This window comes from Pleurodeles waltl, chromosome 3_1 (assembly GCF_031143425.1).
Source record: "Pleurodeles waltl isolate 20211129_DDA chromosome 3_1, aPleWal1.hap1.20221129, whole genome shotgun sequence".
Classification (NCBI taxonomy): Eukaryota; Metazoa; Chordata; class Amphibia; order Caudata; family Salamandridae; genus Pleurodeles; species Pleurodeles waltl.
In genome coordinates, this window is record NC_090440.1 from 1,409,803,300 (window position 1) to 1,410,956,732 (window position 1,153,433).

Consider the following 1,153,433-nt stretch of genomic DNA (forward strand, 5'->3'; position numbering starts at 1 on the left):
AATACATAAATTTCAAAGAAAGCTCGAAAAGAAAACAGAAAATCCAGTAAATAATCATTTAACAACCAAGATGAGTATTCATCTCTTCACTTAAATTTAACCCATGGGGAGACAGAGTCATAAATTTAATGATGTATTTTGAAGAACCCATAACATCTTCTGTCTATCACTACCTCGTGAGTTAAGTTTAATCAGGTCACAGACCAGGTATGTGAGTTGTTTTTCATCACCTTGATGTACTTCATGAAAGTGTCGTGCTACAGGGTAGTTACGGTCAAAATTCCGTATGGCTCTTACATGCTCCAACATTCTCTTTTTGCTTTATGAATCGTACTGCCTACATATATTTTATCACATGGACATCGTAGACAGTATACACAGAAATCTGTGTTACATGTAAAGAAACCCTTGATGGCATATTCACCTTGACCAGCATCCCATATTACATTTTTGGAATCCTAACTATATCTACAGGCTTTACATTGATGACAACAGTAAAATCCTGAGATTACAGATCTCACACTCTCAGAATTAGTGCTACTAAGCACCATATTGGGGCTGAGGTTGTCTCTAAGTGACCTGCCTTTACGGAAAGTTAGTGCAGGACTATTCCACACATATTCCTGTAGATCCGGGTCTGTTTGAAGGATATGCCAGCTTCTGGTAAGTGCTCCCCTTAGATTGAATGTTTGATTGGAGTAGGTCGTAATAAACCTAATCTTGTCATCAGATGTTTTATTTTGTTGTGTATGATATAGTATTTCTGATCTTACTACTCCCTCAACTTTCTTTACAGCTTGCCGAATTGTATTATCACTATATCCTCTTTCACTGAATCTTGCACACATAGGCCCTCATTCTGACCTTGGCGGGCGGCGGAGGCCGACCGCCAAAGTCCCGCCGTCAAGTTACCGTTCCGCGGTCGAAAGACCGCGGCGGTAATTCTGACTTTCCCGCTGGGCTGGCTGGCGGTCGCCTTCAGACCGCCAGCCAGCCCAGCGGGAAAGAGGCTTCCACGATGAAGCCGGCTCGGAATCGAGCCGGCGGAGTGGAAGCTGTGCGACGGGTGCAGTTGCACCCGTCGCGTATTTCACTGTCTGCGCAGCAGACAGTGAAATACTTGTAGGGGCCCTCTTACGGGGGCCCCTGCAATGCCCATGCCAGTGGCATGGGCACTGCAGGGGCCCCCAGGGGCCCCGCGACCCCCCCTACCGCCATCCGGATCTCGGCGGTCCGACCGCCGGGATCTGGATGGCGGTAGGGGGGGTCGGAATCCCCGCGGCGGTGCAGCAAGCTGCGCCGCCGCGGAGGATTCAATGGGGCCGCGGTACACTGGCGGGACCCCGCCAGTGGTGCCGGTCCGACCGCGGCTTTACCGCCGCGGTCGGAATCCCCATTGGAGCACCGCCGGCTTGTCGGCGGTGCTCCCGCGGTCCTCCGCCCTGGCGGTCAAAGACCGCCAGGGTCAGAATGAGGGCCATAATCCTACGTTCTTGCTGATACTTTTCATCAGTGCTGCATATTCGTCTTCCTCTTAGGAGTTCACCATATGGTATACTTCTGATCAAGTTAGAAGGATGAGCACTCTTAGCATTTAACAGGCTGTTACCTGCTGTTTTTTTCCTATATAGTCTGGTCTGTACCAGATTGTTTTCAACATTTACTTCAACATCAAGGAACTGGATAGATGTACTGCTATGTTGCTCACTCAGTTTAAGATTATATTGGTTATCATTTAAAGTTGTCACAAAGCTGAGTGCCGAATCAACATCACCTCTCCAGATGATGAAAATATTGTCTATATATCGGCACCATAACACCACATTGTCATCATAGTTGGCTATATTGGAGGATACCTGGTCCTCCCACCAACCCATGAATAAGTTCGCGTAGCTCGGGGCAAAGCATGTACCCATTGCAGTTCCCTGGATTTGCTTATATATTTTGTTATCAAATAGAAAGAAATGATTGGTAAGACAGTACCATATCATGTCACAAATCATTTCAGTGTGCATGAGGTACGATAAAGATCTTGCTCTCAAATAATGTCTAACTGCTTTAAGGCCCAGTTCGTGTTGTATACAGGTATATAAACTGGTTACATCCAAGGTCAGAAATAAGAAATCTTCCTCCCAACCCAGACCATCCATCATCCTTACAAATTGTGTGGTATCCTTCACATAGGAAGGTAGGCACTCAACAAAAGGTCTAAGAAAGAAATCAATATATCGTGAAGTGTTTTCCAACAGTGAACCAATTGCTGACACAATCGGCCTACCAGGAGGATTTTGTTTGTCTTTATGCAGTTTAGGCAAGAGATATAGTACTGGGATTCTCGGATGATCACACTTTAGAAAACTATATTCATCCCATTCCAATAGACCCCTATCTCTCCAATCAACTAGTTTCCCATGATATTGAAGACTAGACATTTTCAACTCCGCCTGATTAGCATAGACATAACAATTATGATCACTCAACTGGCGTATTCCTTCCCCCAAATATTGCATCTTTCTGAGAACTACTACATTACCCCCTTTATCAGATTCCCGGATAACAATATCTGGGTCCTTCCTAAGGCTATTCAAAGCCATCTTTTGTTTTTTAGAAAGATTGTCATATTCAACATTTTTAGAACCATATCTCATCTTTTTAAATTGGCTTATCATATCTTTCTCAAATACTTGAATGGCTTCATTCTGAATAGCGGGCAAAAAGATGGATTTCGGTCTGAATGGTCTAGGACATGACAGCTCTGTCTCTATACCCACATTAAGTAAATTTACATATGGATCATCATGCGCAATGGTACTATCATCCAACACAGACAATGTATGTACCAAATCGATATCCGAAATACACAGTTTACTAATATTATTAGTTCTTTCTAAACCAGTTTCAGCCGTTACTTTGTTTTTGTACCATTTCTTCAATTTTAGTTTTCTTGTAAAATGAAAAAGGTCAATCCGGGTCTGTACATAATCAAAATTATTAGTGGGACAGAAAGACAAGCCTAGGGCTAGGAGACTTTCCTCCTCATTAGTTAATATTCTATTGGACAGATTGACTACAGTCATTGTGGAACTCTGCGTGCTCTTGTAGTCATTGCTGTTGTTGTAAGAGCTTCTTTTCTTTCTTCGTGCCTTCGCTGCACGGTTCCTCTTCCTCTGCCTCTCTGTCCCCGTCCCCTGCCCCTGGGTTGGAAATCCTTATATATATGTATCTCTCTCTCTCTCTCTCTCTACACATATATATATATATATATATATATATATATATATATATATATATATATATATATATGTATATATATATATATATATATATATATATATATATATATATATTCACTGAAAAAAACTAAGGTTACAGGGGTGTTATAGTTAGGAAACAGAAAACGACCTGGAAACTGATTAATTTCCCATGAAAAAAGTTAACCTTATATATTAGGGCATGGCTTCAGTTAGGTTTATGGTTCTGTAGGAGGGCGAGCCATTGCCATTATTCTTCCTCTCTACCTCCTAAGATCTTGATGTTATAGTTGGGCTCACATTTTAAATGTATAAAAACCATAGATAATCACCTGTTATAGAGTAATCTCAAGTAACTAAAACTTGTTCCATAAGGTAACTATAACTCACGCCCCCAGCCATGCACAGTTTTTTCATCAACAAGTTTACTACAAATATTATGTAATATTATGAATGATGTTATCAAAGATGTTATGAGTGTTATAATTGGTGGAGTAAATAGCAGTCCATGGTGAGAGCGTGAATAATAGTTACCTTAGGTAACAAGTCATAGTTACTTGAGATAACTTTAACTATAACAGCTGAATTTCTATGGTTTTCTACGTTTAAAATGTGAGCCTAACCTTTGTTTCTTTAAGTGAATTTCTGGGGTGAATTTCTATCGCCACAGCCATTCTAGACAACTACAAAATCATCCATAAGGACAGAGCGTTATCACCATAGTCTAGAAGAACACTCTCCTCCTGACAACCACCAATGAGTCCCAGAATCAGCTAACCCATGGACACCTACACTTCCAGATTCAGACCAACTCCAACTCCTCGCTCCATGACACGTCGTCTACAGACCACCCGGAACCAGGCCTCAATTCAGCGCTGCCATCGCCGACCTCTTTGTCCCCCAATCGCTCTCCTCCACCGACTACATCCTACTTGGTGACTTCAAATTCCACCTTGATATCCACGATGACCCCAACACCACAAGCCTCTTGTACAACCTTGCAACACTCGACCTTAAGCAACTTGTCAACATCCCCACTCACACTGCTGGGCACGCCCTCGACCCTGTCTTCTCAGCAGGGAACAACATCACCATCTCTCACACCTCTGAACACTATTGGACCAGCCACTGGGGTGTCAACTTCATTTTCACAAAGACCACCACACGCCACTCTGCCCCCCGCACCGCACCAGATGCTGGGGCAAAGTCACAGAAGTGCAACTCACCGACGCACTCAGCCACTCCTCCCACCAGACACAGCAAACGTGAATTAATATGCATTTAATCTACACCACTGGCTATCGGAATGCACCAACAGTGTAGCTCCCCTCAGGAAACCCACAGGAACCGACAAAGCAAGGCACCTAGATGGTTCATGACAGACCTACAAGTATCCAAATGTTCCTGCAGATGACTGGACTCGAAATGGAGGAGTATCAAATCAACCGAAGACCACATAGCCTACAAGAACGTAGTCAATGTGCACCACCAGAACATCAGAGCTGCTAAGAAAGCTGCCATTCAAGAATGCCTCAGCACGCGCACTTACAACAGCAAGAAGCTCTCGTCCATCGTCAAAGTGTTCATACACCTGGGACAGGCACCTCAGGCACCTCAGTCATCCCTCCCTCTCAAGACTTCTGCAACGACCTTGCCACCTTCTTCCATTGGAAAATCCAGGACATTTACAAAGACTTCAATAACCAAAACCTGCCCGCACTGGCCAGTAACACCACCACAGACCTAACGCCACACCAGATCTTGAGCTCTTGGGCCCCAGGAAACCCAGAGACTCATAAACTCCATCCACTCGAGAGCACACTTGGATCCATGCCCACATCACATTTTCAACCTGGCCAGCGCCACCTTCCCATCCAACTGGAGGCACACCGAAATCAACTTGCTACTCAAGAAACCTACCGCTGACCCAAGGGAGCTGAAGAACTACAGACTTATCCCTGTGCTCCCTTTCCCAGCCAAAAGTAATAGAAAAGGCCATCAACCAGCAACTCGCCATATTCCTCGAGTCACACCAGATCCCAATCCAGATTCAGGGGCAACCACAGTACTAAAACAGCACTCCTAGCAGCCATTAATGACATACGTGCCATACTGGACCACAGAGACATGGCCGCACTCATACTCCTCGACCTCTCCACCACATTTGACATTGTTTCCGAGTCCACCCTCTGTGCCAGACTCCACGATGCTGGCGTCTGCACTGAAACACTGGAACAGATCAGATCTTTCATTACCAGAAAAACACAGATTGTCAGACTACCACCGTTCACATCGGAACCCAAAGAGACATGATGTGGAGTGCCCCAAGGATCCTCACTCAGCCTGACACTCTTCAACATTTATATGGCCCTGCCTGCCAAAATCACCAGACAACACTGCCTAAACATCGTCTCCAATGCCAACTATACCCAATTGATCCTCTTCCTCACTGACAACCCAGCAAAGGCCAATGGAAATGTCCACAACGGAATGAAAGCAGTCGCTGCCTGGATGGAAGCCAGCTGACTCAAACTTAACTCAAACAAGATGGAGATCCTCGTAATCGGCTTCTTACCCTCCGCCTGGAATGACTCCTGATGACCTACCGCCTTGGGAATTGCCTCCGCTCCCACCAGCCACGCACGCAATCTGGGTACAATCCTTGACTCCTCTTTGTCCATGACCCGCCAAATCAACGCCATCTCATCTTCATGCTTCCACAACCTTTATCTTCTTTGAAAGATCTTCAAGTGGATCCCCACCAGGAGGAGGAGGACAGTCACCGATGCACTCATCAGTAGCAAACTGGACTACGACAATGCACTCTATGCCGTCATTACAAAGAATCGGCAATCAAGACTACAAAGAATCCAGAATGCAGCAGCCAGGCTCATCCTGGACATCCCCCTACACAGCAACATCTCCTCCCACCTCAAAGACCTAGACTGGCTCCTGGTCAACAGATGCATCACCAAAAAGCTTCTGAAACAACACTACAAGGCACTACACAACATAGGACTGGCCTACCTCAACCACCGCCTCACCTTCTACGCACCCAACAGACAAGTCTGTTCTCCCAGTTTGCCCTAGCAGCTATTCCCAAAATCCAAAAAAGCACAGCAGGGGGAAGATCCTTCTCCTGCCTTGCAGCCCGGACATGGAACATGCTACCTCCCAAACTCAGACAGACCACATCACTGAAGCAATTCAGAAAGGACCTCAAGACCTGGCTATTTGATTGAGCAGCACACCTGCAACAGCGCCTTGTGATCCCACGGGTGATAAGCTGCTCTATAGAAGTATTGATTGATTGCTCCATGGAGGAGGCAGTCCCCGGTCCTGTGGGTTGGGGGGGGGCAGGTGGCCACCCATCATTATTTTGAATAAATGCCACTGGGAAGAGACAGTCCCCGGGGCTGCACTGGGCTGGGTGGTCCCCTCCACATTGTTCAAAGTAAATGCCTTGGGAGGTGGTGGTCCCCGGGCTGTGGGGGGCTGAGCAGACCCCTGCATTTAATATTAATTTGTGCCCCTGGGAGGTGGCAGTTCCTGGGGTTGCAGAGGGGCCAGGTGCCCCCACATTGTTTACAATAAATGCCCCAGGGAAGTGGCAATTCTTGGGGCTGCAGGGGGGCCACACGCTCCCTTGCATGAGTGCAACACAAGTGCCTCAGGGAGGTGGCAGTCCCTGGGCCTGCAGGGGATCTGGGCAGCCCCTGCCATTGCTTACAGTAAATGCCTCAGGGAGGTGGCTGTCCCTGGGGCTGCAGAGGGATGGTTGGGCAACCCCCCCAAGAGAGTAACAGAAGTGCCCTTAGGAGGTGGCGATCCCAGGCCATTATGGGGGGAGGTGGTGGTCACTAGGGCTGTGGGAGGGCTGGGTGGCCCCTTCCTGCATTGAAAATATGAATGTCCCCTTGACCTGACCCACCTGTGGGCACCAGTGAAACAATAACAGAAGCCTGTGTTTGTTTTTCTTTTTAATGTTCAGCAGATCCGTGCTGAAAGTAAAAAAAAAAAGCTTTTTAAGCCCCGGGGGGTGGGCCACTGGGACCCCAGCATCAGAGCTAAAGGTACCGCTGACTTTACCCTGTCCCCTTTTCTTATTTTTTAACCTTTTTCCTGGGACTTGGCTGAAGCTGAGTCCTAAGATGGCTGCCAACACTTCAATATTGAAGTGTTGGCAGCCAATTAGATCTCAGCATGAGATCAGGAGAGTTTGCGGAGCCTTCGTGTCCCTATATATACCATATTTGGTTATTTCTTTAATTACTAAAATTACTACTGAATGGATTTACACCAAATAGTAAACAAAGGTCACTCTCTGGACCAAGGGCTACCTATCTGCCAAATACAGTGTAATTCTGTCCAATGATTCAGGCACTATCACTTTACAAATATCCCTATGGAAAAAAGAATGGGGAAAAAGCCTTTTGGGACCCCCTCTTTTTCTCGGCTCCCACATATTGGATTACTCTGAAACATTCCATACAGTAGCTCACATGAGCGTCAAATATTTTGGGAACATTTTGTGAAGATTCATCTATCAACGAAAGTAAAGGAATTATTTTTCTATAGAAACTAGGTCCTAATATAACCACCATGTGGCAAGTGTCATTAGGTAATATATATATATATAACATATATATATATATATATATATATTTATATATGTGTGTGTATATATATGTATATGTTTATATGTATTTGAAAAAAAAAAAAAAATATATATATATATATATATATATATATATATATAAAGATAAATCACCGCGAAGCATCCGAGAGGCAATATTTACCAGCTTTTCATAGCAGGAATGACGCCAGCACCATCCATCGACTCGAAAAGTAATTTATTTCCTTATTTCATGTGAAGTACAAAGTGAACAGTGCTATCCAGACAAACATAGCAATGCATTTCGGCCTGAGCCTTCTACTGGCCATGGAGTTGATTGTGAAGTCAGTGTATTTAAATCATGTGATCACCCAACATTCACCAATTAAAATCCAAGATCACTTAAATGGCATTTCTAGTCAAATTCGGACCCAAATTTAGTTCCTTTATCTCAAGTAAATGTCAAATTTACCCTAAACATTAACTTTTCTTATTAAAACCAAAAATGTGCTTAATATGATTCTACATCTGTTATCCAGTCTTAGTAATATCAGCATATAATTACATTTCTTTTCCCTATGTCTCCATTGTCTTCCTATAGAATTATCTTTATTTAGGCAAAGTACCAATTCCTACATTATTTACCAGCACATATCTACAGAGGTTCAAGGATTCATTCCATTTAAACCTAAAACTGGTTTATAAGCATTATAAAATATCGCTCCTCATATTAGTTTATTGACTTATGGTAAAGTACCTTAAAAAAAAAAAGAACAAATTAAACTAATATCAAACACAATCAGCGCAAGAGGCTGCTAATTTCTGCAGTTTTTTGTGGGGGGATACTTGCTCCCAAAAGGGTCTTGCTTCTTGCTAAACTCCATGATGACTTAAAATAACCATCTCTAAAGTCTAATCCATTCTTCACGAAGGCTCAAGATTAATAATCTAGATCAATTCATATCTCTTTCACAGTGCCTCCTATCCTCCTGTTTCCTGTCTCCTATAGTTATCTATGTAACTCTGTGTCCATATTCAAACCCCACAGCATTTCAGTTCCATTTAGAATAATCCATTTGGATTCCATTCTCCTCAATCTTTGTTCTCGATCTCCTCCTCTATCATTTTGTTTAATATGTTGGATGTCATAATATCTTAAATCTTTCTGTTCACCCTGATGTTGTTCCCATATATGTTTTGCTATTGAGTATGTCAGATCTTGATTGCTTATCGTCCTCATATGTTGTAAAATTTGTAATATTAATTTGTTCACTGTACTGCCAACATATTCTTTACTACACACGCATTCCAACACATAGATCACATATGGTGTTTCACAATCTATTCTTTCCATGATTTTCATTGTCCGCCCATAAAATGTTGTGAACTGCATCATGTTTTTTCCATGGGTACATGCTTTACATTTTGTACACTTCCAAAAACATTGTTTTTTATCACTCAACCAGCTCAATGCATATTTCTTTTGTGGGATCATATAACTAATTGTTAAGTGATCACCCAATGTTGACGCTCTTCTGTATGTAATCAATGTATGATTAGGTAATAGTCTAGACAATGTTTCATCCAACAGTAACAGCCTCCAATTGTCTTTTATGAGTTTTCTCGTCTTTTGACTCCCTACATTGAAGCGCATGATGTACCGTATAGCATTAGTTTCTAAATCACAGCTTTTCTTTCCCGGGATCAATAGTTCATCTCTTTTACATTGCATTGCTCTTTTTAATGCATCATCCAGGACCGAATTTGGATATCCCCTTTTGGAAAACCTTTCATACATGTCATCCATTTAAATTTTCAATTCTACCTCCTCTGTGCAATTACGTTTGACTCCTTTGGATGTCCACTATTTGAAGGCAATAAACAATTTCCACTGGTTGGTTTTCTATGCATTTTTCCATCTTTTATATATACACGAATGTCTAAATAGTTAATTTCCAAATCACTTATTTAATATGTAAAGTTTAGCTGTTGGGGGTTATTATTGAATGATGTTATAAAATGTTTCAAGGGCTCTCTTTCCCCTTCCCATATGAGGAAGAGATCATCGATGTAACGTAGCCAAAGACAACATGATTTAGCATTTCCTAATTATTCTCTTGCCAAACCACCTGTGATTCCCACCTACCCATCAGCAAATTTACATACGTAGGTGCAAATGAAGTCCCCATGGCTGTTCCTTGTTCTTGTAAATAATATTTACCATCAAACATAAATACATTATGAGTCAGGCAGTATTGCAACATCTCTAATAACATTTCTGAATGTTCAAGTAGACTGATCGCTCTCGATCTAAGAAAATATTTACAAGCTTCCATACATCCTTATGTCTGATGGATGTATATAGGGAGACAACATCAATTGTGGCCATAATGTAGTCGTTCTTCCAGGGTTTTTAAGAAATCCATGGAGATATGATGGAAGGTTTGAGACATGTGGAAACAAGAACATATCAATAAATCTTAAAGTATTCTCAAGGAGAGACCCTACAGAGCTTACAATAGGGTGCCCCGGTGGATTTGATTTATTTTTGTGAACTTTTGGCAGAAAATATAATGTGGGAGTAACTGGATGATCTGTTTCTAAATATCTATGTTCTTCATCTTCTAAAAATCCTTTCTCTAGTCATTTTTATAGGTTGTGATGGTATTCCACCATGTAGGTTGCCATGGGATTACTTTTTAATTCTCTATAATTTTCTTTATTTCCCAGTTGCTTTTTTACTTCCTTGATATAATCATCAATAGTCAACAATACAATATTGCCCCCTTTATCTGATGGTTTGATGACAATTGTATTGTCATTTTGCAGATCCTTAAGTGCACACCAATCTTCCTGTGTCATGTTCAGGTTCTCATAATTTTTAGTCTTTTTAGATCCATCTGTCATTACTTCCTGGAACACATCAATCTTATTGCCAGCCGGCAACTGGGACAAAACTGCAATTTAGGTTTATATTGGCTGGAGACTGTTACATCCGTTGGTAAACCCAATGTGGAACATAATTCATGATACAATAAATCTCCATAATTTACATCCCCAGAGTCTCCTGTAGATTCCTGTGCTAAGCATGTTAAAGTCATTAGAGGTCCCAAGTCAGATATTGTTAATGGTGATATCTCCTGGGATCTATTAGTTCTTTGTTTCTTAGTTTTAGATCCAAACAATTTCTTTAATTTCAATTTTCTAGAGAACTTGTACAAGTCAATTCTCACTGTTGCTAAGTCCATCAATGTCATGGGACAAACATTAAGGCCTTTATTTAAGAGTTTGAGATGTTTATCTTCCTGTTTTTTAGATGAAAGTTTGATTACCTCATTCTCATTTATCATTGTTTCTTTTACTCCGCAATGATTCCTTATGTTTTTCCTCTTCCTCTTCCTCTGTGATCTCCTTGTTCTCTTTGTCCCATTTTGTTTTGTGCTCCCCTTCCACATCTTCTGGTTTCCATATGGTGCAGCCACATTTCTCCCGAGAAGTCCAATTTTGGTCTCCCCACTATTTCTACTTCGTCCCCCGAACTCACAACTGAGCTTTACATGCTTGAGGAGACTCTGGCCCTCATTCTGATTCTGGCGGGCGGCGGATTCATATGCTTTTGGCTAAATTGGGCCCCCTGAAAAGTTGGGATCCCTCAAAGAGATTGGAGGGCCCCTGCAAAGCAGGGGCTGCAGGCCCCTGTGTTACACCCCTGAATTACCTCAAACACCTTTTCCAAAGCATTAGAAGCATTAGATGAGATGGCGAAAATATGTTGGCAAAATGTGCTACTACAAGAGTTCACAAAGGAGGACTGGCGTGAAATCTCGCAATACCTTATGAAAGCCGTTTTGAAGCCCTTATTCTTAAATTTATTTACATCAAAATCTTTCATCACCGGCACTGGATCTCTGTTAAACTCTGGACCAGATTTAAGAAAAGTAGAAATGCACCCAGTGCAGCACCACTTTTCTTGTGCCCCTTAGCGCCCCACTAACACCACCATGTGTGTGCTGTATCCAAGATACCATTATATCACAAAAAGGATAGATCAATAGTAACCCAAAGGACCTGGGAGACTCATAATATGTAACTATGGTGGTCCAATTAAAAAAAAGATTATATTTTGAACCAAGAAAATCAGCTGTTCACCCCCCCCCCAAATTTATGAATTAAATCATACAAGTGCAGCACAAAAAAAATCTATTATTTCAAAAATATTCATAGATCAATTAACACATAAATATGAAATGTAATTATTGTATCACCATACAATCATACACATAATCATTCATACAGTTAAAACATAGTTGCCCGATGACAGATAATACCAGAAAGCTAAAGAATGTGTTCAAGAAAAGTGCTTGTGAATGAAGTAAGTAGAGGGAAAATCAATCTTGATTTCTATATAAAGATTATGTACAAAAGAGCCTGCAGTTTAATCATTTTTCAATCACATGAATATAAATCACATTCCCTAATGGTAAAATGTCCTCATACAAAATTGCCCTTTGATGGTCTCCATAAACCAATCCAGGATCAATATAATCGTCAACATTCCAACCCATCAACAAAGGGAAGGACCAATTCTAGCCATTGATTCCACAGAGTCCTGAGTATAGAGGAGTGTATATGACATTCCAGCCCCAGTACGGAGATATGGGAAATATGTGATTTATTTGGGGGTCTACCACTGAGAATGACTATGAGATAACCACGTTTCTCCTGAAAATGATGCTGGAGTGTTTTGACTGGTTTTCCCTTTTCTTACTTTTCTGTATTCACAAGCACTTTTCTTTAACACGTTCTTTACCTTTCTGGTATTATCTGTCATGTTTTAACTGCATGAATAATAATACTGTGTACAATTGTGTGGTGATACAATAATCAAATTTCATATTTATGTGTTAATCGGTGAATGAATATTTTGAAAATATTCATACACATTATGAAAAATAATAGATATTGTTTGTGCTGTACTTGTATGATTTAATTCATATAAAAATGTTTGGGGGTTGTGACTATGAAGAACAGCTGATTTTCTCGGCTTTAAAATAGTATCTAAGATACAGTGCTGTTAGACCTGACAGCCTTAAGGTGGTCACCCCTAACTTTTTGCCTGCCTCCCTCTACTTTTTGGACACTGTTTTTGCTGGTTTTTAGACTCTGCGCACTTTACCACTGCTAACCAGTACTAAAGTGCATATGCTCTCTCCCTTTAAACATGGTAACATTGGATCATACCCAATTGGACTATTTAATTTACTTATAGGTCCCTAGTAGAAGGTACTATATGTGCCCAGGGCTTGTAGATTAAATGTTACTAGTGGGCCTGCAGCACTGATTGTGCCACCCACTTAAGTAGCCCCTTAACCTTGTCTCAGGTCTGCCATTGCAATGCCTGTGTGTGCAGTTTCACTGCCAATTCGACTTGGCATTTAAAAGTACTTGCCAAGCCTAAAACTCCCCTTTTTCTTCATTGTCACCCCTAAGGTGTGTCCTAGGTAACCCCTAGGGCAGGGTGCTGTGTGGGTAAAAGGCAGGACATGTACCTGTGTAGTTATATGTCATGGTAGTGTAAAACTCCTAAATTCGTTTTTACACTACTTTGAGGCCTACTCCCTTCATAGGCTATCATTGGGGCTGCCCTCATACATTGTTGGAGTGGTAGCTGCTGATCTGAAAGGAAGGTCATATTTATTATGGCCAGAATGGTTATACAAAATCCTGCTGACTGGTGAAGTTGGATTTAATATTACTATTTTAGAAATGCCACTTTTAGAAAGTGAGCATTTCTCTGCACATAAATCTTTATGTGCCTTACAATCCACGTCTGGCTGGGTTTAGTTGACAGCTCCTTGTGCATTCACTCAGACACTCCCCAAACACAGGATACTCAGCCTCACTTGCATACTTCTGCATTTTGAATGGGTCTTTCTGGGCTGGGAGGGTGGAGGGCCTGCTCTCACACAAAGGACTGCCACACCCCCTACTGGGACCCTGGCAGACAGGATTGAACTGAAAGGGGAACTGGTACACTTCTTAGCCACTCTTTGAAGTCTCCCCCACTTCAAAGGCACATTTGGGTATAAAAACAGGGCCTCTGCCCTACCACCTCAGACACTTCCTGGAGAAGAAACTTGTAACCAGAGCCTGCATCCTGTCAAGAAGAACTGCCTGGCTGCCCAAAGTGCTCACCAGACTGCTTTCTGTGAAGGACTGCTGCCTTGCTGCTCCCTGGCTGTGGTGTAGAAGTGCTCTCCAAGGGCTTGGATAGAGCTTGCCTCCTCTTCCCTGAAGTCTCAGGACCAAAAAGACTTCTCTCTTGCAACTGGACTCCTTGTGCAGCAAAAATTTGGCGCACTGATTGCTAAAACCGATGCACAGCCTGTCCCGCGGTGAGAAATTCACTGCACGCTGAACCGGAACAACGCAGCTCGACTTTGCAAGGAAAAGATCGACGCGGCGCCTACGTTGCCACCAGAACTTCAGCGCACGGCCCACCGGATCGACGCACAGCCGACCTGGGATGACGCAGCCCGACTTACAGAGGGGAAATCGACGCAGCACCTGCCGTGCGGGAGAAATTTTAGCGGCAGATCGTATAGGTCACATCAGCTGTTGGTGATGCTCAGCACCAAAATGTGATCTCGTTTATGTCCTATTTGCCCTGTACCGAATTAGATCCATCCTGGCTGGTGATTGAAAAAATGATAAATAATGATAGTCTATGTCATATTTCCAGGGTAAGAACTTTCAAATGCACTTAAATAGAGCTCAAGCTTTGATGCACCTCTTCCTTCTCACAGCTTTCCACAAATCCCACTAAAGTTCTAAATATCGAACTTTTGTCCTTCAATGAGTTTTAGAAGAGTTCATTTGAAAGGGAGTAACTGTGAGTTGCTGTCATGGGTGGCATGAGTTTTCATTTGACACCTGGCATTGCCTATGTCAGGAACGTTTTTAACAACCTAATGCATTCTGGGGATTGTAGACTTGGTTCATCTTCATGGAAAGAGCTTGAGTAATGTCCTAGATGAGACAGACTAGTTTGTAAAAGGTAAGGCGACAGCAGGAAAAATCACTCTTCTCTTTTATTAGTATCTGCTCTAGTTATTTCACAGAGTAGGTCGCTCCCCTGCCCTCGCGGCGCCACCAGATCCTCTGTGCCTGCCCTCTGCTCTGCTGTTGTGCTGACTGTCCCCCAGAGTGTCTGCCTTTTTCCCCTGTGTGTGATCACGTCCCCTTTTGCTTTTTTGTATCCCAGAGTGCCTGCTTTCCCCATTGGACCGCGCTCCCCTTGCCTTCTGTATCCCTGAGTGCCTGCTTTCCCCGTTGTGATCGCGCTCCCCTTGCTTTTTGTATCCCTGTCTGCCTGCTGCCCCTCGTGTCCCCGCCGCCCCCCCCGTCCTTCCACCGCTTTTTGTCGTTCTTCTCTCGCTTCTCCGGCTTTTTGTACCCCTTCTAGGTACTTTTCTGCTTTTTTGGGCCTCCTCGCCTCCCCGAGGCCCTTCGCCGCTTTTCCCGCTCTTTTTTCCCCCCTACCCGCCCTCCTCCCGCCTCCCAGCTGTCCCCGCCTCCCCGGCTACCTCTTATATGGCGGCCGCTGTGAGGCAGTGGTAGCGACCCTTGACCCCAGGGTAGGTCGCTCCCCTGCCCTCGCGGCGCCACCAGATCCTCTGTGCCTGCCCTCTGCTCTGCTGTTGTGCTGACTGTCCCCCAGAGTGTCTGCCTTTTTCCCCTGTGTGTGATCGCGTCCCCTTTTGCTTTTTTGTATCCCAGAGTGCCTGCTTTCCCCGTATGACCGCACTCCCCTTGCCTTCTGTATCCCTGAGTGCCTGCTTTCCCCGTTGTGATCACGCTCCCCTTGCTTTTTGTATCCCTGTCTGCCTGCTGCCCCTTGTGCCCCCGCCGTCCCCCCCGTCCTTCCGCCGCTTTTTGTCGTTCTTCTCTCGCTTCTCCGGCTTTTTGTACCCCTTCTAGGTACTTTTCCGCTTTTTTGGGCCTCCTCGCCTCCCCGAGCCCCTTCACCGCTTTTCCCGCTCTTTTTTCCCCCCTACCCGCCCTCCTCCCGCCTCCCAGCTGTCCCCGCCTCCCCGGCTACCCCTTATATGGCGGCCGCTGCGAGGCAGTGGTAGCGACCCTTGACCCCAGGGTAGGTCGCTCCCCTGCCCTCGCGGCGCCACCAGATCCTCTGTGCCTGCCCTCTGCTCTGCTGTTGTGCTGACTGTCCCCCAGAGTGTCTGCCTTTTTCCCCTGTGTGTGATCGCGTCCCCTTTTGCTTTTTTGTATCCCAGAGTGCCTGCTTTCCCCGTGTGACCGCGCTCCCCTTGCCTTCTGTATCCCTGAGTGCCTGCTTTCCCCGTTGTGATCGCGCTCCCCTTGCTTTTTGTATCCCTGTCTGCCTGCTGCCCCTCGTGCCCCCGCCGTCCCCCCCCACCCCCCTGTCCTTCCGCCGCTTTTTGTCGTTCTTCTCTCGCTTCTCCGGCTTTTTGTACCCCTTCTAGGTACTTTTCCGCTTTTTTGGGCCTCCTCGCCTCCCCGAGGCCCTTCGCCGCTTTTCCTGCTCTTTTTTCCCCCCTACCCGCCCTCCTCCCGCCTCCCAGCTGTCCCCGCCTCCCCGGCTACCCCTTATATGGCGGCCGCTGCGAGGCAGTGGTAGCGACCCTTGAACCCAGGGTAGGTCGCTCCCCTGCCCTCGCGGCGCCACCAGATCCTCTGTGCCTGCCCTCTGCTCTGCTGTTGTGCTGACTGTCCCCCAGAGTGTCTGCCTTTTTCCCCTGTGTGTGATCGCGTCCCCTTTTGCTTTTTTGTATCCCAGAGTGCCTGCTTTCCCCGTGTGACCGCGCTCCCCTTGCCTTCTGTATCCCTGAGTGCCTGCTTTCCCCATTGTGATCGCGCTCCCCTTGCTTTTTGTATCCCTGTCTGCCTGCTGCCCCTCGTGCCCCCGCCGTCCCCCCCGTCCTTCCGCCGCTTTTTGTCGTTCTTCTCTCGCTTCTCCAGCTTTTTGTACCCCTTCTAGGTACTTTTCTGCTTTTTTGGGCCTCCTCGCCTCCCCGAGGCCCTTCGGCGCTTTTCCCACTCTTTTTTCCCCCCTACCCGCCCTCCTCTCGCCTCCCAGCTGTCCCCGCCTCCCCGGCTACCCCTTATATGGCGGCCGCTACGAGGCAGTGGTAGCGACCCTTGACCCCAGGGTAGGTCGCTCCCCTGCCCTCGCGGCGCCACCAGATCCTCTGTGCCTGCCCTCTGCTCTGCTGTTGTGCTGACTGTCCCCCAGAGTGTCTGCCTTTTTCCCCTGTGTGTGATCGCGTCCCCTTTTGCTTTTTTGTATCCCAGAGTGCCTGCTTTCCCCGTGTGACCGCGCTCCCCTTGCCTTCTGTATCCCTGAGTGCCTGCTTTCCCCGTTGTGATCGCGCTCCCCTTGCTTTTTGTATCCCTGTCTGCCTGCTGCCCCTCGTGCCCCCGCCGTCCCCCCCCGTCCTTCCGCCGCTTTTTGTCATTCTTCTCTCGCTTCTCCGGCTTTTTGTACCCCTTCTAGGTACTTTTCTGCTTTTTTGGGCCTCCTCGCCTCCCTGAGGCCCTTCGCTGCTTTTCCCGTTCTTTTTTCCCCCCTACCCGCCCTCCTCCCGCCTCCCAGCTGTCCCCGCCTCCCCGGCTACCCCTTATATGGCGGCCGCTGCGAGGCCGCGCAGCGGGCGCGCCGCTGGCGTGCCGAAGGCGCACCTAAGGCAAGCCCGTCTGCGCCCGTCCGCGCCTGGACCGCGCCCAGCGCCCGAACCCCTGGCCCCCGCCCCCCCGCCTGACCTACGACTCCGCCTTCCTCGCCAACCTCAAACCCGGCCGCACGCCGGGCTGCTACCGCGCCACCCCGAAACGTACCCTCGGACCCTTCACCTGCAGCAACTGCCGCCTCACCTGCCTCCGGACCCACTCCGCCCCCGCCAAGAACCACTCCCCCGGAAATAACCTCCACTGCATCCTGGTCAACACCCGATCCATCCACAGGCACGCCATTGAACTGTGGAACCTCATCAACTCTACGAACCTGGACATCGCCTTCCTCACCGAGACCTGGATGAACCCCACCTCGGCACCCGACATCGCCATAGCCATCCCCGACGGCTTCAAAATCATCCGGAAAGACCGCACCAACCGCATCGGAGGAGGCATCGCCATCGCACACAAAAACTCCATCCGCATCTCGACCGACACCGACAACTCACTCCCCGATGCCGAACACCTCCACTTCACGATCCACAGCGACCCCAAAACCACCCTCAAAGGCACCCTCATGTACAGACCACCAGGACCTCGCACCAAGTTCAGCGAAGACATCGCAGACTTCGTCAACCCTCACGCACTCTCATCCACCAACTACATCCTCCTAGAAGACCTCAACTTTCACCTGGAGAACCTCACCGACAACAACACCACCGCCTTACTGGACAACCTCACCAACCTGGGACTGAATCAGCTAGTCAACACCCCCACCCACTATGCCGGACACACGCTCGACCCCATCTTCTCCTCCAGCAAACACATCACCTTCAGCCACACCACCGAACTCACCTGGTCGGACCACAGCTGCGTCCACTTCATCTTCAAGAAGACCACCGTGCTCCACCACACCCAGCAACCACCAAGAAGACACTGGAATCGTATCACCACGGAACAGCTCGCATCAACCCTCTCCCAGAACCAACCCACCAGCACCACCGACCCCAACGTAGCCGCCAACAACCTCACAAACTGGATCTCCGACTGCGCCAACCTCCTGGCCCCCCTGAAGTCTCAAGCCAGAACCAACAACCACAAGAAAAACTCCTGGTTCACCCCCGACCTCAAGAACTCCAAGAAAGAATGCCTCGCCCGCGAGAAGACGTGGCGCCTTAACCAGACCGAAGAGAACATGTCAGCTCTCAAGGACGCCACCCGCCAACACCACCAACACCTCCGCGCCGCACGAAAAACAGCCTACCGGAGCAGACTTGACAACAACGCCCACAACAGCAAGGAACTATTTGGCATCGTCAAAGAGCTCTCCAATCCGGAAGCAGAAAACAACTCCATCCCTCCCTCACAGGACCTCTGCGACTCCCTCGCAACCTTCTTCCACCACAAGATCACCGACATATACAACAGCTTCCCGACCGCAGACACGAGCCCCCCCCCCCGGAACCCGCCACCGACACCACCACCATCCTCACCTGGAAACATACCACCACCGAGGAGACCACCCGCGTAATGAACTCAATCCACTCCGGATCCCCATCGGACCCCTGCCCGCACCACATCTACAACAAGGCCGACGACATCATCGCACCGCACCTCCGAGACGTCATCAACGCCTCCCTCACCGCCGCCACCTTCCCGGAAAGCTGGAAACACGCAGAGCTCAACGCCCTCTTAAAGAAACCTACAGGAGACCCCACCGAACTCAAGAACTTCCGGCCCATCTCTCTCCTGCCGTTCCCCGCCAAAGTGATTGAGAAAATCGTCAACGCTCAACTCACCAACGCCCTGGAAAACAACGACTCCCTCGACCCCACACAGTTCGGTTTCAGGGCCAACCACAGCACCGAAACCGCCCTCATCGCAGCCACGGATGACATCAGAGCCCTGACCGACAAGGGAGAGACCGTGGCCCTCATACTCCTGGACCTCTCTGCAGCCTTCGACACGGTCTGCCACCGCACCCTGATACGCCGCCTCAGTAACGCCGGCATCAGAGGCAAGGCCCTGGAATGGATCATCTCCTTCCTCTCCGGAAGGACTCAGAGAGTCCGCCTGCCCCCCTTCAGATCCACAGCCATGGAGATCATCTGCGGCGTACCTCAAGGATCCTCCCTCAGCCCCACTCTCTTCAACGTCTACATGACCCCCCTGGCGAACATCGCACGCAAACACGGACTCAACCTTATTTCATACGCCGACGACACCCAGCTCATCTTATCCCTCACTAACAACCCCACATCAGCCAGGACCAAACTACATAAAGGAATGAAGGAAGTGGCAAACTGGATGACAGACAGCCGTCTGAAACTGAACACAGACAAGACGGAGGTCCTCATCCTCGGCCCCACTCCCACCGCATGGGACGACTCCTGGTGGCCCCCCGCCCTAGGCAGCACTCCCCAACCCACCGACCACGCGCGCAACCTCGGCTTCATCCTGGACTCCTCCCTCACCATGACCAGACAGGTGAACTCGGTGACCTCGGCATGCTTCAACACCCTCCGCATGCTCCGCAAGATCTCCCGACACCAGGAAGACCGTCACCCACGCCCTCGTCACCAGCCGCTTGGACTACCGGAACACCCTGTACGCCGGCATCGCCACCAAGCTGCAGAGGAAACTCCAACGGATCCAGAACGCTGCCGCAAGACTCATCCTGGACATCCCTCGCCACCACATTTCCGGACACCTGAAAAAACTCCATTGGCTACCCGTCAACAAGCGGATCACCTTCCGACTACTCACCCACGCACACAAAGCCCTTCACAACCTTGGACCCAAACTCATCAACAACCGCGTCTCCTTCTACACTCCTCCGCGCACTCTGCGCTCCACCGGACAGGCCCTGGCAGCCGTACCCCGCATCCGCAAAGCCACCGCCGGAGGAAGATCCTTCTCTTTCCTGGCAGCGAAGACCTGGAACTCTCTGCCCAGCCACCTTCGCACCATACCTGACCACCTCTCCTTCAGAAGGCAGCTCAAGACCTGGCTCTTCGAGCACTGACCCCCCCCCCCCCAGCGCCTTGAGACCCTTGATGGGTGAGTAGCGCACTTTATAAATGCGATTGATTGATTGATTCCACGATTGCCGCACCGCTGCTTCTTATCATTTGATTTCATTCACTGCACGCGTTTTCCCAATTCGGCATTTCTGAATGTGAATCCCTGTGCAGTCCAAACAGTCTTAAAGATGCCATACTAGTATCTTCCCTGTTGCTCTTCTGTGATTTTCCCGAAAAAGAGACGTTTCTCTTGCATATTTAATGTCCCTTTTAACGTGAGAATCACCAAATATGTGTATCTTTTTCTGGTCAATTTGTCACTTTTCCGTTAGTCTTTAAAATCAATTTAATTGGTGCTTCACATAAAGCAATCAGCGGTGCGATTAACCCTCAGGCGCGGCGCCTCATCACTGCAGACGTACTTTTTACAGGCCTCTTTGGTATGTCAGACAATGTTGTTTCTCTGAAGAGTTTACAGTAATTATTCCTAATAGGAAGTGTTTGATGTTATGTGGAGCCTTTCCTTTAACCAGCGGTCAAAGAGCATTAACATCAAAATGCTTTGGTTTGTGTCATATGAAAGAAATCTGTCTCTCAAGCCTCTAAGTGAAACAGAGACAAGTTTATTTCCCCCCTCTCATTAAAGGAAGGTTCTAGAAACAAGGAACATTGTTCAATAAGCATCAGCACCGGGCGCCTCTCTCTAGAGCTCTCTAGATATATACTGAAAAAAACAAAATATTGGGAAATTAAATGTACATATATATATATATATATATGCATATATATATATTTATACATTTAATTTCCCATTATTTATATATATATATATATATATATATACACATATGTATAAATATATATATGTATATATATTTATTTCACCTAGTGGCAATCAAAGAAAAATGACAGTCCTGTCAATCTCGTGCAGAGATCTGATTGGCTGATAATACATCAACAGCAGAAGTCATTGAAGTGCTGTCAGCCATCTTCGGACTCGGCTGAAGCCAAGTCCCAAAGAAAAAGTTAAAAAAAAAGGGGGGCCAGTGTTCGAACCCCTTGACACCTTAGCTCTGGTGGTGGCTAAAAGGAATGTATTTTTTGTATTTTATGAATGTAGACGCAGTAGATCCACCATAAAATTAAAAAGAAAAAGCACAGTGTCCTGCGCTACGTTACTGCAAAGCCTCCGGGTGGGCCAAGTCCCAGGGGCCTATGTGTATAAAAGCAGGGGGGCTCCTGGCCCACTCCCACTGCCACAGGAAAGGCCACCTCCCCAGGGTTTATTAGTTGTATGTGGTGGGCCTGTGGCTCACCTGCTGCTCTGGAGACTGCCACCTTCCCTGGGCTTTGTTCTGAAATGCAGGTTTGGGGCACTCGACCCCTCACATTGCCCTAGGGACCACCACCTCCCTGGGGTGTTCACCTAATAGAATGCAGGGTGCCTGTGACCCCCACGGCCCTTGGACCACCACCCGAGGAAAAATTTAATTTATCTTCGGGGGTCGCATGCCCCCTGCTGCTCTGGGAAACACCACCCACTGGGGAAACACTGGAGCAGAGGGACGGCGCAGCCCCCCGCTGCCCCCCGCTGCCTATTACTGTTGAATTTCAATTAATTTGTTATTTTAAAATGGTATGTTTTAGTTACATTTTCACCTAACTATATTATTCCTTTAACCTTTGTTTTAATCAGTGAATTCTTAAGGTTGTCTAAAAGTCTTAACCATAACGCAACTTTAACATTTTTAAGTGAAGTTATATATATTTTTAACATAATTAAGTTGTCCATATAGTTTTGGGTGCTAGGCCTGTGCCCGAGTTCTTGCAGACAACAATCCCCCCGCCACGTTATAGCTGTAAAAAATGCATGTAAATTTAAAACTCAGCCTTTAGGCATGGAGTCCCAGGGCATTTTTAAGGCTTGGGTGTGGGGGCCTATGCCTCCTCCCTATATGGACTAATTGGAACTAGGGAATGGGGACCGTGGGGCCTCAAGAAGGCTCAGAGAAGAAGGTTGCCTGCCTCATGCCCCAAAAAACAACAATGCACCAACCCTCGGGCCCTGGTTCACTCCAAGGGGTTTATTTATAAAAAGCGTGGGTGGCTGTAATTTTTTTCTTTAATGTAACAACAAAGCAGAGGATCCTCTGAAGACCGGTCCCATTAAATATATGTATATATATATATATATATATATATATATATATATATATATACATATATATAAATATATATATATGTATATATATATGTATATATATACATATATATATAACTTAGTTCCTCCAGGACTCCACCACTTGACCTAGGTGAGCAGGATATCCCTAATCTGCCACAAATATGTTTTTTCCTTTTTATTAAGACAGGGGACAGAGTCTCTGAGACCTAAGATGTCTGCCACTACTTCCTTGATGATGTGGTGGCAGTCAATCAGATCTTATCTCAGACCTATTTGTTCCATTGATCATCTGTGTTGTGATATATACATACATTTTAAACCTTAACAGTTCTTCTTACAGTTACACATTTAATAATGCGTTGCTTTTTTATATGGCTCAAACCAGTAGGAGCACACTTAATAGCACAGTGAACACAGAACATGATCACAAACTTATGAATTCCCTGAATGTGAAATTGTAGGAATGCACCATTATATACCTTCTTTTATGTGTCACTCATATATGCATTTGACATGGCACATCGTCATTTATACAGCTTGATGAGACCCACAAAGATTAATAATAATAGCATAGCTAGTAAATCTTTTCATTCCGTAACGTTTCATTGCATTACACTGTTTTGCAGTGACAGACAAAACAAGCATTTGCAATGCAATGGGTCTCACATTTGCCCAAGTTAGAGCTGTTTGTGTTGTAAATTACTAACTGGACTTTTCTTGCCACACAAACTAAATTAAAAAGTAAAACAGTTTCACATAAGCGAGCGGATTCAATACGCTGCCGTCAGCGTGACGGAGACACACAAAAGAAAAAAGAAGTTGGCTCCCAGTCAAAGTTATCGGCAAATGTGCAATTATCCTTGTAATAGGGTCGTTCCCCAGAGCAGTACCAAAACCGCCCTAAGGAGGGACAAACATAAAGCAGTTACCAACTAAAAGAAAGGATTTTTGAAAGGTAAGCCCACAAACAAATAATAGTGATGGGCGTGTGGTGGGCGTGGTTAAAAGCCCAGATACACACCAACACGTTGGAAAAGCAGTGTTTGTGCGCTGCTATGCTCGACCTAATGAGGCGGAAAGCAGGAGAAAGTACTCAGAAGGACAGGGTTAGAGGAGGAGAAGGCAGTGAGAATGAGGCAGAAAACAGCAGAGAGTGATGCAGCTGCAAAGGAGAGCTGGTCTGGGACCTGGCTCTTGCTGCCACTTCTCAGGAATCCAGTTGTGTACTTTCTCTGCTCTTGACTGGCTTGGTCATCTCACTTTTATCTGGCCTGATAGCAGAGTGAAGCTTACTCTTCATTTTGTAGTATTTGGCTACAGGAATGGGCAATGCGAGGGATGCTTAGCTTATTGGGTCTCTTCCTGTACCAGTTACTTGTTTAGACCTTGATCATTGCAAAACTATGAGACAGACTGTGTACATTGACTGTTGCCACCTATGCATTGGTTATCTCATTTCATGTACCCTAATTACAGGCATTATATAAATGTGTGGTATTTACTAAAGTTATTAGATTGAACAGGGTTATGAAATTGATTTTCATTACATCTTGACAAAAAAAGACACTTGGGAGATTAAATGTGCAGGTATTAGTATTTGTTTAAAAATTGTTTGATTTTATTTTCCAAACACAAATGAAATATGACTACATTTATATGTTCCAACCAAATACAATATTCAGATATCTAATTCTCCCCATAAATTCCATCAGTAGCCATCTCACCTCTTCATACAAGGAAAAAGCAAAGAAAAATCACAAAGAAGAGACTGGGATTAAATCTTAAATTTTGCAAATTCTACTGTTATTATTTTTTCTGTACCTGGGTGTACATTCGATATAACTTCTTATGTCCCGATTCTGTCTACAGGAGTTTCATGGGACCAGAATGTATTTAATGGTTACTTACTTGGACTGTACACAACGGTGTTTTGATGTCAAAGCCAGTTGTGATAATTAGTCTCAGTGGAGGTGCCAGATGATTTATCAAGAAAAGATCAACTCATATGAGAACGCACCACAAATTAAAAAGCATACCAGTGCCAGGTTATCCAACGGTACCGGTACTTCGGGGTTAGGACTGAAGGCATATTGGTGAAGGAAGGTAGCATAACCGCAAAACAATCTCAAAATAAAAAAAAATATTTATTTTTGGTACGTATTGATTTCCGCTGCTTTCCTACAGCAATAAAGTGCAAATGGGAAAGGAAACCACAACGCACACTTGGAGAGTATCAAAATATAAAAAAAGAGTATTTCAATCACGCCAGGAGCAGCAGATGGGCACTAATTAACTTAAATGAATTAGTGCTTGATCCTTGACCCACAGACGGGACCAGAAATGATGCCAGCCTGAACTAGATGAATTACAAGGCTTTAAAGAAGAGTGCCACAAAAGCCAACAAATGGTGAGCGACAAGCGGGCTCCGAGCCCTTTTCTAACTGCTCCACCCTAAAAATGGTTAGACATGAAAGTGTGGGTTATGTAAGAATGTGTATTTGACATGACTCCTCAAACCTGATTCTGAATCGGGCGCAGGGACAGCTCCTTCGCCATGACGAAGGAGGGCGCCCCCCCGGCTAAACCAGCATATAAAAAACAAAACGATATTTCATTATCATATTTTCTTTTACCTGCTGGCTCAGCCAGCAACATGTAAAGAGAGGGATGGGATGGGCCACGGGAGGTGGGAGGGGGTAGATGAGAGTGCACCTAAGTGCACATGTGTGTTTGGCCGGCCGTCTCAGGCACAGACCCCAGGTTTGTGTCTGAGCAGCAGTCCAAGCCACTCAGGCCAGTCCTGACGCTGCTTTCATGCTAGTGTCCCAGTGAATAATGTGACACCCCATCGAAGGAAGAGGTGCAACGAAACAGGAGACGGCGGCGACAGCAAAAGACACGTTTTTAATTTTTTTGATTTTTTTTTCTTAGCCCGACCCCTCCCCCGCTTGCCCTTACCCTTGAGATTTGCAGGAGGCTGCCACTGACGAGGCAGAGCAAAATTGCCACATAGAATTCAATACACCTGACTCAGAGTTTCTAGGTCTTTCCACTCCTGCTTTTTCCATGTGTAGGTGATAATTCAGGTGATAATTCGGTCTGGAAAAATTATACTTTGACAGCAGCAGGCAGGCATCATTCCCCGTGTTTTTGACAGGGGGAACACACAATACCTCCCAGCAAAAAAGCATTCTCCTTCCCTTCTCTAAACCCCATACTCTCCTCTTTCTTCCCCTCCTCACCCAGAGGTCCTACTAGGAAACAGTAACATCACATGCAATTTTACCATAACGGTAAAATTGCATGTGATGTTACCAGTGCTTAATTTGTAAATAAAGAGGTGCCGGTGCTCAAAGTCCTTCTCTTAAACACGAGGCTGCTGTAATTAAATCTGACAGCACTGAATACTGAGGCAGCGTAATCCTGAAGACACCTCGGGCCTCTTCAATCCATTTACGGCCACCCTTGCCCCTCCAGCTCATCCTGCAACTTTTTACTTTCTCCCTTTATGACGCTTTTTAGTTTTTCCTTCATCCGTCTTTCCCATATGTGTCTTTTGCTCGCAGCAAATGCTTGAGGCAGAAGAATAAGCCCCGGCCCACACAAATAAGTGCCGGTGCTCAGCACCGGAAACAACAAGCATAAATTAAGCACTGGATGCTACAGTTTCCTAGTAGCATGCTAGTTATGTTCAGACCCATAAGCTATACATTTACTATGAGACTTGTATAAAAAGAATGCTGCATAGCACTGCATAGCTTGTAAAACTAACCTTTGTATTACTTATGTCTGTTTTATTTCATGGACGATTTATGATAGTTTATAGTATTTGTGTCCTTCTTTCTATGTCCTATATGCCGAAACCTGGTTGGTTCGTGTTCTAAAAAATAAATAATGAATTAGTGGGTCAAGCAAGTAATGTTCAAGTTGTTTCAGTTTGTGAGCCTAACTCCAGTATCCATGGAAGCCAGGTTCATTAAACTGTGGGTGGGGCCAGCCACCATTTGCATGAGCAGATATTATGAAGGAAAGATGAAAAGTTATCATAACTGACAATTTGCCAGTTTGCTTATGTGTCATAGTTCCATTTTTGTAGTGTGGCTGAGTGCCATTAACATGTGTCATGTATGACCCTGGGAGTGACACTTCATAAAAAAGTGAGCCAAATGTCTATATTCTTTGGTTTTAGTATTACTGTTTTCAATTGGGAAAAGACAATTGTGACAATCTTAATTGACTTAATATTATGCATAACACAGAAAATCTAAGGCCCTGCTTATTCTGCGATTGCACTCCACTCAGCTGCCTATTACCCATGCAGGACGTGGATGCTTTAGAAATGGTTACAGTTGTCAGAATTAAATTTCTCATTCAACACACACCTGTAGGATAAGCACTTGTGCAACATACACACAGAGGTTGTCTAGAGTCTGCCTCTCCTCACCATTGTCTCTTTCTCCGCCATTGTCTCTAAAGTTCCTCTTGTTCCTCCTTTATCCAGTCTATCACTTTCCCCATGACTCGTTCTGCATTTCTCATTTTTCCCTCCTATTCCCAATGCCATTGCGCTCTTCCATAGGTCTCATTAGGGATAGTCTAACACTGACACCTTCACACAGAAGTGCTGAGGAGGCACTCCAACTTGTCTTTGCAGCACAAATGGCTTTGGAATCCAACATCCACATACAGGTCTTCTGATCCACCCCAGTTTTGCATTACATCACCCCCGCTATTTGAGGAAAGAGACATTTACAAATGCAGTTGTGCTTTTCATCACCAATACGTTTAGAAAAGGGGAACGTTCTCTATGCTGTGATAACAATGAAAACAAATGACAAATACAAAAAAATAGAGGAAAAGCACTCAAGATGCACCTCATTTCTGCATCATTCTCTATGCTGTGATAACAATGAAAACATATGACAAATATAAAAAAATGACGAAAAGCACTCAAGATGCACCTCATTTCTGCTTTTCAATGCCCATGCTGTTGGAGCATTGCATGGTGTTACTTTGAAGTCTATACCTTAATAGCAAAACAAAGAACTACAAACAACAGAATCCAGAGGGCTATTTGGTAAAAGGCCAAAGGCTTAAGGTGTCACACTTAAAATCCTTGCAAACATATGTTTCAGTCGTGATGGTTAGATAATGGATTTCATACTTTTTGATTCTTCATATATGCAGGATGTCGCCTGACTCATTGAATGACATTACTGAATATCGTTTCAGGTCAAAAGGGATCTGAATTCCATCGTAAGGCTTTCTATCACTTTCTTGCTCATCCTCTTTAAATGTTTCCAGCTAATTTCCAACCATGGCGAAGGGGTTCCTCTCTCTGAGTGGATGTTGCTGTGCTGCTTGCCCACCTACTCTGCATGGTCCACTCTTTGCAACCACCTGTGCGTGCCTGTGGACTAATAACATGCAACGAGATGGGAGTCAAATGCACCTGTGTATGCTTATTTGAAAACAAAACCTTTGAAATGGCCTGTACCACTGATTCTGAAAGTTTGTTTGCTTGCATGGGAGTTGTCACTTCTTTAATACACGCAGCCTTGGCTGCAGAAAGCTATTCATTGATCTACATAGGAAAACAAATATAAAGGGAACATTGGACATTCAGAAATGAAATGCCCATATACATGTAAGTCGTCTCATTTTGCCTTCCCGTCCACAGACTGGAATGATAAACACTCCTCCATTGGTATCTGTAGGCACCCAAGACAAAGGGATTGATTTCTGCTTGCACTACTCCTTTACTTGCAGCAAAGCGCTTTCGTTGGAGATCAAGCATTTGTTATAGGAATGAGCAGCTGGCTCAATGCGGTTGATGTTTGCCTCCTCCTGCCACAAACACATCAAGATTTGACCAAACAGGCTTGAAGTAAAGAGAGCAGGCCAGACTCAATGAAGAATTAGATAGCCTGGAAGCTTCCCATTATTGGGGTCATAAGATGTAGCCATAGACAGGAGGAAAGGTTGCATTTTGATAATATCCAACTGTGCTTTGCCAGGAGCAGAAGTATGTAGCTGCCATTTTGACAGCTACTTGGTCATGGGGATGCATGGGAATCCTGGGAAATTAAGACAGTAGCATACCCTAGGCCATTCCCCAAGTTGGCCAGTGCACTCATGGAGAACCCCAGACCCAATCAATCACAAAACTAATTAGGGTAAGATGAACAGTATTTCATTTTAAAGTCATCAAGCAAATGTAAAACTAAAAACCTACCCTATTTTAAACTATCCTAAACTAACTATCCTTAAATTAAAACTACACCTATCTAACCTATTCTAAACTTATCGTACACATGTAACACCACACTCTAAACATTGGCCCCTCCACCCCCCTTAAGAGAAGAGATACAAGTAGGACAATATAAACTATGACTACACATGTACTAACCTTACCTATGCCCAAAACAAATATAGATTTCTTGGAATTTTTTTTTTTTTTAATACACAAATACCCCAACATAACCCTCCCACCCGACCCCCCCAACATTGATAAAATGTAGAAAAAAAAACACCTCCACTATACTTAACCTAACCTATGCCTACTCTACACTAATCTAACACTACACATTTAAAACCCCATATAAAACTATACAGAACAGTAAAAGGGAGGGAAATGAACTCAGATTTTGTACGATATTTTAATAGTTCACTTCCTGGTTTTTTAAACTTTTTCTAAATGTATAGCAACGATTGCAATCCTCTGCTGCATCCTCCTCCAATTTGGTCAGTCTGTCCAAAACCTGGCCAATGTCCCCCTTCATGCCCTGCTCAAATTGACTTGGGACTACTGCTGCAGGGGGCTGTAGTGGCAGCTGCGTGATCACTGGTGCAGCTGATGTTGAGGGCTGTGGTCCAGCTGTTGCCCCCTGCGCCCCCGATGGCTTGTCTCCAGTGTCTTTTTATGGCTATCTTGGAGATCCCCTATGGGGAAAGGCACACCATTCCCCTGATGCTTTCTCTCTTCGGGCCTCTTATGGAAGTCTTGCCTCTGTGCTTCTGCCATGTTGGCAGCTGTAACATGAGGAGAAGCAAGCATCAGTATCAGCATTGGGTGGAATTTGTACCAACATATTGACCCTCATTATGTCCCTGGCAGTCTTACTGCCACATTATGAGATTTGCAGGTTGGCTGCAGCCAACCCACCCCTTCTCCACTCATACCGCCATGGCGATATGAGCTGCAGGGCTGGAGATGTCTATCTCCAGCCCAGCGGCCGGCATAGTAAAGCCCATGGCGTTATGAGCTGGCCCACCACCATGGCGGTAGGCCCTACCGATGACAGGGAATTTCTTCCATGTCACCGTTAGGTGGCTCCCTCACCCCCCCAACATTCACCTGATGCCCCTCTCCATCCAAACTCACCCCCCACCCACTCAATGCACATACTAACCCCCAGCCCCTCCGATCCACTCACTCACCCCCAAACACACACACACCGCACAACTGACCTCACCCCCAACAGCCACACATGCACACATCACCCCCTCCCCACCACTGTCATAGTGCCTCTCACCCAACACACCCTCCCCGCGTACACGCACACAGACACCTACACGCACCAGGCATACACCCATTCACTTACACTGACATACATGCATTCATTCACACACTGACATACACACATTCATTCATGCACACTTCCAGATATGCAGATATGCTCACACATATTCTTACACACAATCACACTGACATGCAGATATGCACTCACTTCACCATTCTTACCCACATTCACTCACACGCATACACCCACGCAAACAACACACAAAGACGCATTCACACACACACTCAGACATTCATGCACATACTCAGACACACACACATAACACCCCCCACCCTTCCACCCCCCTTCCCTGCCAGAAGCCCAACTTACTGAGGGTGAGGAGGTCTTCCAGCAGGGAACGGGAAGGGGCGCTGCTACCGCCAGCAGCACCCCACCAGCAGAACACTGCCATGCTGTATTACTGGTCATAATACGGCTGGCGGTGTTCTACTGGTGTGGTGGTTACCACCGTCCACCACCATGAGCACTGCCAGATTTCCACCCTTATTGCGGCGGAAGTCAGGCAGTGCTCATAATATGGTGCCGGTATGTTGGCAGCCGTAACCACAGCAGTAGGTGGTATGTACCCCCAATGTTAAAATGAGGGCCATAATGAACACTGCAGCTGCAGATAACACATACAGTTCACCACACATTCCTCAAAAATTACATACTCCTAATCTATGACTATTTCCTTTCATCCATCATCAGTATCGTGTACATGTCAATGGGATGATGGAAGTATACTTGAAACAACAGGGCCCAGAGCTGAGTTGACAAAATTGTCCATGATCAACATTTGTGTCTTCTAACTTGTGAGGATCACGTGCCCCAGCAAGTCTGGATTTCCTGTGTCCCTGTGCATAAGGGGAGCTATGCAGCCAATCATCACCTTGACACACCTAGTGAAACATCAAGGCTTACCCAGTCATCATGGGGTCAGGTACATTTCCACCTGCTATTCTAAGGTTTGGTTAATCAACATTAATGTGTCTTGTTGTAAGACCTGACCTGAGCATACGTAACAAGGGGGCACACCATTGCCCATGATGAGAGTGGTCTATACATTCCAGAACTGTAGCTCCGTACCCTGTGCTGTGTAGTGCTAGATGTGTTAAACAGCACACATATGTTGGCATGTATGGGTGCTCTTAGTCCCACAGTGAGTTTGGCACTGCAGTGGGTGCTGCAAAATATCCAGAAAAATTGCAGATATATTGCACATACATGGCAGACAGGATCAAAGTACCAGGTACGCACGCAGCATTCACATCATATGCATATGTGATGTGACCTACATCACTCACAAATATCACGGTGGCAGGACCATGTTGTGGAAACTGTTTGAGATCTGGTGTGGTAAGAATCATAGATGTTTCACACAACCACTCTGAGGTTATTTGTCTACTAAGTGTGTACACTACTGATTGATGTACAGCACAATATGGCTCCTTGCTGAACTACAGACTCATAATACCTGAAGGGTACTGAGACACCTGTGGTGTATGTGTCTCCTACATAAGCCCCATAGAGACCTCTGCAGATGTCACCCACATCTGTTCCATCTTGTCAGTAAATGTAGGCTATGTGTGGAACACTGTGCTGACAATGGTGCTGTGACAAAATGTTTGTAAACAGGCATGCTGTGTACATAGACAGTTGCCTGAGACCTATCATGGTAGATTCTAGTGACTAATTGACCAACCATAATAATTCCCATTTCACACAATTCCATTCCAGCACATGTTGCCCCTTGAACTACATGCAAACTTTTCAAATTGCATAACATTCTAGCATACATGATGTCACCATCCATTCTCCAATGATATCAGATCATTGGTCAGGCAAAACCATCTTTCATAGCATTCCACACTTCAGACTGACTCACATCAAACCCTGGATTAACACCCATGACGCACAAGATGACACTGGATGCATCAAGGTCTTTGAATCGCACAACGTCTCCCATAGTGTAGGGAACAGGTCCACCTGCAAGACATGGATGGAAAACATTGGTAGTGTAATTCATACATTTTAGTAAATGGACGACATTGTATACTGTTAACTTGTTAGGCTGAGTGTGCACGTCATCCTAGTGGTAGAGCAGACCAACTAACAAACATCTATGATCAGTCAATCACACATACTGTAGTCTCAGATAATGTAGACCTACACACCTCGAACCATCACTGTATCTGACACGCCTGTGTTGTTTCTCACTGCACCACTAGAACATGGTATTGACATGCAGGTGTCTGTTAGCTCTACACCTCCATGACCATATGGGTTTGCTTGACACTGTATATTGCATCTGGAGGGCATGCAATGGTTGTTCCTGTGGCTGTCCCACTCTGACATCCATAGCGTTTGGGGCTGCCTCAGATATCGTAGACATCTACCTCATTGTCACAGCAAACTGACAAACTGCTGCCCACAGGTTGTGTGGGTATTCCAAGGAGTTGAGGAATGAAATGATACATCCTTCAGTGAAGTAGGTAATGTGTGTGTGCCATCACAAGGCACACACATAAGCAATAATGCTATGGGAGGATACTAATATGAAGATAGTTGTACCTACCTGCACATTGACTGATTGAAATGATGGACGTCATGCCAGTAGTGTGTGGCCAGGCATTGTTGCCATGGTATACCATTATTTGTCCAGGGAGGGATAAGGACATGGGCATAGAAAATGCCTCAACACAGAAACACTTGCTCTGTGATGCAAGGATGTATTTGCCATTGCAGGTTACTGACTGATGTGCCAGTGAAGGAGAAGATGCAGGCCAGCTCCATACTGTCAGTAAGAAGAGACTCAGCACGTGTGTGTGTGTGGTAATAGACATAGTATAGGGTGTATGTGATACACAAGGAACTGAAACGAGGAAGTGCTAGTAGTCTGCACCTAGTGCACGATCAGGCTCCCTCACATGGCCTTGGCAAATGACAGAATGGGGCCAATAGAACAATAGGGGTGCAGTACCAATTGCAATAATACAGTCCTTGGGGCCCTCAGTGCACCCCTAACCCCTGCCATGTGTGACCCTATTGAGAATTAAGGCACAGCATGATGGAGGTAGGGTCTAACTGGATCTATTTCTGTGTAGGTAAATGATGTACTCAGCAATAGTTGCAACAGATCCTCACGACTTCTGCTGAGTACATTGGGGGCCCCTCTCATACATTTTCATCCCCCCATATCACACCTGCTCTCAGCAGCCATTCAGAGTGCCGGTATAAATGTACTAAGGGATTTCTAAAATTACTCAGCAGCTTATACATATGTCACCAATACAGGTTTTGGGACCCCCTTCTATACATGATGCATGGTGCAAGCCTCATTTGGTGCTGTTCATTACTGAGTTGCCCTATGCATGCATAACAACACTTTGTATTGGTTGTGCAGTGAAAATGGTACATCTGCCCAGCATCGGCTTCATCACTGTACATTTAACTTGCCTAAGGTGCCGCTTGGACTCGTCATACAGGTAGCATACAACATATCAAAATCCACAAGCATTACATGCAGCACTCAACCGTATCTGCAACTGTCATGCACATGGAAAAGTAAGGACTTTGTATGGAAATGTGAGACTTACCAACTGCTTCACCATCTCAATTCCCAGATGATCCAGCAGATCCTGCTCCCTTGTCACCAGATCTGCCCATCAATGTTTCATTTGGTGTTTGTTCCTTCCACTGCCAAAGATCCTTGTGGGCTAGTAGAGCACCTTGCCCCACCGCAGCCACTGTGCCTCTGTGTGTTAGCCAAGGATTACATGGCCACCCAGTTGCAGCATCAAAGGGAGGTAGTGTTATACAAGCCAGATGACCCCCAGCTCATTGGCAGACATATGTGGCATCCTCCCCTTCCCAGACATACTGTATATGCAGTTCAGCCTCAATAAAAAAATAAAGTAAACCTAACCCAACTACCCCAACAACTTATTCTACCCCAGACAAACACCCTACAATGCAGAGACAAAAACAGTACAATGACACTTCAAAATAAGTTTTAAGACAACTAAGGAAAACGACTACAAGACACAGCTCAAGAAACACTACAAACACTTCAAAATTCACCAATCAACCTACAATACCAGCTCCACACACCCTCGCTCAGTCACAGACAATAAGACTGTTTCATGAAAGTGAACTCACTGTACCATGTTTGGAGGCAGGATGTCCTGTTTCATCACTTCCTGGGCGTGTGTGTCACATTTCTAGTCATGAGTCATTTTTCTTGACGCATCACAGTCATGCATTGTTTTTCTCACTATTAGAGTGAAAAGGCCTGTGGACGTGCGATAGATAGTCAGGGGCTAGGCGTCTTTTAGGTTAGGGATATTGAATGGTATTTGCGTATGCCTGAAAATATTTGACTCATGACGGTCATGCGTGGATTATACACCATGGTGCATTCAGAGGTGTGTGGACGTGTAATTGCCGCTCAGGGCCCAGACATCATTTTACAAACATTGCAATGTGTAGGTTATGTGTATGCGTCAGAAATGTTTGATGCATGATGAAATTGCGTGGATTTTTGCATTGTAGGCATTGAGTGCACCCTGATTAACTTAACATGTTGCATGGCCTGTGCAACAATGTAGTATATGTGGTATGGCAACATGTGTGTTAATGTCCAGTACTGTCATTATGGTGACAATGGTATGTTGAACCTATAGGTTTGTTTATGAGTCTGCTGAATGCGACTACTCATACCTTGTGCATATGTGCAAGTGTAGCTACACTGTGTAAATATACATCTTGGCACATATGTGCTATGTGTGTACACATGGGTATGTATACTAATTTGTGGATGGACTACATTGTTATGTCTGAGATACAAATGTACACAAACCTAGAACACATATATGGTGGCCTATGTCCAACACACGATAATGCATGTGACAACCATGACAGTATCTACTCATATTATTCAGTGGACTTGGACTTGCACACATCTTCTGCAGCAAGATTGTCTGGTCATACATTGACATGATGCAGCATGTGACTTGTGTAATTGGAAGATGTACATATGTCCTTCTACTGGCTACTTGATAGTTACGGTTCCATGGACGGTATTTGTGAGATGTCATGACTTCCACGCACACGTGACATTACTCCTGCCACAGCACTTGTATTGTCTCCATTTCACCTCCTGTGTTGTATTTGCAAGTATCTGTGGGTTTCTCTAAACTGTCCATACACAACCTCCATTGAACATGGGTCTGTATTTCTTCAGCAAACCTTATCCTAGATAACTCCTATTATGTCTGAATGATAGTCAGGTGCGAATCATCTCAGTGCTGTACAGTTCATTTGCCAATTGCTACATATATGACTAGGTCTACTCACACTCAGATTGGTGTTGTGTCTCAGACATTTTTCAACAATGCTGAACATAGTAGCACTTCCCATACCTGATTGTGATAATGGAGGCCACAACATGTATGGGACAATTTGTTACTGTTGATATCATGAACTTGTTATGTCATGTGAGTGACAATGAGTGGTGTGTATTGCTTTGTGCTGTGTGATGTATTTGTACACAGCATACTAGGTATACATTCAGACATCAAGAATTGTTGATACTGGCAAACCCGTTGCTACCTAGGCCATACACCCGCACATCAGTCTTCACATGTTTGCCTGGATTTTCTCTAGGCATGTGTCAAGATAGCAGTTTTGTGTGCCAAGTGTGTACCTCATGTACATTGTGAATATTAGACACTCTGCCTACATTCGACCCAGATAAAAATGTGGTGGTGCATTGTCCCAGTAAATCCATGGATCGTGACTATGTGACATGTATTTGGATAGTGATTCTGCACCCATAGCTGATAATTTAGTCAGGCAACCCATTGCACACTCCACAGCCAACATGTGTGTTCCATACATGAGGATCAGTTCACAATGTGCCAGGGTTGTGCCTAATGGCAGCGCCAGGACACAATCACATGGATGCACTGTGCAGGCTCAGCATAGGACATTCGTTACAATCCCTGAACATTTACTTAAGGACCACAGTTAGCAATTATGTTCCACCCTTGTCACACATTTATCATGCAGGCGAAGCTAAAGTGACCTTGAGTTGTGCTGTGACAGTGTTCTCTTCCTAAATAACTTGATATTTGTTTGCTGACAGCCCCTATCTTATGTGTGCCCCCCTTGAGTACATCCTGTTATGCATGGTGTTGTTGTGGTGAATGGGCTAGGTATTAATACCTTGCCCACTTCCCTGAACAATATATGTAGTGGTGCAAGGCTCTAGACCTTCAGGAGTCACATAGCTGCAAATTATGTGTCACTGTTATGTGAGATGGTGGCAGTAGATCTTCTTATGTGACAAATGATGTTGCTACCATACTGGTCACCTTTGTGTTACTTACCTGCTCCCTGAGGTTTGAGTCACATTCCAATGGTGTAGGAAGTGGAGAATGAGTAGGCCAAGGAGAACCAGGTGCAAAGTGATTTATTTGTGCTATTTACAATGTAAGGCTTATAGTATAGTGACTATGGGGGTCATTCTAACTCTGGCGGGCGGCAGAGGCCGCCCGCCAGAGTTCCCCCCTCCGAAATACCGCACCGCGGTCAGTAGACCGCAGAGGGTATTCTAAGTTTTTCCCTGGGCTGGCGGGCGGTCGGCAAAAGACCGCCCGCCAGCCCAGGGAAAAACTCCCTTCCCACGAGGATGCCGGCTCGTAATCGAGCCGGCGGAGTGGGAAGGTGCGACGGGTGCTGTTGCACCCGTCGTGTATTTCACTGTCTGCCAAGCAGACAGTGAAATACTTGTAGGGGCCCTCTTACGGGGGCCCCTGCAGTGCCCATGCCAGTGGCATGGGCACTGCAGGGGCCCCCAGGGGCCCCGCGACCCCCCCTACCGCCATCCGGTTCCCGGCGGGCGGACCGCCGGGAACTGGATGGCGGTAGGGGGGGTCGGAATCCCCTCGGCGGCGCAGCTAGCTGCGCCGCCTTGGAGGATTCCAAAGGGCGGCGGTACACTGGCGGGAGACCGCCAGTGTTGCCGGTCCGACCGCGGCTTTACCGCCGCGGTCGGAATGCCCTTGGGAGGACCGCCGGCCTGTCGGCGGTGCTCCCGCCGACCCTGGCCCCGGCGGTCTTAGACCGCCGGGGTCAGAATGACCCCCTATGTGTAGAAGTTCTCAACAATGTGGAGTCTCCTACGAACTCTTGCAGCAGTGTTCAATGGTTCCCCCTCCACATTATCTGCTCCATTATCATCCTCCTCATCATTAGGGACATCAACCTTTTCATCCCAGGGAATATCTGTTCTGATACAAATGTTATGCAGGATTGCACATGCCAGAATTATCTCGCAAACAAGTGGTGGAGCATACAAGAGGCTTCCTCTTGTCATGGCCAGGTCCTCGAGCCTAGATTTCAGGAGCCCCAATGTCCTCTCCACCACATTGCAAGTTTTCCTGTGTCCTTCGTCGTAGGCCCACTCTTCCACCGTTGTAGTATGGGCAAATGGGGTCATCATCCATGGCTGTGATCAGCTGCAAACGATAGAGAGAAGATGTGTTTGTAAGTTTTGATAGTGGTTTGGAACACACCATGGCAGTTGTACTTTTTAGTTGGAGTGGTGACACAGACTTGCTTGTGGTATAGTGTATGTTCTTGTTTTTGTGAAATGGTTTCATTGGACTAGGTTGATGGACATGACAATCTTGGGTAGTGGCTCAAGGGCCTGGGAATATTTATGTTGATCCCAAAAGTATGGTTATGATTTAGGTAAATGTGTTGTGTAGTCCATATTTGAAGCAGTGTTCTATTGTTAGATGGAACATACCACCTCCTATCACCACAATGGTGTCAGATGTTGAAACACCATACTTGCCCTACAAATCTAGACTTTGCCCTCCATGTTACCATGTGACACTTCACATGCAGTGTGACACTTTGTGACCCTTTGTGGCAGATGATGGTTGTGCCAGCCATCAAGTGTATGAGAGTGTGTATCACACATTAGTAGGATGATGTAATTTGGTGCAGTAGTATTTCCTAGCTTCCAATACATGATTTCTGACAGACACATGCACAGTGCAGGCTTTGGGAGAAGGCACAGCTATTTTTCACATGGGTCCCTTAGTACGGTGCATGTAAGGTCAGGTATGTCCTCTATACTCCTACCAAGTCCTACTATGACGTCCATGATTGTTAGTGTTTTATCGCAGACTCAGCACCATTGTGGACCATTTCTGGTATTTGCAATAGACATTGTGTTGTTAGGGGGCACTAGGGGTGCAAGTGAGGTGGCACTGGAGGAGGTGCTGCCCCATTTCTCATGTATCAGCCCCATGGTTTTTAATGGCATGTCATTTTGTATTTGTATATGTGTGACACAATGCAGCAGACAGGTGTATGTGCACACTACATGTATCTCAGGTACGTGTAGCTGATATATGTTTGGTTAAGGCACCACTTGGGTGACATTTTATTTTGGTTCTGCCAGAGGCTTGCATACAATGGTTTACGTGAGACTGTACCTATGAGTGACTTCCTCAAAATGACCATAGCCTATGCCACTGACATGCCTGTGCGCTTCTTTGTTTGGTGTAATGTGTGTGTGAGATCGGTATTTAGTTGTCAACCTTTGGACACTTGTAGTGGTTTGTGAGCAGCTTCTGTATGCAAAGGGGACTTGGCTCCGCCTGTCCACATGTGTGACTGTGTTATGAACATTTGGGTGTATGTGTTTGTGACATGAAATGTATGCAGTGTAGTGTGGCATGTTGCATATGTGTTGTTGTCTGTACATCTCCGTTGCCCTGCCCATGTGTATTTAGTGTGGTGTTTGTTTGTTCTAGATGATTGGTGTGTTGTGTGTAATGATTGTTATTGGTGGGTTACCTATGAATAGCCCAGTGCTATATTGGCCATCCTGGAACCGCTGGTTGATGGTGCAATGACGTAAGATGTATGCATCCTGAATGCTGCTGAGATATTTCACAAGGATGTTGCTGAAGAGCACACGGTGTTCCACAATGGCCTGCACATTGACAGAATGTGTGTGTTTGTGGTTCCTATATAGGTGTTCTGTTGCTGCAGGTGGCACCAGTTGGACACAGGTACAGTCCATTGCACCGAGCACATGGGGGAACCAAGCAATTTCTTAGAAACCTTGCTCGGTCTTCTGCTGCAGATGCTGGGTGTTTGGGAAACAGATGTGGTGGGGTGTGAGGCGTAGGATTGTATCCAGGACCTTTGGTAGAAAAAACGAGAAGGATGACTGAGAGATACCAGCCACTTGTGCACCCGTTTTCAGGAATGATCCAGATGCCATCATATGGAGGACAGCAAGACGTTTTGTCATGGGTGGAAGGTAATTGAGAGGTTGCACCCTTACTATGATGTGTGGTGCAATATGGTGCAGCAAGTGTACAATGGACTCCCAGTTGAGTCTGTACATCCAGACCACGTCTTGTTCCCTCATTCCAAAGATGGTTGTGCTCTGTCTGAAGATCCTCTCCCTCCTTCTGTGCAGCTGCTGTGGTGGTGTTTGGGGTTGCTGTGGTTCTGGTGGAGAGATCTTCAGTCTTCGCAGACATCTGTGGCGTATACCAAGTTGGAGCAGTACCACTTCCATGTTGTTGTGGAAGTTTCCAAAGAGCTTTCTGTGTGTTTTCCTTGAGTGGTGATGTGTGAGCCTCTTTTTAACACCTGGTCTGACCAAGTGTTAAAATTTGATGCTAATCAGACTTAGCACCATTTTTTGAGTCCGCTTCCTTAGTTAGCATTGTTTTTGCATCTGGAGGTAAATATTTCACTAGGGGGTTAGTGTTGTTTTGAGGACGGGAACACCTATCTTGCATCTCATTGAGGCAAGGTGGTTTTGCACATCCTAGAAATGGTGCTAACTCCAATGTTTTGATGCTAGGCGGGTCTGGCGTCAAAATATAAATATGGAGTTAGGTTAGCGCCATTTTAGAGCCAAAATAAATGGCACTCAGGCGACGCTAGCCATCCATAAATTTGGGCCAAAATGAGTTCCTTTGTCAGTACAGATTTGAAGTGGGTTTCTTTTATTTGTGAACTTTGCTTTAGTAAGGTTTTCCTAAGAGAATATAGGTTATACAGTTCATAGAATCCAGCAGTCCTGGTACTTTGGAACAGGTTTCAAGCTGTGTTATAAAGTCATAAAGTCTTGAGGTAGTTAGCTACATTGATTGCATCAGCTCAGCACAAGGGTAACTCGGTCTTTCCAGGAAAGATGCACATTAACATCTGGATAAAATTGATTTGTTAATGAACAAAGGAACTACAGAGGGAAGGCGGGCAGTTGAGATGTTTTTAAATTCATTCATTTACTAATGTTATGGGCTTGGCATGCAGCTCAAGTATTTCAGTACTGTTGTGCAATGGAAGGCAAGTGAGGTGTAAAACAATAAGCACCCTTGTATGTATCATTCCATTTTGCTTAACATAAGCAGCAACATGTAACTGAGTTACGTTTGGGAGCAACAACTTTGGAGCTACCGACCTTTTTGGGTTAACTTGCCATGGATGGCTGAGTTCTTATTATTGTTCTTTCTTAACCCAGGTATTCTTTTTATTGTCTGGGGCACAGTCATGGAACTCATTGCCACCAGTGGGAGTGGGCATGATGTGTTCTGCAATCTGATACAAGTCAAATGTTATCTCAGAGTTAGTGGTAAAGCAGCTTTTTAGCAAAGCGATGGGCAAAAGTATTACCTTTTGATACTTCATCTTGAGTGGATCAGTGAGCAGTACTTTTAATAACAGCTTCCTTTAAAAGTACTTGACATAAACACATGTTTAATGGAATTCCAGCTTAGTCGAGGAATCCTTGCTGCATCCAGAGAAGTCCAAAATAATGATCTAGTATGAATGTGTAATTGGAATTAGTGAAGATGGCTAAATGCTGAGAAGCTAGAGTGCGAGTATGTGTAAGGTTTAATAATTTAGGCACTTGAACGGAATACATGTGGGGTAAACATTTACTCACAGCATCTTGCTATATTGTGGTAGCAGCATCAGCAGCAACCAGTTCTCACTTGTCATGTGTGAGACAGGACCCATCAATATAATATACAGGATGACAGTTTCATAATGGTACGTCAGTGATATCAATATAGAATTAATTAGGTGCACAGTGGTGACTAAATAGTCATGAGATTCCCCATTAAGGGACGTAGGCAACAGGTTACAAAAAGAACACTGATCCAATGTGATGTGAGGAGTATAGAGGAATGACATTTCATACTTTGAAAACAGACATAAAGAGGTGCTGGGTTAAAATGGGCAATAGTAATGAGGCCATAGTTGGGGTTATGACAACAGGAATGAATGACCCAAGCATATGGGGGTTCATCACGAGTCTGGCAGTCACTTGAATGCCAGACTCGCAATGGCACTCTATTATGACTATGGCAATCATGCCGCGGTGGGACAGCCAGCACTGCCAGGATCAGAGATCCCGGTCGTTTGGAGGTTGTGGTGGTCCTAATCCACCAGGGCAGCGCTGCTTGAAGCGGTAACACCGCCATGAAAAGGATGCTGGAGAATGGGGGGAGGGCAGACAGTGTACATTGCAAGGGTGCTGGTGCACCCTGCATCCTACAGTATTGCAGCTGGCTTGATTACGACTCAGAGACAATGCTGCAGGGTGTTTCCCGCTAGGCCAACTCAGGTTTCTGCCTGCTGACCTAGCGGGAAACTCTTAATGGGCCTAGTGGGGAGGTAGCCACTATGGCAGCAACCTCCTCATCAGAAGTTCAGCAGATGGCCTAAACCTTCTGCTGAACTCATTAGGCCCATTCTCTTCAAAAACTTCATCACAATTGGCAACAGCTGAACATAGGCACAGTATCGAGAGAAGAGGAATAACATCCAATTAGTGTCTCTTGCTCATCACAACCCAGCACCTGCCCTCAATACAGTGCATTCTACAGTCAAAACACCATTTTGATGTAAAGCATGTTGATGTGGGGTTTGTCTGTCACTGGACTTTAAAAAAGTGGACACTGGGTCAGTGATGTAGTGAGGAACATGTGTTACAGATGCCAAGTGCATCATTTGTTTTCTCTGAGCCGGAGGATGAGATATTCAGAGGATTTTTAGAGCTGACATGAGGCCACCGTTCATTTTCTAGTACAGCAAATGTATTGCCCTTTCTGATCAACAGGAATTAGAACATTTGCAAAGCATACAGCTCTCTTTGAATACTAAGTTCTTGTACAGAGACTTGGTGGAAGAAAAGAAAATCAGCCTTTTCTGTTTGTTGCTGATAGTCCTAGGACAGGTTTGGGTAATCTCTTTAAACATTTTGTATTCCATCACAATTCAAACGTAAGGAATTGTACAACAGAATTAACTCTTCCTTACCTTGCTTCTTCTAACAATCCCACCTCAGTGTTTGCCTACCCTCCACGCTCCGCTTGTTTCTCCTTGGCTGTTTGGTGGAAAGATTCCATTTGCAACGGTGTGAGCTCAGAGTTAGTGAACCACCACACAGTAATATGCCACAGACACCAATTCTGAGAGATTTTTGTTTTTCTACATATTGTTCTCAGTTATTCCTGTACCTTGAGCAACACCCCTTGAATTAAAGCAGCTCCTACAGCTTCCTGAGTCTTTTCAGCACTTATAATGCAAGAATAGTGATTAAAGACATTTTAAACCAATCAGTTTTTGCAGGAACACTTCAACAACAGTACATGATAAAGCATCTCTAGTAGTCAGGTGATTCATCACTGTCCTTATCATTCCTTGGTAAATGGCCCTGTCTTTTAGCCTAGTGTGTATGCTCAGAGCTTCATGCTCATCATCCTGCAGTTGGTCTTAGACTATCCCGGGCAATAATCACACTACCAGCCCTAACACTCCGAACTATTGGTTTTAATGAGTGGGGTCGGGAGGAAGCTCATACCAAAGGTGGCAAATGAGGTGTTATCTTGTCAGCCTCTCATATTGTTCTCTTACTTGTAGCCCTACCACCAGGTGTGCTGCAGTAGGATGTGCATACTGCACTGACTGGCACAGTCCTTGCCTTCCCTCTACCCACCAGTTCTTCATCATGTGCTATGGCATATCCTGGCACCACTGGCTGTGCACCCTAAATAGATGGCATAGCCACTCTAATGATGACTCTAAATGATCTAAAAAAAACTGATGTCTTACCAACATCTCAAGTTGAATTCCAAGAAAACAGAATTACTTTAATTTCTCTGAGCTGCACCACTCCCATGTAATCTTGTCCTTATGTAATAAACTGGATTGTACGCTATTATTCATTTAATCAATCTTTAACCTTGACTAGGACCTAACCCTTTGTGCTCATATCAACTGCTTAACATAAGGAGCCCAACATCAAATCAGACTCCACCAGGGAATCAAGTTTCTCATCCCTATAGAGAATTTCAAAACAGTTGTCCAATTAGATGTTCTCTTAAGACGTGAATATGGTCACACTTTGCTATAACTATAATTCAAAAAATGTACTTAGCCTAATTAAAAGCAGACCTCAATACCGTAGCTAGATGTCTCTCCAATACTCGAATAGAGGACCATTCTACCACTAAAATCTAATGTCCCTAAAATGGCCTCCCTTTCAAGAAAGAATCATGTTCAAATTGATCTGCGTTATTCATAAGCCCTTACAAGAGATAACATTAACTAACAGGCACACAGACTACTGACCCCATGTGGCTCCTACTTAGGAGCACAAAACCATTATTATTGAAAATTGCCTCATGAAAATAAAACTAATATTATGAAGCAACCCTTCCAGGGAAGTGTCCCTCCAGTGGTTAGGATTAACCCATTGAACAATTTCAAGAAAGATTTTAAAGTTCTGCTTTTCAACTTACCTTTTCAAACGTAAGGGGAAGTGTTTCTCTATGGACTTAGGGGGATATTTATGGGGATTTTCATGTGGTGCAGCACAGCAAGTCACCTTACTTATCTGCACTGCATAACAGGGAAAGGACAGAAATCCATTGTACTTAAAAGAATGTAGCACATTCCTGCTTTTTCCCCTGTGCTGGTACAGGTTTGGCTGCCTAGGTCCAACACAGGCATCCTTGCACCATGGTGCAAGGGTGCCTTTGCTGCATGCAGAACTGTTTTTGTGCAGGAAAGAGCACCTTGCTGCACAAAAATAATACCCAGAGGCTTTTTCCTCTTTCTATGTGTGCTGCACAATCACGAGGAAAAAACTAGGAGAAATAAAAAATATTTCTCCTCGTTAACCTCTTCTGGAGATGTGTCTCTTTTTTTCACATTCCCAGATTTACCAGTTCTGGTAAATCTGGGAATGCATCAAAAACCATGGAAGCTGCATAGGCACACCAACGCAACGTCCATGGAATGCCTCCCTAGTGCAGAGTGAGGCAAGGCAGAGATTTGTGCTGCGTTACTTTACTCCAGATGTGTGGAACCACTCAGGGTCATGCAAAGTGGCCTTGCATGGTTTCATAAATCTCACTTAAACTTTGCATCACGCATGTACAACATTGTGTGGTGCAAATGCAATGCAAACCGGAACAGATATATGGCCCAATGTGACCATCAAATGACCAATCCTTTTCCAAAAGGAGACTGTTTCCAGACTTCATAGATGAAAAAAATAAAAAAATAACTCTCATCTCCTCTAGACATATCTCTAGGCTTGGGTTAAACATACTATTCTTTATATTCATTCTGGTTGATCCCTAACCACAAATGCCTACCTTACTCCAGTAACAACCTCATACTCTGTATTGCACACATGCAGGGTATAGTGTATCATAAGGAATAGCTTGCTTATGTGAAAAGTGCTCTACTACTCTGATGAGTCTAGCTGTAAAAAATGTAAATAAATAAAGTATGTACAACTTTCCTAAACTTGACAGTATGCATAATGTACTTGTTGAAGTTCACCCCTTTCAGAATTTTTCCCTGCAACTTTAAGTTTTGTTGTGTTTTTCTGTTCACAATGGCATTGCAAATGAAAAGAGAAAAGTCTATGTTACAAAAACATACCTTGCGTTAGATAATACGTGTGATATACATAGGCAGAAAAGTCAGATTTTTATGCGTTAGAGGCACTGAAAATCCATGCAAATATGAAGATTCAAATTTTATCATAGAACTTTGTGAAGTTGCAAAGAAAAATCTTTCTTTACAACGTCGCACTCAGGTGTGACCCCTGAATATCAGAAACACAATATCAGTGTGATATCATATCAAGGACAGAAAAATGAAAATAAAGTATCAACAGTTAAGTATGTCTAGATTTTCTATTCCTAACTCCACATATAGGTTCCTATGCGGAAAAAAGATTTTCGAGGTAGGTAGGAAATCTATATTTGCCTAATTGCACTTACCTTTTGATATTTTGTCCCTTGATATTTTGTCCTCTATATTCTTGTACCACAATACTTTTTACGACAACATTCAGTAGCACAATCTCAAACTCACTACTTCTAACAACGGCCAGCCAATAAGTGGCTCATAAATGGTAATGTTTGTTTTATAGACCTAAAAGTAAAGAAACTCCAGCACCCTCAAAAAAAGAAGCACATCCTTCATTAAGAAAATAATCAACTTCCTCCCCTTCTAAGGGAAAATGTTGTACAAAGGAATTTTGTGCTTGCAAAACCTGCTCTTCACTAACAACTGCAAAATGGCGTTTTAGTTCTCTACTCTGCCCATTTTACGATTCAGTAACACATTACTGAATCACAAAATGGGTTTAGAAACACGTAACAATTCACTACTTGAAAGGGCTGGGCTTAGGGTGTCCTTCCATACAGAGATTTGATAAGGTATGCATCAATGTTTTGTGACCAAAATCTGTTCACAAAATATGGACATTTTACCGACAACTTAAAGGAGAAGTTAACCCATTCACAGTTGGGAAGGTGTTCATGGGACATCGAACTCTCAAACAACAAACAAAAAAAACTTTTATTTTTAGAGTGCAGCCTAATTTCTTTGAATAAAAAACAGCATAGCATGCTGACTTGACTTAAAATGCAATCAAAGACATGGTGTTTTGCTTAACCCAGTAGGCCACCATCCCTAGAATGGCATGAACTTAAAGTGAGTTGCAATTTGCAACCTACCTCATGAATTTGATGAGGTAGGTCAAATTGCCACCCACTGCTATTTGGAATTTTGTGAAAATACCCATTAGTACTTAGAGAGATTCACAAAATTCCTTTCCATTTAAAAACGTTGGTACACAATTGCCACCACTTTTAGCCGATGGAAATTTCAGACATAAAGCTATACTGAAGGAAACTCATGTCAATATCAATTTCAAGGTGCACTTCTCTCCAAAAAAACAGAAGCCGAGTCACACAAGACATTAAGGGCCTTATTTATACTTTTTTGTGCAAAACTGCACTAACGCAGTTTTGCACCAAAAAGTTTTGCACCGGCTTGCACCATTTTTTAGCACCAGCTGGGCACCATATTTATGGAATGGTGGAAGCCGGTGCAAAGGGTAGGCTAGCGTAAAAGGCAGATTAGAGTCAAAATAAATTACTCTAACCAGATTAGCATCATTTTTTTACACTGAGGGGCATATTTATACTCTGTTTGCACTGAATTAGCGTCATTTTTTTTTTACTCCAATTCGGTGCAAAACTAACTCGATATTTATACTTTGGTGCTAGACCCGTCTAGCACCAAATTTATGGAGTTAAAGTCATTTTTTGGAAGTGGAAACCTACCTTGCCTTAATGAAACGCAAGGTAGGCGTTCCCGTGTAAAAATTGGCTTTATGGCCTTAACGCCATATTTATACTCTCATGCAAAAATGGTGCAAGGGAGGAAGGAGGGGTCAAAATCTGGTGCAAAGCTTGCTTTGCCCCATTTTTTAAAGCCTGGGTCAGGGCAGGCATTAGGAGACCTGTGGGCCTATTTCCATGGGGGAACACCATGGAATAAGCCCACAGGTGCCCACCCCCAACCACACCAGAGGGACTGCAGAGGATGGGGGACCCCATCCCAGGTAAGTACAGGAAAGATTGCATTTTATTTTTGAAAGTGTCATGGGGGCCCTGAAATGGGCCCCCATACATGGCATAGGGTGCAATGGCCATGCCCAGGGGGCCCGTGTCCTCTGTGCTGGCCATTGAGGTGATGGGCATGACTCCTGCCTTTTCTAAGACATAAGTCATGTGGCATGGTAGGTTTAGCACCATAAAATGACGCTAATCTCGTCAGAGTAATTTTTTTTACTCTAACCTGCCTGAAGTCATTTTTTGGTGCTAAACCCTCTTCTTCTATACCGCCAGCCCCACCGACTAAAGTCATTTCTTTTTACTCTAGCCTACCCTTTGCACCGGCTTGCACCATTCCATAAATATGGTGCCCAGCTGGTGCACAGAAATGGTGCAAGCCGGTGCTAAGCTTTTTGGTGCAAAACTGAGTTAGTGCAGTTTTGCAGCAAAAAGTATAAAAAAGGGCCAATATTTTGTAAGTTTGTGCCACCTTTGTGTAAAAAAAATGATGTTAATGCAGCACAAAAAAAGAATAAATCAGGGCCTTGGTGCTAGACAGGTCTAGCACTAAAGTATAAATATGGAGTTAGTTTTGCACCGAATTAGAATAAAAAAAAATATGCTAATTCGGTGCAAACAGAGGGAAAAAAACTATGCTCCAGAGTATAAATATGCCCCTAAATATGGCGTTAAGGCCATAGAGTCATTTTTTTGCACGGGAATGCCTACCTTGCATCTCATTAAGGCAAGGTAGGTCTCCACTTCCAAAAAATGACTTTTACTTCATAAATTTGGCGCTAGATGGGTCTAGCACCAAAGTATAAATATGGAGTTAGTTTTGCACCAAAATAGAGTAAATATGGCTAATTCGGTGCTAACAGAGTATAATTATGCCCCTAAAGGTCTTATTGGTTTTATTGAAGGAGATCCACAGTTATGGCTAGGTCACAAAGTCTGTTTTTAATTTATTGTCATTAGCTTCCACCTCCTACAGAGAGCTATGTGTACAGATCGGTAGGGTTATTGATGCAGAGAATAAAATGAATATTGCCAATATTGCCTTTCCTAATTAGGAACTATTGAACTGATCTGCAGCTGAAGTAAGAATTTGAACATACTTGATAACATCATATCTCCAAATATGGAAGATCACAACTATGATTCGGTTAATAAAACATCTGAGCAAGTATTAGCAAGCCCCTCAGGCTTTAGCTTTCAGATTGGCTCTGAGCATACATCATCCAGAGAGTGAAACTGTAATATACTCATTCTGAAATGAGTTGTTGGAGAGATCATGCTATGCTCCTTTTTCTTCCAAGGGATATCAGCCGCAGGATCCTATGAGGATCCAATTATCCCACATTTGTGTCCTGCTAATCGAGCCTCTAGAGAAATGCTACCTCTGTACTGTTCATCATGGGCAGGCTGCAGGAAGCCATTCCATGAGAAATATGCTCAAAGTGTTTTGTCAAATGTGGGAAGTGCAGAAGTAAATGAGTAGTCAAAGAGAATGGGGGCTGAATCAATACAAGACTATCAGTTTTGAGCTGGCCCTCAAATGTGTAAAAGGACTGAAGAACAACTAAGCTGTGTATTACCAGGGCCAGATTATGCAAGTGTCCCTTGTAGGGCAATAGGCTTTTGCACCCTTTTACACACTACAGCAGCACTTCCATACAAGGAAGGGACCAATAATGTTTGCCCAGCCCTGCTGTAAAACTCAGAATTTACAACCATGCAAAATGAAAGTGTAGTATCCTCATTGGCATGGAAGCCTGGGCCCCATACAAATACGGCAATACCAGTGTCCAATCATCAACATATGTAGTAGGTGCACTTCTTGAAAAGTAATTATCTGATTCTGATTTGTACAGAATTCATATAAAAATCTGTTTTATTTTTATAAATTGGTGTAGGATTTCTTGAGTTTTTGCCTCGCTTACTGTTTCTGAGTGTGCACAAAATGCTTAACACTGTCTTCTATTAAGTCTAACTGCTCACCCACACTACCACAAAAGAGAACTTTTAGACCCTTATTTTAACCCCTGTCAGCCAATAAGGATTGCCCTGGATTATCTGCATAGTGTCCCTTACATTGGTACACTACATAGATAGCAAGCTCAGCACAAGTCATATAGCAGTGCTCTGGAAGTAATGACTAGCAGGCCCTTGATAAAAAAAAATGGACTCTTGCAGTTCTCCATCCTCCCACACTTCAGTGCCTGAGGCTACCCACTTCCACTCTGAAATCCAAGTAATACTCTATCCTGTCTGATGAGACTGTACCACAACCTCCGTCTTAAGCTATGTTTTAGCAGAGGCATCTAAAATGGATCCCACCGATCTCTGTAACCAAACACTCACAATAACCATGGAGTCCTGCTATCGGTCACCATACATACAGGATTCAAGTGAAGGATTCACACACATGGGAATGTCAGAGCAGGATCTGGACAGTAAATTCAACAGAAACTTTACCTGAATGAGGTCAAAAACATGGATGGAAATCCCATGTCTGAAAGAACATTTGATGCATCCCTACAGACCACAAAACCACAACATGGGTCAGGGTCTTGTGGTCAGTTACAAGACCAAGCCCTTAACGTACACGCAATAATATTATATGTCCTGGACTGTTAGATTTTTCATCCTTGGCATGGTCTCCCTTAACTTTTTGCCACTGTTTCCCAGGTTGTTGATGTGTGCAGGACTCTGTTTTTGCAGTTTTTGTTACTCTGGGCACTTTACCCCTGCTAACCAGTGCTAAAGTGCAAGTGCTCCAACACAAAATATGTATGTAATTGGCTTATCCATGATTGGCGTATTTGATGTACCAGTAAGACCCTAGTAAAGTACACTAGAGGTGCCCAGGGCCTGTAAATCAAATGCTACTAGTGGGTCTGCAGCACAGGTTGTGCCACCCACATAAGAAGCCCTGAAATCATGTCTCAGACCTGCCACTGCAGTGTCTGTGTATGCAGTTTTTAACTGTAGATTCAACTTGGCAAGTGTACCCACTTGCCAGGCCTGAACCTTCCCTTTTCTTACATATAAGACACCCCTAAGGTAGGCCCTCGGTAGCCCCAAGGGCAGGGTACAGTGTATGGTTAAGGTAGGACATATAGGCCCTCATTACAACCCTGGCGGTAAATCCTGCTTTCTGCTGTGCAGAAGACCGCCAACATACTGCTGCGGCCACGGAATTCCGCTACAGGTATTATGACCCACAGCTCGGGAATCCGCACAAGATGGCACACACAGATACAATAACTATGCATTTACACCACAACAGGACCCCTACCCAACGTCACCGGACAGGAGGTGCCAGACCTATCCAGTCCCCCCACAGAAGAGACCCAAAGTGATGACAGCAGCTCTGCACGTCTGGATCAAGATGACCAGCCCGGCCCATCAGGGACCTGGGGACAGTAGGTTCCCCTGACACTGTCACAAACCACCACTGAACCTTCCCCCTCAGGAAACACCAGCATAGCACCCACCCAGCGGGCCCATCCCTCTTTCCCCAGGACACGTCAAACAGCAGTGTGTCCACCATCACAGTGAACCCAGGCAACCCCACTAACACAGGACGATCAGGGATCTGGTGGCAGTGGGCACACGGTTCAGGGGACAGAGGCACAGGAGAACAGGGAAGCTGGGTGTCAGGGAGACCAGATCCTCGGGGCCTGCACTCGTTCCCAACATGTCCACCACTAGACAGCTCCAAAGCTCTGATAGAAATATCATAGAGCCTGAGAGAGTCCAAGTGGGGGAAAAAGGGGATTAGGAAGGGAACAGCTGGGAAGGAGACCTGTAGGAAGCAAAAGGTTACACAACACAATATCAAGATACAATCACATTGACTTTCAATAGACTATGGTTCTAAGAATTCTCATACTGTAACCATGGATAACCTAAGAAGTGACCTCAAGAAATCTAGGTACCTGGAAAAAATCAAGAATGGGTTAATACAATGTTTCATATGAGCTTTTCATGAAATATCTCATACTGTCTAGAAATACAAGAACCTTCTAGAATAATGTTTCAGAATTAACATTAAATTTTTACATGAGGACAAAAGGCTATCTCAAACATTCCCTGGAAAACAATAGGAATTGTACTAGGGACTTAATATGCACAAATAATGTCACATTTTGAATTTAGCATCTTCACAGAAAATCCCAAAAGCTCAGGATAAATGTGTGCACCTCATCAAACACAACACACCAACGTTTTAATTGCCATGACATGATCGCGCACACTGTTGCCGATCTGAACGTGAAGTTTTACATGCTGGTAATGAATCGCGCACACTGCCGATTCGAACAAGAATATGCAAATGCCATGAAATGATCGCGCAAGCTGTTGCCGATCTGAACATCAAGTTTTACATGCTGGAAATGAATCGCGCACACTGCCAATTCGAACAAGAATATGCAAATGCCATGAAATGATCGCGCAAGCTGTTGCCGATCTGAACATCAAGTTTTACATGCGAGAAATGAATCGCGCACACTGCCGATTCAAACAAGAATATGCAAATGCCATGAAATTATCACGCAAGCTGTTGCCGATCTGAACATCAAGTTTTACATGCGGGAAATGAATCACGCACACTGCCGATTCAAACAAGAATATGCAAATGCCATGAAATGATTGCGCACACTGTTGCCGATCTGAACATCAAGTTTTAGATGCTGGAAATGAATCCCACACTCTGCCGATTCAAACAAGAATTTGCAAATGTCATGAAATGATCATGCAAGCTGTTGCCGATCTGAACATCAAGTTTTACATGCGGGAAATGAATCGCGCACACTGCCGATTCAAACAAGAAAATGCAAATGCCATGAAATGATCATGCAAACTGTTGCAGATCTGAACATCAAGTTTTAAATGCTGGAAATGGATTGCGCACACTGCCGATCCGAACAAGAATATGCAAATGTCATGAAATGATCACGTAAGCTGTTGCTGATCTGAATGCCAAAGTTTACATGAGAGCAATGAATCGCTCACTCTGAAAGTTTCCCAAGTAGGCCCAAAACTCGAGAGTCTTTGAGAACGGGGTCGGGGGCCCAGCCCGACCTGCGCCTTACCGCCCGGCTCAAGGATCACCAATATAATGCGGGGCTGGCCTGGAACATCAAGGTAGGCCTCCGGAATAGGAGCTCAGGAAGTTTCTGCTGCTCTGCACCGGGACCTCTGAATAGTGAGCATGTGGAGCTGGGCTGGCTCCCTTATATAGAGTCTGGCTCAGCCCACAAACCACACCAAGTCATGCTGCAAATGAACATTATTTGCAAACATCATTAATAGTGGTTTCAAGGTAAAACTCTGCAATGCAAAAGGTTAACAAACTGCATATAAACACAATGCATGAATTATGATTTTGCATAAAGACTGGGTTTTTGCATTTTAGTCGCCCGTAGAGCGCGCACTGTCCTGATGTTGACAGTACTCCCCTCTCCCAATCGCGCTCTAGGACCTGATTTGTCTGGGTTTGGGCGATGAAAATGCTTCACGAGTCATGGAGCATGAATATCAGAAGCGGAGACCCATGAGTTGTTCTCAGGACCGTAACTTTTCCAAGAGAGCTGCAGTTTATAGGTTATTGGATTGCCTTGCTGAAATACGGTGTAAGGACCTGTGAACTTGGGACTAAACACAAGTCTTTTCTTGAAGTCAATATGTTGTGTAGAAAGCCACATTCTATCACCTGGTTTATCTTGAGGTCCTTCACAGTGTTTCTTGTCGTGGTGCTCTGTATGCTTGTGTCTGTCTTTTTCTAGATGCTGTTGGATCCGTTTCTGGGGTTGATGGAGTTGTTGAATCGTCTCCAACACTGCTGATGCAAGAGAACTTTCTTGTGGAATCGTGATAGGCAGGGTATCAGGATAGTAGCCAAACAAACCAAAAAAGGGTGTAACACCCATGGAGGTGTGAGACGAGTTATTGTAGTCTAGTTCAGCTAACCAAAGCATTGATGTCCAAGAATGAAGTGCTTTCTCAGCTTAAGCACGCAGATATTGTTTCAAGGTCTGCCATTTTTCAGTGGTAAACGAATTACGGATTTCTACAAAGAAGTCTTCAGCTTTGATGATGCCAAGGACCTTGTCTGAAGCAATGATAGCTCTGGAAGACTGAATTGAGGGTAATATGGTAGATTCTAATCAGGACAAAGCATCCTCTTTGTGTTTGTGTTTATTGCATTGCGATAACACGCCACCACTTGTTATATCTGAAGTACCTGCTTCTACTATGACTGGATGGTCAAAATCTGGATGAGTCAAGACTGGGACGATGGAGAAGTCTTCTTTTTCAACAGCCTTGGCTATGTGAGCTTGTTGAGGATCTGTACCACTGGATGTCTGGAGACAACATTCTGTGAAAATGAGACTTTCAGCCTCTGAACGAGTCAAGATAGTAGTACTGGAAAATACTTCTTTTAAAGCCGAAAAGGCCTTCTCGGCTTCTGGGGACCACAAGAAGCTCTCCTTTCTTCCTTGACCCCTCCACTCCAGTACATGATACGTTTTGTGAAGGCAATGTCTTTTCCTTTGTAGAGACTATAGCTAACTGAGATTCACTCAGATTTGGAACACTCAAAGTTTTAAGACATCTTGCCTTACAAAGGGATGACTGCAATATTATCTTTCTCCCCTCCCAGTCTATCTCAGGATTATGGTAACTCAACCAGGGCATTCCGAGGATGATTCCATACTGAGGAGCGTGAATAACATCAAAGGTTACCAACTCGACGTGGTTAGTGTCATAAGTTTTTCCATTACAAATTACTGACAAGGGCAGGGTCTGCAGAGCCACTGGACCTCCCGTTAGGAACTTGCCATCTGCGGTTTCCACTAGCTCTGGTGTTTTCTTTTTCTCACACGGGATCCACCATGCTTTCACCAATTGAAATTCTCAGTAGCACCTGAGTCCACTAAAGCTTCTCTTAGGTAAGTTTGTTCTTCTACTTGAATTTCTAGATCCAATTTCAAATACCGTGATTTTCTTAACGGTTGTGTCCCTTCCTGGGAAGGGTCTGTGGTAACTCCCAAGACTAACCCCTCCTTACACCCTGGGTATTTTAGTTTTTCATGTTCAATATTTATGTTTGTCACAACCTTTTTGGCAACGGCCAATTTGCTCTTTGGCTTTACTGGACACTCTTTAACAAAATGACCCTCCTGGCCACGATACAAGAATTGGCTCTTTTTCCGGTGTAGGTCTTTCTCTTCATTCGTTAAGGACCGCCTGATAGTTCCAATTTCCATTGGTTCCTTATTGTTCTCTTTCTGAACTTGTGATTCTCTATGATCATGAACACGCCAGGAATTTTTCTCAGTTTTTTTTTTTGCCGTGTTCCCTGTCGCTCTGCAAGACGATGGTCCATTCTCAAAACAAGCTTTATCAGATCTTGACAATCTGTAGGCTGAGGATGTATCTGGGCAAGAATGTCTTTTAACTCGTCCTTGAGTCCTTGGTAGAACAAGGCTGCTTGCTTTTCTTCAGGCCAGGATGTCTCTGCTACCAACCAATTAAAACTAGCTAAATAGGAAACTAAGGGCCAGATGTAGGTAGCCGTTTGCATGGTGCAAACTGCGAAAAACGCAGTTTACGCCATGCAAACAGCCTAACGCGATGCACATTCACAAATTGCGAGTCGGTACCGACTCGCAATTTGTGACTGCGACTCGCAAATAGGAAGGGGTGTTCCCTTCCTATTTGCGACTCGCATCGCAATTCAGAATTGCTTTGTGACCGCAAATGCGGTCGCAAAGCAACTCGCAGTTACCACCAGTGTCACACTGGTGGTAACTCATTCGCAAAAGGGAAGGGGTCCCCATGGGACCCCTTCCCCTTTGTGAATGTCGACAAATATATTTTTTCAGAGGAGGCAGTGGACCTATGGGACTAACCCTTAGGGACAACCCCATACCCAGACACCTATGTCAACTGTATTGGGACCTTGGCCTCACCTATTAGTCACACACGGTGCCTCAGGAGTTGGCCCATCACAAAAGGGATGCTTCTATTCCTCAAAATGTAAGCGTCATGCACAGAGCCAGGATGCTTGACATTCACATGGGAGATGTACTGGTCTGCCAAACACACCATCTGCACATTCATCGAATGGTAGCTTTTCCGGTTTCTGTACACCTGTTCATTCCTGTGGGGGGGGACAAATGCCACATGTGTACCATCAATGGCACCAATGATGTTGGGGATATGTCCCAGGGCATAGAAGTCATCTTTCACTGTGGGCAAATCCTCCACCTGATGGAAAACGATGTAGCTGCCCATGTGTTTCATCAGCGCAGATAACACTCTGGACAACATGTTAGAGAATATTTGCTGGGACATCCCTGATACCATGGCCACTGTTGTTTGAAAAGAGTCACTGGCCAGGAAATGGAGTACAGATAGGACCTGCACTAGAGTGGGTCTCCCTGTGGGATGGAGGATAGCTGACATCAGGTCTGGCTCCACCTGGGCACACAGTTCCTGGATTGTTGCACAATCAAGTCTGTATGTGATTATGATGTGTCTCTCTTCCATTGTCGACAGGTCCACCAGGGGTCTGTACACCGGAGGATGCCGCCATCTCATCACCTGCCCCAGCAGACGTGCACTATGGAGGAGCGAGCAGAGAGTCATTCAACACTGAGGTATCACAATGTGTTTTATTGCAGAAACGTTAGTAATCCGCAATGTGCTGGTATCTGTCTGTATTCCCGGCCTAGATAGGTGTGACACAGTTTTCATCCATCCCATGTCGCCCCCTGAAATGGCTGCTGCCTGACCTGTAAGGTGGGACAAGGGGATATGAGGTAACTGCGCTGGCATTGTACACCGTTGCGGTGGGCGGTCGAAGACTGCGGCGCAATTCTGCATTGGTTAACATTGGGCCCTATGGGTTCCAGGAACCAATGACGATTTACGCCAGCGTTGACGGTACACACAGCTGTGGACGTGACCGCCATTTTCTGTCTGTTCACTCACTTGATACCTGACCTTCAACAGGAGAGGACCTACACTGCAAGTGCTGCTGTGACCTGTGTTTGGAAGTGACAATGGCTACAGTGTCTGGGGAAAGGGCCCCTGCCTTCACTTCGGAGGAGTTGGAGAAACTAGTGGATGGGGTCCTCCCCCATTACACGCAAATGTACAGTCCTCCAGACAAACAGGTGAGTACACTGTGAGAATGCTGTATGGGCAATGCCTGCTTTGAGTGGTGTGGATGGAAGATACATGGGGGGGGCTGAGGCCTGCATGTGCGGATGGTGCATGTATGTGCGTCAGGGCATGGGTGGGAACTGGTGGGCAATGAGTATGACAGTACGGACGGGTGAGTAATTTCCTTTTCCCCTGTACCATTCCTCTAGGTCAGCGTACAGCAGAAGAATGGTATTTGGCATGCCATCGCCAAGGACGTCCGGACCCTCGGTGTCTACCACAGACGGAGCACCCACTGCCGTAAAAGATGGGAGGACCTGCGCCACTGGAGCAAGAAGACGGCGGAGGCCCAGCTGGGGATGGCCTCCCAACGTGGAAGGGGTGCCCATCGCACCATGACCCCCCTGATGTCCCGGATCCTGGCGGTGGCCTATACAGAGTTGGATGGGCGCTAGAGGCCATCACAACAGCCACAAGGGGATAAGTACAATCTCATTCAGCTGACTCTGCGTGCATTACGAGGAGTCTGGGTGGGGGAGGTGGGCAGCGGGTTCCACTAGGCCAGGGCGAACTTGGTAGGCAAGGTCCCTTGTGAGGCAGGCTATGTGGCACCCCAACTCCACTAGTGGTAACAGCCATCTACACCTAGTCAGGCTCCTGTGACTTCCAGGTGTGCAGCAATTGGGCTTAGGCCTCGTTCCCCATGGTCATGTGAATTTTCTAGGAACTGTTAGTGCATGGCGTAGTGCTGAGGGCTTCTCCCTGTGTTGTGTCCACCAACAGTAGTGGTGTTGCATGCACTGAACATGTTTTTCTTCTGTCTTCCCCCCCCCTTTTTTGTGGTCTCCCTGTTCTTGTGTGCAATCGCATCATCAGGCGGAGGAGCTGTGGCACCGGAGCAGGAGGGAGCTGCAACCCACTTGGCCCTGGAGGGTGACGTAACGGAGTCTGAAGCCACAGTGGGACGGAGGGCGAGGGGAGCTCCATGGCGAGGACAGGAGCATACACCAGTGACAGCGACTTCTCCTCTGATGGGAGCTCCCTTGCGGTGGCGGGCACCTCTGTCCCCACCGCATCAACAGGTACAGCCGCCATCCCCCCTACCAGCACCGCCCTCCCAGCAGCCCCTCAGCGTGTGTCCCGTGCCCATTCACCCAGGAGGGTGGGAATCTCCTTCGCCCCAGGCACCTCAGGCCCTGCCCCAGTCAACCCTGCTGCCCTCAGTGAGGAGGCTATTGACCTCCCGAGATCCCTCACTGTTGGGCAATCTACCATTTTGAATGCCATCCAGGGTGTTGAGAGACATTTGCAACAAACAAATGCATACCTGGAGGGCATTCATTCTGGGCAGGCGGCCTAACAGAGAGCATTTCAGGCTCTGGCCTCAGCACTGATGGCAGCCATTGTCCCTGTGTCCAGCCTCCCCCTCGAACTTCCTCCACCCAGACCCAATCCCCTGTACCTCAGCCTATCCCAAACACACCATCAGACCAGCGTGCACACTCATCAACACACAGGAGTGGACATGGCAAACATAAGCACCACACATCCCACAGGCACTCACAGAAGCACCATCCCCATGCAGACACAGCAACATCCACTGCCTCACTGTGTCCCCCTCCTCACTTCCTCCTCCTACCTCCCTGTCTCGTCTCCACTCACACCTGCATGCACTACATCCTCAGCCACTGCCTCCATCACCAGCACGCCCATCACCACACACCGCTCACATGCAATCACCACCCCCACTACCATGCACACGTCCCCTGTGTCCTCTCCCAGTGTGTCTGTGAGCCCTCCTCCCAAAGCACACAAACGCAGGCACACATCCACCCAACAGCCATCCACCTCACAACAGTGTCCGGCCCATGCACCTTCACCCAAATTCAGCAGACGTACACTTCCTACAACCACTACCTCTTCCTCCACTCCCAAACCCCCTCCATCTTCCCGTCCCAGTGTGTCTAAAAAACACTTCCTGGCTAACATTGACCTCTTCCCTACACCTCCTCCCCCCCGTCCTTCCCCTAGGGCCAGGCTTTCCAGGTCCCAGCCCAGCACCTCAGCCACCAAATCCCCAGGCACAGTGGTTGCCAGCAACTGTGGGGTCATCGAGTGCGCCACCCATCAGGGCTGCTAGTGTGCCACGTAGCGAGGCCAAGTACATTCCGCAACATGCCAAGATGAAAAAGGTCCCCACATCCCGGAGGGAGAAGCCGCACCTACCAGCCACCAAGGGCTCAGCAAAAACAAAAGGGGATAGTGGCAAGACAACTGCAGCACCATCAAAGGTGGGGAAGGGACAAAAGCACAAGAGCAGGTCAGGAGAGGGCACGGTGGCACTGACTGAGGGACCAGTGTCACACCTTCTGTCCATGACCACACCAACCTGTACGGCGGCGAACACTGCAAGCTGCCCCGCCGCCTGCACAGCCACCTGTACAACCACTGGCACGTCTACAGCCTCAGCGACAGTCCCCAGCCTCTTCCCCAATGGGCAGCCATCCGAGGCTGCAGGATACGTCCTTCTGTGTCCCTCAGCAGGTGCTGACCCATGCACCACCAACAGCACCACCAGCACCGCCATCACAGACACCGCCGCAAGCACTGCCACCAGCCCCGCGACGGGTTCAGACAGTGGCACCACTGCTGACATGGCTACCATCCCCAGTGGTCAGTCATCTGAGGCTGGAGGAGACTTCCTGGACCCTGGCCAGCTTCCATGAGGCATGACTTCCATTACTGTTTGCACCTGCAGGTGGAATGCGAAGCCGCAGCAGTGTGGGGTATGTCGCTGCCTCCATGGTGTATCATGCTACCTGTACCTCAGCAATCTCGTGGCACACATACCCAGGTGAGGGAATTGTACCGGCCTCACTGCATGTGGAGCACTCTGGGCACCATGCCCCCTCCAGAACCAGTGGAGAGTTACATCCACTACCTAAGACCTTGGCAGGATAAAGCACTCTGGGCACCATGCCCCCTCCAGAACCAGTGGAGAGTTACATCCACTACCTCAGTCCTTGGCAGGATGAGGCACTCTAGGCACCATGCCCCCTCCAGAACCAGTGGAGATTGACATCCACTACCTCAGACCTTGGCAGGATGAAGCAATCTGGGCACCATGCCCCCTCCAGAACCAGTGGAGAGATACATCCACTACTCATTCCTTTGCAGGATGAAGCACTTTGGGCACCAGGCCCCCTCCAAAACCAGTGGAGATTGACATCCACTACCTCAGTCCTTGGCAGGATGAAGCACTCTGGGCACCAGGCCCCCTCCAGAACCAGTGGAGATTGACATCCACTACCTCAGTCCTTGGCAGGATGAAGCACACCGGGCACCAGGCCCCCTCCTGAACCAGTGGAGATTGACATCCACTTGAGAGACTGTGGCTTTGCACTCCCCAGGATAAAGTTGTGGGCAAACCACCAACTTGAGAGACTTGAGAGACTGTGGCTTTGCACTCCCCAGGATAACGCAGTGGGCAAACCACCCACTGGAGAGTCTTGAGAGACTGTTGCTTTGTACTCCCCAGGATAAAGCAGTGGGCAAACCACACACTGGAGAGACTTGAGAGACTGTGGCTTTGCACTACCCAGGATAAAGCAGTGGGCAAACCACCCACTGGAGAGACTTGAGAGACTGTGGCTTTGCACTCCCCAGGATAAAGCAGTGGGCAAACCACCCACTGGAGAGACTTGAGAGACTGTGGCTTTGCACTCCCCAGGATACAGCAATGGGCATGGACCCCCCCTTGTGCAGCAGTGGCATCGTACGTTCATCTGACTGAGTTGTCCCCCTCCACCTCCCCCTGAGGTGGCTGTATATTTTCGACTTGATGCCCCAGCAGTGTTCTCTCTGTTTCCAGTGAGGTATCTAGTGTGGGCTTCGCCCATGCATTTTGGGTCCAGTGGTCCACGGACAATGATTGGTACACTATCCATACTTGTGTAGTTGGTGTACATATTTGTATATACTGAATTTAGATTTTTGACTATCAGATTTTTCATGATTACACTTGTTACAATCATTTCCTTTTGTCCTTGCATTCTTCCAGGGGGGGAGGGGGTGTATATGTAATGTTGCTGCATGTATTTGTATGTATGGTGTTGTGGGTGAGGGTAAGGGTATTGCGTGTTGCAAGTGTGTGTCACTCTCTTTTCCCTCCCCCCTCCCCTGTGTTGTAGGTGCAGTACTCACCGTGGTCGTCGACGGCGTCTGTCCTGCTTCTGATATAGCAGGAAGAAGAGCAGAATAGGCAGGACCTGTAGTTCGGGTCCATGGCGTCCTGGTTCCTCGTTGGGTGTCGAGAAGTGAGTGGTTTCCCTTCTGTGTACTGTTTCCGCCATGCTTTTGATAGCGTTGGTTCAGCCCTGGAAAAGGTGGTGGATAGGCCTCTTGTAATACAGTGGGTGGTACTTTGTCCTCCGCCTGTCTGTTGCGGCTACCGCCGCGGTGTTTGTTTCTACCGCCGTGGCGGTCTGAGTGTTAAAGTGGCTGTCTATGTTGGCGGTTTCTGTCATGGTCGTGATTCCATTTTTTTTGCGCTGGCCTGTTGGCGGTATTACCGCCGCTTTAACAACGACTGCCAAGGTTGTAATGAGGGGCATAGTATTGTGTTTCATATGTCCTGACAGTGAAATATTGCTAAATTTGTTTTTCACTGTTGCAAGGCCTATCCCTCTCATAGGTTAACATGGGGGCTACCCTTAAATCTGATTAAGGTGTAGATTCTCTTTGGGAGTGGATGGACATGTGGCGTTTGGGGTCTCTGAGCTCACAATTTAAAAATACATCTTTTAGTAAAGTTGATTTTAAGATTGTGTGTTTGAAAGTGAGCATTTTCTTGCTTATACCATTTCTGTGACTCTGCCTGTTTGCGGATTCCCTGTCAGGGTCAGTTTGACAGTTGGGCTGGTTGCACCTCTCACTAGACAGTGACACAAAGTGAGCTGGGGTGTAGACTACCTTTCCTGATAGCCATCTGTGCTAGGTGGTAGGGGAGGAGGGGTCATTCACACCTGAAAGGGCTGTGCCTGCCCTCACACAGTGTAGTCTCCCACCCCCGGGTAAGTGTCTGGGGCCTGGGCAAGGCAGACTTTCACAATCAAGAGAGATTTTGCTTTGAAGTAGGCCTCCCTCAAAGGAGAAAATGGGTATAAGGGCACCCAAAACCACAGACTTTAGAACACTTCTGGAAACCAAGAGGAACCTCTGCCTGGAGAAGAGCTGAAAAGCTGAGGAAGAAGAGCTGCCCTGTCTGTGACTGTGCTTTGTGGAGCTATCCTGCAGTTGCTGCTTCTGCCAGAGTGAGAGGGCAAAGACTGGACTTTGTGTGGCTTCCATCTTGTAAAGATCTCCAAGGGCTTGATTTAGAGCTTGCCTCCTGTTGTTTGAAGTCTCAGGGATAGCAAAGACTTCTCTCTGCTAGCACCTGGAGTCTCTGGAGAGACCCCTACCCTGCCAAGTGGTGACCATCCAGTTCCTGGGACCCTGAAAGTAGAAGCTGGCAGCCTAAGAGGAAGAAATCCACTCACAGAATGCCTTGCGGGGAAAAGATCGACGCGACTCCGATCTACGGCTGAAAAATCGACACGCCGCTGGCTTCGCGGGTGAAAATCGACACTCGCCTGCAACACGATCGAAGATTGATGCCCCGGGCTGGAGAAACGACACACATCATCGCTGACGGTGGCTGGTGAGTTCACAACCCGCGCTGCGTGGTTTTAGGATCATCCTGTGGCTGGAGTTCCGACGTAAGTACTGCTGGGCATGTAAGAACAATGCAAGGCCTGTCTGATTCAGAGAGTGCTGACCAGATCGACGCATCTCTCTCCTGTGGAGAGAAGAAATGATGCAATCCAACCCGACTAAAGGAGAAGCAATGCGAGGTTTTGCTTGTGAGTGATATTGATGCATCGAAAACCCTTTTTGACGCACACTCACCAATGAAGGGTTATTTTTTGATGCACCCAAGGTACATTTTCACGCTAATAGCGTTAGTATGTTTAAAATTACATGAAGACTCCTTTTGGTTTTTAATTGATAACTTTACTTGTGTTTTGTGGAATTGTGTCATTTTGGTCTTGTTTTGTTTAGATAAATATTTTCTATTTTTCTAAACCTGTGTTGTGACATTTTGTATTGTTTTCATTAAGTTACTGTGTGTGTTGGTGCAAATACTTTACACCTACACTCTAAAGTTAAGCCTACTTCTCCTGCCAAGCTACCAAGATGGTAAGCAGGGGTTAGCTGAGAGAGATTCACTTTTACCCTGACTAGATTAAGGCTCCTTGTTTGGAAAGGGGGTAACCTGACTGCCAACCAAGGACCCCATTTCTAACATTGGCAGTAGCGATGGGATTGGACTTGTATTTGTACTTGACTTACAGTGATTAAGTGTACATTACTGTTTTGAGTGCAGACCACTACATGACCACATACTACTTGTCTTGTGATTTTTGATTTTTCTCTTTTGCTTGGATTTTTCCCTACATCCATTTTTGTGGTAATCTTTGATTGACTTCTGAACTTCATTTGGGAACTTGTTTTCTGCCTTTTGGAACTTTGCACTTTTGTTGACCTTTCATCAGGTCCCAATCTGGAGATGCATCAGTTGGAGCTGCTTTTGAAATAGAGAAATAGAGAAATTGGAAAGCTATACCAAGGCCCAGTTAAAGCAGTTCTGTAAAGGTTTTGACTGTCCCATTAAGAACTTATCCAAGATGGAGGAGCTGCAAAACGCACTGAGGGTCTGGGTGACAGCCAAGAGCACTGAAGGGCACACAGAGAAGGAGGAGGATGAGGAAGAAGAAGGGCATGCCATACACAATGGTATTGTGAGTGGGTCTGTTATGTCCAGGGAGAGGATCTCCAGGGCTGTTAGCAGTGTCTCATCTAAGGATCTGACCCCGAAAGAATTGCAGGACCAGACAGGCAGAGAGGGAGCACCAGAGGGAGTTGAAGAAAATGGTGATGGCCCTAGAGGAGAAAAATATTTTGTTGGTTCATGAGCGTAGCTTGAGAGAGCTGGATAAGAGGAGCCAGTCTAGTAGGGATGGTGGCAGCCACATCACAGTGCAGCCTGAGAGGAGGGTGCACATTCCTAAAGATCTTGTGAAGGATTATAAAAGGGAGGATGACATATACTTGTGATTTAAGGGGTATGAGTCTGCTCTCCATATGAATCTGGTCCCTGAACCTCATTGGGGAGCAGGTCTGTGGAAGCACTTTGAGGTAGAGGGGAGTGATACACTGAAACCCTTTAGGATGCTCAGAATCTGACCTACACTGTCATGAAGAATGCTCTACTCACAAGGTATGGTCTCACCCCTGAGCAGTATAAGGATAAGTTTAGGTCCTACATGAAGAAGGAATCCCAAACATGGTTGGAATGTGTTGATTCTAATTGCAGGTCACTGGATAGTTGGGTGAAGGGCAGTAAGGTAACTAAGTATGAGGGGCTTTACAATCTGATTGTTTGGGAGCAATTATACAGTTTATGTTTTCCAGAGCTGTTTAGCACCTGATTGACAGCAAGCTGATAGACCCCAGGAAGCTTGCGCAGAAAGCGGACCGCTGGGAGAGCACCAGGGTCCAAAGGAGGTATACTGGAGACCACGCCAAGGGTGGGCAGGGTCCCTCTCAGATGAAAGAGGGGGTAAGGGTAAATAGGGGGAGTTCTCTAAAGGGCCCCAAACGGATTCCCAGGGTAAGGATTCCCAATCCCCCAGTGAGAAGAAGCCATGGTTCTCCAAAGGGAAGCCAGTGGCAGGTGGTCCCCCACGTAAGTGCTATGCACGTGACCAGTTGGGTCATGTGAGGGGGACCCCAAATGCCCCAAACGTACAACAGCACCCACTGGTGTGCTGTCCCAGGGTTTGGCCAGTGTAGCGCTTGGGAAGGAGTTGGTTCCAGGTGGATGGGAGCCAGCTGAGATGACCCTTGTCTCACTAGGGGACAGTGAGATGGTCCAGAAAACCCTCGTGCCTGAGAACACTAAGAAGTACAGGCAGTGGGTGAACATCAATGGACAGAGTGTGAAGGCTCTGAGAGACACATGAGCCAGCGTGACTACAATGAGGAGTCAGCTGGTGTCTGAAGAGCAGATTGATCCCGGGTTACTTCACTAAGTAGTTGCAGTGGACAACTCAGAGCACCTGTGCAGAGTGGCGTAGGTTCCCTTTGAACGGGGAGGTCTAAGGTTCCTTTAAGGTAGCTGTGAGTCCAACCATGCCTGTAGATTGTTTGCTAAGCAATGACCTGGAGGATTCCCCTTGGAAGGAGGTGAAACACAGGTCTCACTTGGAGATGTTGGGTCTGTCTGGGTGGGTATGCGTATCCACCTGGTCAATGGCAGCCCATCAGGGTGGTCAAGAGCCCCTGGAGCCTGAAACAGTGGCCCAGGGGACCGCCAAGAAGAGGAAGGGCAGGGGGCACGGGAAACCAGCCCTAGAGGTTCCCACAGTCTGGGAGGAGGCGGAGCCTGAGGGTGTCGCCCCGGAGCCTACAGGGGAACAGGTGGCTGAACTGGGGAAGGTCCCTGAGCTGTTGCAGTGACAACAGGAAGGGGGACCCACCAGTCAGGCATTCTGTGAAGCACAGAAAAATTGCCGTACTGTAGAGGGACTGCAGCAGCAGGCTGCAGCCCAGGTGGCTGGTGAGGAGCCCAGTAATCACCTGATCTATTGGGAGGATGGCCTTCTGTATAGTGAGCCTAAGGTTCCTGAGCCTGGGTCAGCTCATTTGCTGGTGGTACCCCAGTGCTTCAGGGCCTTCCTACTAGGGTTGGCTTATGATGTGCCTTTGGCAGGACATCTGGTGCACAACAAGAACTATAAGAGGCTTGCCTCCCACTTCTATTGGCCCCAGATGAGCAAGCATTCTGCTGCACACTTTAGGTCTTGCCCAACTTGCCAGGCAAGTGGCAAGAGCGGGGGAAATGTAAGGCTCCCCTCCAACCTTTACCTCTGGTTAGTACTCCCTTTGAGACGGTAGGTATTGACATTGTGGGGCCTCTGTACCCCAAGACAGCCTTGGGCAAGAGGTTCATCCTGGTCTTGGTGGACCATGCCACCCAGTACCCAGAAGCCATTCCTCTGAGGTCAGTCACTTCCCCTGTGGTGGGGGTGTTTGCACTGATGGGGCGTTTTACCCGCATGGGTTTCCCCAAGGAAGTTGTATCTGATAGGGGTATCAACTTCATATCTACGTATATGAAGTCTCTGTGGAAAGTGTGTGGGATGGCCTACAAGTTCACCACGCCTTACCACCCCCAAAGTAATAGTCTGGTTGAGAGATTCAACAGCACCTTGAAAGGCATGATTCAGGGCCTGTCAGAGCCCTTGAGGCGGAAGTGGGGCATCCTCTTGCCATGCTTCTGTTCGCTTACAGGGAGGTGCCTCAAAAAGGACTTGGGGTTAGTCCCTTTGAGCTCATCTATCGCCACTCTGTGAGGGAACTTTTGAGTCTGGTGAAGGATGCTTTAGAGAAAGCTCCTAGTAAACCCCCCCAGGATGTATTTAGCTACATGCTGGCTTTGAGAAACCAGTCTGCCCGCTTCAGGAGTCTCGCACAGGAGAACTTGGAAGCAAGACAGGAGGGTATGAAACAGTGGTATTACAGGAATGCCACTCTGGTTGAGTTTCAACCTGGTCAGAAAGTGTGGATGTTGGTGCCAGTGGAGCCTAGACCGCTTCAAGATAAGTGAACTGGGCCATTTGAGGTGGTGGAGTGCAAAAGTGAAGTCACCTACCTAGTGGACTTGCAGTCTCCAAGGAATCCTTTAAGGGTCCTATATGTCAACCGCCTCAAACCTCACTTTGAGCAGACTGAACTGTCCATGCTCCTTGCAACAGATGATGGGGTGGAAAAGGAGAGTGAGCATCTTCCTGTCTGCAGGAGAAAAAGATGGGTCTGTGGAGGGAGTGATCCTCTCACCCTCCCTGACTGAGGAGTAGCAGGGTGACTGTCCCTGATCCCAGGAGTCACATACTTCTGCACACATGATGTGGACACTGGGGACAGTACACCCATTTAACAAAAGGTTTACAGGGTGACTGACAAGATCAGGGCTCGCATTAAGGATGAAGTATCCAAAATGTTAAACCTAGAGGTTATTGAACACTCCAGCAGTCCTTGGGCCAGCCTAGTGGTATTGGTCCCTAAGGCTGCTGCACCTGGTGCCACTCCAGAACTCAGGTTCTGTGTGTACTACAGGGGACTCAATGTGGTCAGGAAGACTGACGCACCCCCCATCCCAGAGCAGATGAGCTCATTGACTGGTTGGGAGCTACCAAGTACCTCAGTACGTTTCACTTAACATCTGGGTACCGGCAGATTGCCTTAACTGAGGGGGACAAGGAGAGGTCAGCATTCTCTACCCCAGGTGGACACTTTCAATTTAAAGTCATGCCATTTGGGATGAAGAATTCCTCTGCTACCTTTCAGAGGTTGGTTAACCAGGTGTTGGCTGGGCTGGATGAGTTCAGTGCTGCCTAACTCGGTGACATTGCTGTTTAGATCCACATGGGAGGAACATCTGCAACACCTCTGGAGAGTGTTACAGGCCCTGCAGGAGGCCTCACTATTAAGGCAAGCAAGTGCTAAATAGGGCAGGGTTCTGTGGTGTACTTAGGACACCAGGTGGGGAGCGGCCGGGTGGCAGCCCTACAGCCTAAGATCAATACCATTCTGGCTTGGGAGCTTCCCAAGACCCAGACTGAAGTGAGAGCCTTCTTAGGTCTCAAAGGATAGTACAGGAGGTTTGTCAAGGGTTATGGTACCATTGTTACCCCCTTGACTGAGTTGACTTCTAAGAAGCAACCCAGGAAGGTGATCTGGACCGAGGCTTGCCAGACCGCTTTTGATGCCCTGAAGGCTGCCATGTGCACAGCACCTGTGCTGATGCACCTGACTACTCCAAGGAGTTTGTTGTGCAAACAGACGCCACAGAGCATGGTATTGGAGCAGTACTCTCACAGCTTAATGAAGAGGGCCTAGATCAACCCGTAGCATCATTAGCATGAGGTTACTTCCCAGGGAACGTAGGTGGAGTGCCATAGAACGTGAAGCGTTTGCTGTGGTCTGGGCGCTAAAGAAGCTAAGACCCTACTTGTTTGGGACTCACTTCCTGGTTCAGACCGACCACAGGCCCCGCAGACAGTTAATGCAGGTGAGGGGTGAGAATCCAAAACTGTTGAGGTGTTCCATTTCCCTACAGGGGATGGACTTTACTGTGGAACACCGTCCTGGTACACAACACGCCAATGCTGATGGTCTGTCCAGGTTCTTCTGCCTTAGTGATGAGAACTCCTATGAGGGTGGGTAGTTGCTCCCCATTTTCAGCTGGGGGGACACGTGTTGGATTTTTCATCCTTGGCGTGGTCTCCCTTAACTTTTTGCCTCTGTTTCCCAGGTTGTTGATGTGTGCCGGACTCTGTTTGTGCTGGTTTTGTTACTTTTGGCACTTTACCACTGCTAACCAATGATAAAGTGCAAGTGCTCCTATACAAAATATGTATGTAATTGGCTTATCCATGATTGGCATATTTGATTTACCACTAAGTCCCTGGTAAAGTGCACTACAGGTGCCCAGGTCCTGTTATATCAAATGCTACTAGTGGGCCTGCAGCACTGGTTGTGCCACCCACATAAGTAGCCCTGTAATCATGTCTCAGACCTGCCAATGCAGTGTCTGTGTGCAGTTTTTAACTGTAAATTCGACTTGGCAAGTGTACCCACTTGCCAGGCCTGAACCTTTCCTTTTCTTACATGTAAGACACCCCTAAGGTAGGCCCTAGGTAGTCCCAAGGGCAGGGTGCAGTGCATGGTTAAGGTAGGACATATAGGCCCTCATTACAACTTTGGCGGTAGACCGCCGCCAACATACAGCGACCGCGGCCGTACCCCACTACCCGTATTATGACCCACACATAAAAATCCACCACTATACAGACACAACCAAAGGTCAATGATAAACTGGCGGTACCAAAACCCACACTGTTACGCCAACAGAAATACACCCACAGCATCATGAGCCACGAATCAACATGCTCAAAATACACACACACTAACAAAACCACCACATTGGACAATTCAAACTACACACACCTGACCCATATACACACACCACAGCCACACCACAACCACACACACACACTGATATAAAACACACACACACACACTACCCACAACCCTTTATGACCCAAAGATTTTGGCAAGTGAGAGAGAGAGAGAGAGAGAGAGAGAGACAAGCCAGGAGCACCTACTGAATCTGAGCCACAAAACACCATCACCCATACACCATCCACGCACCTCACAGCACACACCCCAACACATCACCCCACACACCCTCACACATACCACTCATGCTACACCCATGGCACCACAAAGACACCCCAGGTTTTCAGAGGAGGAGCTAAGGGTCTTGGTGGAGGAAATCATCCAGGTAGAGCCACAGCTATTCGGATCACAGGTGCAGCAGACATCTATTGCAAGGAAGATGGAGCTATGGCGGAGAGTTGTGGACAGGATCATGACAATGCCGTGAGACAGCACCCAAGAACAAGGGTTGACATCAGGAAGAGGTGGAACGACCTACGGGGGAAGGTGCGTTCCGTGGTTGCAAGTCACCAGATAGCTGTACAGAGGACTGCTGGTGGACCCCCACCTCCTCCCCCACAACAAACAACACAGGAGGACCAAGTCTTGGCAATCATGTATCCTGAGGGCCTGGCAGGTGTAGCAGGAGAACTGGACTCTGGTAAGTCAAATCTTTACTACTTTATCCCCCACCTTACCTGCATATCATCACAAACAATAACCCCTACCCACACCCCCATCACCCCACCGCCTCACACTGCCGCATACCGCCGCATTTTTGAATTACCCCACCATCACAACCCACCCATCCTGATACCAAGCTGTGCATGCAACAACAATGCATGGACACCACTCACAGACCTGCATGGACACCCATCACCACAGCACGCACACTAGTGACAATCACTTAGCCAAACCAGTCAAAACTCACACAAGCCAAAGCTGCCTTGCTAATAATAACAATAGAGAGAAACATATCCATGCACAAGTTGGCACACGCATAAACAATAACACTGCATTTACATCCCCCAGGACCCCTACTCAACGTCACCGGAGAGGAGATGCCAGCCACATCCAGTCCCCCCAAGAAGAGGCCCTCAGGGATGACAGCAGCTGTGCATGGCTGTATGACGATGACCAACCTGGCCCATCAGGGACCTCTTGACAGTCGGTTACCCAGGCACAGTCCCTTCCCACCACAGAGCCTCCCCCTTCTGGAAACACCACCACAGCACCCACCCAGCAGGCCCATCCTTCTGTCCCCAGGACTCGTCAATCAGCAGTGTGTCCACCACTACAGGGATCCCAGGCAACTCCACAGACACAGGATGATCAGGGACCTGGGGTCACTGGCGGTGGGCACATGGTTCTGGGGACAGAGGCAAAGGACAACAGGGAAACTGGGAGGAGTGCTGTGCAATGGGGAGGACAGGCCCAGGGAACCGACTCTCCATGAGGCACTCGCCAACAACCTGGGAGCATACCACCATTATCTGGAGACAATTGACCAGACACTGGCCAAGTTACAGTAGACCCAGCGGCTGCAGGAGGGACAGTACCTGGGGATCAGGGAGGACCTGATGGACATCCACACCACCCTGGTCACCATTGCAGGGGTGCTGACAGACATGACCAACACCATGAGGGAGGCAGGAGCACACCAACAGGCCCCTGACACTAACCAAACTGAAAAATAGCCCTCCACCTCTGCTGACGCTAGTGGACAGGAGGCTCCGCCACAGGAACAACAGGCGACCAGCACCCCACCCCCTGCAGAAGGAGAACCACCACACAAATGGTCCCTGCGATCCAGGCAGAAGCCAGAGAACATTGCCAAGACCAGCGCAAGGAATTAAGACTCTCCTGATTTTCACCCTTGTGTCCCACTCTGTCACCCTGTCCACCTTGAACTGCCATTGCTCCCCTTCCTATGCCCCCTTGGACAATGCACCTGTGATACAAATAGACTGGACTCTACCCCGGACTTTCCTCCATCAGCAACCCAGCCCATTGCAATACCCCCTCCACTTATTAGCACCTAAATAAATACCTTTGGAACAAAATCAAATATGGAGTCTGTCAATTGTTTGACAAATGTATTAGTTTTACAAACTAAACATTGTTATTCAAATGTACTGTAATATTTACATAGTTATGACCTGTAGTGGGCAGCAGTAAACACACCAGGAGCCAGAGTGGGCACAGAGATCTGAAAATAGAGATGCCATAGGGTACAGTAAGTGGCCATAGAAATAGGGAATTCAGGCTGCCATGTTCAATGTCCAACACAAAACTGCAATGGAAGGTGAAGTTACAGTGGCTTACCTGTGTTTCACTGGAAGTACTGTTGAATCAGTGTAGTTCTGTTGTCCACATCTTCTTCCTCTACCTCCTCTTCTTCACTCTCCACAGGCTCCACCGCTGCCACACGACTATCCCCAGGCTCATCCTCCCACAGAAAAAGCACCTGATGTCTCAAGGCCATGTTGGGCAACATGCAAGATGCAACGATGATCTGGCACACCTTCTTGGGTGAGTAGTACTGGGATCCACCTGTCAGATGGAGGCACTGGAATCTGGCCTTTAGGAGGCCAAAGGTTCGCTCAGTGATCCTCCTTGTTCGCCCATGTGCCTCATTGTAACGTTCCTCTGCCCTTGTCCTGGCATTCCTCACTGGGGTCAGTAGCCATGAGAGGTTGGGGTAACCAGAGTCACCTGCAAATATCGAAGGATACCTGTTAGCCACACACTTACCCTTAAGGCCAAACCCACACCCATCTACGTACATCAACTGGGTGGGGACAATGGGCTCACCTATTAGTCACACCCGGTGCCTCTGGAGTTGAGACATCACATATGGGATGCTGCTATTCCTTGAGATAAAGGCATCATGCACAGAGCCAGGATACTTGGCATTGACATGGGAGATGTACTGGTCCACCAAACACACCATCTGCACATTCAGAGAGTGAAAGCTTTTTCTGTGTCTGAACACTTGTTCATTTCTCCGGGGGGGCAAATGCTACATGTGTACCATCAATGGCACCAATGATGTTGGGGATATGTCCCACCACATAGAAGTCAGCCTTCACTGTGGCCAAATCCTCCACCTGGGGGAATACGATGTAGCTGTGCATGTGTTTCAGCAGGGCAGACAACACTCTGGTCAGCACGTTTGAGAACATAGGCTGTGACATCCCTGATGCTATAGCCACTGTCGCTTGGAAGGAACCACTTGCCAGGAAATTTAGCACTGACAGGACCTGCACTAGAGGAGGTATACCTGTGGGGTGGCGGATAGCTGAGATCAGGTCTGGTTCCAATTGGGCACACAGTTCTTGCATTGTGGCCCTATCAAGTCTGTAGGTCAGGATAATATGCCTGTCCTCCATTGTCGCCAAGTCCACCAGGGGTCTGTACACGGGGGGATGTCTCCATCTCCTATTCATCCTCAATGGTTGAACTCTAGGGTGAAAAACGGTGAGCAGAAGGTCATATTCACACGTATTTCAACATTAATATGCAATTTATGCTTTACAGAAACAATAACTGAACTTGTAAGTCAGTTGATGTGCCAATGTCTGCTGTGACGCAGTTAGTTGCCATGGCCTGTGCCCCTCTGAAATGGCGGCTGCCTAACCTGTGAGGAGTGACAAATGGAAATTAGGTAATTCTGCTGGGGTTGTGCGCCGTTGCGGTCGGCGTTTGATGACCGCCGCGCAACACCGCATTGGTTATCATTGGGCCCTACGGGTTCCAAGAGTCAATGGCGATGTACGCCGGCGGTGACGGTACGCACCACCATGGACGTGACCGCCATTTTCTATCTGTGCACTCACTTGCAATCTGACCTTCAACAGGAGAGGACCTACACTGCAAGTGCTGCTGTGACCTGTGTCTGGAAGCGACAATGGCTCAAGTGTCTGGGGAAAGGGCCCCAGCCTTCACTTCAGAGGAGTTGGAGAGACTGGTGGATGGGGTCCTACCCCAGTACACTTTACTCTATGGTCCTCCAGAGAAACAGGTGAGTACACTGTGAGCATGATGCGTGGGCCATGAATATATGGATTGCTGTGTGTGTAAGCCTTGTGTGGGGAGGTCAGAGGGGTCCTGGGCAGAGTGCTGCATGTATGGTGGTCAATGTATGTGCGTAAGGGGATGGGGGGATATGTTGGGCCATGAGCATAACAGTCCGGATGGTATGACTAATACCTTTTCTGCTGTTTTTTTCCTGCAGGTCATTGGCCATCAGAAAAAGGGTATTTGGTGTGCCATCGCTGAGGAGGTGCAGACCCTGGGGGTCTTTGACAGGCTGAGCACCCACTGCCGCAAATGGTGGGAGGACCTGAGCTGCTGGGCAAGGAAGATGGCGGAGGCCCAACGAGGAAGGGGTGCCAGTCGTACCCTGACACCCCTGATGTTCTACATCCTGGCGGTGGCCTATCCAGAGTTGGATGGGCGCTTGAAGGCATCACAGCAGCCACAAGGGTGTGAGTACAGATTCATGACTTTGCACATGTTAAGGTATTACCTGGGTGGAGGATGTGGGCTGTGGGTGCCCCTAGGCCAGGGCGAACATGGCAGGGTATGTTAAATGATGGGCAAGCTCAGATGCACTACAACCCCAATAATGTTAGTGGGCATCTACTACTGGGCAGGGTCCTGTGGGTTTCAGGTGTGCAGCTAATGGCGTTAGGCATTGTACCCCATGGGCTGGTTACTAGCATTGTAACTGGTAATGCATGGCCTAGTGCATAGGGCTGTTCCCTGTGAGTTGTGAACGCCAACGGTAGTGTTGTTGCTCAAGTGTATCCTCTGTCTGTCCCCCCCTTTTGTTTTGTCACCCTGTCCTTGTGTGCATTAGCATCATCTGGTGGAGGAGCAGAGGCACTAGCGATGGAGGGAGCTGCATCCCACATGGGTCTGGAGGCAGAATCCACTGACGGTGAGGGCACCAGTGGGACAGAGGGGAGCACCATGACAGAGACAGTAGGGGACAGTACCAATAGCAACTCCTACTCCGATAGAAGCTCCCTGGCAGTGGCGGACACCTCTGTGCCCACCCCAACTACAAGTACAGCCGCCACCGCCTGTACCACCACCGCCCTCCCAGCAGCCCCTCTGTGTGTTTCCTGTGCCCCCTCATCCCAGGCACCTCAGGCCCTACCCCAGTCAGCCCTGCTGCTCCCAGTGAGGAGGCTATTGACCTCCTGAGATCCCACTCTGTTGGGCAGTCAACCATACTAAATGCCATCCAGGGTGTAGCAGGGCATTTGCAACAAACAAATTAATACCTGGAGGGCATTCACACTGGCGGGTGGCCCAACAGAGAGCATTCCAGGCTCTGGTTAATGCACTGATGGCAGCCATTGTCTCTGTCTCCAGCCTCTCCCCTCCAACTTCTTCTACCCAGTCAAAATCTCCTCAGCCCCAGCCAATCCCAAGCACACCTTCAGACAAGCAATCACCCAAATCAACACACAGAAGTGGCTCAGGCAAACACAAGCACCACACTTCATCTCACAGTCACTCCCACAAGCACCATCTACATGCAGACACACCAACATCCACTGCCTCCACTGTGTCCCCCTCCTCCTCCTTGTCCACCTCCCTCCCAGTAGCATCTCCTCTCACACCTGCACCCACTACCTCCATCACCAGCACGCCTATCACTACACGCCCCTAACTGGCAGTCACAACCCCCACATCCATGCACACGTCCCCTGTGTCCTCTCCCACTGTGTCTGTGACCCATCCTCCCAAAGTATACAAACGCAAACACTCAGACACCCAACAGCCTTCCACCTCACAACAGCATCCAGCCCATGCACCTGCACCCAAACACAGCAAACTGACACCTCCTGCAACCACTCCCTCTTCCTCCACACCCAAACCTTCACTCTCTTCCCCTCCCCAGTATCCTTAAGAAGCTTTTCCTCCCCAATATTGACCTATTCCCTACCCTCCCCCCGTCCTTCACCTCGGGTCAGAGTGGCCAGTACCCAGCCCAGCACTCAGCTACCCAGTCCATGGCCACTGTGGTTTCTGCTGCAACTGCAGGTGTGAGAGGCTCCAAGGAGGCACCCGTCAGCACAGCCAGCACCACCTACCAAGGCCAATAAGGGGCCACCAGCCAGCAAGGGCAAGAAAAAGACACCAGCTGGCAGAAGCAAGAAGGCACCACCATCTGCCAAGGGCAGGAAGGGGCACATGGCACTTCAGCCGTCTGAGGCTGCTGGTGAAGGCCTGGGGGCTACCACCACCACTGCCAGAACCACCACCTGCACCACAGAAAGTACCGCCACCTGCACCGTGGCCAGCACCTCCACGTGCACCGCTGCCAGCAGCACCACTGGCAGCAGCCCCAGTGGGCAGCCATCCAAGGCTGCAGGTGAAGGCCTGGAGGCTACCACCACCACTGCCAGCGCCGCCACCTGCACCTTGGCCAGCACCTCCACCTGCGCCGCGGCCAGCACCACCACATGCACCGCGGTCAGCAGCACCACTGGCAGCAGCAGCATGCCCAAGTGGGCAGCCGTCCGAGGCTACAGGTGAATGCCTGGAGGCTACCACCACCACTGCCAGCACCGTCACCTGCACTGCCGCCAGCACCACCACATGCACCGCTGCCAGCACAGCCATATGCACCGCCACCAGCAGCACAACTGGCAGTAGCCCCAGTGGGCAGGCGTCCGAGGCTGCAGGTGAAGGCCTGGAGGCTACCACCACCCCTGACAGAACCGTCACCTGCACTGCGGCCAGCACCGCCACCTGCGCCGTGGCCAGCACCGCTACCTGCACCGCGGCCAGCACCGCCACATGCACCGCCGCCAGAAGCAGCACTGGCAGCAGCCCCACTGGGCAGCCGTCCGAGGCTGCAGATGAATGCCTGGAGGCTACCACCATCACTGACAGCCCTGCCACCTGTAGCGCAACTAGCATCCACTGAACAGCCGTCACCGCCGGTGAGCAGTGTGTAGTGGTGACTACATGGGCTGCAGTGCATCCTGGCCCCTGTAACACCTGTCGGAGTGACACACGGGTGAGAGACTGTGACCTTGCCCCATCCAGGATGAAGCACACTGGGGAAAATACCCCCTCCAGAACCAGTGGAAGAGGCCATCCACTCAACCCCTCCTTGCCAGGATGAAGCAAACTGGGCACAAGGCCCCCTCCAGAACCAGTGGAAGAAGCCATCCACTCAGCCCCTCCTTGCCGGGATGAAGCACACTGGGCACAAGGCCCCCTCCAGAACCAGTGGAAGAAGCCATCCGCTCAGCCTGTCCTTGCCGGGATGAGGCACACTGGGCACAAGGCCCCCTCCAGAACCAGTGGAAGAAGCCATCCACTCAGCCCCTCCTTGCCGGGATGAAGCACACTGGGCACAAGGACCCCTCCAGAACCAGTGGAAGAAGCCAACCACTCAGCCCGTCCTTGCCGGGATGAAGCACACTGGGCACAAGGCCCCCTCCAGAACCAGTGGAAGAAGCCATCCTGTCAGTCCGTCCTTGCCGGGAGGAAACACACTGGGCACAAGGCCCCCTCCAGAACCAGTGGAAGAAGCCATCCACTCAGCCCCTCCTTGCCGGGATGAAGCACACTGGGCACAAGGCCCCCTCCAGAACCAGTGGAAGAAGCCATCCACTCAGCCCCTCCTTGCCAGGATGAAGCACACTGGGCACAAGAGCTCCTCCAAAACCAGTGGAAGAAAACATCCACTAGAGAGACTGTGGCTTTGCACTCACCAGGACCAAGCTGTGGGCAAACCACCCACTAGAGGGACTGTGGCTTTGAACTCCCCAGGACCAAGCAGTGGGCAAACCACCCACTTGAGAGACTGTGGCTTTACGCTCCCCAGGACCAAGCAGTGGGCAAACCACCCACTAGAGAGACTGTGGCTTTGCACTCCCCAGGACCAAGCAGTGGGCATGGAGCCCCCTCCAGGCCAGATGGCATTGTACCGTCTTCCGGCTGAGGTGCCCCCCCATTCCCCATCCCCCTGAGGTGCCTGTGTGTTTTCGACCTGATGCCCCTGCAGTGTTCTCTCTGTGTTGAGGCAGGAGTCAAGTGTGGCGTCTGCCTATCTGTTATGGCCCAGTGGGCCATGGACATTTTGAAGTGGGCATTGTCCCTACTTTTGTATATATTGTATACATTGTACATACTGTTTATTGATTTGAGTACGTATTTTTCTAAAACTGTACTATTACACTCATTTTACTCCATTCCTTTTGTCCTTACGTTATTCCTGAGGGCTACGGGGTGTATACGTAATGTTGTTGCATCTGTTTGTGTGTATGGTGTTGGGGTGGGAGTGGGGCTGGGGGTGTTGCGTGTTGTGTGTGTGTATCACTCTCTTTTTCCTCCCCCCTCCCTTGTGTACTAGGTGCAGTACTCTCCATGGTCGTCTTCACCAGCGTTCGTGTTCCTGGTGTATGAGAAGGTACACCAGCATGGGAAAAAGTGCAGCTCGGGTTCCATGGCGTTGTGGTTCTTCCTTGGTGTCGAGGGGTGAGTTGTTTCCCTTCAGTGTTCTGTTACCACAGTGCAAAGAGAAGAAACGATGCACGTCGGCCCAACTAAAGGAGAAACGACACAAGGTTTTGCTTGTGAGTGATATTGATGCATCGCAAACCTTTTTTGACCCACACTTGCCCGTGCGGGCTATTTTTGGACAAACCCAAGGTACATTTTCAGGCTAACAGCATTAGTGTGTATTTAAATTACATGAAGTCTCTTTTTGGTTTTTGCTTGATAACTTGACTTGTGTATTGTGGATTTTGGTCATTTTGGTCTTGATTGTTTAGATAAATATTTTCTATTTTTCTAAACCTGTGTTGTGTCATTTTGGAGTGTTTTCATTAAGTTACTGTGTGTGTTGGTACACATACTTTACACCTAGCACTCTGAAGTTAGGCCTACTGCTCGTGCCAAGCTACCAAGGGGGTAAGCAGGGGTTAGCTGAGGGTGATTTTCATTTACCCTGACTAGAGTGTAGGTCCTTGCTTGGACAGGGGGTAACCTGACTGCCAACCAAAGACCTCATTTCTAACATTGACCAACAATGTCAGGGGGCACGACTGTACTACCTTGCATGGCACATTCTAGTTGCAAGAGGCACCATTCTTTTCCAACACTCATATACCAGCTCACTGTTTTTTTCAGACCTGCAACTAACTGTAAATTGATTTATTTCTAATTTTGCCATAGTTCAGCTCTGGCCTTTCTTTACTTTTGCTGTGCATTCAAATAATTGTAGTCATGTATTTTTCATTTGTAGTTATGCAATTTTTTTAATTCCATTTACTTGCACTGCCTTACTAGGAGCTAAGTTCAGGTGCATGGTTTTGCTTGTAGTCTTGTTTTAATATATTACCTTGCTTGTTGCCAACCCCAGTCCATGCCATTTCTCGTAGTCCAGTTTCAGCTATTTGTTTGACTGTAGTCTAACGTCATTGCTTAATATTCTAGTCATCCTGGCTCAGAATACTGAGGCACCTCTATTTGGGTTCTACGATTTGCTAGTGAAGGAGTTGGTCTTGTTTTTCAAACTTGTTTCGGCTCCTTTCCAAAATGCCAGTCCCATGTTCCTCCATTTCCTGCACTTAACCAGTCCTCTTCCAGTCCTACTTCCCCACATCCGAAAATCTCAATTTGCTCCTGGAAATACAGTGCCGGAGTCTAGAATTGGTATACAAACCATCAAAGGAAATATTGACGTAAACAGCAGTTAACAAGTTCATTTTCAATCGTACTTATTTAACCTTCATATTTTCATGAGTGTCATTAAGTTAGTTAAAAGGAAGTCCTTTTATGTGCCCCTTCACTGATTCAATTTCATGGTATGGATTTTGCCTCAAAGTAAAAAACACAATTAATCTGAAAGTAAAATTGTACCTTCAATACAAATGAAGCTGCATTTTAAAATCTACATTTAGTGCTTTGGGGAAAATCCTTACCTGCTCATTGCAAAAGCGAATTGTGATTTTTTTCTTTAAGATAATTAGTTTGCATTTTGTTTCTTTGATTTGTGGTGATTTCTTGCAGTTTGCCCCATGTCATTCGAGCAAAGACGATATGCCTACATTGCAATTTCAATGCCTTTGCCTTCCTCGGGCGGTCTGCTGTGTTGCTTCTCTCAGCTGGGAGATAAGGATGTGCGCTTTTATCAGAGAGAGATAAACCAGCCGAATGATTAGGTGGGTTCTCATGGGCAATGAGCTCTAATCTCGCAGTCTGTTTGTTAATGATCGCTCCTTTGCATGCTACTTGCATGATATGGTAATATGCTTTGAGGACATCATTTCAAAGAGTCTTCACTCCAAACTGATCCCTGTGTCATTGCCAAGCTTGCAAGTTCTCAAGTCATCCATTATCCAACAAACTTCCTGTCTCGGAGCACTTATATTCTGCAGTCTCTAATCGCAGGCAAGATGCCTATAACACTTCCAATTTTAATATTGCTTTCAGTCATTCGATGAGCATTAGGCACCTTTCAGGGACACAAAAGAGGGTTTGCGTATCTTCTCTTTACTCTTCGCCATTGATAGAATTCATGGGGTTTTCTATACCACTTCTAATTTTACTAGAGTGCGAGTCTAAATCGCATCCTAGCCAGATAAAACGTGTCAATAAAACTGCATGTGATGTAAGTGTGACATAGAGGCCTTGGTAGTAAACTTGGATCTCACAAAATGTAAATGAATGCCATGAGACATGATCCCATGGGAATGGGATGAAATCCAGCCAGTCTTTAGAGGGGTAATTATACCATCATTTAACACTATATGGTTCAACCTCCAGCTCCCGTACCTTCTTAACACATCCTCCATAAATCGTATCACTTCTTATACCTTTACAAGTAACTTCCCTATTCGTCAAAAACTGTCCAAAAAGCTAAAGAATCTTTTGTTTCTATATTTTCATATTGCATACAACACTTTGGCGACATTTGTTAATGAATTTCATAAATAGGTAATCATAACAATCCCTGTCTTTCTAAACACTTTGATCTCTACAAATATATAAATAAACATATGAGTCCCAAGATGGCTGCCAACACTTCTTTCTTGAAGTGTTGGCAGCCAATCAGATCTCAGCACGAATTCAGGAGGGTTAGCAGAGCCTTCATATCTCTATACATACATATTTGTTTTTTCTTTAATTTCTCAAAAAGTACTGAATGGTTTTACACTAACTAACATAAAAATTGCTTTTTGGACCAAGAGATACCTTTCTGCCAAATTTGATGTAGATCCGTCCATTGGTTCAGTGGTAATAACTGATCAAAATTTCTATGGAAAAATGCAAGGAGAAAAAGCGTTTTGGAACCTCCCCTTTTTCTCAGCCACACTTGGCAGATCACCCCAAAACTTTCCAGACAGCATCTGAAGTAAGCGTCATATTTTTGGGGAAGATTTTGTGAAGATTCATCAAATGGGGCCAAAGTAATTAGCAAAACAAAAAAATGCTTTTTCTCTACAAACTAGCTCCTAAGTGTAACTACCAACTGGCGACCGCCTGCAGGTAATATATGCAAGTCAAGTCCCTGTGGCCAACGCCCTTAAGCACCCAATCCCATGCTGCACACATCCTTTGCTATGCACAGCGGTAGTTGGCCACAGGTCCGCATGCCCTCCACCCCCAACCGAGTTCATTATCGGGGACCATATCCCCAGGGGGCTGGCCTAAACACTTTTTTATGGGGGGAGGAGGGTAATGCAGCCCCCTACCCAGACCACACGCCCCCCCCGTCCAAGGCCAGTCTCAGCCCAAGGGACCCATCCCCAGGGCCCAGCCTAATTATTTACTTATTTATGTTAGGGGAATGCATGCCCCCTCAAGCTGATCTTGGCCCTGGGGACCTCATCCCCTGGGGTTCATCCTAATTATTTACATTTTTTTGGGGTGGAGGGCCATGTGTGCCCCCCCTCTCCACAGCCAATCTTGGCCCTGGGGACCCCATCCCCGGGGCCTGGCCATGTGTCCCACCCAGTCACAATGTTGGGAACCGCAGGGGGACCCTGAAGGCCCTTGCAGTCTAAGCTGGCTCCCCACCTCCTTTGGGAGCTGGCATTGCTGTCACAGAGAGGGAGCTGCTAAAGCTCTGTGGGAGCAGTTTCCTCTGTTTCCCTGCCTGCATCTCTGCGGGCAGGGAAACAGAGAAAAACTCCACTTGCATGAAGTGAGAGCTGTTTAACAGCTCTCACTTAATCTGAGCGGAGTGTTTGCTGTGACTTAGCAGGAGCTATCAGCTCCCGCCAAGTCACATCAAACAGCTATGCACCAAGGGTGCTCTCCGGGGCATAGCAGGAGTCGACCCAGCGGGGTGGTGGCCCCCAGGGCCATTAATGGTTCCTTGAGAGGGTCCACATGGCCCCCTTCCACATCTAAATATCTCCAGGGAGGTGATGGTCCCTGGGACTGCAAGGGGGCCACATGGCACCCGCACTGCCTTTAATACAGTATATGTGCTCAGGGGGAGGTGGTGGTCCCCAGGGCTGCATAGGGCCCCTGCATTACATTTTCACAAGTGCCCCAGGGCCCATGCAAAGAAAATGTGAAGGCCTCTGGGACCTGGCCCTCCTAGGGGCTTGTAAAAAAACAAGACTATGATTGTTTTTTTTGTTTTTTTTTAAACTCACTTTCTAAATTTGTGATGTCTTCACAAACTTTTTTGTGGTACTTGGCTGAGGCGAGGGCACAAGTCATAGTGACTTCAGGGCATGAGTTACAGTTACTTGAGATAACTCAAACTATAACAGGTGAATTCCTATGGTTTGTTACGTTTAAAATGTAAGCCTAACTATAACGTCCCTGTAACCTTTGATTTTTAAAGTGAATTTCTATGTTTTTTAAATTCTTTTTTTAACTATAATGTGCCTGTAACCTTTGTTTTTTCAGTGTGTGTGTGTGTGTGTGTATGTGTATGTATATATGTATGCATATATATATATATGTATATAAATATACTTATTACCTACTGCGGTTGTGAGTAGATAGTTATAGTTAGGACCTAGTTTCCATTAAAGAAACATTTTTTGAAAAAGTTTGCCAAAGAATCTTGTGCATGGGAAGTTTTGGGGTGATCTGTCAAGCGGGGGCTGAGAAAAAGGGGAGGGATCAAAAAAAGTGCATCTCACATTTTAATTCCCATAGGGATTTTGAACACGACTGCAGCCCGAACTGCCGGACAGAAATTATATCATATTTGGCAGAAAGGTAGCTTTTGGTCCAGAAAGAAGCCTTTTTGTTATTTTGAGCAAATCCATCGAGTAGTTTCTGAAATATTAAAATAAAACTAAATTCGTATATCTGGAGGCACGAAGACTTCGTGAATACTCCTGTGCAGAAATCTGACTGGTTGCAAAACTTCAACAGGAAGTGTTGGCAGCCATTTTGAGACTCATTTTCAACTGGGTCTCAAATTTGAGTGAAAAAAAGAAAAGGGGGCAGGGTATGTTTACCCAAACACCCTAGCCTTGGTGCAGGGGTCCTCCAGGGATCCTACCCCAAGGCTTAAAAGTATCTTTTTTTAAATGACAGCAAAAATCTCAGCAGATCTGTCAATTTCGCTGTGATTTAAATAAAAAAAGCAAGCATGCTCTCCCGCTCTTGCTTTTAACCAGGCCTAAGGGGCATTGCAGGCAAAATAGCTGGTGCAAAGGCCCCACTTCTAGGACTTAGAAAAGCCCCAGGGACCACCACCTCCCGAGGCACTGCTCATGATGTATGCGGGGAGCCCCATCTCCCCAGGACAAAATTTGTTAAACTAATGGGGCCACCACCTCCCCAGCGCACTGCAAATTATGTATCAAGGTAGGATCACTGGGTCTGCCCGTACCCGGGCACTACCAACTCCCGGCCCAAAACATTAAGGCCCATATTTATACTTTTTGACGCTAAACTGCGCTAACGCAGTTTAGCGTCAAAAAATTTAGCGCCGTCTAACGCCATTCCGAAGCGCCATGCGGGCGCCGTATTTATGGAATGGCGTTAGCCGGCGCAAGCAGACCGGCGCTGCCTGGTGTGCGTGGAAAAAAAAACACGTAGACCAGGCAGCGCCGGCGTAGGGAGAAAATGGCGCTAGGGCGTCTTAAAATGGCGCAAGTCGGGTTGACGCTAAAAAATCGTCTTAACCCGATTTGCGCCATTTTTTCGACGCCCAGACGCCATTTAAATGACTCCTGTCTTAGTAAAGACAGGAGTCATGCCCCCTTGCCCAATGGCCCTGCCCAGGGGACTTCTGTCCCCTGGGCATGGTCATTGGGCATAGTGGCATGTAGGGGGGCACAAATAAGGCCCCCCTATGCCACCCAAAAAAAATTGAAAAATATAAAAAATTATACTTACGTGAACTTACCTGAATGTCCCTGGGGTGGGTCCCTCCATCCTTGGGTGTCCTCCTGGGGTGGGCAGGGGTGGCAGGGGGGGTCCCTGGGGGCAGGGGAGGGCACCTGTGGGCTCATTTTGAGCCCACAGGCCCCTTAACGCCTACCCTGACCCAGGCGTTAAAAAGTGGCGCAAATGCGGGGTTTTTTGACCCGCCACCTACCGGGCGTGATTTTTGCCCGGGAGTATAAATACGACGCATTTGCGTCGCCGTAATTTTTTTAGACGGGAACGCCTTCCTTGCATCTCATTAACGCAAGGAAGGCGTTCACGCTAAAAAATGACGCTCTTTCCCCATACTTTGGCGCTAGACGCGTCTAACGCCAAAGTATAAATATGGCGTTAGTTTTGCGCCGAATTGGCGTCGAAAAAAACGACGCTAATTCGGCGCAAACGGAGTATAAATATGCCCCTAAATTTAAATGAATGCGGGTGTCCAGCATGCCCCCCCTGCAGCCCTGAGGACCACTACCTCGCCCGGGCATAGATAACATAAAGTAGGGGGTCTGTCATGGACCCTTGGCCCCGGGGACTGCCTCTTCCAAGAAGCAATCAGTATAGTATAGTATATGGGGGAGACGTGTGGCCACCCCGCACTCCGGGGACTGCCACCTTCCCAGGGCTCAAATAAATTAATGAAGGAGGTCTGTCTCAGACCCTGAACATGGGGACCACCACCTTCCCAGAGCTAAAATGAACACTGGAGGAGGACCACATTGCCCCACTCATGGAGCTATAGATAGCCCTGGAGACCGGCACCCCCAGGGCCGGATCCTGCTACCTTTCGGAATCGCCAACCCTCGGCGGTAGCTGTTTGCTCCCACCAAGCAAAAGCAAAGGTAACTTTGCTTTTGGCAAGCGGCAGCTGTCAAACAGCTCCCGCTTGCAAAGGGAGATGTTTTTATCTGTGCATGCAAGCATATTTTCTGTAGACTCACACTTTCTCAGCCATATGAAAATGAAGTCTGACATTTTCAGTAAAGCAGGTTCTTCCAACAGGAGCAGCCTGTCAATTGATTGCCTTGTGTTCTACTTCAGCCTCTCAGAGTGTCCCAAAGAACAATTAGAGCACTAAGGGGGTCATTACAATCCTGGCGGTCGGTGTTAAACTGGCAGTAAGACCACCAACAGGCTGGCGGTCTTACTTTGTGGAATCATGACCATGGCGGTTCCCGCCATGGTCATCCGCCGGTTCTCCGTTCCGCCCGCCAGGGCGGAGACGACCGCTGGGCTGGAGACCTGGGTCTCCAGCCCAGCGGCCGTCACAATACCGCTGCCGGTATTTTGACCCGGCTTTCCGCCGTGGATTTCCAGCGGTAGGAACTGCCATGAAATCCATGGCGGTAAGCACTATCATTGCCAGGGAATTCCTTCCCTGGCACTGATAGGGGTCTCCCGCATCCCCCACCTCCACCCGACTCCCTCCCCTACACCCCCCACCATCCCCGCCACCCCCAAAGGTGGCAGGGCCCCCCTCCCCACCCGACCCCAGACATTACTTTACACATACACACCCGACACGCACGCAGGCACCACCAACACACATACACGCGCACACACCGACATACATGCCAACATCCACACACACAGTCAGACACGTACACCCACATTCACACATACACGCACACATCCATACAGACATACCCACAGACATACATGCACTCATTCCCAAAACACGCAAAACCCCCACAAGCATACAGGCACTCACACCCCCCCCCCTGCATACACAGACGCACACCCCCATGCACCCACACAACACACAACACTCCCCCACCCCTCGCCCCTAACGGATGATCGACTTACCTGTTCCGTCGATCCGCCGACACCAAACCGCCAACAGAACACCGCCGCGCAGAATCACAGGACGTGATTAGCTGGGCGGTGTTCTGTTGGTGTGGCGGTGGAGGTGGAGCAACCTCCACTTCCCCGCCACCCGCAAGGATGGCTGTTGGCGGCTCTCCATCAGAAAAACGACGGAGGGCAGCCAACGGTCATACTACTGGCGGTCTTCCGCACGGCGGTCCCTCAGCGGTCTTGTTAAAAGACCGCCGAGGTTGTAATGACCCCCTAACAGTCTTACTTATGACAATGTGTGGCACACCTGAAGCCGTCTTGATTGAATCAACCTGGCTAGTGCTGTAGAAAGAAAAATTAGGAAACGTTTTGAGAGAATTCTCAAATATCTTCCTCTTCTATTTCATTAAAACATTCTGACATGTAGAATGAAACAAGCACTCTCATAACCAGCAACAGACTGCCAGTTCACTCCCTGTTGATTAGCAGTTTATTAGAGTGTTCTAATGGGCCATTAGAGTACAAACATTCTGAATTTATCTTGTGGCACATCAGACCGCCATCTTGATAGAATCAAAGTGGAAAACTGAAAGAATTTTGAACTGAGGATACTGCAGTAAATGAGGTGATTAGTGAGCTTCATAACAAATAAGTCTCCCAGGATGGCCACCAGAGAAAAAAGAGCCCAAATGTAGCACAAATATTACCCACATGTAGCTCAAGTACAGCCCAGTAAAAGAAGTGTTTAAAACATTAAGGGGCATATTTACAAGCCCCTAGAACCGCCTTAGCATCATTTGTTTTCTGCTAAGTTGACGCTAACCAGCCCCTCACCCTGCACCATATTTATAAAGTGGCACAATGCAAGCATTGCACCACTTTGTAAACCCTTGTGCCATATTATACCCATGCCAGGTATAATGTATGCACTGGGGCGTTCCCCCACAAGGAGGCCCAAAAAAATGGCGCAGTGAGATTTACAAGATTTCACTGAGCCATTCTAGCATCATTTTTTAATGCCTGCTCAGGTCAGACATTAAAGTGGCGCTAGTGCATTAGCCTATGGGCCTCGCGGTGCTTTACTGGACTAGCACCAACATTTTGGGCGCTAGTCCAGCAAAGCACCACAATAGAGCAAAAAACTTTGAAACTATCGTCCTAACATGGACCATGGTGTGTTGTATTGTACATACATCACAACCATGGTGTCATTAGAGGGGAGCAGGAAAGTATTGGAGTGCTTTACATGAGCATCGGTTACATTGCACAATGAGACATTCCTTTAGGGCTTAAGGTATGATGAGATTAAGTGATTTGCCCAAAATCATGGGATGACGAGCTGACGCCAAAACTCAAACCTGGTTCCCAAGTGGCAAATGCTGCAGCTCTGGCTGTAATGCCACATTCGCTCCCTTAAGTGTAACATATAATCAAATGATCAACTGGGTAAAAAGAATCTAGATAGCAAATAATTTAAAAGTACATTGCTGCTATTTGAGAACTCAGACAAATTTCCTCATTTTAGTTTTTTTAGAGCCCTAACCATAATTTCTATGGTAATAAGACCCTCTCATTTTCATATTATAAAAAGGAAATGCTTTAGGTATTTGTAAGGTGAGGCGTCGGAAAATGGAGGAACCCGAACGTATTGTCACAAGAGTTTTATTGTGTGCTCATAAGTCAATGGTGGGTTTGATAAAAAATAAAAATAAAAAAAATAACCAAAACGTCTTTGACAGTCTCTTGTTTTCTTCCTTCTCTCTGTCTTCTCTTTGGGTTTTCACGCTTGTGCTCTTGTCTTTCTTTCGTTTCTCAGGGTCCACCCAGGACGAGCATGTAAAGGAAAGAAGAACACAGGTAAGTAGGCTCTCCTTAGTCTCTCTTTTTGCCTTCCCCTTTCTTTTTCCCCTGTTTTCTCTTTTCCTTCTGTTGTTTGTTGGACCCCTTTCTTCTCTTCTCTCCTCTTTTCTTTCCTGTTGCTAGTATCTCTTTCTTATTCTTTCTTCTTAATGTCCCTCTGCCCTTCTTGTATTTCTTCTTATCTTCTTCTCATCTTTTCTCTCTGTCTTCCTCTCTCGCTCTGTTTACAAGACTTTCTCCTCTTTTCTCTTAGAGATTTATCACAATGTGTCGCTTATTGTATCTAGAGGTTACTTGCATTTTTTAGAACAAAATAAAGGCGTTCTATACTACCTGATCTCAGACCTGTTGAATGGAGAATAAGTACCAATAATGTACCAGGCTTCCTTTCCAAGTAAGTCGAGTTCAGGGTATTGTCCCACCAATGAGTACTCAACAATAAAATAAGTGAAGTGAACGGAGAAAGAGGGAAAAAACAAAACAAAAGAAACAACAATTACATAACACTGTTGTAGCCTCAAAGAGCAAGCAAGGGGTTTGTGGGTGCTTGTTTAGTAATTAGAGTGCCATGCCCGAATCCCAAAGTTTTGATACAAAAGAACCCCCCCAAATGCTCTAAATAAAAAAATAACGAAACAGAAAACCTATCCCGTCCCAAACTTTCCTAAAATCTGCCCGCTTCCCTTACCTGGTATGGCCACCCTCTCCAGAGCGTGGCCGGCTTCAGTGCAGGCTTCCTCCTGGTTCCTGGCTCTCCGCATTCCCCACTGGTCACGATCCTCATCTTTATCGGAGTCTGCAGGTCTCCAGAAGATGTCGTCCTGGTCCGGTCATTGCCGTCCTGAATGACGGAGGGGTTCCATAAAAAACCCCAATGGCCAGAAGTCCGTTGTCCTGCCGGCCGTCATCAGAAGTACTTCTGGGTCGGCATGTTCAGCACTGGAAAGCTCCCCGGGGCCTCCCGCGCACAGATGTGTGCCCCCTGGGCACCAAGGGACAGCTTCAACAGAAGACGCCCCGTCACAGTGTTATAGTTTTGATTACATCAAGACGACGCCAGGCTTGTCACACTTTTGTTATAAACATAGAGTGTTTGCTATCTAGTTTTTCATTGGAATACTGTGGGGAAGCAGAGATCAGGTCATAGACTGAGGGCAGGGAGGAGGGTGCAGAGGCAACAGGTCAATGACACTTAGCAGGCCGGAGGGGAAGTGGCAGCACAATGGATCATAAAGGGCAGGGAAAGGTGGGGCAAGGGAAACAAACCAACCATGCAGGACAGGCAAGAGAGGTTGTGGCAATATAACAGACCACTGAGAGCAAAAGGAAGAGGCAGTGGCAATACAACCATTCATGCCAACAGATCTGTCTCCTGCCTAAAACTTCCTCTTTTTCAATGTAAGTCAATGGGGAAGTATGGTACATTGGATCACCGAGGGCATGAAGAATGGGGTAGGGACATGGACTCAGATAACAGGGCAGGAGAGAGATGGACAGGGGCACCAAACCGACTTTACAGGGCAGGCGTCAGGGGTTGCAACAGTACAATTTATCACACAGGGAAAGCAAGAAGTCAGTGTGGCACAAAAGACCATGGAAAGCAATAGGGAGGGGACAGGGTCATGCACATGGATAACAGAGAGCTGTGGGGAAAGAGGCAAAGGTAGCAAGCTGACCATACCGGACAGACATGAGGGACAGTTGTAGCACAACAGACCAGGAAGGGCAGGAGTGAGGAGGCAGGGGCATGGCAACACACCAGACAAGGCAGGAGGGAGGGGCTATGGCCTGCACATGTTAAATGGAGGGCATGGGCAAGGGGCAGGGCTGGAGCAGCAAGCTGACCATGGAGAGCAGGCAGGATGGGCACTGGAACCACAACACGCCATGGGGGGCAACAGTGAGACTATATTGGCATACACACAGACAATGGAGGGAAGGTGGTAGGGGGTCAGGAGCAGCAAGCTGACCACAGAGGGCAGGTGGGAGGGGCACTGGCAGCATAAAATTCCTTTCATGGTAATCAGGAGGGCTAGGGGGAAAGAGGGAGGAGGTAGGACCATGGAGGACAGAAGGGCTAGACACAGGCATGAGAGCAGAGAAAGAGCTTCACAACAGAGCATGCAGGGTACAAGGGAGGAGCAGTTGCAGCACAACCGAGCATGGAAGACAGAAGGGCGTAGCAGCAAACTGGACCATGGAGAACAGTAGGGAGGAAATAGGGGCGTGAAACTCAGACGGACAGGGTGGAGGTCGCAGGAATAGGTAGCAGTCATCTGAGCGTACTAGGAAAGGGGGAGAGGCAGCTCAACAGAACACTCAGAGTAGATAGTAGAGGCAGTGGAAGGTCCATGGAACATGGTGGGCAAAATGGAAGGAGCAGGGGCAAGCACACAGACATCAGAGGGCAAGGGGAAGGAGGGAAGGGGCAGCAAGCTAAGCACAGAGGCTAAGTAGGAGAGCACCAATGGGACATTGAATTGGTCAACAGAGGGCAGGATGAGTGGGCAGGGACATCATCCCAAATAGAGGGCAGCGGCAGCACATCGTGCCACACAGGGCAGGAGGGAAGAGGCTGGTGCATGGACTCGGACAGCAGCGGATAAGGACGAAGTGGACGGGGCAGCAAGCTGACTGTTCAGGGCAGGCACGATGGGCAGTGGCAGAACAACAGCCACACAGGGTGGTAATGAGGGAGCAGGGATATGACTTGGACTATGGATGGCAAGGAGGAGCAGCAAGCTTGTGTGGGGGCAGCACAATACACTGCGTCAAACTCCCCCACCACCATGCATTGTGATGGTCAGGCATTTAACCTAACATTGAAAAACCCTAGAAAAAATATGAAAAAAAAGGCTACAGGGACTTTATAGTTAGGAAATAGAATTTAAAATAACCTTGAAAATTCACAAAAAAAACAAATGTTACAGGTACATTATAGTTAGGTTCAGATTTTACAAGAACAAAACCATATAAATTCAGCTGTTAGAGTTATTTGAAGTAACTATGGACCTGATTTAGATCTCGGACGATGGGAATACTCTGTCACACAAGTGACGGATATCCCAGCCACTGTGTTACAGGATATCTCATCCACCGTATTACAATCCCATTATATCCTATGGAGATCGTGAGCCTGACTATACCGTCCCTATAACCTTTGTTTTTTTAATGAAATTATATAGTCATTAAATAAACCAAAGGTTACAAGGACGTTGCACTTAGGCTGACATTTTAATCGTACAAAACCCTAGAAATTCAGCAATTATTATTATACCTATAGCCATACTTATGTTAAGAAACTATAACTTGTTGTCCAAAATTACTAAGTATAACCTCCTTGAAACCTTTGCTTTTTTTTCAGTGACTTTCTATGTTTTTTTAACTAAAGTAATATCTAATTACAGCTTGTTAATACAACCACTGCCACTGGGGTTGGATGTAGTTGGCGTATTTTTTGTTTTGGAAAACAAATTGTATCTTTGTATCTTTTCCATGTTTACCCTGAGGGCTATACTGAGTCTGCGGTGGATCCAAGGATCTGCAGATTGGATGGAAAATAAATTTACCTTTTTTGCCTAGGAGGGGTCCCTTAGGACCCTCCATGTGTTCAATGGGGTCAGGATACCTATATCCTGACCCCTTATATGTTTTTACACTGTTTTTCCCCACTCCCATTCCATCTGGGAAGCAAAATGGTGGCCACAAGTGTTTTGTCAGGTTGTGGCCAGCCAGTAAGGGCCTTGATTTTCCTCCGAATTTGCAGAGGATGCAAGGAGGATCCAAAGAGGACCCACATCCTTAGATATATAACTTTTTTATCTCCTTTATTATTTTTAAAATACTGAACAGATTTACACCAATTACCAATAAGGGTGCTTTCTGGACCAAGATCTACCTTTCTGCCAAATTTGATGTAAATCTGTTCAGTGGTTCAGGCTGTAGCCGTGTCTAAAAATTGAAAAATCCCATAGACGTAAGATTGGGGAAAAAGGGTTTTGGGATTCCCCTTTTTCTCAGTCCCTACTTGACTAATCAACCCGAAACTTTCAAGATAGCAGTTGAACTGACTGTAGTATTAATTTTGAAAAATGTTTGATGCTTCGTCAAACATTTATTGGCAAAACAAAAAAAGCTCCATCTATGGAAAAGTTGGTCCTTACTAGAACTACTTACTGGCTATAGCAAGTAAGTAATATATTTGCATATATATATCCATATCTAGAAAGATAGATAGATAGCTAGATAGATAGATAGATAGATAGATAGATAGATAGATAGATAGATAGATAGATAGATAGATAGATAGATAGATAGATAGATAGATAGATAGATAGATAGATAGATAGATAGATAGATAGATAGATAGATAGATTGTGGAGGCACCTGCCTGTTTTCGATAGCTTTGGTGGGACTTGTAGAGTCATTATTTAAAGTCTGCCTGAACCGCATCTGCAGAAATTTATACCGTCGACCTGAGCATTCAAAGTTTAAGGATGTGCTGTAATTTTACTGGCACATGTGGCAGATCTGTTCATTGCAGCTGTAGTGAGGGGTGTTTCAATCAACAGGCACACTCGCAAACTAGTATGGGTGGCCTACTCATGCAGGGCAGATTATCTGGACTAACAAATATGTGAATATGTTGCTGCTGCTCAAAATGATGTAGTGTCTGGCTGTTTTGCATCCATCAGGGCGGAATGGGACATAAGGCATCTAATAACTGCAAAGCACTAGCACTACCAATGGCAGACATAAGGAAAATTACCATCTTGATATGACAGCTACAAAATTTAATTCAGGCAAGAATATATTAGTCTCTCTTCATTGCCACATATCTAACTAGGTAGTTATAGTTAGGGCCATGTTTCCATAGAAAAAGCATTTTTTGACTTGCCAATGTCTTTGGCACCATTTGACGAATCTTCACAAAATTTTCCAAAATAATTGCCCCGGTGATTCTAGTTGTGCGCAGAAAGTTTTGGGGTTATCAGTCGAGTGGGGGCCAAGAAAAAGGGGGGGTTAAAAAAGTTGTGTTTCCCAGGTTAATTCCCATAGGACCTTTAGTATGACTACAGCCCGAACCACTGGACAGATTCACACCAAACTTGGTAGAAAGCTAGCTGTTGGTACGCAGATTACAATTTCACTTATTTGGTGTAAATCCATTCAGTAGATTATGAGAAATTGAAGAAAATCAAAATTTGTATATCTCAGCTCACGAATATATCTCAAATATTTGCACATTTTCTCAAATGCGTGCACAAATAGATGTGCTGTAATTGACGCCCAACCTGAACAGAACGTTGCAGACGTCATTTGATGTTATGGGAGAGGGGCCCTGGGCCTGAGAAACAAAATGAAAAGTAGCACAAGGGGTCAGGGTGGAGGTACCCTGACCCCAGGAGTGTGATATAGGGGTGTTTGAGGGTCCAAATATGGGTTTAAAATTATGTTTCTTCACCATGTGCAATATTCGTTATTAATTGAGTTTAATCGAGATTAACTGAGATTAATCATGAATAAGCAAAAAAAATATAAAGAAAAATTCACAGACTTATTCATACGCTAATTAATTCACTCATACAATCACTTAGAGACTCATGCGCCCACTCACACATCCACTCAGACACTCAGGAACCCGCTTAGACCCACTCATAGACACCCATACCCACTTTCAAACCCACTCAAGACACTCATGCACCCACTCACAAACCCACTCTGACCCTTATGCATTCACTCACAGAGCAACTCACACACTGACACACCCACTCACAGACCCACTCACACATTGACGCACACACTCACAGACCCGCACAGACCCTCACACACCCAATCACAGACCCACTCAGACACTCATGCACTCACTCACAAACCCACTCCGACCCTCATGCACCAACTCACAAACCCACTCCGACACTCATTAACCCACTCACAGACTCACTCAGACCCTCATGCACTCACTCACAGACCCACGCAGACACTGGTGCACCCACTCACACACTTACTCAGACACTGACTTACCCACTCACAGACCCAATCAGACCCTCATGCACGCACTTACAGATCCACTCAGACTCTGACACACCCAGTCACAGACCCAATCAGACCCTTGCACAGCCACTCACAGACCACTCAGACCCTCATGCACCCACTCGGAGACCCACTCAGACCCTGACGTACCCACTAACAGACCCACTCAGACACTGATACACCTACTCACAGACCCACTCAGACACTGACACACCCACTCACAGACCAACTAAAACCCTCATGCACCCACTCTCAGACCCACTCACACTCTCACACACTCACTCACAGACCCACTGATTCACCCACTCATACACTGATGCTGCCTCTCACAGACCTACTCAGACCCTCATGCACCCACTCACAGAACCACTAAGACCCTGACACACCCACTTTCACACCTATACAGACACTTTCACACCCAGAGATACCCTCTCACACATATTCTCACATGAAGGGAGACAAACTATTTGCCTGTGCATGGTGTGGGTTTGGGTGGTTATCATGGGTTGGATGCATGACATGGCCACAGGCTAGGCAATGTGGGCAATCCTTGTTGCACACGACCAAAGGCCGTGCAGGGCAGTGGTTGGATTAAAGTATAGGAATAAAAATTTCTATACGTTAAAAAAACATAGAAATTCACTGAGAAGAACTGAGGTCAAAGGGGCATTATAACTAGGAAATAGAATTGAAAACAACAAAGGTTACAGGGACATTATAGTTAGGCTCACATTTGAAACAAACAAAACCATAGAAATTCACCTGTAGTGGCTGTGCATCCTCCCTCCCCTTATCAATTGGATTTAGTCCTGTGGGATGGGGTTCTGGAGCTTGTAAGCCTCAGGGAAGAGGGAAACACACCTCCTTCCCCTTTGATTAAAATATGGCCCCAAGGGATGGGGTCCCAGGGTCCATATGGGCTTTGGGAGGGGGGCCTCTTGCCCACTTCCCAAACAGTAAGGTATTTGGCTCCAGGGGATGAGGTCCTAGGTATCTCTTGAGACTTGAGAGGGGGTTCATGCACCCTCTCCCCTACAATTAAAGTACCGCACTCTGGAATGGGATCCCTGGGGCGAATATGTGCTGGGAGAAGGGAGTCAAATGTCCCATCCCCTAACGTTAATGTATTTGGCCTTGGAAAATGTTTTCCTCAGGCCCTCTACAGAATTGGGAATGAGAACCACACATCCCTCTCCTCGAATAATATTTTTTTTTACTCCTGTTGATGGGGTCCCTTAGTCAAGCAGTGGCTTGGGAATGGGCCTGCATGACCCCTTCTCCAGTAGGGAGCAAGGTGCTTGAGTGGGGTTGGACACAGCATCTGGCTAGGGGCCAGGCCCTGCACGAAACCCACACTGCGCACAGCTGAAAAGAATGTGCGATGTTGGGTTGCTTGACTTTGAAGATTTGGCTGCAGGGCCTAACAGCATATTACATCACTCATGATATGTTCTATGACATCATTTACGACATATCCAACTACAGGTGACTCACCAAACCTACATTGGCATATGAAGTGGATACACGCAGAAAAGTTAGTAATGTAAACAGTGTTTAGTCTACGGGGAGGGTTTTCTCTGTACCACAGCGTTTGCAGACAGTAAAACTCTCAAGAAATACAGAGCAGAATATTGAGAAAATATCTACTAAGAACAGTGTTCACTTTATGCAAAACTTGTTCAAAGAGACACTATTCAGCCTTCATATTGTGGTGTAAACTTTACTGATAGTCAGTCTTTTGAAGCTAGTCAACAGCATGTACCTCGGTTAGTTTCTGGCGCACATATTCTTCCACCTTGTTTGGAAATTGTCATGCTGAGACACTTCTGTCAAAATACTCAAGGCTACTTACAATACTTTTGGCCTAATTTAGATTTCAATTGACCGATTACTCCGTCATAACAGTGACGTATATCCCGTCCACGAAAATATATATCCCATAGGAAATAATGGGATTTATATTTTGGCGAACAGGATATCCATCAGCATTCTGACAGAGTAACCTGTCTGCCAGAATCTAAATCAGGCCCTTAGTATTACCAGGTGGAATCTTTGCCCTCTTAGAAACTTCTTCCGCAGACTCAAAACACTTGTGTCAAACATACTGGACAGAAGTCAACAACTGTCACCTGCACACAGAAATACTTCTAATACAATGATTTATAGCATGTTCAATACCTCTGCACAGCTATGATGCATTAGGAGCATATGTGTTTTGTAAATAATTACCCCCTAGCTGGACACAGGCTTTACAAAATTATGCAGAGAAGTGATAAAGGGCCTGATTACAACTTTGGAGGAGGTGTTAATCCATCCCAAAAGTGACGGTAAAGTGACGGATATACCACCAGCCGTATTACGAGTTCCATAGGATATAATAGACTCGTAATACGGCTGGTGGTATATCCGTCACTTTACCGTCACTTTTGGGACGGATTAACACCTCCTCCAAAGTTGTAATCAGGCGCATAGGGGGTCATTACAACATTGGCGGTAAAAGCCAATTACCGCCGTGCAGAAGACCGCCAATACACCGCTGCGGCCGCGGAAATCCACCACAGCTATTAAGACTCACATCTCGGAATCCGCTGAAATTCAGACACCCACACAAGTCCGCCACACCAAAGGTCAGTGATAAACTGGCGAAAACAAATCCTCCACCGTCACGCCAACAGAAACACGCCCATGCTATCACGACCCATGAATCCACGTGGCGGTCTTTCAACCACGGTATTCCATTGGCGGTACACACCGCCACGCTCAAAATACACACACATCTCCAAAACACCGCCACATTGGACAATTCAAAATACACACACCTGATACACATACAAACACCACTCCCACACACCCAACACAATATAAAACACACACCCACATCACCCACAAACCCCTACGACCACAAATTATTGACGAAGGCCAGAGAGACTGCACAGCATAGACAACCCCACCACAAAGAGGCACAACACCATCACCCACACAACATCCACGCACAAAACACCACACACCACTACACATCACCACACTCATCACCACATACACCACCCCACACATGACCTACACCACCCCATGGCACGGCAAAGACACCCAGGTTCTCCGAGGAGGAGCTCAGGGTCATGGTGGAGGAAATCGTATGGGTAGAGCCACAACTATTTGGAGCACAGGTGCAGCACACCTCAATTGCAAGGAAGATGGAGCTATGGCGAAGAATAGTCGACAGGGTCAACGCAGTGGGACAGCACCCAAGAAATCAGGAGGACACCAGGAAGAGGTGGAACGACCTACGGGGGAAGGTGCGTTCCGTGGTATCAAGAAACAACATCGCGATACAGCGGACTGGCGGCGTACCCCCACCTCCTCCCCCACAACTAACAACATGGGGAGAGCAGGTCTTGACCATTATGCATCCTGAGGGCCTCGGAGGAGTCGGTGAAGGAATGGACTCTGGTAAGTCAAATCTTAACTATCATATCCCCCACCCTACCTGCATGCTATCACAGACCCCCACCCTCACCCCCTCCCCTATCACTCCAACTCCTCACTAATGTACTAATAACACAAACCACACATCCCAACACCAAGCCCTGCATGACACAACAAAGCATGGACACCCCTCAAAAAAGCATGCCCACTGCACATACCCATAACACCCCCCCAACCATCATCACACAAGCCCCCACACAGGAATGCTAGCACTGGGGTACACACTCACCCACCCATTGCACACCATGACACACACAGATGCAATAATCATGCTTTTACACCCCTGCAGGACCACTACCCAACGTCATCAGACAGGAGGGTCCAGACATCTCTACCCCACCCACAGAAGAGGCCCACAGTGATGACAGCAGCTCTGGCTAACTGGATCCAGATGACCAGCCCGGACCATCGTGGGCCTCGGGACAGTCGGTTCCCCTCGCACAGGCACAGCCCAACACAGACCTTCCATCCTCTGGAAACACCAGTACAGCACCCACCCAGCGGGCCCATACCTCCGTACCCAGGACACGTCAATCAGCTGTGTATCCACCACTACAGGGAACCCAGGATAACCCACCACCGCAACAACAACAGGGACCTGGGGGCAGTGGTAGTGGGCACACAATCCAGGGGACGGAGGCACAGGAACACAGGGGAACTGGGAGGGCTGCTGTGCGACAGGGGGCGGACAGGCCAAGGGAACCCACTCTCCACGAGGCCCTCACCTCCATCATGGGAGCATACCACCACTACCAGTAGACGATGGCTACGGTCCTGGCCAAGTTTCAGGAGACCCAGCGCCTGCAGGAGGAACAGTATTTGGGGTTCAGGGAGGAACTCAGAACCATCAGCTCCACCCTGGGCACCATCGTAGGGGTGCTGAAGGACATACAGAACACCATGCGGGAGACCGTGGCACTCCAAGGGGCCCCTGACACTAGCATGGACGATGAACTGCCCACCACCTCCGCCGGCACTAGTGGTCAGGACGCCCCGCCACAGGACCACCACACCAGCACCCCACCCCCTGCAGAAGGAGAACCACCCGCAAGCGGTCCCTGAGATCCAGGAACAGGACAGAGCACAATGGCAAGACACCTGCCAAGAAATTAGACCACCCTGATTGTCATCCCACTGTCCCACTTTGTAACCCTGTCCATATTGGAACTGCCCCAGCTCCACTTCCTATGCCCATATGGGCAGTGCACATGTGAGACCAATAGACTGGACTCTGCCATGGACATTCCTCCACCATCACCCCTCGCCATTTTACCACCCCCTCCAATATTTAGCACTTCAATAAACACCCTTGAAGCACAAAACAATCTGGAGTCAGTCTGTGATTTTGAAAATGTGTATTAGCTATGACAGTGAAAAAATCCGTTCTCAAGTGTAATGTCAACATACCTATGTCACACTTCACAAGTCCATGAAAAATGCAAGCAGATGACACACATTGGTAACCACACCTGTGAAACCGTAATGGAAATGTACAACTCAGTTACCAAATACTGTTTGAAATTGACAGACAGGATAGAGGTAGAAGTGTGAAAGTACTTGTAGTAGGCTAGAAAGTGTTCTCACCTGTGTGTCACTGGAAATATTGTTGGATGACAGAGTCCCTGTTGTCAATGTCTTCTTCCTCTGCTTCCTCCTCATCACTGTCCACAGGCTCCACAGCTGCCACAACACCGTCATCTGGACCATCCTCCTGCAGAAAAGGCACCTGGCGTCGCAAAGCAAGATTGTGAAGCATACAGCAGGCGATGATGATCTGGCACACCTTCCTTGGTGAGTAGAATAGGGAACCACGTGTCATATGGAGGCACCTGAACCTGGCCTTCAGGAGGACGACGGTGCGTTCGATCACCCTCCTAGTCCGCCCATGGGCCTCATTGTAGCGTTCCTCTGCCCTGGTCCTGGGATTCCTCACTGGGGTCAGTAGCCATGACAGGTTGGGGTAACCAGAATCCCCTAATAGCCACACATGGTGCATCTGGAGTTGACCCATCACATAAGGGATGCTGCTATTCTGCAGGATGTAGGCGTCATGCACTGAGCCAGGGAACATAGCATTTACCTGGGAGATGTACTGGTCTGCCAAACATACCATCTGTACATTCATGGAATGATAATCTCCTGGTTCCTGTACACCTGTTCACTCCTGTGGGGGGGACCAAAGCCACATGGGTCCCATCAATGGCACCTATGATGTTAGGGATATGTCCAAGGGCATAGAAGTCACCTTTAACAGTAGCCAAATCCTCCACCTGAGGGAAAATGATGTAGCTCCTCATGTGTTTCAGCAGGGCAGATAACACTCTGGACAACACATTGGAAAACATAGGCTGGGACCTCCCTAATGCCATGGCCACTGTTGTTTGAAAAGACCCACTTGCTAGGAAATGGAGCACTGATAGCACCTGCACTTGAGGGGGGATCCCTGTGGGATGGCGGATAGCTGACATCAGGTCAGGCTCCAACTGGGTACACAGTTCATGGATTGTGGCACAGTCAAACCTGTAGGTGATGATTAAATGTCGCTCCTCCATTGTCAACAGGTCCACCAGCGGTCGGTACACCAGAGGATTTCGCCATCTCCTCACATGTCCCAGCTGATGGTGCCTAGGAAGGACAACAGCGACCACACAGTCAAGCAACTCAGAGGTATGTACCCACAGCTACACAGAACATGAAACATAATCCAAAAAGTTGTTTGTATGTGTGTTGAGTCCAGGCCTAGGTATGTGTGACGCAGTTGAAGATGAAGCCATGTGGGCCCCTGAAATGACGGCTGCCTAACCTCTAAACTGGGACAATGGGGTGTGAGGTAACTGCGCTGGCGTTGTACACCGTCGCGGTAGGCGGTTGAAGAGCGAGGCGCAATGCTGCATTGGTTAACATTGGACCCTATGGGTCCCAGGAGCCAATGACGAAGTGCGCCGGCGGTGATGATATGCACCGCTACGGACGTCAGCGCCGCGGACATAACCGCCATTTTCTATCTGTTGAATCACTCGATACCTGATCTTCGACAGGAGAGGACCTACACTGCAAGTGCTGCTGTGACCTCGGTCTGGAAGAGACAATGGCACGTGCGTCTGGGGAAAGTGCCCCTGCCTTCACTGCACAGGAGTTGGAGAAGCTCGTGGACGGGTCCTTCCCCAGTACACGCTACTCTCTACGGTCCTCCAGACCAACAGGTGAGTACACAGGGAGCAAGTTGTATGGGCTATGCCTGGGTGGAGAGGGCTGGTTGTAAGAAGGAAGGGGGCAGAGTTCTGCGAGCATGAAGGACTGTGAATGCATGTGCCACATGGCAAGGGTAGGGATGTGGGCCACTCACTTCGACTGTGCAGTTGGTAGTGACTTCTCTTCTCCCCCTGTACATGTCATGTAGGTCAGTGCCCACCAGAAGAAGGATATTTGGCGTGCCATCGCCAAGGACGTCCGGACCCTGGGGGTCCACCAGAGACGGAGCACCCACTGCCGTAAAAGATGGGAGGACATTCGCCGCTGGAGCAAGAAGACAGCGGAGGCTCAGCTGGGGATGGCCTCCCAACGTGGGAGGGGTGCCCCTCGCACCATGACCCCCCTGATGTTCCGGATCCTGGCGGTGGCCTACCCGGAGTTGAATGGGCGCTTGAGGGCATCACAGCAGACACAAGGGGGTGAGTACAACATCATTCTGCTGACTTTGCGCGCAGTGAAGGTGTCTGGGTGGGGGAGGAGGGCTGTGGGTTCCCCTAGGCCAGGGCGAGTTCCGTAGGCTAGGCCCCTCCGTAATGCAGGCCATGTGGCACTCCACCCCACCTCTGTAGAGTGACAAGTACAGGTATCCATGCCCCTGTGTCATCTATGTGTGCTGATCTCCACCATAGCCATGTAGGCCATATCCCAGGAACTGCATCTGTAGAGCCCAACAGTGCGGCGTAGTGCAGGGGGCTGCTGTGTCTGTAGTGTCCGCCAACGGTAGCGGTAAGCCATGCACTCAACCTGTCTTTCTTCTGTGCCCCCCCCCCTTTTTGTGCTCTCCCTGTTCTTTTGTGCATCAGCATCATCAGGCGGAGGTACAGTTGCACCGGAGCACGAGGGAGCTGCATCCCACATGGACATTCCCACTGTAGAGACTTGAGAGACTGTGGCTTTGCACTCCCCAGGATTGAACAGTGGGCAACCCACCCACTTGTGAGATTTGAGAGACTGTGGCTTTGCACTCCCCAGGATTGAACAGTGGGCAAACCACCCACTGTAGAGACTTGAGAGACTGTGGCTTTGCACTCCCCAGGAGGGTACGATGGGCAAACCACCCACTGTAGAGACTTGAGAGACTGTGGCTTTGCACTCCCCAGGATTGAACAGTGGGCAACCCACCCACTTGTGAGATTTGAGAGACTGTGGCTTTGCACTCCCCAGGATTGAACAGTGGGCAAACCACCCACTGTAGTGACTTGAGAGACTGTGGCTTTGCACTCCCCAGGATGGTACAGTGGGCAAACCACCCACTGTAGAGACTTGAGAGACTGTGGCTTTTCACTGCCCAGGATTGAACAGTGGGCAACCCACCTACTTGTGAGATTTGAGAGACTGTGGCTTTTCACTGCCCAGGATTGAACAGTGGGCAACCCACCTACTTGTGAGATTTGAGAGACTGTGCCTTTGCACTCCCCAGGATACATCAATGGGCATGGAGCCCCCTCGTGGATCTGGCGTGGTGCACTCATCCGGCTGAGGTGCCCCCCTCTACTCTTCCCCCTGAGGTGCCTGTTGTATTCCTATCTGATGCCCCAGCAGTGTTCTCTCCGTTTTGATCAGGTATCTTGTGTGGGCCTCGCCCATGCATTTTGGGCCCGGTGGTCCACGGACAATGAATGGTGCATTACCTGCACTACTAATCGTGGTGTATATTTTGTTGATAGTGTATATATGTATATATTTGCTTACTGTATTTTGATATATTACAATGGTTCAACTCATTTCCTTTTGTGTTTGCATTCTTCCGGGGGGGTTGCAGGGTGTTTCTGTAATGTATGGATATGCATTGGTGTGTGTGTTGTAGTGGGTGAGGGTCGGGATGGGGGTTGGGATGTTGGTTGTGTGTGTCCCTGTGTTTTTGCCTCCCCCTCCCCTATGTCGTAGGTGCAGTACTCACCGTGCTCTTTGCTGCCGGCGTTGATGATCCTCGTATAGGAGCAGGAAGACTATCGCTGGAAGAATATGGAGTTCCGGCTCCATGGTGACCCTCTTCCTCGTGGGGTGTGTAGAGGTGAGAGTTTTACCTTTGAAATGGCTGTTTCTGCCGTGTTTTTATCTGCAGTGAATCCGCCCCGGAAAAGGTGGCGGATCGGTAGGTTGTGATACTGTGCGTGGTACATTGTCCTCCACGCTGTTTTCTGTACCGCCGTGGCGGTCAGAGTGTTAAAGTGGCTGTCTTTGTTGGCGGTTCCCGCCACAGTCATAATTGCAATTTTTTTACTGCCGGCCTGTTGGCAGTTTTACCGCCGCTTTAACACTGCTGACGCCATTAACTCCTTGAAACCTGCCAAAGCTCCAGGACCAGATAAAATTCCCGGTGATCTTTATAGATCTGAGCCATCTATATGGACCTGGTATATCAACTCATTGTCAAATAAAATCACAGAAGGAGGACAGATTCCCAGGTCGTGGAATGGTGCCGAAATTATCCCCATCTACAAAAAGGGTAACGCAAATCTCCCATCCAACTATAGACCGATTAGCTTAATTGATAACCTGCAAAAAATCTTTGCCAAACAGCTCCTAGATAGACTATAGAGTTGGGTTACGGAACAGCAGATTCTTTCTCCGCTACATGCGGGGTTCCGGCCAAGAATAAGTACAGTAGATCAGGCCTTTAGGTTGGCGGTGCTACACTGGAAATATGTAGTCCTGGCAAAGCAAACCTTATATGTTGCCTTTGTTGATTTGCGATCCGCCTTTGATTTGGTCCCAAGAGAAATACTGTGGGAAGTGCTAGACAAAATAGGGATACCAGCTAATATAACCCTTCTATTGAAACTCATGCACAAAGATACATACGCACAAGTGAGGTGGGGCAACCATGGCGAGTTGACCGACAAATTCCCCATTAAAAGGGGTGTCCGTCAGGGTAGTGTACTAGCACCACTCCTGTTCTCTTTATTCATCAATGAGGTGGTGCAAGAACTAAGGGCATGCTAGAATGATGCTCCTACTCTAATCTATCAGAAAATTCCTATTCTTCTCTTTGCGGATGACTCCTTAGTCATCTCAAAAATCCCTATGGGTTTGCACATTCTTGTGGATAAATTTAATCTATTCTGTCGGAATTCTGGTCTTGAGTTGAATTTGAAAAAAACTAAATTGATAATGCTCTGCTCTGGTACTCGGAAGAAATGCACTATAAGATTGGACGCTGTTATTTTGGATCAGGATAGTTCCATCGACTACTTGGGCATGAGGCTTACAGATTCGCTCCATTGGGAGGAACAGGTTAGCAAGAGTGCTGGGCTCTTGCAACATCGGGCAGCACCCATACTGCGTCTCTACAGGAGTACGATGGCCAAAGCTGTATCTCCAGCATTAAAGATCTATGTGGCCAAGGCGCAGGGTGCTGCTGCCTATGGTGCAGAGATCTGGGGTACCTCTGATGGTAGTAGGATAACTAAAATTGATAACAGTTTTGCAAGGGCTCTATGCGCTTGTCCCACTAGCACCCCTTAATCCCCCTGTTTTTAGATCTAGGGCTAAAACGAATGGCCGACATAATTGCTCTATGTCCTCTTTTGTATTGGGTGAGGCTATGGATAGTCCCTGAATTGGTTGCATACAAGTCCTCACTGCTAGAATTGTTCAAATGTTCTAATGCCACTTCCATCCCCTGGATTAAACACGTAACTAATTGGCTTTCTGCATTGGGATTGAGAGACTTATGGGAGAACCCCCATCAACTTGAGAAGTCCCATGTAAAAGTGTTGAAGGGTGCTTATTGGTCCTATATACGGAACAATTATATTTCCCATAAATCCAATGGTCGTCTAACCAATTTTTTTATTGATTTTAAATGGTACCCAGAGTTTGAACCATATTTGGATATAATACCTGACTTATTAGGTAAAGGACTGTATGCTAGATTCCATTTTGGGACACCACCATTGATGACCCTAACGAGCAGATGGGGACCCAATACCACTTCTGAAATTTGCCCTGTGTGTGACAAATCTCCAGAAACAGTTGAACATTTTATGTTCTTTTGTCCTGCTTACCTAGTCCCAAGGTCCAAATGGATCTGAAGAATCTGCTGGGAGCTGAAGATAAGGAAATGTGCCTTAGATTTGAGGATCCTAAAAAGTCACAATTCAAAGTCACAATTCAAAAAGCAGCAAGTAAGTATTTAGGGGCATATTTATACTCCGTTTGCGCCGGAATTGCGTCGTTTTTTTTAACGCAATTTCGAAGCAAAACGAACTCCAGATTTATACTTTGGCGTTAGACGCGTCTAGCGCCAAAGTCCATGGAATTAGCGTCATTTTTTACCGTGGACACCTACTTTGCGTTAATGAGATGCAAGGTAGGCGTTCCCGTATAAAAAATCGACTCCGAGGCATGTGCGTCGGATTTATACTCCCGGGCAAAAATCACTCCCGGGAGTGGGTGGGTCAAAAAAAATTACGTACGGCCGCTTTTGCGCCGTTTTTTAGCGCCTGCAAAAGGCAGGCGTTAAGGGACCTGTGGGCTCGGAAGGAGCCCAGAGGTGCCCTCCCATGCCCCCAGGGACCCACCCTGTCACCCTTGCCCACCCCAGGAGGACACCCAAGGCTGGAGGGACCCATCCCAGGGACATTAAGGTAAGTTCAGGTAAGTTTTTTTTTTTTTTTTTTTGTGGCATAGGGGGGCCTGATTTATGCCCCCCTACATGCCACTATGCCCAATGACCATGCCCAGGGGACAGAAGTCCCCTGGGCATGGCCACTGGGCAAGGGGGCATGACTCCTGTCTTTGCTAAGACAGGAGTCATTTCTATGGGGGTTGGGAGTGAAAAAAAAATGGCGCAAATCGGGTTGAGGCGCAAAAATTGCCTCAACCTGACTTGCCCCATTTCTTGACGCCCAAGCTCCATTTCCCCTACGCCGGCGCTGCCTGGTGTACGTTGTTTTTTTTAACGCACACCAGACGGCGCCGGCGGCTAACGCCGGCTAACGTCATTCAATAAATACGGCGCCCGCATGGTGCTTCAGAATGGCGTTAGCCGGCGCTAATTTTTTTGACGCAAAACTGCGTTAGCGCAGTTTTGCGTCAAAAAGTCTAAATATGGGCCTTAGTTGCTGCATGGCGTATACGTAATTTTTATATAAATAATGTTCTTAACTGATTTTAAGCTTGTGTAACCAGGGATTTTATTCATTTCACTTATTTATTCATTTTATTTTCTGGTTTTTGGTAGATCTGTATTGCTTTCTTATTTTTTCTCTCATGATGATAATTTATCTTTGTATTGTATTGCTTTGATGGCCTGCTGGCCGAATAAAGCATATTATTATTATTATTAACACCGTCCGCCAGGGTTGTAATGACCACCTAAGTGTCCTGCAAAATCCAGCACACTTACAATGTATAAGCAATGTTGAGAAAAGGAGAAAGATAAAGATATTTCTCCTCGTTGCGCCTCCCCTAGAAAGGCACAGCATTTTGACACATTCACAGGTTTACCCGTCTTGGTAAATCTGAGAATGAGCTAAGACCCATGGGTGGGTGCTTGGGAACACCCATGCTCTACTCATGGAACACCATCACAGGGCAGACTAATGCAAGACAGCAACTTGAGCTGCTTTGTATTACTCCTGATTTACCAAGCAATGCATGGCCACACAAGGTGCCTTGTGTTACTTGGTAAATCTGAGTTAGGGATTGCGTTGCCCTTGCAACACACTGGGTGACACAAAGGTACCACAATCTCTTGATAAAGCAAGCCCATGGAGATTACTTTGCCTCCCAAGTTCACAACACATACATCTGTCATTCCCTCTTGGGCTCCAATGCACATACTTCTCAGCCTTCATCACGCAGGACTCCAAGCCAAACATAGTTTGCATTTCCTCCTAAGCTATGAATATATTTTTGACATTGTATAATGTTGTTTTTGGAGCTCATCAGAAGTGTACTACTGGATCCTTTACATCAGAACGTCCTTCAACAGTGTTTAATTTTTTCTTAGGAAACTGTCAATGCAGAGATTTCACACAACAAACTCATTGTTAAAATAATTTGCTAAGGATGCGCAGAAACATTTTTGGTACTTAGGAATTTGTTTATGTTAGAAAATGGGTGTACCATATGGTAGGTTGGGGCCTTAACATGAAGTACACTCACATTTGCCTCCCCGGTCAAGTCAGAGTTATTTTAACAACCTTTAGTAGCTATGTCACAGAGCAGCAAGGCTTATCAAAGGACCAATGTGTAAATCATTTAACAGCACCAAACAATGAATTAGGAAAGTCAACAAACAAGAAAGAGACACGACAACAATTTATAAAAATAAAACATATTTTCATAAACTTTTAGAGTCCCTGATTACTGAAATCCACTGGAGGGTTCAGGAGGTATGATTTTTTAAAAACATTTAAAAACCTCAGCATCAAACACAAACAATTTTTGAAAACTTGTAACACTGAGTTTGGCGACTCCGAGCGAGGGTGGGCAACCAAATCCACTAGGATAGTAAGTAAACTCTGGATAGTTACAAGGCCACCAGAGAGTCTTAGAATCAAGTTCCAAACTTTACAGGATAATCGCCATTGACTTCTATGGGGTGTTACTGATTCTCAATGGAAACTCCAGATGCTGTGTGGTCCACGGGGGTAAAGTAAGGTCAAGTCTTCTGTTCACAGGTGATTGAGGTGACTTTGTCTAAGGATATTAGGGTTGCATAAGATCCTCTAAGGGCTCCTCAAAGGGTTGCCAATGCAGACCTTTCATTTTTGCAACACAGTAGTTCCGGTACAAAGCTTTGGAGAGGGCTACTGTTCTTGTAATCCAACAAATCTAGTGCCTTACAGCTCTACCAGATCTAGCAGACTGGGGACTTTGACTATCTCAGATTTGTTAGTTGGTGAGCCCTGGGACTGGTAGCAGCAAAACTTCTGCGGGGGCTACCATTTTGTCATTTTGGGCTCTTTCCACTCTTGTGTCCCTGGACTGGGTTCAACCACTGGATCCTTGGAGCCTCTGCAGTGGCTTGGTACCAGAAATCAATTTTTCCCAGGGCCAGCCATGCAGGACAGGGTCCAGAATCCACTAGCCCAGTGTGGAGGAGGGTGATTCACTCTGGTGCTGCAGCCTTGCTTCATGCAATTCAAAAGGGTGCAGAGTGGTCTTCTTGTCCTTGTCTTATTCTAGCAAGTACTAACTTCTCCTGTGCCAGGGGTGCCCATTATGTCCCAGTAAAGTGTCCTAAGGGGGCAATGCAGTCACTAGCCAAAGGGCTGGTAGGTCCCCTCCTACTTGGCAACACAATGTGTGGCACCTGCCTATCCCAGAGTGCACTTTGCATGCCACAACCAACATCACTGAGGTCTTCCTTGAGTGTGAGGACCTTGGTAGCCCGCTCCTGGGGGTGTGCCTACCACAGGCAACACACCCATGAAAACTGGTTCTAAAAATGGTTTTCCCTCATTTGGCTCTGGCTCTACCCTCTCTAGGGGAAACAAAGGGCTTCCTGCTCAGCTACGTTGTCACAACGGCCCTTTAAATGCGGCATCAACTTTTGATGCCGGGCTTTTGGTCTAACACTATTTGCAGCCCATCCTGTAGATGGCGGGGTTGCACCTCCAGTGCTTCAATAGCCTTTGTTCTCAGCCTGGGAGTCTGTGGCTTACTTTAAAAATTAGCCCTGTATCATGCTCGGCTTGGACGCATCTCCTACGGGACCGGCAGAGCCTCGGCAACATGAGGCGTCCTCACCTCGCTACCTAGATGGCAAGCATATTCATTGCTCTTAGGCTCGTTTTTGGCATCATTTTCTACATTTAGGATATATTTCTTATTGCCCATCGCCATGGTATGCCTTGCAACCCCCGTGTTTCTGGAGAAGGCTGGCATTAAGATTTATCAAATACTTCGGTTTCACTAACACAATCGCCTAAAGTGTAACCGCATCTATTCTCGCAAAAACAATATATATTTAATTATCTAAATTTTCCTTTGTTCTTACTCACTTTGCCCACTGGGCCTGTTTATTGTTATATATGCATTCTTATTAATTACTCTACCGTACTGTAACAAAATGAGCTGAATACTTCACAGCGTTTTATGGGGCACTTTACTTTACCATTGCCTTATTATTACAAGGCTTTTTTCTTTTCTGTGTTCTTTACATTTGTTTGTCCATCTAATACTTACCACTCTTCCCTGTGACATGTTAGGTTTGATCTTGTGTAGCTTTTCTCTTCATTGTTTGTTTGCTACTCTTGCATTACGTTTTGGTGGCATCAATGACCTCAATAATCAGCATGAGAGATGATATCAATTATTACTTATACATAATGTAGGAGCTTTTTGATTCATATTCTCTCTGAACAATTCACTTATAGCATCAAATTAAAAGTCCCTTATTACACCAGGCTTCAACAATATTAACTTTTAGATATGTTCTTATTTATAATTGGTGGTATCTACACATGGTGGTATTATGTTTTGGACCGTCTACAATTGTTATCAACATTGGTTTAAAAGCAAACATTCATCTGTTTATATTACGCCTCATCTCTAGGCATGATTCTTTGGCAAGCGTCGCCGGCTCTTTTTGTTTGGACACCTCTTTTTGACTTCTTTATTCTTTTGTGGCTGTTACATATGTACGTAGTGTAATTTATGTTTATTCATTCTATTTGTGCATTATTTGTATCAACCTCTCGTTAATTTATTACATTGTTTATTTTATTTTGTTATTTATATATATTCCTTAAGTGCATTTCTGTTTCGAACTTCAGTTCAATAATCCAGATCGCTCATACTGTTTATGTATATTTTTTCTTCTTTTCACTTTAAATTCAGCACATTCCGTTTTGGTTGTCCCTTGTCTGCATGTTTCATAAATTAATCAAAAGTTTTAGTCATGCTTTTAATGTGCACTCTATATTTGTAAGTAGCTTCCACACCATGTATGTATCTTTGTAAATATAGTTAGGATATTTTCTCTATCATATTTCATCCCTGAAGAAGTCCTTTGTTAAGGACGAAACGCGTTGGCTGATGTGTTTTTATGTGCAAGGAAAACTAAATAAAAATAAGATGAACATGTGACGATATGGACTAACTGGACTTTATTGTTCTACTTCAAGTGGTGCACTATCAAAATATCTATTACTGTATCTCTCTTAAGTTAGAAACTTGGCAGCTGGTGCTGTGATTTGTGCACACATTGATTCACAAATACTTGCTTTTTGTTTCTTTACAAGGCTTATATCCAAGTAGGGGATAGGGATAGTTGAATTTTCATTTTGAACTCTCTGCCAATCCTATCAATAGTTTCCTCAGCCTGGAAGTCATTCACATGTCTCCCCAGGTGGGCAGAAACCCTTCTTAGTCCCTGTGCCTCCATGAAGCCACTGGACTAGCTGGGTCAAAGTATGACTACTTTTGCAAAAGTGGCCAGTATTAAAGTGGACCTAAATGCCGACTGCACCACTGAGTCAGATTTGATGTCCCCTTTAATTTGATACCTTATATGACAGGGTTAGGTAGCCTCTTTCAGAAGTTAGACACATTGATGTGCCAAAATGTAACTCTGTAATTACCTCATATGACCACTTAACCATTTTCAGGAAACATAAACATTTTAGGCCTTTGCTGCATAGACCTATCTGAAAATATATATCTATCTTAACAGTATACAGCTCCTTGCCATAGGGCTCCATAGACCTACCTTAGAGGAGACTTACAAATACAGTTAAGGGACGTAAGGTGGCTTTGACATTAGTGGTAATGGCAAAGTTGTGTGTGCAGTGCATACACAGCCTCTTCAGCCTGCAATGGCAACTGAAAGTCATGTTTTCACTTTGTCACAAACAGAGTGGCACAACCGGTTCTGCAGCTCTTGCATGGACAACCATCCTTACATTCCCTTGATACTTGGGTACAATACAATTGGGTCTTATAAGTAAGTCAGCACATGGCAATTGGGGGTATCCTATTCAACATATACTTTTGAAAAGGGAAAGAGCAATTGCATTGAGATCTGGACAGCAGGCCTCAGTACACTCTCAAAGTCGAAACCCAGTAGCAAGTAGTCCAAAATGAGCAAAATAAAAAGTTGGGGGAAGCCTGCTAAAAGCCTGTTTTCATACAGTTTATGTTTTATCCCCACTTATCCTTCTATTAACAAAGAGCACACCAATAAATGAATTATTGAATGAATGGTGATACTTGTATTACATGGCTCTGCAATCTCACTCATTCTAAGGTGCTTTTCTCACTGGGAGACTTAATCGAGGGAAAAAAACAACGTTTTTTGTTTAATTGATGTACTGTTTACCTTTTTTTTCTATAGCCAATGCACACTAATTACACCAAATGAAATAACATCACTTAGCTTATCATTACTCTAAGGTTGCAAATTGATTAGCATGTGCATATTTTTTAGCACACAGCACACTCATGTGTCACATAATTTTTTAACTTTCTTTATCCCTAAATCTAACTTTTACTGAGAGCAGAGTTGTTTTAGCAGAAATGTCTTACAGCAAATGTGTACCTAGATGACTGCAATGTGAGCTGTGCTACCACACAGTTGCCTTTTGGTACACCATGAGTCATGAAAAGTGATGTTCTGGCATGTTTCGACAGAATTCATAGATGTAATCTAGCCCTCAAACGTAGATGATGATCTTCTGGAGGAATGAAGAGTTGGGCCGGTCAGGAAGCAGGCAGAATTAGTGGAGGGGTGTCATCTAATGTGAGAATTAGCTATATGCACAGAGTCCAACGTGGGTCTCTTTTAAGATTAATATTGGAAACCCACTGGATGTCCGAGGGCAGTTCATGTGCTTCAGGAGTCTCAGGAAACAGCCAATTATTGACATGCCATACTTGATCAGTCACGCTCTAAATTGTGCTAGGGTTTATGCACATGTAAAGGCAGAACATTTTTGTGTAGAACCAGGGAGCATTTATGGTGTTTCTTGTTTATATTTTATGCATCTATGCACGCACTTGAGCACTGTGTCGTCTGCACCTTTGGGATATTTCTTATATTGTGATTTGTATGTATATTTGAGGAGAACATAGAACATCAACAAAAACGTTCTCAGTCTCACGACGTGAACATACCACTAGGTTGGTTAGGTACATTGTTGCTTTTCCCAGATAGATCCCCAGGGGGACCCACTTTTTCAAAAAAGCCCACTTTGGACTCTGTGCATATTGCTAATCCTGACTCTGGTCCTCGTGGTCATATCGAGTTGTCTTTGTGATACAATACACACATTTTAGGGCATATTTATGAGCCCCAAGCACCACCGGGGCTTCACTTTTCATGACGCTCTGGTGGCGCACTGCCCTGCACTGTATTTACAAGGTGGCATTAAGCCACTTTTTGTGGTTTAACGCCACCTTGTAAATACTGCTCCTTCACATGCAGCCCTTTGCGTGCATGGGGCGTGCAATGGGTGTCACTGTGGGCATGCCACAGCAACACCCGTTGCATTTTGATGCTGCCTCAGATTTACGATTTTACCTAAACCTGAGGCAGTGCTAAAATCTAACACCACCCCACGTGTGGCGTTAGCAAGGTGCAACGAGGAGGAACACTTTTATTACTCCTCGTTTTTTGCTTTTTCTATTTGTGCTGCATTCTGCAGCATGCATAGAAAGAGCAAAATCCCAGACATGTTTGTTTATGTGCAGGAAGGTGTTTCTTCCTGCACATAAACAATCATTTCAAAATGAGGCTTTGGCACTTCTGTGTGTGCTTCTTTCTGTCCTGGTGAAGTGCGGGTTTTGCATTTCCTTGCATTAATATGTGAGGGGGAAACCCTCGGAAGACCCGCTGTGTTTAAGAAAAAATCAAGTCTCTGAAAACAAACTCTTCTTGAAAGAACAAAAGAACGAAGATGTCCGGTTCTCCTTGGCAGATCCTTAGAAGCTTTCTTCGGAGGTAGAAGGACTTGCCGCACTGAGAAATTTAAATGCCATCTTCCGGGAGTACCCATCTCAGCAGTTCACGCAATTCTATGATATATTAAACTTTATTCAGGGCAATGGCCTTTCTGCTCAAGGGCACATATTTCTGACTGGCGAAGACGGAAAAAGACTGTTGATACTAGTGAGAGAGGAGCATTGGGGGTGGGGGCACGAGAGCTGACACATCACACACGCCACATTAGAACCTTTATTTCTGAGAGTTGTTTTGAACAATTGATTTTGGTGCAGAGCTTACATTAGAGCCCAGAACCAAGCTGCCAGAGCCTGAATTATTAATGGCGGTGAATTGACAGGCTGTCTGGATCAGAGCTGGAGAGCTGCGGTGGGCAGGAGGGAACACTTCCTGTCACTCTTACAAGTGGATTTGTATTTCACAGTAAAATTACTCGAAGCACTGCCTTATTGGATGGCCTTTCTGGGAACATGTTGTTGAGTGCTTGACCGCTACGCCAAAAAGCCACTAGAGGCCACTCCTGCACAGATGTGTTATCTCGGAAGTCTAGAACGAGGGTGGGTGGTGGGGGTCGAGGGTCGAGTTCACGAGTTTGCATTAAGGGGCAACGCAGCGACATATCCACAGGACCAGGAGCGATTCTGCTGGTCATTAGCTACTGCCCCCTTGTGATAGCCTTGAATTGAAGATACCAACAAATATGCAATAACGTTTGCCAACAAGGCATTAACCTCTGATCATGTCTGTCTTACCATGCGTCCGTTGGCTGCTCAGTACGTGTATGTCCACACGTCAGCAGCTCACTTTCCCCTTTCACTGGCAAACGCCTAACACCTTTCTCCTAACAGCAACCCAGATCTACCAGCAGCTCACTATCTCCCGCTTTCCAGATGTATCTACTTGCAACTCACTCCGAATATATTCCCCTTACTGCAACTCATTCTCAGAATTTTCTCCTGCCAACATCCCTCTTCCTCCACATTCCTCTGTCATCAGCTCCCTCACTGTTTCCTCCCAATCCTTAAATGTTTTTCTACTCTTGGCTCTCAAACTTCCTGCCTGCCACTCCTTTGTTCTACAGTAGGTGTATTTTCTAAATTGTGAACTAATCCAGCAGCAGATTACTGTGGTGGTTGCTTTCTCTAAGGTGTTCTCTGTCCCTTGGAGCACAGAGATAATGCGTTTGTGTTCCCTAACCGTTGGGGGAATGTATAATTGATCCCTCCATGCCCTGTAGTATTCCCTGCTGTAGAGGATATGGAGGTTGTTTCTTCTGCATTGTTCGAATTCCCATTATTGCAGAGAGCTTTGGATGATGTCTTCTCTTTGAAGGAGAGAATCTATTTATGTATTCTTTCATGGGTAGTATCTCTGGCAGTTGTGCTGTAGCTATATTCTTTCATGGGCAGTATCTCCGGCAGCCGTGCACTGCGGCTTTGTTTACTCTGTGCTGGGTGGCAATTATTGCAGCATGAGTTACAGGGATTTTTCACTCCATGACGGGCAGTATCTCTTGCAGCCCTTCTCTGTGCGATGTGTATACTATATGCTGTGTGGTATCTCTTGCACCAAGGGTTATTGGGATTGTTTCTCTTGCAGACGTTCGTGCTTTGTGTACTATGCTGGATGATATCTCTTGCTGCGCACCATATAGGAATTGTTTACTGTATGTTGGGCAGTATGTCTTGTAGTGGGGCTTTGTGGGCGTTGTTTACTTTATGGTTGGCTGTATCTCATGCAGAAGGGGTTACTGAGATTTGTTGTGTTGGCTTTCATTGTACCAATGAGGCTGCTGAATCTGGGTGGCAGCATCACCTGAATTGTGGGGAACTGAGTCCAATCCCACATCACGTGACAACTGTCAGCCTTATCCGTTTCCAGCCAGCTAGCAGTGCCTCATCTCTGCCCAAGAGCAGAGACAATTTGTGGCAAGCGGGCGCATGACATTATGCCTTCTCAGGGAAATCGTGGTGGATCAGATCTCATCCTTGTCTCTTAGTTACATTATTCTCACACATGCAAAGATGCAATAATTAGAACAATGAAACATACTAGAAGCAAAATGGTGACAGGGAAAGTGAAACACAGGAAAAATGCCCGACCATACTGTAACTATGGACAATATATGCAATTCTTACCTAAGCTATGTTGGAGCACAGCAGGATAAGCCCTAATCCACCATTCAAGATCCCCCCCCCCAAGAAGACTTCATCCCCCATACCTGAATATGACAGTAATGGAGAAGCCTGTTATCTATAGAGACTTCATCCCAATAGAGGCTATGGAACCGGTAGTCTCAGCGAGCAGCTGTAATTAAGTCAGACAGCATGCGGTCATGGCCATCTGGCTGGAACCTCCCTCTAACGTGTATGGGACAAGAAAATGTTGTTATAATAAAACAACTTATGTCCTGAGAAAGTGTCCCCACGTAAAAATGTGTGTGTTTCCATGACTGTTCGAGTCGCAGTGTACCACTTGTGCTGACAATCCTATCTCGCTGCAGCCTTTAGGAAAGCACAGAGTGAAAGATCGTTGTGCTGAGAAATGTAATGCTTTCCTAGGTGACAGGTCAACAAGATAAAGAAAATAAAAACACCACCACGAATGTGGTAGATTCTAAAAGAATAAAATGAAATAAAATAAATTGTTACTTGGCTAAAGGGCACAAGTAGAAGGCCTAGTTGCGAAAATAACATGCTCAGAGACACCACAAAAATGGCTCTACAACACCCTCCCCTTGTTGGTTCAGAAGTTGTAAAGCAGCCTAGCTCCTAAGTTAAAAACAACTAAAATGCAATGCTTTAAAACATATATACAGAAACGTCAATTGTGACAAGTTAAAACACACTTGAGCATGTGAATATAAAAGACATTTTGGAAGAGGTCAATGTACAAACTTATCAGTGGTGCCAATGAAACTGAATTAAAAAGTCAGTGTCATTTTGAAAATCCCCAGTTGCAGCCGGGACGAATGAAGTAAGGAAATGTTCCACTTCAACAGGTGGTAACGACACCAAATCGATGTCAAGAAAGACCAAAGGGCACTCATGTTCTAAAGCCTGAGCTCCAGTTGAGGCAGCAGCGTTCCGTGTTGTGCCCGATGTTGAGTCAAGAGCTGCATAATCCGCAAAGGGCAGCTCATAGATGGCTTCTAGTAGCAAACGCACCCTAACACGCACGTCTGGTAATGAACCATCAGTGAGAACATCAACAGATCAGCATCCAATGAAAGTAAGTGCCGCTTAGAAAGACAAACTTTTAGTGCACATACAAAAAGGCACCGCAGGCATTGAAACACAGGCTGCACACATTCCAAAACTGGTCTGAATGACAGAGACCACTTTCACTCCAGTACTTCCAGGAGTGGTCCTCCGAAATACTGCAACGTGCATTCACGAAAAGATGTCCAGGTGGAAGCGCCATCAGTCTCCCTTGTTGTGATGGTATAGCCATTGCGTATAAAGAACAGCAAGATGCCACCTTCCATAGCAAAGCAATTGGAAATCACCCAAAAATACTCGAAAATATAGAGTTTATTGCTGAAGGTATTACGCCAAATACAAAGGAGAAGGTGTTAATCAAACCAGAACCAACAGCCCTAAAGGAAAGTATAATCCCTGTAGTACTAGACGTGTTAAAAATTCGTCCCACAAGTTCATCAAAGTGTCTTGGAAAGTTTGTATTCAAAAGGGACAGTATTTCTGCAGATGACCTCTCCACTTGGAGTGCATAGGTCTTGCGTGCAGATGTCAGCACTGCATGTTTTTGAAACAATAAAGACTTTAATCTGCTCAACTTGTCAAAATTTGCATTTGAAGTCACAATGTAGAGCCAAATATCTGCTACTTTTGTCTGTTGCATAGGGGGTAAAATGACGTTACTACAACTGGTGATGATTTGGGAGACAAAATGAAAAAATCAATTCCAGCTTGTACTCCACAGCAGCTCTATCTGTTAAGAAGCACATAGCTTCCATTAGAGAGCAATTGGAACCGTGTCTGATCAAGAGGACTGGAACACCCTTCAGATAGCAAGCTAAATTCACTGCCGAAGCGTTACACACCCTGTGCAAGGACAGCTGCCTATAAACCATCAAATGGCTCACAGAAGTCTTGCCTTCACTGCCGCTAAGAAAGACCTCTTTCATGCCATTGAGACATTTGTGAGAAAAACGAAAGCTCCCACACCTCATTAATGTAACTTTCCCCAAGCTTTCACATCTGCCCACTGGAATGTGCTTCAAGCAGGACGTGAATTGCAGAGTCGAAATAGACAGATTGATAACCCCATGTAATAATGATTCAGTGGATAGTATTTCAGCCACAGTAAAAGGCAACTTTTCGAATTTCTGGATGTTTAACATAAGCCGCTTCCTTCTTAGTCATTATTTGTTGCTGCTGCATCAAATTAAATGGTGAACAAATGTCACTCATGCTGACATGTTACCAGGGAACACAACCCGATTTTAGTATTTGCAGTGTCCAACCCAGCTGCATAATGGACCTTAGCTGGCTCTGTCCATGTTGTAAAAATGACATGTCACTTTGTACAACGTCTATTGCAGATGAAACGATGTTGTTTAAAGTGTATATGTGGTCGGACAAGGTGTTAATCCCATTATCTACAACAGCTAATGATTTCTGTAAATTTTCCTGATCTATTGTCCGTAACCAGGCAGCAGCTTCTTGTTGGGAAAGTTTCCAAATTTCATTATAAGCTTCATATAAGAAGTGTTTTTTACGTTGTCTTGCAAGTCTGTGTTATTAGACAGGAGACAGGTGTTTCTTAACAACATCTAGCGAGGAACTTTTTTACTATTTCTGGCATAATTTGGCATAGTTTTCCCTACACTTTATGTTGTTACTATACCTGAAAGCTCTGATGACACATAGCGAGGATCTGGTCTATTCGTTCTAAAACCCAGTGGAGTTTACAAAACCCGCAAGACAACCATGTGTGTACACTGGCCACAATAACCACCCACCAGGGCGTGAAAGTGATGTGCTAAATTTTCCATTTTGGACCCATCCATCGAACTGATTTTCAGTTGCATTCATAGATTTTTGCCATTTATAAAATTTAGCAGGTGCAGAGATACTGGATGTATTCAATTCTGTAATCTTTGCCAAGCCTAAACAGCTAGTCTGTTGTACAGTTTCATTTAAAAATATCACTTGAACAGGTGTCAGGCATGCTCTAAATAAAGCTTTCTTTCCCCTTATTTGCCAGTTTTTAGTTCTCCATACACTTTTCAAATCATTCGACTTTTAGCCAATATTCATCGACTTCTACAGCCAACCGAGAAACAAAGGGATCAGAATGAATCAAGTTTGTATCAGTTAATAAAATGCGGTGCATTTCCATTATTGGAAATTTAAAATAATAATACAATTCGGCATTTTTAAAATTGTGCCAGAAAAATATGTAAAATGTTCAGAGTATGTTTTAGAACTCCCCATTGGTGGAGTCGGACAATGTTCCCATTGTGTGTTATTAAAAATAGTCTTGGGGTACTTGTCTATGAATGTAATGATGTCCATAGTAGTTGTAACAGAACATATCTCCATAATTTTCTTTCGATTGATAAACATCTTCACTTTTAAATGCAGTGAAATGTTCTAATTCAGATAACAGAGAATCAACCATTTTTACATCCCAATCATCAGAAATAACTCCAGTTGTATTCACATTATTCATTGAAAGTTTGAATACATATGGAATTTGAATAACTTCCGTCAGGCCATTTATATCAAAAGCTACTTTGTCCCAAACAATCCCATCAGGAATTGGTATAGCTGAAATGTTCACTAGGGACATGTTTCTGCAGACCTAATGGGAGGAAAAATGTGGTTTTAGGACCTCATCCACGAGTTCAACCGTAGAGTGTTCAGGAAGGTAATGACCATGTATTATTAAGAAAAAGATGATGACAAACCCAATACAAAGAAGTAAGGCAAATACAGTTTATAAGAGTCACAAATAGATCCATGGGAGAATGAAATAGTTAATTTTGAGCCAATTTATCAGCTTACGTGTTGTTGGCAGTCATGTTGCAGAAAAGGCAGATGAGTCAGTGAAAGAGTCATTGACATTGTCAAAATATCTAGAAGCAGTTTGTGCAAAAATTAGAGACGTGTTTGGAAGAGGAGAACTAGTAGAAGTCTCCCCCGGAGGTTTTTCGTAAAATATTCCATCCGTTTGAGTTGAATTTGAGTAAAATCACTCAATATTGTTGACATTGCTTGTCACAGAAGAGGTCAGTTGAACTAATGAAAGATCATTCTCCACCCTCCCCAAGTTTGGAGAGGTGTCAGCGTTGCTGCTCAAAACCCGGTGACGAACATCCTGGCCTGTAACAAGAGGGATTCACGGACTACCCAGGAGTCCTCTAGGTCTGCTGTGCAGGAATGGCCACATGGTGTAGCTTGGCATTATCAAAAGAGACAAAGCGGTTTTCTTTAGAACCAGACAGCAGTGGTAAAATAACCGTTCTGGTACCATGTATTCCCAGGACTGGAACCGGTACACCAGAAGAAGGACCGAACACCTTTTTAACAGCAATCCTTTCATGCACCAGATCCCTAAGTTTTGGAATCCAGCCGGTAGGTGTTATTAGTGCATCCCTTATTCCCAAGGAGGAGGCACTGGCAGATGCGTTGTCTTCACTGAACTATTGTAAGTCCTGCAGGAATGTGACACACTCGTTCATGTCAAAAGGTGTATCTGCCACCTCCATGCCTTTGACTATCAAGATCTGGAACATACATTTGTGTTCATTCATATGGGGTATGCCCTCCCGGGGACCTTCTGGGCAGATTATTAAGAGCTCTTTGGACTCCATTCAGGTGATTAAGCCAACTCCAACCTGTGCCTAATACTCTAGCTGTAAAGGATTGCTTTAAGTCCCGGTGTCTTCGCTACACAAGGACTTTTTACCTGAGGATGATACGAAGACAAATAATACAGTTAGACCCCTAACAAAGCCATGGTGTCCCTGAATGCCCTTGAGGTGAAAGCAGGGCCCTGGTCTGAGAGGAAACCCGCAACTGCATATGTGCTGATAAAGACCTGAAAATCTTTAATAACAATTTGAGGGTCGGATGAGCATTGTGGCCATACCCATAAAAATCTGGAGCATGAGTTGACAGTGACTAGGATTGTCTGCGGTGGGCGTTTGATGGTGGACCCTTTTATTTGCTGACAGATGTCACAACAAAGGACTAACTGCTTGATCTGTTTGTATAAACCTGGCCACAAGTAACATGCTTGTAATAGTGAACTAGTAGCCTCCACACCAGCATGGGCAAAAGCAACTCCTGTATGAGCTGCTTCAATCAACTCAGGTGTCTGATGTTTGTTGGGGATCACACGATCACCCACCCCTGGTATTGTTACTAGGGAAGTATTTAGGCTTGATATGTGGTAGGAATACTTGGCAGGATATGCCTTTGGCATGGGCTTGCTTTCATCCGAAGCTTTTACAGCAGCCAATGCTTCATCATCCACCCTCATCCGTGAATTAGTTATTGGAGCAACAGAAGCTGTGGCTACTGCTGACTTGACCGCTTCATCAGCCAAGGTATTGCCTTTAACATGTATTACAACATGCTAGTGTCCCAACGTATGAACTACATGGACAATTGGTAGCGTTTCTTTCACATCCACTACTTTCCCCCACAGGAGTCTGTGTTTGATGGTAATGCCTTTTGAATTTCTGAACCCATTCTGGCACCAGTAATGCAGGTATTCATTGACGAACTGAACACAGTAGTACGAATCACAGACGATTAATGTTAACTGTCCTGTATCTGTGTGTTCCAGTGCTATCAACAGAGCCTTGAGCTCTGCTAATTTTGCAGTGCAGTCCCCTAGGGTCTGCTTGTAGGAGAGTTGTGGATGGAATTCACTATCCTCCATGTAGCCACTCACAACCGCACAGGCGGGGGAATAGTAATGTTTGGTTCCTACTGCTGGTTGAGCCATCAATGTACATAATTATTTGGTATTATTTGATAGGCAGTGTTTTCTGGAACTGGGTATTCTAGTTCATATTGGAGTAATTCTTGAGTTTGTAATTTAGGGTCAAAAATAATAATTAGCATCAGTGGTCATCAGAGAAAATGCCTATTGAATCCAACGTGGATGTAGTGCCTTGGCATTAGGAACGCTGGGTTTGGTGACAGCCTCAAGGACTGGGATGGGAGATATGACAATAATGTGTTTCCCCTAGGCCAGAGGTCTCTCTTTAATGAAAGCCATCTGAACAGCAGTTGGAATTTTTTGTGTTGTTGCAAAGCGTTGTTCAGCTGTGGAATACAGATGTGATTTGAATGTGATAGAAGGGGTATCACCCTCATTGAACATTACATAAGTGAAACCAATGGCCCCAGCAATGTGTTTTGTTGTCTTGTGTGTAGGTGTTTAGCTGCAAGCATGTCTTGTTAACAGTGCTCTGAGAATGAGTGTGTGTTTGACTGTCAAATATTTGCTTGAAAAGTCGGGACGTATTAAGTCATATAATGGTTTAACGCGTTGTGCATAATCTGGAATGTAAGTTCTGCAAAAGTTTAGAAGGCCCAACAATGACTGGAGCTTTTTGATGCTGTTTGATGGTTGCCATTGTGTGCATTTTTCAAAATATTGGGGCGCTAGGCTCTTGCCTCCTTCCAAAAATTTGTATCCCAAAAATAGGAGACTAAGGAAGGTTATTTTTGTTTTTTTAATTAAATTTATAGCCTATTTCGGCAAATTCCAAAACAATGAGGCTCACCCATCGTATATATTGTACAAGATCATCATCCATGAGATTTATATCATCTATAGGAAAATGCCTCAGGGTCAATGTTGTGTAACATTGAAGTAACACAAGCTGAAAGCAATAATAGACTGTTGTTATACCCCTGAGCGAGTAGGCAAAACATTTTCTGTGAGCCTAAAGCACTAAACCTTGTTAAATCCTTACTTTCAGGAGATATATTTTGTCAGAAAAAACAATGAAAATATCCAAGGTTGTTTTGTATTTTTTGCGCACTATATTATTAATAAGTGCTGTACTGTGTGCATTTTGAATAGCAAATGTGCATGCGTGACTATTTAAATGTCTGTAATCTTAGACAGTTCTATATGAATGGTCTGGTTTAGCTACGGGGAACAATGGTTTGTTCATTTGTGAGACACAGAGTTCAATTACACCCTGGTATTCTAGTTGCGTGAGGATTTCTCTCATGGGACCCTAACTTAATGCTTTATTGGATATTGAGGTTGTGGTTGTGGTTGGGATCTAATTGATATTATATGGTAGGTAGAATCTTTATCCCACCCTACATGGTTACGATATAATGCAAGTGCCTGGGTCAATGCCCAATCAATGGCGCAAACCTCCCTGAGCTCTCTTGGAACAAGGGGCAAGAAAGAGGGTTCAATTACCTCTTCCCCAAATGGGACATAATGGACAAATTCTGGTGGCCAATCTTTTTCAGCCAATAAAATATCATAAGTAGCAGTTACGCAATCCCAAAAGATAGTGTCAATTGTGCGCTCAAAGTCTCCTAATAGTATTTTTAGTTTATACACCCTACAGGGTTTGGAAATGTGCATGTCTGCAGTCTCAACTTGTAAAAAGTCATTAGTTGCTTTCACCTCCAGATGCTCTTGAAGATTCTAGCAAACTATTGTGACCTCTGCCACACTGTATAGCATGGCCAGTGCCCACTTACTGTTCTTCAGTAAAGCTCTAATCCTGAGTGGCATTTTGTATAGAAATCGCTGCCACCTGTTTTTTTTTTATTGAGTTTTTTTGTTGGGGAAGTTTCTCTTTTTTCATAACAGAAACTTCTGATGAGCCTTGTGACTCCTTTCTTGGTTTCACGTACTCAGGCCTGATTTATGAAAAGTTTGCTCTGCCTTTGCATTATTTTTTGATGCAAAAGCGGTGCAAACTTACAAAATACAATTATATTTTGTAAATTTGCCCCTCTTTTGCGTCAAAAAATGGCGTAAAGGTGGCGTAAACTTTTCATAAGTCAGGCCCTCAGTTCACTCTTCTGACAGCTCACTTCTCACTGCATTTATCCGGTGAGTCCTGAAAGGAACAAGATTGGCGTGTATCAGTATATTGATAACTGTCAGGAGTTTTTACATTATCTCTATTTCTAAGATTACAGTGGTTTTGAGGGGTCTCCAAATGCGGAGATTCTCCCCATTCTTTTTTAGGTCTTTGTTTTTGTTTATCCCTGCATTTTTTTAGAACCCTCAGTTGCTTTCTTGGTAGAATCCTTATTGGATTTACCCTGTAATTGTGATTTACTAGGTCTGGCTCACATAACTAATGCTACGGTAGGTCTCAGCGATAATTTTTGGCATCTCTTGTTCTTGATCTGGTACAGGAATGCCCCAGAGTTGCATGCACACCGCCAGTGGTACTGCTTCCACTTTAATATTTATTAATATTATTGAAGATACAGTGATAAAATGGCTATTAATTGCATCCCCAAATCCAGGGCCGGGATGCATATAAGAAGTGAACCTTAGCTACCGCCAAGGTGCCTGCATCAGGATGCAGTTTTTTTGTGGCCAATAAAGGCCAGGTAGGGCCATCATTGCTCAGAGGACCTAACCTAACGTGTAGTATTGTATGGGCAGGGCTTCTCAAGCCAGTTATTATGGTCTTGAAAAGATAGAGGTATATCTAAGTAAGCATATGCTATATATTGTGCAAGTATATTAGCAGGTATGTAATAATGAAATGTATTAGTGTTCCTATCAACTGCTGGAAAGTTGACCTACGATTAAAATGTTTCTGTTCTATAGGCTGGATGAACCTCAACTACAAATGTTATAGGACCCTCCTGGGCTGTAAGACCATTAGCGAACACATGAGCAGTGAGGGGAGGTTGCATGTTTACTACAATTATCACCGGTTGCAGGTTCACCGTGGTAGATATACCTGTTCAGAGATAAGGGCACCAAATGGGGATCGCTTCTCGTAAGGTTCAAGCTTGAGCCTTGAGGAGGAAATCCTCAATACCATGGATGTCCTCGTATATAGTAATGAGGTGCCTTTAGCAAGTAGTGAGCCAGAGATACTCAGGAAAATCCAAAAATCAGAGCTTGACCAAATGTTGGTGGCACCATGTCGCATTGGCTTTTATTGTACCAATGAGGCTGCTGGATTTGGGCAGTAGCATTACCTGAATTGTGAGGAACTGAGACCAATCCCACACCATGTGACAATTTTCAGCTGATCCGTTTCCAGCCAGCTTGCAGCGCCTCATCTCTGCCCCAGAGCAGGGACAATTTGTGGCAACAGGGGGCATTACATTATACATTTTCAGAGAAATTGTGGTGGACCAGATCTCACCCTTTTCTCCCAGTTACATTAGTCTCACACAGGCAAACACAAACAGAGGCAGGAAACGGTTCAATAAGATATACTGAATCAGCTGTGTCTTAGATAAAATAACAAGAAATGCAATAATTAAAATGATGAAACATATTAGAAGCAAAACGGTGACAAGGAAATTGAAACACAAGAAAAGTGCCGTCATACTGCCACTATGCTCAATATATGCAACTCCTACCTAAGCTATGTTAGAGCACAGCAGGATAAGCCCTAATCCACCTTTCAGGATTCCCCTCTGGGAAGACATCATCCCCCGTACCTGAGTATGACAGTAGTCGAGAAGCCTGTTATCTATAGAGACACCATCCCCATGCAGGTCAGAGAACTGATAGTCTCAGCGAGCAGCTGTAACAAAGTCAGACAGCATGCTGTCGTGGTCATCTGGCTGGAACGTCCCTCTAACATGCATGGGACAAAGAAATGTTTTTATAATAAAACAATAGATGTTCTGAGAAAGTGTCCCCATGTAAAAAAATGTGTGTTTCTGTGAATGTTCCGGACGCAGTGTACCACTTGTGCTGACAATCCTATCTTGCTGCAGCCTTGAGGAAAGCACAGAGTGAAATAATTTTGTGTTAAGAAATGTAATACTTTCCTAGGTGAAAGGATGACAAGATAAAGAAAATAAAACACCACCATGAATGTGGCCGATTCTAAAAGAACAAATTGAAACAAAATAAAACATTACTAGGCTAAAGTGCACAAACAGCAGGCCTAATTGCTAAAATAATGCGCCCAGAGATATCACTAAAATATCTCTACAACAGATTGCTTACTGTACACTACTTGGGCCCATATTTATACTTCAATTGCGCCAAATTTGTGTCATCTTTTTATGCAAATTCAGCGCAAACCTAACCTCATATCTATATTTTGATGCTGGACATGTCTAGCGTCAAAATATTGGAGTTGGCGTTTCCATCTAAAAAATGGTGCTAACCCCATAGCCCCATATTTATCCCCCATGCTCAAATGACACAGGTGGGAGGAGGGTCTAAATAATGGTTCAAAGCTTGCTTTGCACCATTATTTAACGCCTTGGTCAGACCAGGTGTTAGGGGACCTGGGAACCCATTTCCATGGTTAAACATCATGGAACGGGCCCACAGGTGCCCACCCAAGCCTCAGGAACACCCCTACCCACACCAGAGGGACACCAGAGGATGGGGGACCCCATCCCAGGTAAGTAGGGTAAGTATTTCAAAACAAAGTTTTAAGTACCATTGGGGGCCCTGACATAGGCACCACTGCATTGCACTGGGTGCAATGGGCATTCCCAGGGGACCCTGGTCCCCTGTGCTGGCCTGGGAGGGTGGGCACGACTCCTATCTTTTATAGGATGCGAGTCATTTGGTATTGATGGGTTTGCATCAGGAAATGATGCTAGGCTGGTTAGAGGCATTTTTTTGCCTCTAACCAACCTAGCGTCATTTTTGAGGCAAAACTCCCTTCACCCGTACCACCACCCCCACCCGGCTAGCATCATGTTTGTTGACGCTAGTCCAATCTTAGCACCGGCTTGAGCAATTCCATAAGTATGGCAAGCCAGTGTTAAACTTTTTGATGCAAAACTGCTTTAGTGCAGTTTTGCAGCAAAAAGTATAAATATGCCCCTTGGTATCTCTTGCAGCAATGCGCTGTGGCTATATTATTTCATGAGAAGTATCTCTTGCAGCCATGTGCTGTGAGCTTTATTTACTTTATGCTGGTGTGTATCTCTTGCATAAGTGATCTAGGGATTTTTTATCTATGCTGGACAGCATCTGTTGTACCGTGTGCTGTTGGCATTGTTTTACTCGAGGGTAGGTGGTATCTCTACCAGAACAAATTATTGGGATTGTGTACTCTATGCCGGGCATAATCTCTTGCAACTGTGCACTTTGGGCATTGTTTACTCTATGGGGGGGGCTATGGGCCTCATTATGACCCTGGCGGTAGAGAACCGCCAGGGCCAACGGGGGCGGGAGCACCGCCGACAGGCCGGCGGTGCTCCCTTGGGCATTCTGACCGCGGCGCTTTGGCCGCGGTCAGAACGGGAAAACCGGCGGTCTCCCGCCGGTTTTCCACTGCCCGTAAGAATCCTCCAAGGCGGCGCAGCTCGCTGCGCCGCCGAGGGGATTCTGACAATCCCTACCGCCATCCTGTTCCTGGCGGCTCGCCCGCCAGGAACAGGATGGCGGTAGGGATTGTCGTGGGGCCCCTGGGGGCCCCTGCAGTGCCCATGCCAATGGCATGGGCACTGCAGGGGCCCCCGTAAAAGGGCCCCGCTAGTATTTCACTGTCTGAAAGTAGCACCCGTCGCACCTTCCCACTTCGCCGGCTCGATTACGAGCCGGCATCCTCGTGGGAAGGGAGTTTTTCCCTGGGCTGGCGGGCGGTCTTTTGGAGACCGCCCGCCAGCCCAGGGAAAAACTCATAATACCCTCCGTGGTCTTCTGACCGCGGAGCGGTATTATGGAGGGCGGCATCCTGGCGAGCGGCCTCCGCCGCCCGCCAGGGTCATAATGAGGCCCTAAGTCTCTTGCAGCAGGGGTTACCGAGATAGTTTACACTAGGTAGGTTCTCTTGGAGCCATGAACTTTGGCCTTTGTATAATCTATTGGATGCAGTATCAGTTGCAGCTAGGGGAATACAGATTTTTTACTCTGCGTTGGGTGGTATCTCTTGCAGCCTTAAGCTGTGGTCTTTACCTACTCTATGCTGGAAGGCATCATTTGAGGCAAAGAGCATAGGGATTGTTTAGTCCATACTAGTTGGTATCTCTTGCAGCTTGCAAAATAGGGTTTTTTCCACCTACGCTGGGCGGTATCTCTTGAAGGATTGCACTGTGAGTTTCTTTACTGTACGCTGGGTGGTATCACTTGCAGCAGGGAGCATAGTGATTGTTGAGTCTATGCTAGGCAGTATTTCTAGCAGCTGTGCACTGTGCGCTTTGCTTACTCTCTGCTGGGTAGTATGCTTTGCAGAAGATGGCTGAAAGCTTTGTTTAGCTTTATGCTAGGTAGTATTTATTCCATAGTAGGGCTATGGGGATTGGTAATTCTAAACTCAGTACTGTTTCTTGCAACAAAAGGCTACAGGAGTTGTTCGGCAGCACAGGTTGATGATTTTCTTTCATCTACCCTGAGGAGTATCTCTTGTAGCAGAGTGGTAATGGTTTAGTTTATTCTATGCTCGGGAATGTATCTTGCAGCAGAAGGCTACTGGGGTTGTTTACCTTATACCGGGCAGTATTGTGTGCACTGCAGGGCTAAGGGGTTATTCACTCTGGCAGTATTTCTTGCATGAGAGAGGTGTGGGGCTTGTATTCTCTATGCCAGGCCCAATATCTTGCAGGAGAAGGCTACACATTTGTTTGACCTATACTGCTGGACAGTATCTTCTGCAGCAAAAGGCTAGGGAAGGCATGGGAAGCTTGAGTCTGCTATGCCAGGCAGCATCTCCTAAAGTGGAGGGCTACAGTTCTTTTTAAGCTAAGTGTGGAGAATTGCATTAAGCCCTGCTGCCATTACAGACATTTTGAAAGCTTCAGGAATCCCATTTTTTGTTTCAGAGGTTTTCTGTTTGTGTCTGAATTTGATATGAGACCTGACAATTGTTCTATCTCTTTTGCAGACGGATGCTTTTTCACAGATATCGGAAGTCAAAGTTGCTAGGACGGCGGGTGACAGGGTAATAGTTCTGTTGATCCTTTGTTGTATTTGATAGGGCGGTCCTTTTGCACGTCCTTCACGTGTTTGAGAAGCAGCAAGAGCCATTATCCTGTCACAAGTTTTTCTTTTCTTCGTATTAATAATGACTGAGGATCCTACCATTATCATAGCACAGGCTCTTGAAGAATATGCAGAAAATCTCTGCTCTGCAGGGGGTATGCAGATTCCACACCCTGGCTTGTTACAGTCCTGTGTTGCCCAACATGTCAAGGAGCCACTGGAAGCAGCGACGAAAACACATGATATATTTATAGAGCAGACTGAGAGCCTGTTGTGAGTTTTTTTTATCCATGTTATTGCTTTTAACATCAAGTTGTTTGCACACCAAGGGGCATATTTATAATCTGTTTGTGCTGAATTTGCGTCATTTTATTTGACCCTAATTCAGCACAAACTCAACTTCATATTTATATTTTGACGCTAGACCCCTGTAGCGTCAAAATATTGGTGTTAACGTAATTTTGTGGATACGTGAAACCTCCTTGCATCAATGAGATGCAAGGTGGGCGTCCCTCTCCAAAAAATTACTCTAACCCCCTAGCGCCATATTTATCCAGCCAGGCAAAAAAGATGCACAGGTGGGAAGCGGACCCAAAAAATGACGTTAAATCCAATTTTCTTCAAGGTTTAACACCTGAGTCAGGGCAGGCGTTAAAATGAGGCAAACTCCACCACTTAAGGAAAACACACAGAATTAACATTACCAACCAACAGAAGAAGATGGAGGTGATACTGATTCAGTTTGTGAGACAATGCAGAGGACAGCAACAACTACAGCAATCACCACCACCACAACGTGGCCCACAAAGGCAATGCAGAAGGCAGGAGAGGGTCTTTAGAACCAGGGCAACCCTCCTTGGCCTCAGGGACCAGGAGATCATAAGGACATACAGACTGTACCGGCAAGCCATACTACACCTGCTGCACCACACTGAGCCACAAATCACAGCCAGCGTGCAGACCCCACACAACATACCACCTGTGACAAAGCTGATAGCTGTCCTCCACATGCTGGCAAGTGGCTCATTCCAAACAACGGGTGCCCTGGTTGCTGGTTTCTCAGAGCCGTCATTCTCTGCGTTCCTGCCAAAGGTGTTAGATGATAAAATCTCCCTGACAGCCACATCAGCTTCCCCAACACCCACCAAAAGCAGCAGAAGAGAAAACAGGGGTTCTACCAAATCCATGGCTTCCTGCATGTGCTCGGTTCAATTGACTGCACCCATGTCCGGCTCCTACCACCTGCAGCAACAGAGCACTTATACCGGAATCACAAGCACACGCACTCCATTAATGTGCAGGGCATATTGGACCACCTGGGAGCATTCATAACCATTTTGGCCAAGTATCCTGGGAGTGTCCATGATGCTTTCGTATTCCAGCTCAGCAGGATCAGTGAACAATTCCAGGATGGACAATATGGAAATGGCCTACTTGTGGGTAAGTCAACAAACCTAGCAATATACACACAACACACCAACCCTATAGGACACACAAGACATACACCTCTACATTAACACATGGCCAGGGTAATACTGATGTGAAGGTAACAACACATATGCACCATGCTGTGGTACAGCACAATCAGTGCACACCACAAACACATACACCCACATGTATCTAACACACCCACAACTTGACAGGCACACAACGTGAAGGACAGCTGCAGATATGTACCCCTTGCTAACAGAAGAACTACACAGACCAATACAAGTGCCCACAGGTTGCCTACTACGTACACTTCACACACAGCATACCAAACAAAGAATAGCACAGCCATGTCAATGGCATACACCATGCTCATGTTACGTAAGTCTCACATAGGCCAAGATCCCTCAATTCATGCTGTGCAGGTCACTGCCAGAACAAACATCAAATGCCAGACAACTGCTGCCAATACCAACTACATCTCATCAACACATACCTGACTTACCTGCAGTGTGCATAGACATCTGCCTGACACATTAGCTCACACACATAGGAATACAAGATCAATGCCCATCACATACCATGTGCCAGATTTGTGCGAAGTGACACCACACCTACTGTAGTGCAACCTCACATGCACCACTTACTGACCCACAACACCATCATGTCTATACCATAAACAATAAATGGCCCATCATGGGGCAGAGTCACTGTCAGACAGTGCAGATAATAAATGCCATAATGGGACTCTGTAGGAGAATACAGGATATCACTGACCTCACTTGCACTGTGCCAAGGGACACATTTACTAAGTAGCTGAGCCCCATCCCATAGCCTGCACTGTGCACATGTTGACAGTATAAATGCTGAATCATGTGTTGGAAGATACGAGAGACACTGGTAGTTATGTTGATCATCCTGAAACAATGGGATGCACATCCTTGGACACCTGATGGCTGCCACAAACATTAGCTACCACTCAGGATCACCAAGGAACCTATGTAAAAGCATACAGTCCCATTGTCATGGCCTGCACTGAATGTACAACTTGGCAGATGACAATTTTTTATGACTTGCAGCCACATTGTAAATCGGCCACCCTTCCATGCAGTATGTAGCGTGGAAGGGGCATGCAATGTGTGGTGCTGCAGGTCAGTCACCTCAAGATACATAGCATGACGAAGCTGACTCACATGTAGGTGACACCTAAAACCTAAGGAAGTTCCAGCATCAGAAACACAACCCCAGGAGTGTTGTTTGCAGGTTGCAATAAGGAAGTAGATTGCGCTTTGAACTCATGTGAATGTACCACCAATGCATGCTGCATACTGCTGCACACACACAGAAAGAGCCAATTGTCCATCAAAACAGCATATGTATAGGGCGGTGTCCCTTCCTGCACAGATATATCCACCTCCACAGGGCAGCTAGCCAAGTACTCTGGTGCAAGGTTGGTAGTGTAGGTGCACGGCTGCATATTAGCTACTGGTGCATGGGACAATAAAGGGTTGCCTAGTAACATGTCACACATGGGCCATTTTTTCATAGTCAAAATGTTGCAGGACATTGATACCAATGTTGAAGACGTGTTGTGCATTGTCACTTACTCATTTCAATGAGCCTAAGTCTTGTGCATCATCTGTAATGACACATGTCAAAATTGATGTGATGTCCAGGCTCTGTAGTGCTACCATGTTGCCACCACAGCTGACCCCGTTGTGTTGCGAGGATGTGCCATGTCCCCTCTAGTGATAGCACACTGATACAAAGGTGCACTACACAATGCATGGTACATACATACTGACCATCAGTTAGGAATCCAAACCATAAATCACAGGTCCTTGAGCCAAACTCAAAATTGTCATGTCCAACAACCCAGTGCTGAGAAGACCTTACACAAGGCCAGGAACTCACACCATACCACAAACACATGTGAGTCACAATCAACTCAAAATAACAACTGCCAAGCTACATGACAAACCTGTTGCAAGCCTTCACAACAACTTACTCCTTTAATCTTTTGCAGCAGATCAGGGTTATGGCATACAGCAATTGATAATGACCCCATTTCCCAACCCAAGCACAGCAGCAGAGAGTGCATTTAATGAGGGACATCGAAGACACAGAATATTGTGGAGAGGACATTTGGCATCCTGAAGTCAAGATTCAGGTGACAGGACATCACAGGAGGCAGCCTCCTATATGCCCCACACATCGTATTCAAGACGATAATGACATGTGCTATCCTGCACAACATATGTGTGCGGATGAACGTCCCCTTGTATGAGCAGGTTGATGACCTGCATGAGGAGGAGGAGGAGGATAGTGGTGAAGAAAATGAGGGGGAACAGCACAACATAGCTGCTGGGATACGCCTCAGACAGCACATAGTTGATAACTTCTTCACTTAAAGATCACTTAATTCACCTTGTACATTTTGTCAATAAACACCTCACTCATTCAAACAATCCTGCTTTGATCTTTTCATATATTTTAGGATTGTGAGTCTAACCTCAGGGAGCATGTTACAAATAATAATCTGAAAAGTACTGTTGTAACATCACATGTGATGCGTAAGATTGTACTGCTACAATCACACACATCACAAATAGCTTCATCACTTGAATGTGACAACTGAAGGACACAATCTGTGGACCACACCATATGAGTTACATCCACATTGCCAACTTGTCCATCAATAGCTCATCACACACACCTACAACATGTCCAAATAGGAGGTAAACAAGGGGCCCACACATGAAGCAGTGGATGTCAAAAATTAGCAAGACAGTAATGTTGAAACGGAGCACTATCACAACTCAGTGTGAGGGTTGCAATGGCTGCATGGACCATGTGTGACAGGGATGGGACATTAATGGTAACAATGGTCATCATGATTAGACCAGGTATGACAAGCAATGGAAGAAATTGGGCCTGCGCAGTACATCCATGGTAATCAGTCCTGCCACTGCCATGGGGCCCAATCCTGACACAGGATACACATAACCTCACACTTTGCAGAGGCATGTCTGTGGAATGCACATCAGTATGGATGAGAACATATGCAACTTGGGCTGCAGGTCCACCACACAAAAACAACAACCATTGCTAAATGTAATGAGTTTATTCAAACATTTGTGGTCAAATGATAATCTGGGTGTGTCAATCACAGTATGTATCAAAGATGTACACATGTCAGACATATGTGTAGTCCACACACAAGTCACCATCAACTCCAAATCTATATACGGACACAGTTGTCGGGTAACATTTCCTAGGTAGCATTGTTCAGCCATCGTCAACAATGCCTGAGCTGTGTATGTTGTCTTAAATGTTATGCTCTGTAAGACAAATACACACATCACATAAGTAAACACAATTTACAATCACAAACTAGAACTATTGCATTGTACTGACTGCCATGCATATGTGGATACACTTTTGTCACAGATGCCTTTATATGCATGACGTGCAACTATTTGCATGCTGTTGACTCTGTAACACACACATCGGTGTAACAGACCAATCACGCCCTCATCACATTGTTGCATGGTCTACCACATTTGGCCATAAACAATATGCCACACTGCAGCACAGCCCATGTCATTTGTATGCTGATACAGGGTGCATCAATAGACAATGGAACAAAATCAGGCAGTCAGCAATTGAGTCAAACAAATTTACGCAAATGCATCTAAAACATCTGCAAACGCAAAGTATATGACACATGGGCCCTTAGCGTGAATTCCACCTTTGCATTCTTCTCAATGCTGATTTTCAGTGAATTTGACGCATAAAGGTAACACGTCAATAAAAAAGATGCACGTACGTCATGCGTCTAAACTACCCATGCAAATATTACATGCGTCATATAAATACACATATAACAGAAAACGTGATGCACGGGGACAGGAAGTGATGTATTAGGAAATCTGGTTTACAAGCATGGTACTGTGGGTGTACTTTCACTTTCTCTTAACAGTCTGTGCCTCTTTTGACTGTGTGGTTGTGTTCTGGAGTGGTCTGATTTTCCTGAGTTTTGTATCTTGTCGTGTCCCTCCTGCTGTGTTTTTTCTATTTTTGTCTGTACTTTGTCCCAGTGTCTGAAATTTGTGTGTTTTTTTGTGTATAATTTTACTTGTACTGTGGGGTGTCTGTCCGGGATAGTTGTTAAGTTGGGTTAGTTGGGATTAGTTATTGGGTCTTAAGTTTCCTTTATATTCATTTTATTTTTTTACTTAAATACTTGTCGTCAACCTATACTGTGATAATATGTCTGGTAGGGGGAGGTTGACCAGGATGGGAGAGGAGGAGTTGGGTGGCTTTGTGTGGCTGGTAGTCCGTTACCTGCCGTTGATGTTGGAGATGGGGGGCGCAGGGTAATACTAGGTTACTGGACCAAGGCGAGGCAGCTGTGGTGGGACAAGGTGCTCCACCACCTGAAGAGGGTATTTCGGAGCACCAGGAATGAGCACCAGCTGAAACATCGCTGGGCACATCTGGTGGCCAGGGAGCAGGATCTCCTTGATCATCTTGGTGTGGAGATCGGTGGCCCTGGTGGTGAGTCTCCCATTGGCATGCTATTTACTGTTCACCGCTCTTGAATGACAGTAGCAGATGTGTTGTAGTGCTGCATGCAATGTTTGTGGACAGGTTGCATGCAACCAGAATGAAGTGCAACTGCGCCAGTCTAGACATGGAGTTCACATGTCCTACCATTATACCAATACAGGTCAGATGTCTGGTGAGTCATGCACAACCATCTCACTTAGTCACACATTTCAGGGGCTATGATGACACCTGTGCCCTGGCATAGTGTCATGTATGATACGCCAAGACACTGCCAGCCTACAATATTTACCTGGATTGTGTCAACGAAGTAGGGCAATGCATGTATAGAGCTACATTGTCATCATTTCACACACATTATCCCTGCCATCATGTTAGCAAAGGGGGCTTACCTGCCTTACAGGGCAATGTAAATGGGGCATTTGATACCATCAGACAACTTTGCCACATCAGTCGTGGATTATGCAACGCATGATCATTGCAGACTAGTAATTGAGTCGCATGTCTATCACAAAGTGCCTCTCGGTGCCTTGCAGGGCCAGCTTGAATACCTAGTCAATTGTCTTGCAAAGCACCAGGGTAGTGTCATGTATTTGTCACACAACTCCCCCTCATACCATGGAGTTCTGTTTTCTATGGATTGGCCACACATTGTTGTTGCAGAGTGTAGCACTAAATGAGTCTCAGGCCCAGTGTAAGTGTGCAGATGTGTGGCTCTCACTCACCTGAGTGTGAGTGCCATTGTGAGTTTGTAGTGGTATGTCTGTTGCACTGTTTTACACCAGGACAACTAGCTCACTGCTCTAAAATGGTACACACTGTAATTTGCGGTCCACAAGTAGTGACAGTGAAATTATACTAAGCATGGTTTTCCATCCATATCTTACAGATGGACCTGCCTCCTCCACCATCGGCGAAGTGGCAAGATTTGAGTACCCACATGTATCCAGTAAGTGTGATAATGTGCGTCCTATGAAGTAATCTAGAGTTTGGTGTGAGTGAGTCATGTGTGTTGCACACAATGCTAGATGTGATAGGCTATCAAATCATCATATATCAAAGTAGGCTGAATGATGAAATTGTCCCCCAATTTAAAGTTTCCCCATGCACGATCACAGGGTCATATTTTGTGAAGATTGTGGTGCTCAATGGGCAGGATCATGTAAACAAGGAGATGACAAGCCACATGTAGGGCCTTATGTGACTAAGAAGCGCAACGCTATGAGAATATTGGCACTGGGGCACTCAGTCATTCTCACAACACAGAGATGCACCATTTTTAACCCAATTTTGTGCAACCCGGTATTATAATGTATATGTAGGACTGGGTGGGAAATTGTCCGTGGAATGTAATAGGCGTGCATGCAAGGCAAGGCCAGAGCTGTGTTGGCATGGACATGGGTATATAAGGAATTGGATTGGCAGATCATGTATTGAAGGGTGTCAACACCTGGACATATGAATGTAGATGTGATAGACCTATGGATTCCAGTTTCCTAGTTGGCAACCCTCCTAACATATGGTCCACTCCTTGACTCCATGAATGAGTGGGAATGCCTTGGTGGATGACCAGGACAGTTGAGATGATGGATTGCATGGCCATCCCCCCTTAGGCACAGGGGGAGAGGAACACCAAATTTGTCGGTAGATGGGATGCTAACAGTGTAGATAACAGTCATATTGATCAGGCTTGCATGTGTACCAATCAACACTGAGCGCTTATGGTTTCCAACTGCATCCCATACTCCCAATAACATATTCAAGTTACTAGTGATATATGGTTGAAGCTTGACACAGATGATGAGGAATTTTAGGCCTGATCCGTGTGAAGTTTACGCTGCCTTTGCATTATTATATTTAGCACAAAATCAATGAACACTTAATTTTGTTTGGTTCCTAATCTTGTTGTGCATCACTTTGTTGTCAATGAATTGATGCTAAGGCAGCATTGTCGTTGCATTTATCAGGGCCATTGTCTTTTCCGGAATGTGAGTTGGAGTGCGAGTGCAATTAGATGTAGAATGTAAGCCACTAATCTGTACATACTCCACACAATGCTGACACTGATGGTTGCCTGTCTCAATTTAACAGCTGCCAACGTGAGCAATGAGGAATTGCAAGCATTCCAGAAGAGGGCAGTCCGCTATAGACACATCCTGGCAGTGGAATCTTGGTTCCAGAGGATGGCACACTGCTATCGCACAGAGAGATCCACCAGGGAATGGTGGGCATTCACCCAAGGGGGCCCCACACTGGCAGTGGCCACACAGAGGAGACCAAGCTCCACAGCTGTGCAGGGGGGCACAGCTGACACCACCACTACAGCCCCAGCTGCAACACCATCCACATCTGTTCCACAGCCCACACCACCTGCTGCAATTGACCAGAAAATGATCCATGATCTCCAGCGGGATGTGACACTGGTACTGAAAAGGTTGGACAGTTTGGAGAAGGAGGTGGCAGCAAATACTAAAAGACTGAAGTTCATCAAAAAAAAACTAAAGAGGGCAAAGCTGTGTGTCAAGGAGAGCAGATCCTCAAGGCTTGCGCATGTTCCCAACATGTCCACCTCTTGGCAGCTCCAAACTCCACTAGATATTATATCACAGTGTTAAAGAATGGCCAAGTGGGGGAATGGGTTTTGGGTTGGGAACAGTGGGGAAGGAGACCTGTGGAAGCAAGAGTTAAACAACACAATTGCAAGATTTAACACAATGACTTTCAATAAGCTTTGTTTTCAAATAACATTATACTGAGAACTTCAATGGCCTAGAGTTTCACTATAACTAGGCCTCAGAAATCTGGGTACCTGGAAATCAAGAAGGATTATGCAAACTGTCATGAGAGCATTCCAGAGTTAACATCTCACACTTTGAATATTAAACACTCTCTGGTTCTTAGAATAGTCACTACATTATAACAAAGATCATAGAACACATGGTTTTTCCTTCATGAATGAACAGTACTACAATCATGAATAACACTACAACGTCACTCTCTGTCTAAGAGTCTTAAGTTTCAATTGTTCAGGAATTATTATGCACATTAATAATCAAACTGTACATCAACGATTTCAAGATCTAGAAATGATCGAGCACTCTGCCGATCTGTACTTCAAGAGTTAAATGCCAGGAATGAATCGCGCACACTGTTGCGGATTCAAGTGTCAATATTCAAAAGCCATGAAATGATTGCACAACCTTCCGATCTGAATGCCAGGGTTTTCAATGTTAGGAATGAATTGCGCACACTGTTGCCGATTCGAACATCAAGATGCAAATGTCATGAAATTATCGTGCACACTGCTGATCTGAATGCCAAGAGTTTTAATGTCTGGAATGAATTCCGCACACTGTTGCCGATTCGAACATCACGATACAAATGCCACGAAATGATCGTGCACACTGCCGACCTGAATGTCAAGAGTTTATTGCCAGGAATGAATCACGCACACTGTTGCCGATTCGAACATCACAATGCAAATGCTATGAAATTATCGCGCACACTGCCGACCTGAAAGCCAAGAGTTTAATGCCAGGAATGAATCACGCACACTGCTGCCGATTCGAACATCACAATGCAAATGCCATGAAATGATCGTGCACACTGCTGACCTGAAGGCCAAGGTTAAATGCTAGGAAAAACAATCGCACACACAATTTCAGAATTAGGCCCAAAACTCGAATGTCACTGAAAATGGAGTCGGGGGCTAACGCGACCTCCGCCTTACCGCCCTGCTTGAGGATCACCAAGGAAATGAGGGCAGGCCTAGAAATGCCTGGGTAGGCCTCCGGAACAGGAGCTCAGGAAAATGCTGCTGCTCTGCACGGAACCTCTGAATAGTGAGCACGTGGAGCTGGGCTGGCTCCCTTAAATAGAGCCAAGCCCCACCCGCGAGCCACGCCCCGCCATGCTGCAGAAAAGGCTTCTAGAAAGTCTTAGAATAGGGACCACTCTCTAACCACACCCTGTAAGCCTGTAGCAAAGCCTTGCAAATTAACAATACATTACAAACAGCATTAATGGCTTTTCAAGGCAAAAGTTCTGCAATGCAAAAGGTTAACATACTGCATAGAAACACACTGCATGAATTATGACCCTGCATAAGAACTGGGTTTTTGCATTTACGTCGCCCGTAGAGCGTGCACTGTCCTGATGTTGACACTGTGATTGGCTTTGTAACTCGCACTCCCAGTTCTGTCCTCTCTCTCATCATTTGTTTTCAATTTTTATAGTGGGTTTTAGGGGGTTAGTGTCAGGTTAGAGTAGGTTAGTAGTGTATTTAGGATAAGTGGGTTTGGGGGTGGGTTTTCTACTTTTTAAATATTACTTTGTGGGTGGGTGGGGGGTAATATTGGGGCATATCTGTGCTGATAAAAATAAAACAAATAAAAAATAAAAAATACCCCCCAAAACATATTTGTTTAAATATAGTTAGTATATGTGTAGTTTAGTATATGTTGTCCTGCACATGCCTCGTAATATAGGTGTGGTGGGGCGCCAATGTTTAGAGTGTGTTGTTAAATGTGTTAGGTAAGTTTAGCATAGGGTATTTAGGGTCAGTTGTTGGTTAAGTATAGTTAGGATAGGTTAGGTTGGGTTAGGTTAGTATAGGTTTTCTTCATTCTTATTAGTTTAGTTTCATTCATATAAAAAATCTTTGGGTACTCCCTTCATGTGTCATATGCTTGTGTCTCAGGGTCTTCCTATGAGTGAACAGTGAAAATTGTGTGTAGGCTTAGGGATTCTGTCCTGCCTCCAAATCCCTCTCCTGTTCATCACCTGTTTACAACTCAGCTGTCACATTGGCAGCTACAACTCATCTACTTGTCTATGCATCTGCCATCCTGTGTGCCCACCACTCAAGGTGACTATGTTAACTTCGTATTGGACAGGTAGGTGTAGTAATTCAACTGTCATTGTTTGGGTCCTGTGTAGCAATGTTTGGCACTGTAGGACATCTGGCAACGTCCTACATTTTATTTCTATCATGCTAAACTGACCAGTGGCAATTACAGATGAGGTTACGTACCTCTGATTCACACCAATGTGTTCTTCTGGTACTCCCAGCTGACGATATTGCTCGAGAACGGTTTCACAGCCATTCCTGGTGTATGTAGTGGATGAAGCATACATATGTTCAACATTTTTGACATACTCAGTGAATTGCTTGTAGGGGATGATACCACATTGTTGTTCATCATGTAGGAACCTTGGGCGTAGATATGTGCCCCCATATTCCTGCACTCTTGTGCTGACGCTCTGTGACTAAAGACATGTTACACACATCACAATTCCTAAACGTAGCAGATGTGTCACAATACACAAAAACATGCTGGTTGTGTAGGTGGTGTTTATTTACAAGTGTCATAGTGCAATATTTACAATGTCCAGGTCTGTGACCCCATTAGTGAAATCCATACAATTGTGACACAACACAAGTCCAGGGCTGGGGACATGTCATGGGGTAAAGTGTCGTTCAGTGCAGGGGAACATGAATTGTCAATTGAAAAATGAGAGACAATTGCAGTCCATAGCAGAAAGGTCAACAGTGTGTTGGTGAAGAGTGGATACCTCCAACTGTGCTAACACTGGCATACTGTCAAGCACAGGACAAAGGAACACACTGCCCATGTGGAATGGGCTGGTGCTACTGGGAACTCCTACGGGTGAAGATGATCTGTTACATATCTTCATCCTTCGCTGTGTGTGGTGTCTCCTCTGCCCTTGGTGGTGGCGGGGAGGTAGAGGGGGCCACACACACTTCAGTGGTTGGAGATGTGGACTCCCAATTCCCAGCAGCTGCTATCGGTGGAACTACACATGCATCACTGCAGCAAGGAGGAGCTGCTGATTTTTGAGGACAGCAGCAACATCCCTGTGGAAAGCAGCCATGTCTGCCCTGAGGGAGGCCACTTCCCAGTGCACGGAGTCCAGTTTGTCATCAATCCTGCTGCTGCGAGTTTTGGGAGAGCAGTTGTTGTGGCCTTCCCCGCATGGCAGCAGCTATGTCCCTCAGACAGTGCTGGAATCCATGCATTGGGGAGTGTGTGCTTCATTTGGCTGCTGTTTAGTGGCCGTAATGATGCACGTGCGCATACCCTCTAGACTGGCTCCCATAGTTTGCATCCCCACCCACACCTCCTTGGCACCTCCTTGGCCAGCACCTGCTGGACTCCTACCACTGTCCTCTCAAAGCTGGTCCCTGGGTCCTCGGAGTCCTCAGCTGTGTAGGTGCTGTCAGATCATACTTTTGGCCTGGGTCCTCGGAGTCCTCAGCTGTGTCGGTGCTGTCAGATCATACTATTGGGGTGTTGGGTGGGGCCTCTGGGATGGCTGCTACATTAATACTCCTACTTGCAACTGGAGGTGGTGTCTGGAGGGATGCGAAGACTTCTTGCAGAGTCTCTTGGCTGATGGTTGTCAGCTGGTCATCCAGGTCATCGGGGTACTCCAGGACAAGCAGATCAGCAGGAGAGCCATCATCCTCTGCAATGAGATTATGTAAAATAAGTCCATCTGTGTTGTGGCAGTTAATATGTCACGTCACTGACTTGCTATTGGAGACTCATTGTCATCTTAGTTCCCAAACGTTTTTCCTGTACATCATGGTTGCAGTCTATCAGCCATTTGGTCCACCTGCAAGTCACATGAAGGGTAGCCCAGTTTGCTTAATTGGCTGTGTCATATCTTCTAGGTGCGATGTATATCCTTTTTGTGGCTTGACACCATCTTGTCCTTGTCAACTCTCCCTATGCATCCATTTACATTGTGAGGCCTTGCAATGGGTGTTGCTGTGCTCATGCCACAGCACCACCCATGGCTTCACACACACCCATGCAGTGCTGAGAACTTGCACCACCCATGGATGGCATTGCCAGGACACTATGCTTTTGTTACCATTGATAGCTCCTCATGTTGATGTTTGTGTATGTGTGCTACATCGCAGAGCACTCATGGGCCTAGCAGAGTTCAATTTAATCTCCTGTCTGAGTAGGTGGGTTTGCCTTCCTACACACCTATGTCCTCCCCTTCAATGCAGCTCTCCTAGCACCATGACACATGAGATGCAGCATGGTGGCAGTGCAGCTAATTTAACACAGGCACAGGGGTAGACCCAGGGATGGCCAGCATGGGTATAAGATTTCTGCTGTGTACATCATTATGTTTGTGACAGTGCCTGATGGTAAATGAGTCTATGGACATAGCAAGTTAACAGGAGTTGAATTTAGGTCAGGGCCTGAAGCTAGTTTGATCGTGATTCTGCAGGTAGTCATACTGGTCCCTCATTTCAAGTGCATCAGTCCTATGGACACATGACTGCCATTGTCTATTTGACCATCCCCAACAGCACAGGTGGTACTGGCAACAGTTGTCAATGGGGAATGCCTCATGGGCCAATGGCCTGGCACTGGCTGGTTTCCAGCAGCTTACAGACTGGCAATGCCAGCTGTCCTGTGACACCAGACCAGTATTACATTCAACGCTACCCTCCAGGTCTGTTTCCGCATTTCAGCCAGCCTTTGCATGGCAGTGAAACCCCCATGCAAAGGTTGGTGGTGATGTGGTGTGGTGTGCCCATGGGTGTCACTGCACAGCCCATGCACCTGGCATGGGCAGTGCAGGGGATCCCATGTCCTGGCCCTTTGCCCTTTCCACTGCCTTATTTGCAGGGCTAAGTGTGCCATGTCCTGTTACACCCAATGCATCCTAAAACTGGCACTGACTCTATTTGATCCATCAACAATGTTGTACTAAGTGCCCCACAGAGCTACCATGAGCAGACAGATTTCCACCCGCTATCCCAACGTGTGACTCATAAAGGGTACACTGCACTGGCAGTCTTACCAACAGCAGACTTGCCCATGCACTGTCCCTCGCCCGTCAATGTAGAATTATACGCCATTAGATTCACAGTCATACCCCATTTGTTGTATGTGTGAGTTTATTTCCCCATTCATATATGTCCCATATGGTTGTGTCTGAGTAGTTGTGGGCTCAGCCTGTGACTGTTGTGACCTACTGTTTGCTATCAGTGGGACATATTTTCTGTAGTGGCACATTTCTGTTCAGCATCAAGATGTGTGGTCCAACACTACACCAGTTTAGTTGGTCTGGGTAGTTGCATGTTACCATTGATACAGGACCAGCCTGCTATTCCCCTAGCGCCTGTTTCGTTCATTGTTCTCTGCACCCAGGGGGCATCCTGACTTCATGATGGAGTGGTGGCTGCCTTATGTGGATGTGTTGTCAATGTGCAGGGTGGTGGTGCTACCAGCACATGTCTGGGTATTGTTGGGACAGTTGCAATAATTTGTGTGCTGTGGGATGCAGCACACATGTTTGGGCAATGAGGGAAGGCAGTTGCAAGGTGTTATTGCAAAAGAACACCACCATTGCCCAGGGAATGGTATTGACTGACTTCCTAGTCTCTGAAGTCTTGGTTGTGTTGGTAGGGTTGATATGACTATATACAAGGGGTGTTGTGATGACACAACCAGAGGCACAGTGATTATACATGCCATCCATCCCATGTGCTGCGTATGTACATGTAGGTATTTTTGGCCTGGTGATCGACATATGTCCAGTTTGTGTATGTGTTATGGCGCATGGCACTACCAAGACGTAGGTACATATTTAGGTCAGCATGGTGCAACTTGCTTAATGTGCAATGTGTCCCTCTGTGTTCCTTTGACATGCATTGTGTGAGTCCTATGTGCCTCCCCCTTCTTGCACTTCACATTTTAGCATTAATTTCCCCCATGCAACTTACCCTGCATTTGTGGGGTTTCCTGGTAGTCTGTGCTGTCCTGTCCTGTGAGTCCTGTGACGAGTTCCTCCGGGATGACCCCTGCAACCATCTCCTCCATCTGTCCAAGTCCTCTTGTGGTGCTGGACTCCCACATCCAGTTTACAGTGCTGCCTTCCTGTTCCCTGCCATTTTTTCCTTCACTTGCAGTCATGCCAGCGCTTCTTGCACTCTGTTACGGTTCTCCTGACCTCTGCCACACTGTTAATCTTGTCTGCCATCTGCTGCCAAATTGCCGCTCTCCTGCCAATTGGCAATTTCGAGGTGATGAAGAGTTGATGTTGATGCTCTGTCACCTCTCTCACCAGTATTTCATGATCCTCCGCACTGAAACAACACTTTCTCTTTTTCTTCTCCCTCCCCTGGGTATTGTTTGTGTCCTCCTGGCTGGTTCCTGGTTGACTGGTGACTCCTTGGGGTCTCTCCTGGCTTTCTGACTCCATTTTTCCTCTCCTTTGCACTGTTTTCTCCGTTAGCATCTGTATTTGACGCTATTGCGGGCAAAAACTGTGCATTTCCATTTAGCAACATGTTTACTTGTCGTAAAACGGGTTAGAGTCATTTTTCTGGCCTTAACGTCATTTTGCTTTACGTCAAGGCACAATGGTTAATGTCGAGAAAAATTACACTAAACTATTTTTAGTGCCACCCAGCATCATAGTATAAATATGATGCCCGGGTGGCGTTAAATAATGGCGCTAGTCAGTGCTAAACTTTTTGACGCAAAACTTTGTTAGCGCAGTTTAGCACTAAAATGTATAAATCAGGGCCCAAATGGTCCTCTTTGGCATGCAGCAATTCTTGATCTGCTGTTCGGTGAGGAACAAATACCCTACAGGTGACGGTCACCTATGCACCAATACTATGGTCCCCGGCCACTTTAATTAAAAAAGACAAAAACCCGAAAAACTCTGATATTTGAACGCATATTTTTTGTTTCAAAATCAAGAATATTTAATTGTTTACTAATGAAAACACTAATTAGTTTGAGCCCGTTGTCTACAGGCCAGGGAGCCACAAAACAACTGAAGAAATGTCCAAAGAATAAACATGCACCTCAAAAGGGACTAATGAAGAGTCCATTTGGTAAGGGGGGGGTGCCCTGATTGGGCACCCATAATATTCCAGTAAAAAGAGATACTCTGGTGTAGTCATGAAACTTGGTTAAATGTTAGGTTTTCTCATGGATGCTGTCTGACAGCGCCTCCAACAGAAACACTACAATCACCTTGGCCTCTAGGGATCAGCGAATCATGCCCTTTCTCTTCTCATTTAATTCGCTGTTTGACTGGTTCCACTAATTCCGTACGTTCACCTTTGACAAAGAAACACTATTTGATCTCACTGGCTGTCTCATGAATTGCCCTTTTTTCTGAGACCTGTATCTGAACAAAAGATGAATTTTGGTTATCAAACTCTTTGAACTGCCATTATTCTCGAGTGAGTTTAGAATATTCTCAATGACCCGTAAGTGGGCAACCATGAGATTAAGATGGACCGCCATGGTTCTCAACCATTTTTTCTGTGATAAGATTTTATCTGCAGCCAAACCTATGCAAAATAGGAATGTAACAGTTATTTACCTTCAAGCAACTGTTTGATCTAGTTGCCTACATAAAAGACAAGTCACCCCCTTGAATCCTATCAGGAAGACCAAACCGCCATTTTATTTATCTAACAGTCCACTTGGTACATTGGGCCATATTTACAATAAACTGACGCAGCATGGTGCTGTGGCAAAATCAGCAGCGCCACACCAGTTTTGAAATTCAGGGCTGTGCCGTATTCACAAGAATATCGTGAAGCCCTGCGTTTCCCCCTGCACCGGCACTAAATTAAGCTGCCTGTGCCAACGCATCCTTGCACCATAGAGCAAGGGTGTCTGCGTTGAGGGGAGTGATTGTTTGTGTGCAGAAAGGTATCCCTTCCTGCACATAAACAATCTACAATGGCGATTTGGTACTTCTATGTGTGCTGCATAGAAGTACCAAGGCGTCATTTTTGAACGATTATTTATCTGCAGGAAGGAACACCTTCCTGCACATAATCATCCATTGCATAAATGCAACACACATAGAAAAAGCAAAAACAAGGAGAAATATAGGCATTCCCTCTTGTTTTACCATGCTAACGCCACCCCAGGGGTGGCGTTAGTTTTTGCCACTGCCATAGATTTAAGATTTCTTGTAAATCTGGGGCAGCATCAAAAGCAATGGAACGCCCCTTGCAACATGCATTGCATGCCCCTCTGACACAGAAAACTGTATCAGAGGTGCCCATAATTACAAGAACAAAAGCAAAAAGAACAGATGATGGACAAAATGCTGAACAATACAAACATTCACCCCTAGTCACAAAGGTCTGGGTTTAATCCATCATTCCTTTACTCATCACGCCACCCCAGTTTGGACTTAGCCATATGCAAATCAGTCTTGACCCTGTCCCACATGGAAACAGTCCAGCCCAAATTGCCAAACCAGGTCCTCTCTGGACCAGCAACAAGCATCCTAAGACTGGTTTCAGGGTATCACCCTTCATCAGCCAGGCTAGCTTGAATCCAGTGGTTCAGGGAGCACGGGACCCACGTCTGGGCACACCCTTCCTACTTGGGGTGACAAATGCAAAAAGAACAGAAGATGGAGGGAATGCTGAACAATGCAAACATTCACCCCCAGTCACAAAGATCTGGGTTTAATCCATTGGTTTTTTGCTCACCACGCCACCCTACTTTGGACCCAGCCATATGCAAATCAGTCTTGACCCTGTCCCCACGGGAAAAGTCCTGCCCAAACTGCCAAGAGAAGTCCTACCGCCAACAGACTGGAGGAGAAGACCGCCAAATTGTGACATTGGTGGCATTCAGTACAGAACACAGCCAAAGCACCGTCGGCACTGCCACTGTGGTCTGGCTGCCACAGACTACACCTGCAGGCCGGCGGAGACCATGATTCCGCCGGACAGATTAAGAGGCTACACACCGCCAAGGTTTCCAGTCGCACCACCATGGAAACCCAGACGGAAACCAACTGCATAAAAGGAGACACTCACTTCCAGGAAGCCATGCTCATCAGGTGCTGCCATGGAACTTGAACTAGACATCTCCCCCTGCTCCTGCTCGGCCAAAGACTCTGGAATCTGCGACGCTGACAGCAACCGTAAGTACACACTCTTACCTGGTACTGTTGTAGATTGTCAATTTTGTACACTCACACTATGTACATTTGGGAAGAGTGTGCGAGGGGGACACTCACAAGTAACAGCACACTAACACGCACACTCACATACAATAACACATACACTTGCATATACACAACAACCACGCTATGTCCAACACACACACACACATACATGTGACAAACACACAGGTACGCACAGAAACACTGAACAGGCTCACACTCATCCAGTACCCCACAACACCACAACACGTCTCAACCACAAAACAAATGCACCATCTTCAATACTATGGCAGGGACCCACAGGGGACACTACCCAGGGACACATCACACATACATCATGACATAACACCAAGAGGCAAAAAATACACACAAGTACACAACCATACTGATCGACTTATACAGAACATACCATGCACAAAACACGAACACACATACAGTCAAAGCACACAAAGGCACACAACACACCAACAAACACATCTCAACACAAACAACACTCCCAACACTTCAAAAATCTTAAACACACAATTGTGCATCACACAACACACCCTCTACCACTTTCAGACAAAAGCACTGCACTCAACCTGACATACTGGCTAAACAACATAGGTAGTCCAAGCAGCACACACGCTCACACACATACAGACACACAACTAATGTCAGCCAGGAACACCTCCATACTAGAGAAAGAAATGCATAGCAAAGATTTAAGCAGGAAATCAACAACAAGTTGGCTCAAATTATTTTTACAATCCAATGAACTGGAAAAACAAAGGCCATAGGCCAGGCCATAAATAACAGTTCCAATGCACACAATGCACCTCTGTGTGCCCCAAACGTGACTCCTGACTGCAATGTAACCTCCACAGGTAGCGTCATCTATGGGGAAGGCAGGCACCTCAGGGGTTATCTGGGGGTGGAGTGGCAGAGGGCGGGGTTTGGGTTTAGGTTTTGGAGGGGGGCCTTTGGAATCTGGTTTAGGCGGGGGTCTTGGCTTAATCTTAGTGTTTGGGAGGGTTGAGTTTTCTTAGGAAGGGTAGACTTCTTGGCAGGGGGAGGGGCATGGGTACTTGTGGGTGGCACAGGGCAGGACTGGAGGTGGTTCTTCCAGACTTGGGGAAGGACACAGAATGACTAGGGGTATCAGGGGTTGGGAGAGGAATAGGGAAAAGGGCACACTCCGAAAGGAAAGCTTTTTTAGACACAGGGGACACTCACAGAAAAAAGGTGTGGGTGTGGAGGGAGAGGGAGTGGTGGTCTGAGGTGTTGGTGTGGATGTAATGGGTACATGTTTGCACAAGATATGTTTGTGGGTGGTGAGTGTCTGTTGTGTGGGTGAGTGCGGACATTTATGTGTCTTGGGATGAGAGGGTTGGAGGTGCTGGGGGATGCCTTGGTGGGTGGTTGACTGTCTGTTAGAGTGGTGACTGCAGGTATGGTGGATGTGTTGCATGTAGGTGTGTCAGTGGTTGTGGTGTCTGCAGGTGTGATGTATGAGGTTCTGCTGTAGTGCTGTCTGTGGGTAGGATTGGTGTGGTGGCTGGATCAGTGAACGTTGGTGTAGGGTCTGCAGGTGTGTCAGGTGTGCTGTCAGTGATGCTGTGGAGGTGGTGGGGGTGTCAGGGCAGGTTGTGACTGTTGCTGTGTTTGCATCTGAATGTTGCTTGTGTGCATGCCGGTGGTGAGTCTTTTGGTGCTTGTGTTTGTCTGAGCTGTCCTTGGATGTTGAGGTGGATGCATGCTTGTCTGTCTGTGTGCTTTGGCTGGGTCGGTGAGGAGGAGTTTGCGATTGGGAAAAGGAAGGTGGAGGGGGACGGAAGACAAAGGGTGACTGGCTGCCGTCAGTGTGGAGACCAGAGCCTGAAAGGACCTCTGTAGACCAGCCAGTGCACTGTGAATGACCTCCAGGAACATTTTACTCTGTTGGATCTGAGTTGCTAGTCCCTGGATGGCATTCACAATGGTCTACTGACCCACAGAGATGGAGCTTTGGAGGTTAATTGCCTTCTCACTGAGGGCAGCAGGGATGACAGGGGCAGAGGCAGAGTTGCCTGTGGCAAAGAAGACACCTACCTTCTTGGGTGAGTGGCCATGGCCAACTGGGTGGGGAGCTACATGGAGGGTGGTGGTAGTATGGGGAGTTGCAGACTTAGATGGTGCTGGGGTGATTTCAGATGGGTCAGCCACCGCCAGGGAGTGTCCACTGGAGGAGGATTCCAAGGATGACGACGTGGATCCTTTCTCCCCTATGTCACTCCCCTCGCCCTCTGGCCCCCTGGTCCCTTGGTGTCAGTGGTATCAGCACTTTGGGTCCCATGGCCAGCAACTTCCACACTCGGCTGTGCTCCGTCTCCTTCGCCTGCTGATGATGATGCTGAGAAACAGAGAAAGAAGTAGGGTCATCACATTCTTTACATACAGACCCACTACACCATACACAACAGTAACATCACATCTATGTGTAAAACACTCCCAAGTAGGAACCATTTTGAGCCAACATCATGTCACAAGAACATACTTCCCACAACCCTATATGGCAACAGTGTCACACCCAACATAAGCCTACTATCTGACCACTACATCACCATCCTATCAGGACAGGTAAAACACAAACTATTACTGCACAAGATGATTTGTCAACACAAAAAATTTGTTCCTATATAGAGCATCACTGTGAAATAACAAACCATCAATGGAAATCATACCTACTCCAAATCTACACTTACTCAGTCCATTGCCAGGTGTCATGTTCTATAAAAGTTACCTCATCACATTACAATTACAACACAGCATGTTGCTTAGCTATCAGATCTCTAAAATGTAACTGTGTCTAAAACATTCACAATGGCAAATAACTCAGATGCATCTACACCATTTGGCATATCCAATTTTGAAGTATAATAGACTCCCAAACCATTTCTCCAACAAATGTATCAACTGTGTTTTTGCAAAGGATTGCACAGACATTCAAGGCCTACTCGTCTTAGTCATTCTCATATAGAAAACAAAGTCATGTACAGGAATAGGGGTCTACTTAGCACACAGGATACATCCAGAGACAAACACAGCGAGCATACCAACACCTCCAATACAATGGATACCTATTGTGTGCATGAAGGCCACATTCAATCCCACTAAACATGCTGAGCAGCAACCTCAAGATGACCAGATCAAATGACCAACATCACTACCAACACTTCAGACATGAGTCACCTTACATCTTTGGAGTACAGTTACACTGATACAAACCACTTCTAAAGTAACTATGATTGGCACATACACCTAGAGTCCAGCAATTTGACTGACAACATATATCATTCCACCAACATGTAACTGTCAACTACAACACCTGCAACACTATGAACTCATGGCTAAATGAGCGAATCCATACTAAAATACTTCAAAACATATTCAGAATAGCAAAAGTAAGTATGCCAAACCTAAATCTTAAATCTTAAAAATAGCAGGAAGTACCAATGTATACAGGATGTTGGCAAAAACAGTGGATGTTGTATCTATATAGGAGAAGTCCTGCCCTATGTACCATGGGCAAAATAAATTGATTAAGTGAATAGCAGGCTAGCCACTTACCTTCTCAATAATACGCACATGGTACAGATAGTCTGAACTCACATGTCTATGATATGTCTTGCACTAGGAATGTATATTTACTGCCATGTTTTTCATCTTGTAGAATGTCCACCCTGATCAAACATTACATTTGCCAATGTACAGTCCACACTTAACAAAGGGGACACTTCCTAACACCTCTTAGTAAGTGCAGCAAGTATGCCATGTGAAATATCTGAATATTGCACATAGTGCTAGATCCATTGGAATTGGAATGGACTGAGATCAAAGAGCTGGACAACTTACCAACAGGCTATCCAGACTATGAATCAGTAGGTGGGAAGGGTGACACAGAAGGTTACATATATGTATTGCGCTGTGGAGGTACACATATGACACAGTCACATGTGCATCACCACATGCTGTCATACAATAGGCTTAACAAAGGTGAGTTATATTTCCCTATACAAAATACCATTTCCACCCCTGTGTACCAATGGTAGCATGTACCACATTGTCACAGTTTAGATACTTACACATCAGACACTGAACTGGCAAATGGATTAAAATGTCTGTAGTCAGGAATTACCACTTTGTGACTACCGTGCTGCCCTCAATCGCCCATCCAACTCAGGGTTGGCCACTGCCAAAATATGGGCCATTAGGGGGGTCAGGGTCCGATGGGCACCCCTCTCTCGATAGGAGGACATGCCCAGCTGGGCCTCTGCGGTCTTCTGGGCCCAGCATCTCAGGTCCTCCCATCGCTTCCTGCAGTGGGTACTCTGCCGCCTGTGGACCACCAGGATCTGCAATTGCTGGCCGATGGCACACCAGATTTCCTTTTTTGTTGGGCGTTTACCTGCATGGATGATACAGACAAAAGGAGAAAGTCATGTCCACATGCACCATACCAACACAAATGGTAACCACACTTCAGTCACAGCAAGTAGGCAAACATTCCAATCCTCTAATTTCAAACACCGTCACAATTTAGCATCTGCAGGCAGCTCATGTGTGAAATGGAGTGTCCCATACAACAGGCATGATCAGTACCTTATATTGACTACACACATATGACCAGGCCACATGATTGTCCATAACATGGAGTGTCTACAAAAACATTTCTCACATCATCATTGTTGTCCATGCTGCAATCTATGCTATGTATGAAGGAAGTAACATTACACACTATCTACCATGTGCCACTACTGTATAACTGCCTATGCACCTGGACACATTTCCATACACCCAGATATGAGTGCCAAAACTTTCACTAATTCACATTTCATGCACACCATCATACACTCCAACTTTCACACATTGGTATACCATTGGACTCACCTGCTCCTCTGGTGCACCATATAGCTGTCTATACAGGGGTAGGATCTCCTCCACAAGCTTGTCCAGCTCTTCTGGGGTGAAGGCTGGGGACCTTTCACCTGCAGGATGTGGTATGTTAGCTACCAGAGGCAGCACACAGCAGCTCAGGTCATGGAGGCCTTGCCGGCAGCAGTGTCAGGAGTCAAGTGAGCAATACTGCAGAAGATGGCGGTCACGTCCGCCAAGTACAGGACCATCACCACCAACGGACATCACCTTAGGCCTAAGTCTGCCAAAGGCAGCAATGTGTTCCTATGGAAATGTCCACCACGGTGGTAACCACCTACAGCCCTGACGACATTCGTCAGCGGAGTGAGGTCACTTCCTCATGTCCAGTACAGAAGGTCAGGCAGCTGCCATTTTCATGCAATTATATGTATTGAAGAGTATTGGAATCTGCATCATTAACAGTTCCCTATATTGTGTGAAATATCAGTGAGTACTGCCTTCATGTTTAGTAGTCTAATTGTTCATGTGAGAAGTGAAAGCTGTGTAACAGAGGGAATGGTGTAAATGGAAATGTATGCCTATTCTCAACACCCTATGTGCGTCCGTAATGTAGCATCGGTGCAATAAATATGTTTCACATGTACGTTAAGTTGGACTATCAAACACTGACAGTCACAGTTAAACATGCATGTATAGAACATTAGAGGATTCAGGGAATGTGAAGAAAGGGGAAAGTCATAGGATGCGTAGCAAGATGCTGTACTTCAGATGTCATATGTTGTATCCGACATCGACAGCAGATATGTCAGACTTGTACATGAACATATTCATCTTGTGTATATTGTAAAAGTTACCTACAATCAAATTGGTTTTTCTCATAGTTGCCCTGGCATTAGGAGAGGAAAACAATATCCAGTGTACCACCCACTAGTGGGCCTGCACACCATGGAGGACAAACATATAACACAGATCTATCACCTGAATAGGCAGACAATCATGGATCTTTGTGATCAGTTGGACCCAGATCTGATGCGTGCCATTCGCAATCCCAATGGCATAGCTCCCATCGTTCAAGTCATGTCCGTGCTACACTTGCTGGCCACTGGGTCCTTTCAGAATACAGTGTCCCTAACTGCAGGGATGTCTCGCCCCATGTTCAGTCTAGGTTTGAAGGATGTACCGTGTGCATTGTTGAAACACCTGCACAGCTACATCAGGTTTCCCCAACATGAGGATTTGGCCTATGTGAAGGCAGCGTTATATCTAATGGGACACATTACACATGTGGTTGGAGCCATAGATGGCTCCAATGTTGCCTTGGGTCTCCTAAGGAACAGGAAACACTGCCACTCCATCAACTTCCAAGTGGTATGTTTGGCAGACCCGAACATTTCACAAGTCTGTGGAAAGTCCAGGATCAGTCCATGATTCCTTCATCATGCACAACAGCAGTATCCCACTGCTGATGACAAAACTCTACACAGAGAGGGTCTGGATGTTTGGTTAGTCACATTTGACATTTGTGTTTGCTAATTTTATCTCTTGCTATCACAAATGTGCATGTCCTAGATATATCTTTGTGCTGTTATACCTATTCCTTACAGGGGACTCAGGCTATTCAAACCGTCCTTGGTTGTTGACACCAGTGAGGTACCCAACCATAACAGGGGAAGTCAGCTACAATGAGGCCCACGGAAAAACAAGGCGTGTCATTGAGCGGATGTTTGGGCTCCTGAAGGCAAGATCTCACTGCCTGGACATATCTGGATGAACCCTCCTCTACCCACCCAACAAGGTATGTCAAATCATTGTTGCCTGCTGCATGTGCCACAACCTTGCCCTAAGACGTCAGATACCATTCATACCAGATGAGGGTGAGGCAGCAGAACCCTTGGGAGGAAATGCAGTTTTGAGAAGTGATGATGAGCCTGATGACGATGAAGCTGGAGAGCTTAGGGCAGATCTCATCAATCAGTACTTCAACTGACTCAAGCTATGTGATGTCTTCTAAACAGTGAGATTTAATTTTGGAACATGGAATAGACGGCTGGCATGTCACCTCCTATTTGTCATCATCCATGAGGTCTTAGGTAGCCTGTGAGTCAATTGTACATGCAGTTTGTAATTTTGTATTGTGTACAGAACAGAGTGGTATACTGTGTCCTGATTTGTTACTGCACATGCAAAGTCACACTTTGCATGTCAGACTTGTCAGAATTGATGTATGTTTACAATTATGTCCAATACATTATCTTTGTCAGTTAAAGATTTGCTGGGTTTCTGTTTGGCTCTTCATCATTGGCAAGGCACAAACAGTGTAAGAGGCAGATGGGAGTTGCAGGCAGACATGAGAAGTGCACATAAATGAAACCAGGTACTGATTGCCATGAGTATGTGGAGTGTAAGTAATACGGCCAGACTCTCAGGACACTAGGGTGAAAGTGTGTTTTCCTAACAAGTAGACCTGTTTGGTACTGGAGGTGGTCAAATAGTGTCATGTACGTGTCCTTATGTGTCTGACGTGAAACTGTTGAACCAAAGCCCCTATTATCATAAGGGTTTCTATTGTATGTGATGTACCTGTAACATAGCTGTCAGTGTGTTCCTACTTTGCAGACCAATGTGCATGTCTCTGTGGACATACATAGGTGAGTAGCAAACCTACAGGTACGTGACCAATGTAAGTGAAAGGTCCCTGGATTGGGAACATCAGTACTGATCTCCGTCTGTATCATGGGGTGTGATTATTAGGAATCTAAGGTTGGGTATTGGATAAAACATTACATGGTTTTACAAAGGAACAATATGTATGGCTCCTGGCCTCGTAGGAAGACTGACATGTCCCTAAATTCTCTATCCTTAGTTACTAGCATATGACACATAAGCTGACATTCATAAGTCACTAGCAGTACTATTCTATCTGCCATTTGCAAATCTAGAAATAAATGTGTGGAGATGTACTATACAGCTGTATTTGCTTCTGTCTATGTTACAACCCCAATGTAATGAGTCTCCTGGTGATAGAGTGCACATGTGATGCACATAACAAAGGTTGTACAATACAGAGGGACATATTGATACTATAGTTGGCATACATGACAGTTGTACATGGTTGATAAATGACACTTAAACAGGCCCTGTGTGAAAGTGTTACTTATTGGGGAGTGCAAAACAATATGTGTGAATAGTAACCAAACAAACACAAAGTAAACAGTGAAGGGTTCAGTCATGGGGCTGAAATTATCAGGGTAGCTGCTACACCATAAGGAAAAAAAAGTCCAGTGTCCTTGCACCACAAGAACATGGAGTTAGGTTTCAGAACAGTCAACAGGGTGTATCTGTGGCACACAAGGAAAACCAGTCAAGAGAGGTTTATTTCCTGGCAGTGGATTTTATCTTGGCATCTGCTCCTCCTGGATGCCTGGGTGGGCGCCCATGTTTGCGGTGGGGGTTCCTCTGCCATAGAAAGTGGAGTGTCTGAGGTATGTCCTTCCCCTGGCAGGTCCTCCATTCCACTAGCAGCCGCAGATATTGAAGGACCTGAAGAGTCATTACTAGTGGAATAGGCCTGATGTTGTGGGGAAGACCTACTCTGGGTAGTATTATTGTCCCTCAACACCCCAGTAATGGAAGCCAGGATGACGTTTTGTGCTTGCCACTGCTGCATAACTTCCTAGTGGCTGTCCTTCTGCAGCTGTTGGATTTCTCCCATCATGGTGACTACCTGGCCCATCATACCTCGGGAAGTTTGGTAGGCTCCCAAGACTTGGGAGATGGTTTCCTGGTCAGTATTGTCCCTTGGAGCCCCCATTCTCTGGCCCACACCATCCCTCCCACGCACTCTATCCCCATGTACCTGTGCCCCTGCCACAGTATGCCCATTTCCAGTGTTGGCAGGACCATCATTGTCAGAGGTGACAAGGTTAGACTCAAGTACCTCTACTGGGGTGCACACAATGGATGAAACAGTCTTTGGGACACAGGTTGGGGGCAAATGGTTATCTGTGATGTTGATGCGAAAGGGCTGGGAGGAGTCACTGTGGGTAGGGTGAGGCTGACATTTATTGATTGAGCAGGTTTCCTTGATGGGCCAGCTTCGTCCTCAGTGTCTACACATCCAGGGGTGTTGTCTTCACTGGGGCCTTCATCCAGAGGGGTAGTGGCAGTCCCTGGTATCCTCTCCATGGTGGCAATGGCAAGGTTACCTGTAGGAGAAGTGGAACAGGGGTTTGCAGTAAGTGATACAACACGCAATGTTTCATTTAGAGTACTAGTGATGTTTTGCGAGATGCACACAGTGCCTTAACATGATCCCCAGAAATGACAAAGTTTGACTTAGTACAACAAGAAACTCTGTAATTTCAATACCATACGCCATGCTTACAGATGTTAAACTATGTTGGTAGTCATTAGACTGCTGATACCATCTTATGTTGTCTGACTATTGACATGGGTGTTCACCCTTGTTGCCTGGTGAAGTGTCTGACATGACATATGGCATAAGAAAAGCTGAAAAATGTACAATAGCATCCGAGTAGGGACACAGTATGGGAGTCCGCAATAGACATTGACCTTTATCTGGATGTACTGCATGTGCATCCCCTTTGGCATCTAGATTTCCAGCCCAGGTGAGTCTTAGGAATCTTTTTTCTGATGGAAGTTTGATGGGACACTCAGCTGTAGCTGTGTTTTGCTTGTAATGATGGTGGGCCTTTGCATTGCAGTCATTGCCATAAACTGTTACACAGATGGACATTTATGATGGGTTAGATTGGTAGTTAGTTTCACATGCATGACATCTCACTTTTGGTGCACTGTTCAAGTTTTCTTATTGATGGGGTATTGACTTCTGGGAGTTGTAGTGCTATCAATTCCCAGTAATTCATATGCCATTCCCAAGGGCTGTCGTGCCAGATGAGTTTAGTGGAAATGTGGCATACCAGTGAGGGGGTATTAGGGCATTTGGACAGAAGAGTGCTGGGTGGTTTGTTAATTGAGGTGGGGTAAGGTGGTAAGGGTACATGCCGGACAAAACAACTGGGTGGCACGTATGTTGTGGGGACTTACCAAACTCCACTCTCCCAGGTATTTCTATCTTCTCCTCTCAAGATGTGAAAGTAGGGGGTGGAGTTGGGGACCCACCGCCAGTCTTCAGTACAGCCAGCTGGTGCCTGGATGCCATGAAACACACATTCCCCCGGAGGTCATTCCACTTCTTCCTGATGTCCTCCCTTGTGCATGGGGAGGTGCCTACAGCACTGACCCTTTTGTACTACGCTTTGCCACAACAAAATTTTCCTGGCTATTGATGTTTGCTGGACCTCTGCTTCGGACAGGTGCGGCTCTACCCTGAAAATTTCGTCCACCATTACCTTCAAATCATCATCAGTGGATATTTTTGTCGGGACATCATAGTAGTGGTAAAGACTGTGAGGCAGTGTTAAACGAAAAAGGCTTTAAAAAATGTAAGTGATGAGGTGTAGGTGCTGTGATGGGAGTGGGTGATGGTTGCTATGTGTTGTGTGTAAGATTAAATTGTGTGTTGTGCAAGTGTCTGATGTATGCGTGGTGAAATGTGTATAGGTGCTAGAAGTTGAATTAAGAAATCTGCGTTGGCTATTCCTCCTATGTGGCTGTATGTAGTGTTTTGTTTACAAAGGATTGTGGGTTGTGTAGGGGTGTGTTATAAGGTGGAGTGTGTAGGTGTGTCAAGTGTGTGGATGTGTGTCAAGTGTGGGATTTTCAATCTATCCAATGTGGTGTTGTGTGATGTGAGTTGAGACCACCACGGTTCGCACAGTCAATGATTTTCTGCTGTGGAAGAACCGTTGTTGTGATTTGTGGATCGTAATATGATGGGAAGATTTTTTTAGGGCTGGCTGTGCTGGTGGTGGAACTGCCTCTTTTACGTCCTCCAGTGTCCTGGTGGTTTCTAAAAATTGGCTGTTTTTTGGCTGCCTTCATGATGTAACTCTTAATACGGAGGTCAGATTACCACCAACATGGCGGTCTTTTAGCTGCCGCCATCATGGCAGCCTTCACAAAAGACCACCAAACTAGTAATAACCCCCTATATGTCTCTGGCACACACAAAATGCACAGTATGCGCAAGCTCAAGGTGCACGTCAGTGCTTGTGACCGCATCTGAAGAGGTGTTTAGATCACAGTGTAGATGTGTGCAAGTGAGGTCACTCTTAGAGAGCCTTATCTCCAAACTGATGGAGTAGATGTGCCAGGCTCATAAAGCAGATATTTGAGTCTTGTAATCTTTTGTTTGCAGGAGACGTGGGCAATTGAACTGTGTGGCCTAGATGGGTATCAAGTATATTTTTTACCGGCCAGACCCTCCAAGGTAGGCAGGGCCAAGGGGACTTTGGTGATGTATATATCAAATACCTTTAAGGGCAAAGTTTCTGTGCATCTTAAAGTCTTAAAGCTTCTCTTGTCTACTAGTGTATTCTATTGGTTTTGGACCGATATTTGGATTTTCTTTTAATTAATATTTACAATTCTTTTGATAGGTCAGCAACAGTTGTTATAGATACATTAGAGGCTGAGATTCAATGGCTTAATCAGGAGCACAAGAAACTATAAGAGCTCCTATGGGTTGGGGACTTAATGCTCACCTTTGCCCATTCCTTACTAAATCGAGCTGTGGTCTCTCAAATAGTAATATTGAGAGGTTTGTCCAATTTAGCCATGATTATTACGGTAATGCCCGCAATTGTTTTGTGGTAACGTATCATTTTAAAATGCTGAATGGTAGAGGGGAGGAAACAGACTTGGCACAGACCTTCTTCTGTAGGAACTCCACTTCTACCATTGATTACATTTGTAGTTCAGAGGAGGCGGCGAGTTGCCTGGGGGGGTTCTCAACCCACATTGGGTAGAAGAATTGGATTCACGATAAAGTGGATCAAGGTAACTTTACAAATTCCATTAGTGAAGCTTTGAGGACAGTGAAAGATCCGAAGAAGTCTCACCCTATGGGATGGTTTAACAGGGCTCTATGCGCTGAGCAGAGGGACAAATATCTGATTAAGAATGCCAGGGCTAACTATCAGAAAGTAAGGGAGCTGCAGGTTAATGAGATCAAGGATAAGGCATGGGAAGGCCTTAGGGCGGTGAGTCAACTTAAAGATAGTGCCACTTTTTGGAGGGTGTTAAATGCCACCTATTTTAAAGATCGGTCTGAAGCCTATACAGAGGTGTATGTCCAGGAGAGTCAGTGGATTGAGCATTTTTCTGAAATATATTCATTTGTGCAGAGGGGTGTAGAGAGTGGTGAAATGTCATCACTGGGGGCCCACTTACACCTCTGGTCTTTGAATTGGAGGAGGTCATGTGTCTTTTAGAGGAAATAGGGGAGAGAAAGCCCTGGGCCCGGATAGGATCCTGCTGGTTCTTTTTCTGGACTGTCAGGATTTATGGGGCCCACTACTAACCAATGTTTTAATGCAATTGCAAAGGTTGCCCCCCCACTCTCATGGAAATAGTCTGTTATTGTCCTCATTATAAAAAGGGTGACAGGACACTGCCAGTGAACTATAGACATATATCCCTACTTAACTCCACCGCTAAAATAATGGGAAACATTCTGCTCCAAAGACTATAGGAGTGGGCAAATAGAAATAATGTCCTTGTAGATACGCAAAATGGGTTCAAGAAGGGTATGGGTACCATAGACCAGATTTTGAATCTGAGTCTGATCATATCCAAACATGCTCTTGCTAAAAAAGGTTTCCAGTTCTTGGCATTTATGGATCTGTCGACAGCCTTCGATTGTGTTACACTTTCTAAGTTATCGGTACTAATATCTGAGATGAGGATAGACAAAGACATTATTATTTTTATTAGGCAATTATTCTCGGAAGCAAAGCATCAGTCTGATACAGAAGAGATGGGGAGCGTACAGACTTATTTGACATCCAGCATGGTGTAAGGCAAGGCTGCAACCTTACCCCTTTCCTTTTGTCTTTGTACACTAACAAAATAAAGACTGCCCTCACTTTTAGGGATCCCGTCCTCTCCCGATTTTACTCTACGTGGACAACGGGGTATGGGTGGCAAGGGCTGATCGAGCATTACAGGGCCTTATGGATGGCTATAGTGCTTTTATGAAAGACCTTGATTTACTGGTAAACCCTAAAAAACTGTTGTTGTGAGGTGTGGGAAGCACCCTAAACGAATCCCCTCTTTCTATATTTATGATACTAGAGTAGAGGAGACAGCTACCTTCCCCTATCTGGGAGTGCTTTTTGATCACAGATTATCTTGGAAATCAATGGAAGCAAATAGAGTGGTACTTATGGAAAAGTCCTTCACAGGAATACAGATTTTGGTAAAAAGTGGGAATGAAACCTGTGAAAGAGATTTTGGGCCTGATTACGAGTCTGGTGGTCCTGAGACCACCAGACTCGAAATGGCCGCCAGACTACAAAGCAGCAGTCCGGCCTCCATATTATGATTGTGGCAGAGCCGCCATGGTCCGACCGCCAGCACCGCCAGATTGCCACCAGTAGACAGTCTGGCGGTGTCGACGATCTTCATCAGTCAGGGCAGCGCTGCCATTCGGATTACAAGTCCCCTCTCCGACAGCTTTTGCATGGCAGTTCCACCATCATGCAAAGGCTGGCGGAGACAGGGTGCCAGGGGCCCATGGACAGCCCTGTTGTGCTTTTCACTGCCTGAATTACGGGCAGTGAAAAGCGCAACAGATGCTGCTGCACCTGACTCACAGCAACATTGCTGCCAGCTCGATTACGACCTGGCGTCAATGTTGTGGCCTGTTTCTCACTGGACCAGCAGGAAACTCATAATAGGGCCAGCGGGTGGAAAACCGGAGTGACGGTTTTCCAACCCAAAGAGTTTGGCGGGTGGCCTCCATTGCATGCCAAACTCGTAATAAGGCCCTTTGTCTATGCAGTGAAATCATTATCAATTGCCACGTGGGGTGGGACGGGGGTATTTGGGGCACAGTGGACTCTGGTGGGGTTCACAGAGTTGAAAATGCCTTTTTCTGAAATGTTTTAGCTGTCCCATGTGGATACTCCACCATTTTGGGCCATGAGGAGCTAGGCATGCCTTATATAAAAGATAAAGTTAAATTAGCCCCGCTATTGTTATGCAGGGAATTTGGGCTAGGGAGACAGCCCCACTGAACTGTCTGATAATTGATGATTGCCTGAATCTGATGCTTGCCCAGGAGATTCCTTGGCTCATGTACGTTGAAAGATCACGTGATGAGATTGGGCTATGTGAGCTGTTTTTTATGCCCTGGCCTGTGTAGTAGCTGCACTGCATCTAGTTTGAAAGAGAAATATATGGGGAAAATCATGTTGATCAGGTGGTCTCTAATCACAATAAAGTGACTGTGTGTTTGTATAAGCAGTTACCCCCTCAAGAAGAGACCCTAATGAATCTGTCTATGGTCCAGAATCACCAGCATCGATCCCTGCTCACTGGATTTAATTTTAATTGTATCCCATTGATGATGGGCTACCTGGCGAAATGCAACTCCCCCAATTGAGCTTTCTTTCTGTCCTTGTTATGGTGAATCTACTCAATCAACCATGCACATTATGGGGCATATTTATACTCCGTTTGTGCCGAATTTGCGTCGTTTTTTTCGACGCAAATTCGACGCAATACTAACTCCATATTTATACTTTGGCGTTAGACGTGTCTAGCGCCAAAGTTCATGGAGTCAGTGTCATTTTTTGGTGTGAACACCTTCCTTGCGTTAATGAGATGCAAGGTAGGCGTTCCCGTCTTAAAAAATGACTCCCAGGCATGTGCGTGGTATTTATACTCCCGGGCAAAAATGACGCCCGGGAGTGGGTGGGGCATAAAACCCCGCATTTGCGCCTCTTTTTAACGCCTGGGTCAGGGCAGGCATTAAGGGACCTGTGGGCTCAGAATGAGCCCCGAGGTGCCCTCCCCTGCCCCCAGGGACACCCCCTGCCACCCTTGCCCACCCCAGGAGGACACCCAAGGATGGAGGGACCCATCCCAGGGAAGAAAAGGTAAGTTGTGGTAAGTATTTTAGAAAAAAAATTTGGTGCCATAGGGGGGCCTGATTTGTGCCCCCCTACATGCCACTATGCCCAATGACCATGCCCAGGGGACATAAGTCACCTGGGCATGGCCATTGGGCAAGGGGGCATGACTCCTGTCTTTGCTAAGACAGGAGTCATGTTAATGGCGTCTGGGCGCCCAAAAAAATGGCGCAAATCGGGTTAAGACGATTTTTTTGCCTCAGCCTGACTTGCCCCATTTTGGGACGCCCAAACGCCATTTTTCCCTACGCCGGCGCTGCCTGGTCTACGTCGTTTTTTTTCACGCACACCTGGCAGCGCCGGTCGGCTAACGCCGGCTAACGCCATTCAATAAATACGGCGCCCGCATGGCGCTTCAGAATGGCGTTAGCCGGCTCAATTTTTTTTCCGCAAAACTGCGTTAGCGCAGTTTTGCGTCAAAAAGTATAAATATGGCCCTATATTCTTTTGTCCATTCTTCACAACCCAGAGGAAAAGGTTTTTGTTGCCACTCCTTAACCCCTTCGCTGCCAGGCCTTTTCCCCCTCCTGTGCCAAGCCTGTTTTTGGCTATTTGGGGCAGTTCGCGCTTAGGCCCTCATAAATTTTTGTTCACATAAGCTACCCACGCCAAATTTGCGTCCTTTTTTTCCAACATCCTAGGGATTCTAGAGGTACCCAGACTTTGTGGGTTCCCCTGAAGGAGACCAAGAAATTAGCCAAAATACAGTGAAAACTTTGGAATAAAAGGCTGCAGAAGGCAGCTCGTGGTTTTTTCCCTGAAAATGGCACCAACAAAGGGTTTGCGGTGGCAAGATCACAATTTTCCTAGCTTTCAGGAACAGGCAGACTTGAATTGGAAAACCCAATTTTTCAATACAGTTTTGACATTTTACTGGGACATACCCCATTTTTACTATTTTTTGTGCTTTCAGCCTCCTTCCAATTAGTGACCAAAATGGGTGAGAAACCAATGCTGGATCCCAGAGAGCTAAACATTTCTGAAAAGTAGACAAAATTCTGAATTCAGCAAGGGGTAATTTGTGTAGATCCTACAAGTGTTTCCTACAGAAAATAACAGCTGAAATAAACAAATATTGAAATTGAGGTAAAAAAACAGCAATTTTTTCTCCACGTTTTACTCTGTCACTTTTTCCTGCGATGTCAGATTTTTTAAAGCAATATACCGTTACGTCAGCTGGACTCTTCTGGTTGCAGGGATATATAGGGCTTGTAGGTTCATCAAGAACTCTAGGTACTCAGAGCCAATAAATGAGCTGCACCTTGCAATGGGTTTTTATTCTATACCGGGTATACAGCAATTCATTTGCTGAAATATAAAAAGTGAAAAATAGGTATCAAGAAAACCTTTGTATTTCCAAAATGGCCACAAGATAAGGTGTTAAGAAGCAGTGGTTATTTGAACATCAGGCTGCCGATACTAGCATGTGAATTACAGGGCATTTCTCAAATAGACGTCTTTTTCACACACTGCCTTACATTTGGAAGGAAAAAATGTAGAGAAAGACAAGGGGCAATAACACTTGTTTTGCTATTCTGTGTTCCCCCAAGTCTCCCGATAAAAATGGTACCTCACTTGTGTAGGTAGGCCTAGCGCCCACAAAAGGAAATGGCCCAAAACACAACGTGGACACATCACATTTTTTCACAGAAAACAGAGGTGTTTTTTAAAAAGTGCCTACCTTTGGATTTTGGCCTCTAGCTCAGCCGTCACCTGGGGAAACCTAACAAACCAGTGCATTTTTGAAAACTAGACACCTAGGGGAATCCAAGATGGGGTGACTTGTGGGTTTCTGACCAGGTTCTCTTACCCAGAATCCTTTGCAAACCTCAAAATTTGACCAAAAAAACACTTTTTCCTCTCATTTCGGTGACAGAAAGTTCTGGAATCTCAGAAGAGCCACAAATTTCGTTCCACCCAGCGTTCCCCCAAGTCTCCCGATAAAAATGGTACCTCACTTGTGTGGGTAGGCCTAGCGCCCACAAAAGGAAATGGCCCAAAACACAACGTGGACACATCACATTTTTTCACAGAAAACAGAGGTGTTTTTTGCAAAGTGTCTACCTGTGGATTTTGGCCTCTAGATCAGCCGGCCCCAGGGGGGGCAGAAATGGCCTAATATAAATTTGCCCCCCAACCTCCCGGGGAGTGACCCTTGCCTACGGGGTCGCTCCCCGGGAGGAAAAAAAAATCCCTGGTACCTAGTTGTTTCTGCCCCCCTTGGGGGCAGATTGACCTAAAATCCGCCGATCTGCCCCCAAGGGGGGCAGAAATGGTCTAAATACAATTTGCCCCCCAGGGGACCGACCCTTGACTAATGGGTCGCTCCCCATCTCTAAAAAAACAAACAAACAAAAAAAACACAAAAAAAGTTTTTGCCCCCTCTGGGATAAATTTGCCCCCCCAACCCCCCCCCAGGAGCGACCCTTGCCTAGGGGGTCGCTCCCATTGAGTGACATTGGCGCAAAAAAAAAATCCCCGGTGCCTAGTTGTTTCTGCCCCCCTTGGGGGCAGATTGACCTAAAATCAGCCGATCTGCCCCCAAAGGGGGCAGAAATGGCCTAAATACAATTAGCCCCTCCAGGGGAGCGACCCTTGCTTAAGGGGTCGCTCCCCATCTGTAAAACAACAACAACAAAAAAATCCCCGGTGCCTAGTGGTTTCTGCCCCCCTTGGGGGCAGATCGGCCTATTTAAAATAGGCTGATCTGCCCCCCAGGGGGGCAGAAATGGCCTAAAATAAATTTGCCCCCCAGGGGAACGACCCTTGCCTAAGGGGTCGCTCCCCACCTCAAAAAAAAAAAGATCCCTGGTGCCTAGAGGTTTCTGCTCCCGGGGGGAGGCAGAAAAGGCCTTTAAAAAAATGCCCCCCCTGGGAGCGACCCTTGCCCAAGAGATCGCTCCCCTTGCGTGAAATTGGCGGGAAAAAAAAACCTCCCTGGTGTCTAGTGGTTTCTGTCCCCCTTGGGGAAATAGGCCAATCTAGGGGGGCAAAAATGGCCTAAATATAATTTGCTCCCTATGGGAGCGACCCTTGCCTAATAAGGGGTCGCTCCCCACCTCAAAAATATTTAAAAAAAAATAAAAATAATAATACTCCCTGGTGCCTAGAGGTTTCTGCCAGGGGGGGCAGAAAAGGTCTTTTAAAAAATGCCCCCCCCTGGGAGCGACCCTTGCCCAAGGGGTCGCTCCCTCATGCCAATTTCATTTAAAAAAAAAAACACATCCCTGGTGTCTAGTGGGCGTTTTGACAGCCGGATTGCTGGCAATCCGGCTGCCAAAATGATGAGAGAGACTTCAAAGGGAAGGAAATAACTTTCCTTCCCTTTGAAGTCTCTCAGCCTCCTCCACGTGATTGGAAGAGAAATGCTTTTGCATTTCTCTTCCGATAGCGCGATGGGAGGAGGCCTGATGTCACAGGGGGTGTGAGGGGTCGGGGGTGAAAGGGGAAGGGCTTCCCCTTCCATCCCTGCCTTGGGGGGTGGGGGGAAACCCCACAGAGGGAGCACTAGCACTCCCTCTGGTCTCTGTGCCCATGACGTAATGGTTACGTCCTGGGCACACGAGCACTGTGCCTCAGGACGTAACCATTACGTCCTGGGCACAGAAGGGGTTAAACAACTCAGGCCCTGATTTATACTTTTTAGTGCAAAACTGGACTAATGTAGTTTTGCACCAAAACGTTTAGCACCAGCTTGCACCATTTCTGTGCACCAGCCGTGCACCATATTTATGGAATGGTGCATGTCGATGCAAAGGGTGGGCTAGCATCAAAAAATTTGACGTTAGCTGGGTGGGTGTGGCGGTATGAGAGATGGGGGTTTAGCACCAAAAAATTATGCTAGGCTGGTTAGAGTAAAAAAAAATGACCAGATTAGCTTCATTTTGTGGTGCTAAACCTACCATGCCACATGACTCCTGCCTTACAAAAGGCAGGAGTCATTCCCACCACCACAATGGCCAGCACAAGGGAACAAGGGTCCTCTGGGCATGGCCATTGCACCCTGTGCCATGAATGGGGGCCATTTCAGGGCCCCCATGGCACTTTAAAAAATAAAATGCAATACCTACCTGTACTTACCTGCAATGGGGTCCCCCATCATCCACAGTCCCTCTGGTGTGGGTGAGGGTGTCCCTGGGGGCTGGGGAGGGCACCTGTGGGCTTATTTCCATGATGTTCCACCATGGAAATAGGCCCACAGGGAGGAGGGCATGATGGTTGCCGTGGCCCCTCCCACCCCGGATAATGGCGTCAGTCTGTAGCGCACAGGATGCGGAGCAGTCGGAGGGAAGCTGCTCTCCCTTTTATCGATTCGCTAGCTTCTTTGCCGCATTTCCACAAACCTAGGTGGATTATGCTAGCGGCAACGGCCCCGGGCACATAGGACCGAGGAGAGTTTTCTCGGACCGGTGTGCTCTGGCAGCTGGCTACCACAACGGTGATCGTAACGCTTGGCACAGGCACGTGTCCCTACCCCCAGCCGCTGGATTCAGAGGGGGGAGCACAATAAAGAAGGATATTCTTTCCGCCTCGTCCCTTCCCCAGCATCTACGAAACCAAGTAAGAGGAGGAGGGAAGGGAAGTGGCTGGATTTGCTGGGCCATAAATAAGGCAAGACACTAGGTGCGAGGTGCCTTAATGGACTTGATCTAGGGGGCAGGCTTTGGCTGTACTTACCTGAATTGAACTGCTGTGTATTCTCTAAAACAGACTAAGCACACTATAAACACTAAAGCTTAGTGATTGAAAACGCTGATAATACTAAATACTAAAAGACTAAAGACATTTAACAAGTGAATCATTATCGAGTACTATTCAAGTTGTTCTCCTCACCTACTACAGGGTCATCAGCTGTGGGGGTATTTTCAATTGATTGCAAACAAAGTACCAGGTTTCAAGCTGCAAAAACGTTCCTTTTTAAGGCCAATGGTTACAATCTAATGAATGTTTGGTAGCTCCAATGTTATCTGTTACACAGTTTGGCACAGCTGACCACCCTTGCACTTCTTATCAGCCTGTAAGGTGTGCTATCAAAAGGGTGATACAGGACGTGATAGCAGCAGTAATAGGACTAGCTGGATTTGTTAGAGCATTTCCCTATGCCTTGAAAATAAAAATGGCACCAAAAACTGCTCTGAACTCTGGCGATAAGCCTGATGGAGCCAAAATAACATGGATAGGAAAGGACAAAGGGGATTCACCTGGAGCAAACAGGCGTCCCACCTCGACAATGGCCAAACTAACTGGGAAAAATACTGCCGGCCTGGGGAAAGATGCTAAAACTGACGACAACATCGCTCCCCTCATGGAGATTAGGGGGAGAGACAAAAGTCAGTCTAGTATCACGTCTTTTCTTGCAGGGGGGACACAAGAAACCAACACTGCACATGCAATCCCCCCTTCCGGGAACAGTCAGTCTGTAACAGAAACTATACCCTCGGGTACCTATAGCGAGAAGGTTTTCACCGAAATCAAGGAACCCCTTGTAAAAACTGCACAATGCGGTGATGGTTTATCGGGGGCCCTGGATAGCAGTGTGGCGACAAGAAGGAAGGAGAGGAGCTTCTCCATCAGTAAAGAGGGGCTTCAAGCACAGTGGTCTGAGACCCTAACTGGGGGAGAAGCTGCAAGTAATACAACTGCGACATTGGGCACTGAAGCTGTGCAATATATGCCGCCAAAACTGAAGGGAGGAGACAAGGAAACTGAAAGAGGCTTGAAACCTCCGGAGTGGGCTAAAGACGGTGGGGATAAATTTTACTCTCTGACAGAGGAGTCCGATCTTAGTAGCGGTGAGCATGGCTTAAGCGAATCCGGTAGCAGTATGTCCTCCGAGACTGGAAACATATCATCAAGCAATAAGCCCACAGTACGACAGCTGCGGCGGCAACGTAAGTGCAGAAAAACGCAGCCTGGCCCCCATGAAGGCAATGAATTCTTAACATCAAGCGGTAGCAAGACCTTTAAATGGGATTACTCTGGTATTAGACTAACAGATATACCTACCACGGATGGTCAACAGATGGTTAACAACAATATGGAAGGAAGCACAGGAGGTCCGATAAGTAGCGCATGTGTAGTTGGCGCTGACTCCGGGATGCTGCAATCGATATATAACTCAATTAAAGAACTTCACACAGAGACTAGGATCGAAAATTGCTGCTCAAAGGTCGCTACAAAGCGTCTGCAAGGAACAGTCCGCAAAGTTGCAAAGTCATGTACTGAAATCAAATCTAAGCTGTGCTCATTGGACGAAAGGATAACGGCAGTTGAAGCGGACGTTGATACCCTAAAAGAACAGCATGTAACGCAGGATGGCCAACTGACTGATATAATGTGGAAGTTGGAAGATTATGAGAATAGACAGTGAAGAAATAGCCTACGTTTCTTGGGCATAGATGAAGGGTTGGAAGGGAGTGATATTTGGGCCTATATGATTAAACTCTTACAGGGGGCTTTCCCGGAATTGGCTAAATGGGACTGGGAAAATTAGATTCAGTGTCTTCATAGGTAAAGGAACCGACAAAGTAGTATTCCTTAAATATATCTTCTTTATTCCAGTCCAGATGTATACATCCAACCCTGGCAGATCACAGCAACCAACTGAGTCCGCCTCACATTCTATTCCACATTCCACAAGTTGCTAAGCACTCATAGAATCTACACGAACATCACTACAATACAACATATCTCCCCCCTTACAATAACAACAAAATTAAGACACTATAGCACTGACTATCTACAAAATAATTCTGTTAACTAAAAAAAACATATATATTTAAACATCCTACTTACTCAGTATGGTACTCTTTCAAATATTCAGGTCTCTTTGTTACCCTTTGCGAACCTTTCCTAAGACATATATCAGCATGACCATCACCCATTTGTACTTGTTTCTCCCAATTCTCCATCTCCTTAGACCAACACTTAACTACATCCACCATGTTCCACTTCCTTCCATCATTCAACACCACACTGTACTTCTTCACTTTGACCACCTGTTTAGGTTCAGACCACTTAGACAAACCCTTTTTCGTGCCTTGCCACACCCTAGTACGCACCCAATCACCAACCACAAAATTACAAGCTTTAAAGTTTTCCAAACCTCTCTCGTCATATTTTCCTTGTTTCTTTTCTACCCGTGACAAAACACTCTTCACATTGCACACTTTCCTTCCTGCTCTTCCCATCCATCCAGGGACGGCTTTCATACAAGGCTTCCTACCCTTTAATAACACAAATGGGGTTTCTAACGTCGTTGAATGTGGAGTAGTGCGATAGTTCCATAAATTTTTTTTTATTTCAGATCTCCAGTTCAAATTATTTTGTAATGAAAGTTGAATATTATCACCTAAAACTCTATTAAATCTTTCAACCAATCCATTTTCTATAGGATGTGCTACAGCAGTCCTAATATGTTTGACACCACACTCCACTAAATAACTTTCAAATTCCTGTGACGAAAACTGTGTGCCATTATCCGTCACAACCTCTTCTGGATAACCCTCCCTTTTCCAAATTTCTTCACAGAATTCAATCACTATATCATACCTACTATTCCTTACTATACTCACCTCCGGCCACTTTGAGTGATAATCCATCATGACTAAAGCAAATTGTTTTACTCCATCACTAAAAACAAACGGCCCACACATATCCATTCCCACTTTTTGCCATGGTTTCCTAGGAAAAGGTATTGGTACCACAGGTGTTTTTTCACACAAATGTGTTTTGTCACTGCAAGCACAATTCATGCAGTTTCTAACAAATTTTTCAACTTCCCTGTCCATACCCGGCCACCAAAAATCCTCCCTGGCTTTCCTTTTCATGCCTGACATGCCACCATGCCCATCGTGTAATATTTCTAGCACCCTCTGTCTCAAACCATGAGGTACAATTAACTTGTCACCTCTTCTAACCAGGTTATTTTGAATCAACAATTCCGACCATACATTCTTGTAATTCCTTACCGCATTTACATCATCACCTAAATCAGACCAGCCTTTGTTCAGATACTTTTTCACCGCTTGTAACTCTCCATCTTCCATTTCTGCCTTCACCCACTCCTCTTCATTTATAGCACTAATCTTCATGTCCTGAATACTCGCCACAATCCAGTCTTCTTCTTCGTCTACATACATATTTTCTAATGGCAATCTAGAAAGACAGTCAGCATTGACATTCATTACACCAGGAACATATTTCACAGTGAATGTATATTCTTGCAATCTATATAACCATTTTGCAATCCTTGAAGATGCACGACACGCTCCAGAAGTAGTAAAAATATCTACTAATGGTTTATGATCAGTATGCAACTCAAATTTCCTTCCCTAAACATAATTTCTAAAATACTGAACGCCCCACCAACAAGCCAGAGCCTCTCTCTCCACAGCCGAGTACGTTGCTTCAGCTCCCTTCAGTGTACGTGAAGCAAAAGCTATCACACGCTCTTTCCCATCATGCACTTGTTTCAACACAGCACCTAGTCCATACATGCTAGCATCAGTTGCTACAATCGTGTGGTAATGTGACACAAATGGATTTAATTCAACAGCATCCACAATGTTTTTTTTTTACTTGTCAAATGCTTGTTGACAATCCTTAGACCACACATACCTTTGATTTTTTTTCATCAACATCCTCAAAGGTTGTGCAATATCGGCAAAATTCCTTACAAATTTAGCATAGTATTCAGCCAGACCAAGGAAAGACCTTAGTTGATCTTTACTTATCGGCCTAGGTGCTCTTTCAATTGCTTCCATTAAGCTGACCTTAGGCTTAACACCTTTTCCAGAAATCGTATGTCCTAAATATTCCACACTCTGACGTGCAAATTTACATTTGTCAGGTTCGACTGTTAAACCAGCATCCTCCAAAACACGACATACCGTATTCATTACGCGATCATGCTCATACAAATTTTCTGCCCAAACTAATACATCGTCGCGAAAGAACCTCACACATTTCATGTCTCCCAACAATTCCTGCATAACTCTCTGATGCAAGTTTAAATGGCATGCGTACAAACCTAAAAGCCCCTTCAGGAGTAACAAATGACGTGAGATGACGAGAATTCGGATGTAGCATGATCTGGTGATATGCATTTGAAAGGTCCAATGTTGAAAACACTTCACCCCATTGAATTCCACACAACAACTCATTAATGTTTGGAATTGGATGCCTATCAATCCGTATATTTTCATTTAGATCTCTCAAATCCACACACATTCTTATTTTTCCATTCGGTTTGCGGGCCAAAACAACCGGGCTTAACCACTCCGATGCTTCAATTCTCTCAATTACACCTAAATTTAATAACCTTGCTAACTCCTCTCTCAATGCCTCTTTCAGAACAACCGGCACACTCCTCACCTTATGCACGCTCGGAACTGCCCCATCCTTTAACACAATGGAGTGTTGAAATTTTTTTAGGCACCCTAACTTACTACTAAAAAGATTTGGAAATCTCTTTCTCCACTTCTCAGAATCCTCTCGTATAAACAATACCACTTGTTCTTTACTATTAGGGTCCAACACCACCTTTAAACTCCTCTGTTCACCCCAGCCCAATAGATTTCGCCCACACTCCACTACATACACATCATAAACCACTTGCCTATGCTTGAACATCAAATTTCCTTGGAAATACCCCAAAACAGGAATTTTGTTACCTCCATAACCCACCAAATCCACATCGGCCTTAACCAACTCTTGACCCCCTACTTTCTCCCATGTAGTTTTATCAATAAGAGTATATGGCGAACAGGAATCAGCCCACATACATACTATTACACCATTTACACAAACTTCACACTTGGGAGGTGAGTACTTAGTCAGTTCCAATGCAGAAATATTTTTTTCCTCACACACAGACATAACATCAAGCATCAATATTTCAATATGGTCATCTTTTAACTCCTCACCACTGCTGGAACTTCCATGTTCACTTTTTGTTCGTGCACTATCATATAGATAATTCACGCTTCTTTTTTTATATAACCCTTTCTTTTGATTGCACATCTTTGAAAAATGCCCCTTCTTGTCGCATGAGAAACACTTGACATCTTTTGCAGGACAAGTTGTTGAAGATGCCAAATGTCTTATGCTTCCACATTTATAACATATTTTTTTTCCATCCAACCTATTCAAATTTCTAGAAATTTTAACAGAATTCACAGCGTGTATTAATGCATCCTCATCATCTTTCGTATTCAATTCTCTTACATACTTCGATGTACTTTCTACCCGTTTTGCAACCCTTATTGTCTCATCCAAAGATGGATTCTTCAAATTTAATAACTTTTCCTAAATCTTTGAACACTTTGTACGATTAATCAATTGATCTCTAATGATTTCCTCATGTAAATCTTTGAATTTACATGTATTCGCTAATGTGCGCAATGCACTTACGAATTGATCCACAGATTCATGCGCAGCTTGAGTTCTGGAAAAAAAACGATGTCGCTCAACAACAATGTTCAATTTCCGACCAAAATGTTCTTCTAAAGCTTCCAATGCCCTAGTATACACATTGTCAACATCACTATTCTCATCCTCATCAGAACCCCTACCTTCGCTAGTAGATAAATTTGTAGAAGGTAATGTTTTCAAAATTTTCCTACCTTCCACCCCCAAGTTGTGTTTTAATAAAGCAAGCTTCCTCTTATCAGTAAAAATCGCCCCTCCTAATGCTTCTAAATAAGTTTCAAAAGTCTCCCTCCAATCCTCCCATGACATGCTTGGTTCACCAGGAGCGCCTAAAAATACAGGTGGAGGTGCAATAGACTGCATTTTCCTACTTATACAGTATATTATATTATGACGTATGTAATGTAAAGTGATGAATTTGATGACTTAACCAAGTATACACAAAACAACAAACTAATATAAAAAATGTAGTCACCGTTGTCATTCGAGAAAGAAAAAAAAAAAATAATCCACATGAAACTGCAGTAACATAAATGTTCAATAACACCCAAGTCTTGTAGCTCAATGCGCGATCAGCATAAAATAATTTTGAACAATATCGCAAAACAAAACAGTGCTCTTCCACTTAGAAGAACCAATCCATGTCTTTGTAAGAAAACAAACCAATAGGTCTGTTTCTATGGGCGGTTTCCCTTGATTGTTCCTCCACGCAGCATTGTGACGACAGCCTCACCGATCTGCACTTCCCACGCGGACCCCGAGATTCAACACGCGAGGTTAGAGACACGCGGAAGACGCGCGACTCATTAACCGTCAATGCGCGTGAGCTGTGTAACGGCAACCGCGCAAGCTTAAGCACGCAAGCTTGAAAGATAAAATGAATATCTCACCACACAACGCGTTTTAATAAAACATCGTGTCAATCACATAGGAATAGTGTCAACAATCTCCGTCACAATCTCCTCTGCTTTTCCTCACAACGGCCGCCCAAACAGCTCCTTCCGCTCCTCACCAGGCTTGTCCACTGCCTCCAATCATTTCAGGACTTTGCCATGTCGCAATCCAATTCCAGGCCGTGAATATTCCATGAAAAAAAAAATCCAACAGCTCACTGAACACGTTCAGCAAAATAAGCAGAAGAAAAAAACAAAAAAAAAACACTACATCCTTCAAAACCAAACGCTCTGCCAGGGTTGATCCTTATACATGACATCCCATCCTCGTCGCCACTAAAGGAACCGACAAAGAAGTATTCCTTAAATATATCTTCTTTATTCCAGTCCAGATGTATACATCCAACCCTGGCAGATCACAGCAACCAACTGAGTCCGCCTCACATTCTATTCCACATTCCACAAGTTGCTAAGCACTCATAGAATCTACACGAACACCACTACAATACAACAATAGGTTTCCGGCAACTTGACGGGAGGGAGGGCACTCAGCGGAACCTAAATATCCTAGAGCCATCCTGGTCTTTTTTGGTGATTACTTGTTACGGCAAGCCATTTTCGACAAAGCTCGTCCAAATACCCCAAGTAGTGTGGAAGGAGTTACTTTTTTTACTCAGCCTGACTTTTGCCACACAACTGTTGAGCGCAGATGGCGACACCGACAGTTGATTAAACCATTTTTGGGCAAGGGAGGGGAGGCTTACTTGATGGCCCCTGCACGCCTGAAAACGGTAGTGAATGGGAAAGTAAGAGTGTTTACATCAGAGATTCAAGCAAAAGAATTTCTGATGGGGCTCAAAGATGGAGGCCAAAGATATTAAATGTTAGATGTTAAAGGAATTCGGGGGCTGTGGGCGGCTCACATCTACAAGACACTAGCATTCAGGCCAACGGAGGTCTGATTGCTCAACAGGATGTGGGGGCTGGCTGGGAGAGGGTGATCCCAACTAGTCCTAATGGGGGGAGAGTGGGGTGGATGGGAGTGGTGTGGGGTGGGAGATGGGGACGGAAGAGGGACAAGGGAGGAGGGTGAATGGGGGAAGTGAAAAGAAAAAATGGGAAAGGAAGGAATAAAGAGAATTGTGAGAGGTACAATGGCAAGGGAGGAAATGGAAAAGGGAAGAACATCTAAGATACCCAGGATACTACTCAGCCAGGTAGAAAAGCAATCGAAAAACAACTGGAGTGAGAGGAAAAAAAAAAAAAGGAGTAGAAAATGACTAGACTTCGAATAGCTTCAATTAACATTTGTGGATTAAACGAATGCCGAAAAAGAAGAAAAGTTACAGAAGATTTAAAAAACTCTTAGGGCTGACATCTATTGCCTACAAGAGACACATGTAGAATACAAGAATAGTAGAATTTTAGGATCACTTGGTATGAGAACGATAGTCTGCTCAGAACAAGATGTTAAAACTAAAGGGGTGGCAATATTGGACCGGAGTAACAGACTAAAATTTGCTAGACAGAAGGCCGATAGGAATGGTAGATGGGTAATCGTAGAATGTTGCTATGGAAAAGGATGTTTTACTCTATGCTCTATATATGGGGTAGTCACTGACGATCCAGTAGTAATTGATACCCTGGCATTAGAACTAGCAGGATGGTCTCCATGTATATCCTTTGTGGGGATTTTAATTTTAATGGTTCTTGGGATGGATTGCAGGATTTCTTAACACCCATAGTTAAGAAATATCAGGGGCGCAAGCCTCGTGTATTCAAGGCAATGGTTGGCATTCAGAAGGAGTGTCAGGATTGGTGGATGCTTGGGTAAAGTTATGCAACCCAGATCCTGGATATACTTATTTTTCGGCCCCTCATGCGAAGTTGGGTCGACTTGATTTTTTTCTGACATCCCCTGAACTGTTAACACATGCGAGTATGGAACCATTCCCCACAGATTATGTCAGATCATAACCCATTAGTATTGGACTTGGATATAGATGGTCTTGAGCATAAAGTCAGGAGGTGGACCTTTGAAAGAGGGCTTCTTAAGGATCCTGAATACTGTGACTATATGAGAAATTGGATAGTTTAATTTTTGGGCATAAATCAGGGGTCAGCCCCAGTGGTGATGGTTTGGGACACTTTAAAAGCAGGAGTATGGGGGGAAACCCTTAGCTTTAGCCTTAGGAAACAAAAAAGCACCCAAAGTAAAATAAAGGACCTGCATATGAAACTCAGGGATGCAGAAAGACAGTTGATTATCGCCATAGAAAAGGGAGAGGATATAAACAAAATCCATGGGCAGATCGCTATAGCAAAGGCAGCAATAAACTAGGTACTGCAAAAAGAATAGCGGAAAAATATCAGGCGCAAAGCTCTGAAAGGTATGAGTATGGAGAAAGATCCGGGCACTTGTTGGCGGTAAGGGAAGGACATAAAGCAGCAGCTGGGGTCATCAGAGAGATTAGGGACCAGCAAGGACAAGTAATGGCAGATGCGGAGGGAATTAGGAAGGTGTTCCAGAGGTATTATACAGAGCTATATAACGATACATCTATATTTTCAGATACAGAGATGCTAAAATTTCTAAACTCTGTCGAGATTAGTAAATTGCCAGAGGAGGATTATCTGTATCTGGAGAGAAAGATGGATAGCCAAGAACTAGACAAGGCACTGAGTGAACTTGCCACTGGGAAAGCTTCTGGTCCTGACGCGATCCCCCTAGAGTTTTATAAAACTTTTAAAACACTCTTACTTCCTCTGATGATAGACTTATTTATTCAGATGCAGAATGGTAACAAAATCCCGCCATTTTGGGAAATGACCAACATAGTAGTTTTTTTAAAGAACCCGGGTTCATATCGGCCAATCACATTGATCAATAGCGATGTCAAAATCTATTCAAAAATACTTGCTGCTCGATTATCTTTGGTGATTAAGAAATTGATGTCACCTAGACAGCATGGGTTTGTCCCCGATGAAGACACTACTGAACATATTCACAGAGTCATTGCGCTCTTCGATGCTACAGAAGTGGCGGAAGAACCTATGGCAGTCGCATTACTAGATGCGGAGAAAGCATTCGATCACGTTGATTGGAAGTATCTGTGGCAGGTTATGGGAAATTATGGCTTTGGGAAGAAATTCATTCTAGCAATAAGAGCTATATACAGGTCGCCGGGAGTGAGAATACAGCTAATGGGAGGGCAATCTGAGTGTATCCAAGTAGGGCGAGGTACTAGACAGGGATGCCCATGCTCCCCGTTGCTGTTTGCTCTCTATATAGACCCCCTGCTTAGAAAGCTAGAAGGGAACAGCAGGATTCCGCCGGTGTGCAGGTATGGATGGGCCACGAAAGTCTTAGCATACGCGGATGATATAGCCATTATAACTTCTAACCAAGATCTAGCATTGAAAGAAGTCGAAGAGATGACAAGCAAATTTGGGATGTTTTCTGGATACTTGTTAAATAGAACAAAAACGCAACTGCTGATTAACCGACATGCGAGCACTCAGGATAGCCGGAGGGTTGATCATGCAGTATATCTGGGTATCGATATTACTCCAAGAGTAGGAGAAATTATTAATTTGAATTTGGACCCGATACTGGCGAAAGCCAAAAACAATATGTATAGATGGAATAACCTGCATATGATTATAATGGGGAGGTGTAATATGGTTAAAATGATTCTCCTCCCTAAATGATTGTATATCTTCCGTGCTATGCCGCTGAGTTTTACAAACTCTCGGTTTGAGGAAATGGATCGGTTAGTAATGAAATTTATTTGGGCATATGGCAAGTGCAGAAGAGCGGGTAAATTTATGTCTCTACCTCGGGAAAAGGGGGGGTGGTCTCTACCAAATATGAAACTATATCAACTTGCAGCAGCTTTTCAGTATATGCGCCTATTATGGGGGGGGAGACTGAAAAGACTGAGGTAGAGTATTGTACAAATATCTATGATTTGCTTTTAGGATCAGCAGCAAACGGATGACTGTCAACATTTCGCAAACCTGGGTATTACAAAAAAGCCCAATATAAGGTACTAGAGGCGGCCTATAAATGCTGGCAGTCCTGGCAGAAAAAGAATGGGTTTGGAAGATTCAATCACTATACTATAATAAAGAACAACCCATCGCTCCCCGAAATATTTAAGGATAATTATATGGTAAAATGTGCTTCTTTAGGTATTGAAAGGTTAGGAGACTACTTCGATGATTCTGGGGTCAAGGTCAAGCCTTCAAGAGCAGTATGGTCTGGAGCACAGGGATTTCTTCAAATATCTACAGATACAATACTTTTTGGGTAAAAAAACTGGGGGGGGGCACAGGGATTCAGAAGTAATTTGTTGTTTAAGGATATCTTGGGGAAATCTAATATAAAAATTAAATGAATTTACTCATTACTGATGGCAGAACAGCCTGATGATCTGGAGAAGCATAGTGAGAGGTGGAAGGACAAGCTGGCCGATGGAAGTATTAACTTTCTCAAATCATTACAACTGGGACATACCATGTTACTTTCTTCTTCATTGCAAGCTCAACATTATAAGACAGTGTTCGATTTGTATCATACACCAGCTCATCTTGTTAAGTGGGGTGGCTCACTAGGGACAAACTACCCAAGATGCGGGGCTTACGGAGCAGACATCATTCATATGTTTGCCACCTGCGGGGAACTGATGACATTGAAAGATGGCATTCAACTTGTGCTGAAAGGGGTAGTGGGATGTGATCTGGACCTTACTCCTGAGATCATGGTCCTGGGGGTTGCCTAGGAAACGAGGGGACGCTGTAGAGCGTTTATCTTTCTTGCCATGGTGGTCTATCCATTATGCATATCCTCTGCATGGCTGACTCCACGACCACCATCATGGCAGTAGTGGCTGGGTAAATTATTGTCTGTATATCATTTGGAACCTGCATTGTATGAAAATAAGGGGAGATTGGCTAGGAAAAAAGGTTAAGTAATTTGGGGACAGTTTCATGATTGGATCCTAGCCCATTAATGTATGATTTAGTCAAAGCTTTGCCCATTTGATATAATGGAAACTTTGTTTCTTTAGGCCAATTGGATTATGTAATCATTCTTCGATCTCCTAGGTTATGGGTAAACTAATGTAAAAATGTAACTATTTCTCTTTCTTTTCAAAATTAAAAAAAAAAACAGACAACAATTATAATTCTGCTTACATAAATATAAATACAAATACTGGTGATTTTAAAGTTTGAAAACCGTGCTGCATGTAAAAGGCTTCATATTCAAGAAAAGTATTTATAGGAATAACAATTGGCATATGATATTACATTAGATAATAGGTCTGAGGCCAGGGGCTCGATTATTAGTGCCCCAGAGGGTAATCTGATATTTACTGCAAGTGTTAAAAAACTGATAAACAACACATGTTACACATTTAGCCTAAAAGCGAGGGATAACATAACATTTTTGATCTTTCTGCACAGAAAACTGTACGTACTAGTTTTTATCGCAATTTATCAAGTATAAATATGACCCTCAGTTTTCCTCAGTGTAAGCCAGCATTGCTATTTATGCAGCAGTTACAGTCGGTTTGTTGTGGCAAATGTTAGCACTGAAAATTAGAAAGCCATCTGTTTAACTGTCAAGGGGTTATAATAGCTCGTCTTCCCTGCTATTACACTGAATGCACAAAATGCAGTTGCCTACTTTTAATTATGGCTTTTAATTGTTTTTATATTGTACGAACATCCAGTTTTATTGCCTATTTCATCACATGGACTTTTGTTTTTATTTACTGATATGGTTTTGTAATTATAATGCGCACTTTTATGCTGCAGAAATGCTGCGAATAAAGTTTTTGAAATAAAGAAAGAGTCTGGTAGCAAACTCAAATAGATCCATGTTGATAACCTCACATTTTAGATTTGTAACTATGAGCTCACACAAAAGGATCAGCATTTCCACCTTTAAGTGCTGTGAGCTCATATCTATCTCCAAGCTCACAGAGTAAATGTGGCAAGGTCACAGGTGTAGGACATTGGGTTATTAGTTGTGTGTCCTGCACATGTAATAGGTCCTCAATTCTCCTTTTTGGGAACCCAGCACACCATAGTAACACTTGTCATTCTCAGCATAGCGAAGCAGAGCTGTCCAAGGCCTACTCAGGGGAGGTGGTGTGGTCTAGTTATCCCCGTTCACGGGCACGTAATATTAACATTCAATAAATGATTGTCCAGTCAGTACTTTTTTTCTAGAAAAAAAGAGAAGTACACTTATTACACACTCACTACTAAATACTAAGCAGTAATTTACAAATGCATACATTGGTAGATGGAAAATACCACAGATGGTGTTACATAATCACCTTTGACTTCTAAAGAGGTAGTACAAACATATAAAGTAAGTCTACTGTGGTGGTCAGAGGTTCAAGAACACCAAGGTGGTACCTTAAGCAGAGCACAACATGAGGGACTTCCACTCCCCACCCCACCCAAAAAAAACTCAGTGACTGCAGTCAATGCTATGGAGAGGTTTCAAAAACTATAAAGGACATTGATTGTTCAGAGCCTCCAAACATGGGCTTGAAATAAATCCACTCTGCAAAGAGGTTTCCAACTCATCTTGTCTTCTACAGTAACACCACATGAGATGAAAGGTCTGCAAACATTCTGCCTATAACTGGGCTTTGAACATAATATAGATTGCGTTGGAAGCTTCCTTCATACATGACGTGCCAGTGCAGGCTTCTATTGTGCAGAATCAATGTAGTCCTGACTTTAGGAGTAGTGCTAGCTTTTCTGTCTCACAGAAGATTTTTATTATGGGTGCTGCACAAGCAGGACAAATGTGTGTATACATGCACATATGCACACACACATACACAGACACACACGTAAATAAACACACACACACACACCCATAGCACACAGACTCATAATATTATTTGCATATGCACTCATCACCCCCACTAACTTTTGTCCCCACCACCACGTTCCCCTTTTCCTTGCACTCCCACTTATTTGGCAATGGAACTGAAGCTGGATCTGTCTCTGCTGAATTCCAAGGCAGAGTAGGCTCAGGAAGCAAAGATCAGAGTCCGGATAGGATGAAGCGTGATTCTGCTGGCACCCAAGTTACAAATACCAGAGCCCTTGCATTTTGAATAAAACTGCAAGGCTAAAGAAACCACTTCCAGGGCTCCATGGTTTTGCACCATTTACAGGAAGAATTGTCTCAAATTATTTCATTGTGTTTCTGAGATTTGATTGTGAAGAAGTACAGCCAGAAAAATGCCCATAAATTGCCCTGGCTGCCCCTCCTTTGTGACAGCCCTGTTGAAATTCACCCTGACTAATATACTTAGGGGCATATTTAAGCACATTTTGGGATACCCTTATGCGACAGAAGGGGGTTCAAGGGTGAAACAAAACCTAAGTCCGATTTTTCAAGCCATGCAAGGTCACATTTTGTGGCCCTGCACGTCTTGATAAATTCAAAGTAATGCAATGCTGCACAAGTTGCTGCTTTGCATTACTTTGCCCCAGTGTAGCGTTCCATGAGTTGGGCGTGGAAGTTCCCACAGATCAACCGATGGATTTTAGAGCATTCCTAGGTTTACCATTACTGGTAGACCTGGAAATGAATCAAAATGCTACGCCTCCCTAGGGGAGGCCATAAAGAGGAGATATATGTTCAATTCTTTTTTCCCTCTATCTACGAGTGTTGCATTTTGTAGCGCACATAGAAAGTGGAAAAAGCCTCAGAGGATTGCTTTTGTGCAGGAAGGTGCACTTGTCCTGTTTGCACCATGGTGCACTGGGGCCTGCATTGGTGATAAGCAGCATATTGGGCAATAGCCTATCATGAAGTGCAGCTCAGCAAGGTGACTTGCTGAACTGCGCCGTGTAATTTCATGATGAATGTGCCCCTAAGTGGCATAACACAAACTGATGTTCCCACCCCTTCCTAAATTGGTGAGGTTGAGAGACCCATATCCTACAAAACTTCTTTCTTTTTATAAATATGTCTTTATTGGCATTTCGCAAATTATAACAATTTAGTCGCACATTAGAACATATAGATAGCAGCACTGATGGTCACAATGATAACAGCAACATGACAGGGAGCCAATGGGCTATGAAGAAGTCACATTGTCACTTGTCACTTGTGTATGAGAGAGATTAAATTTTATAAATACATTAGATAATTGGCATAGAAGTTAGCATATGGTGACAAATGAACCTGCATTTAAAAGCCTAACAGAAATAATAACATGAGTTGTGAAGTGTGCATGTTTGAATTATAGTGGGCTATGTGGCCATCATTCGTGTTGTGCACCACGTTTTAACATGAGAGTTTTACATTGATATTAAATGAAACTATTAAAATGAGCTAACTTTAAAAAAAAATATGAAAAATGTAGATTTATAATTGAAGTGTCATAAATAAATATAAATTAATCATACTTATATTTGAGTACATGAGTTTAATTGATACAAATTACGTGTGTGCAGAAAAAAACAATGCACGTTTAAAATTAGCTCTAACATGTTACAAATGATATTTGTGAATAAATAATTTGCTTTGCATATATGAACTGTAAGGTGTGCAATAGGTTTATTAAAGAATTAAGGTGATCATTACAACCCTGGGGGATGGTGTTAAAGCGGCGGTAAGACCGCCAACAGGCCGGCGGAAAACAATTTGCAATTACGACCGTGGCGGAAACCGCCAACAAAGACAGCCACTTTAACACTCTGACCGCCACAGCGGTACAAACAAACAGCGCAGCGGTCACCGCCAACAGACAGGCGGAAGACAATGTACCGCCCACACTATTATGACAGGCCAATCCGCGACCTTTTCCGGGGCGGATTTACCGCAGATAAAAACACGGCGGAAACAGGAATTTCGAAGGAAAAACGCTCACCTCTACATACTCCACGAGGAACGAGGACACCATGGACCCGGAACTCCAAATCCTACCTGCGATAATCTTCCTGCTCCTGTACCAGGAGCACGAACGCCGGCAGCGAAGACCACGGTAAGTGCTGCACCTACGACACAGGGGAGGGGGGAGGCAAAAAACAGAGACACACACATGCAACACCCCCACCCTCACCCACTACAACACACACACTAATACATATCTATACATTATAGTTACAGCCCCCAACCCCCCCGGAAGAATGCAAAGACAAAAGGAAATGAGTGTAACCATTGTAATCTATTAAAATCCAGTACGCAAAAATATACATATATACACTATTAACAAAATATACACCAAGAATAGTATTCCAGGTATTGCACCATTTATAGGCAGTGGACCACTGGGCCCAAAATGCATGGGCGAGCCCCACACTCGATACCAGATCAAAACAGAGAGAACACTGCAGGGGCATCAAATAGAAATACAACAGGCACCTCAGGGGGAAGGGAAAGGGGGGCACCTCAGCCGGATGAGTGCACTACGCCAGATCCACGAAGGGGCTCAATGCCCACTGTTCAATCCTGGGGAGTGCAAAGCCACAGTCTCTCAAGTCTCTACAGTGGGTGGCTTGCCCACTGTTCAAACCTGGGGAGTGCAAAACCACAGTCTCTCAAGTGTCTCCAGTGGGTGGTTTGCCCACTGCATTATCCTGGGGAGTGCAAAGCCACAGTCTCTCAATTGTCTCCAGTGGGTGATTTGCCCACTGCATTATCCTGGGGAGTGCAAAGCCACAGTCTCCACTGGTTCTGGAGGGGGACTGGTGCCCAGAGTGCTTCATCCTGTGAAGGACAGAGGTAGTGGATGCATGTCTCCACTGGTTCTGGAGGGGGACTGGTGCCCAGAGTGCTTCATCCTGTGAAGGACAGAGGTAGTGGATGCATGTCTCCACTGGTTCTGGAGGGGGACTGAAGCCCAGAGTGTTTCATCCTGTGAAGGACAGAGGTAGTGGATGGATCTCTCCACTGGTTCTGGAGGGGGACTGGTGCCCAGAGTGCTTCATCCTGTGAAGGACAGAGGTAGTGGATGCATGTCTCCACTGGTTCTGGAGGGGGACTGGTGCCCAGAGTGCATCACTCACCCCGTGACGGTCCCAGTTGCGTCAGTGCCCCTGCCGCTCATGGGCTAGCGGTGCTTGAGTTGGCGGTGCCCTGTTCAGCGGTGCTTGATTTGGCGGTGCCCTGTTCAGCGCTGCTTGCCCTGTTCAGCGGTGCTTGATTTAGCAGTGCCCTGTTCAGCGGTGCTTGAGTTGGCGGTGCCCTGTTCAGCGGTGCTTGAGTTGGCGGTGCCCTGTTCAGCGGTGCTTGATTTGGCGGTGCCCTGTTCAGCGGTGCTTGATTTGGCGGTGCCCTGTTCAGCAGTGCTTGATTTGCCGGTGCCCTGTTCAGCGGTGCTTGAGTTGGCGGTGCCCTGTTCAGCGGTGCTTGATTTGGCGGTGCCCTGTTCAGCGGTGCTTGCCCTGTTCAGCGGTGCTGGATTTGGCAGTGCCCTGTTCAGCGGTGCTTGAGTTGGCGGTGCCCTGTTCAGCGGTGCTTGAGTTGGCGGTGCCCTGTTCAGCGCTGCTTGCCCTGTTCAGCGGTGCTTGATTTAGCAGTGCCCTGTTCAGCGGTGCTTGAGTTGGCGGTGCCCTGTTCAGCGGTGCTTGAGTTGGCGGTGCCCTGTTCAGCGGTGCTTGAGTTGGCGGTGCCCTGTTCAGCGCTGCTTGCCCTGTTCAGCGGTGCTTGATTTAGCAGTGCCCTGTTCAGCGGTGCTTGAGTTGGCGGTGCCCTGTTCAGCGGTGCTTGAGTTGGCGGTGCCCTGTTCAGCGGTGATTGATTTGGCGGTGCCCTGTTCAGCGGTGCTTGAGTTGGCGGTGCCCTGTTCAGCGGTGCTTGAGTTGGCGGTGCCCTGTTCAGCGGTGCTTGATTTGGCGGTGCCCTGTTCAGCAGTGCTTGAGTTGGCAGTGCCCTGTTCAGCGGTGCTTGAGTTGGCGGTGCCCTGTTCCGCAGTGCTTGCCCTGTACAGTGGTGCTTGAGTTGGTGGTCCTTCATAGCCCAGCGGTGCTTGAGTTGGCGGTCCTTCATGGCCCAGCGGTGCTTGAGTTGGCGGTCCTTCATGGCCCAGCGGGTCTTGTGCTGGCGGTCCTTCATGGCCCAGCTGGGCAGAGGCTGGCAGGGCCCTATTGGGCAGCTGGGCTGGGGCTGGTGGGGCCCTCCTGGGCAGCAGGGCTGGGGCTGGCGGGGCCCTCCTGGGCAGCTGGGCTGGGGATGGCTGCCCCTCCAGGGCAGCCGGGCTGGGGCTGGCGGTGGCCTCCTGGGCAGCTGGGCGTGGGCTGGCGGTGGCCTCCTGGGCAGCTGGGATGGGGCTGGCGGTGGCCTCCTGGGCAGCGGGGATGGGGCTGGCGGGGCCCTCCTGGGCAGCTGGGATGGGGCTGGCGGTGGCCTCCTGGGCAGCGGGGATGATGGCGGTCTTCTCCGCCGTGCTGCTCTTCCCAGACTTGCCGGGTTTCTTGTGGCCCTTCCCCACCTTGGGAGGTGTCACAGCTGAGTCCACACTCCCACCGGGACCCCTGGGAGCGGCTTTGGTGGCTGGAGTCTTCCCCCTCTCCCGCCGGGCACTGGCCAACTTCTGATGCTTCACATGGGGGAGACTGGCTGTGCTGTGGCTCCGTGCCACACTGGCTGTCCTGGTGGCCGGTGCACTCCACATACCTATGACTACAGGCACCACTGGTCCCGGAGATGTTGTGGCTGAGGTGCTAGTTCGGGACCTATGAGATGGACGGGGTGGGGGAGGTGTGGGAAAAAGGTCAAGGCTGGACAGGAAAAGTTTTTGGGACACACTGGGACGGGTAGCTGGAGGGGGTTTGGGAGTGGAGGAAGAGGTGGTGGTAGTAGGAGGTGTAGGTTTGGTGACTTTGGGTGCAGGTACATGCGCTGGAGGCTGTCGTGAGGTGGATGGCTGTTGGGTGGGTGTGTGCCTGCGTTTGTGTATCTTGGGAGGGGGCGTCACAGACACACTGGGAGAGGACACAGGGGACGTGTGAATGGTAGTGGGGGTGGTGACTGCACGTGAGCGGGGTATTCTGGTGGGTGTGCTGGTGAGGGACGTAGTGGCTGTAGAGGTAGTGCATGCAGGTGTGTGTGTAGATGAGACTATGAGGGAGGAGGGAGACAATGTGGAGGGGGACACAGTGGAGGCAGTGGATGTTGGTGTGTCTGCACGTGTCTGATGCTTGCGTAAGTGCCTGTGGGATGTGTGGTGCTTATGTTTGCCTGAGCTTCCCTTGTGTGGTGAGGTGTGTGCAGGCTGGTCTGATGTGTTCTTGGGATAGGCAGAGGTACAGGGGATTGGGTCTCGGTGGAGGAAGTTGGAGGGGGGAGACTAGACACAGGGACAATGGCTGCCATCAGTGCTGAGGCCAGAGTTTGAAAGGCTTGGTGAAGGGCCGCCTGACCAGAATGAATGCCCTCCAGGAATGCATTTGTTTGTTGCAACTCCCTTTCTACACCCTGGATGGCATTCAAAATGGTAGACTGCCCAACAGTGAGTGACCTGAGGAGGTCAATGGCCTCCTCACTGAGGGCAGCAGGGGTGACTGGGGCAGGGCCTGAGGTGCCTGGGGCGAAGGTGATGCCCACCCTCCTGGGTGAGCGGGCACGGGGCGAAGGCTGAGGGGCTGCTGGGAGGGAGGTGCTGGTAGGGGGGGTGGCGGCTGTACCTGTAGATGCGGGGGCACAGATTTTGCCGCCACCACAAGGGAGCTTCCATCAGAGGACGAGTCCATGTCGCTGGTGTCAGCTCCTGTCCCCGCCGTGGAGCTCACCTCGCCCTCCGTCCCACTGGTGAATTCTGAGTCCGTAGTGTGGCCCTCCATGGCCATGTGGGATGCAGCTCCCTCGTGCTCCGGTGCCACTGCTCCTCCACCTGATGATGCTAATGCACACAAGAACAGGGAAACCACAAAAATGGGGGGCGGGGGGAAACAGAATAAAGACATGTTGAGTGCATGGATTACCGCTACCGTTGGTGGCCAAGACAGACACAGAAGCCCCCTGCACTACGCCGCGCTCTTGGGCTCTACAGTGCAATTCCTGGGAAATGGCCTACAAGGCTATGGACGACATCTGCACACATAGATGACACAGGGGCATGAATAGCTGTACTTGGCACTCTACAGAGGTGGGGTGGGGGGGCCACAGGGCCATGCCTTATGGAGGGGCCTAGCCTACGGAACTCGCCCTGGCCTAGGGAAACCCACAGCCCGCCTCCCCCAGCCAGACAACTCCAGTGCGCGCAAAGTCAGCAGAATGAGAGTGTACTCACTTCCTTGTGTCAGCTGTGATGCCCTCAAGCGCCCATCCAACTCCAGGTAGGCCACCGCCAGGATCCTGAACATCAGGGGGGTCATGGTTTGACGGGCACCCCTCCCACGTTGGGAGGCCATCCCCAGCTGAGCCTCCGCCGTCTTCTTGCTCCAGCGGCGAATGTCCTCCCATCTTTTCCGGCAGTGGGTGCTCCGTCTGTGGTAGACCCCCAGGGTCCGGACGTCCTTGGCGATGGCACGCCAAATATCTTTCTTTTGGTGGGCTCTGACCTACATGAAATGTACAGGGGAAGAAGAGAAGTCATTACCAACTGCACCGTCAAAGTGAGTGGCCCCCATCCCTACCCTTGCCATGTGGCACATGCACCCACCGTCTTTCATGCACGCAGAACTCTGCCCCCTTCCTTCTTACATCCAGCCCTCTCCACACAGGCATAGCCCATACAACATGCTCCCAGTGTACTTACCTGTTTGTCTGAAGGACCGTAGAGTAGCGTGTACTGGGGGAGGACCCCATCAACGAGCTTCTCCAACTCCTCCGATGTGAAGGCAGGGGCCCTTTCCCCAGATGCACGAGCCATTGTCTCTTCCAGACCGAGGTCACAGCAGCACTTGCAGTGTAGGTCCTCTCCTGTCGAAGATCAGGTATCGGGGGATTGAACAGATAGAAAATGGCGGTCACGTCCGCGGCGGTCACGTCCGCAGCGGTGCGTACCATCACCGCCGGCGTACATCGTCATTGGCTCCTGGGACCCATAGGGTCCAATGTTAACCAATGCAGCATTGCGCCGCGGTCTCGGACCGCCTACCGCGACAATGTACAACGGCAGCACAGTTACCTCACATCCCATTGTCCCACTTTAGAGGTCAGGCAGCCGCCATTTCAAGGGCCCACATGGCCTAATTTCCAACTGCGTCACACATACCTAGGCCTAGTCTCAACACACATACAGGCCACCTATTGTGTATGATTGGTGTTCTGGGTAAACTGTGGGTACGTACCTCTGAGTTGTTTGACTCTGTGGTCGCTGTTGCCCTTCATAGGCACCGTCCGCTGGGACATGTGAGGAGATGGCGGAATCCTCTGGTGTACCGACTGCTGGTGGACCTGTCGAAAATGGATGAAAGAAATTTGATAATCACCTACAGGTTTCACCGTGCTACAATCCAGGAACTGTGTACACAGTTGGAGCCTGACCTGATGTCAGCAATCCGCCATCCCACAGGAATCCCCCCTCGAGTGCAGGTGCTATCAGTGCTCCATTTCCTTGCAAGTGGGTCTTTTCAAACAACTGTGGCCATGACATCAGGGATGTCCCAGCCTATGTTTTCCAACGTATTGTCCAGAGTGTCGTCTGCCCTGCTGAAACACATGCGGAGCTACATCGTTTTCCCTCAGGTGGAGGATTTGCCTACAGTGAGAGGTGACTTCTATGCCCTTGGACATATCCCCAACATCATAGGTGCCATTGATGGGACCCATATGGCTTTGCTCCCCCCCCACAGCAGTGAACAGGTGTACAGAAACCGGAAGAGTTATCATTCCATGAATGTACAGATGGTATGTTTGGCCGACCAGTACATCTCCCATGTGAATGCCATGTTCCCTGGCTCAGTGCATGACGCCTACATCCTGCGGAATAGCAGCATCCCTTATGTGATGGGTCAACTCCAGAGGCACCGTGTGTGGCTATTAGGTGAGCCCCTGGAAGCAAGACAGTGGGAATGGTTGTCTGGGGTTATCCCTACAGGTTAGTGTGTGGCTAACAGTTGTCCCTCGCCATTTGCAGATGACTCTGGGTACCCCAACCTGTCATGGCTACTGACCCCAGTGAGGAATCCCAAGACCAGGGCAGAGGAACGCTACAATGAGGCCCATGGGCGAACTAGGAGGGTGATCGAGCGGACCTTCGGCCTCCTGATGTCCAGGTTCAGGTGCCTCCGCATGACAGGTGGATCCCTATTCTACTCGCCAAAGAAGGTGTGCCATATCATTGTGGCCTGCTGTATGCTTCACAACTTGGCTTTGCGACGACAGGTGCCTTTTCTGCAGGAGGATGGTCCAGATGGCGGTGTTGTGGCAGCTGTGGAGCCTGTGGACAGTGATGAGGATGAAGCAGAGGAAGAAGACATGCAGAACAGGGACTCAGTGATCCAGCAATATTTCCAGTGAAGCACTGGTGAGAATACATTCCTGCCTACTACATGTACTTTTACACTACTACCTCTCTACTGTCTGTCGTTTTCACCCAGTGTATGGTCACTGAGTTGTCACTTTCCCTTACGGTTTCACAGATGTGGGTCCCAACGTGTGTCATCTGCTTAGATTCCTCATGGACTAGAGCTGTGTGACATAGGTATGTTGACATTACTATTTCAAGAACATTTTGTAACTGTAATTCAAAATACACTATTTCGAAATCACAGACAGACTCCAGATCATTTTGTGCTTTAGGTGTGTTTATTTAAATGCAAAATATTGCAGGGGGAAGTTAAATGGTGAGGGGTGATGGTTCGAGGAATGTCCATTGCAGAGTCCAGTCTATTAGTCTCACAGGTGCATTGCCCATATGGGTATAGGAAGTGGAGCTGGGGCAGTTTCATTATGGACAGGGTGACAAAGTGGGACAGTGGGATGACAATCAGGGTGTCTCATTTCTTGGCGGGGGTCTTGGCATCATGCTCTGTCTTGTTCCTGGATCTCAGGGACCATTTGCGGGGTGGTTCTCCCTCTGCAGGGGGTGGGGTGCTGGTGTGGTGGTCCTGTGGCGGGGCGTCCTGTCCACTAGCGCCGGCAGAGGTGGTGGGCTGTTCATCGTCCATGCTAGTGTCAGGGGCCCCTTGGAGTGCCACAGTGTCCCTCCTGGTGTTAAGTAGTTCCTTCAGCACCCCTACGATGGTGCCCAGGGTGGAGCTGATGGTTCTGAGTTCCTCCCTGAAGCCCATATACTGTTCCTCCTGCATGCGCTGGGTCTCCTGAAACTTGGCCAGTACCTTTGCCATTGTCTCCTGGGAGTGGTGGTATGCTCCCATGATGGAGGAGAGGGCCTCGTGGAGAGTGGGTTCCCTTGGCCTGTCCGCCCCATGTCGCACAGTAGCCCTCCCAGTTCCCCTGTGTTCCTGGGCCTCCGTCCCCTGGACCGTGTGCCCACTGCCACTGCCCCCAGGTCCCTGTTGTTGTTGGGGTGGTGGGTTATCTTGGGTTCCCTGTAGTGGTGGACACACAGCTGATTGACGTGTCCTGGGGACGGAGGTCTGGACCCGCTGGGTGGGTGCTGTGCTGGTGTTTCCAGAGGGGGGAAGGTCTGTGGTGGCCTGTGCCTGTGTGAGGGGAACCGACTGTCCCGAGGCCCCCGATGGTCCGGGCTGGTCATCTAGATCCAGTTGGACAGAGGTGCTGTCATCACTGTGGGCCTCTTCTGTGGTGGAGTGGACATGTCTGGAAACCTCCTGTCTGGTGACGTTGTGTAGTGGTCCTGCAGGGGTGTAAAGGCATGATTATTGCATCTGTGTGTGGCATGGTGTGCAATGGGTGGGTGACCGTGTACCCCAGTGCTGGCATTCCTGTATGGGAGCTTGTGTGATGATGGTTTAGGGGGGTGTATGGGTATGTACAGTGGGCATGCTTTTGTGATGGGTGTCCATGCTTTGTTGTTGCATGCAGGGCTTGGTGTTGGGATGTGTGGTTTGTGATATTGGTACATTTGTGAGGAGTTGGAGTGATAGGGGTGAGGGCGAGGGTCGGGGTATGTGATAGCATGCAGGTAGGGTGGGGGATGTAATAGTTAAGATTTGACTTACCAGAGTCCATTCCTCCACCAACTCCTGCGAGGCCCTCAGGATGCAGAATCGCCAAGACCTGCTTCTCCCATGTTGTTAGTTGTGGGTGAGGAGGTGGGGGTCCGCCGCCAGTCCGCTGAACCGCCAGGTGGTGTCTTGAGACCACGAAACGCACTTTCCCCCGTAGGTCGTTCCACCTTTTCCTGATGTCCTCCCGATTTCTTGGGTGTTGTCCCACTGCGTTGACCCTGTCCACTATTCTTCGCCATAGCTCCATCTTCCTTGCAATTGAGGTGTGCTGCACCTGTGATCCAAATAGCTGTGGCTCTACCCGTACGATTTCCTCCACCATGACCCTGAGCTCCTCCTCCGAGAACCTGGGGTTTCTTTGCCGTGCCTTGGGGTGGTGTAGGTGATGTGTGGGGTGGTGTGTGTGGTGATAAGTGTGGTGATATGTAGTGGTGTGTTGTGTGAGGTGCGTGGAAGTTGTGTGGGTGATGGTGTTATGTGCCTGTGGATGCTGTTGTACTTGCTGGTGGTGTCTCTCTCTGTGCTTCGTTCTCAATCTTTGGTAGTAGAGGTTTGTGGGTGATGTGGGTGTGTGTTTTATATTGTATTGGGTGTGTGGGAGTGTTGTGTGTATGTGTATCAGGTGTGTGCATTTTGAATTGTCCAATGTGGCTGTGTTTTGTAAGAGTGTGTGTATTTTGAGCGCAGCGGTGTGTACCGCCAATGGAATACTGCGGTTGAAAGACCGCCGCGTGGATTTGTGTGTCATGATATGTTGGGCGTATTTCTGTTGGCGTGACGGTGGAGGTTTTGTTTTCGCCAGTTTATCACTGACCTTTGGTGTAGCGGACTTGTGTGGGTGTCTGAATTTTGGCAGATTCCGAGATGTGGTTCATAATAGCTGTGGCGGAATTCTGTAGCCGTGGCGGTGTGTTGGCAGTCTTCTGCACAGCGGTAAGCGGCTTTTACCGCCAATGTTGTAATGACCCCCTAAATGTATTAATGTGTATTAAGGCTTCCTTGACTTGACTAGGCCTAAAGGAGATTCATTTTGCTGCAGTAAATCACTTGTTTATTCTGTTCCCTCTGTCCTGAATTCTTTCTTGAGGCTGCTAATGTGAATGTTGAATGCCCAAGTGTATTATAGGCAAGAGACATGTTTCAAATGCAATAATGTAACACTATTTGTTCTAGGTATGGAACAGAATAGAAAATCGGAAGTTCTCATGTGAAATTAATAATTTTAGTTTATTGTATGCCGTGAGAAAGGTTTTCAAGTAACAGATAATTAGAGAACGTAATATTTTGTTCATCACATGTAAAGTTACTCGATGACAGTGCACTTTTGCTAAGAAGATTCCTAAAAGTAACAGAATTTGGTGGTGCCATCTGCAATGAATGGAATGGGAAATTGACGCCCAGAGTGTGCTTACCTGAAAGACCAATCAAATGGAATATGGTTATTTTAATTAGTGAAGATCTTAGGAATTTAGAGCAATCCTATGCTTGTCTCGAAACTATCCAGAACTCTGTCCACGTCTGTCTTAAGTCTGCTCTCACACTCCTCTTCTCTGAGTCTCCTGATAGGTTTTCTTATCATAGTCTTAACTGCCACTTTCTGTTTTCTGGTACATTACTAATAAGGCCAATTAATTCTGAACTGCTGATTCTGTCCTATGTGCAGCTCGTGCTCTGAACTGTTCTGATGCTGCTATGAACTGACGCCGGAAGAAAGTGATCGTCCTGTCTAATGAACTGCTCCCATTTGCTGTCCCATGAGGAGAAGAGAGATAATAACTTACTATTTTTAGTAAGATGTTTTCCAAATTATTTTTATCTTTGTTTTATTTTTGCTTTTGTCTGCAGGTGTTAGCCTGTTCCCACACATGCTAGTCCCAATTCTGGTTAGCGTTAGGAAAGGCCCAGCTTTTCAACCTGAAATTGAAAGGTAATTTGTATTTTGATGATTTACGGATGTCACCATCATCTGTTTTGAATGTTAATAACCATGCGCATATTGTATTGTTATTAATCTATATTATTCTTTTGGAGTGTCTATGAGTATTGATGTTTAGTAGGGTAAATCTTTCAGATGTTTCGGTCAGCCTATGGTTTTTATGAATGTTTATAACTTAGTTTTGCGCACCACTTATGTGACATTGATTTTGTGATTGTAATAAAGCTTTGAAACTTCACTCAGTTTGGAGTTTGATTTAGTGTTAAGTTGTTTATGGTGTCTAGAATCGTTTATGGTATGATGTCATTGATTTGTGATTGAATTATTCTGACTACTACACTCTTCGCCAAGTCCAAAGATTCAGTCGACCTTAGTAGGTGAGACTGGTGATGGTGTCTCACACACGCAGGGTGGTTGCTGAACTAGAATAGGGGAATAAATTATTTTCAGACCACTGTATGCCAGCAGTTTTAGTAGCGGGCTATGGTTTTGCGAATTGTTCTTGGTGTAGTGCAAAGGTTGATGAAATCTCAGCGTTGTGTTACAAGTATACGGTATGTGTTTAGAGTAGGGTTCTGAGCTTACAACACTTAGGCAAATCACAGTGAAGTGTGATGTACGAAGTGAAGTAGGGAGTTTGTGTACTCCAAGGTAATTGAGTAGGGAGTTTGTGCACTCCAAGTAAGAGAGTGGGGAGTTGGCGTACTCCAAGTGAATGTTGCGCTTTGTGGTCAAAAATTGCCCATGTGGTTGTTGTTGTAATGGGTCCTGCAACACCTAACACTCTGGAGCATTGTACAAGTGTATGGAGACACTTGGCTGATTTATTGTCTGCAGGTATGGTATTGGTCGATTGAGTGCTGTCAGCAATACCAATAGTATTTACCCTTGAGTATGTATTGTTGGTTGGTATTAGGTGAATACTAAGTGCACATGGAGGATCCGTATCAATTGGAGTGAGGCTTGCGAGTCAAACATTACTTGCGTTTGTGAGAAAGCCACACCCGGAAGTGCAGCTGTTTGTGCAAAAGGCCACAGTCCAAATTCTGTGCAGCTTCCAAAGCGTTTGAGTCCTACCCATAGTTAGCAGACAGGTTTTGTTGTTTGTGCTTGCAATATTTGCATTTAGGTTTTGCCTGAGAGGTGCATGAGACAGCTCTGAAGTGAGTCGCAGCTACTGAATGGAGTGAGTGTGACATTATTTGGTCTGCGCTGGGGTAGGTCGGTTGGTGAGAAAAGCTGTCCACGGATTGGTAGACAAGACTGCTGTGCTATAGGTTGTGGACAGCTCGTGAATAGGATTGTGAAATTGAAAATTACTTCCTGGTTTTGTGGATTTTGTGTTCGTGAATTAGATTTGTATAAAAATGACGTTTTTCAAAGCTTTGAGGAGTGAGTTGAGAGGAAATCTTTTCACTCCTGTTAGAGAGGGTGAGCCTACTCTACCTGAGAGCAGATACATTACCTGCAGTGAAGTTGTTTCCAGTAATTACTCAGGAAAGTGATGAAAGTGTTAAGTTTAAGGCAAAAAAGAAATCTGAGGAAGCTATGGAACAGGAATTGGGTGAAACTAAAAGAATAGCAGATGTCGAGAGTGATTCAGAGGATGGGTTTATAACTCCATTGTTGCAGAATCATCCCCCACCATATAACGCAGTCGAATCAGTAAGTCAAAATGTAATCCCGGATCTTGCCACAGCTCCAGTTGCACAAATCCAGGTTCAGATAGTTCCAAATGTGCCTACTGCAAATGTTGCACAGGTGCCAACGATTTATCTGTCATTTCCAAATGTTAACACAGTTTGGAGTGTTCCAGCTCAAGTTATGCCACAGCCAATACAGAATGTAGGAATACTCAGTTTGAGTCCACACATAATATACAGACACCTGCACAAGTTGTGAACCAGAGACAGACCATGCCAATGTATTCCCCAGTGATAACATTGCAGAATATTGCCTCAAATAAGTCAAATCAAACTTTTGGTACAGTATTAACTGACCAAAGTAAAGAATGAATGTTCCCACAAAGTCAGAGGAATTTGTCAGAAGCATTAACAGTCCCCGTAACCATAGGTCCAGTAGTCCCGTTGTATGCCCAGAGTAATGATGAGAGTGGTCCCCAGATTTCAAATCTAGTATCAGCAATGAATTCACCTTTTGGAACTAATGCAGAAATGGAGAGACTGAGCACTTCTGTGCCAGCTATGACCCCTATGAACTCTTTTGGTTCGAATCAGACACATAGGTGGTCATTATGAACATGGTGGTAAACACCGCACCGCCGGCTGTGGCGGTAACTACCTCCAACAGGCTGGCAGTGCGGACCGCCAAATAATGAAGCACATGACAAACAAGTAGCGGTCCATCCACATACCTTCATCTTTGTAGTCCCGATGAGGACGGAGGAGGCCGCCCTCAGGCCAGCAGAAAGGCCCAACCCACCCACCAAATAATGAAACACCAGACCACCAGCAGTTCCAGGCAAAGCGTGGCAGAAACGGACAGTACAACAGGAAACACTCACTAGAGGTACATAGAACACGCCAACGCAGACATGGAGTGAGAGTTGGAAATAATACCAGTGCTACTGCTTGCCATATTCCTCCAGAACCGTGCCCGACGACGAAGATGACGACGGTAAGTACAGCAACCTAGTACACATGGGAAGAAGGGGCACAGTTACACACCCACCACGCAACACACTCCCAACCCCTCCAACATCCCAAGCCATACATTCCATAACAAGATGTACTTACCAGACACAAGCCAACAAAAACCTACACCAATGTACACACATGTGCACACCACACCCCCACAGTGACACTCTGAACAACGTCACTATATTGTGCCAACAGCACTACTGGGCACTTAACATTTATTATAAGTAAAAAAAGTAAGGTCCAAATAAGGCCATTGGCCAGTCCATGTAAAAGTCCCTGAAGGGCCAAGATAGCCCGAACTTGACTCCCACGTGTGCAAAGGGTACTCCACTGGAAAGAGGTATCAATGGGGCAGCCAGGATTTGGAGGCAGGTCTGGGAGTGGAGGTTGAGGTTGAGGAAGTGCTGGTATCAGGTATAGGTGTGTCGGATGTGGATGCAGGTGCCTGTATAGTATGCTTATGTGTGGTGGATGTGTGTGGTGTGGATGTGTGCAAATGTGTGAGTGTTTTGGGGGGGTGGACACAGTGGGACAAGACAAGCTGCCATTGTAGATGAATGTTGCCTGGGTGTCTGCAGGTCTGGTGAGTGTGCTGCAGGTGTCTGTAAATGTAGTCATGGTGAGTGCAGGAATGGTGTCAGTGGTACATGTCTGGATGTCAGATGTTTTGGTGACTGCATGAATGGGGTGACTGAGGGTGAAGTGCGTGTGGGTGTGCATGGTGAGGTGTCAGACAGGGTGCCGGGGGAGGTTGACACACTGGGGGAAGTGGTTGTTGTTGTGTGTCCTTTGGTATGTTGAGTGTGTGCCTGCTTGTGGTGGGAAGTGTGGTGCTTGTGTTTGTCTGCGTGCTTCTTGTGTGTTGATTTGTGTGCATGGCTGTCTGAATGTGTGCTTGGGATGGGTAAAGGGAGTGGGGTGTTGGAAGGGGTAGAGATGGTGGGAGGGGGGATGGAAAAAGTAGGGACACTGGCTGCCATCAAAGAGGAGGCCAGAGCTTGAAAAGATCTCTGTAGGCCAGACATGGCACTGTGAATGCCTTCCAGGTAGGTAGGCATTGCATTGCTGCATCTGGGATGCATTCACAATCGTTGTCTGCCCTACAGAGATGGTTCTCAGGAGGTCAATAGCCTCCTCCGTGAGGGCAGCAGGGCTGACTGGGGCAGAGGATAAGGTGCCTGGGGCGAAGGAGACGCCCACCCTCCTGGGTGAGCAGGCACGGGCTACTCGGTGGGGAGAAACTAGAAGGGCAGTGATGGTATGGGGGTGGTGGAAGATGACAAAGAATGGGTGGGCCCAGCAGGGTCTGCTACCACCAGGGAGCTGCCATCGGAGGAGGTGTCAGAGTGACTACCTCCAGTGGTAGTTGCATCCTCCGTGGTACTCCCCTCGCCCTCCAAACTACTGGTCCCCTTAGTGTGGGTCGACTCTGCCTCATTGGAATTGTGGGCTGCTGCATCCCCACTCGCGGGTGCCTCAGCTCCCTCTCCAAATGATGCTAATGTACACAGTCCCGCCGGTTTACCCCTGGCCCAGGGAATCCTCCATGGCGGTGCTGCTTGCAGCGCCGCCATGGGGATTCCGACCCCCTTCCCGCCAAAACCGCCAGGAACAGGATGGCGGGAACGGGTGTCATGGGGCCCCTGGGGGCCCCTGCACTGGCATGGGCAGTGCAGGGCCCTACAAAGATTTTCAGTGTCTGCTTTGCAGACACTGAAAATCGCGACGGGTGCCGCAGTGGTCGCACCCCTGCAAATCCGCCGGCTCCATTCGGAGCCGGCTTCCTCTTTGCAGGGGCTTTCCCGCTGGGCCGGCGGGAAAGTCAGAATGACCGCTGCGGTCATATGACCGCGGTGCGGTCTTTTGGCGGGCGGCGCCCGCCGCCCGCTGCCCGCCGGGGTCGGAATTACCCCCATTGTGCTGTACTTTTTCTGAAATTGCTGCACTGATCTGCATTATTTGATGCCCTGTAGGGGCATGCAAGGTCCCTTCGTGTACATTTTATGTGGGGGGTGGAGGTGCATTGTGGGTGCTGTAGTGCCACTGGGATTCCATGCAGGGTTTGGTGACTGTGCACAGAGGGCTGGATGGAGATTTGTTTGTGGGATTGTGGGCATTCAGGGAACTTGAATGTGGGTGTTGAGGACTGGGTAGGAGATGGGGTCCTGGTGGTAGTGAGGGGATGGGATAGTACATGCATTATAGGTGTGGTAGATATGAAGAAATTGTAGTTGACTTACCCGAGTCCAGTCCTCCAGTAAGTCCAGAGAGGCCCTCCGGGTACAGGATAGCCAGGACCTTCTCCTCCCAGTCGATGTATTTGGGGGGAGCAGGTGGGGGACCACCACCAGTCTTTTGTACGGGGATGTTGTGCCTGGATGCCATGGACCGAACCTTCCTGTGCAGGTCATGCCATCTCTTCTGGATGTCGTACCTTCTGTGTGGATGGTTTCCAACTGCATTGACCTTGTTGACTATCGTCTGCCATAACTCCATCTTCCTGGCCACGGGTGTCTGCTGCACCTGTGCCCCGAATAGTTGTGGCTTGACCCTGAGTATTTCGTCCACCATGGTCCTTAGCTCCCCGTCTGTGAAGCGGGGGTGCTTAGGGGGTGCCATGGTGTGTGTTGTGGCTGGTGTGTTGTAGGTGTATTGGTGAGTTTGCTGTTGTGTGGTTGGGTGTGTGACTTGTAATGGTATTTGGGGTATGTATGGATTTTGGTGATATATTTGTGTGTGTGACTTGTGTGATCTTGAGTTCAGTGTATGTGTGTTGTGTTGTCAATATCAGTCATGCTATTGGCATTGTAAAGGATTGTGGGGTGTGTATGTGAGTGTTTTATAGTGTTGTGGATGTTGGTCAGGTGTGTGTGTTTCAAACTTGCCAATGTGTGGATTTGTTGTTGGTGGGTCCCATTGCTGGCGGTGGCGGTCCGTACCGCCAATGTTTGTTCGACATTCACTGTCCGGCAAGCTTATTTGTGCCTCATTATTTGGTGGGAGGAGGATTTGTCTGCATGTCGGTGGCGAGGTGAGGTGTACTGCCTTTCCGCCGTTGTTGGCCCTAGGGGTGAGTGGAGGTTGCAGAATTTTTTGGGGTTTGTCTTTTTGCCATTATTATTCGGCGGAGTGCAGTCTACCGCCACTGGCAGTCTTCTGTTCATCATCGGCACAGTGGTTGGTGGTGATTACCGCCAAGTTCATAATGAGGGCCATAATAGAGTTGGTCCACTAATCGACTTAACATGTCCCCCATGCTCAGTGGGATCATCTGTATTAGCTCAGAAGCAGGCTATGAGATCCCAGTGTAATGTAGCACAGCTTGTGCCCCAAACCAACAGCAATAACATTAGTCTATAAGGAGTGACAGCCCAACAATTGACCGAATGGTTAGATAATTTGAGTGGAGCATCAGTTTCAGGAAACATGCCTGATGGAAAAAGGACATTAAACATGGCCAGATTAAAATTGGAACAAAATTAAATGATTGAGGGAGCCCTTGAACTGAACAGATTAGATTCTTAAAATGAAAATGAATTGTGCTTCATGTGCAAGGATGATACTCTTACAGAAGGACAAATTTATGAGAAATTAGCTAATTTGGCAGAGAAATATGAAATCGAAATGAATAAATCAGTTGAAGAAGAGTTAATGATTAGAATTTGATGCAAGGGACATTGCCAACATGAGATCACCTGGAATGAAAATTCACATTAAGGAGTTTATTCAAAGCATTCAAACATGAGGAGCATTAGACAAATGGGAAGGTAGATGGGCAAAGAAAAGAGATCAGAAGAAGAAGCCAACTGCATTTTCAAATAATGTACAGCACGCTGAAGGAGGTGTCAACATTATGCCAATGAGAGAAATTCTTGGAGGGAATTTTGTTCATGTTCCTTGGAGTAGAAGTGACATACTGTCATTTTCAAATGATTACCCAGAGTTGAGGGAGAAACCAGTGGAATTGTACCAGCAAACAGAGAGGTTTGTCAAACTTGCAAAGTGTTTGTGGAAAGATCTCTTTGTTGGAGATTGTGGTTACAGCAGATCTGTGGGTCGATTGTAAGCCGAGCATTGATTGGTCAACGCATGAGCTGCCAAGAGATGAAGTAACAGGTGCGCCATCTGAAGAGGTGATGAAAAACTATTGCAAGGTGATTGAGTGTTTTAAAACTGGAGTTTCCCCTTAAGATATTGATTGGCAAAGGACTGACAGGACACCTCAGAAAACAAAGGTGTCTGTTCATGCATATTATGAGAGACTGCTGAAAGCATTCAGACAATACAGTAGCACAGAGATTATTGAGCCGAGAGACACAATTCATTTTGTGTTTAGGCTTGTTCAAGGATGGAAGCCTGAAATTAGAACTATGATTAAGAATCATTTGATTTACTGACAAGGAAAGACGATTGATGAGGTGATACAATATGCAAAATACTGTAGTGATAAGATTGATCTGAAGCAGAAAAGTTTGAGGGAAAAGGGAATGGTGATGCAGATTAAATCTGCCCAAGCAGCAGGCATGCAGGGTCCCAGGTAAATCTGAATGCAGGAGGAATTCAGGAAACACAGCTACAAGAAAACATGGTGCCTCAGTATAGAGGTAGAGTTTGTGAAATTTGAGTAGATCCGAAGATGAATGTGGCTGATGTTCAGAACATAAAGAAAATGCTATCTTGTCATGCGTGTAGCAATGTCAAACATTGGAAACGGGAGTGTCTCTTTAATATTGCTAAAATGTTGGTGCAAGGTGGTGGTATTGCACAGATAGTTAGCAACAGTCAATTTCAAATCAGAGAGTTCAAAGGCCCAGAAATCAAAGCATGAATGTTCCTGCTGGAGCAGTCCAAATGCAGATTCCCAGCAACAAGTGCAATTTCCCCAAAAGAAAATTCTTGTCCCACAGCAAATGCAGATACCACAAGCTCTGATGGCACAGCAACTGGTGATGGTTCCTCAGCAGAACGTGAACCAGAGAACAAATGTAAATGTAAATCAGTTAATCACACAGTACCCATTGATTGATTTGAGTGATGATAAAATGAGAGAAGAAAACATGAGTGAGAGTTCAGAAGTGGAAGAATGTGTGCTGGCTGCCTCATTGGAGGTAGATCATTGTGGTCCTAATGTGACTGTAAGTGTTATGGATCATGATGTTTCGTTCCTGGTTGACACTGGACTAGCTCATTCCACTGGCAGATCTGTAGACGACCCAAATGTGCCACTTTCAGGAAGAACAGTTCAGGTTGTAGGAGTAGTAAATCAGCACTTGACAAACCGCATAACAGAGCCCATTCCAGTTAAAATAAGAACATTTGCAAGCCTGCACTGATTTGTAGTAGGTGATTCGAGTCCTCTGAGTCTGTTAGGAAGAGAGTTGCTATGCAAATTAAAATGTCCCATCACTTGTTGACATGAATAGATAGCAATTCAAACCAAAAGTGATGATGAGACCAGTAGTCAAACATTATGTTGTTTCCTGCCATGACAGTGAAAGGCTTGCCTGAGGAACTGAAAGAGACAGTAACACTGAGAGTTTGGAATCTCTCTTGAAAGGATGCGGGACTAATTTGAGGTGTTGACCCAGTCAAAGTGACTGGAAAGTCAAATTCAGTTTTCCCCAGAATGCCACAGAATAACATGATCTTACCCAAGTAATTGCAGGCTTTGTTGAGCAGGGGGTGTTTAAAGAAGTGATGGGCAGTCCATGTAATTCACCAATTATGGGTCTGTGAAAGCCAAGTGGGAAATTTCGCACAGTTCAGGATTAGAGAAAGGTAAACAAAATTGCAGTATCCTGTTGCCCAGTGGTGCCAAATCCAGTAGTGATTTTGTTTCAGAATCCATGTGAAGCAGAGTGGTTTTCAGTGATTGATTTGTCACATGCATTTTTGTCAGTTCTATTGCATGAGGATAGTCAGTCTCTCTTTTGTTTCCGATTCGGCAACCATGTGTACTCCACAGGGGTTCGGAATTTCCGTCCATTTTCAATCAGATCCTGAAAAAGAACTTAAAGTCCTTGAATATGCCATTTCAGTCTACTTTAGTGCAGTACATTGATGACCTAATGGTTGTGTCCAATACATTTCAAGCTTGCAGACAAGATACCATAGCGTTATTCAATCATTTGGGTGAAAACAGACACAAGGTTTCCCCTGCTAAGTTACAGTATTGTCAGAAATAAGTAAAGTATTTGGGTCACCAAATTGAGAAAGGTGCAAAGAAAGTGTCCCAAGAAAGAGTTGCAGCATTTATGCAAAAGTATCCCGCAGTTACACAGAGAGATGTCAGACTGTTTTGGGGCATGGTGGGCTATTGCCACCAATGGATCCTGAATTTTTCAGTAATTTCCAAGCCATTGCAAAAATTGACACCTAAAATAATTACAGACCTAGTCCCCTTCAAAGAAGAGTGCATGTAAGCTTTAACTGAGTTGAGAAAGAGTTTGTGCAGAGCTCCGGATTTTGGAATGCCTGATTACACAAAAGGTTTTTTACTGTTTTGTCATGAACGTGATGGTTGTGCTCTTTCAGTTTTGATGCAGTCACATAGAGGAACGAACAGGCCAGTGGCATATTTTTCCACCACATTGGATCCTGTTGCTGCTGCTCTGCCTGGCTATTTGAAGGCTGTGGCCCGTGCTGGTGAGAACAACATCAGACAATGCAAAGGCAATCTGATAGGACACAATTTAACTGTTTATGTCCCACATTCAGTCGAAGTACCCTAACTAGATCCAAGACCCAATATTTGACCAATGCCCGTCTTACCCTTTATGAGTTATTGATTCAGGGATCCTCAAATGTAACAGTCAACGGTGTGCAATTTTGAACCCGCCCACATTAATGCCTGCAAATGTTGATGATTCAAATGATGTTAATGAAATGGAACATGATTGCCTGGATGTAACTGAACTGTGCACCAAACCCAGACCTGATATTCAGGATACTCCTTTAAAGGAGGATGATCACGTTGTCATTGTTAATGGCTCCTCTTTAAGAGACAGTGAAGGTACTCTGAGAGCAGGTTATGCAGTTTGTTGAAGCCTCATGGCTTCAAGGAGTAATTTCTGCCCAAGTGGCCAAATTGTTCCTCTTATAAGAGCGTGCTGCATATCAGAGCAGCTCAAAGTGACAATATTCACATATAGTCAATATGGATTTAGTGTAGTCCGTGATTTCGGGCAGTAATTGCACTAGAGGGGTTTCATGACCTCTTCTGGATCACCCATTCAAAATTGAGGGAAAATACATGATTTATTAAATGCCTTACAGTTACTAGAGAAAATTGCGGTTGTTAAGTGTGCGGCTCACCAGAGGTCAAATGACTGTATAACATTGGGCAATGCCCATGTTGATCAAATTGCCAGATAGAGCGAGCTCCATTGTGTCCCCTACTATGAAGAGGGAGGTGGTGGAAGTGACACCAGTGAGACAAATCAAAATTTCTTGATGTTAGTGGTTGATACCTGGGATGAAATCAAGAAGTTGCAGGAAGAGGCATCAGAGGAAGAACATAGAGGTTGGATAAAAGCAGGTTGTGCTCAAAGAGAGGGAGATGATGTCTGGATTTCAAATGAAGGGACATTTGTGTTGCTTGATTGTTTGTTGAACTCGCTGGCAAGATATTATCATGGTCAGGTTAATCTCGGCAGGGATGGAATGATTCACACATTCAGACATACATGGTACAACCCCAGATTTAGATTGGTTGCAGAGGTGGTTTGTCTCAGATGTGTTACATGCCAACAAATGAATGTAGGGAAATGAACAGTGGTTAATTTGAGCCACATAAGCAGATTGGGAGGTCTATTTAATTGAACACAACTTGATTTAATTGAGATTCCTGCCTATAATGGATTGAAGTACATATTGGTCATTGTGTGTGTGTTCTCCCATTGGATCAAGGGTTATCCAGCATGTAGGAATAATAGTCTCATTTTGCTAAGCTGCTTTTCAGGGAATTCATTCTAAGATATGGATTCCCAACTTCTTTGGAATCAGATTGAGGAACTCACTTTATTAATGAGATCATAAAGTTGTTGTGTGCAGCACTGAACATTGAGCAAACATCGCACTGCACTTAGAGGCCAGAGGCATCTGGATTGATGGAGCAAATGAATGGAACACTGAAAGCTTGATTGGCAAAGGTTTGTAACCCTACATCGTTGAAATGGCCTGATGCATTGACACTTGTTCTGATGAGCATGCATAGCACCCCTGACAGGAAGATAGGACTGTCTCCCCATGAAATTCTGATGAGTCTTGCAACGAGGCTACCGGCAGAACCTGCAAATGTACTTGTGAACATAACAGATTACATAGTGCTGGATTATTACAAAGGTCTGGCTGATGCAGTTCACTCTTTATCTTATCAGGTTAAAACAGTAACAGTTCAAATGACCCAGGAACAGTGTCACAGCTTGAAAGCTGGAGATTGGGTCATAGTCAAGCAGCATGTGAGGAAGACTTGTGTGGAGCCAAGGTGGAAAGGGCCATTTCAAGTCATCTTGGTGATGACAACAGCTGTGAAGTGTGCTGGTCTTCTGAATTGGATTCATACAAGCCACATGTGCAAAGTTCCGTGTCCTCCTGAAAACACAGAGGCCCTCATTACATCTCTGGCGGTTAGTGTTAAAGCGGCGGTAATACCGCAAACAGGCTGGCGGTAAAAAAAATGGGATCACGACCACGGCGGAAACCGCCAACACAGACAGCCACTTTAACACTCCGACCGCCACGGCGGTAGCAACAAGCACCGCGGCAGTCACCGCCAACAGACAGGCGGAAGACATTGTACCGCCCACCCCATCACAACCCGCCAATCCGACAGCTTTTCAAAAACACAGCAGTAACAGGACTTGGAAGGGAAACCACTCACCACTCGACACAAACGAAGAACCAGGATGCCATGGAGCCCGAGCTGCAGGTCCTGCCCATGCTGGTCTACCTCCTCAGCTACCAGGAATATGAAAGGCGGCAGCGGCGACCACAGTGAGTACGGCACCTAGTACACAGGGGAAGGGTGGAGGAAAAATAGAGTGACACACACACGCAACATGCATCACCCCCACCCCAACCCTCACCCACAACACCATACACACAAAAACATGCATCAACATTGCATTTACACCCTGTAGCCCCCTGGAAGAATGCAAGGACAAAAGAAATAGAGTCAAATCAGTGATATATATTAGAAATAGGCAGATATACACAATAAATAGAAAAACAGTATTTACAAAAATATACAATATGTACATAAGGCGGTACGTTGTCCATTCAAAATGTCCGTGGGCGTCTGGGCCAAAAATCATGGGCCAAGCCCACACTTGACTCCTGCCTCAATACGGAGAGAACACTACAGGGGCATCAGGTCAAAAACACACAGGCACCTCAGTGGGACTGGGAAGGGGGGGCACCTCAGCTGGAAGATGGAATGACGCCACTGCTCCTCGAGGGGGCTCAATGCCCACTGCTTGGTCCTGGGGAGTGCAAAGCACAGTCTCTCAAGTGGGTGGTTTGCCCACTGCTTGGTCCTAGGGAGTGCAAGGCCACAGTTTCTCAAGTGGGTGAATTGCCCACTGCTTGGTCCTGGGGAGTGCACAGCCAGTCTCTCAAGTATGTGGTTTGCCCACTGCTTGGTCCTAGGGAGTGCAAGGTCACAGTCTCTCTAGTGGGTGCCTTTCTCCACTGGTTCAGGAGGGGGCTTTGTGCCCCGTCTGCTTCATCCTGCCAAGGATTGGGTGAGTGGATGCCTTTCTCCACTGGTTCTGGAGGGGGCTTCGTGCCCTGTCTGCTTCATCCTGCCAAGGATTGAGTGAGTGGATGCCATTCTCCACTGGTTCTGGAGAGGGCTTCGTACCTAGTCTGCTTCATCCTGCCAAGGATTGGGTGTGTGGATGCCTTTCTCCACTGTTTCTCAGCTGTGCAGATGGAAGGTGCTTGCGGCGGTGCTTGCGGCGGTGCATGCAGCAGTGCGCGTGCCGGTGCTGGCTGTGGTGCAGGTGCTGCCAGTGGTGGGTGGAGGCCGCAGCCCTTCTCCTGCAGCCTCAGATGGCTGCCCACTTGGACTGCTGCTGCTGGTGGTGGTGCCTGCGGCGGTGCAGGTGGCGGTGCTTGCGGCGGTGCTAGTGGCGGGGCTGCCAGTGGTGCTGGCCGCGGTGCAGGTGGCGTTACTGGTGGTTGTGCTGGTAGCCACCAGGCCTTCACCTGCAGCCTCCAATGGCTAAAGTGCCTTGCCTAGTTTTTTCTGCCCCTTCCTCACCTTGGCAGGTGGTGGTGTCACCTTGGGTCTGGCAGCTAGAGTCTTTGAGGTGGCCTTGCTGGGTGATTGGTGCTCCTTCCCCTTGCTACATGCTGTCCCCCTCTTCACCTTGGCATGTGGCAGAATGGTTATGTCCTTGGCAGGTGTTGGTGGCAAACTGGCTGAACTGACGGGTGCCCCCTTTGCGCCTTTGTTAGCTGCAGGAACCACAGCGGATGTCGACTTGGTGTCTAAGGTGCTGGGCTGGGTTCTGGACACCCTGGTCCGAGGTGAAGGACGAAGGGGGGAAGGTGTAGGGAAGAGGTCAATGTTTGCCAGGAAAAGCTTCTTAGAGACACTGGGGCGGGAAGAGGGAGAGAGTTTGGGAGTGGAGGAAGAGGGAGTGGTTGTAGAAGGTGTCTGTCTTGTGTGTTTTGGTGCAGGTGCATGGGCTGGATGCTGTTGTGAGGTGGATGGCTGTTGGGTGGGTGGGTGCTTGCGTTTGTGTACTTTGGGAGGAGGGGTCACAGACACACTGGGAGAAGACACAGGGGATGTGTGCACGGATGTTGGGGTAGTGACTGCCAGTGAGGGGTGTGTTGTGATGGGCATGCTGGTGATGGAGGTAGTGGATGAGGATGTAGTGCATGCAGGTGTGAGTGGAGACGCTACTGGGAGGGAGGTGGATAACGAGGAGGAGGGGGACACAGTGGAGGCAGTGGATGTTGGTGTGTCTGCATGGGGATGGTGCTTGTGTGAGTGCCTGTGAGATGAAGTGTGGTGCTTGTGTTTGCCTGAGCCACTTTTGTGTGGTGATTTGGGTGAATGCTGGTCTGAAGGTGTGCTTGGGATAGGCTGGGGTTGAGGGTATTGGGACTGGGTAGAGGAAGTTGGAGGGGGGAGGCTAGAGACAGGGACAAGAGCTGCCATCAGGGAGGAGGCCAGAGCCTGAAATGCTCTCTGTTGAGCCGCCACGCCAGAGTGAATGCCCTCCAGATATGCATTTTTATTTTGCAAATGCCTCTCGAAACCCTGGATGACATTCAGAATGGTTGACTGCCCAACAGTGAGGGATCTCAGGAGGTCAATAGCCTCCTCACAGAGGGCAGCACGGTGACTGGGGCAGGGCCTGAGGTGCCTGGGGCGAAGAAGATGCCCACCCTCCTGGGTGAGCGGGCACAGGAAACACACTGAGGGGCTGCTGGGAGGGCAGTGCTGGTGGGGGGGTGGCAGCTGTACCTTTTGTTGGGGTGGGCACAGAGGCGTCCGCCACCACCAGGGAGCATCCATCGGAGGAGGAGTCGCTGTTTGTGGTGTCACCTCCTGTCCCCGTTGTGGTGCTCCCCTCACCCTCCGTCCCACTAGTGCCCTCATCGTCGGTGGATTCGGCCTCCAGGCCCATGTGGGATGCAGCTCCCTCCATCGCTGGTGCCTCTGCTCCTCAGCCAAATGATGCTAATGCACACAAGGACAGGATGACAAAACAAAAAAGGGGGGGGACAGAGGATACACTTGGTCAATGCCAGCAACACCACCACCGTAGGGGTACCCAACACACAGGGACCAGTCCTATGCACTAGGCCATGCACTTCCAATTACTAAGATAGTCACCCGCCCATGGGGTACAATGCCTACTGCCAATCAGCTGCACACCTAAAACCCAGAGGACCATGCCCTGTAGTAGATGCCCAACAACACCATTGGGGTAGGAGTGCTCCAGAGCCTGCCCAACAACGGACCTACCCTTCTTTCTTCGCCCTGGCCTAGGGGCACCCACAGCTCATATCCCCCACCAAGGTAACCCTTAACGCGCATAAAGTCAGGATTCAAAATCTGTACTCATCCCCTTGTGGTGTTGTGATGCCTTCAAGTGCCCATCCAACTCCGGATAGGCCACCGCCAGAATGCGGAACATCAGGGGGGGTCATGGTGAGACGGGCACCCCTCCTCGTTGGGAGGCCAGCCGCAGCTGGGCCTCCATCGTCTTCTTTGCCCAGCGGGGCAGGTCCTCCCACCGTTTGCAGCAGTGGGTGCTCCGTCTATCAAAGACCCCCCAGGGTCCGCACCTCCTTGGCGATGGCACGCCAAATACCCTTTTTCTGGTGTGTGCTGACCTGCATGGAAAAGACAGCAGAAAAGGGAATTAGTCAACCGTCCGGACCATCACACTCATGGCCCACCAGATCCCTCCCATCCCCTGACGCACATACATTGACCACCATACATGCAGCACTCTGGCCAGGACGCCTCTGCCCCCGCCACATGTGGCTTACACACAAGCAATCCATACATTCATGGCCCACGCATCATGCTCACAGTGTACTCACCTGTTTGTCTGGAGGACCGTAGAGTAATGTGTACTGGGGTAGGACCCCATCCACCAGTTTCTCCAACTCCTCTGCAGTGAAGGCAGGGGCCCTTTCCCCAGACACATGAGCCATTGTCGCTTCCAGACACAGGTCACAGCAGCACTTGCAGTGTAGGTCCTCTCCTGTTGAAGGTCAGGTAGCAAGTGAGTGAACAGATAGAAAATGGCAGTCACATCTGCGGCAGTGCACACCATCACAGCTGGCGTACATCACCATTGGCTCCTGGAACCCATGGGGCCCAATGATAACCAATGCGAAGTTGCCCGGCAGACTTCTACCGCCAACCACAACGGTGCACAACGCCAGCGGAATTACCTCATTTCCACTTGTCCCTCCTCACAGGTCAGGCAGCCGCCATTTCAGAGGGGCACAAGGCATGGCACCTAACTGTGTCACAGCAGACATTGGCACAGCAACTGATTTTTGGATTCACATACTGGTTCTGTAAAGGAAAAAATGCATCATTAGTGCAATGGATGTGTGAATATGACCCACTGATCACCGTTTTCTTCCATAGGTTTCAACCGCTGAGGCTGAATATGAGATGGCGACATCCTCCGGAGTACAGACCCCTGTTGGACCTTCCGACAATGGAGGACAGACTCATTATCATAACATACAGATTGGCCACAATCCAAGAACTGTGTGCCCAATTTAAGCCAGACCTGATATCATCTATCCGCCAGCCCACAGGTATCCCCCCTCTAGTGCAGGTCCTGTCAGTGCTCCATTCCCTGGCAAGTGGTTCCTTCCAAACTTCAGTGCCCATGGCATCAGTGATGGCTCAGCCAATATTCGCCAACGTGTTGACCAGAGTGTTGTCAGCCCTGCTGAAACACATGCACAGCTACATCATATTCCCCCAGGTGGAGAATTTGGCCACAGTGAAAGCTGACTTTTATGCCCTGGGACATACCCCCAGCATCATTGGTGCCATTGATTGGACATATGTGGCATTTGCCCCCCCCCCTGGGGAAATGAACAAGTTTTCAGGAATAGAAAAAGCTATCACTCTATGAATGTGCAGATGGTGTGTTTGGCGGACCAGTACATCTCCTAGGTGAATGCCAAGTATCCTGGCTCAGTGCATGATGCCTTTATCTTGAGGAATAGCAGCATCCCATATGTGATAGGCCAACTCCAGAGGCACCGGGTGTGGCTAATAGGTGGAACCAAAGTCCCCACCCAGTATAAGTAGGTGTCTGGGTATGCGGTAGTCCCTAAGGCTTAGTGTGTGTCTAACAGTTGTCCCTCGCTATTTGCAGGTGACTCTGGCTACCCCAACCTCTCATGGCTACTGACCCCAGTGAGGAATGACAGGACAAGGGCAGAGGAACATTACAATGAGGCACATGGGCGAGGCGGATAATATAAAGAACCTTCGGCCTCCTGAAGGCCAGGTTCAGGTGCCTCCATCTGACAGGTGGATCCCTGTACTACTCACCCAAGAAGGTGTGCCAGATTATCGTTGCATGTTGTACAACCTGGCCTTGAGACGCCAGGTGCCTTTTCAGCAGGGGGATAAGCCTGGAGATGGTCTTATGGCAGCGGTGGAGTCGGTGGACAGTGAGGAAGAGGAGGCAGAGGAAGAAAGTGTGGACAACAGAAGTAATATAATACAGCAGTACTTCCAGTGACACAAAGGTAAGACACTGTAACTTCACTTTACATTTCAGTTTTCTGTTGGACATTGTACATGGCAGCCTGCTTTCCCTATGTCAATGGCCACTTACTGTACCCTTTGGCATCTCTATTTTCAGATCTCTGTGGCCCACTCTGGCTCCTGGTGGGTTTACTGCTGCCCACCAAAGGTCATTGCAATGAAAATTTAACTGTACAAATGACTTGTCATGCTTTGATAAGGTTGTACTAATACATATTTGAATACTTTGACAGACTCCAGATTTGCATTTGTTCCAAGGGTGTTTATTTAAATGCTCATACGTAGAGGGGGATGTGCAATGGGCAGGGGTGATGGTGAAGGAATGTCCAGTTAGAGTCCAGTCTCTTGGTATTACAGGTGCATTGTCCAATAGGGCATACGAAGGGGAGTAATGGCAGTTCAAGGTGGACAGGGTGACAGAGTGGGACAGAAGGGTGACAATCAGGAGAGTCCTATTTCCTGGCGGGGTCTTGGCAATGTTCTCTGGCTTCTGCCTGGATCACAGGGACCATTTGCAGGGTGGTTCTCCTTCTGCAGGGGGTGGGGTGCTGGTGGCCTGTTGATCCTGTGGCGGGCCTCCCGTCCACTAGTGCCAGCGGAGGTGGAGGGCTGTTCTTCGGTGTGGCTAGTGTCAGGGGCCCATTGGTGTGCCACTGCCTCTCTCATGGTCTTGCCCATGTCAGCCAGAAGCCCTGCAATGGTGACCAGGATGGTGTACATGTATTTTAGGTCATCCCTGATCCCCAGGTACTGTCCCTCCTGCAGCCGCTGGGTCTCCTGCAACTTGTACAGTATCTGGCCCATGGTCTCCTGGGAATGGTGGTATGCTCCCAGGATGTTGGTGAGTGCCTCCTGGAGAGTGGGTTCCCTGGGCCTGTCCTCCCCCTGTCGCTCAGCTTCCCTGTTGTCCTGTGCCTCTGTCCCCACTGACCCCAGGTACCTGATCGTCCTGGGATTGTGGGGCTGCCTGGGGTCCCTGTAGTGGTGGACACACTGCTGATTGACGTGTCATGGGGACAGTGGCATGGGCCCGCTGGGTGGGTGCTGGGTGGGTGCTCTGCTGGTGTTTCCCGAGGGGAGAGGCTCTGTGGTTGGTTGGGACTGTGGCAGGGTAACCGACTGTCTGGAGGTCCCTGATGGGCCAGGTTGGTCATCCTGATCCAGGCGTGCAGAACTGCTGTCATCACTGTGGGCCTCTTCTGGTGGTGGACTGGATGTTGCTAGCAACTCCTGTCCGGTGACGTTGAGTACGGGGCCTGTAGGGATGAAAATGCAATGTTATTGTATCTGTGTGTGCCATCTTGTGCATGGGTGTGTTTCCCTGTATGGTTGTGATTGCCCTGTCAGCTTTGCCTTGTGTGCGTGGTGATTTTGTGGCCTAGGTGATTCTCTCTAATGGGCATGCTGTGGTGATGGGTGTCCATACAGGTCTGTGATGGGGTCCATGGATTGGTGTTACATGCAGGGCTTGGTATTGCAATGGGTGGGTTGTGATAGTGGAGTATATGTGAGGTGGTGGAGTGATGGGGGTGAGGGTAGGGGTAGGAGTTTTTGATGGTATGCAGGTAGGGTGGGGGATAAGGTAGTAAAGATTTGACTTACTAGGGTCCAGTCCTCCTGCTACTCCTGCGAGGCCCTCAGGATGCATTATTGCCAAGACTTGCTCCTCCCATGTTGTTAGTTGTGTGGGAGGAGGTGGGGGTCCACTGCCAGTCCTTTGTACTGCTACCTGGTGTCTTGCAACCACGGAAGGCACCTTCCTCCGTAGGTTGTTCCACCTCTTCCTGATGTCATCCCTTGTTCTTGAATGCTGTCCCACGCCGTTGACCCTGGTCATGATTCTCCGCCATAGCTCCATCTTCCTAGCAATGGACGTCTGCTGCACCTGTGATCCGAATACCTGTGGCTCTACCCGGATGATTTCCTCCACCATGACCCTTAGCTCCTCCTCTGAAAACCTGGGGTGTCTTTGGGGTGCCAAGGATGTGGTGTGAGTGATATGTGTGCGGGTGTGTGGGGTGCTGTGTTGGGGTGTGAGGCGTGAGGTGCGTGGATGGTGTATGGGTGAGGTTGTTTTGTGGCTCTGATTGAGTGCGTGCTCCTGGCTTCTATCTCTCTCACTTGCCAAAATGTTTGGGTCGTAAAGGGTTGTGGGTAATGTGGGTGTGTTTTTTATAGTGGTGTGAGTGTGTGGGTGTGGTGTGTGTATGTGTGTCAGGTGTGTGTAGTTTGAATTGTCCAATGTGGTGTAGTTTTGTTAGTGTGTGTGCATTTTGAGCACAGCGGTGTGTACCGCCAATGGTTTACCGCGGTTGAAAGACCGCCGCGGTAATTTGTGGGTGGTGATACTGTGGGTGCGTTCCTGTTGGCGTAACGGTGTGGGTTTTGGTACCGCCAGTTTATCACTCACTGTCTGTATAGTGGTGGATTTCTCTGTGTGGGTCACAATACCCGTAGCGGAATACCGCCATGGTCACGGTATAGTGGCGGCCGTCAGCACAGCGGTAGGCGGCATTTACCGTCAGGGTTGTAATGAGGGCCAGAGTCTGATCTTGCAAGAACAAATGGAGATGAAGAATGGGTTCGACTTGACCAAGCTGTGAGGTTGGAACCAGTGGCTGCAGCAGAAAACGTTCAAAGTGGTGAAAGTGCAAGCATCCTTCAAACAAACAAAGGTGTAGGAGAGCAGGGTCAAAGTCAAAGTCAACTGATTACTGCCAGTGCAGCAAACGTTGTGAAAGCAGTTGCACCTGAAAAGAGAACTGTGAAAGGAGATAGACTGCCTGTAGCGGCACATGAACTGGTTGCTGATAAAGTCCCATGAATAATAGAAGCAGTTGAAGCATTGTATCAGAGTGAAGATGAAGATTGCGCTGTAAAGAGAACAGAAAGGAAAAGAGTGAAAAGTCGCAGATACTCTTCCTCTGAATGTATCTATCTGGTCACAAATTAATGGGAGAATGAGTTTATTGCCTTTTGTTTTGACTGTGAGAATTCAGTTGAACATTGTGGAACTTGGAATTGCATTTGAACTGAGCTTTGAAATAACCTTGCCAATTGATCAGCAAAGACATGACAATCTGGAAGTAACAATCAGCGATCTTCAGACTGTGTTGCATTGAAGATGGACATTTGAACTGTTTTTGAGACCTTTTAGTTGAATCTTGAAGAATTTTCTTGAAAATCGAGAACTGCTCTATATAGTGCAAAGACTTGAAAGTTGCCTTGTTTTTAATTTTTTCTCGCTTTTGCTTTTTATATTTTTCTTTCCTGTGTCTCCTCTGATTGTATAGAAACCATGAATCTTGGACAGGGTAAACATAGTAAGTGTAAATATGTGTGTATTAGTTTAATAATAATATGTATGATTGTACGCATTTTAATAATTGTGGGAATGAGTGTTTCAATGAAAGGAGAGGTGCAAAGTACAGCACCTCCAATGCAGAGAAAGACCACATCCAAGCAGGATAAGTTCTATAAGGATCAGGGATTGCTTCATTTAGATGACACAAAGAGGGATTTATCTACTAATGTTTATTATATTTTGCTGTATGGGTACGTGGACACAGTGAACGTGCCTGATTGTTATGTGTGTACACAAATTCCTTCATCAGTACAAGAAGGAAACACGTTTCACAGCTTACCACCAACATATCGGATTAGTTGTAGTTTACTATTAAAATGTACTCCTACATTAGGAGTACATTGAGTATTTTACCTCCAACTACGATGTAGTCTTCTCTTTTATTCCCATTAATCAGCATTTGAGCAGCATTTCAAGGGATGGAAACATAAACATAGTAGGAGGATTCTTTGAGCTCACACTGACTTTTGGCACAGCATATGCACACAGGAATATCTTAAGTTGCATTCTCACACATGTAGAAAAGGACTTTATTAATCAAGTAGATGATAGAAAAAAAGCAAGGAAAGAAAGGATAGATAAGGGTATTGTAAGTAAGACAAAATCAGTTCACATCACACCTTATGCACAGGATTGCTTAGATTTAGATTGGCAACAAGTAGGAAAGCTTTGTATATATAGGCCTCAATCAAAAGCTGACAATAAGTTTGTAGGAACGAGCGAATGCAGACATATGTTCCTTTTCAAGGGTGAATGTGATTTTATGCTAAATGGAAAAGAACCCGCTGTACCTGGTGTTTAGTACATCTGTGGTAAGAACGCTTCTTACAAGTTGCCGAAAGGCTTGTATGGTACATGCTATTTGGGAGTGGTTTTCCTGAAAATTTACCAAGTGGACAACATTGACAATCCAGAGGGGATTGAGAGGCCTAAAATGAGACTTAAAAGGGGAGAAAGAGGTTCAGGAATTACAGGAGATCTATGTGGAGCTTTTTATCCATAAGTGAGAGTGATCTTGAATGACAGAAAGATAAATAAGTTATCAACTATTGTAGATAAGAAGTCAACTGATTTTTCAGGTGCTGTCTTCCTAATGGACACAGAAATGTTTGGGGCAAGGTCCATGGTTCCTCAGAATCACCGTGCGTTAGACATTCTTTTAGTAAAAGAGGGCGTAGTCTGCAGATTTTTAAAATCACTGCACTGCTGCATTTATATACCCAATAACATCAGGGTGATAAGGAAATATTTATCTAATCTGACAAGTCTGAAAAATGATTTAAGTGACCAAAAAGAGACAAATGTAAGACAATAGATGAAGGATTCCCTAAGGTAGGATCTTGGTATGGAAACTTGGGAAAGGGTTTTGTGACAATGAGCCTGAAGCCTTTATTCATTGTGACAGTGTGCATAGTTTCTGCACTTGGTATTTGCAAGGCTTACGCTTTCTGGAGAAAGCAAAAACCTAAGAATAAACAGAGGAGGGAAGAAATGGAAAAGTAAAATATGAGAGAGAGTTATTATTAGACAATGCAGAGAATTGACAATTATTGCAAACATAGACCAATGAGTTATTAGACTACAAGGTTTTGATTTTGTCTCATTGTAAATGAGAATAGTTATTTTGTGATGGGATAGATTGATCACATTTTATTTATAAATTAGTGGCATAGAAGTTAGCACATGGTGGTAAATTAGCCTGTATTTAAAAGCCTAACAGAGAAAATAACATGAGTTGTGAAGTGTGCATGTTTGAATTATAGTGGGCCATGTGGCCACCATTCGTATTATGCTCCACATGAGAGTTTTGCATTCATATTAAATGAAAGTATTAAAATGAGATAACATTAAAAATGTTTTATACAAAATGTAGATTATGAATTGAAGTGTTAAAATGAGTATGAATGAATCATACTTATATTTGAATACATGAGTTTCATTGATACAAATTACATGTGTGCAGAAAAATAAATGCACGTTTAAAATTAGCTCTAACATGTTATAAATGATGTTTGCGAACAAATAATTTGCTTTGCATATATGAACTGTAAGGTGTGCAATAAGTTTATTGATGTATTAAATGTTTTAATGTGTATTAAGGCTTCCTTGAATTGACTAGGCCTAAAAGAGATTCCTTTTGCTACAGTAAGGGAAAATCACTTGTTTATCCTGTTCCCTCTGACCTGAATTCTTTCCTGAGGCTGCTAATGTGAATGTTGAATGTCCTATTGTATTGTAGCCAAGAAACATGTTTTAGATGCTATTTGTTCTAGCTGTCAAACAGGACAGGAAATCTGAAGTTCTCATGTGAAATGAATTAGTTTAGTTTTTGTGTGCTATTAGAAAGGATTTTTAGTAATAGATAATAATAATAGAACGTAATATTTTTTTAGTCACATATAAAGTTACCTGATGACTACGCACTTTTGCTGAGACGATTCCTAAAAGTAACAGAATTTGGTGGTGCCATCTGCAGTGATTGGATGCTGTAATTGATGCCCAGAGTGTACTTACCTGAAGAACCAATCAAATGGATTTTGGTTATTTTCATTAGTGAAGAACTTGGAAATTGAGAGCAATCCTATGCTTATGTTGAAACTGTCTAAAACTCTGTTCATGCCTGTCTTAAGTCGGCTCTCACACTCCTCTTTGGTGAGTCTCATGATGAGTTTTCTCATCATAGTCTTAACTGCCACTTTATGTCATGTGGTTCAATACTAATAAGGCCAACTAATTCTGAACTGTTGATTCTGTCCTATGTGCAGCCACTGTTCTGCACTGTCCTGATCCTGCTACCAACTGACTCTGGAAGAAAGCGATTGTCCTGTCTGATGAACTGCTCCTGTTTGCTGTCCCTTGAAGAGAGGTTTAACTAAATGTGGTTTCTTGTTTTCTTTAATTAGTGACTTACACCAGCATATTTTTAGTAAGTTTTCCTAGTTAGATGTTTTCCAAATTATTTTTGTCTTTCTTGCATGTGTTAGCTCGTTCTTACACATGCTATTCCCAATTCAGGTTAGTGTTAGGAATAGCCCAGCTTTGAAATCTGAAATTGAATGTTAAATTCCATTATGATGAGTTACTGATGTCACCATCATCTGCTTTAAATGTTAATAATCATAAGCATATTGTGTTGTTATTAATCTATATTATTCTTTTAGAGTGTTTAACAGTATTGATTTTGAGTAGGTTGAATCCTTTCAGATATTTCAGTCAGCCTATGGTTTTCATTTATGTTTATAACTTAGTTTTGCACACCATTTATGTGACATTGATTTTGGGATTGTAATAAAGCTTTGAAATTTCAGTCGGTTTGGAGTTTGATTTAGTGTTAAATTGTTAATGGTGTCTAGAATTGTTTGTGATGTAATTTAATTGATTTGTGATTGAATGATATTGACTACTACACTCTTTGCCAAGTCCAAAGATTCTGTCAACCTCAGTAGGTGAGACTGGTGATGGTGTCTCACCCACACAGCGCTGATTGCTGAACCGACATTGGGGAATAAGTTCTTCCTGGACTGCTGCACACTGGCATGTACAGTCGGCAATCCAGAGGTATATTAATAAACATGACCAGTAGCATATCAATCAATCAGGGTGCTGCCAAACAAAGAACATCAATATTTGTATTATAGCAAACTACAAAACAGCAGACTATGACCTCAGGAATGGCAACCCAGTGATAGTAAAATTGTTTCAAAAGAAAAAATTGTGTTATTACTCTTAGAAAGGAAGAAACCTGGGGGGGGGAGAGGGTGGCTGCTTGTCCATTGGGCGCATAACTCCTGGCCCACATACTTCTGATAAAGCTGGGGAAATATGCCAGCCTGTGCAAGCCTTCCAACCAAAACTACAGTCCAAGCTGGCAGCTATTTTGGTCCTTCGGGTAAGTATATCCATTATGTGGGGACATCTAGTTTGTCAAGGCATTTAAGGATATACATGTCCCATAGTGTGACAGCTCCCACTCTCCCTCATAACTGTATGTCATGGGACATGGCACCTGCTTCCACAACCGCCCATTTATGTACTACTCAGAGACATCAATCCTCTGAGGGGGGCTATTGCGCCACCTTCCAGGAATGCTATCAGGTGTTAAATATGGTCATAGCCAAGTCTGCTAATTTCATGTAGTGTTTGGTGCATTTTGTCCATTCGGCGATAACCAGCAGACACAGAAGGGGATAAGGTGCCGTGTGTACATCAATCACAGCCAAAATATATTCCTTCACCCACACCCATACTTGGGCAAATGTTGGGTAGTCCCACACCATGTGCAGAAAAGTTGCATCTGGGTCTCGGCAAAGTGGCACAACGGGGGGGGGGTCAAACCTGGGAACATCTTTTAGAGCCAGTGAGGTGTAAGATAGGTTTGATGCAAATAACTGAATTGTGTGAACTTCAGGTTGGCATTACGAGAAACTTGCTTAGCTTGTTCTAGTGCCATCTTTCACTGTTTATCAGTCAATACCATTCACAGCCACTCCTATCATCGGGGCTTACTATGTAGTGTGTGGTCCAAGTAAGAAGCTGTCAGAGTCACCAGATCCTCGGGGTCTGTGCATGTTCCCAACACTTCCACCACAAGACAGCTCTAATACTCTGATTAGATTTATCACAGAGTCTAAGAGAGTCCGAGTGGGGAAAAGGGGATTAGGACGGGAACAGCTGGGAAGGAGACCTGTAGGAAGCAAAGGTTAAAACACAACATCAAAATTACATCTCATGAAATCAGTACCATGCTACAACTCTAAGCTTTGTCTTTTCCGAAAAACATGAACAACCCTGGAATAGTCCTAAAACTGACTAGGCTTTAGATGAGCGAATGCCTGAGGAGGAAACAGGAAAAGTTAAATAGGACTTTCAGATTCGAGTACTTTCTTTAGCATGAGAATCAGGAAACACTCTGAGCAATTTCTAAACAACTATATGAATCTCCTTTTAAGAAGATATATCAGGAACACACAGCATTACATCTAGAACTCTGGTATTGTTGTGTTCATCTCAGAAAAAACATTGGGAAGTGAATTGCGCACATTGCAGATTTTTATATGAGTATTAAACACCATAAAGGATTGTGCACCATGAAATCACACAAAGTAGATTCAAGGAATAAATCACGCAACGTGTCAACTTGAAATGCTACCAAGAAAATGTCTTAGAATAGTAGCGCACAGTAATTTACATTATTTATACACGAGGAAAGAATTGCGTGTCTTGCCGATTCAAATGCCACCATACAAATGCCAAGAAATGGTAGCGCACAATTAAAAACAACATGAAAAGCACTCAGGGAAAGAATCGCGCGTCTTGTCGATTCAAATGCCACCATGCAAATGCCAAGAAATGGTAGCGCACAATGAATAACATGAAAAAACACTCAAGGAAAGAATCGCGCGTGTTGCCGATTCAAATGCCACCATGTAAATGCCAGAAAATGGTAGCGCACAATGAACAGCATGAATTACACACGAGAAGTGAATCGCGCGTTTCGCCGATTCGAATGCCACCATGTAAATGTCAAGAAAAGGTAGCACGCGCGCAATGAACAACAAAGTTAAATGCTCATGAAACGAGTTGCACGTCTTGCCAACTCGTAAAACATCATGTAAATGTCAAGAAATATCAGCGCGCAATGAACAACAATGTAATAACGAAGTCAAATCTTTATGGAATAAATTGCGCGTCCTCCCTATTTGCAAACCACCATACAAATGTCAAAAAATGGCAGCACACAAGTAATCTGTTATTCATTTAAGAATTAAAATCAAGAATATGAAAATTCTCAATTACGGTGTTGGGAAATGTCCAAACACCGTCTTACCGCCTGGAAACAGTGATCACCAATGAGAGATGAGTGCAGAAGACTGGAAAATCCAAATAGGCCGCCGGGACAGGAGCTCAGGAAGAAGCTGCTGCTCTGCACCGGGACCTCTGAATAGTGAGCACTGGAAGTTGGGCTGACTCTCTTTTATAGAGTCTTGGCCCAGCCTAGGAACCACGCCCAGGCATGTTGCAGGGAAAGTCTCTAGAAGGCCCTGGAAAGGGACCACACCCTAACACACTCTGAATGTCTGCAGCAATACATTGCAAATGTACAGTATTTATAAGCACTTTAAAAATGAATCTTTTGGATGGAATTCTGCAATGCAAAAGGTTAAACTATAACATATCATCACAATGCATACATTACATTATCTTGCGAGTGTTGGGTTTTTGCTTTCTAGATGCCCGTAGAGCGCGCACTGGCCTGGTGTTGACAGTACTCACCTCTCCCAGGCGCGCTCTAGGGCCTGGTTTATCTGCATTGAGACGATGAAAGCGTCTCACAACTACTGGAGCATGAACATCAGATGCGGAAACCCATGAATTACTTTCAGGGCCATAACCTTTCCATGAGATTAAGTACCATAGGTTACGCCCTCTCAGTTTAGAGTCCAACACTTTCTTGACTTCATATTCTTCCCCCTGTATTAGAACAGGAGCTGGATGAGGGCGGACCTTCTGGACTGCCTTTTTTAAGAGGGAAGTATGGAACACTGGATGAATCCGTAATGATTTTGGCAATTGTAGTTTATAGGTCACAATATTGATTTGCTGAAGAACAGTGTAAAGACCTATAAATTTGTGGTTGAGCATGTACTTCTTCTTGAAGTCTATATGTTTTGTGGAAAGCCACACTTTGTCACCAGGTTGATACTGCGGTCCCTCACAATGTTTCTTGTCATAATGCCTTTTGTATTTTTGTTTGGCTTTTTCTAAATGTTGTTGAATCGATTTCTGAGTTTGATGCAAATGTTGAATGATTTCTGACACAGCTGGAGTGAGAGAACTTTCTTGAGGAATTGTGATGGGCAAGGTGTCAGGATGATAGCCAAACAAACCAAAAAAGGGTGTAACACCAGTAGAAGTGTGGAAGGAGTTGTTGTAGGCTAACTCAGCTAACCAGAGCATTGATGTCCATGAATTAAGTGCTTTTTCAGCGTAAGTACGTAGGTATTGCTTCAAAGTCTGATTTAGCCTCTCCGTTTGACCATCTGTTTGAGGATGGTGGCTAGTAGATAGGGTAGATGTCACTTGGAGTGTTTTACACCATGTCTTCCAGAAGTTGGAGGCAAATTGCGATCCCCGATCGGAGAGGATAACTTTTGGCAGTCCATGATAACGAACCACTCTATTCAGTAAGATAGTTGCCAGTTCACTAGAGGTGGGTAATTTCTTACAGGCAATGAAATGTCCATATTTCGTGAGACTATCTACTACCACCAGAATTACTGAATGCTGTTGAACCACTGGCAGACCTGTAATAAAGTCTAAAGAGATGTGTTCCCATGGACGACTTGGGGTTGGGAGTGGGTGTAACAACCCTTTCGGTTTTGAATTACTTGTTTTAGTGCGAGCACAGACTTCGCAGTTGTTTACCATTGTTTTTACATCCTTTGTTAAGGTAGGCCACCAAAAATAGCATTGGATTAATTCAAGAGTTTTAGGAGTACCAGGGTGACCTGCTGTAGGTATAACATGCAACCAATGAAACACTATCTTGCGAAGTTTGGTAGTGGGCACGAACAAACGAGCATCGTGAAAGGGTAATCCTTGCTTGATTGATCTTTTCGGATCTGCTTGGGCCCACGCCTGCCATTTTTCAACAGTGAATGAATTGCGGATGTCTTCAAATAAATCTTCTGTTTTTATGATACATAGGACCTTGACAGGAGCAATGATAGCTCTGGAGGTTTGAACTGCAGGCAATGTGGTAGACTCTTGGCGGGACAAGGCGTCAGCTTTGCGATTATCTTTACCAGGCCGGAAGGTTACCACAAAATCAAACTCGGCAAAAAACAGCATCCAGCGTAATTGCCGAGGAGTAAAAAATCTGGCAAAACTCATGAATTGAAGATTGCGATGATCAGTATATACTGTGACAGTATATTTAGCTCCCAACAAATGATGTCTCCATTCTTTAAAGGCGTCACAAATTGCCAGAAGCTCTTTTTCAGCAATGACATAGTTCTGTTCGGCTTCGTTCAACTTCCGAGACATATAAGCTACAGGATGAAGCTGACCAGTGTCTTTGTTTCGTTGTGACAAGACTGCTCCTATCGCCACATCTGAAGCATCAGCTTCCACTATGAAAGGTCGATCCGCATCTGGATGAGTCAAGACTGGGGCAGTGGAGAAAGCTTCTTTCAAAGTTGAAAAGGCTTGGTCTGCTTCTGGGGACCATACAAATTTTTCTTTCTTTCTTAATAACTTAGTAATTGGAGCCACTGTCTGGGAGAAATGATTGATGAACCTCTGATAAAAATTTGCAAAGCCCAGGAAACATTGTACATCACGAACAGTCTTTGGGATGGGCCATTCAGATACGGCTTTTCCTTTCCTTTCTGCCATCACCATACCTTGAGGGGTAAGGATAACCCCTAAAAACTCAACTGTGGTAACATGAAACTCACACTTGGTTAGCTTGCAATATAAATGGTGTTTACGAAGGGCTGCCAAAATTTTCTTGACATGTTGAACATGTTCATTCTCATTGTCTGAGTAGATCAAAATGTCATCAATGTAAACTATGGCAAAGATATCAAGGTATTCTCTAAGAACGTGATTTAAGAAAAATTGAAATGCTGCTGGAGCATTGCACAGACCAAAAGGCATGACGGTGTATCCAAAAAGGCCATATCTTGTTTTGAATGCCGTTTTCCATTTGTCACCCTCTCTCATTCTGACCAAATGGTAAGCACCTCGAAGATCAAGCTTCGTGTAGATTTTTGCTTTCTTTACTTGTTCCAGTAAGACCGGAATTAGAGGCAAAGGATATTTGTTCTTGATTGTGATTTTATTCAAGCCCCTATAGTCGATGCAAGTTCAAACCTCTCAGTTCGCTTTTGGAACAAAAAACAAAGGAGAAGCTGTGGGAGACTTAGAGGGGCGGATGAAACCATTCTCTTAGAATTGATCCAAGTATTTTCGTAAATGTTGATTTTCATGTTCTGACAGGGCATACACACGACAGTTGGGAAGTATCTCCCCTGGGACTAGATCAATTTGACAGTCATAAGGTCTATGAGGAGGTAAGTTCTCTGCTTCCTTCTCATCAAATACATCTTCATAAGACGAATACTGTTTGGGCAACTGAACTTCTTTCTCTGCGGCGGTAGCTATGTAAGAATGGCAAACTTCCTATTCTTGAGTCCTTTGGAGACAATGTTCTTTACATAGCACTGATGAGAACACGATCTTTCGTTCTGCCCAATTAATCTCTGGATTGTGATGAGTTAACCATGGCAAGCCAAGGATGATCCCATACTGGGGAGCATGGATCACGTCAAGGATGAGTTCCTCTTTATGTTTCTTTCTTTGATTTTTACCTTCACAAATTATTGTCAAGGGGACAGTCGGAAGAGTTATCGGACCTCCAGTCAAGAGTTTACCATCAATTGCCTGGATGGTTTCTGGGGTCTTCTTTTCAATACATGGGATCCCCCATGCACGAACCAATTGGACGTCAACAAAGTTTCCGGTAGCCCCAGAGTCGACTAGACCCTTCTTGAAATAGGTATTTTTCTTGACCTGAACTCTTATTCCCAATTTTAGATGTTTGGATTGTGAAGGATCCACGGTGACACCCAAGAGCAACCCTTCTCTGCAACTTGGGTGCTTTAGATTTTCCGACTCGAATGATGCATTGGTTGCAACTTTCTGAACTGGGCCTCGCTTGCTCTTTGTTTTGATTGGACAATCTTTGGCGAAATGACCTTTCTGCCCACAATAGAGACATTGCCCATTTTTTCTGCGTAGTTCCTTTTCATCTTTGGTCAAATGTCTCCTGATGGTTCCAATTTCCATCAGTTCCGGCGTTCTTTCTCTCGGAGTTCTTGAGTCTTTGTTATCATGAGCATGCCAAGAATGTTTTTCAGTCTTTTTACGCGTTCCTTTTCATTCATTTAAACGATGATCAAGCCTCAAGACAAGATTTATTCAATCTTGACAGTTTGCAGGTTGTGGGTCGATTTGCACTAAGATGTCTTTTAGCTCCTCTTTGAGTCCCCTGTAAAACAAGGCAGCTTGTTTTTCTTCAGGCCAGAATGTCTCAGCGACCAGCCGATTAAAGTTGGCTAAATATGACACTAAGGGGGTCATTCTGACCCCAGCGGTCAAGGACCGCCGGGGCCGGGGTCGGCGGGAGCACCGCCAACAGGCTGGCGGTGCTCCGCAGGGCATTCTGACCGCGGCGGTATGGCCGCGGTCAGAACAGGAAAACCGGCGGTGTCCCGCCGGTTTTCCGCTGCGCCCTCACCGCCATCCTGTTCCTGTCGGTTCCGACCGCCAGGTACAGGATGGCGGTGAGGGGTGTCGTGGGGCCCCTGGGGGCCCCTGCAGTGCCCATGCCAACGGCATGGGCACTGCAGGGGCCCCCGTAAGAGTGCCCCACTTTGAATTTCAGTGTCTGCTTAGCACCCTTCCCACTCCGCCGGCTCCATTCGGAGCCGGCTTCCTCGTGGGAAGGGGTTTCCCGCTGGGCTGGCGTGCGGCCTTCTGGCGGTCGCCCGCCAGCCCAGCGGGAAAGCCAGAATGGCGAGCGGCCATATGGCAGAATGAGGCCCTAAGTCCTGATTCCCCTGGCGTAAGTCTAATAATTCACGATCTGCTGACTGTGTTACAGTTCTACGATTGAAAACTCTCTCAAATTCACGAACAACATTTTTCCAGTTGTACAACAGGGGACTATTTTTACGCACAAGAGGAATAGCCCAGGTAGCTGCATCTCCGGACAGATACGACAACAAGAAAGCTACTTTAGACTGGGCATCTGGGAAAGTATGTGGTCTGCAGGTGAAGTGAAGTTCCACTTGAACCAGAAAAGATTGCGCTTTCAAGGGATCACCTGCAAAGCGTTCTGGGGGGAGCTAAAGGAATGGCAGAAGGAACATTGAGGGAAATGTTAGTCGTATTACCTCCAGAAGTCTGAGAAGACATATCTGGCCAAGACACACCTGTGGGACTTTGTTCTTTCTTCTCAACCTTATTCTGTAACTGACTCACCCTCTCAGCTAGACTATTTGTCAAATCCTTTGATGATACCACTTCTGACTGGAGCTGGGTGATAGCCTTGACTAGCTCGTCCAGTGTGGCCATGCTGAGAACATACACAAACCAGGAGGATAATAATTTGTGAGCTCACTATTCTGTCAGAGTCACCAGATCCTCGGGGTCTGTGCACGTTCCCAACACTTCCACCACAAGACAGCTCCAATACTCTGATTAGATTTATCACAGAGTCTAGGAGAGTCCAAGTGGGGAAAAGGGGATTAGGACGGGAACAGCTGGGAAGGAGACCTGTAGGAAGCAAAGGTTAAAACACAACATCAAAATTACATCTCATGAAATCAGTACCATGCTACAACTCTAAGCTTTGTCTTTTCCGAAAAACATGAACAACCCTAGAATAGTCCTAAAACTGACTAGGCTTTAGATGAGCGAATGCCTGAGGAGGAAACAGGAAAAGTTATATAGGACTTTCAGATTCGAGTACTTTCTTTAGCATGAGAATCAGGAAACACTCTGAGCAATTTCTAAACAACCATATGAATCTCCTTTTAAGAATATATATCAAGAACACACAGCATTACATCTAGAACGCTGGTATTGTTGTGTTCATCTCAGAAAAAACATTGGGAAGTGAATTGCGCACATTGCAGATTTGTATATGAGTATTAAACACCATAAAGGATTGTGCACCATGAAATCACACAACGTAGATTCAAGGAATAAATCACGCAACGTGTCAACTTGAAATGCTACCAAGAAAATGTCTTAGAATAGTAGCGCACAGTAATTTACATTATTTATACACGAGGAAAGAATTGCGCGTCTTGCCGATTCAAATGCCACCATACAAATGCCAAGAAATGGTAGCGCACAATGAACAACATGAAAAGCACTCAGGGAAAGAATTGCGCGTCTTGTCGATTCAAATGCCACCATGCAAATGCCAAGAAATGGTAGCGCACAATGAATAACATGAAAAAACACTCAAGGAAAGAATTGCGCGTGTTGCCGATTCGAATGCCACCATGTAAATGCCAGAAAATGGTAGCGCACAATGAACAGCATGAATTACACACGAGAAGTGAATCGCGCGTTTCGCCGATTCGAATGCTGCCATGTAAATGTCAAGAAAAGGTCGCGCGCGCGCAATGAACAACAAAGTTAAATGCTCATGAAACGAGCTGCACGTCTTGCCAACTCGTAAAACATCATGTAAATGTCAAGAAATATCAGCGCGCAATGAACAACAATGTAATAACGAAGTCAAATCTTTATGGAATAAATTGCGCGTCCTCCCTATTTGCAAACCACCATACAAATGTCAAAAAATGGCAGCACACAAGTAATCTGTTATTCATTTAAGAATTAAAATCAAGAATATGCAAATTCTCAATTAGGGTTTTGGGAAATATCCAAACACCGTCTTACCGCCTGGAAACAGTGATCACCAATGACAGATGAGTGCAGAAGCCTGGAAAATCCAAATAGGCCGCCGGGACAGGAGCTCAGGAAGAAGCTGCTGCTCTGCACCGGGACCTCTGAATAGTGAGCACTGGAATTTGGGCTGACTCTCTTTTATAGAGTCTTGGCCCAGCCTAGGAACCACGCCCAGGCATGTTGCAGGGAAAGTCTCTAGAAGGCCCTGGAAAGGGACCACACCCTAACACACTCTGAATGTCTGCAGCAATACATTGCAAATGTACAGTATTTATAAGCACTTTAAAAATGAATCTTTTGGATTGAATTCTGCAATGCAAAAGGTTAAACAATAACATATCATCACAATGCATACATTACATTATCTTGCGAGTGTTGGGTTTTTGCATTCTAGATGCCCGTAGAGCGCGCACTGTCCTGGTGTTGACAGAAGCCTGCAGTGCCAAATATAAAATAGTGAATGTCAGTCTGCCAAACCCATGTGTTAGAATAAACTGTAGCCCTCAATTCAGCTGTGGAACATCTTGTAACACTGTTCAAGTGTTCCTCATCTCCAATACAAGCACATTGTGCACTAGAAAAAGACCAGCCCCCCAACTCAGACATGTCCTGAAGGTCCTGAAAGTATTGCAGGGTGCCCTCATCATACAAGTGGCCTACTTTGGTTACTCATACCTCCAGGCATGGAGTTGGGTCATGTGCCAGCAGCAGGTCCTTCATCCCAGGTGTGCTCCACAGTGGTAAATGCATTGCATAAGGCATCAGCTACATCTGGGCTGGATATACTGATTCACCAGCAAACCTTGGCTACATAGGCCAGCATGTCTAGGCCCCGTGTTGGTCAACCAGGTCTGAGCATTGCGTTGTCAACCAGCTACCGCATGGCCACTGACCCATACGCAGGCAAACACTACATTCGTCCCAACTGGAAACAAACAACACAAGGAAAAAAATCAAACACAGTAAGTTCAGAAAAAAAAAAAACCTCATAGTCAAACAGGTGCAAAATATGGAGGCAATGCTAAACCGCTCCTTACGTGCTTCCTTCAGTCAGTTACAAAATCCGCATGCCGCCGGAAAGGGTTTTTGGGGTTGTACCTCAGGTGGTACCTCCAACTTACTGATGTCGACCTCTGGCTTCTCGGTGCTGGGCATGAACCCTCCTGGGATGGGAGCACCCATCAGCACTGGTAATGACGGAGATCTTGGTCCCTCTTGTCTCATTGCAGCACCTTCTGACGTCGGGATGCCTTGTCCAAAAGTGGTGTCGGGCAGAGGTGGAACATCCTCCTGGTCACTTTGACCCCCGGTCTTTTCGGAGTCATCATTGTTGCCAGTTGTGGGCGTGATGAGGGAGAAATGTTTGAACTGAGACATGTTCCGGGTCACCCTTTCGAGCCCCCTGTTTGCAGTTACCATTGTTCCCCTCACAGCGGTCACAGTCCACGGCTTTGTCTTAAAAGGCAAACTGAATTTTCCCCCTGGGTGGGGGTCCCTCACCAGGACGGTGTCCCCCACATTGACAGGAATTACTCGGGCTCTCCGCTTCCAAAAGGCATAGTCATTGGTGCAAGACCTCCACCTTGTGGATTGGTTCTGGTGCGGCGGCTGAATCGCCCATGGTGGGTGATGTGGGATGGCGTCTGTCACAACTCTCCCGAAACAAAGCTGGCTCTGGGTCACGCCAGTGGTAGCGTGGGGCATGATTCGGTACTCCCAGAAGTGTAGATGGCACTTTCGATGTTCTGTGACTCTGCCGTGGTGATGCGGATTACTTTGTTTAGTGTCTTGGCAAACTGTTCTACCTCTTTGTTTGCCTGCAGCCATCTGGGCGTGACCCGGCGATGCTTCATGTTTGTTGACTTTAGAAACTCAGCCTACTCGTAACTGGTAAATGGGGGCCCATTGTCTGTACGGATCTCCCCGAACAGACCATGGGTAGCCATCAGATTCTCTATCTTCGGGATGACGGTGGGTGCTGCTGTGGACTGCACAGGCTCTACCTCCGGGTATTGTGAGTAGTCATCCACTACCACCACCATGTAAGAGCTGTCAGGCAGGCTCCTGAAGTCTGTGCTGACCATCTGCAATGGGGCTGTGGGACCCTCCTCAGTGATGATGGGTCCTGGGGGATCCAGAGTTCCAGTGGCTCTGCAGATGAGGCACTCCTTTACAATGTCCTCCACTTTCTGGTCTAGCCCGGGGTACCAGACCTTACTCCGGAGTAGGTTTTGTGACTTGATGATGCCCTGGTGGGCTCCATGTGCCAGTGACACAGCCCTGGATGTCAGTCAGGAGGGCATTACCAGGCAGAACCCTCACAGTAGACACCCATTGTTGCGCACTGAGAGCGTGTGCCAAATGCTGAAGAGAGCCTGAAGCCTGGCTTTGGCACTGGTGGTGCGAAAAGCTGTCAGATTTTGCAGCGGGTGCCAGTCACCAGACCGGGTTGCCTCCACGGCGATCTGTAGGCATTCTCCTTGGCTTGTGGCTTCTACCACCTCAGCAAGCAGTATGGGCATCGGCCTGGCCCGGTCGACCACCAACCGAACATACTCCTCAGTTTCCAAGGCTTCTTCGACCTCTGACCCATAGATGGGCGGGCGTGGCGTGACAAAAAGTTTGCAGGGTTCCGAGTACCTGGTTGGTACTCCACGGTGAAATTGAACTCCTGCAGTATCCACTTTTCGATCCATGGTGGCGGCTTTGACAAGGACCCCTTGAAGAGAGGAAGCAGTGGCTTATGGTCGGTCACTACCGTAAAGGCCTTGCCGTAGAGATAGAGATAGAAGTGCCAACAACCCCAGTGGATGGCAACGGCCTCTAGCTCTATATGGGAGTACTGCTGTTCCATAGGCGTAAGGGTGCGGCTGGCAAAAGCAATGGGGGCCCACTCCCTGCAGTCTTGTTTCTGGGTCAGAACCACAACCAGACCCGTGGGACTGGCATCGACGGCCAGCTGAGACTTACGGCAGGGATCAAAGAACGCTAGCATGGTGTTAGCAGAGAGGGCATTCTTCGTATTTTTAAAGGTGCGTTTTTGCTCCTCACCCCAAGTCCATGGTTGATCAGCTTGGGTGAGCATTCACATGGGGCCAGTGAGGTCGGACAGGTTTTTCATGAACTGGCCACAGTAAGTGACTATCCCAAGAAAACTCCTGACTCATGAGGCAGAGGATGGAGCCGGAGCCTCCTGGATGTCCCTCACTTTGTGCGGGTCTGGGCCGATCCCATGCTACGAGAACTGGTATCCAAAGAAGCAGAAGTCTCTTTTAATGAATTCACACTTTTCTCGGTGCAGCTTCAGCCCATGCTCCGACAGTCTTGTGAACACCGCTCGTAGCTTTACCAGGTGGTCTTCCAAGGTGGGGCCATGCACCAGAATATCGTTGCTCATGTTTAGGACCCCTGGGAGCCTTGCAGGACCCCCTTGTTGGTGTGCTGGAGATGCCAAAATTTAGCCGGGTGTATCTCCAGAGGCCGGTGTGCATGGAAAAGGTGGTTATTGGCCGGGACGTTGGGTGTAGCACAATCTGGTGGTACCCAGACCGAAGGTCCATTTTAGAAAAACACTTGGATCCTGAGAGTTCCCCTATGATGTCATCTGTGGTTTGGTTAGGTCTCTCTCTCTCTTAATGGCCTGATTGGGCAGGCGCATGTCCATACAGATCTGGACAGCTTCAGGCTGTTTGGGCTTCCTTGCGACGACAATCGGGGACACCCACAGGGTGGGGCCTGACACTCTTTCGATTATGCATCCACTTTTGAGCGCAGATGGAAAGCTACCCGTCTGTATCTGAGGGCAACGGGGGCTACAGAGTAGTCTTTATGGAGCTTCAGGCAGCCAATGCTGGTAAAGAGAGAGTCGAACTCTCACACGAGGTCCCCCAAGCTGCTAGCATGGACACTGAACGCAAAATGCACCAGGTTGAGGCTTTGGGCGGCTTGGCAGCTGAGTAGGAATCCTGACTCTTCCTATGACACGTAGAACTTGGGTGTCACTTTCATGCTTTCATGAGCGACTTCTGCTGTGAAGACTCCTGCTATCTCTAATGGGTGTGTGTTTCCAAACATGTAGGCTTGCACTCGTGTGGGTTTGAGCGGTAGTGGTCTTGAAAGTCCATGATATACCTCAGCGGTCATGAGGTTTATCGAGGCTCCTGTGTCAATCAAATCTGAGATGGGTAGGCCTTGCAGATGCACCTGGCATGTAGTTAGCCGCCGGTTTCAGATTGCCTGCACAACATGGACTCCTCGGTGGTCGTCGTCCATGTCACTGTCTGATGAGGTTGTTGGAAGGGCAGCTACCTTCTTGACGGCCTTCTTGGGTGTGGACACTGCCACCTTTGGTGAGGAACGGCAGACTTTTGCAAAGTGTTTGAGCTTTCCACATGCGCTGCAGGTCTTCCTTCGAGCTGGGCAATTCCCGGGGTTTGGCAACGGACTCCCACACCGTCTGCAGAGTTTGTCCCTCGGTTTCCCAGTTTGGCCTTCGGCCTCACATTCGATACACCTGTGGTCGCCGCATTGATTGGCTCTGTTTTGATCTGTTCCATAAGCCAGGCCTGCACCTTGGACAGCCCTTGTGAACGTCTGAGGGTGAGAATGTCTCTCATTCACATGTTTGGCTCTTGCAGATGCACTCCCTAAGTTTTGATGAGAAGCACGCTTGGATGAACTGCGCCCGGATTTCGTCTTCCTCATCGGGCAATGTGCATGTGCTGGCCAGTTCCCGCAGGCATGCATAAAAACTGTCTACTGACTAGTCAGACTTCTGGTGCACTTGGCGCAGTAAGAAACGCTCATAGTCAGGATTCCCGTAGGGCTCAACATGTGCAGTGATCTCCCCTTTCAACGCATTGTACGTGTAAGGTGTTGCTTCTGTCAGAGACTTAGATACTTGGTGAATATCCACCCCTCCTAAATGAAGGAGTAGAGGTCTTTTGCCCTCAACTTTTACATCTAGAGCCTAAGTTTTGAGGCGTTTCACCCAGGCTTTCCACCTTGCAGCTTGGGTGGGTAGGCTTCGGTAATGGTAAAAGGCTCAAGGGCAGGGATGCTAGCCAGGTTGAGGGATGTACTGGTTTGCCAGCTGAATTCAGAATGTGGTGCCTCATATTATGTGCCTGGGAAGCGTGGCCTCCTCACCTCAGTCAGTGTAGCTGGTTTATCTTCGGCCTGCTCACCTCCTCTCAGTTCTCCCGATGTAGCCACTGTGCAGGGAAGGACTACCGCAGGGGCTATCGCGTGCTGGAGCTCCTGCACCCCGGATGTAGAATACGTGTGGGGTGTTCATTGTCATCGGGCAGACCACAGTAGTCAGATGCTGGGATGCTCCTTGAATGCGGCGTGCCAAAAGAGCCACCGGATGTACAACGGGAGTAGGGCCACTAGGGCGGGTTGCACCGCTCCGAGCCATGGCCTTCAGGAAAACCGCAGGAGGTGCCGGGAGGGTGGGGCCGCCTGTGCTGGGCCACCTGCAGCTGGGAGGGGCACTCCTTGCCCCGAGCATGGCCACTGGACCCACCGAGGGTGTGTCAGGTCAGGCGATGTGTTTGGGTGGGGCCGTCAACAGTCTGGATGTGTGCCGCCATGAATACAGGCACTGGGACGCTGGAGCAGTGTGCGCCACTAGTGAGCCGCGGCACCATCCGCAGGATCTTCGGCACAGGGACGGTGCAGCCGGCAGCTGGTCCCTCCTCGTTGCCAGTTGTAAAGTTTCAAGCCGCTCACAAAGACTCAGACTCAGGTTGTGTTGGGAAGGTAACTCTTTATTGCTTATCTCAACTATTCCAAAAGCCCTGTTCCCGCCTTTGCCCCCACTACATAAACACTCCAATACGTCACATGAGGACGCTGCCACTCGGACCATACCGGGGGGAACCCAACAACCACCTACATGGTCTCGCCAAGTGGGCTGACCCATACGCGGGCCAACACTACAGGCCCCTCTAGCAACTGGCCACACCTCTCTGTCAGTCAAGGGGGCGGCCATACTGACTCAAAGCAAGTCACTTAGCCACCGAAGTAAAGAGCAGGAACAAAAAACTGGCATAGACCGGAACCTGCAGACAGAGCTCAAACTGTCATGCTATGACGTTGCTCCTCTCGATGGAACACCTGAGGAAGTCAGGACACTTCAGGCAGCAGGCACCCAGATAAGAGAGACCCCACCAGTAAATGGGGGTTCCAATGAACCTCTGTGGAGCAGGATATTTATGAATGGGTCCAGGACAGAGTGGAGCCTCACAGCAAGGCGACTGCTTCCGGCACCATCTTGTTCACTCCCCCTCTCACAAAAATTAATTGCCTTAGGCTAAATGGGCATGGGGATTAAAGATTATTGAGGTGCATATTGACATGATGAGCCACTTTTCATAAATCTGCCCCTAAATGTGTTTACATTAAATATTAAGGGGAAGTCACATATGTTTCACGTGTTTTCAATTTTGTAACACAGCAGCAGCTCGCTAGTATTGCTGCAAATAATGTTTGTGACACCCCCACCCCCATTTCCAATATGTGAGGTGTGAGCTGTTTTGATCAAAAAGGAACATTTGTATGGACCTTACATGAAATATAAACACAACATTTCTCAGCAAAATGTCTGTAATAGACTATCACTCACTAAACGGTATTTGAAACAATCTGTGTAAGAATTATGAAGTCATCAGAGCAAGACTTTCTGCACAACAGAGCTGGCTACATCAGGGTCCACCCTGAAAGGCTGGGGACCTGGGCCAGAGCCCACTTTGCCCATGACTTAAAACGTCTCTGCTTTTGAATGCGGAAATGGTAAAGTTATGTCTGTATTGCCGTAGAGACTCTTTCAAAGGGTTAACCATGTTTTTGTCTCTAGCAGGAAGTTCGGGGCAGCAGGCCAGTAATAACTTCACCGAGAGCTTGCACAATGCAAGGGGTGGCCTTTTAGACACCCTGTCTTACAGATCCCTACCTATGTTTAAGATACATTCAGGCCATTCCTACCAAACGTCTTTTCTGATTGTAGGATGTGTTTCTTTAAACAGGAACCTGGGAAAGATTTGATAAGAAAAGTATCTCTTTGTGAAAATTAACCATTCGTGATCACAAGATGCTCATTAGCGACTGTTTCTGCGTTAACCTCTGCTCTTCAGATACAGCTGCAGTTCTTGCAGAAAACAGCAAAGGCGAGGATGAAAGGCGGGTTATACTAAAAGTCACAGATCAAAGAGGAGACTATTTAAAAACATCACTCTTCTTTTTTTTCTTTTTACAAAAGAAAAATCATATAATTAGTGTGGGATTCTTTAGGTGTAAGCATCATGTTGCCTTTGCAGGTTATGTACAGGGAAAGCGCTTCAGACGCTGCTTAATTCGTGCGGATACTTGCTGGTGCTGGCCACCACTGCTCATTTTGGGGACTAGAATATATTTCTCACCATCTAAGTTTGATCAAGAGAGGAAAAGGCAGGAAAGGTAACAAAGAGGAAGGAAAACGTCTGGAAAAAAATGACAAAAGGAAGCAGCGATGATGAAAAATAGCCTTTCATAGACGGAGATACAGAGAAAGGGAATGTTGGGTGGTGGTGGGAAAAAAGCACGAGGTGGATCCTAGATCTAAGAATGCCTATAGGTTCCAGCATTTATATTTTTTATTTTGTTAACTAATTTGTTTTTACAAATCAAGTACTGAATAGACACAGTAACACCAATAATAAATTAAATCCAGAACATCCACACCCAGATGACTTCTACAACAGAATATCAAAGGACAACTGTATCAAAACTCTGGTGTGAACACTGTAACAAATGCTGTTCAGACGTGATCCATTTTCATTAAGTAAAAAGTGTCAAGTTTCAGACACTCACAGAAAAGTTAGTATTACCTCTGACTACTATCTAGGGTGACATTTTTATTATTTTTCTTATGGACACAGCCAAAACATCATGGACGCTTAGAGTATAAGGTAACATGTTTTTAGTGCTTTTACTTATAAACGAGTATAATCTTCAATTGAATCGAGATGACAATTATCACCACAGTTGTTTAGTGTAAGGCCGATATTTATACTTTTTTTGCGCCATATTTGCATAATTTTTTTATGCAAATTTGGCGTAAACTGAACTCCATATTTATATTTTGACGTTAGACATGTCTGTTAGAAATGGGGTCTTTGGTTGGCAGTCAGGCTACCCCCTGTCCCAGGAAGGACCCTCAATATAGTCAGGGTAAAGGAGAAACACCCTCAGTTAACCCCCGCCTACCCCCTTGGTAGCTTGGCACAAGCAGGCAGGCTTAACTTCAGAGTCTAGGTGTAAAGTATTTGTACCAACACACACAGTAATTCAGTGAAAACACTGTAAAATGACATAACACAGGTTTAGAAAAATAGGTAATATTTATCTAAACAATACAAGACCAAAACGACAAAAATCCACCATAAACAAGTCAAGTTATGCATTAAAAAGCAAAAAGAGTCTTAAATCCTTAGAAAACAGTGCTAGCACTGTTAGCGTGAAAAGGCACCTGGGTTGCGTCAAAATAACACCGCACGGTCGAGTATGTGTCGAAAAAGGCCAGTTATGCGTCAATTTCACACTCTCAAGCGAGACCGTGCGTCATTCCTCCTCCGGTCGGGTCGGTGTGCGTTGTTTTTCCTCTCTGCAGGAGAGTACTGCATCGATCCGGACAGGCACCTCGGGTCCGGGCAGGCTTTGCGTAGTTTTTTCCGCGCCCAGTGAGGTTTGCGTCAAAAATCCAGTCTCACGGTATCAGAAAACCCCGATCTGTAGTGTTGCGACGTTAACAGCCTCAGTCAGCGGATGTTATGCGTCATTTCTCAATCTTCCAGCCGCGATGCAGGTGGAGTGTAGATTTCAGCCACAAAGCCGGCAGCACGTCGTTTCTCAGCTGCGTCTCGGAAGGTGTGTTGAAAGTTTCCCCTGTGTGTGGATTTTCAGTTTTAGTCTTCCAGTTTCACATTTTAAGGCCCCAGGAACTGGATAGGGCACCACTTGGCAGGGCAGGAATCTCAGCAGAGAATCCAGGTGCTCACAGGGGAAGTCTTTGATGGCCCTGAGACTTCAACAACAGGAGGCAAGCTCAGGACAAGCACTTGGAGATTTCTTCACAAGCAGGAATGCACAACAAAGTCCAGTCTTTGTCCCCTTGCACAGGCAGAAGCAGCAACTTCAGGATAGCTCCCCAAAGCACAGTCACAGGCAGGGCAGCACTTTTCCTCAACTTTTCAGCTCTTCACCAGGCAGAGGTTCCTCTTGATTTCCAGAAGTGATCTAATTTTTCAGGTGGTTGGGTGCTCTTCTTACACCCATTTTGGCCTTTGAAGTAAGCCTATGCCAAAGGAAGGTCTCTCTTGTTTGTGAGATGCTACCTTACCCAGGCCAGGCCCCAGACACACACCAGGGGGTTGGAGACTGTATTGTGTGAGGGCAGGCACAGCCCTGTCAGGTGTAAGTGACCACTCCTCCCCTCCCTCCTAGCACAGATGGGTCATCAGGATATGCAGGCTATACCCTAGCTCCCTTTGTGTCACTGTCTAGAGAGAGGTGCAAACAGACCAACTGTCAAACTAACCCAGACAGGGAATCCACAAACAGGCAGAGCCACAGAATGGTTTAAGCAAGAAAATGCCTTCTTTCTAAAAGGGGCATTTTCAAACACACAATCTCAAAACCAACTTTACTAAAAGATGTATTTTAAATTGTGAGTTCAGAGACCCCAAACTCCACATGTCCATCTGCTCCCAAAGGGAATCTACACTTTAATCACATTTAAAGGTAGCCCCCATGTTAACCTATGAGAGAGATAGGCCTTGCAGCAGTGAAAAACGAATTTGGCAGAATTTCAAGGACATATAAAACAACCTAGTATATGTCCTACCTTAAATATACACTGCACCCTGCCCATGGGGCCACCTAGGGCCCACATTAGGGGTGTCTTACATGTGAGAAAAGGGAAGGTTTAGGCCTGGCAAGTGGGTACACTTGCCAAGTCGAATTGGCAGTTTAAAACCGCACACACAGACACTGCAGTTGCAGGTCTGAGCCAAGTTTACAGGGCTACTAATGCGGGTGGCACAACCAGTGCTGCAGGCCCACTAGTAGCATTTGTTTTACAGGGCCCTGGGCACCTCTAGTGCACTGTACTAGGGACTTACCAGTAAATCATATATGCCAGTCATGGAAATCCAATTACATATACATTTTCCATAGGAGCACTTGCACTTTAGCACTGGATAGCAGTGGTAAAGTGCCCAGAGTAACGAAAACAGCAAAAACTGTGTCAAGCACACATCAACAACCTGGAAAAAAGAGGCAAAAAGTTAGGGGAGACCACACCAAGGTTGCTGAGTCTAACTCGTGTCCCCCCCACCAGCTGAAAGAGGGGAGCAACTACCCAACCTCACAGGAGTTCTCATCACTAAAGCGGAAGAATCTGGACAGACCATCAGCGTTGCCGTGTTCTGTGCCAGGGCGGTGTTCCACCATAAAATCCATCCCCTGTAGGGAAATGGACCACCTCAACAGTTTTGGATTCTCGGTGCTCATCTGTATTGACCATCTGAGGGGCCTGTGGTCGGTCTGAACCCGGAAGTAAGTCCCAAACAAATAGTGTTTTAGCTTCTTCAGTGCCCAAACCACAGCAGAAGCTTCACGCTCTATGGGACTCCACCTATATTCCCTGGGAAGTAACCTCCTGCTAATGAAGGCTACAGGTTGATCTAGGCCCTCTTCATTAAGCTGTCAGAGTACTGCTCCTATACCATGCTCTGAGGCATCTGTTTGCACAACAAACTCCTTGGAATAGTCAGATGCCTTCAGCACAGGTGCTGTGCACATGGTAGCCTTCAGGGCATTAAAAGCAGTCTGGCAAGCCTCTGTCCAGATCACCTTCTTTGGTTGCTTCTTGGAAGTCATCTTAGTGAAGGGGACAACAATGGTGTCATACCCCTTGACAAACCTCCTGCAGTAGCCAGTGAGGCCTAAAAAGGCTCTCCCCTCAGACTGGGTCTTGGGAGGCTCCCAAGCCAAAATAGTATCAATCTTTGGCTGTAGGGGTGCCACCTGACCACTCCCCACCTGGTGTCCCAAATACACCACAGAACCCTGCCCTATTTGACACTTGCTTGCCTTAATAGTGAGGCCTACCTTTTGCATGGCCTCCAACACATTGCAGAGGTGTTGCGAATGTTCCTCCCATGTGGAACTAAAGACAGCAATGTCATCCAGGTAGGCGACACTGAGCTCATCCAGCCTAGCCAACACCTGGTTGACCAACCTCTGAAAGGTGGCAGGGGCATTCTTCATCCCAAACGGCATCACTTTAAACTGAAAGTGCCCATCTGGGATAGAAAATGCAGACCTCTTCTTGGCCCCCTCAGTCAATGCAATCTGGCAATACCCAGACGTTAAATCAAATGTGCTGAGGTATTTGGCAGCTCCCAACCGATCTATGAGCTCATCAGCTCAGGGGATGGGGTGCGCGTCAATTTTAGTGACCGCATTGAGACCCTGGTTTTCCACGCAGAACCGGAGTTCTAGGGTGGCACCAGCAGCAGCAGCTTTTGGGACCAAAACCACAGGACTGGCGCAAGGACTGCTGGAATGCCCAATAACCCCTAGGGATAATGTCTTGGGTACCTCATCCTTGATGCTAGCCCTGACCTTGTCAGTCACCCTGTAAACCTTTTGTTTAATGGGTGTACGGTCCCCAGTGTCCACATCATATGTGCACAAGTGTGTGACCCCGGGAATCAAGGAGAACAGTGAGGCGAACGGTCCCAGCACCTTGCGACAGTCCCCCTGCTGCTCTGCAGTCAGGGAGAGGGAGAGGTTCACTCCCTCCTCAGACCCATCTTTCTCTCCTGCAGACAGGAGGTCAGGAAGAGGCTCACTCTCCTCCTCCACCCCATCATCTGTCACGAGGAGCATGGACAATTCATTCCACTCAAAGTGTGGCTTGAGGCAGTTCACATGCAGGACCCTCAAAGGGTTCCTCGAAGTCTGCAAGTCCACCAAGGAGGTGACTTCACTCTTGTGCTCCACCACCTCAAATGGCCCAGTCCACTTGTTCTGGAGCGCCCTAGGCTCCAGTGGTGCCATCACCCCCACTTTTTGACCAGGTTGAAACTCGACCAGAGTGGCATTCTGGTCATACCAGCGTTTCATATGCTCCTGGCTTACTTCTAGGTTCTCCTCTGTGAGACCCCTGAAGCGGGCAGTCTGGTTTCTCAGACCCAGCATGTAACTGAATACATCCTGGGGGAGTTTACTAGGAGCTTTTTCCAAAGCCTCCTTCACCAGACTTGACAGTATCCTCACAGGGTGGCCATAGATCAGCTCAAAAGGACTAAAGCCAAGTCCCTTTTTTGGTACCTCCTTGTAAGCGAACAGAAGGCATGCCAAGAGGACCTCCCACTTCTGCCTCAAGGGCTCTGACAGGCCCATTATCATGCCCTTCAAGGTGCGGTTGAATCTCTCAACCAGACCATTGCTTTGGGGGTGGAAAGCTGTGGTGAACTTATACGTTATCCCACACACCTTCCACAGAACCTTCATATCAAGTAGATATGAAGTTGGTTCCCCCTTTCAAATACCACTTCCTTGGGGAACCCCATGCAAGTAAAACTCCCATCAAGGCACGGCCCACCACAGGGGCAGTGATTGATCTTAAAGGAATGGCTTCCGAGTACCAGATGGCATGGTCAACCAAGATCAGGACAAACCTGTTGCTCATGGCTGTCTTGGGATCCAGAGGACACCCAATGTCAATACCAACCCTTTCAAAGTGGGTGCTGACAACAGGAAAAGCTTGGAGGGGAGCCTTACATTTCTCCCCACTCTTGCCTCTTGTCTGAAAAGTTTGGCAAGACCTACAGTGTGCATCAGAGTACTTGTGAATTTAGGGCCAATAGAAGTGGGTGACAAGCTTGTCAAAGGTCTTACCCTGCTCCAAATGTCCAGCTAAAGGCACATCATGAGTCAGGCCCAGTAGGAATGTCCTAAAGCACTGGGGTACCACCAGCACACAGGCTGACCAGGCTCAGGCACCTTAGGCTCACTATACAGGAGGCCGTCCCCCCAATAGATCAGGTGAGATCCTGGGTCCTCGCCAGTCGCCTGGGCTGCAGCCTGCTGCCGCAACCCCTCCAGAGTAGGGTATGTCTTCTGTGCCTCACAGAATGCCTCCCTGGTGGGTTCCCCTGCCTGCTGCCACTGCACCAGCTCAGGGACCTCCCCAACTTCAGCCACCTGTTCCTCTGTAGGCTCCAAGGTGTCACCCTCAGGCTCCGCGTCCTCCCTGACCGTGGGAACTTCTTTGGCCAGTTTTCCACACCCCCTGCCCTTCTGCTTTTTGGCAGTTCCCTTGGGCCACTGTTGCAGGCACTAGGGGCTCTTGACCACCCTGTTGGGCTGCCACTGACCTGGTGGATACGCATACCCACCCAGGCAGACCTAACATCTCCAAGTGTGACCTGTGTTCCACTTCCTTCCAAAGGGGCTCCTCCAGGTCATTGCCAAGGAAACAATCTACAGGCATGGTTGGACTCACAGCTACCTTCATGGAACCTGAGACACCCCCCTATTCAAAGGGAACCTGCACCACTCTGCACAGGTGCTCTGAGTTCTCCACCACAACTATGTGGTGAAGTACCCGGGGATCTATCTGACACCAGGTGACTCCTCACTGTAGTCACACTGGCTCCTGTGTCTCTCAGAATCTCCAGCCTCTGTCGAATAATGGTCACCCACTGCCTGTACTTTTTAGTGTTCTCAGGCACTAGGGATCTCTGGACCATCTCACTGTCCCCAGTGAGACAAGGGTCATCTCGGCTGGCTCCCATCCCCTTGGGACCAACTCCTACCCAAACGCTACATTAGCCAAACCCTAGAGCTGCACACCAGTGGGTGCTGGTGTACTCTTGGGGCATTTGGGGTTCTCCCTCGCATGACCCAAATGGTCACATGCATAACACTTACGTGGGGGACCCCCTTCCACAGGTATCCCTTTGGAGTACCATGGCTTCTTTTCTCTGGGGGGTTGGGAATCCTTACCCTGGGAAACAGGTTAGTGCCCTTTAGAGAACTCCCCCTGTTTACCCTACCCCCCCTTTCTTTTGAGCAGGACCGTGCCCACCCTGGGCATGGTCTCTGCCATACCTCTTATGGACCCTGGTGCTCTCCTAGTGGTCCGTTTCCTGCACAAGCTTCCTGGGGTCAGACAGCTTGCTTTCAATTAGGTGCTGGTGCAGCTCTGGAAAACATAAACTATACAAGTACTCCCATGAAATCAAATTGTAAAGCCCCTCATATGTTGTTACCTCACTGCCCTTTACCCAACCATCCAGTGACCTGCAAAAAGAGTCAACGCATTCCAACCATGTGTGGGATTCCTTCTTCTTATAGGACCTAAACTTGCCCTTATACTGATGGGAGGGTGAGACCATTCCTAGTGATCAGGGCGCCCTTCATGATAGGGCATTTGATCCCCCGGGGATCCCCACAGGATCTCAGAGTATCCCTTACCTCTACCTTATTGTGCTTCCACAGACCCACTGTCAGGAATGAGGCCATGCGCGGTCCAGGTCTCGCCCGAAACTCAGCTGCGCGACTCTGCGGCTCTTTATGTGCACCACTTGTCATCCCCTCATGTTCCAAAGGTGGCCTTCAGCATCGTCTGCCATGCGGCAAAGCTCATAGAGCTGCAGGTTCAGGACATTGGTGGTCAAGATGCACTTATCAGTGCTATTCCATGAAGGGACTGCAATTCCCATGTTTTTAGAGGCAGCAGCCATCTTGGGGTGTGGCAGGCCTATAAAGCCCAGCCACACCCAGGCACGTTGCTCACTATTTTGAAGACTTCGATGCAGCCAGGCCTCGTGGGGGTTTCTCTGGAGAAGAGCAGAGTTCCTGACTGGCAGAGTGTCATCCAACCGAAGTATCCTTGTTTCCATGGTGCATTCTAAAACGAGTAGGTTGTACTCGTAGCGGTAAGGCCTTGATCAATCCAAGTTTAGAGGAAGTTGTTAGGTAAAGCGCCCCTTAGCATAACGAGCAAAGCGTTTTCAGTTTTTAGAGTACAGCAGCTTTGGCGTAACGATCAAAGGCATTTTAGTTCATAGATGTAAAGCGCTCTTGGCACTGTAATTCAAGCGCTTCAGTTCACAGATGTAAAGCGCTCTTGGCACGACAATTCAAGCGCTTCAGTTCACAGATGTAACGCGCTCTTGGCACGGCAATTCAAGCGCTTCAGTTCACATATGTAAAGCGCTCTTGGCACAACAATTCAAGCGCTTCAGTTCACAGATGTAAAGCGCTCTTGGCACGACAATTCAAGTGCTTCAGTTCACAGATGTAAAGCGCTCTAGGCACGGCAATTCAAGCGCTTCAGTTCACAGATGTAAAGCGCATTTGGCACGACAATTCAAGCGCTTCAGTTCACAGGTGTAAAGCGCTCCTGGCACGACAATTCAAGCGCTTCAGTTCATAGGTGTAAAGCGCTCTTGGCACGACAATTAAAGCGCTTCAATTCACAGGAGTAAAATGTTCTTGGCACAACGATCAAAGTGATTTAGGCCACTTGAGTAAAAGCGCCCCCTTAGTATAATGAGCATAGCGCTTTAAGGCAAGACAAGTAAAAGCGCTTCCTGGTATTATAAGTAAAGCGCTTCAAGTTCAATGAGTAAAAACATTTCGGTCTTTATAGTTGTGAATGTGAAATTAATTTTGGAGAGAAGCAAATCATAGTTTTCATTGTGTTATGTTTTAGTTTCTATGAGTTTACCTTTTGGTATTGCCATGGTAATTGCCTTGGCAATAGAATCCTCGAACTGGGGATTCTACGGGGGAACGGTTGGAGATCGGGGAAAAGAAAGCATAGACGAAAGGTTGCGGTTTATGCTGTTGTGGGTGGATGCACAACAAAAAGATCATAAATAAGAAGGAAACGTCTCCGTGTCAAGTGGCGACGAGTTATAACTTCGCATCCACCCTTCATCGGACCCATGTACCGGCCACGCGATTTTGGTGAAATTCGAGCGGTGTTGGCAGTAGCTTACAAGATAACACCTGTGCCGAGTTAGGTGCATTTCAGGATATTTGTGAGTGTTTTCGAGCTTCAGGGCGGCGTGCGGAATAATAGCAGGTACAGCTGACCGTAAGCAACGTGCTTTGTTAGATACGCGCATTTCTTTAAAAACAAGCGACGTGCTCTGCTAAACACGCGCGCACCTCTTTTAAACTACGACGCGGCTACCTAAAGCTTCTACATACGAAATCTCTGACTGTTGCTGCCACACGCTGATTACGGCCACATCTCAAGTATTAATAGCGCAATGGTTACAACATTAATACTGTAGTAATTATGACATTCTCAACAGCATAAACCTACTGTATCCTGGTGAACCGTGTCCATCTTTCTCTCTCACCGACACTGAAGAAACATGGGATTTTTTTATTTAGGCAGCAAAATAGGAAGTTCCTTCACTACAGGAAGTGAATATAAACTAGTGTGGTAACATAAGGAGAACTCTGGCACATTCAGGAAGTACAACAGAAGAATCTTTTACCAGACAGTTTTATCTACATTTTATATTCCTTATCATTAACAATGACTCATCAGCCTCTTCTCAGCATGTCTCAGCCTCCACAATTCCTATCTGAACAGGGCGAGCCAATTCTACCATGGAAAAAATTGATAAACTTATTTGATTCATACTTAATTGGTATTGGTGGAGAGAAATTTCCCCCTGCAAGAAAACAAGGCATTCTGTTACACAATTTAGGAGTTGAGGGACAAAATATTTATGACAGCCTTGATTTGATAGCCGTTGGCACAGCCGAGGGCGAACCTAGAGATATCTACGAGATGTCACTTATGATGCTCAAAAAGCATTTTGGTGGTCGCATAAATGTTGGCATGGAAAGACACAAGTTCTTCATGAGAGTGCAAGCCAAAGATGAAAGGGTTGGTAATTACATTGCTTCACTCAAGACGTTGGCTCAAACATGTGACTTTGCTGAACTCACGGACTCCTTAATACGTGCCCAACTTGTGCGTTGTACCAACAACTCTAGGGTCCAAGAGAAACTACTGGCAAAGAACCCAACCTTGCAGGAAGCACAGATTATCGCTGAGAGCATGGAACATGCCATCTTATGGGCCAAGGAGATGAAGGGTGCAGGTCCCAGTCATGGCATCCATGCTGAACCTACATTTCCGGTTTCTTCTTGTGATTGTGCTCAGGAATGTGACCTTGTGCAGAAAGTGTCCAGTAAAGTAAAAATTAGTAATGATACTCTGGAGAAAGGCAACGTCAGTTGTTACAAGTGTGGCAATGTTGGTCATTTGGCTAACAACCCGAAATGCTTTGCTAGAAATGTAAATTGCAGGAATTGTGGAAAAAGGGGGCATTTAGCGAAAGTTTGCAAAAGTTCAAAAGTGAATATAGTCAGCGAGTCAACAAGCACACAACAGATGATTTTGCATGTTGATTACACCAATCAACAGTGCAGTGAAAATAAGCTAGTCATGCCAAAATGCGATATTGGTATTGATGAGAAAACTGTCCCAGTTCTTGCTGATTCAGGATCCCCGTTTACGCTAATTGGGGACAAGAATTGGGAAAGGATCTTTGCAGGTGAAAAGATTGAACTAATTCCACCTGACATCGATCCTATTGGATATGGTGGACAGAAAATTGATCTTATTGGATACTCCGTCATGACGATAGAATTTAAAGGGCGTGAAACAGTAGGAAAAGTTTACGTAGCAAAACGGGGCAACAATCTGTTGGGGTGGCGCCATCAGAGAGATTTAGGAATTGTTTTGAACCCGAATACTCCTGACCAGGTTCTTTCTGTTTCTAATCTGGGTGATGATGTGGAAATTGTAAGTAATTTCCCAGAGGTCTTTAGTGACGGGCTCGGACTACTGAAAAATTTCAAACATAAAATCATTTTAAAATCCAATGCCAGACCGGCTGTATACAAAGTGAGGAAGGTGCCTCACCTGATGTTGCAGCCCTTGCAAGATGAGCTTGACAGATTACTGGGTTTGAGTGTCATAGAAGAGATTGAAGCCTCAGAGTGGTTGGCACCCATACTTTTGGCTGCCAAAGATAACAGGAAGAAAATCAGATTATGTGTTGACCTTAGAGGTCTCAATCAATGCATTTGGGTAGACCGTCAGCCGTTGCCTAATATCAATGAGACTTTGACCATGTTAACTGGGGCTAATGTGTTCAGTGTTTTGGACCTTTCAGCAGCGTACCATCAGATCCTGCTCGATGAAGATTCAAGACATCTTACCTCCTTTGTTACTCCTTTGGGGGCATTCAGAAATGTTAGAATGCCTTTTGGTTTGGCATCTGCTGCTGCTTGTTTTCAGAGAATAATGAAGGATGTACTCAAAGGTCTTGATTCTGTCTTGTTTTTTCAGGACGACATTCTTGTTTATGGCAAAGACACCGACAAGCATGATACTATCCTGAAAGCTGTACTTGTGAGGCTGAGAGAGAATGGGTTGACTGTGAAGAAGGAGAAATGTAAGTTTAGAGTTGGAACTGTTTCTTTTCTTGGTCACACTATCTCTGGAGATGGTATCAAACCGAAATTAGAGTTGGCAAAATCAATTATGTCAGTACCAATACCTTTAGACAAAGATCAAGTACGATCATTTCTTGGTCTTGCAGAATACTACTCTAAATTTGTTAAGAATTTTGCGAGTATTGTTCAACCATTGAGAATGATCCTGAAGAAGGGTGTGAAGTATGAGTGGACTCCACAGTGTGAGAAAGCGTTTAATGCGGTGAAAAATGACATAGGAAAGACGCCCATTTTGATGTAAAGCGTAAAACATTCTTATCCACTGATGCTAGCTTGAAAGGCCTCGGTGCAGTTCTCTCACAACATGTGGATGGAGAAGAAAGAGTGGTGGCATTTGCATCACGTTCCCTTAGAAGTCAAGAAGAACGGTATTCAGTGATTGAGCTTGAGGCATTAGCCTGCACCTGGGCCATAAACCATTTCAAATATTACTTATGGGTTTTACCATTCGTATTCAGGAGTGATCACAAACCCTTAGTACAGATGTTCACCTGCCGAAAGATCGAGAGTACGAAACCACGTATCAAGTGCTGGGTGGAGAGCTTGTTAGATTTTAATTATCTTGTGGAGTATTATCCTGGAAAGAAGACTATTCCTGCTGATTTTTTGTCTAGGTTACCAGTGGTTGATTGCAGTTTTGATGAGCAAGTTCCTGTGTTGTGGATCAAGGAATCTGCTCTAGACAAGGTGGAATGGGATGGAGAATGTAGTAAAGACCCTGTTTTAAGATTAGTCATGGACTATGTGGTTCAAGGTTGGCCGTGTTTGAGTGATTGTCATGAAGATACCAAAGCCTTTTGGAACGTTAGGGATGAGTTGAGTATCATTGATGGCAATTTGTTCATAGATAATAGGTTAGTTCCTCCCTTTAGTTTACTTGAGAAACTGATTAATTTAGGCCATGAGGGACATCTAGGTAGGAATCTCACAAAAGCTAGTATCAGGGAGTGTTATTGGTGGCCGGGTCTAGATAAACGAGTAGAAGTTGTTGTGAAGGACTGTTTCAATGTGCTGGAAATGACAAATCCAGGGTAGTTCGGACTGCTCCTTTATCCCCAGTTTCTATTCCCGATGAACCATGGGTCAAATTGGGTCTGGATTTGGTGGGACCTTTTGAAACGTTGCCATACAATGAAAGATTTGTGATTGTTCTTGTTGATTACACTTCCAAATGGGTCACTGCTAGTTGTGTACACTCTGTTACCACCAGAACTGTGATAGATTTTTTGACTGATGTGTTTGCCTGAGAAGGAATTCCTAGTGTAATAGTGACCGATAATGGTGTTCAGTTCACTTCCTCAGAAATGAAGGATTTCCTTAAGAACTTGGCAATCTCTCATTATCGTACTGCACTTTATGCACCCCAAGCTAACAGGTTGGTTGAGAACATGAATCAGTTAGTGAAGGCAAGTGTTCAAGTAGCTCTGGAAAACAGATTGCCATTAAAAACTGTGTTGAGGGAGAAGTTATGGGCCCACAGGAATGCACCCAATGTTGTTACTGGTATGTATCCGTTTCGTATTTTGAAGGGCAGATTAGCAGGCTCAAAGCTGAATCCTTCGTGGTTGCATCCTAAAACTCAAGCTAGTGCAAAGTTTAATAACTTAAAGAACATTCATGCTAGGGTAATTGTGAACCAGACAAAGTATAAGAAGCGATTTGATGAGAGCGTTGTGTGCGTCAGAAGAGTTGGTGGGAAGGTGATTTGGTGTTTATCAAGAAACCTGTGTGGTGTCCTAAAGGAGAATCTAAATCTATTGGACCGAAGAAGATTATAGAAGTGAAGAAGAATGTTGTTGTTCTAGAAGGTGGCGAAGTTTGGAGCATGTCTCGACTAGCCAAGTGAACCAAGTTGTTGGATGAACATGATGCTGTTTTGCCTGATGCGGATGTGAATGTGGGAGTAAGAAGGAGTGGAAGGAGCTGCACATATCCTAAACATCTCAGGGATTTTGTGAGTTAAAATTATGCTCTAGTTATGCATTAAGAACTGTGATAAGAACTGTAATGTACATTTTGTAGCAGTTTTTATTACAACCTGTTAGTTTGTTCTGCAAATCTTATATTATGGTTGTTTTGATATGTAAATGTATATAGTTATGTCATCAGGTGGTTATCAATCTTTTTATTTATTAAGGGGGGAGATGTGTTATGTTTTAGTTGCTATGAGTTTACCTTTTGGTATTGCCATGGTAATTGCCTTGGCAAAAGAATCCTCGAACTGGGGATTCTATGGAGGAACGGTTGGAGATCGGGGAAAAGAAAGCATCGACGAAAGGTTGCGGTTTATGCTGTTGTGGGTGGATGCACAATAAAAAGATCATAAATAAGAAGGAAACGTCTCCGTGTCACATTGTTCTTTGAAAAGCTTAAAATGTGAAAAGCATATTTATTCTTTGAAATTTTCTAGGTCATGATCAAAGGTTTATGTTGTGAATGCAGAGATGTTATAGAATTGATATTCTGAGTGTAATCATAGTCCAAAGCTCTTGCCATCTCTTGTTTCCGAGGTCATAGTTTATTCTTGTTCCATGTTTCAAAGAAGGGGCTTTGCCCTCATTTCAAAAGGGGTCTCCATCTGATATCTCAGAGACACATTTAGTCAAGAGTCTATTTGATAAGTTGCATTTCTATGAATGAGTAAATGCATATTTGTTCTAACCTTTTCTTTTCAGATCTCTCTCCCTGCTGTTCCATACCCTAATTCCCTTCCCCCCGACTGGCTTCACCATAACTCTGTGCTATAATAGCTTTCTGAATTGGTGACGCCAGAAGGTGGGCCTTTTGATCAGCGACGTGCAGATCCTGAGGAAAGGACACTGTGACACCCACCCCCTTATGAGCTTCAGGGACCAGATTCATTTGGAGAGCGGACTCATACCCCTTAAACCACAACAGTATGTCATCCTCCCTCTTGTAATCCTTCACAAGGTCCTTAGGAATGTGCACCCTTCTTTTGGGCCACCGTCCCTACTAGACTGGCTCCTCTGATCCAGCTCCCTCAAGCTGAGCTCATGAGCCAAAAGTAACTTTTTCTCCTCAATGGCCAACTCATTTTCTCCAACTCCAACTGGTGAGCCCTCTCTGCCTGTCTGTTCTGCAACTCTTCAGGAGTCAGTCCCTTTGATGAGACACTGCTACCTGCCCTGGAGATCCTCCCCCCGGACAGAACAGGCCCGTCCACAATACCATTGTGAATACTCTGAACCTTCTCGTCCTCACCCTCATCCTCATCTTCTGTGTGCCCCTCAGTTTCTTTGGATGCCACTGAGGCCCTCAGCGTGTTTTGCAGCTCCTCCTTCCTGGTGGAGCTCTTAATGGGACAGGCAAGATCCTTACAGAACTGTTTCAATTGGGCCACTGTGTAACTCTCCAGTTTCCCTAAATCAAAAGCAGCTCCAGCTGATGCATCCCCAGATTGAGACATGATGGAGAGTTAAAAGTGCAAAGTTCCAAAGGCAGAAAAACAAGTTCCCAAATGGAGTTCAAGAGTCAATCAAGGATTACCACAAAATGGAAGTAGGGAAAAAAAAGAGAAAAAGCAACAAAATCACAAGAGTATGTGGTCACATAGTGGTCTGCACTGAAAACAGTAGTGTATACTTAATCACTATATGTCAAGTACAGATACAAGTCCAATCTAAACCGCTGATCACCAATGTTAGAAATGGGGTCTTTGGTTGGCAGTCAGGTTACCCCCTGTCCTAGCAAGGACCCTCACTCTAGTCAGAGTAAAGTAGAATCACCCTCAGTTAACCCCCGATCACACTCTTGGTAGCTTGGCACAAGCAGGCAGGCTTAACTTCAGAGTCTAGGTGTAAAGTATTTGTACCAACACACACAGTAATTCAGTGAAAACACTACATAATGACACAACACAGGTTTAGAAAAATTTGTAATATTTATCTGAACAAAACAAGACCAAAATGACAAAAATCCTTAGAAAATAATGATAACACTGTTAGCGTGAAAAAGTACCTGGGTTGCGTCAAAATAACACCGCACGGGCAAGTGTGCATTGGAAAAAGGGCAGCGATGCGTAGATTTCTCTCTCACAAGGAAGACGGTGAGTCATTCCTCCTCCGGTCAGGTTGGAATGCGTTGTTTTTCCTCTCCGCTGGAAAGCGCTGCATCGATCTGAATAAGCACCTCGGGTCCGGGCAGGATTTGTGTTGTTTTTCCGCCCACAGCGAGGTTTGCGTTGAAAATCTGGTTGCACGGTATCAGAAAACCATACTATGTGGGGTTGCGACGTTAACAGCCTCCGTCAGAGGGTGTTGCGCATCATTTCTCCAGCGCGTGTGCCGATCTTCCAGCTGCAATGCAGGTGGAGTGTAGATTTCTGGCGCAAAGCTGGCGGCACGTCATTTCTCAGCCGGGTCTCAGAAGGTATGTTGAAAATTTCCCTGCACGGCGGTCTATGAGTGGATTTTCAGTCCTAGTCTGCCAGCTTCACCTTTTAAGGCCCCAGTAACTGGATAGGGCACCACTTGGCAGGGCAGGCATCTCATCAGAGAGTCCAAGTGCTGGCAGGGGAAGTCTTTGATGGCCCTGAGACTTCAACAACAGGAGGCAAGCTCAGGAAAAGACCTTGGAGATTTCTTCACAAGCAGGAATGCACAACAAAGTCCAGTCTTTGTCCCCTTGCACAGGAAGAAGCAGCAACTGCAGGATAGCTCCCCAAAGCACAGGCAGGGCAACACTTAACCTCAGCTCTTCAGCTCTTCTCCAGGCAGAGGTTTCTCTTGATTTCCAGAAGTGATCTAATTTTTCAGAGGTTTGGGTGCTCTTCGTATACCCATTTTGGCCTTTGAAGTAGACCTACTTCCAAGGAAAGTCTATCTTGTTTGTGAGATCCTGCCTTGCCCAGGCCAGGCCCCAGACACACACCAGGAGGTTTGGAGACTGCGTTGTGTGAGGGTAGGCACAGTCCTTTCAGGTGTGAGTGACCACTCTTTCCTAGCACAGATGGCTCATCAGGATATGCAGGCTACACCCTAGCTCCCTCTGTGTCACTGTCTAGAGAGGGGTGCAAACAGCCCAACTGTCAAACTAACCCAGAGAGGGAACCACAAAAAGGCAGAGTCACAGAATGGTTTAAGCAAGAAAATGCCTACTTTCCAAAAGTGCCATTTTCAAACACACAATCTCAAAAGCAACTTTACTAAAAGATGTATTTTTAAATTGGAGTTTGACCCCAAACTCCACATGTCCTTCTGCTCCCAAAGGGAATCTACACTTTAATCACATTTAAAGGTAGCCCCCATGTTAACCTATGAGAAAGACACACATACACTACCGTGACCGGTCTGAGCCAAGTTTACAGGGCTAGTATTGTGCGTGGCACAACCAGTGCTGCAGGCCCACTAGTATCATTTTTTACAGGCCCTGGGCACCTCGAGTGCTCTGTACCAGGGACTTACCAGTAAATCAAATATGCCAATCATGGAAATCCAATTACACATACATTTTCGATAGGAGCACTTTCACTTTAGCACTGGATAGCAGTGGAAAAGTGCCTAGAGTAACAAAAACAGCAAAAACAGAGCCCAGCACACATCAACAACCTGGGAAACAGAGGCAAAAGGTTAGGGGAGACTACCCCAAGAATGCCAAGCCTAACAATATCTAGGGGGTCATTCCTACATTGGCGGGCGGCGGTCGCCGCCCGCCAAGCGGGAACCGCCGAATGACCGCACCGCGGTCAAAAGACCGCAGCGGCCATTCTGGCTTTCCCGATAGGCCGGCGGGCGACCGCCAGAAGGCCGCCCGCCGGCCCAGCGGGTAACCCCCTTCTACGAGGATGCCGGCTCCGAATGGAGCCGGCGGAGTCGAAGGGGTGCGACGGGTGCAGTGGCACCCGTCGCGATTTTCAGTGTCTGCTTTGCAGACACTGAAAATCTTAGTGGGGCCCCACGACACCCGTTACCGCCATCCTGTTCCTGGCAGTGAAAACCGCCAGGAACAGGATGGCGGTAAGGGGGTCGGAATCCCCATGGCGATTCCCTGGGCCAGGGGTAAACCGGCGGGAAACCGCCGGTTGCCCTTTTCTGACTGCGGCTTTACCACCGCGGTCAGAATGGCCAAGGAAGCACCGCCAGCCTGTTGGCGGTGCTTCCGTCATTTTAGCCCTGGCGGTCGCCGACCGCCAGGGTTAGAATGACCCCCCTAATGTCAAAATATTTGAGTTTGCACCATTTTTTGGATGCATGAACCTACCTTGCGTCAATGAGATGCAAGGTAGGCGTTCCCATCTTTAAAAATGGTGCTATCCCTATAGCCACATATTTCTCCCCCATGCTAAAATGACAGACGGGTGGGAGGAGGGGCCAAATAATGGTGCAAAGCTTGCTTTGCACCATTATTTAACGCCTGGGTCAGACCAGGTGTTAGGGGACCGTTGGACCCATTTCCCTGGTCAGACACCACTGAATGGGTCCACAGGTGCCCTCCCCAAGCCACAGGAACATCCCCACCCCCGCCAGAGGGACACGGAGGATGGAGAACCCCATCCAAGGTAAGTAGGGTATGTAGAGGTAAGTATTTTTTTAACTTTTTTAAAATGCCATTGGGGGCCCTGAAATTGGCCTCCCTACATGGCGCTGGGTGCATTGGCCATGCCCAGGGGATCCTTGTCCCCTGCGCTAGCCATTGGGGTGGTGGGCATGACTCCTGTAAGACAGGAGCCATATGGTATGGATAGTTTTGCATCAGAAAATGATGCTAGGCTGGTTAAAGGCATTTTTTTGCCTCTAACAAGCCTAGAGTTATTTTTTGGTCCAAAACGCCCTTCTCCCATACCGCCACCCCCACCTGGCTAACATCATTTTTCTTGTACGCTAGCCCACCCTTTGTGCCGGCTTGTGGGGTTCCATAAATTTGGCGCCTGCCTGGCGCTCTGGAATGCCACTAGCCGGTGCTATACTTTTTGACTCAAAACTACGTTTGCGCGACAAACAGTATTTCAGTGTTTTTTACAATCTCTCCCTTACCTGGAAAGTAGACTCTGCTAGCTTGGATTCAGCCTGCCTGTATCCAAGGAGATTCTGAATAGAGCAACAGCTGCCTACCCCTTCCCACAGGGGCTAGGCCTAGTGGAATGGGTCTCTGAGTCCCAGGCAACCTGAGCCCTCATCCCACACCTGCTCTGGCTCCTTAAGTTTGTGGAGGGAACCCCAAGACAGCCACCTCCATTTTGTGAGCCCAGCATTTTCCCTGTGCCCTAATACAGCCCAGTGATCAAGGATTCCTAAAAGACCTAGGTAAGGAGCCCCAGACTTTTCCGGGAAATCTTATTATTTGTTTAAAAGTGTTTTTTACTGCTACCCGTGCCTGTTTACTGTAGACTCTCTGTGTTTCAGGCAGCTTGGACTTTTAAAGTGCAATTTTTTAGCCGTGACTGTTTGCAATTTCCCTCCTAGTATGTGGCACAAGACTGCATAAAGACCCCCTTGCCCCCTCTTTTCTAAACAAAAAGGCTACATACATCTTGCAGAGTGTGTTTAGGAGACTGTTTAATCTGTTTCTGTGATTTAAATTGTGTGTAGAAACTGTCTGCATCCCCTGTTTTTGTCTTAAAAAAGCTGCATTTCAGAGTGCGTGACAAACAGTATTTCAGTGGTTTTTACAATCTCTCCCTTACCTGGAAAGTAGACTCTGCTAGCTTGGAAGTGTGGATTCAGCCTGTCTGTATCCAAGTAGATTCTGAATAGAGCAGCAGCTGCCTCCTCCCTTCCCACAGGGGCTGGGCCTAGCTGAATGGCTTTCTGAGTCCCAGGCAACCTGGGCTCTCCTCCCACACCAGCTCTGGCCCCTTAGGTTTGTGGAGGGAACCCCAAGACAGCCACCTCCATTTTGTGAGCCCAACATTTTCCCTGTGCCCTAATAAAGCCCAGTGATCAATGATTCCAAAAAGACCTAGGTAAGGAGACCCAGACTTTTCCAGGAAATCTTATTATTTGTTTAAAAGTGTTTTTACTGCTACCCGTGCCTGTTTACCGTAGACTCTCTGGGCCATATTTATACTTTTTGACGCAAAACTGCGCTAACGCAGTTTTGCGTCAAAAAAATTAGCGCCGGCTAACGCCATTCGGAAGCGCCATGCAGGCGCCGTATTTATTCAATGACGTTAGCCGCCGGCGCTGCCTGGTGTGCGTGAAAAAAAATGACGTACACCAGGCAGCGCCGGCGTAGGGGAATATGGAGCTTGGGCGCCAAAAAATGGGGCAAGTCAGGCTGAGGCATATTTTTTGCCTCAACCCGATTTGCCCCATTTTTTTCAACTCCCAACCCCCATTGAAATGACTCCTGTCTTAGCAAAGACAGGAGTCATGCCCCCTTGGCCAATGGCCATGCCCAGGGGACTTCTGTCCCCTGGGCATGGTCATTGGGCATAGTGGCATGTAGGGGGGCACAAATCAGGCCCCCCTATGCCACACAAAAATAAAAATAAAAATACTTACCTGAACTTACCTTAATGTCCCTGGGATGGGTCCCTCCAGCCTTGGGTGTCCTCCTGGGGTGGCCAAGGGTGGCAGGGGGTGTCCCTGGGGGCATGGGAAGGCACCTCTGGGCTCCTTCCGAGCCCACAGGTCCCTTAACGCCTGCCCTGACCAGGCGCTAAAAAACTGCGCAAAAGCGGCTGGATGTCATTTTTTTTGACCCGCCCACTCCCGGGCGTGAATTTTGCCCGGGAGTGTAAATACGGCGCACATGCCTCGGAGTCAGTTTTTTAGATGCGAACGCCTACCTTGCATATCATTAACGCAAAGTAGGTGTCCACGCTAAAAAATGACGCAAACTCCATGGACTTTGGCGCTAGACGCGCCTAACGCCAAAGTATAAATATGGAGTTAGTTTTGCGTCGGAATTGCATCAAAGAAAACGACGCAATTCCGGCGCAAACAGAGTATAAATATGCCCCTCTGTGTTTCAGGCAGCTTGGCATTTTAAAGTGCTGTTTTTTAGCCATGACTGTTTGCAATTTTGCTCCTAGTTTGTGGCAAAAGACTGCATAAAGCCCCCCTCTCTTTTCTAAGTAAAAAGGCGACATTCATCTTGAAGAGTGTGTTTAGGAGACTTCTTAATCTGTTTCTGTGGTTTAAATTGTGTGTAGAAACTGTCTGCATCCCCTGTTTTGCCTTAAAAAAGCCACATTTCAGAGTGCGCGACAAGCAGTATTTCAGTGTTTTTTTACAATCTCTCCTTTACCTGGAAAGTAGACTCTGCTAGCTTGGAAGTGTGGATTTAGCTGGTCTGTATCCAAGGAGATTCTGAATAGAGCAGCAGCTGCCTCCTCCCTTCCCGCAGGGACTGGGCTTCAGATAACTTGGCCTTTATATAGATTTCTATTGGTTGTAGCATATGGTGTTGTGATAGGTTGTTGGGGGCTGGTCTTTCTATCGGCTTAGGGATTTGAGTTGGGCTTGTGATTGGTAGTAGGGCTGAGATTCTGATTGGTTCCTGGTTTTAGGGCTGGGCTTGTTATTGGTACTAGGGCTGAGATTCTGCTTGGTTCCTGGTTTTTGGGTTGGGCTTGCGATTGGTAGTAGGGCTGAGATTCTAATTGGTTCCTGGTTTTAGGGCTGGGCCTGTGATTGGTAGTAGGGCTGAGATTCTGATTGTTTCCTGGTTCAAGGGTTGGGGTTGGGGTTGTCTGGATTAGGGGTATGATTGGTGATTAGGGCTGAGTCTCCCATTGGTTGTGAGACTTAGGGCTACAAATCTGATTGGTTAGGGTTAGGACTAGGTATCTATCAGCCAGTAGGGCTATTTCAACCTAGGGCTCAGGGCGTCTCAGGGAGGGCATTGAGGTTAAGGGCAGAGAGGACAAGGGCAGCTGCCTGTTTGGCTCTGTTCAGGACTGGTAGAGCCTAGGGCCAGAAACGCTGCCCAATTTTCCATTTAGCAGAAAGGAACATACTCCATACACATCTATCAACATGCAAACACATTATCTGCAAAGACATCCAACTCCTGCATCACAAACTGACCGCATACAGATTGCAATGTCCCATCGTCCAACATGACACCCCATATACAAAACCTATAAACATATCCATCACAACTACAGCAGTAAAACACCTTCATTCTCGCAGCAAACACTACTCTGTCCACTCCCACTAACACAGCCTGCCATCACCCACACAATCACAAAACCACACTATACATTACATTCAGCTTTCCAAATACACACTCCCTGCTCATACAAACCAGCAACACTATCCTCTATTTGCTCCACACAGACCACCTTTCATCATGACAATTCCTAAACCTAGCCTTCCAACACACCATCTACAAACACCTTTTCCCACTCTTCACCAATTACACTCAACCAAACAATCCTCTCACTCCACTCCACCACACATATTTCCTCTTCCAGTTATCACAACTAACATAAAATCCCCTGGCACACATACATCCCCTCTTATACACCTCCTACATTCATCTCCAAAACACATCAACACCCCCTGTAATACTTTAATTCCACTCATCAGCACTAACTCACATACAACGCCCTCACAGAAAACCACTGAATCAATATCCCCTCTCACTATTCCACAAAAACAATACAGACCACACACATCAGCACATCAAATCAACACAAACTTTAATCGTAGTTATCGTCACACCCACTCCCATCCTCATGACTACACAAAGAATACAAATTTCGTCCAATCTTTACCCCTAGATTCTCACTCTTCACAAACATCTACCACAAGCACCCCAACACAGCAACATTCATTCACCCCCTCTCATCCATTGCACAATTTAGAGCGTATACATCATGATCCACATGCTCCTCCACCACCCCTAACCCATGCTCCATCCATACTAAACAGACGCTAACAATATAAACAACATGCCACTTCGCATCCCCCTGTTGATTACATAATAAGGCTATCCTACAAAGCAAATGCAGTCTTCATGTCTCTCTCAGCCACCAAGTCCACCACCGACACACACAGACCAACAAAATGCCTCCTAAAAAAGAGAAACACTATACTGAAAAACAAGACTATTGTGACCCTCACACAGTTATCACAACTAACACACCTGCTACGAGCTCAAAATATACTGCTCACACTTCTCCTAAACAAAACAACACCGCCACTAACACACTTTTTCTAAACTGCCCGCACATAGATTCTCGGTCACTCTAAAAAAAAAAGTACCACATATACGACCTGCGCACAGACACACAACCTGACTTACTATTCATAACAGAATCATGGCTGGGAGATGACATGGCCCCAGTGTTGCATGAAGCCCTTCCTCCGGACTATCAAACCATCAGACAAAACAGTATAGGCAAGAGAGGAGGTGGACTAGCTATTATATTCAAACAGGCAATAATTCTCAGTAAAACAGACAACATTTCCATGCAAGGTTGTAAAGCCCTCCTCACCAGATGCCACCCTACTCCAACTTCCTCCTGTAACTTTCTCCTCCTTTACAGACCTCCACCTAACAACTCAACATCCCCAGACGCTTTGCTAGATACAGTCTCAAACCTTATTACATTATACTCAAAACTATGCATTCTTTGGGACCTAAACATTTGGTTTGACAAACCCAATATTCCCTATCCAAAAGCTATCACCACTGGCCTAGTCGCATTGAAACTTCATCAGATTGTACACAATCCCACACACATCACTGAACACATCCAAGATTTCATTTTTGCTAAGCCTGAACTAGTTACCGTTCATAGCATCACACCAGTCACATGGTGAGACCAACATTTGATAACTTCCCAACATAAAACACCACAAATCAACACACCCCACAACTACGTACATACATGCACCTATCGACCTTAGAGCAAACTCAATTTTGATGACTTAGAAACACAACTAACAGCCAACACAGATCTAGATACAACTAATTCTGTTCCAAATCTTTATGACTGGCTACAGGAAGCTTTTTGATATCCTAATACCACTTAGAAACACTAAACAGGACAACAGAAAACAACACCTTTGAGAAACACGGAACTTAAGATGAAGCAACACATTAGAAAGGTGCAGCGGACCTGGCTCAAAACAAACAACAGCCAAGACGAACTGCAGCTACACAAACTTAACAGAATATACAAAACATCGATCAAAAAGGCTAAAAAAAGGTACTACTCAGACAGAATTCAAAATGCTAAATCTGCAACCTAAGAATTTTATAAAATTCTCAATGAATTTCGAAAACCTACATGCATGGAAGGAAGTCATCCCACTACTCAAGATTTCACAGACAAACTGGCAACTCATTACAAAACCAAGGCACACACGTTGGACTCCTATTTGAAACAGAAGAAAACCATCAGCACCAACCCCTTTCCTAAAATACCCTCTAAGAATAAACCAACCCAGCCTCTACAGTCCTTCAAACAAATATCGCAAGGTGAATTTATGGACTTGGTCAAAGCAAGCAGACCTTCTGGTTGCCCTTCTGACCCTTGCCCACCACACATCTTCAAGAACATTCTTTTATCTACTTCTGCTGCCACACCTGTAAGAAGAATCATCAACAGCTGTTTAACTACAGGAGCTTTACCTGTAGACCAGAAAAATGCATACGTACGACTGTTATTATAGAAAACAAACCTAGACCCGCAAAACCCCTACAACTACAGACCAATCACAAATGGACCTTTCCTGGGCAAACTGATAGAAAGAGCAGCATTCACCCAGATGTCACAATTCATTGAAGACAATTCTATACTTTCAGACTTCCAAACTGGATTCCGCCCAGGAAGAGGCACTGAATCAGCACTCATAACAATCTGGGATGATATTAAAAACACAATCGACCGCAATGGAGTTGCTGCACTACTTCTCTTGGACCTCTCAGCTGCCTTCGATACGGTTGACCATGACACCCTACTTCAAAGACTCCACGAAGCCTTCATAGAAGGGACTGCTCTCAACTGGATTACATCCTACCTTAAAAAAAGAACTAATATCATCTATTCTCCCCCCTTCTCACCCAAACCCTACCTCACAAAAGCAAGGGTCCACCAAGGATCAATCATCTCACCTTTGTTTTTCAACATCTACATGATATCATTACCAGAACTGATCAATGATTTTCGTCTCACCTGCTACAACTATGCAGATGACACACAAATACTACTTAAATTAGAATGCCCCAAAAACTTTGAAAACTTTCAGTTGCCTCAGAGCCGTTGACCAGTGGATGACTTGGGCCATCTCAAACTAAATGCCTCCAAAACAGAAATACTCATATCTGGTGACTGGAAAAGTTATGACCCTCTGTGCATCTGGCCTGACGATCTCGGACCACCTCCTCAATTATCCAAGGAAGTTAAGAACCTTGGAGTCACCATGGACTCCAAGTTAACTATGAAAGCCCAAGTGGAAAAATTAGCACGAACAAGCTTCATCACCTTGAAGACTCTACGACGCATCTTCCCCCACCTCGGATTTCCACACAAGGTGCAAGCTACTATCTCGCTTGTACTATCCAAACTGGATTAAGCCAATGGCCTCTACCATGGATCATCTCTATCTATAAGGAAAAAACTACAACGTATTCAGAACTCCGCAGCCAGGCTACTATTACATGTAAAGCCACAAGCCCACATCTCCCCTGCCTTGAGAGCACTACACTGGTTACCCATTGTCAGAAGATGCACCTTCAAGCTGCTTTGTATCACCCACAAAGCTATACATGGAACAGGACCGCTTTTTATCAGAAACCAAATGGCCAAATACATTCAACAAAGAAACCTCCACTCAAGATTGGCACCCCGCCTTAGAACACCACCTTATAAGAAAAAGACTATAAGTGGTACATCCTTCTCCGTTCAAGCAGCCAAACTATGGAATTCATTACCCCCAACTATAAGAGCCACAGATAACTATCTTGTCTTCAGAAAACTACTCAAGAGTTGGCTCTTTCCTTCATAACCACCATATTTCAAACAGCTATGGACTGCATATGTAAATGTTGTTACATATGTTTAGCTATTTATGTGTATATTCTAGTTATATATAGGCCCTCATTCCAACCCTGGCGGTAAATCCCACTTACCGCCGTGCCAACGGCCGCCAAGATACCGTGCCCGCTACGGTAACCTGCCACAGGTATTATGACCCACATAGAGAATACCGCCACAATACAGACACCCACACAAGTCCGCCAGACCAAAGGTCAGTGATAAACTGGCGTTAGCAAAACCCACGCCGTCACGCCAACAGGAATACGCCCACAGTATCACGACCCGCGAATCAACGCTGCGGTGTTTCAACCGTGTAAACCATTGGCGGTACACACCGCTGCGCTCAAAATACACACACACTTACAAAACTACACCACATTGGACAATTCAAAATGCACACACCGGACACACATACACACACCACACCCACACACTCACACCACTATAAAACACACACCCACACTACCCACAACTAAAAAAAAAAGACCAAGCACAGAGAGACAAGCAAAAAGCACACACTCAATCAGAGGCACAGAACACCATCACTCATACACAATCCACGCACATCACAGTATACACCCCAACACATCACCCCACACATCACCTCACACATATCACTCACACCACATCCATGGCACCCCAAAGACACCCCAGATTTTCAGAAGAGGAGCTAAGGGTCATGGTGGAGGAAATCATCTGGGAAGAGCCACAGCTATTCGGATCACAGGTGCAGCAGACATCCATTGCAAGGAAGATGGAGCTATGGCGAAGAATCGTCAACAGGGTCAACGTTGTGGGACAGCATCCAAGAACTAGGGATGACATCAGGAAGAGGTGGAACGACCTACGGGGGAAGGTGCGTTCCGTGGTTTAAAGACACCAGATTGCTGTACAGAGGACTGGCTGTGGACCCCCACCTCCTCCCCCACAACTAACAACATGGGAGGAGCAAGTCTTGGTGATCATGCATCCTGAGGGCCTCGCAGGAGTAGCAGGAGGACTGGACTCTAGTAAGGCAAATCTTTACCATTATATCCCCCACCCTACCTGCATGCCATCACATACCCCCACCCGCACCCTCACTCCCATCACTCCATCACCTCACAAAAACCCCACTATCACAACCCACCCATCCCCATACCAAGCCCTGCATGCAACAACAATGCATGGACACCCATCACAGCCCTGCATGGACACCCATCACCACAGCATGCCCAGTAAAGAGAGACTCACCCAGCCCACACAATCAGCAAGCACACAAGGCCAAGGCAACAGAGAAAGCACAATTATAAAGGGAAACACACCCAGTGCACAAGATGGTACATATAGATACAATAAAAAGCATTTGCATCCCAACAGGACCCCTACCCAACGTCACCGCCATCCAGTCCCCCCACAGAAGAGGCCCACAGTGATGACAGCAGCTCTGCACGCCTAGATCAGGATGATCAACCTGGCCCATCAGGGACCTCTGGACAGTCGGTTCTCCTGCCACAGTCCCAACCCACCACAGAGCCTCCCCCCTCAGGAAACACCAGCACAGCACTCACCCAGCGGGCCCATACCTCTGTCCACAGGACACGTCCATCAGCAGTGTATCCACCACTACAGGGACCCCAGGCAACCCCACTAACACAGGACAATCAGGGACCTGGGGTCAGTGTCAGTGGGCACACGGTTCAGGGGACAGAGGCACAGGACCACAGGGAAGCTGGAAGGACTGCTGTGCGACAGGGGAGGACAGGCCCAAGGAATCGACCCTCCAAGAGGCACTCTCCAACATCATGGGAGCATACCACCATTCCCAGGAGCTCATGGGCATGGTACTGGCCAAGTTACAGGAGACCCAGCGGCAGCAGGAGGGACAGTACCTGGGGATCAGGGAGGACCTCACAAAAATCTACACCATCCTGGTCACCATAGCAGGGGTGCTGGCTGACATGGGCAAGACCATGAGGGAGGCCGTGGCAGAACAAAGGGCCCCTGACACTAGACAAACCAAGGGAGAATAACTATGAGGGGGTTCCCTGAAATAATGCACGTAGCACAAGCAGGGAAATGATCAACGTAGGAAAAACTACTAAGAGAGCTACAATAATAAACATGAAGATGTAATAATCTTCAGGAATAAAGCACTATAGGTATTGATAGTTGCAGCACTATATATTAGAACCTATTAATGACAAATGATACAGGGCTGCTACACATTGATAAATAATCACAGATAAGATAATTCTATTACAAATTTGTACATTTTTTATTAAATAATTATACAATCATTGGAATACATAGATACCAAATGTAAAAAACAATCAAGGAAAGGGACAACAAAATACCTAACTCAGACACACCACACTCAGACTGAATGAAATGAGATAATGAAAAATGTATATACATGTGAAAATCTGCACATATTGTGCTTTACCTAATAACACAGGAAGACTAAAAGAGTTCTCAATGATAAAGATATACAAATATTAAATATTCTGATACAAAAATAATCTATATAGAAAAGAAAACAGTGGTAAAGTTGCTCTGTCGAAGAGGTACCGTGGGGACCGGAGGCCTACGCGCGTTTCGGTGTTTCTAAATATTATTGGTCACCTTCATCAGGGCCATTCCCAATGGTACTGTTCAATAATAATCTAGTCTTAGCAGCCAAATTTTCTGGTCAGTTTAATGTTAGGTTCTGGATATACTTTGATAGTGTAGTCAAGGTATCTGATAAAGAGAATTATATAATAGTATAAAAATATATAATAGTGCTAGCGTCTGGAAAGTCACCTATCTTGATTTTAAATATATACCACTAGGAAGAGACATATTATCACGTTAGAATAAATGCCCAAAAAGTCAAAATAAACATTAAACTATACTATTAGTAGTGAAATTGAAAATAGTAAGAATTGAAATAATAAGTGACAGAATAATTACGATAATTAATTCTAAATAGTACCAGAGGATCCGATCGTTAGTATGTTGTGATTAAGGGGTGCCTTATATTGTGCCGCTGATATTCTTTGACTCAGTTCAGTGAGAACATGCATCCAGGCGTATATTAAAATTAGTAGTGATAGATTGTTATTGAAAATCTTATTTGTGAAGTCTTTTATATCAATTTGAGTGATGCGAACGTCTAATAGCTGTTTCAATTTCATGGAAAGGCACAAAGGTGCCTGTTATTATGAAGAGAAATGGACTAGCTGAATGGCAAAAAATAAATAAATAGATAAATAGATAAATACTTAAATTGCTAAATGAAAAGAGCTAAATAACAAAATGTGTAAATAATGAATTAATTATGCTCTGTAAAAACTCGTAGTATGGTTAGTAGATAATACTAATACTATTTATATATCCTGGTATTCACCTGAGGTTAGGTGACGTTGACCGTTCGGATGGATACCATTTAATAATTTTTATCACTCCTCGAATTCAAGAAGATGCCAAAAGTGGATCCAAGGTATATGGATATAGTAGGGAGAGCTAATACAGGATAAAGAAAGGGGGAACAGGGTTATTAAAGCAATTTACAAATGGGCCACTCGGGTCCCATTCTAATACAATATAATCAAAGAAGCATAATGTAAGGAAGGAAGTAAACTCTTTTAAGGATACTTACCGGGATGCTGCTACGCTTCCTGTATACTGACTAGAGTCAGCTGGCGCTGTTCGCGTGCGGTTTTATAATGGAACAGATTACGTTCCTGGCAACGCTGGACCGCACGCGAAGGGAATAGAGAGGCGATCCACAACGGCCTCCATATTGGAATTACCTAAATACCCGGGCTGAAACTAATCGAAATGAAAGAATACTGGAGAGCTTACAGGTCGAAATAGTAGGAGATACAGACTTTATAGAAACTGCTTGTTACTGCTTACCGGTAATATTCTATATTTACAGGAGTCGTATTGAGTGGACCGTTTTTAAAAAAAAGGGGGGAGTTGCTAATACTGACAAATAGTCGCATATATACAGATGGAGCGAGTATGTGTCAAGTAAACGCCATGTTGGAACAGACTAGAAGCTAAATGATTAGCTGGATAGGAGGATATAATTAAATAACTAGAAATACTAGTCTAACTCATTCCATAGAATACGAGCTAGATAACGATATTATAGGTATTTTCAGGTAAAAAAAGGGGGCAGCCTTCGAAAAATATGTACCAACAGGTGAAAGTCAACACTGTTAAGGAAATCCTCTTGATAATAATTCGAATTTCCTCTTGGTATGCTAGTAGAAAAATAAAAATACAAAAGGAAATGAAAATAGAAATAGGTGTTGAAATAAAGATGGAAATAGCTATAACAATGGAAATGCAAAAATATATATGGAAATACCAAACAATGAGGAAGAAATAGAGTTTTCTCATGAGATGACTGCACACGAGTAGATGAGTACAGAATCACAATGGGTTATTACAAGTGGTGAAAAAATAAAAATAATAATAAAAATAAAAAACACTAATTAAATAATAGCATTTTCCCAAGGAGTATATTCATTCAATCCTTTTTCACAGCTGTCTAATGTAAAAATCCAGAAGACTTCTCGTTTTTTCCAAATTTTGTGATCTTCTATCTATCCAGGATTCTTGATTCTTTCTAGAACAGTCCAGGAGAGATCATCCACTTTGGGGGTTATTCTAACTTTGGAGGAGGTGTTAATCCGTCCCAAAAGTGACGGAAAAGTGACGGATTTACCACCAGCCGTATTACGAGTCCATTATATCCTATGGAACTCGTAATACGGCTGGTGGTATATCCGTCACTTTACCGTCACTTTTGGGATGGATTAACATTCCTCCAAAGTTAGAATAACCCCCTTTGTGTCCATGCTGTTTCCAATGAAGGACCAATGGGACACTCTCTTTGTCATTTCGGATCCTAGCCAAACCAAGGAACAGCCTTCCACCTCCGCTGACGCTAGTGGACAGGAGGCCCTGCCACAGGACAAACAGGCCACCAGCACCCCACCCCCCTGCAGAAGGAGAACCACGCCGCAATCCAGCGATCCAGGCAGAAGACAGAGAACATTGCCAAGACCCCCACCAGGAAATAGGACTCTCCTGATTGTCACCCTTCTGTTCCACTCTGTCACCCTGTCCACCTTGAACTGCCAATACTCCCCTTCCTATGCCCCATTGGACAATGCACCTGTGATACCAAGAGACTGGACTCTGCCCTGGACCTTCCTCCATCATCACCTCAGCCCCTTGCACGTACCCCCATACCATTTAGCACAAAAGATAAACACCATTGAAATATAAACCATACTGGAGTCAGTGTAATGATTGGACAGTTGTATTCTTACAACATTCTCAAAGCTTTTCAGCGTCTATGTTCATTGAAGTATACCAATGTATGACAGTTGGTGGGCAGCAGTACACATAGCAGGAGCCAGAATGGGGTACACAGATCTGAAAAAAGCGAATCCAAAGGGAAAAGTCAGTGGACATGGACAGAGGGTAGGAGGCTGCCATGTACAATGTCCAAAAGTATACTGAAATGTGAAGAGGAGTTACAGTCTCTTACCTGTGTGTCACTGGAAGTACTGCTGTATAATGTTTGTTCTGTTGTCCACATCTTCTTCATATGCCTCCTCTTCCTCACTGTCCACAGGCTCCACCGCTGCCACAAGACCATCACCAGGCTCACCCTCCAGCAGAAAAGGCACCTGGTGTCTCACGGCCAGGTTGTGCAACATACAGCATGCCACGATGATCTGGCACACCTTCTTGGGTGACTAGTAGAGGGATCCACCTGTCAGATGGAGGCACCGGAACCTGGTCTTCAGAAGGCCAAAAGTCCTCTCAATAATCCTCCTTGTTCGCCTATGTGCCTCATTGTAACGTCCCTTTGCCCTTGTCCTGGGATTCCTCACTGGGGTCAGTAGCCATGAGAGGTTAGGTTAACCAGAGTCACCTGCAAATATCGAGGGACAACTGTTAGACATACACTAACCCTTAGGGACAACTCCATACCCAGACACCTAATTATACCTTGTGGGAACCTTGGGCGCACCTATTAGCCACACCCGGTGCCTCTGGAGTTGGCCCATCACATTAGGGATGCTGCTCTTCCTCAAGATATAGGCGTCATGCACTGAGCTAGGATATTTGGCATTCACATGGGAGATGTACTGGCCCGCCAAACACACCATTTGAACATTCATTGAATGATAGCTTTTTCTATTCCTGTACACCTGTTCATTTCTGCGGGGGGGACAAATGCCACATGTGTACCATCAATGACACCAATGATGTTGGGGATACGTCCCAGGGCATAGAAGTCAGCTTTCACTGTGGCCAAATCCTCCACCTGGGGGAAGACGATGTTGCTGCACATGTGTTTCAGCAGGGCAGACAACACTCTCGTCAAAACGTTGGAGAACATTGGCTGAGACATCCCTGAAGGAGCCACTTGCCAGGAAATGGAGCACTGACAGGACCTGCACTAGAGGGGGTATTCCTGTGGGCTGGCGGATAGCTGACATCAGGTCTGGCTCCAATTGGGCACACAGTTCTTGGATTGTGGCACAATCAAGCCTGTATGTGATGATAATGTGTCTGTCCTCCATTGTCGACAGGTCCACCAGGGGTCTGTACACCGGAGGATGCCGCCATCTCATCATCTACCTCAGTGGTTGTAGCCTATGGAGGAGAACGGTGAGCAGAAGGTCATTTACCACATAGATAGCACAACTGTGTTTGAATTATTGTCACAGAAGAAGTGTGTGAATTTGAGAATCAGTATATGTGCCAATATGTGCTGTGACGCAGTTAGTTGCCATGCCATGTGACCCCCTGAAATGGTGGCTGCCTGACCTTTGAGGAGGGATAAGGGGAAATGAGGTAACTGCCCTGGCATTGTGTTGCGTCGCAGTAGGCAGTCGATGACCGCCGTTCAACTCCGCATTGGTTATCATTGGGCCCTATGGGTCCCAGGAACCATTGGCGATGTACGCACCGCCGCGGACGTCACTGCCATTTTCTACCTATTCACTCACTTACTACCTGACCATCAACGGGAGAGGACCTACACTGCAAGTGCTGCTGTGACTTGAGTCTGGAAGCAACAATGGCTCGAATGTCTGGGGAAAGAGCCCCTGCCTTCATTGCGGAGATGTTGGAGAAACTGGTGGATGGGGTCCTCCCCCAGTACACGTTACTCTACGGTCCTGCAGACAAACAGGTGAGTACACTGTGAGCATGATGCGTGGGCAATGCCTGTTTTGAGTGGTGTGGATGTAAGCCACATGTTGTGGGGTGCTAAGGCGTCCTGGCCTGAATGTTGCATGAGAGGTGGTCACTGTATGTGCATCAGGGCATGGGTGGGAAATGGTGGGCAATGAGTATGATGGTCCGGACGGGTGAGTAATTACATTTTCCGCTGTCTTTTCCCTCTAGGTCAGCGCCCACCAGAAAAAGGGTATTTGGTGTGCCATCGCCAAGGAGGTGCGGACCCTGGGGGTCTATCACAGGTGGAGCACTCACTGCCGCAAGAGATGGGAGGACCTGTGCCACTGGACCAAGAAAATGGAGCAGGCCCAGCTGGGGCTGGCCTCCCAACGTGGAAGGGGTGCCCGTCGCACCATGACCACCCTGATGTTCCGCATCTTGGCGGTGGCCTATCTGGAGTTGGATGGGCGCTTGAGGGCATCACAGCAGCCACAAGGGGGTGAGTACAGTTTCAGAAAGCTGACTTTGCGCGCTTTAGGAACTAGCTGGGTGGGGATGTGGCCTGTGGGTGCCCCTAGGCCAGGGCAATCATGGCAGGGTAGGTGCCTTGTTTGCAGGCTCTGAAGCACCCTTACCCCAATGGTACAAGTGGCCAACTACTACTGGGCAGGGTACTGTGGATTTCAGGTGTGCAGATGCTGGCATTAGGCATTGTACCCCATAGACTGGTGACTACCTTAGTGAGTGGTTGGGTGTGGCCTAGTGCATAGGGCAGCTCTGTGTGTGTTGTGTACGCCAAAGGTAGTGATGTTGCTGGCATTGACCATGTGTATCCTCTGTCTATCCTCCCTTCTTGTTTTGTCACCCTGTCCTTGTGTGCATTAGCATCATCTGGCAGAGGAGCTGAGGCACCGGTGACAGAGGAAGCTGCATCCCACGTGGCCCATGAGGGCAAATCCACTGAGGGTGAAGGCACCAGTGGGACGGAGGGTGAGGGGAGCTCCACGAAGGTGACAGAAGGGGATACCAGTGACAGAGACTCCTTCTCCAATTGAAGTTCCAGGCGGTGGCGGACACCTCTGTGCCCACCGCAACAACAGGTACTGCCGCCACCCCCCTACCAGCACCGCCCTCCCAGCAGACCTTCAGCGTTTCCCGTGCCCGCTCACCCAGGAGGGTGGGCATCTCCTTCGCCCCAGGCACCCCAGGCCCTGCCCCAGTCAGCCCTGCTGCCCTCAGTGAGGAGGCTTCTGACCTCCTGAGATCCCTCACTGTTGGGCAGTCAACCATTTTGAATGCCATCCAGGGTGTCGAGAGGCATTTGCAACAAACAAATGCATACCTGATGGGCATTCATTCTGGCATGGCGGCCCAACAGAGAGCATTTCAAGCTCTGGCCTCAGCACTGATGGCAGCCATTGTCCTTGTGTCTAGCCTCCCCCCTCCAACTTGCACTACCCAGACCCAATCCCCTCTACCTCACCCTATCCCAAGCACACCTTCAGACCAGCATGCATACACATCTCTACACAAAAGTGGCTCAGGAAAACATAAGCACCACACATCATCACACAGGCACTCACACAAGCACCATACCCATGCACACATACCAACATCCACTTCCTCCACTGTGTCCCCTCCTCCTCTTCATCCACATCCCACCCAGTAGCGTCTCCACTCACACCTGCATGCACTACATCATCAGCCACTGCCTCCATCACCAGTACGTCCATCACAACACACCCCTCACAAGCAATCACCACCCCCACAACCATGCACACATCCCCTGTGTCCTCTTCCAGTGTGTCTGTGAGCCCTCCTCCCAAAGTACACAAGCGCAGGCACACACCCACTCAACAGTCATCCACCTCATAACAGCCTCCAGCCCATGCACCTTCACCCAAACTCAGCAGACGTACACCTCCTACAACCACTACCTCTTCCTCCACTCCCACATCCCCTCCATCTTCCCCTCCCAGTGTGTTAAAAAATATTTTCCTGGCTAACGTTGACCTCTTCCCTACCCCCCCCACCGTCTTTCCACTAGGGCTAGGATGTTTAGATCCCAGGCCAGCACATCAGCCACCAAGTCGGCGTCCGCTGTGGTCCCTGCAAGTCCAAGAGGATCGAAGGGGGCACCCGTCAGGGCTGGCAGTGTGCCACCTACCGATGCTAAAGTCCACCTGACTCCACCACCTGCCAAGGTTAAGAAGGGGCCGGCATGCAGCACAGACAAGATGCAACACCCACCCAGCAAGGCCTCATCCAAAACAAAAGAGGACAGTGCCAAGGTCCCAGCAGCGTCTACCAAGGTGGAGAAGGGACACAAAAGCAAGGGCAAGTCACTCCAGGGCGCGGAGCCTCCTGGTGAGGGACTGGTGACCACCATTTGTCCTGACAGGCCAGCAAACTGTACCACGGTAAGCACCGCCGCAACGACCGCCACCTGCACCACCACCTCCCCCTCCATCTGCACCGCCCCCTGCACCGCCACTGCCACAATGACAGTCACCAGCATCATCCCCAGTGGGCAGCTGTCTGAGGCTGCTGGAAGCGGCCTGGTGTCTCCCTACAAGCACCTGCACCACGGGCAGCGCTGGCAGCATCTCCACCGCAGACACCGCCGCAGGCACTGTCACCTGCACCACCATATGCACCGCCACATGCCCCGCGGGTGCCACTACATCGGACATCAGCAGCATCCCAGGTGGGCAGCCATCCAAGGCTGCAGGAGACGTCCAGGACCCTGCACACACCACTTGAGGCACCACCACCAGCACTGGCACTGGCAGCAGTTTGCAGCCTAAGTCGCCGCAGGATGGAGTGTGGCTCTGCCTCCATGGAGTATCATGCTACCTGTTCCCTGCACATCTCGTACCTCGGGACACACAAGTGAGGGAATGGGAACTGCCACATCCCAGGTGCAGCATCACTGGGCACAATGCCCCCTCCAGAACCAGTGGAGAGATGCATCCACTCACCCAATCCTTGGCAGGATGAAGCAGACTGGGCACAATGCCCCCTCCAGAACCAGGGGAGAAATGCATCCACTCACCCAATCCTTGACAGGATGAAGCAGACTGGGCGCAAGGCCCCCTCCAGAACCAGTGGAACATGTCACCCACTTGAGAGACTGTGGTCTTGCACTCCCCAGGACCAAACAGTGGGCAAACCACCCACTTGAGAGACTGTGGCTTTGCACTCCTCCGGACCCAGTAGTGGGCAAACCACCTACTTGAGAGACTGTGGCTTTGCACTCCCCAGGACATCACTGTGGGCATGTAGCCCCCTCGAGGAGCAGTGGCCTAGTGCCACCTTCCGGCTGAGGTGCCCCCTCCCCTTCCCCCTGCGGTGCCTGTGTTTTTTTCGACCTGATGTCCCTGCAGTGTTCTCTCCGTTTTGAGGCAGGAGTCAAGTGTGGCCTTCGCCCATGATTTTTTGGGCCAGTGGTCCACTGACATTTACAAAGGGCAGTGTACGGCCTTCTGTACATATTGTAAATATTTGTACATGCTATTTTTTAATATTTGTTAGCTATATCTGCATGTTCCAAAATATCCCTGATTGAACTCAATTCCTTTTGTCCTTGCGTTCTTCTGGGGGTTAACGGGGTGTATCTGTATTGTTGTTGGATGTGTTTGTGTGTATGGTGTGGGTGAGGGTGGGGGTGGGGGTGTTGCATGCATGTGTCACTCTCTTTTTCCTCCCCCACTCCCCTGTGTGCTAGGTGCAGTACTCACCGTCGTCATTGCTGCCGCCTTCTTTCAAATTCCTGTTGTATTAGTAGAGACACCAGCATGGGGAGGACCTGCAGTTCGGGCTCCATGGCGTCCTGGTTCTTTGTTGAGTGTCGAAAGGTGAGTGGTTCCCCTTCAGTGTACTGTTTCTGTTGTGCTTTTGATGTTGTTGGTACCGCCCAGGAAAAGCTGGCGGATTGGCCTCTCATAATACAGTGGGCGGTGCATTGTCTTCCGCTTGTCTGTTGGTGGTGACCGCCGCGGTGTTTGTTGCTAACGCCCTGGCGGTCGGAGTGTTAAAGTGGCTGACTATGATGGCGGTTTCCGCCGTGGTCGTGATCCCATTTTTTTGTCCGCCAGCCTGTTGGTGGTATTACTGCCGCTTTATCTCCGACCGCCAGGGTTGTCATGAGGGCCACAGTTCTTTAGAAAATATGTATCACTACTATGTCACAACAATAAACTACACACAGACTCTTAAACCTGTTTAACTAATGTATATTTACTCATGGTTTAAATATGTATATGTATGTACATATATGTGTGTGTATTTATGTGTGCATGTATATGTGTGTGTGCATATTTATATATATATGTGTATGTTATTCTATGCTTAACATGTTCATAAGTCATTGCATAGCTCTTAGATAAATTGTTATATTAGATACTTATGAATCCCTCCTCTCATTTATACCACACTTTGTCTACCCATCATCACATGTCATGTCTCTATCAATCTATCCTCCATTCCCACTCTGACTCATCCCAAATCCATTTGACTACTTTCATCTCCTAAATAACCCTGCCTAAGCTATTGCCTCCTCTACCACATGAAACCTCACTTTACTACCATGAACTCCTAAACAACCCTACTAAATTCTCCCTCATTTATCTCACCTTTAACTCATCCAAAACCCCTCCTGCTACTATGATCTGACTAACCCTTTCCACAGACTCTTCCTTCCTCTATCCCCCCTTTACTCATCCCAAGCCTAAATCCTATTACCATAAACTCCCAATTAACACTTCTGGATTCTTCCCTCCTCCACCCTTCCATTACCCCAGTAAATCCAACTAACACACACATATCCGCGGTTCAAATTAACTCATAATAATACTAAAACTGTACTTATATTTGCCTATACTAATCCACCACTAATTCCTTTTGGGATCCGGAGTAGCGTGCTACTCACTGAAAAGAGCTTCAACGCCTCATCAGGGGTAGTAAGCGCTATATAAATACTATTACAATACAATACAATACAATACAATAACTTTGATTTACACCAAAATCACATAGTGTACAGTTGCATTTATTGAGAAGCATGGGCTTCATGCAATATTTTTAGGATAACTGCTTCCTGTGTGATTTATTTCCATTTAGATTCAAATTTTCATTACACGTGCCATGTTCATTCCAATGTGAATGGTAACAACAATGACTATAGATCTGGTTACTTCCATCCCATCTTCAACTACTGAAGAAGAACAGAAGTTTCTGGGGGATTGTGCCCCAGAAAAATGGATTACCCCAGTAATTCCTCATTTCTCAGGGGAACCTCAGGGTTCCACCAGTACTCTCCAGCAACTTCACACTGGTGGAATTACTAGGATCCCCAATTTCAGTAACTCTTCCTTGTGGATCTACCACCCACAAATCCAAGGCACTCGTAAGAGGCCCTCATTTGTATGACAATTATCAGAATTGAGATTGAGAGGATTATTTTCAAGAGTAACACCGTGATTTCTCCCCAAATACTTAATTCAAACACTCAAGGTGTATGTTGTTGAGATGTAAGGCAATTGCCCTTCGCACTAGGCTGTGCTTAAAACCTATTGCTATGCTCTGACATTCATTTAACAAAAAGGACATAGACGCCTTACCCACACTAGATGGCATAAATCATTACAGAGGGTCACTCCTCACTAGTAAACAGGTTGCTGATGGGCTCGTGCTAAGTTTTTTTTTTTTTTTTTAGCAATTTTGGATCTTTGTATCTCCTCTCATAGTTCTCCAACTTTTAAAATTGCATGTTAAAAACTTTCTATTGAGTTTACTGATGTTTTAAGCTAAATACTACAAAGTTACAAAGTGATGGAGATGAGGCAAATATTGAAACCGCCCTCCCCACTATACCGGTGGTCAATAAGCCCCAGCACTATCCCTACCTAATATGTGATATAATTGGTATCAGTGAAAAGAGTGAAAAAGGTAATCCTTTGTTCCAGAGTGAGACCAACACTGTCTTAGGATCTGCTCCTGGAAAACGTAATTCACAATATTGTTAGTACAGTCTGCCCAAAAGACAAATCCATATTCTGAATGCACCGCGTATTACACATTAACATGCACCGCATATTACACATCTGAATATAATGTTCCCATTGTAAACTCCAACATATGCATTTTAGCGCTTAATTGTGTTTGAATTTATTCATGTGGACATCCCAAGTATCTGACATGAACTGGCCCTCCTTGACCTACAGTCGGGTCTCTGCTGTGAATATGGTGGACTATACTGGCTTCAGGCAAATTAACCCCTCACAATAGAATTCAAAGGATTTGATTGACGTTCTTGGGGCCTATTTATAGGCCCCTAGGGCCACCTTGCGTCACATTGCGCAATTTATTTTTACGTTAATGTGGCCCAATGAGGCCAAAATCCCTGCGCCGTATTTACAGAGTGGCACAATGCATGCATTGCGTCACTCTGTAACCCTTTGCACTAAATTATGACTGCACCAGGCATAATGTATGCAAAGGGGGCATTCCCCCGGTAGGGGACCTGGAAAAATGGGAAAAGGAAATCTCTGAGATTCCCTTATGCCATTTTTTACGGCACTTTTAACCCCTGCTTAAGAGCAGGCGTTAAAAGGGGCTTTCTATTCTTTATAATGGAGCCCTATGTACTCTGCAGGAGTGGCGCCAATATTTTGGCACTACTCCTGAAGAGTACATCAATAGCGTCATGAAGGATGATGCTATTGTCCCCTACCCTGCGCCACGGTGCACCGTATTTTAAATACAGTGCACACATGGTGGCGGTAGGGGTGTGCTAAGAGGCGCAGGGAAAGTCGCGCCACTTTCCAAATCTGCCTCTTGGAACCTAAACAAACATTCCACAGAATTTTGAAGGCCAACACTAGGTGCAAACATTCAACAGTGCTCTTTCAAATGATATTTGCGAATGTAAATGTATAAATATACACACTAGCATACCTACACTTTTCCTCTGAAATGAAGTCTAAAGAGGGGTTTTCCCCTTTGTATTGTTTATTGAACGGATATGATTGCAAGAAAATAAGAATGTATTAGCGTAAAGGTATTCTAGTTGCACTTTTTGATCACTTCAGATATTGCCATTTTTATTACGGTTCCTTTAGGAAGGTAGTTCTTCCTTCGATTTAGAAATATTTGGTGAGTACATGTTGGTAGGCATATGGACACCGTAAAACTCATGAAACATAGTGGTTGACTCCTTGTACGCGCTCTTTTTTGTATTTCCATTCCTATTGCTTAACAATCGTCCTGGCACCCCACTCTCCTTCTTCTCCTTCCTTTCTCTAACATTTTTCTTCTCATTGACTTGGTCCAGCACCCATTTCTCTTTATCATGTGACTTTTTACTGCTTTTTGCTCCATAACGCAATCATCCAAGCCCCTCTTTTACATGCCCTTTCGATTTCACTCTTTTCCTTTACTTCCCATCTTAATGCCCACCTCATATCTTCTTTCTCCTGTACTCTTCTTGTATCTCTTGTTTTAACTCCACACTTTTTCTTCTTTCAACATTTCCAACCCCTTATTTCTGCATCATTCTTATTTTCTGATTCTTCTTTTCTTTTTTAGAATAAACTGGTATTATGGCCCCTCTCTTTCCGACTCTGGCCTCACAGCAGTCTCAGCGTTCCCAAACCTTATGACTTCCTATTATTACTCTTCATCTGCACCCCTGGGGCCTGCGAGGGAAATGCTTCCATGGTCGGACCTAATATTACCCGTATTTCTATTTAGAAGAAAAGTAAATTCTTCCTGAGTGTTCGTTCTTTGAGACCAATGTATGTAATATTAAGGCCCATATTTATACTTCTTAAGTGCCGAATTTGCGCCATTTTTTACGCAAAAGCAGCGCAAACTTACAAAATATGCGGCGTTAAAAAAGTACAAATATGGGCCTAAGTCTGCGATGAACCAACATTACTATGCACTCTCATGACATTATCAGTTTGAAAGGTAACAACCCAACGACCGTAGGGTCTGTCCTTAAAGAGCCTATGGACATAATCATGGGGTTTATTAACACAAGAACAGCCAAAACTATTGGCTTAGTCAATGTTTATCCCAATTTTAGGTACAAATCAAGCTTTTTTTCCCAGGAAGCATTGATTTACCTCTGTGCACCCTGTTCTTTAGATGCAAATCCCAAAGAGTTGTCTGTTTTCCTGATATCCGCGGATACTGTGGGATAAATAAAGGACTTCTGTGTCTCCTCTTCATTTACAGATTCAAGTTTCCACACTGAGCCCTGCCTGATGAGAAGAAGCGGCGTTCGAGATCAAAGTTATCTCACTCAGTGGGAGCTCTGGCTGCCCCTTCTGTGCAATTAAGACAGAGGTGTCATCTCCGGCTTCGTGTCTCCAGGCGTCGCGTGGGCATCACAAGGACAGACTGGCTTCTCATCCTGTCCAGCTCAGAGTGGTGAATCACTGTAGTTCTTTTTATATTAACATTTTTATCTCTAGAAAGCTTGTGATGCTGCGGCAAACAGAATTATCTCTTGGATACGTAAAATGAGGCCCTCTTCCATGAAACAATCGTAAAGGCTTTTGCAGACTTAAATAAAAATTATTTGCACAAAAATATTTGTGAGAGTGATGTCATTCACGCATTAAGGCCCTCATTACAACTCTGGTGGTTGGAGTTAAAGTGGTGGTAATACCACCAACAGGCTGGCGGTAATACATGCCACTATGACCACGGCGGGAACAGCTCAGACAGACAGCCACTTTAACATACATCAACAGGCACCATGGTGGTAACCGCCAACAGCCAGACGGAAGAAAATGTTCCACCCACTGCAATAAGACACACCTATTCGCCACCTTTTCTAGGCCAATACCAGCGACAACAAAAGCCTGGCGGAAAAACTGCACAGAAGGGAAACTACTCACCTCTGGAGAATCAAGGAAGAACCACGCCGCCATGGAGACCGAGTTGCATGTGTTCCCCATGATCTTCTACGTGCTGCTCCACTATGAACACGAACGCTGGCAAAGACGACCACGGTGAACACTGCCGCCTAGCACACAGGGGGGGAAGAGAGAGACACACATATGCACAACACACCCCCACCCCCAACACCATGCACACAAGCAGATGCAGTAACCTAACTTATACACCCCGCACAGGAATAATGCAAGGACAACAACTATAGAGCAAAAAGAGTGTAATATGACAAAGGTAGTAGAAATACGTTCATCAAAATCAAAAAGTATATACATATTTACAATGCAAGGGACCCTGCCCAGTACTCAATGTCTGTGGGCCACAGGGCCATATCTCAAAGTCCAAGGCCCCACCTCACTCCTGCAACAATACGGAGAGAACACTGCAGGGGCATCACGTCGAAAATAGACAGGCACCTCAGGCGGACATGGAACGGGGGGCACCTCAGCCGGAAGATGGTGCATCGCCACTGGTCCTGGGGAGTGCAAGGCCACGGTCTCTCAAGTGGGTGACTTGCCCACTGACTTGTCCTGGGGAGTGCAAGACCACAGTCTCTCAAGTGGGTGACTTGCCTACTGGTTGTGGAGGGTGCATTGTGCCCAGTGATCTTCATCCTGGGTAGGATGGGGTGAGGGATGTCATCTCCACTGGTTCTGGAGGGGGCATGGTGCCCAGTGATCTTCATCCTGGGGAGGATGGGGTGAGTGTATGGCTTCTCCACTGGTTCTGGAGTGGGCATCGTGCCCTGTGATGCTGATCTTGGGGAGTGCAAGGTCAGTCTCTCACCTGGGTGTCATACCCACAAGATTCGCAGGGGCCAGGCCGCACAACAGCCCATGGACGCAGGTCTACTCACTGTCCGGCGGCGGTGAAGGCTGCTCAGTAGTAGCAGTGGTGGTGGTGCTGCTGCTGCTGGCAGTGGTGGGGGGAGGCTCCAGCCCATCCGCTGCAGCCTCAGACGACTGCTCATTGGGGCTGCTGCTGTTGGTGGTGGTGTTGGTGGTGGTGCTGGCAGTGGTGGTGGGAGGCTCCAGCCCATCCCCATTATCCTCAGACGGCTGCCCACTGGGGCTGCTGCTGCTGGTGGCGGTGCTGGTGGTGGTGCTGGCTGGTGCTGGCAGTGGTGCTGGTGGTGGAGCTGGGCTGACAGTGGTGGGGGGAGGCTCCAGCCCATCCCCTGCAGCCTCAGACGGCTGCCCACTGGGCTGCTGCTTCTGGTGGTGGTGCTGGCAGTGGTGGGGGAGGCTCCAGCCCACCCCCTACAGCCTCGGGCGACTGCCCACTGGGGCTGCTGCTGGCGGTGCTGGTGGCAGAGCTGGTGCTGGCAATGGTGGGGGGAGGCTCCAGCCCATCCCCTGCAGCCTTGGACGGCTGCACCACCATGGTTGGTGGTGGGGGCTCCGACTGAGTCCCAGCACCAGGCCTCTTGCCCTTTCTGCCTGCTGGTGCAGGCCCCTTGCACTTCTTGCCAGCAGCGGGAGATGGCTCCTTGCTCCTTTTGGCAGCAGCTGGGGACTGCTCCTTGCCCTTCCTTTCAGAAGCTGGGAATTGCCCCTTCCCCTTCCTTCTAGCAGCTGGAATGCCTCCTTGCCCTTCCTTGGAGCAGCTGGGGTTGCCTCCTTGACCTTCCTTGCAGCACTTGGTGCAGGCACCCTTTCAGTGTGGCTGCCTGGTGCCCGGGATCCTCTCCCACCTGGAGTAGCTGTGGACACTACTGTGCCTGTGGACTGAGTGGCTGTTGTGCTTGCCTGGGTTTTCGGCACCCTGGCCTGATGTGAGGGACGGGGGCGGAGGGGAGGGAAGAGGTCAATGGCGGAGAGGAAAAGCTTCTTAGGGACATTGGGTGGGAAGAGGGAGAAGATCTGGGAGAAGAGGAAGTGGTTGTAGGAGGTGTCGGTCTGCTGTGTTTGGGTGCAGGTGCATGGGCTGGATGCTGTTGTGAGGTGGATGGCTGTTGGGTGTCTGAGTGCTTGCGTTTGTGTACTTTGGGTGGAGGGGGCACAGACAGTGGGAGTGGACACAGGGGACATGTGCATGGATGTGGGGGTGGTGACTGCCAGTGAGGTGTGTGCTCTGATAGGTGTGTTGGTGGTAGTGCTAGTGGATGAGGATTTAGTGCATGCAGGTGTGAGTGGAGATGCAACTGGGAGGGAGATTGAGGACTAGGAGGAGGGGGACGCAGTGGAAATAGTGGATGTTGGTATGTCTGCATCTGGATTGTGTTTGTGTGAGTGCCTGTGGGATGATGTGTGGTGCTTGTGTTTGCCATGTCCACTCGTGTGTTGTCCTGGGTGCATGCTTGTCTGCCTGTGTGCTTGGGATAGGTTGGGGTTGAGGGGATTGGGTAGAGGAAGTTGAAGGGTGGAAACAGGGACAATGGCTGCCATCAGAGAGGAGGCCAGAGCCTGGATTGATCTCTGTTGGGCCACCAAGCCAGTGTGAATGCCCTCCAGAAATGCATTTGTCTGTTGCATTTGGGCTGCCACCCCCTGGATGGCATTCACAATGGTTGACTTCCCAACAGAGATTGTTCGCTGGAGGTCAATAGCCTCCTCACTCAGGGCAGCAGGGCTAACTGGGACAGGGCCTGAGGTGCATGGGGCGAAGGAGATGCCCACCCTCCGGGGAGCGCGGGCATGGGCAACTTGCTGAGGGGCTGCTGGGGGAGGGTGCTGGTACGGGGGTGGCCGTTGTACCTGTAGCTGGGGTGGGCACAGAGGTGTCTGCCAACACCAGTAAGCTTCCATCGGAGGAGGTATCTGTGTCCGAACTGTCCCCTCCAGTCTCTGCCGTGGTGCTCCCCTCACCCTCCATCCCACTGGTGCCCTCAGCGTTGGTGGTCTCTGCCTTCTGGGTCCTGTGGGATGCAGCTCCCTCTGTCACCAGTGCCTCTGCTCCTCCGCCTGATGATGCTAAAGGACAGGGTGACAAAACAAAAAGGGGAGGAGAGACAAAGAATACACTTGGTCAATGGCGGCACCAACACCACCATTGGCTTACACAGCACCCTCACACACAGGGAACAGCCCTACGCATTAGGCAATGCACACCTTCAGTCACAGTGCTAGTCAGCAGCCCATGGATAGGGACACCTAACGCCAATTGCACCATACCTGAGACCCACAGAGCCCTGCCCAGTATTGGATGTCTACTAGCTTGGTTGGAGGGCTTTCACATTAGAACCCTGCCCAACATGGGACCTACTCTGCAATGTCAGGCCTGGCCTAGGGGCACCCACAGGCCCATATCCCCCACCCAGATATCACCCCACCAGGCATAGGTAGTAATGAAGGGCACTGTACTCACCCCTTGTGGCTGCTGTGATGCCCTCAAGTGCCCATTCAGCTCCGGATAGGCCACTGCCAGTATGCAGGCCATCAGAGGGGTCAGGGTTTCGACGGGCACCCCTTCCTCATTGGGAGGCCATCCTCAGCTGGGCCTCCGCCGTCTTCCGTGCCCAGCGTCTCAGGTCCTCCCACCGTTTTTCCGACAGTGGGTGCTCCTCCTGCCGTAGACCCCCAGGGTCTGCACATCCTTGGCGATGGCACGCGATATACCCTTCTTTTGATGGGTGCTGACCTGCAGAGGAAATATACACAGGGAAAGGTATTAGTCCGACCCTCCTGCTTGTTACACTCATGGCCCACCATGCCCCATTCTATCCCCGCTGTAACAGACATGGCCCAGCATACATGCTGCACGCTGCCCAGGGCCCATCCACCAACCCCCTCTACACGAGGCCTTCACACACAGCACTTCATGCATTCATGTCCCATGCATTGTGCTCACAGTGTACTCACCTGTTGGTCTGGAGGTCCAAACAGCAGTTGGTACTGGGGTAGGACCAAATCCACCAGTCGCTCCAACTCCGCCAAGGTGAAGGCAGGTTCCCTTTCCCCAGTAACACGAGCCATGGTCGGTTCCAGACACAGGTCACAGCAGCACATGCAGTGTAGGTCCACTCCTGTTGAAGGTCAGGTAGCAAGTGAGTGAACAGATAGAAAATGGCGGTCACGTCCGCGGCGGTGTGTACCGTCACCACCGGCGTACATCACCATTGGCCACTGTACCCCATAGGGCCCAATATAAACCAATGAGAAGTTGACAGTGGTTCTTGACCACCTCCCGCAATGGCGCACGTCAGCAGAATTACTTCATTTCAACATGTCCCTTCCTCCATGCCATTTCAGGGGGGGAAGCAGGCCATGGATCCTAACTGCATCACAGTACACATATACACATTATGGACATATCCCACCACAATATTGAGACAATCACAAAACGCATTGCACTGTAGTGGTTAGGATGTACAGATAATGCCCAACTACTCACTCTTTTGCCCCATAGATTGCAACCACTGCGGATGAATAGGAGATGGAGACATCCCCCGTGTATAGACCCCTGGTGGACTTGGCAACAATGGAGGACAGGCACATTATCCTCACCCATAGACTTGACAGGGCCACAATCACAAAGCTGTGTGCCCAATCGGAGCCTGACCTGATGTCTGGTATCCTTCACCCCACTGGGATCCCCCCCTCTTGTGCAAGTGCTATCAGTTCTCCATTTTCTGGCAACTGGTTCTTTCCAAGCGACAGTGGGCTTGGCAGCAGGAATGTCACAGCCAATGCTCTCAAACGTGCTGACCACAGTGTTGTTTGCCCTGATTAAACACATGTGCAGCTACATTGTTGTCCCTCAGGTGGAGGATTTGGCCACAGTGAAAGCTGACTTCTATGCAATGGGACATATCCCCAACATCATTGGGACAATAGATGGAACACATATTGCATTTGTACCCCCACGGAAAAATTGACAGGTCTTCAGAAATCGAAAGAGTTTTAATTCCATGAATGTCCAGATGGTGTGCCTGGCGGACCAGTAGATCTCCCTTGTCAATGCTTAATATCCCGGATCTGTGCATGATGCTTTTATCCTGAGGAATAGCAGCATCACAAATGTGATGGTCCAACTCCAGAGGCACCGGGTGTGGCTAATAGGTGAGCCCTGGTTCCCACCCAGTGGATGTTAGTGTATAGGTATGGTGTGGGCCCTAAGTGTGAGTGTGTGGCTAACAGTTGTCCCTCGATATTTGCAGGTGACTCTGATTACCCCAACCTCTCATGGCTCCTAACCCTTGTGGGAAATCCCAGGACAAGGGCAGAGGAACTGTACAATGAGGCACATGGGCGAACAAGACAGATTATAGAAAGGACATTCGGCCTCCTGAAGGTCAGATTTTGTTGCCTCCATCTTACAGGTGGATCCCTGTACTACTCACCCAAGAAGGTCTGCCAGATCATTGTGCATGCTGTATGTTGCACAACATTGCCTTGTGCCGACATGTGCCTTTTCTGCAGGAGGAGGAGGCTGGAGATGGCCATGTGGCAGCAGTGGACACTGTGGACAGTGAAGATGAGGAGGCAGAGGATGAGGATGAGGACAACAGAAGTGCAATCATTCATCAATACTTCCAATGAGACGCAGGTGAGACAGTTCAACTTCACTTTCCATTAACAGTTTTTGGTTTCACATTGTCACTGGCAGGCTGTGAATTCACACTTCTATGACCACTCACTGTACCTTTTGGCATATGTTGTTGCAGATATTGGTGCCCCACTATAGCTCCTGGTGTGTTCACTGCAGCCAACTACAGGTCCTTGCTATGTAAACATTACTGTACAGTTGAATAGCAATGTTTGAACCTTGTTAATCAAATACATTTTTAAATGATTTGACATACACCATACTTGTAATTTTTCAAAGGGTGTGTATTTAAGTGCTATGGAGTAGGGGGGAAAGTGCATTGTGCTGGGTGATGATGGACGAAATTCCAAGTTAGAGTCCAGTTTATTTGTAACACAGGTGCAGTGTCCAAGGGGACATAGGAAGGGGAGCAATTGTAGATGAAGGTGGACAGGGTGACAGAGTGGGACACAAGGGTGACAATCAGGAGAGTCTTATTTCCTGGCAGGGGTCTTGGTAATAGTCTTTGGCTCTGCCTGGATCGCAGGGAACGTTTGCGGGTGGTTCTCCTTCTGCAGGGGGAGGGATGCTGGTTTCCTGTTGGTCCTGTGGCGGGGCCTCCTGTCCACTAGCGACAGCGGAGGTGGACGGCTGTTCAGTAGTTTGGCTAGTGCCAGGGGCCCGCTGTTGTGCTACTGCCTCCCTCATACTGTTGGCCATGTCTGCCAGCACCCCTGCAATGGAGACCAGGGTGGTGTTAATGGACTTCAAGTCCTCCCTGATCCCCAGGTACTGTCCCTCCTGCAGCCACATGTTCTCCGGCAACTTGTCCATGATCTTGCCCAGCGTATCCTGGGAATGTTGGTATGCTCCCAGGATCACGGTGAGTGCCTCCTGGAGGGTCGTTCCTGGGCCTGTCCTCTCCCGTCGCACAGCAGTCCTCCCAGCTTCCCTGTTGTCCTGTGCCTCTGTCCCCTGAACCGTGTGCCCACTGCCACTGACCCCAGGTCCCTGATTTCCTTGGGTTTGTGGGGTGGCCTTGGGTCCCTGTAGTGGTGGACACACTGCTGATTGAAGTATCCTGGGAACAGAGGCACGGGCCCGCTGGGTGGGTGCAGTGGTGGTGTTTCCTGAGGGGGGAGGCTCTGTGGTGGTGTGCAAGTGTTCCTGGGTAACTGACTGTCCTGAGGTCCCTGATGGGCCAGGTTGGTCATCCAGATCCAGGAGAGCAGAACTGCTGTCATCACTGTGGACCTCTTCTGTGGGGGGACTGGATGTTTTGGGCACCTCTTCTCTGGTGGCATTGGCTGGGATACCATTGGGGATTTAAATGCAGTGTTATTGTTTCAGTGTGTGACATCTTGTGCATGGATGGTTTGCCCTCTAAGGTTGTTATTGCCCTGGCAGCTTTGCCTTGTGTGAGCTGTTATTTGGTGGGCTAGCTGTTTCCCTCCAGTGTGCATGCTTTAGTGATAGGTGTCCATGCAGGTCTGTGAGTGGTGTCCATGCATTGGTGGTGCATGCTGGGCTTGGCATTGAGATGAGTGGGTTGTGATGGTGGTGTGTGTGGGAGGTGGTGGAGTGATGGGAGTGAGGGTGGGAGTATGTGATGGCATGCAAGTAAGGGGGTGATAGTAATAGAGAGTTGACTTACCAGAGTCCTGTCCTCCTCCTACTCCTGCCAGGCCCTCAGGATGCATGATTGCCAAGACTTGCTCCTCCCAGGTTGTCAGTTGTGGGGGAAGAGGTGGGTGTCCACCGCCAGTCCTCTGTACAGCGAGTTGGTGTCTTGCTGCTATCGAACGTACCTTCCCCCGTAGGTCGATCCACCTCTTCCTGATGTCGTCCCTTGTTCTTGGGTGCTGTCCCACGGCGTTAACCCTGTCCACGATCCTCTGCCATAGCTCCATCTTCCTTGCAATGGATATCTGCTGCACCTCTGATCCAAATAGCTGTGGCCCTACCCAGATGATTTCCTCCACCATGACCCTTAGCTCCTCCTCAGAGAACCTGGGGTGTCTTTGTCGTGCTATGGGTGTAGTGTGAGTGGTGTGGGTGAAAGTGTGTGGGGTGATGTGTTGAGGTGTGTGATGTGGGGTGCGTGGGTGGTGTATAGGTAATGGTGGTGTGTGGCTGTGGTTTTGGCTGTGGTCGTACTATCTCTCTCGTGTCAATGGTTTGTAGTTGTAAGGGGTTGTGGGTAGTGTGGGTGTGTGTTTTATATTGGTGTGGGTGTGTGGGTGTGGTGTGTGTATGTGTGTATGTGTGTCAGGTGTGTTTTATATTGGTGTGGGTGTGGTGTGTGTATGTGTGTCAGGTGTGTGTAGTCTGAATTGACCAATGTGGCATTGTTTTGTTTGAGTGTGTGTATTTTGAGCGCAGCAGTATGTACCACCTATGGTTTACCATCATTGAATGTCTGCTGTGGTGATTTGTGGGTCATAATGTGGTGGGTGTAGTTCTGCTGGTGTAACGGTGTGGGTTTTGGTAGCACCAATTTATCGATGACATTTGCTGTGGCGGACTTTTGTGTGTGTCTGAATAGTGACGGATTGGTGTGTGTGTGTGATAATATGGGTAGCGGATATCCGCCGTCGCGGAGGTATGTTGGCGGCAGTCGGCATGGCGGTAAGTGGATTTTACCGCCAATGTCATAATGAGGGCCTAAGTCTGATAATGATTGCAGTCAATATAGATATTGGTATTTTTGGTATCTGGCGCTCTTCATACATGCTAAGGTTTGGAACAGGCACTTAAAAGGAAGATTTAGAAAAAGTCGGGTGCTTGCATTAAATTGGAAGGATTTTTTACGTGAGGAAAAGATAAAGCTGTTTTCAACTCGTAAATGTCAGATGTCTCCAGCCTAAAACAAGAGTGTTGCCCTGTAAGTGCTAAGGGGGCCAAGTCCCATCTTTCAATTCATGAGGGTTCACCCAACACCAAAACATTCTGAAAAACGTCCTGTGTTGTGATCCTTGTGCTTCATTTTTCACCTGGTGACATTTAGCACTCGCTCCAAGGCACCTGCTCTCAGAGGACAGCAAAGGGTGACCCTGACGAGTTTAAGTCACTAGCACGAGTTAGGGAACCCTAGAAAGCACCAGTGTCATCTTTTTGTTTTGATGGGAATTCATCACCAGCACATTTTCCTTATGGCTACATCCTTCCACCTATTCACCCTGCGATGAGGGGTCCGAAGTGTTGCTTTGAGTACTCTATTTGTCCCCCATACCAACATTTTATGCTTCACATGCCCATTCATCGAAGTATTAAGCACCCATCTCTCCTTTATTTATTGATTTATTAACATATTTATCAAACAACTATTTCTCATTTACACATACATTCATGAACATATGGTGGCAGTTATTAGGACAGCTACGGGGAAATAATGACTTTTCTTTGCTATCTACCCAGCCACTTGGTAAATAGGTGCGATTCTTTTCTGTTTGGCTAAAGCAACTTCACTATTTACCTGGCCACTGGCTAAGTAGCAGAAAATATGTACTGTCATCAGCTGCTGTGCAATTAGCAGAGAAACATCATTATTTACACAGCTGCCGGCTAAATAGCAGACATTATACATAAGTTGAATAGCAGCTGTGCAAATAGCAAAGAAACTTCACCTTTTATCTGGCTACCAGCAGAATAGCAGACATTCACAACTTGGCAATCAGTGATGCAAATAGCAAAGAAACAGCATTATTTACAGGGTTGTTTGTTAAATAGCTGACATTATATACAATTTAGCTGGTGGTAGGGTAAACAGCCAATAAAATTCACTATTCACCCAGCCCTTGCCTAAGTGGCAGAACTTGTGGACACATTTGCCTACAGCCATGCAAATAGAAAAGAAACACCTTTGCTTACATGCACGCTAACTTAACAGGAAAATAATGTATTATTTAATTTAGTGCAGATTTAAGTAGGCACTTTCCACCGGGGAAATGCAAATAAGGAGTGATTACAGTCAACACCCATCTCTTTATGCAAGTTAGTCCTAAAACTGACTTAAAAGATTTGCTCCCAAGCAGAACATATGTCTCTTACTGCTCAAATGTCCCTGCTACTTTAAGTTTATCGGAAGGGATGACTCAGATGATCAGACCCTCTGCCAAATGAATTGAGCTGCTTACTCTTCTAGATGTATATGCTATTGATAAAAAATGTATTTATTACTTGGGGGTGGACGTGGGTCCTGCTCAAGTAATACGTCTGCAACCTTCCATGTGCTGGGAGCCAAGTACCTTGCTGCAGCACTCAGTTCTCTCAGCTTAGCTAGGCAGAGCAGTCTAAGGCCCATTCAGGGCCAGTGGTGTGGGCTAGTATCCCAGTCCACAGGTACATAACAAATGACAACAAATAAATTACTGTCCAGTCAGTGCTTTAACTTAAAAAAAATGCCTTTCTACACACACACACCACTCCAAACTTTGCAATAATTTACAAATATACACAATGTCAGGTGGAAATGCTGATGATGACACCCTCCTACCCTTTCTCACCCTTTTTGGACCCTGAACCCTTTAAGAACCATACCCCCACATATACTAGAAACAAAACAATGGGGTGGACAGGCATACTGACTTTCGCAAGGTGCCATTCTATCCATAATAGCCGACTGTGTCATAACAAACCAATGCAACAACATTAGATTAACTAAAGTTGGTAACATCTTACAATGGCATCCATCAGTTTATATAGTGGCTCAGGGATTTACTGTTAATGTTGTCATTGTAAATAAAGCATTTTATAACCTTCAATAAGACACATAACTTCTCATCAATAAAGCATTGTCACTACTTTTAATAAGTAGGGGTGTGCTGAATCAGAGTAATTTATTCTCACGTAATTATGTGAAATGGTGGCAAAATTACACAAAATGTAAATTTACAATTTCACACTATACTTTAGTGCAACATCAATATTATGCGCAAAGGTGTATTTTAATAAAAGTAGACTGAATAACAATGTGTGCTCTGCTGTTGATGTGTGAATGGTGCAATTTCCGGCTTCATTTTCTTATTAAAACAAGATCAAGAAATGTGTGTATCTTGGACAATGACTTCAGGGTATGGCAGACATGTGGTGCTTAAAACTCAGCTACAAAAACAAGGTTTAGTCTATTACAATAACCAAACTGGAGAGTGAGGGTAGAGGAAGGTGTGGGAGAAAAAACTGTTAGGAAGCATTTCATATGGACAATGTGACCATGTTAAAGAATAGAGCCTTTATGTTGGCATTGTATGTCTTCAGTATAGTCCCTTGCTTATATGTATAATTGGTTATTTGTAACTAATACAATACTACACATCGACTTTATGTAATAGTATAATAGGAAGACTTGTGGCGTAAGTAAAACACAGCAAATTCCAGAACCCTGTCTGCACCGTTCTTGTCTAGATGTCTTTATTAAGCAGTCCAGTTGAGAGTGCTTGCAAAGTGAAGTCCAGACACGCAGCACCTATCCAAACAATTCTCATCCATATCAATACAATTTTGAAAACACCATCACAGCCTCTTCCATTCTCATTTCTAAAATACCTCATCCAAGCTCCCTGATTTACTTGCCACCTGAGACTTTTTGCCAAGCATTCTGGCTCCTCCGAGATTATTTGATGGCTCATCAATCTCATTTCCTGGACCTCGAATCATCGATATAGTGCTAGTATTACCTCTATAAGTGGTCCACGATATCTTGGTCATTGTCGTTCTCTATACCCTAGACTTCCTAGATTCTCTTAGCCCTAGACCTTATTGTTTAGGTTCTTAGTGTCCAGCTTTCCTGGACCTCTTCCTCCTAGTCATTATGGCCCAGGTACCTTTAGTCGTTCTTGTCCCTCCTAGTCTTTGTTCCCTTCATACTGGTCCTCCTCTGCTAGTCATGCTGATCATGGTCCTCATGGCTATTATAGTCCTTCTTGATCCCCTAACCCTAGTGCTTTCTTTTGCTTTTCTAATGAACCCTCCATCTCTGGTCCTCCTACTCCATCTCACCCTGTTGTTCTAGTTCTGGTACCACAGACTATGGTACTGATGGTCCTCTTGAAGTAGGTGTGAGTGCAGATGACCGCTTATCCCCTACGCCTGGTCCCTTTTGCTCATGTCCTCTTGGTTTGGACCATTCTGGTCCTCTGGGCTGGCACTGGAACATGTGCTCTTGGCCCTCCTGGTACTAGGCCTAGTGGCTGTGGTTCTACTGGGCTAGTAATCTTGATTTTGAATCTCTTGATCATCCTAATCCACTCCCTTTGGTACACCTGGTTCCTTACCCTAGATTAACCTCCACATAGCACTCTAATTTTAATCCTTAAGGTACTTCCCCCACTAGTCCTGATCCTTCTAGTCCAGTTAGTCCTCCTTACTTTGGTTGTGGTCTTTCTGGCCCTGGTTCCACAGGTACCCTTGGTCGACGTAGTCTTCCTAGTTCCTGTTCAGGTAATCCTGGCCCCCTGATCCTACTGGCCTATGTCCTCCTGCTCCTACTATTCACAGTCTTCATGATCTTCTTCAAACTCATCCTGATTCTCCTGGCGCTGGTGCTTCTAGTCCTTCTGCTCTCTCAGTTCCTAAATCTATGTCAACTAACATTGGTCCTTTTTGCATGGGGGCTTCCATTCCTGCTCTTTCTGGGCCTAGCCATCCAGCTTAATTCTTCTACCTATCCTGGCCCTTTACCACCTTTCCTGATCCTTCTGGCGGTAGACATTCTGGTCCTGACACATCAGTTTCTGGTCCTTCTGGTCCCTTTGGTCTTCTGTGGTCTAGTCTTTCTAGTCCACTGTTCTGTTTTTCTTAGCTTTTGTCCTCCTCAATCTCTTGATCCTGGTCCTCAAGGCCTCTTTACTCCTGGTCTGGGTCCTCTCAGCCATTGCCCTCCTTGTTCTTGTCTTACAGGAAATGGCCACCCTGTTACTCATTCTGCTTTGCATCCCACTAATGTTCCTCATCTTGGTTCTGGTTCTGTTGTTTTTGGTTTTCCTGTTTCTGGCCCCCATTATCCTTGCTATCCTCATGATTCAGTGGCTCTGACCCTCTTCTTTCTAGTCTTCCTTGTTCAAGTGCTCCTGTAACTTGTTCCCTGGTATCTGATCATCCTATCAATACTACTCATCCTCGCTTTTCTCAATGTCCAATGTGTCCTGGTCATCTTTTTTTAGCCCCCTTGGGCTGGTAATAAGGGGCCAGGTTCTTCAGTCCCCCTTTGCTCTGTCACCAGTCCTGGACTTTCTGTCGCTGTGGTCTGCTCCCCTTGGATTTGGTCTTCCTCATTCTCATTCTCTTGGCCCTCCTTGTACTTGTACCACCGGTTTTCATTTATCCCCTTTTCTTCAGGGCCCTGATCCTCCTGATTCTTTTGCTCCTGCCACCACTGTTCTTGTTCTCCTAGTTCTTGTCCTCCTGACTCTGGTTGTCCTGGACCACTGGTTCTGTTTCTCATAATTCAGATCCTTGTGGCATGGATTCCCTTGTTTCCGATCCTTCTAATTATTTTTGCATGGTTCTTCTCGATCACCTGGCCTTTGCCTTCCTAGTTATTTTCTCTCTCTCTCACTGTGTCCTTAGGTTGTGGTCCTCTTGATCCTTTTCTTTTTTATTATGTTCCTCTGTGGCCTGGTCTCCATGGCTATCCTAGTCCCCTTATTCCTTGCCCAGCTGGTCCAGGATTCACTGGTCCACCAAACACTAGATTCAGAATTGAAAAACGTTTTGTCAGTTTAAATGGGGTTCCCCAGGAGACTTGCCTCAACTCCTACATTTTTGGTTTCTCTATGCTAAGCAAGAGCAAGATCTAGCCCTAGTTAACACTTTATGAGTGTAACTACAAGAAGAGAAGGATGCTTTGTTAAGTTGATCAAAATGCCAGACCTCGCTGACGTGATCACATATACCATAGAGGTATTTGGCAGCTGAGACCCATAATGTCAGATATCAGAACTAGAAAGCCCTAGAGCCAAAGTGCAGACACTTATAGAATGCTCACACCTCACTGTTGAATCTCCTTCCACATCAGTCTACACTCAAGGCACTAGGTCAACCCCAAATTTGTATCTGTCAGGCATAGTTCTCAGAGCCCAGTTATTGGACCTTAGAGTCTAGCCAATGATCTCTGCCAGTCAAGCATCTGTTCAACTGTTTCTGATAACTTTTGGCCTGCCTAGAGACACCCAGTTCCTAAAAGCTCCCCTGCTGCCGATGGAAACCTCGGCTCCATGGACAGCACCCATCTCTCTATGACTCCACTTCAAGTTGCCTTTATTTAAGTGGCACCTCCATAACTGACCCAGACACCTGAAGTATTTCTGTGATTCTTGTGTGCTGTTGTTTAACTGCTGCTGTTGTGAAACCTGAAACTTCCAAAAAGCACAATTGACTTTGAAAAGAAGACCATAAAATGCACAAATCATACCAGACTCTAAAACAAACTGAAAAAAATATACTAAAATCAAAGGGCCTAATTCCCAGTTTGGTGGACAAGTTACTCTATGACAATCATGATAGATATTCCGTCTGCAGTATTACGATCTCCATAGGCTATAATAGGATTGTATTAGAGGGGAGGGGATATCCATCAGATTTGTGACAGAGTAACCCCTTCTGCCAACGCTAAATCAGACCCCAACTCTTTAATCTTTACAGATCTGTAGTAAATGCAATGCAGACAGCCAAACACCTATACTCTAGGATACAAACTGTGCAGTGCCATTGACTGAGGACTCTGAAGCAGCAGATGGCAGACACAATTTCCACATGTTTCCCGAAGCTGTACTCTGTAACCAATGCTTTTTGCATATCCTATTTGAATTTTCTATAATTATAAATGTATTTATTGATTTTTTACTCTGGTCATTCAGTGCTCACAAGTTTTGAAAATTCGTTTGAGTGAGAACTAATTAGCATATCAGAGGTGTTGTTGCACAACCTTCGACTTAAATGACCAACCATGAAGCGATATGTCCCTGAAAAAGGAAATATCGCAACAAATTTAAACTAAATATAATTAACACAAATCCTCACGATGTATACTCCTGCATTGCACCAATAATAGAGAGGAATTCTTGTGTTTCCAAGGGAGCTCCTCCAATCAACCGAATGTGTTTGCAGCAGGGTTTCACCTGTGATCTGGTTATTTTCTGAATAACCTACAGCTTCCATGAACTGTTGTCCATACCACAGAGCTGTGAACAGTGCCACGTTCAAGGTTCAGGTTTCAATGTTTACCCACAAAAAGGACCAGATTTACAAGGCTCTAGCCCCTCCTTGTACCACATCAGCATAATTTGTTTATGCTAATGTGGCTCAATGAGGCAAAAATTGCTGCGTCCTATTTACAAAGTGGCGCAGTGCATGCATTACGCCACTTTGCAATCCTGTGTGCCACGTTATGCCTCTACTAGGCATAATATATGCAAGTGGGGCATTCCGGCGTAGGAGAATTTTCTACAAGCAATTATGTTCACATTTTTGACACACTTTCCTGAACCTCTATTCTAAGGTGTCCACTACCATGTCACCATTGTAGTATCTTTTTTTGTTTTAGCCATATTTATGGAAAACACCCCTCCTGGAAATAAAGGCCTCCTTCACACTTTTTATCTGGCTGCTGGACGAATATTACAAAACTCTACTATTTAGCCAGGAGATAGCTAAAAATTGAAGTTTTCAGCTAATTCTCTGGCAAACATTTTGCACTCTTTGGCTGGTAGCTAGATAAATAGCAGAGAGATTATACTATTGGGCCGATGGCCGGCTGTATAGCCACTTTCTGAAAATAATGACTAGGCAATGATCTGTTACTCATTCATCCATTCAAAAAACCAGCATTCATCAACAATTTCTGTATAGATGCATCCTACTGAAACTTATTTTATCTATATCTTTCATTTAATTTCCATTTATCCCAAATTAGTCCGGTTCTGACTGTGATTCATTGATCGATTTAATTTGAACAATCATCCATCACTCATATAATGCTTCTTTATGCATTTATCCAAACAGTAATCCAGTATCATCTCTCACATTTATATCAGTTGATCAAAATTGTTTCTTAACTTGCTTCCTTAGTTGTTTTTTTTTCTCTGTCAGTATTTGTGCAGCAGTAATCAGATTTAGAAATACTATCAGACTACATATTCATATGCAAATACTCTTTGGTTAATTGACGACATCCCTGAACACAAAATAAGAACAGATTATAATTATTGCTGCCATCATCATCATTATTAAAAATCAGGAAAAGACTGATTGAATTGATTGTTTTGTTGGCTTTCTCAACTTTATCTTATCATAATGCACTTTATATTTTATTTTGTAATCAAACTTTTAAGATATTAAGAATATACACACTGTGAGAAAGAAGAAAGAACTATTAAAATCACATTATTTTCAGGGATACATCTCAAGGTAAAATGTAAGTGGTTGATTTGAAATTCAATTGGTTGGGTACTCATGGTAGCCGTGAGAGACAGATGTGGAATTTACACAGACCATCCTACAGCCCAGAATTATCGCAATGACCTAAATGCAGGATGCCCAGATACAATAAGTGAACACACCCTAATTATCTCAAGATGTGAATCTCAGTCTCTTGCCTCAACTGAGTTAGCTATTTCAGTGTCTAGCAGAACCCACTGAACAATGTCAGAGATCTACTAATGTATAAACTGTGGCAAAAATCTTATTGAAATGGTGGTGACTCAACTACCTCAACAGTCTAAATGCCACATGCTCCTTAAGACTATCAGTTCACCGTGGCAAGTACTATGCACCTGAATTTGTGAATCCCATCAAGCTGTCCCTGCCACTCATCTGAAATTGAGCCTCTTGTGCTCCTTTCATTTCTTTTCCTCCCTGCAGTGAGGACCTTTGTATCATATGAAGCCTTGCACCTTGTTGTTGAGATGCTATTAAAGTTTCAACAGACCTAAGGCAAGATAGCTCCGAAAATCAAGATACTTTCACAAGCCCTAAGAAAGCCCACCTTAATCCTCAATTCAAAGAGCACTGCTGTCAATGTCCTCTAAGAGTCGGACAACAAGGAAAAACACCAAACCTTTCTTCATAGTCTTCACGATGATACTCTCTTTCCAGCAGAGAGTGGAGTTATCACTTTTCTCAAATGGTTTAAAGGGGAACGATCTCGAGACTGTGTTAGGCAAATCAACACTTTGTGAAACACTTGAGAGCTTCTAGAAGGCAGGCAAGATTGTTTGAACTCCAAAAGGATATAGGATATTTCGAAAGAGCAGGTGGTTTCTGATTATCTCAAGAAGTATCATTCATTCAAACTGATAGTGGCTAATAAAGTCATCTTCATCATAGGAGAACTTGAACAGTAAGCTAGTATTTGATCCTGAATACTATAGAGAGCCATTGCAGATACTACAAGCTGGGTTGATAGGCATGAAGCAAGATGTTCATCTTGGAATAGAAAGTGGCTGCATTTTATATGAACTTAGCTCGCCAGGTTTTCTGACCCAGATTTATTATGATTTTAAGACAGGGATGCACCACTTTTGTAGTACAGCCCAATGCAAAATCCACTTTGGGATTTAAAAAGCCTTGCAAACCAAGATTTGTGTGGCTTCATGTGAGAGTTTGTCCCACAGGTACACAATGCAACACATAAAGCTGCCTTTCATTACTTTGCATCTGGATGGGGTTACATGGGTGGAGTATGGAAATTCCTAGAAAACCACACATGTATTTTGACACAAACCATATTACCTGAGGCTGGGGTAAGAAGAATAAATATCTTTAGTTTTCCTTGTTACTTGCTCTTTGGATATGTGCTACATTCTGCAGCTCACATATATAGAGTAATAAGCCACTAACAATAGTTTTTATGCAGGAAGGTATCCTTCCTGCACAAAAACACAAATCTGACCACAATGCAGAGAACCATGTGTCATGGTGCAGAGGTGCCTGTGTTGGTGCTTAGCAGCCTCAAGAGCGTCCTTGCTACGAGAGAGCAAAACTGTACAATGTCTTAGTAGATATGGTACACTTCTGCTCTCTCCTTTTGATGCAACATAGCACAACTTCTTTTGCTCTGTTGTGTTGCATCAAAGTTGAATAAATCAGGCCCTCGATAGTGCTGCACACGTATTCGTCTGATTCGTAATTAGGACAGGTAATGTTCATATTTGGAGAGCTAATCTTGTATCAATCACATGGAATGTGAGGGACTGTGTGTCCATGCAGATGGACTTTCTCATAAGTTTAATTTGAAGCATTCCTGTTCCAACGCAATTTAATGTAGTGGAAATGCAAGCTAAGAAACCAGAACATCTGTACATCATAGAGGGAAATAAAACCACTCTAGTCCAGCAGAGAACGTTGATGCAGAATTTCCAGTTCATTGATTACAAATCAATGAGCTTATCTTCAAAAGAGGAAAATGAGAAATTGACACAGAGGAATTTTAAGAACCAGAGTTTAAACAGTATCTCAGGGCTGTGGCTGTCTTACAATACATTGTTCGGTTTAAAACAGATTAAAAGCGACACAACTTGTAGGGACAACCGAACACCACTGTCGAACTGGTATTCCGGAAGTACATTACATAAGGTGAAGGGAAAGGTAGAGATACATGTGAGGGTTAACTTATGTGAATAGCACACCGTTCCCATTCAAAGAGCTCGTTCTATGCTGCAAGCGGAGCATCTTGTGTGAGTAAAGGGGAGGTACTCAACATGCGGTCTTCAGCAGAATGCCTTGGAAATAAGAGATTGCTAACAAGACCAGATTCCAGCAGGCCTTTCCTGTCAGTCACTGCAGTCAAAACAATGTAAAATGTTTATCGTCTGTTAATTATCCCTAATTGCCAATTACGGATGTGGAGGAGCCGTCCATCGAGGAGAGAGATCTGAAGATGACAAGTTTGAATTAAGTGGTATTAATTATCCCATCAGGTGATGGGCGTAGGCTCTGCAAGCATCACAGTAGGCCCTGCTGTTCACTGCTGTGTCTTGAGAAGCAGCTGAACGTACATAAACTGGGGGGAAAGGTAACAGAAGAACACTGTCCAATCCAGTGCAATTTACCAGGTTTATTGATTAGCAGCCCTATGCCGTGTCATTTCATAGGTCGCAAAAATAGTTTATATAGAAAGTATGGTATATTAATACATGGAGTGCCTGGTACACAGATGCAATCTACAGTTCACTAAAGCCCCTAGAGAAGACCAAGCCTTTCCTCTGTCAACGATCTCTAAAAAGGGCATTATTTAGTTAGTGTAATTTAAAACTTACTTAGAAATGAATGCCCGTTAACTTTTACCTGTGACATATTAAAAAAGTTTATGTTCTAAGCTATTAGGTAAAGTACCACTGAACCACAAACCTTTTTTGGACACCATAAATGCTAGGTATTTTAGAAGGAAAAGGCTGGCACTTATAAATCAGCAGGTCAATTTCGAAAACTTGGCCCTTGCGAACCTGCTTGCACCTTTGCACTCACATGGGTACAGATTTAAGACTTTTCAGAATTTAAAACGTCTCCAGAAGTGCTCGAAGGAATAAGTGTCATCTACATGATGCCAGATACACTTATGGAATACCTTTTTGATTTAGCGTTTGCGACTACGTAGAGGCAATTCTTCACGCAAAGTTACCCAAAGAGAAATTACATTTCATTTGTGCAATGGTGCTTTAACTTTTTTCTCCCGGGAAAAAATATTTACCCTACGGAAAACCCCCTTCCTAAAATGGAAAGTTAATCCTGATTTTGGCAGGAGTAAACGTCTGACAATTTACTCGGAAAAAAAGGTTTGTGAATTCCCTGAAACGCTCCAGTTTTCTGGTGTTCCCAAATGTTGAAGTTGATTCCTACCCTGGAAAGCCTGCTGCTCCTCACCCCTGGAGTGGTATATACCCATTCAAAATATTAGGGTGAGTTATGGAGGTACTGTTTTTGCATGGGTAAAAGGATTTATGAGTGCAATATCCCATTTTTGTAATGCCTTGCACTCCAGAGAGTCCCATTTTCTGCATCAAGTATGTAGAAGAGTTTAGTGAATGACTAATTTAGACATGCAATTTTGAAGATGTGCCTAAGGTCAATGGACAACCAATAAATATAGGGGCATGTTTACGGAAATAGTGGCGCAGGGCAGTGCAGTAAGTTACCTTGCTGCGCTGCCCTACGCCACATGGAAAGGGCAGGACTGTACCATATTCTTTGAAATATGGTGTATTCCTGCCCTTTCCTCCTGTGCTGGTGCCAAATTATCTGCCCAGTGCCATTGCAGGCACCCTTGCATCTTGGTGCAAGGGTGCCTTTGTTGCATGCAGGATTGTTTTTGTGTAGGAAGGGGCACCTTCCTGCACAGAAACAATCCATGGAGGCATTTTTGTCTTTCTTGTGTGCTGCACAATGCAGCACCCATAGAAAGTATATAAAACGAGGAAACATAAAGATATTTCTCCTGATTACATCTCCCCTTGGAGGTGTAAGGCGCATGCCAGGTTGGTGTAAGGTGCATGCCAGGTTGGTGTAAGGTGCATGCCAGGTTTACAATTCTTTGCAAATCTGGGAATGCATCAAAACCCATGGGTGTTGCATTGGAAAACCCATTGCAACACTCAAGGAACGGCTTCCTGCCCCAGAGTGAGGAAACATAGCCATTTGTTTTACCTTGCCTTCCCCGTTATCTATGAGGCCATGAAAAGCCATGCAAAAAGGCTTTGTTCAGCATCATAGATATGATTCTTCAGTATGTGCTGCAGTATTGCAAGAAAAATGACTCTCCGGTGGCGCACTGGGTTTGTAAATATGGTCCATAGTGTAATATAGTATCATTTTTAACTGCCTGTAACTAGTATAGCTGCCACATGGATGAATGCTTTTACGGATGGAGTATGAAGTTTAGGTAAATGTGTCAAGGGTGTGTTGCCATAGTCCAATATCATAGACAGAACAATGGCTCCAAAACCCCATTCTACCATGAAATATGTAATGGCTTATGGAAAACCATATGGAAATTGGTATTCTTCACTAGGTTACTTGTGTATGTTTAAAGGTTATTTGTGTATGTTTAAAGAATTAGGGCCTCATTAATGCTGGCAAAACCAGGGGCATCATCATAAATTGGTCTTGCCACCTCTCAATCCTACTGATCATCTTGGTGAGTACACTGAGCTTCCAATGACAGTGTCTCTGTGGTCTTGCTGTCAGAGACAGCAAAGACAGCATAGATGTGGCAGATCCTCTGCCACATGTCTGCCAGATTACGGTGGAGGGCTACAGTCATTGATGTTCATTGTCTGGGTCTGTCATGTTAGTCAGCGAAGAGCTAGGCAGGGAAACAATGACCTCTATGTGCTTCAGGTCATTGATTTTTTCCTATTTTTGTATTGTTCTGGAATTTGGTTTGAGAAAAGCAAACAATGCTGGTTGGGCCAAAAAACGACTTGGCACTGACTCAACATTCAGTTATGTTTATGTGCAAATAGGGGCACAGGCTGATGCACAGAAGGCACTGGGATTCTTCTAAAGAGAAAGTATTTCTAAATATGGCAAGCAGTCCATTGGGGGAGTGGTGGTCAAGCCTTAGCTGATCCTTTGACAGACTACATCCAAAATCTACATAACCCCTGTGCTCAATGATACAACTTAAAGGCAAGGCACTTGCAATGAACAAGAGTTTACAGTCTAGGGTATTCATTGATTTAAACAGGTATTAAACAAATAATTTGCTATGTGGAAGCAAGATCCAATTGCTTTCACTGCATTTGCTTTTGGGAGTTATTCTGTTATTTATATAAGAAGGAGGCTAATGGTCTGAGTTAGAAGAGAAATTTACACAGAAGATACCCTTTTTAGGTAAACAGAGTATTAAGTATTTAGTTATGCGACAAGAACCTGGGATTAAAGAAGTGTTCCTAGGAGTGTGGTTCAACATATAGGCCCATATTTATACTTTTTTAGCGCTGCATTTGTGCCGCTTTCTGACTCAAAAGCAGCGTAAACATACAAAATACAATTGTATTTTGTACGTTTGTGCTGCTTTTGCGTAAAAAAATGACACAAATGTGACGCTAAAAAAGTATAAATATGTGCCATATTTGAGTAGTCTGGGTGTAAGACTTGACCCTTGTGGTGTATTTTACTTGAGTAATATCAAAAGTTTTGTAAAGAGCTTCCATTTTTCATTAGTTGGGTATGTTGTGTTTAAATAAAGTGAGAACGAGGTCACAAGTATTCCCACTAAAATCCAGGCATTTTTTGTGTATCTAGTAATGTGGTGTAGTTCACGGTATTGGAAGCAGTTGATACATCAATGAGAACAAAAGAGAATAAGTAGACTTGATCCACCAGAGTTAAGGATATACAAGGCATTGTCCATAGTTTTTATCCAGGGAGTCCAATTGCTACAGCTTGCCATTAATCTTGATTGGAAGTTGTGCTAGAGATTATTTTTTATATGAATTATGCTCATATATAGAAAGCTATTCAAGATTTTTACAGAAAAAGTCAGTGTAGTTAGTAGATGGAAATTATTAAGGTTCACGGTGTTAGCTCGTTATTTTAAGAGGAGCAACAAGCTGATATTAAGACAATCTGATGTGTCACCCTAATCGAGAAATAATTTATCCAATTATTTGAGACTAGAGTGAGGTAACTTTGGCCAAAGTTGCACAGATGTAGGCATTATGGAACACGCTGCTGATGCGGTTGTGTCACCCGGACTGCACCTCATCACTGTGAGTGGTATAGATCGCAACAGAGCTGCTGTGGCTCTTACACTGCATCACCAACTACGTCCATTTAACTGGCCTCCTGCAACAGCATTTCCAATGCCCTTCCTAACCAGTTACTTAGCTCCACTGTAGCATCTTCTGCCAGGTAGTCACACTTTCTCAGATACTGGTCCCAAATCCAGTAAGGGTAATTGGCATCATTTAACCCACAAGAAAAGTCCCTGTTTTAAAAGGGGTCTTCTCTCTCATTCACTTAACAAGCTTTAGTCTAACATCCTACAAGGGATCACTGGAATGTTCTGGGAGGAATCCCTGAACCCCACATTTGTTCTCTGGGCTTTCCTTTCAAATCTGATCTCAAAGGTAGCGTTATAATGTAGCAATGACAAAATTGAACACACTGTGACTACAACCAAATGTGTCATACATGGTCCACAGGCATCCTTCACACACACATACACACACAAATGTAAAGACACACACAACATCCCTGCTTCATGTCGATGGTTGAAAGACCCAGTTTCAAGGGTCTGGCAGACAGATTTGAGAACAGGGAGAGGACGGCCACCCTCCATATCGGACAATAGCTAAGAAAAGGGTTCCGTTTCTAGAATCATATTACTGGCACCACTGACAGTTCTCTACAGCCTGGTGAGCTGGCAGTCATCATGCTCATCCTAAGAAGGTTTCAAATGGTGTATCCCTCCAAAACAAAGACTGGCTCTGGGTTTAGTCTCTGTTTCAAAAGCCATCTCTGGTGCTCGCACAGTGGTCATGTGTATTGAGGAATAGGTCAAAAAGGTACCGCTTGCTATGGTGAGATTGAGACAGGGATTCACATGCTGCACAGCCTTGCAGCAAACCCTTCTCCATCTCAAAAAAGCGCGGTAATAGAATCACAGATTAGTCGCACCAAATGGACCAGTCACCAAAGATATTTGTTTCTGGAGCTCTGTGTCAGCCCCTTTGATTGTGTAGAAGTTGAAGTTGTCGAGAGTGTGGTAAAAGTATGAGATTGAGGCGCATAGTTACAAAGCAAGGCTTCCTATGAGAAGTGTTGGATAGGACTAATAGGGTGTATTTGTTCCATAAAATCAAAGATAGAAGGGGGTTGTATTCTATGGAAGATATGCCTACATGGTGAGCTTTGGGGTTCATATTGATTGTTTTGCACCTGGTTGCGAAATCAGGGTTGGAATGATATTATCTGTAAACCATATGCATGATATTTGGAAGTGTTTGGAAATGCAGGAATCAAATATCCTTAAATTACCATAGATGTTTGGCCCATGCCTTTACAATTGCTTTAAATGGAGACTGTCATGCTAACCAGAACGCAGGCAAAGTCAAAAGTATTGAGCATTTTGATAGAGTCGTTTGAGGGTTTTTATGAATACTTCATTCCAAATAGCTGCGGCATTTGAGAGCAATATAAGATCTGCTTTTTAGTTCCCATTTTGAGGGCAGAAATTGTGGTCTGTGAAGAGTATCTCAGAACATTGGGCAAAAAGTCTAACATTATTAGTTGCCATATTTTTTATAAGTAAAATGGTAATTGACTTTGCACAATATGGACTTCTTTTACAAAAGGGGAATGAGGGCATAGAGACATTCTCAGTAAATAGGTGGAGCCCTGTATTATACATTAAATCATGTCTATAGGCATTATGATTTGCTATAATTTTGTGTCATGGTTGCATCACTTTTGTAGTGCAGCGGCAACATGAAATAATTTTTGGCATGTACTAAGCCACACAAAACCAGTTTGCATGGTACAGTAAGTACGAAGTAATGCAATGCAGCACACTGTGTTACTTTGTGGTGGATGGTTGTTACATGGGTGGAACATGGACGTTCCATGCATCCACCTATTTATTTTGACACAAAACCAGGTTTACAAAGACATTTCAACAAAGGGGCATCAAGTTATGGGGTCTCATCAGGACCAAGATATAAATGGGGCACCTGATAAAAACAATTGAAACCTGACAAATAGGTGCATCCCTCCAAAAGTGCTAGACAGTAATAAGTACTTACAAGGGTTAAACCTTTCAGTGAACCCCTCGCCAAAATTTCCTGTGTCACTCATTATTGATCCCAAAATGTTAAGGGACAAAAACCAACAATGATCTGATTTCGTAGAAAGGCCAAATAGCATGGATAATTGTAATAGAGAGCGCTGCGGGATGCAATTTTGCCTTAAGCAATAGGAACCAACCATGGTATTTTGGTCCTGATGAGACCCATTAACTCAAAATAGGTTCAAAACACCATTGACAGTGTCAATCGAACCATGTGATTCAACCTCCTGAGAATCATAAGGGGCTTGACAATTTCATATGTACTGTATTTATAGTTGTTTGGTGTAATTATGGAAACTTGTTTTGCTTTGTTTTATCCCCTTTTCTATGATTGGATCTGTGTTTATGATGTGGTTTATTTCACACAGGATACATGCACCGATTTACACACATATATGTGACAATATATATTGAGAAATATATTACAAATATTTGTTTGTACTGTATCATCTGTGATGGACTTCCTAGTGTGACTTTCTCTGTCTGCATTGTGGTACAGCTTTAATTTATGTCACTGTGCATTGACTATATCAGATATACATATACAATTCCAGTAAGGACTGTTGTTTATAATAGTGCTTGATTTGAGCTGTGGTTGCTGGTGGGAGCCAACAACATTCATTTTTGGGGACTGGCACTTAATTTCTTTGAATTGACATTTCCTGAGAGCAAGAGTGGGAAAACACACAAAATGGAAAGAAGAAAGGAAGAGAAAGACAACAAATCCTTCACCAAGACTGTGTTAAAGGGGCAATGGGAGTCTGGTAGTGGATTACAGAGGCCTGAGGTGGATTTATGACAATGAAGCCTTGGTATGTGGTGCGCAGACATTCAATAGCAGTGTCTTGGGTGTCTGAGCATAAAAATAATCCTGCCTGAAATGCAGTAACTCTTGCACTATGGAGCAAGCATGCCTGCTTTGGTGCTTGACAGCCCTAAGAGAGGCAGTGCAGAGAGACAGCAGGAATAGGAATGCACCTTGTGTTAGTAAACATGGTGCATTCCTGCCTTCTCCATTTGACACAATGCAGCAAAGCAGGTTGTCTTGCTGCAGTATGTTGTGTAGTACCAAATGTTCATAAATCTGTTACAATCTGGCATCCGCCACTGCCTCTAGAGATAGTGAGCCATACCTATGAATGAGGACAACTTGCCAAGCATCAATAAGGAAACTGCTCTTGACATTGTGTGGTGCTGGATGTGTCCCACCTCTGAGCGGAAGTACATTTACAAATATTCTGGGTCCTTTGTGGATGTAGTAATTACAAACGTGCAACGTGTGAATAGAAATGGGCATACTCTTTTGTGGGAAAGAACATGTCCAACCTTAAATCCCTCCCTAGTTCTCCCATAACACCTCCTTACTTCTCCCTTAATCCATCCTCTTTAGCAGTAAGTGTTCCCAATTTTCCAGCCACACCTTAATATCTCTTCCACATTTACTACTAAAACTTAAAATTATGTGTGTGGAGATCACCAGTTGAATGGAGATCTCCGCATATAAAAGATAGGAGAGGCAGAGACTTTGACCTCCGCATTTAGGTTTGTGAATAGCAATTTTGTAGTACTTTTGTAGTACTATTATATTACTAGTAAGCATTCTGAAAAAATGCAGTTAGTGAATAAGTCCCCAAAGGTTACTACAAAATGTTTTCCGCCAGGGCCACAATACAGAAACTGTGAAACTCCAAATAGTCAATGAGTCTTTTAGAATCCTCAACTCCGGTAACTCCTGCTTCCTGGGCCCTCCTGGATTTATCTGCTGTATTCAACACTGTCACCCACCTGGACCTCTTTTTCACTCTTGAACAATATATGGGATGTGGAGGCACAGTCCTCAACTACTCATACCTAACCAACCATTCCCATATTGTGAAAACGGGTAGCTCATTCTCAAGACCAGTCGCAGTATATCAAGGGGTCCCTCAAGGTTTGATCATCTCCCAACCTTCCTAAGCATATACCTAGATCTACTATGTGTGATTCTCAGAAACTCTGTGATTCTCTTCCACTCTTCGCCAATGACACCCAAATATACATGAAAATTGCATCCATAGAAGATGTTGCCCTGCTTTTAAAAAAGGTCTTAAAGATACAAAATTGGATGCCCAACCACCAGTTAATACTCAATACAAATGAATCAGTATTTCTTTTTATTTTGCCTATGAAAGCAAAAACTCCAGTGCAATTATGATAGGCTAATCTTCTCACCCTGGATGGCTGCCCTGCCATTGTCCAGAGTATCAGATCACTTGGTATTACCTTTGATAATCATCTCAGTCTTTACGGCCACATCACACCCATGGCCAAAAGTGCATATGACCAATGTAGGCAGTTTTAGGGCATCAGACAATTGAATATGGAACAAAACCTCAAAACAGTAGGACAGTCTCTCATTCTCCCCAGAACAGACAATGGAATTGCCATTCTCTCAGGCTTTCCCAGAGTTCACCTAGGCCCACTGAGAGCAACACTACATGCTGCAGCATGCTTTGTTTTAGGTTTCAAGAAATGTGACCACATTTACCCTCCCCTGCTAACCCTCCAATGGCTTTCTATTGAAGTGTGGGCCCATTCCCAAACCTCCAGTATTACCCACAAGGTGCTGCACTCCTCTTCATCTTCCTATCTAAATGAGAAACTGAAAATCTCCAGAGCGTATAGAGATTGCAGAAATGCCCAATCCCTGCTCCTGGAACCCCTCACCTTCAGTTGACAGAGATACATGAGTCAGTTTTTCTTTGGTAGTGCCACTAGAATCTGGAATTATCCCTCCACCTAACCACCTATCTAGTCACCTTTAGTAAGGACCAAAAGCTCCTCCTATTTGACAGATGCCTTGGTTAATCACCCTCTACCAGTCTTAAGTACTTTCTCAACCACCATCTGAACTACCTTTGTTGAATCATTTAAATCAATGCTTTAACTGTGTATATCCTTTGACCAACTGCTGTAACTAATTCATGTGGTAATTTCTGCACACATCTACTGATGTAAACTTCCAAGTTTATTACTGTAACTGTGTCCCACTGTAACCCATGAATCATGCAACTGTTGTAAAGCGCTCTGATGCTCTATGGCTGTGTCTGCATGTTAGAAATGGGGTCTTTCTTAGGCAGTCAGCTTACACCCTGTCAAACTAGGGACCTTCACTCTGGTCAGGTAAAGGGAGTTACACAGCTCTAAGAGCACCTGCTCACCCCCTTGGTAGCTTGGCACAAGAAGCCAGGCTTATCTCAGAGGCAGTGTGTAAAGTATTTGCACAAATACATACAGTAACACAGTAAAAAGTACTCCACACTTGTTTAGAAAAATGGCCAATATTTATTTAAATCAAACAATACCAAAGCAACACAAATCCAACATACACAAGTAAAGATATCAACTTTTGAAGTAAAAAAGAGTCTTTATCCATAAGAATCAATGGTTGTGTTGTTTCAGCACAAAGTACCTGGTATGAGTCAAAAATAAAGCTGCAGGGGCGAGCGTGCATCGGAAAAGCAAGCAATATGCCGATTTCTTACTTGCAAGTGAGCCCATGCATCGATTCTTTCTCCTCTGGGTAAATGATGTGTCAGTTTCCAGACAAGCAGCTTCAAGTCCATGAAGATTTTGACGCCTAGGGATGATGCGCGGAAAATCCGGATGAACGGCAGCGATGAATCCGCACTGAGCTGGCAGTGCGTCCTTTTTACTGACGATGCATCGATTTTTCTGCTGCTCGGCTCCGGTGCTTGGATTTTAACTCAGGTTCTGCCAGCTTCTCCTTCCAAGGGCTGGATGTGGCACCACTTGGCAAGTCAGGGGGGCTCCGCAAGAAAGCCCAGGTGCTGGCAGATGAAGTCTTTGATGTCCCTGAGACTTCTTAACAGGAGGCAAGCTCAGTCCAAGCCCTTGTATAATCTTCACATGTAGGATACTCTGCAAAGTTCAGTCTTTGTCCTCTCTAAGGCAGAAGCAGAAACTGCACGCCAGCCCAGAAAAGCACACACGGCAGTACTCCTCCTCACAGCTCTTCAGCTCTTCTACTTGGCAGACGTTCCTCTTGATCCAGAAGTGTTCTTAAGTTGTGGAGTTAGAAGTCCAATAATTATAACTAAAGGTAAGTATGCAGTTCCTACAAAGACCAAAAGCATTGTGTGCAGGTCAGAAACCCACACGGGGTATCCTCTTTCAGGAGCAAGAGCCCTCACACACTGCAAGAGGTGTCATGCTTTGTCATTGGGCTGCTCCATGTTCCGTTGGTGCTGCAATGCCCAATAGGACCCACTGGGGGGCTCTTTCCCAGAGAGCTTTTCTGGTTGCTGATTTGAATAGTGAAGTGTGGTGTTATGAGGGAGAGTTAGTTAGTGCAGGGAAGGTAAATTAATAATGACTAGGGGAGATCCAAAATCAGTTTATTGTGTATGAGTCCCTGTCATGATTAAAAGCAACAGAACGAGTCAGTAATGGGTACAATGATCCTTCTGACTCAGTTGTATGAATAGAATAAGTGTGGCATGTTTCTTGCCTACTTAATATCCCACATGGATCATGGCTATTCTTTAGGACCAGAAACCTAACCTACTCTCAAGGTGATTGGATATCCCTATGTAATTCACACCTTGCAAATAAGTGTGTAGTGTCTACGTGTTCTGTAAATAGCTGACCAACTTGATCACTTAAAAAGTTCAATAAAGTGGCAGAGGGGATGCCCCATGTGCTTTTCGCTTCAGTCCCGTAGAGTGTCTTGACAGAGACCTACCCCCTCCTCTGCCCTCGCCAGATCATGTTGGTCAGCTATTTACAGAAAAGGAAGACTCATCAGGATTTGCAGAACACACCTCAGCTCCCTTTGTGTGACTGTCTAGATTGAATTCACCAACAGCCTAACTGTCAGGCAGACACAGATGAGTATTTAGCAGTCAAGCAGAGTCAAGGAATGGTTTAGCAAGCAAATTCCCACTTTCTAAAAATGTCATTTTCAAACAGACAATCTAAAAAACAACTTTACCAAAAGATGTATTTTTGAATTGAGTTCAGAGACCACAAACTCTATATCTCTAAATGCTCCCAATGGGAAATTACACTTAAAAGGTATTTAATGGCAATCCCCATTTCAACGTATGGGGGAGATCGTCCTTGCAATAGTGAAACTGTATTTGGCAGTATTTCACTATCAGGACATGCAAATCACACCAGTACATGTCCTACCTTTTAAATACACTGCACCCCTGCCCATTGGGCTACCTGGGGCCTACCTTAAGGGGAACTTACATGTGGTAAAAGGGAATGTTTGGGCCTGCAAGTGGGTACACTTGCCAGGTCAAATTGGCAGTGCCAGACTGCACCCACAGACACTGCAGCGCAGGTCTGAGACATGTTTACAGGGCTACTCATGTGGGTGGCACAGTCGGTGTTGCAGGCCCACTAGTAGCATCTGATTTACAGGCCCAGGGAACCTCTAGTGCACGTTACTAGGGACTTACAAATAAATCAAATGTGCCAATCACGGAAAACCAATCAGAATCACAAGTTACACAGACAGCATATGTACTTTACTACTGGTTAGCAGTGGTAAAGTGCCCAGAGTCCTAAAGCCAACAAAAACAGGGCAGAAAAATTAGGAGGAAAGAGGCAAAACGTTTGGGGATGACACAGCAAAAAGGGCCAGGTCCAACACCAAGCAATATAAAATTCCAAAAATAAAATAAATAAATAAAATCTTGAGTATGATTCGCTCTATTAGATTGTCCTTCGTATGTGTGCCTGGGAGTAGGTCTAGGGAGTGGCCTAGGAAAGATGCAGTCTGTGATTAGGAAAAAGGTGAGCGGCTCACTGTGGCCCCAATGCAGTCCTGTGATCCTTTGAGCAACCATCCGGTCAGACACCACTCGTCCTTGGCCTCACAGTGTCAAATCTTGTTGTGCCTCAGTAGAAGACAAGGCCTTGGCAAAATGTTAATAATATTCACAAAACTATCAAATTTTGCATTATGTAGTGTTTGAAAAGTTCACAAATTCTTTTAATTTTGGATTATTTTTAGTTCATAAAAAAGGGTTCGACCAGCTACTGTCCTACTGAGAGACGTTTTCTACTCAAACTGGTATCATGTGTGCATTTTTGCCACAATGCATACACCTGCGTAAAAAATTAATACGAGGTACCAGGGACTCGTATACTGGAGTCTAGAGGACTGATGCAAAGGCGCGTCATACAATGGGTGTATTATACTGCTCCTTTATGTTTTGAGGCATATTGGTAATGTGTTTTAAATACTGCGCCACACAGTACCGTTAGGCATATTTAGATCACACCAACAGCATCTCAGAATATGTGACATAATGGCAATTGCACTTTGGACACAATGTCATATGGATTCCTGATAGCAATGACGCCTTACACATTTGATCATATTGCCAAAGTGATAAAGAAACTTGGTCATCCTGATATTTTTGCAACTGATGATGATAATGGCGCTTTACGTACAACATGTATGCTTGCCTAATGGTATTAGTGCTTTATATACCACTTTGCTGTGTGGTCACTGGCATTCTGATGATGCTTTCCCTGTTAAGGGCATGTGGGCATACCTTGTCAACGGTGCTTGCATACTGTGGGCATACTAGTCTTATGGTAATTTGTGCTTGACATATTGTACTGGTGGTTTACATCGTGTAGGAATATTGGTATGATCCTTTACGTTCTGGGAGCACGTTAGACACTATGATATAATTACTAGAGTATATTGTCATGCTAGGGAATGCTTTCAGAGGCACTTACCTAGATGGACATATAGAAAAGATCGTTCACATGTTTGTTGTGATTTTGCAAGGTTCATTACATGACATCTGCCTACCTGCATGAAGGCTATGGTCTTTACAGACTGCACAACATACTGGCATGGTGCCTTAGTTAACAGAGCATATGGACCAGGAGATATGCATACTGGGGCATCCTTGCATAATGGCAATGCTGCTTTACATACTGAGAACATATTTACATAACAACACAGAAACTTTATAAAACTGCATATGTATTTCTGATGGTGATAAACTCTCATATTGAGGTACACTGTCATAATAGTAATTATGCTAATATTTTAAGTCAACACAGATGCCAGCATAAATGACAACTATATCAGTTTGCATACTGTGCAGATATCTGCTTGATCTGATGATGTCTGTATAATAGGGAAGGGGAGGATGGATGTGCACATCTAGATTTTGTAGGTTTACACTCAGATTTTGTGAATAGTCCAAAGTAGTAAAGTTAATTTAAAGGGTAATAGTAAACGTTCAAGTTTGTGAATAGGCCTCCAATAGTGTTGCCTGATATGGCAACAGCTTTACTGTTTGTTGGAGGCGGTACGTTCTGGTTGACAGAGGCAAGGCCCTAGCCAGGCAGAACCTGCCACTCCCGTCAGGAGTGGGTGATTACACTTGCTGTATTACCTGCACTCACCCTTGGGTAGCTTGCCAAAGGACAGTCAGGCTTATCACAGAGGCAATGTGTAAAGACATGGCAAAGCACTTCCCCATCACAACCATGCTTAGAGGCACAAAGGAAACTTCACACATCATGTAGATCTAAAAACAATTGTATTCAATATGTTCATTGTCAACTTGTCATGAGTATCATATACATCTGTGCATAAATCACTTTAAGCAACAGTTCACAATATTAGGCCCAACTGTGTATAACACAATTGACAGTATGTCCAATTGAGAAAATTATGCTTTCCCTCCCCACAACCTCATGTGGTGCCAAACGTTGTCAGCACAAGACCCAACCTAGACCCAGATTTATGAAGGGCCTAGCGCCAACTATCGCCATGCTAGCATCATTTATTTGATGCTAATGTTGTGATAGTGTGCCACATTTACAAAGCGATGCAATCCACACATTATGCAACATTGTAAACCCTTGTGCAACATTATGCCTGCCCCAAGCATAAGGTATGCAAGGGGGGTGTTCCCCCATTAGGGGGACTGCAAAAATGGTGCAATAGAATCTATGAGATTCCACTGCGTCATTTTTAGTGAAATATTTAACACCTGCACAGAGCAGGTGTTAAAAGGAGACACATAACGGGCCTCTATGTATGGACTGCAAAAATGGCACAATGGAATCTATGAGATTCCACTGCGTCATTTTTTGTGAAATATTTAACGCCTGCACAGAGCAGGTGTTAAAAGGAGACACATAATGGGCCTCTATGTATTTTGCAGGATTAGCTCCAACATTTTCGGCGCTAATCCTGCAAAGTACAACAATAGAGCAAAAAATGGTGATGCTATTGTCTTTAATGTTGTAAAGTCCCCTTTTTGGATGGTGCCCGCCCTCCCCCACTTTCTTCTGCTTGATGCTGTTGATTTAGACCTGTAAGTGTACTGAGGCCTGCTTACCATACCTCAGTACCAGTGCTCTTTCCTTTAAATTGTACTGAGATGACTGCAAATCCAATAGGCAAGGACATTACCACCCCTGTACTGCCCTAGTAAATGGGTCCAGTGGTACCCAGGTCTGGGATGTTAAAGGGGTCACCAGGGTTGCAGCTCTGATTGTGCCACCCTGCCTGACCCAAGTAAAAGTAAACCTGCAAAGCTGTCATGTCAGCATGCACTAGCAACTTGCCTGCTCGAGTTCGACTGTACCCACAGCAAATGTAGGCAGAGTCCATTCACTGCCATAGCGAAGGTCAGTCACCCCTAAGGCAGGCCTCCTATATTCCAGGATGCAGGCTGCACTGTGTTATGAGTGTGGACTTATACGCCAACACATGCATTTGAAACTTAATGCTACCGCAAGTGACTAGGGGTCCAAAGGATAACATGGGCTGGCACCCAGATGTCCAGTTCCATGAAGGCCCGGGTGATTTCCCTAATGTTTGGTATCAAACACTGTGCTTTTTAACCTTGAGCACAATTCTCATGCCCAGGATTAGATAACATGTACCCTGGTGATGTCCTAAAAGTATGCCCACCAACATACCAGTTTTCCTTTGCCTTGGCGGTCTCTACTGGAACATTTGCTGCCAAAAAAAGATTCTGCCCTCCTGCTGGTCATGTTAACACTTCCCCAAGGATGGAAATAAAGGACCTGGGCAGAAAGGAGGTCACACCTCCTTCCTCCCATGAAGGCTTGTATTTATAGTAATCAAGGCCTCACCTCAAAGGCTTCACCTCCTTTGATGTGTAATCTCTTGTTCCCCTTGCGAGGGCAAAGCTCTTCCCATCCTGACCACACTGGCAGGTGGGAAGATTAGCTATTCAGGGCACATACACTCCCCAAAGACTAGCCACACCTTTAAGGCTGGCTAGGAGGTTTATACAGCCAAAAGAGTTCTGCCATGTTGGCAAACATTAGGAATAGTGGGTTCTAGGTAGAAAAGTGATGTACTCCAAAAGGAAGACATCACTTCAGAGGCGGCCAAGCTGCAGGGACATTTAGCCCATTGGCCACTGTCCCCAACACTCTTAACTCCCCCTAAACCTGGCCTCCCCTGGAATTGATACTTCAGTTCCGACCTTGCAAGAAGAAGCACAAAGAAGATGCAGTCACTGACAATAGGACTTCAGACTCCACCGCAGCGCAAAGAGTTGCTACTTAAGCGCCCTAAGGAAACCTCATACTGTAACTGTGCGATCAACGTATGCCAGTGGTAAAAACTCATTGCTCCCAGCAGGAGGGACTCCAGTGGATGCCGGAGACTAAAGTAGGCTTCCCTGACAGTTGGTACCAGTCACATGCAACCTGCAGAAGAAACGTCCTGCTGCATCCCCAGACGTGCAACCTGTCAGGCCCCTCCTGAGTGAGCCCAAAGAAAGTCGTGACCTGCACTACAGGAGAGGTAGTGAGGCTATCACCAAGTATTGAGCCATTATCACTTCTGGATGACCTCCAGCCGACAAAGTAACTGTGTTCTACTTTTGTTGCTGCCAACACTTGTCTGTCGCCAGCCCGGTAACCAACAGCTTCTCGTACGTCAATAACTCCAGAGGAGTTCCCAAGCATAGTGACCGATGTCGGCAATTACCTCACTCCTGAGAATCTGGATCTTAAAGGAAGCAACTTCCAAAGGAGCAGCAAAGCATCTTTGACATGACCAGTCCCCATGATTGACAGCTGCAAGGCCACCTCTGCGCCCAGAGCTGTCGGACGTGGTGGCAAAGTTCTAGCTGTGGAACCCTGGTCCTGGGACCCCTAAGGCCTCCACTTTCCAAGTGTAGAGTGTGAGCCCACCCCAAGAGTCCTTTTGTCAAGTGCTGCATCAAGGGCAGCCAGAGCACCTATACACCTGGACTTCCTGGGCAAGGTAACTAGAAACTGACTGTTGAGTCTTGGCCTAGGGACCTGCAAGACCTTCACTAGAAGTGGGTTCCCCGGCACTCTCCTTGCAAGTGACTGATTGCTCACTAAGGGCCTGATTATGATTACAAAAGTCAGACCGCCAATACAGCGGTTGGGAGGACACCGCCAATGCCAGTGGCCTCCCCACCACCATATTATGATGTTCCTGCAGGGCCAGATGGTGGAGACAGTGCTCTAAGGGAAAGCTGAGGCCAATGCCGCTGCCCAGTATACGCTGCCAGCACAGTTGGAATGCGCACCGTTGCCATTGCAGACAATGCACATTCTGGCAGTGGTGACGGGGGGTCTGCTCTGTCCATGAAATGGGTACAGGTGTTGCAGGGGCCCCTCTGTAACCCTGTCTCTGTCTTTCCACCGGCCTTTTCATGGCGGTGTCCCCACAACTTTCACCGACTCGTCTGGATCCAAGTTCCTGGCTGTCACATTGGTCTTGTGGCGGTCCGACCACCAGCATCATAATCTGGCCATAATTTTGTTGTTGAGGACCAACCAGCCACTTACATACTTGCAGAGCCAAGAATGATGTGGTCGGACAGCCACCACTGGTACAGAGGTCCTTTGACCACCGTACTCGTAATCCGGCAGTACTCACAATCCGGTCTATTTTCCAGTGCTATAAAAATTCACAACTCCGGTTCTATGTAAGATAAAAAGTTTGTTTAGGTATCTAAACTAAGGTAAAAACCTTCTTTATTTTTCTAAATTGGTGTCAGATTTCTTTCGAGTCATGCATTTACTTATCATCCATGTGTTTGTTGTGAAATGCTCGACACATGTTCCTCTAAAAAGTGTGACTGCTCTTTGCCACACTACAAAGACTGAGTTAAGGTTTACTAGTGTGAACTTGAAGTCCACTTCTGGGTAAGATTTTCGTATTACATGGGGAATCTCCCCAGTCATACCACATAATACTGCCATCTTGTTATACTCACTATAAAGGATATTTCCAACTGTTCCACTTCCCACTTTCTCCACGACACTGTCTGCATAGTATCTGCATAGCATTGTCTCTATACCACTGTCCTTATTTAACAGTGCACCCATAGCTTGCTCTTAAGCTTGGCCCCCTTCTGCCCAGCAGCTGGTCCATTCTCCCAACTGTCCCTATCTCCTCGCTCCCACTTCAGACCACACACCAGCATTCTATTACACCATTTACTCTCTGCATTGCAGACACAAGTTGAGATTTAGAGAAAATGGGGGCACACTGAGTACTACAGATGCCAAAGTGGTGAAAAGTGAAGAATGCTGTTTCGTTGTACATTTAACATTCAAGGAAACTGATCTCACAGGTATTTAGTTTTATGTTCATCTACACCTGAAACCTTAGCTACTTTAGGAGGAGACTCATGTTATGTCAAATTGGCACGAACTTTGCTTTATTCATTCAAACATTCATGGATGAGACAGAAGTCCATTCATCTGGAAATGTTGATAAGGTTATTTGACTGCTTACAAACACTTATGTTTGCAAAATCCAGGCTTCCAAACAAGAGCAGACTGAAAGGTCATTTATTTTAAGAGGTCGGTGTCAGTAGGAGTTTCTCTGGAGAAGCTCCACACAATTTTCGTTGTCTCTTTTAATTTAGATTAATACATTTTCCAGACGTCAGTTTTTGTTCACTCACTTTACATCTTTTTTGCGTGTCTGTGCACCAAATGGCCGTTTTCCGTCTCCTTAGTTCGCCTATTTTTTCCCAATGAAGTTCACTGACCTTTCCATCTTGTGCAGCTGTAAGTCATACCTTGTTAATGGAGAGATGTTGAAAGAAGACATCCTGCAGGTCAGTGCTTTTCCCTTTAAAGGATGTAGGGTTTGTCATCTGCCGAAGATGAGGAAGATGGGAGAAGCTTGTTCTGGGGGATGGAGAGACTCTCGTTAGATAGACAAAATAGGCGGTTCATAAATAATAAACACATAGGCTTCCGCTCCTGTCTGGCAAAGATGAAAGACAACATAAAACAGGTGTGAGATCAAGGAGATATAGGAGTTAAACTAAGACAGTATGACAGTAAAAGACAAGTGCAATGTATATCATGTAATGTCTGATTTCTTTTATTTCACGTGAAGATCAGAGGTAAAGTGTGGACCGCTCCGTGACTTTTTCTGGGATGCATCGAAGAAAAACACATGATGTGCGAACATACACATTTACTATTCTAGAGAGAAACAAAAACATAATGGGTGGGATTACTAAATTAATCTCACTAACCCACTGGTAATTACTATGGCCTACATTACAGTTCATATTTTTTCTCTCTTAATGTATCACTATAGACACATTCCAAACACTTTTTCTAACAGGCTCTGTGTGCTGTGGGTAAGTTCCGGCGAAATGTGCACCCAACACTCATTGAGCTTGAGAAGACAAAGTCAATCAATCATTCAGGGGTAGCATTCGTTCCGCTTCTCATGGTTTCTGGCCAGTAAGTAGTTCGAGGTGCACCATACCTAGTAGAAAGAAGTGAGGCTGTCTCCTGTGTCTAACGGCATAGTGAGCATGAAAACACATTTACATGGATATGCCGCAAAACAATTAGCTGAAAACCACTAACTCATATTTATGAGGCCATGCCAAGCCCATTTGCATGGCCTCATAAATATGGAGTAAGACAAGGCAGCGCAAACCGCTTTGTTACCTTACTCTGCGCTAGGGAGGTAGGGAGGAGTTCCACAGGCACTGTGGTGGGTCATCCCATACATAACCCATAGACTTTGATGCATTCACAGATTCAAAAGATCTGGTAAACCAGGGGATGTCCCAAAACCTTATGCCTCCCCAGGGGAGGCTCAACGAGGAGCAAGATTACTATTTCTCCCTCTTTTTTCTTCATTCTATGTGTGCTGCATTCTGCACAATAGTGTAAGAGTGCCTGCATTGGGGCTAGGCTGCCACAACAGTGCCAGTGCAGGGGGAAAGGATAGGAATGTGCCATATTGCTTAAATACGGCATACACCTGCCCTTTCCCTTTGATGCAGGGCAGTGCAAGACGGTGACCTGCTGCACTTCCCTGAGTCAAAATTTCATAAATTTCAGCCCTAGTTATTAAAGTGGCAGGTAAGCTCTGTGCTTGCTAGGCTATGTCTTCTGTTCAGATGGCATTCTAATGGGTCAAAAAAAAATATTTGGGAGTAGACTGTTCTTAGTGACCACTGCTGCATCCAAAAGAAAAGTTCTAAAAAACTTCAGCCCGAATTAAAAAAAAGTGGCACTGCATCCAATGCAGCACCACTTTTCTTACGCCCCTGAGCACCTCCCTACTGCCACAATGTGCGCTCTGTATTTAATACACAGCGCACCATAGTGCAGGGTAGGGGCAACAGCGTCAACATTGTTGACGCTGTTGATGTTTTGTGCAGGTTTAGCGTCAAAATTGTCAGGCTAATCTTGGAGACTACATAGTGGGCCATTGAAAACAATGGTATTCCCCTTTTAATGCCTACTCTGAGCAGGTGTTAAAAGTAGGTGCTAGAAATGGTGCAGTGGAATCTGTTAGATTCCACTGCGCCATTTTTGCGGTGCCCATAACGGGGTAATGCTCCCCTTGGGGAAACATCACTTACGTTGCGGTGAATGCAACGTACTGCATTTACCACAATGCATTTATATCACATATGTGTTTACCACTCATGGCTTTACCACGCATGCTTTTACCATGAATATACCTTTAGCACGCATGCCTTTACAAGGAATTTCATTGTAAAGGCATGAATGGTAAAGGTATATGCATGGTAAAGGTTTTAAAGGTAAGCCAGGTAAGTATTAAGTGGGTTATATATATATATATATGGGCATTTTTAGATTTTAGGGTAGGCATGGGTTTTGGGGTGGTAAGGGCATTTTTAGATTTTAGGGTGGGTATGGGTTTTGTGGTGGTAAGGGTATTTTTAGGTTTTATGGTGGGTATGGATTTTGGGGTGGTAAGGGCACTTTTGGCTTTTGGTGGTGGGTAAGTGTTTTGGGATGGTAAGGGCATTTTTAGGTTTTAGGGTGGGATTGGGTTTTGGGGTGGTAAGGACAATTTTTAGGTTTTAGGGTGGGTATGGGTTTTGGGGGTAAGGGCTTTTTTTAGGCTTGAGGATGGGCATGGAGTTTGGGGTGGTAGGGGTATGTTTTAGGTTTTAGAATGGGTATGGGGTTTGGGGTGGTAAGGGGTGTGTAGGTTTTAGGGTGGGTTTGGGTTTTGGGGTGGTAAGGGGATTTTTAGGTTTTAGGGTGGTTATGGGCTTTGGGGTGGTAAGGGGTGTTTAGTTTTTAGGGTAGATATGGGTTTTGGGGTGGTAATGGGTGTTTAGGTTTTAGGGCGGGTATGGGTTTTGGGGTGGTAAGGTTATTTTGAGGTTTTAGAGTGATTATGGGTTTTGGGGTGGGAAGGGCATTTTAGGGTTTAAGGTGGGTATGGGTTTTGTGGTGGTAAGGGCATTTTTAGGTTTTAGGGTGGGCATGGGTTTTGGGGTGGTAAGGGGTTTGTAGGTTTTAGGGTGTTATATATATATAACAAAATGTATGTAGAAATACGAATATGTATTATTACATGTAGAAATGCATATATATATATATATATATATATAAATATATATATGCACACACACATTTATATATATATATAAATATATATATATATATATATATATATATATATATATATATATATATATATATATATATATATATATGGTATACTTACCTCTAGTTTTTACCATGCATATGCCTTTACCAATTATGCCTTTACTATGAAGTTTTCGTGGTAAAGACATTCGTGGTAAAAGCATATGCATTGTAAAAACATTTCGTAGTAAGTGCATGCATGGTAATGACCATGCATTGTACTTACCGCGTTGTAAGTGAAGGCGTTGTTCCATCATACAACCCTCCCCCTGCATACATTATGCCTGGCGCAGGCATAATGTGGCGCAAGGGGCTACAAAATGGTGCAATGCATGTATTGCACCACTTTGTAAATATGGCGCAGCGAATTTGCCCTCGTTGGGTCACATTAGCATCATAAAAAATGATGCTAATGTGGCGCAAGGATCCACTAGGCCTTCTTAAATCTGGACCTTCTTTTTTAAACTTTACTTTAAGGAGAGTGGGCTGTATTATAAAAAAGGTTTTCTTTATTTAAATGTGATCACCGCCATGGTTGGCTGCAGGCCAAAATTCATGTGATGGCTTCCAATCTGAGTAAGTCTTGCTGGCAAACTACCTCAATCAATCAATCAATCAATCAATACACTTGTAGAGCACGCTACACACCCGTGTGGGTCTTAAGGCTCTGAGGGGAGGGGGGTGCTGCTACTGCTCGAACAGCCAGGTTTTGAGAAGTCTCCTGAATGTCAGCAGGTCTTTGGTCTGTCGTAGGAGCAATGAGAGGGTGTTTCAGGTCTTGGCGGCGAGGTGGGAGAAGGATCTGCCTTCGGTGGTCGCTCTTCGGATGCGAGGGACGGTGGCGAGGGTGAGGTCGGCTGAGCGGAGCTGGCGGTATGGGGTGTAGAAGGTGAGTCGTCTGTTGAGATAGGCTGGACTGGTGTTGTGGAGTGAAGATTATCCTTTTGTTGACAGGGAGCCAGTGTAGGTCTCTCAGGTGGAGAGTGATGTGGCTGTGGCAGGGTACGTCGAGGATCAGGCGTGCAGAGATGTTTGTATATGTTGCAGTCATTTGAGGAGTTTGGCCGGGGCTCCTACGTAGAGGGCATTTCCGTAGTCAAGTCTGCTGCTGACGACGGCCTGGGTGACTGTTCTTCTTGTTTCTGTGGGGATCCACCTGTAGATCTTGCAGAGCATGCAGAGGATGTTGAAGCAGGAGGAAGAAACGGCATTGACTTGCTTGTTCATGGAGAGTGTTGAGTCGAGCATGATGCCCAGGTTGCGTGCGTGGTCGGTGGGTGTCGGGGTGCTCCCAGTGCGGTTGGCCACCATGAATATGACAACGTAGCTCAAATTGCGACATACTCAAAATGGTGATTTTTGTGTACCGACCTAATAGTATATATATTGGGTTACAAAATATTGTTCGATTGGCAAAAAACTGGTGGACAATGTGAGAAAACTTTTTTAAACCAATGTTTGAATATCTAGTCATAGGTTTTTAAGCTATTTCCGAATTTTAGGTTGTTTAGTGTTTCTTTAAAGAAGAATTTGAGTGTTTTCCAAAATTTGTCTGACTGGGTCTGAAATGGCTGGCTTTCAAATCTGACATGGTGAAAAGCTAGAATCTTAAGTAACACCTTGGCAGAGGGGTCATTTCATGAGGGGAATTACCTATAAGAAGAATATTATTTAAGAAGGATTGAATAGGATTGCAATCAGGGGTGCACCGGTCTATCGACCACCAGGTGTTTCAGTGGGCTGGAGGGATTTGGGGACAGCTGTTGCTGGAGACCTGCCAGCCATGCTTCTACATGCAGCACTTTAAAACAAACAATGCAAAAATAAATGGTTTTAAAGTAAGCTTTAAGCATGTTTTAAAACGAATTATTTTTGCACTGTTTATTTAGAAGCTCTGCAAGTCTGAACGTGGCTTTCAGCTCCTCAGCAGCAAAATAAAACTAACCCACACAGCAGTGAAAGCAGTCCCCACCCTTCCAGTGTACCGAAACGCCCAGTAGCCAGTCCAGCCTTGGTTGTGAAAGACTATGGGGCACATTTACTGGGAATTCAAGCAGACCAGCGCAGCAAGGGAACTTGCTGGTCTACACTGCATGAAAGCGAGCGATCAGAAAAGTATGGAGCATTTCTGCTATCTCCTTGCACTGCCACACTATGTGCTGCCCAACTCAGGCACCCTTAGTGCAAGGGTGCCAACGTTATATGCAAGAGTGTTTTTTTGCAGGAAGGGATATGTTCCTGCACAAAAATAATCAAAAGAGGCACATTCCTCATACTATGTGTGCTGTGGAATGCAGATGTTTCTCCTTGTTATGCCTTTTACTGGTAGGCACACCAGTGGGTGCAATCCTCTATGGTCAGCTGGGCCCTCTTAGTGTCAGGATTCATTATGTGTATTTGTTAGAAGCTGGGTTATTAGTTGGGAAGGGTGGAAGCCCTGGGCAAACCACAAAAGTCACTAAAGTAGCCTATGCTTAACCCTCTGAGAGCCTGGCAGAAAGCAGTCACTCTTAACTTAGATGCAATGTGCAAAGTATTCATGCAGCACACAAACAATAAGAAAGTCAAAAACACAACACTGTGGGTCACAACCTGCTGGCGTACCATGAGCTTATTTTTGGTGGGTCCCGAAAGTCAGAGTAATAAATAAAAATACCTCTGAATTTTGTGTTTAACTTGTCCCATTTACGGGTGATTGAAAGACAGAAGTCAAGTGCCAGGCTGCTTTTTTCTTTTAACATGGGGATTGGTATTTATTTAACTTTCTCCCACTGTAAAGTGAGATGAGTTTTTAATGTGAATTATAGGATAATGTAGGATTTTGTGTTGTCAATGTTCATTATGTGACAATGTATAATGTTTTTTCAAAAGAAATCCATACACTTACCTGGTGATGCACAAATGATAAATATTCACAGAAACCCTATTTCCATACATTATCATTTGTGTGTTATATTGTTTTATCAATAACATTGTATTTATGTGCAAAGTTAGTGGCCATTTCAAAGGAAAATGTGCTATCTGTAAATGACAATATGCTTCCACATGATGCTTTAGTTACATTACAAAATTGCCCTGTCTTATGTCCATCAAAGCTATAAAGTGTACTGAGTCGTAAAAGCCAACAAAGCCATGTTAACCAAAGGAAGGCAGAGGAAGGCAAGATTCTAGGTTGCACACGAGGAAAGGGCCAGGCCCGACAGTATTTGTGTATGTATGTGCTATTTGTATAGCACAAACCTGTCCAAACAAAGGTTGCTAAGCACTGTATAAAACTCAAAGAGAAGCATAAAGTCAATATGTGATAGAAGAGGTAGCTTTTTATTGTATTGTTACTGCATTGTCAAGTATGGTTCTTTAAAGATGTGGTCTTCAACTGTGTCCTAAATTGGAACAGCTTTGGGATGGTCCTCATAGATATGGTGATGCTGTCCCAAATTATTGGTACATAGAAGGAAAAGGTCTGCTGCCTTGTTTTTTATTTTGTACACTTCTAAGTCTCCAGTCTTATGATAGATTGGCTGCGGGTTTGCCGAGAGGGGTTCTGGCAATGATGGCTTTGTAAGAGATGTAGCTGGCTTTAAAGATAGTACAGGCGGGCAATGGAAGCCAATGGAATTCCATCAGAATGGAGGTATTATGATCATAGTTTTTTCTGTCCTGGATGAACATGATGCTGCATGTAAAATGCCCCCTTAAAGGGTGCTAGTGTGGAAACTCAAATGTTGTGGAGCCGGGCATTACCGTTATCTAGATACAAAAGGATGAGGGCTTAAACAGCAGTTCTGAGGTTGGTTTATGGAAATGGTTTCACTTTCTGTCTGAGGGAGCTGATACAAGGCTATCTTTGGTATTTGGCAATGTGTTTCTTGAGGGTGAGGTTAAGTTCTGAATTGAATCCAAGTGGCCTCTCATAAAGTGAAAGCTGAGATTTAAAGCTGTCAAGATTCAAATCGTTGAGACAGGTTTTTACTATTTCTTACTTGTTGTTCTTGGTAAATGTTGGACTTTTTGCCTTACGCAGGGTCATCCCCAGTCTTTTTGCCTCCTTCCTCCTGGTTTTTCTGACCTCTCACTGTTGGCTCTAGGATTCTGAGCACTTTATCACTGCTGACCAGTGCTAAAGTGCAGGTGCTCTCCCATCTAAAGTTGATATGATTGGCTTATAGCTAATTGGCATATTTAATTTACCTAGCGCAGGGCCTGTGTGCGCAGTTTTCTGCCACAGGGACCTGGCATCTAAATTTACTTGCAAGGCCCAGAACTCCCCTTTTAATACATGTAAGTCACCCCTAAGGTACACCGTGGCTAGCCCTATGGGCAGGGTGCCATGCATGTAGAAAGGCAGGACATGTGCTATATTGCATGGCCTGTCCTAGTACTGACAAACAGCCTAACTTGGTGTCTCACTGCTGTGAGTGCTGCCTTCTCATAGGATTGCATTAGAAATGCCCTGCCTTATGTGTAAGGGGTATTGTCTGATTTATGAGGGGTAGCGTAGGCGTGTTAGGTATGGTTGTGATGGTGATAATAAATTCTGCTTACTGGTGGGGGTGTATTTTCTATTACTATCACAGAAATGCCACTTCTAGAAAGTGCACATTTATCTGTGCTTATGACTCTGGTGTTTTGCAGCTTGACTCCAATCCACGTCTGGGCAGAGAGACAGTTGGGGCTTTGTGCATACTTTTCAGACAACCTGTACACAGGGAGGGTGGAGGTGTCACAGAGGTGCATCTGCATACTAAATAGTCTTCCTGGGCTGAGAGAAGGGAGAGGTGGGGCACACCTGCATTTGTAAAGACTGTGCCCTGGCCTCACACAATAGGGTTGTTTACCCCCCACTGATGTTTGGAGCCTGTGCTGAAAGGAGAGAGGGGGCACTCCCAGAACCAGTTGTAACTGGCTGGAACCTCCTCTCCCTACCATTGTAAAACACTGTAAGAACTGACTGTAAGTACAGGGGAATTTTCCCCACAATTTGGAGACTCTTGGACTAATCTTGGAACTGGACACCAAAGGCTGAAAGGACTCACCAGGAACCGCCATGGACTGCTGCTGCTGTGCTGACCTGTGACCTGCCTGGTCACTGTGAAGGACTTGCCACTTGCTGCCTTTCCCTTCTGCTGGCCTGTAGCTGGTCCCTCCACCTGAGGACCTTGTCTTAAGATTCTGCTCCCCAGGGGCAGGGTGCTGTGGTCCCTGACCCCTGCATCCATTTCTTCACGAAGGGTGCTTCTCCGTGGTTGCGGTGGCCATAGCGCTGATTGCAGCACGCTTATGGAGCCTTGGGAGCTCGTAGGCTCCTTGCTACATTGTGCCCCTTTAAATAAGATCACTGCAGCGGCCCGGGAAGCTGGAAGAACACTCGCGCACCGCATCGGGTGCAGGCGAGTGTCTGCTCGGGGCCCCAAGATGGGTCTGATCTTCTTGTGGCTTCATGGAAGGACCAGGGGAAGGCGCGGGGAGTGCCCCCTTCTCCCTGGCCTCTGTGTTAGGAGCAGGACGCTCCTTTTCTACTGTTATGTAAAACAGGCATTATTGTGGTCCCCCCCCTTGGTGGAAGGGCCAGTGGAGGCCCGGGGGGGCCCCCAGAGATCGCGGGTCCCGGGAGGGGCCTGTCATTAAACTGGAGGGGGTGCGTGGTGCCCCCCTCCTGCCCTAAGTTGTTTTTGCTGGCTTTGGCCCCCCTCATGAGGGCCAGTTGAGGCCCTGGGGGGCACCCAGTAATCACGGTCCCCGGAGTATAAGGGAGGCCCCCGTTTTGGGCATAGGAGTGCCAGTGGCCCCATTGTTTGCCTTCTAGGCACTGGAGGTGCCTTCATCCAACCAGGTACTGTTTAAAGGACAAATATAGTTGCAATCCAAAGTTCTTTCTACAGACTTTTGTTTGATTCATATATTACCTACCTGCGTTTGATGTTTTTACATATGTGTATGCAAAAGTTCCTTTTATGGACATGCTTGCTAATATGTTTTTCTAACTTGCCATATGTTTTCTAATGTTCCTACTATGGGCATTTTATGATATTCTTATGCCAAGTGCTGTAATAACGTGTTTTTCTGACTACTGCTTATGTTGCAGAATACTGAGTAACCTGTATGTTATGTGTGACTACTGCTAGGTTGCAGAGTAACTAATGTGTAACGTTCTGACAACTGCTAAGGTAGCAGGATAGTACTGATATGTGATGTTTGGTCTGATAATTGTGTTGTGTACAATACAGTATATTTTCATATAATCTGGTGTTGTGTTTCCTTTGTGGTGGGGATATTGCGTCACATGTGTTGTGTGTGTTGTGCAAACGCTTTACACATTGCCTCCGGGTTAAGCCTGACTGCTCGTGCCAAGCTACCAAGGGGGTGAGCAAGGGTTATCTTGGACGTGTAACTCCCTTGCCCTGACTAGAGGGGGTAAGTTCTGCCTGGCTCAGGTGCATACCCTAGCCAACCAGAAACCCCATTTCTAACATTGGTCGTCAGCGGTGAGGATAGGACTTGCGCTTGCACAATACCATTGTGACTCATTATTTCACTACAAGGATTGCGTTTAGACCATCACATGTTTGGCTTCTCGTAACTTTCTCTCTTTGGTCACTTTTCCTGTTTTCAGTTCCCTCGCTTGGATATTGTGGTTGTCACATTTGCATTATTTGTACCTTTTCAAGATGGGGCTTACCTTTGATTTAGAGGACCTGCCGTTTTACACGCAGGAGGAATTAGAGGGGTTCTGTAGAGAGAGAGGGCTGCCTGTAGAAGGGGACCTCAGGAGATCTCTGAATTTCTTTGAAAGGTTTGTGACATATACCCAGGGAGGGAGTGTGCTTAGGGGGTACCCAGAGGATCCTGAGTGTAGCGAGGGTTCCCAATGGGAGGGCTCCCAGACCTCATCCCTAGAGACTGGTAGAGAGACTGATCAGGAGGGTGAGAATGACCAGTTGGGGACGCCAGTTGACAGGGAAGGCCCCAGTGATAGGGAGTCCCTTGCTGGGTCCAGTGTAAGAAGCAGGGCTACCTCTCAATCCTTGACGCCTGATGAGCTAAGAGATAGGCGGGAAGAGAGGTACCTGAAGTTGCAGTTAGCGCGCCTAGCTGTTGAGGAGAGAAGGGCTGAGGTAGAGAAGGCCTTAGTACAGGAGAGAATGGCAGAGGCAGAGAGGGCCTTTGTCAGAGAAAGACTCGCTCTAGAGCGCAGTCTGAAGGTTCTGGGCACTCCAGCGCTGCAGGTGGAGTCCAGTGGTGGCAGCAATGTACAGTGCTGTAGCAAAGATGTTCCTCACATATCCATAGATCTGGTACCTAGGTTCCAAGAGGGGGGTGACAAACGTCAGTGGTTAAAGGAATATGAGAGGGCTCTAGTAGAGCGCAGGATCCCTGAGAAAGATTGGGGAACTGGCCTGGGGAGCTTTATTCCTGAGGAGGGGAGGGATGCCCTACTGACTCTAGAAGAGAGTAACAGGGAGGGGTACTCCACTGTAAGAAATGCACTGATTGTGAAGTATGGTTTTTCCCCTGAGGAATACAGAAAAAGGTTTAGGGGTGGTAAGAAACTGTCCCACCAGTCTTGGGAGGAGTTTGTGGAGGATTGCTGCATTGCACTAGATGGATGGGTGAAGGGTAGCACAGTAAACAATTTTGAAGGGCTGTTTAATCTGATTGTCAGAGAGCACCAGCTTCATTGTTGTTTTTCAGAGTTACGTCAACACTTGTCAGTGTGTGAGCTCTCTGACCCCAGGGACCTTGCAAAGGAGGCAGACGTCTGGTTGCGTACCAGAGGGTCTGGTGAGGCATTGTGGGGTGTTCCTAATGAGAGTGGTCTAGGTGTTTCCCAACCAGGTGTGGTGGGAAAGGCTTGTGTCCCAGTTAGGTCCCAGTGTATTGGGGTGGGTAAGGCACCCCATGTCCAGTCTCAGAGGAGAGGGAATGGGGTTGGGCTGAGGCCCAGGGTACCCGAGCTCCAGTCCCAGGTCCTGGAAGGCTCCATGAGTGAACGCCAGGAGGTGAGCCTAGCCTGTGCCGTAGGGCCAGCTGTTCATAAGGATCCCATTTTGTCATTAGGACTTGGGCGGGTGGCTGGTGATAGCGTTCCGCCGGTCCTGTTGTCTGGTAGTCTCGCTCTACAGCGGAGGAGGCGGAAATCCAGGCATAGTGTTGAGAGGGGGCTGCGGGCCCCAGTGGAGAACCTGGAGGGTCAGGGGTCAGCTCTGAGAGCAGAGCCCCCAGGAATGAACTTGGTGAGACCATTTCTGGGCTGGGGGGAAACCAGACTCTGTCAGATGGGCAGAGGTCAGGAGACCTGCACCAGCCAGACTCTTGTGTGGCCCTTGGGGAAGGTGTTCCCCTGGTGGGGGGTAGGTGTGCCCCCCAGGAAGTCCTGGTGCGCCAGGCAATGATTCAACCGCAGGGTGGTGACTCTGGGTTGGATGATCAGGTTCAGGGGGTAAACTCTGACCTGACGGGGAGTAGGTGTGCTCCCAAGAAAGTCCTGGTGCGCCAGGCAGGGGTTCAACCGCAGGGTAGTGACTCTGGGTTGGATTGCCAGATTCAGGGGGTAAGCTCTGATCTGGTAGGGGGTAGGTGTGCTCCCAGGGAAGTCCTGGTTCGCTGGGCAATGGTCCAGTCTAAGGGTGTCGTCCCTGGACTAGATAGACAGGTTCAGGGGGTAAACTTTGACCTGGTTGGGGGGGCGGTTAGTGTGCTCACCTCCCCGTGTGAAACTTCTGGTAGCTTCTCCCGAGGTGGGGAGACACAGGACTCTGGAAGTGGGGTTCAAGGAGGGGGAAGTCCGCCCCGGAACCTGGTGCAACCCAAGGGTGTCGTCCCTAGGTTGGGTGGTCAGTCACCAGGCAGTGATCCTGGGCTGGCGAGAGAGTTGTGCAGGGCTGCTGTACCCAGCACCCTGGCAAGTGTGGATTCTGGTGATACCCCTCCTAGGAGAGGAGGGCGGGATCCTAGAAGGAGCGGTAGAGGGAGGAGAGCCTCACTTCTAGCCCCTGTAGAACCTATGGGTGCGGACCCTAGGTTGGTGGATCAGTGGCAGGGTAGAGCCCCTGAACTGATTAGAAATGGAGTGGAGACAGGTTGCTTTGCACCTGGGGCTACCGCCCCCCACTCGTTATGGTTTCAGAGACCAGAGGCTCCTAGATGGCCTGGGGCCTGGTTCTGGCCATTGGCAACTAGAGAACCCCGTGGGTTGGTCTAGGCTGCCTGGGAAGCATTGACAGAGAGATCCAAGTGGAGTCAGGAAGGCGTAGAACTAGAACATGCCCCTGCTCTTGTGGGCCTGGGTCCTTGTTCTATCGCCCCAATCAGGGAAGTACATCAAGGTATTGATTGTTCTCCCCTGGCTTTTGGCTGGTAGGGGGTTGTGTTGGACTTTTTGCCTTACGCAGGGTCATCCCCAGTCTTTTTGCCTCCTTCCTCCTGGTTTTTCTGACCTCTCGCTGTTGGCTCTAGGACTCTGAGCACATTATCACTGCTGACCAGTGCTAAAGTGCAGGTGCTCTCCCATCTAAAGTTGGTATGATTGGCTTATGCCTAATTGGCATATTTAATTTACCTATAAATCCCTTGTACAGTGGTATCTCTATACCCAGGGCCTGTAAATTAAATACTACTAGTGGGCCTGCAGCGCTGCTTGCGCCACCCACTGAAGTACACTTTCAAACCTGTCTCAGGCCTGCTAACGCAGGGCCTGTGTGCGCAGTTTTCTGCAACAGGGACCTGGCCTCTAAATTTACTTGCCAGGCCCAATAACTCCCCTTTTACTACATATAAGTCACCCCTAAGGTACGCCGTAGCTAGCCCTATGGGCAGGGTGCCATGTATGTAGAAAGGCAGGACATGTGCCATATTGCATGGCCTGTCCTAGTAGTGACAAACAGCCTAACTTGGTGTCTCACTGCTGTGAGTGCTGCCTTCTCATAGGATTGCATTAGAAATGCCCTGCCTTATGTGTAAGGGGTATTGTCTGATTTATGAGGGGTAGCGTAGGCGTGGTTGGTATGGTTGTGATGGTGATAATAAATTCTGCTTACTGGTGGGGGTGTATTTTTGATTACTATCAAAGAAATGCCACTTCTAGAAAGTGCGCATTTATCTGTGCTTATAACTCTGGTGTTTTTCAGCTTGACTCCAATCCACGTCTAGGCAGAGTGACAGTTGGGGCTTTGTGCATACTTTTCAGACAGCCTGTACACAGGGAGGGTGGAGGTGTCACAGAGGTGCATCTGCATACTAAACAGTCTTCCTGGGCTGAGAGAAGGGAGAGGCGGGGCACACCTGCATTTGTAAAGACTGTGCCCTGGCCTCACACAATAGGGTCGTTAACCCCCCACTGATGTTTGGAGCCTGTGCTGAAAGGAGAGAGGGGGCATTCCCAGAACCAGTTGTAACTGGCTGGAACCTGCTCTCCCTACCATTGTAAAACACTGTAAGAACTGACTATAAGTACAGGGGAATTTTCCCCACAATTTGGAGACTCTTGGAATCATCTTGGAACTGGACACCAAAGGCTGAAAGGACTCACCAGGAACCGCCATGGACTGCTGCTGCTGTGCTGACCTGTGACCTGCCTGGTCACTGTGAAGGACTTGCCACTTGCTGCCTTTCCCTTGTGCTGGCCTGTAGCTGGGCCCTCCACCTGAGGACCTTTTCTTATGATTCTGCTCCCCAGGGGCAGGGTGCTGTGGCCCCTGACCCCGGCATCCATTTCTTCACGAGAGGTGCTTCTCCGTGGTTGCAGCAGCCATAGCGCTGATTGCAGCGCGCCTATGGAGCCTTGGGAGCTCGTAGGCTCCTTGCTACATTGTGCCCCTTTAAATAAGATCACCGCAGCGGCCCGGGAAGCTGGAAGAACACTCGCGCACCGCATAGGGTGCAGGCGAGTGTCTTCTCGGGCCCCAGGAGGGGTCTGATCTTCTTGTGGCTTCACGGAAGGACCAGGGGAAGGCGCGGGGAGTGCCCCTTTCCCCCTGGCCTCTGCGTTAGGAGCAGGACGCTCCTTTTCTGCTGTTAGGTAAAACGGGCAATATTGTGGCCCCCCCCCTTGGTGGAAGGGCCAGTGGAGGCCCGGGGGGGCCCCCAGAGATCGCGGGTCCCGGGAGGGGCCTGTCATTAAACCGGAGGGGGTGCGTGGTGCTCCTCTCCTGCCCTAAGTTGTTTTTGCTGGCTTTGGCCCCCCTTGTGAGGGCCGGTTGAGGCCCTTGGGGGCCCCCAGTAATCACGGTCCCCGGAGGGGCCTGTCTATAAAAGAGAGGAGGTGCATGTCGCTCTACTCTGACCCCGGAGTATAAGGGAGGCCCCCGTTTTGCGCAAAGGAGTGCTTGGGGCCCCATTGTTCGCCTTCTAGGCACTGGAGGTGCCTTCATCCAACCAGGCACTGTTTAAAGGACAAATATAGTTGCAATCCAAAGTTCTTTCTACAGACTTTTGTTTGATTCATATATTACCTACCTGCGTTTGATGTTTTTACATATGTGTATGCAAAAGTTCCTTTTATGGACATGCTTGCTAATATGTTTTTCTAACTTGTCATATGTTTTCTAATTTTCCTACTATGGGTATTTTATGATATTCTTATGACAAGTGCTGTAATAACGTGTTTTCCTGACTACTGCTTATGTTGCAGAATACTGAGTAACCTGTATGTTATGTGTGACTACTGCTAGGTTTCAGAGTAACTAATGTGTAACATTCTGACAACAGCTAAGGTAGCAGGATAGTATTGATATGTGATGTTTGGTCTGATAATTGCGTTGTGTACAATACAGTATATTTTCATATAATCTGGTGTTGTGTTTCCTTTGTGGTGGGGATATTGCGTCACATGTGTTGTGTGTGTTGTGCAAACGCTTCACACATTGCCTCCGGGTTAAGCCTGACTGCTCGTGCCAAGCTACCAAGGGGGTGAGCAGGGGTTATCTTGGACGTGTAACTCCCTTGCCATGACTAGAGTGGGTAAGTTCTGCCTGGCTAAAGTGCATACCCTAGCCAACCAGAAACCCCATTTCTAACATTGGTCGTCAGCGGTGAGGATAGGACTTGCGCTTGCACAATACCATTGTGACTCATTATTTCACTACAAGGATTGCGTTTAGACCATCACATGTTTGGCTTCTCGTAACTTTCTCTCTTTGGTCACTTTTCCTGTTTTCAGTTCTCACGCTTGGGTATTGTGGTTGTCACATTTGCGTTATTTGTACCTTTTCAAGATGGGGCTTACCTTTGATTTAGAGGACCTGCCGTTTTACACGCAGGAGGAACTAGAGGGGTCTGTAGAGAGAGAGGGCTGCCTGTAAAGGGGACCTCAGGAGATCTCTGAATTTCTTTGAAAGGTTTGTGACATATACCCAGGGAGGGATTGTGCTTAGGGGGTACCCAGTGGATCCTGAGTGTAGCGAGGGTTCCCAATGGGAGGGCTCCCAGACCTCATCCCCAGAGAGTGGTAGAGAGACTGATCAGGATTGTGAGAATGACCGGTTGGGGACGCCAGTTGATAGGGAAGGCCCCAGTGATAGGGAGTCCCTTGCTGGGTCCAGTGTAAGAAGCAGGGCTACCTCTCAATCCTTGACGCCTGATGAGCTAAGAGATAGGCGGGAAGAGAGGGACTTGAAGTTGCAGTTAGCGCGCCTAGCTGTTGAGGAGAGAAGGGCTGAGGTAGAGAAGGCCTTAGTACAGGAGAGAATGGCAGAGGCAGAGAGGGCCTTTGCCAGAAAAAGACTCGCTCTAGAGCGCAGTCTGAAGGTTCTGGGCTCACCAGCGCTGCAGGTGGAGTCCAGTGGTGGCAGCAATGTACAGTGCTGTAGCAAAGATGTTCCTCGCATACCCATAGATCTGGTACCTAGGTTCCAAGAGGGGGGGTGACATACGTCAGTGGTTAAAGGAATATGAGAGGGCTCTAGTAGAGCGCAGGATCCCTGAGAAGGATTGGGGAACTGGCCTGGGGAGCTTTATTCCTGAGGAGGGGAGGGATGCCCTACTAACTCTAGAAGAGAGTAACAGGGAGGGGTACTCCACTGTAAAAAAGGCACTGATTGTGAAGTATGGTTTTTCCCCTGAGGAATACAGAAAAAGGTTTAGGGGTGGTAAGAAACTGTCCCACCAGTCTTGGGAGGAGTTTGTGGAAGATTGCTGCATTGCACTAGATGGATGGGTGAAGGGTAGCACAGTAAACAATTTTGAACGGCTGTTTAATCTGATTGTCAGAGAGCACCTGCTTCGTTGTTGTTTTTCAGAGTTACGCCAACACTTGTCAGTGTGTGAGCTCTCCGTCCCCAGGGAGCTTGCAAAGGAGGCAGACTTCTGGTAGCGTACCAGAGGGTCTGGTGTGGCATTTGGGGGTGTTCCTAATGAGAGTGGTCTAGGTGTTTCCCAACCAGGTGTGGTGGGAAAGGCTTGTGTTCCAGGTAGGTCCCAGTGTATTGGGGCGGGTAAGGCACCCCATGTCCAGTCTCAGAGGAGAGGGAATGGGGTTGGGCTGAGGCCCAGGGTACCCGAGCTCCAGTCACAGGTCCTGGAAGGTTCCATGAGTGAACGTCAGGAGGTGAGCCTAGCCTGTGCCGTAGGGCCAGCTGTTCAGAAGGATCCCATTTTGTCATTAGTACTTGGGCGGGTGGCTGGTGATAGCGTTCCGCCGGTCCTGGTGTCTGGTAGTCTCGCTCTACAGCGGAGGAGGCGGAAATCCAGGCATAGTGTTGAGAGGGGGCTGCGGGCCCCAGTGGAGAACCTGGAGGGTCAGGGGTCAGCTCTGAGAGCAGAGCCCCCCAGGAATGACCTTGGTGAGACCATTTCTGGGCTGGGGGGAATCCAGACTCTGTCAGATGGGCAGAGGTCAGGAGACCTGCGCCAGCCAGACTCTTGCGTGGCCCTTGGGGAAGGTGTTTCCCTGGTGGGGGGTAGGTGTGCCCCCCACGAAGTCCTGGTGCGCCAGGCCATGATTCAATCGCAGGGTGGTGACTCTGGGTTGGATGATCAGGTTCAGGGGGTAAACTCTGACCTGACGGGGAGTAGGTGTGCTCCCAAGAAAGTCCTGGTGCGCCAGGCAGTGGTTCAACCGCAGGGTAGTGACTCTGGGTTGGATTGCCAGATTCAGGGGGTAAGCTCTGATCTGGTAGGGGGTAGGTGTGCTCCCAAGGAAGTCCTGGTTCGCTGGGCAATGGTCCAGTCTAAGGGTGTCGTCCCTGGACTAGATAGACAGGTTCAGGGGGTAAACTCTGACCTGGTTGGGGGGCGGTAAGTGTGCTCACCTCCCGTGTGAAACTTCTGGTAGCTTCTCCCGAGGTGGGGAGACGCAGGACTCTGGAAGTGGGGTTCAAGGAGGGGGAAGCATGCCCCAGACCCCGATGTAACCCAAGGGTGTCGTCCCTAGGTTGGGTGGTCAGTCACCAGGCAGTGATCCTGGGCTGGTGAGAGAGTTGTGCAGGGCTGCTGTAGCCAGCACCCTGGCAAGTGTAGATTCTGGTGATACCCCTCTTAGGAGAGGAGGGCGGGATCCTAGAAGGAGGGGTAGAGGGAGGAGAGCCTCGCCTCTAGCCCCTGTAGAACCTATGGGTTTGGACCCTAGGTTGGTGGATCAGTGGCAGGGTAGAGCCCCTGAACTGATTAGAAATGGAGTGGAGACAGGTTGCTTTGCACCTGGCGCTACCGCCCCCCATTCGTTATGGTTTCGGAGACCAGAGGCTCCTAGATGGCCTGGGGCCTGGTTCTGGCCATTGGCAGCTAGAGAACCCCGTGGGTTGGTCTAGGCTGCCTGGGAAGCATTGACAGAGAGATCCAAATGGAGTCAGGAAGGCGTAGAACTAGAACATGCCCCTGCTCTTGTGGGCCTGGGTCCTTGTTCTATCGCCCCAATCAGGGAAGTACATCAAGGTATTGATTGTTCTCCCCTGGCTTTCGGCTGGTAGGGGGTTGTGTTGAACTTTTTGCCTTACGCAGGGTCATCCCCAGTCTTTTTGCCTCCTTCCTCCTTGGTTTTTCTGACCTCTCGCTGTTGGCTCTAGGACTCTGAGCACTTTATCACTGCTGACCAGTGCTAAAGGGCGGGTGCTCTCCCATCTAAAGTTGGTATGATTGGCTTATACCTAATTGGCATATTTAATTTACCTATAAGTCCCTTGTACAGTGGTATCTCTATACCCAGGGGCTGTAAATTAAATACTACTAGTGGGCCTGCAGCGCTGCTTGCGCCACCCACTGAAGTAGACTTTCAAACCTGTCTCAGGCCTGCTAGCGCAGGGCCTGTGTTCGCAGTTTTCTGCCACAGGGACCTGGCCTCTAAATTTACTTGCCAGGCCCAATAACTCCCCTTTTACTACATGTAAGTCACCCCTAAGGTACGCCGTAGCTAGCCCTATGGACAGGGTGCCATGTATGTAGAAAGGCAGGACATGTGCCATATTGCATGGCCTGTCCTAGTAGTGACAAACAGCCTAACTTGGTGTCTCACTGCTGTGAGTGCTGCCTTCTCATAGGATTGCATTAGAAATGCCCTGCCTTATGTGTAAGGGGTATTGTCTGATTTATGAGGGGTAGTGTAGGCGTGTTTGGTATGGTTGTGATGGTGATAATAAATTCTGCTTACTGGTGTGGGTGTATTTTTTATTACTATCACAGAAATGCCACTTCTAGAAAGTGTGCATTTATCTGTGCTTATGACTCTGGTGTTTTGCAGCTTGACTCCAATCCACGTCTGGGCAGAGTGACAGTTGGGGCTATGTGCATACTTTTCAGACAGCCTGTACACAGGGAGGGTGGAGGTGTCACAGAGGTGCATCTGCATACTAAATAGTCTTCCTGGGCTGAGAGAAGGGAGAGGTGGGGCACACCTGCATTTGTAAAGACTGTGCCCTGGCCTCACACAATAGGGTCGTTAACCCCCCACTGATGTTTGGAGCCTGTGCTGAAAGGAGAGAGGGGGCACTCCCAAAACCAGTTGTAACTGGCTGGAACCTCCTCTTCCTACCATTGTAAAACACTGTAAGAACTGACTATAAGTACAGGGGACTTTTCCCCACAATTTGGAGACTCTTGGAATCATCTTGGAACTGGACACCAAAGGCTGAAAGGACTCACCAGGAACCGCCATGGACTGCTGCTGCTGTGCTGACCTGTGACCTGCCTGGTCACTGTGAAGGACTTGCCACTTGCTGCCTTTCCCTTGTGCTGGCCTGTAGCTGGGCCCTCCACCTGAGGACCTTTTCTTAAGATTTTGCTCCCCAGGGGCAGGGTGCTGTTGCCCCTGGCCCCTGCATCCATTTCTTCACGAGGGGTGCTTCTCCGTGGTTGCGGCGGCCATAGCGCTGATTGCAGCGCGCTTATGGAGCCTTGGGAGTTCATAGGCTCCTTGCTACATTGTGCCCCTTTAAATAAGATCACCGCAGTGGCCCGGGAAGCTGGAAGAACACTTGCGCACCACATCGGGTGCAGGCGAGTGTCTGCTCGGGCCCCAGGAGGGGTCTGATCTTCTTGTGGCTTCACGGAAGGACCAGGGGAAATCGCAGGGAGTGCTCCCTTCACCCTGGCCTCTGCGTTAGGAGCAGGATGCTCCTTTTCTGCTGTTAGGTAAAACGGGTATTATTGTGGGCCGGGGGGGCCCCCAGAGATCGCAGGTCCCGGGAGGGGCCTGTCATTAAACCGGAGGGGGTGCGTGGTGCCCCCCTCCTGCCTTAAGTTGTTTTTGCTGGCTTTGGCCCCCCTCGTGAGGGCCGGTTGAGGCCCTGGTAGGCACCCAGTAATCACGGTCCCCGGAGGGGCCTGTCTATAAAAGAGAGGAGGTGCATGTCGCCCTACTCTGACCCCAGAGTATAAGGGAGGCCCCTGTTTTGCGCATAGAAGTGCTGGGGGCCCCATTGTTCGCCTTCTAGGCACTGGAGGTGCCTTCATCCAACCAGGTACTCTTTAAAGGACCAATATAGCTGCAATCCAAAGTTCTTTCTACAGACTTTTGTTTAATTCATATATTACCTACCTGCGTTTGAAGTTTTTACATATGTGTATGCAAAAGTTCCTTTTATGGACATGCTTGCTAATATGTTTTTCTAACTTGCCATATGTTTTCTAATGTTCCTACTATGGGCATTTTATGATATTCTTATGACAAGTGCTGTTATAACGTGTTTTCCTGACTAATGCTTATGTTGCAGAATACTGAGTAACCTGTATGTTATGTGTGACTACTGCTAGGTTGCAGAGTAACTAAAGTGTAACATTCTGACAACTGCTAAGGTAGCAGGATAGTACTGATATGTGATGTTTTGTCTGATAATTGCGTTGTGTACAATACAGTATACTTTCATATAATCTGGTGTTGTGTTTCCTTTGTGGTGGGGATATTGCGTCACATATGTTGTGTGTGTTGTGCAAACGCTTTACACATTGCCTCCGGGTTAAGCATGACTGCTCGTGCCAAGCTACCAAGGGGGTGAGCAGGGGTTATCTTGGACGTGTAACTCCCTTGCCCTGACTAGAGTGGGTAAGTTCTGCCTGGCTGAGGTGCATACCCTAGCCAACGAGAAACCCCATTTCTAACAATAAATAACAGGAATTATGTCTTGGTTGGGTTGAGCTTCAGGAGGACACTGTATATCCAGGTTCGAATGATGTGCAAGCAGTGTTGATGCACTGGGTGTCTGGGTCAAAGGAGGCTTTCAGGTAGAGTTATCTCATTTTGTTTTTGTATCCCTGAAACAGGGACAGGAGGCCAACTACGTGACGCTCAGAGAGTAGTTCCAGGCCTTCGCTGCCAGCAGGATTTAGGAATCCCTGAGTCTTGAGAGGGCTCTCATCCAGTAGGAGTCAGGAGTCTTCTTTCAGCAGAGCCTTCCACATCATATTGACCCTTCCCAGATCCAGGAATGTTCTCAGGAGGTGGTAGTTGAGGTGTCAGCTTTATCCTGTGCACCACCCAGTGAATGGAGACACTCTAACACTCAAGTCTAACTTTTTTCTACAGTCACCCCAGCTCCTTTTGTAACACTTCTTCTTTGCCTTACTTTAAAACTACCCCATGTTGCTGGTGGAAGAACACAGCTGTCAACACAGCTGTCAACAGGTAGGCCTATCTTCAGCTTCTCAGCCAACTCAATATTTAGATGAGCTCTCTTCCCATCCGTTACTGACATCATTGGTTCTTGACTGTGAGTGGAACATGGCGGTCTGGGAGAGTCCTCTGACAATGGGTTACTATCCAATTCCAGGTAGCTAATTCCTGATAACTGATCAGCTGGTAACACATATTTCTTCTCCCTGGACTCAAAGACAGGTTACTGTCCCTTAAGCCAGAATTACTAAGGGCCATATTTATACTCTGGTTGCGCCGAATTTGCGTCGTTTTTTTCGACGCAAATTCGACGCAGAACTAACGCCAACTAACGCCATATTTATACTGTGGCGTTAGACGCTTCGGGCGCCAAAGTGCCCGGAGTGTGCGTCATTTTTTAGCGTGAACCCCTTCCTTGCGTTAATGATATGCAAGGGAGGCGTTCCCGTCTTAAAAAATGACTCCCAGGCCTTTACGTGGTATTTATACTCCCGGGCAAAAGAGACGCCCGGGAGTGGGCGTGGCCAAAAACGGCGCATTTGCGCCGCTTTTTAACGCCTGGGTCAGGGATGGCGTTAAGGGACAAGTGGGCTCAAAATGAGCCCAGAGTGCTCTCCCCTGCCCCCAGGGACCCCCCCTGCCACCCTTGCCCACCCCAGGAGGACACCCAAGGACGGAGGGACCCATCACATGGACATTAAGGTAAGTTCATGTAAGTATTTTATTTTTTATTTTTTGTGGCATAGGGGGGCCTGATTTGTGCCCCCCTACATGCCACTATGCCCAATGACCATGCCCAGGGGACAGAAGTCCCCTGGGCATGGCCATTGGGCAAGGGGGCATGACTCCTATCTTTACAATGATAGGAGTCATGTTGATGGGGGATGGGCGTCGAAAAAAAATGGCGCAAGTCGGGTTACGACGATTTTTTCGACGTAACCTGACTTGCCCCATTTTAAGACGCCCATACGCCATTTTCCCCCTACGCCGGCGCTGTCTGGTGTACGTGTTTTTTTTCCACGCAAACCAGGCAGCGCCGGTCTGCTTGCGCCGGCTAACGCCATTCCATAAATACGGCGCCCGCATGGCGCATCAGAATGGCGTTAGACGGCGCAAAATTTTTTGACGCTAAACTGCGTTAGCGCAGTTTAGCGTCAAAAAGTATAAATATGGGCCTTACTGTCTCAACCAATGATGTGTATTTCAGCTTTGGAGAAGTGATGAGCATCAGAACTAGTTTTAGGGTAGTCATAGCTCAGACAACCTAAAGTACACTTTTAGAAAGCAGCTTCTTCACTTAAGTTAACAGTATTGGATTTCGAGTTTTACTAATTAAGTATAAGTGAAGTAGTTATCTTGCATTATCACAAGCAGAGAGAAGAAATACATATTGTAATCCAATCTATGTCTGTTCATTGAAAACTCTTACAAGGACTAACCAGTAAAAAAAACTTGGGGGTTTTATTAGGCACAAGTGAAATGTTAATTATGCAGGTGTAATTTGCGTTTTTACCAAGATGATATCATTATGCCATGTCACATAAGGAGAATTCCATTCGGCGGAACATCCCCCAAAAAAACGCAGAAATAACACAATCGGCACGAACTGGAACTGCAGTTTCCAAACATGCATAAAAGTTCTTTAATAACAAGCATTTCATGTTGACTTTTTACCCGAGCAGACCGCTTGGGTTATTGTTTAAGCACAAACCTGCAGTTTGCAAGGGAATGACAGTTCTTTTAATGTGAATTTGAGAAAATAAACTAGAACATGCATGTTCAAGTTACATTTTTACCCGAGCAGACCATTCCGCCAATGCTTTTATTGTGAAATGTAAAGTTCCAGGCTGGGTCTATTTTTGTGAACTGTTGCTGATCCAGTACTACTCCATCAAGTGCTGGAACTGGCTGTCAAAACAATGAAAGAGAGCAATGTTCAGTCTATACACCTCTAAACATCCATATAGACCGGTGGTCAAGATACAGGCTAAATGTGCATCACTTCCCACTAAGTCTTCTTCAATGGGGTAAAAAAGGTTATCCACTTGCCTCATCACTGAGGGTCTGTTTCAAGCCCTCTGGCACCATTTAACTGTTCCAATGTTCTCCATGGAGACTTCACATACAGCTGTCAACAACTTGGAAGAATTTAACACCAAGTTCGCAATATGGCTTCAACACAGATGTCTTAGCACTGGATTTACTACCACCAACAATGGAACAATAATGTCAAACAGTTCAAAGGGTTTCCCCTAGGGTTAAACTTCACACAAACACTCAGACTTCACTCTATATTCAACCACATTTCACCAAAGTATTATAGATCCAAACAACCACAGATGTTTAGAAAAATATAAATATGATGGTAGTCCTATTTTCTAAACCAATATCACATTACAATTCATACAAGGTCACACATTTATAGCTCATACATGTATACAGATAGTCAATTTCTCATAACTGAGACTCTACAATTGATCTTCAGAGAATATCATCTCTGCTTGATGTGTCAGCAGGTGTCCATTACTAAACAGTATTCCATATACAGACCCTCTGTGCACTGTAGATCCTGCTTTACTTAACCATATATATTTTTCTTTAATACTTTGGTGGAATTGGATGAATGCAGAGTAAAGCCTGAGTGTTTGTCTGAAATGTAAACATAGTAGAAACCCTTTTGAATTTCTATTTAGTAGGACCCTGTCCCCTAGGAGTAAGGGATCTCTCTCCTTTGTTTTATATTAATACTGTGAAAGCAGTGGCTCGTCCTCTCTTCAGCGTATTGCATCATCCTAATTGTGAAGGACTGCCTCAAAATAAAAGACGTAGTCAACAATATACTGGCCACTTGTCGCAGAATTTTTATTTATTTTAGTCTAGACGGAAGGCAGTCGAGAATCATTCTACATTATAACAGTACCTGTAAAATTCCTTATATAGTAGGAGCCAACATGTTGGAACTCCATCTACTACATGTTTGAGCAGTACAGACCTATCAATAATTACTGCAAAGGAAAGTGGATGACATTGATGACAATGGAGGAGTAGTAGAGTGCCTGAACCAAATGTTACTGACTTTTGAGATTTTGTCAAGGAAAAGTGAGCAACCAGGACAGTACCTGGAGCCAAGCAATTCCTTTGTTCCACCTGCCGTAGAAACATTTGCAAATGGTTGAACACACATCTAGTAATCTCAATGAAGAAGTAGCTGCTTTCATCAGTAGCTTAATCATTCACTTGAACACTGATCAAAGGATACAAAAAGAGATTGTTTCCTACCAATAATACATATGTGCCACAATAGTGGTTTCATGGTACAAAAATGCTGCACACTTTCATTATTTTCTCAACATTGAACGTCTCACTTTACCAAACTTGGATTAATAGGAAAGGGGATGATATAGAAGAAGAACAATTGCAAATTTGAAGCAATGAAAGAAGTGAAGTGCAACCTTTAACCTCGGGACAGGGTGGTAGTGTTGGCTCTAAGTCCTGCGGAACCATGTAATCATAAACTGCAGCAACATTACCCAACACCATCGCTGGCAACTACTAAACCAACAGCAACAGCAGCTTCGTTTCCAACATCTGCAATAGGTTGGTTTCACATGACAGGACTTAGATCAACTGAACAGGCACAGCCAGTGCATGCACAGAAAGTAACACAACCAATGACAATTGAGAAGATGGTCAAATACTATCTGGATGTACCAACATAGGTGTATTTGGATAAAGACTGATTGGCCCATTTACATGGGAAAAACTCAAAAAAGCCAGGAGGCTGGCAATAAAGTATATAGCATATCCTAAAACAAGAATGTCTTTAAAGCGTGTGTTCAGTGTAGCTGGGGTAGTTGTCACCATCAGAAGGACCAATCTCTCTCCCTGAAATGTGGGGAGATTAATTATGGTGATTTCAATGAATAAACAGTTCTTCCACAACAATTAAGATTATCAACCTCCAGAAGACACATGTATGGATGAGGGCACTTGGTCTGACATTACCAGTGTGGTGAGAGGTCATTCCCCAGACTACCCCTTGAGGATGAACTCTAATTTCCTGAGTAAATACATAAGAAAACATCAGAAATAAATGCTTTAAAAAATTTATATATTTGCAGTTCTGTAGCCCAGCTTTCAATGACTTTTGTAAATAGAGCTAAAAGGACCAGTGTGCACTGCACTCAGTCAAACAAGGAGGACACGGCAATTTGTTTTGCAGGGCTGACTGAGCTGTGTGAGGTGAGAAAGACTACTTCAACCTTCAGTTTACCAATATACTTTGAAAAGAGCAATGGTATCATGGTCTGAAATTAAAAAGAACATTTCATCCCTATCCTTTGTTTCTTTCCCATACTGGGCTGCCAATAAAGGTTGAAACACCGTACTGCCATGGGAAAGACAAACACATAGATAAATGGACACCACACTTAGGGGGTCATTCTGACCCCGGTGGTCAAGGACCGCCGGGGCCGGGGTCGGCGGGAGCACCGCCAACAGGCTGGTGGTGCTCCGCAGGGCATTCTGACCGCGGCGGTACAGCCGCGGCCAGAAACGGAAAGTCGGCGGTGTACTGCCGACTTTCCGCTGCCCATGGGAATCCTCCATGGCGGCGCAGCTTGCTGCGCCGCCATGGGGATTCCGACCCCCTCACCGCCATCCTGTCCCTGGCGGTTTCGACCGCCAGGAACAGGATGGCGTGAGGGGTGTCGTCGGGCCCCTGGGGGCCCCTGCAGTGCCCATGCCAATGGCATGGGCACTGGAGGGGCCCACTTAAGAGGGCCCCACTTTGAATGTCAGTGTCTGCTCAGCAGACACTGAAATTCGCGACGGGTGCTACTGCACCCGTCGCACACCTTCCACTCCGCCGGCTCTCCATTCGGAGCCAGCTTCATCGTGGAAGGGTGTTTCCCACTGGGCTGGCGGGCGGCCTTTTGGCGGTCGCCCGCCAGCCCAGTGGGAAACCCAGAATGACCGCAGCGGTCTTTTGACCGCGGTACGGTCTTCTGGTGGTTCCAGCCAGGCCGGCGGCTACCGCCACCGGCCGGGGTCAGAATGACCCCCTGAGAAGGGGTAATTTGCAGCACTGAATACCAAATGATGATGATTCATGTGATGGATGGCTGGGACGGTCTTTACAGGAAAACTAAACTTCATATGTGATAACTGGTTGATCTTTCCGGATTAATGCTTGCCTTCCACTGATCACTGGTACTAATTTGCCACTTTACTTGAAAGCTTTTACTTTAACTTAAATCCATCATCTCCAGATTATTCTGAGACCACCCACTTTACCTGGATCAGACTAATACTCTATTTCTTTTGATTTTATGGATCAACAGATCAATTTCTTTCCTGATGGACTCTTAAAGTACGGATGACAACAAACAGAAGAATGCAAATGCCTATGTACTTTAAAGAAAAATAAGAGGACACAAAGAGGTCTACCCCAGTGAAGTGTAGTGAAGTGCATTGATTAGCAAAATGCAGACTAGTAGTTCTGGTGGCAAACTCTAAGTTCTGTAAGGGTGTCCGCAACATGTTTCTTCAAGTTGCTGCCAGCTAATCAGGACAATGGTAGAAAATGCTCTTTTAGCCAATGACAACTTTAATTGGGCTGACGTAGTGAGGTAGCTCATGGCATGTCATAATATTTCTAATTGCCCTATTCTTGTGCCAGCCCCGTCTAAGTCTCGTCTTGGGTCTCTAGACTGAGTCGCATAATACACCCTCCAAACCAAGTTAATTGAGAACCGATATTTTATTACTGAGGTGTGCTGCAATTGAATATTGGATAACATAGGGTCTAATAAAACATCAGGGCTTGGTCTAGCATTAGATTTGACTATGGACAGGTTGGGCTATATCATATGTGGTAGGATAGTCGCATGGTTAGAGATAGGCAGAAGATAAAACATTTCAAGAAAGGCATTGAGAATATAATAGGCAAACACTGTAGTAGAGATGTGGCGAGTGCTAAGATAGGATTGTGTGCTGGTTTGGGACAGAATGGGGAAGTGGGTGGTAGATATGATCAGGCACCAGGCAATGCACATTTTCTTCCCCTGATTATTTTTAATGGTAGAAAGGCTGAGACAAAAACATAGGACTTGGATAATATAAAAAGGATTGGTACTCTAGCTTTGAAGAAAGAAAGGAATACCTTGACAGATGTGGCAGCTGACATTGAGAAAGTCTATTGACTTACCACGTATCCCAGCAGCAACTTGGTTCCGCGCAACAGGATAGTCCTTCATGGCCTCCACAACAGCCTGGAAAGTTTGAGGTTCTAGTTATGCAAAAATGTAACATAATAATACAAAATATTGGTCCCAACCACAGAATCTCCACATCTTAAAGAAAAACACTACCTAATAAATGAGAAAATATTGCTACCCAAAGTAGAATCACTTGAAAAGATTTACTTGACATTCAAACAATCAAGTAGTCAACAACTCAACTCAGAACAAATTTTTTATGATGGCGGGAAAGGCTAGAAAGGAATCAGAAAACAATTACAAAGCAGGGGTAGGGAATGGACAGGAAATACGTAAAAGAGAGAGGAGGGAAACATTTCTGCCACAGCAACAAAAAAGGAGGAAAGAAAGCCCCATACAAGTGAAACGCAGCAGCAGGAACAGAGTCAGTATATAAGAAAACACAAGAATCAAATGCGGGTTAACGGACACTAAAGTAGATAATGGGAAATTTGACAATAGAAAGTACAGAAGGCCATATAGTTTACTAAGCGAGAATTATTAAGGGTAAGAAATAGTAAACATGACACCGTCACCAGCAGGAATTGCACCACCAGCACCGCCACCACCATCCTCAAATGCCTAGGCCATGGTGGTGGTCTTCTTGGCCCCCTTGGTTCTCTTTTGTTGTCCTAAAAGAAAAAAAATGATTAGACTGATTGACGGACTGATTAATAATATTCTCTATCAAAGGGAATTTTACAGGCAAACAAATCTACTTCCGCACTAACCAGTCCTATCCCTCTCTTTCCTTTAACTCCCCACCTTAAAATTAATTCCCTGTTCTATACATTATTTCCTACAAATCATATTGCTCCTCCACTCACTTCATACATTGTTGCTATTTTTTCAGAAAGTTTTGGGCAACATCAATTTCACTTCGTGTATTGCATCTCACAGACATGGAGGCTGTCCTGACGATAGAAAAGTCATGGAGGAAAGTTAACCTCTCTTGAAATCAAACGGTGCTCCTCCTAGTCCTGACATCACACCATACATTAGCTCAAACTCACCATGGAAGAGAATCTGGACACTGTGATATACTGATGTTCACCTCACTCCCTTCCCAGTCCTTCAGTCTTGCACCTTCCATGTCCGGCTGACATGCCCCACTAATCTGAAGTGGCCCAAAACAAATCCCCACTTACAAAATGTATACAGAAATCCTATGGCAGTCAGCATTGTGTAATTACAGGTATTCCAATGAAAGAGCATTTCTTGTTTCACTAATCACTTTGGTGCCGTTTGAGGAAACTTCAGTAAACTTTCCCAAAAACGTTAATCCACTTCAGCTTCTGACTGGAAGGTTTTGGGATGATCTGTCAAGCAGGGTTCAAGAAAAAGGGGGTCCCAAACCAGTGTTTTCCCATGATAATTCCCATAGGAAATTCTGAGTCACAATACACAAAAATTGGCTGGGCAGGATTACGCCATATGTAGCAGAAAATTAGAACTTTACTCAGAAAGTATGTTTTTTATGTATTAGGTGTAAATCTGTTCACCATTGCTACGACACTGGTAAAACACAATATCTACTTACTTTAGTTATGCCATCAAAACTATCAGTCTCTCTTAGTCTAGACAGAGATGGGAAAAGTGACTGTACACCTTCGATGCCGCTTTGAGCTTAGAGCCCAGCTAAAGGTAAATTGGTAGGAGAATCAGCCAGCAGTTTGATTGTTGAGCTCACTGAGGGAAAATACATTATGGTGACATAGCAAAAGGACACAGAACAGCATTAATCTTTAGCGCCATAAAAGGAATTTTCCAACCAAGCAATATCCATTTTAGGGCATGCTATATTTGATCTCTCTTTGCAATTATGTTTTAGTTCATATTTTTTTATATTTTCTTTATGATATTTTCAAATCTTTGATAAATCAGTTTAACACATAGCTGTAATACTTTTTCAAACTTACCGTTGTTATTTAACCTCTGCTTGTACCACACAAAATATCAACGTTTGAATTCCGACTCACTGTGCTCACTTAGAAGGTGCATGCATAACAGAATTTAGGCCTGTCTAAACTATGCGTAATTACTCAAAATTATATGGAATACCCATCCAGAATTTTGCCCTATTCTAAGTACATCACAATTATTTGTTTGAATGTGAGGACACAATTTGCAGTAAACAACACTCATGACGTGCATAACAGAGGCTCATGTTGTGTCTGTGATGGGGTTGTTCATGAACGGAACCGCAACAACTCAGAGGCATATTTATGAGCCCCTAGCGCCACCTTGCGCCACATTAGTGTCATTATTTTTTATGCTAAAGTGGCCCAACGAGGCCAAAATCCCTGCACCGTATTTATAGAGTGTTGCAATGCATGCATTGCACCACTTTGGAAACCTTTGTGCTACATTATACCTGCACCAGGCATAATGTATGCAAAGGAGGCGTTCCCTCACTATGGGCCAAAAAATGGTGCAAGGAAGCCTAACAGATTTCCTTGCACCATTTATTTTGGCACTTTTAATGCCTATTTAGAGCAGGCATTCAAAAGGGACACACCTTTGTTTACAATGGGCCCCTACTTACTCGGCAGGAGAAGCGGCAAAGTTTTGGTGCTGTTCCTGCAGAGTACATCAATAGCATCATAAAAAATGACGCTGTTGCCCCCACCCTGCACCATGGTGCAGCGTATTTTAAATACGGGGCACACATGGTGGCGGCTGGGGGTGGTAAAGACGCAAGAAAAGTGGCACTGCACTTTGTGGAGCACCATTTTTCCTAAATATGCTCCTCATTAAGGTGTAGTAGCGTAATCTTGGGCATTTCACAACACATTCATAACAAGAAATGACAAAATTACTTTAGTTTATGCAGGTATATACAAACTTTTGACTTGGTCTTTGAAAGATGTGTTTCCTTATATTTAAGCTAAGCTTTTTGTAAGAGCAGCTGAATCCTCTGTACAGATTCTACTGTGGGTAATCCTGCTGTTGAAACACACTGACTGCTGTGTTATCACTGGCCCTGTGTTTATGGCGTAACTCTGAACAGGAAAATGCTAAATCAGACATATGATCAGAGCATGTACAGTGTGGGAATCCTAACTCTGACCTTCAGATTTTTGGATGATTAACTACCTGAAAAGGTGAGCAACCACAAGAGTGTCAAAGACTTCCCATTAATGCACTCGGAGGAGTAGATATGAAACCATTGAAAAATAAAATGAATGCAATGTTATACATAGATACATCTTTCAGTCACAGGATAAAGTAATTTGACATCGTGAAAATAAAAACCGTGCAGTAGTTGCAAAAATGATTTATTTGCAATGTTTGCCATTTTAGAAGCCTTACAAAAGGTATTTCGAATCCACCCAGGGGCTGGTAAAATAAGCTTCGGGGTATTCATTAAATGGCATGTATATTTCACTAACCTTTTGACTGAAAAAAGGGCTGATTTTATGGAGATAACATCCAGAAGTGGTATAATATTTTCCATAAGCTTAATTTTTACTATAAACAATGCACCAATTGTTGGATTACATAATAGTTTGGAATTTCATATAAGGTATTTTTACAAACATGGTACATTAAATAAATAAATGAATGTGTATGTTTTTGATTCTTCCCCTGCACATATTTTGACTTGTTCTTGGACGCCACAGAAGCCAGCTGTTTGCTTCATGGTCTAACATCTATCACTGCTGACAGCTTCACCCTTGGTGTAGCCAGTGTGTCACACCATTCTTCTAGAGGGCATTTTTCTACGAATTTGTAACCCAGGATACATCATATCCATGGGGAGGAATAGATAGAGGGTGAAGCAGGTACAGAAGTGATATTCTAGATACTTAACCTGCACCTATCAGAACACACTTGTAACACACTGGTGAGAGGGGCTTGGGACCCTGTTATATGGAATATGCAGCCAGTGCTTAATGTGAGTACTTCCCACATCTTATGGAATCAAACTATTGTATAGCAGGTTTCTTCCTTTTTCCATTTCAGATCTTTCAGTTGTTGGCAAGTTTTTTGAGACTTAGGCCCTGATTTATATTTTTAGTGCAAAAATGCACTAGCGCAGTTTTGCACCAAAAAGTTTATCACCGGCTTGCACCATTTCTGAGCACCAGCCGGGCACGATATTTATGGAATGGTACAAGCTGGTACAAAGGGTATGCTAACGTAAAAGAAAAAAAGTGACGTTAGCCGGGTGGGGCTGGCGGAATGGACGAAGGGGGTTTTGCACCAAAAAATTATTTTAGGCAGATTAGAGTAATAAATTACTCTCACCAGCCTAGCGTCATTTTCTGACACAAAACTGTCTTAAAAAAGACAGGAGCCATGCCCACAACTCCAAAGGCCAGCACAGGGAACCAGGGTCCCCCGGGCATGGTCATTGCAACCAGTGCTATGTAGGGGGTCCATTTCAGGGCCCCCAATGACATTTAAAAAATATATATATATACTTACCTGTACTTACCTATACTTACCTGGGATGGGGTCCCCATCCTCCGCTGACCCTCTGGTGTGGGTGGGTGTGTCCCTGGGGCCTGGGGAGGGCACCTGTGGGCTTATTCCATGGTGTCCCATCATGGAAATAGGCCCACAGGTCCCCTAATGCCTGCCCTGACCCAGGCGTTAAAAAATGGTCAAAGCGAGCTTTGCACCATTATTTGACCCCTTTTCCTCCCTGTGTGTGATTTTAGCACAAGGATAAATATGGCTCTAAGGCCATAAAGTCATTTTCTGCACTGGAACGCCTACTTTGCATCTCATTGACGCAACATAGGTTTCCACGTCCCAAAAATTACTTTAACTCCATAAATTTGGTGCTAGACGGGGCTAGCACCAAAGTATAAATATGGAGTTCGTTTTGCACCAAATTTGCACCAAAGAATTATGCAAATTTGGTGCAAAACAAGTATAAATATGCCCCTTAGTAGCAACCACATGAACCACTTAAGTTGTTTGTGGAGTAACATCATTCATTGGGTAGAACTGTTAGCAAAAGAGAAAACTGCAGGGTGTATGATAACAATATCGAGAGCTTCACACAAGCCCACATCTGGACCATAAATTCCACACGTTATTCTATTAAAGGAATGACCACACAAGGCAAACAACAACTGTCTCAGGAAACTGACTTTAATGATTAGCATGGCAATAGCATGCCTTTCTTGTGTCTTCTGACTTTGATGTATGACGTGGCAGCCAAAGGGCTCCTGATCCTCAAACCTGATTCGTTCGAGTACCCCAGACTGCTGTTGGCAGATTTTCTAAGTCACAAGATGTCACGTGTCACATGATATCGGCTTGCTTTACAGTATCTCCAAGTGAAGACCTAATATCACACAGTGAAAAGAAGGATGGGCTGGAACCCCCCCAAAGAGTTGTTTTCCATTATGTGTGTGATGCAAGGATCTGCAGTCTTTGGGACATCAGAAACAAGTGCACAAAGCCCACCATTTGACAACAGTGACTTAGCTGGCTTTGAAAGCTCCGAGAATTGGAGTGACCTAATGGAGTGAAGTGTTGTGGGAAAGAGCTGTAGAGAGAGATACCTGCATTGAATAAAGGTAAGCAATTATCACAACTTCACTTTTCAAGGTTCTAGATTGTTCTTCGGGTTCCTGATAGGTTACCTCTCCAATACCTGATTAGTGATGACTCAAAATAGATACGTGATGGACCTCACTCTGTCGTATCAAAATCTCTTGAGTAGTTACAGCACTATATTTCCTCTCTTGAAATTAAAGCGGTGTTAGGCAAAGTCTTCCTTTCATAACTGATGAGCGCTAACAACGGCCAGTATGCTTGGCTTCTTAGTGCTTGTAGTGCAGTTCCATTCTTGATCATTGTAGGGGGAGGCAACAGGGCTCTTGCAGCTGATTAAGGCGATCTAGTGGCAGAGCACTTCAACAAGGTCCCTTTAAATGGCAATTCCTGAAGACTTAATGTCGTCACTTCCAGTGGACAAACACCAGGCCTGTTATAGTGAGGGGTCCTACTCATCTTTAGAGAGTGCCCTCAGCACTGACATGTGGGGGGTCTGCACTGTTGTTATACCTCAGCAGTTGCATTGCCTATCAGGACATCAGTGTTAGCCTCAGAAGCTTTTTAAAGTGTTTAAGGACGAGGATAGGATAGTGTGATGAAGCTGTCCCAGGCTCCAAGGTCCCACCTACTCATTTCTGAAAGGCAAGTGATGGGCTCAGAGTTCCACCTCCTCTTCAAGCCCCAAGCCCCTCCTCCTTCCCAACTTTTAAAAGATTTTTAAGAGCAGATCGGCGGTAATTTTGGGCATCAAGATGAATATTTTACTGGTTTGAAACGAAATGTTTCGAGAATATCCATCGCTGTCTCTGGCCGCCGCGCAGGTTTTTTAGTAAAGATCCGAGGTGGCTGAAACGAACCGTTTTATGAACCCGGTATAATTACCCGATTCCGCGATTATTGCTATATCCTCCATTGTTCCAATGTGGGTTTGAAGTTAGATCTGAAAAATACAAACTATCTCAGGTGCGAGATGTGGGCAGACAAAGCTGAACTCCTTTCTATAACAGCGGCCTCTCTGCAATTCGTCCACACTCGGAAGAGCCAGAGGCAAGTGGGATGGCTGTGAATCTTAAGACATGTCTGTACTCAAAACCAGAATGCCTTTCGGTCAATGAAGAGGACAAAAACGTACCCAGTAGAACTCTTCATAACGATTTATGACATGTTTTTTGTTAAATGAAAAATCCCACTCGACTTTTAATTAGCAACACTAAAACGTGCAGCACAAAATCTTCCTTAATTTCCCATTTGAAACGAAAGTGACTCTCTGGTGTTTTTTTTTTTTAGTTTGCTTCCTTATTTTTGATTGCTATTTGCGTTTTTCAAAATCAGCTTTAGGGGCGTCTGTCAAGCATGAATCAAAATTAACATTTTGTATTTTATTTAGTTGTGCATAAAGCATATGAGTCTTCTCTGGTTCTAGCAGATCCTGGTGCTGACGTTTTAAGCAGTTTGAATCTTTGGTAGAATATTAATATACCTATATCTGTGAAAGTCAAAGAACTCTTTAAAACTGACTGGTTTAGCTCCTGATTGCCTTGCCCGTATTACAGCTAGGTATATCTCTGAAAGCGAGTCTGTCCCTTGTAGTGACGCATATATTACTTTGAATGTGAGTGCTATCCATGGTGCTGATACGTTTAGCGCAGAGAATCTGACTAGAGTTCACGATGCAGTTCATGACATATGCAAATGAACATATGTGGACTGATTTACTAAGGTGTATGCAGTCTGACAGAAAATACCTTTTTTTGCATGCCAGGAATCCACAAAAAAGCTTCTAATGGCATAAATAGGTTTATGAGTGCGGTATTCCTGCCAGAGTGGAGAGAAATCTGCTTTCATAAATCTCACTCAAGGGTCAGAAGTGGGTGTTCCAAGGCATGGGCGCAGTTTGCCTTTAATGCTTGAAACAACAACAAAATAAAGTAAGTTTGTGGTCATGGCGAGATTTCGAACTGGTGGTAGGAAATCGTAAACGTCCCACCCCCCATCCACCGCCATTGGAGAAGACTCTCATGGTGAGGGGAGCATTGTGTTTTTTTCTTTACAAAAGAAAATTCCATTTCCCTGAACTACAGGGCTGCATGCTGCTGGCACAGCCCTGTAGCTCAGAGTAATATGAATTGCCACAAGCCGCATTGACAGTGGTTCCTGGCAATATTTTTTTAAATAAATGACAGCTTGCTTGGCAGTCATTTATAAATTAGGCAGGCAGCCTCTCCACAATGGAAATGGGGTAATTTTCTTCGTCCCCATGGCGGAAAAGCAGACCAATCCCCAACATATAAATCACCACCTAAGTTTTCTTGGGAAAACATTGAATGATTTACACAAAAGACCCCTCGCTAATAACAGAATTTAGTCTACTTTAAAAAATGTATAGCATTTTGGCTCCTACCATGTATTTTAAGATGGAACGAAGTTGAATTCCCAAAAAATAAGAAAGTCCATCTATACTTGTTTTCCTGCAGTGTTTGCATTTTTCTAAGTGTCTGTGCTAAAACAATACCCTTTTACAAGTTTTCTTATTTCTCAAAACGGGAAAGATGGTGTTGTTAGCACAGCAACCCTTTTATTGATGCCATTTTTAGTTAAAATCTTTTCATTTGCGGCACTTTTTTCTCATAAAAAATGCTATATATGCCATACTTTTGCTATTTTCTCCGTTCCCTCCAAGTGAATCCCACAACCGGGGTGTATTTAGAATTCCCAAAGGATTTTCGCTTGGATACATGTGGTATCTTCTGTCACTGCAATCAAGTGTTCTGTAACTATGTGATGATGTGTCCCTGTAACCAAGACACCATCACTAGAATATCATGACTGGAATTGTATGATAGTCAGTTGGTACAATGACTCCGACCTGTGCTGCCACTGAGGATGGGGTCTCCGTATTGTAGGGACTTATTGAAAGGAAGCAAATCTTCCTCAGCTCATTGTTGCCTGTGACTATTATTTGAATCTTAACAATCTTTTGTACAAAAAAGTTATGAAGGCTTAGGGTCAAAATGCCCCAAACATCAAACAAAGGGCTCAACACCAGGAGTGGCAAAGTCTCAGTAGCTAAGAGGTTCTTGGGGCCACATATAGCACTGTATCATTAACCTTTGGGCTCACACAGGGACCAACTGTGTATCTCTTTTAATGGAATTGCACTTGCTATAATAAAAACATTTCACTCAGACCTTGTCTGAACTGGTGCATGAGCTGCATTTAGACCATATCAGAAACAATGAGTAGCAGTTACCTCTCTTTTTCTGAGCTATGAAATCTACAGCTCATGGTCTAACTGACATTCTGAGTTAAATATATATACTTTAGAAGATGCCGTTGCATGAAAACAGGCACACAGCTCTGCACTTTGCAAGAACAAATGTTCAAGATACAAACTCAGATGTTTCTTATGTGCTTGCCTGTCAGGCTAGCCAAATCATTAAAGGCTGAATAATGTGAAATACACTCCACTCTTGTTCAAACATTTATTTTCCCCTTTCCTTGAAAATAACAGGTTGAACAAACATTATCTTGCTGATGGTATTTGTGTCTGGCTCCCTGTAGTCCCTAAATCTCAAATTCTCAGAGCTCAGAGCGCTGGAACAGCCTCAGGAAATTAAAGCACTAAATACTGTGCAGTACCAAGGACCTGACAGCAATTTATTGCTCACTCACCTTAAGGGACAGTGCTTATTCGCTGCTGCGTGTGTTCCTGTAAAATGTGCAACATTTGGCAAAGCTCCCTGCTCTAACCTTGAAAGGAAGATGGCGATCTTGGGTGTGCATCCCTCAACTGCCTGCATAACCCAGCGCTTAAGGTGCAGTACTTTATCGTCACCATATTTAGGGGCTTAATATGGGGCAGTGGCGTAGGGCAGCACTGCAAGTCTTCTTGATGTTCTGCCCTACACAACTGTGAAAGAGCAGGAATGGCCTGTATTCATGCAATACGGGGCATTCCTGTCCTTTCCCCCTGTGCTGGTGCACAATTGGCTGCCTAGCGCCAACGCAGGCACACTAGTACCATAGTGCAAGGGTGTCTGCGTTGCATTGAGGATTGATTTTGGGCAGGAAGAGGCAGCTTTCTGTCCAAAAATAATCCTGAGAGGCAGCATTCTGCAGCACACATTGCGAAAAGGAAAGAAATGATGGAAAATTAAAATATTTCTCCTTGTTACTCCCCCCCCCCCATTCCCCCCTCCCTGGGGAGGCGTAAGGTTTTGTCACTTCCCCAGGTTTACGTGATTAAATAAATCGGGCAGCATCAAAATTTGTCGGTGATGCATAGGAAAACCCACAGCAACACCCATGGAACACCTCCCTGGGGTGGAGTGAGGCAACACAGTGATTTTTGATGCTTTATCTTACTTCATATCTATGAAGCCATTCAATGCCGTGCAAAGTGGCTTTCCGTGGCATCATAGATTTGGTTGAGAGGTTGCGCCACTAGAATGTATGAAAAACTGATGTCCCAGCAACTCAAGCCTCTCATAAATAAGACCTATAGTTAAAAACAGCCACCTCAAAAGGAGAAATCAGCACCACTCACTAAAATCAGAAGCAAACATAACTAAACATAATAACATACTATAGCCCTAGAACCCGCCGTAGCGGGCTCTACCGGCTATTAAAGGCCCGCTCCTGCGTTCAAGGCCCGATTCGGCTCTGGCCTTTAACAAGAGAGAGGGTCGTTAATAGCCGGTAGAGCCCGCTACGGCGGGTTCTAAGGCTATTAGAACATTCTGCCACTCAGGGCAGAATGTTCTATTAAATGAAAAAAATCCTCACGGAGCCCGAGGGGATTAAAATCCCCTCGGGCTCCGTGAGGCTTTGGTCACAGCTGTTGCTGTGAACAAAGCGAACATTGGAATGTTGGCGCTGCGGGCTTTTACCGGCCAGTAAAAGCCCGCAGCACTCCATTGTTTTCAATGGAGCTGCAAACGTTCCAATGTTCTAATAAAAATTACATCATAACAATCATAACAATTCATAGCATAAAATAATAGCATGCAATACCAAAACTCAATACAGCTTAACATAAGCCACCATACATTTCCATAGCCTCATGTAATAAAACGTCATGTAACATAATGTAACACACAGCATAATAGTAAATCATAACATGTTGGCATATACAAACCAAACCCAATGTAATCTAACCTTTCCTAAACTAAAGAACCAAAGCATATCAGACAATAGCTTATGTAGCCTCTTCAAGTGTGGTGTACTCTGCCGCCAGCCTATTCTTTCTGGGTTCCTGCACCAGGATATGATAAGCTGGTGCTCAGCAGGGGACAACAAATGGGTTTACAGTTATTGTACCTCAAATTGAACGCCCCCTCAAAACCAAGATGAAAGCAGATGAAATAGTCTACAGGAGATTGCAAACAAGTGAAGCATTTTCAAACCTTTCTCTTTCATTCAGCAAGGAGCATCCCATCATTTTGTTTGTCATAATGTGAAAGAAAACTCAAAACGTGACGGTATTATTCCGTACCAGCTGTTGTTCGTACAAGTTTGCACGGCAGTGAAAAAACAATGCTATAAAAATCCTAGTAAGCACTGTCTAGTATCCATCACGTGAGGCCCATTTAGCTCTTTAATTCCTGATATTTAAGGAATGTCAGCTTGTCAGTCAGTTGAAGAATACACTCCGGGACTCTAGATCGAGTCATTACATAAAGGCTTTCAAAAACTCAGCTGATGATACCTTGGCATTGACGAAATTTGAACCCATCTCAGAAATCCTCTCTTCCATTAAGGTTATGAAAAAGATTAAAGGCATGATTTTATGCGGAGGCTTAGGTAATTTTGTATACTTTAATAACGTGTCACTCCAGATTATTGGATTTTGCTGAAAATGTTTGCACAATCTGTAGTGGTGGACAAAATCAGCATTTTTTGGAGGGGTGGGATTATATAAAAGTTAGTGAAACGTATGAAAATTACATGAAGTTTGCTAAACATACTGGTCAGCTCCTCGTGTGAAAAGTTAATGCAAAGCATGATTACATTAAAAAAAAAAATTAGATACCATCGGGGCCTCCTTTGAGAGAAAATATTCTTGGGTTGGCATTTTGCTGCTCTCGCCATTTTCTGTGCTCACAGGCCTCTTCCAGGTTAAAATGACACGAAGTGTCAAGACAGGATAATCTCGTAAAAGTGTGTGAAATTTGCATAACACGGAATTCACAAATTTATTTTGAGATCCCACCCACTTAACAAGAATTATGAATCAGCCTAGAAACGTTTCCATGCAGTAGACTGGTATGAGAAGAAAATATTCATTAGTCAATGGCACAGTATATTGAGTTTCGCCTTGAAAGACATTTTTTGCTTTATTATTAGCATTGTCTCCTTTCCACAAATCTGCTTGCAACTTTGCAAAAAAAAAACATCCACATCTGGGTTCGGCAAAGCAAGTTTCAGACAGATCAATCCAAGGGAAAGAAACAAAAAAGAGTGACATTTCCCATCTTAAACTCCTTAGGTTTTATAGGATTGTTTGCTCTCCTCTGCAGAAAAGATAGGCGAACAGTAATTATAATTACTACTCTTGTTGTCATTTTTATTATCATTATTATTATTATTATTTATAATTATTTAATATTATTCATTATTTAGAAGATTTCAGGACCCCAATGGAAGGTTAACAAATCCATACATTTCATTATCTTGGACCCTTGCATGGGCCCTTTTCGTTTGCAAACCTGATCTAAGGGCTACACATCTGAGAACAGGCCCCACAACGGTCTGTAGACTGCATCAGGCAAAGATTTTGGCCTTTTGAACCACACTGGAGACAGTCTTATGGTCCACAAATAAAGCAGTAACGTACTTTTTTCTCTTCAGTAGGGTCTCAGGGCGACCCTCGCCTTTACCTGGATGTCAAAGGAAGCTCCCAATGCCTCTTTATGGCTTTTTCTTTTTTATCTAGGACGTGGGACAGAGCCCGACTATAAGCCACGTTTTGTTCTGTTGAGACCTGTCAGTCAGAGCCGTTTGATCAGAAATAGACAATGTGAACATATATTCCTCTGTAGAATAGGACTTGATTATTTCTTTTAATTGGATCAACAAAAGGTTGGTGAACTGAGGTTCATGGACCATTTGCAGACTAGCGAAGCAGCTATCACTAATCCTTTAACCTGCTAAATTCCATCTGACTCATTTGGTAATGCTAGTGTCTGGAAAACTATTGAACAGATTTGCATAAAACTAAGCAAAGGCTCGTCTTTTTGTAATGTCCTACTTTGATGTAACTCCATTCAATATTACAAAGGTCAAACTTAAGTTTATAATCACAGTACCACAAAATTGACACGAGAAACATACTTTTCACTACCTCACAGATTTCATTTAATACATACTTTAAAGAAGGAAATAGCCCTTACAATACTTGGGAGGTCTCTTCAGTATGATTGGAACATATTGCACAAATTTGTATCTGAATTCTGGTACAACACTTTTTGTTAAAAATGAAATAGGAAAAATTACATGGCAATAACCATACATGCAAAGGTGCAGGGCATAATATTCGATTAATTACCATTGCGGAGGGAGGGGAAAGGCATTATCGCTCACTCACGGCTTCGCTTCTTGTGAGTAATGGTCCCTCTACACAATTAAAAATGGTAATAAGAAGCTTACGTAAATGTTGTGTATATCTCTAGAGTCACTGGATGGGATGGCATTAGTTTGGAAAAGTACATGATAGGGAGAGTCGATGTGTGTCAATGTGTGTGTGAGAGAGGGTGGGGAGTGTATATGCTATTAACAAAGTGAATGGTTTGATGGGAATGAGTAGATTATTTAAGATGGCATGAAAAGGAGGTAGTGAGGTGGTCAGCAGAAGAGTATTTTGCCAAGTGACTTGTCTGCGAAAGTGACTAAATGATTGAGTAAATCCAAGAGTGGATGTTTGGTGACCCGGCAGCAGGAAAAATGTAATGGGGGCTGAATTTGTTGGCCTTCATTGCTGAAATTGTTGAAATGTGAATGATGCCATCAATATTTCACTTTGAGGTGTCATTTGTGATGTAATGCCTCTCCTCACAAGTAGTACACCTTGAGGTGAGTTAAGGTAATTAGATGTAAACGATAAATTTAGGATATGTTTAGTTTTGTTGCAGAAACCTGTCTTTTCCTTCAATTTACTTATTTTTTAAAGAAAGGGCAATGTCTCTGCTGAACAGTAACTCTTCACGCCCCTTAACAAAATATGTTTAGTAAAATAAAAATAACATGAGTGGCTTTTAAAAGCTCACTACTAAAATCCTTTTATTTATTCAGAACTTTTTTAAATCAGACTAAGGATGAGGATTTACACGCAACAAGATAGGATCTTCTGACATAAACAAGACTAAGATACAAATTTACTTGAAGAACATTCACCTTAATCCGTTTTAGGAGGCTTCACCTTGATCAAAGTAAATAAGAATGTATCTATGGACATCTGATGAATTGCTAAGCAAACACTCTAGTTGACTCCACTTGTGCGTCAGTGGCTTATGATGCCGATTGGTTTTGCATGGTGTTTTTATTTAACAAGCATATTTAGCCTTATTTCTTTCAATAATCACCGATGGTCCAGTGTCCAAAATGCTGCTTCACAAGTGCATCGAGTAGGAATTACTTGTAAATAAAGCAATGGATTGAGAGAGAGAGAGAGAGAGAGAGAGAGAGAGAGAGAGAGAGAGAAAGAGAGAGATGGAGTCAGGATATGCATAGATTTAGGATTTTGGCTGCGGAGAATTCATTGGCCTTTCGCTGCATGGTACTGATACCTTCTTCTATAAGCTAATTTGCTATATTGTCTTTCCTTTCTTTTTTGTGTCTATTAATGCACACATTGAGCATTTCGACTGAGTGCTGGCAAGCCTCTTACACAAGCACCAGATCCATCAGCTAAATTCTCCCAAGAAATTCTCCCAAGAATATGAATCACTTCTATGTATTCAGTATTTGAAATCATCCAATTATTTATCCTCTTAATACCTCTTACTTGCTCCACTCCTCAGAAGAATACTAACCAAACCAGACATTTGGGCTTGCTACCCCACTGGGGCAGGTAGCGGGGGTAACTACCCTATTCGATTTAAAAGCAGCTGGTGAACAGAGTTTTTCAACCTGAGACTTCCCTGTCGATATTTGATGCAATATTTGCGTGAAACATTTGCAGAAAATGTTAGAAAAGCATACAGAAATTAGCTGAAAAGACATATTCCTGCATGTTTTGCTGAAGAAACATATAATCAGGAGTATTTCTGTAACTTGTATCACGAAAACACCTTGGAACTTTGTAATTCTGGGACAGGGGGATTTCTGGACTTGTAATGGGACTGTAACTTTCCATCCACACATGGTTTGTCATCATAACGCCGGCTGTGCCCATGACGAGCGAAAATCATCTTACAATTTTGGTTGCCGTCGTAGATCATATCTACAGTATTCAGATTTCACAGTGTGAGAGAACAGTGCTCCCTAATGTGGGATCAGGTTGACTAGCTGACAAATGAAGCGATGATAATGAAGCTCTTGTCAGTCAAAAGCCGCCTCTGCCATCAAGGAGAGATCTGCTGTGACTGGGCTGATTGATAGCTGCCAATTTTCTTTTTATGACAGAATTTCATTCTATCTTTCTATTAGGGTGCACTGAAAAGTCTGTCCTAACACGCAGCAGAGCATTGTCTATCCTGCACATTGTAAGTGCGCCAGTTGTTGGCCCAGACACCCCTCTCAACTCTGACAAGTACAAGTTCTGCTATTTCGGGCATTCGAAATTCCAGGGGTAGGAATTACCACTGAAGTGAGCAAAAAGAGAATTGCGTGGAAGAAATGGCGTTTCTACGCTGATTCCTGCATACTTTTCTCGTGGGGGTCCATCTGGATATTTTGATTAAATTAATTGGACAAAATGTCCTGGCGAAAAACTTGGAGCACTTCATATTCCTTTCATCCTATAGAATCCAGATGGGCCAGAAAATCCTTGCACTGGCCCCTCCAATATGAACGAGGCACTAACTAATAAAGAGGTTCTAAGTGACAAAATGTTTGTCTTGAGGCAAATACAGTGCTATTTTTATGCGTATGCTCCGCCCGATTGCTAAGGGGTTGTTTTTGCAACACCAGGTTTTACCAGGTGTGGTAGAAGCATACCTGATTTGGTTTTGATAGTTGGTAATTCCAGCTAGAAACATTGCACATGGCTTTGACAGCAGAAGCAGCTGTCAAGCTTCATTGTGTATCTATTTTTCTAGCGGTGCAGCACACACTGATCTCCCACCTAGTAAAATACTTCCCCCTCCTCCTGCTCCCAAACCCCTTCCTTCACCCGCAATGCACCCACAGACCCACACACTCATTTACCACCTACTAAGAGCAGTCAGTTAATGTGTATGGTAAATTTGAATGGAATGGCAAGCCCTGAGCGTCTTAGGGAATGACACAGCCATGCTTTATTGAAGCTCAGTCTTTCACAGGAGATAAACTAGCCCCTGAAGAAAGAGCAGCGATCCCTGGCACTCCTACCAATGGGCATGTTTGAGGATTGTTACTGCTCTAAGGTAGTTGAGATGTCTAACACGGTTTTATAGATGGCCTTCTAATGCAGTAAATTAATTGTGGCATACCTGGCATTCCGAGGGTTGCAAATGTTTTTTTGAGTGACCCATGATGACTAAGGGCCTGATTTAGAGTTTGGCGGATAGGTTACTCTGTCACAAAAGAGACTGATAACCTACCCGACATGTTACGATCTCCATAGGCCATTATGGGATCATAATACTACAGACAGGATATCTGTCACGTTTGTGATGGAGTAACCACCTCCACCAAAATCTAAATCAAGCCCTAATTTATTTGTTAAGATTATTAAGATAGTTGTATGATTGAATGGTTGCAGACATTCCATAGTCAAAGTGATTCAATGATTCAAGCGATTTCGTGTACAGACAGCTTTGCTTACCATAGAACTGTCTACGCTGACTCTGTAAAACCCAGACAGTGACAATTTCCTTTCTCAGCACTGATGCATTTTAGTTGTGAATTTCAAGATAGATTTGTATGTCATAGACAAAGAGCCATTAGAACAGATCACTGCAGTCTTTTTCCATTTAAATAAAGACTTTTGGTGCTCTAGTGCTCAAGATCATTCCCCATAGGGAAATAAAACACTCATTCGGGGCCTTTAGCATATGACAGATTGTCATTTGTACCAGACAGGGCCCCAGTGTTCTTGATACGGCACGGTTATGCCAACGTCTAAGGTCCCTGGACTATTTCCTGGCCCATTGACTTGGAAACAGAGCGTGTAATGTTAATCACTTCCACCTATTTCATATCACGTGACTCCTTCGAGGACCATGGGATCGATTCTTATGCTCAATAACTACTCTAATGCAACATAAATATATATTCTAGGAGTTTGCATCATTCTTTAAATCTGACAAAAGGGAAATGCAAAAGCCCTGCACTGTTTCTTTTTATTACCATTCTATAGTGATTTTCTGTAGATTAAATAGAAAAGCGATACATGGCAAATCAGTAGAGCAGAATCGGCATATTATAGCCAAAGAGGACTATCCAGATGTTTGACCTGCACCCGTTCGTCAAAACTCAAGATATATCTCTCTCACTGCATCTGCTGTGAGATGCCAAAAAACGTGTATGCATCTCTGACACATGGTGATGGGTGAAAGTCATCCTCTTACATCCCTCCAAGGAATAACACAAACATGGAGTTGTGGAGGCCAAGGAAAGAGTACAAAGATAAGTGAATTGGGATAGCATTCCACCCCTATCTTCAGAGACTCCGTGAAAAAATAGCACAGGTAATATTAAAGAAGGGACTTTTGCGAGCCACCACGCAAAAAAATCAGTAGCCATAAGTCAGTATGTCCAACAGGAAGCACTTGGTAGTCCTGAGCACATACGAGAAAGAGAGAAGGGGTAGGGTATTTATGGCATCCACCACTTCACATCAGGCTTGTCTCCATATAGCGCTCCCAGCTATGGTCATTTTTCTCTAATTGATTGCTCAGCCTGTAAATTACCTGTTCGTAGGTGGAAACTTTGTACATTTCTTGGACTCAAGCTTGGATGTCTGGGCTATGCGGGGTTCGACAGAATACACAAGTTGTGACTGATATTAGAGCCATGGTAAACTGTCTAAACATGCAGTGTGTGACCTCCGGGTAGTCCACTGTATCAAGCAGAAGCACCGATAGGCTTGTGAGCCAACCCTGAGGTCCCTAAAAGTGTGTCACGTGCCCCCAGACTGTTCCCCAATAAGATGACATAGCTCAGCATTTCCAAAGAATATGCACAGTGTCACATCCTGGCTGTCTGCATCTCCTACCTAGGTAGGAGCCCCGTGCCACGTAGTCATAAGAGTTTAGTTTCATAGTAGAGTATTTTAAAGCAGCTGAATTTAAGGCATACTTACCTCAAGCCTTTGACGTGAGTATCCATTAGTCTACATCCTGGTAGTTGAGGTGTAGGTGATCAGGCCACCAGTCTTTAAGAATGTGTAGCAGTACACAAATCCCTTTCTGTTAATATTCCATAAAGGCCCAACATGATTATTTTAAATGAACCCTGCCTGTCATGACCCTCGGGTCACAGTCCATGTCATGTGCCATTTGAGCACTTGGCTAGGGGTCACGGAACCATATTGTCCCAACTGGCCTGTTTTTCTTTCTTTCCTAGGTGTTCTACGGTTGCTATATGTCTTGTAGTGTCCTGCTGGACTCATTCTAGTGTTTCCACCAGCCACTCTGCTGAGGGCTGGCTTCCACACTTACCCCACACCCATCCATCACAGGCATTACTAGTCAGGTGACCCTGCTAATAAAAGGTGCCAGGCGCACATTTCCATAGCCACTTATTGTAGTAACCAAGCTGTGTCCTTGTCATTAATATTAGTAGCATGAGGTCCTAGGGCCCCCAACACCACAATGACGATGAGCAGGTCCAAACCAGCATGCATGCGGCCAACAATTCTGACACTGGGGGGGAAGTGATGACTGAGCCTAAGGGCACCCTTACACTGATTGCAGCATGAAAATCCCAGAGCCTCGGCAAGCATGAGGGCACCCTGACAGAGAGCACTACGGCGGCAACTGGTCCTGCTCCGATGAACGGTTTGTGCCTTACGGGGCCAAAAAAGAGTGAGCAGAGCTACATCCGGGCCCCTCAAGGTGAGGGAGGGCCACCTGCAAAGTTACTGTGCAAGACTGTTGTTTGCTTTGCCCCACTTGAGGCACAACCGACACATATATTGGGCGGCAAAGAAGAAAGCCCTGGCGTTGCGCCTGCAGCTAACAAATGTGTTAGCACCAGTGTGACACTGGTGCTAACTGTGATTGTTTTGTGACCGCATTTACGGTTGCAAAACAATCATACATGGGACTGCGAGTCGCAAATAGGAAGGGAACACCCCTTCCTAATTGCGAGTCTCTATCCCGTTTTGTGATTCAGTAAAAAGTTTACTGAATCGCAAAACTGGGTTTGTGCATTGGGAACTGCATTTTGCACGTTGCAAACAGCCAAATTCGCTGTTAGCGATGTGCAAAATCATTCGTACATGTAGCCCTAAGTCTTGTAAAAGATGGCATTCCTAGCTTTGGACACTCTTTGAGAATCTTAGACAGTTATTTAACGTGTTGTCACATTCCAAATACTTTGTGAGATGAGTAAAAAGAACACATTGGACTAATTACACTCTAGAGCGCTCATACAACCTGATCACTTTAATGACAATAGTGCCTCTACAGCTGAATGACTTTCATTCATGCTCTGGTGTTCAAAAGTATCATGCCAGGACTCGATTGGTAATGGTAATATTGTGGTACTGTGACAGTGTAACGGAACTGCGCAAGTGGATATTGTGCAAGCGGTAATGTGCAAGTTGATCAAACAGGAGCAAGATACCCCTAGAAGTTATTATGATTGATTATGAAGTGAAGTCTGTGGGTTCACAGGGTCTCACTTATGTAAGATGACAACACAAAATGTACGTTTGTGAATCACATTGTTTTATTGAGGTAGTAGTGTATTATTTTTTAGTTACTGCAGATTAGTTATGCACATCACATGTGGGGAATAAATTCCCCTCTGCTGGTGGAGACTGCGGAGTTCTAATCAAATTCAGCACTCCTCCACTTGGAAGAGTTTTTTCTCGTTCCTGTCTTGCCAATGATAAGTTGGCAAGCGCGGACAAGAATCGGCATCCCCAATTTTAGGGCTCAGTGAAGGCATCCAGCTAGATTTTCACAACACAGGAGGTCACAAGTGCTCACACCACTCGAAAGCTGCAGCTCACAGAGAAAATCTACTCAAGCGGCAGCAAAACCATCTCGAGCAGCAGCACTCTCTGCCGCATCACGTGGTGCAGTTTGCATTGATTTCATAAGTGTGGAGCAATTCGGCACCAGTGGTGTAACAAAGGCCCCTACAGACCCAGCATGGGCAGCCCAAGATTCCGATTTCCACCCTCTCCCAGTACTCTGCCAAGTTCTGCAGAGTGAAACTTCACAAGTTCCGCCCACCCCTAGTTTTCACCCTGTTATGAAGGAGGATGTGGTCAATAGTGGAGATGTTTATATTTATGAAATGGTTCTAGACAGGTTCTTGGTCCCCTATATAAATCTTGCCATCCTTTGTGTAGAACCGCTCATCCCTTAGGATCAAGTAACCTTGTTTCCACATATAAAAAGTGATTTATATTATAGGGGTGTGGAACAATTGTGGGTAGAGGGGCAGCAGCGACACTTGTATTGAAAACAAATGTATCTGCTGCTGTTGCCTCAATTCTATTCCTGCAATTGTGATGATGTCCATTAGACCCCGGGACAGGAGCACAGACTCCACAGCAATCCTGGTGCTCCTCTCATGCTATACCTAGTATAAGATCAGCACCAGGATTGGTCTGAGCAGCTGGTTCTGCCAATCAGACAGTGCCCCGGAGTCTATGGAGTTTCTCCAACCCAGCTGTAACACAGCCAGGCTGTAGAAAACTAAGTGCCGGACGGTCAAACTGACATGCGCATTTAATGCTCACTGACTCCAATTCCCCTCCTCCCCCCTCAGATGTACCAGCCCCACCCACTTCACCTGCAGGCTGAGTCAGCAGCTGCATAAAATATAACAATATTAAAATATTAATATATTAATATTGTTAATATTGTTTTAATGCTGTTTTATTTTTCAGCTGCTGGCTTGGCTAGGGGGGCGACGCTCCTTTTCCATTGCAAAGGAGCTGTCCCTGATGGGTTTGCGTCCTGCCCAAATTAATCATTTCATTGTGGCTTTGATTTCTTGAATCCTTTTCTCAGGCAGCCTCATTAATAAGTAGTTATTCTGAGGAATAATATTAATTTTATACATTTGTACTCTGCCCCGCAGGAAGAGATTTTGGCCCTCATTCCAATGTTGGCGGGCGGCGGAGGCCGCCCGCCAGAATTCCCCCCTCTGAAATACCGCGCCGCGGTCAAAAGACCGCAGCGGGTATTACAAGTTTTCCCCTGGGCTGGCGTCGGTTGCTGAAAAACCGCCCGCCAGCCCAGGGGAAAACGACCTTCCCACAAGGATGCCGGCTCGTAATCGAGCCGGCGGAGTGGGAAGGTGCGACGGGTGCAGTGGCACCCGTCGCGTATTTCAGTGTCTGCAAGGCAGACACTGAAATACTTTGCGGGGCCCCCAGGGGCCCCGCGACCCCCCCTACCGCCATCCTGTTCATGGCGGCTTTCCCGCCATGAACAGGATGGCGGTAGGGGGGGTCGGAATCCTCATGGCTGCGGAGCGTGCTCCGCAGCCATGGAGGATTCACACGAGCAGCGGAAAGTCGGCGGGAGACCGCTGACTTTCCGCTTCTGACCGCGGCTGAACCGCCGCGGTCACAATGCTCGTTGGAGCACCGCCAGCCTGTTGGCGGTGCTCCCGTGGTCGGTGGCCCTGGCGGCCACCGGCCGCCAGGGTCAGAATGACCCTCTTAGTTTGGACCAGCGGGTCAAGTCTGTCTTTATCTTAGAAATCAGTGGGCTTAAGTTGTCCTGCACCATATGGAGGATTCTAGTATTAAAATAAACACCTAGGGAATTTCATATTCTGTTGGATTCATTTGAAAGAGTATTCAAGAGTAGCTGCCAGTGTTGTGAAGTGTGTAAGGAGTAGCTAGGAAGACCAGTTTTCTGAGTTGAAAGCCAGTAATGTTCCTGCCTTTTTCACTCTCTTGCAATGTTGTTGCCTGGCGTGGAACAAGGCCTTTTCCAACCATTCAATGGTTTTATGTATCTCAATAGATGGGGGTCCAGATTTAGAGACCTGTGAGGAACTTCTGGGATGAAGGCAGCTGCGCTGGCTGGGGCCACCCACCTTCCTACTTCAGCTGGGCAGGAGCAGAAAAAGCCCCCTCCCACAGCTGAAGTGAAAAGATTTCTGCCCTCCTTCTTCCTCCCAAAACGAAACCTTCTCCAACAGCTGAGAGAAAAACCTATGCAATATTTGTCACCTACTTTAAGTAGGTGGTAAATGTTTGTAGGTTTTTTCCCGATATTTGCCCCAGAAGTGGGAAGAACATGCAGAATGGGACATTTGTGGTCATTATGACCCTGGTCGTCTTCTGACTGCCAGGGTTAACGTGGCAGTATCACCGTCAACAGGCACAAAATTGTGACCAGCCAAAGTACCACACCAACCGCCATCACGGTATGAACACCGAACACGGTGGTAGCCACTTATAGGCAGGGGGAAGACAAGGATCCGCCCCCGATATTATGACATAGCACACTGACACGATTTCCGGGGTGGTAGCAACAACACCAAAAGCCTGGGGGAAACATATCATTTAAAATGAGACACTCACCTCCAGGGACACAGAGGAGTCCTCGGCCACCATGGAACCAGAACTGCAAGTCTTCCCGATGCTGTACCATGTCATGGCCGTGCTGGAGCACCAACGCCGACGAAGACTACGATGGTGAGTACAGCCACCTAGCACACAAGGGAGAGAGGGGGGAGAGTGACACACACATGCACAACACACACCATACACACACCACATGCCCAGCACCAGATGCACAGGAAAATAACAGTAACAGAACCCTGGAGTAAAGAAACCCAGGACACATACACAGTTCCAACCACTGTATCCTGTTGTATGAACATGTAAAATGCAAAAATAAATACATGCAGGCCCAAAGGCCAGTCCAAAGTCACAAATGCCCACAGGGCAAAGTCCAAGCCCCAACCTGACTCCCGGCAACAGCAGGACTCCACTGTGCAGGGACATCATGTTGGAAATGGGAGGGCACCTGAGGGGGTTTTGTTGAAGGGGGCTTCCTGCCCACTGGTTCTGGATGGGGCTTCATGCCCACTGGTTCTTGGGGGGGCTTCCTGCCCACTGGTTCTGGAGGGGGCTGCCTGCCCCTGGTTCTTTGGGGGGGCTACCTGCCCACTGGTTATTGATGGTGCTCCTTGGCCTCTGTTTCTGGATGCTGCTCCTTGGCCTCTGATTCGGGATGCTTCTCCATTCCTCTGGTACCTGATGCTGCTCCTTTGCCTCTGGTACTGGATTCTGCTCCTTGGCCTCTGATTCGGGATGCTGCTCTATGGCCTCTGGTATCAGATACTGCTCCTTGGCCTCTGGTTCCGGATGGAGCTCCTTTGGCACAATTTGGAGTTGGGTTCCTTGGCCATGGTGTTGAGAGGGGCCTCCTTGGCCAGGGATTTGGGTGTGGCCTCCTTAGCCTTGGATTTTGTTGGGGCCTCCTTGGTCGTGGATACTTGTGGGGCCTCTTTGACCTTGGACTTTTTGGGGCCTCCTTGGCTTTGGATTTTTTTGGGGCCTCCTTGTCCTGGGATTTGGGTGGGGCCTCCTTGGCCCTAGGTTTTGGAGGTGGCCCCATGGTCTTGTCAGTCTGTTTGGGAGGGGGTGGCACTTTAGCCCTCTGTTTTGGGGGGGAGGAGTGTCCTTGGTGTGGGGGGCCAGCGTCATACTCATATGCTCCTTAGTGGCAGCCGGGAGACTTTGGGGGTGGAGGTGCGTCAGGCTGGGTGCTTGAGGTACTGGGCCGGGGTTGTGGGACCTTCCTCTTACAGGCAGGATGGGTGGGAGGGGGTGTAAGTGGTCAAGGCAGGCAAGGAAAAGCTTCTTAGGGACTATGGGGCAGGATGTGGGAGAAGGGATTGCAGTTGGGGTAGAGGGAGTGGTTGTAGGAGGAGGAGGTGTGCTGGACTTGGGTGCAGGTGCATGGACAATGTGCTTGTGTGAGGTGGATGGCTGTTGGGTGTCTGAGTGCAAGCGTGTGTGTCTCTGAAGGGGGAAGACAGGGTGGGGAGGACAAACAGGATGTGTGGATGGATGTTGTGGTGGTGTTTGCAAGTGAGGTGGGTGTGCTGCATGAGGTGGCGGTGGTGGTGGCGGTGACTGTGCATGTGATTTGTGGGGTGTATGTCTGCGGGTCTGCTGTTGTTGTGACTGTGGGTAAGGTTGTGTAGGTGGCAGGTTCAGGGACTGTTGATGCAGTGCATGCAGGTGTGAGTGAGAATATGACTGTGAGGGAGGAGGAGGATGAGCAGGGGAGACGGTGGATGCAGTGGATGATGTTGTGTGTGCTTCTGTGTGTTGGATATGTGAGTGCTTGTGGATGGAAGTGTTCTGTGTGTGTGAGTCTTGTGTGTTGTTTTGGGTGCATGCTTGTCAGAATGTGTGCATGGGATGGGTTGCGGGTAGACTGGGACTGGGAAGTGGTACCTGGAGGTGGAACGGATGAAACAGGGACACTGGCTGCCATCAGTGAAGAGGCCAGAGCCGTGGATGCCCTCCAGGAAGGCATTGCATTGCTACATCTGGGATGCCAGCCCCTGGATGACATTCACTATTGTTGACTCCCCTACAGAGATGGATCTCAGGAGGTCAATAGCCTCCTCATGGAGGGCAGCAGGGCTGACAGGTGCAGGGCCCTAGGTGCCTGGGGCAAAGGAGGTGCCCACCCACCTGGGTGAGGGGGCACGGGCAACTCGGTGTGGGGATACTTGGAGGGCGGTGCTGTTACAGGGGATGGCGGTATAACCTGTAGCTGGGGTGGTCTTAGAGGGGTCTGCCACCACTAGGGAGCTCTCATTGGAGGGCAAATCAGAGTCAGTGGTGTCATCTCCTGTCCCCGCCATGGTGCTCCCCTTGCCCTCGGTCCCACTGGTCCCCTCGAGGGTCCCGTGGGCTGCAGCTCCCTCACTCACTGGGTCCCCTGCTCCTTTGCCAGATGATGCTAATGCACACATGGACAGGATGACAAAAGGAGAGAGGGGGTACAGAGAAAGGGAGCACAAGGTCAATCTCACCACCAACAGCACACATCACTGTCACACACTGAGACTGAGAAAGGGCAGTATGGGCCAGACTGGCATATCATTGGCTAAGTACCACAGCAGGTAGGAGCCAAACACTACCATCAATACACCAACTGGGACCAGCTAAGCCCTGTCTGAGATGGGAAGCCACCTACCCAGCTATCTAATACATGCTTTCCACGTTATTAACCTGAGCTGGACCACGCAGCAATGTCTGAACTGGCATATTGAGGCATCCACTGACTAGTCCCATGTCACCCAAATCCCATGACAGGCAACAGAGATGGTTGACAAACACACTGTACTCACCCCCTTGTGGCTGCTATGATGCCCTCAAGTGCCCATCTAGCTCTTGGTAGGCTACTACCAGTATGTGGGGCACCATGGGGATCAGGTTCTGACAGGCACCCCTCCCTCGTTGGGAGGCCATCCCCAGCTGAGCCTCTGCTGTCTTCCCAGCCCAGCGTCTCAGGTCCTCCCACCGCTTCCTGCAGTGGGTGCTCTGCCTGCTGTAGACCCCCAGGGTCTGCACGTTCTTGGCGGCAATGGCATGCCACAACCCCTTCTTCTGATGGGTTCTGACCTGCAAAAGGATTACCGAAGGTGGTACACCATGAATCTGACAATCCAGACTGTCACACATATGGCCCACAAAAAGCATTATCCCTTCATCAGGCACACACATGACCCGTACCCCTGCATTAACGCTGCCATCAGCCATGCCCCTCCACCTGACACACTGCCAGCACACACACACACACACACACACATCTCCATGCAACCATGTCACATGGTGTACTCACCTGTTAGTCTGGAGGCCCATACAACTGCCCATACTGGGTTAGGACCCCGTCCACATCCACGAGGCACTCCAACTCCTCCGACGTGAAGGCTGGGGCCCTTTACCCTGTTGCATGAGCCATGGCAGGTACCAGACACAGATCACAGCAGCACACGCATTGGAGATATCATCCTGTGGAAAGTCAGGAATCAAGTGAAGTGGTAGAAAGGAAATGACGGTCAAGACCGGGGCAGTGAACACCGTCACCACTGGCATTGATCGTCATTGATTCCCATTCTCCATAGAGGGCCATGTTAGCCAATGAGGAAGTGCGCGGCAGTGCAGACCGCCTTCTGCCATGATCGAACGCCAGAGGAGTGAGGTTACTTCACCTGTCCCTGAATACTGGACAGGCAGGTGCCATTTTCTAATGCTGGTACATATGTACAGATTAATAAGTGCATCGTTGTAGTCGAATGTACTCACCTACACAATTGCAGTGTCAAACATACAAGCATGCTCTGTGTACACTGCTGTATTATTTTCATGGTTCCTGTTGTCACTGCTTTCTTGCATTTGGGTCCCTTAGGTACCAACCACTGTGGAGGAATAGGAAGAGGCATGCACCGGTGTACAGACCCCTTGTGGACTTGGCTACACCGGAGGACCAGCACATCATACTCACCTATCGTTTGGACAGGGCCACAATCACAGAGCTATGTGAACAATTGGAGCCTGATCTGCTACCTGCTATCCGTAGCAACACAACAATCCCCCCTCTTGTTCAGGAACTCTCAGTGCTCCATTTCCTGGCAACTGGCTCTTTCCAGATGACAGTGGGCTTGGCTGCAGATATGCCACAGCCAATGCTCTCTATTGTGCTAGCAAGAGTTTTGTCTGCCTTGCTCAAACACATGTGCAGCTACATCACATTCCCCCAGGTAGATGATTTCCTCCACTGTGAAGGCTGGATTCTATGCAAGCGGCATATACCACATGTTATTGAGGCCATCGACTGGACCCACATTGCCTTAGTCACCCCAGGGCCAATGAACAAGTGTAGAGGAATCAGAAGAGTTTCCACTCACTCAATGTCCAGATGGTGTGCCTGGCAAACCAGTACATCTCCCACGTCACTGCCAAGTATCCTGGGTCGGTGCATGATGCCTTTGTCCTGAGGAATAGTAGTGTCCCACAGCTGATGGCACAACTACAGGGGCACAGAGTGTGGCTAATGGGTGAGCCTGAGTCCCCACCAAATGCATGTAAGTGTATGCCTTCAGGAGTCATAGCCAATGCCAGTGTGCAGGGCTAATGTGTGTCCCTTACTTCTTGCAGGTGATTCTGGATACCCAAACATGTCATGACTCATGACCCCTGTTTGGAATCAGAGAACAGGGGCTGAAAATAGGTACAATGATGTTCATGGGTGTACGTGGAGGATTGTAGAAAGGACCTTCGGGCTCCTGAAGGCTAGGTTCCGGTGCCTTCATGTGACAGGTGGATCCCTATGCAACTCCCCTGAGAACGTCTGCAGAATCATTAATGTATGCTGCATGTTGCACAATGTGGCCCCCATACAGCATGTGCCATATCTGCAGGAGGAAGGGGGTGACAATGCACAGTGGACACTAAGGACAGTGAGGAGGAGGAGGAGGAGGAGGATGTGAACAACAGGATACATTTCATCCAGCAGTACTTCCAACTAAACTCAGGTAAGACTGTTGAACTAAACATCTCTACATTTTAGTATTGTACTTTGTGACTTCAGCATAATGTAACTCATTCCCTTTCCATCCCCTAACTGTCACCTATGTCTTCCCTTATTGCAGATGTTGGTGTTGTTCCAACAGTGTACTGCTGTAATGTGTACAGACTGCTGAGACACATTTGTTGGCTGGATTAGCATGCTACTGGACATTTACACAGGATCATGCAGTTCATTACAGTTCATTACATTGTACATTACCTGTAGATAAAGCACTAGTACTCAAGTTGTGTCCAGGGGTGTTTATTGAAAATTGTTCTACAATGGGAAGTGCAATAGAGTGGGGTGATGGTTGGGAATAGTCTAGTGTAGTGGGCCAGTATTTTTGTAGCACAGGTCCAGTGTCTAAGGGGCCATAGGAAGAGGAGCAATGGCAATTCAAAGTGGAGAAGGTGAGACAGTGGAACACAAAGGGGACATTCAGGAGGGGCTCATTTCCTGGCAGTGGTCTTTGTCTTGGCAAGTGTCTCTGGTGTATGCCTGGGTCGCAGGGATCATTTGCGGGGTGGTTCACCTTCTGCAGGGGGATGGGTGATGGTGGCCTGTGGGTCCTGTGGCAGGGCCTCCTGTCCACTAGCTGCAACAGATGTGGATAGCTGGTCAGTACACTGGCAAGTGGAAGGGGTCCGCTGGTGGGATTTGTAGCCCCTCATGATGTTGGCCATGTCACCCAGCACCCCTGCAATGGAGAACATGGTGGTGTTCAGGGCCCGCAATTCTTTCTAGATCTCCTGGTGGTGTTCCTCCTGCAGCCGCTAGTTCTCCTGTATGATGTCTATCACCTGACCCAACTTGTCCAGGGATTGTTGGTAAGCCCAAAGGACATTAGTGAGTGTCTCCTGGACAGTAGGTTCCCTGAGCCTGTTCTCCCACTGGTGCACAGCTGTACTCCGACATTCCCAGGCCACCTGTGCCTGTGTCCCCTGAATTGTCTGCCCACTGCTGGTGACCCCAGGACCCTCATTGTCTTGCCTATGAGGTGTGGACTGGGGTCCCTGTACAGGTGGGCACACTGCTGATTGATGTGTCCTGGGGACAGAGGTCTGGAGACATTGGGTGGCTGCAGTGGTGTTGGATACTGAGGGGGGAGGCTCTGTGGTGGAGTGGGTGTGGGCTGGGGTAGCCATCTGACCAGTGGTCCCTGATGGGCCAGGGAGTTAATCCAGACCCAGAACTCCAGAGTTGCTGTCATCACTGTGGGCATCTTCTGGTGGGGGACTGGGTAGCTGTGGCACCTTCTTGCCATTGAGAATGCCTGGGGCACCTGTGAGGATGTAAGTGGTGTATTATGATAAATGTCTGTGAACAATTCTGCATTTCTAGCTCCCCCTAAATTGTTGCTGTTGCCCTGCCACCTTTGTTTGTGTATGGTGATGTATTGTGTGATTGGTAGTTCTCCATGCTGTGCATGCATTGGTGGTGAGTGTACATGCAGGGCTGGAAGGGGTGTGCATGCAGTGGGTATGGCATGCAAGGCTTGGCATTTAGGTTTGTTAATTGTGGTGGTGCACTGTGTGGGATGGAGAGGAGTGATAGGTGTCAGGGTGAGGGGTGGTGGTGGCATGCAGGTATGGGGGTGGTGATAGGTAGTAAATGTTGACTCACCAGTGTCCAGTCCTCCGGCAACTCCAGGGAGTCCCTCAGGATGCAGTATTGCCAAGACTTGCTCCTCCCATGCTGTCAATTGCATGGGAGCAATTCAGGGGAAAGGGCCTCCCCCTGGGGGGGAGGAGGTGGGGGTCCACCGCCAGTCCTCTGGATAGCGAGCTGGTGCCTTGCTGCTCTGGAACGCACATTCCCCGTAGGTCGTTCCACCTCTTCCTGATGTTGTACCTTGTTTGTGGATGCTGTCTCATGGCGTTTACCCTGTTCATGATCCTACGCCATAGCTCAATCTTCCTGGCAATGGATATCTGCTGGATCTGTGCTCCAAACAGCTGTGGCTCTACCCCAACTATTTCCTCAACCATGACCTGCAACTCCTCATCAGTGAAACAGGGGTGCCTTTGTGGGGACATGGGTGTTGTGTGGTGTGTGTGTTGTGCAGAGGGTGTTGAGTAATGCAGTGGGGTGTGTGGTGCATGACGGATAAATGGGTGGTTGTGGTGTGTCTATGAACTTGTCTGTATGATATGCATGGCTGGCTATTGCAGACTTTTCGTGTTAGTAAAGGATTGTGGGTGATGTGGGTGTGTTTTTTATAGTGCTGTTGGTGAGTATGTGTGGTGTGGGTAATTTTGTCAGGTGTGGGTTTTTTCTTCTAGCCAATGTTGTCTTGTTTTGTCTTTGAGTGGCCATATCCGCCGCAGTGGGGTTCACTGCCAATGGTTTACTGCCGTTGAATGTCTGCTGTGGTAATTGGAGGGTCATTATTTGGAGAGCGTATGATTGGTGGTAGTACCAACAATTTATCACATTCATTGCATCCGGCGGATTTGTGGTAGTAGCTGTTTTCTGTCAATTTTGTATGTATGTGTCATAATGTGGCGGATGGCTGTCTATCTCCACGGCGGTATGCTGGCAGCAGTCAGCACTGCGGTATTCAGTATTTACTGCCAAGGTCATAATGAGGGCCATAGTATTACTGGAGCTATGTGTTATTGCTTGTTTTTAAGGGAAAACAAGTGTACTCACCATTATCTAAAAGGAATATACTGCCCACTATCATTAAGTCCAGCTCTGGTATTCCCAAACAGATATAATGAGAATTCCTCTCAGCACAGACATTATTTTTTTGAGCTGGATAACAACTACTCTGAGCAGTGCCACTAAGTTCAGCCACGCTTGCTAGCCCCAGAGAGAAGGATGGAAGAACGAGAGTAGATTTTTAATTTCAAGTTTTGCCGAACTTTGGAAAGTGGTTGAAAACTGTTGATTATGCTACTAGAGAAACATTTGAGCAATTACATAACATTAATGATGCCTGAGGACATTTAGGGCCAGATGTACTAAAAAGTGGTGCTGCGCGGTGCTGCTCCAAAATTTGCAGCACCCCACCACATTAGAAACACAGGGATGCGCTATATTTACTGAAAATATGGCACACCCCAGTTTTTCCCCCTGCATTGGTGCTAAATTTAGCTGCTAGCACCAATGCAGGCATCCTTGCACCATAGTGCAAGAGTGTCTGCTTTAAGGGGAGTGATTGTTTATGTGAAGAACCAAATTGCCCTGAACATAAACAATCACTTGTGACCTTTTCTTCTTTCTGTGCAGAACACATCGAAAAAGCAAAAACGAAGAGGAATAAAAGTATTCCTACTCGTTGTGCCCTGCTAACGCTACCCTTGGGTTTCAAAGCCTCCTACAGAATGGAGGATGGCAAGCCTAGAGTATAGAGACTTTGGGGGTTATTCTAACTTTGGAGGAGTGTTAATCCGTCCCAAAAGTGACGGTAAAGTGACGGATATACCACCAGCCGTATTACGAGTTCCATAGGATATAATGGACTCGTAATACGGCTGGTGGTAAATCCGTCACTTTTCCGTCACTTTTGGGACGGATTAACACCTCCTCCAAAGTTAGAATAACCCCCATTGTGTCCCCTGTGTCACCTTTGGAAAAAAATAAACCATGTTACATAGAAGTGCCTTTTTTGGTTTCTGGACAGAGTTACCACAACACACAGGGGGTTATTCTAACTTTGGAGGAGGTGTTAATCCGTCCCAAAAGTGACGGAAAAGTGACGGATTTACCACCAGCCGTATTACGAGTCCATTATATCCTATGGAACTCGTAATACGGCTGGTGGTATATCCGTCACTTTACCGTCACTTTTGGGATGGATTAACACTCCTCCAAAGTTAGAATAACCCCCACAGTGTCTGGACCAGGCAGAGGTTCAGTTTCCATCCTCTTGACATCATATAACACTACTATAATTTTAGGGGGAATTTATTATAGTTTAGTGCTGAATTGGGAATATTGCGTGCCTTGTCCCACTGCTTATGGCTCTCGAAGGGCTCCTTATATTTCTCTTAAATATTGGTCTGGCACTAGAGGTGTAAGAAACTGATGTAATTTCCATCCGTGTAGTTACGCAACATTTTGGAAAATTCGGTGAAATTACACAAAATTCAAACCCAATATTGAGCACTATAATTTAGTCTGAAATGTGTCCTTGTGTCTATTTTGAATAAACAATGTATTTTGCTCTAGAAAGATAGCACAACAAAAATGAATGTCACTTCTGTTTAAGTTTTGTTTATTTGCGTTGTTCTACTTTTGCCATTAGATTTTTACCCAAATGGGCTTGATGTTATGAGAGCTGAAGTAAATTTGGAAATTTTGCATAACACACATAACTCAAAATCTGGAAATGACACTATATTGCACCAGCATAATGAATATTTCACACTGACCTACTAGCAACTGATTGACTCAATTGAAGACGTCTTTCTAGAGTGCGTCTGATAGTGCTGTACTAGGGAAATATATGTTCCGGGAGTTTGTATGCTCTTATGTAGAGATGATGTAGGAATCGTCACCAAAGTATACTGTTTACAAGCTAGTAGAAACCTACCAATCCTTTAAGAGATTTCACATGCACATTGTTCCTGGAAATAACAATGTTCTTACATTATGTTACTTTGTTTTCCGTTTTACTGCAAACTAATGGGGAGTACCTTTCTTTAAAGTGGCTACAAAGAGTATCTGTTTTCGATCTCTTGTAATCTAGGTTACACAAGCGATTTACTTATTTACTTATCAAGTAACTGGTAGCTGTATTTATCCAGCCGGACACCTCAGGGACCAGGAGACGACTAATTATCAAAAGTTCAACATTCTGGGAGGACCCTCTGGAATTCAAGGTAAGCCGTCTTGTGACAAAACTCCTGATCAGGGAGACTCACTAGAAACACTTCCACCACATGCTGCTGAAGCATGCTCCTTCATCCAGTCCTCAAAGCCCTACTTATGTACCCCCTATTATTGGGGCAACATTTGTAATGAGAGTTTTGACCAAGAAAGGTACCCGTGCAAACCATAGTCCTTTCCTATATGAAGGTACTCCGTGTTGAGTTCTGAGGTGTATGTTATACATATATGCTGTGATCCATACGCGTACACGGACTACCTTACGGTTGGACTTATTATGGTCCAGGTGCCACTATTGATTTAGACTTATAGTGCACCTCAGAACTCAACATGGAGTACCTTCATATAGGAAAGGACTTTTCACTCTAAATGCCGCAATATGGATATAAATGGCACATTTTGAGTACAATATACTATATCAGCAAGCCTTGAAAAAGTCGTTGTTACGACAAAACACGTGTTGGCTGTTTCTACATTGAACCCTTTAGCTGATGTTTTCAATGGATAACCAAAAGGAAGAATAAAGGACATTATTTGGAATACTTGGATGTGCCGTAGTTCCCTCAATTCTATTTATCCACTGTGGACCAGTTGGCTCACAATCTACACACCCTGTGGCTGGGTGTGGAACCACCCTGGCACTCTTGAAATTCACATGTTCAAGTTTCAATATGATTGACTGTTTGTTCGTACTCATAATATAAGCAAAAAAAAATTTGGAAGTGCGCACCACTGTATTACACAGCCACAACTCGCCCTTTAACCTGGTCTGAGCAGGCTTTAAAAGTACTAAAAAAAAATGATTGCAAAGAAATCTGTTAGATTCCTTTGTACTATTTTTTCAGTCCCCCTAATGGGGGAAAGGCCCACCTGGCATACATTATACCTGGTGCAGGCATAATGTGGCGCTGGGTTTTAAAGTGGTGCAAAGTGTGCATTGTGCCACTTTGTAAATCTGGTGCAGCTTATTTGCCATAATATCGCCACATTAGCGCAAAAAAAAAAATACACTAATGTGGCGATGTTATGGCGCAAGGGGCTCTTAAATCTGCCCCTTATTCTTTCCCTTCTGTACAGCTTGCTAAAACTCTGGCACAAGCCTCCCTTCTTCCTTCTCCTTACTAAATCACAATTTATGGCCCCTCTATAGCTCAGCATGAATTACCTGCTGCAGCAAAGTCATTAATGCTCTTGTAATTAAGACACATTAATGCAGTTTGTTTTCTGAAACAAATTACCTTCCAGTTGAAGTATTAGAGCTGTAGCGAAAAAGGGATATCCAACATAATATCAATACCTCTACTCTCTATAGTCCAGCCTCAAAATTTTATAGAGGGGCTTCAATGTGAGAGCCATCCGGGATAATATGGCATTGTTTTTTGTTTTACTCGTAGGCGTTTTAAATTAGGATCTGTGGTCCTCGTGAAGGGGGAATCAGGGTTGGCAGCAGACATGGTTCTAGCAGGGGGGCCGAGTGAGCCAGGCCCATCCAAACATGACCTTTGGCCCACCCAGTAAATGCAGAAGAGGCCATTGAGAAGGCACCTGTTAAGTGCTTCCTCCATCTCAACATCAGAATGTAATGTTGTTTGCAGTCTTTAAAACTGCAACTGAGTGCTGTGTTCCGGGCAGAGGTGGGTGATCCAAGAAAATTAACAGGGAGAGCCAAGGTAGAGCTGAGCTAAGGGGCTGGCTTGGCTCTTAGATTCCATGCACGAGCCGAGCCCTGAAAATGTTCACTATGTAAAACATACATCAAACTTAAGGTAAAATACAATAAATCCTCTTCAAAGTTAAAAAAGTGAATTTCTTTAACACATGAAAGCTTTGAAATAAATATGTCACAACATAGCCCTGCACTGAAACGTACTTATTAAAAGTGAATGTTTTTAAGCATGAGCTTAGTGTCATTACTGCCCCTGTTCTCAAACTGGGGACAGTGCCATTAGTGAACCAAGAGATAAGATAGTTGCCAAATGAACCCTGTATGTGGCCCAGATTATTACAGAGCAACATTAGTCTATTAAATCAAACACAATAGCTTTTTATATAGTTGGTTTTTCTGACTGATGTATTTGAATGTGCTTTCATGTGCAACCATGAAGAAAAATAAATTTTGGTGCACTACAATATTTGCCATAGATCACACAATTTAAGTGAGGCAGCTGTAATTTGCCCAAGTTTTATGTTTCCACTTGGTACAAATCAGCCACTAAATGTCTATTTGTCACTCTTTTTATGTTAATGCTTTGTTTTTAGCTATTTGTGCCATTTTTATATAGTGTGATCTCTACGTGGAGGTTCTGAAGCACTTTATATGAACACCAGTTACATTACACAGGGTCTCATTCATTTCTTTTAGGCATGGTAATTTGCCCAAGATCACAGGATGTTGAGCCAACACTGAGGCTTAAACCTAGCTTGTTTAAAGTTGAAAGGTCTTGCCGTAACACCACATCCAGGTAGATTGAGGGTGGCAAGTAGAAGGTACATGAAAGCTCGGCTTGCTAAGGACTCGAAGTTCCAACAGGGCCACAATCTCAGCCAGAGCCATGCTTCAGACTCAAGCCTGGATTGAGGTTTCAGTTGGTCCCATCTCTAGATGGGAGAGTGGAGACAGGGGTATAGCTGCTAATTTTGCAACAGGTACAATGACACCAGGGCCCAGGCCTGTGAACGGCCTTCTGCACCTTAGTTATGGTCTGTGAGGGGGTTCTGAGAGTGCTTATCTATTTTAGTTTGTGTAAGATTCATGTTGTAATATACTGTAGAATGAGGCATGCATTATAATATTCACATCGTAGCAGCGCATGCCTCATTGGATGAGCGGCCTCTAGGGCGAGGGAATCATAAATGCCCCAGAAAAATGAATGTGGAATTACAATACCTAAAAGAGTAAGAGCCTGATTCATGAAGGTAAACTTACACTTTAGTGTAAGTTTACTATCATTTTGTATTCACAAACTACAAGGGTACTTTTACTGACTGTAATTTTACGACTCCGGAGATGCTGCTATCGGGTTAAGGTGTTCTGCACATAAAAAGATAGGACAGGCCCAACTTTTTATGTGCAGAGTCTCTACAGTCATAAAATTACTATTTGTACAATTAAACTTGTAATTTAGGAATATAAAAAAAATAGCAAAATTACACAAAGTATAAGTTTACCTTTGTGAATCAGGCTCTAAGCGTGTCTGTCTGATTTGTGCCACATGTTAGGGTGAAGTACATAACTGTTATCTCAAGTAAGTTATTGTGTTGGGCTGAATTTTTTCTCCCCAGGATGTCAGAATTACAAATATGAGCATTTCAGAATTTGATATCTTGTTACAGTACATTGCACATTCCTAGGTTACAGTCATCACCAGTGGAATTGTACAGTTTTATGGCTGTGGTTCTTTCCGCAAAATTATGGACTTGTCAAATTCGGCACATAATCTATCATCTGTTGCACAATCTGCAGGTTTTAAAAAGAAATTGCAAGTTTAAAGGGGCCAAAAGTTATGACAAAATGCTGCACTACATGTTTCAGAGCAGTTTAAGACCTTTTCCAAAGGTTGACTGTTCACCTTTCAGTTGTTTATTGTCATACTTGGTTGTTAAACTTGTGCTAAAGAGGTGCAACACAGGTGCAAACAGTGTTAACACGTACAAAACAAATGATAAAATAATTAAGTAATCACAAAATGTCGCTGCATTACTCCACATAATATTTCTTTTCTTGCTGCATAATGCAGTCAACTGTGCTGAATAATTTGGACCTCACCTCCCACATAATTTCATTGGCTCTGGTAATACTCTTTGGGCCTGATTAGCTACCGCCGCTGAATGACCGCACCGCGGTCAAAAGACCGCGGCGGCCATTTAGACATTTCCTCTGGGCCGGCGGGCGCTCTCCAAAAGAGCGCCCGCCGGCCCAGAGGAAATGCCCCTGGAACGAGGACGCCGGCTCAGAATTGAGCCGGCGGAGTTGCAGGGGTGCGACGGGTGCAGTTTGCACCCGTCGCGTATTTCAGTGTCTGCTTAGCAGACACTGAAATACTTTGCGGGCCCTCTTACGGGGGCCCGCGGCACCCCCTACCGCCATCCTGTTCCTGGCGGGCGAACCGCCAGGAACAGGATGGCGGTAGGGGGTGTCAGAATCCCCCATGGCGGCGCAGCAAGCTGCGCCGCCATGGGGGATTCAAAGGGCAGCCGTAAACCGGCGGGAGACCGCCGGTTTGCCTCTTCTGACCGCGGCCGAAGCGCCGCGGTCAGAATGCCCTGCGGGGCACCGCCGGCCTGTCGGCGGTGCTCCCGCCGACCCTGGCCCCGGCAGTCTTAGACCGCCGGGGTCAGAATGACCCCCTTTGTCTCACCACATCTACTTGCAATGGGACTGATCATAATTCAGTTCAATAAAGGGCTACCATTGGTTATGCAATGTGGGATGATATACATGTGGTGAAGTTAATGCTAATTTTCTAGGCTCACATCAGAACTAGATAAGCCTAGTCTAGAAGCGTTGAATCATCCTCAAATGCAAACTCAACATCACAGCCCAAGGAAGTGCCGTCATTGCTTTATGCTTCCACATACTGAAGATGCTAACAGAGATTTTCAAATGGCTCCCAGTCAACACGTGGAAAACCATCACCCACCCTTTTGCCACGAGCAGCCTAGACAACAAGTGCACTGTCTATGCCAGATAAACAAGCATTTCATCAGGAAGCTGCAGAACATCCAGAACTCTGCAGCCAGAATCACTTCCAACCTCTGACGCTCACACATCTCACCTCACCTGAAGGAGCTACACTGGCCACCCATACCCAAATGAGCACCATTTCAAAGTCCTCACCCAAACATTGTAAGGTACTCTGGCCCAGTATACCTCAACAGTACCTTCTGCTATCACAAACCTTCCGGGCACCTCAACTTGGCAAGACTCATATTTGTACACATCCCACACATATGAAACAGCGGAGGCAGTGGTTGAGCCTTCTCCTGCATCCCTCCAAGAGCTTGAAATGAGGAGCCGTTCCACACCAGAGCCTCCTGCTCACTTCTTGAATTTCACAAGACTTGGCTTTTCGAGTAACCCAATTAGGCCCTAGGCTTGGCTAATCTCTAAACTGGTCATTGCCAGGATACTTGGGGTGAGAGTGCACTTTACAAACCAACATAACATGACATGACCCAAGAGAGGCAAATGCACTTTATGGAGCATTCAGTAAAGACTGATACAAAACCCAACCATGATGGAGAATACGGTTAGTCTGGATAATTGTTTTTGTTTCCCATGTTATGTGCCTGTTTGTGTCTGTGCCCACATCCATAATATGGGTGGGATAAGAGGCAAAATGATTCCCTTGTTTATGTGGGGTCACGCCCCATGGAAATGAGGGAACAACCTCTGAATACTCCACTGGCTATACAAGTGTGCCCGCACTATCAATATTACAGAAGGGGCTACACAAGCATCTGCTGCCATTTCTGTAACTGGGGCACGCTGTGTAATATAGCTCCAGGTGGTGACCTGTTTGACTGCAATTACCAAAAAAACTGCTCTGAGTTGTCAAAAACACTGCTTTCTTTTTTTCCAAAAGTGTTGCTGTTTTTTTAAATGTTTTTGACTCAATGAAAGTACACCACAAAAAGAAGAACTAATATAAAATAAACATTTACTAAGTTCCCAGCATGCAACGAAATAGGTAATGGACACATTCAAGGAGTAAGCAGACAGTCTTCCGAATGGTAAACATCAATGCTTAGGTGTGGCCATGGACACCTCCTTAAGTCTTAACTTCTATTACAATCTTCATGAAATCCAGGTGCTTGTGTTGAAGCCTGGTCTGCTGGAAATTATAAAGGTTGGGGCTGTTGAGTGTAGCTCTTACCTGCAAATGATGCAGCGTATGCCTGTTTGGAAGAAGATGTGATGTAAATCTTGGGCTTTTAGGCAACCTCCAGAATTGACAACATTTGGGCACACATAGGCCCACCCGAACGTACCCTTGGCCCATCCAGATGCAAATTCCGGGAGCCGGGCCTGTTGGCATTTAAAGTCTTGGGAAATCAGGGAGGACTGAAGCAAATCCTGAATTAGAAAGAGTGACTGCACTTGAATAGATGGTTCCAAGTCGTTTATAGACAAGCTTTCAGTTGTAAAGAAGCAGTCTTCCAATTGGTCGAAATGAGGCACAGACGTTGATGGCTGGTGAGCGTGCACCTTGAATTACAATGTTTCACTGAACTAGTTATTAAACAATTAACATGTGTTAATTGGAAGAAGCAAGGAATGACACTTCAAGTTCGCAAACCAGTGTTGGTTTCAGCCTGAGAGAATCAAGTAAAAAAGACGGCAAAACCTCATGAGGTAATACTGTTCTACCAGAGTAAAATTTTCAAGAAGAGAGTGGGGAATAATCTGCAGTTCTGGTCTTCCTGGAGAGTTAGCACACACTTTTGGTCACTTACATAAACTAAAATGGCAACATAAAAGGAAAATTGGACCAAAAGAATTGGTGAAGCGAGATGAAACAGAAGGAAAAGAAAGAGCCAGCCCATAGCAGAGAACAACATGAACATCGGAAGTAAAGAGAAGGAAAACCAATTCGTTGAGAATAATTAGACTGGGGGTGAAATTGAAAAGAACTTAAAGCTAGAAAGACGGAAATAGTGAAAGGGGCAGATATAGAGAACAGTAACTTGATTGCAAAATTATTGGGAACCAGCTTTTTGAGACAGTGACGTGGTGTTTTGTTCATCCAGGTTTTAGCCACCCTCCTCCCTCCCCCACTATCAGTAGATGGAAAGTCGTGCACCTCTGGCTTGAGGTACAGGTATGGTGCATTATCAAGGGCTTGAAATTACTACGCTTGTAAAAACGAGCCATATATATCGTCCTTATGTTTTTACTATCAATTCAGCTTTTCTACAAGATACATGCTGGGAGGCCATGTTGAGACCTGTCCCCACAGCACGCCTCTGTACACCAGTAGTGTGCCCTGGCAGGACGGGCTGCCAGCCGAGCTTGCCTCATGCTAAGAAGATCAATGTCTTTGTTTTCACAGAATGCTGAATATGTTCAGTGAGTGCTTTCTTATGGAACAGGCATTGATTAGTAGCCACTTGACATCTGTGGCTACATGAGGTTTCAGAATGACGGGCGGAAAATGGCTGAACATGATTAGCTATTGTAATAGGTTGTAGCTCCCTCGGATAATAAGGAGGGCCGGCTCCCTCGCCTGTGTAGACTAGGTAAAAAACATGCAATGTACACCAAGGCTATGCACGGCGCAATCAAGATCAATAATATGCCAGGTGTCCCTCGATTACATACATTATGATCCTGTTTATTATACAGCATGACTCGAGGTAGTATGCAAGTGACTTATAGCACTGCCAGCCCTCAACATTTTGAAGACGTGCAGTACCAAGTGGGGGATTGCACAGAGCCGGATGCACACATATTCAAAACCTTTTTGAGGAGGTTGACATCTGTTTGCCTCTTTAGAACATAGTTACTCAGAATGTGGTGAGACTGATCCAGAAGACACTGACTTGCTAGGTTACTGCAAATTCTCAGTACGTAAACAATTAAAAAATCAACACAACCAGCTGGTCGCTGAGTGACAGCAGCAGGATTTGCAGGGTGCTGACGTGGAATATCAACTAAGTGAGAATGGTTTCAGAACTCACATATTCACTCACACATCCTCCTTTAGATTCCTCTCAGTGAGCTAAGCACCCGCTCTAGAGCTCTGTCATTAAGCTACTTGTTACTTACACCTTAAATGTACATGTTCTGTGGGTGCTGAAAGGTGCTACAACACAGGAGATGGAAGACTGCACGACTTCTGTATGGGAGGGGAGCTTGCTTTGCTACTGCCATACTGTCCTGCTGTCACTATTCTGTGAAGAACCAAAGATGCTCGATTTGTAACTGCCCTGTAAGGAAAAAGCTTGTGGTGAGGCTTCCCTAGCAATATCTGTCCTCTGAAGTAGGGACACTTGCACTGATTCTGCCCAAGGAGCAGCTGTTCACTGAAGAGTGGTGTCTCCACGGCTGTTGTCCCATTTCATTAAAAAAAAACAAAGGATAACTTAGATGCACTAACATTACCTGTCCAGGCCAGTCAGATGCTTTCATTAGACCTATTAGAAGGGCCCTAATACATAGAACCTGGTTTCAATTGCAGCTTCTCAGCTTGACCAAACGGTGTGACCCTGCACAATTAATTTTCTTCTCTCTGTCTTCTTTTCACAGATCATCACATTTGAGAGTGCCCTGAAATAATTCAGTTCAAGATGTGCGCTGTACAAAAAACATTTAATGCACCATAATCATAGACGTCATTTAGGGGTTGCAGCTGCGACCCCTAGATAGTCCTTTGCGACACCTGGCACTGCCTTTGAAACCCCTGGGATCAGAAGTGGTAAAATCAGTACCAAGGAGTATCTCACATTTCTAGGGTTTGACTCCTACCTCGTTTTCTGGTAGTTACTATTATACTAATAGTGAGTATTAATTTATTATGCACTATTAGTTTAGTTAAAAGTGGAGCAGCAGGTCCTGAAATGGACCTTCACTGGCATTTAAGGTAAGAAAAAAAAAGCTTTAAATGTATGTTGTGTGAATGCATGTGGGTGAGAGTGCAAATGAAGGAGCTCAAGACTGAGTATGAGTGAATGAGTGTAAGATAATGGAAGTAATCATGGGAGAATGTGTTATGCTTGCAAGTCTGATGTTGGACCTGGAATGCTTCTTGACATATAGCAACACTATTGTTAAAATGTTGTTAAAATCACTGGCATACTGGAGTTAATACTTGCATTTGGGATACCTATGACAAAATGCTAGTGCTGGCCACCCTATAGGTCAATTTTGGCATGAGGCGCCCAGAGAAAAATGACAGCACTGGCGTATCGGAGAAAAGTATTGCCATAGTAGACACCGATAGCAAATTGCTGGAGGTGCACACCAGAGGAAATTCTTGGCATACGTGAGGACAATGTGACATATGTCACGGGGCCATCCATGACAAAATGTGGTCCTCAATTTACTAGATATAACCTTTTACATAAAGGCCCCCTAATACATGGATAGCACTATTAGCACAATTCTGGCACTGACACATATTGTATGAAAGGCTTCTGCAAAAGGGGCGCCATTAGCAAAATGCTGGCGATAGCATTGGAGGAAATTTGTGACAAATGGGGCACACTTAGGGTATCTTAAAAGCAAAACGTGTTCAACTCATTGAGACTGTTGGATTTCAATAGCTTGGCACACCATGAAAAGACTTAAAATGCACTATTAGAGTCAATTGTTTTTTTTAGCAGAGACTCCAATCCTCCAGTCTCCACTAGAAGACATCAGTCTCACTTTGCTTGCATACTACAGTTCAGGTAACTATTCTCTTAACATATAATATAAGCATGTTTACATAGATGATATTCAAAAATAGACATTTGTTTGTGTTATATTAATCATGCAATTATCATAGAACCTCATCAGATTTAAATATTGTGATGTCATTGGGATTGAGGTTAGGTGACATCACTGCCTAGGAAAACTTTAAGTATAAGGTCATATGTTGTCACTTAGCTTGTATAGGAAGCACAAGATTACCAACCTGCCTCTTGGGTCACTAATAAAATTGTCATCAAAGCTGAAGGGGGAAACAATGTGATGTGCATAAGGGATCTGAATTGCACAGTGTCAATGTGAATTGCACAATGTCTAATCAGGAAACCTGCTTTCCATTCCAGCTTCCAAGTAGCAGTGTGGCCCTAGGACATTACTTTTCATCACTGTACCTCACTTTCAACGTGTTTCACATTTAGAAGCACTGTAAAATAGTTCAAGATGTACCTTGTACAACAATCTCTCCTGTAGATGGTTTAATAGATAGGCCACAATGTTGCTCCATATATTGAAAAACTAAGGGCTTAGAAAGAATAAACAAGACAACTTGATTAAATAAAATTGATACACCAGAAAGGGTGACGTTCACTGACTTTAATAAAGGTCTTTCAGTGCAGTGATATCATCTAAAGTGTTAAATTGAAACAATCCAAAGTACACTTCTTTTGCAAAAGTTAGAAATAAAGTTGATGTCAGTGATACTTGCAGTGGGTGTAGGAAAGTACCATCTTGCCTGGCATGTTACCCCCATATTTCACTGTATATATGTTGTTTTAGTTGTATGTGTCACTGGGACCCTGCCAGCCAGGGCCCCAGTGCTCATAAGTCTGCCCTGTATGTGTTCCCTGTGTGATGACTAACTGTCTCACTGAGGCTCTGCTAACCAGAACCTCAGTGGTTATGCTCTCTATTTGCTTTCCAAATTGTCACTAACAGGCTAGTGACCAATTTCACCAATTCACATTGGCATACTGGAACACCCTTATAATTCCCTAGTATATGGTACTGAGGTACCCAGGGTATTGGGGTTCCAGGAGATCCCTATGGGCTGCAGCATTTCTTTTGCCACCCATAGGGAGCTCTGACAATTCTTACACAGGCCTGCCACTGCAGCCTGAGTGAAATAACGTCCACCTTATTTCACAGCCATTTACCACTGCACTTAAGTAACTTATAAGTCACCTATATGTCTAACCTTTACCTGGTAAAGGTTGGGTGCTAAGTTACTTAGTGTGTGGGCACCCTGGCACTAGCCAAGGTGCCCCCACATTGTTCAGGGCAAATTCCCCGGACTTTGTGAGTGCGGGGACACCATTACACGCGTGCACTATACATAGGTCTCTACCTATGTATAGCGTCACAATGGCAACTCCAAACATGGCCATGTAACATGTCTAAGATCATGGAATTGTCACCCCAATGCCATTCTCGCATTGGGGAGACAATTCCATGATCCCCAGAGTCTCTAGCACAGACCCGGGTACTGCCAAACTACCTTTCCCGGGGTTTCACTGCAGCTGCTGCTGCCAACCCCTCAGACAGGTTTCTGTACTCCTGGGGTCCAGCCAGGCTTGGCCCAGGAAGGCAGAACAAAGGACTTCCTCAGAGAGAGGGTGTTACACCCTCTCCCTTTGGAAAAAGGTGTCAGGGCTGGGGAGGAGTAGCCTCCCCAAGCCTCTGGAAATGCTTTGATGGGCACAGATGGTGCCCATCTCTGCATAAGCCAGTCTACACCGGTTCAGGGATCCCCCAGCCCTGCTCTGGCGCGAAACTGGACAAAGGAAAGGGGAGGGACCACTCCCCTGACCTGCACCTCCCCTGGGATGTGCCCAGAGCTCCTCCAGTGTGCTCCAGACCTCTGCCATCTTGGAAACAGAGGTGCTGCTGGCACACTGGACTGCTCTGAGTGGCCAGTGCCAGCAGGTGACGTCAGAGACTCTTTCTGATAGGCTCTTACCTGTGTTGCTAGCCTATCCTCCTTCCTAAGTAGCCAAACCTCCTTTTCTGGCTATTTAGGGTCTCTGCTTTGGGGAATTCTTTAGATAACGAATGCAAGAGCTCATCAGAGTTCCTCTGCATCTCTCTCTTCACCTTCTGCCAAAGAATCGACCGCTGACTGCTCTGGACGCCTGCAAAACCGCAACAAAGTAGCAAAGACGACTACTACAACCTTGTATCGCTGATCCAGCCGCCTTCTCAACTGCTTTCCTGGTGGTGCATGCTGTGGGGGTAGTCTGCCTCCTCTCTGCACTAGAAGCTCCGAAGAAGTCTCCCGTGGGTCGACGGAATCTTCCCCCTGCAACCGCAGGCACCAAAAGACTCCATTACCTGTCCTCTGGGTCCCCTCTCAGCACAACGAGCGTGGTCCTTGGAACTCAGCAACTCTGTCCAAGTGACTCCCACAGTCCAGTGACTCTTCAGTCTAAGTTTGGTTGAGGTAGGTCCTTTCCTCACCACGCTAGACTGCATTGCTGGGTAACGCGTGATTTGCAGCTGCTCCGGCTCCTGTGCACTCTTGCAAGATTTCCTTTGTGCACAGCCAAGCCTGGGTCCCCAAAACTTGAACCTGCAGTGCACGACCTCCTGAGTTGTCCTCCGGCGTCGTGGGACCTTCTTTTGTGACTTCAGGTGAGCTCTGGTTCACTCTTTTTTGTAGTGCCTGTTCCGGCACTTCTGTGGGTGCTGCTTGCTTCTGAGTGAGCTCTTTGTCTTGCTGGGCGCCCCCTCTGTCTCCTCATGCAATTGGCGACATCCTGGTCCCTCCTGGGCCACAGCAGCATCCAAAAACCCTAAACCACAACCCTTGCAGCTAGCAAGGCTTGTTTGCGGTCATTCTGCACGGAAACACCTCTGCAAGCTTCTTCACGACGTGGGACATCCTTCCTCCAAAGGGAAAGTTCCTAGTCCTCTTCGTTCTTGCAGAATCCACAGCTTCTACCATCCAGTGGCAGCTTCTTTGCACCCACAGCTGGCATTTCCTGGGCATCTGCCCACTCCCGACTTGAGTGTGACTCTTGGACTTGGTCCCCTTGTTCCACAGGTACTCTCGTCTGGAAATCCATCGTTGTTGCATTGCTGGTGTTGGTCTTCCTTGCAGAATTCCCCTATCACGACTTCTGTGCTCTCTGGGGAACTTAGGTGCACTTTGCACCCACTTTTCAGGGTCTTGGCGTGGGCTATTTTTCTAACCCTCACTGTTTTCTTACAGTCCCAGCGACCCTCTACAAGCTCACATAGGTTTGGGGTCCATTCGTGGTTCGCATTCCACTTCTAGAGTATATGGTTTGTGTTGCCCCTATACCTATGTGCTCTCATTGCAATCTATTGTGACTGTACATTGCTTGCATTCTATTGCTATTACTGCATATTTTTGGTATTGTGTACATATATCTTGTGTATATTTGCTATCCTCATACTGAGGGTACTCACTGAGATACTTTTGGCATATTGTCATAAAAATAAAATACCTTTATTTTTGGTATATCTGTGTATTGTGTTTTCTTATGATATTGAGCATATGACACCAGTGGTATAGTAGGAGCTTTACACGTCTCCTAGTTCAGCCTAAGCTGCTCTGCTAAGCTACCCTTTTCTATCAGCCTAAGCTGCTAGACACCTCTTCTACACTAATAAGGGACACCTGGACCTGGTGCAGAGTGTAAGTACCCCTTGGTTCCCACTACAAACCAGGCCAGCCTCCTACATTGGTTGTGCAGCGGTGGGATAAGTACTTGCAACTACTTACCACTTTGTCATTTTGTACTTTTCATAAGAGAAAAATATACAAAACAAGTTCAGTGTATGTACACCTAACCAAAAAGTTTTGCTTTTCTTCCCTTACTCTATTGCTAAGTGCTGAAAAGTACCTCTAAAACTTTCAAAAAGTTTCTTAAAAGTTGAAAAAGTTTTTTTTTCTGTTCCTTAAAAAGTTCTGAAACTTTTTCTTTCTTTTTCTGTCCCTTAAACCTTTTTCTATCATGTCTGGTACAGGCCAAACTCTTGATCTGGCCAGCACTGCTTATGACCACCTTAGCTGGAAAGGTGCAAGGAGTCTCTGCATTGATAGAGGTTTAGGGGTAGGGAAGAATCCCTCTAGAGAATTGTTGGTTAATATGCTCATTGAAAATGATAAGGCCATAGGTGGAACATCAGATGACAGATTAGCTGATGGTTCACACTCTGATTCTGGGGTAGCCCCAGCAAAAGTGTTAGATGAGAATGTTCCCAACCTGCCCCTTAGCAGGCCACCTAGCAGGGCTAGTACTAATGTGAGCTCTCATCACAGTAGGGATGCCACTCCTTTAGGCCAGGTTGTTAGAGTGCCATCTGTTAGGGACAGGTCTCCCTCTGTTCATTCACACCATTCTTCTGTGTCTAGGCATGCCCAACCCACCCACCCTGATGACAGAGTGTTAGAAAGGGAACTCAATAGATTGAGAGTGGAAGAGTCCAGGCTGAAGCTTAAAAAGCAACAGCTGGATCTAGACAGGGAAGCATTTGACTTAGAAAAAGAAAGACAGAGGTTGGGGTTTGGACCCCATGGTGGCAGCAGCAGTATTACAGATAGTAATCCTGTAAAAGAGCATGATTCTAGGAATCTGCACAAGATAGTTCCCCCTTACAAGGAGGGGGATGACATTAACAAGTGGATTGCTGCACTTGAGAGGGCCTGTGTTGTACATGGGGTCCCTCAAAGGCAGTGGGCTGCTATCCTATGGCTATCTTTCAGTGGAAAGGGTAGGGATAAGCTCCTTACTGTTAGGGAAAGTGATGCCAATAATTTTACAGTTTTAAAGAATGCACTCCTAGATGGTTATGGCTTAACCACTGAACAGTACAGGATCAAGTTCAGAGAAACGAAAAAGGAGTCTTCACAAGACTGGGTAGACTTTGTTGACCATTCAGTGAAGGCCTTGGAGGGGTGGTTACATGGCAGTAAAGTTTCTGACTATGAAAGCCTGTATAACTTAATCCTGAGAGAGCATATTCTTAATAACTGTGTGTCTGATTTGTTGCACCAATATCTAGTGGACTCAGATCTGACCTCTCCCCAAGAATTGGGAAAGAAGGCAGACAAATGGGTCAGTACAAGAGTGAACAGAAAAGTTCATACAGGGGGTGACAAGGATGGCAAGAAGAAGGATGGTAAGTCTTCAGACAAGGGTGGGGACAAACCTAAAAATGAGTCTTCATCAGGCCCACAAAAACACTCTGGTGGGGGTGGTGGGTCCAAATCCTCTTCTAATCAAGTAAAGAAACCATGGTGCTATTTATGTAAAGTAAAAGGCCATTGGACAACTGATGCCAGTTGTCCAAAGAAAAGCACCAAGCCTCCCACCACTACAACCCCTACTGCTACACCTAGTGCCCCTAGTAATAGCCGTAGTGGTGGGAGCAAACCTACTAATACCCAATCCAAGGGAGTAGCTGGGCTCACTTTTGGTAATTTAGTTGGGGTTGGTCTTGTTACGGTGACCACAGAGGCTGTGTTAGTCTCTGAAGGTGCCATTGATTTGGCCACCTTGGTTGCTTGTCCCCTTAATATGGATAAGTACAAGCAACTTCCCCTAATAAATGGTGTTGAGGTTCAGGCCTACAGGGACACAGGTGCCAGTGTTACCATGGTAATAGAGAAACTGGTCCACCCTGAACAACACCTACTTGGTCACCAGTACCAAGTGACTGATGCTCATAACAGCACTCTTAGCCACCCCATGGCTGTTGTGAATCTCAACTGGGGGGTGGTTACTGGTCCAAAGAAAGTTGTGGTTGCCTCAGATTTACCTGTAGACTGTCTACTAGGGAACGATTTAGTGACATCAGCTTGGGCAGAAGTGGAGTTGGAGGCTCATGCAGCAATGCTGGGCATTCTTGGGCATATTTTTGCTTTGACCAGGGCTCAGGCCAAAAAGCAAAAAGGACAGGGTGACTTGGATCATGGAACAATGGACCAAGTGCTCCCTAAAGCTAGGGTTAGTAAAGGTAAAACACTACCTACTATCCCTCCCTCTACAGTGGATTCAACTTCTGAGGAAGAAGAATTTCCACCCTATGCAGAACCTTCACCAGAGGAGCTGGAAGCAGACACTGCTGAGCTTTTGGGTGGAGGGGGGCCTGCCAGGGAGGAGCTGAGTGTGGCACAGCATACCTGTCCCACACTAGAGGGTCTAAGACAGCAAGCTGTCAAACAGCAAAATGGGGATGTCAGTGACTCTCACAGAGTTTACTGGGAGGACAACCTCTTGTATACTGAAGCAAGGGATCCAAAACCTGGAGCAGCCAGGAGATTGGTGATTCCCCTGCAATACAGAGAGTTCCTTCTAACTCTAGCCCACGACATTCCCTTGGCTGGACATTTGGGACAAATGAAAACACGGGACAGGCTTGTTCCCTTGTTTCATTGGCCTAGAATGTCAGAGGACACAAAGGAATTTTGTAAGTCCTGTGAAACCTGTCAAGCCAGTGGCAAAACAGGTGGCACCCCAAAGGCACCCCTTATTCCACTGCCTGTGGTTGGGGTTCCCTTTAAAAGGGTAAGGGTTGACATAGTTGGCCCCCTTGACCCTCCTACTGCTTCAGGCAATAGGTTTATCTTGGTGGTAGTGGACCATGCCACCAGATATCCTGAAGCAATTCCTCTAAGGACCACTACAGCTCCTGCAGTGGCAAAGGCCCTCCTTGGAATCTTTTCCAGGGTGGGCTTCCCAAAAGAGGTGGTATCAGACAGAGGTAGCAACTCTATGGGGGTTATTCCAACTTTGGAGGAAGTGGTAATCCGTCCCAAAAGTGACGGTAAAGTGACGGATTTACCACCAGCCGTATTACGAGTCCATTATATCCTATGGAACTCGTAATACGGCTGGTGGTAAATCCGTCACATTTGGGACGGATTACCACCTCCTCCAAAGTTGGAATAACCCCCTATGTCTCTTACTTAAAGGCCATGTGGAAGGAATGTGGTGTAACATACAAATTCACCACACCCTATCATCCACAAACAAATGGACTGGTTGAGAGGTTTAATAAAACTCTCAAAGGAATGATAATGGGACTCCCTGAAAAACTCCGGAGGAGATGGGATGTCCTGTTACCTTGCCTCCTTTTTGCTTACAGCGAGGTACCCCAAAAAGGAGTGGGCTTCAGCCCCTTTGAACTCCTATTTGGACATCCTGTAAGAGGTCCTTTAACACTTGTGAAGGAGGGTTGGGAACAACCTTTAAAAGCTCCTAAGCAAGACATAGTGGACTATGTACTTGGCCTAAGATCCAGAATGGCTGAGTATATGAAAAAGACCAGCAAAAACCTTCAGGCCAGCCAAGAGCTCCAAAAGCAATGGCATGACCAGAAGGCTGTTCTGATTCAGTACTAACCAGGGCAGAAAGTGTGGGTCTTGGAGCCTGTGGCCCCAAGACCACTCCAAGACAAATGGAGTGGACCCCACCTTATTGTTGAAAAAAAGGGAGAAGTCACCTACTTAGTTGACTTAGGCACTGCCAGGAGTCCCCTTAGGGTGCTCCATGTCAATCACCTGAAACCCTACTATGACAGGGCTGATCTCACCCTTCTCATGGCAACAGATGAAGGACAGAGTGACCCTCTCCCTGATCTCTTCTCTTCCACAGAACAAGATGCTCTAGTGGAAGGTGTAGTTTTGGCATATTGTCTTACTGCTGAGCAGAAAGACCACTGCATAAATCTCCTGGGTCAGTTTTCTGAACTCTTTTCTACTGTGCCAGGCACCACTTCTTGGTGTGTGCACACTATAGATACTGGAGACAGCTTGCCTGTCAAAAGTAAGATCTATAGGCAGCCTGACCATGTCAGGGACTGCATAAAACAAGAGGTTCAGAAAATAATTGAACTGGGAGTGGTTGAGCACTCTGAAAGTCCATGGGCCTCTCCTGTGGTACTTGTACCAAAACCTCATTCCAAAGATGGAAAAAGGGAAATTAGATTTTGTGTGGATTACAGAGGTCTCAACCAGGTAACCAAAACTGATGCTCACCCTATACCCAGGTCAGATGATCTAATAGATACACTGGCATCTGCCAAGTATCTAAGCACCTTTGATTTGACTGCAGGGTATTGGCAGATCAAGTTATCAGAGGATGCTAAAGTAAAAACAGCATTTTCGACTATTGGAGGGCACTACCAATTCACAGTAATGCCCTTTGGTTTGAAAAATGCACCTGCCACTTTTCAGAGGTTGGTGAATACAGTGCTGCAAGGGTTGGAGGCTTTTAGTGCAGCATATCTAGATGATATAGCTGTCTTTAGCTCCACCTGGGATGATCACCTGGTCCACCTGTGGAAAGTTTTGGAGGCCCTGCAAAAGGCAGGCCTCACTATCAAGGCTTCAAAGTGCCAGATAGGGCAGGGGAAAGTGGTTTATCTGGGATACCTTGTAGGTGGAGAACAGATTGCACCACTTCAGGGGAAAATCCAAACTATGATAGATTGGGTTCCCCCTACAACTCAGACCCAGTTCATAGCCTTCTTAGGCCTCACTGGGTATTACAGGAGGTTCATAAAGAACTATGGCTCCATAGCAGCCCCTCTTAATGACCTTACATCTAAGAAAATGCCTAAAAAGGTATTGTGGACAGCTAGCTGTCAAAAAGCTTTTGAGGAGCTGAAACAGGCCATGTGCTCTGCACCTGTCCTAAAAAGCCCATGTTACTCCAAAAAATTCATTGTCCAAACTGATGCATCTGAATTAGGGGTAGGGGCAGTCTTCTCCCAACTCAATTCTGAGGGCCAGGATCAACCTGTTGCTTTTATCAGCAGGAGGTTGACCCCTAAAGAAAAGCGTTGGTCTGCCATAGAGAAGGAGGCCTTTGCTGTGGTCTGGGCACTGAAGAAGTTGAGGCCATACCTGTTTGGCACTCACTTCATTGTTCAGACAGACCACAAACCTCTACTTTGGCTAAAACAAATGAAAGGTGAAAACCCTAAATTGTTGAGGTGGTCCATATCTCTACAGGGAATGGACTATACAGTGGAACATAGACCTGGGAGTACCCACTCCAATGCAGATGGACTCTCCAGATATTTCCATTTAGACAATGAAGACTCATCAGGTCATGGCTAGTCTTATTGTACTTCGTTTGGGGGCGGGGGTTGTGTAGGAAAGTACCATCTTGCCTGGCATGTTACCCCCATAATTCACTGTATATATGTTGTTTTAGTTGTATGTGTCACTGGGACCCTGCCAGCCAGGGCCCCAGTGCTCATAAGTCTGCCCTGTATGTGTTCCCTGTGTGATGACTAACTGTCTCACTGAGGCTCTGCTAACCAGAACCTCAGTGGTTATGCTTTCTCTTAGCCTTCCAAATTGTCACTAACAGGCTAGTGACCAATTTCACCAATTCACATTGGCATACTGGAACACCCTTATAATTCCCTAGTATGTGGTACTGAGGTACCCAGGGTATTGGGGTTCCAGGAGATCCCTATGGGCTGCAGCATTTCTTTTGCCACCCATAGGGAGCTCTGACAATTCTTACACAGACCTGCCATTGCAGCCTGAGTGAAATAACGTCCACCTTATTTCACAGCCATTTACCACTGCACTTAAGTAACTTATAAGTCACCTATATGTCTAACCTTTACCTGGTAAAGGTTGGGTGCTAAGTTACTTAGTGTGTGGGCACCCTGGCACTAGCCAAGGTGCCCCCACATTGTTCAGGGCAAATTCCCCGGACTTTGTGAGTGAGGGGACACCATCACACGCGTGCACTATACATAGGTCACTACCTATGTATAGCGTCACAATGGTAACTCCGAACATGGCCATGTAACATGTCTAAGATCATGGAATTGGAGACAATTCCATGATCCCCCGAGTCTCTAGCACAGACCCGGGTACTGCCAAACTTCCTTTCCCGGGGTTTCACTGCAGCTGCTGCTGCTGCCAACCCCCAGACAGGTTTCTGCCCTCCTGGGGTCGAGCCAGGCTTGGCCCAGGAAAGCAGAACAAAGGACTTCCTCAGAGAGAGGGTGTTACACCCTCTCCCTTTGGAAAAAGGTGTCAGGGCTGGGGAGGAGTAGCCTCCCCCAGCCTCTGGAAATGCTTTGATGGGCACAGATGGTGCCCATCTCTGCATAAGCCAGTCTAGACCTGTTCAGGGATCCCCCAGCCCTGCTCTGGCGCGAAACTGGACAAAGGAAAGGGGAGTGACCACTCCCCTGACCTGCACCTTCCCTGGGAGGTGCCCAGAGCTCCTCCGGTGTGCTCCAGACCTCTGCCATCTTGGAAACAGAGGTGCTGCTGGCACACTGGACTGCTCTGAGTGGCCAGTGCCAGCAGGTGACGTCAGAGACTCCTTCTGATAGGCTCTTACCTGTGTTGCTAGCCTATCCTCCTTCCTAAGTAGCCAAACCTCCTTTTCTGGCTATTTTGGGTCTCTGCTTTGGGGAATTCTTTAGATAACGAATGCAAGAGCTCATCAGAGTTCCTCTGCATCTCTCTCTTCACCTTCTGCCAAGGAATCGACCGCTGACTGCTCTGGACGCCTGCAAAACCGCAACAAAGTAGCAAAGACGACTACTGCAACCTTGTATCGCTGATCCAGCCGCCTTCTCGACTGCTTTCCTGGTGGTGCATGCTGTGGGGGTAGTCTGCCTCCTCTCTGCACTAGAAGGTCCGAAGAAGTCTCCTGTGGGTCGACGGAATCTTCCCCCGGCAACCTCAGGCACCAAAAGACTGCATCACCGGTCCTCTGGGTCCCCTCTCAGCACGACGAGCGTGGTCCCTGGAACTCAGCAACTCTGTCCAAGTGACTCCCACAGTCCAGTGACTCTTCAGTCCAAGTTTGGTGGAGGTAAGTCCTTGCCTCACCACGCTAGACTGCATTGCTGGGTACTGCGTGATTTGCAGCTGCTCCGGCTCCTGTGCACTCTTGCAGGATTTCCTTTGTGCACAGCCAAGCCTGGGTCCCCGACACTCTAACCTGCAGTGCACGACCTCATGAGTTGTCCTCCGGCGTCATGGGACCTTCTTTTGTGACTTTGGGTGAGCTTCTTCTGGTTCACTCTTCTTTGTAGTGCCTGTTCCGGAACTTCTGTGGGTGCTGCTTGCTTCTGAGTGGGCTCCTTGTCTTGCTGGGCGCCCCTTCTGTCTCCTCACGCAATTGGCGACATCCTGGTCCCTCCTGAGCCACAGCAGCATCCAAAAACCCTAACCGCGACCCTTGCAGCTAGCAAGGCTTGTTTGCAGTCTTTCTGCACGGAAACACCTCTGCAAGCTTCTTCACGACGTGGGACATCCATCCTCCAAAGGGGAAGTTCCTAGTCCTCTTCATTCTTGCAGAATCCACAGCTTCTACCATCTGGTGGCCTGCTTCTTTGCACCCACAGCTGGCATTTCCTGGGCATCTGCCCACTCCCGACTTGAGTGTGACTCTTGGACTTGGTCCCCTTGTTCCACAGGTACTCTCGTCTGGAAATCCATCATTGTTGCATTGCTGGTGTTGGTCTTCCTTGCAGAATTCCCCTATCACGACTTCTGTGCTCTCTGGGGATCTTAGGTGCACTTTGCACCCACTTTTCAGGGTCTTGGCGTGGGCTATTTTTCTAACCCTCACTGTTTTCTTACAGTCCCAGCGACCCTCTACAAGCTCACATAGGTTTGGGGTCCATTTGTGGTTCGCATTCCACTTCTAGAGTATATGGTTTGTGTTGCCCCTATACCTATGTGCTCTCATTGCAATCTATTGTGACTGTATATTGCTTGCATTGCTTTCTATTGCTATTACTGCAAATATTTAGTATTGTGTACATATATCTTGTGTATATTTGCTATCCTCATACTGAGGGTACTCACTGAGATACTTTTGGCATATTGTCATAAAAATAAAGTACCTTTATTTTTAGTATATCTGTGTATTGTGTTTTCTTATGATATTGTGCATATGACACCAGTGGCATAGTAGGAGCTTTACACGTCTCCTAGTTCAGCCTAAGCTGCTCTGCTAAGCTACCCTTTTCTATCAGCCTAAGCTGCTAGACACCTCTTCTACACTAATAAGGGATACCTGGACCTGGTGCAGAGTGTAAGTACCCCTTGGTACCCACTACAAACCAGGCCAGCCTCCTACAGTGGGGCAGAAGGCCCAGGCCCAGGCTGAGCTAAGGACTGTTCTTCTTCTGACAGGCTTCAACACAGATGCGGCCTGGAGAATTATGGGACCTGACCTTCATCACCTCACTTTCACTCCCTTATTAGCACTGGGTGCGAGGTAGGACATGCTTAGTATTGGGTACATAGTTTGCAGTCTCATGGCGTATGCGCTTTAGCTACTAACACCCAGTAAGCTGAAAGCATGGCTTGGCAACATGTGCTGCTTCATAGCACAGGCTCTGATTACAGTGACTCACAATGTGAAACATGCTGCACGTACAGTCTGCCTCATTGTTGGACCTGGTCTTTTTTGCAGGGTCATCCCCAAAGCTTTTTTGTCTCCTTCCTCTTTTTTTTCTGGATTCTTTTTCCTGGTCCTAGGACTCTGTGCACTTAACCACTGCTGACCAGTGCTAAAGTGCAGGTGCTCTCTGTGTAAATTGCGATTATGATTGGCTATCGATGATTGGCATATTTGTTTTACTAGTAAGTCCCTAGTTTTGTGCGTCATGTGTGCCCAGAGACTGTAAATCAAATGCCACAAGTGGACCTGCAGCACTAGGTGTGCCACCCCCATGGGTAGCCCTTTAAACATGTCTCAGACCTGCCATTTCAGTGTCTGTGTATGCAGTTTTGAACTGACATGTTGAACTGGCCAGTGTACCCACTTGCCAAGCCTAAACCTTCCCTTTTAGTAAATGTAAGGCACCCTTAAGTTAGGCCCAAGTTATGCCCATGGGCAGGGTGCAGTGTATTTAAAAGGTAGGGCATGTACTGGTGTGTTGTACATGGCCTGATAGTGAAATACTCCTGAATTTGGTTTTCACTATTGCAAGGCCTATCTTTCCCATAGGTTAACATGGGGATTGCCTTGAAATATCTTTTAAGTGTAATATCTCATTCGGAGCAGATACAGATGTGGAGTTTGGAGTCTCTAAACTCACTATTTAAAAAAAACCTTTTAGTGAAGGTGGCTTATACTGTTCATGTTTGAAAATGACACTTCTAGAAAGTGGGAATTTTCTAACTTAACCATTCTGTGCCTCTGTCTGGCTGTGGAATACAGGTCTGGGCCAGGATGACAGTTGGACTGGTTGTGAATTCAGTCTAGACAGTTACACAAAGGGATCTGAGCAGTGCCCTGCATATCCTGATGGGTCTTCCTGGGCTAGAGTGATGGGAGGAGCTGACACTTGCACCTGAATAGGGCGGTGCCTGTCCCTACACAATGCAGTATCCAACCACCTAGCGTGTATCTGAGACCACGGAAGAAAAAGGCTGGGTCTTATTCACTACAACGACTTTGCCTACTTCAATAGCAGAAATGAATATAAGTATTGGGCCGAAAATCCCAGACTAAAATAACATTTCTGGATCAAGAGGAGACTTTGCCAAGGGAGAAGAGCTGAAGAACTGTAAGGAGAAGTACTGCCCCTTAGCTGTGTGTGCTTTGCTGGGTTGGCCTGCAGTTGTTGCCTCTGCTTTGGAGAGGGCAAACACTGGACTGTGTGGTGTATCCTGCTAAAGAGGTTTCTCCAAGGGCTTGGACTGAGCTTTCCTCCTGTTAAGAAGTCTCAGGGACACCAAATACTTCACCTGCCAGCCTCTAGGTCCTCCTGCTGAGGACCCTGACTCACTAGGTGGTGCCCACTCCATTTCCTGGGTGCTTGGTAGTTAAAACTGACCTAAAAACAAGAAGAAACAGGCATATCAACTCTGGATGACTCCACAAAGGGAGCTGCTGCTCTACTCCACACCGCTGCCTGCATCCAGAGCTGTTGTCCCCACTGAAGTGTGACAACCGCGACCAATGCCGCAGACTCGACACTGCTGGTCTGAAGCTGCCGCAGCACCTCTGAAGTTCCATGACATTGTAAGTCCTGAATGCTGTGTCACTAACGTTCATGACTCGTGCCTCCGCCATGGCACCTGTGGCCCTATGGTGTGACCATGACCCCAAGAGGTCACCCCATTGTGTCTTGACCCACTGGATTCAACAACACTGCTGGCACCGTCTCTCCTCCCCTGCCTACCAGTAAGGAACTGATGTCTCACTTCCCCGGTAGTAGTATGGAAACAGTGCTGCACTGGCTCCAGCGAGGCCTCACCTCCCCGACTCTGTGCAATGTCTTTGTTTCATCATTTTCAAAAGGAACTGTGCCTGGGACCCATGTGATTCCATGACCGGCGCTGCACTCTCTCGGGAGTGGTGTTGGACTGCTGGCACAGACTCTGTTAACGACATTGTGATAGCCCCAGTTAGAGCTATTGTATTTCTAAGCACTCTATTGGTATTTAGGGGGTCATTCCAACCCTGGCGGTTGACTACCGCCGGGGACCGCGGATGCACCGCCAACAGGCTGGCGGTGCATCCATGGGCATTCTGCCGCCGCGGTCAGAAACGGGAAACCGGCGGTGTCCCGCCGGTTTCCCGCTGCCCTAGGGAATCCTCCATGGCGGCGCTGCAGGCAGCGCCGCCATGGGGATTCCGACCCCCTTACCGCCAGCCTGGTTCTGGTCGGTTTTGACCGCCAGAACCTGGCTGGCGGTAACGGGTGTTGTGGGGCCCCTGGGGGCCCCTGCAGTGCCCATGCTAATGGCATGGGCACTGCAGGGGCCCCCTAACAGGGCCCCACCAAGATTTTCAGTGTCTGCCAAGCAGACACTGAAAATCGCGACGGGTGCAACTGCACCCGTCACACCCCTTCCACTCCGCCGGCTCCTTTCGGAGCCGGCATCCTCATGGAAGGGGCTTTCCCGCTGGGCTGGCGGGCGGCCTTCTGGCGGTCGCCCGCCAGCCCAGCGGGAAACTCAGAATTACCGCGGCGGTCTTTTGACCGCGCAGCGCCGCCCGCCAAAGTCAGAATGACCCCCTTAGTCTTTAAAAATTCAAATCTTTGCCTGTGTATGTTGGATTTTTGTTGCTTTGGTCTTGTTTTCCTTAGATGAATATTTGCTATTATTTCTAAACTTGTGTGGTGTCCTTTTGTAGTGTTTTCACTGTGTTACTATGCGTGTGGGTAAAAATAGTTAACACATTGCCTCTGAGATAAGCTTAACTGCTTGTGCCAAGCTGCCAAAGGGGTGAACAGGGGCTGTTTTAGGAGTGTGACTCCCTTACCATGACTACAGTGAGGGTCCCTACATGGACAGGGTGCAAACTGACTGCCGACTAGAAACCCCATGTCTAACACTCACCAACAGGCAGATGCATGATCTCTTCACAAAGCAGCAACTCAGAAAATGTGCCCCACCACCCACACCTCTTTTGAGGCTGGTGAACATGACCTAGGAAGCAGGGATTATTTCACAATATTTGATGTGAGATACTTGTATTCCTGGAGAAGACATTTAGGGCCTCATTCTGACCCCGGCGGTCTAAGACCGCCGGGGCCAGGGTCGGCGGGAGCACCGCCGACAGGCCGGCGGTGCCCCGCAGGGCATTCTGACCGCGGCGGTTCGGCCGCGGTCAGAAGAGGCAAACCGGTGGTCTCCCGCCAGTTTACCGCTGCCCTTAGAATCCCCCATGGCGGCGCAGCTTGCTGCACCGCCATGGGGGATTCTGACACCCCCTACCGCCATCCTGTTCCTGGCGGTTCGCCCGCCAGCAACAGGATGGCGGTAGGGGGTGCCGCGGGGCCCCTGGGGGCCCCTGCCGTGCCCATGCCAATGGCATGGCCACGGCAGGGGCCCCCGTAAGAGGGCCCCGCAAAGTATTTCAGTGTCTGCTAAGCAGACACTGAAATACGCGACGGGTGCAAACTGCACCCGTCGCACCCCTGCAACTACGCCGGCTCAATTCTGAGCCGGCGTCCTCGTTGCAGGGGCATTTCCTCTGGGCCGGCGGGCGCTCTTTTGGAGAGCGCCCGCCGGCCCAGAGGAAATGTCTAAATGGCCGCCGCGGTCTTTTGACCGCGGTGCGGTCATTCAGCGGCGGTACCTTGGCGGACGGCGTCCGCCGTCCGCCAGTGTCATAATCAGGCCCTTAATCCCATAGGGACATATTCAAATTCTGAACCATGTTGATGGAAAACAGAAGTAAAGTCCATTGCTCGGTCATCTGGTTTTTAATCTTTTTGATTAGGAAACATTAGTAGAATACATTTTTTGCTCACTCACATACAATTTTAATATAAGTCTGGCAATTCAACAATGGGAGAACATAAATATTGACATAAGTGACATAACCTTACCTAAACTAGAGAATGCATAGCTGGCAAACTGTGCAACTAGTAAATAATTGTACTATTGAATGCTTACTAGTGCAAGATATGGAACCCACTGATGAAGCATACCATATTAGGTAGGTGAGCGTTCATCATCATATGTGACTACATAAATGTGTGGGAATATCATAGTGTAAGGAAATGCCTCCTTGGAAAGGTTACCCCCTGACTTTTTGCCTTTTGTTGATGCTAGTTATAATTGAAAGTGTGCTGGGACCCTGCTAATCAGGTCCCAGCACCAGTGTTCTTTCCCTAAACTGTACCTTTGTTCCCACAATTGACACAGCCCTGCCACACAGATAAGTCCATTGTAAATGGTACCCCTGGCACCAAGGGCCCTGTTGCCAAGGAAGGTCTATAAGGGCTGCTGTATGTCTTATGACCCCTCACTCAGCACATGCACTCTGCCTCACAGCTTGTATGTGCTGGTGGGGAGAAAATGACTGAGTCGACATGGCACTCCCCTCAGAGTGCCATGCCTACCTCACACTGCCTGTGGCATAGGTAAGCCACCCGTCTTGGAGGCCTTAAAGCCCTAAGGCAGGGGGCACTATACCACAGGTGAGGGCATATGTACAAGAGCTCTATGCCCCTACAGTGCCTAAAGACATTGTAAGTGCAGGGTAGCCAAAAAGAGTAAATGGTCTGGGAGTTTGTCAGACATGAACTCCACAGTTCCATAATGGCTACACTGAAATCTGGGAAGTTTGGTATCAAACTTCTCAGCACAATAAATGTACACTGATGCCAGTGTGGGATTTATTGTAAAGTACACCTAGAGGGCATCTTAGAGATGCCCCCTGAATACCAGTCCAACTCCTAGTGCTAGCCTGCCACAACCAGATGAGTTTCTGGCCACATGGGGAGAGTGCCTTTGTCACTCTGTGGCCAGGAACAAAGTCTGTACTGGGTGGAGGTGCTTCTCACCTCCCCCTGCACAAACTGTAACACCTGGCGGTGAGCCTCAAAGGCTCATGCCTTTTGTTACAGCACCCCAGGGCATCCCAGCTAGTGGAGATGCCCGCCATTCCGGCCACTGCCCCCACTTTTGGTGGCAAGGCTGGAGGAGATAATGAGAAAAACAAGGAGAAGTCACCCACCAGTCAGGACTACCCCTAAGGTGCCCTGAGCTGAGGTGACCCCTACCTTCAGAAATCCTCCATCTTGAGATTGGAGGATTCCCTCAATAGGATTAGGGATGTGCCCCCCTCCCCTCAGGGAGGAGGCACAAAGAGTGTGTAGCCACCCTCCAGGACAGTAGCCGTTGGCTACTGCCCTCCTGACCTAAAAACACCACTAAATCTAGTATTTAGGGGCACCCCAGAACCCAGGAAATCAGATTCCTGCAACCTACAACAACAAGAAGGACTGCTGACCTGAAAGCCCTGCAGAGATGACGGAGACGACAAATGACTTGGCCCCAGCCGTACCGGCCTGTCTCCAGACTCAATGAACCTGCACAGCGACGCATCCAACAGGGACCAGTGACCTCTGAAGCCTCAGAGGACTGCCCTGAATCCGAAGGACCAAGAAATTCCGGAGAACAGCGGCACTGTTCAAAAACGTCAATTTTCTTGCAACTTTCAAAGACTTCACTCTTCCCGCCGGAAGCGTGAGACTTCACACTCTGCACCCGACGTCCCTGGCTCGAGCTCCAGAGAACCAACACTACAGGGAGGACTTCCAGGCGACTGCAACCTCGTGAGTAACCCGAGACGACCCCCCTGGATCCGCACAGCGACGCATGCAGAGAGGATCCAGAGGCTCCCCCTGACCGCGACTGCCTGGAACAAAGAACCCGACGCCTGGACCAAGCACTGCACCCGCAGCCCCCAGGACTAGAAGAAACCGAACTTCAGTGCAGGAGTGACCATCAGGCGACCCTCTGCCTAGCCCAGTTGGTGGCTGGCCCGAGAAGCCGCCCTTTGCCCTGCCTGCACCGCTAGAGTAACCCCCAGGTCACTCCATTGATTCCTATAGAAAACCCGACACCTGCTAAGCACACTGCACCCGGCCGCCCCTGTGCCGCAGCGGGTATGTTTTGTGTGCCTACTTGTGTCCCCCTCAGTGCTCTACAAAACCCCTCTGGTCTGCCCTCTGAAAAAGAAGGTACTTACCTGTTGGCAAACTGGAACCGGAGCACCCCTGTTCTCCATAGGCGCCTATGTGTTTTGGGCCCTCCTTTGACCTCTGCACCTGACCGGCACTGTGTTGCTGGTGCGGTGACTTTGGGGTTGCCTTGAACCCCCAACAGTGGGCTGCCTGTGCCCAGGAACTTGAACTTGTAAGTGCCTTACTTACCTGAAAAACTAACCAATACTTACCTCACCCAGGAACTGTTGATTTTTGCACTGTGTCCACTTTTAAAATAGCTTATTGCCATTTTAACTAAAACTGTGTATGTTACTGCTCTAATTCAAAGTTCCTTACTTACCTATGTGGAGTACCTTGCATTTTATGTATTTACACCAAATCTTGAATCTTGTGGTTCTAAAATAAATTAAGAAAATATATTTTTATATATAAAAACTATTGGCCTGGAGTTAAGTCTTTGAGTGTGTGTTCCTCATTTATTGTCTGTGTGTGTACAACAAATGCTTAACACTGTCCTCTGATAAGCCTACTGCTTGACCACACTACCACAAAATAGAGCATTAGAATTATCTGATTTTGCCACTGACTTACCTCTAAGAGGAACCCTTGGACTCTGTGCACACTATCTTTCACTTTGAGATAGTGTATAGAGATCCAACTTCCTACAGCTTTAGCTATGCTGGAGTTTTGTACTTCTTGTATGTTTGTCTGTTTTTTAAATCATACACCCGTCCTTTGATGCCTCTCACTCACTCTTTCATTTGTTAGCCACCTGTGTTTGGCCTGTCCTGTATTTGAGAGAGAATGGTGTAATGTTCCTTTTGATATCGCCATCCATCCTTCACTTATACCTTGTGTTAGGGAAGGTTGTGCTGTGGCTGTCTATGTTGTACAAGAATTGAAGAGTGAATGCCTGAATGGATCTCAGCCATAGGTAATGGCAGTTAATCATTGTTTTAGTCATTGTGCCACTACTTAGAGAGAGAAATCAGCCTTGGCCCTGCTCTAATAGGATCATCTAGCCCAACCTACTATGTCACATTCTCTCTGAATGGGAAGACAGGCAGCCTCAGAGTGGTAATGGCCTGGCAATACATTCTTGCCCTACTTATGTCCCTACCAAAAGGCTACTTTGTGTGTAAATTCATATGCAGGAAACACCTGAGTGTGAATAGAAGATCACCAATACTTACCTGTGTCTTTCATTGTTTGAGGCTAATGAGATTCATTGAGTAAAAAGAAGGCCTCTTAGTGAAAGACAAGGGCATTAAATGCTATAAAAGTAACACATTAATATTATTTAAAGACTTCCTTTAACTAACTCCTTTTGCATGAGTTCACCACTAGGGATTTAAGACTCACATTGGCTGTGTTCTGCCAATAAGCACTTACGTGTGTTGAATGCATGCCAGGAGTTGCACTCAAGCAAATGCCAATGTTGAAGTTGAATTACCCTGACCACAATGCAACCTGCAATACAATGAGAAAATGTCTCCTAAAGCCGATTCTTACTAAGGATAGATACAAGTGAATGTTGAAGTTTGGTCACCAACTTTGTAATACAACTGGAAATGAAAAGGGAAGGGCTACCAAATGCCAGTCCTGCAAGCAGACCAGCGTTGAAAATTCTGAGATAAGGATGCCTTCCTCCAATGCCGCAAAACTTCATTTTTTTCCATAAGAAGTGGGCAAAGATTGCTCCTTCTAGTGCCTTATCGCTAATCCCTTCCAGGGTATGATAGTAAAAAAGAGTCATGCACTCAGTGATAAAGACTTCACTAGAGGTGATGGAGGTAGACAACCTGAAAAATGGATTTTATATCATGATCAGAGGCTAGCATTATGCATAAACTCTTAATTGCTTGTCCATGCATCCATTAAAAGCAAACCTCTCTTCAACACAAATGTTCCAGAATTAGCCCTCCACTGTCTATATAAACCCCAGCACAGCAGTAATTTTCCTATTTTCATTGCTGCTCCACGTCAGATGAGTATTATGAGTAATGAATGAATGAATGAAGGAAGGAACAAACATGAATGAATGGAGAAAAACGTATAGAGCTCAGCTGCTGCTTCATTAGAAGTGTCCTGATGCTATGCCAGTAATGGAAAAAGACCAGAATTACACTTCAGGGCACAAAAATGTCTTCAGCTCAGCCTTAAACACACTTTCATTTAGAATGGATTGAAAGCGGAGTGGCAGAGTGTTCCACAGTCTGAGAGCTAGAAAATAAAATTAGCTGCTGCCAGATATAGCTTTCAGCACTTAAGGGGCATGCAGCGCATTTAGATTGGCTGAACAAAATGCCCTAGAAGGAAGATGTTTTTGAGCCTATCTTGAATATTTCTAAGGCCATTCTGGTACAATGCTATGTGCATGATCGTAAGCATTTTAAATTAAATTCTACATTTAACTGACAACCAATGAAGTTGCAGTGGAGGATCTTTTAGGAATATTCAGCACTACTATTCATACTGGACCTATCTGCCGCCTTCGACACGGTCTCACATCTCACCCTCTACTCCAGGCTCCATGCAGCTGGTATCTGTGGAAAAGCACAACAATGGATGCGCTCTTTCCTGTCTGGCAAAACACAGAGAGTCAGACTCCCACCTTACCTGTCAGAACCTACAAAGATCAGCTGCAGAGTTCCACAGGGTTCCTCCCTGAGCCCCACACTCTTCAACATCTACATGGCTCCACTCGCATCCATCGTCACGAACCTGTCGCGCCGCGTGGTGCGGCACGAGCCGAATGTTCGGCACAAGCCGGGCGTTCGGCTGGGGCCGCACAGCGCGTTTCTAAAACGCGGCGCGCCCCCAGCCTTTCATGCACTTTTCGAGGCCCCAGACATTGCATGGGGCCTCGCTCTGTCGTTTTCCACCGCCTTGCTGGGGTCTCCTGACCCCTCTTACCTGTTCTTCTCTCTTCTTTCTTGTCCTCTTTCTTTTCTTCTTTCTTGGGTCTTTTTGTTGTACTTTTTTTATGTCTTCTTCCCTTCCCAGGTTACCTCTCTTTTCCCAGCATTCATTGTTCCCTATTCTCTATGGTTTCTATTCTGTTTTGTTCTATGTACCTCTCCCTGTCTAATATGGTGTCCTTTTACTTCCTGTGGGTCACTTCCTGTCTTTTGGTATATAAGGGCTGTGTTTTCTTCATTTCCTTGCGCTGCAACACTTTCTGCTCAGTTAGTGTCTTCGCTCCTGATTTCCTCTCCTGTAGGTTCTGGATTTCAGCATTCTGTGTTTCCTGACTTTTGCTCCTTTTGGATTCCAGTTTGTTTGTTCTTGTTTTTTCCAGGAATCTTCCTGTTGGAGGTTTTTCCCCTTTTTCTAAGGGTTTTTTTCCTCTGGCGCTATTTTCTGAAGGGCACGGTCTGTTCTTGGCGTCTCCATTGCCTACAGCACCGTGGCTACCAGAAAGAGTCGCCCCTTTTTGGGCCAAAGCCGAACATTGAAGATCCACGCCACCCGGTCTGCAAATTCCAGGCGCAAGCAGCACGTGAGTCGTGACAGATTGCAGCGCCTTCCGACGTCCTCAAACACCATGGATGACACAGTGGCGGCTGCTGCAGATCCGGAACAATCTCTTTTGACCACGATTCAGCAACAAGCTCAGGAATTGCAACAACTACGCAATGAAAATGCTGCGTTACGACAGGCTTTGGCTCTCCGCACCAGTGATGTTCCAACTATCTCCGCTTCTACCCCTTGTTTCTCTGGTGAACCAACCAAGCTTCGCGAGTTCCTGGATGCATTAACAGTGTACTTCGCCTTCCGACCTACCCAATTCTCCCACGACAGGACCAAGGTGGGTTATCTTATCAGTGCCTTATCCGGTCCAGCCTTGGCCTGGGCAACCCCGATGGTGTCCTCCAACGATCCTGTATTGTCGGACTATTCCACCTTTGTGAGTCGCTTCAAACAGATGTTTAGCCGTCCTGGATTGGAAGCCTCTGCCGAAGAAGCCTTATGTGATATCCAACAAGGCTCGCAAGACGTCTTGCAATATATAACCCGTTTTCGTCAGCTGGCGGCAGAGACCACTTGGGTGGAACGTACTCTGGTAACTTTATTTCGTAGAGGACTCAAAGAAGAAATAAAGGATGAACTTGTACATTCTACCAGAGCGGAAGATCTTCGTGGCCTGATGGATCAAGCACTGTCCATCGAATATCGTCTTCAGGAACGGAGATCGGAAAAGAAAAGGAGTAGAGGGTTTTCCCAGCCAAGTAGCTCACGAGCTTGCCTGCAGCGTTCCGAGGAACCTCGCACTCCTGCTAGAGACATCGAAGGGGAACCCATGCAGGTGGATACTACCCGAGGTCCGCTCTCTGCTAGTGAACGAGAGGACAGACGCAAGAGAGGGTTGTGCCTGTACTGTGGTTCTGCTGGTCACATGCTTCGTACCTGTCCTGTACGTCCACCCAGGCCTTCGGGAAACGCCACCTCCCGTCCTCTGTAAGAAGGGAGGGGACGGGATCTACTGCTATACCTTCCATCAGCTCCTTTGATGACAATACAACCGCCTTGTTCATTTTTCCTGTCCTGTTACAACTTCCTGACGGTCGTCAAGAAAAGACTATGGCATTACTAGATTGTGGTGCTAGTGGTATATACATGGACAAGACGTGGGCTGCTGCTCACCAAGTTCCTACACAAGCAAAAGAAGTACCCGAACAGGTACACACCGTGGATGGATCCTTGATATCCTCTGGTCCTGTAGACACCACTACCCTGATGTTAAGTCTACAGGTGGGAAACCATCAAGAACACGTCTCCTTCGATCTTATCACGTCCCCCAACCATACCATCATTCTTGGAATTCCGTGGTTTATCAGACATAACCCGTATATAAATTGGGTAACCCGGACAGTTTCTTTGTCTTCGCAATTTTGTCATGAGAACTGTTTTACTTCCGACAAGTATTGGTCTCCGAAAAGATCCTTAGATACTGAAGGTGCCACTGGTATGTCCATTAATACGGTCCAAGGGGTCCCAGACCACTATTTGGAGTTTCAGGATGTTTTCCAAAAACCGTCGAAACCTGTGCTACCTCCTCATCGAGAATATGATTGTGCTATTCCATTGGAACCCGGCACAATTGTTCCTTTTGGGAGGATGTACTCTCTCACGGAACCCGAAAAGGAAGTTCTAAAAGAGTATCTGGACGAAAATATACAGAGTGGTCTTATTGTTCCATCATCGTCTCCGGCTGGGGCTCCTCTCTTTTTTGTACCCAAGAAGACAAAGGATCTTCGTCCTTGCCTGGATTTTCGAGGTCTGAATAAAATAACAATTAAAGACCGTTATCCTTTGCCTCTCATCAGGGACATACTAGAAGCTCTCAGAGGGGCTCAACGTTTTACTAAATTAGATTTATGAGGAGCTTACCACCTTTTACGCATAAAAGAAGGCGACGAATTGAAGACAGCTTTCAGGACTCCATTTGGCCATTTTGAATATAGGGTTATGCCGTTTGGTCTCACTAACGCCCCCGCAATCTTCCAGAGGTTTATGGACTCAGTGTTTTCAGACCTTCTGAATCAGACAGTCGTGATCTACCTAGATGATATTCTTATTTATTCTAGAAATCCGGAACTCCACTCTTCCCATGTGAAACAAGTTCTTCAAAGACTTCGTGCTCATCAACTATTTTGCAAACCAGAAAAATGTGAGTTCGACATGACGGAAGTCAAATATCTGGGCTATCATTTAAGTCCCACCGGCATAGCTATGGATCAAGAAAAGGTACAAGCTATCCTAGAGTGGCCTTCTCCTTCTTCCATAAAAGAAACACAATGTTTCCTAGGGTTAGCAAACTTCTATCGACAATTCATTCTAGACTTTGCCAGACAGACTAGCCACATAACTCACACCTTAAAAAAGGAAAATTTAAAGAAAGGGTTTGTCTGGACTGAGGCGGCTGAAGCAGCCTTTCAAGAGTTAAAGAGAGCCTTCACCCAAGCCCCCATCTTGAGACATCCAGATACCACCAAACAATTTATAGTCGTAACTGATGCTTCTGAGAGAGCCATCGGAGCTGTCTTACTCCAACGACAAGAGGATGATGGTCTTGAACATCCTGTTTTCTACTTGTCTCATATCCTTTCCACAGCTGAACAACACTATTCTGTACTGGAAAGGGAATTATTGGCGCTGAAAACAGCCTGCATTGAGTGGAGACAGTTTCTGATGGGTTCCAAGGAACCATTTGAGGTGAGGACAGACCACCGTAACCTACAATGTTTATGAAATTTTGTATGCCAGAATAGTCGTCAGGCCCGCTGGGCCTTTTTCTTCAGTCAGTACGATTTTTTCATCACATATATTCCTGGATCTCAAAACATTCTGGCTGATGCTCTGTCTCGCCGATATCCAGAGTGTACTCCTTCCTCATCTCAGTATCTTCTGGAACCCAGTAAGATCATTGGAGTGACTCAGTCTTTCCTGGAAGAAGTACAACTGGAATACGCCAACCTATCGGACCACGATATAGAAGAACTAAGACCATTATTACATAAGAAGCAAGGATATTTTTGTTATCAAAACCTGATATTCCTCCCTACTAACAAGGTGCAAGAAAAAGCATTACAAATGTGCCATGATTCACCTGTGGCTGGTCATAGAGGCATCAAGGCCACACAAGAACTTATTTCACGATTTTTCTGGTGGCCTACCTGGAAGCTGGATGTGGAAAGATACGTTCAGGCCTGTCCCATATGTGCCCAAATCAAGATACCCCATACCAGACCTGCAGGATTACTACAGCCTTTGCCTGTTCCACCGGCCCCATGGCATACCATCTCTACTGATTTTATGTGTTCACTCCCACCATCAGCAGGAAACCGGGTTATCATGGTCACTGTGGATTCTTTCACGAAGATGGCTCATTTCACTGCCCTGAAAAGGCTACCTACTTCTCAAGAACTAAGTCAAATATTCATTGATCATATCTTCCGTCTCCATGGACTTCCACATACCATAATATCTGATAGAGAACCTCAGTACATTTCCCGGTTTTGGAGGCATTTTTGTAAAACACTGAATATTAATAGAGCCCTGTCTTCAGGGATCCATCCTCAGACCAACGGCCAGACCGAGCGTCTGAACCAAGGATTAGAGCAATATCTTCGATGCTTTTGCAATTCTACCCAAAGTAACTGGAACACTTACCTCTCTATAGCTGAATTTTCCTACAATAACTCAGTCCATAGCGCCTCCAAGGTCACTCCCTTTTTCTGTTCTTATGGTTTTCATCCTACCTCTTTTCCTACTTCTCCACAATCCAACTCTCCTCTACCCGCTATTTCCTATTTCTCCAAACGCCTTCTACAAATCCATAGACTAATTCGATTTAATTTGTTACATACCAAGAGATATATGAAGAAGGCTGCAGACAAGAGACGTGCAACCAATCCAGACTATCATCCGCAAGATAAAGTTTGGCTCTCCTCCAAATTCTTACCCTCACGTCTTTCTCAAAATAAGTTCACACCTCGTTACTATGGGCCTTTCCGTATTCTTCAGTTGGTCAATCCTGTCACTGTCCGTCTTCGCTTACCTCATACTTGGAAAATTCATCCCGTCTTTCATGTTTCCCAGCTCAAACCTTACGTACCTGACCCTTTCTCTCGTCAGTTTCCTTGTCCTCCTCCTGTGTTGGTGAACGATGTTCCTGAATATGAGGTACAGGAAATCTGTGACTCTCGTCTATTTCACAGACGGCTTCAATATCTGATTCATTGGAAGGGTTATCCTCTCAGTGAATGCTCTTGGGAAGATGCATCTTCTGTTCACGCTCCTCTCCTGATTCAACGCTTTCACCGTTTGTTTCCTCTCAAACCTGGGCCTTCGGGAGGGGGACCTACTGTCGCGCCACGTGGTGCGGCGCGAGCCGAATGTTCGGCACAAGCCGGGCGTTCGGCTGGGGCCGCACAGCGCGTTTCTAAAACGCGGCGCGCCCCCAGCCTTTCATGCACTTTTCGAGGCCCCAGGCATTGCATGGGGCCTCGCTCTGTCGTTTTCCACCGCCTTGCTGGGGTCTCCTGACCCCTCTTACCTGTTCTTCTCTCTTCTTTCTTGTCCTCTTTCTTTTCTTCTTTCTTGGGTCTTTTTGTTGTACTTTTTTTATGTCTTCTTCCCTTCCCAGGTTACCTTTCTTTTCCCAGCATTCATTGTTCCCTATTCTCTATGGTTTCTATTCTGTTTTGTTCTATGTACCTCTCCCTGTCTAATATGGTGTCCTTTTACTTCCTGTGGGTCACTTCCTGTCTTTTGGTATATAAGGGCTGTGTTTTCTTCATTTCCTTGCGCTGCAACACTTTCTGCTCAGTTAGTGTCTTCGCTCCTGATTTCCTCTCCTGTAGGTTCTGGATTTCAGCATTCTGTGTTTCCTGACTTTTGCTCCTTTTGGATTCCAGTTAGTTTGTTCTTGTTTTTTCCAGGAATCTTCCTGTTGGAGGTTTTTCCCCTTTTTCTAAGGGGTTTTTTCCTCTGGCGCTATTTTCTGAAGGGCACGGTCTGTTCTTGGCGTCTCCATTGCCTACAGCACCGTGGCTACCAGAAAGAGTCGCCCCTTTTTGGGCCAAAGCCGAACATTGAAGATCCACGCCACCCGGTCTGCAAATTCCAGGCGCAAGCAGCACGTGAGTCGTGACAGAACCACAGGCTGAACATTGTCTCCTATGCCGACGATACCCAGCTGATCATATCACTGACTGAAAACCCCACTATTGCCAAGAAGAACCCATCGCCGCCTGGACAAAGGACAGCTGCCTCAAGGTCGACTCTGACAAGACTGAGATCCTAATCCTGGGACCATCAGCCCGGGACAACTCCTGATAGCCATCTACCCCCGGCACCCCCCGCCCCTCAACAAACCACACATGCAACCTTGGTTTCATCCTGGGCTCATCGTTCACCATGACCCACCAAGTAAACTCAGTCCCATCCTCTTGCATTCACATACTCCGTCTTCTATGGAAGACATACAGATGGATCCCAAAGGACTGCTACAAAGCCATAACTTATGCCCTGGTTACTAGCAGACTCGACTATGGCAACACCCTCTACGCTGGTACCACCTAGAAGAATCTGACAAAACTAAAGCACATCCAAAACACGTCTGCCAGACTCATCCTGGGCAATTCCCAATGTGAACACATTTCCAATCACTTAGAAGTCCTTCACTGGCTTCCTATCGAGAAAAGCATTACCTTCAAAATCCTCGTCGATGCATACAAGGCACTCCACAACCTAGGACCCACTTACCTCAACCACTGCATAACCTTCTAATCTCCCACCAGAACTCTCCGCTCAGCTCAACAAGCACTAGCTACCTAACCCCACATATGGAAGACCTCAGCTGGTGGAAGATCTCTCAACCACCTCACGGCAAAGAGCTGGAACACCCTGCCCCAGCACCTCAGGCATCACCAATGCTACCTCAATTCAGGAAGTACCTTGAAACCTGGCTGTTCAACTGAAGCCCAGAGGACAAACCGCCGTAGCGCCTTGAGACCCTTATGGGTGAGTAGCTTCGCGCTATAAACCCTGATCTGATTTGATTTGATTTGAGCGCTAGCCAAGCTGTTGTGTTTTGGACATGCTGGAACCAAGTGAGCAGGTTCTGAGAGACTCCCAGATAGAGTACAATAGCATAATCTAATCTGGAAGTGATTAATGTATGTACAATACCCTTCTAGGTAGCTAAAGAGAGGTATTTTAAGAACTTTCTTAGTGATTTTAAAATCCCACCCAAGTGGCACCAGTAGCCTGAACCTGGGGTTTGAAAGGTGAAGCAGTGTCCTTGCCAAGATGGTGTTCAACAGTGTTGAATTGACCTATTTATTCACTGCATTGGAAAGGATGGGCTTTGGCCCCCAGTTTAAAGTCTAGGTCAGACTCTTATTTAAGGATCCATTGGCCTGGGTGTGAGACAACAATAAAGTGTCAAGGGCCTATACCCTTCGAAAGGGAACGAGGCAGGGGTGTTCGCTGTCCCCTATGATTTTTGCATTGGCTCTTGAGCCCCTGGCTGTTTTGCTCACATTTCAGAGAAAGAGTATTTGCATCCGGGGGACCCATTGGAAGATCTCTTGTTATCAGATTCCCTTATGGAAACAGTCATCTCCCTTATCCATAAGAAACTGATGTGTAACTCTCCGGAGCCAGTGGTGAACCTGAGGGTAGAATGGGAACAGGAAATAGAAACACTTGAAGATGAGGACTGGAATGAGTCAATACAGAGTCCTGGGGAAGTTGCGATATGAACCTGCTTCAGATGAATCCAATTAAAGATTCCAGATAAAACATATTACTCCGGAACACTTCTACATCGCATGGGAAGGGCATTGACCTCACTATGCCCTGGGAGTGAGGGCAGGAAGGAACTTTCTTTCATATATTATAGGGTTTCCCAAAATCCAACACTTCTAGGAGGGGGTGGTATGAATCATGACCTGGGTCATAGGACTGGAAGTCCCTTTAGTGGCTAAATGGGTCCGCCTCAATATTGGAAGTGCAGTGCAGTGCCCCAGGCACCAGAGAATCTGAATAGTGCTTGCAGTGGTGGTGGCAAAGTGTAACATTGAAAGGACATGGGGGCCCCTTTCTGCTGCGCGTGGTTGATTGGGAGACAGATCTTGATTGGTACAAGCAGTACACCTCAGCAGTGGTTGTCTGCACAAATGGGGAAAGGTCTGGGGAGGATGGAACAACTATTTGGACATGTAGATAAAGGGGAAACTGTGAAGGTTTAAATGTGTACTACAAGTGTCTCTGGGTCCTCTCTGGGAAATTGTTTGTCAAGGGTCTGTATGCGCCATGCTTTGATGTCTACATTGATTGCACGAAAGTTGTTATCTATGTCATATGGTGAACAATATCTTGTGCTGTTTGCTGCTGTACTTTTGCTGATTGAGAGATTCTCTAATAAAACAAGTTAAAAAAAGATAAAACAGTATCCAGAAGCACACCCAGTTTCTTGGCTACAGTTGAAGGGGTGGGTGCATGCCCCAGCTCAGAGGGCCAAAGTCACTCATCCTTGACTGGGGAAGGAGAACCAAACCCTAACATTTCCGATGTAGAGAGTTGCTATACATTCAGTCTGCAACAGCAGTAGTAGTAATCTTTATTGTTTAGTTAATGAAAACCATAACAATCAATGCATTGTATACAATATATAAAATTCTATAAAAGAAGGACAAACAAAAGGAGAAAATTCTATAAAATCTTTGAAATAAATATACAAAGTCGGCAACAGCAGTAATACAGCCCGGATAACCACCAACGACAGCAGCATCGAGTTGTTTAAATACCATCATAAGTTGTGTGTCGCCTGCATATGATGTAATATTCAGGTCCCAACTTTGAACTACTGGAGCTAGTGGGGCCACATAGATTTTGAGTAGAGAAGGGCTCAATTCTGAGCCCTGCAAGACAACACAACTTGTGGCTTTGAACTGGGAGGTGAATGGCAATAAAAAGACTGCTTGTTGTCAGATAAATAAGAACAGAGTTAGTCGAAGGCTCTGCCCACTATACCTGCCTTCTGTCTGTGCAAGAAGTGTATGGGATGCAGTGTTGAATATGATGAATAAATCTAATAACATTACCTCGATTTGCATCCCAAGATTCCCTCTAATATGTTCAGTAACCTCAAAGAGGGCTGATTTAGTGCAGAGACCTGCACGGGAGCCTGAAAGAGAGGAGTGAAGGAGATTGTTCCACTCAACATGTCTGGTGATTTAACAGTTCACCGGAGAGTCCAACATCTTCCAGAACAGTGAGGCGATTGGTCTATAGTTGTTCAGAGTGAATGGATTTGCATTGTTTTTTTTTTTAGGGAGAGGTACTACTGATGAAGCAGAAAAAGAAAGGCTAACAAACGCTTATATATCATGTAACAATATCGTATAAGATAGTCTGATTTTAGCAAAGAAAAATAATGTATGTGGGAAAATTGTGCCCACGAGGTAATTCGCCATTATTATAAACGAGCTTAGTTACTCATGAAGAATTGACAATGTAGTAATCCGTCATAATTGCAAATGTATTCCATAATTTTCTTGTTGAAACTGTTTTATGCTTAGCTTAAATTTAGCAGAGGCTTTGGCCTACTTGCCTGGTCTCAAATTTAACTGCGTGGTTTTCACTTGTATTAACAAAACGCATTTTAACTTTAAGGTTGTATTTTTCCAGTAGAAATGACTAATACACTTATCTCAAGGTTTCGTGCTAGGCTAGTTTCATCCCCTTTGAAGCAAGGTCTGTTTCTGCAGGTGCAGACAATAAAGGCTCTGATACAGAAATAATTGGCAAACTTTGTTGCTACTTGTGTTCCAAGGCTCCAAGGACACCTTATGCATAAATGAGTACTAAGAGAAAGACACTATTCATTGGTCAAAAGGAAGCCACCCTATGAACCCTCCAATGGAAGACCCTGAAGAATTTGGAACGTTTCTTACTTAAACCCACCGGACAAAGAGAAGTCAGCCATTTTCTTGGATGCCATTTTGAAGCCAGATTCAAGACGACATTTTAAATGACACTTTGATGCCTTTTCTCTGTCGCAGAGAGAGACTTTAAGAATTCTCACCCTAGAGACTTTAACTTTAATTTTGCTCAGTCTTGTCCATGCAATAACTTTTGCCCCAATTTCCATGCTGCCACAAGGAAACTTGCTTTAACTTTGCCCCTTTGAAATCTGCCCCATGCTGATCGAACCGGTACCTGAAGGACGAAGACTTTTCCTTGAATGCTGATTGAATTTGGTAATTATAAAAGGATAATTGTATTTTGCATTGTGTTTTCCTTCTTAGGTACCAACTGCTCATTTTGACAGGGCCCAAGCTAGAAGTTTTCTAAATTCATGTTGACTAAATTTGTTTTGCATGAAGCCCCACATGCCAATGCTAATTAGAGGTTAGTTGAGGTATTCATTTGATGCACCATGCTAAATTGAATTCTTGTTATGCTGACCGATGTATGCAATTAGTCAAATTCAGTTACTAATATTAGTGATTTGCATTGTTATAACCGAGTGCATTACAATCCAGATTTTGCGTAGATTGCGTTTCTTCCGTCGCTATGGACAGCTAGTAATGTTCGTACATGTATACCATCTGATTTTGAGACTTACTTATATTGTGCTAGCTTTGTTAATATAGGGAAATAAACTCATTAACTTTTAATAAACAGGTGTGGTTATTCATTACTGAAAGGTCATGGTGTGTCTAATTACTGATTTTCTGTTTAAGCCCTTCGCTGCCAGGCCTTTTCCCCCTCCTGTGCCGAGCCTTTCTTTGTCTATTTGGGGCAGTTCACGCTTAGGCCCTCAGAACTTTTTATCCACATAAGCTAGCCAAGCCAAATTTGCGTCCTTTGCAGACTTTGTGGGTTCCCCTGAAGAAGGCCAAGAAATTAGGCAAAATGCAGTGAAAATTTCGTTTTTTTTTAAAAAATGGGAAAAAGTGGCTGCAGAAGAAGGCTTGTGGTGTTTTCCCTGAAAATGGCATCAACAAAGGGTTTGCGGTGCTAAAATCACCAGCTTCTCAGCTTTCATGAACAGTCAGACTTGAATAAGAAAAACCCAATTTTTCAACACAAATTTGGCATTTTACTGGGACATACCCCATTTTTACAATTTTTTGTGCTTTCAGCCTCCTTCCAGTCAGTGACAGAAATGGGTATGAAACCAATGCTGGATCCCAGAAACCTAAACATTTCTGAAAAGTAGATAAAATTCGGAATTCAGCAAGGGGTCATTTGTGTAGATCCTACAAGGGTTTCCTACAGAAAATAACAACTGAAAAAGAAAAATATTGAAATTGAGGTGAAAAAAACATCAATTTTTCTCTGCGTTTTACTCTGTAACTTTTTCCTGCAATGTCAGATTTTCGAAAGCAATATACTGTTACGTCTGCTGGACTCCTCTGGTTGCGGGGATATATAGGGCTTGTAGGTTCCTCAAGAACCCTAGGTACCCAGAGCCAATAAATGAGCTGCACCCTGCAGTGCGTTTTCATTCTATACCGGGTATACAGCAAATCATTTGCTGAAATATAAAGAGTGAACAATAGCTATCAAGAAAACCTTTGTATTTCCAAAAAGGGCACAAGATAAGGTGTTGAGGAGCAGTGGTTATTTGCACATCTCTGAATTCCGGGGTGACCATACTAGCATGTGAATTACAGGGCATTTCTCAAATAGATGTCTTTTTTACACACTTGCTTATATTTGGAAGGAAAAAATGTAGAGAAAGACAAGGGGCAATAACACTTGTTTTGCTAATCTATGTTCCCCCAAGTCTCCCGATAAAAATGACACCTCACTTGTGTGGGTAGGCCTAGCGCCCGCGACAGGAAACGCCCCAAAACGCAACGTAGACACATCACATTTTTTGAAAGAATACAGGTGTTTTTAGCAAAGTGACTACCTGTAGATTTTGGCCTCTAGATCAGCCGGCACCTAGGGAAACCTACCAAAGTATGCATTTTTGAAAACTAGAGACCTAGGGGAATCCAGGATGGGGTGACTTGTGGGGCTCTGACCAGGTTCTGTTACCCAGAATCCTTTGCAAACCTCAAAATTTGGCTAAAAAAACATGTTTTCCTCACATTTCGGTGACAGAAACTTCTGGAATCTGAGAGGAGCCCCAAATTTCCTTCCACCCAGCGTTCCACCAAGTCTCCCGATAAAAATGATACCTCACTTGTGTGGGTAGGCCTAGCACCCGTGACAGGAAACGCCCCAAAACACAACGTGGACACATCAACTTTTTTCATAGAAAACAGTGCCTACCTGTGGATTTTGGCCTCTAGCTCAGCCGGCACCTAGGGAAACCTACCAAACCTGTGCATTTTTGAAAACTAGAGACCTAGGGGAATCCAAGATGGGGTGACTTGTGGGGCTCTGACCAGGTTCTGTTACCCAGAATCCTTTGCAAACCTCAAAATTTGGCTAAAAAAACACGTTTTCCTCACATTTTGGTGACAGAAAGTTCTGGAATCTGAGAGGAGCCCCAAATTTCCTTCCACCCAGTGTTCCCCCAAGTCTCCTGATAAAAATTATACTTCACTTGTGTGGGTAGGCCTAGCGCCCGTGACAGGAAATGCCCCAAAACACAACGTGGACACATCACATTTTTTGAAAGAAAACAGAGGTGTTTTTTGCAAAGTGCCTACCTGTAGATTTTGACCTCTATCTCAGCCGGCACCTAGGGAAACCTACCAAACCTATGCATTTTTGAAAACTAGAGACCTAGGGGAATCCAGGATGGGGTGACTTGTGGGGCTCTGACCAGGTTCTGTTACCCAGAATCCTTTGCAAACCTCAAAGTTTGGCTAAAAAAACACATTTTCCTCACATTTTGATGACAGAAAGTTCTGGAATCTCAGAGAAGCCACAAATTTCCTTCCACCCAGCATTCCCCCAAGTATCCCGAAAAAAATGATACCTCACTTGTGTTGGTAGGCCTAGCGCCCGCGACAGGAAATGGCCCAAAACACAACGTGGACACATCAAATTTTTTCATAGAAAACAGTGCCTACCTGTGGATTTTGGCCTCTAGCTCAGCCGGCACCTGGGGAAACCTAGCAAACCAGCGCATTTTTGAAAACTAGAAACCAAGGGGAATCCAGGATGGGGTGACTTGTGGGGCTCTGACCAGGTTCTGCTACCCAGAATCCTTTGCAAACCTCGAAATTTGGCTAAAAAAACACGTTTTCCTCACATTTTGGTGACAGAACGTTCTGGAATCTGAGAGGAGCCCCAAATTTCCTTCCACCCAGCGTTCCCCCAAGTCTCTCGACAAAAATGATACCTCACTTGTGTGGGTAGGCCTAGCGCCCGTGACAGGAAATGCCCCAAAACACAACGTGGACACATCACATTTTTTGAAAGAAAACAGAGGTGTTTTTTTGCAAAGTGCCTACCTGTAGATGTTGGCCTCTATCTCAGCCGGCACCTAGGGAAACCTACCAAACCTGTGCATTTTTGAAAACTAGAGACCTAGGGGAATCCAAGATGGGGTGACTTGTGGGGCTCTGACCAGGTTCTGTTACCCAGAATCCTTTGGACACCTAAAAGTTTGGCTAAAAAAACAAATTTTCCTCAAATTTCGGTGACAGAAAGTTCTGGAATCTGAGAGCAGCCACACATTTCTTTCCACCCAGCATTCCCCCAAGTATCCCGATAAAAATGATACCTCACTTGTGTGGGTAGGCCTAGCGCCCGCGACAGGAAATGGCCCAAAACACAACGTGGACACATCACATTTTTTCATAGAAAACAGTGCCTACCTGTGGATTTTGGCCTCTAGCTCAGCCGGCACCTGGGGAAACCTAGCAAACCAGCGGATTTGTGAAAACTAGAAACCCAGGGGATTCCAAGATGGGGTGACTTGTGGGGCTCTGACCAGGTTCTGCTACCCAGAATCCTTTGCAAACCTCAAAATGTAGCTAAAAAAACACGTTTTCCTCACATTTCGATGACAGAAAGTTCTGGAATCTGAGAGGAGCCACATCACATTTTTTTATAGAAAACAGTGCCTACCTGTGGATTTTGGCCTCTAGCTCAGCCGGCCCCAGGGGTGGCAGAAATGGCCTAAAATAAATTTGTCCCCCACCCCCCGGGAGCGACCCTTGCCTACGGGGTCGCTCCCCCTGCGTGACATTGGCACCAAAAAAAAAAATCACCGGTGCCTAGTGGTTTCTGCCCTCTTGGGGGCAGATTGACCTAAAATCGGCCAATCTGCCCCCAAGGGGGGCAGAAATGGTCTAAATACAATTTGCCCCCCAGGGGAGCGACCCTTGCCTAATGGGTCGCTCCCCATCTCTAAAAAAACAAACAAACAAAAAAAAAACACAAAAAAAAATGTTGCCCTGGCGCCTAGAGGTTTCTGCCCCCCCTGGGGACAGATCGGCCTAATAACAATAGGCCGATCTGCCCCCGGGGGGGCAGAAATGGCCTAAAATAAATTTGACCCCTCCAACCCCTCAACCCCCCCCCCACGGGAGCGACCCTTGCCTACGGGGTCGCTCCCCCTGAGTGACATTGGCACCAAAAAAAAAAATCACCGGTGCCCAGTGGTTTCTGCCCCCTTGGGGGCAGATTGACCTAAAATCGGCCAATCTGCCCCCAAGGGGGGCAGAAATGGTCTAAATACAATTTGCCCCCCAGGGGAGCGACCCTTGCCTAATGGGTCGCTCCCCATCCCTAAAAAAAAAAAAAAAAAAAAAAACACAAATTTTTTTTTTGCCCTGGCGCCTAGAGGTTTCAGCCCCCCCTGGGGACAGATCAGCCTAATAACAATAGGCTGATCTGCCCCCGGGGGGGCAGAAATGGCCTAAAATAAATTTGACCCCTCCAACCCCTCAACCCCCCCCCCGGAGCGACCCTTGCCTACGGGGTCGCTCCCCCTGCGTGACATTGGCGCCAAAAAAAAAATCCCCGGTGCCTAGTGGTTTCTGCCCCCTTGGGGGCAGATTGACCTAAAATCGGGCAATCTGCCCCTAAGGGGGGCAGAAATGGTCTAGATACAATTTGCCCCCCAGGGGAGCGACCCTTGCCTAATGGGTCGCTCCCCATCTCTGAAAAAACAAACAAACAAAAAAAACCACAAACAAAAATATTTGCCCTGGCGCCTAGAGGTTTCTGCCCGATCGGCCTAATAACAATAGGCTGATCTGCCCCCAGGGGGGGCAGAAATGGCCTAATATAAATTTGCCCCCCTAACCCCCCCCCGGGAGCGACCCTTGCCTACGGGGTCGCTCCCCCTGCGTGACATTGGCGCCCCCAAAAAAATCCCCGGTGCCTAGTGGTTTCTGCCCCCCTTGGAGGCAGATTGGCTTAGCAAAAATCGGCCGATCTGCCAGGGGGCAGAAATGGCCTAATACAATTTTCCCCTCCAGGGGAGCGACCCTTGTCCAAGGGGTCGCTCCCCATCTCTAAAACAAAAAAAACAAAAAATCCCCGGTGCCTAGTGGTTTCTGCCCCCCTTGGGGGCAGATCAGCCTAATCAAAATAGGCTGATCTACCACCCAGGGGGGCAGAAATGGCCTAAAATAATTCCCCCCGCAGGGGAGCGACCCTTGCCTAAGGGGTCACTCCCCTTGCATGAGATTCACGTAAAAAAAACAACTTCCTGGTGTCTAGTGGTTTCTGTCCCCCTTGGGGGCAGATTGGCCTCATAAAAATAGGCCAATCTGCCCCCAAGGGGGGCAGAAATGGCCTAAATATAATTTGCCCCCTAGGGGACTGACCCTTGCCTAAGGGGTCGCTCCCCACACCTAAAACAAAAACATAAACAAAAACAAAAGAAAAAAATATATATATCCCTGGGGCCCCTCTGGGGGCCCCCCTTTCTGCCCCCCCTGGGGGCAGAAAAGGCCTTACCAAAAAATGCCCACCCTGGGAGCGACCCTTGCCCAAAAAAAAAATCCCTGGTGTCTAGTGGGCGTTTCAAAAGCCGGATTGCAAGCAATCCGGCTTTTGAAACGCTTGGAGAAATACATTTCCTTCCCTTTGAAGCCTCTCAGGGCCTCCCCCACGTGATCGAAAGAGAAATGCAAAGCATTTCTCTTTCGATCGCGGGGGGAGGCTCCGCGACATTCAGCGCACGCTCGCGTGCTGACGTCACGGGGGTGGGGGGGGTCAGGATGGAAGAGGAAGGGCTTCCCCTTCCATCCCTGACTTGGGGGGCTGGGGAGGAACCCCACCGAGGGAGCGCTAGCGCTCCCTCTGGGCTCTGTGACCAGGACGTAATGGTTACGTCCTGGGCACAGCAGCACTGTGCCTCAGGACGTAACCATTACGTCCTGGGCACTGAACCGGTTAACAAATTTATTGTTTGATTATTAATTGAGTATTGGGTATTGATTATAAATGGTTATTGATGACTGATTTGAGTGATCCGACTATTTTTGGATGAGGAGAACCCAACTCGGTCAAAAGGTTCACGACCTCCGGCGTGTCCAAGTACAAGTAATTTATAAGGACTGGACGCGCTGTCAGTAGATGGTAGCAGAGATTCATGGTTTAGCCCTCTGGGACCCCATCCGAACAATAGACGGATTCAAGTTAGAATTTTCTTTGATAAAACAAATTGGAGAGATGGTGATGCCCTAAATCCCCAATGACTTTCCCAGAATCTCAGTGCTTGTGAATGGAGGAAATGGAGGTGTGAGGATGTTTTCGGCGTTTCTAGTGATGGTATGAGTGAAGTTAGGGTTTTGCGCTTGAACAGCTTATGCCGCAGATGACTTGTGAAGTTTGTGAGGATTTTAGGGGGTTATGAACTCCAATCAAAATCTTAGAGGAGTGATACTCCAAAGTGTGAGAGCAGGGAAGTTGTCGAACTTCATATGTATGTAGCGCTTTGTGCAGGAAAAAATTGTCCATGTGGTTGTTGATGTTGAGACAGGCCCTGCGAGGTCAAGAGTCTCCGGAGTATGTTGAAAAGTGTATGAGACACTTGATTGATGTTGTAATTTGTTCGGTTTAATATGTTGATTGGGCGGGGTCAATGAGTCAGTATGAATATTGAGGAATACAAGAAAATTTTAGACTTTGAGATTTGACGAATTCTAAGGCGCGCTAGAATAGTTCATTGATCAGTTGAGAGTAAAGTTTGCGGGTCAAATTTTGCTTGCAAAAGTGGGAAACCAAGAAAGATGGAATAACTGCCGAGGCTAGTGAAAATTCCCTAAGGTTTCTGAAGCGATTGTATTACCTTTCCTGTAGTAAACCGACAGATTTGTTTTCTTCTTTTTGGTTAGTGCTCGCAATATATTGCAGAAATTAGTTTTGAGTGAAGCTGAATGAAGGAGGACAAGCCGCGAGACTTTGTCTTCCGCAGTGTGTGGGTGTGACGTCACTAGGAGCCGCGCTGGGATAGGTTGGTTGGTGAAAAGGGTCGCGCACGGATTGGACACAGTCCGAGAAGCGCAATTGGAGGGGAAAGGCAAGCAAAGAGTATTCCGGGAATTAAAGTCACTTATTGATTACATTTTTTAAGAAAATAAAAGACGGAAAGATGACATTTTTCAAAGCACTTAAAAGTGCCTTGAGGGGAGATGTATATATTAAAGCAAATGTAGGAGAAGAAACACCGCCTGAGGGTACACCAGCTTACATCGTGATTGAAGAAAAGGGTTTTGCACCATGTCTTTGGTTAAAGCAATGGTGCAAATTAACAGAAAAGCATGGAAGTGTAGCTTTCCCTATCCAAGGGTCGCTTAATCTAAGACTTTTGGAGAATCTAAGATTTGCGCTATACGACATGAAAGTACCTCCAAGACCAGCACAGTTTGAAGCATTAGCAATATGGGAGCAAATGTCTAGGAGACAGCTACAAAAGAAATTTGAGACAAGAGTGAGAAAAGTAGAAAAGACACTAGCAGACGCTAGATGGGATAGTACTCAAAAGGTTTGGAGATCAGACATATTGCAGGGAATTAAATTGTTTCCAGCAATTACTGACGAAGAAGAGACAGAAGGAAGGAAAGCTACCTATAAAACAAACAGGAGCCAGTCCAGAGATAGAGAAAACAACAGAAATTCGAAAAGGTCAGACGAATCAGAAGATGAGGAGTTCATTCTGCAACTGCTAAATGACCGCCCGCCACCATATGTGGAAAGCGAAAATGGCCCAAGCACTAGTACTGCCCCTCCAGAACCAATACAGGGTACTGTAACACCGAATTTGAGAATATCGCAGAGGCAAGGTAGACCCGATATGCCTTTTATACCAGAAATACCACAGGTTCAGAGAATATATCCCGACATGGCGAAATTGAAACCTGTCAATGATTATCAGCCACAGGTTCAGAGGCGCTATTGTGATGAGCATAATCTGGAAATTACTTCTAATTTAATGGCGCTGGGAGGACAGAATTACCAAAGACCGACTTTGATTCAAGCCGAATCAACACAAATTTTGATGCCTCAAAAGCAGATGCAAGAAGTGCCAAAATACATTCAAATAGCAGAAAACCAGTTAGACATGCCAGCAATGATGAACCATAATGCCGGACTTAACATGCCACAGAATTCGGGGAACAGACAGAATCCGGATGCAATATCTTTGCCTATCACTGTAGGTCCGCCAGTGCCATTGTATATACAGGCAAAGCCGAATGTATGCGACCAAGGGGTAATGACACAAAATGAGACAGGAAGGAGATGCATAGAAAATACTCAAGAAACAACTCCGGTAGGTACACTGCTAAATAGATCTGGGTCCTTGCTAGAATTCAGTCCAATTCCAGCTTGTGCTCCGTCAACTGTGGTAAGGTCAGGTCCACCACTAATAGTACCGCTAACTTCAAAAACAGAAATGTTACAGAAACCATCAGTAGCAGTAGACGTGAGTGCCACATTAATGGGACTGAACGCACCACAGTTAACACAATGGTTGAACAGCCTGAACTCTCCACAGAGTACACCCAGCGGGAAAGGAGAAAAACATTTTAATAGAATAAGATTGGGCATGGATGCAGACGAACTAGTAGAGGGAACGATGGGTTTGAACAGGTTAGAATCATACACAGAAGAAGAGCTGAGATACATGTGCCCTAGAATTACAAGAGAAGTAAGCAGCATACATAAGAAGTTACAAGAAATTGCAGACAGAAACAAAGTCGACATAGGTAAAACCAAACACTTGAGCAGACGTTACAGGTTAGACTTTGAGACGAAAGATTTTGAACACATGAGATCTGCAGGAATGAAAACACACCTTAAAGAGATACTGCAAAGCGCGCAGGTTTGGAGATGTTTAGACAAATGGGAGAGCAGGTGGGTTAAGAAAAAGGACAAGAAGAAAGAAAGTACCCCAGAATGATGATCTGATAACCATGTTACCAATGAGAGAAACGTCAGGGGGAAAACTTGTCCATGTACCGTGGCACAGGTGCGATATTCAATCCGTTATGGATGACTTCCCTAAATTAAGAGAGAAACCAATCGAATGGTATCAACAAACAGATAGATTTGTGAAACTCGCAAAATGTCTTTGGGAAGACCTGAATACCTTGTTCGAAATTGTGGTTCCAGCAGATTTGTGGGAAGATTGTAAAAGGGCTGTAGGTTGGCCAACAAGTGAACCAGAAAGAGATAGGGACACAGGTGCACCATCGCCTACGGTAATGAGCTTATACCATAAGGTGATTGAGCATTTGAAAACAAAGGTTGAGTCAAAAAATGTGGATTGGCAGAGAATTGACAGAACAGCACAAGAAGTTAAAGAGTCGATACATGCATACTATGAGGGATTGTTGAAAGCGTTTAAAAATTACAGTGGTACGGAAACGATTGAGGCAAAGGACATGCTCCATTTTGTGTTCAGATTTGTGGAAGGGTTGAGACCCGAAATCAGTCAGATGATTAAAATGCATTTGATTTGTTGGCAGTCAAAATCGATCGATGAAGTGTTGAATTATGCAAAATACTGCAGTGATGAGATTGAGACAAAACAGAAAAGGTTGAAGGAAAAAGTGATGGTGATGCAGATTAGAGCAGCTCAGACAGGTTTGCAAGGTTTGCAAGGTTTCCAACAACAGTTGCCGCAGCAGCAACAGCAGGGAAATGCTATGTTTCAGCCACAGATGAGAGGCAGAGGCCGCAGAGGTTTTGTGAATAATGGTCCTGATTTAAATACTGTTGTGATTCCAAATGGTATACAGGCAATGAAGAAGGTGATGCCATGTCACACGTGCGGAATCGTCGGGCATTGGAAACGGGAGTGCCCAATGTTGGTGCAGGAAGGGGTAGGTCAGCAAAACAATGATGTCAATACATTTCAGAATATGAGAGGACCGAAATCGAGAGGTCCAAATCCAAATTTCCAAAATAATGTAGATCAGATGCAGGGTCTACAACCTATACAACAACAGCAGTTTCCTATGGTCCCTAATCCGCAAATGCAAATACCCTTAGCACCAATGAATCAGCAACAAGTAATGCTTCCTCAACAGGTCACGGGTCAAGGAATGAATCAAAATGACACAGTACACCAATTCCCGTTACACAGTGAGAATGGAATAAACGATGTATGGGAGAGTGAAAGTTCAGATGAGGAGGGAAATTGTATGCTTGCAGCATCTTTGGAAGTTGATCAAAAGGGACTGTATGTGGAAGGAAGAGTTATGGGTCACAGCGTTTCATTCTTGGTTGACACAGGAGCTACACGCTCTACAGTCAGACGTATCGAAGTACCAAAATTGCCACTTTCAGGGAGAACAGTTCAAGTAGTGGGAGTAGCAAATAGGTATCTGACAAACCCAATCACAGATCCAGTGAAAGTCAGAATTGGTAACTTTCAAGGGTCACATAAATTTGTGGTGTGTGACTCAAGTCCGATATCCCTATTAGGGAGAGATTTATTGTGCAAATTGGGATGCTCGATCATGTGTTCAAATGATCGAATTAAAATTCAGACAAACAGTGATGAGGAAGAAGAGGACAGTTTAGGAGGGGACGAAGTGGAAACTGTCGATGAAGAGTATCCCCTGATTACTCTTTATCCAATGCTCACTGAAGCAGATATTCCTGCTGAATTACAGGAAACAGTTGAAAAGGAAGTGTGGGTTATGACTGGGAAAGAAGTAGGATTGGTTAAAGGAGCAGAACCAGTGAAAGTGACTGTAAAACCTAACGTAAATTTTCCTCAGACTCCACAATACCATATGTTACAAGACACTCTCATGAAAGTCGCCCAACTCATTGATGAGTTTGTGAAACAGGGAGTACTGAAAGAAGTACTAAGTAGTCCATGTAATTCACCAATCATGGGACTAATAAAACCGAGTGGAAAGGTCCGAATTGCTCAAGATTTGAGAAAAATAAATGACATAATAGTCAAATGTTGTCTCGTAGTACCAAATCCAGCTGTGATAATGTTTCAAATTCCCTTTGATGCAGAGTGGTTCTCAGTCATCGACTTGTCACAAGCATTCTTTTCTGTGCCTCTTCATGAATACAGCCAATTTCTCTTTTGCTTCAAATTCTTGAACAGAGTCTACAGTTGGTGTCAAATTCCTCAAGGGTTTTTGGAGTCACCATCAATTTTCAATCAGATTCTAAAGAAAGATTTGGAATCATTGGAATTACCTTTTGAATCAACCTTAGTACAGTATATTGATGATTTACTTATTGCATCCAAGACAGAAAATGACTGCACAGTTGACACTATTGCCCTATTGAACCATTTGGGAAGGAATGGACACAAAGTGTCTCATTCAAAATTGCAGTTCTGCCAGAAGAAAGTGAAATATTTGGTTCACCAAATAGAGAAAGGGTCGAGAAGAATCATGAAAGAAAGAATAACAAGTGTACTCCAAATGAGTCCACCCAAGACGAGAAGAGAGGTGAGAAAGTTTTTGGAATGGTGAGCTATTGTCGCCAATGGATTCCCAGTTTCTCAACTCTAGCAAAACCTTTACTGAAACTGACCCAGAAAGAGGGGCTGGATGAAACAGTGTTGAAAAGAGATGAAATGGATGCTTTTATTGAATTAAAGGAATGCATGTGCAGAGCTCCAGCTTTAGGTATGCCTGACTACACAAAGCCTTTCACATTGTTTTGTCATGAACGTGATGCATGTTCCTTGTCTGTCTTGACTCAAGCCTATGGTGGCGTAAACAGACCAGTAGCATATTTTTCAGCTACTTTGGATCCAGTCACAGCAGCCTTACCAGGGTGCTTGCGTGCTGTAGCAGCAGTTGGTATAAGCCTAAATCAGAGTGAAGGAATAGTGATGGGACATCCTTTAACAGTTATGTTCCCTCACTCAGTCAAAATACTTTTGACACGTTCCCGAACACAGCACATGACCGGTGCTAGGCTTACAAGGTACGAGACAATAATTTTGGGATCACCCAGTGTGCAGCTGAAAAGGTGCACTACGTTGAATCCAGCAACCTTGTTTCCCAGTGAAAATGTCGAAATTGAGAACGCCGAAGACATCGAGCACGACTGTCTTCAGGTGACTGAATTTTGTACAAAACCAAGACCTGATATCAAAGACACCCGATTGGAAGAAAATGATCAAATTATTTTTGTTGATGGTTCATGTTTAAGAGATGCACTAGGAATATTGAAAGCAGGATATGCTGTATGTACAATAACAGGTGTTCTGGAAGCAGCTTGGCTTCAGGGAGTTTACTTTGCACAGGTGGCGGAACTAGTAGCCCTTACCAGAGCTTGCCAACTTTCCGCATTAATGAAAGTCACCATTTACACTGACAGCCAGTACGGATTTGGAATAGTGCATGATTTTGGACAATTGTGGTCACAGAGAGGCTTCATGACCTCTTCAGGATCACCAGTGAAAAATGGTGAAAGAATAAGAGAATTGTTACACGCTATCCAGTTGCCAGGAGAAGTGGCAGTGGTAAAATGCAGTGCACACTCGAAATCACAAGACTTCGTTTCTTTGGGAAACGGATATGCAGATCAAGTCGCGAGGTTTTGCGCATTGAACTGTATATTGCTCAGAGACGAATGGAACTTGATAAATGAGCCAGAACTTGAACCAAGTGAAGCCTTTGCTCTAAAAGTTGTAGATGCAATCGAAGAATTGAAATTCCTACAAAATAATGTCAGTAAGGATGAGAAACTCTCATGGAGCAAGTTACAATGCGTTAGGAAACCAGATGATTTGTGGGTTTCAAGTGAAGGGACGCAATTAGCCAGGTTGTATCACGGACAAGCCCACCTTGGAAGGGATGCCATGATTAGACTATTCAAAATTGATTGGTTTAACCCCAAATTCCGTCAAGTTGCTGAAGCAGTTTGCCATTGTTGCGTCACTTGCCAACAAACGAACGCAGGGAAGGGAACAGTAGTAAATTTGAGCCACATTGGAAGAGCAGGTGGGCCATTCAGCAGGATGCAAATGGATTTCATTGAGATGCCTATGCATGGAGGCTTGAAATATGTGTTGGTGATTGTGTGTATTTTGCGTCACTGAATTGAAGCATACCCTACACGCAGAAATGAAAGTCTCACAGTTGCAAAATTACTCTTGAGAGAACTAATATCACGCTTCGGATTCCCGATCTCTTTAGAATCAGATAGGGGAAGTCACTTCAATAACGAAGTAATCAAATTATTGTGTGCAGCACTGAACATTGAACAAAAATTGCATTATAGCTACCGCCCTGAAGCATCAGGACTAGTGGAGCAAATGAATGGCACATTGAAATCGAGGATGGCGAAAATATGCGCATTCACAAACTTTAAATGGCCTGACGCATTGCCCTTGGTGTTAATGTCAATGAGAAACACACCTGATAGAAAAACTGGACTATCACCGCATGAAATCCTCATGGGCAGAGCCATGAGACTTCCAGCAATTCCTGCAAATGCTCTTGTAAATATTACAGATGATATAGTATTGGACTACTGCAAAGGTCTGGCTGATGTGGTCCACTCTTTTTCTCACCAGGTGGAGGCAACCACCTTGCCACCGATCCAAGGTCCAGGACACGCCCTGAAGGCAGGTGACTGGGTCGTGATAAAGAAACACGTGAGGAAGTCGTGTCTGGAACCCCGGTGGAAAGGACCTTTTCAAGTGATTCTGACAACTACCACCGCTGTGAAGTGTGCGGGAACTCCCAATTGGATTCACGCCAGTCACACGAAAAGGGTGACGTGTCCCACAGAAGAGGAAATTGAAGCGCTGAAATTACCAGCAACTGACAGGAAAGTACCAGGCACTGAGACAGAGCAAAGAGAGCCTGAAAGCGAACAAACAGAAATCGAGACAGAAGAGATATTTTCTGAGGAAGACACAGTCGATCCTTTTGAGGATAACAGGGAAGAAGCCTCAGGAAGTGACAATGACCCTGGAGGTGAAAAAGAGCCTTTCTCAGGTGAAGAAGCAGGAGAGCCTAATAAGAGTAGGGCTTTCCCAGAAGCAGACGATACAGGAAAAGAAGGAGAAACCCTGATTGACTTCCTAGGAGAAGGAGACAAGACAGAGCAGAGTGAAATTGTTCAAATTCTTCCAGAACCCGTTGCAGGTCCATCAGGTGAAAATAGCGCAAAACGGAGACAAAGCATATCGCCAGTGAAATAAAAGACTAAAGAATCATTAAAAGAAAATGAAGGGCCACTGTTAAAGGAGAAAAGAAAAGAAGTCTCTGTCGCAATAACAACATCGAATGAATAAAAATATACAGCCAAAGAACAGGACATAAGCGAAAGAGAATCGAAAGGCAATGCAAAATTGAAAAGGAAAAGAATACTGAGCAGAAGATATTCTGGTCCATAGTGGGCATACACAGCCACTAACGATTGGTCAGACGAATTTCTATCTCTCAAAACGAAGAAGCAGAACAACACTTTGGTACTTGCAAAGTGAAATTCCATGAACATTACCGAATAAGACATTGACAACCTGATTGACTTTTGAACCGGATAAGACATTGATAACTTGATTGACTTTGAAACCGATTTTGAGACAAAGCTGCTAATCCGATAAGAGACTAAGGTGCTAAAGAAAAGGTGTGAACATTGAACTCATTCAGCTTTATATATATATCTGCAAATCTGATTTGATAAAGTGTCTTCAACTTTCTGATTCTATATAGATCATGCCAGGCAGTACTTCAAAGGGACATAAAATGAAATGTTGTAAATATATGTGTATAGGCCTAATAACTGCATGTGTACTAAGAACTATAGCAATAGTTCTTGGAATGCACTGAGAGAATGAGAGAGACGCGAATGATGCTTCTACTTCTAAAATTAATACTGAATTAACCCCTTTGCAGAAACTCAAACAAGACGGGAAATATTTACACGGCAAGAAAGAGCTTTCATCTAACGTCTTCTATCGCTTGCGGAATGAGTATGTTGACACAATGGATTTGAAAGATTGTTATGTGTGTACACAAATACCTATCTCAGTAATAGAAGGAGTGATGTATCATAGCATGCCTCTTACATATGGAATTTCATGTAACTTGTTACTAACCAGATTTTATGGCCAGGAGTCTATTCAATACTTCTATTCCAATCATGATGTCATGTTTCCATATGTCCCTATAATAGAGTACTTGAGTAAAGTAGCAAGGGATTATTATATAAAAATAGTTAGGGGTTTCTTTGAACCACTATCACCTTTTTCCGCTGCTCAAGCTCATAGAAAAAACCTTACATGCTTGCTTTCGCCTGTAGAGAAAAGCTTTTTAGATCACACTGAAGATAGGAGGAAAGTGACAAAGGAGAAATTAGAAAGGGAATTACACAAAAGAACATCTGTAGATAACTATGCTTTTGCCGCAATAAAGACACAATGGAGACTAGCTTTAGACGCAATACATATAGGGAAGCTTTGTATATATAGACCTAAGTCATATTATGACACAGTCTTTGTGGGAACGAGTGAATGTAAACACGTGTTTTTGTTTCAGGCTAAATGGACGTTCATGTTAAATGGCCTAGATCCAGCTACTCCAGGAGTATACTATATTTGTGGACTCAACGCCTATCATCGTCTTCCAAAGGGATGGTATGGGAGATGTCATTTGGGAATAGTATTTCCAAAGATTTATCAACTAGAGGACATAAAGACGTTTTCAAAGCTGTCTGAATTACATCGTATTCAGAAAAGGGAGACAGCTTCTGGTGTGGTAGGAGAAATATGTGGAGCAATGATTCCTTCAGTAGGAGTCATATTGAATTCAATCAAAATACAAAAGTTGTCTACTATTGTGGATAACATGCTGACAAAATTCTCAGGAGCAATGATCCTGATGGATACTGAGCTTGCTGCAGAGAGAGCTATGACTCTTCAAAATCGGCTTGCTTTAGACATTCTTTTAGCAAAGAATGGCAGCGTTTGCAAAAAACTTAGTGCACGTCATTGTTGTTCTTACATACCAGACAACAGTGGGCAAATTAGGAAACTGCTTACAAATTTAACTAACGAGAGTGCAGATTTGAAGGAATTGAAAGAACCAGGAGTATGGGAAAAAGTTGGAAAAGGATTTGCTTCCGTGGGAAATTGTCTCAGCAACATTTGGAATGGAATATTACTGAAAATAGTAAAATGAATATTAATAATATTAATTTGCTTATAAGGTATTTGGGGAATATGGAAAGCTATTAAAATACTGAAATCAAGAAGCAAAAGGAGAAGGAGAAGAGAAGAGAAAGAACAAAATAAAATTGTAGAAATATACAGGGAAAAATCAAAGGGAACAAAAAGGAAGAGGGAATTGACTGAGGTGCCAAAATACTAAAACTGAATTTTAATGAAAAAAATTTGTGATGGAAGATTTAATGTGATGAAATAATTAGTCATCAGAGGAGGGATTGATGAAGCAGAAAAAGAAAGGCTAACAAATGCTTATATATAATCTAACAAAATCGTATAAGGTAGTGTGATATTAGCAAAGAAAAATAATGTATGTGGGAAAATTGTGCCCACGAGGTAGTTCGCCATTATTATAAACGAGCTTAGTTACTCATGAAGAATTGACAATGTATTAATCCGTCATAATTACAAATGTCTTCCATAATTTTCTTGTTGAAACTGTTTTATGCTTAGCTTAAATTTAGCAGAGGCTTTGGCCTACTTGCCTGGTCTCAAATTTAACTGCGTGGTTTTCACTTGTATTAACAAAACGCATTTTAACTTTAAGGTTGTATTTTTCCAGTAGAAATGACTAATACACTTATCTCAAGGTTTCGTGCTAGGCTAGTTTCTTCCCCTTTGAAGCGAGGTCTGTTTCTGCAGGTGCAGACAATAAAGGCTCTGATACAGAAATAATTGGCAAACTTTGTTGCTACTTGTGTTCCAAGGCTCCAAGGACACCTTATGCATAAATGAGTACTAAGAGAAAGACACTATTCATTGGTCAAAAGGATGCCACCCTATGAACCCTCCAATGAAAGACCCTGAAGAATTTGGAACGTTTCTTACTTAAACCCACCGGACAAAGAGAAGTCAGCCATTTTCTTGGATGCCATTTTGAAGCCAGATTCAAGACGCCATTTTAAATGACACTTTGATGCCTTTTCTCTGTTGCAGAGAAAGACTTTAAGAATTCTCACCCTAGAGACTTTAACTTTAATTTTGCCCTGTCTTGTCCATGCAATAACTTTTGCCCCAATTTCCTTGCTGCCACATGGAAACTTGCTTTAACTTTGCCCCTTTGAAATCTGCCCCATGCTGATCGAACCGGTACCTGAAGGACGAAGACTTTTCCTTGAATGCTGATTGAATTTGGTAATTAGAAAAGGATAATTGTATTATGCATTGTGTTTTCCTTCTTAGGTACCAACTGCTTATTTTGACAGGGCCCAAGCTAGAAGTTCTCTAAATTCATGTTGACTAAATTTGTTTTGCATGAAGCCCCACATGCCAATGCTAATTAGAGGTTAGTTGAGGTATTCATTTGATGGACCATGCTAAATTGAATTCTTGTTATGCTGACCGATGTATGCAATTAGTCAAATTCAGTTACTTATATTAGTGATTTGCATTGTTATAACCGAGTGCATTATAATCCAGATTTTGGTAGATTGCGTTTCTTCCGTCGCTATGGACAGCTAGTAATGTTCGTATATGTATACCATCTGATTTTGAGACTTACTTATATTGTGCTAACTTTGTTAATATAGGGAAATAAACTCATTAACTTTTAATAAACAGGTGTGGTTATTCATGACTGAAAGGTCATGGTGTGTCTAATTACTGATTTTCTGTTTAACAAATTTATTGTTTGATTATTAATTGAGTATTGGGTATTGATTATAAATGGTTATTGATGATTGATTTGAGTGATCCAACTATTTTTGGATGAGGAGAACCCAACTCGGTCAAAAGGTTCACCGACCTTCGGCGTGTCCAAGTACAAGTAATTTATAAGGACTGGACGCGCTATCACTACTAGCGCCTTATTCCAAATAGATGACATGTCGCCTGGTTCTAAAGGTAGGTTAAAAAGGGCACTATTCTGTAGGTTGGTTGAGGTAGCTGTTATTGATAACATAAAGGGAGGACGAACATCAAGAGGGGACCCAGGTTTTACTTTATCGATTATATGTTCAGATTCGGCTAGCGTGAGCTCTTCGAATAACTCAAGCAGAAAACATTTATTCTTCAGCCTGAGATCATATTCACCACCTAGGGAGGGTGCACCACAGCCCTATCAAAGTTCGAGCAAATCTTTTCCACTTTGATGTAAAAAAACAAGGCTAAGGGGGTCATTACAACATTGGCGGTAAAAGGCGCTTACCGCCATGCAGAAGACCGCCAATACACTGCCGCGGCGGCGGAATTCCGCCAGAGCTATTATGACACACATCTCGGAAACCGCCGAAATTGAGACACCCACACAAGTCCGCCACACCAAAGGTCAGTGATAAACTGGCGATAACAAAACCTCCACCTCCACGCCAACAGAAACACGCCCATGCTATTACGACCCACAAATCCACTCGGCGGTCTTTCAAACGCGGTATTCCATTGGCTGTACACACCGCCGCACTCAAAATACACACACATCTCCAAAACACCACCACATTGGACAATTCAAAATACACACACCTGATACACATACAAACATCACTCCCACACACCCAACGCAATATAAAACACACACCCACATCACCCACAAATCCCAACGACCAAAAATGTATCACGAAGGCCAGAGACACAGCACAGATCAGACAATCCCACCACACAGAGGCACACAACACCATTGCCAACACAACATCCATGCACAAAACCCCACACACCACTACACATCACCACACACATCAACACTCACACAGCCCCACACACCACACACATCACCCCATGGCACGCCAAAGACACCCCCGCTTTTACGAGGAGGAGCTCTGGGTCATGGTGGAGGAAATTGTCCGGGTAGAGCCACAGCTATTTGGCTCACAGGTACAGCACGCGAAGAATAGTGGACAGGGTCAACGCTGTGGGACAGCACCCAAGAAATAGGGAGGACATCAGGAAGAGGTGGAACGACCTACGGGGGAAGGTGCGTTCAACGGTCTCCAGGCACAACATCCCGGTTCAGCGGACTGGCGGCGGACCCCCACCTCCTCCCCCACAACTAACAACATGGGAGGAGCAAGTCTTGACCCTCATGCATCCAGAGGGCCTCGGAGGAGTCGGTGGAGGAATAGACACTGGTAAGTTAAATCTCAACTATTATATCCCCCACTCTACCTGCATGCCATCACACACCCCCACCCTCACCCCCTCCCCTATCACTCCAACTCCTCACTAATGTACTCATAACACAAACTACACATCCCAACTCCAAGCCCTGCATGACACAACTAAGCATGGACACCTATCACCTAAGCATGCCCACTGCACATACCCATAACAACCCCCAAACCATCATCACACAAGCCCCCACACAGGAATGCCTGCACTGGGGTACATAAACACCCACCCATTGCACACCATCACACACACACATGCAATAATCATGCTCTTATGCCCCTGCAGGAACACGAAGGACCGTCACCACACCAGAGGGTCCAGACAACACCACTCCACCCCCAGAAGAGGCCCACAGTGACGATAGCAGCTCTGCCCTACTGGAGCCTGATGACCAGCCAGGACCATTGTGGGCCTCAGGACAGTCGGTTCCCCTTGCACAGGCACAGCCCAACACTGACCTTCCACCCTCTGGTAACACCAGCACAGCACCCACCCAGCGGGCCCAAACCTCTGTACCCAGGACAGGTCAATCAGCGGTGTGTCCATCACTACAGGGAACCCAGGCTAACCCACCACCCCAACAACAGGGACCTGGGGGCAGTGGTAGTGGGCACACGGTCCAGGGGATGGAGGCCCAGGAACACAGGGGAACTGGGAGGACTGCTGTGCGACAGGGGGCGGACAGGCCAAGGGAACCCACTCTCCACGAGGCCCTCACCTCCATCATGGGAGCATACCACCACTGCCAGGAGACGATGGCGACGGTCCTGGTAAAGTTTCAGGAGACCCAGCGCCTGCAGGAGGACCAGTATTTGGGGTTCAGGGAGGAGTTCAGGACCATCAGCTCCGCCCTGGGCACCATCGTAGGGGTGCTGAAGGGCATACAGCGGACCCTGAGGGACACCGTGGCACTCCAAGGGGCCAGTGACACTAGCCAGGATGATGAACTGCCCACCACCTCCGCCGGCGCTAGTGGACAGGACGCCCCGCCACAGGACCACCACACCAGCACCCCATCCCCTGCAGATGGACAACCACCACGCAAGCGGTCCCTGAGAGCCAGGAACAGGACAGAGCAAGATGGCAAGACCCCTGCCAGGAAATTAGACCACCCTGATTGTCCCCCCACTATCCCACTTTGTTACCCTGTCCATACTTGAACTACCCCAGCTCCACTTCCTATGCCCATATGGGCAATGCACCTGTGAGACTAATAGACTGGACTCTGCCATGGACATTCCTCCGCCATCACCCATCCTCATTTTACAACCCCCTCCCATTTCTGAGCACTTCAATAAACACCCTTGAAACACAAAACAATCTGGAGTCAGTCTATGATTTGTTAAAATGTAATATCAATGACAGTGTCAAATTGCGTTGTGAGATGTAAAGGCAACATACCAATGTCACACATCAAAAGTCCTTGAAGGATGCAAGTAGATGACACACGTTGGTAACCACACCTGTGAAACCGTAATGGAAAGAAACAACTCAATTACCAAATAATCCCAAGTAATTACACACAGGATAGAGGAAGACGTGTGACAGTGAATGTAATGTTAAAACTGAAAATGTTCTCACCTGTGTGTCACTGGAAATATTGCTGTATGACTGACTCCCTGTTGTCGTTGTCTTCTTCCTCAGCTTCCTCCTCATCACTGTCCACAGGCTCAACAGGCTCCAGAGCTGCCACAACACCGTCATCTGGACCATCCTCCTGCAGAAAAGGCACCTGGCGTCGCAAAGCCAAATTATGAAGCATCGAGCAGGTGATGATGGTCTGGCACATCTTCTTCGGTGAGTAGAATAGGGAAACACCTGTCATATGGAGGCACCTGAACCTGGCCTTAAGGAGGCCGAAGGTGCGTTCGATCACCCTCCTAGTCCGCCCATGGGCCTCATTGTAGCGTTCCTCTGCCCTGGTCCTGGGATTCCTCACTGGGGTCAATAGCCAGGAAAGTTTGGGGTAACCAGAGTCCCCTAATAGCCATACATGGTGCCTCTGGAGTTGACCCATCATATCAGGGATGCTGCTATTCCGCAGGATGTAGGCGTCATGCACTGAGCCAGGGAACATAGCATTAACCTGGGAGATGTACTGGTCTGCCAAACATACCATCTGTGCATTCATCGAATGATAACTCTTCCTGTTTCTGTACACCTGTTCACTCCTGTGGGGGGGGACCAGAGCTACATGGGTCCCATCAATGACACCTATGACGTTGGGGAAATGTCCAAGGGCATAGAAGTCACCTTTAACTGTAGGCAAATCCTCCACCTCAGGGAAAATGATGTATCTCCTTAAGTGTTTCAGCAGGGCAGACAATACTCTGGACAAGACGTTGGAAAACATAGGCTGGGACATCCCTGATGCCATGGCCACTGTTGTCTGAAAAGAGCCACTTGCAAGGAAATGGAGCACTGACAGAACCTGCACGTCAGGGGGCATTCCAGTGGGATGTCGGATTGGTGACATCAGGTCTGGCTCCAACTGGGTACATAGTTCCTATATTGTGGCATGGTCAAACCTGTATGTGACGATGACATGTTGCTCTTCCATTGTCAACAGGTCCACCAGCGGTCGGTACACCGGAGGATTCCGCCATCTTCTTACATGTCCCAGCTGACGGCGCCTATGAAGGACAACAGCGACAATAAAGTCAATTTTCATCCAGGTATGTACCCACAGTTACACAGAAGACTACACCAAACACAAAACCCTTCCTGTATGTGTGTTGAGTGTAGGCCTAGCTATTTGTGACGCAGAAGTAAAAGAAGCCATGTGGGCCCCTGAAATGGCGGCTGCCTGACCTCTAAACTGGGACAATGGGATTGTGGGGTAACTGCGCTGGTGTTGCACACCGTCGCGGTAGGCGGTCATAGACCGCGGCGCAATGCTGCATTGTTTAACATAGGACCCTATGGGTCCCAGGAGCCAATGAACAGGAGCACCGGCGGTGATGATACGCACCGCCGCGGACGTCACCGCCACGGATGTCACTGCCATTTTCTATCTGTTCAATCACTAGATACCTGACCTTCGACAGGAGAGGACCTACACTGCAAGTGCTGCTGTGACCTCGGTCTGGAAGCGACAATGGCTGCTGCATCTGGGGAAAGGGCCCCTGCCTTCACTGCTCAGGAGTTGGAGAAACTGGTAGACGGGGTCCTCCCCCAGTACACGCTACACTACGGTCCTCCAGACCAACAGGTTAGTACACAGGGAGCACGTTGTATGGGCTAGGCCTGGGTGGAGAGGGCTGGTTGGAAGAGGGAAGGGGGCAGAGTTCAGGGAAAATTAATGCATGTGAATGAATGGGCCACATGGCTTGAGTAGGGAGGGGGCCACTCACATCAACGGTGCAGTTGGTAATGACTTTTCATCTTCCCTTGTGCATTTCATGTAGGTCAGCGCCCACCAGAAGAGGGACATTTGGCGTGCCATCGCCAAGGAGGTCGGAACGCTGGGGGCCCACCAGAGACGGGGCACCCACTGCCGGAAAAGATGGGAGGACATTCGCCGCTGCAGCAAGAAGACGGCGGAGGCTCAGCTGGGGATGGCCTCCCAACGTGAGAGGGGTGCCCGGTGCACCATGACCCCCCTGATGTTCCGGATCCTGGCAGTGGCCCACCCGGAGTTGGATGGGTGCTTGAGGGCATCACAGCAGACACAAGGGGGTGAGTACAACCTCATTCTGCGGACTTTGCGCGCAGTAGAGGGGTCTGGGTGGGGGAGGAGGCCTGTGGGTGTACCTAGGCCAGCCAGAAATACGTAGACTAGGCCCCTCTGTAATGCAACCCATGTGGCACTCTACCCCACCTCAGTAGAGTGCCAAGTACAGGTATAGTTGCCCCTGTGGCATCCATGTGTGCAGATGTCCACCATAGCCATGTAGACCATATCCCAGGAATTGCATATGCAGAGGCTAGGAGCACAGCATAATGCAGGGGGCTGCTGTGTCTGTCTTGTCCGCCAACGGTAGCGGTATGCCATGCACTCAACCTGTTCTTCTTCTGTCTCCCCCCCCCCCCACTTTTTGTGCTCTCCCTGTTCTTTTGTGCATCAGCATCATCAGGCGGAGGTACAGTGGCACCGGAGCATGAGGGAGCTGCATCCCACATGGCCATGGAGGGCCACACCACGGACTCAGAATGCACCAGTGGGACGGAGGGTGAGGGGAGCTTCACGTCGGCCACCGGATCACCAACCAGCGACACGGACTCATCCGCCGATGGGAGCTCCCTTGTGGTGGTGGCACCATCTGTGCACCCCACTTTTACAGGTACAGCCGCCACCTCCCCTGCCAGCACCGCCCTCCCAGCAGCCCCTCAGCCTTCGCCCCGTGCCCGCTCACCCAGGAGGGTGGGCATCACCTTCGCCCCAGGCACCTCAGGCCCTGCCCCAGTCACCCCTGCTGCCCTCAGTGAGGAGGCCATTGACCTCTTCAGGTCACTCACTGTTGGGCAGTCTACCATTGTGAATGCCATCCATGGTGTAGAACGAGAGTTGCAACACGGTAATGCGTTCCTGGGGGGCATTCATTCTGGTCAGGCTGTCCTTCAGCGAACCCTGCAATCTCTGGCCTCAGCACTGATGGCAGCCATTGTCCCTGTGTCTAGCCTCCCCCCTCCAACCTGCTCCACCCAGACCCAATCCCCTGTACCCAGCCCATCCCAAGCACACCTAGAGACCAGCATGCACACAAGTCAGCACATACAAGTAGCTCAAGCAAACATAGGCACCACACAACCCACAGGCACTCACGCAAGCCTCACCCAGAGACAGACACAGCAACATCCACTGCCTTCACTGTGTCCCCCTCCTCCTCTTCTCCCTCCTCCCTCCCAGTCTTGTCTACACACACACCTGCATGCACCACATCTACAGGCACCAGGAATCGCACCAGGACACCCAGCACCACAAGCCGCTCACCTGCACTCACCACCTCCACTGCCATTTACACGTCCCCTGTGTCCTCTCCCAGTGTGTCTGTGATGCCCCCTCCCAAAGTACACAAACGCCAGCAACCACACACCCAACATCCATCCACCTCACGACAGCCTCCAGTACCTGCACCTACACCCAAAACACCTAAAGTGACACCTCCTACAACCACCTCCTCTTCCTCCACTCTCAGACCCCCTCCAACTACCCATCCCAGTGTTTGTCAGAAACTGTCCCTCTGTAAAGTTGGCCTTTTTGCCCCCACCCCCCCCTCCAATTCATCAGTCCAGTCGTAGCGCCTCAGCCAAAAAGCCTCCAATACCAGTGGTGCCTGTTCAAGGTATGTGGAGTGCACCGGCCACCAGGGCAGGCAGTATGACCCGGAGCCAAGGCACTGGCAGCCCACCCCCTGAAAAGACTCTGAAATTGGAAAGTGGATGACGGGACCGTGTGAAGACTCCTGGTGGGAAAACAACTCAAAGGGGTCCCAAGGGGATTGGAGAGTCAGCTGTGACTCCACCAAAGGTGGGGAAGGGCCAGAGGAAGTCTGCCCAGCCTGTTGTGAGTCTCACGGCGGAGAAGGGCGGCATCATTCCCAGCGGTCGAGACGCCATTGCCAGCACCGTCGTCACTGGTCCGGAGACCACCACCAGAGTCATAGCCCAGGAGGGCCGAAGTATCGTCACTGGTCAGGAGACCACCGCCACCGCCGGAGTCAGTGCCCAGGAGGGCCCAAGTATCGTCACTGGTCCGGAGACCACCGCCAGAGTCATAGCCCAGGAGGGCCCAAGTATCGTCACTGGTCAGGAGACCACCACCACCGCCGGAGTCTGTGCCCGGGAGGGCCCAAGTATCGTCACTGGTCCGGAGACCACCTCCAGAGTCATAGCCCAGGAGGGCCCAAGTATTGTCACTGGTCCGGAGACCACTGCCAGAGTCATAGCCCAGGAGGGCCCAAGTATCGTCACTGGTCCGGAGACCACCGCCAGAGTCATAGCCCAGGAGGGCCCAAGTATCATCACTGGTCAGGAGACCACCGCCGGAGTCAGTGCCCAGGAGGGCCCAAGTATCATCACTGGTCTGGAGACCACCGCCAGAGTCATAGCCCAGGAGGGCCCAAGTATCATCACTGCTCCGAAGACCACCGCCAGAGTCATAGCCCAGGAGGGCCCATGTATCGTCACTGGTCAGGAGACCACCGCCGGAGTCAGTGCCCAGGAGGGCCCAAGTACCGTCACTGGTCAGGAGACCACCGCCGGAGTCAGTGCCCAGGAGGGCCCCGGCTGCCACAGCCCCGGAGCACTATGAGGGAACGTCATGCCACACACCAATGCCCAGTCTAGGGATCGTCATGCCACACACCAATGCCCAGTCCAGAGAACGTCATGCCACACACCAATGCCCAGTCCAGGGAACGTCATGCCACACACCAATGCCCGTTCCAGAGACCGCCTTGGCAAAGCACTGCCGAACAGTCCAGAGACCGCCATGGCAAAGCACCGCTGAACAGTCGAGAGACCGCCATGGCAAAGCACCGCTGAACAGTCCAGAGACCACCATGGCAAAACACCGCTGAACAGTCCAGAGACCGCCATGGCAAAGCACCGCTGAACAGGGCAAGCACCGCCATGGCAAAGCACCGCTGAACAGTCCAGAGACCGCCATGGCAAAGCACCGCTGAACAGGGCATGCACCAGGTAAGAATGAAAAGACCGCCACATCAAGCATCCTTATCCCATGTGCATCTGGGACAGTGACAGGACAGGAACTTTCACGGGGAGACTAATCCAGTCTGACCACCAGTCCCCCCTCCAGAGCCACTGGCGGATGTTATCTACTTGAGAAATTGTGGCTTTGCACTCCCCAGGATGGTCCAGTGGACAAGCCACCCACTGTAGAGACTTGAGAGACTGTGGCTTTGCACTCCCCAGGATGGCACAGTGGGCAAGCCACCCACTTGTGAGACTTGAGAGACTGTGGCTTTGCACTCCCCAGGATGGCACAGTGGGCAAGCCACCCATTTGTGAGACTTGAGAGACTGTGGCTTTGCACTCCCCAGGATGGCACAGTGGGCAAGCCACCCACTTGTGAGACTTGAGAGACTGTGGCTTTGCACTACCCAGGATACATCAATGGGCATGGAGCCCCGTCGTGGATCTGGCTTTGCAGTCATCCGGCTGAGGTGCCCCCCCATCCCTTCCCCCTGAGGTGCCTGTTGTATTTATATCTGATGCCCCGGCAGTGTTCTCTCCGATTGTGGTCAGGTATCTTTTGTGGGCCTCACCCATGCATTTTTGGACTAGTGGTGCACGGACATTGCTATGTGCATTTCTGCACTACTTCTCGTAATGTATATATTTCTGGCTGATTTTCTTATATATCTGTATATTTTTGACAGACATGTATATTGATACATTACAATGTTTGAACTGATTTTGCTTTGTCTTTGCATTCTTCTGGAGGGATTGTGGGTTGTTACTGTGATTTTTGTGGATGCATTGGTGTGTATGTTGTAATATGCGAGGGTGGGGGTGGGTGTGGAAGTGTTTCGTGGGTGTCCCCCTAACTTTTGCCTCCCCCCTCCCCCATGTCGTAGGTGCAGTACTCACCGTTGTCTTCGGCCGCTGTTGGTCTTCGTAGATGAGTAGGAATACAAGGTCCGGTAGAATGTGTAATTCGGGCTCCATGGAGTCCTCGTTCCTCGTGGGATGTGTTGAGGTGAACGTTTTCCCATTGCAGTAACTGTTTCTGCTGTGTTTTTATCCACGGTGAATCCGCCCCGGAAAAGGTGGCGGATTGGCCTGTTGTAATACTGTGGGCGGTACATTGTCTTCCGCCTGTCTGTTGGCGGTGACCGCCGCGATGCTTGTCTGTACCGCCGTGGTGGGCGGTGTGTTAAAGTGTCTGTCTTTGTTGGCGGTTTCCGCCATGGTCATAATTCTCTTTTTTTGGCCGCCGGCCTGTTTGCGGTATTGCCGCACCTTTAACACCGTCCGAAATGGTTGTAATGACCCCCCTTCGTCTTTCGCCAGTGACTGAGAGGTTGGACTGGTTTGTTTGGGATCCTCCCGGTACAGGATTGCTTAAACAATAAACAAAACGTTCTTGGAACGTTCTCAGAGGTAGCTATTTGTTTAGCAAAGTAGTCTATTTTGGCTTTCTTAATATCTTTACAAAACCGCTGGAGGACAGATCTATGCGCCTACTTTTTCTGAGTGTCAAAATTCAACCTCCATTCCCTTTCAAGTTGTTTGCAATTATGTTTTTGAGCCTGAAGAATGGATGAGAACTAGCCTGCCAAAGATGCAGTGATCATCCTAGTACAGGTTTTTTGAGGGGCTGAACTATTAAAGCCTAGTAACAAGGCCTCATAGAAGAAACTGACAGCACCGTCAATACCCTCTGAAATATTTAGCGTAATTTGGTGAGATTTGAATCAGAAATGTTGAGCTATGGTCTAGAAATTCCCTTAAACTTAATGATGTCAGTCTGAACAGTAGCATGGGACGTATAAAAGGGACTAGGAAGTGATCAGTTCAGACTAGTTAAAGGGGTGGGCCATATACAAAGGAAGGATAATTAGAAAAAAATCCGGTGTAGTGTATGTCCATGTTTATGGGTGGCACCGTTTACAAATTGTGTTAGATTGAGCTGAGACATTAGTTCCATTTACCATTGTGCCTTTCTGCAGCTGGGATCGTCCATATGTATATTGAAGTCCCCCAAAACCACAAAGTTGCAATACTGCAGATAAAAAGGGTTGATCACATTATTAAGTGAATACGAAAAATGTCTCACCACAGTACAGCAGGCGTAGGGCTAACAGTGTTTCTTTACCATAGATCAATCTTCGTAAATGGGCTTGGGCAAAACGGGCATCATGGCTAGCACTCGTCACATTCTGAGCACATTCAATGGGCCGGGGAATGCAAATATCCCTGCAAATATCCCGGCCCTGCTCAATTAATCAATTGTAAAGCGCAACTACTCACCCGTGAGGGTCTCAAGGAGCTCGGGGAGGGTCTGGGCCTCACCCAAAGAGCCATGTCTTGAAGTTCTTCCTTAAGATGGTGAGTGATGGGCTTTGTCTGAGGAGCATAGGTAGGTCATTCCAGCTCCTAGCTGCGAGGTACGTCAAAGATCTTCCTCCAGCAGTGGTTTTCCCTATGCGTGGGATGGTGGCTAGTGCGAAGGGGTCTGGCGGGGTTATGGAAAGAGATAGAAAGAGATGCGATGATTCAGGTTGGCTGGTCCGATGTTGTGAATGGCCTTGCAGGTGTGGGTGAGTAGATTGAAGGTGATTTGCTTCTCCACTGGGAGCCAAAGGAGGTTCTCCAGGTGTTGGGAAATATGTTACTGGCGGGGAGGTTTAGGACGAGACTGGCGATGGCGTTTTGGATCAGTTGTAGTTTCCTTATGTTCTTTGTTGCAGTGTCGGCGTGGAGTGCGTTGCCGTAGTTGAGCATGCTTGTGACTAAGGCATGGGTGTCTGTCTTGCGGTATTCGACTGGGATCCATTTGAAGATTTTGCGGAGTTGGTGGAGGGTGTGCCAGCAGGAAGAGGTGACTGCGTTTACCTGTTGATAAGGAAGAGTTGAGGATTATTCCTAGGTTGCGGGCATAGTCAGCTCCAACTGCTAGAATGCTTGGCTCAAAGAAGGTGTTGTTATGGAGCGTAGGGAGGAAAATAAAGCAAAGAACCTCCCCGAGAAAATGGTTTCCCTGTCCCACACCACCCGACCAACAGGTTCAACCTTGCAATTTTAATGCCCTAAAAAGTTTTAAACTGGTAAAAAAAAAACAGCACTTTCACAATTTAAAAGATACTATTTAAAGCAATAATTAAGTGTCCTTACTTCAAAACCAAGCACGTCGATGCTGCTTCCTGCATTTAAAGGGCTTGCGAGAGCAAGTAGCCTCAACCAACTCCAACCGCTGCAGTGCTCGGCTCAGAGATGACATTGCGGTATGGAGCGCAGGGAGGAAACTAAAGTAGAGAAGTTTCTCCAGAAAATGATTCCCCTTTCCCACACCACCCAACCAACAGCTTCAACTTGCCCCAAGAAACTAACTGCTAACAGAGATTTGGGTGCCCAAAAAATAAAAATACTGGTGAAAAAACAGCACTTCCACAAATTTTAAAAGATACTATTATAAACAATAATTCAGTGTCCTTACTTCAAAACCGAGGTTGTTTTCCCCCTGTGTTGGGGCTCATTAAGCATTAAGCGTGAAGGCCACCATTTTTATTTGGGCATGCAAAGCAATGTCTGTGAAGCTTTCAGCACCATCTTAATTAGGTCATGTCAACTATTGGAGGTACTTTGTTGTCTTTTGATAGAAATGTAATTTGACATTTGAGGAAAAGACAGTATTTTGGAAAGGATACTTTGAGTGAAAAAAAGAATGATGAATGAGGGAGAAGGGATTTCTGAGGAGAACTTGTGCGAAGAAAGCTTTAGATCCTGTTTTGAGCACGAAAAGGAAAGGGAAGGACTTAACTGAGATTGAGTAGGAATTTTTGTTTTTGGATGAAGAGGATTCTAAAGATGTGAGGAAGGAAAGTGGAAAATATAGGATGAAAAGAAGCATATGGAGAAGGCTTGTGGTGGGAATATGATGAATATGGAGAAGGGTGGTCTAAGCCCCACAGAGGCAGAAGATGTCATTTGAGGCACAAAAGAGGGTGTCCTTGGTGGCACAAAAGAAAGTCAGGTTAGACCTGATGACAGAAGTTCTTTTTAGCTAGATGGGTCTTGTGATGATACAGCAAATGTGGTTGAATTTGTATTTGATGCCTACAGTGATGACCTATGGGACCTGGATGATGACAAGAAAGGAAGTTTTCAGAATGAGAAAGGAATCCTTAAAGAACCTTAGGGAGAAGATAAGTTTTGTCCGGACATGATTAGGCATCAAAGAAGTCCTGACTGGTGGCCTTTGGACCACATTGTGGAGTTTATAAGATGATGGATTTGAAGGCCCTTGGAAAAAGAGGCCAGGGCTGCAATGCAGGTTGAGTGTTTGCACCTGGTAAATAGTAATAAAGTATGCATCACTCGAATATGGGTGCAGATTTGATCAAATTTCTCTTCAGAGATCCTAGAAAGGGTCTTGGAGGGCCCTTAAGCAGTGCCATGATAGTCTCTTACATGTCATAGGGCCTTTAGCAAAGGTTTTGGATATGGTGAAGGAAACAAAACCGAAGGGAGTGTTGGTTAACACGGATTTGTTAAGAGGCTGGAGTCCAAGGCCAGTCTCTTTTTTTAAGAGACGCTGATGCTGCCTTGTTGTTCTAATGAGGATGAGCCCATCAGGGGACTTTGCAAAAAGAGAACCAAGTGAGCACCCAAAGGGTCTTCTTTTTGGAGACGATTTAGTCAAGGGGTTGGTAAATATGTTTTAACCTTCCTCGTTTAGACTAAGCACAATCTTCTCTTACAAGGTTATTGGAGGAAGAGTTTTTGAGAGGGCTGCAGGAAGGGGACGTTCCTCTATCCGAGAATATTCAAGAACTCAATACCATGCACAGGGACGAATAAACTTTCGAAGTTTCCAGTCTGCCACAGGACTTTTTCCTCAAGAAAGGGAGACTTGGTGAAGGACAACAATTGAGGAGAAGAGCTGAGTAACTGCAAAGAAACCACAGTGGGTAAGAAGATTTGTTTTGATTCTGTCCTAGGAAAGGTGGGTCATTTAAAGGCTTTTCTGAGAAACTGGGGTTGGTTAACAAAAGATCAATGGGAAATACAGTATATGGGTATGTTATGAAGGTCACAGAGGTTCATTTCCAGTCTCGGGAGCCATAAGAGATGGTTTCTGCAGAGGGTCTGTGAAAATTAGTTGAGTTGGAGGTACAAGAAATGGTGAAAAAGGGTACCATAGAACAGGTTTCATAGGCAATTTTGACTTATGTGTGTACAATATGTTTAGTGAAAAAGAGGGAAAAAGGATGGTGATCAGTGATGAATTTGAGAAACGTTCTTGGTGTACAGACATTTCAAGATGGAAAGGGATATTTTGCAGGTGAAAGACTGAATGGTAAAATTGGATCTAAAAAATCCTTATTTTACGATTCCATTGTCAGAGGACATTCACAAGTTTTTGTGTTTCAGATAGTTAGGTATCCTTTATCAATTTTCTTGCCTTCCTTTCCAAATAGCTTTTGCACCCTGGCGATTTACAAAGATGCTACGCCTGGTGGCAGAGGGAGAGGTATAATACTGGCCATGTATTTAGATGATTTCTCGATTATGTCTCAGGATTGAGGGGGGTTGAAGACACATTCAAAGATGGTTATTTATCTTCTAGAGTTGTTGGGGATTTTGATTAACAAAGAAAAGTTAGTATTCGAGCCGTGTCAAGTGTTGGAATTTTTAGGTTTTCAAGTAGACACTCTTAAGGCAATCTTGAGTTTATCAGAATATTGTGAGAATGAAGACAGGAGTAAAAGATAATTTGAAAGAGAGATGAGTTTTTGACAACAAGACCTTTTCTGAGAATAATAGATTTAGTCTCATCTTCTATTTAGGTAGTGTTCCGAGGTCCCATTCAATACAGGGCCTTACAAAGGTTGAAGACGGGCAGTTTGAGTAACGGTTTATGGTATGGGGATTAGATTTTTCTGAGAGTGGAGGCAAATGAGTAATTGGGTTGGTGGCTCAGAAATTTGATGCCTGGAGAGTGCAGGAACTATTTGGAATCGGTCCAGATTTTGGTTTGGAGAGTGATGCAGGTTTATTTGGTTGGGGCTCATGTTAGGACAACAGGAGACAGGTATCAGGTAGACTGTGGAGTATTCGGTATGTCATATAAATGGTTTGGAGATGAGAGCCGGTTTGTTTGATTGGAAGAGTTTTGTAGGGTTATGTAGAATTGTAAAATGCTATTGAATATGGACAAAGTGTCACCAGTATTTTAAATACATTCATAGGGTGGAAGCAGATCCAGAAATACTGACAGAGCTGGTGAAGGAAGTTTGGAATGTCTGCCTAGAACACAGGATAGGTTTGCAAATTGAATACTTACCTGGTTTGAGCAATACAATAGCAGATTGGAATTCTCTGTGATTGAGGGATTACAGCAACTGGAAGCTGGATGTTTGAGTTTTCAGGAGGTTGTAAGATTTGGAGTTCTTTGGAGATTGATCTTTTTGCTTCAAGGCTAACAAATCAGTTAGAACAGTATTACAGTTGGAGGCCAGATCCACAAGGAGAGGTGGTAGATGCTTTACAGTAAGATTTAAGGAATCTTTGGGCTTAGGCCTTTCCACCTTTTACAAAGATTACAGATGATGGTGAGGAGACAGAAATGGAGTGAGGTAGTGCTAATAAATTTTTTGGGGATCGCTCAACCTTAGTTGTTGCAGCAGATGATGGAAGAATCTTTTTTTTAATCCAAAGTAACAAACAGGTTTGTTGCTGGTTCCAGAAGGAGAGGAACATCCTTTGGTGATCTCAGGAGTTTTGAACCTTCTTACTTGGAGGATTTCAGGGAAGGAGAGCACTTTGTGGGTCTTTCAGAAAAGGCTAGGGAGTTTCTCAGAGAGTTTTGGACTGCAGTTACAAGAAAGAGATATTGAAGCTTGGTGCAGCTGAGTTTGTTGGTGCTTGGAAAGGGATTTGGATCCCAAGGTAGCATCTTCATTAGAATTGTCAAATTTTGTAACAAAATTAGTATGAATAGGGTTTGAGTGATAGGACAATCGATTATATAGGTCTGAGGTGGCTGCTGGCCATGTTCATGTCAATGGTTTATCAATAGGTAGAGATGTTTTGGTGTGCAGGGTTATGAAGATCATAAAGCAATGCAGACTATCTGAGCCCAAATATAATCTGTTGTGGGATGTGAAGTTTCTTTTAAAAGCATAATTGAAGGAGTGGCATACTGATAGGTTTTTAACTGTATTTCAAATGTCAAGTAAGTTGGCAACTTTGTTTTTTTTATATCCTTCAGGATGTGAAAGCTTTGGGTGTAAAATTGATTTTATAACCCAAATGGGGTGATGTTTCAGATATCTCAGAGAATAAAAACAATGTCTTCCACTATTTTTACCCACATTTTGAGCATCATCCTAAATTATGCGTAGTGAGATGTATATAGAAGTATGAGTGCATGAGAGTAGAATGGATGAATATTGAAAGGAGTGAATCAGTTGTTAATTTCTTATGTGCAGCCATATAATCCCGTGAGTACTGCAGCTATAGCATGCTGGGTAAGATAATGTTTGTTTGAAGCAAGTGTTAATTTGGGAATGGTTGGGGCACATTCTGTGAAAGAAGCCATGGCAAGCGCAATTTTTTTATTCAGATGTTCAACTGGAGGAGATATTGAGAGTTGCTGATTGGTCGAATGCTGGGTTTCTTGAAAGATTTTACTTGAAACCCAGGGAGCATGTATCTTCTGTGGCTGTTCACAGCTTTGAACATGTTTAATGCTTCCCTTCAGACTTGACATGAAATGTAGATTCTTCAAATGATATCATGGGAGAATATGGATTTCATTAAAGGCATGGAGACTAGTATTATCCCATCCTTCCCTCCCCAGGGGGAGGAGTTTGAACGTGTATTGTTCTAGGTAATGTTGAATATCAGGACTTTATGGTTTAAATTCTGATTTTTTTTTGGCAGATAATCTATAAAAATGAAAGACATTTTTTTCGAGTTGGGCTTTGGAAAATGTTTTGTCATTTTCCATGTGAACTGGATATCAGCCACGGAGCAGATGTAAAGAGGAAGATAGCTGCTGGGCTGGTGTTTATGTAGCTAGTGGAGGTCTAATTCTCGAACGTTTGCATAGAAGAGATGTCTTTTTTGAAATAGCTGCATGGAGTTGCAATAAAGAGTTTATGTATAATGTTAGCCTCAGTGTCTAAATGAAATCCAGATTCTCCTATCACATCATGTGGAGAGTCTACACTATTTTTCTTCGTACTGGCTAAGTCCACCAAAGACTTGACTCATACCACCTTAGAAGTTTAGATCATCATAGTATTTCAAAAGTCATAGAAATCTTATTTTAAACAGGTCATTGTGCTGAAGGCAGACGTTCTAGTAGGTCTTATTTCTCTATCACCTCAGAATTTTGGGTGTTTATACGTACCTATGAAAGCAAAGGACATATGGTAAAAACCTACAAATACATGAGCCATCTTATGGGCAGGTCTGTCTCCTAGCTTTTATTCTGAACTCTATGGTAACTCATTCTTTCAATGGCCACCTGATCCACTTGAAAATAACACATTCAAAACAGCTCTAAGACACTTATAGTTCTATGAAGGCAGCCAATACCTGAGATTTCTACTTTTTTCCATAGATTTTTCTGCTGAGAATACATCCAGCTATTTTCTAGTTTCTCTGGTTCTGATGAATCTGTTTAGGAATTCCGAGAGGTAGGGAGAAACAAACTAATATTTTCAAATCACTTAACACTGTAACCCATTTGGTCACACCTTAAATCTCAGAGATGGAAATTTAAGTTAAAACGTTTTATTACAAATTCAAAACCAGACATTTCTAAATGAGTCTCAGAAACATATTGCAGTACAGAATCACCAAAGACAAATTGAAACCTCTGATCAAATTAAATTGTAAAAGCATTAGGCCTATCAATATCTCAGTCACAGAAATACAGAAAATGAGAAACAACACTTGATGTTCAGAATCCAAATTGCAATATTCCTGTCTAAATTAAGCTAGGGGGGAACCTGAAACTTTCTCCTGAAATGTAGAAAATAGGAAAATAATCAGAAGTATTAGCATAACAGAAACCTCAGTAAAAGTTCTGCACGAGAGGTGTGCACAGCATGAAGTCACTTCAGCTGAGATAAAGTAGAGAGATTAGTACCCTTCTATGTCTCTAGGGATCCACTCTAGTCAAAGGGTAGAAAGGGTCTGCCTCACCTAATTAACTGAACCCACTTTAGAACTTACAGAACCTTTCAGTGTCCATGTCATCATCACCAGTAGTTTTCCATCTTCTGTGCACAATTTGGAATTTCCAACTCCCATCAGACTTTCATTTCACGAACCAAACATCAGGACGACCTTGGGTGTCTCCCGTGTCCAGGAGATCAGAGGGTAGTTCTTCTCTCTCATCCTTTAGTTAACGCTCCTTGTCCTTGCCAACATACCCACCCATACTCTTTTATCTCAAACTCAGAACATGTCTTTCACTAACTGTAGACTTGTGCAGATGTGCCTGCAAACAATGAAAATGCAACATGAGCAAAACTCCACATTGATAGATAAGCATAGAAAAACATTTACTTGAGTCAACTTAACACAGAATCCAATACATATTTGAATACATCGCTATACGTGCATTTCTTCTCAGCAGTGAAATAAATGATGAATAACTGTAATGATGAAATGTTTAACTATAAAATTGTAATCCCAATACTTTGAATATAAATGAATACATGTATTATTTTCCAGTCAATACATGTCATTACAAAAACATGAGTATAACTTTTGTACATTTCGCCTTGTGAGTGCACCTTGATTAATATGGTTTTTGATGCACCATATTAACATGAATGCATTAGAGCACAAGTGACACATGGCATTGATTACATTTTAATGTCATTGCCATAGTGCATAATGGCACAGCCAAGTCATGCTCTCTCTCTGTCATCTAGGTTCCTCATCACAAGCATGATGCCCACTAGTAACCATGTCTGAAACATAGTTTAACAGAACAGCGCTAAAAAACACATTAGACGTCAGCCCAAAACTTGATCATCTGGTAGGAATCACATAATTTTGAAGTAAAAATTAATAATTCACCAATGGTGATGAGAGGTAAACTTGCAAATAGTCTAACCGCTGGCAGTTAATCAGTGTAGCATTCTAACCCATCATTTTTCACCCCCTGTGCCACTACAGACTGTAGCCCACCCTATGCAAATCAGTACTCACACTGCTTCTAATGGTAACAGTTCAATAAGAGATTTTGGTAAAGATCCCCTCTAGAAGGAATAACAAGCAACTCACAGAGCAGTTTCAGCCTTATTAGACTTCATCAGTGAGTTATAGGATGGATCATTTGGCACAGCCAGCAACGGATCAACATCTGGGCATACCTTTGGCCACTTAGGGCCTTACACCAAACACACAAAATGTGATGGGCGTAATGCTTGCAAATAGTCTAACCTCTGGCAAGTGCTCAGGGCAGCATTCCAACCCATTATTTTTTTACCAACGGTGCCACTTCAGACAGAGGCCCCCCTTAAGCAAATCAGAATTTCCCCTGCTCATCAGAGGAACAATACATTCCAAACTGAGCTGAAAAACAGCTAGGAAAAGGTTCCACACTATTGGTGGGAGAAGGGGGCAAGTGATGGGGTATGTCTTGAAATATGAGTGTAATGGAACACTGAGGACAGTGCACAGCAACAGGACCTTTCAGAGAGAAAAGTGTTTGCAGTGATGTGCTAGACAATGGTGTGAAGGAATGGGGTTTAGTAATGATGTGCTGAGGTGGAAGCTATCAAGGAGCATGGGTACCCTGTGTTTACAATTCACCACCTTTCCCATAAGTTGGACAATGGTAAACCATTGCTGTCAATGATTGCTGAGGCTGTCCATCTTTAAACAGTTTTTTAAAGATACCACTCAGACAAGCAAGCATTTTTTTTTAAATGTGCAAAGTTGTGATGGCTTGACTGCACACCTTTTTCACTCTGCTAAGTCTGTGACTTATCTCCTACTCACAGGTGCAAAAAAAATGATAATCTGACAGTGCATTTCAGGACATAGAGGCCCACCACTGTCATTGGCACAGTTACGTAGAACGGTTGTTAAAATTGGTAGCTGTTGTATTTGGCGTACTTGAGAGTGTTGAGTTTGACAGAGTGGCTGAACTTGACACACTTATTGAATTTAATAAAAGTGTGCTATATGGAAGAGTTGCTTTACTTGATGCAGTTATATTTGACACAAATTTCATTTCATCTGTCATTCTTGTAATTGCCACAGTTCCATTTAGCAGCACATGATCTGGCTTTTACTGCAAAGCCACATCATAGTAAGGCCTTATTCACACCAAGTTATATCAATCAATCAATCAATATATTTATAAAGTGCTTTACTTACCCGTGAGGGTTTCAAGGCGCTGGGGGGGGGGGACTGCTACTGCTCGAAGAGCCAGGTCTTGAGGTGTCTTCTGAAGGTGAGCAGGTCCTGGATCTGTCTTAGGTCTGACGGGAGGGTGTTCCAGGTCTTGGCGGCGAGGTAAGAAAAAGATCTGCCGCCGGAGGTTCTACGCTGGATGCGGGGGATGGAGGTGAGTGCGAGGTTGGCGGAGGTGAGGTGCCGGTGGGGGTGTAGAGTCTGCTGTTCAGGTAGGATGGTCCGGTGTTGTGAAGTGCTTTGTGTGCGTGGGTGAGGAGCTTGAAGGTGATCCTCTTGTCGACGGGGAGCCAGTGTAGGTCTCTTAGGTGGGAGGTGATGTGGCTGTGGCGAGAGATGTTGAGGATGAGTCGGGTGGAGGCGTTTTGGATGCGTTGGAGGCGTTGCAGGTGTTTGGTCAGGATGCCTGCGTAGTGTGCGTTGCCGTAGTCGAGCCTGCTGCTGACGAGGGCCTGAGTTACTGTTTTCCTTGTTTCGGTTGGGATCCATTTGTAGATTCTGCGGAGCATGCAGAGAGTGTTGTAACAGGAAGAGGAGATGGCGTTGACTTGTTTTGACATGGAGAGGGATGAGTCGAGGATGAAGCCAAGGTTTCGTGCGTGGTCGGTTGGTGTCGGTGGGGTGCCCAGCGAGGCTGGCCACCACGAGTCGTCCCAAGAGGAGGGGGTGGCCCCAAGGATGAGTACCTCTGTTTTGTCCGAGTTCATTTTCAGTCGGCTGCTTCTCATCCAGTCGGCGAGAGCCTTCAAACCCTCGTGGTGGTTGGTTTTGGCGGTGTGTGGGTCCTTGGTGTGGGAGAGGATGAGTTGGGTGTCGTCAGCGTAGGAGATAATGTTGAGGTTGTGTTGACGGGCCACTTGTGCGAGGGGGGCCATCTAGATGTTGAACAGCGTTGGGCTGAGGGATGAGCCCTGGGGTACGCTGCGGATGATGTTGGTGGCTTTGGATTGGAATGGGGGGGAGGCGGACTCTCTGGGTTCTTCCGGAGAGGTAGGATGTGGTCCAGTCGAGGGCCCAGTCTTGGATCCCTGCTTCGTGGAGGTGGATTTTCAGAGTGTGGTAGCAGATGTTGTCGAAGGCAGCCGACAGGTCTAGGAGGATGAGGGCTGATGTTTCTCCATTTTCGAGATGGCTTCTGATGTCGTCTGTGGCAGCGAGGAGGGCGGTCTCGGTGCTGTGATTTCAACTGAAGCCGTACTGGGAGGGGTCGAGGATGTTGTTGTCTTCGAGGTACCGGGTGAGTAGTGTGTTGACGATTTTCTCAATGACCTTTGCCAGGAATAGAAGCAGGCAGATGGGCCTGAAGTTCTTCAGGTCTTTGGGGTCTGCCTATGGTTTTTTGAGTAGAGCGTTGATTTCGGCATGTTGCCAGCTTTCCTGGAATCTTGCTGTTTCAAAGGAGATGTTAATGACATTCCGTAGGTGTGGTGTGATGGCTGCGTCCGCTTTGTTGAAAATGTGGTGTGGGCAGGGGTCTGATGTTGATCCGGAGTGGATGGAATTCATGGTCCTGCGAGTTTCGTCGTCATTGATGCTGGTCCAGGAGGTCAGGCGGTTGGAGCGGGTGGAGTTCGTGGAGGGCGGGGTAGGTGTGTCCGCGGTGTGAGGGGTGTTGAAGCTGTCATGGATGTCTGCATTCTTTTGGTGGAAGGCGGTGGCTAGGGCGTCGCATAGTTCTTGGGAGGGGGCTGATGTAGTTGACAGTGGCGCTGGGGGTGAAGAGCTCCTTTACGATGTTGAAGAGTTCTTTTCAGTCATGAGTGTTGTTTTCTAGGCGCGTTTTGAAGGAGGATCTTTTTGCTAGTCTGATGAGTTGGTGATGGCTGCGTGTGGCGTCCTTGAGAGCTGTGTGGTTGTTAGGTGTGCATTCAAGGAGCCATTTTTGCTTGAGTTTACGGCAGTTGCGTTTGGAGGCTTGGAGGTCGTTGGTGAACCCAGGTGGCTTTTTTGTTGATTTGGTTGTTGGAGAGTTTCTTGAGTGGTGCGAGGCGGTTGGCGCAGTCGTTGATCCAAAGCTTGAGGTTGTGGGCGACGATGTCAGGGTCGGTGGGGTTGGTGGGTGGTTTCTGGGCTAGGGCGTTGGTTAGTTGGTCTTCTGTGACTTTGCCCCAGCGTCTGCAGGGTGCTTGCTCGGTGAGGTGGTATTGGGTTTGTTTCTTGAAGGTGAAATGGATGCAGTGGTGGTCGGTCCAGTAGAGTTCGGTGGTGTGGTTGAAGGTGATGTGGTCGCTTGTGGAGAAGATGGGGTCTAGGGTGTGACTGGCTGCGTGGGTCTGTGCGTTGACAAGCTGTCTGAAGCCAAGGTTGTCGATCAGGGTGGTGGAGTTGATGTCGTTATTGTTTTCGAGGTGAAAGTTCAGGTCCCCGAGGAGGATGTAGTCCATGGAGGCGAGTGCGTGGGTGCTGGCAAGGTCAGCGATGGCATTGCTGAACGGTGCCCTGGGTCCAGGAGGTCTATAGATGAGAGTTCCCCTGAGGGTGGTGTTGGGGTCGGTGTGGATTTGAAAGTGCAGGAGTTCGGCGGAGCTGAGGGAGTCGTCCAGGTGGGTTTTGACTTTGAGGGTGGCATTGTGGATGATGGCTATGCCTCCTCCGGATCTGTTGGTGCGGTCTCTGCAGGAGATCATGTACCCGTCTGGAATGGCTGTGGCGATGTCAGGTGCTGATGACTCGTTCCACCAGGTTTCGGTTAGGAAGGCTACGTCCAGGGAGGTGGAGTCGAGCAGTTCCCAGAGCCCGATGCCGTGCTTGCGTGCAGAGCGGGTGTTGAGGAGTATGCAGCGGAGGTAGTTGGTCTTGGTCCTGGGAGGTTTGTGGGCTCTGACGCAGGTGAAGCTGCAGTTCTGGCAGGTGAAAGGCCCGTGTGTGCTCTTCGGAGTGGCCAAGAAGCAGGTGGTGTCTCGTCCAGTGTTGAGTGCGCGGATGGTGTCTGCGTCGTATCGGAGGCTGGAGATGTGGCTGTTGCGGGGTCCAGGGGTTCTGGCACTCGGTCCAGGCGCGGACGGGCGCAGATGGGCTTGCCTCTGCTGCACCTCTGGCGTGCCAGTGGTGCGACCGCCATTAAGAAGGGAGGGGGGAGGGAGGAGCAGCTGGGAGGCGGGAGGTGTGGGCGAATGGTGGAGCGGGAGACAGGGGAGCGGGAAAAAAGGAGCGGGAAACAGTGTAAAAAGAAAAGTGAAAGAGGGCAAAAAGGCCCAAAAGTGCGAAAAAGTTAGAAAAAGTATGAAAGTGGCAAAGAGTAGAAAGCCGAGAAAGGCAGAAAAAGGCAGAAAAGTGGCAAAAGAGTAGAGAGCCGAGAAAGACAGAAAAAGGCAGAAAAGTGGCAAAAGAGTAGAGAGCCGAGAAAGGCAGAAAAAGGCAGAAAAAAGCAGAGAAGAGACTGTCAGAGCAAGAGGAGACAGACCAGAAGAAACACTCTAGCGGATCGGGGTCAGGAGGGCCTCGATCCCTAGAAGCAGCGAGGGCGGGGAGGGGGAGACATGGGCACGGCTTGGTGGTGCTGTGCACGCGGGGAGTGTTTTAACTGACCAAAACAGGTCTGGAGACACTCACCTTAGCGTGCAGCGACCGCCATTAAGAAGGGAGGGGGGAGCAGCTGGGAGGCAGGAGGTGCAGCGAATGTGGGTGCAGGGTTGGGGGGAGCAGGAAAAAAGGAACAGGAAACGGCACAAAAAGAAAAGTGAAAGAGGGCAAAAAGGCCCAAAAGTGCGAAAAAGTTAGAAAAAGTATGAAAGTGGCAAAAGAGTAGAGAGCCGAGAAAGGCAGAAAAAGGCAGAAAAGTGGCAAAAGAGTAGAGAGCCGAGAAAGGCAGAAAAAGGCAGAAAAAAGCAGAGAAGAGACTGTCAGAGCAAGAGGAGACAGACCAGAAGAAACACTCCAGCAGATCGGGGTCAGGAGAGCCTCGATCCCTAGAAGCAGCGAGGGCGGGGAGGGGGAGACATGGGCACGGTTGGTGGTGCTGTGCGCATGGGGAGTGTTTTACCTGGCCAAAACAGGTCAGGAGACACTCACCTTAGCGCGCAGCAACCGCCATTAGGAAGGGAGGGGTAGGGAGGAGCAGCTGGGAGGCGGGAGGTGCGGGCGAATGGGGTCACGGGGTGGTGGGAGCGGGAAAAATGGAGCGGGAAATGGCACAAAAAGAAAAGTGAAAGAGGGAAAAAAGGTCCAAAAGTGCGAACAAGTTAGAAAAAGTATAAAAGTGGCAAAGAGTAGAAAGCCTAGAAAGGCAGAAAAAGGCAGAAAAGTGGCAAAAGACTAGAGAGCCGAGAAAGGCAGAAAAGTGGCTAAAGAGTAGAGAGCCGAGAAAGGCAGAAAAAGGCAGAAAACAGCAGAGAAGAGACTGTCAGAGCAAGAGGAGAAAGACCAGAAGAAACACTCTAGCGGACCGGGGTCAGGAGGACCTCGATCCCTAGAAGCAGCGAGGGCAGGGATGGGGAGACACGGGCATGGCTTGGTGGTGCTGTGCACGTGGGGAGTGTTTTACCTGGCCAAAACAGTTCAGGAGACACTCACCTTAGAGCGCAGCGACTGCCATTAAGAAGGAAGGGGGGAGGGAGGAGCAACTGGGAGGCGTGAGGTGCAGGCGAATGAGGGTGCAGGGGGTGGGGGAGCGGGAAAAAAGGAGGGGGAAACAGCGCAAAAAGAAAAGTGAAAGAGGGCAAAAAGGCCTAATAGTGTGAAAAAGTTCAAAAAAGTATGAAAGTGGCAAAGAGTAGAAAGCTGAGAAAGGAAGAAAAAGGCAGAAAAGTGGCAAAAGAGTAGAGAGTCGAGAAAGGCAGAAAAAGGCAGAAAAGTGGCAAAAGAGTAGAGAGCAGAGAAAGGCAGAAAAAAGCAGAGAAGAGACTGTCAGAGCAAGAGGAGACAGACCAGAAGAAACACTCTAACGGATCGGGGTCAGGAGGGCCTCGATCCCTAGAAGCAGCGAGGGTGGGGAGGGGGAAACACGGGCACGGCTTGGTGGTGCTGTGCACGCGGGAAGTGTTTTACCTGGCCAAAACAGGTCAGGAGACACAGGTTATTGTAGGGAGACTCACACCACAACTTGCAACCAACACCAGGATACTCTAATTCACCCCCGGACACTGAACTTACACTTAAGGACACGTCACACAAAACCAAGATGTTCTGAACCTTCTTTCTCTACTAAAGAGAGTAATAGAGTTCCTCTTAAAAGTAACTTCAGAACTCACATTGTCCTAAAATTCTTGCATTTGGGTGGTGGTGTTTCACTGCTGCACAACTCCATATATGCCCCACTTAGGGGGCCTCTTGCACACTGTATTACGCCTCATAGAAGACGTGAAAAATATATACACATCAGCCATATGGATACAACTCCTCTGGCACCAATTGCTGACCAGAATTATCTACAAAACCAACTGGCTCATTTACAAAGCCATCATGACTAGCACCTCTAACTCTCTGGATAATAAGCACTTTGGGCACCAGCACCCGGGATACAATCCGACTTGGGATGAACAAGTACAAAAAAGAGAAAATATAGCAACATGCCACATCCACCTGGGCACCTCAGATCAGGAATAACATCCTGTGCTCTACATCAATTGCTAAACCTTGTTCCAATTTAGAAAACAGCTGAAAACAGACTTCTTTAAAGAACACTACATCATGACTGTAGAAATCCACTTTTTCTGCATGGTCACCCTGAACATTTAGCCTTTTGCTGGACCTTATAATTATGCTGGCTTTAAAACTATGTGGATTTACCCCTGATGACCAGTAAGAAAGTGTCTGAGCCTCCCCCTCAAAACGTCATTGAATTGACATATCCTAATTGGCTTATTCATGTTGCCTATAATTCCTAGCATATGGTACAAAAAGTACACAGGGCTTCAGCCCTAACATTGTAACCTGACTGTATCAGTGTGAAAACTTCAATTCATCCTGTCAAAATAAATTCTTTTGACAGGTAATACCTCCCTTTTAAATATTAATAAGTCACCCCTATTTAGGCAGTGTAGCCAAGAAGGCAATGTGCATGATATCTAAAAGTAGAACATGTAGAGATTTAATGATAACGTGTTCATACAGTGATTAGCACCTGAAAGCTACTTTCTCTGTGGCAGGCTGGCTGTCTTATGTAGAAAGCCAGAGTACAAATAAAAATACTAATAATATTGTGTCTTGTGAAAGGAACCAGCTAGAAAAATGCTTGAACAACTTTTTTTAAAAATATTTATTAAAAACCCAATTTGTTTAGAAAGTTATGTTTCCCCTGCCTGAATTAATTTTGCATTGGATCTATAACTTCTTCCAGCCAGTAGGTGTAAAATGCCTCTGAGGAGTTAACAATAGGTTTATCTGAGTGGGTAGAGATGATTTTCTGAACTTCACCAAATATTAAGAGCAGGGAGTGTGGGCATCATTTTTGATACTACAGTGTCAAATTCTGCTTGAATGTCATATCCTGCTTGACAGATCTTTTGGGCTCACATAGAACACTTAGGGCACACTGGAAGGGGGAAGAGAACAGGTTACCAAGACAATTCATGTGGATTAACTGTCTCTTTGCTGAAGGACACTATTGTCCCACCAGATTTCTGTCTCTGGGTTTACTGTGAGTATAGTGGATTCCTCAAACTGGATTTTAGTGTTAGATGTGGGAGGACACTAAGGGCCTGATTAAAATATTGCCGGATGGGTTACTCTTTCACAACGGTGACTGATATTCCATCTGCCGAAACCTAAATTCCAGAGGAAATAATGGAATTTAGATTTCTGCGGATGGGATATCCGTCACTGTTGTGACGGAGTAACCCATTCGCCAACATCTAAATCAGGCCCTAAAATTGCCATAGTGCACTCCCAACACCCCCCCCCCCAAAGAGCCCAAGTTTATTGTGGCTGAAACCTTTCTTGAAAATGTCCTGAGTGGGTAGGGTTGGCCCTGGTAACTCTCACCCCATTAGTTAGGGTGCACCCAGGATTTATACCTACCCACTATCAAGTGCCAGGCATAAATGTGGCACATCCAGGCATCTTTTTTGGAATACTTTCTGGACCTGTGCAAGACCAGATGAGTGCTAGACATACTGTCTGTGATGGAGAGGAGACCCAAGAACTGTATCTGCTCCCTCTTATGCCCAGGGCAAAGAAGTGGACTCCAAGTTTCACAAGGCTGACCTTCTATTCAAGCTAAAGGGATCCAACAAGACACAACAGGCCTTTTTCTAGAGGTTCCCAGCTGACAAGTGGCAGCTGGACCGGACTCTGTTGCTGGCCTCTGCCTGGCAACGCGTGAGTCTCTGTGTACCTAGCCTGAGTTCATGAGGGGGTTTTAAAAGTGCACTCCAGTTGTAGATTGGGACTTAACGGACTAATCCAGAAGGTACATTCTTTGACCAGCACAAACCTAGTTTGTGTATTCAATTAATGCTCCATTGCGGTCAGACTCAAATTGTTCCTTCGTCCTAGTCTACAATGGCCACTTATGATCATTAGTGCTTTGTGCTTCTTGGCACAACTTCTAATTAAATCTTTAAAAAGTCATATCTCCAGCACCACTTATTGTATTTTTGTCATTTGCCTTTTACATTTAGCTCTATTTTTCTGATTCTTTTTGGAATTGTATTTGTTTGCATTTTGACTTTGGTACTGTGTTGGTACTTTTTAGAAACGGGATCTCTAGTTGGCAGAGGTATAAACCCTTGTCCAGGTAGGCACCACAATCCTAGTCAGGGTAAGTCACACACAATCCAAATTATCTAGTGCCCACCCTCTGGTAGCTTGGCACCGAGCAGCCAGGCTTAACTTAAAAGGCAATGTGTAAAGTATTTGTGGAATAAATCATGCAATAACAAAGCAAGAACACCACAAAAATACACCACACAGGTTTATAAAAATATAAGATATTTATCTGAGTAACTTAAGGTCAAAACAATCAAGATTTGATGAGCACAAGTTGAAATATCACTTTTGCAATGATAAGAAGGGTCTTAAGTCTTTAAGAATCAACAAAGGTCTCTTGTGTGCACAAAGTACCTGGTATGCGTCAAAATTACACGCACGAAGATCGCAGAGGAGGAGAAGTGAGGAAAAACGAAAGTGTACATTGGATTCCCTGACATGCACAGACGATGCGTCGATTCTTCCCACGCTGCAAGGGCTTTGCATCGATTTCCGGTGCACAGTCTTTCAAACATCACTGTGATGCGGGGTCTTTTGATGCCCAGGGACGATGCGTGGAAATCCTGGGCGTGCAGGATGAAGTCATAGGTGATGCGTCAATCCAGTGTGGTGATGCCTCAGAGTTTTTGTTGCACGGTAGGCGCTGTGTCGATTCCTCATGTAGGAAGTCAGGCTGCATCATTCTGGCTCGGCTATGCATCGATCTGGTATGGCTGAGCGTCGAAGTTCCAGTCGCAACGCAGCCACTGCATTGATTTCCTCTTGGGGAGCTGGGCTGCGTCATTCCTGTTTGCCGATGCAGTGATTCTTTCGCTGCTGGGCAGGCTGTGAATTGATTCGGGCAGGATGTGCATCGATTTTCATTGCACAACGAGTTTCCTTGAAGAATAGAAGTCTTTTTGTCCCGAGACTTCAGGAACAGGAGGCAAGGTCAATCCAAGCCCTTGGAGAGCACTTTTCAGCAGAGCCAGAGGTCAGCAAGGCAGCAGGGCAACAGCAAGGCAGCAGTCCTTCACAGCAAAGCAGTCCAGGTGAGTCCTTTGGGCAGCCAGGCAGCTCCTCTTGGCAGCTTGCAGGATCTGGTTCAGAGTGTCTGTCCCAATAAGTGTCTGAGTTGGTGGGGTTAAGGACCCAGTTTATATACCCAAAGGTGCCTTTGAAGTGGGGGAGACTTCAAAGAGTGGTTTTGAAGTGCACAAGGTCCCCTTTCAGTACAGGTCTGTCTGCCAGGATCCCGGTAGGGGTTTTGGCAGGGCATTGTGTGAGGGCAAGCCACTAGACTTTGAAATGGATGTGTCAGGCTCCTCCACCTTTCCAGCCCAGGAAGACCCATTCCGTATGCAGATGAGTGCAGGTGTGACTGAGTATCCTGTGTTTGTGGTTGTCTGGATGAAATGCACAAGGGAGCTGTCAACCAGCCCAGCCCAGACGTGGAGTAGAGACAGGCTGTAAGGCACAGATGGATTTTCAGTGCAGAGAAATGCTCACTTTCTAAACGTGGCATTTCTGAAATAGTAATAGAAAATCCAACCTCACCAATAAGAAGTATTTTGTATTACCATTCTGGCCATACTAAATAAGACCTGTTTACCCACTTCTGGTCAGAATCAACGACTCAAACAGTATATGATGGTAGCCCTAATGTTAGCCTATGAAAGGAGCAGGCCTCACAGCAGTGGAAAACAAATTTAGGAGTTTTCACACAGATATATGTCCTGCTTTTTACCTACACAGCACCCTGCCCTCTGGGTTATCTAGAGTCTAACTAATGGGTGACTTATTTGTAGAAAACAGAAAGTTTAAGGCTTGGCAAGTACTTTTAAATGCCAAGTCGAATTGGCAGTGAAACTGAACCCATAGGCCTTGCAATGGCAGGCCTGAGACATGGTTAAGGGGCTACTTATGTGGGTGTCACAACCAGTGCTGCAGGCCCACTAGTAGCATTCAAGCTAAAGTCCCTGGGCACATGTAGTGCACTTTACTAAGGACTTACAAGTAGATCAAATATGCCAATTGGGTAGGAACCAATGTTACCATGTTTTACGGGAGAGAGCATATGCACTTTAGCACTGGTTAACAGTGATAAAGTGCGCAGAGTCCTAAAACCAGCAAAAACAGTGTCAGAAAAGTGAAGAGGAGCAGGCAAAAAGTTGGTGGATGACCACCCTAAGGCTGTCAGGTCTAACAGTACTGCATACATACTTTACTAATGGTCCTAGGTTGTGCCTGCCTGCTCTGTGCCATAGCTGCCAGGAGATGCAGCTCATGATGGTTTAATGACTTGGAGGGTTCACCCTGACACAGGTTGTGAATATTCCTTGACTTGGGTAATCCTGCACCCCAAATAACCCTGTTTCTTACAGTGACACTTTTAGAACCAAACTACATCACCAATCACAAGTTAAATGTATCTTTAGGATTTACCCCATATAGTGCTCCACTGACTTTCGGCTAGGTGTGCGCTATGCAGATAATTCATACAATGAGCTTCCACTCCAGCTCTGTTTTACACGCTGTGAGCTGTGAGCATAGGAGCAGGATATAGCAAAGCATGAATTTTGCATGTCGTGGATCTTCATGATAAAGCTGAAATTCATGACTTGAAATTCTAACAGCCCTTCCTCATCCTTTCATTCTTGGCCTTCTAAAATGAGTGCCACTGATTGATGATGAAGATGAATATTGACAGCAAAGCTAAGAGGTTAGGAAAACATGTTCTTGTTTGTCCAATCATCTGCTTTCGAGAGAATCAATGGTCATTTTTGTGAATTTATATTTTTGCACAGTACGAATTGGAGAAGAAAGCACCTACTTGCTTCAGTGGTGTCTTAGCACTATAGTCACGCACAAGTGCCTGCCACTTGTGCACCTCTTGCTTTGCAAAGGTGGACAGTCTTTGCTATATTGACCCGGTTTCCACCATCAACCTTGTAGGGTAAACCTGCCGCAGAGTCCCGTCCTGCTCTTCTCTATTCGGATACGGAATTCCGAACGCGTGCTGCGTCGCGGGCCGGCCCTGGCCGCCACCGGCCCATTGGACTAGCTTTCGACTTCACATAATTAAATTTACTGTAATCTTCACTGGCGCCAGGGCGCAAATATAAAAAGTGCTGTGTACTGAGGCTTACGGCAAATCGATGCAAATAAGTACAGCCCAAGCTCTGTTAAGCAAATTATGAGAAAGAGCCATCGTCCTCTGGTCTAATAATAATCTGAGGTGAATTATTTATATGCAGCTGCAATTACAGAGGGACGGAGGAGTGCTGGGTGCATAAAGCATGGTTAATTACACCAGCACCTGGTGAGCTTCCAAGCCTCTGCTCGCTTAGTTAACATGCATTGTCATTACCTTGAGGCATCCTCAGGTTTGCTGCTGCAGGGTGACATGGCATATTTAGTAAGGGCTCTATGATAATGGAACTGATATGATGCACAGATTCGAGCCACAGCTAGATACTAATGCCGCAGACTGTACGGCATAATTTACCTTTAATCACACATATTATAAAAAAAAAAGTCAGCGATAGACACAATTTACTAAGAAACAAAGGGGTAAAGATGGAGAACAGACAGCGTTAGTATCAGGAGAAGGCAGCTGTCTATCCTCGCCGTGTATGCAGCGCCACTGGAATTACGCTCTTCTCACTTTTTTATACACGGACACTACGCTAGCCACAAACCACCAACTACGGTAAATTTGCAGATTTCAACAAATATAAAATGTCCATAACATCTTTTGATTATGAGTTATTCATTTAGGGCTGCTACATAAACAAATTTAAAGCAGTTGCGTTTTTCCCCAAATGGCGTCTACATCTCCAAATTATAGCGAGTATTAGAAATTGTGAATACAGTTGGGAGCAAAAATCTTATGTATTCAAATGAAATTCAGACAATTGGAAAAGAAGGAGTCCATCTTTGTCATCAAAAGTTTTGTTTCAACATCCATTTAAATTCATTTTTAATCACACTGTTCTCTGAGAAGCAGTTATTTCACAGACACTACTCTCAAAGCATCAGTGATTTTAAATGGGTGATAAGAGATGAGTAGAATCCCTATCATTCTGCAGCTCCTATGTCTTGAATTTTAAAGCTGTTTCCTATTTCAAAGCGTGGCTTCCAGAGAAACTTTTGTGTGCGCACAGTGTAAACAAAACTCAACACAAGGTTTATAACATGAAATGCACAGAATACAAATTGACATCTTTTATTTTAGGAAAATGTGAATATTGACTTGGCTTCTACTAAGTGTATTATTGTAGTATTATTGCATACTTTGTGCTCAAATATTTCTACTAATGGAGATAAAATATTACCCCCTTTTCTATCTAACACATGAGAGTCCTGATGTGCTGTCGTAGTTCACAACCCAGAGATGTGCAAATTGCACAAACATAGGTTTTTGAATGGGGCTGTAATTTGTGAAGTATCATACAGCATAATAAGTGACATCACAAATTGCTGCTTCGCAAGTGGTAACAACATTTTTGCCAACCCCTGTGTATTACTGCAAATGAAGGAATGTGGGCTACCATCCCTGTAAAGAAATGAAAAAACACGGCCTGTGTGCTGCAGTTGCTGCTTTAAGATAAACAATTTATCCACCTGCCATATTTAGAAATGTTCATCAGACTGACATGTCTTCCATTCACAGAAACTGCAGACATGGCGGTTCTTGTAAATGTATTTGAACTTTGCTGTATTGCTCCCTCAAACAATACATTTTTCATACTTTTTTTCTTTTAAAAAACAGAACCCAAAAGTGTGTTTATGTTTTTGAAAATATAAAAACAATGCCCCCTTCTTCATGGAAGTCATCTCCCATGAAGAGGAGGGTATTTTTATTTTTTTACTGCCCCTTACCACCAGGGTTTGCCTGGCGATGGTGGGCCGCAAAAAATGGCTGTATGCCCAACTGTGTAAATTGGGGAAGGACATATAGCAAATTCTCCAATGACCCTTACTCCATCAGGCCATCATAAATGGAGAAGTCTCTGCCATTGCTAAACTGTGGTCTGCATGCATATAAATTCAGCGGGTGGACCATTACACTGGCTGTAAGGAGTTTCCATTACAACGGAAGTTGCCTACTGCTAATATATAAATCAGGCTCTGCATTTTTCTAAGATCAACTGTTCACAATCTCCTATTATTTCCTCCCTCATTCTCATTTTCTATCGACCGTCTACACAAGAAGTGACATCACTGGAGTTCCCATCATCCATCTACACAGGAAGTGACACCACTTGTTTCTTGTCAAAATGCTCTTTAAAAGAAGAAGCCAATCAAGAGGACTTCATTAACCGTACTCCATTTTCACAGAAAGTGACATCACTGGACTTCCCATTATCCATCTGCACAGAAAGAGACTTCACTGGACTTCCCATCATCCATCTGCACCAGAAGGGACATCAATGGTTTCCTGCCAAAACCCTTTTGAAAAGACCCAGAACCCACACCAGGAACCTCAGAATAATCATCAACTGCAAAATGATCATTACTGCACCAGTCAGTGCTATCTCTGCATCCTGCTTCCACACCCTGAAGATATTGAGGGAGATCTTCAAATAGCTTCAGCAAGTTAGGCTATGTGAACATCCTCTATGCTGAGATAATAAAGCAACCAATCAGAAGACTACAGACCATCCACAACTCAGCAGGCAGACTCATCCTCAACCACCCACACAGAATGCCCATTACCGCACGCCTCAGGAAACTAAACTGGCTTCCAATATACAAATCTGCTCAATTCAACCTCCCCACACACACATTCAAGGCACTCCACAACTCAGACCCCACTTACCTGAACAGTTGCAAGTCATTTCACCAACCATCCAGCAGCTCAGCCTAGCAGGGCTCCTACTAGCCAATATCCCACTCATACACAGAACCAGATCAGAAGGACAAGTGTTCCCTTACATCTCTCCTAATGCATGGAACTATCGTTCTCTCCATATCAGAACCACCTCCTCTCGTTTTGAATTCCACAAGGAACTGAAGACCTGGCTTTTCAAATAGCCAGTCTGCAATAGAAGGAATAGGCATACGCACCAGCTCAGAGCCAGATTACCCTTGCAGGTGATAGCTCGCTTTACTAATACACACAACATAACATATCCACCATACTTATCATAATAATGAAACAACCTAGACACCATCATTTCAATCTTCCCCACTGAGCACATTCCCAATCACAAATCTCTTCATAGACCTTTTCTCACTCTCCTTTCCCAAGAAATCATACATTCTCTCACCCTTTTTCAGTAAAACATTAATGAACCATACTTACCTTTTTAACCAATCTTCTCAAACACCTAACACAACTGCTTCAGAACAGCTGCCATTATCCCCTAATAAAGAAGAAATGTGTGTGTAAACACTTCCTCTATTTCCTTATTTCGCTTATTTCATTAGTCTCTAAAAATCTGTATCAACTGTAGCTCCAGTGGTATACACACAACCTCTCTACCCGCAAGCATCTGGACACATCAGTTGTTGGTGTTCAACTGCCTCAACTAAGCTGCCTCCACTTTAACTTCTCCAACTCTACAAATCACAACTGACTGCTGTTTCGCTTATGGTGATTTTTTTTACATCTTGCACAATTTGCAAATTTCACTTAATGAAAACGTAGCATAATATCACAAGATTTTAGGGGTGAAAAACTTTGTGCAATTTGCACTTGTGGCAGACTGTGTCTCACACGATCAGTAAAGCTGTGGCTGATAGACTATTTCTCCTCATAGGAGTCTCCAGTAGTAACACACATACATTTTTCACAGTTCACAAAAATTCACAGAACAATGCAGTTTTTGTGAAATGTCATTGAGTTCCATCAAAGACATTTAAGATTTTCCCATTCCTACTGCTGTACTCTATCTTCATTATTCTCAGAGTGTCTGCCAGTTGCAATACAGCTGATCAACACACATATGCCCATCCTTCTCTTCCTGGCCAATGCCAGCACAGCCCTCACATTGTTCTCTTTCAAACTTCTATTTATTTATTCTGGCATCTTAACATTTTGATCACTCAGCCTCAGCTAGGTGTACACTTTGACATTCTAAAGAAACTTGCCTCTTACCTCAAGTGTATGGCAGATGCTAAAGGGCTGCAGTTCCACATAATATGAACAATCCAGCATCACTTGTTCTATACAGCCAACACCCCAATCAACTTTCAAATTTTAAATAAACTCAACTATTGCAATAATTTCCTCTTGGTCTTCCCCAGTATGAACCCTTCTCACTTTACCCATGTGTGTGTCTTCAGATCTTGAATCTTTATATCAACTTTGATAACCATTACACTTGTAATCAAATTAAAGAAATCTGGAGCCCTAGTCACCAGTAGCGACTGGTAATTTTACGAGTGAGGGGCGGTGGAAGGGGGAATCCACACACATACACCTGTCTCACACCCATCCATTCACACACGCACACACCGATTCACAACACTCACTAACAACTACACATACATTCATATATGTATGCATGCGCAAAACATGAAAAAAAAACATAAAACGTGCCTCAACAGCAGCAGCTCCAACAGCAAAGCCTCATAGGTCCCAAAGGTCAACCAATGAGGGAAGCCAGCAGTAACAAGCCTTGGAGGTCCCAGGAGAGCTGGGACTGCTGCCTTTCCTCATTCACCCAATGAGGAAAGGCAGCAGTCCCAATTTTGTTACAGAGTGGTATGGGGTCAGTGAGATTGCTGACATCACCCCACTCTGTGACGAGGTGTCACTGATTAACACTCAGCCCTAGGCACACCAAGGCCTCGAAACTAAAGCATCCAGGTCCGAGCCAATCAGTGATCCCTTCCCCTCATCATAAGGAGAAGGGCCTTGAGGCACCTTTGCCATGCTGAAGAAGTCAGCGCCCACAGGAGCTGTGACTTCTTCAGGTCGACAAAGTTCAGCTCAGGCATCAAAAAGCCTACACATTTAGCACGTCTTCCTCCTGGCTGCTTGTCCTTAACCAGAAGAGTGTCCATCAAGCTGCTTTTTGTTCAGCCTGACAGACACTTTTCTTGCCTGGAAAATGGTGGGGGCATGGCCCCTCTGCCCTTACTGATGGGCAGCTGCTACTAGTGACCTCAGAGAACCAAATTTATTCTCTGAGATTTTGAGTGGAATGATACCCTATCCATCTGATAAGAGGTCTTGGCAATTTTGAGGAACCAAAGGCTTTGTTTTATTGGGTAGTTTATTTTATAATCCTTCACCAGCTTCTAAAAGCACATTGTAAAAATAAATGTGTAAAGTAGAGCCCATTGAGGCTACAAGGAAATTACTTTCTACTTCTCAGTGTCATTACCCACCACTAGATGTCCTACCACACCCATGTCACCACTCACCTATTGTTTCCTGAGCTGTGTGGCTATATTCCCTGCTCCCTGGAACTCCTGCTCCATAGGGCTGGACTTCAAGAAGGCTTGGAATGGATGGCATGTGGACTCTGCCATTGGCGTGGTTGGCCAGGGCAAGATGGCAGATGTATTCTAGGATCACTCAGTCTGGAGGCCAAGGGTCCACTGAATTTACCTGTCATCACAGTCTAGAAAGCCTGACTAATGGCTTCCCAGACAAAGGAAGACAGATTTTGGCACCACGAGGTACTGTACCAGATCATTGCAGGCTTACTGTAAGAGCGGAGTGGCACTGAGGCCTTCAAAGGGCCAGTTGTGTGCAGTAAAGAGGGATACACAAGACAGTGTATGAAGCAGGCCCACAAGATGGTGGGCCGCATTGGCGTGTGGCAGGATCATCCAAACCCTGCTTTTAATGGTGCCTGTGCCGAGATGGGGGCCATGACATGAGTTGCAACCTGGGACAGACTGCGCATCAGCAGCAGAGAAGGGGAGAAATGATGATGGGAGCCTAGCGGTGAGTACACCCATGCAGGAGAAGGGGGCTGCCCAGCGCTAATTGGGGGCAGTACCACTAACTTGGGACCACAATCAGTCAGTTCTCCTTCCTTCGCCCCTAAATTCCCTCTCCCTCCCCCTGCCCAAGTTCTGCTGCATGGTGGGCCACAGGCATTTGAGGAGCAACCTGATGACCCAGCACACTATCAATAGGAGCATAGGGCCCCCGAGAGGAGGGAAATGGGGACACCATAATGGCCCTATTAACCCCTGCAGTGGCCACTAGATGTGTGGCTTTATTCTCACACATGTGACTCTCGCCCTGGCTACTAGGTGTAGCAAGTAGTGAGGTGGGCAACAGAAGAGAGTGGGTGACCGTAACAGGATTGTAGCTAATGGGGCAGGCCACTGTTGAGGAAATACTATGTGGGCTTTGAACACATAGTGCTGTTTAACCTCTTGGTGCAATGAGAAGGTTTATCCCCCCCTCTCTGTGCAAAGGCATGTGGGATGATGGAAGTGAGTTCATGAACCAGAGGAGCGGCCTAGCAGATGGACCTTCCCCCTGGACATCGGATGTGAGTCACAAGCAGTGGCCTTGACTAAGGGACTACTCATGCCCCCTTACTGGGAGGGAGGTAGGGGTGTGGTGGGTCTGTGAAATAGGCTCCAAAGCCTACAGAAATAAGAGCAAGTGGTGACCGCTGCATGCTCTGGTCAATGCAGAATCAACCAGAGCACATTGGGCTGGTGTGAATACCTTGACCAGTACATCCTGAACCCCTGATCGTCATGGAGTGGGGAATTCATTGTGAGCATCTTTTCAAGTGAGATTGCTTATGCCGCCCAATTGTATGTGCTGTAAAGGTGCTAGGGGTTTGGCAAGTCTGTGCCACTGACTACTACTGTATTTGCTGATCTGCAGTGAAAATCACTAGGAGTGGGGTCACTGTTGCCTGGGAAGGGTTTCCTTATGAGGGAACCCAACAGAGGTATAGGACCTTCCCTGCCAAGACAATGTAGCCAGGACACCAATAGTCATCCGGAGCAGCATCAGCAACCAGCATGGAGCTTAAGTTATGCAAAAATACTTGAAGCCATAGCTGACACCAAACAAGATCTAAGCACCAATTTTGATATTGTGGCAGTTGAACTTGGACTACTACATGCAGACCAGTGGAAGCTGGCAGACTGTGTCACAGATACAGAGGGCAAGATCTAGGAAAGCCATCCAATTGTCCAGGATCTGGAGAGGGAGTTGCACTCACTTACTGCCAAAATCCAGGACTTTGAAGTCAGAGCTGAAGATTCAGAAGGGTGTTCACACTGCAATAACCTCCATATAGTGGACATCCCAAAGGGGGTGGAAGGCTCTGACCCTGTGCAATTCTTTGAAACCTATTCGTCACAGACAGTGGCACTGAATTTGCTATCTGCCCACTTCGTTTTGGAGCACTCTCACGGGGTTCCAGCACAACACCTACCAGTGGGGGCTCCTCACCCGTCTGTGGTGGCCCAGGTAATGAACTACAGAGACAAAGAAACCCTGTTACAGGCTTCTAGGGCATCAGCACCATTAGGTCACAGTAACACCAGTGTTCATATTTCCAGAATACACCTTATTGGTACAGCACCACAGGGCTTCATTCCTAGGAGTAAAACACGAACTGCAACAACTGGGCCTGTGCTGTTCGCTCCTCTTCCTGGCAAAGCTCAAGGTTGAAGCTGGGAAAAGAAACTATTTCTTCAGAGAACCCATGGATGCTTGGGACTGGGTCGAGCAGCATTGTTATAAGGCCTTGACAACATCCTCACCGACCTCTCAGCACCACGAGGCCTGGAATTTGAGCAGCAAGCAGTAAGCACGATTCTGGGGACGCATGCCAGAACCTGCGAAGGAGGACTAAGCCCAGACTATGATAATGGGAGTCGCACTGTGGGAGGAGCGATGATCTCCAGCTACATCCCCTTTATGTGACAGAATGTCCGATATTGCCTCCACACACAGCACTGGCAGCATGGCTTCAGAGACATTACAGGTGATGACCATACATATTGCTGATGACCTTATGTGATATTTGCTCAAAGGTCAAGGTGAGGCTTGTGTTGGGGGATACTCCTGCGAACAATAGGCATCGCTAGGACCCACCTCCTACATTATGACATTATGCAAAAATGGTGCAAAGAAATCTAAAGTATTTCTTTGCATTATTTTTTTTCAGCACTTTTAATGCCTGCTCAGGGCATGCATTAAAAGGATACTTCCAGTGGTTATAATGGGTCTCTGGGTACTTTGCAAGATTAGAATAAAAAATGATTACGCTAATCTTGCCGGAGTAGCGTAAAAAATTCAGATGCTAGTCCCCTAACTACCACCCAGTTGCCCAGTATTTTAAATATGTCTCACACAAAATCACGTTAGGGGGCACAAGAAAAGTGGAATTGCACTGTGTGCAGCACCACTTTTCTTAAATATGGCCGTGAGTATTTATAGAGGCAGCTAAAACAAAAAAATCATCAATCACTTCTGATGCTGAAGGCTGTTATTGAGAAAGTAGAGGTAGCACTGCAAAGAATGGACAATTTACACCTAACTATTATAGGTTGGTTCAATGTCTTTAAAATTATGGTTTTGCCAATCATATTGCATTTCTTTAGTGTCATACTTTACAGCAGCTGGTTTAAAATGCTGGAAAACATGATCTCACGATTTGTCTGGGCATACTCTAAGGCGAGAACATTTCTTAAATTGTTAATGTTAGCTGGAGAGAGAGGTGGTTGGGTCCTACCTGACTTTAAGTTATATTACTGGGCAGGAGTGCTTCAATATATGCAGCCACTCTTTAATGATCAGGTTTGACAGGCAGAGGTTGGAGCGGTAAGTAGTCCATCCATATATGAAGTCTTATTGAAGAAAGAAGCCTGGGGTGTTTGTTGGAGGCAGGTGAAAATCAGTTATTTCAAAAAGGTTCAGTTTAAGACCGTTTACAGTGCTTATCAAGCTTGGATGTTGTTTCGTAAAATAGTTGGATTGAGGTGTTATAATTACTATACCCTTCTGCATTGTAATCCGGCACTTCCAGAGATATCTGAGGAATTATAAATTTCAGAATGGGTATCCTGTGGGGTTACACGACTTGGGGATTTTTTTTGCATGATGTTTTTGTGATGTTTTAAGAGATACAGTATAAATTCGAGATACCATTTCTAAACTTCTTTAAGTTCTTACAAATTAGAGACTTTTTAAGTCGGTTAGGCAGGAGTGCCCGGAGATTTCAGAAGATTGAACTTGTTGAACAACTGGTTGTGGGGGATTCCCGTACTATCAGGCAGTTGTAAATGGCGTTAATGGCCCTTTCCAAGGATGATCTAGAGAAACACTCTGAAAAATGGCATTCTAGTTTGGGTGTATCTTCTTGCTCTTCTTTTGAATCTTTCAAGCTGGCACACTCTATATTGTTGTCGGCTAATGCACAGGTTCAGAACTATAAGGCTATATTTGATCTGTACTATGCCCAGCGAAACATTGCGAGGAGGGGGGGGGTCAGCTGGTAACTTGGGTCCCGATGTCAATGTTTGGCTGATGATATCATTCATATGTTTGGTACTTGTCCTGCGTTGGAGTCGTTCTGGGGAGGGATTGAAAAATTCTTTGAAGTATCCTTAGATATTTGCAAGGAGATAACCCCTCAACTTATAGTGTTAGGTGTACATAAGGAGGTTGTATCTGGTTAGGCCCAACGATTTGCAATTATCGCAATGGCAGTGGCTCATCTCTGTATTGTGTCTCTTAGGTTAGACAACGGGTCTCCAACCTTTCAGCAATGGCTTTCTTCGCTCATTTTGATTTATAATTTGGAAATTGCTTTATACGAAATGAGAGGTATAAAATCCTGTCGAAAGGGAAAGATGATTTGGGCTCCTTTTGTGGAATGGCCCATTAGTCTATCAGTATAAGGAGGGCTTATCGTTTGTTAAAAGAGGGAAGAGGAAGGGGTGGGGGAAGGGGTAAAGAGAGGGAAGGTCACCATTGTTAGAATCCAGCGGAGTGCAATTGTCCTAATACGAAGAGTGATCATTTGTGAAGAATATGCCACTGTCAAAACACTGATATGATGAGGAGTAAAATAATTACATGGAATTTCCAGGGTATTGGCACTGCATGAAAGAGACATGCAGTTCAGCAATACATTAGGAGGCAGGGTGAACAGATAGCATTGCTGCAGGAGACACGTTTCATGGTCACCCACCTTCAGAGGCACTGGAGAGGGCAGTGCTTCTGCACCCTATATTCAGGTTTTGCCCATGGGACCCTAACCTGGATAAGACCAGGAGTCCTCTTTTGCCTTTCGGAATTAGAGATTGACCCAGAGGGTCAATATGTCCTAACAGAGTGGCAACTAGATGGGAAGATGGTCCTATTGGGTTGTATTTATGCCCCTAGCACATCATAGCACACCCCAGCTGACTTTTTACTTGTGACTGTCCACAGTTCTACCGAAATTGGCCCACATACCATGGATACTTGTTGGCAACTTTAATTCTGTGACTGACCCATACTTAAAGTGGTCACACCCACCCCTCCCAAACTACCCAGTGGTATCTGCAGCAGCTCACTTTTCACAATGGCTACAGCATTTGTCCCTTTTAAACTTTTGGACATCGCTGCATCCCACAACCGCAAAGTTCTCCTATTACTCTCCCCTGCATGACTTGCACGTCCGAATAAATCACATACTATGCAACCCTGCAAACAAATTACTAGCAATAGATATGGAATACTTAGGGAAGGCTTTTTCCGATCACAAAACTTTGCAGTTGCAGTTGGATTTAGGAGCACTGACACTTTTACAACCGGCGCTACTGGAAGACCAGGCTTTCCAGGAGGTAACAGAGGAGACACTCTGACACTGCCTATCAGCCAACAGGGGCACATCAATATCTAAGATAATAAACTGGGAGGGCATGAAAGTTGTGCTTAGGGGGCACTGTATCCTTGTGGTAGTGGGAGCTAGACTGGCCTTACACAGAGATTTGTCCCAAATATAGGTTTCCATAAAGGCAATGGAAACTGTACCTAAGATCGGCCATACAACACATGCAGCACTGCCTACAGCTCCTGCCAAACATGCACAGTTGATAGAGCAATTACGTTGTTGATTTTTGTGAATATCAGACCAAAATGCATGATGAAGGGGAGACGTTAGGGCAATTGTTAGCTTGGCTTTTGCATAGCACAGACCCAACCGCATCAATCACATGGTCTCCCCAACAGTCACTGCTCTGCACCAGACAGACGTACATGTGGCATTCACTGCACACTATCGCACCCTATATAACCCTCCTTTTGAGGACCATCAAGATGATATCCGCTATTTCCTGGCTTCGGTGGCGCTTACAACACTCACCACATAAAAGGGAGGAACTTAAAGTACCCTTCACAATACAAGAAATGGAGATACATATGAGGTGCAGCAACCCAAAAAACACTGGGTATAAAGGGTTTTCATTTAGAATCTTTACAAAGTTTATGAAAACCATTGCTATACCAAAAAGCACACGCAAAATGTTGACTCCCACCGTCTCTTCGCGAGTCCCTATTAATCTCAATTATTAAGCCTGGAAAATACCCCATGGAGCTTGCTTCCTCTTGCCCACTATGTATTTTGGAAATCAGATTATAAGAGCTTGAGTAAAGTTCTGTCAGGTTGATTATACAAAAAACACACTAGAGAGTAAGGGGTCTCTTATACAATGAGGGATGGGCCCCAAGGGTACCAGTTGTGCCCTTAGTCCCTCGTAGTCCTCTATTAGCATGCCTGGTGCTGGACTTAGAGAACACATTTGATACAGTGAATTGGGACTATTTTTCCTGCTTATTGCATCCTGGGGTGGCTACAAGAATTAATAAACCTTTTGTATATTTAACTAGCGGCTGGAGTATAGATCAGACAGTGTATCTCCCCTCCTTTCCGTGTGAACAGGGGGACATGGCAAGGCCGCCAGTTGTCCCCACTCTTATTTGCCCCAGATATGGAGCCTATGGCTCAGAAGCTGCAGCAACAGGGGTGGGAGTGGGGCATCCGGATGGCATAGTCTTGCTTTACGTGATTTATGTCCATGCCATACAGGGTGCATTACACAACTTCAGGCTATTTTACAGGAATTCAGGGCTGCATCCGGTCAAGCATGAACTGGGCCAAATCATGCCTGGTCTCATTAAGCCCAAATTGCTCTCAACAGTATTTTATGGTAGATACACGCCCGATAAAATGGGAACCCCACATGTTCCATTACCTTGGGATCAACATCTATTATGCAACAAAGGACTTGATTGATGGTAACCTCTTGAGGGCCATAGCATCATTGAGACCACAGATGGCAATTTGGAGCACACTGCCCCTCACTGCGAAAGGTAAGTGCGCTTGTTTAAAAAGGTTAAGCTGTCTTGGCTACTTTATCATTTTCACAATCTTCCAATCCATATCCTGAGATCTACCTTTCTCACCTTACACTTCTCGTTAGGGAGTTTCATCTGGAACGAGGATAGGTGTCCTGTAGCACTTCGCAAACTGCAGATGCCCGTCAGTAAGGGGGTCCTGGGGTCATCAAATTTTAAACATTATTAGTTGGCTGCACAATTGCACTGTCCCTCGTGCTTGCTAGTAGTGCGCCACATGGATGAACTGCGATTCTCCACTGAGGCCTGTGCATAAGGTGCGATTCACCAGATCTTCTTTCTGCATTCATGACTCTCGGGAGGGACTAGTGGGTTGTTGCAGATTGCTTTTGAGAGCCTTAACCATAGCCCATGGCTTATGCCGAGAATGCTCTGCTACTCCATTGAAATCCCTTTAAATTCCATATCCTCATTTGGTGGCATGGTGGGCTAAGTGGGACTGGATGTTTGGAGTGAGGCAGGAGTGAGCACGCTGGGTGCATTATTCCAGGAGGACACGCTTATACACTTTGTACAGTTACAAGCGGAACGTGGTCTTCCAGTGGGGCATTGTTTGGCCCACAGACACTTACCAGAAGAACTGGAAAGGCTCTGGGGCATTAGCCATACCGAATCAGACCTATACCCCCTAATACATTCATTGTATGTTTTGGGTGGTGGGCTTAAATTCATCACCTGGATGGTCTGTACTCTTGCACATACTGTACAGGACCCATTAATTGTGGTCCGCAGGTAGTGGGAAAAAGACTTGGGCAGCGAATTGTCCAGAAAAGAGTGGGAAAAACACACCACTGTAACCCAGGAAAGTCTCACTGAACCAGTATATTCAATATAACATCTTACACAGGGCTTATCTCACACCCGCTTCTCTCTCCCACATGTTTGGGTCCTCGCTCAACTGTGGTAGATGGCAATGACTGAGGGCTTATATGATACATATGCTCTGGGATCGTGTTGAAGCTATGGCGTTATGGGCCGCAGTGTCCACTGCACTGGAGATGGTGAGTGGCCGAGCAGATGTGTGTACAATGGAGGGGGCACTGTTGGGCCTGTTTCGGCTCTCAAAGGTAGTTGAAGCAACAAGCTGCTTCATTGATTAGGAACTACTGATTGTCCATAGACTAATTGCCATGTAGCTTCAAACGTGCCTGATGCAACACACTGGTGTGCAGCAACACGTAAGTAGGTGCTGGCAGAGGCAGTGGTACTGACAAGGGAGGAAGCATGCGGCTTGTGTAAATACCCAATAGTGGCGGCCTGGGAAGTACACGTCCTAGATTTACACACACACCAGGAGGGGGTGGGTGGTTGACATTGCACACACTACTACCAGAACATACCCCACCATCTCTCCAGAGCTATACCTTAACAGTTCCCAGCAGTGCTCAGGACAGAAGGTGTACCTATTAGGTTCAATACAGGCCCTATCTGGAATGCCTACTTATGACGCTCTATCCACATTAGTACTAAGCATCACATGACTGGTCAATTGTAGTTACATTTCGTTAAGGTTTACTCAAACTGAACCCCACAGTCCTGATAACACAGATATACTAATTAGAAATTATTAATGAATGTTTTAGTAGTTTGAGTAATTAATGTAGAAAAATAATGTGCACGTTTGAAAATGTGCCTGCAGAGAGCCATCATCAAGATTCACAAATGTACTAATAAAATGAATTATCTGTATGAATTATAGAAAAGAAATATTGAATAATGTAGTAGTATGTCATATTGAGATATATAACATATGTTTCACATTATATTGTAGAGATAACTCCGTCAAAGTTGTGGCCTAGTTTGCCAGGCCTTGTGCAGAAGTCGAATATTAACACGCAATGTAGAAAAGCTAATGTGCTGGGCTGACCATGAACCGCTTATTGTTTAATAAAATATGCTCAGCAAAAATCCTATGTGTGAACCACAAACAGGAGATGACGGAATAAAAAGGTTGTATCCAAACCAGTGTAAAGCATACTGGATGTACTTTCCCAGGACTTGAACAATGGAGACACTGACTGGAGAAGAAGATGCAACATTTTCGATACCTGACAAGCCGGATGATGAGGACATTGTACAGTGAACTGTGCAATATTAGACTTCATAGATTTGGAAAATTAAGATAATTGGACGGAGTCATAACTGATGATTATTTGACCAATTAGGAATTGGGGAACAGTCTGGGTGACTTTAACATAACGCAGTGACAAAGGGGGAAAACGTCAGAACAGATGAGAGGTGTTAGGCGGATGTCCAGAGAGAGAGAAACGCCAAGGCGATTTGAGATTCTGTCATTGGGCTCATGCTCTTGAGAGCCTGATGAGATGCTGATCAATTGATGACCTGAAGAGGAAGACTGACTTTGTTGCTGATCCATATCGTGGATAGGTAGCTATGACAATGTGACTGAATTAACTTTTGTGCCTTTTCTTTCTAGGTACCAACTGCGCTGTTTTTATAGTTTTTCTCTTAGCTAGATGTTTTCCAAATTTATGTTCTAAAACTGTTTTCACATGAAGTCCGACATGCAGATGCTAATCTGGGTTAGGTGAGGACCCTACCTTATGATATTGATAAACGTAGAGACAATTGATTGACAAACTGGTTTGCTGAACTCAGCTATTCATGTTGACTAATTCATTCCTGATTTAGTTACTGACTTATGCTACTGCTTTAGAATGTACTTTGATGCAAGTTTTGATTAGATTATGTTTTTGGTGCCTTCTAATGAATGAATATGAATTTGCTTTGAATAAAGTTTGAATTAACCCCATGACTTAGTAGTGTAACTAATGGGGAAATAAAATTGCTAAAACGTATATTGAGTTGTGGTTATTCATGACTGAACGTCATGGTGCGATGTTATTAGCTGCTAAATAATATTTTGCAAATGGTTATTGATTTGTGTGTTGATTATTGATGAACATTGGTTACACCGTAACAAGGAAACACCATGCGAATCAAAAGGTTCATCGACTTATATGCGTCTCCTTAGAAGTTTACTTATTAAGGACCGGGTGCGCTAACAGTTTTTGGTAGCAGCTCGATGGTTATTATCCTTGGAGAAATAGTTATGTGGTGACCGATGGTTCTGGTAGTAGTTTGAATTAGGGTTAGTTGTTCAATATTATTGTGATTTGGATTTAGTATTTTGTAATGACAATTGTAGCAAGAATGATGTCCCCTTAAGCCCAGAAATGACTTTGCCAGATCCTGGAAGTAAAGTTGGGTGTGTTCTTGGCATTCTAGTGATAGTGTGAAAGTGGTAGGTTGCACTTGCAAAGGCTTATGCAAATTGCAGGTGAATCGTGACGTATGTGAGGGTAGTAGGGAGTTTGCGTACTCCAGTTGAAGTTTAGTAGGAGTGTGCATACTCCGCAGTATGAGAGTAGGGAAGTCATCAAACTTCATGTATGTGTGGTGCTTTGTGCTAAAAATCGTCCACGTGGTTGTTGGTGATGTATGGACCCTGCGTGGTCTAAGATTCTGGAGTATATTGACACTTGGTTATATGTTGTAATCTGTCTGGTCTAGTAGGTTGATTGGGCGTGCTCAACAAGTCAGTGTGTGAGTTAACTGAGTAAGAGAAAATTTCGACTGAGATTCGGTGAGTCCTATGTGCACCAGGACAGGCCCACTGATCAGTTGAGAGTAAAATTTGCAGGTCAAATTTAGCTTGCGTATGTGAGAGACTGAGAAAGAGGAATAGCTGCATGAGCGAAAGGGCCATCAGTGAAAATCCATAGAGTCTCTGAAGCGACTGTGTACCTTCCTGTAGTAAACCAGCAGGTTTGCTTTCGGTTATAGTGCTCGCAATAATTTGCATTAGTTTTGTATGAGTCGGAGAGTAGGAGGACGAGCCGCAAGACTTTGTCAGCCGCAGTGTTTAAGTGTGATGTCAGAGTGAGCCGCGCTGGGATAAGTTGATTAGTAAGAAGAGTCGCGAGGGGATTGGCAGCCATCCGTGAGAGACAATTGGTTGAGAAGGTGGGTGAAGAGAAGCCTGGGAGTAAAAGTAATTTCCTTATCAAATCGAATAAAAAAAACAGAGAAAGATAACGTTTTTCAAAACATTTAGGAGTACCATGAAGGGTGATACATACATTAAGGTGACAGTGGGGGAGCCTACCCCACCGGAAAATTCTCCGGCTTATATTGTGATGGAGAAGCGAGGTGTCGCACCATGTCGTTGGTTAAAGCAGTGGTGCAAATTGACCGAGAAGCAGGAAGCATTAGCGTTTCCAGAGCATGGAACATTTAATTTGAGAATTCTGGATCAGTTGCAGATTAGATTGTAGGAGACAAAGCCTCTTCCAAGACCCGCACAGTTTGAGGCATTAGCGGTTTGGGAGCTCATAGCGAGACAGCAGCAAGAAATAAAATTCCAGAAAAGAATAAGGAAGGTAGAGAAGTCTCTATTAGAGGCATGATGGGATTGGGAACAGAAGAGATGTAGAACAGCAACATTGCAGGATGTTAATTTGTTTCCTGCTATCACAGAGGAAGATGAGTCAGAAGGGAAAGAGGAAACTAGCAAGAGTGATAAGAATTTGTCAGGGAGTAAGAAGAAGAAAAAGACCTACATAGAAGAGGAAGATTCAGATGTTGAGGATCTTATTACTCATGTGTTGAGAGACTGACCTCCACCATATGCGGTGCATGAGGGGGGTCCAAGTACTAGTTCTGCTCCAACTGCCCCAGCTCAAGTGTCAGGGACAGAGGGACCAGTGCAAGCAGATAATGGACAGGTACAAAGGATAGTGCAGAGTACTCCTAATGCAGTGACTACTTCGGTAGCCCAGGCGCAGATGCATCCACCATCGGTACAGAGTTTTTATCCAGAGATACCGATTCTCGAGACAACCTTGAACTTAGTGGTACATACGGAGCAAGCGGGTCTGAGGCTGATGCTAATTCAGACTGAGCCGACTCCAGTGTTGATGCCTCAGGCACAACCACAGGGTTTACCGAAGTTCACACCAATGACAGGGACACAGTCAGATGTAACATCAGTGATGAACCAGAGCATGGGAGTAGCCCTTCCACAAAATGCAGGTGTCAGCCAGTGGTGGTCCTGACCGGCAGAGGCTGCAGGACCGCTCCCCTGCCCAACGGAGGGACACAGCTTGAGCTTACCCGAGGGGATAGACAGCATCCTGGAGGAAAGTCTAAACCACCTCGGCACCTGAATGAGGGATCGCTCCAGCTCTCAAGTACACTAAGGTAACAAGCAGGAAGAACTGGGCCAGGGCGACCGAGGGTGGACCAGATTGCGGGACTCGGATGGGACATACGACATGTAGTACAGTGTTGGTCGCTGGACGCTCTTGGACCAGAGTGGTGACATTGATGCTCCGGTTGGTGCCGGTCACACTGGGGACCCCCGGATGCTAGGAGGGACAAGTCCATGAGGGGAACTGTAGTAAATCTAGCTGTCAGTGACTAATGTAGAGAATACCTGCAACCTACAACCTTATATTGGTCCTACCTGCTGAATACACCAACTGGAACTAATTTTGCGCAACCTAGCACATTCTCTTTGGATCCTAGTGCTCCCCTGGATCCCCCCTCCTACTAAAGAAATCACCCAACCCCGACTAAAGGTGGTCCTGTGGCTGCAGACTTGACAAACTGGGCTCGATGGGAGAACAAATGCACCAATACCCCGTTGGTGAGTAGCTCACCGCCCTGTTCAACACCTAGCTCACAGTAACACGAGTCCCGAATGTCTTCCAAGGGTAAGACCAGAAGCAAAGCACTGCATCGTAACCCGATAATTACACATCAGAAAGAGACCATGGGAGATTTCACGCAACCAACAGTTCAGGCAACCCTCGAGAAGATCCTAGGGGCCATTGAAAACACAAAAATCACCTTACGACAGGACATCAACCAAGTGGCAGTAGAGCTTGGGTTACTGAGGGCAGACCATAACAAGTTGGCAGACAGAGTGAAAGCAACAGAAGCAACAATATCAGAACTCACTCCGAAGCATGAAAACCTTACAGCTTCAGTCCTGCATCTGACAGACCGTGTACACCGCCTAGAACGCCACGTGGAAGATGCAGAAGGTAGGAATCGCAGGAACAACATCCGGGTGTTGGGCCTCCCGGAGGGCGCAGAGGGTTCCGACATGGTAGAATTCCTTGAAGGTTGGCTACGCACAGTCATGGCACCGGACCACCTTACGGCCTTTTTTTCCCTGGAGAGAGCACACAGAGTCCCTTCGAGACCTCTGGCACCGGGGAGACCACCACGAGTGGTGGTAGCGAAATTAATGCATTATGGAGACAGGGACTGTCTGCTCCGGAGAGCCAGAGAAGCTGGACCCTTTGAGGTGGAAAATGGTGCGGTGACGCTATTCCCCGATTTCACCTTGGAAGTCCAGCTGAAACGTGCTTCATTCTTAAACGTGAAGAAAGCCCTCCGCAAAGCAGGAATCCAATACTCACTCCTCTTTCCAGCCAAATTACAAATGATCCTGGATGGCAAAACTGTGTTCCTACAATCACCAGAAGAAGCATGGGAATGGTTGGAATTGAAGGGCTTAGCAGCAGACCGACACGGCCAAAATGGATGGGCCTCCCTCACGAACCACAGAGGAAGGAAGAGACAGCGCAACAGAGACCGGCCACCCACGGGGCCAACCAGGGCCCAAAATGAGTTAGCAAAAAAGGAGGCCCTAGACGCTGCGGCCTCCGTGTGCGGGAGCGCGCCCTCGCTGGACAATAGTGCAAAAGACTCAGACGGAGCATCTGTCTCTTCAGAAGGGGGCTCCAGCTATGCCGGAGATGCCCCTAGAGTGACTCCCCAAACGTCCGATGAACTGGCCTAGGTAACCTCCTGGCCAACCCCGGAGGAGAAGGATGCATTGTTGAAGAGGCCTCGACGACCTCGCAGCCACCCCCTCAACCGGTTTCTCGCCCATTCAATTGGAATGGCGAGAACTCAAACTGACTTGTTGTTATTACTGCACTGTTGCAATGTTTGCTGGGCAACCTGTAGTTTGAGAGGTGCCCCGGGATTTGGGCGTTGGGGTTTACAATTAAGTGTTTTGATGATGACACTGGGGTTACGATTTACCCACATTAAGCTTAACGAGATGGGTGAGGAACTCAGACACTGGAGGGAAGGGGAGAATCAGACGGCTTACCACACCCCGACTGGGTTCACCCTCTAAGAGGCATTGTGTGCTCTCGTCTTTGAAACGGAGGGGGGTGCATATCAGCCTATTGCAAGAAACCCATCTTACTGCTACTGAAATGGACAAACTGAGGCGCAGATGGAGGGGTCAGGTCTTCGCTACCAAATATTCAGCCTATGCCAGGGGACCACTAGTGTGGTTAAGGGCGGGGGTTTCTTTTGAGGTTAAGTCCACCAATATTGACCATGAGGGCAGATTTGTGATAGTGGGGGGCCTCCTCCACGGAGTCCCAACCACCCTATGTATTATATATGCCCCTAATCAGGACCAAATCCCCTTTTTACAGCAACTGTCTGGTCATCTCACACGTAGGAGTGGGGAGGAGTTATTCATCAGAGGAGATTTTAATAGTATAATGGACGTGGACATGGACCGCTCCTCCCCGCCACTTAAGGGGGCGATAACACATAAAATAGCCAACTATTCCCGAGACTGGATGCTGAGTTGGGGACTGACAGATGCCTGGCGCGCCCAACATCCGGCAGACAGGGACTATTCATACTACTCTAGCCTGCACCGACTACACACTAGGATAGACAGGATCCTATGCTCTGCACAGGCCGCACAAAATGTACCTCACACGGAATACTTAGGGCGCACCCTGTCCGATCATAACCCTTTATTACTCGTATGGAAGGCAACTGAGGACAGGCCCCCCATCCCGTTATGGAGACTACGACCAGCTACCCTGGAGGACCAAGCATACCGAGAGTCACTCCGCTCCCATCTCACAGAACATATCACTCTTAACACTAGTTCAGTGTCATCTAGGGGCATAGAATGGGAAACCCTTAAGGTGGCAGTGAGAGGCCATTGCATGACTCAGACGGCTGGAATCCAACGCACACTAGAAAGAGAACTGGTTGAGTTAGAAAAGACCATCCATGAAGAAGAAAGGAACGGTAATGGTGCAGGAATAGGAGGTGACAGATTGAAGGAGCCAAGGTCTTCGCATTCCCGAAATGAGGAACAGTTGAGATTACATAGCGCGCGAAGATATTGGGCCTCAGTGCAAGCAGAAGAGGGTAGATCTGGGAAAATGCTGGCTTGGCTGGTGAGACCTGGAGGCGAAGGTGTGCCTATAGTAAATGTGCGTGACATGAAAGGAAAGCTGCACCATACACCTAAAGAAATTAATGGGGCCTTCCTAGAGTACTATACTTTTCTATACAGACAACCAGATCCGATTGAGTAAGAGCAGGTCCAGGCATATATACACCCATTACCATCATCCACACTGACAGATAGCGACAGGGATGTCCTGGGGGGCCCTGTGTTGCTAGAAGAGGTGCAGGAAGCCATATCGCAATTAGCGGCCGGGAAAACCCCAGGTACCAATGGTCTACCGATAGACTTCTACAAAGAGTACTCGACACTGCTAGCTCCCAGACTAGTAGAAATATTCACAGAGGCATTTCAACAGGGTATGCTCCCCGGCTCAATGAGGGAGGCCCTGGTAGTCACCCTGCCCAAGCGGGACACAGGTGAGCTCTCAGTGACCGACTTCCGCCCATTGTCAATGCTAAACTGTGACTTTAAAATTCTCAGTAAACTTATGGCCAATCAGATCCTTCATCATATCCCTAATTTGATACACCAAGATCAAAATGGGTTTATCCCGGCACGGAACACATCCTTGAATCTGAGACGCCTGTTCTCCATCTTACACATGCCACACACTGAGAAACCCCCAGGGGCAACCCTCCTGGCAATAGACTTCGAGAAGGCATTTGACTCCCTAAGATGGGACTTTCTGCGGACAGTGATGCTCCGAATGGGGCTAGGAGCAAACTGGGTACGCTGAGTGGATCTGTTATATGCATCCCCCCTAGCAAGAGTGAAGACCGGAAAGTCAGTCTCAGAGGCATACCCAGTCTACAGGGGCACTAGACAAGGATGTCCTTTGTCCCCACTATTATTTGCCCTGGCTATTGAGCCTCTGGCCGCCCAGATCCATTCCGCTGGATTGGGCAGAGGGATAGTGCTGGGACAGACTGAAAATATCATCTTGCTCTACGCAGATGACGTCCTAATATATTTGAGGGATGGTGAGACAGGCCTACCCTGGGCATTGGAGGCATTGGACAATTTCGGAACCCTTTCGGTGCTGCGATTAAATAGAAGTAAGACATTTGTCTTCTCACTGGACGCAGGTGGAGCACGCCCACCGACATGCCCTGTGGATGTCGTGTGGGCTCCACACACCTTTAAATATCTGGGCATTCAGGTGTTCCATGACCTAAGAGACTTACGCGGGGGTAATATAGGTAAGGCACTCCGAGCGCTCCGCTCTTCAGTGGGTTTTTGAAGATCCCTAAAACTGACCATCTCGGCTAGGATATCCCTGTCAAAGATGATAATGCTACCACGCCTCCTTTATTTCTTTACTAACTTACTGGTAGCGGTGCCCTCGACATGGTACCACGAGTTAAACACCCTACTCAGAGATCTTATATGGGACGGAGGCCGCAGGCGTGCCTCGCTTCCTGTCCTCTGTAGGCCATCGATTATGGGAGGCCTCATTGTTCCAGATTTCGAATCCTATTACTTGGCCTGTCAGTTACAGTGGGTTGCTAGATGGCTTGCAGGGGGAGGCTGCAATGGATAGACTCACTGCTATTGGGGAGAGAGATGGAAACTGGATACTCACACTCATGCTCACCCGGGCAGGAACACGCAAGGTAGAGAGTACACTACTGAAAACTGCGTTAGAGTGCTGGAAGCGATGCTCACGTCGAGTGGGAATAGGGAAAGCATACTCCCCGGCTCTCCCATTAGAGTGGCTGATATTTCACCCATTAGACGGGTCAAAGACTAGCAGTGGCCTAGGGATCTGGGCGAGTAAAGGGGTGAAGACTCTCAGTGATTTCTTTCAGGGCGGAGTATTAAGATCATTCACAGACTTAGTTGAAATGAATAAAGTACCGACTGGGCAGTTCTTAACTTACCAGCACCTGACTCACCGTATTAAAACACACTGGGGAACGATTAATGCAGAACCAGAGACACATAATATTCTGCATATCCTCCTGACCATGGGCGAGGATACCCACCTGGTCGCTAAGCTGTACAGGGCCCAAAACGAGAGCACACTGACCCCTCTCCAGACGCTACGAGAGAGATGGGAAAAGACACTAGATATTACTCTGTCAGAGGCGGAGTGGAAGAAAGTCATGGCATGCCCTATGACGGTATCCAGGAACACACTTTTGAGATACATACAATTTAATCATTTTTAGAACATGTCCCAGATGCAATGAGCTGGATGCAGACTTGGACCATATGCTGTGGCACTGCCCGGGCATCCGGCGGTCCTGGGAGGAGGTCCTGCGCGAACTGGAAAAACCACTGGGTGTCAAACTGGCACAGACCCCATTGCTGTGCCTGCTGGGTCTTCGCTCAGGGCTAGCGACGGGTACTGTAACTACCCGGTTTCTGGATCTGGCATTAGCACTCTATAGGAGACAAATAGCACTAAACTGGAAAGCTCCTGGAAGCCCCCCACTGGAGGTGTGGCTTCGCGAAGTTACGAAATGGGCTAGAGCAGAACTTCAGGTCCTGGCGTGCGAAGAAATGATGGGAAGGAATTTTAGAAAGATGGGAATCTCAAGATAGTGATGAGGAAATACACCGGGATTAGCCAGGACACCCTCCAGCTAGGAATAGTAAAGCTGACAGGTACACTTAAACGCAATGCTATGTACGAGGGACTTCAACACCAAGTAAAAAGTAGGCGAGGAAGGCAGCACCTACCTGGATGTAATAGACACTGTACAAGCATGACCAAGAATCACACCAAACACCCACCCACTTGACTAAAATAGCCCCCGAGCACACACAAATTAAAGTGAGAACATTGCAAGAGAACTGCAACCCCAGATGACTAGTCTCTATTTCACCCCACTACTGATACTCACCTCAAGTTAACCACCGTCATGTAAATAGTTCTATAGAATATCTGTTAAGAAGTTACATAGACTATGAACATGCTTGCGCAGACACTGTCTACGAATCGGAACAGTATAACGTCTATTGAATTGATTGATGCTGTCTAATGTACAAGTTAAAATTGTATCATCAAAGTATGAGAATAAAATGATAATAAAATATCGTTAAAAAAAAAAGGTAGGCCCTAGGTGGCCCCAAGGGCAGGGTGCAGTGTATGGTAAAGGTCGGACATATAGTAATGTGTTTTATATGTCCTGACAGTGAAATATTGCTAAATTCGTTTTTCACTGTTGCAAGGCCTGTCCCTCTCATACGTTAACATGGGGGCTACCTTTAAATCTGATTAAAGTGTAGAATCCCTTTGGGAGTGGATGGACATGTGGAGTTTGGGGTCTCTGAGCTCACAATTTAAAAATACATATTTTAGTAAAGTTGATTTTAAGATTGTGTGTTTGAAAATGCTTCTTTTAGAAAGTGAGCATTTTCTTGCTTATTCCATTTCTGTGACTCTGCCTGTTTGTGGATTCCCTGTCTGGGTCAGTTTGACAGTTGGGCTGGTTGCACCTCACCACCTCACACTAGACAGTGACACAAAGGGGGCTGGGGTGTAGTCTGCATTTCCTGATGAGCCATCTGTGGGAGGGGAGGAGTGGTCACTTACACCTGAAAGGGCTGTGCCTGTCCTAACACAATGCCGTCTCCGTCCCCCTGGTGATTGTCTGGTGCTTGCCCTGGGAAAGGCTGGATTTCACATTCAAAAGAGACTTTACTTTGAAGTAGGCCTACTTCAAAGGAGAAATTAGGTATAAGAAGGGCACCCCAAACCACAGACTTTAGAACACTTCTGGAAGCAAGAGGAACCTCTGCCTGGAGAAGAGCTGAAGAGCTGAGGAGAAGTGCTGCCCTGCCTGTGACTGTGCTTTGTGGAGCTATCCTGCAGTTGCTGCTTCTGCCAGAGTAAGAGGGCAAAGACTGGACTTTGTGTGCCTTCCATCTTGTGAAGAAATCTCCAAGGGCTTGATTTAGAGCTTGCCTCCTGATGTTTGAAGTCTCAGAGACAGCAAATACTTCTCTCTGCCAGCACCTGGAGTCTCTGGAGAAACTCGTGCTCTGACAAGTGATGCCCTATCCAGTCCCTGGGCCCTTGAAAGGAAAGCTGGTGGAAATCCAAGGAAATCAACTTCTGACTACTTCGGACTGACGCCGCTGCTGAATCCGGTGACTCCACCTGCACCCGGCGCTCTGATCTTTGCTGGAATCCGACGAACTTACCAGGCCTGATGCCGCTGCAGCCCTGCTGAAGTCTGCGACTCCGTGGAAGTCGCCGCACCACGCCATGACCGACGCTGCTCGAAGTGCACGGATTCAATGTTTCGCACAGACGCCGCGATCCCCGACTTTGCGCATCGACTTGTTTTCATTCTTCACCAAATGTACTGTATTTGGGGGTCTACGCAACTCCGTGTCCGGTGCCGCTGGTGTTGGCTTGTTGGGAACGACTCCTTCACAACACCGTGTTAACACCTCATCGAAGCATTTTTTGTTTCTAAACGCTATTTTTGAGTTCAATCTTCAAAAATGCATAACTTGAGTTGTGTTTGTCGGATTTTTGTCGTTTTGGTCAAATGTCACAAAGCCTCGTGAGGGGGGGGGGTGAGAGAGCATGTGCAGGTGGTTTCACTATGGGTCAGACCTTTGATGGATCTAGGCCATTAATGGACCTTAGTTCCCTTGTAGCGCTTCCAGATGCCGTAAATGGCCAGAGCGTAAGTCAGAGCTTGAAGCTTTTGCCACCAAAAAACTCCAGGTGCAGTGATATCACAGGTGCCAATGCCGAATGCAAGTAATGTTTCATTACAGGGATTGACAGCACAGCAGTTAAATGAGTGGTTAGACAGTCTGAATACTCCACGAAACCCATCTAAGGGTGAAGAGCAGATTGATCGTGAAAGGCTGGCTATGGAACTGACTGAACTGGTTGAGGGATCAATGGGAGTGAATAGGTTAGAATCCTATACTGAAGAAGAGATGAGATACTTGTGTCCGAGATTGACAAGAGAAGTGGGCAAGATACATAAAAAATTGGCAGATTTGGCAGAGAAGTATGACATACAAATTGAGAAAACAAAGCATTTGAAAAAGAGTTATAGATTAGATTTTGAAGCAAAGGATTTTGAACATGTGAGATCAACTGGGATGAAAGCACATCTTAAAGAACTATTGCAGAATGCCCAGATCTGGGGAGCATTAGAAAAGTGGGAAGGCAGATGGGCAAAGAAGAAGGATAAACAGAAACAAGATTCACAAGAAGGGTCTGAAAGTGTTAAAAAAGAAAGGGATCCAGTAAAAATTTTACCAATGAGGGAAATTCCAGGAGGACAATTTTTTCATATTCCTTGGCACGGGAGTGATATTCTGTCATACACAAATGATTATCCAAAGTTGAGGGAGAAACCTTTTGAATGGTATCAGCAGATAGATAGATTTGTGAAGTTTTCTAAATGTCTGTGGGAAGACCTGAATATTCTGTTGGAGATAGTAGTGTCAGCTGATTTGTGGCTTTAATGCAAAAGAGCAGTAGATTGGCCGACGAGTGAACTGAAAAGAAATAGAGTTACAGGTGCATAATCACCCGAGGTGATGAAACATTATTATAAGGTGATTGAATTCCTGAAGATGAGAATCTCACCTAAAAATATTGATTGGCACAGAACTGACAGGACAGTACAGGAAGTAAAGAGTTGATACATGTGTACTATGAGAGGTTGTTGAATGCGTTCAAGGAGTACAGTGGTAAGGAAGCAATTGAGTCGAAAGACACGTTACACTTTGTGTTTAGGTTTGTGGAAGGATTGAGACCTGAAGTAGATCAGATGATTGAGAGTCATTTGATTTGTTGGCAAGCGAAGCCGATTGATGAGGTGTTGCAGTATGCAAAATACTGTAGTGATGAAATTGAGTTAAAACAGGAGAAGTTGAAGATAAAAGCGATGGTGATGCAAATTAAGGCAGCTCAAACAGGAGTGCAGGGAACTTTACTGCAGTAGATACCACAGCAGCAGTGAGCTGTCATGTTCTAGCCTCAGATGAGAGGTAGGGGTCATGGAGCTAATATGAATCATGGTCCAGATTTAAATATGGTAGTGGTTCAAAATGATGTGCAAGGGATGAAGAAGATGTTACCATGTCATCTTTGCAGAAACGTGGGACACTGGAAGCGGGAGTATCCGATGACGGTGCAGGATGGTGTTGTTCAGCAAAGTGGTGATGTCAATACATTTCAAACTGTAAAAGTTTCTAGAATGAGAGGACTTAATCTTAATTTTCAGAATAATATGAATCAAGTGCAGAATTTTCAACCCATGCAGCAGGTGCAAATGCCTCGTGCACTACTGACACAGTTGCAACCAATGCAGCAGCAGGTTCCTATGGTACCTAGACAGCAAACGCAGATACCTCAAGCCCCGATGGAACAGCAACAGACGATGCTTACTCAGCAGGTCACAGGTCAGAGACAAGACAGAAGTAGTTATCAGTTAAAAAATTTCTGCAGCATAAAATTCTCCCAAATCATCTATTCATTCTTCTATGGTTGATAAATGAGTTCAAGTGAGTTACGTAGTAAATACACCTTTTTAATTAGAACAAGGTAATACAGTTTACAATATGTCCTGTGTTAGACTTGGCATCCTTGGTGTGGTCTCCCCTAACCTTTTGCCTCTGTTTCCCAGGTTGTTGATGTGTGCTGGGCTCTGTTTTTGCTGTTCTTGTTACTCTGGGCACTTTACCACTGCTATCCAGTGCTAAAGTGCAAGTGCTCCAATGTAAAATGTATGTGTAATTGGATTTCCATGATTGGCATATTTGATTTACTGGTAAGTCCCTAGTGCAGTGCACTAGATGTACCCAGGGCCTGTAAATCAAATGCTACTAGTGGGCCTGCAGCACTGGTTGTGGGACCCACATTAGTAGCCCTGTAAACATGGCTCAGACCTGCCACTGCAGTGTCTGTATTTGCAGTTTTTAACTGCCAATTCGACTTGGCAAGTGTACCCACTTGCCAGGCCTAAACCTTCCCTTTTCTTACATGAAAGGCACCCCTAAGGTAGGCCCTAGGTAGCCCTATGGGCAGGGTGCAGTATATGTTTATGTTAGGACATATGCTAATGTGTTTTACATGTCCTGACAGTGAAATACTGCCAAATTCGGGTTTCACTGTTGCAAGGCCTATCTCTCTCATAGGATAACATGCGGAATGCCTTTAAATATGATTTAAGCGTGTATTCCCTTTGGGAGCAGATAGGCTGGTGGAGTTTGGGGTCTCTGAACTCACAATTTAAAAATATATCTTTTAGTAAAGTTGGTTTTGAGATTGTGTGTTTGAAAATGCCACTTTTAGAAAGTGGACATATTCTTGCTTAAACCATTCTGTGGCTCTGCCTGTTTATGGTTTCCCTGTCTGGGTTACTTTGACAGTTGGACTGTTTGCACCTCTCTCTAGACAGTGACACAAACGAAGATAGGGTGTAGCCTGCATATCCTGATGAGCCATCTGTGCTAGGATGGAGGGGAGGAGTGGTCACTTATTCCTGAAAGGGCTGTACTTCCCCTCACACAATGCAGTCTCCAACCGGCTGGTGTGTGTCTCGGGCCTGGCCTGGGCAAGGCAGGATTTCACAAACAAGAGAGAGTTTCCTTTGAAGTAGGCCTACTTCAAAGGCAGAGCTGGGTATCAGAAGGGCACCCGAACCCCTGATAATTAGATCACTTCTGGACATCAAGAGGGACCTCTGCCTGGAGAAGAGCTGAAGAAAGAACTGAAGAGCTGAGGAGAAGTGTTGCCCTGCCTGTGACTGTGCTTTGTGGGGCTATCCTGCAGTTGCTGCTTCTGTCTGTGCCAGGGTACAAAGACTGGACTTTGTTGTACATTCATGCTTGTGAAGAAATCTCAAAGGGCTTGTCCTGAGCTTGCCTTCTGTTGTTGAAGTCTCAGGACCATCAAAGACTTCTCCTGCCAGCACTTGGACTCTCTGCTGAGAATCCTGCCCTGCCAAGCAGTGCCCTATCCAGTTGCTGGGGCCTTGGAAGGTGAAGTTGGCAGACCAAGACTGAAAATCCACACACAGAGCACTGTGCGGAGAAACTTTTGATGCACCTTCCGAGACATGGCTGAGAAATGACACGCTGCTGGCTTCGCAGTGTAAAATCGACGCTCCACCTGCATGGCAGATGGAAAATCGATGCACACAGCTGGAGAAACGATGGGCAACACCAGCTGATGGAGGCTGATAACGTTGCAACCCAAACAGCACAGTTTCCAGATACCATGCGACTGGATTTTCGACACAACATCACTGGGTGTGGAAAAACGATGCACCGCTCTCCTGCGGAGAGAAGAAATGACGCATGCCAACGTGACCGGATGATGAGAAACGACGCACGGTCCTTCTTGCAGGTGACAAATCAAAGCGTCACTGCCCTTTTTCGATACACACTCCTCCGTGCGGTGGTATTTTGACGCTACCCAGGTACTTTTGAATACTAACAGTGTTATTACTGTTTTCTCGAGGATTTAAGAATCTCTTGCTTTTAATTAATGACTTGACTTGTGTATGTTGGATTCTTGTTGTTTTGGTCTTGATTTGTTTATATAAATATTTCCTATTTTTCTAAACCTGTGTTGTGTCATTTTGTAGTGTTTTCACTGAGTTACTGTGTGTGTTGGTACAAATACTTTACACCTAGACTCTGAAGTTAAGCCTGCCTGTTTGTGCCAAGCTACCAAGGGGGTGAGCGGGGTTAACTGAAGGTAATTCTCTACCCTGACTAGAGTAGGGGTCCTTGCTTGGACAGGTGGTAACCTGACTGCCAACCAAAGACCCTATTTTTAACATCCTGTATAATACTCCTCGTTTGTTCTCAAATACATTTTTCATTGTTCACACCACATTTTGTTCCACAGACCACTTATGTACAACCAACAAAGCAGCCTTATTTTAAATTTACCACATTATCAGTGAAGGGGAACAATATAAAGGAGACAAATGCATTTATTGGATCTCTTCCATGCAGCTGCCTCATTACAGCTTCTTCGACTAATACTGATCACTGCACAAACTGTCATAAAAATGGCATTTAAAGACCATAGGTTTCGAAATAAATGAAATCGTGTTTTTATTATATGATTTCAAAGTGTGCAGTAGAGAATGTGAGGACTGGAAGAGATGTATGTGTGTCCACAGTGTAAGTTAGTTGAAGAGGGACGGCTTCACTCTCCATTTAACAGATACTATATGAACCCTGGGTATCCCTCACAAAGAGCTACCAGTAGCTTCTATTTGACAGGTATGAACATGGAGCATAAAATGAGGTATCAACATGCTCAGTATCATGCAGTGCATCAGCAATGAGCATAAAATACAACAATTAATTTTTAAATTAATACCAGGATCTTATGGCCTAATTTATATTGTGGCAGAAAATGTATTCTGTTGCAATGGTGGTGGAGTACTCTTTCTGCCAGCATAATGGTCAGCCCACCCACCCAATTTAAATGCTGGCAAACCTTTGGTGTAACAATGGCGGGCATTACTCCATCTCCACCATGGCTGTACCTCTCCAGCTTTAGGAGGTTAACCTGTAATGTCTGTCCACCTAATTTAGATGGCTGGAAAGACAGGTCAGTGTTCACTGCCCTACACCGCCTGGAAAACTGTGGAAATAAGGGGCAGTAAAACTGCGAAATGCCCCCTTCAACATGGGAAATTACATCTGTGGTGAAGGGGGCATTGTTTTTTTTATATTAAAAAACAAATCCCCAAATTGATCTTTTGTTTTTGAAAATAAAATAAAAATTGTGTCTTTGCTGTACAGCTCTGTAATATTAGATGGAACCATACGCCCAAGTTACATTACCTGGCAGTTCCTGTCAATGACTGAAATGTCAGTTGGATCGATTGACATTTCCAAATTAGGTCATCTGGACTTCTACCAGGGTGATGTAGTAATTTACTCTGCCACACTAGCTCGGGCCTGCTCAACCACCATCTTTTAAATCAGGTCCTGAATCTTTCTGCCCAGCCAGTTTCAGCACGGCACATATGCCATACGTTATACATTGTTTATTGTCTGACATAAGAGAAATATGTGGCACACTGAATGTATTAAGATATTCACATGTAATCCATGGCCAGATATACAAAGTCATTGAGCTTGTGATCACAAAAGAGCCCTCTCCAAAGTCAGAAAAGTCTTTGATTAGTTATCAATTGCCAGGTTGTGGTGCAATTGATTTGCATAGGAAAGCCTGTCCCTGTTTGTCAGCTTCTCCTTTGGTCATCATATGTGCAGGGCGGGCAGGTAGCTGTCCAAAGGATGAGATGCAAACTCCACTGGACATTTTCTCAAACTGAACACGCTTTTAAAACAGCACTTGTCCCTTTAATGGACAAGTGATTTTCAGTTTTTTTTAAAGCCTTCCCACTTGGGAAATCCAATGTTGGGGCAGAGGTCTGTCGTCCCCTGCATGTCTCCTTCTTTGCTTTGGAAGCCATTCACAGGGAGTCGCAAATTCCCACCTGCCTCAAAAATAATTATCAGCCAGGTCATTAAACGCCTCCCAACACATACACAATTTGCGATGCAATCTTTTGTTACCTAGGTTGCATGACAAATTGCATTCCCATTGCCAAACCAGTCGATGTGAGAATTGCACTTCCCTGGTTTGTGAATGTAAATAGCACGTTAAACACATGAATACGTGTTAAAATGAGTGCGAAGATAATTTGCTCTCATTATTTCCCACTGCAATTTACTCAGCCTTAAACAACCTGTTTTATTTGATCTCTGCATTTCGTCTGTCTGTAAGGCTCAGAGCTAGTGATGGACGGGTCTCAAAGCAGCGCAGTGATTTTTATTTCCCCTCGTTTCACAAAATGAGAATTTCCAGAGGCCGCAAGGCTTTTTCAAAAGGTGTTAAATGTGGGAGTGCTCCCCCAAGAAAATATTCTGAAAATGAGTGAAAACGGGTTATTTTCAAACAAAGGGGCATATTTATACTCCGTTTGCGCCGGAATTGCGTCGTTTTTTTTGACGCAATTTCGACGCAAAACTAACTCCATATTTATACTTTGGCGTTAGACGCGTCTAGCGCCAAAGTCCATGGAGTTAGCGTCATTTTTTAGCGTGGACACCTACTTTGCGTTAATTATATGCAAGGTAGGCGTTCCCGTCTAAAAAATCGACTCCGAGGCATGTGCGTCGGATTTATACTCCCGGGCAAAAATCACGCCCGGGAGTGGGCGGGTCAAAAAAAATGACATACGGCCGCTTTTGCGCCGTTTTTTAGCGCCTGCAAAAGGCAGGCGTTAAGGGACCTGTGGGCTCTGAAGGAGCCCAGAGGTGCCCTCCCAAGCCCCCAGGGACACCCCCTGTCACCCTTGCCCACCCCAGGAGGACACCCAAGGCTGGAGGGACCCATCCCAGGGACATTAAGGTAAGTTCAGGTAAGTATTTTTTTTTAATTTTTTTGTGGCATAGGGGGGCCTGATTTGTGCCCCCCTACATGCCACTATGCCCAATGACCATGCCCAGGGGACAGAAGTCCCCTGGGCATGGCCATTGGGCAAGGGGGCATGACTCCTGTCTTTGCTAAGACAAGAGTCATTTCTATGGGGGTTGGGAGTCGTAAAAAATGGCGCAAATCGGGTTGAGGCGAAAAAATTGCCTCAACCTGACTTGCCCCATTTCTTGACGCCCAAGCCCCATATCCCCCTACGCCGGCGCTGCCTGGTGTACGTCGTTTTTTTAACGCACACCAGACGCCGCCGGCGGCTAATGCCGGCTAACGTCATTCAATAAATACGGCGCCCGCATGGCGCTTCAGAATGGCGTTAGCCGGTGCTAATTTTTTGGACGCAAAACTGCGTTGGCGCAGTTTTGCGTCAAAAAGTATAAATATGGGCCAAAGTTTTCAATACCTTCTGACATAAAAACATTATCTCATGATCTCCTGGACAGCATGGTATCTCGTGAAAGTCTTAAAAAAAGAGATGCACCAACTTGTGAAGAATTGTACGATAGATGCCTTGTAGACAGGAAGTATTAAACTCATGCTATCTTTATCCATAAATAGCAGAAACTTTAAAAGAAAAGTGCGTGTCAAAAAAGCTAAATATAGGTAGACACAAAAGCACTGAGTGAAAAACATGCATTCAAATTGGTTATATTCAAATTGTTCAAGCAGTGCAACACTGTAAATTGTTTTAGAGGATGCTATGCTACCAATAGTTTGAACTGTGTGCCATGTCTAAAGCTCTCCAGGAATCACACAAATTAATAAATATAATGTAAAGATAGATACTCTGTCAGAATTTATGGCCTTCAGAACAAGTACTTTTTGGAAGGACTACAGATAGGTGTCTGGTAAGGAGCAAGCAGGCAACTCCTTCATGACAGTCTGTAGTTTTCTCTTAATTTCCTGAATTCACAGTTAAAATCTCACTGTCTTTAGGCTGCCAGACCCGTTCACAGTTCTTAGAACTCTCTCCCCTTTTACTACCCTAAACTTCGAAGCTTTATCTTTTGATCTACACAACGTACTAGACAAGTGAGAAAGACTTTCTTCTGCATTTGTTTTTTATAGTATTGTGTTTTCCCTTAGGCAGTTTTCTGAATGTGTAGCAAATAGAAGGCGAGACATTGCTACTGTTTCATCTTTGTTTAGACTGTTAGAAGATCCCTTCCAGTTCAATGATGCCTTTGCAAAAAAAGGAAAAAGCGTTGTTGTGGGAGCTGATGGTCCCACATATGGATAAAGGGGCTTTATATATAGCTGGAGGAAATAATTACCCTCTATCCTGAAAGGAAGAAAGTATTTCTGTGGCAGGCTCACTGAGGAATAATTCTAAAGTCCAGATTTAGAGGGCCTAGGGCCTCCTTGTGCCACATTAGCATAATTTTCTTAGGCTAATGTGGCCCAACGAGGCCAAAATTGCAGTGCCAGATTTACAAAGTGGCACAATGCATGCATTGTGCCGCTATATAACCCCTTACGCCACATTATGCCAGAGCCAGGCATAATGTATGCCAGGGGGGTGTTCCTACGTTAGGGGCTGAAAAAATGGTGCAAAGAAATCTGAAAAATTACTTTGCATCATTTTTTCAGCATTGCATTTTTAATGCCTATTCAGAGCAGGCATTAAAAGGGGGCACTCCATTATTTATGATGGGCCCCTATGTACTGTACAGGGTTAGCGCCAAAATGTTGGCGCTAACCCTGAACAGTACATCAATAGAGTCAAAAATGTTGACGCTCTTGCCCTCTACCCTATGACATAGTGCACAGTATTTTAAATACGACGCACACATGGTGAAAGTAGGGAGGCGCTATGGAGCGCAAGAAAAGTGGCGCTGCACTGGCTGCAGTGCCACTTTTCTTAAATCTGCCCTTAAGCGTATAGATTTACACATGTAAGATGAGCAGAGCCTAGGCAGATGTCTGGGCACACTGAACTACTGGCCTTGATCACATGACATTGCCTGGCCGCATCCAGGGTTTAGAAATGTTCTTTCTTTTTTAAGCTGAGGTAAATATAGTTCATAAGGCCATTCTATGGCGAATACCATTCTGCATGCTATTGGTACTACTCGAAGAATTTAGATTTTGAGGCCAAGTCGGAGCTTCCTCATTTGGAATGGAAAGTAATATCCATTAACGGTCGTGCAAATGATCCACTTTCTGCAGTGTTTAGGCTACGGATATTTCTCCAGGTAATTCTCAGAGTAACTTGTTTGATCAATTCCCAAGGGTCAAGTTCAATTGAGTCTTTCTGAAATTCAGTTCAAACACCATTTCAATCTGATTTCGGAATTACTGCAGTCAGTACTTACTTTGTAAAAGCATAAGGTTTGTTCAGAAGCCCTTGGTCAGTGGTATAAAAGATCACCATCTTCACAACATTGCTTTCAGTTACAGGTGAAGAAGTCTGAGTATTCATGTCAAGAGTGGAGCCAGAGCTGAGCAGGTCTGACTTTAAGCGCTTAAATGTGAGCCGCGCTAGCATAAAAAATGCTTCCTGGTAGTGTTCAACTGAAGTCATTACAATACATTTATTTCTATACACACACACACACAATCTTTCTCTCACTCCCTGTCTCCCACTTAGTCTCACTCACTCCCTCCCTTTGACTATCAATCGTACTTTCACAAACTCAATTTTATTTTTCTACATGTAGCGTCATAACATGATGATGCGGGTAATGGCACTCTAATAAAATGTGCTACGTAACCCTGTTTGTTGGGTTTTTACAGTTTATGGTCCTTTTATATTAGTACATAATATACAAACTCCTGAGGGCTTCCCTTCTCTGGGCCTGAATTTTTTTGGAGACTTTGCCGTCCAACATATGCATTATTGTTTCCATTTCATGAATCCGGTTCTTACTAACAGGAAACATACCATATTTAGGGAGACAGTCAATGGCACATAACTTCATGCATTTTATAATAATTGTGCTTTTTGAGCCCTAATCTGGGACACAAAGAGGTGGCCAGATCTAGAACTGCACAAGGTCTTAATGTAGATGTACTCAGATGACATGCGGCACATTCTATGTCAGACACCGCTCATGTCAAGATGGCCAGATGGTCAAGATGGTCAACTCAACGTTCCGTTCAGGAACCGGTGATCGTTCAAATACACCAATGTCACTCCCAGTTGTCAACATGAAGGGGTGATGAGGAAAATGTTCCTACCTTGGTGGATCGTGATTCTTGATTAAGTAAGTGGGAGACAAAGCTATGTTATATTCTTACCAGCGGCAAAAACTTAACTTGAGGAATATTAAAATTTTCCACGTAGCACTGTGCAATGCTTATTGTGACAATAATTGTAGCATTTAGGCCCATATTTATACTTTTTTGTGCCGCATTTGCGCCACTTTTGGTGCAAAAGCGGTGCAAACTTACAAAATACAATACAATATAAATACGAGCCTTAATTTTATGCACACAGAGCTTGACAACATAGTTGGTGCTACCTGACACTATAAGGGGGAAATATTTACCTTTCCAAGTGTAAATGCAAAATTACAGCTTAGGGCCACAACATTTGTTGCTTACAAGCATGTTTTTGTGCCTGGCTACATTGTGCCACGTCTTTGTTGTGTGTCACTTTCTTAACACATCACATGTTTACGATTGCTGGGACAACACTGAGTGTGCATTACTAGGGTGTGCTTCAGTAGGATGGTGGGCTGTGTTCTACAAAGGGATTATGAATTGATTGTGAATCATTTTTACCCTGCAACACAGGCAATCCTCCTGGTCCCTTAAATAAAGAAACATATGCATGTGTGCATGAGTGTATACATGTTCGATAGAAACCTTTCTTCCTAAACAGTAAATCATGAGTAGATTCTGACTACATGAATGGGGATCCTCATGGTACTGACAATGGCCAATAGACAGTTTGGGAAATCTTTGTCTGCAACACTTGGACCACACTAGGGACACCAGAGTACTAATCAGCTCCTAGCATCCCATGGTAGAAAAAGGTACTGGGAGAGCGTTTTTAATGACCAAAATATTGGGTGCAGAATTAAATGTGTAGAAATAACATGCAGGCCTGTAAACGAGAGGGAAATACATTTATTTTTTTCTTTTCAGTTGTTTCATAATAGTCGAAAAAACACAGGGTGACAATATCAGTAGGCTTTAGTTGAAAAATGCACCATCGCAGACATATTTGGCTTGTTTGTAGTTATTAACCTAGGTCAGCAATGTAATATGAATAACTGTTAATTCTACTAGAAACACTAAACAATTGTTCTATGTAGAAAACTATATTTGTTTAACCTTCGCTCGTGCATAAGTTCATTAGATGAATAAAATGTTTAGTTTGGAATCATAAAATGTGCTTCTTTATTAGTAAGTTAAATAGAAAAGGGGTATGGAGAAGAAAAAGATGTGTGAAAATATGCATTACACTAACCATTCTCTACAACTCTGTGAACTAGCATCCAGAAGATAGTTAAGTTGCAACTTTAGAACATGGTAAATAAGAATGTTTCATATCCGCTTTGTTCAGATAGAATAGTCGGAGAAAGCTGCCCCCATGAAGACATTGAAGCCTAATTGGCTGAACTGATGGTGGAAATGAAGAAAGAAGTTACAAGTTATGTTATTTATTGTACAGTGCGTATTCATAGAGTAGGGGCAAGACTTTTTTGAGGATTTTCACATTTTAGATTTGACTAGACTTCTCACAGACACTTTCTCAGACTCACTTCAAGCTCCTTTAAACTTGACACTTAGATTCATTCTAAGTCTTTGCCTGAAACTTATTTGGTTTTGAAGACTATACTGAGTTTCTTAACTCTTCCACATCTTTGATTTACAAGCACTCAATGGGTTTTAACTAATTGATTATTTTTACAAAACCATTCTTTAGACTTAGACTAGGGGATTTATTTGTATGGAGCACGTTTTATGCAATATTCTGTTTAATACTGATACTATTGTTCACTGGCTACTAATTTGTTTCTCTCAATAAAGATGACATACTAAATGTTGATAATAAATATTTTAAACCTTCTTCCAACTCTCATCATTGGCTCTTGAAAAGAAATGTCATTGATAGAATAATTGATGCTTTTGATTTGCAGTTCTTCCCTTGTTTCTTACCAAAAAGGCCCGTTGCCGAGGGTCCAGTAGTAAGCGGAGATTTTAAATAAGACAGGTTTAACAAATCGTTTATTCTGAGCCTCTGCTCTAACAGTACCAATTGCTTTTAATCTTACCAGGGTAAAATGGAATTAAGTAGTTGACGGGCATGCTCGAGGTAATTGTATTTTTCCATTCAGATCATAGCAATAGCAAGAGCTCCATCGACCAGGGCGAGCCCGTCTAGATGTACCATCATTCTGGATGAGGGTCTTGGTGATGAAGAATGCCACAAACAAATTGTGTGTAACAGTCCCCATATCAAAAAGAAAAACAAAAGGGTTTCATTTTGCAAGGCACTAAGACTGTGTAGGTTTGCCATCCCTTCATCTCTCTCTTAAAATGAGGGCACCTTATTTTTTGAGTTTCAATTAATTCTTATGACCAGACACATTAAAGGACATACAGTGTAAGCTGCTGCCTGTTTCATACCCTGTAAGTAGCAATCAGGCCAACCACAGCCTGGCTTGCACCTCTTAACTGTGAGTACAGTGAGGTACCTTTTCTTTCAATGTGGTTGTGCAAAGTTTTTATTATATAAATAACGTTTCACATAGTCCCTTGTTATTGGCGACCAAGTATGTCACAGATCATTCTTATTTCCCTTCTCTTAGGTGCAACACTGGTATTTCTCTCATGGGTGTGGATGGTGCTGAAATCACCGGTACTGTGAAAGAAAATCACAAGTACAGCTCTTATACGTTTTGCAAGCGATTTCATACTGTATTTACTTTTTCTTTGTGAGTGACTATATGTGTAAGGAAAATGTATGTTAAATCACTTAATCCATATACAATATTGAAAATGATGAACATTTATTATTAAGGAGTCACACATCACAAAGGTCCACGTTTTCAAGCAAAAGAGCAACTTGCCAAGATCACTTGACCTTGGCGTAAATGTTATAGATTTTGGAAGACAAACTCCTGAGCCGTAGAAAAAAAGAAAAAATATAATTTTACACATCCCTATCTTCAAGGTTCACATTTCCACACTGTGCCTCGCAGTCATGTATGTGCCTGTAGAATATGACCTTCCAATCCACCGGAAAACTCACAGTCTCTCTACACTGTGTAACAGGAAAAGCTCAAGGTGTATGAATGCCATCATAGGCCTCCCAGAACCGCGTGTGTTCCACCATTGGGTGCCACCGATCTGACCAACTCTGTGCCTGACTTTTTCACATAGTGATAGCAGAATAGCTATTGATACAGGCACCTGGCAAGCTTGAGATGATTACTGTTGGTTGAGGAAGAGCCACAAAAAGTGGAAGTATTATCAGAGGTTGATATGATGACCTATGGTTGAGCAAAGGCCTCTAACACACTATGGTTAGTGTGGCAGGCTGGTACAATTTCCAGCCATTGACGAAGACCTATTGGACTGGGCACAGTGTCGGTAGAGTCAGGTGTTGGAGTAACCCTCCTTGCAGTGAGAGAGATAGAAGCCACAGGCTCTTTCTGTATATGGAGCGACACTAGTCCATATTCTCTGATTAAAGGTACGACTCTCTTTGCAGTCAAAGATCAAAGGATTCACGAAGGATACAGAAAGAACAAGGGTCTTTGAAAATTACAGAAATAGAAAAACCTGACCTGATGATTGAATGAAGCAGGTGAGACATGGCCAAGATTAAAGACTTGGGCTAGTCATTAAGCTCGACTTTGATGTCACAAGGAAAAGCAAAACACAGAATTAAAAGTAGGAACCGGTGACTGATTCTCTAAAACGGTTCTCCTGATTTAGGTGGATACATGAAACAATTCATACTTAGTAGAATTTATTTTTAGTTCGTTTCTTTCATGAAGTTTTGCTAAAAGTAATCCAGGTTGCCAATGGGGGATCGTGCTTTGGAGGTCACTGTTTGTCTAGATTTAAGGGAAGGTTGAGGCACTCCCACTACCCCTAGCTCGTTTGTCCAGGAAAGAAAAGGTTGCTGATGTCGGGAAAATTAGCAAACAACACGATTTCAAGTGTTTGCTCGCCTCTGGGATAATAAGGCACCTTCAATGTGAGTCCACAGGCGCACTTTGAGTAGGGTTCAAAAGAAAGTTCCAGTGAAAACTTCACAGCTTTGCAAAGATCGAAAAGTGTTTTGTTGCTGTTGACACTTGGCTGTGAGACTGTTCCTTTCGTAAAAATCATGTCTCACATATCTTTATTTTTATACTCACAAAACTATTCTACATAATTGTATCTTTGCAGAAAACAGCTGGTGTTCTTTTTCTGCAGTATAACAATGCATCTAAGGGCTCAAGAAAAGGTAAACTTGCAGATTAAAATTTCGCAGACATTTGTAACTGTGAATAGTACATCAATGTGAAAGAAATTTGCAGAGAAAAAAATGAATAAAAACGCCCCATCTTTGCTGAGTTTGGGTTCAACGAAAACTATCTTGCTGTGCAGTGAAACAAATTTCAGTATACAGAAAAAAAAAAATTGTGCGGGCAAGAGCAAACTAGGAAACTCCTGACTTTTTCCTATGTAGCAAAACTAGTATTTAGCAAAACTTTGCAGGGAAAAAAAAGAAGAAAAAAACACGTTTGCACACCACTAAACCGTTGACTTATAATGGTTTGAGAAATGAAGGCCCATATTTATACTCTAATTGCGCCAGATTTGCGTCATTTTTGTTTACGCAAATTCAGCACAAACTTAGCTTAGACCTGTCTAGCATAAAAAATAAGAGTTAATGTCATTTTAAGGATGCCTGAAACCACCTTGAGATGCAAGGTAAGCGTTCCGGTCCAAAAATTGACTCAAACATCCCGCCTAGCAGAGGGGGTCTCCAGGTACACAGCCGGAGCATTATTGAGATCGGCAATTGGGTGGCCCTCCCTGGAGACTTTTGGCTGTACGCCCCCCCAACCAGAAAATACAGGAGCAACACTGCATCCGGTGAATGGATCTCACCCTCCACCCTGCCTTTTTCTTTCCTCCTCTGCTTTGACACTGGGCCCGCAGTACTGGATGGATGGCCTATGCCCATATATACGAATACGGCACAGGAGCAGAGCACTGACAACCATTGAGACTCTGCCTGTGTGGCGCAGTGACAGAATGGGTGCATAATCACCACTTATCCACGTCCAGGTACTTAACAATTGTATAGTACGACTGTTATAGCCCTTCCCGGCATTATTTCATACAGTGGGCTGCTCACTGAGGAAATCCGCGCAGGCACAGAAGCAGAGAGTCTCGGGTCCACCACAGTTTGGCCTGTTGGGGGAAGATCTGGCCTGCTCTATGATCACACGCCAGCGCGCAGACTGCCGCAATGCCTAACAAAGGTGCCGATATCCAGTGTGGCATCGGGGGAGGCGTGCTGACTCACTGCATACTATCATGGTCAAGCCAAAATCATCTAAGACGCAGCTCAGTGCTGAGGGAGGTGCCTCATACCTCGTGGGGGTCACAGGCGACCAAACCAACACTCTACACCGGATGTCTGAAACGTTGCGCACTCACTCAGCACAGTACGACAAACTGTTGCAGGTGGTTTTGGACACTAAAACCTCATTGGAAGGGAAAATTGACTCAGTGGTGTTGGAGGTTAACTTCCTCAGAACGGACCATTGAAAATTGGTGGACAGAGTCACCCTCACTGAATCAGCGCTTAATATAGCCCAACCTGATATAGCTGAAATGAAAGCCCAAATTCAACACATGGAGGCTGAGATATCCCAACTGCAGCGCAGGGCTGAAGACGCAAAAGGCCGTTCGCGTAGGAATAACGTCAGATTTCTGGGCTTCCCTGAGAAAAAAGAGTTACCCAACGCTGAAGCGTTTCTGGAAAGATGGCTGAAAGACACAGTGCTGATGCATAATGTGCCTCCTATGTTGGTGGTAGAGTAGGCCCACCGGATCCCGGGCGGGCCGATACGTCAGGCGGCTCCTCCCCGACCGCTGATTGCACGTTTTCTCAATTATTGCAACAGAGATCATGTCCTCCAGTGCTTCAGAACTTTAAGCCTTATCCGAATGGAAAACACTGTCATCACAGCTTATCTGGACTACACTGGGGAGGTACAGAGTAAACGAGCCTTGGTCACGAAAGTGAAACAACTGCTGCGCGACAAAAACATCACTTACTCACTTATGTTCTCGGCCCAACTTAGAGTGGTGGATGGGAAGAGGACCCTTATCTTCCCAACCCCAGAGGATGCTTGGACGTGGCTGCATGCCAAAGGCCTGGTGGACCCCATCAAGGAAGACATCGGGCGGGAGGATTGGCTCACCCCCCGTCCCCGAAGGAAAAAGAGGGCTGGAACCGGGGTTGAAACATGCCCATCCAGGTCACAGGCGGCAGTGGGCCAAGCGCAACCCCTAAAAGAGGCCAATATCTTTGTGGCAGCGCAGGCCCCGGCCCGGAGTGAGGTTAGAAACACTGACTCAAGTTTTCACAGAGTCGTTCCAGCACCCCCTCATCTCTGTTATTTTTTGGCCCTGACCTCACACCCCGCACAGCTGATGACATTTAAGACAACGTACCACAGCGATCATGGGTTGACACAGCTGAGATCTGCAATGCATAGTGGAGCATCATAGTATGCATGAAGACTGACGTGGCCCTACCTTAGAATTTGCTGACCGGAGTTCCCAGCCCTGGGGGCAAGTGTTTCTCGGAACATTAATGTGAGCTGGAGTGGCTGCTGTGCTTGACCTCGACCTGGCAGAGAGGCTACATGCAGGTGGCAGAGTGCTCAGGACCGTGCAGGCAGACAGATTATCCGCAAAGGGCTGCGAGCGGTGATCTACACCTCTTCTTCAGCTGTGCCCCCCGTACCTGTAAGGGTTTCCGAAAGGAACTAGTTCGGACAAGTGCCCCTGACTGCACCAGTGGTGCTAAGACGTTAATAGTTGTTTTGGGTTTTGTACGTTTTTTTCCCTTTTCTTATTCCTTTTCTAATCACAAATTCTTTCATGCTCGCGGGTGGTGGGGCTCAGGAGGGCTGGGGGGGTGTATGGGGTAGACAGCCGAATGCCTCCGCAGTGCAACTGAATCACAGCTATGCGGGGAGCGCTACAGTATTTCACATTCAAGCCGCTATGACTACATATAATATTTTAACATGGAATGTGCGGGGCATGGCTAGCGTCCCCAAAAGCTGCAGAATACACGCATACCTCAAACATCATAAGACACATATAGCTATACTTCAGGAGACACATCTCACAGCCCGAGACCTGGGCAATCTCAGCAGGAGGTGGTCCGGATCGGTATATGGCACTAAGACATCGGCATTCGTGAAGGGGGTGCTGATATGGATTGCACCCGGGGTCCCTTATACTGTAACGCACAATAAAATAGACGAAGAGGGTAGATATGTTCCCCTAGAGGGAGCATTGGATGGGAGACAACTAGTTATAACGGGACTTTATGCACCTAATACCAAAACAGGGAGACTTTCTATCATCCACCTCCGCACAATTAGTACAAGACCCCTCGCTACCCAGCATCTTGGGCGGGGACTTTAACTGTGTCCCAGACATGGATATGGACAGATCTCACCCGCCACTCGTGGGTGCCCCCAGCAGGAGACTTTCTCAAGCGCTGCAGTCTTGGATGCTGGATAGGAGACTCAATGATGTATGGAGGGGCTTATACACCCTGGATAGGGAATACTCCTTCTTCTCTCCAGTCCATTGCCTTCACACCTGCATAGATTTACTGCTCAGCTCTCATGGGCTGACTCATAACTTTACTGTGGCTTCATATCTAGCCAAAGCTTTATCCGACCACTGCCCCCTGATTGCCGCTGTTCAGTGGGGCAAAGCGCCAACACGCATCCCCACCTGGCACCTACAACCGACTCTATTACCTGACCCCCATTTCGTACAGAGCTAGCAGAGCATATCGACTCCTACTTTACTCTAAATATGAAGACGCATCCTCGTAGGCAATTGAGTGGAATGGTCATAAGGTGGTGGTCAGGGGCTTGTGTGTGTCAATGGCAGGGGGGTTTGCCGCACGATAACACATAACTTACAAAAAATTGAAGCGGAGCTGCATGAGGTGGAATGCGAGATGGCGTTGGGCACCGTGGACCGGGGGAAATCGGTTGGTTTGAAAGGGAATTGGGCCGAGGTTGACTCGCCACTGCGGCAGTTTGATTACCGCCATCACATAGCTCGGTAGCACTCTGAGGGGGACCACTCTAGCAGGTTATTGGCCTGGCTAATAAAAGGCGAACAACAGAATATCCCATTAGGCGCCATCCGACTGGACTCCGGGGACATAGTTAACACACAGTTAGAAATTAATGAGGCTTTCAGAAAATGTTATAGCACTCTGTACATGGCACGTCCCCCTCCATCCCCAGGGCGGTTGGAGGACTTTCTCAAGGTGCTTCAATTAACCCGCCTAACTACTTCACAGTTGCTAGAACTGGAGAAACCTATAGAAATGGAAGAGATTCAACAGGTGCTGCGCCAACTAACCCACAAAAAATCACCCGGAAGTGATGGCTTGTCAGCTGAATACTATCAGGCTTTCTCTGCACAGATGCTTAAACTATATTTGGAATGTTAACAGAGGCGTTCAGGTTGGGTCGGCTCCCAGAGTCACAGCGTGAGGCGGTGATAGTGGTCCTCCATAAGAGGGGCCGCGATCCCCTGAACATCCCTTCATATCGCCCCTTATCACTGCTGAATTCAGATTGTAAGTTACTGAAGAAAGTGCTGGCAAATCACCTTCTTCTGCTAATGCCATCTCTGGTCCACTCTGATAAATCTGGCTTTATACCTGGCCGCAACACCTTCATTAATATTTAATGCTTGCTGAGGCTCATGGCGGAGACTCCGGAGCCAGACTACGGACGAATAGCGGTTTCCCAGTACATAGAAAAGGCATTCGATACTCTAGGCTGGCCATTCTTAATGGAAGCATTGAGGTGCATGGGTTTCGGCAATACATTTATGCGTTGGATAACTGTATTATAATCTGACCCAAAAGCAAGAGTCAAGACAGGCGGGGTCATCTCAGATGGGTTTGACATTGGCAGGGGCACGAGCCAAGGCTGTTCTTTATTGCCGATCTTGTTCACATTGGCAATTTAGCCATTGGCAATTTAGCCATTGGCAATTTAGCCATTGGCTGCGCGGCTACGAAGTATGGCTCCACACTGGGGAATTCTGGATGGAGACGAGTATCGGATCGTTTCCTTATATGCAGAATGCGCACTGATATATTAGCACATAAGCGGATTTACTGAGTCTGCTTGAGATCTATCTGGTCTGCGAGTGAATTGGTTGAAGTCCTGTCTGTTTCCGATGTGCTTGTTACCGGAGCCTCAGCGAGCTACAGCCTCGTTTTATGCCTTACCATGGTGCTACACCACTTTCAAATATTTAGGGATACATATATATCATGACACCACAGATCTTAGGGAGGGGAATCTGGGTAGAGCGATCAGGTCTATTAGAGGCTCCTTACCCTTCTGGTGCTCACTCCCGCTGTCTCCGCTGGGGAGAGTGGCGATTGCAAAGATGATTATTCTCCCACGGTTACTGTACTAATTCTCTGCCCTGACACTGCCACTCCCTCAGGCTTTCTTTGTGACTCTGTTCAGGCTGCTGACCGACCTGGTGTGGAGCAGTGGGCGCTGACAGGTGGCCCTAACCAAGATTTATTTACCACTGGTGCAGGGGGGACTGGGTGCTCCGCAGTACGGACTGTATTATGCAGTGGCGCAGATACATTGGATCTTGCACTGGCGACAGGACCCCCTCAGCTCGGAGAGTTGGATGGTGAATGCATCCTTGGGCCACTCAAATGTGCTACGATGGCTATTTGATCAGGACAGGCCTCCGCACCTGCGTAATACCCTGATGAATGCGGCTGGATGAGTCTGGTGCCGGTATGTAATGGGGGGAAGCGGCCTCCACCCTATCCCCCTGCTTGCCATCCCGGACATAGAGAGAGTAGCTGGACAACACAGATTGGCTGTCTGGCCCACGAAAGGTATACAGACAATAGGAGACATTTTTGAGGAGGGACGCTTCCTGACATACAAAGTGCTGGCAAATGCTCACGACCTGGGGCAGGGCTGGTTCATAGCATGCAGTGCGTTACATCGGCTGGTGCATAGCACATGGGGAAATGGGGACAGCGAACCACTGATGGCCCCTGTCTTACACAAATTGCTAGCGGGAGCAGGTACACAGTCTAACATATCCTGGATATATAAAACATTACTTGCTTGTCCTGAGGAGGCGCAGACACAGGCGAAGGCTAGATGGGACGCGGCTATGCTGGGCCACTGACACAGCGCACATGGATTACAGCACTCACTTTAACACAAGAAGTATCACGTAACTCGCGTTTCCGGTACACGCAATTCAATTACATACACCAAACTTATTTATCCCCAAACTGGCTCAAGCGTATGTTCCTACAAGCTACCCTGGAATGTCCGATAGTGGGGATCTGGATAATAATTTCTTCCATATGACATGGGACACTCCCCCAGTGCTCACGCGTGGCATGATGTTACCTCAATGATGGCTAACTGGGCGGGACTCTCTCTATCCCCTACACCCGAATCCTGTTTATTGGGGATCCGTTTGAGACGCCGTGGGGGGAAGCAGGCGTACCAGTGCATAGACTTAGTGTTAGTCTTATTTAAACGTCTTTTGGCGATGCAGTGGAAGTCACCGAACATGCCAGATACACATCGCTAGTCAAATGAATTGTTGCATTGGGCTGGAGCAGAGGTGCAGGTGCTGCACTCCCTCCGCTCACCCTGAACAGTAGCCTCTACGTCCATATATAATACAAATTCACATGTTGCGGTAGACAGGGGGTTACAATGCACGGGTTGGGAATGACTAGATTGCTGTCTTGGTGCCGCGCAGAACTGCCCCTACACTCTGCACGATGGAATCCAGTGCAACCGATGTGAACACGTGCCCGACGACCCTTCTTTCGGAGTTGGACTTAAACCCACACAAGCATAGGCGTCACACCCGTCTGGCTGCTTTGTGTGGCCAGACTTTCTCTGGGCTGTTCCCCAGGTGCTCTCCCTCCCCTCTGTGTGCCTCCCCCTTTCTCTCCATCCTCCCCCCCTTTTCCTTCCCTGACCTCTTTCTAGGTCTTTATCGAGCAGCTCTGTTCTGTTTTTATCTTGTTCATTCCTACATCTTTTCTTTTCTTTTATTCTCAAATCTCTGATAATAATTATTCTGTTCATACTCCGTGGTTTAAGTCATGATGATGTACTGTCACGAGTGTTGGTATTGTACCCGGCCGCATATCCGGATTGAAGTGTGGAAACTTAATAAACAGATTTTTTTTAAAAAGTATCCTGTGAGTGTCCGTGATTCATTTGTATTCTGCCACAGCAGGATCATTCACCACTTCCAGGAGGGACAATATGGCAATGGCCTTCTTGTCAGTAAGTCAATAAACCTAGCAATATACACACAGCACAACAACCCTGTAGGACACACAAAACATACACATTGACACATGTGCAGGCTAACAATGAGGTGGGACACTGGTAGTTATGTTGTAAACCCTAACACAAAGGGATACACACCTCTAGACAAATGATGGCTGCCACAAACATTAGCTGCCACTCTAGAGCAACAAGGGACCAAGGTCACAGCTCACAGTGACAATGACATGGCCTGCACTGGAAGTACAGCTTGGAAGATGAACCATTTACAATTACATTAGGACACATAGGCCCTCATTACAACCCTAGCGGTAAATCCTGCTTACCGCCGTGCAGAAGACCACAATCAAATACCGCTGAGCCGGTGGAATTCAACTACAGGTATTACAATCCACAGCTCGGAATCTGCCACAATACAGACACCCACACAAGTCCGCCACACCAGAGGTCAGTGATAAACTAGCGATAACAAAACCGACACCGTCACGCCAACAGGAATACACCCATAGTATCGCGACCCACGAATCAACGCAGCTGTCTTTCAACTGCGGTAATCCATTGGCGGTACACACCGCAGCGCTCAAAATACACACACATGTACAAAACACCACCACATTGGACAATTCGAAATAGATACACCTGATACACATACACTCACCATACCCACACCCAATCCAATATAAAACACACACCCACATCACCCACAAACCCTTACTACCAGAAATTTAAAGCAGGCCAGAGAGATACACCATCCTAAACAACAGCAGCATCCACAGACACACAACATGACCACTTACACAACATCCACGCACCTCAAACAACATACACCAACACATCCCCTCACACATCACAACTGACACCACCTCACACATCACCCACACCACATCATGGCACCTCAAAGACACCCCAGGTTCTCTAAGGAGGAGCTCAGGGTCATGGTGGAGGAAATCGTCCGGGTAGAGCCACAGCTATTCGGATCACAGGTGCAGCACACCTCCATTGCAAGGAAGATGGAGCTATGAGAATTGTCAACAGGGTCAATGCAGTGGGACAGCATCCAAGAACACGGGATGACATCAGGAAGAGGTGGAACGACCTTCGGGGGAAAGTGCATTCCGTGGTCTCCAGACACCAGATTACTGTACAGAGGACTGGCGGAGGACCCCCACCTCCTCCCCCACAACTAACAACATGGGATGAGCAAGTCTTGGCAATACTGCATCCTGAGGGCCTCGCATGAGTAGCAGGAGGACTGGACTCTGGTAAGTCATATCTTTACTAGACCCAGCGGCTGCAGGAGGAGCACTACCTTGGGATCAGAGAGGACTTGAAGTCCATTGACAACACCCTGGTCACCATTGCAGGGGTGCTGCAAGACCTTGTAAACACCAGGAGGGACACAGTGGCACAGCAAGGGGCCCCTGACACTAGCTTGGATGATGAGCAGCCCTCCAACTCCACTGGCGCTAGTGGACAGGAGGCACCGCCACAGGAACCCAACACCAGCCCACCACCCCCCTGCAGATGGAGAGCCACCCCGCAAACGGTCCCTGAGATCCAGGAACAAGATGGAGAACATTGCCAAGACCCCCACCAGGAAATGAGACTCTCCCTGAATGTCACCCTTCTGTCCCACTCTGTGACCCTGTCCATCCTTAAACTGCCATTGCTCCAATTCCTATGCCCCTTTGGACAATGCACCTGTGAAACAAATAGACTGGACTCTGACATGGACATTCCTCCACCATCCCCCAGCCCATTTTACAACCCCCTCCACTTATTTGCACAGAAATAAACACACTTAAATCACAAAACAATCTGGAGTCAGTCTGTGCTTTCACAAATGTGTAATTGCAATAACCATGCAATATAGCAATGTCAATTTACTTGTGCACATACCAATGTAACACAGCTCTAGGCCAGGAGGAAACATAGCAGAGGGCACAAAGTGGGACCCACATCTGTGAAATGGAAAGGCAAAGTGACAAGTCAGGGTCCATAGACTGAGTGAAAATGACAGACTTATGCTAGCTCCCACAATAGTATGAGATGTGGGAGGCAGTGACATCTTCTTACCTGTGTCTCAATGGAAGTATTGCATGATTATGTTGTTTCAGTTGTCAATATCCTCTTCTTCTGCCTCCTCTTCTTCACTGTCCACAGGCTCCACAGCTGCCACAAGACCACCATCTGGCCTATCCTCCTACAGAAAAGGCACCTGCTGTCGCAAAGCCAGGTTGTGCAGCATACAGCAGGCCACGATGATCTGGCACACCTTCTTTGGTGAGTAGTATAGGGATACACCTGTCATATGGAGGCACGGAATTTGGCCTTCAGGAGGCCAAAGGTGCGTTCGATCACCCTCCTAGTTCGCCCATGTGCCTCATTGTAGCGTTCCTCTGCCCTTGTCAAGGGATTCCTCACTGGGGTCAGTAGCCATGACAGGTTGGGGTAACCAGAGTCACCTGCAAATATTGAGGGACAACTGTTAGACATCCTCCAACCCTTAGGGACAACCCCATACCCAGACACCTATTCACACTGTATTTGGGTCCTTGGCCTCACCTAGTAGCCACACATATGGGCTGCTGCAATTCCTCAAAATGTAGGCGTCATGCACTGAGCCAGGAAACTTGGCATTCACATGGGAGATGTACTGGTCTGCCAAACACATCATCTGCACATTCATCGAGTGGTAGCTCTTCCAGTTCCTGTACACCTGTTCACTCCTGCGTGGGGGTACTAATGCCACATGTGTCCCATCAATGTCACCAATGATGTTGGGGATTTGTCCCAGGGCATAGAAGTCACCTTTCACTGTGGGCAAATCCCCCACCTGAGGGAACACGATATAGCAGCGCATGTGTTTCAGCAGGGCAGACAACATTCTGGACAACACGTTAGAGAACATTAGCTGGGACATCCCTGAAGCAATGGCCACTGTTGTTTGAAAGGAACCACTTGCCAGGAAATGGAGTACTGATAGGACCTGCACTAGAGGGGGTATCCCTGTGGGATGGCGGATAGCTGACATCAGGTCGGGCTCCAACTGGGCACACAGTTCCTTGATTGTTGCACGATCAAGACTGTATGTGACCAGGATGTGTCTCTCTTCCATTGTCGATAGGTCCACCGGGGGTCTGTGCACCGGAGGATTTCGCCATCTCATCACCTGCCCCAGCAGATGCTCCTTATGGAGGAGAACAGCGAGCAGAGCGTCAGCCAACACTGAGGTATCACAAAATGTTCTTTGCTGAAAATGTATAGATCCGCAATGTGCCTGTAACTGTTTGTATTCCAGGCAGTTATTATTAATGCCACGTGGCCCCCTGAAATGGCGGCTGCCTGACCTATAAGGTGGGACAAGGGGATATGAGATAACTTTGCTGGCGTTGTACACCGTTGCGGTGGGCGGTCGAAGACCGCGACGCAATTCAGCATTGGTTCACATTGGGCCCTATGGGTCCCAGGAGCCAATGACGATGTACGCCGGCGGTGACGGTACGCACCACTGCGGATGTGACCGCCACTTTCTGTCTGTTCCCTCACTTGATACCTGACCTTCAACAGGAGAGGACCTACACTGCAAGTGCTGCTGTGACCTGTATCTGGAAGCGACGATGGCTACACTGTCTGGGGAAAGGGCCCCTGCCTTCACTTCGGAGTAGTTGGAGAAACTAGTGGATGGGGTCCTCCCCCAGTACACGCAACTGTACGGTCCTCCAGACAAACAGGTGAGTACACTGTGAGCATGCTGAATGGGCAATGCCTGCTTTGAGTGGTGTGGCTGGAAGAAACGGGGGGGGGGGGGGCTGAGGCCTGCATGTGCAGATGGTGAGTGTATGTGCGTCATGGCATGGGTGGGAACTGGTGGGCAATGAGTATGAAGGTCCAGCTGGGTGAATAATGTCCTTTACCCCTGTACCATTCCTCTAGGTCAGTGCCCACCAGAAGAAGGCTATTTGGCATGCCATCGCCAAGGAAGTCCGGACCCTGGAGGTCTACCACAGACAGAGCACCCACTGCCGTAAAAGATGGGAGGACCTGTGCTGCTGGAGCTAGAAGATGGCGGAGGCCCAGCTGGGGATGGCCTCCCAGCGTGGATGAGTGCCCGTCGCACCATGACCCCCCTGATGTTCCGGATCCTGGCGGTGGCCTATCCGGACTTTGATGGGTGCTTGAGGGCATCACAGCAGCCACAAGGGGGTGAGTACACTCTCATTGAGCTGACTCTGTGCGCATTACGAGGTGTCTGGGTGGGGGAGGTGGGCAGTGGGTTCCCCTAGGCCAGGGCGATCTTGGTAGGCAAGGTCCCTTGTGAGGCAGGCTATGTGGCACCCCAACCCCACTAGTGGTAAGAGCCATCTACACCTAGTCAGGCTCTGTGACTTCCAGGCGTACAGCAATTGGTCTTGGACCTCATACCCCATGGGCATATGAAAAATCTAGGAACTATAATTGCATGGCATAGTGCAGAGGGCTGCTCCATGTGTGTTGTGTCCGCCAATGGTAGTGGTGTTGCATGCACTGAACATGTCTTTCTCCTGTCTCCCACCCCTTTTTGTGGTCTCCCTGTTCTTGTGTGCAATAGCATCATCAAGGGGAGGAACAATGGCACCGGAGCAGGAGGGAGCTGCAACCAACTCGGCCCTGGAGGGAGAAGCAACAGAGTCTGAAGCCACCAGTGGGACGAAGGGCGAGGGGAGCTCCACGGCGGGGACAGGAGCAGAGACCAGCGACAGCGACTCCTCCTCTGATGGGAGCTCCCTTGTGGTGGTGGGCACCTCTTTGCCTACTGCATCAACAGATACAGCCGCCTTCCCCCCACCAGCACCAACATCCCAGCAGCCCCTCAGCGTCTGTCCCGTGCCCGCTCACCCAGGAGGGTGGGCATCTCCTTCGCCCCAGGCACCTGAGGCCCTGCCCCAGTCAGCCCTGCTGCCCTCAGTGAGGAGGCTATTGACCTCCTGAGATCCCTCACTGTTGGGCAGTCTACCATTCTGAATGCCATCCAGGGAGTTGAGAGGCATTTGCAACAAACAAATGCATACCTGGAGGGCATTTAATCTGGCCAGGCAGCCCAACAGAGAGCATTTCAGGCTCTGGCCTCAGCACTGATGGCAGCCATTGTCCCTGTGTCTAGCCTCCCCCCTCCAACCTCCTCCACCCAAACCCAATCCCCTGTACCTCAGCCTATCCCAAGCACACCATCAGACCAGCATGCACACACATCAACACACAAGAGTAGCTCAGGCAAACATAAGCACCACACATCCCACAGGCACTCACACAAGCACCATACCCATGCACACATACCAACATCCACTTCCTCCACTATGTCCCCCTCCTCCACGTCTCCCTCCTCCCTACCAGTCTCCTCTCCACTCACACCTGCATGCACTACATCCTCAGCCACTACCTCCATCACCAGAACACCCATCAACACACACCGCTCACGTGCAGTCACCACCCCACTACCATTCACACATCCCCAGTGTCCTCTCCCAGTGTGTCTGTAAGCCCTCCTCCCAAAGTACACAAACGCAGGCACACACCCACCCAACAGCCATCCACCTCACAACAGCCTAAAACCCATGCACCTTCATCCAAATTCAGCAGACGTACACCTCCTACAACCACTACCTCTTCCTCCACTCCCAAACCCCCTCCATCTACCCGTCCCAGTGTGTCTAAAAAACTTTCCTGGCTAACATTGACCTCTTCCCTACACCTCCCCCCCACCGTCCTTCCTCTAGGGTCAGGCTTTCCAGGTCCCAGCCCAGCACCTCAGCCACCACATCCCCAGGCATAGTGGTGCCAGGAACTGCGGGATCATGGAGTGTGCCACCCATCAGGGCTGCCAAGGTGAAAAATGTGCCCACATCCCAGAGGGAGAAGCCCAAACCACCATCCACCAAGGGCTCTGCGAAAATGAAAAGGGATAGTGGCAAGACAACTGCGCCACCATCAAAGGTGGGGAAGGGCCAAAAACAGAAGGGCAGGTCAGAAGAGGGCATGGTGGCACCGACTGAGGGACCAGTGTCACACCTTCTGTCCACGTCCATGCCAACCTGTACGGCGGCAAACACTGCCACCTGCACCGCCAACTGCACCGCCACCTGCACCGACACATGCAATGCCACATGCACTAGCAGGCAGGTCGCTCCACGCTCCGCCGCCCAGTGCCACCACCTCACCGTTTCGTTCCTATTGTCTCTCCCTGCTCCATTCCATTTGCCCAGCCGCTGCGTCCCCTGCGGCCCCTCTCGCCTCCCTCCTCCACCTCACCGTTCCGTTCCTTTGTCTCTCCCTGCTCCATTCCACTTCCCCAGCTGCTGCTCCCCTGTGGCCCCTCCCGCCTCCCTCCTCCACCTCACCGTTCCGTTCCTTTGTCTCTCCCTGCTCCATTCCACTTCCCCAGCCGCTGGGTCCCCTGCGGCCCCTCCCGCATCCCTCCTCCACCTCTCCTCTGTTTCTTTCTTTTTTCCCGCCGCTGCCTTCCCCTGTGGTCCCACCCCCCCAGCCTTCCCATTCGTCCAGCCCTCCCTCCTCCCAGCTGCCACTCCCTCCCTCCGCCCTTTTATGGAAGCCGCGGCGCTGTAACGAGGAGCAACCCTTGACCCTGCACTATCAGGCAGGTCGCTCCCCACTCCGCCGCCCAGCGCCACCACCTCACCGTTCCGTTCCTATTGTCTCGCCCTGCTCCATTCCACTTCCCCAGCCGCTGCATCCCCTGCGGCCCCTCCCGCCTCCCTCCTCCAACTCTCCTCCGTTTCTTTCTTTTTTCCCGCTGTTGCCTTCCCCTGCAGCCCCACCCCCCCAGCCTTCCCATCCCTCCCTCCTCCCAGCTGCCACCCACCTCTCTCCCCCCTTTTATGGAAGCCGCGGCTCGGACACGCCGCTGCCACGCCGAAGGCGCACCAAAGGCAAGCCCGTCAGCGCCCGTCAGCGCCAAGACCGCGCCTAGCGCCAGTCCCCCTAGCCCTCGCAGACAAGCCTACTCCCCCCTTCTCCTCCACTCACTCAACCCAGGCCCTCGGCCCACCTGCACCCTTTCCAGCCCCACACACACTCACGGACCATTCACTTGCCACACCTGTTATTTTTCCTGCTCCTCCTCCCTCACACCACACACAAACCACAGCGACCCACCTGACTACACACACAACACCCCCAACGCAACACACACCGGCTCAGTCCCCACCCCCACCAACCAGCCCTGCAGCACACCACCCACAACCAGAACACACCCCACAACAACACCCTCATGCACCACACCAAAGCCACCCACCACACCCGCCTCAACTGCCTGCTCCTCAACACCCGCTACCTTCACAAACATGCCATAGAACTCTGGGACCTCATTACATCACACTCACCCGACATCGCCTTCCTCACGGAAACCTGGACCAACCCCTCCTCAGAACCCGACATAGCCATTGCCACCCCCCAAGGGCTACAAACTCCAACGCAAAGACCGCCTCAACAGGCCAGGGGGTGGCATCGCCATCCTACACGGGGACACCATCAAAGTCACCATCAGCTCCCAAGACACTACTGACAACACAGAACACATGCACTTCCTTATCCACATTAACAACAACTCCACCCTCAGAGGTACACTAATCTACAGACCACCAGGACCATGCCCCGCCTTCTGCGACACCATCGCCGAAACCATCAACTCGCACGCCCTCACCTCCACAGACTACATCCTCCTCTGTGATTTCAACTTTCACTTGGAGAACCTACAAGACCACAACTCATCATCCCTCATAGACAACCTCACCAACCTTGGGCTCAAACAACTAGTCACCGCACACACCCACTCAGCAGGACACACGCTCGACGCAATTTTCACCTCTAGCCAACACATAGCCTACACCCACACCACCAACCTCCTCTGGACTGACCACCACTGCGTCCACTTCTCTTTCGCCAAACCCCCCACACACCACCATCACCACACCACACCCTACCGCATGTGGGACAAGATCCCCACAGAACGCCTGAACTCCCAACTGGCACACAACCCACCCTCCACACCAACGACCCCCATCGCAGGAGCCCACAACCTCTCAAAATTGATCACCACCTGCGCAGACACACTAGCCTCCCTCAGAAACACATCTCCACCCGCAACATCAAGAACGCCCCATGGTTCACCCCCGAACTCCAAGACTCCTAGAGCAAATGCCGCCAAGCAGAGAAAATATGGGGACAACAACCCTCCACAACCAACTTCTCCACTCTCAAAGCCACCATTCGCACCCATCACCAACTCATACGCACCGCCAAAAGAGACCACTACAAGACTCGCCTTGACAACAACTCTCAAAACAGCAAAGAACTCTTCACCATCATTAATGAACTAGCCAAACCCAAAGCCAGCAACATAGACCTTTCACACACACAGCCCCTATGTGACGCCCTCTCCAACCACTTCCACCACAAAATCCTGGACATCCACAACAGCTTCATACCACACACACCCACCATACACACCCCTCACTCACCCAGCTCAACCCCCACTCATGACCCCCCCACCACACTCACCACCTGGACCCCCACCACATACGAAGAAACCAAAAAAAACATGAACTCCATCCGCTCCGGATCCTCCTCAGACCCCTGCCCACATCGCATCTACAACAAAGCCAGCCCAACCATCGCCCCCATACTCCGCAACATAATCAACTCCTCCTTCGACGACGCCACCTACCCAGACTCCTGGAGGCACACGGAAAGCACCGCTCTCCTAAAAAAAAACAAAGCCGACCCAGAGATCCTCTCCAACTATCGCCCCATCTCCCTCCTCCCCTTCCCCGCCAAGGTCGCCGAGAAACTAGTCAACACCCACCTATCCCACTACCTCAAAGAAAACAACACTCTTGACCCCTCACAATTCGGGTTCCGCAAGAACCACAGCACGGAAACCGCCCTCACCGCATGCACTGACGAAATTAGGACCAAAGTCGATAAAGGCGAGACCGTCACACTCATCCTTCTAGACCTCTCCGCAGCTTTTGACACTGTCTGCCACCACACACTCTGCACACGCCTTCACAACATAGGAATTTGCCACAAAGACTTAGACTGGCTCACCTCCTTCCTCACTGACCGGACCCACAGAGTCCGCCTCCCTCCTTTCCACTCCACCACCACCAAGATCATCTGCGGAGTCCCCCAAGGGTTCTCTCTTAGCCCCACACTCTTCAACATTTAAATGATCCCCCTAGCCAACATCCTCCATCAGACGGAATCACTATCCTCTCCTACGCAGATGACACCCAACTCATCCTCTCCCTCACCCGCAACCCCACCACTGCCAAAACCAACCTACATGCAGCTCTCCTCGACACCGCCAACTGGATGACAACTAACCACCCAAAGCTTAACTCCAACAAAACCGAGATCATCATCTTCGGCCCCAACAAAACCATATGGGACGACTCCTGGTGGCCCACTGCCCTAGGACCCGCACCCACCCCCGCAAACCACGCATGCAACCTCAGCATCATCCTGGACCCATCCCTCTCCATGACACAGCAAATCAATGCTTTTACCTCCTCCTGCTTCCTCACACTCTGCACTCTAAAAAAAATCCTTCAAATGGATTCCCCCAGAGACCAGGAAGACAGTCACCCATGCACTCATCAGCAGCAGACTAGACTACGGTAACGCCCTGTATGCCTGCACCACACTCAACCTCACACGCAAACTCCAGAGAATCCAGAACACAGCTGCGCACCTCGTCCTTGGCCTCCCCGCCAAGAAAGAATCTCACCACACCTCAAAACCCTTCACTGGCTCCCCATAAACAAGAGAATCACATTCAAGATCCTCATCCATGCACACAAATCCCTCCACAACATCGGCCTGACATACCTCAACGAAAGAGTGAACTTTCACATTCCCACCTGCAACCTCCGATCAGCCAACCTCACCCTAGCCACAGTCCCCCGCATCCAACGCACCACCACAGGAGGCAGGTCCTTCTCCTACCTCAACCCCAAAACCTGGAACACCCTCCCCACCCACCTCCGCAAAACCAAAGACCTCCTGCTCTTCAGAAAAAAACTCAAAACATGGCTGTTCGAACAGTGACCCTCCTGCCCCCCCTCTCCCACCAAGCGCCTTGAGACCCTCACGGGTGAGTAGCGCGCTATATACATTTTTTGATTGATTGATTGATCACCGCCTCCAGCACATCTACAGCTGCTGCGACAGCCCCCAGTCTCTTCCCTGGTGGGCAGCCATCTGAAGCTGCAGGAGACATCCTGCTTTCTCCCTCAGCAGGTGCTGACACAGACCTCGCTGCCAGCACCGCCACCACAGACACCGCCGCAAGCACCGACAGCGGCCCCGCGACGTCCTCGGACAGTGGCACCACCGCTGACATGCCTACCATCCCCAGTGGTCAGTCGTCCAAGGCTGGAGGAGAGTTTTAGGACCCTGAGAAGCTTCCATGAAGCATTACTGTCATCACTGTTGGCACCTGTAGGTGGAAGGTGAAGCCGCAGCAGTGTGAGGTATGTCGCTGCCTCCATGGCGTATCATGCTACCTGTACCTCGCCAATGTCGTGCCACGCACACCCAGGTGAGTGATTTGTACCAGCCACACTACACATGGAGCACTCTGGGCACAAAGCCCCCTCCAGAACCAGTGGAGAAATACATCCACTACCTCTGTCCTTGGCAGGATGAAGCACTCTGGGCACAAAGCCCCCTCCAGAACCAGTGGAGAAATACATCCCCTACCTCTGTCCTTGGCAGGATGAAGCACTATGGGCACAAAGCCCCCTCCAGAACCAGGATGAAGCACTCTGGGCACAAAGCCCCCTCCAGAACCAGTGGAGAAATACATCCACTACCTCTGTCCTTGGCAGGATGAAGCACTATGGGCACAAAGCCACAACGCCCCCTCCAGAACCAGTGGAGAAATAAATACATCCACTACCTCTGTCCTTGGCAGGATGAAGCACTCTGGGCACAAAGCCCCCTCCAGAAGCAGTGGAGATGCACATCTACTACCTCTGTCCTTGGCAGAATGAAGCACTCTGGGCACAAAGCCCCCTCCGGAACCAGTGGAGAAATACATCCACTACCTCTGTCCTTAGCAGGATGAAACACTCTGGGCACAAAGCCCCCTCCAGAACCAGTGGAGAAATACATCCACTACCTCTGTCCTTGGCAGGATGAAGCACTCTGGGCACAAAGCCCCTCCAGAACCAGTGGAGAAATACATCCACTACCTCTGTCTTTGGCAGGAGGAAGCACTCTGGGCACAAAGCCCCCTCCAGAACCAGTGGAGAAATACATCCACTACCTCTGTCCTTGGCAGGATGAAGCACTCTGGGCACAAAGCCCCCTCCAGAATTGGAGACTGTTATCCACTTGAGAGACTGTGGCTTTGCACTCCCCAGGATAAAGCAGTGGGCAACCCAGCCACTGTAGAGACTCAAGAGACTGTGGCTTTGCACTCCCCAGGATAAAGCAGTGGGCAACCCACCCACTGGAGAGACTTGAGAGACTGTGGCTTTGCACTCCCCAGGATACCTCAATGGGCATGTAGCCCCCTCTTGCAGCAGTGGCGTTGTGCGTTCATCAGGCTGAGGTGCCCCCCTCCCCCTGAGGTGCCTGTATATTTTTGATCTGATGCCCCAACAGTGTTCTCTCTGTTTCCAGTCAGGTATCATGTGTGGGCCTCACCCATGCATTTTGGGCACAGTGGTCCACGGACAATGATTGGTGCACTATCCGGACTTGTGTAGTTGGTGTACATAATTGTATGTACTGGATTTTGAATTTTGATAATGAGATTTCACATGATTACATTCATTCAATTCATTTCCTTTTGTCCTTGCGTTCTTCCAGGGGGTGGGGGTAGCGTATATGTGATGTTGCAGCATGTATTTGTGTGTATGGTGTTTGGGTGAGGGTGGGGGTGTTGCGTCTGTGTGTCACTCTCTTTTCCCTCCCCCATCCCCTGTGTTGTAGGTGCAGTACTCACTGTGGTCGTCGCCGCCGTCTTTGGTGCTCCAGATAGCATCAGCAGTATCTGCAATTCGGGCTCCATGGCGTCCTGGTTCCCCGTGGGATGTCGAGAGGTGAGTGTTTTCCCTTCTGTGTACTGTTTCCACCGTGCATTTGATAGCGTTAGTTCCGCCCAGGAAAAGGTGGTGGATTGGTGTGTCATAATAGTGTGGGCGGTACATTGTCTTCCGCCTGTCTGTTGGCGGTTACCGCCGCAGTGTTTGTTTCTACCGCCGTGGCGGTCGGAGTGTTAAAGTGGCTGTCTATGTTGGCGGTTTCCGCCACGGTCGTAATCCCATTTTTTTCCGCCGGCCTGTTTGCGGTATTACCACCGCTTTAACACCGACCGCCAGGGTTGTAATGAGGGCCATAGTCAATCGGACACCCTTCCAAGCAGTATGTAGCATGGAAGGGGTGTGTAATGTGTGTAACAACAGGTCTAACACCATGAGACACATGACATGATGATGCTGTCCCAACATCATACATCACTCCTGGGGTAACTTTGCCAGGTTTCAATAAGGAAGTTGACTGTGCTATGAACACATATTGATGTGGCACTAATACAAACTGCACACTGCTGCACACGCTGAAAGAGCCAATTGTCCATCAAAATAGCATATGTACAGGGAGATGGCCCTTCCTGCACAGATACATCCACCTCCACAAGGCAGTTAGCCAGGTTCCCTGTGTCAGGTTCGGTAGTGTAGGTGCATGGTTGCACATGAGCTACTGGCAGAGGGAACAACAAAGGCTTGCCTAGAACCAAGTCACACATGGGACAATTGTGCATTGTCAATACTGAACACCTCAGTGCTGCCAACATATGGAGATGTGTTGTGCATTGTCACCTAGCCAAATCAAAGGGTCTCACAGTTGCATTTCATCTGCAATGACATATGTCTAAATGGATGGGATGTCCAGGCCATGTAGTGTAACCATGTTACCACCACATCTGAATTCATTGTGTGTGTGGAAGTATCATGTCCTCTCCAGTGAAAGCACACTAAAGCATGTTGGAGACTACACAAAGCCATGTACATACATAATGACCAACAGTTCGGAAAAAAGTCATAGATCCCAGGACAATGAGCCAAACACAAGTTGTCAAGACAAACAACCCACTGCAGAAAAAACCTCACAGAAGCCCCGGATCTCACACAATAACACAAACACATATGAGTCACAGACAACACAAGATATCAACTGCCATGCTACATGACATTCTTGTACAAAATACTCATTCCTATTTTCTTTTGCAGTGGATCAAGGTTACGGGATCCAGCCATGGATCATGACCCCATTCCCCAACCCAAGCACAGCAGCAGAGCGTGCCTATAATAAGGCACATCAAATGACATGCACCTTGTGGAAAGGACCTTTGGCATCCTGAAGACCAGATTCAGGTGCCTGAACATCACAGGAGGCAGCCTCGTCTATGCCCCACACATTGTGTGTAAAATTATACTTACCTGTGCTATCCTGCACAACATTTGTGTGAGGAGGAACATCCCTTTATATGAACCAGACCCTGAACTGCCTGAGGAAGAGGAGGATGGTGGCAGGGAAAATGAGGGGAACAGCAGGACACAGCTGCAGGAATGTGTCACAGACAGTAAACTGTACAAAACATTTTCACTCAATAGTCATTCTACAAACCTTGTTAAGATATGTAAATAAACACCTTACTTGATCACACAATCCTACTCTGGTTTGTTCATTCTCCATCACATGTTCCTTAGGAAGGTGAGTATTACCTCAGGAGCATGTTACAAAGATTAATCTGACTATTTCTGATGCAACATCACATGCGATGCATGTGATTGTACAGCAAACATCACACACATAAAAAATACTCATCTCTTGAATTTCACATATGAAGGACAAAATCAATGAATCACAGCATATGACTCACATCCACATTGGCACCATGGTCTAATGTAGCACATGACACACAACTATGACATCTCCAATCATAAGGTAAATAAGTGCTCCATACATGAGGCAGTGGATGTGAAAAATCAGTGGAAACAGGAATGTATGAACAGATCCCTGACATTAGTAAGTGTGACACTTGCAATCTCTGCAAGGAGCTTGTGTGACAGAGGGGCATCATTTGTGAAAATGGATAGCATGAGTATCCCAGGTATGACAAGCAATGTTCACAACACATGCCCTGTGCAGTCAGCCCCTGGAAATAAGTCCTGCCACTGCCATGTGTTACGTTTTTGCCCTCCCATCTCTAGGGGATACTGTAAACGGACTATCTGTACCCTGGGAATCATCATTAACACTCAACCAGAGTCCCTTTCTGACTCCTGTTTGCTTCCCTTTTCCATATGGCATGCTATAGAAGAACTATATTAGCTTGCATGGACTTCTGGTCCCATAATGCACTGCCTGGTTGTCAGTAAGACCTGTAATCTTCTGTCTGTTGCTTCCTATGGGAAAAGTCCAGTTGTCCTTTTATACTGGATTCTCTCCTCCAGGACTGGTGAGATACTGAAGCTGCACACACCTGTGACCTCGTTTATGCAGCCCAGCCATGTGGCTCTGCCCTGTCCTTGCTGCTGCCTGGAACTGCTTGTAAGCTGCCATTCCCTGAAACTCCTCATTGTGCATTGGAGTATGTGTCCTTTGTGTTCCAGTCCCCTCTTTGGATTGTGATACATTCCTGATTCAGCCTGAACCTGCTCTCTGTTTACCCAGTCCTGTTCCTGTTTGTTCCAGTCAGAGGGGGTGATTCCGACTCTGGCGGGCGGCGTTAGCCGCCCACCAGGCGGGAACCGGCATTTGGCCGCCATGCGGCCAAAATACCGCTGCCCCCATTCCAACATTCCCGCTGGGCCGGCGGGCGCTAACCATGTTAGCACCCGCCGGCCCAGCGGGAATGAGGCCGCAACACAGGAGCCGGCTCCGAATGGAGCCGGTGGTGTTGCGGCAGTGCGACGGGTGCAGTTGCACCCGTCACGCTTTTCACTGTCTGCTAGGCAGACAGTGAAAAGCTGGCCGGGGCCCTGTTAGGGGGCCCCTGCACTGCCCATGCCACTGGCATGGGCAGTGCAGGGGCCCCCAGGAGCCCCAGGACACCCCTTACCGCCAGCCTCTTCCTGGCGGTGAAAACCGCCAGAAACAGGCTGGCGGTACGGGGGTCAGAATCCCCAGGGCAGCGCTGCTTGCAGCACTGCCCTGGCGGATTCTCCCAGCCGGGGCAAAAACGGCGGATGACCGCCGGCCCCGGCAATCCGACGCGGCTTTACCGCCGCAGTCGGAATGGGGATTGAAGCACCGCCAGCCTGTTGGCTGTGCTTCCGTCATTCGTGGCCCTGGCGGTCCAAGACCGCCAGGGTCAGAATGACCCCCAGAGTCTGCTCCGTTTCTCTGCCTTGTTCATGTTTGTTTCTGCCAGAGCCTGCTTTCTGTTTCCCAGACCTGTTCCAGACTTTGTGTCAGCCTGAGCCTGTTCCCTGTTCCTGGCTTTGCCTCCTAGTTGGTTCCTTCCCTTTCTGTTTCCTCTTGGGTTATTGTGTCTGGTAAGTGTCCTATCAGTCCTCACCTATGTAGAAGTGTTTTCCTTTGTACTTGGGTTGGCACCTGGTTTCCAGGAGGCAAATCCAGCCCCCATACTTTGTCTAGTGTTGCATGTAGCCTTTAGTGCTTAACAGTGACAGTGTGTCTTGGCTGTATTCGAGGAATTGGCACTGTGTCTCCAGCCTGACCGAGTAACATCCATGTTTGTGCCCTTAGGATCCAGAAACAGAATCACTTCTGCTGCCTCCTTTCTATGGGGCTTGCGTGGTGACTATCTGTAAGATTAATGTGCACAGAGGCACTGATGTTCCCTGTTGCTATGGAAAGTTCTGAGCCCTACCCTGTGTACAACCTTACTGATAACCCCAGCATGTTTGTCCATTACTAACCCTTTCCATATTTGTTCACACTGAGGTTGCTCTGCCTTCACCGTTCTGTTTTCTGTGCCTTACCATAGGTGGCCTTTCCCCTTGTATGCCTTTAGCTGCTCTTCTGCTTTGGTACACTACCTCCTTGAGAGATACTCTGTGAACTCAAGGGGTGCCCCTAACAGAGTCATGACTAGACCACCCCCCCCTGAAACCATGACACAATGGAGCCCAATCCTGACACAGTGTACACGTGCCCAAACATTTGAACTGGGAACTTCTGTGGAATGCACATCTGAAAATATGTGAAGACATACAACCAGGGCAGCAGGTCCACCACAGCAACACAAGTAATATAGGTAATTGTAATGAGTCAAACTGAAGTGTACCAAACATTTTATTGGTGGAATTAAGGCACAGTGTCTCAAACACAGTACGTACCATACATGTACACATGTCAGACATTTGTGTAGTCCACACACAAGTCACCATGAAGTCGTAACCAACAATTAATGACATATGAGGGGTAACATATCCTTCATAGCACTCCTCAGCCATCCTCAATGATACCTGAGTTTTCTTTGTCGTGTGAAATGTAATGTCCCCAAAGTCAAACAACCACATATATCACATGTGTCAACACATGTTACAAACACATATCATGACTGTTGTAGATCACTGATTGCCATCAGATGTAGATAACCATTTGGAACACATTAATACATTTGCATGACGTCCAATGTATTGCATGCCGTTCCTTCAGAAACACACATGTTGTTACAGATCATTCACTCCCAAAACACACAGTTGCATGCTCTCCCACATGTGGCCAACCACTATACTACACACAGCAGGCCATACCATCCTATCTTCATGTTGATACGGGGTGCACACTTGTTAAATATTAGAAAATCACGCCATCACAGACAGAGTCCAAAACGTTGACACAAATGTGTCGAAAAAACAAGCAAACGCAAACTAACCGTACATGGGCCTTTATCATGAATTCCACATGTGCACCACGAGCATGCGGATATCCATTGAAATAGAAGTCTACAGGCAATGCATGATATTTTGCCGCACATGTAGGTTCTGCGGCAAAAATATTCACTCAAACATCAATATGCGTAAAAAAATACAAGCATGATGGAAAACGGGCTGCAAAGGGGACAGGAAGTGATGTAATAGGAAATCCTGTTTACATGCATGGTACATTGGGTATACTTTCATTTTCAATTCACAGTTTGTGTTATTTCTTGACTGTGTGGCTGTGTCTCGGTGTTGCTGGTGTCTAGATTTTGTTTATTGTATCTTGTGGTGTCTCTCTTGTTTCTTTTGTGAATTCTGTTTGTTTATTGTACCTGTGTATGTGATTTTGTGTTGTTTAGTGTCTTTCATATTGTATTTGTACTGTTGGGTGTCTATCTGGTGGTTAGATTAGTTGAGGTTCTTAGATTTGGGCTTTAAGTTTCCTTTATTTTCATTTCCTTTCCTCTTTTTTTACAAATTCTAAGTTTGGAGTTGTTGCTCAGAGACATGTCGGGAAGGATGCGGCTGACCAGCATGGGGGAGGAGGAGCTTGGTTTTTTTTTGTGTCTGGTGAGCCACTTCCTTCCCTTGATGCTAGAGATCGGTGGGAGGGTGATATAGGGGTATTACATAGAGGAGAGATGGCTGCAGTGGGGAAAGGTGCTGTACCACCTCAAGAGAGTCTACCCTACAAGCAGGAATGAGCACCTGCTAAAGCATCGCTGGGCTAACCTGGTGGCCAGGGAGCAGGATCTGCTGGACCACCTGGGTGTGGTGATCAGTGGCCCTGCTGGTGAGTATCACATTGACAAATATGTACAGTAGAATGCTCCTGAGTGACAGTAGCAGATGTGTTGACGTGCTGCATGCAATGTTTGTGGCCAGGTTGAATGCAAACAGAACTATGGGGGTCATTCTGACCCTTGCGGCCGGTGGCCGCCAGGGCCACCGACCACGGGAGCACCGCCAACAGGCTGGCGGTGCTCCCACAAGCATTCTGACCGCGGCGGTTCAGCCGCGGTCAGAAGCGGAAAGTCAGCGGTCTCCCGCCGACTTTCCGCTGCTCGGGGGAATCCTCCATGGCTGCGGAGCGCGCTCCGCAGCCATGGGGATTCTGACACCCCCTACCGCCATCCTGTTCCTGGCGGGTCTTCCGCCAGGAACAGGATGGCGGTAGGGGGTGCCGCAGGGGCCCCCGTAAGAGGGCCCCGCAAAGTATTTCAGTGTCTGCCATGCAGACACTGAAATACGCGACGGGTGCAACTGCACCCGTCGCACCCCTGCAACTACGCCGGCTCAATTCTGAGCCGGCGTCCTCGTTGCAGGGGCATTTCCTCTGGGCCGGCGGGCGCTCTTTTGGAGAGCGCCCGCCGGCCCAGAGGAAATGTTAGAATGGCCGCCGCGGTCTTGTGACCGCGGTGCGGTCATTTGGCGGCGGAACCTTGGCGGACGGCCTCTGCCGTCCGCCAAGGTTAGAATCAGGCCCAAAGTGTTAGTGTCCCAGTACCGAGATGGAGTCCACATGTTAACAATGCAGGCCTGAGGTCTGTTGAGTCATGTAATGACTATTACTTAGGGCCACATGTACAAAGCTATTTTTAACTGTCACAAATGGCCTAGTTTTCAGAATTTGTGTGTTTACGTCAAGAAAAAATGTTTATTCCAATGCACATACCCAATTTTGCCATTCTGCAATCACATTACCGAATCACAAAACAGGGTTTGCTAGTGGCATTTAGGAAGTGGCGTTCCCTTCCTATTTGTGACTCTCAGTCTGCTGATCGATTGTTTGGTGACCGCGAATGCCGTCACAATACAGTTGCAGTTGCCACCAGTTTCAAGTTGGTGCTCACCCATTGGCAAAAGGGAAGGGGTCCCCATGAGATCCCTTCCCCTCTGTGAACGCATGTCAAAAAGTTGCTTCAGAGCAGGCAGTGGTCCCTTTCTGTTTACCTTTAATGAAATAAGGCTGCATTTAAAAAAAGAAAATACATCTTTATTTGAAAGCAATAAAAGACATGGTGGCCTGCTGAGCCCGCCAGGCCAGCATCCCCATGAGTGCCGCCATTTACAAAGGGTTTGCAAAATGAGACCTACCTCATTAATATTCATAAGGTAGGTCATTTGCTACCCCATTTGTGATTTGCAAACAGTGTCATTGGCAGTTTTGTACATCAGATTATCCTACTCGCAAATTACGAGTTGCTAAGTCTTGCAATGTGCAACTCACAAAACCTGATCTTCGTACATGTGGCCCTTAGTCACACATTTCAGGTACAATGGTAAAACCTGTGCCCATACATTCTGTCAATGATGATCCGGTAAGACACAGTCAGCATATCACATTTCACTGTATCGGGACAGCAAAATGGGCAATCCATGTTTAGCGCTACATTGTCATCATTACACACACACATGATCCCTGCCATTATGTTGGCAAAGGGAGCATACACAGCTTAGAGGGCACTGCCAATGGGGCAATTGTTACCTACATGCAACTGTGCCACATCTGTCATGGACCACTGAGTGCATGATAATTGCAGACTGAAAATTGTGCCACATGTCCATCACACAGGAATTTAGGTGGTCATTACAACCCTAGGGTTCGGTGTTAAAGCGGCGGTAAGACCGCCAACAGGCCGGTGGAAAAAAAATGGACTTACGACCGTGGCGGAAACCGCCAACAAAGACAGCCACTTTAACACTCCGACCGCCACGGCGGTACAAACAAACAGTGCAGCGGTCACCGCCAACAGACAGGCGGGAGACAATGTACCGCCCACAGTATCACAACCTACCAATCTGCCATCTTTTCCGGGGCGGATTCACCACGAACAAAAACACGGCGGAAACAGGACTTCAAAGGGAAAACGCTCACCTCTGCACACCCCACGAGGAACCAGGATGCCATGGAACCCGAGCTCCACATTTTACCAGCCTTTATCTTCTTGCTCCTCTAACAGGAGCACGAACGCCTGCGGCGAAGACCACGGTGAGTACTGCACCTACGACACAGGGGAGGGGGAGGGAAAAAACAGTGACACACACATGCAACACCCACACCCTCATCCACGACAACACACACACTAATACAGCATGATACATTACAGTTACACCCCCCAACCCCTCCGGAAGAATGCAAAGACAAAAGGAAATGAGGTGAACAATTGTAATATATTAAAATTCAGTAGTCAAATAATATACATACACTATTTACAAATATGTACACCAAGAATATTAGTCCAGGGAATTCCACCCTTAAAGTCCATGGACCACTGGGCCCCAAATGCATGGCGAGGCCCACACAAGATACCCGAACATGACGGAGAGACACTGCAGGGGCATCAGATAGAAATAAAACAGGCACCTCAGGGGGAAGGGAAAGGGGGGGCACCTCAGCCGGTTGAGTGTATGACGCCAAATCCACGAGGGGGCCCCATGCCCACTGTTCAATCCTGGGGAGTGCAAAGCCACAGTCTCACAAGTCTCTACAGTGGGTGGTTTGCCCACTGTTCAATCCTGGGGAGTGCAAAGCCACAGTCTCTCAAGTCTCTACAGTGGGTGGGTTGCCCACTGTTCAATCCTGGGGAGTGCAAAGCCACAGTCTCACAAGTCTCTACAGTGGGTGGTTTGCCCACTGTTCAATCCTGGGGAGTGCAAAGCCACAGTCTCACAAATCTCTACAGTGGGTTGTTTGCTCACTGTTCAATCCTGGGGTGTGCAAAGCCACAGTCTCTCAAGTGGATAACAGTCTCCACTGGTTCTGGAGGAGGCTTGGTGCCCAGAGTGCTTCATCCTGCCAAGGACAGAGGTAGTGGATGTGATACTCCACTGGTTCTGGAGGGGGCTTGGTGCCCAGAGTGCTTCATCCTGCCAAGGACAGAGGTAGTGGATGTAAATCTCCACTGGTTCTGGAGGGGGCTTGGTGCCCAGAGTGCTTCATCCTGCTAAGGACAGATGTAGTGGATGTGATACTCCACTGGTTCTGGAGGGGGCTTGGTGCCCAGAGTGCTTCATCCTGCCAAAGACAGAAATAGTGGATGTAAATCTCCACTGGTTCTGGAGGGGGCTTGGTGTCCAGAGTGCTTCATCCTGCTCGTGGCGGCCTCAGTAGCGTCAGTGTTTTTGGCTCTCATGGGCCTGCGGTGCTTGTGGCGGCGGTGTCTTTGGCAGCGGTGCTTGTGGCGGCGGTGTCTTTGGCAGCGGTGCTTGTGGGGGCGGTGTCTTTGGCAGCGGTGCTTTTGGTGGCGGTGTCCTTGGCAGCTGTGCTTGTGGCGGCGGTGTCCTTGGCAGCGGTGATTGTGGCGGCAGTGTCCTTGGCAGCGCTTCAGCTGCTGGCGGTCCTGTCTTGGGCAGCGGGGCTGCTGCTGGCGGTCCTGTCTGGGACAGCGGGGCTGCTGCTGGTGGTCGCCTCCTGGGCAGAGGGGCTGATGGTGGTGGTCGCCTCCTGGGCAGCGGGACTGATGCTGGCGGTCGCCTCGTGGCCAGTGGGGCTGCTACTGGGGGTCGCCTCCTGGGCAGCGGCGTTGATGCTGGCGGTCCTGTCTGGGCCAGCGGGGCTGATGCTGGGGGTCGCTTCCTGGGCAGCGGGCTGATGCTGGCGGTCCTGTCTGGGCCAGCGGGGCTGCTGGCGGTCACCACCTGGGAAGCGGGGCTGATGCTGGCGGTCTTGTCTGGGCCAGCGGGGCTGATGCTGGCGGTCGCCTCCTGGGCAGAGGGGCTGATGCTGGTGGTCGCCTTCTGTCCAGCGGGGCTGCTGCTGGCGGTCCTGTCTTGGCCAGCGGGGCTGCTGCTGGCCGGCTCCTGGGCAGCGGGCTGATGGCGGTCTTCTCCACCGTGCTGATCTTCCCAGACTTGCCAGGTTTCTTGTGCTACTTCCCCACCTTGGAAGGTGTCGCAGCTGACTCCACACTCCCACCTGTACCCCTGGAAGTGGGTTTGCTGCCTGGTGTCTTCCCCCTCTCCCGCTGGGCACTGGCCAACTTTTGATGCTTGGCAGGTGGGGAACGTCTTTGCTCTGGCTCCTTGCCACACTGGCTGCCCTGCTGCCTGGTGCACTCCAGAATCTGGTGACTACTGGCACCACTGGTCCCGCCGATGTTGTGGCTGAGGTGCTAGGTTGGGACCTGGAGAGTCAGGCCCTAGGAGACTGACAGGGTGGGGGAGTTGAGGGAAAGAGGTCAAGGGTGGACAGGAAAAGTTTCTTAGGAACACTGGGACAGGTAGCTGGAGGGGGTTTGGGAGTGGAGGAAGAGGTTGTGGTTGTAGGAGGTGTACGTTTGGTGACTTTGGGTGAAGGTGCATGCGCTGGAGGCTGTCGTGAGGTGGATGGCTGTTGGGTGGGTGTGTGCCTGCGTTTGTGTACCTTGGGAGGTGGCGTCACAGACACACTGGGAGAGGACACAGGGGATGTGTGAATGGTAGTGGGGGTGGTGACTGCACGTGAGCGGGGTGTGGTGGTGGGTGTGATGGTGACGTAAGTAGTGGCTGTAGATGTAGTGCATTCAGGTGTGAGTAGAGCCGAGACAGGGTGGGAGGAGGGAGACGAGGAGGAGGGGGACACAGTGGAGGCAGTGGATGTTGCTATTTCTGCATGTGTGTGATGCTTGCGTGAGTGCCTGTGGGATGTGTGGTGCTTATGTTTGCCTGAGCTTCCTTTGTGTGTTGAGGTGTGTGCATGCTCGTCTGATGGTGTGCTTGGGGTAGGCTGAGGTACAGGGGATTGGGTCTGGGTGGAGGAAGTTGGAGGGTGGAGGCTAGAGACAGGAACAATGGCTGCCATCAGTGCTGAGGCCAGAGTCAGAAAAGCTTGCTGAAGTGCTGCCTGACCACAATGAATGCCCTCCAGGAATGCATTGGTTTGTTGCAACTGTCTCTCTACACCCTGGACGGCATTCAAAACGGTAGACTGCCCAACAGTGAGGGACCTGAGGAGGTCAATGGCCTCCTCACTGAGGGCAGCAGCGGTGACTGGGGCAGGGGCTGAGGTGCCTGGGGCGAAGGAGATGCCCACCCTAATGGGTGAGCGGGCACAGGGCAGAGGCTGAGGGGCTGCTGGGAGGGCGGTGCTGGAGGGGGGGTGGCGGCTGTACCTGTACATGTTGGGGGCAAAGATGGGGCCGCCACCACAAGGGAGCTCCCATCAGAGTACGAGTCTGTATCACTGGTGTCAGCTCCTGTCCCCGCCGTGGAGCTCCCATCGTCCTCCGTCCCACTGGTGAAATCAGACTCCATAGTGTCGCCCTCCAGGGCCATGTGGGATGCAACTCCCTCCTGATTCGGTGCCACTGCTCCTCTGCCTGATGATGCTAATGCACACATGTACAGAGAGACCACAAAAAGGGGGGGGAGACAGAAGAAAGACATGTTGAGTGCATGCATTACCACTACTGTTGGCGGACAAGACAGACACAGAAGCCCCCTGCACTACGGCGCGCACTTGGGGTCCACTATTCAATCCCTGGGATATCTGCACACATGGATGTCACAGGAGCCTGACTAGGTGTAGTTGGCACTGTACCCAGGTGGGGTGGGGTGCCACAGGGTCTGCCTGAAAAAGGGGACTTAACTAGCACACTCGCCCTGGCCTAAGGAAACCCACAGCCCACCTCCCCCACCCAGACACCTCCACTGCGGTTTGAATCAGCAGAATGAGAGTGTACTCACCCCCTTGTTGCTGCTGTGATGCCCTCAAGCGCCCATCAAACTCCGGGTACGCCACCGCCAGGATCCTGAACATCAGGGGGGTCATGGTGCGACGGGCACCCCTCCCACGATGGGAGGCCATCCCCAGATGGGCCTCCGCAGGCTTCTTGCTCCAGCGGCGAATGGTCTCCCATCTTTTACGGCAGTGGGTGCTCCATCTGTGATAGACCCCCAGGGTCCAGACGTCCTTGGCAATGGCACACCAAATATCCTTCTTCTGGTGGGCACTGACCTACATGAATTGTACAGAGGAAAAAGAGAAGTTATTGCCAACTGCACCGTCACAGTCATTGGCCCACATCCCTATTCTTGCCATGTGGCACATGCACTCGCCGTCGTTTCATGCATGCATAATTCTCCCCCCCACCTATCTTTCATCCACACCACTCCACACAGGCATTGCACATACAGCATGCTCACAGTGTACTTACCTGTTTGTCTGGAGGACCGTAGAGTAGCGAGTACTGGGGGAGGACCTCATCCACGAGTTTCTCCAACTCCTCCGTGATGAAGGCAGGGGCCCTTTCCCCAGATGCACGAGCCATTGTCTCTTCCAGACTGAGGTCACAGCAGCACTTGCAGTGTAGGTCCTCTCCTGTAGAAGATCAGGTATCCAGTGATTGAACAGATAGAAAATGGCAGTCCCATCCGCAGTGGTGCGTACATCGTCATTGGCTCCTGGGACCCATAGGGTCCAATGTTAACCAATGCAGAATTGCGCCGCGATCTTCGACCGCCTACCACAACGGTGTACAACGCCAGCGCAGTTACCTCACATGCCATTGTCCCACTTCACAGGTCAGGCAGCCACCATTTCAGGGTTCCACATGGCTTTATTTTTAACTGCGTCACACATACCTAGGCCTTGCCTTAACACTCATACAGGCAAAATTCGGGTTATGAATGGTTTTCTGAGTAAGCTGTGTTTACGTACCTCTGAGTTGGTTGACTCTGTGCTCGCTGTTGTCCTTCATAGGCACCATCCGCTGGGACATGTGAGAAGAAGGCGGTATCCTCCGGTGTACAGACCGCTGGTGCACCTGTCGACAATGGAGAAAAGACATGTAATCATCACCTACAGGCTTGATCGTGCCACAATCCTGGAACTGTGTGCCCTGTTGGAGCCAGACCTGATGTCAGCTATCCGCCATCCCACAGGAATCCCCCCTCAAGTGCAGGTACTGTCAGTACTCCATTCCTTGCAAGTGGGTCTTTTCAAACTACAGTGGCCATAGCATCAGGGATGTCCCAGCCTATGTTTTCCAACGTGTTGTCCAGAGTGTTGTCTGCCTTGCTGAAACACATGCAGAGCTACATTGTGTTCCCTCAGGTGGAGGATTTGCCTACATTGAAAGGTGACTTTTATGCCCTTGGACATATCCCCAACATCATAGGTGCCATCATTGATGGGACACATGTGGCCTTGGTCCCCCCAGAAGGAGTGAACAGGTGTACAGAAACCAGAGGAGTTACCATTCGATGAATGTGCAGATGGTGTGCTTGGCCGACCAGTACATCTCCCATGTTAATGCCAAATTCCCTGGGTCAGTGCATGACGCTTACATCCTGCGGAATAGCAGCATCTCTTATGTGATGGGGCAACTCCAGAGGCACCATGTGTGGCTATTAGGTGAGGACCCAATACAGTGTGACTAGGTGTCTGGGGATGTCCCTAAGAGTTAGTGTGTGTCTAACAGTTGTCCCTCGCCATTTGCAGGTGACTCTGGGTACCCCAACCTGTCATGGCTACTGACCCCAGTGAGGAATCCCAGGACAAGGGCAGAGGAACGCTACAATGAGGCCCATGGGCGAACTAGGAGGATTATAGAGCGGACCTTCGGCCTCCTGAAGACCAGGTTCCGGTGCCTCCACATGACAGGTGGTTCCCTATTCTACTCACCAAAGAAGGTGTGCCAGATCATCGTGAACTGCTGTATGCTTCACAACTTAGCTTTGCGACGACAGGTGCCTTTTCTGCAGGAGGATGGTCCAGATGGAGGTGTTGTGGCAGCTGTGGAGCCTGTGAACAGCGAAGACGAGGAAGCAGAAGAAGAGGACATCGACAACAGGAACTCTCTGATCCTGCAATACTTCCAGTGAGACACAGGTAAGAATACAAACCTGCCTACTACATGTACTTTAACACTACTACCTCTATTGTCTGTCCTTTTCACCCAGTGAATGGTCACTGAGTTGTCACTTTCCCTTATGATTTCACAGATGTGGGTCCCACTGTGTGACATCTGCTTTGTTTCCTCATGGACTAGAGCTGTGTGACATAGGTATGTTGTCATTACAATTGAAAGAGCATTATGTCACTGTAATTGCTAATACACTATTTTGAAATCACAGACAGACTCCAGATTGTTTTGTGCTTTAAGGGTGTTTATTTAAGTGCTCAATATTGGACGGGGTTGTAAAATGGCGAGGGGTGATGGTGGAGGAATGTCCATGGCAGAGTCCAAGCTATTAGTCTCACAGGTGCAGTGTCCAAAGGGGCATAGGAAGTGGAGCTGGGGCAGTTTGAGGATGGACAGGGTGACAAGGTGGGACAAAAGGATGACATTCAGGGTGGTCTCATTTCTTGTTGGGGGTCTTGGCATCATTCTCTGTCTTTGTCCTGGATCTCAGGGACCATTTGCGGGGTGGTTCTCCCTCTGCAGGGGGTGGGGTGCTGGTGCCGTGGTCCTGTGACGGTGCCTCCTGTCCACTAGCACCGGCGGAGGTGGTGGGCAGTTCATCGTCCAGGCTAGTGTCAGGGGCCCCTTGTTGTGCCACAGTGTGTTGAGGACTTCCTTCAGCACCCCTACGATGGTGCCTAGGGTGGAACTGATGGATCAGAGTTCCTCCTTGAAGCCCAAATACTGTTCCTCCTGCAGCCGCTGGGTCTCCTGAAACTTGGCCAGTACCGTTGCCATTGTCTCCTGGGAATGGTGGTAGGCTCCCATGATGTTGGAGAGGGCCTCGTGGACAGCGGGTTCCCTGGGCCCCCCCCCCTGTCGCACAGCAGCCCTCCCAGTTCCCCTGTTTCCCTGGGCTTCTGTCCCCTGAACGGTGTGCCACTGCCCCCAGGTCCCTGTTGTTGTTGGGGTGTTGGGTTAGCCTGGGTTCCCTGTAGTGGTGGACACACTGCTGCTTGAAGTGTCCTGGGGACAGAGGTATGGGGCCGCTGGGTGGGTGCTGTGCTGGTGTTTCCAGAGGGGGCAAGCTCTGTAGTGGCCTGTGCCAGTGTGAGGGGAACCGACTGTCCCGAGGTCCTAGATGGGCCGAGCTGGTCGTCTAGATCCAGTTGGACAGAGCTGCTGTCATCACTGTGGGCCTTTTCTGTTGGTGGTGTGGACATGCGTGGACCCTCATGTGTGGTGACGTTGGGTAGAGGTCCTGCAGGGGTGTAAAAGCATGATTATTGCATTTGGGTGTATCATGGTGTGCAATGGGTAGGTGACTGTGTATCCCAGTGCTTGCATTCCTGTGTGGGACCTTGTGTGATGATGGTTTAGGAGGGTGTATGGGTATGTGCAGTGGCCATGCATTGGTGATGGGTGTCCATGCTTTCTTGTTGCATGCAGGGCTTGGTGTTGGGATGTGAGGTTTGTGATATTAAGACATTTGTGAGGAGTAGGAGTGATGGGTGTGAGGGCGAGGGTGGGGGTATGTGATGGCATGCAGGTAGGGTGGGGGATATAGTAGTTAAAGTTTGCCTTACCAGAGTCCATTCCTCCAGCTAATCCTTCGAGGCCCTCAGGATGCAGAATAGCCAAGACTTGCTCCTCCCATGTTGTTAGTTGTGGGGGAGGAGGTGGGGGTCCACCGCCAGTCCTCTGAACCGCAAGGTGATGTCTTGAGTCCACGGAACGCACCTTCCCCCGTAGGTCGTTCCACCTCTTCCTGATGTAATCCCTATTTCTTGGGTGCTGTCCCACTGCGTTGACCCTGTCCACTATTCTTCACCATAGCTCCATCTTCCTAGCTATGGAGGTGTGCTGCACCTGTGATCCGAATAGCTGTGGCTCTACCCGGATGATTTCCTCCACCATGACCCTGAGCTTCTCCTCAGAGAACCTGGGCTGTCTTTGCCGTGCCATGGGGTGGTGTGGGTGATGTGTGGGTTGGTGTGAGTTGTGATATGTGGGGTGATATTTAGTGGTGTGTTGTGTGAGGTGCGTGGATGTTATGTGGGTGATGGTATTGTGTGCCTGTGGATGCTTGGTTGTAGATTGTAGTGCCTCTCTCTGGTCTTCTGTCGCAATTGTGGTCGTAGGGGTTTGTGGGTGATGTGGGTGTGTGTTTTATATTGTATTGGGTGTGTGGGAGTGGTGTGTGTATTTGTATCAGGTGTGTGTATTTTGAATTGTCTAATGTGGTAGTGTTTTGTAAGAGGGTGTGTATTTTGAGCTCAGCGGTGTGTACCGCCAATGGAATACCACGGTTGAAAGACCGCCGCGTTGATTCGTGGGTCGTGATAGTGTGGCCGTATTTCTGTTGGCGTGACGGTGGAGGTCTTGTTATCGCCAGTTTATCACTGACCTTTGGTGTGGCGGACTTGTGAGGGTGTCCCAATTTTGGCGGATTCCGAGCTGTGGGTCATAATGACCGTGGCGGAATTCCGCTAGCGCGGCGGTGTGTTGGCGATCTTCTGCACGGCGGTAAGCATCTTTTACCGCCAATGTTGTAATGACCCCCTTAGTGTCCTTTGATGCAGAAGCCACAACACCTGAGTCACTTGTATTGCAGTGCACCAGGGAGGTGCCATTGAAATTGTCACCAAAATACAAATCATGCCATGGAGTACCATCTGAAATGGTACCTCCCTGGTGCAAATGGTTGTAGTGGGGTTTTTCCCCACATGATTGTTAGGCCAAGTGCATGTGTGCAGATGTGTGGCTATCACTCACTGGAGTGTCAGTGTCAATGTGAGTTTGCAATGGTATGTCTGTTGTACTGTGTACATGCGGGATCACAAGCTCACACAAAATGTTATACACTCTGATATGTTGTCCACACGTTTGTACAGTGATCTGACATCGACCATATATTTTCTTTCCATGGCTTACAGGTGGACCTGCCCCGTACACCACTGGGGAAGTGGCTCGATTTCAGGACCCAGACGTATCCAATAAGTGTGATAATGTCTGTCCTGTGTATTGTATTGTATTGTAATAGGATTTATATAGTGCTTACTACCCCTGACGAGGCGTCGAAGCGCTTTTCGGCGAGTAGCATGCTACTCTGGAACCCAACAAGAATTAGTGATGGATTAGTATCCGGAAATATGAGTACAGTTTTAGTATTATTATGTATTATTATGAGTTAATTTGAGCCACAGATATGAGAGTTTGTTAGTTAGATTGACTGGAGTAATGGAGGGGTGGAGGAGGAAAGAAATCCAGAAGTGTTAATTGGGAGTATATCCCTCATTTACTCAGCCCAAAGGTTTGGGATGAGTGAAGGGGGATTGAGGAGGGAAGGGTTAAGGAGATCATAGTAGTAGGGTGAGATAAATGAGGGCGAATTTAGTAGGGTTGTTTGGGAGGTCATGGTAGTAGAGTGAGGTTTGGTGAGTTAGAGGTGGAAGCGGAGGGAAGAGGTTAGGCAGAGTTATTTAGGAGATGAAAGTAGTAGAATGGATTTGGGATGAGTCAGAGTGGGAATGGAGGATAGATTGATAGAGACATGGCATATGATGATGGGAAGATAAGTGTGATAAGATGAGAGCAGGGATTCATAGATAACTAGTATAACAACCCACCCAGGAGCCATGCAATGACCCATGAACATGCCAAGCACAGGACAACATACACACATACATACATACATTTATATATATATGTATATACATACACACACCCATACAAACACACATGAATACACACACACATGCACACATATATGTACATACAATACATAATTAGAACCATGGGTGAATATACTTGGTCAAACAGGTTTAAAGAGTGTGTGTGTATTTTATTGTTATGACATAGTAGCGATACATATTTTCTAAAGAACTATACATAACTAGAAATAGACACATAATCAGAAAAAATATTTATCAACATAGGCATATGCAGTCCATAGTTGTTTGAATATGGTGGTTATGAAGGAAAGAGCCAACTCTTGACTAGTTTTCTGAAAACAAGAAAGTTATGTGTGGCTCTTATAGTTGGGGGTAATGAATTCCATAGTTTGGCTACTTGAACGGAGAAGGATGTACCACCTATAGTCTTTTTCTTGTATGGTGGTGTTCTAAGGCGGGGTGCCAATCTTGAGCGGAGGTTTCTTTGTTGGATATATTTGGTTATTTTGTTTCTGATAAAAAGCGGTCCTGCTCCATGTATAGCTTTGTGGGTGATACAAAGCAGCTTGAAAGTGCATCTTCTGGCAGCGGATAAGCAGTGTTGTGCTTTCAAGGCAGGGGAGATGTGGGCTTGCGGCTTTACATGTAATAATAGCCTGGCTGCAGAGTTCTGAATACGTTGTAGTTTTTTCATAGTAGACAGAGATGATCCATGGTAGAGGCCATTGGCATAATCCAGTTTGGATAGTACAAGCGTGATAGTAGCTTGCACCTTGTGTGGAAATCCGAGGTGGGGGAAGATGCATCATAGAGTCTTCAAGGTGATGAAGCTTGTTCGTGCTAATTTGTCCACTTAGGCATTCATAGTTAACTTGGAATCCATGGTGATTCCAAGGTTTTTAACTTCCTTGGATAATTGAGGAGGTAGTCCGAGATCGTCAGGCCAGACACACAGAGGGTCCTAACTTTTCCAGTCACCACATATGAGTATTTCTGTTTTGGAGGTATTAAGTTTGAGATGGCTCCAGGTCATCCACTGATCAACAGCTTTGAGGCAACTGAAGATTTCTGAGTTTTTTATGTTTTTGGGGCTTTCTAATTTAAGTAGTAGTTGTAGCATGTGAGATGGAAATCATTGATCAGTTCTGGTAATGATATCATGTAGATGTTGAATAGTAAAGGTGAGGTGATTGATCCTTGGGGGACAACTGCTTTTGTGAGGTAGGGTATGGACGAAAAGGGGGGCGAGTAGATGATATTAGATCTTTTTTGAAGATAGGAAGTAATCCAGTCGATAGCAGTCCCCTGCATGCCGGCTTTGTGGAGTCTTTGAATTCGGGTGTCATGGTCAACCGTATCAAAGGCAGCCGAGAGGTCCAAGAGAAGTAGTGCAGCAACTCCATTGCGATCGACTGTGTTTTTAAGATCGTCCCAGATTGCTATGAGTGCTGATTCTGTGCCTCATCCTGGGCGGAATCCAGTTTGGAAGTATGAAAGTATAGAATTGTCTTCAATGAATTGTGACATCAGGGCGAATGCTGCTCTTTCTATCAATTTGCCCAGGAAAGATCCAGTTGTGATTGGTCTGTAGTTGTTGGGGTCTTGCGGGTCTAGGTTTGTTTTCTTTAATAACGGTTGTATGTATGCCTTTTTCAGGTCTATAGGAAAAGTTCCTGTAGTTAAAGATTTGTTGATGATTCTTCTTACATGTGTAGCAGCAGAAGTAGATAGAAGAATGTTCTTGAAGATTTGTGGTGGGCAAGGGTCAGAAGGGCAACCGGAAGGTCTGCTTCCTTTGACCAAATCCAGAAATTAACCATGGGATATTTGTTGGAAGGACTGTAGAGGCTGGGTTGGTTTATTCTTAGAGGGTATTTTAGGAAAGGGGTTGGTGCTGATGGTTTTCTTCTGTTTCAACTAGGAGTCCAATGTGTCTGCCTTGGTTGTGTAGTGAGTTGCCAATTTGTTGGTGAAATCTTGAGTAGTGGGATGATTTCCTTCCATGCATGTAGGTTTTCGAAATTCATTGAGAATTTTATAAAATTCCTTGGTTGTAGATTGAGCATTTTGAATTCTGTCTGAATAGTACCTTTTTTCAGCTTTTTTAATTGATGATTTGTATATTCTGTTAAGTTTGTGTAGCTGCAGTTTGTCTTGACTGTTGTCTGTTTTGAGCCAGGTCCCCTGCAACTTTCTGATTTGTTGCTTTATCTTTTTGAGTTCTGTGTTTCCCCAAAGTGTTGGTTTTCTTTTGTTGTGTTTAGTTTTTCTGAGTGGTATTAGGATATCTAAAGCTTCCTGTACCCACTCATAAAGTTTTGGCACAGAATTAATTGTATCTAGATCTGTGTTGGCTGTTAGTTGTGTTTCTAAGTCATCCAAATTGAGTTTGCTCCATGGTCGATAGGGGCATGTATGTAAGTAGTTGTGGGGTGTGTTTATTTGTGGAGTTTTATGTCGGAAAGTTATCAAATAGTGGTCTGACCAAGTGATTGGTGTGATGCTATGAACGGTAACTAGTTCAGGCTTAGCAAAAATGACATCTAGGATATGTCCGGTGATGTTTGTGGGATTGTGTACAATCTGATGTAGGTTTAATGCAACTAGGCCAGTGGTGATAGCTTTTGGATGGGGCATATTGGGTTTGTCAAACCAAATGTTTAGATCCCCAAGAATGCATAGGTTGGAGTATAGTGTAATAAGGTTTGAGACTGTGGTGGTCATTACGACCCTGGCGGATTACTTCCGCCAGGGCCGCGGGACGCGGTGGCACCGCCGACAGGCCGGCGGTGCCCCGCGGGGCATTCTGACCGCGGCGGCTTAGCCGCGGTCAGAGAAGGGAAACCGGCGGTCTCCCCCCGGTTTCCCGCCGGTTTCCCGCTGCCCCCAAGGAATCCTCCAAGCCGGCGCAGCTTGCTGCGCCGGCTTGGGGATTCCGACTCCCCCTCCCGCCATCCAGTTCCTGGCGGTTCTCCCGCCGGGAACCGGATGGCGGGAGGGGGAGTCGCGGGGCCCCTGGGGGCCCCTGCAATGCCCATGCCAACGGCATGGGCACTGCAGGGGCCCCCGTAAGAGGGCCCCAAAATGTATTTCACTGTCTGCATAGCAGACAGTGAAATACGCGACGGGTGCAGTAGCACCCGTCGCACCTTCCCACTCCGCCGGCTCGATTACGAGCCTGCTTCATGGTGGGAAGGTCGTTTTCCCCTGGGCTGGCGGGCGGCCTTTCGGCGGCCACCCGCCAGCCCAGGGGAAAACTTGGAATACCCTCTGCGGTCTCTGGACCGCGGAGCGGTATTCCTGACGCGCAACATTGACGGGCGGCCTCCGCAGCTCGTCAATGTTGGAATGAGGGCCTGTATCTAGAAAAGCATCTGAGAATGTTGAATTGTTAGGTGGAGGTCTGTAAAGGAGGAGAAAGTTACAGGAGGAAGTTGGAGTAGAGTGGCATATGGTGAGGAGGGCTTCACAACCTTATACGGAGATGTTGTCTGTTTTACTGAGGTTCATTGCCTGTTTGAATATAATAGCTAGTCCACCTCCTCTCTTGCCTATACGGTTTTGTGTGATGGTTTGATAGCCTGGAGGAATGGCTTTGTGCAACACTGGGGCCATGTCATCTCCCAACCAGGATTCAGTTATGAACAGTAAGTCAGGTTGTGTGTCTGTGAGCAGGTCGTAGATGTAGTGCTTGTTTTTTGAGAGTGATCGAGCATTTATGAGCTGGCAGTTTAGAAAAGGTGTGTTAGTGGTAATGTTGTTTTGTTTAGGAGAAGGGTAAGCAGTATAATATGAGCTTGAAGCAGGAGTATTGGTAGTTGTGATAACTGTTTGAGGCTCACAATAGTCTTGCTTCTCAATATAGTGTTCCTCTTCCAGCAGGTTAAGGAGGCATTTTGTTGGGTCTGTGTGTGTGGGTGGTGGACTTGGTGGCTGAGAGAAACATGAAGAGTGTACTGTTTTTTGTAGGGTAGTCTTATTATGTAATAGACAAGGGGATGCGAGGTTGCTAAGAGTGGCATGTTGTTTATTTTGTTTGCGGCTGTTTAGTGTGGATGGAGTATGGGTTAGGGGTGGTGGAGGAGCATGTGGATCATGATGTAAGGCTCTAAATTGTGCAATGGAGGAGAGGCGAGTGAATGAAAGTTGCTGGGTTGGGGTGCTTGTGGTAGGTGTTTGTGAAGAGTGAGAAGGTAGGGGTAAAGATAGGATGGGATTTGTATTCTTTGTGTAGTCATGAGGGTGTGAGTGGGTGTGACGATAAGTGTAATGAAAGTTTGTGTTGCTTTGATGTGCTGATGTGTGTGGTCGGTATTGTTTTTGTGGAATAGTGAGAGGGGATATTTGTGCAGTTGTTTTTGGTGAGGGATTTGTATGTGAAATAGTGCTGGTGACTGGAATTAGAGTGTTAGATGTGTTTTGGAGATGAATGTACGAGGTGTGTAAGAGGTGATGGATGTGTGTCAGGGGAGTTAGTGTTAGTTGTGATGACTGGAAGAGGTAAAATGTGTGGTGGAGTGAAGTGTGGGGATTGTATGGTTGTGTGTAATTGGTGAAGAGAGGGGAAGGGTGTTTGTAGATGGTGTGTTGGAAGGCTGGGTTTTGGCATTGTAATGATGAAAGGTGGTCTGTGTGGAGCAAACAGAGGATAGTGTTGTTGGTTAGTATGAGCAGAGAGTGTGTATCTGGATGGAGGAGATTGAGACAAATGTATACTGTAGTTTTGTGTCGTGTGGGTGATGGCAGGTTGTGTTAGTGGGAGTGGACAGAGTAGTTGTTGCTGTGGGAATAAGGGTGTTTGACTGTTGTAGTTGTGGAGAAAATGTGTATATGTGTTGTATAATGGGTATTGTGTTGGGTGATGGGACATTGCAATCTGTCTGCGGTCAGTTTGTGATGCATAAGTTAGATAATGTGTTTGCATGTTGATGGATGTGTAGGGACTGATATCAATCCTGGTCAATAGTGAATTGGGCAGCATTTCTGGCCCTAGTCCCTACCTGTCCCGAGCAGGCCCAAACAGGCAACTGCCCTTGTCCTCTCCACCATTTGTCTCGACGCCCGGGCTGAGACGCCCTGAGTCCTAGGCTTAAATAGCCCTACTGGCCAATAGGAACCTGGTCCTAACCCTAACCAATCCAATTTCTAACCCTAATTCAAACAACGAATGGGAGACCCAGCCATAATCACCAATCACAGCCCTAGAAACAACAGCCAATCAGACACAGCTCTAGAACCAACAGCCAATCAGATTCTCAGCCCTATCCACCAATCATAACCCCAGCCTGGATCCAGCAACCAATGAAAAGACCAGCTCCCAACTACCTATCACAACAACATATGTAACAACCAATAGGAACTTATATAAGGAGCAAGTTAACTGAAGTCTAGTCCCTGTGGGCAGGGAGGAGGCAGCTGCTGCTCTATTCAGAAACTCCTTGGATATAGACAGGCTGAATCCACACTTCCAAGCTAGCAGAGTCTACTTTCCAGGTAAGGGAGAGATTGTTTAAAAACAAGCACTGGAAAACTGCTGGTCGCGCACGCTGAAATGTGGCTTTTTTTAAAGGCAAAAAACAGGTGGGGGGGCAGACAGTTTCTAAACACAATTTAAATCACAGGAACAGATTAAAACAGTCTCCTAAAAACACACCCTGCAAGATGTATGTAGCCTTTTTACTTAGAAAAAAGGGGGGGGGGGGAATCTATGAAGTCATGTGTCACAAACTAGCAAGGTAATTCACACAGTCATGGCAAAAAATAAATTAAAAAAAACACCACTTTAAAAAGGCCAGGCTGCCTGAAACACAGAGAGTCCACAGTAAAAAGACACAGGTAGCTGAAATAAACATTTTTGAACAAATAATATTATTTACCCAGAAAATTCTGGGGGCTCCTTACCTAGGTCTTTTTGCAATCCTTGAACACTGGGCTGTATTAGGACACAGGGAAGATGCTGAGGCTCACAAAATGGAGGTGGCTGTCTTGGGCTTCCCTCCACAAACTTAAGGGGCCAGAGCAGGTGTGGGGGGGAGGGCTCAGGTTCAACAGGGACTCAGAGAGCCAATCAGCTAAGTCCAGTCCCTGTGGGCAGGGAGGCGGCAGCTTTCTGCTCTATTCAGAAACTCCTTGGATACAGACAGGCTGAATCCACACTTCCAAGCTAGCAGAGTCTACTTTCCAGGTAAGGGAGAGATTGTTTAAAAGCAAACACTGGAATACTGCTGGTCGCGCACACTGAAATGTGGCTTTTTTAAAGGCAAAAAACAGGGGGGGGCAGACAGTTTCTAAATACAATTTAAATCACTGAAACAGATGAAAACAGTCTCCTAAAAACACACTCTGCAAGATGTATGTAGCCTTTTTACTTAGAAAAAGGTGGGGTTGGGGGGTTTATGAAGTCATGTGCCCCAAACTAGGAAGGTAATTCACACAGTCATGGCAAAAAAACGAATAAAAAAAAAACACCACTTTAAAAAGGACAGACTGCCTGAAACACAGAGAGTCCACAGTAAAACAGACACAGGTAGCTGAAATAAACACTTTTGAACAAATAATACTATTTATCCAGAAAATTCTGGGGGCTCCTTACCTAGGTCTTTTTGCAATCCTTTAACCCTGGGCTGTATTAGGACACAGGGAAGATGCTGAGGCTCACAAAATGGAGGTGGCTGTCTTGGGCTTCCCTCCACAAACTTAAGGGGCCAGAGCAGGTGGGGGGGGGGAGGGCTCAGGTTCAACAGGGACTGTGGGCAGGGAGGAGGCAGCTGCTGCTATATTCAGAAACTCCTTGGATACAGACAGGCTGAATCCACACTTCCAGGCTAGCAGAGCCTACTTTCCAGGTAAGGGAGAGATTGTTTAAAAACAAACACTGGAATACTGCTGGTCGTGCATGCTGAAATGTGGCTTTTTTAAAGGCAAAAAACAGGGGGGGCAGACAGTTTCTAAACACAATTTAAATCACAGAAACAGATTAAAACAGTCTCCTAAAAACACACTCTGCAAGATGTATGTAGCATTTTTACTTAGAAAAAAGTGGGGGAGGTTTATGAAGTCATGTGCCACAAACTAGCAAGGTAATTCACACAGTCACGGCAAAAAAACAAATAAAAAAAAACCACCACTTTAAAAAGGCCAGGCTGCCTGAAACACAGAGAGTCCACAGTAAAACAGACACAGGTAGCTGAAATAAATACTTTTGAACAAATAATACCATTTACCCAGAAAATTCTAGGGGCTCCTTACCCAGGTCTTTTTGCAATCCTTGAACACTGGGCTGTATTAGGACACAGGGAAGATACTGAGGTTCACAAAATGGAGATGGCTGTCTTGGACTTCCCTCCACAAACTTAAGGGGCCAGAGCAGGTGTGAGGGGGAGGGCTCAGGTTCAACAGTGACTCAGAGAGCCAATCAGCTAAGTCCAGTGCCTGTGGGCAGGGAGGAGGCAGCTGCTGCTCTATTCAGAAACTCCTTGGATACAGACAGGCTGAATCCACACTTCTAAGCTAGCAGAGTCTACTTTCCAGGTAAGGGAGAGATTGTTTAAAAACAAACACTGGAATACTGCTGGTTGCGCATGCTGAAATGTGGCTTTTTTAAAGGCAAAAAACAGGGAGGGCAGACAGTTTCTAAAGACAATTTAAATCACAGAAACAGATTAAAACATTCTCCTAAAAACACACTCTGCAAGATGTATGTAGCCTTTTTACTTAGAAAAAAAGGTGGGGGGTGGGGGATTTATGAAGTCATGTGCCACAAACTAGCAAGGTAATTCACACAGTCACGGCAAAAAACGATTTTCTTTAAAAAACACCACTTTAAAAAGGCCCGGCTGCCTGAAACACAGAGAGTCCACAGTAAAACAGACACAGGTAGCTGAAATAAACACTTTTGAACAAATAATACTATTTACTCAGAAAATTCTGGGGGCTCCTTACCTAGGTCTTTTTGCAATCCTTGAACACTGGGCTGTATTAGGACACAGGGAAGATGCTGAGGCTCACAAAATGGAGGTGGCTGTCTTTGGCTTCCCTTCACAAACTTAAGGGGCCAGAGCAGGTGTGGGGGGGAGGGCTCAGGTTCAACAGGGTCTCAGAGAGCTAATCAGCTAAGTCCAGTCCCTGTGGGCTGGGAGGAGACAGCTTTCTGCTCTATTCAGAAACTCCTTGGATACAGACAGGCTGAATCCACACTTCCAAGCTAACAGAGTCTACTTTCCAGGTAAGGGAGAGATTGTTTAAAAGCAAACACTGGAATACTGCCAGTCACGCACACTGAAATGTGGCTTTTTTAAAGGCAACAAACCGGGGGCAGACAGTTTCTAAACACAATTTAAATCACAGAAATAGATTAAAACAGTCTCCTAAAAACACACTCTTCAAGAAGTATGTAACCTTTTTACTTAGAAAAAAGTGGGGGAGGTTTATGAAGTCATGTGCCACAAACTAGCAAGTAATTCACACAGTCACGGCAAAAAACACATTAAAAAAAAAACACCACTTTGAAAAGGCCAGGCTGCCTGAAACGCAGAGAGTCCACAGTAAAACAGACATAGGTAGCTGAAATAAACACTTTTGAACAAATAATACTATTTACCCAGAAAATTCTGGGGGCTCCTTACCTAGGTCTTTTTGCAATTCTTGAACACTGGGCTGAATTAGGACACAGGGAAGATACTGAGGTTCACAAAATGGAGGTGGCTGTCTTGGACTTCCCTCCACAAACTTAAGGGGCCAGAGCAGGTGTGAGGGGGAGGGCTGAGGTTCAACAGGGACTCAGAGAGCCACTCAGATAAATCCAGTCCCTGTGGGCAGGGAGGAGGCAGCTGCTGCTCTATTCAGAAACTCCTTGAATACAGACAAGCTGAATCCACACTTCCAAGCTAGCAGAGTCTACTTTCCAGGTAAGGGAGAGATTGTTCAAAAACAAACACTGGAATACTGCTGGTTGCGCACGCTGAAATGTGGCTTTTTTAAAGGCAAAAAACAGGAAGGGCGGACAGTTTCTAAACACAATTTAAATCACAGAAACAGATTAAACATTCTCCTAAAAACACACCCTGCAAGATGTATGTAGCCTTTTTACTTAGAAAAAAGGGTGGGGGGGTGGGGGATTTATGAAGTCATGTGCCACAAACTAGCAAGGTAATTCACACAGTCACGGCAAAAAACAATTAAAAAAAAAAAACACCACTTTAAAAAGGCCAGGCTACCTGAAACGCAGAGAGTCCACAGTAAAACAGACATAGGTAGCTGAAATAAACACTTTTGAACAAATAATACTATTTACCCTGAAAATTCTGGGGGCTCCTTACCTAGGTCTTTTTGCAATCCTTGAACACTGGGCTGAATTAGGACACAGGGAAGATTCTGAGGCTGCCAAAATGGAGGTCGCTGTCTTGGGCTTCCCTCCACAAACCTAAGTAGTGTAGTGATTGCAGCTGTTTTGTGAGTAACTCTTGTGTGTTGCACTCATTGTAAGATATGATGAGCTGGTACATGATCGGAAATCTTACTCGGCTGGATGTTGACATAGTGTTCCATGCAAGGGTTACACATTCACAGGCAGAGAGTCATATCTTGGGAGTCTTGTGCTGCACAATAGACAGCAGCGTGTGAACAAGGTGATTACTAGCCACATGTTGGCCCACATGTGACTTCGAAGTGCACCAGTGTCAGTATATTGGCACAGGGTCATACCCTTATTCTCACAACACAGTGATGCATCAGTCTTCCACACAAAATTGTGCATCCCCATATTGTAATGTACATGTGGGACTGTATGGGTAATGGTCCCCCAGCATCTAGCCCCATATGTTGTACTCCATTTATGTGACACTTATGTGTTATGTAATAGGCATGCATGCAGGTCAAGGCCAGGCGTGTGCTGACATCAATGTGGGTGTTTTGGGATTTGTGTTGGCAGATCTGGCAGACCTGGTGTTGATGGTTGTCCATAACTGGACACATGAATGTAGATGTGAATGAGCTATGGATACCTTTTTCCTAGGTGGCAGCCCTCCTCACATGTGTTCCACTCACTAATCCATGTACAAGTGGAAATGCCTTCATGGTTGTCCTCGACAGTTGTGATGATGTTTGGCATGCCCAACACACCTGAGGCACAGGGGTAGGGGAACCACATATATGTTGGTAGATGTGATGGTCACAGTGTAGATGACAGTCATCTCATTCAAGCACACATGTGTCCCAAACAACACTGACCCCTTATGATTAGCAACTGCATTCCATCCTGCTAATTACATCTACAAGTCACTGGTCTTGTGTGCTTTGAAGTTGACTCAGATGATAAAGATTAGTTGTCCTGGCCCATGTGAAGTAGTTGCTGCCTTTGCATTGTGACACATTGCACTACATCAATGCACAGATCACTTTATTTGGTCCAACTCTTGTTGTGTTTGCTGTGGTGTAAAACACATGATGGGTAGGCAACGTTGCCTTTACATTAATCAGGGATATTGTATTATCTGGACTGTAATTTGGACTGCATATGCAAATCAAGACAGAGGGGGTCATTCCAACCCTGGCGGTCGGTGTTAAAGCGGTGGCCAAACCGCCAACAGGCAGGCGGTGTAAAAAATGGAATTCTGACCCTGGCGGAAACCGCCAACAGAGACCGCCACTTTAACACTCAGACCGCCACGGCGGGACAAACAAACAGCGCAGTGGTCACCGCCAACAGACAGGCGGGAGACAATGTACCGCCCACCCTATCACAACCCACCAATCCGCCACCTTTTCCGGGGCGGTAGCCCCGCCGATAAAAACACAGCGGAAACAGATATTACGAACAGAAAACGCTCACCTCTACACACTCCACGAGGAATCTGGACAGCATGGAACCCGGACTACACATCCTACCAGCTATTGTCTTCCTGCTCCTCTAGTAGGAGCACGAACGCCGGAGCAGAAGACACCGGTGAGTACTGCACCTACGACACAGGGGAGGCAAAAAATTACGGGCACACACACATACGCGACACACCCACCCTCACCCTCACCCACAACTACATACACATCAATGCAGAGCAACAACTCAGAGTGACACTCCCCAAACCCCCCAGAAGAATGCAAAGACAATATAAAATGTTCATGAATCTTGAAGTATATTGAACGGCTAAGTTAAAAAATATATCCAACATCCATAACTATATATACAAATGTAAATTGTCCTGTGCAAATTGGGTATCAGCCATTGTTCGTGGGCCAATGGGCCTAAACACATGGGCAAAGCCCACACACGATACCCGAATCCATTGGAGAGAACACTGCAGGGGCATCAGATAGCAAAAATACAGGCACCTCAAGGGGAAGGGAAGGGGGGGCACCTCAGCCAGATGAGTCCACGACGCCAGATCCACGAGGGGCCTCCATGCCCACTGTTCAATTCTGGGGAGTGCAAAGCCACAGTCTCACAAGTCTCTACAGTGGGTGGATTGCCCACTGTGCCATCTTGGGGAGTGCAAAGCCACAGTCTCACAAGTCTCTACTGAGGGTGGATTGCCCACTGTGCCATCCTGGGGAGTGCAAAGCCACAGTCAATCAAGTGGATTACAGACTCCACTGGTTCTGGAGGAGGCATGGTGCCCAGAGTGCTTCGTGCAGCCCTGCCCGACACAGATCCTGCCGTGCCCCTTCTGCCAATGGGCTAGCGGTGCATGAGACTGCGGTGCCCTGTCCAGCGGTGCTTGACTTGAAGGGCCCAGCGGAGCGTTGCAGAGTCGGCGGTGACCAGCGGAGCTGTGCTTGACTTGAAGGGCCCAGCGGAGCGGTGCTTGACTTGAAGGGACCAGCGGAGCGGTGCAGAGATGGCGGTGCCCAGCGGAGCGGTGCCTGACTTGAAGGGCCCAGTGGAGCGGTGCTTGACTTGAAGGGCCCAGCGGAGCGGTGCAGAGACGGCGGTGCCCAGCGGAGCGGTGCTTGACTTGAAGGGTCCAGCGGAGCGGTGCAGAGACGGCGGTGCCCAGCGGAGCGGTGCTTGACTTGAAGGGCCCAGCGGAGCGGTGCAGAGACGGCGGTGCCCAGCGGAGCGGCGCTTGACTTGAAGGGCCAGGCGGAGCGGTGCTTGACTTGAAGGGCCCAGCGGAGCGGTGCTTGATTTGAAGGGACCAGCGGAGTGGTGCAGAGACGGCGGTGCCCAGCGGAGCGGTGCTTGACTTGAAGGGCCCAGCGGAGCGGTGCTTGACTTGAAGGGCCCAGCAGAGCAGTGCAGAGACGACGGTGCCCAGCGGAGCGGTGCTTTACTTGAAGGGCCCAGCGGAGCGGTGCAGAGACAGCGGTGCCCAGCAGAGCGGTGCTTGACTTGAAGGGCCCAGCGGAGCGGTGCAGCGGTGGCAGTGCCCAGCGGAGCGGTGCTTGACTTGAAGGGCCCAGCGGAGCGGTACTTGACTTGAAGGGCCCAGCGGAGCGGTGCTTGACTTGAAGGGCCCAGCGGAGCGGTGCAGAGACGGCCGTGCCCAGCGGAGCGGTGCTTGACTTGAAGGGCCCAGCGGAGCGGTGCTTGACTTGAAGGGCCCAGCGGAGCGGTGCAGAGACGGCCGTGCCCAGCGGAGCGGTGCTTGACTTGAAGGGCCCAGCGGAGCGGTGCTTGACTTGAAGGGCCCAGCGGAGCGGTGTAGAGACTGCGGTGCCCAGCGGAGCGGTGCTTGACTTGAAGGGCCCAGCGGAGCGGTGCTTGACTTGAAGGGCCCAGCGGAGCGGTGCTTGACTTGAAGGGCCCAGCGGAGCGGTGCAGAGACAGCGGTGCCCAGCGGAGCGGAGCTTGACTTGAAGGGCCCAGCGGAGCGGTGCTTGACTTGAAGGGCCCAGCGGAGCGGTGCAGAGACGGCGGGGCCCAGCGTTGCGGTGCTTGACTTGAAGGGCCCAGCGGAGCGGTGCTTGACTTGAAGGGCCCAGCGGAGCGGTCCTTGACTTGAAGGGCCCAGCGGAGCGGTGCAGAGACGGCGGTGCCCAGCGGAGCGGAGCTTGACTTGAAGGGCCCAGCGGAGCGGTGCAGAGACGGCGGGGCTCAGCGGAGCGGTGCTTGACTTGAAGGGCCCAGCGGAGCGGTGCTTGACTTGAAGGGCCCAGCGGAGCGGTGCTTGACTTGAAGGGCCCTGTTCAGCGGTTCTTGAGACGGCGGTGCCCTGTTCAGCGGTGCTTGTCTTGAAGGGCCCTGTTCAGCGGTTCTTGAGACGGCGGTGCCCTGTTCAGCGGTGCTTGTCTTGAAGGGCCCTGTTCAGCGGTTCTTGAGACGGCGGTGCCCTGTTCAGCGGTGCTTGTCTTGAAGGGCCCTGTTCAGCGGTGCTTGACTTGAAGGGCCCTGTTTAGCGGTGCTTGAGACGGCGGTGCCCTGTTCAGCTGTGCTTGACTTGAAGGGCCCTGTTCAGTGGTGCTTGACTTGAAGGTCCCTGTTTAGCGGTTCTTGAGACGGCGGTGCCCTGTTCAGCGGTGCTTGACTTGAAGGGCCCTGTTCAGCGGTGCTTGTCTTGAAGGGCCCTGTTCAGAGGTTCTTGAGACGGCGGTGCCCTGTTCAGCGGTGCTTGTCTTGAAGGGCCCTGTTCAGCGGTTCTTGAGACGGCGGTGCCCTGTTCAGCGGTGCTTGACATGTGTCTCCAGGGAACCAGATCCGGCCATGACATGGATCTCACTCGCCACCCTACATGTGGCTGCTGTGCCCTTCGTGCACATCCGTCTTCTCGCTTGCGGGGCCCTCCTGTGCTGCCGTCCCGGGCCCGTGGGTGTCCTCCTTCACCCCTGGAATGGGGATGGTGGGCCCTCCTGGGCAGCTCGCCTGCTGCCGGACTTGTCGGGCGTGCTGCCCTTGCCACCCTTCCCTGCTCCTCTGTGGCCCTTTCCTCCCTTTGTCGGTGTGCCAGGTGGCACCCCACTTCCTGACGGTGCCAGGGTAGTGCCCTTGGAGCCTGCTGTCTCTGGCCTCTCGCGCCGGGCACTGGCTTTTTTGGTTTTCTTTCCAGGGGGTGGGCTGGCTGTATCTTTACTGCTAGCCGAAGTAGCTGGCCTTGAAGGTGTTGGACTCCAAAATCCTTGGACTATTGTCCTTGTAGGTCCAGGTTTTGTGGTGGCTGAGGTGCTGGTTGGAGTCTTATGAGATGGAGGGGGTGGGTCAGGTGATGGAAAGAGGTTAATTTTGGACAGGAAAAACTTTTTAGGAGCAGTGGGAAGGGTAGGTGTAGTGGGTATGGGAGTGGAGGAAGAGGATGTGGTTGTAGGTGAGTCAAGTCTGGTGTCTTTGGGTGCAGGTGCTTGTGCTGGAGGCTGTCGTGAGGTGGATGGCTGTTGGGTGGGTGGCTGCCTGCGTTTGTGTGGTTTGGAAGAGGGGGTGACAGACACACTGGGAGAGGACACAGGGGACGTGTAAATGGTAGTGGGGGTGGTGACTGCACGTGTGCGGAGTGTTCTGGTGGGTGTGCTGGTGATGGACGTAGTGGCTGATGATGTTGTGCATGCAAGTGTGAGTGGAGACGTCACAAGGAGCGGTGCAGAGACGGCGGGGCCCAGCGGAGCGGTGCTTGACTTGAAGGGCCCAGCGGAGCGGTGCTTGACTTGAAGGGCCCAGCGGAGCGGTGCTTGACTTGAAGGGCCCTGTTCAGCGGTTCTTGAGACGGCGGTGCCCTGCCCAGCGGAGCGGTGCTTGACTTGAAGGGCCCAGCGGAGCGGTGCAGAGACGGCGGTGACCAGCGGAGCGGTGCTTGACTTGAAGGGCCCAGCGGAGCGGTGCTTGACTTGAAGGGCCCAGCGGAGCGGTGCAGAGACGGCGGTGCCCAGTGGAGCGGCGCTTGACTTGAAGGGCCCAGCGGAGCGGTGCTTGACTTGAAGGGCCCAGCGGAGCGGTGCTTTACTTGATGGGCCCAGCGGAGCGGTGCAGAGACGGCGGTGCCCAGCGGAGCGGTGCTTGACTTGAAGGGCCCAGTGGAGCGGTGCAGAGACGGCGGTGCCCAGCGGAGCGGTGCTTGACTTGAAGGGCCCAGCGGAGCGGTGCAGAGACGGCGGTGCCAAGTGGAGCGGTGCTTGACTTGAAGGGCCCAGCGGAGAGGTGCAGAGACGGCGGTGTCCAGCGGAGCGGTGCTTGACTTGAAGGGCCCAGTGGAGCGGTGCTTGACTTGAAGGGCCCAGCGGAGCGGTGCTTGACTTGAAGGGACCAGCGGAGCGGTGCAGAGACGGCGGTGCCCAGTGGAGCGGTGCTTGACTTGAAGGGCCCAGCGGAGCGGTGCAGAGATGGCGGTGCCCAGCGGAGCGGTGCTTGACTTGAAGGGCCCAGCGGAGCGGTGCTTGACTTGAAGGGCCCAGCGGAGCGGTGCAGAGACGGCGGTGCCCAGCGGAGCGGTGCTTGACTTGAAGGGCCCAGCGGAGCGGTGCAGAGACGGCGGTGCCCAGCGGAGCGGTGCTTGACTTGAAGGGCCCAGCGGAGCGGTGCAGAGGCGGCGGTGCCCAGCGGAGCGGTGCTTGACTTGAAGGGCCCAGCGGAGCGGTGCTTGACTTGAAGGGCCCAGCAGAGCAGTGCTTGACTTGAAGGGCCCAGCGGAGTGGTGCTTGACTTGAAGGGCCCAGCGGAGCGGTGCAGAGACGGCGGTGCCCAGCGGAGCGGTGCCTGACTTGAAGGGCCCAGCGGAGCGGTGCTTGACTTGAAGGGCCCAGCGGAGCGGTGCAGAGATGGCGGTGCCCAGCGGAGCGGTGCTTGACTTGAAGGGCCCAGCAGAGCGGTGCTTGACTTGAAGGGCCCAGCGGAGCGGTGCTTGACTTGAAGGGCCCAGCGGAGCAGTGCTTGACTTGAAGGGCCCAGCAGAGCGGTGCTTGACTTGAAGGGCCCAGCGGAGCGGTGCTTGACTTGAAGGGCCCTGTTCAGTGGTTCTTGAGACGGCGGTGCCCTGTTCAGCGGTGCTTGTCTTGAAGGGCCCTGTTCAGCGGTTCTTGAGACGGCGGTGCCCTGTTCAGCGGTGCTTGTCTTGAAGGGCCCTGTTCAGCGGTTCTTGAGACGGCGGTGCCCTGTTCAGGGGTGCTTGACTTGAAGGGCCCTGTTCAGCGGTTCTTGAGATGGCGGTGCCCTGTTCAGCGGTGCTTGACTTGAAGGGCCCTGTTCAGCGGTGCTTGACTTGAACGGCCCTGTTCAGCGGTTCTTGAGACGGCGGTGCCCTGTTCAGCGGTGCTTGTCTTGAAGGGCCCTGTTCAGCGGTTCTTGAGACGGCGGTGCCCTGTTCAGCGGTGCTTGACTTGAAGGGCCCTGTTCAGCGGTTCTTGAGACGGCGGTGCCCTGTTTAGCGGTGCTTGACTTGAAGGGCCCTGTTCAGCGGTGCTTGACTTGAAGGGCCCTGTTTAGCGGTTCTTGAGACGGCGGTGCCCTGATCAGCGGTGCTTGACTTGAAGGGCCCTGTTCAGCGGTGCTTGTCTTGAAGGGCCCTGTTCAGCGGTTCTTGAGACGGCGGTGCCCTGTTCAGCGGTGCTTGTCTTGAAGGGCCCTGTTCAGCGGTTCTTGAGACGGCGGTGCCCTGTTCAGCGGTGCTTGACATGTGTCTCCAGGGCACCAGATCCGGCCATGACATGGATCTCACTCGCCACCCGACATGTGGCTGCCGTGCCCTTCGTGCACATCCGTCTTCTCGCTTGCGGGGCCTCCTGTGCTGCCGTCCCAGGCCCGTGGGTGTCCTCCTTCACCACTGTAATGGGGCTGGTGGGGCCCTCCTGGGCAGCTCGCCTGCTGCAGGACTTGTCGGGCGTGCTGCCCTTGCCACCCTTCCCTCCTCCTCTGTGGCCCTTTCCTCCCTTTGTCGGTGTGCCAGGTGGAACCCCACTTCCTGAAGGTGCCAGGGTAGTGCCCTTGGAGCCTGCTGTCTCTGGCCTCTCGCGCCGGGCACTGGCTTTTTTGGTTTTCTTTCCAGGGGGTGGGCTGGCTGTATCTTTACTGCTAGCCGAAGTAGCTGGCCTTGAAGGTGTTGGACTCCAAAATCCTTGGACTATTGTCCTTGTAGGTCCAGGTTTTGTGGTGGCTGAGGTGCTGGTTGGAGTCTTGAGATGGAGGGGGTGGGTCAGGTGATGGAAAGAGGTTAATTTTGGACAGGATAAACTTTTTAGGAGCAGTGTGAAGGGTAGGTGTAGTGGGTATGGGAGTGGAGGAAGAGGATGTGGTTGTAGGTGAGTCAAGTCTGGTGTCTTTGGGTGCAGGTGCTTGTGCTGGAGGCTGTCGTGAGGTGGATGGCTGTTGGGTGGGTGGCTGCCTGCGTTTGTGTGGTTTGGAAGAGGGGGTGACAGACACACTGGGAGAGGACACAGGGGACGTGTAAATGGTAGTGGGGGTGGTGACTGCACGTGTGCGGAGTGTTCTGGAGGGTGTGCTGGTGATGGACGTAGTGGCTGATGTTGTGCATGCAAGTGTGAGTGGAGACGTAACAAGGAGGGAGGAGGAAGACGAGGAGGAGGGGGACACAGAGGAGGCCGTGGCTGTTGGCATGTCTGCATGTGGCTGTTGCTTGGGTGAATGCTTGTGTGATGTGTGGTGCTTATGTCTGGATGAGCTTCCCTTGGGTGTTGAGGTGTGTGCAGGGTGGTCTGTAGGTGTGTCTGGGATAGGCAAATGGTACAGGGGAGTAGGACTGGGTAGAGGAAGTTGGAGGAGGGAGGCAGGAGACAGGGACAATGGCTGCCATCAGTGCTGAGGCCAGAGCGTTGAACGATCGCTGATGGGCAGCCTGACCCGAATGAATGCCCTCCAGGTATGCATTACTCCGGTGCACCTCCCTTTCTACACCCTGGATGGCATTCAAAAGGGTAGACTGCCCAACAATGAGCGTCCGCAGGAGGTCAATGACCTCCTCACTGAGGGCAGCAGGGGTAACTGGGGCAGGGCCTGAGGTGCCTGGGGCGAAGGAGATGCCCACCTTCCTGGGTGAGCGGGCACGGGGCGAAGGCTGAGGGGCTGCTGGGAGGGCGGATCTGGTGTGCTGGGTGGCGGCTGTACCTGTTGTTGCGGTGGGCACGGATGTTGCCGCCACCACAAGGGAGCTCCCTTCCGAGGACGTGTCTGTGTCGCTGGTGTCACCACGTGTCCCCGCTGTGGAGCTCCCCTCGCCCTCCGTCTCACTGGTGAACTCCGAGTCGGTTGCATGGCCCTCCATGGCCATGTGAGATGCAGCTCCCTCGTGCTCCGATGCCACTTCTCCTCCTCCTGATGATGCTAATGCACACATGAACAGGAAGACTACCAAAAAAAGTGGGGGGGGAGAAATAAAGACATGTTGAGTGCATGCATTGGCGACACAGTTGGCGGAGAGGACAGACACAGAAGACCCCTGCACTACGCCGCGCACTTGGGGTACACTACTCAATCCGTGGGACATGGCCTACAAGCCTATGGACGACAAATCCACACATAGGTGACACAGGGCCATGATTAGCTGTACTAGGCAACCTACAGAGGTGGGGGGCGGGGGCACAGGGCCATGCCTAACGGAGGGGCCTAGCCTACGGAAATCGCCCTGGCCTAGGGTTAGCCACAGCCCTCCTCCCCCACCCAGACACCTCCACTGCACGCAAAGTCAGCAGAATGTATTTGTACTCAACCCCTTGTGTCTGCTGTGATGTCCTCACGCGCCCATCCAAATCGGGGTAGGCCACCGCCAGGATCCGGGACATCAGGGGGGTCAATTGACGAGTGCCACCCCTCCTACGTTGGGAGGCCATCCCCAGCAGAGCCTCCGCGGTCTTCCTGCTCCCGCGGAGGATGTCCTCCCACCTCTTGCGGCAGTGGGTGCCCCGTCTGTTGTGGACCCCCAGGGTCCGGACGTCCTTGGCGATGGCACGCCAAATGTCGATTTTCTGATGGGCGCTGACCTATGTGACATGTACAGGGGGAGAAAAATAAACAATCATTTTCTGCATGCTTGATGTGAGTGGGCCCCCATCCCCACCCTTGCCATGTGGCACATGCTCTCATCTGTCGTTTGATGCATGCCTCATTCGCTCCCCTCCTCACCATCGTTCATTCACCCCACTCAACACAGGCATTGGCCACAAAGCATGCTCCCAGTGTACTTACCTGTTGGTCTGGAGGACCATAGAGTAGCGCATACTGGGGGAGGACCCCATCCACGAGTTTCTCCAATTCTTCGGAAGTGAAGGCAGGGGCCCTTTCCCCAGTTGCAGCAGCCATTGTCTCTTCCAGACCGAGGTCACAGCAGCACTTGCAGTATAGGTCCTCTCCTGTGGATGATCAGGTATCGAGTGATTAAGCAGTTAGAAAATGGCGGTCACGCCCGCGGGGGTGCGTACCGCGGCCGTGCGTACCGCAGCCGCCGGCGCACATTGTCATTGGCTCCTGAGACCCATAGGGTTCAATGTTAACCAATGCAGCTTTGCGCCGCGGTCTTCGACCGCCTCCCGCCACGGTGTGCCATACCAGCGCATTGACCTCACATCCCACTGTCGCACTTCACAGGTCAGGCAGCCACCATTTCAAGGGCCCACATGGCTTAAAATCTACTGCGTCACACATACCTAGGCCTTGCATCAACACTCATACAAGCCATTCAATGCATTGAGAATCGTGTACTGTGCAAGCTGTGGGAACGTACCTGTGGGTAGATTGACTCTGTGCTCCATGTTGTCCTTCCTAGACACCGTCCGCTGGGACTTTCGAGGAGATGGAGGAATCTTCCCGTGTACAGACCGCTGGTGGACCTGTCGACAATGGAAGAAAGACATGTCATACTGACATACAGGCTTGACAGAGCCACTATACAGAAACTGTGTGCCCAACTGGAGCCAGACCTGATGTCACCCATCCGCCAACCCACAGGGATTCCCCCTCTAGTGCAGGTTCTGTCAGTACTCCATTTCTTGGCAAGTGGGTCATTCCAAACTACAGTGGCCATTTCATCAGGGATGTCACAGCCTATGTTTTCCAAGGTGTTGTCCAGAGTGTTGTCTGCCCTGTTGAAATACTTGCAGAGCTACATTGTTTTCCCTGAGGTGGGCGATTTGGCTACGGTGAAGGGTGATTTCTATGCGCTTGGACATATTCCCAAGATCATTGGTGCAATTGATGGGACACATGTTGCTTTGGTCCCCCCAGCACGAGTGAACAGGTGTACAGGAACAGAAAAAGTTATCATTCCATGAATGTCCAGGTGGTCTGTTTGGCTGACCAGTACATCTCCCATGTAAATGCCAAGTTCCCTGGGTCAGTGCATGACGCGTACATCATGCGAAATAGCAGCATCCCTTACCTGATGGAACTACTGCAGAGACACCGTGTGTGGCTAATTGGTGACTCAGGTTACCCTAACCTGTTATGGCTACTGACCACAGTGAGGAATCCCAGGACAAGGGCAGAGGAACGGTACAATGAGGCCCATGGGCGGACTAGGAGGGTGATCGAGCGGACCTTCGGCCTCCTGAAGACCAGGTTTAGGTGCCTCCATATGACAGGTGGATCCCTAATGTACTCACCAAAGAAGGTGTGCCATATCATCGTGGCCTGCTGTATGCTTCACAACCTTGCTTTGCGCCGCCAGGTGCCTTTCCTGCAGGAGGATGGTCCAGATGGTGGTGTTGTGGCAGCTGTGGAGCCTGCGGAGAGTGAAGAGGAGGAAGACGAAGAGGACGACACAGACAACAGGGACAGAGTAATACAGCAGTATTTTCAATAACACACAGTTAAGAATCAACACCGGAATTTACATTTACTTAAAGTCTCCTGCCTCTCTACTGTCTGAGTTTACACCCAGTGTATGTTCACTGAGTTGTGTCTTTCCCTTCCAATTTCAGAGATGTGGGTCCCACTCCGTGACCTCTGCTTTGTTTCCCCATGGACTACAGCTGTGTGACAGTGGTATGTTGTCATCACAATGTAACTGGACATTTTGGTACGGTTATGTGTAATACATTTGTTCAAAAATACAGGCAGACTCCAGATTATTTTTGTGCAATAAGTGTGTTTATTAAAGTGTAAAATTTAGGGAAATGGTTGCAATTCGGTGATGGGTGATGGTGGAGGAATGTCCATGGCAGAGTCCAGATTTTCAGTCTCACAGGTGCATTGTCCATATGCCTGTGGAAGGTGGAGCAGGGGCAGTTTAAGGTTGGACAGGGTGACAATGTGGGACAGTGGGACGACAATCAGGGGGTATCCTTTCCTGGCGGGGGTCTTGGCATCCTACTCTGTCTTCTTCCTAGATCTCAGGCACCGCTTGCGGGGTGGTTCTCCTTCTGCAGGGGGTGGGGTTCTGGTGGCCTGTTCTTGTGTCGGGCCTCCTGTCCACTAGCGCCGGCGGAGGTGGTAGCCTGTTCTTGGTCCATGCTAGTGACAGGGGCCCTTTGTGGTGCCACATGGTCCCGCAATGTGCTGACAATCTGATTGAGAGCCAGAACGATGGTGCCCATTGCGGAACTGATGCTTCTGAGTTCTTCCTGGAACCCCATAAACTGTTCTTCCTGCAGTACCTGGAGCTCCTGGAACCTGGCCAGGACCGTCGCCATCGTCTCCTGGGAGTGGTGGTATGCTCCCATGATTGAGGAGAGGGCCTCGTGGAAAGTGGGTTCCCTGGGCCTGTCCCCCCCCTGTCGCACAGCAGCCCTACCAGTTCCCCTGTTTCCCTGGGCCTCTGTCCCCTGGACCGTGTGCCCACTACCACTGCCCCCAGGTCCCTGTTGTTGTTGGGGTGGTGGGTTAACCTGGGTGCCCTGTAGTGGTGGACACACCGCTGATTGACGTGTCCTGGAGACAGAGGCATGGGCCCGCTGGGTGGGTGCTGTGCTGTGCTGGTGTTCCCAGAGGGGGGTAGGTCTGCTGTGGCCTGTGGCTGTCTGAGGGGAACCGACTGTCCCGAGGTCCCCGATGGGCCGGGCTGGTCATCTGGGTCCAGGGAGACAGAGCTGCTGTCATCACTGTGGGCCCCTTTGGGGGTGGAATGGACATTTCTGGACCCTCCTGGGCGGTGTCGTGGCATTCAGGTCCTGCAGGGGTATAAGAGTATGGTTATTGCTTCTGTGTGTGCCATAGCGTGCAATGGGTGGGTGCCCGTGTACCCCAGTGCTGGCATTCCCTTGTGGGGGCTGTTGTGACGGTGGTTTGGGGGGGGTATGTGCAGTGGGCATGCTTAGGTGATGGGTGTCCATGGTTTGTGGTCGCATGCAGGGCTTGGTGTTGGGACTGGTGGGTTGTGATGGAGAGACATTAGCAAGGAGGATGTGTGATGGGGGTGGGGGGGAGGGCGGGGGTATGATTTGGCATGCCGGTGGATAGGGGGGGATGAAGTAGTTAAGATTCGACTTACCAGAGTCCATTCCTCCGCCTACTCCTGCGAGGCCCTCAGGATGCAGGATCGCCAAGACCTGTTCCTCCCATGTTGTAAATTCTGGGGGTTGAGGTGGGGGTCCGCCGCCAGTCCGCTGCACCGCGATTTTGTGCCTTGATACCATGGAACGCACCTTCCCCCGTAGGTCGTTCCACCGCTTCCTGATGTCGTCCCGATTTCGTGGATGCTGTCCCACAGCGTTGACCCTGTCCACTATTCTTTGCCATAGCTCCATCTTCCTGGCAATGGTGGTGTGCTGCACCTGTGCCCCGAAGAGCTGGGGCTCTACCCAAACTATTTCCTCCACCATGACCCTGAGTTCAGCGTCTGAAAACCTGGGGTGTCTTTGGGGTGCCATGGGGTGGTGTGGATGAGGTGTGGGGTGGCGTTTGTGGTGATGAGTGTGGTGCGTGTGGTGGTGTGTGGTGTTTTGTGCGTGGATGTTGTGTGGGTGATGGTGTTGTGTGCCTCTGTGTTGTGGGATTGTCTATTCTGTGCTCTCTCTCTGGCCTTCGTCAATAATTTTGGGTCGTAGGGGTTTGTGGGTGATGTGGGTGTGTGTTTTATATTGTGTTGGGTGTGTGGGAGTGGTGTTAGTATGTGTATCAGGTGTGTGTGTTTCAAAATGACCAATGTGGCAGTGTTTTGGAGCTGTGTGTGTATTTTGACCGCGGCGGTGTGTACCGCCAATGGAATACCGCGGTTGAAAGACCGCCGCGTGGATTCGTGGGTCAAGTGGAATGGGCGTATTTCTGTTGGCGTGACGTTGGAGGTTTGGTCATCGCCAGTTTTTCGCTGCCCGTTGGTGTGGCGGACTTTTGGATGTCGGGTTTTTGGCGGTTTGCCTGTTGCGGGTCAGAATGACCGTGGCGGTTTCCCGCGGCAGCGGCGGTGTTATGGCGGTCTTCTGACCGGCGGTAAGCGCCTTTTACCGCCGAGGTCAGAATGACCACCAGAGTGTTAGATTATCATCTGTACATGCATCACACAATGATGACACTGATGGATTCCTGTCTCATTTATACGGCTGCCAACATGGATGGCGATATCAACACATCTTGGATGTTGAATCTGGGTACCGAAAGATGGCACAACGCTATCAAAGAGAGTGAGTCACAGGGGAATGACGCGCTTTCAGCCAAGGGGGACCTGCATTGGCCACAAAGGTGGTAGCCACCACCACACCTACACAGTGGACCACAGCAGCCACCGTCACATCTGCCCCACCTGCTGCATCATCAACCTCTGCACCACAGACCACCACACCTGCTGCAATGGACATGTCAGCAATTGTGGAGCTCCAGAGGGACATGAAAAAGATCCTCAAAAAGCTGGACAGCATTCAGAAGGTTGTTGACAAAAACACAAAGGGGGTCATTCTGACCCTGGCAGTCATTGACCGCCAGGGTCAACGACCACGAGAGCACCGGCAACAGGCTGGCGGTGCTCTCAAGGGCATTCTGACCGCGGCGGTTTGGCCGCGGTCAGAAAGGGAAAACCGGCGGTCTCCCGCCGGTTTTCCGCTGCCCTCAGGAATCCTCCATGGCGGCGCAGCTTGCTGCGCCGCCATGGGGATTCCGACACCCCATACCACCATCCTGTTCCTGGCGGTTCGCCCGCCAGGAACAGGATGGCGGTATGGGGTGTCGTGGGGCCCCTGGGGGCCCCTGCAGTGCCCATGCCAATGGCATGGGCACTGCAGGGGCCCCCGTAAGAGGGCCCCACAAAGAATTTCAGTGTCTGCTTAGCAGACACTGAAATTCGCGACGGGTGCAACTGCACCCGTCGCACCTTCCCATGGGAAGAGGTTTCCCGCTGGGCTGGCGGGCGGCCTTCTGGCGGTCGCCCGCCAGCCCAGCTGGAAAGCCAGAATGGCCTCCGCGGTCTTTCGACCGCAGAGCGGCCATATGGCGGTTCCCGCCAGGCGGGCGGCGACCGCCGCCCGCCGGCCTCGGAATGAGGCACAAAGAGTCTGAAGGCCATCAAATAGACACTGAGGAGGGCCAACCTGTGAACTCTTGCCTCCCCTCACCCCTAGTTCAGTCCCCTCCCTCCTCATTCCTCATATTGTTTTCGAGTGGGTTTAAGGGGTTTAGTGATGGGTTAGAGTAGGGTAGTTGTTTAGATAGGGTAAGTAGGTTTGAGGGGTGTTTTTTCATATCATTACATGATAGTTTGTGGGTGGGTGGGTGGGGGTTAATGTTGGGGCTTTTTTTGTATTTAAAAAAAAAACATTTTTAAAAAAAGATATCAAATATATATATATTTGTTTAGTGTTAGGTACTATGGGGGTCATTCTAACCCTGGCGGTCGACGACCGCCAGGGCTAAAATGACGGGAGCACCGCCAACAGGCTGGCGGTGCTCCAATGGGCATTCTGACCGCGGCAGTACAGCCGCGGTCAGAAACTGGAAACCGGCGGTGTCCCGCCGGTTTCCCGCTGCCCTAGGGAATCCTCCACGGCGGCGCTGCTTGCAGCGCTGCCATGGGGATTCCGACCCCCTTACCACCATCCTGTTCCTGGCGGTGAAGTAACGGGTGTCATGGGGCCCCTGTGGGCCCCTGCAGTGCCCATGCCAATGGCATGGCCCTGCAGGGGCCCCCTAACAGGGCCCCATTAAGATTTTCAGTGTCTGCATAGCAGACACTGAAAATCGCGATGGGTGCAACTGCACCCATCGCACCCTTTCCACTCCGCCGGCTCCATTCGGAGCCACCATCCTCGTGGGAAGGGGTTTCCCGCTGGGCGGGCGGGCGGCCTTCTGGCGGTCGCCCGCCAGCCCAGCGGGAAACTCAGAATGACCGCCGCGGTCTTTTGTCCGCGGTACGGTCTTCTGGCGGTTCCCGCTTGGCGGGCGGCTCCCGCCGCCCGCCAAGATTGGAATCAGGGCCTATATGTTTAGGTTAGTATATGTTGTTGTATGTGTCTCATCATGTAAGAGGGATGGGGCAAATGTTTAGAGTGTGTTGTTAAATGTGTAAGTAAGCTTAGCATAGGGTAGTTAGGGCCAGTTATGGGTACTGTATAGTTAGGATAGATTAGGTTAATATAGGTGTGTTACATAGTTTTAAGTTCAGTTCCACACATAAATAATAAAAATTTACGTACTCCCTTACTGCATGTGTCATATGCTTGGGGCTCAGGGTCTTTGCATGAGTGTACAGTGCCAATTGTCTGTTGGTCTGCGAATTCCGTCCTGCATCCACATCCCTCTCTTGACATGTTAATTCCCACTTCCAACTTAGCTGTCACATGGGCAGCTACAACAAATCTAAATCTCAATGCATCTGCCATCCATTGTACCCACCACTCAACGTGACTATGGTTCACATGTATTGGACAGGTAGGTGTGCTTCTTAAGCTGTATTTTTTGGGATCCTGTGTCGTGATGTTGGGTACTGTGGGACGTCTGCCTGCAGCCTGAAGTTCATGTCAACACTGCTAAACTGAGTAGTGCCAATTTCAGATGAGGTCAAGTATACAAATTTCACGCCAATGTGTTTCACATGTACATCCAGCTGGCGTTATTTGCCGAGCACTCTTACACAGCCATTCATGCTGTATGTAGTGGGCGAGGCATGTATGTTTTAAAGCAAATGCCACTTACACAGTGACTTGCTTGTAGGGGATGTGGCCAGCATTGACGTTCATCTTGTAGATACCTTGTACATACATATCTGCCCACATTATTTCTGCACTCTAGTATTGACACTCTGTGACCATAGACATGTTACACGCATCACAACTCTCCGGCAAAGTAGATGTGTCACATTACACAGAGACAAAGTGGTTGTGTAGTTGCTGTTTATTTTAAAGTGCTGTACTGCAATATTTACATAGTCCAGGTCTGTGACCCCATTAGTGTAAACCATTCTATTGTGACGCAACACAAGTGCAAGGTTGAGGGACATGTCAATGGACATGCTGAGGTGAAGTGTCATTGGGTGCAAGGGAACATGAATTGCCAATGGAGTTGTGAGAGGCACTTGCAGTCCATAGTGGAAAGGTTAACAGTGTGTCGGTGAAGGGTGCATGTCACCAACTGTAGCAACACTGGCATGTTGTCAAGCGCAGGACAAAGGGAAATCACTGCCCATGTGGCATGGGCTGGTGCTACCGGGTACTCCTACGGGTGAAAATGATCTGTTCCACATTTTCATCCTCTGATGTGTGTGTCGTCTCCTCTGCCCTTTATGGTGGTGGGTTTGAGGGGGCCACACACACTTCAGTGGTTGGAGAAGTGGACACCAAATTCCTGGCAGCTGCCATCTGTGGAACTACATATGGCATCACTGCAGCAAGGAGGAGCTGCAGATTATTGAGTATGGCAGCATCATCCCTGTGGTAGGCAGCCATGTCTGCCCTGAGGGAGGTCAGTTCCCGGTGCATGGAGTCCTGCTTGTTGTCATGCATGCAGCAGCAAGATTGGGAGGGCAAATGTTATGGCAACTCCCTCACGGCATTGGTTAGGTCCCTCACACACTGTTAAACTCCATGCAGTATGGATTGTGTGACTTGTTTGGCTGCTCTCTGTTCAGCAGACGTTATCATGCACATGTGCATCCCCTCAAGGCTGATTGCCATAGTTTGCATCCCCACCCGCACCTCCTTGGCCAGCTCCCGCTGTACTCCTGCTACTGTGTTCTCAAAGGTGGTCCCTGTGTCATCAGAGTCCTGAGCTGTGTTTGAGCTGGCAGGTCGTACTATTTGGGTGGTGGGTGGGTCCTCTGGGATGGCTGTTGCATGTATGCTCCTCTTTGCTACTGGAGGTGGTGTCAGGAGGATTCCCAGGACATCTTGGAGGGTTTCCTGGCTGATGGTTGTCAGCTGGTCATCTCGGTCATCAGGGTAGTCCAGGACAGGCAGATCCACAGGAGAGCCATCGTCCTCTGCAATGAGATATTGTACAATTAGTGTGTCTGTGTTGTGCCAGTTGTAATGTGACATTACTGACTTCCTATTGGTGGTACATTGTCATCTTGGTTCCCATGCATTGATCCTGTGATTCATGTTTGCAGTCATTCAGCCCTATGCCCCACCTGCATGTCACATGTAGTGAAGGGCAGTTTGGGTAATTGTCTGCGTCACATCTTCTAGGTGTGGGTTCTGTCCAATTTGTTGCTTGCCACCTTCTTTTCCTCATGAACCCTCTCTCTGCTTCCATTTGCATAGTGAGGACTTGCAATGATTGTTGGTGTGCTGATGCCACAGCACCACACATGACACTATGGCCCTGTCCCAGTCTATTATTTTTCACATACACCTATGGGGTGCTGAGACCTAGCACCACACCATGCATGGCATTTCAATGAGACAATGCACGTGTTACCATTGGTAGTTTCTCATGTTGATGTTTGTGTATGTGTGCTACATTGCATTGCACTGATGGAGCTGGAAGAGTTCCATTTCCTCTTGTGACTGTGGGTGTGTGTTTCCCTTCCTACACACATATGTCCTCCCCCTCAATGCAGTTGCCTTAGCACTATGATACCTGGGATGTTGCATGGTGGCATTGCAGCTATTGTGACACAGGCACAGGGGTAAACTCAGGGATGGCCAGCATGGGTATGAGATTACTGATGTGTACATCATTATGTGTGTGACAGTGCCTGATGGCTACTGAGTCAATGGACATGACCGGGTGTCAGGAGTAGCACTTGGATAGGGATTGATGGGGATTGATCACCTAGTCATACTGAACCCTCATTTCGAGTGTGTTTGTTCCATGGGCATCTAACTGGCATTTCCTAATTGACCAGTGCACACAGCACAAGTAGTTGTGGCAAATATTGTCAATGGGGAATGCTGCTTGAGCCAATGGCGTGAGACTGGGCATTGTCCTTGTAGGAGGCTGGCCTGGCTTGTAGTGGGTACCAGAGGTACTTACACCTTGTGCCAGGTCCAGTTATCCCTTATTAGTGTAGAAGAGGTGTTTCTAGCAGCTAAGGCTGATAGAAGGTAGCTATGGCAAAGCAGCTTAGGCTGAACTAGGAGACATGTAAAGCTCCTACTATACCACTGCTGTCATATGCACAATATCATAAGAAAACACAATACACAGATATACTAAAAATAAAGGTACTTTATTTTTATGACAATATGCCAAAAGTATCTCAGTGAGTACCCTCAGTATGAGGATGAGAAATATACACATGATATATGTACACAAACCAAAATTATGCAAGTAATAGCAAAAGGAAGTAATGCAAGCAATGTAAAGTTACAGTAGATTGCAATAGGAGTACAAAGGTATAGGGGCAACACAAACCATATACTCCAAAAGTGGAATGTGAAGCACGAATGGACCCCAAACCTATGTGAGCTTGTAGAGGGTTGCTGGGACTGTAAGAAAACAGTGAGGGTTAGAAAAATAGCCCACCCCAAGACCCTGAAAGGTAGGTGTAAAGTGCACCTACTACCCCCAGAGAGCACAGAAGTCGTGATAGGGGGATTCTGCAAGGAGAACAAACACCAGCAATGCAACAACAGTGGATTTCCAGACCTGAGTACCTGTAAGACAAGGAGACCAAGTCAAAGAGTCGCGACAGTGTCGAGAGTGGGCAGGAGCCCAAGAAATGCCAGCTGAGGGTGCAAGGAAGCTGCCACCTGTTGGAAGAAGCTTGGTGTTCTGCAAGAATGAAGAGGACTAGGAACTTCTCCTTTGGAGGATGGATGTCCCACGTCGTGAAGAAGCTTGCAGAGGTATTCCCACGCAGAAAGACCGCAAACAAGCCTTGATAGCTGTGAGGGTTGCGGTTAGGGTTTTTGGATGCTGCTGTGGCCCAGGAGGGCCCAGGAGGGCCTCTTGGATGAGGAGACAGAGGGGGCGCCCAGCAAGTCAGGGAGCCCTCACAGAAGCAGGAAGCACCCGCAGAAGTACCTGAACAGGCACTTAGAAGAAAAGTGAACCGGAGTCCACCCGAAGTCACAAAAGGGAGTCCCACGACGCCGGAGGACAACTCAGAAGGTTGTGCACTGCAGGTTAGAGTATCGGGCTTGGCTGTGCACAAACAAAATCCTGGAAGAGTGCACAGGAGCTGGAGCAGCTGCAAATCACGCGGTACCCAGCAATGCAGTCTAGCGTGGGGAGGCAAGGACTTACCTCCACCAAACTTGGACTGAAGAGTCACTGGACTCTGGGAGACACTTAGACAGAGTTGCTGAGTTCCAGGGACCACACTCGTTGTGCTGAGAGGGGACCCAGAGGACTGGTGATGCAGTCTTTTGTTGCCTGCGGTTGCAGGGGGAAGATTCCGTCGACCCACAGGAGATTTCTTCAGAGCTCCTGGTGCAGAAAGGAGGCAGGCTACCCCCAGAGCATGTACCACCTAGAAACAGTTGAGAAAGCTGGCAGGATGAAGCGATACAAGGTTGCTAGTAGTCATCTTGCTACATTGTTGCGGTTTTGCAGGCGTCCTGAGCAGTCAGCGGTCGATCCTTTGGCAGAAGGTAAAGAGGGAGATGCAGAGGAACTCTGGTGAGCTCTTGCATTCGTTATCCGGTGAGATCCCCAAAGCAGAGACCCTAAATAGCCAGAAAAGGAGGTTTGGCTACCTAGGAAGGAGGATTGGCTACCAAGAGAGGTAAGAGCCTATCAGAAGGAGCCTCTGGCGTCACCTGCTGGCACTGGCCACTCAGAGCAGTCCAGTGTGCCACAAACACCTCTGTTTCCAAGATGGCAGAGGTCTGGGAAACACTGGAGGAGCTCTGGGCACCTCCCCTGGGAGGTGCAGGTCAGGGGGGTGGTCACTGCCCTTTCCTTTGTCCAGTTTCGCACCAGAGCAGGGCTGGGGGATCCCTGAACTGGTGTAGACTGGCTTATGCAGAGATGGGCACCATCTGTGCCCATCAAAGCATTTCCAGAGGCTGGGGGAGGCTACTCCTCCCCAGCCTTCACACCTATTTCCAAAGGGAGAGGGCGTTACACCCTCTCTCAGAGGAAGTCCTTTGTTCTGCCTTCCTGGGCCAGGGCTGCCTGGACTCCAGGAGGGCAGAAACCTGTCTGAGGGGTTGGCAGCAGCAGCAGCAGCTGCAGTGGAGACCCCGGAAAGGCAGTTTGGTAGTACCTGGATTCTGTGCTAGAGACCCGGGGGATCATGGAATTGTCTCCCCAATGCCAGAATGGGGTGACAATTCCATGATCTTAGACATGTTACATGGCCATGTTTGGAGTTACCATTGTGACGCTGTACATAGGTAGTGACCTATGTACAGTGCACGCGTGTAATGGTGTCCCTGCACTCACAAAGTCCGGGGAATTTGCCCTGAACGATGTGGGGGCACCTTGGCCAGTGCAAGGGTGCCCACACACTAAGTAACTTTGCACCCAACCTTCACCAGGTGAAGGTTAGACATATAGGTGACTTATAAGTTACTTAAGTGCAGTGGTAAATGGCTGTGAAATAACGCGGACGTTATTTCACTCAGGCTGCACTGGCAGGCCTGTGTAAGTATTGCTCCCTATGGGTGGCAAAAGAAATGCTGCAGCCCATAGGGATCTCCTGGAACCCCAACACCCTGGGCACCTCATTACCATATACTAGGGAATTATATGGGTGTACCAGTATGCCAATGTGAATTGGTGAAATTAGTCACTAGCCTGTTAGTGACAAATTTGGAAAGCAGAGAGAGCATAACCACTGAGGTTCTGGTTAGCAGAGCCTCAGTGAGACAGTTAGGCATCACACAGGGACCACATACAGGGCACATACTTATGAGCACTGGGGCCCTGCCTGGCATGGTCCCAGTGACACATAGACTAAAACAACATATATACAGTGAAATATGGGGGTAACATGCTAGGCAAGATGGTACTTTCCTACAGTCCTCTATTTTACATTCTGGCAATACCGGCTGTCCTGTGACACCAGAATAATTTTACGTTCTAACCTACTCTCCTGGTCTGCTTCAGCATTTCCAGCATCCTTGGCAGCGTGGTGCCCCTGGATGCCCATGCACAGCCCATGCACCTGGCATGGGCAGTGCAGGGACTCCCATGCTGTGCCTCTTTGCCCTTTCCACTGCCTGATTTGCAGGGGTGACATGCATTGTGTAGTAGGTATGTGCCTCCCCCTTCTTCCACTTGACATTTTGGCATTTTGGTCCCCCATGCAACTTACCCTGCATATGTGTTGTTTCCTGGTAGTCTGCGCTGTCCTGTCCTGAGATACCAGGGATGATTTCCTCCGGTATGACGGCTGCAACCATCTCCTCCATCTCGTCCAGGTCCTCTTGCTGTGCTGAACTTCCACCTCCAGTCTGCAGTGCTGCCTTCCTGTTCCTTGTCATTTTTTCCTTGTCCTCCGCTTGCAGTCATGCCAGCATTTCTTGCACTTAGTGACAATGCTCCTGACCTCTGCCACACTGTTAATCTTGTCCACAATCTGTTGACAAATTACCTCACTACTTCCAATTGGCAATTTAGAGGTGATGATGAGTTGATGCTGGTGCTCCATCACCTCTCTCGTCAGTATTTCATGCTCCTCTGCACTGAAGCAACACTTCCTCTTCTTTTTGTCTCTTCCCTGGGTCTTTTCTGTGTCTTCCTGGCTGTTTCCTGGTTGCCTGGGGGTCTCCATTTTTGTGCTTCTTTGCACTGTTTGCTCCATTTGCGGCACTTTTTGTCGCTATTGTGGGAAAAAATGTTGCGTTTCTGTTTTGCAACGTATTTCCATGTCGTAAACCGGATTAGAGTTATTTTTCCTGTGTCAATGTCATTTTGCCTTAGGCTCAATGGATAGCATCAGGAAAAATGACTCTAACCTCTTCTTAGCGCCACCAAGCGTCAGGGTATAAATATGACGCATGGGTGGCATTAAGAAATGATGCTAGTCAGCGCTGATCTTTTTGACGCAAAACTGCTTTAGCGTAGTTTTGCGTCAAAAAGTATAAATCTGGCCCAAAAGGTGCACATCCGGGTCATCTCATGAATGTGTGTGCTGTCGCAGAATGTAGTGTTACACCTCTTTTTAAAACAGTTCACTGTCTAAATAGAATATAATAAACTTGGAAATTTTCCATAGGTAAAACATGGGCTCCAGGTATTAAAGCTACAAACTAGTGAGAGGCAATCACTGTTCTCTATTCTTGACCTCCAATAACTGCAGGTTACTGTGAAAATGTCTGACCTGTAATAACTGCAGGTTATTCTAAAAACGTCTGAAATTATTGTATGCACTTTAGACTGTGCAATCTCTTAAAAACAAATACACAGCTGTGATTTGAGATAGATCGCCTATTCGTGCTCTGTTTGTTTGCCTTTTAACTGACAATGAAGTCTCATAATAAACATTATTTTCTTAAATGGGACTGGATCATAAAACATTTTCACAAAACATTCTATTGCATGTACTTAGTGGTAAGTTAAGGCAGTGCTTGGTGCAAACACTCTTTTCTACCGTATAATAAAAGCGAACTTTGGAGGTAATAATATATGACAAGCTAGTTTGTACAAACCTGTTTGGTGGTGTTGTGTTTTGTAATTTTGCATGCTGTTTTGCCTTATTACAATGTGAACTTATTGTGAAGTGCTGCGTTATTTTTGGACTATTTTGTAGTTTTGTGGCATGTCATGTTTTAACTAGGTTGTTATGTTTATTTGTGTGAATGACTGTGTTATGTTCTCCTATTTGCTTTAGATGTGTCACCATATACAACTATAATGCAAGTCAAAAGAAGCACATGCATTTCAAGTACCTGTGACAAGCACCCATTTACCCTTTTTTAAGATGGTAAAACAAAGCTGCACCGGCTCTTGAACTACTTAAAACAAAAGTCTGGCCAAAACTGTGGCAGAGACTGTGGCTAGATTACACATCATTTTTGACTGTTACAGTTTTCTGTCTGTGGTCGTAATTTGAGGCAGAGGTTAGTGCAAATACATTTTACTACTGTATTACGGACGCAGAATTTCTGGAGGTTGCAATGCGTGACAAGAATGTATGGTACATGTATGTATTGGTTGGCATTTTGTTGCAGTGGTAATGTGTTTGGCATTTTTTGCGCTGATGTGTTTTTGTGCTATGTTATTTCAATGTAATGTTGTGTTGTTCATGGTGGTTGTGTTCTGCTATGACGTTTTTTAATGTTTTGTTCTCTGTTATGTTTGAACTAAACTGCTGTTACATTTCTTTGTGTATGTTATAATGTTACCCTTGTTGCTGACATTAGATATTTAAACAAATGCTGCTACAAATCCATCTAACAGGAGCACATGCTTTTAAAGCTCCCATGTCAAGCAGAGTTCCCGCTGTCTAAAATGGTAAAATAGTAGTAGTTCAGGTTTTCAACTATTCAAAAAAAACTGTCAGCCAAAAATCGGTGGCAGAGACTATTTGAATTGGCATTTCAATGCTCACTTTATGTGACGTGGCCCTGTGTCTTAACTTAGCGATTACAGTGTCCAGTCTACATGATTCGGCACTTTATGGATCAAATCTGTTTATTATTATTTTAAACACTAAGACATGTAAATACAAATATATAATATAAGCACAGTACATCGCAGTTTGATACATAGTGTACATCTCCGTTGTAGACGCTCTATATCCACTAGCAGAGGACTACCAGACTAGGCTCAAGTTCTGGCTCGAAGAGCCTCGCTACAAATCTCTTGTTGACAATAAACTCCACAGGCCAAACCCCAACAGGAGATCCTTTAGACTGCGAGTCCCGTTTATAATAATCAAACAAACATACAATTAAATAAACACTTTAACGATGCTCCCCTCCAGCGACCGTGTCATCTCACCATCACTCTTCCACTCCACCTCTCCTCCCGCCACATCAGAGCCCATGGAGATCTCTCAGTCAACATACTAGTCAAAGTTCAGGTCAGCCTCAAGACTCTCAAGTACGCTGGACATGTCAACTCCGTAAACTCTGCAGAGAGAATCTGCTGAAATGCCTTCCATAGTTCACTCAGGTCACCCGCCTGCTGTTGCGAAGCTAATGTGAGTTTCTCCATGGCAAGTATAAACCAAAGATTCTGGAGCCATGCATTGTGTGTCGGGACCCTATTCGTATACCACATGGTCAGAATCAGCTGTAAGGCTGCGTTAAGTGCCAGGGCCATCTGTCTCCCCCTCAACGACCTCAGGGGAAAGGTAAGCGGATTAGGCAGCCCCAGCAAGATGTATGATGAAAATCTGGGGATCTTTGTGTGGAATGCCAGGTCAATCACATCTATTATACCCTCCCAGTAGCGATGAAGTTTGGGACAGCGCCTCAGCAGGTGAACAAGTGTACCCATGCCACCGCACCCCCTCCAGCATAAGTCAGATTTACCAGGGTCCCATGTGTGAATACACGCCGGAGTGTAGTACCAATAGGAGGCCACTTTATATGATGTTTCCGTCCCCGCTGCGTTATAGGCTTTGTGATGTATTCTGTAGAAGATACTGTCCCATTCCTCGTCCAAAAGCTCTCTCTCCAACTCCCTCTCCCAACGCATCTGTCCTCTAGTCTTTGGTGGGCGCTGTTCCCCCTGCAAAAGTCGATAAAGTTCTGAGATGGCTCCTCTATCATCCTTCTTTAACAGAAGCCATTTCTCGAATGGTGTGAGAGGCCTATCTATTAACGCTCTATTCACCGGCTGCATCGCCCAGTGCCGAATCTGATAATACATCAATCTATCTGCCTTCGTTAAGCCATACGCCTCCTTCATCTGTTCAAAGGACAGGACCCCCTGTTCATCAAAGAGACCACCCACCCTTTTGCAGCCCCCCTCGTACCAACGTCTCAAACCCTCCAGTCGGAATCCAGGTTCAAAGTCAGGGTTTGCTCCTATGGGGGTCATTGGGGATGGAAAGGATGTCAATCCAGGTCTAACAGCCACTGCATCTCATGTCCGCATCGTAACCCCTGTGACAGGGGAGGAATAGAGTCTGGCCGCCCTATGCCGGCGTCGGAGCCAAGGCTCCTTCCATATATGTGAGCCCGCTACTGCCTGGTCCATGAAGCACCAGTGTTTCTCAGTGAGCGGGCGATTCCACTCTAGTAGAAAGCGCAGTTGGGTCGCCTGAAAATATCGTTGAAGGCAAGGGATCGCCAAACCCCCGCTCTTGGATCAATACAGAGCCCGTCGGGACAGCCACGCCGGTCGCCCTTCCCATATAAACTTCATAATCGCCGCCTGAAGGGTAACCAACGTTCTAGGGGGCGGATTCAGTGGAAGTACTTGAAACATATAAAGGATGCGCTGCACAATTGTCATCTTCACCGCCGCCACTCTACCCAGCCAAGATAGTTTATGCCTCCCCATGATTTCAAATCCCGCTGGACCTCACGGATCAGCATCGCATAATTTAAGCTCGCTGTCTTAGCTGCTGAGGTCGCCAGCTCAACTCCTAAGTAGGGGAGGCTCAAGGACGACCAAGTAAAGGGATACCTAGCTCTCAGGTCTGTCTCATGATCTGGTCTGACCGACAAACCGAGGACCTGCGACTTCTGCATATTAACACGAAATCCCGAGATCCGACCGAACTCGGCTATTATCTCCATAAGCACTGGTAGTGAGGTCGCGGGCTCCTGCAAAGTTAGGATCACATCATCTGCGTAAAGGGTGATAAGATGGTGGTCTCCACCGAACCTCACACCAGAGACCAAGGGGCTGTCTCGCAACCTTTGTGCGAAGGGCTCCATATATAATGCGAATAGCAGGGGAGAAAGCGGGCAACCCTGTCTTGTCCCTCGTCCGACTGGGAAAGGCAGGGAGAGCACCCCGTTAACTCGAACCACCGCTCTGGGAGACCGATATACGCAAATGATCCACGACCTGAAAACGGGGCCCAGACCAAATCGCTCCAACACCCTAAAGAGATAGGGCCAATGGACCCTATCAAACGCTTTTTCAGCATCGATAGAGAGAAAAAGAGCCTCTCTGCGGGAGCGATCTGTTTTATCCAATAGGTGTAGGAGCTGCTTCGTATTATCCCCGCATTGTCGATTTGGTATAAAACCTGATTGGTCCGGATCAATAAGGCCCGGCATATAGGAATTAAGACGGGTAGCAAGAATGCCAGCAAACAGCTTAGCATCTATATTTAGGAGCGAGATCGGCCTATATGAGGCACACTCCTCCGGGTCCTTACCGGGTTTATGGATAACTACAATAGTAGCGTCCAGCATAGTCGGTGTCAGAGCTTCTGTCGTCCGAAAGGAGTTGAAAAGGCACACCAAAAGTAGAGCGAGTTCCATGCAGAAAGTCTTATAGAATAAGGACGTGAACCCATCAGGGCCGGGGGACTTCCCTGTTTTTAGTCGAGAAATTGCCGATATAACCTCTTCCAACCTTATCGGCTGGTCCAACAGCGACGCCTCCTTCTCACCGAGTGGCGTAATTGCCAAGTCCTCTAAGAATAAATCCAAAGCCGCGGCATCTCCCTCAGCAGCCGCGTATAAGCCCCGGTAGAACTCCGTAAAAGCCTCTGCGATCTGATCGCTCATACCCGCCTCCACTCCAGAAGGGGAATGGATCAGTGTTATCGTAGACGCTGCGCGCTGTGGTCGCAATCGGTGTGCCAGTAGCTTCCCGTACCTATTGCTCCCAACATAAAATTTGTGTTTAAGTCTTGCTATCACATATTCCGCTCTATCCCAATCCAGCCTCTTCAACTGTTGCCTCACCTTCTCTAGTTCCCTGCAGGTTCGCGGCGCACCAGTAGCCTTATGGGAGCGCTCCAGGGCAGCCACCCTCTGCTCCAGCTCCTCCCTTATCTCTCTCCTTTTCTTATTATCGCTCGCGGACAGTGCCATCACCTCTCCCCTCACCACAGCCTTCATAGCCTCCCATACTATCTTGGTTGAGGAGCTACCATCATCATTAAAGCTAAGGTAATCCGTAATTGAGCGTCGAAGTGACTCTACCATTGTCTCACTCTGGAGCAGGGAATCCCTAAAACGCCAGCTCGGGGTACTCACTCGGCCCACCCCCACAGCAATCTCCACGGTAATTGGGGCATGATCAGCCAGGGCTCTAGGCTCAATCGTGGCCTCTCTAACCTGGGCGACAAATTCCTGCTAGGCCAAGAAAAGATCTAGCCGAGCATACGTCCTGGTTGCAGCCGAGTAATAGGAATAATCTCGAAACATAGGATGCAACTTTCGCCAGACATCCTCCAACCCACTTTTGGCCATTCACTGGCACCCCGCTACCGACAGGGCCCCCACCTGCCCAAAGCGTTGGCCCAAGCGGTCAAGCTCGTTATTCATTACCAAGTTAAAATCACCTCCCACCAAAATAGCTCTATCTGGTAAGCTAAGGATTGGGGAGATCGCCTGCCTCAGAAATGCCTCCTGCTGGACATTTGGCGCATAAAGAGAAGTGATGGTGAACGAAAAGGCCCTGAGTCTTATTCCTATGGCCAGGAACCTGCCCTGTACTTCATGTACCTTCCCTATTATCTCCCCGGAAAAGGACCTGGAAAGCAATATCACCACTCCTGCATGCATTATAGTTGCTGAAGACCAAATCTGCCTAGGGAACCACCTTGAGCGCATGCGGTATGTGTCCTTATGTAAAAGATGTGTCTCCTGCAATAAGCATATTTTACACCCAGATTTCTCCAGGCCTGACAGAATTGCTAATCGCTTAGTCGGATGATTCAACCCACGGACATTTAAACAAAGACACCTAACTGTCATATCATATAGAGAAACAGTTGCTTAGGTAGGGAGGAGCTCCACGGAGGGGACAGGGTCCAGAGTAGCAGCGCAATCACTCTGGCTCACATAGACGCGCTGCCAAAATCATCTTTGACCAGGCAGGCAGGGGAGCATTCAAAGAGATAACCAAAATGCACAACAAGTGCTCATACCAAAAATGTCCTCTCTCACACATCCTAAGAGGTAAAAGTCTCAACTGGGCTGTAGAACCACACGTGCTCCTCCACCAAGTCCGTCTGCTCCGCCGCCCGGGCCCTCCTCTGCCGTAACTAGGCCGCGGCAAGCGGCCCCCAGCTAACCAGCGGCCCCCCAACACTTTTCATTTAGGCACTTGTCCCAGCTGCCACATTGCTCACTGCCGACTGGCGCTCCGAGATCTGCTCCAACGCAGATGGGCGTTGTTGTTTCTTTCTTCTTTCTTTCCTCCGCCAGCGTGGGCGGTCGTCGCCGGCCGGACCCAACGTCGGACCCGAATCAGGGGCAGGTTCCTCCAGATCAAGGATCCGGTTAGCCTCCGATATTGATCTCACCTGACGCAGCTGATCCTTCCAATGGAAAACCAGGCGGAACGGGTAGCCCCAGGAGTAGGACACCACCTGCTCCCGTAGGTGCTCGGTGACGGGCTTAAACTCACGCCGCCTCTTCAGGGTCCGAACCGAGAGATCCTGGTATAATTGAATCTGGTATCCTCAAAAAAGGACCCGTGGAAGGTTGCACATCTTTTGCAGTATACTTTCTTTCATCCCAAAGTTATGGACACATGCCAGAATGTCTGGCGGGTGGTCTCCGGCCGCCCCGGGCCGACCCACGCAGTGGACTCTATCAAGGGCAATCTCCTTGGCTTTTTCAAGTTCTAGGATCGAGCGAAACAGCGCCATCACGAAACCTCCAATGTCGTCCTTCTCAGCCCCAGAAGGCACACCTCTGATGCGGATGTTGTGCCTGCGCGACCGATTCTCCAAGTCCTCCACCGTCATCTGTAGAAGGTCCTGTTGCTCCCGCAGGCGTATAACCTCTTGCTGCAGATCCGCCACCTCCTCGCCGCGGGCAATTTCACCATCCTCAACCTGCATCACGTGCTCACCCAGGGATGAAAGCTCAACTCTCAGCTCCTTCACCTCATGAGATGTGTCTTTACGGAGTACCTGAAGGTCACTCCTGAGTGAGTCAAATAAGGAGGTAAGAAAGCCCTTAGTAACTGGAGCTGCCTCATCATCCGTCGCCTCCCTCGCTGCATCTGGAGCCCGCACGGTCGGCGGCTCCTCCGGCGCCCCTCCTGGCCCCTGCCGCATTCCAGTCAGCATATCTCGCACCGTCCGATCACTCTTAGGTTTGGAGGTCGCCATCCTCTATGCCCATCGCCTGCAGGTACTTAGATAGCTCAATCTGGGCTCCTCGCAGACTCCTCAAATGTCACGTCCTCCAGGCCTCGGGCCTCGCCAGAGACATCAACTTTCCACCACTGACCTTGGGCCTCCTTCTGACAGCGTTCGCCCCTGCTCCGGAAATTACCCTTGCGTGCCACTCTCGCCACTAAACTGCAGCACTGGTCCACCACGCTGCTCAAGGGCCTCAGCCTCAGCTCCAATCGGCCACTAGGCCCACCAGTCCCGCCACTCTCCACTCTGGGGTCCCCCAGGCCGGGCCCAGCAAAAATGACCCAGTCGCCACCAGGGCACTACTCCAGATCACAATCGGGCCTCCTGGCCAGACCTCACCTCCCAGGGCAAGGCTCTTCTAGGGCACCATCACACCCTCGGCGCTCCTCTGGCTGGCCGTCGGGGCCGGGCTCCCAACGCAGAAGAGCCCGTGGCCCTCCGCTCCTCTGTGTCTCAGGCGCCAGCTCTGAACCTCCGAGTCCGCTCACTCGACCGCTGGAGCCTCCACCTCGCGGTCGTCAGGCTCCCAAGGAGCCGCCAATGCCGCCCCGATCCTGGGCGGCACAATGGGGCACCGCCAGTCGGCCGCCCCCGCATCCGCATCACAATTAAGGGCCTGGGCGGCGGAGCACGGACAAGCGCGTCCGCTCACGCCGCCATATTGGCCACGCCCCGTGATTCAGCACTTTAAGGCTCATATTTATACTGATTCTGCGCTGAATTAGCGTCATTTTTTTATGCTAATTCAGTGCAAACTTAAGTCCAAAGTTATGGAGTTAACATCATATTCTGGATGTGAAAACCTATCTTGCGTCAATGAGATGCAAGGTAGGAGTTCCCGTCCAGAAAAGGACAATATGGTCTTAGCGCCATATTTATCCCCCCGTGCTAAAATCCAGCACGGGTGGATGGTGGTCTTAAGTAATGGCACTAAGCTTGCTTAGCGCCATTATTTAACGCCTGGTTATGGGCAGGCATTAGGGGACCTGTAGGCATATTTCTGTGGTCAGAGACCATGGAAAATGCCCACAGGTGCCCTTCCCCGGCTCCAGGGACACCCACAGCCACACCAGAAGGACACCAGAGGATGGAGGACCCATCCCAGGTAAGTTCTGGTAAGTATATATATTTTTTTATATAACATTTGTCCCCTGGGCATGGCCATTGGGGTGGTGGGCATTGCTCCTTTATTTACTAAGACAGGAGCCATGTCCACGGGCGTTGTGTGCCAGAAAATGGTCCAATATTCAATGAAAATCTATTGATTATTGCATGTGGCTTTCTTTTGAATTTCCAATCTGGGCTGGTATTATTCGACATTGGTACAGAAAACTTGAAAAACTCGAGCATGGTTAAGGAAGTTTTAATCGCACAGTAGTGCTTTCTGCCTGACTCTTTCCATTAAAGAATGCATTTGGAATCACTTAGCATTAACGTATGTTCACTCTGCGGCACTAAAACAGGTGTAGAGTAACGAGGAGTGTTTTTTTATGATATGTAATCATGTTCACCGCTTACGTCGCACTTTTAACCTCTCACTTTCGTCACTTACTGTCACTCATCTCAGGGGCATATTTATACTTGTTTTGCACCAAATTTGCATCATTTTCTGGCGCAAATTCAGTGCAAAACTAACTCCGTATTATACTTTGGCCCTAGATCCGTCTAGTGCCAAATTTATGGAGTTAAAGTCTTTTTTTGGACGTGGAAACCTACTTTGCGTCAATGAGATGCAAAGTGGGCATTCTTGTGCAAAAAATGACTCTATGGCCTTAGTGACATATTTATCCCCAGTGCTAAAATCACACACGGGGAGCAGGAGGGTTTAAATAATGGTGCAAAGCTTGCTTCGCACCATTATTTAACGCCTGGGTCAGGGCAGGCATTAGGGGACCTCTGGGCCTATTTGCATGGTGGAACACCATGGAATAAGCCCACAGGTGCCCTCCCCAGGCCCCAGGGACACCCTCACCCACACAAGAGGGACAGCGGAGAATGGGGGAAACCCATCCCAGGTAAGTATAGGTAAGTGCAGGTAAGTATATATATATATATATATATTTTTTTTTTTAAGTGCCATTGGGGGCCCTGAAATGGGCCCACCTACATGGCACTGGGTGCAATGGCCATGCCCAGGGGACCCTGGTCCCCTGTGCTGGCCATTGGGGTGGTGGGCATGACTCCTGTCTTTTGTAAGACAGGAGTCATGTAGTATGGATGGTTTTGCGTCAGAAAATTATGCTAGGCTGGTTAGAGTCATTGTTTTTTACTGTAACCTGCCTAACATCATTTTTTATGCTAGACCACCCTTTGCACCGGCTTGTACCATTCCATAAATATGGTGCCAGGCTGGTGCTCAGAAATGGTGCAAGCCGGGGCTAAACGTTTTGGTGCAAAACTGTGTTAGTGCAGTTTTGCACCAAAAAGTATAAATGAGGGCCTTAGTCCTTGAGCAGGCTGCCTCGCCTCATCTGGCACGATGCATATTCTGTGTACTGTGATGGCTATTGGCAAACCTATCTTGTGGCACAGTGATTCACTTGTTCGCTGTTGTTACAGTTTTTGTTGTTTATTTAGGAGAAATTATGCTCTCCTGTACAGCAATAGCCACGTTTTCTAGCACACTTAGGGGCATAATTAAACTCCTTTTGCGCTGAATTTTGTAATTTTGTTTGACGCAAATTCCGCACAAGCTCCATATTTATATTTTTATATTGGACATGTCTAACCTCAAAATATAGGAGTTTGCACCATTTTTTGGATGAGTGACCTACCTTGAGTCAATGAGATGCAAGGTAGGTGTTCCCATCCAAAAAACTGTGCTATTTAAATAGCCCCATGTTTATCCCCCGTGCTAAAAATCTTGCTTAGCACCATTATTTAACGCCTGGGTCAGACCAGGAGTTAGGGAAACTGTGGACCCATTTCCATGGTTAAATACAATGGAATGGGTAAAAGGTGCCCCCCAAGCCTCAGGAACACCCCCAACCCCACCCCAACCAGAGGGACAACAGAGGTAAGGTAAATATTTTTAAAATATTTATTTTGCCATCGGGGGCCTAACTTGGGGCCCCCTGCATGGCACAGGATGCAATGACCATGCCCAGGGGACATTTGTCTCCTGTGCTGGCCATTGGGGTGGTGGGTTTGACTCATTTCTTTCCTAAGACAGCAGTCACATTTTCGGTGGCTGTGCACCAGGAAAGGGTGCTAGTATGGTTAGAGGCTTTTTTTTGCCTCTAACCAGGCTAGTGTCAGTTTTTGATGCACAACCCCCTTCTTCCCTATCGCCACATGCACCCGGCTAGCGTCTCTTTCTAAAATTTAAGATGTTAGGCCAAGTTAGCGCCGGCTTGCACCATTCTATTAATACGGTGCCCACCTGGTGTTGTAAAATGACTCAAGCCAGTGCTCTACTTTTGGGTGAAAAACTGTGTTCCAACAGTTTTGCACCTAAAACTATACATTTGGACCTTAGGGGCATGTTTATAATCCCCTAGCGCCACCTTGCGCCAAATTAACATCATTATTTTTTATGTTAATGTGTCCTAACGAGGCTGAAATTCCTGCGCCTTATTTACAGAGTGGTGCAATGCGCCAGGCATAATTTATTCAAAGGGGGCGCACCCCCACTGGGAGAGGGGGTTGAAAAAATTGTGCAAGGAAATCTATTATATTTCCTTGCGCCATTTATTATGGCATTTTTAACGCCTGCTCAGAGCAGGTATTAAAAGGAGGTTTCCATTATTTAGAATGGGTACCTACTGTATGTACTCTGCATGCATAGCGTTGACAGTTTGGTGCTACTCCTGTAGAGTACATCAACGACATCACATTGAATGATGCTATTGCCCCCTACCCTGCGCCATGGTGTGTCATATTTTAAATACGGGGCACACATGAGGGCAGTAGTGGGGGGCTAAGGGGCGCAGGGAAAGTGGCGCTGCACTCGGTGCAGCGCCACTTTCCATAAATCTGCCCCCTTTTGTCGCATTTTGAGTTGAAGTTATGGGCAAAAATCTTAAATTTACTGATGGAACCTTCTACATTACAATGACATCTGCAGGGCAGAGCAATATTCTGCAGCACTGTGTAGTGGTGGGTAGATTTTACCACACTGCGAAGAGAATTTGTTCTGGTTACATGGTGAAATGTATTATGAGGAAAAGAGAGCATATTCTGTGTGATATTAATTGCATATATTCTCTAACATGAGGATGGCATGTTCTGTAATAATATGGTGGTAGGCCACATCGTGTTGCGACATAGTCTGTAGTACAACGATTGCACATTTTTTAGTACCAGGGTGGATTATGGTGTAGCACAATCATGATAAATTCTGCAGTAGTACAGCTGTGGAATATTCTCTGGTACAGCAATGGACCATATGCTGTAGTCAAGTGATAGTCTATTATGAAGTTTAAGGATGACTGTAATCTGCTGTTCAAAAATGGTCATATTGTGAATGAGTTCATTATTAATTATCAGTGAGGTGGTAATAACAAGAGAGGCGTACACATGTTCACAGATGTTTGCACATAATTTCAGATAGTTAATTGTATACCAAACAGTATTTTTCTCTTTTAGGAGCACATCACAACAACTATTCAGAATTCAGGTCCCAAAATAAAACCTATTCCACCATTAAATACGAAGTGCGACTTACGGACTTTTTCAGAGCTTTTTGAAATTTGTATTACTTGTAGAGAATCACAGAGTTTATCTCGCCTTGTTTTGCCAGGATCAGTGGCAAATTGTAGTTTATGAACACAGCTGGGAAGCAGTTCATTATATGTATGCTAATGATGTTGGCACTGAGGCAGCAGAGCCCTTAGGGTTTGGCTACAGGGGAGCAGCATCATTTTGAGGCATTGAAGTGTGAGATGAGCAGAGTCCATCAGGGGTGGGACAAAGCAGATGCTCCCACCTTCATGCACCACACTACTGTCATTGTAACGTGATTTCAGCTGTAGTGTAAAAGAGCATCTGTGATGTAACCATGAAGCGTGCAAAGGAGGGCCTTGGAAGGCTGCTGTGTCCAAGAGCACTGTCACAATATCCATCCGTAGCTCTCGACAGTTAGACGCTCAGTATACTCACAACAGTTTAGCGACTCTAACAAGGCGATTCCATCTATAAATCTGGAAATAACAGTTCTTGCCAGTCTACAGCTAGTATTGCTTTTGCTAATGATCAGTGCTCTGTGAGAGCTGAAAGGTTGCCAGAGTTCTTTATCCTTTGGCATCAATTCCTCTTTTTTTCTTTCTTTAGTTATAAGGGAAATTGTTGCTCAACACTAAAAAAGCATGCTCACCTGTCAAATGAAGATCAAAAACACGTTACCACTCTTCAAAGTGTGAGCTTAAAGGGCCCTTCTTCTTAAAACATAACACTTATGGAAGCCTTCATTTGATCTTGGACAAGCCAATAGCGTAAAGATCCCAGAAAAGAGGATCACTGAAATGAAAAAAAGTAATCTGCAACATTTAACTGATATTGATATCATGAGGAGTCTAGCAAAGACAAGAACAAACTAGCACTCTAGAATGGAGATGAAGATAATGCAAATCCTAGAAGTGGGAAGGCTGAAATAGAGACTGTAGACTAGAACATATACATTCATTATCCTATAACTGATACTGGGTACAAGGTGTGTCCTAAAACTGTAATTATTAGGATTCTAAAACAGTGGAATTTATGAGGATTCTAAAACAGCGCATTCTAGAACAGGTATGCTTATAATTGACGATCTTAAAATATAAATATACAAACTGGATTTAAGAATGGAGATGAATGCTACGAGAATTCTAGAAAAAAGATGGCTACAATGAGGATTCGAAAACAAAGAAGGATATAATGTGGATTCTAGAGCTGACATGTATAATGGAGATTCCTATACTAAGATGAATATAATATGAACCCTAGAACGGGGATGGTTATAATGTAGGGTGTAGAACTGAGACTGATATTCAAGAAAAATTATGATAAGGATTTTGAACCGAGACACTGCATTTAGGATGATAGAGCGGGGAAGGAAATAATGGGGATTCAAGAACAGAGATGATTATTCAAAAGATTTTAGGAGAAGGCTCTAGAACAAGCATGGATATAGGAATGGAAATAATGAATACCACAAACTGGGATACATATATAAGGAATCCTTCAACTGCGATAGGCATATTTAGAATTCTAGAACAGATGAAAGATATAATGACAATTTTAAAATGTGGATGGATTCTCTTGAGGTTCTAGAGCAGTTTAGATCGAAACAGAATGAGAAACCGGGTCAGAACACAGTGATTTAAACCAATAATCGAGTAAGAACTTAGGCCTTCTACTGTTAACCTTCGCAGCTTCATACCCTTATTGAAAACAGTGAATACTACAGTGTCTTTAAATTGTAATACATCATAGAGATTGATGTCTTCTTTCATATTTAAATATAACTGTCGCTGAACAGTTTTTTTTTAGAAATCTCCCCACGCAGCACAGAGGGGACCACTCTACAGCACGACAGTGTAACATTTATATTACACCCGTGTCGTTTTCTCCACATGATTCCCTGCAGTATGGGAGCAAATACCTCTGCGGGAGGAGAGGAGATTACAATCTCAGAGAAATTTCCCACAGGGAGCCATTAGATCCTGTCCCAGCATCTGAAGAGTGCCTGCTGGGGTACAGTGGGTGCCCTGTGGTACAGTAAACGTGCCTGCACTGAAAAATGTTTCAGAAGCCACCTGATTCACCCAGACAATGCCCCCAACAGTTTCAACAGCAGGAGGCACAGTACAACTTCCAAAGGCCTGTTGCTTATATTGCACATGGTGATATTACAAGAATAGGCAAAAGCAAAAAAAATGTAGTCTCTCCAAATGTGGACGCAGTGAATTGTTTGCTTAAAGATACATTTACAGTTAAAATAGTTTATAATGAAATGATCCGAGACAAAAATGAAGTCTGATGGTCTCTAAATAATTTATTTAGGGGCATATTTATACTCCATTTGCGCAGAATTTCCGTAACTTTCTTACACAAATTTGGAGCAAAACCAACTCCATATTTATATTTTGACGTTAGACATGTCTAATGTCAAAATATTGGAGTTTGCACCATTTTTCAGATGCATGAACCTACTTTGTGTCAATGAGATGCAAGGTAGCCGTCTAAAAAATGGTGCTAACCCCATAGCCTCATATTTATCCTCTGTGCTAAGATGACGCACGGGTGGGAGAAAGGGCTAAATAATGTTGCAAAGCTTGCTTTGCACCATTATTTAATGTCTGGGTCAGACCAGGCGTTTGGGGACATGTGGGCCCATTTCCATGGTTAAACACCATGGAATGGTTCCACAGGTGCCCCCCTCAAACACCAGAAACACCCCCACCCGCACCTGAGGGACACCGGAGGATGGGGGACCCCATCCCAGGTAAGTAGGGTAAGTATAGGTAAGTATTTTTTTTGTTTAATTAAAGTGCTGTCGTGGCCCAACTTGGGGCCCCCTGCATGGCACGGGGTGCAATAGCCATGCCCAGGGGACACTGGTCATCTGTGCTGGCCATTGGGGTGGTGGGCATGACTCCTGTCTTTTCTAAGAAAGCAGTCACGTTTTTGGTGGTGTGCACCAGGAAATGGCGCTAGGCTGGTTAGAGGCATTTTTTTGCCTCTAACGAGGCTAGCAGCAGTTTTTGACGCACAACCCCCTTCTTCTCTACCACCACACCCACCCGGCTAGCGTCTTTTTAAAAATTTAAGATGTTAGCCCAAGTTAGCGCCGGCTTGCGCCATTCTATTAATACAGTACCCGCCTGGTGTTATAAAATGACGCAAGCCAGCGCTCTACTTTTTGTGCAAATCTGCATTCCCGCAGTTTTGCACCAATAACTATAAATTTGGGCCTTAGGGGCATGTTTATAATCCCCTAGCGCCACCTTGCGCCACATTAACGTCATTATTTTTTTACGTTAATGTGGCCCAACAAAGCCGAAATCCCCACGCCGTATTACAGAGTGGTGCAATGCGCCAGGCATAATTTATGCAAAGGGGGCGCTCCCCCACGGGGGGATGAAAATACTGGTCCCCTGTGCTGGCCATTGGGGTGGTGGGCATGACTCCTGTCTTTTCTAAGACAGGAGTCATGTGGTACGGATGATTTTGCGTCAGAAAATGATGGTAGGCTAGTTAAAGGCATTTTTTTTGCCTCTAAACAGCCTAACATCATTTTTTGGTGCAAAACCCCCTTCTCCCATATACCGCCACTCCCACCCTTTAAACTTATATTTTATTACGCTAGCCCACTCTTTGCACCGGCTTGCGCCATTCCATAAATATGGCGCCAGCCGGCGCCCAGGAATGGCGCACGCCGGTGCTAAACATTTTAAAGCAAAATTGCGTTTGTGCAGTTTTGCATCAAAAAGTATAACTATGCCCCTTAGTTGCTCTCCAGCGTAAAGGTTATGGAGGTTCATGCTTCCAAATGCATCCTTAGTGGACTTCCTTTCGTGACTCTAGCTTGAATGGTGAGAATGGAATGGCCATTTTCTGCCAGGCTTGACTTCTGTGCGAAATCATCTGCTGACAACCAAGAAGCTGATGAGACAGTAACTACTGGTTCACATCCTTTGTTTATTTGGGTATGTTGGTGGCTATTACTTCCTAATGAGGAGGGTGACAGCTCTTCTATATGGCAAAACTATTTCATGAGAGTAGTGAAAATTCTGTCCATCAATGGGGTAGAACCTGATGATATCCTCAAGCACGGCATCTGAACCAAGAGTCTTTCTTGCAAAAACCATGGGGTTCAAATCAGGTGCCCACAAGAGCCATTTTGGAAGCTGAAGTACGTTTTGGTGTTCTGTTCAATGATGAAGTATCTCTGCTTTAATTAGAAGAAAGAGGTTGGCGATTCAACTTGTATCAGAAAGATGCCAGGTTAACGTTGCTTATCATTAGTTTAGTTGACTACTTCAATGAGAAGGCATTCTGATCCAATGCTTTCAAAAGCATCCTGTTGCAGAGCATTGCTGAGGGAGAAGCCTAGTGCTGTATACTCAGCGTGCGGATATCGTTTTTGGTTCAGGGTGAATGAAATTTCTTTCCATTGTAGAAAGATGCCCTGCGTGATCGAGACAGTCATTCCTTAATTATATTAACAGATTGCTCCTATGTAGCCAGTGTACTGCTTTCCTTGGTCATGAGTCCCTCCAGTGATGGCCAATGCCACTATCTGTGATTGTTGTAGTCTCTATGGACTCATTTTAGATGGTGGAAAGTAGCAGTCTGGTCATTTTCATTTGTCTCATATATCTTAGACCGCTCAGAGCTTAAATTTCACACTCCGCAGAGGGTATTGTACCAGTTGGTTCCACTGGATACTTGAAGATCTCTCATGATTTGAGATGTTATGCAGATGGGCCATTGAACTCCATTAATTTGTGTGATTGCATGAAGGAGTTAGCTTTAACCTAACTTCCAGGCTTTATTTCCACTTGCCACCACAACCGCAATTGGACAGAGTCTACATGGCCATATCTGACTTTCATAATAAATGGCCTCTTAGGCAAAGCTCTTATTTTCCTTGGCGGCCAGTGTTCCTTGGACCTATGAACACGGCTGTCTTAACAGTCTTCTATTGCATGTTGTAGATGTGAGTATTTTAATTGAGTGTAGAATTGCCCAAGTGAACACCGTGGATTGGAACAATACAACATATTGCCATGTGTGTGCTTTAGAGGGAGGTTACGTGTTAACATTCATTGAGCTGTCACTGTTGTCATGGCGGGGTACAGCATTGAGCAAGTTGCATGTCTCAATGATGCGCCACATTTGAAATTGCAGCTGCAGTTTCTCTGAGGCGCCGCCTCTAGGTTTGACTCCAGATAATTACCTTGGAATAAGAGAAGTTTGAAAGATGGTAGAAGGGCACTTAATGTAGACCGATGGCGGGGACGCCTTTCATTCTTTCAGATTTTATTATCAGCGCTTAGAATTGGTGGAGCACAGAGACCTTTCATCAGAAGAGAGATGAAGGCAGAGCTTGTGAAGATGAAACATCTCTTGGAGGGGTGAAAAAGGTGACCAGAATACAGAAAAGAATAGAAGACGCAGTTGGATTGCAGCCTGCTGATGAGTAGCTCAAGTTCCAGCCACAACTTGTTCTCTCTGGCCCTACCTGCTGCTTTTTTCCCATCAGTCCTTTCCAATTCGGTTTAATTTTCAGCTTCTCGGTGGCTTGCTGAGAAGAATGCTCGCAAGCCCGCTCGATAGAAATCATTTTTAGCCTATGCAAATTAAAAGATAAGAGCATAGACTGGTTTGTTGAGTGGCGTTCTAGTGCTACCACCTTTTCTTGCTAGATCTTAATCTCATTCGGAGAAAATAGCTTCTCAAACGAGCATGTTAAGAATAATATCCGAACAGTGTGTTACATTTCAATTTATATGTTATTGTACCTCATATCAGCAGTAGCACCTGAGTTTATAGACTTGGCAGGCATGTACGATCGTGTCTCTTTGAACCGCTGCCCGAGTTTTAGACTTTACATTTTTTTATTTTTGTGTCTTTTAATATATATGTTACCAATCTTAACTATGTTGGCATTTTACATGCTCATTCGATGCAGTTCAATATAAACCACTTCAGATAGGAGGACCTATTTCGATATAATCACATCTATTTACAGATTTTCTATTAGAGAAATGAAAAGTAAAGTATAATCCCTGTATATAATCCATACAACAAAATATGGTTATGTATACAGAATATTCTGGGCGAAAAATTTGCCTAAAGAGAGGCCATTTCAAGCAGGGATATAATGCACTTCTTAAAGGGTCTACACTAGACAAGGAGGTGTCCTCACCATTTATGCCAATGTTGATCAAAGCACAGCAGACCTGAAAATGGTTCGGTAGCACAACCGTTATAAACATATTCAGGCCATCCCATAAATAAAAACAACTTAAACTCAGATCCTTCCATACCTGAAGCACCTCACCATAGCTATCAGGGGATCAAAACACGGCCCATCCATTTTCTAAGGTACTGTAAGTTATTTCAAGCTCACATTTCATAACATAGTAGTTCCTCAAATCTGACTGCCTGCAATATAACTCGATTTTATCCCAGGTTTTCTATCTTCTTCTGCCACGGCCTAATGGCGGAACAGAGTCAGATCTCCATAGGAACACCCACTATCTCGATTATGAACAATAAATATTTTTCTTTGAGTAAAAATTCAACCCACTCACATAGTTCAAACGAAAAAGGAAATGGGTTGTTAACAAATCTAGATGCAAGATCTCTCTCTATGAACCTGACTGGTAGAGCACATGTCTGTGTGTGTTCCGCTGACCATACCTACTCCTCCTCCCCCATCATTGCCCGCTAGTGTATCCTCAGTGTTTAGTCAGATGTAACAGTCTAAAAAATTAGATTGTCACCAAGAGATTGGTTTATTATTTGGGGTGGGTGATTAAACACCTCAAGGAATAATCACAACCCTTGTCAGGGTGCGCCCTTAAAGTTACTAAATTAACCTGAGCACAATCCCCTGGAAGTTTTAGCCCAGAGCAGACAGGCCTAACCTATGCCAGTGTGAATAGTATTTACGCAGTACCAAAACGATAACAAAGTCAAAATGCAAAACAATAAAAATCCCATAGCAAATTGGAAAAATAGGGGAATCTTTAATAAACAAAAAGGCACCAACATTACAAAAATACAATCAAAGAACATGATAAAGGTCCAAATACAGTTAATGGTTATGGTAGACCCGGACAATGGATCATGGGTCAGATACACCAACCAGGTTCGCCTTGGTCAAAGATTTTACCTTCTGCTTAGAGCCTGATTTAGAGTTTAACGGATGATTTATTCCATAACAATTGTGATGGGTATCCCATCCTTTGTATTACAAGTAATATAGGATATAATGCACTTGTAAAAGGGCAGACAGGAACTCTATCACCTTTGTGATGGAGTAGCCCATCTGCCAAACTCTAGTTTGTTAGTATATTAAGTCCCAGTCCATTACAGGAACAAATATTTAAAGTCCCCCAAAACTCAAGGGAGGCACTTAGAGACTTGCATGGTGTCTGACAGAGGCCAACATCTGGATCCTGTCCAGTTTCACTTGCTACTATTCAGCTGGGTACTTCCAGGAAAAGCCCTCTTGCAGCTTGTTGTATCCCTGTAGCTTGGACAGGAGGTCAGCCTCATGACTCCTGGAGTCCACGTCTTTGTCCTGGGTACAAAAAGGAGTAGGTCCAGTCCTTCAGCTCAACTCTTAGGCCTTAGAAACCGTCCCAGTCCACTTCTGATCTTCCGCAGGTCCAGGACCAGACATTATTCTGAAGTGCATGTCTGGAAGAGCAATATTTTTGCCCGAAGAATACAATTATTGATGGATGGAATGCTTGAATTAATCTCAGCCACTGACAGGAGTGTGTAATTCTAAGTGGGGTGAGATGTGGATCCTGCACACACTGACACTGAAAACAAACTATCCCTGGCTGATGAACCCTAGCTAGGGTGAAACCAGTCCTGCATTGCTGGCGTTTGGTTTCAGGGAGGACTTGGCTGGCAGTTTGGGCTGGACTATTCTCATTGGAGCAGCATCAAGAGTGATTTCTATGTGGTTGGGTCCAAACTTAGGTGCAGTGTTTGTAAAATAACAAGGACATGAGATGCAGCCCCAAGTAAATACCACTGGCTGAGATTAATTCAAGCATTAAATCCACCACTTTTTTTGTATTCTTTAGTGTGTCGCCCTAAATAGGATGGGTATGCCCTGGCATGGGTTCCTTGCATGCTGAGTTACTGGAACCAAGCTACACATGGCTGATGAACTCAAACTAGGGTTAACCAGTCCATGGTTGCTTGTGTTCGGTTCAGGGAGGACCTGGGCTGACAGCTTGAAATGGACTGTTCCCATTGGAGTGGGGTTAAGACAGATTTGCATATGGCTGGGTCTAAACTGGGATGGCAAGGAACATAAAATAAGGATGGATGGTGATGCAACCCGAGTAATTACTAGTGGCTGAGAGTAATTTAAGCATTCTTTGCATCACTTATTTATATTCATTTTTGTCTGACACTAGTTAGTGAATGTGAATGACTCCTGGACATACCGTAACCAATGGGGAGCGACCTCTGACCTGTTTTTGGTCTAGAGCTCGCCCCCCACGTCTGCAGCACCACCTTGCTGTCTCGTGCCCCTGACCCCCGCCCACGCTGCTGCTAGTGTGTTCGAGGCCCGAGGCTCTCTGCCGCTTTTCGCCGTTTCTGTAAGTGTTTTTTCCACTTTTCAGCGCCTTGCCTCCTTGCGCTCTTGCCCCCATTTGTGCCCCTTCTGATTGCTGTATTCCGATTGTATTTTGTGCCATTTATCGTATTTTGTGACTGTTTTTGACTTGTGCCTTACTTTTGTTATCGTGCCTTGTTTTCCTGGTTTTTCGCCCCTTGTGCGCTCCCCCTTGCTGGTCTCTCCCTGCCGCTGCCTCCCCGCGGGCCCGCACCCCTTGCGCCCCCATTTGCCGCTCCCTCCCGCCTCCCAGCTGCTCCTCCCTCCCCCCTCCATTCTTAATGGCTGGCGCTGCGCGTCGCGAGTGAGCGACCTCTGACCTGTTTTTGGTCTAGAGCTCGCCCCCCACGTCCGCAGCACCACCTTGCTGTCTCGTGCCCCTGACCCCCACCCACGCTGCTGCTAGCGTGTTCGAGGTCCGAGGCTCTCTGCCGCTTTTCGCCGTTTCTGTAAGTGTTTTTTCCACTTTTCAGCACCTTGCCTCCTTGCGCTCTTGCCCCCATTTGTGCCCCTTCTGATTGCTGTATTCCGATTGTATTTTGTGCCATTTATCGTATTTTGTGACTGTTTTTGACTTGTGCCTTACTTTTTTTATCGTGCCTTGTTTTCCTGGTTTTTCACCCCTTATGCGCTCCCCCTTGCCGGTCTCTCCTTGCCGCTGCCTCCCCGCGGCCCCGCCCCCCTCGCGCCCCCATTCGCCGCTCCCTCCCGCCTCCCGCCTCCCAGCTGCTCCTCCCTCCCCCCTCCCTTCTTAATGGCTGGCGCTGCACGTCGCGAGTGAGCGACCTCTGACCTGTTTTTGGTCTAGAGCTCGCCCCCCATGTCCGCAGCACCACCTTGCTGTCTCGTGCCCCTGACCCCCGCCCACGCTGCTGCTAGCGTGTTCGAGGCCCGAGGCTCTCTGCCGCTTTTCGCCGTTTCTGTAAGTGTTTTTTCCACTTTTCAGCGCCTTGCCTCCTTGCACTCTTGCCCCCATTTGTGCCCCTTCTGATTGCTGTATTCCGATTGTATTTTGTGCCATTTATTGTATTTTGTGACTGTTTTTGACTTGTGCCTTACTTTTGTTATCGTGCCTTGTTTTCCTGGTTTTTCGCCCCTTGCCGGTCTCTCCCTGCCGCTGCCTCCCCGCGGCCCCGCCCCCCTCACGCCCCCATTCGCCGCTCCCTCCCGCCTCCCAGCTGCTCCTCCCTCCCCACTGCCCCCTCCCTTGTTATTGGCTGGCGCTGCGCGTCCGCGCCGCTGGCGCGCCGGAGGCACGCCAGAGGCAAGCTCGTCTGCACCCGTCCGTGCCTGGACCGCGCCCAGCGCCACCCCCCCTGGTCCGCACGCCCCCCGCACCACCAGCCTTCGCTACTCGGCCAGGGAACTCCTCGCCCTTAACCCTGGCTCCTCCACAGCCTGCTTCCAGGCCTCTCGGAAGCACACCAAAGGACCCTTCTCCTGCCGCACCTGCAACTTCACCTGTAACAGAACAAGGAAGCCTGCAACAACCAACACCAACCACCTCCAATGCATCCTCCTCAACACACGCTCCGCACGAAAACACGCCATCGAGCTCTGGGACCTGCTCGACACCACCACCCCAGACGTAGCCTTCCTGACCCAAACCTGGTGGAACAACTCCTCGGCCCCTGACATCGCCATCGCCATCCCTGACGGCTACAAGATCACCAGAAGAGATCGCACCAACGGAATCGGTGGAGGAATAGCCATCGTCCACAAATCCACCCTCAAGATCCACACCCACATGGACGACACCCTCAAGACAGCTGAACACCTTCACTTCCAGATCCACACGGACCCCAACACTACTCTCAGAGGAACTCTCATATACCGACCTCCAGGACCAAGACCCCCCTTCAATTACACCATTTCCGACCTCGCCAGCACCCACGCCCTTGCCTCAACGGACTACATCCTCCTTGGAGACCTCAATTTCCACCTGGAGAACAACAACTACGCCAACACCGCATCACTGACCACCAACCTCTCCAACCTCGGACTCAGACAACTGGTCAACACACCCACCCACATCGCCAGTCACACCCTAGACCCACTCTTCACTGCAAACAACCACATCTCATTCAGCCACACCACCGAACTCCACTGGACCGACCACCACTGCGTCCACTTCACATTCAAGAAAAACACCGAACACCACTGCACCCCACTACCGCCGCACCGCCGCTGGGGAAAAGTCACTGAAGACCAACTAACCAGCACCCTCGCCAAGAACCCACCGACCGACCCCACCGACCCGGACTCCGCCGCCATCAACCTCCAAGAGTGGATCCTCAACTGCGCCAACACCCTTGCACCACTCAAGAGGCCCACCGTCAACCAAGAAAAGAAAAAAGCAGCCTGGTTCACAGCCGAACTGATCACCTCCAAACGCACCTGCCAGAAACTCAAGAAAAAATGGCTGCTCGAGCGCACACCTGACAGCATAGCAACCCACAAGGAAGCCATCCGCAAGCACCACCAACTTATCCGACTCGCTAAACGCTCCCACTTCACAGAACGCCTAAACAACAACGCACACGACAGCAAGGAACTCTTCTGCATCGTGAAGGAGCTCTCCAACGTCAATGACGTCCCACCATCCCAGAAACTCTGCAACGCACTCTCCATCTTTTTCTACCAGAAAATCGCCGCCATCCACGACAGCCTCAACACCACACATCCGCCAGACCCCACCCCCAACAACTCCTCCTACGCTGACCGCCTCACCAACTGGACCCAGGTAGATGACGCCGAAACCCGAAAGACCATGAACTCCATCCACTCAGGATCCCCATCAGACCCCTGCCCACACCACGTCTACAACAAAGCCGACTCCACCATCGCCCCCCAACTCCGTAAGATCATCAACCTTTCCTTCGACACCGCAACCTTTCCGGACAGCTGGAAGCACGCCGATATCCAAGCCCTCCTCAAGAAACCCAAGGCTGACCTCAACGACCTCAAAAACTTCCGCCCGATCTCCCTCCTCCCCTTCCCAGCGAAGGTCATCGAGAAGATAGTCAACGCCAAGCTCACCCACTACCTCGAAGACAACTCCATCCTAGACCCCTCCCAATCCGGATTCAGACGCAATCACTGCGCCGAGACTGCACTCCTCGCCGCCACAGACGACATCAGACAGCAAATGGACAACGGAGAAACTTCAGCCCTCATCCTCCTAGACCTATCCGCCGCCTTCGATACGGTCTGCCACCGCACCCTACTAACTCGTCTCCACGAAGCCGGAATACAAGACAAAGCCCTCAACTGGATATCCTCTTTTCTCTCCGGCAGAACCCAGAGAGTCCGACTCTCACCCTTCCGCTCCGAAGCCACCAACCTCATCTGCGGCGTCCCCCAAGGCTCCTCGCTAAGCCCAACGCTGTTCAACGTCTACATGGCACCCCTCGCACAACTGGCCCGTCAGCACAACCTCAGCATCCTCTCCTACGCCGACGACACCCAGCTCATCCTCTCCCTTACTAAAGATCCATACACCGCCAAAGCCAACCTCCACGAGGGACTGAAATCCATCGCAGAATGGATGAGAAACAGCCGCCTGAAATTAAACTCCGATAAGACAGAAGTCCTCATCCTCGGACGCTCCCCCTCAGCCTGGGACGACTCCTGGTGGCCCACCGCGCTGGGACCTCCACCTACTCCAGCCAACCACGCACGCAACCTCGGCTTCATCCTCGACTCCGCTCTCACCATGTCCAAACAGGTCAACGCAGTCTCCTCCTCCTGCTTCAACACCCTCCGCATGCTCCGTAGAATCTACAAGTGGATTCCGACGGAAACTAGAAAAACGGTGACCCAGGCCCTCGTCAGTAGCAGACTTGACTACGGCAACGCACTCTACACAGGCATCCCAGCAAAAGACATCCAACGACTCCAACGCATCCAGAACGCATCCGCCCGCCTGATCCTCGACATACCCCGCCGATGCCACATCTCCCACCACCTGAAGGACCTCCACTGGCTCCCCGTGGACAAGAGGATCACCTTTAAACTTCTCACCCACGCGCACAAAGCACTACACGACGCCGGACCCGCCTACCTGAACAACAGACTCAACTTCTACGTACCCTCCCGCCAACTCCGCTCTGCCAACCTCTCCCTCGCCATCGTTCCACGAATTCAACGCAAGACCTCCGGTGGACGATCCTTCTCCTACCTCGCCGCCAAGACCTGGAACTCACTCCCGACCTCCCTGCGCCAGACCCAGGACCTCCTTACCTTCAGGAGACTCCTCAAGACATGGCTCTTCAACCAATAGCAGCTGCCCCCCCCCCCCCCCCTCTGCACCTTGAATCCCTAACGGGTACATAGCTCGCTTTATAAATTTAATGATTGATTGATTGATTGAATGGGGTAAAGGTTTGCAAGTCCAACCCTACCCTGTTTGAGCATTTGCAAGATGGCAAAAGTCTTAACTAGTGCTCTTAGAAACTTAGGGGCATATTTATACTCTGTTTGCACCGAATTAGTGTCATTTTATTTTACTCTAATTCGGTGCAAAACCAACTCCATATTTATACTTTGGTGCTAGACCCCTCTAGCACCAAATTTATGGAGTTAAAGTCATTTTTTGAAAGTGGAGACCTACTTTGCCTTAATGAGATGCAAGGTAGGCGTTCCTGTGCAAAAAATGACTCTATGGCCTTAACGCCATATTTAGGGGCATATTTATACTCTGTTTGCACCGAATTAGTGTCATTTTTTTTTACTCTAATTCGGTGCAAAACTAACTCCATATTTATACTTTGGTGCTAGACCCATCTAGCACCAAGGCCCTGATTTTAACTTTTTTTGCACCGCATTAATGTCATTTTATGACGCAAAAGTGGCGCAAACTAACAAAATATTGGCCCTTATTTATACTTTTTGCTGCAAAACTGCACTAACTCAGTTTTGCACCAAAAAGTTTAGCACCGGCTTGCACCATTTCTGTGCACCAGCCGGGCACCATATTTATGGAATGGTGCAAGCCGGTGCAAAGGGTAGGCTAGGGTTTAAAAAAATGACTTTAGTCGGGTGGGGCTGGCAGTATAGAAGAAGAGGGTTTAGCACCAAAAAATGGCTTTAGGCAGGTTAGAGTAAAAATGACTCTAACCAGATTAGCGTCATTTTATGGTGCTAAACCTATCATGCCACATGACTCCTGCCTTAGAAAAGGCAGGAGTCATGCCCACCACCCCTGTGGCCAGAACACAGGACAGAGGTCCCCTGGGCATGGCCATTGCACCATGTGCCATGTATGGGGGCCCATTTCAGAGCCCCCTATGGCACTTTCAAAAATAAAATGCACTTACCTGTACTTACCTGGGATGGGGTCCCCCATCCTCGCAGTCCCTCTAGTGTGGGTGGGGGTGCCCCTAGGGCCTAGGGAGGGCACCTCTGGGCTTATTCCATGGTGTTCCACCATGGAAATAGGGCCACAGGTCCCCTAACGCCTGCCCTGACCCTGGTCTTTAAAAATGGGGCAAAGCAAGCTTTGCCCCATTTTTTGACCCCGCCTCCCTCCCTTGCACCATTTTTACATGGGAGTATAAATATGGTGTTAAGGCCATAGAGTCATTTTTTTGCACGGGAACGCCTACCTAATATCTCATTAAGGCAAGGTAGGTTTACACTTCCAAAAAATGACTTTAACTCCATAAATTTGGTGCTAGACGGGTCTAGCACCAAAGTATAAATATGGAGTTAGTTTTACACTGAATAAGGGTAAAAAAAAAAATATGCTAATTCAGTGCAAACAGAGTATAAATATGCCCCTTAGCGTCAAAAAATGATGCTAATCTGGTCAGAATCATTTATTTTGACTCAAAACTGCCTAACGTCATTTTTTTTTAAGCTAGCCTACCCTTTGCACCGGCTTGCACCATTCCATAAATATGGTGCCCAGCTGGTGCTAAAAAATGGTGCAAGCCGGTGCAAAACATTTTGGGGCAAAACTGCCTTAGTGCAGTTTTGCACCAAAAAGTATAAATAAGGCCCTTAGAGACATGAGTCTGGTAGGACAAAAGCAGAGTCCTTCAGCAACCAGAAAATTGATCAACAAGAATTGTCTTGACATCCAGTTCTCTCCTCTTTCATGTATGCCTCAAGGATTATTTGTAAACCCTGAGACTGGTGCCTGGTAGGACAAAAGCAGAGTCTTTCAAGAACCAGAAAGTGGATCCACAAGAGTTTTCTTTGTGTACTGTTCTCCCAAGTACTTTTCTTTCAAGTGTGCTTCAAGTGTTATATGTGAAACCAGCAGACCTGTTAAGCAAGATTTTAAACTTCAGCAGGATTTGACACTGTAGTGTCAAAAAGGATGCAATGTAGGACTACGTAGGACACCTAGGCGTGCCACACTGAAATCACTTTTTGAGCGCTTGTAACTGTAAGGACATGTTAACATTACATTTCTACAGGGCCTGCTTTTAAAACCATGCCTTGTGGTCTACAATGCCTACATGGGGTGAATTATTTTGGAAGATCAAATTTCAATTTTTACACTACTACAGTCAGCCTACAGTGATAGTACACTCCCACCCTAATAAATGGCTCAATAGGTGCTGCAGTCTTGTAGTGTCATATAACATCACAGTCCTATATACATTTTGAAGCATGTACTAGAGATGTGCAGACAAGTTAAATAACCAACTAGGAGTATGACAATGTGACCCTTTTAAAAGGGGGCACAGGCCTTTTACAACTGGTTAGTAGGGGTAAAGTACACAGAAAAATCTGGGGTACAACATACAAAATGCTGGTCATTTCCTACAAACCCCTTTGACTGAAACTCCCTCCAAGATGGGGAACATGTCATACTATGAGCTATTGAGAATGCCTTTGTCCAATCTCCTTCCTCTTAAGTGGTACCTAGTTTGCCCTTCCAAAGTCTTCTAATAGAGTAATGTATTCTTCCTTTTTTACACTAACAGCTCTTGTATTGTCTCCAGGTAACAGGATACCAATCCTCAATCTATGGAACTACTATGGACCTGATCCAGAATTGCTACGAGGACACATCTAGTCTGCATCAAAACACACCACTCTTAGTATAACATGACACCACACACATAAATAACACCTATCATAAAAGTACTCTTCCTTCTCGTTTTTCACCATGAAGTTACATGTAACTATATCGTGTCCTCTGATACATTGTTTTTCTAAAATCACAAGAAGTCTTCTTCATTATTGACAACCACTTATTACAGATCCACATTCCTCCATGCTCAATCACACATCTTGTCTATATATAACCAGGTATCTTTAAAGACAACACATTGGCCCTCATTACAACCCTGGTGGTAAATGCCGCTTACTGCTGTGGCAACAGCCGTCAAGATACCGTGACCGCCGCGGTAATCCGCCACGGGTATTATGATCCACACAGAGAATGACAATACGGCCACCACACAAGTCCGCCACCCCAAAGGTCAGTGATAAACTGGTGATAGCAAAACCCACACCGTCATGCCAACAGGAATACGCCTACAGTATCATGACCCACGAATTAAGGCGGCGGTCTTTCAGCCACGGTAAACCATTGGCGGTACACACTGCTGCGCTCAAATTGCAGACACAGGTACAAACCCACACCACATTGGACAATTCAAAATACACACACCTGACACACATACACACACCACACCCTCACACTCATACCACTATAAAACACACACCCACACTACCCACAACCCCTTACAACAACAAAAAAGAGACCAAGCACAGAGAGACAAGCAAAGAGCACACAGTAAATCAGAGGCACAAAACTCCATCACCCATACACCATCCACGCACATCACAGTATACACTCCAACACATCACCCCACATATCACCTCGCACATCCAAACACATATCACTCACACCACATCAATGGCACCTCAAAGACACCCCAGGTTTTCAGAGGAAGAGCTAAGGGTCAGGGTGGAGGAAATCATCCTAGTAGAGCCACAGCTATACGGATCACAGGTTCAGCAGACATCCATTGCAAGGAAGATGGAGCTATGGCGGAGAGTCGTGGACAGGGGCAACGCCATGGGACAGCACCCAAGAACCAGGGATGACATCAGGAAGAGGTGGAACGACCTATGGGGTCTATGTTTCAAGACACCAGATTGCTGTACAGAGGACTGGCGGTGGACCCCCACCTCCTCCCCCGCAACTAACAACAGGGGAGGAGCAAGTCTTGGCAATAACGCATCCTGAGGGCCTCACAGTAGTAGCAGGAGGACTGGACTCTGGTAACTCAAATCTTTACCACTATATCCCCGACCCTACCTGCATGCCATCACATACCCCCACCCTTTCCCTCACTACCATCACTCCACCAACTCACATATATTCCACTATCACAACCCACCCATCCCAATACCAAGCCCTGCATGCAACAACAATGCATGGACACCCATCACAGACCTGCATGGACACACAACACCACAGCATGCCCAGTAGAGAGGATCATCCAGCCCACATAATCATCACTCACACAAGGCCAAGGCAACATGGAAAACACAATTATACAGGGAAACACACCCATTGCACAAGATGGCACACACAGAACAATAACAATGCATTTGCATCCCAACAGGACCCCTACCCAACCTCACAGGAGAGGAAGTGCCACCAACATCCAGCCCCCCCACCCCCCGGAAGAGGCCCACAGTGATGACAGTAGCTCTGCACGCCTGGATCAGGATGACCAACCTGGCCCATCAGGGACCTCTGGACAGTCGGTTTCCCTGCCACAGACCCAACCCCCCAAAGAGCCTCCCCCCTCAGGAAACACCAGCACAGCACCCACCCAGCGGGCCCGTGCCATTGTCCCCAGGACACGTCAATCAGCAGTGTGTCCACCACTACAGGGACCCCTGGCAACCCCACAAACACAGGAAAATCAGGGACCTGGGATCAGTGTCAGTGGGAACACGGTTCAGGAGACAGAGGCACAGGACAACAGGGAAGCTGGGAGGACTGCTGTGTGACAGGGGGAGGACAGGGTCAGGGAACCGACCCTCCACGAGGCCCTCTCAAACATCATGGCAGCATACCACCATTCCCAGGAGACCATGTGCATGGTACTGGCCAAGTTACAGGAGACCCAGCGGCTGCAGGAGGGACAGTACCTGGGGATCAGGGAGGACCTAGCAAAAATCTACACCATCCTGGTCACCATAGCAGGCGTGCTGCCTGACATATGCAAGACCATGAGGGAGGCAGTGGCACAACAAAGGGGCCCTGACACTAGCCAAACCGAGGAACAATCTTCCACCTCCGCCGGCGCTAGTGGACAGGAGGCCCCGCCACAGGACCAACAGGCCACCAACACCCCACCCCCTGCAGAAGGAGAACCACCCCGCAAATGGTCCGTGTGATCTAGGCAGAAGACAGAGAACATTCCCAAGACGCCCACCAGGAAATAGGACTGTCCTGATTGTCACCCTTCTGTCCCACTCTGTCCCACTCTGTCACCCTGTCCATCTTCAACTGCCATTACTCCCCTTCCTATGCCCCATTGGACAATGAACCTGTGATACTAAGAGACTGGACTCTGCTCTGGACCTTCCTCCACCATCACCCCAGCCCCTTGCACTGACCCCCATACTATTTAGCACAAAAATAAACACCATTGAAATGTAAACCATACTGGAGCCAATGTAATGTTTGGAAAGATGTGTTCTTACAACATTCTCAAAGCATTGCAACGTCTATGTTCATTGAATTATACCACAGTATGACAGTTGGTGGGCAGCAGTACATATAGCAGGAGGCTGAATGGGGTACACATATCTGAAAAAAGGAATCCAAAGGGAACAGTCAGAGGCCATAGACAGAGGGTAAGAGTCTTCCATGTACAATGTCCACAAGTATACTGAAATGTGAAGTTGAGTTACAGTCTCTTACCTGTGTGTCACTGGAAGTACTGCTGTATAATGTTTGTTCTGTTGTCTAAATCTTCTTCATCTGCCTCCTCTTCCTCACTGTCCACAGGCTCCACCGCTGCCACAAGACCATCACCAGGCTTATCCTCCAGCAGAAAAGGCACCTGGTGTCTCAAGGCCAGGTTGTGCAACATACAGCATGCTACAATGATTTGGCACACCTTCGTGGGTGAGTAGGACAGGGATCCACCTGTCAAATGGAGGCACCGGAACCTGGCCTTCAGGAGGCCGAAGGCCCTCTCAATAATCCTACTTCGTACACCCATGTGCTTCATTGTAACATTCCTCTACCCTTGTCTTGGCATTTCTCACTGGGTTCCGTAGCCATGAGAGGTTGGGGTAACCAGAGTCACCTGTAAATATCGAGGGACAACTGTTAGACACACACTAACCCTTAGGGACAACCCCATACTCAGACCCCAACTTATACTGTGTGGGGACCTTGCCCTCACATAATAGCCACACCCGTGCCTCTGGAGTTGCCCCATCACATAAGAGATGCTGCTATTCCTCAAGACTTAGGCGTCAAGCACTGAGCCAGGATATTTGGCATTCACATGGGAGATGCACTGGTCTGCTAAACACACCATTTGCACATTCATCGAATTTTAGCTTTTTCTATTCCTGTAGACCTGTTCATTTTCTGCCCGGGGGGGGGGTCAAACGCCACATGTGTACCATCAATGGCACCAATGATGTTGGGGATATGTCCCAAGGCATAGAAGTCAGCATTCACTGTGGCCAAATCCTCCACCTGGGGGAAGACGATGTAGCTGTGCATGTGTTTCAGCAGGGCAGACAACACTCTGGTCAACAAGTTGGAGAACATTGGCTGAGACATCCCTGAAAGGAACCACTTGCCAGGAAATGGAGCACTGACAGGACCTACACTAGAGGGGCTATTCCTGTGGGCTGGCGGATAGCTGACATCAGGTCTGGCTCCAATTGGGCACACAGTTCTTGGATTGTGGCACGATCAAGTCTTTATGTGATGATAATGTGTCTGTCCTCCATTGCCGACAGGTTCACCAGGGTTCTGTACACCGGAGGATGCCGCCATCTCATCATCTGTCTCAGTGGTTGTAGCCTATGGAGGAGAACGGTGAGCAGAAGGTCATTTTCCACATAAAATGGCACAACTGTTTTTGAATTACTGTCACAGAAGCAGTGTGTGAATTAGAGAGTCAGTATATGTGCCAATATACGCTGTGATGCAGTTATGTGGCATGCCATGTGAAATGGCGGCTGTCTGACCTGTGAGGAGGGACAAGGGGAAATGAGGTAACTGTGCTGGCATTGTGCTGCGTCGCAGTAGGTGGTAGATGACCACTGTGCAACTCCGCATTGGTTATCATTGGGCCCTATGGGTCCCAGGAGTAAATAGCAATGTACGCCAGCTGTGACGGTACGCACCACTGCGGACGTCACCGCCATTTTCTAGCTATCCACTCACTTGCTACCTGACCATCAACAGGCGAGGACCTACGCTGCAATTGCTGCTGTGACCTGAGTCTGGAAGCGACAATGGCTATAGTGTCTGGGGAAAGGGCCCCTGCATTCACTTCAGAGGAGTTGGAGAAACTGGTGGATTGGGTCCTCCCCAGTACACATTACTCTACGGTCCTCCAGACAAACAGGAGAGTACACTGGGAGCATGATGTGTGGGCAAAGCCTGTTTGGAGTCCTGGCCTGAGTGCTGCATGAGAGGTGGTCAGTATATGTGCATCAGGGCATGGGTGGGAACTGGTAGACAATGAGTATGACGGTCCGGACGGGTGAGTAATTACATTTTCCGCTGTCTTTTCCCTCTAGGTCAGCGCCCACCAGAAAAATGGTATTTGGTGTGCCATTTCCAAGGACCTTGGGGGTCTATCACAGGCAGAGCACCCACTGCCGCAAGAGATGGGAGGGCCTTCGCAGCTGGACCAAGAAGATGGCAGAGGCCCAGCTTGGGCTGGCCTCCCAACTTGGAAGAGGCGCTCGTCGCACCATGACACCCCTGATGTTTCGCATCCTGGCAGTGGCCTATCCGGAGTTGGATGGGTACTTGAGGGCATCACAGCAACCACAAGGGGGTGAGTACATATTCTGAATCCTGACTTTGCACGCTTTAGGAGCTAGCTGGGTGGGGGATGTGGGCTGTGGGTGCCCCAAGGCCTGGGCTATCAAGGCAGGGTAGGTCCCTTGTTTGCAGGCTCTGAAGCACTCCTACTCCAATGGTACAAGTGGCCAACTACTACAGGGCAGGGTCCTGTGGGTTTCAGGTGTGCAGATGCTGGCATTAGACATTGTACCCCATAGGCTGCTGGCTACCTGAGTGACTGGTTGGGCATGGCCTAGTGTATAGGGCAGCTCAGTGTGTGTTGTGTACGCTAACAGTAGCGGTGTTGCTGGCATTAACCAAGTGTATCCTCTGTCTCTCCCCCCCTTCTTGTTTTGTCACCCTTTCCTTCTGTCCATTAGCATCATCTGGCGAAGGAGCAGAGGCACCAGCGACAGAGGGAGCTGCATCCCACATGGCCCATGAGGGCGAATCCACTGAGGGTGAAGGCACCAGTGGGAAGGAGGGCGAGAGGAGCTCCATGACGGGGACAGGAGGGGATACCAGTGACAGCGATTCCTCCTCCGATGGCAGCTCCCTGGCGGTGGCGGACACCTCTGTACCCACCCCAACAACAGGTACAGCCGCCACCTCCCCTACCAACACCACCCTCCCAGCAGCCCCTCAGCGTGTTTCTTCTGCCCGCTCACCCAGGAGGGTGGGCATCTCCTTTGCCCCAGGCACCTCAGGCCCTGCCCCAATCAGCCCTGCAGCCCTCAGTGAGGAAGCTATTGACCTCCTGAGATCCCTCACTGTTGGGCAGTCAACCATTCTGAATGCCATCCAGGGTGTCGAGAGGCATTTGCAACAAACAAATGCATACTTGGAGGGCATTCATTCTGGCATGTCGGACCAACAGAGAACATTTCAGGCTGTGGCCTCAGCACTGATGGCAGCCATTGTCCCTGGGTCCAGCCTCCCCCCTCAAACTTCCACTACCCCGACCCAATCCCCTCTACCTCACCCTATCCCATCACACCTTCAGATCAGCATGCACACACATCAACACACAAAAGTGGCTCAGGAAAACATAAGCATCACACATCATCACACAGGCACTCACACAAGCACCATTCCCATGCAGACATACCAACGTCCACTTCCTCCACTGTGTCACCCTCCTCCTCTTTGTCCACCTCCCTACCAGTAGCATCTCCACTCACACCTGCATGCACTACATCTTCACCCACTACCTTCATCACCAGCAGGCCCATCACAACACTCACGAGCAATCACCACCCTTCGAACCAAGCACACGTCCCCTGTGTCCTCTCCCAGTGTGTCTGTGAGCTCTCCTACCTAAATACACAAACGCAGGAACACACCCACTCAACAGCCATCCACCTCACAACAGCCTCCAGCCCATGCACCTTCACCCAAACTCAGCAGACGTACGCCTCCTACAACCACTCCCTCTTCCTCCACTCCCACACCCCCTCCATCTTCCCGTCCCAGTGTGTCTAAAAACTTTTCCTGGCTAACATTGACCTGTTCCCTACGCCTCCCCCGTCTTTCCTCTAGGGCCAGGATGTGTAGATCCCCGGCCAGCACCTCAGCTACCAAGTCGACGTCCGCTGTGGTCCCTGCAAGTCCAAGAAGATCGAAGGGGGGACCAGTCAGGACTGGCAGTGTGCCACCTACCAATGCAAAAGACCAATCGATTCCGCCACCTGCCAAGGTTAAGAAGGGCCCAGCATGCAGCACCAAGAAGACGCACGACACACCCAGCAAGGCCTCATCCAAAAAACAAGAGGACAGTGCCAAGGTCCTAGCAGCATCTACCAAGGTGGGAAAGGGAAAAAAAGCAAAGGCAAGGCACTTCAGGGCTCAGAGCCTCTAGTTGAGGGACTGGTGACCACCATTTGTCCTGACAGGCCAGCAACCTGTACCACGGTGAGCACCGCCGCAATGACCGCCACCTGCACTGCCACCTGCACTGCCATCTGCACCGCACCCTGCACCGCCACTGCCACAATGACAGTCACCAGCATCATCCCCAGTGGGCAGCCGTCCGAGGCTGCTGGAGATGGCCTGGTGTCTCCCTCCACTACTACCAGGACCTGCACCACGTGCTGCACCACAGGCAGCACCGGCAGCATCTCCGCCGCAGACACTGCTGCAGGCACTGCCACCTGCACTGCCATATGCCCCACCACATGCCCAGCCGGTGCCACTACATCGGACTTCAGCAGCATCCTCAGTGGGCAGCCGCCTGGACCCTGCACCCACCACTTGATGCACCAGCACTGGCACTACCAGCAGTTTGCAGCCTAAGTCGCCGCAGGATGGAGCGTAGCTCTGCCTCTATGGAGTATCATGCTACCTGTTTTTTGACCTGATGCCCCTGCATTGTTCTCTCTGTTTTGAGGCAGGAGTCAAGTGTGGGCTTCGCCCACGATTTTTTGGTCTACTGGTCCACGGATATTTGCAATGGACAGTGTACGGCCCTCTGTACATATTGTAAATATTTGTATAAACTGTTGTTTACAATCGTTAACTTTACATGCATTTTCTAAATATCACTGATTTGACTCACTTCCTTTTGTCCTTGCGTTCTTCCAGGGGGTTTCAGGGTGTATCTGTAATGTTGTTGGATCTGTTAGTGTGTATGCTGTTGTGGGTGAGGGTCGGGGTGGGGGTGTTGCATGTTGTGTGTGTGTGTCACTCTCTTTTTTCTCCCCCCTCCCCTGTGTGCTAGGTGCAGTACTCACCATGGTCATCACCGTTGCCTTCTTTGAAGTTCCTGGTGTATTAGCAGATACACCAGCATGGGGAGGACCTGCAGTTCGGGCTCATTGGTGTCCTGGTTCTTCGTTGAGTGTCAAAAGATGAGTGGTTCACTTACAGTGTGCTGTTTCCGTTGTGCTTTTAATGTTGTTGGTACCGCCCCGGAAAAGCTGGCGGATTGGTGCCTTGTAATACGGTGGGCAGTACATTGTCTTCCCCCTGTCTGTTGGTGGTGACCACTGCGGTGCTTGTTGCTAGTACCCTGGCGGTCGGAGTGTTAAAGTGGCTGTCTATGTTGCCGGTTTCCACTGTGGTCGTGATCCCATTTTTTTGTCCACCAGTCTGTCGGCGGTATTACCGCAGCTTTATCACCGACCGCCAGGGTTGTAATGACTAAAGTCTAAATACCACACAAACCACTGATTTAGTGCTCAAGATTTAGTATTTTTTTTTAAACCAGTCTATGGAGCGCAAAATTAATGTGCATCAAAAACAAAGTTTGTTACTGAATATTTCAGTGTTGACAACCCCAATGAAATATGAACACCATCACAGAAACTTGGATTGCTTCCTAAGACTCTGTCATATGTGAAACTCTTGATACTAACTGAACTAACTTTGCCTTAAACACCATCTGCCAACCACAAAGGACAGTGGACATTCCTCTTAACATATCAGTCCCAACTACTCTTATTCCCACACAAACCACTCTCTACTTGTGCATCTAGTCACGCCATCCTACTTGGAGAGATTAACCAGAAAATCAACAATAATCAGCAAAACACCATGTTTTCACAACTTGTCTCTTTTCACTGTTTTTCTAATAAGCATTTCTCACCAGCACATCACCAGGGGAACCCCATCAAACCAATGCTCATATTTAACTCACTACGCCACACCAAACCCAAAATCATCCAGTCCCTGCCTGATCATGACTTGACACACATTCAAGTCCACATAGTTTAAACACTTCCCACCCATAATCTGCACTCTATCCCCATGATGAAACACTCTCCTGATTACCTCCCACCTTTCTTGTACTAAATTCACAATAACCCTACTCCACTCATAGACAACCTTTTCTATAAAATAACAGATCAAATATTTAACATCAACTATCTAATACACACTTTTGCTTTCACTACCTAATGCCCTGAACCATGGATATCTCCTAATATTAAGAATCTCAAAACGAAAATAAAGCACCACTGCACAAATAGTAGGAGAATAAGCCCACTGCATTCCTTAAGGAAGACCAACATTCCTTGACTATTATATTCAACACCCTCAACAAGGCTATATCTTCTTACTTTCAGATATTAATCATCTGACTAACACCATAACTTAAATGATTTACTCACACTATCACCACTACACACTCTCCTCTTAGTCATCTGTCATTATTCCACCCCAGATAGAAAATTATTTTTTCACACCTGTCTCTTCAAATTTCACAATTTGTGTGAAAATAAACGTAAAGTCTGTCTGTTTATGGTTATCTGCTCATATCTAATGCAGGGTTAGTTATCGCATATGTAGTCCTGAATGTATCAACCAATAAATCAAATATGGATGTCATTTTATATTAGCTTGAAGCTTCTTCTGACACTGAAAAGGTTTGCAAAATGTCATGGCTCTAGTAGGCCTGGAAGCCATAGGGCTCAGGGTTGCACCTTGCACAGTTCATAACACTGCACTTTTGTGTTCAAATCTGGCAAGGGAATCAAGACTTTGTAAAAGTAAATTTGCTAGTGTTGTGTATATGAATATTATCTTCTCCTCAAGGCTGTTTTGTGCCTCCTTGAGGGGAAAATCCTGTCACCTGTACATTAGATATGTTTTCAATGAGGGTAACACATTTCTGTTGACTGCGATGGAGCATGGGTCGGATACAGAGAGCAGGTTAATCACACTGAAAGGTTGCCATGTCAGTGCAGCGCAAAAAATCCCTTTCATGATGGAGCTGTGAGGAACAGAGAAGCATCACCAAAGTGGCACCCACACGAGGCCTGGTGTCACAGATGGTTGTCGCTGTGGCTCGGAGATCCTGTTGTCATTGCCAGCGGATGGACTGTAGCTTTGTGGTAGCTGTCCTCATAAGTGGTTGATGTTGCAGCTTGAAGAGCCGGGTTGACTTATTTTCATGTTTGTGCAGGGGACAAGTTTTCAGCAGCAACTGGCCTGTTTGTGAAGAGCCCAAATCTTCAATTCAGCTTCTTTGAGGTCACATATAGGGGCCAGTACCTGACGAACACCACTTGGGGGCCAGGGGCTTGCTCCAGCTGGATCTCGGTGTTGGTGCAAGTGTTTGGGAGTCTGTTATGTCTGAACACGAGGCCAGCTGGCTAGAACTTGGAGGTACTCTGGGAGTCCTGGGTTCAGGTCCAAATCCCTTTGACTCAGGTAGGAGGACAGCAAGGCAGCACGGCAGCAATCCCTCAATGCAGCAGTCCAGCAAGGCAGTTGTCCAGCAGGGCAACAGTCCAGCAGAGTGGTGGTTGTTCTTTCAGCACATATAATCATTCTATTTACAGGTCCAGAAGTGTACTGAAGAGTTGGTGTCTGAAGTTCAATATTTATACCATGGACTTCCTATGAAGTGGCAGAAGTTTCTAGAGGTTTTCCTTTGAAGTGTACAGGTGTCCTGCCTTCCCTACCCGGGCTGCAGACTAACTGCAGAGGGTACGTAGTCCTTTGTGTGAAAGCAGGGCACAGCCTATTTGAGTGTAAAAAGCGCTGTGCCCAGTTCCTCCCTCCCATCATTCCAGTGATGGCCCACCTAAGCTCTCTAGTGAGTTTTGCTGTCTAGTAGGAATACAGAAAACCCAACTGCCAACTACACCCAATCTTGTGACCCGTCAACAGGCTGCAGATACTAAATGGCTCAGGCAGGAAAATAAGAAATTTCTAAAAGTAGCATGTTCAAAATTGTAATTTAAAATCCATTTTTATCCTTAGGAGAGACGATTTTTCATTACAATTCAAAAGACACCAAACAAGAACTGGGTACCTGTTGCTGTTTGAAAGTTAAGGCTTATCAAATGTAACAAGGTATTTCCAATTTTACCTATTGGAGAGGCAGTCCTTGAAGTAGTGAAACATGAATTTGAGGTGTTTTCACTACCAGATCATGCAAAACTTAACAGTATATGTCCCACTTTTTAATTACACTGCCCCCTGCCCTCCGGCTGTTCTAGGCTACCCTAGATGTGACTTATATGTATTAAAAATGAAGGTTTGGGTCTGGCAAAATGTTTATTTTGCCAGGTTGAAATGGTAGTCTAAAACTGCACACACAGACTGCAATAGAGAACCTGAGACATGTTTGAAAGGGCTACTTCAGTGGCCGGCACAATCAGTGCTGCAGGCCTACTAGTAGCATTTAAATTACAGGCCCTGGGTAAACATAGAACTAAATTACAAGGAACGTACAAGTAAATTAAATATGTCAATTAGGCATAAGCCAATTTTACCATCTTTAGAGATGAGAGCTCAAACACTTTAACACTGCTCAGCAGTGGTAAAGTGCACAGAGTTGAATCTCAATGGTGGGTTGTTTTGAGGGAGAATTCAGCACGCACAGTTGCATACTATTTAACTTAGTGTAACTGTTACTTCAAATCCAAGTTTCTTATGAGACTGTGCTCTAATGAGGGAGACAACACCCAAACCCTCAAATATCCACACTATCCTAGGATTGCCAAAACAATATAAACATTTAAGGCACACGCCCTATCATGTACGAAGTGTTCTTCGTATGCAATCCGTGAATATGTTTCAAATTTATTTTCTTGGCATTTTCCCCATGTTTCTTGATTCACATCAATACAGTTGTCTTCTGTGTCAGTACACTGTAACAGCCAAGCTCTGGCCAGCATGTATTTCGTCTCTAGGGATGTAACCCACTGACTTCATCAGGGCTGAAAACAATGTATACATAACCTTATTGTATCCAAATTAAAGTATTACCACATACAAAAGTTGCAATAACATGCCTTCCCAAACACCATTTTTAATGCAAGTGGAAACCAAAACCATGTTGATGAAAACATGTATACTGACATGCAACATTATTCCTATAACAATGTTATAGTATTATTATAGGTAATATTTTGTCATCAATATATGTAAAATGTACAAAAGAGTAAGCAAGACAAGAAATTATGTAGAAACTAGCTCTTATGTTAGAGTGTAATAATCATTACATTTAGAAAAAAAAAAATATATATATAGATATCAAGAATGCATTAATTAGTTCATACACTTACATGTGAAACCCACTGACCAATATTTAGGCCCTAGTGCTGGCATTATTTTCATGTGCTCACAAAGTAACCCTCAATAACCTCTAAAAATGCCAATTTGGTGTAATACCTTTAATATTCAAATCCAAAGACACTCTTCCTCTTATCTCCAAGTCTCCAAATCCATTCTTACTACTGCCAAACATAATTAAAAGAATTGACGCGGCAACATCAAAACCATGCCCAATGTGTGTTACAGGGCTTGAATACATGCTTTAACCAGAAAATATGATAACTTACCAAAAAATGTATCACCTTCAGTATTCTGTAACACCAACATCCAATTGCCTGATCAACCCCTCGTATTGTGACCCATTTCTCTAAATAAAACCATGCAATTTCCTAGTTATGGTGGGGAGATGCCCCTATCCTTTCTGTAAAGTCTGCAAACATCCAATATGGCAGAAATGCATCAGTTTGCTAAACCGTATTGTATTTTGGATTTAATAGAAACAATTATCTAGGTAACTGATAATCCATATCACACAAGTCATATCAATAAAAACTTTTGTAAGAGGCTCTAGAATATGAAAGAAAAAGTGGCCATGCTCTATCCCACTTAGTTAACATAATGGCACAAACTACTATCATAACTTAATATGTCCTATTTTAATACCCCATGCCTTTAAATAACCATGAAATGCTACCATAAAATGTACCAACATGTCAACCTTCACTTTGAGGGTTAAATTTGTCCACTGTAAGTCAAAATAATGTCCGTTGCCCAAACACCTACTGGCAAACTGTATTTGAAAACACACCGCAAGTATGCTCTGTGATGCCAGTCATTTTGCTAGTCCGTTTTTGACTTGGACTAAAAATAGAAAAGTACAATAAACGAGGGACTAATCCATTGTGGCGCCGATTCATTAGAGAGACATAAAAACTACTTACAGTCACAGTCATATTAGCCTAGTCAATCAGAGCAAAATACTTGTATCAACCCTCTCTTAAAGGCAAGCATATCACAGTGTGAATTGCCCTACTGTAAAACCAAAGAAATTGATGAATTATCCATCACTCAGAACCCACTGGTAAAATTATATCCAAGTAACATGCAGTACACTTTTACTATGATAGCAGTCATTACACTAGTCCGTTTTTGACTTTGACTCTGTAAGGAAATAACAAAATAAACAATGGACTACTCAGTCATAGCACTAAATCATTGGAACAGAGTAAAACTTGCGATCCATAATCACTATACTAGTTGTCTATTTGCCTGAAAAATACTTATTATAGCACGATTAGGCATTAGAATTGATCTCATTCACTTCGAATGTTGGAACCCATGATTCAGGTTAGAAGCATTGTGTGTATCTCACTACTTCATAAAGAAACGATACTGTATCTCATTACTTCCCGTTCAAATAATAAAGTAGACCTAATGTTTCCAATTTGTTTGTTTAAATGAACTATCCAAGTTACTTCTTAATCTACATTCAAGAACATCACCTTCTCTGGTCCACAACCCGATACGAAAAGAAACAAGTATTCAAACCCAGTAGCGCATTCAAGTAAAACAATAGTTGCTATCTCCTAGTCACTTACCTTAAAACCTCAGTTTCCCAGATGATATTGCTGTCAGTTCCACATATGTGTGCACTCCCCTCCGTACAGGGGAAAAATATTACATACATCCACACACCCTCATATGTAGTGCTATCGGATAACAGTCATCATCCTTTTTCAATGCTCTTAGAGTCAGGATTAATGAACATTTTAGGGCATTGAAACAGGATGATTAACGTTATCCGATAACACTACACATGGCGGGATGTAGTGCACAGGGAGTACATAAGTAGTTCTTTGGGATTGAGAATGTACTTAAGGATCTTGGGTGGCAATAGGGAACTGCAACTCAGAAGAAGGGAATCAATATAATCTGGGAAACTGAGGTTTTAATGAGGATGGACTAAGTATGGATCAAGAATTGGAATACTTTTTTGGTGAATAATACAGATGTCTATAACATTGTTCACTTATATGGAGGGAAGTGCACACTGGATTCCTTTAGAAACAAGAAGAACGGTCACTCATGCCCTCATAAGCACCAGACTGGACTACGGCAATGCCCTCTACGCAAGGACCACAGCCAAGTTTTAGAGAAAACTCCAGCGAATCCAGAACACAGCCGCACATCTCATCCTCAACCTCCCCCGCCACAAACACATCTCCGTCCACCTCAGATGTCTACACTGGCTGCCCATCAACAAAAGGATCATCTTAAAAATCCTTGTCCACACTCACAAAGCCCTCCATGACACCGGACCAGCCTACCTCAACGAATGAATCAACTTCCACAAACCAACTCGACAGCTCCGCTCCGCCGACCTCGCCCTTGCTACAGTCCCCTGCAACCAACGCACCACCTCTGGCGGCAGATCCTTCTCCCACCTCACTGCCAAGACCTGGAACTCCCTCCCAACCAACGTACGCAAGATCGAGGACCTCCTAACATTCCGAAAGCACCTCAAAACATGGCTTTTCGAGCAGTAAACCCCCCAACCAGCACCTTGAGACCCTACCGGGTGAGTGGTGGGCTTAAGAAATTTGTTTGATTGATTGATTGATATGTGAAACTGACAGCAATAGCATCTGGGAAACTGAGGTTTTAATGTAAGTGACTAGGGGATAGTGACTATTGGTTACTGGAATGGCGCTATTGGGCTTGAATACTTGTTTCTTTTCATATCGGGTTGTCGACCAGAGAAGGTGATGTTCTTGAATGTAGATTATGAAGTAACATGGATAGTGCATCTAAGGCATTTATAAATTGGAAACATTAGGTCTACTTTCTTATTTGATCAGGAAGTAATGAGATGCAGTATCAGTTGTTTAAGAAGTAGTGAGATACACAATGTTTCTAACCCCAGTCATTGGTTCCAACATTCAAAGTGAATGAAATCGATTCTGATATCTAATTGTGCTCTAATAGGTCGTTTTTGGGCAAACAAACTACTAACATGGCAATTATGGATCGCAAGTTTTACTCTATTCGAACAAATTAGTGCTATGACTGAATAGTCCATTGTTTATTTTGTTGTTTCCTTATGGAGTCCAAGTCCAAAACGGACTAGCCTAATGACTGTTATCGTAGTAAAAGTGTACTGCTTGTTACTTGGTTATAATTTTACCAGTGGGTTCTGAGTGGTGGATAATTCATTTATTTCTTTGGTTTTATAGTGGGGAAATTCACACAGTGATATGCTTGCCTTTAAGAGAGGGTTGACACAAGTATTTGTTCTCTGATTGACTAGGCTAATATGGCAGTGACAATAAATTGTTTGCATTTCTCTCTAATGAAACGGCGCCATGAGGGATTAGTCCCTCATTTATTTTACTTTTTCTCATTTAATCCAAGTCAAAAACAGACTAGCACAATGACTGGCATCACATAGCGTATTCTCAAAGTGTTTTCGAATACGGTTTACCAGTAGTTTTTTGGACAGCGGACATTTAGTTGGCTTACACTGGACAAATTTAACCCTCAAAGTGAGGGTTGACATGTCAGAACATTTTACAGTAGCTTTTTGTGATTATTTAATTACATGGGTATTAACATGACAATATATTAAGGTAGTATGGTAGTTTGTGTCAATATATTAACTACTCGGGATAGAGTATGACCGCTTTTTGTTTTATATTCTAGAGTCTCATACAAAAGTTTTTATTGACATGACGTGTAATAAGGATTATCGGTTACCAAAATGTTTTTTCTATTAAATCTAAAATACAATACGGTTTAGCAAACTGAGGCATTTTTCTCATATTGTATGTTGCGGACTTTACAGAAAAGATAGGGCCGTCTCTCCACGATAACTGGGAAATTGCATAGTTTTATTTACAGAAACGGGTCCACAATACGAGGGGCTTATAAGGCAATTGGATTTTGGTGTGACGGAATTCTGAAGGTGATAAATATTTTGGTAAGTTATCATATTTTCTGGATAACTTGTGTATTCGGGCCCTGTAACCCACGTTTGGTATGGTTGTGATGTGGTCCCATCAATTCTTTTCATTATGTTTGACAATATTAGGGATGGATTTGGAGACTTGGAGATAAAACTAGGAGTGTCCTGGATTTGAATATTAAAAGTAGTACACCAAATTGCCATTTTTAGGGGTAATGGAGGGTTACTTGGTGAGCACATGAGAATAACGCCAGCATCTAGGGTTTAGATATTGTTCAGTGGGTTCCACATGTATGCGCATGAACTGATTAATGCATTCTTAATATACATATATATCTATATAAATATATATATACATATATATGATTTTTTCTAATTTTAATGATTATTACACTAAAATATAAAAACTAGTTTCTACATAATTTCTTGTTTTGCATACTCTATTGTACCTGTTACATATATTGATGTCAAAATATTGTGGGAGGCTGGCCTGGTTTATAGTAGATATCTAAGGTACTTACACCTTATACCAGGTCCAGTTGTCCCTTATTAGTGAAATGTAAACAGTGTCTAGAAGCCAGGCTCTCTGGTTGTTGTGTGGATGAGCAGCCAAGGCCTAACTAGGAGGCATGCAAAGCTCATGCAATATCACTGTGGTCACAAAGCACTCACACACATGACAGAAAATACTCAGTGTTACAAAAATAAAGGTACTTTCTTTTGGACACAAATAGCAAAAATACCATACAGCCTATAATCCCTTAGGAGGTACTACACAAATTATATACACTAGTATGCAGAAATAGCTGTAAAAACAGCTAGGAAACAGTGCAAATAATGAAAATCACAATAGTTAAAAATGGGCCCGAGGAAACACAAACCATATACTAAGAAAGTGGAATGCGAATGTCGGTTTCCCACCTAGGCAAGTGTAGTGTGTGGAGGGGCGCTGGGAGTATTAGAAAACACCAAAGGTAAGTAATAGAACCCACACCAGCGCCCAGGAAAGCAGGAGTAAATCACAGTCACGTTCCTAGAACACACAAGAACATGAGAAAGAAGATTATGCAGGAACCAGAAGACACTGCAAGACAACAACGATAGATTCCTGGACCTGAAGACCTGTGGAAGAAGGGGACCAAGTCCAAGAAGCACTGAAGAATCCAGGGAGAACATGAGCCCCTGCTAAACTACATGAAGATGCAAAAGAAGAACCACTGGTGAAGAACAACAGTCAGTATTGCACCCAAGAAGATGGATGCGGGTTCCTGGTTGGTGCAGATGATGTCCAATGCAGGATGGATGATTGCAGTCTAGTTTGCATCTCTGGATTCTGCCAATAAGCCTTGGCACTGCAAAGCACGTTGTTAGCAGAAGATGGCACTGCCTGGGACCAGGAAAGACCTGGTGGACTCTATCCAGGAGGGGAGGCTGAAGAGGCTCTCAGCAACTCAGGGAGCCTCCGGAAGACCAGGTAGCACACACAGGTGTCCCACAGCATGGGGACACAGAAGGTGCAAAAGGAGGCCCATGCAGCACTACACATAGAGATCCCACACTGCTGGAGAACCACTCAGGAACCAGTGCATCGCAGGATAGAGTGCTGGGGGCCGGAGCTACACAGTACATGAAGAACTTTGTGGAAGGATGCCAACAAGCCTTGGAAACTGCAAAACATGTGTTGCATAGTGGTAATGTCTTGAGTGGGGAGGCAAGCTCTTACCTCCACCAAAGTTGGACAGTAGGATGTCAGGACCGTCACAACCACTTCAGTAAACCACCTGTGATTCTGGATCCACGCACTTTTTGAGAAGAGGGGACCCACGCCACTGGTCGTCACTGCAGAGGGGTGCCTGCTGAAGCAAGGGAGTGACTCCTTCACTCCAAGGAAGATTCCTTCATTTTTCTGGTGCAGGCTGAAGACAGGCTGTCCTCTGAGGATGCATGACCTGGAAACAGTTGCAGTTGCTGGAAGGAGCTGAAGATACAATGTTGCAGAAGTCGTCTTTGCTTCTTTGTTGCAGTTTGTAGAGTTCCTGGAGGGTCCAGATGCAGTTTCTTTGGTAGGAAGGTGAAGTAAAGGATGCAGAGGATTCCTGCTGGAGTCTTGCAATCCGAATCTGAAGAACCACTCAAAAGAGAGACCCTAAATAGCCCTGAAAGGGGGATTGGTCAGTTACATAGGTAAGCACCTATCAGGGGAGGGCTCTGACGTCACCTACTGACACTGACCATTCAATTGCTCCTAGAGTTCCCTGTCAACTTGAAATCCAAGATGGCAAAAACCAGGGACCCTCTGGACGAGCTCTGAGCACCACCCCTAGGGTGTTGGTGGACAGGGGAGAGGTTACTCTCCTTTCCTTTGTCCAGTTTCACACCAGAGCAGGGGTCCCTGAACAGGTGTAGACTGGATTATGCAAGGAGGGCATCATCTGTGCCCTTCAAGGCATTTCCAGAGGCTCTGGCGACGCTACCCCTACCAAGCCTGTAACACCTATTTCCAAAGGGAGGAGGTGTCATATCCGTATGCGAAAGGAAATGCTTTGTTCTGCCTTCCTGGGCTTGAGCTGCTTCAGCAACAGGAGGGCAGGAGCCTGTTTGAGAGGTGGCAGCAGCTGGGGTTGCCTGGAAAACCTCAGAAGGCTGTAAGGGCAGTACTGGTGGTCCTCTAAAGAGCCTCCAGAGTGCATGGGACCATACAACCAATGCTTGCAAAAGCCTTGTGGTATGATTCCAACATGTTTGACAAACAAGGCCATATTCGGAGTTACCATTGTGGAGCTGGACACAGGTGGTGACCTATGTCCAGTGCACGTGTAAAATGGTGTCCCTGCACCCATGAGGTCTGGGAAAATGGTCCTGGGAGTCATGGGGGCACCTCTGCTAGTGCAGGGGTGCCCACACACACAGGTACTCTGCACCCTGCCTTCCGGTCCGGAAGGCCTGCAATAGGGGTCACCTGGTGCATTGTAAATGGCAGTGAAAGGGTGTAAGCCCCTTTTCACACAGGCTGCAATGGCAGTCCAGTGGAAGGCTTTGCATGGGCTCCCTATGGGTGGCAAAAGAAATGCTGCAGCCCATAGTGATCCCATGGAACCCCAATGCCCTGGGTACCTAGGTACCATATACTAGGGACTTATAAGGGGGGACCAGTATGCCAATTTTGAGTGAAATGCTGGGTTACCAGTATGCAGTGACAAAATTTAGGGGAGAGAGAGCATAAGCACTGAGGTCCTGGTTAGCAGGGCCCCAGTGAACACAGTCAAGCGCACTGACATCTGACAGAAAATGGGAGTAACCATGCCAAAAAAAGGGTACTTTCCTACAAATATTACCTATATTTATACTATAACACTGTTATAGGAATAATGTTGCATGTCAGTATTCATGTTTGCATGGACACAGACACTTTTAAAGATATTAGAGTGACTTATTAGCTATTTTGGTGTCTGCTTGCATTGAAAATGGTGATAGGGAAGGCACATTAGTGCAACTTTTGTATATGGCAACACTTGAATTTGGGTACAATAAGGTTATGTATACATTGTTTTCAGCCCTGATAAAGTCAGTGGGTTACATCCCTAGAGATAAAACATATGTTAGCTGGAGCTTGGCTGTTACAGTGCACTGATACAGAAGACAGCTGAAATTGATGTGAATAAAGAAAAGTGGTGGAAATGCCAAGAAAATAAATTTGAAACATATTCATGGACTGCATACAAAGAAAATACCTTAAATAATAAGGTGTTTGCTTTAAATGTATACAATGTAAAGTGCACCGAGTCCTAAGGCCAACAAAAAATGAATTTAGCAAAACTAGGAGAAGTGAAGGCAAAATGTTTGGGCGTAACTGTGCTGAAAGGTCCAAGCCCCACAGGAACATGTTGGCAGCTATTCAATGTTTGAAATATTTGACTGTCATCATCTTTCCATGGCAGATGTGCAGTGCCATTGGGAGTGGGTCAATATGCTGTCCGGCTCTAAATATTTTCCCTAATTCACCTTATTATCCATTAATTATCCTAGTTCTCTTCCCCAATTTTGAGATCTATTATGCTCTTATCTATTTCCACCATTCAACAGAACTCACACTTGGTGTATGTAAAGCTGAAGACACAGCCACAAAAGTGCAAATTGACCCATACTACCCAACCTTTCCTGATTTTGCCGCAAATGTAGTGTTAAGGGGCGCAAGGGCCATGTAAATCTGTCCTTATTGTTTTTGTTATGGATGCTTCCATAATATCATAGATGCTTACTGTAGAAGCTGGTATGTTTTGGTTGTAGTTTGGGTTGCAGTGTAGGAGCATAGAATCTACTTGTGAATCAAGATGAAACATTTATCACCTTATTTGCTTAATCTTGATACTTTTTTAAAAATAGATCTTTATTTGCATGATTAACAAAAGCAGTGACACTAGCGAACGGTACCAGTATAGGAAATGGTTTATATTATGCTATACATACCAATTTGTGAATGGTGTCACAGCTTTGGGTGTTCAACATTTCTTGTGAAGTATAATCTTACATTGTCTCCACATAAATGTCAGCGTTTGCATTTTGTTAACAAACATATCTGTGAACACTGAGAGATAACCCAACCTAGGTGTGTGACTACCCATTCTGTCCGAGGGTGGGGGTGGCCGGGAGCACAGAGAGGAGGGAGGGGGGTAGGGGGCCCCCTGTATGCATGCTCAGGGACACTTTCATCACAAGCTTGGGAGGAGTCAGTATTTCCAAGAGGGTTGCTTTAGCAACATAAGACACCCTCAACTGGGGGAGCGGGGCCGAGGACAACTACAGTGCCTCCTGGCATGAGGCAACTAAGTAGGCGTTCAGGGTGGCCTGTTTTGGCATCTAGCCTTCACCACCTCCAAGTATTTTTACAAATTTGGCGGGTTAGACAGTGTTGAGCACCCTATTCCACCACCCCTCAGTGCCTCTTGCTCAGCCAAAATACCAAAGCACAGATCAGACAGCCACAGTCTGATGGGAGGGGCAACAGCAGACTTCCACCACTTACCTACACTGCATTTAGCTAGGACCAATGCCAAATCAATGAACTTGTTGACAGGCTTACGTGCTGGAGAATGGAAGTAATGCCAAGCAAGTAGTGCAGACCCTATTTCAGGAGGAGAGAGCCCTAGAACTCAGAGATAATCCCCAGTATCCTGTCTCAATGAGAATTAAGTGGAGGATTATGTGTAGAATATCTACATTGTTGGTTTGGCAGCATGGGTAGGTATCTGGGACCCCTAGGTACATATGCACCAAATCCTTTACGGGTAAGGTAGGTGTGGGAAATATTGTTACATTGTGTATATTTAAGTCTGGTGTTTGTAGAAATGAGTTTCGGTATCCCCAAACACTGGGTCCATTGTTAGCTTGTGAGTGTGGTGTTGAGTGCTGCATCCCAGCAAGCCCCAAGAGAGCGAAGTGGCACTCCCTTATCTGTTCCAAAGGAGCTATAGAGGTACGTGACAGTTGGGCGACCACCCCATGTGTCAACAATACCAGGAAGAGTAATGAGGTCTCTGCTTCATCATGTGCTCTGTGCCAAACCTATGTAGGTGTCTTGTAAGCATGGCATAAAATGGTATACCATAGCCACCCATCAAGCCCTAAAAAACACTGAGAATCTTATCATTAAATAGGTCCCCTGAGGATGTGAGGCTAGCCTCTGGCCATGAGGCAGCGTGAGACCTAAAGCCCAACCCTTTGTAGCCAGGTATCGCCCAAAGAAGTAGTTGGAGTGTGTATGGGGGATGGAGCATCGTTTGATTATGTAAGTGCTCCAGCACACTTTAGCCGCACTCATGAGAACATTCTCTTCCCCCTTTAGAACCTCCCTATCAGAACCCAGCAGTCTCTCCAGCACTGGAGGCAGCTGTGTCCTGTTGAACCGCCATCCCAGTCTGTAAATATTTGTTCCTACTAGCCAGCAGATAGGCCACTTTAACTCTGCAGCTGCATAATAATATTCATAATTCAGAGCGTCTAAGCCTCCCTCCTCCAATAGAGTGCATAGTTTGGTGAGTGCCACCCACCTCCTGACTCTACACCCAAGATCAGTGCGGTCAAGAGTGTGCGCAGTTCCCCAAATAGTCTCTAGGGGTAGCAGGATGGGGATGGCAGAAAAAAATACAACAACCTGAGGAGGATCAACTTTTTAGAGATGGCAATTTGTCTTATTGGGGAAAACGGCAAGGATGTTCAGAATTGAAGGGAGGATCTCACTCCAATAAGGGCCCTGCCTAAGCTGCCATCTACCAAGCCCTTTTCAGAATGGTAGACATGGACCCCTAAGAATTTAAAGGAGTTGCAGCTCCACGGGAATGGAGCATTCAGAACCCAGTCCACTGGTCTGCGCAAAGAGCCATTGGGGGAACAGAGGAGATTTGTTCCAGTTCACCCTCAATCCAGAGGCCTCTCCAAACTGACGCAGAAGTTCTATAAGTTGTGGGACAATAGTGCTATTAACCTGAAGGTATCCCAGAGCATGCTCCACCAACTAGGAAATTATATGACAGTGATTCTTAGCATAAATTCCCCATCTCGAGGCTCACATCCAGAGAGCCCATGTTAGTGGCTCCATAGTCAGTGCAAAAATTATTCGGGCAGGGGCCAACTGTGGCATGTGCCACGTTCAATGCTGAACGAGTCCGAGATAATATCACCAGTTTTCATCCGAGCGAGTGGCATGTTGTACATCAATGCTATCCATTTAAGAAATCTGGAGCCTGTCCCAAACCTCGCAAGAACATTCTGTCAAGGAATCTCACCCCATGGTGTCTAATGCCTTTTCTATATCCAGTGATGCAACCCAGGGTTGTGTAAATGACCTTTGTGCCCAGTTTATTAACATGAAAAGGTGGCCCATGTTTAAGAACGTATTCCCATTAGTTAGAAACCCATTTTGATAGGGGTGTACTACATGTTGTGCTATGGGGATCAGCTGATTGGCCAACACCTTCCCAAGGATTTTATAGTCTGAGTTCAATAAGGAAAGCAGGACGGTATGACCCCAGCAGAAGGGGATCTCAGTCTGGCTTAGGCAGTACCACCAATATGGCATCCCGAATGGATGAGGGAAGTATATCCTCTGAGTAAGCCATGTTAAAGACCTTGAGCAGTTGAGGGGTGAGGCAAGAGTAGAAGGTGGAATACAATTCCACAGATAAACTTTCCACACTGCAGTCTTGTCATAATCATTTATTTAATCGCAATGGAAATTTCAACTTATGAAAGGAGTGCCTCTATATCTGGCCAGTAGGACGCCTGTAATTGTGGAAGATATATGTTATCCAGGAAAGCCCCAATCAAGGTTGGTCCTACTGTCTGCAGAACCGTGAATAGCTTTTCATAATAAGAGCAAAAAGCAGTATTTATTGTGTTCCGAGAGTTTAGTAAAATACCGGATTCATCCTCGGTGGCGGTGATAGGGGTTCTGAAAGAGTTAGAGCGATGGAGCTAAGCCAGGAGCTTTCTAGCCTTATCACCTTTTACGTGTCTCCTAGTCAAATAGTCTCTGTTGTATAATTTGCCCAAAGCTCTATAGTGTTGACCTATATGCGAGTCTTGCTTGTGCCAGTGGAGTAGCGGTTGTCTGGTCGGTGAGTAACATCCACCTTCGTCGCCGCATGTCTGTTTCAAGTGTATGAAGGTCTCTACGCAATGTCAATTTGGCACTGTAAACCGCTTTGGTTGTGTGTCTGCAAAGTATGACCTTGAACACGTCCCATTCAATACTGCACATCAAGGCCATGCCCTCATTGTCTGTGAAAGGAGATTTAGGCGGTCATTCTGACCGCGGCGGTCGGCGGTCGCCGCCCACCAAGCGGTTCCCGCCGAAAGACCGCTCCGCGGTCAAAAGACCGCGGCGGCCATTCTGGCTTTCCCGCTGGGCCGGCGGGCGACCACCAGAAGACCGCCGACCGGCCCAGCGGGACAGCCCCTTCAACAATGAAGCCGTCTCGGAATGGAGCCGGCGGAGTTGAAGGGGTGCGACGGGTGCAGTGCCACCCGTCGCGATTTTCACTGTCTGCACAGCAGACAGTGAGAATCTTTGTGGGGCCCTGTTAGGGGGCAGTGCAGGGGCCCCCAAGGGCCCCATGGCACCCGTTCCCGCCATCCTGGTTCTGCCGGTGGACACCGCCAGAAACAGGCTGGCGGGAAGGGGGTCGGAATCCCCATGGCAGGTTCCCTGGGCCAGCGGGAAACCGCCGGCTCCCCTTTTCCGACTGCGGCTTTACCGCCACGGTCAGAATCGCCCAGGAAGCACCGCCAGCCTGTTGGCGGTGCTTCCGCCGCACTCCGCCATGGCGGTCATGGACCGCCAAGGTCAGAATGACCCCCTTAGTCTGAAAGATCAGTGTGAAATGTCGTGTCCTTCAGAGGATCCTCGAGGAGCTGCCAGGTAAGCATACATGGCCAACTGTGGGTTGTGATCGGAAAAGGTACGCCTCAGGGACTTGGCTCGTGTGACCCTTGTGAGCGCATCAGAGCTACAATAAAGGAGATCACTTCTAGTGTGCAGGTCATGCAAACCTGAATAAAAGGAATACTGCTGAGTAGTTGGATAGAGCTGCACCCCAGAAGTCCAGCACCTGGGTATGAGGCCCAATGCTTTTAGGGTCAAGTGAGTGCAGTGGATTATGCCCATACCACTGATGGGTGATAGTGGTCGTAGTCCGTGTCAGGGATGCAATGAAAATCCCACCCCAGTAATGGGGCCATTGCATTGCACAGCAGCGCTGGGCTAAGGGAGTATAAGAAAATGGCCTGGTTGGTTTTGGACGTATAGAGAGACATTAGAGACAGAGGAAGTCCATCCAATAACCCTTCCAGAACCACATATCTCCCTTCCAAATCAATTTTAGCACTTAACACCTCAGATGGTACGCTGCGTGCCACCCTTATCTGGACACCTCTGGCATATCTATAATACTTGGTCACCACCAACGTGCCTCACCATCATCTGCTCACACACACCTTTGCGCTGGGGCTGTTAGGTGGGTTTCCTGGAGGAGTGCCACCTTAATCTTGCTTCTGCACAAATATCGGTAGACTCTGTATCTTTTCAAGTAACTAGTCAACCAGTTAACATTCCAGCTGATAATTAGCTGATAATTAGGTATTGCTTAACATTCATATTTTTTGTATTAGACTTGGATTTCAGAAACAAAATATTTAAAAGTATGCTCCCTGTTCAAAGTGCTATTTTGTGTGACTCATTCGTTCACTAAAGAGGTTCTGCAGTTCAACTGTGTCCAATAACTCATGTAGAGGTACTGATTGTGACCAGAAAACATAGTAATGCTTAGTGGTTTGTTGACAGATCACGGTCCACTGGGATTTCTATTTATTTTTGGTGCATTGAACTTAGACCTTGAAGCAGGGGGTTGGAAATCTGAACCCTGATCAAAGGGAGATCGAGGCAGATCGTGCAATTTCGTGCCCTAAACCATGTGCTCATATAATCTTAATTCTTGCGTAGTTTTTAAAATCACACTCAAAAAACAATTATTACAACCATACTGATGCATCTGTTGTAATATTGGTCACCTCCTTAGTTAAATAGGAAATCTCTGTTTTCTGTAAGTTTGTCAAGCTTGGCTTTAAAAAGGCTATTCCCAGATCTGTAGTTTCTGCATTAAGTATCCCATGTTTATTGATTCTTTTAATTAAAAATTGCATCTCCTGTTGTGATGAGAGCAAATTAAAAGGCAGCAGTTACACAACATGTCAAAGACAGAGGGTCCTAGTTCCAGTGGGAACAGTAACGATTGCACATGCTGCATTTGCCTTTGAAATCTTGTTATCTATGGGTGACGTAGATCCTTTAGATGCCAAATCTGGTTGGCCAGACTCACAAAGGTCTATTTTTGTGTAAGTTCACAATTGTTTCCTATTCACAAAGTTATTTTATGAATAGTACTTTTATGACTGCAGTGTCTCCGCACATACAAAAGATAGGACAGTCCTATCTTTTTATGTGCTAACACTCTGCAGTTATAAATATACGAGTTGTAAAATACCTTTGTGAACAGGAAACTATCAACTTGCAGAAAAGAGAAAGTTTACTTTTATTAATCAGCCCATGGGTATTTTCACACATACACAGCTGCAGCAATTACTGCCCAATACCAAGCATATCAAGAATTGGAGGTCACTTTGACCTGCTAATAACACTAAAACTGGATTTGGGGACAATTACCATAAACACATATGAATGTCAGACTGTGTCCCCTAAGTAACGATGGTGCAACCTACAGAGTATTGATCATGTATACTCACATGAAAGATTCAGACAAAATGATGTATTGCTAATAATAGCAGGAAGAGTAGTTCTAGCAGGACTGGCAACAAGAAGAACAGGTTGCAATACAGGCAATCAGTCCATGTTGTTTCTAATGCTCCTGCTTTACATCTTTGGAAGTGCAGTTGATGTATATTTTGAGTACAAGCTGATGATCTGCGTGCAAAACATTTTACAATACGCACAAAACATACCACATACTCAACTTGTGCTACAGTGCAGGAACTTTTTACAAACAGCAAATTAAAAGAACAGTATACAGAGTAGGGGTGGGCAGAACTCACGGAACTTCACTCTGTGGAATTCCACAGAGTTACATAAAAACTGTGCAAGATTTTGCGGAGTTCTGCAAACAGGCCAGGAGCTCATTCTGTACTAAAAAAAGCAATTCAAACAGCACCACACGGCATGCCAGAGAATGCTACTTCTTGATTTGATTTTGCTGCTTCTCCAGTAGAATTTGTATTCTGGCAGCAGCTTTTTGACTGTGAATGGTCACAACCACCTGCAACTGTCTGCGTTGAGAAATCTTGCTAGATGCCCTCAAAGTGACTGAAAATTGTACTAGGGAATGCCAAATCTTGCTCTCCAACTTATTGAGAAAAAACTCTTCCACACAGCAGTCGGCAGAATTTGGTCAGAACACTGTGTTACATGCATAACCCGGAGTGGTTAAAACTCCACCAAATCCACCGGCGAAGAGGAATTTATCACCCCCTTCCAATACAAACATCAAAAGTTTAGGTGGTTGCACTGTAAAAATCACAAAAATGCATTCCTTGATGTTTCCGCTGCAGAGACTGATCTTTTAATTCACACATTAATGGTGTCAGATTAATTTTGTGTGCTAAAGTAAGATGTTGATTTGGCTCATTAGTTCCATAACAGCAAAAGTGTCTGTCTTACAAGACAAGCATCCTTTGGTCCATGTTCAACACACCATGGCCCAGAAAAGTGCAGGTATTCATTCTAAAAGGGCTGTGAATCCAATTTAGTTGCAAAGGCAGTGATTCATACCTTTGAAGTATCAGAGGAAAACAAATCTCAAGCCAAGGTCAACAAAGACATTTTGGCAGCAATGTAAGCAACAACCAAGGGTGAAAAGCCTTCTGATGGCTTTCCCCTGCAAATACTTCTACACCCTCACTCAAGAAAACACTGGTGATTGTCTTACAAGGAGTAGGAGACAGGTATATTTCTAGTGTACAGATTAGATTACAACTAATTAATGTGCATCAGGTTTAGCACCTGCCAGTGTTGGCCTGAGTACCAAAGTAGCCATTCCCCTAGCAATGACACCAGTGGGAATATTTAACTAAACAAACTAACAGCTATATATGACAGTCTAATGTTTGTTAACAAACAAAATACTCTACCATTTCAAGAATAGCACAGACTCACTTTTCTATCTTTAGTTGCTTGACTCAGGGTCATTTTTCTTGACCACATCAGATCAGTCAATTTCGTAAACCAATATAAGTTTATATTAGATGCTGCTGATTCATTCTTCAGGTTCCTATGGGTGCAATTTCAACAATCCCAACAATTTCAGCTACTGTTATGGTTTATTATGAATCATCATCTGAGTTAACAATCACTTGAAATGTTATGTTATGTCATGGTATGAGAATTTGTATTGCACACTTATCACCCGAGGGGGTATCCAGGTGCTAGAGCAAATGTGTAGGCCGATTAGAGCTCCAGGCTGAACAACTAGGTCTTCAGTTTCTGTTGGAACTCAAGTAGAGATGGGGAGGTCCTGATGTGATGAGGAAGGTTATTTCAGGATTTGCAGGCAATGTAGGAAATAGAGGGGGTCATTCTGACCCTGGCGGTCTTCGACCGCCAGGGCCACGAATGACGGAAGCACCGCCAACAGGCTGGTGGTGCTTCCTTGCCCATTCTGACCGCGGCGGTAAAGCCATGGTCAGAAAACCGGGGCTGGCGGTTTCCCGCCGATTTAGCCCCAGTTGGGCGAATCCGCCATGGCAGCACTGCAAGCAGTGCAGGGGTCCCCTAACAGGGCCCCAGCCAGCTTTTCACTGCCTGCCTAGCAGACAGTGAAAAGCGCGATGGGTGCAACTGCACCCGTCGCACGGCCGCAACACCGCCGGCTCCATTCGGAGCCGGCTCCTGTGTTGCAGCCCTCCTTCCCGCTGGGCCGGCGGGCGCTAACATAGTTAGCGCCCGCCGGCCCAGCGGGAAGGTCTGAATGCCGTCAGCGGTCTTTTGACCGCGTAGCGGGCAATTGGCGGTTCCCGCCTGGCGGGCGGCTACTGCCACCCGCCAGAGTAGGAATGAGGGCCAGAGTGTCCTGCTGTATTGCTTCTGTGGATGTGTGGTATCTGTGTGACACAGGGTGCGACTTAGTGCAGTTGCCTAGTTGGATGGTGGAAGTAAAGGTAGTGGTTCGTGTAGACTGGTCTGGCATCGTGGAGGACTTTGTTGGCGTGTGTCAGAAAAGGGGTTTCTAGTTGATAGTGGTTTGTGCCCTGTCCAAGAGGGACCCTCACTCTAGTTAGGGTAAGGGAGCCAGACACCTAAGATAAGCCCTGCTCAGCCCCTTGGTAGCTTGGCACAAGCAGTCAGGGTTATCTCAGAGGCAATATGTAAAGTGTTTGTATACACACACACACACACACACACACACACAGTAACACAGTGAAAACATCACAAAACTACTCCACACAAGTTTAGAAAATAGCCAATTGTTGTCTCAATAACACAAGACCAAAATGAAAAAAAAACATACATAAGTGAAGATACACATTTTTTAAGATTACATCTTAATAAAGTGCTTGGAAACACAATACCTCCAACCTCAGCATCTTGACAGGGTCATTCTCAACAGTCTGACGCCACTCGTGAGGGAGTGCGGGCTGGTCACTTAGTTGCATGGACCCCAGGTACAGTACCTTAGAAAAAAAGGAATCAAAGATGTTGCAAGGAGTTGGGGAGGTGAAGCATCCCTGGAGCTAGTGAGGTGTTGGTTCCATACTGCTACTGGAGAGGTGAGGCCTTGGATTCATACTGCTAGTCAGGGGAGGTGAGGCAATGGTTCCTTGCAATTGAAGGGGAGGTGATGCAGTGTTGCTGGAGAGGCATCGGGTCATTATGATCTGGCGGGTCAATGAATCCAGCAAGTCAAGACATGAGGATAAACTTTGTGGTGTTGCGATCACACCACAGGGCCACAGGCGCTCTGGCAGACTCAGAGTTGGGTGCCACAGACTCATTGACACAGCACAACCACTGTGGCAGGATTTCAGAGGTGCTGCAGGGCATATGGCCTGCAGTGTCTGTCATGGTGATTGCACTCAGTGGGCACCACGGCTCCAGTGCAGGAAGCGGCATGGAGTGAGACAACGGCGCAGGCTCCGAAGTCCATCTAGAGTCAATCTTCTTGATTCTTCTTGATTACACCTCAGCTCATTCGCAAGGGCCCAGGAACTAGGTTTGTCACCACTGGGCCAGGTCTCTCAGAACGACAACCCAGGTGCTGGAAGATGAAGTCTTTGATGTCCCTGAGACTTCCTAACAGGAGGCAAGCTCAGTCCAAGCCCTTGGAGAACCTTTAAAAGCAGGATTGTAAGGAAATGCCTCCTTGGCATGGTTACCCCCTGACTTTTTGCCTTTGCTGATGCTAAGTTTTGATTTGAAAGTGTGCTGAGGCCTGCTAACCAGGCCCCAGCACCAGTGTTCTTTCCCTAACCTGTACTTTTGTTTCCACAATTGGCACACCCTGGCATCCAGGTAAGTCCCTTGTAACTGGTACCCCTGGTACCAAGGGCCTTGATGCCAGGGAAGGTCTCTAAGGGATGCAGCATGTCTTATGCCACCCTGGGGACCCCTCACTCAGCACAGACACACTGCTTGCCAGCTTGTGTGTGCTAGTGAGGACAAAACGAGTAAGTCGACATGGCACTCCCCTCAGGATGCCATGCCAACCTCACACTGCCTATGCAGTATAGATAAGTCACCCCTCTAGCAGGCCTTACAGCCCTATGGCAGGGTGCACTATACCATAGGTGAGGGCACCAGTGCATGAGCACTGTGCCCCTACAGTGTCTAAGCAAAACCTTAGACATTGTAAGTGCAGGGTAGCCTTAAGAGTATATGGTCTGGGAGTCTGTCATGCACGAACTCCACAACACCATAATGGCTACACTGAAAACTGGGAAGTTTGGTATCAAACTTCTCAGCAGAATAAATGCACACTGATGCCAGTGTACATTTTATTGTAACATACACCCCAGAGGGCACCTTAGAGGTGCCCCCTGAAACCTTAACCGACTATCCGTGTAGGCTGACTAGTTCTAGCAGCCTGCCACACACCAGACATGTTGCTGGCCACATGGGGAGAGTGCCTTTGTCACTCTGTGGCTAGTAACAAAGCCTGTACTGGGTGGAGGTGCTTCACACCTCCCCCTGCAGGAACTGTAACACCTGGCGGTGAGCCTCAAAGGCTCACCCCCTTTGTTACAGCACCCCAGGGCACTCCAGCTACTGGAGTTGCCCGCCCCCTCCGGCCACGGCCCCACTTTTGGCGGCAAGGCCGGAGGAGATCATGAGAAAAACAAGGAGGAGTCACTGGCCAGCTAGGACAGCCCCTAAGGTGTCCTGATCTGAGGTGACTCTGACTTTTAGAAATCCTCCATCTTGCATATGGAGGATTCCCCCAATAGGGATAGGAATGTGCCCCCCTCCCCTCGGGAGGAGGCACAAAGAGGGTGTACCCACCCTCAGGGCTAGTAGCCATTGGCTACTAACCCCCCAGACCTAAACACGCCCTTAAATTTAGTATTTAAGGGCTCCCCAGAACCTAGGAACGGAGATTCCTGCAACCTAAGAAGAAGAGGACTGCTAAGCTGAAAAACCCTGCAGAGAAGACTAGAGACACCAACTGCTTTGGCCCCAGCTCTACCGGCCTGTCTCCCCACTTCTAAAGACACTGCTCCAGCGACGCTCTCCCCAGGGACCAGCGACCTCTGAAGCCTCAGAGGACTACCCTGCATCTAGAAGGACCAAGCACTCCCAAGGACAGCAGCTCTGTTCACCCAAGACTGCGACTTTGCTACAAAGAAGCAACTTTGATACAGCTTGCGTTTCCCGCCGGGAGCGTCAGACTTGACACTCTGCACCCGACGCCCCCGGCACGACTTGTGGGGAACAATCACTTCAGGGAGGACTCCCCGGCGACTGCAAGACCGTAAGTAGCCAGAGTTGCCCCCCCTGAGCCCCCACAGCGACGCCTGCAGAGGGAATCCCGAGGCTCCCCCTGACCGCGACTGCCTGCTTCTAAGATCTGACGCCTGGTAAAGACTCTGCACCCGCAGCCCCCAGGACCTGAAAGATCCGACCTCCAGTGCAGGAGCGACCCCCAGGTGGCCCTCTCCCTTGCCCAGGTGGTGGCTACCCCGAGGAGCACCCCCCTTGCCTGCCTGCATCACTGAAGGGACCCCTTGGTCTCCCATTGAAACCAATTGAAAACCTGACGCATGTTTGCACACTGCACCCGGCCGCCCCGTGCTGCTGAGGGTGTACTTTCTGTGTGGACTTGTGTCCTCCCCGGTGCCCTACAAACCCCCCCTGGTCTGCCCTCCGAAGACGCGGGTACTTACCTGCTGGCAGACTGGAACCGGGGCACCCCCTTCTCCATTGAAGCCTATGCGTTTTGGGCACCACTTTGACCTCTGCACCTGACCGGCCCTGAGCTGCTGGTGTGGTAACTTTGGGGTTGCTCTGAACCCCCAACGGTGGGCTACCTTGGACCCAAACTTGAACCCCGTAGGTGGTTTACTTACCTGCAAAAACTAACAAACTCTTACTCCCCCGAGGAACTGTTGAAAATTGCATTGTGTCCAGTTTTAAAATAGCTATATGTGATTTATGTGAAAACTGTATATGCTATTTTGCTAATGCAAAGTTCCTAAAGTACCTACCTGCAATACCTTTCATTTGAAGTATTACATGTAAATCTTGAACCTGTGGTTCTTAAAATAAAGTAAGAAAATATATTTTTCTATACAAAACCTATTGGCCTGGAATTGTCTCTGAGTGTGTGTTCCTCATTTATTGCTTGTGTATGTACAACAAATGCTTAACACTACTCCTTTGATAAGCCTACTGCTCGACCACACTACCACAAAATAGAGCATAAGAATTATCTCTTTTTGCCACTATCTTACCTCTAAGGGGAACCCTTGGACTCTGTGTATACTATTCCTTACTTTGAAATAGTGCATACAGAGCCAACTTCCTACAAGGATGTAGAAAGGAAATTGCAGTCCTTACTCTCCCAGGACAGAAGTAACAGGCCATCACAGCAAAGCAACAGGCAGAGTGCAGTCCCTCCTACATCATCCTGCTCTTCTTCTGGAAGCATGTTCTCAGTCCAGAAGGATTCTTACTTTGTGGGGTCAGAGGTCCAGTACTTATACTTAATTCTACCTTTGAAATAGGCAAACTTCAAAGGAAAGTCTTTGTAGTGCACAATTAACTGCCTTTCCTACCCTAGCCCCAGACACACTCCAGGGGGCTGGAGACTGCTTTGAGTAAGGACAGGCACAGCCATATTCAGTTGCAGTGTCAGCTCCTCCCATCACTCTAGCTCAGGAAGACCCATCAGGATATGCAGTGCACACCTCAACTCCATTTGTGTGACAGTCTAGAGTGAATTCAGTCCAACTGTCATCTTGATTCAGACGTGTATTTTACGGACTGGCACTAAGCAAGAAATTGGCCTCTTTCTAAAAGTGACATTTTCAAACTTACAGTTTAAAAAGCAACTTCACCAAACAATGTATTTTTAAATTGTGAGTTCAAAGACCCCAAACTCCACACCTCTCTCAGCTCCCAATGTGAAATTACAATTAAAAGATATTTCATAGCATTCACCATGTTACCCTATGGGAGAGATAGTCCTTGCAATAGTGAAAAATGAATTGTCCTGCCTCTTAAATACACTGCACCATGCCCGTGGGGCTGCCTTTGGCCAACTTTAGGGGTGGCGTACATGTAGTGAAAGGGAAGGTTTGAGCTTGGCAAGTGAGGGTACTTACCAGGTCGAAATGGCAGTTTAAATCTGCACACACAGGCACTGCAATGGCAGGCCTGAGATTAGTTTGCAAGGCTACTCCTGTTGGTGGCACAATCAGTGCTGCAGGCCCACTAGTAGCATTTGATTTACAGGCCCTGGCCACACCTGGTGCAATATACTAGGGACTTACTAGTAAATCAAATATGCCAATCATAGATAAACCAATCATCAATACCATTTAGACAGGGGGCAACTGCATTTCAGCACTAGTCAGCAATAGTAAAGTGCCCAGAGTCCTATAGCCAGCAAAAACGAAATTCAGAAATTCAGCACAGGATCAAAAATAAGTGGTCAGAAGCAAAGCATTTGGGGATAATTCTGCAAAAAAGCTAAATTTCCAATACCATGGATGAGCAGTTTGTGTTGGCAGTTATTTTGGATGGGTAACCATTGTAGCCCTCTGATGTGGGATATGGTCATTGTGCTGCTGCGGTTGTCAAGGATGAGTCTGGTGATGATGAACTGGGAAGTCTAAAGTCTGTGTATGAGTTGGTTTGAGATACCAGTGCAGAGTGCATTGCCATGGTCCAATCTTCTTATGAAGAGCATCTGGGTGACCCTGTGTCTGGTGCTTGTGTTGAGCCATTTTAATATTCTGCAGACCATACATAGGAAGCAAAAGCAGTCTAAAGTCTGTGTATGAGTTGGTTTGAGATACCAGTGTAGAGTGCATTGCCATGGTCCAATCTTATTATGAAGAGCATCTGGGTGACCCTGTGTCTGGTGTTTGTGTTGAGCCATTTTAATATTCTGCAGACCATACATAGGAAGCAAAAGCAGGATGAGGATATGAAATTCACCTATTTCATCCTCATTAGTGTGTCCTCCAAGATGATTCTACATTTTTTGGCATGGTCTGTGGGGATGAGTGCCAGTTCAGTTGGCAACCAGGAGGAGTCCGACGGAGAGCTCTTGTTCCTCAAAATCAGGACTTCTGTTTTGTCAGTGTTGAGTTTTAGGAAATTCTGTTTGATCCAGTTTGCCACGCTTGACATACAGGTTGTGAAGTGAATCCTGGTTGTGTGGTTGCTGTCTGTGAGGGAGAGGATGAGATGAGTGCCATCTACGTGGGGACAATGTTGATTTTGCAGGAGTTTATAATGTTGAGTGGTGCCATGTAAACTTTAAAGAGGGTAGGGCTCAATGATAACCCATGTGGGACTCCACAGATGAGGTCTTTGGGTTTGGAGGTGCATGGCTGAAGTCTGACCTGTTGAATTCTGTCAGAGAGGAATGAGGCAAGCCATTTCAGGGTGGATCCTTGTATTCTGGAGTTGTGGAGTCTTGACACTGGGCTGCCATGGGAAAGAGTGTTGAATGCCACAGAGAGGTTGAGCAGGATGAGAGCTGCAGTTTCCTCTTTGTCAATGATAGTCCAGATGTCATCAGTTGCTGCAAAGAGGGTGGTTTCCATGCTGTGGTTACTGAAGAAACCTGAGTGAGTGATGTCTAGGAGGTGGTGCTATTCTAGATGGTTTAAGAGTTGCCTGTTAATTGTTTCTCCATTAATTGTATGGGACAGCAGGAGCAAGATGGGTCTGTAGCCAAGACCACCAAAGGTTTCTTCAGGAGAGCTTCGTGTTTCTTGTTGTCTGGGAAGGATTGAGCTCTGGATGGAGACATTAATGATGGTGGTGATATTGGAGCTGATCAGGGTTCCTTCTAGGTTCTAGATCAGGAAAGGAGTCTGTTGGGGCCCTTGAGTGGATTGTTTTCATGATTATGTCAGTGATTTCTGGGGTGAGGGGCCCCAGGTTGTTAGCTAACAGTGGAACCTGATGGTGGCATGCAGCTGGTTGATGAGGTTTTTTGTCATGTGTTGAGGGTCAATGTTGCGGTAGATCTAGAGAATGTTGTTGTGAAAGACATTGAAGAGGTTATTGTGGAGATCCTGTGATGGGGTGATAGTGTTGATGGCTGCTGAGGTTTTGGAGAATTCTTTGAAGAGGTTAAGGAACCCTTTGAAATTGTTGGAGGTTGTTTCTAGTCTCAAGGGTGCAAGGGTGTTTTCCTGGCCTCTTTGATTTTGGTGTGATATTTTTGAAGCACAGATTTGTAGGTGTTTCTTACATTGATGTCCTGGCTACTTCTCCATCTTCCTTCCAGCTGCTTGCAGTAGCTTTTGGAGTATCTTAGGTTTTTAGTGTTCAAACTGGCTCATGCACTGGTTCTTGATTGTCTGACTTCCTTCAGGGTTGCTAGAGTGTATGCACAGCCTGTTATTCAGTTGCGGTAATGATGCCTTTGTAAGAAACAGCACTTTATGAAAATGATTCTGACTTTTACCTACATAGAGACTTACCACTGTACAGTTGTTCACCATCACTGTGACTCTCTGCTACTGATTTAGTTGCAGGTATTTTCTATTGTGGCCCTACTTCTAGACTGCTGCTGGAGGGTTTCTTCCCTTAATGTGGATCATTGTATTGATTAGAGTGTTGCAGCTTACAAATGGGCATTGCATTCCTGATAAAACTGTGTAATTTCCTGTGGTTCAAGAACTGCAACTGCATTCTTCTTCTCACAGAGCACATTGGGATGAACATGCTGTGAACATCACTGCATATACTAAGCTGGACGGTGTGGTTTAGGAAAATATTTCTTATCAGAACACTGGATCTATTGAGCTGTTACTAATCCCTATTTTTTAAAATTTGCACTTGATTACATAATGATACATGGTTCTCTCTTAGCACAGTAGAAATAGTGATGCTGCATATTTGAGACAGTATCACAAACAGTTCCTATTATGATACTTTTTGTTTGACACTCCATGGATCACACAATCTGGTGGAGATGCATTTTGGCACACTATCTTACACAATCATGCAATGATGTTGTGTGTTTGACCCACTGGAGTACACCAATCACATGGTGCTACGTTATAGACACAACATAATAAAATGGTTCAATTGTGATGTTATGTACTTGACATCTCATGGCAATGCTGCATCTTATACTTACTCAAATAGAGTTACATGTTGACACTGTATCTGAAACACTCTAGCCCAAAGTTCCTATGGACTGTGGTGTATTTGATACACCTTGTATGTTACGGTGATGAAACATCTGACACAATCTTTCTCACTGCTTTCATGATACTACACTGATAGTATTGCTGTGCATGTGTGCACTCTAGTCCACAACCATAGTGCTACAGCTGTAAGCATGCCTCCCTGGAAATTTGGATGCAAATGGTAATGTTTATATACAAACATTTTATCTTGGAGCTACCACACTACACCTAGGAACTGAACTCTTAGAGCATCTGACTTCAGCAGTAATTATCTGTACTTGATCCTCTCAGGACCATTGATCAGATGATGTGCCTTTTGGGCCATATAGTTCTTGGTTTATATTCTGATGATGTGTTTTCAGATTACTTTAACTGGACCTTCTGTGTTCAAGATCACCAATTGAAGCTCTGGAGTACTGAATTCCTATTGCAATGCTTTGCATTTCCCACTGTCCCAAGCCACAGCTGTAACTTTGATGTATTGCATGGCTGTATTTAAATGGGAATTTGTTAGAAATTGGGTTGCAAGTTGGCATAGGTATGCACCCTGTCCAGTAGGGACCACAATCCTACTCAGGATAAGTCACAACATAACCTAAATTATCCTGTGCTCACCCTCCGGTAGCTTGGCATCGATCAGGTAGGCTTAACTTAGAAGGCAATGTGTAAAGTATTTGTGCATTAACTCATACAGTAACACAGTGAAAACACCACAAAACGTACTCCACGCCAGTTTAGGAAAATAGATATTATTTATCTGAATAAAAAAAGACCAAAACGACAAAAATTCAATTTGCCCAAGTCAAAATATCACTTTTTAAAGGTTTACATAAGTCTCAATCCTTAAGAAAATGGGGTTGTATCATTTTAACACACAGTACATGGGATGCGTGAAAACTAATGATGCAGAAGGGCCGCAGAGGAGCAGATGTGTAGAAAAGTAGAGCGATGCCCTGATTTTTTCAACATGGCAAAGGCGATGCGTTGTTTCTTTCCACACTGCAAGGCGATGCATCAGTTTTAAGGAGCGCAGCCTTGGTTTCTCATTGTGATACGGGGATATTGTGACACCCAGGGATGATGCATAGAGAAACCAGAACGCGTTGAGCAGAGGCAACAGGTGCTGTGTCAATCCAGCAGGCGATGCTGTGATTTTTCAACCACAGAGCAGGTGCTGCACCAATCCGGTAGGCATTGCAGTGAATTGTGCAGGTGTTGCATCAATTTTCCGATGCACTGGATTCTCTTCTCCTTGGTGAAGTCTTTGATAGCTCTGAGACCTCAGAACAGGAGGCAAGCTCAATCCAAGCCCTAGGAGAACACTTGAGGAGGAAGGCAGAATCCTTCCAGCAGTCAGGGGTCAGTAGGCAGCAGGGCAGCAAACAGGCAAGCAGTCCTTCTAGCAAAGCAGTCCAGATGAGTCCTTTGGGCAGGCAGGCAGTCCCTCTGACAGAGTCCAGTAGTAGATTCAGAAGTGACTGATTTGGTGGGGTCACAGACTCTGTATAAATACCCAACTTCAAAGAGTGGTTTTGAAGTGCACAGGTTCCTCTTTCAATCCAGCCCTGTCTTGCAGTAGACCTGTACGGGGTTATCAGCCCTTTGTGTGTGGGCAGGCCACTGCCCTTTGAAGTGTAAGAGAGATCCCCTCTAGCCTTCCTGCCCTGGGAAACCCAACTGTATGCAGATGAGGCTGAGTGTCCGGTGTTTATGGCTGTCTGGGCGGAATGCATAAGGGGAGCTGTCAACCAGCACAGAACACACATGGATTAGAGAAAGGCTGTAAGGCACAGGTGGCAGTAGTGCAGAGAAATGTCTACTTTCTAAAAGTGGGATTTCTGAAATAGTAATGCAGAATCCAACTTCACCAGTAAGTAGGATTTCTTACTACCATTCTAACCATACCAAATATGACAAGCCTATTCCTTCCAGGTCATGAATTACCAATCTCTAATGCTGGTCTATGAAAGGAGCAGGCTTCACAGTAGTGAAAAACAACTTTGGAAGTGTTTCACTACCAGGACATGTAAAACACTTAAGTACATGCCCTGCCGTTTACTTACATAACACCCTGCCCTATGGGATACCTATGGACTACCGTGAGGGGTGACGTTTATGGAACAAAGTGGAATTTAGGGCTTGGCAAGTAGTTTTTTAGTTTTATTTTTTATATTTTTTATTGGTTTTGCATTCCAGATACATATTATGTACTTGTGCTGTTTTACAATAGGATCATATTTATCTGAGTTGGTAACATTCAAACACCTAAGCCCCCCTACTTGTGCACACTTCAGATCCACCTATGAAAAACAATATTCATGCATTCCGCGGTGGTCGGGCTCCTGCGCCTGTATTATGGAATTGGGAAACCCCGCATGCGCCCATTGATATGGATCATTTACCACTGGGTCCTCCCTTAGTGATAAATAATGGTGCCTGTGTGTGCATACGGTGGTGATGAGCGGGGTGTGTGATAATGTGCTTACCGTGTGTAAGTACTGGAGTGCTAGGGAGCAAGGGCATGGATCTTTGCGCTTGTATGTCTATAATTAGCTGCGCATCAGGGGAGAGGGGGCGGCTCCGTCGCGGGGTGCACAGGCGTATTACTGCTCAGTATGTTATGCGGGGAGGGCGCCCGCTTCATGGGGGTTTGTCATCGTTTTTAGCTTTGAGTTTGGACACCAAAGCTTCCCAGGTGTCACAGCATGTGTGTTGTTTCCCCACCCGTGCTAGTTTCCTCAGTACTTGATATTCTGTGCGGGCCCAGCGCAATGTGGTGGTGTGCCATGATTTCTGATCAGGTGCTCTAGGCGCTTTCCAGTGCATTGCTATTAGTCTTTTATACATCACGCATGCTAGATCAGCAAATTTGTGTAAGTGTCTGTGCCTTTTCGTTCTTGTCCTCAGCCCCAGGAGGCATGACTTGGGATCCACTGTCAGCCCCAGTCCTGTCAATTCCGAGATCGCTAGCACCACCTCTCTCCATACCTTTTGTACTTGAGGGCATTCCCAAACCATGTGGTAGAAGTGCGCCCATGGGGCTTTGCATCTGGGACATGTCGGCTCCGAGCTGGGAAACATTCGCCCCACCCGGGCTGGGGATAAGTATGTTTGGTGTGTGTAGTTAAACTGGGTGTAGCGGAATCTGGGGTTCCTCAACACTCCTCGAGCATGTTGCAAGACTTGCGGCCAATCTTCCTGTGTCACTGGGTCTGGGAGGACCAAGTTCCTCCTCTCCCTAGCCCTCACCATATGCGGCTCAGGGGGACTGTTAAGGAGCTTGTATAGGCTTGATACTACTTTTGTATTGGCATCATATTGTAGGATATGGTGAATAATGAGGGAGATCTTTGTTTCTAGAATTCCTGCGCCCCACATTTTTTTTTATTGCCAAGCATATGGCATGGTATGACAGGAATTGGCCGGGGTTTACTTCTGTGAGAGCCTGCATGACTTCAAATTACATTAGTTTGCCATCCTCAAAGCAATCACCCACTGACTGTATGCCCGCCTCTGTCCACACAGACGGCTGGTGCGTTGCAGCTTTATACCATCCCGGGAGGAAATCCAGTGGGATGTGCGGGGAATAAGGGAGCGTCTTGTGGTCTATTTGTACGTATTTGCCCCAGCATGCGTATGCCGCTGCCAGCAGTGGGTTAACCAAATCCCTTTTAGGGTGTTTAATTGACAGCCACGTTATCAGTGGAGTCCCCTTCAACTAGGATTCCAGCCATTCGGATTCTGCCGGTGTTGGTCTGTGGATCCAGTTTTGTAACCACTGCAGTTGGGCAGCCGCGCAATACAGTTCAAAATTAGGAGCTCCCTGACCACCCGCGTCCGCTGGGCATTGCAGTGAGGTTAGTGCCACCCGCGCTTTACCCCCACCTCATATGAGTTGTAGAAGCGCCGTGTTCAGATTCCTGAAAAAGCTCCTTGGGATGTTGATTGGCAGAGCCGCAAAATAATATAATAGCCTTGGTAGTATTAGCATATTCGTGACCGCCACCCTGCCTGGGGGCGAGAGTGGTAGTCTGTTCCAGAATCGTAACGAGCCCTTTATGGAGGCTAGTTCTCTCCCAAGGTTCCTGTCTCTCAAGTCATCTGTGTTGTGGTATATGTTTAACCCGAGGTATTTGAACGTTTCGAAGCACTATTTCAGTCGGCCCGGCGGGGCAGTCTCCTGTCTCGCCAGTGGCCACCTGGCCAGCGGGAATGCGCACGAGTTATCCCGGTTTACCACCAGGCCGGATATGCTTCCAAATTCACGCAGCAATGACATTGCTGCTTACAGCACCTCGCTACTTTTACGAATGTAGATTAGGGCATCATCAGCATATAGCGAGATTGCGTGGTGGAGCCCATTCCTGACTATCCCCCAGCTGTCCTTCATCGAGCGTATTCTTGCTGCTAGTGGTTCCATTGCTATAGCGAACAGCAACAGGGATAGGGGGCATCCCTGCCTCGTGCCCCTGGAGATTGGAAAGCTATCCGATATGACTCCCCCCGTTTTCACTCTCGCTTGGGGGTTAGAGTAGAGTGTCCAGACCCACCGAATATAATTGGGGCCTATTCCCATTGTCCGCATTGTGGCCAGTAGGAAGTCCCACTGTAGCGTATCAAATGCTTTTTCAATGTCCAATGACAGCACCATTTCGTCAAGTGCCTCCGGGTGTCAACACCAGGACAGTGCGCGCTCTACGGGCATCTAGAATGCAAAAAAACAACACTCGCAAGATAATGTAATTTATGCATTGTGATGATATGTTATTGTTTAACCTTTTGCATTGCAGAATTCCATCCAAAAGATTCATTTTTAAGGTGTTTAAAAATACTGTACATTTGAAATGTATTGCTGCAGACATTCAGAGTGTGTTAGTGTGTGGTCCCTTTCCAGGGCCTTCTAGAGACTTTCTCTGCAACATGCCTGGGCGTGGTTCTAGGCTGGGCCAAGACTCTATAAAAGAGAGTCAGCCCAACTTCCAGTGCTCACTATTCAGAGGTCCCGGTGCAGAGCAGCAGCTTCTTCCTGAGCTCCTGTCCCGGCTGCCTATTTGGATTTTCCAGTCTTCTGCACTCATCTCTTATTAGTGATCATTGTTTCCAGGCGGTAAGACGGTGTTTGGACATTTTCCAACACTGTCATTGAGAATTTTCATATTCTTGATTTTAATTCTTAAATGAATAACAGATTACTTGTGCACTGCCATTTTTTGGAATTTGTATGGTGGTTTGCAAATAGGGAGGACGCGCAATTTATTCCATAAAGATTTGACTTCGTTATTACATTGTTGTTCATTGTGCGCTGTTATTTCTTGACATTTACATGATGTTTTACGAGTTGGCAAGACGTGCAACTCGTTTCATGAGCATTTAATTTTGGTGTTCATTGCGCGCTACCTTTTCTTGACATTTACATGGTGGCTCACTTCTCGTGTGTAATTCATGCTGTTCATTGTGCGCTACCATTTTCTGGCATTTACATGGTGGCATTCGAATCGGCAACACGCGCGATTCTTTCCTTGAGTGTTTTTTCATGTTATTAATTCTGCGCTACCATTTCTTGGCATTTGCAGGGTGGCATTTGAATCGACAAGACGCGCAATTTTTTTTCCTGAGTGCTTTTCATGTTGTTCATTGTGCGCTACCATTTTCTGGCATTTACATGGTGGCATTCGAATCGGCAACACGTGCGATTCTTTCCTTGAGTGTTTTTTCATGTTATTCATTCTGCGCTACCATTTCTTGGCATTTGCAGGGTGGCATTTGAATCGACAAGACGCGCAATTTTTTTTCCTGAGTGCTTTTCATGTAGTTCATTGTGCGCAATCCTTTTCTTGGCATTTGTATGGTGGTATTTGAATCGGCAAGACGCGCAATTCTTCCCTCGTGTATAAATAATGTAAATTACTGTGCGCTACCATTCTAAGACATTTTCTTGGTAGCATTTCAAGTTGACACGTCGCATGATTTATTCCTTGAATCTACGTTGTGTGATTTCATGGTGCACAATCCTTTACGGTGTTTAATACTCATATAAAAATCTGCAATGTGCTCAATTCACTTTCCAATGTTTTTTCTGAGATGAACACAACAATACCAGAGTTCTAGATGTAATGCTGTGTGTTCCTGATATGTATTCTTAAAAGGATATTCATATGGTTGTTTAGAAATTGCTCAGAGTGTTTCCTGATTCTCATGCTAAAGAAAGTACTTGAAGCTGAAAGTCCTATTTAACTTTTCCTGTTTCCTCCTCAGGTATTCGGTCATCCAAAGCCTAGTCAGTTTTAGGACTATTCTAGGGTTGTTCATGTTTTTTCGGAAAAGACAAAGCTTAGAGTTGTAGCATGGTACTGATTTCATGAGATGTAATTTTGATGTTGTGTTTTAACCTTTTGCTTCCTACAGGTCTCCTTCCCAGCTATTCCCGTCCTAATCCCCTTTTCCCCACTTGGACTCTCTTAGACTCTGTGATAAATCTAATCAGAGTATTGGAGCTGTCTTGTGGTGGAAGTGTTGGGAACGTGCACAGACCCCGAGGATCTGGTGACTCTGACACCGGGGGGGTATCGCCCATTATGCTCAGCAATCTGCGAATGTTTAAGAAAGTGTTGCGTTTCGGGATGAAGCCATTTTGGTCATCATGTATTAGGGTGTGTATTATGGGAGCTAGTCGGTTAGCCAATATTTTAACTAATATTTTGCAGTCTAAGTTTAGAAGCGAGAGCTGTCTATAAGATTTAACATCAGTGGGATCACGACCCTGCTTGGGGAGCACCACTATCATAGCTTCCCTCTGAGATGGGGAAGCTGTTCGTTAGCCCACACCTCCTCAAACACCTTCAGCAGTTGGGGCTTTAGGCGGGAGGAGAAGGTGCCATAATACTCTATCGGGAGGCCATCTGTGCCAGGTGCTTTGTTCTTAGGCATTTGCGTTAGGGATAAGTCTATTTCGCCCACTGTCACAGTGGTTTCGAGAGAGTCCCTGTCTGCTGGGGATAATTGCGGTAACAGAGAGTCTCCCATGAAGGACTCAAGTTGCAGTGGCGTGCACGAGGTGCATTTAGTGTACAGCTTTTTATAATATTCACGAAACGTTTTGTTTATTTCGTGTTGCGTGTTTACCGTAGAGTGTATGTCTAACCGTATGGACCCAATTGGGGAGTGCTGTTTATCCTCCCGTAGCAACCACGCCAGCAATCTGCCCGATCTATCGCCTTTTGTGTGCAAGCGGGAATAGTGGTAATTATAGTCGTGACATCGGAGTCTGCTGTCTACTTCGTTGTAGTTCGAGCGCGCTTCTTTTAACGCTGAGTGGGGGATTTCGTTGCGTGCCACCGCTATTTCTGCCACCCTGAGCTCCTGCTCTAATTTGCCGACTTCCACCTGTAGGGAGCGTCTTACTCCCCACGTGGTGGACATGCATTATCCTTGTACCACCGCTTTGTGGGCATCCCATTCGGCCGCCTGTGAGTTTGCTGTTGAGTCATTTGTTTCCCAGTACTGATTCAGTGTGGTTTTTAGAATTTCCACGAATGCCTGGTCTTGTAGAGCGTCTACCTGTAGGCGCCAAGTGGGAATCGCCTGTCGCCTCCTAACCCAGTCCGGTGACACTTTCAGTGGTGAATGATCCGACAGTATCCTTGCTAGATATTCCGAATCATTAACCAATGCTCCTATGTCCCGGGTGCCTCATATTATGTCTATTCTAGAGTGAGTTTTGTGTGGTGCTGAGTAGAATGAGTATTCCCTCTGTTGCGGGTGTCCCATGCGCCATAGGTCATATAATCTCATATCCCCCGCCCATGTCTGTAATGAACTTGTGGTGTTTCTTTTTGCTGTTGGGCTCGTTGGGGTGCAGGACCTGTCTAATATTGTATTTGGTGTGCTATTAAAGTCTCCCCCCCAGATGGCCGGAGCCGAGGGTTGACCAACAATGACGGTGTGAGAGTGTTCAGGAAGCCTGCGATCCCGCAGTTTGGGGCGTATATGCCGACTACTGTCAGCTGTCTGCCATCTAATTGGCCTTCCACCACCACAAATCTTCCGCATTGGTCTATTCTGTGCGCTGTTTGGAGGAATGGGACCCCGCCTGCTATCCAGATCAGAACGCCCCTCGCGAAGGCCGAGTATGTTGTGCCTATTACCTGCCCACCCCACTTCGTACGCAGCTCCTGCAGATCAGGCTCCAGCATATGTGTCTCTTGTATAATAGCAATGTGTATTCTCATGCGTTTGAGGCGTGTGTACACCCAGGACCGTTTACTCGGCGCTCCCAATCCCCTCACATTCCATGTTACAATGTTGTATTGATTTATGTTACATTTCGTGGGGGGTGCCATGTGGTTTTATAAGATGCGCCTAATCGTGCATGCCTGCCGATTGCCACCCTCCCGTGCTCAGTCACCCCCTCCGCCGTGACTTTTAGTAGAGATTCCGTTTGCGGCAGTGAGCCCTGCCTTCTAAGTGGATCTGTTGTGTGCTTTATTACTAAGTTACAACTCCCTCCCACCCCAGCTACAACCTTAACCCTACTAAAAATTTGTGTGAAACTACTTAACCCATAACAGTGTGAAAAAACCTGTATCTGACTGGATATCCGTGGTGGTGTAATGTTAGCGACCAGATGTGGCTCTTTTACGGGGCTCACATCTATCCGCAGACTTAGGGGGTCATTCCGACCCCGGCGGTCATGGACCGCCGGGGCCGGGGTCGGCGGGAGCACCGCCTGTTGGCGGTGCTCTGCAGGGCATTCTGACCGCGGCGGTATGGCCGCGGTCAGAACAGGAAAACCGGCGGTGTTCCGCCGGTTTTCCGCTGCCCTGAGGAATCCCCCATGGCGGCGCAGCTTGCTGCTCCGCCATGGGGGATTCCGACCCCCTCACCGCCATCCTGTTCCTGGCGGTTCCGACCGCCAGGAACAGGATGGCGGTGAGGGGTGTCGTGGGGCCCCCGTAAGAGGGCCCCACTTTGAATTTCAGTGTCTGCTTAGCAGACACTGAAATTCGCGACGGGTGCTACTGCACCCATCGCACCCTTCCCACTCCGCCGGCTCCATTCGGAGCCGGCTTCCTCGTGGGAAGGGGTTTCCCGCTGGGCTGGCGGGCGGCCTTCTGGCGGTCGCCCGCCAGCCCAGCGGGAAAGCCAGAATGGCCTCCGCGGTCTTTCGACCGCAGAGAGGCCATATGGCGGTTCCCGCCAGGCGGACGGCAACCGCCGCCCGCCGGCCTCAGAATGAGGCCCTTAATCTGCTAATAACGCTGGGCACCCCCCGTTGTAAAGGAGAGTGAAAGAGGGAGCCTCCCCCGCCCCCCCCCCAGTTTGCTCGTCCCCCCCATCCCCACATGCATGCGCCCCAGGAGATTGGGGTGATCATGCAAAAGATACACGCTGTTGTTAGTGTTCAGTTCTCCGGGGTCAACCCCCCTCGGCGGGCCCCGGTGTCATACGAACACGGCCACTGTTTGTGTTAGTGAAAAGGTGGAGCGGTGGAGTATAGTTGAAGTTCGTCTGCTGATCTAGGGGTAACTATCAGACCTTTCCACCCTCCTGTTAGTGTAGAGTCAGAGCTGGCCGTGTCGGAGTCTAAGTTGATCTCGGGGGTCGACCTGGGTCCTCCGGAGTTGCTCCGCATCAACAGGGGTGTTTCCTTCAGTACTTTCGCCCTTTCTTCGGCTGCCTGTCGATCGTTAGGTTGGCCGTTGGTGCGTCTCTAAGATCGTTTCCTCGATGCAGGGGTTGTCCATTCCTCTGCTTCCTCCACGCCCTTGGCGTGTAACCATGTCCAAGCGTCCTCAGGGGAGGTGAAGATGTGGGTGTGATCCTTCGAGACCACTCGTAGTTTAGCGGGGAACAACAGAGCATATTTGATGTCATGTTCTCGCAGGCACTGTTTGATTTTGACGTAGGTATTGCGTTGATTTTGCACCTCCTGTGTGAAGTCTGGATATGCATTAATAGTTGAGTCCTCGTAGCTATATGGGCCTTTATTACGGAACTGTTGCAAGATTGCGTCACGATCCCTGTGATTTAAAAATCTTGCAATCAATGGTCTGGGTGGTTGACCTGGGGTCTACCCGGGATTCTGTACACCCTTTCTATGGAGAAGAACTTGGACGGAGCCCCATCTAATACTTCCTTGGTGAGCCATTGCTCCAAGAATAGCTCCAAGATCGGTTGCCTCATATTTTCAGGGAACCCCAGAAAACGAATGTTGTTGCGGCGCGATCTACTCTCCGCTTCCTCCGATCGCCGCCGAAGCGCCTTCACCTCAGCGTCTATGCGCTGTATTTGTTTTTGATTATCTTGGGCCGTGGGGGCCAGTTCGGATATCACCTCCTCTGCCGACTTCACTCTTTCCGACAAATTGCGGTGATCCACTCGGAGTAGGTTTAGATCTTGGGAGACTGCGTCTATTCTATTTTCCAGGGATGATTTAGTGTCCATGATCGCTTGTAATACTTTCTCAAATTGTGCAGAGTGTGACAAGTGTGTGCTTTCTAATGATTGTAGAGACGGATTTGGTTGTTGGTCACAAGGCGCTACGCTTTGGGCGTTCCGGTCTTGGTTCTTGGACGACTTAAGCCTGCCTGCCATTATGCCTGCCTGAAGGAAGCCGTGTGGAATGCGCTGGCGCTCTGTACAGTTTTGTTTGGACCTCGCAGTGGTTTGCCCCTGTCCCGTCTTCCCTGGGCACCGAATTTGCTCACTTGCTCTCCTGGCACCACGTTAGTTGGTGGAGTATGGGCGGAGCTTATTCTTCCCTCCTCCGTTGATCAGAGCATGCCTCTGTCCCCAGGCCAATGCTGGGGGCCGTCGGTACAGCCGACGGGACCAGGGTTGTGTAGTCCCGGGATGTGATGGTGCGTCCTCCTTAGAGCCAAGGGCCCGGGACCTCCTACACGCCCAAAGCCCGGCGTCCGGTCGGCCTCCAGCAGGTCGCCTTGTAATTTAATCCTTGTAGTTTAATCCGGGGCCCCAGTCCGGGGCCACCGCCGCCTCTTTTTTGCGGCGCTGACCCTCTTGTCAGGTGCGCCGTGAGATCCTCCAGGCTGCCCGGCAGGTCCGGCCGCTCGGCGAAGCTTCGCCCAGGGAGGGGAGGCGGGGCAGAGGGGGCACACCTCGCCCCTCCGCGGCCCGGGAGACTAGGGCGAGCCCCGGCTCCAGCAGCAGAGCGGCGGCTCAGCACCCCTGCCCCACAGGGGAAGGGAGAGACGGTCCGCCGGCCGCAGCTCACCTCACGTTGGGCGGCGCCATTTTAGGAGCTCCCAGCTCCTCGCCTCAGATCCCGGTCCAGCCTCGGACGCTCCGGCTTGTTTCACTGGGTGTCCTCTCCCCCCGGCCGCGCTCAACCTGAGGGGGGGGCAGCACACAACCTCTGCGGCATCGGTAAAATTCCGGTGGGGGGGCGCCCTACAGGATATTTATGGCGAGTCCGGGAGGGAGCTCGCTAACTAGGCGTCCTTCCCGGCTGCCATTTTGGCTCCTCCCTGGCAAGTAGTTTCAAATGCCAAATCAAAGTGGCTGCAAAACTGCACACACAGGCCTAGCAATGGCAGACCTCAGACATGGTTAAGACGCCACTTATGCGGGAGGCACAATCAGTGCTGCAGCCCCACTTGTAGCACTTAATTTGCAGGCACTGGGCACATCTAGTGCACTTTACTAGGGACTTACATGTGAAGTCAGGTCTAACAGAATGCATTTCTTTTTCTAATTCTAATCAGAACTAAGATGTTAGTCTGTGAATTTAATGCCTTTATTGTTCTGGATTCCTATGATAACAATGCTCAATGTGGTCACTCACTTAAGATTTCTGATATCATCAGCAGGCCTGGGTGGAATTTCAATTACACCAAAATATTCGGAGTAGTTTGGGTAATATTGTGTTATTCTTTGGTGTGGAATTACTGATAAGAACACAAACACTCTCCCTTGCAAGATTAAGAGTAATTTGAAGAAAAAAATCCTTCAACTAGAGCACATATAGCATCCATTTTGGATGCAAAGGTTAATTTTGACCTACGAAAATAGTGCTAAATGCCAGAGTAAGTTGGTGGAAAATCTTACCCCAGTAGCACATTTTTCCAGTGTCAGCAGCCACTCCCAATTTGTGTTATGTTGCATTTTGCACTATTGTTTTAGTATGAAATGCATTCTTGCTCCCATTTTGGAAATGAGGGGGCATTTTGTGTCAAGAAATAGTGCTAAATGCATAATAACTCTTCTTTTGTAATAATGCATAATTCTTATTTAATTCCACATGATTATGCCACCCTGAATTGCTCAAGTTATGCCCACATTTCCTCTGCCAATTCGGAGTGCTCCTTTCAGTGGTAACACTATGCATTTAAAATACTTTACCCCTTAGCTCCATTGTTGTAGTTTTGCCCTCAGAGACCTAAAAAGGAGAATTCTAGCCGTAATGTTGTATGTTTGACTCCCTTCTACCTCTGCTTGTCAAGGTGCTGAGCTGCTGAATCAGTAATCCACACCTCATTCAAGGACACGGGTGCTGCCGTGCCTGCCCCCATTGGAGACGCCGAGACATGGAGCTCCAGAGGAACGGAGGAACAGATGGGAGTCACTTTAGAGCTATAAATGAAGTGGTGATTGAAGCTGACGCACGGATTATTGGTGTACGGAACAGCTTTGATACTAGGGTAAGGGAGAGCCTATGGGCCCCTGACAGCCTGTTTGTGTGCCTTTTTGCATGCTTGCAGGCCCCAGTGAGCCTTCTGTGAGCCTCCAGCCATCGAGGTGCACAGCTACGGTGGTGCGCTCACTGAACCGTAGAGAGGCCTGTGGAAACAAGGGGACAGGCAGTGAATTACCAGTAAAAGGAGCAAGTAGCGACTGCCCTATTTCGGTCTTTCAATAGGATCCAAAGGTTCTGGTGCCTAAAGAATTGGCAGTTGGAGGTTCTGGGGAAGGTGGCAGCTGCAGAGATCTGGTGGCCTATCAGTTGGGGAGGCTTAGACAAGCAGAGGTAAGTGCCCGCTAGTGACTTACAGGAGCGTTTTGGTTTTCTTATTAAAATGGAACATTTGAAAGCCTGTGAGAAAGGTATAAGAGCCTAGTAGCCCTTGAGTGGATAGCTTGATTTTTAAATAGGAACTTCTGGGTGTCTGTGCTGAAGACATGAGTGTAATATTTGCTGAAATGCTCACAGGGAATCCAGTGGTGTACAGGGGGAGTAAGGAGTTTATCAAGTTGGAATTTCCTTGACAGGAGTGGCAAGAGAGAAAATGAGCCATCCCCTGGAAGTGCTGTGTATAGGGAGTTGGTATGCATCAAGGAAAGATGGCACCCAGGAAAGGGAAATCGAAAAAGGACCAACCAGTCACCAACATGAGGATCCCATTATGATAATAGATAACAGGCCGGGAGTAGATTTGGAAAGCCCTGAAAAAGAAGGTGAAGGAAAGACTAGGGATGGGAATGGAAGGGCTCAAAACCACCATGTAAGTTCCCTACTGAATGGATCAGGGGGGTGTCAGTGACAAAGTCAATAAAGGACTTTGTGGACAGACACTTTAAAAGGAAATCACCTCAACCTCTAATTGGGCAAGGGATAATGGATAAAGATCAAGTTAAGGAGTCTGGGGGTCCAACCTCAGACCTAAGTTTGCCTCCGATAAGTATGGAGGACTTGTTGAACCATAACAAACTTAAGATCAAACCCAGTCTTCCCTTGTCCCTTAGATTCTTTTCCTTATTTGTGTTTGGAGGGCAGTATGAAGCAGAAAGAAATGGGGATGTTAAGACGGAGCCCCGTAAGGAAGCCCACTTTGATTATGGGACAGACGGTGAGTTGTTAAATGGGCAGGGCTCGCTAACTGAAAAAAGGAACATTGGATTCTAATTCAAATGAAAATTTCGCAGAGTTCTATTCAGTGTCAATGTTAGACATAATGCTGATATTGCAGAAGACCTTGCAAGGGTTGTTGGAGATATCAGTAATGAGCCCTGATGTCTTGAAACCAATTCCAGGTAATTGTGGGGGAATTAAAAACAGACAAAGGCCCTTAAAACAACCGTGGTTAGCCCTGCAGAAGGAAATAAGCAAAAAGGCAAAGCATTGAGTAAGAGGGAAGTTGGGAGGGGGCTGACCCCAGCTTGGTTGGGTCTCAGAGTGTCTACCCATCTAGCCAGCCAATGCTTGTCAAGAAGTTGGGGGAATCTACTTAGTATAGACAATATATACCCAGATCAAAAATAATAGGGACAGGGAAGAGTGTAAGAACAAAAACTGTGAAATCAAAGGGGGATGGGAGTAATATTGAAATAAAGGAGCAAAAAACTGAGCACATTTAAAGTATCCTGATGGAAATGAGAGAGATGAGGAGACCAGAAGGGGAGTTAAGGAGGTCCCGGAGAGATCTTAAAGAAGGAATACCCAATCCCTATGCCTGGAATCTACGGGGGAAGATAAACGAGTATGAGCTAAGGAGGCTATACTAAATCAGGGTCACAGAAAGGGTGAAAATGGAAAGAAAAAAAAGAGAGGAATTCGAGAAAAATGGTGCTGCATCCAATGCAGCGCCACGTTTCTTGCGCCCCTTGGCGCCCCATTAATGCCACCATGTGTGCACTACATTTAACATAAGGTGCACCATGGTGGTAGTTAGGGAACTAGCGTCAAACTTTTTGTCGCTGGTTTGGCGCTTTGCAGGATTATCGCCAAAAACTTTGATGCTAATCCTGCAAAGCACATTGAGGCCCGTTGAAATCAATGGTGTGCGTCCTTTCAATGCCTGCTCTATGCAGATGTTAAAAATGGCCCTAAAAGTGGCAAAAACAAATCTTTTAGATTTCAATGCGACATTTTTTTGGACCTCTTAGTGGGGGATTGCCCCCCTTGCATACATTATGCCTGTCGCAGAGGTTACAAAGTGGAGCAATACATGCATTGCTCTACTTTGTAAATATGGCGAGGCGTTTTTGACATAATATCTCCATATTAGTGTCAAAATATTGACTCTAATGTGCCAATATATGGCGCTATATAGCGGGCCCTCTTAAATCGGGTCCATAGTACGTGTGGGAGTGTCATGTGACTGCCACAGTTGATAGGAATAGAGCTGGAATTGACCTTTGGTTGCATCTGGAACCGGCACCAAATGGGAAAAAAAGGAAAACAAATCAGGGAGTTAGTTCTCCTAAATTGTTCCAAACTACTGATTGCCTTCTCCAAGTGTCCCAGCCTAAAAGATTTAGGAACCAAGGACTTTAGACAGGTGGGCTTCACGAAAACAGTAAAGGGAAGGAATTGACCAAAGTCTTGTATTCAGGGCTGGTAGAGTCGCTGATCCTAAATGCTGAAGATAGGGTACAAAAGGAAGGGATTTGGGTTGTCCTGAGGTCCGAAATATCAGAGTCCGATGCCCAGAATAGTTTCTTTCTTAGATACCATGCAGGGCTTGAGGTAAGACAAGTTAGGTTGATTGGTAAGGAGTATGAGGAAAGAGAAACTTTAGAGATAACTGTGCAGTCTCCTCTTCGGGATGATAAGAAGCATGAGAATAGGTACGCAGTTTTAGCCTCACCAAATTACAGGAGAGACCAGAGGTTGAGCGATGTTGACTAGGGCCTTGGGTTGCTGCGCAGCCTAAGGGTACTAAGTTGGAATGTTAATGTATTAGTGAGCATGTTAAAGTTGAAAAGTTTTGAAAGAGTGGTTAAGTTGCATGATACCGTGCGTATGTAGGCTGTGCCACCATTCCCAGGTATTTGAAGTTTTGGTCAGGGTAGTGAGGAGAAGCCAAGGGGGCCCTCGTTCCGGGGGTTTGATAACCTTAATCTCTACTAAAATAGCTAAGAAAGTGGTTCCAGCAGAATTGAAATGTAAATGGTTGAAGGCTTGAAGAGTGAGCGTACAGGACCCAGAATGGAGGTTTGACTCTATGATGGTAGTTACCATATATGTACAGGTAGCTTGAGGGGAAGAATATGGACTGGAATTGGTAGGATTTAAGGATGATGTAGATTAATTGTGTTTAAAGTTCCATAAAAGATCTACTCATTATTGGAGGGGATCTAAACACAAGTTAAACCCCAGTAGAATCGATACCTAGTATAATGAGATACTATTGGATAATAATTTAAATCTTGCCAGCTTTCCAGTAATTCATAGTGAGGCACAAGATGAGGCACTTAATTAATGTTTGGGCTCAAAGGGTTTATTTTGCATTAGTGGATGGTGGAAGCCCGACTGTCCGGCACATCGTACTTTAAAGTACAGTGTGCAGTTTTGCCCAATTGATTACATCTTCATGAATGTGTGGGATTTTGATATAATCAGAATCTTCTGCATAGGGAATGGATAAGGAAGTGACCATTAACCCCTAAAGTTGGAATTAAGCATGGGGGCAAGTGGAACGAAAGAAAAGGTACTCTCCACTAACGTTGACTACCCCAGGTGCCTCACAACTTGTATTTTAGAGGAATCACTGGCAAAGCTAGCATCCTTTCAACAAGAGCTTACAATGACTAAGGTTGTGGTTAATAACATAACAATGGTATGAGAATATTATTATGCAAATAGTGACCCTCTTAGAGTTAGTCTTGAAAGGAGAAAGGGTACATGCTGCTAGATTGCAGGACTACTGGAGGAAAGGGAACATTTGGCTTAATGTTGAGTGTAAGAAACTATAGTCCTTGGTCAAAAAAGAGGAGGAAAGCCTTACATGGAGGTGTAATTGGGTGAGCTACAATATCCTCCACAACCTGAAGAAAGTGTATAAAAATATGGTACGTAATCAGAAGAGAGAACATAAGGAGATGTGTTGGGGGAACTTATTGGAGGCAATTGAAACAAAAAAATTAAAAAGGTACTGGAAGCTAGTGCAGGAAGTTTTGGGAAAATACATGGGGGCAATTTATAGTGATGGGATGGAGGAGGCACTATGGTCAATAATCCCATGGGTGGAGGTAGATGAAGACACCAGATCTCTATTTTCAGCAGTTAACATCAAACATACTATCCCAGATCTGGTAAGGACCATGGCTGCCGGCCAGGATAATCTTCTGGTTTTTATTATAAAGAATAGATCTGATTGGTATGCAGAATTCTTTATCTGTATGTTCTATAATATATTGGATACAGGGCAGTTCTGAGAAAATTGGAGAGGCGCATTTGTGAGACTTACTTATAAAAAGAGAGGAACAGAAGGACCCTACAAAATTATGGGCTGATTAACTTGCTGGATGTCAAGGAAAAGTTGTCCTCTATAATTATTCTGGGGAGACTTAAGGAATGGGCTGAACTGAATCGAATTGTCCCCCCAGAGCGGGGTGGTTTTAAGGAGGGCCACTCAACTATGAATCATTGGCCCACATTTATGGAAAGTTAGCGTCGCCTTAGCATCATGTATTTTGATGCTAAAGTGGCACTAACTTGCCTCCATATTTATATTTTGTTGCTAGACCTGTCTAGCATCAAAATATTGGAGTTAGTGTCATTTCTAGGAAGCACCAACCCACCTTACATCAATGAGGTGCAAGGTAGGTGTTCCTTACCTAAAAATGATGCTAGACCCCCAGTGTGATATTTAACTTCAGAAGCGCAACTAGGAGGTGGACCTACATAACGGTGCTAAGCCCAATTAGTGCCATTATTTTACACCTGGTCAGACCAGGCTTTAATGCTGGTAGATGCATTTCCATGGGAAAACACCTTGAATGGGCACAAAGATGCGCACCCCAACCCTCAGCATCCCAACCATCCACACCACAGGGGCACTTCTGGAGGAGGGAGCCCATCCTAGGTAGTTTGCAGGTAAGTGTACATGCGTAAGTGGGTGTGCCACTGGGGGCCCCATGCTGGCAGTTGATATGTTGGGCTTGCCCTGGGGACATTGGTCCCCTGTGGCAGGCATTGGGGTAGTGGTAATGACTCCTGTCAATACTTAGACAGGAGTCATTATTTGGCTGCTTATGCCTCACAAATTGACGCTAGGTTGACTAGTGGCAGATATGTTGCAGTTAATCAGCCTACCGTCATTTTTGACCCACTAGCGCCATTTCCCCAGTGCATCCATCACTGGCTAGTGTCTTTTTCTTAGATGCTAGCCATTCTTTAGCACCATCGTGTGTCATTTCTTAAATATGGCGCACGAATGGCATTAGGGAATGGCATTAGCTCACAGTTGTGCGTCATTTTTCTTTAATATGGGCCATTGTTTCTCCTTTTGGATCATTGTACAGAAGTCGATGGATCAAGGGGGTAGGTTACTTTACTGTTTTGTCGACTTCCACGCAGCCTTTGATCTGGTGGACTGTAAGTGTATATGGGACACCAGGACTAATCAGGGTATACATACCTAAGAGTCTGCTGAGATTAATTCAGTAATTACACACAAATAATTGGGCCGAAGTTATGATGGATGTGAAGGGGACCCTAAAGCAAAAAATTGATATTAACAATGGGTTATGGCAGGGCTGTGTGTAGGCCTAGTTACTTTTTTCTTTGTTCATTGTGGGTTTGCCAGCATCACTGGTAGTGGAAAGAGGCGCCAGCCCCAAAATTGAGGGGAATCATGTGGCATGTCTTTTATATGTCGATGACCTTGTGATTATAGATCAAATGGAGTTAGGCTTGCAAAGAAAGTTGGATGCATTTGCAAAATAGTGCCAAGCAAAGGAACTTGTGGTAAATTGGGCAAAGACCAAGGTGTTGTGTTTTGGCAGAAAACCTCCACGTCTAGCTGGAATTTAGATGGCATAAAGTTCAATCAGGTAAAGCAATACAAATATTTAGGGGTATGGTTTGAGGAGACCTTGAGATGGGTTGTGCATAATGAATCAGTGAAGGCAAAAACCCTCGCTTCAGTCAGTGGCCTTAAAAAGTTTAATAGGGACTGCAGTGAAATGTCCCACAGTCCAATGTTAAATGCCTAGGCCGCCATGGTACCCTCACAATTTCTATATGGTGCTGAGTTGCAGAGTGTGAATGGTAAAAAATTATTGGAGCTGGGAGGAGGAGAAATGTTTAAACAGCTTTTTGTCCCTACCAGCTTCAGCTATGATACAGGCTATGAGATTGAAATGGGTATGGTGGCATGGGGTATATTGGCACAAGTGACCCTAACTAGATCCTGGACATGGCTGAGGGTGAGAGAAGGGCAAAAGGTTGCTCTATGTGCAGGAATGAGATTCTAAAAAGTGAAAGGGAATGGGCTAAGCAGGTAAAAAAAAAAAAGATTGGATAATATTTGTGGTAGAATGAAGGTGAAGCTGCACCTGGTGGATCTAAATAGGGAGGTTTCCAAGATGGAACTCAAGGTATATTGCAAAGAACTGTCTAGAGATTACAATCGGTGATACCTTGGGGGCAAAAACAGTCCAATTTATGACTATGGCATGGCAAAATGAAGAATGGTTCCCTTACTTGAACTTGTTGCCCAATCAACAACTGAGACATGAATAGTTAAAGTTAAGAGTGGGGATTCATCCCTGTTATGTGAACTAAGAGAGGAAAATTATACGATTGATGCCGCCGGCAGATGTACTTGTAGCCTAATATCTAAGGGGCATATTTACAAGACCCTAGCTCCTCCTTGCCGACATTAGCATCATTTTTTACACTAAAGTGGTGTTAAGGAGGCATTTTTGCTGCGCCATACTTACAAAGTGACACAATGCATGCACTGCGTCACCTTATAACCCCTTCGGCCATATTATGCCTGCGCCAGGCATAATGTATGCAAGAGGGGTGTTCAGGCGCTAGGAGGTTCACAAAAGTGCGCAGTGAAATTTGCAAGAGTTCACTGCACCATTTTTGGCATCACTTTTAATGTCTGCTCAAAGCAGGCATTAAAATGATGCACCCATATTGGCCTCCTTGCACTTTGCTGCACTAGCGTCAACATTTTTGACACTAGTGCAGTATGGCGCCACGATAGTGTCAAAAATTCAGACGAAATTACCCTGATGACTGCCATGGTGCGCCGTATCATAAATACGGTGCTATCATGGTGTTGTTAGGTGCTGGTAGTGGGAGCAAGAAAAGTGGCGCATCACGTATGATGCGCCACTTTCTTATAAATATGACCCTAAATGTGATATTTTGCACATTATAATGGATTGTCTAACAGTTCTGCACCTTCGGAAAATGATTCTTTGTCCTGTTTTTAACAAATAAGATAATAGGCATCAGGCAGAAGCTGTACTGTTTTAATTGATATGCGTTTTTTGGACATTGCATGCGCCGTCAAAAGATTTGTGATTGATGTAAAAAAGCTGTTTAGCGGCAATTGAAAGTGTTTCTTTTTTGTGTATGAGTGTTTTAACTCATGTTTTAGATATTATAGTCCTTTTGCGGCAGTACAGGGACAAACATGAGGGTGTATAGAAATGACATGGGTGGATAAATACCTTATGGGTGGTTATTTATTGCATGTAACTAATAGGATGTGTTTTAAGAAGGTGTATTTAAGTTATTTAAAGACTTGAGGTCTGAATGAACAGTTACTCACTCACTCACTTGATCCAGAGTCCCAATGGTACAGCTGTGACTTTTCCTTCTTTTCTTACTGTTTTTTTTTTTTTTTAGATCTGGGGATAGGTAAGACCTGTGTGTTGTAAAAATATTCACTAGAAATACTTAGATTGATTGCCAGCGTAGTGGACAGAATAATATGTCAACAAATGTGGCAAAGTACCTTATCAGCCAAACTGACTCTCTGCCCACTCTATTTACAGTTAAGTGGACTGTCATATTTCTGCCGGTTGTGCTACTGCTCGCTCTGCCAGCTGAAATCTTGCACCAACAGCATTATGAATTTGGAGGTTAGTTAAAGTACACTGAACTTTAATTCCTATTGAGAGCAGATGGTCTGATATACTTTTTTCCTCTTCAGAACCTAATGCAGAAGCCTGGGGCCCCAAACAGAAAAAAGAGAAAATGAGCCCCACGCCCTGGGGAAAGAAATTCAGGGAGTGAGGGTCATTAGTATTTTGTTTTATCAAAAACAAACTCCCACTTTGAGAGTTTGTTTTTGAAAAACAAAAAAGTTTGCTGTGGCCATGTGAAACATGGCAGCACCTGAGCATTTTTTTAGTGCTGTCAGAGGAGCCTCTGCAGTGACGGTTTCTCTGGAAGCACACAAATGTCTGCCAGGTCAGTGGAGATCTCAAAATATGGTAGGCGATAGTCCATCAGGGTGGTGGACATAATGGCCTCCTACACACCTGTGAACAGTGGGGGCGAGAGCCAAACTATAAATGAGGCCCATTGATTTCATGGACTTTCAGGAAGCCTTCTTCATCCATTGGTCTACTGTAGTGCCATTCACATTTTGCTTCCACAAACCACAGCATGGGACACAGGATCTGACTAGTCCAGTCATTGTCTTAGGTCATTGTGAGTGATGTCATTCCGCTCTTGCACAATGTGCACATCTATACAATATATAGTCACCATCAGTGCCAGGAACTACTTGTGTAAGGTGTGATTTCGTTTTGAAAAGTACATAGTTTAGGGTTTAGATAATATTTGTTTTACTTAGACAAAGGACTGGCAGTTCACACAAAATTACTACTGGGCAATTTATGTACCGCGTGTGTTCATACAAAAATATTCACTTACTCGCTCATTCTGGACCTACCATGATACGCCTGTATGCTTGCCGCCCCCCGTTTCCCCCTGAAAGTGCTGGATTCCAGAAGTAATACTGTGTACTTAATGCGCTTTATCCCAGAAATTCTATGCTGCAAAGTTGTCACATTGGAGTGTTGGATCTCAATGGTAATGCATTTGACTCCCAGCATTAGAGGTCTCCGCTCGGTGCTCTCTGCCATCGTATCCCTTTATAAATCTGTCTCAATAGCTTAAATCTGACTAAGCACTTGCCAATTGCTGTATCTCCTGAGAGACCGGGCCTCTCCTGCGGCAATTTCTGTGGCTATGCAAACACAGTGAGACATCAATCAGCCACGGCTGAGAATCCTAAGGTGCACGATTTGATGTGGCTCATAAATATGCATCAAGTCCATTTCCACCGATGTGAACATATCAAATACCTTTGCGTAACTAGCTGGAGACACTCAGCTTGAAATATGCAACGGCTCATCCTCCGATCCTCTGCTGGATCTGATCCTCTGCTGAAGAAGGAAAAAAGTTATTTTAAGGGCTTGTGACTGAAAAACGCAAGCCTTTGCAGAGGAAGCAGTTAATCGAAAGCGGCAGTCGGTGACCTCAGCAGCATAAGAGACAATTTTAGTTCTCGGCGATCACATTAAAAGCCAAAATTCATTATTCATTATTCCATTTGTATCTCCTCTAGAACTAGATTATTTTGTAGGTTCTGGAATAAACTGTATTCAGTCTGAAAATGCTTCATAAAGGACACCCATGAGCTAACCAAAGCAGTTTATAATAGTGCCATGTCTCTTCTTTTACAAAGAAATTGAAATTGAGCCTGTTCCAGATATATCACAAACCACACTGCTGCCTCAGACGGTCAAATTACAGGACTCTCACTGATCTCCACGTCAACCCCTTTTTGGTTTCAAGATTAATACTTGCTTACACAGCTCACGTACAGCGGACATTGATAATTGTACAATGTGCTGTAAGGGTGTATGTGAGCCTGTACTTTGCTGGTCACTGAGCGCTAGTGCTTTAGAAGCCAAGTGACACCCTGTGCCCCTCTGGAAACTTTGATAACATGGAAACTGCCAAACTTTAACACCCTTCCGAACTTTTTTATTTATTTTGGAACTGCTATATCTAACATCGACATCAAACTTTTTACAAATAAATTAGAGAAAAAAACGTACATTATTACTATGTTGAATGATATTTCACTCATGCAAACAAGTTTCTGAATTAATACCAGCAAGGTATGCAGTTAATAATGTATCGAGTTTAAAGATAAGTAGGCACTAACGTCTTTGGGTTGATACATTTTAATGGGTCACAATTGTTATGTAGTTGAGATAATTGGTTAATTGGTGGTTTCATCCTTATTGGGGCCTGTATTTAGAAATTAAGTCCCTCATTTACAAGCCCTTGGCGCCGCCGCTGCGTCATTTTTTTAAGCAGCGGTGGCGCTAACAGGGCACTACACTGCTCCAGATTTACAAACTGACACATTAAGCCCAATGCCTCAGTTTGTAAAGCCCTGCATCAGATTATTCCTGCTCAAGGTATAATGTAAATAGGGCAGGCGTTTCCAGACAAAAAGCCACGCAGAACTGATGCAGTGAAATTTACAACATTTCATTGCGTCATTCTTCAACTTCACTGCGTCAGAATTTTACGCCTGCTCAGAGCAGGTGTAAAATTGATGCAGGGCTTTTTCCAATGGGAACCTCACTGCACTGCTGGAGTAGCATCATATTTACGAATCTACTCCAGCAATGGGTGAGTTTAGCGCCAACAGATGCGTGAGAATTTCCGACGCATCTGTGAAAACGTGCGCCATGGAGCTCTGTACTGTAAATACACTGTGCCTCCATGGCATGGTTAGGGGAGCTTAGGGAAGCACAAAAAATCTGATAAAGTGATCCTGATGCATCAGATTACTGTAAATGAGGCCCTAACACTTTTTCAATTCATCCAATGCCTGAATCCAGTGACCTATCTTAGTCTAATCAATATCATTGTATTCCAATGGGAAAGGAACATTTTTTGATGTTTCTTATTGCTGCACCAAATGTTTTCCCATTGGCAATATTGGTTTCTTTAGATTTTTTGGGGGTACAATGAAATTCCTTTTTAACAAAGTTTTCCTCACCAGTTACTATTGCATGGTAGGTAAGACCATGAATCTGCAAAGGCTAAAGAAAAGACATGCATTGGCAAAGCCAATAGGTTTTTCCTTTGACTTTTTTTCTATGTAACTGGCTTCAAAATATTAGGGAAATGTAATAATAACATTTGTTTTATTACATTTTAAATTAAAATCAAACAGTATTATAACATTTTCTAATATTTGAAAGCCAGTTACATAGAAAAAAACAGAAAGGTCGAAATGTATTGCCACGTATGTAAGAAGACAGAAGACAGAAGTCGGAAGAAGACAGGAGAAGGAAGAAGACCGAAGATAGCAGAAGATGGGAGAAGACAGAATATGACAGAAGACAGAACACGGAAGAAGGCAGAAGATGGCAGAAGACCAAAGGTGGAAGAAGACAGAAGATGCAAGAAGACAGAAGACGGAAGAAGACGGAAGACGGAAGAAGACGGAAGAAGACAGAAGAAGGAAGAACACCGAATATGGGAGAAAACAGAACACATAAGAAGATGGAAGGCATGAGAAGAGAAAAGATGGAAGAAGACAGAAGATGAAAGAAGAGAGAAGAAGGTGGAAGACATCAGCAGACAAAAGAAGTGAGAAGAGTGCAGACGTGAAAAGACAGAAGACGACATACGTTAAAGAAGACAGCGAAGACAGAAGATGGTATACAAAAAGAAAAAAGAAAATGGATGACAATGAAGAGAGAAGACCGAGAAGAAGGCATCGAAGAAAGAAGACGTCAGTAAAGTAAGAAGATGGCATGCTGGAAGAAAAAAGAAGACAGAGAAAATGGCAGCAACGAATGAAGATGTCAGAGAAAAAAGAAGGCGATATGCAAGAATAAAAAAGAAGTACTCTCAGTGTTACAGCCAGCGGGAAGGACACTGGCCAGTGTCCAAGAGGAAGTGACCATAAGGAGTACTTGGTCCACAGGCAACTCGGTGGCAAGATCAGCGAAGAAGACCACCACAGGAAGTGATGTGAAGACAACGTGCTGGCCAATCCGAAGCAAGTAAATAAGAGGAACATTGGAGTAAGCCAATGGTAAGTTCAGGTAAAGAAGGGGATGGTTCCAAGCCCCCTTTAAGTTTTTTTACTAACAAAAGATTTTGCAATCATGCGCGTAAGTGTGCGTGCAGGCGAAACCTAAAAAAGGAGGTAATCAAATGTTTGGTTCATAAATTGTTTTGTTAAATAAGAAGGAGGTAATGTCATTGAATTGTATCATGTGGTTAAGCATCTCCAGCCTTTGATCTAAAAAGCTGCTGGCTGAATTTCATCAATTAGACCTGTTTTAAGTAATTATTATTCAGAACATTAGTTTGAAATAGCATTTTCCATGAAAATACCCCACTACTGGAACTGAGGGGTTTGATGGTGAATCTGCACCAATGGCAATAAACTTGTCTGACACTATAATCCACTGTTACTGAGGATGTGATTTTGATGATGCCTGTGCACTGCTAGCCCTAAGAGCTTTGATGATAAATGAAGACTGCAGGCACTAGGGTTGTTCTATGACTGAGGTGCTGAAGTTGTGTAGTTTGATTGCTACAGTGGTCTTCGAGGAAAGGTGTGATGACGCTTAACATTACTAGAGCTGAGGGATAGGTTGTAACTGTTAGCTGCTGATACTTGTGGGTTAGATGGTAATATTGTGCTGCTGTGTCTGAGGGATGTGAAGGTGAACCTTGGATCCTGGCAGTGAGGGGTGTACTGGTTACTATGGACTGCTGGACCTGAGCGGACTGATGGTGACTGTGTGCTGCAATTAGTGATAGACTGTGATGACTGTGAGATGATGACAGAGTAGAGTGCAATAACGACTCTTGTTGGCAGGATCTGAAGTATGTGACTGTGACAGTTGGACAGCACTGTGTGATGTTGCCTTTGGGCTGCTAGGGCTCAAGCAAGAAATGGTGGGCAGCCAAAGCTAAGAGATGTGATGGTAACAGGGTACACTGATGCCTAGAATAAGTACATTGTATGTTAAGTAGTTTGGGTAGACAATTTTCCAAAAAAAGTCACAGCCAGGCCCTCCAGTGTTTTCTGGTACATTGAGAATTCTTAAGTTGTACTGTCTGTTTTGGGTTTCTAAATCTAAGAGTAATTTCTTCAATGTGGGGGTAGTAACAGTCACTGAGAACATTTAGTAAATAATCTTTTTTATCTCTAATTATTATTTTGTTATCATGAACTTCCTTTGGCAAGGTAGCTAAACCTTTCTGAATGCTTTTTAGTGTCAGTGTAATGGCAGCAGTATCAGTATGGACGGTTAATATCTCCTTCATTATGGTGTTCAAGGATGGTTCAGCAGCCTCTACCAATTTGGATTTCGCTGGAGGTGGAGAAGTGGCCTGTTTTCTCTCATTGGGCTGTTGGTTTGTCGACTTTCCCTCCATTATATTCAAACATTAATAATATTTTGTCGAAGTGGGATACATAACTGTAGTCAGTAGGAGTTTTAAATAGCAGTTGCTTAAGAAATAAGATTCAAATTAAGAAGTTTTCCAAACGTTATCATAGAGGAATTGATGAGAAAAAGCTGCTAATAACACTGTTATCGACTAAAAAGTCCAGCATGGAAAGTGAAAGCAGGTGCAGCAGCTATAATGGATTGGGGAGGGCCCTGCTTAGTCAAGCTGCACCTCTCATCTAGTAAGTCCCACCTTCTGTCTCAAAACCCGACACAGGGCTGAAGAAGAGAGTGGGCCGTCTTCCACCTCATGCAGTGGCATAACAAAACTTGAGGGGATCCCCTGCAAAGTATATAGAGGGGTCCCTCCACCCCAGACCCAGTCAGAAGCTCTCAGGCCAGGTGCCAGACCCAATCAGTGTACTGTGCTGAGGGGGCCCCTGGAGTTCAAGGTCCCCCTGCACCGCAGGGACTGCAGAGGCTAATGTTACTCCACCGCTCTCATGCACATCAACCAGAGGATTAAACCACAAAGGAGAGGAAGCCTTCCAGCACGCATGAGTGAAATCTGATAGTAAAATAAATAAATGCCTCTAATTCAGCAGATTGTGCTCATCATTCAAACATAGTTTTTTAGAGCTCAATGCGGAGTGCCATTCCTTTTCACACACTCACGTGTCTCACTTTTCTTGAGTACAGTTGCGATTGATGTACCATTGTAAGCTATAGGGAAAGGAGTGGCAGTGAGTATCTATGTAAAGTACATGAATATCCTATGGGAGAAAAATCTAGTAATGTAACAGGGAATTTATTTAAGTGAGAAAGGCACACAGGGAAAACAGAGTTTGGGGTATTACAATTACGTTGGTGCTGTAATTGTATGGTGAGGCCAAGCTTTGGAAATCAAAACAGGAAAAAAAAACAATTGAGCACTGTTAGACCTGCCATATTTTGCCATAGTTTTCACCTGCTTTTTTGCTTTCTGACCTCCTGTTTTTACTGTGTGGTGAACTTCATTTTTGCTAGGGTTAGGACTCTGTGCACTTTGCCACTGCTATCCAGTACCAAAGTGCATTTGCTGTGTGTCTAATGCATGGTAACAATGGCTTCTCCATGACTGACATTTTTTATCTATTAGTAAGTCCCTAGTAAAGTGCACTATGTGTGCCCAGGTCCTATAAGTCAAATGCTACTAGTGGGCCTGCAGCTCTGGTTGTGCCACCTACTACAGTAGCCTTTAAAACATGGCTTAGGTCTGCCACAAAAATGAGTGTGTGTGCAATTTAAACTGTCATTTCGAGCTGGCAAGTGGACCCACTTGCTCAGTCCAAACCTTCCTTTTTATCACATGTAAGACACCCCTAAACTAGACCCTTGATAGCCCCAAGGGCAGGGTGCAGTGTGTTGAAAAAGTTGAACATGTACTTTTCAGTTTAATATGTCCATGTAGTGAAAAACTCTTCCCTTAAATTTGTTTTTCACTTTTTCAAGAAATATCTCTCCCATAGGCTAAATGGGTTAAGTTGGAACATCTTCTAAGTGTAATTTCCAATAAAGAAAATAAAGAAAAATTGAGTTTGATGTCTCTAGACTTGCAATTAAAAGATACATCTTTTGGAAAAGTTGTTAATTGCAGCTCTGAAAATGACACTTTAGAAAGAGGGCATTTATTTCTTTATCCAGTCTGTGCCTTAGCCTGGGTTTTGGTGACAGCTACATCTGTGCATTCTCTACAAACAGCTACCCACAAACAGGAAGGACTGGGTTTGACAGGAGATACACCTGCATATGGATAGTCATATTGGGCAGGAAGAGGAGAGGCAGTTCACAATTGCATCTGAATAGGCTGTTTGCTGCCCTCACACAAAGGGTTGATTGCCCCCTACTGGTAGCCTGGAGCCAGGGATCGGTTGAAAGGGAATCTTGTGTACTCCAGGGAATTCTTTTGAACTTAACCCTACATCAAAGGCCATTTTGGGTACAAGGACTGGGCCTCTGATACCATATTTCCAAGACACTTATGGACTGAGGACATTCTACCAGGAAGAAGAACCACAGTGCTGCCAGGAGGGACTGCCACTTTGTTGTCTGCTCTGCTGTGTTGGTCTGCTACCTGCTACTTCTTGCCTGGGAGTGAGAGGACTGGAGCTAACTCTTTAAATGCTTCAATCTAAAGTTTCTCCAAGGCCCGACTGAGCATGCCTCCTGTTTCTGAAGTCCCAGGGGTATGAAAGACTTCACCTACATCTTGCTACCAGCTCCTAGGATCCTCTCCTGGGAATCCTGCTCTTCCAAGTGGTGCCTAATCCAGTCCTTGGCCCTTGGAGGTGAGGGTGGTGCTACAACACAAGAACTAATGCAACAACGCCAGTGTGACACTTGGAATGATGCATCCCACTGCAGAAACGCCACTTTGCACTGCCTGCACCGAAGCAGCCGACACTGCTTGCCAACTGCACGCCACGATGACCCCAACATACAACACAGCCCCGGCTTGGCTGGCACAGCACCGATGCATCGTTAAGATTACTCATTGTTGCTGGATATCGACACATCAGTAACATTGCCCAATCAGGAAACAACACATCGCCTGCAAGTGAGACGCATCCCCTCCTCTGGATAAATGCATCATTACAGAGCATTGATGCAACAAAGGTACTGTCAGGGGGTCTGCATAACTCCTATACCCGACCCAAGATGCTGTAGTTGTTTTGGGTCCAAAAAGGAGAAGAACTTGGCTAGCTGGACAGGGTGTTTCACCCACTAGGGAAGGAAAACGTATGATGGTACTTGATGACATCTGTGTCAGGATTTCATAGACCATCAGATGGTATCTGTTGGAAAGAGAGACCCAGTTTTGATTTCATTACTCTGTATATACTAATGGTTGACTTGATTGATATACTCCATTTGTTATAATTTATGTTGCTGATACATTGTTGTAATGTATATCTGGATCTTTGTCACATTATCGAGATGTCACCTATGTAACAACCTCAAAATATCACATGAAACAATTTGTCCCTTAGCCAGAATTTCTCTACTTCCCCCAGAAATACTATGCACTTTTCGATACGCTTGGTAATTTGGTGTAATAAAGGGAATTTTACATCACAAAATGTATGTGTAATACCCAATTTTATGCCATTCTGCTGCCTCGCTTATATAAGATGTCCACTCCAGGAAGGAATTCTCTTGCAGGAGCAAAAACATGCACTGTAACAAGGTAGGTAACATCAATATGAGGTGGGGCAGGAATTATTTAACTTAAAAAGTAATTTCCCTTCAACTGTTTTACGCAAGTGTTGTATGAATGTTGAGCATGAAATGCCTTGTTTTTATTACTTTATTTTGGGTTACACACAGAAAGTGCCATAAAGAGTCAGCCTACTGTACAGACAGCATTAACTTCCTCTTCCTAGCCATAAGACTCCTCCACATAATATGTCATTTGGGCTAGGATTTTGTAGAGAAAGCATCACCTTTCCTTCGTCTGCAATCTTTGGTGTATCATCCACACCTGGAGTTGGAATCTGAACTTTTTTGGAAAAATCAAGTAAGTTAAGAATAAGTTGAGTGCATTCTTTGCAAAATGTTTGTATTGAGAGGCACCACTATTTTTACTGATAGCCTGGAGTTTAACTTAGGAAGGGAGCAGGTAGTCCTAGGTGAGTTTAATGGAATATGGATTTTTTTAGATGTTGGTGGTCTGGAGTTAGTAGTATTCCCTCATTTTCCTTGTGCTTTTGTGATTTTTGTTCAGATTTATCTTTATTGTGTGTTGCATTTTATTTTTTGGGGCCTAGTCTTCTGGATGCGTTGGCTTAATTTTTATGTTTCTTTTTCACATTCTCACTGCTTGAGCTAAAGACATGTATAGATATTTTTGCCCTCATTCCACAACGAGTTGTTTTGTTTCATCCTCCTCTTGGAGAGGGACAACTCGACGCTGTTCCCATGCTTAACGGGCTGAAAGCCTTTGCTGAATGACGGTATACTTTCAGTAGCTATACTTCTCCCAGCAGGGCAGTGGGACAAATGTTGGAGGGTTATGGCTCTATTTCACCAGGCTATTAAGGGGAGCCACCTTTTCTCAGCCTTTCTCTTGTTACCTGCTACATCTTTTTTTAAAGCATGGCTAGCTGCAGTAACCTAATCTTGCCTTGATGGGGGGTATTGCGATTTAAAGTTCTTACAAATGTTTCTCCTCGCTATCAACATTAAGAAGAACAATAGTCCCTTTTGCCATTTAATCCAGTCATTCCATGCATTTGACACTGTGTCTATCCCAAATAATTTCAGGGAGCGGCTTACCTTCACTTCGGCACCCAAAATTTCACTCAGCGCCCCACAGACCTCATTCCAAAAGACAACTAAATCTTGGAACTACACAAACATATGCTTGTCATCTGCATCTGCCACGCAGCATCTCTTAGTGGTGGATGTTCCTTGTGCAATCTTACCCTATGAAGTGTAAAAAAGTGATTTAGCTTTAAAGGTGCCGACTTCACTGTTCTGTAAAAAAATCAAAAGAGACTTGTCAGAAATCCTGGCACATGCGCTCCAGCAAGTCCTTCCAGATGTGATAGAGCTCTGTACTTTTCTTGTATTCTGCAGCAACCATATCCCAGTACAACAGGGATACTTCTTCATTGATGTTTGTGACCTCCCCTAGAATAGCTTCATGTTCCCACTTCCCCACATTTGCCAGGCCCTGTGCATTCCACCATGAACACAGTCAGATAGCATGATGCAGCCCCCTGCTTGCCACCTGTCAGTCACCATTGTCCAAGCTATTTGTTCAAAGGGTCGCACAATCCAAAGGTCTAAATCCATGGCATACGGCACATGCCCAATCACCCTCCGTACGGCTCTCTCCAAGAGAAGGCCCAGGAGGTGTATACTATGTGGAAATGTATTGGGTACATCTCTCACCCTATTGGTAACCATTAAGTGACTGTCAAGCAGCGCCCTCTCCCAGTGAGGCTCCCCATCTTGCCAATGTATAGCATGTTGCAGGTGTGCTGCTAAAGAATAAAGTTGCAGGTCCGGAACCTCTATTCTGTCTCTATCCCATTCCCTATTAAGGGTATGTAGGCTAATTTTACAGCATTTCCCCACCCAAAGGAGTTCCACCAACAAGCGTTCGAGGTCGTGGAACACTTTGTACGTGGCTCCTGTACCATTTTTACAAGTGTGATCTTCCCCATAAGTAATACCTTGAACATGTCCAAAAAGCAATGTAGGGGCGCAGGTTAGAGATCACACGTCCCATATTCAGTTCATATTCTCGTTGCGCCCCAAGGTGATATGCATCCCAAGATATTTGAAGCTATCCGCCCTCCACAGCACTCATGGGCCAGGCAAGTGGTCTATCAGCAACCCCTTCAGTCACTCCATCCGGAAGAGAGACGACTTGGCACTGTTAACCCTTAGTCCAGAGAATTCCAATAATTTATGGAGTACATTGAGCAAGAGTGGGTCCAGAATGTCAGGTTGGCGTAGCTAAACCATGCCGTCATCTGCATACAAGCAGACCACAAAGTACCATGTGGCCCAACAGCACCCCCCAACTGTGTTATGTCTGCCGAAGGTGACAAGCCAGCAGCTCCTTAGCCAGGGTGACAATCAAGGGGGACACCGGGCATCCCAGGTGTGTACCCCTCTGTAACAGGATCTAGTCCCATCGTGACCAAGACCTGCCAGATATATTCCCATCATACTGAGCGTGTTCTACATCTAAAAAGGCAAGTGCATAGGGATAATTTTCCATTTCAGGTGCATGTAAGTCATGCTACAACCTGTGCAGGTTTTATAACATATTCTGATGCGGTATGAATCCTGATTGGTCTGTATGGGTGAGCAGGGGAGATAGTTCAACATTCTGGCTGCTGAAATATGACTAAGGAGTTTCTGATCCACATTTATCATTGAAATCAGGCGGTGCCTGCCTCAAGGCGGTCTTTGCCGGGTTTTGGTATAAAGACTATATGCACATCCCTCATCGAGTCCGGGAAGTACCCACTTGCTAACGCCTTGGCGTAAACTGGTAACAATCTGTCCACGAGAGTCCCTTGGAAGGCCATATAAAATGTTGCTGGGAACCTGGGCGATTTGGCCATTTTTAAGGCATCCACCTCCCCTAGCAATTCCTGTTGAGCCAACTGCGCCCCATCTGTTCACAATCTTCCATAAGGAGGCACAACCCCCCGCCAAATGCCCCAGAAACAGTTACACTTCCCTCCTGGCTCGCAGTTATATGTTGCTTAAATGGGCCGCAAAAATGTAATTTATTGCTTGTTGGATTTGTACCATAGGTCCCACCTAACTCTGAGTGTAAAAACTGGCAGTTCTAATTAGGCATGCAAGAGGTGGCCTGCCTTGTCACACTCCTTCATCCAGTATGCCGAATATGTTTCTCAAGGAGGTCCCAGAGTTCACAGACCCTATGTCGTTTTCTGTCCCAATCCCGCAAGGCTACTGGACTACTGGACAGTGCCAACTTGAGCACCTCCAGTGCAGTCTCCTGTTACATCAAATCGTCTTCTAGTGAGCCCAAGCCAATGTCTTCCTCGGTTTTATGTCCTGTGTTGGTGGTGATCTGTCCGTCTGTCTATGTAGGACACTAGTAAAGTCACTTGCCATAACTACCTCCCGGGCCATGGATGCCTGTGCTGCCACTAGCAACATATCAAAGAAGGTACTATTGTCTATATTGGGAGCAAAGACATTTTTAAACATAACTTGTGTGCATCTAGTGTGCCCTCCAAACTGACATATCTTCCTTTACTGTCACTCTATACCCGTGTGGGTTTAAATGGGGTCCCCAGGGCAAACAAAATTAAAGCGCCTCATGCATATCCAGAATAGGATGTTCCAAAGACCTGCCCCTCCATCTTCTCCTTAAACATTTAATAAAATCACCCCATAAGTGGGTATCCGGGAGAAATGCCGCTGATACACCACATTACTGTAAGTGTGTGTAAACTCTATTGTACAAACCATGGCTGCCCCCCAACCTCAGTCTCTCCAAACATAAAGGAATATTGTGCACTAGAGCATCCAGTTCAATACTTCCAAAGTATCAGTTCGACCCTTAGAAGAAGAAGGATGATTCCGTTAAGCGTCTGTGGTACATCTTATCCCCAGGGCATAAGACATTGCCTGATTGTCGTTGTTGCACTCCATCAAGTATTTGGTCCTCACCCACTCAGCCCATCCCCACACCATTGCTTTGAGGCTCAGGAACATGACTCAGCTGCAAAAATGGGTTTGGCATTTCTAGGGACACATGCGCAGATTGTAATGTACCATCTGAGCCAACTAGGCTCCATGTCGATTCAGAAGAGCCATACTGCTTCTTTGCCAGTGTTCGGTTCCGTGCTGAGTGTCGCACTCCACGTTGTCATGGTTCTCTCCATTCAGATGCTTCTTGTCCTCGACACAGGCCCAGTGACTCGAACTAGGACACTACCTCCTGCGGATATTCTCATATATGGACCTTGCCTTCATATTGGATACAGGGCAGAGTCAGAAACATTAGACTGTATTTTACATTTTGCTCTCACAGCTACCTCTTAACTGACAGAAAAGTGTTCCAATGGTCCTTGACCTTTTTTGTGTAGTCAGAATAAACATGTATCTGCCTGTCTTCATTGAGTGGGAGCGTGTGTGCAAACATGTTGAAGGATTATATCACGTACCCTGTAATTGAACAGGCAAGCTATAGTTGCTCCTGGGGACGCTCCTGGGTGCAGGACTGCTGCCTTCACTCTATGTGCTCAGTCTACAGAGAAGATCTTAGAGAGGCATTTGGGTTTGAGCGTGTTAACAATCCAATCCTCCAGGAAGAGTTCTGCCCTCGCTCCGGAAATCCAAGGAAACTCATATTGACCGTCCTCGAGCGGCCCACCTCATCCTCCACGTGCCCTTCCATGTGTGTTCCACAACATTTAAGTACCGCAACAACAGCCTGTAAGTCTTTGTTATCCTTTTTAAAAATGATAATGTCCTCTTTAGTAATTATGACCCTTTCAGCCACCTTGTGAAGGTCCAGCCGAAGATGATTTATGCCCATGGACATTGCCATGTTCCTCGCATGTGGAAAAGATCATGTTCAGGGCAACTTCTATGATCCTGGCTGTGTCAATGCTACTGACCATCTTCAGGGAGCCATCCCTGTGACTCAGGTTTGTCGTGCACAGGGGAGAACCTTTCAAAGTATATCACCCAGAGCCAAATTTATGTAGGTAGGGGCTCATGTGTCCTCCATGCCCACCTCAGCTTTAGTCAAGGTCCAAGTCACAGGAGGCAGGCCCAAATGCAGCTCCACTCAAGGGGACTGTGGGGCCTCTCCCCAGGATATATTCTTTTCACAGCTCCAACCTGGGCTCAAATGAGGAGGTTACAGGCCCTCTCTGCTATTCATGTTAGGGGTGCCTACTAGAGTACACTGCCCCCAATGTTCCTATTGAGGAGGTGTCCTCGCTTCTAAATGACGTAAGCACTTAATTGTGACCACAGCAGCCCCGTCCCACAGTGTGTGGTTGCAACAGGTTTAATTGGCGGTGGATGGAGTGGTGGCCACTTTCTGCCACAATATTTGCCTGGGGAGCTTTAGCTCTCAACCCCCCCCCGGTTCCCCTCGGCCCCACAAGCACAGGGCTGTCCCGGCCAGTACAGGGGCACTGTTCTTGACACTTAGGTAAACTGTTTTAAAAGACATAGGGGGTCATTGCGACCCCGGGGGTCGGCGATAATGTGGCGGTAAGTACCGCCAACAGACTAGCGGTACGTACCACCACATTATGACATTGGCGGGTAGGCTGAAGCCAACCTGCCAATGTACCACTCCGAACACGATAGCGGTAACAGCCGCCAGGCTGGAAAAATCCATCTCCAGCCCGGCGACTGCTATTGTTCCACCTGCGGGATTATGACCCCACTTACCACCATGGTTTTCGTGGCGTTCGTAACACCACGAAAACCATGTCAGTAGGCCATATCAGTGACAGGGAATTCCTTCCCTGTCATTGACATGGGTCTCCCCTCTACCTCTCCAGTTACCCCCACCCCCTCCTACCTCTCCAGTTACCCCCACATCCCCTACATCCCCTACATCCATGCCCCCTACACACACACATGCATACACACACTCATTCATGCATACATACACGCATGCAATCACACAGACATCCGCACACACTTCCAAACATACACGCAGACATGCATTCACGTTTCACAACATACTCACACATCTGCACATGCACACACGCATTCAACACTCAACACACACCGGCATTCACGCACACACATACATTCACACCCCCCCACACACACACACAACACCCAACACCCCTCTCCCCTGTCGGAGACCTGACTTACCTGGATATAGGGGGTCCTCCGGCAGGAGACTGGACGGGGTGCTGCTGCCAGCAGCGCCGACCAGCAGAACACCACTGAACCGTATTATTTCTGATATTATGGTTGGCGGCAGTCTACTGGTGGTGCTGCTGGTGGTAGCAGCGCCACCTTACCGCCATCCACCGGCATTGCCACAGCTAAATTTCCATTGTTCTTGTGGCGGAAATCCGGCTGTGCTCATAATATGGTGGATTTCTGGTAGCTGGTTTTTACCACCAAAGTTATAATGAGGGCCATAGACTGCAAAGATATACACATTGCAATAAAAAACCTTAGTGGTTTGCATGTATGCTGCACAATTTATCTTTCAATATCAACCTGTTGTGTAGCTGTTTTAGTTATAGCTCGATGAATGTTATTTTAGCACACTAGGCCTGCCACTGTGCATTTTAACCAAGATATATTTTATTCAGCTTTGTTTATTATTTTAACAATAGCCACATTTGCGGTCTTGTTTTATTTCTCTCTATCTAACTGTTCTTGCTTACGCCAGCACTACTTTTTCAAACAAAACATTCTTGTTCATTCTGTGCTTCTTTTAAGGCTGCAGTAAGATAGGTTGCCGATGAACGTGGTTAAAGTTTTGTCTCTGGTATTCATAAAAAAATACACACCCTTACGTAGGGCCATTTTCTCAGAACATCAGCTTTTTAATTATAAAAACACTTCCTTGTCCCATACACGTTAGAGGGAGATTCCAGCCAGAGAACCACGACTGTATGCTGATTGCTGAACGCTTTGCTATAGCTGCTTATGCAGACTTCAGGCCTTTGCTCAGGTATGGGGAATGATGTCTTCCCAGAGGAACCTGAAGGGCAGAATTAGAGCTTAACATACTGTGCTCTATTATAGCCTAAGTAGGAATTAGTCTACTGACTCTAGTGACAACATGGTAGCATTATGTCTTTGCTTCACTCTCCTTGTCACAATTCTAATCTTGTCATGCTGTATCGTCCTGGTTATTGCAGTACACGCTTTGCTATCTAAGATGCAGTTGCTCCATTCAAATCTCATTGAAACATATACTGCCTCTGTTTGTCATTGTGTATGTGAAACTAATGTAACTGAGAGAAACAGATGAGACCTGTGTGAACACGGTTTCCCTGAGAAATCAATTATGTCATGTGCTCAGCGGCCCAAATCATCCTTACCTTTGGGTAGAGATGAGGCACTGCTAGTTAGCCAAAGCAAAACCTGGATTAGAGCTACAGGTGCCACATGTTGTGGGTGAAATGCAGGAGATTCTGCTGCACAAAATCCAGTAGTCTCCATAGAATAATTATAGCCTACCCGACAAACCATCATTAATAGAGCTATCCTAGCAGGATTTATTTATTACTTTGATTTGCTTGGATAACTATTGGCACATAAAATTGGCATTGGAATAACAATACCTCAAAAAATGTAGTAATAAATATTCACAATTTATAAATGTCTTTGTTACCGCTATATGACATGAGCACTTGCCCAGACATCCCCGGTGGATAATCCATTATCAATGAAATATTTAGCTTTTCTCACAGATATTTTACAACAGGCTTTAGCTTTAACCCACAACCTACTTTGAAACATGAATCTCCAACACGTATCAGATACGGTCAGTCTTTACCTTGTTTAACAATAAGTGCTACTTGTGCCCTAAACATTACTGGTTTGTAAATGGTACACCATACAACTTTAAAAATGCACAAGCACACTTACCTCCAGTGCTTATGCTATCTCCATTCTCCATTCTCTGCACCCACACGTGTATCCACAGTAACACTATGGTGTATTTGACTGACTGTAGATCATTTACTAACAACTGTCAGTTTTTTTTTTAAATGGTCTAAGAGTTTATGTAGTAATGTGAATAGGAGCGTAATGGATGATGCCATTTGAGATATTATCAGTGACAATCAATTAGGTCATTTGAGATGTCACAATTAACATCATAAATTATAACATTTTGGCCCTCATTATGACATTGGCGGTAAGTGCCGCTTACCGCCATGCTGACTGCTGCCAACATACCGCGACGGAGGCGGTATACCACTCCGCGTATTATGACCAACACATAGAAATCCACCACTATATAGACACACACAAAAGTCCGCCACACCAAAGGTCAGTGTTAAAATGAAGGTACCAAAACCCACACTGTTAAACCAACAGAAATACGCCCACAGCATTATGACCCACGAATCACCGCAGCGGACATTCAACCGCGGTAAACCACTGGCTGTACAGACCGTCGCACTCAAAATACACATATACTTACAATACAACACCACATTGGACAATTCGAACTATACACAACTGACACACATACACACACCACACCCACACACCCACACCAATATAAAACACACATATACTACCCACAACCCTTTACGAAAAAAAGGATTGACAAGTGAGAGAGAGACACGCCAGGAGCAGCCACTGAATCAGAGCCACAGAACACCATCACCCATACACCATCCACGCACCTCACAGCACACACCCCAACACATCACCCCACACAACACCCCACACATCACCCACACCACCCCATGGCACGGCAAAGACACAACAGGTTCTCGGAGGAGGAGCTCAGGGTCATGGTGGAGGAAATCATCCAGGTACAGCCACAGCTATTCGGATCACAGGTGCAGCACACCTCCATTGCAAGGAAGATGGAGCTATGGCGAAGAATAGTGGACATGGTCAACGCAGTGGGACAGCACCCAAGAAGTCGGGATGACATCAGGAAGAGGTGGAACGACCTACGGGGGAAGGTGTGTTCCGTGGTCTCTAGACACCACCTTGCGGTTCAGCGGACTGGCGGCGGACCCCCACCTCCTCCCCCACAACTAACAACGTGGGAGGAGAAGGTCTTGGCAATTCTGCATCCTGAGGGCCTTGCAGGAGTAGGTGGAGGAATGGACTCTGGTAAGTCAAATCTTAGCTATTACATCCCCCGCCCTACCTGCATGGCATCACATACTCCCACCCTCACCCTCACCCCCATCACTCTAACTCCTCACAAATGTCCCAACATCACAAACCACACATCCTAACACCAAGCCCTGCATGCAACAACAAAGCATGGACACCCATAACTAAAGCATGTCCACAGCACATACCCATACACCCCCCTAAACCATCATCACACAAGGTCCCACACAGGAATGCAAGCACTGGGGTACACGGTCACCCACCCATTGCACACCATGGCACACACAGATGTAATAAACATCCTTTTATACCCCTGCAGGACCCCTACCCAACGTCACCGGGCAGGAGGGTCCACACATGTCCACACCACCAACAGAAGAGGCCCACAGTGATGACAGCACCTCTGTCCAACTGGATCTAGATGACCAGCCCGGCCCATCGGGGACCTCAGGACAGTCGGTTCCCATCACACAGTCACAGGCCACTACAGAGCTTCCCCCCTCTGGAAACACCAGCACAGCACCCACCCAGCGGGCCCATACCTCCGTCCCCAGGACACGTCAATCAGCAGTGTGTCAACCACTACAGGGAACCCAGGCTAACCCACCACCCCAACAACAACAGGGACCTGGGGGCAGTGGCAGTGGGCACACGGTCCAGGGGACGGAGGCCCAGGAACACAGGGTAACTGGGAGGGCTGCTGTGCAACAAGGGGAGGACAGGCCAAGGGAACCCACTCTCCATGAGGCCCTCTCCAACATCATGGGAGCATACCACCACTCCCAGGAGATGATGGCAACGGTCCTGGCCAAGTTTCAGGAGACCCAGCGCATGCAGGAGGAACAGTATTTGGGCTTCAGGGAGGAACTCAGAGCCATCAATTCCACCCTGGGCACCATCGTAGGGGTGCTGAAGGATGTACTTAACACCAGGAGGGACACTGTGGCACTACAAGGGGCCCCTGAAACTAGCCTGGACGATGAACTGCCCACCACCTCCGCCGGCGCTAGTGGACAGGAGGCACCGCCACAGGACCACCACACCAGCACCCCACCCCCTGCAGAGGGAGAACCACCTCATAAACGGTTCCCTGAGATCCAGGACAAAGACAGAGAACGATGCCAAGATCCCCGCCAAGAAATGAGACCACCCTGAATGTCATCCTTCTATCCCACTTTGTCACCCTCTCCATCCTTAAACTGCCCCAGCTCCACTTCCTATGCCCATTTGGGCAATGCACCTGTGAGACTAATAGACTGGACTCTGCCATGGACATTCCTCCATCATCACCCCTCACCATTTTGCTACCCCCTCCAATATTGAGCACTAAAATAAACACCCTTAAAGCACAAAACAATCTGGAGTCATTCTGTGATTTCGGAATAGTGTATTAGCAATTACAGTGTCAAAAAGCTCTTTCATTTGTAATGTCAACATACCTATGTCACACAGCTGTAGTCCATGAGGAATCAAAACAGATGTCACACTGTGGGACCCACATCTGTGAAATCGTAAGGGAAAGTGACAACTCAGTGACCATACACTGGGTGAAAAAAACAGACAGTAGAGAGGTAGTGTTAAAGTACATGTAGTAGGCAGGTTTGTATTCTTACCTGTGTTTCACTGGAAATATTGCTGGATCACTGAGTCCCTGTTGTCCATGTCTTCTTCTTCTGCTTCCCCGTCTTCACTGTCCACAGGCTCCACAGCTGCAACAGCACCGCCATCTGGACCATCCTCCTGCAGAAAAGGCACCTGTCATTGCAAAGCTAAGTTGTGAAGCATACAGCAGGCCACGATGATCTTGCACACCTTCTTTGGTGAGTAGAATAGGGATCCACCTGTCATATGGAGGCACCGGAACCTGGCCTTCAGGAGGCCGAAGGTCCGCTCGATTATCCACCGTGTACGCCCATGGGCCTCATTGTAGCGTTCCTCTGCCCTTGTCCTGGGATTCCTCACTGGGGTCAGTAGCCATGACAGGTTGGGGTAACCAGAGTCACCTGCAAATGGCGAGAGACAACTGTTAGACACACACTAACTCATAGGGACATCCACAGACCCAGACAACCATTCCCACTGTCTTGCTTCCAGGTGCTCACCTAATAGCCACACACGGTGCCTCTGGAGTTGATCCATCACATAAGGGATGCTGCTATTCTGCAGGATGTAGGCGTCATGTACTGAGCCAGGGAACTTGGCATTAACATGGGAGATGTGCTGGTCTGCCAAACATACCATCTGTACATTCATGGAATGGTAACTCTTACGGTTTCTGTACACCTGTTCACTCCTGCGGGGGTACCAAAGCCACATGGGTCCCATCAATGTCACCTGTGATGTTGGGGATATGTCCCAGGGCATAGAAATCACCTTTCACTGTAGGCAAATCCTCCACCTGAGGGAAAACGATGTAGCTCCACATGTGTTTCAGCAGGGCAGACAACACTCTGGGCAACACGTTGGAAAACATAGGCTGGGACATCCCTGATGCTATGGCCACAGTTGTTTGAAATGACCCACTTGCAAGGAAATGGAGCACTGACAGCACCTGCACTTGAGGGGGGATTCCTGTGGGATGGCGGATAGCTGACATCAGGTCTGGCTCCAGCTGGGTACACAGTTCCTGGATTGTGGCACGGTCAAGCCTGTAGGTGATGATCACATGTCTTTCCTCCATTGTAGACAGGTCCACCAACGGTCAGTACACCGGAGGATGCCGCCATCTCCTCACATGTCCCAGTGGACGGTGCCTATGAAGGACAACAGCGAGCACAGAGTCAACCAACTCAGAGGTACGTACCCACAGCTTACACAGAACACAAATTATAATCCAAAAAGTGGCCTGTATGTGTGTTGAGTCTAGGCCTAGGTATGTGTGACACAGTTAATAATGAAGCCATGTGGGCCCCTGAAATGGCGGCTGACTGACCTCTAAAGTGGGACAATGGGATGTGAGGTAACTGCGCTGGCGATGTACACAGTCGCGGTAGGCAGTCGACGACCGCAGCGCAATGCTGCATTGGTTAACATTGGACCCTATGGGTCCCAGGAGCCAATGTCGATGTACGCCGGCGGTGACGGTACGCACCGCCACAGACGTGACCACCATTTTCTATCTGTTCCATCACTCGATACCTGATCTTCGACAGGAGAGGACCTACACTGCAAGTGCTGCTGTGACCTCGGTCTGGAAGAGACAATGGCTCGAGTGTCTGGGGAAAGGGCCCCTGCCTTCACATCGGAGGAGTTGGAGAAACTCATGGACGGGGTCCTCCCCCCAGTACACGTAACTCTACGGTCATCCAGAAAAACAGGTAAGTGCACTGGGAGCATGCTGTATGAGCTATGCCTGTGTGGAGTGGGGTGGATGTAAGATAGGGGGGGGGAGATTGGGCCTGCATGAAACGATGGTGAGTGCATGTGCCACATGGCAAGGGTAGGGATGGGGGCCAATGACTGTGATGGTGCAGTTGGTAATAAGTTTCTCTTCCCCTGTACAATTCATGTAGGTCAGCGCCCACCAGAAAAAATATATTTGGCTTGCCATCGCCAAGGACGTCCGGACCCTGGGGCTCTACCACAGACAGAGCACCCACTTCCGGAAAAGATGGGAGGACATTCGCCGCTGGAGCAAGAAGACGGCGGAGGCTCAGCTGGGGATGTCGTCCCAATGTGGGAGGGGTGCCCGTCGCACCATGACCCCCCTGATGTTCAGGATCCTGGCGGTGGCGTACCCGGAGTTGGATGGGCGCTTGAGGGCATCACAGCAGCCCCAAGGGGGTGAGTACACTCTCATCCTGCTGGTTTTGCATGCAGTGGAGGTGTCTTGGTGGGGGAGGTGGGCCGTGGGTTTCCCTAGGCCAGGACGAGTTTCGTAGGCAAGGTCCCTCCGTAAGGCAGGCCATGTGGCACCTCACCCCACCTCTGTAGAGTGCCAAGTACACCTAGTCATGCCCCTGTGTCATCCATGTGTGCAGATGTCGTCCATAGCCTAGTAGGCCATTTCCCAGGGATTGAACAGTGGAGCCCAAGAGCGCGGCGTAGTGCAGGGGGCTTCTGTGTCTGTCGTGTCCACCAACGGTAGCGGTAATGCATGCACTCAACATGTCTTTATTCTGTCTCCCCCCCCTTTTTGTGGTTTCCCTGTTCTTGTGTGCATTGGCATCATCAGGCGGAGGAGCAGTGGCACCGGAGCATGAGGGAGCTGCATCCCACATGGCCATGGAGGGCCACACTACGGACTCTGAATTCACCAGTGGGACGGAGGGCAAGGGGAGCTCCACGGCGGGGACAGGAGCTGACACCAGTGACACGGACTCGTCCTCTGATGGGAGCTCCCTTGTAGTGGCGGCAACATCTGTGCCCCCCCATCTACAGGTACAGCCGCCACCCCCCCTACCAGCACCGCCCTCCCAGCAGCCCCTCAGCCTTTGCCCCGTGCCCACTCACCCGGGAGGGTGGGCATCATCTTCGCCCCAGGCACCTCAGGTCCTGCCCCAGTCACCCCTGCTGCCCTCATTGAGGAGGCCATTGACCTCCTCAGGTCCCTTACTGTTGGGCAGTCTACCATTTTGAATGCCATCCAGGGTGTAGAAAGGCAGTTGCAACAAACAAATGCATTCCTGGAGGGCATTCATTCTGGTCAGTCGGCCCTTCAGCAAGCTTTTCAGACTCTGGCCTCAGCACTGATGGCAGCCATTGTCCCTGTCTCTAGCCTCCCCCCTCCAACTTCCTCCACCCAGACCCAATCCCCTGTACCCCAGCCTATCACAAGCACACCTACAGACCAGCATACACACATGTCAACACACAAGGGAAGCTCTGGCAAACATAAGCACCACACATCCCACAGGCACTCACGCAAGCATCAGACACATGCAGACACACCAACATCCACTGCCTTCACTGTGTCCCCCTCCTCCTCGTCTCCCTCCTGCCTCCCAGTCTCGTCTACACTCACACCTACATGCACTACCTCTACAGCCACTACTGCCATCACCAGCACACCCACCACCACACCCTGCTCACGTGCAGTCACCACCCCCCATTCACACGTCCCCTGTGTCCTCTCCCAGTGTGTCTGTGACGCCACCTCCCAAGATACACAAACACAGGCACACACCCACCCAACAGCCATCCACCTCACGACAGCCTCCAGCCCATGCACCTTCACCCAAAGTCAGCAAACGAACACCTCCTACAACCACAACCTTTTCCTCCACTCCCAAACCCCCTCCAGCTACCCGTCCCAGTGTCTCCCAAAAACTTTTTCTGTCCAACCTTGACCTCTTTCCCACACCTCCCCCACCCCGTCCGTCTCCTAGGTCCAGAACTAGCACCTCAGCCACAACATCTCCGGGACCAGTGGTGCCTGTAGTCACCGGAATCTGGAGTGCACCTGCCACCAGGGCAGCCACTGTGGCACGGAGCCACAGCACGGACAGTCCCCCACCTGTGAAGCATCAAAAGTTGTCCAGTGCCCGGCGGGAGAGGGGGAAGACTCCAGGCACCAAAGCTGCTCCCTGGGGGTCCCGGTTGGAGTGTGGAGTCAGCTGCGACACCTTCCAAGGTGGGGAAGGGCCACAAGAAACCAGGAAAGTCTGGCAAGAGCAGCACGGCGGAGGAGACCGCCATCATCCCCACTGCCCAGGAGGCCACAGCCATCCCCCCTGGCCAGGAGTCCACCGCTATCATCCCCGCTTGCCAGGAGGCCACCGCCATCATCCCCGCTGCCCAGGAGGCCACCGCCATCCGCTGGGACAGAGAGGACTCCCAGCACAAGCCCCGCTTGGGCTAGAGAGGACCGCCAGCACAAGCCCCGCTGGGACAGAGACAACCGCCAGCACAAGCCCCGCTGGGACAGAGAGGACCGCCAGCACAAACCCCGCTGGGACAGAGAGGACCGCCAGCACAAGCCCCGCTGGGCTAGAGAGGACCGCCAGCACAAGCCCCGCTGGGAAGAGAGGACCGCCAGCACAAGCCCCGCTGGGCTAGAGAGGACCGCCAGCACAAGCCCCGCTGGGACAGAGAGGACCGCCAGCAGCTGAGTCACTGCAAAGGAGCCCGCCACCTCAAGCACCGCTGAACAGGGCACCGCCACCTCAGGCATCGCTGAACAGGGCACCGCCTCCTCAAGCACCGCTGAACAGGGCACCGCCGTTCCAAGCACTGCTGAACAGGGCACCGCCGCCTCAAGCACCGCTGAACAGGGCACCGCCGCCTCAAGCACCGTTGAACAGGGCACCGCCGCCTCAAGCACCGTTGAACAGGGCACCGCCGCCTCAAGCACCGCTGAACAGGGCACCGCCGCCTCAAGCACCGCTGAACAGGGCACCGCCGCCTCAAGCACCGCTGAACAGGCACCGCTGCTCCAAGCACTGCTGAACAGGGCACCGCCGCCTCAAGCACCGCTGGCCCATGAGCGCCAAGGGCACCGACGCTACTGAGTCCGTCACAAGCAGGATGAAGCACTCTGGGCACCATGCCCCCTCCAGAACCAGTGGAGAGATACATCCACTACCTCTGTCCTTAGCCATGCCCCCTCCAGTACCAGTGGAGAGATACATCCACTACCTCTGTCCTTAGCAGGATGAAGCACTCTGGGCACCATGCCCCCTCCAGAACCAGTGGAGACGGTCATCCACTTGAGAGACTGTGGCTTTGCACTCCCCAGGATAGAACAGTGGGCAGCCCACCCACTGTAGAGACTTGAGAGACTGTGGCTTTGCACTCCCCAGGATTGAACAGTGGGCAACCCACCCACTGTAGAGTCTTGAGAGACTGTGGCTTTGCACTCCACAGGATGTAACAGTGGGCATTTGGCCCTCTCGTGGATTTGGCATTGTGCACTCAACCGGCTGAGGTGCCCCCCCTTTCCCTCCCCCTGAGGTGGTTGTTTTCTTGCTCTCTGATGCCCTTGCAGTGTTCTCTCAGTCATGGTTGGGGATCTTGTGTGGGCCTCACCCATACCATGTGGGCCCAGTGTTCCATGGACTTCATTGGAGCACTACCTGGACTACTAAGCTTGGTGTATATTTTGTTTATGGTGTACATATATATATTTGCCTACTTTATTTTAATATATTACAATGGTTACACTCATTTTCTTTTGTCTTGCATTCTTCTGGGGGGTTGGGGGGTGCAACTATCATGTATAAATGTGTATTAGTGTGTGTGTTGTAGTGGGTGAGGGTGGGGGTGGGGGTATTGCGTGTGTGTGTCCCTGTTTTTTCCCTCCCTCCTCCCCTGTGTCGTAGGTGCAGTACTCACCGTGGTCTTCGCTGCCGGCGTTCGTGCTCCTGGTAGAGGAGCAGAAAGACTATTGCAGGGAGAATTTGGTGTTCCGGCTCCATGGTGTCCTGGTTCCTCGTGGGGTGTGTAGAGGAGAGCGTTTTCCCTTCAAAATCCTGTTTCTGCCATGTTTTTATCCGCGGTGAATCCGCCCTGGAAAAGGTGGCGGATTGGTAGGTTGTGATACTGTGGGCGTTACTTTGTCTTCCGCCTGTCTGTTGGCGGTGACTGCCAAGCTGTTTGTCTGTACCACCGTGGCGGTCGGAGTGTTAAAGTGGCTGTCTTTGTTGGCGGTTTCCGCCACATCGTAATTGCAATTGTTTTACCGCCGGCCTGCTGGCGGTCTTACCGCCGCTTTAACACCGACCGCCAGGGTTGCAATGACCACCTTAGAGTACCACAGGAGCCAACATAGATCATTTGTTTCCATATCGAGCAGGGTTTAATCATTTAGTCGACTTTAAATGTATTCCTCATTAGAGCCTGTGCGGTAAATAAAGATAAATGTTCACGCCATCTTTCGCCTCAAATGGTCGAAGGTCCGCATAACGTCAAAGACTGTGGATTCAAGCCTTGAACACAACCCAAACACAAACACCATCCAGATGCAGACATACCAATATCCAGTACCTCCACTGTGTCCCCCTCCTCCTTCTCCACCTCCCTCTCAGTTCCATCTACACTCACACCTGCATGCACTACATCCTCATCCACTACTGCCATCACCTATCAGAACACACACCTCACTGGCAGACACCACCCCAACAGCCATGCACACGTCCCCTGCGTCCTCTCCCACTGTGTCTGCCCCCCCCACCAGGGTACACAAACGCAAGCACTCAGACACCCAACAGCCATCCACCTCACAACAGCATCCAGCCCATGCACCTGCACCCAAACACAGCAGACAGACACCTCCTACAACCACTCCCTCTTCCTCCACTCCCAAACCTTCTCCCTCTTTCCGTCCCAATGTCCCTAAGAAGTTTTTCCTCTCCACCAATGACCTCTTCCCTATCCCTTCCCCCCGTCCTTCATGCCTGGCCAGGGTGGGTAAAACCCAGGCAAGGACCTCAGCTACCCAGTCCACGGGCCCAGTAGTGTCCACAGCAACTCATGGTGGGAAAGTATCCAGGGCACCAGGCAGCCTCAGGGAAAGGGTGCCTTTCCCAAGTGCTGGCCGGAAGGGCAAGGAGTCCTCCCCATCTGCTGCCAGGAAGTGCAAGGAGCCCTGCCCATCTGCTGCCAGGAAGGGCAAGGAGCCCTCCCCAGCTGCTGCCAGAAAGGGCAAGGGGTCTGCCCCAGCTGCTGCCAGGGAGGGCAAGGGGCCTGCACCAGCTGCTGCCCTGAAGGGCAAAGAGCCATCCCCAGCTGCTGCCAGGAAGGGCAAGGGGCTGCAACAGAAGGCAGGATGGACAAGGGGCCTAGTGCTGGGACTCAGTCGGAGCCCCCACCACCAACCATGGTGGTGCAGCCGTCTGAGGCTGCAGGGGATGGGCAGGAGCTTCCCCCCCACAACCACCACCAGCGGCAGCAGCACCACCACCACCAACTTCAGTGGGCAGCCATCCGAGGCTGCAGGGGATGGGCAGGAGCTTCCCTCCACAACCACCAGCAGCAGTACCACCACCACCTCCAGTGGGCAGCTGTCCGATGCTGCAGGGGATGGGAAGGAGCTTCCCCCCACAATCACCACCAGCAGCAGCAGCACCCCACCACCATCTCCAGTGGGCAGCTGTCCGAGGCTGCAGGGAATGGGCAGGAGCTTCCCCCCACAACCACCACCACCACCAGCATCAGCACCACCACCACTTCCAGTGGGCAGCTGTCCGAGGCTGCAGGTGATGGGCAGGAGCTACCCCCGACAGCAACCACCAGCAGCAGCACCACTGCCATCACTGAGCAGCCCTCACCACCGGCAGACATTCTGTAGATCTGCCTCCATGGGCTGTTGTGCAGCTTGCCCCTGCAAACCCTGTGGGTATGACACCCAGCTGAGAGACTGTGACCTTGCACTCCCCAACATCTGCATCACAGGGCACGATGCCCACTCCAGAACCAGTGGGTAAACCACCCAGTCACCCCATCCTCCCCAGGATGAAGATCACATGGCACAACGCCCCCTCCAGAACCAGTGGGGAAAACACCCACTCATCTCATCCTCCCCAGGATGAAGATCACAGGGTACGATGCTCCCTCTAGAACCAGTGGGGAAAACACCAACTCACCCCATCCTCCCCAGGATGAAGATCACAGGACACGATGCCCCCTCCAGATCATGTGGGCAAGTCACCCACTTGAGAGACTGTGGCCTTGCACTCCCCAGGACCAAGCACAGGGCATGTTGCCACCTCCAGAGCATGTGGGCAAGTCACCCACTTGAGAGACTGTGGCCTTGCACTCCCCAGGACCAAGCACAGGGCATGTTGACCCTCCAGAGCATGTGGGCAAGTCACCCACTTGAGAGACTGTGGCCTTGCACTCCCCAGGACAGAGCAATGGGCATGTTGCCCCCTCCAGAACCAGTGGTGTTGTTCCATCTGCCGGCTGAGGTGCCCACCCCATGCCCCTTCACCTTGAGATGACTGCCTATTTTCGAACTGATGCCCCTGCAGTGTTCGCTCCATGTTGTTGCAGGAGACAAGTGGGGCCTTGGACTTTGTCATGTGGCCCACACATATTGAGGACTAGGCAGTGTCCCTTGAATTGTACATATGTACATACTTTTAGATTGGATGTACGTATTTTTACTGTATTAATATTATTACCCTCACTTTCATCTATTTGTGTTGTCCTTACATTATTTCTAAGGAGTACGGGGTATTTATGTTTTCTTAATGCATCTGATTGAGCGTATGGTGCTGGGGGTGGGGGGCGTGTGTGTTGAATGTGTGTGTCACTCTCATTTTCCTCCCACCCTCCCTTGTGTGCTAGGCGGCTGTACTCACCGTGGTCGTCTTCGCCGTCGTTGGTGTTCATGGTGGAGCAGGATGTAAAAGATCATCGGAAAAATCTGCAGCTCGGGCTCCATAGCAGCGTGGTTGTTCCCTGAGTCTCCAATGGTGAGTCCTTTCCCTTCTGTGCAGTGTGTTCACCAGGCTTTTGATGTTGTTGTTACCGCCCCGGAAAAGGTGGCAGATTGGATTGTCATAATACGGTGAGCGGAACATTGACTTTGTCCTGGCTTTAGGGGACTACCGCCATGGTGGCTGTTGTTTCCGCTCTGGTGGTCGGTGTAATGAAGTAGCTGTCTATCTGAGCTCTTCACGCTATGCTCATAATTTGGCAGTAATTACCGCCAGCCTGTTGGCGGTATCACCACCACTTTATCACTGAACGCCACAGTTGTAATGAGGGCCTAAGTGCTAGCGCCAAGCGTTTTACTCAGCAGCTCGTAGTCGCATTATTGAACATTTGTGTGCCGAATACCTGTTTAACCTACCACCAGACACGACGTTCCCCTTTACATAACTCTTGCAGGTTCCCGCTTTCTCCCTTTGTCCTGTTTTTTTCCATTTTTTCTGCCGTCTTCTTTCCCACTTGTGGTTTTTCCCTCTCTTTCACTGGCTCAAAGTTTGATGATGAAAAATAAGTTCTGGTCCTCAAAAATGAGTGTTGATGGGCTCCACGTGCAACCACCGCCTAAAATTAGGTACTGCCACACTTATGCCTCACACCACACCCACTCTCTGTTTACAGTCGGGGGAAGCAATATGTTTAACCAGTGGAGTCTTGTTTATTTTTATATTGAAACCACAAACTGCTGATTTGGGAGTTTATTTTCTCAATATAAAAAGAGTGAGTACTTCAAATATGGTGCCTTTAGTGCTTTGAAACAGAGATACTGCCATTTTATTATTGTGCCTGGAATGGTAAAACTTTTTCTGATTTTTCAGCTAGTCCGTAGTAATGTTACTAAATATGTATCTTTTTTAGGACCAAGCCAGGAGGACGGCCAGTTAAACCAGATGGAACAGGAATGGAGTGAGTGGTAAGTCAAAATCCCTTCTTTATGACCCCTTTTGTATTTGTTTACCTTAGCATGATATTCCTTCATGCCTCTGAGCTCTATCGCCACCCACTTTCACCAACATTAAGGCCCAGATTTAGGAGGCCTAGGGCCTCCTTGCACCACATTAGAGAAATTTATTATGACGCTAATGTGGCCCAACGAGGCCAAATTCTCCGCCCTATATGTACAAAGTGGCGCAATGCATGCAAAAATGTTCCTGCTATTGCCCCTGCCATGGTGCACTGCAGCACCACTTTTCTTAAATTAATTCCTAAGCTTGTATTGCTGGCTTTATTCACTTAACAGCTATCAGAGAATTTGCTTTTTACTTATACCCACCATGTCACATCATGGGAAGTGAGACACTTCTCCCAAGCCTCTCCTTGCAACGGTTCTTATTATCAGTGCCTAGTTTGAGCCACTCATTTCCCTTGCCAGGCACCAGCACTTATTTTTGAAGGCCGGCACGTATTTGTCTGCCCCGAGCATTTGCTATGAACAAAAGACATATTGGAAAGACAGAGAAAGAGAAAAATGAAAAATCGTCAAAAAAGAGAAATCAGAAAGCTGCAGGAGTGAGCTGAAGGGGCAGGGAGTGGCTGTAAATGTATTAAACAGGCCCGAGATGGCTTTAGGATTACTCTGCCTCAGTATTCTGCGCTTGTACATTTAATTGCAGCAGCCGCAGGTTTCAGAGAAGAGCTTAGGGCACCGGCACATTCTTATTTACAAATTAAGCACTTCATGGTATGTCATCCCTTACACCGGCCAGTCTTTTGTCTTTCTGGTATTAACCTGTATATATTCAAACCAGGCAAATGAGTGATGGCCTAATACCATCTTTACGTTGTACCCCTCACTCCCTAAGCCACAAAAAGTGTTAATGAATTAATTAGAGAGTGTGGTGTGTTTTGGAACTAGGATGGAGGAAAGTCAAGGCCACTGGAAATATTATATGTCACTGGTTGACCACAAATCATGCAGAGGGTTCACTCAGTTAATTATTTTGCATGGTTGAAAAGTCAAATACATTGAGTAGCATATAATAATGTTGCTAGTTTTTTTATGTGGAAGCATCATTGGGAGTTTGGTCTTTTTTTAAACATAGGTTAATGCTGTCTAGTAAAAGATTAACCTCATCAATTATTTTCTTAAAGTGTTTTCATCTGTTTAAGTTTTTTAATCCTGCAGTTGCTGGTGCATTATTTAGTTATTTGCAAATTCTCTAAATGCCAACACTCTAAATGCCATTCATGCCTAAAATTCTAAGTGGCTTAGAATTTCAAAATTTCAGTTGCCCTAGGTAGAAGAATCTTTAAACTTTCTCATCGCCTATGCAAGCTTTTACTTTTACAGTTACTATAGTTTTTTTCTGTTTTTCTTCTCTCTTTAGACGAGCCTACAACTCTTATCGGAAATCAGGAAGACCCATGTTGTAAATAGTGGTGTGTGAAGTTTGCGCAATTTACTTTTGGATGATTACTCAAAATTGTGACAGGTTGGACAGAATGACGTGTGATTAAGCAAAATGTGAATCTGTTATTACGCGCTACAGTTTAGCATTTAAGCATTTAAATGAAAGCTTAGTGAGGAACATCCACTCTTGCTCTGTTGTTACACAGTACATTTTAATACAAATGGCTCATTTCATTGCACATTTTTACTGCAAATGTCTCGTAATTACGTAAAATGGAGTAGTAGTAGGTCAGTCATCCTCCCACCGCCCAGTGAACACGTTATCTGCAGCCGGAGCTGTGCCACGTGACTACCACCACCTCACAAAAACAGCCAGTTCTAATCACACTCCTCCAAAACCCACAAAGGTCTTCCTCTTCGGCGACCTGGAGGACATGGAGACACTGACTCAGAATCCAAGGGACAGAACGGGCAGGTAGGTGGAGTATATTTTTTAGGAATAGGCGTGAGTTTCTGTTGCAGGTAGTGAGGGTTGGATGAGATGGGAAAAGAGTGTGCTAGTTTTGTGTTTTAAGGCACTAGAGAGGGGAGTTGCTATTTTTGTTTCTTTAGGGAATTAGTGGGGGATTTTGGACTATTGCAAGTTGCATGGATCGTGTCAGTTGGTGAGAGGTAGGTTAGGTTTGTGTTGTTTAGGGCAGTAGGGAGGAGAATGGGTCTGCTGCTATGATCTGGGAATGGGGTAGATTACTTTATTAGTTTTGGGGCATTAGTGATGGCGGGGCTCTGTTGCATGTAGTGTGGGCACATAGATTTTTATAAAAATGGTCTCTTGTTAATCAGGAGTTTACAGTGTTAACCCGGTAGAGTCTACCAGCCTATCAACAGAAGTCCAAACCTGTCCCAAAACAAACAACAACGCAAGTCTCTCATCCTCTCTCTAGCCAAGCTCCCTTGGCAGACCAGCTACAATGTGATCCACCCTCCAGAAGTCTCTCTGTTTTGGAAATCAGACAATGCCCATGTCCTTGCTTTGTGACGTGTCACTGGAGCCATTATCTATTAATTATAGCTGTCTACTACCATCCCCTCTGAAGAAAAGTAGTAGTACTCAAAGAAGTACGCATAAAATAGATGCCACATTGTCCCACTTCTTCCCAAACCCAAAATGCCATCCTCTTTTTCATCCTCAACAGAGCATGCTTGCCAGGAAACTCACATATTATTATCCTTATTAGCTGTGGGGGCTTGACTGCTGAAAAGACCCAAACAGTGGAGATACTGCAGGAAATAAGGTTAGTTATTTTAAATGGAGCAAGTGAACCAGAGTAATCATCCTGCACCATGAAAGAAGATAGCTGTTTCCTAAATCCAATGCCCTTACTAATACAAATGAAGTACACATATTACATTTAACAAGTTATTTAAGTGATAGTATGGAAAAGTTTAAATACAGTCATGTAGAACTGAGGAAATTTGCATTTAATAGCTAGATTCTTATGGAGGTGTCAGTTATGAAAAACAAATGTAAATTTTAACAAGCCTTGGCCTGCATTGAATATCATTTTAAACACTGGGATATCCTTTTAGTAAGGCACAGAAATGATGTTGATGACTTTTCAATGTTTTATCTTCCTTCTGCTGTGATTTAGTGTTGCCTTCATGACATCCCCCCTGCCAAGTGTGAGATCTGTTAATAGTTAAAATAGATTACAGCACTCTAGGTCTCATAATTGGAGTAAGCGTGGAATGAACCAACTAGTGAATGAATAAGTGGAATTAGTGAAAAGTTGAGCGTGAGACAGACACAGCATTTACTCACTGTATGGGTACAGTACATCTGTTATGGAAGGAAAATGATAGTAGGTTAACCTATTCAAACACTCTTCAGCAGGTCACAGACTCCTAGGTTAATGACCTAGAATGGAATGCAAAAGTGGGGAAACACACACATTTCAAAAATATTGAAAATAAGAGTTAGAAATTGAGTCTTTGGTTGGCAGAAAGATTACCCCCTGTCCAAGCAAGGCCCCTCACTCTAGTCAGGGTAAAGGAGAATCACCCTCAGTTAACCCCCGCTCACCTCCTTGGTAGCTTGGCACGAGCAGGCAGGCTTAACTTCAGAAGCAATGTGTAAAAGTATTTGTACCAACACACACAGTAACTCAGTAAAAAACTACAAGATGACACAACACAGGTTTAGAAAAATAGGTAATATTTATCTAAACAACACAAGACCAAAATGACAAAAATCCAACATACACAAGTGAAGTTATAATTTTTATAAAGAATAAGGCCCTCATTACAACCCTGGCGGTCGGTGGAGAAGTGGCGGTAATACTAGCAACAGGCCGGCGGTAAAAAAAATGAAATTACAACCATGGCGGTGACCGCCATGCTAAACCGCCACTTTTCCACTCCGACCGCCAGGGTGGTAACGACCGCTGGGCTGGAGACTTCGGTCTCCAGCCCGGCGGCCGCCCCTACACCACTGGCGGTATCATGACCCTGCATACCGCCATGGATTTCGTGGGGTTCTGTACTGCCACGAAATCCATGGCGGTAAGCACTATCAGTGCCAGGGAATTCAGTCCCTGGCACAGATAGGGGTCTCCCCACCCCTGCCTCCTCCCCAGAGTCCTTCCCCCACACCCACAACCCCCCTACCACCCCCCAAAGGTGGCAGGACCCCCCTCCTCACCCCCCATTGACACACACACACCCCTACCCCCTACACACACACTCACACACCAACTACACAAACACGCTGACATACATGCACAAATACAAGCACACATATACACAGACATACACACAGACATATGCGCACACATTTCCCATACACACAACACCCACAGCATACATACACACACTCACACACCCCCTCTACACACTCACATGCACACCCCCATGCACGCACACAACACCCCGCCACCCCCCTCCCCTAACGGACGATCATCTTACCTGGTCCGGTGATCCTCTGGGAGGGAACGGGATCCATGGGGGCTGCTCCGCCACCAGCACCCCATCACCAGAACACCACCACGCCAAATCCTGGTACGTGATTCGGTGGGCGGTGTTCTGATGACGTGGTGGTGGAGGTGGAGCAGCCTCCACTTCATCGCCGACTGCCAGTATGGCCCCTGGCGGCTCTCCGTCCGGAAAAGGGCGGAGGGCTGCCAGCAGTCATAATACACTGTGCGGAAAACCACCTGCACTGGCGGTCTTCAACACGGCAGTACCTCAGCGGTCTTGTAAAAAGACCGCTGAGGTCTAAATGACGGCCTAAGAGTCTTAGGGCCTCATTATGACCCTGGCGGGCGGCGGAGGCCGCCCGCCAGGATCCCGCCCTCCAAATTACCGCGCCGCGGTCAAAAGACCGCGGCGGGTATTACGAGTTTTCCCCTGGGCTGGCGGGCGGTTCCAGTAAAACCGCCCGCCAGCCCAGGGGAAAACGACCTTCCCACGAGGATGCCGGCTCGTAATCGAGCCGGCGGAGTGGGAAGGTGCGACGGGTGCAGTGGCACCCGTCGCGTACACTGAAATACTTTTCGGGGCCCTCTTACGGGGGCCCCTGCCGTGCCCATGCCATTGGCATGGGCACGGCAGGGGCCCCCAGGGGCCCCGCGACCCCCCCTACCGCCATCCTGTTCATGGCGGCTTTCCCGCCATGAACTGGATGGCGGTAGGGGGGGTCAGAATCCTCATGGCTGCGGAGCGCGCTCCGCAGCCATGGAGGATTCTAAAGAGCAGCGGAAAGTCAGCGGGAGACCGCTGACTTTCCGCTTCTGACCGCGGCTGAACCGCCGCGGTCAGAATGCTCATTGGAGCACCGCCAGCCTGTTGGCGGTGCTCCCGTGGTCGGTGGCCCTGGCGGCCACCGGCCGCCAGGGTCAGAATGACCCTCTTAATTCTTAGAAAACAGTGAGAACGCTGTTATCTCACAAAAGTACCTGGGTCGCATCAATATAAAGCTGCACGGGTGAGTGTGCATCAGAGAAGGCCAGCAATGCGTTGATTCCTCACTTGCAAGCGAGAATGTGCATCATTCCTCCTCTGGTCGGGTCGGTGTGTGTCGTTTCTTGTCTCCCACAAGAGAGCGCTGCATCGATCTGGATGGGCACCTCGTGTCCGAGCAGGCTTTGCGTTGATTTTACTCACCCAGCGATCTGGTCACAGGGTGTCAAGAAACCGCTCTGAGTGGGGGCTTGCATCGTTATTAGCATTGGCTGCGGGTGTTGCGCGTCATTTCTTCAGCTGCGTGGCGGGTGGGTCTTCAAATGTTTCCCCGCACGGAAGTCTTTGCATGGATTTCTGTCCTTTTCCACCAGCTTCACCTTTCAAGGGCCCAGAAACAGGTTAGGGCACCACTTCGCAGGGCAGGACTCTCAGCAGAAAGTCAAGGTGCTGGCAGAGAGAAGTCTTTTATGTCCCTGAGACTTCAACAACAGGAGACAAGCTCAGTTCAAGCCCTTGGAGATTCTTCACTAGTGGGAAGTCACACAAAAGTCAGTCTTTGTCCTCTCTCAAGGAGAAGCAGCTACTGCAGGCCAACCCAGCAAAGCACTGTCACAGGCAAAGGGGCAGTACTCCTCCTCCAGCTTCTCAGCTCTTCTCCTTGGCAGAGGGCCCTCCTGGTTCCAGAAGTAGTCTGATTTTCATGGGTTTTGGGTGCTCTTCTTATACTCCTTTCTGCCTTTGAAGTAGCCCTACTTCAAAGAGAAGTCTCTGTTGTTTTCAAGATCCTGCCTTACTCAGGCAAGGCCCCAGACACACACCAGGGGGTTGGAGACTGCATTGTGTGAGGGCAAGCACAGCCCTTTCAGGTGTAAGTGACCACTCCTCCCCTCCCCGCAACCCAGATGGCCCATCAGGATATGCAGGCTACGACCCAGCTCCCTTTGTGTCACTGTCTAGAGGAGAGGTGCAAGCAGCCCAACAGTCAAACTGACCCAGACAGACAACCACAGACAAGCAGACTCACAGAATGGTTTAAACAAGAAAATGCCTACTTTCTGAAAGTGGCATTTTCAAACACACAATTTAAAAACTAACTTCACTAAAAGATATATTTTTAAATTGTGAGTTAGGAGACCCCAAACTCTACATGTCCATCTGCTCCCAAATGGAATCTGTGCTTTAATAATATTGAAAGGCAGCCCCCATGTAAACCTACGAGAGAGATAGGCCTTGCAACAGTGAAAACCGAATTTGGCAGTATTTCACTGTCAGGACAAGTAAAACACACAAGTACATGCCCCACCTTTAATATACACTGCACCCTGCCCGCGGGGATACCTAGGGCCTACCTAAGGGGTGCCTTACATATATAAAGAGGGAGGGTTTAGGTCTGGCAAGTGGGAACACTTGCCAAGTCGAACTGGCAGTTTAAAACTGCACTCACAGACACTGCAGTGGCAAGTCTGAGCCATGTTTACAGGGCTACTAATGTGGGTGGCACAACCAGTGCTGCAGGCCCACCATTAGCATTTCATTTACAGGCCCTGGGCACCTTTAGTGCACCTTACTAAGGGCTTCCTAAGAAATCAAATAAGCCAATGTACACATACAATATATACAGGGAACACTTACACTTTAGAACTGGTCAGCAAAAACAGAGCCCAGCACACAGAAACAACCTGGGAAGTAGAGGCAAAAAGATTGGGGAGACCATGCCAATGATGCCAAGTCTAAAAATAAGTAATTAAAATAGCTAATTTATAAAAATTGGAGCAATTGCATATCAGCATGGATGACAGCAGAGACAGGAGAGTCAAGGAGGTTCCTTGTAGAAGAGGGGACTTGTGGAATGAGAAAATTAAAAATACAAATATTTGAGAGTTGAGTAAAAAAGGTACACAAGGGGGTCAGAGTGAGGAGCATAATTTAGCTCACCCTCAAATAAAGATAATTCTGGTATCAGTTCAAGACAACCAGATAATAAGCTGAGTGTACCCTGAAAGATGAATCACTCAAACAAGTAAATGTTTAGCTTTGTCCATCGTGTCTTCACTTTAATTACACAGTGTTAGCACTAAAGCCACTAGCCTGTTTTTACTTAATCAAACACCTCTTTGTGGTCTGGACCTGGCCCTTTTTCCCAGGGGCTTCCCCAAACTTTTTGCCTTCACCCTAATGTTTTGTGGATCCCGTTTTTGCTGCCTTTCAGGACTCTGTGCGGTTTACCACTGCTAACCAGTGCTAAAGAGCTTGTGTTCTCACCTTTAAACATAGTAGAATTGGCTTGCACCCACTTGACAATTCAATTTACTTTTAAATCTCTAGTAAAGTGGTGCTACAAAAACCCAGGGACTGTAAACTAAGGCCCATATTTATACTTTTTTTTACGCAAGAGCGGCGCAAACTTACAATATATAATCGTATTTTGTAAGTTTGCGCTTCTTCTGTGTCAAAAAATGATGCAAATGCGGCACAAAAAAGTATAAATATGGGCCTAAATGCTATTGATGGGCCTGCAAAGGCAAAAAGAAAAAATTATGAATGGAATGATGAACAATGTAAACATTTACTTGAGTCACAAAGATCTGGGTTTAATCCACTGTTTTTTTGCCCACTGTGCCACACCAGTTTGGACTCAGCCATATGCAAATCAGTCTTGGCCCTGTTCTCCATGGGAACAGTGCAGCCTGAACTGCCAGGCCATGTCCTACTTGGGACTGGAAACAGGCATTCTGACACCAGTTTTGGGATATCACTCCCTCATCAGCCAGGCTAGCTTGAATCCAGTGGTGCAGTGAGCACAGAAGCCACATCTGGGCATACCCTTCTCACTTAGGGTGACAAAGCCAAAAAGAATAGATGATGGATGGAATGCTGAAAATTCAAACATTCACCCCCATTCTCAAAGATCTGGGTTCAACCCATCGTGTTTGTGCCCACCATACTACCCCAGTTTGGACCCATCCATATGCAAATCAGTATTGACCCTGTTCCCCGTGGGAACAGTCCAGCCCAAACTGCCAGGCCAGGTCCTCCATGGACCAGAAACAGGCATCCTGGGACCAGTTTTGGGGTATCAACCCTCATCAGCCAAGCTAGCTTGAAACTAGTGGTGCGGTGAGCACAGGACCCTCATCTGGGCATACCCTTCCCACTTAGGTCCTGCAGCACTGATTGTGCCACCCACTTAAGTATCCCTTTTAAACATGCCTCTTGCCTGCCATTGTATTCTGTGTGAGAAGTTTTAAACTGCCATCTCAATCTGTGAAATAAACCTTTTGTCATGCCTAAACATTCCCTTTTAATACACAGATATCACAATGAGGGTAGGCCCTAAACATCCCATAGGGTAGAGTGCAGTGTGTATCTAAAAAGTTGGATATATACTTTTATGTTTTACATGTCCAGGTAGTGAAACGTTTGTTTCTCACTACTGCAAGGCCTACCATTCCCATGGGATAAAATTGGTTTACCATATTCCATTTAATAAGAGCTAACTTTCAAATGGGAGCAGGTAGAAATGTTGAGTTTGGTGTCTAAATAATTATAATTGAAAGCCACCTATAATGGTAAAGTTGGATTTTAAGTCACAATTCTGAAAATGACACTTCTAAAAAGTTGGCATTTTCTTGTCCTAACAATTTTGGTGCATGCAGCTGGTACCCTGGTTGACATGACTAGTGTATCTGGCAGTTGGTCCTAGTGTATTGTTCACAGGCAGGACGACAAAGGACATAGGTTTTGGCAGGATGGGCCATCTCTGACTTGTTGAGGGTGGAGGAACATACTTACAAAGGGTATCACAGTAGTCTTTTGTTACCCCAGACTAGCTGAGTCAGTGACCCCATGTCAGTGCTCAGATGCAGCAAATATGAGACAACTCAATGGAGGATAGCTCCAGAACCTTCTCCTACTTCAAAGTGGACACCATGAATAAATAGTGGACCCTCAAGTCCAACTCGTCTGTACACCTCTGGCCCGTGGAAGAGTCAGAAGTACTACTGTAGTGCTGTGCAAATAGGACTGGTGTTCTGTTGCCCTCCTGTCCTGCTGCCATCTTGAGCCTAGGATCACCAGAGTGACTCCAGGGCTAGTTGTCTGGCCTCCTGATCATAGCCTCAGGGACAGGAAAGGCTCCAGTCTCTTTGAACCCAGTAATGCTGTCTGCTGTGAATCTTACCCCCAAGGAATGCCACTCCAGCCATGGACCATTGTAAGTGGTTCTGGGAGTGCTCTGGCAGCCCACTTGTGGTCCTGTGAGTAGAACCGATGCAGCACAATGCACTTTCTCACACCACTTCAGAACTGCCACAGTTTGATGCATCCTGAATGTAGGACCACACATCGCATCCCACAGCTTCCCCAGAACCAGTGCTGCATGACACAACCTCAATGCAGGCCTTCGTATTGCAAGCACCTCATTAACGGCATTCTCAATGATGATGCAGGACTTCGCATCGCAGCCCGCAGCTTTTTGGGAATCTCTGATGCACAGTGCATCTTCGACGTATTATTTCATATCTGAAGCCCCTCAATGACAGAGACCTAGATGATGATACTTGACTCGGCATCACCGTCCCGCAGCTCCTGGAACTGCAGCTGCATGCATGTTCTCAACGTGGGATCTCGCAAAGCTCCACAACCTGGAGGTAAGATACTTTGGCCCTGATTTAAGTAAAGTGGCGCTGCACTCAGTGTAGCCCCACTTTTCTTGCGCCCACCCAACGCCACCCTGTGTGCGCCGTATCTAAGATACAGTGCATCATGGTAATAGTTAGGGGAACTAGTGTCAACATTTTTGTTCAGCGCTTTGCAGGATTAGTGTAAAAAATGCTAACACTTATAATTCAAATCTCATTGAGGCCCATTGTAAACAATAGCATGCCTCCTTTTAATGCCTGTTCTGAGCAGGCGTTAAAAGTGCTGAAACAAATTATGCAAAGAAATCTTTTAGATTTCTTTGCACCATTTTTTTACCCCCCCCCCCCAAGGGGGAACACCTCCTTTGCATACATTATGCCCGTAGCTCAAAGGGTTACAAAGTAGATCAATACGTGCATTGCACCACTTTGTAAATTTGGCGTGGTGATTTTGGCCTTCTTGGGCCACATTAGTGTGAATAAAAATGACATTAATGTAGCACAAGGCGGTGCCAGGGGCTTTTAAATCTGCCTCTTTGTGCAGCAGGCCTTACTTGGTCCATTTATCTGGCCCGCACTCCATCATGGTTGGCCTCAACTTGTGGTTTTCTCCCGGTCCGATGTGACCAGATAACCACAGTTGACGTTTTTTGCATCTAGGCACTATTTTAATTTAAAACATTTAAAATGCATATCTTTCGTTCTACTTGGTGGATTTTTGTTGTTTTGGTCTCAAAGTACTTATTAACTTTCCCTCTATTTTACTTAATTGGTGTCAGGTTTCTCTTTTGTTGTGTTTCCACTTTATTATTGTTTGTGTGCTGCAGAAATGCCTTACACATTGCCTCTAAGTTAAGCCTGACTGCTTTCTGCCAATCTTCCAGAGGGTTAAGCACCAATTAATGTGTGGCTTGCTTGTCGCTTCAACCTGACTGGAATTGTAGTTGCTGCTTGAGTAGGGTTTCAATGCCCTCAACCAGTAACCCAATTTCCAACATGATCCATAAGTTTTGGCCTCAATGAGTCTTTTTGCATAAAAATAGATAAGGTGGGTTCTTCTCATGGATGTTATTGATGCAAGAGACTGCCCACTTGAACAATAAAAGAAAGAAATTGAGACTTTGGGCCTGATTTAGAGATTGGCAGATGGTACTCCATCTTTTAGTATAGCAGAAGACATTACATACATTGCCCCGAAGCACTAACGTTTGCTAAAGTTAAAGATGATCCCAATGGGCCAACAATCATCTTTTTATGTTGAAAAGACCTGCTGTTGTGGCAGTTCCCTTCTAGGTGCAGAAAATGTGCTGAATGACCACTGTCAGTTTAATCGGCAATCCACTAAACTTTTAACATATTTTCTTTTGCAAAACCAAATTCACAAAGTAGGAGTTAGCTTTTAAAAAACAAAAAACGAATAGCCTCCACACTTTGTCATTTTGCTTCCAGGTTGTGGGGATCATTATGTTTTACTCTCCCACTTTGTCAGTTTTTTCCTAACAGTGATGCACAGAAAGAACAAACATCACATAGTCCACTCTGAAATGGGCAAGCTGTGTAATGCCCATCCACAGATGGCCACTAATCTGTTGAACTGTCGAAGGAATCTATAGTTTGACAGAGCCAAGTGGGGCTCTGATGACCGAAAGCTTATGGCCTGCCCATCTCTAAATGAGACAGGCAGACTAAGAGTTTTGCAGACAGGGTTCTCCATAGTGCTTAATACAGAATACCCTGTCTGTCAAACTCTAAATTGGGCCTTTGGAGTTACAGTAAACTTATAGATCCAAAATAACCAAGATATGGTGATGTGCAGTTATCAGAGGGCCATGCAAGTAACACTCACAAAGACTCAAGAATGTGTTCACCCAGAATGATCACCCAAACATTAAAAATGACAGGTTTGCCTAAGCCCTTCCCAACCATCACATGTATCATCTTTTGGCAGTCATTAATTAATGCACGTTACCTGTTCAAAGTGTGATATGTATCTATCCATGCATCTCCTTTCCCAGGGAAGTGACCTACATACATAGTGAGGTCTATTGATTCTTTACTGACAACAAAGTACTGGAATGAACAGCAAAGCATTGGAATGACACAGAAGGTACGGGAGGCACACTATTCTTTCAGGATATTGAGGTGTCAACAGCAGACTACAAGGCTGTTATCCATCGCAAAGACTTGTTGACCCCAAGGATGAAATATTATTCTTTCTTTGTCATCTCACCATTCAGTCACAAGGCCAAAGTTGCTGTGTTTTCTTTGAGTAGCTGTCTGTGCCTTGAACAGTGGACTGAAATTTTGCGTAAATTATGCAAAGAAAAATTACATGAATTTCACACACCCGTGAAGACAGCAGTTTAGTTTTTCTTTGCCATCAAATGTGCAGTCTTTAATCTTTAAGTTTGTTTTCTCTCTTGACCATTCATTTTGTCATAAATAGAGAGAATCAGTACTGTAAAAAATGTAAGTGCTTAGCCCTTGTTTTCACAGTGAATCCAGTATGGTAATACACGTACCCTTCAGAGGACAAAATCTCTTATTGCAGCCTGAGATTTGTAATTAATGAAGGGTTAAGCTGTTTACCAAACTATATGCATATTTATTGACATTGTTTCATGATTCAACCTCAAAAGGTCCTGCAGCCAGTGCAACATAAGGGTGATCTGGCTCATTATATAACCCTCTTTATTGACTTCCCATGACAAAAATCTCAAAAGGCACAGGAATTTGGATCAGACATTCTATTATCCCCCATTTTTCAACATCCATTGTCATGGCTTTGGCAGGTGCACTATTTCTCCTTTGTAGGCCATAATCATTAGTAGGCCTGTATTGTGGCAAACCAATGTTTCTCATGCAGAAGATGGCATTCCAAAGGGTTAGGACCGGCTGCATGAGGGCTTTACGGGGATTTTGTTTGAACACTGAATGATCCTCAGTTTTTTCCAGGCCTCGAAGGAATGGCTGATTGAAATTTGTGCATGTCCTGCGGCAGGTGCCCTGTTTGATGCAGGCTACTTCTTCTTTTTTTTTGTTCAAATTTCTTTATTGAATATTTTAAGCATGAGGAAAGGGGAAAGGGAATAAATCAAAAACACATTGGGGTGTCACAGCATCCAACAGTCCCTGAGGAGAAACAGGCAACAGAACGGTCCCCTCACCCTAACCTCCTCACCACCCTCCCCCCCTTGGAGCGCTAGCTTATAGTCATGGCTGTGGGACTAAGAATGGGACCTTTAACACTTCCACCCACCCGTTCACGAGTCAGGGAGTCTCCTTTTCTTGTAAACGAAGAAGTCGCAAATGTCTAGGACAGGTCAATTCTGTAAACTCCCCTGAAAGCAAAGCCAAGAAGGGGTGCCATAGCTCCCTATAGGAATTCCCTTGTGACGTAAGGGATAAGGTGATCTTTTCCATCCCCAGGATCAACCAAATTCTATGTAACCATCCCAGCTGTGTCAAAATCTGAGGCGTTCCCCAGCGAGTCAGTATGTTTTGGAGAGCTGCCCCCAGTGCTAGACCGATCTGTCAGCCCGCTTTGATTTGAGCAGGAACGTTAGGGGGTTTGGGAGGCCTAGTATGATATATGCCAGGAAGCGTGGGAGTTGGGTGTTCATGTGAGTGTCAATTTCATGTAGGATTAACTCCCAGTACTTGGACAGCTTCAGGCATTCCTATAGGATGTGGGTCAAAGTGCCTATACTGTTGTACCCCCTCCAGAAAAGAGGTGATTGTGTGCGGTCCATCTGATGAAGTTGGGCTGGGGTGAGATAGCAGTAAGTGGCTATCTTTATCGCAGTCTCCATGCCCGCAGCGCAGCGCACTGTATGGTGTGCCCTGTAGTTGATCACCTCCCAGTCCCCCAGGGTCAAAGATCTCCCCAATTTTGCCCCCCACGAGCCTGATTCAGTGTTTTGGAGATCGGGACTGCCCACTGGAGTAGGTCATAGAACTCCGATATGATGTGTTTATCTGATTTCATATTGTCTGAGGGCGGCTTGCCTTCTCCTTATTCGAGGGTTGTGACACCCAGTGTAGAATCTGAATGTAACGCATTCTCTCCATCTCCGGAAGAGACTGGGACCTTGTAAGGGCTTCAAAAGAAACTATGCCCCTCTCGTCAAACAAATGTCCGATGGAGCGACGGTAGGCATTGTAGTCCAGGCCTGGGGAGAAATCCGGGTTCCCCACACTAGGAATCAAGGTAGACGGAAAGGAGGTCAGACCACTCGATCGGGCCGTGTGGCCCCACACCCTCATTGTGGCTCTGGTAACAGGAGACGAGTACAAGCCCCATGGCCTATTGCAGGGCGATAGGAATGGAATTCCCCACATGGAAGTGCCCGCCACCACACGGTCCATGAACAGCCAGCGCTTGTCTGATTCTGGTCTGGACCACTCCACCAGGTACCTTAGCTGCGTGGCCTTGTAGTATTGCCGAACGTCTGGGATTCCCAGGCCTCCCTTGCTCGGGGCTTGACACGCCAAGAGGCTGACCATTCTGGGCCTCTTACCCCCCATATGAAGTGGTTGATTTTGCTCCGTAGTGCCTGTAGGGTGCCGGGTGGAGGCTCTGCCGGTAGCACCTGGAAAAGAAAGAGTGCCCTGGGGAGGACCAACATTTTGACGGCGGCTATTCTGCCAGTCCACTAAATGGGATAGTGTCTCCACTTTGTGAGGTTGGCCCTGACACCTCGCAGGAGAAGCCGGAAGTTCTCAGACGCAGTTTCCGATACTGTTCTGGCTATCTGGAGACCAAGGTATGGGACAGAGTCCTCCTGCCACCTAAAGGGATAGCGCTGTGCTACTTCATTCACTGTCTCCGTCAGGAGCGTAAGACTGAGCACCTGGTACTTTGATAGATTTCCCCGGACCGCACCGAAGGCCTCTACTTCCTCCAGGAAGACCGGGAGGGTATCCAAAGGGGTGTCGAGTGTCACCACAACATCTTCTGCATAAAGCGCAATAGTGTACTCTTCCCCTTGAAATCTGACCTCTGTAATTTCTGGTCTATCCCTCACTCTATGCACAAAAGGTTCTATATATAGAGCGAAACGTAGGGGGGGCAGCAGGCACCCCTGGTGAATCCTGCGACCCACGAAAAGGGGGCAGATATCACTCCATTAACCCTGACCGAGGCCCTCGGTTGGCTGAAGACACCCACTATCCAGGCCCAAAACCGGGGCCCCAGGCCAAAGTGTTTGAGCATTGCGTCGAGGTGTGTCCATTGGACACGATCAAATGCCTTCTCGGCATCTATACTGAGCAGCATTAAGTTTCACCCTGTGCGCTGTGCCTTGTCCACTGTGTGCAGTAGCCGCTTCGAGTTGTCTCCACATTGTCGGCTCGGGATGAAGCCTGCCTGGTCGGGATCTACCAGACCAGGCATCAGAGGATCAGTGCCAGGCTACTGCAGAATGTTTTGTAGAAGGATCCAGGAAAGCCATCCTGCCCTGGGGACTTCGAGGCCTCCAGTCGGGCTATTGCTGAGATGACCTCCTCCAGCCTGATGGGGGTCTCGAGAGGGGCCGCCCCTGCCGGTGTCAATTTAGTCATGTGGGCCTATTCAAGATAACAGAGTGAGGGCCCCTGATCAGCCCGCTGGGATGAATATTGGGCCTGATTGAGTCTGCGAAAGGCCTAGGCGATCTGTGTTTCGCTCTTTGTCACCGATCCCTCCGGAAGCCTAATCGCGGTCACCGTTGCCGACTGGCTCTGTGCCCTATATCTAGCGGACAAAAGGCAGCTGCATCTGTTGCCACCCACATAGTAGGATTGCCACAGTCGGATAGCCGCGTATTCCACCCTGCCCATGTCAAGCCCCGCCAGCTGTAACCGAGTTGCACTGAGTGGTTTCCAGACCATCGGGGGCCCGTCCTCTTGTATATTCTTTCAAGCTCCATCACCTGCTGCTGTAGGTGTGCTCTTTTCTCACACCTGATTTTATTATCGATTATGAGATAGTTAAAACCACCCGCTGATCACCGCTTTCAGTGCATCCCACAAAATGGGTAGAAGGGTGTCAGCCTTATCATTAAATTCCAAGTAAGTCGAAATAGCTGTGAAAATCTGGTCAACCACCTCTGGCCTCATCAGGAGTGTGGACCTCAAACGCCAAGGGTGGGGCTCCTCAGACCCCAGTGGGGCTTTGAGTGTGAGGATCACCGCTGCGTGATCCGACAGTGCGCAAGGTTCTATCTCTATGTCACCCATCCTCTGTTCAATTTCCTTGGAACCCAAGAAAAAGTCAATGCGGGAGTAGGTCTTGTGGGCATGGGAGTAAAAGGTGTAATATGTAGGGGTAGGGTGTCTGCCCCTTCAAAGGTCCCTAAGCCCCCACCCCTCTAAGCTCTCCAAGCCTCTCGCATGCATGGCCCCAGTCCCTCTGTACCGTGAGACAGATCTGTCCCACTTCTTGTGTAAGACAATGTTGAAGTCACTGCCTATAAGCACCTGCCTATCGTGGGCAGTCATTACCTCTGCGAGGGCTCCAAGAATGAGCCCTTCCTGACTTTCATTGGGAGCGTAGATAGACGCTATCACCATCTGGGTCCCCCCATTGTGAATTCTATAAGCCAGGAGTCGTCCCCGTATCTCGGCAATTCTGTCTCCCACCCTCGCCCGGAAAGAGTGCGACATCAGAAGCGCGACCCCTGCCACCTTACTCCTGCCAGAGGAGAAGTGTTGTGTAGGAAAGGCTCTAGACCGCATTCTTTACTAATCTGAAGAGACCCAGCGGGTCTCCTGGAGGAGACATATGTCCCGATCCGAGTGTTCTAGGAATGAGAGGATCGCTATGCTCTTGATTGGGTTATTCAACCCCTTAACATTAAGTGTGACAATTTTTACTGACATGGGGATGATGTGGGTGGAGCAATGTCGACCTGTGCGTCCTGGAGTGGGTCCCATTGTGTCCAGCCTGATGCTGGGGGTTCTTAGTCTGGATATAAGTCCCATCTGCTTGGCTACTGCTACTGCTTTTGAGTGTTGCGCTCCCGTCCCTCCCGAAAAAACAAAACATATAGAAACATCATGGTCAAACAACCCCATGAAGGGGAGCCAGATAGACAGGCATAGTTCGGAGGTCAAGTCTCAGTCCAAGAAGCCTGCACCCTAGGCATTCCTTTGTTCGTTGGGCACCCCCATCCCTCACCTGATACTATTACCCTGACTTTTAGTCCCACAACCCTCATGCCTTGTCCTTAGCGGCCGTCTTCCTGTCCCAGTTAGGGGACTTCGGGACCACTCTCCCTTCGAACGCCATGGTCTCCTCCAGGCCCCTCTCTTTCCGGGCCTCTGTGTTGTCTGCCGCTTCACATTGCATCCAGGGCCCCCCCTTCTTTAAATGCGGGGGGCCACTCCTCTGATGCGGCTCCCTGGGTCCTCTCCCGCCGCCTCCACCGATCTGCCTGGTGGGCAGCTCGTGTTATCTTTCGGGGCCTTCACCACCTCCTGGCCAGGCCCCGGGTCCACCACTGCTCCTGGCGCGCCAACCGGTTTTCCCAGCGGTAGTCCTAGGCCGATCTGGCCTCTGCCCAAGTGCACAGGGTGCCGAGACCCTGATCCCCGCCATCCACCACTCCTTCTACTGGGGCCGATCGACAGGCCTCGCCCCAGTCCTTGCTCGTTTCTGGGTCCCGGCCGGCTTCGAACCTCCTTCAGCAGGCCCCCTCCTCCGGGAGTTGGCTTGCTCAGCCCGCCGGGTTCCCGTGGCTCCTCTATCGGCCCAAGGTCGCCGCCATTTTGTGTCGGCCTGGGTCCGCGACCCTTGCGATTTATGCCCCGAGGCCAAGGGAGACCCACCTCATGCACCCCTGTGACTGTGGGGTGTGTCCTGCTGCTGGGGGTGCCGTGGCTGTGCTGGTGGTGCCCCCCTCCCCAAGGGCTACAGGTGAGGGATACCCCGGGAGAGGGGACGGAGAGGCGCAATTGTGAAACCTATCCGTCAGCTATCTTGGCTCCACCCCTCCTTCTTTTTTTAGAAAACCTTTCACAATTAGATTGATACAATGAGCTTAACACAGCACTCTTAAATATCCTCAATCTGCCATAGAATTTGCATTGTTATTTCTTTGCTGAAACCTCTCAATTGAATCATTCATTAAAGTTTGTAATTAATTATACCAGGGTTGGGGGCTGCACTGCTTTTAACGTGAAGAACTTTGTAACTGATGCATGGCAATGAATGCCTTGCAAAGCATCAGCAGTGGTGGCAGGCACCAAAAGCTTGCTTTTGATTACAGAATGAGAGCCAGTATTCAATGATGGACATGAATTCTGTAGCTTGGCAGCTGGTTCACTTGTCTGTTGTGAGATGTACAGACTTTGTCGAATTTACCTGGACTGGATTGTGGAATGAGTGCTACGGGCACTCTTTGTTCGACATAGATTTGTTTTTGGGTTGTGCAATATTTGTTTTTTTGTGACAAACCTAACTCAGGTTGTCTCTGTGGGTGTAAGCTGCTTGGATTATTTGTGTTGATGGTGTCATCCCTCTCTTTCTTATTGTAAGTTGAGGTTGCTGCAGGTAATGAGTGCACACTATGCATGACAGGACTCCTGGAGCCACCTTCAAACCAGCCACCACCAGGAACATGCAGTCAAAACACAACCTAAATTTCGCAGCAATTCAAGGCCAACCATAAACCTCAAAAATGCTAAAACATCTCTAGCACATCATCAGTGAGAATGTTAAAAATCCATTAAAAACAACATAAATGGCTTACAACAGACTAGACCTAAACAGTAAAAAATCACAATTTAATCACAAATATGAACTAACCACAAGGAAAGGGAAAAAATATACATAACCTCAGCTCCCCACTCCTCCAAAATATCAGTTGCATTTATAGTCTTACACCTTAGTCCTACATGGGCCTTCCCTGCACAACCTAGCCCAAACACAAAGCCCCCAGCAACAAACACATTTTAAAAAATCAAAAAAGGATTGCCTTTCCTTAAACATCAAGCATGTTGCAGATTTGCACTGAACATTTTTGAGTTTCACAAAAACTCCAAGGATGGATGTTCCAGCTGAAATGGCAGACAAAGGATGAGATACTTCCATTTAGAATCCAAATTTAAAATGAGCAAGTGCTGAAAGAAGAACAGAGAGGAGTATTCCGGGCAGGAGGAGGGAGTTTATATTTCATGTACAGTAGCTACACACGCTGTGATAAATTCCCTCTAAAACAATAAAAAAATAACATTTTAAAATAGAGGGCAGACTCAACCTAGACATCCTCAGAAGTGCACGCATCACTCCCTACCTCAATTCACTACACTGGCTACACACCCAGAGAAGTTGCAAATTCAGGCTGCTCACCCACACTTACAAAACCCTCCACAACACAGGACAAGTGTACCTCAATGACCGACTCCAACCCCACCAACCCTCCAGACAACTATGCTCCACCTCCCTCTCCCTTGCACAAAACCCCTGCATTCACAAAAGGAAGACAGATGGGCATTGTTTCTTCTTTTTTGCTGACAAAACCTGGAACGAACTCCATCTAAACATCCAAATTGCCACTCCACTCAACAAATTCGGCAAGAAATTGAAGACCTGGCTCTTCAACTACAAGCACCACCGGACCTCCACTTCTGCTCAAGCACCTTGATACCCTTACCGGTGATAAGATGCGCCATACAAATCTACATTACATATAACATAACATAACATGACATGATATGTCATGACATGGCATAACATACCATAACATAACATAACATAACATAACATAACATCACACAATGCAATGTAACGTAACATAACAACATAGCATAACATAGCATAACTTAACATAAAATAACAGGGATGACACACTAAAACAAGTTACCCAACAGATCGACTAGGGTATAAATTTTACTCCAAGTAATTTCAAGTTGATTAAGAATGCCTTGTGTGAAAAAAATAAGCCTGAGAGAAATCTGCATAATTTCTTTTGCAGACATTACATGAAACGTCAACAGGTTATGCAACATTAATGATAACGAATAATGTTGCATACTTTGTTCACTATGCAAAATGTTGTTCTTGCATTTGTAGGAGGCTGGCTCTCTAAGTAGTGTGCTAAGCTAGGCACACTGTGCAGAGAGTCCAGGCAACCACATGTTGGTTTACGGAGGTAAAAACTAGACCACCTAACACTCTAATTTTTATAGTAGTTTGGTCAAGCAGTTAGGCTAATCTTGGAGAAGTGAAAAACATTTGTTGTACTCACAGTTTCAATATAGCAAGACACCTACTCAAAAGAATACCTCGAGATCAAAAATACTTCATATTTTATACATTTTTTAAGACCAAGATCATCAAATTCGGGTAAGTACTTTTTAAGTTATGGATTTTTGAATTTAATAAAAATAGTATTTTTGTGTGTAATTATGCACCTTAGGAATCAATGGAGAAATACTTTAAAAATGCATATAAATTCAGGCAATGCGTTTACAAATGTTTCCTTTTGCATGTATGTAGGGGTCATCAATGGGCACTGTGGGCCAGCTGGAGAAGTTTGGGTGGTTCCCAGTTTTGGCAGGAGCAGCTGCAGAAAGTGGTTGGAGCTGGGTCCAGGCCATTGAGGAGGACCACTAGGAAAAGCACTTCACAGGTGGACTTAAAGGTATATCCGGTAGGTCCCCTTGGAGTGTCGAGGTTGCATGGAGTGGGACACCCTTAGGCCACAGCTTGATCTTTGATGCAGGGCACAGGGTGGTCATTTGCAGAGGGAATCAGTGAGCCAGGAGCTGTGCACCCTTGAAAGAAAAAGGTAGGCCATTTTGAGGGTTGCTTGCATGTCAGCAGGGGCACTCAGGTGACAGGTCCTGGTGGTTCCTGAAGTCCTTCAACTGGGACATCCTCCAGGTCCTTTTTCAGTCTGGAGTGGACTGTCCATCTATTTGAAGTGTGGAAGCCATCTGGTGGTTTCTAGAGCTCATCCATTGCCCAGGGAACCCCTCAGTGGTGATTGTCGAGTCCTGGATGCAGTAGGCAGTGTTTGGTGCCTTCTTCTTGTGCAGATGAACTTCAGTATTCGAGCCTTGGGTCTACTTTGTTGCAGCTTTTCTTTTGTCATTGGAATCTGATTTCTTGGTCTAGGGATGTCCACTAAATACTGTATTAAGTGGGCAGTGAGAAGAGTACCTAGAAGTGACCAATGGGTCATCTACCTTAGGGTGGCTACACCCACTAAGTGACCACTTCCGGTGGGCAGAGGTCACCTCCCTAAACCTGATTGGCTATTTTCCTTCCATGCAAGGAGGAAAATGAATTGGAGGAGTTACCTTGCCTGCAACAACTTGGGGGTGGTGCAAGCTGGGGTTGACCACTCCTTCTGTTCTTTGTGTGTTTTACCACCATTGCTCCTACCAAAAGTGGGTGTTTGCAATGGGGTCAGCAGGCTCGGGGGTCAACATTCAAAGGGGTAAGCCCTTTTAAGCTGGCTAGCAGGGCAGTGCATATTCCTGGGGAACGTGAGATATCACCTCTGCCCAGGAAGGGATTTGTTCTTGAACCCAGATAGCAGGATCTCTCACCCCAGGGTTCCAAAATCTTGTCTAGTGTTGGCAGGCTGGTTGTAACCTGCCACCAACCATTCCATCACTAAGGTGACTCCTGGGTAAATTTGGTAATAAATCCGATACTGGTGCCAGGTTGAACATATCGTTCTAAGTTGTTTGATATCAAACAACCCAGGGTTCAGAGTAGCCATCACGTAGCTGGGAAACTCGTACTCACCAGTGTCCATCACATGTATTTAAAATGGCTGCTCTGTTCACTTACTATGTCCAAGGTTTGCAAGGACAACATAGGGGTATATTGCCCATGCATCTATGCTGCCCACACATACATGATAGTACACCCTGCCTTAGGGCTGGAAGGCCTGCCAGAGGGGTGACATACCTACTGTATATTGCATGCAGTGTGTAGTTGACAATGCAGACAGGCTGTGTGCCATGTTGAGTTTGCATTTTATGATTGCACCAGAACACTCAGCCTGCAATGGCAGTGCTGGGTCTATCTGGATGCAAGGCCCTTGAGGGTGGAACAATCTGTGCTGCTGCCCTCAGGGGCCTACCCTCAGTATCCCAAGCCCTGGGTACCCAAGAACCATTTACTAGAGACTTACAGTGGTAGCTAAAGGTATTGCTAATAGCATCAATTCCTTTGCAATTTTTAGGGAAAGAACGCTGGCATTGGGAACCTGGTTAGCAGGATCCCAGTGCACTCCAGCCCAAGTTGCATCCAGAAATCAGGCAAAATGTGTGTGGGGGTACTGCAACAGGGTGCTATTTTCCACACATCATTTTGAACCATTCCTTAGCCAAAAGGTGTCCTCGCATTGGTTTTTGCCTCAAGGAAGTCTTCCACACAAAAAAACCTTAAAACCATGCATGACATCAACATCGCTCTCTCATGTTAAGTTTTGTGGCATTTTTCCTGTGCTCCTGTGACAGTATTTTTACCCAAAGGAAATCTCAATTTCCTACGTGGAATATTGGGATATTCTTGGGCATTTCACATGGCAATTGTAATGTAAAATGAATGAATTGCACTTGAATAAGATTTGTTCCCACATTCCTGCGTTTCTGTCACAGGCCTTTTTAACCCACCAAAACCTTGTTTAATTGACTTGGCATAATGGGAAAATCTTGGACACTACATATCACACTTGTTGCATGAAGTGTTGGAAATGACATGACATTTTGCCTGCCCCAGGATCAGATTCTTATGATGTGCTCAGTTTCCAACTCCTGCTAACATGGTTTTTGGCTTTGAGCAGCAGTGGTTGGCTGCAGAAGTCAGGGTCTGGACAGTCCCTGCACCAAACACTGCTGATGAACAATCTGTGGCTGCGAGCAAAGTTTGGCCATGCACAGTGGGGGTCAGTTGCAGGACATGACATGCATACAGTGGGCAGACAGCAGCTAATAAGTTTTGCTCTTTGTATGCAATTCATATTGAAGACCCTTGGTTCTTTTTTATTCTTATGTACAACTTTTTTTTTAGTTTTGATATTTCATCGAGACACACGCGTACTCGCGCTTCACGTTTTGACTCATTGGAAGGTGGATTGATATAACTGATATCAGCCCTGATGAAGTCAGTGGGAAACTCCCAGACGAAACACGTGTTGGCTATCAATTTGGATGCGGCTGCTAAAATTTAAATAATAAGCTATATCATCCTTTGAAGAATATGATTGAACCTTGATTTGAGAAAATCTGGACTGGCTATCAATTTGGATGCGGCTGCTAAAGTTTAAATAATAAACTATATCATCTTTTGAAGAATATGATTGAACTTTGATTAGAGAAACCTGGACTTGGACTTTGGATCATAGCAATCTTGGAACAAGAGATCAATTAATTCTACTATTTGGATTTGGACAGTGATACTGTAATTGTGGATTATGTTGGAAATAATCCTATTAATTTTCAGAAATATATGACAAAACATTGCCTATGTATACTGACTCATGAGTACTATTATTTTTCATGTCATAATGAGTGCCTCTTGTACTTTATATTTGAAATAGTGCTTTTAGCATCTATCAAGACCTTTTGGGTGTGGTCTTTCAAGAGTGCACCATTTCGAGATTCGACATTCTTCGTTGAAATTCACCTCGCTACACAGAGCGCCTAGTTTTCTCCCAGTACAATACACCCACACGTAGTTAGAGTACAACTTTTTTTTAAAGTTTAGATATGTTTTTAGAATTATTTTTTTAAAGTATTCAATACTAAGTTGATGAAATGTTTCTTTGTGGTCTTATGGTATGTCTTATAGTGCTGGTTAGTTGCATGCGACATGATCAATTTGTTTAGTTCTAATGAACAAATTATTTTTCCACATTTGTTTTGTAATATCAGCAACTTCTGGTCTTTTTCCATATCTGCAGCTTCAAGTATTTGCAGTATCTCCTCTTCATCCTATCACTGAATTTACACTTCAAATTGGAATGCTCGTTCAGTTGGTTGCATGACATGTAGGTGTTTAATGATTCCATTTGCACATAAAGAGTACTTGCTGGAATTGCCATGCTGCAGGACCTGGCTGACCAAATTGCACATCACCTTTCACATGATTTTTTTTTTTTGGGATGTTTGAAAAATGTTATCATTGTTGTTTCTCTTGCAGAATGATCTGCCCTTCCACATTTGGAAATTGTTCCTACTTCCAATACATCATCTTCTTAATGAACAACAGCAGATGACTTGCCTTTGCTTGTTGCGTACACTGCCTGTCAGCTCTGTTCTATTATTTAGTCATTTTGTAGACACTAGAAGATTTTCTTTCTCAGTCTTTGGCTAGAAAGTGAAAAATGTGTCCTCAAAGGATGGCCTCCTTTTTTGTACAGGCTACATCCTTTTTTTATACAATTGTGGAGTGTATACGGTCTATACCAACCCGTCCAAGATAGAGGACACCATTTGAGAATGCCCCCGGACCTCCTCCATAATCCACCCCAATCCTGGCAGTGTGGATCAGTGCCTGTCATCCAAATCATGACTGTGTAGTGTCCTGTGCTGCACAGTGCACCCCTTAACTGGGCATGCCTCGCCTGCTGCTTAGAGGCAGCGTGGAGAGAGTGGCACATTCATGCTGGTGGGCAACATGGCCCCCGGTCAGAGACATGGCAGGGCCTAGTCGGACAGTCCCTGAAGTCTGGTGCTCTTGGGCCATGAGAGCTATATACCTTCCCCTCTTATCACAATAGTGGCCGGCCCATCAGCAGCATGGAGGCCTGAGCCCACTCGTGTGCAGGTGGCTGCTGGGCTCCACAGGTACCTGACCTGGAGTTGCAGGTGAGCCCCAGGCCTTCGAGGACCTACAGTTGATAGGCTTTATGGAGGGTGGTATGCCACATGTGCAGGGAACTCTGGAGCCCCATATGAGCAGGATGACTTGCCATCCCCTGCGATGCAATAGGCAGCAGGCCCCTGTAGCAGGGGTGAAACAGACCTCTCGACTGCTCAAGCTGCCCCCTCTGCTCATTCTTGGGGTGGGCGGGCCAAAAGAAAGATTTTGCTGAATCCTTGACTTTAACTTCACCCTGACTGCTGCTGGTCCTTGCTGCATACAGTGCCATTTGGGCTTGACCTGGGCCTCATGAGCCCCTGGATGGTTGTGGGGGGCCACCTGCCAGGCAAAAAATGAGTGTGCTCCTTTGACCCATATTGGCGGCATTTTTAGGATGGGGCCAAGGCTCCCTGTTCTACCTCTGTAGATCCCCAGGCAAGCAGACTGGTATGAAAAGTATAACACCCATGCTCATTTGATGACTTTTCCTTCAGCGAAGGGTGTGGCCCAGAGGTGGATGAGCTCACAGTGTCGCATGTGAACTGGTCGACTTGCATCACAGTATCCTAACTTAACCTCTGGCCATTCTTGCATGGCCTTGGCCAATTAGGGCACTTGTCTATTACTGATGGGCCCCACTCCTCTAAGCTGAAGAGAGGCATTCCAGGTGAAACATCTGGCTGCTCGTTCTGGCCTTAAATATCCCAGGGCAAGTGGGCCGGGGTAGAGTCTGTTATCCAGGAGATCATTCAGCGCCCCTCCATGTAAGACTTGATCAGACTGGCTGGCGTGTCCATGCCATCAACCAGAGTTTGTTGACACTTTCTCCCTGTTTTCAGTTCTGGTGCCTTTTCCTCTGCTGTCTGTGACTGATGTGGGGAAAGACAAGGCTCATCGATGGGTGACCAACCAAATATCGCTAAGTTCACTACCTTCCCTCCTGCATTGCCAGACAACAGGTGGACGGACCCCTGGGCACTAAGCCGTCATCCGCCACAGATGTGGTCCAGATTCTTCAGGCCATCTAGACTTCCAGAGAAGCCCTTGGAACAAAGATCAGTGAGGTAAGAGTGGAAGTTGCCCTTTCTGTTAAGACCTCTGAACTTTTGACAGGAAGGTCACCAAGGTGGAGGGCAAAGTGTCATATATTGAAGATGACAGTGGTGACCTAAAAGTGATAGTGACCACATTGATCACCACAACCCACATCCTGGAGGCAGGGGCAGAGGATGCAGAAATTTCTCTAGGCTTAACAACTGTTGTCTTGTGGGGTTCCAAGAAGACACTGAGTCCCCCCACCCACATGTTTTATAGAAACTTAGATTAGGTCCTGGCTTCCAGGCAGAGTTCTTTCCTCTTGGTTTGTGGTAGAGCAGCTCACCTGGCTCTAGCTCAGAGACCCCCACTAGGTGCACCCCTACACACCATCATCACAAGAATCCTAAACTACAGGTCCAGAGACATCATCCTACACCATGCTGGCAGCCAGGGGAAGCTCACCTTTCAGTCAACCACTAGTATGATCTTCCCGGATTGCACAAGAGCAGTCCAGAAACAATGTGAATCTCTTGAGACAGTGAAACTAAAACTGAAACTGATGGCCCTGTCATATATGTTGTTGTTCCCAGTGAAACTGAAAGTGAACTCCCAATCTCATACCTATCTTTGTGACACACTGGAGGAGGCCAGGGAATGAGCAGCAGAGAAATAGGGCACTCAAATGTCATGATCATCTCTGTGCAGCCTATGGGGGTGGCTTTGAGCCACCTGTCATTGCACTGGTGCCGCCCTGAACTCACAGTCAAGCCAAATCCAGAAAAGGATGGAGTGCCTTTAAATGTTCACCCAAATTCTCAAATACTGAACATGGAGGCTCCAGGGGGGAAAGAAGTGGTACCCTGCTGTCCCACCAAGACTCTGTAAATGCTGAGGCCACTGGCGATGAAGGGCTCCTGGAGAGAAGGGAGCAACACTTATAAAATGGTTCTAGACCAATATCACATCTGATTAATGGCACTAGCCTCAGGGTGCTTGATAAATGCTGACACATGATCCTATTTCAGAGGCGTTCCACCTCGAATACCCTACTATGTGTTCTATATTTGTTATGAGATATATTTGGGCAACAGATGCGTCTGGAGTCAAAGTGTGAGGGGGGAGGGGCATTCTCAGTGGTGGATGGGTTTGTTTTTGCTTTGTATTAGTTGTTATTTGTTAGATCATTATATACTCATGCACACCCAGCACTACTTGTACTACTTCAGCTTATTGCACCACCAGATCTTAATCATGTCCCTTTATGACCCCTATGGCTAATTTTCACCTCCTTTCCTGGAACATCCATGGCCTCCTCAACCGCATCAGGCATACGGCTGTGCTTTGCTTTATCAAGAGACACTTACAGAGTGTTGCCCTTTTACAGGAGACCCATCTCATGAGCTCAAACTGGTCTTTTTTTTTTACTAATTCGAATACAATCATGTCTTTCACTAAGGATATATAATAGGGTCTCCTTATGAGTGGCCATACTGTTCTATAGATATTTCCTCTTTGTGGACACACAGGTTATCCATGACCCTTGTGTCTGCTATATAGTGGTGGTTGGGACAATCAAAGGAAAGCCTCACAACATCTTTAGCATTTATGTACCACCATAACACCTGAACCCACAGAAGGGCTTGTTAACCTGCCGCCAGGGGTGGTGATCCATGGGGGCGACTTCAATGCCACTCTGGATCCTGACCCACATGTCTCAGAACTCCCAGCGAGGCACTGGCATCTGATGTCTCTGGTATTTGCTTCTTGGAGTGACTCCCTAGGCCTCTGTGATGCCTGTCGGGCATGGTGCCCGACAACACTTTCATATGTGCATATATTTGCAGCTACCAAAACCCTCTCCTGCATTGATCTCCTTCTCCTTCCTTCCACTAATGGGAAACACACAATAGCTGCAGACATTCTTCCCCATGGGATCTCAAATCAATCACCACTTATGCTTCATATTGGGACCCCTACACCATGCAAATGACCCCTCAGGTCCTTAAACACCTCATTGCTTACCGGTGACCGGTTTGAGGGGCATATCAACATGGAACTCCACTTGTACTTTGAGATAAATACCAGATCAGTCAATAAAGTGGGTACTGTCTGGGTGGCTGGTGAAACCACGCTTTGCATTGTGGCCAAACATTTCTCAAACATGCAGAATGAGACAAATTCTGCCACATCACGGAGCTTGAAACCCGCATCTTATACTTAAAGACTAAAGTAGCCACCGATCTGTTCGACTCTATATGTTGACAATTAGAATTTGACCAGATATCCTGCATGTAGTTGGCATTTGATGAGGCTCTCCAGTGCTGGAGGGCATCTATTCACTATGTATATAAACATGGTGACAAAAGCAGTAAACTCTTGTACTGGCTTGCCATCAGAGATATGAGCGCCAAACTGATCCCCTCCATCATTGATTCCCATGGCTGCCCTATACACACCTCTACCTAGATAGCTGATGCTTTCATTGACTTCTACGAGCGGCTCTATACTCAATGTCTCAGGCCAGCTCAGGAGGTAGCTCACCAATTTCTGATGGACGTGCCTCTTCTACGTCTTAGGCGGTCTCAACATGAAGAGCCTGAGTTCCATCTTGCAGTGGAAGAGCTACAGGTGGGTATCCACACTCTGAATGCTGGGAAAACCCTGGGCCCTGAGGGGTTCCGCCTTGAGCATTATCATAAATGTCTAGATATCCTCATCCCACATTTACTCAAGCTATACACGGACGCGGCGCAAGACGGTTCTTTTCCATCTGACCTGGAGTTAGCTACTATAGTGATCCTTCACTACCCAGAGTGTTGTGCCTCATATAGTTCCATCTCCTTGATAAATGCTGGCATCAAGATTTTTGCTAACATGCTGACTACTAGGCTTCGATGGACTCTTGGTTCCGTGGTGCACCCAGACCAGTGTGGCTTTATGCCCCATCGCAGCACCCCGCACTGTATCAGGCACATTCATACTGCCCCAGCCCACGCTCAGGAATTATCTGACTCCACAGCACTTATGCTGATAGACTTCGAAAAAGTATTTGAGTCAGTTGACTTGACTTATCTAAATCTAGTCCTCCAGTGCATGGGTTTTGGTCCCTCGTTTCATAGTTCTATAAGTCTCCTTTACAGTTTGTCCTCAGCACATGTCATCATCAATGGAGTACTGTCTCATACCTTACTGATTAGATCAGGTATCGGGCAGGGGTGCCCTCTCTCCCCAATCCTCTTTGTTATGGCAATAGAACATTCAGCCAGAATTATCCGCTGTGAAGCCCAGGTGAAGGGGTGGGACTGGAACGGAGCTTGGGAGGACAGGATTGCACTATATGCGGACAGTGTCCTCTTTTTCCTGGAAAATCCTGAAGAATCCAGTCTTTGAGTGCTAGACAATCTTAAAGAGTTTGGTAAGGCCTCCGAATGAATCAGCACAAATCGCTCCTTGTTCTCGTACACAGCAACAAAACCACAGTCTCCTGGCAGTCGAACATTCTTGACTGCATCTCAGCTTTAACACTTTTGCGTATACATTGCAATGTTACCAGAGCTTACCTGTAATTTAAATCTCACGCCATTACTGACTACTACCAAAGCCCACCTAAACAACTGGAGAAACCTCCTCCTGAACACACTGGGACAGGGGTTGCATTAATCTAAATGGTGATCCTCCTATGCTTCATATACACATTGAAGAACTTCCGGTTCTACATCCCAAACCCATGGTTTACTGAGGGTGTGGCACTCTTTCGCTCCTTTCTCTGGTGGGAGGTTGGTGCCTCTGTATTGTCTTTAACAAATGCCGCAGGTCAGTTTATGACGGAATGGTTGGGTATCCCAGCTCCTACTGATAAATGACTGGATGAATTGGGGCTGGAGCGTCCCAACATAGCAAATTGAGCTGGCCCACCTTGGACTTAATAATGTGATGCAGCTCCTATATGGCCGTCTTATACCATTCTAAACTACAGAAGTCACCAAGATAGTCTTTCTAACCTGGCGGATGGCTAACAGGTTCATAGGCTGTGACAAGAAGTTAACTTTAAAAAAACCTCTAAGGAGAGGCCGGTGGCTTAGTCACATGGTATAGCTGGAGGGCTGTCGAGGATGAGAATCAATGGGAAATGTATGGAGCAGGTCACACATACACTCATTTCAAGATCCACAGTTAACCTTTACACTTTCACATACACAATTCCACAAATACCTGCAACTATGAAATGCACTCAGAGTATACCGTGCTAAGCTCAATAAACTGCCTGAGTTCAGGCCATTGTAGGAGAAGTTGCTTCTTGGCCACCTGGCTGAGGAGGTACCTCTCCGATTTATAGCTCTTTGGTGTGTAATGCCTCTGATGCTCTTGAAATTCTTCAACACTGGTGGGAGCAGTGGGTGGGAGCTTTAAAGGATGCTGAGTTGCGCAAGGCCTGTATACCCTCCAGGAGATCAGTGTACCAATGCACCTGCAGCTGATACAATCGAACCACATGCATGTGACCTACTTTCCATCACAAGGGCTCTGGCAAACTGGAATTCTAACAGATTTTCATTTACCCGTTGCTCACTCCCTAATACCGGCTTCTCCCACATGGTGTCCGCCTGTGGTGAGCTATTGGAAACTCATGTATTGGGCAGGGCTATTGTATTGATTCCAAAACTGGCACTGCTGGGTCTGTTGGATGAGAATGAGGAATCCTGAGGGGATTAAATGCTTTTGGGTCTAGCATCCATGATTGCATGTTTTATTTCTCCTTAAGTTCTAAGCTGGTCCAATGGACAGGTATACCTCAATTGTGAGGTGGAGACTTTATCGGTGTTTTGTGTCCTCAGTGTAACTCATCTGGGGGGTGCGCCAACACCCATCGCCAGCGGCACCAGCGAAAAAAGATATCACAGCAGAAAGTGGATTACTAGATGTATGGCGGTGTTGCTCCCCTGATGCTTTAGGATACACACACTATTCCTCTGTACATGATTTGCACACATACATAAACTTTCGCAGGGGTCCTCCGGTCTATCCAAAATAAGTTAGCACAATTAGAGCGTGAACTTGCAGGTCTGGAATGACAGCTTAGGGACACTGGGGAGAGACAGTTGTTATCCAACATCAAAATTAAAATAAATGAGTAACATGATGTCGCTCAAAGCGAGGCGAATCATTTTGGTAAATATGCAGTAGCACAAGTATATGGTAAGGGGGAGCACCTGGGTGCTACCCTGGTTGCCTTGTTGCAGCCTCGCTGGGACAGCAATGTCATAACAGAAGTGCTGGATGAACAGGGACAATCGGTGTGCACCACTGAGGCTACAGCAGACCATTTTTGCAGATACTTCACTACTCTTTACAAGGCACAACCAACTGTAGACAATGATTCATCAGAGAACTACCAAGCACACTTAGCTATGAAATGGCTCACTAATGAACAGAGAGAGAGAGAGCTTGATGGCTCTGTTGAAGCCAGGGGAGATTAGGGCGGCTCTAAAGGACATGCCGGCTGGGAAGGCCCTCAGTTTGGATGGGCTCATGGCAGCATTTTATAAGGCTTATTTAGATATACTGATACTTCTCGTAGTTACACAATATGAGGAGATGGCCATCGACGCCATCGAAGGTGCACCCTATTATTAGAGATGCACTCTTTGTCACACTCCTGAAGCCGGGGAAGCCAGAAAACGCCTGCTCTTCACATCGACCATTGTCATTACTGAATGTCAATATCAAAATCTGTGCTAAAATTCTTGCCAATCACCTGGTGCCAAACCTACCATCTGTGTTGGCTCCAGAATAGGCAGGATTTGTCTCAGGACACACTCTGGTGTATAACATTGTTCATGGTATTGCAGTGCTTGGATCCCGATACACAGGCAGTGGCAATAGTAATGGATGCTGAATAAGCATTCAACTCCATAGCATGGAGTTTCATGACGGTGGTCATGAGGAGGGTTTGGGTAGGGTAGGTGTTCTTTCACCTAGGTACTGTACTGTAGATGCAGCCAACGGTTCAGAATTTATACCAATGGTGTGATCTCAGAGCCCATTGCCATAGGTAGATGCACCCGGCAGGGACAAGCCCACCCTCGTCTGTTTTATGCACGGGTAGTGGAACCATTGCTCTGTGCACTACCTGAATACCATGCACATCGCAGGCTTCCATTTTCCCATTACAAGTTCATTGTCTCAGCTTCTGCAAATGACACGTTGCTGTACATTGACAAGCTGGAACGTAACTTGTTACCGATGCTGCGTGAGGTGACGTTCTTCGGAAGCCATTCAGGGCTCCATATAAAACGGGATTAATCCCTAATTTTTCCTCTCACTCCAGCCACGACTCCAGTACAGGTGGAGCACCCGTTGCAATGGACGATGGAAGCGATCTGCTGTTTGGGAATACAGGTCAATATGGGCCCCGAAGTTGTTGTACTGGAAAACTACAGGAAAGCAGTGCAGAAACTGTCCAAATGTGTGCAACGCTGGATAAAACTCACGCTCTTGTTGGCTGACTGAGTGGCCATCATGAAAATGGTGGTGCTCCCTCGCTTCTTGTTTATAGTCCTGAATATTCCTTTATTGTTATCAAGATAGGTCTGGGACACTTTGCCCACTTTAATGATCCATCTAGCCTGAGAAGGAAAACAGCCATGAGTGTGGTGGGAAACCCTAACACTGGCATACAATATGGGGAGATTAAACGCCATGGATCTTGAGGCCTACTTTCATGTAGCACAAGCTAGCTTTGCTCACTATTGGGTACATGGATTGGGAAATCTTCCACAACTTCAATTGGAGCGAGCTTTGGTGGCCCCCCTCACACTGGGGCAGGTACTTTTCTGCAAACCGGTGCATCAGTGCCAAGTTTTTGATTTTTTGAATGTAATGACCTGCTTGTGGAGGAGACTATTAGAGTACCAGCACAGTTCGCTCTTGTATTTCACTTACACCCACTTACACTGGTGCCCATGGATCCCACTGGAGCAAGAAAATGGCAAGGCGCAAGCTTTTGGTTCCACTAAAATACAAACCATGGGCGACTTCTTTGATGAGGGCGTGATGCGTAGTTGGGACAACATATCTGCACTGGTCACTTGCCCTCAGACAAGCAATGGCAATATTGTTGGTCAGTTACACAGATGGTCACCCTAAATAGTAGACACAGGTTAATTCACTTTAAATACATTAATAGAGTGTACTACACATAGGTTAGACCGGTAAGATATGGACTATGTGAAACCACATAATGTATGCACTGCAGGAGGAATGATGCTGGATCTGCACACCTTGCTTAGTAATAGGTGTTTGTAGGGATCTCCACTCCGCTGACTGAGATAACAGAGTTTTTGGAACTCCGCGCTATGCTTGGAGCTCGGAATTAGTCCAAAAACTCCACTAGCCCTGCTACCTGAGTGGGGCTCACCCAGTGTGTGCTGCAGCCCATAACTGGGTTGCAGCGTGCACCAGAGCAGAGGCCAAAGTGAGGCAGCCGCAGCAAACTCATCACCGTCAGACGAAAAGGAGAAGAGGACCTCCTATAAGACCCAGGTAAGTCCTTGCCTCTTTTCCATTGTTTGCGCACACTGGTGCACAAACAAGGACCAAAATGGCAGCTTTTGCTGCCTACGACCCTGGCCTGAACTCAGGCCTGGGCCATAGGCAACGAATGAAAGCTGCTGTTCAAGGCCTCTTGTGCACCAGCCTGCCCCGTGTGCACTTCACACAGGACAGGCCGGTGCACAAGAGGCCTGAAATGGCAGCTTTCACCTCTTATGGCCTCTCCTGAATGCAACTGATCTGGGAAACGCTAAGCTAAGCAGGGTTGAGCCGGGGTGACCAGCTTAGCACTTCTGAGATAGGGTGCATTCATGACTCCACGGTCACAGAACTCTGTGGAATTCCACAGAGTTCTTTTTTCAACTCTGCGGAATTGTGCAGAGTCAGACTCCGTGAACTCTGCCCAGGCCCACCTAGCATTGGTTGGGGATTCAGGGCTTCTGGGAGGTAATTCTCCAATCCCTGGAGGTTATCATAGAGTATTTGTTACCCAGAGATCCATTATTGACTCTATTAATATATGACAGGATCTCACAGCGCAGAAAGAAAGTTGGTTGCAATTGACTTGCTACTGTTAGCACCCCCTTTGACAGGGTGGGCATCAACATTGTTGGGCCTATGGATTCCCTGACTACTTCTGGTCACAGGTTTATACTGGTTCTGGTGGATCATGCTATGCTGTACCCAGAGGACAACCTTCTGAGACCATCACTGTACCTGTAGTGGCAAGGGTCTTGATGGGGATTTTTACCCAGGTGGGTTTCCCCAAAGAAGTGGAGTCTGAGAAAGTTGCCAAGTTCATGTCTGCATACATGCAGCTCATGTGCAGCGTGTGGAGTAGTTTACAAGTTCTACACCCCTTATCACCCCCCACCAATGGGCTTGTTGAAAGGTTCAACAAGACCCTGAAAGGCATGATCAGAAGTCTGCAGGAGAGACTGGGGAAAAAGTGGGATATCTTCTTGCCCTGTTTGTTGTTCACCTTCTGGGAGGTACCGCAGAAGGAAGTGGGCCACCCTGTCAGAAGACCTCTTGAGTTGGTGAAGGAGAGGTGGGAGAAAGCTTCTAAGAAAGTTACCCAGGATGTAGAAAGCTACATGCTGGCTTTCTGAAGCCAAATGGTTATGTTGTGGAAGCAGACTTCTGACAACTCAGAAGCCAGCCAGGCTATGATGAAAGAGTGGTATTACCAAAATTATACCACTGTGGAACTCCAACCTAGGATAGGTGATGGAACCTATGGAACCTGAGGCCCTACAGGACAGCTGGCCTGGGCCCTATTAGATTATTGAAAAGAAGGGTAAGGCCACCTACATGGTGGACCATAAGACTCCCAGGCAACCCTGCAGGGTGCTTCATATCAATAGCCTCGAACCATACTTAGGGAGATCTGAGCTCACCATGCTGTTGATGACTGATGGAGCTAAGGAGGAGGAGAGTGAACCTCTCCCTGACATCTTAACCTCCAAAGAGAGTGATGGGTCTGTTGTCCTTTCGTCCACTCTGACTCCTCAACAGCAGAGGGACTATCACCAAACGTTGGAGCAGTACTCCTCTCTCTTCTCCCTTACACCTGTGTACCCATGATGTGGACACAGGGCCAGCTTCCATGTTAAAAGTAAATCTTCCAGTTTATCAGATAATTTAAGGGACAGATTCAAGTTTCTAAGATGTTGGAATTAGGACTCGTAGAAACCTCCAGTAGGCCCTGGTCCAGTCTTGTGGTACTGGTGCCAAAGTTTCCCCACCAAACACAACACCTGAACTGAGGTTCTGTGTGGAATATAGAGGGATAAACTCTGTGACAAAGACTGATTCCCAACCCATCCCCCAGGCAGATGAGCTCATTGGCAGGTTAGGGTATGTCCAGTACTTAAGTACCTTGATCTTACATCCGGTTACTGGCAGATTGCCAGAACAAAAGGAGCCAAGAAGGGGTCAGCCTTCTCCACTCCAGAGGACCACTGTCAGAATAGGGTGATGCTCTTTGGATTAACGTTCCTTCAAGAGGTTGGAAAACCAGGTACGTGCAGGTTTGGAGGCCTTCTCAGCAGCCTCTTGGATGACATTGCTGTTCCCAGTAGCAGCTGCGAGGACCACCTCTCTCACCTCCAGGAAGTGATTTGGGCCCTGTAACAGGCAGGCCTGACTATGAGGTCCAGTAAGTTCCAGATAGGGCATTGGTCTGTGGTACTTGGGACACATGATGGGCAGGGTTAAGGTGCAGTCTCTCCTGGCCAAGATTCAAAATATCAAGGCCTGGGAGCCCACCAAAACCCAGGCTGAGGTCAGAGAATTCTTGGGCCTTACTATAGGAGGTTTGTCAAGAGACATTGCTGTCCCTTGACTGAGCTGACTTTCTCAGAAGCAGTCCAGAAATTCAATTTGTATAGAGGCATTCCAAAAAGCATTTGACTCCCTAAAGCAAGCTAAGTGCAAAACTCTTGAGGTCAAGGCCCCTGATTCCTCCAAGGAGTTTATCATTCAGACAGGTGCCTCAGATCATGGTATAAGAGCAGTTTTATCACAACTCAATGAAGAACACCCGGACCACCAATTTGCCTTCATCTCTAGGAGGTTACTTCCCAGGGAACAGAGGTGGAGTGCTATAGAAAGAAAAACTTTTCTTGTGGTTTGGGCCCTAGCACTCACTTTCTGATTCAGACTGACCACAGGCCCCTCAGGTGGCTAATGGAAATGGAGGGGTGAAAATCCAAAGCTGTTGAGGTGGTCCTTTTCCCTACAGGCTATGGACACCCCCTGGTGTGTGCTTGGGGCCTGGCCTGGGCAAGGCAAGATCTTGCAAACAAGAGAAGGCAGAAGGGGGTATAAGTATTGGACCCAAAACCCCTGCAAAACAGATTAGTTCAAATATTCAAGAGGAATCTCTGCCTGGAGAAGAGCTGAAGAGCTGTTGAGAAGTGCTGCCCTGGCCCATGACTGTGCAGGGCAATCCTGCAGTTGCTACTTCTGCCTGTGCGAGGGGACAGAGACTGGACATTGTTTTGCATTCCTGCTTGAGAGGTATCTCCAAGGGCTTGAAGTAGAGCTTGCCTCCTGTTTTGACAGCAAAGGCTTCACCACCCAGTACTGGGTCGGCCTACTGTGGACTCTAGCTTGCCAGAGGGTGCCATTCCAGTTCCTGGGCCCCTGGTAGTGAATTTCTGGAGAAAAAAATATCTAACAACGCCAGACGATGCTATATGACTTCGTAAAGGATGCCACTGCCCGGAACCGTGACGTCGCCTGCCCTCGAGGCCATGGTCCTCACAAAACTGCAACAACACTGATGACCTTGTATGCTTCACGTCACTGCAGCCGCTGATCCGGCTGGACTTCGCTGACTTTGGAGTGATGTAAGTCCAACGTCCATGACATCCGATGCCAGCGCAGCACCTTGAGGTCGCTCCTCAGCATCGTGTCTTTGCTGGACTTCGTGCCTGGAACCAAGGGACTGATGTCGTAGCCGATGCCATTTCACCACCACCGCTCTGCTGTAAGGACCGGATACCGCTGCGCGATGTCTCTGCCCTTCTGCCCCGAACTGGGGCTACATTTGATCCAGTGACACCTCGCTACCCGACACTGCACCGGCCTGTTTTCTACTTATTTGTTAAGGTATTATACCTGGCGGTCAAACAACTCAATAAACGGCACCATTGGCGTCGCATTGCAGGAAATGATTCAGTCATGACGGCGCTTAGTACCAACTTGAAGCATTTGTGCCTGTAGGCACTATTTTTGTTCTTTTAAGTGCTAAATTCATATTTTTAATGTGGATTTTTATCATATTTGGTCTTGTTTATTTAGATAAAATAATAACTATTTTTCTAAACCTAAGTTGTTTCATTTTGTAGTGGTTCACTGTATTATTGTGTGTGTTTGTACAAATGCTTAACACATTAACTCTGAAGTCAAGCCTGCCTGCTCATGCCAGCCTATCAAGGGGGTGAGCAGAGGTTAACTGAGTGTGGTTCTCCTTTACCCTGACTAGAGTGAGGGTCCTTGCTTAGACAGGTGGTAACCTGACTGCCAACAAAAGACCCCGTTTCTAACACATGGTTATAAAAGCTTTGTTTCAAAGTGTTTTTTTTTAAATTGTCTGCCCACTCCCTTAACTCACTGTACTTGTTCAGCAAGCAGGTATGTACCCTCCCGCCCATCATCATACCTCCTTTCCCAAGTCACCCATGCTACTTTGACATAACTGCAGCATTGTTCTATTTGGCAGTACAATAGTGTTGCCTGTGCAATGTGCATCTGCTTCAGTTAATGCAACATTTGCAAAGTTGTCAATGCATTGCAAACTTAAAACAAGGTGTGGTTCCCTTCCCTCCCAGTGCCCACTCTGTCACCTCCCGGTACTTCAGTGTTTTATTCTTTTCAGAGTTCTGTCCCAGCCACCCCAAAAAAATAGAAAAATCCCCTTTGGCATGTGTCACATTTATGTATAAGAGGTTCATATTTCACGGCTTCCATAATGGGTTCATGCCAGTTCAAATTTTACCCTTTTGACATTTGTCAACTACTGTGAAGCATGTATGTGTAAACAAATGGCCCTGTGAATCATAATCAGCCAAATCAAATTCCAGTGGCCCTAGGGGACCAGCAATTTACTGCTACTGTGCCACTCTACTATTTTAAAATATTTCCACACAGAGCACAGTTTATAATTTGTCATTTTCTTGTTTCTTTCTTGCTATAGCTACTCCTGGTGGACATCCTCGAACACACCAAAAGATAGCAGCCCAGCTGTGGCGGCAGAGGTTTAAGTCTATTTGCACTGAATTTCACCAGCTAATGGATCTTCAGAAGAGGAGGATGAGACCCACGCAGCTGCCAAATGTGCCTGCCAGTCTGATCTCCTACAAACAGCCACCAGTGCCTCCAGCCTCCTAACACCCCATCAATGCCACTGCCAGTTGACATCAGCTGTCTGCATCCCACTGGAGTGTAGCCATTTTAGGTCTGCCACTGTGCACTTAAACCTCAACATATTTTATTCAGCTTTGCTTTATTATTTTAACGATAGTCACATTTGCATGTTTGTTTTATTTTCTCTACCTAGCTGTTCTTTGCCTAGGCCAGCACCGTGTTCTTAAACAAGACATGTCTTTCACTCTGTGCTTTTCTCAAATCTGCAGTAAGATAGGTTGCTGGCAAACGTGGTACGCTCTGTCTCTAATGTTCACAGAAACATACACACTCTTATGTGGGAATACTTTCTTGGAACACCAGCTGTTTTATTATAAAAACACTACTTTGACCCATGTACTTTAGAGGGAGATTGCAGCCAGATGACCACAACTGTATTCTGATTGCTGAGTGTTTCACTGCAGCTGCTTAGGTTGCTCAGGTATGAGGTCTGATGTCTTCCCAGGGGAACCTGAAGGGCAGAACTAAGCTTAACATGCTGTGCTCTAACATAGCCTAGGTAGGAGCTATTTTAATGTTGTTTCTAGTGACAATATGGTAGCCTTATTTGTATGCTTCACTCTCCTTGTCTCAAATTCAATCCTGCCATGCTTCATCGTCTTAGTTATTGCAGTACATGCTATATGATCTAAGATGCAGTTACTTCAATAAAACCTTATTGAAATATATTCTGCCTCTGATTGTCCTTGCATATGTGAGACTAATGTAACTGAGAGAAACTAATGCGATCTGAGTGACCACAATTTCCCTGAGGAGTCAATTGTGTCATGCGCTCGGTTACCCAGTCATCCCTGCTCTTGGGTGGAGATGAGGCACTGCTAGTTAGCCAGAACAAAACCCGGATTAAGCCGACAGGTGTCACCTGTAGTGGGCTCAGATTCAGTACCCCACAGCTCAAGTGATTCTGCTGCCGAAATCCTGTAGTCTCATTAGAATTATGAGAGCCTACGCGACACCACCACTGTTGCCCCCCTTCACTGTCCAACTGCAATTTTCGAGAACGCCCTCTTTTGACCCATTTTCAAAGTTTGTGTTTTGGTGTGAGGGACACCTATGGCTGGAGAGGGTGGAAATGGAGTTGGGACCAGTTTTTTTTGCACTTTGGACTTTTTCTTTTGACTTTTGTTGTGGACTTTCATTGGACATTGATTGGGGACATGGCAATTTGTTTAGGGATGAGGGATGAGGTGGGCCTATTGTGAGTGAAAAGAGTGGGTCTTTGATTTGTAATTAAAAGGGGATCATTTATTTTACTTCAGTTGTGCCTCAAATGTTTATGTTGGTGTTTTAGTTTGCACTGCTGTCTTTTAGTGTAGCCTGTTTTGTAAATCTACAAAAAAAATGTATCTCAGTTACTTATACCGTTGCTCTACTCCCCTCTATAACTTTATTGATCACTTGGGGGGATTGCCATTGTCTATAAAAAGCTAGACACACACAAACAATGTCTTCCTCAGTAGCAGTCAATTACTAACTAAACAAGTTCATGTCAATACATACTTCTTCTCTGAACTGAATAGATGAATCAAGGGCTGCTACCTCAGCCTTCTTACAACAGAGTTTTCCCAAGGTGACATCTTATCTTAAGGTGGTGGTATAAGTAGTAGTAGGCAAGCACACTAGCAGAGTAAACACAAGGTGCCACTCCTACCTATGCAAAGTCCAACTGCAGGATTAATCAAAGGGTTATCCATCACTGTCAACTAGATTGAAAGAAAACAGAGAGTTAATGGGTTATATTTTGTCATAACTTTAGAAAGACCAAGACCACACTACCACGATGACAGTATGTGACACAAAACAAACAAGACCTGGAAACTTAGGAAAGGAAATCCTTGAGTCAGGAGAAGTGGGCTTAGAGTCAGCAGGGGTTGGACAAGGTTGAGCATTTATGCCCCACACACACAAGGCCTGAATGATGATGTTGATGAATGATGCATGAGTGGGTAAATGTGGCCCGTGTGGTATATTGCTCAGACATGCAGTGAGTTGGTGTAGCTTTCACCAAAACCACCCCAGCAAGTGTGTGATCCATTTATGGTTTAAAATTAAGTCACACTTCAATAAATTACACAGCTCGGGGGAAGAGGGATAGGGCCTCAATGAATGGATGGGAAAGGGAATTTGGATAAATTTGTGACAAAGACAAACACTACATGAAAGAAACCACATCAATAATTGTTATTGCGGTGCACCATCATCAATTTGTTGGGAAGGAACTGAAGGAATGAGTATAACACAGTTCAGTTGAATGCATTGCAAACAGTCCTTCTGCCCATAGAGACCCAAGATAGCATATCTCTAAATGTTATATCTTCTTGGTTAGAAAAATACAAATTATGGATGATTGAAGTTAATCCACCCAGTTCTAAAAATTTTGATTGTTAAAAGGAAAATGATGCTGTATTGCCAAATTGGGCAGTGCATCTCTATTCTTCTTGGACTCTCCATCACTCTTTGGTGCCTGGCTGAACCTGTCTGGTAGGTAAGCTGGAGAGCTGAACTTTCACCAAGATTTGTTTGTGCAGGAGAGGGCTAGAAGGCCTGTGTATTAAAAAATAGGAACTGTATTATAGAGTAAAAGAGAAAGACAAACAGGAGTAAGTTAAGCTTCATGAGGAGTCAGGAAAGCATCAAGAAGACACAGATGCAGAACAAAAACATAAAGAGGATTTTATCGTTTGAGTCAGCAATACAGCAAACACACTCTCAAGAGCATTTCCCAAATCAACACACCTCTCGCCAGTTCACAGAGCTGAGTTGGTACCAGACCTTATAGTCTTTGCCATCATCATTATGGTTTCTGTTTGAAGTCAATAACTTTCTCCTTCTAGCTGTTGAGATAGTCCTGCTCTGAGTTCTTCCATCGTTCTTCTCCTGATTCTGAGTAACTCCGTCCCAGTCTCAAACTGAGTGAGGTAGACCTGTGTAGTGCACTGCTGTTGAAGAACAAATAGAGGAACAGAATTTTAGTGTTTTGTGTAGATTTGTGTTTGGTAACTAAAGTGTCTGGTCTGGTCTCTACAATACCAGAAAAAAGGAATGGACCCTGCAGGTAAATGTTGCTAAGTTTAAAAGGCCAATCACTTTCAGGAAAAAATGATCAGCCTCCAAAGATTGCAAATCATTGACATCAAGTTTACAAATGTGTTGAAATCTCTCCCTTACTGTCTTTCACCACATACATCATCAATCATCACTCACAATCACTCAATAAGTCAACACTCATTGGTGCAATAGTTAGTACTTACCTCTTCCAACTCAAGCACAGTGGTAGATACACTTTTTTATCTTCTCTTTGATGCTGGCAACACATTAGAATTTGGGATTGGCATTGGAAGTCTTTTCATCAATGATTTTATAGGGCATTCCTGCTTGGTGATACAAATAAAGGATAAGCAATGGCATGTGAGGGAGGCAGGCATTGTCTCGAACGTCCTGAAGGGAATGTGGAGGCAACATAAATGTAACACAAACATAATGTTCCACTAGCTATTTTTTTGTCCAAGAAAGAAAGAAGTTCAACAAGAAATAATTAAAAAGATCTATGGTTGCACTGGCATACTCAGTCTAGGAAGTAGAATTAATCCTCAAACTCAGGTGGTTAATCTAGAAGTTGGTCAGCTAACACACTTGATTGTGACCAATAATCCTCCCCCTCCTGTGGTGTTTCAGAAACAGTGTAATCAGGTGGTATGAAATGTTGGTTAATGTTGATCATGGTCAATCTCTCCAGGTTTTGAGGTGAGAGACCGGTCTTTCTCACTGTAACAATTGTACCAGCTGCATTGAACACACGCTCAGCGGACACACTGGCTACAGGACACTTTATTGCCAGCATGCTAAGCTCTGGCCATTGGTGCATCTTCCTATACAGTTTTGATCCACATGCACCTCTTTTGCGTCATCTCTATACTCCTGGAACATCCTCTAAATGGTCATTGGTGCTGCCACTTTCTCTCTGTACTGGACTTAAGACCTTCTACTTCAGAGTAGGCCAATGAAGAAGTTTGGTCTGATTTCTCAGTGGCTGTTGTTGCTGGTGTTCTTGTTGCTGGTGTTGGCGGTTGTGATGAGACAAGACTGCCCTCTCTGGAAGTTTAGGTTGAAACTCCAGAACTGTGAATTGGGACTCCAAGGTCTCCCCATTCTTCTTCCTGGTGTACAGCTTGCTCAGCAATCTAGCTATTTTATTTTGAAACATCCCATTCAGAAAAATGAATTAAAGTGATCGGAATTGTTTTGTAACATGGACCAAGTAGGGTGGCACGGATGTACTTTTTGGATGAGAAAATTTTATATTGCAGCCTTGGAAGTACAAGTCAAGCAATAGCTCAAACTCTTAAACAAGGCATGCACTTTTATGTTTTAGTTCACAAGCCCAAGTGCAAACCTTTCAGACATCTTCTTTAGCTGGTTCTGTATTAAGCAACAACAGGACAGCTTGTCCCATCGTACTGTCCTCCTTGCTAGCTTCTTGTGTGAAAACCTCAAAAGGGAGCAGCATCTGTGTCAGGCACTTGACTAGGCTCCATTTGTCCACATTCATGGTCATAACTTTTCCAATTGCATCCCCTCCTCTTTGAATGACCATGTTCTTTGACCATGGGGCTGGAAGCCATGTTGTGCAGCCAGCCAGTGCGCCTTTGCCATAGGCTTGCATGTGTTCTTTGTGCTCTATACCTCCTTGCTGTGTGCTGTTGTTTGACAATGTGGCTGGCAGCAAATGTTTGCATCCATCCAGTGTTTTTTTTTTCTCGATAGGCTTGCATGTTTTCTTTGTTCTCCATGCTTCCTTGCTTCCAGTTGTTGTTTGACCATGTGGCTGGCAGCTATTTTGTACATCCAGCCAGTTTGTTTTTGCCATAGGTGTATATTTGTTCTTTGTCCTCCATGTCTTCTTGCTTGCTCTTGTTGTTTGACCATGTGCCTGGCAGCCATTATGGGCATCCAGCCAGTGTGCCTTCACCAGAGGCTTGCATGTGTTCATTGTTCACCATGCCTCTTTGCTCTCTACTGTTATTTGATCTTGTGACCGGCAGCCATTTTGGGCATCCAGCCAGTGTGCCTTTGACATAGAGGCCCTGATTCTGACCTTGGCGGACGGCGGAGGCCGTCCGCCAAGGTACCGCCGACAAATGACCGCACCGCGGTCAAATGACCGCGGCGGCCATTCTTACATTTCCGCTGGGCCGGCGGGCGCTCTCCAAAAGAGCGCCTGCCGGCCCAGCGGAAATGCCCCTGCAACGAGGACGCCGGCTCAGAATTGAGCCGGCATAGTTGCAGGGGTGCGACGGGTGCAGTTGCACCCGTCGCGTATTTCAGTGTCTGCAAAGCAGACACTGAAATACTTTGTGGGGCCCCCAGGGGCCCTGCGGCACCCCCTACCGCCATCCTGTTCAGGATGGCGGTAGGGGGTGTCTGAATCCCCATGGCGGCGGAGCGCGCTCCGCCGCCATGGAGGATTCAATGGGGCAGCGGTAAACCGGCGGGAGACCGCCGGTTTACCCTTTCTGACCGCGGCTGAACCGCCGCGGTCAGAATGCCCTTGGGAGCACCGCCAGCCTGTTGGCGGTGCTCCCGTGGTCGGTGACCCTGGCGGTCACCGGCCGCCAGGGTCAGAATGACCCCCAGAGTTGCATGGATGGAAGTGATACCAGTTTAATAATTTGCTTGGGGGTCATTTTGAACTGTGTACACTAATAATATTTAACTAAATTTTAATTAACTGCACATGTAAATAAAAATAAATAAATTAAATAAATACATAAACTACTAATAATATTATTTCTATGAATAGTGCTTAATTTATTACTTACTTTTTTGAATTTTTTTTATTTTGCACCTCCTTGCCTCATAATAGGTTTCTTTCTTCTTGTCATATGAACATTGAGAATTATTGATCTTTTTTTAATTAAATCTTTTATTTTAAATTAATTGTTTTATTTCATTTTAATTGTTTACTTTATTTTTTTATTTTAAAATTGCTTTATTAATTTTAACTTTAGTTTTTTATCATTTTAATTTCTTAGTTTTAGTTTTAGTTTTGTACTTTTTTTTTTAGATTGTTTATTTTTTTAATGTATTTATTTAATTTATTTTACATTTTGCCTCCATCTATCCACCACAGACACACAGCTGCACTACAGCTTCAGTTTCTTTACACATAATACCATTACCTCCTGGACACCCTGGATGCAGTGCTTCGCAGACACATCAGCAGCATCATTCAATTTTAAAAGATTCTTCCATTACCCAGGACCACCTTACCGTCATGGGTTTTTGAAGGAATATTCTATTTTCCAATGAACCTTACTGATTGCTGCAGGTGCCTCCTTTAAAATAGATGGAGATAAAGCAAGGAGTTATATTTCTATGTTGTGTTGCCTAATTTATAATAACTTTTTATGGTATGGTGGTGGTAGTATGGTTTGACCTTACAATGTTTGGCTAAATTGTTATTTATTACATAAGTAATGAACCAGATTAATATTGCATTTGTCTGTACTACTTCAGCCTTCAACAATGCCACGTTTCACTAACTACATTTTTTTCTTGTTTGGTTACTAGATGGACAAGAGAAGAAGAGACATCACCTACAGTACTGCCAAAGAGAAGACATGTACGGAGATTTCAGTCCTCCAATCCCTTCTGTTTTTGAAGCTTAGTGCCACTGCCAACTGAGAGCTTTAAAATGGCCCTAAAGAAAGTTGTTGCCAAGAAAGTGGTCAGTGAGAAGAAGCAGCTCTCCACCAGTGGCATGCCGACCACTACCTTTATTGGGAGATATGTGCCTGCCACATCTGCCTCTGCAGAGGAACCTTGGAGCAGCACTTCTGCCCCAACAACACCAACCAAACCACCTAAGTCCAAGTCCCTGTCTGTTAGTGAGGCAGTCACCGCAATCATGGTAACCCCAACGAGCAGTGACATTGAATTGGATTTGTCCCCTTTGCAAAGTAGTACCCAATCGTTTCAGGAAATGGTGCAAAGTGAACAGATGCGGGCAGCAGTAGGAAATCTTCCTGAAGTTGTAGCAGAAAAGGAGGTCAAGATTCCAGCCGAGCAAGAACATCCTCTTTTGGAATCATTGACTCTGAGATCTCCAGCAAGGTAAAGGAAGGGTACAATTCCACCATCTTCTCCAAGCACCACTACTGGTGATGATGATAGGGACGTGGAGTGGACCGGGCAGGGCCCGGGAGATGCCAGGAGAGGTAAGGGAAAAGAAAAGTTCCAGAAAGACTGAGGGGCGTATTTATAGTCCCCTACCGCCACAGGAGCATCACTTTTTGTGACGCTCCTGTTGGGCTAAGCACTGTGCCATATTTAGAAGGTAGCGTTAAGCCACTTTTTGTAGCTTAACGGCACCTAGTAAAGATGGCCCCTTCCCACGCAGCACTGTGCGTGGAAGGGCCGTTCAATGGGTGTTGCTGTGGGCGTGCCACAGCAACACCCATTACATTTTGACGCTGCCTCAGATTTATGAAATTTCATAACTCTGAGGCAGCGTGTTAGCAGGGCGCAACGAGGAAAAATACTTTTATTCCTCCTCGTTTTTTGCTTTTTCTATGCATGCTGCATTCTGTAGCAACATAGATAGAGCAAAATGCCAGAAATGGTTGTTTATGTGCAGGAAGGTGTTCCTTCCTGCACATAAACAATTACACCCTTCAATGCAGACATTCTTACATGATGGTGCAAGGATTCCTGCATTGGTGCTTTCAGCTGAATTTAGCGCCAGTGCAGGGGACAACACAGGGGTGCGCCGTGTTCCCTTAAATAACTGTGTTTCTAAAGTGACGCAGTGCGGTGCTGCCAATTTTGGCACAGCACTGCGCCACTTTTCCATAAATCTGACTCATAGAGCCATGGAAGGGGGTGATGAAGAGGATAACTACGATGAAAGATGAGATGGAAGCTTACACAGAGGAATTCAACGTTACTATATAACCTGCTCCGAGGGATGCGGCACATGTAGCACCACCAGTTCTCATATTTGTAAGGACCCAGCTGAGACCAGCACCTACCCCTACCTAAGCAAAAGTATGCACTGCAGAGAAGCAATGGACACATCTACCCATGTCCAGTTCTTCTTCAGGTATTGGCAGTGGCCCTGTAAGAAAGTACTTCTCCCCAGTTTGGGAGTTTTTATGGGTAGCAAACAGGAGGAGAACATAGCAATATGCTCCATTTGCCACATGCGTGTTCATCGATGTAAGCCTGGTTCACATTATGGTACTAGAAGACAGAAATCCCATATGAAATATACATCACGTATTCCGATAGGAGGATCACCTTAAACAAATTGCTGAATGCGTATGTGGTGGTGAAAATTAGGAGAGCCGGGAAACATCAACTACAACTAGTCAAATCACGGCGTAAGGAAAGGAAGAAGAGGGTGACAACCTCACAAAAAGCAACCCTGTCCCCAGCAATGCACCAGAATCACCTGCCTTAGTGACCTCACAATGGCAGAAGACTCAGAGTCAGATGGAGACATCACAGAAGATGGTGACGCACATTGAGTCAACCACCATCTACTTTTCGAATGTCATTTGTGTCCGGGGCCCAAGAAAAGAAAATCCAGACTACTATCACGGTATGCCTAAGCAGAAGGAGCCCTAGTACCACAACCACCCAATGACACATTTGTACATTGGGAAAAATGTTAATGCTGGACCTCCTCCTTTTTCTTTTGTGAAAGGAGTGGGATCCTCAGATTTTGTGGCAGCCATGTGCCCGAAATGAAAGGTTCCAAGTCGGACCTATTTTGCCACAGTTGCTGTTCCAGTGCTCCATCACAATGTGCTGCGATTGTTTGGACAAGCTTTGCAGCAAAGACTTGTCCAGACTAACCCTGTGAAGACAGACATGTGGACCAGCTGTAAGGCGACCTATTACATGTTCATCACTGCACACTGTGCCTTTTTTGCTGGGGTAAAACAAAAGCTATCTATAGGTCTTGGCCCTGAGGAAGGTTTTAGGAGCATTCAATGGCATGCAACAGTAGCCATATTCACCATGGAGAAATCACATTCAGCTACAAACATCTTGGATACATTTAACAACAAGGTGTCTGAATGGCTGTGAACCAGAGTTCTCCAAAATGAATTTGTTGCAATGGACAATGGCAGTAACATAGTCAAGGCCATGGCAGACAGTGGTTATTTCAGCACCCTGTGTTTGGCACACTGCATCAAACTGGCTGTGTAAGATGTTCTAAAAAAAGAAGACATATCAAAATACTGATGACCTGCTGACACATCTGCATTCATTTCAACGATAATTATAATGAGTGGAAGTAGTTGTGGAATTTTCAGCATGCAAATGGAGTAGCAGTTAAAACCTTGATACAGGGGGTGCCAACACGTTAGAACTTGACCTCTTATATTTTGCAACATCTGCTTAAGCAGTAAAGACAGATCAATGAGGCATGGAGAACAAAAAACACATGCAAGTGAGGAGCAAGGAGGCATGGAGAAGGAAGAGCTCATGCAAGCCTAAGGCACAAACACACTGGCTGGGTGCACAAAATGGTTTCCAGCCACATGATCAACCAACAACAGTGAGCAAGGAAAAATGGAGAAGAAATAGCACGTGCAGTTATTTGGCAAAACCACACTGCCTGGATGCACAAAATGGCTGCTAACCACTTGGAGAAATAACAGCAAGCAAACAGGCATTGAAAAAAAGAACACATTCAGGCCACTGGACATAGACTACACAAAATGTCCCTTAATCACATGGCATGGAGGACAAAGACAAAATGGTGGCCGATCAAAAACACACACACACGGCCCGAAATAGGAGGCATGTTGGTAACACTTAAGAAAACACTAACATTAATTTGGCAATGCAAAACATGAGAATTAACTGAGCTAAAAAGATTTTACAACACATATCCTCCTTTGCCATCAAATATTGTCCTGCAAAACACATGCACTTTAAAAAAAAAAATGAAATGCAAAAAATAGCCAACATTTTTAATTTAATCCATTGCCGTCCCTGCTATAAATGAAGTTTTAACCTTTTCGCTGCCAGGTCTTTTCCCCCTCAGGTGGCAAGCCTTTTTTTCAGCTGTTTGTGGCAGTTCGAGCTTAGGCCCTCATAACTTTTTGTCCACAAAAGCTACCCATGCCAAATTTGCATCCTTTTTTTCCCAACATCCTAGGGATTCTAGAGGTACCCAGACTTTGTGAGTTCCCCAGAAGGAGACCAAGAAATTAGCCAAAATATAGCAAAAAGTTAGATTTTTTCAAAAAAATTGTTTAAAAGGGCTGTTTTTTTTCCATGAAAATGGCATCAACAAAGAGTTTGCAGTGCTAAAATCACCAGCTTTCAGGGACAGGCAGACTTAAATCAGAAAACCCAATTTTTCAACACAATTTTGGCATTTTACTGGGACATACCTCATTTTTACTTTTTTTGTGATTTTAGCCTCTTTCCAGTTAGTGACAGAAATGGGTGTGAATCCAATGCTGGATCCCAGAAAGCTAAACATTTCTGAAAAGTAGACAAACCTTTGAATTCAGCAAGGGGTAATTTGTGTAGATCCTACAAGGTTTTGCTACAGAAGATAACAGCTGAAATGAAACAAATATTGAAATTGAGGTAAAAAACAGCAATTATTCTCCACGTTTTACTCTGTAACCTTGTCCTGCTATGTCAGATTCTTTAAAGCAATGTACTGTTACGTCTGCTGGACTCTTATGGTTGCAGGGATATATAGGGCTTGTAGGTTCATAAAGAACCCTAGGTACCTCGAGCCAATAAATGAGCTGCACTTTGCAATGGATTTTCATTCCATACCGGGTATACAGCAATTCATTTGCTGAAATATAAAGAGTGAAAAGTAGGTATCAAGAAAATCTTTGTATTTCCAAAATGGGAACGAGATAAGGTGTTGAGAAGCAGTGGTTATTTGCATATCTCTGAATTCCGGGGTGCCCATACTAGCATGTGAATTAAAGGGCATTTCTCAAATAGACGTCTTTTTTACACACTTTCTTACATTTAGAAGGAAACAATGTAGAGTAAGACAAGGAGCAATAACACTTGTTTTGCTATTCTGTGTTCCCCCAAGTCTCCCAATAAAAATGGTACCTCACTTGCGTTGGTAAGCCTAGTGCTCGCAACAGGAAATGCCCCAAAACACAACATGGACACATCACATTTTCCCAAAGAAAATAGAGCTGTTTTTTGCAAAGTGCCACACTGTGGATTTTGGCCTCTAGCTCAGCAGGTACCTAGGGAAGCCTACCAAACCTGTGCTTTTTTTAAACCTAGACACCTTGGGACATCCAGGATGGGGTGACTTATGGCATTATCACCAGGTTCTGTTACCCAGAATCGTTTGCAAACCTCAAAATTTGGCTAAAAAAACACTTTTTCCTCACATTTCAGTGACAGAAAGTTCTGGAATTTGAGAGGAGCCACAAATGTTTTTGCAAGGGGGGGGCACCTGCGTTTTTTGTCCTGGGCTCAGCAGCCATACAGGAAAACCTACCAAACCCAGACATTTCTGAAAACTAGACACCTGAAAGAGTCCAGGGAGGGGTGACTTTTGTGGATCACACAGTGTTTTCTTACCCAGACTCCTCAGCAAACCTGAAATTTAGCTGAAAAATCAAATTTTTCCCACATTTCTGTGTGGGATCACCTCACCAGGACAAATTTCTTATGACAGGGAAGAGCCAAAAACATATCGAAATTGTGGGGGAACCAAAGCGGGTCCAAGTTTTAGGCTGACAAGTGGGGCACAATTTTTATTGGTATAGATGAGACAATGCTGGGTGGTAGGAATTTTGTGTATCCCAGCAGATTCTGGAAGGTTCCATCACAAAAATGGGAAAAAAATGTGTGATTTCCAGCAAAGTTTAAAGTCCAAAGGTATACATGCAGGATTCAAAGAGAGTGATCCTTCCACCTCGAAATCCAAGTTAAAAGTGACCAGGAGATGGACAAAGAATTGGGAGGACCCTGCTGGAGAGGAACAGAAAGTTGGAGTCTCTGAGGCACTTCCTTTCTGTTTGAAAAAAAGGACTTCTCACACTAAAAAACAACTTGAAGGTCCATTGGAGAAGAAAATTGAGGCAAAACCCAATTTCGACTAGATTCAGCTGAATCTCGAGTGGAAAATCTACTTGAGATGCGGTTGCACTTGCAAGCAGCACTGTTTTTGCTGCCATCAAGGCCAGAAGCAGCGGGTGCGAAGTCTCGTGTGCACTTGCTAGCAGCCCAAATCTTGTGAGTGTGACCAGAAAAAAACTCCACTTCACCCCTTACAGCATGGAATTCAGGAACTCTGTGTTACTCTGCGTAATGTGAAGTGCCCGAATTCTGAAAACTCCACAAGTGGAGCTTTCTGCCTGGGTCTAAAAAAGCATAGTTATTAAACATATGTGTTCAAAGAAATGGTAACCAATGTAACCAATGTATGGCCCTCAAGGCAGGGGAAGTGTGGGCTTGTGGCTTTACATGTAGGAGTAGTTTGGCAGCAGCGTTCTGGATCTGTTGTCGTTTTTCATAGTAGATAGAGATGATCCATGGTAGAGGCCATGGGTGTAACCCAGTTTAGACAGTACAAGAGAGATAGTAGCCTGGACCTTGTGTGGAAATCCCAGGTAGGGGAAGATGCATTACAAAGTTTTCGTTGTGATGAAATGACCTTGCTAATTTTTCCACTTGGGCATTCATTGTTAACTGGGAGTCCATGATAATTCCAGGGTTTCTTACTTCCTTAGATACTGTAGGAGGTGGTGCAAGATAGTCATGCCAGGAGCAGAGTGGGTCACAATTTCTCCAGTTGCCACTTGTGAGCATCTCCGTTTTGGAAGCATTTAGTTTCAGGTGGATCCATGTCATTTCACTGAACAGTGACTCTGAGGCAACTGAAGATTTGTGAGTTTCCAATGTCTTTGGGCATTCCATTTTAAGGAGTATTTGTGTGTCATCTGCATAGTTGTAGCATGTGAGCTGAAATTCATTGACCATTGCCGGTAATGACTTTATGTATATGTTGAAATGCATGGTTGAGATGATTAAGACTTGAGGGACCCCCACTAAAGTATGGTTTTGATGAGAAAGGGGGAGTGTGGACAACATTTTTTCTGTTTTGAAGGTAGAATGTGATCCAGTCGAGAGCAGCCCCCTCTATGCCTGCTTCATAGAGGGTGTCATTAAAAACTGTGTCAAAGGCAGCTGAGAGGTCCAAGAGTCCTGGTGGAGCTAATGGAGTTTTTGGGATTCCACATTCCACTCAGAGCACGGAGTTGTCCAAAAAACTCCGCTAGCACCGCCAGCGGAGCAGAACTCACCCGGTACGTGCTGCAGCCCAGTTGGCCATAGGCAGCAAAAGAAAGTTGCCATTTGAGGCCTCTTGTGTACCAACCTGTTCTGTGTGCTCTGCATACAAGACAAGACAGTACACAAGAGACCTAAAACAGCAGTTTTTACTGCCAAGCCCTCTCCTGAATGCACCCGATCTTGGAAGCGCTAAGCAGGATTAGGCCTGGCTGATCAGTTTTTATTCAACTCCATGAAACAACATCAGAATCTGCAAACTTTGCCTAGGCCTGATTCTGTGCCTCCTCCTAGGTGAAGTCCAGTTTGGTGCCTTCAATGGTGACATCTGAATGAATGCTGCCCTTTTATCAGTTTGCTCAGGAAAGGTCCATTTGTAATTGGTCTGTAGTTGTTGTGGTAATGCAGGTCTAGTTTTGTTTTCTTTAATAATGGGCGCATGTATGCCTTTTTTAGGTTTTCTGGAAAGATTCTTGTAGTAAAAATATTGACGATTATATCTTACTGGCATGGCAGCGGAGGTAGATAAAAGAATGTTCTTGAAAGTGTGTGGTGGACAAGGGTCAGAAGGGTATACGGAAGGCCTTCTTGCTTTCACCAGATCCATAAAGTCAGTTTGAGATATTCGTTCGAAGGAATGCAGTGGCTTGGTTGGTCTATTGTTAGAGGGGATATTTGGAAATCCGTTGGTGCTGGTGGTTTCTTTTGTATTAAATAGCAGTCAAATGTGTCTGCTTTAGCTGCTGTGTGATCAGGTGCCAGTTTGTCTAGGAATTCTTGAATTATGGGATGAGAACCTTCCGACCATTTAAGTTTATGAAATTCAGTGAGAATTTTATAAAATTCTTTATTTGCAGATTTAGCATTTTGAATTATGTCTGACTACATCATTTTTTAGCTTTTTTTGATTGTTGATTTGTGTATTCTGTTAAGTTTGCGTAGGGGAAGTTTGTCTTGATTTCCGTTTGTTTTGAGCCAGACGATTTGCAGCTTTCTGATGTGTTGTTTTTTTTTTTTTTAGTTCTGTATTTCTCCAAGGTGCTTGTTTTCTTTGTCCTGTTTTGTTGTTCTTAGTGATATAAGGACACCGAAAGCTTCCTGTGGCCACTCATAAATTTATTTAATTTAATTTATTGTGTCTAGATCTGTGTTGGCTGTTAGCTGTGTTTTTAAGTATTCAAAACTGAGGGGCATATTTATAATACTCTATGGCCACCTTGCGCCACATTAACGTCATTATTTTTCATGTTAATGTAGCCCAACGAGGCCGAAATCCCCATGCCGTATTTACAAGGTGGCGCAATGCGTGCATTGTGGCACTCTGTAACCCTTTGAATTACATTATGTCTGGCATAATGTATGCAAAGGGGTTGTTCCCCCATTAAGGGAGCTGGAAAAATGGCGTAAAGAAGTTTATGAGATTTCCTTGTGCCATTTTTTATGGTACTCTTGAGCAGGCGTTAAACGTGGGTTCCATTCTTTAGAATGGAGCCCTATGTAGAACTAGCGGAAACATTTTGGCTCTACTTCTACAGAGTACATTAATAGCGTCATGAGAAATGATATTATTACCTCCTACCTTGCGCCATGGTGCCCCGTATTTTAAATACGGAGCACACATGGTGGCGGTAGGGGGTGCTAATGGGTGCAGGAAAATTGGCACTGCACTTGGTGCAGTGCCACTTTCCATAAATCAACCCCCTGAGTTTGTTCAAATGTTGGTAGGTGGATGCACACAAGGTGCTTTTAGAAGGAAGTTGGTGTAGGGTTGCGTCTGGTGAAGAGGGCCTCACAACTGGGCATGGGCGGAATTCATGAAGTCATTCTACGCAGAACTCATCGGAGTATTTAAAAAAACTCCACCTCACTATGCAGAGTTTTGCAGGTATACTGGTTTCCCAATCAAACACATGTTAAGTTTTATCACAAATGCAATGTAGAGTACGTCCTTGTGTTCAAAATTCTGCATAATCAGCACCATGTAGTTCGCAGGGGTACGGCAATCTTGTTTTCTTACTCTGTTCATGGTGCTGGGCCTGCTTATTTGGATGTTTTAAATCTCTTTCTTATCTTTTTAATCCTCTGTGTATATTTATGTTTATCCGTGCTTTTCACGACTTTTTGTATTTTTGTTTATTTGTCCTTTTACTTCCTAACGTCTTCCTTCCTTCTCCTGTTTCCTTTATTGACCCTATCAAGCACCCTGGCAGAGCAGGGAGGCGAGCAGGAGAGCGGCAGTGCCAGGCCACCCTGAGCAGCCAGCTACAGCCACCTGGGCGGTAGCGCTGCCGAGGGGTGCAGTCTCGGCCCATCTTTCGTGAGGTGGAGGTGACAGCACTGTTTTTTTACCTGCAGCGCCACCTCCCCTTCATGCTGCAGCAAATCTGGCAAAGGGTTCCCCCCTGCGGGAGCATCGGGTGCTTTGGGGGAGGGTGCGCAGGTGTGTGCAGCACACCAGTAAGGTCCAGAGCACTACCCTCAGCTGATTGGACGGTTATCGTTGACCAGGAGCAGGACCTGCTAGGCATCGAGATTCTGGGGCTCGGTGAGTATTAACTATATTATTTGTTGTGTTTGTGTTCTACAATGCTAAATATTTTCCCGAATAGCATGCTGTTCACACTCAGAGGTAAGTCATGTTTAGTTTACATTAAGAATATTATTATGTGATCCACTTTGAGCTAGGCAGGTGCTGGGTGCTACCTTATCGTATTCGTCAGCGCTCGCTTTGGCTGATTATTGAAGAAGCAATTGTAATACAGAGGCCTCTGTTCTCCTGTCACCGTACTGCATTAGTGATATCAGTGAGTTAGCATTCTCTGTGATTTTCTTTATGTAGCTCCTACAGTCACAAGCAATTTCACAGTGTGAAATAATAGTATGGTTCTATGCATTGCATAAAAAGGAGACTGAGTTGGTCCTTCAAGGTGGTTGAGAAATTAAAATAGAATTAAAGATCATTCATTGTAATGCATTAGTTCAAATGAAGTTTTTGTTAGAGAAATTTGGAAGTAGGGATTTTAGGAATATAGACAACTCAACGATAATTGATACTAGTATGAAAGGTGATCTGATTCATATTAGTATAATGTTACTGCATTTGCCTGTTGTAATAATTTTGTGGAGATCAACTGTACCATTAAACTATTTTTTTATCTTTTTTATTTCTTGTGTCAGCTACCAAGGGCAAAAAGAGGGGCAGTACAGAGGTGGGGCCAGCAAGCGCTGGGGAGGAAGCACCAACCACCAGCGCCAATGCTGAGGACTCTGCTCATCCCAGTAAGTTCTATTAGTCATAATTATTTTTTCCCTCTCTTACCTCCGCCCACTATTATACTACTTTTAATTTGCCTTACTTATTTTTGTATACTGTTTCCTTTTTTTCTAACTCCTCTATCCACATTTTGTTTAATTCCTGTTATCCCTGCATTACCTTTTGTTTTACCTATTTCATTTTTTTAATTTATTGGTAGCTGACTTTTTCCTGTCTGTACTAGTCTGTAGGTTTCTTCTGCTTTGTTGGTAATCTTTCCCTCTCTCCTATTTATCTTCTGGTACTCTAAGGTTAAGAACATATTTTTGGTACCCTACTGTCTACTGTGAAGATTGCAGGCCCACATGAGGTATGATTATAAAAAAGAGTCACCATGTATGTATGCTGAGAAGGCTTTCTTTTTCTTCCACATGCTCTAACAGTTACGAAGAGAGTGGCTGTGGTCATGGACCAACCACCCTACCCCCAATGTTATGCTGTGTAATTCATTTATACAGTATACCAGCAGTTCCCAAGACAGTGAGGCATGGCTGGAAAGTATGAGGTCCCATTGTATTTGTCAACCAATGCCATATGTGTTTCATTGACCATTATTATTCTACCCGTTCATTGTGCTTCAATGATTCTGAGTCATCATTAAAGGCTATAGCTCTGCCCCCTATTACAAATCATTTTTGGTTGGCTTGACTACCTGGCTTTTCTCACATTGTGAATCAACAAAAAGCCCAAAGTGATATTTTTGTGAAAAGCTACTGCAATGCTTAGTCTACTCTAATTATGTATTGCAATTGTATTTTTTTAGTTAAAAAAATTAAGGGGAGGTATATCTGGCATCTAAAAAATGCATAATGATTTTTCTAACCACACCGCCCACCAGTGCATTTGGCTTAAGTGCCCCTGCAGGAGGAGTATCAGTTGAAGTGGGAAAAGCGGTGGCAGGGATGGGTGGTGGTAAGTAACATTGCTTGTGTATTGACAATTACTATTATACTCATTAGCTACAAGGATGTTGCTGTGACTCGTAATCTTGAACCCTGCCCCCACTTTACAAGCTATAGCAGTTGTTCAGTAATGGCTTCTTCTAACAACAACTCAGCAAATGCTCACACAAAGTATGCTAAAAATGATGGCTTGATGGAAACGGGAAAGAACAGAAAGTTAAAAGAAAGGATGGATAAAATGAATGAAATGAAAGGATGCGTGGGTGGGTAAAAGGATGAGTGGGTGAACAGGTGGCTGTGTAAAATAATGATTGAAAGAAAGGGTGGATACTGAATGGATGGAGAATGGATTGGAAATTTTGGTGAAAGACTGGATGAGAGAAAGTAAAGTCAATCAGTAGGAAGAATGAAAGAAGGATTGAATGATTGCTTGGATGAATAAACAAAGGAGCAGTTCTGGTGAGGGGCATGCTGTCATCTACTTTTCTTACTTTGTTTTATGGTTCAAAGTGTGAGGTATTTACATTTTTGTGCTAATCCCTTGACTCACTGTATTTGTTGAGCAAGGCAGATATGTATTCCACCCATCATCATTCATCTACTTCCTCGCTGTCCATGGCATTTTGCCACCCATGACCAAAATGCAGTATGGTTAAATTTGTGACTGCAGTGTTGGCTGTGCAATATGAGTCTGCTTCAGTTAATGTGAAATTAACAAAGCTTCAATTCATTGCAAACTGAGCACACAAGGTGTGTTTCCCTTCTCCCACTCAGTCACCTCTTAGTACCGCACTCTATTCTTTCCTAAGTTCTTCCGTCCAGCCTATCAAAAAATTGAAAAAAACATTCTTGGCATGTGCCACATTTCTATGGCCATGTGAAGTGATTTCAAAATATATTTCATGGATTCCCATAACAGATTTATTTTACGCCTGTTCAGATTTTTCCCTTTAGAGTTTCATCTATTATAGTGACTGAATAAGCCAAAGCTTAGGCACATGACGAATCGATGATCAGTGACACCCCTCTATGCTATAGCAAAAGCTCCACCTACATGCCTAATACATCATTATCATAAAAGCTTTATTTTGACATCCAGTGCCATAAAAGTCGCATAGCGCCACAATAAATAAAGGGTTCGAATTCATAAAATAGGTTGGGTTGAAATAAATAAGAAAAATAATAGTGCCCAAACGCAGTACAATAAAAATAATATGGCATAACACAGTTCCAAGATACAGTATTGGGACAAAGATAGACATGTAAATCTACAAAGTTTTTGGGACAAGACTGTCTTAGTCGATTTCCATCTGGTGAGCCACATCCCCCCGAGAAATTTGGCAACTGCAATGTCAATAGGAGGACTGGAGTCTAATTTTAAGATTCTCATGGCCACAACATGATCTCGGGTCCCAAGCCGTTTGCAAGTTGGCGTGAGCCATTTCCTTTGTTGGTGAGCGTAGGATGGACAAACAAAGAAAACGTGGGTAGTTGACTCCTGGTACAGGGTACAGCAGGGGCATAAGTTGTTACTTGGGGCCTTGTTTTGCCATCTACTGGTAAAGGTATTAAGAGGGAGGGAACCAAATCTGAACTGCATATAGAGCTTCCTATCGGTCGGATCTAAAATGCAGTCCAGGTAAGGTTCTAGCGACCAGGTAGATTTGAAGTCCAGAAACTTGCTAGATAGGTGCCCATGTGAGAGCGAGTGAGATATGGACTAGGATACCCACTCCCAATAGCAGGACTTCACTCTTTCTTTGGTCTGTAGTGGCCCTGTGTGTGGAAAAGTCCATAAGTTTCCAATCCCAATGGCAATCAATGATGATTTAACTGAGTGGATCTACCTGATCTTGTTGGAGGTATCCAAAGAGCAAACTTCCCTAAACGCGGTGGCATAGGGAGAAAGTTCGGGAGTTGCCATGATTCTCCTCCAGAACAGCAACGGCCTAAGACCAGCTATTGCGCTTAGGGGTTTGCAGGCCAGATCCATGTGCAGAGGAAGAAGTGGGGTGCTTGGGGCAGAGAGGTGAGTTTTCTCATAAACATATTCTCAATACGGGTGAGTTCCCTTACATCATCGAAGCCCCAGAGTTCAGCCCCATATAGAGCTGCGCTAACAAACTTCATGTTATAGATGTGGAGAGCAGCAGCTATTGGTCGTGATGATGAGGTATGGTGCTCCCTTAAAAGGACACCCACTAACTGGCCAAATTTTAATGATGTGGAGTGGATATGGGCTTTCCAGGACATTGAGGGGGTAATTCTGACCCCGGCCAGCGGCGGTAGCCGGCGGCCTGGCTGGGACCGCCAGAAGACCGTCCTGCGGTCAAAAGACCGCGGCGGTCATTCTGGGTTTCCCACTGGGCTGGCGGGCGACCGCCAAAAGGCCGCCCGCCAGCCCAGTGGGAAACACCCTTCCACGAGGAAGCCAGCTCCGAATGGAGCCGGCGGAGTGGAAGGTGTGCGACGGGTGCAGTAGCACCCGGCGCGAATTTCAGTGTCTGCTAAGCAGACACTGAAATTCAAAGTGGGGCCCTCTTACGGGGGCCCCACGACACCCCTCACCGCCATCCTGTTCCTGGCGGTCAAAGCCGCCAGGAACAGGATGGCGGTGAGGGGGTCGGAATCCCCCAAGGCGGAGCAGCAAGCTGCGCCGCCATGGGGGATTCCTCAGGGCAGCGGAAAACCGGCGGAACACCGCCGGTTTCCTGTTCTGACCGCGGCCATACCGCCGCGGTCAGAATGCCCTGCAGAGCACCGCCAACAGGCGGTGCTCCCGCCGACCCCGGCCCCGGCGGTCCATGACCGCCGGGGTCGGAATGACCCCCTAAGTCTGCGGATAGATGTGAGCCCCGTAAAAGAGCCACATCTGGTCGCTAACATTACACCACCACGGATATCCAGTCAGATACAGGTTTTTTCACACTGTTATGGGTTAAGTAGTTTCACACAAATTTTTAGTAGGGTTAAGGTTGTAGCTGGGGTGGGAGGGAGTTGTAACTTAGTAATAAAGCACACGACAGATCCACTTAGAAGGCAGGGCTCACTGCCGCAAACGGAATCTCTACTAAAAGTCACGGCGGAGGGGGTGACTGAGCACGGGAGGGTGGCAATCGGCAGGCATGCACGATTAGGCGCATCTTATAAAACCACATGGCACCCCCCACGAAATGTAACATAAATCAATACAACATTGTAACATGGAATGTGAGGGGATTGGGAGCGCCGAGTAAACGGTCCTGGGTGTACACACGCCTCAAACGCATGAGAATACACATTGCTATTATACAAGAGACACATATGCTGGAGCCTGATCTGCAGGAGCTGCGTACGAAGTGGGGTGGGCAGGTAATAGGCACAACATACTCGGCCTTCGCGAGGGGCGTTCTGATCTGGATAGCAGGCGGGGTCCCATTCCTCCAAACAGCGCACAGAATAGACCAATGCGGAAGATTTGTGGTGGTGGAAGGCCAATTAGATGGCAGACAGCTGACAGTAGTCGGCATATACGCCCCAAACTGCGGGATCGCAGGCTTCCTGAACACTCTCAGGGCAGCGGAAAACCGGCGGGACACCGCCGGTTTTCCGGTTCTGACCGCGGCCATACCGCCGCGGTCAGAATGCCCTCAGGAGCACCGCCAGCCTGTTGGCGGAGCTCCCGCCGACCCCTGCGGTCGGAATGACCCCCTGAGTCTGATAGTTTGATCCCCAGGTAATTAAAGGTGTTGACTAATTCTAGTTTGGACCCACCTAGGAAAAGGTTCCCCCTATGGGACCTGTGGGGGTTCATGACCATGAACTTGGTTTTAGAGGTGTTTATTTCTAGGCCTCTCGTGGAGCAGAAGTCATTAAATCAATTCAACAAGGATTGGAGGCCCATCAGGGTTTTGGATACTATCAGGGTGTCATCTGCAAACAGAAATGTTGTGCTCTTTTCATTGCCTAGGGCTGGTGCATCAGAGGGCTGGGAGGTGAGATAATCGATGACCTGATTCAAATAAAGTGAAAAAAGAGTGGGAGCTAGTACGCAGCCCTGCCGAACGCCCCTCACTACTTGGATCGGATCAATGAGATCGCCCTGGTTCCCCCAGAGTATTTTTGCATAGTTGGCCTTGTGTAGTCGGATTGTTGTAGTCAGAAGCCCTGGGGGCATACCCATCTCCTTGAGGACCTCCCAAAGTTTACCTCTAGGGACCAGATCGAATGCTGATTTAAGGTCTATGAAGGCTACATAGAGACTCCACTTCCCTATCACTACGACCTTCCAATACAAGAGCAGAAACCTGGACACCGGATCTATGGAGCTTGTTTTGGACTTAAAGCCAGCCTGGAGTGGTGATAAAATGCTGTTCTCATTGATACAATCTTGGATTTTTGATAGTAGTGCACGACAGAATACCTTTTGTACTGTATCTATAAGGCTAATGGGCCTATAGTTGGTGGGTAGGTTCCTGTCGCCTTTCTTGTAAATGGGTATTACCTCTGCACCACTCCAGGACTCAGGAATGGGAGCTCCCCTGACAATTGCATTGGATAGAAGGAGAATGTACTTGGCCCATTTGTCGATGTTGTAAAGGAAGAGGTCTCCAGGGATGCCATCAGGGCCAGCAGCTTTCAATCAAACTATGTTGTCAATTGCTTCTCAGTTTCCCCTCAAGTTGAACAGACAATCCCCATAGAAGGTACTCGGCTGGGGTTGGGCTGAGATGGTTACGATTTGGCTTTCGACATTATAGAGGGAGTTGAAATAGTGGATGTTATTGCCAATTGCAGGGGCTTCCTTTAGGTTTCTTTAGCTTATTATGGCCCAAAAAGATCTGAAGTCCCTGCGTTCATATGCAGCCCTCAGGAGGCTCCATCATTCCTCCTCCCAGTCCTTCCTGGCCTTTTTCTACATGCCTAATACTTCTAACTTACCCAGCAGCACAGTAAGTCAAGTTTCCTTTCCTTACTGCCCAGAGCAAGAATTTGTTAATACTAATTTGAGAAGGAAAGTGGGATTAGTCAGACCGCCAGACCTCCAAGGCTGCAATCCCAAAAAGACCGCTGAGTTGATTGTCTCCTGCCGCCCTATTACAATGTTACCAATGGCCCAGCAGCAGTGCATCAGATGGCAGTGCACTGGCGGGGGGCACGGTCAGCAATACAAGGTATATTTTCACATTTGTGTTGATGTAGGTGTGTACATTTTGACCAAAACAGAGACATATGCATGATTTTGGTAGGGGTGAAGTTGCTGCTGTGAAAGGTGCTCTGGACAAAATGGCCCATGTTTAAGACTTAAGGTAAAAAGGAAATGGGGGAGTTAGCACACCTTTTCTATCGATTCTGCCATCTCAAAGCTCGATGGAAAAGCAAATTGTAATGTGGATGGTACCACTCTTTTATATTCCGCCCTATGGCAGCTGCTTTTCCCCAGCTGCCATCAGGGTGGTCAGTCGATGGGTGGAAGTATCAGTAGGACTCGGGTGGTCTCTAGTTCAGCACACCATTAACATTGTAATTTGACGGTTGGGGTTTCCAATGCTACCACGACAATGGTGACAAGACCACCAAACTCCTAATCAGGTCCTTAGTGCCTGATTTGATTTCAAGTATGGGGTAAGGGATACTCTGTGGCAAACATGCCAAATAAAATCAATATAGCCCATTCCTGTAGTGTACTGCACCATTTTCCCACCGTCTATTTGCAGCTGATAGGATAATAATATCCACATTTTATATGTGACATGTGTGATGTAGTATCTTATTTATTAATCATCTGCCTTTTTGGAATCTGGGTAGAAAATGAAAGGCATTTGGAGAACAATAGAGTCATTGGAATTAAAGATAGATAATGTCAACTACAGCTGCCCCAGGTGCAGAAAGTAACAAAGTACCCAAAGTGTGGTTATCATGCCTCCATTAATTTTACAGCTCGACAACTTGCACCCCATAGTACATAATGCCTTACTCGTAAATGAGAGACAATTTATTTTTATTTTTCCACTCTGTTTAGTTACTAAAAAAGCCTTTAACCCCTTCACTGCCAGACCTTTTCCCCCTCCTGGAATAGTTTTTGCTTAGGCCCTCATAACTTTTTGTCCACATAAGCTACCCACGCCAAATTTGCGTCCTTTTTTTCCAACATCCTAGGGATTCTAGAGGTACCCAGACTTTGTGGGTTCCCCTTAAGGAGGCCAAGAAATTAGCCAAAATACAGTGAAAAATTCGTTTTTTGTAAAAAAAAATGGGAAAAAGGGCTGCAGAAGAAGGCTTGTGGTTTTTTCCCTGAAAATGGCATCAACAAACGGTTTGCGGTGCTAAAATCACCAGCTTCCCAGCTTTCAGGAACAGGCAGACTTGAATCAGGAAACCCAATTTTCAACACAATTTTGGCATTTTACTGGGACAAACCCCATTTTTACGATTTTTTGTGCTTTCAGCCTCCTTCCAGTCAGTGACAGAAATGGGTGTAAAACCAATGCTGGATCCCAGAAACCTAAGGGGAGCAGAAATGATCTGAGCAGCCCTTGCCAAAGGGGTCGGTCCCCTTGCGTGAAATTGGCGCAAAAAAATCCCTGGTGCCTAGTGGATTCTGCCCCCCTTGGAGGCAGATCGGCCTAATCAAAATAGGCAGCTCTGCCCCCAATGGGGGCAGAAATGGCCCGTAACGTACTCGGCGTATAGGGAATACTCGGGAGTCAGTTGCCGAAGAGTTATATATGATTTTTATTGATTGATAATAGGATGGAGTCTCTCTGTTTTTTCTCTTCTTTTGGCTCTGGTTGTTCTCCCGTTTTCTTTCTTCTAGCCTTTTAAGATACTGTTCTCTTGGACTGCTCTTCTCAGCCTTCTTTTTGGTCCCCTTCGTCTCACAGGTTCCCCAGGAAACGCATGCGGAGAGACAGAAATATATACCGGTAAGTGTTTTGATTATATGTTCCTTGTAATCTTCCTCTCATCTATCTCTTCCCCTGTCTTTCCTGTTCTGTTTCCCTCTTGCTTTTCAGAACTCTGTTTTCTCTCCTTAGTTCCTCCTGAACTATTTCCTCGTATTTCTTCTTCTCTCTTGTCTGTCGTAGTCGTCTTTGCTCTATTCTACCTTCCTCTAGTCTCCTCTATTCTTGGTTCTTTCTTTTCTGGAAGGTTTCTTCTTCCTGTAGACTTTTCCCTTGTCCTTCTCCTAGTTTAGCCAAACAAGCATGCTATCTTTTCTATACGTTTCGTGACTCCCTGTGCTCTGCTTTCAGTGCTGCTCCGTGCCTTAGTGCTTATCTATTCAGTGCGTTAGTGCCCCAGCAAATGCCCCCCTCCCCTTTCACCCCTTTTCCTCTCCTCGTCGCCGTCCCGCTCCTTAGGATTCTGTTCTCACGCACCTGGTATTGCCACGCTTCTCCAGAAGCGTGGCGGGCGATAGCGCTTCGTTTCCCCGGGTTTCAAAGATAATTTTGCCCCCAAGGGAGCGACCCTTGCCTAAGGGGTCGCCCCCCACATATAAAAAAATAAAACTAAACAAAAAAAAAATCCCTGGTGTCTAGTGGTTTCCACCCCCTTGGGGGCAGATTAGCCTAATAGAAATAGGCCGATCTGCCCCCAAGGGGGGCAGAAACGGTCTAGAATTAATTTTGATCCCAGGGGAGCGACCCTTGCGTAAGGGGTCGCTCCCCACATATAACAAAAAAAAAAACAAAAAAAAAAATATCTGGTGTCTAGGGGGTTTATGCCCCCCCTGGGGGCAGATCGAGATAATTATATTAGGCCGATCTGCCCCCGGGGGGGGCAGAAACAGCCCAAAAACAAATTGCCCCCCTGGAGAGCGGCCCTTGCCAAAGGGGCCGCTCTCCTTATGAAGTAAATATAAACAAACAAAAAAATCCCTGGTGTCTAGTGGCCTTTCCTCTCCTTTCAGGCTTCTCTGCCCCCTCCACGCTCTGATGAGGTCAGCGCGCTGATGTCATCAGATGCCACGGGGCGGGGGTGGAAGGGGAATCGACTTCCCCTTCCATCCCTGCCCAAGGGAGGGGGTGCCTGGCCACCGGGGGGAGCGCTAGCGCTCCCCCCGGGGGCCCATAGCAGGACGATGGTCTCGTCCTCGGCACCGGGGAACCGTCGCCGAGGACAAGATTACCTCGTCCAAGGCACACAAGCGGTTAAAAGAAAAAAATCTAATAACTGTTTTTTTAATATGGTGTTACTCTGCCTTTTTTATTTTCTCCTAGATAGAGCTTTTTATGTGATGCATGTGTGGGTAAAAATAAAATTGACCCTGTGATTCTCTTAATCATAATCACAAATTCCAATGGCCCTAGGGGACCAGCAATGTACTGTTACTGTGCCACCCAATACTTAATTTTAAACAATTGTTTGTACAGAGCATTGTTTAAAATGTGTCTTTTTTCTTTTTGTTTTTCTTGATATAGCTACTCCTGCTGGTCCAGCAGCACCACCCAGCAGGCAGGAGATAGCAGCCTGTCTCCAGTGGCAGAGGCTGGAGACCATCCAGACCAAATACTGGCTGCTGGTGGACCTGGAGTATGAAGAAGAGGAAATACAAGCATCCTCTGACCCAAGCTGGCCCCAGCCTCCCAGCCATTCCATCGCCGGTGCTGCTATACCTGTCAGAAACTGCTGGCACCCCTTCCTGAGCTGAGACTCAGAGGACATTGCTGCGATCCATCGTGCAGCGGCTGGACCGCCTGGAGAGATGGGTGGAGAACCAGATGGATAGGATCGAGCAGACCCTGGACCAGCTGTGGACCCAAATCAACAGTGTTCTCTTTTGAGCCCATTTTTAAAAAAAAATGTTTTGGTGAGAGAGACCTGTGGGTGGAGAAAGTGGGAAGGGAGTTAGGACCGAATTTTGGACTTTAAACCTTTGTTGGGGACTTTTGTTGCGTACTTTTACTTTTGGGATGGGGCCATTTGTTTGGAGAGAGGGGTGGGCCTGTTGTGGGTGGAAAGGGTGAGTGTTCTATTTCTAAAAATCAAAGGAGATAATTTATTTTAATTGATTTATGCCTCAAATGTTTATTTTGGTGTTTTAACTTGCACTGCTGTCTTTTAGTGTAGCCTGTTTTTTGAATCTGCTAGAAAAAGTGTATGCCATTTACTTATACCCTTCCTTTGCTGCCGTCTGTAACTATACGGGCCACTAGGGAATGATTGCCATTTCCTATTTTACTTACAAAATCCTAGATACACACAAACAACATCTTCTTCAGTAGAAGGTAATTACTAACTAAACAAGTTCACTTCAATCCATAGTTCTTCTCTTACCTGAATAGATGAAGCGAACGCTAATAGTACCTCAGTGTTTTTACTGCAGGGTTTTTTCCAATGTGGCATCTTAAGGGGTGGTAGTAGGTGCTGCTTCCACCCATGCAAACTCCAACTCCGAAATTAATCAAAGGGCTATTCAGCACTGTCAACTAGATTGAAAGAAAACAGAGAGCTAGTGAGTCATATATTAGAGCTTTCAGAAGACTGAGACCAGACCACCACAATTACAGTATTTGCCACACAACAAATAAGTTCTGATATGATAATAAAAACTAGCAATAACAACTTCTTCTGAGCAGTGGGGAGCTAGTGTTTAAAAAATAAACGTAGGAAATTAGTTAACGCACTAACAGAGAAAACACAAGGTGCCACTCCTGCCTATGCTAAATCCAACTGCAGGCTTAATCAAAGGGTTATCCATCACTGTCAACTAGATTGAAAGAAAACAGAGAGTTAGAGGGTTATATCATGCCATAACTTTAGAAAGACCGAGACCACACTACCATGATGGCACTATGGCCCTGATTCTGACCTTGGCGGACGGCGGAGGCCGTCCGCCAAGGTACCGCCGCCAAATGACCGCACCGCGGTCAGAAGACCGCGGCGGCCATTCAGACATTTCCTCTGGGCCGGCGGGCGCTCTCCAAAAGAGCGCCCGCCGGCCCAGAGGAAATGCCCCTGCAACGAGGACGCCGGCTCAGAATTGAGCCGGCGTAGTTGCAGGGGTGCGACGGGTGCAGTTGCACCCGTTGCGTATTTCAGTGTCTGCAAGGCAGACACTGAAATACTTTGCGGGGCCCTCTTACGGGGGCCCCTGCAGTGCCCATCCCATTGGCATGGGCACTGCAGGGGCCCCCAGGGGCCCCGCGGCACCCCCTACCGCCATCCTGTTCATGGCGGGTTTCCCGCCATGAACAGGATGGCGGTAGGGGGTGTCTGAATCCCCATGGCGGCGGAGCGCGCTCCGCCGCCATGGAGGATTCCCCCGAGCAGCGGAAAGTCGGCGGTCAGAATGCTCGTGGGAGCACCGCCAGCCTGTTGGCAGTGCTCCCGTGGTCGGTGGCCCTGGCGGCCACCGGCGGCCAGGGTCAGAATGACCCCCCATGTGACACAAAACAAACAAGACCTGATATGATATTAAAAACTAGCAATGTCAACTTCTTATCAGCAATGGGGAGCTGGTATTTTATAAAAATTAAACTTAGGAAATTAAATCCTTGAGTCTGGAGAATTGGGCTTAGAGTCAGCAGTGGTTGAACAATGTTAAGCGTTTATGCAAAACACACAAGGCCTAAATGATAATGTTGATGAATGATGCATTGGTGGATAAATGCAGCCCGTGTGGAATATTGCTGAGATAATAGAGGGTCATGCAGTTAGTTGGTGTCGCTTTCACCAAAACCGCCCCAGCAAGTCTGTGATCCATTTATGGTATAAAATTAAGTCACACCTCAATAAATCACACAGCCCTGGGCAAGAGTGTTAGGGACTCAATCAATAGAAGGGAAAGGGGATTTGGGTAAATTTGTGACAAAGACAAACACTACACAAAAGAAACCACAACAATAATTTTCTTTTTTGGGGGGCGCTGAGCAGTACACCATCATCAATTTGTTGTGAAAGAAAAGCAAGGGATGAGTATAACACAGTTCAGTTAAGTGCATTGCAAACAGTCCTTCTGTCCACGGAGACCCAATTTAGTATATCTCTAAATGTTATGCCTTCTAGGTTTGAAAAATACAAATTATGGAGGATTGAAGTTAATCCACCCAGTTCTAAAAATTATGATTGTTAAAAGGAAAATGATGCTGTATTGCCAAATTGGGCGGTCCATCTCCATTCTTCTTGGACTGTCCATCACTCATGGGTGCCTGGCTGAACCTGTCCAGTAGGTAAGCTGGAGCGTTGTGCTTTCACCAAGATTTGTTTGTGCAGGAGAGGGCTAGGAGAAGGCCAGTGTATTGAAAAACAGTAACTGTATTATGGAGAAACAGAGAAAGACAAACGGAAGCAAGGTAAGCATCATGCGGAGTCAAGAAGGCACAGAGGCAGAGCAAGAACATAAAGAGGATTTTCAAGTTTGAGTCAGCAACACAGCAAACACACTCTCAAGAGCATTTCCAAAATCAAAGCACCTCTCTCCAGTTCACAGAGCTGAGTGAGTACTAGGCCTCAAAGTCTTTGCCATCATCATTGTTTCTATTTGAAGTTCATAACTTTCTCCTTCTAGCTTTTGAGGCTCTCCCACCAAGAGTCCTTCTATCCTCTTCCTCCTTCCCCTGAGCCTGAGGAACTCAATCCTAGTTCTAAACTGAGCGAAATAGACCTGTGAAGTGCACTCCTGTTCAAGAACAAATATAGAAACAGAATTGGAGTATTTTGTGTAGATTTGTGTTTAGTAACTAACGTGACTGGAAGAAAGAAGTGGACCCTGCAGGTAAATGTAGCTAAGTTTGAAAGGCCAATCACTTTCAGGAAAAGATGATCACCCAATAGCCCCCAAACATTGCGAATATTTGAAATAAGGTTTACAAATTTCAATTTGTTGAACTCCCTTCCTCATTGTCAGCCACCACATACATCATCAATTATCACTCACAATCACTCAATTTATCACCACTCATTGGTGCAGTAAAGATTAGTTACCTCTTTCAATCCAAGCATGTGGTTGATACAAATTATTAATATTATTATTATTACATGATGGTAGCAACACATTGGAATTTGGCATTGGCACTGGCAGTCTTTTAATCAATGATCTTCTGGTGCATCCCAGCTAGTTGTTCAGCAAACACACTTGATTCTGATCTATCATCCTCTTTCTCCTCGTGTGCTGTTTCAGGAACAGATAATCAGGTGGTATTACAGGCTGGTTCATTTTGATCAAGGTTAATCTCTCCACATTTTGAGGACAGAGACTGGTCCACTGTAACAACTGTACCAGCTGCACTGAACATACGTTCAGAAAACACGCTGACTATAGGACCCTGCCAGATACTTTATTGCCAACCCGCTGAGCTGTGGCCATTGGCGAATCTTCCCATACCAATATACCAATGTGTTTTGATCCACATACACCTCTTTTGGGTTCTTCAGCTACTCCTGGAACATCCTTTGATATGTGATTGGAGCTGCCATTTACTCAACCTCTTTTGCCTTCACCTCTGCACTAGACTGCCACTTGAAACCAATCCAATGCAGAAATTGGGTCCAATTCTTCTGATGCTGTTGTTACGGTGTTCTTGGTACTGGTGTTGGCTGCTGTGAGAGAAAACTGCCCGCTCTGGAAGTTGAAGGCGGCAGACCAGAACTACGAGTGAGACTCTATGTTCCAGAACTTCTCATTCCAGTTCCCCAGCTTGCTCAACAATCCACATCTTATATTTTGAAACATCCCCTTCAGAAAAAGGAATGAAAGGGGGGAAGAATTTTTTTGTACTGTGGATCAAGTAGGGTTGCTCTTTGGAATTAATAATGCAATTTTCAGCCTTGCATTGCAAGTCAAACAAGAGCTTAGGCTCTTAACCAATGCATGTGCTTCTGAGTTTTCGTTCACACCTCAGAGTGCAAACCTTTAAGGCACCTTCTATAGCTGCTCCTTTTAGCATTTGCTTGGCCCATTGTACTGTCCTCCTTGCTAACTTCCCGTGTGAAAACCTCAAAAGGGAGAAGCATCTGTGTCAGGCATTTGACTAGGCCCCATTTGTCTGCACCCATGGTCATGGCTTTCCTATTGCGTCACCTCCACTTATAATGACATAGGTGGTCATTACAACCCGGGCGGACGGTGTTAAAGCGGCGGCAAGACCACCAACAGGCCGGCGGTAAACATTTTGCAATTACGCCCGTGGCGGAAACCGCTAACAAAGACAGCCACTTTAACACACCGACCCCCACGACAGTACAAACAAACAGTGCGGCGGTCACCGCCAACAGACAGACGGGAGACAATGTACCGCCCACACTATTATGACAGGCCAATCCGCCACCTTTTCCGGGGCGGATTCACCGTGGATAAAAACATAGCGGGAACAGGAATTTCGAAGGGAAAATGCTCACCTCTACACATCCCACGAGGAACGAGGACACCATGGACCTGGAACTCCAAATTCTACCTGCGATAGTCTTCCTGCTCCTCTACCAGGAGTACGAACGCCGGCGACGAAGACCATGGTGAGTACTGCACCTACGACACAGGAGAGGGGGGAGGGAAAAAACAGGGACATACACACGCAACACGCAACACCCCCACCCCCACCCACTACAACACACACACTAATACATATTAATACATCACAGTTACACCCCCCAGCCCATCCCGGAAGAATGAAAAGACAATAGAAAATGAGTGTAACCATTGTAATATATTAAAATCAAGTAGGCAAAAATATATAAATACACCATTTACAAAATATATACCAAACATAGTAGTCCAGGTAGTGCTCCAATTAAGTCCGTGGAACACTGGGCCCACACGGTATGGACGAGGCCCACACAAGATCCCCTACCATGACAGAGAGAACACTGCAGGGGCATCAGACAGCAACTAAACAGGCACCTCAGGGGGAGGGAAAGGGGGGCACCTCATCCGCTTGAGTGTACAACGCCAAATCCACAAGAGGGACACATGCCCACTGTTACATCCTGGGGAGTGCAAAGCCTTAATGTCTCAAGTCTCTACAGTGGGTGGGTTGCCCACTGCTTTATCCTGGGGAGTGCAAAGCCACAGTCTCTCAAGTCTCTACAGTGTGTGGGTTGCCCACTGTTCAATCCTGGGGAGTGCAAAGCCACAGTCTCTCAAGTCTATACAGTGGGTGGGTTGCCCACTGTTCAATCCTGGGGAGTGCAAAGCCACAGTCTCTCAAGTCTCTACAGTGGGTGGGTTGCCCACTGTTCAATCCTGGGGAGTGCAAAGCCACAGTCTCTCAAGTCTCTACAGTGGGTGGGTTGCCCACTGTTCAATCCTGGGGAGTGCAAAGCCACAGTCTCTCAAGTCTCTACAGTGGGTGGGTTGCCCACTGTTCAATCCTGGGGAGTGCAAAGCCACAGTCTCTCAAGTCTCTACAGTGGGTGGGTTGCCCACTGCTTTATCCTGGGGAGTGCAAAGCCACAGTCTCTCAAGTCTCTACAGTGGGTGGTTTGCCCACTGTTCAATCCTGGGGAGTGCAAAGCCACAGTCTCTCAAGTCTCTATGGTGGGTGGGTTGCCCACTGTTCAATCCTGGGGAGTGCAAAGCCACAGTCTCTCAAGTCTCTACAGTGGGTGGTTTGCCCACTGTTCCATACTGGGGAGTGCAAAGCCACAGTCTCTCAAGTGGATAACAGTCTCCACTGGTTCTGGAGGGGGCCTTGTGGTCAGAGTGCTTCATCCTGCTAAGGACAGTGGTAGTGGATGGATCTCTCCACTGGTTCTGGAGAGGGCCTTGTGCCCAGAGTGCTTCATTCTGCTAAGGACAGAGGTAGTGGATGGATCTCTCCACTGGTTCTGGAGGGGGCCTTGTGCCCAGGGTGCTTCATTCTGCCCGTGATGGACTCAGTAGCGTCAGTGCCCTTGGCACTCATAGGCCAGCGGTGCTTGAGGCGGCGGTGCCCTGTTCAGCGGTGCTTGAGGCGGCGGTGCCCTGTTCAGCGGTGCTTCAGGCGGCGGTGCCCTGTTCAGTTGTGCTTGAGGCGGCGGTGCCCTGTTCAGCGGTGCTTGAGACGGCAGTGCCCTGTTCAGCGGTGCTTGAGATGGCGGTCTCTATTGCAGGGACTCAGCTGCTGGCAGTCCTTCATGGCCCAGCGGGGATTGTGCTGGCGGTCCTTCAAGGCCCAGCGGGGCTTTTGCTGGTGGTCCTTCATGGCCCAGCAGGGCTTTTGCTGGTGGTCCATCATGGCCCAGCAGGGCTTTTGCTGGCGGTCCTTCATGGCCCAGCGGGGCTTTTGCTGGCGGTCCTTCATGGCCCAGCTGGGCTTTTGCTGGCGGTGCTTCATGGCCCAGCGGGGCTTGTGCTGGCGATGGCTTCCTGGCCAGCTGGGCTGGTGCTGGCGGTGGCCTCCTGGGCAGCTGGGCTTCTGCTGGCGGTGGCCTCCTGGGCAGCTGAGCTGGTGTTGGCGGTGGCCTCCAGGGCAGCTGGGCTGGTGCTGGGGGCGGCCTCCTGGGCAGCAGGCCTTGTGCTGGCGGTGGCCTCCTGGGCAGCTGGGCTGGTGCTGGCGGTGGCCTCCTGGACAGCTGGGCTTGTGCTGGCGGTGGCTTCCTGGGCTGCTGGGCTGGTCCTGGCGGTGGTCTCCTGGGCAGCTGGGCTGGTGCTGGCGGTGGCCTCCTGGGCAGCTGGTCTGGTGCTGGAGGTGGCCTCCTGGGCAGCGGGGATGATGGCGGTCTTCTCCACAGTGCTGCTCTTCCCAGACTTGCCGGGTTTCTTGTGGCCATTCCCCACCTTGGAAGGTGTCACAGCTGACTCCACACTCCCACCGGGACCCCTGGGAGCGGCTTTGGTGGCTGGAGTCTTCCCCCTCTCCCGCCGGGCACTGGCCAACTTCTGATGCTTCACAGGTGGGGGACTGTCTGTGCTGTGGCTCCATGCCACACTGGCTGCCCTGGTGGCCGGTGCACTCCAGATTCCGGTGACTACAGGCACCAGTGGTCCCGGAGATGTTGTGGCTGAGGTGCTAGTTCGGGACCTATGAGACGGATGGGGTGGGGGATGTGTGGGAAAGAGGTCAAGGTCGGACAGGAAAAGTTTTTTTGACACACTGGGACGGGTAGCTGGAGGGGGTTTGGGAGTGGAGGAAGAGGTTGTGGTTGTGGGAGGTGTTCGCTTGGTGACTTTGGGTGAAGGTGCATGCGCTGGAGTCTGTCGTGAGGTGGATGGCTGTTGGGTGGGTGTGTGCCTGCATTTGTATATCTTGGGAGGGGGCATCATAGACACACTGGGAGAGGACACAGGGGACGTGTGAATGGTAGTGGGGGTGGTGAGTGCACGTGAGTAGGGTGTGGTGGTGGGTGTGCTGGAGAGGGACGTAGTGGCTTTAGAGGTAGTGCATGCAGGGGTGAGTGTAGACGAGACAGGGAGGGAGGAGGGAGATGAGGAGGAGGGGGACACAGTGGAGGCAGTGGATGTTGGTGTGTCTGCATGTGTGTGATGCTTGCGTGAGTGCCTGTGGGATGTGTGGTGCTTATGTTTGCCTGAGCTTCCCTTGTGTGTTGACGTGTGTGCATGCTGGTCTGTAGGTGTGCTTGGGATAGGCTGAGGTACAGGCGATTGGGCCGGGGTGGAGGAAGTTGGAGTTGGCAGGCTTGACACAGGGACAATGGCTGCCATCAGTGCTGAGGCCAGAGTCTGAAAAGCTCGCTGAAGGGCCACCTGACCAGAATGAATGCCCTCCAGGAATGCATTTGTTTGTTCCAACTGCCTTTCTACACCCTGGATGGCACTCAAAATGGTAGACTGCCCAACAGTGAGGGACCTGAGGAGGTCAATGGCCTCCTCACTGAGGGCAGCAGGGGTGACTGGGGCGAAGGTGATGCCCACCCTTCAGGGTGAGCGGGCACAGGGCAAAAGCTGAGGGGCTGCTGGGAGGGCGGTGCTGATGGAGGGGTGGCGGCTGTACCTGTAGATGTGGGGGGCACAAATGGGCCCGTCACCGCAAGGGAGCTTCCATCAGAGGAGGAGTCCGTTTCGCTGGTGTCAGCTCTTGTCCCCGCTGTGGAGCTCCCCTCGCCTTCTGACCCACTGGTGAATTCAGAGTCCGTTGTCTCGTCCTCCAGGACCATGTGGGATGCAGCTCCCTCGTGCTCCGGTGCTACTGCTCCTCCACCTGGTGATGCTAATGCACACAAGAACAGGGAGACCACAAAAAGGGGGGGGATGACAGAAGAAAGACATGTTGAGTGCATGCATTACCGCTACAGTTGGCAGACACGACAGACACAGAAGCCCCCTGCACTACGCCACGCTCTTGGGCTCCACTGTTCAATTCCTGGGAAATGGCCTACAAGGCTATGAATGACATCTGCACACATAGATGATACAGGGGCATGACTAGGTGTACTTGGCACTCTACAGAGGTGGGCTGGGGTGCCACATGGTCTGCCTTATGGAGGGACTTGCCTACGGAACTCGCTCTGGCCTAGGGAAAGCCACAGCCCACCTCCCCCACCCAGACCCCTCCACTGCGCGCAAAGTCAGCAGAATGCGAGTGTACTCACCCCCTTGTGGCTGCTGTGATGCCCTCAAGCACCCATCCAACTCCGGGTACGCCACCGCCAGGATCCCGAACATCAGGGGGGTCATGGTGCGACGGGCACCCCTCCCACGTTGGGAGGCCATCCCCAGCTGAGCCTCTGCAGTCTTCTTGCTCCAGCAGCGAATGTCCTCCCATCTTTTCTGGCAGTGGGTGCTCCGTCTATGGTAGAACCCCAGGGTCCGGACGTCCTTGGCAATGGCGTGCCAAATATGTTTTTTCTGATGGACGCTGACCTACAGGATTTGTACAGGGGGAAGAGAAAGTTATTACCAACTGCACCGTCAAAGTGATTGGCCCCGATCCCTACCCTTGCCATGTGGCACATGCACTCACCGTCGTTTCATGCATGCCGCACTCTCCCCCCTTCCTTCTTACATCCACTCCACTCCACACAGGCATAGCCCATACATCATGCAATAAGTGTACTTACCTGTTTGTCTGGAGGACCGTAGAGTAGCGTGTACTGGGGGAGGACCCCATCCACGAGTTTCTCCAACTCCTCCGATGTGAAGGCAGGGGCCCTTTCCCCAGACACTCAAGCCATTGTCTCTTCCAGACCCCATAGAAGGTACTCGGCTGGGGTTGGGATGAGATGGTTACGATTTGGCTTTCGACATTATAGAGGGAGTTGAAATGGTGGATGTTATTGCCAATTGCAGGGGCTTCCTTTAGGTTTCTTTTGCTTATTATGGCCCAAAACGATCAGGAGTCCCTGCGTTCATATGCAGCCCTCAGGAGGCTCCATCATTCCTCTTCCCAGTCCTTCCTGGCCTTGTTCTACATGCCTAATACTTCTAACTTACCCTGCAGTACAGTAAGTCAAGTTTCCTTTCCTTACTGCCCAGAGCATGAATTTGTTAATACTAATTTACGGAGGAAAGTGGGATTAGTCAAACCGCCAGACCTCCAAGGCTGCAATCCCAAAAAGACCGAGTTGATTGTCTCCTGCCACCCTATTACAATGTTACCAATGGCCCAGCAGCAGTGCATCAGATGGCATCTCCCACCAAACTCTAGCACTTTGTCAATTAGAACTACCAAAGCGGCGTAGTCGGGAGCGCTAGGTGTCCTGTGGGACCTCATCAGGAACGTCCCTTGGAAGCCCAACCCCTGGAATTTTGGGCCTCCTTCGTAATTTTACTACAAAATTATAACAAACCTAGTTTATTATCATTTTGTAGTACAAGTTTTGCAGCTGCTGGTGGGGGGTGGGGGGGGGGGGGGGTGACGCTCGTCTGCCATAGCGGAGAAGCCACACCTGTTCACTAAGGTTTTTGCTTTTTTGCTGCTGCTTGTGCTATCCTTGATTTGGCTCAGGATAGGAAGCTAATAATTATGCTGCTTGTGTTGTACTCTAAATTCCAAAAGTGATGCCTATTCTCAGACAGTCTCTGCTGTCCTAGTTCTGTTTGATGAAAACCTATACTGCTGTTTCTTATGCTTTAATTGTTGCTGGTCCCCTAAATCTTTCATCCCTTCTGACCTTTACCCACTGGATTGTGCTCAAAACAAAGCTGCACATAGAATGAGGGCAGCACAAAAGGAAGGTGACTCATAACTACTGATGATAGATACAGCTAAAGGAGACTGAAAGAAGGGCAATAACTCTGATGCACAGTCTCCTTTGAAGACAAGCTAGCTCCCATTCGAAGGTGTATGAAGGGACGTCTTCAGGAATTATATGAGCCAGCTTGTGTAAGGACTACCTGCTAGACAGCAACATAAATGGCTTAAATGTATATATTTGGGTGTACCCCCTGAATATGTACTTCTGAATATCGAGGGGATATAATAACCAGAGAAAAATATCCCAAAAAATACCTATAAGTAAGCAAGTCTAGATTTTGTATTCCTAACTCCACATATATGTACCTATGCAGTACATATATCTTCAAGGTATCTAGATGTGGAATTAACAGTAGTAAATCTATGCTTCCATATTTGCACTTACCTTTCAATTTTTTGTCCCTTGATATTCTGTCCTCAATATATTTATATATTGATATTCTGTGGGCCTATTAAGTAGTACAATCCATATTTGTAAAGGGATGGGGTGTGAGTGGAACAACACATTCTGCATTTTCATGCTGGTCATATGGTTTGGAACTCAGTTTAAAGCATGAGTCTTTCTGTACCCAGCCGGACAGTTAAAATAGAAGATAACTGAACAGAAGCAAGCTTTTCAATTTCAAAGCAAGGCGTCCTTGCTTCCTGTCCTGTGAGGCCTTGGGGCACCCATTATTGCATGCTGTGAGCAGTAACTGAAAATACAGGAACATATCCTGAATTGGAAAAGTCAGAAACATGTGCAGGTGGCACAGTAACAGCTGAAGACGTAACCTGGCTGATGACACAGTGAAGGCAGTGGCTGCCATGTGACCTTGTACCTTCATCCATTGTAACAAAGAAGCAGGTTTCTGTGACAACAGGGATGTCAGCAGAGTTTGTAGTCACAGAATCCTGGATTGAGGAAGAAACACTTTACACAGAGACAAGTCGAACTCCGCACCAATGAATGTCATGTTGTGGGATGGCGATTGCACCAAGAGTTCTTTAGTGCAGATATGGTTAACCCTAGATGATTCTGCATCACCTGAACAAATGGGGCATGGAACAGCCAGTCGTCCAGGTAATGAAATACCGAAATTCCCTGAAGATGAAGGTGAGCCAACAAAGGTACCACCACCATGGTAAATATTCTGGGTGATGACCTCAGGCCGAAAGGTAGAACATTACACTGCCAATACAGCCCCATCAGAGAGATAGTGCTGGGATACTAATGCCATGGGAACACAGGGCTATGCATCTATGAGTTCCACTGTAGTAAAGCCTGCTATTATCAAAGGACTGATCCTTTGCAACATTTCCTTCTTGAATGGAATCTTCCCTACATATTTGTTCAGTGCCTTTAGGTTGGTTACAATCCTGAAGCCCCCCTGTCACCTTTGGGACCATTAAAACAATTGAATAAACACCTTGTGACCTCTGCTCTATCTCGGGCTTGGAACAATAGCTCTCTTCAAGCGAAGGGTAAGAACCTCGTCCACCAAGGCCTTCCTCCTCAACTGATCTTTTGGCAGTGGCATCTGCACCGTACTGGATGATGGTGGCAGGGACACAAACTCGATGTGGTACCCACTGTTCAGAATGCTCAACACACATTTGTCTGATGTGGTGAGGCACCAATTCTCCAGGAAATGATGGCATCTCCCACCAAACTCTAGCACTTTGTTAATTAAAAGGCTGACGGAATGGGTATCATTATCCAGAGGGCAGCGCTGCTTGCAGCGCTGCCCAGTCAGATTGGACTACACCGCTGCCCAGTCAGATTGGACTACACCGTCTCCTCCAGCGTTTCCGCTGGCGGTGGTGGTGTATTCCGCCCTGGGGTTTAGGGCAGGTCATTATATGATGGTCTGGGCCGCCATGCTGGATGGCGGTATTTACCACCACTGCTGGCATGGTGGCCCAGACCGCCAGGATCATAATGAGGGCCAATGTCTACAAATTAAATTTCTTAAGCCTCTCCTCCTCACCTCCTTTCATTTTCATAGGGTAAGACACTGGCACTAGCCTGCCCACTGAAGTAGATGTTGGGAACAGTGCCTCTTCTTTCCAGCATGCTTCCCCATAATTCCACCAACAGCTAGAGCTCCATACACCAACCAGCTGACATCATCATCAGAAAATCTTTATTTGTGGAAAAAACATTAAAAGATATGTAATACAAACGTGCAAAATGCAGATACATATTATATGCTCACCTATATTACAATCCTAATGGAGCTGTTCCATCTACTCGACCGTAGGGAGAAGTGTCATGTGCAAATGTCAGCAAACAAAACACTGCAAAATACCAAATACATTTCCAAACTATTTCCTTACCATTTTTCTCAATCTCACAGTTGCTAAGATAAATGTGTATACTGTTAGACCTGACAGCCTTAGGGTGGTTATCCCCAAACGTTTTACCTGCCTCTCTCCACTTTTCTGACACTATTGTTGCTGGTTTTGGGACTCTGCTCACTTTAACACTGCTAACCAATGCTAAAGTGCATATGCTCTCGCTCTCTTAAATATGGTAACATTGGTTCATCCCCATTTGGCATATTTGATTTACATATAAGTCCTTAGTAAAGTGCACTGCATGTACCCAGGGCCTGTAAAGTAAATGCTACTAGTGGGCCTGCAGCACTGACTGTGCCACCCACATAAGTAGCCCCATATTCATGTCTTAAGCCTGCCATTGCAAGGCCTGTGTGTGCTGTTTCACTGCCACTTCGACTTGGCATTTAAAAGTTCTTCCCAAGTCTTAAACTCCCCTTTTTCAACATATATGTCACCCCTAAGGTAGGCCCTAGGTAACCCAAAAGGTAGGGTGCTATGTAGGTAAAAGGCAGGACATGTACATATGTGTTTTATATATCCTGGTAGTGAAAAACTCCTAAATTCATTGTCCACTACTGCGTAGCCTGCTCCTTTCATAATCTAACCTTAGGACTGCCCTCATATACCTTTTGAGTGGTAGATTCTGATCTGAAAGGGGTAACCAGGTCATATTTAGTATAGGCCCAAATGGTAATGAAAAATCCTACTTATTGGTGAGGTTGGATTTTACATTACTATTTTTGAAATGCCACTTTTATTAAGTGAGCATTTCTCTGCACTTAAAACCATCTGTGCCTTACAACCTGTCTCCAATCAACGTCTGGTCTGTGCTGGTTGACAGCTCCCTTATGCATTTCACCCAAAGATCCACAAACATAGGGCACTCAGTCACACCTGCATTCATCTGTATATTGAATGGGTCTTCCTGGGCTGGCAGGGCAGAGGGCATGACACTTATATTTCAAAGGCCAGTGGGCTGCCCTCATACAATGGACTGCTAGAACCCCCACTGGGACCCTGACAGACAGGAATGAGCTGAAAGGGGAACTTGTGCACTTCCAAACCACTCTTTGAAGTTTCCCCCACTTCAAAGGCATTTTTGGGTATATAAACTGGGTCTCTAACCCCACCAAACCAGACACTTTCGGACCTACACCTGTACCCTGTCAGAGGAGCTACCTGGATGCCCAAAGGACTCATCTGGACTGAGAAGGACTGCTGCCCTGCTGTTGCCCTGCTGCCCTGCTGGCCTCTGACTTTGCTGGGAAAGACCCTACCTTTCCCAAAAGTCCTCTCCAAGGGCTTGGATCTGAAGTCTCAGGGCCAACAAAGACTTCATCTCTTCAAGAAACTCCTTGTTCGTCAAAAATCAATGCACCGCCTGCTAAAATCAACACAAAGCCTGCATTGTAATCGTGAAGTCACGCACAGCCGACACAGCCCCGATTTCCTGACTGGAAATTCGACCCAGCACCTGTCTGGCCAAGACAAATTCAAAGCATTCCTATCGGATTGACACAGCACCTGTGCCTTCTTCCAGCGCATCAAGGATTTTCAACGCATTGTCCCTGGATGTCAAAATATCCCCGCATCGGAATGAGGAACCATGACTGCACCAAAAAATGACGCAAACCCTTTGCAGCGTGGAAAGAAACAACACATCGTCTGTGCCGCATCAGAAAATTCAGCGCACACCTTATTTTTCCACACATTTCTTCCTCTGCGGTCTCCATGCATTGTTTTTTTTATGCATACCAGGTACTGTGTGTAACAAAGAGACAATTGTTTATTTCTAAGGATTGAGACTCTTTTAAACCTTCCAAAAGTGATATTTCATCTTGTGCTTATTTGACCTTTGTCGTTTTTACCTTATTTTATTCAGATAAATATTGTCTATTTTTCTAAACCTGTGTGGTGTATTTTTGTGGTGTTTTCACTGAATTACTGTATGATTTATTGTACAAATACTTTACACATTGCCTTCTAAGTTAAACCTGACTGCTCAGTGCCAAGATACAAGAAGTTGGGCACAGGATAATTTGGATTGTGTGTGATTTACCCCGACTAAGATTAATCACACACAATCCTACTTGGACAAGGGTGTATACCTCTGCCAACCGAGACCCCATAACATTACCATCAGACATATATATTCAGCTTGTAGAAGCTGGAGGTAAAGGTCTGTCCCTCCTTATGTTTAGACTTTTTATCAAAAGTATTAAACATTTCCTTTTGGGTTCAGCATAACATTTACCAAAAAAAAAAAAATGCAATATAGACTGTGCTAAGCGTGAAAAACAGTGATGTAATTCAAGGGCAGAATCATAGTATGCCTTTCCAACCAGTTGACAAACAAACGGTATCTCTCCATCAAAATCTGCAGTTTTTTTTGTTTTACAATAAACGCCGAAAAGCAATCCAAACCATATACAACTGGTATACTGCATGATTAGAACCCAACTATTACCAGAGCTTGCATGCGATTGACCGCCACTACAAATCAAGCTGTTAATCGCTGTGCGATATCCTGCTTCAGAAAGAGCTTGTGCGTTTGTGAGGTACCATTCTCCCAGCCACACCAACCATCGAAGTGCCGTTCTACCCACAGGATGAAACATAGGAGTTAGCAATGCTCCGTGGGCGGGCCTCAAAAGATCCTAGGAAGGGTGCCACGGTCTGACCAAAACAAACATCATGCTGATAACAAGACTTTGTTTAAGCTGAAAAAATTGGACCTTTTAAGGCAAATGCAACCATTCATACTGAAGTAATCACAAGCCTCAACAATACTCAAAGTATTCAAAAGTAAATAGACTTTCTGATATGATTAGGTATAGCATCTCAATTTTTTTAAGTTTTATTTTATGTGCTTGTTGGGAAGCAATTATTTACGTTTTATTACAGACTGCGCTGTTTGTCATTGTTTGTTAGATCATGTTCCCAGTTTTGCACTTTCCTAGTCAGGAAGAATGGATGAGATATTTGCATGACATAGTGAACCATGAAAGTAGAATTAAAAGCCAATTTGTGTAATCAAACAACAAGCAGACAGAGTTAATTTCTAATAAAGACAAGAGTAATGGGTGACAGCAAATTAACACTGCTGCAAATTGGATATAACACGGAACACAATCTGCAGCCTAAGGATGAACATACCAATGTGTGGTAAGGGTGGCGGTTATTTTGCCAGAAAATTAAAGTGACAATGTTTTCTATATGAATCTCTCTCTTTCTCAGCTCTCTGCTGTAGTCTCTACCTCAGTCTATCTTTGACGTTTTCAATCACTCTCTTTCTTGTTCTCTCAATCTCACTCTGTTTTGAGCTTGCTCTCTCTTTCTCCTTAACGTTTTTCTGTCTGCTTTGGTGCTGCTCTCAGTCTCTCTCCTTGTGAATCTTTATGTTTCATCCCCTCTCTTTTGACTGTCTCGCTCACTGGTTTTCGCCCTACCATTCGTTCTTTCTTTGTCTTTCATGCAGAATACCACACAAGCCAGGCTTATGCCAGGAACTAGATCCTGGGCTGTTTCCAAAAAGAAACACTTGTACAGAAGACAGCCTGTTCAAGGAAAGTAAAATCGAAATTAATCATAAGGTGATAATAAATAGCTGAGTGAAGATCTGCCATGCAGAACAACAACACAAAGAGGAGAAAGGGATGCCAGAAAGCAGTGGTCCACCAAAACAAACCCTGATAAACATATTTTTTAAAACAGATACAGAATAGAATAAATCATTTGTTTGAAATGTTCAAAGAAGCCAGCCCGTGGTGTAATGAAACTTGAGGGGAGGGCCCCCCATGCAAAGTATATGGAGGGCCCCACCCTACCCAGTCAGGAGCTTCCACTTCCAACCAAATGTAATGTGGGGTGCCGCCTGGCCCCCTTGCAGCCCCGGGGACTGCCGCCTACCTGGGTCTCCAATAAAATGTAATGCAGGGGGCTGCCCAAAACCCCTCACTGCCCCGGGGAACACCACCTCCCTGGGGCTCCAATAAAATGTAATGTGGGGGGACTGTGTGACCGCCCTGCAGCCCCGGTGACCACCACCTCCCTGGCGCTGAACTAAAAGAATGAAACGGGTCCACTTTGATAGCTCCCACCAAGTCTGAGCAAACACATCATTTCTGCAAGTGAGAGATGCCAAACAGCTTTCAGTTGCAGAAAGTGAAATTTTTATCTGTTTCTCTGCACAAAAATAGGCATGCAGGGAAACAGATAAACAAAACTTTTCTTCCACAAGCAGGGAGCTGCTATTTAAACAGCTCTCTGCTTGCAGGAGCAGTGACTGATCCTGTAGGACATGGGGAGCCATCTAGGGCCGTGGGGACCTTGAGTCTCCCCCCTCAGTCCTGTTAATCTCTTGCTCTTCCATTCCATAAAGGGGTGGAAGAGATGGAAGAGAAAAAGAGATTGTAAGTGCAATGGTCTCCTTACACAATGACTTCAGAGCATCAAACTAACAAGATGTTTGGTACGAATGTCATAACAATGTTTGGATACAGAGCAGATCAGAGTCACTTCTGGCCTAATGCTCAAGGTCTTGTGCTGTCACTCAGTCGGCTGGAAGTTCAAATCCTAGTATCGCTTGGCAGTGTATTTGTTTATTCACTAATGTTTTGATGGTTAAACGTTCCTAGTGATGGAATATTCATGTGTCTTTCCTATCACATGCGTGGTTTGGATGTCACAGGAATGTCTGGAACAGCAAGGTAAGGGGTCAACTGTGGTATAATGTTTAAGGTCACAGACCCTCACACTTAAAGGGGAGGGTTTAAATCCAGGTGTGTCTGCAGTCCTTTCCCTTCTTTAATTTGGTTAAACTTCAAAAGTTAAAGGTTCATACTGAAAGGTGATCTCACTTGTTTTAAATGACAAATACACTTTTCTTTTTAATTTGTCCTAAAATATCTCATTCTACGTATATCATTCATCAAAGCCTAAATCGCTCTCTCTCTCTCAATCTCTCCCTTTCTCTCCTTCTCTCTCTCTGTCTGTCTCAGAGTTAGGTTGCTAGGGATAGCAAAGTTAAAAATAAAATAAATGGGGCCTTACCCCTTAGCTCTGGGCTTAAAAACATTTTTTAAATGTTTTTCAGAGAATCCACAAATCAGTCAAAATATATATATTTTTTAAAAAGTGCAGGGCTTTTCTTTAAGCCCCGGGGCATTATTAAAATGAATTGCTGGGGACCTCCCCAGGGCAAAAATAATTCATGGAGTGGAAAATACCCATCGGCCCTCCAAAGCACTGGGGACCACCACCTCCCTGGGGCTTCACACTTATAATATGGGGTGTACCTGGGGCCCTTGCAGTCCCGTGGACCACCAACTCCCTAGGCTATATTTATTGTGTGTGCGGGGGGCTGCATACACCCCCGCTGCTCTGGGGACCACCACTTCCCCGGGGCATAGAGTACACAATACAAAGGGGGTCAGTTTCAGAAACCCTTTAGCCCAGAGGACTATCACCTCCCCAGGGATTTCTTAATGTTGGAGGGCAGCCCTGGGGCCCCCCTCGTGTAAACGCTGATGCCCCTAGGGACCACCAACCCCCAGGGCAGGCTCTGCTATGTCCCAGGGTCCCCACCTCTACGACATAGCTGTTTGTTGTGGCTTGGCTGCAGTTTGAAAGCTGCAGGTATGCCACAGCAAACACTCCATGTTTGACAGCAGGAGGTCCCTCTGTCAAAGAGTGGAACATTCATCTCTGTTCCCTGCATGCAGGTATGCGTACAGCCAACCCCCTAAAACCGCCAAACCCTGGGCCATGGGCGTGTGCAGCAGCGGTTTGCCACAGGGCATGGTCAGGCCCTGCAACCAACGACCTATAGTCACCCAACCCGATACTATGTACGGCTTGTCTTCTTTGAACAATGGGGGGACATGTTACATATGACATGTGTATGGAACAGTGCCAAAAGGGTGGGGCTTCTAGACCATTTTGCATACTTGTATTTTTAATCATTCAATCAGATTTTATAAAGCGCAACTACTCACATATAAGGGTCTCAAGGTGCTGTGGGGGTTGGGTTCTCTGTGATTTAGTCGAAGAGCCAGGTCTTAAAGTCCTTTCTGAATTAAGATAATGATGGTGACTGCCTGAGGTGAAGAAGCAAGGTGTTCCAGCTCTTCACTACAAGGTAGACAAAGGATCTTCCTCCAGCTGAGGTCTTCCAGATGCGGAGTACGTTGGCCTGTGCCTGCTGAGCGGAGCAGTGAGGTCTGGCAGGGGAGTAGAAGTTGATGTGATGGTTGAGGTAGGTAGGTCCTAAGTCAAGTAGAGCCTTGTATGCATGAACGAGGAGTTTGAACTTGATCCTTTTATCGACTGGTATCCTGTGGAGGTCTTTCAGGTGTTTCATGAAGTGTTCACAGCAGGGGATGCTCAGAATGAGTCTGGTGGAGGTGTTCTGGATGTGATGTTGTTTCTTCATATTCTTCTGGGTGGTGCTGGCGTAGAGGACGTTGCCATAGTCAAGCCTGCTGGTGACCAGGGCATGGGTTATGGTGTTGCGGCAGTCGTTTGGGATCCATTTGAAGATTTTTCAGGGATGTTGGAGTATGTGGAAACAGGAGAATGCAACAGAGTTGATCTCACGGGTCATTGCGAGAGATGAGTCCAGGATGAACCAGAGATTGCCTACATGAATCGTTGGGGTGGGGAATGCCGAGTGTCGCTGGCCACCACGAGTCATCGCTGGTGGATGTGGAGGACCCCAAAATGAGGATTTCAATCTTTTCTGAGATGAGCTTGAGGCAGCTTGTATTCATCCAGGTGGTGATGGCTTCCATCCTGTTGTGGAAGTTTTTCTTGGCAGTTGTTGGTCAGTAAGGTGATCAGCTGGGTGTCGTCGGCATAGGAGATGATGTTCAGTCCATAGCTTCTGACGATGGATGCAAGCAGGCCCATGTATATGTTGAAAAGTGTGGGTCTCAGGAAGGAGCCCTGGGGCACTCCTCAGCTGATCTCTGTAGGTTCCGACAGGTAGAGTGGGAGTCTAACTCTCTGTGTTCTGCTGGTCAGAAAGGAGCATATCCACTGTAGGGCCTTGCCGTGGATGCCAGCTGTGTGGAGTTTGGAGCAGGGGTTGTGGTGGGAGACCGTGTTGAAACCAGCCAAGAGGTCCAGTAGGATGAGGGCTGCTGTTTGGCTGCGGTCGAGGAGTGAGTGGATGTCTTCTGTGGTGGCAAGGAGGTTGGTCTCCGTCCTGTTGCTCCTGAAGCATTACTGCGAGGTGTCCAGGATGTTGTTATTGCGGTGTACTTGCGGAGCTGTACATTGGTGGCAGTAGTGACAGGGGGCAGTAGTTCTTGATATCTAGAGGGTCGGCCATGGATTTTTTCCGGAGCGGGCGGATTTTGGCATGCTTCATGTCCTCAGAAAAGTTTATCGTCTCCATGGAGCATTTGAGAGTGTGGCGGAGCTCGGGTGCAAAGGAGGTGTTGGCTTTGTTGAAAATGTGGTGGGGACAGTGATCCAGGGGGGCTATGGAGTGGATGCTACTCATGATGGAGCGGATCTTATCCATGGTGAAAGAGACCCAGCATTGCAGGATCTGCAGGAGTTCTAAGACTCTGGTCTGGTTGGTTGTAGGTGGAATCGGAGGGTGTAGGGGTCTGAAGCTATCATAGATATCCTTGATTTTTCAATGGAAGAAGGTGGCTAATCTGTTGCAGAGGTCCTGAGATGGAGGGATGTTTACAGCTTTTGATTGGGGTTTGGCAAATTTATTGACCATGGCGAAGAGCTCTTTGGTATTGTGTGCGGTGGCATTGATATGGTCCTGCAGGGTGGGTTTCATAGTGGATCTGATGAGGTGGTGGTGGTGAGAGTTGATGGGGGATTTGAAGCCTCGGGTCCTCTGGGTTTTGCTGTTGCCCATCTTTTTTCTAGATGTTTGCAGGTGTAGAAAGGGATAACACAATATCTAGCCTCAGCAGCAGTTAACAAGAAATACCCTACTCATCACAGTCACTACATGAGATATTGCGCTCAAAGAAAGCAAGGATGCAAACATCCCCATCAAGGTTTATAGATAACTTTTCAAGGTTTTGAATGCAGTGAACAAAACACTTGCTTTGCGCTCACCATGCACAAGAAATTTGGATGATTAGTACTTTACAGAAGTGCAGTTTCAACTTGGGCACCTATTTTGTTTCTATCTGTAAATGCTTCCCGTTGAGATTTAATTTCTGTGAAATGAGCAACGTGCCAGAATGAATCTTGCCCTGCATATTTGTCCAAGAAGAGGCTAGCATTTTGTCAGAATGCATACCCAACTGGCGTACTTTCTACTGGCAAATTAGTAAGTGCTACCTCGTTGGGTAAATGTATAGTGCATCTCTTACACTACAGCTGGGTAAAGGAAGCTGCGGTAATGTCTCCAGTGATGTTGTGTGTCTGTAACTTTGTGATTGTGTTTGCTTCTCAAGCCTCTTCATCAGGTAACTTTACAGGATGCTTAGAAAACTCACTTTGATGATTTGTACTTCATAGAAGCAAGTGCTTCTGTCATTCTTGTTGATGTAAGGGACCGTGGAGGGAGTCTCAAGGCCCCTGTGGTCCCAGCTGCCTCCCCTCCTCTGGCGGAAACTGGCATTGCTCCTGCATGCAGGGAGCTGCTGTAACTACAGCTCTCTGAGTGTGGGAGCAATACTTTAATCGAAAGCAATAAAATCTTCGTTTCCAGATAGCGGGTGCATTTTTAAAGCTCACATTTGCTGAAAGTGGAGTGTTTGCTTTTGGTTGGCGGGAGCAGTCACAACTCCCACCAAGCAAAAGCAAACAACTACCTCCTGATTGTGGGCACCTTGGGAGGTAGGGGGAGCCTGCCCATGAGGGTGGCAGTCCCCAGGGCCATATATGGCTGGGGTAGCTGGAGCCGTGTGGCTACTCTACTTTGCTTAGCACAGGGCTGTCCCTAGGGAGGTGGCGGTACCCAGGGCCGCATACGGCCCAGGAGTGGAACTGTATGGCCTTTCTCCATGTTTTGGTAAGGTAGTAGTCCCCAGGGCCTCGCAGTGTCCGTGTGGCCCCCTGCACACTTTTTCTTTTTAAAACATGGCCTATGGGAGGTGTTGGTCTACAGGGTTCAAGGGGATCCACATATAGCCCAGGGGAGGTGACGATCCCTGTCGTCCATGGGGGTCTGCATGGCCTGCATCTGTTTTTTTTTTAAATAGTTGCAGCCCTGTGGAGGTGGTGGCTCCTGGGGCCCAGGGCGGCCTGCAGCCCCCCATTACATATTCTGTTCATAGCCCCAGGGAAGTGGCGGTCCCCGGGGCACTATTAATCCCTGTAAATCCTCCTCCATTTCTTTAAAGATAAGCTTGCATGCCCCCCAGGACCTGGCCCACCCGAAGTCTACAGTTATAACAAGCATGGGATCCCATGGTTATTTTTTTGCTTTTTAAATACAAGGCAAAATTCACAAATATTCGTGAATTTTACCATGAATTAAAAAAAATTTTTTTTTTGCCCTGGTGAGGTGCCAGGGGGACTCTGGATCAAGACTAGGGAGTAAGAGTAACCGTCCCCTGCATGAGAACAGGGCTATTTGTAAAGTATTTGTGCTTCTAGATATACAAATTTGGATTTCCTTTAATATCTTGAAAACTACTGAAGGGAATTACACCAAATAACAGAAAGCGTGATCTATGGCCCAAAACCTACATTTCTGCCAAATTTACGGCCAGATTTATGCTGGCCTTGTGCCATTCCAATGCCACATTAGCGTCATATTTTTTATGTTAATGTGGCGTTGGAAGGGGAAAAACGCGGTGTCATATTTACCAAGCAGCGCAGTGCTTGCATTGAACCACTTTGTAACCTCTTGCGCTACATTATGCCTGCGCTCGGCATAATGTATGCAAGAGGAGGCCTTCCGGTGCTAGGGGAGGGGTCATAAAAATAGTGAAAAGGAATTTAAAAGATTCCTTTGCACCATTTTTATCGGCATTTTTTAATGTCTGCTCAGAACAGGCTTTAAATAGAGGCTCCCATTTCTTACAAGGTGCCTCATGGATTAGTGTCATCTTTTTTTAAACTAATCCTGCAAAGTGCTGGACTGAAGCGCTGAACTTGAAATTAAATCTGATAATATACTGTGATTCCAACACTCTCAATGCTTTCTCCTGGTCACCGCCTCAGATGTTTTTGGACACTTTGTCAATACCAAAATATGTTAGAAGATCACTTTTACTCTCATGGTATCTGAAAAAGTGTCTAGCTACAGGATAATTAGGGTCAGTATTTGTGATGGCCCACTTGTGCTCCAGAATTATCTTTTTTACCTGTAAATTAATACTCCCGACATATCTGAGGTTGCACGGGCATTACAAGACATATACAACAAAATCCATTGTACAAGTGAAATGTTTCGTAATAGTCTGATTTTTGCCCCTTTGTAATCTATAAGAGTTACAATTTTTACTGCCCCCACAGGATTTGCATGCCCACAATTGTAGAAAACAGGTTTCAGAGTAAGCCAAGATGTTCTCATTGGGGGAATGTAACTATGTACAAGTCTGTCTTTTAACAAGCTCGACTTCCTCTGTGTAATGGCAGGGACATCCCTCATATCTTTACAAATGGCAGGATCAGCTTTATTTATTCTCCAGTGTTTGTTGATAAGATCCCTAACCTTATGTGAATGTCTGTTATATGTGGTGATGAATATGGGAGTGGTTACTGTTTGGGACTCATGTCTATTGTGTTTCTTAGCAAACAATACCTGCTGTTGTGTACTTTTATTGGCAGCTTGAAAATGAATTTTAGATGGATAGCCCCTCTGAGCAAATCTTTTCAAAATTAAATCACTTTCTTTGGTGAAGTCCCTATCAGTGCGACAATTATGTCTTGCCGTTAAGAATTCCTCATAAGGGATGCTCCATTTAGTGAATAAGGATGATGGCTCCTGGCATGTAGGACTATATTTCCAGCAGTTTCCTTATTGTGAAGTCATGTAACCAACTTCTTGTCATATAGGGCAATGTCTAGATACTCACAATCAGTGTTGCTTATTTTATTGGTGAATGCCAAGTTAAGATTGTTTTGTCCCACTACTTTAATGAATTCTCTGGCAAGTGTAGCATCCCCATCCAAGATAAAAAAAAAATCATCATTAAATCCTATGCAGATAGGTACATGTTGTTTATACCATTTGTTGGCCTCTGTCTAGTCTACCTGCTCCTTCCATCAGCCTAGGAATACATTTGCAAAGCAGGGGGTGAAGCGGGTACCCATACATAACTGTTCCTGTATATTGGCGGTACAAAGTATCCTCAAATAGGAAGATATTATTTTCAGGCAAAAACTCATTATGTGTTCCAACATGAGAGTGTGTTTAAAATATTTCAAGGGTTCACTCCTAAAAAACTAGAGACATGCCTCTATCCCTTTTCCCTGATCTATGCAAGTGTAGATTGAACAAACAGCTAACATGATCAAATGGTAAGACTCTTCCCACAGATTATCATGCATTTGTTTAAAAATATCAGTACATTCCTGGTAGTGTGATCTTAGCCCTGTAACATAAGGGGAAAGAATGTGATTCAGAAAAAAGGCAGTATTTTCCAAAAGTCCTCCATCCAAGGACACAATGGGTCTCCCTGGTGGTAACAGTGAGCTTTCATGTATCTTGGGGAGAAAATATCTACATGGAATTCTATGATGGTTCTCTATCAGAAAACTATACTCATCATAATCAAGAAGCCCCTCCTCATTCCACCCTTTCAAGAGATCATGATAAGTGCAAATGGAATGTCTGTATATATCCCAGGTGGTGACTTAATAGCAATTGAGATCATTAAGTTGTGTTAGGGCCTCTGCCCTATAATCTGTGGTGCTCATTAATACAATATAACCACCCTTGTCAGAGGGTCTAATGAACATGGATGAGTAATTGCTTAGGGACCTCAATGCATGTCTTTGCTCTTTTGGCATACTGTCAACTCTATTCATACCTTTATTCCTTGCTCGCTGCAATAGCTCTTAGGTTACCACACTGTGAAATGCTTCAATATTGTCATGAAGCATATTAGGGTTATATATGGACCTGGGCTTCATTCCACTACTTGGTGACTCATCTATTACAAAACTCATTTCTCTTAAAGTGTGTCCAACCCTTTCATTGGAAATTGTGCATACATTGGTTTCCAATTCATACAATGACAGTATCGACTTGATATCCTGTAACTCTTTCCCAGGGTCATGGTGGTTTTTCCTCCCATCACAGCTTAGCATGCATCTTCTGAAATTTCAGTTTAAGAGTGAACAGAAATAAATCATCTCTAGTAGTAGTATAATCAAAGTCACCTCCAGGGCAGAAAGATAAACCCAAAATCAAAACAGATTTTTTTTCCAAAGTTAATGTTATTTTTGATACATTTACATATTTATCTAGATATCGATATAAAGAGGTATTAGCTAGTGGCGGTTGTCACTAGTTAGATCTAGTTAGGACCTAGTTTCTATAGCGAAAAAATGTTTTTTGACTTTCCTATATCTTTGGCCACAGTAGATGAATCTTCGCAAAATTTTCCCAAAACATTTGCCAGTCATGTTAGCTGCTATCTGGAGAGTTTCAGGGTGATCTTTTGAACAGAGGCTGAGAAAAAGGGGAAGCCCCAAAATGCTTTTTCACCATTCATTTTTCCTTAGGGATTTTGAACCGCAATAGCACAGAAACCACTGGATGAAATTACACCAAATTTGGCAGAAAGGTAAGGCCTGGTCCAGAAAGCGACCTTTTTCTGATTTAGTATAAATCCACCTAGTAGTTTCAGAGGAAATAAAGAAAATCCAAATTTGTATTTATTAGGACGCAAAGGATTTGCAACCCTTTCTGATCTCGTGCTGAGATCTGTTTGGCTGACAACACATCAACCAGGAAGTGTTGGCAGCCATGTTGGGACTAAGAAAGGTAAAAAATAAAAAAAAGAGATTGAACCAGGGTATGGACACCCTGACCTCTGAACTCTGCTGGTGGGGTCCTAGAGGGACACCCCAGGGCTAAAAAGCACTTTTTCAAAAAACTTTCTGCCACAAATTTGTGTTAGGTTTGTAAATCTGTGGCAAAAACTAATTAATTATTAATACCTAAGCCCCGAGGTGAGTCAAGTCTTGGGGGCATTGATATTTGTAATGCACAGGGGTTACTGGCCCCCCGCAGCCCCGGGACCACCACCTCCCGAGGGCAAAAAACAAAATGCAGGGGTGGGACCTCTTTGGCCCCTGCAGCCCCGAGGAACTCCACCTCCCCAGCACACTAAACAAATATGATTCGGGGGCAACACCCCCACCCCCGCACAGTGACCACAATCTCCCTGGGGCTTACATGTAATTTCATGCAGGGGGGCTGCGTGGCCCTCTCGCCGATCTGTTGTCAATGGTAAATGCTGCGTGAACCAATGGCCTGAGACTGGGCATTGTCCTCTAGTTTACATTATGACAGCTGTCCTGTGACAGCAGACCAGTTTTACATTCTACCCTACCCTCCTGGTTTACTTCAGAATTTCCAGCAGCCATGGCATGGCGGTGTACACCCATGCAAAGGTTGTTGGTGTTGTGCTGTGCTGTGCCACTGGATGCCCCTGCACAGCCTATGCACCTGGAATGGGCAGTGCAGGGAGTACCGTGCTGTGCCCCTTTGCCCTTTCCACTGCCTGATTTTCTGGGCTGACATGCATTGTGTAGTAGGTATGTGCCTCCCCCTACTTGAACTTGACATTTAGGAATTTTCGTCCCCCATGCAACTTACCCTGCATATGTGTTATTTCCAGTTAGTCTACGCTGTCTTGTCCTGCGATACCAGTGACGATTTCTTCCGGGATGACGGCTGCAACCATCTCCTCCATCTCGTCCAGGTCCTCTTGTGGTGCTGGAGTCCCACCTCCGGTCAGCAGTGCTGCCTTCATGTTCCTTGCCATTTTCTCCTTTGTCCTGCACTTGCAGTCATGCTAGTGGGTCTTGCACTCAGTGACAGTTCTCCTGGCCTCTGCCACACTGTTAATCTTGTCCACAATCTGTTGCCAAATTGCCTATCTCCTTCCAATTGGCAATTTAGAGGTGATAAAGAGTTGATGCTGGTGCTCCGTCACCTATCTCACCAGAATTTCATGCTTTTCTGCGCTGAAGGGACACTTCCTCTACTTCTTGTCTCTCCCCTGGGTCTTGTCTGTGTCCTCCTGGCTGGTTCCTGGTTGTGTGTGGTCTCCCTGGGTCTCCCCTGGCTTCTGGGATCCATTTTGGGGCTCCTTAGCACTGTTTGCTCCATTTGTGTCCCTTTTTGATGCTATTGTGGTGAAAAATGGCGCATATCCATTTTGCGATATTTTTCCATGTCACAAATCAGATTAGAGTAATTTTTCCTGCGTTAACGTCATTTTGACTTACGACAATGCACATTGGTTAGCATCAGGAAAATTGACTCTAACCTATTCTTAATGCCACCCAGCGTCAAAGTTTAAATTTGATGCACGGCTGGTGTTAAGAAATTATGCTAGGCAGCGCAAAAAATGTTGACGCAAAACTGCGTCAAAAGGTATAAATCTGGCCCAAAGTGTTTTGTTGGGGTAGAGTTCCTGACTTTCCAGCTTAGTGAACTGCACACAATTGTGCGTGTGTGTAAGACACAAGTGAAAAGTAATTAATATTGGTGGGAGCAATCAAATTACCTAAAATATTTTTTTTTAATGTAGGAATTCTGCATCCAAGAGCACTTCTCAGGAAAATTCTAGATATCTATCTTTTTTTCAGAAAAATGTACTGTTTTTAGCAAAGGAGAGCAAAGTACACTCTTGGCAAATAACATCATCCAGATCTTGTGGTTTATTGTCTGCATGTGAAGCACATTTCAGCCTGTATGGTGTTAAAACTTTTGGCAGTGTCAGCCTCAGCTGCATGTCACAGAGGGCGCTGTGTGCAATACTACAAAGTCGGGCTTTCCTAATAATTAGGTGGCTTTCTTGTCAGTCTCAGTTCCCTCCTGATTTTTTTGGTGGCTTTGTTATCTAATGTTGGTTTATCCCTCCCCTGGTGTATAGTTTGTTTACCCTTTTTTGTGATTAATCTAGGCAGCTCTCGTGCGCTATCTCACGACATGCTGTTATCTACTTCTGTGGGCTTTCACTATGGCCATTACACTCCCATCACTTTCAGTCATTCCTTGGCGTGCCTTTCAAAATTCCTTTTGTTTGTTAGGTAAATGCTTTAGGTTTGTCCCACCTTGAGGCTGTTTTGTAACTGCCTTGGAGTCTGACTCTGTTACATGCATTATTGCTCATCGGTCATATACCTTAGTGTTGATGCACTGTCTTTTTCCTTTGATACTTCGCTTTGCACTCATGGTGGTATGTTGTTTCTTCCTCTGGTATCTCGTTGTTTTTTTGAGGTGTCTGCACCTGACAAAGGCTACAAGCTGGAGGGGGATTCTTTTTTATTTACTTATATAGCGCAAACTCAACTGGAAGGTTCAAGCACTTTGCATGAACACTGATTAAATTTGCAGCCCCATAATTCTTCCCACGTTTAGCAGCAGTAAAATATATAAACTGGCAGCTTTTAAATAGAAAAACACAAGAGAAACCCTCAATGTGGCTCTCCCTAGGAAAGCGGGAGAGCCGATACTACAATATTCACTGCACTTGGGAGACTTGCCCCATAATGCTTTGCAAGGCAATCCTTTTCCAACACATTTTTGCTCATAACTCAGCCTGCGGTGGTACTAGGACAATGGGACCACCATGAAAACATTCAGCGCAATGTGCTAATTCTGTCCAACTTCTAGGTCCCTGCACTAGGTTGGGGGACCCCAAAATCATAACCTCTCTCCCCATTTATTGTATTTTTAAGCTGTCTCGTGGCTGGAGCTTTTGCATTACAGCTGTGCATAATAATATTCTAGCAGGTCTGCTAGGCCTGAAAATGTGTAATGCACTATGCCTTATATGTGCTGAAGATATGGTTACACTGAAATGCTTTCTGCTCCTCTCTTTTTATGTGGTTATGCCCTGTAGGAGCTGAACTATATGGTTACATGACTATGGGGGTCATTCTGACTTTGGCGGGCGGCGGAGGCCGCCCGCCAAAGTCCCGCCGTCAGAATACCGCTGCGCGGTCAAAAGACCGCCACGGTAATTCTGAGTTTCCCGCTGGGCTGGCGGGCGACCGCCAGAAGGCCTCCCGCCAGCCCAGCGGGAAACCCCCTTCCATGAGGATGCCGGCTCCGAATGGAGCCGGCGGACTGGAAGGGGTGCGACAGGTGCAGTTGCACCCGTCGCGATTTTCAGTGTCTGCTTGGCAGACACTGAAAATCTTGGTGGGGCCCCTGGGGGCCCCTGCAGTGCCCATGCCATTGGCATGGGCACTGCAGGGGCCCCCAGGGGCCCCACGACACCCGTTACCGCCAGCCAGGTTCTGGCGGTCAAAACCGCCAGAACCAGGCTGGCGGTAAGGGGGTCGGAATCCCCATGGCGGCGCTGCCTGTAGCGCCGCCATGGAGGATTCCCTAGGGCAGCGGGAAACCGGCGGGACACCACCGGTTTCCCGTTTCTGACCGCGGCTGTACCGCCGCGGTCAGAATGCCCATGGATGCACCGCCAGCCTGTTGGCGGTGCATCCGTGGTCCCCGGCCCTGGCGGTAGTCAACCGCCAGGGTCAGAATGACCCCCTATGTTTCTTCCAAATGCTATTTTTATTGTAGGCCCGCTAGGCCTGAAAATATGTAATGCTCTATGCCCTTAAGGGGCTGCATATATAGTTACACTGCAATGCTCTCAACTCTTCTCTTTTCGTGTGGTTATGCTCTCTAGGATCTGACTATATGGCTACATGACCATGTTTCTTCCAAATGCTACTTTTATTGTTCCTACTCAATGGGAATGAATGTCTGGGTTTTTAGAGCACATTCGCACTATTTACTGTGACTCCTCCCTCCGACTCTTCTCATATCTCAATTACTGCTCTCCCTTCCATGCTCATCATCAGCAGTCTAGGTGCCGAACAGCAGACTTGGTGATGCACAGTTAGTTTAACTCCATTGGATTTTTGAGAAGAAAACTTCACATTTATTTTTTCCACATGGATAATTCATATATTATTTCTGTGTGGTAACTACACTCTCTGGAGTACCACTTACCCTGCTAAAGGACATTTTCAGAGTGAGTACATTTTGTAACTTAATGAAGGTTGTCAATGTTTGAACAGAATTTCATGAATTTTGTGGAAGCGAACTATTACAATTTTGCACACCACTTACAAAATGTTCTATGCTGCTACCTTAGCCATCCCTTCTTTTGGACTGGGTGCCTTGCGAACTTGTTTTGTTACAGAGCTTTGGATACAGAACAAGGAGCAGTACGTGGCTCTTCAAATAATAGCGAAGATTGATGCCTTGCAGAACCTTTACGGGGGCAGCTAAGTCCAGCTTTAAAGAGAACTTCATCTTAAAACAATCATTCTTTTCAACACTTGAGGCAAGGAGAGGATTGGTATGCATCCACTGTCTCAGCCTGTCAATTTAGGTAAGAACAGCTTAATGAACCTTGCACGGACCTGCTTTGTAAAGAGAAGTAGAGCTAACAACCTTGCAAATTACTGTCTTAAAATATCTTGAATGGATGAATGAATGAATCAATGAATAAATATGTCTGCATAGTTAGCAATGCAAACTGATATGCCCCGGAGCACTTCCTGATTGAAAGGAGAACATGTAGCAATGTAAACTGAAATGCCCCGGAGCACTTCCTGATTGAAAGGAGAAAATGTATGAAGGGTTCTGAAAACAACTGCATTTTATGTATTATCCACTGTAAGGTTTTCCTAAAGTGCAGCATTAATTTTGGCTCACGGCGCTTGGACGTGGGAACATAAAAATACCAGCAGTCTCATGGTGCTTGTGAACAATGTTAAAAATCTGACTATAAATGTAATCAAGTTACTTGGTGATACCTACAGATTGATGGGGAAATGGAACTAGGACATAGGGACCAATTTAGATATCAGTGGGAGGACTGTTTCTCCACCAGGTTAATGGAGTAAATCACTCTGTCACGGAGATGGCACCATCCTAATTTAGCAATGATCACTAAGCTGGCAGTCATTTCTAAAGCATTGGCAGGAACCGCGGTCACAACGGTTCCTGTCAATTCTCTTTGAAGCTTGATACAGGGCTCCGTCAACATGGCAGAGCCTTCCACTAAAGTGTTTTCTGTGTTATTTTCAAATGAAAAACCCAAAGAGAGATTTTCTTTTTAAAGGTGGTAAGATGGGCATTTTTTTAGGTTTTTGGTGGCCCTTCCTGCCAGGGTTTGCCGGGCGTCGACGGCGAGTAAAAAAAAAATGGCTACATGTATCCCCCATCCTAATTGGACCAAGGGATGTATAGCCAATTTTAATTTTGCCATCAGAGAAGTTTGGCTGTGAGTGATGGAATTGTTAATTCCACTGGCAAACCTATCGCCTGCCTGCATTTAAATTGGGCAGGCTGATCACTGTGTTGGGGGGAGGGAACTCCATCGCTGTTGCAATTGAGTTCACTCTCCACCAGCATTTAAATCAACCCCTTCATTCACTCAGACTCCAGGCCTTAAACCAACCTAAGGAGAAAAAATAAGGTGCATCGAATGTTGAAGATACATGTGGCTATGGCTTTAAACAGATCCCCATAGTGTGAATTAGTGTGAGGAGACTGGTTGTTTAAACATTAGATTATATTGATAAGCTGGATAGCACAGGATGTATCAGGCATTTAAATCAACACTTTAGAATGTAAAGCTGATTAGCCAAACAACTAGAATAAGTTTGTGGAGTACTGTGGGTTGATTCTGACACTTGTTTCCAGCACTGAGAAAGAGAAAAAGCAGAGTTCTCCAGTTGAACTTCCTACTGAAGGTAAGTTAGCTTTAGTTATCCCACCAAAAGCATGCAATCATTATTCATTGCAGCTCTTGTTTCACCCTGTGATGTTGATTTATATTTTGATGTGACTGTGCGGCCTATGTTTTCATTTACATTTTCTGAAAGTTTATTTAATTTAATTTAATTGTTTCAGCTTCATGCCTTACAACATGTATAAAAGAAAACACAATACATACAACAATAAAACTTCATTACATAAAATCATTGTTCATTCCTTAAAAGCTTGAAAACTTAAGAACAGGGATCAGCTTCATCCCGGCATTTCTAATCCCCATAAAGAACCCACATACACACGTACAAGTGGATAATTTACAGTTACCACCCCCCTTATATATCTGCAGGACATGGTATTTCCCAGCAGTAGCGACCTATACATGAGGGCCTCAAGAGAAGGAGGTGCAAGTGCTCGCAGTGATTACTATTAGCAGCAGTGGTTTCATTACGTTGTGGTATTCAAAATATTTGATATTAAAAAAGTAATAAATGTACCTCATTTATGTAGCGGAGGATTGTATATCTCACAACAACAGCTACGACCTTATAGATCTTATGGATCCGATGGATTTGTTGGTCCGATCAGCCCTAGTTTAGTTGTTAGCTCCCTCATCCGGGGTCAAGCATCCCATATATATGAGGCTATCAAGTTATGTTCATTAATATTAGTTGGTCTTGTACAAAGTCCTAATGCAGTTTTAGGGCAATTTGCTCCTTTAGACTTAAAGAGAGGGTGGAGTCACCTACGCCTTGCTACAACAAATTTCCTACAGAACAGGGAGAAATGGACCACATTGCCTACCTCCCCAGTAGAGCAATCACAGTACTCGAGTCCTGCCGCCAGCCTACGCGTGCATACCAAATAACATTTTAGGGGCAGCACACCCAGTCTAAATTTAATGTGAAGAGACTGCTTCAATTCAGGGTACAACAGGTCCAAGTAGTCTGGAGAGGCTGCCTCGTAAACATTGGTAAAGTAATATCTTGTGATCGAATCAGGCCTAATTCCTTGATACGTCCTCCTCTTATTGAATTCCTGGTATCGCTCTTTTACCTTACCCCCCTAACTCCACCCGGATCCTCCCAGAGAGCCTCTAGCCGAAGGTTAAATGGGGTGCCTTTGACATGAGTTCTCCATGAGCACCCTTCTGGTCCACCACTCGCAGTGACCTCTTCAAGGGTTTCTAAGTACACTGCTGCCCCAGGATTGCGAACTAACCTCACCCAATATAACATTGACCTTAAGGCTTCTAGCTCTGATATCGGCACCCAATTTAGCTCTGCAAAGAGGGCCTTCAGAGGAGTACCTGGCCCTAGCCCCAGTAAGGATCTCAGAAAGTTATTTTCGGCTATCTGTAGCACACTAATATCAACGTATCCCCTGTGCTCTGCTCCATAAAGTGCTGCAGCGACTGCTTTCCTGGCAAATGTTTCCAGGATTAGACTAATATTCCTTGCTCCAACTTTGTGCTTGAACTTCAATATTGCCCAGCCACTTATTTAAGGACTATGGCTGGCTTCCGATCTTGGCTGACCAAGCTCAAATTCTCTGAAAGCTGCACACCTATGTAATTAATGTACTTAGTAGCCTTAATTGGTGTGTGGTTGATGGCTAGCTTCCATTGGAGACTGGGGGAGGGTTGCAGGGTCATCCCCATGGTCTTCATACGATTGATAGTTAATTATTTTTCCTCACAGTATTCAACAAAACGGGCGAGTAGTCTATGGGCTGCGTTCTCAGTGCGTGCAATAAGTACTGTGTCGTCCACAAAGAGTAATATTGGAACCCTGCTACCAGCAGCAACGGGGATGTCTAGATGTTCCCCTAAAAAATAATCAACTGCATCATTCAAGAAAAAGCTAAAGAGTAGTGGGGCCAGGACGCAGCCCTGCCGAACACCCTTTTGTACTTGAAAAGGGTCTGTGCACTTCCCGCCCATCCCATGTAGGGAGATCGACCGGTAATTAGCGGGGCAGCTTCTGTCGCCCTTCTTATAGATCAGGAAAATAATAGCAGAGCGCCGGGACTGCGGTACTTCATTACCCTCAAGGGCAGCATTGATCACCTGGGTAAGTATTTGAGCCAAGAAATAGGGTGCCTCATGATAGAGATCCACAGGGACCAAATCTGGGCCCGGGGCCTTATTCCTCTTCATTGCTCTCAATGCTCTAATCACTTCTGTGATTAAAATTCCTATTTCGCCGGTGGTGGTGTGAAGGGCTCCTTACCTCGATCCAAGAGCCATGGGATCCACCATGTGGGTTTTATACAATGTACTGACATGGTGGACCCAGGCAGCTGGGCCTATGTGTGTTTCAACAACATTTGCTGTCCCCTTCCTCACTTTAGCTACTAGTTCCCAGAATATAGTGGTGTTGTGGTCGACTATGCTTGCTCTAAGTTCAGCCCACATTGTATTTTGGTACAGCCGTTTATTGATTGCTAACAAGCACTAATAATTTCATCTATATTCTTTAAATTTCATTTCGCTAGTCGAGCTGTTATGACGCTGTGTTAAGGCAACCAAGACTTCTCTTTTTGCCATTGCATACTCCTTGTCAAACCATCAATCACATCCTAGCTGCCCTTTTCTAATAATACCATCTGACTTGATCTGTGCTGGTTTGGACCACAAGGCCACCAGCTCCTTCATCATTTGGTCATAAGCAGCCAGTATGAGAGGACTATCATTAGCCGGGGCCTCTACGATAGATTGTCCATAGCTGGCTAATGTGGGTTCTAACTGTGGAAGTCCCTTACGGTAATTCTCACCATCTCATCATATTGTTCTTCTACAATTGGACAGAACAATCTCCCTCCTGTGCAGCCCCAGGGCCTGTCCTGTTGTATTCCCTAGCCCCAGAGCGTCCGTCCTCATAATGAGGACAATTGCATTGTGGTCACTTTCCACTCTGCTAACCACAGCCATGTCTAACATAGACGACCATGCTTCCATGTTGACAATAACATAATAAATGACCGAGGAGGATTTACCATTATTAAAAGTCACGTTAGCATAGCCATCTGACTTTGAATGGCCATTGACAAAGCGTAGACCGTTGTTCAATAAGAGAATCAGTAAAGGCCTTGGATTTTTTTGTAGACTTAAAGCAACTCATAGCTGTCTCTGGGATCCCCATGCTCCGATCTTCCAACAAGATTTCATGGCTGTTAATAGTGTCACAAACTGATTCGTTAAAGTCACCACAAATTAGCATCACATTCCTGCCTTCTACACAGCACCAGGTAGTTTTACCATCCTCTGTGCTTCTTTAACCTTTTCAATATATGTGGAGCACTCTCTCCAGAGTGCCTGAACCCCGAAGACCACCCTGGCGGAATATAAAGGTTCAAGATATTAATTACTACCCCTTTATTAAGACCTATCTCTCAGATGTTGGATATTAGTGGAAGCCCTCAGGAGTGGTGCATCAACTTGCTCTACTTTACACTAGCTTGCATGACACCCATACTGAGATACCCCACGAACGGCGACCCTTCCCTGTCAAAACAGCCAAAATATCAAAGCCCAGCAATGCATTCAACCGGGTAACATACTGAATACTTTTTTGTAAAATTAAAATTCCCAGAGATATTCAAATGGTAAAACTTAGAGGAAAAAATATAAAGAAAGATATTATTTGAAAAGTTTGAAACACTGGTAGTCCCTGTAGGAAAATGAGGAAAGCACCAAACAACATATATCCTCACAAAAGTAGCAACAAAACAGAATTAGAATTGAAAAGACCCGTTGCCTGCTGGGTTGCTATTTACTGTGCCTAGAGGTAGCTAATACTGTGTGGGTTGTTCATCTAAAAATCATTGCATAGTTTTTCAAGTGGCCTCTATATGTCCATGATGCATTTCAGAGTTTCTGGTAAGAACAACCTGGAGGACATTCTCAGTTCTCCCTACTCCTGCTTACTCCTGGCGCCAGCAAAGCCTCTCAGCCAATCAGTTTACCCTTTGTGGAGCGGACCAACATTTGCTGTTATAAGTTATACTTCATCAGCTCCCTGCTGGAATACAGAAAGATCTCAGGGGTACAGAAATATAGCCGACAAAGTTCTATTTGCAAGAGAGAAATATGTGCCAAACCCAATATGTGCAGGGAAATTGATTTACTTGAGTACTTATGAGTGACTTAAGGCATTTCCAGCATTATTGTATTGTTTTGCATCTGTTTCAGTTGGCAAGGTTCTCTACATACAATTTATTTATAATCCATTTAGATTGGAGAAAAGCTTCTGTTTGCAGAAGGCAGCTGTCCGGCTAAAGAGTCTCTTTCTTCTGGTGTGTGCCTTTTTATATACTTCATTTTATTTTTCACAGAAAGATAAGTATTTTAGTAAAATGTGTGCATTCTTTACAATAAATCTTAAGCAGTTTTTTTATTTGATTACTTACAAAGACTCAATAAACAGCCGCCCCTTAGTTTAACCATCGAGTTTGGGAATCAACATCCAACCGCCGTGGAGATTAGTCAGGATGGGGTACACATAATTTTAGAAATGTCCCAAAATATTTTTGTACAACAACATCTGGAGTAACGTTTTCTAACTTTCTTAAATATGCAGTGGGCCCAAGTTTAGCACCAAGCATGTATAAATTGGACGGGGGCTGAATTATACCATAAAATATGTCTTGTCCTCTCCTCTTCCCTCCAGAGAAGTGCCCTGTCAAACTGCAACTGGGTCAGAGGTCACGGACCGGATGAACAATGTTTCAAATACTCCTCCATTTTAGTGCTCTAAAATGTTTCATATGGTGACATCTTGTTCAGCAGCTGCAAGAACAAAATGTGTCCCTGTTTTTTTTTTTCAAAAAGATAGCAAAAATGCATAATACTCACCTATGTAGTCCGTAGATGGAAAATGCCCGAATGCAGCCACTCCGAGGTGACCATAAGTAAAACCAGCACAGCTAAAACCTTGTCATTTACAAGCAAATGATAGACAACATCCAGATGCATCCTTAACACTGTGGGTTGAACGAGGGAACCATGCCACTTCCTCCTTTCCATAGCAAGAACATCCAAACCATGCAGCTCATTGTCTTCGAACAGAGGAAAGTGAAACCATGCACTCCTCACCTCTATCACATGTAAAAAGAGAAAACCTTAAAGTACTTCTCCTTCATTAGGGGACAATTTTAAATCATCTCAATTCCTCACCTCCATGGATATCAGCACCAAGAGTGCCATTCCATCAATTCCACATGTTGGAAAACCAATATCCTCAGCTCCCTCCCCAGAATAGGTACCAAAACCTAAACTCTTCAGCTGCAAACCGCCATGCTAATGACAGTTAATAGACAAATACTCCATCACATTCACATGTATAAAGACCAAACCATATGCCTTCATCACTGCAATCACCTCCAGGGATAAAAAAATAAAACTAGCACTCATCAGGGTCTATGTATATGAATAAAGAATACTCATATCTCTCATCCCTGCGGGTAGGAAAACCCAAAACGTGCCATTCCTCCCCTTTATGTATATCACCAAAAGGACAGTTCCTGAGCACTCTTGTCTCTATTGCCTCAACAGTATGATAGGTCATTCTTGAATCCTGCTGGCACTCCCAATCCCAATCATCAAGATTCATCACTAATTTCTGCATCCCCTGCAACAAACAGGAAGGTGATAGAAGGAAAGACAGAATTAATCTCAGCAACTGGTGGTCGCTCCGGCCGGATCCCAGTCCATCATCAATTTGCCCACTATGCCACTCTAGATATAGACTTACCATTTGCAAATCAGTGTTGTTTCAATAGGAGCAGATCATCCTGAAGTGCCAGGAAGTGTGCCCTCCAGACAATAATACAATCAACCTCAGGCTGGTTTTGGTCTTCTAGCCTTGTCAGTGAGTTATTGGTTGTGGCCCGTGGCACAGTGGGCATAGGACCCACATCTGGGAATATCCATCACACCTGAGGGCATATTTATACTATGTTTTTGCCAAATTTGCATCATTTTTTTGACGTACATTCAGTGCAAACAACTCCATATTTCTATTTTGATGCTAGACACGTTTAGCGTCAAAAGATTGGAGTTAGCACCATTTTTTGGATGCGTGCACCTAACTTGCGTCAATGAGATGCAAGGTAGGCGTTCCCATCTCAAAAAGGGTGCTAACCCCAAAGCCCCATATTAATCCCCTGTGTTAAAATGATGCACAGGTGGGAGGAGGGTCTAAATAATGGTGCAAAGCTTGCTTTGCACCATTATTTAATGCCTGGGACAGACCATGTGTTAGGTGACCGGTGGACCCTTTTCCATGGTTCTACACCATGGAATGGGTCCACAGGTGCCCTCCCCAAACCCCAGGAACATCCCAACTCACACAAGAGGAACACCATAGGATGGGGGACCACATCCCAGGTAAGTAGGTTAAGTATTGGTAAGTATTTTTTTATTATTTTGTAAGTGCCATCGTGGGCCCTATCTTGGGGCACTCTGCATGGCACTGGGTGCAATGGCCATGTCCAAGGGACCCTGGTCCCCTATGCTGGTCATTGGGGTGGTGGGCATGATTCCTGTTTTTTCTAAGACAGGAGTCATGCGTTAGAAGTTGTGCATCAGGAAATGACACTAGGCAGGTTAGAGTAATTTTTTTTACTATAACCTGCCTAACGTCATTTTTTTAGGCAAACCCCCTTCACCCCTACTGCCAGCCCCACCCGGCTAACGTCAATTTTAATGATGTTAGCCCAAGCTTAGAGCCGGATTGTGCCATTCCATAAATTTGGCACCTGGCTGGCACTTTGGAATGACACAAGCCGGCACTATACTTTTTGGCGCAAAACTGCATTTGCGCAGTTTTGCATCAAAAGTATCAATCTGGGCCTTAGGGTGTCTTCTTCAAGAAAACATCAAGACAGTGGAAAGAATGCATGAATTAATCTCAAACATCGCTCTGGCTGTCTTTCAGTCCATCATTTTCCATTCACTATTGCAGATAGATCTGGATCTCCCCTGAGAAAATGAGGCGTTTATTAAGAGTTTGGCGGGCAGCGGAGGCCGCCCACCAAACTCTTTGGGTCGGAAAACCGCCACTCCGGTTTTCTGCCCACTGGCCCTATATCGTAATCGAGCCGGCTGCAATGTTGCTGTGCGTCCGGTGCGACAGCACCCTTCAAGCTTTTCACTGCCTGTAATTCGGGCAGTAAAAAAGGAAACAGGGCTGTCCATGGGGGCCCATGCACTGCCCATGTCAAGTGCATGGTCAGTACAGGGGCCCTCCATGGGACCCCCCAGCACCCTGTCTCTGCCAGCCTTTGCATGGTGATGAGACTGCCATGCAAAATCCAACAGAAAGGGGAGTCGTAATCCCCAGGGCAGCACTGCCCTGGTCGATTAAGACTTCCGGCACTGCCAGGCTGTCCACTGGCAGCAACCTGGAGGTGCTGGCGGTTTGACCGTGGCGGCTCCGCCAGGGTCATAATGTGAAGGACAGACCACTGCTTTGGCGGCAGTCCAACCGCCACCGCGGCCCAGGACCACCAGACTCGTAATGACCACCTCAGTCTTGGTCCATTTTCAACCGGTTTTTGCCTGATTACTCCTCATCAGTGAGGTACGGATTGAGTCCTGTAGTACAGGGAACCTAGGAACCATGTCTGGTCTTACCTACTGCATTCAAAGCATCTACCGCAACCAACACTTAGTGATATGAGATCTACTTGAAATAATTTCAGCCTCTGGAGATCACTGGAGCAGTATTCCAGGTCATCACTTTTCACTGTCAATGCCACCTTAAAGAAAGATGTGCCATATAAAAATCAGTCTTGACCCAACTCCAATAACAACTGTCCATCTCAAACTGAGGTCCCCTTCAGATGAGAATACAAACAACTCCAACTGGTTTTGGCCTACTTGGGTCTCATCAGTAACCTATAGCTTGAGTCATTTGGTGCAGTGGGCACAGATCCACGTCTTGTGGATAAGACCAGCAATGCTGTGCTATAGATGCAACAAACATCAAAGTGATGGAAGGACGGCTTACAGTAATCTGAGCGTCTGGTGATTGCTCAGGCTGCAATCCAGTTCATCGTTTTTTACCTAATATGTCTCTTTGCACAAAGGCCTCTCCTATAAAAATAAGTTCAATTATGCACGAACAAGAACAGTCCATCCCAAACCGCCAGACCAGATCCTCTCCAGCACAGAATACAAGCAACACCAAAATGGTTTCAGACCAATTAGGCCTTATTAGTGACATATGGCTTGGGTCATGAGGTAGCCTGCTTAGCACCGTTATTTAATGCCTGGGTCAGGGCAGGCGTTAGGGGACCTGTGGACCCATTTCCATGGTCAAACACCATGGAAAGAACCCACTGATGCCTCCCCCCAACCCCCAGGAACACCCACACCAGAGGAACCCCATCCTAGGTAAGTAGGGTAAGTATAGGTAAGTATTTAAAAAAAATGTTAAAGTGCCAATGGGGGCCTGAAATGGGCCCCCTACATGGAGCTCGGTGCAATGGCCATGCCCATGGGACCCTTGTCCTCTGTGCTGGCCGTTGGGGTGGTGGGCATAACTATTGGCATGACTCCGGGTGCTATACTTTTTGACACAAAACTGCGTTTGCACAGTTTTGCATCAAAAAGTATAAATATGGGCCTTAGTCTCCCATAGTCTAGACACAGGTTTAATTACAGCTCTCAATGCACGGCTCAGTCTACGGCGGCTCTAACCTGGCAGATGGGGGTCACCAAAAACAATTCTGCACGCGGGCAACAACCCAATTGGTGTACAGCCGAATCCTCACACCTCACACAGGATGTTCACATGGTAGAGCTCACCAGTGGACCTCGCTCCCTCCAACACTGTCCTCTTCCTCACAGAGCACACTGATCTTGGCAAGCAGGCAGGCACTGGTGTGGCGTAATCCAGAGCAGGTGGTCTTGGTTTCTCTGAGTGATGTCTAATCCCCCACACAGGAAGACTGTCAGGTCTTGGCCCACAGTGCTGGTCATAGGCAGACATTTTGCTGAGCTTCCTTTTTTGATACAGCCCATCTGGCTGCTTGATAAATGACACCGTTAGACGTCTCAACCTTCCCTTCTTATAGTCCTTTTGCAGACACCAAATGTGATTTACAGTTTGAGTCTTTTAAGTTTTTTGTTGGGATTCGTCGTCTTTTGGTGTGTCTGTCATTGCAGGAACGACTCTGAGGTTTATATATCCACACTAAAGTACATAGAGATGACGTGAGTTCACACTTGGATGTCTGGTACAGAGATATGTGCATCAAAATACTAATCCTCGGCTCTCAGCCCTACTCTTGATGATTCCTATATACTTCCTGGGATGTTTCCAGGCCTCTTGCTTGTGGCCTATCACTGAATCAATCCCTCCAGTGTGTGTCTCACCCAGCTCACACGAATGCAGCAATACACAAATACACAAATCTGCTTGGGGGTTCCTCTACTCCTAATGGCTCCACCAGGCAGAGCTATGCTTCACAAAATGAAACCCAGGGTCCTCCTTGTAAGGTGCCATTGCAAGCACACTTACACTCAGTGTTCTTTCATATCATACATTATCTCTAGTACACCTACTTCCATGCATTGTGCCACTACAGACACACATACATGCAGCACACACATTCAGTCAGCACACACTTCTCAGCACTGTATCTTTTCTAGTTTCTAACAGGGTGTGCCATTTGCAAATACACACTGCCTGCACACACCCACTCACTGTGTTCATGCTGCACAATGCTTAATCCCCCATGTATTGTACTTCCCATAAGCACACATACAACACTACTTCTGGGTAATAATGAATTCCTCACGGCATACATACACCCAGTACCTGCGCTACCCACACATATACTATACAGTACTGCTCTATCTTTATACTATCCTCTTCTCTGGCACACATACATCCAGTGAAGAGTCACTACTCCTGTACTATGCAGCAGTCTACATTTACCTGATGTAGGCCGTGGATGAGTTAAGCACAAAGAAGCTGAACTTTTAAAAGGAGGGTGGGGGTAAAAAAGACCCATTCACTTGGAGTGATCAGTACACCACTGTGCTCATTCTACTTAATTCTTGGTGAAGGCGGTAGTCTTCCACCACTATGAGGTTAGAGCTATGGGCACCCATCCTGGTCCAACAAGACCGCAGTCCGTAAACCAGGTCTATGTCATTGCACACACATGCGATCCTTGTTTGCCGAGGAAAAAAACAGCATTAGGGTTTCAGACAGCAGTACACTTTTGTAATCAGGGCAGGGGTACATGCCTTTCATCATGCAAAGGACTGTTCTGTCTCAGCAGCAAGTATCTGCAAGTGCCTGTGATTATTGAACACCTTTAAACCATTTTCAACTATGGCAGAGATAAGGTTAGCGTAAGATTGCCACTCCATTACAATATTTTAGTGAGCATGCATTATTGAGGCTCAAAATTTGATCTCACTGAAACACATTCTTGCTGCTTTGGCATGTGCCTTTATTCTTACATGCAAGGCCATAATGGAGGGCTGCAAAGGGTCAGAGCGGTGTGCATAGCCTTGCAAGGGATTCAACTTTATTGCAAGTTTAATTCAAAGTGAGGTTGCAGTATAAACTGTGGGAAATACCTAAATGTATTTTATGTGACTGGATAAATCTACCCATCACAAAGATAAGAGGACAAGAAGCTGCATTTTCCTTAATTGCAAGCTCTTCTGGTGTGAAGTCGCAGAATGAACAGACCCAAGTGAGAGCCAAAGGCTGTTTTACTAGAGAATATATGCCACAAACACTTTGTGACATTAAAAAAATATGAATCAGCCCCATCTCACTGATACAATTAACCTGCCCCCTCCCACCTTTAAACCACCCCTCAGCCTGCACAAACCGCCAGTGATAACTCCCAACATTCAACACTTGATAGCTCCCAACATTCAACACTCTCCACACTGTCATTTCATTCACCTTCCTTTCACACCTGAGCCCAGTGTCACTCTTTTGCACTCATTCTGCCAACGTCCACCCAGCAAGGCCCCAGCCCTTCCTGTCTAAAGTGTGAGCCCTCTGCTTGCCTGCTGCCTGCCCTAAAGCGACAATTAAAGCCTAGTCTCTAACTGTGAACACCAATAAAGCAGCCCTAAAATTGGAAAAGGTAACTGCACAAATAACCTAACTTGGGGAGGGAGGATGGGAAGCAACAGAAAACCTGCACCTAAGGGCCCACAGGATCACAGCAATCTTTACACTATACAGTCCAATGCGGGGGCCATAACTGCCAGTAGCCCCTGCCCATGATTCAGCCAATCAATCCATTCCCGAGCCTGGTCTGCACCACCCTCTCAAAACATCCCTGGGGTGGACTCCGAATGGAATCCACCCACCGGAGCCGACATTGGGTTGGGTGTCTTCTGCGCAGATCTGCGCATATCCTCCCTGCTGGGCTTCCTAACCGCGTCACAAATTGAGATTAAGATGAGTCAGGTTGAGAGACAGCTGTACGGTGTCCTCTGCGGACAGAGTTGTTTACTAGGCTATCATCATGTTCATTGATGGGTTCGTTTGAAATGCTTCCAAAACAGCCAAAAACACAGTCCCTCCTAAATAAAAGACAAACACGTTCCCCGGGTAGAAAATCGTACTAAGAAGACCACCTGATTTGCAAACAGAGTAGCAAAACAAGGAGAACATAGACTTCGATCATTAGGAGCACAAGACCACTTACATTTATTGTAGCTGCTGAGACCGGAACTCTGCATACAGAAGAGGAAGCTATGAAAAAGTGTTCCTGAAAGGTAAAGCAAGCTGTAGTTGGCAAATTGTCTGGTAAAGGTCCAGTCATTACTGAAACTATCTGACTTTTGATAAGGAAAAGGTACTTAAAATTAAAGGTAATAATGCAGTCCAAACATATTTTCAATCAGACTTTGACTATTCGCCTTCAGTCATATTTAGCATACACTTAAAAACGGTAGTAATGTTACAAGTAGGTACACACTTAAAAGAAATAACATGTAGTTTATACACAACGGGTGAAATGGCTGTCTGTGGGCTGAAGAAATGCATGTTTATCAAGGTAGGGGAAGCAAAGGTGGAAAAGTCTTATCTCTCAATTTCAGAAAGGATTTACATTGCATCTAGAAACACGGAAGCAATCGTCTGCACAATCTGATATAATCACTTAAGGAGAGCTGTGTAAGCAGTGTAGTGCATATCTATGCCCTTGTGGGCATCAAAGAGCTGTATGTTGAATGTTGAGAACAAAAAAGTCAATTATAAATTGGCAGTGCCAACATTCAGTCAACATTCCATTATTCCGCAGCGGCAGATACTGTTAAATTATGACTGACATTACATACAGGAAAAAAGACATAGAAATAGAATGGGACGAGGATAGAGCCATGACCTCTGCCACAACAGCAAAAAGGAGATTGCAGACAGTATGAAAGGAGCAACCTCTCCAACTACCCCATATCTGAGCAAAAACGCTAACATTTTCTCGACGCAGGGTAGGAATAATGGAGGAAGACAGCACCCTCAAGCTCCATTCTAAATTGACACCTCCTTCAATTCTGTTCATTCCGTTAAAAGCCCAACATATTCACCACATGCACTTTGCAGCTGAGAAACGAAGGTATGGTTATGCCACTCCTCCACTTACCTCTCCAGGCTATTCAGCTCATAATGCACACAGAAGACCAATACGTCAAGGCCATCAACAGGTGCCCCTGTAACTAGGAATTAGCAGATCGTTTCTGACAGAGAAAAGACTGCACTTTATAATCAGAGCTCTCATATGTCCCACGTTCATGCACTCGTTGCTCAGCCAGTTCAGGTTTTAGCTTTGAATTCTGGGTCTTTTAGGCCTCTATATACCATTATAAAGGCAGGACATCATGTCCCAGAGCACAAAGTAGTCAGGGCATCATGTCCCAGAGTACAAAGTAAAAATCTGGACTGGATGGACTACTCACATGTGACGTAACAAACTTGAGAGCTCTTACATTCAGATTGAGCATGCTCGATGAGCCTATAGAAGCTCACAAGCAAATATGAAGATGCGTTCACCTGTCCCAACTGCTGTCCTATCCACTCATCTCTTTCCCCCTTCATTTCCTTTTTTAAGTCTAGGCTTTACAGCTCAGATGTCAAATAGCCCATTTGCTAATCTCCTGTTAATAACATACATGGAGTCAACCCCTTTACAACCAGTTTATTTTAGGCATTGACACGAGACTTTGTCAATCATTTCTTGGCTAAGCCCAGTATAATATCTAGGGGTGAAACTGTGCCTGTTTGAAATACGTCACAACAAAACCACTGGCGAAATTCTGTATACAAAGCATACATCAAAATAAATACAACACTTGGCTCATGGGTGTGACTCATTGCTCAGAATTCCGATATGCCTTGTAAGTCCTAACAAGGGCTCATTTGAAAATTTCTCACAGCCAGGGCATCATGAGGTCAGATGCTTCCAGTTATTCCCAGAGAGTTATTGTTGGATGAGAGATGGACTGCCTCACCAATCACATGTAACTTCCTGTCAGGAGGGAGTCACAATTTTGATATGTGACACGATTAACTTGAGGCTTCATGGGACTACTGGGCTCATCTGCCAACCAGAGGCATCCTTCTATGCCCTGGGTAGGGAACTGCAGGCCTGGGGAGGGTTTCCCATGTATTGCAGGGATGAAAGCTTTGATAGGTCCTGTTGGACTTTGCCTTCTTAGGGGATTTCCCTGAAACATTTAGCTTTTTCCTCCCAGTTTTTTGATGACTCTCTTGGTGTGGCTTTAGGACTCTGGGCACTTTCCCTCTGTTCTGTAGTGGGAAAGTGCGCGTGCACTTCCTACCCATGCCAGAAAGAACCACTTATGTGATTGGTTGAGGTGCTGTATGCTGTTCCATGGAATGCCCTGTAAAAAGGTACACCACTTAATCTGGGCAGGTATGGCCCTGGCCACTAGTGGGATGCTGCACTGAGTTTGCCACCCACGAGATAGCCTGGCTAACATGTATTAGGTCAGATTGTGCAGGCCTATGAAGGCACATGTGCACCTACTCTCACAATAGCATCTTTTCCACCAGAGCTTCAACAGACCTGGGGAGCAAGTCACTCAGCCTGGCTCCATTCATTAGACTGTGATGTCACAAAGTGCTAGGAATGGTGGCCTACAGGCCTGGGAAGAGCTTCTCTGCTTCATTGAGGTGGAAAGTTCTGGGGGCCCATAGTCAGAGCTACAGCAGACCTAAAGGTGCAGGTTCTATTGCCTCAGCGCTATCCAATAGCATGTGGTGTCATAAAAACCCCAGGATTGAATTCAACAGGTCTTCTTTAGAGGGGTGGAAAACTCTGATAGGACACTACCATCAGAGCTGAGGCAGGCCAACAGGGTGTGAGCCTCTGTGCTAGGTCTCCATTCACTGGCCTATGATTTAACTATGTGCATAGGGCAGAGCTCCACAACCCCAGGATGGTTCCCCTGCTTTGATATAATGGAAAGTTCAGACCAGGCCTCTTGATTGGAGCTCCAGCAGGCCCAACATGTGTGACTCTGGGTATCAGCTCCCCTTAACAGACCTGGTGTCACAAAGTGCCCAGAATGAGGGATGAGGGCCTGTGGGCCTGGGGACAGCTTCCCTGATTCGGCAAGATTGAAAGCTCTGGTTGACATCATGGTCTAAGTTCCAGCCACCCTTGGATACAGGCCCCAGGACCCCTGCTCCATGCTCCAGGTTGTAGTGTCACAAAGCACTCATGATGGGGCTCTAACAGTTTGGGGAGGAATCCCATGCTTTGGCAGAGTAAAAATCTTTGACCAGAATGCCATCCAATTGGACTTGCCCTGTTCACCATTACAAAGTCATACAGTGTCCATGTCAATTTGACCTTCCCCCCATTAGTAGGATGAAGGTTTGATTGACTTGCTTTTCACCCTCATGTTTTCTCTGAGTGTTTAATGGTTGAAGACACCTCGTACAGGGCTCTCAGGGGGCCTGGGTATTTGGCTTTCTTCCAGGCTTCCTAAAAGGGCAGTTCAGTTGGCCTGATATTCCAGAAAGCAGGCAGAGGTTCAGAGGTTCAAAACAGACATACTAAGCAAAGCAGCGTTTTCGAAGACAGTTTAGCCAGCACCATATTCTCATTAATTGGACATACTTGGCGTGGTTATGGATGGAATATCTGGCCAGTCAGGGCTTTAATTTCAGTCAAAGAGTTCCCACCTCACAAACTCAAGGGTGTGCCTTTTGGGATAATTCCTATGTGATGGCCTCCCAACACAGGAAAGTGAAGGTCAAGTAGCCCGGCACCGGCAACTTACCTTCTGGTGGTCTGTTCATAGTGGATGGGATCAGGTGGTGTTAGCTCTGGATGCCGTTCGGTGATCTGAATCTCTTGTTATACAATTGCTCTTCTTCACCCAGCACACTTCCACAGCAGCTTGGAAATATTATACTGTGGGGTGTTTCCACCACTCATGTTCATGGACCAAGCCCACCTGACTTTACACACCTTATCGGTTATAAAGACCTGACCAGATGTCAAAGTGGAATGACGTCGCCACTTTCGCGGCCTTGAAGCAAGAGGGTTGGTCCAGACAGGACCATTCATGTGGCCTCCGAACACACATTGCCTCAGAACACCCGTGCCACTGAGAGGCCCATGGACTGCTGGTTCAGGCAGCTGGATGGAAGGAAGGGCTGGTTTCCACGCTGCTATATTGCTCTGCATGCAGAAAACATACAATCTCATGCACTCTGGGTTTTTGAAGCCAGGCTGCTGATGAGAATCTCACAAAAATAAAGTTTACCATGATTCCTTTGCTGGGTACCTTGTATGACTGTGCTCATCCCTCCTGATTGTTCTCAGGCACATCTCTGAGACAGAACAAATGAGACACAGATGTAGCCTGATTCGCTATCTTGATTTTTGGACGCAATATACTTGAATTTTGACCCAATGAGGACTGACTGGCAGTGCCCAGCAATTGGATTCTATGTCAGGCAGCCAAAACACTTTTCATATTTGAAAATCAGGAATGCCCTGAGGCACAAATTTAGAGCCCCAGCTAAAATTAAGGGGCATATTTATACTTGTTTTCCACCGAATTTGCATCATTGTTTTTATATGCAAATGTGGTGCAAAACTAACTCCATATTTATACTTTGGCGCGCAACAAATTTATGGAGTTAAAGCAATTTTTGGGACGTGGAAACCTACTTTGTGTCAATGAGATGCAAAGTAGGCATTCCTGTGCAAAAAATGACTCCATGGCCTTAGTGCCATATTTACCCACCGTGCCTAAATCATGCACGGGGGAGGAGGGGTCAAATAATGGTGCAAAGCTTACTTTGCACCATTATTTAAAGACTGGGTCAGGGCAGGGGTTAGGGGACCTGTGGGCCTATTTCCACGGTGGAACACCATGGAATAAGCCCACAGGTGCCCTCCCCAAGCCCCAGGGACACCCCCACCGAGACCAGAGAAACGCTGAAGATGGGGGACTCCATCCCAGGTAAGTATAGGTAAGTACAGGTAAGTATTTTATTTGTATTTTTAAAGTGCCATTGAGGGCCCTGAGATGGGCACCCTACATGACACTAGGTGCAATGGCCATGCCCAGGGGTGCTCAGAAATGGTGTAAGTCGGTTCTAAACTTTTTGGTGCAAAACTGCATTACTGCAGTTTTGCACCAAAAAGTATAATTCAGGGCCTAAGTGCTTCATGGATGCATGTTACGATTGGTCTGCACCTATACAAAATGTGTGCTGCTTCTCCTGTTTACATCATTCAGAGCTTTCTTGAGCAAATCAGGGTTATAATGCATAATGCTGGTTTGTGAACCATGGAGTGGGGGAAATCATGTGCACTTTGTACGCATTCCCCTTTCTGAGGGCTTCAACTCAGAACTGGGTAGAAATTGCATATCTGCTACTTACTATGCAAGTGCAAACGGTAGCTGTGGGTTGTGCAATATGCAGTTACATTTATCCAGGAGTTGTAATGATGCTCTTATTCTCCTTCACTTTCTAACTTACTCTCTGTCTCACTCATTGTTTTGCTTAGACAAAATATGGTATACGTTTATCCAGCTGCACCTGTTAACATCAGCTGGTTGCAAAATCCGTTATTCGCTAGGCTATGGCCTTGCATATCAACAGACGTAATATGTAAGTAATGTGGTACAGAGCTACCTAGTCTCCAAAAGTTATAAATCATGAGAACTAACACACTGACGCAACTGACAGTACAGCTTCCTGAAATTGAATTTTGGGAATGTCACACTATTGATTATCAAAATGTCAACTAATGGCAGATTGTGCGCTATATACTTGCTTATGAACAATACCAAGGGGCATATTTATACTCTATTTGCACCGAATTTGTGTGATTTTTGTTTTACTCTAATTCGGTGCAAAACCAACTCCATATTTATACTTTGGTGCTAGACCCGTCTAGCGCCAAATTTATGGAGTTAAAGTCATGTTTTGGAAGTGGAGACCTACCTGGCCTTAATGAGATGCAAGGTAGGCGTTCCCGTGCACAAAATGACTCTGTGGCCTTAACGCCATATTTAGGGGCATATTTATACTCTGTTTGCACCGCATTAGTGTCATTTTTTTACTCTAATTCAGTGCAAAACTAACTCCATATTTATTCTTTGGTGCTAGACCCATCTAGCACCAAGGCCCTGATTTATACTTTTTTTGCGCCGCATTAACGTCATTTTTTGACGCGAACGTGGCGCAAACTTACAAAATATTGGCCCTTATTTATACTTTTTGGTGCAAAACTGCACTAGCTCAGTTTTGCACCAAACGGTTTAGCACCGCCTTGCACCATTTCTGTGCACCAGCCGGACACCATATTTATGGAATGGTGCAAGCCTATGCAAAGGGTAGGCTAGAGTTAAAAAAAAATGACTTTAGTCGGGTGGGGCTGTCAGTATAGAAGAAGGGGGTTTAGCACCAAAAAATGACTTTAGGCAGATTAGAGTAAAAAAAAATGACTCTAACCAGATTAGCGTCATTTTATGGTGCTAAACCTTCCATGCCACATGACTCCTGCCTTAGAAAAGGAGTGATGCGCACCACCCCAATTGCCAGCACAGAGGACAAGGGTCCCTTGGGCATGGCCATTGCACCCTGTGTCATGTAAGGGGGCCCATTTCAGGGCCCCCATGGCACTTTCAAAAATAAAATGCAATCTTACCTGTACTTACCTGGGATGGGGCCCCACATCCTCCGCAGGCCCTTTGGTGTGGGTGGGGGTGCCCTGGGGCCTGGGGAGGGCACCTGTTGTCTTATTCCATGGTGTTCTACCATGGAATTAGGCCCACAGGTCCCCTAACGCCTGCCCTTACCCAGGCTTTAAAAAATGGGGCAAAGCAAGCTTTGCACCATTTTTTGACCCCTCTTCCCTCCCTTGCACCATTTTTGCAGGGAGTATAAATATGGCGCTAAGGCCATAGAGTCATTTTTTGCATGGGAACGCCTACCTTGCATCTCATTAAGGCAAGTTAGGTTTCCACTTCCAAAAAATGACTCAGGGGGTTATTACAACTTTGGAGGAGGTGTTAATCCATCCCAAATGTGACGGATATACCATCAGCCATATTACGAGTTCCATAGGAAATAATGGACTCGTAATACGGCTGGTGGTATATCCGTCACTTTACCGTCACTTTTGGGACGGATTAACACCTCCTCCAAAGTTGTAATAACCCCCTAAGTGTTTGCATTGTTCAGCACTCCGTCCATCATCTGTTCTTTTTGCATTTGTCACCCCAAGTGGGAAGGGTATGCCCAGACGTGGGTCCCGTGCTCACTACACCACTGGATTCAAGCTAGCCTAGCTGATGAAAAATATAGAATTTTACATAGAGTTTTCAGTGATAGCATGGCACATTTCCACATTTCCGTTTGGACCCTTCCAAAACGGTATCAGAAGTGGTCAGAGTATGGAGTCAGCTTTCATTGCTGCAACTAATGAGGTGCACAAGGGTGGGACTGACGTCTTGGTCCTAATGACTTGTGGGCAGCTTTTGATACTGTCTCCACTTCACATATAGCTAGACGGCTACAGTAAGTAGGATTGGGTGGTAAGGCGCTGGAATTGTTTTACCACTCTTTGGTTGACAGACATCTGATTATTAGCTGCGCTCAGTTTAGGACCAAAGCTTTCAGCCTCCCTTGTGGAGTACGTCAGGGCTACACACTTAGCCCACTGTTTTTAACCTGTATGTCAAGCCATTGGTAGCCTTGGTGAGATTTTCTGGCTTCCAGGTTTTGTTGTACGCCGGTAATGCACAAATGATTGTGTCCTTCACTGATAATCTTTCAAGAACCGGTGAGAGTTTTAAATACTGTATGATAGGGGAGAGCCGCTGAATGAAGGAGAACTTCCTTAAGTTTAATACCGACAAGACCGAAGTGATGGGCTTTGAAACCCAGAATTCAGTCTGGTCAGAGTCCCTCCCCACCACTGTAAATTCTGTTAAGAACCTTGGTGTATTATTTGATACTTCTTTTAATTTTAGTCTACAAGTAAATCACACCACCAGCCGCTGCTTTTCATTATTTGTGTGCTCATGAAGATGTTTCCTTTTATTCATGAGGAACTTTGCAAAGCAGTGGTTATTGTGCTGATCACCTTGCGAATAGCCTTTTGTAACACCATGGGGCATATTTATACTCTGTTTGCGCTGAATTAGCGTCATTTGTTTTTACACAAATTCAGCGCAAACTTAACTCCATATTTATATTGTGAGGCTGGACCCATCTAGCGTCAAAATACTGAACTTAAAGTCATTTTTTGGATGCGTGAAACCACCTTGTGTCAATGAGAAGCAAGGTAGGCGTTCCCGTTCTAAAAATTACTCAAAGCCCCTAGCGCGTCATTTATGTGTGCAGCTTTTGATACTATCTCCACTTCACATATAGCTAGACGGCTACAGTAAGTAGGATTGGGTGGTAAGGCGCTGGAATTGCTTTACCACTCTTTGGTTGACAGACATCTGATTATTAGCTGCGGTCAGTTTAGGACCAAAGCTTTCAGCCTCCCTTGTGGAGTGCGTCAGGGCTACACACTTAGCCCACTGTTTTTAACCTGTATGTCAAGCCATTGGTAGCCTTGGTGAGATTTTCTGGCTTCCAGGTTTTGTTGTACGCCGGTAATGCACAAATGATTGTGTCCTTCACTGATAATCTTTCAAGAACCGGTGAGAGTTTTAAATACTGTATGATAGGGGCGAGCCGCTGAATGAAGGAGAACTTCCTTAAGTTTAATACCGACAAGACCGAAGTGATGGGCTTTGGAACCCAGAATTCAGTCTGGTCAGAGTCCCTCCCCACCACTGTAAATTCTGTTAAGAACCTTGGTGTATTATTTGATACTTCTTTTAATTTTAGTCTACAAGTAAATCACACCACCAGCCGCTGCTTTTCATTATTTGTGTGTTCATGAAGTTGTTTCCTTTTATTCATGAGGAACTTTGCAAAGCAGTGGTTATTGTGCTGATCACCTTGCGAATAGCCTTTTGTAACACCATGGGGCATATTTATACTCTGTTTGCGCTGAATTAGCGTCATTTGTTTTTACACAAATTCAGCGCAAACTTAACTCCATATTTATATTTTGAGGCTGGACCCGTCTAGCGTCAAAATACTGAACTTAAAGTCATTTTTTGGATGCGTGAAACCACCTTGTGTCAATGAGAAGCAAGGTAGGCGTTCCCGTTCTAAAAATTACTCAAAGCCCCTAGCGCGTCATTTATCCTTGCATGCAAAAAAGGTGCATGGGCGAAGGCGGGCCTAAATAGTGGCGATAAGCCTGCTTAGCACCATTATTTAACGCCTGGGTCAGGACAGGCATAACTGGACCTTTGGACCCATTTCCATGGTCAAACAGTGCAAACTTTTTAGAGTCACTCCTTTTGTGTTGCTAAAGTGGTCCTGTGTGGGAAGGTTATGCCTAGACGTGGGCCCCTTGTTCCCTGTGCCACTGGATTCAAGCTAGCCTGGCTGATGAAGGGTGATACCCTGAAACCGGTCCTATGATGCTTGTTTCCAGTCCAGGGAGGACCTGGCTCGGCAGTTCGGGCTGGACTCTTCCCATGAGGAACAGGATCAAGACTGATTTGCATATGGCTGGGTCCAAACTGGGGTGGCATGGTGAGCAAAAGAACGACGGATTAAACCCAGATCTGTGACTGGGGGTGAGTGTTTGCACTGTTCAGCACTCTGTCCATCATCCTTTTGTGTTGCTAAAGTTGCCCTAAGTGTGAAGGGTATGCCCAGACGTGGATCCCTTGATCACTGTGCCACTGGATTCAAGCTTGCCCGGCTGATGAAAGGTGATATCGCGAAATCGGTCCCAGGATGCTTGTTTCCAGTCCAGGGAGGACCTGGCTTGGTAGTTCGGGCTGGACAGTTCCCATAACAAACAGGGCCAAGACTGATTTGCATATGGTTGGGTCCAAACTGGGGTGGCATGGTGAGCAAAAGAACAATGGATTAAACCCAGATCTTTGATTGGGGGTGAGTGTTTGTGTTGTTCAGCACTCCGTCCATCATCCTTTTGTGTTGCTAAAGTTGCCCTTTGTGGGAAGGGTATGCCCAGACATGGGTCCCTTGCTCACTGTGCCACTGGATTCAAGTTAGCCTGGCTGATGAAGGTTGAAACCGGTCCTATGATGCTTGTTTCCAGTCCAGGGAGGACCTGGCTTGGCAGTTCGAACTGGACTGTTCCCATGAGGAACGGGATCAAGACTGATTTGCATATGGCTGGGTCCAAACTGGGGTGGCATGGTGAGCAAAAGAACGATCGATTAAACCCAGATCTATGACTTGGGGTGAGTGTTTGCATTGTTCAGCACTCTGTCCATCATCCTTTTGTGTTGCTAAAGTTGCCCTAAGTGGGAAGGGTATGCCCAGACGTGGGTCCCTTGCTCACTGTGCGACTGGATTCAAGCTAGCTTGGCTGATGAAGGGTGATACCTTGAAACCGGTCCTAGAATGCTTGTTTCCGGTCCAGCGAGGACCTGGCTTGGCAGTTCAGGCTGGACTGTTCCCATGGGGAACAGGGTCAAGACTGATTTGCATATGACTGGATCTGAACCGGGGAGGCATGGTGTGCAAACGAACGATGGATTAAACCCAGATCTGTGACTGGGGGTGAGTGTTTGCTTTGTTCAACACTCCGTCCATCATCCTTTTGTGTTGTGGAAGTGGGGTGGGCATCACACTCTCTTTGTAGTTCAGCATACTGATGAGAAGGCCCTAGTAAGCACTGACGAAGGCAACCCCGCAGATGGATCTAGGATCTACGGCTTTCTAGTCAGCAGTTGTAGTAGCCCAAGGAGCCATGATTTGTGGCTGTGGTGGGCTTGGATCCATCTGGATCATGGTCAACCTTTTGACCTTCTTGTCAATGGCTGGCAGACCAGAAGGCCAGCCACCACAGCTACCTCCAACATGTCACTTTCTCTGAGTGCTAAAAGCTAATACAAATTGGGTCTTAAGAATCAAGGCAAAATGGCTTCAAGGACAGACCCAAGGGTTTAACAGAGCTCAAACGATTTTGGCTAACAAGGTCTAGGTTCCAGGAAGGCGGATTATAATCTTAGGCATCCAGGACTGGATGACTAGGTTGGAAGCCCTACATGGCAAAGGATGAGACCTGCTTGCAAAAGCCCTAGATAAAGGCATGAGGAGGCCACATAAACTCCTGAGGTCTCATTCCACCAGTTCAGAGATCCAGGCATTGGCCAGAGCCACCTCCCCTACCGAGGGTATGTGGTACCTCACCAGGAGGAATCTAGTGTTCCTCCAGAGTGACAAGCTGCAGACACCCTCAGAGAGATGTGGGTGAAACCCATGTGGATGACTGGGTTCCCAGTCCCCTCGGGCTCCAGTCCACTGGGCCATGGCTCTGGATACAGGCCATGGCAAAGTCTCCCCAGTTGTTCTCAGCTTAAATATATTCACTGGTTAAAGCTCGTGAGCTTCACAATCATTTTATTTGTCAAAATGTTGTCTGTGATAATTACCTCTCAAGGCATATCCGACCATTGGACAAGCTTGGGTGTGCTGACTCTGAGTATCGTAAACCACAAGTATTATATATTCTTAAATCATGACCAGCCAAGCAGGAGTAATTAGTTTTGCACGCCCTTAGTAATATCAACTAAGTTGACTAATATTTTCCTTAAAGAAAATATGTGCAACCTCTCTGATAGTTTCCCTAGATGTATTCCCTCGTATCGCAGACGTAAGTATTTCTATTTAGATCTTTGAATTTTCTGTACAATTTATTTTAACAGTGCAAGTGATGTACCTGTATCAAACATTGTGTTATCTTCAAATAGGTAGGACTGGGATGTCAGTGTTGCTTATACAGTTACTACTATAGCAGCTGCACATAAGCACAATTGACTGGCGGTCCACCTTCACAGCAGGAGTACCACTTCATGTCAAACTCCTGGGCTTGTGAGAGAAACATGGGATGCCTGAGGACCAAAGGGGACCTAGCCATTTCAGGTGAAGTGAAAGCTGCACAATATAACCTTTCAGGTCCATATTTATACTATGTTTGCGCCGCATTTGCGTAAAAGTTTTTGACGCAAATTCAGCACAAACCTTACACCGTGTGCGTCATTTTGTGGATGCGGGAAACCGCCTTGTGTTAATGACATGCAAGGTAGGCGTTCCTGTCCAAAAAATGACTTTAAGGCCTGTGTGCCTTAATTATACTCCCGCGTCATTTTGACGCACAAGAGGGGGCGGGCCTTAAAAACCGGCGCCCAGCCTGATGTGCACCATTTTTGAACGCCTGGGTGAGGGCAGGCGTTAAGGGACCTGGGGGCTCATTTCCATGGTATCTGACCATGGAAGCAGTCCACAGGTGCCCTTCCCTGCCCCCAGGGACAGCCCCTGCCACCCGCACCCACCCCTGGAGGACACCCATGGATGGGGGGACCCATCCCAGGTAAGTACAGGTAAGATGAGGTAAGTATTTTTTTAATTTATTTCTTTAAGTGGCATAGGGGAGCCTAACTTGGGACCCCCTACATGCCACTGTGCCCAATGGCCCTGCCCATGGGACAGAAGTCCCCTGGGCATGGTCATTGGGCAGGGGGCAGGGGGCAGGGGGGCATGACTCCTGTCTTTGCTAAGACAGGAGTCATTTCAATGGTGGTTGTGCGTCAAAAAACTGCGCAAGTCTGGTTAGAGCCATGATTTTTTAATCTGACCTGACTTGCACCATTTTGTGACGCACAACACCCATTTTTCCTTACGCTGGCTAACTTCAATACCTAAATAAGGCGCCAACCTGGTGCATTGGAATGGCGATAGCCGGCGGTACATTTTTTTATGCAAACCAGCGCGGCGCTGTTTTGCGTCAAAAAGTATAAATATGGGCCTCAGTTCCTTGTGCAAAGCAGAGACCACAAAATGTTGCAAACACCACTCTGCAGTCTGGCGCCTTAAGGAGCTGTGATAAATATTGGAGAACAGCATAGGGCAAACGTTCATACACCTAGGTTTGCCTCTGTTGGGAAATGCAAGATAGCTACATTAGTTTACAACTCTCATTCTTACATAAAGCCATCAAAAAGACTGGAAATAGTCCATTAGTTTAAATATCAAGATCGGTAAGCTGTTTACAAGGCAAAGCAAGTGGGTGTTAGGTTAATCCAGAGAGGAGGGAAGGGAATGGCTGGGAGCAAATAGATATGTGCGCACATACATCGAGATATCCAAAATACGAGCTCCAGTTGAACCTCCTGTCACTGATCACAATGGTGAGTTTACTTGCCTGGAATTTCACCCGCCTTTCATAGTTTTCATTTTCCTGACACCAACATTTACCACTTCTGTGAAACCTTGTCAAGCGGCAGAGTGAGGGCTTTAGGAAGTCAGATAGCGCCTCAATGTGTACGCAAATCTCTATTTGATTCAACCATATCTTGCCACTGCTGGCACAGACAAGAGGGGCCTGCAAAACACATCTTTCAATATTTGTTTTTTCCTCCGCCTTTTGTCAGTGACTTGCAATAAATGCTAAATAAATGGCACTCTTCTAAGTCCATAAGGAGTAGATTAATATTTGAAATGGTAGCGCAGGAGAACTGCTTGTAAATATCAGGTTCCCCCTCAACCATCACTGGAGCTTCGAGCTGTTGAAGTATTTTACTTAGCTGGAGCTGAACTTTGTCGGGTTCAGGCCCTGGTAAGTGACGACTGAAACGTATCAGCGTCGAATGCACTTGTGTTATAATTCTCAGTAAGTGATCTAATGCACAAGGATCGTCCGACGTGTTTTCAGAAGCTAGAGGGTCTCTCTTGATGTTAATAATCTAATCTAAAATAATTTAATTATTTGAAAAATATTGTTTTGGCGGCATCTATGTTTTTAAATATTTTCTTTTGGTATAATATATTGGCCCTCCTATGAGATGAAATTACCAAGGGAATAACGGAGTCCTTAGATACTTACGGCCATGTGTGATATGGAGTCAGCGAAGCAGTATGCTGCTTCACATGCAGTAGCTTTGATGTTGAACCTGTCAACCGCACTAATGCACCAAGACGACGAGGGAAAGAAAATCATTTCTCCGTGGTAGTCACAAAGTTAAGTAATTCCATGACCCCTGTATTGTGAGCGTTTGAGCTGTACGTTCTCCTGATTATTCACCGAGTCGGTATAAGGTAGCATGCAGAATATATTAATATTTATTTAATTCTATCATCGCTTCTCAGATAGGTCAAGCCGTCTTTCGACGTTCATCATGCTTCGGAGCTTCTTGTCGTCTCCGACTGTCAAGCTTATTTGGAGCTGCCATTTGTACTTTCCTGTGGTCACAGCCGCATTCCGATGGCAGCCTGAGTCCAGTGGCGGCTTCCCTCTGAAGGGTGTATGTGATGTTCTCGACCATCCTCAGAATATCTAGAATTTCTGATTTGTTCTCATGGACCATGACTTTTTAGCTAGAAAGGGTGGCTTCAACTCACAGTAGTCTCTCATTCACACCACTTCAAGCCCTCTTCAATTTCATTGACATTAGATTTCAAACCTCTTCTATTCCACTGATATTAATGCATTATTACGTATTTAAAACTGAGGTGTTGTTTTGTCACAGATCATGTACTTCAGTCCTACTCCTTCAGAAAGATATGAACATTCATGGGCACCTATTGAAACCTATAGGTTCAGTTAATCGTCTAAGGGCTTTCTGTAGAGCCATGGGAGAGCATATGCATTTGGTGTAGCCCCATGGACAGGACAGCTGCTGCATAAATATGGCATACACTTTGCCAGTAGAAGCTTCACTCAAGGCAATAAACAGGCCTCATGTCTTTCCTGCAGGATCAATAATTAGTCACATGCTTTATTTAGAACTACCATGGGGTTATTCTATTCTTTCAGAACAACGTATAGGCTATGTATGTCTCCCTCAGCACCACAGTTAGGGCATACTAGTGTCCCTCAGCACAATTAGCAAGGCAAGATTTCTTCATTTTGCACCATAAATGTATTGCATGTTTTTATGCTGATCAGAGGACCCCTACGTGTCCTCTTTGAACACTTTGAGCAGGACACTTAGCACCTAATTCTGATAAATTGAGCAAGTCTGCTTTATTCACCAATAAAAGGAGGGCAACGTTGTTTCTGTCAACATGAAGGAAATGACACTTACACCTCAGCAGCACAATGGGCAGAGAAGATGTGCCTCCTAGGGACCACGGACACACCAAAATTGGCCATTCCACCACCATGGACAAGGTGATTGTGCTTCTGGGAGTGGCATGGTCATGTCACATTTCATTCCTACAGTGCCGTGGGCAAGGCAAATGTGTCATCATAAGAACTATCAAGAGAGATGGCAGTCGTCCTTTCTGCAGCCCAAGGTTAAGACAGTTGTAGCTTTCACAGAATGGAGTAAAGAATTTGAGTGTGTAAAATCCCATATTGTTTTACAGGCAAGATATATGTAAATGTCAAAAAACACAATGAACCAATGAAAGATATCTGGAGAGCAGAGCAATGGGTAGTTCTGTGTGAAACTAAAGATTTAAAAAAAAAACATTTTCCTTTTGAATATAATTTATTTAGAACTTATAACTTTACAACGCATGTCGGTAGCACACATTCCTTTACCATGCATGCCTTTACCATGCATCAATTACCATGTGGAGTGGTGAAAAGTGGAGTGGCGTAGTCGGGAATAGCATAGATGGGAGTGGCATAGAGTGGAGATGCATAGAGAGGAGTGGTGTAGAGTGGAAAAGTGTATAGATGAGTGATGTTACAGTAGAGTGGGATAGCATAGTATGGAGTGGTGTAGAGTGGAATAGCTTAGAGTTGAATGGCATAGAGAGGAGTGGCATAGACTGGAGTGGCATAGAGTTAAATAATATCAAATGGAGTTGTGTAGACTGGAGCATCATGAAGTGTTGTGGCATACAGTGGAGTAGCGTAGAGTGGAGTGGCATAGTGTGGAATAGCATAGATTGGAAAGGCGTGGAATGATGTAGAATGGAGTGGCATAGAGTGGCACAGTATTGAGTGGAATATGATATGATATGTAGATTTGTTGAGCGCACTTGTCACTCGTGAAGGTATCCAGACTCTCGAGGAGGCAAGAGTAGGCCCAGAGTAGATCCATGGGTTTAGTTGAAGTCCCAGGTCATCAACTTCTTCCAGAAATCGAGTAGTGAAGAAGAGTACTGATGGACTGTGGAATGTTGTTACAGGTCTTGCCAGCAACGTAGGAAAAAGCATGACCTCCAGCTCTGCTTCTGTGAATGCGGAGGATATGTGTGCAAGACATAGATTGCAGTTGTCTGGTGTGTTGGTAGAAGTGTAGGTGGCGGTTGAGGAAGGAAGGTCCTAAGTTGTGGAGGGCCTATAATGTGTGTGATAGCAGCTTGACTTGACAGGGATAGGATGAACTGTGTGTTGTTAACCTACAATATGGTGTCAAATGCATGGGCTCTGATGATGCCTGCAAATGGTGTCATGTAGGTGCTGAAGAGTGTTGGGGTGAGAAATTATCCTTGTGGGACTCTGCAAGTGAGTTTCACAAAGGGACTCACATGTAGTAAAGTTATGAGTTCGGTCTCCGCACTTGTGGTGAAATCTCCGCACTTGGGGCAGAATCTTTACATGTTGCACTCCAGTGAGTGTGTCATGTGGAGATTCAGCCCTAAGTACTGACTTTCCTGGCTTCTTCTGGTTTCCTCAGGAGCGCGTTAACTTCTGCATGCTTCCAGTTGACAGGGAAGGTTGCACATTTGATGGATGTGTTGATGAAGAATGTGATTGCAGAACTATTGGTCTATCCTCCTAAGTTGTTGGTGGTGGCATGAGTCTGTGGGGGGCTTCTGAATGGACGGATTTCAGGGTTGCAGTAGTGTCCTCGCTGGTGAGTGGTGTCTAGTCAGTTAGGTCATTGTCATCACAAGTGGTGGTGGGTAGTTTGTCAATGATGTCTTTGGGGTTAGGATGGGATTTGCAATTGCTGTAGATCTTTCTGATTTTTGTTGTGGAAGAAGCTGAAGAGCTTGGTGCACAGTTCTTGCAAGGGTGTGATGGTGTTGGTTGTGGCTGTGGGGTTGGAGAATTCTTTGATGATGGTGAAAAACTCCTTACAGTTGTTGGAGCTAGTTTCCATTCTATTCTCAGTGCTTTTTCTTTTTTTTTTCTGTGATTTGGTGGTGGTAGCATCCGAGTGGCCCTTGTATGTGTTTCTGGAGCTGGTTCTCCATTTCCTTTCCAGTCATTTGTTGTAGCATTTGGACTCTCTGAGGTCAAGCTACCTTGCTTGCTAGTTCTCCTCTGTTGGGTGTTCTTGTAGGGTGCTAGGGTTCAGGAGCAGCCTGATATCCATTTATTGAAAGTTGTTATGTTATTGTCCAGATCGTTGGTGGGGGTAGGTTGGTTGGACCCACGGATTGTCCAGTTAGAATTGTTTTTTTTATTATTCCAGCTTTGCCTGGTGCAAGGTATAGCCGGAGCGTTGGCTGGTGGTGTGTTGATGAGGAAGTGTAGTGGTCCATCTAGGTTGAGGGGTGGTGTGACCGAATTTTATCTTGTGTCTGGAGGTGACTATAGGGTCGAGGGTGTGTCCTGCATTGTGCCTTGAGACGTAGACCAGTTGGGAAAAGTCAATGTTGGTGAGGCTTTTGAGCAGGGCGATGGAGTTTGGGTCTGTGGGGTCATTGAGGTGGAAGCTTAGGTCACTGAGGAGGATGAAGTCATTTAGGCCGATGGCGAGGGTGGCCACAAATTCTGTGATGAGGTTGCACAGAGTGGTGTGCAGTCTGGGGGGTCTGTATGTGATGGTTCCTCTTGAGTTTATTTTTCCGTTTGTTTGAAGTGTATGTGTTCCATTAACAGTGTATTCTTGTCTGTGGATGAGATGCAGTAGATCATGTCCTTATGGATGATGGGGAGGCCTCCTTCTGGCTTGTGGAGTCTGTCTATCTTGTAGCCCATATGGATGGCAGTGGCGATGATGGGTGATGCTACTGGGTTGAGTCAGGTTTTAGTGAGGAAGAAGATGTGTGTTTCAATGAAGTCCCACATCTTAGTACAGTGGTTACTGAGTCAGCCTGTGTTGAGAAGCATGCAAGTGAGGTGAGCAGGTGTTGGGAGTGTGGTTAGTATGGAGACCTGTGAGGGGATGGTGCATGGAAGAGTGTTTTCACAGGTGAAGTGGCAGGGTGATCAGGTTAAAGGTCCTACTGTTGTGTCAGGTGTGGCATGGAAGCAATGGTAATGATGGCTAGGGTTGAGTACATGGAGGTAGTTGGTGGTGTAGTTGTGGTGGTTGGTCAGCCAAGGGTTCATGTGCTGGGTGCAGGCCAGGTGGCCTCTGCTCAAAAAAGTATACAAGTGTAGAGTGCAGTGGCATAGAGTAGAGTAGCATAAAGTGGAGTGTAGTACAGTACAATGGCATAGAGTGGAGTGGCGTACACAAGAGTATTTTAGAGTAGAATATCATAGAGTGAAGTGGTGTACAGTGTAGTATCATATATTTGAGTGCTAAAGAGTGGAATAGAATAGACTGGAGTGGCATAGATTACAGAGGCATACAGCAGAGTGGTGTAGAGTGCATTGACATACAGTGGAATAGAGTAGAGTGGAGTGGTGTAGAGAGAAGTGGGGTAAAATGGAGTGGTTAGGAGTGTTGTGACATGGAGTGGAGTGGGTAGAGTGTAATAGCACAGAGTGGATTGACATAAAGTGGAGTGGCATAGAGTGTAGTGGCGTACAATAGGATAGTGTTGTGTGGGGTAGCCCTAAAAGTACTATTCACCTGCTAAAGGACATTCAACACTAATATGCTGTGGCTAAGAGAGGTAATGGGTCCCAATCCCTTTGGGAGTGAGGGCAAATTCAAGAGTTTGGATGTAAACATTATTAAGGTATTAAAAGCAGTAGCTACCATGATGAATGAGTGAACATCAGGCACATGGTACTATAATTCAGTGAAATACAGACAATGTTAGGTCACAAAAAAGCAGTATCAATTATGACTTCTGTGTGAACAGCAAACACTGTAATAACATGACAGAAGGCAAAGTTGCTGCTTCTTGTTTTCTCACTTTGAAAAATTCTTCAGAACTTCTTCCTCTTGATTGCCTCTTCCAGTCTGGAAAACAAGGTTACACATTATGATTAATCACAGCTGGATAACCTTGCAGATCATTTACTACAGATTTGAAGACCACCCACAACACTGTAGATCAGCTCATTCTCAGCTCACCAGCCCACACTCATGTAGCTTGCAACATTAGAGACCTGTACTGACTTTCAGTATGCTAACACATTTTTCTCAGAACTCAGGTCCTGATTTAAAGGGTTACTTCATCACAAATGTGACTGATAGTCCATCTGCCGAAATTTAAGTGCCATTGGATAAAATACACTTGCCCTATGAAGGGCAAGATATCAGTCACATTTGTGATGAAGTAAGTGCTCGGCTGAACTGCAGGCCCTCTGTGTTTTTCACATAAAGCTTTTAACAAAACTCATCCTTCCTATCCACGTTAGATCAGCTATGTTGGGACTAAGTACAATGATTCAAAATATGTAATTTCCAAGTTTAATTTCTATAGGAATGGGTTTACACCAATGTGGCCTGAAGGCAAACATTACACAACAAACTTTCTTGCTTGGTTTGATTTAAATCTGTTAAGTAATTTTTATGAGAAGCTAGCATTTAAAATAGTGCTTGGGTTGTGCATGGAGAGGTTACATTTTTAGTTTTAACTGCACAGCCCTCCCGCCGTGCTTGTGAAATCTACTGTGTGTAATATAAAACTTAAAAGGGGCTTACATCCTGTCCCCTTGTGTTCCTTGCCTTTCATTGGTTCCTGTACTTGCCACTTACTTTCCCTCCATTTCTATTGGCTGTAGCTCTATTTCCTGCATGTACCGATGCTGTTTCTTCTGTGTTTGCCCTTTTCAGTTTCCCAAGTCCCAAGTACTGTTTTCATCCGACTTGCTGGAAATGCATTTACGCTGTCAGCACCACTTTGCTTTGAAGCAACAGCGCTGCCTGAGTGCAGTGGGCTCAGCGCACTGTGCTGGTCTCAGCAGTGACCTTGTGATCCCAATTCTGTGTGATTTGTGAGAAGCCAACACTCCCATTGCAACTGCACTCACCAGTCCCCCTGGGGCCAAAGCAGGGAGCCACTCTAGTGCTCCCTTTTGTTGCAGAGGTCAGCCCTTGTTTATTATTGGTGTGCACTACACTGGCATCTACCTAACGGTTAGAACCTCAAACATCATCTCATGGAACAGTGATACAAAAATTGCAAAGCAGATGGCAATATTAATATTTACTAACTTCCTCTACATGGCACCAATTTCCTTTTTTGCAATCTCGGCATCACTGACGATCCTGCTCATCACAGATCCCAGATAAAAGATCCTACTGGTTTTATTCTACCCAATCAATTTGTGTACACATTTTTACCAAGGCATGCCGCAGAGACTTTTCCATCTTAATGAGCATATTTGGCTGTAGTGAAGTTCAGGCTCAGAACTGTAGAACAGACATTTCTTTCTCTCCTTATAACTCATACGTGAGAAACGGACATTATGTTCCTGTTCCAAAAACATACAGCCGCTTTGATTCACACGTTAGTGCCTCTGAATAACTTGAACTAAAGCCGTAATCATGTATATTATACAAGACGAGGGCTAGAAACTCATTTTAACTGTGAATTTGTACAAAAAAAGAGCACAATTCACAAAGAACACATACTGTAATTTTGAAATTAGCATGATGCCTACATGGACGTAATGTGCTGCCTTTCTGCGTTATGCGCGACAGGAAATTTAGGTTCCTGCACGAAGAACAAGCATTGGCAAAGCCAGCAGGTTTCTCCTGTACAAGATCTATTTCTTTTGTCAATGTTTGTTTAGACATATGACAGAGCAGCTATAGCTACTGCCCTGCATGTATTAAGGTAAAAAAAAGCACAGTGATGTGGTGGTCACTGCTAAACTTTAATGCAGTCAATCCTAGCCATGTTATAGCATTTTATTTTTTAAAGTTTGAGACATGCTGCAGAGCAACTAGCGCTGCTGGCTGACATGTCTAAAAAACATTGACAAAACCAATAGATTTCATAAAGATGAAACCTATTGGCTTTGCCAATACTTGTTGAGATATGTGGACCGTTAATTCGACTATGACCTGCAGTACCAATACCAAGGACCTCTTTGGCTCGAAATTAATAAAACTTCTTTGATGTGACTGGCCAAGGAAACTTTTTCTCTTATCAATCATTTTGGTACCACAGATCATAGGACGCCACAACACCAGGGTACAATTCACAGACCCATGATAGTCTATTGTAGGGTCGTGGCTCTTGTTCCACTATACCAGGACTTGTATTGTAGAACCTTGAAGTGAGTTAAAGGCTAGACCATTTGACACCTGTGGAGTACCTTCACTGTTCATGCTCTTCATGACCAGAGGCAGCTAATGACCAGTGGGGGTCCTATGCTCATGAAGTATTGAATGAAGGGCATGCTGGAGGCCAGACCCTGCTACAAACCACCACTGCACATGGCTGAAGGCTGCGGGCTATGGATGTCAGATGTCTGCTGAGGGTATGGCTCATGGCCTGCAGGAAACCAGGCACTGTGACCCACTCCAATGATGGACACAGGCAAAGGGTTCTGCACAGGTCTGGCTTTCAGCTAGGCTCTGCGATCCAGCCTTATTGTAGTGGAGTCAGCCAGTGAGGATGTGTTCTATGAATTTGCTGCAGAATGGGTTCTGTACCTTTCATTTTGACTATTTTATAGGATCTCTGGATCCTCTGTGAAATTATCAGGGAGCTATGAGAAATTCAAGGATCTGCAGTTGCTAAAATGACAAACAAAATTGTAACAGCAAATGTGGCTCTGAGAAGAACCTTTGAGTTCATGATGTTTGTACAGACTTATCTATAACATTGGATAATTTGTTAAGGTTACAGAGGAAGATCCTATTATATTCAAGTTGATAAACGTACTCCATCTCTATGGAAAAGTCAGGGCAAGTAGAACTAGATATTACTGTTGTAGACAAATACCATGCCATTATCACGGTGGCTTACGGAAAACTCTTTGTTGACATGTTTTAAGGACTTGTCATTTGGTAAAAAAAAACAATAAAAGCTGATAAGACCATTTTCACTTTTGCCATTGACAGATTTTAGAATATACAAACACTGTGTGGGGGAAGGATGCATTATCTTTCCAAATGTTTCTTTTATTATAAATGATAAATCAATATTTGTAGCTATGCCTAAAGCATGCCCTTCACACTTCACAATCATTATATATGGGTGCTTACAGTTCAAAATGCTTTCCGCTAAGTCCAGAAGTTGATGATATTTCATTACTTGAATGACGGTCTATATAATGTATATACTAGACTCTCCCATGGACAAAGGAATGAACAACTAACAGAAATAAAATGATTGCTGTAAGGTAATTACATTGTGATTGTCTGCTGCCTGTGTAATAGAACAAAATGTCAGGTTACAAGTAATGGTACAGTGAGAAGTAATCAATAGGACATTTCTCTTTCTTCGCCAAAACAATTATATAATCTCAGCTTGGCAAAGAGACTGTAGTGCAGTGCAAAATATGGGATTGAAATACTTGGTTTAAAATGATAAGGGCACATTTAAGACTATCAATGATTTAAAAGTTGCACTCTCCTTAAGAACAGGCTATTCACTGCAATCTTTTGATCTGACTAGACACTAGAAACATATGCTAATTTGCGAACCTTGAAAACTGGTGTACAGAACAAATGTTTTTTTTTTTACTGGGTAAAGACATTTAAGCTTATTTCAAGTCCAACCAATGCCTTCATTTGAACAAATAATTTAAAAAATCTTACCTTTAACTAGCTATTACAGCCAGGTCCTTGTGTTTCATAGGAGGGTAGCACAGTGTTTCATAACAAGCTGAAATTCATTCACAAACCTGTTGAGGGGCTCTGTGCGGTTAGCCATGCTTGTCACAGTTTTCATAGAAATAGTTCACAGAATTGCTACAAATTGTTAGAGATTCTGTAGTTAGAAAACAACTTAGTTTTTGTGAAGGTTTTTTTTATGTTACCGCTTGGGACATTTGATACATTGTTAAGATTAAAGATCTTTAAGTAACAAGTTAGTGAGATAGTAAATGAGGAAAAGTAATTAAAAGGAAAATGAATCTAAGATGTTCCAAAGGAATACTTTCCATACATTGCCTGGCTCAGGGTTTGGCCACATAATCTACAAGATGTAGTTGGTTGATAGCTTTTTCTCTCCAGCAAGGATTGTGAAGAATGTCCACACAATAAACTTAGATGCTGGGAGTCTCCAATAGAATATTTCCCACAAACTTGCTGGCACAGGTTTTGATCACATAATGTTCAAAACGTACTTGGATGATAGGTTTTTCTCGTCAGCAGGGACTATTGACAAAATAGACTCAGGTGCAACCTGGAATCTTCAATCTGATTTTTGCTGCAATCCTGATCAGCATTCTCTAGATTTCATTAATTCTGATCATCATGCCCAGAAGCAATGTCAAAGCTGACCAAAGTTTTCTATCCTCAAAAAGGAAACAACAGCAAAAAACGAATTCAGCCTTCTTTTCTTTGGATCTCTTCTACAGCAAAGAATGTAGTGGCAGGTATTAAAAAGACTAGAATATTGAATGTCTGATAATATTATCAAACAGGACAATTAGATATTTCCAATGGTGTGCAAGGATTAGTGAATCCTCCATAATACAACTGGCATGCCATGGAGACACTGTACTAGTGCCCTGTACGAAGGTTCCAAAAAGGCTTAAATGTGAACATTTTGAAAAGCACCACTACAATACTGTTTCAAATTGCTACTAGCACCCCCTAGTCCCAAACAATAAAAACAAGTTTGTTTCCTTATCAAACTCAACTTCTTAAAATGCTACAGAATATGGAGTACCAGTTTTTGGAGTCATGGTACCCAGAAAAAAACATATTGTGTTCACAATTGTGCAAGAGTATCACAACTCAATTGTGTTTTTTGGAGCCCTGGTAGACTTGCAATAACGAAAACACCAACAAGTAAATATGATTAGTTAAAAATTCCAGAGAGAGAGAAAGAGTTGATTTTGTGGTGGTGGCTACAAGTTCAAGAGCTCCTGCTACAAGTAAGCCAGAAAGAGTGAATTTGGTGTTGCTATTATTTAACAACCCTGTAGGGCAAAAAAAGCTAATTTCCCTTAGGTTATGAGTACTTGTGTGACCTGGTGCTACAAAGAGAACATCGAGGGATGTGCTCATTTGGAACAATTGACATGAGAAAACATAACTTGTCACACACTTAAATGAGGTCTTTCTTGCTGAGATGCAGAAGTAATGCAGAAGTAATGCAGGGAGGAAGAAAACATGTTCCAAGATGTCCAGCACCAAGTGGAGGAGGAGGAAATTCACTACCTTTAGTTTTACTCCAATTCACTGAAAGAAAATTATCTGTGTGAGGAAGATAAATAAAATGGTGACCTCTTAGGTAATGAATGTTCATTTGAAAAACCGTTAAAATACATTAAAAAATAGGAATGCAAAGAAAAAGGATTAAACAAAAGTTTATAGTAAATGTCTATCAGAAAAAAACACTCTAAAAAGTCTGATAAAGGTCAGAAAAAACATATAAATGTACCACAATAAGAACCACGCAAAAAAACAAAAGCAACAAAAAAAACTAGGGAAAAGGCTGCATGTACTGGGTTGTGTGCAGGACCTAGCTGTAGACTTGGCTCTGGAACAAATCCTAGTTGTGCACAGCTGTGATGTGCCCTACCATGGTGGTTGGTTTGCAGGGCCTCTCTAGGTTCACACCTTCACTCTGCACAAGCTAGTTTTCTGCTAAGCTAGGCTTTTAGGTGTTTTTTAATGTTTTGCAACCTACCTCATGTACACAGCTCAATGCCATGGACGTTGCTGGTCATTCAACCGATAACAGATGGGCATCAGGTTTTGGCCAAAGGCCAAGTCCTGAGGTCCACTCTTGCTGTGCATTGCTGTTGGCCATGTGCAGTGGAAGCAGATACCTGTGGCTGCTGGTGTACAGGCCACCACCGCTTTGCCAAGCCAAATGCCATGCACAGTTGGATGACCTTGGAGAGTGGGACCAAGGTCTTCTCTGGAGCCCAGATCTGCATCCTGTATCTGCTATGCACCACCAAAGATCTGTGCAGGCTGCATTGGTCAGCAGAAAAGAATGTGATGCAGGGCCTGGCCAGAGGTCAGGCCCAAAGCCCCAGCATCAGAGGTGCATGGCTGAAGAATATGAGTAGTGGTGTTTGGTGCCCATGGTTTAAGTGTTTCTTCAGTTCACACTTCAGAGGTGCCGCAGGTCACAGCATGGACCTCCTTGTGAACTAGCTGCAGTCCCACAGAACCACAGAACCACACGGGGATCTGCACTAGGTTCCATGGGAGTTCTCTTGGACTCAGAGGGTGAAATCATTTTGAATTATTTTTCAGGCCGGCGGTCCCGCTTATACACCTCTATAGCCAATATGTATGTATGTATGCATAATTATTATTATTATTATTATTATTATTATTATTATCAATACTATTATACTGTCAGTGATAGTGACAGCATGGTTTTGATTTAGACAGAGTTTCCATAGGAAAGGCATACATCGTTCTCCTAATAACTTTGGTACCATTTAGAGAATCTGCACAGGGTGAGCTCTGGGTGTCTGACAGGTTGCTGTTAGTGAGGTAAAACGGTACATTAGTGAGCCAGAATCTGCTATTTTTATTGTAAATTCTGAATGGTAAAAGGAGAGTCCCAAGCTTTTGGTTTGCTCCAATTGGTTTACAAAAGCATATGGTTTGCTGCAATTGGTTTACACGCTTTAAGAAAACAAGAGAACTGCCATTGGCACTAATTGAAACTGCTGTAGAGCACACTATGCAACGTAAACTTTTGAAATGATGCTATGCTGGTAAGCTGCTCTTGCTCGGTTGTCTACAAAACTGGGTACAGTAGTGGGATGGAATTTAGGGGCCTATTTAAGTGCCATCTTTATGTATACTCCAATGCAACAACGGAGTATACATTCCACCAACATGAAAGTTGGCATGCCTGATTTAATTGCTGGTCAGTACTTCAGCTTGGCTATGACGGTGACTACTCCATCACTGCCATAACTAAACCTCTCAGACGGCCCAACAGAGAGAGAGCCATTGGAAAATGACTACATGTTTGTCCGTAAAAGAGAATGAACAGACATGTAGCCATTTTTTACTTTCCGTCACTGCCAGGCAAACCAAGGCAGTGAGAGACAGTAAAATGCAAATAATGATCCACTTTTACCCCATTTTGGAATTTTCTTTTTGAAAATAAAAAAGAAAGCAGTTAAGGGCAAGGCTTTGTGTTGCAGGAGCTTTGCACCAAACAGTTAAAAGCATTGCCAAGAACTGCAATGACTGTGGTTCCTGGGAATGCTTTATAAATGACAGCTAGCTTGGCGATCATTTATAACTCTGGCGGTCGGTCCCTCCACCGGGAAGAGAAAGTAATTTACTCTGTCACCCTGGTGAAACAACAGGACATTCACCAGATTATAAATTGTGACCTTTATTTCTAACAAACCCCTTCAGAGCATGGGTTCAAATCATAACTGCTGTTCTGTGCAGTTTGTATTTTCAAGCGTGCATATGGCCCACGGCACCCATTCTGCAAGAATTTCAGGATTTATTGTCAACTTCTGTAGCATGACATAATTTTACTTAGGTGGTGAAATCCTAGGTAAACATGGCCTTTGGCCTCTTATGATGCATTTGGTGATTGCTAAACCTTGTGTGCAACCAAGCAAAGATGGGTGTGCAAGTGTGTTTTGTGCATGGTCGTTGTGGAGTGCAAAACCCTCCAATTAGAGACCACTCCTGCCATACACAAAACCTCTTAGGTGGCTGAAAGCCACCTCTGTATGGCATTTTTCTGGTTTCAAATTGCTGACGGACTGGAATCCCCCTCCCCTGTGGAGAACTAATCACACACCAGTGGAAAGGCTTTGTATTCACCCTGTGCAGAACCCCTCACAGGTAGTCCACACCCCTCACCTTGCAATGCCCACATAGATCACCAAATTTCTGATAAAATGTTTTTTGTTCTCTGATGATCCATTTAGAGATATACAATCTGTTTTGTTAACCAAGTGCAGATGTGTGAGCAAGCTCCTAGTTTGCATGTTCTTCATATTATGCACAGCTTCTCAGGAACAGATTTTGCCCTTCACAAACCCCAGTCCACTTAGGTGGTCAAAATCCTACTATGCATGGGCTTTGTCCCATGATATACTCCTCATGGACAGTCAGGTCCTCTGCAAACAGTTTGGCAAGCCCCTGCTATGCTCAGTGTTTTCACTGTCCTTAAACCCTTTATGAGCACCACACTCCCAGAAGGCTCCCAAATGCTCCTAGGTTGTCAAATCTCCTCTACGCATGGCTTTTTTCTTGAGAGGAACCCTTCAAAGACACCCAAATACCCCTGAGCAATGAACCTCAATTGGGTGACGAAGGTGCTGCTGTGCATGGTGTTTGCGTTGCGCACAACCCCTCATCGACAGAACTCTCTATCCAGACACCTAAGGCCATTTAAATGGTCAAATCCCTACTATGCATGGTTTTTACTCTATGCAAAATCCTTTTATGACAGACTACCCCCTGAGGCAATGACATATAAATGGGTGGGCAAGTCCCTGCGGTTTGCTCTACACACAACCCTTAACCTCTCAGGGACAGTCCACGCCCCTCAAACACCCGTGCCCACTGACATTGCAAACCCTTACTACAGATGGCCTTCAACCTTTCTGGAGGCATTCAATACAATGTGAGCTGCAGACAGGTGGGCAAGTTTCAAGAGCACAATGTCTTTGCAATGGGCGCATCCTGTGATGGATAACTCTCATTCTCCAGAGACAAAAGTCCACTTAGGTGGCAAAATCCTATTAATATGGTCTTCATCCTCTGCTGAACTGTTTGTGGACAGTCATCCCCCCATGGGCAACCAATCGCAAAAGTGTTGGTACGCTCCTGTTGAACACAGCCTTCGCTCTCTGCACAACCCCACGTGGAAGAAGGAAAAATGACATATGAAGTAATTTTTCCTGCTTGTACCTGGTTTGAGGAAGCATACGATTTTGATGCAAATATCTATCTCACAATGGTAGTAGATAGTGAATAATGTAAAAAAAAACCTGAGTGGTTCCATGTACAATGCATTCGCCACCAATGAATTGTCCATTTCACACTAAATAACGAGAAAAAGTATCTAGTATCACTTTCTGTTAGTTTGGGATGGTTACATTATAATTTACATTAGATTATACCATTTTGCAGCATTGATAATTATGGATCGTACTATCCACTATACCGTGCATACTGATCTTTAAAGTTTAAAGACCTGTTTGCCTTTTATAGCTATTTTTGTTTGCATCCCCCCTATGTAGAAGGCAATTAATGGTTAATATCGTTTTGTAAAGTGGCAATAAGACTGTATTCTAAAGCTTTTTCATAAAACAGAAAATGATAATGCCTCTATAGCCCACTGAGGCAGGCTCTTAAACTCACTTGACTGTTAATCGCTTAGTTATGTCATTGCCTTAAGATTGAACTTGTAACAGTGGACTAGTCCTTTAATGAGCCTTAGCCCACTACAGTGTTCTCTACACATCTACAACATGTTATTGTTAATCAACAGAGAGACATGACAAACATCACAATCTTTTTTTATATTTTTAACTAATAAAGTTGATACTAAAAATAATATTTTTTTATATTTTTAAAGTTTTACAATTTTTACGGTTATTCTTTAAGTTTTGTGAATTCGACTTAAAAGAGGAAATAGGGCATCTGAAGTTGGAGTAAAAAATACTTCTTACATTTTTACTGATGGTCAGATGCCAACTTATCTCGAAAAGGGGCACATTGTCTCTCATGACATCAATGTTAGAGCGCTTGCTGTTGTAAGTTGCATGTTGTCATACAGAAGATTCACATTCCTCCATGTTTGTAGGCCCTAAAATGGCACTTTATCTCCTGGTTGAACAGAGGGTCCAGTGATAAATGTCAATTCCTCGTCATCATCACACTTTCACTTTACATGAGCTAGTTGTCTACTGCACTAGGTTATTAGTTTTTTTTTTCATGCAGATGGTCAAAAGGAGTACTTTTGCCAGTACTCCTGCTGAACTTCTGACAGAGGTTGCAATGTATGACCTTGGCAGTTGGTTAAAGGTGCAATGTCTAATTAGTAGTAATCGTTTTAATCTAAACATACCACATTAAGAGAAGGTAAGGTTTGTGCACATATAGAGAGAGTTGTTGTTATACATTGGAATCATGCTGTACCTCAAATCAAAAGCATGTTATTAAAAATATGACAGAAAGTAAAGCTTCTCTTTTCAGTACATTAATCGCCTATACATGTCGGTGAACATGCTGAGTCATATAGTTTCATGTAGAGCTAGAAACCAATTGAATATACACTGCGGTCTTATAAACTGTCCATATTTCTTTACAGGCCTTCTGAGAATCGTGTAAGATAATAGACATTTAGGAAAAATATATAACTTATCTATATAAGTTTATAGATACTAGTCTTATAAACTGTCCATATTTCTTTGCAGGCCTTCTGAGAATCGTGTAAGATAATAGACATTTAGGAAAAATATATAACTTGTGGATAATTCAATAACAAACATGGCAAGTCACAAAGGGCCTCATTGTGAGTCTGGCGGTCTTCAGACTGCCAGTCTCGCAGTCGGACCACCGAGGCTTTGACGGTCCGACTGTCAAATTATGACTTTGGCGGTCGGACCACCAAAGGACCGCTGTCACACAGGGAACATGTTTCCCGATTGCATGACGACAGTTGGGCTTATAATCAGCCATAGCGGCGCTGAGCTCAGCACCGCCATGCTGATTACAATCCCCCTTTCCGCCAGCCTTTTCATGACTGGGACTCTGCCATGAAAAGGCTGGCAGAAACTTAGTTCAGGGGGGCCACAGAGGACCACCGCACTGTCCATGCCCATGCTACCAGATAGCTATAAAGGAGCTGAGTGCTATCTCGTAGCACTGTTCCCACTGGACTGACTGGCGGAAACGCTCTATTTCAATGTTTCAGCCGGCCAGCCAAGTCAGCCTGGCAGAAATCTTGTAATAGGGTGGAGGGAATGCCACCACCATGGTGGTGGCGCCTCTCCGTGAGTTTGGCGGTCATGTGGTGGGACCCCCAAACTCGTAATGAGCTCCAATGTAATTTAAAACATTGTTCTAATGGTACATGTCATTCTTGTCATGTTTCTCATATAGATGATTAGCAGGATATAATCATAACATCTACGTAATATGTATGAAAACAAAAATGGGCTTCATGTTCTGCACGTTGCAAAAGGGTATGCCTATTAGCAGTATGGAAACTGTAGAAAATTGGGTTTATAGATACTTTGATAAATATCTTCCAATAAGAAAAGAGTGCAGAAAACTTCTAAAGCTATTGGATGATGTCATCAGTCATTTCATAAATTAAGTCATTTGAGATGTTATTGTTGATGATTTTGTACAAAATGTTGAGTGAAAATTAATTTTCAATATCCATGACTTTTTTGTTGAATTTCAGACATAACCAATATTATTACCATTGCACTTAAAGCAATTTTAATATGACAATTAGAAGTGTGTTTATTATTGTGATATAGGGCCAGATGTAGCAAATTCCGCATTTGTGATTCGGATATTGCGAGTCTGTGCAACTCGCAATTTCTGAATCGCAAATGCGGATGCAGAACGGTGTCTCAGACACCGTCTGCGACTCACTATGGGGTCGCAAAGACCCACCTAATAAATATTAATGAGGTGGGTCGCATTTTGCGACCCCATAGCGAGTCCCTGCACTCTCAGGGGTGGTGGCCTGCTGAAGTCAGCAGAACTCCATGTCTGTGACTGCTTTTTAAATAAAGCAGTTTTTTTTTTTTTTTTGCAGCCCGTTTTCCTTAAAGGAAAACGAGTTGCAAAATAAAAAAAATAACGAAACCATTTGGTTTCCTTTTTTCAGAGTAGGCAGTGGTCCATTGGACCACTGCCTGCTCTGAAAAAACCTTTTGGGCAACATTCACAAAGGGGAAGGGGTCCCATGGGGCCCCCTTCCCTTTTGCGAATGAGTTACCACCAGTGTGACACTGGTGGTAACTGCGAATTGCTTTGCGACCGCATTCGCGGTCATAAAGCAATTCTGCATTGCGATGCGAGTCGCAAATAGGAAGGGAACACCCCTTCCTATTTGCGAGTCGCATTCACAATTTGCGAGTCGGTACCGACTTGCAAATTGTGAATGTGCATCGCAGAAGGCTGTTTGCATGGCGCAAACTGCGATTTTCACAGTTGACACCATGCAAACAGCTTACTACATCTGGCCCTTAGTTATGCCACATTTGCTCAAAGACATCATTAGGGTCTAGCCTGCATCGCATGTGCATGCTTCGCTTGCAAGATGCTTTAGGAGTTAGAAAAGGGCTCGGAGCCCCGTTCACGTCACGTCAGTGGCTTTCATTGGTTCGTGGGCTTGCCTGTTAAAATCTGCATGCTTTCATTAGGGGAAGCCACACATAGGTCATGTCTTTCCCAGTGGTTAGCCCTCCTCGAGCGCAGCGACCAAGTACTGAAGAAACGCGAGGGTTGCTGTTTCTCGTCAGGTTTGTGGACTACTCTTTATCTTTTGTTCGCAGTGCGATCTCGCTTGTTCATTGTCTTTCTTGTAGGGTAACACCCCGCTCTCAAGACTGGTGTCTATTGTACCTGCTTAAATATTTTCTGTAAAACAGCCTGGCAGGTTCATGCAGATGAACTATTACTCTGGCATAAATGTTATGAAATCTGGATCGTAGTCTCCTGTATCATTGCAAGGAGGAGGGGGCGGCTCCTTCATTTCAATTTGACTACAAAGCAATCCCACCACTGAGTAGGCTTGTTTTCGTTAAAGTAGAGGCGCAGTTGTCCATTTGATAAGCTAATTAAATAATCTTCCAAAGATCCCCGGAGTTAAAGATCGATTCGAAGCATTTCTTGATCATGACAATTTAACATATGTATACATACAAGGCCTCCCCGGTTTCCCGGAGCACTAGTCTTGAGGATACTGACCCTTTATTATCATTTAAGAATTGATGTGCGTGGGTGCACAGCCAGTGGTGATCCTTGGGTTCTTTAAACCAGGATGCATTCAGGCGCCAGGACCCTAAGTGGGACCAGCAGCTGTAGATGGAGGTTCACTTCTACCGCGTCATGGTCAGATACCCCTCCCGGCACAATAGAGGCTTCAGTAAATTGCCTGGTGAAATTGGATGACAAATACATAAAACAAAATATCAAGCGCAATGCTTTTTTTAAAAACATGTAAAAAGACATTGAAACGCACACACACTACATTATCCGTAGTAAATAAATGTTTTGTCAAACGCTTCCTGATGCGTGTGTACGCGATTTGGAAGCTTATTTAGTTCCTTTTCTACAGTGCACAAGCTTCCCGAAGTGTTTGAAAAAATATTTATTTCTATTGCTAAGTTAGAGTGTGTGCGTGTTTATCTTAGGCAAGCCTCTGTGCTCTTTAGAAAAATAACCAAATACGTTACCAAAGTGCTACCCACGCTTCCGGAAGTGTTTTAAAAAATATATTTTTTTGTGATAGTGTAAAGTAAGTGCATGTTTTAAATGTCGAGTTTAAAGTGTAATTTTATTTACACATGCTAACAAAGGGCGGTTTTTGGGACCCAGATGGTTGCCCAGCAGGTCTCCTAGGGCAGTATTTGAGTGTGAACTGTTAACTGAAGTGCCAGGGTCATGTGCTGGGTTATTTCAAATAAGCCTCATCATGGGGACATCTGGGATTCTTACGAGCCTCTTGTGTACATTTCCAGATCTTCCCTGACGGTGCCATAAAAACTTATTTTGGCTTTTCAACAAAAATGTGCTAATTTGGTGGCGTCTTTACTTTATAAACACACACTGTATTTTTGTTAGTTTGCTTTGTCTCTTCTTCGGTCTAGCATAGCAGCATGCAAGCGATGCTTTTCCAACGTGTTGGTATGTATCTGGGCTTTTAACAACGCCCACCTCACGCCCATCATCATTCATGTGCTTGCCCTTCAAAAATCCTTTGATGGCATTGGTAAATGGTTTACATTTGTCCATCCTTGGGGAGGTTTTGTTACCGCCTTGGCACTCGCCCCAGTTTTGCCCATAAGTTTGACTACGAGCAAACTTCTTCTTTTTGTGTGTCTCTTCACGCTAATGCTCAAGTCGGCCGTGGCGCTGGGAAACTGCTCGCTTATGTGAAACTGTTTTACTTTTCATTTTCAATTTAAGTGGCAGTAAACGTCCGCTAAGGAGTTTACAACGCTAATAGCTCTAACTCGAAAAAATGCGAGATCCATTGCATTGCAAATGCTTGTTTTTATTACTATGGATGCTCGGAGTTCTAAGAGAGCAAGAGACACTCTGACATAGCTAGCTATTTTCCTTGAAGTGCATGTATCATGAATGGACTTTTCTTTGTGTGCAAACTAACTAAAGCTCAGGCTCTGGCAGGAAGCATTTGTGTATAAGTGGTTGTTCAGCTAGTGTATGATATTGTGCATTTTGGATAGCAACAGCATAGAACCTGCTGTAGCCTTTCTGAAAAATGAGTTAGTCTTATGCACTTTGGCTTATATTTATAATTTTTTTCAGGGAACACAGCAAGATAACTTGCTGCTCTGAACTGAGTGAAAAGGAAGAGCAAAGGAATGTGACATTTTTACCATTAAATGGCGCATTCCTGTCCTCTCCTTATGCTGGTGCACTCACTACAGCCTAGCGCCAATTCAGACACCCTTGTGTCTTGGTGCAAGGGTAACTTCATTGCAGGCAGGTTTTTTTGCTTGCAAAGGCACCTTCCTTCAGAAAAACAATTCATAGAGGCATATTCCTCTTTCTAAGTGTACTGCAGAATGCAGCACATTTATGTCCATATTTATACTTTTTGACGCAAACCAGTGCTGCGGGCTGGTCAGAGTAAAAAAAATAAAAAGACTCAAAACAGGCAGCGCCGGCGTATGGGAAAATGTGGGATGTGCGTCAATGGTGCAAGTCAGGTTTGAGTTAAAAATCATGGCTCAAACCGGACTTGCGCCATTGTTTGACGCACAACCCCCATTGAATTGACTCCTGTCTTAGCAAAGACAGGATTCATGCCCCCTTGCACAATGGCCATGCCCATGGGACTTCTGTCCCCTGGGCATGGCCATTGGGCACAGTGGCATGTAGTGGGTCCCAAATTAGGCCCCCATGCCACTTTAAAAAAAAAAATATATATATATATATATATATATATATATATATACTTACCTGAATTTACCTGTACTTACCTGGAATGGGTCCCCCCATCCATGGGTGTCCTCCAGGGGTGGGCGAGGGTGGCAGGAGATGTCCCTGGGGGCAGGGAAGGGCACCTGTGGGCTGCTTCCATGGTCAGAGACCATGGAAGGGAGCCCACAGGTCCCTTAACGCCTGCTCTCACCCAGGTGTTAAAAAACGGCGCACATCAGGCTGGGCGCCGTTTTTTAAGGCCCACCACCTCCGGTGCGTCAAAATGACGCAGGCGTATAAATAAGGGGCACAAGCCTTAAAGTCATTTTTTGGGCGGGAACGCCTACCTTGCATGTCATTAACGCAAGGCAGTTTCCCGCATCCAAACAATGACGCACACAGAGGAATTTTGACATCCGCTGGGTCAGGCGTCACAGTATAAATATGGTGCACGTTTTGTGCCGAATGTGTGTCAAAATGTTTGACGCACACTCAGCGCAAACTGAGTATAAATATGCCCCTCAGAATCAGGAAACAATGAGAAAAAATGGAGATATTTGTTCTTGTTGTGCCTCTGGTGGGAAGGCAAACAGTTCTGATGTATTCCCAAGTCTACCAATGTTGGTGAATCTGGGAATGCATCAGAATGCATAGGTGGATGTTTGGGAACATCCATGCTCCATCCATGTAACAACTCCACCACACAGTGTAACGCAAGGCAGTGACTTGCGGTGCCTTGCGCTACACAAGATTAACCAAGCCAAGCAGGATCATGCACGGTGGACTTGCATGGCTGGGTAAGTCTGTTTCTAGGTTTTGCATCGCCCCACGTCCCCTTTTGGCGCAAAGCCAACTCAAAACAATGATAAACCCATCCCTTTATTTTTATATGAATTTTGATTTTCCTGAAATGTGTTGTCGTTGGTCATATCACTGTGAGACTGAAGATTTACCTTATTAGTTATGGAGAAAAGTTGTATAAAAACTCCTGTTTTTGGGTGAGCCAGAGACATTTTCTGTTCCTCCAGAGACTGTCCGATTTATTGGATGCTTTCCCTTTTCTACTAGAATAACTGTCACTGATCCCTGTGAATCTTAGATATATTTTATAGAACTGTACTAGAAATGTTTTTGATTTTTCTTCTGATGTTGCTGTTCATTTGGGATTTTTCATTATGTATTCTGCTTGGATGTCTGTATGGCATTTTACATTCATTCTGTTGCACTAGACTGTTTTTTTCTTTTTTTTAACTATACATTTTCCCTGACCTTGAACTCATTTATTTAGTGGACCCAGTTACTTATTTTATTTGTCTGTTAATTGATGTTGTCCCTGATGTTGAGGAGGGTGTTCTTCATCACATGATCAAGGGTGCTGGAGTGGAACTGCTGAAGATAAATGTTACGGTTTTCTAAATTTTGGGGTGTCTGAATCTTGGGATTCAGGGCTCCTCTCCCACGTCATCAATGATGTCATTAACCATGTCATGCGTGATGTGACATGTGAGATCATAAGCCTTGCTTGGTGGGCACGCAATTTATTTTTTGTTCGGTAAACTATAATTTGCGAACTTCAATGGTTTTTCAGGTTTAAAAGATTGTGGGGTCATTATGACCCTGGCGGTCCTACCACACCAGCGGTTGCGGCCAGACAACCGGCAGCGTGGCAGTGCAGGACCGTCAGATTATGACCATTGCAGTGAGCTGGCTGCATCGCTGCAATTCCCGCGGTATAATGAGTATACTTACTGCCAGAGATTCCGTGGCGGCAGCACCGCCATGAAATCCCTGGTGGGAAGGATACTGGCAACAGGAATGCTAATTCCAGTTGCCACTACATGACTCCTCAATCCCCCTGCCTGTAGTAGCCCCCCACCCCTGAACCCATCAGGATCCCTGCACCACCCACAAGCAGCAACACCCGCCTTCCCCCGATCCCGTACTGACCACCTGATCCCCTCACTGTTCCCCCCTCCCCCCAGTTCCCCTTACTGACCCCCACCCCGATTCCTGTACTGCCCCCGATCCACACATGCCCACACCACAGATACAGACATAAATGTACACATCCACGCTCACTCATTCACAAACACATGCACACATGGCCACAACACCTCCTCAACCCCGGCATACACGCATTCACACAAGCACACAGACACTTGCACACACATGCACACAAACATACACAATACCCCCACCCACATTCACACACATACATAGCCATTCATGCACACAACACTCAACAGCTCCCCCTCCCCTGTCGGTCGATCACCTTACCTGGTGGTCATCCGGGAGGGAATGGGGTCCATGGGGTCTGCTCCACCAGCACCACCCCGTCACCACAACACCGCTGCGCCAATTACAAAGTTGTAATATGGCGGGCGGTCTTGTGATGACGTGGTGGTGCCAGCGGAGCAAACTCCACTAGACCTCCGACAGCCAGCATGGTTGCTGGCAGCTCTCCACCCAAATTATGGCAGAGAGCTGCCAGGGGTCATAATAAGGCAGTCTCAAGACTGCAATTACTGGCGGTCTCCTGTTGTGCGTGACTTCGGCGGTCAACTGTTTTGACCACCGTTCATAATGAGGGCATTTGTTATATATGAGGTTGACAACTAACTATTATGTCCCTCCAATCTTTGTTTCATTCAGTTATATTTCAGTGAGTTAATTATAATGTGTGGCCCCATGCAAATTTTAAATAAAGTCTTTTTTTAATACTCTTCAAGCCACATATTGCAGTCATTAGGCCAACCACAAGGTGTCCCTGCACTCCAGTGTCTGTGAACAAAATATCTAGCCCTATGAGTGCTTGGAAATAGCATAAATCTATTGTGGGGATCATCCCTACTAGGCCCCAAGAGGCTTAGGATCAATTTGTTTAAGGTAATCAAATGGGTGCTGCTGCTTTTTTTTTGCAATCCTCCAAACATTATGTTGTATTATTGCAATGGTATTATAGGGTGCTCCAAGCCTGTGGAGGTGAATAATTAATGATCAGTGTGCTCTGCCTTTGCTGTGTCAGTGCACTGCCTCTGGTGGTGTTGCTCTTTTTGAGCCAGGTTACACCTGCATCATTTTGTGGATACCATGGTGGGTGCAAGCTCAGGGTCAGACTGGGGAGCCCATACCGGCTCCCCGCTCACAAGCTCAGCTTGGGTGCAATACACAGGAGCTGACAGTCCATCTGCTGCTGCCTTGGCGGGAGCAGCTTCTCACTTTCTCCAACCTGCAGCAGGAGCAGTGCTGTATGGGAGGCCTTTCCCCCGCTACCACAGTCATGGGCATAGACAATAGGGTGGAACACCACCACTTTGAGGTGCAGCAGTGCTCCCTCCTCTCATGTCCTTCCATAGGGGCCAGGGATGGGTCCTGGGCACCAATCAACACTGCACTGGGCTCTTGTGGATGGTGTTCCAGGGCCAAAGTTTGACTTAGGTACAGGGCCTCACACACTGCTTCTCTGCAATACAAATAAAGATGCAGCTACTCCCAAGCCTTTATGCAACCCCTGGTGATGGTGGGAGGGGAGGATTTTAAATGGAAATACAGCACCCCACCATTTTTATTTATTTGCTTTCTTTTCTGCCTGAGCGACGGTGTCTGAGTATCTCACCCTTGCCCCCACCACGTTTTTTGCTCATTTTTTTTTTTCAGAACACAGGGAACAAGTCCCCCCAAGTGCCAAACAGCTCTGTTGATGTTGAAGCCTGTCAGTCAGACCACTATGTTTTCCAGGAGGCCTGCAACACTAGATATCTCTATTTGTGAACATTAATTGTTGAAATACCACTGAACAGATTTACCTCAAATCACAAAATTCACACTTTCTGGGTAAAGATTTAGCTTCTACCAAATTTGTTGTCATTCTGTTCAGCTGGTTGCTTTCTGTACTGTTGTTTATGTTCCCTATGCTAATTGCTCCTTTTCTAGGCCCCTGCTTGACACATCACTCTGAAACTTTCCAGGAAGGATGGAAGGACAGAGGGACAGAGAGACAGACAAACAGACACATAGATAGATAGATAGATAGATAGATAGATAGATAGATAGATAGATAGATAGATAGATAGATAGATAGATACATAGATAGATAGATAGATAGATAGATAGATAGATAGATAGATAGATAGATAGATAGATAGATAGATAGATAGATAGATAGATAGATAGATAGATAGATAGATAGATAGATAGATAGATAGATAGATAGAGCTGCGTGTGTGTGACAAAGAAGGATCTGACAGTACAGCATCTCTCAAGCACTGCAGCTTTTATTTTGCCTTAGGTTTGCCATGCGTGCCATAGGCTCTATAATAAGGAGTTGCACAGTGGGGGCACAGTGCGTAGAATCTCAGGTGGATGATGACAGGTGGCAATGATGACAGGTACTGACTATGGTACAGATATCAAAGCTGGACTAATTAGGAGAACACGATTTCTCCCCGCAGTGCCCTCTGAATATGACATTCTCAGCAAGTCTTTGCTAGTCCCTATTTGTTTAGCACTTAGATATGAAATACAAATTACTCACTCTAATTAGACACCATTTACTGGGAGCCCTGAAAAAAGAAGAAAAAAACAACCTCAATTTCATTAGTAACTTAAAGCACCAAGGCAGCCTCATTCTTCTTCTTGATCATGGAAGTGCCTAGGGATGAACTGATGGGCACATTTCCAGAGATTTGGGTAAATAGAAGAGATTATGTTAATGGAAATCCACCTAATTGGCAGTGACTTTCCAAGTTTACTTCAGAGGGGATAATTGTATGTGTTTATTCATACATGCATATGTGTCTGTGTGTTTGTGTTCACCTGCTCATGCGCCTATAAATCTGAGTCTTCTAAAGCAGATGTCTCTATCCGTGTGTGCCCATTAGATTTAAACACAAAATAGGTTTAATAGAACAAGCTTTTATCAAATAAATAGGAAAACGGACAACACACCAGCCATACAAGTATTCCCTAGCATGCAATAATTACAACAACAAAGGCAGTGGCATTGCAAGCTTTCTCTCATACAACAGCTACAGACAAAAGTAACACAAAAGGGGTAAATCCTTCCATTAACCCCTTGGGTGCTCAGGATGTAACGGTCATATTCTCGTTTGAACAGCTCGGGTGCCGAGGTCGTAACCGTTATGTCCTGATATGGGCCCTCAGGGAAAGTGCTAGCGCTCTCCCTGATGGCCAAGCATGCCCCTCCCCTGGGCAGGGATGGAACCCCCCAGTGACGTCTGATGACCTCATCCGAGGTCGCCCACCACCGTGCTGGAAGCTGATCGGAAGAGAAATGCAAAAGCATTTCTCTTCCGATCACGTGGAGGGGGCGGGAGAGGCATCAAAGGAAAGGAAAGGCCATTCCTTTCCTTTGATGTCTCTCTGAGCATTTCTGCTGCCAGATAGTGAAGCGATCGGGCAGAAGAAATGCCCACTAGACACCAGGGATTTTTTGTTGTTGTTGTTGTTATTGTCATGAGGGTAGCGAACCCTTGGGCTAGGGTCGCTCTCCAGGGGGCAAAATTATTTTACAACCATTTCTGCCGCCTCTTTTCTAATTAGGCCGATCTTCACCCGGAAGGGGAGGTCAGAAACCTCTAGACTCCAGGTTTTTTTTTTTTTTTACATATACATGTGGGGAGCAACCCTTTATGCAAGGGGAAAAATTATCTTTAGGCCATTTCTGTCCCCTTTGGGGGCAGATAGGCCTATTTTTATTAGGCCAATCTGGCCCCAAGGGTGGTAGAAACCACTAGGCACCAGGGTTTTTTTTTTGTGCCAATTTCAGGCAAGGGGAGCGACCCCTTAGGTAAGAGTCGCTCCCCTGGGGGGGTAAATATATGTTAGACCATTTCTGCTTCCATTGGGGGCAGGTTGGCCTATTTCTATTAGGCCGTTCTGCCCCCGGGGGCTAGAAACCACTTAGGCACCAGGATTTGTGTGTGGGTATGTGTGCGTTTTTTAGGGGGCCAGCCCATTGGGCAAGTGTCGCTCCCCATGGGGACACATTACTGTTGTCCATATCTGACCCCCTTTGGGCAGATCGGTCTATTTTTGGAAGACCCATCTGCCCCCAAAGGGGGGCAGAAAGCCCCCAGAGACCAGGGAAGATTTTTCTTTTGCAAAAAAGAGGGTGGGGGTATGGCCATACGCCCACCCCAAATAAATGGGGCCAAAGTTGTTCTGCCCACCGGTGGGCAGATGGGGAAATTACCCCTTATCCACTCCCTGGGTGTGGGGGGCAGAAAGCCTACAAGATGCCAGGGAATAACAAATAAAATAAAAAATAGTGGGGTGGAGTCCAGTATGGTTATGGTTATGCCCCCACCCCAACTGAAGGGGGTAACAGTCTTTCAGCTCTCCCCCGCACATGAAAACATCTTATGCCATGTCAAGCAAGAGGACATTTGATTATTTTGGGTTTCGGTTTTACATTTGGGCCTTGAGAGCTTGTCTAACTCGCAAAATCGTCCCACTTGGAATGGTGATGGCTGCACTTTTTGGCCTTTGGGACGCTGCCATGTAGAAAAATCTACGAGACCGGGACACATCTGAAAAGTAAAAATCTAGGTGAGTGCAGGGTGGTGTGCTTCACATGCACCCTGCACCATTTTCTTACCCACAATGCCCTGCAAACCTCCAACTTTGCTGGAAATCACACATTTTCCCACATTTTAGTGATGGAACCTTCCGGAATCTGCAGGAATCCTCAAAATTCCTACCACCCAGCATTGTCACATCTATACTGATCAAAATTCTGCCCCACTTGTCAGCCTAACTTTTTTTTCAAAACTGCCCTTTTGGACCCGCTTTGGTTCCCCCTCAATTTCAACTTGTTTTTTCAATTCAATTCAAAGAAGCTTTATTGCAGCTACAAGAGCCAAAAAAGCGCGAGCAGTAATAAATACAAATAAATGCACATGATAAAATAAAATTGCAGGTAAATATGGTGATAAAAGGGAATGAAATATAAATAAAAATTTAAATGGAATAAAAATGAGATAGAATAAAATGGAATGAAATTAGAAAAAATGAAATGAAGTGAAATGCACTCTGCAGGATGTTGGGACAGTCTTATTTGGAGTCTTTGTCCAGGAGAGTTTTCCCTCTAATAAGCCAACTAGCTCCGAGGAATTTGGCGATAGCGATCACTAGCGTTGGCCTGGTGTCTGATCTAAGGATTCGCAGAGCTAGCGCAGAGCAGCGTGCTCCCAGTAGTCTGCATGCCGGGTGCCAGCCATTTCCTACGGGGGGCAGTATACGCGGGGCATGCAAAAAGGAGGTGAGGGAGATTCTCCACGGGGGCTTTGCAAGCAGGGCATGCGGTGGATTCGTTGTGTGACCAGCTGCTGGTGAAAAGTCTTAATGGGAGTGTTCCAATGCGGAGCTGGAAGTACAGTTTCCTTTCCCTTGGGGCCGTGATTAGGTCCCAAAAAGTTTTGTACTTGCATGACTCTTTTAGGTTGGCAAAGTCACAAGATAATGTAGTGTGGAGTGCAGCCCGAGTGTCTTCGTTGTTGGCCCTTTGCCAGTAAAGTTTCTTTAGTTCGCTTTTCGAGGGAAAGACTGACGTGGCTGGTGAGTTCCAGAGATCATCGAGCCCGATAGAGTGGAGTAAATCCTTGATGGATCGTAGCCAGGGGATTCTGTGCAGGTGGTCGGCTTTTAGGATGACCTGTAGAGCTTCGGTGAAGATGACAAGTTCCGGAGTGGTCCAGAGACGCCGCCAGTACAGCAGAGGTCGCAGGCGGGCTTTGTGACCAATGCGTTTGATGCCGAGGACCTTGAAAAGAGGGAACAGTGGGGTGCTTAGCGGAAGGGACACAAGGTTTCTTAAGAAGTTGTTTTCAGCGGTGGTTAGGTCTTGGGTTTTGGTATAACCCCAAAGTTCAGCCCCGTAGAGCGCTGAGGAAACTGCCTGGGCTTCGTATAATTGTAATGCTGGGCGAATTGGTTTTGTGTGTGAGAGGTGGAAGTTTTTTAGTAGAGCCCCAGTTGTTTGTCTTAATTTAAGGGCTTGTTTTCCTATGTGTGGCTTCCAGGACATGTTGTCAGTGAGTGTTATGCCCAGGTAGCTGAAAATGCCCACCTTCTCGAGTGAGGAGCCCTCTAGAGTAAATTTCCCTTTGAAAGATCTGTGGGGATTAAGGGTCATTAGTTTGGTTTTCGTTGCGTTGATTTCGAGTCCCTGGGATGAACAGAAATGCTCGAAGCACGCAAGGAGTTTCCTTAGACCACTAGGGGTCTTAGATATCAAGAGAGTGTCATCGGCAAAGAGTAAGACTGGGATTTTTTGTGTGCCAAGTGAAGGTGCGTCAGCCTGCAGTCTGAGGAGGGAGGGGACAATTTCGTTGATGTACAGGGAAAAGAGGGTCGGGGCAAGTACGCAACCTTGCCGCACACCCCTAGAGACGTGGATTCTATCGGTAAGTTGGCCCTTGTTGCCCCACCTGACTTGTGCGTAGTTGTCCTCGTGGAGTCGTATCAAAATGGCAAGGATGTGTTCCGGGATTCCCATCCGAGAGAGAGTGACCCACAGTTTGTTGCGAGGTACTAGGTCAAAAGCAGATTTGAGATCCACGAAAGCTACATAAAGGCTGCCTTTACCGATGAACACTGTTTTCCAATATAATAATAGGAATCTGAGGGCTTGATCAGTGGTGGAAATCTTCTTTCGGAAACCGGCTTGGAGGGGGCTAAGGATATCGTGGTCAATTATCCATTCTTCTATCTTCCCTAGGAGGCAGTGGCAGAAGACTTTTTGGACACAGTCAATTAGACTAATGGGTCTATAGTTACAGGGAAGAGATCTGTCGCCCTTTTTAAAGATTGGAATAACAATGGCCGCTTTCCAAGAGTCGGGAATTGGCGCCCCAGATGCTATTGCGTTAGCTAGAATGGTGAGATATCTTGACCAGGATGCTAGGTCTGTTGAGAATAGGTCTGCTGGGACGCAGTCTGAACCAGGGGCCCTGCCGCGTTTTAGAGTGCTTAGAGAGTAAGTTATATCACTTTGGGAGAACAACAGGGGTGCTGCGGTGGTTGGTGCTAACGAGTGAAATAGGAGGGGGCCCGTACAAACAGAGGTGGGGCTATCATGATCAGGGGAGTACAGACTACTAAAGTGGGCTATCCAGTCTCTTGGGGCAATATTGGTTGTGATGTCCAAACCACTGGTTTCTGGGCCTCGCGCTGCCAGGGACCAGAACAGACTATAATTTCTCTCGCGCACAGCGTCGCTGAGTGATGTCCACCATTTGCTATCTTGATCACGCTTGGCTATGCATATTGCAGATTTATAGGACTTCCTAGCTACGCGGATGGCGATGGGGTCCTTGGATTTAATGGCTTGAACTAGGTGCTTGTTTAGGGACCGGCACGTTTTGTTGAACCAGCGGTGCCTGGCTTTGGGTCGTTTGTCGTCGTGGGCTGGGGGTGCTGAGAAGTGGGTTGCGATATCCCTAAAGCAGGAGGTGTGGATTGAGCTAATTTCCTGGTGGGGTGTTGCAGAACCTGCCTCTAGGTCCCTTAGTGTGGATTTTAGGGTGTTGTTGGCAGCATTGATGAGTGCGGGCCGGGCCACAAAATTGACCCATTTTAGGTGTCTTTTGTTGTTGGCCAGGTTAATACCCTCGGGTGCTACTGCTGCGGGGTTAGACGTGGCTGGGAGGTTACCTAGGGCTAATGTGTGGACAGAAAGAGGGTTGTGATCACTTTCGGTCCTTTCGATGATTGTCATATCGATGACTAGAGGCCATAATCTTATATCGAATAGGCAATAATCGATTCTGCTGGTGTGGTTCGTTTTGTTGTATGTGTGACTACCGTTGGTGTCTGAATTAGTTCTGCCATTTAGCGCCCTGAGTCCAAACTCCATGGTCAATGATTTTACCTGAATCGCAACCGACGTCCACCTTTTGATGGGTGCAATGGACAGGGCGGGGATAGACCAGACTTGATCTTCCTCGCGGGTGGACCTGAGATCGTCCCAGTCAAGGGGTTCGAATGTGACGTTGAAGTCCCCAGCCACAATGGTTTTATGATGGCGGGGATAATTTTGTAAGAGGGCTACGAGGGCGCAGAGGGTTTTGGAGACTTGACCCCCCCTGACCCCTCGAGCGTAGATATTAAAGATGTTCACCACAGAGTCAGGCCCAAAGGATAGACGAAGGCCTAACAGGTCGGGAGAGGCGGTAGGTAGCTGTGATATATGGCAGCTAAGTGATGTTTTGATCCAGATGGTCAGACCCCCTGAGGGCCTGCCTCTCGTGCTGGCCACAGCGGGGATGTGGAAATTTGAGTAGCCTGTTCGGAAGAGTGGGTCGAGTGACCATGTTTCCTGTAGGAGACATATGTCATGTTCGTCAATAAATGAGGAGAAGGATGGAAGGGGAAGAATAGATTTCAGACCTGCCACGTTCCATGAGACAAGTCGTACCCCAGATTGTGACTGAGTTGTCCTACCTAAATGCCCGGGGTTTTTGAGGTTGGCTGTCAGGGGTTGGTTTGGCAGATGTGGCTGGGGGAGCAGGGATGGGTTGATGCCAATGTTTGCCCGTGAGGTTTGTGGTGGTTGGTGATGTTCCTCTGTTGGAACAGGCCTGGTCCTGATCAAGGAGATGCTTGCGGGCCTAGACAGCAGCTCTAGGTTTGGTGGGCAATGTGCCTGCAAGATGGGTGGAGCATCGTTGTCATGATTGCTCGGTGAGCCGGAAATGGTCGCGGTATCATGGGTAGGGGGGTGAATACATGGACAGACTTGTTTTTTCTCTTCCCTGTCACAGTCACTTGCCCACCTACACAAGTGATATATCATTTTCACCGGGAGACTGAGGGGAACTTTGGATGGTAGGAAATCTGTCCCGGTGCGGTGATCCCACACAGAAATGTGGGAAAGTGTGATTGTTTTTTAGCTAAGTTTGGGCTTTGCTGCGGATTCTGGGTAAGAAAACACTGGGGGATCCACGCAAGTCACACCTCCCTGGAGACCCTTGGGTGTCTAGTTTTCAGAAATGTTTGGGTTTGGTAGGTTTCCCTATATGGCTCCTGAACCCAGGACCAAAACCCCAGGTGTCCTCCCCCCGCAAAAACAGGTAGCTTTGTATTTTATAATTTTAATGTGTCCACATAGTGTTGTGGGGCATTTCCTTTGGCAGGCACTAGGCCTACCCATACAAGTGAGGTACCATTTTTATAGGGAGACTTGGGGGAATGCTGGGTGGAAGGAAATGTGTGGCTCCTCTTAGATTCCAGAACTTTCTATCACAGAAATGTGAGGAAAAAGTGTTTTTTTGCCAGATTTGGGGGTTTGCCGACGATTCTGGGTAACAGAACCTGGTAAGAACCCCACAAGTCACCCCATCTTGGATTCCCCTCGGTGTCTAATTTTTTAAAATGCAGAGGTTTGGTAGGTTTCCCTGGGTGCTGGCTGACCTAGAGGCCAAAATCCACAGCTAGACACTTTGCAAAAAACAGGTATACTTTCTTTGGGAAAATGTCCTGTGTCCATGTTGTGTTTTGGGGCATTTCCTGTCACTGGAACTAGGCCTACCCACACAAGTGAGGTACCATTTTTATCGGAAGACATGTGGGAATCCTGGGTTGAAGGAAATTTGTAGCTCCTCTCAGATTCCAAAACTTTCTATCACTGAAATGTGAGGAAAAGGTGTTTTTTTGCAAAATCTTGAGGGTTGCTAAGGATTCTGGGTAATAGAACCTGATGAGAGCTCCACAAGTCACACCTTCCTTGATTCCTCTAGATGTCTAGTTTTCAAAAATACACACATTTTGTAGGTTTCCCTGGTGCCGGCTGAGCTAGTGGCCAAAATCCACAGCTAGGCACTTTGCAAAAAACATGTCAGTTTTCAATGTACAAATTTTCAATGTCCATGTTGCGTTTCCTGCCGCGGGCACTAGGCCTACCCACACATGTGAGGTACCATTTTTATCGGGAGACATGGGAAAACACAGAATAGAAAAACAAGTGTTATTGCCCCTTGTATTTCTCTACATTTTTTCCTTCCAAATGTGAGACAGTGTGGAAAAAAGAAGTCTATTTGAGAAATGCCCTGTAAATCATTTGCTAATATGGGGACCCCGTAATTCAGAGATGTGCACATAACCATTGATTCTCAACACCTTATCTTGTGTCCATTTTGGAAATACAAAAGTTTCCTTGATGCCTATTTTTCACTCTTTATATTTCAGCAAATAAATTGTTGTTTTTCCGGTATACAATGAATACCCATTGCAAGCTGCAGTTCATTTATTGGCTCTGTGTACCTAGGGTTCTTGACGAACCTACAAGCCCTAAATATCCCCGCAACCAGAAGAGTCAAGCAGACTTAACGGTATATTCCTTTTGAAAGTCTGACATGGCAGGAAAACGTCACAGAGTAAAACGTGGAGAAAAATGGCTGTTTTTTTACCTCAATTTCTATATTGTTTTATTTCAGCTGTTATTTTCTTTAGGGAAACCTTGAGGAATCTACACAAATGACCCCTTGCCAAATTCAGAATTTTGTCTACAGTTCAGAAATGTTTAGCTTTACGGGCATTGTTTTTACACCCATTTCTGTCACTAACTGGAAGGAGACTAAAATAGCAAAATATAGTAAAAAGGAGGTATGTCCCAGTAAAATGCCAAAATTGTGTTGAAAAATGTGGTTTTCTGATTCAAGTCTGCCTGTTCCTGAAAGCTGGGAAGCTGGTGATTTTAGCACTGCAAACCCTTTGTAGATGCCATTTTCAGGGTAAAAAACCATAAGCCTTGTTCTGCAGCCCTTTGTCCCCATTTTTGTTTTAAAAAACGAAATTGTTGCTATATTTTGGCTAATTTCTTGGTCTCCTCCAGGGGAACCCACAAACTCTGGCTACCTCTAGAATCCCTAGGATGTTGGAAAAAAGGACGCACATTTTGCGTGGGCAGCTTATGTGGACAAAACTTTATGAAGGTCTAAGCGTGAACTGCCCCAAATAGCCAAAAAAGGTCTGCCACCTAGGGGGGAAAAGGCTCGGCAGCGAAGGCATTAAATACAGAGCAGATACATCACATGCAGCAGTTGTAAAGATTTTGCTCACAGAAAGAACAATACTGTACAGGCCACTGAGTGCAATATGCTATCACACAAAGAAGATTATAACACATGTAAAGCAGCAGTGTGAGGTTAAGCCACACAGCAATAGGAGAAAAATTCACACCCAAAGTAAAAAAGACATATTTTTATTGGTGGTGGATGGTGACATTTGAAAGTGGTGTGGTGTAAAGGTTGGGGTCCTCCTCCCAAGAAAATATTGAAAAAACATTTGCAAATAATGCAATTTAAACAAATTATTTCAGTGAGAAAGCAAGGTTTATAAAGCAGTGGAATGTATAGTTGTGAAATATTCAACTCATTAAAAACTGCCCCATGTCTTACATCTTTAATTTGTTCAACAGTTACTGTAGTGTGCAAATTGTACAGTTCAACAACTTCAGGCTTGAAGTGTGTGCTTGCTCAGTATATTGTACTACAAGCAGCATGGACTTTGAAAGAAAATGCTCTTACTAGGCTTTGGGAAACACTCATAGCGTTGACTTCAATGTGTCATATAGAAATATGTGCAAGCAGGTGTTTGAGTGGGTTGAAAAAAGTGAGGGTTCTTTAAAAGGGAAAAAGTAAAATAACTATCTGTGATTCCCATACTGTGATATCGGACTGGTATTTTGTTTTCTCTCTGACGATTGAACACAGGCTAATTAAGGGCTGGCTTGTGCCTCTCTACTGCATCCAGATATATAAAACAACTGACATACATCTAAAACCTTCCAGTACTATTGAATTGTCAGTGGTTGTTAACTGCTTAACATAAATGAGTAACAACAATGATTTTCTATAAATAATTAACATTGTAAATATTTCAATTCTGAAATCATGAGACTGTGAATTAAATATTATTGAGGCTTGTGGAAGGAGTATGGGCCTTCGGTTATGTGGGGAAAGAAATTGGTTTGTTAATTACCTGGGATGTGAACGCTGGACAGTCAGCAACCACAATCCTTGGCAGAGTGAGGCACAAGCCAGACCTAAATTAACCTGTGCTCAATCCTCTGGTAGCTTCTCACAGAGCAGTGAGGCTTATCTTAGAGGCAAGGTGGAAAGTATTTGTGCAACACTTCAAACAGTAATAAAGTAATAACACCACACAGAAAGGATCCCACACCTAGTTAGAAGAATAGAAATCTCAATAAATAAAACAAGACCAAAAAATTACAAATCCAATCAGTAGAACCGGAGATTTGTGATTTTAGAGAAAATAGCTCCAAACAGTACAAAGCATCAGCTGTGAATAGCTAGTCGAGCTGAACCATGAAAAAGTCACGAGTTCAGGCCAACCACGATGGAGTGCAGGCTGGCTACAGGGACTCAGTTAGAGCACAATACCTTAAAATCTGGTTTGCGGAGCGTTGCGAGGATCTCAGCTGAAGATGTTTCATGCAGCTAAAGTGATGCATCATTTCTATGATGCGGCGAGGTCACTTTGTGAGGTCTGCATCATTGACAAGGATCCCGTTGAGAAGGGCTTGCAATATGAAGTCTCACAGAGAGGATGCACTGGGCAGTAGGGGCTATATGTTGGTTCCGAGGAGCTGTGAGTTTGTGTTGCAGAGTCTGTCGTTGAGCCTGCCATCGATGATGAATGAGAGGACCTGCGATGAGGATGCTCCGCTCAGCAGTGGTTCCAATGAGGCTACGTAGTTGATGCAGGTTTTTGTGATGCGTCCAATTCACTCAGTAGTGGCAATGCATCAACTCTCACCAGGTTTGCGATGCGCAGCAGAGGAGATGGTTGGTTTGAATTGATGCACAGAGGCTGGCAGAGTAAGTTAAGCCCACTTTCAAGGATCCAGGACTGGGTGGCACCACTTGGCAGGATAGAATCCCAGATGGCAGAGTACAGGTTCAGGTGCAAGAGTTTTGGAATTCTGTTATGTCCCTGAGGCTTCACTTTAAGCAGCCAGCTAACTAACCCTTGATGTCACTCTTAGTTCTGGGTTTAAGTGATGAAGGTCCAGTCCTTCTCAACCAGGCAAGAAGCAGCAGGTCAGCAGGGCACTAGTTCTTTAGAGCAGCATTCCAGTAGGGCAGCAGTCCTTTCAGCAGCACAGCAGTCCTTCTTCCCAGCAGAGTATCCAGAGGTACAGAAGAGTATTTAAGAGTTGTTGTCTGAGCTCCAGTATTTAAACCCAGTTTTGCCTTTGAAGGGGGAAGAAGTTTATAGAAGTAGGCCATGAAGTGAAGTGGTGCCCTGACTTCCTGGCTCCAGGCTAACTACAGGGTGTATGCAGTCCTTTGTGTGAGTCAGGGCACAGCCAATTCAAGTGTCAATGGGGCTGGGCCCAGCTCTTCCCTCTTATCCTGTCAGTGATGGTCTAACCAGTGATAATTAAACTCCCCATTGTTTGTGGCTGTCTAGAAGGAATGCACAAAGCCCAACTATCACCCTCACCCAGGCTTGTGTTCCAGAGACAAGCTGCTGGCACCAAATGGCTAAGGCAAGAAAATGGCTACTTTCTGAAAGAGACATTTGCAAAATTGTAATTTAATATCCGAATTCACCAAACGTCATAATTTTTCACTAAAATCCCAGAGACACCAAAAATAAACTGGTTACCTGTTCCCTTTTGGGTAATACAATTCCATAGGATAATACGGTAATTCCAATTTTATCCTATGGGAGAGGTATGATTTTCAGTTGTGAAAAACAAATTTACTAGTTTTTAACTACCGCTATATGTCCAGCTTTTCAAGTACATTGCATTCTACCCTCTGGGCTGTCAGGGGCCTACCCTAGGGTGACTTACATGTATTAAAAAGGTTTATTTATGCCATGTATGCTCTTTTTCTCTGCACATCTCACCCATCTACACATCTCCAATCTCACCTCTTTCCTCTTCAGCACTCAGTTTTCACTCTCCCCAAATGCACTTCCTTGCACCTCCCTCACTTCACCACCCCCAAACATACACTATATTCACTCACGTTTCAGCACTTTATTTTCTTTCAGTTCTGCCTTGTAAAATTTGACATCTGCGTACCCCTTTCACATTACATTTGCACAGAATTTCAATTGCATCTAGAATACATGGCCATTGTTCTGCCCACTGACAGGCACTTTGCTTTGCCTTCAGCCTCAGCGCCAAAGCTCCTGATCAAAGCCCCTTATAAACATCTGGCCTACAGTGGATACCATCACAGACTACAATGGCAACGGCGGGATTCTGAAAGGTAAGCCCTGCATAATGTGCCAGATTACAGAGAGTTGATTTACTGCCTGGCTTCTTCCTCCTGCTTCATAGTGAGGCAAGGGAGGCAGTCAGGGGCAGATAGCCAAGACTTAAATGAATCCATTTGTTTAGAGATACAATTGTATCTTTAAATAAATCGATCTATTAAATATTTTTTAAGGTAAAGATGTATGAACTTCAGAGAGGTGCAGCCATGGAGCCTTAACGGAGAAACCACTCCAAATTTTTATATTGCATAATAATTATTAAAAGTAATGTGTGAATAGATCAAAAGTAATTTAATTATGTCTTAATAAAAGTTAATGATACTTCAATTTGTAATTTATAAAATTATCAAAATATTTTATATAAAATAAAAATCTGTTTTATTTTTAGATAACTTTTTAAACGTTAAAGTAAAATTATTTATAGTTTTAACTATTTTAAATAATTTAATTTAATTTAACATTATCTCCTAAGGCATTTTATTCAAAGTAAATGCCTTCATGATCTTCTATAGAAGTGATTGGCCATGTGTGGTGCTGGATTTACTACTGCTCCTTTTTGGCAGTAGTAACTTTACATTTGGGAGTTTGTGCCAACTCCCTATTTCTAAGTCGATGTGTTTGAGTAATTTTATACCAAGATTTTATAAGTAGTCAAAAGTAGGAAAGTTACTTAAAAGTATAAGAGTAAACTTACTAGTAGTAAATCTACATTTGCAGATTTACCTTTCTGAATAGCCCCCTAAATCTTTTTGCATGTTGTGCTGTAATGCATGTTATATTGTCGGTAATCCAATGTTAAAATAGGCTTACATATTCACAGTGTTTTCTGCTGTAGACAGGAACTTTGTAGGACAATAAATACATAAGCCCCTATTCCCCTATGAGCCAACCAGGAATTAACTCTGTGACCACTAGTTGCACACATCTACATCAATCACAATAGGCATTTGAGGTTTCATAAACTAACATTTGACACCTGTTAGTTTAACTTGCACTGTTCTTTCTTTTATGGTGTGTGTTATTCTACATGCAACTACCTGAAGGTGAAAGATCAGCAAAATAATAACAGAGTATTTTGTTATTTTCAGCCACATCTTTGAGCCCGCCTCCACATTCAATGATCCAGCTCTCATTTCACTCAACATCACAGATCCGTACCTTTTTTAATTCACTTCAACTGCTGCTTGTACCAACAGTTCTTTCAAAGCTATGGCAGCTTGGGCCAGATGCATCCAGGTTTGCATTTCTTAAATAGCAAATTTGAAGAAATTGCTATTTCAGAAATGCAAAATGGGATGTATGAAAATTGTGAATTGGTAATAGTGATTTCTTAATATTCGCAATCGGAATTTGCGAGTTCCAAATAGCGAATCGCAAAAATAGCGAATCGGTATTTGGAAATCGCAAATTGCGATACTGGCAATCTGGAACAGCCTGATGACATCACAACCAGGAAGTGAGCCAGTGCATGCTGTTTCCAGAAGCCCCAGCCACAGGAGCAGGCAGAGAGACCCAACCAAACACCTTGAGAGTCAGCCAGGACCAAACAAAACAATGGCTTCTGATGGGAATGTGAAGGACAAAGGAGAGAGGAAGCGCAAACTTAAATTCAGTGAGCAGGAATTGGAGGTGCTCACAGAAGAGTTGGTCAGGAACCATAACAAGTTATTTGGAAAACACTCACTACAGGTGCCGGAAAGTGAGAAGAGAAAAATGTGATCAGACATCCAGACCAAAATATGTGCAGTGGGTGTGGCGCAGCGCTTCATTGAGGAGATACGCATGCGCTGGTACGACCTGCGTTCACGTGCCAAAGAGAGGGTAGAAGCAGGCTGAAGGAGGCAAAGAGCACTGGAGGAGGACCACCCACACAAACACCGTCTACACCAATGGAAGGCATGGTGGAGTCAACACTGCTTCCTGAAGCTGTCAGTGGTGTCACTGACATTGACACCTCAGGCACACACAGCACCAGCAAAGGTAAGGGCAGTAATGATGTGTTTCCCCATATGTGCATGTACAAATGGCCCTTAGAAAATAGCTATTTCACTATGTAGTGTGATAGGTAGTCCATTCCACATTTTACAAACAACACAACAATGCATTATGTGAGTGGTAGTCCACACCCCTAAAGTGCATCTGCCACATAAATAGCGAGATAGTGTGAAACCAAACAGATGCACGACACAAAAGACTTTCAGAGATACTATGCTAGGGTATATTTAATCCTATTACGCAACTGTGAGATTACATATCCAAGAATGACATGCTGCGCATTGTTGTTGCAGATATACCGGGCCCTGACACAGCAGAAGGTGGACGTGTGGGGGATTATGAAAGTCAGCCACAGTCTGACCCAAACACCAGTGAGTCCATACAAGCACAAACTAGACGCAGGGCATGAGTGCTACCCCTCCCTGAGTATAACCTGGACTCAGATGAATTTCCGGATGAAGTACCCACTCCACTCCCTGAGGCTAGAAACACCAACAGACAGCAGCCCCTGCCCCAGCGTCAGTCCACTCCCCCCAGGAGACGTCAAGAAGAAGGCAGACAGTGCACAGTGGAAGGTGAGGGCTCATCACTGTTTGGTGACCTTGAGGCTTCCATGCTGATAGTGCAGCGCCTGCAATGTAAACACATGAGGTCAATGCACAGGCAGTTGGTGTCAATCGATCATAACATGGGAGCAATGCACAGGCAGTTTAAGTCTCTCAATGACAACACAGGATCAATGCACGAGCAGTTGGAGTCTCTCAATGAGAATATGTGCAAGCTGCATGAGGGACAGCAAACAGCAGCAGAATGCGCAAGGGAGATGACAAATGCCATTAGGGAACTCTGCACTGTGATGCAGCAGGAGCATGCCAGCCATCGCAGGCGCCATCACCAATTGATGGGCAGGTTGGATGGGTTCTGCAGATCTGTCAATCAGCTCACTACCACAACTGCTTTTGTGTCACGACGTGCTGTGGGCATGCAGGTGGAGATGGCACATTGCAGTCGAGACGTTGCACGAGGATTGGTGCAAATCACCAATGTTTTGGAGACAATGCAGACAGCCCGGAGTGCTAAAAACAGTGTACTTGGTGGTTGGGATAGAGAGGAGCTTTCTAACCTCAGCAGTCTCACAGCCCCTGTGATGGATCCTAGGCGTCACAGTACCAGACACAGTACTGTCTCGGGAACCCGCAAAAAGAGATGCCACCGAGACCACTCAGCACTCAAGTGGGGTGCGTGGACGTAAAAAGTAATGTTGAGAGGTACAGGGGACTTGCATATCGTGTAGCAATGCAGTGATACTATGATGCTAATAGTGTGACACTGTAACTAGGACCTGTTTGTGTATAGTGCTTATCTATGTCCTAATCACACATATATTACCTGATGTAAAAGCAATAAAGATGCTACCTACAGAAATACATAAAAGTAGAAGTGGTGTTGTCATTACTTACATCAGAAATAGTTGCGAGTGATTTCGGCACGTCTTTGTCTGCCCTCTGCTGCACTGCTTCTGTCTGCTGGCTGAAGGGGTGGCAAGGGATCATCATCCTCATCGGAGTCAGTCTTGGTGGGTTCCACTGGTATGCCCCTCGTTGTTGCGATGTTGTGCAACATAGCACATGGGGCCACGATTTTGCAGGTGTTTACGGGGCTGTGTTGCAGTGCACCACCACTCTTGTGCAGGCATAGGAAACAGCTCTTCAGCGGCCAAAGGTCCTGTCTACAATGCTGCGTGTCATCCTGTGTGCTGCACTGTACCGCCTTTCGCCTGGCGTGGCAGGATTCAGATAGGGTGATAGGATGAAGGACCGCACTGCATATGAACTGTCTCCTAGAATGACAGGAGAGCAAAATGAGTAATTGTTATCCGTGATATCACACATACATTAAGGCGACATTCTCAACTATTACATTACCAAGTAGGTAGCCTTCGCCAAACTCCTCAGCAAGTAGTCTTGGGTGTATTCCACTGCACCAGAAGATGTAAGAGTCATGTGTGCTACCTGAGTATCTGGCCACAAGATCCGTTATACTGTTAGAGGCCTTGCTTATGACTTGTATGTTCTTGGAATGTGTACTCTTTCTGTTACGATAAACCTACTGTGTGGCAGAGGGTGGACAGATAGCTACATGTGTCCCATCAATGCAGCCAATGACGTGAGAATTGGGCAATCTGGTAGAGATTGTATTTGGTTTGTTGCAAATCTTGTGGGGTGTTTGGGAATCTTATGTGCAGATGGATTTTGCTAAGCATGGCATTAAGAAATGCATTGAAGAAGCGTGAAAGCGCACTCTGTGAGACACCACCACCTGCTGTTATGACCCCTTGATAGCTCCATGAGGCTAAGAGGTGAAGGGAGCATAATACATGCACATGGGTGGGTATGCTATTGGTCCTGTGTGTGTTTTGCTGCAGTAGGGCTTGTAGATCAGCTATCAGGTCAAGTATCATGGCTGAGTTTAACCTGTACTTATCAAATATCTCCTCCTCTGTCTGGTCAAAAAAAGTAATGCGCACTCTGTAAATGCACTCCTGTCTCCTCCCTCTCCTCAGATTTGCCAAGATCCTCATCCTCCTCGGCATGACGTAGAGTGCAGCCTTTGTGGAAAAGAGGCTGAGTCATTCTGGGCCTCTTTATACAGGTTGCACCTGTTTACCACCTGATTTCTATTCTTGGTAAATTGCACGTGGAAATTTGATCGTAGGAGGCTGGCCTGGCTTGTAGTGAGTACCAAGGGGTACTTACAGCTTGCACCAGGTCCAGTTATCCCTTATTAGTGTAGAGGGGTGTCTAGCAGCTTAGGCTGATAGAAAAGGTAGCTTAGCAGAGCAGCTTAGGCTGAACTAGGAGACGAGTGAAGCTCCTACAGTACCACTAGTGTCATTTGCACAATATCATAAGAAAACACAATACACAGATATACTAAAAATAAAGGTACTTTATTTTTATGACAATATGCCAAAGTATCTCAGTGAGTACCCTCAGTATGAGGATAGCAAATATACACAAGATATATGTACACAATACCAAAATATGCAGTAATAGCAATAGAAAACAGTGCAAACAATGTAAAGTCACAATAGAATGCAATGGGGGCACATAGGGATAGGGGCAACACAAACCATATACTCTAGAAGTGGAATGCGAACCACAAATGGACCCCAAACCTATGTGACCTTGTAGAGGGTCGCAGGGACTGTAAGAAAACAGTGAGGGTTAGAAAAATAGCCCACCCCAAGACCCTGAAAAGTGGGTGCAAAGTGCACCTAAGTTCCCCAAAGAGCACAGAATTCGTGATAGGGGAATTCTGCAGGAAAGACCAACACCAGCAATGCAACAACAATGGATTTCCAGACGAGAGTAGCTGTGGAACAAGGGGACCAAGTCCAAAAGTCACGATCAAGTCGGGAGTGGGCAGATGCCCAGGAAATGCCAGCTGTGGGTGCAAAGAAGCTGCCACTGGATGGTAGAAGCTGAGGATTCTGCATGAACGACAAGGGCTAGAAACTTCCCCTTTGGAGGATGGATGTCCCACGTCGTGAAGAGTCGTGCAGAAGTATTTTCCCACAGAAAGACCACAAACAAGCCTTGCTAGCTGCAAGGGTCACAGTTAGGGTTTTTGGATGCTGCTGTGGCCCAGGAGGGACCAGGATGTCACCAATTGCGTGAGGGGACAGAGGGGGCGTCCAGCAAGACAAAGAGCCCACTCAGAAGCAAGCAGCACCCGCAGAAGTGCCGGAACAGGCACTACAAAGTGGAGTGAATCGGTGCTCACCCGAAGTTGCACAAGAGAGTCCCACGCCGCCGGAGGACAACTCAGGAGGTCGTGCAATACAGGTTAGAGTGCCGGGGACCCAGGCTTGGCTGTGCATAAAGGAAATCCTCGGTGAGTGCACAGGAGCCGGAGTAGCTGCAAAAAACGCGGTTCCCAGCAATGCAGTCTAGCGTGGGGAGGCAAGGACTTACCTCCACTAAACTTGGACTGAAGAGTCACTGGACTGTGGGAATCACTTGGACAGAGTTGCTGAGTTCAAGGGACCTCGCTCTTCGTGCTGAGAGGAGACCCAGAGGACCGGTGATGCAGTTTTTTGGTGCCTGCGGTTGCAGTGGGAAGATTCCGTCGATCCACAGGAGATTTCTTCGGAGCTTCTAGTGCAGAGAGGAGGCAGACTACCCCCACAGCATGCACCACCAGGAAAACAGTCGAGAAGGCGGCAGGATCAGCGTTACAATGTCAATGTAGTCGTCTTTGCTACTTTGTTGCAGTTTTGCAGGCTTCCAGCACGGTCAGCAGTCGATTCCTTGGCAGAAGGTGAAGAGAGAGATGCAGAGGAACTCTGATGAGCTCTTGCATTCGTTATCTAAGGAATTCCCCAAAGCAGAGACCCTAAATAACCAGAAAAGGAGGTTTGGCTACTTAGGAGAGAGGATAGGCTAGCAACACCTGAAGGAGCCTATCAGAAGGAGTCTCTGACGTCACCTGCTGGCCCTGGCCACTCAGAGCAGTCCAGTGTGCCAACAGCACCTCTGTTTCCAAGATGGCAGAGGTCTGGAGCACACTGGAGGAGCTCTGGGCACCTTCCAGGGGAGGTGCAGGTCATGGGAGTGGTCACTCCCCTTTCCTTTGTCCAGTTTCGCACCAGAGCAGGGCTGAGGAAGTTCTTTGTTCTGCCTTCCTGGGCCAAGCCTGGCTGGACCCCAGGAGGGCAGCAACCTGTCTGAGGGGTTGGCAGAAGTAGCAGCTGCAGTGAAACCCCTGAAAAGGCAGTTTAGCAGTACCCGGGTCTGTGCTAGAGACCCGGGGAATCATGGGATTGTCTCCCCAATACCAGGATGGCATTGGTGGGGCAATTCCATGATCTTAGACATGTTACATGGCCATATTTGGAGTTACCATTGTGAAGCTACACATAGGTAGTGACCTATGTGTAGTGCACGCATGTAATGGTGTCCCCGCACTCACAAAGTCCGGGGAATTTGCCCTGAACAATGTGGGAGCACCTTGGCTAGTGCCAGGGTGCCCACACACTAAATAAATTAGCACCCAAACTTTACCAGGTAAAGGTTAGACATATAGGTGACTTAGAAGTTACTTAAGTGCAGTGGTAAATGGCTGTGAAATAACGTGGACGTTATTTCACTCAGGCTGCAGTGGCAGGCCTGTGTAAGAATTGTCAGAGCTCCCTATGGGTGGCAAAAGAAATGCTGCAGCCCATAGGGATCTCCTGGAACCCCAATACCCTGGGTACCTCAGTACCATTTACTAGGGAATTATAAGGGTGTTCCAGTATGCCAATGTGAATTGGTGAAATTGGTCACTAGCCTGTTAGTGACAATTTGTACAGAGAGAGCATAACCACTGAGGTTCTGGTTAGCAGAGCCTCAGTGAGACAGTTAGGCACCACACAGGGAACACATACATATAGGTCACAAACTTATGAGCACCGGGGTCCTGGCTAGCAGGGTCCCAGTGACACATAACAAACATACTGAAAACATAGGGTTTTCACTATGAGCACTGGGCCCTGGCTGGCAGGATCCCAGTGAGACAGTGAAAACACCCTGACATACACTCACAAACAGGCCAAAAGTGGGGGTAACAAGGCTAGAAAGAGGCTACTTTCTCACATTGATGCATTGCATTGCGAATTGGGTTTTGCGAATCGCATACTGCGGTTCGCAATATATTGTTGCAATTGTAAGGAATTGCTATTTTAGTGATTCCTTAAAATTGCACTGTGAATGCCTTTCACACATAGTGAAAGGGCGATTTTGCATTAGCAAACAGTGGAATTTCTCGATTCGCACAGTTTGAGAATTCAAAATCCTTTGATACATCTGGCCCTGTGTCCTTTAATTGCTTTAGACAAACTCTGAACAAACTCTTCACAGACCCTCTCAAAAGGAGTAATTTTTCTTTTTTTTGTAAGCAGAGGAGGCTCTTTTCACTGCAGATGGAATGGGAGAGCCAAGCATAGAATAAAGCTAACTTCTGCACTGCTCATTATTCCCACACACAGCTCCAGAAGGGAGCAACTAAACAGTTGGTAGCTGCCAGAGTTACTGGGTATAAGGAGATTCATAGCCCTTCAAACACACGTATTGTACAATGTAACAAGCTCTTGAATAAGAAGAGGTACAGATTTCAGTGATTATATATAAAACTTGATCATACATAATTTGGTACAGGAAGCATAATTGGTACAAAATGACGGAAAACTCTAACCTGGGACCCCCTCTACAACTGGGCTTTCCCTAAACACTGTGATTTCTTTGAAGACTTTAGAGATTGTAGTTGCATAAAGGGTCCTAAAAGGGTGGGGAGGTTGTCCTGTGCCAATGGAGCAGAGGACCTGTCCTGTGATGACCTTGCAAGCTGGTGGGTCATCAGGGGCGTAGCTGCCTTTGGTACAGCAGGTACAGTGGTAGAGGGGCACCTTGAATCCTGATAATTGCTCTATTGTACTACCCCAACAGCACTCAAAGGGACCATTTCCCTTTGCTTGCACCAAGATCCATGACATCTTCCTACAGTACTTCAGGGACACCAGCTAGGCTCTATATGATCCTGTTACAATGCTTCAACAAAACAGCCTTTCAGAGGAAAGCTTGATATTTGACAGACTCTACTGTCTTATGAACTCACTGGCCTGTCCAGAGTTTCCTGACATCCATGCAGAAAAGTACACTTAAGCTCCCCACCTCGGTCGCTGCTTTCTTTTATGTCTCTTTCTTCTCTAGAAAGTAGTCTTTCTTTGTTCACTCGTTTAAAAGTAAGATTACAAACTTTTCCTGTCCAAAAGTCGTGTTACAAGCAGTTTTGGCTACCAGGTGTAGATTTACCACGTCAACATTAATCCCTTGAACATTCTTGGTGTCTGTCAACTCAGGAACTGGTAACTGCAGGAACATAGTATTGTAACCATAAACACAGCTTCGTTACATTGGAGTTGCTGCTCCACTTAGGGCTGCCAAAGCAAAACGTATGTGTAAGCATAAGGTAGCAGAACTGTGACGGATGCAGCATTGTTTTTGGTGTTTTGTCATGTTGACACAACCTATGACTTGGGCTGTACTTCCTCTTCCCAGCCATTAAATCATAGGTCACGTTCACCCAGTGAGACTAGCACCATGCTGCCTGTCAAAAAGAAGCAAGTTGGCACTCCTCTCCCCCAGTGTGCCATTGAAGGACCACCTCACCGCAAAAACTTCCAGAAGCAGGGCACTCAGCAGAAAGAGCAGAAGGTTGGTGATATGTGATATGGAAGTGCTGGACCAACCATTCTTTCAGAAATGAAGCGAAGACGCACAGTAGGTTTGCCACAGTGGCGTAACGAAACTTGAGGGGGCTCCTGCAAAGTACCTTGAAGGGACCCCCTCGTCTCTGGTCCCAGTCAAGGAGGGCCTGTCGCCTGTGCACAGTGAACTGTGCTGAGGGGGACCCCTGGAGCTCGGGGCCAACCCGTACCGCGGGGTTGCGATGGCCTTTGTTACGGCACTGGTTTACCCCTGAACCAGTATTTTACCAACGTGATCGTTATTTACATGTACAAAATTCTAGAAAATCATCAAGGTCCGGTATTTTTTACCCTTTGAAATCTAAATTAAAAGCTGCAAACACAAGACAAAACACTTCAGGTGGGGAGGCTGTTCTGGGCCAATGTTTTCTTTCCGGTTACCTGTTGGCTGAAGCACTCTGGGTGACATGCGGATCAGAGATGGAGTACTTTTGCTGTTGAGCGTTCAGGTACACACTTCACGAATTTGTAGCGCTTTTGTTTGCGTTCCATGGTAATGCAAAGGACCAGGGGTCTAAAACACTGAAAGAAAGACTAACACGTCCAGCTAGCTGATAGGCTAGCACCTTTAAAAAAGGCAATCCTCAAAAGCGGAATAATATTAATTTCAGCGATTTTGATAAGACGCGTGTTAGTCACATATAAATAAATGTTGTTACTGCTTTGGCTATGCTGTGATTAGACAATACTCTAGGTTCCATGAGCCAGTCCAGACAATGATGTGTTGTTTTAGGATGATTTCAGTTGCAAGACAGATTTGTATTCGTGTATGATAGAGGCATGGTAGCAGGCTACTAGCTATGTAGTAAGGAGACATATTTACAGCGTGGAAGAAGTCGTCTGCTATCTCAGGCCCTGTGCTCATAAGCCCGGCTGCAGACGCATTCACTAGATTGTGAATGCAGTTAATGCACTCTGTGTATTCACTCATGCCCCTACATTAGGAGGTCACTGTACACAATGCAAGAGAAGCTTGGCACAGCTGTAAAACGTACGTTCTCAGGGATGCAGAATGTCTTTTATTGTCCTATTTCTGGAGGAGGAATCTGGAGATCAGGAGCACAGGGCAGTGGTCTATTGATTACTCTCGGTATCCAGCGGCCTAGAGTTCAGTGTCTGACTCCATGCGGGACAGAGGGATTTCGAAAAAACAGAATCCTGTGACTATGGGGCATGGCCTGCAAGCTTCAGCCTGAAAACAGGCTCCCCTGGCACCACTTCTCCAACACTTTTTGTCTCATGCTGCTGTTGGCTGGCGTGTGTGCTAAGAATAATTGATAAGAGACAGAAACCATACAAATAGAGATGAAGACAATCTTGACAACAGTGCTGACCAGAGACATATGTTCTTCTTTACTGAATGGGGGTGCTGCCATCAATGTTGCGCCAGGGAAGTGACAGGCTTTGTCGAAAATTCAAGCTTCACAATAAGAACAAAGGTAAAAAATGAGACACTCCCATTCAGAATGGTAAGGGTGTGGCGTATAGGTTGTGGTGCACTTTAGAGCACACTGTCACGTATATTTATGCCCTATGATGTGGTACACATATTCATTTACAGACAGCACATTTTCAACTGAAATGGCCACTAAATTTTCTCAAATATGCAGTTTTACTGATAAAACTATATTTCACTGTTAGAAATGGGATCTTTGGTTGACAGTCAGGTTACCCCCTGTTCAAGCAAGGACCCTCACTCTAGTCAGGGTAAAAGAGAATCACCCTCAGCTAACCCCTGCTTACCACCTTGGTAGCTTGGCAGAGCAGTAGGCTTAACTTCAGAGCGCTAGGTGTAAAGTATTTGTACCAACACACACAGTAACTTAATGAAAACACTACAAAATGACACAACACCGGTTTAGAAAAATAGGAAATATTTATCTAAACAAAACAAGACCAAAACGACAAAAATCCGACATACACAAGTCAAGTTATGAATTTTTAAAGATTAAACTCAAAAATAGCATTTAGAAACAAAAATGCTTCGATGAGATGTTAACACGGCGTCGTGATGGAGTCGTTCCCAACAAGCCGACACCAGCGGCGCCGGACACGGAGTCGTGTAGACCCCCAAGTACAGTACCTTTGGTGAAGAGTGCAAACAAGCCGATGCGCAAAGTCGGTAATCGTGGCGTCTGTGCGAAATGTTGAATCCGTGCACTTCGAGCGGCGTCGGTCACGACGTGGTGCGGCGACTTCCACGGAGTTGCGGACTTCAGCGGGGCTGCTGCGGTGTCGGGCCTGTGAAGAGCGTCGCGTTCCAGCGAAGGTCACGGCGTCAGATGCAAGTGGCGTTACCGGATTCAACAGCAGCGTCGGTCCGAAGTCGTCCGAAGTCGATTTCCTTGGATTCCATCAGCTTTCCTTTCAAGGGCCCAGGAACTGGATAGGGCACCACTTGTCAGGGCAGGAGCCTCTCCAGAGACTCCAGGTGCTGGCAGAGAGAAGTCTTTGCTGTCCCTGAGACTTCAAACAACAGGAGGCAAGCTCTAAATCAAGCCCTTGACGATTTCTTCACACGATGAAGGCACACAAAGTCCAGTCTTTGCCCTCTTACTCTGGCAGAAGCAGCACTGCAGGAAAGCTCCACAAAGCATAGTCACAGGCAGGGCAGCACTTCTTCCTCAGCTATCAGCTCTTCTCCAGGCAGAGGTTCCTCTTGGTTCCAAAGTGTTTCTAAAGTCTGTAGATTTGGGTGCCCTTCTTATACCCGTTTTAGTCTTTGAAGTCACCTTTCTTCAAAGGGGACTCACACCTACTTGTGAAATCCTGCCTTGCCCAGGCAAGGCCTCAGACACACACCAGGGGGTTGGAGCCGGCATTGTCAGAGGCAGGCACAGTCCTTTCAGATGAGAGTGACCACTCCACCCCTCCCTCCTAGCAGAGATGGCTAATCAGGAAATGCAGGTTACACCCCAGCCCCCTTTGTGTCACTGTCTAGTGCGAGGTGAAAAACAAACCAACTGTCAAAGTGACCCAGACAGGGAATCCACAAACAAGGCAGAGTCACAGAATGGTTTAAGCGAGAAAAGGCTCACTTTCTAAAAGTGGCATTTTCAAACGCACAATCTTAAAATCAACTTTACTAAAAGATGTATTTTTTAATTGTGAGTTCAGGGACCCCAAACTCCACATGTCCATCTACTCTCTAGGGGAATCTACACTTTAATCATATTTAAAGGTAGCCCCCATATTATCCTATGAGAGAGACAGGCCTTGCAACAGTGAAAAACGAAGTTGGCAGTATTTCACTGTCAGGACATATAAATCACATTACTATATGTCCTACCTTATCCATACACTGCTCCCTGCCCTTCGGGCTACCTAGGGCCTACCTTAGGGGTGCCTTACATGTAAGAAAAGGGAAGGTTTAGGCCTGGCAAGTGGGTACACTTGCCAAGTCGAATTTACAGTGTAAAAATACACACACAGACACTGCAGTGGCAGGTCTGAGACATGATTACAGAGCTACTGATGTGGGTGGCACATCCAGTGCTGCAGGCCCACTAGTAGCATTTGATGTACAGGCCCTGGCACCTCTAGTGCACCTTACTAGGGACTTACTAGTAAATCAAATAGGCCAATCATGGATAAACCAATTACATACAATTTACACGGAAAGCATATGCACTTTAGCACTGGTTAGCAGTGGGAAAGTGCTCAGAGTTCAAAAGCCAACAGCGACAGGTCAGAAAAAAATGGGAGGCAGGAGGCAAAAAGATTCAGGATGACCCTGCATAAGCAAAAGTCCAACACGACCCCCTACCAGCCTAAAGCCAGGAGAGAACAATCAATACCTTGATGTACTTCCCTGATTGGGGCAATAGAACAAGGACCCAGGCCCACAACAGCAGGGGCATGTTCCAGTTCTACGCCTTCCTGACTCCAGTTGGATCCCTCTGTCCATACTCTCAGGGCCCACTGAGCTAACCCATGGGGAACCCTTCTCCACATCTGCAGACACCATCTGTGCAGCGCCTAACTTTACTTTGCTCACAGATGTATTGCAATGGGCAGATAGTACCACGAGGGCCAACACAGTGGTGTTGCCCACTCCACCCCTGGGGTGTGACTCTCGTTCTTCCTCCCCCCGGGGCAGCTCTGTCCACCAGGACAGCAAGCCACAGTGACCCCTGACAACTGTCAGGGATGAGAGCCTGACCTCAGGCCTCTCCAACCACTGTGACTGTGGAGAGTGGGGGGCGGTAGCCCGAGGTGCCTGACACCCTTTGACCACTCTACCTTCCACCAGGTCAGAGAAGATAACTTGACCCTGGTCCTCCCCTCTGGGGCTCTGTACCCTCCCTACAGGAGCGGCACCCCCAGAGTAAAAAATTGTCAGGGTGCTTGTAGAAGCAGTCCTGCACAATTCTTCCACCAGTGCAGGGATGTTAACCTTCAACTGATCCTCCAACCTGGGGTCTGTACCTTCAGGTTGGACCCGGGCCAGGGGTGAGGCTTCCCTCCCCCTGCTCTCTCTTCTGGGGTCCTGAACCACCCAACTAGGAGTGGCCCCCCCAGAAGACAACATGGTAGGGGCACTGTTAGCAGTAGCCCCTTCCTCCAGGTCAGGGGGGACACCCTGAACCTGGCCTTCCAATCCAGGGTCTGTACCCTTATATTGCTCTGGGGTCAGGGGTGAGTTTTTCTCTCCCCTTCCCCTACTCTCAGGGTTCTGCACCCACCCCTCAGGGAGAGTACCCCTTGAAATCACACCAGGGGAGGTGATTGGGCAAACCGCTCCCCCCCCTTCAGGTCAGGGTTTATCCCCTGCACCTGATCCTCCAGTCCAGGGTCTGTACCCACAGACTGGACCACTGCCTGGCAACCCAGGAATTCCTGGGGGGCATACCTACCCCCCACCAGGTCAGAGTTTACCCTCTGAACCTGGTCATCCAACCCAGGGTCACCACCCTGTGGTTGAACCACTGCCTGGCGCACCAGGACTTCCTTGGGAGCACACTTACCCCCCACCAGGTCAGAGTTTACCTCCTGAACCTGATCATTCAACCCAGAGTCACCACCCTGCGGTTGAACCACTGCCTGGCACACCAGGACTTCCAGGGGGGCACACTTACCCCCCTCAAGGGACACACTGTCCCCAAGGGCCACACAAGAGTCTGGCTGGCGCAGGTCTCCTGACCTCTGCCCATCTGACAGAGTCTGGATTCCCCCCAACCCAGAAATGGTCTCACCAAGGTCATTCCTGGGGGGCTCTGCTCTCAGAGCTGACCCCTGACCCTCCAGGTTCTCCACTGGGGTCCGCAACCCCCTCTCAACCCTCTGTCTGGACTTCTGCACCCCCTCACTAGGAGTGGTACTGCCAGACACCAGAACTGGTGGGACGCTGGCTACCGCCACCCCCCCAAGTTCTCCTGACACTGTGGGATCTCCCTCAACAGATGGCCCTATGGTACAGGCTAGGCTCCCCTCCTGGTGTTCCCTCATGGAACCCTCCAGGACCTGGGACCGGATCTCGGGCACCTTGGACCTCAGCCCATCCCCATTCCCTCTCCTCAGAGACTGGACATGGAGTCCCTCACCCATCCCACTACACTGGGACCTACCGGGACACTACAATCCTTCCCTACCTCACCTGGTTGGGAAATACCTAGACCACTCCTCTCAGGAGCCCCCCCAAATGCCTCTTCAGACTCTCTGGTACTCACCAAGAGGTCTGCCTCCATTGTAAGCTCACTGGGGTCAGAGAACTCACACTCCACCTGGTGTTGGCGTAGCTCTGGAAAATAAGGACTAGACATATGCTCTCCAGCAATTACATCATTCGGCCCCTTACATGAATTAACCAAAGTACCCTTCACCCAACCATCCAGTGACTCTGCTTTGAAAAAGCACCCCACATCACCCTCCTGAGACTGGTGAGACAGTACCCGACTGTCCCTGACACTCAACCCACACTCTTCTGGGATGTCTTCACACTCCATAACCAGGACTTCGACCTGGGGGAACCCCTCTCCCTGTCACTCTCACCTAGAGTCAGTAGAGTGTCCCTCCCACCAGTAGGAAGATGACTCCCCATGCCAGTTCCCCAATCCACCTCGAGGACCCTGTGCATCACTGGAGCTACCTCATACCCCTGAACCTCCTGGCGTGTGTTAACTCCCTCCTTCAAGTAGGGCACCACATCTCTGGGCATGTGCACTTCTTGAGCAGTACTGGATACAAGATTTTTGCTGCCACCATCTGAACTGGACTCAGCCCTCATGGCCTCCAGCTTCAGCTCTTCACAGCTCAGCTCTTGAGCTGTAATCCTTTCTTTTTCCAGGACTAAGGCTCTCTTCTCCTCAGCCCTCTCAAGCTCTGCATCTAGCTCTTCCAGACTCTGGATTTGAGCTAGGAGCCAATCATCTCTTTCTGTTCCCTCCTCAGGGCCACTGCCCTCCTCCTCAGAGTAGTCCTCCTCCTCAGAGTCGTTATCCTCCTAAGACTCATTTGGTGGTGTTGCCTGACAACATTTCAATTCATACTGAAACAGGGCTGACTCAAGATCCTCCCTTCTGGATTTCTTGTTCACAGCCAGTCCCCTTTCCATGCAGAATGCTTTAAGCTGCCACTTTTTATACATAAATAGGTGCCAGAAATTGACTTCCATTCTGCAAAGGCTTCACAACCAAAAACCAAAGTCCAAAAATATTAGCAATACTTCCAGGAGGACATCAGAGAACAAAAGGCAGAATCACAAGACAAGTAGTATGTGGTCACGTAGTGGTCTGAACTCAAAACAGTAGTGTACACTTAATTGCTGTATGTCAAGTACAAATACAAGTCCAAATCCCAACCGCTGATCACCAATGTTAGAAATGGGGTCTTTGGTTGACAGTCAGGTTACCCCCTGTTCAAGCAAGGACCCTCACTCTAGTCAGGGTAAAAGAGAATCACCCTCAGCTAACCCCTGCTTACCCCCTTGATAGCTTGGAAGAGCAGTAGGCTTAACTTCAGAGCGCTAGGTGTAAAGTATTTGTACCAACACACGCAGTAACTTAATGAAAACACTACAAAATGACACAACACCGGTTTAGAAAAATAGGAAATATTTATCTAAACAAAACAAGACCAAAACAACAAAAATCCGACATACACAAGTCAAGTTATGAATTTTTAAAGATTAAACTCAAAAATAGCGTTTAGAAACAAAAATGCTTTGATGAGATGTTAACACGGCGTTGTGACGGAGTCGTTCCCAACAAGCCGACACCAGCGGCGCCGGACACGGAGTCGTGTAGACCCCCAAGTACAGTACCTTTGGTGAAGAGTTCAAACAAGCTGATGCGCGAAGTCGGGAATCGCGGCGTCTGTGCGAAACGTTGAATCCGTGCACTTCGAGCGGCGTCGGTCACGACGTGGTGCGGCGACTTCCATGGAGTTTCGGACTTCAGCGGGGCTGCTGCGGCATCGGGCCTGCGAAGAGCGTCGCGTTCCAGCGAAGGTCACGGCGTCAGGTGCAGGCGGCGTTACCGGATTCAGCAGCAGCGTCGGTCCGAAGTCGTCCGAAGTCGATTTCCTTGGATTCCACCAGCTTTCCTTTCAAGGGCCCAGGAACTGGATAGGGCACCACTTGTCAGGGCAGGAGTCTCTCCAGAGACTCTAGGTGCTGGCAGAGAGAAGTCTTTGCTGTCCCTGAGACTTCAAACAACAGGAGGCAAGCTTTAAATCAAGCCCTTGGAGATTTCTTCACAAGATGGAAGGCACACAAAGTCCAGTCTTTGCCCTCTTACTCTGGCAGAAGCAGCACTGCAGGAAAGCTCCACAAAGCACAGTCACAAGCAGGGCAGCACTTCTTCCTCAGCTATCAGCTCTTCTCCAGGCAGAGGTTCCTCTTGGTTCCAGAAGTGTTTCTAAATTCTGTATATTTAGGTGCCCTTCTTATACCCGTTTTAGTCTTTGAAGTCACCTTTCTTCAAAGGGGACTCACACCTACTTGTGAAATCCTGCCTTGCCCAGGCAAGTCCTCAGACACACACTAGGGGGTTGGAGCCGGCATTGTCAGAGGCAGGCACAGTCCTTTCAGATGAGAGTGACCACTCCACCCCTCCCTCCTAACAGAGATGGCTAATCAGGAAATGCAGGTTACACCCCAGCCCCCTTTGTGTCACTGTCTAGTGCGAGGTGAAAAACAACCCAACTGTCAAACTGACCCAGACAGGGAATCCACAAACAAGGCAGAGTCACAGAATGGTTTAAGCGAGAAAATGCTCACTTTCTAAAAGTGGCATTTACAAACGCAAAATCTTAAAATCAACTTTACTAAAAGATGTATTTTTAAATTGTGAGTTCAGGGACCCCAAACTCCACATGTCCATCTACTCTCTAGGGGAATCTACACTTTAATCATATTTAAAGCTAGCCCCCATATTATCCTATGAGAGAGACAGGCCTTGCAACAGTGAAAAACGAAGTTGGCAGTATTTCACTGTCAGGACATATAAATCACATTACTATGGGCCTGATTCTAAGCTTGGCGGGCGGCTGGAGCCGCCCGCCAAGCGGGAACCGCGAGAAGATCGTACCGCGGTCAAAAGACCGTGGCGGTCATTCTGGGTTTCCCACTGGGCTGGCGGGCGACCGCCAAAAGGCCGCCCGCCAGCCCAGTGGGAAACACCCTTCCCACGAGGAAGCCGGCTCCGCAAAGCACACACTGAAATTCTTTGTGGGGCCCTCTTACAGGGGCCCCTGCAGTGCCTATGCCATTGGCATGGGCACTGCAGGGGCCCCCAGGGGCCCCACGACACCCCATACCGCCATCCTGTTCCTGGCGGGCGAACCGCCAGGAACAGGATGGCGGTATGGGGTGTCAGAATCCCCATGGCGGATTCCCATGGGCAGCGGAAAGTCGGCGGTACACCGCCGGCTTTCCGCTTCTGGCAGCGGCTGTACCGCCGCGGTCAGAATGCCCGGCGGAGCACCGCCAGCCTGTTGGCGGTGCTACTGCCGACCCCGGCCCTGGCGGTATTTACCGCCAGGGTCGGAATGACCCCCTATATGTCCTACCTTATCCATACACTGCACCCTGCCCTTGGGGCTACCTAGGGCCTACCTTAGGGGTGCCTTGCATGTAAGAAAAGGGAAGGTTTAGGCCTGGCAAGTGGGTACACTTGCCAAGTCAAATTTACAGTGTAAAAATACACACTCAGACACTGCAGTGGTAGGTCTGAGACATGATTACAGAGCTACTTATGTGGGTGGTACAACCAGTGCTGCAGGCCCACTAGTAGCATTTGATTTACAGGCCCTGGCACCTCTAGTGCACCTTACTAGGGACTTACTAGTAAATCAAATAGGCCAATCATGGATAAACCAATTACATACAATTTACACGGAGAGCATATGCACTTTAGCACTGGTTAGCAGTGGGAAAGTGCTCAGAGTTCAAAAGCCAACAGCGACAGGTCAGAAAAAAATAGGCAGGAGGCAGGAGGCAAAAAGATTCAGGAGACCCTGCATAAGCAAAAGTCCAACATTCACTTTAATGATAATGTGTGGAAATTGTATTTATCATTTCTGCACTTTCAAGTAACAGTCCTTGATTTTTTTTGATTGCGTATTAAAATCTGATTCCATCAAGCTAAAATGGCTTTATTTGTGGTGCCCTAGCTGCTAATGTACGTTGAATAATGTGTACATTTAATTTACAGATAATTAATAAAAATGTATACTCTAGAGCAGTTGTTTTCACATTCCCTGTAACCTGGAAAGATTGTTGCGTAGTTCACTTTACAAAATGCTCACACTTTGCAGTCAAAGAAAGAAAACACCAATTGCCATGTAAACAAAATCTGCAGCACATTGACAAAAAACGCAACTTGACATCTGACTTCTGTCTTTGAACGCACAGCAGATGCAAAAATAAAAATCAAAGTCATTGTTAATGCTCATTTACTTTCTGAACTCCAGCATGATGGGGTGCTGCAACACCCTCTGCACCGGTGCTTCAAGTGCATATGCCAGGAGCTCTCTGGTATTTGTGCGGGGGTATTGAAGCGGGAAACTCATTGCTGATTCGTCAATGATCTTGACTGCTGAGCAAGACACCTAGGGGCCTGATTTAAGAAAAGTGGTGCTGCACCCGCTGCAGTGTCACTTTTTTGCACCCTGTTGTGCCCCCCCTAACACCACCATGTGTGTGCCATATCTAAGATATGGTGCACCATGGCGGTAGTTAAGGAACTAGCTTCAGAATTTTTGACGCTAGTTCTGAGCTTTGCAGGATTACCATCAAAAGCGGGTGTTAAAAGTGCTGAAAAATGACACAAATCTTTGCACCATTTTTTTGCCCCCCCACCAATTGGGGGGGGGGACCTTTTAGCCATCACCCATTTCCAACTTCTGCTTTTCTCCTAGTATAGGTTTGGGTTACATTGTATGCAGTCAAAGCCAGTACTTATGTAATTTGAGTAAAGGAAACATCTAAACTGGATAATTTTTAAATTCCAATTTAACACATTTAGAGAGAAGAAAATCAGAAAAGTATTTAGACTTGAAAACGTCTGGAGGATATTGCTGCTAAGGGGAAATACAGGATCCTGGTAATTGAAATGGACAGATTTGCTACCCTCATTGTTGGACGAGGAAAGTGCAAATTGCACACTGATTAGTTTGTAATTTGGAATGTGACCTCTGTACTAATAAGTTGCATTCCAGAATGTCTATTTACAGGGAGTTGCAAAATGACCTGCCTAATGAACATTAATTAAGCAGGCTACAATTTGCAGCCCCCCAATGAACTACTGTAAATGTAGGGATGGTGACCATCAAGGAATAGCAGACCGTCATCCCTGCATTTGCATTTACGAACATTAACCTTTTTTTAAAGTATTCTATGGGCATTGACATTCATTAGGAGAGCATTCTCAGAATCCTTGAACCGCTGCTCCCTCCCTGAGGCCTATCAGCACAATGCCCAAAGTGTAGGAGCTCATGGGTACAGCTTCCTTTTTATGTAACAGTTACCACCCCATCTTGAAATGTGGCTACTTTTCAAGAATTGGAAACCACAACTGAAATCACAAATCTCTGTTACATTCTTTTGTACACTGTAAAGAAAATGGCAATGCCTCTCGCATTCCCCCTTCTGTTTTCAATTCAAGAATTAGCAAAACAACATTTATTGAGTCAAAAAAAAATTCTGGCTCAGTAAATTGGTTTCAAACATTGTGAGGAGGTGTTTTGCGCCACAAATGTTGATTACCAGGTTTTGTGACTATACAATAATAAATAGTAGGTCCACAATTGCCTTTTTACAGAGAACCAAATACTACATTGTAGCACTTGCTTCTCTCAGGGTGGCAAAGCAGAGCAGTCTCAGGCATAATCATGTGGGATGGCATGGGCTTGTCATATCAAGTTGTTGGTATGCAACACCAATACACAATAAATACAGGCCAGTTAATGTTTTTTTCTTTATTTATAAAGCAGGCCTACTGGTTTCATCAGTGTCACCACTTTATTAATACCGCCACATGTCATGGTTCACCATGATATCACCATTAGAAACCAATGGGAACAATAAATATATCTCAATACATCAATTAGGAGCAAAAGCATTGCAGTCTTCATTAATATGATAGTCGATAAGCACTATAAATAAAGCATTGCAATTTAAAGCAACCATAATACATGTGTTAGATGTTTTCTTTACAGTCTACAGACTGCAGAGAGCAATCATAGTTCCAATTACTAAGAGTCCCCATAATATAGTGCCCAAATGAAAATGTTCCAACTCTGGGAGTGCTTAAAGTTTATGGCCTCAGGAAACCTATGGTGTTTTTTCAAAACCACTTTTGGGGGTACCACTGCACTCCTGCAGCCCCCCAAACATCCTTTATTAGTTGTTGGTGGTGCCCATGTCCACTTGTCAGGCACCAAAAAAAGGCAAAAAGAAAATTGAAGCCCGTGCAGGGCAGGACGTTCTTCTTGGGAGCTCTACAAATTAGATGAGCAGCTTGCCAACTCTTCATTTTTTAAGCAGTCTTGCACCTTGGCAGGGTTTTACTTTTTCATTTTTTTATTTGGGTGCCCCGGTCTCACCTGCAGTACCCACAGCCTTATCCATCTGTTTGGTGTCACAAGAGAAGCTCCAAGGCCATCCCAACCCAGCTAGCTGCATGTGCACCTTCCTAGACAAGCATGGCAGCATTCTGCTCTGCTCCCACTGGAAAGGAGCAGCCTTTGCTCTTGGCTCCCATCTACGGTGGGAGGACTGTTGCTTCCCCCTACCTGTGAGGAGCATAGACATGACAGCAGAAGACTAGAGTGAGCTCCCCACCAAAATCACAGGTTTGAGGGTTAGGGAACACACCAGGCCTTAGGCTCTCCTTGGTCACCAGAGATAGGACTCTGGATCTCTTGTGTGTTAGAGGTCACCGGCTGATGGAGTCCTTAGGACCAAAAGATGGCATGGGTGAGGGGTCCATGCATGTCCCTTCCCCACAGGGAGATAAATACCTACACATGGGCTAACCCCCTGCCTTACCCTGAGGTAATCTTTGGAAATGCTTCAGAAAGTCAGATGCTCGGTTTTCTTGTTTTTCCTTTAAAACTAGAAAGTCTTCAAAGCAGTATAACAATGGTCCTATGGAGCTAATTTCTTCATCATGCTCCTGGTGACAAGGCCTAGACACCAGGAGCATTTTCATCAGGCCTCTTTACCATCCTGCCAGTACTCACCAGACCCCAGAAACTCCTAGCTGTTTTGCAGAGCACCTGGGGGTGGAGGGCAGCTGAGTCCAGGTTTCTTTCCCACTGGTCCTCAAGGAATTAAGGGAGTTAGAGCCACTGGTCCTGGAGAGACCCATCCGAGTTCTGGGTGCCATTTGGAGTTAAAGTCCTTAGTCCATCTTTGCAGGGCAGCAGGGGGCGTTTCTTTCCAGATAAGCTACCTTTACGCCATCATTGCCTCCTAGGTCCTGGGTCTTCTCAACTGGAACTCCCTTGTGCAAGGGGTTTTAAGCAGGGGCAACAAGTTTTTAATGGCAGACACTGCAGGCCAATCTGAAGGTGCCACATCATCCTTCCACTCCTGTTGCAACCACCTTGTACAGCACTCTGGGACAATCTAACAAGGAGACTTCAAGTTTTCTCTGAAAAGAGCTCCTCTTATTACAGAGCTTGAGACTAGTAATGCACTCCATGTACACAGAAGTTTAGGAATTGTTGTGAGATCTTGTGTAGTGGAATATTTAGATAGTGTAAGTCATTGGGTTGTTGGTTGACTGGGTTGTGAGCCCTTATCAAGCAGAAACCACAGTACTTGTCAGGATGAGGCACAAGTCGACCCTAAATTAACCTGTGCTCAATGCTCAATTATCTTGGCACAGAGCACTCAGGCATAACTTAGAGGTAATGTGTAAAGTATTTATGCAACACTTCAAATAGTAATAAAGTGAAACCACCACACAAAGGATCCCGCAGCAAGTTTGAAAAATAGAGCTTTATTCAATAACAAGACCAAAATGACAAAAATCCAATCAGTAGAACCAGAGATATGTCATTTTAAATATTATGGTAAAAATAGCTCCAAAAAGTACAAAGGGCCAACTGTGAGCACCTAGTCACACCATATCAGGAAAAAGTCATACGTTAAGGCAGGCTACGATGGTGTATGGGCTGGCTAAAGGAATCCAGCTTGGCCCCCCGAACAAAGTACCTTAAATCCTGGTGTGCAGAGCGTTGTGAGAATCCATGTTGAAGATGCGCTGCACAGATGAAGCAATAAGTCAATTCCAGTATTTGGGGAGGCTGCAACATGAGGGCCTGCATCATTGTTAAGGATCCCTCTGATGGGACTTGCGATGTGATGTCTGGCGTCGAGGAAGCAGCATGAAGTCAGGGAGATGCTCCGGTTTTTGAGGAGCTGCGAGGCTGTGATGCAGAGTCTGGTGTCATCATTGAGGCTGCTGTAGGCAAAGACTACAATGGTTTGCACAGAGTATGAATCACGCAGTAGTGGTTCTGAAGGCATTCCAGGTTGCAGCGATAATGTGGGTCTTTGTGACGTGTCCAAACCATGCAGCAGGAGAGATGTGTTGGTTCTGCTCTGGTGTGTGCCACCCAGAAGAGAAGCTGCTTAGGTTCCGCAGGATCCACAGAGGATGGCAGAGCACCTTAAGTCAACTTCCAAGGGTCCAGGACTAGGAAGGCACAACTTGGCAGACTAGACTCACAGATGGCTGAGTCCAAGTGAAGGTGCAAGATTTTTGTAAGCCTGCTATGTCCATGTGGCTTCAGATCAGGAGGCCAGACAACTGCAGCAGCAGCATAGTGGTCATCCTTTCAGCAGCACAGCAGTTCTTCTTCTTAGTAGAATATCTAAAGGTCGAGAAGTGTACTATAGAGTTTGTGTCTGAGGTACAATATTTATACCCATTTGTGCCTTTGAAGGGGGAAGAAGCTCCTAGAGGTATGCCTTTGAAGTACACAGGTGCTGTACTTTCCTCGCCCTGGCTCCAGACTAACTGCAAGGGGTAGGCAGCCCTTTGTGTGGAGACAGGACACAGCCTATTCAACTGTAAGTATTTGTTTTCTTCAGGAAAATGGGAATAAAGTGCTGCAGAAGAAAGCATGTTTTTTTCCCTTGAAAATGGGATCAACAAAGGGTTTGTGATGCTAAAGTTACCATCTTCCCAGCTTTCAGGAACAGGAAGACTTGAATCAGAAAACCCAATTTTTCAACACAAGTTTGGCATTTAACTGGGATATACCCAATTTTTACTATTTTTGTGTTTTCAGCCTCCTTGCAGTTAGTGACAGAAATGTGTATGAAACCAATGCTGGATCCTGGACAGCTAACCATTTCTGAAAAGTAGAAAAAATTCTGAATTCAGCAAGGGGTTGTTTGTGTAGATCCTTCAAGGTTTCTCTACAGAAACAACAGCTAAATAAAACAATATTGAAATTGAGGTGAAAAAAATAGCCATTTCTGTCCACGTTCATTTCTATAACATTTTACCAGCTATGACAGATTTTTAAATGCAATATACCACTACTTCTGCTGGACTCCTTTGGTTGTGGGAATATGTAGGGCTTGTAGGTTCATGAAGAACCCCAGGGACCCAGAGCCAATAAATGAGCTGAACCTTGCAATGGATTTTCATTGTAAACTGGGTATACAGCAATTCATTTGGTGAAATATAAAGAGTGAAAAAGAGGTATCAAGAAAACCTTTTTATTTCCAAAATGGGCATGAGATAAGGTGTTGAGAAGCAATGGTTATTTGCACATCTCTGAATTCCAGGGTCCCCATACTAGCATGTGAATTACAGGGCATTTCTCAAATAGACTCCATTTTACACACTGTCTTACATTTGGAAGGATAAAATGTAGAGAAAGAGAAGGGGCAATAACACGTGTTGTTCTATTCTGTGTTCCTCAAGTCTCCTGATAAAAATGGTACCTCAATTGTGTGGGTAGGCCTAGTGCCAGCGACAGGAAACGCAACATGGACACATCACATTTTTACATTGAAATCTGATGTGTTTTTTTGGAAAGTGCTTAGCAGTGGATTTTGACCTCTAGCTCAGCTGATACTAAGCAATCCTAGCAAACCTATACATTTTTTAAAAATAGACACCTAGGGGAATTCATAATGGGATGACTTGTAGGGCTCTCACCACGTTATGTTACCCAGAATCCTTTGCCAAACCTCAACATTTGGCCAAAAAAAAAAACATTTCTCACATTTCGGTGATAGAAAGTTCTAAAATCTGAGAGGGGCCACAAATTCCACCCAGCCCTCCCTCAAGTCTCCCAATAAAAATGGTACCTCACTTGTGTGGGTAGGCCTAGTGCCCGTGACAGGGAAGGGTCCAAAACACAACATGGACACATCAACATTTTCTAATGAAAACTGACCTGTTTTTTTCACAAAGTGCCTACCTGGAGATTTTGACATCTAGCTCATCCAGCACCTAGAGAAACTTCATTCTACCCAGCACTTCCCCACATCTCCTAATAAAAATGTTACCTTACTTGTGTGGGTAGGCCTAGTGCCTGCAACAGGAAATGCCCCAAAACACTACGTGGACACCTCAAAATTATCAATTACAAAACTACCTGCTTTTTCAGGGGGGGCACCTGCGTTTTTGGTCCTGGGCTCAGCAGCCATCTAGGGAAACCTAACAAACCCAGACATTTCTGAAAATAAGACACCGGAGGGAGTCCAGGGAGGTGCGGCTTGCGTGGATCCCCCAGTGTTTTCTTACCCAGAATCCTCAGCAAAGCCCAAATTTAGCTGAAAAAACAAATTTTCCCCACATTCCTGTGTGGGATCACTGCACCAGCAGGAATTTCCTACCACCCAACATTCCCCTCAGTCTCCCGATAAAAATGATACCTCACTTGTGTGACAGGAAAGAACCAAAAACATGTCAAAATTGAGAGGAACCAAAGCAGGTCGTTTTAAGTGGGACAGAATTTTTATCAGTATAGATGTCACAATGCTGGGTGGTAGGAATTTTGTGGATTCCTGCAGATTCCGGAAGGTTACATCACATAAATGTGGGGAAAATGTGTGATTTCAAGCAAAGTTGGACGTTGGCAGGGCATTGTGGGTAAGAAAATGGTACAGGGTGCATGTGAAGCACACCACCCTGGACTCACCCAGATGTTTTGTTTTCAGATGTGTCTACGTGTCATAGATTTTTCTAGCTGGCAGTGTCCCAAAGTCCATAAAGTGCAGCCCTCACCATTCCAAGTGGGATGATTTTGAGAGTAAGCCAGGCTCTCATGGCCCAAATGTAAAATCAAAACCCAAAATAATCAAAAGCCCTTTTTCTTGCCATTGGGTTAAGATCTTTTAGTGTGCGGGGATCAGAGCTAAAAGACTGTAACCCCCTTCAGTCGGGGTGGGGGCATAACCATGCCCCTACTGGTTGGTAGCCAACACCCTACTATTTTTTTTAATTCCCTGGCATCTAGTGGGCTTTCTGCCCCCAGGGAGTGGATTGTGGGTAATTGCCCCATCTTCCTACCAGTGGGCAGAACAACTTTGTCCCCATTTATTTCAGGTGGGGGTATGGCAATACCCACACCCTCTCTTTAAAAAAAAATAAAAAAATTAAAAAAAATACACACACACACAAACACACCAATCCCTGGTGCCTAAGTGGTTTCTGCCCCCCTTGGTGGCAGGTGGGCCTCATAGAAATAGGCCGATCTGCCCCAAAGGGGGGCAGAAATTACCTAAAATAATTTGCCCTCAAGGGCCGCTCCCCTTATGTAAAAATAGTAAAGAAAATAATTATCCCTGGTGCCTAATGGCTTCTGACCCCTTTGGGGGCAGATAGGTCTAATTAAAATAGGCCAATCTGCCCCCAAGGGAGGGGCAGAATAAGGTCTTACAAAAAAGGCCCTCTAGAGGAGCGACCCCTGCCCAAGGGGTCACTCCTCCTGCCCAAGGGGTCACTCCCCTTCATTGTTTATCTAAAACAATGGTGTCTAGTGGGCATCACTATGCGACCGTGCTGCAGAAAGGCTCAGAAAGACATCAAGGAAAATTAAAAGCCTTTCCTTTCCTTTGATGCCTCTCCGATCTCCCCCACCCCCTGATCGGAAGAGAAACAAAAAGCGTTTCTCTTCCGATCGCGCTGGAAGCTGAGCTACTAGGTGGATCGGGGCAACCTCTGATGAGGTCAGTGCGCCCGATCAACGATGTAAACGAAGAGGGGTACGGGAGGGGGTCAGTGTCAGGACGTAATGGTTACGTCCATGGCACAGGAGCCCTGTGCAGCAGGATGGAACCATTACGTCCAAGGCAGAGAAGGAGTTACAGTGCTATGTAACTGGATGACAAAATCAGCGATGTAGTCCACTACTTTGTGAACTAATCTCATTAGTTCTCACCACTACAGAATAAGGAGGCCTAGGTCTTTTTTATTAACCAAGTTAAGCTGAAAGTGGTTGCTAATGGCAGGATGTAATATTTTGTCTCTGAAGTTAAGGCCAACAAGTTTCTGAACTCACTTTGATAGCAGACAGGCTTGTGGGAAGTTTGGGACATGTGATTTTTTTCATTTGACTATATTGACTTACGTTGTTAGTATGTGGCCCTTTATGAGGGTGAAGGTATGGTTTGATGTGAGGCACACTGTTTTGATATCAAATCTTTAAAAATAAAAGTTGTTGGGCATGAAGTCTGGGGGGCGGAGCACAATTCCATTGTGGAAGGGACCTGATGGATGCTGTGTCCTCTAAGGAGTGGCGGGGTTGGAATTGGGGTGGAGAGTGGGGGGGTTGGTGGTAGGGTATCAGGGTGTGGGGTAGGGTGGGAGCATGGGATGGGAGTTGAGAGGGATGTACGGGTTAAAGAAGGGCAAGGTTAACAGGCAAATTCATGTGTACGGGCAAATTGGTTTAATTGTGACCTTCGGAAGAGTATTTAGCAAAAGGCAATGGATGATAACCCTTTTGAGGCAAGCAGTTAAGGATAAGGTAGGGGGGGTTAATGGATATCCAGAAGCAAATGCATGAGTCATTGGATACAAATATGTTCCATCAATATTTGTGATCTGAATAACTCCAAAAAGAGAAGGAGTGTGGCAATGGGCTTAAAATCAATGCAAGCTGATTTTGTCTGTATACAATAGACTCATATCCCTTGGAGAAGGCAGGAATTGCTGAAGGATTTTGGACTGACACTTTTAGCCTGTACACAGCAGACGGTGACAACTCGGGGCTGGCATTTCTGGCTAGGAGTTCTATTTGTAGGCTGGGCTGCTCCTTGGTGGACAAAGGTGGCTGCTGGGTGATCTTAGAATGCAATGTGGGTGTGGCAGGGCCATTTTTTTGCACTATCTACGGATCAAATTTAGATGAAGCTGAAGTACTAGACGCTTTAAACCTGGAATTAGCCTCATGGCCACTTCCTTTAGTAATCTGTGGGGATCTTAACATCGACCTTGAAGTTAATGAGTGTCTAAAGTGGCTGACAGCTATCAGGGATGTAAACCCAAGGTATTCAGGGCCATAAGAAGATTGATAAAGGACCATGCTCTTATTGATGTCTGGGAAAAACTTAAAGCTCTGGACCCTGGTTATACCTATTATTCCTCCCCTCATAATAAACTGGTACACCTTGATTATTATAGAATTTTATCGGACCATAATCCACTATTCTTGGTTATACCGCTAAGTGGATTTTTCAGGCCTCTTCAAGCCTGGACATCTGATAAAAAGTTATTAGCTGAGCCAGGCTATTTACACCATATGTGTGTCTGGCTAAAACAAATTTAGCTGATAATATAAACACTGCCACTCCGAGAATGGTATGGGTTGCATTAAAAACTGGGGTGAGAGGGAGGTTGTATCAAGATCTAATACGGGCTGAGGGGAAAATGATGCAAAGTATAATGAAGGGGGAAGAGGCCAGTACAATTCAAGCAGAGCGAACTGTAAGGAGGCAAGGCCAATCAGCATTTTTCTAAGGCTGCAGCAGTCAAATGACAAACGTTTAGAATATTGGGAGACCACTGGGAAAGTCTTAGCAAGGTGAATAAGGCAAAGAGTGTTAGGCAGGCATGTAGCAGCCTTAATGATTCTAATGGACGTATATTGGAAAAACCAAAGGGGATCTTGAAAGCATTTGAGGATTTCTATGAGGAATTATATTCCAATGATTTAGAACAAGCAGCTGGTTGCTACAGGGAAGCCACAGAGTTTTTGGCCATGTGATAAAATCATGCAAACTTAGTCGGGAGGAGCAAGACCTATTGGAAACTTGAATCTCATCTGAAGAAATATATGAAGCCATGATTTCTTTAGCTTCAGGAAAGGCGCCTGGTCCAGATGCCCTTCTACTTGAGTTCTTTAAGGCATACTTTCAAGAACTGTGGAATGACATGTTATTAACCTTCTTAACTGCTCAACAAGGTCAGATCCCACAGTCTTGGGAAGTAGCCATCGTAGTCATTTTTAAGAAAAAGGATCCCCTTCCCTGTTCTCCTGAGACGTACAGACCGATATCATTGCTGAACTGTGACAGGAAAATATATGCCAAGATCCTAGCAAGGAGGCTGGAAAGGGTTATTTCTCCTTTAGTATTCAAAAGGTGGAATGGGTTTATTCCAGGCAGAGGGACAGTTGATCATATTAGAAGAGGTATTTCCCTGTTCAGTCTTGTCGAAGTACATCAAACATTATTTGATTTGATTTTACTAGATGCTGAGATGGCATTCGATCGTGTTCTTGGGCTTTTCTATGGGAGGTTTTGAAACATTGTATATAGACCCCTTTCTAATTAAACTGGAGGAGTGTACAGATATTAAACCAATTGTTCACTACGGGAGAGTTATAAGGTCTTTGCCCATGCCGATGATGTGGCAGTGACCATAACTGACACGAAGGTAGCTGTCAATGAAATTGAAATGCTGGCTAAGCTGTTTGTAATATACTTTGGTTATAAATTAAATAAGAATAATACTCATGTCATTTGCTCAGGCCCGACTACCTTTAGGGACAAGTGGGTTGTATCTGATGCTGTATATCTGGGGATCAGAGTCCCTACTGCATTAGATCAGTTAGTGGAGCAAAATATGGCCCCGTTGTTGGCTAAAATAAAAAGGGATTTATATAGAATTCATCACTTAAACCTTTCTCTTCTAGGTCTTTGCAATGTATTAAGAATGAATATTTTGCCCAAGGTACTATGGCCCTCACTAAGACCCTGGCAGTCTTTTCATCGCCAGGGTAAATGTGGCGGTTATCACTGCCAACAGGACCACCACATCTCCACTCATACCGACATGGCGGTATGAGTTGCCGGGCCAGAGATGTACATCTCTGACCTGGCTGTCTACAGCAGAAAGCCGGCGGCATTATGAGCCGGCCTACCGCTATGGTTTTTGTAGGGCTACCGGTGACAGGGAATTTCTTCCTTGTCACCAGTAGATGGCTCCCCCACGCCCCCCCCAGCAAGCACTTGACCCCCTTCCCCCTACAGTCACAGCACCCCACCGCACCCCACTACTTACATGATGGCCCCCAACCCCCAGCAAGCACCTGACCCCCATACCCTTACAGTCACAGCACCCCCACCTCACATGATGCCCTCCACCCCCCTACTTACATGATGCTCCCACCTCTCCTCCCCACATACATGCACAAAGACACCCACATGCACCACGCATACATCCATTCACCTACACTTCCAGACATGCATCCACTCACACTCATCCATACACGCATTCACTCACACATACTCACACAGATCCATACACACATTCACTCACACATACTCACACATATCTATACACAAATTCACACACACATACTCGCACGTATCCATACACGCAGCCACACACATAATCACATGCATCCATACACGCATTCACTCACACAAACGTACATGCATTAAGGCACACGTACACACAAACATCCAAACATGCATCCTCACAAGCATACACACTGACATGCAGACATACATTCACTCACATGCATACAACCACGAATACACAACAACACTCACAGTTGCATTCACACACGCACACACACATGCATACACACACACAGATACCACACACTGAGCCACGCACCCACAACATGTCCTGCGCTCCCCCCCCCGTTGGACGCCCGACTTACCTTGTCCGGCGAGGAGTTCATCCAGCAGGAAACGGGATGGGGCTCTGCCACTGGCAGCAGCGCCCTGTGAACAGAATACAGCCACCCGATATTAATGGTCTTAATACAGCTGGCGGCATCCTACTGGCAGGGCAGTGCAGGTGGTGAAAATCCGGCGAAAATCCGTCAGTACCCATTATATGGCGGTCTTCTGGCGCCCATGGCATTGGTGGTCCTAGCGGTTCCCAATTTCACACTATATTATTATGCGGGCTTTTTGCAACACATGAATACAGGGAGTGCAGAATTATTAGGCAAATGAGTATTTTGACCATATCATCCTCTTTATGCATGTTGTCTTACTCCAAGCTGTATAGGCTCGAAAGCCTACTACCAATTAAGCATATTAGGTGATGTGCATCTCTGTAATGAGAAGGGGTGTGGTCTAATGACATCAACACCCTATATCAGGTGTGCATAATTATTAGGCAACTTCCTTTCCTTTGGCAAAATGGGTCAAAAGAAGGACTTGACAGGCTCAGAAAAGTCAAAAATAGTGAGATATCTTGCAGAGGGATGCAGCACTCTTAAAATTGCAAAGCTTCTGAAGCGTGATCATCGAACAATCAAGCGTTTCATTCAAAATAGTCAACAGGGTCGCAAGAAGCGTGTGGAAAAACCAAGGCGCAAAATAACTGCCCATGAACTGAGAAAAGTCAAGCGTGCAGCTGCCACGATGCCACTTGCCACTTGCCACCAGTTTGGCCATATTTCAGAGCTGCAACATCACTGGAGTGCCCAAAAGCACAAGGTGTGCAATACTCAGAGACATGGCCAAGGTAAGAAAGGCTGAAAGACGACCACCACTGAACAAGACACACAAGCTGAAACGTCAAGACTGGGCCAAGAAATATCTCAAGACTGATTTTTCTAAGGTTTTATGGACTGATGAAATGAGAGTGAGTCTTGATGGGCCAGATGGATGGGCCCGTGGCTGGATTGGTAAAGGGCAGAGAGCTCCAGTCTGACTCAGACGCCAGCAAGGTGGAGGTGGAGTACTGGTTTGGGCTGGTATCATCAAAGATGAGCTTGTGGGGCCTTTTCGGGTTGAGGATGGAGTCAAGCTCAACTCCCAGTCCTACTGCCAGTTCCTGGAAGACACCTTCTTCAAGCAGTGGTACAGGAAGAAGTCTGCATCCTTCAAGAGAAACATGGTTTTCATGCAGGACAATGCTCCATCACACGCGTCCAAGTACTCCACAGCGTGGCTGCCAAGAAATGGTATAAAAGAAGGAAATCTAATGACATGGCCTCCTTGTTCACCTGATCTGAACCCCATTGAGAACCTGTGGTCCATCATCAAATGTGAGATTTACAAGGAGGGAAAACAGTACACCTCTCTGAACAGTGTCTGGGAGGCTGTGGTTGCTGCTGCACGCAATGTTGATGGTGAACAGATCAAAACCCTGACAGAATCCATGGATGGCAGGCTTTTGAGTGTCCTTGCAAAGAAAGGTGGCTATATTGGTCACTGATTTGTTTTTGTTTTGTTTTTGAATGTCAGAAATGTATATTTGTGAATGTTGAGATGTTATATTGGTTTCACTGGTAATAATAAATAATTGAAATGGGTATATATTTGTTTTTTGTTAAGTTGCCTAATAATTATGCACAGTAATAGTCACCTGCACACACAGATATCCCCCTAACATAGCTAAAACTAAAAACAAACTAAAAACTACTTCCAAAAATATTCAGCTTTGATATTAATGAGTTTTTTGGGTTCATTGAGAACATGGTTGTTGTTCAATAATAAAATTAATCCTCAAAAATACAACTTGCCTAATAATTCTGCACTCCCTGTATATTCATTACTGGAGAAAGGGAGGGGTGTAACTATGCTGAGTCTCCTTCTATTTATGAAATTATGCTCGGCTCTGAGGCTAAAGGTTGGTTCATGAAATATATATAAGCTAGCTACCTTAAAAAAACAAGAGTCAAGGTTTTATGGGCTGCTTACACGATATGGGCGCAGCTGTAATGGTAGATGTCTATAGGGAGGATTAACTTTTATACTCCTTTGTCCTCCTTGGCATTCCTTCCCTCCATTTTTCAAGGCCCCGTTTTGGATATCTGGAGACAGGATAACTATGATTAGCGATTTATATGGTAACACCCTACTTAAATCATTTACAGAATTGCAGGCCCAGTACGATCTGCCTCTGAAGCATTTTTTTCAGTTTTTGCTTAAGTCCGAGATTTTCTCTATTGCCTTAAAAGAAGCTGCCCCTATGGATACGATTCCGATAAAAGAAGCAATTAGGCATAGGGATAGGATAGAATAGGAGCACTGTATAATTTATTAGTAGACATCCAGAACGATGATCTCGCTCCCCAGAATGAAAAATGGGGTGTGCGTCTTGGTAAAGAAAGGGTATGGCTGGAAGAGTCACTGGAGATGGAAGAAAATACTTTTTTTCAGCTAGCCTAAAAACCCAACACTATAAGATGCTAATTAATTTGTAGTGTGCGCCCGCTAAAGACTTTAAGTGGGGTGGCTCCGATGGGAAATTTAATCGTTGTGGGGTTGTTGAGGAGGAGATTACTCACATGTTTTTTGCCTGCCCCAGCTGAAGCCTCTGTTTGAGGCAATAGAGCGGTTTTTCAGTGTTATTAACAAGAGGCGGGTTTCTCTTACACCTGCAGTAGTGCTACTGGGGGTGGTGGACTGGGCGTGCAAAAAGGAAAGGTGTTTTCCACTTATTGCCATGGCAATACTTCAGCTTTGTATCACCTCAGACTGGTTAAAAACTGAGCCCCCGACATTTGAAAATTGGAGGGCGTGATTGTTGGCCATCTATATTATGGAATTCTGTTTATACAGGCTCAAAGGCTACAGAAAGCAGCTTTGTGAGGAACAGATCTGGTCAGCACTGACTAAGTGGTCAGAAAATATTACTGTTTGAGCCAGGGGCATTAGACCATACCATCGTTTGTTTTCTGGTTAATTGGTGGAAAGGAAGTAACTAGAGAGTCCTGAGCTTCATTTAAGAAACAGGTTAATTTTTAAAGACATCCTGCAGGAAAAGTGTAAAAATATAACAGTTGCTTCAAAATTCAAAACGTGTATTAAGTTAACATGATGAACCTTTCAACCTAAGTATAAGTTATTATATCATTGCAAAGAGAAGTGTTAATTTAAAAGTGATAGTTTTCAAACATGAATTCAGAAACATTAATTCGTACCTGATGACGCAGAAATGAAGGTTTTACATTTATTAGCGCATAAACGTAGTGTAGCAATAATCAAGTGTGACTTTAATCGAACTAAATAAGATTGTACGGGGACAAATGTGCCCTCAGAGTAGTTTGCCAACATTTATAAGCGTGCTTTATATAACGTGATGTATTAGAATCGTACTAGTTTGACATAATCGTAAACGTGTGCCATGATTTGCTTGTTAGAAATGCTTTAGCTTAGCATAACTTTAGTGGAGGCTTTGGCCTAGTTGCCTTGTCTCACGGTTTAGATGCTCGTATTTTTCCAATGTGCTAATAAACGTGTATTCTTGCTTGAAGCTGTACTTTTCCAGTGAGATCGGTTCACATGCTTATCTTTAAGGTTTCGTGCCAGCCTGGCATCTTCTTCTTTGCTCCAAGGTCAATCTGCAGGTGCAGACAATGGACGCTCTGAAAGTGAGTTAATTGGTAAAATATGTTGCAACTTACGTTCCCGACTCCAAGGATAATGTATGCCTAGGTAGAAGCTTGAGAACTGTTGTTTTTGATTGGACAATTTTAAGCCAACCTATGAACCCTCCAATGGAAGACCCTACTGGACTTGAACTGTTGTCTATTTAAACCAGGTGCACAAGAAGAAAGCAGCCATTACGAGCCCATTGCGAACTTTACCAGCCATTTACCAGCCATTACGAACATTATTGCCCATTGCAGCTATTATGGCCAATCTTGCTGCGACGCCATTTTGAAAGAGACTTTGATGCTTTCTCTAATCGAGAGAAAGAGACTTGAAGTAATTCTCGCCCTAGAGACTTTAACTTTGATTTGCCCCTTTGCATGAAGTATTAGTTTTGTCTTTTATCTTGCCGCTGTGAGGCAATTGCCCCCGTCCACCCTGCCCCTTTGCCCCCGTCCCATGCTGATCGAATCCGGTACCTGTGAGACGAAGACTTCCTTGAATGCTGATTGAATTTGGTAAATATGAAAGGAAAATTGTACAATTGCATTGTGTTTCTTTTTAGGTAACCAACTGCTGAATTTTGATAAGCACCTTAGTTAGGAGTTTTCTAAATTAATGTTGCTAAATTGTTTTTGCATGAAGTCCCACATGCCGATGCTAATTTGAGGTTAGATGAGGATTCATTTGATGCACGATGCAATTTGAGACCTTGTTATGCTGACTAAATGTATGCAATTAGCCCATTACAGATTATAGTTTTAGTGGTTTGCGTTGCCATCATAGAAGGCATTGTTATTCAAATGCTGCATAGACTGCATCTTTTTCGTCGTTATGGACAGCTATTAATGTTCATTTACATATATCATTTGGTGTTGAGACACATCTACATTGTGCTAGCTTTGTTAATATAGGGAAATAAATTAATTAACTTTGCTTAAACTGGTGTGGTTATTCATGACCGAAAGGTCATGGTCTCGCCGAAATGTATTCTGGATTAATTGTGAAGTGTTATGTTGATCAGGGCATTGCTTATGTTCGTTATTGATTATTGACTGTTGATTTTGATTGATTACTCTCGAGTGAAGAGGGCCCCACTTGGTCAAAAGATTCATCGACCCAAGAGCGTCCATACACAGGTAATTTATTAGGTCTGGAACGCGCTATCAGTAGATGGTAGCAGAGGACGGTTTCGTCCTTTTGGGACCCAAAATCGAGAGGTAGATGGTGTTGAATTAACGATTACGCCCTTTGAGACCCCACTCGAGAAGTTGAATTAGATTTTTCTTGGGTAAAACAGATTGAGAGAATGATGATGGGCTAAGTCCCCCGCGACTTTCCTGGGATCTCGGAGCTTGCGAATGGAGAGAATGGAGGTGTGAGATCGGCGTTGGTGGTACTAGTGACGGTATGAGTGAAGTTAGGGTTTTGCGCTTGCACAGCTTATTGCCGCAGATTGTGTGAAAAGGTTAAGAGGATTTTAGAGAATAGCGGAGGTGCGACTCCGAGTGTAGAAGTAGGGAAGTCGTCGAACTTCATAGAGAATAGCGGAGGTGCGACTCCGAGTGTGAGAGTAGGGAAGTCGTCGAACTTCATGTGCATGTGGCGCTTTGTGCAGAAAAAGGTCCACGTGGTTGTTGTTGTTGAGACGGGCCCTGCGAGGTCAAGAGACTCCGGAGTATGTTGAAAAGTGTATGAGACACTTGTTTTATGTTGTGGTCTGGTCGGTTTAATAGGTTGACCGGGCGTGGTCAACGAGACGGTACGTGTGTTAAGGGAGTGAAAGAAAACTTCGACTTCGGGCTTTGACAAATTCTAAGTGCACTAGAATAGATCATTGACAAGTTGAGAGCAGAATCTGCGGGTCAGATTTGCTTGCGAAAGTGGGGACCGAGAAAGATGGAATAACTGCTGAGGCTAGTGAAAAAATCCCTAAGGTCCTGAAGCGATTGTGTTACCCTTCCTGTAGTAAACCGACAGATCTGTTTTATTATTATTTGGTTGCTCGCGATACATGCCAGAAGTTGTTACGAGAGGAGCTGAGTGAAGGAGGACAAGCCGCGAGGCTTTGTCAGCCGCAGTGTGTGTGAGTGTGACGTCACTAGGAGCCGCGCTGGGATAGGTTGGTTGGAGAGAAGGGTGGCGCACGGATTGGACGCAGTCCGTGGGGCTCGATTGGAAGGGGAAAGGCAAGCGAAGAGTATTCCGGGAATTAAAGTCACCTATTGATTACAAACTTTGTGAAATAAAAGACGAGAAAATGAAATTTTTTAAAGCATTAAAGAGTGCGATGAAGGGGGAGTCTTACATTAAAGCGAGCGTAGGAGAGGAGACGCCACCCGAAGGTACACCAGCTTACATTGTAATGGAGGAAAAGGGGGTAGCTCCGTGCCTTTGGCTAAAGCAATGGCACAAGCTGACAGAGAAACATGGGAGCGTAGCGTTCCCGATCCATGGGACATTCAATATAAGGATCCTAGAAAATTTGAGATTCGCGATGTACGACATGAAGGTACCTCCAAGGCCAGCACAGTTTGAGGCTCTAGCGATTTGGGAACTAATGGCTAGACAGCAACAGCAAAAGAAGTTCGAGACCAGGATAAGAAAGGTAGAAAAGACACTAGCGGACGCTAGGTGGGATAATTCACAGAAGGTGTGGAGGTCAGATATATTGCAGGGGATAAAATTGTTTCCCGCAATTACTAAGGAAGAAGAGGCGACAGGCAAGAAAGCTACCTGTAAGACAAATAGGAGGTGTTCCAAAGATAGAGAAGATGAGTCAGATGATGAGGAGTTCATCATGCAATTGCTGAACGACCGTCCACCGCCTTATGCAGAGAGTGGACAAGGTCCAAGTACCAGTTCTGCCCCTCCGGCACCGGTACAGAATAATGAAACTCCGAATTCAGAAACGCCATTGGGATCCAAGGACCCGAGTTTACTGTTCACCCCGCAGATACCGCAGGTTAGGAGAATATATCCAGATGTGCCTATATTGAAAACAGCAGAAAATTATCAGCCGCAGGTCCCAAGGTACTACAGCAGTGACAACGGTATGGGAATGATTCTAGATCCAACCGTGATGGGAGTACAGAATGGTCACAACCCAACATTGGCACAAGCTGAATCAACCCAGTTTTTGATGCCTCAAAAGCAGATGCAGGGGGGAACCGCACATGCTCAGATGACGGGGAGTCAGACGGGCATGCCGCCAATGATGTCCCATAGTGTGGGAATGAACATGCCTCAGAACATGGGGAATGGACAGAACCCAGATGCGATATCCCTACCCATTACTGTAGGTCCTCCGGTACCTTTGTACGTTCAGCCTAACTCAGGGGTGAGCGGTCAGGGATCAATGGTGCAGAATGGGACGGAAAGGAGGTGCATAGAAAACACTCCAGAGATAACTCCGATAGTGGCTCAGCCAACTGGATCTGGGTCCTTGATGGAGTTTAGTCCCATATGTGCTCAGTCAACAGTGGTGAGGTCGAGTCCCCCACTGATAATACCGCTATCATCGAACACTGAAAAGTTGCCGCAACCATCAATGGCAGTCGATGTGAATGCTACACTGATGGGGTTGAATGCGCAACAGCTAACACAGTGGTTCAACAGTCTCAATTCCACACAAAGCTCAACAAGTGGGAAGGGAGAAGACTACCTGAATAGGGTAAGGTTGAACATGGAAGCAGAAGAGTTGGTGGAAGGGACTATGGGTGTGAATAGGCTAGAGTCCTACTCGGAAGAAGAGCTGAGGTATCTATGTCCCAGGATTACGAGAGAAGTGAACAAGGTACACAGAAGGTTGCAAGAAATAGCTGACAAAAACGGGGTTGAGATAGACAAGACAAAACACTTGAGCAGGAGCTATTGATTGGATTTCGGGACCACAGACTTTGAACACATGAGGTCAGCAGGCATGAAAACGCACCGTAGAGAATTGCTGCAGAGTGCACAAGTGTGGAGTTGCTTAGACAAATGGGAAAGCAGGTGGGCAAAGAAAAAGGAAAAGAAGAAAGACAGTGTCCCAGAGCACAAGGAGAAAAGACCACAGAGTAGTGATACAATAGCTATGTTACCAATGAGGGAGACAGCAGGGGGAAAATTAATACATGTAGCGTGGCACAGAAGCGACATTCAGTCTTTTACGGATGATTTTCCCAAACTGAGAGAGAAACCGATTGAATGGTATCAACAGACTGATAGGTTTGTGAAGCTTGCAAAATGTCTTTGGGAAGACCTGAACACCCTCTTTGAGATTGTGGTTCCGGTAGATTTGTGGGAAGAATGCAAAAGGGCTGTAGGTTGGCCGACAAGTGAACCAGAGAGAGACAGGGATACGGGTGCACCATCACCTATGGTGATGAGCTTGTACTATAAGGTGATTGAGCATTTGAAAACAAAGGTTGCCGCGAAAAATGTGGATTGGCAGAAGATTGATCGAACTGCCCAAGAGGCTAAAGAGTCGATTCATGGTTACTATGAGAGGTTGTTGAAGGCGTTCAAGAACTACAGTGGCACGGAAACAATAGAGGCGAAGGACATGCTTCATTTTGTGTTTAGATTTGTGGAAGGGCTGAGGCCAGAGATAAGTCAGATGATAAAGACGCATTTGATTTGTTGGCAGTCGAAACCGATTGATGAGGTGTTGAATTATGCGAAATACTGTAGTGACGAAATTGAAGTGAAACAGAAAAGGTTGAAAGAGAAAGTGATGATGATGCAGCTTAAAGCAGCTCAGACAGATTTGCAAGGGTTGCAAGGGTTCCAACAGCAGATACCGCAGCCTCAGGGAAATATGGTGTTTCAGCCACAGGCGAGAGGCAGAGGCAGAGGAGGTTTCGGGAGTAATGGTCCGGATTTGAACACTGTTGTGACTCCGAATGGTATGCAGGCAATGAAAAGGGTGATGCCGTGTCACGCGTGCGGAATTGTCGGACATTGGAAACGCGAGTGCCCGATGATGGTGCAGGAAGGTGCAGGTGTTGGTCAGCAAAACAATGATGTCAATGCATTCCAGACAATGAGGGGACCGAAAATGAGAGGTCCACATCCAAATTTTCAGACCATAAATCAGCTGCAGGGATTACAGCCCATGCAACCGCAGCAGATGCAGATGCCTCGTATGCAGATGACGCAAATGCAGCCAATGCAACAGCAGTTACCCATGGTACCTAATCAGAAAATGCAAATACCTTTGGCACCAATGAATCAGCAGCAGGTGATGGTTCCTCCACAGGTCTCGAGTCAGGTGATGAGTACAAACGGCACAGTACAACAGTTCCCATTACACAGTGAGAATGGAATAAACGATGTATGGGAGAGTGAAAGTTCAGATGAGGAGGGAAATTGTGTGCTTGCAGCATCCTTAGAAGTTGATCAAAAGGGTCCATATGTGGAGGGAAGAGTTATGGGTCATCGTGTTTCATTCTTGGTTGACACAGGAGCCACACGTTCAACTGTTAGGAGCATTGAAGTACCGAATTTGCCCCTCTCAGGGAGAACAGTTCAAGTGGTGGGAGTAGCAAACAGGTACCTGACAAACCCAATCACAGATCCAGTACCAATCAGCATTGGTAACTACCAAGGGTTACATAATTTTGTGGTATGTGACTCAAGCCCGATAGCACTGTTAGGGAGAGACCTATTGTGTAAATTGGGATGTTCGATTATGTGTTCGTACGATGGAATTAGAATTCAGACGAGCAGTGATGGGGAAGAAGAGAACAGTGTAGAAGAGGACGAGATGGAAATTGTCGATGAAAAATATCCACTGATTAACCTTCTTCCGATGTTAACTGAAGAGGATATTCCAGCTGAATTACGGGAAACAGTCGGAAAAGAAGTGTGGGATATGACAGGAAAGGAGGTGGGATTGGTGAAAGGAGTGGAACCAGTGAAAGTGACCGTAAAACCCAATGTAACCTTTCCCCAGACCCCACAATACCACATGGCACAAGACACCCTCATGAAGGTCGCCCAACTAATTGACGAGTTCGTAAAACAGGGAGTACTGAAAGAAGTGTTAAGCAGTCCATGTAATTCACCAATCATGGGACTAATAAAGCCAAGTGGAAAGGTCCGAATTGTGCAGGACTTGAGGAAAATAAGTGACATCATAGTCAAATGCTGCCCTGTAGTACCGAATCCAGCTGTGATAATGTTTCAAGTCCCTTGCGATGCCGAGTGGTTCTCAGTCATCGACTTGTCACAGGCATTCTTTTCGGTGCCTCTTCATGAGGACAGCCAATTTCTCTTTTGTTTCAAATTCTTGGACAGAGTTTACAGTTGGTGTCGAATTCCTCAAGGGTTTTCTGAGTCACCGTCAATTTTCAATCAGATTCTAAAGAAGGACTTGGAAGCGTTAGAATTGCCATTCGAGTCAGTACTAGTACAGTACATTGATGACTTACTGATTGCATCTAAGACAGAAAGTGGCTGCACAGCCGACACCATTGCCCTACTGAACCATTTGGGAAGGAATGGACACAAGGTGTCTCCTTCAAAGTTGCAGTTCTGTCAGAAGAAAGTGAAATACTTGGGTCATCAAATAGAGAAAGGGTCACGGAGAATAATGAAGGAAAGAATAACAAGTGTACTTCAAATGAGTCCACCAAAGACGAGGAGGGAGGTGAGGAAGTTTTTGGGGATGGTGAGCTACTGTCGCCAGTGGATTCCTAACTTCTCGACTCTAGCAAAGCCTTTACTGAAACTGACCCAGAAGGATGCATTGGATGAAATTGAGCTGAAAGGAGATGAGATGGATGCTTTTATTGAATTAAAAGAATGCATGTGCAGGGCTCCAGCTTTAGGTATGCCTGATTACACAAAACCTTTCACATTGTTTTGTCATGAACGTGATGCATGTTCTTTGTCTGTCTTGACCCAAGCCCATGGTGGCATAAACAGACCAGTAGCGTATTTTTCAGCTACTTTGGATCCGGTCGCAGCAGCACTGCCTGGGTGTTTGCGCGCCGTAGCAGCAGTTGGTATCAGCCTCACTCAGAGTGAAGGAATAGTGATGGGACAACCATTAACAGTCATGGTCCCTCACTCAGTTGAGATACTTTTGACCCGCTCCCGAACACAACACATGACTGGAGCAAGACTCACAAGGTATGAAACAATAATTCTGGGCTCACCGAATGTGCAGCTGAAAAGGTGCACTACGTTGAATCCAGCAACCTTGCTTCCCGGTGAAAATGCTGAAATTGAGAACGCTGAAGACGTCGAGCATGACTGCCTTCAGGTGACTGAATTTTGCACAAAACCTCGACCTGACATTAAGGATACTAAGCTTGATGAAAATGACCAAATTGTTTTTGTTGATGGGTCATGTTTAAGAGATGCATTGGGAATATTGAAAGCAGGATATGCTGTATGTACTGTAACAGGTGTCTTGGAAGCGTCCTGGCTCCAAGGAGTCTATTCCACACAAGTAGCAGAGCTTGTAGCCCTTACAAGAGCATGTCAACTGTCTGCATTGATGAAGGTTACCATTTACACTGATAGTCAGTACGGGTTTGGAATTGTGCACGACTTTGGGAAACTATGGTCACAGAGAGGTTTCCTGACATCTTCAGGGTCGCCAGTGAAAAACGGGGAGAGAATAAGGGAATTGTTACACGCCATTCAAATGCCAGCCGAAATTGCAGTGGTAAAGTGTAGTGCTCATACAAAAGGACAGGGCTATGTTTCCCTGGGAAATGCATATGCGGATCAAGTCGCAAGATTTTGTGCCTTGAACTGTATATTGCTCAGGGATGAATGGAATTCGATAAGTGAGCCAGAGCTTGAACCAGCTGAAGCATTTGCCTTGAAGGTCGTGGATACAATGGATGAACTAAAAGCATTACAGAATAGCGTCAGGGAGGATGAAAAGGCTTCCTGGATTAAGTCACAATGTACAAAGAGACCAGATGAGTTATGGGTTTCAAATGAGGGAAAATTTGTTTTACCAAATTGTCTCTTATCGCAGTTAGCGCGGTTCTATCATGGGCAGGCTCACCTAGGGAGAGATGCCATGATAAGATTGTTCAAAACTGATAGGTTTAACCAAAGATTTCGTCAAGTTGCAGAAGCAATTTGCCATCGATGTGTCATTTGTCAGCAGATGAACCCAGGAAAGGGAACAGTTGTGAACGTGAGCCACATTGGCAGGGCCGGTGGCCCGTTCAGCAGAATGCAGATGGACTTTATTGAGATGCCTGTGCATGGAGGTTTGAAGTATGTGTTGGTGATTGTGTGCATTTTTAGTCACTGGATTGAAGCATACCCCACACGTAGAAATGACAGCCTTACAGTTGCAAAACTATTGTTGAGGGAGTTAATACCACGTTTCGGATTCCCGATCTCTTTAGAATCAGATAGAGGAAGTCACTTCAATAACGAGGTGATAAAGTTACTTTGCGCAGCGCTGAACATTGAGCAAAAACTGCATTGTAGCTATCGCCCTGAAGCCTCAGGACTGGTGGAGCAGATGAATGGTACACTGAAATCAAGAATGGCGAAAATATGTGCATCGACAAATTTGAAATGGCCTGACGCATTGCCTTTGGTGTTAATGTCAATGAGAAACACCCCTGACAGAAAGACTGGACTGTCCCCGCACGAAATCCTCATGGGCAGGGCCATGAGACTTCCTGCAGTTCCCGCAAACGCGCTCTTGAATATTACAGATGATATGGTGTTAGACTACTGCAAAGGTCTGGCTGACGTGGTTCGCTCTTTCTCTCACCAGGTGGAAGCAACCACCTTGCCACCGATCCAAGGTCCAGGACACACACTGAAAGCAGGTGACTGGGTCGTGGTAAAGAAGCACGTGAGGAAGTCGTGTCTGGAACCCCGTTGGAAAGGCCCTTTTCAAGTGATCCTGACAACCACTACCGCTGTGAAGTGTGCGGGAGTTCCCAACTGGATCCACGCCAGTCACACAAAGAAAGTGTTGTGTCCCACAGATGAGGAAGTTGAAGCGCTAAAACTGCCAGTACCTGATAACAAAGTGCCGAGCGCTGAGACAGAGCAAAACAGAACTAGAAGCGAACAGGCAGAAATAGAGGAGAGAGAAATATTCTCTGAGGACGAAGCAACCGACTCACTTGGGGAAGACCAAGGAGAAACCTCAGACAGCGACGAAGCAGCTGAGGGTGACAAAGAGCCTGAAGCAGCTGAGGGTAACAAAGAGCCTGAAGCAGCTGAAGGTAACAAAGAGCCTGAAGCAGCTGAAAGTGACACAGAGCCTGAAGAAAATAACGGTGACAAAGGGCTCGAAAGAAGTGAAGAAGCAGGAGAGCCTGATCAGAGGAGGGCTTCCCCAGAAGCAGACGGTACAGAAAAAGAAAAGCAAAACCTGATTGACTCCCCAGAAGGAGGGGACCAGGCAGAACAGAACGAAACGGTTCAAACTTCTTCAGAAGAGATCGCAGGTCCCTCAAGTGGACACAGTGCAAAGAAAAGACCAAGTATATCACCAGTAAAACAAAGAACTAGAGAAAAGTTGAACGACAGTGAAGGGCCAAGAGTGAAAGAGAAAAGAAAGGAAGTGTCTGTCGTGGTACCAACCTCAAGTGATGAAAAAGACTTGGCCAAAGAGGAAAGTACCAGTGAGACAGAATCAAAGAGAGATGCAAAATTGAAAAGAAAAAGAATACCAAACAGGAGATATTCCGGTCCTGAATGGGCATATGTAGTCCATGACGATTGGACTGACGAATTTGTATCTCTTAGCCTCGAGAACGAAGAAGAAGAGATACCAATAGAAAAGAAAAGTTTTATGGACACTGTTGATTGAAAAGCTGGTAAATGACATTGCTTGCTCTAATCTAACGTGATACAACCAGCTGAGACATTGCTAAACCGGATGAGACATTTGCTAACTTGATAAGACTTTGATAACCTGATTGACTCTTAAACACGATTTGAGACAACGTGCCAACTGAAAAAAAAAAAAAAAAAAAAGAGAGAGTGAGTTATTGAACTTTGAAAAAAAAAAAAAAAAAAAAAAGGAGTTATTGCCGAGTTGAGACTGAGTTATTGCCAAATTGAAACTGAGTTATTGCCGAATTGAGACTGAGTTATTGCCGATTTGAGACAAATGCTGCTAACCGATAAGTGACTTGGCTCTTGAAGAAAACTGTGTGAACATTGCGCTCGTTCAGCTTTGTAACTGATTGCTAAATCGTTTCTTTTACAGGTGCCTTTAGCTCTCTGATTCTATACAGATCATGACTAGGTACGATACACAAAACAGTAGAATGAAATATTGTAAATATGCGTGTATAGGCTTGGTAATTGCATGTGTACTAATAATAATGGCAATAGTGCTTGGAATGCATGGAAAGGGTGAGAATGAGAAAATTGATGCTTCTACTTTTGCTCCTGTTACTGTCACTGAACTAACTGCACTGAAAAGACTAGAATTAGATGAGAGACACTTGCATGATAAGAAGGAACTTTCGTATAATGTTTTCTATGGCTTGCTAACAGAATATGTTGAGACTATGGATGCGAAAGATTGTTATGTGTGTACACAGATACCGACATCGGTAACGGAAGGGGTGACTTATCATCACATGCCTCTTACATATGGGATTACATGTAGTATAGTAACTTCTAGATTTTATGGTCAAACCAACATACAGTATTTTTATTCAAATTATGATGTTACCTTTGCATATGTTCCTATAATAACGCAATTAAGCCAGATTGCTAAGGATTGGGATGCTAAAATAATGAGGGAATTTTTCGAGCCAATGCAACCGTTTGAAACAGCTCACGCTCATAGGGAGAATCTTACCTGCTCCCTCTCTGCAGTAGAAATAAGCTTTTTAGATCGCACAGATGATAGAAGGGCACACATGAATGCGAAATTAGAAAAGGAACTACATAAGAGGACTTCAGTAAATAATTATGCTTTTGCCGCAATAAGAACACAGGGGAAAATAGCTTTAGATGCTTGGCATGTAGGGAAATTTTGTATATATCGAGGTGAATCTTATTATGATAACATTTTTGTGGGTGCGAGTGAGTGTAAACATACGTTTATCTTTAAGGCCAAATGGACATTCATGCTGAACGGACTTGACCCTGTCATACCAGGTGTATATTACATTTGCGGGCATAATGCCTATTATCGTCTTCCAAAGGGATGGTGGGGGAGATGTTATTTGGGTATAGTGTTCCCAAAGGTTTATCAACTGGATGACCTATCGATGATTCCTAAAACGTCTGGATCCCATCGTATCCAGAAAAGAGAGACCGCAGCTGCTGTGGTAGGAGATATATTTGGAACCATGATTCCTTCATTGGGAGTTGTGTTGAATTCCATCAAAATAAGAAAGTTGTGTACTATAGTGGATAACATGTTGACAAAGTTTTCAGGTGCTATTATCCTGATGGATGCTGAACTTGCAGCGGAAAGAGCTATGACTCTTCAAAACAGGCTTGCCCTAGACATTCTTTTAGCAAAGGATGGCGGCGTTTGCAAAATGCTTGGTGCGCGACACTGTTGCACGTATATTCCAGACAACAGTGTGAAGATTAAAACAATGCTTGCAAATTTAACGAAAGAAAGTGCAGACTTGAATGAATTTAAAGAACCAGGAGTGTGGGAGAAGGTTGGAAAGCGAATTGCATCAGTGGGAAGTTGGCTTGGTGGCATTTGGAATGGAATATTATTAAAAATAATACAGGGAATATTAATAGTACTGATTTGCATATTTGGAATTTGGGGAATAAAAAGGGGAATAATAATGATCATGGCAAGAATTAAAAGAAGGAAGGAAGAGAAAAAGATGAAAAGAATGGCAGAAGAATACAAAGCACGAACAAGGGGAACTAAAAGGCAGAGGGAACTGACAGAATTTTAATGGAATAAAATTTGTGGGAATGGTTTTGTGTGATGACAAGTAGTCATCAGAGGAGGGATTGATGATGCAGAAATGAAGGTTTTACATTTATTAGCGCACAAAGGTAGTGTAGCAATAATCAAGTGTGACTTTAATCGAACTAAATAAGATTGTACGGGGACAAATGTGCCCTCAGAGTAGTTTGCCAACATTTATAAGCGTGCTTTATATAACGTGATGTATTAGAATCGTACTAGTTTGACATAATCGTAAACGTGTGCCATGATTTGCTTGTTAGAAATGCTTTAGCTTAGCATAACTTTAGTGGAGGCTTTGGCCTAGTTGCCTTGTCTCACGGTTTAGATGCTCGTATTTTTCCAATGTGTAAACGTGTATTCTTGCTTGAAGCTGTACTTTTCCAGTGAGATCGGTTCACATGCTTATCTTTAAGGTTTCGTGCCAGCCTGGCATCTTCTTCTTTGCTCCAAGGTCAATCTGCAGGTGCAGACAATGGACGCTCTGAAAGTGAGTTAATTGGTAAAATATGTTGCAACTTACGTTCCCGACTCCAAGGATAATGTATGCCTAGGTAGAAGCTTGAGAACTGTTGTTTTTGATTGGACAATTTGAAGCCAACCTATGAACCCTCCAATGGAAGACCCTACTGGACTTGAACTGTTGTCTATTTAAACCAGGTGCACGAGAAGAAAGCAGCCATTACGAGCCCATTGCGAACTTTACCAGCCATTTGCCAGCCATTACGAACATTATTGCCCATTGCAGCTATTATGGCCCATCTTGCTGCGACGCCATTTTGAAAGAGACTTTGATGCTTTCTCTAATCGAGAGAAAGAGACTTGAAGTAATTCTCGCCCTAGAGACTTTAACTTTGATTTGCCCCTTTGCATGAAGTATTAGTTTTGTCTTTTATCTTGCCGCTGTGAGGCAATTGCCCCCGTCCACCCTGCCCCTTTGCCCCCGTCCCATGCTGATCGAATCCGGTACCTGTGAGACGAAGACTTCCTTGAATGCTGATTGAATTTGGTAAATATGAAAGGAAAATTGTACAATTGCATTGTGTTTCTATTTAGGTAACCAACTGCTGAATTTTGATAAGCACCTTAGTTAGGAGTTTTCTAAATTAATGTTGCTAAATTGTTTTTGCATGAAGTCCCACATGCCGATGCTAATTTGAGGTTAGATGAGGATTCATTTGATGCACGATGCAATTTGAGACCTTGTTATGCTGACTAATTGTATGCAATTAGCCCATTACAGATTATAGTTTTAGTGGTTTGCGTTGCCATCATAGAAGGCATTGTTATTCAAATGCTGCATAGACTGCATCTTTTTCGTCGTTATGGACAGCTATTAATGTTCATTTACATATATCATTTGGTGTTGAGACACATCTACATTGTGCTAGCTTTGTTAATATAGGGAAATAAATTCATTAACTTTGCATAAACTGGTGTGGTTATTCATGACCGAAAGGTCATGGTCTCGCCGAAATGTATTCTGGATTAATTGTGAAGTGTTATGTTGATCAGGGCATTGCTTATGTTCGTTATTGATTATTGACTGTTGATTTTGATTGATTACTCTCGAGTGAAGAGGGCCCCACTTGGTCAAAAGATTCATCGACCCAAGAGCGTCCAGACACAGGTAATTTATTAGGTCTGGAACGCGCTATCATACCCTACCCTGACAAATGTGTCAATAGTGAATTAAAGAGGCAAGTCAGATGTTCTGTGCACGTTTTGAGTGGCATGGGCTCCTACTGTACAGGAACAATTTTATAGTTTTTTTTAAATCAAACACAGGAGCATATTTCTACAGTGTAGAGGCTGAAATTTTGCTGTCCTCATATGTGATAATGAAAAAAAGGAGGGAAAGTGAAAGTAAGCAATTGTCTAGGATCACGCAATTTGGAAAAGTGGGGAAGACAAGATTAATCTCAGGTTTCCTAGTTTCATATTGCTCAAATCAGTCAAGAGGCGTGCATCCTTCACTTCGCCTACCCATATCTAGCAGCCAATCCCCCTAATTCCCTTGCTTGGCCACCATTACTCTGGCTTCGATGCGGCCTTCAGGCACATCAAAGACCAAACTTTTGGTCCCCTGTGAAAACGTCTGTGAGTACCCATGATTTATGTGATCTTTGCCTCCTGTCCGTTTATGGAAATTCGGGGATGGGAGGAAAAATGGGGTAATTCTGCAGCCCCTCCTTCAGCCCTATGGAATTTACAGTGATATTCACTATGAGATTTTCAGTTTCTGTAACCCTTTATTTGAGGTGTTTTACCTCAGTAAAGAATGGTATCGGCAGGTTGAAGGATGCAGGAGGTTTTGTATTGTATGGAAAGTTCTGTAGGAGTCCTAGGGTTTTTGTTTTCAGGTTCCCCCACTTTCTTTTTCTCCTTTTTTTTCCTTGTTTCTTTTTATCCTGCCTGCTTTTGACTTTGTTTCTTATCTCCTATGAGTTTGTTGTAAATAATGAATAATTCTATTTAAAATGTAAGGTTGCTTTGCTCGCAAATGAAAACAAAATCAACTAAAAACAAACAGGACAATGTTCTAACACTCAGTAATGCAACACATGACATACCGTATTTGAATACTGTGCTTCCAGTATTAATAAAAGCTGCATCTACAAAAAAAGAGTGAGAATGCTGCAAGGAATACCGTCAATTAAATAGTTTGGTGTCATCAAGAAGATGATGTGTGTCCTGAAAGGGAACAACATCAGCCCGCTTAATGTGGAGATAGTGGAGCAACAACTTCTTCTCAAGTGGGAAGTTCGGGCCCTGTACATTTAAGGTCAAAATATTCAGTGATGTTTCCTTGTCCTGCATCATGACCATTGTCCTGTTACCATCATACCGCGTAATGATCCTAAAACTGCTGGATAGACCCTCCCACGTCACCACGCTAATGTTATCAATTACCTCGATCTGGCCATGGAAATAAACAAAGCAAAAAACAATAACAAAATGAAATAGGAGAATTTAAACGGATGGGGCAATGTCCCAAAGTGTTGCTTCCCTCTGACTACATAAAAATCCAAAGTGCAACATGGAGGCACTCCCTTCAGCGTAAAATTTTAACAACATCTACATAACCTCCTGTAGGAGGCTGGACTGGCTTGTAGTGGGTACCAAGGGGTACTTACACCTTGCACCAGGCCCAGGTATCCCTTATTAGTGTAGTGGGGTGTCTAGCAGCTTAGGCTGATAGAAAAGGAAGCTTAGCAGAGCAGCTTAGGCTGAACTAGGAGACGAGTGAAGTTCCTACGTTACCACTAGTGTCATATGCACAATATCATAAGAAAACACAATACACAGATATACTAAGAATAAAGGTACTTTATTTTTATGACATTATGCCAAAGTATCTCAGTGAGTACCCTCAATATGAGGATAGCAAATATACACAAGATATATGTACACAATACCAAAATATGCAGTAATAGCAATAGAAAACAGTGCAAACAATGTATAGTCACAATAGAATGCAATGGGGGCCCATAGGGATAGGGGCAACACAAACCATATACTCTAGAAGTGGAATGCGAACCACGAATGGACCCCAAACCTATGTGACCTTGTAGAGGGTCGCTGGGACTGTAAGAAAACAGTGAGGGTTAGAAAAATAGCCCACCCCAAGACCCTGAAAAGTGGGTGCAAAGTGCACCTAAGTTCCCCAAAGAGCACAGAAGTCGTGATAGGGGAATTCTGCAAGGAAGACCAACACCAGCAATGCAACAACGATGGATTTCCTGACGAGAGTACCTGTGGAACAAGGGGACCAAGTCCAAAAGTCACGATCAAGTCGGGAGTGGGCAGATGCCCAGGAAATGCCAGCTGTGGGTGCAAAGAAGCTGCCACCGGATGGTAGAAGCTGTGGATTCTGCAAGAACGACAAGGGCTAGAAACTTCCCCTTTGGAGGATGGATGTCCCACGTCGTGAAGAGTCGTGCAGAGGTGTTTCCGTGCAGAAAGACAGCAAACAAGCCTTGCTAGCTGCAAGGGTCACTGTTAGGGTTTTTGGATGCTGCTGTGGCCCAGGAGGGACCAGGATGTCGCCAATTGTGTGAGGGGACAGAGGGGGCGCCCAGCAAGACAAGGAGCCCTCTCCGAAGCAAGCAGCACCTGCAGAAGTGCCGGAACAGGCACTACAAAATAGAGTGACCAGGAGCTCACCCGAAGTCACAAAAGAGGGTCCCATGATGCCGGAGGACAACTCAGGAGGTCGTGCACTGCAGGTTAGAGTGCCGGGACCCAGGCTTGGCTGTGCACAAAGCAAATCCTGGAAGAGTGCACAGGAGCCGGAGTAGCTGCAAAACACGCAGTTCCCAGCAATGCAGTCTAGCGTGGGGAGGCAAGGATTTACCTCCACCAAACTTGGACTGAAGTCACTGGACTGTGGGAGTCACTTGGACAGAGTTGCAGAGTTCAAGGAACCTCGCTTGTCGTGCTGAGAGGAGACCCAGAGGACCGGTGATGCAGTTCTTTGGTGCCTGCAGTTGCAGGGGGAAGATTCCGTCGACCCACAGGAGATTTCTTCGGAGCTTCTAGCGCAGAGAGGAGGCAGACTACCCCCACAGCATGCACCACCAGGAAAACAGTTGAGAAGGATGCAGGATCAGCGTTACAAGGTCGCAGTAGTCGTCTTTGCTACTTTGTTGCAGTTTTGCAGGCTTCCAGCGCGGTCAGCAGTCGATTCCTTGGCAGAAGGTGAAGAGAGAGATGCAGAGGAACTCTGATGAGCTCTTGCATTCGTTATCTAAGGAATTCGCCAAAGCAGAGACCCTAAATAGCCAGAAAAGGAGGTTTGGCTACTTAAGAGAGAGGATAGGCTAGCAACACCTGAAGGAGCCTATCAGAAAGAGCCTCTGACGTCACCTGCTGGCACTGGCCACTCAGAGCAGTCCAGTGTGCCAGCAACACCTCTGTTTCCAAGATGGCAGAGGTCTGGAGCACACTGGAGGAGCTCTGGGCACCTTCCAGGGGAGGTGCAGGTCAGGGGAGTGGTCACTCCCCTTTCCTTTGTCCAGTTTCGCGCCAGAGCAGGGCTGAGGGATCCCTGAACCGGTGTAGACTGGTTTATGCAGAGATGGGCACCATCTGTGCCCATCAAAGCATTTCCAGAGGCTGGGGGAGGCTACTCCTCCCCAGCCCTGACACCTTTTTCCAAAGGGAGAGGGTGTAACACCCTCTCTCTGAGGAAGTCCTTTGTTCTGCCTTCCTGGGCCAAGCCTGGCTGGACCCCAGGAGGGCAGAAACCTGTCTGAGGGGTTGGCAGCAGCAGCAGCTGCAGTGAAACCCCGGGAAAGGTAGTTTGGCAGTACCCGGGTCTGTGCTAGAGACTCGGGGGATCATGGAATTGTCTCCCCAATGCCAGAATGGCATTGGCGTGACAATTCCATGATCTTAGACATGTTACATGGCCATGTTCGGAGTTACCATTGTGACGCTATACATATGTCGTGACATATGTATAGTGCACGTGTGTAATGGTGTCCCCGCACTCACAAAGTCCGGGGAATTTGCACTGAACAATGTGGGAGCACCTTGGCTAGTGCCAGGGTGCCCACACACTAAGTAACTTAGCACCCAACCTTTACCAGGTAAAGGTTAGACAGATAGGTGACTTATAAGTTACTTAACTGCAGCGGTAAATGGCTGTGAAATAACGTGGACGTTATTTCACTCAGGCTGCAGTGGCAGGCCTGTGTAAGAATTGTCAGAGCTCCCTATGGGTGGCACAAGAAATGCTGCAGCCCATAGGGATCTCCTGGAACCCAAATACCCTGGGTACCTCAGTACCATATACTAGGGAATTATAAGGGTGTTCCAGTATGCCAATGTAAATTGGTGAAATTGGTCACTAGCCTGTTAGTGACAATTTGGAAAGAAATGAGAGAGCATAACCACTGAGGTTCTGGATAGCAGAGCCTCAGTGAGACAGTTAGTCATAACACAGGTAACACATACAGGGCACACTTATGAGCACTGGGGCCCTGGCTGGCAGGGTCCCAGTGACACATACAACTAAAACAACATATATACAGTGAAATATGGGGGTAACATGCCAGGCAAGATGGTACTTTCCTACACCTCCTCAAAAGGAATAGCTCCTCAGAAGTTAGGAGGCAGCCAGTTCCTCCCACTCTGCCTCGCCATTGCAGACCAAAGATATGTAAAGACAAAATAATGGTGCACAATAAACCACATTCAGGTAACCCACTCTCCAGTACATTTCAATCAAAGGATATTGAAAAAAGGCACAGGATGGAAGTTGATTGGGTACCTTAAAGGGCAACCTCCGTATATTCCAGGTCAAGTTCATCGTCCACACACAGTTCAAGGGTCTGTTGGATAAGAATCATGTTGGATGAGTAACTGGCACTCTGTGAGGTCCTTTTGCACCTCTTGGTGTCTAGCCTTCCTCATTTGCTGTCATCTTCAGGCCAGTCACTGCTGGTCAAGCTGTTCCTCCCCTAAGTGCTGCTCTCTTTCAAACTTAGATAGGGATATAGCTTCTTGTTTGAAAATTGGAAATCGATGCTTGCTTTTCTTTATATTGTAACAAAAGGTGGACTGGAAAACTCTATCAATGTGGGATATTTTGGGCATGTAACTAGTCGGTAGCAATTTTTCACCTGGCAAGCGTAAAAAGCAGAGACATACTGGAAGAGGGTCAAAGTTAATCCATGAAACACTATGCCCAACTAGCAGCCTTCATTAAGTTTAAGGATCCCAGTTTTTTGTTTTTACTAATTTTTACAGATAAAGGCAGACAGAAAACAATGTATTTCCAATCTGTATATATTTTTAAAAGTGGAAGAATACAAAAAGGTGAGCATCTTTTCAGTGTCTCTCCTTGTTGTTGTTCATGAATTCCCAGCCTATAGTTGTGCAGATTGAGAACAAGTGGAGTCAAAAAACATATCACATTTCTACAGAAGTCGAAGTGCATTAAAAAAAAGTATGGGAACTGTGATGCTGTATGCAGTGGGGGCAGGGTCAATGAGTGTGGAGACGGGGTCAAAGGTATGGCTAAACAAAATAAAATATTCTCCTTCAGGTAGCTACATAAATAATAATTTACAGATTAAGTTAAAAAAAAAAATAAGTTAATCAGTGGTAAGTGCACTATTTTGTATTATGAAACCTCTATTAGTTAATGCACTGAGAGGTCTGTGTGTAACCAGAAAGCCGCAGAACAAAATCTTGGTTGGTGCAGTGAAGAATTGTTGCTTGTATATTGTTAGTGCTATGGGGGCCCAGTCTTATGACAGAACTCACTGAGAATGTGTAACTCATTTTATTAAACTAGCATTACACGCAGTATAAGACAGACTGCTACAAAATGTACAGTAAGTTTTCAGATAAAATGGTGCTTCTAAAATATAGGTTTTAGTAATATCCAGACTGTACATGATGATTTATTTAACTGCCCTGAAAAGCACACACTGCACAGCTCAGTTTGTTACTCCCTTGAACTACCAGTTGAAAAGAATAAACCTTTGTCAAAACAAAGCTTCATGTGATTCTATCAATTAAACCAGTACCTGCTCCCAAGCCACCTTTACATTTGCTGATTAAACAGTTGTGCACATTTACATTTCTTTCGGCGAGGAGACATCCTGGCAAGAATGCCTGTTTCTTGATAAGTGTCTTAAACTCCCTCGGTTTCACCACACAGGAGGCTCCCTGAACAAAATTTAAGCTGAAACATTTGCACAATCTGAGTTTATCATCCCAGGACAGTTGTCTTTTCATAAAAAGTAGGGAACATGTTTTCATAAATTATGCAGGGGCACGTCGGGCCCTTCTGATCCCACCCACTTTGACCACTGCATTTCTGTAAATAGCTGCACATTGTAACATATGTTTTTCTATTAGCCAAATATTTTCATGTAGCTTTATAGTGCTATTATATTTGGCTGATAAATATGCTAAAATTGGCCATGCATCAAAGTATGAGTGAAAATGTATAGGTTCAATAAATGTGGAAATATACAAGTTACTGATTTAGATTGAGCACAACAGAATAAATAAATATGGATAAGTACAGATTAAATGTTAAAACAATAAATACCATAAAACCAGGAGCCCTAATTTATGTCCTACTTCTGTTAAAGTGGGGACTCTAGTCAGCACATTGGGAGTCAGCTTATTCTGAGTTTTTTATAAACTAAAAACTCTGTGGGTGAGGTCCAAGTGAATTGAATTGTCTGCCGGGCCCTGCAAAAGTGATGTGAACGGACACTGAACATAGTGGGGTAGTTCCTGGTTCAATCAATCCTGGAATGTCCTTTATGCACACTTTATTTCATTGAGAGCAGTTTTCACCATCTTAGACTCTGTTGGTAAGCATCTGTCAGTGACTTCACAAAGTCCTGTGGCAATTGGCCCATTTCCTTGTTGAACCCGACCAACATTGACTGGATGCCACCTTTCATAGCTGGAGAACCTATGTCTCCTTCAGCATCTGGTTGAGGGCTATCACGGTCTGACTCAAAAGTTGATGCAACAGTAGTAGGCATCTTTAGTTCTGGCCACTGAACATTAGGAAGGTCCTTAATAGTTTGCCCCTCTGTACCTTTGCAGGCTTTTGCCATGACACCATGTGTGAAACGCTGGGGCCTTATGCCTCCGGGCCCGTGGTATTCCAGCTACGAAGGGCAGGGGCATAGCTTGGTCACTAATATTTGGGGGGAGGGGGAGTTTCAGATTTTCCAACAGTCACGCTGGCATTTAATCAGGGCTACTGGAATTATGTGGCAGGAGAGGGCCATATTATGCGGCCCAGCATAATAAACTATGCAACTAGGAAAGGCAAATTATGCAGCATATTGTGCCACATTTTGTAATAGTATTACTTTATTATTTCATCATTTTTAAACTTGGCAACATTGTCTGGACATTGAGTGTCCCTCATTAGTACTAGTTTACTACCCAAATATAGCAATAAGCAACAGAAAGCTGACTAGTCCAGCTTTGGAAAGGGCCTTCCTCTGAGCGACAACACATGTTGCTGCATTTTTAGTTACTTTTTAACTGTCTGAGCTAAAAATATATATTTTTTAAAGAGCTTCAGATTATGAGACATTGTGGTGGATTGTTTAACTAACGCGGGAAATCTACAATTATGCAAAAACTGCTGTGGCTGCACAATCGCATAATTCCAAAGGCCCTGCATATAATGTAAAAATATATTAGACGGAGGTAGGACACTTGAGAAGAGCTTAAAGGGCAGTGGAAAGGGAGAGGAATGCAGTTGGTAGAGGTACTAAGTGAAGGAAGTCACAGTATTTTGTAAACTTACCAACGTTTTTGAAGACTTTCAAAACAGCGAAAGGGAAAGAGTGTGTTTTCATTTTTGTCGGTGTCTATGTTAAAATTGCTTGTGAAATCCGACAGACAACTAACTATTCTCTACTGAAAGCACCTGTGCCCAACTACTTACCAGAAAATACATTTATTAGGGGGTGTAACACCTCGCACACCCCACCACTCCTGAAGCTACACCCCTGACCAACAGTGCTAATGAGGAGGCACCAAGCAATCAGTGAAAGGTACCGAGAAAACTCCTGGCCTTGCATGGGCCAACAGGAGGTCTACTCCCTGTTCATGCAGAGCTGGTTTTGCAGGTACACTGTACACCAATGGCAGCCGCTGCAAATCACAGGGGGAGGGGCGGGAAGACGGGGTGAAAATAAAAATAAAATATATCAAATAAACATACTTTTACCACAATGCCGCCATGTCCTGCCACCTCGCTTGTCGCTACTCTTCCCTTGATGTGGTGTCCCAGCATTCACTGGGACACCAGCACAGGCTTCCCAGCAGTCCTGGTGCTGCTTTCATACTAAATCTAGCATGTAAGCAACATCAGGATTGGTTTGAGCAGCTTGGACTGCTGCTCAGACAGAACCCCCGGGGTCTCTGCAGTTTCTCCAGCCTGGCTGTGCAACACAGCTGGGTTGGAGAAAAGTAAGTGCACATGTGTGTTAGGTCCGCCTGAGACGGCTGATCAAACACACATGCGCACTTAGGTGCACTCTCTTCTCGTCGCCCCTCCCACCTCCTGTGGCCCAGCCCCACCCCTCCCATCACATGCTGGCTGAGCCAGCAGTAGAAAAATAAAATGATATGAATTATAGTTGTATTTTTTTGCTGCTGGCTCAGCCAGGGAGGTGATGCTCTGTCGCCATTGCCAAGGAGCCACCCCTGATGTACACAGGTAGCCAGTCAGCTCAGATGTAGAGGTTTTGTGGCCTACCTGGGTTGCATTAAAAAATAAATCTGTCCCTGGTTCAGTTTTGTTCTCGCTGGATTGTCTTTTAATCTGACTGTGGCCCGGCCCCTCCACTTCTTCCCCTCAAAGTGGAAGGACCCCGTATGTGTGTTTATCATTTGCAGCAGCTTCTCTGTTGTCCATTGGGTTGCGGCTGACAATCTTGCAGATTCCGATGACAGATGCTAAACTTTCCAGTCTGTCTTACAAGGTAAGGAGACTCATTCAGGTGCTCTCCAAGGCCCTGCACTGGTAGCTTTGTGCGTTTAGACCCATTTATTCTTTGGCAGCAGCCTTCAAGGGTCCTCCGGTGATTGGAGATCTGCTAGGATGCAACAACATGGGTCCTCACTGTAGCCAAGTCCTGGTAACACTGCTTAATGCAGAACACATACTTAGCAACAAGGAGTAAATACAATAGCCTCACAAAATCTACATTTCATTTAGTAGAGAAACTCTTTTTCTTGTTTATTGGAGACAAAAAAGATGAGGATCGTTTTCCTCACTTAGTTGTTCTTGATCTCGATTTTAATTGGAGAAGTATACATTGGGCTTCACAGGATGTTGATGAAACTTCAACTACAGTTTTAGGTCTAGGATCTCGCACAGCTTTGTCTGTCTTACCAGACTACTGTTTGGGTTTTCTTTTAGTACAAATATAATGGCACGGGTCTGCGAAACAGTCATGCATACTTTGCCTCTGTCCATCAGAGGATACCTCATGGGCAAATGGGTCAGCCAACTTCAGTGATTGTTTCACCTCTGTGTGAGTGATGACATTTTGCAGGTGCACAAAAGTGATGCAGTCCATAGGAACAGTGCCCTTTAGTGACAAGATTGTGGGACAAAGTATGCTTGGTAAAAAGAACATTTATTTCCATTTTAGCCACCACCAGGACAAAACGAGTACACACACCCTTTTCATCTTGTGCTTCTCATGATGTCTGAACCCCTCATCTCTGCTTCTCCTCTTGTCTTTGGGGGTCATTCCGACCCTGGCGGTCATAGACCGCCAGGGCCAGGGCCGCGGATGCACCGCCAACAGGCTGGCGGTGCATCCATGGGCATTCTGACCGCGGCGGTACAGCCGTGGTCAGAAACGGGAAACCGGCGGTGTCCCGACGGTTTCCCGTTGCCCTGTGGAATCCTCCATGGCGGCGCTGCTTGCAGCGCCGCCATGGGGATTCCAACCCCCTTACCGCCATCCTGTTCCTGGCGGTTTTCGCCGCCAGGAACAGGATGGCGGTAACGGGTGTCGTGGGGCCCCTGGGGGCCCCTGCAGTGCCCATGGCAATGGCATGGGCACTGCAGGGGCCCCCTAACAGGGCCCCACCAAGATTTTCAGTGTCTGCCAAGCAGACACTGAAAATCGCGACGGGTGCAACTGCACCCGTCGCACCCCTTCCACTCCGCCGGCTCCATTCGGAGCCGGCATCCTCATGGAAGGGGGTTTCCCGCTGGGCTGGCGGGCGGCCTTCTTGCGGTTGCCCGTCAGCCCAGCGGGAAACTGAGAATTACTGCGGCGGTCTTTTGACCGCGCAGCGGTATTCTGACGGCGGGACTTTGGCGGGCGGCCTCCGCCGCCCGCCAAAGTCAGAATGAGGCCCTTTGTGTCTTTCCCATTCTCTGATCCTCCTTGATGCCCCCTCTACACTTGAAACCACAGAGAGCCCTTTCACTTTGTATTTTTGTCAAACCCTTGGTTGGTTATTAGCCCACTTGTAGTCAAGTAACCCCCAACATTCTCTAGCACACTGATAACATTCTATTGACCTGAAACAACAACCCTCTTAGAATATCACCAGAGCATGATGCAATGCCCCTGAGACCTGAAATGGTAGAACATTTGCTTTCTGACATGCTCAATCTAGATTTTCTTTTCATTCAAATTTATTTTGACCACTTTTTCATTGTGTGCTGTGGTAACTGCTGTGCCTCACATTTAATTTATGTGTCACTGCCTCTGTTTACATATCCGATGTTTCCACTTCTATTCTGAGGCCGAGGGCTCACTAACAATAACCTTGGGTGAGAGTGGAATGGCACAAACCACAGACAGCTATTTTTGGTGTGAAAAAGGTTGGTTTATTAAACACATTTGAGCACATTACAAAAAACTCTAGATTTTGCCCTACAGACTATAAATGACCTAGGATTATTAGACCCCAGCCCAACAGTACCTCCCCAATAACCTACACCTATCTAACTCCTATCCTGCTGCACAATTGAAATAGTGATCTATTCCCTCCCCTAACCTACATTTAATAACATCTGACAACCTAAACTCCTACCACACCACATTAACTTTCCTGCTTTGTCCAGATGTCCTTCTTCGAAATACTCCCCTTTATCTTGATTCGCTGATGGAAACAACAATAAACTTTATCTAAAAAACCATGCAACTTACAGGCCAACCGCCCAGAAAGTTTTAAGCTACAACAAGTATACATGACAATCTTCACCAACCCAGCACAACTGTATCCAAAGCATGCCAGCAAAGTAGAAGAGGTTATGCCTACAGAAAACAAGGGGGAAAGGGGATTGGCAGGGCCAAATGTTTAAATAAAATTGCTTCTCCAGTCACTGTGTCACCATCCATGAATTTGTGGCTGGAGGACAGAAAATGGAGCCTAGTATATTAGCTCTGGTGGGAATTTGCAAATAGCCTAAAAAAATAGACCAGGTATAGCCTGGGCTGTATCAACTCTGCCAGTGATCCCAGGGGGGACACCCCCAGGGTCGGTCTCCTCCAAAACCCATTGAGTGAGAGGGGAATGGTACATACCACGGACCCCTATGTTTGGTGTGAAAAAGGCTGCTTTATTGAAGACTGGTGCACATTTCAAAAAACTCTAGGCCTTTTGCCATACAAACTATAAACCTCATTATACATCAAATGACCTACGATTATTAACCCCCTTCCCCTAACAGTAACTCCCCAGTAACCTTCACCTATCTATCTCCTACCCTGATGAACAATTGAAATAGTGACATTTAACCTCCCCAACTATTAACTTACATCTAATAACATCTATCTAAAATCCTACAACATCACTTTAACTTTCCTTCCCCATCCAGGTGTCCTTCCTCAACACCCTCCCCTTTTTCCTGATTTGCCTATGGCAAAAACAATAAACTTTAACTAAAGAAACATGCAATTTATAGGGCAACCGCCACTCAGAAATAAGTGCCTATAACTCAATTTTTTCTGCCTCCCCCTCCAAATAGGGCCAACTAATCCAGCTATTCATGTTTAGAGTTCTAGTTAGGACTTTATTTATCAGAAGTACAGTTCCACCCCGTAGTAAGGCAAATATATCCTATCTCCTCAAACAATTCTACATTCTCACATTTTAAATCTGGATGTTCCAATCTGCCCACACCTTAATTCCTGAAGAAATACTTAATCTCCCTGTTGTACTTTCTCCTTGCTTTATCGATGCTTTCTCACCCCCTTCCAGTCCCTTCTCAGAATAAATCTCATCCATATGATGTGGCATCCTGCTCAGAGCTGCTTTAGTTCTCCCAAATCCGTCTTCATCTCCTTCAACATGGTCCAACCCTTGGTAACAACTAAATCGTTCTCTCCCAAATGCAGCACCAAAACCTTTGGGTAGCTATTACCCCACTGCAGATTATTCAAACAGTGCAACAATAACTTCCAGTGCATCCCCCCTTTACTATACCAAGAGACCTCAAAGTGTCACTGAAACCCACAAAAGAGCCATGGCCTCTCCTCACCTCATACCTCTCTGCCCATTTTATGAATGAGTGGCCCACAATCCAGATGGACAAAGTGGCAACCTCCAGACCAGAAACTGTGCCTGAAAAGATAACAAGAAAAAGCAACACAAAATACTAACATCCTTACCAATAGTTCCCTCGTCCATCCTCACGTATCTTTTGAAGCAGTCAGACAAACATCTACCCAAACCCACAATTCTGTCCCTGTTCTAAGCCTGCATTGTTGCATATGTCTCTACCCCAATCCTGAATCGATGGGAACCATAAGCACCTGTCTCTTTCTTCAGCAATGCTAGGGCATTGCGCAACACTGCTAGAAGCTGAAATGATGTCACCTGAGAGTCATTTGTATGGCGAGCGATTTCCCCACTCCCATCCCCATATGTGGCCCTCAATTTCTCAGCCCACTGTGCTGGGTACAAGACTCGCACTAGGTATTCCTGCAACAACACTGTCTTTCCCCGTGCCATCTGATCCATTTGGACTTGTGCAGATATAGCTCCAAACTACCCCCCAACTTCGTTACATCCTCTCATGCTACCCCTTTGGCACCAACCTCCTCTAGCAACTTTGACACATAAAAAGCTCCAAAAAACATCCACAACATCAATGTGGAAAACAAAATGGCTTCCTATTTCCCTCTGCAAACCCCTAGCAAAACCTTTTAGAAAACAGTTGCCTCATCAGCAGCTTCCTCCACCTACTCTCACAACCAAACTCCTTCACCCAAGCTTCAAGCATTCATTTGCCCAGCTCCCCTGCTGTCAGGGCCCAAAAAAGTTTGCCCAGAAAATGTTCCCCATAAATGCAATGCCTGCCAGTTTCCCAGTGATTCTCACTCTGACAGACCCTTCTCTATCAAGGACTAAATGAACTCAACCACATCTTCAGTCCTTATCCAAACCGCCGGCCTCCAAAAAAAAATAACCCCTTGCATGCCTGCATGTAAGATTGCTTAAAGGAGGCAGCCAAAGACCCTACCACCAGCTTATGCACCCTCTGTCTCCTACACTCCACAGTTCCATCGGCAGTAATGTCTTGACCCTGCCTGCTTTCGTGGCCAGAACATGGAACCTCTCCCTCTATGAACACGACAAAGCATCCACTATGTCATTGTCCACTCCTGGCACATGGCGTACTTTAAACAGGATGTCATACCGCAAACAACACATCATGAACTCCCACAAAAGCTTCAATCCCTATGTGTCCCTGTCTGACTGCTTCTTAACACGATGCACCACTGCCATTCTGTCAACCCTGAACAAAACCTTCTTGTGTGCCAATTCTGTCCCCCAAAGGCACACAGCCACCACCAGTGGGAAGAATTCTAAGAAAAGCAAAACTCCACCCCCATTCTTCCAGCCTGCAGGCTATTCCCCTGTGTACCACCTCCCTTGAAAGGAGAAACCAAAAGATATACCTCCTGCTGCATCTGAGTAAATTTGTGTATTGTACTGTCACTCTCTTTGTGCTGTTAATGGGATACTGTTAAACTCCTCTAGAAATCTACAACACATGTGCAAGTCCTCACGCGTTCCTGTAGACAATCTTACATGAGGATGAGGCTGTGACAGACCTGCCAGTGACAGCCCTCGGTGCCTACAATAGGTCATGCCTGCTCAAACTACTCTGCATGCGAAGTTCAAATGCCCCAGCAATATTTGCACTTACTTAACAGATCTTTGTGGCAGATACATGATGCATATTCTCAGTTGCAAATCGTCCGACTGGGTCATTTTCGACTGCAAAAATGCATTTTGGCATGTATGAATTCCAATTTGCGATTCGGTAACTTCTTACCGAATCTCAATTTGGAATTGCGACTATATACCGATTCAGTATTAGGAAGGGGCATGTCAAGGGCATCCCTTCCTATTACTGATTTGGATGCTTTGTGGCTGAAATGCTATTGCAAAACTTTTGCATTTTACCACCTACTTCAAGTAGGTGGTAACCCATTTGCAAATGGGAAGGGGCCCCATTGTGAATGCATGTGAAAACAAAATTTAAGAGCAGGCAGTGGTCCCATGGACCACTGCCTACTCTTAAAGAAATGAAAAGAAAACATTCAATTTTTCTTTTTTAAACACATCCCGTTTCCCTTGAAGGAAAACGTGCTGCATTTTTTTCAAAAAAATTGCTTTATTTAAAATCAATAACAGATGGTGGTCTGATGAGCGCAGCAGACCACCATCCCCGTCATTTGTAGTTTTTCCTAATGGGTCTCAAATTGTGCCCTAACTCATGAATATTAATGAGATAGGTCAATTTGTGAGCCATTGAGAATCACTAAATGAAACTCCTGGAGTTTCATACATTCAAATAGTGACTACCTAATTGCAATTCCCAGAAAATCACAATTAGATCATTGCTATTCAGAGAATTGATACTTCTCGCCCTTTGTGTTTTGCCTGCATTGTGCCCAATAACAAACCCATAGTCTCCTTCTTGTCAAGTGGTAAGTGGGCCTTCATAACTGTTGAATCAAGTTCCATTCTCAGGGAATATAGGAATGTGTTGGTCCCCATAGTCTTCTCCAGCATCAAAGGCACCCCTAGGTCACCCATGAGGTCTTGGAAACTTTCTAACTGCTGATGGCAGTTCACAGAACCTGGTTGACCCAAAAAAAGGAAGCCATCCAGATAATGTGCTACTGCTGTGTGCCCAGTGAACCAAGTGAAGAACCACTGCAGAAAAGAGCTAAAACGCTTAAATAGTGAGCATGATATTGAAAATCCCATAGGCAATGCCTTATCAACATACCAGTGACTGTCAAACTGAATGCCTGGAAGCTGAAAATCATCAGGGTGTACCAGCACCAGAGAAAAAACTGACTTTATGTCACTCTTGGTTAATGAGTGTCCGTTTTCCTTTCCCCAACAGTGACATAGTGACATCCACAGATGAAGAAGACACTGATGTGATGTAATCTGCTATGAAGTCATTTATGGAGTTTCCCTCTGGCCATAAAAGTTGCTGTATGAACCAAAACTGGCTCTTCTCTTTTTTCGGGACCATACCAATGGGCGATACAATCAAGGTCACCATAGGTCAAGCTTCAAAGGAGCCCCGTCATCTGCCCCTTCGGAATTTCCTTTTGGAATTTGTCATGAACCATCTCTTTATGTGTCCTGAAAGATTTTAGATTCTTGTCCATCCTCTGCATTCTCGGGCTCTTACATCCCAATCTGAAACCCCAGTGAAAACCCTCTCTCAAAAGCTGCACGTCCCCCCAGTGGGGATACTGTGCCAACCAGAAATTGAGACAATCCTAGTTAATTGGCATATGAGCTCTTCCCCATTGCTCCTTGTGTATCCCTAGCCCCCTGAAATCCTGTGTTCTGACTGCCGTGGTATGCACCACTAGGCCCTTGCTGTTATGCTCACTGGCCTGTCTGCTGCCCTTGGAAACCACCTGCTTTTTCATAGCAGTGCACAAGAGCATGCCTCCCTGTGCTCTTTAAGCACTTATGCCCAAACTTGCAATACTCTCTTGCACAGAGACCTTTGTTGTAGTCACAGCATGCTCTGAGCACCCCACCGTTATTCGTAGTCCCCACTCTTCCTTGAGAGGGACACCCTTGAAAGGGGCAGTACACGATTGAAAGATCACTGGCTGTAAATACCATCTTACCAAATTTAGCCGGACCCATCCTGTGCTGATACAGATATTAACAAATCACTCCCCATTTATCCTTCGAGGTAAGAACCAAAACGGCCAAGAACTCCTCATCCTATTGACGCTCTGTACGTGATCTGTGCTTTTTGAATCAAGTCCATATATTTAAATAGGGCCACACACTGTTCCCGGAACTTTTTGCAGTAGACATTAATGGAAATCAAAAACATTGCTGTCCACTTCTCTATTGCCATCAGCATCTTAGGCCTCTTTGACAACTCATATTCTTCCTCCTTGGATTCCTCCCTCACTCTATGCTCTCTATGCATGAGCTTAAACAGCTCCACATGCTCCCCTTTCCATATCTTTTCTTTAGATGACAGCATTAAGTGTGATTTCAGAGGTCTTGTTACCCTAATATATGGCAACTTTTTGATCTTGAGCTCATTGCTTTCCACATTCCCTGTCTTCAGTCTTTCAGGTCTGCTAGACCAAACTCCACCCTCCACCCCTTCCTTGTTGCTCACAGGTGCCTTGTCCCCAGAGGATGAGTACTCCTGACCACTGGCCCTACCTGTGCCTGATGCAGCACTTTGTCCTTCCGCACCTGCCTCCTGCACTTCTGTACCCATCCGTGTCTGCACATAAAAACCTTTCCATAGGTGTGTGTCACCTTGTTGTGCATCCCCTTGAGCATCCATCCCCATTGAAAGCAGCACTTTATGGGCCCCAGGCCAACAATCACCCTTATCTGGCATCTAGATCAAGTCCACACAGCCTGTTGCCTAACTAGTTGTAAAGGACCACTATGTCCACCTTCTGCCACACGATCTATCCAGTAACTAAGTAAGGCCTGCAAAAGATTAGGCAGAACCCAATTATCTGTACCCCCCCGCTGCATGCACCACCATGCCGCCATTTCTACTCCACAGCCACAGGATCATCATCATCCACCACCTCAGCATCTTCACTATATTTCATCTTCACTCATTTCACTCATTTCACTATAGTCTGACTGCTCTTTTTCATCCACATGTCATCAAAACCAAGACCCACATCACTCTGTGTATACCAATGTTGTGCCATGTCATCCTGTGTCACACCTGTAGTCATCATATGGTGCTGAGTGGCTGCAAGGTCCCCTCCTAGTGTCACCCCCATGTTTACTTGCAAAGGTCCTACGCAGTCCACTCAAGGAGCCATACTGACCCATCAGGATTGAAGCATCGCCGAGGCCACATCACACATTCGTGTCACAGTGTTGTTGTGGTCCCACAGCTGGGTCCAGATAGCCACTCTGTGCCCTGGCTTCTCTTACCCTGGGGGCTAAGGAACCACAAGAAGAGTCTGCTTGATCATCGCTGCGATGAACCTGCAAGAAAAATGAAAGATCCAGAGTGCTGTAATCCCTAACACTACTGCTGCTTCTTTCCTCACCTTCAGGAAGCCAGTACCATATCCTGTGGCCCTTTTGTCCCCCAAATCCCATCAATGTCCCATTGTGGTTACACCCGTACCACCCAGGACTTTCCCCCACCAGCGGGGTCCTGACTGTGTCTCAGATGTCTGCTGCTAAATGCCCCCCTTCCATGCAGGGCCAGCACCCCTCTCTCCACCTGAGTACAAATAGACCTTGTGCCGAGAGCCTTTGAAAGACAAGCCATCCGTGCCCACATCCACCTCTTCCCAGGCCCCTATATTCACAGAGGTACTCGGAACGTCCTCCTCATTGCTCCATTCTAAACATGCTGCCAACAGGGCTGATACTGGGCCCTGAGCTGCTCCCATCCAGGTCCCTTCCCCGCAATGCTCAGTTTTGTCCACTGCTGTCAGTGGTTCCTGCTGCTCGTTTGGCCCACTGTGCCCACCATCCAACCAGTCTCCCCAGGCCAGAGTGAGCAGAGCCTCTAGGGGGACCTTTCTAACCACCCTTCATGTGCTAGAGACACCGCCGGCCACTTTATGGGCCCCACCGTACCACCCTCATCTTCACCTCTCTCCAGCAGTGCAGGTGCCTTTCATTTCCTGCCTTTCTCCCCGCCATGCCCTGAGTCTGGTGCTGCCGGCCCTCTGGGCACCACCCCATCTGGCCTCATCGTGCCAGATGCCACCCACTCCGGTTCCACAGCCCCTGATGGTGTTGACCCTCTAGGAGCAGAGGAGCATGCTACCTTGTTTCCTCCTACCACCAACACCTTCACAATACTCTGGCCCCTCTGGGCCTTAACTGCATGTCCAGCAGTGCTTGCGGCCTTCAATTCCACAGTGGGTGCTTCTGTGCGCATCTCCCCTACATTTTTGGAGGGTACCCCTGTCACTGGTGGCCTGAGCGCAGCCTCTGATGGCGTGACCTGTTGATTGGAATACCCCAAGAGGCCTGCTGTATTACGGCCCCATCCCCCCAACCGTGGGACAAACTCTAGCAAGGGCCGCCATGCAGCACCGCGTGATAGTTGATGTGCACAAGGGGATGGTTGTCTCGCCCTGGAGTGACCCCTGTCTCCTACCCCAGATGTTCTGAGGCTGCTGCACGGGGCAAGTAGGCCAGTACCGCCACACCTACCACTGCGCTGGGTGCCAGGCAGCTGACTCCCGCTTCTCTGAAGCTAGCTAGTCCAACCTGCCAGTAGCCCTAATGAGGCCTATCACCTCCCGCATCCTGTCATCACCCTTTCCGCCTCCCTGCATCACGATAGTGCTGACCTCCCAAATTTTCAACTAAAGTTGCTCCTTCAGCCACCATGTCACTTTCGATAAAATAGTGGCTGGAGGAGGGAAAATGGAACCGATATATATTGGGATTTGTTTTTAACCAAAAAATAGCCCATGTGTGGCGTGGGCCATACCAACACTCCCAATGGTACCGAAGGTGACACTCAAAGGGTAGGTCTCCGTCAAAAGTCATTGCCACAGAGTGTCCCGCTGCCTTTAACTTCCCTGGCACAATGTTTAGCCCATTCTCATGACTTATATGTAACGCTTCTCACGTGTTAGTTTGGGCAAATCCTCGCCTGTTGAACTGAACTGCTTGAAATGATCAGGTGACCCAATCTCTACCCTATCCACCCTCCCGCGTCCAGGTGTAACCATCTTTGTTAGAAAGGTGCTTGCAGCCTGAAATTAGTGGCCGAATTTGCTCTTTATAGGTTTACTTCATTTTAATCTTTTTGTACAGTGCTTCATTTGTAAATAAAAACGTGCCGGTGCTCAAAGCCCTCCTCTTAAACATGCAGCTGCTGCAATTAAATGTGAAAACACAGAATAGTGAGGCCTCTTCATTCCATTTACAGCCACTTCCCGCCCCTTCAGCTCACTCACGCAGCTTTCTGCTTTCTCCCATTGTTACGCTTTTTCGTTTTTCTCTTCCTCTGTCTTTCCCATATGTGTCTTTTGCTCGCAGTAAATGCTTTAGGCAGAAAAATAAGCACCGGCTCTCAAAAATAAGTGCTGGTGCTCCGCACCGGAAACAACAAGCACAAATTAAGCACTGCTGTTGTATAAGGAAGCGTCGCCTGTCAGTTTATTTTGTACCTTATTGTCTGTGATATAATTGAATTATTTCCTGTTTATTTTAGGCTGCACCACAGGGATCTTCTCCACTCTGTGCCCTATTAAGTGTACATCATTTTTCTCTTCAGTTAGTCAGTCCTCAGTCCTTTATTCACTGACTCCATCGCATGTTTAGAGATAATACACTTTTAAGTTTCGTTTGAAAGTGGTGAGGGATGTATGTATTCTACTCACGCGGAGAAACAATTGTACTGGATAGTAGGGCCATCATTTTGCTTTGGACTGCAAGTCAACATCAAACAGTGGCAGAGGGATTTCTTGCATATTGTGCGCGCGAAAATTTGCAAAAGTAAAAGTAGTATTTTTTAGATACATTTCCCAATTCCATGTCGCTTCTCTTGTCAACATGCCATCCACCCAATGACTTAGTTGCCAAGTTTAAAATGTCCATGAATGATTAGCATCTCCAATGTAGGACTACAGGTCCCAGAAATCTATATTTTTCAATACTCACATAATAAACATACACATTTGGGCTTTTGTAGAGTTGCCTCATTCATTGGCAAGTTTGTTGTCATTCCCACTTTGTTTCCGCCAAGCACAGCATACAGCATGGGGCTGAGGAAAACTAGAGCAGCTATACATCTAGGCTGATAGTCCCAGTATGCTGAGTGATGTTTTCTAGGAAAATAACAGTTCTGTTTCAAAGTGACCCTTGCGAACAACCGCTTGTATCCAGGCCGTACTTTGTCACAGCAATGTCCAGGTCTTATTTAGCTCTGTGATTTGTGTTTCGTAGTTTAGATATTTAGTAAACGCTTCAGGCTTTATGTTTTTGAGAGGACTGTGTCCCGTACGTTTCCTAGTGCTGAGAGACACTACACTCACACTGAACTTTGGGAGAATGTTGCCGCTATTTTGTCATACTTTATGTTATATTAAGGGGGTCTGTATCATTCATTTGTCGTCCTACAGATAATTAGTAGTAGATTATGTAAGAGGTAGTTTGGCAATTTTCTTCCTTGTTGCTTCTGTTCGCCACCTTACCTCTCTCTCATCCCCACCCTCACTCTAAACCCATATGTGTGGAATGGTTTAGTGCATTCATGTCACATTTGCAGCTGCAACTTTGCATTGCTTCTGTGCTACCCGATTGAACTAAAAAGAACATGTATGCACATGTTTTGACATGGAAATGTGCAACACTCTGTTATTTATTTATTTTTTTTCTTCCGAGGTCTCCCACTGTTTTTCTGAAATACGCTGAATTAATGAGCTGCGGTAAAATTATTGAGGAGATTCTGCCGATGACTGTTCTTACCAGTATGATTATAGCCCTCACCACACATACCTGCCGACTTCTGCAGAACCGTACTGAAGAGTTATCTGAACTGATCCCACATCCAAGGCTTGACCTTTAATATTTCTAGACTCAGAAAACAACAAAAGCTGATGGGAGATGGTAGGGTGTGAAGATCAGGTTTTGAGAGACACACAGAAGAAATCAGGTAGATATTTGTGTGTGTTGTTGTTGCCATAATTCCTGTAGTTGGTGTGAGTTAGAGCGGGTGCAAAGTTTTTATTCTATTTCTGTATGTTGATTTTGTGCTGATTGTTGAGGTCATAGAAAAGGACGAGGGAATGCCTTATACTGAGAGCTAAGGCTTCATTCCAAGTCATGGCGCTGGTTGTGAATGCAGTATTTATGCGAGGACGTGCTACAAGACTTGAGATCAAGCCGGGTGATCTATAGTATCTTAGGCCATATAGGGGCTTACTTACAAGCCCTTTGCGCCACTGGAGGGTCACTTTCAGCAATGCTTCGGTGTAACTATTCCCTGCACCATATTTACAAAGCGGCGTTAAGTCACTTTTTAGGGCTCATCTCCGCCTCATAAATATGGCCCGACACAGTTTTCTGCGGTAGAAGGGCATGCAATGGCTGTTGCTGTGGGCGTAACCATGAACACCCATTGCTTTTTGACACTGCCTCAGGCAGCGGCAAAATCTAATGCCACCCCAGGGGTGGTGTTAGCATTGCGAAATGAGGAGGAATACTTATATTTCTCCTTGTTTTTCTTTTTCAATGTGTGTTGCGTTCTTCAGCACACACAAAAGTAACAAACTGCCATAAATAATTGTTTATGTGCAAGAAGGGACACCTTCTTGCAGACGAACAATCACTCCCTGCAGCGCAGGCATCCTTTGTAAGGGTGCCTGCATTGGGGCTAGGCAGCTAAATTTAGCATCAGCGTGAGGGGAAACAAAGGGATTTGCCATATTTTTACAAATACAGCACATCCCTGCGCTTCTGAAGTGATGCAGCATGGCACTGCCAATTTTGGCACATCTCTGCACCACTTTCTTGTAAATCTGGCCCTTAGTCATTTATTAGTTTGTGTTGCATTCAACAAATTCTATGTATTATAGTCCCCTTAGTCAAGCTGGTTTTAGTTTGTTTTGCCCACAGTAAAAGGTAAGTGTTCCTTCAGAGCCATTGGTCTCAAGAGTTCTTTCATTCTAAGGGGTTTATTTGCAAGCCCTGTGGTGCAGGGCAGTACAGCAAGTGAACTTTCTGTGCTGCCTTGCATCACAGGGAAATGGCAAAATTGCACCATATCTACAAGATACCATGCATTTCTGTTTTCTCCCTGTGGGCTGGTGCGCAATGGACTGCCTTGACGCTAACACAGCCACCTGTGTACCATGCATGGATCCCTGCATCACAATCAGGATTGTTTCTGTGCAAGAAAGGACGCCTTCCTGCAAAAAATCCATGGAAGCTTTTTCCTTTTCTATGTGTGCTGCATAAAAGACATGCAGATATGAAAAAAGATATTTCTCCTCATTGAGTCTCCCCTGGGGAAGCGTAAGATTTTGACACATTCTCACATTTGCAGATTCTTGTAAATCTGGTAATGCGTCAAAACCCATGGGCATTGCATGGGAAATCCCACCCCAACTCCCATGGAACGCTTCCATGAGGCAGTGTAAGGCAACACAGTGACATGTGCTGCATTACCTTACACCATATGTACAAAGCCATGAAAAGCCATGCAAAGTGGCTTTGCATAGCCCTGTAGATATGGCCCTGCACTATGCACCAAAGGTGAGTTACAAAAAGTGACGCACCTGTGGCACACAGGATTTGTAAATACACCTCTAAATCTCCATGATATTTAAAAATTTTGTGGGGTTCTATTTGATGTCTGTCTTTGGAATAATAACAAGGAACATTGGTGAGGAAAACTGTGGAGTGAAATGTTGAGTGCAGCAGTTGGTGAAGAGTAGGTGGATGATGTACCAGTGGTCATAGTTCTTGACACTTGAACTAATAAGCTTCCTTACCAAAGATATCCACATTGGTAGCTTAAACTTTATTTCATTGGTAACGAGTGGGTCCTCCACCAATGTTATTGTGACCACCATTTTTCTGCCCCTCATGGCCTGTGAATGTGCATGTGGTACATGGCAATCACAGAGGAAGAAGAGAATAGAGGCGCTGGGTACACTGTACCCCATGGTAAACTGCTCTGTTTCTGTCTGCTTTCCTCTCATTTTGGTGGCAACTTCATCGAAGGTCTTGCATGCGTTCATCACATGCTCCCCGGCAACGTCCACATTTGTGGCCGCCATACTAGCTCTGCCATCCAGATCCAGTGAAATAGAAAGAGGACTATTAACTGAATTAGGACCACATTTGGATTAGAATTAAGGACAACCACCATTTGGAGTGCTTCATCTCCTGGCGAGGTGAAAGAGGATTTTCATGTAAAACTTTGGCCACCAGTTAAGGTTGGAAACTTGTAGCATTTTCCGTATTGGCTTTTTTTCTGGTGGAGACAGTGTAACTGTTTATCTATGGATAGACTGAGTTTAATCAGCTTTATGGATTCCTAATTTAGATCCTGAAGACAGATCCATATTGAAAACTTTATCTTTAATTTAATTAAAGACACAATTAGTTGAAGTGGGTGCATCGGCTGAAGTGGTGGCATCCGAAGTTGTAGCTGAATATTCTTTGGTCATCAAAACAAAACAACTACAACAACTTCAAAGAGCTCTTTAACATTATCAAAGAATTATTCAACCCAATAACTGCCATTAGATCCATAACTCTTTCTCAAGAACTAATCAAACAGCTGCCCACCACCACCAAATCGGACCACCGGATAACAAACTGAAAAACCCTCACCCTAAAATACACTACTGAAATCATTAGAACAATCCACTCCGGGCCCCCCACTGATACCTGCCTCCACTATATCTTCAATGTAGGAGAAACTGTGATGCGCTGCCATCCCACCACTATCATCAACACCTCCCTTCAAAGTGGAATCTTCCTGGACATCTGGGAAACCCACAGAAATCACAGCTTGCCTGTAAAAACCCACAGAGGACCCAAAAAAGCTCATCAACTACAGACCCATCTCACTCCTGCTGATTCCATCAAAAGTCATGGAGAAAGCTATCAATACACAACTCTCCAACCACCTTAAACAACACCACCTGCTGGACATCTTGCAGTCTGGATTCTACAGCAATTACCTAATGGAAAACGCTCTAATCACAGCAACTGATCCAAATCTCCATGGACAAAGGAGAAACTGCAGCACTCATACTACTCAACCTCTCTTTATTTTTCAACACCAGCTCTCACGGCACCCTTGTCACAAGACTTCACAACTGCAGAATCAGTGGTCCTGCCCTGGGTTGGTGGGCCTCCTTCCTCTCCAACAGGACCCAGCGAATCAGGCTTTGGCCCTACACCTCCAAACCCAAGAACCTCAACTGTGGAGTCCATCAAGGATCATCACTCAGCCCTACTCTCTTCAATGTCAACATGGCACCACAAACCAACTGTTAGACTTGACATTTTTGCCTCTGCTTCCCAGGTTGTTGATGTGTGCTGGACTCTGTTTTTGCTGTTTTTGTTACTCTGGGCACTTTACCACTGCTATCCAGTGCTAAAGTGCAAGTGCTCCTATATGAAATGTGTATGTAATTGGTTTTCCATGATTGGCATATTTGATTTACTGGTAAGTCCCTAGTACGGTGCACTAGAGGTGCCCAGGGCCTGTAAATCAAATGCTACTAGTGGGCCTGCAGCACTGGTTGTGCCCCCCACATTAGTAGCCCTGTAATCATGTCTCAGACCTGCCACTGCTGTGTCAGTGTGTGCAGTTTTAAACTGCCACCTCGACTTGGCAAGTGTACCCACTTGCTAGGCCTAAACCTTCCCTTTTCTTACTTGTAAGACATCCCTAAGGTAGGCCCTAGGTAACCCCATGGACAGGGTGCAGTGTATGGTTAAGGTAGGACATATACTAATGTGTTTTATATGTCCCAACGGTGAAATACTGCCAAATTTGTTTTTCACTGTTGCAAGGCCTATGTCTCTCATAGGTTAACATGGGGGTTGCCTTTGAATATAATTAAAGCATAGATTCCCTTTGGGAGCAGATAGACATATTTGGGGTTTCTGGACTCACAATTTAAAAATACATATTTTAGTGAAGTTGGTTTTGAGATTGTGTATTTGAAAATGCCACTTTTAGAAAGTGGGCATTTTCTTGCTTAAACCATTCTGTGAATCTGCCTGTTTGTGGATTCCCTGTCTGGGCCAGTTTGACAGTTGGGCTGTTTGCACCTCTCTCTATCAACATCAAAAGAGTGATAAAATTAATAAATTAAATTGAAAAAACAAGATACACAATATTATGGTTCTCACCCTGTGTGTGCACTGAATTGGTATGGGTTACGTTTGCACAAATATTGTGAATCTTGTTTTTTCAATTTAATTTATTAATTTCTATAGGGCGACCTGTGTGTTTAGTTGACGGGTTGGAAAGTATACTTCAATGTAAGTGACTGTTTGTAATTTATTAATTATTTTTTTTGTATCCAGATAGACATAGTAGTGTCTATGCTTGTTGTGGTTCAGGAGAAGTTTCTTTTGTCTTGATGGTCCTGATGAAGCGTCATAGGATCTGCTTAGACCACTGGACGCGAAACATGTTGACCTGTGTCTAGGGGTGACGAGATATTTTCACTGTCCCCATTCACTATAGAAAGTGTTTGAGCATTATCTCTCATCGTACCACTTTCATGTTGCTTTTAATCTTGGTCTAACCCCTTTTGATAATTAAATGATGATGTTTGACGGGGTTTAGAACCAATTTTCTAATTCCTCTCCTGCCTTGAGCAGTGCCTGTCCGCAGGTATCACCCTAGTATATTCTACCACGACAGCCACCACAAAAGATCTCTGGCAAAGAGCCCCCTCCCGGGGAACCTGTCAGACATTGCAGTGCCGGTCTGACGAGAAGCACCCCGATGATGAAGCATGACATCCGAAAGGATGTGTGAGGGCTCTTGCTCCTAAACTTGTAGGTTCCCTTGATTTCCGTTTGGAACAGTGTACTCCTTATTGTGTGATTTGCACCTCTCTCTAGACAGTGACACAAAGGGAGCTGGGATGTAGCCTTCATATCCTGATAAGCCATTTTTGCTAGGAGGGAGTGGAGGAGTGGTCACTCACACCTGAAAGGGCTGTGCCTCCCCTCACACAATGCAGTCTCCAACCCCCTGGTGTGTGTCTGGGACATGGCCTCGGCAAGGCAGGATCTCACAAATAAGAGAGACTTTCCTTTGAAGTAGGCCTACAAAGGCAGAACTGGTATAAGAAGGGCACCCAAACCCCTGAAAATTAGATCACTTCTGGAAATCAAGAGGAACCTCCGCCAAGGAGAAGAGCTGAAGAGCTGAGAAGTGCAGCCCTGCCTGTGACTGTGTTTTGTGGAGCTATCCTGCAGTTGCTGCTTCTGCCTGTGAAAGGGGACAAAGATTGGACTTTGTTGTGCATTCCTGCTTGTGAAGAAATCTCCAAGGGCTTGACCTGAGCTTCCCTCCTGTTGTTGAAGTTTCAGGGCCATCAAAGACTTCCCCTGCCAGCACCTGGATTCTATGCTGAGACTCCTGCCCTGCCAAGTGGTGCCCTATCCAGTTCCTGGGCCCTTGAAAGGGGAAGCTGGCAGACCAAGACTGAAAATCCACACACAGACAGCCGTGTGGGGAAAATTTCGATGCATCTTCAAAGAAGTGGCTGGAAGATCAACGCAACGCTGCTGGAAAAATGACATGCAATACCCGCTGACGGAGGCTGTTAACATCGCAATCCCACATAGCGCAGTTTTCCGATAGCATGCAACCAGATTTTCTATGCAAATCTCGCTGGGTGCGGGACCCAAGCCTGCCCGGACCCTTAGGTGCCTGTCCGGATCGATGCATCACTCTCCTGCGGAGAGGAAAAACGACACACGCCTACCAAATTGGAGGAGGAACAATGCACGGTCTCACTTGCGGTTGAGAAATCAATGCATTGCTGTCCTTTTCCGATGCACACTCGCCCTTGCGGTGTTATTTTGATGCAACCCAGGTACTTTTTCTAGCTAACAGTGTTAGCACTGTTTTCTAAAGGATTTAAGACTCTTTTTGCTTTTTCATTCATAACTTGACTTGTGTATGTTGAATTTTTGGTTGTTTTGGTCTGGTTTTGTTTAGATAAATATTACCTATTTTGTCTAAACCTGTGTTGTGTCATTTTGTAGTGTTTTTACTGAGTTACTGTGTGTGATGGTACAAATACTTTACACTTGGTCTCTGAAGTTAACCCTGTCTGCTCGTGCCAAGCTACCAAGGGGGGGGGATAGCTGAGTGTGATTCTCCTTTACCCTGACTAGAGTGAAGGTCCTTGCTTGGACAGGGGGTAACCTGACTGCCAACCAAAGACCCCATTTCTAAAACACACACAATAAGATCTCATGAAATCAACATTGTTACCTATGTAAACAATACTTAGCTCACCTTCTCCCTCATAGACAACAGCAACGCCACAAGGAAAACATCAACACCTGCTTGTCTAAATAGCAAACTGGATGAAACACAACTGCCTACATCTCAACACAAATAAAACAGAAGTCCTCATCTTCAGGAACAAGAGTTCTATACGGGACTCATCCTGGTGGACAACAGACCCGGGACACACCCCAAGCCCCACCAACTAGGCCAAAAACCTCAGCATGATCATGGACGACTGACCCGTAATGACCAAACAAGTGAATGCTGTCAACTCCTCCTGCTTCTTCATCCCCCATATTCAAGATATTCCATTGGCTTCCCACTGACACCAGATACACAGTCACCGCGGCCCTTATCAGCAAACTAGATTACTGCAAAACACTCAATGCTGTTATCATGAATCAACTCATACAGTGATTCCAGACCACCAGGAACACTGCCACCGGACCTATCCTCAATATACCCTGCATAACACACATCACACCCCACCTCAGAGAGCTACACTGGCTACCAATCAGGGAATTGATGTAAATTCAAACTGCTCCCCCACGCATACAAAGCCCACCACAACATCAGACCCGTGTGCCCCAACACCCAACTCAACTTCTACCAATCCAGTTGGAAACTGCGCTCAGCTCCACTTCACATTATGCAAATACCCTGCATCTGCAGGAGCAAGTCAGGAGGATGCTCCCTTTCTTACATCATAACCAAATTCTGGACCTTCCACACCACATTAGTACCTCCCCATCCCTTCTCGAATTCCACAAGAAATTGAAGACCTGGCTATTCAACAACGATCCCAATCGGCATACTCAACTACCCAGAGCTTGGCTACCCTCTTGTGATAAGCACGCTCTACTAATCTACATAATATAACATCCCAAGTTGTGGATGAACAGATTAATATTCTTCAGTCATCAAAACAGTAGACAAAAGATTTCACTATCTAAAAACGTGTTGAATGTAAATAATCACAAAGGTGTCAACAACATGGGAATCTATTGATGACTTTGAATCTACATTAAGGAAATTGGCATTCACGTGTTATTACAGTGACTTCAAAGATGAGATAATTTGTGACCATTAATCAAACTAAGTGTAACAAGAAGTTTTGGAGGATCCAGATCATGAGTTTGCAATAACAATTGCAAAGGCAATTGAGAATTCAGATGCTTACTTTAAGGAGATATCAAATCCCCCTGAACCGGTGGTCACTAGTAAAGTGAACATTGTGAAATCAAAAGCCTTTTGTACATGTAATCACAAGAGACACTTTACAAGTGTATGTTAGCCTGCATGCAGGTTGACTGTGTCTCAGTTGGAGGAATGTAGTCTGGAGCATTAAAGTGAGGATAGCATGGGTGTTGTATACTATTGAAATGAATAATGACATCCTTATCATCACTTTGGCAGATAAGTTTGCTGGTACCACACATTTTGTGAGAGGTGATGGCAGTGTTGCAATTCTGAAACCATTGAGGAGGAAACCCCATACTACAAAATCACAATTAATGGTGTGAATGACTGATTTGGGATCACCTTCCGAGGTACTTAAGAGGTTTATGCCATACTCACTTAAAGATTCAAGTATAAAAATCTATGTGTACAGTTGTAAAAAGATTGAGATTGAAGGTCAGTCTGACATTTTGCTTGAATTTGAAGGGAAACAATTGTTATTGTCATGTGTTGTTTGTGTAGCAAAATAAGAGTCTAACCTTTTTGCTTGTCATGATCTAGGGTAACTGGACATAATTTTAAAACCTAGTAATCTGGAATGAGCAATTTTCAAATCCAAAGGAATGTGAAGGAATGTTATGTTTGAAAAGCAGTGGGTGAAGAAATTTCCCAATGCATTTTCTGAACATCTAGATAAATTGAAATGATTTCAACACAAGATAGTGTAAAAAACTGGACTCACACCTGTTGCATACAAGGTGTGCAACTTATCTTTATCCCTAAGGAAAGACCTATCCAAGGAGTTAGGATAGATTGTGTAGCATGGATATAATAGAAATCATAAAGGGTCAGAATAGTTTGCTCCAGTATTAGTAGCTCACTACTGTAGTGTGTCAATTCCTTGAACTTGTGTGTGAATTTACGTGATTTTAATCAAAGTATATGGGTAGCTAGGGAACCTCAACCCAATATAAAAGAAATGTTGGGCAACTTAATGGGTGCTTTCAATTTAACCACACTTGAAATGTCTGCCACGTACCATAAGGTAGTTTTAACTTCCTTTGCAACTCCTAAAGGAGAATTTTGTTTTAAGTGTTTGGTATGGTGTCTGCCTTATCAGTCTTTCAGAGGCTCATGAAAGAGTTATTCAAACAATGTGAACGTGTTTTATACTTTCAGGATGACATTTTTCGTTTTTGGCAACAGTGTAGAACAACAGAATGTAAGACTATAGAAGTTGTTGCAAATTATACAAGATACTCCTTTAAATTTGAGACATGACAAATGTAAGCTTGAAAGAGATGGAGTTGATTATCTTGCCACCATATTTCAAAGGGTGGGGTGACACCCAAAATGAAATTATTAAGCGCAATTGAGGAAGCCCCGCCACCTACCAATAGAGGCCAATTAAGATTCATTTTAAGTTTGGCTGAATTTCGTTCAAAATAAGTTCCACACTTCGCTAGTAAAACTGAGCCAGTAAGACAGATACTAAAAAGTTATTATATTTTCATGGAGTGAATAGTGTCAGAATGCTTTTAATGGTATATGTGCGAGCATCACTTCTGCTAAACCACTGAAATTATTCAATACTACTACTAATATTATTACTGATGCCAGAAACTGTGGATTTGAAGCTGTATTATCGCAGCGCAGAAGGGAAGGTAGGGAGGATTTGGTAGCTGTTGCATCAAGAGCATTTAGTGCTGCAGAACATCCTTACTCAAAAATTGAAAAGGAAGCATTGGCTTTGTGGTGGGGTGCACAGTATTTTGGAACATATGTATGAGGAGTACATTTTGTTCTACACATTGATCATAAGCCTTTAGTTGATTTGTATAGTACCAAAGGTGCTGCTAATACCACACCCAGGATTGCCAAACAGCAATTTCATCTGCAAGAGTTTAATTATACAATACATACCAGGGAAAAAGAATATGGTTGCTGACTTTTTATCCAGATTGCCTTGGCAGTCAGTTGACAATTGTATTGAGGAAGATGAGGAAAAAGTTTATGTGACATTAATAAATGATGTGATGTCTGGTGCATTGCAAGAAGATGAATTGAGGTCTGAGTTGGGAAAAATATTGTGCTCATGAAAGTCATGACATGGGTGATACAAGAGTGGCACAATGCTAAATGTGTGGAACGTGAAGTTGTACCCTATTTCACGTGGCCTCACAACTCACTTGTGTCAATGGCTTCTTATGTAGATTAGAACAGATGATTGTACCTTATCCAATGAGTTTGAAGGTGATAGAGTTGGCCCACAAAAGGACATTGGAATTTGTTTAATGAAATGTAGGGTCCATGAGGAATTCTGGTGGCCTGATGTGGACAAAGCACTTGAAGATTTTGTAAGGGGCTTTATTCCCTTTGTCATGAGCATCAAAACTCAGGTGACACTACCATCTCCTGTTGGCTTGGTGGAGGTGCCATCTGCACCTTGGTCTATATTAGCATTGGACATTACAGGTCCCATCTGAATTGTTGGTGAATATTCCAAATTTGCCATTGTGCCATTTGACTATGGGCCTGATTATGACCTTGGCAGAGGGGATTACTCCACCACAAACATGACAGATATCCTGCCCGCTGTATTACAAGTTCCTTTATATCCTATGGAACTTGTATGGAACTTGTAATACGTCTGACGGGATATCCATCACTTTTGGGATGGGTTAATCCCCTCTGTCAAGGTCACAATCTGGCCCTATATCTCTAGGTGTCTAGGTGGCCTGAGGTCAGTTTTCTTAACACTGTGAACACTGCATCTGTGATTCACTTCTGTGAGAGGGAAATGAAAGAGTTCTTGGATGCCAATGGTACAAAAAACAGCACAACGTCTCTTTTCCAACCAAGAAGCAATAGTTTAGTGGAACACTTCAACCACACGTTAAAAGGACAGTTACAACATGCTTTGGTCAACAAATTTGCTTGGAAATCAATGGTGAAGAATATGTTGTGGGCCTTTAGGACTAATGCCTAATGCTTCAACTGGGGTGTCCTTATTTGAGGTATTGAGGAGACATATTCCAGGGTCTAAACTAAGCAGGATGAACAGACATTCAGTGGACATGTTAAGATTGTATGAGCTTATTTAGAGTCTACTGATACTGGTGTGACTCAGTTAGCATTAAAGGAAAGCCTTATTGCACATGCTTAAGAGCAGTCAGGCGTATGCCTGAATGTTTCACAGATTATGTTGTTGGCTGAAGTGCGGTGCGAAAGTCATGATTTTCTCTTGGTAGGTATAATACTGTTATATAGGATTGGTTGTATGAAGCCATTTTTAATGCTTTTTTTCTCCCACTTTGTTATTTTATTTTTGATCGTTCCTTTTATCAGCATTCCATTGTCTATATTTTCTCCCCTTCCTAGGTGTTTGATATATATTCAGAAAAATTGTTCTGTGTTCATTCTGTGTTTATTAAAGGGGGAAGATATGTAGGGTACTATATGATGTTTTGAACCATAACATTAACCCCTTCTGTGCCCAGGACGTAATGGTTACGTCCTGAGGCACAGTGCTGCTGTGCCCAGGACGTAACCATTACGTCCTGTGCACAGAGCCCAGAGGGAGCGCTCTCGCTCCCTCTGTGGGGTTCCCCCCCACCCCCCCAAGTCAGGGATGGAAGGGGAAGCCCTTCCCCTCCCACCCCCGACCCCCCCAACCCCCCCTGTGACGTCAGCGCGCGAGTGCGCGCTGATTAGTCACAGGGTCTCCCCCATCGCGCTGGAAGCAGAGCTTCCAGCGCGATTGAAAAAGAAATGCTTTTGCATTTCTTTTTCAATCCCATGGGGGAGGCCCCGAGAGGCTTCAAAGGGAAGGAAATGTATTTCCTTCCCTTTGAAGTCTCTCACAGGTTTCAAAAGCCGGATTGCTTGCAATCCGGCTTTTGAAACCCCACTAGACACCAGGGATTTTTTTTTTTCTTCTTGAAATTGGCAAAAGGGAGCGACCCCTTGGGCAAGGGTCGCTCCCAGGGGGGCATTTTTTTAGGAAGGCCTTTTCTGCCCCCCCTGGCCTATTATTAGGCCGATCTGCCCCCAGGGGGGGCAGAAACCTCTAGGCACCAGGGACCATTTTTTTTTTTTTTTTGTGATGAATTCTTTTTTTTTAGGTGGGGAGCGATCCCTTAGGCAAGGGTCGCTCCCCTACGGGGCAATATATATTTAGGCCCATTTCTGCCCCCCTTGGGGGCAGATTGGCCTATTTTGATAAGGCCAATCTGCCCCCAAGGGGGGCAGAAACCATTAGACACCAGGGAGTTTTTTTTTGCGCGCGAATGTCACGCAACAAAGCGACCCCTTTGGCAAGGGTCGCTCCCAGGGGGGCAATTTTTTGGGAAGGCCTTTTCTGCCCCCCCTGGGGGCAGATCGGCCTATTATTAGGCCGATCTGCCCCCAGGGGGGGAAGAAACCTCTAGGCGCCAGGGTAAAAAAAATTTTTGTGTTTTTTTTTTTTTGTTCTTTTTTTTTTTTTAGAGATGGGGAGCGACCCATCAGGCAAGGGTCGCTCCCCTGGGGGGGCAAATTGTATTTAGACCATTTCTGCCCCCCTGGGGGCAGATTGGCCAATTTTAGGTCAATCTGCCCCCAAGGGGGCAGAAACCACTAGGCACCGGGGATTTGTTTTTTGGCGCCAATGTCACGCAGGGGGAGCGACCCCGTAGGCAAGGGTCGCTCCCGGGGGGGGTGGAGGTTGGGGGTGCAAATTTATTTTAGGCCATTTCTGCCCCCCCCGGGGGACAGATCGGCCTATTATTAGGCCGAACTGCCCCCGGGGGGGGGGGCAGAACACTCTAGGCGCCAGGGCAATTTTTTTTTTGTGTTTTTTTTTTTTGTTGTTTCTTTTTTTAGAGATGGGGAGCGACCCATCAGGCAAGGGTCGCTCCCCTGGGGGGGCAAATTGTATTTAGACCATTTCTGCCCCCCTGGGGGCAGATTGGCCAATTTTAGGTCAATCTGCCCCCAAGGGGGCAGAAACTACTAGGCACCGGGGATTTGTTTTTTGGCGCCAATGTCACGCAGGGGGAGCGACCCCGTAGGCAAGGGTCGCTCCCGGGGGGGGGTGGGGGTTGGGGGGGCAAATTTATTTTAGGCCATTTCTGCCCCCCCGGGGGACAGATCGGCCTATTATTAGGCCGAACTGCCCCCGGGGGGGGGGCAGAACACTCTAGGCGCCAGGGCAATTTTTTTTTTGTGTTTTTTTTTTTTGTTGTTTCTTTTTTTAGAGATGGGGAGCGACCCATCAGGCAAGGGTCGCTCCCCTGGGGGGGCAAATTGTATTTAGACCATTTCTGCCCCCCTGGGGGCAGATTGGCCAATTTTAGGTCAATCTGCCCCCAAGGGGGCAGAAACCACTAGGCACCGGGGATTTGTTTTTTGGCGCCAATGTCACGCAGGGGGAGCGACCCCGTAGGCAAGGGTCGCTCCCGGGGGGGGGTGGGTGTTGGGGGGGCAAATTTATTTTAGGCCATTTCTGCCCCCCTGGGGGGCAGAAACCTCTAGGCGCCAAGGGAATTTTTCTTTTTTTTCTTTGTTTCTTTTTTTAGAGATGGGGAGCGACCCATCAGGCAAAAGTCGCTCCCCTGGGGGACAAATTGTATTTAGGCCATTTCTGCCCCCCTTGGGGGCAGATTGGCTGAGTTTAGGTCAACCTGCCCCCAAGGGGGCAGAAACCACTAGGCACCGGGGATTTGTTTTTTGGCGCCAATGTCACGCAGGGGGAGCGACCCCGTAGGCAAGGGTCGCTCCCGGGGGGGGGGGGGGGGTTGGGGGGGCAAATTTATTTTAGGCCATTTCTGCCCCCCCGGGGGACAGATCGGCCTATTATTAGGCCGAACTGCCCCCGGGGGGGAGGGGGGGCAGAACACTCTAGGCGCCAGGGCAATTTTTTTTTTGTGTTTTTTTTTTTTGTTGTTTCTTTTTTTAGAGATGGGGAGCGACCCATCAGGCAAGGGTCGCTCCCCTGGGGGGGCAAATTGTATTTAGACCATTTCTGCCCCCCTGGGGGCAGATTGGCCAATTTTAGGTCAATCTGCCCCCAAGGGGGCAGAAACCACTAGGCACCGGGGATTTGTTTTTTGGCGCCAATGTCACGCAGGGGGAGCGACCCCGTAGGCAAGGGTCGCTCCCGGGGGGGGGGTGGGTGTTGGGGGGGCAAATTTATTTTAGGCCATTTCTGCCCCCCCGGGGGACAGATCGGCCTATTATTAGGCCGAACTGCCCCCGGGGGGGGGGCAGAACACTCTAGGCGCCAGGGCAATTTTTTTTTTGTGTTTTTTTTTTTTGTTGTTTCTTTTTTTAGAGATGGGGAGCGACCCATCAGGCAAGGGTCGCTCCCCTGGGGGGGCAAATTGTATTTAGACCATTTCTGCCCCCCTGGGGGCAGATTGGCCAATTTTAGGTCAATCTGCCCCCAAGGGGGCAGAAACCACTAGGCACCGGGGATTTGTTTTTTGGCGCCAATGTCACGCAGGGGGAGCGACCCCGTAGGCAAGGGTCGCTCCCGGGGGGGGTGGGGGTTGGGGGGGCAAATTTATTTTAGGCCATTTCTGCCCCCCCGGGGGACAGATCGGCCTATTATTAGGCCGAACTGCCCCCGGGGGGGGGGCAGAACACTCTAGGCGCCAGGGCAATTTTTTTTTTGTGTTTTTTTTTTTGTTGTTTCTTTTTTTAGAGATGGGGAGCGACCCATCAGGCAAGGGTCGCTCCCCTGGGGGGGGGCAAATTGTATTTAGACCATTTCTGCCCCCCTGGGGGCAGATTGGCCAATTTTAGGTCAATCTGCCCCCAAGGGGGCAGAAACCACTAGGCACCGGGGATTTGTTTTTTGGCGCCAATGTCACGCAGGGGGAGCGACCCCGTAGGCAAGGGTCGCTCCCGGGGGGGGGTGGGTGTTGGGGGGGCAAATTTATTTTAGGCCATTTCTGCCCCCCTGGGGGGCAGAAACCTCTAGGCGCCAAGGGAATTTTTCTTTTTTTTCTTTGTTTTTTTTTTTTAGAGATGGGGAGCGACCCATCAGGCAAAAGTCGCTCCCCTGGGGGACAAATTGTATTTAGGCCATTTCTGCCCCCCTTGGGGGCAGATTGGCTGAGTTTAGGTCAACCTGCCCCCAAGGGGGCAGAAACCACTAGGCACCGGGGATTTGTTTTTTGGCGCCAATGTCACGCAGGGGGAGCGACCCCGTAGGCAAGGGTCGCTCCCGGGGGGGGGGGGTGTTGGGGGGGCAAATTTATTTTAGGCCATTTCTGCCCCCCCCCGGGGGGCAGATCGGCCTATTATTAGGCCGATCTGCCCCCGGGGGGGGGGGCAGAAACCTCTAGGCGCCAGGGGAATTTTTCTTTTTTTTCTTTTTTTTTTTCTTGGTTTTTTTTTTTTAGAGATGGGGAGCGACCCATCAGGCAAAAGTCGCTCCCCTGGGGGACAAATTGTATTTAGGCCATTTCTGCCCCCCTTGGGGGCAGATTGGCTGAGTTTAGGTCAACCTGCCCCCAAGGGGGCAGAAACCACTAGGCACCGGGGATTTGTTTTTTGGGGCCAATGTCACGCAGGGGGAGCGACCCCGTAGGCAAGGGTCGCTCCCGGCGGGGGAGGGTGGGGGTTTGGGGGGCAAATTTATTTTAGGGCATTTCTGCCCCCCCCCCCTGGGGCCGGCTGAGCTACAGGCCAAACACCACAGGTAGGCACCTTGCAAAAAACACCTCTGTTTTCTGTGAAAAAATATGTTGTGTCCACGTTGTGTTTTGGGCCATTTCCTTTTGTGGGCGCAAGGCCTACCCACAGAAGTGATGTACCATTTTTATCGAGAGACTTAGGGGAACGCTGGGTGGAAGGAAATTTGTGGCTCCTCTCAGATTCCAGAACTTTCTGTCACCGAAATGAGAGGAAAAAGTGTTTTTTGGGCCAAATTTGGAGGTTTGCAAAGGATTCTGGGTAACATAACCTGGTCAGAGCCCCGCAAGTCACCCCATCTTGGATTCCCCTGGGTTTCTAGTTTTCAGAAATGCACTGGTTTGCTAGGTTTCCTCAGGTGTCGGCTGAGCTACAGGCCAAAATCCACAGGTAGGCACTGCTTTTTATAAAAAAATGTGATGTGTCCACGTTGTGTTTTGGGCCCTTTCCTTTCGTGGGCGCTAGTCCTACCCACACAAGTGAGGTATCATTTTTATCGGGAGACTTGGGGGAACGCTGGGTAGAAGGAAATTTGTGGCTCCTCTCAGATTCCAGAACTTTCTGCCACAGAAATGTGAGTAACATGTGTATTTTTAGCCAAATTTTGAGGTTTGCAAAGGATTCTGGGTAACAGAACCTGGTCCGAGCCCCGCAAGTCACCCCTCCTTGGATTCCCCTAGGTCTCTAGTTTTCAGAAATGCACAGGTTTGGTAGGTTTCCCTAGGTGGCGGCTGAGCTAGAGGCCAAAATCTACAGGTAGGCACTTCGCAAAAAACACCTCTGTTTTTTTCCAACATTTAGGATGTGTCGACGTTGCGCTTTGGGGTGTTTCCTGTCGCCGGCGCTAGGCCTACCCACGCAAGTGAGGTATCATTTTTATCGGGAGACTTGGGGGAACGCTGGGTGGAAGGAAATTTGTAGCTCCTCTCAGATTCCAGAACTTTCTGCCACAGAAATGTGAGGGACATGTGTTTTTTTAGCCAAATTTTGAGGTTTGCAAAGGATTCTGGGTAACAGAACCTGGTCCGAGCCCCGCAAGTCACCCCTCCTTGGATTCCCCTAGGTCTCTAGTTTTCAGAAATGCACAGGTTTGGTAGGTTTCCCTAGGTGGCGGCTGAGCTAGAGGCCAAAATCTACAGGTAGTCACTTTGCTAAAAACAGCTCTGTTTTCTGTGATATGTCCACGTTGTGTTTGGGGGCATATCCTGTCGCGGGCGCTAGGCCTACCCACACAAGTGAGGTATCATTTTTATCGGGAGACGTGGGGGAACGCTGGGTGGAAGGAAATTTGTGGCTCCTCTCAGATTCCAGAACTTTCTGCCACAGAAATGTGAGGAACATGTGTTTTTTTAGCCAAATTTTGAGATTTGCAAAGGATTCTGGGTAACAGAACCTGGTCCGAGCCCCGCAAGTCACCCCTCCTTGGATTCCCCTAGGTCTCTAGTTTTCAGAAATGCACAGGTTTGGTAGGTTTCCCTAGGTGGCGGCTGAGCTAGAGGCCAAAATCTACAGATAGTCACTTTGCTAAAAACAGCTCTGTTTTCTGTGATATGTCCACGTTGTGTTTTGGGGCATATCCTGTCGCGGGCGCTAGGCCTACCCACACAAGTGAGGTATCATTTTTATCGGGAGACGTGGGGGAACGCTGGGTGGAAGGAAATTTGTGGCTCCTCTCAGATTCCAGAACTTTCTGCCACAGAAATGTGAGGAACATGTGTTTTTTTAGCCAAATTTTGAGGTTTGCAAAGGATTCTGGGTAACAGAACCTGGTCCGAGCCCCGCAAGTCACCCCTCCTTGGATTCCCCTAGGTCTCTAGTTTTCAGAAATGCACAGGTTTGGTAGGTTTCCCTAGGTGGCGGCTGAGCTAGAGGCCAAAATCTACAGGTAGTCACTTTGCTAAAAACAGCTCTGTTTTCTGTGATATGTCCACGTTGTGTTTTGGGGCATATCCTGTCGCGGGCGCTAGGCCTACCCACACAAGTGAGGTATCATTTTTATCGGGAGACGTGGGGGAACGCTGGGTGGAAGGAAATTTGTGGCTCCTCTCAGATTCCAGAACTTTCTGCCACAGAAATGTGAGGAACATGTGTTTTTTTAGCCAAATGTTGAGATTTGCAAAGGATTCTGGGTAACAGAACCTGGTCCGAGCCCCACAAGTCACCCCTCCTTGGATTCCCCTAGGTCTCTAGTTTTCAGAAATGCACAGGTTTGGTAGGTTTCCCTAGGTGGCGGCTGAGCTAGAGGCCAAAATCTACAGGTAGTCACTTTGCTAAAAACAGCTCTGTTTTCTGTGATATGTCCACGTTGTGTTTGGGGGCATATCCTGTCGCGGGCGCTAGGTCTACCCACACAAGTGAGGTATCATTTTTATCGGGAGACGTGGGGGAACGCTGGGTGGAAGGAAATTTGTGGCTCCTCTCAGATTACAGAACTTTCTGCCACAGAAATGTGAGGAACATGTGTTTTTTTAGCCAAATTTTGAGGTTTGCAAAGGATTCTGGGTAACAGAACCTGGTCCGAGCCCCGCAAGTCACCCCTCCTTGGATTCCCCTAGGTCTCTAGTTTTCAGAAATGCACAGGTTTGGTAGGTTTCCCTAGGTGGCGGCTGAGCTAGAGGCCAAAATCTACAGGTAGTCACTTTGCTAAAAACAGCTCTGTTTTCTGTGATATGTCCACGTTGTGTTTTGGGGCATATCCTGTCGCGGGCGCTAGGCCTACCCACACAAGTGAGGTATCATTTTGATCGGGAGACGTGGGGGAACGCTGGGTGGAAGGAAATTTGTGGCTCCTCTCAGATTCCAGAACTTTCTGCCACAGAAATGTGAGGAACATGTGTTTTTTTAGCCAAATTTTGAGGTTTGCAAAGGATTCTGGGTAACAGAACCTGGTCCGAGCCCCACAAGTCACCCCTCCTTGGATTCCCCTAAGTCTCTAGTTTTCAGAAATGCACAGGTTTGGTAGGTTTCCCTAGGTGCCGGCTGAGCTAGAGGCCAAAATCTACAGGTAGTCACTTTGCTAAAAACAGCTCTGTTTTCTGTGATATGTCCACGTTGTGTTTTGGGGCATATCCTGTCGCGGGCGCTAGGCCTACCCTCACAAGTGAGGTATCATTTTTATCGGGAGACGTGGGGGAACGCTGGGTGGAAGGAAATTTGTGGCTCCTCTCAGATTCCAGAACTTTCTGCCACAGAAATGTGAGGAACATGTGTTTTTTTAGCCAAATTTTGAGATTTGCAAAGGATTCTGGGTAACAGAACCTGGTCCGAGCCCCGCAAGTCACCCCTCCTTAGATTCCCCTAGGTCTCTAGTTTTCAGAAATGCACAGGTTTGGTAGGTTTCCCTAGGTGGCGGCTGAGCTAGAGGCCAAAATCTACAGGTAGTCACTTTGCTAAAAACAGCTCTGTTTTCTGTGATATGTCCACGTTGTGTTTTGGGGCATATCCTGTCGCGGGCGCTAGGCCTACCCACACAAGTGAGGTATCATTTTTATCGGGAGACGTGGGGGAACGCTGGGTGGAAGGAAATTTGTGGCTCCTCTCAGATTCCAGAACTTTCTGCCACAGAAATGTGAGGAACATGTGTTTTTTTAGCCAAATTTTGAGGTTTGCAAAGGATTCTGGGTAACAGAACCTGGTCCGAGCCCCGCAAGTCACCCCTCCTTGGATTCCCCTAGGTCTCTAGTTTTCAGAAATGCACAGGTTTGGTAGGTTTCCCTAGGTGGCGGCTGAGCTAGAGGCCAAAATCTACAGGTAGTCACTTTGCTAAAAACAGCTCTGTTTTCTGTGATATGTCCACGTTGTGTTTTGGGGCATATCCTGTTGCGGGCGCTAGGCCTACCCACACAAGTGAGGTATCATTTTTATTGGGAGACGTGGGGGAACGCTGGGTGGAAGGAAATTTGTGGCTCCTCTCAGATTCCAGAACTTTCTGCCACAGAAATGTGAGGAACATGTGTTTTTTTAGCCAAATTTTGAGATTTGCAAAGGATTCTGGGTAACAGAACCTGGTCCGAGCCCCGCAAGTCACCCCTCCTTGGATTCCCCTAGGTCTCTAGTTTTCAGAAATGCACAGGTTTGGTAGGTTTCCCTAGGTGGCGGCTGAGCTAGAGGCCAAAATCTACAGGTAGTCACTTTGCTAAAAACAGCTCTGTTTTCTGTGATATGTCCACGTTGTGTTTGGGGGCATATCCTGTCGCGGGCGCTAGGCCTACCCACACAAGTGAGGTATCATTTTTATCGGGAGACGTGGGGGAACGCTGGGTGGAAGGAAATTTGTGGCTCCTCTCAGATTCCAGAACTTTCTGCCACAGAAATGTGAAGAACATGTGTTTTTTTAGCCAAATTTTGAGGTTTGCAAAGGATTCTGGGTAACAGAACCTGGTCCGAGCCCCGCAAGTCACCCCTCCTTGGATTCCCCTAGGTCTCTAGTTTTCAGAAATGCACAGGTTTGGTAGGTTTCCCTAGGTGGCGGCTGAGCTAGAGGCCAAAATCTACAGGTAGTCACTTTGCTAAAAACAGCTCTGTTTTCTGTGATATGTCCACGTTGTGTTTTGGGGCATATCCTGTCGCGGGCGCTAGGCCTACCCACACAAGTGAGGTATCATTTTGATCGGGAGACGTGGGGGAACGCTGGGTGGAAGGAAATTTGTGGCTCCTCTCAGATTCCAGAACTTTCTGCCACAGAAATGTGAGGAACATGTGTTTTTTTAGCCAAATTTTGAGGTTTGCAAAGGATTCTGGGTAACAGAACCTGGTCCGAGCCACACAAGTCACCCCTCCTTGGATTCCCCTAGGTCTCTAGTTTTCAGAAATGCACAGGTTTGGTAGGTTTCCCTAGGTGGCGGCTGAGCTAGAGGCCAAAATCTACAGGTAGTCACTTTGCTAAAAACAGCTCTGTTTTCTGTGATATGTCCACGTTGTGTTTTGGGGCATATCCTGTCGCGGGCGCTAGGCCTACCCACACAAGTGAGGTATCATTTTTATCGGGAGACGTGGGGGAACGCTAGGTGGAAGGAAATTTGTGGCTCCTCTCAGATTCCAGAACTTTCTGCCACAGAAATGTGAGGAACATGTGTTTTTTTAGCCAAATGTTGAGATTTGCAAAGGATTCTGGGTAACAGAACCTGGTCCGAGCCCCGCAAGTCACCCCTCCTTGGATTCCCCTAGGTCTCTAGTTTTCAGAAATGTACAGGTTTGGTAGGTTTCCCTAGGTGGCGGCTGAGCTAGAGGCCAAAATCTACAGGTAGTCACTTTGCTAAAAACAGCTCTGTTTTCTGTGATATGTCCACGTTGTGTTTTGGGGCATATCCTGTCGCGGGCGCTAGGCCTACCCACACAAGTGAGGTATCATTTTTATTGGGAGACGTGGGGGAACGCTGGGTGGAAGGAAATTTGTGGCTCCTCTCAGATTCCAGAACTTTCTGCCACAGAAATGTGAGGAACATGTGTTTTTTTAGCCAAATTTTGAGATTTGCAAAGGATTCTGGGTAACAGAACCTGGTCCGAGCCCCGCAAGTCACCCCTCCTTGGATTCCCCTTGGTCTCTAGTTTTCAGAAATGCACAGGTTTGGTAGGTTTCCCTAGGTGGCGGCTGAGCTAGAGGCCAAAATCTACAGGTAGTCACTTTGCTAAAAACAGCTCTGTTTTCTGTGATGTGTCCACGTTGTGTTTTGGGGCATATCCTGTCGCGGGTGCTAGGCCTACCCACACAAGTGAGGTACCATTTTTATCGGGAGACTTGGGGGAACATAGATTAGCAAAACAAGTACTATTGCCCCTTGTCTTTCTCTACATTTTTTCCTTCCAAATATAGGAGTGTGTGTAAAAAAGACATCTATTTGAGAAATTCCCTGTAATTCACGTGCTACTATGGTCACCCCGGAATTCAGAGATGTTCAAATAACCACTGCTCCTCAACACCTTATCTTGTGCCCTTTTTGGAAATGCAAAGGTTTTCTTGATAGCAATTTTTTACTCCTTATATTTCAGCAAATGAATTGCTGTATACCCGGTATAGAATGAAAACGCACTGCAGGGTGCAGCTCATTTATTGGCTCTGGGTTCCTCGGGTTCTTGATGAACCTACAAACCCTATATATCCCCGCAACCAGAGGAGTCCAGCAGACGTAACGGTATATTGCTTTCGATAATCTGACATTGCAGGGAAAAGTTACAGAGTAAAACGTAGAGAAAAATTTATGGTTTTTCCCCTCAATTTCAATATTTTTCTTTTTCAGCTGTTATTTTCTGTAGGAAACCCTTGTAGGATCTACACAAATGACCCCTTGCTGAATTCAGAATTTTGTCTACTTTTCAGAAATGTTTAGGTTTCTGGGATCCAGCATTGGTTTCATGACCATTCCTGTCACTGACTGGAAGGAGGCTGAAAGCACAAAAAATTGCACAAATGGGGTATGCCCCAGTAAAATGCCAAAATTGTGTTGAAAAATTGGGTTTTCTGATTCAAGTCTGCCTGTTCCTGAAAGCTGGGAAGCTGCTGAGTTTAGCACCGCAAACCCTTTGTTGATGCCATTTTCAGGGGGAAAACCACAAGCCTTCTTCTGCAGCCACTTTTTCCAATTTTTTTGAAAAAAACGAAATTTTCACTGTATTTTGGCCAATTTCTTGGCCTCCTTCAAGGGAACCCACAAAGTCTGGGTACCTCTAGAATCCCTAGGATGTTGGAAAAAAAGGACGCAAATTTGGCTTGGTTAGCTTATGTGGACAAAAAGTTATGAGGGCCTAAGCGCGAACTGCCCCAAATAGGCAAAAAAAGGCCCGGCACAGGAGGGGGAAAAGGCCTGGCAGCGAAGGGGTTAAACATTGGTGAGGAAAGCTGTGGGTGGAATTTTGAGGGCCACCATTGATGAAAAGCAAGAGGACAATGTACAAGTGAGTGTAGTTTTTGACATTTGAACTAATGAACTTCATTACCTTCCTTGTCCGCTTATACTTTACTTCAAGGTTTTATAGTTGGGCTAACCAGTGTGCACTGCATGCGTCATGGTGGGTCGCTGCCTGAATATAAATAAATCTTAATTTTGAACCATCACAGTTTCCTGCTCCTCTATAGAATGCAATATCATGTTGTAGGGTGAGAGACCAAAAGACAGATTTATCTAAAAATTATGCAATGCAATGTAGCAAGATGACTTGTTGCACTGAGTTGAGTGACAGGGAGATAGCAGAAATGCATAATATCTACTAAGACATGGTGTATTTCCACTCTCTCCCTGAACTGGTACACTGAGTGCTGCCAAGTGCCAATGCAGGCACCCTTGTGCCAAGGTGCAAGGCTGCCAGTGTTGCAGGCAGGATTGTTTTTATTGAGGAAGTAGCAATTTCCTACATGAAAACAATCCCTTGAGACATTTTCCCCTTTGCCGAAATAGCAAATAACAAGCAGAAATAAAGGTATTTCTCCTTGTTGCACTTCTGTTGGGAAGGCATACCATTTTGATGCAATCCCAGGTTTGCTAAACTTTGTAAATCTGGAATTGCATCAAAATCTATGGGTGAGTGCATGGGCATGCACATGCTCCACAAATGGAATGAACATCCAATGCGGAATACACACAAAATGTATCCCACATGGCCTACATTTCTTCCACACCTGAACTAATTAAGTATGGCCTGACCAGCAACTAATGATTTACAAGTACATACACGTTTTTCATATCTCATTATACAATTTATTTTTTATTCCATGTCTTCTTTAGAAAGAATAAATTTACTATTTCTACACTGACGTAAGCAACAGCAAAGAAAATGTAGGACTTCTATGGGGCAAGATTTATTATTCACACACCATATTGAGCAACATTAGGGAACGTGTTGGACTTTAGAGTAATCAGGTTTACTATTCCCAATCATAAGCACTAGTAGAAATTGGAGGCATTATATTTACTGTTAGCTGCTCTGATATAAGCAACAGTGGGACAGTGTTGAACTCTGGAGGGTTCAGATTTACTATTTCAACTCCATACTAAGCAACAGGTTTATCCCTTCTACTTCAACAACAGTAGGCAAAGTGTTGAACTCTGGAGGGGTCAAATTACCAATGCAGCTTTAAACTGAGAAACAGATTTACTATTTCCACTCCAACATAAGCAACAGTACTCTGGAGGGGTTACATTTATTTTTTCCCATCCCAATGTAAGGAACAGTAGGGAAGGTGATGAACTTTGAAGGGACCAAATTTACTATTTCCTCTTCAAAGTGAGTAATTCTAGAGAAAGTGTTTGTCTTTGGAGGAGTAAGAGTTACTTTTCCCCCTCAAACCTTAGTAAAAAAAGGGAAAGTGCTAGATGTGGTGGGGGCGGGGGGCAGCCATACTATTCCAACTCCAATATAAGCAATAAAAAAAGAAGTGTTGGACTTTGAAGATGTGAGAATTACTTTTCCCTATCCATCCTGAGCAGCAGTAGGGAAAGTGTTGGATTCTGGAATGTTCAGAGTTTCAACATTCCAACATAAACAGCAGTATTTGAAGTGGGATGTACTTAGAAGGGTTTAGGTATACTATTCCCTAATCCCACAAAGGCAACAGTATTAAAAGTAGTGAACTACGGAGAGGTCAGCTTTACTACTTCTTCTCCAACATACGCAACATTAGGGAAATTGTTGGACATTTGGAGAGATAGATTTACTTTTCCTATTCCAACATAAGCAAGTATAGGAAATGTGTTGGACTTTGGAGTTGGTAAATTTAGGATTCCCATTCTATCATAATGAAAAGTAGGGAAAATGTTGGACTATGAATAGGTCAAATTAACTATTCACACCTCAATCTAAGCAACAGTAGAGAAAGTGTGGGGCTTTGATCAGATCATGTTTGCTACTCCAAGTCCAACCTAAGCAGTTGTAGGGAAAATATTGGACTTTGAAGGGGGCAGGTTTACTATTTCCACTCCAATATAAGCAACAGTTGGGAAGTGCTGGACTTTTGAAGAGTCAGATTTACTATTCTTTTTGCAACCTGAGTGGCACTAGAGAGAGTGGTGGACTTATGAGTGTTTATATTTACTATTTCCACTGCAACATAAGCATCAGTGGACAAGTGATATATTTTGGAGGGGATGGAACGACTGTTCCCACTCCATTGAAAGCAACAGTAGGGAAAATGTTAAACTTCAAAAATCTCAGATTTACTTTTACCTATCCTAAACTAACACAAAATAAATGACAGGTCTACTTATGAAATACACATGAAATGAAGTACCATAAAGATTTGTAAAAATATTTTTAACATTGTATGATGTATATAAATTATTAAAAATGAATGTGGCAAATTTAACATAAACACACACACATATATATCAAATGATATAATTTAAATATTTATAAACATTTATTTAAAGTTCTTCCTACCCTATTACACTAAAATCCAACACCACAAAACAAATTAAATTAAGAACGATGAAAGAAAAATACACATTATTTAAGAAAATTACTAACACTGTAAACTGAATTATTATGCAAAAACCATAAACATAATACAGATCCTTAGGGCCTGATTACGAGTTTGGCGGTTGGACCGCCAGACTGCCATGGTAGCGGCCTCCAAACAACCTCCATATTGGATGTCATACAGACAGTTGTGTTACGAGTTACACAGGCAGGACAGCCAAAAGTCTGCCAAAAAAGTCACACTGGCTAGACCATGAAGGGTGGGAATAGGTGGTCTGACCACCAGCACCAACAGCCTGTCAACCAACAACTGAACATACGACAAGTCAAAAGTCACAGTGACTGACAACCATGGCAGTCCGCCAATGGCGGTTCTAAACACACTAGTTCATCCTCAACAAAGTAATACACAACACCACATTGGATGTATTTGAAAACACAGCTGACATACATTGCAACACCCAACACACCTGCAGAGCACATCATAAAACCCATCCCTTCACAAACCACAATCTTTTGCATCAAACACCCAAGCCAGAGCACATCAAAAAAATGCCAAGCTATTTATTAGGCACCCCCACAAGTTTCCCTAAGCACATATCCCACACCCTCAACACACTTCTATTTCTAATCACATCCATTTGCACTTCCCAAACCCATTAAATCACCATCACCTGTTTATTTCCCACTACTTATTTTTATCACCATCATGCCACCCCAGGGAAATACCCATTTCACAGAAAATGAGTTAGGAGTCATGGTGAATAAAATCATAAGAGTATAGCCTCATTTATTTGGAGCCCAAGTCCAGCAGACTACCATTGCCAGGAAAATTGAAATGTGTCAAAGGATAGTCAACAGAGTGAATTCCGCAGGCCCCACCCTGCGCACAATGAACAACATCAGGAAAAGGTGGAACCACTTCAGGGGGAAGGTCCATTCCATGGCATCCAGGCACCAGCTGCAGGTCCAAAACACTTGGGGTGCTTCCCCCCACCCTTATAACTCATCCTGGGAGGAGAAGGACTTTGCCATCCTACATTCTGAGGGTTTGTCAGGAATACTTGGTGGTTTGGAGTCTGGTGTGTCACAACACAAAAATATCACCAAACTGTATTGTCATGCATGCTCACTGCTCATCTTTTGCCACCTTCACTGTCACCCCACTCACCAGCCCAGTGTCCACCTGTCCATAGACCCTAGTCTGGCATCCCATATGTGAAGTAGACTCACTTGGGGGAACAACATCTCTGTATATTGTGTGTAGTACAGGGATTGACAGCACTACAACTCCCAGCAGGCACTGTTCTATAATTACAAAAAACAGAACAGTGTATTCTACTCAAAATACATTTGCTTGTCATTTCTCCATTGGAGTGTACCCATCTGGGAGGATGACATCAGTATAGTGCGTGTGTGCTACAGGCACTGACAGGACTGCTAAGGCAAGGGGGCACTGCTACTGTCACTCCACTCAGCCAATACAGCTCCAATGACCACTGTCCCTTAACTCACCATTGAAGTGTACTCACCTGCCTGGAAGGATGACATCTGTATAGTGTGTGTGTAGTACAGGCACTAGCAGGACTACTAATGCCAGGAGGCACTGCTACTGTCACTCCGCTCAGCTCAGTGTACTGTGCTCCAATGACCCTTGTCTCTGAACTCATACATGAAGTGTACTCACCTGGAAGGAGTACATCTGTATAATGTGTAGTACAGGCACCAACAGGACTGCTAAGGCCAGGAGTCACTTCTTCTGTCACTACAAACATCAGAACAGTGTCCCCTTCCCTGAAGACTACAGTATGTCAAATCTGAAATTATGTGTATTCACTGGGAGAGTTGGCATCTGCAAAGTATTATGAAGCAGTGAGAGTGACAGGACTGCAACTCATAGCAGGCACTGCTCCCCCAACTACATACACAAAAACCCCCAAAATACACCTGTGTGCCAGGTCATCATTGAAGTGTACTGGGAGGAAACCATCAATATAGTGTGTGTAATACAGGGAGCCACGTGACTGCAACTCACAGGAGGCTTTCTTACTGTCACTCAATACACCAGTTCAGTGTACACTTGCAAATATACCCTTATGTGGGAACTTACACATGAAGTATACACACCTGGGGGAATGACATATTACAAGTGCCTGAAGAACAGGGAGTGACATGACTGCTAAGGACAGGAGGCTCTGTCCCCCCAAATTCAAACACAAGCTCAGTGTACATCTGTACAAATATCCTTGTTTGCTAACTTGCAATGGAAGTGTACTCATCTGAGAGGCTGGCCTATGTATACTGTGTGTAGTACTTGAAGTATTATGACTGTAAATCCCAGGAGGAACAGTCGCTGAAACTCCAATAACCAGGCCAGTGCCCATATGACATAGTGCATCTGTCTGTGAACTCACAAATTAAGTTTAGCTACCTTGGAGGGACCAAGATGTAGATCATGATATACTCTGTGATCTAGCTAACTACCTAGATACACCAGGAGCAGCTAAGCAAAGATGAAACTATTGTGAACAGGAAGGACAACTCAACTTGTGTGTGAAACAAAAGAAAAATAAAAGGCCTCAAGATGCATCATCTGAATGGTATTGGCAGCAGATACATTCACAATGCACTAACCACATGATAACAACAATCACATATACAACATAGTGCTGGGTCTGCCTGCATAACAGTCAACTAGCCTCTAAAATGATCTAAACCAGATCCTGCCAGTCACGGTTTTGCCTGCACTGCTGGCAAGATGTAAGTCTATAACCATTCTCCCAAGTGCTAATGAACTCATTCATTCTGTAGCTGGTTGACTGTAATGGAATTGGTATGTTACTCAAATGTCAGGTCATTACAATCACATAACGAAACCTGCAAATCCACTGTGTGCATGGCCTTTGCTAAATATCACTGTAAGCTATTGGAAGTAGATGTCACAATACAACCTGCAACATTATATCTCTCACATCAACAGATCTAGCTGCCAGAGGGAACACCAGGCCCACTTAAGAAACTGCCACTACCCTTATGGATGAAGCCCTCAGTGCGGACAACACTCCTGGACAGCTGAACATTTAGGACGGTTCTGGCCCATCAGGCCAACCCGGTCAGAGGACACCAGCAAGCGTTACCATGACCACATTGACTCCTCCCAGCACGGTTGCATCTACATCGCAGACAGCCATTCGCCCCCCATCCTGTGTCCCGAGGACAGTGACAGTTATCTTGTGCCCTCAGTCCAAGATCCTGAGTCACAGCAACACACCTCTGACAATTATGGTCCTGGAACCAGTTTTATGGGGCAAGCTGTGGCAAGGGTGCAGGCACGCTGATGTAGGCAGGCTACTGGGGATGGTACTTGCCAGGTCACCATTAGCCAAGTCTTGGGAGCTTATCAAGAATCCCAAGGCATGACAGGCCAGGTACTTGCCGAACTCATGGAGACCAAGCAGCTGCAGAGGGACTTTGTGTCTCTGGAAAAGTGGATGGCCACCAACACCATCCTGACCTCCCTTTCAAGGGCGTTCATGGAGATAAGCAGTACCTGATCAGGGACCCTGAGCAATACCACACCCCTTCCTTTAGCCAAGCAACACCAGTCCCTTCAATATCAGTGGTAGCCCCTGGAAGAGAGGCCCTGGCAGGAGAAGGAGCAACTTCAGACACCCCTGCCTCTGTAGCGGCAGAACCCCACCCCCGCAAGTGGGGCCGTCCACCCAAGCATCCATTAGGTGCTGATGGCAAGACAGCCACTGCCAGCAAGTGACCTCTTCCTAAAAGAACTCATTTGTGAGCCACATATTTACTCTGTTCACTGTTCTTCAAATACCTTCCATTTTCTATGGTAGTATGACACTGGACTTCGGACTCCAAATGTTGTGGCATCTACTAGTATGATTACATCCACCATGACTGATTGCTCCACTTTACTTTTCTGTTGCATTTCTCAATTATTTCTTGCACCTATGTCAATAAACTCACCTATCACAAAAACATTTCCTGCTACCTTCTTTTCCACATTTTGAAATGTTGAAATGTAAGCACATATGATGCGCAAGATGGTAATGAAAAGAGGGATATGCTTCAGGTAGTGTCATGCTGAGGATTATTACCAACACAATGATAAAGTATCTGGCCAGTCCAAACATTTTATTGCACTATACAGAACATAGGCTGCAAAAATATCTGGAATGCCATAGCCAAGAATGGCTGAACCGTATTAAGCCAGGCAACATATCCCAAGATACCGTTCCCCAGATCACAGAAGAAAGGGCTTTGTCAGACCTCGTCCCGTAGAATAGGCTAACAGATTGGTTGATGTTGTCACCATCTTGAGCCATATCACATACCAAAACTAGGTCTGCCAACATAACATACACCATGGCACAAACAGAGGGCTGTCCAACAATCCCTGATCATAGGTCCATCCTATTAGAATTACCAAGCATCTGGTGGTACGATACAAACCTATGTCAGTGTTGTGGCACAGGCACTGTGGCCTTCAATGATGAAACACATCTACAGCTAAATACAGGTCATACAGGATCAATGTCAACACATTGCGGAGGAAGAAAGCATGGATTGCACTTGGTGAGAACATATTTCAAGGCCATATGATCACACACATGAGACAATTTGAACAAACCTTTGTATTGTGTACTTCAGACGTCAACCCACTCATTGTCAAAGCTGCATTGGCACAGGACATATACACCCTAAATCTGTTACCAACATTAGCTTGATCAATCCATGTCCACTTCATATATCAGAACAGCATAAGATACCTGCCAATGTCACAACTCTGAAATGCCCAAATGAAGATGGCATGGTGAGGGTACCTGGTTAAAAACAATACAAGGATTTTAGGCTGGAAAATTTATACCTCTGACCAAAATCGCATATCAAACATCAACAGATCCACTTACATTGCAAAGAGACTGACACAAACAAAGCAAATAATCAAGGCAGTACAATGTTCAAGTCTGACTTAACAAGCAAACCTTGGATGTATACTACAAAGCATAGGATCCCCAGTCTTTTTGAGAAAAAACCCTACTCAACACATCCTGACAACTACAGTTCCTCATACAGTCTCAGTATTCACATAATATTGCATACTTACACTCAAGTAAAGTAGTGATTGATGAGATCTGTCTGCAAGTCTTAACCTTCCTCTTTATCATTGTCATCCTCACTTGGCATTTCAGGATTCTCACCCGGTGGCGGTACTAGCTCCCCTTCATCTGGAATGTATGGGATATACCTCCGCATGGCAATTTTGTGGAGCATGCAGCAGGCCACTATGATCTTACAGACTTTTTCAGATGAGTAGAGGAGGGCTCCACCTGTCTTGTCCACACCCTAAATCAGGCCTTCAGGAGCCCATAAGCCTGCTCCACGACACGCCATGTTCTTCCATTGGGCATCATTGAAGTGGACTTCCCCTGGCGTAGTTGGGTTCCTCACCGGCGTCAACAACCATGTATGGTTTGGGTATGCAGAGTCCCTTGTTATGGTATGGGACATATGTGCAACAATGAGGCCCTCTCATCTGAATTTTTGCAGCAGATATTGCACACAAACAAACATGACATATGTGACTTACCAACCAGCCAGGCCTTCTCTGGCTACAGTTGTGACATCAGCTTGGGGATTACTCTGTTCCACATAATGAAGGAATCATGGACTGAACCTGGATAATGGGCATAGACCTGTGAAATGTAGAGATCTGCCAAACATTCAACTTGGACATTTATGGAATGGAAGTTCTGTCTGCTGAGGTACACTTGTTCATTGCCATGCGGTGGGACCAAAGCAACATGTGTACCATCAATGGCTCCCACCACATGTGGAATGTATGCCAAACCATAAAACTCAACCTTCACAAGGACAAAATCCTCACATTGAGGAAACCAGATGTAGCTGTCCAGGTGTTTCAAAATTGCTGAGAGTACATCCTTCAAAACAAGAGTGAACATAGGCCAGGACATCCCAGCAAACAGGGCCACTGTATTTTTGAAGGACCCTGCAGCCAGGAAATGCAGCACTACCATAACTTGGGCAATGTGTGGTATGCTATAAAGATGATGAATGGCAGGCATCAGATCTGGCTCCAACTGATGACATAGATCGATGATTGTTTGCATGTTGTATGTGTGATGTGTGTGTGAAGTGAGTTGTGTGTATGTTGCCACTGAGATTTCAAACCACATCTGACCTTGCTAAACTGTTGTTCTGAAGGCATATCCTGACTCGCTCTGACCTTCAGGTTGCCACAAACAAACCACATCCCAAATTGCTGTTGACTATATGATGTACTTTCATGCATGGAAGGGATGGTAGTGAGTTTCATGCAGGTTCTGTCTGCTCAGCATGCAGAGACCAGGGCATGTCTAATTTATCTCCCAGTATGGGTTCAAGTCTGGGCTGGTGCTGAGTCGCTTTTGCTAGGCATCTGTGGCACTGTACACACTCCCTGTATCCAAGTTGATCCTGTTACATGGCCAAATCTAGGCTCTGTGTTAATATGCAGCTTACTGAGGCCCTTTCCCTGATGAATATGTAAATGGTTTTAGGGTAGAGTTAATGATCTATAACCAATTTAAACTTGGCATTATTGTCAATGTGTGTTTCTGTCCAGTGACTAATATGAGGACCTCAAATTGTTCTCCAATGAGAAGCAACATCAATATCCACATCTTGGACATGCCAACCCTGGTGTCTGCTTGTGGATGAATAATGTGTTCCCAAATGCATATGATGCCAACATCACTGCAAGTCACTCCATGATGCACACCAACAGTCACACAACAATCCTCAAACATTACACATGTGCAGTGCACTTTTCCACATGGTTCCGCATCAAGGGCATAAATAAACTGAGAGTGGTTCCACAATCTTGGCCTAACCGTCATGTCCCTTATTGCTAGTGCAGTTCTACATGCTAAATGACATACTAGGACACATGAAGGTATCTGTCAGACAGTAAACAATGTAGCCACATTCCTGTCTGTGGCACAACATGAAATGTACCACCATTGTAACTGTACTATTCCACAAACAGTTTTCCATGCACATGTAAGTGGGGAATATGGACATCATCCCATCAGCTTGGGTAGAACATGCATGAAATTGCAGATTAAGAATATTTCCTAAAGATAAAAGGACACATGCTGACATGTAGGTACACGGAATGTTGGCAAAAATCATGGAACATAATTCATATCAATAGACATTCCCCACTTTCCCCACTTACCAAGGGAAAGTAGTTTGCTACATCTGCAAACAATTAGCCAAGTAAGCCATGTCACATATATGATGGACACCTACACATCACAGAATGCAGTGAGGCACCACTGAAGATAACTAGCTTTTGGGTGGGAGATGTCTACATACACATATACACAAAGGACAGTGATTCATACCCTACTCACCTTTGGCCTGCAACATTTATGGGTAGTGATCTGTAAGTTAGAAACTACACCCACTACAACAACAAAAAGTACATGAATGATCACTGTACACAACCATTTGTGATCCATGCAGAGCAAGTGGTTTGAGGATTCCTCCCAGTTTTGTATTAGGCCTCAGATTCAAAAGGCAAGACACACCAGTTTGATACACATGACATGTTAACACAGATAATCTCCCATCTACTGTGTGACACATGACTCATCTCTAATTGTCTGGGGGAGCAGTCAGTATCTCACTCAATCACCTGGCAATGGGACAGACTGGAATTTGCGTGTAATAACCCCCTTGTGGCTGCTGTGCTGCCCTCAAACACTGTCAGAGTCACCAGATCCTCGGGGTCTGCGCACGTTCCCAACACGTCCACCACTGAACAGTTCCAAGACTCTGATAGATAAATCACAGTGGCTGAGAGAGTTCAAGAGGGGAAGAGGGGATTAGGAAGGGAACAGCTTGGAAGGAGACCTGTAGTAAGAAAAAAGGTTAAAACACACAATATCAAAATTATATCTCATGAAATCAACACTAGACTATGACTCTAAGCCTTGTCATTTTGAAAACATGAACAACCTAAGAATTTGGCTTAAAATGACTAAGTTTCAAGATGGCCGGATACCTGTAAGGGAATCAAGATGGATTAAATGAAACTTTCAAATTCAAGTACTTTCCTTTACATGAGAATCAGGAAAACATTCTGAATAAGTTCTAAACCAGTCATATGAATCCTTTTTTTGAGAATGCATACTAGGACCATGCAATATTGCATCTAGAAACTCTGGCCTTTTGTGTTCTCTTGAAATGTTTCAACACAAATTGCTTACATTGCAGATTTTCATATATATAGTAAACACCATAAAAGGTTTGTGCACCATGAATAACACAATATGGATTCAGGAAAAAAACCACACAACTTGTCAACTCGAATGCTACCAAATAAATGTCTTAGAATAGTGGCATACAATGAACAACATGAATTAAGCTTGAGGAGAGAATCGTGCGTCTTGCTGATTCGAGTGCCACCATGTAAAATGTCAAGAAATGGTAGAACGCAATGTAAATGTAAATTAGCACTTTTATAGCGCACTACTCACCCGTTAGGGTCTCAAGGCGCTGTACTCATACCGCTATGGAACCCCTCCTGGCTTTTCCCTGTGAGGTGCCCACTCCTGAGCACCCCCAGGGTGAAGCCAGGCATCCAAGCGCTGTTGGGGCCCTTGTGGAGGTTAAGCAAGCTATTGCCCAGAGTTGCACCCATGAATTAGATTAGGCACCTAGGCAAGAATTATCTGGTCAAGGGGAATTGAGCCCAAGACCTGCCGAAGCGGGACTTGAACCCTGGTCTTGAGCCAGATCTCTGCTTCAGGGTCTGCCGCTCTAACCATTGAGCCACACTTCTCCACGAATATCAAGGTTAAATCACCATTAAACGAATCGCGCGTCTTGCCGATTCGTAAGCTACGATGTAAATGCCAAGAAATAACAGCGCGCAATGAATAACAAGGTTAAAGCACCATGAACCGAATCGCGCGTCTTTTGCCGATTCTTAAGCCACCATGTAAATGTCAAGAAATGGTAGCGCGCAATGAATAACAAAGTTAAATCATTCTGAAACGAATCGTGCGTCTTGCCGATTCGTAAGCCACCATGTAAATGTCAGGAAATGTTAGCGCGCAATGAATAACAAGGTTAATGCAACATGAAACGAATCGCGCGTTTTGCCGATTCGTAAGCCACCATGTAAATGCCACAAACACTCAAGCGCACATTTCACACGCCGAAAGTAATCTGTTAATCATTATAGAATTAGGCCCAAGAATATGAGAGTTCTCAATAACGGCGTCAGGAGCCCAGCCCAACCACCGTCTTACCGCCCAGAACAAGGATCACCAATGAAGAATGAAGGGCAGAGGCCTGGAAGATCAAATAGGCCACCGGGACAGGAGCTCAGGAAGTAGCTGCTGCCCTGCACCGGGACCTCTGAATAGTGAGCACTTGAAGCTGGGCTGGCTCCCTTTTATAGAGTCTTGGCCCAGCCCACAACCACATCCAGGCATGCTGCAGGGAAAGTCTCTGGAAGGCCCTGGAAAGGGACAACACCCTAACACACTCTGAAAGCCTGCAGCAATACATTGCAAATGAACATATTTGTAAACACATTGAAAATTAGTCTTCAGGATTAAACTCTGCAATGCAAAAGGTTAAACAACAACATATCAGCACAATGCATAAATTACGTTGTTTTGAGTGTGCTGAGTTTTTGCATTCTAGTCGCCAATAGAGCGCACACTGTCCTGGTGTTGACAAACACCCATCAAGCTCCGGTTAGGCCACTGCCAGAATGGGGCCATTAGGGGAGTCATGATCAAATGGGCACCCCGCCCATGTTGAGAGAACAGCCCCATCTGGGCCTCCGCGATCTCATCTCAGGTCCTCCCACCTCTTGCTACAGTCGGCGCTCCACCAGCTGTGTACCCCCAGGGTCCACACCTTCTCGGTGATGACTGTCCATATCCTTTTCTTCTGATAGGCCTTTGCCTGAATGGATGCAAAAGACAGATAAAGACATCATGGTGGTAACTATGACATTGGCGGTCAGCTGACCGCCACACCGGCAATGGCGGTAGGTCTGTCGCCAGGCTGGCAGCGAAGCCCGCCATATAATGACCACGGCGGTGATCCCTCCCATACACAGCCAATGTACTACCCGAACCGCCAGTGCTGTCTGTCCAGTGACCACGGTGGTTTCCATCTTCAGGCTAGCGGAACACCCCACCCTGTCCACCATGTTATGACACAGCAGACCGCCAGGGATTCCGGTGAGGGACCACCACCATGAAAAGCCTTGCAGAAATTAATCATATCAAGGAGACACTCACCTCCAGGGACACAGAGGAGTACCGCGGACACCATGGAACCCGAACTGGAAGTCTTCTTGATGCTGTACCATGTGATGGCAGTCCAGGAGCAGCAATGACGCCGAGTACTGCCGTCTAGCACCCAAGGGAGGGAGAGGAGATGATAAAGCACAAATACGTCAGTTGTGTTCAAGGGTGTTTATTGAAGTGCCAAAAAGGATGGGATAATGCAATTGAGTGGGGTGATGGTGGACGAAAACTTCAGTTGGTCCGGTTGGTTTGTAGCACAGATCCAATATCCATGGGGCCATAAGAAAAGGAGCAATGGCAGTCCAAAGTGAACAAGGTGTCTCAGTTGCACACAAGGGAGACATTTAGGAGGGGCTCATTTCCTGGCAGTGGTTTTGGTCTTGGCAACAGTGTCTGCTGTCTGTCTGGGTTGCAGGGAATGTTTGCGGGTTGGTTCACCTTTTGCAGGGGGAGGTGTGCTGGTGGCTTGTCAGTGATGTGGCAAGTCCTCCTGTCTACTAGCTGCAGCAGATGTTGCTATGTGAGTACACTGGCTACTGGAAGGGGCTTGCTGGTGTGCTGTGTGCTCAAGCATCGTGTGTCCTGCCGCCGCGCGCGTCTCGTGCCTAACATTCGAATGTTCGGCTCGAGACACGGCACGCGGCCACAAGACGCGCTGCGCCCCTAGACTACTCTGCATTCTCCGAGGCCCCAAATTTGGCATGGGGCCTCGTGTTCCTTTCCTTCACCGCGCTTGCAGGCAGGTCTGAACCCCCCCCACTCACCTGTTCTTTTCTTTTCTTATCTTTTCTGCTTTTTCTGGCTATCTGGTTGTGCCTTCCTTTATGTTTTTTCTTCCTTCCCATATCTCCCTTCTTTTCCCAACATTCCTTGTTCCCTGCTCTCTATGCCTCCTAGTTCATTCTATTCTATGTATCTTTTCCCTATCTAAGATGGTGTCCTTTTTCTTCCTGTCGGTCGCTTCCTGTTTGTAGGTATTTAAGGGCTGTGATTCTTTCTCTCCTTGCGCTGCAACACTTTCTGTTCGGATGGTGTCTTCGCTCCTGTTTCTTTGCCTTCGTGTGCAGATTCTCGTCGGTTCAGTGCATTTCCTGTATTTTTGCCTCTGTTGATTCCTGTTCTTTTGTTCCTCTTTCAGGAATCTATCTGTTTGGAGGTTTTTTCCCCTTTTCAGGGTTTTTTTTCCCTCTGGCGCTATTTCTGAAGGGCACGGTCTGTTCTTGGCGTTTCCATTGCCTACAGCACCGTGGCTACCAGAAAGAGTCGCCCCTACCTGGGCCAAGGCCGAACATTCAAGACCCACGCCACTCGATCTGTGGATTCCAGGTGTAAGCAGAAGGTGAGTCGTGACAGATTGCAGCGCCAAATTCTCCCGACGTCATCTAACACCATGGATGATACAGTGGCGGATGCTGCAGATCCTGAACAATCTCTTTTGGCAATTATTCAGCAACAGGCTCAGGAACTGCAACAATTACGCAATGAGAATGCTGCCTTACGACAGGCTTTGGCTTTCCGCAGTGGCGATGTTCCGACTGTCTCCACCTCTACTCCTCGTTTCTCCGGTGAACCAATGAAACTGCGTGAATTCCTAGATGCATTAATTGTGTATTTCGCCTTCCGACCTACACAATTCTCCCACAACAGGACAAAGGTGGGATATCTTATCAGTGCGTTATCTGGACCTGCCATGGCCTGGGCAACCCCGATGGTATCATCCAATGACCCGGTATTGTCGGACTACTCCGCCTTCGTGAATTGGTTTAAACAAATGTTTAGTCATCCAGGTTTGGAGGCCTCTGCGGGAGAAGCCTTATGTGACATCCAAAAGCTCACAAGATGTCCTTCAATATATCACTCGCTTTCGACAGCTAGCGGCGGAGACCACCTGGGTGGAACGAACTCTGGTGACTTTATTCCGTAGAGGACTTAAAGAAGAAATAAAAGATGAGTTAGTACACTCCATCCGAGTTGAAGATCTTCGTGGTCTGATGGATCAAGCACTTTCCATCGAATACCGTCTCCAAGAACGACGATTGGAGAAGAGAAAGAGTAGAGGATCCTCCCAGCCAAGCACCTCACGTGTTTTTCTGCATCGTTCAGAGGAACCTCGTCCTCCTGCCAGAGACATAGAAGGTGAACCTATGCAAGTGGATACCACTCGAGGCCCACTTTCCGTTAGCGAGCGGGAAGACAGACGTAAGAAAGGACTGTGCCTGTATTGTGGTGCTGCTGGCCACATGCTTCGTACCTGCCCCGTTCGTCCTCAAAGGCCATCGGGAAACGCCACTTCCTGTCCTCTGTAAGAAGGGAGGGGACGGGATCATCGGCTATACCTTCCATCAGTTCATTCAAGGACAATGCCACGACTTTGTTCATGTTACCTGTGATGTTACAGCTACCTGACGGCCTTCAAGAAAGAACAATGGCTTTACTTGATTGTGGAGCTAGTGGCATATACATGGATAAGACTTGGGCCACTAATCAACAAATACCAACACGACCCAAAGAAATTCCAGAACAAGTGCACACAGTGGATGGATCCTTAATATCCTCTGGTCCAGTTGATACTACCACCCTGACACTAAGTTTACAATTTGGTAACCACCAAGAACACATCTCATTTGATCTCATATCATCCCCCAACCATACTATCATTTTAGGAATTCCGTGGTTCATAAGACATAACCCTTATGTGAATTAGGAAACCCAGACTATTTCCTTGTCCTCACAGGTTTGTCATGAGAACTGCTTTGCTTCAGACACCTAAGAGATTGATGCCTACTGACATTACTACCAGATGTTCCATCAATACAGTCCAAGGAGTCCCTGAACACTATTTAGAATTTCAAGATGTGTTCCAAAAAACATCCAGACCTGTGTTACCCCCACATCGAGATTACAATTGTTCTATTCCCCTGGAACCTGGAACTGTCATGCCCTTTGGGAGGATCTATTCACTCACAGAACCCGAAAGGAAAGTTCTAAAGGAGTATCTAGAAGAAAACTCTCCGGCAGGGGCTCCCCTCTTTTTTGTACCCAAGAAGACGAAGGATCTTTGTCCTTGCCTGGATTTTCAAGGCCTAAATAAGATAACTATAAAAGAACATTATCCTTTGCCCCTCATCAAGGATATATTAGAGGCAGTCAGAGGGGCTCAACGATTTACCAAACTGGATCGACAGGGAGCCTACCACCTTTTACGTATTAAAGAAGGAGACGAGTGGAAGACAGCTTTCAGGACCCCATTTGTCACTATGAGTACAGAGTTATGCCTTTTGGCCTTTCTAATGCCCCCTCCATTTTCCAAAGATTTATGGACTCTGTGTTTTCTGATCTTTTGAACCAAATGGTTGTCATCTACTTAGACGATATCCTTATTTATTCAAGACGTCCTGAACTGCATTCCTCTCACGTGAAACAAGTCCTCCAAAGACTCCGGGAACATCAACTATCTTGTAAACCAGAAAAGTGTGAGTTTGACAAGATTGAAGTCAAATATCTGGGTTATCATTTAAGTCCCACTGGCATAGCTATGGACCAAGAAAAGGTACAAGCCATCCTAGATTGGCCTTCTCCTTCTTCTATTAAGGAAACACAATGTTTTCTAGGATTGCATAATTTTTATCGGCAGTTTATCTTAGACTTTGCAAAACAAACCAGCCACATAACTCAAACATTAAAGAAGGAAAATTGAAAGAAAGGCTTTGTTTGGACTAGGGTGGCTGAAACAACTTTTCAAGGTCTAAAGAAGGCTTTCACTCAAGCTCCTATATTGAAACACCCAGATATCAACAAACAATTTATTGTTGTTATCGATGCTTCCGAAAGAGCCATCGGAGCTGTCTTACTCCAACAACAAGAAGATGACGGTCTTGAACATCCTGTTTTCTATTTGTCCCATGTACTCTCTGCGTCGGAACAACAGTACTAGAAAGGGAGTTATTAGCTCTGAAAACAGCCATCCTTCCTGTCGGTCGCTTCCTGTTTGTAGGTATTTAAGGGCTGTGATTCTTTCTCTCCTTACGCTGCAACACTTTCTGTTTGGATGGTGTCTTCGCTCCTGTTTCTTTGCCTTCCTGTGTAGATTCTTGTTGGTTCAGTGCATTTCCTGTATTTTTGCCTCTGTTGATTCCTGTTCTTTTGTTCCTGTTTCAGGAATTTATCTGTTTGGAGGTTTTTTCCCCTTTTCAGGGTGTTTTTCCCTCTGGCGCTATTTCTGAAGGGCACGGTCTTTTCTTGGCGTTTCCATTGCCAACAGCACCTTGGCTACCAGAAAGAGTCGCCCCTACCTGGGCCAAGGCCGAACATTCAAGACCCACGCCACTCGATCTGCGGATTCCAGGTGTAAGCAGCACGTGAGTCGTGACATCGTGTTGGCCATGTCACCCAGCACCTCTGCAATGGAGGCCATGTTGGCATTTATGCCCTGCAACTGCTTCATGACCTCCTGGTGGTGTACTCCCTGCAGCCACTGGTTCTCCTGCAAGATGGTAATCACCCGGCCCAACCTGTCCTGGGATTGTTGGTAGGCTCCCAGGACATGTGTGAGTGCCTCCTGGGCAGTTGGTTCCCTGGGTTGAGCCTCCCCCTGACAGACAGCTAACCTTCCACTGACCCTTGCCCCTGTGCCCCCTGAACAGTGTGCCCACTCCCACTTACACCAGGACTGTCATCTTCTTGCCTGTGTCTTGCCAACTTGGGTACCTGTATAGGTGGGCACACACCTGATCAACGAGTCCTGGGGACAGAGGTTTGGGGATGTTGGTTGGCTGCTGTGGTGTTGGAGTCAGATGGGGGGCTGTGGTGGACTGGGTGTGGGATGTGGAAGACGACAGACCAGTGGTCCCAGATAGGCCAGGGAAATCATACAGATTGGGACATCCGAAGTTATGTCATCACTGAGGGCATCTTCTGGTGGAGGACTGGGTCACCGTGGCACATGCTTGCCGCTGACATTGGCTGGGGTACCTGTGGACATGTAAAATATTTGTTACAGTCAATGTCTGTCAGATATTAAGCATTTCTGGCTTTCCCTATGGATTCTGTATTGTCATCCCACCTTTGGTTGGTGTATGCTGGTGGATTGTGCGATTGGTAGTACTACATGCTGCCCAAGCATTACTGTTGTGTGTGCATGCAGAGCTAGGAGGGGTGTGCTTGCAGTGGTTACGGCATGCAGGGGTAAACAATTGAGTGTGGTTATGGGGGTGGTTCACTGTATGGGATGGAGTGGGGTGAAGGGAGTCAGGGTGAGGGGGTGACATGCCATGCAGGTATTGGTGGTGGTAGGGTAGTAATGATGATTTGCCAGTGTCCAGCCCTCCAGTGACTCCAGTGAGGCCCTCAGGATGCAGGATTGACAAGACTTTCTCCTCCCATGCTATCAACGGTGGGGGAGGAGCTGGGGGGCCACCACCAGCCTTCATGATGGCACCTTGGTGCTTGGAGGTCACTGCATGCACCTTCCCCCGTAGGTTGTTCCACCTCTTGTGAATGTTGTCCCTTGTGTGTGGATATGTTCCCACGGAGTTCACCCTCTCCACAATCCTCCGCCATAGCTCTATCTTCCTGGCAATGGATATCTGCTGGACCTGTGTACTGAACAGCTGTGGCTCTACCCTGACGATTTCCTCCACCATGACCCGCAACTCCTCATCTGTGAAACGGGGATTCTTCTGCGGGGACATGCCTATTGTGTGGCGGGTGTAGTGTGTGTGTTGTGCAGAGTGTGATAGCTGTTGGGGTATGGTGTGTGGTGTGTGATGCCTGAAAGTTGAATAGGTGGCTGTGCTTTGTGCATGCAGTTCTTGTATTATCTTTTGCTGGCAAGGTGTAGTTAGTTTTTTGTGTTTGCAAAGGATTGTGGGTTGTTTGGGGGGTGTTTTATAGTGCTGTTAATGGGTGTGTACAGTGTGTGTATATGTGTCAGGTGTGGGTTTTTCCTTCTTGCCAATGTTGGCTTCTGTTGGTGTTGGGTGCCCAATTCTACTGCGGCGGTCTGCACCGCCAATGGATAAACGCTGTTGAGTGTCCGCTGTGGTAATTCACGGTCCATAATGTGGAGGGCGGTATATTGCTGGCGTAGCAGGGAGGGTGGTGGGTCCAACAGTTTTTCGCCTCCATTGGATCTGGCGGAATTGTTGTTGTGGCTGGTTTCTGTCGGTTTTGTGTTTGTGTCTCATAATCTGGCAGGCGGATTTCCACCTTCGCCGCGGTCTGTTGGCGGCCGTCACCACGACAGTCTTCGGTTGAGACCACCAGTGTCATAATGACCACCTATGTCTGCAACTCCCATCCAAAATGGCTGAGACACATACATTGGTACACAAAGCTAAAAACATTCTGTGTGACCAAAACTGGCCAGGTGTGGCACATAATAGTCATTGAGCAAAGGGGCATGACTGCAAACACTTCCCAATCTGCAGACCAACCACCACACTGCCCAGGCCCTCCGCTGACTAGGTAGGTTAACTGACATCTTGTGGGTTATGCTCTAGCAATCTTAGATCTGAGAAACTATTGGACACATCACACCTCTGTGGCTACTGAAAGGTAGACTTCTTAGGCATGAATGCATTAAACCACTCACACTCAGTGAGAATGATTCCCTGCATACAGCTCCTACAGACTACTGCCAGAGTACAAACTCAAACATTACACATGGTTAACAATGAAGAAACTGGCATGGTGGGTACAGAAAGTGTCTACCCTGTCCATGTGTGGACATGTGGACTAACAAATGCATAGTCATGCCACCTCAGGGTGTGGGGTTCTGTATCATGTATCTGTGCCACAGAACATGCTTTTGGACATATGTGTCTATCCTGCAGAGATTGCATCAAACAAACAAATGCATGCATTGTCCATTTTCTGCCATGTGACCGAGCTACTCAGTCACATATCATGTGTCTGCACTGTGGGACTATCATTTATGCACTAGGCCTGCACAGGACACATTTGACCTATGTAAAGGTGACAACAGAGTCATGTGAGTAAGTTACCTGTCAGTGGGCATAGCCTTGCTGCTCCATAAACTGTGGTTTGCAGTAAGTGAGTTTGTGTGCAGTGCTGTTGTCCCCCGAGAGAAGGGTATATGTTGAGTGTATGTGTGTGTGTAAAAGTGATGAGGTGTAATGGCATTGTGTACTGTTTGGTTTGGTATTTCTTTTTTGTGTTGTCCAATGGGGCATGTATGGGGTTAGACTTATCCCCCTGATGTGTTTTATGTATACATGTGATGTGTGTCATCTTGAGTTTTGTTTGTGCAGACAAGGAGTGTGTTAAATTGTGCTAGCTTTGTTTGCATTTGCCTGTGCATGTGTTCATTTTGGTGTATGTTCCTTGCAGCTAGTTCCTGCAGAGGCATGCCCTATGCAGTAGGACTTGTATGTGCTTTGTTAACTTGCCCTTTCCCATTGCGCAAATGTGCATGACATTTAATTTTTTTATTGTTTGTCCCTGATACCCATATAGGGCCATTACCTGTGCACATGATGTTTGCGGGCCTGTTCAAAGTGTTATATGTCCCAGTGCAGTCTGCTTCTCTGGGTGTCCCAGATGGCCACATCCCAATTGTGTAGGTACAGTTGTCAAGTTGTTCTTGGTCTATTTGTCTCTCTGTGTTTTGTGCATGCCATTGTACTTCCATTGTGCTGTGATGTGTGTGTCCATTGCAGGGTTGTTTACTGGTGGTGTTATTTGTGTTGCATGCCACATTGATACATATATGTGTTTTAGGTAAGGACAGTCCCTGGCCAGTGGTGAATGTGAGTATACAAGGTGTGTTTGTATATGTCCTGTAGGTGTGTTGTTTTTGATGTTTGTGAAAATGTTGTGTAGCCTTCAGTCTCCTTTTGCCTGAGCTATGTGGCCCTCTGTATTTGTGTAATGTTGCAGTGCAGTGTGAGTGTGCTGGCCAAAGTGAGCATATTGTGACTGTGTACGTGTCAGTGTTGATGAATGTTTGTGAATATGTGTTGTTTGAGACATCTACTTGCTGCCTGTGGCATAACCCCCCCCCAATGAAGTGTTCGCCAGTGCTGCAAGCTGTATTTAAGATTGGTGATGCAGGTAGGTGTTTGTGTTTACGGTTGTTGGCGTCAAAGGCGACGTAGATTTTGTTGTCTATTGATGAGCATCAGCAGCGGCATGCCATTTGTTAATGGTTCCACGGTAGCATCAGACGTGTAAGGTTGCCTGCAGGTGAGTGTCTCTCTTTATATTGCCCATTTCCGCCTTCTGATATGTGGTGGTTGGAGCACCTCAGACATATTTGCAGTATGTAACCTTGTAATGAGTCTGGCAAAACACAGGCTCCTCCGGCATGGCTGTGCTTCTTCCTGACCATGGCGGTCTGTTCTGCCTGGAAGTGCTGGTGGACCACTAGAGGTCTTCTGTTGTTACAACCACCAAACTCATAATACGGCAGTCTCATCTGCCAGACCGATGATGGACAGACCGCTACCATGGTGGTCCCAGGACCACCAAACTCGTGATGAGGCCCTAAGTATCTAAATTATTACAAACAATTAAATAATGAACAGAATAAATTATCTAATCAATTAAAAATAAAAGCATAATATTAAAAAAATTATCTAATTAACAACTAAAAATATGCAACTAACAAACAATTAAAAACATAAAAGTGTTATAAATGGCTAAGCATCTTCTAAAACTCTCACACCCTTTTCCTCTACAAACTCAACAACCTGACCAAAAGTGATATGAAATAAAAAAAATCTTAAAATATATTACAAAATCAATAAAAACAAATCCTCAAAAAAAATAACTAAACATATTTAATATTAAGAGAATAACAACCTAGAACTCAAGAAATAATAAAATTAAACAAAATAATTACAAATGATATTCTGTGCAATTATATGAAAAAAAACTACATAAATAATTACAAATTTTATTCTTACCTTCTATGTCCCATGATATTTCAAGTATTTTTGACACAATATATGAGTTTCATTATACTTTGACAGAATAGCATTGCATAAACAAACATTTGCCACGTTGCATAAACCAAGCTCTGGGCCAGATTACGGGATTGGTGGTCGGACTGCCAGACCGTCAAGGAAGCGGTCCCAAAGAAGCAACTATTCCAGTGGTCTCCAGACTGCCGTATTTTGATATATGCAGCCTGAACTGCCATCTGCCAAACCAAATGGCTGCTCGCCAGCTGTGCGGTGGCCTGCAAACTTGGCTGTGTATACCCCATGGCCGTTATGGCTTAGTGGAACCGCCAAGCCCACAAAACAGTCTACGTGGCGGTCTCCATCAGATGACGGTGGTTGGCTGCCACAGTATGCATTCAGCAAAGGAACAGAAAAGTGCTCATTGGATGTATTAAAAAACCACACAGCTGACATACATTGGCTCAGTGGACACATCTGAAAATCACAATATAAAACACACCCCTTCCCAGACCATGATCCTTTGCATCTCCACAGCACGAATGAGACCAGAACCCACCATTTTACTTATCAGTGAGTCAGCAAGTGAGATGACTACAACTACCAGGAGGTTCTTTGTCGGTAACACAAACCAACAGGCCTCCCTGCACTTGTCCAACTACTCCTGTGTGTCAGCTCTCAAATGATGTTCCCTTCCCTGGGAGTGCTCATTCTACATATCATGCTCAACTCATAGATGTGTCTGTCAACCTGGCTGACTCTTATGCTGGTATCACAAAATGAAAATTATTGAGGACAGGAATGACACCTTAACATGTTTGTACATCAGGTGTTCCTAAGGCATTAAGCTGCTACATCAGATTGGTAGTGGCAGTTAACACATTGACTCAGCACTGCTCACTTGATGGCCATAGCTACATATTCAACAGAGCTGTGTGTTCACCTCTATGTCACACAAGTATACCTTGGAATTATCAAATGCACATGTCTCCTCTCCACTGTGTTGGCTTAATTGTTACTAAGATGTCATGTGGATTCCCTCCTCTGAAGTACAATTAATCTCCACTTCTCATAGGCTGCTTGATCCAGTAGTTACTGCAAGCTTCACATGTCATGTTAATTTCAGCACCATGGTTACATAGCACAAATAGCAAATCTACTACTTAACAGTGTCCAAGGTCTATGCTTGTAGTCACACAAAACCTTTGGATCTAGATTCCATACTTCAAACAATAACAATGTACTCTATTTCTCAACAGATGGGGCTGGCACAGCAGCTGGCCAGACATTGTCCTCCGACCAGGCCCCAACCCACCTTTGGGTGAAGCCCTCAGTAATGAAGACAGTTCTGGACATGTAGGCATGGATGTTGGTCCTGGCCCATCTGGGCAGCCTGGTCAGACGGCGAGTTTCATTGTGCCCAGAAAATCACCTCTCACACCGGTTGGTTCAATATCACAGACATCAACTTGCCCCCCAACCTGTGTACCTATCACAGTGACTACCATCTTGTGTCCCCCAGTCCTGGATCTGAAGGTACAAACCAACAATATTGACACTGAGGGTCGAGAGTACAGGCTTTAGGGGATAGGGTACATGGGAGAGATGCTGTGGGCCAGCAGGCTGGGACCCCTGGTGCCACTCATGGCCAGGAGACCATCAGCCAAGTCTTGGGGGTCTATCATGAGCCTCAAAGCGTGATGCTCAAGATGCTAACCTAATCCTGGAAATCAAGCAACTGCAGAGGGAGATGAACCAACATATAGAGGCTAACAGGGGTGCTGAGGGACATCCATTCAACTCTGAACATGGCTTCCCCCAAAAAATCTACCTCTTGCTGTGGGCCAACTACATCAAGACCAAGTGCATCTGCAGCAGACACAGGAAGGGAGGCTCTGCCAGAGAACCAACCACCCCCAGACACTCCTCCCTCTGCAGCAGCTGAGCCCCCATCCCACAAGCATGGATGTCCATGTAAGAATCGAGGAGGTGCAGATGGCAAGACACCCACCACTGCTAGAAAGAAATCTCATCCTTAATGTCCTCCTTTGTGTGTCACACATACACTCTGTAGACTGATCCTAAAGCCTATTCCATTTGTGATAGAGGAGTACTCTGGACTTCCAATGGGGTGGCATCTTCTCCTAGGATTTTATTCACCATGACTGACCCTTTCACATTTCATTTATGTTATTTTTTTGCCACAAGTTTGTTTTCACCCCTAGCACTGTAATGAATTCACTAGTCACAAACTCATTGCCTGGTGTACTAAGTTTCATATTTAGCAATGTAGATATGTATGAACTAGTGAACCTTACAAAAGAGAACTATATAGTTGGTATAGTGTCCAGCTCAGGATTACAACCATTCCACACAAATACATAAATACAAGTGTTTTGTCAAAAAAGTAATATTATTGCATTGATCAGCTCATTGGCTGTTTATATTTCTGAAACAGAGCAAATCATATATGATGAAATCATACTGGCTAAATAATCAAATTTACAGGTAGAGACCATGGAAAGAAGGGATATATCAGACATTGTCCTTTAGAATAGGCAAAAATGTAATTGGTTGACGTCATCAGCTAGATCCATATCGCCTACCTCACAATAGGAATCCAACATCATATAATGCAAGACTCAGACAGTTGGCAGTACAACAGTTTCTTTTCGCATGGTCATACAATCCAGGTCTTCTGCATCTTGTGGTATGACAGAAAAAATATCAGTGATGTGCCACAGGCACTTTGTCCTACAATGATGAAACACTTTTACAGTTATATATAGTTCACACAAAAAGAGTGTTTATCCAATGTGAAGGGGAAACTACTATGAATTTGGCCTAGGGCCACATCTTTTCTGACCACAAAATGTCACACATTATGCATCAGGGTCACAATACGACAAAGAACAAGTCCATTGGAGTCTTCCAAACTTCCAACCTATGACATTACTGTGCAAGCTTTCTTGCCAAAGGTCTTGTACACCCAAAGTATGTGACCTACATTCCCAGGAACAATCCGTGTCCACTTCGTATGTCTGAACAGCTTCATATACCTGCCAATGTCACAACTCAGAAATGTCCCATTTAAGATGTCATTGTGAAGGTACCTAAACAAATGCAAAAACAAGGAGTAGAGTTATGAAATCATACATATGACCCAATTCACATAGCAACTGTCTGGAGAACGCTGTCCTTGTCATATATCTCACAAAAACAAAGCATAATCTCCGAAATTTGATTGTGCCAAAAGCTTCTTCATCAGACATACTTTTCCAAATATACTCCTCACATCATCACAACAAGAGTTCATTGTACAGTCAAAGTCATGACATCTCATGACATACTTACACTCATGAGAAAAAGCTGTTGATGAGATCTTGTCACAAGTCAGCTCCATCCTCCTCACCACTATCTTCTTCATTTGGAATTTCCGGATTGTCACCCACTGGCATTGCAGGCTCCCCCTCGTCTGGGATGTAAGGTATGTTCCTTCGCAGGGCGATGTTATGGAACATGCACCATGCTACACCACAGTGACCTTACACACCTTTCTGGGTGAGTAGTGTAGGCTCCCCCAGTGATGTCCAGGCAGCGAAATCTGGCCTTCAGGAGCCCAAAAGCCCACTCAACTGGGCACCATGATCTTCCATGGGCCTCAATGAAGCAGACTTTCCCTGGCGTAGTTGGATTCCTCAGTGGTGTAAACAACCAAGAACGGTTGAAATGTGCTATGTTGCCTATTTTGTAATGATACATAAGTGCCACAATAAGTCACACACTTCATGATTGCAGCACCTGACATTGCACACACAAGATCACAACAGATGTAACTTTACAACAAGCCAGTCCCTCTCTGGTTACAGATGTGACATCAGCTGGGGTATGGTGCTATTTCTCATAACAAAGGAATCATGGGCTGAACCTGGAACTGGGCACAGACATTTGAAATGTACAGATCTGACAAGCAGACAACTCCCACATTGATTGAATGGAATTGCTTCCTGTTGTAATAGACTTGTTTACTGGCATGCAGTGTCAAACACGCAATATGGGTGCCATCAGTGGCTCCCACCACATGTGGAAGGTGACCTCATCTATAGAAGTCAACCTTCACATTGGCTGATTCCTCACATCTGGGCAACCTGCTATAGCTGTCAATGTGTTTCATCATTGCTAATAGCATGTTTTTTCAACCACCACTGAACATAGGTTGTGACATATCACCAGATATAGGCCAATGTATATAGAAATGACGCTATGGCCCTGAAGTGTAATACTGTCATGAGTCTCACAATGGTTAGTATACATGTTGGATTAGTGTTTTGAGGCATGAGATCTGGCTCCTACTCACATCATAGATCTTGGATTGTTTGTCTATTCAGAAGGAACTGCTTTATTGAGTCACGTTCCTTCAAGATCTGAAGGTCTGGAAATTGATTTTTTTGCATCCACCCTCTCATAGGGTACCTAATTGTGGAATATAATGATTTGAACACTAGTCACTGTGTCCAGATCAACATATCTGATGAGTGACAACAAAGTGATGTGACAAAACATTACTGACATAAAAAAATCACACCCACTACACATCAAAACAGTCTGCTACTCAAGGTCCAGCTATGATCCCCATGGCTGTCTAGACATGAGTCTATAACTTGTATATGTGCACATAACACACCTATCTGCTCCTCTTGTGCCCCTAGATATTGCAAAGTATGTACCAACCGCCAGAAATACCATCACCAGCGGGTTACAGGGCACCGTGGTATTATGGAATCTGTGGCCAGTAATTAACTACACTGAAGATTGTGTAGAAGAATATACATATCAAGGGATGTTGATATATTTTGAGATGTTAGTGCACATTGATACATGCTGTGACACATTTTAGAGTCCACAAAACTGTAGTTTCAACCTCCGAAATGGCAGATGCTTGAACTTGTTCATTAGACATGAGGAACCTCCCTCTGCTGGTGGAAGTCAACTGCAAAGTGGGCGGGTTCAGCCGTGGTGGTCACAGACATAGACTAACATTGTTGACCGTGATGGTCACAGGCCAATGACTGTGGCCATTGATGGTGATGATCGCGTACGTGGCATACATGTATGCTGCATTTTGGAAAATGACTCACTTGCCTCCTGATACTGCTGCCATCAACATCTCCACCACATCAACTGCTGTGTGTTGCCTGTCAGGTCAAGCAGGTGAAATGGCCCCTGCTTTGTCTCCAGGGGAGCTAGAGAGGCTAGTATAAGAGAGTCTTCCCCTGAATGGCCAGCTATATGGCTCCCCAGAGGAGCAAGTAACTACCTCAATGACATATTAGACCCTGTTCAACACCACCCTTTCCTTCCTCACAGGCTACAATGTGCCTCTGAGTCCCATGGACTTATTAGGGTGCCTCTTGTCACAATCTGTGGCCCATACATAGCATGCAAAGGTTGTGGCATGTGGAGCCCCGAACTCTGTGTATTTCAAAGGACCATTGTGGTGTGTGATGTGTGATAAGCCCTAGCTCCTCCTTTTTTTGCCTTCATACATCTATCCAAGTGAACTTTACAGACAAACAATGATGTATGTGATGATCTGATGATGGTAAATTACACAATAAATGTTTTGGCATTACAGCATGAGCTGTGCATGTATACTGCTTGAATCAGTTGAGGATTTTAGTAGAAATGTGTAAAATCCCATTGATCTCTCAGCCCAGATCTGGCCTTGGCAAACTGCAGCATGACAACAAAGTAAATCTCATGCAGTCCCTCAAAGTGCTTCACAACCCTGAACTCACATATAGGACGGCCACAGGACTTACTGTCATACATGGAAGTGATGGAAATGTGATGCTCATGTAGGTTCTGTATGCTCAGCCTGCAGAGGGCAAGGCCTGTCAAAGGCTTTTTCACAGTATGGGACATAGTACACAGTAAATGTGGCCATGCAACTGAAGCACCGGGTCCACTCACTGTAGACCTTCAGATCCTTGAATGTGTCCAAAATGAGTTTTCGTAAGTAAGATTTGGCCTGAATACTTTTACATTGACTACATTAGGAATGACGATTGAGGTAACCACCTGACTTGGTACTCATTTCCATTGATCCTCATTGTCAATGTGTGAAAATGACTTATGACAGGCCCCTTAACTCCCACAGGTCTTTTGTCATATTTCCATAAGTCATGTTGTACAGTGGAGCCCTAGTGCACAAGTGATAAACACACAGTGCAGATAGTTGGTTAAGTCAGGGGAAATCCTGACATGTGAATCGCTAGCTTTGTAACATGTAACCAATCCCACCAAACATACCTTGCTATGTTGGCTGTAATCTCTGTCATAGTGTCACATATTGTAACAGGTGTCTCCTATGATACCACTACATACCACACAAACCCACTCAGAAGTTGTATGAGATTCCATTAGGTAGATAACATGTTGACACATCCACAAAGAATAAACATTCAGTGACAACCACGCTAGCCCTTTCATTCTCACTTAAGACTTAGGGGGAGTTGGTTACATGGAAGTTGCCTGTATGAACTTATACACCGAGTCTTTGAGCTTGGATATTAAGGTGTCTGTACAATAATTCACAAGTAGTTTACCCTTCAGAAGGTCACAATGGTGTGTTGTGCATCATTGTGGCTCATGTCACAATGCAGGTTGCTTGGGCCTGGGCTACATGATGTCAGTGGGCTTGCTTAGTAGGTGTAGACCATGTCCATGGTTGTGGATAGTCAGCAGGTGTCTCCAAAAGTGTGTACTAATGTCCCTTTACATATCACCATGTGTGCGTTACACATGTAGTGTGTTGATAATTACAAAATGCGTGTGCTAGGTGTTTCCAAGATGTGTATTAAACAACCAGTCAAGCATTAAAACAATTAAATAGTGAACATTCTCATTTGTCTATTGCATCCATTCAGGTCAATGCCCATCAGAAGCAAAGGATTTGGAGAGCCATCGCTCGTAAGGTACAGATCCTGGGGGTCCATTGCTGGTGGAGCGTACACTGTCAGAAAAGGTGAGAGGACCTGAGATGCTGGGCCCGGAAGATCACGGAGATCCAGCTGGATATGTCCTCCCAACGTTGGTGTGACACACGCTGGACCCTGATTCCCTGATGGCCCTCATACTAGTGGTGGCCTACCCTTAGCTGGATGGGCATTTGAGGGGACCCCAGTAGCTCCAAGGGGTTGACTCCTGGACAGATTCCTGCCTGTTACATTGTCAGGTTGATGTGTTAGAGGCAGCCATCTCCCCATAAATATTGGAGATGGCCCATGTGCAATACACAAGATGAGTTGTTGTTTGTAAAGGTATGGTTGTTGGTGCATGCTGATGTGCCTTGCCTATTGTCCAAATGACCAGGGACACAATAGAGTACAGTCCATGACCAATATACTCTGTTGGGCAGACACACGACTGAGTACAGTAGTCAATCATCTCATGTTGTTTCAAGTTTTGTGTGTCATTTATACCCAACACACCTTGTCTTCAGTGTATCATCCCCTACATAAAACAACATGGCGTAATGGATCATTGTACTAAGCCATGTGTCTACTCAAGTAAGTGCACTCGCATCTGTACACAACTGGCCACTTTCCAGTGTGTCAGGAGTGCTGGTGCCTCACTACTGTCTCTCATGTGATGGTGGCCATCATACATGTGACATGGCATACATTGTCCTTTGTGTGTAGACAGAGAGCAATACTTTGCCTTGGTAAGTAGTGTATGTTCAGTGACATGATTTGGGTGACATCACTGTTGACATCAGTATTTCTGCTGTCGTGTTAGCATGTGTACCTTGCACTTTTGTACTATCATTTCCACTACTATTTCATACATGTTCTACCTGTATTTATGGGATGATGTCTGATTCCATCACATGTGTGTGCATACCAAAATATATTTGAAAATATTTCTGAATGATGGGTATCCAGTTCATGTGGTACCACAGACAGGAGTGTGTCAACATTGATTGTTGGGTCACACATACCTTAAGCCATTACTCCATCTCACTTCTCATGAACAATTGCAGGTGCAATGATGGACATGGCATGAAGACCTACAGTACTCACTCACAATGTGCTTTTCCATGTCATTGATGTGGAATCAGTTGGCTACATGCTTGGCACATGTAAGTTGTTTGTTTATTACCTGACTGTTGACATGCTTTCGGGAGTGACATGCAGAAATATTGGAATAATATGTGAGTGTGCACACTCAGTAATCCAATGGAATCTGTGTTTGCATTACAAAAAGGTACAGTTATGTGCCTTCCCATTGAGAATCATGTGAAAGGCCCTCTGAAGATAAAGATTCCCTCAGCCACAACAACATTCAATGGACTTTTGGCTTTTAGCTACGAAATGTTAGAAGGGTGTTCTAAGAGGTCCCAAGCGAGACAGGTGATTCCCTAGGCCTAGCTGATTCATTGTGCTGCTGATATTTCTGGACAAATTTCCCCGACATTTTGACCAGATTGTCTCCATTGTACATGCCAGTGCAAGATGTGTCATCTAGCAAAGCAACATTAATACAACTTCCATGAGATTATTCAGACAATGTACATATTGTGAAGTAACCATTGGTGATTTTTTTACAGTGTGACATGGGTGTGTCAATGTCACCTTCCTGGTACTACTGTACTTTCAACTGCAATATGGCCGGATTATTTGCCCAACAATTCCTCATGACATGATGTGGTATATATATATATATATATATATATATATATATATATATATATATATATATATATATATATATATAAATCTGTGAGAATGAAGTGGGCATTGCCATAATATTGATGCCAACAGGTTAGTGGGGGTTGCTAGTTGGATTTGGACATCTTCACATATGCAGTTTAAGTTGTACTTGAATCTGATTTACTTGTGTGTTTACAGTTCATGTAGCATGCATGCATGTGGTGTAGCAAATGCTGGAGGCACTTTGGAGTGCCTTGTGGCTGGGTGCTTCTGTAGATTTTGGTAATAGTTTGTGATCAAGTGTGTTGAGGCACATGGAATTACCCTATTTGTATTTGTGATTTCAGCATCATCCCAGGCCAGCAGAGGAGACAGAGCAGACATCATTCGGGAAGCAGCTTGCCACAGTACGTCCAGTCACGAGGCAACAGATACAGAGGGACCCAGTGGCCCAGAGGGTGAGGGCGGTGCAGGGAGGACAGGGGCTCTACATCATCATCTTCAGAGTTGACCTCCAGTGGACACTCTCTGGTGGTGGCAGAAAACTCAGGACCTGCTCCTGCTCCACCTTTGTCCACCACCACCAGTTCCATCTCCACCCTCCCTGTTGCTCCCCACCTAGTTGTGTGGGCCCGCTCCCCCAAGAGGGTAGCCGTCTCCTTTGTGCCAGGCACCTCACACCCTGCCCCTGTTATCCCTGCTGCCCTGAGTGAGGAGGAGCATCTCTATGGGTCAGACTGCCTTTCTGAATGACATCCAGGTGCAGGGCACCCAGCTCTCACAAATAGTTAAGTACCTGGGAGGCATTCATAGTGCTATGTCTGCCCTACAGAGATCTTTTCAGGCTCTGGCCGCTTTCCCTCACAGCAGTCTTACACCCCACAAAGTCTTCCCCCAGAACCTTTCTCTTCCCCATCCAATTTCCTTATTCCCATACCTGTCCAAAGTGCAATCACACATACGTATGCACACACCTTAACAGCCACATGCAGCACACGTAAACACAAACACCACAAAACACACAAGCACAAAAACACTCAACAGTCACTCACCCCACTCACAACCACCACAACATCCACCACACCATCACACGCTGACACAGCCACAACTCCCACCATACCCCCAGACACCACCCCAACAACCACAGACCCTGCCACTACTCACCCCATAAACCTAGACACCACCTCAACACACATCCACCACTACCACCATACCCCAGACACCACCCCAAAACCCACAGTCCCAGCCACCACTCACCCCATAACCCAGACACTATCCCAACACATACAGACACACCCATCACATTCACCATACCCCCAGACACCACCCCACAAAGTCTTCCCCCAGAACCTTTCTCTTCCCCATCCAATTTCCTTATTCCCGTACCTGTCCAAAGTGCAATCACACATACGTATGCACACCCCTTAACAGCAACATGCAGCACACGTAAACACAAACACCACAAAACACACAAGCACAAAAACACTCAACAGTCACTCACCCCACTCACAACCACCACAACATCCACCACACCAGCACACGCTGACACAGCCACAACTCCCACCATACCCCCAGACACCACCCCAACAACCACAGACCCTGCCACTACTCACCCCATAAACCTAGACACCACCTCAACACACATCCACCACTACCACCATACCCCAGACACCACCCCAAAACCCACAGTCCCAGCCACCACTCACCCCATAACCCAGACACTATCCCAACACATACAGACACACCCATCACATTCACCATACCCCCAGACACCACCCCAACACACACAGGCACACCCACCACTCCCACCTTACGCATCACATCCCAGCCCACCAAGAAACACAAACAGCCACACTCACACACACCAATAAAGCACAAACATACTTCAGACACACATTCACCAACAACACACAAAGCCATAGCAGACACAGGCACTTCCTCAACCTCCCCACCCCTAATCCCACCTGTACATCCTCCCCATTTTCCCAAAGAAGGTCTCCTGTTTGACCTTGTCCTTAACCCTGTGAAATCCTCCCTGTCCCCAACCCAAAAGGACCCCACCCACAACCCAACCAATCCCTTACGTGTCCAAGTCCTCCCTGGTGAAACCTGCCACCCTGGAGACAGCCATACCTCACCCACACCCAAGAAGCACCACACCCCTTCCAAGGTAAATCCCACCCCAGCCCTCCCAAAACCTAAACCACCCATCCTAAACCCGACCCCACCCCACCTAGGGGGTGATCATTGAGGTGCCTGGACTGCCTATTAGATGCCCCTTCCTGTGGAGGTTCCTGTGGCAGTGATTAGTGAGGCACATTTTGGGGCACAGCAGTGTGCTATGGACATGTTTTCATGGCCTGGCCATTGGCCTTTCCTCTGTTTTTGTAGATTTGTCAATAAAGTTCATTTGGTTGTTGTCCTGCCATTACTTATCTACCTTTTTGATGTTCATGTATAATTTGTGATGTATTACTACAGTTGTATTTATTGTTGATCCATTTGATGTAGTGGTGAAGATCTGACTTTGGAACCAGTGCAGGAGGCATCGATGAAATGGCGAAAACATGACAGATGTTGGATGGATATGTGGAATGTAATCTATTGGTGTTCCATTGCATTGGGTGTTGTTTCACATGGTAAGTATTTAACCTTTGCTTGGTGTCAGAGGCTGGCATGGCTTATAGTGGGTACCTGATGGTGCATACACCTTTTGCCTGGTCCAGTTATCCCTTATTAGTAGATTAGTAGTGTTCTAGCAGCTTAGGCTGATAGAGGTAGCTATAGCAGAGCAGCTTAGGCTGAACTAGGAGACATGCAAAGCTCCTACTATACCACTTATTTCATATAGGTACTATACCATAAGAAACACAATACTCAGAGTTACTAAAAATAAAGGTACTTTATCTTAGTGACAATGTTCCAAAAATATCTTAGAGGATATACTCCCTTATGAGGTAAGTAAACAAAATATACACACAAACCAAAATCAGGTAAGTAAACAGTTAGAAAAATAGTGCAAACACTGTAGAATACAATAGGATGCAATTGGCCTAAGGGCAACACAAACCATATACTAAGAAAGTGGAATGCGAACCACAAATAGACCCCTAAGCTAGTGTAGTGTGTAGAAGATTGCTGGGAGTATAAGAAAACACTAAAGGTGTCCAAGATACCCCACCCCAAGAACCTGGAAAGTAGGAGTAAAGAACTACTATTTCCCCAGAAACACACTGGAGTCGTGATAGAGGATTTTGCAAAGATCACAACAGACTGCAAAGCACTGAAGATGGATTCCTGGACCTGAGGACATGCAAAGGAAGGGGACTAAGTCCAAGAGTCGTGACAGTGTCCAGGGGGGTCAGGAGCCCACTAAACCTTGGATGAAGGTGCAAAATGGCTCCCTCTGGATGGAAGAAGCTGAAGATTCTGCAACTACGAAAGGTGCTAGGAACTTTCCCTTCATGCAGAAGATGTCCCACAGAGTGCTGGAGGATGCAGTGTTGTTTCTTTGACAAAAGACTGCAAACAAGCCTTGCTAGTTGCAAAAGTTGCAGTTGAAGAAAAAGGGTGCTGCCTGGGCTCAGGAAGGACCAGGATGTCGCCACTTGGGAGAGGAGACAGAGGGGGGCCTCCACAATATAGAGAGCCCATGCAAAAGAAGGTAGCAACCGCAGAATTCCTTGAACATGGGCTCAAGAAGTCTGAACACAGTGGTCATCTCAACACTGCAAAAGAGGGTCCCACGAAGCCGGAGGTCAACTCAGGGAGTTGAGCAATGCAGGGCAGATTGCTGGGGACCTGGGCTTAGCTGTGGATGAAGGAGTCCATGGAAATGTGCACAGGAGCCCTAGCAGCTGCAGTTCACACGGTGCACAGGAATACTGTCTGGAGAGGGGAGGCAAGGACTTACCCCCTCCAAATTTGGACAGTTGGACCACTGGACAGTCTGGGTCACTTGGGTCCAACACCTGTGTTCCAGGGCACACGCTCATCAGGATGAGAGGGGGGTCCCAGAGTACCGGTGACGCTGAAGTTTGATGCCTGCTGTCGCTGGTAGACTTCTTGCTACTTTGTTGCAGTTTTGCAGGCGTCCTGGAGCAGTCGGTGGTCGATCCTTGGCAGAAGTCGAAGAGAGAGGTGCAGAGGAACTCTGGTGAATTCTTGCAAGTTGTTATCTGAGGAAAAGCCCATAGGAGAGACCCTAAATATCCCTCAGAGGAGGATTGGCCACCTAATCAGGTAAGCAGCTATCAGAAGGGGTCTCTGATGTCACCTGCTGGCACTGGCCACTCACAGGCCTCCAGAGTGCCCTCACACCTCTGGATCCAAGATGGCAGAGGTCTGGGACACACTGGAGGAGCTCTGGGCACCACCCCTGGGGTGGTGATGGACAGGGGAGTGGTCATTCCTCTTTTCTTTGTCCAGTTTCGTGCCAGAGTAGGGACTGGGGGTTCCCTGAACCGGTGTAGATTGGCTTATGCAAGGAGGGCACCATCTGTGCCCTTCAAAGCATTTCCAGAGGCTGAGAGAGGCTACTGCTTCCTAGCCCTTAACACCTATTTCCAAAGGGAGAGGGTGTAACATCCTCTCTCAGAGGAAATTCTTTGTTCTGCCTTCCTGGGAATTGGCTGCTCAGACCCCAGGAGGGCAGAACCCTGTCTGTGGGGTGGCAGCAGCGGAAGCTGCAGAGAAAACCCCAGAGAGCTGGTTTGGCAGTACCCGGGGTCCATAGTGGAGCCCCGTGGATGCATGGGATTGGCACCCCAATACAATATTTGGCATGGGGGGCCAATTCCATGATCTTAGACATGTTATATGGCCATATTAGGAGTTACTATTATGAAGCTACATCTAGGTATTGACCTATATGTAGTGCACGCGTGTAATGGCATCTCCACATTCACAAAGTTCGGGGAAATGGCCCTGAACAATGTGGGGGCACCTTTGCTAGTGCAAGGGTGCCCTCACACTTAGTAACCTTGCACCTAACCTTCAGCATGTGAAGGTTAGACATATAGGTGACTTATAAGTTACTTAAGTGTAGTGAAAATGGCTCTGAAATAACGTGTGCGTTATTTCACTCAGGCTGCAGTGGCAGTCCTGTGTAAGATTTGTCTGAGCTCCCTATGGGTGGCAAAGGAAATGCTGCAGCCCATAGGGATCTCCTGGAACCCCAATACCCAAGGTACCTTGGTACCATGTACTATGGAATTATAAGGGGGTTCCAGTGTGCCAATTAGAATTGGTAAAAATGGTCACTAGCCTATAGTGACAATTTTAAAGGCAGAGAGAGCATAAACACTGAGGTTCTGGTTAGCAGAGCCTCAGTGACACAGTTAGTCACTATACAAATACACACATTCAGGCCACAAACTATGAGCACCGGGGTCCTGGCTAGCAGGGTCCCAGTGAGACAGATAAAACACACTGACAAATAGGGTTTTCACAATGAGCACTGGGGTCCTGGCTAGCAGGATCCCAGTGAGACAGTAAAAACATACTGACACATACTCACAAACAGGCTAAAAGTGGGGGTAACAATGCTAGAAAGAGGCTACCTTCTCACACTTGGTCATTGTCAACATCTATTGGGTTTCATTTCTCCCTGTGATGTAGATTAGACATTTATATCATGTGTGCTGGCTAAAGGTTTGTTTCTCTACACTTGGAGGGTTTTCAATTGTGCTATTTCTTAATACAACTGAATGGACGTGTGTCCATTTTGATGTGTGTACCTTACACCTACCTTATCTGTGTGGCCCATGCTGTTACTGTTGTATTTACTGTCGAGACTTGCACTTACACTTTTGCCCTTTGGGCATGACACTTGGTAATGGTAGTGGTTGTCCCTGATATTCATCAGGGTAGAGTTCTTGTACAAACAGTGGTTTAGAGGCATGTGCTAAGTGGAATGTGTCCCAGAGCAGCAGCCTTTGATACCACCATACCATTTGTGCAGAGTTTTTTTGCACTGTGTGCTTTGAATGTTTGTTACACAAAGTATTCTGCATCCTATTTACCTTACATTCTCTTGCAATGTTGGCGATATGTGTGAGTCCATTACAAGGATGTTGCAGAGGAGGTGTGTTTGGGTTCAATTGCACATTCATATAGATGTATCTCTTATATCACACTAGACCAAGGCATGTGAAAAATGTGAGGGTGTCACTTCAATTTGTAGGCATGAGATTGTTGAAGATCTGCTGCTGTGTGACAGAATTTTATAAAAACATCACTATCTCTGTGACTGGGATGTGCAAACTTGGAGGTTTTGTAGTTACCTGGCCAAAGGGGGCATCATGGGGTGTGATTGTGATCTGCGTTGTGTAGGACTCCAAACCGGGGCACAGACAATCTTTTGGACCACAGAGAACAGCCCACATACCGGGTCAATGGCGGCCCATCGAGTTCCTGTAGAGTGTGAGGCACAGGTAGGTGACTGGCTTACCGTCGGTTGTGTCCACAATGCCATGGATTTTGTGCTTCATCAAGCCCACAAGTAGCAGCATGACATGTAGGATCTGCTCAGTGGTGACACTGGATGTGTTAGGCTGCCCACAGGTGAGTTTTGACCTTATATCTTCCTGTTTCCACCAGATCAAATGTGGTGTTTGACCCATCACTATCATGTCAGCGGTAAGCAATATTGTGATTGGGATGGTGGTTGCACTGGCGGTCCAACATCTGATTACCACATTGGGATATCTCTCCAACATGAAGGTCGGGATTTGCCTGCCATGTGGATGGGACTGCCTCTGTCTTTTGTCTATGTAACAGCATGTATCGTTATACCGCGGTTGGGCTGCCAACACTGCGGTGGTTAGACCGTCGCTATGGCAGTTCTCCAGACCGCCAAACTCGTAATCAGGCCTTTAAAGTCCAGATTAATGTCCTGTGTCAAAACTCCCTCAGAGAGAGTAGCTCGTGACAATGCCGTATGGTAGATGATTAAGCCTTGAAGGGCAGAGTAAATGCTGAAGAATTCGCCTTTAGGTTACAGTAGCCATGACATGTTGCATGAATTCACAGCAAGCTGAGTGGTATAACCATTTAGCAGCAGAAAAAAATACATTCAGGGAGCCACTGGAATATCAGAATTGGGTTCACACAGCAGGAGTGTGCTAAATTGCAAATTTGTTTTTCACAAACAATCATGGAAATTTCATGAAACTACCAAAATTACACTTATAGGCTGACATGAGGATTGGCTTAATCATGTATGATTTTTTTTTCATGCAAGGGCATACCCTCGTTTAAAAAGGACATATGCAGGAATTTGCTTCAAGCAGAAAGTGAATTGTAAGGAGACAAACCAATGTCCCTTTAGGGACAATCATGTAGTGGATAACATTTTGGTAAAGCTCACGAATTTTGTTCAATACAAAATTCTGGAATTTCTACACATTTTCTACTCAATAATTTTATATTTCACACATTTCACCTGATTGGCAGTTGAGTCTGCTATTCTAGAGGTGTGCGGTAATGTGTTGTCGCTCCTTCCCACAATACATCCGGGGGTGACATGAGACCCCCACTTTAGCAGCTACAGCAATAGGGTTCTTTATGGGCCTTTTCTGACTGCAAAGAGGCAGACAAAAGCTCCTTATTAACGCTGGAATTATATGGTCAATAAAAAAAGCCAGCAGGACCAAGGAAACGACTGCTGAGTAATTAGAACAGGGAAAGAAAGAAGGAATATCGGAAGGAAAGGTGACAAGCAGGGAGTATGGATGAATGTGCGGGTGGGTGTATGAGTATGTAGATGAATGAGGGGATTAAAGAATGAGTGAATGTTAGGTGGCTAGACAGGTGAAATGATGGCAACGTAAAGGGATTGATGGATGGATGCATGAGTCAATGGATAAGTCGATGAAATGGCGAAAACATGACAGGGTAAAGGAATGGGTGAATAGTTGATACATGGATAGGTGAAAGGATGGCAGAGTAAAGGGATGGTTGGATGGATAAACAGGCAAAAGGATGGCAGAGTAAAAGGATGGATGAATAGGTGGATGAACAGGTGAAAGGACGGATGGATCAGTGGGTGAAAAGATGACTGAATGGATTAGTGGGAGGAGAGTAGAGTAGATGGATGGATGGAAGAGTGAGTGAATGAATGATTGATGATGGCAGGGCGGGTAGATGGGTGCATGGATGGACGGATGGCAGAGTGTCTGGATGTGTCTGGATGAATGGATCACAGAGTGAATGAATGATTGGATAGCAAAGTCAAGGGATGGACGGACGGATGACAGGATGCATGGCAAAGTGGATGAACGGAAGGATGGATGTCAGAGTGTATGGATGGGTGGATGGATGGATGGATGGATAGATAGATGGAATGGGGAAAGACTGAATAATGGATGAAAGAGTGAATGATGGAGAGAATGCTAAAGTGAAATAGTGGATATCAGCTGTGGATGTAAAGGTATTAATGAATAATTGCTCGGATTAAAGAGAAAAGGAACATGTTCTAAAAAGGGTTTGCTCACTTGCTTCGCCTACCTGATGCGATCAGCACTTCAAATTGGGGACATTTTACATTTCTGGCTACTCCCTTCCACACACCCACAAACTGAAAGTAGAACTGCCTAATTGTAATATTGCATGGTTCAGTATCAGTAGTTCCCAAGGTGGCTTAATTCCTGTTATTTTCACCTGCGTTAAAATAAGGGCCTGAACGTTTTTCTGTGAAGAATTAAGAAAATATGTTTACAAGAAAGCTTACGATATTCAAATAGATCTGAAAAACGTAAAACTTTGCAAAATTCAAGAAGATGCAGAGTCTTTCACTGTGATTGTGAAGGGGGAAAAAAAAGCTGTGTGCCCCCGTTATGAGCCAGAATTGGCCAGGCGTGATTGTCTACTAGTGAAAAACATCGATTTGAAGTATCTTGAAGATCACTCATCAGGACACTTTTTCCCATAACTGGTAACATTTACCAGCTTATATTTTATTTTCTTGCGTTTAAAAAAAAAAAAAAAAAATCTGGTAAGAAAAACATGGAAATGCATAAAGGGCTAAATATCATCCTGCCACCTCCTGCACACGTTTTCAGAATTGTTATTGTTATTTTGTATTCTATTCGCACACCTGTCAAGACATCTCTGGCTTCTACCTACCAGCTTCAAACAGGCATTACGAATTCAGCACCCACAGTAGGGAGCGGTGCACTCCTGCACACTGCCAAGGAGCCTGGCTACACTGCAGTATGGATCTCAAACAGAAACCGACATGGAGTTTCTTAGCATGCAGGAGGCATCAGGACAGAGAGATGTGTGGTGTGTATGGAGAGAATATGCTAAATAACACACCTGGAAACTCAGCCCCCACGTTAACTAACACATTGCCAGGATAAACAATCACTGTCTACTTCTGTACAGGGGTCTGGTTCAGCTTGAGAGAGTTTAAAAGTCGGCAGTCCTTCAATACTCCATATGTCTTTATTTAGGTAATATCGTACAGCTCAGACCACAGCGTTCGGCAGCGCTTGCACCACTTTAAAATGTATAACACAAGCCATGCTGTGCGAGAAATGTGACAGGTTGGAAGAATAACTATAATAGATGCAGGCTGCGGCAGGGTGAACGGGAGAAGTGACAAGGCTATGACACGAAAACAAGATAACATATATCATGCAATCAGTAGGCCTAGTAAAATGTTCGTTAAATTGGTCTATTCTTGCGTAATTTCTGTATTTAAGTGTTATCCTCCTTCTGTAAAATTCCTGAAATTAAGCCTTTACTGTTTGGGACGGTAAGGGAAAGCCCAGGGATTTTTGGTGAACAGAACTAGAGAAATACCAACTGCAACTTGTTGTAGTAAAATTAAGCTCTAATATTCTGGGTACACCTGGAGAAATTCATCAACCACCAGCCCTGTGAAGAAAAGACCAACAAACTCAATAACAGGAGAAGAGAAACCCTCTTGAAGTTCACCACATATCTGAGGCTAAGACACAATGACAACAAGACAACAGCCTTTATTGTTCTAAGGTATAATAATTAACACAACTTCATAAACATTCTTCAATATGGCCATAAACTTCCTCGCTGCTAGACCTTCCAACATCACCCTCCCCCCCCCCCCCCCACCCCAAAGATAAGCCCTATTTTTGGCTATTTGAAGAAGTTCACATGTAGGTCTCTGTAACTTTTTTTCCTCTTAAGGTATCCATGCAAAATGTGTGATTTTCCTTTCTAACATTCTGGAGATTCTACAGCTACTCCGGGTTTGTGGATTCCCTCTGAAATGGACTGAGAAAACAGCCAAAATATAGCTAAATCAGGGGCACCCAGAGCCAACAACTGAGCTGCAATTGACGGGTTTTCATTGGCTATACAGCAAATCATATTATTATAAAATATAAAGAGTGAACAATGAGTATGATTAAAACCTATATATTTCTGGAATGTAATAATCCCCAATCTGCCCACAGGGAGGAGCAGAAAGATTTTGGTAGATGGGAGGAGGGTTGAAGCATCAGCCCCTTCACGGAAGGCTGCTCCCCCCATAAAAATAGTTCCTGGTGATTGCGTGGAAATTACTCTACTGTGGTGATCCCCAACCAGGAATCCACTGGCAAAGGATATGATTGAAAAGAGGAAACTTTCCCTTTCCAATGAACACCACCTTTCTGAATTGGTGCTCAAGGGTTTCGGATATGCCCCGAGTACCGATGCAGTGGAAGTAAAATAAGCCAGTGGCTCACTTTACTTTCACTTTCTTTGTAATTGAAGCATTCATTGTTTCAGAGAAAAAAAAAAAACAATACAGCCTCAGTTGCTGGGAAAGCTCTTCCCTAGCAGTCAAGGAAGAAATAAGAACACGCATTTGCAATGCAGTAGGCCTTGCATTTGCTTGAGTCAGAGCCATTGGCCCTGTAAATGCATAACTGGATTTTTCTTGCCACTTAAATTGGTCAGCCTTGCCGCATAATTTGGTCCTCTCTGCCACATAATACCAGTGGCCCTGTATACAGCTAAAGCACTTCTATTTACCTTCTTCCTCTATCTTAAGCAAAAAATGAAAATATTGCCATTATTTATTATATTTTTTACATTATTATTTTGAAGCCCCCCAATCTAGTGTGGGGACCCAGAGATGACCGAGACAGAAAGATCATATCGTTAGTTATGCCTTCCATTTACTCTGCCATCCTTTCACCTATCCAGTTATGGGCAAAAATGTTTTGTAAAAGGAATGCCCCACAAAGCATTATGGGGCTAGTTTCTAAATGCAGTGAATATTGTAGTATCTTGACTGTAATGCTCAGAACAGCCACTATAGGACACTTCTATAAATATCACATTTTTAAGAAACATGGTCATGTAACTATAAAGTCAGCCCCTAAAGGGCATAACCAAACGAAAACAGAATTGCAAAGCATAATTCAGTGTAACCATATATTTAGTCCCTAGAGGGCATAGCCCATTACACATTTTCAGGCCTATCAGGCCTCCTAGAATAATGTTACAAATAAGGCCCTTGAAACACAAACCACGCCCAGCCGTAAAACAAAAGTTCCAACCATGAGGGAACTTAAAAAGACACTGCCTGGTGATGGGGGTTATTAGTGAAGGGACCCAGAGATGCCATAGACAGAGTGTATTGTGCTGAACATTTTGATGGTGGTCCCATTGTCCTAGGACCACCACACACTGAGTTATGGGCAAAAATGTTTTGTAAAACGAATGCCCAGCAAAACATTATGGGGCGAGTTTCTGAGTGTCTTGAATATTGTAGTATCTTGACTGTAATGCTCAGAACAGCCCTTAGAAGAAACCATAATGAAAATAGCATATGTAGGAAACACGATCATGTAACCATGTAGTCAGCCCCTGTAGGGCATAACAAAATTAAAATAGAGTGGCAGAAAGTAATGCAGTGTAACCATATATGTAACTTCTAGAGGGTGTAGTGCCTTACACATTTTGATGACTAGCATGCCTACTGCAATACTATTACAAACAAGTCCCTTTAAACACAAACTACTTTCTGCTGTAAAAAAAAAATCCAGCCATGAGAGAGCTTAAAAAGACATTGACTGGTGGGATATACATGACCAGAAGCACATATATATATATATATATATATATATATATATATATATATATATATATTCACACACACTAAACAACTCATCAGAATGAGGCCTGAAGACACTGGAGATGCACAGACCTGGTGAACGAGGGGCAGCACCCAGTGCTTCTGGTGGTTGTTAGTGGGCAGTGTATGAAGGTAGCCTCTTTCTAGCCTTGTTACCCCCACTTTTGGCCTGTTTATGAGTATATGTCATGGTGTTTTTACTGTCTCACTGGGATCCTGCTAGCCAGGGCCCAGTGCTCATAGTGAAAACCCTATGTTGTCAGTATGTTTGATATGTGTCACTGGGATCCTGCTAGCCAGGACGCCAGTGCTCATAAGTTTGTGGCCTGTATGTGTTCCCTGTGTGGTGCCTAACTGTATCACTGAGACTCTGCTAATCAGAATCTCAGTGTTTATGCTCTCTCTGCTTTTAAAATTGTCAGTGCCGGCCAGTGACTAATTTGACCAATTCTGATTGGCACACTGGAACAGCCTTATAATTCCCTAGTATATGGTACCTAGGTACCCAGGGTATTGGTGTTCCAGGAGATCCCTATGGGCTGCAGCATTTCTTTTGCCACCCATAGGGAGCTCAGACAATTCTTACACAAGACTGCCACTGTAGCCTGAGTGAAATAACGTTCACATTATTTCACAGCCATTTTACACTGCACTTAAGTAACTTATAAGTCACCTATATGTCTAACCCTCATTTAGTGAAGGTTAGGTGCAAAGTTACTTAGTGTTAGGGCACCCTGGCACTAGCCAGGGTGACCCCACATTGTTCAGGGCAAATTCACCGGGCTTTGTGAGTGCGGGGACACCATTACACGCGTGCACTACATATAGGTCAATACCTATATATAGCCTCACAATTGTAACTCCGAATATGGCCATGTAACTTGTCTAGGATACTGGAATTGTCACCCCAATACCATTCTGGTGTTGGGGTGACAATTCCATGCATCTACAGGGCTCCAGCATAGAGCCCGAGTACTGCCAAACTAACTCTCCTGGGTTTTCTCTTCAGCTACCGCTGCTGCCAACCCTCAGACAGGTTTCTGCCACCCTGGGGCCTGGGCAGCCCAGTCCCAGGAAGGCAGAATAAAGGATTTCTTCTGAGAGAGGGTGTTACACCCTTTCCCTTTGGAAATAAGTGTTAAGGGCCTGAGAGGAGTAGCCTCTCCTGGTCTCTGGAAATGCTTTGAAGGGCACAGATGGTGCCCTCCTTGCATAAGCCAGTCTACACCGGTTCAGGGATCCACCCAGCCCTGCTCTTGCACAAAACTGGACAAAGGAATGGGGAGTGACCACTCCCCTGACCAGCACCTCCCAAGGGGAGGTGCTCAGAGCTCCTCCAGTGTGTCCCAGACCTCTGCCATCTTGGATGCAGAGGTGTGAGGGCACAATGGACATCTCTGAGTGGCCAGTGCCAGCAGGTGATGTCAGAGACCCCTCCTGATAGGTGCTTACCTATCTCTGTAGCGAATCCTACTCTGAAGGCTATTTAGGGTCTCTCCTGTGGGTTTCTCGTAAGATAACGAATGCAAGAGCTCACCAAAGTTCCTCTGCACTTCCCTCTTCGACTTCTGTCAAGGATCGACCGCTGACTGCTCCAGGACGCCTGCAAAACTGCAACAAAGTAGCAAGAAGACTACCAGCAACATTGTAGAGCCTCATCCTGCCGGCTTTCTCAACGGTTTTCTGGTGGTGCATGCTCTGAGGGCTGTCTGCCTTCACCCTGCAGTGGAAGCCAAGAAGAAATCTCCGGTGAGTCGACGGAATCTTCCCCCTGCCAACGCAGACACCAAACGTCTGCATCACCGGTCCTCTGGGTCCCCTCTCATCTTGACGAGCGTGGTCCCTGGAACACAGGAGCTGGATCCAAGTGTCCCTGACAGTCCAGTGGCCCTTCTGTCTAAATTTGGTGGAGGTAAGTCCTTGCCTCCCCAAACCAGACAGTAATCCTGTGTACTGCGTGAACTGCAGCTGCTCGGGCTTCTGTGCACTTTTGCAAGACTTCCTTCATGCACAGCCTAGCTCAGGTCCCCAACACTCTGTCCTGCATTGCCCAACTCGCTGAGTTGAACTCCGACTTTGTCGGACTCCCTTTTGTTGTGCTGAGACGTCCTCCATGCTCAGATCTTCTGAACGCCAGTTCAGGTGCTTTTGCGGGTGCTGCCTGCTTCTGCATGGACTCTATCTGTTGCTGAGTGCCCCCTCTGTCTCCTCCTCCAAGGGGCGACCTCCTAGTCCTTCCTGGGCCTTGGCAGCACCCAAAATCCTCAACCGCAACTCTTGCAGCTAGCAAGGCTTGTGTTTGGTCTTTCTGTGTGGAAACAACTCTGCATCCTCCAGCACGCCGTGGGACATCTTCTGACCAAAGGAGAAGGTTCCTGGCACCTTCCGTTGTTGCAGAATCTTCAGCTTCTTCCACCCGGAGGCAGCCCTTTTGCACCATTATCTGGGGTTTAGTGGGCCCCTACCCCCCCTGGACACTTGCGTGACTCTTGGACTTGGTCCCCTTCCTTTACAGGCCCTCAGATCCAGGAATCCATCTTCAGTGCTTTGCAGTCAGTTGTTGTCTTTGCAGAACCCCCTATCTCGACTTTACTGTCTTTCTGGGGTAGTAGGGTAACTTTACCCCTACTTTTCAGGGTCTTGGGGTGGGGTATATTGGACACCCTTAGTTTTTTCTTACACTCCCAGTTACCCTCTACACACTACACTAGGCCTGGGGTCCATTCGTGTTTCGCATTCCACTTTTGGAGTATATGGTTTGTGTTGCCCCTAGGCCTATTGTCTCCTATTGAATTCTATTGGGTTCTACAGTGTGTGCACTACTTTTCTAACTGTTTACTTACCTGATTTTGGTTTGTGTGTATATTTTGTGTATATTACTTACCTCCTAAGGGAGTATATCCTCTGAGATACTTTTGGCATATTGTCACTAAAATAAAATACCTTTATTTTTAGTAGCTCTGACTATTGTGTTTTCTTGTAATATAGTGCTAAGTGATATAAGTGGTATAGTAGGAGCTTTGCATGTCTCCTAGTTCAGCCTAAGCTGCTCTGCTATAGCTACCTCTATCAGCCTAAGCTGCTAGAACACTTCCAATCTACCTGGCACAAGGTGTAAGTAACACTAGGTACCCACTATAAGCCAGGCAAGCCTCCTACAGGCAGACATTTTCTGCATTCAAGAGAGGGAAAAGCACACACAGGGGAAAGACAAAGGAAGTGAAAGCTGGAAAACTCACAAATGAAGAAAGCAGGAACCCACAAAAGAGAGCTAAAGGGGCACAGAGTGTCTGGCAGTGGATTAAAGAGGCTGGGGGTGGATTCAAGAGTATGCAACCTTGCTATTCGGAGCACTGACATTTGATAGTGCTGGAGTGTAACTATGTTGTATGGTACAGACTTATGTGGAGTGGCTTGGATTGGAACTATGGCGGTCATTCTGACCATGCGGTTACCGCCGAATGACCGCACCGCGGTCAAAAGACCGCGGCGGTCATTCCAACTTTCCCGCTGGGCCGGCGGGCGACCGCCAAAAGGCCGTCCGCCGGCCCAGCGGGAAAGCCCCTGCAACGAGGAAGCCGGCTCCGAATGGAGCCGGCGGAGTTGCAGGTGTGCGACGGGTGCAGTGGCACCCGTCGCGATTTTCACTGTCTGCAAAGCAGACAGTGAAAATCTTTGTGGGGCCCTGTTAGGGGCCCCTGCACTGCCCATGCCAGTGGCATGGGCACTGCAGGGGCCCCCAGGGGCCCCACGACACCCGTTCCCGCCATCCTGGTTCTGGCGGTGGACACCGCCAGAAACAGGCTGGCGGGAAGGGGGTCGGAATCCCCATGGCGGTGCTGCAAGCAGCGCCGCCATGGAGGATTCCCTGGGCCAGGGGAAAACCGGCGGGAAACCGCCGGTTCCCCTTTTCTGACCGCGGCTTTACCGCTGCGGTCAGAATAGCCCAAGAAGCACCGCCAGCCTGTTGGCGGTGCTTCCGCCGCCCTCCGCCATGGCGGTCATGGACCGCCAGGGTCGGAATGACCCCTTATGTGTTATAATGGTGAATTATATTGTGTGGATTGCAATTATGTGGTGTGGACTGGAATTATGTGGGTTTGAGAGGAATTGTGTGGTATGAAATTGTTTGACTCTGAATTATGTGTGCTTGAATTGTGTGGCATTGAGGGGAGCTTTGTGTATTGGAATTATGTAGTATTGTATGTAGTGGAATTATGTTGAGTGGGATTGTGTCATGGAGTATAATTATGTGGAACGGTATATGTTGTGGAGTGGTGTTAAGGAGATTTATGTGCATGGCATTGAATTATAGAGCATAATGTGGAATTTCGTGGTGTTTATTGGATGTATGTGGTGTGTAGTGGAATTGTGTGTCGTGGAGTCGAATTATGTGGTTTGTTGTGGAATTATACGGTGTGGAGTGGAACTTTGTGGACTGGAATTATCTTGAGTGGCGTGGAGTTGTGTGGCGTTGAATTGTGTGGTCTTGCATTTGGCAAGGGTCAGTAAAGTATGTCAAAATTAGTGAAATGTATGCAGGGATAGTACTTCTGCCAGTTATAAATAGGAATCTGCTATTACTGATTGGCCAGAAAGGCACATACATTTTATAGCACATAAATCGTATAAATCCCTTGTAAAAACAATGCTATAGGTGCAAGTGTGTGTTTAATACTAAAATCAATCTGGGCTTAGGAATAAAAGACACAGCATACCATGCGCACAGAGTGCCAGCTAGCAACAAGGCACCATAAATATAATTTGGAACATACTGATGAAGAATCTACCATATTAAATGTATGTAGTGTTTTGCTAAATTTTCAACAAACAGTGCTGTAAAAGGCCATAGAGCATCAGAAATCACAAGCCTTGAGGAGAGATGAGATGACTGCACTACCTCACGTTGTATAAACGTCTGAACAGAAATATACAGGATAATGTTGTCCGAGTATTTGGAACAGATTGAGAATTGACTGCCAAGACACAACTCTCTGTGTGAATGACATTCCCATACGAAGCAAGCCAGGGGCTCTTTAGCTATAATGAAGATTAATTGGGACAGAGGGCAACACTGATGTGTGCCTTGACCAACAGCAAATATAGCTGAATAGAGTTCATTCACTTTGGCCCTGGGAGCTGTGTATAGCAAGTTAATAAGCGACAAAATGTATTTACCAAGACTGAGTCTACGACACACTTCCATCATGATTGACCAGTCAAAGCAAACAAATACTTTGTCTGTATATAACAGGACAGAAACAGATGGAAGCTGTGGATCAACCCTGTGAACTCTGGCCATCAACGTACAGAGACTGGATAAAGTAGATCATTGCAGATTATAGCCAGACTGGTCTGGGAGTACCAATGGCTGGAGTCTCTGAGCAAGAATATTGGCAAAAATGTTGTTGTCAGTGTTTAAGAGAGAGTGAGGTCTGCACAAGGTCATTCCAGCTGAGTTCTTAGTGGACTTGAGGAGGACAGTAATCATGGCCTCCATAGTAGAGTGTGGGAGAGTCCCCTCTATGGTAGCTTTGTTATATACAGCGAGGAGTTGTGGGGCCAGGACAGTAGCGTAGGCTTTATAACAGTTTATGGGTAGACCGTCCGAGCAAGCAACCTTACTGCTAGGGAGACTCTTAATGGCATCTCAGACGTCTTCAGTTGTCATTGGTGAGTTATGATTTTCCCTAGCCTCACCATCCAATCACGCCAACAACACCTGGTATAGATATTCAGAAAGACTGGTGTGTCCTCTGTGCAGTGTGGGAACATAAAGATACTAATATTATTAGAATTCCTCAAGTATTAAGGAGGGAGTCAGTGTAGAACTCACCCATCTTACTAGTGATGGTGGTGACACCTGAACACTGTTGTCACAAGTAGCAAGCTAGACTAGGACCCTGCCCAGTTTGTCGCCCTCCCTTAACATCCTCACTCACTCCAGTACAGCACCTTCCATTCTACCTTGTCCCTATACTCCCGCAGCACATATTTCAAGTGTGCCAGGAATGCCTTGTCTTTCATAGTGGAAAAGTCAGTCTCCTGCTGTCTTAGCCGGGACTCGAGTCAGGATCGCCTGGGTCTATTCGATTTCAATACTCAGCACTTTTGGAAACACAGATTCCTTGAATGTAGTCCTATTCCTCACCCAACCTCACTACAAAACACTTCATTTTAGAGCTCTGAACCATGCAATCTCCATGTGTGGAAGTGAGGGACAGGGGCCAGTTGATGAAAAGACAATGGCCCTCATTACCACATTGGCAGTAAATCCCGCTTACCGCCGTGCAGAAGACCGCCAACACACCACTGCAGCCGCGGAAATCCGCTACAGCTATTATGACCCACACACTATCACTCACACAACATCCACCCACCTCACATAACACACACAAACACATCCCCTCACACATCACAACACACACCACCTCACACATCACCCACACCACACCATGCACCGCAAAGACACCCCAGGTTCTCTGAGGAGGACCTCAGGGTCATGGTGGATGAAATCATCCGGGTAGAGCCACAGCTATTCGGAGCACAGGTGCAACACTCCTCCATTGCAAGGAAGATGGAGCTATGGCGCAGAATCGTAGACAGGGTCAACACAGTGGGACAACACCCAAGAACACGGGATGACATCAGGAAGATGTGGAACGACCTACGGGGGAAGGTGCGTTCCGTGGTCTCAAGACACCAGATTGCAGTTCAGAGGACTGGCGGCGGACCCCCACCTCCTCCCCCAGAACTAACAACATGGGAGGAGCAGGTCTTGGCTATACTGCATCCTGAGGGCCTCGCAGGAGTAGTAGGAGGAATGGACTCTGGTAAGTCATATCTTTACTATTACATCCCCCACACTACGTGCATGCTATCACATACCCCCACCCTTACCCTCACCCCCATCACTCCAACACCTCAAATATGTCCCACTATCACAAACCACCCATCCTAACACCAAGCCCTGCATGCAACACCAAAGCATGGACACCCATCACCAAAGCATGTCCACTACAGATACCCACACAGATCACCAAACCAAATATCACACAAGGTCCTAGACAAGAATGTAAGCACTGGGGTACAGGGTCACCCACCCATTGCACACAATGGCACACACAGATGCAATAATCATGCATTTCCACCCCTGCAGGACCTCTACCCAACATCACTGGACAGGAGGTTCCAGACATGTCCACCCCCCCCACAGAAGAGGCCCACAGTGATGACAGCAGCTCTGTCCAACTGGATCTAGATGACCAGCCCAGCCCATCAGTGACCTCGGACAGTCGGTTCCCCACACCTGGCACATGCCACCATAGAGCTTCCCCCCTCAGGAAACACCAGTACAGCACCCACCCAGCGGGCCCATTCCTCTGTCCCCAGGACACGTCAAGCAGCAGTGTGTCCACCACTACAGGGAACCCAGGCAAACCCACAAACCCAAGAACATCAGGGACCTGGGGGTAGTGGCAGTGGGCACACTGTTCAGGGGATAGAGGAACGGGAAAACAGGGGAACTGGGAGGACTGCTGTGCGACAGGGGGAAGACAGGCCTAGGGAACCCACTCTCCACGAGGCCCTCTCCAAAATCATGGGAGCATCATTCCCAGGAGACAATGGCAACGGTACTGGCCAAGTTTCAGGAGACCCCGCGGCTGCAGGAGGAACAGTATTTGGGGTTCAGGGAGGAACTCAAATCCATCGATTCCACCCTGGGCAACATTGTAGGGGTGCTGAAGGAACTCATCAACACCAGGAGGGACACTGTGGCACAACAAGGGGCCCCTGACACTAACGTGGACGATGAACTGCCCACCACCTCTGCCGGCGCTAGTGGACAGGAGGCACCGCCACAGGACCACGACACCAGCACCCCACCCCCTGCAGATGTAGAACCACCCCGCAAGCGGTCCCTGAGATCCAGGACAAAGACCGAGAACAATGCCAAGACCCCCGCCAAGAAATGAGACCACCCTAATTGTCATCCTTCTGTCCCACTTTGTCACCCTGTCCATCCATCAACTGCCCCAGCTCCACTTCCTATGCCCCTTTGGACAATGCACCCGGGAGACTAATAGACTGGACTCTGCCATGGACATTCCTCCACCATCACCCCTGACCATTTTACAACCCCTTCCACTATTTTGCACTTAAATAAACACCCTTGAATCACAAAACAATCTGGAGTCAGTCTTTGCTTTCACAAATGTATATTTGCAATAACTATGGAATATAGCAAAGTCAATTTACTTGTTCACATACCAATGTAACTCAGCTGTAGTCCATGAGGAAATATAGCAGAGGTTACCCAGTGGGACCCACATCTGTGAAATGGAAAGGCAAAGTGACAAGTCAGGGTCCATACACTGGGTGGAAGTGAAAGAGATATGATAGGTCTAACAATTGTATGAGATGTAGGAGGCAGTGATGTCTTCTTACCTGTATATCACTGGAAGTATTGCTGGGTCACGTTGTTTCTGTTGTCGAGATCCTCTTCTTCTGCCTCCTCTTCTTCACTGTCCACGGGCTCCACAGCTGCCACAAGACCTCCTTGTGGACCATCTTCCTGCAGAAAAGGCACCTGTTGTCGCAAAGCCAGGATGTGCAGCATACAGTAGGCCACGATGATCTAGCACACCTTCTTTGGTGAGTAGTAGAGAGAACCACCTGTCATATGGAGGCACCGGAACCTGGCCTTCAGGGGGCCGAAGGTCCTTTCTATCACTCTCCTAGTTCGCCCATGTGCCTCATTGTAGCGGTCCTCTGCCCTTGTCCTGGGATTTCTCACTGGGGTCAGTAGCCATGACAGGTTGGGGTACCCTGCAAATGTCGAGGGCCAACTATTAGACACACATTAACCCTTAGGGACAACCCCAGACCCAGGCAATCATTCACACGGTATAGGGTCCTTGTTCTCACCGATTAGCCACACACAGTGCCTCTGGAGTTGCCCCATCACATAAGGAATGCTTCTATTCCTCAAAATGTAAGCGTCATGCACTGAGCCTGGAAACTTGGCGTTCACATGGGAGATGTACTGGTCGGCCAAACATACCATCTGCACATTCATTGAATGGTAACTCTTCCGGTTTCTGTACACCTGTTCACTCCTGTTGGGGGGTACCAAGGCCACATGTGTCCCATCAATGGCACCAATGATGTTGGGGATATGTCCCAAGGCATAGAAGTCACCTTTCACTGAGGGCAAATCCTCCACCTGAGGGAAAACGATGTAGCTGCGCATGTGTTTCAGCAGGGTAGACAACACTCTAGACAACACGTTTGAGAAAATAGGCTGGGACATCCCTGATGCAATGGCCACTGTTGTTTGAAAAGACCCACTTGCCAGGAAATGGAGTAGTGACAGGACCTGCACTAGAGTGGGGATCCCTTTGGGATGGCGGATTGCTGACATCAGGTCTGGCTCCAACTTGGGCACACAGTTCCTGGATTGTGGCACGATCAAGTCTGTAGGTGACTACTAAATGTCTCTTTTCCATTGTCGACAGGTCCACCAGCGGTCTGTACACCGGAGTATGCCGCCATCTCCTCACTTGCCCTGAACAGCGAGCACAGAGTCAGCCAACACTGAGATATTAAAAAAAGAATTTATTGCACACATTTGTCAATCTGCAATGTGCCTGTCACTGTGTGTATGCAAGGCCTAGATAGGTGTGACGCATTTAAAATTAATGCCATGTGGCCCCCTGAAATGGCGGCTGCCTGACCTGTAAGGTGGGATAAGGGGGTATGAGGTAACTGCGCTGGCATTGTACACCGTCGCGGTAGGCAGTCGAAGACCGCGGAGCAATCCTGCATTGGTTAACATTGGACCCTATGGGTCCCAGGAGCCAATGATGATCCGACCTTCGACAGGAGAGGACCTACACTGCAAGTGCTGCTGTGACCTCAGTCTGGAAGCGGCGATGGCTCATGTGTCTGGGGAAAGGGCCCCTGCCTTCACTTCGGAGGAGCTGGAGAAGTTAGTGGACGGGGTCCTCCACCAGTACACGCTACTCTACGGTCCTCCAGACAAACCGGTGAGTACACTGTGAGCATGCTGTATGGGCAATGCCTGTTTGGAGTGGTGTGGATGGAAGATACAGAGGGCGGGGGAGAATGAGGCCTGCATGAGCCGACGGTGAGTGTATGTGCGTCAGGGCAAGGGTGGGAACGTGGGACAATGACTGTGATGGTCCGGACGGTTAAAGATCATCCTTTTCCCCTGTACTATTCCTCTAGGTCAGCACCCACCAGAAGAAGGATATTTGGCGTGCCATCCCCAAGGACATCCGGACCCTGGGGGTCCACCACAGACAGAGCACCCACTGCAGGAAAAGATGGGAGGACATTCGCCTCTGGATCAAGAGGACAGCAGAGGCCCAGCTGGGGATGGCCTGCCAACGTGGGAGGGGTGCCCGTCGCACTATGACCCCTCTGATGTTCCGGATCCTGGCGGTGGCATCTCCGGAGTTGGATGGGCGCTTGAGGGCATCACAGCAGCCGCAAGGGGGTGAGTACGGTCACATCCATCTGACTCTGCACACATTATGAGGTGTCTGGGTGGGGGAGGTGGGCAGTGGGCTACCCTAGGCCAGGGCGAGCTTTGTAGGCAAGGACCCTTTGTGAGGCAGGCATCGTGGCACCCCAACCCCACCAGTGGTGAGAGCCATCTACACCTAGTCACGCTCCTGTGACTTCCATGTGTGCAGCAATCAGGCATAGGCCTTTGTACCCCATGTCCCTGTGATTAATTAGGGAACTCTAAGTGCATGGCGTAGTGCAGAGGTCTGCTGTGTCTGTAGTGTCCGGTAGCGGTATTGCATGCACTGAACATGTCTTTCTTCTTTCTCCCCCCCTTTTTGTGGTCTCCCTGTTCTTGTGTGCATTAGCATCATCAGGTGGAGGAGCAGTGCCACCGGAGCAGGAGGGAGCTGCATCCCACATGGCCATGGAGGGCGAGACAACGGAGTCTGAAGTCACCAGTGGGACGGAGGGTGAGGGGAGCTCCACGGTGGGGACAGGAGCAGAGACCAGCGACACCGACTCCTCCTCTGATGGGAGCTCCCTTATGGTGGTGGGCCCCTCTGTGCCCACCACATCTACAGGTACAGCCGCCTCCCCACCTACCAGCACTGCCCTCCCAGCAGCCCCTCAGCGTGTGTCCTGTGGCCGCTCACCCAGGAGGGTGGGCATCTCCTTCGCCCCAGGCACCTCAGGCCCTGCCCTGGTCAGCCCTGCTGCCCTCAGAGAGGAGGCTATTGACCTCCTGAGATCCCTCACTGTTGGGCAGTCTACCATTCTGAATGCCATCCAGGGTGTAGAGAGGCAGTTGCAACAGACAAATGCATACCTGGAGGGCATTCATTCTGGTCAGGAAGCCCAACAGCGAGCTTTTCGGACTGGCCTCAGCACTGATGGCAGCCATTGTCCCTGTGTCCAGCCTCCCCCCTCCAACTTCCTCTACCTAGACCCAAACCAGACCCCAGCATGCACACACCTCAACACACAAGGGTGGCTCTGGCAAACATAAGCACCACACATCCCACAGGCACTCACTCAAGCATCATACCCATGCACACATAACAACATCCACTGCCTCCACTGTGTCCCACTCCTCCACGTCTCCCACCTCCCTCCCAGTCTCGTCTCCACTCACACCTGCATGCACTACATCTTCAGCCACTACCTCCATCACCAGCACGCCCATCACCACACACCGCTCACGTGCACTCACCACCCCCACTACCATTCACACATCCTCTGTGTCCTCTACAAGTGTGTCTGTGAGCCCTCCTCCCAAAGTACACAAACGCAGTCACACACCCACCCAACAGCCATCCACCTCACAACAGCCTCCAACCCATGCACCTCCACCCAAAGTCAGCAAACGAACCCCTCCTACAACCACTACCTCTTACTCCACTCCCAAACCCCCTCCATCTACCCGTCCCAGTGTGTCAAAAAAGCTTTTCTTATCAAATGTTGACCTCTTCCCTACACCTCTCCCCCCGTCCGTCCCCTAGGGCCAGGTCCCAACCCAGCCCCTCAGCCACCACATCACCGGGCACAGTGGTGCCAGCAATAGCGGGATTTTGTAGAGCACCAAGCAACAGGGCTGCCAGTGCCCCAAGGAGCAAGGGCAAGGACATTCCACCATCTCCAAAACTGAAAAAGTTGCCCACATCCCGGAGGGAGAAGGCCAAAACACCTCCCACCAAGGGCTCAGGCAAGAATAAAGTAGAAAGTGGCAAGACAGCTGCGTCACCATCTAAGGTGGGGAAGGGCCAGAAAATCAAAGGCAGGTCCACGTCGACGCCAACCTGCCCGGCGGACAAGACCGCCACCAGCACCGCCGCCAGCACCGCAGACACTGAGCCCGCCGCCAGCACCGCAGACACTGAGCCCGCCACCAGCACCGCAGACACTGAGCCCGCCACCAGCACCGTAGTCAGTGAGCCGGTCACCAGCACTGATGCCACAGAGTCCGCCGCAACCACGCCGCTACTGACACCGCCGCTACCACCACTGCTACTGACACCGCTGCCAGTACCGCCTCTACTGACACTGCCACCAGCACCGCCAGCGGCCCCGCGACATCCTGAGCCAGTGGCACCACCGCAGACAGGGCTGCCATCCCCAGTGGTCAGTCGTACGAGGATTGTGGTCAGATCCAGGAGCCTGGCCAGCTTGCACGTTGCACCACTGTCAATGGAGTGTCACATCCACTACCTCAGTCCTTGGCAGGATGAAGCACTCTGGGCACAAAACCCCCTCCAAAACCAGTGGAGTATCACATCCACTACCTCAGTCCTTGGCAAGATGAAGCACTCTGGGCACAAAGCCCCCTCCAGAACCAGTGGAGAAAGGCATCCACTACCTCAGTCCTTGGCAGGATGAAGCACAAAGCACCTCAGTCCTTGGCAGGATGAAGCACAACAAAGCCCCCTCCAGAACTAGTGGAGTAAGGCATCCACTACCTCAGTCTTTGGCAGGATGAAGCACATAGCCCCCTCCAGAACCAGTGGAGAAAGGCATCCACTACCTCAGTCCTTGGCAGGATGAACCACTCTGGGCACAAAGCCCCCTCCAGAACCAGTGGAGTAAGGCATGCACTACCTCAGTCCTTGTCAGGATGAAGCGCTCTGGGCACAAGGACCCCTCCAGAACCAGTGGAGAAAGGCATCCACTACCTCAGGCCTTGGCAGGATGAAGCGCTCTGGGCACAAAGCCCCCTCCAGAACCAGTGGAGAAAGGCATCCACTACCTCAGTCCTTGGCAGGATTAAGCACTCTGGGCACAAAGCCCCTCCAGAACCAGAGGAGTATCACATCCACTACCTCAGTCCTTGGCAGGATGAAGCACTCTGGGCACAAAGCCCCCTCCAGAACCAGTGGAGACTGTTATCCACTTGAGAGACTTTGGCTTTGCACTCCCCAGGATGAAGCAGTGGACAACCCACCCACTAGAAAGACTTGGGAGACTGTGGCTTTGCACTCCCCAGGATAAAGCAGTGGGCAAACCACCCACTGAAAAGACTTGAGAGACTGTGGCTTTGCACTCCCCAGGATAAAGCAGTGGGCAAACCACCCACATGAGAGACTTGAGAGACTGTGGCTATGCACTCCCCAGGATACATCAGTGGGCATGAAGCCCCCTCGTGGAGCTGGCGTTGTGCACTCATCCGGCTGAGGTGTGCCCCCTTTCCTTCCCTCTGAGGTGCCTGTTTCATTTCGATCTGATGCCACAGCAGTGTTCTCTCTGTTTCGAGTCTGGTATCGAGTGTGGGCCTTGCCCATGCATTTTGGGCCCAGTGGTCCACGGACTATGAATGGTGCACTATCCCGACTTGTATAGTTGGTGTACATAATTGTTTATACTGTATTTAAAGTTTTTACTAATGGGGTGGTGGGCATGACTCCTGTCTTTTCTAACACAGTAGTCATGTGGTATGGATGTTTTTGCATCAGAAAATGACTATAGGCAGGTTAGAGTCATTTTTTTTTACCCTAACCAACCTAACACAATTTTTTTGGTGCAAAAGCCCCTTCTTCCATACCACCAGCCACACCCGTCATTTTTTTTTAATTTTTTTTTACGCTAGCCTACCCTTTGCACCAGCTTGCACCATTCTATAAATATGGTGCCTGGCTGGTGCACAGAAATGGTGCAAGCCAGTGCTAAACTTTTTGGTTATTTATACTTTTTTAGCGCCACATTTGCGTCGTTTTTTGAAGCAAAAACGGCACAAACTTGCAAAATACAATTGTATTTTGTAAGTTTGCACCATTTGTGCGTCAAAAAGCGGCGTAAATGCGGCACTAAAAAAGTATAAATATTGGCCCACGTTTCTTTGTTATAGAAAAGTGTGATCCAATATTTAGAACTGCATTTCTAAAATTGAGCTGAGGCTAAGAATACGATTATCAGATGTCTCCATGTCCCCACAGCCACCACATTACATTCTTGTGTATTATATTTTTCCATTTCCCTCCTGTAAGGTAGGATAGTCAAATGGGTTAAGTTGATTTGAACCAGGACTGCAACTCTCAAAATGCAACAACTTCTTAAACAAAAGCCCAGGACTCAAAATCTGTGTTCTTATCGCATGGAGTAATTGTGTTTAAGGACTAAAGCTATCTATGGAAATGACAGAAGGCAATGCATTGTCATTGTAAACGGGGCGTATCATGCTCGTGTTTTCTGCACTGCGCTGGTGCAGAAGGGGGCTGTGGCCCTGATTTATACTTTTTGGTGCAAAACTGCACCAACTCAGTTTTGCACAAAAAAGTTTATCACCGGCTTGCACCATATCTGTGCACCAGCTGAGCACCATATTTATGTAATAGTGCAAGCCGGTGAAAAGGGTTGGCTAGCGGCAAAAAAATGACTTTAGTCGGGTTGGGCTGGCAGTATGGAAGAAGGGTTTTTTTCACCCAAAAATTACTCTAGACAGGTTAGAGTAAAAGAAAAATTGACTAACCTGCCTAGAGTCATTTTCTGACGCAAATCCATCCATACCACATGACTCCTGTCTTTGAAAAGACAGGAGTCATGCCCACCACCCCAATGGCCAGCACAAGGGAACAGGGTCCCCTGGGCATGGCCAATGCACCCAGAGCAGTGTAGGGGGGCAATTTCAGGGGCCATAATGGCACTTTAAAAAATAAAATACTTCCCTGAACTTACCTGGGATGGGGTCCCTCTGGTGTGGGTAGGGGTGTTCCTGGGGCCTGGGGAGGGCATCTGTGGGCTTATTGCATGGTGTTCCACCATGGATATAGGTCCACAGGTCCCCTAATGCCTGCCCTGACCCAAAACATTTTGACCCCCTCCTCCCTCCCGTGCACCATTTTTGCATGGGAGTATCAAATGGCGTTAACGCTATAGAGTCATTTTTTGCACGGGAATGCCTACCTTGCATCTCATTAAGGCAAGGTAGGTTTCCACTTCCAAAAAATGACTTTAACTCCATAAATTTGGCGCTAGACGGGTCTAGCACCAAAGTATTAATATGGAGTTAGTTTTGCACCGAATTAGAGTAAAAATAAATGATGCTAATTCGGTGCAAACAGAGTATAAATGTGCCCCTGTGTGTTAGTTGTTAGCAACTTCAGCACACACACTAACCCGCTAAATCTATTAGTTATTGCTTGTTATGCTCACAGCAGAGCTTGGGAACACTAACAGGCAATTTCTGCCCCACGTTTCCGAGCCCTGCTGTCTGCATTCCATGCACCAAACAAGAGACTTTGAGAGATAATACATTGACCCAAGGGTAGGTCGCTCCCCCTGCCGCTGCAGCTCCTCCAGGTTCCTGAGTTCCTGAGACCCACCCCACAGTAAGTACCTCCCAGCCCCTCGTTCTGCCCCGCGCTACTCACCCTCTCTCCTGCTCCTGCTTCTTTTCCTCTTTTCTTCTTCTCTGTTCTTCCTCCTCTCTCTTCGTCTGCATTCTTCTTCTGTACTCCTCTTCTCCCCGTCTTCTCTCCTCTTCTCTTCTTCCTCATCTTCTGCTGTGGTCTTCTGCACTCTGTTTCTTCGTTTTTTGTATCTTCCTCCGTGTTCTTCTGTGTTCTTCTGTGTTCCTCTGTCTTCTTCTGTCTTCCTCTGTGTTCTTCTGTCTTCCTCGGTGTTCTTCTGTCTTCCTCTGTGTTCTTCTGTACTCTTCTCTGTTCTTCTGTCTTCCTCTGTGTTCTTCTGTCTTCCTCTGTGTTCTTCTGTGTTCTTCTGTCTTCCTCTCTGTTCTTCTGTCTTCCTCTCTGTTCTTCTGTCTTCCTCGGTGTTCTTCTTTCTTCCTCTGTGTTCTTCTGTCTTCCTCTCTGTTCTTCTGTATTCTTCTCTGTTCTTCTGTCTTCCTCGGTGTTCTTCTGTATTCCTCTCTGTTCTTCTGTGTTTCTTCTGTTCTTCCGGTCTTCTGCTCTTCCGGTCCTCAGTCCATCCGGTCTTCTGCTCTTCTGTTCTTCTTTTCTTCTGTTCTTCTGTTCTTCTGTTCTTCTGTTCTTCTTGTCTTCTTGTCTTCTGCCTTCGGCTCTTCTGCCTCCTCCGTCCTCTTCTCCCCTCGCCTGCCCTCCTGCTCCTGCCTCATCCCCCTCCCCCACTCGCATCCCCCACTCGCATCCCCCCTCTATCTCCCCTATCTAACCCGTTCACTTTCTACCTCCCTCACTCCTCCTATCTACCTATCTCTCCATCTCTCTATCCCACTATCCAACTCCCTCACTCTCCACCTCCTCCTATCTTCCTATCTCTCTATCTTTTTCCCTATCTATCGATTTCTCTATCTACCTTTTCTCTCTACCTATTTCTCTATCTCTCCCCCCCTCCCGCCACCCCCTCTATTACCTATCTTCCTATCCCCTCACTCTACCTCTCACCCTCACCCACCTCTACAACCCCCCCTCCCCTATCTTCACAACCCTACACCTATCTTTCTCCCTAATCTCCTAAACCTCCTAACACTCTCCCCCCTCCACCCTTAAACCCCCCTCCCCCAGTTCTTCTCACTCTACCTGTCCCCCCCCTCCCTCGCGCTTTCCCGCCGCGACCTCCTGCACGCCCCCGCCCCCCAGCTCCCATTCGCCCCCAGCTGACCCCTCCCCCCCTCCTACCTCATATGGCGGCCGCTGCGCGTCCGCGCAGAGGGTGCGCCACTGGCGCGCCGGAGGCGCGCCAGAGGCAAGCCCGTCTGCGCCCGTCCGCGCCTGGCCCGCGCCCAGCGCCACGACCCCTGGTCCCCATCTCTCCCAAGCCCCGATGATCCGCTACGACCCCACCACCCTCCATGCCCTCAACCCAGGACGCTCCAACACCTGCTTCCAAGCTCACCCCAAACGCACCCATGGACCCTTCGCCTGCAACTCCTGCAAACGCATCTTCCACCACGCAACAACCACGACCACAAGCCCACGTGCCATCAACCACCTCAAGTGCATCCTAGTCAACGCTCGCTCCGTTCACAAACACGCCGTTGAACTCTGGGACCTCCTGGACTCCACAGCACCGGACGTCGCCTTCATCACGGAGACCTGGATGAACGCCTCCTCTGCTCCAGACATCGCCACCGCCATCCCCGAAGGCTACAAGATCTCCAGGAAAGACCGCACCAACCAAGTGGGAGGAGGTATCGCCATCGTCTTCAAAGACTCCATCAGCGTCACCACCTCCACTGAAGACTCCCCTCTCGCCGCTGAACACCTGCATTTTCAGATTCGCACCGACCCGAGGACCACCCTCAGAGGATCCCTCGTCTACCGTCCTCCTGGACCTCGCGCCCCTTTCAGCGACGCCATCGCCGACTTCATCTCCCCGCACGCCCTCGCCTCACCAGACTACATCCTCCTAGGCGACCTCAACTTTCATCTGGAACAAAACAACGACCCCAACAGCACCACCCTGCTCGACAACCTCGACAACCTCGGCCTCAAACAACTGGTGAACACTGCCACCCACATCGCCGGACACACACTCGACCCTATCTTCTCCGCCAGCAAACACGTCTTCTTCAGCCACGCCTCCGCCCTTCATTGGACCGACCACAGCTGCGTCCACTTCACATTCCGACGCGAGACCCGCCACCTCCGCACTCAACCCATCCCTCGCCGACAGTGGAACAAGATCCCTGAAGAGCAACTCTTCTCCGCACTCGCCGCCAACCAACCCACCCTCACCACCGACCCCAACGACGCAGCCCTCAACCTCACAAACTGGATCTCCAACTGCGCAGACAACCTTCCTCCCCTCAAACGCTCGCAGCGACAGAACAACACCAAGAAACCCCTCTGGTTCTCTGACACCCTCAAAGAATCAAAGAAAACTTGTCGTGCACTTGAGAAAGCCTGGCGCAAGGACCGCACCGCTGACAACATGACCGCCCTCAAGAACGCTACCCGCGAACACCACCACCTGATCCGCGCTGCCAAAAGGAATTTTTTCACCAACAGACTGGACAAAAACAGCCACAACAGCAGAGAACTCTTCAGCATCGTCAAGGAGTTCTCCAACCCCAGCGCCAACGCCAACGCCGTCACGCCCTCACAGGATCTGTGCGAATCCCTCGCCACTTTCTTCCATCGCAAGATCAGCGACCTCCACGACAGCTTCGGACACCAGACCCAACCAAACACCACAGAACCCACATCCCCGACCATCACCCTCAACAACTGGACCAACATCAGCACGGAAGAAACCAAATCCATCATGAACTCTATCCACTCCGGTGCCCCTTCGGACCCCTGCCCGCACTTCATCTTTAACAAAGCCGACGACATCATCGCCCCGCACCTCCAGACCGTCATCAACTCTTCTTTTTCTTCTGCTACCGTCCCCGAATGCTGGAAACACGCCGAAGTCAACGCCCTACTAAAGAAACCTACGGCTGACCCGAGCGACCTGAAAAACCTCCGCTCCCATCTCCCTTCTGCCTTTCCCAGCCAAAGTAATAGAGAAGACCGTCAACAAACAGCTGACCACCTTCCTGGAAGACAACAACCTGCTCGACCCCTCACAGACCGGATTCCGAACCAACCACAGCACTGAAACCGCCCTCATCTCAGTCACGGACGACATCAGAACCCTGATGGACAACGGTGAAACAGTCGCCCTCATTCTTCTCGACCTCTCGGCTGCCTTTGACACCGTCTGTCACTGCACCCTAATCACCCGCCTCTGCTCCACCGGGATCCAAGACCAGGCCCTGGACTGGATCGCCTCCTTCCTCGCAAACCGCTCCCAAAGAGTCTACCTCCCTCCGTTTCGTTCAGAACCCACTGAGATCATCTGCGGCGTACCTCAAGGCTCATCACTCAGCCCGACACTCTTCAATGTCTACATGAGCCCCCTCGCCAACATCGTACGCAAGCACGACATCATCATCACCTCCTACGCCGACGACACCCAACTTATACTCTCCCTCACCAAGGACCCCGCCAGCGCCAAGACCAACCTACAAGAGGGTATGAAGGACGTCGCAGATTGGATGAGGCTCAGCCGCCTAAAGCTGAACTCTGAAAAAACTGAAGTCCTCATCCTCGGCAACACCCCGTCTGCCTGGGACGACTCCTGGTGGCCCACGGCCCTCTGCACCACACCGACCCCCGCAGACCACGCCCGCAACCTCAGCTTCATCTTGGACCCTCTTCTCACCATGACCAAGCAAGTCAACACCGTGTCCTCCGCCTGCTTCCTCACCCTCCGCATGCTCCGCAAGATCTTCCGCTGGATCCCCGCCGACACCAGAAAAACCGTGACCCACGCCCTCGTCACGAGCCGCCTGGACTACGGCAACACCCTCTACGCTGGGACCACAGTCAAACTCCAAAATCGCCTACAACACATTCAAAACGCCTCGGCCCGCCTCATCCTCGACGTACCCCGCAGCAGCCACATCTCCGCACACCTGAGACACCTGCATTGGCTCCCAGTCAGCAAAAGGATCACCTTCCGACTTCTCACCCACGCACACAAAGCCCTCCACGACAAGGGACCGGAATACCTCAACAGACGCCTCAACTTCTACGTCCCTACCCGCCCCCTCCGCTCCTCTGGCCTCGCACTCGCCGCCGTCCCTCGCATCCGACGCTCCACGGCGGGTGGGAGATCTTTCTCCTTCCTGGCGGCCAAGACCTGGAACTCCCTCCCAACCAGCCTCAGGACCACCCAGGACCACTCCGCTTTCCGGAGACTCCTAAAGACCTGGCTGTTCGAGCAGCGATAACCACCCCCTTTGTCCCTAGCGCCTTGAGACCCGCACGGGTGAGTAGCGCGCTTTATAAATGCTAATGATTTGATTTGATTTGATTTGACTGGAAACACGAGAAAGAAACGCACAGATCTGCCCTGTCCTAGCGCAATGCCCAGAAAATGGCACCATGACATGTTTTCCTAAGTATTTCAATGTAATTATTCTCACCATTGAAGTGTTCACATGCTTACTTACATCTGTCATAAAAACTACTGTTACTAATCGCTTGGTCTATAGGTGCTAGATGTTGCGGTGCTAGGGTTGCTGGTACCCCCCCAAAATAGACGTGCTGTGGTTCAGAGGATGAAAGCAATAAAAATGCCTTTGCAGTTTGTTTTTATCTTGCCACAAAGGTCAAATGTAAGGCTCTGTCTTCTAACAAACTGCTGCTTATATTTTAACTTGAAGATTAGTGTTATTTTTCCTTCTCTGCAAAGTGAGAGGGTTTTATAACCAATTATGTGGCAATCATGCAAGGGTACAGGGAGTGTGAAAGGAAAGGCTATAATTTTTTTCTAGCACACAACAAAAATTAAATATTAATGAATGAACTGTACACATATTTCACAATATATCAGCAGCTGAAAAGTACAAATGATGCAATTTCTTCGGTAATTCTGAAGTGATGGAAAGAAAGATTTTAATATGATCAAAACAAATCAAGACATATTACTTGGTAATGTGCAAATAATTTCCACACATCGTTTGTGTGAAGTATAGTTTTATCAGTAAAACTGAATATCTGTGTTGCTGGACATTTCAGTTGAAAATGTGTGCCTGTAATTAACAGTGCGCTACCACAACATGCTTTTTTAAAATGTATTTCTGACAGTGTGCTCCAAAATGTACCACCAGCTACATGCCATACCCTTGTCACCCTCCTGCTGAATGGGTGTGACTCATTTGCTACAACTGTTTTTTATGTAGTGCTTAGATTTTTCACAATCCCTATGACTTCAGTGGCATACCACTGACAGTACCCCCCAATCTGAAAATTGTTGCAGCACCACTGTCTGAGCCCCTGTCCTGTCAGTCCATCTGTGCATCACACTTTAACTGCTGTAGTGCCCAGTATCAAATCATTCCCTGTAGCAATATGACACTAGTTTTCCACCCTGCAGTAGTATGATCAGGGGGCGTATCATGAAGAGCTTTGCGGGCTTAGGCCCATATTTATACTTTTTTTGCGCCGCATTTGCGTAATTTTCTTTTGCGCAAAAGTGGTGCAAACTTACAAAATATAATTGTATTTTGTAAGTTTGTGTTGTTTTTGCGTCAAAAAATGATGCAAATGTTCCACAAAAAAGTATAAATATGGGCCGTTGTGCTGAACGAGCGCCTGTCTTTTTTTTTGCGTTTGACGTGTCTGAAGTTCCTACGTATGACTCAAAATTCACTTTACTCATCAAACACGAAATTCATATGGTAATAGTATAATAAATAACATCAGAAGGCATCTGTTTTCTTGGAGGAGAACCAAAGGAGCATGGGCCAAACAAAATAGCTACCTCATGTATGGTATACCTCGACAATTCAAGTGAAACAATAAACTAGAAGCAGAGTTTCCAATATCAGATTTACCCTTTGTTTTTTATGTTTATGGTAAATTGAGAGAGGAGATTGCAAGTCTATTGCCAAGTGTAGTCCCCACAGCACTGCATCACCAGCAAGGATATTAGCGGCATTCTGGTACCTAGTAGCTTCTGAGGCGTCACTCAGGAATAATGGAGGTACTGACGGAGTCCTCTGTAGGGGTAAAAATAAGTATCTAAGTGTAAGTGAACATCAAGTCATGGTTGAGGCACTTTCAGTGAGCTATGTAGTACCTGTACCATCACTGAAGTAAAGAAGTTTCAGTTGACTCAGAGGAAGGAATATTTAAATCGCTTATTTTGTGTCCCTAGGTGTTGAAAAACGTTTCGTACTGCGAGTTGGGATTGAAGTGTCCTGGCTGAGTCTTGTGTGGGCTCCAGAAGAGGATTATAAATGAGGTGCTTTGGCGGAGCTGTGCTAAGCACCACAACTGGAAGCGAGGGGTATCATGCAAGTCAAGAACTAGATGCATTGGTAGAGCCATGTTAAGATCTGTACTGAAGTAGCAGGAGGGTGCCCTACTGTCATGAATGAGGTGTCTCTGTTGAAGTAATGTGAGTGTGCCATCAGGCAGAATCTCAATCTCCTAATATCCCAGCTTTGAGTACCCATTCAGTGAAATTGTGGCAGTCACTGTGCGGCCCTTGTTTTCACAGCAGCAGTCACTGAACAGGTAACACGGTTGTCACTGTATGTTGCTATTTTCTGTCAATGAGAATAAAAGGAGGAAAAAGTGCTGTTGGATTTTCAAACCAGGCCGGAGCAGCCGCTTCGTCATTATTTGTGACAACTTACAAACTAAGCACGGCATTTGCAATGAATAATTCACCTACTCACTGTCTGCCGCGCAGTCCCAGGCTCTTGGGCCCAGCAGCGAGAGCCTGAGCCAACAGCAAAAAAATTTACATGTGATGAATGACCCCATCAAAATACAGTGAAAACCAGAAAATCTTACTGCGATGTGGAAGAGCCTATGAAGAAGATAAAAGGAAGGGAACTGTACAGGGATGCAGTTCTTCATCTAATATGGAGTCAGTGCTACTGGCATTGATGTCTGAGAAATCCTGCAATGAGGATAGTCAGAAGTGGTCCTGCTTCGGTCCTAGATATTCTGAGCTCTCCATTTTTCTCTTCGAAACTCTTGTTGGTCCCCCCCACAGAGATATGAAGCACTATAAGCGCTGAAATACAGTACGTCTAGAAAACACTCTGCTTACAGCGACCTGCCTGTATTTATTCAACTGGACTCCAGGTTCCATAGCTTCTTGCGCCAGGAGGGCCATCAAAGCAAGGAATGAGGAGGAGCCTTGAACCCCGATGTGCTTACAGCACCGTCCTTCACCTGCCAGCGCCAGGAAGGGGCAGGGCAGGGACACCCACTGTTAGCTCTTCAATTTGCTACTCCTTATTTGTTCACCCAATGACTGGACTTGCTCAGAACCAAGGTACAATTTATTTGACTGAATTTGATGCCCCGGGGAGTGTTGTTTTATGACTTTGCTTTCCAGCTGCTTTTTAGTGGAGCGGGAGAGTAGTTTTAAGAGGGACGATCAGTCTTGCGCCAGCTTTATCCATACTGCGTGCTATGGTAGGTCCTTGTGGTCTCTACTGTTGAGCTTATTACTTATTTTGCTCATCAAGCTTCTCTTTTCGGAAGAGGCTGGAGGGTTTCTGACAGGCAAAGATATTGGCAAGCGCAATGCTGCAGGGTCCGACACTGTTTCCCACCGTATAGCAACTATTGATAGCATGCTGGAGAGGGCAGTTGGGATAATTTCAAATAAAACTGAGCTAGCCGAGTTCAGACTCTCTATGGAACGTGTCCGCAGCCTACCAAGATGGATGATTGTGCCATTCTGAATAATGGTGTTTGTGGGATTCTCACAAGCACCTGTCCAAAAGAGCATCATGCTGAAAGATCTTGTAATGTACAATTCATCTATGAGCTTCTTTATTCATCTTAAACCCTCATCCACCAAGCCCCAGCCGCCAAAAGGAAAAACTCAGCAAAGCAGACTCTGGCCACTATTCAAAATCAATGCTCCACCAACTTGGCTCCCAAGGCCAAATTCTGGCATGGATTCAACCACAAACTCAGCCCCACATAACTCAGATGCATGTCTCAGTGCCTGTGGATTTTGTGCAGCTGAGCGCAATTATTTCTAAAATTTTTGCAGAGAAGCTGGCACCCATACTCGCCGGCACGATCATATTGAGAACCTTATATCTGGCCTAAATAACCATCCAATTGTGGACAACAATGGAAAGACACCCCAGTCACAGGCCCCAACCAATGTTTGTTATCCTGTGGCCTGTAATTTGCGGGTAGAAGCAAGTGACTCACCTTTGGATCATGTTGTCACCAGTGTTGATCATGCAACGAGGAATGCTAGATCAAGGGGGTACTCCAGTGCAAGCGGGCATGATTAATGCTAGCAAACCAAGGAATGCCGATGCTCAGTCTAACCAAAATAGGACTGTAAGAGATGACTATGGACCTAACTGCTCACCCAATAAGGACATATTAAATCTACCTCCAGCAGCTTGCCCTTATGTTCTAACTCTAGCAGGTGCTCCCCCCTTACATCTGATCAATGGGAGATGTGGAACCAGCTCTACAATAGATTTGTTCACTTGTTGAACAAACACAAATATTTCAGTGCAAAGGGCCTACATGAGATTATTATGGTGAGGAGGGTGGGTTGGGTGTGACAGTCAAGTAAGGATATTGAGAGGGACTGCATATTTATACATTTCTGAAAGTCAAAATGTGTGTGAAATATACTGAGCATGAAAGAACTTAGTGACCAGGCAGAGTCCAGAATTATTGCCCTCACCTTAAGACATTTTTACAGACCAACTTCTTTTCGCCTGCGCATAAGGGCTCTCTCAGCTCAGATGTCCCCTTTAATGTGTGCAAATAGGTTTTCACCACTGAGGGATTTAGAGGGGATTGAATGATTACACTGGGCTACTTTAGTCTGTCAGAAATCACGCTGTGATACAGTGTCACCTGTGTTGCATCCCCGCTCTGATAATATTGATATAATCCCACTAGGTTCTTGCAAAATCCCATATAAGATATTAAGCAGCAATGTGACTGGGCTTTTTGGACCTGCATTTGGTAACTTTTTACAATAATGACTTATCTAACATCCCCAACACTAAATTTGCAGTTTTGTTCAATTATATTACCCTGCTGTTAGATGGAATTACCTCTAAGGGTCAGCCCGCTAATCTTTGCCTGTCAGGAGTCTTTAATTGTGCGACTCTTACCTAATCTTGGTATGCTATGTGCAGACAAGGACTTCTGTGCTAATACTGACCCTAGAAGCCAGGAGCTGATGTCCTATCTTCCATTCTTCTACCTAGTAAATGTGTTGGAGATAATGGGAACAAGCATCCCTGGCCATCTGACATTTAATGGCAGAGGGAGCCCCTCCATAATAGACTAAGAACCAGATTATGAGTCTGGCGGTCTCCAGACCGCCAGACTCGCAGTGGCGGTCGGAAACCGTGGCAATGGTGGTCCGACCTCGACATTACAAGTCTGATGGTTGGATCGGCAAAAGACCGTCATCTCTGCCAGGATCTCTGATCCTGAAGGGCTGACAGCGGTCTTGGTTCTGATCAGCCAGGGCAGCGCTGAAGTCAGCACCGCCCTGCTGAATACAACCATGTTCTCCACCAGCCTTTTTATGGTGGTTCAACCGCCATGAAAAGGCTGGTGGAGAACAAGTGCTGGGGGCCACCAAGGGGACCCTTCACTGCCCACGACATTGTTGTGGACAGTGCAGGGGCCCACCTCGCTAGCACCGTCAGAATACACACTCTCTGCTCAGCAGACAGAGCATTCCAATAGGGTGAGGGAGGCCCCATGTACAACGACTTTGGACTCAGCTCCATGTGGCAGCCTATACACATGGACTCAGGAGTGTGATATCTCAGGGAGTGTTGTGGTTAAGCGGAGATTACCCCTTTCTCACGTAAACAGCATTTCTCAATCAAACACAGGAAATGAAGAAGATGCAGTAAGGTTTCAATAGGTTTTATTTAGATAAACTGAAATCTGTGATAAGTTGCATGGGCTGCAATGATTAGGATAATGAATAATGCAATAAACAGAGTTGTGAACATGAGAGTCATTAATACAAAGACCCCCACCACCTTGCAATAACATGAAATGATTTAAAGTATGGTTTATGTCCTAATACCCTAATAATGTGGACCTAATTTCTAACCTAAAAGAGAGGTAGGAATGTTAAACCTAATCTGCCAATGCCATGTCCATGTGAAGAGCCCCCCAACCCTTGTTACCTTGGAATGAGGTCTCTAGCTCAGACTCCTTAGGACCACGAAGACTGGGTCAGCGTCAAGGCGACGTGCAACATCGATAGAAGCAATGGCATCAGGTCAGAATCCCTCTGATTACTGACGCCTTAGCGCAGTGGCACTGATAACACAAACTAAAACATGGGCTTAACTAAAAACAGGGCAGCCATCTTAAAAGATTTAATTAAATAAATGCGCTAAAACAGAGCAAGCTGAGTAGGGTAAAAGTCACTAGGTGACGGGGGCACTTCTGTGTGTCGCATCCTTGGTGCAGGCCCTCCCATCCATCAACACTGGCAGCCTCAACAGCAATGCCGGAATCCAGATTGCAGCCTCGCAGCTCCTCGGAACCAAAGTATCACCTTGACTGCGCAATGCATCCTTGACACATGACTTCACATAGTAAGCCCTCATCAATGTGGTCATTGATGACCTTGCACCGCAACCTTGCCTCATCTCTGGGAGCCAGGGCATCACTTTGCTGCATAATACATCTTCGACGAGGATCCTCACAATTCTCAGCAAACCAGGATTTAAGGTATTTTGTTCAGCTGGCCTAACAGGATCCCTGTAGCCGGATCACTAACAGAATATTGGAAAGGAGAACTATCATGTGGACAGAATTGTATCTGAAAAATATCAGATACCAAAATATTAAGAAGGTAAGTGCAAATAGGTAATAAAAAATGTACTATTCTTAACTCTACATCTGTGTACCTTGAAGATATGTATACTGTCAAGGTATGTATATGTGGAGTTATATATATTAAGACTTTGCTTACCTATAGAAACGTACCTTCACAATATTCTTGCCCTCAATATTCTTAACATAATATTTTGTCTCTCAATATTTTTGCTTCCGATATTCTGTCTAAACACCTTGTAGCCAGCTCGTTGCTCCATCGCTTTCACCTAAACTTGCAACGTTGCAACCAGATATCCAGAGTTGGTGCTTTGTGCTGCTATTTTCACTACAATCTTTAAAATGGCACATCTCCACTTGTACTGATTTGATTTTTGTCATTTTGGCCTTGTTTTGTTTATCGAAGAATGTTCTATTTTTCTAAACTGGGATTCCTTTTGTGTGCTGTTTTCACTTCATCAATGTTTGAAGTGGTGCACACATACTTTATACATTGCCTCCAAAAGCCTGACTCTCTGTGCTAGGGTTAGCATGTGCTTCACCCTGACCAGAATTGTGATTGCAGCTTGACCAGGGCTAACTTCCCAGTCAACCAGCAACCCAACTACATTGGTGATCAGCAGTTAGGATTGGGACTTGTGTTTGTGCAGTGCCATTCAGAGACACTGTGTACACTACCATCCCATAAATGAGACCAGTTCAAGTTTAAATTACCCTTGTTTGTCCTTTTTGATTTTTCAATGTTCTCTCACTGACTGTTGTGCCTCAGCCTACCTCTACAAGTATGGAGTTTGAGCTGGCTAACACGAAGTCCTATACTGTGGCACAGCTCAAGGATATTTGCAAAGAGAGAGGACTACGAGCCAAGAGCAACACTAAGAGGGTGGAGCCACAAAAGGCACTGAGGGACAGGTAGGAAGTTCACCAGTCACTGGTTACAGTAACAGAAAGAGATGATGAGTTGGACGGGCCAGGAGTGGATCTTGATCCCAGGACTGAGAGGCAGCAGTCTCCTGAAGTGGATGATGTACCTCCTAAGATGGAGCTCCCTGCCAGAGCAGAGAGTAGCGTTTCTTCCCAAGGCCTGCCCCCAGAGAAGCTGGTGGATAGGAAGGCAGAAAAGGAGCTCAGGCTTGAGATGGTCAATATCAGGATGGAGGAAAGGAAACTGATCAGAGAGGAGAAACTGGCCTTAAAGCGAATGGCTCATCAAAGAGCTGGACCTCAAAGCCAGAAAGGCAGAGTCCAGCATTATTGGTGGTAGCATATGTGCAATGACCACTGGAGATAGTAGCAGCAAAACCTTTTTGATAGTAAGATCACCGATCCCAGAGAGGTTGCTCTGGGGGTGGACTGATGGATCAGCATCAGGGTCCACAAGAAGGTACCCGAGGGGATCACCATAAGGGTGACCATGGTACTCACCAGAAGAAGGAAGGGAGAGACAAACTTAAAAATAAGGTGTTCTCTAAAGCCCCCCCCCAAACTAGTTCTAAGGATCTGGAATTCCAATACCCACCTTTAACAGAAAAAATTAGTTGTTCTCTGACTGTAATCCATGAGGGAAGGCACCTCCTAAGTGCTATGATTGTCAACAAGTTGGGCACTACAAGGGGGATGCCAAGTGTCCCAAGCTGGCACAGTCATCTACTGATGGGCAGATACCAGGGTTGGTCAGTGTAGCACTTGAGGAGGATGTTGTCCCAGATAGTGCGAGGAACAGTGTAGAGGATACACAGGTGTCCCCGGTTGACAAAGAGATGGTGGTGAGAACTCAATTGCCTATTAACACTAGAAAATATAAGAAGTTGGTAACCATCAATAGACAGAAGGTGAAGGCTTTGAGAGACTCTGGGGCTGGTATGACAACTAACTGTCAGATGTCATCTGGTGACCTCATAGTAGGAAGTTCCTAATGTAGTGGTTCCCAAACGTTTGACTTCTGACTACCCCCATGGAATCCCTTCTGAAAGCCAGGGACCCTCAAACTATTTTTATGATTTAAAATGCAAACATTAAAACAGTAATTCACAAAAATACACGAACAATTACACACCAAAAAAACAACTCGAATCACTAATGATTTGATTTTTTTCTATAGTGAAAAAATATGCAAAAATTGGAACTTTTAATGGGAAGGTTGAAGCTGCAGCTCGGTGACTAACTTTTCAATGTTTGGTTTTATTTCGGAAAGTTGAATCCTCAGGTCCCAAGTGATTTCTGTATTATTTTTTTAGAACTGAGAAAGATCTGAGAAAGTGTATTCTCATAAGTATGTGGTGGGAAAAAGAAAGCAAAATCTTAAGGGCCTCTCTTCTCTTCATAGCCCCTCTGTCACATGTACTTCATTTGTTTTATAGCACCTCTCATATCACTGTAAGGGGTCAGAGCACTTTACATCACACACATACAGAGAATATGAATCATACATGAGTAAATCTGTGTATAAAAAATGTTAAGTAAGGCAAAGGGGACTACAAAGTGTAGGATTCACATTGCATCCATACAGGTAGGCATTTTCTAAGACTGATTGGTCTGGAGAAGGAGAAACTCAGAATGTATTTCTATGCAAACAAACCTTTTTTTAGCAACATCAGAATAATGAAAGTCTGGGAAAAAAACATAACATTCTATCTTGTACTGTGCAATTTGCATGCAGCTCTTTGATGGCAGTTCATAGCTCAGCTTACTGTGCTTGATTACAATTGTAACTTAAGAACTGCACAGTAACAAAAGAATATCTGTGACAAAAGCAGTAACCCACTGTGCTATGCACATAAAATACTGTTTTTTGATATGCAAAATACACGTTCTTTGCAGCAAGCATATTAACCATCTGCGCTACCTTAGTGAGTCAAAACTGCCACTAGAAAAGACTCTAAACCCTCCCAAGCAGGTGCATTAATCACCAGAGTTATCTTAACACTTTTATTTTTGGTTGAAAAAAATGCTGGATATACAATTAACTTCACGGTGCTTTTAAAACTGCTGCACAAATGAAGTAACACATATAAAAACACTCACATGTTTCTATCAAGAGAAGTGCTGCCAGCCTAGGCCTTGAAATGCCCGCAGAACCCCTGGGGATGTGTCATGGAACCCTAGGAGTCCACGGACCACAGTTTGGGAGCTGCTGCTCTATTCCATTCCTCCAAGGTTTTGCAGCTGACAACTAGAGTCACTGCCCTGTGGCTCTGTTTCCCTGTGAATGGGGGAGGGTCTCATGTTCCTTGAGGGTAGTTATGAGTCCATCCATGTTTCTGGACTGTCTGCTGGGCAATGGCCTAGAGCACATCATCTGAATGGAGATGGAGGTCGGTCGCACTTGGAGATGTTAGGATTGCCTGTAGGAGTGTGCTTGACCTCAAGATCAGTGGCCACCCGAAAGGGTAGTCAGGAGGACCTGGAGCCAAGAAAAGTTGTCCAGGTGCCTGCCAAAAAGAGGAAGGGCAAGGGTCATGGGAAACCCACTCATGAAACTTCCATGGTCCTAGAGGAGTCCAGCATTATTGCACCCCAGACACCCTGGATCCCACATGGGAAGATGTTGCCACCCTGGGAAACCTCCTGGAGCTGACCACCTGACAGCAGGAAGGGGGTCCTACTGGGAAGGAGTTCTGCTTGGTATAGATAGAGTGTCCTTCTCCTGAGGGCCTCTGGTGGCAGGCTGAGGCCCAGGCAGCAAGTGACACTTCTGGTGATCAGCAGATGTACTGGGAGAATGGACTCCTGTATAGTGAGCCTTAAGTTTCTGTAGGCCTAGTGCAACCCATGTGCTGGTGGTCCCCCAGTACCACAGGGCCTTCTTACTGGAGCTGTTGGATGCACCTTATTTTGGCTGCAACACCGAGCATGGAACGTCTCAACTGATGTGCTGCTGAGCTGCACGCGATATGTGGTTGCCTCGATTCCTCCTTACCTGCAAGGTGAGTGTTTGGGTGGTTGTAGGCAGCTTAGGTGGCCCAGGTTGATGGTAGAAGAGCCACTATTCTTGAGGGTCTGCCCCTGTGTGCTCAGTGCCATCTTGGCTCTATGAACATTCGCCATCCAAGATGGCACCTTCCCATTTTTCCTATGGGTGATCCCAATCCAAGATGGCAGCCATTTACTTTATGTTCCTGATCACTTTCTAAAATATAAGGCAGGGGAATCTAGTCTAAAGTGCATCACAAACATTTCCATTTGGTGTACATGCTCCTAGTTAGTTCTTTGAGATTCTGAACAGTTTTTTGCCCTTGTTCCAGGTTGGTCTTCTGAGTGTCTCCAGCCCTTCATGATTTTATTTGGAGGTTTTGCACCTTTGACTTTTCCTTCTTCCAATGTGGTTCCTTGTATAAGCCATCTGCTAATGTGGGTCTCTCCCTGTTGGCAGGGTGGCTTCAAGAAGTGATCACCCTTTCTTTAACATCAAGGTCTTCAGCATCCAAAGCCAACATCAATGCCCAGACATTGACATGTCACGTCACCAACGTCAATCTGTACAGCTTGCGGCCATGGATCCAATGCAACAGTTACAGGAGACCATCCAACAACAAAATATACTGGAGGCTTTATGAAGCACAAATGTCCCTTATGACATGCTCTGATGGCCCTCAATACCACAGATTTCACTTCTGTGCCTTCAGAAACACTGCGTTTTGATGGTAATGCAGAGAAAGTATGCGAGTTCCTGTATTCATACAGGACATTTTACTATACGTCTATCCCAGTTTGAACTGGATAAAACTAAGGTGGGCTGTATAATCAATTGTCTTGTAGATGATGCCCTTGCCTGGGTGATACCCCTACCATCCTTATCGGATCTTTGTCTGGACAACTATAGAATGTTCCTGGAGAAATTCCACAGCAGAAGATGCCCTTTTTGATATTTAGCAGGGATCTCAAGGCATCTTGGCATATGTAGCCCATTTCAGAACACTGGCGGCTGAAACTCAGTGGGCTGAGCGGTCTCTTCTCACCTCATTCAGGCAGGGTCTAAAACAGGAAATGAAGGATGAGTTAGTACATGTTCTCCAACCAAACTCCCTAAGTGAAACAATTGAAACAGCATTGCACATTAAATTCTGCTCAAAGGAAAAAAAGAGAGTCCAAACATGCAAGGATGTTATTCTTCTATGCCAAGCCTGCCACCCACTGCTCATACAGAAGCACAGAAATCTACAGAGTCTTCTGAGGAACTACCCAGTTTCTCCATCCAAGCCATCAGGAAAGGCCTAGGTCTATGTCTAGAGAGGAAAGAGAGATTGGATGTAAAGAAGCTTCCTCAAATATCTGTCTCTAATTTTATGCCAAAAAAATGGGACTCAGCTATCCTGATTACCCACAGTTCTGCAGTGGGTCTCTGAGAGGTCTATATCAATGATGGCCTTGTTGGGCTGTGGGGCATGGACAACTTTACAGATGCAGCTTGGCCATCTGCTTGCCAGATTCCTAGGCAACAAAAGAATAAGGTTGAGGTCATTCACACTATTGATGGCATCCCTTTGGTTTCAGGTCAAGTCACTGAATGTTCATCCATGTTAGGATTGTTGATTTACAATCATCAAGAAGAATTAAGCTTTGATATGATCAAGTCACCTAATCATCCTGTCATTCTAGGACTCCCATGGTTGTGTCTGCATAACCCATACCTGAACTGGGCAACTCATATTATTTCCTTGAGCTCAGTTCATTGTAACCAGTACTGTCTGAAGGGACCTCAAGAAGCTGTTGGTTGTGTCATACCAAGCAAGGAGGAGCTTACTCCCCTGGTGGCGACTATAGCTGTAGTCCTGCAACCTTGTCAAGAGTTCCTTGATTTCTTTTATTACCTAGGACTAAGGAGTTGCATCCTCACCGCTCATGTGATTGTGCCATCGAGCTATAGCTGGGATGTGAAATACCCTTTAGTCCAGTATGTTTCCTGTTAGAATCAGAGAAAGAAGTTCTACATCAATATTTAAAGGAAAATCTGAAAAATTTACTCATCTACCTTACCTGCAGAAGCCTCTCTATACTTTGTTCCAAAGAAGACAAAAGATCCTATGCCCTGTATAGACTTTGTTAAATGAGATAACGATTACGGATCAACACCCGCTGCTGCTTATCAAAGACATCTTGGAAGCTGTCCGGGATTCCTGCATGCTTACTAAGTTAGGTCTTAAAGGTGCAGATCATCTACTGTCGATAAAAGAAGGAGGAAGACTGCCTTCCTGACTCTGTTTGGACTTCTGTTTGGACACTACGAATACAAAGTGATGCCCTTCTTGTCTCTGTAATGACCCCTCAGTTTTGCAGTAGTTTATGGATAGCATTTTTGCACACATACTTAATCTATTGTCAATATATATTTGGGTGACATTCAGATTTTTTCCAAGAGTCTGCCTGACCATTGCCATCATGGGTTGGAAGTACTTCACAGACTCTGCAAGAATCGCTTAACCTGCAAACCAGAAAAGTATACCTTTGAAAAGCCTGAAATACAACTTTTAGGACCTATCCTGAATGCCACAGAAGTCGCTATTGATCCAAGTAAGGTTGCTGCAGTTCTTGACTGACTAGCCCCATGTACACTAAAAGAAACACAATGTTTTTTAGAATTTTCCAACTTTTAGCGACAAGCCATAATTAATTTTTCCACCAATTCTTCTGAAATTGCTCATCTCTTAAAGAAGAAACAGTTGAACCAAGGTTTCTAATGGGATTCTTGGGCTGAAAAGGGCGTTTCTGTATCTAAAGAGGGCTTTCACCGTGTGCAATGGGTTCTAAGTCTATATGGGATGGATATTGGAATAATGCTATAGGCCATGGGTTTTGGTTGGATAATTTCTTTATTATTATTGGTTTTCCAGTTTCTTCTTATCACATTGCTGGGTTTTCTTGTTTGCTTGCTAGTGAGTTCACCAGGGCGATTTTTACTTCTTTTAGGTGTTCGGATGGAGATCTCAAGCGTGTCTGTCCGCTGGTGGAATAGGGTCTGATCTTCTCTCCCGTGATGATGGACCGGTTTCCCCAAAACAGAAAGAACGGGACAACAGGTAAGTGTAGAGGTAGATTTCAGGAGGTTTTAGGATGGTTAGTAGGGGTAATGGGAGGATAGGGGTGCAGGGTTGTGGTTGGGTATTTATCTCGATAGTGAATTCACCTTCCCGTGAGTATTTTCTCTCTCTCTCTCTTTTAGTGACTTTTTATAGCTGGGGGTGTTTTAACACAGTTGTTCATGGAATTAATCGTTTCAAGTGGCTCAAAGTACCTCCCCTTCTTTACAGCAACTTTCCCCACTCCTCCCTTCAGCCCCCATGGACTTCCTCCCGGCCGGTAACCATTTAGGTAGGAAAGAAAGCTTAAGGTACGATCGTACGATCGTACCTGAGAATGCCACGCCCCTCCTGGGACGTGGAGGGCCCCTCCGTGGTTCCCCGGCATCTCCTTGAAGTTCTTTTGCGCCCGGTACAGTGGTTCTCCGTCCTCCAGCTCCCTCGGGTTCTCGTCGCGGGCTTCCTTTTCTTTGGACTCCTCGTCTTTCGGCACTAGCGGCGTCTCTTTCTCCGCGGTCCTCGATGGCAGGGTTCCTTCCTGCTTCTCCGATGACTTAGTCCCGTGTCCGTCTTCCATTTCAAGCTCTCCTCTGGCGCATTCTGCGTCTAATGTCATTCCCTCAATGTTGTTCCTCTCCTGAGTGCCCCGGGGGTATGGGTTTGTCGGCTCGGGGCGATGAAGCGTAACCGAGGCGATAGACGCCTAGTTACAACGTGCCCCCGTCTTTCTTCATCTGGTAACCAGGAAACCATTTGTGGTGGAAAAAGACACCTCAGATAATGCTTTAGTGGTGATCCTCTTACAAAGACAAGATTTTGAGTCCAGAGGAACATCCTGTTTGTTATTACTCTTGTTTCCTAACACTTCCAGAATGAAATTGGTTAGCACTGGAGAGGGAATCAATTAAAAGGCATGTACTGAATAGAGGTAACTATTATTTGGAGCAAAATATCAATTTGAAATTCAAACAGACCATCGTAATCGATGTTTTTTAAAACCCTCCAATATCAAAATGTTAATCAGGCTTGGTGGGCCTATTTCTTCTTTCAATTTGATTTTCTATTACTTATATCCCGAGCACTGCAAATAAAATTGCAGCTCCTCTATTTCAATTGTATCCTGAAAAAACAGAAACCACTCAGCAAGCTCTCCTATCTTCTGACATGGTAATTATGAGCATAACTTCCTTCATTGAACAGGTGTGCAAATGCCCAAAAGGAATGTCCTCGCAGGAGTTAAGTTAATACTGTTTAGACATCAAGAGTGAGTTGTATTTTCATAAAAAATGCCTTTTTGTTCCTAGCACAGACTTTCAAAAGGCTATTCTTCAATTGTGTCATGATACCAAATTTGCTGGTCACAGAGGATTTAAGAATACACTGAAACTGTTCTTTAAACATTTTTGGTGGCTTTCCATAGTATAGGATACCAAATGTTATGTTTCCTGTTGTCCACTTTGTGCCAAAGCATCTAAGAAAAAACACCTGTTTGCTCCAACCATTGCCTGTGGCTCTAGGACCTTGGATTTTCATTGGGTTAGACTTCATTGTGGAACTACCTCTCTTGGAGGGTAAGACAACTATAATGATTTTCATGAATGCCTTTTCTAAGATGGCTCTCTTCCCAGCCTTAGCAAAGTTACCCAGTGCCAAGGAAACAGCCAAATACTTCCTTTGAGACATATATGGACTGCATGGTTGTCCAAAGAAAATAACATCAGACCATGATCCACAGTGCATTTGTCACTTCTGGAAAGACTTTTGCTCTGTATTGGGAATTTTCTGAGCTTTGATTTCTGGTTTTCACCCACAGACTAATGGACCAACCAAATCCTAGAACAATCTCTGATGTGCTTTTTAGTGTCACTGTTGAGAACTGAGTAACTCTTCTTCCTTTTGCTAAATTTACCTTTAACAATAGTTTCCATAGTACCACCAAGTTCTCTACTTTTTTTTGTCTGCAAGTTTTATTCCTCAGGTCGTGTCTGGAACTGGTGATAGAGCCAACATCTGTTCCTGCTATCTCAGAATTATTTTGTCTTCAAGTTTAAACTAGAAAAGATAGAATGAAGGAATATTTTGGCAAAGGTCGGTGCCTTGAGCCCAATTATCAGGTAGGGCATTGGATATCCTCCCATTTTTTGCCTTCTTAAAGTGGGAGCACTAAGTTCAGACCTGATTTCTGAATCCCTTCTGTTACACAAAAGATTAACCCTGTCTCTGTATGCTTGCTCCTTTCTAAGATTTGGAAGGTCCATCCCACATTTCATGCCTCTCAGTTGAAACCTTTTCCAGGGTACTTCCACCTATTCCACCTATAGTGGTAGACAGGTCAACCTAAGCTTGATGTGTCAGCTATAGTGGATTCCCATATTTTCAGGAGAAACTAGGATATATTGTCTGATGGAAGGGATATCCTATTTCTGAACAATCCTGGGAACCTGCCTAGGCAGTTTATGCACCTGTTCTTGTCTGTAGATTCTATTGTCACCCCTCCACACAACCCTGGGTTTCTGGGAGGGGCTATACTGTTGTGCAAGCCCTTAGTGTGGAGGTAGGAATAGACTTTTAAGTAGAGGAGAGAATTCTAAAATGTTTAACATTTTCCACCTCTTAGATACCCGGGAAGGGATCTTGGGTATGGTTTGTAGGCTCAAGCTGCAATATTCATAAATATAACTCAATATTCTTTCAGGAGTTAATAATAAGAGTTTTAATTGAATTTTTAAAGTTTTATTTTATCACAAGTTTTAAGTCTTTCTTTTATTAGTCAGTCAATATATAAAGAACATTACATAAAACGTATCCCGCCATCTAGCCCTATTCTACTATTCAGTCAGTAAAAGCAAAACATTTTAATCAATGAATAGAAGAAAGAACAGATTTAAGAAGCAGTCTGATCTGTAAAGCTATCAGTACTCATAAAGAATACTGTCATACACTTCCAGTAGAGAATATTATTTGCAAAAAGCAAATTTCTCAAGAGCTCAGAGTAAGAGACAGTATGCATTTGCTGAAAAAGAAGCAGAAGCAAAAGCCAATTTCTCAAACTCTCTCCTATCTGTCCTTTCTCTAGGACACTTTTATACATGAATACAAAAAAGACAATTTACTACATAGTTTCATCTCACATATTAGACAGCCAATAAAAAAAACACTGGAATTCAGACGATGAGGAGTTTCTGTTGGCATGACAATGTTTAACAAAGACAGTACTACTACAAGGTACAATTAATAACATTCTTACACACGTTGGTATCAGTGACTATTCTCCCATTGTGGTATCTGAAAGAAAAGACATTCGTAAATATTTGTACAAATCAACTTATATGCCTTTCCCATACATCTCCACCATAAAGCCTATTTATAAAGATGCACCTTTCAAAAAAGTTTAGCAAGTTGCGAAATTCCAATGCAGGTTAGACAGTTAGAAATAATAAAATATTATAACTTTCTTTGTTAGCATAGGAGGTTTGTGCCATGCATGTGCCATGCAAAAGTTTTATTAAAATCGTGTCTGCTGAATTAAGGTTTGTTGGAATTTCTCAATGTTAGCAAATCAAACAAGTCACACTATTTTCTACTAACATTTCGAACACAGCTAAGTTCATCTTCCCTGGTTAAGTTGCTTGTCTATCATTTGTAACTAGAAAGAGTTAACCAGTATGTCGTCACCACGTTGGTACTAAAGAGAGATGAGGCACAGAATAAAATTATTGGACAATACTAGTCAAGGTCAGAAGCAGGAAATGAAACGTAGGCGTCCTAGTTCATCAGTCAGTAATCAGTATTCTACAACACGTGTCCCTAAAAATAGTAAGAAAACGCTGCCCATCCTATGCACATGCCCCACAAGCGGGCACACAGAAAAAGTGAAGGCTAATCTATAGGCATTTACTGAGTGCATGCAGCAGCATGCATTGATGATGAACAATTAATGTGAAAAGTGGACTTTCTTGCCAGCGACACAGTCAGGTCTTCTCATTGTTTCAGAGCCCACTGCGATTCTATCTAACACACCATAAAATTGTGGCTGATCTGTGCCCATGGAATGTTTTCAATATTTTTCATGAAGTGTCCCTTGATCTCAGACTTATGGTGGATTTAGAATACTGAATCACACTCTTAATGTTGATTTACTCAAGTCTAGTTTCAATGAAAGTTGCTAGGAAGCAAGCCAAACAGTGCTTAATTTGAGCCAGTGGTTGCAGATGGGCTCACCTGCACTGACTTTTGGAGATGGGCTTATTATTCATCAGTCTTCAATGCAGAGCAAAAGAGAGAAAGACAGAAAAGGATGAAAGATGAAGGAAGAGAAAGACAGAAAGCAGTGACAAAGAGAAAGCAGGGATGGAGGGCAATAGATGCTATAGGCATGAGTCGGAATCAAAACTGGACAGACATGGTATTTGCAACCCCAACATGTGTCTGCGTCGGCCGAGGACTTCTGCCAAAAACTTTGAACCAGTTGCTTGTTGTTTTACAAATTCAGTGACATATATGGTTCCTGAGCAAAGGGGCACTTTAGCTTCTTAGACTGTAATAGATGGTTGATTGTCACTGACATGTTTAGGAATGTGCTGCTTTTGCTGTACAGATATGTATACCTTTGAGACATATTCATGTAGAGTTAAATGTAGGAAGGCTATTCTCACCTATTTGCTCTTACCTTCTTCATATTTCGCTCATTTAATATTTTTATCTTTGATATTCTGTAATTCATCCAGTGTTATGAATACCATCAAGATGCTGATATGATGGATACTCCCTAGTATTAAATGTGCTGCTGTGATGAATACTTCCTAATGTTAAAGATGCTCCTGTGTTCAATACTTCCTAGTATTAGAGTTGCTGCTGTTATGAATACTTCCTCTAGTTAAGGCTGCTACTGTGCTGAATACCTCATAGGCCTAGATTCTTAGAGGTTTAGTTTCGGTTTAGTGTTGCTTTTATAATGTTAAACCGATGCTAAACTTTTTTTGGCATTCACAAACCTACGCAAATCATTATTGGCGTTGGTTATTGTAGTAAAGTAGCGCAAAGCAGCGTGAAACGCTGCTTGGCATTACTTTGCATCAAGGGAGCATTACATGGGTGGTACATGGGTGTACCCATGATACCCCCACACTTTTTTACGCTAAACCACATTCTGAAGCATCAGAAGAAAGGGTTTAGTATCAAAAATGTACACCTTTGAAAAGCAGGTGCTAAATGGAGCAATGTTTTATTTCTCCCTGCTTTTCCGACTTTGCATGTGTGCTGCACTCTGCATTATACATACAAAGTAGGAAAAGCATTTCCACTTGTCTAGGCATAGCAATTTGTACAGAAAGAGTACCCTTCCAGTATAAAAACCTATGCTAAATTCACGCACACACCCTAGAACTATGGTGCTATGGTCAGTGTGTGGCTGCGGAATACCTTTCAGAATCTGAGCCCATAATACTTCCTATTGTTAAAGCTGCTGATGAATCCTTTCTAAAACATGCTGTAATAAATACTTTTTAGGAATACTGTGTAGAAGTGCTGCTGTGATGGTATTCCATCAGAATATGGGAAACTAAATATCCTAGTGCTATTGTGACAAATATATTAAGGACCAAAGCATGTTGGGGGTAAGCTTATATAGGTAAGTACATATATGACATTGACTAAATAAATATATAAAAAATGGCTATATCTCAGTTAGGATGGCACTGAGCTAATCTTACACTTAAAACTCTACTAGAAAAACAGATACTTGAATTGAGAAAACTTAGGCCCATATTTAAACTTTTTCATGCCACATTTGCGCCGCTTTTTTACGCACAAACGGCGCAAACTTACAAAATGCCATAGCATTTTGTAAGTTTGCGCTGCTTTTGCGTAAAAAAATGCAACAAATGCGGTGCTAAAAAAGTATAAATACGGGCCTTAGGGTGAGATGTATGAAAGAAGTGGTTTGTGATTTTCTAATAGTGAATGTTTGCGATTCGCTATTAGGAAATCACAAACTGTGATGTGCTACAGTGTTTCAGACACTGTTTGCGATTCCAAAATGTGTCGCAAGGGACTTGCCTAATTAATGTTCATGAGACAGGTCATAATTTGTGACCAATTGGGAATGGCCACAACAACAATGAGGGCGGCCTGCTGGGGTCATCAGACTACCAGGGCTGTGACTGACTTTTAAATAAAGCATTTTTCGGTAATGCAGCCCTTTTTCCTTAAAGGAAAAAGGGATGCATTACAAAAAATATTAAAAGTTTTCTTTTCATTTTGTAAAAGTAGACAGTAGTCTGTGGGACCACTGCCCGCTTTCAAAAAATGTTGGTGCCCCTATTCACAAAAGGGAAGGGGTTCCTTGGTGACCCCTTCCTGTTTGCAAATGGGTTACCACCTCCTTCATGGAGATGGTAAAGTATGAATGTTTTGCGACTTCGTTCCGGTCCCAAAACATTTATACATACAGTGCGATTCGGTATTAGGAAGGGACGCTCTAAACACACCCCTTCCTAATATTGAAGAGCAAAAAAGTTACAAAATCACATTTTGCCATTAATACAAGGTGCCTTTTGGCAAAAAGCATTTTTCCCGTCTCAAACGGCCCAGTGCAACCAGAGAAATGCTTCATACATCTGGCACTTAGAGTGTTGCTGGTTTTGTAGGGTGCCCTATATAAATGAGCTGCTCCCTGCCTAACTTGGGAGATACCTAGAGTTCCTTGCTTCATTGCTTCGGTTTCCACTAGCTAGTTATAATTATGTGTGGTTTTCCATAGAAAGAATGTTTTTTGGTTTACTAATAACTGTCGCCCCGCTTGATGAATCTTTACAAAACTTTGCAAAAAATAGTTCACCTCAGCTTTTTCTTGGAAAGTTTCAGGGTGATCTGTCAAGTGGTGGCCAGGAAAAAAGGGGGGTCCCAAAACGCAAAATCTCCTTGCATTTCTCATAGACTTCTTTAAGATGGGTTACAGAAAAAATGGAACAGAATTACACCAAGTTCGGCAGGAAGCTAGTTCTTGGTCCATAGATTAATCCATCAAGTGGGGGGCCAAAAAGAAAGAGGGCTCCCAAAATGCAAAATCCAAATGTGTTTTCCATAGATTTCCTTGAGATGGGCTACCTCAAAATTGGAACTGAATTATACCAAATTCAGCAGGAACCTAGATCTTGGTCCATAGATTGAGCTTTTATGATCTGGTGTAAATACGTTTAGTAACTTTTGAGGAATTATGGCCCAGATTCAACAAAAGTTAGCGCTGCCTTGGAGCTATTTTTTTTTTACGCAAAAGCAGCGCTATCCCAGCACCATATTTATATTTTGTCACTAGAGCAGTCTAGCAACAAATTTCTGGAATTTGCTTCACTTTTTTGGAGCGCCACCTCGCCTTGCATCATTTAATGACAATAATATGCAAGGTAGGTGTTCCCTCCCAAAAAGTTATGCTAGCCTGCAAGTGCCATTTCTACAAGCCGATGGAAAAATGACCCACGCATAGGGTACAAAAAATGATGTTAATTCTGATTAGGGTCAAAATGTTAATGCCTGGTCAGATCGCACAACCCGAGTTCCCTCATCATATCCCTCAAATACCGCTGAGATTTTGGCATTGCTGCTGACCTACATTTCGTTGATCTATCCAATTTGTTATCTAAAATTACATTAAAATCTCCCGCCTTTATAATTGGGTCAGGGAACTCCAGGAGATGAGAAAACATCCTTCTAAGAGGCTCTACGTCATCGCAGTTGGGGCCATAGAACATCGCCAGCGTGATATTCCTATCTGTTATCTGTGACTTAACAATTATCCATCTTCCTGCTGTATCTGACTTCACACCCAGTATTGCTGTGTTGACCTGATGCTTGATCAGAATGGCCACACCCTTAGTGTTAAAGTTATGCTCAATGTTAAAGCACTGTTAAACTGACTTTTGTGCCTTAAACAACTCCATAAATGTGACTCTAGTTAAGTGTGTTTCTTGCTAAATTAACATATGAGCAAGGGAGTCAATCAGGTACTGTAGAATTCTATCCCTTCTCCCTTTAGTTCTCAGTTCATTAACATTCCATGACAGAATCTGAATTTCTCTACACCTGGCCCCCTGGCATCCACCGATACTATCTGTCAGATGTGGTTAATTTAACACTAGCCGAGGTGTATGAGATTTTTTCCTTGGTTTTCTCCCACATGCTCCCTACCCAGTGCCCCCCATTACCCCACCACTGTGACCCCGCTTCCCTTCCCTTGGAGAACCCCCCCCGGCATAGTGGACTGTTGTTAGTCCGATTTTAGAGCGCCTTTGGGTTTCCCGGGCAGAACCATCCTCACAAAGATTAACCTTTTAATATTTCTCAACACCCCCACTTTTAATACCCTCCAACAGCTCCTTGGCTGCTTTACTCTCTCTTATATTGTACATGCTGTTATTATACATTACTTAGAAGGCAGCTGGGAATTTAAATTGTGCTGATGCACCTAGCTTTTTTAATTCTTCCATCTGTCTCCCTAATTCCCACTGTTTGTTCATAGTTACCCTGGACAGATCTGACCTAATCTCAAATGAAAAATCTGCTCCTCTTAAAGTTTTCAGTCTTAGGGCCTTGGTCAGAATGTTTTCCTTCAACACATATGTTTGAAAGTTTAACAGGATTTTTTGAGCCTTTTTAATGTTGGGGTTTCTCTTAAAAGGGTCTCTATGGATCCTCTGAATATCGCTCGCTATTTCTTCAGAACTCTCCTCCAGGGAAAGTGAGGATTTAATAAGAGAGACCACCATTGATTTATGATTGTCCCCCTCCACTCCCTCTGGAACATATACAATTCTCAAATTAGTTCTCCTTGAGCTATTTTCCAACTGTTCCAGTTTGTTTTGGAGGTCTTGTCCATTTTTTTTCAGACGTTGTATCTCTTCCTTATGTAACCTAAATTCCTCCTTCATTACTCCCACTGACTCTTCTAGAACCTGAGTTCTCACCATCAAGAGGTCGAACGTCTTCTCCAGTGTCTCGCAGGCTTCTCTTATCTCCGTCGCAAAGTCCTTTTTAAAATTGCTAGTAAGAGCAAGAATCATCCTCCCCGTTGGAGTAGGTGGAACAGGGGCAGGGACTGAGGTAGGAGTCGATGCGAAAAGGGATAAATCATCAGATGGTTCCTTTACCTGAGTGGGGGTTGGGGGCTCTAATATTCCTGGTGCCCCTAGAATGGCTCCTGACATAGGGAAGTCTGCTTCACTACCCAACCGTGAGAGACCAGACCCCCTATATCCCCACTATGTTCCTCTAAAATTCCTGGTGTTGCCTGGGGTAGTTGTGATTGCGAGTAGCCTCCTACTTTGCATTGTCCTGACCTCTTCACACCCTGCATGCCTGACCGACCTGGTGGGGTAAGGTCCCACACTTCTAAATCATTGTTCATTAACCTTGCAGAGGAAGCCATTGCCACTGGCCTTATCATAAAATAAGACCTCAAAGAGTGATTAATTTTATAGTTAGATTTAGTAGCAGGGCTTTTTCTCTGTTTTTTTGTAACCTTATGACAGCTCTTCTTGTTGTCCCCTTCACTATTAGCCGGCGTTTGCCTTGGTTGCCCCATACTATGCCTCATTGAGTCTCCCTCACTCCAGTCCGTTTCCTCCACACCCCCTTTCCGACGTGTTCCTACCTTTCCACGCCACTCACCTTTTTCCACACAAGGGGGCCGAGCAGCGACCCCCTTTCTCAATTCCTTCCCATACTCTCAGCCAGCTCATTCACTTTCCTTACCCGTTCCGCATCTCCAGTCCTCTGCCAAAACTTGCCAGCACTCAGACTTGTGCTGACATTGCCAAAGTTTCCCCGGACGGGAACACGCGCCGCTGCTCGGCGTGTCTGTCAGAGCTCTAGTGTGGGTTGGTCCAACTAGAGGCTCTGGCACACCTCTCGAAGCCCCCACAAAGTGTCTCTGTTTTTTTCACAGCTTTATACAGAAGAGTTAGAGGAAGAGGTACGAACCTGGTTAGGAAAGGATATACCCTCTAGACTCACACAGGAGGAGCAGCTCCGCTTGAATAAACCAATTTCGCTACGGGAAATAAGAGCAGATCTAAAGGGAAGTAAAGGAAGGAATACAGCTGGTCCAGATGGCATTTTGGTGGACCTTTATGAAGTCCTTGGGGAGGAAATAGCTCCAGCCATGTTAGAATTTTTAATAGGGATCTTCAGGAACAGTTCACCTATACTGTCCTCTTGGAATGAGGCAATTGTTTAATTGATTTTGAAGCCAGGCAAGAGTCCAGTCAAGTGTGAATCATATGGGCCTATATCATTGTTAAACAACGATTATAAGCTATATGCAAAAATACTGGAGGATAGACTGAACGGAGAAGCGAATGGTTTGAAACATGCTAAGGCTTTATCAGAGATAGATTCTTACACAAACTGACTTTCAACTTGGTCAGGGCAAGGGACTTAACAACTACTTAAAAAGTCCCTCTAGCAACTATAACTTTGGATGCAATGAAGGCCTTTGATAAGGTCAACTGGGAGTATTTAAACACGATTCTGAGACATTACAACTTAGGTGATAAATTTTGTAGGGCCATCGGGCAGATTTATCATGCTTACTCAGCAAGGATTTTGGCTAATGGGAGTCTCACAAAGTCCTTTGGGATATCTAGGGGCACCAGCAGGGTTGTCCCTTGTCTCCATTATTATTCAATTTGTATATGGAACACTTTGCAAGAAAATAAGGCAATATCCCACAATTGCGCTGTTTAGGTGTACTGATTGGGAAAAAAAGGAAGCAAACTATGCAGACAATCTACTGGTGTGCACTGTGGACATGTCAACCGCTCTTCCTGTACGGTTGGAAATAGAAGAGGACTTTGGCAGACTGTCCGGTTACCATGTAAATCCGGAGAAAACAGAAATAATGTTTTGGAATCGGGGAAGGGAGCACGGCAAGGAAAGCTTGAAATGAGGTACCTAGGTCTAATGATCCAACAGGATATTAAACAACTTGCAGCGAGGAATCAGAAAAAGCTATTGGGAGATTGTGGTAAATTGATGCAGGGATGGGCGCATCTTCCCCTGATGATACTGGGTGGAGTTAGCTTGGTCAAAATGGTAATCCTGCCTAAGATAAACTTTTTGCATAACTCTATCCCACTTCAAATGAACAAAGAGTACCTAAACAAAATCCAACAAGCTATAAACTCATTCAAATGGGCCTGTCAGGGCACCAGGATTTCCTGAAAAAAAACTGCATAGAAGTAGAGAGAAGGGAGGATTGACGTTGCCCAATCTACAATGCTATACATGGGTTTTTCAATTTAAAAACTCAGGGATGTTGTTCGCCTCCTCGGGCACCACAGCAATCGGCACTATGTTTAAAGTTATGATAGGCACTGTGAAAGGGGCAGCAAAATAATTTCTATATGAATTTGGAGATCCAAAATTCTTTGAAAAAGTAAAACTCAAGGTATTGCGAGATCTTGCAAAAAAAGCTGGTATCAGCTCAGATCAGCAGTGAATGTTACTTACTATAGCCAGAATGCCCCCTTTTGGGATTCTGCGGGCACACCGGAGTATTTAAGTGATGTGCTAGCCATAGCCATCAGAAGGGCTAATATACAGTCCTGGAGAGGCCTTTTTTAAGGAAGTACCCTTACTTTCATGGGAAGAGATAAAGGACAAAACAGGGGGCTCCTTATCCACACTAAAGTATATTCAGTTGGTCACAGAGTATTCAAGTGAGTTTGGGAGTGGCAAACCCCTTGGGAGATAATCTTTTTAGTAATCCATCTAGCCCGAGAAAGGTGTTGGTATGGTACTGGGAAATTCTCAAGCTATTGGCTGGTGAATTGAAGCTGCTAGGAAGCCTTTCGGGAGAGAACATGCCTCGGGAACAGGTACAAGTATGGTGGCAAGCTTCAATGAACACTCTGTTTGATGTAGTAAAGCACGCCTCATTAAGAAAAAAACACCTTTACTCAATAAACAGTGTATATCTCTCCAGAAAACCTCAACAGAATAAAGAAAGGGGGAGCGGTAGGATGTGTTAAATGTGGCACCCAGATTGCAACAGACATTCAAATGCTTATGGATTGCTCAACTGTCTATTTGTTCTGGGTAGAAGTGTGTAAAACGCTCTCGAATATATTGAGGCTAGAGATCCTGGAAAGTCTCCCCCTGACCATTTTTTCAGCAACTTTAAGGTTCTGAACGGTGGAGCAGAGAAGGGAGGAGCCTGCTCTTCTATTTTATCCTTTTGGTGAGAAAGTGGTGGGAGGATTAAAGCAGAAAAAGGAGAAACTATGGGCCCCCCTGCTGGAGTGGAGGGGAAATCTGGGGGACTAGTTGAGGTTAGGTATGGGAGAAAGACAAAGTCCAAAGTCCAATGATTAAACACCTTTCCCACTCTCCAGCTATGTTGGTCTTTCTAGTGAATGCTCATTGAAAGAGATTGGGTCTCCCTGGTACAGGTCATCTCCACATACTTGAGGGTGAGAAGGTTGCGGTACAGAGTTTTGACTTGGAGTCTGAGGTGTAGGAGGATAAAAAAATATATATATATATCCCAGCAGCGTCCATGATGCCTATATCTTCAGACACTCAACAATTAATCAACGATTCCAGTATGGACAATATGGCAGTGGACAAACAATACATACACCACACTAAACACACATGTACAAGGAAACACAGATGTTTAGACAGCAAAACATATGCCACATGCCTTACTGCACCACATTCAATGCATATCACCCTCAGGTATGCCATATATACAAGTACATAGCACCACCTGACCCACACTTAACACGATGAACTGGTGGAGCAACGTCCCCTTTGCATACAAAAGCTGATGTGAAACTGCTACGTGTGTCCACAGGTATATAACAAAAACCAGATCCATCACACATAAGACTTAGCATGGAATAGCTCAGCTATGTGTATTGCATTGTTCATGCCATCGTCAAACAACTCGCATATTGGCAATGCCTCACATTTACCATGCTGTAGAAAACTGAGGCAGTGCCAATAATTAATGCCACCCTAGTGGAGCCATCACCATCTACTTATCACCAAAACATACCTACCACTGCGTTCACCTTTTGCTTGTGGGCTGCATAGTGCAGCACACATTGAAATACAGCATCACCATCATTGATAGATCATGTGTAGGATTGGACACCTCACAACACACCAACAATCAATCATGTAAATCCCACATCTCCTTACCATGATACAAGGTTGCCAGTAGTGGACTGTGGCAGCTGAACTATTGCCAATACACTGATAGAGGCCAGAAATGAATAATATTGAGGAGACAAGGGATTTTGCAGGGCTGGACAGGTGATGCAGGGCAGTGCAGAAAAGCACCTCATGACCTGTCCTGTCCCACAGGTGTCTGCAAATTCCTGCATACATCACAATACATCCCATACAACTGTGCCACACTGTGCATATGAACCACATGCACATATGCATGCTAGCCAGCACTTGGCAACAACACTTTGTGCAACTGAGGTATTTCAAGGGCAGAAGGGGTGGGATTCACATGCAACACAGAGAGCACAACACCCGTCACATGACACACAGCATACAGCAAACAAAATAGGTAAAACTTTCTCAAACATTAATCTTCTGCAGGTGTAAAGGTAATGGACCAGATATAAGAAAAGTGGTGCAGCATCTAAAGCAATGCCACTTATTTCTTTGCCCCTCAGCACCCCCATACCTCCACCATGTGTGTGCCACATTTAATATATGACACAGAGTAGAGACAACGCTGTTGATGGACTGTTTAGGATTAGTGCAAAATATTGTGTGCATATCCTGCACAGTACATAGGGACCTATTGAAAGTAACTGTGTGCCCCCCTTTTAACGTCTGCCCTTGCAGGCATTAAATGTAACCACTAGAAATTGCTCAGTGGAATTTCTTAAATTCCACTGCACCATTTTAGCAGTCCCCCTAATGGTGGAATACCCCACTTAAATAAATTAAGTCTGGCACATGCATAATTGTAATTGTAATAGTAGTTATATAGCGTTTACTACCCTGATGCGGGGTCAAAATGCATTTCGGCGAGTAGCACGCTACTCCGGAACCCAAGAGGAATTAGTGATGGATTAGTACAGGGAAATATGAGTACAGTTTTAGTATTATTATGAGTTAATTTGAGCATAGGATATGTGAGTTTGTTAGTTAGATTGACTAAAGTAATGGAGGGATAGAGGTGGGAAGTATCCATAAGTGTTAATTGGGAGTTTATAGTAATAGGTTGAGGCTTGGGAAGAGTCTGTGGAAAGGGTTAGGGAGATCGTAGTAGCAGGACGGGTTTTGGATGAGTCAAAGGTGAAATAAATGAGGGAAACTTCAGTAGGGTTGTTTGGGAGATCATGGTAGTAAACTGAGGTTTGGGGTGAGCTAGATGTGGAAGTGGAGGGAAGAGCTTAGGCAGGGTTATTTTGGAAATTAAAGTAGTAGAATGGGATTGGGATGAGTCAGAGTGGGGATGGAGGATAGATTGATAGAGACAAGGCATAGGGTGATGGGTAGACAAAGTAAAGCTTACAAGAGAGTACATTTCTATTATTTTTCTTTATTTATAATTTTATTTATATATACACACATTTTTTATTCATTATTTTCATTTTTTCATTTTCATTTTTATTTACTTTATTTATTCATTATTATTATTATTATTATTATTATTATTTTACTTTACTTATTTATAATTTGAATTTTATTTATAGATTTTTTTTTTCTCTTCTACAGTAGGACTAGAGTAATAAATACATAGATATGCAAATTCATAGTAAGGGAATATATGTTTAAGGAATACAATAATGGGTATAATAATATGAGAAGAAAAGTAGTATTGTATAAACACAGACAACTTTCAAGATTTGTAATATTTGAATTTAATTAATGAGTGTACTTTTCTAACATTTATTTATCTTTCCTCAATTTTTGAATAGCGAAATGCTTATGAAAATAAAACATTTGATCAGTGTGATATCACAACGAGAGCAGGGATTTATAAGTATGTAATAGAACAACCTATCTAGGAGCTATTCAATGACCTATGAACAAGTTGAGCACAAAATAACATACACACATACATGTATATACACACATATGTATTTACACACATGCATACACACACACACATATATGTATATATATATTTAACCATGAGTAAATATGCATTTGTTAAACAGGTTTAAAAAGTATGTGTGTAATTCATTATTATGACATAATAGTGATGCATATTTTCTAAAGTAGTATACACATCTAGAATATATCAATCATCAAATTAAAAATATTTATCATCAAAGGCAAATGCAGTCCATTGCTGTTTGAATATGGTGGTTTTGAAGGAAAAAGCCAACTCTTGAGTAGTCTTCTGAAGACAAGATAGTTATCTGTGGATCTTATATTTGGGGGACATGAATTCCATAGTTTTTCTGCTTGAATGGAGAAGGATGTACCACCTATATTCTTTTTCTTGTATGGTGGTGGTCTAAGGCAGGGTACCAATCTTGAGCGGAGGTTTCTTTGTTGAATGTATTTGGTTATTTTGTTTCTGATAAAAAGCGGTCCTGTTCCATGTATAGCTTTGTGGGTGATACAAAGCAGCTTGAAGGCTGATCCTCTGGCAACGCGTAACCAGTATAGTGCTCTCAAGGCAGGGGAGATGTGGGCTTGTGGCTTTACATGTAATAGTAGGCTGGCAGTGGAGTTCTGAATACGTTGTATTTTTTTCATAATAGATGGAGATGATCCATGGTAGAGGCCATAGGCATAATCCAGTTTAGATATTAAAAGAGAGGTAGAAGCCTGCACCTTGTGTGGAAATCCAATTACACTACAACCTAAGGCAGCCCTGTTGGGCATATGGGACCCTACAGATCTACTGAAAACAAATGTGTGCCATGGCACATGACAAATAACAAATGTGCATGTCTGGCACATTTTCTCATATTCCTTTGTAGCGGACGAAGATTACGGCATCCAGCCATGGGTCATGACATCATTTGGAAATCCAGCAACTGATGCTGAGCAGGCTTACAATGATGGTCACATAAGGATTAGGAATGTGGTGGGGAAGACATTTGGACCACCCCTAACAGGAGGAAGCCTGTTATATGCACCACCCCTTGTGTGTAAAATTAAACTTGTGTGTTCTATTTTGCACAACATCTGTGTACATACCAATGTCCCCTGGGATGAACAGGTAGATGTCCGCAGAGAGGAGGATGAAGACAATGATGCACAACAGAAGGATGGGGAACAGCCAAACTCTGCTGCTGGAGCACACAGAAGAGACCAAATTGTGCAAAACGTTTTCTTATAGACAATGTACTCCGAGATTCAATCCTTAAAAAATTGCAATAAAATCACTTTAACTCCGATTTCTCAAGGCGTAATCATTATCACCATTGCATTCCATTTTTAACTTGCCCATATCTCAGAGAGCATGACTTCACCACAGCAGATGTAAATAACTTAGGAACATAGGGCCAGATGTAGGTAGGTTTCCGTTTGCGAGTTGCAAATTGCGAGTCCCAGCGACTCGCAATTTGCAACTCGCAAAAGGAAATGCAGAAAGGTGTCTAAGACACCTTCTGCGACTCGCTATGGGGTCGCAAAGACCCACCTCATGAATATTAATGAGGTGGGTCACAGTTTGCAACCCCATAGCGAGTCTAGGCACTCACAGGGATGGTGGCCTGCTGGAGACAGCAGACCACCATGTCTGTGACTGCTTTTAAATAAAGCAGTTTTTTTCTTTCTTTTTGCAGCCCGTTTTCCTTAAAGGAAAACGAGCTGCAAAAAGAAAAATTACCGAAACCATTTAGTTTCGGTTTTTTTCAGAGTAGGCAGTGGTCCGTAGGACCTATGTGAGTTTGTAGAGGGTCGCTGGGACTGTAAGAAAACAGTGAGGGTTAGGAAAATAGCACACCCCAAGACCCTGAAAGGTAGGTGTAAAGTGCACCTACTACCCCCAGAGAGCACAGAAGACGTGATAGGGGGTTTCTGCAGGAAGAACAAACACCAGCAATGCAACAACAGTGGATTTCCAGACCTGAGAACCTGTAAGACAAGGGGACCAAGTCCAATAGTCACGACAGTGTCGAGAGTGGGCAGGAGCCCAGGAAATGCCAGCTGAGGGTGCAAGGAAGCTGCCACCTGTTGGAAGAAGCTTGGAGTTCTGCAAGAAAGAAGAGAGCTAGGAACTTCTCCTTTGGAGGATGGATGTCCCACGTTGTGGTGAAGCTTGCAGAGGTGTTCCCACGCAGAAAGACCGCAAACAAGCCTTGCTAGCTGCAAGGGTCGCAGAAGAGGTTTTTGGGTGCTGCTGTGGCCCAGGAGGGAACAGGATGTCGCCACTTGGAGGAGGAGACAGAGGGGGCGCCCAGCAAGTCACGGCGTCCTCACAGAAGCAGGCAGCACCCGCAGAAGTACCTGAACAGGCACTTGGAAGGAATGTGAACCGGAGTCCACCTGAAGTCACAAAAGGGAGTCCCACGACGCCAGAGGGCAACTCAGAAGGTTGTGCACTGCAGGTGAGAGTGACAGGGACCCAGGCTTAGCTGTGCAAGAAGGAAATCCTGGAAGAGTGCAGAGGAGCCAGAGCAGCTGCAAATCACGCGGTACCCATCAATGCAGTCTAGCGTGGGGAGGCAAGGACTTACCTCCACCAAACTTGGACTGAAGAGTCACTAGACTGTGGGAGTCACTTGGACAGAGTTCCTGAGTTCCAGGGATCATGCTCGTTGTGCTGAGAGGGGACGCAGAGGACCAGTAATGCAGTTTTTTGGTGCCTGCGGTTGCAGGGGGAAGATTCCGTCGACCCACAGGAGATTTCTTCAGAGCTCCTGGTGCAGAGAGGAGGCAGGCTACCCCCAGAGCATGCACCACCTGGAAACAGTCGAGAAAGGCGGCAGGGTGAAGCGATACAAGGTTGCTAGTAGTCGTCTTGCTACTTTGTTGCGGTTTTGAAGGGGTCCTGAGCAGTCAGCAGTCGATCCTTTGGCAGAAGGTGAAGAGGGAGATGCAGAGGAACTCTGATGAGCTCTTGCATTCGTTATCTGAAGAATTCCCCAAAGCAATAGCCAGAAAAGGAGGTTTGGCTACCAAGAAAGGAGGATTGGCTACCAAGAGAGGTAAGAGCCTATCAGAAGGAGCCTCTGACGTCACCTGCTGGCACTGGCCACTTAGAGCAGTATAGTATGTCAAAAATACCTCTGTTTCCAAGATGACAGAGGTCTGGGACACACTGGAGGAGCTCTGGGCACCTCCCCTGGGAGGTGCAGGTCAGGGGAGTAGTCACTCCCCTTTCCTTTGTCCAGTTTCGCGCCAGAGCAGGGCTGGGGGATCCTTGAACCGGTGTAGACTTGCTTATGCAGAGATGGGCACCATCTGTGCCCATCAAAGCATTTCCAGAGGCTGGGGGAGGCTACTCCTCCCCAGCCCATCACACCTATTTCCAAAGGGAGAGGGTGTAACACCCTCTCTCAGTGGAAATCCTTTGTTCTGCCTTCCTGGGCCAGAGCTGCCTGGACCCCAGGAGGGCAGAAACCTGTCTGAGGGGTTGGCAGCAGCAGCTGCAGTGGAGACCCCGGAAAGGCAGTTTGGCAGTTCCCGGGTACTGTGCTAGAGACCTGGGGGATCATGGAATTGTCACTGGTGGCAATTCCATGATCTTAGACATGTTACATGGCCATGTTCGGAGTTACCATTGTGACGCTGTACATAGGTAGTGACCTATTTCCAGTGCACGTGTGTAATGGTGTCCCCGCACTCACAAAGTCTGGGGAATTTGCCCTGAACGATGTGGGGGCACCTTGGCTAGTGCCAGGGTGCCCACACACTAGGTAACTTTGCACCCAACCTTCACCAGGTGAAGGTTAGACATATGGGTGACTTATAAGTTACTTAAGTGCAGTGGTAAATGGCTGTGAAATAACATGGACGTTATTTCACGCAGGCTGCAGTGGCAGGCCTGTGTAAGAATTGTCAGAGCTCCCTATGGGTGGCAAAAGAAATGCTGCAGCCCATAGGGATCTCCTGGAACCCCAATACCCTGGGCACCTCAGTACCATATACTAAGGAATTATATGGGTGTACCAGTATGCCAATGTGAATTGGTAAATTTGGTCACTAGCCTGTTAAAGACAAATCTGGAAAGCAGAGAGAACATAACCACTGAGGTTCTGGTTAGCAGAGCCTCAGTGAGACAGTTAGGAATCACACAGGGAACACATACAGGGCACATACCTATGAGCACTGGGGCCCTGCCTGGCAGGGTCCCAGTGACACACATACTAAAACAACATATATACAGTGAAATATGGGGGTAACATGCCAGGCAAGATGGTACTTTCCTACACAACCCCCCCAAACGAAGGACAATAAGACTAGCCATGACCTGATGAGTCTTCATTGTCTAAGTGGAAATATCTGGAGAGTCCATCTGCATTGGAGTGGGAACTCCCAGGTCTATGTTCCACTGTATAGTCCATTCCCTGTAGAGATATGGACCACCTCAACAATTTAGGGTTTTCACCTTTCATTTGTTTTAGCCAAAGTAGAGGTTTGTGGTCTGTCTGAACAATAAAGTGAGTGGCAAACAGGTATTGCCTCAACATCTTCAGTGCCCAGACCACAGCAAAGACCTCCCTCTCTATGGCAGACCAACGCTTTTCTCTAGGGGTCAACCTTCTGCTGATAAAAGCAACTGGTTGATCCTTTCCCTCAGAATTCAGTTGTGAGAAGACTGCCCCTGCCCCTAATTCAGATGCATCAGTTTGAACAATTAATTTCTTGGAGTAAAATGGGCTTTTTAGGACAGGTGCAGAGCACATGGCCTTTTTGAGCTCCTCAAAAGCTTTCTGACAGCTAGCTGTCCACAATACCTTTTTAGGCATCTTCTTACTAGTGAGATCATTAAGAGGGGCTGCTGTAGAGCCATAGTTTTTAATGAATCTCCTGTAATACACAGTGAGGCCTAGGAAGGCTCTCACTTGGGTCTGAGTTGTGGGGGGAACCCAATCCATGATTGTCTGGTTTTTCCCCTGCAGTGGTGCAATCTGTTCTCCTCCTACCAGGTGTCCCAGATAAACCTGTAATATCGAAAAAGGGGTACACTGTTCCATAAGCGAGAGGGAAACGAGAAAACTAATCAAATAAGAAATTGGCGAATCTATACTGAGTATTCTTAGGAGGGCCCTCAAGCACCCACTAGGGTGACAGGTATCATCATCTGGCTCACTCCTCGCCAGACTGGTGCTGCAATGCCTGGCGGGCCTCCCAGCATTCTGGGTGGCACTCAACCATTGTAAATTCGCTAGCAACGAGGGTCTGGGAACAAAACTAAGTGAGGAAAGGAGAGTGTAGAATACGACAGAAAAATCTTAAAATTAGCTCTGAACCTGAGCCATTATTTTAATGTGATAGAAATTGGGTTCAGGCCAAGATTAAAAACAATAAATATAAGAGTGTTTACTGGAAATAATGTACCGTCACACTCTATATTTCAGGGAAGGTAGTTAACCTAATCCTGCATGGTCAACATGTTTCGCGTCTGTAGTTGGTCACAAAGTGATCCAGTGACGCTTCTTCAGGACCCACACAAAAAAACTATTGATTATTAAACTACTTCTCCTATGTGTCAAAAATAAATTAAGTGCATATCAAGTCACTTACAGTGTAGAAGACAGAATATGTCTAAGTCAATTGGTCAGTACAGTCGCCCATCCCATGTTAGAGATTGGGCTCCCTAGGTCTGCGCTAGCATCAACCAAGGAGAACAAATTGGTATTGTCCTTGATTCGTCGGGAAAACCTACCCCCTTGCCGCGCGCCTGTCCCTGCCCTATCTGGCACTTTGAGGCCTTGATAGTGAGGCCTGCCTTTTGCAGGGCCTCCAAAACTTTCCAAAGATGGACCAGGTGCTCATCCCAGGAGGAGCTAAAGACAGCTATATCATCTAGATATGCTGCACTAAAAGCCTCCAACCCTTGCAGGACTGTGTTCACCAACCTCTGAAAAGTGACAGGTGCATTTTTCAAACCAAAGGGCATCTTTGTAAATTGGTAGTGCCCTCCTATGGTTGAAAACGCAGTTTTAGGTTTAGCATCCTCAGCCAATTTGATCTGCCAATACCCTGCAGTCAAATCAAAGGTGCTTAGATACTTGGCAGATGCCAGTGTATCTATGAGCTCATCTGCCCTGGGTATAGGGTGAGCATCAGTTTTTGTCACCCGATTGAGACCTCTGTAGTCTACACAAAACCTCATCTCCCTTTTTCCATCTTTTGAGTGAGGCTTTGGTACAAGCACCACAGGACTCGCCCATGGGCTTTCAGAAGGTTCAACCACTCCTAGATCAAGCATTTTCTGAACCTCTTGTTTTATGCAGTCCCTGACATGGTCAGGCTGCCTGTAGATTTTACTTTTGACAGGCAAGCTGTCTCCAGTATCAATTGTGTGTTCACACCAAGATGTGGTGCCTGGCACAGTTGAAAAAAGTTCAGAAAATTGTCCAAGGAGATTTATGGAGTTGTCTTTCTGTTCTGCAGTCAGACAATCTGCCAAAACTACTCCCTCAACTAAAGCATCATTTTCAGTGGTGGAAAACAGATCAGGGAGAGGGTCACTCTCTTCTTCCTGTCCCTCATCTGTTGCCATGAGCAGGGTGAGATCAGCCCTGTCATAGTAGGGTTTTAGGCGGTTGACATTAATCACCCTAAGAGGACTCCTGGCAGTGCCCAGGTCTACCAGATAGGTAACCTCACCCTTTTTCTCAACAATTAGATGGGGTCCACTCCATTTGTCCTGGAGTGCTCTTAAGGCCACAGGCTCCAATACCCACACCTTCTGTCCTGGTTGGTACTGGATCAGAACAGCCTTCTGGTCATGCCATTGCTTCTGGAGCTCTTGGCTGGCCTGAAGGTTTTTACTGGCCTTTTTCATGTACTCGACCATTCTGGATCTTAGGCCAAGTACATAGTCCACCATGTCCTGTTTGGGAGCTTTTAAAGGTTGTTCCCAACCCTCCTTCACAAGTGTTAGTGGACCTCTTACAGGGTGTCCAAAGAGGAGTTCAAAGGGGCTGAAGCCCACTCCTTTCTGGGGTACCTCCCTGTAAGCAAAAAGGAGGCAAGGTAACAGGACATCCCATCTCCTCCTGAGTTTTTCAGGGAGTCCCATTATCATACCTTTGAGAGTTTTATTAAACCTCTCTACCAGTCCATTAGTCTGTGGATGATAAGGAGTGGTGAATTTGTAGATTACACCACATTCCTTCCACATAGCTTTCAAGTATGCAGACATAAAGCTGCTACCCCTGTCTGATACAACCTCTTTAGGGAAACCCACCCTGGAAAATATTCCTAGGAGGGCCTTTGCCACTGCAGGAGCTGCAGTGGTCCTTTGAGGAATTGCTTCAGGATATCTTGTGGCATGGTCCACAACCACCAAGATAAACCTATTGCCTGAAGCAGTAGGGGGGTCAAGGGGGCCAACTATGTCAACCCCTACCCTTTCAAAGGGGACCCCAACCACAGGTAGTGGAATAAGGGGAGCCTTTGGTGTGCCACCAGTCTTGCCAGTGGCTTGGCAGGTCACACAAGACTTGCAAAAATCTTTAGTGTCCTCTGACATCCCAGGCCAGTGAAACAGGGGACAAGCCTTTCCCGTGTTTTGATCTGGCCCAAATGCCCAGCCAAGGGAATGTCATGTGCAAGAGTTAGGAGGAACTCTCTGTACTGCAGGGGAATGACCAATCTCCTGGCTGCTCCAGGTTTTGGGTCCCTTGCCTCGGTGTACAAGAAGCTGTCCTCCCAGTAAACTCTATGTGAGTCACTGACATCCCAATTTTGCTGCTTGACAGCTTCCTGTCTGAGACCCTCTAATGTGGGACAGGTTTGCTGTGCCACACTCAGTTCTTCCCTGGCAGGGCCCCCTCCACCCAAAAGCTCAGCAGTGTCTGCTGCCAGCTCATCTGGTGAAGGTTCTGCACAGGGAGGAAATTCTTCTTCCTCAGAAGGAGAATCATCTGTAGAGGGAGGGATAGTGGGTAGGGATTTACCCTTGCTACCCCTAGATTTAGGGAGCACTTGGTCCATTGTTCCAGGATCCAAGTTACCCTGTCCTTTTTGCTTTTTGGCCTGAGCCCTTGTCAAAGCACAAATATGCCCAGGAATGCCCAGCACTGCTGCATGAGCCTCCAACTCCACTTCTGCCCAAGCTGATGTCTCTAAATCGTTCCCTAGTAGACAGTTTATAGGTAAATCTGAGGAAACCACAACTTTCTTTGGACCAGTACCCCCCCCCCAGTTCAGATTCACAACAGCCATGGGGTGGCTAAGAGTGTTGTTATGAGCCTCTGTCACTTGGTACTGCTGACCAAGTAGGTGTTGTTCAGGGTGCACCAGTTTCTCTATCACCATGGTAACACTGGCACCTGTGTCCCTGTAGGCCTGAACCTCAACACCATTGTTAGAAATGGGGTTTTTGGTTGGCAGTCAGGTTACCCTCTGTCCAAGCAAGAACCCTCACTCTAGTCAGGGTGAGTCACACACAATCCAAAATTAGCCTGTGCCCACCCTCTGGTAGCTTGGCACGAGCAGTCAGGCTTAACTTAGAAGGCAATGTGTAAAGTATTTGTGCAATAAATCATACAATACCACAATATAGCACCACAAAAATACACCACACAGTGTTTAGAAAAATATATAATATTTATCAGGATAATTGTAGGTCAAAACGAATAAAGATGCAATGTGAAATTGTAACCTCAGCACCTGACCATCCAACCCAGAGTCACCACCCTGAGGTTGAACAATTGCCTGGCACGACAGGACTTCCTGGGGGGCACACTGACCCCCCACCAGGTCAGAGTTTAACCTCTGAACCTGGTCATCCAACCCAGTCACCACCCTGAGGTTGAACAATTGCCTGGCACGCCAGGACTTTCTGGGGGGCACACCTACCCCTCACCGGTCAGAGTTTAACCCCTGAACCTGGCTATCCAACCCGGAGTCACCACCCTGAGGTTGAACAATTGCCTGGCACACCAGGACTTCTTGGGGGGCATGCCTACCCCCCACCAGGTCAGAGTTTAACCCCTGAACCTGGTCATCCAACCCAGAGTCATCACCCTGAGGTTGAACCATTGCCTGGCATACCAGGACTTTCTGGGGGGCACACCTACCCCCCACCAGGTCAGAGTTTAACCTCTGAACCCGGTTATCCAACCCAGAGTCACCATCCTGAGGTTGAACCATTGCCTGGCATGTCAGGACTTCCTGGGGGACACACTCACCCCCCACAAGGGACACACCGTCCCCAAGGGCCACACAAGAGTCTGGTTGGTGCAGGTCTCCTGACCTCTGCCCATCCGGCAGAGTCTGGATCTCCCCCAAACCAGAAACGGTTTAACCTGGGTCATTCCTGGGGGGCTCTGCTCTCAGAGCTGACCCCTGACTCTCCAGGTCCTCCACTGGGGTCCGCAACCCCCTCTCAACCCTCTGTCTGGACTTCTGCACCCCCTCACTAGGAGTGGTACTGCCAGACACCAGAACTGTTGGGATGCTGGCTACAGTCACCCCCCCCAAGTTCTTCTGACACTGCGGGGCTTCCCTCAACAGGTGGCACTACGGTACAGGTTAGGCTCTGGGACCTACCTGGGACACTACAATCCTCTCCCATCTCAGATGGTTGGGAAACACCTAGACCACTCCCTTCAGGAGCCCCCCCCAAATGCCTCTTCAGACTCTCTGGTACTCACCCAGAAGTCTGCTTCCATTGCAAGCTCCCTGGGGTCAGAGAACTCACATTCCACCTGGTGTTGGCGTAGCTCTGGAAAATAAGGACCAGACATGTGCTCTCCAGCAATTACATCACTCTGCCCTTCACATGTATTAACCACAGTACCCTTCACCCAACCATCCAGTGACTCAGCCTCGAAAAAGCACTCTACATCACCCTCCTGAGACTGGTGAGACAGTATCTGACAGTCCCTCACGCTCAACCCATACTCTTCTGGGATGTCTCCACACTCTATATCCAGGACGTCCACCAGGGGGGAACCCTTTTCCCTGTCACTCTCTTCTAGAGCCAGTAAAGTGTCCCTCCCCCCAGTAGGAATATGACTCCCTGTGCCAGTTCCCCAATCCTCCTCAGGGACCCTGTGCATAACGGGAACTACCTCATACCCTTGAACCGCCTGGGGTGTGTCAACTCCCTTCTTCAAGTTGGGCACCACATCTCTGGGCTTGTGCCCTTCTTCTGCAGTACCGGATGCAAGATTTTTGCTGCCACCATCTGAACTGGACTCAGCCCTTCCGGCCTCCAGTTTCAGCTCTTCACAGCTCAGCTCTTGAGCTGCAATCTTTTCTTTTTCCAGGGCTAAGGCGCTCTCTGCCTCAGCCCTCTCAATAAAGTACTCTAGCTCCTCCATCCACCTCTCTTGAGCTAGGTGCCATTCATCTCTCACTGGTTTTATTTCCTCATCTGAGTAGTCTTCCTCCTCATCTGAGCAGTCCTCCTCCTCATCTGAGGAGTACTTAGTTATTTGTTTTTTTGCTGCTTCTTCCTCTGCCCATCTTTCTTCCCCCCAGGTTATGTAGGAATCTAGCAGTTCCATCTTAGTAGATCTCCTTGATACAGGAAGGCCCCATTTTCTGCAAAGCCTCCTTAGGTCAGCCTTAGTGAGGTGGTCAGTAGGCACAAAGTATGACACACAGTAGATACCCATTCTCAATCTGATAAGGTATCACAGGCAAAAACCAAAATCCAAAGTCCAAAATATCAATAGTATATGCAGGAGGACATCAGAGAACCAAAAGCAAAAAGATGAAAAATCAAGTTGACCTTCAACTGTGGGTAGGTAGTGAAATACTTAGCTACTGTATGTCACTGCACAAACACAAGTCCTATCCTCACCGCTGATCACCAATGTTAGAAATGGGGTTTTTGGTTGGCAGTCAGGTTACCCTCTGTCCAAGCACGAACCCTCACTCTAGTCAGGGTAAGTCACACACAATCCAAAATTAGCCTGTGCCCACCCTCTGGTAGCTCGGCACGAGCAGTCATACTTAACTTAGAAGGCAATGTGTAAAGTATTTGTGAAATAAATCATACAATACCACAATATAGCACCACAAAAATACACCACACAGTGTTTAGAAAAATATATAATATTTATCAGGATAATTGTAGGTCAAAACGAATAAAGATGCAATGTGAAATTGTAGAGATATCACTGGAAAGTGATATAAAGGGGGTCATTACAACATTGGCAGTAAAAGCCGCTTACCGCCGTGCAGAAGACCGCCAACACACCGCCGCGGCTGCGGAAATCCGCCACAGCTACTACGACCCACATCTCGAAATCCAACAAAATTCGGACACCCACACAAGTCCGCCACACCAAAGGTCAGTGATAAACTGGCAAAAACCAAACCTCCACCATCACGCCAACAGAAATACGCCCATGCTATCATGATCCACGAATCTACGCAGCTATCTTTCAACCGCGGTATTCCATTGGCGGTACACACCGCCGTCCTCAAAATACACACACACATACAAAACACCGCCACATTGGACAATTCCAAATACACACACCTGATACACATACACACACCACACCCACACACCCAATACAATATAAAACACACACCCACATCACCCACAAACCCCTACGACAAAAATGTTTCCAAAAGAAGGCCAGAGAGAGACACCACCATCCACAAACTAGCAGCCACAGGCACTCAACACCATCACCCACACAACTTCCACGCACAAAACACCACACACCACTACATATCACCACACTTATCACCATACACACCACCCCACACATCACCTATACCACCCCATGGCACGGCAAAGACACCCCAGGTTCTCAGAGGAGGAGCTCAGGGTCATGGTGGAGGAAATCGTCCGGGTAGAGCCACAGCTATTTGGAGCACAAGTGCAGCACACCTCCCTAGCTAGGAAGATGGAGCTATGGTGAAGAATAGTCGACAGGGTCAACTCAGTGGGACAGCACCCAAGAAATAGGGACGACATCAGGAAGAGGTGGAACGACCTACGGGGAAAGGTGCGTTCCGTGGTCTCAAGACACCACATCGCGGTACAGCGGACTGGCGGCAGACCCCCACCTCCTCCCCCACAACTAACAACATGGGAGGAGGAGGTCTTGCCGATTCTGCATCCGGAGGGCCTCGCAGGAGTCGGTGGAGGAATGGACTCTGGTAAGTCAAACCTTTACTAATATATCCCCCACCCTTCCTGCATGCTATCACAGACCCCCACCCTCGCCCCCTCCCCTATCACTCCAACTCCTCACAAATGTACTAATAACACAAACCACACATCCCAACACCAAGCCCTGCATGACACAACAAAGCATGGACACCCATCACTAAAGCATGCCCACTGCACATACCCATAACACCCCCCTCAACCATCATCACACAAGCCCACACACAGGAATGCTAGCACTGGGGTACACGGTCACCCACCCATTGCACACCATGACACACACAGATGCAATAATCATGCTTTTACACCCCTGCAGGACCACTACCCAACGTCAGCAGACAGGAGGGTCCAGACATCTCCACCCCACCCACAGAAGAGGACCACAGTGATGACAGCAGCTCTGTCCAATTGGATCCAGATGACCAGCCCGAACCATCGTGGGCCTCTGGACAGTCGGTTCCCCTCACACAGGCACAGCCCACCACAGACCTTCCACCCTCTGGTAACACCAGCACAGCACCCACCCAGCGGGCCCATACCTCCGTACCCAGGACACGTCAATCAGCTGTGTGTCCACCACTACAGGGAACCCAGGATAACCCACCACCCCAACAACAACCGGGACCTGGGGGCGGTGGCAGTGGGCACACGGTCCAGGGGACGGAGGCACAGGAACACAGGGGAACTGGGAGGGCTGCCGTGCAACAGGGGGTGGACAGGCCAAGGGAACCCACTCTCCACGAGGCCCTCTCCTCCATCATGGGAGCTTACCACCACTCCCAGGAGACGATGGCAACGGTCCTGGCCAAGTTTCAGGAGACCCAGCGCATGCAGGAGGAACAGTATTTGGGGTTCAGGGAGGAACTCAGAACCATCAGCTCCGCCCTGGGGACCCTCGTAGGGGTGCTGAAGGAAATACTTAACACCAGGAGGCAATGTTCCCTCTAATTTTTTTCCACTGTGTGCGGCAGTGTGCAGTCTCTGTGCGCTGCAGCCAAGGATACGTGCACCAAGAAATTGACCATTCACGCGTACGCAGCGCATAACTAGCCAAGATCTTTGGCATTAGCCTCGCCATACCACTAAAGCAAAAAAGGGATATCATTGCTCCATGCAATAGGGCATCAAGGCAGTTTTGTGACCTGGTTGCACACCCCAAGGACATGACCTGTTAAGTGCAACCTACACCCCAGTTAGAGAAAACAGAGGAACATTGCCCGCAGCCTTTAAACGCTGTTTTCATTGACTTCAATCCAGATTAAAATATGAGCATTTTCTGCAATAGGAGAGCACGACTATCGCTCTAAAAGGCTTATTTGAGCTGAGAATGCATATAAACAACTATGAAGTATGACAATGATGGAAAAGTTGATAACAGCACATTTCTTACTGTTCTGAAGCATTTCCTAGCTCATTAACCATTAATTTTCAACATAAATATCACTTGCTCGCTTGTATGCTAAAGTACGCCAAATGATGTTTAAAACACTCCCCGCGGCCTTTAAACGCTGTTTTCATTGACTTCAATCCAGATTCAAATATGAGCATTTTCTGCAATAGGAGAGCACGACTATCGCTCTAAAAGGGTTATTTGATTTGAGAAAGTGATAATGCATATAAACAACTATGAAGTATGACAATGATGGAAAAGTTGATAACAGTACATTTCCTACTGTTCTGATGCATTTCCTAGCTCATTAACCATTAATTTTCAACATAAATATCACTTGCTCGCTTGTATGCTAAAGTACACCAAATGATGTTTAAAACACTCCCCGCGGCCTTTAAACGCTGTTTTCATTCACTTCAATCCAGATTCAAATATGAGCATTATCTGCCTTAGGGGAGCACGTATATAGCTCTAAAAGGCTTATTTATTAACGTGCGCGCTTGCCGAAGGGGCCTGCGCGATGGGGGAAGGAAAGGTGCGCGCGCGCTCGCGCGCGCGCCTTACATGGAACATTGCCAGCAGGGACACTGTGGCACTACAAGGGGCCCCTGACACTAGCCTGGACTATGAACTGCCCACTAGTGGACAGGAGGCACTGCCAAAGGACCACCACACCAGCACCCCACCCCCTGCAGACGGAGAACCACCCCACAAGCGGTCCCTGAGATCCAGGAACAAGACAGAGCACAATGCCAAGACCCCCGTCAAGAAATGAGACCACCCTGATTGTCAAACCACTGCCCCACTTTGTAACCCTGTCCATATTTGTACTGCCCCAGCTCCACTTCCTATGCCCATATGGGCAATGCACCTGTTAGACTAATAGACTGGACTCTGCCATGGACATTCCTCCATCATCACCCCTCACCACTTTACAACCCCCCTCCAATATTGAGCACTTCAATAAACACCCTTGAAGCACAAAACTATCTGGAGTCAGTCTGTGATTTCGAAAATGTGTATTAGCAATGACAGTGACAAAATGCTTTTTCAAATGTAATGTCAACATACCTATGTCACACATCCAAGTCCATGAGGAATCTAAGCAGATGACACACGTTGGAAACCACACCTGTGAAACCGTAAGGGAAATGTACAACTCAGTGACCATATACTGATTGAAATCGATAGACAGGATAGAGGTAGAAGTGTTAAAGTACTTGTAGTGGGCAGGAAAGTTTTCTCACCTGTGTGTCACTGGAAATATTGCTGGATAACTGAGTCCCTGTTGTCAATGTCTTCTTCCTCTGCTTCCTCCTCATCACTGTCCACAGGCTCCACAGCTGCCACTACACCGCCATCTGGACCATCCTCCTGCAGAAAAGGCACCTGTCGTCGCAAAGCCAAGTTGTGAAGCATACAGCAGGCCACGATGATCTGGCACACCTTCTTTGGTGAGTAGAATAGGGAACCACCTGTCATATGGAGGCACCTGAACCTGGCCTTCAGGAGGCTGAAGGTGCGTTCGATCACCCTCCTAGTCCACCCATGGGCCTCATTGTAGCGTTCCTCTGTCCTGGTCCTGGGATTCCTCACTTGGGTCAGCAGCCATGACAGGTTGGGGTAACCAGAGTCCCCTAATAGCCACACCCGGTGCCTCTGTAGTTGACCCATCACATAAGGGATGCTGCTATTCCGCAGGATGTAGGCGTCATGCACGGAGCCAGGGAACATAGCATTTACCTGCGAGATGTACTGGTCTGCCAAACATACCATCTGTACATTCATGGAATGATAACTCTTCCGGTTCCTGTACACCTGTTCACTCCTGTGGGGGGGGACCAGAGCTACATGGGTCCCATCAATGGCACCTATGATGTTGGGGATATGTCCAAGGGCATAGAAGTCACCTTTAACTGTAGGCAAGTCCTCCACCTGAGGGAAAACGATGTAGCTCCGCATTTGTTTCAGAAGGGCAGACAACTCTGGACAACACGTTGGAAAACATAGGCTGGGACATCCCTGATGCCATGGCCACTGTTGTTTGAAATGACCCACCTGCCAGGAAATGGAGCACTGATAGCACCTGCACTTGAGGGGGGATTAATGTGGGATGGCGGATTGCTGACATCAGGTCAGGCTCCAACTGGGCACACAGTTCCTGGATTGTGGCATGGTCAAACCTGTAGGTGATGATCAAACTTCTTTCCTCCATTGTCGACAGGTCCACCAGCGGTCGGTACACTGGATGATTCCGCCATCTCCTCACATGTCCCAGCGGACGGTGCCTAGGAAGGACAACAGCGACCACAGAGTCAAACAACTCAGAGGTATGTACCCACAGTCTACACAGAGCACCATTCATTCACAAAATGTGGCCTGTATTTGTGTTGTGAGACAAGGCCTAGGTATGTGTGACGCAGTTGGTAATTAGGCCATGTAGTCCCCTGAAATGGTGGCTGCCTGACCTCTAAAGAGGGACAATGGGATGTGAGGTAACTGCGCTGGCGTTGTACACCGTCGCGGTCGCGCAATGCTGCATTGGTTAACATTGGACGCTATGGGTCCCAGGAGCCAATGACGATGTACACCGGCGGTGATGGTACGCACCGCCAAGGACATCACTGCTGCGGACGTGACCGCCATTTTCTAGCTGTTCAATCACTCGATACCTGATCTTCGACAGGAGAGGACCTACACTGCAAGTGCTGCTGTGACCTCGGTCTGGAAAAGACAATGGCTCGTGCGTCTGGGGAAAGGGCCCCTGCCTTCACTACAGAGGAGTTGGAGAAGCTCATGGACGGGGTCCTCCCCCAGTGCACGCTACTCTACGGTCCTCCAGACCAACAGGTAAGTACACAGGGAGCACGTTGTATGGGCTATGCCTGTGTGGAAGGGCTGGTTGTAAGAATGAAGGGGGCATAGTTCTGCGTGCATGAAGGACTGTGAATGCATGTGCCACATGGCAAGGGTAGGGATGTGGGCCACTCACTTAGACGGTGCAGTTGTTAATGACTTATCTTCTTCCCCTGTACATGTCATGTAGGTCAGCGCCCACCAGAAGAAGGATATTTGGTGTGCCATCGCCAAGGACGTCCGGACCCTGGGGGTCCACCACAGACGGAGCACACAGTCCCGGAAAAGACGGGAGGACATTTGCCGCTGGAGCAAGAAAACGGCGGAGGCTCACCTGGGGATGGCCTCCCAATGTGGGAGGGGTGCCCGTCGAACCATGACCCCCCTGATGGTCCGGATCCTGGCGGTGGCCTACCCTGAGTTGGATGGGCTCTTGAGGGCATCACAGCAGACACAAGGGGGTGAGTACAACATCATTCAGCGGACTTTGCGTGCAGTGAAGGTGTCTGGGTGGGGGAGGAGGGCTGTGGGTTTCCCTAGGCAAGGGCGAGTTCCGTAGGCTAGGCCCCTCCGTAATGCAGGTCATGTGGCACCCCACCCCACCTCTGTAGAGTGCCAAGTACAGGTATTCATGCCCCTGTGTCGTCTATGTGTGCAGATGTCGTCCATAGCCATGCAGGCCATATCCCAGGAATTGCATCTGTAGAGCCCAACAGCATGACGTAGTGCAGGGGGCTGCTGTGTCTGTATTGTCTGCCAACGAAAGCGGTAAGCCATGCACTCAACCTGTCATTCTTCTGTCGTCCTCCCCTTTTTGTGGTCTCCCTGTTCTTGTGTGCATCAGCATCATCAGGCGGAGGTACAGTGGCACTGGAGCACGAGGGAGCTGCATCCCACATGGCCATGGAGGGCCACACCACGGACTCAGAATATACCAGTGGGACGAAGGACTAGGGGAGCACCATGGCGGTCACAGGATCTACAACCAGTGACACGGACTCATCCTCCGATGGGAGCTCCCTTGTGGTGGTGGCAAAATCTGTGCCCCCCAATTCTACAGGTACATCCGCCACCCCCCCTACCAGTACCGCCCTCCCAGCAGCCCCTCAGCCTTCGCCCCGTGCCCGCTCACCCAGGAGGATGGGCATCACCTTCGCACCAGGCACCTCAGCCCCTACCCCTGTCACCTCTGCTGCCCTTAGTGAGGAGGCCATTGACCTCCTCAGCTCCCTCACTGTTGGGCAGTCTACCATTTTGAATGCCATCCACGGTGTAGAAAGGGAATTGCAACACACAAATGCATTCCTGGAGGGCATTCATTCTGGTCAGGCTGGCCTACATCGAACCCTGCAAACTCTGGCCTCAGCACTGATGGCAGCCATTGTCCCTGTGTCTAGCCTCCCCCCTCCAACTTCCTCCACCCAGACCCAATCCCCTGTACCCCAGCCTATCTCAAGCATACCATCAGACCAGCCTGCACACACCTCACCACACAAGGAAGCTCAGTCAAACATAAGTACCACACATCCCACAGGCAATCACGCAAGCATCACACACATACAGACACACCAACATCCACTGCCTCCACAGTGTCCCCCTCCTCCTCGTCTCCCTCCTCCCTCCTAGTCTCGTCTACACTCACACCTGCATGCACTACCACTACAGCCACTATGTCCCGCACCAGCACACCCACCACCACACCCCGCTCACGTGCACTCATCACCCCCACTACCATTTCCACATCCCCTGTGTCCTCTCCCAGTGTGTCTGTGACGCCCCCTCCGAAGATACACAAGCTCAGGCACACACCCACCCAACAGCCATCCACCTCACGACAGCCTCCAGCCCATGCACCTCACCCAAATCCACAAAGTTACACCTCCTACAACCACCACCTCTTCCTCCACTCCCAAACCTCCTCCAGCTACCCGTCCCAGTGTCTCCAAACAACTTTTCCTGTCCCCCCTTAACCTATTTCACACCACCCCCCCCCTCCAACTCATATGTCCCGTACTAGCACCTCAGACAAAAAATCTCCGGGACCAGTGGTGCCTGTTGTTACAGGTATGTGGAGTGCACCGGCCACCAGGCCAGCCAGTGTGGCACGGAGCCACAGCACAGCCAGTCCCCCCCCTTTGTGAAGCACCAGAAGTTGGACAGTGCCCGGCGGGAGAGGGGAAAGACTCCAGCCAGCAAAGCCGCTCACAAGGGTCCCGGGGGGACTGACTCCTCTCAAGGTGGGGAAGGGGCAGAAGAAATCTCCAAAGTCTGGGAGGAGCAGCACGGCGGAGAAGACTGCCATCATCCCCGCTGCCCAGGAGGCCACCGCCAGCCCCAGAGTCACTGGCCAGCAGGCCACCGTCAGGCCCATCGTCACTGGCCAGGAGGCCACCGCCAGAGTCACTGACCAGGAGGCCAGCCCCATCGTCACTGGCCAGGAGGCCACTGCCAGCCCCTTCGTCACTGGCCAGGAGGCCACCGCCAGAGTCACTGCCCAGGAGGCCAGCCCCATCGTCACTGGCCAGGAGGCCACCGCCAGCCACAGCCCAGCTGGCCAGGAGGGCCCCGCAAGCCACAGCCCAGCTGACCCACGAAGGAGCACCAGCCACAGCCCAGCTGGGCAATGAAGGACCGCCTTGCCAAGGACCGCTGAACAGGCCAAGGACAGCTGAACAGGGCAAAGACCGCCATGGAATGCACCGCTGAACAGGTCTGTCACTGGCAACTCAAGCACCGCTGAACAGGCCTAGGACCGCTGAACAGGGCAAAGACCGCCATGGAATGCACTGCTGAACAGGTCTGACACTGGCAACTCAAGCACCGCTGAACAGGCCAAGGACCGCTGAACAGGGCAAAGACCGCCATGGAATGCACTGCTAGCCCATTTGCGGCAGGGGCAGTGACGCAACTGGGACGTCACGGGGTGTGTGCTGCACTCTGGGCACCAGTCCCCCTCCAGAACCAGTGGAGAACAGCATCCACTCCGTCTGTCCTTGGCAGGATGAAGCACTCTGGGCACCAGTCCCCCTCCAGAACCAGTGGAGAACAGCATCCACTCTGTCTGTCCTTGGCAGGATGAAGCACTCTGGGCACCAGTCCCCCTCCAGAACCAGTGGAGACTGCCCAGGATATGGCAGTGGGCAAGCCACCCACTGTAGAGACTTGAGAGACTGTGGCTTTGCACTCCCCAGGATATGGCAGTGGGCAAGCCACCCACTGTAGAGACTTGAGAGACTATGGCTTTGCACTCCCCAGGATATGGCAGTGGGCAAGCCACCCACTGTAGAGACTTGAGAGACTGTGGCTTTGCACTCCCCAGGATATGGCAGTGGGCAACCCACCCACTGTAGAGACTTGAGAGACTGTGGCTTTGCACTCCCCAGGATACATCAATGGGCATGGAGCCCCCTCGTGGATCTGGCGTGGTGCACTACTTCCGGCTGAGGTGCCCCCCCTTCCCTTCCCCTGAGGTGCCTGTTGTAATTCGATCTGATGCCCCTGCAGTGTTCTCTCCGTTTTGATTGGGTATCTTGTGTGGGCCTAGTCCATGTATTTTGGGCCCAGTGGTCCAAGGACTATGAATGGTGCAATACCTGCACGACTAATCGTGGTGTATATTTTGTTTATTGTGTATATATATATGTGTATATTTGATTACTGTATTTTGATATATTACAATGGTTCAACTCATTTCCTTTTGTCTTTGCATTCTTCCGGGGAGGTTGGTGGGTATTACTGTAATGTATAGATATGCATTGGTGTGTGTGTTGTAGTGGGTGAGGGTCGGGGTGGGGGTTGAGATGTTGGTTGTGTGTGTCCCTGTGTTTTTGCATCCCCCCTCCCCATGTCGTAGGTGCAGTACTCACCGTGGTCTTCGCCGCCGGCGTTGATGATCCTCATATAGGAGCAGGAAGACTAGCGCTGGCAGAATATGGAGTTCCGGCTCCATGGTGCCCTCCTTCCTTGTGGAGTGTGTAGAGGTGACCGTTTTCCCTTTGAAATGACTGTTTCTGCCGTGTTTTTATCCGCGGTGAATCCGTCCCGGAAAAGGTGGCGGATTAGTAGGTTGTGATACTGTGGGCGGTACATTGTCCTCCACCTGTCTGTTGGCGGTGACCGCCGCGCTGTTTGTTTGTACCACCGTGGCGGTCTGAGTGTTAAAGTAGCTGTCTTTGTTGGTGGTTTTCTGCCACGGTCATAATTCACATTTTTTTACAACCGGCCTGTTGGCGGTCTTACTGCCGCTTTAACACCATCCGCCAGGGTTGTAATGACCACCAAAGTGTCTTAAGTCTTTAAAAAAGCAAACAAAGGGGGTCATTCTGACCTCCGCGGGCGGCAGAAGCCGCCCGCCTGGCGGGAACCGCCAGAAGACCGTACCGCGGCATGGGCACTGCAGGGGCCCCCAGGGGCCCCACGACACCCGTTACCGCCAGCCAGGTTCTGGCGGTTAAAACCGCCAGAGCCAGGCTGGCGGTAAGGGGGTCGGAATCCCCATGGCGGCGCTGCCTGCAGCGCCGCCATGGAGGATTCCCTTGGGCAGCGGGAAACCGCTGGTTTCCCGTTTCTGACCGCGGCTGTACCGCCGCGGTCAGAATGCCCATGGGAGCACCGCCAGCCTGTTGGCGGTGCTCCCGCGGTCGTTGGCCCTGGCGGTCCATGACCGCCAGGGTCAGTATGACCCCCAAAGTCTCTTTCAAGCACAAAGTACCTGGTTTGGAGTGGAAAATCTCTGCAGAGGCCCGCAGAAGAAGAGATACGTGGAAAAATGGTGTGTGCTTTGATTTCTCCCCAGCACACACGGACTTGAGTCGCTATTTTTCACGCAGGGATGTCGGGCATCATTTTCCGGCGCGTGGACAGTCTCTTTCTGTGGGCCGCGGGGATTACCAGATGTCCCGGGGTCTGTGCGTGGATTCTCCTGCTTGTTTTCCGGCTGCGCGTCGTTCAGCGGGGCTCTCGTGTCGATTTCCCCTCTGGAAGTCGGGCGGCGTTGTCCTTGCGAGGCCATGCGTCGAAGTTCCGGTCGTCCCGAAGGCGTCGCGTCGATCAGCGTCGGTGTGCGGCGATTTTCTCTCCACGGAGCAAGCTGTGCGTCAAAATGTTCGGCGCACGAAGAATCCAAATGAAAAAGAGAAGTCTTTTTGGTCCTGAGACTTCAGGGAACAGGAGGCAAGCTCTATCCAAGCCCTTGGAGAGCACTTTTACAGCCAGACAAGAGTTCAGCAAGGCAGCAGGGCAACAGCAAGGCAGCAGTCATTTGGAGAAAGCAGTCAGGTGAGTCCTTTGGGCAGCAAGGCAGTTCTTCTTGGCAGGATGCAGGTTCTGGTTCAGGTTTCTTCTCCAGCAAGTGTCTGATGAGGTAGGGCAGAGGCCCTGTTTTATACTAAATTGTGCCTTTGAAGTGGGGGTGACTTCAAAGAGTGTCTAACAAATGCACCAGGTCCCCTTTCAGTTCAATCCTGTCTGCCAGGGTCCCAGTAGGGGGTGTGGAAGTCCTTTGTGTGAGGGCAGGCCCTCCACCCTCCCAGCCCAGGAAGACCCATTCAAAATGCAGATGTATGCAAGTGAGGCTGAGTACCCTGTGTTTGGGGTGTGTCTGAGTGAATGCACAAGGAGCTGTCAACTAAACCTAGCCAGACGTGGATTGAAAGGCACAGAAAGATTTAAGTGCAAAGAAATGCTCACTTTCTAAAAGTGGCATTTCTAGAATAGTAATTTTAAATCCGACTTCACCAGTCAGCAGGATTTTGTATTACCATTCTGGCCATACTAAATATGACCTTCCTGCTCCTTTCAGATCAGCAGCTGCAATGTATGAGGGCAGCCCCAATGTTAGCCTATGAAGGGAGCAGGCCTCACAGTAGTGTAAAAACGAATTTAGGAGTTTTACACTACCAGGACATATAACTACACAGGTACATGTCCTGCCTTTTACCCACACAGCACCCTGCTCTAGGGGTTACCTAGGGCACACATTAGGGGTGACTTCTATGTAGAAAAAGGGGAGTTCTAGGCTTGGCAAGTACTTTTAAATGCCAAGTTGAAGTGGCAGTGAAACTGCACACACAGGCCTTGCAATGGCAGGCCTGAGACAAGGTTAAGGGGCTACTGAAGTGGGTGGCACAACCAGTGCTGCAGGCCCACTAGTAGCATTTAATCTACAGGCCCTAGGCACATATAGTGCACTCTACTAGGGACTTATAAGTAAATTAAATAGCCAATCATGGATAAACCAATCAATAGTACAATTTCAACAGAGAGCATATGCACTTTAGCACTGGTTAGCAGTGGTAAAGTGCCCAGAGGTCAAAAGCCAACAAAAACAGGTCAGAAAAAAATAGGAGGAAGGAGGCAAAAAGTTTGGGGATGACCCTGTCAAAAAGCCAGGTCCAACAACCATTTATTAGGGGAAGTTTCTTGTACTTATCCATATTAAGGGGACAAGCAACCAAGGTGGCCAAATCAATGGCACCTTCAGAGACTAACACAGCCTCTGCGGTCTCCCTAACAAGACCAACCCCAACTAAATTACCAAATTTGAGCCCAGCTACTCCCTTGGATTGGCTATTAGTAGGGTTGCTCCCACCACCACTGCTATTACTTGGGGCACTAGAATTAGCAGTAGGGGTTGTGGTAGTTGGAGGTTTGTTGTTTTTCTTTGGACAAATGGCATCAGTTGTCCAATGGCCTTTGACTTTACACAAATAACACCAAGGCTTTTAAGGTTGATTATTGGAAGAGGATTTGGACCCACCACCCCCACCAGAGGATTTTTGTGGGCCTGATGAAGACTCAGTTTTACTTTTGTCCCCACACTTGTCAGAAGACTTACCATCTTTCTTCTTGCCATTCTTGTCACCCCCTGTATGAACTTTTCTGTTCACTCTTGTTCTGACCCATTTGTCTGCCTTCTTTCCCAATTCTTGGGGAGAGGTCAGATCTGAGTCCACTAGATATTGGTGTAACAAGTAAGACACACAGTTATTCAGAATATGCTCTCTCAGAATAAGATTATACAGGCTTTCATAGTCAGAAACTTTACTGCCATGTAACCACCCCTCCAAGGCCTTCACTGAACACTCAACAAAGTCTATCCAGTCTTGTGAGGACTCTTTTCTGGTGTCTCTGAACTTAATCCTGTATTGTTCAGTGGTTATGCTAAATCCATCCAAGAGTTGATCCTTCAAAACTGCAAAATTGGTAGCATCACTTTCTCTAACAGTAAGGAGCCTATCCCTACCCTTTCCATTGAAAGATAGCCACAATATAGCAGCCCACTGCCTTTAGGGGACCCCCTGTACCATACAGGCCCTCTCAAGTGCAGCAAACCACTTGTTGATTTCACCCCCCTCCTTGTAAGGGGGGACTATCTTGTGCAGATTCCTGGAATCATGCTATCTAACAGGATTACCATCAGGAATACTGCTGCTGTCACCATGGGGTCCAAACCCCAATCTCTGTCTCTCCTTCTCCAGGTCTAGGGATTCCCTATCTAAGGCCAGCTGTTGCTGTTTAAGCTTCAGTCTGGTCTCTTCAACCCTCAACTTTTGGAGTTCCCTTTCTAACATGTTGTCTTCAGGGTGGGTGGGATGGGAATGCTTGGACACAGAAGATAAATTGGAAACAACAGAGGGGGATCTGTCCCTAACTGACTGAACCCTAGCAACTTGGCCTCCAGGAATAAAAACTCCCCTACTGTGATGGGAACCTCCATTACTACCAACATTACTAGGTGTACTGCTAGGGGGCAGATCTGGTACAGAACCCTCCCCACCTCCCTCAAGGAGATCCCCTGAGTCAGAATGGGAACCTTCTATTAACCTCTCATTTGATGTGCCTGCTTGGGACTCATCATTCACAATAAGCATGTTAAATAGAAACTCTTTTGTAGGGTTCTTTCCTATCACTAAACCTCTATCTAAGCAGAGACTCCTTAGGCTCTTGTAATTCAAATTGTCATACGTAGTATTGACCATTTTAAGAGCTGACTCTACAACAGACATGATAGTAAAAGGTTTAGATACAGTGAGAAGGAAGAAAAAGTTTCAGAACTTTTTAAAGAACAGAGAAAAAAACATTTTCTAACTTTTAGAAGTTTAGAGAAACTTTTCAGAACTTTGTAAAAAGTTTAAGAGGAGAAAAGGAAAACCTTTTGGTTAGGTGTACATACACTAAACTGTTTTGTATATTATTCTCTTATGAAAACTACACAATGACAAAGTGGTAAGTAGTTACAAGTACTTATCCCACCGCTGCACAACCAATGTAGGAGGCTGGCCTGGCTTATAGTGGGTACAGGAGGTACTTAAACCTTGTGCCAGGTCCAGTTATCCCTTATTAGTGTAGAAGAGGTGTTTCTAGCAGCTTAGGTTGATAGAAGGTAGCTATGGTAAAGCAGCTTAGACTGAACTAGGAGTCATGTAAAGCTCCTACTATACCACTGGTGTCATATGCACAATATCATAAGAAAACACAATACACAGAAGTACTAAAAATAAAGGTACTTTATTTTTATGAGAATATGCCAAAAGTATCTCAGTGAGTACCCTCAGTATGAGGATAAGTTATATACGCACGATATATGTACACAAACCAAAATTATGCAGGTAATAGCAAGAAAAGTAATACAAGCAGTGTAAAATTACAGTGGATTGCAATAGGCGCACATAGGTATAGGGGCCACACAAACCATATACTCCAAAAGTGGAATGCGAACCACGAATGGACCCCAAACCTATGTGAGCTTATAGAGGGTCGCTGGGACTGTAAGAAAACAGTGAGGGTTAGAAAAATAGCCCACCCCAAGACCCTGAAAGGTAGGTGTAAAGTGCACCTACTACCCCCAGAGAGCACAGAAGTCGTAATAGGGGGTTTCTGCAGGAAGAACAAACACCAGCAATGCAACAACAGTGGATTTCAGGACCTGAGTACCTGTAAGACAAGGGGACCAAGTCCAATAGTCGCGACAGTGTCGAGAGTGGGCAGGAGCCCAGGAGATGCCAGCTGAGGGTACAAGGAAGCTGCCACCTGTTGGAAGAAGCTTGAAGTTCTGCAAGAAAGAAGAGAGCTAGGAACCTCTCCTTTGGAGGATGGATGTCCCACATTGCGATGAAGCTTGCAGACGTGTTCCCACGCAGAAAGACCACAAACAAGCCTTGCTAGCTGCAAGGGTCGTGGTAGAGGTTTTTGGGTGCTGCTGTGGCCCAGGAGGGACCAGGATGTCGCCACTTGGAGGAGGAGACAGAGGGGGCACTCAGCAAGTCAGGGAGCCCTCACAGAAGCAGGCAGCACCCGCAGAAGTACCTGAACAGGCACTTGGAAGGAAAGTGAACCGGAGTCCACCCAAAGTCACAAAAGGGAGTCCCACAACGCCAGAGGACAATTCAGAAGGTTGTGCACTGCAGGTTAGAGTGCCGGGACCCAGGCTTGGATGTGCACAAAGGAAATCCTGGAAGAGTGCACAGGAGCTGGAGCAGCTGCAAATCATGCGGTACCCAGCCATGCAGTCTTGTGTGGGGAGGCAAGGACTTACCTCCATCAAACTTGGACTGAAGAGTCAGTAGACTGTGGGAGTCACTATAACAGAGTTGCTGAGTTCCAGGGACCACGTTCGTCATGCTGAGAGGGGACCCAGTTGACCAGTGATGCAGTCTTTTGGTGCCTGCGGTTGCAGGGGGAAGATTCCGTCAACCCACAGGAGATTTCTTCAAAGCTCCTGGTGCAGAGAGGAGGGCGGCTACCCCAAGAGCATGCACCACCTAGAAACAGTCGAGAAAGCCGGCAGGATGAAGCGATACAAGGTTGCTAGCAGTCGTCTTGCTACTTTGTTGCGGTTTTGCAGGCGTCCTGAGCAGTCAGCGGTCGATCCTGTGGCAGAAGGTGAAGAGGGAGATGCAGAGGAACTCTAGTGAGCTCTTGCATTCGTTATCTGAAGAATTCCCCAAAGCAGAGACCCTAAATAGCCAGAAAAAGAGGTTTGGCTACCAAGGAAGGAGGATTGGCTACCAAGAGAGGTAAGAGCCTATCAGAAGGAGCCTCTGACGTCACCTGCTGGCACTGGCCACTTAGAGCAGTCCAGTGTGCCACAAACACCTCTGTTTCCAAGATGGCAGAGGTCTGGAACACACTGGAGGAGCTCTGGGCACCTCCCCTGGGAGGTGCAGGTCAGGGGAGTGGTCACTCCCCTTTCCTTTGTCCAGTTTCATGCCAGAGCAGGGCTGGGGGATCCCTGAACCGGTGTAGACTGGCTTATGCAGAGATGGGCACCATCTGTGCCCATCAAAGCATTTCCAGAGTCTGGGGGAGGATACTCCTCCCCAGCCCTCACACCTATTTCCAAAGGGAGAGGGTGTTACACCCTCTCTCAGAGGAAGTCCTTTGTTCTGCCTTCCCGGGCAAGGGCTGCCTGGACCCCAAGAGGGCAGAAACCTGTCTGAGGGGTTGGCAGCAGCAGCTGCAGTGGAGACCCCGGAAAGGCAGTTTGGCAGTACCCGGGTACTGTGCTAGAGACCCGGGGGACAATTCCATGATCTTAGACATGTTACATGGCCATGTTCGGAGTTACCATTGTGACGCTGTACATAGGTAGTGACCTATGTACAGTGCACGCGTGTAATGGTGTCCCTGCACTCACATAGTCCGGGGAATTTGCCCTGAACGATGTGGGGGCACCTTGGCTAGTGCCAGGGTGACCACACACTAAGTAACTTTGAACCCAACCTTCACCAGGTGAAGGTTAGACATATAGGTGACTTATAAGTTACTTAAGTTCAGTGGTAAATGGCTGTGAAATAATGTGGACGTTATTTCACGCAGGCTGCAGTGGCAGGCCTGTGTAAGAATTATCAGAGCTCCCTATGGGTGGCAAAAGAAATGCTGCAGCCCATAGGGATCTCCTAAAACCCCAATACCCAGGGTACCTCAGTACCGTATACTAGGGAATTATATGGGTGTACCAGTATGCCAATGTGAATTGGTAAATTTGGTCACTAGCCTGTTAGTGACAAATTTGGAAAGCAGAGAGAGCATAACCACTGAGGTTCTGGTTAGCAGAGCCTCAGTGAGACAGTTAGGCATCACACAGGGAACACATACAGGGCACATACTTAAGTGCACTGGGGACCTGCCTGGCAGGGTCCTAGTGACACATAGACTAAAACAACATGTATACAGTGAAATATGGGGGTAACATGCCAGGCAAGATGGTACTTTCCTACACTTGTGTTCTGTAATGTGTAGGGGTCAGTAATGTGATCTAGCAACGCCTGGAAATGCAAGGGCAAATATTGCTTAGTCTGTAGAAGAAGCTGTGTCCATATACAAAGTTAACAAGTCTGACTAAATATGCTATGCATTAATGAAGGGACAGTGTTGATGATGAAGATGGGTACTAAGGGTAATTAGAAGAAATTATGCCAGCAATGTTGAACTAGAACCATACCTGACAAAATATACTATCCTTGTGTGAAGGAACACACATAGGGGGTCATTCTGACCCTGGCGGCCAGTGGCCGCCAGAGCCACCGACCACGGGAGCACCGCCAACAGGCTGGCGGTGCTCCCACGAGCATTCTGACCGCGGCGGTTCAGCCGCGGTCAGAAGCGGAAAGTCGGCGGTCTCCCGCCGACTTTCCGCTGCTCGGGGGAATCCTCCATGGCTGCGGAGCATGCTCCGCAGCCATGGGGATTCTGACACCCCCTACCGCCATCCTGTTCCTGGCGGGTCTCCCGCCAGGAACAGGATGGTGGTAGGGGGTGCCGCGGGGCCCCCGTAAGAGGGCCCCGCAAAGTATTTCAGTGTCTGCCATGCAGACACTGAAATACGCGACGGGTGCAAACTGCACCCGTCGCACCCCTGCAACTACGCCGGCTCAATTCTGAGCCGGCGTTCTCGTTGCAGGGGCATTTCCTCTGGGCCGGCGGGCGCTCTTTTGGAGAGTGCCCGCCGGCCCAGAGGAAATGTTAGAATGGCCGCCGCGGTCTTGTGACCGCGGTGCGGTCATTTGGCGGCGGAACCTTGGCGGACGGCCTCCGCCGTCCGCCGAGGTTAAAATCAGGCCCATAGACTGATTTCCACTGTACAACACAATGTTTCCATGTAACACCAGACATGTTCACAGTGAATGTGTAGGCCCAGACATATTCCAGTCGCATTGTCAATGACTACACCTATGTGCTTGGCCAGCACAAACTAGTGTGACAGATGCAAGTGACAAATGAGAGTATCTGTACCCTGGGTCTGCAGATATAACGCAGTTCCACAATCTATCAACGACTTAACCAGGCATCATAGGAATAATCTCACCTATGTGTGCTAAATCATGTCAAACAATAGCAAATGATGAGACATGTCCAGTTTGTCTAGATTTGTTTTCTTTAATAACAGGTGTATACATTTTGCAGGCCTTCAGGAAAATTTCCCATTCAGCTGTGGCAGCAGAAGTAGATAAAAGAATGTTCTTGAAGATCTGTGGTGGACAAGGGGTCAGAAAGGCAGCCGTAAGGCTTACTTGCTTTGACCAAATCCACAAATTCACCTTGTGATATTTGTTTGAAGGAGTGCAGAGGCTGGGTTGGTTTACTCTTGGAGGGGATTGTTAAGTTTGTTGGTGGTGTTGGAGGTAGTTGAGGAATAGCTTTTTTATTTTTTGTGGGGTATTTAGATTGCAGTGGAAGGAAACTGCAACATGTCTGGGAAGGGAAGGGTGCAGAGGATGGCTGGGGATGAACTGAGAGGGTTCATCTGGTTAGTGTGCCACTACCTCACCACCATGGTGGCTATGGGTAGCAGTGTGATCGTGGACCACCCAACAGAGGCAAAGAAAAGTAGCTGGGGCAAGGTGCTGTTCCAGCTTTGACATTTCTTCTCGGAGGAGTGCACCAATCACCAATTAAAGCACCAGTGGGCAGACCTCATTAGCCATGATAGGGTACTCCTTGATCACCTGGTCATTCGGGTTGGCAGGACTGTTGGTAAGTACCCCTTATAAATAGCAACATCCTTATTTGCATGTGCATGACAGTAGGACATAAGGATTACTGCAGCATGGCATGTCAAAGCTGAGGACGGTAAGTTTTATTTCTTAGTCAACCTGCATTCATTATAGGTCAGCAATGCACCGGTTTCAGACAATTAGCACATTCCTCTCGTTGTACCTTGTGTATCGCATATCTACATAGTGAAGTGCCCAAAACAAAACATACATGTGCAATGGTGCAAGGGTTAATGATCCCCAGGCACAATGTTCATGTCCATCATGGGGTTGACAACTGTGGAAATTTGAGAATGAATGTTTAAGTGATGACCAACAGGACGCTGGACTATCGGTAGTCATGGATGTGTATGTTCCTCGTGTCATGTATGTGCAGAGTGACACAAGAATGATTCAAGTGTTAAAAGTACTTAGTGGCTCCAACTGCAACATTAGTGTCACAGATTTTTAAGGTAATGTGGTTGATGGAGGCAAGTAATGCCACACCATATGTCAAAGGTTGTGCAATGCCAGCATTATGGCACTTTTCTACCCTGGTGCTGCATTATGCCTACACCAGGCATGATGAATGCAAAGGATGAATTCTTGCGGTAGATGGGACACAAAACCTGAACAGGTAAATCTACTAGGTTCCACTGTGCCATTTTTGGAGTTGACTCGAATGCGTGCATAAGGCAGGTTGGTTAACAGATGCTCCGATTGTTTTAAATGTGTCTAATTTTTCGTAGCAGGTTTGACACCTTCATGAGCTCAGTCTTGTCGGAGTTGAGCTTGAAGCAGCTTCCATTCCTGAGTGGAAGTTCCTTTAGGCCGGGTCTTTGGTGAGGGAAATGATGAGTTGTGTGTCATCGGCATATGACATGATGTTCATACCATGGCTTCTGACAATGGCTGCGGGAGGAGCCATATATATGTTGAACAGTGTGGGACTCAGTGAGGATCCCTGCGGGACTTCGCAGTTGACTCCTGTGGGTCTGGATGTGTAGGGCGGAAGTCAGACCCTCTGTGTCCTCCCGGCGAGGAAGGAGTGGATCCTTCCAGGGCTCTTCCCTGGATTCCTATGTCGTGGAGTCTGGGGTGTAGAGTGCTGTGGGAGATCGTGTCGAAGGCTGCTGTGAGGTCGAGGAGTATGAGCGCTGCAGTGCGGTAGTGGTCTAGGAGTAATCGGATGTTGTCGGTGGCTGCCATGAGGGCTGTCTCCATGCTGTGGTTGCTGCAGAAGCCAGAATGGGAGCTGTCCAGGGAGTTGTTGGCATCAATGAAATTCCAAAGTTGTACATTGATTGATTTCTCCAGTACTTTGGTGGGGTCGGGTAACAGGGAAATGGGCCAGAAAGTCCTTCGTTCTGATGGATCGGCCGAAGGTCTCTTCAGGAGAGGGCATATTTTGGCATGTTTTCAGTCCCCGGGGAAGCTGCCAGTGTTGATGGAGCAGTTGATTATGTTCCAGAGCTCGAGGGCGATGGATGTGCTGGCTCTGATGTATGTGTGGTGTGGGCAGAGGTATGTGGGGGCTCTGGAGAGGGTGCTGTTCATGATGCTGACTGTTTCCTCCACGTGCCACGATTTTCTGGGAGGAAGCTGTTGAATATGTCCTGGATCTTGTGGAGGAACAAGGTGCCAAGTTTGTCACAGAAGTCCTGTGACGGGGGAAGCTGGTGGCTTTAGAGGGGGGACTGGTTAATTCAATGATGACTCCTTCATTTTGTCCTTCTCATCTATTGTCGCTTAAGTGGAATGAGGGGGGCACTGTTTATTGTGTGGTTATATGTATAAGTTTAGACTAAGATAGCTAGCTGTAGGGATAAGTTAATATAAGTTAGTATAGGTTAGGCTAGTGGAGGTTAGTGTGTATTTTAGGTTTTTGATATGAAGTGTCTTTTTAGTTTTCTGCAAAATGGTGTCCACTGATTATTGACTGTCTGGGTGTTATCATGTCTGCACTGACAATGTTAGATAAATACCTTTGGGTGTGCATTCAGTATTGATTTACATGTGTGACTATGTGTATCCCTATGACCAAAAACCTGTCAGATTGGAAGTGTTATGACATCAGCTACTCAATATACATATCAGCGCACTTACTGAAACACTAATTGTGTATGAATACAATTTTTAAGACAGGTAAACATACAAAATCTATTGTTTGTGTTAAGTTCTGTGACATTCATTATTGAAAAGTTTAGCACATTGCACTCCACCTCATTTGGGGAATGGATACTGGCACACAAATGGCTGCCCCTCACAGTCTTACATATGCCTTTTTTGTTGGTCACATCAATGTTGTACTGGTATAATCATCAAAGATACTTCCAGACACTTGTGTTCTGAACCACACATGCCACATGTAAACTTGCATGGTGCCTGTTTATCATATGCTTGGAAGACTCAGATATTTTATCATAGTCCACAATGCTATCAGTTACCTTAATCATGTTTGGGTCTGCATGTGTAGTTTTGTGTCAGACAGAAAGTCATACATGTCCTTTTGTTCTGTAGTTATTGTCCTAGCTTCACACCATGCATACATTTAAAACAGTTGAAGGATCACAGAAAAAATAGTACTTATGTGATTATGGTAATTTATTTATATGTGGGAGTTTTGTACCAGATGATGTACAATGTACAGTTCACTGACCCCATGAGAGATCCCACGCCTTTAAATTTCCAGTCAGAGTCCAAAGGTGAGGGACATGTCATGTGTAGAAGAGGTAAGCATCAGTGAGGAGGTGTTCAAATTGATAATAGGTAGGCATTGAGACTATGGCAGTCCAGACATGATGAGTCAACAGTGGTAGAGTGAAGAGGGCATGTTGGCACTGTCACTACACTGGCATGATCTTATACACAGAACTAAAGAGATACTGTCCATGTGGCCCAGACTGTAGTTACCTGGTTGCTTTTCTAGTGAATTTTGTTCCTTCCACATCTTCATCCTCTGATGTGTGTGGTTCCTCCTGTGCCACTGGTGGTGTTGTTTGTTGAAGTTGAGGGGTGCACACACTCATCAGGGGACATTTATGTGGAAGCAAAGGTCCCGGCAGCTGCCATTTGTGGGAAAGCGAAAGGCATCACTGCAGCAAGGAGGAACTGCTGGTTTCGCAACACAGCATCTACATCACAGTGGTAGGCAGCCATGTTTTCAGTGAGGGAGGCCAGATCCTGCTGCATGTAGTCCAGGACATTTTGAATGCCCCCCACCCTGTTGTCAATCAGCCTGCTGCTACTTTGGTAGGGCAGCTATGTCAGCCAGGGACTGCTGGAGTTCACGTAGTGGAGAATGGGTGCTTCTGATGGCAGTAGGTTTGTCCCTATTTGGACTGAGGCACCTCTGCACTCCCTCCAGGCTGCTTACCGTGGTCTCCAATCCCACCTGCACCTGCTGTACCATCTCCCGCTGGACTTCTATCGCTGTCCTCTGAAAGGTAATGTCTGGGTCCTTAGAGTCCAGGGCTATGGTTGGACTGATCGATGCTGTGTGTTGGTTGTTGGGTGGTTCATTTGAAGACGCCACAATGCTGTGTGTCCTACCTGAGACTGGAGATGGTGTCTGGAATGAACCCAGTACATTGGTGGTCAGCAGCTGGTGATCCAGATCATCAGAAAAATCTAGGGCAAGCAGCTCATCAGGAGGTAAGGCTTCATCCTCTGTATTGGGATAATGAAGGGTCAATATTGGACTGTGGTGGCTGTTGACATGAGTCATCATATATTTTCTGCTGGGGGCTTAGTGACATGGTATAGACCCACAGTATATTTTGCATTTGGTTTTAGAGATTTTTGAGTACGTAACTAACTCCTCTGCCACCCTACATGTGTTGGTGGAGTGATGGAAGAGTCTGGACTGTCAATATGCATCCTCCTAGCCACTTTGAGTCATGTGTCCAGCATCCTGCACCAGCCATTGCAAGATTCAGCTACCTCTTGTGTATGTGTGCACACAGGTATTTCTCCCTTCTTGCAGAACAACACTCATCCATGCATTGCAAGTGTCCTTGTTGCAGAGCTGCAAGGATGTCTGCATCTCTGAAATGAGTGTTGTTTTGCTGGAAGGTAGACCTTCCTGTGTGCACACATACACATATGGTGGTCCATTGTTATATTGTGTGATGCAGGATGCTGTACACATGATTCAAAGTGGCTAGGGGAATACATGTTGCATGCCCACCCACTTCCATAAACACACTTGAGGTGGCATGCCATGTTACACATTTTGAGGCTTGTTGGTGTGTGGATGCATCATGTTCGGACACCACATCAGGGGTGGCATTGTAGTCGTAGCACTGGTGATTGACATTGTTGTAATCCTATTGTGGACTACTTTCAATGTGTGTTGAAATCATTACTAATCATTGTAAGTGGCAGACAGCATTCCTGTAAGTTCAATTTGCAGGATACATACCTTCCTGCATATGTGCATTAGGACCGGCAAGAGGGACACCCCTACACCATACAGTTTGTGTGGCAAAGTTGGTATTGTCCGTCATATGTTTTGACATAAACAGGCTTAATAAAGGGATACATTGACTATCTGTGACAACTACACATCCCTGCACATTTGAAATGATGCAGCACAGCACATCAAGCAGAGCTGTTACACTGTGTCTTTCTTCATAAAATGAGTACATATGTGCCACAATATCCATACACAGACATCATAGTGTTCTACCAATGCATTATTTTTGTTACCATACATTTCAGTTGTGGATAGTAGTAGCTCATAATTAGCATGCCAAGGTAAGGCACCTTGCATACCTTATCCTGACCTAAATCACATGTCCCCTTCTCACATCTGGCACTGCATGTAGTGTATATGTGGGATCTTCCAATGCAACACATGTGTGACCCCCCAGTTTTTGATGCCTTTACAAATATTGCATATGTGCATTTGGTTCAGTTTAGTCCAGGAACTCAATGGTGGTGTGTGAATGACAAGTGGGTGTGTGAAAAATTTGTATTTCCAAAGATTCTAGTTGTTCATTGCATCTTGCATTGTGCATCACACATAGGGCATACTTTCTGTGTATTTGGTACATTGATCCCAGACTACCATTTTCCCAGCAGCCCCCTTGCCACAGCCAACAACACCATGAAGTACCTTAATTACATTACTTGTCAGTATGGTGGACCTTCACCCAGTAGCATCATGAGTTTTGTCATTGTTGTGATGCTTTACTGCAGTGGCACCACATAGGATGTCACTAGTGCAGAAAAGCACAGATAGGTCTATTGCTTAGAATGCTTGCGTCACTTTCACATATGCCTTTGGCAGGCCTCACAAATTAGGTTTACAGATAGCAAAGTGCAATCTTCATGGAATGTCTGCCCCATTTGGTCTTCCCTTCCTGCGTAAGAAATATTTCCTTGGATATATCATCTATGACACAGGCATATTGTGGGTCAAGGATGTACAAAGTGGATCTATTCATGCATTGGGTGACTTTGCCATAGTAGCACAAGGGTAATGGGCGACTTGAGTCCACATTGGCATCATTCAATATGTTGCTAATGTTGCAGTAAGGGCTTGTAAATATATGCCCCTAGTGAGACAGTGAGACCACTTGTAGTTGTTGGTATGCATGAAGGTGTCTTTTTGTGGATGACACCAACCATTCAGAGTAGACATGCAACCTTGCTACTTGGTGACATGGAAGCTACTTGTACAGCATCACAGATGATGATGAGAGACATGCCCATTATGTTTTGTCTGATCACTTTTGTGGCCATTCCCAATGGTGCATGGAGGCGCCTCACAGTTCTTATTGGCCCACCCTGTGCAACAAACGTTATACATGTTGTCCAATAAGTGCCACACATGGGCAGGCGGTTCAGTTGCAGGGATTATTGTGAGGGTTGGGTAATGGTCTGTGCATTTGGGCGGTAAAGTGTGAGCGCATTAGAAGTGTTTGGGCATTATTGTGTCCTGATTAGACTTTTTTGCATGCATTCAGTGTGTCCTATGTGCCTACCCCTTCTGCCATTTGTTAGTTTCAAGATTACCGCTACCACAACTTACCCCATATTTGTGGTAGGTCTTGGAAGTCTGTGCTGCCCTGTCCTGAGACTCTGGTAACCAGCTCCCCTAGGATGACCGCCGCCACCATCTCTTCCAGGCCATCCAGGTCCTCCTGGGGTGCGTTACTTCCACCTCCAGTCTGCAATGCTGCCTTTTGGTTCCTGTCCAATTTCTCTTTAGTTCTGAGTTTGCAATTATGCCAGCGTTTCTTACAATCAATGACAGTCCTCTTCACCTCGGCCACACTGTTGACTTCATTGACAATTGACTGCCATATGGCCTCCTTCCTACCTATTGGCAAATTCGAAGTGTCAAAGAACTGGTGTTGGTGCTCCGTCACCTCTCTGACCAAGATGTAATTCTCCTCCTCACTGAGGTGACACTTCCACTTCCTTTTCTCCTTCTCCTGGGATTTTGCTGGTCCATCCTGGCTTGTACTGGGCTGATTGGAGTTTCTCTGGGGTCTCTCCTGTCCTGCATTCTCCATCTTAGGTCCTTTTGATTGCTTTTTCTTTCTCGCAGGCTTTTTTTATGTTAATGCTGCAAAATATGACGCTAATCCAATTAGCTTAAAAAAAGTGCCACTAATCATGCTAAAACCACTTTTGCAGCATGAGCGTTGTTTGTCCTTATGACGTATCCCAAAGGGTAGCTTCATCTTTTTTTTATGCTAACCTTTCCTTAGCACCATTGTGCGTTGTTTGCTAAATATGGCGCATGGATGGCACAAGGAAATGTCGTTAGGCGCCGTTGATATTTTTGACGCACAACATTTTTCTTAAATCTGGCCTTAAAGGTCAAAACAATCTGGATATTTGGACTGTTGGGCCTGCAAGTGTCTCAGGAAACTCCAGTGGGAGTGCCAGTTTGTAAATGGAGCATTCTGATTTGGCACGCTGAGCTTTATTTCTCTAGGGCCATCTTGCTTCCGTGGTAGTCAGACTCCCACAAGAGAGAGGGCTCTGATTGACTACCAGTAACATGATTTTTTTTTTGTTGACAGCTATTACAGGACTTGAGGGCTTAGTGCCCTGTCCAGAAGTTAAATAATGAGAATAATATAATGGGCAGGTTAGGGATACCCTGACCACCTGGGCCCAATGAGGGTAATGCAGAGGGTCCACACATGCCAAAGAAAGAAAAACTGCAAAAAATTCCTGCAAGCCTCTCATGGCATAAGAAAAAAACATTAGCGGCTGAGCTGCACTTTTTAGCAATAAGCCCCGGGGAGCCCACCCCCTGAGCTGTAATCCTAATGGTAGGGGTATTGTGTTACCCACTTCTCGAGCATCCATAGGCCCCGGGGTAATGCACATCCCCAAACTCCGAGCCATTGGAGGCCTTGGGAAGCCCACTTCCAGGACCAAACATAGTAAGTATGGGGAGAAGGGATTAGAAGGCCCAAGGATCCCAACGTAGGGGCTGACATTTAAGAAAATTAGGGCGGCCTCCTTCCCCTAATAACTGAAGCCAGACCTCGGAGGATGGGGTCCTGGGTGCCAAACTTGGCCAGAGGTCTGCATGCCCCCTCCTCCGAATTAATTAAGCTGGGCCCCAGGATTTGAGGCCCCTCAGATGGATGGCATCCCCAGAGTTGAAATCAGCTTAGGGAGTGGGGCTGTGTATTCCCTCCACCCAAATAATGACACCAGTCCCAGGGGGTTGGGATCGCTGGGGCTGAAATCAGCTTGGGGTGGGGGGATGCATGCCTCCTCCCCTTAACGTGTCACTAGACCCCAGGGGATACGGTCCCAAAAGCCAAAACTGGCCTGGGGAGAGGGGCAGGCATTCCTCTCCTATTTATTTAAAAGAGTGGCCCTGGCGGTGGGGTCCTTAGGGCCTAACAAGGCTTGGGGGGCCCACACAGCCTCCCTACACTTTATGTAAATAAGTTTCACTGGGGAATGCATTCCCTGCGGTCAAATTCAACCCGGGGAGGGGGCTGCACAAACCCCTCTCTTTATTAAAAAGAGAAAAAAAAAACCTGGGTTCTTCAAGGCCAGGCCTTGTGGCCAAATCCCCACTATACACTGCCACAGTCAGTGTGCAGAATGGGTTTGACTACATGTGGGGACTGGCTAAAGGTCATGCGTGTCAGGGGCTGGTTTATGTATCACAGTTAAATATTCATTTACATTACAAAAACTCTAGAAATTCACTGAAAAAACAAAGGTTAAAGTAATTTTATAGATAGGTGAATTTGTCAGTGACAACATTACCGTTTTGGATTTTTTTTAAAAACACAGAAATTCACCAGTTACAGTTAGCAGCTCTGACTATAACTTCCACCACCATCATGCACTGTTATGACCTCATATATGACATCTCTCAAGACATGTTATACGACATACTTTATGACATCACTGATAGCATCTCAAATAACATAATTGATTACATACCTGATGACATCATTCAAGCTTTATTTTCCCGCCTACTACTTTGGAAATTACTATGGCTTTAAAGACCTAGCAGTAAGTACAAAATAGCTCAGGAAAATATCAACCATCATTAGTGCCACCCCAGATACAACTCCCTTAAGTGGTGGCAGCAAGCATTATATGCAACATTGACCACATAGCATGTACTTTTCAGGTACCATAGTTCACATTACTAATCATCCACAGATATATCGGTAACCCACATCGATAATGGTGTTCAATCTGTATACAGCTGTTCAGAGAAAGCCAAAATTATGAATTCCAATTCTAAACAAATGCCCTATTACAGGCAGCTTTTATCTGTATCAAACCCCTGAAACTCACCAAACCTCCTTTAAGAAATAAAGATGATATCAGTAGAGAACTGGGTACAGTAAACAGTGTTCACTTTATGAAGAGTTTCTTCTACACCACACTATTTGCAAATAGTGAAATTCTCATGAGAAATACACCACAGACAATCAAACAGAATCCTTTTAGGACCGTGTACATGCTATGCAACAGTTGTCAAAAAAGATACTATTTGGTCAAAAATAACCAAAATCTGAAGTGCTATAGATCAAACTAACTGCACTCTTCATAATGTTATGATAACATTACAGATTGCCCATCTTCTGAGGCAAAACAAACAAACATGCATATGTTAGTTCTTAGTGTACATACGTTAAGTAGAAATTGTCATCCTGAAATGATCCTTTCTAATAACTCAAGGCTGCTTAAAAATTGTATTGTCTACAGACAGAATTTTTGCAAACCCAAAAAACTTATGTGAAGCATAATAAACATAAGTCCACCACTATGTAAACTAGAAAACAAACTAATACACTCATTGGATGATACCAGCAGTGATGCCATTAGTGATGTCATCAATGATGTCATTTGAGATGTCATCTGTGATGTCTTTAACGATGTCATAGAACATGTCATGAGTGATGCCATATATGTTTTCTGTGAATATGTCCAGGGTATGGAGATGTGGGTTTAAGAATAGTAAACCTATACTAACCTATATGCACTAATCATCCCAATATTTTGGCAATTGATATTTTTGCCAAAAATATTTCCTAGTGTTAAAGCTGCTGCTGTGATGGCAACTTCATAGTGTTAAGGCTGTTGATCTGATGAGTTCTTCCTAGAGTTAAGGCAGCTATTCTAATTAATATTTTTTAGTTTTAGAGTTGGAGTTGTGATGAATATTTCCTAGTGTTTAAAGTGCTACTATGATTATTACTTCCTTGTGTTGAAAGTGCTGTTACTCACATTTTGAACTATTATTAATGCTGCTACTTTTCTTATTTTTACTTTGGATTTAAAGCCATCAGTCACTCTACGACCACAGTTAGATAAAAAAAAATCAAAATAAATGGAAAATGTGGACGTCCTCTTCAATTACCTCACTTTTTTTATAAACCAAAAATAGATCAACCTCCTTCAGCTGTTAATTCTTCTGGGGTTGGTGAAGTCCATGCTACCAGCAAGTCGAAATTTGCAGCAGGTAGGCCTCTTGACATAGAATTAATACTTCTAGTGAACTTGTTGTGTCACATGATGTCACAATGTCTGCTAGCAGAGATGCCAGGGGTCAGAGACAAAGCTCTGCTGAGTGGGCTGCCAAAGCACAGATTAGCCCAATATTGTTAAACATAAATCCTTGCCAAATCATCCCTCCTTGACGACTGTGCATCTTGCTCACAGTTGCCAAGTGATCATAAACAAACCGTTAGTCGAAAGTAAGGCACTGGAGACTTACAAGATTAGGTTGCAACACCTTTACCAGAGAAGACCAGGTTATTCCCCTCATGGATTTGCATCCCTATACCACGGTTAACTCGAATTGCGGGAATAATTGAATGTGAGTCAATTCAAGTTTTATTTGGATTAACATTCTGGAACATTTTATGGCCGTGAGCCATTTGCGGTAAGTCAGCCCTGTTCATTCAGCCTTTTGGTGAACAGTAGCACTCTGATACCCTTTACTGGTCAGGCTTCGGACAATCAGAAGGATATGACATAACAGAGGTTGGTTATACAGCCTAGAGGGTTTCTCTCATAATGGATGTCCTAATGCGAACAAGAGCTGCAAAGAGACAGCTTTGAGGGCTCATTCTTTATTTACAAGAAAAATTAATTATTTTACTTATTATTATCATTGTCAATAAACATGCACCTAAAGCATTGTTCCAAACTAAAAGGCCTGCTCAGTACTATTACTTTAGGAACACACAGCTTCAGAAATGCTAATAAGAAGTGCCAAAACATGAGTTGTGTAACTCTTGGTCCCCCATGCGCATTTTCTTCTGCCCACAAGGCTGGCATCAATGTGCCCCTCGTGCATATCCCGGACAGTACTTTTGGCTCTTGAGAAAATACTTATGTCTATCTTATATAACATACCAAAAACTACGAAAATTAACTAAATACCTCTCTCCTTTCAGGGAATTATTAGAACCTGCAACAATAAGCATATCTCTACCCTCGAAAACAAACTTTATTGACATCGTTGCACATGCTCTTTTCCTAGATATGACCACCACTGACAACATTGTGCACAACTGTCACTTTTTATTTTGAAATATATGTACAATTAATTTGTAAATAATAATTAAATACATTTCAATTCTATGAGTAACTTTATTAATCTTGAATAAATAAATGTAAATATTTTAGGTTAGGTGGAATTTTTTGTTATTAAATCTTTAAAATATACTGCTAATTAATTTACTTACATTGACTAGCTACTTAATCCAAATCTAAGTTAATAGTGACACAGCATCTATTTTATTTTGCTCAACATTTAAAGTAAATGTTCAGAATGAATGTAAATAAATATTTAGCATAAAAATGTTTCTTCAAGTTTAATAAACATTTTTTACTTTTCCCTAAACTTTACCAACTGGAGATCTGTGTCACCTGAATTAGAAAAATATCAGTAAAATCTTTTATGTTAAAAATTAATGGAAATATGTTTTGTATTTATTTTAAATGTAGGAACAATAGAAAATACAGCATCAATAAAGTCTAAAATAATTCCCACCTAAAGTAAAATAATATGTTCTACTTGAGCTGTTAAAAGTGATGCATAGAATTAATTAAAAGTAATCTAATTCTATTCTAGATTAAGTTAATATTGCATTAATATTTAAATTCAAAATGGTTATTAAAATATATTAAAATAACATTAAAAACAATATATTTTTAGAACAGTTTTAAACAACATTAAATTAAATCTGTTGTTATTGTTTATTACTTTAAATAATGTAATTTACTGTTACCTTAATTTCTCTGAATTTTAATTTAAGTTCCTACATTGATTATTTTCTACAGGAGGGTAATGTAGTGCCAGTTGTTGAAAGTATGTAGTGCTAGCCTTACTGCAGCTTTGAGATGGAGTACATTTATGACTATTTTGGGTTCTTTTTGACTGTAGTAACATTAGAAGTTCAGTTTCAGAAAAGAAAAATTATGTTAGCCGAGTGGGGGTGGCAGTACGGGTGAAGAGGGTTTTAACTCAAAAAATGGCGCTAGGCTGGTTAGAGGCAAAAAAATGCAGTTAACCAGCCTAGCGTCATTTCCTGATGCAAAACCATCCATACTACATGACTCCTGTCTTATATAAGACAGGAGTCATGCACACCACCCCCAATGGCCAGCATGAGGGACCAGGCTGGGCATGGCCATTGCACCAAGTGCCATTCAGGGGGGCCCATGTCAAGGCCCCCAATTGCATCTATTTTCAAAAAAATACTTACCAATACTTACCCTACTTACCTGGGATGGGGTCTTCCATCCCCTGGTGTCCCTCTGGTGTGAGTGGGGTTGTGAGTGGGGCTTGGGGTGGGCACCTGTGGGCCCATCCCATGGTGTTTACCATGGAAATGAGTCCACAGGTCCCCCAACACCTGGTCTGACCCAGGTATTAAATAATAGTGCAAAGTAAGCTTTGCACCATTATTTAGCCCCTCCCCACCCATGCGTCATTGGAGCACGGGGGTAAATATGGGGTTATGGGGTTAGCACAATATTTTAGATGGGAACTCCTAACTTGCATCTCATTGACGCAAGGTAGGTGCAGACATGTCTAGCACCAAAATATAAATATGGAGTTAAGTTTGTGCTGAATTTGCCTAAAAAAAATGAGGCAAGTTCGGCAGAAACCTAGTATAAATATGCCCTAAAGTGTTTCACTCTTCTTCCTAGGGCCACAAGCCAATATAAATGAGGGAATGCTCTCTCATGAAAATGCTGCTGCTACATGTGTCCCAGCACTATTGGTATTACAGAATAGGATGCCAAGCTTCTGCAGCCCCTTCCATAAAACCAAAGTGCCTCCGGGTGCATAAAGGGGGCACTCATGTCCATTGAGCCCCGGGATGCTTTCTCTAATACGGCCCCTGTAGTTCAAGATCCGATTTTAATAGCTCAACTTCTTATTCTTTCTGATATGGTTTTCGGTTTATTGGTCTTGCAACTGTGTCATAGACCAAAATGCAAGCAATAATAAAAATGAGCCCCAGCCTTAATTTAGTATCAACTAACAGCCTTAATTGGGTTCCACCAATAGACCAAGGTGCCACTGCACCTGCTGCACTATTAATAGCTACGCCCCTTTCATGCACGCAATATTCAATTACTATGCAGAAAATAGGAGTAAAGTGAGGACAGGTGGGTGGTGCAGCGCACTAAAAAGGCTCCCTGGCAGGAAAAGCCTGGCTGCGAAATGCAAAAAGTAAAATTGGCAGTTTTGGAAACCAATTTGCTGAACCTTAGCCCTAGAGTCATCCAGCGTGGAATCAATGCTTTTCAAGAGGAACAGCAAACTGGCAAGTGCTTTACACACTAATAATTACAATGAGATTGCCAGGAAGGATTGCCTGGCTCCTCTCTCACCTCCATTAACATGCCTCCCTCCAGGGTCAAGTCCCTGGTGTTCACGCGATCCGCCTGTAGAACGTGTTGCTAGACAATTGTAATTTTAATTGGATGGAGCGTTTCTGAATAATTCGAAATTAATTTCCATATAGCTAAAATGATTGGCCATCTGGCAGGAGTTAACCGGAAAGTGCCAGACACTGACTCTTGCTTCTGATATCAACGTTTCATCCCTCTGATATGTATTACATTTGAAAGCGTACCAAAGGTATCTTTCGTTCCATTAAATCCTACCTTTGGCCAGAATGGATGCTCTAACCTCCATACAGGATTGAAATGAAATTGAGAGGAAAATAAGATTGAATAGGACTAAAATTCCTTACTAGTGATCGCGCATACCTGCTCTTTCAGGTTGGAATTATGGCAAATAGAACTTCTTTGTAGCATCAGTCCATACAGGGAATCTAGCAGTGGGCATAACTCGTGCAATTCAGTTTGGTGTAATAAAATGGAAATAAATGAGAATTCCGTGAGGTGATAAATAATTCCACAAGAAGTGTAATTCTGCAATAAGCATTATTTCTTAGCTCAGAAATGCCTCTAACGTCTATAATGGGCATATTGCATTTTGCACTAAGAAATTGTGATAAATGCAACAGAACATGAATAGCAAGCGTGAGCAGTTGCTCGCTAAATGTGCTCCTGGGGGTAGGATTTCCTCCTGACTTAGTCCTGGCATATAGCTCTATTTTTTTAATGCAAAAATGCCTCCTTGCATCCAAAATTGGCACACGAATGCATTTTGAACTGAGAAATAGCACAAAAAATGCTCTTAGGGTAGGATTTACCCTAATTTACTCCCTGCAATTAGCTCTATTTTCTTAGTGCAAAATCCACCCTCATGTCCAGAATGAACACACAAATGCATTTTGAACTAAGAAATAACACTAAATGCAGTAGAAGAGAATTCCGCCAACCCCTGCCCCAAATTATTCATAATTACTTGAGCAGGAGTAATCGAGTGATTATCAGTAATTCTGCATCAAAGAGTAAAGCAGAATTACTGAAATTATTCCAGTTACTTACGCATAATTGAAATTCCACCTGAACCCAATGGAATCACAGATTAATGTAGAAGTGAGGCTTGTAGTACTGAGCTGGAGTTAGACCTAGTTTAGCAAATCTTTCTTTTTGAATAGAGAGCATCACATGAAAAATATATTTCAAAGGAACCAACAATGGGTCCTTTGCTCCTATAAGCCAACTTATTATTTATGAAAAGTTTGTGCCACCTTTACGTCATTTTTTTAAATGCAAAAGTGGAACAAACCTACCGCCATATTTATATTTTCACACTAGACCTGTCTAGCATCAAAATATCAGAGTTAGCGTCACTGTTTGGGAGTGCCAGCCCACCTTGCGTCAATTTGCGACAATGATGCCAGGTAGGCATTCCCTTCCAAAAAATGATGCTAGCCCTCCAGTGCCATATTTACCCCTGATGCTAAAATGATGCACAGAAAGGAACCAGTCCCAAAAAAAGGGAAACATCCTGAACAACCAGGTCCTAAACAACTACTTGCCTAAACCACTACTGCTAAACCACTAAAAAGTCTCCACAATGAAGTACTGAACAACTACTGTTTAAACAATGATTTTTGCCTGAATAACGATTGCCTGAACAATGAATTTTAAGGGCAAGTTTTTTTTATGGTTTATAGGTGAGGGATGTGAAAGTATGTCCAGCAATGTCCAAACATGTCACAGACCAATCCAAAAATGGATGGGAGAAGAAGGAGACAGATATGTTGCATGTGGCTAATAAACAAATCCAGCACTGAGATGATATCACACACTAACATCATACACTCGTGGTGTAAGCAACATAGGTCATGGAATGCAGGATTTAGTGCATACCCATGTACAACGGAGGATGTGGATGAACAGCTGAGAGGTACCCACGTGGCAGTACACCTTAAAATGTTTGTTACCAGAAAAAAGGACACAGTTTAATATCCTATCAAGATGAAGTCATACTTATTACACCTGGCACAAACAAAATTGCAATTTTTATCCATAAAAATCAATTTGCAACTATAACAGCATATAGAAAGTTGCAAAGCATATTTTGCTTTAATAGTATTTTTTTTTTAAGAACTAAAGAAGGTTTTCCCACAAGTCAAAAAATTGTTTCTTTCATGGGAGATGAACCTAGTGCTGTCACGATTGATGGGTCCCCGTTTAAGCCTCTTTATCAAACACTACCTATCCGGTAAAAACAGCATATTTTGCTTGCTGTTGAACAAGCAAGAAGAGTGGGCGAAATGCAGACAGGATTGCCAATTGGACCATAAACCTTTGCTCATTTAATAGAGTAGTCAACTTTTTTTAGCCAGTGTTATTTCTGACTTTCATGTTGCTCAAACACTCACATTGGCTACCTTTTTCCCTGCAATGCATCCACCCTAGACACTAGACTTAAAGGGTTTTGTGAGTCTACCTCGACAAAACAATAGACCTAAGGAAACACTCACATTAGCTACCTTTTTTCTCCCCAATGCATCCTCCCCAGACATTAGACTTAAAGGGTTTTGTGAGTTTACCTCGACAAGACAATAGACCTAAGGAAATCAAAACGATTGTCTGTTATGGTCATATCAGTCATGTCCAAATCTTATATCTGTGTTTATACAATACTACTTTTCTTCTCATATTATTATACCTGTTATTATATTCCTTTCACATATATTCCATTGCCATGTATTTATATTTCTACTACTCTAGTCCTACTGTACTACAGAAAAACTTAATAAAAAGAAATAAATTAAAATCTATAAATAAAATTCAATTTATAAATAAATTAGTTAAACATATGTATTAATAAATAAATAAAATAAACATATTAATACAAAATTATAGATATTTATATAAATAAAATAAATAAATGAAAAAATTGTAAGCTTTACTCTGTCTCCCGATCACCCTATGTCTCTATCAATGTATCCTCCATCCCCACTCTGACTCATCCCAAACCCATTCTACTACTTTCATCTCCAAAATGACCTCAGTTTACTACCATGATCTCCCAAACAACCCTCCTAAATTCTCCCTCATTTATCTCACCTTTGACTCATCCAGAACCCTTCCTGCTACTATGATCTCCCTAACTCTTTTCACAGACTCTTCCCTACTACATCTCTCCTTTACTCATCCCAAGCCTCATCCTATTACTAGAAACTCTCAATTAACACCTCTGGATTCTTCCCTCCTCTGTCCCTCCACTACTCTAGTCAATCCAACTAACAAACTTACATATCCTCTGCTAAAACTAACTCATAATAATACTAATACTGTACTCTTATTTCCCTATACTAATCCACTACTAATTCCTTTTGGGTTCCAGAGTAGCGTGCTACTTGCCAAAAAAGCACTTTGATGCCTCATCAAGGGTAGTAAACGCAAAAAGAACAGTTGATGGACGGAATGTAGAACAAATCAAACATTCACCCCAAGTTACAGATCTGGGTTTAATCCATCAGTTTTTTTGCTCACCTTGCCATTCCAGTTTGGACCCAGTCATATGCAAATCAGTCTTGACCATGTTCCCCACGGGAACAGTCCAGCCCGAACTACCAGACCAGGTCCTCCCTGGACCAGAAACAAGTATCCTGGGACCGGTTTTGGGGTATCACCCCTCTTCAGCCAGGCTAACTTGAATCTGGTGGCATAGTGAGCACGGGACCCACGTCTGGGCATACCCTTCCCACTTGGGGCGACAAACGCAAAAAGAACAGTTGATGGATGGAATGTAGAACAAATCAAACATTCACCCCCAGTCACTGGTCTGGGTTTAATCCATCAGTTTTTTTGCTCACCATGCCATTCCAGTTTGGACCCAGTCATATGCAAATCAGTCTTGACCCTGTTCCCCATGGGAACAGTCCAGCCCGACCTACCAGACCAGGTCCTCCCTGGACCAGAAACAAGCATCCTGCGACCGGTTTCGTGGTATCACCCCTCTTCAGCCAGGCTAGCTTGAATCTGGTGGCATAGTGAGCACGGGACCCACGTCTGGACATACCCTTCCCACTTGGGGTGACAAACGCAAAAAGAACAGTTGATGGACGGAATGTAGAACAAATCAAACATTCACCCCCAGTCACAGATCTAGGTTTAATCCATCAGTTTTTTTGCTCACCATGCCATTCCAGTTTGGACCCAGTCAAATGCAAATCAGTCTTGACCCTGTTCCCCATGGGAACAGTCCAGCCCGAACTGCCAGACCAGGTCCTCCCTGGATGAGAAACAAGCATTCTGGGACCGGTTTCGGGGTATCACCCCTCTTCAGCCAGGCTAGCTTGAATCTGGAATCTGGCAGTTCGTAAATGGCACAGTCCTGGTAATGTGTATTGGAGTCAGCACCAAAAACAATTTTCCACAACTGAAAATGCATGTGTATCACATGATCATTGACATAATAAAATAATGTGTCTTTCCACACACAGCACATACCAACCGTCATTGACACATGTATGTACACCATCTCCTGCATCTAAGATGCATGGGGAACTATATGTCACACGTGTAGCAGAGCAACATGAAGGCTGAACCAAACTAAACACCACAGAGTGGCCACACATGCACTCACATTGCCATGGGTAACGTGAAATCAACCCAGCTGTAGTCCCCTGCATCCCCTGAGTACGATTTTTCATGGGTATGACATGCATTACCATGTATTGGACATAGCCCATCATATCTACTGTGTGTTGGTATCAGACATTACAATGTGGTAGACCCACAAATATGTGTTAGATCACATATGTACACTCCTAGAACACATGTGGCAACAGATATGTGGACACAGTCTAGCAACACATTTATATGTGCACACGGTATCAGTCATTGCATGCATCACACATATACAAACATATTGGTAACAAATACTGATGTTACCGTAAAGATATGAATGGACATGCACACACAGGTAGCCCTATTATACTGACTACATACATGCATAGCCCTTGTGACATGGTATGTGAATCTGGGTGCACTATAAGCCTTTCTAAAAAAATCCACGCATTTCAAAATATTTGTACGCAAATGGCAACATTCCATACTCTGCAAAGCCAAAAAATTACACCTGGCCCCTGCGTGTCATTCGCATGTCCACAGGCCTTTTCAGGCTTCAAGGGAAGGAATACTAGGCATGACCGTCATTCATCAAAATTTTAGAGGCAAACGCCAAATCTTCATCCTGTATGTGTGGAGCTGGCGCTGTTGGAGGATTGGAGTTGTAGGAGAGTTGTCTTCTGTGTACTGTTGCTGTTGTGTTGTCTTTGTCATTTCTCACTCTTTTGTAGTGTTTTTGTACTGTATTTGTCACTGTATTTTGGGGTGTTTGTCTAGGGGTAGTTTCGTTTGTTGGGGTATTTTGGGTAGGCAGTGTAATTTTAAGGTAAATTTATTCTTGGACACTTACATTTGCAGTCTCCTAAAAGTGCATTATGTCTGGGAAAGGGAGGATGACAAAGATGACAGCAGATGAACTGGTAGGATTCATATGGCTCGTGCAACATTACCTACCGATGATGCTGGTTTTGGGTGGCTGCGTGATCCAGGGCTACCCCACCAGGGCCAGGAAGTTGCGGTGGGGCATGGTGCTCCACCACCTATCCCGGATATTTGGAGAGGACACAATGACCAATAGCTGAAACACCATTGGGATGACCTGAACTCAAGGGAGCAAGACCTACTGAATCAACTCGGGACTCAGATTGGTGGACAAGTTGATAAGTATCCCATTTGCATAGCTACACCATTATTTGCATGTGCATGACAGGCAGACATGAGACTGAGTGCAGCATGTTTTGTCAAAGGATCTGGGCAGGTTGTTTTGAGCCTGATTAGAGAGCCCCAGCACCACCTTAGGGCTCATTTTCATTAATGAAGCTGAGGCCGGGCAGAAGTGCCTTCTTCTCGGCTCCAAAATAACAAAATGGTGTGATGCATGCATAGCACCACTCAGTTAAGCCTTGCACAACATGATGGCTGCACCTGGCATTATGTATGGGAGGGCGGCCTACCCCTGTATTTGGGGCTAAAGTACATAGGTATGGGAAATATGATATACTTTCTAGTGCCATATTTCCCGCACTTTGAATGCCTGCTTAGAGCATGTGCTTAAAGGGGGGATACCATTGTATATGATGGGCCCAGATGCACTCAGCAGGAGTTGTGCAAATTATTTGGTGCTACTCCTGCTGAGTACATAATTTTCTTCTATATAAATTGACGCAAGTGCCCCCTTTCTGCACCATGGCATGCCGTATGTTTTATACGGCGCACACATGGCGGGGAAAAGGGGGTGCTAAGGGGCTCAAGGACAGTCGGATGCACTAGGTGCAGCACCACTTTCTTTAAATCTGCCCGTTGTTGCTATTGCATTGGTCAACAGCATTTAAGGGAACTTTTCTATGCACCGGGTCCAGACTACTAGCACATTCCTCGTCCTGTACATTATGTATCACATCCACCCCATAATGTGTCTATTATCCCACACACATGTGCTGAATTTGTACCACAGTCCTGCTGCATCTTACAGACAGTATGGGGCAGGCCTGCATCTGTGCCAGCACTAGCTCATCACTCAGAAGCCTACACCAACACAGGCATCCTTGGACCACATAGCAACTGTGTCTGTGTTTGAGGGGAATGTATATGTGCCTGTTGGTATCCCTTCCTAGACAAAAAATGGTATACCATGGCAACAATGACTGGCCACACAGTTTTGGCAAGACATCCGTAATGTTATTCAGTTAATGTGCAGGTAGGGACAACTAAATGTATGTAAGTATACTGCCATGGCAAAAGTGCTCAAGTGTGTGTGTCTTGTAATGGCACACACATTTTAAAAACAAGAAACAAGGATGTATCAATGCATTCCTCAACACTTTGCAATACTCACACAACCCCTGGGCAGTTGTTGGTCTTTTAGTGCTGATAATGAGTTAGATGTCTTCAACATCTGGGGCAGAGTCAAAAGCAAAGGGGGTTACGATGGGACGGCCACTGCTACAACCATTGCATGCCCCTCAGATGCAGAATATTGTGTCATGCAGCCCATTTGGTAATAGAGGGGTAAAGCAACAAAACAGCTGCATGACAATTCCGTGTACATATGGTGCTGTTAAATGCACCACAGCGCTGTCAGGGAAAGTGATGCTTTGTTTGTGTCAGGGTCTCCATGATCTGACCCTATGTTTCACAGACAGATTATATATGTTTGACAGTTGTTCAGATTTGCCTCTAGGGCAACACGCTCACTGAGCTTAACAGGTTTACTTTTAAACTGTTGTCCATGCACAAAATGGTCCAAATATCACTAAGCTATCTTTTCCTTTCATGTATTGCAGTTGGACCTCCACCCTACTCCAGTGGAGAGGTGCCCAGATTAGAAGACCCCAATGCTGCCAGTAAGTATCACCTTGGACATCACGTGTGACATTCCTGGATTTTATGGGAGACAGTCTGATGCATGCAATGCATTGATTAAATGTATTGTGTGACCAATGATATGAAATCATCTGAGTTAGGATGTTGACCTCATTTCAGGTGAAATGTTGAGGATTGAGAATGTGTTGATTGTTGCACATGTGACAACGTGGGCTGCTATGGAATTGTGGGTGTTAGTAAATGGAAAACATGCCCACATATAAATTGATGTCAATCGTGATAGGTGTCAGAGCTGCTGTTTATCTGATTACCATGCTTGTTGCCAACAAATTTCTCACTGCACTTTTGACAGCATTGTGTGCCACACATAGCTTTCAGTTACTCACGAAACAGTACAGATGAATTAAATGTATTGAGGTCTCTAGGGGACTTATGAATGAGTCTCTTGCACTGCTGGTGCCTCACTACTCTTCAGATTTTAATTGAGGCTGCAGTCATGCAAGGAGGCTTAGTGTGTTGGTCAACCATCTGTAGAGTACACAGTGAGAATACAACTAAGCTCCAGATGGTTGTGGGAAATGTCTACCAATTGTAGCAAGATGGATCTCTGCAGATTTACCAACATGGTTTACCCATCATGATATTTGTGAGTGATCATGATCACATCACATGTGCATATAATGTGAATACTGAGTGTGTACCAGGTACTTAGGAAATGTCTGACATGCATGTGCACATGTTGTTCAATCAATATGAATACTGTAGCAGCACCCATTACAGTGCCAATCTTACTGTGCCCCTAAGGGCACCCATACAGCCACCATGTGCATGCCGCATTTCACATTTTGCACAACATAGCACAGGGTAGGGGGCAATAGTTAAGAAATCTGTAGACAACTCAGATGTGCTTTTTAGGCTTTGCCCAAACTATATAGGCACTTTGCCTGAAATGTACATCTGGGCACATTGTGAGCAATGGTGTGACCCTCTTGTAATTCGTGCTCTAAGTAGGTGTTAACTCAGGATATATGAATGAAAATTTACCTAACCTTAGAATTGCCACTGGGAAGTTTCCTGTCCCCCAATCAGATGACACCCACATTGTATCCATGATGCCTGGCCAATGCTTGATGTAGCACCAGGGGTATCAAAGTGGTGGATTGCATACAAAGAACTGCAGATTGACAATGGCACAGGGATTCTGGACTTGGTGGGCCATTTGAACCTCACTAGTTTGATCACACAAATGTTGAGTAAGGACGCAGTAGTCCACTTACCTCCGGGCCTTGATGGTCAACAATGGATAGCCGTTATCCAAGTGACATGTACATGACATTGTAGATGGCTGGTAGGAATTTGATATAGATTTGGAGTCAGTCAGTGTTATGGAATGTTTGGTGGACTGCATGGGTCATCTAAGGATGCTGTGTACATTGTATGTCCGTTCTACCTCCACTAAATGCTGTATTTAATGCTTTGTTCTCCTACTATTTCAGCTGCCAATATGAATCCTGCAGAAAAACATGCTATCAGCAAGTGGGCTGACAGGTACAGACACATATTGAAGGTGAACGTCGGGTACCAAAAGATGGAGAGATGCTTTATGAAGGAGAAAGCCACTGGGACTTGGCGTGCATTCACACATGGGTGACCTCCATAACAGCCAACAACAAAGCAGGCCACATCTTGGAAGAATTCTGGTGTCCAGGGAGACCTCAGTGGATCAGCACCCCTCCATGTCTGCTGCACCTGTCTCTTGCCAGGCACCCCTACATCCACCTTCTCCAGCCACAACAACCAGCTTCGAATCAGACATGAGACAAGACATGGCCGCCATGATGGCCAGGTTAGAAAAGTTGGAAAAATACAATGAAAGTAATTATAAGTTGCTCAAGTACTGCAAGAAAAAATGTAAAAAGCTGTGAACAGTTTGTGCTACAACCTTCCAGTTCCTTCCCTCTCACTTTTACTGATATTACATGTTTATAGTGATTAGTAGATGGGTAGTGTTAGGTTAGTGAAATGGTGTAGGGTAGGCATAGGATAGAGTGCGTATAGTTGGGGGTGGGTTTTAGTAAATTTTTATTTGAGGGGGGTGGCGGGTTATGTTCGGATTTTTATGTTAAAAAAAATTCTAATAAAATACTTATATATATATATTTGTTTAGGACATAGGTTAAGTTAGTACATGTGTAGCCTTAGTTTATGTTGTCCTACTTGCATCTTGTGTCTTAAGCAGGGTGAGGAGACAATGTTTAGAGTGTGGCATTACATGTGTGAGATAAGTTTAGAATAGATAAGTGGTGTAGGTTAGTTTAGTGTAGGATAGTGAAAAGGGTAAGTTTAGATATGATGTTATTAATTTGTTTTAATAAATCCTTTTAGCATTAGACAATTATTTCTCCATGTTTATTGAGTGTCTGTGTGTTCTCATGTGTGCACTGGCCAAGTAGGAGGAATGCTTAGGGTATGCTTACTGTTTTGATTTCCATGGATGCCCATGTGTATCCCCTATGACCACGGAGCTGTCAGATTGGCTGCTACATGACATCAACTAGTCAAAACATTAGTCATCCACAGTTCCAGCCATTCACATTTAAAAAAAAAATCTTTTTATTAATCTTGATGAAAAGCGTCAGTACAATTCTCCATTAATTCTGATATACTGTTTACACACACATATATAATCTTATATAGTGTAGTTCGTTTCTTATTGTACTGCGAGATAACACATAACAATAAACTGTTTAATTACGTCACATTAATGTCCTTGATGTAGCTTACCGGATGCGTGGAGTGGGCTGAACTGCCCATGTCTTGAGTAGAGACATGGGGCACTGTGTGCATCAACAGATTGGGGGAGGTTTGGTTTAGCCTGGGCTCGGTAATACACTGGGAGTGATATTATCGTGGTAGTGGACATATCCTCTGCAAGGGGGACATTACTTAACTAGTGGCAATCTGTCTAGCGCGTGTGGGCCCTAAGTAGTGTGTGGTGAGTATGATACCTGGGCTGTCTACGGTGACGTTTGGGTAGATGCTTGGCAAGAAGACTTAACGAGTTCTGTGTCGTGTGGTTTACTTGGGACTCATGGCGGATATGTATCGCTCCTAGCCTCAATCTCCACGACAAAGGTATTCCATATTTCAGCACCCCCTGGATCAATCCTCTGTATTGTAGCTGGCGTAATGTCTGAGCCTCTGCATGTGAGCACGTTAGCAGATCGTGCAGCCAAGTGGTATATACCGGGCGTGTGGGGCCTTCCAGGGCATAGCTATCAGGCGTTTGAACACCACAAAGGCTAAGTCAATACATTTATGGAGCTGTTTGTCACTTTTGTCACGTCAACGTATTCCCAGTAGGCAAGATTCTGGTTTGATTTTAGGGTATGCCCGGTAATGTCAGCTATGGTGTCGGTAATACATTGCCAGGTCGTGTTCACAGGGGAGGCAGCTCCACACCATATGGTAAAAATCCGCTGCTCGGGTTACGCATCTGGGGCATTCTGAGTCTGAGGTCGGGTATATCCTTTTTATGCAGGACGGGGATAAGTAGGAGTGGTGTATGTAGTTAAACTGAGTGCAGCGCAGTCTGGTATTGCGAGAGACATTTTCGGCCGTTGATAATGCAGCGGACCAGGCACTCTGGGGCAAGGGGGAAGGGAGAGCCACATCCCAAAAGGCCTTAGCATGTGGCAGTTCAGGGCAGGCTCCGGCTAGGAGTAACTTATATAGTCTTGTTATAATGCCTTTTGTATTACCCATTGTGAGAATCATGGTGAGCAGTTGTGATTCCTTTGGCTCAGTGTTACTGAGCTCCCAAATATTGTTGAGTAGTAGTTTGATTGCGCCATATGCTAAAAAAGCCCCGGCGTGCGTCCCCACTGATTCCATAAGTTCCCTAAAAGATCTTAATGTAGAGCCCGAGTAATATTCACATACGCTTGATAGCCCTATGTTGCGTATATCATGATGCATTGTTAGCTTTTGGGCCCCCGTAGTTGTGGCATCGGCAGCGAGGGAGAGTATGTGATCACAGGGCTTATGCCATGAACGTATCTGTGCCAGAACGATCTAGCAATAGCTAGTATGATATGCCCTGTTTGTGGGCGATAGGCGCTATCTAGTAGCAAAGTTAGGATCGAGAGCGGTGCTAGTGATTGCTTTATCTCTTTACGCTCTTCCGAGGGGGTCTCGCTGAGCCACGTGGACGGTCATTACAGTTGGGCGGCAGCGTAGTATAATTCTAAATTCGGCATGCCCAGCCCTCCCTCATCCTCCGGGTATTGTGTTATGGATAGTGCAACTCTGCGCCTGTCTCTACCCCAGAGTAGGTCAGTCATTAGGGAACGCATGGATTGAAAGAACGATCTTGGTAAGAGTATCAGGAGCGAGGCAAAATAATATAAAAATCTCGGAAGGATAATCATTTTGGCAATGGCCACCATTCCCATAGGGACATTAAAGAGTCCTTTGTTCGCCTTTAAGAGAACTCATAACATTAAAGATCTGGTAGTCCATACTAGACCCATGCATCACCAATGTACTGACGACTCGAACCGGAGCCAGTGGTTGAGAGTTAAAGGTCACCACCCATGTGGGGGCTGCAACGTCTGCTCTATGACTAGTAGTACCTACGAGGTGGACGTCGGTGAATCCAAGAAATGGCAATTGAGATCACATACCAATTGTCATACAAAGAACTGCATTTACATGATCACCTGTCCATGCAATTTGAAGTACATAGGCATGACGACTAGAATGGTGAAAACACGAATCAACGAACACCGCAGCACCATTAGATGTAGAAGGTCCGCCACAATACTGACTAACCACTACATTGAAAAACAACACACTCCAGATAATATTAAATGGGTCATTTTAGAAACTATTAGAGATAACAAAGATTGCACGAATAGACTTTTTGAAAAAGAACAACGATGGGATTTTAGGTTAAAAACCCATCTATCCGGATTGAATGATGAGATTCCATGGATTAACTTTATACATTGATAATCCAGTCCCCATAGGTCTTTGTAATTCTCGCTCTGAGTGTTTACATTGGTTTTCTTCACTATGGATGTTGTCATCCTTTGTTGAAATTCATATATCCTAGTGCAGACCCCCCTTCTGTATAAATTTTAGGTAACCCCCTTTTTTTAAGACATTCTTGGTAGATTGCCAGAAATACTTCTTGACAAATGGCTGATATAGCTGCTGTCCTTTCTTTGTCTCGACATACTCTTGATTCAAGGAGTCCTTCTTCTCTTTCTAATACCTTTAAACAGACCCCTCTGCACATTATTCTGTCTTCCGGGGACAGACAGTGCTCTTAGGTGAACCGACATTCGCGGTTACATACCAAATAAGTGCCTTTTGGGAACCCTTCTTCGATGTCGGCGAGGCCTCCACTACCGTTTCCCGCCTCCCCCCTTCTTTGATCCCAACCTCGGAAAACCGAGCCGCTTTCTTTAAAAAACGCCTTGTCTAGATACCGTGCCTGCTCGCATGGCCGGATCTAGTAAGGTGGGCACGCGGCATGAATGCTGTGCATTGGTGAGACGCGCTACAGTAGTCGCGCGTCCTCACCCTCCGCACTTTCTATATTTCTTACACGCCTCTCCCGACTCGGAAGGCGTTTTGTAATAACACCGTGGCAAGATGAGACGCGCTACAGAAGCCGCGCGCTCTCACCCTATGCACCTCCTATATTTGGATTTCAATATCACATGGCTGTCTCGACTCGTATTGACAGGTCGTTCTACTTTCTATATCTAGAGATAGCCAGACACATGTCTATGTACCTGCCGATATTTAAACTTGCCGGTTTGTTTCACGCGTTGCCTGAGTTTCATCTACTACTCTTATAAGAGTTGTGCAACGGGCTTAGAATAACAATACTTTGTTGTACTTTAAAGGCATTGTATGTTGGTACGTTTAAACATAACACAGAGTATGCGACTGCCCCTACACTTGTTTACTTGCATGTGAATATGAAATTGCACCAGTACTTGGGCTTTGTGTTTTGTTTCAGAATAATTTTGTCAGTAATATCTGACAAGGGTTCATATTACCTTACTCCTCATCTTGATAGGAGTACCATTTACCTTCTTTTATCAGAATTTAGTTGTTTGCTCAATACCATACCTGTCACGGTTCCTGACTACATAACAGCCTACACGTCAATTTAAGTTTCTCTTTTTTTATATACTTGTTATAGGCCATAGTGTTTTGCAAAGCCTGATGTTGTCCCGATGGGGCCCTACCATTAAAATTTGGAGGGTAAGCATTGTTTTATCTGCACCAGCTGTTCCATTTCTAATCTATCACTACAGTACTTTTGTCACCTGGCACCCTTTGGGATCCTCCACGAGGGTAGGGGATAACTGTTTGAGGATAGTTTCCTATATAATACACTACTGTTGATGATCAATAAAAAAAATTCACAACGGTTCTCTTTCTACATTCTAGGTTTCTGACTTCCCTAGTAGGGAACTCGAAATAGTCTTGTCATAAAACATTTTTTTCATAAGCATTAGGGACGTACTAAGGTCCTGAAGAATCTCATAAGATCATTATTGACTATGAGTAGCGAGAAACATGTTGACCCTTTTGATTGAGTGACACAGGGACTCTGTGTTATCTCCTTTCGTACCATTTTTACTACGAGATTTATCAAACTGTATATTTCTTTGTCTAGGGATTGTAGACATTAATTTACCATATCCCTATACATTGTTTTTAATCATGTCAGAGGTATTAACATCAGAATAAATAATTAGTTTTTACCTGTAGACATTTTTATATTTTTCTATACCAATCCCTATTCACGTTTTGACCGGCTTTACATCATTTTCCCAAAAGATCTCCGGCAAAGAGACCCCCTGTGGGGCCCGTCAGGCATTGCAGTGCCAGCCTGACGAGGAGCATGGCCCTATGATGAAGCATGTCACCGGTAGGTGAGTGAGGGCTCTTGCTTCAAGCATATTGCTTTCCCTTGAAAACCTTTGCCTTAAGAGAACCCCTTCCCTGTTTTGGAACCGTGTGTATATTATTTCGATTTATCAATTATTGGGAGGCCTACACACGGGACCAGGAGTCTGTCTCTCCGAATCTCCCTTATTGCCCCTCCGTTGCTATTGTTTGATGAAGTATGGAACTTCAACTGTCATTGCTGGGGTCTGGCAGTATTTCCATTGGAAAGTTTGATACTAGCCATATTTGTGCTTGTATCCTGCTACAGTGACACCTGCCCGTCACTGATTAGATTTTCCTGTTCTGAAAATCACATATTAGTTGTACTGGTGCTGCTCTCATCTGGGTAAATTAGCATACACTTGTTCAGACCCATACATGCCATATGTCAACTTCCACGGATGTCTATTTAATACATATACTTAAGACTCTGTAAGTTGGTTGTAGCCCACAACACCATCATTCACCTTTTTTCATTTTAGGATCGGGGTGGCTTTGTGTCTGACAGTAATGCACACATGTTCTGTTCTCATTGACATAGCTTCACACAATGAATACATTTAGCTGAGTTAGTGGACCACAGTAAACATTGAAATGTTACATGTGAACAAGGTGAGTTATTTGCAGATGCAAGTGTATTTTCCAATGGTATACACTGTCCAGTTCACATACCCCATGAGAGATCCTTAGCAATTTGTTGTACAGTAAGATTCCAAGGGTAAGGGACATGTCATGAGACGTGGTTAGGAGAAGTGTGCATTAGTGAGGAGATGCACAAATTGCCAATAGGTAAGATTTGGGACAATAACAGTACATAGCAGACAGGTCAACAGTGGTTGAGTGAAGAAGGCACAATCAATCAATCAGGGATTTGTAAAGCACACTACTCACCCGTGAGGGTCTCAAAGCGCTGAGGAGGGGGGGGAGAAGGCAGGGGGGGAGGTGCTGATACTGCTCGAACAAACAGGTCTTGATAACAGCCAGGTTTCGAACACCCAGGTCTTGAGAAGTTTCCTGCCTGCTGTCACAACGTTGGCATTATTTTAAGCACAGAACTAAGCAGATATGTCCATGTGGCACAGACTCATGCTACTGAGTGGTTTGCCTTGTGAATGTTGTTCCTTCAACATCTTCATCCTCTGATCTGTGTGGTGCCTCCTGTGACATATATCAGGGGATAGAGATGTGGAGTGAAAGGCCCCGGTAGCTGCCATTTGTGGGAACACACAAGGCATCACTGCAGTAAAGAGGAACTGCCGATTTTTTAACACCGTAGCATCATCACAGTGGTAGGCAGCCACGTTTTTCCTGAGGGAGACCATTTCCCTCTGTATGCTCTCCAGGGTATTCTGTATGGACCCCAGCCTGTTGTCTATCATCCTGCAGCCACTGTGTGAGGGCAATAGTTGAAGCTTCTTCCTCATGAAGCAGCTGTGTCAGCCAGGGGCAGCTGGAGTCCATGTAGAGGGGAGTGGGCTCCTCTGATGGCAGCTGATTTGTACTTAATGGGACTAAGGAACTTCTGCACTCCCTCGTGGCTGCCTGCCATGGTTTCAATCCCACCCATACCTGCTTGGCCAGCTCCCGCTGGAGTCCTACCAGTATCCTCTGGAAGGTGATGTCTGGGTCTTTAGAGTCCAGGGCTATGTCAGTCCTGGCTAGTGCTGTGTGTTGGTAGCTGGGTGGTTCATGTGGATACTCCGCAACTCTGTGTGTCTGTCCTGCGACTGGAGGTGGTGTCTGGAGGGAACCTAGGACATCTTGGAGAGTCTCTTCATTGATGGTCGTCAGCTGGTCATCCACGTCATCTGTAAAATCCAGGACAAGAAGTCGGCAGGAGGTAAGGCATCATCCTCTGTAATGAGATAGTGATATGTCAATCTTTGATTGTGGTGGCTATGACACATGATTTACTTGCTACTGGAGGCTCAGTAACACGTTACAGACCACAGGCTGTAGTTGTTTATTATGTGTAGGATTGTGCATCACACATGGAAAAAGCTCTTAAGGTATTTTGGGGCATATTTATGATCTCCTAGTGCCACCGGAGCATAATTTTTTATGACGCTTCGGTGGTGGAATGCCTGTTGCCGTATTTACAAGGTGGTGTTAAGCCACTTTTTGTGGGTTAACCCCACCTTGTAAATACTACAGCCCCTTCACACGCAGCACTTTGCAGGCAATGAGTGTTGCTGTGGGCATGCTACAGCAACACCCCTTGCATTTTGATGCTGCCTTAGACTTACGAGCTTTCAGAATCCTGAGGCAACGCCAAAATCTAACACTACCCCAGGGGTGGTGTTAGCATGGAACAAAGAGGAGAAATGCTTTCATTTATCCTTGTTTTTTGCTTTTTCTATTTGTGCTGCATTTTGCAGTACACATAGAAAAGCAAATCACCATTCAAGATCGATTTTCTGCAGGAAGGTGTTCCTTCCTGCACAAAAACAATCTCCCCCTCAACTCAGCTATCTTTTCACCATGGTGCAGGCATTGCTGCGTTGACAAACAGCAGCTAATTTAGTGCCAGTGCAGGCGGAAACACAGATGTGCATCGTATTCTAGTAAATACAATGCATCCCTACTTTTTGAAAATGACAGTGCACAACGCTGCAAAATTTGGGGCAGTGCTGCACGCTATCATTTGCTATTACAACTTTTACCTCTGTGCTTTGGTCCCACACCACCTACTTCCTTTCAAGCTCCTTGTCACTGACACCATGGTGGCATGTAATTTGACTTCCTATTCACCATGGTGGACATTGCCACGGTAGCGTAATGTGTGTTGTCACTCTTTTGGTGCTAAGATGCATTGGCACCATGAATGATGGCACTAGTGTGGCATAGCACAGGTAGGTCCATTGCATACAATGCTTGTGTTACATTCTTATCTGCCTATAGCAGGCCCCAAACCTGTGCTAATTGGAAGGGACAGTGCAACCATTATGGATTGTCTGTCCTATTAGTTAGTCCCTCCCTAAATTTGGGAAATTTCCTTGCACACAACATATCTGCAACAGGCATATGTTGGTGTAAGGATGTAAAATGTGGACCAATGCATGCATTTTGAGTTATTTCTGTCCCCTCATTTTCCCATATGTAGGAGGAAACACTAATATTTGAATGAACACCAATACTACAATGTATGACATTTGACAGCCTAGCACCAGTGCTGTCAGCAACTGGCAATAAAACAAAAAAGTTTGTGTGAAATATTTCAATTTGTGTCGCTCATGCAATTAAAATATTTAAGTGAGTGTGTTCAAAGCCATACTGTTACTTCTGAGGAACTTAATCAAATACTCACTTAAGTAGTTTCGACAGCTAGCGTTTTTCAATTGACATTGAAAATCTGTATAATGTTTGCGCAATTGAGCCCTTTTTTATGGGTGCTTAAAGTTGCCTTAGCACCAATTATTTTGGCGCTAAAACAGCGCTAACCTAACTCAATATTTATATTTTGACGCTATACCTGTCTAGGGTCAAAATATTGGAATAGCGCCATGTGTAGTATGTGCGAACCCACCTTGCGTCAATGCGATGCAAGGTAGGCATCCCCATCCTAAACATAACCCTAGCCCCCCAGCGCTATATTTACCTCCCGGTGCAGAAACGATGCGCAGGTGGGAGGCGGATCCAAATAATGGTGCTAAGCCCACTTAGCACCATCATTTAACGCCTGGGTCAGACCAGGCTTTATAATGCAGTTAGGCCCATTTCCATGATGAAACACCATGGAATGGGCACAAAGATTCCCACCCCAAGCGCCAGAAACACCACTACCCAAACAACAGATACACTACAGGAGGGGGGACCCCATACCAGGTAAGTTTAGGTGAGTATATTTAATATTTTTTGTAAGTGGCATTGGGGGCTCCTTACATGGGGCCCTCTGCCTGCCACTGGGTATTTTGGGCTTACCCACGGGACACTGGTCCCCTGTGGTGGGCATTGGGGTGGTGGGCATGACTCCTGTCTAGACGTAGACAGGAGTCCATTTTTGACTGCAAAACTTTTCCCACTAACAAGCCTAACATAATTTCACCCACTAGCGCCATTTCCTCTAACACCATACCGCCCCCCCCACCCCCGCCGGCTCGCATCATTTTTTGACGCTAGCCATTCTCTAGCGCCATTGTGCGTCATTCGATAAATATGGCGCACGGATCACTTTAAGGAATGGTGTTAGTTGGCGTTAAGAAAAATGACTCACAACTGCATTAGCACGGTTGTGCACCATTTTTCATAAATATGCCCTATAATGTCTTTAGGCTTTGTGTATTTCTCACCTGAATAATTTGTGTCCTGTCCACACTCAAAAGGCATAATGACCGTGCATTGTCACTCCAGCTACCTTGGAGCCAGAGCAGATAGTTCCTGTACTCCAAAGTAGCTGTCTAGAAGTTTCCCCCACCTTCCAGAATAATGGTACCAAGGTATAAAAGATCAACCTCAGACACCACCACTTCAGTACACTTCTGGACCTGTGGATACTCTGCCAGGAAGAAGAACTGTTGTGCTGCTGAAAGGACAACCACTCTGCTGGACTGCTACTATTTAGGAGCTGCTGCCTTGCTGTGCTGACTTGCTGCCCTCTTCTCTGGGGAAGAAGAAATAGACATGCACCTCCACTGGGAACCTAAAACCCCAGAGTGACTCAAAGGCCTAGTCTGCTGGCCTGCTGATCTGAGCTTTAGGGACATAACAGGCTCCCCACAGATCCCTGACCCAGCTTCACTAAGTTCCTGATCCCAAAGAGGTGCCTCTGAAGTCCTGGGCCCTTGGTGTGGCTCTCAAGCTCTTAAAGTCAAGCTTTTGTGCTCTTTGCAATGGCAAAGGGCCTGTTCACACCAGAACTGTGCCGGTCACACAGAAAATCAGAGTGAGCCACTACAAGTCTGTCTCTTCCCACATCAAGTATTGTCTTTCTGCATGGATCGGCAATGCAAAGCTTTAGTCTGCCCATCCCTGACACTGGGCCTGCTCCTCACGCCATGCCAGCCATCAACAGTGACATTTTCTTTGCTCCCATTGAACGGGCCCCTTGGTACAAAACTTGTGAAGGCAAAACTCTAGCACGAATAATCTTGGACTGTGTCCGGCCCACTCTCTATCTTGGTCAGCTTGAACTTTTAACTTTGACATGGTCCAGAGTGATCAGATAACCATGTATGGCGCTTTTAGCTTTTACACACTACACTGCAGTTTATCCTTTCAAAATGCTGAACTCTGGTTCTACTGATTGGATTTATGTTGTTTAGGTCTTGTTTTATTAATTACATTCTGCTCTATTTTTCTACCCTGATGTGGGATCTTTTTGTGAGGTGTTTTCATTATTTTACTGTTTGAGGAATTGCACAAATACTTTAAACATTGCCTATAAGTTAGGCCCAACTGCTCTGTGTCAGGGGGCTGTGCATATGTTAATGTGAGGTTTGCCTATGCCTCACCCTGACTAACATTGTGATTGCTGTTTGAGCAGTGCTCACACCCAAGTTAATCAGTAACCCAATTTCTAACAGATGGTATTTATCAACTTGCTCCTTACAGCTTCTCCGCATCTTCTAAGTCACAACCACCCCACCAATTGTGCAGGATGGCACTCAACAGGTTGTCAAGTTGTAGATGACTTTGGTCGTATGATGAAAGAACACTTGTAGTTAACTGGGTGAGGTGTACAACTGAGGGAGAAGGCTCACGTTCATTTGTTTATAATTTGGTGTTCAACTGCTCTGTATGGGACTTCACCAATGTAAAAGATCTTGAAGGCTCATTCAGTCTGTTACCAATATGTCATTCATTGTCAATGCTGAGAATATTCAGGGCATCAGAATTCTTATTCTCTCTGCACTTTAACTACAAGTACTTACTGCTTCCAGGGGCATAGCTTCAGGGATGTGTGTGTGTGAGGTGTTACACCCTCCCCTAATAAATGTATTTTGTGATAAATAGCTGGGTGCAGGTGCTTTCAGTAGTGTATGGTGAGGTGTGTGTCAGATTTCACTAGGAATTTTTACACACAAGGACAAAAACTGTCACAAAATACTACCCTTTCTCTCACTTAGGACACCTACCAATCTGCATTCCTCTCCCTTTCTACTGCCTCTATCTAGGGACATGAGAGATTCACAACCCCTCCCGTTCTCGTGCAGAGATCTGATTGGCTGATAACACTTCAACAACAGAAGTCATTTAAATATTTTCAGCCATCTTGGGACTCGAGACTGAAAAAAAAAGTTTAAAAAACAAAAGGGGACAGGGAACGCACACCCTGACCCCTTAGCTTTAGTGGGTGGTAGGGCCCCAAAGGGAGACATCCAGGGCTAAAAAGCATTTTTTTATTCCACAAGTGGAGACTCATTGGATCCAGACTCTGCTTGTAAAATCCAAAACCAAAAAAAAACCAAAGCGCGGTCTCCCGGGCTTTATTAGTCTAATGCCCCCCGGGTGGACCAAGTCCTAGGGGCTTTTTTAAAAAAAAGTGTGTGGGGGGGCTCCTGGCCTCCTCCTGATCCCCAGGGACCACCACCTCCACAGGGCTTTCATGTAATAGGGGGGGATGTCTGACCCCTTTCTCCTGCCGTGGGGACCACCCTCCCTGGGGCTATCTTCACATTGCATCTCATCACAGCCCACCACATCATCAGAACCACAGCCGGGCTGTGCATTGTAAGTTTTCATCGACGAATCCTCATTGATGATGCCAGACTCCACATCACAAGCCTTCATCGACAGGATCCTTGATAATGATACAGGACCTCACATAGCAGCCATGCCACATCTTGGAACTGACGCATCACTAGAGCTGGAAGATGCATCTGCGACACAGGCCCTTGCAATGCTCCACAAACCAGTTTTTTAGGTACTTTGTTTAGCAGGCCTAACTGGGTCCCTGTAGTCAAACAGTGCTCCATTACGGTCACCCTGAACTTGTTACTTTGTCCCAGTCCCACAAAGCCAGATATCCAAAGTTGCCCTTTATGCTTTTTGATTCTGTTCTCACTGAAATCTTTAAACTTGTATATCTCTTGTTCTACTGATTGGATGTTTGCTGTTTTGGTCTTGCTTTGTTTATGAAAAATAACTCTATTTTGTCTAATCCGGTGTGGGATTATTTTGTGGTGTGCTTTAACTGTTTTACTGTTTGATGTGTTGCACAAATACTTTCACACTGCCTCTGAGGGAAGCATGACTTCTCTGTGTCAAGCTTCCAGAGGATTGAGCACAGGTTAAATTTAGGTTTCGTTTGTACCTCACCCTAATGAGGATTGTATTTGCTGCTTGAGAAGGGTACACACCCCAGTCAACCAACAATTCAATTTCTCACATGTGTCATTTGTCAATTGACAAGCTTTTCAAAAGATGCAAGGACCAAGGCTTATTTGTATATGTCTAGGTCTAATCTAAGCTGGTATGGTGGCAAAGGAATTTTAGGTTGGAACGCTATTCCAAGTGATTCCAAGTGGTTAGACATATTGCAAGCATTCCTCCCAACACCTTTTGTTTGTTTGAATATCGCAGTGAACCAGGGGTACCCAATTGACACTTTTACATGTTTGTGACCACTTCCAATCTTTAGCACTCATCTAGATAATCTTGGTCTTAAGGGTCATGAAGAGAGAAGGAGGAACTGAAAGTAAATCTGTCTCTTTGAGGTTTCAATGTAGAAATGCTGTGGTGTGTTCAAGTTGGGCATGATTTCTATTGTAATATAAATGCAATCTTAAGCTCCAATAAGGAGCTTTGGAATGGTATGTTGTTCTTGGGTTGTTATGCAAACACAAAAAATATGTTTTTGTCAGTTGCTGTGAGCTGGCAAAAACAGAAGTCATTTACAATCTTTCCTGAATAAATAATTATATATACTTATGCTTCAGCTCCCGATTCATGGATTGCAACATGATTTTGGCGACAAGTTTAGCGAGATCACTGCTGGAGAGAACATAACGTGAACTTCTGTGAGGACCCAGAGGTGAGCCTCTATGATGCAGCCTCTGAGCTACTGTGACAGCTATTTCCTCAACGACAGGCAGACCCAGCTGATCAACAAAAGAAGAGTAGTGCTCCAAGAGAAAGGAGAGTAGGCCCTCAGGCTACTGTGTGATATCAGCTGGGGGAGAGGTGATACTGAAAGCAGACAAATCTGATGCCGGAAGTAGACAAATTTACTGGAAGCAAACAAATCTACCCCCTTCAGCTGCTCATACATTATGGCTCAGCCACTGTGTGGGTGTGAGACACTACCAAGTTATGCTTTCAGCGCTAAAAGCTTTCTATTCAGGTCCGTGGCAGTGAAAGCTTTAGCGTGTTATCAACCGAGGTAAGCCACGGAGGAGGGGCCTTGTGTCTTTAAAAGATTATGGCCCTCATTACAACCCTGGCGGTAAATCCTACTTTCTGCATGCAGAAGACCGCCAACATACCGCTGCGGCCGCGGAATTCCGCTACAGGTATTACGACCCACAGCTCGGAATCCGCCACAATACAGACACCCACACAAGTCCGCCACACTAAAGGTCAGTGATAAACTGGAGATACCAAAACCGACACCGTCACGCCAACAGGAATATGCCCACAGTATCACGACCCACGAATCAATGCAGTGGTCTTCCAATCCCGGTATTCCATTGGCGGTACACACCGCCACGCTCAAAATACACACACACCTACAAAACTACACCACATTGGACAATTTGAAATACACACACCTGATACACATACACACACCACACCCACACACTCAATCCAATATAAAGCACACACCCACATCACCCACAAACCCTTACAACCAAAATTTAGAAAGACGGCCAGAGAGAGAAACTACCTAAAACAACACTAGCATCCCCAGACACACAACACCATCACTTACACAACATCCACGAACCTCAAACAACACACACCAACACATCCCCTCACACATCACAACATACACCACCTCAAACATCGCCCACACCACATCATGGCACCTCAAACACACCCTAGGTTCTCTGAGGAGGAGCTCAGGGTCATGGTGGAGAAAACCGGCCGGGTAGAGCCACAGCTATTCGGATTACAGGTGCAGCAGACATCCATTGCAAGGAAGATGGAGCTATGGCGCAGATTTGTCGACAGGGTTAACGCAGTGGGACAGCATCCAAGAACACAGGATGACATCAGGAAGAGGTGGAACGACCTACAGGGGAAGGAGCGTTCCGTGGTATCCAGACACCAGATTGCTGTACAGAGGACTAACAGTGGACCCCCACCTCCTCCCCCACAACTCACAACATGGGAGGAGCAAGTCTTGGCAATACTGCATCCTGAGGGCCTCGCACGAGTAGCAGGAGGACTGGACTCTGGTAAGACATATCTTTACTACTCTATCCCCCACACCCCACCTGCATGACATCACATACCCCCACCCTTACCCTCACACCCATCACCCAAACAACCCACAGATACTCCACTAACACAACCCACACATCCCAAACCCAAGCCCTACATGTAACACCAATGCATGGACACCCATCACCAAACCATATCCAGTAGAGAGACTCACTCATGCCCCAAAATCACCAATCACACAAGGACTAAGCCAATAATGCAAGCAGAGGAGTAGAGGGTCACTCACCCATTGCACAAAATGGCACACACAGATACAATAACTATGCATTTACACTCCAACGGGACCCATACCCAACGTCACAGGACAAGAGGTGCCAGACATATCCAGTCCCTTCACAGAAGAGACCCACAGTGATGACAGCAGCTCTGCACTCCTGGATCGAGATGACCAGCCCGACCCATCAGGCACCTCAGGACAGTCGGTTCCCCTGACACAGTCACAAACCACCACAGAGCCTCCCCCCTCAGGAAAACCAGCACAGCACCCACCCAGCGGGCCCATACCTCTGTCCCCAGGACACGTCAATAAGAAGTGTGTCCACTACTACAGGGAACCCAGGCAACCCCACTAACACAGGACGATCAGGGACCTGGGGGCAGTGACAGTGGGCACACGGTTCAGGGGACAGAGGCACATGATAACAGGGAAGCTGGGAGGATTGCTGTGCGACAGGGGGAGGACAGGCCCAGGGAACCCACTCTCCACGAGGCACTCTCCAACATCATGGGAGCTTACCACCATTCCCAGGAGACCATGGGCACGGTACTGGCGACCCAGCGGCTGGAGGAGGAACACTACCTGGGAATCAGGGAGGACTTGAAGTCCATCAACACCACCCTGGTCACCATTGCAGGGGTGCTGGCAGACCTTCTCAACACCAGGAGGTAAGCAGTGGCACAACAACGGTCCCCTGACACTAGCCTGGATGATGAACAGCCCTCCACCTCCGTTGGCGCTAGTGGACAGGAGGCACCGCCACAGGAACAACAGGACACCAGCACCCCACCCCCTGCAGATGGAGAACCACCCCTCAAATGGTCCCGTGAGATCCAGAAACAAGACAGAGAACATTGCCAAGACACCCGCCAGAAAATAAGACCCCCCTGAATGTCACCCTCTGTCCCACTATGTCACCCTGTCCATTCTTAAACGGCCATTGCTCCACTTCCTATGCCCCTTTGGACAATGCACCTATGAAACAAATAGACTGGACTCTGCCATGGACATACCTCCACCATCACCCCAGCCCATTTTACAACCCCCTTCACTTATTTGCACAGGAATAAACACACTTCAATAAAATGAAACAATCTGGAGTCAGTCTGTGCTTTCACTAATGTGTAATTGCAACATCTCTGAAATATAGCAATGTCAATGTACTTGTGCACATACCAATGTTACACAGATGTAGGCCAGGAGTAAACATAGCAGAGGGCACAAAGTGGGGCCCAGATCTGTGAAATGGAAGGTCAAAGTGACAAGTCAGTGTCCATACACTGAGTGAAAATGACAGACTAATGCTAGTTCCAACAATAGTATGAGATGTGGGAAGCAGTGACATCTTCTTATCTGTGTCTCACTGGAAGTATTGCATGATGATGTTGTTTCGGTTGTTGATATCCTCTTCTGCCTCTTCTTCTTCACTGTCCACAGGCTCCACAGCTGCCACAAGACCACCATCTGGCCTATCCTCCTGCCGAAAAGGCACCTGGCTTCGCAAAGCCAGGTTGTGCAGCATACAGCAGGCCACGATTATCTGGCACACCTTCTTCGGTGAGTAGTATAGGGAACCACCTGTCAGATGGAGGCACCAGAATCTGGTCTTCAGGAGGCCGAAGGTACGTTCGATTATCCTTCTAGTTCTGCCCTTGTCCTGGGATTCCTCACTGTGGTCAGTAGCCATGACAGCTTGGGGTAACCAGAGTCACCTGCAAATGTCGAGGGACTACTGTTAGACACACACTAACCCTTAGGGACAACCCCATACCCAGACACCTATGTCAATTATATTGGTATCTTGACCTCACCTATTAGCCACATACGGTGCCTCAGGAGTTGCCCCATCACATAAGGGATGCTGCTAATTCTCAAAATGTAAGCATCATGCACAGAGCCAGGATACTTTCCATTGCCATGGGAGATGTACTGGTCTGCCAAACACACCATCTGCACATTCATCGAATGGTAGCTTTTCCAGTTTCTGTACACCTGTTCATTCCTGCGGGGAAGGACAAATGCCACATGTGTCCCATCAATGGCACCAATGATGTTGGGGATATGTCCCAGGGTATAGAAGTCACTTTTCACTGTGGGGAAATCCTCCACCTGAGGGAAAACAATGTAGCTGCGCATGTGTTTCAGCAGGGCAGACACCACTCTGGACAAAATGTTAGAGAACATTGTCTGGGACATCCCTGATGCCATGGCCACTGTTGTTTGAAAAGACCCAATGGCCAGGAAATAGAGTACAGACAGGACCTGCACTAGAGGGGGTATCCCTGTGGGATGGCAGATAGCTGACATCAGGTCTGGCTCCAACTGGGCACACAGTTCGAGGATTGTTGCACGATCAAGTCTGTATGTGATTATGATGTGCCTCTCTTCCATTGTCGACAGGTCCACCAGGCGTCTGTACACCGGAAGATGCCGCCATCTCATCACCTGCCCCAGCAGACGTGCCCTATGGAGGAGAACAGCGAGCAGAGAGTCACCCAACACTGAGGTATCACAATGTGTTATTTGCAGAAACGTTATTAATCCGCAATGTGCCGGTATCTGTCTGTATTCCCAGCCTAGATAGGTGTGAGGCAGTTATTATCCATCCCATGTGGCTCCCTGAAATGGCGGCTGCCTGACCTGTAAGGTGGGACAACGGGATATGAGGTAACTGCGCTGGCGTTGTACACCGTCGCAGTGGGCGGTCGAAGACCACAGCGCAATTCTGCATTGGTTAACATTGGGCCCTATGGGTCCCAGGGGCTAATGACGATGTACACCAGCGGTTACGGTACGCACTGCCGCGGACGTGACCGCCATTTTCTGTCTGTTCACTCACTTCATACCTGACCTTCAACAGGAGAGGACCTACACTGCAAGTGCTGCTGTGACCTGTGTCTGGAAGCGACGATGGCTACAGTGTCTGGGGAAAGAGCCCCTGCCTTCACTTCAGAGGAGTTGGAGAAACTAGTGAATGGGGTCCTCCCCCAGTACACGAAACTGTACGGTCCTCCAGACAAACAGGTGAGTACACTGTGAGCATGCTGCATGGGCAATGCCTGCTTTGGGTGGTGTGGATGGAAGATACATGGGGGGGCTGAGGCCTGCGTGTGCGGATGGTGAGTGTATGTGCATCAGGGCATGGGTGGGAACTGGTGGGCAATGAATATGATGGTCCGGACGGGTGAGTAATTTCCTTTCCCCCTGTACCATTCCTCTAGGTCAGCGCCCACCAGAAGAAGGGTATTTGGCGTGCCATCGTCAAGGACGTCTGGATCCTCGGGGTCTACCACAGACGGAGCACCCACTGCCGTAAAGAATGGGAGGACTTGCACCGCTGGAGCAAGAAGACAGCGGAGGCACAGCTAGGGATGGCCTCCCAATGTGGAAGGGGTGCCCTTCGCACCATGACCCCCCTAATGTCCCGGATCTTGACGGTGGTGTATCCGGAGTTGGATGGGCGCTTGAGGGCATCACAGCAGCCACAAGGGGGTGAGTACACTCTCATTCAGCTGACTCTGCGTGCATAATGAGGTGTCTGGGTGGGGGAGGTGGGCAGTGGCTTCCCCTAGGCCAGGGCAAACTTGGTAGGCAAGGTCCTTTGTGAGGCTGGCTATGTGGCAGAGGGCTGCTCATTGTGTGTTGTGTCCGCCAACTGTAGTGGTGTTGCATGCACTGAACATGTTTTTCTTCTGTCCTCCCCCCCTTTTTTGTGGTCTCCCTGTTCCTGTGTGGAATAGCATCATCAGGTGGAGGAGCATTGGCACCGGAGCAGGAGGGAGCTGCAACCCACTTGGCCATGGAGGGTGAAGCAACGGAGTCTGAAGCCACCAGTGGGACGGAGGGCAAGGGGAGCTCCACGGCGGGGACAGGAGCACACACCAGTGACAGCGACTTCTCCTCTGATGGGAGCTCCCTTGCGGTGGTGGGTACCTCTGTGCCCACCGCATCAACAGGTACAGCCGCCACCCCCCCTACCAGCACCGCCCTCCCAGTAGCCCCTCAGCGTATGTCCTGTCCCCACTCACCCAGGAGGGTGGGCATCTCCTTCGCCCCAGGGACCTCAAGCCCTGCCCCAGTCAGCCCTGCTGCCCTCAGTGAGGAGGCTATTGACTGCCTGAGATCCCTCACTGTTGGGCAATCTACCATTTTGAATGCCATCCAGGGTGTTGAGAGGCATGTGCAACAAACAAATGCATACCTGGAGGGCATTCATTCTGGGCAGGCGGCCCAACAGGGAGCATTTCAGGCTCTGGCCTCAGCACTGATGGTAGCCATTGTCCCTGTGTCCAGCCTCCCCCCTCCAACTTTCTCCACCCAGACCAATCCCCTGTACCTCAGACTATCCCAAGCACACCATCAGACCAGCATGCACACACATCAACACACAACAGTGGCTCAGGCAAACACAAGCACCACACATCCCACAGGCACTCACACAAGCACAATCCTCATGCAGACACACCGACATCCCCTGCCTCCACTGTGTCCCGCTCCTCCACGTCCTCCTCCTCCCTCCCTGTCTCGTCTCCACTCACACCTGCATGCACTACATCCTCAGCCACTACCTCCATCACCAGCACGCCCATCACCACACACCGCTCACGTGCAATTACCACCCAACTACCATTCACACATCCCCTGTGTCCTCTCCCAGTGTGTCTGTGAGCCCTCCACCCAAAGTACACAAACAGGCACACACCCACCCAACAGCCATCCACCTCACAACAGCCTCCGGCCCATGCACCTTCACCCAAATTCAGCAGACGTACACCTCCTACAACCACTACCTCTTCCTCCACTCCCAAACCCCCTCCATCTTCCCGTCCCAGTGTTTCTAAAAAAATGTTTCGTGGCTAACATTGACCTTCCCTACACCTCACCCCCGTCCTTCCCCTAGGGCCAGGCTTTCCAGGTCCCAGCCCAGAACCTCAGCTACCAAATCCCCAGGCACAGTGGTGCCAGAAACTGCGGGGTCATCGAGTGCGCCACCCATCAGGGCTGCCAGTGTGCCACGTAGCGAGGGCAAGGACATTCTGCCACCTGCCAAGGTGAAAAAGGTGCCCACATCCTGGAGGGAGAAGCTAAAACTACCAGCTACCAAGGGCTCAGCAAAAACAAAAGGGGATAGTGGCAAGACAACTGCGGCACCATCAAAGGTGGGGAAGGGCCAAAAGCAGAAGAGCAGGTCAGGCGAGGGCATGGTGGCACCGACTGAGGGACCAGTGTCACACCTTCTGTCCACGACCACACCAACCTGTACAGCGGCGAACACCGCTAGCTTCCCCGCCACCACAACCGCCACCTGCACAGCCACCTGCACCACCACTGGCACGTCTACAGCCTCAGTGACATTCCCCAGCCTCTTCCCCAGTGGGCAGCTGTCCGAGGCTGCAGGAGACATCCTGCTGTGTCCCTCAGCAGGTGCTGACCCATGCACCGCCGCCACAGACACGCCGCAAGCACCGCTAATGGCCCGCTACGTTCTTGAACAGTGGACTACCGCTGACATGGCTACCATCCCCAGTGGTCAGTCATCTGAGGCTGGAGGAGAGTTCCTGGACCCTGGGCAGCTTCCATGAGGCATGACTTCCATCACTGTTTGCACCTGCAGGTGGAAGGCGAAGCCGCAGCAGTGTGGGGTATGTCGCTGCCTCCATGGCATATCATGCTACCTGTACCTTGCCAATCTCGTGGCACGCACACCCAGGTGAGGGAATTGTACCAGCCACACTGCATGTGAAGCACCCTGGCCACCATGCCCCCTCCAGAACCATTTGAGAATTACATCCACTACCTCAGTCCTTGGCAGGATGAAGCACTCTGGGCACCATCCCCTCTCCAGAACCAGTGGAGAGATACATCCACTACCTCAGTCCTTGGTAGGATGAAGCACTCTGGGGACCATGCCTCCTCCAGAACCAGTGGAGAAGGACATCCACTACCTCAGTCCTTGGCAGGATGAAGCACTCTGGGCACCATGCCCCCTCCAGAACCAGTGGAGAATGACATCCACTACCTCAGTCCTTGGCAGAATGAAGCACTCTGGGCACAATGCCCCCTCCAGAACCAGTGGAGAATGATATCCACTTGAGAGACTGTGGCTTTTCACTCCCCAGGATTATGCAGTGGGCAAACCACCCACTGGAGAGACTTGAGAGACTGTGGCTTTGCACTCCCCAGGATAATGCAGTGGGCAAACCACCCACTGTAGAGACTTGAGATACCGTGGCTTTGTACTCCCCAGGATAATGCAGTGGGAAAACCACCCACTGGAGAGACTTGAGAGACTGTGGCTTTGCACTCCCCAGGATACAGCAATGGGCATGGAGCCCCCTAATGCAGCAGTGGCGTCGTGGGTTCATCTGGCTGAGGTGGCCCCCTCCCCCTGAGGTGCCTATATATTTTCAATTCGATGCCACAGCAGTGTTCTCTCCGTTTCCAGTCAGGTATCTAGTGTGGGCTTTGCCCATGCATTTTGGGCCCAGTGGTCCACGGACAATGATTGGTACACTATCCGGACTTGTGTAGTTGGTGTACATATTTGATTTTTCATGATTACACTGGTTACAATCATTTCCTTTTGTCCAAGCGTTCTTCCAGGTGGTGGGGGGTGTATATGTAATGTTGCTGCATGTATTTGTGTGTATGTTGTTGTGGGTGAGGGTGGGGGTGGGGGTATTGCGTGTTGTGTGTGTGTGTCACTCTCTTCCCCCCTCCCCTGTGTTGTTGGTGCAGTACTCACCGTGGTCGTCGCCGCCGCCGTTCGTATTCCTGGTAGATGAGAAGATACATTAACATGGGCAGGACCTATAACTCGGGCTCCATGGCATCCTGGTTCCTCGTTGGGTGTCGAGCGGTGAGAGTTTTCCCTTCTGTGTACTGTTTCCGCTGTGCTTTTGATCACGTTGGTTCTGCCCTGGAAAAGGTGGCAGATAGGCATCTTGAAATACAGTGGGCAGTACTTTTTCCTACGCCTGTCTGTTGGTGGTTAAAGTGGTTGTTTATGTTGGCTGTTTCTGCCATGGTCGTGATCCCATTTCTTTTTTTTTGCCGGCCTGTTGGTGATATTACCGCTGCTTTCACACCGACCGCCAGGGTTGTAATGAGGGCCTATGTGCCCTGGCAAATGAACCAGCTGAAGTGGCCAGGTGCACTTTTCACATCAGTGACAGGAAAGGCTCTAATGTGCCCATAAAGTCAGTGTGGTTTTGAACATTATTTGTCCATACGGTCAAAGCCAGGGCATTGGTGACTATTAAATGCGCACTTAGCATTGCAAATTCGGCAACACACGATGTGATAGATGAGCAAACCTAACAACAAGCTACTGCGATACTTTCATCATGTGGCACGGTGCTCTAGTGAACTCTTACGAATGTAGGAAAAGCTAGTTTTCACTGCCCGCAACCATTATTAAAGTATAAACGTATGCTCACAGGTTTGTCATGGCAAATACTCTTATGGATAACACTGAGTATCCCCACGAGAAACCGCAGGAAGATTTAGGGTTTATCTGATCATTTTCAAGAGAAATTTATGGAAAGTGAAATAGGACTGGTGTGATACCATAGGAGTTGGGATGATTTTACAGAAATAGCTTAGAACAACATATATTTTGAAGGAAAAATATTCTGTGCAATGACACTTAGCCCCTCATTACAACCCTGGCGGTCGGTGTTAAAGTGGCGTTAATACCCCCAACAGGCCGGCGGTAAAAAAAAAATTATTTTGTCCCTGGCAGTAACCGCTATCAAAGACTGTCACTTTAACACACCGACCGCCAGGGTGGTAACAGCCGCTGGGCGGGAGACTTAGGACTCCAGCCCCGCGGTCATCACATTCCCATGACCCAGCCTACCGCCATGGTTTTCATGCCAAACTTACCACCACGAAAGCCATGGCGGAAGGCACTATCAGTGCCAGGGTCTCCCCTGCCCCCCTCCCCACAACCTCCGCCACCCTTCTCCTCCCTATCCTGCTCCCTGCACACATACACACCCACATGCGCACCCATGTACACACATGCATACACGCATACTCACCACCACCCATGAATGCACACATACATACCCACACACCTCAGCACACACCAACATACCTTGTCACACACATGCATTCACAACACACAACACTCACAATCACTCATTCACACACGCATTCAATGCAACTCACACCCACATGCACGCATTCTAAAACATTCACACACACCCCCCACATACACACAACACCTCCTGTCGCGTAGGCTCTCATTATACTAATGAGACTACTGGATTTTTGGGCAGCAAGATCGTTCGCAGTGTGGGGGACTAAGTCTAACCCACGGTGAAAGACCCTTGTCACCCCAAATCCGGGTTATGCTCTGGCTAACTAGCAGTGCCTCATCTCTCCCGAAGGGAAGAGACAATTGGGCAGCTGACCGCATGACATCTTGGTACTTCCCAGGGAAGTCGTGGTCACTCAGGTCACAACCAGTTCTCTCATACAAATTACGGTCTCATATATAAATGACAAAGGCAGTTTGAGTTTTAAAGATTAGTTTAATAAAACAACTGCATTTTAGATAACAAGGCGTGAGCTGCAATAACCAGAACCATACAACACAGTAAGATGGAAATAGTAAGGAGGAGAGTGAAACATAAAAATAAGGCTATCATATTGTAACTAAATTATGTTCTCTCTAAGTTATATTTTGAACACAGCATGTGAAGCTCTAAGCCTGCCTTTCTGGTTTCCCCGGGAGGACATCAACCCTCATACCTGAGCAAAGGCCAGTGATCTGGATCAGCATCTGCAACAGGGCAGTCAGCATCTAGTTGTGGGTTCCTGGTCGGAATCTCCATCTTACGTGTACCGGGACTAGAAAGTGTTTTTATACTATTGATGTGAACTAACACCCCGATGTTCCTACGTAAGGATGTGTACTGTCTACGAACCATAAAGACTAAACTTCTACCACGTCTATCGGCAATGTACCAGACTGTATCCTTGACTGAAGCACAGAGTGAGCAAGAATGTATTGTTTGAGAACACAGTGCTGAAGTAAGCTAAACAGTGTGATAGAAGGAAATAAAACAAGACTGTGAAACTGGTTATTGTAAAATAACAGTGCAAGGCTAAATAAAATGCATCTAGGGCAAAGTGCACAGAGGCCTAATACTTTAAGCCAACACGCATAAAGCTACAATAGAAATGGCCACACTACACTCCCACCCACCTCTCACCGCCAGGTCATATCATTGGTCATGAAACTGTCGGCGGTGTTTTGCGGTGCAGCTGTCAGCTGCGCAGCCTTGCCGCCATCCGTCACCATGACCGTTGTTGATGTTCTGCGAGCATTCTGGTGAAATACCGTCAGCGGTATTGATACGCGTAGACGGCTGGTAGCCACGGCGGTGGCATGTTGGCACCTGTTGCAGTGGCGGTAGGCGGTAGTTACCGCCAATGTTGTAATGAGGGCCTTAATGATGTAAAAGAACAGTTGTAATCTAAACAACTAAACCTTGGAACCTATATGGCGATCGAGACACCAGCCATAACTCCACCACCACCATTTTTGTCCCAGGCAGGTGAGCCGAGTATAGAATGGGAAGAATGGGTGGACATATTTGACAACTATTTAGAAGCATTAGATGGCCAAGGGTTTTCTGCAAATCACAAGAGGGCAATATTGTTAAATGGGTTGGGAAAAGAGGGGCAGAATATTTACAAGTACTTGCCAGCATTACCAGTGTATGAGGGTCAGTTAGACATGGATGTGTATGTAGAGACATGGAAAGAATTAGAAACAAAGTTTGTAAAGGACAGAAATGTTGTCATCCGTAGATACAGGTTCTATATTTAACCTCAAAGAGCAGGGGAATCAATAGATGACTTTGTCTCCAGATTGAGGGAATTGTCAGTTAAGTGTCAATTTGGGAGTATGACTGATCAAATAATTTGGGATCAGCTTATAGTTCAATGTAGGAGTCAGAAGACATGAGAGAGATTGTAGGCAGCAAAAGCCCCCATCTTAAAAGATGTGATAGAGATAGCAAAGATGATGGAGGAGTCGGAATATTGTGGAAAGGGAAATGGACAAGAGAGAGTCAAAAAATGAAGTAGCAGCTGTAGATCTAAGTGCTAGGGAAGTGGGAGCGGTAGCGAAGGCTACTAACAGAAGTAATATGTTTCATAAGGCCCAGCAGGTTGACAAGCCATGTGGTAAGGGGTGTGCAAAGTATGGAAGTGCCTCTCACACATCTGAAGTTAAATTTTGCTTTGCTATTGGGAAACAGTGTCAGAAGTTTGATCACAAAGGATACTTTGTCTGTATGTGTAGGAGTACGATGAAAGGCAAGGTAGACGTTATGCTTGAAGAAAGTAATCAGATTAAGGAGAGTGAATTGACTGAGAGAGTGTTGCGTGTACAAGAAGAGAATAACTTTCAAGCACAAAAACAGTGACCCAAAGCTAAATAATTTGAGGTAAAAGTAAAAATAAAATAGAGTTGATGATTGACTCTGAATCAAATATATATACTTGTACTGAAGAAAGTGCATCTTACTCATTGGCCACAAGTTAAGTTACTCCCAAAAGACATTAACCCAGGAGGATATAAGGGCAAAAACATAGAGATAATTGGGTATTTGATTACTGACATATGCTTCAATGGCAGGAAAACAAAAGATGAAGTATACATGGCAGAATCAGGATCCCCAATATTGGGGTGGGTTCATCAATATGACCTTCATATAGTTATTGACCCTCATGCTCCCAATCAGATAACAGTGGCGGAGAACGTGCCTTTAGAAGATATCTTCAAGGAGGTCCCAGAAGTTTTCCGAGATGAAATGGGTCTTTTAAAAGGTTTTACACACAAGATAAGGCTAAAACAAGGGGCAATACCTCTGCAACACAAGGTTAGGAGGGTACCTATAACGATCAGAAAGGAAGTCAAGAAATTGTTTGACGAAATGTTGAACAATGGTGTGATAGAACCTGTTAAAGCTTCAAATTGGGTTAGTCCAGTGGTGATCACAATCAAAGCAGATGGTAAGCTAAGATTTTTTGTTGATTTAAGGAAGTTAAATCAAAATGTAGTGGCGGACAATTTTTCTCTTCCAACTATCAATGAACTGATAACTCAAATAAAAGGAGGAACATTTTTCTCCAAGCTTGATTTAAAGCATGCTTATCATCAAGAGAAGCTTCAGAAAAATTCTAAGCTCCTCACAGTCTTTATTACTATGGAAGGCATGTTTCAATTTACTAGAATGCCATTTGGCCTATGTCAAAGCGTCTTTCAAAGCGTAATGGAGGAAATTTTTAAGGGAATGAGCAACATTATCTTTTTCCAAGACAACATTCTAGTTTATGGTGACACAGATAGCGAACCACAGTTTCACGCTAAAACAGGTTTGAGATAGGATTTTAAAGTCTGGATGACAATGAAAAGAAGAGGTTCAGGGCTGAATTTTGTTGGCCAGGCATAAACGATGATGCAGTGCAGTGGGTTGAAAGGTGTATCAGTTATATAGAGAGAAGAGGCTGAAAGTGGGAAGTCAGACTGATTTCAGAAACATCATTGACCCTGGGCAAGCCTGGCTTACAATTTGTGGTGACTTTATTGGTCCCATTGCAGGTGTTAAAACTGGACTGAGATATGCGTTCATTCTTACAGAGGTACACTCCAGGTGGCTGATTGTTAAGTTTATGTCTGAGATCAAAAGAGCATCCAATGTAGGTGTTTCATTAGAGATCTTCAAGGATGAGGGTTTTCCTAATTACCTGATAACTGATAATGGTACGCAGTTAACATCACATGAGAGGTTGTTGTGTGAACAATTCACGTACAGCCTTGTACAATCCACAAGGCAATGGAATCATGAAAAGAGCTAATGGAATGGTGAAAGGACCTTTCCAGTTGGCATTGGCCAACAACATGAATATGGGCTCATTCTGCTACTGAAAATCCCAGAATTCTAACCTCTCCATTCGTTGCTATGCATGGAAGAAAAGTCAGTACCAGGATGACACAGTTTCGGTTGAAGAAGGTTAAGGTTAGAGCCGGAAGGACAGTCAGAGGTTTAAATAAATTTAGGGGACCATTTCAAGTTAAGCAGTTTCATAGGTGGCATGTGGTATTAGACAATGGAAAAAAGTGGAATAACAGAAGAGTCGCAAAATTTGCTTCGAAGGTTGAAGGTCAGGAGTGCAAGGAGAGTGAGACAGAGAATATGAGTGGAGGCAAATGGTTTTTGGAGGAAATTAGGGTAAGCAATCCTGAGTCTAAGACACAGCCCGCCTCTATTCAGTTATCAGATTCGGTGCAAAGTTAATATGCCATGTCATTGACAGTAATAAGGAGTGATGAAGGAGTAGTGTGAGCTCATAGACAGAAAAGAACTCCTACATATTTACAGGATTATGTGAGATAATGTAAAAAATCCCTTTGGTACAAGCCTAATTTGCAGTTAATAATTAATTAAATGTATTACATGTTGTAACTTATGGCCATTAAACACCTTAGTACGTAGGGAGAGGTAAAATGTCTTAAGAATATGAAGAGAGGAGGATATGTTGTAATGCCAATGCAATCTTAAACTCCAAAAGGGAGCTTTGGGATGTTATTTTGTTCTTTGGTTGTTATACAAACATGAACTTTTGTGTTTTTTCAGTTGCTTTGAGCTGCCAAGGACAGAAGCCATTAACAATCTTTCCTGAATACATAATTATATATACTCATGCTTTGGCTCCTGGATTCATGGATTAAAAAACATTCCCTTCCACCAACCCTAGTATTTTAACATTTCTATATATAAGTGCTTATTTTATGCACATTTTGTGTATTCTCAACTCTCACTTGATGAAAGTTAAAGTCAGGATGTCCCTATTGACATTGCCACTATTTGAAATGCTATGATTGTTGAAAAAAAAAACAATTGTCCTTTCAGAGCAAGAATCACTAAAACAGTGATTATAAATTAGAGGTGTTCACTGTAAGTCCAGGAGAGCCAGATCCTTGCCAGATCTTCAGGGTAGGATGTATTTGAACTGAATTTAAATTGAAATCAGTTACATTGTTTATGACTAGATTGAAATTCAGCAGGTATTTAACCCTCCTGGACTTAGGGCCCGATTTAGATCTTGGTGGATTGGTTACTCTGTCGCAAAAGTGATGGATATCCCATCTGCTGTAATCTGAATGCTATTGTTTTCTATGGTATTTAGATTTCGGCGGACGGGATCTATGTCAGCGTTGTAATGGAACAAACCCTCCACCGAGATCTAAATCGGGCCCTTACTTGGACAATTATTAAGCTAGAAAGCCATCACAAACCTCCATGTGTTACTTGTGCAATTATGAAAGATCGTATCTTGCATTCCCCCTCTATAAAACAGCTGTAATAAAAACAAATAGAAAGAGGAGTAATGTGCATTTTTAAGCACAAAGGAAGACTGAACTTTGGTAAGTGTGATAGTTAAGAGGAAATTAAAATGCTTGTGATCCAGATTCAGACAAATGTATCTGAACAAAGAGGAGTCGTGGATACAGCATCTAGAGCACACGAAACAACAATGGTAAATTAGGTCAGGGCATAGCTAGGACTGAGCCTGGGAGTGCATGCGCTAGCATATCCGTCTCACTTGCAAGACTGTTTTGTTTAGTAAAGGGCTCAGATCTCACTTGTCACTCACCATTTGTTTGTTGACGTGGCACTCTTCTTTACAGCCTCATAATTCATCAAGGCACGCCTGGCATCATTTCCGCTCTTTTGTGTGGAGCAGGGATCAAGCACTAATTGATTCAATCTAATTAGTGCCCGTCCGCTGCTACCGACATGATCCAGGTTCTATTTTGTTCTTTTGAACTTCTAATGCCCCGCAAAGGGAAGTCTTGTGATGGGCAAAAACATGCCCAGCAGGATAAACAAAATTGCAAAGTTTTATTTTTTAAAGCTAACTTTCTTTTATTTTTCCAAGTTGTCTTTTCTCACTTTTCACTCATGTTTTCTTTTGTTTTTGCTCGTGGGCCCTATTCTCAAAAGATGACAATGAACTTCAAAATATTGCAAAGCTACAGTGTTTCTTTATTATGTGTAATCTATGAAATGATGCTTTAACACATAATCATGCAGTACACCTCAATCCACCCCACTCAAATCCGCCCGCTACTATCCATCCCAATCCAACCCTCTTTACCCCACTCTAATCCACCCCACCTAAATCCAGTCTACTCTAACCCACCCCACTTCATTCCTCCTAACCCACCCTAATCTAATCTGCTCCAATTCAGGTCACATGGTCTAATCAAAAACAATCTGCACCACTCCAAAGTAATCTGCCCCACTCCAATCAAAACCACCTGCCCTCTCCAATCCAAAACAATATGCCCCACTCCAATCAAAACAATATGCCCCACTCTATTCAGCCCCACTCCAATTAAGTCTACCGCTACCCAATCCACCTCACTCAAGTACAATCCACCCCACTCCAAAACAATCCACTTAAATCCACCCAAATCAATCCAATCTAGTCCACAATGATCCACCCTTTTTCCCAGTCAAAACCACCCGCTCCAAACCTCCTTAATCTACTGTGCTTCAATCCAGTACACCACACTCCAATCCATCCACTCCAACCCACCCATCCCACTCCAGTTCAATCCACCATTAATACATTCTACTCCAATCCACCCCAACACAATCCAATCTACCCCAACCCATCCAATCCACCCCATCCAATCCTTCACCCTCAATTTAATCCACCCCATCACACACTAATCCACCCCACTCAGTCCAATCCACCCCTCTCCACTCCACTCCGATACACCCCACTCCACTCCACCCCTCTCCAGTCCAGACACGGCTGGCGACTGGGCAAATTGCCGGGGCAGGGGAGGGGGGAACAAAACAAAAATAATAAAAAATATATTTGAAAAACTTAACTTAATCACACCACCGCTCTCCACTGCACTGCAGGCAGACTTTGTGTGTTTGTGCTCAGAGCAGCGCTACGATTGGCAGGAGTGCTCTGGCTGTGCACTCAAAGGCAGAGTGAGAGCCTTGCTAACTCAGCAACACTGTGCCAGGGTGAAGAGAGCCCTGTGCGCATGTGTGTTTGGCCGGCCTGAGATGGCCGGCCAAACATACATGTGCACTGAAAGGAGTGCTCAGTGCACTCCCCTCCATGGCTGTCATCCCCACATGGCCCTGCTCACTTTAAAAATGAAACGATAATAAACATAGTTTATTTTTTGTTTCATTTTTAACCCCTTCCACGCCATGGATGTAATGGTTACATCCATGGCACCCCCCGAGGGCCACCCCCCCAGGTCAGGGCTGAAAGGGGAATCCCTTCCCCTTCAACCCCCGACCCACCCACCCCCCCTGTGACATCAGCGCGCGAGTGCGCGCTGACAATCACAGAGCCTCCCCCATTGCGCGATCGAAAGAGAAATGCTCAGCATTTCTCTTTCGATCACGTGGGGGAGGCAAGGAGAGGCTTCAAAGGGAAGGAAATGTATTTCCTTCCCTTTGAAGTCTCTCCCAGGGTTTCAAAAGCCGGATTGCTTGCAATCCGGCTTTTGAAACCCCACTAGACACCAGGGATGTTTTTTTTGTTGTGAAAGTGACATAAGGGAGCGACCCCTTGGGCAAGGGTTGCTCCCAGGGGGGCCTTTTTTTTTAAGGCCTTTTCTTCCCCCCCCTGGGGGCAGAAACCTCTAGACACCAGGGATACTTTTTTCTTTTTTCTTTTGTGTTTTAGGTGTGGGGAGCGACCCCTTAGGCAAGGTCGCTCCCATAGGGGGCAAATTATATTTAGGCCATTTCTGCCCCCCTTGGGGGCAGATCGGCCTATTTTTATGAGGCCAATCTGCCCCCAAGGGGGGTAGAAACCACTAGACACAAGGGAGTTTTTTTTTTTTTTTTTAACATAAGGTGAGCGACCCCTTAGGCAAGGATCGTTCCCCTGGGGGGCAAATTTATTTTAGGCCATTTCTGCCCCATTTCTGCCACCCCATGGGGGCAGATCAGCCTATTGTAATTAGGCCAATCTGCCCCCAAGGGTGGCAGAAACCACTAGGCACCGGGGATTTTTTTTTTGTTGTTTTACAGATGGCAAGGCAAGGGTCGCTCCCCTGGAGGGGCAAATTGTATTTAGGCCATTTCTGCCTGCTTTGGGGACAGATCGGCCGATTATAGGTCAATCTGCCCCCAAGGGGAGCAGAAACCACTAGGCACCAGGGATCTTTTTTTTGCGCTGTCACGCAAAGGGAGCAACCTTGTAGGCAAGGGTCGCTCCCGGGGGGGGGGGGGGGGGGGGATTTATTTTAGGCCATTTCTGACCCCCTAGGGCCAGCTGAGCTAGAGGCCAAAATCCACAGGTAGGCACTGTTTTCTATGAAAAAATGTGATGTGTCCACGTTGTGTTTTGGGTCATTTCCTGTCGCAGGCGCTAAGCCTACCCACACAAGTGAGGTATCATTTTTATCGGGAGACTTGGGGGAACGCTGGGTGGAAGGAAATTTGTGGCTCCTCTCAGATTCCAGAACTTCCTGTCACCGAAATGTGAGGAAAATGTGTTTTTTTAGCCAGATTTTGAGGTTTGCAAAGGAGTCTGGGTAACAGAACCTGGTCAGAGCCCCACAAGTCACCCCATCTTGGATTCCCCTGGGTTTCTAGTTTGTAAAAATGCGCTGGTTTGCTAGGTTTTCCCAGGTGCCGGCTGAGCTAGAGGCCAAAATCCACAGGTAGGCACTGTTTTCTATGAAAAAATTTGATGTGTCCACGTTGTGTTTTGGGCCTTCTCCTGTCGCGGGCGCTAGGCCTACCCACACAAGTGAGGTATGATTTTTATCAGGAGACTTGCGGGAACGCTGGGTGGAAGGAAATTTGTGGCTCCTCTCAGATTCCAGAACTTTCTGTCACCGAAATGTGAGGAAAACGTGTTTTTTTAGCCAAATTTTGAGGCTTGCAAAGGATTCTGGGTAACAGAACCTAGTCAGAGCCCCACAAGTCAAACCATCTTGGAATCCCCTAGGTCTCTAGTTTTTAAAAATGCACAGGTTTGGTAGGTTTCCCTAGGTGACGGCTGAGCTAGAGACCAAAATCTACAGGTAGGCACTTTGCAAAAAACACCTCTGTTTTCCTTCAAAAAATGTGATGTGTCCACGTTGTGTTTTGGGACATTTCCTGTCACGGGCGCTAGGCCTACCCACACAAGTGAGGTATGATTTTTATCGGGAGACTTGGGGGAACGCTGGGTGGAAGGAAATTTGTGGCTCCTCTCTGATTCCAGAACTTTCTGTCACCAAAATGTGAGGAAAACATGTTTTTTTAGCCACATTTTGAGGTTTGCAAAGGATTCTGGGTAACAGAACCTGGTTAGAGCCACACAAGTCACCCCATCTTGGATTCCCCTAGGTCTCTAGTTTTCAAAAATGCACAGTTTTGGTAGGTTTCCCTAGGTGCCGGCTAGGCTAGGGGCCAAAATCTACAGGTAGGCACTTTGCAAAAAACACCTCTGTTTTCTGTAATAAAATTGGGATGTGTCCACGTTGTGTTTTGGGCCATTTCCTTTCGTGGGCGCTAGGCCTACCCACACAAGTGAGGTACCATTTTCATCGGGAGTGTTGGGGGAACATAGATTAGCAAAACAAGTGTTATTGCCCCTTGTCTTTCTCTTCCTTTTTGTCCTTCCAAATATAAGAGTGTGTGTAAAAAAGACATCTATTTGAGAAATGCCCTGTAATTCACATGCTAGTATGGTCACCCCGGAATTCAGAGATGTGCAAATAACCACTGCTCCTTAACACCTTATCTTGTGCCCTTTTTGGAAATACAAAGGTTTTCTTGATAGCTATTTTTCACTCTTTATATTTCAGCAAATGAAGTGCTGTATACCCAGTATAGAATGAAAACGCACTGCAGGGTGCAGCTCATTTATTGGCTCTGGGTACCTAGGGTTCTTGATGAACCTACAAGCCCTGTATATCCCCGCAACCAGAAGAGTCCAGCAGACGTAACAGTATATTGCTTTCAAAAATCTGACATTGCAGGAAAAAGTTACAGAGTAAAACGTAGAGAAAAATTGCAGATTTCTTCACCTCAATTTCAATATTTTGTTTTTTCAGTTGTTATTTTCTGTAGGAAACCCTTGTAGGATCTACACAAATTACCCCTTGCTGAATTCAGAATTATGTCTACTGTTCAGAAATGTTGGTTTCTGGGATCCAGCATTGGTTTCATGCCCATTTCAGTCACTGACTGGAGGGAGGCTGAAAGCACAAAAAATCATAAAAATGGGGTATGTCCCAGTAAAATGCCAAACTTGTGTTGAAAAATTGGGTTTCTGATTCAAGTCTGCCTGTTCCTGAAAGCTAGGAATCTGGTGATTTTAGCACCGCAAACCCTCTGTTGATGCCATTTTCAGGGAAAAAACCACAAGCCTTCTTCTGCAGTCCCTTTTTCCAATTTCTTTGAAAAAAATGAAATTTTCACTGTATTTTGGCTAATTTCTTGGCCTCCTTCTGGGGAACCCACAAAGTCTGGGTACCTCTAGAATCCCTAGGATGTTGGAAAAAAAGGACGCAAATTTGGCATGGGTAGCTTATGTGAACAAAAAGTTATGAGGGCCTAAGCGTGAACTGCCCCATATAGCGAAAAAAAGGCTTGGCACCTGAGGGGGAAAAGGCCTGGCAGCGAAGGGGTTAAAGGTTTGCAGCTGCTGCTGGCGGGGGAGGGGTGATGCTCCTCTGCCACAGCAGAGCAGCCACCTCTGCTCTAGTCTACCCCACTGCTGTCCACCCCACTAAAGTCCACCCCACCTCACCCCATGCAAATCTAATCTACCTCACCTCAATGCAATCCACCCCATCCAATCAATCCCAATCCAGTCCACCTCGCCCCACCACAATCCAATCCAGTCCACCCCACTCCAATCCAATACACCTCCTCCAGTCCACCCTGCCCCAATCCACCCCACCCCACCCCACCCCATTTTAATTCACTCCAATCTACCTCACTCCACTCCAATCCACCACACTATACTCTAGTCCAGCCCACCCCACCCCATCCCAGTTCAGTCTACCACACTCCAGTCCAATCCATCCAGCCTACCCCACGCCAATCCACCCCACTCCAACACAATCCACTCCAATCCACCCCACTACAATTCACCACAACCCAATCCAATCCACCCGAACCTAAGCCAGTTCAGTCCACCCCACTCCAATCAATTCATCCATCCCACCACACTCCAATCCACCCCACCTCCATGCAATCCACCCCGCTCCAATCCATCCTAATACAACCCGCCCACTCCAGTACAAAACAATCTTTTACACTCCAATCTGTCCCACTCCAATCTGCCCCATTCCCATCCAAAACAATCTGCCACACTCCAATCCAAAACAATCTGCCCCACTCCAATCTGTCGCACTCCAATCCAAAACAGTCTTCCCCACTCCAATCTGCCCCACTCCAACCCAAACAATCTGTCCCACTTTAATCCAAAACAACCTATAATGCCGAACAACCCACTCCAATCCAAAAAGATCTGTCCCACACCAATCCAACCCACTCCATTCCAATTCCCCTCAATTCAACCGACCCCACTACAACCCAGTCCACTCCACACCAATCAAATCCACCCCACACTAATCCAGTCCACCCCAAGCCAGCCCAGGCCAATCTCTCCAACCCCAATCCATCACACCTCAGTCCAGTCCTGTCCACCCCAAAACACTCAAGTCCAATCCACCCCACTGCAGTCCGATCTACCCTACTCCAATCCAACCCACCCCACTCCAATCATCCCACCCAAGTCCAATCAAACCCACCCTACTCCAATCCAACCCACCCCACTCCCATCAATCCACCCCACTCCAACCAAACCACTCCAAACAAGTCTATCGCTATCCAATCCACCTCACTCCAATACAATCCTCCCCACTCCAATCCACCCAACCTGATCTAATCCACCCCAAACCTATCCAATCCCCTCAATACAATCCATCACACTCAATCCAAGCCACCCCATTACACCCTAATCAACCTCACTCAGTCCAATCCACCTGACTCCACTCCAGGCCACCCCTCTCCACTCCATCCCACTGCAGTCCACCTCACTGCAGACCATTCCACCCCAACCCATGCCAATCCAATCAACCTCATCTCAATGCACTCCACCCCATTCCAATCCATCCCAGTCCAGTACAGTCCACCCCACCCTAATCCAATCCAGCTCCCCAGTCCACTTCACCCCAATCCGCCCCACCCCATTTCAGTTCACTCCACCCCACTCCAATCCACCTCACTCCAATCCACCACACTCTACCCCAGGCCAGCTCACCCCATCCCATTCCACACCACTGTACTCCAGTTCATTCCATCCAACCTACCCACTTCAATCCATCTCCCTGCAACACAACCCACTCCAATCCACTCAACATAATCCAATCCACCACACCCTAACCAAGTTCACTCTACCCAGTACAATCCAATCCATCCGCCCCAGAAATCTCCAATCCACCCCACCTCAATGCAATCCACCGCACTACAATCCACTTGAGTCCACCCAAATCAAATCCACCACAATCCAATCCAACACACCCCACCTCAATCCAATATACCCCACTCCAGTCCACCCCGCCCCAGCCCTATCACTTCAATCCAAACCACCCACCCAATCCAAGCTAATCCACTCCACTCGAATCCACCCCAATCCCCGCCACCTCACCCCATTTCAATCCACCCCACTCCAATCCACTCTACGACACTGTACTCCACCACTCCACTCTGACACTCAACACCACTAACCTTTAGCCAAACTGAACAGGAGCCAGACTGGTGTACAACATAGCAAAACAAAGCCAATAGGTCTTGTAAAGGTGAGACATCTTGGCTTTGCCAACGCTACTTTTTATTAATGAGCATTATTTCAAGACACTAAACAGTAGACACTAACGAGGGAGAGGTGCAAGAGATTATTTGCACTCATGAGCAAATGATGAAAACGGTACTACCATGATGAAAAGCAGTTGTAAATGGTCCAATTTGCATCATGGCAGCCAATCTCGAGTAGCACCATTAACCCCAAGTTCTCAGAAGAATCACTTGTCCTAAGCAAGAAGAAAACTATTTGACTTTGCCCAGCCCTACATGTCCTGGTAAAAGAGCTTAATGCATAATCATAAAAAAACGAAAACTAAGCCTATTGTTGCATGAACACTGTGCTGCTGATGGAACTTTCCTTTTATGTTATTTGATGAAACCTCCATAATTTATGAAAATCGGACCCTTCCAGGATATTACAGCCTGATTTGGCAAATTTTGGGGTAACAAAACAACAAATTGCAGTCAGAAAACAAAAGGTGCGGTATTTTGCGACTGGCACACCATTGCCCCTCACAAAAATTCTGCAGCGCTCATCGAGGTAGAGCAGGGAAACGAGATAGCTGATGCCACAGAGAGTGCAACATATAGTTTCAAATTTGAGCTCTCTCTTGTACCACCTAGACATGCTGCTTCCCAGCGCAACATGATATAGGGAGGGAGCTGGTACTGTGCCACCTGCACCCTCCTCCAATCTTAATTAAAGGTGGGAGTACGGTAGAGGTGGACGGGGTAGTGTACAGCCCCTTGCAGCAGCATGTATTTCACACTGCTGGGTGATTCTGGGAAATGGGGAGGGGCAGAAAGGTGACAGCGGAAAGGCAGGAAAACTAAACCACCATGAAGGGAAGGGGGCAGGAAAAACCACAAATGAAAGGGGTGGGGTCCGAAAGCAGAAGGAGGATCATTGGCAAGGGCAGGTGGATGGAGGGAGAGCAGGAATGCCACTGCTGGGCAGGGACCTTGGGGGACAAAATAAGAACGGTACAAGGAGTGATGGATGAGAAAGATTGCCAAAATAATCTGGGATGCTCCCCTACAATGTCCAGGTCTCCCAGCAGTCTTTTTCTCCTTCATTGTGCAGGCCTGCCACAGATTGTTTTGAGGTTCTTGAAGGTGAGCATTGCCTCAAGCAAGCTCATAGTGGCATCTCAAAGGAGGAGAGAGAAAATGAAAACACCCCTCTCCTGCCCACTCGCCCTTTATTGACACAGCATGGCAGTGCATTGTCAATAAAAGTAAGTTTAAATAAGCGTCTAAGTTATTTTTAAAGATTCTGTAGGGGCTTTTGTAAAAATCAAAGGGTTTTCACAAAAGCCACAATTTCATGTTTTTTTTTTTTTTACAAATCGTGGAGTATCTGTAAAATGCAAAATCACCAAGGTATCCTACGGTGACAAAAATTAGGGTACAGGGATAGCAACCCCAACCCAGTATAAACCCGAGTGATGAGTTTTTAGCCATACGAAAGGCACCCAATAATAAATTGAAACTGGGGTGTCCTTTAGGTATTTTTTTTTATCTTCAAGACCCCCTCAAAAGGACTATCTAATGTTCTCTCTCGAATGTGGTTGAACTCACACTGGTTTATGGGGACCAGTGTGAGACCCGATGGTGACGGATGATACCAATAAGGTGTGTGATGGTCCCTAAAACAACTTTTTGGATCTTTTCATTTAGAAAGACAAGGGTTAAACTGAGCCAAGGATCAGTCATTAGGGCGGTAGGATACCTTGGTGATTTAGGGCTTTAGACAGTGAGGTAGTATCCTGCATTCCCCCAGGAAAATAGGAAAACATCTCTCCCCTTTCCAGACGTACTCTTGTTTAAAAATATCAGTAAATAACAATTGTAAAAAGGTCACTGTGCGTTTTTGAAACTTCATTTATATGTATTATATATTTTTGTGAAAGTTAGTACTTCTTTATCTGTACAGGAGGAGGCTGGTTTGATGTGATCCTCACTTCTCAGTCCCTTATGCATTGTGCAAGCTGTTGCTTTGTACTGTGCTAAGCTGTTGCTTTGTACTGTGCTAAGCTGTTGCTTTGTACTGTGCTAAGCTGTTGCTTTGTACTGTGCTAAGCTGCTGATGGGTTTGAGCAATACAATTGACCCATCACAAAATAAATAAATACAAACTAAAGGCAGATTTGTGATCTGTTTCTTTCACTGCTACGATGACTATTTACTCCAAGAGCCACTCCCAATTGGGTTCTCTGAACGCATTGCCAGGTATCTAAAGTTAGACAAATGGCTAGTTTAAATACATTAATGTTCCACATTACATTTTACCAATGCAGCGTTTGCTTCTAAGTGATGCTCTTGTGGCATGCTTGGCACCAAAGTAGAGGCCATTACTAGTGCCATGAATCGCTTTTATTAGACAAGCATAATCTCAATTTGGTGCGAATTACAGAGTTTATTGTATTTTATGTAATTATCAAGTTTTTTTATGCTTACATTACCTCCACCAATATTCACCAAATTAGTCGTCATTAGCGTCATTTTTGTAAACTCTAATTCGGTGCAAAACTAACTCCATATTTATACTTAAAGTAATTTTTTGGAAGTGGAAACCTACCTTGCCTTAATGAGATGCAAGTTAGGTGATCCCATGCAAAAAATGACTCTATGGCTTTAACACCACATTTATACTCCCGTGCAAAAATGGTGCACAAGAGGGAGGGGTCCAAAAATGGGGCAAAGCTTGCTTTGCCCCATTTTTTAATGCCTGGGTCAGGGCAGGCATTAGGGGACCTGTGGGCCTATTTCCATGGTGGAACACCATGGAATAAGCCCACAGGTGTCCTCCCCAGGCCCCACACACACCAGAGGGCCTGCGGAGGATGGGGGACCCCATCCCAGGTAAGTACAGGTAAGTACAGGTAAGTATTGCATTTTATTTTTTAAAGTGCCATAGGGGGCCCTGGTCCCCTGTGCTGGCGATTGGGGTGGTGGGCATGACTCCTGTGTTTTCTAAGACAGGAGTCATGTGGTATGGATGGTTTTGCATCAGAAAATGACTCTAGGTAGGTTAGAGTATTTTTTTTTTACTCTAACCTGTCTAACGTCATTTATTGGTGCAAAACCCCCATCTTCCATAGCGCTACATTGAAGACAGATGTAAGTGATGTGAGGTGTATCACAATAACAATGTCCTTCATGTTCCTTAATGGAAATGGATTGAATGACATGTTTTCTTTTGCCATAACGTATTATTCATTGAACTGCACAGTCTGGGATTATACACACAATTTGAAGCTGGAAAACATAATAAAAGTTCAAATTTTCGTGAGGAAGCCCAACTTTGCATATTGCATGTCATACCCTTAGTTCACTAGAAAATTAAATGTACCTTAAATGGAAAAAATATATAACTTTGCAGATCCCTAACCCTTTTAAACTATGACAGACCCTGCCAGGCCACATTATGTGCAGGGTGAAATGAATTCCAACTCTGTTATGTACGCCATTGAACCAGCCTTTTGTTTCTTCCACTTTTCAGCATAACCCCTCATCTGGCTTGTCACATTTTTAGCTGATGCGTCATTATTTTGACGAATCCAATGGATGCATAGCCAATGCGTGATTTTTGCAGCAGGCCTAACAAAGAACCATGCTGCAAAATAGATGCATTTCTTGGGATGCATGAAATTTACTTCACACACTGGCTGGAAAAATCTTGTATTTATCAGATGCATGTTCATTTTTCACACAATGGTTCAAATGCGTGCACATGGTGAATTGTGTGTTGAAATGTATCTGAAGTAGTGCATTGATTTGTTTTTTGCCTCAGAGTATTGTAGTATTGTAGAGGAAAAACCTGTTGTGCATGGATGTGTGACATGCATGTTATGTGGCATATTTGCAATATGTCATTTTGCAGGACAATGCCAGAATCATTCCTCCTGGTCATCCTGTCCAACAGACAAAGAGCAGAACTGTACCATCTCTTTAAATGAAATGCATTTCTGGCCTCACCACCTGCACTGGGGCACAAATTGTTGGCTTGCGCCAACACAGGCACCCTTGCTCCATGTTGCAAGGGTGCCTGCGTTGTGGGGATGATTGAATTTGTGCATCAAGGGAGAGCTTGAATTTGTGCATCAAGGGTGACCTTCTTGCACACAAACTATCAAGAGTTGTTGACTTATTAGGAGTAAATGTTATACAAATGAAGATGTTTCTTCCCATTGTGTCACTTATACACCACAGAACAACCCTTTCATGCAGTGTTATGCATGTTAAGGGGTCAATATTTCCTAGCCATGAAAAGCCATAGAAGATGGCTTTGCATGGCCTGTTAAATATGGACTGCCACACTGCGCCACCGGAGCATCACAACAAATGACGCTCCAGTGATCATATATGAGGTCCTTATCCCCTGATGTGTGTGCTATGACACGACTGATGGGCCATGTGTGTTGCATGTGAACCTCCCGTGTACATGGTACACCTCCCTTGCACAAAGAGATGTTGGGTATATATCCTAGCTCCCATGCATTGCTTTGTGCCTTGTCATCATGTAACATGTGCATAACTGGTTTGAGATGACTTCACTTGTATGTCAGGGTGATTAGCTTTGCATATGTGAACTGATCCATGGTGCATGTATTTGTAAAAGCCCTAATCCTGCAGTCCCTGTCTCTGCAGACAGACATATGTCTGTGTATTGTGTCCCCCATGGCTATTTGTTATTGGCCTGGTGAGTCCTTATGCATGCAAAATGTACTTTGAGGCATACCTTTAGTTCTCCGTGTTTGGTCACATTCCTATGTGTGTTGCATTCTGCAGCGCACATGTGAGGTGGCAAGCGACTCCTGCCCATATTCAATCATCTCCACAAACCTAGCACCATTGCAGCCCATTGAGTGCCACAACAGGGGACAAGGCAGAGTATGCATTATTCTTGGTAGATGGAGGTTTTGTGGTGAAGTCCTGTGTAAGCAGTCTGTGATTAAGGCCCTAAGTGATTCAACTGACATCCATAAAACTATGAGTTCACTCTACTATCTGTACCAAGTATGATATAGTACTATTGGGTGGCTGATCACCATACTCATTGAATTGGAAGATTGATTACATTAATTCCACTGTTTGGTGAGGTTGTGTTATATGACATTATTTGCACTGCTACACAGCACAATCAGTAGGGCAGTCCTGATTTAGATACAATAGCATTTTTGTGTCCTGTATCTTCAGCAGAGCTGCATTTGGCACAGCTCTACACTTTGTTTTCACGTGACGTAATCCAGCCCTGTTCATCACACATTGTTAAATACCTATGTGGGGTCTATAAGTATGACATTAGATTGTAATTTTCAATGCATTGCCGTACCTTTACTGTAATAATGCTTACACGTTGCAAATTGTGAGTTTGTAACTTTTATTGACGTGTATTGTGCTCCACAAAATGAATATTTTAGGCTTGACAATTCTCAGGCCTCTGTGAAGAAATGATTTGCTATCTCTACGACGCCAACCATCACTTGAGCCCACATTTATATGATGGTACTCTTCTTGCCTTTCTTTATTATCTGGGTATTTGTGGTCCACAATTTCATCCTCCCAAGGCACATTGGTCTGCACACATATGTTGTGCAGGATGCTGCAGACCACGATGATTTTACAGACTATTGGGAGAGAGTACAGCAGTCTTCCTCCAGACAAATCAAGGCACCAGATTTGTGCTTTCAGGGTAACCAAATGTTCTCTCAGCAATCAAGTGGGTCCTGATGAGGGGATTGTTATAGCTGTGTGTGCTGGAGTTTGGGGATGTGTATAAGGGGTCATGACCCATGGCTGCAACCTGTATCCTTGGTCAGCTGTGAAGACATGAGGGGTACAATTGGTTTGTGTCTATGAAATGTACTATGCCCACAATCATTCACATACTACTTTAGTTCATGATGGACTCATCAACTTCTCCATAATGGAGGTGTTGTTACATTGTTTGTCACACAAGCAGTTTTACACTTCATAGAGGACTGACACTGTACAACACATTCATTTGTTGTGGTATTGGTGTAACATTTAGTATTTTTTTTAAATGTGTGTCGCAAAGGCATGCCAATGGCAAATCTGCATTCTTATGTATGTCAATTTGGCAATGAAGTTGACACTTCTCTCACACTCCAAATTGGTTCTTCTTGTTAAGTTAGTTATGTTGTCATATATGGACTCATACATGTTGGCAGAAAGGGCTTTTGACAATTGCTGATGGTGTTGTCCCATTCCTATATACAAATATTTGTATGCGACAGTAGTACTCACAGTAATACATTGGCTACTACCACGGTTTCTTTCTAAGTGCATGTCATCATGTTACATGACTGTCTACACAGGGCAGTGCACTGCGTCAACTGTGTTGACAGCACCACATATGTACCATTGTTTCAATATTTAGCCATATGCAATGTTTATGTGTGACTCAGAAGGATACCCAGCCTCACAAATTTAGTACAGTGTTGCCAATTGTGTTGTAAAAGATGCACTGTTCTGTGTTTGACATTGTCGTGAGTTTCTGAGACTATACATCAATACCCCTAGAGGGCAACATGTTTACATGGTACATTCATGGCTACCTGATGTATGGAGTGAACGTTGTGCAAAAGGGACTACCTTGCAGCACCTTGTAAGGCCTAGTTTGACATTTGTCATTGGTATTTGACTCACGTTATTCAAGGGACACCCTATGGCAGAACAAACAATATGGTAAGGGAGCTACTTTGGCAGGGTGCACATGGTCAAAGTACGCTAAGTTTGTTATACATAATAATTTTTCAAATGTGTAGGATACTTGAAGAGGCTCATTGTAATGAAATGCACTTTAGGACACACTGTTAGCAACAAATGGAGGCGTTTCCTTGCACACAGTATTGTTACACAGCATTTCATATGTGGTTACATTGGTGAGGCTATTTCTGATATTTGGAACCACACACAGGCCCTCATTTCCAGCGTATGTAGACATTTAGCACTCACTTCTAATGATGCCATGGATTGCTTACCTGCATATAGATTACGAATGTAGGCTATTGACGTTAAGAATATGTGCTGCATAATGCAGCACATATATGTAGAGTTAGTTTGGATACAAAAGGAGATATGTTGTGTTTGTTGTTACCTCCCCTGTGGTGACATATCTATGTATTTATTGTGCGGATCACCATGTTCTTCCTCATCTTGAAAACATGATCATGCATTAGGTGTTGGATTGATGAACTCAATATGAGGCACATGTGATACATCCTTGAAGCAGAGTGAGGTGGTGCAATGCTTTGAATTACCTTTCATTTGCAGTGGTGTATGAATACTTGTATTATTTCACCCTGCAGCATACATTTAGGGTACCACCCACACAGGCCCTGCTTTCATGCTTGTGGCACCTGCAGCAGCGGTCTATTTTTGGAGCCACACCATTACCTCCTTCTCCACAGATTCTCTCAGTACAACTCTCCAACAGTGACCCTCAACTCTCCATCGTCCCTCTTGGACTTACATTTCTATTTCTTTTCGGTAGCACTTCTCATAGTTTACTGACATTTTTGGGATCCACATGGTACATATTCCTTGCAGGAGGCCCCTTAACCCAGTGCCGTACTTTGTGACAAAGGTAAACTGCCAGTACAGTAAATTCCAAGTTCTTATCAGCAGTGACATTTCTCAGTAGAGTGATCTTGACATTTTTATTTTGCCTGAAAACTGCTGCATGCACAAGCCCAATCAGTAACTCAGAGTACATAGGCCCAGATTTACATGTGGCCTGTGCTGCTGATGTGTCACTTTTTTGACACATTGGTGGTGCAGGCTGCGGACTCATATCTACAAGGTGACCCAAAGTTACTTTGCGTGGCTTTACAAGGCCATGTTATATGGAGAAGTGACGCACGGGGAGTAACATCTTTGTTTCTCCCTGTTTTTCCCTTTTTCTATGTGTGCAGAATTTTGCATAGAAAAGGTAAAATTCCTCTTGTGATTGTTTTTGTGCAGTAAGGTGCCCCTTCCTGCACAAAACAATGATCCCCTCAAAGCAGGCACCCTTGCACCATGGTGCCCTCACGGGTGAGTAGCGCGCTCTGTAAAACATTTTTGATTGATTGATTGGTGCAAGGGTGCCTGCATAGGTGCACTGCAGCAATTTGTGAACCAGTGCAGGGGAAAAGATAGGAATGTGCTTTATTGGGTAGATACAGAGCATTCCTACAGTTTTGTTTTGATGCAGGGCGGTGCAGCAAGAAGGCTTTCGGTGCTGCCCTGCCCCAAAACATTGTAAATCTGGCCCATAATTCCTTGTTCAACTAAGTGATTTTCTGTTATGAGTTTGGTTCTGTGATTGTGATGTACTCTTCAACCAGTAGGCCATTTCCATATGTCCCATTCTGAAGGTGATCATTGATGATGGAGTGCCTTAAGACATAGGCAACATGTGCACTACCCTGATACTTTGCCAGAATGTTGATAAACATCCCCAGATGGTCCACAACTGCTTGCAGATTGATTGAATATGTGTGCTTCCGATTGCGGTAGAGGTGGACTATTGCTGCAGGAGGCATCATTTGCACATATGTGCAGTCCATTGCCTCAACACATGTGAAAAATGAGCAATGGCATAAAAGCCCTACTTGTTTTCCAATTGTTTCTGGTGTGTGTTGGGGAATTTGAGATACTGGGGTGTGAGGTATATGATGGCATCCAGGACTGAGTGGAGGGAAGCAGAAAATGATGCCTGCGAGATCCCCGCCACTCTGACTGTGGTGTTCTGGAAGTACCCAGATACCAACATGTGAAATACAGCCATCAACTTAGACTGCAGAGGGATGTTGGTGCAACTATGTGATGTTGTCTGCAGCCTTGGTGCTATCTGAAGCAGGAGCCGGACAATAGAGTCCCTCTTGAGCCAATAGTATTTGATTAGGTCCTCCTCCCTCTGATCAATGAGGCAAATCCTTTGCCTATAGATACACTCCTTTCTGATGCACTGCCTCTGTGGTGGTGGAGGTGATGCTGCACGTCTTTGCCTTAATGCTACCAGCTGTAGTAGTTGTAGCTCCATGGTGTGATTGGGCTTGCAAGAGTGAATTTGTGAATGTTCTACTCGTATACTGATGCCAATGCATAATTTTTATGTCTAGGATTCTGATGCGCAGGAAATTTGATGCATTTGAGAGTCTGTGTGTCATTTCCTTGTGATGTGTCAGTTTCCCAAAATCTTGTAAGTATGGATGGTCAGTTCTGTGTTTGCTTTTGAGTGGGAACGCCTACCTTGCATCTTATTAACTTAACCTGCCGCCACCAGTTGTTGCGTAGGATTAAAATGAGGCACATGGTAGAAAAGTGACACATTCACTGCATGAAGTTCATCACTTTGTAAATATGGAGCAGGACCTGCGCTGCATCAAAAACATGATGTAGGGACGACACAAACTCCTTGTAAATCTGGTCCTAGATTTTTCACTTAATAATATGCTGTTGGTTTAACATTATTTGTTAACTTAATGGTATGCTTTTCAATCACATGCACCATGTGCTTGCTTAAAACATTGATGTCCTGCTAGGCTCTTCCTATTTGAACAAAACTGAGATTAGTGTAGCCTCAGATTAGTTGAGGTAGTGTGATTGCTGCTATTGTCATTACACCCATAGATTTAAGTACACATTAAGGTGAAAAAGGTGAAGTTATTAAGTGGGCTGCTGTATTAAATAGAGAGACCTGGAGGAACCTCACTGAGCACCTGCCCAACTAGAGCAAAAGTGGAGCTGCAATTCTGCATCTGCATGTGGTCCATTCCAATGCAAAAATAATCTATATTTGTGTTGCTCTAAGCCATTGGTCATCATCGGCACATAGGCAATAGCCAAGTGGCGCTTGTCTATATAGCTTAGCGTACTACTGGTCTTTACATATATCATTTTGTCTCATTGATCCTTATCCATGTTTTCTGATGTGCCATTGGCCCATTTCTAGGTGTCCTCATGTGTCATTGGTTCCCTTTTCTCTGAATGTTATTTTCACAAAGAGCAGTAGGCTCAAGTTTCTCTCACACTCAAAACACGGATACCATCATATGAATGTGAGTCAAGTGTTTATAAAAGATGTTCAATATAGTTTCTATTTATTCAACACTGGTCAATCTAGTAAACATATGCAGCACTTGATAGCCTATGTAATTATGACATTTGGGTTTGTGCAAATCTAAGTCACTGTTTATGGATTTGAAAAAAGTTAGGAATAGTTAGGTATTTCAAGGCTTCTATTTTGGTTAACGCTACATGAATATTAGTTGTCCGAAAAGTTACAAAAAAGTGGCAAGTTAGTACAATACACAGAAATGGGATAAATATATAAGTGATACAGTGCCTCTAAAGGAGGACTAGCTCCAAGAAGATGAGAAATGCAGAAAAGCAATGGGAAGAATTAAGAAGCAATGAGAAGTGGTGGGAAGCTTTGAAAAGTTACAGGAAATGGGGTCTTTGGTTGTCAGTCAGGTTACCCACTGCCCAAGAAGGGACCCTCACTCTAGTCAGGGTAAAGAAAAATCACCCTCAGTTAAGCCCCGCTCACCCCCATGGTAGCTTGACACGAGCAGGCAGGTTCAACTTCAGAAGCAATGTGTAAAGTATTGGTACCAACACAAGCAGTAACCCAGCGAAACCACTATAAAATGGTCTAACACATGTTTTGAAAAATACATTATATTTATCTAAACAAAACAAAAACATAACAACAAAAATCCAACATACACAAGTCAAGATATGAATTTTTCAAAGAATAAGAGTCTTAGGGCCACATGTACAAAATATAGGTTTTGCGACTCGCAAATTGCGAGTCGCAAAACCTTATGTCCAACAGTGTCAATGACACTGTTTGCGATTCGCAAGGGGGTCGCAAATGACCTACCTCATGAATATTCATGAGGTAGGTGCAATTTGTGACCCCTTTGGGAATGGCTGCTCTCACAGGGATGGTGGCCTGCTGGAGACAGCAGACCACCATGTCTGTGACTGCCTTTAAATAAAGCATTTTTTTTAAAATGCAGCCTGTTTTCCTTAAAGGAAAATGAGACGCATTTCAAAAACAAAAAATTAAAAGTTTTCTTTCCATTTTTTCAGAGCAGGCAGTGGTCTGTAGCTGCCACTCACAAAGGGCGAGGGGTCCCATGGGGATCCCTTCCCGTTTGTTAATGGGTTAGCACCAGTTTGCAACTGGGGCTCACTGTGATTGCTTTGCGACCGCATCCGCGGTCCCAAAACAATCATACATGGGACTGCAACTTTCAATTAGGAAGGGAACACCACTTCCTAATTGTGACTCGCAAACGCTTTTTGGAATTCGGTGAATAGTTTACTGAATCGCAAAAAAGGTTCTGTACATCCCAAATTGTATTTTGCACGTCGCAAATGGCCCAATTCGCCATTTGCGACGTGCAAAATGCTTCATCCATGTGGCCCTTAATCCTTACAAAACAGTGAGAATGCTGTTGTTGCACAAAGTACCTGGTTAGCATTAAAAATAAAGCCACACGGGTGGGCGTGCATTGGAAAAGTCAGTGATGCGTCGATTCCTTACTCGCAAGTGAGGCTGGCAATCGTTTCCTTCTCCGGTCAGGTCGGCGATGCGTTGTTTTCTGGACGAGGCACCTCGGATCCATGCAGAATCAGGTAGACTTTGACTTCCAGGGACGATGTGTGGAAAATCCGGTCACATGGTATCAGAAAACTGCGATGTGTGGGGTTTGCATCGTTGTTTTTCCAGCCGCATTGTGTCAATTTTCCAGCTGCGATTCAGGTGGAACATTGATTTCAGCCGCGAAGCCGGCGGCCCGTTGTTTATCAGCAGTGTCACGGAAGGTGCATCGAAAATTTCCCTCCATGGCGGTCTGTGCTTGGATTTTCAGTTCTTGTCTGCCAACTTCATCTTTCAAGGGCCCAAGAACTGGATAGGGCATCACTTGGCAGGACAGGAGTCTCAGCAGAGAGTCCAGGTGCTGGCACGGGAAGTCTTTGATGGCCCTGAGACTTCAACAACAGGAGGCAAGGAATATGTGAGAGAACAACTAGGTCCTAAACAACTATAGCTTAAACCACTACTGCTAAACAACTAAAAAGTCTCTACAACTAAGTACTGAACAACTACTATCTAAACAACAATTGTGCCTGAATAACAATTGCCTGATCAAGTAATATATATATATTTTGTAAACAACTAATAAACCATAAAAAACAAAAAAGAAAACCTTACCTTAAAATTAGTTGTTCAGGCAATTGTTATTCAGGCACAATTGTTGTTTAGAGAGTAGTTGTTCAGTACTTAGTTGTAGAGACTTTTTAGTTGTTTAGTAGTAGTGGTTCAGGCAAGTAGAGGTTTAGCCCTAGTTGTTCAGGATGTTTTTCGTGCCGTACATGTATAAAAAGGATAGGTTTAGGCCTGGCAAGTGGGTACACTTGCCAAGTCAAATTGGCAGTTTAAAACCGCACACACAGACACTGCAGTGGCAGGTCTGAGCCATGTTTACAGGGCTACCTATGTGGGTGTCACAACCAGTGCTGCAGGCCCAGTAATAGCATATGATTTACAGCCCCTGGGAACCTCTAGTGCACCTTAATAGGGACTTGCCAGTAAATCAAATGTGCCAATCATGGAAAGTCAATTACAAATATATTTTACATAGGAGCACTTGTACTTTAGCACTAGATAGCGTTGGTAAAGTGCCCAGAGTAACAAAAAGTCCAGCACACATCAAAAACCTGGGAAACAGAGGCAAAACATTAGAGGAGACCACACCAAGAATGCCAAGTCTAATAGTAACACAGAACAGTGAGTTTTGTATTAAGAAATAAAACTGGGCATGGGTTGAATTTTCCAGCAATGGTCTGATAACCAATAACACCACGTAACGACCTCCGCTGTGTTGTGCTTTACAACTTATATTAGCTGCATACACCCAGATATTAATAGAGAGACAGGCTATGCTTAATACATTGTCATATTGTGCTTGCCAAGAGTTTTCTGTATTTTTGTAAACACAGATTGGTATCCTCCTCCTTTATAAAGCAATGTGAGAGAAGGGTAGCAAAATACCACCTCCCATTGTACCCCTCCAGTTGCTCTGCAGGAAGGGCTGTGTTGCAGGGGCTTGGTTAGTTCCTGGATATTTGCCATCAAACTCCCAAAGAAAGACTGAGGAGAATATTTACAAGTAACTGGCGTAAGGCAGCACTGCAATTCTTTCCACTGCGCAAATTCAAAAAAGCAGAAATGCAGTGTATTTACAAGCTATGGTGCATTTCTGTCCTTTACCCAGCAATGGCACACAAATGGCTGCCTAGCACCAATACACAGTGCCTACCTTGCTGGCAGGATTGTTTTTGTGCAGGAAGGGGCAACTTTCTGCTAAAAAACAATCCAAAGATGCATTTTCCTCTTTTACGTGTGCTGCAGAGTGCAACACACATAGAAAGAGGAAACAACTAGAAGAAATAAAGATATTTCTCCTTGTTGCACCTGCCCTGGGGGGCATACAGTTTTGACTCATTCCCGGGTTTGAAGATTCATGAAAATCTGGGAATGCACCAAAACCCATGAGTTTTGGGTGGGAATACCCACCACTGTGCCCGTGGCACACCTCCCTGATGTAGTGTAAGGCAATGCAATGACTTGCCCTTCGTGTCCTTACACCATATCCATGAGGCCATAAAAAGCTTTGCAAAGTGGCTTTGCGTGGCCTTGTAGATATGGATATGCACTATGTGCTGTTGGTGCGTCACAAAAAGTGACCCAACGGCGGGGCATGGGGCTTGTTAATGTGCCATAAAAGATAAGAGGTTATTACCTAGACCTAGAGATACCTAAAACAATAACCAAATTCAGGTCAGCCAGTTGCTCTTCCTAGAACGAAGTCGGAGAGGAGCAATGTAATGAAATAGTTACTTTGTTTGATGGATTTCTATAGGGGAACTGAGAAAATTCCAGACCTTTCTGCTGCAGTGAGATCAAGTGTTTTTACTTCATCAAGAGACAAAGGGGGTCATTATGACCCTGGCGGAAGTCGGAGAAGCGGCGGTAAGACCGCCAACAGGCTGGCGGTCTTTTTTTTTTGTATTATGACCATGGCGGTAACCGCCACGGTCATCCGCCTGTTCTCCGTTCCGCTCGCCAGGGCGGAGACGACCACCGGGCTGGAGACCTGAGTCTCCAGCCCGGCGGCCGTCACTATACCGCCAGCAGTATTTTGGCCCGGCTTACCGCTGTGGATTTCCTGCAGTTGGAACTGGCACTGAGAGGGGTCTCCCCCAACCCCCACCCCCACCCCGACTCCCTCCCCTACACCTCCCACCACCCCTGCCACCCCCCAAAGGTGGCAGGGCACACCTCCCAACCCCGACCCCCAACATCACAGAACTCACACCCACACACGACATGCAAGCAGGCACCACCAACACGCACACACACCGACATACCTGCGTACATCCACACACACAGTCAGACATGCACACCCACATACATAAATACACGCACACATCCATACAGACATACACGCACTCATTCCCAAAACACGCAACACCCCGCAAGCATACACTCACTCACACACCCCCTCTACATACACAGACACACACCCACATGCACCCACACAACACACAACACCTCCCACCCCCTCCCCTAACGGACGATTGACTTACCTGTTCTGTCAATCCTCCGGGAGGGGACGGGGGCCATGGGGGCTGCTCCATGGACACCACACCGCCAACAGAACACCGCCACGCCGAATCACAGGACCTGATTCGGTGGGCGGTGTTCTGGTGGCGTGGCGGTGAAGGGGGAGCAACCTCCACTTCCCCGCCGCCCACCAGTTTGGCTGTTGGCGGCTCTCCATTGGAAAAAGGACGGAGAGCAGCCAACAGTCATAATACGCCGAGCGGCAAACCGCCACTACTGGTGGTCTTCCGCACGGCGGTCCCTTGGTGGTCTTGTAAAAAGACCGCAGAGGTTGTAATGACCACCAAAGTATTCCAAAAAGAATAAACTCTCACAAATAGAGCATGTTATTTGCCTGAAACACTATCAAGTAAGGGTGACCTCGTGCAATTAGGTATTGCTGGAAAAGGGTAATAAACATTGTAAATGTATAGTGTAAAATTATTTTATTTAACAACACATTATTAATGGCTGTTGGACCATGCTCTTTTTGCAGGATCACCCAAAATATTTGCCTTCATTCCCTTCCTTTGTTGAAACTGTTTTTGTTGGCGTTTGTGCACTTTACCACTGCTAACCAGTGCTAGAGTGCTTGTGCTTTCTCCCTAAAACATGTTGGCCGATATCTGATTGGTGCACATAATTTACTTGTTAAGTCCCTAGTACATGATACTAGTAGTACCCAGGGCCTGTAAATTAAATCCTCCTAGTGGGCATCAGAACCCATTGTCCCAACATTTAAACTAGCCTTTTAAAACATGTATCAGGCCTTCCATTGCAGCTTGCAGGATTGTTTTAAACTGCAATTCAGACCTGGCAAATAAACCTTCTGCTAGGCATAAGCCTTCATTTTAATGCTTATTAGTCACCCCTAAAGTAGGCTCTAAACGTTCATAGGGAAGTTTGAATTGAATATAAAAACAAGGACGTGTATACACATGTTTTACATGTGCTGCAACAAAAAAAACCTCCTAAGGTCATTTTTTTTACTGTGGTAAGGTCTATCTCTCTTTGACTAACACTGGGTTGGTTACCGTATTATATTTAAAAAGTGCTAGCTTCAATTGGGAGCAGATATAAATTTGCTGTTGAGACTCACACAAATTGTAGTTTAAAATCCTTTTCAATAGTGACATAGGATTTTAAGTCACAATTCTGAAAATGTCATTTTTAGAAAGTTAGCATTTTCGTGTCCCAAACACTTATGCCTTCTGCCACTGTCCTGTGTCACATTACTGTGAATGTTTCTGCTGCAGGAGTTTGTGTATTACTTCTAGACAGTGACACAAAGTGGGCTTAGCTGATGGTTGGGTGGCTGGGGGAGAAGCTGTACCTAGCCTCACTTATACATCAAAGGGATGTGCCTCCTCCACCCACAGAATAATCTGGCACTACGCCTCCCTTTTTGTCATGCCTAAACGGTTTGGAACCTTGAATGAGGAAAGAGAAGAACTTACCAGAACCAGATGTGGGTGTAGGGCAAATAATCCACCACACAAAGGGTAGCACCAGGTGACTGCTAATGCAAAGCTCCAGCAACAACCATCCATGATGCCCAATGGTTTTTTATGCTACAGCACTGACCATCTGTGACAATTAACATCTTCAGCACTCTCCCTGTTCCTCACGGCCTCCACCACTGCAAATGGAACTCATCGCTCTGGACTCAGAAGGTAACTCTTCAGCGGGACTAATCAGGTTATTGTATGTTACCCATGTGGTCTGCCTGAACAAGTTAATTTCCTCCAGTCTAGCGCAACCAGATGGCCAAGAGTGGTACTTTGTACGTTAAGGCTCTAGCGTCTCTTAAAATTGAATTTCTCTGGTTCTAATTATTGGATTTATTTTGTTGTGGTATTATTTTGTTAATTAAAATGTACTTTATTTACCGAGGTTGGTATGGAGTTTTTCACTTAATTACTGCTCAGGTGCTGCATAAATACTTTACACAGTGCCTCTAAGTTAAGCCTGAATTCTATTCTGCCAAGCTACCAGAGAGTTAAGCACAGGTAAATGTAGTGACTGATTGTGGTTCTCCCTGACAAGTGTTGTGGTTGTTGCCTACATAAGTCTCCCACCGCTCCAACCAGTAACCAAATTTCTTGCACTGGCTTTTTTTTTAATGTTTTAAACTTTGTATGTTCTTAAATGAACAATATGACATTCTCTAATCTCTTTGCACACTCCTGAGATTTGTTTGTTGATTAGGGTTCATAGTGAAAGCAGAAACCTAGTAGTTTCATTGTTTTTATTATCTTTGAAGCAGCATACTATTAGTTGTTTTTACGATATAATGCACCATTTTATGTTTGTTTTACTTTGTTGGCATCATTTCACACAATAAACAGTACCAATAAATAAATGAGTATTTGCAAAAAATGGATGCACACAAAAATTCTATAAATTGCGTCAAACCTCTTACCATTTTTCTCAACACACAGAGTGACTGTGATGATCTGATGATCTGAGAAACATTTCCCCATCCTTCAAAGAGGTATCTGTTAGTAGTGCTACAAACACAACATTGAAATCGATATTAGTGTGCCCTTGTGAAGTTGAAGTTGAAGTAACACCGTGGGATAACTGTGGAGTATCTTTCACAGAACAAGTGTAGGACCAGTGTTTATCATTACACCTGTCCACAGAGAGGTTATGTGCCCCTGGGGCAAGGACTAGAAAGATTGTGTAGAGAGGAATCTCAAGACATCTTCATACCTCTGATTAACACCAATTGATGCATGTATTTAAAAGTGTCACTGATTAATAAACACAGCTGTAAGAAATTGGATTACTGGTTTGAGGGGTGGATTACTGGTTTGAGGGGAGGGGTGAAATCCCGCTCCATCCACAAGCACAACCCTTATCAAGGAGTAGTCACAAGCAAACTCCAAATTAACTTATCCTCAACCTTATGGTAGCTTGGCCCAGAGTAGTCAGGCTTACCTAAGAGACTATGGAGCAGATTTAAGAGTCCCTAGTGCTTCCTTGCGCCACCTTAGCATAATTTATCTTATACTAATGTGGCCCAACAAGGCCAAAATCGCAGGGCCAAATTTACAAAGTCGCACAATGCATGCATTGCCCCACTTTGTAAACCTTTGCGGTACATTATGCCTGCGCCAGGCATCATGTATGCAAAGAGGGCGTTCCCCTGCTAGGGGGGCCAAAAAAATGGCACAAATAAATCTGAGAGATTTCTTTGCATCATTTTTTTCAGCACTTTTAATGGCTGCTCAAAGTAGGTGTTAAAAAAAGGCACAACATTGTTTACAATGGGCCTCAATGGGCTTTGCAGGATTAGCGTCAACATTTTTACGCTAATCCTGCAAAGCTCCGAACTAGCTTAAAAAATGTTGACGTTAGTTGCCTGACTACCGCCATAGTGTGCCATATCTTAGATACAGGGCACACATGATGGCGTTAGGGGGACACTAAGGGGTGCAAAAAAAGTGGCACTGCACCAAGTTCTTAAATCAGGCCCTATGTGTAAGGTATTTGCGCAACACTTCAAACAGTAATAAGGTGATAACACACAAGAAAAAAACACATCAATTTAGAAAACTAGAATACAATTTAATAAATACATGAAAAACAAAATGTCAAAAAAGTAGAGACAAAGGGGGTCATTATGACCACGGCGGTGAGTGGAAATGTTGCGGCAGTACCACCAACAGGCTGGCGGTACATACAGCCACATTATGAGAATGGCAGGTTGGCTGCAGCCAACCTGCCACTTCTCCACTCATACAGCCATGGCAGTATCAGCCGGTGGCGGTAATATGAGCCTGCCTAAGATCATGGTTTTCGTGGCGTTAGAAAAGCCACGAAAACCATGGTGGTAGGACCTACCGGTGACAGGGAATTCCTTCCCTGTCACCGGTAGGCGGCTCTCCCACCCTCAACACACACCTAAGTTCCCCCTCCATCCAAACTCCCCCGCCCCCTCTGATCCTCACACACTCCTCCACCTCCCATACACACGCACACCCACAGACACACACCACGCATGCACCCAATCGCTCACACTGGCATACACGCATTCATACACAAATACTTCCAGACATGCTTGCACACATTCTTACTCACAATCACACGGACATGCAGACACGCACTCACTTCATCATTCTTGCACACATTCACTCACACGCATACAACTATACAAACAACACAACACACACAGATGTATTCACACACTCACACATTCATGCACACAACCAGACACACACACAACACCCCCCACACTTCTCCCCTGTCAGAAGCCTGACTTACCTTTGTCAAGGAGGTCTTCCGGCAGGGAACAAGAAGGGGTGGTGCAACCACCACCAGCAGTGCCCACCAGCAGAACACCACCAGGCTGTTTCATAGGTCATGATACGGCTGGCTGCGTTCCACTGGTGTGGTGGTGCTAGTGGTAGCAGCGCCAGCTTACCACCGTCCTCCAGTATAATCACTGCTGGATTTCTGCTTTTCTTGTGGCAGAAGTCCAGCAGTGATCATAATATGGAGGACAGATGGTAGCTGCAGTGACAGTATTCTGGTGGCCATAACCATGGTGGTTGGTGCTTTTTACCACCATTGTTATAATGAGGGCAAAGTTTTAATGATTTCAGAGAAAATAGTGCCAAAAAGCACAAAGTGACAACTGTGGTTATCTAGTTGCGCCAGACTGTGACAAAGTAAAAAGTTCAGGCTGACCACATTGGAGTGCGAGCTGGCTACAGGGCCCCACTTAGCTCCGCTTGGCAGGGTTTCTTAATTCTGTTTGCAAAGAGGTGCTGAGTCTTGCATTCAGGATGTGTCATGCAGCAGTGGCAATGCGAGTTCCAGGTTAAGTGATGCATTGGGAAGCAGTGTTTCCAGGGAGCTGCAAAGCACAATATCTTTGCGTGGAGGTGAATCATTCAGCGGTGGTTTGGATATGCTGCATTGGACGAGGCAATGTCCGTGCATAGAGAGGCGTTGCTCAGTGGTGGTCCTAATGGCCTGCTGTGGGCGATGCAAAGTCCTGTCATCAGGGAAGTTACTGAAGCACAGGTGATGTGTTGTTACAGAGGGTGATACATTGAGCAGCAGAGGTGATTCACTGATTCTGCATGAGATGTGTCATACCACAGAGGAGATGCATTGGTTCTGCTGAATCTACATATGGTCTAGGAGAGAACCTACAGGTCCTCTTACAAAGATCCATTACTGGGGTGGCACCACTTGTGAGGGCCGGACTCACAGAAGGCAGAGTCCAGATGCTGGGTTCAAGGTAGTTGAAAGCCTCCTCTGTCACTAATGCTTCTTATCAGCAGGCTAGCCAACTAGCCCTTCCTCACAAGAAGAACCCAGAGATTCAGACTTCCACCATTCGTCTTGGAAACGACAGAAATTAGCTGTGGAGTCCCCCAGAGCTCCTCCCTGAGCCCCACCCTCTTTAATATGTACAGGGCCACGATAGCCAAGATCGTCAGACACCAAAACCTCAACATCATCTCCTACGCCAATGACAAACAGCTTATTCTATCCCTTACCAATGAACCTTCAACAGCCAAGAGCAACTTCCACAACGGAATGAGAGCAGTCTGATTGGATGAAAGATAGCTGTGTCAAGCTCAAATCAGAGATCCTCATCCTGGGCCCCACTCCCCCCGCCTGAGATGACTCCTATTGGCCAACGGCCCTTGAAACTGCCTCTTCCCCCTTCACCACCCACGCAACCTTGGCATCATCCTTGAATCCTGGCTGAAAACGGCCTGTCAAGTCAACGCCACCTCATCATCGTGCCTCCACCCACTCAGTCAGCTCCGGAGGATTTTCAAGTGGATCCTCATTGAAACAACAATGACGGTTACCCACACACTTGTGGTATACTCTATGCCTATTTATCAGGATTTTCCAAGTTAAATATAAATGTTAATTGCCTGAAACTCTGCAGTGTTAGATTTCTGCAGATTAATACAACATCTTACATATCACTTATATGTCATGCACATTGGCAGGGTATGAGAGGCTGAAATACCAAAAACATTAATGCAGCCTGTCATCCTCCTGATGTGAGGACAATTAAGACCATCATAGATGAAACACCTAAAATATATTTTAATGTATATTGTATTCAACAATGTATGCAAAGCACTGTTCTTCATTATCAGCTGGGAAGATAGTAAAACAAGTTTAGCACTTGCTAGCTAGATTTCTTTACAAATCTCAGAATATTTTGTCAGACTCTCATTTTGAGATTGACTAAATGACTACCACTGATGTATTTAATGGAGGAACAGGCTAATGAGAGCACTGTAGAATGTAAACATACCTTTTTATAAATTCATGCATGCTTTCACACCAGATTGGTGTTATTCGGTTTGTCTTTGTAGGCCTTGGTCTGTTGCTCTATAAAAAGTCACTGTTAGAAATGGGGTTTCTGGTTGGCTAGGGTATGCACCTCAGCCAGGCAGAACTTACCCACTCTAGTCAGGGCAAGGGAGTTACACGTCCAAGATAACCCCTGCTCACCCCCTTGGTAGCTTGGTACGAGCAGTCAGGCTTAACCCAGAGGCAATGTGTAAAGCGTTTGCACAACACACACAACACACGTGATGCAATATCCCCACCACAGAGGAAACACAACACCAGATTATATGAAAATATATTGTATTGTACACAAGGCAATTATCAGACCAAACATCACATATCAGTACTATCCTGCTACCTTAGCAGTTGTCAGAACGTTACACATTATTTACTCTGCAACCTAGCAGCAGTCACACATAACACACAGGTTACTCAGTATTCTGCAACATAAGCAGTAGTCAGGAAAACACGTTATTACATCACAGCACTTGTCATAAGAACATCATAAAATGCCCATAGTAGGAACATTAGAAAACATATGGCAAGTTAGAAAAACATATTAGGAAGCATGTCCAGAAAAGGAACATTTGTATACACATATGTAAAAACATCAAACGCAGGTAGGTAATATATGAATCAAACAAAAGTCTGTAGAAAGAACTTTGGATTGCAACTATATTGGTCCTTTAAACAGTACCTGGTTGGATAAAGGCACCTCCAGTGCCTAGAAGGCGATCAATGGGGCCACCGGCGCACCTATGCGCAAAACGGGGGCCTCCCTTATACTCTGGGGTCAGAGGAGGGCGACATGCACCTCCTCTCTTTTATAGACAGGCCCCTCCGGGGACCGTTATTACTGGGGGCCCCCCAGGGCCTCAACCGGCCCTCACGAGGGGGGCCAAAGCCAGCAAAAGCCACTTAGGGCAGGAGGGGGGCACCACGCACCCCCTCTGGTTTAATGACAGGCCCCTCCTGGGACCTGCGATCTCTGGGGGCCCCCCCGGGCCTCCACTGGCCCTTCCACCAAGGGGGGGGGGCACAATAATGCCCGTTTTACCTAACAGCAGAAAAGGAGCATCCTGCTCCTAATGCAGAGGCCAGGGGGAAGGGGGCATTCCCCGCGCCTTCCCCAGGTCCTGCCGTGAAGCCACAAGAAGATCAGACCCCTCCTGGGGCCCGAGCAGACACTTGTCTGCACCCGATGCGGTGCGCGAGTGTTCTTCCAGCTTCCCGGGCTGCTGCGGTGATCTTATTTAAAGGGGCACAATGCAGCAAGGAGCCTACGAGCTCCCAAGGCTCCATAAGCGCGCTGCAATCAGCGCTATGGCAGCCACAACCACGGAGAAGCACCCCTCGTGAAGAAATGGATGCAGGGGTCAGGGGCCACAGCACCCTGCCCCTGCGGAGCAGAATCTTAAGACAAGGTCCTCAGGTGGAGGGCCCAGCTACAGGCCAGCTCAAGGGAAAGGCAGCAAGTGGCAAGTCCTTCACAGTGACCAGGCAGGTCACAGGTCAGCACAGCAGCAGCAGTCCATGGCGGTTCCTGGTGAGTCCTTTCAGCCTTTGGTGTCCAGTTCCAAGATGATTCCAAGAGTCTCCAAATTGTGGGGAAAATTCCCCTGTACTTATAGTCAGTTCTTACAGTGTTTTACAATGGTAGGGAGAGGAGGTTCCAGCCAGTTACAACTGGTTCTGGGAGTGCCCCCTCTCTCCTTTCAGCACAGGCTCCAAACATCAGTGGGGGGTTAACGACCCTATTGTGTGAGGCCAGGGCACAGTCTTTACAAATGCAGGTGTGCCCCGCCTCTCCCTTCTCTCAGCCAAGGAAGACTATTCAGTATGCAGATGCACCTCTGTGACACATCCACCCTCCCTGTGTACAGGCTGTCTGAAAAGTATGCACAAAGTCCCAACTGTCACTCTACCCAGACGTGGATTGGAATCAAGCTGCAAAACACCAGAGTCATAAGCACAGATAAATGCGCACTTTCTAGAAGTGCCATTTCTGTGATAGTAATAAAAAATACACCCACACCAGTAAGCAGCATTTATTATCACCATCACAACCATCCCAAACATGCCTAGACTACCCCTCATAAATCAGACAATACTCCTTACACATAAGGCAGGGCATTTCTAATGCAATCCTATGAGAAGGCAGCACTCACAGCAGTGAGACACCAAGTTAGGCTGTTTGTCATTACTAGGACAGGCCATGCAATATGGCACATGTCCTGCCTTTCTACATACATGGCACCCTGCCCATAGGGCTAGCTAGGGCGTACCTTAGGGGTGACTTACATGTAGTAAAAGGGGAGTTCTGGGCCTGGCAAGTACGTTTAGATGCCAGGTCCCTGTGGCAGAAAACTGCGCACACAGGCCCTGCGCTGGCAGGCCTGAGACAGGTTTTGAAAGTCTACTTCAGTAGGTGGCGCAAGCAGAGCTGCAGGCCCACTAGTAGTATTTAATTTACAGGCCCTGGGTGTAGAGATACCACTGTCCAAGGGACTTAGAGGTAAACTAAATATGCCAATTAGATATAAGCCAATCATACCAACTTTAGATGGGAGAGTTCCTGCACTTTAGCACTGGTCAGCAGTGAAAAAGTGCTCAGAGTCCTAGAGCCAACAGCGAGAGGTCAGAAAAACCAGGAGGAAGGAGGCAAAAAGACTGAGGATGACCCTGCGTAAGGCCAAAAGTCCAACAGTCACCATTTAGCTTTTCTCACTCTTCTAACTCATTGGGCCAATACCACAAAGACAGTTTCTTTTCATTGCCATTCACCTTTCCTCCTCCTACTCATTGTTCTTGTGTTCACCCTCCTCTTCCTGGGCGGGCTTCTTAAGGTCTGATTTCTTCTTCCTTGCACTGTAGTTGTCATCAAGCCAAAGTTTCTTCTGCTTCATTCCTGCCATGTGTGTTTCTTCTTGGCCATTCTTACCTTCATATTTACCTCTTTACAGTTCTGGCCCTTCCTTTGTGGGGATTCAATCCTTCACATGCAATGTTTCCCACTTCATTTCAATTGATCACTACTTTTCCTTTCTATAGTCCCTTCCCTTTTTCTCTTCTCTGCCTAACCTTCTATTGTGGTGTATTTTCCTTATGGAGACATTCCACCACTTTTTGCCTACATATTCACCTTTCTTGTCTATTGCCTATTCCTCCTTTGTCTGCAGATGCTTTGATTTCTATATGGTTCTTCATGTCCTCTGTTTTCTTCAGTTAATATATACTACTTCTTCCTGTTATGACTACAAACTCCTCCCATTTATTTTTCCACTTTCTCTCTAGGGATGCCTCTATTGTGATTCATTTCCTTTCTGTGCTGCACTGGAGACCAAAAGCAAGCCTGACAAAAATGCTTTAAACTAGCCCTGCTTCATTTGTCTCCTTAACTCGCCCTTTCCATCAACCCATTTTCTCTCTCTCCTTCTCTCCTCTGTCATTTATCCCTGATTGCTTTCTCTCTACCTTCTTCTTCCCACCCTACCTCTCTTTCTCTTGAAACCTCTCTGTGCCTAATGCAATTATTCTTGGGGACATAGGGAAAGTGACCGAGGCCCCAGGAGAACTCTTGCTTTCAAAACCAGCTTCTAGAGGTTTTAGTCCACTGGGGAAATGTCAGGTAGATTTAACGATCTGCCCGGCCATGCTTCCGTTCTATTAATCTAGTTCATAGTTCCACTTTGGCCCTATTCCTACCTTTTGATTTTTCCTTCAGATGTATTGATTCCTCTCCTTCTTGTCTAGTTCTACTTAAGTTTTCAGTGTTCCCATTCTGCCCTTCCTCTGAACTGATTCCTCTTGCTTCTGTGGTTTTACTCTTCTCTTCCCATCTACTGATCCTTTCTATTCCTACCACAGACTCTCCCATGTGTGACCTCTGATTCCACACAGCCTGTTTCCTGGAATTCACTTTTTCTGTCCACTGAAACCACCATTATCTTCAAGTACTTCTTGCACCATCTGTTATTGCCACTCCAAATACAGCACATTTAGATAACTGCACAACATCATAATATAATAACCATAAAGGTGCGGGCGTCGGCCACTGGTGCGGTTATTTATTTCCCTCTCGTGAGACAGGGAAGAACTTCTGTGTCTCCTCCCGCCCCTTCACCTGCCCCTCTGTGAGGTCAGCGTCCCGTGAGGAACGCTGACATCACTCTTCGTTTTTCCCACCGGAGCAGGAAGTAGCCGGTAAGGACGCTTTCTGCTGTCCTGGGGAAAAGGAGCCCGAACGTTCAGGAAGGCCTTGTTTGAAAGGGGAGATACTTTTCGTTCAAACTAGGTCTTCCTGAAATGGTTTCCTGGCTGTGGATCGCAGCCGCGCTGCGATCCACAGCCAGGAAACCCCAATAGACACAAGCGATAACAATTGGGGGAGGTCGGCCCCCTCTGAAAAAAAGTTTGTTTACCCCGGGGGTGGGGAGGGGGGGGGGTCTTGGGTATGGGGGGGTTTGCAATACCGCCCCCCTGGGATTAAAAATTAATTAAAAAAATATTATTATTTTTTTAAATGAAACTGATAGGGGTTGCCCTCAGGGAAACCATACAGCTATTAAAAATATATACAAATTGATGTAGATAAATCTATGTATAGACCTAACTATCTATATATGTATATATAACATGTTTGTCAATGTGTCTGTGGTTTCCCTGGGGGCTGGATCAGCCCCCAAGGAAATCACACCCACATATAAAAATTTGATCTCTTTACATTTACATATATATATATATATATATATATATATATATATCTCCACCAGTTCTCTTGCAGCTTGGGTCTTCAAAGCAATGCACATACTCCAACCGACAATTTCAACTGTAGCTTTTAGGCAGCAATAAAAAACTAACGCTAACTCTTGTGATTATGTTTCTGCTGGGAAAGGATCTGACTCTTGAGTTTTGATGCCATTAAAGTAGCGCACAAGGTTTATATGCCTACTGCAAAGATCAAATCTGTATTTTATGTGAATAGCTGAGTGGATTAGTAAAGCCAGCCATTACCTGCGCTATAATATAAATGAAATGTATGTGCAAGAGGGCTATGGAGAGACGAACTGCACTTTTGCGGGTGGTGGTGAGGGAATCCGAGGAGGAGGTCATGGGAGTGGGAGCACCAATAATGACTGTCAGACTGGGCACTAGAGGCGCTAAAGACTGTAATGATTGGTATGTGACAAGGTGAAATATTTTTTTTATTTTTTGAATGCCTTGAGAGAACGTGCTGATTGAGGGAAGAAGCGAAGTGAAGGTGACATTTACTGTTGCACACATCACACACACACCCACCAGCAATTTTGTGACTGTCTACGTAGGCTAGTGTTTAGAGCGACAGTTTAGCCAGTAGCAGAGATGGTGTTTTGTTGGATGACTGCTGCAAAAGCCCTAACTCGGATTATTGAGCACAGCTCTGACGTAGGATCAGAGACTAAGACAGCAGATACTGAGTCAGCATCTGAGGGATAGGACAATGGCGCAGACTCTGGGGGTGATTTTTCAGTCGAAGGAGTCTTATCCGACAACTCCTCTTCTAGTGATTCTGGGGGAGGTAATGAGGACAGTCCTGCTGCCCCTTGGCAAGCACAGTCTGTGCAGGGGGACAATAGCGAGTTAGCCCAACCCAGAGAGCAGGGGCATGCAGCGGCAAGCAGAGAGAGAGTGCTCTCTTGGGAGCTTCCCAATTTAGTTCAGCCCAAAATTCTACCACCCAAATCACACTGTGGAGACATCGAAATTATCTATCACAAAACAACATGGTTTTGTAAGGCAGGCACCTGCGTTTTTGGCCTGGGCTCGGCGGCCATATAGGGAAACCTACCCAACCCAGACATTTCTGAAAACTAGAAACCAGGGGAAGTCCACGGGGGTGTGGCTTGTGTGAATTCTCCAAAGTTTTCTTACCCAGAATACCCTGCAAAGGTGAAATTTTTAATAAAAACTCTTTTTGTTTTTTCCATTTCTGTCTAAACTACTACAGGAATATGCTGGGATCCACAAAATTCCAACCACCCATAGTTTCCCCACCTGTCCTGATAAAAATGCTACCCCACTTGAGTGCCTGTACCTAGTGCCTGCATCAGTAATGGATCACCCCAGGGTCAACAGTTGCTCTCATGTAAGGACTAACATTGACCGTTGTGTGATCCATTTCTGGCACAAGCACTAGGCCTACCCACACAAGTGAGGTACCATTTTTATCGGGAGACTTCAGGGAATGCTGGGTGGAAGGTAATGTGTGGCTCCTCTCAGATTCCAGAACTTTCTATCACCGAAATACGAGGAAAAGGTGTTTTTTTGCCAAATGGTGAGGTTTGCAAAGGATTCTGGGCAACAGAACCTGGTGAGAGCGCCACAAGTTACCCCATCCTGGGGGGCCGGCTGAGCTAGAGACCAAAATCCACAGCTAAGCACTTTCCATAAAAAACGTCAGTTTTCAATGAAAACATTTGATGTGTCCATGTTGTGTTTTGGGGCGTTTCCTGTCACAGGCACTATGCCTACCAACACAAGTGAGGTACCCTTTTTATTGGGAGACTCGGGGAAATTCTGGGTGGAAGCAAATTTGTGGCTACTTCCAGATTCTAGAACTTTCCATCACCAAAATGCGGGGAAAAAGTGTTTTTTTTGCAGAATTTGGAGGTTTGCAAAGGATTTTGGGTAACAGAACCTGGTGAGAGCCCCACGAGCCACCCCATTCTGAATTCCCCTAGGTGTCTAGTTTTAACAATTGTATAGCTTTGCTAGATTTCCCAGGTGCCTGCTGAGCTAGAGGCCAAAATCCACAGCCAGGCACTTTGCAAAAAAACAGGTCAGTTTTCTTTGGGAAAATGTGATGTGCCCACATTGTCTTTTGGGGCATTTCCTGTCTCGGGCACTAGGCCTACCCACACAAGTGAGGTACCATTTTTATCAGGAGACTTGGGGAAATGCTGGGAGGAAGAAAGTTTGTGGCTCCTCTTAGATTCAAGAACTTTTCAGCACCGAAATCTGAGGGAAAAGTGTTTTCTTTGCCGAATGTTGAGGTTTGCAAAGGATTTTGAGTAAATGAACCTGGTGAGAGCCCCACAAGCCACCCCATCTTGGATTTCCCTAGGTGTCTAGTATTCAAAAACGTACAGGTTTGGTATGTTTCCCTAGGTGCGGGCTGAGCTAGAGGGCAAAATCCACACCTAGGCACTTTGGAAAAATACGTAAGATTTCAATGTAAAAATGTGATGTGTCCATGTTGTGTTTCCTGTCACGGGCACTAGGTCTACCAAGACAAGTGAGGTACCATTTTTATTGGGAGATTTGGGGGAACACAGAATAGAAGAACAGGTATTATTGTCCCTTGTCTGTCTGTACATTTTTTCTTTCCAAATGTACAACAGTGTGTAAAAAGAAGTCTTTTTGAGAAATGCCCTGCAATTCACGTGCTAGTATAAGGACCCCGGAATTTAGAGATGTGCAAATAACCACTGCTTCTCAACACCTCATCTTATGCCCATTTTGGAAATACAAAGGTTTCCTTGATAACTATTTTTCACTCTTTATATTTCACCAAATGAATTGCTGTGTATGCGGTATACAATGAAAACCCATTTTAATGTGCAGCTCATTTATTGGCTCTGGTTAACTAGGGTTCTTGATGAACCTACAAGCCCTATAAATACCCACAACCAGAAGAGTCCAGTAGATGTAACAGGATATTCTTTAAAAAAATCTGCCATAGCTGGAAAACATTATAGAAGAATACGTGGGCAGAAATGGCATTTTTACCTCAATTTCAATATTTGTTCATTTTAGCTGTTACTTTCTGTAGGAAAACCTTGAAGGATATACACAAAGGACCCTTGCTGAATTCAGAATTGTATCTAATTTTCAGAAATGTTTAGCTGTCTGGGATCCAGCAATGGTTTTACACCCATTTCTGTCACTAACTGGAAGGAGGCTGAAAGCACAAAAAATAGTAAAAATGGGATATGTCCCACGAAAATGCCAAAATTGTGTTGAAAAAAGTAGTTTTCTGATTCAAGTCTGCCTGTTCCTGAAAGCTTGAAAGATGGTGATTCTAGCACTGCAAACCCTTTGTTGGTGCCATTTTCAGGGAAAAACACATGCTTTCTTTTGTAGCCCTGTTTTTCCTATTTTTCTGAAAAAAACAATATTTTAGCAGCATTTTGGCTAATTTCTTGGTCTCCTCCAGGTGAACCCACAAACTCTGGTACCTTTAGAATCCCTGGGATGTTGGAAAAAGTACACCAATTTCACGCAGATAGCTTATGTGAACAAAAAGTTATCAAGGCATAAGAGCGAACTACCCCAAATAGCCAAAAAATGGCTCAGCACTGGGGAAAGGGGAAGACCCAACAGCTAAGGGGTTAAAATTGCAAATAGAATTAAAGCAATGTGTATATAATGCTCCTGCGTCCAACTCTCGTCCTCTTTTATGGGGTGCTCCTTTTACATAGAAGTAGAACTTTTCTTATGGTGATGTCTAAAGGAATTTGAGATAATTGCTATTGGTCTGTTAAAGCAATTATGTTAGGTTTATATGTGTCCATGTTATTCCATATTTTACATAATTGTTTCCAATTTATGAAAGGTTTGGTAGTTGATGGATTTTTAAAACAAAAATCAAAATATTTTAGCTATATGTTGCTTTATTTTGCTTTCTTACGAGCAGTTGTGTTTTTTTGTGGTGCAGTGAGTAATTTGTACTTAAGTCTCTTTGAGATGGTTTGATTTTGCTTACCATTTAATTTTTGAAAGGCCTGTTGTTTAATCACACCTGTTGTGTCTTGTGAGTATGTATGTTTGAACCTTTTTAGATCCTGAAAGGTTCTGTAGAATGAAGATGTAAGTTTTAGAACATGGTGAAGTGAGTGAAAGTTGAAAATGTTGAGTTTGAATACGTAGCTCTATGTGTGGTGTAGTCATTGACAGGTACCCAGGCTGGGTTGGGGGTAACAACTGGCAATGAGATAGGGGATAAGTAACCCAGTGATCAACAGTACTCTCCCAGAGAGTTTGCCATGGTCCAAGCCAACTACTTGTGCATGCCACGTGTGCCTTCCTTGCAGTGCCGAATCAACGCTTGGCATATGTGAAATCAAAGCACAATTCCAGACAATGTAAAGCAGTTAAGATAAATAAAGCTCTACTGAGAAGCCTATGTGTCATTGGTCATAAAACTATGAACAAGGCCATACAGAAAGGTTTACCCCACTACTATGCAGAATAAAGCCATACATTATACGGAGTGCTACTGCTGAAGGCAGACATGACCGGATTTTGAAAGTTGAACACTTACCAACGTCAGACTATGCAATAATGCTGCAATCAAAAGTGCTGCAAGGCAAATATCAACCAAGTGTTAAGAGCAAAAATAAAGACTGAAAACATGACCACTAAGATGCTTGAAAGGGCTATCTGCTTACCAGAACTGAATAAAGAGAATCATACTGCTGCCATAGCTGAATGCAAGAGAAGTGCTTGGGGTTGTGCTTACAGAACTGTCTATACCTGTAGTGATGAGAGGCCAAACAGAAAAAAGTTCTGTCAATGATGACCAAATAAGATGACCACAAGGCCGGTACACTGCAGGGCCAGGGTAGGGCCAGGAATGGAACAGATCCTGATTTCTGGCAGAGGGAGTCAAAGAGAGGTCCAGCTGCAGTGCCAGTTAATTAAACATTTACAACACACACCACCCTTCAATAACGTCAGAATGCAGAATATTGGTGATAAATGGACTGCTTGGATAGAGACATTTGATTACTTCATTACTGCACTAGAAGAAACAGATAACTAAAAGATGATCAAATACCTAAAAAATCTTGCTGGCGATGGTGTAAAAAAAAAGGCATAAAGAAAATGCTGTGAACTGATGGAGTTACATACTCTCAGACTTTAATTCTATGCTGAATGTAGATTAAGAAAGGTACATTTTCAGGCAAGAACGACAAAGAGTTGGTGAAACCGTAGATTAATTTGTTGAGAGACCAGATAAAACACTGCAAATTCAATGAATTTCATGACAAAGAAGCAATACATCTCAGAGTTATTAACAGATGACTGTCAGATAAATTCAGATGACAAATGCTGAGAGAAACTATTAGTTTGGAGTGAGTTCTCATCGCTGCCAGAGCTGAAGAGCATGCTGATCGACAAGCTGCTGACACGGAGACCAAAGGTGCACAAAGCGAATCAGCCATAAACATGAAAAGCAAGCAAAAACACAAAGCTGAAGGATGCAAGGTGATGTCTCCATGATAATAAGTTATGTTTCAGATGTGGATTGTCATTTCCACAAGAAGGTACATTTCCTGCAATTGGACAGATTTGCAAAGCCTGTAGTAAAGAGAAACATTTGTGATGGTTTGCAAGACGAAGGAAAAAGTAAGGGGCTGATTTAAGAGCCCCTACCGCCTCCTTTTGGCACATTGTTTATATGCTAATGTGGCCCAATGATGCCAAAATCACGGCGCCAAATTTTTTGCACTACATTATGCCTGAGCCAGATTTCTTTGCTTCATTTATTTTGGCACTTTTAATGCCTGCTTAGAGCAGGCTTTAAAAGGAGGCATCCCATTGTTTTCAATGGGCCTCAATGGGCTTTGAGGATTAGCTTTAAAAGTTTTGATGCTAATCCTGCAAAGCTCAGAACAAGTGTAAAAAATTATGATGCTAGTTCCCCTAACTACCACCATGGTGTGCCATATCTTAGATATGGCGCACACATGGTAGTGTTAGGGGGGCACTAAGGGGTGCAAGAAAAGTGTCACTTTTCTTAAATCAGGGCCTATGTTTGTCATGATGAGGCAACAAAATGTCTGAAAGAACATTTCAGAAGCGACACTCAATGCACTCCCACAATGCCAGGTGACAACATCGGTTGAGACAAATTGACAACAAATGAAGTTGATCATCATCTAAATCATTGTCAAAAAGTTAATCAGTATCAATATTGAGTGAAAGTGAAGAAGATGATTGTGCAACATCGATGTTTACCTCAGAAAAATGTGCACACGTTGGCTGCATGTGAAGAAAGTACGAGACAAAGAAAAGTCGACATGAAAAAGCACCAACGTCATTCAAACATTGTTCAAAGATTACACTGAAAAAATAAACAGTTGATTCATACCTTTGATCATTGACAGTAGTGCATTGATAAACATTATGACGGAGGAAAAATATAATGAACTATCCCCATTACGACGACTGATGCCATCAAAAACCAAAGTGTACCATGGGCTGTATCAACACCTTTGAAAAGTAAAGCTTCATTTGTAGCAGCTATGAAGCACAAGAAAACAAAAGTGCAAGCACCCATTCATGTACTTAAAAAATACAGCGTCAAGTGCCTCTCCACAGTTTCAGCATAGCTGCTGAAATGGGACTGATATCAGTGAATTACAATATGAATGCTCATCACAAAATAGTAAGTCAGTTCCCGTCATTATTACATGGGTTAGGAAAACTTAGGACTGTGAAAGTACAGTTGCCTATCAATTAGGATGTTTGTCCTGTTGCTCAAAGACACAGAATAAGTGCTTTCCATTTACAAGAAGCTGTTGAAAAGGAACTCAAATCATTACTTAAGTACTACATCATTGAGCATTTTTCTAGTCTGATTCCATGGGTTTCTCCCATAGTGGTAGTGCCTAAAAAGGACAGCAAAGGAGCTGTACACATCTGGGTGAATATGCGTCAAGTGAACAAGGCAATTGAAAGAGATTGACATCAGAGCTGCATATTGCTGGCACGGTCACAGAATGGAACTGTGTAAAAATCTTCTCTCATCTTCATTTAAATAAAGGATATCATCAGTTGGAAAGCAAGGAAAATTGCAGGTACATAAAAAACGTTTCTACATAGGATTGTTATTGACTTTTTCAATCCACTTGACAATGGACATCACTTGATGGTGATTGTCGATAAATACTTTCGCTTCCCATTAGTTGAAGAGCTCTCGTCTATCACTCAGAACATTGTCATTGAGAGATTAGTTTGCATCTTTGCGACATTAGGCATTACTATGAGTTTAAAAACTGACAATGGCATACCTTTCAATCGCAGAGAAGACTTTCTCAATCTGCTTAATGTGAAGCATCAGAAGAGCACATCTCTTTGGCCACAGACTAACAGCCTTGTTGAACATTCCATTAGTACGTTAAGAAAGCTGTTCAGCATGCTACATTAGAGAAGCTCAACCGCAAGACTGTCTTGAAGTTTACTTTACAAGCTTTCCATTCAACCCCTCACTTGACTGCAGGTGAAAGCCCTGCAACGTTGATGTCTGGGAGAGCCAAACAATCAAGTTAATTCAGTGGACTGATACCAGAACTGATATAGAGACATGTACAACAGACTTGAGTCACAAACAGAAAATGAAGACCTACACTGACAGAAGGTGATATGCAAAAAACACTGTCTTCAGACAAGGAGCTCGAATGCTCGTTCATCACCTACAAAGAGGTAAATCTGATGCTCCTTTTGATGCTGAGCCATTTCATGCTGTAATTAGCAAAGGGCACATGGTGACTGCCCAATGTCCAGGAAAATATATCACTCAAGATTCCTTGCTCTTCAAACATGTGGCTCAATATTTTTTGGGACACTAATGTCAATGTGGAGACTGGCTCAGAGAGGACAATTGGAGAATTCCAGACTGCCATTACTTATATATCATCGCAGCAGATCATGGACATTCAGATTACTGATTCCCAGCTTCCAAATACGTGATTCGGATGAATCATCATAGCACCAAAAAGGCTCATTGAAGAGTTTTAGGGGCATATTTATACTCTTTTTGCGCCGGATTTGCATCGTTTTTTTTTACGCAAATCCGACGCATAACTAACTCCATATTTATACTTTGGCGTTAGACCCGTCTAGCGCCAAAGATCTTGGAGTTTGCGTAATTTTTTAGCGTGGACACCTTCCTTGCGTTAATGATATGCAAGGTAGGCGTTCCCTTCTAAAAAATGACTCTGAGGCATGTGCGCCGTATTTATACTCCCGGGCAAAAATGACGCCCGGGAGTGGGCGGGTCAAAAAAAATGACGTCCAGCCGCTTTTGCGTCATTTCTTAACGCCTGTTCAGGGCAGGCGTTAAGGGACCTGTGGGCTCGGAAGGAGCCCAGAGGTGCCCTCCCATGCCCCCAGGGTCACCCCCTGCCACCCTTGCCCACCCCAGGAGGACGCCCAAGGATGGAGGGACCCATCCCAGGGAACTTAAGGTAAGTTCAGGTAAGTATTTTCTTTTCTTTTTTGTGGCATAGGGGGGCCTGATTTGTGCCCCCCTACATGCCACTATGCCCAATGACCATGCCCAGGGGACAGAAGTCCCCTGGGCATGGCCATTGGGCAAGGGGGCATGACTCCTGTCTTTGCTAAGACAGGAGTCATGTCAATGGAGGGTGGGAGTCAAAAAAAATGGCGCTAATCGGGTTGAGGCAGATTTTTTGCCTCAGACCGACTTGCCCCATTCTTTGACGCCCAAGCTCCATTTTCCCCTACGCCGGCGCTGCCTGGTGTGGGTCATTTTTTTTTACACACACCAGTCAGCTCCGCCGGCTAACGTAATTCCATAAATAAGGCGCCCGCATGGCGCTTTGGAATGGCGTTAGCCGGCGTTAAATTTTTTGACGCACAACTGCGTTGGCGCAGTTGTTCGCCAAAAAGTATAAATACGACCCTTAATATGTAAAGTTTGTAAAAAAAACTTTTTATTCTACACAGGGGTAGATGTCGTACCTTGTGAGCATGTATGATGGAAAGATTTTGGATCCTGAAAGACTCTGTAGAATGATGGCTTACATTTTAGAACATGGTGAAGTGAATGCAGGTTTAGAATGCTGAATTTGTGGTTACACGTGGCAGAATGAAGAGGTGTAATACATAGCTCCTTGTGTGGCATAGTCATTTGTGGGTATGCAGGCTGGGACGTTGCAAAAGCACAGACATTTGTGAGCGAGCGTGTCTTAAAAAGCATGTTGCTCACAAACTCAGGGGTATATTTATACTCCATTTGCACAAAATTTGTGTCTTTTTTATGCAAATTCGGTGCAAAACTAACTCCATATTTATATTTTGACGCTAGACATGTCTAATATCAAAATATTGGAGTGTGCACCACTTTTTCAGATGCGTGAACCGACCTTGCATCAATGAGATGCAAGGTGGGTGTTCCCATCTGAAAAATGATGCGAACCCCATGGACCCATATTTATCCTCCAGTGCTAAAATGATGCAGAGGTGGGAGGAGGGGCCAAATAATGTGCAAAGCTTGCTTTGACCATTATTTAATGCCGGGATCAGAAGAACACCACAGAATGGGTCCACAGGTGCCCCCCTCAAGCCCCAGGTACACCCCTTGCCACACCAGAGAGACACCGGAGAATAGAGGACCCCATCCCAGGTAAGTAGGCTAAGTATAGGTAAGTATTTGTTTTTTTACTTAAAGTGCCATCGGGGGCGGAAGTTGGGGCCCCTGATGGCACAGGGTGCAATGGCCATGCCAGGGGACCCATCATTTATAAGACAGGAGTCATGTGGTAGGGATGGTTTTACATCAGAAAATGACACTAGGCTAGTTAGAGGCATTTTTTTGCCTCTAACCAGCCTAACATCATTTGTTGGTGCAAAAAACCCTTTTCCCATACCACCACCACCACCCAGCTAACAACATTTATTTTTATGCAAGCCCACCCTTTGCGCCAGATGGCACCATTCCATAAATTTGGCACCCAGCTGGTGTCCTAGAACGGCACAAGCCAATGCTATAATTTTTGATGCAAAACTGTGCAAACACAGTTTTGCTTCAAAAAGTGTAAATATGAGCCTCAGTGTTTTAGCTAAGGTGTAGGTGTGAACAGATTCAGAGCTGCCAGAATCTCAAATAGTTTTAGCAAACAAGGCTTTGCTCACACTTGAATGACAGAAATAAGAAAAGGTATTGCATGATCGTGTAGCAATGAGAGATTTGGCACCAATTTTCTACAGTGGAAAGATACTTGTAAAAAACTGAAATGTTCTGGCGCGTGATTGAGTCATTTTTTGAGATTTCTTTTTCCTCTGCAGTAACTGTCCGCTACTTTGGCAAGGAGATTGACATCTAAGAGGCAAATGTATGAGTTTTGATGCAACACTGCAGTATTTAGTCCCAAAAAAAGTGCCCTGTTTTGCAGCATTTTCTTGCAACATGGATGCTTGTATTTATAATACCTGTGCACCATGTTGCAAGCGCCGAAGATGCATCTAAACTTATGACACATCAGCGAGAAGAATGATGCCAAGTGTTTCAATACAACTGGCACCTACGTGACGCAAAGCTAATTTGGATGTCGTAAAGCACTTTTATGTGCCACAAACCAGCATTGCATGACTTAGGAGTGCATTGTATGGCAGAAGCATTAAAAAAAAAAACAATGCAGTTCAATCCACAGAACTGCAGAACAACAATAACTTAAAAAATGCAGGGAGCACCATCTACCAGGCAAGAAGGTAATAACTTTAACCCCAGCCAAGATGACCAGACAGCATGCCAGAGGAGGAGGAAGAGGAAGTCCAATTTCAGTGAAGAGGAGAACCAATTATTAATATCTGAGGTGAGAACAAATTAACACCTTCTCTTTGTCACCTCCAAGTTGCCATTAGGAAGAAGGAAGTCATTTGGCAATCTGTACTGCACAAAACAGTGTTGGGCAAACAAAAAGGACAGCCTGGAGTTGAAGAAGAGGTGGCTAGGCTACAGGTGCAGGAACAAAGAGAAACTGGTAAAGAACCTTAGGGCAGCCATGAGAACCGGAGGAGTACCTGATGTCTAGGAGGATTTGGACCAATTGGAGGAGCTGGTAGTTTCACTCATCCCAACAGAGTTGTTGGCAGGAGGTACTGGGTAGGGCTGTGCTGTGGTCGAGGCCCAGGAAAAACTTCAGGATAAGTGAAAACAAGGGATCATATGGTTGAAGGTGACTTGCAGAGCAGCAATACATTTTTCTGTGTGTGCCACACTGTGCGCATGTGAAATTGAAGGTATTTCTCACATATTAACTCATGCATCACATAATTGTGAATTAATTGCCCAGTCACATATGTTCATGTCCAGTCCTGGCAAGGTTCACTAGTTTCTGTGTGATGTGTTGGTCCAGTCCACGTTGTAAATTTAATCCTGGGACTTCTGGTATAATCTACAATATGATAGACTAGGAGTGCAAGTCCCACAATACAAAGCAATACGCCAAGACTGGAGCAGCACATCATGCATGGGGCTTGCAAACTGTGAAGATATGTCAGTGCCAATGCCAATCCTCTTGCACAGTGAAGCACATGTGCTTGTTGTGGGGCTAGGAAGCCACAAGTGGAATGTAATGTAATGTAAAATAATGTGGTTTTCCAGAGGGTTAACTTCCTGCCAAGAGGGTATCCAGATAGTAAGTATGTACAGGCTCTCTAAGTAGGATCACCTGAAGAGCCAGATGTACATTCATTAGCACTAAAACATTGCACCCAGCTCTCCGGATGTGCTGGGTGGGTTTTTTACACATGTTGGTTGCCATTTAAGAGACCACCCTACCTCCTGTCTTGCTCATATGGATATTGGGAGTGGGTGTGAATGCAAGTGATACACAGCAGAATTCCATGATTCTTTGTTGGAATCATAGACGGTGTGTGAGCCAGGTTGCGCCTAGCTAGTGTAGTGCCTAGTAAATGTGGCAGAGGATATTGAACTGGCAGTGTGTCTGAATGGGAGTACATTGTATCTCAAGGGGGTGAGGGTGATGTGTGTGCCACATATTAGGCTGAGTAATAGGCACTGCTGTGTGTGATAATTTGCCACTTGGGTTGCAGCTGTGCAGAGATGCTGTGATAGAGGGCATTGGTGTACTACAGTCTACATGTGTTTAGGGCCTGGGTGATGGTAGCACAAGTGTCAGGAGGGATCCATAAGAAGAGAAGAATGACTATGCGACATATGGGAAAACAGGTGGAGGTAAAACTGGGAGTTGTGAAGTATCAGGGTGAGCTAAGTGTCCAGGTTTCAGGCATGGTTAGAGGGTGAGGGGTTTTGGTCTAGTTGTATGGGCAACCAGGGTAGCTGCATGTTGCAGACTATCCTCACTAGTACTATGTGAGGTTCAGTATGACCCCTTACTCTTACATGCAGGTAGGCATGATGGTCAAAAGCATAAAGTAACACAGTTTGGTGGTGTTTGTGTCTTCTGAGAGTATGTATGATCTGGGTTTAACCCATGGGTAAGACTAAGGGGGTCATTACAACATTGGAGGTAAAAGGCACTTACCGCCGTGCAGAAGACCACCAACAGACCGCCGCGGCAGCAGGAGCCCGCCGCTGCTATAATGACACACATCACAGAATCCGCCGAAATTCAGACACCCACACAACACCGCCACACCAAAGGTCAGCGATAAACATGCGGAAACAAATCCTCCCCTCCACGCCAACAGAAACACGCCCATGCCATTATGACCCACGAATCCACGCGGCGGCCTTTCAACCGCGGTATTCCATTGGCGGTACACACCGCCGCACACAAAATACACACATAGCTCCAAAACACCGCCACATTGGACAATTCCAAATACACACACCTGATACACATACAAACAACACTCCCACACATCCAACACAATATAAAACACACACCCACATCACCCACAAACCCCAACGACCCAAAATTAGAGAGAACGCCATAGAGAGACAGCACAGAAGAGATAACCCCATCACACAGAGGCACACTACACCATCACCCACACAACACCCACACACAAAACACCACATACCACTACACTCACCACACTCATCAACACATACACCACCCCACACCTCACCCACACCACCCCATGTCACGCCAAAGACACCCCCGCTTCTCTGAGGAGGAGCTCAGGGTTATGGTGGAGGAAATCCTACGGGTAGAGCCACAGCTATTTGGCTCACAGGTACAGCACACATCCAGGAAGATGGAGCTATGGCAAAGAATAGTGGACAGGGTCAACGCTGTGGGACAGCACCCAAGAAATAGGGAGGACATCAGGAAGAGGTGGAACGACCTACGGGGGAAGGTGCGTTCAACGGTATACAGGCACCACATCGCGGTACATCGGACTGGCGGCGGACGCCCACCTCCTCCCCCACAACTAACAACATGGGAGGAGCAAGTCTTGACCATCTTGCATCCTGAGGGCCTCGCAGGAGTCGTTGGAGGAACGGACACTGGTAAGTCAAATCTTAACTATCATATCCCCCACCTTGCCTGCATGCAATCACACACCCCCACCCTCACACCCTCCCCTACCACCCTAAATCCTCACTAATGTACCCATAACACCAACCACCCATCCCAACCCCAAGACCTGCATGACACAACTAAGCATGGATACCCATCACTAAAGCATGCCCACTGCACATACCCAGAACACCCCCCAACCATCAGCACACAAGCCCCCACACAGGAATGCCTGCACTGGGGTACACGCACACCCAACCATTGCCCACCATGAAACACACACATGCAATAATCATGTACTTATACCCCCGCAGGAACCCGAAGGAAGGTCACCACACCAGAGGGTCCAGACAACACCACTCCACCCCCAGAAGAGGCCCACAGTGACGACAGCAGATCTGCCCTACTGGATCTCGATGACCAGCCCGGACCATCGTGGGCCTCAGGACAGTCGGTTCCCCTTGCCCAGCCACAGCCCAACACCGAACTTCCACCCTCTGGTAACACCAGCACAGCACCCACCCAGCGGGCCCATACCTCCCTACCCAGGACAGGTCAAGCAGCGGTGTGTCCACCACTACAGGGCACCCAGGCTAACCCACCACCCCAACAACAACAGGGACCTGGGGGCAGTGGTAGTGGGCACACGGTCCAGGGGACGGAGGCACTGGAACACAGGGGAACTGGGAGGGCTGCTGTGCACAGGGAGGACAGGCCAAGGGAACCTACTCTCAACGAGGCCCTCTCCTCCATCATGGTAGCATACCACCACTCCCAGGAGACGATGGCCACGGTCCTGGACAAGTTGCAGGAGACCCTGCGTCTGCAGGAGGAGCAGTATTTGGGGTTCAGGGAGGAGCTCAGGACTATCGCCTCCGCCCTGGGCACCATTGTAGGGGTGCTGACGGACATTCAAAAGACTTTGAGGGACACTGTGGCACTCCAAGGGGCCCCTGACACTAGCCTCGACGATGAAATGCCCACCACCTCCGCCGGCGCTAGTGGACAGGACGCCCAGCCACAGGACCACCACACCAGCACCCCAACCCATGCAGACGGACAACCACCACGAAAGCGGTCCCTGAGATCCAGGAACAGGACAGAGCAAGATGGCAAGACCCCCGCCAGGAAATAAGACTACCCTGATTGTCCCCCCACTGTCCCACTTTGTTACCCTGTCCAGATTGAAAGTGCATCAGCTCCACTTCCAATGGCCAGATGTGCAATGTACCTGTGAGACTAATAGACTGGACTCTACCATGGACATTCTTCCACCATAACCCATCCCGATTTCACAACCCCCCTTCATTTTTCTGCACTTAAATAAACACCCTTGAAACACTAATAAAACTGGAGTCAGTCTATGATTTTGAACTTTGTATTGTCAATAACAGTGTCAAAAAGGGTTACCCATTGGAAGGCCAACATACCAATGTCACACATCACAAGCCTTTCAAGGGTGCAAGCTGTTGACACGTAGGTTACCACATTTGTGAAACTGAAATGGAAGGGGACAACTCAATTAACAAATAGTGAGTGAAATGTAGGTACAGGATAGAGGTAGACGTGTGAAAGTTAATGTAATGTTAAACCTGAAAATGCACTCACCTGTGTCTCACTGGAAATATTGCTGTATGACTGACTCCCTGTTGTCGTTTTCGTCTTCCTCAGCTTCATCCTCATCACTGTCCACAGGCTCCACAGCTGCTACAATACCGTCATCTGGATCATCCTCCTGCAGAAAAGGCACCTGGCGTCGCAATGCCAAATTATGGAGCATGGAGCAGGCGATGATGATGTCACACACCTTCTTCGGTGAGTAGAATAGGGACCCACCTGTCATATGGAGGCACCTGAACCTGGCCTTCAGGAGGCCGAAGGTGCGTTCGATCACCCTCCTAGTCCGCCCATGGGCCTCATTGTACCGTTCCTCTGCCCTGGTCCTGGGATTCCTCACTGGGGTCAATAGCCACGAAAGGTTGGGGTAACCAGAGTCCCCCAATAGCCATACACGGTGCCTCTGGAGTTGACCCATCATATCAGGGATGCTGCTATTCTGCAGGATGTAGGCGTCATGCACACAGCCAGGGAACATAGCATTTACCTGCGAGATGTACTGGTCTGCCAAACAGACCATCTGGACATTCATCGAATGATAACTCTTCCTGTTCCTGTACACCTGTTCACTCCTCTGGGGGGGGACCAGAGCTACATGGGTCCCATCAATAGCACCTATGACGTTGGGGATATGTCCAAGGGCATAGAAGTCACCTTTAACTGTAGGCAAATCCTCCACCTCAGGGAAAATGATGTATCTCCTTACGTGTTTCAGCAGGGCAGACAACACTCTGGACAAAACGTTGGAAAACATAGGATGGGACATCCCTGATGCCATGGCCGCAGTAGTCTGAAATGACCCACTTGCAAGGAAATGGAGCACTGACAGCACCTGCACGTCAGGGGGGATTCCAGTCGGATGGCGGATTGGTGACATCAGGTCTGGCTCCAACTGGGTACATAGTTCCTGGATTGTGGCATGGTCAAACCGGTAGATCACGATCAAATGTCTTTCTTCCATTGTCAACAGGTCCACCAGCGGTCGGTACACCGGAGGATTCCGCCATCTTCTCATATGTCCCAGCTGACGGTGCCTAAGAAGGACAACAGCGAAGAACCAGTCACTATTCCTCCAGGTATGTACCCACAGTTACACACAAGACTACACCACTCACAAAACCCCTTCCTGTATGTGTGTTGATTATAGGCCTAGCTATGTGTGGCGCAGTGGTAAATGAAGCCATGTGGGCCCCTGAAATTGCGGCTGCCTGACCTCTAAAATGGGATAATGGAATTGTGGGGTAACCGCGATGGCGTTGGACACCGTCGCGGTAGGCGGTCGTAGAGCGTGGCGCAATGCTGAATTGGTTAACATTGGACTCTATGGGTCCCAGGAGCCAATGAACAGGTGCGCCGGCGGAGATGATGGGCCCCACCGCGGACGTCACCGCCGCGGACGTCACCTCCATTTTCTATCTCTTCAATCACTATATACCTGACCTTCGACAGGAGAGGACCTACACTGCTAGTGCTGCTGTGACCTCGGTCTGGAAGCGACGATGGCTGCTGCGTCTGGGGAAACTGCACAGGAGTTGGAGAAACTTGTGGATGGGGTCCTCCCCCAGTACATGCTACTCTACGGTCCTCCAGACCAACAGGTCAGTACACAGGGAGCACGTTGGATGGGTTATGCCTGGGTGGAGAGGGCTGGTTGGAAGAGAGAAGGGTGCAGAGTTCATAGAACATAAATGCATGGGAATGAATGGGCCACATGGCCAGAGTAGGGAGGGGGCCACTCACATTGACGGTGCAGTAGGTAATGACTGTTCCTCTTTCCTTGTGCATGTCATGTAGGTCAGCGCCCACCAGAAGAGGGACATTTGGCGTGCCATCGCCAAGGAAGTCCGGACCCAGGGGGCCCACCAGAGACGGGGCACCCACTGCTGTAAGAGATGGGAGGACATTCGCCGCTGCAGCAAGAAGACGGCGGAGGCTCAGCTGGGGATGGCCTCCCAACGTGGGAGGGGTGCCCGTCGCACCATGACCCCTCTGATGTTCCGGATCCTGGCGGTGGCCTACCCGGAGTTGGATGGGCGCTTAAGGACATCACAGCAGACACAAGGGGGTGAGTACAACCTCATTCTGTGGACTCTGTGTGCAGTGGAGGTGTCTAAGTGGGGGAGGTGGGCTGTGGGTGTCCCTAGGCCAGGGCGAGTTAGGTAGGCAAGGCCCCTCTGTAATGTAGGCCATGTGGCACTCTACCCCAGCTCAGAACACTGGAAAGTTGATGTATAGTTGCCCCTTTGCCATCCATGTGCGCAGATTTCTACCATTGCCATGTAGGTCATATCCCAGAAATTGCTTGTGCAGAGGGCAGGAGCACGGCGTAATGCATGGGGCTGCTGCGTCTGTCTTGTCCGCCAACGGTAGCGGTATGCCATGCACTAAAACTCTCTTTCTTCTGTCTCCCCCCCCTTTTCCTGCTCTCCCTGTCCTTTTGTACATCAGCATCATCAGGCGGAGGTACAGTGGCACCGGAGCACGAGGGAGCTGCATCCCACATGGCCATGGATGGCCACACCACAGACTTTGAATGCACCAGTGGGGCGGAGGGCGAGGGGAGCTTCACGTCGGCCACAGGATCACCAACCAGCGACACTGGCTCGTCCGCCGATGTGAGCTCCCCTGTGGTGGCGGCACCATCTGTGTGCCCCACTTCTACAGGTACAGCCGCCACCTCCCCTACCAGCACTGCCCTCCCAGCAGCCCCTCAGCGTTCGCCCCGTGCCCGCTCACCCAGGAGGGTGGGCATCACCTTCGCCCCAGGCACCTCAGGCCCTGCCCCTGTCACCCCTGCTGCCCTCAGTGAGGAGGCCATTGACCTCCTCAGGTCACTCACTGTTGGGCAGTTTACCATTGTGAATGCCATCCAGGGTGTAGAACGAGAGTTGCAACATGGTAATGCATTCCTGAAGGGCATTTATTCTGGTCAGGCTGTCCTTCAGCGAACCCTGCAATCTCTGGCCTCAGCACTGATGGCAGCCATTGTCCCTGTGTCCAGCCTCCCCCCTCCAACTTCCTCCACCCAGACCCAATCCCCTGTACTCCAGCCCATCCCAAGCACACCTACAGACCAGCATGCACACAAGTCAACACCCAAAAGTAGCTCAAGCAAACATAGGCACCACACACACCACAGGCACTCACACAAGCATCACACCCATACAGACACAGCAACATCCACTGTCTCCACTGTGTCCCCCTCCTCCTCTTCTCCCTCCTCCCTCCCAGTCTCGTCTACACACACACCTGCATGCACCACATCTACAGGCACTAGGACTCGCACCAGGACACCCAGCACCACAAGCCGCTCACCTGCACTCACCACCACCACTGCCATTTACACGTCCCCTGTGTCCTCTCCCAGTGTGTCTGTGACGCCCCCTCCCAAAGTACACAAACGCCGGCAATCACTCACCCAACATCCATCCACCTCACGACAGCCTCCAGTACCTGCACCTGCACCCAAAACACCTAAAGTGACACCTCCTACAACCACCTCCTCTTCCTACACTCCCAGACCCCCTCCAACTACCCATCCCAGTGTCCGTCAGAAACTGTCCCTATGTCAAATTGACCTTTTTGCCCCCACCCCCCCTCCAATTCATCAGTCCCGTCATAGCGCCTCAGCCAAAAAGCCTCCAGTACCAGTGGTGCGCGTTCCAGGTTTTTGGAGTGCACCGTCCACCAGGGCAGGCAGTAGTACCTGGAGCCAAGGCACTGTCAGCCCACCCCCTGTAAAGGCTCCGAAATTGGAGAGTGGACGATGGGACCGTTTCAAGACTCCTGGTGGGACTACAAATGAAATGGGATCGAAGGCGATTGGTGAGTCAGCTGTAACTCCAAAGAAGGTGGGGAAGGTCCCGAGGAAGTCTCCCCAGCCTGTTGTGAGTGTCACGGCAGAGAAGTGCGCCATCATTTCCGGCGGTCCAGACACAACCGCCAGAACCATTGTTACTGGTCAGGTGACCACCGCCAGAGTCACAGCCCAGGAGGGCCCAAGTATCGTTACTGGTCAGGAGACCACCGCCAGAGTCACAGCCCAGGAGGGCCAAGTATCGTTACTGGTCAGGAGACCACTGCCAGAGTCACAGCCCAGGAGGGCCCAAGTATCATCACTGGTCCAGAGACCACCGCCAGAGTCACAGCCCAGGAGGGCCCAAGTATCGTTACTGGTCAGGAGACCACCGGCGGAGTCACAGCCCAGGAGGGCCCAAGTATCATCACTGGTCAGGAGACCACCGCCAGAGTCACAGCCAGGAGGGCCCAAGTATCGTTACTGGTCAGGAGACCACCGCCGGAGTCCCAGCCCAGGAGGGCCCAAGTATCGTCACTGGTCCAGAGACCACCGCCAGAGTCACAGCCCAGGAGGGCCCAAGTATCGTTACTGATCAGGAGACCACCGCCGGAGTCACAGCCCAGGAGGGCCCAAGTATCGTCACTGGTCAGGAGACCACCGCCGGAGTCACAGTCCAGGAGGGGCCAGGATGCCACAGCCCCGCTGGGCAATGATGGAACGTCATGCCACACACCAATGTCCAGTGTGGAGATCGTCATGCCACACACCAATGTCCAGTGTGGAGATCGTCATGCCACACACCAATGTCAGTATCTGAACCGCCATGTCAAAGCACTGATGAACAGTCCTGAACTGCCATGGCAAAGCACCGCTGAACAGGGCAAAGACCGCCATGGCAAAGCACCGCTGAACAGTCCTGAACCGCCATGGCAAAGCACCGCTGAACAGGGCAAAGACCGCCATGGCAAAGCACCGCTGAACAGTCCTGAACCGCCATGGCTAAGCACCGCTGAACAGGGCACAGACCGCCATGTCAAAGCACCGCTGAACAGTCCTGAACCGCCATGGCAAAGCACCTCTGAACAGGGCAAAGACCGCCATGGCAAAGCACCGCTGAACATAGCAAAGACCGTGTAGGTGTGAATAGGCCGCCACATCAGGCATCCTTATCCCATGTGCAGCTGGCACAGTGACAGAACAGGTACTTTCACAGGTAGACTCATCCAGTCTGGGCACCAGTCCCACCCAGTACCAGTAGAGAACTGCATCTACTTGAGAGACTGTGGCTTTGCACTCCCCAGGATGGCACAGTGGGCAACCCACCCACTGTAGAGACTTGAGAGACTGTGGCTTTGCACTCCCCAGGATATATCAATGGGCATGGAGCCCCGTCGTGGATCTGGCTTCGCATTCATGTGGCTGAGGTGCCCCCCCTTCCGTTCCCCCTGAGGTGCCTGTAGTGTTTCTATCTGATGCCCCGGCAGTGTTCTCTCCGATTTTGGTCAGGTATCTATTGTGGGCCTCGCCCATGCATTTTTGGACTGTTGGTGCACGGACATTGTTGTGTACATATCTGCACTACTTCTTGTATTGTATATATAATTATGACAGATTTCGAGATATATATCAGTATATTTTTGTATGACATGTATATTGGCACATTACAATGTTTGACCGCAATTCGCTTTGTCTTTGCATTCTTCCGGGGGGATTGTGGGTTGTTCGTGTGATATTTTTGACTGCATTGGTGTGTATGTTGTGATATGCGAGGGTGGGGGTGGGAGTGTTTGGTGGGTGTCCCCCTAACCTTTGCCTCCCCCTCCCCTGTGTCGTAGGTGCAGTACTCACCGGTATCTTCGGCGCCTACGTCGCTGTTGGTCGTAGAGGAGCAGAAAGAAAAGGGCAGGTAGTATTTAGAGTTCCGGCTCCATGGAGTCGTCGTTCCTCGTGGAGTGTGTTCAGGTGAGCGTTTTCCCATAGCAAAAGCTGTTTCCGCCGTGTTTTTATCCGCGGTGAATCCGCCCCGGAAAAGGTGGCGGATTGGTGTGTTCTGATACTATGAGCGGTACATTGTCTCCCGCCTGTCTGTTGGCTGTGACCGCTGTGCTGCTTGTCTGTACCGCCCTGGCGGGCGGTGTGTTAAAGTGGCTGTCTTTGTTGGCGGTTTCCGCCACGGTCATTATTCCCTTTTTTTGTCCGCCGGCCTGTTTGCGGTCTTACCGCCGCTTTAACACCATCCGCCAGGGTTGTAATGACCCCCTAAGTAGAGTTCATGGGTGTGAATGATGATTGCCAGAGGAGTCATGTACAAGTACAACTGAGTGGGGCTGAGTAACAAGAGTAGCAGGACTCTGCA